Here is a 1153433-nt window from a genome sequence, read left to right on the forward strand (position 1 = left end):
TGTCTCACTGTGCAATTGGTTTTTTAACCATACCTCCATGCAATCTAGAAAATGCAGAATATTGAATTAACATATATATATATACATGGAGTAGGATAGAAGATAAAGAAACAAACAAAACATTTTTAAAATTAATATTAGGGTTTTGTAACACTCAGCTGCACTTTATATGCTTTTTTTGCACACATTATTATTATATATCCTTAGCACTATGCACTTTAAGCTTAGGCCCTGTTTAAATACAGTTTATTAACATGCATCTATAGAGCCACTTACTACATAGATAAGAATAGAGAAGAATTAATCCGGATTATATAGGTATTAAAGACATATTTAAGTATCACAATACAATCAAATATGATTTTGATATATGGTACCAACTGGCTACACATATGAAAAACGATAATTTAAAAATAATAAGAAATTGCAGGTCCTTTTCTCATTTGAGTAATTCTAACACGAGAACAGACATCACTATCTATTGAAAACCATTGGAATTCATTATTAACTTTAATATGGGGCCTATTGATGATATAGAAGAGGTTCCAAGTATGAACATAATGTAATTGATTGTTGTCGCACATGATAAATGTTAAATTGAGGAATCATGTATGATTAATTGGGGTTTTCTATGATCAATTTATCAACTATCTAATAATTTTCTAACAATTTTTACAATTTTACATAGTTAATTGGTTATAGTCAACTTTTTACATTCTACCCATTTTTAATATTGATTCATGTGTAATAACAATTCATTCTTATTAGTTTCCGATTTTTTGCAATATTTATAATACTTATAAAATTTGTGACTAGATGATGATGTGTACAAATTGAGAAAACTATAAGTAAATAGTTATATACTTGTAGAGAAGAATATATTCTATAGAAACATAACTCAAAATCATACTGTAAACAACATCTGATTAACTGATTGAATATAGGTTGACCAGAACAATTGATAACTGTGGTTTCAATGATGAATCAATTTGCATTATTTGTCATCAAATAGCTAACCTATGATTGATACCAGAATGAATTAATGATATGTATTAATATGTATTATTATTTATTTGGGCTTCTCAAGTGATACACATATGATATCTATGTCTTTTTAATTCAAACTTTTTAAAGCATTCTCATGAATGAAGGTGATTCCTTTATCAAGTGTTGAATTTAAATAATGATCTTTGCATGTTTTAAAATGGCCGCCGCTTTACATCACACTAGGTTGTTATGGAAACAAATGAAGGACTTCTAATTTGCATGTAAATGGTGCCGGCTTTGTAGCCAAACTGTCCAGTAGAAGGCGTTTTGCCGAAACGCGTTGACATTGCATTTCAGGACTCTGTGTTACCTGCATAAAGACATTGCATTTCAGGACTCTGTGTTACCTGCATAAAGAAATAAATTTATGAACTGAATACGAGCTTATTGGATATGAATTTGCTTCGATAATTGGGATCCATTCGACGGGATCGGTGCAGCCGTCAGATGGCCATCAGTTCATCTGTTGAAGAATTATATATACATATATATGTATATATATTTATACAAGTTTGGTTTTTGGGAATCTAGCTTGACGCTTCCAACCTTAGTGCACTAGTCCACACCAGTGTAGACCCTAATAAAATGAAATGACAGTACTAGGTATATAGAAATTTCCAAGGGAATTATATCTGTAGGCAATCTTGTTTATTCATGCTTTATCACAAGCTTCAATGGCTGCTTTTCTTTAGACAGCACAAACAGCCAACATGTGTTTTGCGCAAACCATACTTCTTCAGGGTTGTACATATGAGAAATACAAAACTCATATTTCAGGCTCAATTACATAATTCACATGAAGCCAACTTACAAAAACAAAACTTGATAACACAGATAATGTATCCTCTAAATGTGTAACCACTCAGGGGAAGACTATCATCTTATTATCACTTAAATGCTCCCTTGAAAGATTTGTGTTGAAAAATTATAAGCTGTTCTTCTCTTCTTGGTTTCTGCCAGTCCTCATAAACAGTTTTACCTGTTGGTAATGATAAGTGCTCAGTAGGATTGTGCTTGAATTAAAAAATATCTAATTATTTATTTATTGTGGCCTAAAGCACTAAGGGCCAGATGTACGTAGCTTTTTTCTTGTTGCAAACACCGGATTCGCCATGTGCATTTTGAAAAACCACAAACCCTATTTTACAATTCGGTAATCTCTTTACCAAATTGCAAAATTTGTTTGCGAGTTGCAATTAGGAAGGGGTGCTCCCTTCCCAATTGCGAGTCGCAGTGCGATGTCTGCCCCCCCCCCCCAAGAACAATTAGAGCTTGGATATTCAACTATAGAGACCTGGACACGATCCTACAGGTGGCCCGCACACAGGAACATCTTAAAATTGAAAATGTCATGGTGTTCATTTTTCCTGACTTTACAAGTTCAGAGGCAATGCAAGTGCTTTGATGAAATAAAGTGAGCTCTACAAGAATGAGACCCTAAATACATGATGCTATCATTGCAGAAGGAAAGATATGGTTATTTACCACGCCAGAAGAAGCATGGGATTGGCTTGAGGGCTGGCAGACACAGAGGAAGAAACAAGGGACTAACAGGCCAATAACAGATGATCAGCTGGGTCGAAGCAGCTAGCAGCCCTTGGGCGAGATCAGCCAGTCCAGGAGCACACGCACTTCACCAGAGACATAGGATCATTTAAAATCCAGCACGTGCTAGTCTGGGAGGTTAGGAGGAGGTCGAAGTCCCCACCACATATGTGGTAGAACACTCCCACACGAAATGGAAGATGGGAAGTTTGAATTAAGGCATATCCAATATCCTGAAAATTCTGGTGCAGTGGTAATGTCACTCCCATGCGTGTTTCTTTTCCTAGGGCAACAGTCTCTCTGCAAATTGGGAAGGTGGATAGTTTATGACTCATGGTGTGGGATAGCAGGGAGTGGGGAAGTTTGGGGGAAATTAGAACTGTTCAAGTTTAAGTTTCAAAGTATGTTGATCTGTGTTGATGACTGTCCAGGTAATGCTTCTGTTGATACAGTGAAGAAATGTATAGAAGACTGCCAGAGACAAGGCCCACACAATAGGAAAGGAAGTACAACTGATTCTCTCCTCCTAGTAACAAAACTCAAACTATGTCTATGTCACGTAACTTACTCATATGGTTGCGGAACATGAACGGACTGGGCCACAATATAAAACATACATTGATTCTCCAATATCTCCAGAAACACTCCCCAGATATGGTGTGTCTCTTGAGGAAGGCCTAACGGTGGAAGAGATAATACAAGCTACGTGTGGACTTCAATCGTGGATGGCCATGGGCCCAAATACCGATAGAGATGTACAAAGTTATGGCCAGTAAGGTAGCACCACATCTACTGGCTATGCTCCAGGCTGCATTACAAGACGGCATGCTCCCAGAAGACCAATGCATGGCTACCATAGCAGTAATATATAAAGCAGGGAAACCACAATCCAGAAGCAGCTTCTACAGACCGATCTCCCTCTTAAACATGGAAACCAAAATCCTAGTAAAGGTCTTAGCGAATAGGCTCCAGGCACTAATAACATCACTGATCCACCCTGACCACTCTGGCTTTTTGCCTTGTAAGGGAACAAGACTCAACCTTCGGTGGCTATATGGAGCACTCTACATGGCAAGTATCCATGACTCCGAGGAAGTGGTTCTGATGGCGCTAGATGCCACAAGGGCCTTTGATAGTATTAAATGGCCTTATCTATTCATATCAATTCACAAAATAGGTTTCAGACCTTTATTTTACATCTGGGTATGCCTCCTCTACCGTTTACCTCTGGCATGAGTCCAAGTGAGTGGCACGATAGCTCGAGTGTCCACTCTACACAGGGGACACAGGCAGGGCTGTCCCCTTTCCCCCATGATATTTGCCCTGGCCATAGAGCCTCTGGCTGCCTGGGTATTTCAGGATCCCCTGATAAGTAGGATACCAGGATGTGATGACTGGGAGGAGCATGTCTTTCTCTCTGCCAACGATATATATTGTACCTCATGGGGCTTCTCGCTCAGTGGACAGAGTTTTGCTGGTCTTCCAGACATTTGGTGACTACTCTGGATACCGCATAAACTGGTCCAAATCAGTGTTAGATTAGATTGCAAAACTAAGGGCCTGATTAAAGGAAAATGGCACTGCACCCAGTGCAGCGTCACTTTCTTTGCACCACTTAGCGCCCCCTAATGACACCCTGTGTGCACCATATCAAATATGCGACGCACCATGGCAGTAATTAGGGGAACTAGTGTCAACATTTTTGATGCTAGTTTGGAGCTTTGCAGGACTAGTGTAAAAAATGTTGATGCTAATCATGCAAAGCCCATTGAGGCCCATTGAAAACAATGGTGTGTCTCCTTTTTACTCCTGCTCTGAGCAGGTGTTAAAAGTGACAAAAAAAAAGACACAAAGAAATCTTTTAGATTTGATCACACCATTTTTTAATCTCCCTTAACATGGGAAAGCCCCCTTTGCATACATTATGCCTAGTGCAGGCATAATGTATCACAAAGGGTTACAAAGTGGAGCGATGCATGCATTGCGCCACTTTGTAAATTTGGCGCATTGATTTTGGCCTCTTTGGGCCACATTAGCCTAAATAAATAACGCTAATGTGGAACAAGGAGGTGCTGGGGCTCTTACATCAGCCCCTGAGTATTCTAATCAAGAGTTATATCTCAAAAGCCTCCTAAAAACTTGGCCCAGTTTATATCCCATCTTAACCGTAGCAACAATCTATATTTCTTTTCCCAAAGAAGGAAGAAATGCCCAGCAATCTCCAGAGACTCTACTTTAAGATGCAGTCAAGCTGCTTAGATAAATATTGCCTGTATATTCTGCTACCTACATCATAGTATGTAACTCTCTGTCAATATTAAGTCCAAATTACACAGTTTGTAAAGTATTTATCCAAAAGATTTCCCTCAACCTTATTGTTTTATCCAGCTCACCACTTCGACGATCTAAAGTAACATGTTCAATACCCATAAAAAGTATTGCTGACATGTCTTTAAGTTGATGATTATCATGAAAATGTACCACAATTGAATTATTGGTATCACAATTCTTAACTGCTCTAAGATGTTCCATCCAACTAATCTTTAATTTCCTCACTGTCAATCCCACATATATTTTTCCACATATATGTTGTTGTATAAACACCATCACCATCACACATATTACAATTATTGAAAGAAGCAATTACAGTAACACAGGATTTATGTAAAATGGCAGAAATAAACCTTTCTTGGGGTTACGAGAGAGGTGGACCTTTTACTGAGGAAATGGCTAAATCTCCCACTAACTATAATAGGTCGGATTAATGTGGTAAAAATGGTGATAGTCCCTAAATTAACTTTAATTTTTAATGCATTGCCATTAATGTTTTACAAGGTTGCTTTAAAGAAGTTGCAGGGGAAAATCAGTAGTTTTATTTGGGAATCAAAAGGAGTTCCTATATCATGGAAAAAGCTCAGGAGAAAGAGAGAAAAAGGTGGGCTGGCAGCTCCTGGTATTCATCACTATGCATGGGCATATTTGTTAAAAAATATAAGACTGAGTTTTGTTGCATATCATCGGTCTGAGCTGGGGCAGGTATTATCTATTATGAGGGAGGGCCAGAAGGCTTAGAGAAGTTTTTTGTATAAATTTGGGGATCCGAAGTTCTTAAAAAAATCTATTTAATATCTTATACTGTATGATTGGGCAGTGTTGTAGTATGATGTGAGGAAGATTACCAAGTTGTCATATTATAATGAATATGCGCCGATTTGGGACTCCCCTGGTTTCCCAGAGTGGACTAAAGATGCCCTGGCTATTCCCCTGAAAGAGGCAGGTTTGTTGTATTGGAAACATCTGTGTCATAATGGTAAACTTAGAGATTTTGATAATCTTAACATTGAGGTAGGAGGAGGGCTGTCTAAGTTCAAATATCTTCAGATGAAGTCCTGGGTTGGGAATGTAGCAGAGGAAGTGGGAAGTACTAATGGACTGGTGGACCAGATGCAGATGGATACCTCGACGAAGAAGGAAGTGATGAAATGGTATTGGCTGATGTTGGATATCGTGGATGGGCAATTTAACCTTCCGGAAGAAAATTGGAGGGAGTACTTGCCGGAGCTGCAGCTTAAAGACCTTTGGCAAGTATCTACTACACTTTTGTATAACACGGTTAAACTTGCTACATTAAGGAGAAATCATCTATTCTCTATCCACAGAGCCTTCTGGACTCCTAAGCAATTGTCCAGGCTGAGACAAGAAAACGTGGTGAGGTGTAAGAAGTGTGGTTCTCCATCAGCTGATGATTTACATATGTTTTTTTACTGCCCTTTACTTCGTACATTTTGGCAAGAGGTGGGGGATGCAGTTGATGACCTTCTTCCCTCAAGCCCAAAGGTAAGACCTTTTATTGTGATGTTTGGTTGCTCAGATGAGACACATAAGATGGGTAGAGATGAAGCTAAACTGTTGTTTTATATGATGCTGGTGGCGAGAAGGGAGATGTGTAGAAAATGGATCAGCCCTGTCCCCCCCACCTTTATTGAATAGAAAAACTTTTTAATTTACTATCATACGTTTGACTGTTATGAAGTTTGTAAGAGGATCAGATTTTGGAATCCGTTGAAGCAATGGTTGGGAAGTGGGGAGGTATAGATAGGAGGTGATCCTATGAATATATTCTTCCCTCTGCCGTTCCCACTAGAGTTTTGGATGGAAGGTTGTCCCGGACAGGGGTGACGTGGTTAGGGGTCAGAGGAGTGCAGTTGGGTGAGAACCTTTGCTGCCCCTCCTCTCCTCCCCCCCACTGGTCATGTGAGGGAAATTGGGAAGACATATGAGGATCAAAAAAAAAAGAAAGAAGCAATTTCATTCTTCTTGTGGTTCATACTGTCTGAGAATTCCTTAACACCATCACTCACATGCTTACAACATATGCAGTTAATACATCTGTACAACCCTTTCGGAAGGACTCTCTTACCTCCATCTGTTTCTAAATCATGTGTAACTGTATCGCTTGGACTTAGTAAAATTGTAAGAGTAGGTGCTTTCCTGTAGACAATAACTGGCCTCAATGGCAAGATCTTATTGATGTCTGAGTTCAAACTCAGAAATCCCCAATGTTTTAGAATAGTTCTGAATACTTTCTTATTCCCATTACTGTAAGTAATGATGAATCTCAGGACCTCATTAGTACCTAGTCTCTTCATGATTTTTTCTTTGAATAATTCCTCCCTTTTAATACTATGGGGGTTATTCTAACTTTGGAGGAGTGTTAATCCGTCCCAAAAGTGACGGTAAAGTGACGGATATACCACCAGCCGTATTACGAGTTCCATAGGATATAATGGACTCGTAATACGGCTGGTGGTAAATCCGTCACTTTTCCGTCACTTTTGGGACGGATTAACACCTCCTCCAAAGTTAGAATAATCCCCTATGTGCCTTCCTTCTCACTTTGGTGACAATCGTCATATCATAACCTATTCTCCTAAATCTTGATGTTATATCTTCTGCTATCCTCTCATATTGGTTCTCTTCACTACGGACTTGGCATGTAGAAATTCTCCAAACTGAATGTTTTCAATTTGTTTTCTAAGGTGACCAGAATCCGTATGTAGGAAGGAATTTACAGAGGTCGCCTCCCTATAGTCTTGAGTCTAGCTTATCACCACTAACACAGAATTCCATATCTAAAAAACATATTTTTTCTTGCTGTATTCAATACTCAAGGTGCAATAAATCTGTTATCATTAAGATGTGCATGAAAATATTTTAATCTTTCTTCAGTCCCTTTCCAAATTGCAAAATGTTGTCTATGTAGTGACCCCAGAAAACTGTATCTTCCTCAACCTCTTCCTTGGATCATGCTCCCTCTCCAGCAGATCTATGAACAGGTCTGAATAAAAGGGAACAAACCTGGAATGCATTGCTGTACCTCTGATCTGGTGGTAATTGTCTTTCCTATAGAAGAAAAAGTAGTTTGTGAGAACCAATTCTGCTAATTCTGTAATCATATTTGAATATTGAAAATAATTCACCGATCTTGTATATAAGAAGTATTTGATAGCTTCCAGACCTTTCTCATGTTGTAAACTTGTGTAAAGACTACTGACATCCATAGTAACCATATACAGATCATCCTCCAAATGGATATCTCTGATTTGTCTTAAAAAGTCTTTAGTATCCTCAGTGTAGGACGGTAATGTTCTCACAAAAGGTGCCGGAAACATATCACCACATTCTGAAATATGCTCAGTATGACTTCCAATTCCTGAAATGATTGGTCCTCCCGGGGACATCCTTCCCCATTTATGGACCTTAGGTATAAATAAATAATGGAGGTTGTGGCCTTCTCCACCCTTAAATTGTTATATTCTTCTACATCCAGTAATTGTTTATCCACATGCATTCTTAATTTAATTTTGACAACATCTTTAGATAGTTCCAGCCTAGACATGTCCTCTTGTACATAGTGATGTTCGTACCTCAATTGTTGTAATGCCACAAACTGATAACCCTTGTGGTTCTGAACGACTACATTACTTGCCTTATCTGCTTCTCTAATGATAATTGATATATCACTATGCAAATCCATCAATGCTTTGAGTTAATCTTTTTTGAGATTACAATCATATTTGTATGAAACATAATTATCAAAATCACCCATACCCAAATTCTTAAAAGTATCCATCACGTTTTGAGCTTTTAGTAAAAGTGTAAAGGTAAAATACTGTCTCAAAACACAAGTAACACATCTGTATTGATGTACATCATTTTCCTCAGATCCTCAATATCACAATCCCGACCTTCCTCCAAACTCATTAGAACACCAATATCTATCAATTCTTGAATTGAAATATTGATCTGTTTTAATCTGCACCAGATCACAATTCTTATTTTTATTTTTAGTCTGCTAGTGAATTTGTTGGTATCTACCTTGGGACTCAATTTATTCCATTTGTTCTTTGGAGCAAAACTTAACCCTCTATTAAAAACACTATTCTCTCAGTAAGTGTCCTATTGGATAAATTGATCATGAAATTCTCTACTTCCTGGGCCCCGTCTCTTTTAGTATCTGAAATGCCATCCTTACTCCTTCTCGTCCCCTGTTTCCTATGGGAGGATGGTGATATCCCTCCCCTGCAGCCCCTTCTTCCCTTCTGTCTAGGTCCTGATCTCTCATACCCATTTGGATTTGTAGTCTCTGAATTATTAGGTCCCTTTGGTACGTTTTGAATTACCCGGTCCTTCCAACTTTGAATCACTGCTACTCAAAGCTTCTCTAGAGGTCTCCATAAAAGTGCTCTGTTTGTCTCCCTGCTAACAGGGAGGACATGACAGGAAACAAAAGGTTCTTTATACTCCAAACGATGCTAGTGAGATGAATTAGCCAAAGGATTCTTGTTAAGCATCACAGGCAACTAGACTGGAAGATAGCTTAGAGTGAGTGGAATATCCAAGGCACAGTCCACCATAATACACCACAATAAAATTACTAGGTACTTAGGGGCATATTTAGAAGCCCCAACTGCAACCCTTGCCATCTCTTTTAGCGGTGCTCCGATGTTGCTGTGTAAAGTGCCATATTTACAAGGCAGCACTAAGCCAATTTTTGTGGCTTAACGCCATATTGTAAATTTGGATCCCTCTGACACAGTTTTCTGTGGCAGAGGGGCGTGCAATGGCTGCTGCTGTGGGAGTTCCACCACAACACCCATTGCTTTTGACACTGCTCCAGATTTACAAGGAATGGTAAATCTGAGGCAGTACAAGTGGTGGAATTAGCATGGCACAATGAGGAGAAATATTTTTAATTCTCCTTGTTTTTGCTTTTTCTGTGTGTGCTGCATTCTGCAGCACACATATAAAGAACAAAAGGCCATTAATTATTGTTTATGTGCAGGAAGGTGTCCCTTTCTGCACATAGATTATCATTCAATAATTACAATTTGTTACCTCTATGCATGCTGAATTCTGCAGAACACAAAGGAGTGCCAAATCGCCATTGTAGATTGTATATGTGCAGGAAGGGACACCTTTCTGCACGGAAACAATAATTTTCTTCAATACAGACACCTATGCACTATCGTGCAAGGATGCCTGTGTTGGCACTGGTAGCTAGATTTAGCGCCAATGCTACGGGAAACACAGGGGTGCACAGTATTTTTCTAAATACGGCGCATCCCTGCATTTCAAGACTGATGCAGTGTGGTACTGCCAATTTTGGCGTTGTGCCATGCTGCGCTGGCCTGGTTCCTAGTAAATATACCTGTTAGACATTTCATCCTTGGCATGGTCTCCCTTAACTTTTTGCCTCTGTTTCCCAGGTTGTTGATGTGTGCTGGACTCAGATTTTTCTGTTTTTTTTACTCTGGGCACTTTACCACTGCTAACCAGTGCTAAAGTGCAAGTGCTCCTTTACAAAATGTGTATGTAACTGGCTTATCCATGATTGGCGTATTTGATTTATTAGTAAATCTCTAGTACAGTGCACTAGAAGTGCCCATGGCCTGTAAATCAAATGCTACTAGTGGGCCTGCAGCACTGGTTGTGCCACCCACATAAGTAGCTCATAAGTAGCTCTGTAATCATGTCTCAGACCTGCCACTGAAGTGTCTGTGTATGCAGTTTTAACTGTAAATTCGACTTGGCAAGTGTACCCACTTGTCAGGCCTAAACCTTCCCTTTTCTTACATGTAAGACACCCCTAAAGTAGGCCCTAGGTAGCCCCAAGGGCAGGGTGCAGTGTATGGTTAAGGTAGGACATATAGGGGGTCATTACGACCCTGGCGGTCGGTGGTAAAGCGGCGGTAAGACCGCAAACAGGCCGGCGGAAAATAAAATGGAATTGGTCATCTGTCACTTCACCATTCTGACCGTCATGGCGGTGAAGACCGCTGGGCTGGAGATTGCGGTCTCCAGCCCGGCGGTCGTCACTGGACGGCAGATGGTATCAGGACCCTGCATACCACCATGGATCTCGGGTGGCTGGGAACCGCCATGAGATCCATGGCGGTAGGCACTATCAGTGCCATGGAATTCCTTCCCTGGCACTGATGGAGTCTCCCCCTCCCCCACTACCCCCCACGAATCCTCCCCCCACACCCCCCACCCCCTGCCACCCCCCAAAGGTGGCACAACCCCCTCCCCACCCCGACCCCGAACATGCACATATACACAACCCTACACGCACACACCCCCAACATGCACATATAAACACCCCTACACGCACACACCCCCAACATGCACGTATACACACCCCTACAAGCACACACCCCCAACATGCACATATACACACCCCTACAAGCACACACCCCCAACATGCACATATACACACCCCTACATGCACACACCCCCAACATGCACATATACACACCCCTACACGCACACATACACCCCGACAACACATACCCGCACACATACAAACAGACATGCACACCGTCCGACCCGCACACATTTCCCATACACACCACACCCCCCGCACGCATACACTTGCTCACTCACCCCCTCTACACTTTCACACGCACACCCCCATGCATGCACACAACACACAACACCCCACCACCCCCTTCCATGACGGACGATCAACTTACCTTGTCCGTTGATCCTCCGGGAGGGGACGGGATCCATGGGGGCAGCTCTGCCACCAGCACACCATCACCAGAACACCGCCACACCGAATCATGGGACGTGATTCAGTGGGCGGTGTTCTGTTGACGTGGCGGTGGAGGTTGAGCAACCTCCACTTTCCCGCCATCCGCCAGTATGGCTGCTGGCGGCTTTCCGTACAAAAAAGGACGGCGGGCTGCCAGCGGTCATAATACGCGGCGCGAAAAGACCGCCGAGGTCGTAATGACCCCCATAGTAATGTGTTTTATATGTCCTAACAGTGAAATGTTACTAACTTCGTTGTTCACTGTTGCAAGGCCTGTCCCTCTCATAGGTTAACATGGGGGCTACCTTTAAATATGATTAAAGTGTGGATTCCCTTTGGGAGCGGATGAATGTGTGGAGTTTGGGGTCTCTGAGCTCACAATTTAAAAATACATCTTTTAGTAAAGTTGATTTTGGAGATTGTGGGGGTCATTCTAACTCTGGCGGGCGGCGGAGGCCGCCCGCCAGAGTTCCCCCTCCAGAACACCGCTCCGCGGTCCGAAGACCGCCGCGGTGATTCTGTGTTTCCCGCTGGGCTGGCGGGTGACCGCCAGGAGGCCGCCCGCCAGCCCAGCGGGAAACCCCTTCCCACGAGGAAGCCGGCTCTGAATGGAGCAGACACTGAAATTCTTTGTGTGGCCCTCTTACGGGGGCCCCTGCAGTGCCCATGCCATTGGCATGGGCACTGCAGGGGCCCCCAGGGGCCCCACGACACCCCATACCGCCATCCTGTTCCTGGCGGCCGAACCGCCAGGAACAGGATGGCGGTATGGGGTGTCGGAATCCCCATGGCGGCGATGCAAGCTGCGCCGCCATGGAGGATTCCTAAGGGCAGCGGAAAACCGGCGGGAGACCATCGGTTTTCCCTTTCTGACCGCGGCCAAACCGCCGCGGTCAGAATGCCCTTGAGAGCACCGCCAGCCTGTTGGCGGTGCTCTCGCGGTCGTTGACACTGGCGGTCAATGACCGCCAGGGTCAGAATGACCCCCTGTGTGTTTGAAAATGCCACTTTTAGAAAGTGAACATTTTCTTGCCTATACCATTTCTGTGACTCTGCCTGTTTGTGGATTCCCTGTCTGGGTCAGTTTGACAGTTGGGCTGGTTGCACCCCACACTAGACATTGACACAAAGGGAGCTGGGGTGTAGTCTGCATTTCCTGATGAGCCATCTGTGCTAGGAGGGAAGGGAGGAGTGGTCACTTACACATGAAAGGACTGTGCCTGTCCTCACACAATGCAATCTCCAACCCCCGGTGAGTGTCTGGGGCCTGGCCTGGCCAAGGCAGGATTTTACCTTCAAGAGAGACTTTGCTTTGAAGTAGGCCTACTTCAAAGGAGAAATTGGGTACAAGAAGGGCACCCAAAACCACAGACTTTAGAGTACTTCTGGAAACCAAGAGGAACCTCTGCCTGGAGAAGAGCTGAAGAGCTGAGGAAGAGGAGCTGCCGTGCCTGTGATTGTGCTTTGTGGAGCTATCCTGCAGTTGCTGCTTCTGCCAGAGTAAGAGGGCAAACACTGGACTTTGTGTGACTTCCATCTTGTGAAGATCTCCAAGGTCTTGATTTAAAGCTTGCCTCCTGTTGTTTGAAGTCTAAGGGACAGCAAAGCCTTCTGTCTGCCAGCACCTGGGGTCTCTGGAGAGACTCATACTCTGCGCTGTGGTGCCCATCCAGTTCCTGGGACCCTGAAAGGAGAAGCTGGCAGCCTAAGAAGAAGAAATCCACGCACAGAACACCGTGCAGGGAAAAGACCGACGCAACTCTGATCTGCATCTGAAAAATTGGTGCGCCGCCGGCTTTGCAGCTGAAAATCAATGCTCACCAGCAACGCAAGCTGAAGATCGCTGCCCGGGGCTGGAGAAATTACACACAGTATCGCTGACGGGGGCTGGTGGGATCGCAACCCGCGCTACGTGTCAAGGACTGCCCGGACCCGAGAGTGCTGACCGGGTCGAGGCATCGCTCTCCTGCGGAGAGAAGAAACAATGGGCTCCAACCTGATGAAAGGAGAAACGACACAAGGTCTTGTTCGTGAGTGAAATCAACGCATCGCAAGCACTTTTTGATGCACACTTGCCCATGCATGGTTATTTTTGATGCACCCAAGGCACATTTTCACACTAACACTGTTAATGTGTGTTTAAAATTATGTGAAGACTCTTTTTGCTTTTTAATTGATAACTTGACTTTTGTATTGTGAATTTTTTTCGTTTTGGTCTTGTTTTTAAACCTGTGTTGTGTCATTGTGTAGTGTTTTAATTAAGCTACTGTGTGTGTTGGTACAAATACTTTACACCTAGCACTCAGAAGCTAAGCCTACTGCTTGTGCCAAGCTACCAAGGGGGTAAGCAGGGGTTAGCTGAGAGTGAGTAGCTTTTACCCTGAGTAGAGTGAGGTCCTTGCTTGGACAGGGGAAACTTGACTGCCAACCAAAGACCCTATTTCTAACAATACCCTATAGTGTTTGGTAATTTACTAAAGAAATCATAAAGAAGCCCTCATGTCACAGGAGTCAATACTCAGGAGAGGATTATTTTAGTACAATCAGTGGGCTTAGAATGTGGAGGAAAACAACATGCACACTACCTATCCTTCGCCAAACATTGTTGTAAATGAGCATCAGCATCATGATGTCTCTTTCTTCCCTGGATAGGACAAACGTGCAAATTTTAGTAACCTCATCGTGTAACAGTTGGCGTTAGTTACTTAGGCTGGAAAAATATAAATTGGAGATTACCTGCATGGCATGTTCTATGACATCACCATTGATGAAATCTCAAATGACATGATTGATGACATCACTGAGGACATCATTCAAGCTTTTTTACACACATTAATCTATTAACTAGTATAGCACTAGAGACCAGAAAATGAATACAAAATAGCTTAGAATAACAAGAAGCATCATTAATACAATCACATATACAACTCCCTTAGGTGTAGCAAGCATGTGTAATGTGCAACATTGACTCTATACCATACACTTCACGGGTAACCTAGTTCTCATTAACAACCAACCACAGATATAGGGGAAACCCTCATTGCAAACAGTGTTCACTTTGCATACAACTGTTCAAAGAAAGACAAATTCCTCAAGATACTGTATCAAACCCCTCAAAGTCACCAAACCTGGACTGTGAAATTAATTTAATATGAGTAGAAATGTGGGCACTGTAAACAGTGTTTAGTCTGTGGAGAGAGTTTTCTCTACCCACACTGTTTGCAGACAGGGAAGCTCTAATGAGAAGTACACCACAGAGTATTAAAAAATATCTACTATGAACAGTATACACTTTATGCAAAGAAAAATTGATGCACAGTTCCACTATATGGTAGATCTAGCCCTAGTCCAGGAGAGATCAGAAAAGGTCCCTGTGGGTTGACAAAATCAGGAATAGGAGCCCTCACTCACTAATTGGTGACATGCTTCATCATTGGGCTTTGCTCTTCATCAGATCGGCACTGCAGTGTCTGACGGGCCCCTCGTGGGGGGCTCTTTACTGGAGATCTTTTGAAGAAAATTGCCGGTGGTGAATGCAATAATGTGGGATTGATGAAGTGAACTGGTAAAATTAACTAGTAGGACCATATGGTGAATTATTTGATCAAAATGTGGGTCTCTGTCAAGATTAAAAACAAATTAGTTAAGGGGAAGTCAGATTAATGTCTGTCTTACCCTATTCAAATTGTAGTCGGTATGTCGGTGGATCCTATAGTTTAAGGACCAAGTATGTGTTGGCCAGGGATACAGTAAGTGACTAGGCCCCTCCCTTTAAAAAAAATTAATCAGCTCGCTGGAAATGCCATCCCTGAGGTTGTTGGAGACTTGAGGATGGGGCCTTCTCCCTTTTTTGGGATATTGTGGCCCCAGGGGTGGGCCCCCTGGGGCTGACAATGGCTAAGGGAAGGTTGGGGGCTCAAGGCCCCTTCCCCTTAATTAGTTAAATTGGCCATAGGGGATGGTAAACTTGGAGCCTTTTAAATATCAGCAAGTGGGGTCAGGTGGACCCCCTCCCTTTAGTGCAATTTTGGACCCTGGGGTAGGCTCCCTGGGTTCTTTAATGGCTCAGGGAGGAGAGGCGTGTGACCCCTAACCTAATGGAATGCAGCCTGGTGGTGGAATTCCTGGGGCCTATAATGACCTAGTAAAGGTGGTGCATGCCCGCTTCTTATAATTAAACAACACAGCCACATGACCCTACTTAGCTTTTTTGTTTTTTCAATCCTTCGGCAAAGATTGCTGTTTTGGCCCCAGGGGAGGTCCCTCAGGGTTCCCCCTATTGGGTGTAGCAGGGAAGGGTACCCCTATCCTACCCCCTAATGTCATTTTGTTCAGGTCAGGGGACAAAGTCTCTGAGTCCTGCTATGGCTGCAGAAACATTTTTCTGATGTTGCTGGTAGCCAATGAGAGCATTTTGACTCTTGTGGGAGCAAATTGGCCCAAGGGAAATAAAGCTCCCTGGGCCGATCATAATGCTCTATTTTTGAATGGGCATTCCCACAAGAATTTCTCGAGTCCCTCGTGGACCCAAACACCCAGATATCCAAACATGAGTAACACAAAAAAATATTTTTGCTGTGACACAGCTGGCCTAACTATAATAACCACCCTTTTTGGCTGACTAGTGGTGTGTCTTTTTTCCTTTTTCTGCCATAGTGTGGTTCACCCCCACTACCTTGGGGGTGGGGAAGGGAAAGGTCAGCTGTCTAGTCACTAGACAGAGAGGATGCATTTAAATGAGGTTGCTGTATGGCCTCACAGTGGGTGCATGCCTGCGGCGTACCAATGGCACATTAAAGGCAAGCCCATCTGCTCCCATCCATACCCGACCATTCCCCAACCATCATTAGGCACCAGAAACTCTGCTGAACAGATTAGGTCACATATTCATGGGCAGTGTTACTAGCATTTGCCCTTAATAAATTGCTTAGTTAAATGTGTTTGTGGGTTTTCAAGGAAATATAGTGCATCCTTTCTTGTGTGCCAACTGCAAATGGGCAGGTTGGCTGGCTGAAAAGATTTACAAACCATTGAAGACCCCAAGAGACAAGACAACTTGGGAATACCAGGGCCAGATACCGACATTGTCCCTGAAGTCTTGAATTTTAAATAATTATATTTTAATGCTAGATCCCTCCCCAGGCACTGCTTGGATATATGGGATATCATTAATAGCACTAAACCAGACGTAGGACCTGATTTAGAGTTTGGCTGAGGGGTTTCTCTGTAACAAGCATGACAGATATCCGGTCCACTGTATTTAAAGTTCTGTAGGCTATAATGGAATTTTAATATGGCAGATGGGATATCCATCATGTTTGTGATGTAGTAACCCCATACGACAAAGTCTAAATCAGGCCCTAAGTCTTCATCTCTGAAACTTGAATTAGTAGCTGTGCTTAATATCCAATAAAACATGAGGCTAAAGCCCAATGGGAGTCATTTTCCCGCAGCATGAGCACTAGGGAGTAATTTAACCCTTTGTATCTCCTATGACAACCCTTTGTTTCCAGGTGCTAAGCTAGACCATCCAAATAGAATAGTCTTAGATTACAAACACTATTCAAACTTCACACAGTGCCGCACTCATTAACAACATTAACAACATAGTGCGGAAAAGATACAAAACAACTTTGAATATTTCCTTCATTTTTTCCTGCCTAAATCAAGCACTTTAAGCTGTGCCAGCTGAGTAAAAGATTTAAAAGCATGATTGAGAAGGCAGACAATGGGGGTGAGCATTGCTTTTAAGAACTCCTTCCTCTGTACAGTAGAGTCCAAATCATTTCTGGAGGACTGTGAGGTCTAAGCTTTCCAGCTAATATGAAATACATTGGTGTCACTAGTGGAGCCATTTTGAATAGGACGCCTGTCTACAATTCTCAGCAAGTTATTTTTTTGGTTCTCTCGTTTTGTTTAAATGTATGATCACTTTTTTGTAATTGGTAATTATAACTTTCACTTTGAAAATACAGAGGTCTCTATATGCAAAATGTTGAAGAATGAGATGCAGAATCTATAAGTAAAACAATGGTAAACGGCCCCACTAATTGGGCAGGGTATAACCCAGATCTGTTATTGTCCAATGTCGATACAATGAGGTCTCATGACATTGACCCGATACAGTGGTTGGATCATTTCCTAATCAATTTTTCATTTATGTTGCAAGAGGAAAAACAAACTGGCTCTAACTCTAGGTCTTTTCCTGTCCAGAAGAGAGCCTTGAGGAAAGTTAATCCTGAGTCCTTTTATGTCATTTTTGCCCCCCAGAACTGAGAGATGGCACTCCCCTTGAAATATATCTTGATTACCTTAACTCATCCCTGATTAAGGCATTTGATGGATATGCCCTTCGCAAGACAGGCAACTCAAATAGATTATCCCCATCTGAGAAATGGTATGCTAATGAAATATTGTAAGGAATCTGGAGAAAAACTTTGGTTCCTCAAAAGAATGATTTAAAATTGTATACGAATCAGCACACCCAAGTCTACATCAAACAATCAACAATTCAGTTGAGCAATGTCAAGAAGTGGCGTCATTTTTTAATGATAAAATCGAAAAGATTTACTTGACCTCTGAAGCCCAACCTCTAATAGAAGAGATCTTTTTCAAGCACTTTGGTCTTTATGAAGGAACTGTGGCCCACTGAGGCAACATTGTGCATTGTAATTCAGGTCAAGTTGAAAAGGCTATATTAGATGTGAAATCCAGATCTCCTTCCAATCCATTTAATCTTTTCTCACTTGTTCTCTAAATTAGTTATTTTCTGACAAAGATCTTTAACCTTTCCTTGATCAAGACTGAGGCCCTCATTATGACCCTGGTAGTCATGAGACCCCCAGGGCCGTGGTGGAGGTTGGAACACCACCAAATCAGCGGTCCGGCCTCCACATTACAACTGTGGCAGAGCCTGCCCTTTGAACTACGACTTCCCGTTCCACCAGCCTTTGCATGGTGGTCCAACTGCCATGTAAAGGTTGGCAAAAATGGGGCATCAGGGGCCCCATTGGGGCTCCTCCATTGCCCGTGCATTTTGCATGGGCAGTGCATGGCCCCATAGACAGCCCCATCACAATTTTCACTGCCCAATTTCACGCAGGGAAAAGTGCGACATTCCCACCAGCTCGATTACGAGCCAGCGTCAGTGTTGTGGTGTGTTACCCACTGGGCCAGGAGGAAACTCTTAATGGGTACCACAGAGGGACAGCCACCCGCCAAAGTCAAAATGAGGGCCTGAATGTCCTACTAGTGGTAAGCAGCTTCTGATTCTTCCCCTGGTGAAGAAAGCAGGGGTGGATGTTGCAATCCTGTCTAGATACCGGCCTATCTCTCTCCTACCGCATATGTCCAAGATATTTGAGAGGTTAGTTAATGCCCGGCTGATAACCTTTCTTGAAAGTAATTACTTACTAGATTCAATCCAAACAGGTTTTGGAGCCCAAAATGTTCCTGAGTCCACTGTTCTGGCAGTGTGGATAGCATTAGATCTGAAGTTAGTCAGGGGAAGACTGCAGTTCTGATCTTTTTGAATCCATCCACAGCTTTCAACACGGTCTCAAAAGGCTGTTAATGAAGAGACTATGGGGGTCATTCCAACCCTGGCGGTCGGTGTTAAAACGGCGGTCAAACCGCCAACAGGCTGGCGGTAAAAAAAATGCAATTCCGACCCTGGCGGAAACCGCCAACAGAGACCGCCACTTTAACACACCGCCCGCCACGGCGGGACAAACAAACAGCACGGCGGTCACCGCCAACAGACAGTCGGGAGACAATGTACCACCCACCATATCACAACCCACCAATCCGCCACCTTTTCCAGGGCGGTAGCCCCGCTGATAAAAACACAGCGGAAACAGCCATTTCAAACGGAAAACGCTCACCTCCATACACCCCACGAGGAATCTGGACAGCATGGAACCCGAACTACACATCCTACCAGCCATTGTCTTCCTGCTCCTCTACCAGGAGCACGAACGCCGGCGCAGAAGACAACGGTGAGTACTGCACCTACGACACAGGGGAGGGGGAGAGAAAAAATTACTGGGACACACATATGCGACACACCCACCCTCACCCTCAACCACTACAACACACACATCAATGCATAGCAACACATCACAGTTACACCCCCAAACCCCCCGGAAGAATGCAAAGGCAAAAGGAAATGATTATATTGTAAGACTGAGTATAAAATATATCACACATCTATAACTTCATATACATAAATTGTCCAGTCCGATATGTCCATCAGCCATTGTTCGTGGGCCACTGGGCCAAAACACATGGGCAAAGCCCACACAGGATACCTGCCTCCAACGGAGAGAACACTGCAGGGGCGTCAGATAGGAAAACTACAGGCACCTCAGGGGGAAGGGAAGGGGGGGCACCTCAGCCTGTCCACAACGCCAGATCCACGAGGGGCCTCCATGGCCACTGTGCCATCCTGGGGAGTGCAAAGCCACAGTCTCTCAAGTCTCTACAGTGGGTGGCTTGCCCACTGTTCCATCCTGGGGAGTGCAAAGCCACAGTCTCTCAAATCTCTACAGTGGGTGGGTTGCCCACTGTGCCATCCTGGGGAGTGCAAAGCCACAGTCTCTCAAGTCTCTACAGTGGGTGGTTTGCCCACTGTTTAATCCTGGGGAGTGCAAAGCCACGGTCTCTCAAGTGGATAACAGTCTCCACTGGTACTGGAGGGGGGCTAGTGCCCAGAGTGCTTCGTGCAGCCCTGCCTGACACAGATGCAGGCCTGCCCCTTCCGCCAATGGGCCAGCGGTGCTTGAGATGAAGGGCCCAGTGCAGCGGTGCTTGAGATGAAGGGCCCAGTTCAGCGGTACTTGAGATGAAGGGCCCAGTTCAGCGGTGCTTGAGATGAAGGGCCCAGTGCAGTGTTGCTTGAGACGGCGGTGCCCAGTTCAGCGGTGCTTGAGATGGCGGTGCCCTGTTCAGCGGTGCTTGAGATGAAGGGCCCAGTTCAGCGGTGCTTGAGATGAAGGGCCCAGTTCAGCGGTGCTTGAGATGAAGGGCCCAGCGGAGCGGTGCTTGAGATGAAGGGCCCAGTGCAGCGGTTCTTGAGACGGCGGTGCCCAGCGGAGCGGTGCTTGAGACGGCGGTGCCCAGCGGAGCGGTGCTTGAGATGAAGGGCCCAGTGCAGCGGTGCTTGAGACGGCGGTGCCCAGCGGAGCGGTGCTTGAGATGAAGGGCCCAGCGGAGTGGTGCTTGAGATGAAGGGCCCAGCGGAGCGGTGCTTGAGATGAAGGGCCCAGTTCAGCGGTGCTTGAGATGAAGGGCCTAGTTCAGCGGTGCTTGAGATGAAGGGCCCAGTGCAGCGGTGCTTGAGACGGCGGTGCCCAGCGGAGCGGTGCTTGAGATGAAGGGCCCAGCGGAGTGGTGCTTGAGATGAAGGGCCCAGCGGAGCGGTGCTTGAGATGAAGGGCCCAGTTCAGCAGTGCTTGAGATGAAGGGCCCAGTTCAGCGGTGCTTGAGATGAAGGGCCCAGTGCAGCGGTGCTTGGGACGGCGGTGCCCAGTTCAGCGGTGCTTGAGATGAAGGGCCCAGTTCATCGGTTCTTGAGGCGGCGGTGCCCTGTTCAGCGGTGCTTGAGATGAAGGGCCCAGTTCAGCGGTGCTTGAGATGAAGGGCTCAGTTCAGCGGTGCTTGAGATGAAGTGCCCAGTGCAGCGGTGCTTGAGACAGCGGTGCCCAGTTCAGCGGTGCTTGAGACGGCGGTGCCCAGTTCAGCGGTGCTTGAGATGAAGGGCCCAGTTCAGCGGTGCTTGAGACGGCGGTGCCCTGTTCAGCGGTGCTTGAGATGAAGGGCCCAGTTCAGCGGTGCTTGAGATGAAGGGCCCAGTTCAGCGGTGCTTGAGACGGCGGTGCCCAGTTCAGCGGTGCTTGAGATGAAGGGCCCAGTTCAGCGGTCCTTGCCCTGTTCAGCGGTGCTTGCCCTGTTCAGCGGTGCTTGCCTTGGCGGTCCTTGCCCTGTTCAGCGGTCCTTGCCCTGTTCAGCGGTGCTTGCCTTGGCGGTCCTTGCCCTGTTCAGCGGTGCTTGCCTTGGCGGTCCTTACCCTGTTCAGCGGTCCTTGCCCCGTTCAGCGGTGCTTGCCTTGGCAGTCCTTGCCCTGTTCAGCGGTGCTTGCCTTGGCAGTCCTTGCCATGTTCAGCGGTGCTTGAGTTGGCGGTCCTTCATTGCCCAGCTGGGCTGTGGCTGGCGGTCCTTCATTGCCCAGCTGGGCTGTGGCTGGCGGGGCCCTCCTGGGCTGTGGCTGGCGGGGCCCTCCTGGGCAGCTGGGCTGTGGCTGGCGGGGCCCTATTGGGCTGCTGTACCGGGCCTGTGTGTGTCCTCCTGCACACCTGGGATGGGGCTGGTGGGGCCCTCCTAGCCAGCTGGCCTGCTGCCGGACTTGTCGGGCGTGCTGCCCTTCCCACCCTTCCCTGCACGCTTGTGGCCCTTTCCCACCTTTGGCGGTGTGCCAGGTGGCACCTCACTTCCTGACGGTGCCAATGTAGGGATTTTGGTCCCTGGGGTCTTTGGTCGCTCTCGCCGGGCACTGGCAATCTTAGGATGCTTTTCCGGTGGTGGGCTGGCCGTGCCTTGGCTACTAGCTGAACTGGATGCCCTTGAGGGTGGGGGACTTCACTGGTCCCGGTTTTCTGGTGGCTGAGGTGCTGATTGGAGTCTTATGAGACGGACGGGGTGGGGGAGTTGTAGGAAAGAGGTCAAGTTTGGAAAGGAAAATCAATTTGGAAAGAGAGGGACGGGTAGGTGTAGTGGGTATGGGAGTGGAGGAAGAGGATGTGGTTGTAGGAGTGTGAAGTCTGGTGTCTTTGGGTGCAGGTGCTTGGGCTGGAGGCTGTCGTGAGGTGGATGGCTGTTGGGTGGGTGACTGCCTGCGTTTGTGTAGTTTGGAGGAGGGGGTGACAGACACACTTGGAGAGGACACAGGGGACGTGTATATGGTAGTGGGGGTGGTGACTGCACGTGTGCGGAGTGTTCTGGTGGGTGTGCTGGTGATGGACGTAGTGGCTGAAGATGTTGTGCATGCAAGTGTGAGTGGAGACGTCACAGGGAGGGAGGAGGGAGACGAGGAGGAGGGGGACACAGTGGAGGCAGTTGGTGTGGATATGTCTGCATGTGGATGTTGCTTGTGTGAATGCTTGTGTGATGTGTGGTGCTTCTGTCTGGATGAGCTTCCCTTGGGTGTTGAGGTGTGTGCAGGCTGGTCTGATGGTGTGTCTGGGATAGGCAGAGGTACAGGGGATTGGGTCTGGGTGGAGGAGGTTGGAGGGGGGAGGCTAGAGACAGGGACAATGGCTGCCGTCAGTGCTGAGGCCAGAGCATTGAACGATCGCTGATGGGCAGCCTGACCCGAATGAATGCCCTCCAGGTATGCATTACTCTGGTGCACCTCTCTTTGTACACCCTGGATGGCATTCAAAAGGGTAGACTGCCCAACAATGATGGTCCTTAGGAGGTCAATGACATCCTCACTGAGGGCAGCAGGGGTAACAGGGGCAGGGCCTGAGGTGCCTGGGGCGAAGGAGATGCCCACCTTCCTGGGTGAGCGGGCACGGGGCAAACGCTGAGGGGCTGCTGGGAGGGCGGTGCTGGTGCGCTGGGTGGCGGCTGTACCTGTTGTTGCGGGGGGCATGGATGTTGCCGCCACCACAAGGGAGCTCCCTTCAGAGGACGAGTCGCTGTCACTGACATCAGCACGAGTCCCCCCTGTGGAGCTCCCCTCGCCCTCCGTCTCACTGGTGAAATCAGAGTCAGTTGCATGGCCCGCCATTGCCATGTGAGATGCAGCTCCCTCGTGCTCCGATGCCACTTCTCCTCCGCCTGATGATGCTAATGCACACATGAACAGGAAGACCACAAAAAAGGGGGGGAGGAGAAATAAAGAAATGTTGAGTGCATGGATTACCGCTACCGTTGGCGGACAAGACAGACACAGAAGCCCCCTGCACTACGCCGTGCACTTGGGGTCCACTACGCAATCCGTGGGACATGGTCTACAAGCCTACGGACGACAACTGCACACATAGATGACACAGGGCCATGGATACCTGTACTTGGCACCCTACAGAGGTGGGGGGCGGGGGCACAGGGCCATGCCTTACGGAGGGGCCTAGCCTACAGAAATCACCCTGGCCTAGGGATACCCACAGCCCTCCTCCCCCACCCAGACACCTCCACTGCGCGCAAAGTCAGCAGAATGTATTTGTACTCACCCCCTTGTGTCTGCTGTGATGTCCTCACGCGCCCATCCAAATCGGGGTAGGCCACCGCCAGGATCCGGGACATCAGGGGGGTCAATTGACGACTGGCACCCCTCCTACGTTGGGAGGCCATCCCCAGCAGAGCCTCCGCCGTCTTCCTGCTCCTGCGTCAGATGTCCTCCCACCTCTTCCGGCAGAGGGTGCCCCAGGGTCCCGACGTCCTTGGCGATGGCACGCCAAATCGCGACTTTCTGGTGGGCGCTGACCTATGTGACATGTACAGGGAGAGAAAAATTGTCATCACCTTCTGCATGCTCGATGTGTGTGGCCCCCCATCCCCACCCTTGCCATGTGGCACATGCTCTCATCTGTCGTTTGATGCATGCCTCAATCGCTCCCCTCCCCACCATCTTTCATCCACCCGACTCAACCCAGGCATTGCCCACTAAGCATTGTCCCAGTGTAGTTACCTGTTGGTCTGGAGGACCGTAGAGTTGCGCATACTGGGGGAGGACCCCATCCACAAGTTTCTCCAACTCCTCCGCAGTGAAGGCAGGGGCCCTTTCCCCAGTCGCATGAGCCATTGTCTCTTCCAGACCGAGGTCACAGCAGCACTTGCAGTGTAGGTCCTCTCCTGTCGAAGATCAGGTATCGAGTGATTAAGCAGATAGAAAATGGCGGTCACGCTCGGCGGCGGTGCGTACCGCGGCGGTGCGTACCGCGACCGCCGGCGCACATCGTCATTGGCTCCTGAAATCCATAGGGTTCTATGTTAACCAATGCGGCTTAGCGCTGCGGTCTTCGACCGCCTACCGCCACGGTGTGCCACGCCAGCGCATTGACCTCACATCCCACTGTCGCACTTCACAGGTCAGGCAGACGCCATTTCAAGGGCCCACATGGCCTATTTACCAACTGCGTCACACATACCTAGGCCATGCACCAACACTCATACAAGCCATTCAATGCATTGCGACAATGGAGGAACGACATGTCATACTGACATACAGGCTTGACCGAGCCACTATACAGGAACTGTGTGCCCAGCTGGAGCCAGACCTGATGTCACCCATCCGCCAACCCACAGGTATCCCCCCTCTAGTGCAGGTGCTGTCAGTACTCCATTTCTTAGCAAGTGGGTCATTTCAAACAACAGTGGCCATATCATCAGGGATGTCCCAGCCTATGTTTTCCAAGGTGTTGTCCAGAGTGTTGTCTGCCCTGCTGAAACACATGCAGAGCTACATCGTTTCCCCTGAGGTGGGGGATTTGCCTACAGAGAAGGGTGACTTCTATGCCCTTGGACATATCCCCAACATCATAGGTGCCATTGATGGGACACATGTTGCTTTGGTCCACCCAACAGGAGTGAACAGGTGTACAGGAACCGGAAGAGTTATCATTCGATGAATGTACAGATTGTGTGTTTGGCCGACCAGTACATCTCCCATGTTAATGCCAAGTTCCCTGGCTCAGTGCATGACGCGTACATCATGCGGAATAGCATAATCCCATACGTGATGGCTCAACTCCAGAGGCACCGTGTGTGGCTAATTGGTGACTCTGGTTACCCCAACCTGTCCTGGCTACTGACCCCAGTGAGGAATCCCCGGACAAGGGCAGAGGAACGGTACAATGAGGCCCATGGGCGGACTAGGAGGGTGATCGAGCGAACCTTTGGCCTCCTGAAGGCCAGGTTCAGGTGCCTCCATATGACAGGTGGATCCCTAATGTACTCACCAAAGAAGATGTGCCAGATCATCGTGGCGTGCTGTATGCTTCACAACCTGGGTTTGCGCCGACAGGTGCCTTTTCTGCAGGAGGATGGTCCAGATGGTGGTGTTGTAGCAGCTGTGGAGCCTGTGGAGAGTGAAGAGGAGGAAGCCGAAGAGGACGACATAGAGAACAGGAACACAGTAATACAGCAGTATTTTCAGTGACACACAGGTAAGAGTAGACACCGGCATATTACATTTAATAATGACTCCTACCTCTCTACTGTATGACTTTTTCCCCCAGTGTATGGTAACTGTGTTGTGACTTTCCCTTCCGTTTTCAGAGCTGTGGGCCCCACTGCGTGACATCTGCTTTGTTTCCCCATGGACTACAGCTGTGTGACAGCGGTTTGTTACCATCACAATGTGAATGAACATTTTGGCACGGTCATGTCTAATACATTTGTTCTAAATCACAGCCAGACTCCAGATTGTTTTGTGCAATAAGTGTTTTTATTCAAGTGCTCTACATTGGATGGGTGGTTGCAAATCGGTGAGGGGTGATGGTGGAGGATTGTCCATGGCAGAGTCCAGACTATCAGTTTCACAGGTGCATTGTCCAAATGCCTGTGGGAAGTGGAGCAGGGGCAGTTTAAGGTTGGACAGGGTGACAATGTGGGACAGTGGATGACAATCAGGGCGGTATCCTTTGCTGGCGGGGGTCTTGACATCTTACTTTGTCTTCTTCCTGGATCTCAGGGCCCGCTTGCAGGGTGGTTCTCCTTTTGCAGGCGGTGGGGTTCTGGTCACCTGTTGGTCTTGTGTTGGGGCCTCCTGTCCACTAGCGCCGGCAGAGGTGGTAGGCAGTTCTTGGTGCATGCTGGTGTCAGGGGCCCTTTGAGGTGCCACAGTGTTCCGCAATGTCGTGACTACCTCATTCAGAGCCACTACGATGGTACCCATGGCGGAACTGATGTTTCTTAGTTCCTCCCTGAACCCCATATACTGTTCCTCCTGCAGAAGCTGGATCTCCTGAAACCTAGCCAGGACCGTCGCCATTGTCTCCTGGGAGCGGTGGTATGCTCCCATGATGGAGGAGAGGGCCTTGTGGAGAGTGGGTTCCCTGGGCCTGTCCCCCCCCTGTCGCACAGCAGCCCTCCCAGTTCCCCTGTTTCCCTGGGCCTCTGTCCCCTGGACCGTGTGCCCACTACCACTGCCCCCAGGTCCCTGTTGTTGTTGGGGTGGTGGGTTAGCCTGGGTTCCCTGTAGTGGTGGACACACCGCTGATTGACGTGTCCTGGGGACAGAGGTATGGGCCCGCTGGGTGGGTGCTGTGCTGGTGTTCCCAGAGGGGGGAAGGTCTACTGTGGCCTGTGGCTGTGTGAGGGGAACCGACTGTCCCGAGGTCCCCGATGGGCTAAGCTGGTCATCTAGATCCAGGGAGACAGAGCTGCTGTCCTCACTGTGGGCCTCTTCTGGGGGTGGAGGGGACATTTGTGGACCCTTCTGCGCGGTGACGTGGCGTTCGGGTCCTGCAGGGGTATAAAAGCATGGTTATTGCTTCTGTGTGTGTCATAGCGTGCAATGGGTGGGTGCCCGTGTACCCCAGTGCTGGCATTCCTTTGTGGGGGCTGTTGTGACGGTGGTTAGGGGGGGGTTTGTATGTGTATGTGCAGTGGGCATGCTTAGGTGATGGGTGTCCATGCTTTGTGGACGCATGCAGGGCTAGGTGTTGGGATGGGTGGGTTGCGATGGTGAGAAAGTTGCAAGGAGTAGGATGTGATGGGGTGAGGGTGAGGGTGGGGGTATGAGTTGGCATGCAGGTGGGGTGGGGGGGAGAAGTAGTTAAGATTTGCCTTACCAGAGTCCATTCCTCCGCCTACTCCTGCGAGGCCCTCAGGATGCAGGATGTTCAAGACTTGCTCCTCCCATGTTGTAAATTCTGGGGGAGGAGGTGGGGGTCCGCCGCCAGTCTTCTGCACCACGATGTTGTGCCTGGATACCATGGAACGCACCTTCCCCCGTAGGTCGTTCCACCTCTTCCTGATGTCTTCCCGATTTCTTGGGTGCTGTCCCACAGCGTTGACCCTGTCCACTATTCTGCTCCATAGCTCCATCTTCCTGGCAATGGTGGTGTACTGCACCTGTGCCCCGAACAGCTGTGTCTCTACTCGTACAATTTCCTCCACCATGACCCTGAGTTCATCATCAGAGAACCTGGGGTGTCTTTGCAGTTCCATGGGGTGGTGTGGGTGATGTGTGGGGTGGATTGTGTGCTGCTAAGTGTGGTGATGTGTATTGTTGTGTTGTGTGAAGTGCGTGCAAATATTGCTGGGTGACAGTGAATTGGGCGTCTGGGTGCTCGGATGTCTTTTCTCGGTGCGTGTTCATGAATCTCTAGGAGTGGAGGTTTGTGGGTGTGTGTTTTATATTTAATTGGGTGTGTGGGAGTGGTGTGTGTATGTGTCTCAGGTGTGTGCATTTTGAATTGTCCAATGTGGTTGTATTTTGTAAGTGTGTGTGTATTTTGACCGCGGCGGTGTGTACTGCCAATGGAATACCGCGTTTGAAAGACCTCCACGTGGATTCGTGTGTCGTGATAGTGTGGGCATATTTCTGTTGGCGTGACGTTGGAGGTTTGGTCATCGCCAGTTTCCCGCTGGCCTTTGGTGTGGCGGACTTTTGTGGATGTCTGTATTTTGGCGGTTTGCCTGTTGTGGGTCAGAATGATCGTGGCGGTTTACCGCAGCAGTGTTATGGCGGTCTTCTGAACGGCGGTAAGCGCCTTTTACCGCCGAGGTTGGAATGACCACCTATGAGACTGGTGTACATACAAAAGCTCTGTTTTGGTTGGTTCTTTCCTGAATAGAAGATATCAGACTGTTCAGATGGTCTCTTTTAGGTCTACTCCTGAAACATCCAAATGTGGGGTGCTTCAGGCATTCCTCTCGCAGCCCTGTTCTATTCAATGTCCATGTCCTCTCCTTGGTGGGTATTGTCGGAGCTTGCGGATTTGAGATGTGGTCCTATGCGGATAATACCCAGTTTATTTTCTCTATGGAGGAGAGACACAGGGAGACCAGGGATAATCTCATTGGATGTTTATTGGAAGTAGCTACTTGACTACAATTGCATTGCCTAAAACTCAATGTGGAGAAGACAGAGAGCTTACTCCTCGGTGGAGCCCACAGTATTTGGAGTGATTTGTGGTGGCTGTCATCCCTGGGTGCTGTACCAGAGCAAAGGAAGTAAGACACTTACATTTACAAGGCCCCAGCATCTCTTTGTGCCACATTAGAATCATTTTGTTTACTCTAATGTGGCTCAAGGAGGCTATTTGCACTGCGCCATATTTCTAAAACGGTGCAATGCAGGCTTTGCGCCACATTGAGACCTCTTGCGCCACATTATGCCTGTGTCAGGCATAATTTATGCAAGAGGGCGTTCAGAGTTAGGAGGCCTGCAAAAATGGTGCAGTGAAATGTATAAGATTTCACTGCGCCCTTTTTGGCATCATTTTTACACCTGCTTAGAGCATGCATCAATAGGACGTTCCCATTGGAATCAATGGAACTCCTTGCACTTTGCTACACTAGCATCAACATTTTTGATGCTAGGGTAGGAAAGCACCACAAGAGCATCAAAAATGTTGACACTATTGTTGTAACGACTGCCATGGTGCACCGTATCATAAATATGGAGCACACATGTTGTTAGGTGGGGCAAGGGTGACACAAGAAAAGTGGCACATCAGTACTGATGCACCACTTTCTTGTAAATCTGGCCCTTGGATTCTTAATATATGACTTCCTCTTCATGCAGAATCAAGTGAATGCCACTTGTGGAAAATGTGTGGCCTGCTCAGACTATTGTGAAAGCTCTTGGTGAATAATAGTTGTTCAGGCATTGATTAGGAGCAGGCTCAATTACATCAATGCTTTATATCTGGGAATGGTTGAATTTTTGTTTACTAGTTTACAGTCAATTCAAAATGCTGTTGCCAGACTTATTTGTAATGCTGCCCAAAACAGTTGAGCCACCATCTGTTTGAATTCTGTTCACTGACATCCTGTATGCAAGATGTTAGAAATGGGGTTTCTGGTCGGCTAGGGTATGCACCTAGGCCAGGCAGAACCCACCCACTCTAGTCAGGGCAAGGGAGTTACACATCCAAGATAACCCCTGCTGATCCCCTTGGTAGCTTGGCACAAGCAGTCAGGCCTTTCCCAGAGGCAATGTTTAAAATGTTTGCACAACACACACAACACACGTGACGCAATATGTACACCACAAAGTAAACACAACACTGAGCTATGTAAAAATAAACTGTATTGCACAAAGCATAATTAGTCCAAACATTACATGTCAGTAATACCCTGCTACCATAGCAGTTATCAGAATGTTACACAGGTTACTAATACTCTGCAAGAATAAACAGTTGTCAGATTAGAAAGCGTAAGTACTCAGGATTTTGTGACCTAAGCAGTAGTCAGGAATCACAGTAAAGAAATATATGTACTTGTCATAAACACATCATAAATATCCATAAAAGGAACATTAGAGAACAGATCACAAGTCATAAAGTACATATCAGCATAACATGCCCATAAAAGGAACACCAGCACATATATGCGACATCATAAAAATAGACAGGGAACATACAACCCCCCAAGGTTCATGTCAGAATGAATATGTCCCCAAAAGTACCTGTAGTATGATTAAAATGGGCACTCCTAGTGCCTGGAAGATGAAGGTGGGACTCACGGCGCTCCTGTGTGCTAAACGGGGCCACACTTTGTTCCTGGGGGAGAGGGGCAGAGAGGTTTTATAATAGGCCCGATCTCTGGGGCCCCACCGGGCCTCCACTGACCCTTCCACAAGGGGGGGCACAACAATGCCCCAAATAAACTAGCCCAGCAGCGATGAGGCTTCCACCTCGCCCGCCCTTCAAAGTATGAGTATCGGACCCCTCCTGGTTCCCGTGGCCTCAACCGGCCCTTTGATGAAAGTGGTGGGCCAAACAAGACCCCAAACAACACATGGGGCCCGCTGGGGCAGGGGAGCCTCCGATAAGGCTTCCTTCCCCTGTCCAGTTTAGGATTTAAACAATGAGCCGGTCCGGTAGGTCCGGCTCACTGCAGCGCGCAGACACCAGGTGCCTGCTTGTGACCTGGGGTGCTTCTGGGAGTGAGCTCACCCCGGGGTCACGGTATGAGCGCGCTTGCTCCTTTTCTTCCTGTTTGTGGTGCCCCGGGGACAGCTCGGCTCCAGCTCGCTTTGAAAATGAAGCCAGGCTGCAGCGGTGATTCATGAGCCCCAATAAGCACTTTGCAGCGTGGGACAGTTTTTTTAGAGCGCGAGTTGTGGCAGTGAGGTCGTCACTCTGCAATGCGCGATGAAGCGCAGGGAGGCCCAGAAACGTGCCCTCCAGGCGCCGTAGGCACCAACAAACAAAGCACTCCTTATGGTTGAGTTAGGTACAGGGCTCAGGGGCCACAGCACCGTGCCCCTGGAGACAAGAGAGAGGGGGAAGCACAGAGCTAGCAGGCCCAAAAAGGGGTGCAGGCGATGGCAGTTCCTCCTAGTGACCAGACAGGTCAGAGGTCAGCACAGCAGCAGCAGTCCAGGGTGGTCCCGGTCAGTCCTATTGAGCAGCACCCTGGGTCTAGTTCCAACTAAGTCCCTTCAGGTCTTCATATCTAAATTGTGGGGAAAATTCCCCTGTACTTATACTCAGTTTACAGTGTATTTTTCAACAGGAGGGGTGAGGAGGTTCCAGCCAGTTACAACTGGTGCTGGGAGTGCCCCCTCTCTCCTGCAGAACAGGCTCCAAACATCAGTTGGGGGTAAACAACCCTATTGTGTGAGGCCAGGGCACAGCCTTTACAAATGCAGGTGTACCTCACCTCTCCCTTGTCTCCGCCCAGGATGACTATTCAGTATGTAGACGCACCTCTGTGACACCTCTACCCTCCATGTGTACAGGCTGTCTGAAAAGTATGCACAAAGCCCAACTGTCACTCCGCCCAGACGTGGATTGGAGTCAAGCTGCAATACACCAGAGTCATAAGCACAGAGAAATTCTCACTTTCTAGAAGTGGCATTCTGTAATAGTAATGAAAAATATGCCTACACCAGTAAGCAGCATTTCTTACAACCATACCAAACATGCCTATGCTACCCCTTACATATAAGGCAGGGCATTTCCAATGCAATCCTAAGAGAAGGGAGCACTCACAGCAATGAGAAACCAAACAGGCTGTTTGTCATTACCAGGACAAGCCACAATACTAGGCGCATGTTCTGCCTTCTACATACATGACACCCTGCCCATAGGGCTAGCTAGGGCGTATATCAGGGGCGACTTACATGTAGTAAAAGGGGAGTTCTGGGCATGGCAAGTAAATTTACAGGTCCCTGTGGCAGACAACTGTGCACAGTGGGTGTGGGTGGCACAAGCAGCGCTGCAGGACCACTAGTAGCATTTAATTTACAGGCCCTGGGTATAGGGATACCACTTTACGAGGTAAATTAAATATGCCAATTAAATATAAGCCAATCATACCAAGTTTACAAGGGAGAGCACATGCACTTTAGCATTGATTATCAGTGAAAAAAGTGCTCAGAGTCATAACGTCAGCCAAAAAGGGTCCGAAAAAAAAGGAGGAAAAAGGCAAAAAGTTGGGAGAGTGACCCTGTAAAAGGGTCAGGTCCAACACAAGAGAACTAAATTTAAGTTATTGTACCATGCTCATAGGGCACTATGGCCCTCATTATATTGGCAGTAAAAACTGCCTACTAATGCGGCGACGGCCGCCAAAAGACCATCGCCGTGACTACCAGCCATCAGCCAGATTATGACCACATTCAGATTTCCAACAAAAAGACGGAAGAAATCCGCCTGTGGCCATGTCAGCAGATGGTGGTAAGGTGGGGCTGCTGCAAGCAGCGGCCGTACGCCAGTAGACCGCCGCAGACCACATCATGACCCATGATGTGGCTTGTCGGTGTTCTGCTGGCGGACGCTGCTGCTGGCAGCAACGCTCCATCCCGTCTCCTGCATGGATGGATGTGTTAGTGCGCATATGTTGTGTTGTGTGAATGCGTGTGTGCTTGTATGTATGTCAGTGTGTGTGGATGTGTGTGAATAGATGTATGCATGAGTGGATGAATGTGGGTATGAGTGTGTGTATGCATGTGTTCGTGCATGGATGAAGGTGCGTGTATGTAGTGGAGGGGTCTGGGAAGGAGGGGGGTGGAAAAGACCCCTATTAGTGACAGGGAAGGAATTCCCTGTCACTGATAATGCCAACTGCCATGGTTTTTGTGGCGGTAAGGAAGCCACGAAAGCCATGGCGGTAGGCAGGGTCATAATCCTGCAGGCGGGCAAGTTATGGCCACTGGGCTGTAGAGTGAAGTCTCCAGCCCGGCGGTCATTATCGCCATGACGGTCGGTGTGGTACATTGGCAGTTTGGCTTAATATGGAGAAAAGTACCACCAGCCTGTTGGCAGTACTTTCCTCCATATTAACGGTATGTGCTGGGGTCATAATGACCCCCTATATGATTCTGAGCCAGCTATTTTGTGTTGCTGTTTGGCTTTTTGCAAGCCTATACAAATATTGCAGTTGTCAAACCTAGTGCAAACTAGTGATAAGCATATCAGGAAAGCCAGAATGCGTGGCCTCTCTTTCTTTCATCTTGCTGACACTCATCGGAATCTGCTGCCTTTAGATCTCCATCTCACCTCAGACCTTTTCATGTTCCAGAGGAGATTGAAGACCTGGCTACTATAAATAAATGAATATTACACAATTAAGTTTAAAAAAGTAAAAACACTTGCTGTGGCAGCCGTTATAGGTCTCTTCGACATGGACCACTTGAAGATGCATTGTAAAGAATGACAGTTATTGAGGGTCACACAAAGGAGCAGGTATGAAAGGTGATAACAGATTTTAGTTACAATGTCATTTATTGGTGGTAGCATACTCATTTCAGTCATTGTTGTGAAAAATCTGTCCTTGTGCTGGTATTTTATGAATTATGTTTTAAAGAAAACTGTGTTCTCTCGTGATTTTCTCATGGAGGTTATGGATATTGCGCCATTATCTAGAATGAGAGCATGTTTCCTTAAATTCAAGCTATCTTCCTCAGCAAGGTGAGAATAAAGTCTGACACTTAGAGTGAAACAAGTACTTCCAGCAGCTGTTTATTTGATTCTCCTGTGTTTTACAGCAGCCTCTCAGAGGGATCAAAAGAACAACTAGAACGCTAATGGTCTTATGACAGATGTGTGGCACAACTGAAGCCATCTTGATTGAATCTAACTAGTAGAAGTTAAAATATTTAATTTAGAAAGAAACAAAATGTATTTTGTCATAGAAGTTATGGTTAGTGCTGTAGAAAAGGAAATTTGGGATATGTTTTAAGTGAGTTCTAAAACACCTCTTTTTCCATTTTGTTAAAACATTCTGACATGCACACTGAAACATGGAGTTTGAACACCAGCAGCAGGTTGTCTGTTTACTTCCTGGTGAAAGCAGATTTAATCTAGTGTTCTTATGAGCAACTAGAGTGCTAACATTCTGAAACTATGCACAGCAGAACACAATTTAAATGGAATTGAAGAGGAAAACTGAAGGCATTTTCTATCAAGGATACTGCAGTAAATGAGGAAATTAGGATGCTTCATAATAAAAAGTCTCCCACGATGGCCATCAGGGAATAAAGAACCCAAATGTAGCACAGATAGCACCCACATGTAGCCCAAGTATGGCCAAATGACAGAAGTGTGCAAAACTCTTATTATTTATTTATTTTTCTTTGGACTTTTATATAGCACTGACTTGACCCAAAGGTATTGGAGTGCTTTAAATGAGCATCAGTTACATTACACAAGAACATATTCATTTTGGTTTTTGGCATGGGGAGATTAAGGCCCTCATTACAACCCCAATGTTCGGTGATAAAGAGGCAGTAATACCGCCAACATGCTGGCGGTAAGTACTGCCAAATTATGACCATAGCGGTGAGAACTCAGATAGACAGCCACTTTACCACACCGACTGCCAGGGCGGAAACAACAGCCACCACGGCGGTAGCCACCTACAGCCAGGCGGAAGTCAATGTTCCGCCCACCATATTATGACCCTGGAAACTGCCACCTTTTCCCACATCAAAAGCCTAGCGGAAACACTGCACAGAAGGGAAACGACTCACCTGGGAACAACCACGCTGCCATGGAGCCCAAGCTGCAGATATTTCCAATGATCTTTTATGTCCTTCTCCACCACGAACACCAACAACGGCGAAGACGACCACGGTGAGTACAGCCACCTAGCACACAGGGGAGGGGGGAAGACAGTGACACACACACGCTCAACATACACCCCCTCCCCAACACGATACCCACAATCAGCTGCAGTAATAAAACATATTTACATTGTACCCCTGAGAAATAATGCAAGGACAACAGGAATGTGATGAAGTGAGTGTAATAAGATCAACACAGTATAAAAATGAAAATGCTATACAACTGATATATGCATATGTACAGTTCAAGGGACTCTTCCCAGTCCTCATTGTGCGTGGGCCACAGGTCCAGAGGCTAAAGTCCAAGGCCCCACTTGTCACCTGCATCAACATAGGGAGAACACTGTAGGAGCATCAGCTGGAAAATAGGTAGGCATCTCAGGGGGATGGGGGATGGGGAATGGGGAACGGGGGCACCTCAGCCGGCAGCCACTGGTTCTGGAGGGGGTGACTTGCCCACTGCTTGGTCCTGGGGAGTGCAAGGCCATAGTGTCACAAGTGGGTGATATGCCCACTGCTAGGTCCTGGGGAATCCAAGGCCACAGCCTAACAAGCGGGTGATTTGCCCACTGCTTGGTTCTGGGGAGTGCAAGGCCACAGTCTCTCAAGTGGGTGATTTGCTCACTGCTTGGTCCTGGGGAGTGCAAGGCCACAGTCTCTCAAGTGGGTGGTTTGCCCACTGCTTGCTCCTGGGGAGTGCAAGGCCACAGTTTCTCAAGTGGGTGACTTGCCCACCGGTTGTGGAGGGGGCATCCTGTCCTGTGCTCTTCAGCCTGGGGAGGCTGGGGTTGGTGGGTGTATTACCCACTGGTTTTGGAGGGGGCATCGTGCCCTGTGCTTTTCATCCTTGGGAGGCTGGGGTTGGTGGGTGTCTTACCCACTGGTCCGGGAGCGGGCATCGTGCCCTGTGCTCGTCATCCTAGGGAGGCTGGGGTTGGTGGGGTTCTTACCCACTGGTTCTGGAAGGGGCATCATGTCCTGTGCTCTTCATCCTGGGGAGGCTGGGGTTGGTGGGTGTCTTTCCAACTGGTTCTGGAGGGGGCATCCTGCCTTGTGATCTTGATCCTGGGGAGTGTAGGGTCACAGTCTCACAGGTGGGTGTCATACCCACTGGATTTGCAGGGGGCAGGCTGCACAGCAGCGCATGGAAGCAGGACTACATACTATCTGCCGGTGGTAACAGCTGCTCAGTGGTGGTAGTGGTGGTGCTGCTGCTGGTGGGGGAAAGCTCCACCCCATCCCCTGCAGCCTCGTACGGCTACCCACTGCTGGTGGTGGTGTTGGTGCTGCTGCTGCTGGTGGTATGGGGGGAGGCTTCAGCCCATCCCCTGCAGCCTCGTGTGGCTGCTCACTGGTGGTGGTGTTGCTGCTGATGCTGGTGGTGAGGGGGGAGGCTCCAACCCATCCCCTGCAGCCTCGGATGGCTGCACAACCATGGTTGGTGGTGGGTGCTCCGTCTGAGTCCCTGCACCAAGCCCCTTGTCCTTCATGCCAGCTGGTGCTGGCTCCTTGCCCTTCCTGGTAGAAGCTGGTGCTGGCCAATTGCCTTTCCTGACAGGAGCTCGGGCTGGCTCCTTGTCTTTCCTGGCAGCAGCTGGGGCTGGCTCCTTGCCTTTCCTGGCAGCAGCTGGGGCTGGCTCCTTGCCCTTCCTGGCAGCAGCTGGAGCTGGCTCCTTGGTCTTCCGGCCAGCAGCTTGGACCGGCGCCGTTTCCTTGAGGCTGCCTGGTGCAGGCTCCTTCAACCTCTGCAGAGGTGCCCTGGATCCTTTCCCACTACGAGCGAGTGTGGAGACTACTGGGCCTGTGGACTGGGTGGCTGAGGTGCTTGCCTGGGTTATTGGCACCCTGGCCAGATGTAAAGGACGGGGGGAGGGAAGAGGTAAATGGTGGAGAGGAAAAGAGTCTTAGGGACATTTGGGTGGGAAGAGGGAAAAGGTTTGGGAGTGGAAGAAGAGGGAGTAGTTGTGGGTGGTGTCTATCTGCTGTGTTTGGGTGCAGGTGCATGGGCTGGATGCTGTTGTGAGGTGAATGGCTGTTGGGTGTCTGAGTGCTTGCATTTGTGTACCTTGGGTGGAAATAGACACAGTGGGAGAGGATACTGGAGATGTGTACATGGCTGTTGTGGAGGTGTCTGCCAGTGAGGTGTGTGTTCTGCTAGGTGTGGTGGTGATGCTGGTAGTGGATGAGGATGTAGTGCATGCAGGTGTGAGTGTACATGCAACTGGGAGGGAGGTGGAGAAGGAGGAGGAGGGGGACACAGTGGAAATTTTGGATGTTGGTATGACTGCATCTGGATGGTGCTTGTTTGAGTGCCTGTGGGATGATGTGTGGTGCTTGTTTTTGCCTGTGCCACTCTTGTGTGCATGACCATCTGCCTGTGTGCTTGGGATAGGTTGAGGTTGAGAGGAATGGGATTGGGAAGAGGAAGTTGGAGGGGGGATGGTGGACACCGGGACAATGGCTGCCATCAGAGAGGAGTCCAGAGCCTGGATTGATCTCTGATGGGCTGCCAAGCCAGTGTGAATGCCCTCCAGGAATGCATTCATCTGTTGTATCTCAACTGCCAGCCCCTGGATGGCATTCAAAAATGGTTGACTTCCTTACAGAGATGGATCTCAGGAGGTCAATAGCCTCCTCACTCATGGCAGAAGTGCTAACTGGGGAAGGGCCTGAGATGCCTGGGGCGAAGGAGATGCCCACCCTCCTGGGTGAGCAGGCATGGGCAACTCGATGAGGGGCTGCTGGAAGGGCGGTGCTGGTACAGGGGTGGCAGCTGTACCTGTAGCTGGGGTGGTCACAGTGGTGTCCGCCACGACCAGGGAGCTTACATCGGAGGAGGTATCTATGTTTGGACTGTCCCCTCCAGTCTCCGCTGTGCTGCTCCCCTCGCCCTCTGCCCCACTGGTGTCCTCACTGTCAGCGGACTCTGCCTCCTGGGTCCTGTGGGATGCAGCTCCCTCCGTCACCGGTGCCTCTGCTCCTCCGCCAGATGATGCTAATGCACATTAGGACATGGTGACAAAACAAAAAGGAGGGGAAGAGACAAAGGGTACACTGGGTCACTGGCTGCACCAACACCACCGTTGGCGTACACAGCACACTCACACACAGAGAAATGCCCTGCATGCTATGCATTGCACTACCAGTTATAATGCTAGCCACCTAGGCATGGGGAGGGGCACACAGCGCCAAATGCATTGAATCTGTGACCCAGGCAACCCTGACCAGTTGTGGATGCCTACGAGCTAGGTAGCAGAATTATCACTTCAGGAGCCTTGCCTCCAGGGGATCTACTCTGCAAAGTCAGGCCTGGCCTAGGGGCACCCACTGACACATATTCCCCACCCAGATACCATGCGTAAGTTGTGATAGTGGGCACTGTACTCACCCCCTTGTGGCTGCTGTGATGCCCCCAAGCGCCCATCCAGCTCCGGATAGGCCACTACCAGTATGTGCGCCATCAGGGGGGTCAGGTTTCGATGGGCACCTGTTCCCGATTGGGAAGCCATCCCCAGCTGGCCTCCGCCGTCTTCGGTGCCCAGTGTCTCAGGTCCTCCCACCGTTTGCGACAGTGGGTGCTCCCCCTGCCATAGACCACCAGGGACTGCTCCTCCTTGACGATGGCACGCCAAATATACTTCTTTTGATGTCCTCTGACCTGCAAAGGAAATACACACAGGAACATAGTATCAATCAGACAGTCCTGCCTGTTCAAGACTAAGAAGTCTCTACAACGAAGTACTGAACAACTACTGTCTAAACAATGATTTTGCCTGAATAACGATTGCCTGGACAACGAATTTTAAGGCAAGTTTTTCTTTTTTTTATTATGGTTTATTAGTTGTTTAGAATGTATATGCTTTTAGCGAGGTCGCAATTTGCGAGAAGGGTGTCGCAAATTGCGACTGACTCGCAAATTGCCTGCAGGTGCAGCTCAACAGTTTGGAAACCCACTTCCTGGCTCTTGGTGATGACATCAGAACCAGGAAATCATCAAATACACCTGAGAGGAGGGAGGCCCACACCCATTCCAAACTGCTGTGCCACACCCAGGAGAGAGGAGCTGCTGCAACAATGCAGGAGACAGGCAGTGCTGGCAGGAGGAGGAAAGTGAAGTTTTCCGACAAAGAGCTGGAGGTGCTGACTGAAGAATGCTGCCTGCACCACAATGAACTTTTTGGGAAGGCAGCAATGAGTATCCCAAACACTCAAAATAAAAGGATATGGCAGCAGATCCAAGACAAGATCAATGCCATAGCGGTGAGCCACCGCACCCTTGAGGAAATTCGGAAACGGTGGTATGACCTGTGCTCCAGGACGAAGGAGAGGGTTGCGGAGCACATGAGGGAGATGAGGGGCACCGGAGGAGGCCCATCCACCGTCCCACCACCCACAGCCCTGGAAAGCATGGTTGAGCAGACCCTGGAGCCAGAAGCCATCATTGGCATGGGAGAACTGGACAGTTCAGGGCCAGGGACATCCAAAAGTGAGTACCATGAGATATGCTTTGACACCCACAAATGCAGTATACACACTATCCCAGTACACAGCAGCAGGCACCACCAGACTAGCTCCATTCCAGTCTAGCAACCTCTAGAATAGTGCATTATGGGCAATGTAGTACAGTAGTCAGAATATAGGCAAATGTTTATTATGAGGAATAAAACTGATGTGAGAGACTGACAGTGTATCCCCTACATCCCACAGGTCTCTCACAAGACACCCCTAGCAGCGACATCAGGCAGGGAGGAGAACATGGGCCAGAGACACTGCAGGAGGCTGCTGGTGAAATTGCAGGGCCCAGCAGGACACCACCAGGGTCCATAGAGGAACAACCTCGGGACATGGGGGCAGCTGAAACAACACCAGGGCCCAGCCCCACAGAGAGACCGCACAGAGCCAGCAGCTGGACGAATGCGCAGACGCCAGAGCAGAGTTCAGTCGGTGCCCCAGGAGGAGGTAGGGGAAGCAGTCTTCGCTGGCTTGGAGGCATTTCTCATTCATGGTCAGCACCTGCAAAACAGACAATTAAGGACCATCACTAGAACCCTCAATAGAATGAGCAGCATGACTCGTGGGCTGGCGAATGTGAACAGTCAGTTCAACAGAATGAATGAACATTTGGGGGATTTGACACAGGCCATCCGACATCTGGTGACTGAACTAGTGGCAGACCAAGGACATGCAAGGCGCAGGGAGCACCACACAGCGGCACGTTTTGACCACCTGGCTGCATCTATTGGGCATCTTGCCACAAATACTACAGGCCTCTCAAGATGGACAGTTAGCCTACAGGTGGAACTTGGGCACTTCGCTGGCGATGTGGCGCGAGGACTTGGCCGCATCAGCCATGCGGTTGACCTTATGGAGAGTAGATAGGCTGCAAGGGGCACAGGGGAGACCCCTCAGGACAGCGAGGAGGGGTCAACCATCAGTAGCGTGTCTGCCAGCGATTCCCGTGTGCTACGGAGCGGTAGTGCATGGCAGGAGTCAGGGGACCCACCAGGGATGAGCCATGGTGGCCGCTCTAGGAGTAGGGTTTGAGCCACCAGACAGCAATGTACATGAGGCACATGAATTATAATGTGTCTTCATTGCAATTGGACAATTACAGAGTGTGACATACAGCACTATTCTTTTTCCATCTAGTTTAGTAATAAAAAGGTTTTGTTTGTTTCAATACACAACTGGGCTATGTGTGTCTGACATTAGTGAGTATGGTGACAGTTGCCACCTACCTGCCAAAGTATTGGGTTGCAATTTGGTTCCATCTCTGTCTGCTTTCATTTGCGATGCTTCTATCCCCAGGCTGTCGGTGTGGTAGCTCTTGCTCCTCATCCTCCGTGTCTGTGTCTTCAGGGGTGAGATGTAGCCCACGCCTGCTGGCAATGTTGTGTAGGATTGCACAGGCGGCGACAATCTTGCATGCTGTTTCTGGGGCACACTGGAGTGCACCTCCACTTTTGTGGAGGCACCTGAACCTTGCCTTTAACAAGCCAAAGGTGCTCTCAATACAGTTCTGGTCCGCCGATGTGCACTGTTATATCGCTTCTCGTTCTCATTGCCAGGTGTTAGGTGTGGGGTAAGTATCCATGGTCTCAGGGCAAATGCACTGTCACCTGTTTGACAAAAATAAGCAATTTTAGCAGGGCATGAATGGTTTCCACAGTGACCTGTATGTAAGGCTTCAGGGTGTAGTCAGCAATAACTAATATATATGTCTCCAAACTCCCCATGTTCTAGGCGTTGGTGTATCCCACTGTACCTGAATATGTATGAGTCATGTGTACTCCCTGGAAATTTAGCTACAGTGTCAGTAATGACATTATGTGCATCACATAGCACCTGGATGTTGAGAGAGTGAGTACGTTTCCTATTGCGGAACACATATTCTAGATTTGCAGGACGGCAGATTTGTATATGTGTCCCGTCCACACACCCTATAACATGGGGGAAGTTGGCAATTCTGTAGAAGTCCAACCTGGTGCTGTTAATTTCTGCCTCATTCCTGGGCAGGTATATATATCTGGACATGTGTGTGAGTATGGCATCTAGGAATGATCTGAAGAATCGTGAGAGTGAGCTTTGGGATACCCCACCTGCCACAGCAATCACCCCCTGATAGCTACCTGAGGCCAAGAGGTGCAGTGAGCATAGCACTTGCACATGTGTAGGGATGGCGCTGCCGCACATTGTCTGTCGTTCAAGCTGAGGATTAAGTAGTTCAATTAATTCTAAAATTACAGCACTGCTCAGTCTATATTTGTCATAAATCTCCTCCTCAGTTTGTTGAAATAGTGTCTGCCTGATTCGGTATATCCTCTCCTGTCTCTGCCTCCTCCTCCTCTGCTGGGCGGCCTGGACTCTTCTCCTCCATGCTATCACGTACAGTTCAGCCATTTTGAGTCACCCAGATGCCTTCTGGGTCTAATTTTATACTTTGGTTCTGGTCACCACCTGCTCTGAATCAGTGGTAATCTGGATGTGCAAAATGGGCTTTTTGTGAATAGTTGCAATTTGATATGGTTTTTGCATATGGTTTGCAACTCGCAATTTGCGACTTCCTATGTGCGGGTCGCAAAATCAGGTCGCAAATTTTGTGAGTCGGTAATGGCTCGCATCGCTATTTGCATTTCGGAAATGGGATTTTTGCATCCCATTTCGGATTTTGCGTGGTCGCAAATAGCGAATCGGGCCATTTGCGACTTGCAAATGTTTGCTACATCTGGCCCTAAGTGCCCAGGATCACAGGATGCTGAGCCGGCACCAAAACACAAACCTGGTTCCCCAGTTGCAAAGTCTGCTGCTCTGGTTGTGACACCACATACTCTACCATAAGTGCAACAAACAATCAAGTGATGAACTTGATAACAAAATATAAATATGGCAAATAATTTAAAATCGCTTTGTTGATATTTGAGAAATCAGAAAATGTGTCCTTATTTTAGTTTTTTAAAGCACTGACCATACTGTCTATGGGGAAAAGACACCCTCGTTGTTATAATTTCTAGAGGAATACAGTATTACAGTTTTGATTTGATCAAGATAACTTCAGCTGTGCCTCACTTCTGGAATACATATAGGATGTTAGCAATCTAGTTGTTCATTAGAACACCGTGGGGAGGCAGAGGTAAGGTGCATGGACTCGGACAATTGAGGGCAGGGAGGAGTGGGTAAAGGATTAAATTTGACCATTCTGGGCAGGTGGGAGGGACAGTGGCAGCACACCGGCCCATAGAGGTCAGGGGAAAGGGTGGCAAGGACAACAAACCAACTACAAAAGATAGACAAGAAAGGCTGTGGCAATACAACAGACCAATGGGGGCAGCAGGGAGAGACAGCGGCACTACAACTATGCAAGTAACCACAAACCTGACTCATGCAGGAGAGTCCTGATATTTGTAAGTCCAAAAGGGACTTTATTTTAACTTTCTCCATCCAAAAATTCCATGTTTATCAATGTACGTCAAATTCCCCAGATCTCTTTTTTCAAAATCTCCCTCTTCCCAAGATCTAAATTTTGGCATGAATGGTACATTAGACCCATGAGGGCAGTAAGAGGGGAGGAGAGAGTTGTGCAGGGTAACCAAATAGACCTTACAGGGCAAGTGTCAGGGGTTGTAGCAGCACAATACATCTTAGAGGGCAAGCAGAAGGGAAGTACAGCACAACGGAACATGGAAAGCAATAGGGAGGGGACGTGGCCATGGACATGAACCATAGAGGGGAAAGAGGCAGAGGCAGCCAACTGACCATACTGGACAGACAGGAGGGACAGTTGCAGCACAATGAACCATGAAAGGCAGGAGGGAGCAGGAGCCACACATGGAAACCGGAAGGAAGGTGGCAAAGGGGCAGGGCAGAAGCAGCAAGCTGACCATGAAGGGTAGGCAGGATGGACACTGGAAGCACAACACACCATGGAGGGCAACAGAGAGACTATAATAGCATATACACACAATGGAGGGAAGATGGGAGGGCATCAGGGACAAAAAGCTGACACACAGGGCAGGTGGGAGGGGCAGTGGCAGCACAAAAGAACATGCATGTTAAGTTGGAGGGTTAGTGGCAGCACTAGGTCATGGTGGGTAGGAGAGAGGAGGCAGTGCCAAGTACAAAGGACCATGGAGGGCAGAAGGGAGAGGTAGGGCCTGCACAAAGATAAGCGAGGGCAGAGTAAAGGGGCAGGAGCTTTGCAACAGACATTGCCTTGAAGAAAGGAGGAGCAGTTGCAGCACCAATACACATGGTGGGAAGAAGGTAACGGCAGCAAAATGTACCACGGGGAACAGAAATTAGGGGATAGGGGCATGGAATTCGGACAATAGATAGCATGGTGGCAGCACAGGGACAGGCGGCAGCCATCTCACCATGCTGGTCAGGTGGAAGGGGTAGTGGTAGCTCAATAGAACACTCAGAATAGACAGGAAAGGCAATGGCAGGTCCATGGAACATGGTGGGCAAATGGGAGTCAAAAGCAGCATGGTCACATACATTTGAGGGCAGGGGGAAGGAGGATAAGGGCAGCAAACAAAGTACAGAGGCTAAGCAGGAGAGCAATGATAGGGGCATAGATTTAGGAAATAGAGGGGAGAAGGAGTGGGCAGGTACATTAAGCTAACTGGAGGGCAGTGGCAGAACATCAACCCATACAGGGCAGGAGAAGGGGTATGTGCATGTTCCCAGACAAGAGAGTACAGGAAGGAATGGATAGGGACAGAACATGTACTGTCTAGGGCAGGTAGGAAGAGCAGTTGCAGAACAACAGTGGCCCCATCATAGAACCATTAATGGTCCTGGGGACCGCCACCCCCCAGGGCCAGCTCCCTATGTCCCATGGTGCCCATCTTCAGAACATATTTGATTGGTGTCACTTGGTGAGAGCTTAAACAGCCCCTGCCAAGTGAGAGCAGACAGTAAGTCTACTCCTAGTGAGCGTGAGCAGGAAAACCTCTCCCGCTTACTGGGAGCCTGCTTTTTTATCAGTTTTCCAGCCTGCTATTAAGCAGGTTGGAAAACAGATTAAAGAATTGCTCCTGCACACAGGGAGCAGCATTTCTTGCTGCTCCCTGTGTGTAGGAGCAATGCTGACTCCCTCTAGAAGCAGGGAGCCAGCACGGATGGTGGGAGCATTGAGGTTCCCCCTGCGGTCCTATACATGCACACTGGGTGTCCAGGATGTGACTAGGGCACCCAGCAACAAGCGACTGGGGCCTGGGGATGAGTTGCAGGGGTCTGCAATCTGCATGTGGGGCCATGCATCCCTCTCCCCTGTTCAATTAGTGACTTGGCCCTGGGGGATGGGCCCCCCAGGGCCAAAATCAGCCCCAAGAAGGAAGCCTTGCAGTCCCATCCCCCTTTCAATAATTGGCGGGAGGAGAGTTACATGGCCTCCCTTCTCATTTATTAATTGACTAGGTCCCAAGAGACGGGGTTCCCAGGGCCAAAGTCAGCCAGGAAGGGGGGCAACAAAGCCAGGATGTTAGTAATAGTTACCTTAGAGCACAAGTTATAGTTTCTTAAAATAGGTATAAATCATAACTAGTGACTTTCTATGGTTTATATGTGTAAAATTTGAACCTAACTATATTGACCTGTAATATTTAGCCAGTGACAATGTGTAATTATAGTTAGAACTATGTAACCATAGCTTTTTGGCTTGCCTTTGGCACCGTTTGATGAATCTTCATGAACGTTTCCAGAAAAAGTGCCCCAGTGATACTTGTTGCACATGGAAAGTTTCGGGGTGATCTGTCAAGCAGGGGCTGAGAAAATGGGGGATCAAAAAAGTTGTGTTTCCTATGGTAATTCCTAGAGGAACATTAGACATGACTAAAGCCTGAACCACTGGACAGAATTACATTAAATTTGGCAGAAAGCTAGCTTCCTGTACTCTGATTATGCTTCTGCTTATTTAGTATAAATCCGTTCTTTTTTTTTGGGTACATTTAAGGAAATCCAAATTTGTTTTTCACTGGCGACAAAGCCTTCACCCATAATGACAAGCTTGTGAAGAGAAATGCACAGCTCTGATTTGCTGCCAACACTTCAACCAGGAAGGGGTGGCAGCTGTCCTGGGTCTTGGCTTTAGCCAAATCCCTCAAAAACCTGACACCTTAGATCTGCTGCTGAGGTCCCAGAGGGAACTCGCCTGAGGGAACCCGCCACAGCAAAAGACATTTTTTTCCATATGTGTTTGCCAATTTGTGACAAAAACTTTTTTTTTAAACTAGTTACTGACACACCCACTAAGGCACTGACTGATGCACTCTTACTCCCTGGCAGAGACAGAGACAGCCACTCTTACCCCCAGATAGATCCTCTCACACCTATTCTCACACCCAGAGAGACAGGTCCCGCACGGTCAAAGGGCTGTGTGCAGCATGGGATTGGATGGTTGGCCACAGGGTAGCCAGACCTTGCAGGGCTACCCTTGCCACGGATGGGCAAAAGCACTGCATAGCTCAAGGTTGGGTACTTATAGGGGTTTGGCCTGCCTCCAGGCCCTGTAGACAACCACCTTCGGGCTGGGCTGAAGGGCATGTGTGGCGGCGGTTGGATTAATGTATCAATTACTATACATTAAAAAAAGAAATTCACTGGAAAAAACAAAGGTTACAGGGACCTTATAGTTAGGTTTATATTTTAGACGTACAAATCCATAGAAATTCACCTTTCATAGTTAGAGTTATCTCAAGTAATTTTAACTCATGCCTCACATCTTTTGATAACATCACTGATAATATCAATGTAATATTTGCAGTAAAAACATTACCAAAAAACTGTGCATGGCAGAGAGCTATAGTTACCTTAGGGCACGAGTTATAGTAACTTCAGATAACTCTAACTATAACACATGAATTGATATATTTTGGTTTTATACTGTGAACCTAACTACAGCGTCCCTGTATATATATGTTACCTAATCTCCTTGAGTGGGTACATGACACTCTGAGTGTGTCTATGAGTATGTGCATGAGTCTCTGAGTGAGTCTGTGAGTGGGTGCATGAATGTCTGAAGAGGATTCTGGGTGGGTTTGTGAATGGCTGTGTGGGTCGGTCATAAGACTGGGTAGCTAATTTTTAGATCTATGTATGCATTTTAACTGACTTTTGATGTCTGATTTTAGTATTTAACTTTTAGTATTAAGACACCGTTTTATTGTATTATTGAACACCTATGGGCATAGGGAATAGGGTCCTTGTTGTGTGGTACATTCTAAATTTAGGAGTCATATATTGTGATCATTTTCTTCGAATTTTAACTCTCTATTATCTCTTTTACATTTTTACTGTGCTCATATTTTCAAGCGTTCTACCAATTTAAAAAAATTAACAATTTATGTTGTTTCTATTGTACTTTTATGGTATGTTTTTACTTACTGAAATAAAGTTAAATGATGATGATGAATGGCTGTGTGGGTCGGTCAGTGGATGCATGAGTGTCTTAATGGGTCTGTGAGTAGGTGCGTGAATGTCTGGGTTGGTCTGTCAGTGGGTGTATGAGTGTCTGAGTGTGTCTGTGAGTTGGTGTGTGAGTGTCAGTGTCAATAGCTGTGTGAGTGACTCGCCCACAAAGGAATTTCAAGTATCTTTTTATCCAACAAGAGTCCACAGTTCTACCTAAAATATCTAGCCAAGTGGACTTCTTTCTGTCTCCGTGGGCAAATGTCCAGTATGTATTGTACACTACAGATGTTTAACAGAGCACAAGGAAATGTTACCAGTGACCGTGTGTGCATTTGGCAATGTGACTGTTACTCATGCATCTTTCTCTACTATTCTGTGATAACATGAATCCTCCTCTAGGACGTTATAGTTATGCTCAAATTTCAAATGTATAATATATCAGAAGGACAATAGAGGATTATTGGTAAGGGCAGGTAAGTACCTACACTTAGCAATGTGTCACTAACCTTCACTTAGGTCCAGTTAGGTTTAATAAATTAAACCCAGCTCAGCCCTTGGTAGCTTGGCAATGAGCAACAAGGCTTAACTTAGGAGAAAAGTGCATAAAGTATTTAAAAATCAGAAAACATTACATAAGTAAAATGCAATACACAATAAAAAAAACTCCATTTACAAAAATATATATTATATTTGTATCTTTAAAATGACACCAAAATGATTAAAATCAGATAAAGGGAATTGGAGATATGAATTTTTAAAGAAATACAATTTTCTAGTACATAGAGGCAACTAGCGCTCAAAGGGTTAAAAAAAGGTCACACTGGACAGGGACAAAGTCCAGAGTTCAGGCCATCCATGAGGTAACACTGTTACACATATTTTCAGAAGTGTTTCTTGATGCAGAAAAGTGGTCCACAGCTCCAGCCAAGGCTTCAGAAGCTCAGGTTTGCCTCTTAGGGTATGGGACTACAACTTTCATAATACACCTCTTCAACTTATGGAGTTGATCCAAACACCTCCAAACTTCTGGACCTTCTTCAAGACGTCCTTTTTGGGTCCTGGAAGTTTGCACAACTTTATCCAAGGTTCCAGAAACTCTTGGTTGCGCCTTCAGAGCTGGGACTACAATTCCCAGAATGCATCTGGTCAGAATCCTCAAATGGCCACTGGGCGCTGGTCAGCTGGGCTCTACTTGCTGGACTTGATGTAGGGGACTCTGGGGAGCTCCTTTGTACCTGTAGCAAACAGGGAGTTCCTTCTTGAAGCAGTAGAAGACAGGTCAAGTACTTTTAGTTGTGAAGCCCAAGTGTGCAGCTGGTGCAGCCCTTCAGAGTGAGGTGTCCAGGTGCAGGTCAGGGGTCTAGCAGGGCAGTCCTTCTTTGCCTTGTCCCTTGTAGGGATCTAAGGTGTGGGTGCAGCTCTGCCATATTTATCCTTGCTCTGGGGAGGAAAGCAGCGGGGACTGTCCAATCACAAGCAGGCTCCTTCCCCCTTTGATGACCACTTCCTGGGTAGTGTAGCAAAATCAATCACAGGGAGCAACATTGTTCAAAAATCTAACATGGCTGTAACTGATTTTTAGAGGTTAGATCTAGGTGAGCCCACACACTGGTGTGGCTAGAAATCCTTAACACACCCCTCTCCTGCCCTCTTCTAATCTAATCAAGAGGGCACCTGATTTTCTGGGTTTGGAGGAAATGTGGATGGTCTTGAGCTGCTCCAAACATCCTTCCCTCCTTTGAAGACCAGTTTGGTTGCTCTCCCCGCATCCTGTTACACTATCTGCTGAGGCAGATATCCTGCCCCAGGCACTTCCTTTGTGTTCAGCCCAGGTCACTTCACACCTCATCAAGGCAGCCTGGCCAGCCTGCCAGATGCTGGCCAATCAGAGAAGGGCACTACAGAGCTGAAGTTGGCAACTTTCAGGCAGAGTTTTAAAACTGAACTGAACTAGTTATATCAAATCCAACAATGGCAAGTTGTGGGATTTATTATAACAATTAATTTGATACCAATCTCAAGATATCTGGTTCTTATGGGGGCTTTATTAATTAACTTAAAGTCACCGGATTTAAGCCTATGGAAGCCATTCACTACATTGAGATAAAAACACATTTAGCTATTTTACCTCACCAGGTGCCCGATGTAGGAAACAAAAATTTAGCGACTCGCAATTTGCGAGTAGGTGCGACTCGCAAATTGCGAGTCGCTTATGGAAATGCAGGTACAATGTCAGTGTTCAAATAGCGACTCGCACCCGGAGTCGCAACGCAGAGAGTGAGTCCGCTGTTTGCGATGTCGCTTTTTGCGACCGTGCAAAAAACGAACTCGCAATTTGCGAGTGGGTGTCGCAAATTGCGAGTTGCTTGTAAATTGGTTGCAGGTGCTGCAGAACACTCCAGAACCACTCCAGAACACTCTGGAAACACTTCCTGGCACATGATGATGACATCACAGCCAGGGAGTTTACAAATACACCTGGGAGGAGGGAGGACCACACCCTTTTTAACTGCTGAACTGCACACAGGAGAAACAGCAGCTGCAATGGAAGGAACTCCTAGAAAAAGAAAACTTAAATTCTCAGAGAAGGAGCTGGAGGTGCTGACAGATTAATGCTGTCAGCACTATGATGAATTATTTGGAAAGGCAGCCCTCAATGTGCCTGAAGCCACCAAAAGACAACTGTGGCAGGAGATCCAGGAAAAAATCAACTCCCTGGGGGTGAGCCACAGGAGTGTTGAAGAAAGAAAAAAAAGGTGGTATGACCTCCGCTCCCGGACCAAGGAGAGGGTGGCTGAATGGCTCCGGGAGATGAGAGGCACAGGAGGGGGACCATCTTCAGTACCACCACCCACACCCCTGGAAGAAAGGATGGAGGAGACCCTGGAGCAGGAGGCAGTGTCTGGATTTGGAGACCTGGACACCTCAGAGCCCACCACATCAACCGGTGAGTACCATGTGACATGCCTGTACCCCTATCAATGCCATACCCCCACCCACCATGTACACAGGGACATGCTCAACCAAGATAGCTCCATTTCAGGGTAGCAAACACCAGAATGATGCATTATGGGAAATGTAGTCAAGTAGGCAGTAAATAGGCAAATGTTTATTAGGAAGTGTGCAACAGATAGTAGACACTGACAGTCTGTTCCCCATGTCCCACAGGTCTCCCACAAAACACCACCACAACCCACAGCAGCCAGCCCGATGAGGACAGCGCAGGAGCCGCCAGCACTCCCACCTGCACGGCCAACACCATCCCTGTTATGTCCACACCTGCTGCAACTGTGTTCCAGGAGGCTGCGCCAGCAACAGGCAGGAGTGATCCAGTTGAGCACACAGGGCAGCCACTGCTGCGCAGGCGACGCAGGTACAGGAGATCAGGGCTGCAGGCTGCGCCGGCCGTCAACCTACCAGCAACAGTGAGGCACAGCTGCTGCGTGGTCAGCGCCTGCAAAATAACATATTAGGGCGGATTAGTGGTGTGCTGCACCGCTTTGTTAGAAATAACGAGGCCAGCATGCAGCATCTGAATTCCAGGATTGACATTATTGCCACAAACACTGGGGACCTAGCCCTGTCCATGAGGGATCTGGCGGCAGGACTACTGGCACAGGCCGAGGGTGGGCGGCGCAGGGACCGTCAGCTCCTACAAAGACTAGATAGGATGGCCACATCAATCGGCAGACTGGCTGTGAACACCACTGGCCTTTCGAAGAGGACAGTTGGCCTCCAGGTCGAAATGGGCCATTTTGCTGGAGATGTGGCTAGGGGCCGTATCACACACGTGATAGATTTAATGGAGGCACGGCATCTGTCCAGGGGCACAGGGGAAACACCCCAGGACAGCGAGGAGGGCTCTACAGTGAGCAGTGTCTCTACCACTGACACCAGGGTGCTCTGGAGTACCAGGCAGAGCACTGCAGAAGCACCAGGGACCAGCCAGGCTGGCAGGGTCCGCCGAAGGACATAGACATTACCCTGTCCCTGTTGATGTGGCACATGACATCAATGTGCCCCATGCATGGTTTGCATTTAGATGATCATGAACAGTTAATATTTGTAAATATTTGTATTTCTGCATGAATTAAATAGTTTTTTGGTTCCACTTAACAAATGGAGTGTTTGGTCAATAGGTGAGTATGGTTGGAGTTGACACGTACCTTCCAAAGTATTGGCTTGCGATGTGTTCCCGTCTCAGTCTGCCTTGATTAGCTATACATCGATCCCCATGATGGCGATGTGGTTGCTCTTGCTCTTCATCCCCAGGATCTGGGTCTGCAGGGGTGAGAGGTAGCCCACGTCGGGTGGCTATATTGTGAAGGATGGCGCATGCGACCACAATTTTGAATGCTGTAATGGGGGTATACTGGAGGGCACCTCCACTGCGGTGGAGGCATCTGAATCTTGCTTTCAGTAATCCAAAAGTGCGTTCGATAAGGTTCCTGGTCCTCTTATGTGCATTGTTGTATCGCCTCTCACATTCATTGCTGGGTGTTAAGAACGGAGTCATAATCCATGGCCGTAGAGCATATGCACTGTCACCTGTTGGGCACAAACATTACACTGTTAGAAAGTCCTGGTTGGTGTGCACAGTGACCTGTCTGTATGTCTACAAGGTGTATGCAGCTCTACCTAGGAGGTATCCGTCTCCAAATTCCCCACGTTCCTGGCGTTGGTGTATCCCACTGTGCCTAAAAATGTAGGAGTCATGGGTACTGCCTGGATACTTAGCTACAATGTCAGTGATGACATAATGGGCGTCACAAACAACCTGTATAATCAGTGAGTGGGTACACTTTCTGTTGCGGAAAAGATGTTCCAGGTTTGCAGGGGGGCATATTTGAATATGTGTCCCATCTACACATCCTATGACATGGAGAAAGTTGGCAATCCGGTAAAAGTCCAGCTTGGTGCTGTTAATTTCTGCCTCATTCCTTTGTAGGTATATGAAGTGAGACATATGTGTGACTAAGGCATCTAGGAAGGCCCTGAGGAACCTTGACACTGCACTTTGAGATACCCCACCTGCCACAGCAATGACCCCCTGATAGCTCCCTGAGGCCAAGAGGTGCAGTGAGCATAGCACTTGCACATGCGTAGGGATGGCGCAGCCGCGCAGAGTCTGGTGTCCTAGCTGTGGTTTTAGTAAATCAATTAATTCTAGTATGGCTGCGCTGCTAAGGCGGTATTTGTCATAGATCTCTTCCTCAGTTTGCTGAAAAAGAGTCTGCCTTGTTCTATATATCTTCTCCTGTCTGTGGCCCCTCCTCCTCCTCTGCTGGGCGGCGTGGACTCTCCTCCTCACTGCTATCAGGTAAATCTCCGCCATGTTGAGTAACCCAGATGCCTTCTGGGTCTCCTTTTATACTTTGGTTATGGTTACCACCTGCTCTGAGTTAGTGGTAAATTGCAAGTGCAAACTGGGCTTTTTGCGAGTAGTCGCAATTTGCAAGTTGCAATTGCATAAGGATTGCGGCTCGCAAATTGCGACTTGCTATTTGCGGGTCGCAAAATGGAGCCGCACATTTTGCGAGTCGCTAACGGCTCGCATCGCATTTTTCAAGTCGGAAATGGGGTTTTTGCATCCCATTTCCGATTTTGCACAGTCGCAAATAGCGATTCGGGCCATTTGCGACTCGCAAAACTTTGCTACATCTGGCCCCAGGTCTTATAAAACAATGTTTATAAAGTCCCTACTTACAGCTACACTGCACCCAACCCTAGGGGCACTATGGCACACCTTAGGGGTGACATATGTAAAAATAAGGTAGTTTAAGACCTTGGAGGTACTTTTCATTCCAAAGACAAATGTGCATATAACTTTAATTTAAAAGCACTGAACAAGGCTGGCCTGCCTCTAAATTGACCTTGGGCACCTCAGCAGTGCACCTATGGGTGCACCACCTCTGCTTGGTTCCCTAAACCTACATGCCCTAGCATATACTAGGGACTTATAGATAGGTTGACATAGTCAAATATAATTAGCCTAATTTGCATACTCATTTTATACACCGCACAGGCCCTGGGACTGGTTATCAATAACCAGGGCACCATCTGAGTCAGGAAAACACCAGCAAAAAGTAAAAAATGGGGGAAACAAGTTGCAGTCAGCCCTGTTTTCTCACATGAGGGCCCTCATTGTGACGGTGAGTAAAAGACCACCAGTGGCAGTGTACTGGGCACCGCCGAATAATGATGTCAAAAACACATTCCTCCAATAAAATCACTACCACCACTCACCGCTGTACTCTATAATCCCTTATAACATGTTAAAAAGCAATGTTAGAAGTTAAGGTTCTACAGTGTCCTACAATAATATAAGTGTGCAAACTGGGGGTTTATAAGATGCAGATAATGATTTCCACATGTTCAATGAATATTTTGAGACACTGTCAAAGGATGCAGAATACATGAATGACCCACTAATAGATAGTTTAAATTCCAAAATAATTGTAACCATTGTTCTGAAGGTGTTCACCAGTCTGCTCTTTTCAGGAATATGTGCAGCATATTTGCACAGACTATGGAGAGTTGTCTTTAGGCCAGGTTAAACATGCCTTATAAGTGAGTAATGCACAGATGTGAAGCCTTTGACATACAATTGTATGCCAGATAAGTTATACATCATACACATACTATTAAGGTGAATACATAAGAAACACTTGTTGGAGTGTATTCAAGACCTAATAAGGTGCAAGTCCCAATAATGTCTATGGAGACATTAAAGGGCAGATTTAAGAGCCCTTAGTGCCACCTTTGTGCCAACTTGTGTAATTTTTTTGATGCTAAGGCGGTGCAAATACAACCTTTTCCACATGCCATATTTACTAAATTGCGTAATGCATGCATTGCACAACTTTGTGACCCCTTGTGTCACATTTTGTCTGCACCAGTGAAAATGTATGCAAGGGGGCCTTGCGGCCCACAAAACTGGTGCAGTGAAATTTAACAGATTTCACACCCCCATGTTTGGTGTAGTTTTTAATGTCTGCTTAGATCAGCCTTTAAAATGACGCTCCCATAGAAACCTATGGGCCTCCTTGCAATTTGCTACACTAGTGTCAACATTTTTGATGCTAGTGTAGCAAAGCCCAACAATAGCATAAAAACTATTGACACTATTGCACTAATGACTGTCATGGTGCACTGTATTATAAATATGGCACAACCATGGTGCCGTTAGGTGCCGGTAGGGGGCATGGAAAAAGTGGCGCATCATATATGATGCGCCACTTTTTCTTAAACTTGGTCCTTAATTTCTGAGGCAGTTGAATGACATTAAAAAGATGAAAGCATCTACTAAATCTGAGCAAATTGACACATATTCTTTGTGTCATCAATGTTGCAAAAGGTTGCATCAATTACCTATCAAGTGGTGATAGAATAGTGTTCCTAAATGTAGCTTGTTGAATCACTTTCAGTCCACAAAAGTTATACTACTCTGTTATATTCTGTGAATTTTGTCATCACTGATGTCATCCATGATGTCATCAATGATGTCATTCAAGATGTCATACGTGATGTCATCAATGGTATAATTTAACATGTTAAAAGTGATGTATTGTGTGATGGCAAAAGATGTGTGTGGTTGAGGAAGGAATAAGATAGCTCGCAAAACTATCTGAACTATAACTGGTGAATTTCAGTGTTTTTTTTTTCATTTTTAAACATTACATGTCATGTGAATCGGTCACCTAACTCCAGCATAATTTTCACCTTTTTCCAGTGAACAGTTATAGAGGTATTGCAAAGACATCTGAATCACTGTGTAGTTAAAGTTAGGCCAGAGTTTCAACTGATAAGCTCTGTTTTTGCAACATTGATAAAAATGTGTCCAAAACTTTCCAAAGCAAGTTCCTCCGATTTCGATTCATGATGGCAAGTTTCATGTAGATCCATTCCAAGGATGAAGGGCGGTCTATAGGACGGTAGGGAAAACTGAACTGCACTAAACTTGGCAGTAAGCTAAAACTTTATTGAAGGAAATACCTATACTTGGGTTCCTCTTCATTTGCCCTTGAGAATATTACCCTTAGAAAAATATGTTGGGTGGTGTTTGAGGGATTAAAACGTTAAAGATAACCGGGTCATTAGTCCGCGAAGTGTTCTCGATCCCAGGGGTTATTCAGTGAGAATTGCCTTGCTTCCTGAATCTCTTAAAAATGTTTTGGCCTCCAACGGTGGGAGAGTGAAAGGCATCCCTCTCCCCCCTATTTACTCACCCTATCCACAGGTCCTAGCATACACTTACAACCTCCAACAGGCAGTTGTTAAATGTATTTTTTAGCTCTCTACGAAACTGAGAATTCAGTGTGATTTTATGTGTTTAAAAATTAATCTCACACAGTAAATCCCCATTCCATGGGGTTTTGCTGGTATTTGCATTGGTACTGATGCAGATTTACCATAAGGTAACAATTAAATCACATCCAATTTAACCAAATACCTCCACTACTGTGCAATTTATAATCAGGCATTTTGTGTACAGGATGCATAGAAACCTCAGGATTTGTTTTGTAGTGGTTTGTTTTGAGGAGGTCCATATTAAAAGGGTCGGTAGCTAAAAATCATTGAATGTAAATCTTTTCTGGGTAATTAGCGTTGTTTTGCTCCAGGATTGGTGACTTCTGTATTGTTGTGGACAGCTGTATATTAAAATATCAAATACAGAAATAGAATCTGTGTCCTAAATACCATCTACAAAAATATCACTCTCCTGGGTGCAATCTTTTTATGGTTAATTCCGATTGAGAAATATGTTGTAAACAATACTTACTGCACAGCTATGCCTCAGACCTGCGATTCAGTTTATAACAAGACCAGGCTGAAATATATTTCTGCTTGGGGAGTTAGTGGAATTTGGTACCTTCGTGTTCTGAGTGTAATGCTTAGTTCCTGCCAAATTCCTCCAATCAGTGCATGTCAGAATTGTTTTCATGTGGGCGCCCTGCAATGTTCAACTGAAAAATGTGAGGCTCCGTTACACATATTTTCAAGCTCATGTCTGGTTTGCTGGCCATTAGCATGATTTTCGGTCACCAAGGAGCCTTCTGACCCAATTTTTGATGCCGGCAATCATGAGCATCTGCAGCTGCATCTTTGTGGATTTTCTAACTGGAAAGCAGCTTCATCAAATATTTTTTTAAGTTGATATTCTACTTGAACCTACAGTTCAGGTTGTTTTGTAGTGCAAAAAACATTTTTTTTTAATATGAAGCAAGTGCCACAGAGATTCCAAATTCCTTTTTCTGTCCAAAAGACTCCTCACAGTGCTCTTTCCATCTCCTGGTCACTTTTCATTAGTATTTTAAAGTGAAAGGATCACTCTCTCTGTTTTCATTTCCTGCTACATATATACTCTTGGATTTATTGAGGACTTTTGAGAGATAACAAGTAGGTTAAAAACTTTTGGATACAGGTGTTGTTAGAGGGCATGCAAAAGCATGTATATGTATTTTTTTATTTATTTTTTATTTGATTGTGGGTGTGATTGGTGGCCTAGCGTTGTCATGGGAACTTAGCGGCATATTTATACTCCGTTTGCGCCGAATTAGCGTCGGTTTTTTCGACGCAAATTCGGCGCAAAACCAACGCCATATTTATACTTTGGTGTTAGACGCGTCTAGCGCCAAAGTATGAGGAAAGAGCGTCATTTTTTTGCGTGAACGCCTTCCTTGCGTTAATGAGATGCAAGGTAGGCGTTCCCGTCCAAAAAAATGACTGCGACACAAATGCGTCGTATTTATACTCCCGGGCAAAAATCACGCCCGGGAGTAGGCGGGGCAAAAAACCCCACATTTGCGCCTCTTTTTAACGCCTGGGTCAGGGCAGGCGTTAAGGGACCTGTGGGCTCAAAATGAGCCCACAGCTGCCCTCCCATGCCCCCAGGGACCCCCCCTGCCACCCTTGCCCACCCCAGGAGGACACCCAAGGATGGAGGGACCCATCCCAGGGACATTCAGGTAAGTTCAGGTAAGTATACATTTTTATTTATTTTATATTTTTTTTTGGCATAGGGGGGCCTGATTTGTGCCCCCCTACATGCCTCAATGCCCAATGACCATGCCCAGGGGACATAAGTCCCCTGGGCATGGCCATTGGGCAAGGGGGCATGACTCCTGTCTTTACTAAGACAGGAGTCATGTAAATGGCATCTGGGCGTCGTTAAAAATGGCGCAAATCGGGTGGAGGCGATTTTTTAGCGTCAACCTGACTTGCACCATTTTTAAGACGCCCTAACGCCATTTTCCCCAACGCCGGCGCTGCCTGGTGTACGTGGTTTTTTTCCACGCACACCAGGCAGCGCCGGTCTGCTAGCGCCGGCAAACGCCATTCAATAAATACGGCGCCCGCATGGCGCTTCAGAATGGCATTAGCCGGCGCTAAACTTTTTGACGCTAGACTGCGTTAGCGCAGTTTAGCGTCAAAAAGTATAAATACGGGCCTTAGTGTTTTTTTTTTTTTGGCATTAAAATGTTTAGCTCTGATAAGGGAAAACGTTTGCACAGTTAAGTACATTTTCTCCCTGTTTGTTAACTTTGCACTATTCATTTATATTCCCATGTACCCTAGTCTGGCCATGGGGCATCATGCCAGTAAGAGTCATTGGGTATATGAAAAAATGTTTCTGTGCTATATGTTGTTTTAAAACTTCCATGATTTAGGCAGGGGATGGCATTGGATTAAATCAAATGCAAAATTATTTTTTTGCTTGTATTGCACCTTCTTACCTTTCTGCAAAAACTGTACTTTATTTTGCTGGGGTGATACATTTTGATGCCTTGGAAGAATGTGTGTTGTTGTAAAAAATGGCAGCTTTATTTCATTGTTTGCCATGCCCCCTTTGTCTGGCCAGTGTGTGTGTGTTTGCCATAGGCCACCATTTTGTCTTTGTTCTCCATGCCATGTGGCCAGTGGCCATTTTGTTAATTCATAGGCCTGCATGTGTTCTTTGTTGTCCATGCTTCCTTACTTGTTGTTTGACCATGTAGCCTGCAGCCATTTTGTGTAATCAGCCAGTGTGCTTTTGCCATAGGCCTGCATGTGTTCCTCATTGTCCATGCCTCCTTGCTTGTTGGTGTTTGAAAATGTGGTCAGTGCCTGGAATCCTTTTTTTCAGTTGTCAAAGCCATTTTCTAGAGACATTGAAGAAGGTTATGCCTTTTTTCATTCTGTTCATTTATTTACTTTTTTCCTGATATCAGTTTAATGTGATTGAGGATCATTGTAGTATGTTTGTATAGAGTTTACAGTATATGCATTTTTCCAGTATCTCCTCCACCTCCTTCCTTCTCAAAGGAATTCTCATTGTCTCTAGTGAAACACCAGCAATTGCGTTCTTTTTTTATATTATTCCATTTTCCCTGCACCCCTGACTGCCATAACTTTGAGCCATATGAGCACACCTGCATTCATCTGGATTATTCCACTTTTCCCTGGCCTGCACCCCTTGCCTTTTAGAGGCTTCTTAGGCCATGAGTGCACACTAGAATTCACTTTTTTAGGGGGTATTCAATTTTTCCCTGGCCTGCACCCCTTGCCTGAAGGCCCTTTAGGCCATTGATGCACACCAGAATTCAAATTTTTAAGGATTATTCAATTTTCCCCTGCCCTGCACCCCCTGCCTGCCATAGGACTCTTATGCCATTGGTGCACACCAGCATTAACTTTTTGAAGATTATTTATTTTTTTACTGCACCACCAGCCCCCCTAAGGCTTTTAGGCCGTAGTCAAACAGCAGCATTCACCGTTTGAAGAATGTTTTAATTTCTCCCAGGCCTGCACCTCATCACTCCCATCTGCCATGGGTCTTTTAGGCCATCGGCATACACCAGCATTTTTTCCCTGTCCTGCACCCCCTGCCTATTACCAAAAACAAGGGGGGGACCCTATCACCCTAACCTGCGTCAATATAATGTCAAAAAATATATAGGTGACAGGTAGGGACAAATCTGATCCTGAGTTTAAAGAACAGTACTTGGTTCTGTTACTTTTGAGTTCATTTCTTTCTCATATTTATTTCAAACAATTTGAAAAAAGGAGCTATGGTTGTTCAATACATAAATAAATAAACACCACATCAAATGAATACACACATAATTAAAACATAAACAATAGACAGATCATTACTCACATTACTAACAAATGATTAAGGTTTAACAATATAAGAAACACATGGACGGTTATGCCCTACACATTTAATCAGTGGTCACTATTGTGTGAATTCAGTTGTGATCCACTCCTACTTGCTAAGGTTAATGGGCTTTAAATGCACTTAAATATCAAAAACCGCTGTGTATTTCTTTGCCACAGGCGTTATATAGTGCATCTCAAGTTCTCAAGTCTTTGAATTATAGTCCATTGTTTAACAAGCCCACACACTTGCAAGGAAAGAAGTCAACGCGTTTCGGCCTTCTGATTTAGGGCCTCATCGGTACTGGAAAAGGGCAATATCATCTCTACAAAAACAATAAAAAAACTCTTTCAACTAAACGTCCAATACCTTTCAAGTGGTGTTATAGTTATATAAACAGCAGTATAGGTCATGCCAGTGACAACAGATTGCATTATGTGACTTCTTTCCATTATTTCATTATTTTCCTTATTAAACTGCACCCCCTGCCTGTCATAGCTCTCTTAGGCCATAGGTGCACACCAGCTCTTTTTCCTGCAATCTCTGTCTACTATTGGTCTCTTAGGCCATAGGTGCACACCAGCATTCACCTTTTTAAGGATTATTCAATTTTTCCCTGACCTGCACACCCTAACTGCAATAGATCTCTTAGGCCATAGGCACCCACCAGCATTCTCATTTTTTAGGCTTATTCCATTTTTCCCTGTACCCTCTGCCTGCCATATGTCTCTTGGGCTAGAGGCGCATCCCGCATTTACCTTTTTAAGGCTAATTTAAGTTTTCCCTGCACCCTCAGACTGCCGTAGGTGTTTCAGGTCATAGGGGCACGCCAGTATTCATCTTTATAGGGATTATCCCATTATGGGGTGTGACCACACCAGCGTCCACAATAGCCACATGGCAATGAAGTTCCTGAGCACTTGTCTGATCTTGTGGCCCTAAAACCTGCATGGCTCATCACTGCTAACGAGGAAGCAATTCCCCACATGGACAGGACCTGCACTACTGCTGTGCCCTGATGTGATCCTCAGAGGTCCTGCAGTGATAGGGGCATTCGGGTCAGCCTGAGGGCGGGGCCTCAATGGATGCAGAACATCCCAGATCTCCAGTCCTCTCCCTTCGGTCATTGGAGGCTCCTGTTTGGTGGCCCCATTGGCACCGGCACTGCCTTGAGTGACACGCAGCGATAGATCACGCCACTGTCTGACAACGAGGTCGGCCTCAGTTGATGCACAGCGCCTGTGAAGCCATGCATGGCCAGGCTGGGCCAGAGTGCGCCTTGAGAGGATCCAGCTCTCACCTGTGGGACAGGCAGTGTGGGGGTCTGTGTTCATGAGGCAGCTCTCTGTGTGGACCACTGGACCTGCCTCGCTGGACTGACTCGGCCTGCTGAAGTGCTGAAGCACTGGTCTGGGTGACAGGATGCCCCCCCCATCCAAAGACTCTACATACTGCCACGTGTTTTGCAGGTACAGGGGATTGTGGGGGAGCAGCCACACGGCAGAAGTATCAGGACCAGTTCTGCCTCATGGAACAAGCCCAGGTCTGATTAACTAACTGATTTCTTATCTCCACATGCCTACCCACATCCTTTACCTATCTGGCCTCATTTCTGGTGACTCACAATATACTGTAAGCACTGTCCTGCATTGTGCTATGAGTGACTGGCCTGTACTATAGCTTGCGTCTCTATACATTTCACATCGCAACCACCCCTACAAGTACCACCTGTCTGTCGCCCTGACTAGCTTGGCAGCTCCTGTTCCCAGTTCTTGTACTCATACCTAGATCTTGTCCACCATTGGGACCAGCCACAACATAAGTTGCTTGCCCACCGAGCGCTGCCTGTGCTCCACCACTGTAGTGTTAGCCAATACTCACCCTACCTCTGCTATGGGAATGGGTGACCCAAAACAAAATAAGCTGTCCTTAGAAGCCCCTAAGATGCCCCGCCACCAGCAGTCACAATCTGATCCTGACGATTCACATGCAGAGGGCCTCCCTCTTGATTGCACTGCTGTCATCATGGCAGAATTGCACACATGTTTCAAATCCATCAATATGCTCTTCGATAGCCTTAATCACCTAGACTGCATGTATGAGAGGTTGGATTGGCACGCGTTGCAACTGCACGGCACTGAACGCAGAATTTCAGAAGTTGAGGTCATTATCCTGGGAGTCCAAAAACAGCTTGAAAAGGTAAAAGTATGTTAAAATCTGCTATGCCCAAGAACGAAGATCTTGTTGAAATAACATACGGATAGCTGGCATTCCTGAATCCAAAAACATGGGCCACCCTGATGCTTTCATAGAAATTTGTTTGGCAAGCAGCCCTTCACGGCACCTTCAAAGTAGAAAGAGGCCACAGATCTCTTGGACCACAGCCCTTGCTTGGTGCACCCACTCGGGTGATTGTGGCTCATCTCCTGCATTTTCATGACAGGATCACTGCACTGTGGCTGACTTATGAAAAAGTCCCACTCCAGTACCAAGGATCTATACTGGCAATCTATCCTGACCTTACACGAGTGATGCAAGACGCATGTAAGAAATACACTGATTTAAAGTGGACCCTCCAGAATCTATGCCTAAAGTACAGCATGCTCTATCCAACAAGACTACGAATTGAGGCGGATGACCACCATCATGTCTTTCAGACCTCCTCGAACACTTCCCAGTTCTGCAAACAATACAAGCGGGGCCCAGCACTGTCCACTCGCTCATCCCCTGGAGGGTCACCTACTGGCTCCACCACCAGCTCCCAAAAGTACAACCCACCTTGAACACTTCATCAATTTCTTTTCTTGCATTTCAGATCTCACTTAGCACTCCATGAGGCCTGCACAAATAACCGTACATTGTTGTGGACGTAACCCTACCTTACACAAATGCCCTCTCTATACCAGCAGTACTAGGACCATGTACATACATGCCACACCTCTACTATTAAGAAAGACCTTGTTTTTCAGGAACATTTTCACCGCCTCAAGGTGAACACCGACAAGATATTTGTTTTAATTTCTTAGGATTCAAATGGGATGCACGGAAGGTTGTTCCTCCGGTGTGGGTGGGGGAGACCGGAGTTAATTCATGTTATTTAGTACTGGTATTGTTAATTGCACAGCTTCTAAACTACATAATACACTTCCAGCACAAAGCCCTTAAGATCAATCTCTCCTCCATTATAATGCATGACCACGCATAATATCAGAGCACAGGGACTGAGGAGCATATTTATACTCTGTTTGCGCCAGATTTGTGTCATTTTTTTTTACGCAAATCCGGTGCAAACTTAACTCCATATTTATATTTCGGCGCTAGACATGTCTAGCGCCAAATTATTGGAATGAACGTAAATTTTTGCCTGCAGAAAACTACCTTGCGTCAATGAGATGCAAGGTAGGCGTTTCCGGGTTAAAAATGACTCAAAGGCTCTAGCGCCTTATTTATACTACCATGTAAAAATCATGCATGGGAGGAGGAGGGCCTTAAATAATGGCGCTAAGCTTCCTAAGCACCATTATTTAACGCCTGGGTCAGGGCAAACATTACGGGACCTGTGGGCCTTTTTCCATGGTCACAGACCATGGAAACACCACAAAGGTGCCCTTCCCTGCTCCCAGGGACACCCCCACCCACCCCCATGGCGCTAAGCATGTTTAACACCATTATTTAAGGCCCTCCTCCTCCCGTGCGTGATTTTTTAGGACAAATAAGGCGTTAGGGCCCTTGAGTCATTTTTTGCTCAGGAACACCTACCTTTCATCTCATTGACGCAAGGTACTTGCTAAATCACTTTAACTCCTATATTTTGCCGCTAGACATGTCCAACATATTGGAGCATATTTTGTAGAATACATATTTTGTAGAATGCATGTCACAAGGTAGCGAAGGTTCAGAGAGATGGGTTACTAATCCCAAAAAACAGGAAAGCTAATTTAAACACCTTGAGATTTATCACTACCTTTAATGTCTACTCGTCTGAAGTGAGGAAAATTATGATCAAGTATTGGCATCTAATAAAGGCAGATAAGGTAATTGGCCCGATAGTGAGCTCCCAGCCAAGGATAACTTACAGAAAAAGTAGTTCCTTACAGGATATGTTAGTGCATAGCTATCAATTCAAAAGGAGGGAGACCTTCCTAGTTAAACAACAAGGCTTCTATAAATGTGCGAAATGTAAGGCCTGCAGACATAGTGTGAATCGTAAAGGATTTCTGTTACCAACAGGGAAAGAAGAGAAAATAAAAAAAATCCTCAGCTGCAATTCAGATTTTGCTGTGTATGTTATCATTTGCCCATGTGGGCTACAATATGTTGGCAGTACCATTTTTCCGATGAAGAAACAGATTTTGTAACATTGGTGAGCCATCAATCATATCCGGTGGCTCGCCACTGCAACTTGCTACTTGCAGGCATGTTTGATAAAATGTCATTTTTTGGAATAGACAGGGTGCTACCAACCCCGAGGGAGGACGATAGGGAGAGCAGACTCAGAAATTTGGAATCTGAATATATTATTTGCCTCAATAGTCGACACCCCTGGGGTTTAAAAAAGGATGTGCACATTGGATAATGTATTGGCTTTAATGATAATCAAAGATTGAGCTGTCTGGGAGTTGTGAAATTGACTTACATTGTAAATTTGGCCCACTCACCAGAGAGAGGACATTGATATTATGTAATTTTCATTGATTAAAATCAGAGAAGGCAATGTGGATAAATTATTTTACAGTTATTATTGGTGGGACATTTGCATTATGATAGTGGATGTTTATTTGTATGGATTACAATATTCTGTTGTTTTCCTTTGTTGGTAGATATAATTTAAAACATATGTCAAATAATTTATAGAATTATGGTCCCACATGTTTTAGTTAGATTTATTTAAATTTTTTGATCTATGACGTATTTAGGTTTTTTTCTATGTTCATGATAATTAATGGTATATATGTTAAGGGGAGGAGGGCGCTCTGTAATGACTTGGGCTATTGATGAAGACCGTAATGGTTGAAACGCGTTGTCATGTGATTGCAAGTCATCTTTGAAAAGGATCTGGTGTTTTAAAATAAACATCACAGTTGCTTGATTTGGATTTTGCTTGTTTAAAATATATCTATGGTTCCTGTGCCCATAACGGTGCACCAGCTTTGTGAGACTAGCACAGGAAGAACAGCTGGATTTGTTTTTTTTGTATGGATATATATATATATATATATATATATATATATATATATAAAACCACATAAATTCCACATTGCTTTCAGGTGCACATCACCCACAGGTTCTGACAGACAGAAGACTGGCAAAAACTGACACCATTCCCACCACTTCACTCCTCCTCTGCCTGCATCCTCTGGGCAGCAAGCTGGAAGCAGCACTCTCACATTATTGATGCCACCACCCTAACCTAAGCCTAAGTCCATGTCTCTCAGCAATGCAGCCACTGCAATCATGATGGCGAGCATTGAGACTGAATTGGATTTGTCTCAGCCACAAAGTACCTAATCATCAGAGGAAACCAAGCCAAGTGGACAACAGGAGCCACAGCCAGAAACTGTTTATCGTGAAGTTGGAGCAGAACAAGAGTTTGAGCTTCCTGCTGAACAAGATGTATATTTTGATGAACCATTTGCTTCCTGATCTTCAGCAAGATAAAGAAAGGGTACTCCCCCATCTTATCCAAGTCCCCCTTCTGATGATCTGGACATAGACAGTACCAGGCTGATTCTGATACCCGCCACGAGTAACAAGAGAAAAGGAACTTCCTGAAAGCCTTAGAATTATGGACAGTAATGAGAATGAGCCAGTGAGTGTCAGTAGGAAAGACGGTTCAGAGGGCATCAAGAATACACCCCGATATAACCTCCTCAGAGGAACGTGGCACTGATTCCTCCACCACACCAGCTTTCATATTTGTAAAGCCCCCACTGATCTCGGCATCCACAACTACCTCTGTTGAAGTACACAACACAGAGAGCCCATCAACCTCCAGTTCCTCAAACATCAGCAGTGGAACACAAAAACATTTCTCCTTACCAGTTTTGTACTTTTTTATTATTGGCAAGCAGGAGGATAACGATGCAATATGATCCATTTGCCACACTAGTGTTGGACGAGGTAAGCATGGTTGACAGTACAGTACTGGAGACGAAACAACCCATGTGAAAAAACATCACATAATTCAGTAGGAAGAGTACCTTAAAAAATAGCTGGTTGTGGTGATCGTGAAGAGAGAGTGGAATCAGCTTTAATCATAGTGATAGGAGGTGATGAGGAAGAAGGAGGCAGCTTTACACCAAAAAGCACTGTCCCCAGCAGTGTGCCAGCAGCAACGCACACATCTGCAGCCTCTAAATGGAACAAGAATCAGATGAAGATACCACTGCATACATTGATGATTCCCCAGTGACTCACATTGAATATGACACCTCCTGGTTCTCCCCAAAACCCACCTGCATAAGTGGCATCTCAAAAGAACACAATCCAAGCTACTATTATGAGGTGGTTTAGTCAGGAGGGGCCCATGAATGCAACCACCCAATAGCATATTTGCACAATGGGAAGCTGGCTAAAATGTTATCAGTGGACTTCTTCCCTTTTTCTTTTGTGGAAAGAGTGGAATGTTAAGAATATGTGGAAGATTCTCAGCCTGACCTATTTTGTCAGGGTTGCTGTTCCAGCACTCCATCACGATGTACTTCAATTGGTTCAACAAGCTTTGTCCAAGTTTTCCCACACATGCATCACATAACAACAGCACTGACTGTAAGGAATTAAGCCATAATACCACCAGAATTGTTTTTATTTTTATTAAAGGATTTCATAGTGAAGCTAAATAGTAGGCCTGGGGGTAATCAGGAAGATTCCACAGAACTCATCTAATGGGTGGAAAAATGCTTGTCTGGCACTTTGAGCTATTTTTTTCATGGAGGTAGCGCATCAGAGAGCGAACGGCACCATGTGTTGCTCAAGGGCACTGCCATTTGGTTTTACCTGCTTCTCAGGCTGCTGGGCCTGTATTTCGATCTATCTTAATCCTTCCCATCTCATCTATATCCCAATCATCGACTCATTATTTATTTATTTTTTATCACTGCGTGTCTTTATGTGTCTGTATTTTAGTTTTCTGCTCAGGGGGAGAGTGTACTGGTGCATGCCTGCTGCACCAGGGAGCAGAACACAACACAGCAGCTGATGCACAGCAGTTGATGCACGGCTGGCAGACACTATCCATAGCAAACCGGACCTGCTCAACCTGCTAGTTGTCAAGGTTTGAGGTCTCTGAGTAATAATTATTTTTTGTTTTCTAAAAATTCTAAGAATTGTTTTTCAAATAGCATGCTCATAATAAGAGGTAATTTAGGTTTATGTTACGTGATGTGATTGACATACATATTGTTGGAAAGTGGATTATTGGTAAGGGCAGGTAAGTATCTACACTTAGCAATAGGCCACTACCCTCCACTCAGGTCCAGTTAGGTCTGAATTAATTTAAACCAGCTCAACCCTTGGTAGCTTTGCAAAAAGCCTTAACTTAGGAAACAAATGTGAAAAACATTTAAAAATCAGTAAATAAGTAAAACACAAAACATAATGAAAATCTAAAACCAATTTAAAACAATACATTATAATTTTTTCTTTAAAATGACACCAAACAAAGAAAAAGGGGAACCGGAGATATGAATTTTTAAAGAATTAGACCCTCATTACAATTTTGGCTGTCTTCTCATAAGACCACCAAAGCCACGGGTGCCAGAAAACCACCAGTGCTGGCGGTCTTCCAACCACCATATTGTGAGAACTGCAGGATTTTTGTCACAATTTGGGTGGAAATCCTGCAGTAGTCATGCTGGCGGTCTGAGGCACCGTGGTGGTTCCATCCCATAAGTAGGACTCCACCAGCCGTATTATGTGCAATAATATGGCCTGGTGGTGTCCTGCAGGTGGGGCGCTGCCGGCGGAGGAAGCACCCCTTCCTGTTCCCTGACGGACAACCTTCTCCCCGGACCAGGTAAGGTGATCGTCCAACAGGGCAGAGGGTGGAAGAGTTGTGTGTGCGTGTGTGAGTGTATGGTATCTGCGCATGTGAATGAATGTGTGTATGCGTAGTTGTATGCGTGGCTGAATGTTGAAGTGCGTGTGTATATGCATATAAGTGTGTATGCGTGTGTGTATGCGAGTGTGAGTGTTGTGAAAGCGTGTTTGTCTTCATGGGAGTATGCGTGCCTGGATGGGTGTCAGTATGCATGGTTGAACGCATGTATGAGTGTTGAGGTAAATGCGTGTATGGGTGCGTGTGAGTGAATGTGTGTATGTAAGTGTAGGTGAATAAGTGTATGCGTGGTGTGTGGGTATCGGTGTGTGTGTGCATGTGTGCAGGGGGTTTCAGGTGGGGGAGTGTGGTGTTGGGTCTGAAGGAGATGTGGGGGAGGGGGCACTGTGTCTAAAGGGGGGTGGGGTAGAGGGGCTGTGTCTGGAGGTGGATGGGGGAGCTGTGTCTGGAGGGGGAGTTGGCAGTGGAAGACAGGGGGACTGTATCTGGAGAGGGGGTGAGGGGAGGGGGAGGGGGACACTGTTTCTGGAAAAGGGGTGAAGGATGGGGTGGGGGGAGGGGACACTGTGGCTTGGGGGGACGAGTGGGTGTTTAGTGCTTGCTGGGGGGTTAGGTGGGGGAACCGTCTACCGTTGATAGGGAAGACTGCCGGAGGTCTTCTGTGGACCGCCGGGTCAGAGATGATCATCTCTGGCCCGGCAGTTCTGACCACCATGGCGGTATGAGCGGAGATGTGGCAGGTTGGCAGCAGCCAACCCACCACACTCATAATGTGGCGGTCTTCACCACCAGCCTGTTGGTAATGGAACCTCCACATTTACCATGGCAGTCTGAAGGCCACCAGGGTCATAATGACCCCCTAAGTGATTTTTAGCACGTAGAAACAAGTAGCATCAATCAGGTCATCTGATCGCACCTCGACCGGGGCAAAGTCAAAGTTTTTAAAGCCGACCACAATAGAACCCTGCTCAGCTACAGCGAGCGGAAGACCTTGGTCAAAAGTTTACTTTCGGACTCAGGTGGTCGTTATGACCGGCGATGGCAGTAGTACTGCCGCCAGGCTGGTGGTAATGACCACCAAATTATGATCATGGTGATGATCCCTCCTTAGAAAGCCAATGAACACCCCAACTGCCATTGTGGTACAACCACTGAACACGGTGGTAGCAATCTCCAGGCAGGCAGAAGACAAAAATCCACTCACCATATTATGACATAGCACACCTTCTGGATTTCTAGGGTGTTTACAACGTCACCAAAAGCCTGGCGGAAACACATAATATAAAAGGAGAAACTCACCTCCAGTGACACAGAGGAGTCCACGGCCGCCATGGAACCAGACTGGAAGGCTTCCTGATGCTGTACAACCCCATGGCCATCCTGGAGCACCAATGCCGATGAAGATGATGATAGTGAGTACAACCACTTAGCACACAAGGGAGGGAGGGGAGAGTGACAAACACACACACCACACACACCATACACACACGTCACACACCCAGAACTATCTGCAGAGTAAATCAACAGTAACAGAACCCAGGAGCAAAGAAAACCATGAACACATACCTCTGGTCCAACCACTGTAATCCAGTAGGATGAAGAGCCAAATCCAAAATAATAGGAAAAAACATATTTACATGCAGGGCCATTGGCCAGTCTAAAGTCTGAAAATGCCAACAGGGCAAAGTCCAAGGCCCAACTTGACTCCTGACAACATCGGGACTCCACTGTGCAGGGGCATCATGTTGGAAATAGGCAGGCACCACAGGGGCGGGTATTTTTCTTTTGGGAGGGGTTCCCTGGGTTTGGGAGGAGGCAGTTCTTTACCCTTCCGCTTTGGGGGCAAAGAATTGGGCTTGGGGCGGGGGGCCAGAGTGCCATTCATGTGCCCCTTAGTGGCAGGTGAAGTCTTAATGGGTGGAACAGGGCTGGGTGGAACAGGGCTAGATTTTGTGCTTGAGGTACTGGGCTGGGGGGGTGGGACTTTCTCTTATGGGCAGGATGGAGGGAGGGAGAGGGAAGAGGTCAAGGTGGGAAAGGAAAAGCTTCTTAGGACCAGTGGGGCGGGCAATGGGAGGAGGTATGGGAGTGGAGGTAGAGAGAGTGGTTGTAGGACGAGGAGGTGTGCTGAACTTGGGTGCAGGTGTATGGACAGTGTGCATGTGTGAGGTGGATGGCCGTTGGGAGTCTGAGTGCGAGTGTTTGTGTGTCTTTGGAGGGGGAAGACAGGGTGGAGGAGGTCAAACAGAATGTGTGGATGGATGTCTGCCGGTGAGGTGGATGTGCTGTATGAGCTGGTGATGGTGGTGGTGGTGACTTTGCATGTGGTGTGTGGGTTGTATGTCTGTGGGTCTGCTGTTGTGGTGACTGTGGGCAAGGCTGTGCAGGTGGCAGGTTCTGGAACTGATGCTGTGTGTGCAGGTATGAGTGCTGATAGGACTGCGAAGGAGGAGGAGGAGGAGAAGGAGACAGTGCAGGCAGTGGCTGATGTTGTGTGTGCATCTGTGTGTTGGCTGTGTGAGTGCTTGTGGACTGAAGTGTGCTGCCTGTGTCTGTCTGTGCAAGTCTTGTCTGTTGTTTTGGGTGTATGCTTGTCAGCATGTGTGCCTGGGATGGGTTTGGGGAGAGGAGACTGGGACTGGGAAGTGGTAGATGGAGGGGGGATGGAAGAAACAGGGACACTGGCTGCCATCAGAGAGGAGGACAGAGCCTAAAACAATTTCTGTAGGGCCACCAAGCCACAGTGAATGCCGTACAGGAAGGCATTGAATTGCTGCATCTGGGATGCCAGCCCCTGGATGGCATTCACTTTGGTTGACTTCCCTACAGAGATGGATCTCAGGAGGTCAATAGCCTCCTCACTAAGAGCAGCAGGGATGACTGGGGCAGGGCCTGAAGTGCCTGGGGTGAAGGAGATGCCCATCTTCCTGGGTGAGCGGTCATGGGCAACTGGGTGGGAGGGCTACTGGGAGGGCAGTGCTGGTATCGGAGGTGGCAGAAGATCCTGTAGCTGGGGTGGTCCCAGAGAGGTCCGCCACCACCAGGAAGCTCCCATCGGAGGAGGAATCAGAGACAGGTATATCATCTCCTGTTCCCCCTGTGGTGCTCCCCTCGCCCTCCAGCCCACTGGTTCCCTCGGCGTCAGTGGACTCTGCCTCCTGGGTCTTGTGGGCTTCAGCTCCCTCACTCGATGGTGCCCCTGCTCCTTCGCCAGATGATGCTAATGCACACATGGACAGGATGACAAAAGGCGAGAGAGGGGAAGAAAGAAAGGGAGCACAGGGTCAATCACAGCACCAACAGCACAGATGGCATACACAAGCACAGTCACTCACTGGGACTAAGAATGGGCAGTATGGACCACACTGGCATGGCATTGGCTAGGTGCTAGGTACCATATCAGGTAGGACCCAAACACTGACATCTGCACACCTACTGGGACGAACTAAGCCCTGTCTGACATTGAACTCCAGCTACCTAGCTATCAAAAATATGCATTACACCCATAACACCTAAGCTGAACCATGCGGCAATGCCTAAACTGCCATATTGGGGCATCCACTGACTAGAACACTGCACCCAAATCCCATGCCAGGCAAAATATGATGGTTGTCACAGACACTCTACTCACCCCCTTGTGGCTGCTGTGATGCCCTCTGGGTAGGCCACTGCCAGCATGCAGGCCATTAGGAGGTGGTCAGGTTCCGAGAGGCACCCCTCCCTCATTGGGAGGCCGTCCTCAGCTGGACCTTCGCGGTCTTCTGGGTCCTGCGTCTCAGGTCATCCTACTGTTTCATGCAGTGGGTGCTCTGCCAGCTCTGGACCCCCAGAGTCCACACGTCCTTGGTGATGGCACGCCACAACCCCTTCTTCTTTTGGGCACTGACCTTCAGAGGAAACACAGACAGAGGGACACTATGTACCAGACAACCCAGCCTGTCACACATATAGCCTACATACTGCATTTGCACCTCATCAGGCACACACATGACCTGTACCTCTGCATGAACACTGCCATCAGCCATAATCCCCCCAATGACACACTGCCAGCACACACACACACACATCTACATGCTGCCAAGTCGCATGCAGCGTACCCATGATGTACTCACCAGTTGGTCTGGAGGCCCATACAACTGCCCATACAGGGGTAGAACCCCATCCACGAGCCTCTCGAACTCCTCCAATGTGAAGGCTGGGGCCTTTTCCCCTGTAGCATTGGCAATGGCAGGTACCAGGCACTGTTGCACCGCTGCGCGTGGCACAAGCCGAACATTCGGCTCGGGCTGGAGCACGCGGTCATAAGATGCGCGCGCCCCCAGCCTGCTCTGTACCTTACGAGGCCCCAAATTGGGCATGGGGCCTCGTTCTTTTTTAGCGAACCATGTGTCTAGGCAGGTCTGACCCCCCACTCACCTGTTCTTTTCTTTTCTTCTTTTTTCTGGACATCTGGTTGTTGTCTTTTATGTTTTTCCCCCTTTCCCATAGTACCCTTCTCTTCCCAGCATTCCTTGTTCCCTACTCTCCATGGTTCCTAGCCCATTCTGTTCTATGTGCTTTTCCCTATCTAAGATGGTGTCCTTTTACTTCCTGTTGGTCATTTCCTGTTTGTTGGTATTTAAGGGCTGTTTCTTTCTCTCCTTGCGCTGCAACACTTTCTGTTTGGATGGTGTCTTCGCTCGTGCTTCCTTGTATTCCTGTGCTGGTTCTCGTTGATTCCAGTGTATTTTCCTGTATTTTGTTCCTGCTGTTACCTATTCTTTTTGTTCTTGTTGCAGGATTCTATCTTTTTGGAGGTTTTTTCCCCTTTCAGGGTTTTTTTCCCTCTGGCACTACTTCTGAGGGACACGGCCTGCTCTTGGCGTACCCATTGCCTGCAGCACCGTGGCTACCAGAAAGAGTCGCCCCTACTTGGGCCAAGGCCGAACATTCCAGAACAGGATCCACGCCACTCGCTCTGCGGCCTCCAGGGTAAAGCAGCGCGTAAGTCGTGACAGGCACAGGTCACAGCAGCACACACAGCAGAGATGTAGTCCAGTGGAAAGTCAGGAATCAAGTGAAGTAGTCTTGTTGAAGTAAGCCTCAGCATGGCTTACTAGTGCAAGGGGTTCGCCCTTCTCTGCACTAAGTCCTCAGACCATATAGGAAGAAGTTGGCACAGAAACTGAAATAAAAGACAAAGTTTATGAAACCTCATGAGGTGGTACTACAGTTCAAACAGCACCCTTCGGTAATGTTTGAAGTAGCACACTGAACTAAAAGAGCATGGTCCTTTCATACCCACGCAGGGGCTAAAGAAGGTGGTACAATTATAGAAGCAAGACTTATATACATATAAGGTCATATGGAAATGCACAGTCGACAGGTAGGAGGGGCTAACAGATATCAAGGACTAGTAGACACATTACTGTTGGTTACTAATTACTAACAGCTGCAGACCTTACTGGGCATGTGCAAAGTGGGAGATGCTAAATATAACTTGTCACTAGACCGATTTTCAAGAGTAGTTAACAGGAAGGTAGGAGAGAGCACATGGCAGCATGTGGCAGAGAAAATTTCTGCCATGAATACAAATGGATTCCGCGAAATGTTCACAATAGTTGCTAAATACAAGATGTCTTCTGCTAATGCTTAATCTAATCGCTACTAAATTACAACGGACGACCCTTTCAGCATTAGCTGAAGGCATTCGTCTTTCTGGGATAATCTACATATTCATCTTGTATATTTATGCTCATCATTTCAGCTATTTCCTTATCTAACATGTGTTGTGCTTTAATTTCTGTAATATTTCTTTTGGTAGGCATACAAGCAGTAATACACATGGAGCAGAACATTGGACCACACTGAATACAGTTACAGCATGTGAAAAATATTGCAATCATTACACACAGGATAGTCAATAGTTTCCAGCCCCAAGCGGAAACAAGAGCCCCAAACCATCCAGAAAAAGTCCAAGTATCAGTCTCTGTGTGAATTTCTTCAGCCATTTTATGCAATTTAAATACTGCATTGTAGTGTAGCCATTTTTTAATGTAGCTTCATGTGAGTTAGCTTAACATATTAGGCCTCTGTGCACTTTGCCCTAGATACATTTTATTCGACCTCACCCTGTTATTTTATAATAACCGGTTTTGCGGTCTTGTTTTTCTTTCATTCCATCACACTGTTTAGCTTAGTTCAGCACTGTGTTCTCAAACAATGCATTCTTGCTCACTCTGTGCTTCAGTCAAGGCTACAGTCTGATACATTGCCGGTAAACATGGTAGAAGTTTAGTCTCTAGTGTTCGTAGAAAATACACATCCTTACGTAGGGACATTTTCTTAGAACATCTGCGTGTTAGTTATAAAAACACTTTCTAGTCCTAGTACACGTCAGAGGGAGATTCCGACCAGGAACCTACAACTAGATGCTGACTGCCCCGTTTCAGATGCTGATGCAGAATACAGGCCTTTGCTCAAGTATGAGGGTTGATGTCCTCCCGGGGAAACCTGAAAGGCAGGCTTAGAGCTTTACATGCTGTGCTCAGACTATAACTTAGAGAGAGCCTAATCTAGTTGCACTATGATAGCCTTATTCTTGTGCTTCACTCTCATTGTTACTATTTTAATCCTACTGTGTTGTATAGTTCTGGTTATTGCAGCTCACGCTTTGCTATCTAAAATGCAGTTGTTTTATTAAACCAATCTTTAAAACTTAAACTGCCGTTGTCATTTATAGATGAGACCACACTGTGTATGAGAGAACCGGTTGTGACCTGAGTGACCACGACTTCCCTGGGAAGTATTAAGATGTCATGCGCTCAGCTGCCCAATTGTCTCTTCCCTTTGGGGGAGATGAGGCACTGCTAGTTAGCCGGAGCAAAACCCGGATTTGGAGTGACAAGGGTCCTTCACCGTGGGTCAGACTGTGAACGATCTTGCTGCTCAAAATCCAGTAGTCTCATTAGGATAATGAGAGCCTACGCAACAGCATCATATACTCAAGGTGAGTGATCTGGAATGAAAACGCAGCAACTACTACCGATGATGCAACATGCACCACCTCGATCAGGTAATATCACATCTAGTACCACACGATTTTCGAGTGCTACAATCCTCGCAATTTGGAGCTCCTCAGTAATATTCCCAAGTGCCAGAGCTGCCTCATTGGTAACAGCTTCCACAACCCTAGTCAATCGTCTCACTTTCATACTGTTTAATGCAGCACCCACAATGAGAACAACCCTAAATTAAAATCAACATATTGTTGCAAGCTAGTGTCCATTTGGTCTACCTCATTTGTACTTATTGTCCTTTTATATCTATTTTTTGTGATGTCATTGAACAGTTGAAAATCTCGGTGATATGATGCAGGTGCCAAACACACAGGGGTAATAGAAAAGATACATAACACACACCTGACCACCCAACAGGTAGTTGGTAATATCCATAGTTACCACAAACAAAATATGTATTATATGAAGCTACAAAACTACTATTATTTACCCACTCAATAGTTAAAATCAAGGTACAATCGCTTGTCCCCTCTGGAATTCGCCCAATGCTACGTATACATAAATCTCCTTTAGTTTTTGTAACAGAAATCACAAATTGTTCTTTCTTGTCAGAGTCTCTTATATTTGTGAAGACATATGGTAATGAAACATTGTCCGGTTGATACTCTTCCCATTCCCATTTAGTTCCTTTGGCTTAGGGATACCCATCTTTGTCTTGGTAGCATACTTTATTAAGGTGAAAAAGAAGTCCGCCCTCTGTACGTTTTCCGATGCAAACAAAAGCATATACCAAGCTTGACAAGAATCATTGTGTGAAAGAGGAAGAGGAATGAAAGATGTTCCTCCTTTCTTTTGATGCGCAGGTATCATTCCACATACCCAATAGTTAATAGTATTTTTAGCATTATGAGTATGATGCAACATCTGAATGAAAGTATTATTGAAGTACAATTACCAGTGCTTCTGCTCATGATAGGGAAGCGTAAAGTAATAGTGATCCTCTGGTACTGGAGTAGTGGCAACAAAAAACTCACGAGCAGGAGCCATCTTTTCAACAAACCAGGTGATTATTGCTATAACCACCAAAACAACAACAAACCCCATAGTACTAATGATCAGTTTGTTATTCATTTTAGCAACAGTGATAATCGACCCTTCCATAAATTAATTAAAAACAATCGTTGGAGCTCTTATCCCTGGGCAGCCTCTGATTTCTTCACCACGGGCCAAGAAAGGTGTCACTGCTCTAATGCATGGCTGATCCCCCCCCTTCCCACATTGGCTCTCCGTTTCACTAACCCAGGGCGGTAGCTCAACCACTTTTCTCTAACACTACAGATTCTTTCCTCGATCTTAAATTATATCGCAATACTCCAGAAATCGTATGGTCCAGGAAGAACTCCGCAGATTCGTCAGGTGATATAGCACGGCCTTTCTCCGTAGTCAAGATCTCTCGATGATCAGTCAGTACAGCAGGTTCTACAAAGGTATGTAGCACTCTCTTGCAGTGAGTACTATGGACCCAATTCTTTCGGTTTGTCATTCAAACTGCTGTCTTTGTCGCAAGGATCACCTGCTCTGGGCCTCGCCACCTTGGTTCCAAGCTGCTTGATCTTTCAAAGGACTTAATCATCACCTGGTCACCAGGTTGGAGTTCATGGCCTTCACCTGTAGATCTGTCACAAAGTGCTTCTCAAACCTGTTGATGAATAGAAACCAAATTGTCGGTTAACTGTGCCAAATAATCATTCATCAGGACACAAGGTACATCATATATAGAATTTGGCTTAGGAACTCCCCAAATATTCATTGGCCTTCCAAATACTCTTTCATAGGGGGTAAGGCTTGTTCCAGAGTGTGGCTCTGACCAAATAGACAATAATGCCAACGGTAATGCATCCGGCCAAGTTAAAGATGGGGAAGCCTGTATCTTCGCTAACTTCAGCTTCAAAGTAGCATTATACCTTTCCACCAACCCTACTGATTGTGGGTGGAAAACCGCATGGAACTTCTGTTTGATTCCTCATCCTTTCAGGACATACTTAATAACTTCCCCCAACAAAAATTGGTCCGTTATCATTCCATAAAAGTCTGAAAACACCAAACCTAGGGAAAAAATCTTTCAAAAGCGCCTTCGCTGTGGTACTGGCAGTATTATCCTTTGTGGGGTATGCCTCTATCCATTTACTAAAAGCACATACCACAACCAAGACATACTTTAAATTGTTGCAGCGTTCAAGATGAATATAATCCATTTGTAGAACTTCGAAAGGTGCCGTTTGTGTAGCAAACCCTCCCGCAGGAGTTTGTGTCCCTTTTCCAGGATTGTATTGTAAACAGATCAAACAAGACTGTACTACTCTCTTAGCTGTACTGGAAATTTCTAGATGCTCCCAAACTTGCGTAAGCATCTTCGTTATTGTTGAAGCTCCAACATGTGCCAGCCCATGTGCCATCTGAACCATAGGTTGGACAAAAGCTATAGGCAATTTACATTTATCCATCTGCTTATTCTGCCAACTGCCCTCATCATCCAATTCTCCTTCTTCAGACAATTGCTCACGTTCTTTCACAGAAGCAGATTTCTGTATATCTAATACGTCTTGTCTAGCATTATGCCAACGTTCAGCTTGTGACTTCACTACATACATAGAAGTAGTACTTCGCTGCATCGCAGTCTCAGGTGCTACGCGGTCTGCCAGGGCATTACCTTGCCCTATCTTATCGGTCACTTTCTTGTGTGCACTACATTTCACAATAGCTATTTTCTTTAGATATGTCAATGCAGTCAAGAGGTAATGCACTAATTTTCCATGCATTATCTGCATCCTGTGGGATGTGAGAACGCCTCTCTCCTTCCAAAGCAAACTAAAATCATGAGCCACTCCAAAAGCATAGCGGCTGTCTGTATAAATGTTCACACATAAGTCAGTACTAAGCTCACATGCTCGTGTCAAAGCTATTAGTTAAGCTGCTTGAGCTGACGTCTCTGGTATACGAGCTGTCTCCACTACCGTGTGTATTGTGGTGATTGCATATGCAGCTGAGGTCATACCGTCTAGCAACTTCAAACAAGGCCCATCAGACCACAATTCCCCGTCTACATCTGGAAGGGGCGTATCTTGCAAATCAATACGACCCTTTGTCTGTTCTTCGGTAAGGAATATACAATCATGTGTTTCTTGTGACTGAGGCTGAGTCACCGGATATGGCAACAAAGTGGCTGAATTTAGTGTTGCACATCTCTTCAGTGTATTGTGAGGAGCCAGCAATGTCAATTCATATCCTGTCAGGTGAGCGCTAGTTAAATGTTGCGTTTTTGTTTGATTTAAAAGAGCATCAACCACATGGGGTACTAACACCAACAGCTTATGTGACAAAACTATCCCTTCACTCTGACGTATTGACACAGCTGTTGCCACGACTGAACGAAAACACCCAGGCAACGCTCAAGCGACAGGATCAAGTACTGCTGAAAAATATGCACAGGGACATTGCTTATCACCATATGTCTGTACTAAAACTGACAATGCACATCCATCTTTCTCATGTACATAAAGTGCAAAAGGCTTTGTGTAATCTGGAGTACCTAACAGTGGTGCTGAACAAAGGGCTTGTCGTAGCTGCCGGAAAGCAGTCTCACTTTCATCTGTCCCTGGGAGGGGCATTGGAGTATCTTTAGTCAAAAGTGCTTGCAAAAGTTTGCCAATGTGTGAAAACCCTAATATCCATTGCCTACAAAAAGAAGTAAGACCAAGGAATGCACAAACATCTTTCTGATTAGAGGGTACTGGTGTGTCTAAAATTGCTTGAAAACGATCTGATGTAAGTGCACTGCCCTCCTTAGACAAAAGGTGACCTAAATAGGTTACCTTTGGTCTACAATATTGCAATTTCTTTCGTGACACTTTATGATGGTGTGAAGCAAGAAATGAAAATAAGGACAAAGTGCACTTTTCACATTGCTCAGGGGTATCAGCTGCCAACAAAATATCATCAACATATTGTATGAGAGCCGCAACTTCAGGCAAAACAAAAGAATCAAGTTGTCGTTTTAACGCTTGACTATAAATACTAGGACTCTCAGTATAGCCTTGAGGAACTCTGCAAAATCTAGAAAATTGTTTATTCAAAGTAAAACCAAACAAATATCGGCTGTCAGGATGAATAGGGATCGAAAAGAAAGCATTCTTCAAGTCTATCACAGAGAACGTAGTTGCTGTCGGGGGAACCAAAGTAAGAAGTGTTGTGATGTCAGATACCACAGGATATTGTGGTACCACAATCTTGTTCACTTCTCGTAAATCAATAATGAATCGATAAATCCTAGTATCAGTATCCTTTTTCAGAATAGGAAGAATCGGACTGTTACAAACATTATACGGAACTTCCTCAACTACTCCAACTGTAATAAGATCATGCACAATTCGTATGAGTGCTTCTTCGCCCTCCTGTGAAATTTTGTATTGAGGCAAACGTGGCAATATAGTCCCTCCTTGAGACTAATATGTACCGGTGGAATAATCATTTGTCCCACATCAGTATCTGAAGTAGCCCACAAAGTACTAGGGAGTGAAGCTAATGCAATGTCCTCTTTAACAAGACAAACTCTTTCCATCACAGGATGATTATCATTCAAAATAACACGCACCACTTCAGGAGAGCATCGTATTGTAGCCCTGAAATACTTGAGCATATCAAGACACAAAATATTGTATGGTGTATTTGGGGAAAGCAAAAATGGACATGGAGCAGTAAATTTATCAACATGGAATGCAAGTGGTTGTGACAATGGGCTAGGGGAAGGTGTTCCATCGAAACCTATCGATGTAATGGTTAAGCCAGACAGGGGAGCCCTTGGAACCAATTGTTTTTGACAAGGCGCTACGAGTATCTCCTGTATCAACCAGAAACTGATCAGTAGAACCAAAAACATGTGCTGTAACATAGGGACCCCTCTGATCTACTGGAACTTCAACTGATTCCTTAACCCATCCTAGGCAATCCTATGCATAAGCAGAATCTTGGAAATCAGGCTGCACATAGTTAGACATTTGGTATTGGTTCCGTCTATCAAAAGTGTTAAACCCATCCTTCCCTCGTACATTAGCATCAACCCTAGCATGATCATTTGTGCTTCTTCTAGGCCCTGAATATCTTAAGCGATTTCTCATTTGTCCCCGACCACGTGAACACTGCTGAACACGTAGTGCTGGACAATCAGCAGCCCAATGCCCACATTTCTTACAATACGCACACTGATCAACAGACAAATTCGAACGAGTGTAAGAAGAACCATAAGATCCAGGTCCACCTCTATCACTACCTCTAAAAGACGGACCATAAGCTTGAGCCAACATAACCTTCGTCTTTAATTCTTTAATCTTTTTATCCTCGCTACCTTTTGCTTCTAATTCCTGATGTTCATAATACTGAGCCATAGTCAAAAGAGAAACCGGAGTGGAGGTAGTCCATGAACTTTCACTAGCTTTTAGACGACTAGCTATTCCTGGTAACAGATTTGCGACATATTTATCGACGAACAAATGTCTGCCCGTATCATCTGACAATAACTGGCTGCTAAAATCATGAAATGCTTCTTCAAAGCGTGTAAAGAAATCAAAGACCGATTCATCTGCCTTTTGCTTACAAGGCGCTAAAATAGTCCAATCTATCTTTTAGGGGGAATAATCGTTTTTAACTTAACTAATATGGCTGCGGGAAGATCTAGAAACAACTGATACAGCTTTTTCGCAGGTTCCCTATCCCGTCCATCTGTTCTAATTCTTTCCATGACGCCCCAAAAACTACACGATCATCAACTTTACGAACAGTTCTCCACATATCTGGTGGTAATATCAATCCGAAAAATAAATCAATGTCAGTCGAAGTCATAGTACAAGAACTAAGTGCTCCCTCAACTTCCTCATAAAAGGTGGCTGGATTTTTCCGCGGGTCAGGTAATGCTGTTTTAAGTGCCATTACATCTGCCCTATTCCAAGGAGTATACACCCAATTATAAATAAAATAACCCTTAGCATCAACAGAAGTTTTATCATCACTTGTACCCGATCCTTTAGGAGGAACATACAAAGGCGCGGCCTCCCGCATTGGTTTCGCGTAAACTATCATAGTCTTATCTGTACCAAAGATGGAAGCTTGCACCCTGCGGGGCTGAGATGTCCGTGCAACTACGTCCACGACCCTTTTCTCCTCTTGCAAACGGACTGCCGCAACACATAATTTCACCAAACGCCTGATTGCATCAGCCACCTGGGAGAAAACAAAAAGACCATTACACATTTGCTTATGATCAGCTGCTACATCATCGGGCTCTAACTCATCAGAATATTTCCGAAATAGTTCAATAACTTCTGTGCCAAATGCCTCAGTAAAATATAGCTGCTCCTTTTCCGTCTACCCTTTCATGTTGTCTAAAAGTTCAGAAGCAGAGACAACGCTACGAATTGCTTTACGAGCAATAGATCTAAGCTCAGACGCACGGTCAGCAGGCAACATGGAGCGACTGTCTCGTATCTTCTGTTGCTCCGAACCGGAGACCTCAAATAACTCATGAGGGGCAGAAGGAATGACATACGGAGGTGGAGGGCGATCCAGTAACAAAAAATCATCGTGCTGTTTATAAAGGATAGGATGGAGAGGTTGCCGAACAGTGAATTGGCCAGTTACCTGTAATTTACGTTCTTTCTCTTCTATCTCCTTTAAATCATTTATTTCTTTCTTTCTCATTTCCAATGCATTCACATATACATTCTTCAGCTGTTTTTTCTCAAGCAAGGCTTGCTCACGCTTCATTCGTCCACGCACTTCTTTCGCCCACATTCGTACACAGTCAAACATATCTTGCCTAGACCTTCGTTTACAGATACATTATTCCACATACTCAATCTTTCACAAATCAAATGACCCATGCATAGGCCAACGTAACTCACGATCCGTACAAGTGTATTTATTCCATAATATGCTGTACATTATAGAACAAATACCATGTTTAACATACATATCTCTATTGGGTGTCCCCTCTGGGGGTGCCGGTTGCGATTCTTCCAGTCTCAAATTGGTACCATTACAAAAGCATCCTACGAAGTGCGCTAAAAACAGGCATGCCAAAAATAGTGCAGAATATGCAGTATTATAATCAAAGTAGCACTTAAAGTACCTCTAGTACATTGTGCCGTTCAAATAAAAATTAAATTGGAGAAAATTCTCCTCATTACCTGCCTATATAAATTGCAATTTATATATCAATTCAAAGGATACAAATTGACTAGTCACCCAAAACACGAGAAAGGCAAAGGCATCAAAACCCACAGCAAGTGCCGTAAAACGGCTCTTACCAATCACAGGGCGTCCAGGTTCCAACTGCCAAGTTCTAAAATCGACCAAATGGTCACTGCACGACGAATGAACAAAAAGGATCTCAGTCGAGGACCGGCGCCGCCTGGATGGTCAAATCAGAAAGAAGGGAAAAGCGCCGTGGTTGCCAAGACTCAGGTCTCCTCAGGCATTGATCGTCTGCAGCGAGATCCCAATCCTTTGTTGCGACCAATCCATTGGGTGTCCGAGTCGCCGATGAGTCCCTGTTCGGGCGCCAATTTGTCGAAGTAAGCCTCAGCAAGGCCTACTAGTGCAAGGCCTTGCACAAAGGCTTCAGACCATATAGGAAGAAGTTGGCACAGAAACTGAAATAAAAGACAAAGTTTATTAAACCTCATGAGGTGGTACTACAGTTCAAACAGCACCCTTCGGTAATGTTTGAAGTAGCACACTGAACTAAGAGAGCATGGTCATTTTATACCCACGCAGGGGCTAAAAGAAGGTGGTACAATTATAGAAGCAAGACTTCTATACATATAAGGTCATATGGAAATGCACAGTCGACAGGTAGGAGGGGCTAACAGTTTTCAAGGACTAGTAGACACATTACTGTCGGTTACTAATTACTAACAGCTGCAGACCTTACTGGGCATGTGCAAAGTGGGAGATGCTAAATATAACTTGTCACTAGACAGATTTTCAAGAGTAGTTAGGAAGGAAGCAGGAAGGTAGAACAGAGCACATGGCGAGCACATGGCAGCATGTGGCAGAGAAAATGGCAGCCATGAATACAAATGGATTCCGCGAAATGTTCACAACAGTTGCTAAATACAAGATGTAAGGTCATATGGAAATGCACAGTCGACAGGTAGGAGGGGCTAACAGTTTTCAAGGACTAGTAGACACATTACTGTCGGTTACTAATTACTAACAGCTGCAGACCTTACTGGGCATGTGCAAAGTGGGAGATGCTAAATATAACTTGTCACTAGACAGATTTTCAAGAGTAGTTAGGAAGGAAGCAGGAAGGTAGAACAGAGCACATGGCGAGCACATGGCAGCATGTGGCAGAGAAAATGGCAGCCATGAATACAAATGGATTCTGCGAAATGTTCACAACAGTTGCTAAATACAAGATGTCTTCTGCTAATGCTTAATCTAATCGCTACTAAATTACAACAGTATGAGGAAAATGGTGGTCATGTCGCCGGCATTTATCATCATTGGTTCCTGTACTCCATAGAGGCCCATGTTAGCCAATGAGGAATTGCACAGCGGTGCAGACCGCCTCCCGCAATGACACCTGATGCCAGTAGAGTGAGGTCACCTCCACCTTTCCCTGCATACAGGACAGGTGGTTGCCATTTTCTAATCCAGGTACACATGTATTTATTTAAAAGTGTGTCATTGGTGTTGACTGTACACACCTAGACAATTCCAGTGTCTAACATACAAACATGCTCTGTGTACTCCGATGTTGTGCGTCCATAGGTCACTCCCTTTCAATTTTTGGGTCCCTTAGGTCCCAACCACTGCGGAGGAATAGTAGGAGGAGGCAAGCACCGGTCTACAGACCCATTGTGGACTTGGCTACAATGGAGGACAGGCACATCATACTCACCTATCGTCTGGACAGGTCCACAATCACAGAGCTGTGTGTACAATTGGAGCCTGATCTGATACCTGGATCCATTGCAACACAGTAATACTGCCTCTTGTGAAGGTACTATGAGTGCTCCATTTCCTGGAAACAGGCTCTTTCCAGGTGACAATGGGCTTTGCTGCAGGAATGACACAGCCAATGTTCTCTGTTGTGCTTGCAAGGGTTTTGGATGCCTTGCTCAAACACATGTGCAGCTACATCGCATTCCCCCAGGTAGATGAATTGCCCAATGTGAAGGTTGGATTCTATGCAATGGGATAAATACCACATGTGATTGGGACCATTGACGGGACCCATATTGCCTTAGTCCCCCCCAGGGCCAATGAACAGGTGTACAGGAATAGGAGGAGGTTCCACTCACTCAATGTCGAGATGGTGTGCCTTGCAGACCAGTACATCTCCCACGTCACTGCCAAGTATACTGAGTCGGTGCATGATGCCTTTGCCTTTGCCCTGAGGAATAGCAGTGTCCCACAGCTGATGGCACAACCACAGAGGTACAGAGTCCCCACCCAATGTATGTCAGTGCACGCCTTCAGGAGTCATATCCCATGCCATTGTGCAAGGCTAATGTGTGTCCCTAACTTCTTTCAGGTGACTCCGGCTTCCCAAACCTGTCCTGGCTCTTGACCCCTGTTAGTAATCCAGGAACCGGGGCTGAGAATAGGTACAATGATGCTCATGGGCATACCAGGAGGATTGTTGAAAGGACTTTCGTGCTCCTGAAAGCCAGGTTCAGGTGCATCCATCTGACAGCTGGATCTCTATGCTTCTCCCCTAAGAAGGTCTGCAAGATTGTTGTGCTGAATGTTGTAGAATTGGCCCTCAGACGCTGTGTGCCTTATCTGCAGGAGGGGGGTGAGAATGCACCTTTGGCAGCAGTGGACAGTGAGGACAGAGAGGAGAGTGAAGACGAGGAAGAGGAGGAGGATGTGGACAACAGGACACCAATAATACAACAGTACTTCCAATGACACTCAGGTAAGACTGTTGAACTAAACATTTTTCCATTTAAGTGTTGTACTGTGTGGGTGTAGCATAATGCCAGTCACTACCTTTGTATCCCAATTGACTGTCACCTCTGCCTTACCTTATTGCAGATGTGGGTGTGGTTGCAACAGTGTAGTGCTGTGATGTGTACAGACTGCTGAGAGACATGTAGAATGGATCAATATATTACGGGACATTTGCACAGGATCATGCAGTTCAATACAGTTCAATACATTGTACATTTCCTTCAGCTAAAGTACTATCACTGAGTTGTGTCCAAGGGTGTTTATTAATAAATCAGGTATACAATGCAAAGTGCAATAGAGTGGGGTGATGGTTGAGAAAAGTCCAGTATAGTGGGCCAATCTGTTGCTTGAACAGGTCCAGTGTCCAAGAGGCCATAGGAAGGGAAGCAATGGCAGTTCAAAGTGGACATGGTGACACAGTGGAACACAAGGGAGACTTTCTGGAGAGGCTCGTTTCGTGGACGTGGTCTTGGTCTATGCAACTGTCTCTAGTGTCTGTCTGCGTTACAGGGAAACTTTGCGGGGTAGTTCGCCTTCTGAAGGGGGAGTGTTGCTGGTGGCCTGTGGGTCCTGTGAAAGGGCCTCCTGTCCACTAGATGCAGCAGATGTGGAGGGATGGACAGTACCCTGGCTAGTGGTAGGGGTTCACATGTTACCCAGCACCCCTGCAATGGAGGCCATCGTGGTATTCAAGGCCTGCAATTGTTTCATGACCTCCTGGGGGTGTTCCCCTTGCAGCTGCTGGTAGTCCTGCATGATGTTGATCACCTGACCCATCATGTCCTGGAATTGTTGGTATGCCCCCAGGACATTTGTGAGGGCCTCCTGTACAGTGGGTTCCCTGGCGTTGTTCTCCCCCTGGTGCACAGCTGTTCTCCGACTGTCCCTGACCACTGTGCCAGTGTCCCCTGAACGGTGTGCCCACTCCCACTGACACCAAGATCCTCATTGTCCTGCCTGTGTGGTGTGGACTTGGGTCTCTGTACAGGTGGGCACACTACTGATTGATGTGTCCTGGGGACAGAGATCTGGGGAAGTTGGCTGGCTGCTGTGGTGTTAGATTCTGAGGGGGGCTCTGTGGTGGACTGGCTGTGGGATGGGGTAGCCGACTGACCAGTGGTCCCTGATAGGCCTGGGAGATCCAGAGCTCCTGAGTTGCTGTCATCAATGGGGGCATCTTCTGGTGGGTGCCTGGGTAGCCGTGGCACCTTGCACGACGCTGACATTGGCTTTGGTGCCTCTGGGGATGTGAGTGATGTGTTATGGTACATGTCTGTGACATATTCCACATTCCTAGCTTTCCCAATGACAAAGTTGTTGTCCTCCCACCTATGGTAGTGCGTGGTGATGGATTGTGGAATTGTCAGTTCTCAATGCTTTGCATGCATTGGTGGTGGGTGTGCAAGCAGAGCTGGAATGGATGTGCATGCAGTGGGTATGGCATGCACGGGGTTGCCATTTAGGGTTGACAATTGGGGTGGTGCACTGTGTGGGATGATGGGAGTCAGAATGAGGAGTCGAGATGACATTCAGGAATGGGGGTGATAGGTAGATAGATGTTGACTCACCAGGGTCCAGTCCTCCGGCTGCTCCAGTGAGTCCCTCAGGATGCAGTATTGCAAAGACGTGCTCCTCCCTTGCTGTCAGCTGTGGTGGAGGAGGTGGTGGTCCAGTCCTCCAGATGGTGAGCTAGTGCCTTGTGGCAATAAAACACACCTTCCCCCATAGGTCATTCCACTTCTTCCTTATGTCGCACCTTGTGCGTGGATGTTGTCCCATGGCGTTCACCCTGTCACCAATTCTCCATCCAGAACACCATCTTCCTGGCAGTGGAGATCTGCTGTACTTGTGCTCCCAACAGCTGTGGCTCTACCCTCACTATTTCCTCCACCATGACCTGCAACTCCTCATCAGTGAACCGGGGGTGCCTTTGTGGGGACATGAGTGTTGTGTGGTATGTGTGTTGTGCTGAGGGTGATGTGTGAAGTGGTGGGGTGTGTGGTGCATGACAAATGAATGGGTAGTTGTTTTGTGTGTGTGCGGTTCTCTCTGGGATTGGTGTGGCAAAGTGTACCGGTCTTCTCGTGTTTGCAAAGGATTGTGGCTGATGTTGGGGTGTGTTTTATTGTGCTGCTGGTCAGTGTGTGGGGTGTGTGTATTTGTGAAAGGTGTGGGTTTTTTGTTCTGGTAATATTGTCTTGTTTTGATTTTGAGTGGTCATTTCTGCCACAGCGATGTGCACCACTAAGTGTTTACCACCATTGACTGTCCGCTGTGGTGATTTGTTGGTCATTATTTGGAGGGCGTTATTTTGGTGGTGTAACGGTATGGGTAGTAGTACCAACAGTTTCTCACGTCCAGTGGGTCTGGCGGATTTAGTTTTTGGCTGTTTTCTGTTGGTTATGTGTGTATGTGTCATAATCTGGTGGACGGATGTTTGCCTCCACGGTGGTATGTTGGCGGTAGTCACCGCAGCGGAATTTTCGGAATTTATCACCAATGTCATTATGAGAGCCTTAGTCATTTTCTTGAAGATATTCTTCAGTGGGATGAAGTTGCAAGTCCGATCCTACAGACCTGGAGCGCTACCACAGTTATGCGTCACAGGTGACCTTGGTGAACATTTCTACATTCAGACTTAGATGATTTTTAGAGATGAAAATCCTTCGACTGTGCCAAACCTGAATCTTGATCCAATGTCCCTGGAGCCCTCTTCGGATATATTGCACTTGAGGTCCCGGTCAATTTTCTACGTTTGGACTTAGTCACTTTTTCAGAGATTTTCGTCAATGGGACGAACCTGCAACTCAGGCCGGGTCGCGGTTCAGGCAAGCCAGCTAGAGTTGCCGCAGCGGGTTGGTCCCTCTATGAATCTTTTTCCAAAACATTCATCAATCTTTTCCAAACTTCTGGATCTTTTTCCTGAAGGTCTTTTTAAGGTCATTTAGGAGTCCACAGTTTACCCCAAGGTTCTGGAAGCTCTCAGTTGCTCCTTGATGGTGGGGACTACATCTCCTAGAATGCACCTGGCTCAAACTCCAAAACGGTCACTGGACATTGATCAGCTGGTCAATTTCTTCAGGATCTGTGACAGGGTACTCTGGTTAGCAATTTTTCACCTGTAGCAAACAGGGAGTCCCTCTTTGAACCCGTTGAAGCCAGGCAAAGCCCTTGTTGTGAAGCCCAAGTGTGCAGCTCATGCAGTCCTTCAGAGTGCAGTGTCCAGGTACAGGTCAGGGGTCCAGCAGGGCATTTCTTCTTCTTCTGCTGTTTTTCTTTGTAGGGATCTGGTAGGAATCTGAAGTGTAGGTACATCTCTGCCATGTATATCCTTGTTCCTGAGTGAAAGATAGGGGGTCCTGGGTGTCCAATCAGAGGCAGGGCTCTTCCCCCTGTGAAGACCACTTCCTGGGAAGTGTGGCGCAAATCAATCCCAGGGAGTAACATTATTCAAAAATCCAATATGGCTGAAACTTAATTTTTTGGGGGGGAGGTTAGATCTGGCTGGGCCCACCCACTTATATGGCTAAGTATCCTAAACACACCCCTCCCCTGCCCTCTCCTAATCTAGTCAAGAGGGTACCTAATTGTCTGGGGTTGCAGGATGTGAGGGAGGTGCTGGGTTGCTCCAAATGTCCTTCTCTGCCTTTGAAGAACAGTTTGGCAGCCCTCCCCCTTCCTGCTTCCCCATCTGCTTAGGCAGATCTCCTCCCCCAGGCACATCCTTTGTATTCAGCCCAGGCCACTTCACACCTCAACATGGCAGACTGGTCAGGCTGCTAGAGGATGGCCAATCAGAGAAGGGCACTACAGAGCTGAAGTTGGCAACTTTTCAGGTAGAGTTTAAAACTCTTTACCTGAACTAGTTATATTAAATCCAACAATTGTTTGTTGCGGGATTCATTATAACAATTATTTTCATACCAAACTCGAGGTATCTGACACTTTAGGGAACTTTGTTAATTAAAATAAAGTCTACCCATTTTAGCCTATGTAGGCCATTCACCACAGTGAGGGAAAACAAATGTGGCTGTTTTACCTCACCAGGGCTTATAAAACTATTTTTATAAAGTCCCTGCTGATAGATATATGGCATCCAACCCTAGGGGCACATAGGGCACATCTTAGGGGTGACTTATATTTAGAAATAAGGTAGTTTATGACTTTGGAAGTACTTTTAACTATAAAGTCGTATGTGCATTAAACTTTTATTTAAAAGCAGCCAGCAAGGCAAGCCTGCCTTTAAAATGACCCTGGGTACCTCAGCAATACACCAATGGGTGCACTACAAATACTGGGGTCCCTAAACCTACATGCCCTACCACATATTAAGGACTTATAGGTAGTTTGACATAGCCAATTATAATTAGCCTAATTTGCATACTCATTTTACACAGAGCACAGGCCCTGGGACTGGTTAGCAGTACCCAGGGTACCATCAGAGTAAGGAAAACACGAGCAAAAAGTGAAAAGTGTGGGCAAAAGGTTAGGGGCCTCTGCAATCAGCCCTGTCTCACACATATATCTATATATCTATATCTATATCTATATCTATATCTTTATCTATATCTATATCTATATCTATATCTATATCAATCTATTTATATATAACTCTTCGAAGTTTGGTTTCAGGGTAGAATGTAGAGGTAGTTGTAGAAGGGCCATTGGAATAAAAGCAAGTTAATACATTATACATTACAGCTGCCCCCAAAACATGCTCCAGACTGCAGAATAGCAGACCCAGAGCTAGCATGTCTACATTAATGTTGCTCATCAAGAATAATATTAATTGTGCTGCATATATGCCTTACTCATTAATGAGAGGTAAATTGTATCCACAGGGGGCTGATTCACAAAGGTAAACTTAGACATTTGGTCTAAGTTTAGACGAAACATCTAAGTTTATCTTTGTTAATCAGGCCCAAAGTGTCTGTTTAGTTTCACTATGAAATTCATTAAATTAAAAAGATCACTTTTATTCTAGTAGAATTCTAGCTTAATTCCTAGCAGTCAGTGCTTTTGTTATGTGATGTATTTGTGGGGAAATCTTGGCCCTGTGACTAATCACAATAAAAATTCAAATGGCCCTAGAGGGGCAGCAACTTTCTGCTGCTGTGCCACTATAAACAAGTGTTTGCACTGAGAATTACAATTTGTGCTTTTAATTTTTGTTTGTGTCTTCATATTACGACTCCTTCTGCTGGAACTTTGCCATCCCGGCAGGAGATAGCCACCCAGCTACAATACCACAGTATGCAGGCCTTCGAGGCAGAATATTGCAGGCTGGTATCTTTGGAGGAAGAATAGAAGAAGGCATGTGCCTCCAGTTCCTTCTGACAACATAGCCAACATCTATTCCAGACATACCATAGCCAGTTCTGCCAGCAGCCATTATTCACCACTTCACCCAGCAGAATACCACCACTTCCTCCTCATTGTTGCTCCACTGCATCCTACATGAGCTGAAACTGATTCACATGGGCCAGAAGAACCATGATCAAGAGGAGACATTCCTTCACAACCACCTGGATGCCTTCCAAGAAGACCTTTTTTTAATAAGTTGTTTGTTGTGGGTTGGGGAAGATGGGGGAATATCTGGACATTGAATGGACATTGGGGCTAGTTGTTGCAGGAGAGGGATGGGCCTTTTCTTGAGGGTGGAGAGGGTGTTTTTTCTTTGCAAAAAAAAAAAAAATAGTTTACTTCTAATATACATCTTACTCAAAATCTGCCTTTTGTCTTTGCACTGCTTTTTAATGCAGCCCTGTGTTTTTTTTTTTTTTTACAAAAACCTGCCCTCTAACACTCGTACACAGTACATTTACTTTTCCCCCTAGACTGTCCCTATCTGATTCTGAAGTCCCTTGTCATATATTTATTTGCTAGGTTACTTACTTTACCTATACCTAAACAAGACCGTGCTACCAGAGTGAGAACAACACAGACTAGTCTGTCTTATTGCTTGATGAACATAACTTTTGCCACAGTTACTAAGAAGTTAGTTATAATATAATACCCTTGCCCTACTAGCCCCTGTAACTATATTGACCACTGGAGAGGTATGCCTATATCTATTGCCTACTACATACATAGAACTCTTTATCTTACTTATCTCTGCTTGCCAAAAAAATACCTTCAGTAGAAGTTGTTAACTAAAATAATGTTTGAGTTACAAAAAGAGAGACAGGGAAAGCATAAAGGGACCAGGGCTGTATGTTTTTACAAGGATCAAAGGTCCCTTATCAGCAAATTGAAGCTAATTATCATACATAGAGATACAACGAAATCCACATATCATTTCCAAATGGATAGACTTTTATTAGTAGTCATTGAGCTTGATACAAATCTGGACAGCAAACAAACAGAAAACAAATTGAACTTATCACATTCAGGCAGGTTGTAGTGATACTGTACATTACAATTGTTAGGTCACATCCTACTCGTAACAATGCTCATAAAAGAAAAAGACATGTATAGTGATTAGGTCAAGGTACATTAGTCGAGGATGTTTCGATCTCATAAAGAGATCAAGAAGTCTTCAGGGCAGTTAAATAGTGCCTGAGACAATGATACGGTTTCAACAGTGAAATACAACTAAATTTGTTTTTCACTGTTACAAGGCCTAACCCTCTCATAGGTTAACATGGGGGGTGCCTTTAAATATGATTAAAGTGTAGATTCCCTTTGGGAGCGGATAGACATGTGGAGTTTGGGGTCTCTGAACTCTCAATTTAAAAATACATCCTTTAGTAAAGTTGATTTTGAGATTGTGTGTTTGAAAATGCCACTTTTAGAAAGTGAGCATTTTCTTGCTAAAACCATTCTGTGACTCTGCCTGTTTGTGGATTCCCTTTCTGGGGTCAGTTTGACAGTTGGGCTGTTTGCATCTCTCTCTAGGCAGCGACACGAAGGGAGCTGGGGTGTAGCCTGCATATCCTGATGAGCCATCTGTGATTGAAGGGAGGGGAGGAGTGGTCACCCACACCTGAAATGGCTGTGCCTGCCCTCACACAATGCAGTCACCAACCCCCGCGTATGTGCCTGGGGCCTGGCCTGGGCAAGGCAGGATTTCACAAACACTAGAGACTTTTCTTTGAAGTAAGCCTACTTCAAAGTGCAAAATGAGTATAAGAAAGGCACCCAAAACCACAGACTCTAGGTCACTTCTGGACACCAAGAGGAACCTCTGCCTAAAGCAGAGCTGAAGAGCTGCCCTGCCTGTGAGTGTGCTTTGTGAAGCTATCCTGCAGTTGCTGCTTCTGCCTGTGCAAGAGGACAAAAACTGGACTTTGTGTGCCTTCCTGCTTGTGAAGAACTCTCCAAGGGCTTGTCCTGAGCTTGCCTCCTATTGTTGAAGTCTCAGGGCCATCTAAAATTTCCCCTGTCAGCACCTGGACTCTCTGCTGAGACTTCTGCCCTGCCAAGTGGTGCCCTATCCAGTTCCTTGGGCCTTGACAGGTGAAGCTGGCAGACCAAGCCTGAAAATCCATTCACAGAGCGACGTGCGGGGAAATTTCTGACCCGAGAGCAGCTGAAGAAACGACGTGCCGCCGGCTCCGCGGCTGAAATTGATGCAGCGCTTGCAGCACGGCTTGGAGATTGACTCATGCGACTAGAGAAACGATGCTGCATCGCTAACAGAGGCTGGTATCATTGCAACCCCTACAGCGCAGTTCTGCTATCACCGTGCAGCAGGAGTTTCGGTTAAAACCTTGCTGGGCATGGAAAAATTACGCAACAACTGCCCGGACCCGAGTGCTGCCCGGATCAACGCATTGCACCCCACCGGGGAGGAAAGACGGTGCAAGCCGGTCTGACCAGAGAAGAAGAAGCGACGCACGAGCTCGATTGCAGGTGAGAAATCGACTCACAGCTTAACTTTTCGACTCACACTCGCCCGTGCATGTTATTTTAACACGATCCAGGTACTTTTCAATGCTAACAGTGTTAGCATTGTTTTCTAAATGACTTAAGACTCCTTTTGCATTTTTTATTAATACCTTGACTTGTGTATGGTGGATTGTTGTCATTTTGGTCTTGTTTTGTTTAGATACATATTTCCTATTTTTCTAAACCTGTGGTGTGTCATTTTGTAGTGTTTTCATTAAGTTACTTTGTGTGTTGGTACAAATACTTTACACCTAGCACTCTGAAGTTAAGCCTGCCTGTTCGTGCCAAGCTACCAATGGGGTGAGTAAGGAATTGTGAAGGTGATTCTCTTTTACCCTGACTAGAGTGAGGGTCCTTGCTTGGACAGGGTTAACCTGACTGCCAACCAAAGACACCATTTCCAACAGTTGCCATGATTAAAATCAGAGATGAGTTCTATATTTCTACAAATCTCAGTATTTAGTGACAAGATGACTATAACCCCATTCATGCGATACATACACACACCAGATGATGTGGTAAGGGGGAAAGATGCTGCAGCATAACAATGCAATTTAAACAAAAGAGAACACCAATTCAGCACACTGACCACATTTGAATGCAGATGTCCTGGTAATACAATTAAGGGACCCAATGAGGGCATAAGTGGAGGTGTAGCAGGATGGAAATCAGGTGGCCCAAACCAATAATCTAAAATCAAAGCTAAAATTGAAACAAATATCCGTATACTCTCATGGTAGTAGGAAGAATAGGTGTGGCAAGCAAATTGGCTAAATACCTTTTCCTCCCAACCAAAGTGTGTACCACCTACCTAGGAGTAGATGTAGTGATGTCTGCTAAATCACTCAAACTTCTAAAAACTTATTGCAGGGTCCCCCAAGGGGCCTTCTTAATGGTGATGGTAGCAGTAGCGGGCAAGCACTAACAGGGAAGACATCACAAGCGAAGTCCCACTCCCACCTAGGTGAACTCCAACACAGGGTTTATTCAGAAGGATTTTCCATCACAAACATCTAGAATGAAAGAAAAGATAGAGTTCGTGGGTTATTTAATATCATAACATATCAAAGACTGGGACCAAATCACCAGCATGATACAAAGACCTGATTTTACAAGAACTAGCAGTAGAAACTTTAGATCATTGGGGAGCTAATTAATGTGTTAAAATAATTAAAACTAAACATGCAAAATCCTTGAGCCAGAAGTGGACTCAAGAGAAGGTTAAGCATTTAAGCAATACTAGGCCTGATTCAGAAATGTAATGTATGCTGAACGTTCGGTGTTAGTTTACTGACTCTTGCAGTGTAAGTTTAAGACTAGTAACATTTCAATCTGTAACTTTTCATGCAGTAACTTTGCAAGTGGTAAGTAATCCTGATCACTTACTTTAAAATAAATTACTGCTACTAGTTAGTTATTACTCATAAGGTTACTAATTGCAATGGTAAACATTTGATAGTTCAGTTAAACTGCAAGAGTGAACTCATGGCAAAAGTGCAATTTACCTTTGTGAATCAGGCCAGAAGGTGCACACTAGTACTACTACCTATTGTGGAGCACTGGAACAGACATTTTTCTGACTCTGCACTATAATGACGAATTGAATGCCTGGGTGGGCACTAGGGGCTAGTGTGGGCTATTTCTGAGGCAATACGTTCCCGCAATGAGTTGGTGTTGGTTCACCACATTGCCCCTTCTAGCGTGTGATCCATTTCTGATGTTAATTCCTCAAGTCACACCCCAATATATCACATAGCCTGGGGGAAGAGAGCTAGGGGATTGATGAAAGGATTGTAATGGGAAATTGGGAAAAGATGTGACAAAGACAAACACTACACAGCAACAATATTCATCAGGTCCATGAGCAGCACATCATCATCATTAAATCTGCTGTGGAAGGAAATGAAGAAATGACACAGTCCAGTCAAATGTTTTACAAACAGTCCTTCAGCCCCAGAGACCCAAGTTATTATTATCTAAATGTTCTGTCATCTAGGTTTTAAAAACACAAATAATGGACAATTGACCCCACGTCATTCTAGAAAGTATGATTGTTCAAAGAAAATCAATACTGTGCCATATTCAATTGTATATCTGCATTCTTCTCAGAATTTACATTTAATTGCCTGGATGAATAGGATCGGTAAGGTAAGCATGAATGTTATGGAGCTTTTGTGCAGAAGAAGAGAACAGTAACTGTTGAGGAGTTCACCAACCCCGCACAGCGACAAGCAACATCTCTCCCTCTCAGAACATATACAGCAGTCTTGCAGATTTCTTCCATTACAAAATCTATTCAAACCTCAACCTCCAACTCAAGCATGAAGACGTTTTCAGTTGTCACACCTTCACATACATGACCACCCCAATGCTAACCACCTGAAACCACTTTTGCACTCAGGACAATGTCACCATCATGAAATCTATCTACTCAGGGGCTCGATCTGACCCATGACCCCACTACATCTTCAACCTAAGAACATCCAGGAGTGGCGTCAAACTTCTTACCCTATTCAACACCTCACTGGACTCTGCCACCTTTCCAGAGGACTGGAAGCATACAAAAATCAAACCCCTACCGATGAAATCTTCAGTGGACCCCAATAAACTCAACAACTACAAACCCATCTCCCTGCCCCTTTTCCTGGCAAAAGTTGTCAAAAAAGCTGTCAATCAATCAATCAATCAATCATTTGCATTTATAAAGCGCGCTACTCACCCGTAGGGGTCTCAAGGCGCTGGGGGGGGGGGGTCAGTGCTCGAAGAGCCAGGTCTTGAGCTGCCTTCTGAAGGAGAGGTGGTCCTGTGTGGCGCGCAGGTGGCTGGGAAGAGAGTTCCAGGTCTTTGCAGCCAGGTAGGAGAAGGACCTGCCTCCGGCGGTGACTTTGCGGATGCGAGGCACGGCTGCCAGGGCTTGTCCGGTCGAGCGTAGGGTGCGAGGAGCGGTGTAGAAGGAGACGCGGTGGTTGATGAGTTTTGGTCCGATATTGTGCAGGGCTTTGTGTGTGTGGGTGAGGAGTCTGAAGGTGATCCTCTTGCTGACTGGAAGCCAGTGAAGTTTCTTCAGGTGTCCGGAGATGTGGTGGTGGCGAGGTATGTTCAGGATGAGTTGTGCGGCCGCGTTCTGGATTCGTTGTAGTTTCTTCTGCAGCTTGGTAGTGATGCCGGCGTACAGAGCGTTTCCATAGTCCAAGCGACTGGTGACGAGGGCGTGGGTGACGGTCTTCCTGGTGTCGGTGGGGATCCAGCGGAAGATCTTGTGGAGCATGCGGAGGGTGTTGAAGCATGCCGAGGACACCGAGTTGACCTGTCTGGTCATGGAGAGGGATGAGTCCAGGATGAAGCCGAGGTTGCGTGGGTTGGGGAGTGCTGCCTAGGGCGGGGGGCCACCAGGAGTCGTCCCAGGCGGAGGGTGTAGGGCCGAGGATGAGGACCTCCGTCTTCTCTGTGTTAAGTTTGAGCCGGCTGTCTGTCATCCAGTTCGCTACTTCCTTTTTGCCTTCGTGTAGTCTGGTTCTTGCTGAGGTGGGGTTGTTGGTGAGGGAGAGGATGAGCTGGGTGTCGTCGGCATAGGATATGAAGTTGAGTCTGTGTTTTCGTGCGATGTTCGCCAGGGGGGTCATGTAGATGTTGAAGAGGGTTGGGCTGAGGGAGGATCCTTGGGGGACGCCGCAGATGATCTCCGTAGCAATGGATCTGAAGGGGGGGAGGCGGACTCTCTGGGTTCTTCCGAAGAGGAAGGAGATGATCCATTCCAAGGCCTTGCCTCTGATGCCGGCTTTGCTGAGGCGACGTATCAGGGTACGGTGGCAAACTGTGTTGAAGGCTGCAGAGAGGTCCAGGAGTATGAGGGCCACGGTCTCTCCTTTGTCAGTCAGAGATCTGATGTCGTCCGTGGCTGCGATGAGGGCGGTCTCGGTGCTGTGGTTAGCTCTGAAGCCGAACTGTGAGGGGTCGAGTGAGTCTTTGGTTTCCAGGGCGGTGGTGAGTTGAGTGTTGACGATTTTCTCAATCACTTTGGCGGGGAACGGGAGGAGCGAGATTGGCCGGACGTTTTTGAGTGTGGTGGGGTCTGCTGTTGGTTTCTTTAGGAGAGCGTTGAGTTCAGCGTGTTTCCAGTTCTCCGGGAAGGTGACGGTGGTGAAAGATGCGTTGATGACGTCTCAGAGGTGGGGTGCAATGATGTTGTCGGCTTTGTTTGTCAACCAACAACTCATCATCTACCTGGAACACATTCACCTCCTGGATGACTCCCAGTCCAGATTCCACAGTAACCACAGCACCAAGATAGCCCTGATAACAATCACATATGACATCTGGGACCTCCTCGACAAAGGAGAGACAGCTGCCCTTATCCTCCTAGATCTCTCAACAGCCTTCAACACCATCTCCCATCAAACGTTCTTTGCCAGACTTCACGACAAAGGCATTCAAGGAGCTGCTCTTAGATATATCCCCTCCTTCTTCACTGACAGAACACAAAACCACCGTCCATCCTTCACCTCGAAACCCAAAATAATCATCTGCGGAATTCCTTAAGGCTCATCAATCAGCCCCACCCTCTTCAACAACTACATGTCACCCCTTGCCAACATTTTCGGATCCCACTGACTCAACATTATGGGGGTCATTACAACATTGGCGGTACAAGGCGCTTACCGCCGTGCAGAAGACCGCCAACACACCGCCGCGGCTGCGGAATTCCGCCACAGCTATTATGACACACACCACGGAATCCGCCGAAATTCAGACAGCCACACAATCCCGCCACACCAAAGGTCAGCGATAAACATGCGGAAACAAATCCTCCACCTCCACGCCAACAGAAACACGCCCATGCTATTACGACACACGAATCCACGCGGCGGTCTTGCAACCGCGGTATTCCATTGGCGGTACTCACCGCCGCGCTCAAAATACACACACTCTTACAAAACACAGCCACATTGGACAATTCCAAATACACACACCTGATACACATACACATACCACTCCCACACACCCAACTCAATATAAAACACACACCCACATCACCCACAAACCCCTATGACCCGAAATTAGAGAGAAGGCCAGAGAGAGACAGCACAGAATAGAGAACCCCATCACACAGAGGCACACTACACCACCACCCACACAACATCCACGCACAAAACACCACATACCACTACACTCACCACACTCATCAACACATACACCACCGCACACATCACACACACCACCCCATGGCACGCCAAAGACACCCCCGCTTTTCCGAAGAGGAGCTCAGGGTCATGGTGGAGGAAATCGTACGGGTAGAGCCACAGCTATTTGGCTCACAGGTACAGCACACATCCATAGCCAGGAAGATGGAGCTATGGCAAAGAATAGTCGACAGGGTCAACGCTGTGGGACAGCATCCAAGAAATAGGGAGGACATCAGGAAGAGGTGGAACGACCTACGGGGGAAGGTGCGTTCCACGGTATCCAGGCACCACATCGCGGTTCAGCGGACTGGCGGCGGACCTCCACCTCCTCCCCCACAACTAACAACATGGGAGGAGCAAGTCTTGTCCATCTTGCATCCTGAGGGCCTCGCAGGAGTCATTGGAGGAACGGACACTGGTAAGTCAAATCTTAACTATCATATCCCCCACCTTACCTGCATGCTATCACACACCCCCACCCTCACACCCTCCCCTTTCACCCTAACTCCTCACTAATGTACCCATAACACCAACCACCCATCCCAACACCAAGACCTGCATGACACAACTAAGCATGGATACCCATCACTAAAGCATGCCCACTGCACATACCCAGAACAACCCCCAACCATCACCACACAAGCCCCCACACAGGAATGCCTGCACTGGTGTACACGCACACCCAACCATTGCACACCATGAAACACACACATGCAATAATCATGTACTTATACCTCCGCAGGAACCCGAAGGACCGTCACCACTCCAGAGGGTCCAGACAACACCACTCCACCCCCAGAAGAGGCCCACAGTGATGACAGCAGCTCTGCCCTACTGGATCTTGATGACCAGCCCGGACCATCGTGGGCCTCAGGACAGTCGGTTCCCCCTGCCCAGCCACAGCCCAACACTGACCTTCCACCCTCTGGTAACACCAGCACAGCACCCACCCAGCGGGCCCATACCTCCCTACCCAGGACAGGTCAATCAGCGGTGTGTCCACCACTACAGGGAACCCAGGCTAACCCAACACCCCAACAACAACAGGGACCTGGGGGCAGTGGTAGTGGGCACACGGTCCAGGGGATGGAGGCACAGGAACACAGGGGAACTGGGAGGGCTACTGTGCGACAGAGGGAGGACAGCCCAAGGGAACCTACTCTCAACGAGGCCCTCTCCTCCATCATGGGAGCATACCACCACTCCCAGGAGACAATGGCGACGGTCCTGGACAAGTTGCAGGAGACCCTGCGTCTGCAGGAGGAGCAGTATTTGGGGTTCAGAGAGGAGCTCAGGACCATCGGCTCCACCCTGGGCACCATCGTAGGGGTGCTGACGGACATTCAAAAGACCTTGAGGGACACTGTGGCACTCCAAGGGGCCCCTGACACTAGCCACGACGATGAAATGCCCACCACCTCCGCCGGCGCTAGTGGACAGGACGCCCCGCCACAGGACCAACACACCAGCACCCCACCCCCTGCAGACGGACAATCACCATGAAAGCGGTCCCTGAGATCCAGGAACAGGACAGAGCAAAATGGCAAGACCCCCGCCAGGAAATAAGAGCACCCTGATTGTCCCCCCACTATCCCACTTTGTTACCCTGTCTAAATCGGAACTGCCCCAGCTCCACTTCCAATGGCCAGATGTGCAATGTACCTGTGAGACTAATAGACTGGACTCGGCCATGGACATTCTTCCACCATAACCCATCCCCATTTCACAACCCCCCTTCATGTTTATGCACTTAAATAAACACCCTTGAAACACTGATAAAACTGGAGTCAGTCACTGAATTTGAACTTTGTATTGTCAATTACAGTGTCAAAAATGGTTACCCATTGGAAGGCCAACATACCAATGTCACACATCACAAGCCTTTCAAGGGTGTAAGCTGTTGACACGTAGGTTACCACATTTGTGAAACTGAAATGGAAGGGGACAACTCAGTTAACAAATAGTGAGTGAAATGTAGGTACAGGATAGAGGTAGACGTGTGAAAGTTAATGTAATGTCAAACCAGAAAACGTTTTCACCTGTGTCTCACTGGAAATATTGCTGTATGACTGACTCCCTGTTGTCGTTTTCTTCTTCATCAGCTTCATCCTCATCACTGTCCACAGGCTCCACAGGCTCCACCGCTGCTACAACACCGTCATCTGGATCATCTTCCTGCAGAAAAGGCACCTGGCGTCGCAATGCCAAGTTATGGAGCATGGAGCAGGCGATGATGATGTCGCACACCTTCTTCGGTGAGTAGAATAGGGACCCACCTGTCATATGGGGGCACCTGAACCTGGCCTTAAGGAGGCCGAAGGTGCGTTCGATAACCCTCCTAGTCCGCCCATGGGCCTCATTGTAGCATTCCTCTGCCCTGGTCCTGTGATTCCTCACTGGGGTCAATAGCCAGGAAAGGTTGGGGTAACCAGAGTCCCCCAATAGCCATACACGGTGCCTCTGGAGTTGAGCCATTATATCAGGGATGCTGCTATTGCGCAGGATGTAGGCATCATGCACAGAGCCAGGGAACATAGCATTTACCTGCGAAATGTACTGGTCTGCCAAACAGACCATCTGGACATTCATCGAATGATAACTCTTCCTGTTCCTGTACACCTGTTCACTCCTGCGGGGGGGACCAGAGCTACATGGGTCCCATCAATGGCACCTATGACGTTGGGGATATGTCCAAGGGCATAGAAGTCACCTTTCACTGTAGGCAAATCCTCCACCTCAGGGAAAATGATGTATCTCCTTACGTTTTTCAGCAGGGCAGACAACACTCTGGACAACACGTTGGAAAACATAGGCTGGGACATCCCTGATGCCATGGCCACTGTTGTCTGAAATGACCCACTTGCAAGGAAATGGAGCACTGACAGCACCTGCACGTCAGGGGGGATTCGTGTCGGATGGCGGATTGGTGACATCAGCTCTGGCTCCAACTGGGTACATAGTTCCTGGATTGTGGCATGGTCGAACCGGTAGGTCACGATCAAATGTCTCTCTTCCATTGTCAACAGGTCCACCAGCGGTCGGTACACCGGCGGATTCCACCATCTTCCAATATGTCTCAACTGACGGTGCCTAAGAAGAACAACAGCGAAGAAACTGTCACCATTGCTTCAGGTATGTACCCACAGTCACACACAAGACTACAACAGACAATTAACCCATCCGGGAAAAGTTTTGAGTGTAGGCCTCGGTATGTGTGACGCAGTAGTAAATGAAGCAATGTGGGCCCCTGAAATGGCGGCTCCCTGACCTCTAAACTGGGACAATGGAATTGTGGGGTAACTGCGCTGGCGTTGGATACCGTCGCGGTAGGCGGTCGTAGAGCGCGGCGCAATGCTGCATTGGTTAACATTGGACCCTATGGGTCCCAGTAGCCAATGAACAGGTGCGCTGGCGGTGATGATGCGCCCCGTCGGGGACGTCACCGCCGCGGACGTCACCACCATTTTCTATCTGTTCACTCACTAGATACCTGACCTTCGACAGGAGAGGACCTACACTGCTAGTGCTGCTGTGACCTCGGTCTGGAAGCGACGATGGCTGCTGCGTCTGGGGAGAGGGCCCCTGCCTTCACTGCACAGGAGTTGGAGAAACTTGTGGATGGGGTCCTCCCCCAGTACACGCTACTCTACGGTCCTCCAGATCAACAGGTTAGTACACAGGGAGCACGTTGGATGGGCTAGGCCTGGGTGGGAGAGCGAAGGGGGCACAGTTCTTACAACAGAAAAGCATGGGGATGAATGGGCCACATGGACAGAGTTGGGAGGGGCCCACTCACATTGACGGTGCAGTAGGTAATGACTGTTCCTCTTTCCTTGTGCATGTCATGTAGGTCAGCGCCCAACAGAAGAGGGACATTTGGCGTGCCATCGCCAAGGAAGTCCGGACCCTGAGGGCCCACCAGAGACAGGGCACCCACTGCCGTAAGAGATGGGAGGACATTCGCCGCTGCAGCAAGAAGATGGCGGAGGCTCAGCTGGGGATGGCCTCCCAACGTGGGAGGGGTGCCCGTCGCACCATGACCCCCCTGATGTTCCGGATCCTGGTGGTGGCCTACCCGGAGTTGGATGGGCGCTTAAGGACATCACAGCAGACACAAGGGGGTGATTACAACCTCATTCTGTGGACTTTGCGTGCAGTGGAGGTGTCTGGGTGGGGGAGGTGGGCTGTGGGTGTCCCTAGGCCAGGGCGAGTTAGGTAGGCAAGGCCCCTTCGTAATGTAGGCCATGTGGGACTCTACCACAGCTCAGAACAGAGGCAAGTTGATGTATAGTTGCCCCTTTGCCATCCATGTGCGCAGATTTCTACCATTGCCATGTAGGCCATATCCCAGAAATTGCATGTGCAGAGCTCAGGAGCACGGCGTAATGCATGGGGCTGCTGCGTCTGTCTTGTCCGCCAACTGTAGCGGTATGCCATGCACTAAAACTTTCTTTCTTCTGTCTCCCCCCCTTTTCCTGCTCTCCCTGTCCTTTTGTACATCAGCATCATCAGGGGGAGGTACAGTGGCACCGGAGCACGAGGGAGCTGCATCCCACATGGCCATGGAGGGCCACACCACAGACTCTGAATGCACCAGTGGGACGGAGGGCGAGGGGAGCTTCACGTCGGCCACAGGATCACCAACCAGCGACACGGACTCGTCCGCCGATGTGAGCTCCCCTGTGGTGGCGGAACCATCTGTGCGCCCCACTTCTACAGGTACAGCCGCCACCTCCCCTACCAGCACCGCCCTCCCAGCAGCCCCTCAGCCTTCGCCCCGTGCCCACTCACCCAGGAGGGTGGGCATCACCTTCGCCCCAGGCACCTCAGGCCCTGCCCCAGTCACCCCTGCTGCCCTCAATGAGGAGGCCATTGACCTCCTCAGGTCACTCACTGTTGGGCAGTCTACCATTGTGAATGCCATCTAGGGTGTAGAACGAGAGTTGCAACACGGTAATGCATTCCTGGAAGTCATTCATTCTGGTCAGGCTGTCCTTCAGCGAACCCTGCAATCTCTGGCCTCAGCACTGATGGCAGCCATTGTCCCTGTGTCCAGACTCCCCCCTCCAACTTCCCCCACCCAGAACCAATCCCCTGTAACCCAGCCCATCCCAAGCACACCTACAGACCAGCAGGCACACAAGTCAACACCCGACAGTAGCTCAAGCAAACATAGGCACCACACACACCACAGTCACTCACACAAGCATCACACCCATACAGACTCAGCAACATCCACTGTCTCCACTGTGTCCCCCTCCTCCTTTTCTCCTGCCTCCCTCCCAGTCTCGTCTACACACACACCTGCATGCACCACATCTACAGGCACTAGGACTCACACCAGGACACCCAGCACCCCAAGCCGCTCACCTGCACTCACCACCTCCACTGCCATTTACACGTCCCCTGCGTCCTCTCCCAGTGTGTCTGTGACGCCCCCTCCCAAAGTACACAAACGCCGGCAATCACTCACCCAACATCCATCCACCTCACGACAGCCTCCAGTACCTGCACCCAAAACACCTAACGTGACACCTCCTACAACCACCTCCTCTACCTCCACTCCCAGACCCCCTCCAGCTACCTATCCCAGTGTCCGTCAGAAACTGTCCCTATGTCAAATTGACCTGTTTGCCCCCACCCCCCCCTCCAGTTCATCAGTCCCGTCGTAGCACCTCAGCCAAAAAGGTTCCAGTGCCAGTGGTGCGTGTTCCAGGTTTTTGGAGTGCACCGTCCACCAGGGAAGGCAGTAGGACCCGGAGCAAAGGCACTGGCAGCCCACCCCCTGTAAAGTCTCCAAAATTTGACAGTGGACGACGGGACCGTGTCAAGACTCCTGGTGGGACAATAACTGAAATGGGATCCAAGGCGACTGGTGAGTCAGCTGTAACTCCAAAGAAGGTGGGGAAGGTCCTGAGGAAGTCTGCCCAACCTGGTGTGAGTGTCACGGCGGAGAAGTGCGCCATCATTTCCGGCGGTCGAGACACAACCGCCAGCACCGTCGTTACTGGTCAGGAGACCACCGCCAGAGTCACAGCCCAGAAGGGCCCAAGTATGGTCACTGGTCAGGAGACCACCGCCAGAGTAACAGCCCAGGAGGGCTCAAGTATCGTTACTGGTCAGGAGACCACTGCCAGAGTCACATCCCAGGAGGGCTCAAGTATTGTTACTGGCCAGGAGACAACCGCCAGAGTCACAGCCCAGGAGGACTCAAGTATCGTCACTGGTCCAGAGACCACCGCCAGAGTCACAGCCCAGGAGGGACCAAGTATTGTCACTGGTCCAGAGACCACTGCCAGAGTCACAGCCCATGAGGGCTCAAGTATCGTTACTGGTCAGGAGACCACCGCCAGAGTCACAGCCTAGGAGGGCTCAAGTATCGTTACTGGTCAGGAGACCACCGCCAGAGTCACAGCCCAGGAGGGCTCAAGTATCGTCACTGGTCCAGAGACCACCGCCAGAGTCACAGCCCAGGAGGGCCCAAGTATCGTCACTGGTCCAGAGACCACCGCCAGAGTCACAGCCCAGGAGGGCTCAAGTATTGTTACTGGTCAGGAGACCACCGCCAGAGTCACAGCCCAGGAGGGCTCAAATATCGTTACTGGTCAGGGGACCACCGCCAGAGTCACAGCCCAGGAGGGCTCAAGTATCGTTACTGGTCAGGAGACCACCGCCAGAGTCACAGCCCAGGAGGGCTCAAGTATCGTTACTGGTCAGGAGACCACTGCCACCGCCGGAGTCACAGCCCAGGAGGGCCCAAGTATCGTTACTGGTCAGGAGACCACCGCCGGAGTCACAGCCCAGGAGGGACCAGGATCCCACAGCCCCGCTGGGCAATGATGGAACTTTAAGCCACACACCAATGTCCAGTGTGGAGATCGTCATGCCACACACCAATGTCAGTATCCGAACCGCCATGTCAGAGCACCGCTGAACAGGGCCAAGACCACCATGTCAGAGCACCGCTGAACAGGGCAAAGACTGCCATGGCTAAGCATCGTTGAACAGGGCAAAGACCGCCATGTCAAAGCACCGCTGAACAGGGCCAAGACCGCCATGGTGAAGACCGCTGAACAGGGCAAAGACTGCCATGGCTAAGCATCGCTGAAGAGGGCAAAGACCGCCATGTCAAAGCACCGCTGAACAGGGCCAAGACCGCCATGGTGAAGACCGCTGAACAAAGCAAACACCGTGTGGGTATGAATAGTCCGCCACATCAGGCATCCTTATCCCATGTGCAGCTGGGACAGTGATAGGACATGAACTTTCACGGGGAGACTCATCCTGTCCCACCCAGTACCAGTAGAGAACTGCAGATACTTGCGAAAATGTAGTTTTGCTTTCCCCAGGATGGTCTAGTGGGCAACCCACCCACTGTAGAGACTTGTGAGACTGGGGCTTTGCACTCCCCAGGATGTAACAGTGGGCAACCCACCCACTGTAAAGACTTGTGAGACTGTGGCTTTGCACTCCCCAGGATGTAACAGTGGGCAACCCACCCACTGTAAAGACTTGTGAGACTGTGGCTTTGCACTCCCCAGGATACATCAATGGGCATGGAGCCCCGTCGTGGATCTGGCTTTGCATTCATCTGGCTGAGGTGCCCCCCCTTCCCTTCCCCCTGAGGTACCTGTAGTGTTTCTATCTGATGCCCCGGCAGTGTTCTCTTGGATTTTGGTCAGGTATCTATTGTGGGCCTCGCCATTGCATTTTTGGACTGTTGGTGCACGGACATTGTTGTGTACATATCTGCACTACTTCTTGTATTGTATATTTAAATATGACAGATTTCGAGATATATATCAGTATATTTTTGTATGACATGTATATTGGCACCTTACAATGTTTGACCGGAATTCGCTTTGTCTTAGCATTCTTCCTGGGGGATTGTGGGTTGTTAATGTGATATTTTTGACTGCATTGGTGTGTATGTGGTGATATGCGAGGGTGGGGGTGGGGGTGTTTGGTGGGTGTCCCCTTAACTTTTGCCTCCCCCCTCCCCCGTGTCGTAGATGCAGTACTCACCGGTATCTTCTGCGCCTACGTCGCTGTTGGTCGTAGAGGAGGAGAAAGACAAGGGCAGGTAGTATTTGGAGTTCCGGCTCCATGGAGTCGTCGTTCCTCATGGAGTGTGTTAAGGTGAGCGTTTTCCCATAGCAAAAGCTGTTTCCGCCGTGTTTTTATCCACGGAGAATCCGCCCCGGAAAAGGTGGCGGATTGGCCTGTCTTAATAGTGTGGGTGGTACATTGTCTCCCGCCTGTCTTTTGGCGGTGACCGCCGCGCTGTTTGTCTGTACCGCCGTGGCGGGCGATGTGTTAATGTGGCTGTCTTTGTTGGCGGTTTCCGCCAGGGTCGTGATTCCCTTTTTTTGACCGCCGCCCTGTTTGCGGTATTTCCGCAGCTTTAACACCGTCCACCAGGGTTGTAATGACCACCTATATCTTTTGCCGATGACACTCAACTCATCTCTCCCCTCTCTGGAAACTCCACTCCCGTCAGAACCAACTTCCACTACAGCATGGCCATTGTTGCCAATCATATGAAATATAATTGCCTTAAGTTCAACACAGATAAGACAGAAGGCTTGATCTTCAGCAGCAATAACTCCCCCTGCGATGTCTCCCGGGTGGCCCACAAAACTGGAGCTCACTCCAAACCCAGCTTAGCATGCCAGGAATCTCAGTATCATCCTGAACAGCAAACTCACCATGAGGATCCAAGCCAACACAGTGTCACCCTACTGCTTCTTCATCCTGGCATGTTATGTAAATGTTTTAAGTGGTGTCCTCAAAACACAAGATGGACCATCACCCAAGCCCTTGTCACCAGGTGACAAGTCAATGGGAACATCCGCTATGTGGGAATCGAGGACCACTTAGTTAAAAAACTACAGGCCATCTAAAACTCCACAAAAAAACCTATCTTGGTTCTCCCACATTACACCCATGTCAAACCCATCAAAAAAAATCCAATGACTCTCAGTTCAGAAGAGATGCATCTTCAAGGTCCTCGCCCACGCAGTCAAGGCCCTGCATGACTATGCACCTACTTACATCATCCACTGCCTGCGATTCCACAAACCCTTGAAAGTACTTCAGCTTCACCTCCTTTGCATCCTTTGTTCTGGCCCATAACTCACACATTCACAAGGACTGTCCTTCTCTTGCATCACACCCAAGCCTGGAAAGGCCACCACCTGTACCTCAGGACCTCCCTACTCCACAGGTGTTCTGAAGGATGCTGAAATCCTTCTCCTTGACTGGATCCTGCCACTTTCTGAATAGCGTCAAGTCGACTGATTGATTGATTGATCTAAGACACTTGAGTCTGACCATTCGTTCTCATCCTTCTCCTGTGCTGTTTCAGGAATAGCGAAAACCCGTGGTATGAAGTATTGGTTCATTTTTATCATCATCTATTTCTCCATGTTTTGGGATAAAGAATTGGTCCTTCTGACTGTGAAAACTGGGTCAGCTGCACTGGACACATGTTCAGAGGATACAATGGCTACAGGACAGGCCAGATACTTTATTTAAAGCCTGCTGAGCTTTGGGCATTGGCACATCTTCCTTTGCCAACAGATACTTGGGTTATAATCCAGGCAGACCTCTTTTGGGTCATCCAGTTAGTCTTGGACCATCCTCTGAATGGCCATTGGTGCGGACACTTGCTCAACCTTTGCTGCCTTTGCATCTGCACTTGTCTTAAGTGCTGACACTTAAAACCAAGCCATTGCTGAGGGTTAGTCTGATTCTTCTCTTGCTGGTGTTGATGGTGTTATTGTTGTTGGTGTTGCTGGTGTTCGCTGCTGTGAGATAGCAGCACTGCCCTCCCTGAAGGGTGAAAGCTGCATGCAGGCACTTTTGTCTTAGGCTCTAACGTCCAGCTGCTCTTCTTCCAGGTCTCTCACTTGCTCAACAATCCACATCTTATATAGTGAAACATCCCCTTGTGAAAAAGGAATGAATGTGGCTATAATTTTTTTAGACCATGTATCAAGCATTGTAGAAAGGAGGTAATCTTTGGAGGGCAGAATCTTTCTTTGAAGCCTTGGATTACCAGCCAGGAGAAGGATTAAGGGCCAGAGGTGTCAAACAAAATTGCATTCGCAAACGGTGCGAATCGCTAAATTTGGCCGTTTGCGAATGCAAAAACGTGGTCTGCGATGCATGAAAGGCATTCGCAGACCAAAAATAAGGAATCGCAAAATTAGCAATTTTTAGAGTTGCGTCCTGGTTTTGCGTGTCGCATTTTGCGTCTCGCAATTTGCGACATAAAATACTGAATCGCAATTAGTGATTCGGTCTTTCAAGTAAGAAATAGCGAGACGCAAAAGCGACTCGCAAAACCAAGTCGCAATTCGATGCATCAAAAAATCGCAAATTGCAACCTGTATAAAGAGGTCCAGAATGCCTCAGACGCTTTTCCACAATGGCTGCACTCTACGTCATGATGAGGAGAATGAGGATCCTGGCAGGTTTGAGGAGAGGGAGGAGGAGACAGGAGCGCATTTTCTGAGTGCGCATTACACTTTTTGACGAGACTGAGGAAGAAATATATGAGAAGTACAGGTTGAACTCAGCCATGATACTTGACCTGATAGCTGAGCTACAACCCATACTGCAAGGCACTACACATAGGACTCATAGCATACCCACCCATGTGCAGGTATCATGCTCCCTGCACCTACTCGCCTCAGGGAGCTATCAAGGGGTCATAGCAGCAGCTGGAGGAGTATCACAGAGTGCCCTCTCTAGATTTTTAAATGCATTTATCACCACCATGCTGAGTAGGATACACCAGTACTTCAGATTCCCCCACACCGCACAGGAAATAAAGCAAACAAAAATTGATTTCTACCAGATAGCACAGTTCCCCCACATGCTAGGTGCCATAGATGGGACATATGTTACAATCTGTCCACCATCGGCCACAGAGTATGTGTACTGCAACTGTAAATACCAACATTCAATGAATGTACAGGTCATATGCAATGCCGCCTACATCATAACTGATCTCGTGGCCAGGTACCCAGGGAGCACACATGATTCATACATCTTTCGCCACAGCGGCATTCACACAAGACTGCTAGCTGGGGAGTTTGGTGAAGGATATCTACTAGGGATTGTCCCTCTGTACACTGGCACATTGATGCCGTTGTGACGTCAGATGGCTCACTTAATCATTATACCCTCTATTCCTTCCAGGAAACAGTGCTTACGCAGTGCGCACCTACATGATGACGCCCTACCTAAATCCTACAACACCAGCAGAACGGAGATACAATGCAGCACACAGGGCAACCCGCAATGTGGTGGAGCCCACCTTTGGCCTGCTGAAGAGTCGCTTCAAGTGCATCCACAAAAGTGGAGGTGCACTACAGTACAGCCCAGAGACAATATGTAGAATAGTGGCAACATGTGCGATCTTGCACAATATAGCTACCACCAGGAGCATACCTGTGGAAATATCTGATTCAGACTCTGATGAGGATGATGATCCCATACCCCCTCTACAGCCAGCAGACAGGGCCAGTGCAGCAGAGGGCAGGCAAAGGCGTGCTGACATCATGCACAACCATTTCAGATTTAAGTAATGACAACACAACTTCACTGACATGTGTACTGGTAGTTAGAATATTTAGGCCCATATTTATACTTTTTGACGCAAAACTGCGCCAACGCAGTTTTGCGTCAAAAATATTAGCGCCGGCTAACGCCATTCTGAAGCGCCATGCGGGCGACGTATTTATTGAATGATGTTAGCCGGCGTTAGCCGCTGGCGCTGTCTGGTGTGCGTTAAAAAAAACGACGTACACCAGGCAGCGCCGGCGTAGGGGGAAAATGGCGTATGGGCGTCCAGAAATGGTGCAAGTCAGGCTGAGGCAAAAAAAATCGCCACAACCCGATTTGCGCCATTTTTTTACAACACCCATCCCCCATTGAAATGACTCCTATCTTAGCAAAGACAGGAGTCATGCCCCCTTGCCCAATGGCCATGCCCAGGGGACTTCTGTCCCCTGGGCATGGTCATTGGGCATAGTGGCATGTAGGGGGGCACAAATCAGGCCCCCCTATGCCACAAAAAATAAAAATAAAAATACTTACCTGGACTTACCTTAATGTCCCTGGGGTGGGTCCCTCCATCCTTGGGTGTCCTCCTGGGGTGGGCAAGGGTGGCAGGGGGTGTCCCTGGGGGGAGGGGAGGGCACCTCTGGGCTCATACTGAGCCCACAGGTCCCTTAACGCCTGCCCTGACCCAGGCGCTAAAATCCGGCGCAAATGTGGGTTTTTTAGACCCGCCCACTCCCGGGCGTCATTTTTGCCCGGGAGTATAAATCCGACGCAATAGCATCGGAGTCATTTTTTAAGACGGGAACGCCTACCTTGCATATCATTAACGCAAGGAAGGTGTTCACGCAAAAAAATGACGCTAACTCCATGAACTTTGGCGCTAGACGCGTCTAACGCCAAAGTATAAATATGGAGTTAGTTTTGCGTCGAATTTGCGTCGAAAAAAAGACGCAAATTCGGCGCAAACGGAGTATAAATATGCCCCTTATTACCTTAACATCAGGTAACATATGTTTCACTAGCAGAAAAAAAAATATGTGTCTTACAAAAAAGCAGATAACAGTATCTCACTATTGAATCATAGTTTACTGTATCACACAATAAGAAAACAATCCCCTGTGGCCATTACAGTCACTTTCTACGGCGACACCAGCCACTCGATTGAGCAGTGGCCTCACTGGCGCCTCTGTTGTCGGCCTCAGTGGCAGTGCTGTGCCTGGCACTGCGACGCCTAGCATCAGAGGTGGGCACTGCTAAGCTGCTGAGGCTAGATGTGTCCTCTGTGACCCCTAGTCCCAGTTCACTGGGTGTAGCGGAGTGGTTACCCAGCATATTGTCCAGCACAGTAGTGATCTGAACCAGTCCCTGAGCCACATCCCTACTGCTGTGCGCTGCCTCCACCTGTGCGGCCACAGCACGCCACGATATGAGGGCTGTTGAAGTAGCGAGGCGATTGACTGAGCGACAGAAACCACCAAACATGCCCATAAAACGCCTCTCCTGCCTGCGGTGGCTGACTCTGTCGTGCCGCAGCTCTGTGCACAGTTCCATCACTGCAATTGTCAGCTCCCTGATGTTCTCAGAAGCTTGGATCTGTCCCTCATGCAGTTTTGTGAGGTTGGAATTTAGGCACTCCAACTGCCGAAGCAGCCCCCCCATGTTGGCATTGTGTGTCTGCATCTGCCTTTGTAGAGCTGATATTTTTCTGTTTTGCAGGCGCTGCTGTTTCAACATAGCAGATTCGAAGCCACTGAAGACTGATGGCTCCTCTCCTGCTTCAATATGCTGTGCGCCTGCATACGAAGGCCTCCTGCAGGGTGTTGTGCTACGCTGGGGCTGGGACTCCTGCATAACCATCTGGGGAAGGTATGTGGCCGTCATCCTGCATGTCGTCAGAGTCCTGGCTCAATTCGGGTAGCGGTACAGCCCTTGCCCTGCGTCTGATAGGCACTATATTCTGTGACTCACTGGTGTTTGAGTCAGATGCTGGGTGGGTTTCAGTATCCCCCACAACGGCACTTGCAGATGCAGCTGGGCCACCTGCAACGACAATGTGCAGCATGTCAGTTATGTATGTTTCACCAAAGGTTACACAATGGTAATAAATGTACTGTTACATCATATCACTATGTTGTGGGTGTTGTGTTCTTCTGGGTGTCCTCATTACATTCTATGTGCTACTTTCTGCTCAGGGTTGTGGACTACCACTCCCATAAGGTATTGTTGTGCCGCTTCTAAGATGTGGAATGGACTACTTATCACAATGCTTTGTACTACTTGCTAATTCCTAAGGGGCATTTGTACATACACATATGGTGTTACATTTTAATATTGCACTTACCTTTACTGGTGCTTGGTGTGCCAGATGTGTCGATGTCAGTGACCCCACTGACAGCTTCTGGGAGGAGTGTCGACTCCACCAGGTCTTCCATCGGGGTGGAGGGTGTCTCGGTGGATGGTCCGCCTCCTGTGCTCCTTGCCGTCTGAAGTCTTCTTGCCACCCTCTCCTTGGCACGGGAATGCAGGTTGTACCACCTCTTCTTGATCTCCTTCACAGAGTGCTGCGCAACTCCCACAGCGCAGATTTTGGTTTGAATGTCTGCCCAGAGTCTGCGCTTTTCACTCTCAGGGACCTGGAGTGAGCTCTTTCCTAACAGACGGTCATGGCTCCTCACCACCTCCTCAGTGAGCACCTCCAGTTCCTGCTCATCAAACTTGAGTTTCCATTTCCTCTCTCCCTTCTCCTTTTCCTGTGCAGAGGTGTCCATGGTGATGTGCAGTCCTTCCTTGTTCACCGACTTGCTCACTGTGGCTGGGCTGTGTCTCTCTCAGTGCTCCTTTGGGTGGGGCACCTACAAACTGCCTGGGATGACTCACTTCCTGCTTGTGATGTCATCAGCCTCTGCCAGATGTGCGTTCTCGCAAATTGCAATTCGGTTTTTGGGCCTCGCAAAATACAAATAGCAATTTTAAAGAAATCGCTAATTCCGAATCACAAATATGTTACATAGCATGTTGCGACTCGGAAATAGCGAGTTCTTAAAAATCGCTATTTGCGATTCGCAGACGGCTTTCTTGATACATCTGGCCCTAAGTTCTTAACCAAACTCATGCACTTCTTCGTTCACACCAGTGAACCTTTGCAACAATCTTTTTAACTAGTCCTGTAGACATGCAAAATGGGACAGCTTGGCTCATTGTACTGTCTACCTTGCTTACATCTGGTGTGAAAACCACAAAAGGAAGATGTGTTTTTGATGGGTCTGTGCTGCTGAAATAGACATTGCAATATGTAGTAGGTTGGCACCTCCTGTAAAAGGGATTTAATCAGTACTCTATAAGCATGTTAAATGATCCTCAACTGCTTTCAGGCTTTAAAAGAATGGCTGACATGAGTGTAGATTCTTTTGCAGGTGACCAAAATGTTTTGAAAAAATCCTGCACAATCAGGTTGATGCAACGCACCAAACACAGGACCCTGAAATGGCCTCAATCTGCCATGGCCATCACTATATTACTGCCATTGTCTGTGACAACAAATCCAATTTTGAGACCTCTGGGCCACATCCATTTGAACACCCTGCTGTTAAAGTCTTCCAAGATGGTTGCAGTATGGGATTTCTCTATGGCGAACATCACCACTGCTGCCTGCCGCCGAACACCCTAAAAAAATTCTTCTGCATTGACCCTACAGATGGCTGTTGCCCAACCCCCACAAAGAGATTCAGTGTGAAGTGATGCACATGTAATCAGTTGCTTGACAACTGGTCCTCATGTCCGTCATCAGATCAACATTGGAACCAGGACGCCATGGATACCGAATTGCAGATACTGCCGGCGATGGTATTCCTGCTCCTCTATCAGGAGCTCCAACGACAGCGGTGACGACCACAGTGAGTACTGCACCTACAACACAGGGGAGGGGGGAGGAAAAAGAGAGTGACAAACACACACAACACCCCTACCTCCACCCTCACCCACAACACCATACACACAAACACATGCTGCAACATTACATATACACCCCCCACCCCCTGGAGGAACGCAAGGACAAAACGAAATGATTTGAAAGAATGTAATCATGTGAAATATCATTATCAAAATGCAAAATCCAGTTTATACAATTATGTACACCAAATACACAAGTCCGGATAGTGCACCAATCATTGTCCGTGGACCATTGGGCCCAAAATACATGGGCGAGAACCACACTAGATACCTGACTCCAAACGGAGAGAACACTGGAGGGGCATCACATAGAAAATATACAGGCACCTCAGGGGTAGGGGGGGCACCTCAGCCTGATGAACGCACAACGCCACTGCTCTACGAGGGGGCTCCATGCCCACAGTTTGGTCCTGGGGTGTTCAAAGCCACAGTCTCTCAAGTCTTTCCAGTGGGTGGTTTGCTCACTGCTTTATCCTGGGTAGTGCAAAGCCACAGTCTCTCAAGTCTTTCCAGTGGATGGTTTGCCCACTGCTTTATCCTGGGGAGTGGAAAGCCACAGTATCTCAAGTCTTTCTAGTGGGTGGGTTGCCCACTGCTGCATCCTGGGGAATGCAAAGCCACAGTCTCTCTAGTGGATAATAGTCTCCACTGGTTCTGGAGGGGGCATGGTGCCCAGAGTGCTTCATCCTGCAAAGGACTGAGGTAGTGGATGTGATACTCCACTGGTTCTGGGGGGGCATGGTGCCCAGAGTGCTTCATCCTGCCAAGGACTGAGGTAGTGGATGTATCTCTCCACTGGTTCTGGAGGGGGCTTGGTGCCCAGAGTGCTCCACGTGCAGTGTGGCCAGAACAATACACTCGCCTGGGTGTGTGTGCTACGAGATTGCCGAGGTACAGGTAGCATGATACGCCATGGAGGCAGGGACATACCCCACACTGCTGCGGCTTCGCATTCCATATGCAGGTGACAACTGTGATGATAGCGATGCTTCATGGAAGCTGCCCAGGGTCCTGGAACGCACCACCAGCCTTGGATGACTGACCACTGGGGATCGTAGCCATGTCTGCGGTGGAGCCACTGTCTGAGGATGTTGCAGGGCCGCTGGCAGTGCTTGCGGCGCTGTCAGTCGCAGCGGTGCTTGTGGCGGGGTCTGTTGCGGCGGTGCTGGCTGCGGGGTCTGTGGCGGCAGTGCTGGCAGCGGGGTCTGTGGTGGTGGTGCTGGCTGCGGGGTCTGTGGCAGCGGTGCTGGTGGCGGGGTCTGTGGCGGCTGTGCTGGTGGCGGGATCTGTGGCGGCGGTGCTGGTTGTGGGGTCTGTGGCAGCGGTGCTGGCTGCGGGGTCTGTGGCGGTGCAGGTGGCAGTGCAGGTGGCGGTGTTCTCCGCTGTACAGGTTGGCCTAGTGGAACCCACTGCCCACCTCCCCCACCCAGACACCTCGTAATGCGCGCAGAGTCAGCTGAATGAGAGTGTACTCACACCCTTGTGGCTGCTGTGATGCCCTCAAGCGCCCATCCAAATCCGGATACGCCACCGCCAGGATCTGGAACACCAGGAGGGTCATGGTGCGATGGGCACCCCTCCCATGTTTTACGGCATGGGTGCTCTGGCTGTGGTGGACCCCCATGGTAAGGACGTCCTTGGCGATGGCATGCCAAATAGCCTTCTTCTGGTGGGCGCTGAACTAGAGGAATAGTACAGGGGGAAAGGAAAATCATTACCCGTCCAGACCGTCATACTCATTAATCCACGTTCCCACCCTTGCCCTGACGCACGTACACTCACTGTCCGCACATGCAGACCTCAGCTCCCCCCCATTTATATTCCATCCACACCACTCCAAACAGGCATTGCCCATGCAGCATGCTCACAGTGTACTCACCTGTTTGTCTGGAGGACCTTTCAGTTGTGTGTACTGGGGGAGGACCCCATCCACTAGTTTCTCCAACTCCTCCAAAGTAAAGGCAGGGGCCCTTTCCCCAGACACATGAGCCATTGTCGCTTCCAGACACAGATCACAGCAGCACTTGCAGTGTAGGTCCTCTCCTGTTGAAGGTCAGGTATCAAGTGAATGAACAGACAGAAAATGGCGGTCACGTCCGCGGCGGTGCGTACCGTCACCGCCGGCGTACATCGTCATTAGCTCCTCGGACCCATAGGGTCCCATGTTAACCAATGCTGGATTGTGCCACGGTCTTCGACCGCCCACCGCAACGGTGTACAACGCCAGCGCAGTTACCTCATATCCCCTTGTCCCACCTTACAGGTCAGGCAGCCGCCATTTCAGGGGGCCACATGGCATTAATATTAACTGCGTCACTCCAATGTAAGCCTTGAATACACACAGTTACAGGCACATTGCTGATTAATAAATGTTGCAAATGACATTTTGTGATACCTCAGTGTTGGCTGACTCTCTGCTCGCGGTTCTCATCCATAGGGCACGTCTGCTGGGGCAGGTGATGAGATGGCGGCATCCTCCGGTGTACAGACCGCTGGTGGACCTGTCGACAATGGAAGACAGACACATAATAGTCACCTACAGACTCGATCGTGCAACAATCCATGAACTGTGTGCCCTGTTGGAGGCAGACCTGATGTCAGCTATCCGCCATCCCACAGGAATCCCCCCTCTAGTGCAGGTCCTGTCAGTACTCCATTACCTGGCAAGTGGTTCCTTTCAAACAACAGTGGCCATTGCATCAGGGATGGGCCAGCCAATGTTCTCTAACGTTTTGTCCAGAGTGTTGTCTGCCCTGCTGAAACACATGCGCAGCTACATCATGTTCCCTCAGGTGGAGGATTCGCCCACAGTGAAAGGTGACTTCTATGCCCTGGGACATATCCCCAACATCATTGGTGCCATTGATGGGACACATGTGGCCTTGGTACCCCCCCGCAGGAGTGTACAGGTGTACAGAAACCGGAAGAGCTACCATTCTATGAATGTGCAGATGGTGTGTTTGGCAGACCAGTACATCTCCCATGTGAATGCCAAATTTCCGAGCTCAGTGCATGACGCTTACATTTTGAGGAATAACAGCATCCCTTATGTGATGGGACAACTCCAGAGGCACCGTCTATGGCTAATAAGTGAGGACAAGTACCCTATACAGTGTGAATAGGTGTCTGGGTATGGGGTTGTCTCAACCGGTTAGTGTGTGTTAAACAGTTGTCCCTCCATATTTGCAGGTGACTCTGGTTACCCCAACCTGTCTTGGCTACTGACCCAAGTGAGAAATCCCGGGACAAGGTCAGAGGAATGCTACAATGAGGCACATGAGTGAACTAGGAGGGTGATTGAACACACCTTTGGCCTCCTGAAGGCCAGATTCTGGTGCCTCCATATGACAGGTGGTTCTCTCTACTACTCACCAAAGAAGGTGTGCCAGATCATCGTGGCCTGCTGTACGCTGCACAACCTGGCTTTGCGACGCCAGGTGCCTTTTCTGCAGGAGGATGGGCCAGCTGGTGGTCTTGTGGCAGCTGTGGAGCCTGTGGACAGTGAAGAAGAGGAGGCAGAAGAAGAGGAAATCGACAACAGGAACAGCATAATCATGCAATACTTCCAGTGAGAAACAGGTAAGAAGATGTAACTGCCTCCCATATCTCATACTATTATTGGAGCTTGCATACGTTTGTCATTTTCACTCAGTGTATGGACCCTGACTTGTCACTTTGCCTTTCCATTTCACAGATGTGGGCCCCACTTTGTGCCCTCTGCTATATTTCCTCAAGCCCTACAGCTGTGTTACATTGGTATGTGCACAAGTAAATTGACATTGCTAAATTCAATGGTTATGACTGACTCCAGATTGTTTTGTAATTGAAGTGTGTTTATTTCTGTGCAAATAAGTGTAGGAGGTTGTAAAATGGGCAGGGGGGATGGTGGAGGAATGTCCATGGCAGAGTCCAGTCTATTTGTTTCACAGGTGCATTGTTTAAAGGGGCATAGGAAGTGGAACAATGGCAGTTGAAGGAAGGACAGGGTGACAAAGTGGCACAGAAGGGTGACATTCAGGGGGGTCTCATTTCCTGGCAGGGGTCTTGGCAATGTTCACTGTCTTGTTCCTGGATCTCAGGGACCGTTTACGGGGTGGTTGCCCATCTGCAGGGGGTGGGGTGCTGGTGTCGTGTTCCTGTGGTGGTGCCTCCTGTCCACTAGCACCGGCATAGGTGGAAGGCTGTTCATCGTACAGGCTAGTGTCAGGGGCCCCTTGTTATGCCACAGTGTCCCTCCTGGTGTTGACAAGGTCTTGCAGCACCCCTACAATGGTGACCAGGGTGTTGTATATGGACTTCAGGTCCTCCCTGATCCCCAGACTGTGCTCCTCCTATAGCCGCTGGGTCTCCTGAAACTTGGCCAGTACTGTTACCATCGTCTCCTGGGAATGATCGTAAGCTCCCATGATGTTGGAGAGGACCTCATAGAGTGTGTGTTCCCTGGGCCTGTCCTCCCCCGGTCGCACAGCAGTCCTCCCAGCTTCCCTGTTTTCCTGAGCCTCTGTCCCCTGAACCATGTGCCCACTGCCACTGCACCCAGGTCCCTGATTTTCTTGGGTTGGTGGGTTTGCCTGGGTTCCCTGTAGTAGTGGACCCACAGCTGATTGGCCTGTCCTGGGGACAGAGGGATGGGCCCGCTGGGTGGGTGCTGTGCTGGTGTTTCCTGAGGGGGGATGCTCTTTGGTGGCTTGTGACAGTGTCAGGGGAACCGACTGTCCTGAGGTCCCTGATGGGCCGGGCTGGTCATCTTCATCCAGTTGTGCAGAGCTGCTGTCATCACTGTGGGTCTCTTCTGTGGGGGGACTGGATATGTCTGGTACCTCCTGTCCAGTGATGCTGGGTTGGGGTCCTGCAGGAGTGTAAAGGCATGATTATTGCATCTGTGTGTGTCATTGTGTGCAATGGGTGAGTGACCATATACTCCATTGCTTGCATTCTTGTTTTGGTCCTTGTATGATATTTGGTTTGGGGTCTGTGTGGGTATCTGTAGTGGACATGCTTTGGTGATGGGTGTACATGCTTTGTGATTGCATGCGGGGCTTGGTACTGGGATGGGTGGGTTGTGATAGTGGGGCATATGTGAGGTGCTGGAGTGATGGTGGTGAGGGTGAGGGTGGGAGTATGTGATGGCATTCAGGTAGGGTGGGGGGATGAGGTATAAAAGATTTGACTTACCAGAGTCCAGTCCTCCTGCTACTCCTGTGAGGCCCTCAGGATGCAGTATTGTCAAGACCTGCTCCTCCCATGTTGTTAGTTTTGGGGGAGGAGGTGGGGGTCCACCGCCAGGCCTTTGTACAGCAATCTGGTGTCTGGAGACCACGGAACGCAACTTCCCCCGTAGGTTGTTAGACCTCTTCCTGATGTCATCCCTAGTTCTTGGATGCTGTCCCACTGCATTGACCCTGTCGACAATTCTGTGCCATAGCTCCATCTTCCTTGCAATGAAGGTGTGCTGCACCTGTCATCCGAATAGCAGTGGCTCTACCAGGACGATTTCCTCCACCATGACCCTGAGCTCCTCCTCAGAGAACCTGGCGCTGTATCTCACCATACACCTTTAGGACCACCGACAATGACGAAGACAACAACCGTAAGTATAACTAGCACAGAGGGGAGGAAATGGCAGTGAAACACTCCCACACATAACACACATACCCCACACAGACAGCGAAGGCCACACACAGGCACACACAATATACGTCAATGCCAAGTACCCAATACTCACACAAAGTCAAGCAGATAGGTGCCAAACATACAGCACAATGCACACAACACCACCAACACATTCCATAACCACACAACGACAATTAGACCACAAACACCACAACGCCGGCATAGATAGGCATGTTGTGCGACACCACACATACACACACCATGAACTCTATGTATCATTGACACAATCAATAGCTGTGAACACACATCCAAACAATGATACAGGGGACACAACATGTACAACCAACATACAAGGAAATCCACACATGCAGCACTATACACACGGATGCACACAACACCCCATACAATCACACAAGCAAACAGTCACACACATCACAAAATCCCCATGGACCAAACCATCTACACCGTGCATGCAACAACACAGACACAATCCACACACAGACCTCACACACCTATGCACACAGATGTCACACCACCATGTAGAATGAAACTAGGACACACAGCAATGTGGGCAGTTGTATTCAGCAACAAAAGAAAGAAATTATATACAAAATGTGCCAATGACAAGTCCAATGTCCACAATTGCAGGACACATTGTCCATCAAACATGGGCCCAACTTGACTCCTGACTGCAAATAGGCCTCCATGTCATAGGGGCAGCAATGGGACAGGCACGCACCTCAGGGGTGTGGGGTGGTGGGGGAGTCTTGGATATGGAAGGGGCACATTTCGGTTTGGGCTTGGGAGGGGTGACTTTGGTACTGGGAGGGCTGGAATCTTTGCTAGGTGGAGGCACGGGGAAACACCAGGGGGGGCACCTAAGGAATGGGAGGTGGAAGGGCCTGAAAGGGGCATTGGGACACGCTGCTTATGGGGAAGACGGGGTGGAAGAGGAGTAGGGAAGAGGTCAAGGGCAGCAAGGAAAACTTTCTTAGTTACACAGGGGCCTAAGAATTGAGGGATGGGTGTGGAGGTGGAGGGAGTGCTTGTCTGACGTGTCTGTGTGCTGTACGTGGATGCTGGTGTGTGCAATGTCTGCGTGTGTGTGGTGACTGAATGTTGGGTAGGTGAGTGGGTATATATGCATTTTTGGGGAGGAGGGGTTAGAGATGCTGGGAGAGGGAACAGTAGATGTGTGAGTGAATGTTGTGGTGGTGTGTGCAAGTGAGGTGGATGTGATGCAGGTGGCAGAGACGGTAGTCGTGGTGAGTGGGAATGTGGTGTGTGGGGTGTATGTCTGTGAGTCTGTTGTTGTTGTGATTGAGGGTATGACAGGAATAGTAGTAGGACCAGTGTGTGATGATGCAGAGCTGGCAGGTGTGAGTCGAGATGTGACTGCAAGGGAGGAGGTGTTGGGAAAACTGTGTGCTGTTGTGTCTGCAGATGTGTGTTAAATGTGTGCATGCATGTGTGAACATTTGTGATGCCTATGACTGTCTTTGCTCACCTTGTCTGTTGTAGTGGGTGTATGCTGGTCAGTAGGTGTGATTTGGATGGGTGTAGGGAGAGGGGTTGTGGATTGAGAACAGGTAGCTGAAGGGGGGATGCAAGATGAAGGGACACTGGCTACTGTCAATAAGGAGGCCAGAGCCTGAAATGATCTCTGGAGGACAGACAAGGCACTGTGAATGCCTTCCAGGAACATATTTGTATGCTGAATCTAAGATGCCAGTCCCTGGGTGTCATTCATGATGTTGTCTGCCCCACACAGATGGACCTCAGGACGTCAATAACCTCCTCATTGAGGGCTGCAGGGCTGACTGGGGCATTGGCAGAGGTGTCTGCTGCAAAGGAGACACCCACCCTCCTGGGTGAGCTGGCACGGGCAACTGGGTGGGGTGCTACAGGGAGGGCAGTGCTGGTAAGGGGGGTTGCTGACAAGGATGGTATTGGTTGGTCCCAGAATGGTCCACCACTGCAAGGAAGCCATCATCGGTGGAGGAATCTGAATTTGATGTGTTGGTAGCTCCAGTCTCCCCTATGGTGCACCTCTCGCCCTCCATCCCACTGGTCTCCTCGGCATTACTGGTGTCCGCCTCCTGGGTTCCGTGGGATGCTGTTCCTCCTTCACCAGATGATGCTAATGCACACATAGACAGAGGAAGAGAGAGAAAATGAAGGTGGGAGAAACAGAAAGGGAGGAAATGATAGGAACCCACACATCCACTTCACATACAAACAATGCAGATAACAGTCCCTGTCTGCGAAACAAGAGACCATTTAGCAATCATTTCCAAATAAAGTCATGCAAGTGATATCCAAGTTCATCTCAACCCTGCAGGCTAAACACCTGAATGAAGACAATTACATGCCTACCAACTGTCAAAATGACTAATCCAAAAATCCAGCCCAGGAACATACCCAAACAGATGTCATCCATTACAGGTCATTGCAGCCAGTGACATGATAGCATAGTTTAGATACCCATACCTACAGGTGAACGTGTGTTACATTACCACCACTTCTTATCCTGCATGGCTTTACATACCGACCGTCACACACTCCTACTTGATGGGTGTGACAACCAGGACTGTACATTTCCCAAACCACATCTGACTACGTTATTTCCAAGTCCAAGGAGGGTGACAGTGCACAACCATGCAGTAGTCACCTGACAGTCAATGCTTACCCCCTTGTGGCTGATGTGCTGCCTTCAAGCGCAACTCATGGTATGCAGCGTCAGTATGCGGGCCATTAGGGGGGTCACGGTCCGACGTACACCCCTCCCACTTTGGGAGGCCATCCCCAGCTGGGCCTCTGCGGTCTTCTGGATACAGAGTTGCAGGTCCTCCCACTGCTTCCTGCAGTGGGTACTCTTCTGGCAATGGACCCCCAGGATCCGCACTTCCCTGGCGGTGGCTCACCATAACCCTTTCTTCTGGTGGGTCCTGACCTGCATGGGAAACATTGAGAAAAGGGGGGACATGATGTAAATAATACCAGTACAGCAGTAAACTTTGTCAACACACAGCAAACACGGACCATGCACACCGCCAATATCCCACACATATCATGTGCATGCTACACACCTGATCAGTCAAGACATGTCAATGTGCACACACATACATAGTCATACACCACCCAACATGTCCGACAAAGGACATTGTACTGACAGTTGCCCTGGAGCAACGTACAACCGCCCATTTGGGGTAGGACCCCTTCCACTAGTTTATCTAGTTCCTCCGTTGAGAAGGCTGGGGCCCTTTCCCCTGCAGTGTGTGCCATCATTGTTCCAAGAGACAGGACACAGCAGCACACAAAGTGGAGGTCTGTCTTGCCTGAATGCCAGGAGTCAAGTGAGCTGGCCCACACAGCCTGCATGACCCATAGACATCACTGTTAACCAATGAGGAGTTGCACTGTGGTTCAGACCGCCCTCCGCCATGACAACTTCCGCCAGCGGAACAAAGGCACTTCCAGCTGCCCAATGAATGCCGGACACGTGGATGCCATTTTAGACTCTGACATTACTGTCCTGAGTTCACACAGCATAACTACCTGGATATCGTCACAAATACATACGTTAGGTCAGACATTGTGGATATTGACATATGTAGTCCGTGCCTGGTGACATTACCACATTTGTCACAACATTTGTCAGCATATATGATCAGTATAGTGGAGCACATGGAAGGTGTATGTGTACATGTCCTGTATAGGTCCATTCCCTCAGGAATTATGTGCCAATGTCTCGTTAGGAATGGAGGGTGGATTAATGTGTATTCCCACAACATGACAGGCAAACTGCATGACTAAAACCTCATGACTGTCGTGTGTCATACTTGGTAGCCTACATTGTGGGAGGTTCAAAGAGTGTTGTTTGTGTCCCCACACAGATATCGCCACAATGGAGTGATGAGGAATGCACCAATTTACCAGCCACTTGTAGATCTTGAAACCATGGAAGAGTGCCACATCATCATGACCTATCGAATAAACCGTTTGTGCATCAAGAAACTGGTCGCCCAGTTGAAGCCAGACCTCCTGCTGGATTTGGGGGATCCCCATGCCATTCCTCCAACAGACCATGGCCCTCATTCCGAGTTTGGCTGGCGGCTGTAGCCGCCAGCCAAACGGGAACCGCCACTTGGCCGCTCCGCGGTCAAAAGACCGCGGAGGCCATTCTGGCTTTCCCGCTGGGCCGGCGGGCGCCCGCCAAAGGAGCGCCCGCCGGCCCAGCGGGAAAGGCCCAGCAACAATGAAGCCGGCTCCGAACGGAGTTGCAGGGGTGCGACGGGTGCAGTTGCAGGACTTTCTGGGGCCCTGTTAGGGGGCCCCTGCACTGCCCATGCCAGCCCATGACACCCGTTCCCGCCATCCTGGTTCTGGCGGTGAAAACCGCCAGAAACAGGCTGGCGGTAAGGGGGTCAGAATCCCCATGGCGGCGCTGCAAGCAGCGCCGCCATGGCGGATTCTCCCAGCCGGGGGTAATCCGGCGGGAAACCGCCGGACCCCGCTGGGTGACCGCGGCTTCACAGTCGCGGTCGGAGTACAAAAGGAAGCCCCGCCAGCCTGTTGGCGGTGCTTCCGTGGTCGTCGACCCTAATGACCCCCCATGTGTTGTCAGTCCTGCATTTCCTGGTGAGTGGCTCTTTTCAGGTCACAGTGGGACTGGCTGCAGGGTTTTCACAGCCCCAATTCTGTAAGGTTTTGCAGGATGTGCTGGATGCCCTAATCAAGCATGTGCACAAGTACATTAGGTTTCCACTACCTCCAGAATTTTCTGCGGTAGTGGGAACAGCCACTACCGCAGCCTTCTAGAACATATCAGATGTCCCACATGTAATGTAATTGAGGCCATTGATGGGACTCAGATTGCCTTGGTACCTCCGAGGATCAATGAACAGGTCTACAGAAACCAGAAGAGTACATATTTGCTCAATGTACAAGTGGTGTGCCTTGCAGATGAATACATTACACATGTGAACGCTAAATTCTCTAGATCAGTACATGATTCCTACATCCTGAGGAACAGCAGTGTCCCTGAAATAATGTCACATCTACAGGGAGAAAGGGCCTGGCTCATAGGTATGTGTACTGCTCTCCATGTCAGACGTTTTGTCCCCTCATAATACAGTCACAGTCACAGTCAGCATTATGTCTAGCATTGTTACCTATGGTCATGTTCCCTTTTCCACACAGGTTAATCCGGATACCCCAACCTGCTCTGGCTCCTGACACCTGTGAGACATCCAACTACATTAGGGAGAACAGGTACAATGAGGCACAAGGTGCGTGATTGAGCGGACCTTCGGTCTCTTGAAAGCTAGATTTCATTGTCTTCAGGTGTCTGGTGGTGTCCTACAGTACAAACCAAGGAAAGTCTGCAAGATCATTGTTGCATGCTGCATGCTCCATAATCTGGCCCTCAGAAGACACGTCCTACTGTTGGAGGAGGGGGACATTAATGCTGGAGCAGTGTTTGTGGCCGGTGACTCTGATGCTGAGGGGGAGGCTGACGAGGATGAGGCACATGACAACAGGACTGACATGATTTGTCACTACTCTCATTGATGTACAGGTATATCTGCATTGTATATCATCTGCAAATGGGAGATGTATTGCTGAAGCCAATCTGCAGCCAGTATTTGCATGCATCAATGTATGTGTGGGGACTAGAGCCTTACATATTGGTTAACACCCTTGCAGGGTAGGTGACTTTCCATGAGAGGTAGTGGAAATGCACACCTGCTAAGTACATGTGTGGAATGCTGGTCCCATTGTGGTACAGCCTTATAGTTGTACTAAATGTTTAGGGTCCTCAGTCTGCCTGTGTGGGGATATGTTAGGGGGACTTATCAGTCTTGCCCTGCTGCTTAGGATGTGACCTATGTTACATCTTTTATGTCCCACAGGTGTGTGAATGATTATGCAGGCCCTTACATATGGTGTATCATAGCTGCTGGGACACTCATCCTGTGTTTGTGTGCAACTGCTATTGATGTATGACTATGGATCACATTCCTTACAACATTGTACCTCATTCAATTTATTTTCCCCTCTTCAGGTGACATCTCTGCTTGCTGAGTTGCCAGTTGCATAGTTGACAGTGGATGTTACAACAATGTGAATGTACTTACACACCTGCTGGAGTATCCCACTACATCTGTAACTTTGACATTATTGTTGTGTAGACATGTATATTCTTTTGTTGTTCTGTAACAAAATTGCCAGTACAAACAATGAAGAGACATGCACCATGACTTGTGGTAATTGGTATTGATTAAGTGTTGACTATCGCAGTCCTGAGGAATGGGGTAGTGCTCTAGGTGATGATCAGAGTGGGTGGTACAGCTGTTTGGTTCACAGGTCCTTTATCCATTTGCCTCAGAAAGATGTGACCTGGTATTGGACAGCCAACAGGGTTTAGCAGTGGCACGCAAGGGTGACAGTTCAGAAGGGGGATCAATTCCTGGTGGGGGGATTGGTCTTGGCATGAGGTCCTGCAGGATGTCTGGATGGGCGATCTCTTTTGTGGGGGGTTCCTCAACTGCGAGGGTAGGAGTGCTGGTTGCCTGTGGGTCCTCCTGCTAGGTCTCCATTCCAGTAGAAGGTGCTGATGTTGAGGGCAGCGGTGTTGACTGACTACCAAATGGGGCTTCCTGTTAGGTGGAGAATATCCGCAGGATGTTATTGAGTTCCTTGAACTTCCCTAATATAGAGGCCATGGTGGCATTGTGTGCCTGCCACTGCTGCCTGGCCTCCTGGAGGTATTCCCGCTACAGCCTTTGGGTGTCCTGCAAGGTTGTGAGTATCTGGCCCATCTTGTCCTGGGTTTGCTGGTAGGCTCCCAGGACTCTGGAGACAGCATCCTGGCCAGTCGTGTCCTGTACCAGCCTCATCCCTTGGCCCACGACTGTCCTCCCACTGACCCTTGCCCCCTGTGTCTATGCCCCTGGTGCAGTGTGCCCCCTCTGACTGACACCAGGACAGTAATTGTCTTAGGTATGCATCATTGACTCCTGCCCATGTCCTGAGGGGCACACCGATGATTGATGTGACCTTGGGACACAAGTATGGGAAGGTGGGCTCTACTGTGAACTGGCTGCCACAGGGGAGGTGGTTTGAGTTGTGGCCAGGGTGAGGCTGGAGGTGGTGGACTGACCACTCATGCCTGATGGGTCAGGCTTGTTGTCCGAATCCAGACTTCCAGGGAAGTCCTCCCCTTTTGGACCTGCTTCCAGGCCCGGGCTTTCTGTCACTGAGCTCCTCTGCTGTGTGTCAGTACTGGGAGACCTGTGTAATGAGAGGTATAATATCAGATGATGGTATTTTAGCAGCGACACAGATGGTTGTATGCTGTCATTAACTGTATTTGCAGGGCAGTAATGGCATTGAAGGTTACCAGTCCACGGCTTGGGTTACCATCAGTGGAAAGTTGCAATCTGCCTATTTTGGAGTACATTTAATATTTGTCTTACTACTGTCATTGCCATGTACTGATGTGCATTTCTACTACTTATTGGTGATGGGGAGTGACCTGATTTAACGTGCAATTGCAGAGATGTGATATGGATGTAGCAGTCAGGCAAGGGTAGGGAGTGTTGCATTGTGGTAGTTGTGTTACTTGCTGCTGTGTGAGGCATACATGCACTAGGTGGGGCTGTGAGGGCATAGCATCAGTGGGGAGCTATGGCATGCAAGGGTGGGTATAGGGCCTATGGTGGGTTTGTGCATGTTAGGGTGCTGTGAGGGGGTGAGAGGGTGGTGTGGGTACAAGCTGTGCACGGGGACATGTTGGCCAGTGAGTACAGCACACTTACCAGTGTCCAGTCCAGTAGCTATACCTGCCACCCATTCATGGTGTATTATGGCCAGGACCATCTCTTCTCACTGTGACATTTCTGGGGAGGTAGTGGGTACCCTTTACCAGTCCTCATGACAGCTACTTGATGCCTGGAAGCCATGGCCCATACCTTCCCCCTAAGGATGTTCCACCTCTTCCTTATGACCTCCCTTGTGCGTGGATGGTTCACCACTGCATTTACCCTGTTAACTATCCTCTGCCATAAGACTTTGTTCAGGCTACGGATGTCTGCTGGACCTGTGCACCAAACAGTCACTGCTCCACTTTGACAATGTCTTCTACCATTACCCTGAGCTCCTCTTTTGTGTTTTTTTTTTTTTGTGGTGCCATGGTGGTTGTGTTGTGGGTGGGGGTGTATGGTGCATGGTGTGCAGGGATTCTGGGTGTACTGTTTGTAGTTCTGAATTTGTGTAGTGGTATGTGTGTGTGTTCTGTGGTGTGAGTGAGCAGTGGTTTGTTGTGTGATGCGTGCTCAGTATGATGGTGCCTGTGGTATCAAGGTGCAGTGTCTCCTTTCAGTCTGCTCTACTCTTGCTCTGTCACAGTTTCTAGTTGCAATGGGTTCTGGGTATGTGTGGGGGTGTGTGTTTGTAGTGCTGTAGACAGTTGTGTGTATGTGTCTCAGGTGCTGGGTATTGGTGTTGTTCAATCTGGTGCAGTGTTAATGCAGTGGTGCCTTTTTTAGCCTGCAGCAGTTTGGGCCGCCAATTGATTGCCTCCGTGTCGGGATCCGTGATGCTGATTTTTGACTCGTTATTTGGTGGGTGGTATATTCTCGTGTGGTAGTGGTGGTGTCATTTGGGCCAACTGTGTGTTTTTTCAGTCTATTTTTGATGGTGTTGTGTGGGTTACTCGTAATGTGGTGGTCTTCATTCCGCCATCGCTGGTTTAGGTGACCGTTTGCACGGTGGTCTTCAGCAATGACCGCCAAACTCGGAATGACTACCTTAGTCTTTTTCTTGAAGGTTTTTCTCACAAGGATAAAGTCACGATTAGATCCGACCTCCCTGGAGCCCTCCTCGGTCTTGGAGTAGAGCCCGATTTTTTACATTTGGACTTTGTCACTTTTTTGGAACTTTTTGTCTCTAACGTCAGGCAACCCCCCCACTCCCCGCAAGTTGATTTTGAGTCGACGTTGCCAGATTGCCTTTCCAGGATAACCTAGTGAAATCCTAGAAGTCTGGGGCTACAGAGGTTTTCAGTGGGACGAACCCGCAAGTCAGGCTGGGTAGCGGTCGACATAAGCCGGCTTGACTCACGACGTTGGATCGGTTCCTTAATGGTGCTTTTACCCAAATGTTCTCCAATGTTCTCCAAACTTCTGAATCTTCTTCCAGAAGGTCTTTGAAGGTCCTTTCGGAGTCCACAGCTCACCCCAAGGTTACAGAAGCTCTGAGTTGCTCCTTGAGGGGTAGGACTCCAACTCCAGAATGTATCTGGCTGAAACCCACAAATGACCACTTGACAGTGGTCAGCTGGTTAGTTTCTTTAGGTTTTGATGCAGGGGACTCTGGTCATCTATTGTCTACCTGTAGCCAACAGGGAATCCGTTCTTGAAACAGTTGAAGACATGCAAAGTATTTTTTGTAGTGAAGCCCAAGTGTGCAGTTGGCGAAGTCCTACAGAGTGAAGTGTCCAGGTGCAGGTCAGGGGTCTAGCAGAACAGTCCTTCTTCTTCTTGTCTTGTTCCTTGTAGGGGTCTGAGGTGTCGGTGCAGCTCTGCCATATTTATACTTGCTCATGGGGTGGAAAGCATTGGGGTCATCTGTCCAAGCACAGGCAGGCCACCACTCTCTTGGATGACCACTTCCTGGGAAAGGTGACAAAAATCAATCCCACGGAGCAACATTCCTTAAAAATCCAAAATGACAGAGATTCAATTTTGGAGGTTAGGTCTGGCTGAGTCCACCCACTGGTGTGGCTACAATTCCTTAACACACCCCTTTCCTTCCCTCTCCTAATCTAATCAAGGGGGCACCTGGTTGTCTGGCTTTGCAGGAAATGGGGAGGTCCTGAGTTGCTCCAAATGTCCTTCCATCCTTTGAAGTCCAGTTTGGCTTCTCTCCCCTCATCCTGTTTCACCATCTGCTGGGGCCGAGCACTTACTTTGTTCTCAGTCCAGGCCACTTCTCACCTCATCAAGGCAGCCGTTTTAAGTTATATTAAATTCAGCAATGGCAAATTGTTGGATGTATTATAATAAATATGTTTGATACCAAACTTGAGATATCTAGCCTATTTTGAGACTTTATTTATTAAAAATAAAGTTTCCCAATGTTCCCTACAATGAGGGAAAACACATTTGGCTATTTGTCCATCATAAGGACTTATAAAACATCTTTTATAAAGTCACCGCTTATAGTGACATAGCACCCAGGCATAGGGGCACTTAGGGGCATATTTATACTCCGTTTGCGCCGAATTTGCGTCGTTTTTTTCGACGCAAATTCGGCGCAAAACTAACGCCATATTTATACTTTGGCGGTAGACGCATCTAGCGCCAAAGTATGAGGAAAGAGTGTCATTTTTTTGCGTGAACGCCTTCCTTGCGTTAATGAGATGCAAGGTAGGCGTTCCCGTCTAAAAAAATGACTGCGACGCAAATGCGTCGTATTTATACTCCCGGGCAAAAATCCCCACATTTGCGCCGGATTTTAGCGCCTGGGTCAGGGCAGGCGTTAAGGGACCTGTGGGCTCAAAATGAGCTGCCCTCCCATGCCCCCAGGGACCCCCCCTGCCAACCTTGCCCACCCCAGGAGGACACCCAAGGATGGAGGGACCCATCCCAGGGACATTCAGGTAAGTTCAGGTAAGTTCAGGTAAGTATAATTTTTTATTTTTTTTATATTTTTTTTGGCATAGGGGGGCCTGATTTGTGCCCCCCTACATGCCTCAATGCCCAATGACCATGCCCAGGGGACATAAGTCCCCTGGGCATGGCCATTGGGCAAGGGGGCATGACTCCTGTCTTTACTAAGACAGGAGTCATGTAAATGGCGTCTGGGCGTCGTTAAAAATGGCGCAAATCGGGTGGAGGCGATTTTTTGGCGTCAACCTGACTTGCACCATTTTAAGACGCCCTAACGCCATTTTCCCCAACGCCAGCGCTGCCTGGTGTACGTGTTTTTTTTCCACGCACACCAGGCAGCGCCGGTCTGTTAGCGCCGGCTAACGCCATTCAATAAATACGGCGCCCGCATGGTGCTTCAGAATGGCGTTAGCCGGCGCAAAACTTTTTGACGCTAAACTGCGTTAGCGCAGTTTAGCGTCAAAAAGTATAAATACGGGCCTTAGGGTCCACCTTAGGGGTGACTTATATGACAAAATAAACTAGTTTAAGACTTTGGAAGTACTTTTAATTCAAAAGTGAAATTTGAAGGTAACCTTAATTTAAAAGTAGCCAGAAAGTCAAGCCTGCCTTTAAAATGGCACTGGGCACCACAGCAGTGCACCTATGGGTGAACCACCTATGCTGGGGTCCCTAAACCTACATTTCCTTCCATATACTAAGGAATTATAGGTAGGTTGATACAGCCAATTATAACTAGTTTAATTTCCACACTCATTTTACACAGAGCATAGAACTTGGGACTGGTTAGCGGTGCCCAGGGCCCCATCAGGGTCAAGAAAACACCAGCAAAAAGTGAAAAACAGGGGCAAGAAGTTATGGGGCTTCTGCAATCAGCCCAGCTTCCCCACATATTCTATAATACATACCTGTTTAAAGTATAATGATTCCTTATATTATTTTCTCCATTCTTTGTTACTGGAGATCTCTCTAGTGAAGGCAGAGAGCTCTACCCAGCCATATTCTCTACAATCAAAGACATAGCAAGCATCAATTTGATGCCTAACCTAATTTTTGTTTTAGTCTGGAGATGACAGCTTGCATCCTCTCACAAAACTATTGGGGATATTTTGAGACAGTTTTATGTATACCTAAGTATAATGCTGAGTACAGCAGTGATGGACTATCCCAGCCCTAAAACCACAATCCAACTGCAAAGGTCATATGACAAGGCCTGGGAAAAATGTTAATTACACCAATGTAATTGACATGATATCAGGAATTTCGCATTAGGCTTGGTATGTGAATTTTAGCCATTACACCATGTGCATACTTACACCATTATTCACCACAAATATTTAGCGTGGAAACAATGTGAAGAAGGCAATTGCATTTTCATGAAAAAGTATAGAGTTAAATGGTGGATTTGCATTTTGTTAAATACACACAACTTCTCTTAAATGTTTATCAAAATTTGCATCATTTTATAAAAGCGGATTAACAAACTTTTGCTCACTTCTAGCCATGACATGGCATACACTAATGTGGCTCCTGTGGCTTCCAACTATTTGATGATTGAAACAAACATATTCCACTAAATTTCAAGAAAGAAGACAATGTTTATTGTTATCTTTGGTTGGAGCACACATTTAGATATGACAATGGGGATGCAGCTTGCAGGCAAGATTTGCACCCTTCTACTCTCACTATGGAGTGCAAACTGAGGAGCCCAAAATGAATCCCATTGACCTTTTTTATGGAAAGTTTATTAGGGAAATTACAACAATGTAGACAAATGTAGACAACTATTTACAGCTACATTATAACTACATTGTAACTTAGAAATGTTTCCCAAATTCTTTAAAAGAATGCCACGTTGTTAATGACAGAAACTAGGAAAAGATCACTTAGTATGTGGCTGCTGTATGCTAATATATTTTGTACATTTTGATATTAATTTAGTAGCAAACTGTGGACTTCTTGTCTTAGATTAGCAATAAAAAACTATTTGGCCACATAAATGGAGTATTTTTGCCTTTGCAAAGGTCAGATTTGCAAAATCAGGCAACTTGCGACAGAAAAAGGGCTTTTTTGTATGCATGAAACACAAATCATGATTTTGGGAACATGTTACCAAACTGCAATTTGTATTCACCAGCAAATACTGAATCGGTATTTGGAAGTGGTGTGTTCATTCTACCCCTTTTCAAATATAAATTTGGTATGGGATGTAATAATATTTTCTTTCAAAATCCAGTTGCAAACCGTGAATATTTTACAAGCTCCTCAAAGGAGGTGGTAAGCCATTTACAAATAGCAAGAGCTCCTCAAGAGACCCTTCACCTTTGTGAATATTGTAAATATTGCATTAGCAGGAGGGTCGCTCCCCGCTCTGCCGCCCAGCGCCACCACCTCACTGTTCCGTTCCTATTGTCTCTCCCTGCTCCATTCCACTTCCCCAGCTGCTGTGTTCCCTGTGGCCCCTCCCGCCTCCCTCCACTCCCTCCCCCCTTTTATGGAAGCCACGGCACAGTAACGAGGAGCAACTCTTGACCCTGCATTAGCAGGCAGGTCGCTCCCCGCTCTGCCGCCCAGCGCCACCACCTCACCGTTCCATTCCTATTTTCTCTCCCTGCTCCATTCCACTTCCCCAGCCGCTGCATCCCCTGCGGCCCCTCCCGCCTCCCTCCTCCACCTCACCGTTCTGTTCCTTTTGTCTCTCCCTGCTCCATTCCACATCCCCAGCCGCTGCTTCCCCTGCGGCCACTCCTGCCTCCCTCCTCCACCTCACCGTTCCGTTCCTTTTGTCTCTCCCTGCACCATTTCACTTCCCCAGCTGCTGCGTCCCCTGTTGCCCCTCCCGCCTCCCTCCTCCAACTCACCATTCCGTTCCTTTTGTCTCTCCCTGCTCCATTCCACTTCCCCAGCTGCTGCGTCCCCTGCGGCCCCTCACGCCTCCCTCCTCCACCTCACCATTCCGTTTCTTCCTTTTTTCCTGCCGCTGCCTTCCCCTGCGGCCCCACCCCTCAGCCTTCCCATTTGTCCAGCCCTCCCTCCTCCCAGCTGTCACTCCCTCCCTCCCCCCTTTTATTGAAGCCGCGGTCGCGGACGCGTCGCTGGCGTGCCAAAGGCAAGCCCGTCTGCGCCCGTCCACCCCAAGACTGTGCCCAGCTCCAGTCCCCCTGGCCCTCACAGACAAGCCTACTCCCCACTCATCCTCCACTCACTCAACCCAGGCCCTCGCCCCACCTGCACCCTTTTCAGCCCCACACACACTCAAGGACCCTTCACTTGCCACACCTGTCATTTTTCCTGATCCTCCTCCCTCACACCACACACCAACCACAGCGACCCACCCGACTAAACACACAACACCCCCAATGCAACACATACCAGCTCTGCCCCTACCCCCACCAACCAGCACCGCAGCACACCACCACACAACCAGAACACACCCCGCAACAACACCCTCATGCACCACACCAACACCACCCACCACAACGGCCTCAACTGTCTGCTCCTCAACACCCGCTCCCTTCACAAACATGCCATAGAACTCTGGGACCTCATCACATCACACTCACCTGACATCGCCTTCCTAACGGAAACCTGGACGAACCCCTCCTCGGAACCCGACATAGCCATCACCACCCCTAAGGGATACAAACTCCAACGCAAAGACCGCCTCAACAGGCCTTGGGGTGGCATCGCCATTCTACACAGGGACACCATCAAAGTCCCCACCAGCACCCAAGACACTACTGACAACACAGAACACATGCACTTTCTAATCCACATTAACAACAACTCCACCCTCAGAGGTACACTAACCTACAGACCACCAGGACCACACCCTGCCTTCTGCTACACCATCGCCGACACCATCAGCTTGCACACCCTCACCTCCACTGACTACATCCTCCTCAGTGATTTTAACTTTCACTTGGAGAACCTACAAGACCACAACTCATCATCCCTCATAGACAACCTCACCAACCTCAGGCTCAAACAACTAGTCACCGCACCCACCCACTCAGCAGGACACACGCTCAACGCAATTTTCACCTCAAGCCAACACATAGCCTACACCAGCACCAGCACCACCAAACTCCTCTGGACTGACCACCACTGCGTCCACTTCTCCTTCGCCAAACCCCCCACACAACACCATCAACACACCAAACCCTACCGCATGTGGGACAAGATCCCCACACAACGCCTGAACTCCCAACTGGCTCACAACCCCCCCTCCACACCAACGACCCCAACGCAGGAGCCCACAACCTCTCAAAATGGATCACCACCTGCGCCGACACACTAGCCCACCTCAGAAAACACATCACCACCCGCAACATCAAGAACACCCCATTTTTCACCCTCGAACTCCAAGACTCCAAGTGCAAATGCCGCCAAGCAGAGAAAATATGGCGACAAGAACCCTCCACAACCAACTTCTCCACCCTCAAAGCCACCATTCGCACCCATCACCAACTCATACGCACCCCCAAAAGAGACCACTACAAGACACGCCTTGACAACAACTCTCAAAACAGCAAAGAACTCTTCACCATCATTAATGAACTAGCCAAACCCAAAGCCAGCAACATAGACCCTTCACACACACAGCCCCTATGTGACGCCCTCTCCAACCACTTCCACCACAAGATCCTGGACATCCACAACAGATTCATACCACACACACCCACCACACACACCCCTCACTCACCCAACTCAACCACCACTCATGACCCCCCCACCACACTCACCACCTGGGCCCCCACCACACACGAAGAAACCAAAAAAAACATGAACTCCATCCGCTCTGGATCCCCTTCAACCCCTGCCCACATCGCATCTACAACAAAGCCAGCCCAACCATCGCCCCCATACTCCGCGACATAATTAACTCCTCCTTCGACGACACCACCTATCCAGACCCCTGGAAGCACGCGGAAATCACCGCTCTCCTAAAAAAAAACAAAGTCAACCCAGAGATCCTCTCCAACTTTCGCCCCATCTCCCTCCTCCCCTTCCCCGCCAAGGTCGCAGAGAAACTAGTCAACACGCGCCTATCCCACTACCTCGAAGAAAACAACACTCTTGACCCCTCACAATCCGGGTTCCACAAGAACCACAGCACGGAAACCACCCTCATCGCATGCACTGACAACATTAGGACCAAAGTCGACAAAGGCGAGACCGTCGCACTCATCCTTCTAGACCTCTCCGCAGCCTTTGACACTGTCTGCCACCATACACTCAGCACACGCCTCCACAACATAGGAATTCGCCACAAAGCCTTAGACTGGCTCACCTCCTTCCTCACTGACCGGACCCAGAGAGTCCGCCTCACACCTTTCCACTCCACCACCACCAAGATCATCTGCGGAGTTCCCCAAGGGTCCTCTCTCAGCCCCACACTCTTCAACATTTACATGATCCCCCTAACCAACATCCTCCGATCACACGGAATCACTAGCCTCTCCTACGCAGATGACACCCAACTCATCCTCTCCCTCACCCGCAAACCCACCACCGCCAAACCCAACCTACACGCAGCACTCCTCGACACCACCAACTGGATGACAACTAACCAACTAAAGCTTAATTCCAACAAAACCGAGATCATCATCTTCGGCCCCAACAAAACCATATGGTAGGACTCCTAGTGGCCCACCGCCCTAGGACTCGCACCCACCCCTGCAAACCACGCACGCAACCTCGGCATCATCCTGGACCCCTCCCTCTCCATGACACAGCAAATCAATGCTCTTACCTCCTCCTGCTTCCTCACACTCCGCACTCTAAAAAAATCCTTCAAATGGATTCCCCCTGAGACCAGGAAGACAGTCACCCATGCACTCATCAGCAGCAGACTAGACTACGGTAACGCCCTCTACGCCGGCACCACACTCAAACTCACACGCAAACTCCAGAGAATCCAGAACACAGCTGCGCGCCTCGTCCTTGGCCTCCCCCGCCACGAAAGAATCTCACCACACCTCAAAACCCTTCACTGGCTCCCCATAAACAAGAGTATTACATTCAAGATCCTCATCCATGCACACAAATCCCTCCACAACACCGGCCCAACATACCTCAACGAAAGAGTGAACTTTCACATTCCCACCCGCAACTTCCGATCAGCCAACCTCGCCCTAGCCACAGTCACCCGCATCCAACGCACCACCACAGGGGGCAGGTTCTTCTCCTACCTCGCCCCAAAACCTGGAACTCCCTCCCCACCCACCTCTGCAAAACCAAAGACCTCCTGCTCTTCAGAAAAAACCTCAAAACATGGCTGTTCGAACAGTGATCCTCCTGTCCCCCCCCACCAAGCGCCTTGAGACCCTCACGGGTGAGTAGCGCGCTATATACATTTTTTTGATTGATTGATTGAACAACATTTTAAGACACGTGGATTGCTGCCTACTCTTTTAAAATATTACTTACAAAGTTATTGTTTTTAATGCATCCTGTTCTACTCTAAGGAAAAAATTTGAATTTTGGTTGAAAAAAAAAACTTGATCTAAAAGCTATTACAGACATGACTATGTGCTGGCCTCATTAGGCCACCATCTCTGTGATGGCTGTAATTCATAGTGGGCTGCAATTTGTGACCTGCCTCATTAATATTCATGATGTATGTCAAATAGCAGACCACTACGGATCAGGTTTTTGTAGCCCAACGTTGGATTGCAAAAACAGAATTGATTAGGTAAAATCCAGTGAACAATTTGTGGTCACTTTTACTGAATCCAATCTTCCTACATCTACTGTGGGTTTTGTCGTTGGGAATGGTGAAATTTGCTGCAGTAAATGCATTTACACCTGCCGCGAATCCCTTTATGAATTCCTGGTAGGCATGAAAGATGTCTTTTCCGAAATTAACTTTATATTATGAACAAACATACCTTTTTGAATACACATCTAAATATATATAAACCATGTAGGTGTTTTTATAATTAGGACTGGAGCGATTAATATTAGGCAGGTCTTGCACATGACTAAACCTAGTAAAGAAAGATGGAGTATCACCTTTTGGTGAGTTTAGATGCCCAAGACATGTTTAACAACATTGATTGGAGATGTCTTGAAGGAGTGTTGAAAATAAAACATTTGGTTGATATATTATATAAGAATCTGTTTGCTTCCTACAAAAGTTCTAGATGTTGCATTGAACAATGAAACATTTTAAGTGTATGTCGAATGTCTGCAATAAATAGGATCTATGTTAAATTCCTGACTCTGAAGTGGCTGTACCGAGGAAAGAAGAGGAAGGGAGGTAGAGAGGAAAGGAACACTTTGTAATCATCTTGACCAGCTGACCCTGGTAGCAATGCTACTGTAAAGTGTGCAGCGAAGACTCTCAGTCTGTAATGGACTGCCTGGTAACCCTCTGCAATCCTGTAAAAGTATCATCAATCTAAGTATAATGGTGTACAACAGGATGCAAAGTCTTGTAAGTAGTAGTAGAATGGCTTACCAGGAGATGGAAGCAGAGCAGTCATGATCACGATGCAGTCCGGGACTCAAATAGAAATGTCTGCCTCCAATATTAGAAACCATTACAATACACAAAGGGTATATAGTAACCCGAGGGACCTGGGTAAATCATAATAGATAACTACAATGGTCCAAACGGAAAAGAGTTCTATTTTAAAGCCAGAAAAATCAGCTATTACGTAAATTACATCATATACAAGCAGCACAAAACACCATTAATTATCTTAAAAATGCCCATGGATCAATTCGTATATAAATATGAAATGTAATTATTATATCATCACACTATCTTATGAATCACAGTTTAAAATATAGTTGTCCCATGACAAAAGATGCCAAAAAAGAAAAGTGCTCGTGAATAAAGAAAGAATGAAAAACTGAAAAAGGGAATAGTGCTATATTGTGTCGAATCACAATACCTCCCCCGATTTCTGGCACATTTGTGTAACACTCTGACAGCCTGGCACATCGAGTAGGTACCTCGAATATGTTAGAAGCACCATCGCAGATTAAAGAAACAAGCATCTTGTTATTGGTGGCACCCTAGATCCTTTGGGGAATTTGAGAAACATTCTGAAAAGCAATCGAATCATGTTGGTGTGTGACGGCAGAACCCTACATATGACAGAAGCACTTTTGAGCGTCTAGCTTGTGTTATAACTCTCGGATGGTTTGCGATCTAAATGATTCATGCACTAGATAACAATAAAGAGAAATATTGCTGCTAGGTGCTTTTTCAGATACAGAATAACTGGCAGTACTGAATTTATTTTACAGCAACTTGCAAAGCCAATTGTGTTTAGCCAAACAAAAATGTGCTTTAAAATACACCACTAGGCCCATTTTTTTTTCAAATTCGCAATACGAACCTGGCAAAGGTCCAGCTTACTTTCCAGACCGTGAAGTATTTACGTTATTCCTGTATTACCTATAGGAACTGATTTTAACATCTATGGCTGCCCAGTGATGGTGTCTGGAAAAATTTGTTGGGAAACACATTTTTCCCCGTTTTTTGGGGAAATATCTCGCACCCTACTCTCCATTCTTCTTATAGAATGCCTTGCTCAGACTCTGCACTCACTTGATGCAGTCTGGGTCGGTATTTACACTCCTCTACTTTCACCATTACAGTAGCCATCACTTCCAGGAAAAGTCATTGGAATGCTATCTCAGGAAAAGTCATTGGTGCATAAACTAATTACTCATAATTCTCCTGGCTTGGAAGGCCACTATTTGGAGTGTGGGTGTTTCCGTGAACTGTACAACCCTACGAGAAGCTTGCTGCTTCTTTTAACCCAGCGAAAGCTGTCACAATGTTTCTCCGCAAGGGGAATGCTTATAGAAGAATTGAAAATGGGGGATTTTGGTATTTTCATACCCCAAAATATATGAACACGGTTCTCCTCCGAGAATGTCCTTTAGCCTCTCGGTCATTCGTGGAACAACTTCAAGGGACTTGCGGTATACGGATATATTATTGAGTTGCACTTGTAAGCAGTGAGCACCCCCATTTAAGTCATTAGGATACTAATCTGTTCACAAAAATACGTTATTAGGGTTTATTCTTATCTCAATAATTCAACATTTTACGCCAAATTAAGCTAACGTGTTATAAAAATCCAGTTAGATTTGATTTCACTCCTCACCTCTGAATTTACAAACTCGCCGCCCTTCAACCTAGTGATGTGTTTAAAGGCGGTTTCGTTCATTCCCAGCGCTGTGAAATCTGCATAACAATTCTCCCGCCACCTGCACATTTGCATACTGTTAGCTCCTCCAGCAACACTTGAAATGACCGCCGTTTACAAGCTATAAAATATTAATAAAAAATGTACGATATGTTAGTTTGGCTTTTCTTTTGTATTTTTATATCTTCTGCCAGGTCCTGTCAGTTTGCTTCCAGAGTGTATAGTTTAATTACAGGATGCTAACGGATTCTAATTACACCGTATTGTACTGTCAATGCCAGAGGCCTTATCATTAACATTCCATAATTTCTGTACACATCTCATGCTGCACCCAGCTTGAAACGGACGTAAAGCACTGCAACATATTATGTTGTGAAAAATGATTATTCACAAAGCACCCGGGCTTAAAAGGGCACCTGAGCACGCTGCAGCTGAGTGTTCAAAAGGAGATCTATAGAGGAAGCCTAAATTCTGAGAACAATGGACTGAAAGTGGTCACTAATGGCACTGTTAATGAAGGATCCCATTACCTTACAGTAGATGTCAAACGGAAATAGCACTATAGCCTTGGAGATGTATTGCATTGCCCTTCTCAGGAAACCTATTATCTCCAAGCCATCAATGGAAATGGTATTTGTTAACCCTTGAGGTCGTGTTAGATGCAGCAACTAGCATTATTTTTGGGAAAGATGGACCGGGGTGTTTAAATTTATATGTACAATGAATCTTTTTAGATGTATTGTCATCACGCCGTTGTCAAGTCAACCTGTGTTTTCTTGTTTGCAGTTTTATGTAGGCGAACTCGATCTGAAGGTACTGGAGGCTGTAGATAAGCACCCCTTACATTACACAAGGACACATTCATGTTGGATGTTGAGCCAGGTCCCCAGTTCCAAAGTCGGAAGCACTGGCCTTAAGGCCACATTTGATTTTCCATCAAAAAGGGAAGACATAACTCATCTATTGGATTATGTAGCAAGCTAACAAAATGTGTGGCCTTAAAATATGTTATACTTATATGCATTTAGCTTGTCTATAACTTTCTGTGTATGTGTTAGACTTGACAGCCTTGACCTCTTCCCAAACGTTTTGCCCTTTGCCTTCTTCCCTCCTGTTTTGCTGAAATTGCTTTTGCTGGCCTTGGAACTTTGTGCACTTTACCACTGCTAACCAGTGCTAAAGTGCTTGTGTGTACTTCCTAAAACATACTAAATGTGGCTTCCACCTGTTTTGCATATTTAATTTACTTATTATGTCTGTAGTATACAAAACACCCAGATATGGTAAATTAAATGCTACTAGTAGGCCTGCAGCAGTAATAACGCCACCCACATTAGTAGCCCCTTAAAACATTATTCTGGCCTGCCATTGCAGCCTGTGTGAAGTTTAAAACTTCAATTTTGACCTGGCAAAAGAAATAATTTGTCAAGCCCAAACTTTCCTTTTTAGTACGTATGAGCCACCTCTAGAGCAGGCCCTAAACAGAACACAGGACAGGGTGCAATGTATTCAAAAGGTAGGACATGTAATGTTGAGTTTATATGACCTAGTAGTGAAAAATCCTTAAACTAATTTTTCAATATTGCAAAGCCTACTTCTCTTATAGGATGACACTGGAGTTACCTTATTACATTTAATAAGATGTAACTTCCAAATGAGAACAAGTAAGCAGTTAAGGTTTGATGTCTTTGGAATTGTAATAAAAAATATCTTTTTGCGATGAAGTAATGTAATTTGAGATTACAATTTTGAAAATGGCACTTTTTAAAAATTGGCATTTTACTTTCCATAAAAATTTTGTATTTCCACCCTGTTACTGGGCCACATGACTGGGTGTAGTTGGCATTAATACTTTGTTCATTTCTCCCAGCCTGACACACAATAGAGGGATTAGGTATGCCTGAAGGGGCCATCAACTGGCAGGAAGGAGGACAAAGCTAGGAAAAATCCCACTTGCAACTGAATAGACTGTGCTCTGCCTTCAGACAACAGACTTGTCACCCCTACGTTGCTCATGCAGCCAGAATGGTGTCTGGTCAGGGAAGTCAGGAAACTTCAAGGTCTTCAAAAGGAATTCTTTAGAAATGTTTCTTATTTGAAGGAAGATACCAGGTGTAAAAAGAGGATCCGCAGGCCCAGTCTTCAGTTCACTTTCTGGACCAGTGAGGTACTCTCAGAGGACTGCCTGCTGCCTGCTGCAACATGCCATGTAATGTACAAGACTGATTTGCTGCACCTGGAAGGACTGGTCTGCTGCCTGGAGCCAGTCCTGGACCCTCAAAGGCCTGCCCCGCTGCTTGAGCCCTGTTTCATCACATGAACACAGGACTACCACAGTGACTCCAGGGGCTAGTTGGCTGGCCTCCTGATCAGAGCCGCAGTGACAGACAAGGCTCCAACTATTTTGAACCCACACCTAGACCCAGCCTGAATGAGACCTAAGCCCCTCCAAGTGGTGCCCCTCCGGTCCTTGACCCTTGTTAACGGTGCTTAATGTGCCCAGATAGCCAAAAGCCAAAAATTGAGACAGGCCCCCTAGGTCTACAGAAACCAGGCTGTTAGTTAGTGACAACAAATTGTCAGATGTTCTTTTGCATTTGAGGTTGTTAAATTCTGGAACTCACTTCATATTGATCTGTGCCAATATCTTTCACTGTCTGTCACCGATACAAAATGAAACCCTGTCTTCTAAAGTATGAATATTACTCAGCCCTTCTGGACTTTTAACCCCTTTACCGCCACTGGCATATTGGTTACGTCCGTGGCTGCGCCTCTCAGGCGCCACGGATGTAACTATTACATCTGTGTACCGGCCATCGGGAGAAGCGCTAGCGCTCCCCCCGAGGGCCACCCCTTCACCCCCCCAGGTCAGGGCTGGAAGGGGAATCACTTCCTCTTCCACACCCAACCCCCCAAGTGATGTCTGATGAGGTCACCTCCCATCGCGCTGGAAGAATGTTGCCAGCGCGATTGCGGAAGAGAAATGCTTAGCATTTCTCTTCCGTTCGGGAGGAGGGGTCCAGCAGAGACATAGAAGGAAAGGAAAGGCCTTTCCTTTCTTTTCATGTGTCTGCAAGCATTTCTGCTGGGCCGCAGAAATGCCCACTAGACACCAGGGATTGGGCAAGGGCCACTCTCCAGGGGGGCAAATTATTTTTAGGCCATTTCTGCCCCCTCAAGGGGCAGATCGGCCTAATATAATTAGGCTAATCTAAAACCCCCTAGACAACAGGAATTGTTTTTTCTTTTATGTTTAAGGAGTGACCCCTTCAGCAAGGGTCACTACCTTCAGGGCCAAACTGTTTCTAGGCTAGTTCTGCCCCCAGGGGGCAGATCGGCCTAATATAGTTAGGCTGATCTGCCCCCGGTGGGGGGGGGAAATCATTTTTAGGCCATTTCTGCCCCCATGGGGGCAGATAGCCTAATATAATTAGGCTGTTCTGCCCCCGGGGGGGGCAGAAAACCCTCTAGACACCAGGGATTTTTTTTTTTTTTTTTTAATTTCTTTTATGTTTAGGGAGTGACCCCTTCAGCAAGGGTCACTCCCCGGAGGACCAAATTGTTTCTAGGACATTTCTGCCCCCTAGACACCAGGGAATTTTTCTTTTATCATATACTTACGTATAAGGGGAGCGGCCCCTTGGGTAAGGGCCGCACCCCAGGGGGGCAAACAATTTTTAGGCAATTTCCGCCTATCCTGGGGGCAGATCGGCCTAATATAATGAGGCCAATCTGCCCCCTGGGGGGGCAGAAAACCCCTAGACACCAGGGTTTTAAAAAAAAAATGTTTAGGGAGTTGCCCCTTCAGCAAGGGTTGCCAAATAGTTTCTATGCCATTTCTGCCCCCCCCCGGGAGCAGATCGGCCTAATATAATTAGGCTGATCTGCCCCCAGGGGAGGCAGAAGCCACTAGACACCAGGGATTTTTTTAAATCTCATACTTACATATAAGGGGAGCGGCCCCTTGGGTAAGGGCCGCTCCGGGGGGGGGGGAAATAATTTTTAGGCCTTTTCTGCCTCCCCTGGGTGCAGATCAGCCTAATATAATTAGGTCGATCTGCCTCCGGGGGGGAAGAAACCTCTAGACACCAGGGATATATATATTTTTTATTTACGTAATGTTTTTATGTATGGGGAGTGAACCCCTAGGCAAGGGCCGCTCCCCTGGGGGCAAATTGTATTTAGGCCATTTCTGTCCCCCTTGGGGGCAGATCAGCCTATTTTTACTAGGCCAATCTGCCCCCAAGGGGTGCAGAATTCACTAGACACCAGGAATTGGTCTGTGTGTATGTGTGTGTTTCGTTTGGGGGGCTGCCCCTTGGGCAAGGGTCGCTCCCCATGGGGGCACATTACTGTTGGCCATATCTGCCTATTTTTGGAAGGCCCATCTGCCCCCAAGTGGGGCAGAAAGCCCATCAGATACCAGGGAAGATTTTTTTTTCAAAAGAGGATGGTGGGGGTTTGGCCATACCCCCACTCCCAAAAAATGGGGCAAAAGTTGTTCTGCCCACCAGTGGGCAGATGGGGCAGTTACCCCCGATCCACACCCCAGAGGGGCAGAAAGTCTACTAGATGGCATGGAGTTAAATAAAAAAATGTATATAGTGGGGTGGTGGCTACCAACCAGCATGGGCCTAGTTATGCCCCCACCCCAACTGAAGAGCTTAACAGTATTTCAGCTCTCCCCCTGCACACTAAAACATTTTATCCCACAGCAAGCAAGAAGGCAGTTGATTATTTTGGGTTTTGGTTTTACATTTGGGCCATGAGAGCTTGGTAACTCTCAAAATCGTCCCACTTGGAATGGTGAGGGCTGCACTTTTTTGACTTTGGGACGCTGACATGTAGAAAAATCCACAAGACCCAGAAACATCTGAAAACTAAACATCTGGTTGATTCCAGAGTGGTGTGCTTCACATGCCCCCCACATCATTCTCTTACCCACAATGCCCTGCAAACTTCCAACTTGCTGAAAATCACACATTTTCCCCACATTTTTGTGAGGGAACCTTCCGGCATCTGCAGGAATCCACAAAATTCCTACCAGTTAGCATTGCCTCATCAATACCTATAAAAATTCTGCTGCACTTGTCAGCCTAAAATTGTTTCTTTTCAAACTGCTCTTTTGGACCCGCTTTGGTTCCCCCTCAATTTTGACATGTTTTTGGCTCTTCCCTGTCACAGGCACTTGGCCCACCTACACAAGTGAGGTATCATTTTAACTGGGAGACTGAGGGGAACGTTGGGTGGTAGGAAATTTGTCCCGGTGCGGTGATCCCACACAGAAATGTGGAAAAAAAGTGTTTGTTTGTTTTAGCTAAATTTGGGGTTTGCTTAGGATTCTAGGTAAGAAATCATTAGGGGATCCACGCAAGTCAAACCTCCCTGGACTCCCTTGGGTGTCTAGTTTTTAGAAATGTCTGGGTTTGGTAGGTTTCCCTAGAAGGCTGCTGATCCCAGGACCAAAAACGCAGGTTGCCCCCCCTCAAAAAACAAAACAGGTAGTTTTGTATTTGATAATTTTGATGTGTCCAGAAAGTGTTTTAAGGCATTTCCTGTTGTGGGCACTAGGCCTACCCACACAAGTGAGGTATCATTTTTATCAGGAGACTTGGGGGAGTGCTGGGTGGAAGGAAATTTCTAGCACCTCTCAGATTCCAGAACTTTCTGTCACCGACATGTGAGGAGAAAGTGTTTTTTTAGCCAACTTTTGAGGTTTGCAAAGGATTCTGGGTAACAAAACCTGGTGAGAGACCCACAAGCCACCCCATCATGAATTCCCTTAGTTGTCTAGTTTTCAAAAATTTACAGGTTTGGTAGGTTTCCCTAGGTGCCAGCTGAGCTATAGGCCAAAATTCACAGGTAGGCACTTTGCAAAAAACAGCTCTGTTTTCTTTGGGAAAATGTGATGTGTCTATGTTGTGTTTTGGGGCATTTCATGTCGCGGGCACTAGGCCTACTCACACAAGTGAGGTATAATTTTTATTGGGAGACTTTGGGGAACGCTGGGTGGAAGGAAATTTGTGGCTCCTCTCAGATTCCAGAACCTTCTGTCACCAAAATGAGTGGAAAAAGTCTTTTTTGGCCAATTTTTGAGGTTTGCAAAGGATTCTGGGTAACAGACCCTGGTCAGAGCCCCACAAGTCATCCCATCTTGGATGCTCCTAGCTGTCTAGGTTTAAAAAATGCACAGGTTTGCTAGGTTTCCCTAGGTGCTAGCTGAGCTAGAGGCCAAAATGTACAGCTAGGCAGTTTGCAAAAAACACATCAAATTTCAATGTAAAAATGTGATGTGTCCATGCTGCGTTTCCTGTCGTGAGCATCAGGCCTACCCATGAAAGTGAGGTACCATTTTTATCAGGAGACGTGGGGTAACACAGAATAGCAAAACAAGTGTTACTGCCCCTTGTCTTTCTCTACATTTTTTCCTTCCAAATGTAAAACAGTGTGTAAAAAAGTCATGTAATTGAGAAATGCCCTGTAATTCACATGCTAGTATGGGCATCCTGGAATTCAGAGATGTGCAAATAACCCCTGCTTCTCAACACCTTATCTTGTGCCCATTTTGGAAATACAAAGGTTTTCTTGTTACCTATTTTTCAGTCTTTATATTTCAGCAAATGAATTGATGTATACCCGGTATAAAATGAAAAGCCCTTGCAAGGTGCAGCTCACTTATTGGCTCTGAGTACATAGGGTCCTTGATGAACCTACAAGCCCTATAAATCCCCGCAACCAGAAGAGTCCAGCCGATGTAACGGTATATTGCTTAAAAAAAATCTGACAACGCAGGAAAAAGTTACAGAGTATAACATTGAGAAAAATTGTTAGTTTTGTCACCTCAATTTCAATATTATTTGATTTCAGCTGTTATTTTCTGTTGGAACCCCTTGTAGGATCTACACAAATGACCCCTTGCTGTTCCAGAATTATGTCTACTTTTCAGAAATGTTTAGTTTTCTGGAATCCGGCATTGGTTTCACACCCATTTCTGTCACTGAGTGGAAGGAGGCTGAAAGCACAAACAATAGTAAAAATGGGGTATGTCCCAGTAAAATTCCGAAATTGTGTTAAAAAATTGGGTTTTCTGATTCAAGTCTACCTGTTCCTGAAAGGTGGGAAGATGGTGATTCTAGCACTGCAAACCCTTTGTTGATGCCATTTTAGTGTTGCTGTTGCGCTAAATTAGTCACTCAGTCATTAATTTCAAAACATAAGGTGATAAATCTTTTACATTAGTTGCTGACCATACTTTTAACCATATACAATAAACTTGCTGAATAATGATTCTTAACTTTTACTAACATTCACAACCAATTTAATAAATCCATATAAAAGGGAGAAAAAAGGAAAAAATGTTATTCATATAAAACAAACAGATTGCTTTTACTTATTCTTACATTTATCTAACAATTATAGTTAAATAATAATATTATTATGATATTTTAACACACTGTGTATAGAAATACTTACTCAACAACTTTTCCAGCAAATGTAATAAACTATGCACACATCTTCTGGTATTTCCAATAGTTCACATAAAATTCAGTCCCAATACAGTCCTCAAAATCTTCTTTATTTCTTTATGAGTAAATCACTCCAGCCAAAGCCAACACATGTTTCATCTGGGGTGTGCTTAAATAACCTGTAAATAACATATAACATATAACATATAGGGGATCATTGCAACATTGGTGGTAAAAGCCGCTTACCGCCGTGCAGAAGACCGCCAAAACACCGCGGCGGCGGCGGGAGACCGCCACAGCTATTATGACACACATCACGGAATCCGCCGAAATTCAGACACCCACACAAGTCCCCCACACCAAAGGTCAGCGATAAATATGCGGAAACAAATCCTCCACCTCCACGCCAACAGAAACACGCCCATGCTATTACGACCCACGAATCCACGCGGCGGTCTTTCAACCGCGGTATTCCATTGGCGGTACAAACCGCAGCGCTCAAAATACACACACATCCACAAAACAACGCCACATTGGACAATTACAAATACACACACCTGGTACACATACACACACCACTCCCACACACCCAACACCATATAAAACACACACCCACATCACACACAAACCCCTACAACCACAAATTAGAGACGAAGGCCAGAGAGAGACAGCACAGAATAGATAACACCATCACACAGAGGCACACTACACCATCACCCACACAACATCCACGCACAAAACACCACATACCACTACACTCACCACACTCATCAACACATACACCACCCCACACATCACACACAACACCCCATGTCACGCCAAAGACACCCCGGCTTCTCCGAGGAGGAGCTCAGGGTCATGGTGGAGGAAATCATCAGGGTAGAGCCAAAGCTATTTGGCTCACAGGTACAGTACACATCCATAGCCAGGAAGATGGAGCTGTGGCAAAGAATAGTCGACAGGGTCAACGCTGTGGGACAGCACCCAAGAAATAGGGAGGACATCAGGAAGAGGTGGAACGACCTACGGGGGAAGGTGCGTTCCACGGTATCCAGGCACCACATCGCGGTACAGCGGACTGGCGGCGGACCCCCACCTCCTCCCCCACAACTAACAACATGGGAGGGGCAAGTCTTGTCCATCTTGCATCCTGAGGGCCTCGCAGGAGTCGTTGGAGGAACGGACACTTGTAAGTCTAATCTTCACTATCATATCCCCACCCTACCTGCATGCAATCACACACCCCCACCCTCCCCTATCACCCTAACTCCTCACTAATCTACCCATAACACCAACCACCCATCCCAACCCCAAGACCTGCATGACACAACTAAGCATGGACACCCATCACTAAAGCATGCCCACTGCACAGACCCACAACACCCCCCAACCATCACCACACAACCCCCCACACAGAATGCCTGCACTGGGGTTCACGCACACCCAACCATTGCACACCATGAAACACACACATGCAATAATCATGTATTTATACCCCCGCAGGAACCCGAAGGAACGTCACCACACCAGAGGGTCCAGACAACACCACTCCACCCCCAGGAGAGGGCCACAGTGACGACAGCAGCTCTGCCCTACTGGATCTTGATGACCAGCCCGGACCATCGTGGGCCTCAGGACAGTCGGTTCCCCTTGCCCAGCCACAGCCCAACACCGAGCTTCCACCCTCTGGTAACCCCAGCACAGCACCCACCCAGCGGGCCCATACCTCCCTACCCAGGACAGGTCAATCAGCGGTGTGTCCACCACTACAGGGCACCCAGGGTAACCCACCACCCCAACAACAACAGGGACCTGGGGGCAGTGGTAGTGGGCACACGGTCCAGGGGATGGAGGCACAGGAACACCGGGGAACTGGGAGGGCTGCTGTGCGACAGAGGGAGGACAGGCCAAGGGAATCCACTCTCCACGAGGCCCTATCCTCCATCGTGGGAGCATACCACCACTCCCAGGAGACGATGGCAACGGTCCTGGACAAGTTGCAGGAGACCCTGCGTCTGCAGGAGGAGCAGTATTTGGGGTTCAGGGAGGAGCTCAGGACCATCGGCTCCGCCCTGGGCACCATCGTAGGGGTGCTGACGGACATTCAAAAGACATTGAGGGACACCGTGGCACTCCAAGGGGCCCCTGACACTAGCCAGGACGATGAAATGCCCACCACCTCCGCCGGCGCTAGTGGACAGGATGCCCGCCATAAGACCACCACACCAGCACCCCACCCCCTGCAGACGGACAACCACCACGAAAGCGGGCCCTGAGATCCAGGAACAGGACAGAGCAAGATGGCAAGACCCCCGCCAGGAAATAAGACCACCCTGATTGTCCCCCCACTGTCCCACTTTGTTACCCTGTCCAGATTGGAACTGCCCCAGCTCCACTTCCAATGGCCAGATGTGCAATGTACCTGTGAGACTAATAGACAGGACTCTGCCATGGACATTCTTCCACCATGACCTCTCCCCATTTCACAACCCCCCTATATTTTTATGCACTTCAATAAACACCCTTGAAACCTCAATAATATTGGAGTCAGTCAATGATTGTGAACTTTGTATTGTCAATTACAGTGTTAAAAAAGGTTACCCATTGGAAGGTCAACATAACAATGTCACACATCATAAGCCTTTCAAGGGTGCAAGCTGTTGACACGTAGGTTACCACATTACTGAAACTGAAATGGAAGGGGACAACTCAGTTACCAAATAGGGAGTGAAATGTAGGTAGAGGATAGAGGTAGACGTGTGAAATGTAATATAATGTGAAACATGAAATTGCACTCACCTGTGTCTCATTGAAAATATTGCTGTATGACTGACTCCCTGTTGTCGTTTTCATCTTCATCAGCTTCCTCCTCATCACTGTCCACAGGCTCCACAGGCTCCACAGGCTCACCAGCTGCAACAACACCGTCCTCTGGATCATCCTCCTGCAGAAAAGGCACCTGGCATCGCAATGCCAAGTTATGGAGCGTGGAGCAGGCGATGATGATGTCACACACCTTCTTTGGTGAGTAGAATAGGGACCCACCTGTCATATGGAGGCACCTGAACCTGGCCTTCAGGAGGCCGAAGGTACACTCGATCACCCTCCTAGTCCGCCCATGGGCCTCATTGTACTGTTCCTCTGCCCTGGTCCTGGGATTCCTCACTGGGGTCAGTAGCCAGGACAGGTTGGGGTAACCAGAGTCCCCCAATAGCCATACACGGTGCCTCTGGAGTTCACCCATCATATCAGGGATGCTGCTATTCCGCAGGATGTAGGCGTCATGCACTGAGCCAGGGAACATTGCATTTACCTGCGAGATGTACTGGTCTGCCAAACAGACCATCTGGACATTCATCGAATGATAACTCTTCCTGTTCCTGTACACCTGTTAATTCCTGCGTGGGGGACCAGAGCTACAAGGGTCCCATCAATGGCACCTATGACGTTGGGGATATGTCCAAGGGCATAGAAGTCACCTTTCACTGTAGGCAAATCCGCCACCTCAGTGAAAATGATGTATCTCCTTACGTGTTTCAGCAGGGCAGACAACACTCTGGACAACACGTTGGAAAACATAGGCTAGGACATCCCTGATGCCATGGCCACTGTTGTCTGAAAAGACCCACTTGCAAAGAAATGGAGCACTGACAGCACCTGCACGACAGGGGGGATTCCAGTCGGATGGCGGATTGGTGACATCAGGTCTGGTTCCAACTGGGTACATAGTTCCCGGATTGTGGCACGGTCAAACCGGTAGGTCACGATGACATGTCGCTCTTCCATTGTCAACAGGTCCACCAGCGGTCGGTACACCGGCGGATTCCGCCATCTTCCAATATGTCCCAACTGACGGTGCGTAAGAAGGGCAACAGCGAAAAAACTGTCAGCATTCCTCCAGGTATGTACCCACAGTCACACACAAGACTACACCAGACAATTAACCCATCCGGGAAAGGTTTTGAGTGTAGGCCTCGGTATGTGTGACGCAGTAGTAATTGAAGCCATGTGGGCCCCTGAAATGGCGGCTGCCTGACCTCTAAACTGGGACAATGGAATTGTGGGGTAACTGCGCTGGCATTGGACACCGTCGCGGTAGGCGGTCGTAGAGCGCGGCGCAATGCTGCATTGGTTAGCATTGGACCCTATGGGTCCCAGGAGCCAATGAACAGGTGCGCTGGCGGTGATGATGCACACCGCTGCAGACGTCACCGCCGCGGACTTCACCACCATTTTCTATCTCTTCAATCACTAGATACCTGACCTTCGACAGGAGAGGACCTACACTGCTAGTGCTGCTGTGACCTCGGTCTGGAAGCGACGATGGCTGCTACGTCTGGGGAAAGGGCCCCTGCCTTCACTGCACAGGAGTTGGAGAAACTTGTGGATGGGGTCCTCCCCCAGTATACGCTACTCTACGGTCCTCAAGACCAACAGGTTAGTACACAGGGAGCACGTTGTATGGGCTAGGCCTGGGTGGACAGGGCTGAGTGGATGAGGGAAGGGGGCAGAGTACATAGAACAGTCATGCATGGGGATGAATGGGCCACAGGGATAGAGTTGGGAGGGGGCCAATTACAACGACGGTGCTGTAGGTAATGACTGTTCCTCTTTCCTTGTGCATGTCATGTAGGTCAGCGCCCACCAGAAGAGGGACATTTGGCATGCCATCGCCAAGGAAGTCCGGACCCTGGGGGCCCACCAGAGACGGGGCACCCACTGCCGGAAGAGATGGGAGGACATTCGCCGCTGCAGCAAGAAGATGGCGCAGGCTCAGCTGGGGATGGCCTCCCAACGTGGGAGGGGTGCCCGTCGCACCATGACCCCCCTGATGTTCCGGATCCTGGCGGTGGCCTACCCGGAGTTGGATGGGCGCTTAAGGACATCACAGCAGACACAAGGGGGTGAGTACAACCTCATCCTATGGACTTTGCGTGCAGTGGAGCTGTCTGGGTGGGGGTGGTGGGCTGTGTGTGTCCCTAGGCCAGGGCGAGTTAGGTAGGCAAGGCCCCTCCGTTATGTAGGCCATGTGGCACTCTACCCCAGCAAAAAAAAAGGCAAATTGATGTATAGTTGCCCCTTTTCCATCCATGTGGGCAGATTTCTACCATTGCCATGTAGGCCATATCCCAGAAATTGCATGTGCAGAGGGCAGGAGCACGGCGTAATGCAGGGGGCTGCTGCGTTTGTCTTGTCCGCCAACGGTAGCGGTATGCCATGCACTAAAACTCTCTTTCTTCTGTCTCCACCCTTTTTCTGCTCTCCCTGTCCTTCTGTACATCAGCATCAACAGGCGGAGGTACAGTGGCACCGGAGCACGAGGGAGCTGCATCCCACATGGCCATGGAGGGCCACACCACAGACTCTGAATTCACCAGTGGGATGGAGGGCGAGGGGAGCTTCACGTCTGCTACAGGATCACCAAACAGCGACACAGACTCGTCCGCCGAAGGGAGCTCCCCTGTGGTGGCGGCACCATCTGTGCGCCCCACTTCTACAGGTACAGCCGCCACCTCCCCTACCAGCACCGCCCTCCCAGCAGCCCCTCAGCGTTCGCCCCGTGCCCGCTCACCCAGAAGGGTGGGCATCACCTTCGCCCCAGGCACCTCAGGCCCTGCCCCAGTCACCCCTGCTGCCCTCAGTGAGGAGGCCATTGACCTCCTCAGGTCACTCACTGTTGGGCAGTCTACCATTGTGAATGCCATCCAGGGTGTAGAACGAGAGTTGAAACACGATAATGCATTCCTGGAAGGCATTCATTCTGGTCAGGCTGTCCTTCAGCGAACCCTGCAATCTCTGGCCTCAGCACTGATGGCAGCCATTGTCCCTGTGTCCAGCCTCCCCCCTCCAACTTCCTCCACCCAGACCTAATCCCCTATACCCCAGCCCATCCCAAGCACACCTACAGAGCAGCATGCACACAAGTCAACACACACATGTAGCTCAAGCAAACATAGGCACCACACACACCACAGGCACTCACACAAGCATCAGACCCATACAGACACAGCAACATCCACTGTCTCCACTGTGTCCCCCTCCTCCTCTTCTCCCTCCTCCCTCCCAGTGTTGTCTACACACACACCTGCATGCACCACATCTACAGGCACTAGGACTCGCACTAGGACACCGAGCACCACAAGCCGCTCACCTGCACTCACCACCTCCACTGCCATTTACACGTCCCCTGTGTCCTCTCCCAGTGTGTCTGTAACGCCCCCTCCCAAAGTACACAAACGCCGGCAATAACTCACCCAACATCCATCCACCTCACGACAGCCTCCAGTACCTGCACCTGCACCCAAAACAGCTAAAGTGACACCTCCTACAACCACCTCCTCTTCCTCCACTCCAAGAGCCCCTCCAGCTACCCATCCCAGTGTACGTCAGAAACTGTCCCTATGTCAAATTGACCTTTTTGCCCCCACCCCCCCTTCAATTCATCAGTCCCGTCGTAGCGCCTCAGCCAAAAAGCCTCCAGTACCAGTGGTGCGTGTACCAGGTTTTTGGAGTGCCCCGTCCACCATGGCAGGCAGTAGGACCCGGAGCCAGGCACTGTCAGCCCACCCCCTGTAAAGGCTCCGAAATTGGAGAGTGGACGACGGGACCGTGTCAGGACTCCTGGTGGGACAAACAGTTAAATGGGATCCAAGGCGATTGGTGAGTCATCTGTAACTCAAAAGAAGGTGGGGAAGGTCCTGAGGAAGTCTCCCCAACCTGTTGTGAGTGTCACGGCGGAGAAGTGCGCCATCATTTCCGGCAGTCCAGACACAACCGCCAGCACCGTCGTCACTGGTCCAGATACCACCGCCAGAGTCATAGCCCAGGAGGGCCCAAGTATCGTTACTGGCCAGGAGACCACCGCCTGAGTGATAGCCCAGGAGGGACCAAGTATCGTTACTGGTCAGGAGACCACCGCCAGAGTCATAGCCCAGAAGGGCCCAAGTATCGTTACTGGTCAGGAGACCACCGCCACCGCCGGAGTCACAGCCCAGGAGGGCCCAAGTATCGTTACTGGTCAGGAGACCACCGGCACTGCCGGAGTCACAGCCCAGGAGGGCTCAAGTATCGTAACTGGTCAGGAGACCACCGCCAGAGACATAGCCCATGAGGGCCCAAGTATCGTTACTGGTCAGGAGACGACAGCCAGAGTCATAGCCCAGGAGGGCCCAAGTATCGTTACTGGTCAGGAGACCACCGCCACTGCCGGAGTCACAGCCCAGGAGGGCTCAAGTATCGTAACTGGTCAGGAGACCCCCGCCAGAGTCATAGCCCAGGAGGGCCCAAGTATCGTTACTGGTCAGGAGACCACCGCCGGAGTCACAGCCCAGGAGGGCTCAAGTATCGTAACTGGTCAGGAGACCACCACCAGAGTCATAGCCCAGGAGGGCCCAAGTATCGTTACTAGTCAGGAGACCACCGCCACCACCGGAGTCACAGCCCAGGAGGGCTCAAGTATCGTAACTGGTCAGGAGACCACCGCCAGAGTCATAGCCCAGGAGGGCCCAAGTATTGTTACTGGTCAGGAGACCACCCCCACCGCCGGAGTCACAGCCCATGAGGGTCCAGAATCCCACAGCCCCGCAGGGCAAAGACTGCCATGGCAAAGCACCGCTGAACAGTCCATAGCCAGCCATGGCAAAGCACCGCTGAACAAGGCCAAGACCGCCATGGTGAAGACCGCTGAACAGGGCAAAGACCGCCATGGTGAAGACCGCTGAACAGGGCAAAGACTGCCATGGCAAAGCACCGCTGAACAGTCCATAGCCAGCCATGGCAAAGCACCGCTGAACAAGGCCAAGACCGCCATGGTGAAGACCGCTGAACAGGGCAAAGACTGCCATGGCAAAGCACCGCTGAACAGTCCATAGCCAGCCATGGCAAAGCACCGCTGAACAAGGCCAAGACCGCCATGGTGAAGACCGCTGAACAGGGCAAAGACTGCCATGGCAAAGCACCGCTGAACAAGGCCAAGACCGCCATGGTGAAGACCGCTGAACAGGGCAAAGACTGCCATGGCAAAGCACTGCTGAACAGTCCATAGCCAGCCATGGCAAAGCACCGCTGAACAAGGCCAAGATTGCCATGGTGAAGACCGCTGAACAGGGCAAAGACTGCCATGGCAAAGCACCGCTGAACAAGGCCAAGACTGTCATGGTGAAGACCGCTGAACAGGGCAAAGACTGCCATGACAAAGCACCGCTGAACAGTCCATAGCCAGCCATGGCAAAGCACCGCTGAACAAGGCCAAGACTGCCATGGTGAAGACCGCTGAACAGGGCAAAGACTGCCATGGCAAACCACCGCTGAACAAGGCCAAGACCGCCATTGTGAAGACCGCTGAACAGGGCAAAGACTGCCATGGCAAAGCACCGCTGAACAGTCCATAGCCAGCCATGGCAAAGCACCGCTGAACAAGGCTAAGACCGCCATGGTGAAGACCGCTGAACAGGGCAAAGACCGCCATGGTGAAGACCGCTGAACAGGGCAAAGACTGCCATGGCAAAGCACCGCTGAACAGTCCATAGCCAGCCATGGCAAAGCACCGCTGAACAAGGCCAAGACCGCCATGGTGAAGACCGCTGAACAGGGCAAAGACTGCCATGGCAAACCACCGCTGAACAAGGCCAAGACCGCCATGGTGAAGACCGCTGAACAGGGCAAAGACTGCCATGGCAAAGCACCGCTGAACAGTCTATAGCCAGCCATGGCAAAGCACCGCTGAACAAGGCCAAGACCGCCATGGTGAAGACCGCTGAACAGGGCAAAGACTGCCATGGCAAAGCACCGCTGAACAGTCCATAGCCAGCCATGGCAGAGCACCGCTGAACAAGGCCAAGACCGCCATGGTGAAGACCGCTGAACAGGGCAAAGACTGCCATGGCAAAGCACCGCTGAACAAGGCCAAGACCGCCATGGTGAAGACCGCTGAACAGGGCAAAGACCGCCATGGTGAAGACCGCTGAGCAGGGCAAAGACTGCCATGGCAAAGCACCGCTGAACAGGGCAAAGACCGTGTGGGTATGAATAGTCCGGCACATCAGGCATCGTTCTCCCATGTGCAGCTAGGACTGTGACAGGACATGTACTTTCACGGGGAGACTCATCCAGTCTGGGCACCAGTCCCACCCAGTACCAGTAGAGAACTGCATCTACTTGCAAAGATGTGTCTTTGCACGCCCCAGGATGGCACAGTGGGCAACCCACCCACTGTAGAGACTTGAGAGACTGTGGCTTTGCACTCCCCAGGATGTAACAGTGGGCAAGCCACCCACTGTAGAGACTTGAGAGACTGTGGCTTTGCACTCCCCAGGATGGCACAGTGGGCAACCCACCCACTGAAGTGACCTGAGAGACTGTGGCTTTGCACTCCCTAGGATGTAACAGTGGGCAAGCCACCCACTTGTTAGACTTGAGAGACTGTGGCTTAGCACTCCCCAATATGTAACAGTGGGCAAGCCACCCACTGTAGAGACTTGAGAGACTGTGGCTTTGCACTCCCCAGGATGTAACAGTGGGCAAGCCACCCACTGTAGAGACTTGAGAGACTGTGGCTTTGCACTCCCCAGGATGGCACAGTGGGCAACTCACCCACTGAAGTGACTTGAGAGACTGTGGCTTTGCACTCCCTAGGATGTAACAGTGGGCAAGCCACCCACTTGTTAGACTTGAGAGACTGTGGCTTAGCACTCCCCAGGATGTAACAGTGGGCAAGCCACCCACTGTAGAGACTTGAGAGACTGTGACTTTGCACTCCCCAGGATGGCACAGTGGGCAACCCACCCACTGAAGTGACTTGAGAGACTGTGGCTTTGCACTCCCCAGGATACATCAATGGGTATGGAGCCCCGTCGTGGATCTGGCTTTGCATTCATTTGGCTGAGGTGCACCCCCTTCCCTTCCCCCTGAGGTGCCTGTAGTGTTTCTATCTGATGCCCCGGCAGTGTTCTCTCGGATTTTGGACAGGTATCTATTGTGGGCGTCGCCCATGCATTTTTGGACTGTTGGTGCACAGACATTGTTGTGTACATATCCGCACTACTTCTTGTATTGTACATTTATTTTTGACAGATTTCGTGATATATATATATCCGTATATTTTTTAATGAGTAGTATATTGGCACAATACAAAGTTTGACCGCTATTCGCTTTGTCTTTGCATTCTTCCGGGGGGATTGTGGGTTGTTACTGTGATTTTTGCGAATGCATTGGTGTGTATGTTGTAATATACGAGGGTGGGGGTGGGGGTATTTGGTGGGTGTCCCCGTAACTTTTGCCTCTCCCTCCCCGTGTCGTAGGTGCTGTACTCACCGGTATGTTCTGCGCCTACGTCGCTGTTGGTCGTAGATGAGCAGGAATGCAAGGGCAGGGAGTATTTGTAGTTCCAGATCCATGGTGTCCTCGTTCCTCGTGGGATGTGTTGAGGTGAGCGTTTTCCCATAGCAAAAGCTGTTTCCGCCGTGTTTTTATCCACAGTGAATCCACCCCGGAAAAGGTGGTGGATTGGTGTGTTGTGATAGTGTGGGTGGTACATTGTCTTCCGCCTGCCTGTTGGCGGTGACCGCCGCGCTGTTTGTCTGTACCGCCATGGCAGGCTGTGTGTTAAAGTGGCTGTCTTAGTTGGCGGTTTCCGCCAGGGTCGTAATTCCCTTTTTTTGTCCGCCGGCCTGTTTGCGGTATTACCGCAGCTTTAACACCGTCCGTCAGGGTTGTAATGACCACCATAATCTTTGAGTGTAATGTCCAAACTAATATTATAATTTATAATTTCAAAGCCACTGTGTAGTTTTGTGTTGTAAATGTAGTGATTTAAATAAATATTTTATATTAGGGGGAGACCAGTCATTTACATAGTTTTATAGTGTTAACATACAATTTCTGAACTGTACGAAATAAACCATATTAATTGTGTTTTTGTGTTTTATTTATCATCTCACCTCAGTGTTATATATATATATATATATATATATATACTTATATATATATATATATATATATATATATATACACACTCAAGTGAACCCATGACCCCATATATGGGGATTTGATGGATATGTTTACATGTAGAATCCATGCAATGCACCTTTCCCCTTGATTGTCTTATTTCATTGTGATATCTCTCATATTCCTCTTTATACATTGGTTATCCATACAGACTTTGTTCCAATTAGCGTCCTGTTATATTTTGTGGTTCTTAGAAAAAGTTATTGTTATTGTAAAGAGTAACCGTCCAACAAATTTCAAAGTGTCCTAAACCAGATTAAATAATAATATAAGTATTCATAAGTGATTCCTTAAAGTAATGGTATTACTAATAGCACTCTCTAACTCCCTCACTCAACTCTCTGTTCCTCTCGATATCCGTGTATGAAACAGGATTCCCCTTCGAATTCAGATTTTAGCCTGAATATATAGATAAGATCAGTTACTGAAAGCGTATTCCCTGCAGAAAACCGCTTTATATAAAGAACTCTAGTTTTCGATTATAATTCAACCCTCGCTCATCTGTGTTTGAAAAACGTGTTACCGTCCGGAGCTGCGAGTACACAAACGGAAGCCATTTTTGATCTCACCGTTTAAGTACGTGATTTTGTAAACATCAAGAATAAAAAGGGGACTGTACCTGTTTAACATCGTCGCCATATTGTAATCCCATGTAATCAAATGTTAATAATTTATTGCCAAAGATTAGTAAATTAAACCGTTACTGTTATATACATATGAATATAAACCAACTCCATATTCCAATGTAACTCCAACCTTCTCAAGGTCTACTGCAGTGCATGGATTCTATTAATATTTCATTTAATCTTTACATATATCTTAATGTAGTTATTTACATATTATATTGTCCTTTCTCTAAGACATATCCTCTTACACTGTACTATCATATATATCTATTTGTATTGCAATGTATTATCCTATTCTCAAAGTTTAACTCTCACCTAAAAAATATTCAAATTCATAATCCAAGTTCAATCCACTTTCTACAGCTCTCAAGCGCATAACCTAGATAGATTCTTTCCTTCTCAGTATTAGCTCTCTATTTCCACTGCGAAGGCTCATCCTTATGTGTTCAAAACCCAATTTTTTTTATTCCTTATGCTCATTTTGTGCAGTACAGCTTTTCATGTGCAGTGCAATACGATAACGATCATCTTTTAGTCTAACCGCCCTCCAATGTTCTGCAATTTTAATCTTAAGTGGGTGAATGGTACTACCTACATTTATTTGTTTGCAGCAACCTGAAATAACTATAACTGATGAGTTTCTATGGTCTTGTGCAAGTGAATTCAGCACCTAACTATAACGTCCATGTAACCTTTGTTTTTTTAAGTGCATTTATAGTAGTTATAGTAAGGGCCTAGTTTCCAGCAACTATTCTCCAGCAACTTAAATGCTAAGGTGGTAGAGCAGGTCTGCCCTGAGGTGTTGAACCTGCTGCAGACTCTGCTCCACTTAGCAGATTTAAGTCATATGTTTCTGAACGCTCTTCCACACTTGTCTACGCTGATGTAAAATGTATCCTTTGCCTACTCTTCCACCAGTGCAAACATCTTAAGAAGAGAGTGGAGTAAAAGCCACCATACAACTCTCACCTCCCTCTTACTAAAATCTGTTTGCATGCTGCCCTGTGATTGGATATGAGGTACAATGTCTAAATATATAAACACCAATACACAAAAACACAAATTAAACAGGTTTCATAACAAGCAAATTGTCACACATAAACAAAGTGTGACAAACAGATCAATCATGATTCATAAAACAAAGATTATTTGTAAAAAAACAAATGAGACCAAGCAGCCAGTCTAAAATAAATCTTACCACAAAAATCACTTGAATATCAACTGAACTTCAAAACTACCTACAAGTAAAAATGGCAACTGTGTGACTGCTGTGTAACATTTCAAGATGTGATGATGTTTTCCAGATCATTGCATTCACTTTATGACCTAAATCAACAATTGTATTAGTTTCAAAAATGAAATTGAGATGCCTCACATTGAGTAAAAAAGTGATGCAAACTCATACATACGTAAATATATGATGAATGATTGTCCCTGATTGTTCCTGGTTGACGAAGGTGAAGCTTGATTAGTTACATAGTTTGTAGATTATTTCTTATTGTTCATACGTTGTCTTAGCCAGAAACACAGGATTTGATTTGGTAAAGAAAATATACAAAATGTTTTAATCTAAGCATCTGCCGTCTTGATCTGGTGCTTCTAATGTAGCTTTATTTCATATATTGCATTTCGTATTTTAGAAGTGGTTGCGCAGGCAGAAAAAATGATGTGTAATATTGTAAGAACATTAATTCCAAATGTATTCATTGTGAAGATTGCATTTACTAATTGTTAAAGTTAGAATGATAACAGTAGAAACCATTTATGCAGAAAATGTGCAATGATTTCTGAAAATTCCATCTTTCGATCACACAGGGTGAAGATGATGTACAAATTATATGTATATATATATATATATATATATATATATATATATATATATATATTATATACATCGTCACCTCCTGCTCCGTAAGGGGCCACAGACCCTGCGGGGCAGCCTGGGTTACTGGGGCGAAGCATCCCACAGAAAATATCTCCCAAACACGAAAAAGCCCAGGCACCAGTCCATGTTAAAATCCAAGTATTTAATAGCATTTCTGAGCAGCAAGACAAAAAATCCTGACGGGTTTCGGCAACAGCATGCCTTGTTCACAGGAAAGTAAGAGCAGGTGTGAATGAGCCAGTGCTTTTTAAATACACAGTAATGTGACTTCAATAACCAAACTCCAACTCCCATAATGCAGAGTTCCATATAAATAACTTCCTGAGCTGGAGCTCTTAGTTTCCATATAGCTGCAATAGCGTCACAGGCCCTTCAGTTCACCATACAAATATTCTTATGTGCATTAGGTATCCATTACTTGATAGTCCACTTGCTTTTACAGTCGCTGTCCAGCATGATAACTGCAATACAGGGAATACATGAAAAGTAAGAGGAGAGGCACACTGCCTCCCTCCTATCCCTTGCTCACCTCCATCACAATATATTTCTCGGATAAATGCCTTGTTTGCATGAAGCTGAGCGGGTCGGGCCCCTTCCATAAAACTATCATTGTCACCTCCTGCTCCGTAAGGGGCCACAGACCCTGCAGGGCAGCCTGGGTTACTGGGGCGAAGCATCCCACAGAAAACATCTCCCAAACACGAAAAGCCCAGGCACCAGTCAATGTTAAAATCCAAGTATTTTATAGCATTTCTGAGCAGCAGGACAAAAAATCGTGACGTGTTTCGGCAACAGCCTGCCTTGTTCACAGGTAAGTAAGAGCAGGTGTGAGTGAGCCAGTGCTTTTAAATACACAGTCATGTGACTTCAATAACCAAACTCCAACTCCCATAATGCACAGTTCCATATAAATAACTTCCTGAGCTGGAGCGCTTAATTTCCTTATAGCTGTAATAGCGTCACAGGCACTTCAGTTCACCATACATATATTCTTATGTGCATTAGGTATCCATTACTTGATAGTCCACTTGCTTTTACGGTTGCTGCCCAGCATGATAACTGCAATACAGGGAATACATGAAAGGTAAGAGGAGAGGCACACTGCCTCCCTCCTATCCCTTGCTCACCTCCATCACAATATATTTCTTGGATAATGCCTTGTTTGCATGAAGCTGAGCGGGTCGGGCCCCTTCCATAAAACTATCATTGTCACCTCCTGCTCCGTAAGGGGCCACAGACCCTGCAGGGCAGCCTGGGTTACTGGGGCGAAGCATCCCACAGAAAATATCTCCCAAACACGAAAAGCCCAATTCTATTTTTGTAGAACTCAGTTTCAGCAGTGAATCAGCGAATCAGATCTCAGCACGAGATCAGGAGGAGTCACAAATCCTTTGCGTCCCCATATATACAAATTTGGATTTCCTTTAGTTTCTCAAAAACTACTGAATGAATTTACACCAAATAATAATAAGGGCTCTTTCTGGACCGAGAGCTACCTCTCTGCAAAAATTGTTGTAATTCCATCCAGTGGTTTGGGCGCTGTCACTATTCAACATCTTAATGGAAAATGAATTGGCAAAATGTGTTTTTGGACCCCACTTTTTCTCAGCACCTTCTTGATGGATCACCCAGAAATTGTCCAGACAGCAGCTGGAATGAGTGTTGTATTCCCTTGGAAAGTTTCTTAAAGAATCATCAAACTAGGTCCGAAATATAACTACCTAGTGGTGACCACTACTAGGTAATATCTATCTATCTATCTATCTATCTATCTATCTATCTATCTATCTATCTATCTATCTATCTATCTATCTATCTATCTATCTATTTATCTATCTATCCATCTATAGCAGATTTACCCATATTGCAAATTTTCCGATCAAAAATCAGCCAAGAACCTACTGAAGTGTAGTTTTGCTTGGATTATTTTGTGCAGCGGCCCACAATTACGCATTTTGGGCTCACAACTGGCATTGATCACATATATACATATATATGTACACACACATATATATATATCTAGATACGCATATATACACATATACATATATGCGCACATCAAAATCCTCACCAATCTCAGGATTACTCAGATACCTTTGGATGCTTCACCAAACAATTTATTAAGGTAGTAGGTTTTCACTCCAATGCATTTTAGCCGTTGCCTTGATGACGGAGAGAGTGTTGAAATTGACACACTAATGCAAATACTATATGATATTAACAAAGGACTAAAACACCCAATTAGTGTTGAACTAAAGCAAACATATTCACCATTTTGAAATGTCCATATTGTTAATACCAGTCCATGTGCCACAACCATTGATATTTCTATTTAGCATCTTGCCAAATAACTATTCATAAATATCAACAAATATAGAAAAAAATAAAGTCACTTGCATGAGTATCACTGTAATAAAATAATGAGATTTTATAATCGTGACACTCTGTGGTACATATGCATGAATTGACCTACATATACATAAAAACTCAGCACTTGCAGGAAAACCATTGTAATAAAATAATAAGATTATATCATCGCCACATTGTGACTCATTTGCATGAAATAGCCAACCTTGCACATCCTGAGGGGCCTGTACTAGCCATACTAGTTTCAAGCCTTCTATTAGGATTATATTGATGGGATACCAGCCAAATATTGCAGTACCTAATAATAAACATATGGCCCTAGTTCGTTGAATTCATAGGACTGTGCCACACCAACTTTTTATTAATATACACTCCATACTCGTGCCTCCATAACTGTCTTTGTATAATACCTTACTACACTGCTATGCAAACTGTGCACTGCTCGTAGGCCAATACAGTGCTCTCTGAACTGCAACTTCTCCTGGAGACATTACAGGTGTAGCACCCCGCTAGAAATATAAAAAGTGACTGATGCTAGAACGATCACGATTCATTATGTGTATGTTGTGTATTCACATCCCGGGCACCTAAGGCCATGCAATGCAGCACAGCACTCTATACATATGTGCCCCGTCCGTCACTGACATCCTCTATCTAATTGTAGTGCCCCAGTATGGAAATCCCCGTAGTAAAAAGCAGAGTGCAGAGATGCTATACAGAGAAGCCCATTAGCGTGAGTTTGTCAATCATGCAGGCGGATTCTAAGTGCTCCTCAAATGTGATAGACACTAAGGCACATATTTATACTTTTTTAGTGCCACATTTGTGTAATTTATTGATGCAAAAGTGGCGTAAACTTATAAAATCGAATTGCATAATTGGATTTCTGAATAATGTAGAATGTAAGGGTGAGCCATTTTGAAATAGTGTAACTCATGTAAGAGGTTGGTACTCACAATATGGTTGTAAGCATGGCTCCAAGGTTCAATGCAATTGTGCTTATCTCAGAAATGCGTATGGTCTATGGTACCATACTACCAATTATCCAATACGCATAAGTGAAGGTATAATATCAGGTCCTAATAAAATCTTGGTGCAAATCAAGTTAGCAGACGGCACAAAACCTTCAAGAGAGGATCCCAACAAACATAAGCCTGAAACAAGGATGTGTCCTGGCTCCGCACCTGCTTAATCTTTTTATGGCTGATCTTTCTCCAAAATTGGATGCGATAAACTCACACTCCTCAAAGTTGGGAAATCTACCTATATCCCATCTTTCATATGCAGATGACATGCTTTTATTGAGCCACACAAAAGTAGGGTTACAGTAGTTAGCCTGCACCCTGGTCACTTTTGCAATAACAAATAAACTAGAAATTAATATCACTAACCCAAAAACTATGTCCATGGGGTGCTCCTTTAATCCAGCATTAGAACTCAAGCTAGGCAATGCAGGATTGGAAAAGATAATTTACTACAAATATCTGGGCCTCAACAGAGATAACAAACTGAATTTTGGCCCGCAAAAGCAGCATATCGTACAGAAATGTAAAGCATTGACATTTGTCTTTTGTGCCCTAGCCATCTTATAAACCTCTACTGTCTGTTATGTCCGCCAAAGTCTTATCAGCCATCACATACAGAAGTGCTGCACTACATGGGGAAGATGCTTTAATCCTGGAACGGCAACAAATTAAACCTACCACGATCTCTGCAAGAGACTCAAATGACACACTTAATGGACTCTAATATGTCATACCCACTTTTCTGTTGCTCACTAAAAAGGGAAATCAGATTTCATTCTTTACTGGACGACAAGCGCAAATTTGAAGGCTCCTCGTATGCTTGGATTGTCATGCACAATTACAGTAGTTTGGTACAAGAACAATGCTTGATTTCAACATTTCCAGTGCACATCAAACGCTAGCTCCTTGCCATGTGACTAGGGTCCCTTCCGTCCCTAACGGATCAACCCACATGGAAAAATGGGGATGAGATGTTATGCAGCCTATGCAACGCCGGCAGAGAGAACATGATTTATCTAATTTGTATCTGCCAGGCCCTAAGAGAAGAGCACCGTCAACTGTTAAAACTAGTCTTTATCATGAGTGGGGTCCGTACCTGCCGGCCAGCAGTCATGAAAATGTTCAATCCAACTGAACCGCAAAGAAATTGTGGGCTTTTAAAATTTCTAGTCTTGCAAGCAAAATACTTAACTCGCTGCCCTTGATCATCACTTCACAGCTAATATTAGTACACCATGAGGATTTAATGACCTCTCATATAAATGGTATTTTGTTAGCAGATAAGATGATCTTGCCTTCTTCAAAGGTTGAGCCCAGGCAAGAAGTGCGAGTTTGGTAATGATAGGGTCCATTTGTGATCATGCCCATTGAAAAGGTTGCGTGCTTTATCCTCTTCTATCGTTAGCTCTCACTTTTCTGTTAAAACTTCCAGTATTAGGAGTGATTTTATATGTAGTATAATTTTAACAGACTTATGTGAAGTGTTATACAGCGAATGTAGTTTTTTTTTACCTGCGCTTTATATTTTAACACATTTTAGAGGACTTCAACATGACTTGAGGCTCGAAATAGTCTCAACGATCCTTATTTCAAAACATTAAGCATCATGTTAAAAATCATGGATCATTCACTAGCAGGTAGTTCAAATGATCATTTACTCTGTTATTCTTGCTAAAATTTTTATTAATCATGCAAATAAAGAATTAATCAATCGATAAAAAACAGTTCTTAATGCATACCTGTCAGCCTCTTGACTGAAAATGGGAGCTCACTTGAAGGCTTTAACAGGGTGATCCCATTTTTGGATGAAAAGTTAGTGGGGCCATTAAAATTAAATGCACTGAGGTATTTTGTTGGATGGGTGAATACCAGTAAAAAGAGAGTTACATCGAATTTGTGGATGAGTTGACACATGGTAAATGTCCAGCATGTAGCAAAAGTGATTGTCCATTATCAATTGACTGATGAAAAAATCTGAGCACCAGTGTAACTTGTTGAATTATTTCAAGTCCACAAAACCTATACGATTCTGCCACAATCAATAAGTCACAGAATTGATGAAAAAGTTCAGTATTTTTCATTTTATAATTTGTTGGCTAAACACATTATGACAGGTCTAACACATACCTCCCGTACCTGGACAAACAAGCTATGAAGATCACATGTAAAGATTGGTGGAAAACATTCTTACATTTTTATTTTGGTTCTGGTGGTCTGAATTTAATCACAATGTGACCTGCTGATAAGCTTTTAAAAGATTGTTTATGTGTTTGAAGCCCAACATCTCTTCCTATAAAGCAAAGATCATATGTACCATTGTCATAGAAACTCCTGCTACACCCTTTAATAATACCTACACTTCATGTGAAATTGTTCAATAAATTATGGTGTTTTGTGGTATATTTCTTGTACTATAATACATTAGTTTGGTGATGAGTGAACATTTGTGTAATGTATGCAATATTGAAATTGAAAGGTATAATTAGCATGTGCACAAATTTAAGAAAAGTGACACTGCATCTAATTCAGCACAACTTTTCTTGCACTCTTAGCGCCCCCTCAATGCCAGCGTGTGTGCATCTTATTTAGCATGGGGCACACCATGGTGGTAGTTAGGGAACAACATCAAATTTTTTGACACTAGTTTGCCGCTTTGCAAGATTAGCACCAAAAATGTTGGCGCTGTTAATGCAAAGCACAGTGAAGCCCATTGACAAAAAATGATGTGCCTCCTTTTAACGCCTGCTCTGTGCAGGCGTTAAAAATGCCACTAAAAATGGCACAAAGAAATCTATTTGATTTAATTGTGCCATTTTTTTGCACCCTTTGCATACATTATGCCTGTTGTAGGCATAATGTGGAACAAGGGGTTACAAAGTAGTGCAATGCATGCATTGTGCCACTTTGTAAATATGGTGCAGTGTTTTGCTATAATATTGCCACATTAGCATAAACAAAATTATGCTAATGTGGCGATATATGGCACTATGCCCTCATAAGTCGGGGCCTTAGAATTTACCCATAGTGATACAGTCCGAAATCCACACTTTTGTGTTGCCCTGGTGCTTTGGTCTCAGCAAGATAAAAGATCTGGGCACATTTTTTAAGGAGGTATTTGAGGTAGAGAAAGAATATAAATATGTCAGAATACAATATATCTGGACAGGTGTTAGAGAAGGTAATGTGATTAGCATTTTGGGTGTCCACATCACTCCTTGTCATAATGGACAATGTTTCCAGCCCTGGGGTTCCTTGTGAAAATCTAATGCATAGAAGGTTAAAACCCCAGAACTGAAGGGAGATAGTCTCCCTTGCAATATTGACATGCAGAAATATGCCCATTGTGTGAGCAATAGTGCTCGTACAAGTACACATTGTACAGTAAACATGTTAAAACTAACCCCTTAAGTGCAATGGTTTCTTGCAGCCCCTACTCCAGGTGCCCATCAAATATTTTGATTTTGAATCAGTTTGTGCTACATCCTTCATTATCTTAGCACCTACCGGGATTCTAAATGAATCCAGGTTTTGAGGAAAAAAATGAGGTAGACAAAATGTAGAAAAAGTTGTTTTTTCCCAAAAACTGTGAAAAAAGTGCTGTGGCAGAAAGTATGTGCTTTTTTCTACAAATTGCATCAACAAGTATATCTGTGTTAAGATCAGTTTCTCTTAGCTTTCAGGAATAGTCAGAGTTGTAAAAAAATATTTTTTACCATTATTAGCGCAAAGTTCTTAGTAGAAGTGGACCTTTCCTAGAGATGTGCTTATTTGCTGTTTGAGGTGCAAACTTATGGTTGAACCTCGAAAACTGATTTTGTGAAAAGGAGATAACATTTAGAATTTAGTAGGGGGATATTTGTGAAGATCACTGATGGTTATTAATTGTTGAAATATAAAAATAAAATCATAAAAATAAGTAGGAGAATTCAGAAATAGGTGATAACATTTCCATCTGTAATTTTTGCCCTAATGGACAATTAATAGGTGTAGTATACTGTTAAGTCTAAAATATACTTCTAGTCGCAGGGATCGATTGTATCCATTGGTTGTCAAAATGCACATAATACCTCGAGTCATGAAATGTGCTACAACACACAATGCTGTTTTATTTGTGTTCCCTCCATGCATCAATTCATATGGTAAAATGAACATGAATTAAAAAATGGCACAAAGGAAACCTGTGAATTTTTTATATGTTCCCAAGATAATGAGCATAATGAGTTTAGGAATTATTATTTATACAACTCTGAACTTAGGTGAGAGTATTTTGTAAAGATGTGCCATTTCTATATGCTGGGTTACAGCTGAAAACCGAAAGTGCCCAAACAATAAATTGGTATCAAGAGATGTTTCACTAATCTGTGTTCCTACACTTCTCCTGATAAAAACAGTTTCCCCAATATGTGGCTAGGCCTATTATCCATGACATCAAAGGCTCCAAAACATAACAAGGACACATCATGCGACATGATTTTGCAATGAAAACACTAGGTTGCACCTAAGAGAGTAATGTAGGCAAATAGCCTTTACACCAGAATTTGACAGAACACTTTCCAGTACCTTGCATACTGAGCTCCACTTTGCATCCAGTCCAGGATTAAACACCACCTTTTTCTTGCATCATGATCCTTGTAGTTCTCTCTTTCGACAGATGCTGCCTAACTCACAGCCTGGTGGTTGAACTTTGTTCTGTATCTTGGTTCCTAGATCTTAAAGATACTCTGAGCCTTTTATAAATTTATTATTGACTTTTCTATCTCTTGTCTACGGTTTGCACTCTGTTCCATGATTGTCAGTTTCTATTGTTGTGCCTTCTGTTTTTTTTGTTCGTTCCCTTTTCAAGTCCCAGGTCAGCTTTACCTCCATTGCTTGTTTTGTTATTCCTAGCACCTGGTTTGTTCCTTGCCCTTAGCTCTCTCCCTGCACTTGCGTTCCCGCTCTGAGCTTGTGCCTATTTCTGCGCTGTTATCTCTGTGCTCGGTGGCTCACAACAGTTACTACACATGAGTCTCCTTGTGCTTCAATGAGTTTCTGCTGTTTTACTGACAGGCTTGGTCTTTGAATCTGATTCAAGCATTTCTTCCCATTCCCCTGTTTTTTCTTCTTGTCCTGTTTCTATTCCGTTTTATTTCTGTCTCTGTTTTTGGGTGGTTGCCGTAGATTCTAGCTCAGTCAGCACACTTCCTGACCTGTCTTGTTTTATTCCGACTGCTTGCCTTGTGATTGTGTTTGTCATTTCGTGTCTGCATACTTCTGCCCTACAGTGCTATTGTGCACATTTCCCAGTTTTGCTTTCTCTAGTTAACATTATCCTGATCTCTGCAGATTCTCTGACATCAAGACTTTTCATTTCAGATTTACCTATTCTGCCAATGTGGGTAGCTAATTAATTGAATAGGACTTGTCTGGCACCGAGGAAAACTATGAACCCCAGACATTTCTGAAAATTAGCCACAAAGGGTAATGCAAGGTGGTGTAAATTGTACAGATCTCAGTAGATTTTCTCAACAAGAATGCCCTGCCAACAGAAGACTTTGGCTAAAATCATGGATTTTCCTCACATTTCTGTAAAAAGTTTGAGAATCTATGGGGACCATCACACTTCGTAACACCCAGCATTCTGACACTTCTCCCAAAATGAATATTACCCCACGTGTGTGGCTTGGTCTTAGCCCCCTGACAGTAAAGGCTCTAACATGAAAGAAGGAAATGTAAGACTTTGCCTTTCATACTCAGCCAGTCTGTTCTGGTGAATAGCTATGGTATTTGGGCTCAGTCAATATCCTGTAAACTAAATCTATAGACTATCCTAGAATGGTGTGATTTACATTGTTCCACTAAATTTCCCTTGCATTTTCTAGAATAAAAGTTCTGGTATATTTAGGGATCTACAAAATCCCTACCACTCAGCATTTCCATTGTGTGGCTGGGCCTCTTGAACATGACAGGGACTGGTGCAAACTTGCACAGTGAGAAGTCAATGTGGTCTCAAAGAGGTCCTCATATTTTTTTAGTTTTGGTCCATTCGAAAGTTATGCGTTATGTTCACCCACACATGGGAAGCAGTGTTAAAATGGGAGGCAGTGTTGAAATTAGGAGAATGTGGGAACACATGGTGTGGTAAGATTTTGTTCATAGGCTAGAAGAGCCTGAGTTTTCTGTCACAGAAATATGGGAATAATTGGGATTTCTTTAGGTGTAGTTTTGAAATACAGGCTAGCAGAGAAAGGTTATAAGATTTCTTCAAGTAACTAAAGTAACAGAATTGATTTGATAAACATGCCACCCCGGGACAAATGGGTAACTACACACTTTGAAAGGGATATTTTTCAGAAGTAAAGAATTTATACATAGAATAAAGATAACGTGCAAATAATATATATTTATCCAGCGGTATACATAAGCATTGGAATGGAAATACATGTTTTTGGCTGTGGTCCCTCCTTTCTTAAAAACCTTTTTTAGCCATGAGTTAATTGTTAGAAATTGGGTTATAAGTTCAATGGAGAGGTGACTGCTGCTTAAGCAACAGCCAAAATCCCTGTCTGGAGAACCACAAACCTCATTAAATTAACCTGTGCTTAACCTTTTGTAGCTTGCCACAAACACATTCAGTCTAACCTTAGAGGCAATGTGTAACGTATTTATGCAGCACAAAAACAGCAATAAAGTGAAAACACAACACAAGAAAAATCCCACATCGATATAGAAAAATATAGTAATTTTTAGTAAATTAATTGTCACCAAAATTACAAAATCTATTCAGTAGAACCAGAGTTATGAATTTTTAATTTTTAGTAAAAGATCAAAACAACACCCATGGATATCTAGTTGCACAAGAATGGGTCAAAATCGAACAGTATGGCTAACCAAAATGGAGTGTGTGTCGAATGGAGCACAGGTCAGATACAAAAAGTAGATTGTGCCTGGTTAGCGTTTACCTTCAAACTTAGAAGAATTTTCAAGAAAAATGTTCATACAGTGTAAAGTTCAGCTTGGTAAGTGACTAAAAAGAGAAGTGCCAAACGAGGAAATTTATTTGAACGAAACCGAGTCAAAGTTGAAAAATAAAAAAATATGGCTGACTGGGATGAAGCATGGATTGGGAGCAATCAGCGCTTACCTTTGGACTTAAAGACATTTTTAGTAAAATGTTCTATGAAGGTAAAGTTAAGTGGTGTAAGGCTACAGGTAGTGACTGAGGAGGAAACCTTATTATCAGAGAGCCACTGGATCACCAAAGTGAAGATTTCTATGCTTCAACTTAGGGTCTGATTATGATCTTAGTGGATGGGGTTACTCCATCACAAAAGTGACAGATATCCCATATGGCAAATTACAGTTCTATTATATACTATGGAACTTGTAATATGGCAGGTGGATTATCTGTAATGTTTGTGATGGAATATTACATCCGCCTAGATCACAATTGGGCCCTTACTCTTGTTTTTGGACCTCAAAAATCTCCATCTGGATAAGGCTGTAGCTGATGAGAGGACTTCTGAACAGGGTTTACACTATGAAGAAGAATTTAGAGGGTGCTACCTTGAAGTCAGGCCGAGCAGTGATACACTTTGGTTGGATAGTTGAGCAGGATAGTCCTGGTCTTTCCGCAGTTGTCAGAGCAGTTTTTAGCCAAAATGTTTCTGAGTCCAAAGTTTGGGATTTTGGCTATCTGGGTACCTTTAGCAGCATCACCAAGGGGCCATTACTGGTGGGGCACCACATGGGAATTAGGACTCACTCAGGCTGAGTCCAGGTACAGGTTCAAGAAGTTTGGAGGATTTTCTGTCCTTGAGACTCTGATCAGGAGGACAGCCAGTATCCCCTGAGGTCACTATGGTAATCTTGGTTTGAAGTGACGTAAAGTAGCACAAGCAGCAGGTCAGGCCTCTGATTGTTCAAGGCCAACTCCAGGTAGCAGAGTAGTCCTTCCAGGTGCAGCAAAGCAGTCTTGTGTGGTACACAGTATGCTGCAGCAGCAGGCAGCCTTTTGAGAGTCCTTCTGCAGGTCCAGAAAGTGAACTGAAGAGTGTGTCTGAGGGTCATTTTTTATACCTGGTACCTTCTTTGAAACAGGAGACATTTCTAGAGAATTCTCTTTGGAGAGCTTAAGGATTCTGGATCCAAGATGGCTTTATGAACACTTCAGGATTGCCAATTCCTTTGTGTGAAGGCAGAGCATAGCCTATTCAGCTGAAATGCTCAGCATTATCCTTTATACTGCTAGTTGACTGCTCATCCAGACACACCTAATACCTCAATTGTCTGGCTTTCTCAGAGAAATAAACAAATTCCATACGGCCAACTGCATCCAATCCTGTGACCCAGGATAGGCTGCAGGCATCAAATAGATTAGGACAGGAAAATTCTAGCTTTCTAAAATGGTATTTTCAAAACTGTAACAAAATCTGACCTTACCATTAAAGAAAATGTTTTATTATAATTTCTCTGTTACCATACATGAAATATTTACTTGTCCCCAATCAAAGGCAAGCACTTATCAAATTTAGTGGTGCAAACCAATGTTATCCTATGGGAGAGTTCATAAGGAAGGGCTTATTCGCCTAGGGTCATCCCTTTAGCTTGATGCGATTACGAAAAAACTGTTCATCCTGTAGAGTGCGTAACCCCTAACCCATCAAACAAATGACTTCAGAATAGTACAGGTTTGAACTGTATTCAAGTAATAAAATTGAAGAACGGTCCAAATTCAGAGATGACAATTAATTGACAGTGATTATTGTTAACACTTATTATTTTCATGTAGGTGCGTCTTGTGTTCTTTTCACACATTCAAAATATAACACAGCCAACACATGTTTTGCCCCCTTCTGGGGGTTTCTCAAGGCTATAAAGACATATTAGTGACCCATTATGTAATCAATAACAAGGTAACCATCAAATAAAAATAAAAAAAGAACCCCATTGTAAGGACAGTAGTTATTCATACAAGAAAAAACAAGAGAATGAAGAAAAGGGAAAGAAAGGGTAAAGTAACCATCCCCTGTGGGGTTGAAATAAAACATATGGTAGACATTAGAATTATTGTGTTATATATATCCATTATACCATGATCTCACAAAATATGAAAGAATATAAAGTGTACTAGCACAACCGTGAAGAAAACATGTTCAGTACCCAGTACGTGTGGTTTGTATAACATTCTCATGTACGTATTACAATATACATCAAATATCCCATGTCAGGTTATGCAGGATTGCAAGAAGATTGTACCATAGGTCCATAATATGTGCCTGTATGTAAGATGTTGTAAATGACCATGAAAACATATATAAAATATCCAGCACAGACAGTTAGTGTCAAAGCCAAGTTCGTATTAAAATACAGACCAATTGTTCCATTATGCAAAATTGTAAGAAAAGAGACATTCCAATCAAAATTCATTTGTATCAAAAGATATATAGCAATGCACCACGAGCAAGGTGTTAACATAAAGTTACAAACAATATGAAACCAGACATTTATGAACACATACAATCTTGAAGGTGGTCCACAGCATACAGACAGATAGATTCAATGACATTCAGGTTGCCAGAACAGCAATTTGTATTTGGTAACAGGAGAAAAGAAAAGTGACACTTAGGGGCATATTTATACTCCGTCTGCGGCGATTGTGAATCAAAAATTTTGACGCGCAAACGTTGCCCCGTATTTAAACTTTGACACCCGAGCCCGCGGACGTCAAAATTCCGCCGTGTGCGTCATTTTTTGGATGCGACAACCCGCCGTGCGTTAATTATATGCAAGGTAGGCGTTCCCGTCCAAAAAATGGCTTAAAGGGCCGTGCGTCGTATTTATGCTTTCGGGCAAAAATGACGCACGGCCGGAAGGCAGAGCCAGAAAATGACGCACAGCCCGATTTGCGTCAAAAATTAACGCCTGGGTCAGGGCAGGCGTTAACATGGGGCAAACACACCTGTATTTAATCAGAACACACAGAACAAACAGCAGAGCAGCACAGCAGCAACAGGGAGCCATGGAGGTGATACTAATCCAGCGTGCACGCAGACGCAGAGCACAGCAAGAACAACAGCAGCTACAACAACACCAGCAGGGACCCCAAAGGCAGCGCAGAATGCAGGAGAGGATATTCCACCCAAGAACCACCCTTCAGGTCCTCAGGGAACACGACATCATCCAGAGGTACCGGTTGAACTGGCAGGCCATTCAGCAGCTGCTGCGCAACATTGAACAGCAGTTGGCCCCCTCTTTGGTGACACCCCGCACCATCCCAACAGAAACCAAGCAGCTTGCCGTACTTCATATGCTGGCAAGTGGCTCTTTCCAAACAACTGGTGCCCTGGTTGGTGGAATATCACAACCATCATTCTCCGCCTTTTTGCCCAAAGTACTGGATGCCTTCATTCGACTGACACCCCGCCACATCTGCTTCCCTAACACACTGCAGAATCAGCAGGAAACAAAACAGGGGTTCTACCTCATCAGTGGCTTCCCACACGTCCTTGGTGCAATCGACTGCACACATGTACGCCTTGTGCCACCTGCTGCAACTGAACACCTCTACCGCAACAGGAAGCACACACATTCCATCAACGTGCAGGCCATAGTCGATCACCAGGGATTGATCACCAACATCGTGGCTAAATATCCTGGGAATGTACATGACTCATACATCTTCTGTCACTGCACCATCAATGAACACTTCCAGGATGGACGGTATGGCAATGGACTACTTGTTGGTAAGTACAAAAACCTACTTATATACACACTGCACAGCAACCCTCTAGGACACACAACACATACACCACAACAGCAACAAGTCGACAGGATCACACTGAGGTTGTGACATCGCTAGCCATGTTTCTTAGGTCACCATTGAACCTGTCACACATCTGAAATTAGTGTACAGCCTAATGTTAAGACGTCAAAGATCACAAAGTGTGGAGTGGGTTGCCTAAATGTCACCTTGCAAATTGTAAGTGTCCCAATGACCTTTACATTAATCCATTGCATAAGTGTCAAGGTCTGGGATGTCCAGGGTACATTGATATGAACGTGTTAACAACACTTTCAATTTTAACTGTGCATGGAACTATCATCTCACCCCCAGTGAAGACACACGGACACTTGTATCATAAGTCACAATGCTAGGGATGGCACACTGTACTGCAAATCCCAAAACATACTGCTGACAAGCGGTTAGCAGACAAACACTTGTTCAGCCAAGGAAACAACACAATGCAGATGGTACAGCCTACAAGCATAGGATGCCACATTAGTACACAGAAGAGTCACAGACAACACAAGACAACTACTGCCATGAAAGGTCTTTTCAATAGTGCCATCTGATCAGGGGTATGGCATCCAGCCATGGATTATGACACCATTTGGCAACCCAAGTACTGCTGCAGAGCGTGCATACAACGACGCCCATAGGAGGACACGCTGCATTGTCGAGCGGACCTTCGGCATCCTCAAGTCAAGGTTCAGCTGCCTCGATATCACTGGTGGTAGCCTCCTATATTCCCCCGAGATGGTCTGTAGGATCATCCTCACATGTGCAATATTGCACAACATTTGTATCACAAGAAACATTCCCCTCCTGGAACCAGAGCCACACATGCCTGAAGAGGAGGAAGAGGAGGATGCTGGCCTGCAACAGGAGGGGGAACTACAGAGCACAGCCGCTGGTATAGGCAGGCGGCAACAGATTGTAAATAATTTCTTCTGAATATGATCACCTTCACCACTTTAGTTAACAAATTGAAATAAACACCTATTCTAATCACCATATCATGGTCTGGCTATTCCTTTTTGCACACCTTCATTTCTACTTATCAGAATAAGAGTGTTGCCTCATGGAGCATTGCTGAGATACTGAGTAGGACACGGAACATCCCAGAGCTAATGTGATGCCTAACATACAATGGTCACATACACACACACTCTTAATGACATATATCATGTACATATCTCCTTTGAAGGCCAATAGCAGAGGACCACAACTATTTCACACATACATGTTGAAAGCAAGGTCCAACGCAGCATATGGCACACAACTAAGACACCATCACTCAATAAGGGGAAAACAAGCCTCATACATGAGGCAGTCAATGTGCTTTGGCATCAGTAACAGGAATGCCTGACCAGACCCTTGACAGCAGTAAGTCTAACTGCATCCAATATTTGCAAGGACTATCTGTGACTAGAGTTCCCTAGAAGCAGAACATAGACAGCACAAGTGCCAGACATATGACATGCATTGCGCACATGACATTCCATGTACATGTCAGCCCATTTCCTAACTCCTGACACACCCATGCACCTGGTGCCAACCCACCTGTCGGAAGAGGTCCCTGGAATACTAAGATGTGTACCCTGATATTACCTCCTCTACACACACAGACCAACATTAGCAAACCAGTGTGCTACACCTTTTCCTATGGTATGCCATTGTCATAGAACATCTGACTGCAAGGACATCAGGTCAATTTATACACTGTCTTCTAATTTCAAAGCCCTGTTAGCACATGTAGATTGCTTCCCCTTGTGAAAATGTCTGTTGGCCCGTAGAATGCAAGTCTCACCTACAGGACTGGTGAGAAACAGATGCAGCCCACACCTGTGATCACCTCCATGCACAACACCCATTTCAAAAAGCACTGCCCCTGATGATGCCTGGAACAACATAGGAGTTGCCATTATGTCAAATACACCGTCAAGAATTGATACTAATTAAGCCGTGTAACACAGCCCTTGGGTTCATTTGTCACCTTCAAAAACACAGGATGTACACAGTTTGACATGTCAACTGTCTAGTTTGTCCTCAAAACAGTCTCAGTCAGACCACTGATTACGTAACTTGTCAAGTAACTGGATCCTAATTCACCTTGCATTCTGTCAGCCTGACTGACAACTGTCTGTGCGTCACACTAAAGTATCCCTGTGTCTACATATGTCCCACACTTGCGTTAGCAAACCTCTCATTCATCAGGGGGCATTGGGCATGGGCTTCTTCCATGCATACCCAAATACATTGTATAGCATCATCTGCCTTTTAACTGTACCATTTGAGTTACATCCTCTTGGAAAAGCAAACTTCATGACCCATCCCTTGTCTGGGTTGCATTTATGCATGAATGACAAAGTGTGACAGTGACCCAGGGCCGTAGGTAGGGATTGGGTACGGGGCTTTCAGCACAACCAGCAACCTATGATAATGTCCATGAATAATACACAAATGTCAGGACCCTGACAGTTCACACACAGCATCACAGTGTGCACAACATAGTGATGGGCCCTGTGTGGTGAATAGCTGCGAGAATAATCAGCACAGAGGCTATGATGTTCCCAGATGCAGTGGGAAGTGCAGAGGCCAACCTGTGTACAAATGTTGTAATGACACCTGCCAGAACATGACACCTGAGACATTATCTCACTCAGCACACCAAGGTTGCCTTGTTGACTGTCTCATTACACGTCTTTAGTGACAGGGTGGGACCATCCACATGTTGGTTCACATGTCCACATCTACTTTACTCACATTGATCAACCATGGATACTCAGTAGATACAGGAATAGCTGCCACTGACTCATGATGAGTCCTGGACCGAACTGTGACAAATTACACCCCAAACAATCTACAGGATCATCATTGGACCACACACATGAACAAGACACCTATGTGCAATTGATCACTGGAAATAAGTGGACACGTGCTGTCTTGTATGCTGGTCCACCACAGCCACTTGATAGTTGGGGCTCACTTCTATGGCCTCAACTGTGGCGTCATCATACATATGAGATTCTCCCTTGTCTGTCTGTGCAAACAACACGGTACCCACTTCCTCAATGCATGTGTATGACTCACTGTGGGATTCTCCAAGTAGTGCCTAGGAAGCTCTTACCAATACTCTAGGACATAGGATGTAGAAAATGTGGACTATTGACATGAACAAGCGTCTGCCATCCATCTGGTGCATGCTATGTCACATGTGGTGTCTACATGACCCTAAAACTTGGAAGTACACTTTACGGGTGTTGTGACATGTATGACTAACACATGCCCTCGCTCATTTTCAATTTGACTTGCATCTAAGGATTGGACACATGGACGTCACATTCATACAACCATATGTACAATTATGCTTCATGTGATACATACACACTTGGCCAACCAACATATTAGTTGTCAAAGCACACACTTTGAGCCAAAGGCATTTAGGTATTGTACATATGTGTGTCACATTTCTATCCTTTCCTTATGCCAAACATGCACAATTTGTGCAACACATATATGTAGGCCACACTTATGACCATCTATTGCGTCAGCCAACTGTAAAAATACTGTGAAGGGTGTAGTGGATCATGTTCTGCTGCAGTATGATGTCACACATGTGAACATACACCAGCAACACAATACTGTCTTCAATTAGCCAATCTCTGATGTGTTCCAAATGTAAAATAACCAAAAAACAAGTAAAAATGCCCCAAACCAGTTAATGCACTGTAATTTTGACGTCCCTAGCGGTGTGCGTCATTTTTTGACAACCAAAACTGTATTTGCGTCATTTATTTTGACGCACAAGAGTGAAATTTAGCCTGCATCCAAATATTTGTACAGTCCATGTATCATTATGTGGATGCAGGTTAATATTCACGTCTGTGCGTCCAAAAAAATGACGCAAATACAGTTTTGGTAAACAAAAAATGACTCATAACACGAAAAAGGCGGGACTTTTCATACAGGAAGTGATGTAATAGGATATCCTGTTTACAGTTCATGTACAGTGGGTGTACTTTCACTTTCACTTTGCAGTCTATGATCCTTCTAGGCAGTGTGGCTGTGTAGAGAGTGTTGTCCTGAGATTTTGTGCTATTTTTGTCCTGTGTGCTATCTGTAAAGTCCATTTGTGAAATAAATATTGTTTGTGTTTACTGTACTACTGTGTTTTGTCTACATTTGTCCATTTATCTTGTGTTTTTCTTGTTTGTCGGAGTCTGTTGTGGGTAGTGTTAGTTTGGGGATAGTTGGGCTCTTTTAGTGTTTAGGTTTACTTTTTTTCTGTCTTTGTACCCCTACTTTCCCCCTTTTCCCCTTTCTATTTCTTTTACCCCTATTCCATATCATCACTTATAAGTATGTCTGGTAGGCCACGTCTTGGCAGGATGGGGGAAGAGGAGTTGGGGGGCTTCATCTGTCTGGTGACGCATTTCTTTCCGCTCATGATCCAGGCAGGGTGATACAGGGGTATCCGACAGAGGCGCGCAGAATCCGTTGGGGAAAGGTGCTGCATCACCTGCAGCGTGTGTATGCCATCCAGAGGAGTGACCACCAGCTGAAGCACCAGTGGGCTGACCTCATCACCAGGGAGCATGATCTCTTGGACCACCTGGGAATCATGATTGGTGGCACTGTTGGTGAATTCGAATAATGTTAATGTGCACGATTAAATGCTCTGTGGTGACATCAGGGGATTAGTGCAATGTCTGCCAGCTAACTTGCTGACTTTGTGTAACGCTGGGGAAATATAAGGGGATCATTGATGCACTATGGCAAGGATCACAATTGCTAGCTGTCAGGTAGCACGTGCTCAGCAAACTTACAGGTTACTTTTCCATGAAGGAAATTGGTGCGGCCTTTTTGTCAGAACAGCTAACAAAATATGAGCCAATTAAGTCTATATAGGGTACTATTGACAGAGAAGTACAGATGTACCAACATTTAGCCCAACTATGTTGACGCAATTGCTAGACTGACTTTAGAATCACTACATGATGCTGAAAATGAGTGCTGCCTTCACGTCAATTGATACTAGCAAAGTGGCTCAGACATATGTCTCATGTGAGTCTGGTAAGTGTGGAAGGAAAGCGTTCACAGAAGTACTATGAATGTGTGGGATTATTGTGTTCCTTGATCTTTTTGGATACATGTCAGTTCTTGATTTGAAAACATCGTGAAAAGGTGTAAGGTGCCCTCAGCTAACATATTAAGATGTTTGTTGGAATTAGTTGAGCTACAATCAATCCAAATATGGATGGCAGTCCAAGTGTATGCACATCACCTCACATCTCCATGGTTGGTGCAAATCACCATAGCTGGGAAACATCAATTGACTATACTGTAATAACAGGATGGCTTACAAAAGTCCCTGCCCCTCCCTCTGTACATTGGGCCTATGTGCAATAAATGTGTCATGGCCACAAGGCATGTTTGACTGGTAATGTCTGGTCCTCAAGTAACCAGGCTTCGGATGTCTCTCTTGGATGCACATGATGAGACGATTACGCTCCATATTTTTTAGTGCTCACCAATTATGGGGCATGTTTGCAACCACATGATAGTTAGGGCCAATGTATGTCTGCAGATATGTGTGTAACTGTCACAGGAGACCCATGCTATGTACAAGTTGGCCGTGATATATCAGATCCAGTACCATCATGTCTGAGTGGCTGCCATTTCATTATTAAGCCTACACATTGTAAATGTTTATGAAATTGTTGCACTGTGCACAGATTCTGAGCACATTTCTTCCTTCCATACCTTACAGGTGGACTGGCACCCTACACTGTGGGAGAGGTGGCGACATTTGAGGACCCCGACCACTCCAGTAAGTGTTGATATGTCCCTTATGTGTTGTGTTTGCTGGTTCTGGACTCGTGTGAGTTGGACGCATAGCAAGGTGTGATACGTTGGGCAAGCTTTTCTCTTTTCCATGAGTGGGAATGCAGTTCTCACATGTTTTGAGTTTGCCAATGGGTATCCAATGGTACCATGTAGGGATTGTAGGACATCCCTGTAGGCCCCACTCTGAGTACAGGGGATAGTCATGTGTATGACACTTGTATCACCAAGAGTCGCAATGGAAGTCAGCCCCAATTTAGTCAGCCTGTCAGACCCACATTCTCTAAGATTGGTAGAGCTAATAGCTTTCCAATAGACATCTGCTTCCCTATTTACCTACGTTATTTTGAAACAGTAGGTAGAACCTCGTAGCAGCATGTACTTCCACATGTAGTGCAACAAGTCTGTGGAACCTGAGTGCAATGGCCTAGGTGTGCATGCAATTCATGATCATGGGTGTTCTAACAACTCTGTGTCTGATGTAAGTCAGACCTCACTGGAAGTATATGTTGTGTACTAAGTTCTTCATTTCCTGACATGTCTGACCCTATGAGTGCTCTAGGGTTTGCTGACTCCTAATTGTAGATAGACCTTACCTGTGGTGTGTCTGTAGAGACAAACATGTGTGGAGTTTCCTATACACTCCTCGGTGTACATGTTGTTGACAAATTATAGTTGTGTATCCACCGCCCCCCCTCAAACACGGCCTTAGGTTTGTGAATGGGGTACCTAGTACTGATGCTACCAGTATGTTGCACATACATGTGAATAAGTGACGGTTTGGTTGCATACTAGTATACACACTTAGGTTTGGCACTTGGTACTATACTGGTAAGTCCAGTTACAACTTGCAGACCATGTGGCTTTAGTTTTGCTTTCCGTACACTGACATTTGTAGCCCAGCTCTTGGCGGAGGATATGCAGCATGATTCTTAGATGATAACTGTCAGAACTCAGATTGCAAGTCAAAGCCAGTTATTACCCATCTTGTAGGTTATGGATGTGCTTTGTGTGATGTGACCTTTGTAGTCTGGCCTGCCATATACTGTATTGTGATATGAGCTGTTACAAGTACATTTGATGTAATGTCTGATTAACTTGCTGTGCCATTTCATACAATGCAGTTACTAATGCAGAATATCTGCATTTGTCTTCACAGCTGCTAACATGACTCCAGACCAGGTCCGTGAATTTCAGCACCGGGCCATGCGGTATCAGCACATCCTGCTGGTGGAGTTGGGGTTCCGGAGGATGGCCCGGCGATATCGCCATGAACGGGCCTCCTGGGCATGGCGAGCCTTCCCACAGGGTGGGCCTACTTTGCCCACCACAGCCACCACCAGCACAACCACCAATCAGAGCCAGGTGGCCCCACCCACAGCTGCCACTGTTGGTCCAACATCTGCTGGACTTCCTGGCCCCAGCATTGCCACCGGTGCAGGACAGCCCACTAGGCCTGGCACCACACCCACACAGACCTCCTCCACCGGTACCCAGACTGCCACTGCTCCATCTGTTGACCCTGCAGCCTTCAACAGAATGGAACATAAGATGGACAAAGTGCTGCGCAAGTTGAGCCACCTGAGCTGGGACGTGCGGCACATTAACCGGCGGGTCAAGTCCATTAAGAGGACCCTCCGGAGGGCCAACCTCTAGACACTTTTTTTGATGGACATGATTCCCTCCCCTCCCTCCTCTTTCCTTGTTCTTATAGTTAGTGGGCTTAGGGGGCTTAGTGTTAGGTTAGTATAGGTTGTTAGTTTAGTTAGTGTTAGTGGGTGGGGGGTCCTGATTCTTTCTATTTTTACTTATTAAGTGTGTGTTGGGCTATGTTGGGCTTCTTGTGTGATTAATAAAAAAAAAAAAATAATAATAATACAATAAAAAAATACAAAAAAATATATATTTGTTTAGGAAAGTATAGTATGTGTTTAGGGTAGTATGTGTTGTCCTCCATGTGTCCCGTCTCATAAGGGGGGTGGGTAGTAGATGTTTAGAACGTTTCGTTACATGTGATAAGTAAGTGTAGCTTAGGTTAGTTAGGGACAGTTGTGGGTAATGAGTAGTCAGGGTAGATTAGGGTAGGTAAGATTTTTCCCTCAGTTTCCTCATCTGTGGTTAGCATTTAATAAATATTTGGTTACCCATTAATAGTAGGTGTTTAATAGTACTTGATCGTGGGTTTGGATTCAGTGTACATCAATTTGGTACTATAACATCGGTGTCCTATGCTACAAACAAATCCCAACTGAGCTGTACGATTGCAGCTAGCCCAGAGCTACCTTGCAAAGTGTCGACCCTTTGTTGCAACCACCAATCACAGTTAATATGGATCCCAATGTGCTTCTGTTGATAAGTGTGTTTTCAAAGTCACTAACAGTGCTTCCAGACTTGATATTGGGGAAACAGTTTTAGGTCTGACTGCAGTGTGATGATCATGCACACCCTTATAAGATGAGTTCTCATTGGCAATCTTGTATTCTTGTCTTCATGACCCTCATACATCATTTGTGACACAGTTCGGCATGATTACCTATTTGTATGTTAACTCAGACACCTTCATTTGTGCAGTTTTTGTAGTGTTTACTTAGATTAGTGTGGCATGTTAATTGTGTTATTTTTGCATGTTTACAACATTTTGCGGCCATTATTTGATGACTTAGTTATCCCCTGAGGAAGCATTCTTCTGTCCAACACAGCATGGTGGTATATGGTTTCTCACTTCATCCGAATTGTCCCTCAGGAAGGGCAGAGTATGAAGCAATCATGGGCACTGTGCAGAATTCTCTGACTACATATTATCAGGACAGTTGTATTGACAAGCTACGTAATTTGACAGTAGGCACATTTCAGTTATCTACTTCACAGTTGATATGTCACATTACCGAGACAGATTTGTTGTGTAAGTGCTATTTATTGAAATGTGCTGTAGTGCTATCTGTACATTGCCCATGATTGTGAGTCCATTGTAGTGACATTTTAAATTGGGATGCAACACAAGGGGTTATGGAAATGCTTTCGACATGCTGGGGTTGATGTTTCAGACAGTGCAGAGGGACAGGATTTGGCAATGAGTAGGAGAGAGACAATCACTGGGCTGGGTGACAAGATATACAGTGGTTTGCAGAACAGTGCTCGAGTAAAGTGGTTGCAAGACTGGCAAGTTACAATGCGCAGGACCTTGGTAAATGTGGGCCATGTGGCAGGGACTAGTGCTTCCGGGTCATTTTCCTTGTGAATGTGATCTGTTCCATGTCTTCTTCTTCTGATGTGTGTGTTGCCTGCTTTGTCCTTGTTGTTGTTGGTTGTGAAGGGGCAACACACACCTCAGTGTTAGAAGACGTGGAGTCAGACATCCCGGTCGCTGCTCCCTGTGAAGGTCTTAAGGGCAGTACTGCAGCAAGGAGGGTCTGCTGGTTCTTGAGAATAGCAGCCACATCACGATGGTAGGCAGCCAGGTCGGCCCTGAGGGAGTCATGATTGCATTCTTGCATGCAGTGGAAGGTTTGGGGTGCGAGGTGTTGTGGCAACTCCCTTACTGCAGTGGTGAATTCCTTGACAGTTTCTTGCAGTCCTTGCAGTATGGATGTTAGGGCTTGAATAGCTGCTGCCTGATCTGCAGATGACATCATGCACGAACGCACCCCCTCAAGGCTGGCTGCCATAGTTTGCATCCCCACCCGCACCTCCTTGGCCAGCTCCTGCTGTACTCCAACTACAGTTCTCTCAAAGCTGGTGCCAGTGTCGTCAGAGTCCTCAGCTGTATTGGAGCTGGCAGGTCTTACAATTGGGGTGGTGGGTGGATCCTCTGCGATGGCTGCTTTTTCTGTGCTCCTCCTTGTGACTGAAGGTGGGGTCTGGAGGGTTTCAAGGACCTTTTGGATAGTCTCCTGGGGAATGTTTATCGGCTCGTCATCCATGTCATCAGGGAAATCTGGGATAGGCATATCAGCAGGAGATCCATCTTACTCTGCAATGAAACAGGGTACAATTAGTGTGTCTGTGTTGTGGCAATTTTGATGTGATGTACCTGCCTTTTGATGAATTCACTTTGTGATCTTGTTTTGTGTTAATTTCTCCAGTCCTTCAGATGGGCATTCTCCCAGGCCTATGGCCAGCCTGTGTGTCACATGTATGTTATTGAGTTATCAGACTTGTCAGCCTCATAGCCTCTAGTTGTTGATTTATGCCAAATAGAGAATTGCCACCTTCTTTTCCTACTCGACCCTCCGTGTACATCCATTCTCATGGTGAGACCTTTCACTGGCTGTGGGTGTCCTGATGGCCCTGGCAGCACACTTAACAATCTGGACCTGCCCCAATCTCTGATCGTTCACATCCACTTAAATGTAATTGACATGTGGCATATCCTATGCATGGCAATGTTATGATCCGATATGGATGTTGACATTGTTAATGTGTCCTGCTGATGTTGGGGAATGTGTGTTACATTGGATTGCCCTGATAGTCGTATCAGTGTCCTATTTCATCCTCTGACTGTGCAGGTGTATTTCAGTGACCAGTTACATGTGTCCCCACCTCAATGCTGTTGTCTGAGCAGTATGACATTTGGGATGTTGCCTTGTTACCCAGGCACAGGATGGGCCCTGACATATGCAGCATAGGTGTGTCCTTAGTGCTGTGTAGCTCCTATTGTTGTTTACATTGGCTGATGTTTGCGAGAACTATGGGCATTGACATTTGAGAGTACTGGGGCCTTTGTCTTGTTTCTGGGGATTGTTGCAGTTGTCATCCTCAGCCACTAATTTAGGTGTGTATGATCCATTGGGAGGTTACTGCCATTGGCTACTTGAGCTGATGTCAGCTATCCGCCATCCCACAGGAATCCCCCCTCAAGTGCAGGTGCTATCAGTGCTCCATTTCCTTGCAAGTGGGTCATTTCAAACAACAGTGGCCATAGCATCTGGGATGTCCCAGCCTATGTTTTCCAACGTGTTGTCCAGAGTGTTGTCTGCCCTGCTGAAACACATGTGGAGCTACATCTTTTTCCCTCAGGTGGAGGATTTGCCTACAGTGAAAGGTGATTTCTATGCCCTGGGACATATCCCCAACATCATAGGTGACATTGATGGGACATATATGGCTTTGATCCCCCCCACTGGAGTGAACAGGTGTACAGAAACCGGAAGAGTTATCATTCGATGAATGTACAGATGGTATGTTTGGCCGACCAGTACATCTCCCATGTGAATGTAAAGTTCCCTGGCTCAATGCATGATGCCTACATCCTGCAGAATGGCAGCATCCCTTATGTGAAGGGTCAAGTCCAGAGGCACCATGTGTGGCTATTAGGTGAACACCTGGAAGCTAGTAAGTGGGAATGGTTTTCTGGGTCTGGGGATATCCCTCCAGGTTAGTGTGTGTCTAACAGTTGTCCCTCGCCATTTGCAGGTGACTCTGGTTACTCCAACCTGTCATGGTTACTGACCCCAGTGAGGAATCCCAGGACAAGGGCAGAGAAACGCTACAATGAGGCCCATGGGTGAACTAGGAGGGTGATCGAGCGGACCTTCGGCCTCCTGAAGGCCAGGTTCAGGTGCCTCCATATGACAGGTGGAACCCTATTCTACTCACCAAATAAGGTGTGCCAGATCATCGTGGCCTGCTGTCTGCTGCACAACTTGGCTTTGCGACGACAGGTGCCTTTTCTGCAAGAGGATGGTCCAGATGGCTGTGTTGATACAGCTGTGGAGCCTGTGGACAGTGAAGACGAGGAAGCAGAAGAAGAAGACATGGACAACAGGGACTCAGTGATCCAGCAATATTTCCAGTGAAACACAGGTCAGAATACTAACCGGCCTACTACATGTACTTAAACACTAATGCCTCTCCACTGTCTGTCGTTTTCACCCAGTGTATGGTCACTGAGTTGTCACTTTCCCTTACGATTTCACAGATGTGGGTCACACTGTGTGACATCTGCTTTGATTCCTCATGGACTAGAGCTGTGTGACATAGGTATGTTGTCATTACAAATGAAAGAGCTTTTTGCCACTGTAATTGCTAATACAGTATTCCGAAATCACAGACTGACTCCAGATTGTTTTGTGCTTTAAGGGTGTTTATTTTAGTGCTCAAAATCGAAGGGGGTAGCAAAATGGTGTGGGGTGATGGCGGAGGAATGTCCATGGCAGAGTCCAGTCTATTAGTCTCACAGGTGCATTGCCCAAATGGGCATTGGAAGTGGAGCTAGGGCAGTTTGAGGATAGACGGGGTGAGAAAGTGGGACAGTAGGATGACAATCAGGGTGGTCTCATTTCTTGGCGGGGGTCTTGGCATTGTTCTCTGTCTTTGTCCTGGATCTCAGGGACTGCTTGCGGGGTGATTCTCCCTCTGCAGGGGGTGGGGTGCTGGTGTGGTGGTCCTGTGGCGGTGCCTCCTGTCCACTAGCGCCGGTGGAGGTGGTCGGCAGTTCATCGTCCAGGATAGTGTCAGGGGCCCCTTGTAGTGCCACAGTGTCCCTCCTGGTGTTGAGTACTTCCTTCAGTACATACGATGGTGCCCAGGGTGGAATTGATAGATCTGAGTTCCTCCCTGAAGCCTAAATACTGTTCCTCCTGCAGGCGCTGGGTCTCCTGAAACTTGGCCAGTACCGTTGCCATTGTCTCCTGGGAGTGGTGGTATGCTCCCATGATGTTGGAGAGGGCTTTGTGGAGAGTGGGTTCCCTGGACCTGTCCGACCCCTGTCGCACAGCAGCCCTCCCAGTTCCCCTGTGTTCCTGGGCCTCCGTCCCCTGGACCGTGTGCCCACTACCACTGCCCCCAGGTCCCTGTTGTTGTTGGGGTGGTGGGTTAGCCTAGGTTCCCTGTAGTGGTGGACACACAGCTGATTGACGTGTCCTGGCGACAGAGGTATGGGCCCGCTGGGTGGGTGCTGTGCTGGTTTTTCCAGAGGGGGGAAGATCTGTGGTGGCCTGTGACTGGGTGAGGGGAACTGAGTGTCCAGAGGTCCCCGATGGGCCGGGCTAGTCATCTAGATCCAGTTGGACAGAGGTGCTGTCATCACTGTGGGCCTCTTCGGTTGGTGGTGTGGACATGTGTGGACCCTCCTGTCCGGTGACGTTGGGTAGAGGTCCTGCAGGGGTATAAAAGGATGTTTATTACATCTGTTTGTGCCATGGTGTGCAATGGGTGGGTGACTGTGTACCCCAGTGCTTGCATTCCTGTGTGGGACCTTGTGTGATGATGGTTTAGGGGGTTGTATGGGTATGTGCGGTGGGTATGCTTTAGTGATGGGTGTCCATGCTTTGTTGTTGCATGCAGGGCTTGGGGTTAGGATGTGTGGTTTGTGATATAGGGACATTTGTGAGGAGTTAGAGGGATGGGGGTGAGGGTGAGGGTGGGGGTATGTGCTGGCATGCAGGTAGGGTGGGGGATGTAATAGTTAAGATTTGACTTACCAGAGTCCATTCCGCCACCTACTCCTGCGAGGCCCTCAGGATGCAGAATCGCCAAGACCTGCTCCTCCCATGTTGTTAGTTGTGGGGGAGGAGGTGGGGGTCCGCTGCCAGTCCGCTGAACCGCCAGGTGGTGTCTTCAGACCATGGAACGCACCTTCCCCCGTAGGTCGTTCCACCTCCTCCTGATGTCCTCCCGATTTCTTGGGTGCTGTCCCACTGCGTTGACCCTGTCCACTATTCTTCGCCATAGCTCCATCTTCCTTGCAATTGAGTTGTGCTGCACCTGTGATCCGAATAGCTGTGGCTCTACCCGGATGATTTCCTCCACCTTGACCCTGAGCTCCTCCTCCTAGAACCTGGGGTGTCTTTGCCGGGCCATGGGGTGGTGTAGGTGATGTGTGGGGTGGTGTGTGGGGTGATAAGTGTGCTGATATGTAGTGGTGTGTAGTGTGAGGTGCGTGGAAGTTATGTGGGTGATGGTGTTGTGTGCCTGTGGATGCTGGTATTGTTGATGGTGGTGTCTCATTCTGCCCTTCGTTCATGATTTTTTGTCGTAGGGGTTTGTGGGTGATGTGGGTGTGTGTTTTATAATGTATTGGGTGTGTAGGAGTGGTGTGTGTATGTGTATCAGGTGTGTGTATTTCGAATTGTCCAATGTCGCTGTGTTTTGTAAGTGTGTGTGTATTTTGAGCGCAGCGGTGTGTACCGCCAATGGAATACCGCGGTTGAAAGACTGCCACGTGGATTCGTGTGTCGTGATAGTGTGGGCGTATTTCTGTTGGCGTGATGGTGGAGGTTTTGTTTTCGCCAGTTTATCACTGATCTTTGGTGTGGCGGACTTGTGTGAATGTCTGAATTTTGGCGGATTCCGTGCTGTGGGTCATAATAGCTGTGTCGGTTTTTTCATGGCCGCGGCTGTGTGTTGTCGGTCTTCTGCACGGCGGTAAGCGGCATTTACCGCCAATGTTGTAATGACCGGCTAAGTCTGAACGTACAAAGTTGACCGGGACCTCCCAGCCAGCTTATCCGAGGAGGGCTCCAAGGATGTCAGATCAAGATCCAGGTTTACCCTGGTCGAAGGATTTTCACCTAGAAAAAACGACTAAGTCTGAAGGTAAAAATCTCCACAGAGGATTCCCACGGCACGTGTCCAGAGAAGGGTTCCAGGAGGTCGGATTGGACTGGCAGGTTCGTCCCGCTAAAGAAAATCTTCAGAAAAACGACTAAGTGCGAAGGTAAACTTTTGACCGAGGCCTCCCGCGGCCTGTAGCCGAGACGGGCTCCATCGCGGTCAGCCTTAAACTTTGACTTTGCCCCGGTCGAGGTGCAACCAGATGATCCGATTGCCGCTTTTTGTTTTTTGGTGCTAAAAAAACAATAATTCTTAAAAAATTCATATCTCCGGTTCCCCTTATCCGATTTTATTAATTTTTGTGTCATTTTAAAGATAAAAATATAATCTATTTTTATAAATTGGTTTTGGATTTTTAAACTAGTTCCTGTGTTTTATTTAATTAATGTTTTGTGATATTTGAATGCTCTGTCTCCTAAGTTAAGACTTGTCGCTCGTTGCCAAGCTACCAAGGGGTGAGCTGGGTTTAATTTACTGAGACCTAACTGGACCTAAGTGGAGGTTGGTGGACTATTGCTAAGTGTAGATACTTACCTGCCCTTACCAATAACCCATTTTCTAACAAGGGTATAGGGCTATATGCTTCACAGTTTACTACCCTTTGTTTTAGATTTGGACTAAGAGCATGTAATGTACGTACTAGCTCTGATTTGAATATGACACCTACTTTTAAGCGAGGGTTGTTTCCAGTGTTATTGATTACTTCTTAGTGGATGTCAGGCTTTGGTCCCTATCTATAGATATGAAGGTAGACCTTTGCCACGAGAGGGATCACAATCCTCTACTCCTTACCTTACACAGTAAAGTGTTCAGGAGACTGCAGAATACATGGATTTCTGAGGTCCCCGGACCTCTTTTGAACAATAGCCATAATCGTGTTTGCTGGACAAAAGTAACGTCTAATCCTTATTTGGTAAAGAAAATCTATTTTTACTTCTCAGATATTATGTATGGTTATGAGGATTATGAGGTTAGTGACATTCCAATTGTGAGCATTCACGAAGAAATGGTAAGGAATTTGCAGGATATTTTCTATAGGAAGACTACTATTAGGCAATCCTCTGATAATGTTAAAGTCAAGGAATGGTTCCATAAGGACTGCTCTAATGCTAAATTAGCCTTAAAATCAGCTATCATGACTCACTCACAGGGTGTGATTAGAACTGCTAGACTTATGTATAATGAAACCCTGCAATTGGCAAAGAAAAGTTGGGAAGATATCACCTTGCAGAAATTGTTGATTGCAACTAAACTTCAAGATAATGGGACTTTCTGGAAGCAACTGACGAATAGACACAGAGGGGGTAATGATGCCATCCGTACGCATATTCAACCTGAAAGATGGGTGGAACACTTTTCTCAGCTTTATGCCTTATCCACGATACAGGATCCCTCCTCTTCGTTTCTGGCTGAATTGCGTCACAAGATTGCTGATCCAAGAATACCTTTTGATAGTTGTGAAGATTGTATTGTTTTCTCAATAATGGAAACCATAGTTGATATTAACTCCTTAAAATCGGCCAAGGCTCCAGGCCCTGATAAGATACCGGGGTATCTTTTTAAATCTGAGCCAGTTATCTGGTCTTGGTATATAAATATGTTATCAAATGCCATACCTGCAGGAGGCCCTATTCCCAAAACTTGGAAATGGGCTGAAATAATTCCTATTCATAAAAAGGGTGATGTGGGTTCCCCAGCTAATTATAGACCAATCAGCCTCATTGATAATCTTCAAAAACAAATTGCCAAGCAGCTTCTGGATAGACTTTTGGATTGTGTTCATGCTCATCAGGTACCATCTCCACTTCAGGCGGGTTTTCATCCAAAAATTAGTACGGTGGATCAGGTTTTCAGGCTGACACTCCTATATTGGAACTACGTAGTCTTGGCAAAGCAAAATGTATATGTCGCTTTTGTGTACCTTCGATCTGCTTTTGATTTGGTCCCTAGAGAAAAGTTATGGGAAGTTCTGCATAGAATAGGTATTTCTGATAAAATAGTACATTTATTACAACGGTTGCACAATAATACATATGCTCAGGTGAGATGGGGTAGCCAGGGAGAGCTAACCGATCATATAGCCATCCGGCGGGGGTTTCCTTGCACCAACCCTTTTTACTTTGTTTATTAATGAGGTGGTGCACGCTGTGTCTTTTTGTTAAAATGATGCTCCCTTGCTGAATGCGCAAAAAAACCCTATTCTATTATTTGCAGATGATTCTCTTTTGATTTCTAAAACCCCCATGGGTCTTCAGATCCTGGTTGATAGGTTCAATGCTTTTTGTGCCGACCATGGCCTGGAACTTAATGCCAGCAAAACTAAATTAATAATATTAAGCACAGGTTCTGCTAGGAGATGTACTATTAGCTTAGATGGGGCTCCCTTAAGTAAGGTACGTTCTATAGGTTACCTGGGAGTAAGAATTACAAACAACATGCAGTGAGAGGACCAGATTGGTAAGAGTGTTTCACTTCTTCAGCACAGGTAAGGTGCCATTCTGCACTTCTACAATACCATCACTACAAAAGCTGTTTCTCTGGCTATTAAGATTTATTTGGCAAAGACGCAGGGTGCAGCAACTTATGGCACCGCGGTGTGGGGTCCTTCTAATACTAATAAACTGTCTGTGGGCGAAAATAACTTTGCAAGAGCTCTTATTGCATGCCCTATCAGCACACCATTGATCACAGGTTTTCTGGACCTCGGGTTTCATCGCATCTCTCATGTGATAGCTCTAATACCTTTACTCTTCTGGGTGTGAATTTGGACCACTCCAGAGCTCACTTTTTATAGGGACTCCCTTCTAGATATTTTAGATAGACCTAATGCACCTTCTATTCCTTGGCTCAAGCATGTTTCGAAGTGGTTTTACATCTTGGTACTTGGGAATTTGTGGGAGAATCCTCACAATTTGGGAAGGGCCTAGAAACAACTCATGAAATCTGTTTACTGGTCCTATGTCAGGAATAACTATTGTACATCTCATGGTCGATTGACACCACGATTTCTTGATTTTAAATGGTATCCCCAGTTTTAATTTTACTTTGTCATAGTTTGGACTCTTGCTCTAGGCGAGACTGCTGGTTCAAGTACTTTTGTTTGTAGGCGACTATGCCTATCCTTCAACAAGTCGCAACTGTTGTCCCAACCTTACTGGCTCACTAACAGCACCTCACCAGAAACACAATAGTAAAAGGTGATTTGTGGCAGCCTTTACGCATGGACTCAAGAATAAGACATCTGAAGAGTGTTGTGGTTAAACGGAGATTACCCTTTTCTCGCAGATATATCATGTCTCATACAAACACAGGAAATGACATGGATGCAGTCAAGTTTCAATAGTTTTTATTTAACACAACTGCAATTTACGATATGTTGCATGGGCTGCAATGATTAGGATAATGAATAGTGCAAGAAACAGAATTGTGAAGACGAGAGTCGTTATTACAAAGACCCCCACCATCTTGCAATGCATGTAAAAGACATATGAGGTGTAATATGCCCTAATACCCTAATGTGATAGGCCTAACCTCCTACCTAAAGGAGAGCTGGGTTTGTTAAACTTAATCTGCCAATGCCATGTCTATGAGAGGAGCACCCAACCCTCGTTACCTTGGAATGAGATCTCTATCTCAGACTCCGCAGGGACACGAAGACTGGGTCAGATGCAAGACAACGTGCAGCATCGATATCAGCGATGGCGGCGATGCCCTCTGGTCGGAATCCCTCTCATTATCTGTCTAAAGTGCGATGTATTTACACAAATCTACCAGGACCCCTGACGTAGATGTGTTCCCAAACAATAGATAACAGACATGCTTGAGAGGGCAATTAATGTAAACAATCCCTCGAAAGTATAGAGAGGGAAAACCCCTAAGTGTGAACACCTACTGTTTGTTTTTCTATGTTGCTTGATCTTGACGCCTTAGCACAGTCGGTGGCATTGATAATGCAAAGCATAACAAGTGGCCCAACTATAAACAAGGCAGCCATCTTAAATGAATTTATTAATTAAATGTGCTAAGACAGAGCAAGCTAAGTAGGTTAAAAGGCACTAGGTGACGGGGGCACGAGTCTGCAAGCCAAAGGCTAAGCTAACTCCTGTAATCCCATTAAAACAAACTAGGATTCACTACAACTTGGATTTAATCCCTGATTTACTTGGTAAGAGCTTGTATGCCCGTTTTAGATTTGGGTGTCTACCGTTAAAGTCCATTACCGGTAGCTGGCGATTATTACCAACACTTGACTTATGTCCTAGTTGTAATTGTGTATCTGAATCTGTAGCACATTTTATGTTTATTTGTCCAGCTTATGCCTCTGCCCGGCGAAAATTGATTCGTCCAGTTTGTAGGAATATGGGCATAAGAAAATGTAAAGTTGCACTTAGAATGTTGAGGTGTGACAATTCTCTGTCTTAATTTGCGCGGTTAGCAAGTTCCTTGCGTCCCCATGGTATATACGCACTTGTTTAAAACAAAAAAATCTTACCAGTGACTGTTGTTCTTAAATTTTTTATATTTACCTATTTATTAAGTATTTCAATTTTGGACTGTTGTGATTTTATGCTTTGATGGTTATTTATGACCGAATAAAGCTTGTGTAATACTGAAATAGGGTATATAGTATCCCACACTAAAGAGAGTTATAAGTAAGTGAAGTATGCTAATCAAGTGTAAGCCAGGCTAACAAAAACAAATTTCAGCAAAAAGTGGATGACGAAGGCAAAATGTTTGGGGGAAGACCACCCTAAGACTGACATGTCTAACTTGTGTCCCCCACAGCTGAATATGGAGAGAATTACTCAACCTCCTGGTAGTAATAATTTCTAAGGCAGAACAAGCTAGACAGAGAATCAGCATTTAAATAGTCTGACACAGCACAAAGTTCCTCTGTAAAGTCCATTCCCAGCTTTTAATTTTCACCCTTCACCTGCATGAGCTATCTGTGGGGCATGTGGTCTGTTTGAACTGAGTAGTAAGTACCAAGCATGTATGGTGTCAGCTTCTTTAATGCCCAGACTACAGCAAAGGATTCCCTCTCAATATCACTCCACCTCTTTTCCCTGGAAAGTAGCTTCCTAGAGATGAAAGCTACAAGTTAGTCTAAGCTATCATTATTTAGCTGTGATGCTATGCTCTGAGTCATCTGTCTGTACAATGAATTCCTGGGAAAATTTGGAGGCATTGAGCATGGGGGCTGTGCAAATGACATATGTGTGGGTGTAAAAGGCTTTGTTCTGATCACCTTCTTAGTCTGCTTGTTGGAAGTCAGCTAGATCAAGGGGCAACAATGTTTTCTTATCCCTTGATAAATTGCCTCTAATAACCAGTGAGGCTAACGAAGGACCCCACTTCTCTCTGTGTTTTGGGGGCTTTCATGCCAGGAAAGTTTCAATGTTGGCCTGGAGGGGCTACACCTTACCCCTGCCCACAAGATGTCTCAAGTACACCACAGAAACCTGCCCCATCTGACACTTACTGGCCTTGAAAGTCAGGCCTGCCTGTTGCATAGCCTGATGCAGTTCCCGCAAGTGAAAAAGGTGGTACTTCCAGCTACTACTGAAGACAGGTATGTCATCCAGATACACAGAACTGAATGCCTCCATTCCAGCTAAGGTGGGATCACCAACCTCAGGAATGTGGCAGAGGCATAGTTCTATCCAAAAGTGATTTCCTTAAATTGTAAGTGGCCCGCTGGGGTAATGCTGACCTCTTTCAACCCCCCCTGAGTTAGGGAAATCTGACAGTACTCAGAAGTCAAGTTAAAGGTACTAAAAAACTTGGCAGCCCCTAACCGATATGTGAGCTCATCTGCTCTGAGAATGTGGTGAGCATCAGTCTTGGATGACTGATTTTGTGGCTTAATGTCACCTTGAAAATATGGTCCCTTCCTGACCATCACTGTGCATGGAAGGTGATGCAATGGGTGTTGCTGTGGGTGTGCCACAGCAAAACCCATTGCATTTTGATGCTGCCTCAGATAAATGGAATTTTGTCAACTTGAGGCAGGGCCAAAACTCTTACGTCAGCCCCAGGGGTGGCCTTAGCAGGGTGCCATGAGAAAGAATATAATTATACCTCCTCGTTTTTTGCTTTTCCAGTGTGTGCTGCATTCTGCAGCATGCGTAGGAAGAGCGAAATGCCAGAAATTATTGTTTATGTGTGTGAAGGTGTTCCTTCCTGCACATAAACAATCATTTTTAAATGACGCTTTGGCTCTTCTGTGTGTGCTGCATTCTACAGCTCACACAGAAGTGCCAATGGGCCATTAGTGTTTGTTAAAGCTCAGGAAGAGATACCTTCATGCACATAAACAGTCACACCCCTCAAAGCATGCATCCTTGCAAGATGGTGCAAGGATGCCTGCATTGGTGCTGGCAGCTCAATTTTGCACCAGTGTGGGGAGACAACACAGGGGCGTGCCATATTCACTTACATACGGCGCATCCTTGTGTTACCAAAGTGACGCAGTGCAGCACTGCCAATTTTTGTACAGCAATGCTCTGTACCACTGTTACATAAATATGACCCTAATATGACAATGAGCCTCAAATATCAAGTCAGTGATGTGACATGTCAACTACCAGAACACAGATAGACTGATTTTACACCACCTCATTGCAGAGGATGATGGCTCTCTTGTGGATCTGCCTGTCCTTGAGTACCCTGATGACCAGCTGGCAACTATGAGCCATGAGACCCTCCAAGAAGTCCTTGTAAACCTCTAGACACCACCTCCAGTCGCAAGGAGGAGTATTGATGTAGCAGACATCCCACAGGCCACACTTAGCACCCCGATGGTGCGACCTGCCAGCACCAACACAGCAGAGGATTCCGAGGACCTAGGCACCAACTTTGAGAGGACAGTGGTAGGACTCCAGTGGGAGCTGGCTAACGAGATGTGGGTAGGGATGCAAACTATGGCAGCCAGCCTTGAGGGGATGTGGACGTGAATGGTTACGGCAACAGAATATACTGCAGCCAACCGATGCACACACTCCCCAATGCGTGGAGTCCAGGAGTGTCTGAGGGACATAGCTGCTGCCATGAGGGAAAGGCCACAACAACTGGCCTCCAAAACTGGCATCAGCGTGCCTGAGGACAAGATGGACATGATGCACCGGGAAATGGTCTCCCTCAGGCCAGACATGGTTGCCTACCACAGGGATGTTGCAGCTATACTTAAAAATCAGCAGCTCCTCCTTGCTGAAGTGATGCCGTATGTAGTGCCACAGGTGGCAGCTGCCGGGAATTGGGAGTCCACATCTCCAACTACTAAAGTGTGTGTGACCCCCTCTGCCTCCCCACTACCACCATCAAGGGTAGAGGAGGCACCACACACATCGGAGGATAAAGATGTGGAACAGATCATCTTCACCCGTAGGAGTTCCCGGTAGCACCAGCCCATGCCACATCGGCAGTGTTTTCCTTTGTCCTGTGCTTGACATCATGCCAGTGTTAACACTGTTGCGGACATGAACTCTTGTTCAACACACTGTTGACCTTTCTGATATGGACTACAATTGCCTCTAACTTTTCAATTGGCAATTTATGTCCCCTGCACTGAAAGACACTTTACCCAAACATGTCTCATGACATGTCCCTTAACACTGGACTTGTGTTGTGTCACAATTGGATGGATTCCACAGATGGGGTCACAGACCTGGACACTCTAAATATTGCACTATAACACTTGTTATTAAACACCACCTACACAACCAGATTGTTTTTATGTGTTGTGACACATCTACTATGCCTAGGAACTGTGATGTGTCTAACATGTCTCAAGTCACAGAGTGTCAGTACAAGAGTGCATGACTACGCAGGAATATCTATGCACATGGTACCTACATGATGAACGTCGATGCTGGTCTCATACCCTACAAGCACTTCACTGAGTATGTAAAACATGTTGAACACATGTATGCTACACCCACTACATACGGCAGGAAAATCTGTGAAACAGTTCTCTGACAATATCATCAGCTGGGAGTACGAGTAAAACACACTGGTGTGAAACATGGGGACTCAACCTCATCTGTCATTGCCTCTGGTAAGTCTAGCAGGATAGTAATGAAATGTAGGCTGTTGTCAAATGTCCCACAGTGCCTAACATTCCGATACAAAATCCATACATTGACAGCTGAATTACCATACCTACCTGTCCTATACTTGGTCAACATAGTCACCTTGAGTGGTGTGGTGGGTACACTGGATGGCAGATGTACAGACTCTTAGATGTGTTGTAGCTGCCAATGTGACAGCTCAGTTATAAGAAGGTGATGAACATGTCAAGAGAAGTATCTGGAGGCCAGTCGGAATCCCTAGGACAACACACAACTTTCACTGTACACCCATGGGAAGACCCTGAGCATATGCATATGACACATGAAGTAAGGGAGTACCCAAACATTTTTTGTTGGATGTTAACAATACAACAAGAATTAAGAACCTATCCTAACCTCACCTAACCTATCCTAACTATACATAACCACGACAGACCCTAACGTCTCTATGCTAGACTTACCTAACACATGTAATGACACAATCTAAACATTCACCCCCCTCATATCAAAAGATACATGCAGGACAACATAAACTAACTACACATTTACTATCTATTACTAAACAAATATTTTGGTATATTTGATTTTATGTTTTTTTAAATTTTTATAAACTCATGAAAGCCCCAACATCACCCCAATGTAGTAAAATGTAAAAAGTAGAAAACCCACCCCCCAACCCTACTTATCCTAACTAACCCACTTACCTAATCTAACCTACAACTACCCCCCTAATACTGACTAAAAACCTAGAAAAAATGAGAAGGGAGAGGACTCAACTTGGGAAGAGAGACATCATGCCATTCAGAGGTTGGACCTCTTGAGTTTCCTCTTAATGTATTTGAGTGTCTTAGTGGTCCTGGCCACCTCCTTCTCAATTGAGTCCAACTTTTTGAGGACCTAGGTCACATCCCTCTGTAAGTCTCTTATGGCACTCATGTCCATGGCAGCAAGTGTGGCTGGCTGTGGGACGGATGTTGAGGGTGCAGCAGCTGAAGCAATAGTGATGGTGGCAGCTGTTGCCCCATGCACAGCTGTGGTGCTTTGTCCACCCTGTGAAGGCAGTGTGGGTCCCCCTTGGATGAATGCCTGCCACTCACCAGTGGATAGCTCCGAGCGATAGCGGCATACTATCCTCCTGAACCTAGATTCCACTGCCAGTATGTGCCAATAGAGTACTGCCCTCTTCTGAAAGGCGCGCAGTTCATCGTTGTTCATGTTAGCACCTGTGAAAATGAGACAGGCAACCATCAGTGTCAGCATTGCATGGAGTATGTACAGATAATTATCTTACTATCTACATCGATTAGCACATGCACTCCTACTCACATTCTGGATAATACAAAGGTCGTGATGGATAAAACGGCAATAGTGCCTTAGCACCATTTCCTTGACACCATAGCCACCCACAACAAACAAACAAAATTAGATGTGCATTGATTTTGTACCATGTGTAACAATGCAAAGGCAGCTTCAACTTCACATAGATCAGGGCCACTATTCCTCATCATCTGTATCAAAATTTCAAACATTCATCACCAGTAACTTGTATCTGTTCTTGGGAGTATAGAATGCAGTTGGTAACCATATCGGGTCAGTTTTGCAAGTCTGAACAAAATGACTGTCACCTACACTGTGAGCATCACATCTACCTACAAATGTGTTGTTCCCACCCCCTGTGCCTCAGGGTGGATGACCATGTAGATCATCATCTCAACTGTCCAGGTCATCCACCAAGGCATGCCCACTCATACATGGATTCAGGGAGTGGACCATATGTTAGGTGATGACAACCAGGAAACTGGTATCCATAGGTCTATCACATCTACATTCATGTGTCCAGGTGTAGACACCCATGAATTCCTGATCAGCCAATACCATTCCTCACACACCAATATCCTTACCAGCACATGATTGGACTTGACCTGCATGCACGCCTATTACATTCCAAATAAGTGTCATGTAAGTGGAGTGCAATATATGTGGCACCATGCTGGGGGACAATTGTCCACCCAGTCCTACATGCACATTACAATACAGGGATGCACCAATTTGTCTAAAAAATGGTGCATCACTGTGTTGTGAGCATGACAGTGTGTCCTAGTGCCATTATTTTCACAACGGTGCACAACTAAGTCACATATGGGCCTACATGTCGATTGTCATCACCTTGATTACACAATGCTGCCCATTGAGTGCCACAAGCCTCACAAGATATGACTCTCTGCAGGTGCATGGGGAACCACTTAAATGTGACACAGTCTCACCATCCAGCCTACTTTGATTTCTGATCATTTGACAGCTCATCACTTCTACCATTGGGTGTAATACACATGACTCACTCACACAAAACACTTAAGTCCTCTTTACAACCCTGACGGTCAGTGTTAAAGTGGTGGTAATACCACCAACACACCGGCGGTAAAACAAATAGGATCACGACCACGGCGGAAACCGCATACACATACAGCTACTTTAACACTCTGACCACCACGGTGGTAGCAACAAACACCACAGCAGTCACCACCAACAGACAGGCGGAAGACAATGTACCGCCCACACTATCACAAACATCCAATCCACCAGCTTTTCCTGGGTGGTATCAACACCATCAAGAGCACAGCAGAAACAGTTCTCTGAAGGGAAATCACTCACCTTCCGACAATCAACGAAGCACCAGGACGCCATGGAGCTCGAGCTGCAGGTACTGCCGATGCTGGTCTACCTCCACATACACGAGGAATATCAAAGGAGGCGGCGGCAACAACTACGGTGAGTACTGCACCTAGCACACAGGGGAGGGGGAGGAAAAAGAGTGACACACGCAACACGCAACACCCCCACCCACAACACCATACACAGAAACACAGGCCTCAACATTACATTTACACCCTGTTACCCCCTGGAAGAACGCAAGGACAAAAGGAATTGAGTTAAATCAATGATATATTAGAAATAGGCAGATATACTTAATGAATAGAAAAACAGTATATACAAATATTTACAATATGTACAGAAGGCCATACACTGTCCATTGCAAATGTCCGTGGCCCACTGGGCCAAAAATCATGGGCCAAGCTCACATTTGACTCCTGCCTCAATACGGAGAGAACACTGCAGGGGCATCAGGTCTAAAACACACAGGCACCTTAGGGGGACGGGGAAGGGGGGGGCACCTCAACCAGAAGATGGTACTACGCCACTGGTCCTCAAGGGGGCTCCATGCCCAGAGCGATGTCCTGGGGAGTGCAAAGCCACAGTCTCTCTAGTGGATGGCTTCTCCACTGCTTGGTCCTGGGGAGTGCAAAGCCACAGTCTCTCTAGTGGATGGCTTCTCCACTGGTTCTGGAGGGGGCCTTGTGCCCAGTGTGCTTCATCCTGGCAAGGAGGGGTTGAGTGGATGCCTTCTTCCACTGGTTCTGGAGGGGGCTTTGTGCCCAGTGTGCTTCATCCTGCCAAGGATAGGGGGAGTGGATGCCTTTCTCCACTGGTTCTGGAGGGGAGTGGATGGATTTCTCCACTGGTTCTGGAGGGGGTTTTGTGCCCAGTGATGCTGCACTTGGGGTGTGGCAGTTCATATTCCCTCACCTGGGTGTCGGAGGCACGGGATTTGCGGGGAACAGGTAGCAAGATACTCCATGGAGGCAGGGCCAAACTCCCTCCTGCAGCGACTAAAGCTGCAAACTGGTGGTAGTTCCGGTGTTGGTGCAGGTGCTGGTAGTGGTAGAGGGAGGCACCAGCCCATCTCCTGCAGCCTCGGACGGCTGCCCACTGGGGATGCTGCTGCTGACAGTTGTTGTAGCAGCGACGGGGCAGGTGGCGAGCATGTGGCAGTGCTTGCGGCAGTGCTTGTGGCTGTGCTTGAGGAGGTGCTTGTGGCAGAACAGGTGGCGGGGTTGTTGCTTCTGATGGTGAGCATCAGGCACTCACCTACAGCCTCCGAGGCCTGAAGTGCCTTGCCTTGGCTTTTCTGCCCCTTCCTCAAGTGCCAGTGAGGGGTGTGTTGTGAAGGGCGTTCTGGTGATGGAGGTAGTGGATGAGGATATAGTGCATGCAGGTCTGAGTGGAGATGATACTGGTAGGGGGACACAGTGGAGGCAGTGGATGTTGGTGTGTTTGCATGGGCATGGTGCTTGTGTGAGTGCCTGTGAGATGAAGTGTGGTGCTTATGTTTGCCTGAGCCACTTTTGTGTGTTGATTTGGGTGAATGCTGGTCTGATGGTGTGCTTGGGATAGGCTGAGGTTGAGGGGATTGGGACTGAGTAGAGGAAGTTGGAGGGGGAAGCTAGGCACAGGACAATGGCTGCCATCTGTGGTGAGGCCAGAGCCTGAAATGTTCTCTGTTGGGCTGCCACGCCAGAATGAATGCCCTCCAGGTATGCATTTGTTTGCTGCAAATGCCTCTCAACACCCTGGATGGAATTCAGAATGGTTGACTGCCCAACAGTAAGGGATCTCAAGGGGTCAAAAGCCTCCTCACTGAGGGCAGCAGGGCTGACTGGGGCAGGGCCTGAGGTGCCTAGGGCGAAGGAGATGCCCACCCTCCTGGGTGAGCAGGCACTGGAACACGCTGAGGGGATGCTGGACGGAGGTGCTGATAGGGGGGGTGGTGGCTGTATCTGTTGTTGGGGTGGGCACAAAGGTGTCCGCCACTGCCAGGGAGCTGCCATTGGAGGAGGAGTCGCTTTCTGTGGTCTCCCTCCTGTCGCCGTCGTGGTGCTCCCCTCGCCATCTGTCCCACTGGTGCCTTCACTCTTGGTGGATTCGGCCTCCAGGCCCATGTGGTGCAGCTCCCCCCATCGTCGGTGCCTCTGCTCCTCTGCCAGATGATGCTAATGCACGGAAGGACAGGGTGACAAAATAAGGGGGGGAGACATAGGATACACTTGGTCAATGCCAACATCAACACCACCGTTGGCATACACTACACACAGGGAGCAGCCCTGTGCACTAGGCCATGCCCAACCATTTACTAAGACAGTCACCATCCCACAGGGTACAATGCCTAACGCCAGCATCGGCACACCAGAAACCCACAGGACCCTGCCCAGTAGTAGATGGCCACTTACACTATTGGAGTAGGATTGCTTCAGAGTCTGCCCAACAAGGGGCCTACCCTGCCATGTTCGCCCTGACACCCAGCCTACATACCCCACCCAGGATTCTGACTCTGTACTCACCCCCTTGTGGCGGCTGTGATGCCCTCAAGCGCCCATCCAACTCTGGATAAGCCACAGCCAGGATGCGGAACATTAGTGGGGTCAGGGTGCAACGGGCACCCCTTCCACGTTGGGAGGCCAGCCCCAGCTGGGCCTCCGCCGTCTTCTTTGACCAGCGGCTCAGGTCCTCCCATCTCTTGCGGCAGTGGGTGCTCCGCCTGTGAAAGACCCCCAGGGTCTGTAACTCCTTGGCAATGGCTCGCCAAATACCCTTTTTCTGGTGGGAAAAGACAGCAGAAAAGGAAATTACTCACCCGTCTGAACCGTCAGACTCATTGCCCACCAGTTCCCACCCATGCCCTGATGCACATACACTGACCACCTTACATGCTGCACTCTGGCCTGGATGCCCCAGCACCCCCCAACATGTGCCTTACATCCACAGCACTCCATACATTCATGGCCCATGCATCATGTTCACAATGTACTGACCTGTTTTTCTGGAGGACCGTAGAGTAATTTGTACTGGGGTAGGATCCCAACCACCTGTTTCTCCAACTCCTCCAAAGATAAGGCAGGGGACCTTTCCCCAGACACATGAGCCATTGTCGCTTCCAGACACATGTCACAGCAGCACTTGCAGTGTAGGTCCTGTCCAGTTGAAGGTCAGGTAGCAAGTGAGTGAATAGTTAGAAAATGGCGGTCATGTCCGCGGCGGTACATACCGTCACCGCAGGTGAACATCGCCATTGGCTCCTGGAACCCATAGGGCCCAATGATCACCAATGCAAAGTTGTGCGGTGGTCATCGATCGCCTACTGCGAAGGTGCACAACACCAGCGCAATTATCTCATTTCCACTTGTCCCTCCTCACAGGTCAGGCAGCTGCCATTTCAGTGGGGCACCGGGCATGGCACCTAACTGCATAACAGCAGACAGACTCTTGAGTTCACATACTTCTTCTGTAAAGTAAATTATTCAACACTAGTGCAAAGGAAAGGGAAATATGACCCTCTGCTCACGGTTCTCTTCCATAGGCTTCAACTGCTTAGGCAGCATATGAGATGGCGGCATCCTCCGGTGTACAGACCCCTAGTGGACCTTGCGACAATGGAGGACAAGCACATTATCATCACTTACAGACTTGATCGTGCCACAATCCAAGAACTGTGTGCCCAATTGGAGCCAGACCTGATGTCAGCTATCCACCAGCCCACAGGAATCCCCCCTCTAGTGCAGGTCTTGTCAGTGCTACATTTCCTGGCAAGTGGTTCAGTCCAAACAACAGTGGCCATGTCATCAGCCAATGTTCTCCAACGTGTTGACCAGAGTGTTGTCTTCCCTGCTGAAACACATGTGCAGCTATATTGTGTTCCCCAAGGTGGAGGATTTGGCCACAGTGAAGGATGACTTTTATGCCCTGGGACATATCCCCAACATCATTGGTGCCATTGATGGTACACATGTAGCATTTGTCCCACCCCCGGAGAAATGAACATTTTTACAGGAATACAAAAAGTTATCTATCGATGAATGTGCAGATGGTGTGTTTGGCGGACCAGTACATCTCCAATGTGAATGCCAAATATCCTGGCTCTGTGCATGATGCCTTTATCTTGAGGAATAGCAGCATCCCATATGTGATGCGCCAACTCCAGAGGTACCGGGTGTGGCTAATAGGTAAGCCAAAGGTCCCCACCCAGTATATGTTGATGTCTGGGTATGTGATTGCCCCTAAGGGTTAGTGTGTATCCAACAGTTGTCACCCTATATTTACAGGTGACTCTGGTTACCTCAACCTCTCATGGCTACTGAACCCAGTGAGGAATGCCAGGACAAGGGCAGAGGAATATTACAATGAGGCACATGGGCATACAAGGATGATTATAGAAAGAACCTTTGGCCTCCTGAAGGCCAGGTTCCGGTGCCTCCATCTGACAGGTGGCTCCCTGTACTACTCACCCAAGAAGGGGTGCAAGATCATCTTTGCATGCTGCATGTTGCACAACCTGTCCTTGAGACGCAGGTGCCTTTTCTGCTGGAGGATGTGCCTGGAGATGGTCTTGTGGCAGCAGTGGAGCCTGTGGACAGTGAGGAAAAGGAGGCAGAGGTAGAAGATGTGGACAACAGAACAAATATAATACAGTAGTACTTCCAGTGACACAGGTAAGACACTGTTACTCCACTTATCATTTAAGTAATCTGTTGGACATTGTACAAGGCAGCCTCTTACCCAATGTCTATGGCTACTGATTGTCTCCTTTTGATTCTCTATTTTCAGATCTCTGTGCCCCATTCTGGTTCCTGCTATGTGTACTGCTGCCCACCAAAGGTCATCCTTTAGTATATTTCCCTGTACATATACGTTACAATGCTTTGATAATGTTGTACTAATACATTTGTGAATCATTAGACTGACTCCAGATTGGTATTTGTTTCAAGGGTGTTTATTTATGTGCTAATAAGTATAGGTGCATGTGGAAGGGGCTGGGGTGATGGTGGAGGAAAGTCCAGGGTAGAGTCCAGTCTCATGGTATCACAGGTGCATTTTCCAAGCAGGCATAGGGAGGGTAGCAATGGCAGTTCAGGGTGGACAGGGTAACAGAGTGGGACAGAAGGGTGACTATCAGGAGAGTCCTATTTCCTGGCAGGGGTCTTGGCAATGTTCTCTGTCTTCTTCCTGGATCGTAAGGACCGTTTACGGGGTGGTTCTCCTTCTGCAGGGGGTGGGGTGCTTTTGGCCTGTTGGTCCTGTGACAGGGCCTCTTGTCCACTAGCGCCAGTGGAGGTGGAAGGCTGTTCCTCGGTTTGGATAGTATCAGGCACCCTTTGTTGTGCCACTGCCTACCTCATGGTCTTGCCCATGTCAGCCAACACTCCTGCAATGGTGACCAGGGTGGTGTATATTTTTGTTAGGTCATCCCTGATCCCCAGGTCCTGTCCCTCCTACAGCCGCTGGGTCTCCTGCAACTTGGCCAGTATCTGGCCCATGGTCTCCTGGGAATGGTGGTATGCTCCCAGGATATTTGAGAGTGCCTTGTGGAGAGTGAGTTCCCTGGGCCTGTCCTCCCACTGTCACACAGCAGTTCTCCCAGCTTCCCTGTTGTCCTGTGCCTCTGTCCCCCGAACCGTGTACCCACTGCCACTGACCCCAGGTCCCTGATGTTCTTGGGGTTGTGGGGGTTGCCTGGGGTCCCTGTAGTGGTGGACACACTGCTGATATTTCCTGAGTGGGGAGGCTCTGTGGGGGTTGGGACTGTGGCAAGGGAACTAACTGTCCAGAGGCCCATGATGGGCCAGGTTGGTCATCCTGATCCAGGCGTGCAGAGCTGCTGTCATCACTGTGAGCCTCTTCAGGGGGGGATTGGATGTAGCTGGCAACTCCTCTTCAGTGTCGTTGAGTAGGGGTGCTGTTGGGATGCAAATGAATTGTTAATGTATCTGCGTGGGCCATATTGTGCATGGGTGTGTTTCCATCTATGATTGCGATTTCCCTGTCGGCTTGCTCTTGTGTGAGTGGTAATTTTGTGGGCTGGGTGAGTCTCTCTACTGCACATGCTGGAGTGATGGGTGTCCATACAGGTCTGTGATGGGGGTCCATGCATTGGTGTGGCATGCAGGGCTTGGTATTGGGATGGGTGGGTTGTGATAGTGGGGTATATGTGAGGTGTTGGAGTGATGGGAGTGAGGGTGGTGGTAGGAGTTTGTGATGGCATGCAGACAGGGTGGGGGGAATGAAGTAGTAAAGATTTGACATACCATAGTCCAGTCCTCCTGCTACTCCTGCAAGACCCTCAGGATGCATGATCACCAAGACTTGCTTGGTGAGTCACCAAGACTTGCTCCTCCCATGTTGTTAGTTGTGGGGGAGGAGGTGGGGGTCTGCCGCCAGTCCTCTGTACAGCAATCTGGTTTCTTGCTACCACTGAATGCACCTTCCCCCGTAGGTCATTCCACCTCTTCCTGATGTCATCCCTGGTTCTTGGGTGCTGTTCCACGGCGTTGACCCTGTAAACTATTCTCCGCCATAGTGCCATCTTCCTTGCAATGGACGTCTGCTGCACCTGTGACCCGAATAGCTGTGGCTCTACCCGGATGAGTTCCTCCACCATTACCCTTAGCTTCTCCTCAGAAAACATGGGGTGTCTTTCGGGTGCCATGGATGTGGTGCCAGTGATATGTGTGAGGATGTGTGGGGTGATGTGTTGTGGTGTATGCTGTGATGTGCGTGAATGGTGTGTGGGTGATGGTGTTCTGTGCCTCTGATTGAGTGAGTGCTCCTTGCTTGTCTCTCTCTGCTTGCTATCTTTTATTCGCTGTACGGGGTTATAGGTGATGTGGGTGTGTGTTTTATATTGGATTGGGTGTGTGGGTGTGGTGTGTGTATGTGTGTCAGGTGTGTGTAGTTTAAATTGGTTAATGTGGTGTGGTTTTGTAAGTGTGTGTGTATTTTGAGCGCGGCGGTTGAGCCATACATGGATTGGCCTACTTTGTATTCACAATCCAGGTACATATGGTATGCTGGCGGTGACTTGGCCTATCATACATGACACAATGCTGAGGCACAGATGTTGCCATGGCCCCTGAAATGTGTGACTTAGTGGTGTTTGTGCATGTCTCACCTAACATTTGACTTGCATTGGCAAAATGGTAGGATATGTAAACCCAGGTTCATACTGGCACAGTGACACTTCATTCTGGCTGCATGCATCCTGTTCAAAAGCATTGCATACAGCACGCCAACTCATCTGCTACTGTCATTCCAGTGCAGTGAACAGTAAATAGCTTGCCAATGGGAGACTCACCGACAGGGCCACCGATCACCACACCAAGATGGTCCAGAAGATCCTGCTCCCTGGCCACAAGATCAGCCCAGCAATGCTTGAGCTGGTGGTTGTTGCACCTTGCCCCACCCCAGCAGCCTCGCCTTGCCTCTGTCTGGTCACACGGCCACCCATTTCCAAAATTAATGGGAGGTAGTCGGCTACCAGCCACACGAAGCCTTCAAGGTCCTCCTCCCTCATTCTAGTCTGCCTCCCCCTACCAGACATTTCACCAGGGTACAGGTTATAAATGAGAAATAATAGTCCACCTATACAACTAACCTGGATGGACACCCGACAGCACAGGTACAAGGAAAAACACACAACTTCACAGACACTGGAACAATTTACAATCAAATACAACAGAAAACACAACAGGAGGGATACCACAAGATACAAAGCAGAACAATAAGACACCACCAACTCCAAGACACAACCACATAGTCAAAAGTGGCATAGACTGTAAAGAGAAAGTGAACGTACACCCACTGTACCATGCCTGTACACAGGATATCCTATTACATCACTTCCTATCCCCGTGCATCACGTTTTCTATAATGCATGTACTTTTTGGATGCATCTGATATTTGCATGAGTATTTCTGACGCTTAACTTACATGCGTCTTTTTTATTGACGCATTACCTTTAGGCTTCGATTTATCAGTAAATTAGCATTGCGATGAGTATGAAGGTGGAATTAACGCTAAGGGCCCATGGGTCATATCATTTGCGTTTGTGGATGTTTAAGATGCATTTGCACCATTTTTTTACTCTATTCTTGACTGTGTGATTCTGTCCATTGTCAATGGATGCACCCTGTTTCAACATACAAATTGAATGGGCTAGGCTGCAGTGTGGCATTTTGTGTATGGCCATATGTGGTAGTCTATAGAACAATGTGATTTGGGTGTGATTGGTCTGTTACACCAATGTGTGTGTTACAGAATCAACAGCATGCAAATGTATTCACGTCATGCATATATCTGTATGTGTGACAACAGTGTATCCACATATGTATTGCAGTCAGTACTATGCAAGAGTGATGGTATGTGATTGTGAGTTGTGCTCACTTCTGTGCTTTGTGTAGTTGTCTTAGAGAGCATCACATTTCAGACGACATAGTCAGCTCGGGCATTGTTGATGATGGCTGATAACTGCTATCTGGCAAATGTTACCCGACAACTGTATTCATATGTTGATCTTGAGCATATGGATGACTTGTGTGTGGACTACACATATATCTGTCATGTGTACATATTTGGTACACACTGTGATTGACACTCTCTGCCTACATTCCAACCATATCATGTATTGAACAAAATAGACAGTTGAAAGTCATTACATTTTGCATTGTAATAATAATTTTTGTGTGGTGGACCTGCAGCCCTAACTGCATATGTTCTCCTTCATTCTGATGTGCATTCCACAGACATGTCCATCCAAAGTGTGAAGTCATGAGTACCCTGTGCCAGGATTAGGCCCCATGGGCAGTGGCAGGAGTGATTTCCATGGATGTACTGCACAGGCTCCATTCCTCTGATTGCTTGTCATACCTGGACTAATCATGCTGACCATTGTCACCAATGATGTCCCCCCTTGTCACACATGCTTTATGCAACCATTGCAACTCTCACACTGAGTTGTGTTAGTGGTCTGTTCAAACACTACAGTCTTACCATATTTTGACACCCACTGCCTCCTGTGTGGGCCTCCTATTTGGACATGTTGTAGTGGTGTGTGATGAGCTATTGTTGTATAAGTTGGCAACGTGGATGTAATTAATATGTTGTGGTCCGTAGCTTGTGTCCTTCAGTTGTCAAATTCAAGTGCTGAGGCTAATTGTGATGTGAGTGATGGTAGCAGTTCATTCTTACGCTTCACATGTGATGTTGCTACATTACCCTCCAGATTACTGTTTCTGACTTACTCTCTGAGGTTAGACTCACAATCCTGAGGTATATGTTTTAGAGATTGAAGACACCAAGCTGAATTATATGAATAAGTGAGGTGTTTATTGACAAAATTTATAAGGTAAGTTACATAATTATTATGTGAAGAAGTTCTGTACAATATGCAGTCTGCTGCATATCCGAGCAGCTGTGTTGTGGTCATCACCCTCATTTTCTTCTCCACCATCCTCCACCTTCTCATGCAGGTCATTAACCTGCTCATATAATGTTACATCATCTGCTCACATATGTTGTGCAGGATAGCACAAGTCAATATGATCTAGCAGACCAATTGTGAGGCATATAGGAGGCTGCCTCCTGTGATGTCCAGGCACCTGAATCTGGACTTCAGGATACCAAATGTCCTCTCCACAATGGTCTGCTGCTGTGCTTGGGTTTTGAGATGGGGTCATTATCCATGGGTGTATGCCATAACCCAGGTCTGCTGAAAACAATTAAGGGAGTAAGTTGTTGCTAGGGTTTGCAACAGGTTTGTCATGTAGAATGGCAGTTAATATTTTGAGTTGGTTGTGACTCATATGTGTTTGTGGTATGCTGTGAGTTCCTATCCTTGTGTAATGTCTCCTCTGTGCACTGGGTTGCTGGACATGACAATCTTGTGTTTGGCTCATGGACCTGGTACATATGATTTGGATTCCAAACTGATGGTCATGATGTATGTAGCATGTGTTGTGTAGTGCACCTTTGTATCAGTGTGCTATTAATAGAGGGGACATGACACATTCTCACAACACAATGGGGTCAGATGTGGTGGCACCATGGTAGCACCACAGAGCCTGGACAACCGATCCCTTTTGGCATGTGACATTGCAGATGATGTGCCATACTTAGGTCCATTGAAATTGGTAAGTGGCAATGCATAACACGTCTCCTAACTTGGCTGCACTGTCCTGCAACATTTAGACTATGCAAGAATGCCCAATGTGTAACATGTTACTGACCAACCCTTTGTAGTCCTCTGTGCCATTTGCTCATATGCAGCCGTGCACCTACACTACCTACCTTGCAAGCAGCCTTTTGTGGAGGGGGATGTATCTGTGCAGGAAGGTACACCGCCCTAGACATAGGCTGTTTTGATGGCCAATTGGCTCTTTGTGAGTGTGCAGCAGTATGCAGCATGCATTGGTGGCACAATCATCTGAGTTCAAAGCACAGTCTACTTCCTTATTGCAACCTGCATACAGCACCTCGGGGTGGTGTTTGTTGTTAGCACTTTCTCAGATTTTAGGTGACAGCCACATGTGAGTCAGCATCATCATGCTATGTATCTTGTGGTGACATACCTGCAGTGACACACATTGCACACCCCTTCCACACAACATACACCATAGGAGGATGGCAGATCTACAATGTGGCTTCAAGTCATTACGAAATGGTCATCTGCCAAGTTGTACATACGGTGTAGGCCATGACAATGGTACTGTGGGCTGTTACATAGGTCCCTTGGTGATCCAGAGTGGCAGCTAATGTTTGTGGCAGCCATGAGGTGTCCAAGGGTGTGTAGCCCATTGTCACAGGATGATCAACAGAACTACAAGTGTCTCTCCTCTCTTCCAAAACATTAATGTGCATTCATACTGTCAACACATGTATAATGCAGGCTATGGGATGGATCTCAGCTACTTAGCAAATGTGTCCCTTGGCACAGTGCATGTGAGGTCAGGGAAGTCCTGTTTTCTCCAACTGGGTTACACTATGACATCCATGATTTGCACTGTCTGACAGTGACTCTGTCCCCTGTTTGGTCATTTATTTTATCTAGTACAGACATGATGGATTTGTGAGTCCGTGAGTGTTGCATGTGAGGTTGCACTACAGTAGGTGTGGTATCACTTCTCACTCATCTGGCACATGGTATGTGATGGGCATTGATCTTGCATTCCTATATGTGTGAGCCAATGCATCTGGCAGATGTCTCTGCACACTAGAGGTAAGTTAGGTATGTGTTGATGAGATGCAATTGAAATAGGCACAAGTTGTGTGGTGTTTGATATATGTTTCAGCAGTGATTTGCACGGCATGACTTGAGGCATCTGTGCCTATTTTGAAGTTACATGACATGGGCATGGTGTATGCCATTGAACTATCTGTGCTATTCTTTGTTTGGTGTAGTGTGTGTGAAGTGTAGGTAGTAGGCAACCTATGGGAACTTGTAGTGGTCTGTGGAGTTCTGCTGTTAGCAAAGGGCACATTTGTAAACCTGTCCTTCCTGTGGTGTGCCTGTTAAGTTATGGGTATGTTACGTACCTGTGGATGCCTGTATTAGTGTTGTGCACTGATTGTGCTGTTCTGCAGCATGGTACATATCTGTTATCATATTCACATGTGTGTTACTCTGACCATATGTTACTATAATGGTGTATGTCTTGTGTGTCAACCTGGAATTGTTCATTAATCCTGCTGTGCTGGAATATGTAGGTGCCATGGACACTCCCAGGGCACTTGGCCAAAATGTTTATGAATCATCCTCTGTGGTCCACTATGCCCTGAACATTAACGGAATGCATGTGCGTGCAATTCTGGTATAAGTGCTCTGTTGCTGTAGGTGGTAGGAGCTGGACATGGGGCAGTCAATTGCACTGAGCACATGTGGGAAGCAATACATTTGTTGGAAGCCCTGTTTGTTCTCCTGCTGCTTTTGCTGGGTGTTGGGGAAGCTGATATGGGGGGTGTCAGGGAGATGATAGCGTCTAACAGCTTTGGCAGGAATACAGAGAACAAGAGCTGTGAGACACCAGCAACCAGTGCACCCGTTGTTTGGAAGGAACTACTTGCCAGCATGTGCAGGACAGAAAGTAGCTTTGTCTTAGGTGGTGTTAGCAATGGGTCTTTGGTTGGCAGTCAGATTACCCCCTGTCCAAGCAAGGACCCTCACTCTAGTCAGGGTAAAGGAGAATCACCCTCAGTTAACCCCCGCTCACCACCTTGGTAGCTTGGCATGCGCAGGCAGGCTTAACTTCAGAAGCAAGGTGTAAAGTATTTGTAGCAACACACACAGTAACTCAGTGAAAACAGTAAAAAATCTAACATACACAAGTCAAGTTATGAATTTTAAAAGCAAAAGAGTATTAAATCCTTTAGAAAACAGTGAGAATGTTGTTAGCGTACAAAAGTAGCTTCAAAATAAAGCTGCATGGATGATCGTGCGTCAAAAACGGGCAACGATGCGTCGATTTTATCACTCGCAAGCGAGAGCGTGAATCATTTCTCCTCTGGCTGGGTCGGTGTTCATCATTTCTTCTCTCCTGATGCATCAATCTGGACGGGCACCTTGGGTCCAGGCAGGCTTCGCGTTGATTTTCCGTGCCCAGCGATGTTGCGTCGGAATCTGGTCGCACGGTGTGAAGAAGCCACGCTGCGTGGAGGCTTACATTGTTAAAATCAGCTGCTGCGGATGTTGTGCGTTGTTTCTCCAGCCACATTGCATCGATCTCTCAGCCACGATGCAGGTGGAGCATTGATTTTAGCTGCAAGGCTGATGGCATGTCGTTTTTCAGCCTCAAAGCCGGTAGTACGTCGATACTTTCCCCGCATGGCGGTCTTTGCATGGATTTCTGTCCTTTCTGACCAGCTGCACCTTTCAAGGGCCCAGAGACAGGTTAGGGCACCACTTGGCAGGCAGGACTCTCAGCAGAAAGCCCAAGTGCTGGTAGAAAGAAGTCTTTGCTGCCCCTGAGACTTCAGCAACAGGAGGCAAGCTCAGTTTCAAGCACTTGGAGACTCTTCACCAGTGGGAAGTCACACAAAAGTCAGTTTTTGTCCTCTCTCAGGTAGAAGCAGCTACTGCAGGCCAACCCAGCAAGGCACAGTCACAGACAAAGGGACAGTCCTCCTCCTCCAACTTCTCCAGCTCTTCTCCTGGTTTCAGAAGTAATCTGATTTTCAGGGGTTTTAGGTGCTCTTCTTATACCCCTTTCTGCCATTGAAGTAGGCCTACTTCAAAGATAAATCTCTGTTGTTTTCAAGATCCTGCCTTGCTCAGGCCAGGCCCCAGACACACACCAGGGGGTTGGATACTGCATTGTGTGAGAGCAGGCACATCCATTTCAGGTATAAGTGATAACTCCTCCCCTCCTCTCAGCCCAGATGGCCCATCAGGATATGCAGGCTACACCACAGCTCCCTGTGTGTCACTGATTAGAGGAGAGGTGCAAACAGCCCAACTGTCAAACTGACCGCGACAAGGAATCCACAAACAAACAAAGTCACACAATGGTTTAAGCAGGAAAATGCCTACTGTCTAAAAGTGACAATATCAAACACACAATCTAAAAACCAACTTCACTAAAAGATGTATTTTTAAATTGCGAGTTCAGAGACTCCAAACTCCACGTGTCTCTCTACTCCCAAAGGGATCTGTGTTTTAATAATATTTAAAGGCAGCCCCCATGTTAACCTATGAGAGTGATAGGTCTTGCAACAGTAAAAAACGAATTTGGCAGTATTTCACTGTAAGGACATGTATAACACATGAGTACATGTCCCATCTTTAACATTACAAAAGAGGCCCTACTAAAAAAGCTATCACAGGATGGACAGCAAAAAGGATTTTCCTGTTAGAAAAACCCTCTCCCACCAGGGTTACCCCTTGGTGGAATGCTTTATCATTGGGTTTCTTTCTGTTCCGCTATGGAGTGGGGCATGCTACGACCTACGGGATACGTGAGAGCACTGATGTAGTCTTGTCAATGTGAATCATAGGAGGGATAGGAGTGGTGGGGTCTTGGGTGAGTTAAATTACCTGTTTCCTAGTAATTCCAATGATTTAATAGATGTCTTGGAGGCGGTATGATTTAAAAGGGGCTGCAGAAGTGGGGGATGTAATGTACTTGACTTCCTACTCTACATGTTTCGGACCCTTACCCTTAGGCTCCACTTCAGGACCAAGGTGGACTCCCTGGTGCCACTCCTTGTTTGATTACCTCTAATGAAAGCATAATTAATACATGCTCTGAGATATGGTGCAATTCACCTTACTAATGTGGTGTCGTAAGATGATACCTATCATTAATGGTATTGGTTATTGATACCTGTGGAAATACAAGAGAGTCACCGTTATCGTAGCCCCCATTTGTAATGGGCCGCTGTATATGTTGTTTGTGGGTGTGGTACCATCTATTTGTAAACTGCACCCCACTTGTGGGAAACAGCACTCGTGAATATCAGGACTGCGAGACTAAAGTACTCTCACAATCAACAGTACAAGACATACTATAGTTAGAACCTTTAAACATGTGGACATGTGAAACACACTAAACAGCACACATGTGGTGCATGCGTGACCTACTCAGTAGTATTTGGATTCTCATATCTTGGCTCCCAAGGAGGGGTGTGTGATTGTAGTCACACTCTAAAGATTTGGCAAAGTTTTAGAATCGATTCATCTTACCATATCTGTAGCGCCATGTAAACAATGCTCAAAAAGCACTTACTTTCTCAAAGCGACACTCCTGCTCTGTACCTGATGCTCACCTCCCCAGGGTCTGAAACTTGAATGCTCACATGGGAGCCAAGTTTAAATGTGCAGCAGCTCTTGAATCTCCACATGCTAAAGCGTGCAACATCAGACTCTAACTTCCCCAAGATGGCAGCCTCCCGTGGAACGAAGGGGGTTCCTCAAGGACCCTAAAAGTAGGTTTCTGTTGTGGGCACCTGCAGTTGCACGGAGGTCATTGGGGCTTCATGGGCTCACAGAGGCAGAACTGGGGATTCCCATATTGTTTTGATATTTATTTGGGAGTTTCTTTCTTGTGTTTAATGAAGGTTTACTCATTGCCTTCTTACTGTGATGGTGACATATATGTGAGTGGCTAATATTTATTGTTGAGGGTTTGCTCTTTGTGTCAGTATGGAATGTAAAGGAATGAGATGGGCATAGGACCTTTTGCGCTGCCTAGGTGTACCACTCATTTCAGGAGATGTATATCTGACTAAAGATTAATGTAATGTTAATGCTTCATCAGCTGGCTCCAAGGTATGTTCTCACTACGGACAAATTGGTGTGTGCGTAATTTATCAACCCATTGTTGTTCTTTTCCAAACCCTGTAGACTCACAATTAATCTTTTTATGGTGTTCTAGGATAACTCACGGGTAATATTCCATTGTGTGTGCTTTCTCTGTGAAATGAATGGACATTTTAGTCATAGCCCATCCACGTCTCAGGTTACTACAGTGTTCGTAGATGCGAGTCTTAACCTTGCAGGTGGTCATCCGCACATAATGTAGGTTGCATGGACAAGTGATCATGTATACTGCTCGCTGAGTGTTACCATTGGAGAATTCTCTAATGTCCCGTGTTGTGCTGTCGGTAAAGGTGACCTCTTTAGTGACCTTTGTTAGATGGCACACACTACAGTTCCCACATGGATAATGTCCATTGGGTAGTGGTAGGTAGTTGACATCTCCTGGTTTACTATGAAGATGGCGTGGGCGGGTGTCTATAAGCATGTCTCTAAGACTCTTTCCCCATTTATGTGAAAACATAAGTTTAGGAATATTTAATGACACACTATTGAGGATGTGCCAATGTTTGTTGATGATCTTGCTTACTTGATAGGAGGCTATGTTAAATGTTGTGATACATATCAGTCTTTCCTCCTTCTCTTTTTGGGGCGGGGTTTCCAGAAGGGCTTCGCTGTTGTTATTGCGAGCACGCTTCATGGCTCGGTTGATATTCTTGGGGGGTGTTTCCTAGCCTCCAGTTTAGATGCAAGACTCTGGGCTTGTTTTTGTTTTGGTAATCTGATATTTCTGAGCAATTCCTTCTCAATCTGAGAAATTGTCTAAACAGTAGGTTCTCTCTCAAATGGCAGCGGTGAGCATTATCAAACAGGAGTTTTTCGCTGTTGGTTTAACATACACTGCAGCCTGCCCATGGGGCTACCTAGGGCCTACCCTAGGGGGTGCCTTACATGTATAAAAAGGGAAGGTTTAGGCCTGGTAAGTGGGTATGCTTGCCAAGTCGAATAGCAGTTTCAAACTGCACTCACAGACACTGCAGTGGCAGGTCTGAGCCATGTTTACAGTGCTATTAATGTGGGTGGCACAACCAGTGCTGCAGGCCCACTAATAGCATATGATTTACAGGTCCTGAGCACCTCTATATACTTTACTAGGGACTTACTAGTAAATCAAATATGCCAATCATGGATAAGCCAATGTACACATATAATGTATCAAGGGAACAATTATACTTTAGCACTGGTCAGCAGTAGTAAAATGCCCAGAGCAAACAAAACAGCAAAAACAGAGTCCAGCACACAGAAACAACCTGGGAAGTAGAGGAAAAAAGTTAGAAGAGACCATGCCAATGATGCCAAGTCTAACAGGTGGAATGCTATGTGGGGTCTGCAGGCTGGCTGTAATTTGTGGCTCAATGTGGTGCAGCAGGTGTAGTATGGATTGCCGGTTCAGTCTTTAGGTCCTAATAATGTCCACGTCCTTGAGGCCAAGGAGGGTTGTCCTGGTTCTGAAGACCCTCTCCTGCCCTCTGCATTGCCTTTGTGGGCCGCGTTGTTGTGGTGGTGAGTGCAGGAGATGTTGCTGTCCTCTGCGCCGTCTAGCAAGCTGGATCATTATCACCTCCATCTTCTGTGGGTTATAATGTTGCTTCTGTGTGTTCTCCTTAAGTAGTAGTGTGTTTGTCTCATTTTAACGCCTGCCCTGACCCAGGTTTTAAATGTATTTTGCCACAAATTGCTGTTAACGTAATTTTTTGGGTCCGCCTCCCATCCGTGCATCATTTTTGCCCAGGTGGATTAATGCGGCGCTACAGTGTTAGAGTCATTTTTTGGACGGGAACGCCTACCCTGCATCTCATTGATGCAAGGAGGCTTCATGCATCCCAAAAATGACGTTAACGCCAATATTATGACACTAGACGTGTCGAGCATCAAAATAAAAAAATGGCATTGAGTTTGTGCTGAATTAGCGTTAAAAAAATATGCTAATTCAGTGCAAACAGAGTATAAATATGCCCCTGACTGCCTTCTGTATCAGGTTACCACCTTTAGAGCCCCACATTATGTTATATTTGGCTTAACAATGACTTATTCCATCCTCATTCCATTTTTAAACATTAAGAGGAATGGATGAGCACTGGGGCTGAGGATAAAGATGGAGAGTTCTTATGAGCTAAAAAATGGACTAGTGATAAGGGGTATTGTAGTTATGTGTGGCAAAAGTCATGCAATTTGCATTTGTAAATATATGTGCAATTAAGCTAAATGTATCCACAAATGCCTCCTGCTAAGAAATTAAGCCTAAGATGCAGTTTGCTTTAAAAAAAAAGCTCAAAATGGCAGGCCTTGCTGCATAAGCAGTTGGTCATTTTGCTTGGTCGAGGCTGCTCCTAACAAACTAAACCACATAACCAATTGCTCTCTAGTCCCAACCACTTCCAAGCACTCTATTCTTGTACACTAGTCCCTTTTTTCAGCTTTATTTTCCTTTTTTGTTATTGTTTGACAGCCCCTGTTCTTTCATTTTTAATTTTTTGGTCACTGTTTGTCTGTTTTCTGTGTTTTTTATTTCAATGTACCTTTTCCTTAACCCAGCTATAGTACAGGCAGGCAGAACGGCCATGGTCCCCCTGAGACTCCTTGTGGTTGATGGACTGGTCATCAGTGAACTGAGGTGTGAAGGGATGCTGCCCTACCATATGCTTAGAGAAGTGAAGATGGAAGCTCTGACTTTTTTATGCCCAGTGCCATATCGCCCTGCAACTGTCAGGCCTGGAAAGGGGTACAGACTGGTGGAGGGCAAACTGCTGGTGAAGAGTACAGTGCAGATTGCACCACAACACTGCTGTCTTCCAGCAGGTGTCTTACCACTGGGCTAACATTATCAACTGAGAGGAGCATCTCATCGATTTGCTTGACGTGGAGGTAGCAGGTCTTGGCTTAGCGGTGTTTATCTTTTTTTAATTCTATCATTTTTAATTTCAGGGCAATAGTTACATCACAAGAAAGTTTCAGTAATATATGTTTTATGAATAGATAAGGCAGAGGAAGAGAAGGAAAAAGAGGATCAGGAACCGTAAGGGAGAATCCAACGGGAATGCAAACAAGAGGTCAAATGACAACCAAGTAAAGGAAAGAGTGGCAGTAATGAATCTGTCAAATAGATGTTTATCTGATTCTAAAAAGGAAGTACTAGCATTAGGACTTTCCTTCTGCCCCAAGACACATTACAAATATACTCAGAGTAGAATTGATTTGTTTCAATTCATTAGGAAATTAAAATTAAAAAAATGGTTTGAGACTAAAGTACATGATTCCCATAATGAAAAGCAATGTCTGCCTTCCAATCTGGATATAAGTGGTATAGAAGTATTACACACTATGTGTGAATTAGATGAGAATGTGGTAGCCGATCCTGACCCGGTTATGAATTTAGACCAATTGAATATCGATGTAGGGAGAAGATGTCCAAGTAATTTCAAACCTAGGTCAACATTTTTTCCACCTGTGAATTGTGACGCAATTAACGTCTTTGAAAAAGGGATAATAAAAGATATGAACAGATTGAGGAGTGTTATGAAATCGAAATGTGATAATCTGCAGTTGGAACAGAGAAAAGTGATTGAGTCTTTAACCCCTTCGCTGCCAGGCCTTTTCCCCCTTCCGTGCCAGGCCTTTTTTTGCCTATTTGGGGCAGTTCGCGCTTAGGCCCTCATAACTTTTTGTCCACATAAGGTAACCAAGCCAAATTTGCGTCCTTTTTTTCGAACATCCTAGGGATTCTAGAGGTACCCAGACTTTGTGGGTTCCCTTGGAGGAGGCCAAGAAATTGGCCAAAATACAGTGAATATTTCATTTTTTTCAAAAAAAATTGAAAAAGTGGCTGCAGAAGAAGGCTTGTGGTTTTTCCCCTGAAAATGGCATCAACAAAGGGTTTGTGGTGCTAAACTCAGCAGCTTACCAGCTTTCAGGAACAGGAAGACTTGAATTAGAAAACCCAATTTTTCAACACAATCTTGGCATTTTACTGGGACATACCCCATTTTTGCAATTTTTTGTGCTTTCAGCCTCCTTCCAGTCAGTGACAGAAATGGGCATGAAACCAATGCTGGATCCCAGAAACCTAAACACTTCTGAAAAGTAGACAAAATTCTGAATTCAGCAAGGGGTCATTTGTGTAGATCCTACAAGTGTTTCTTACAGAAAATAACTGAAAAAGAAAAATATTGAAATTGAGGTGAAAAAAACATAAATGTTTCTCTACGTTTTACTCTGTAACTTATCACTGCAATGTCAGATTATCGAAAGCAATATACCGTTATGTCTGCTGGACTCCTCTGGTTGCGGGGATATATAGGGCTTGTAGGTTCATCAAGAACCTAAGGAACCCAGAGCCAATAAATGAGCTGCACCCTGACGTGCGTTTTAATTCTATACCGGGTATACAGCAATTCATTTGCTGAAATATAAAGAGTAAAAAATTGCTATCAAGAAAACCTTTGTATTTCCAAAAAGGGCACAAGATAAGGTGTTGAGGAGCAATGGTTATTTGCACATATCTGAATTCCGGGGTGACCAAACTAGCATGTGAATTACAGGGCATTTCTCAAATAGATGTCTTTTTTACACACTCTCCTATATTTGGAAGGAAAAAATGTAGAGAAAGACAAGGGGCAATAACACTTGTTTTGCTAATCTATGTTCCCCCAAGTCTCCCGATAAAAATGATACCTCACTTGTGTGGGTAGGCCTAGCGCCCGCGACAGGAAACACCCCAAAGCGCAACGTGGACACATCCAAATTTTTGGAAGAAAACAGAGGTGTTTTTTGCGAAGTGCCTACCTGTAGATTTTGGCCTCTAGCTCAGCCGGAACCTAGGGAAACCTACCAAACCTGTGCATTTCTGAAAACTAGAGACCTAGGGGAATCCAAGATGGGGTGACTTGCGGGGCTCGGACCAGGTTCTGTTACCCAGAATCCTTTGCAAACCTCAAAATTTGGCTAAAAAAACACATGTTCCTCACATTTCTGTGGCAGAAAGTTCTGGAATCTGAGAGGAGCCACTAATTTCCTTCCACCCAGCGTTCCCCCAAGTCTCCCGATAAAAATGATACCTCACTTGCGTGGGTAGGCCTAGCGCCAGCGACAGGAAACACCCCAAAGCGCAACGTGGACACATCCAAAATTATGGAAGAAAACAGAGGTGTTTTTTGCGAAGTGCCTACCTGTAGATTTTGGCCTCTAGCTCAGCCGGGACCTAGGGAAACCTACCAAACCTGTGCATTTCTGAAAACTAGAGACCTAGGGGAATCCAAGGAGGGGTGACTTGCGGGGCTCAGAGCAGGTTCTGTTACCCAGAATCCTTTGCAAACCTCAAAATTTGGCTAAAAAAACACATGTTCCTCACATTTCTGTGGCAGAAAGTTCTGGATTCTGAGAGGAGCCACAAATTTCCTTCCACCCAGCGTTCCCCCAAGTCTCCCGATAAAAATGATATCTCACTTGCGTGGGTAGGCCTAGCGCCGGCGACAGGAAACACCCCAAAGCGCAACGTGGACACGTCCAAAATTTTGGAAGAAAACAGAGGTGTTTTTTGCGAAGTGCCTACCTGTAGATTTTGGCCTCTAGCTCAGCCGGCACCTAGGGAAACCTACCAAACCTGTGCATTTCTGAAAACTAGAGACCTAGGGGAATCCAAGATGGGGTGACTTGCGGGGCTCGGACCAGGTTCTGTTACCCAGAATCCTTTGCAAACCTCAAAATTTGGCTAAAAAAACACATGTTCCTCACTTTTCTGTGGCAGAAAGTTCTGGAATCTGAGAGGAGCCACAAATTTCCTTCCACCCAGTTTTCCCCCAAGTCTCCCGATAAAAATGATACCTCACTTGCGTGGGTAGGCCTAGCGCCAGCGACAGGAAACACCCCAAAGCGCAACGTGGACACATCCAAAATTATGGAAGAAAACAGAGGTGTTTTTGGCGAAGTGCCTACCTGTAGATTTTGGCCTCTAGTTCAGCCGGCACCTAGGGAAACCTACCAAACCTGTGCATTTCTGAAAACTAGAGACCTAGGGGAATCCAAGGAGGGGTGACTTGCGGGGCTCGGACCAGGTTCTGTTACCCAGAATACTTTGCAAACCTCAAAATTTGGCTCAAAAAACACATGTTCCTCACATTTCTGTGGCAGAAAGTTCTGGAATCTGAGAGGAGCCACAAATTTCCTTCCACCCAGCGTTCCCCCAAGTCTCCCGATAAAGATGATACCTCACTTGCGTGGGTAGGCCTAGCACCAGCGACAGGAAACACCCCAAAGCGCAACGTGGACACATCCAAAATTTTGGAAGAAAACAGAGGTGTTTTTTGCGAAGTGCCTACCTGTAGATTTTGGCCTCTAGCTCAGCCGGCACCTAGGGAAACCTACCAAAACTGTGCATTTCTGACAAACTAGAGACCTAGGGGAATCCAAGATGGGGTGACTTGCGGGGCTCGGACCAGGTTCTCTTACCCAGAATCCTTTGCAAACCTCAAAATTTGGCTAAAAAAACACATGTTCCTCACATTTCTGTGGCAGAAAGTTCTGGAATCGGAGAGGAGCCACAAATTTCCTTCCACCCAGCGTTCCCCCAAGTCTCCCGATAAAAATAATACCTCACTTGCGTGGGTAGGCCTAGAGCCGGCGACAGGAAACACCCCAAAGCGCAACGTGGACACATGCAAAATTTTGGAAGAAAACAGAGGTGTTTTTTGCGAAGTGCCTACCTGTAGATTTTGGCCTCTAGCTCAGCCGGCACCTAAGGAAACCTACCAAACCTGTGCATTTCTGAAAACTAGAGACCTAGGTGAATCCAAGGAGGGGTGACTTGCGGGGCTTGGACCAGGTTCTGTTACCCAGAATCCTTTGCAAACCTCAAAATTTGGCTAAAAAAACACATGTTCCTCACATTTCTGTGGCAGAAAGTTCTGGAATCTGAGAGGAACCACAAATTTCCTTCCACCCAGCGTTCCCCCAAGTCTCCCGATAAAAATGATACCTCACTTGCGTGGGTAGGCCTAGCGCCCGCGACAGGAAACGCCCCAAAACGCAACGTGGACACATCCCATTTTTTTAAAGAAAACAGTGCCTACCTGTGGATTTTGGCCTGTAGCTCAGCCGGCACCTAGGGAAACCTACCAAACCTGTGCATTTCTGAAAACTAGAGACCTAGGGGAATCCAAGGAGGGGTTACTTGCGGGGCTCGGACCAGGTTCTGTTACCCAGAATCCTTTGCAAACCTCAAAATGTGGCTAAAAAAACACATGTTCCTCACATTTCAGTGGCAGAAAGTTCTGGAATCTGAGAGGAGCCACAAATTTCCTTCCACCCAGCGTTCCCCTAAGTCTCTCAATAAAAATGGTACCTCACTTCTGTGGGTAGGCCTAGCGCCCACGAAAGGAAATGGCCCAAAACACAACGTGGACAGAACATATTTTTTCACAGAAAACAGAGGTGTTTTTTGCAAAGTGCCTACCTGTTGAGTTTGGCCTCTAGCTCAGCCGGCCCCGGGAGGGGGGGGGGGCAGAAATGCCCTAAAATAAATTTGACCCCCCCCCCCCCGGGAGCGACCCTTGCCTACGGGGTCGCTCCCCCTGCGTGACATTGGCGCCAAAAAACAAATCCCAGGTGCCTAGTGGTTTCTGCCCCCTTGGGGGCAGATTGACCTAAAATCGGCCAATCTGCCCCCAAGGGGGGCAGAAATGGCCTAAATACAATTTGCCCCCCAGGGGAGAGACCCTTGCCTGATGGGTCGCTCCCCATCTCGAAAAAAAAAAAAAAAAAAAAAAAAAAACACAACAAAAAATGTTGCCCTGGTGCCTAGAGTGTTCTGTCCCCCTGGGGGCAGTTTGGCCTAATACTAAGCCGATCTGGCCCCCGGGGGGGCAGAAATGGCCTAAAATAAATTTGCCCCCCCCAGCCCCCACCCCCCCCGGGAGCGACCCTTGCCTACGGGGTCGCTCCCCCTGCGTGACATTGGCGCCACAAAACAAATCCCCGGTGCCTAGTGGTTTCTGCCCCCTTGGGGGCAGATTGACCTAAAATTGGCCAATCTGCCCCCAGGGGGCCAGAAATGGCCTAAATACAATTTGCCCCCCAAGGGGAGCGACCCTTGCCTGATGGGTCGCTACCCATCTCTAAAAAAACGAACAAACAAACAAAAAAAAAATTGCCCTGGGGCCTAGAGGTTTCGGCCCCCCCCCCCCCCGGGGGCAGATCAGCCTAATATTAGGCCGATCTGCCCCCGGGGGGCAGAAATGGCCTAAAATAAATTTGCCCCCCCAACCCCCACCCCCCTGGGAGCGACCCTTGCCTACGGGGTCGCTCCCCCTGCGTGACATTGGCGCCAAAAAACAAATCCCCGGTGCCTAGTGGTTTCTGCCCCCTTGGGGGCAGATTGACCTAAAATTGGCCAATCTGGCCCCAGGGGGGCAGAAATGGTCTAAATACAATTTGCCCCCCAGGGGAGCGACCCTTGCCTGATGGGTCGCTCCCCATCTCTAAAAAAAAAAACAAAAAAAAAATTGCCCTGGCGCCTAGAGGTTTCTGCCCCCCCGGGGGCAGATCAGCCTAATATTAGGCTGATCTGCCCCCGGGGGGGCAGAAATGGCCTAAAATAAATTTGCCCCCCCAACCCCCACCCCACCCGGGAGCGACCCTTGCCTATGGGGTCGCTCCCCCTGCGTGACATTGGCGCCACAAAACAAATCCCCGGTGCCTGGTGGTTTCTGCCCCCTTGGGGGCAGATTGACCTAAAATTGGCCAATCTGCCCCCAGGGGGGCAGAAATGGTCTAAATACAATTTGCCCCCCAGGGGAGCGACCCTTGCCTGATGGGTCGCTCCCCATCTCTAAAAAAAGAAACAAACAAAAAAAAATATATATATATTTTTTGCCCTGGTGCCTAGAGGTTTCTGCCCCCCCCTGGGGGCAGATCGGCCTAATAATAGGGGGGCAGAAATGGCCTAAAATAAATTGCCCTCCCCCCCAGGGAGCGACCCTTGCCTAATGGGTCGCTCCCTTTGCGTGAAATTCACGCATCGAAAAAACTCCCTCATCAAAATAGGCCAATCTGCCCCCAAGGGGGGCAGAAATGGCCAAAATATAATTATCCCCCAAGGGGAGCGACCTTTGCCTAAGGGGTCGCTCCCCACCCAAAAAAAAAAATGAAACATAAAAAAAAAAATGGTCCCTGGTGCCTAGAGGTTTCTGCCCCCAGGGGGGGGCAGAAAAGGCATTCCCGAAAATATGCCCCCCCTGGGAGCGACCCTTGCCCAAGGGGTCGCTCCCTTTTGTCAATAACAATAAAAAAAAAAAAAATCCCTGGTGTCTAGTGGAGTTTCAAAAGCCGGATTGCAAGCAATCCGGCTTTTGAAACCCTCGGAGAGACTTCAAAGGGAAGGAAATACTTTTCCTTCCCTTTGAAGCCCCTCCGGGCCTCCCAAGTGATTGAAAGAGAAATGCTTTTGCATTTCTTTTTCAATCGCGCTGGAAGCAGAGCTTCCAGCGCGACGAGGGAGGCCCCTGTGACTAATCAGCGCGCGCCCTGACGTCACAGGGGGGGGTGGGGGGGCTCGGGGGTGGAAGGGGAAGGTCTTCCCCTTCCATCCCCGACATGGGGGAGGAGGGGGGATGCACGGGGGGCGCGCTAGCACGCCCCCATTTCCCCTGTGACATGGACGAGATGATCTCGTCCAAGGCACAGGGGAACTGTAGCCTTGGACGAGATCATCTCGTCCAAGGCACAGAAGTGGTTAAGAAATGACAAAAGTATTATCATAAAAAAATCTGATAAGGGTGGCAATGTGGTAGTACTGTCTAGAGAGAAGTACATTAAAGAGGGTTTACGACAGTTACAAGACAAAAATCATTATGCCATTGCCAGTAGGGATGAGTTGAAGTAGGCAAAGAGAAGAGTGTTTGAAAAATTGGAGGGATGGAAAGATCAGGGACTTATAGAATGGGACGAGTATTAGTTCCTTAAAGTGGAATTCCCGAAAACAGCAGCCATCTATTTTTTACCAAAGGTACACAAAAATGCGGTGGACCCTCCAGGGAGACCTATAGTGTCATCAATTGGTAGTCTTTTTGAAAACATCTCTAAATATGTAGATTTTTTCTTACGACCGTTTGTGGAAACATTGCCCTCTTATATTAAGGATACCACTGTTTTTTAAGGAGAATTGAAGGAATCACTTGGGAGGATGATTTTTCTGTTAATGAGTCTTGATGTCACTAGTTTGTATACATGTATACCACATGAGAAAGGGATTAAGGCTTTAAGATATTTTCTGAGAGCAAGGTCTTTGTCGTATCTTCGCCATAAGGAGATGCTGCTTGAAATGGTTTACATGTGTTTAACTAACAATTTCTTTATTTTTGAGAACACACTGTATCGACAGTGCCAATGTATTGCAATGGGAACATGCTTTGCTCCCAGCTATGCGGGTTTATACCTGGGCTGGTGGGAGGAACAGGTGGTAAGGGACATCACTGGCTTTGAAGAACAGGTAGTCCTGTGGGTACGATTCATTGATGACATTTTGTGCATCTGGAAGGGGAACATGGAATCAGCCATTGAATTTGTTACAACTTTGAATGACAATTCATTGAATTTGAAATTTAGCAGTGAGATACATCCGTTGGAGCTTATATTTCTGGATGTGAAAGTAAGCGTGATAAACAAGAGGTTGGAATGTGAACTGTTTAAAAAAAGACATGGTAGGAAATAGTTTACTTCATGCCACCATCTATCACCTGAAAAATGTAATTCAAAGCATCCCATATGGAGAGTTATTGAGGGAAAGGAAAAATTGTAGTCTGGATAGCTCTTTTGCTAATGAAACAAGCATCATGATTAAAAGATTTAGAGAGAGGGGATATTCATAGAAATGCATTAAGCAAGCACTATTGAAAGTAAATCAAATAAAAAGAGAGGATGTGTTGGTGACTAAAAAGATTATACAACATGAACCAAGTAGGAATGAAGTGAGATTTATTACAACATATAATGATAAGATATGGGGGATTAAGAGGATGTTTAATACATTTTGGCCGGTATTACAAACAGATGAAAATTTAGTCAACACAATGAATGATTATCTGACTTTTATATTCAGGAGATGTAGATCTTTGAAGGACACATTAAGCCAATGTTTGATTCCAGCACTGGAGAAAAAGTCGATCCAAGGTTTTTTTGTCTGTGGGAAATGTAAAGCATGCAAACATAGTAACAATTGTAAAGAATTTTTTTTCAGGGGCAGGTTGAAACCATTTAAGATTAGGAAATATCTATCATGTCAATCAGATTACTGTGTTTATGCTCTAAAGTGCCCATGTGATAAATTTTACATTGGCAGCACGATACATATGGCCAAGAAGAGGGTGTTGGAACACATGAGGGCCATAAACAATGAGGACAGATCCTACCCTGTTGCCAGACATTTTAAAGAATGTCATGGTAACAGGGTGAGTGAATTAAAGTTCATGGCATTAGACAGAATATTGTTAAATGTAAGAGGAGGTAACAGAACATTAGAGTTGAGGAAATTAGAATCTCGCTTAATTATTCACTGTAACACCATGGAACCTGAAGGTCTTAACAAGGATGAGGAATTAGCAGTACACTTATTGATTTAGAAGAATAGTTAATGAATCATTGGAGAAATTAAATAGGAAATTAATTTTGTTATTTTTTATATTGACATAGAGTAACTTGTGGAAAAAGAATTGGTTGCAGTAAATGCTGTTTTGTCTATATTGTGGCACCATGTTAATCAATCATACATAGTAATCTTTTTTCCACCTTTTTTTCTCTTCTATATTGTCATCATAGATGTGTTAATTAAGAGGCAGAAGAGTGACTGTATCTTAAAATGATTGAAATAAGTAACCAGAAAAGCAGAAGAGCTATTATATCACAAAAGTACAGGTGAAGTATAAATAATGAACTTCTGGTGTAAGAATAGACTTATATGTATGTACTTATTTAGACAGTATATAAGTAACATAAGGATATGATTATGGATCATGGCGTCATGGAAAATGACATTTGATTGCAATGGTTAATGATGTATAACTCTATCTAAGGGAGGATGGAAGGAATAACTGTAAAAAAGTTGATAAATATTTGATTTAGTTGGTATATATATAAAAGTTAAAGATGGCCGCCGTAGATGTAAAAAGGAAAGTAGTCCGTTTTTTATGTTTTGTTATTTGGAAAGAATATATAGGAATAGAAATAAAAGTAAGGACTATTTGTGAACAAGGCAGCGAGGACTGCCGAAACGCATTGAATTTTGCTGTTACCTGAATAAAGGATTAAGATTTGGACATCGTATGTGGCAGATACTTTTTTCTGTAAGTGGAAATTTGTTACTATATATATATATATATATATATATATATACACATATTTATATATAACAAAACAACATAACAAAGGCACTGGAATTTACTAGCTATAGTCATCTTTTTTCTGCCGCTAGTGCAGTTTCCATCTCAGTATATATATATATATATATATATATATATATATATATATATATATAAAAAACCTGTTGGTGGTTGCTAGTAGGTAGTTATAGTAAGGATCCAGTTTGTATAGCAACAGCGTTTTTTGTTTTATAAATAATTTTGGTGCTGTTTGCCAAATCTTCACATAATTATCAAAACTAGTTTGCCACTCCTTTCAGCTTCTGTCTTAAATGTTTCAGGGTGATCCATCAAGCGGGGCCTGTGAAAAAAGGGGGGACTCAAAGCACAGTGCTTTTTTCCATAGTCTTTAGACACAACTACAGCCCGAACTGTGCAGCTGAAAAACCAAACTTATTAGATCATTCTTTTTGTAATTTGTGTAAATATGTTCAGTAGTTTTAGAGATAGTAAAGGGAACAGAAACATAGATATCTGAACAGCTGGTGTTCACATATGCTCTGATTGGCCAATTTAAAGGAGACTAGTCAATCCTGATTGGTTGATGACAACCTGAACAATATGTACATTTTGACATTGACAATCTTTTACAAAGACAGCCAATGTCGCACCTGCCAAATGACCGCCAGTATTGGCGGTCTTTAGACTGGCATATTATGGCTGCTGGCTACTCTCTGCCACTATTAGGTGAGGAAGCAGCCAGCAGCCATACTGGTGGTCGGCGGTCTAGTGGAGGTTGCTCTTCCACCACTTCCACATCACCACAACAGCACCCGCCATTTTACATCGCTATAAACGGCATGGCGGTGTTGTGGGGATGGGGCGCTGGTGACTGAGTATTCCTGTTGCCTGTATCATTATCATCAGGGATTCGGAGGAGGGGTTGCCACCACAGAATACCTGGTGGTAAGGATAATTAAATACCACATGCATTGTTAGGTGGACTGCCGGTTTGAAGGTAGTCAACCTTCGGCCAGGCGGTCCTACCCCCCGGCGGTATAGGTGGTGAACTGGCTGCAATGCAGCCAGTTCACTACCTTTGTCATATTTTGGTGGTCCTGCACCTCCACCCTGTTGGTGGTCTGTCTGCCAACGACGACAAGGAGGAGCAGGAGGGCCAGGGTCATGATAACCCCCTTTATTTGGAAAGTAGCAAAATGAAGAGGTTCATTTTGTCATAGAGATTATGGCTAGTGCTGTAGAAAAATTAGAACATGGTTTAAATGAGTTCTCAAATATCTTCTATTTCATCAGAACATTCTGACATGCAGACTGAAACATGCGCTTTCAACACCAGCAGCAGAATGCCAGTTAATCCCTGTTAATCATCAGTCTTACCACAGTGTTCCAATGAGAAACTAGGGTGCTAACATTCTGGATTTATGCAAAAAGTGTGACATATCTGAACAACATCTTGATGGAAATTAAGTGGAAAACTGAAAGCACTTTCTACTAAGGATACTGCAGCAAATGAGGACATTAGGGCGCTTCATCTGAAATAATTCTCCCAAGATGGCTACCTGAGAAAAAAAGCCCAACTTTAGCACAAATATCACCCAAATATAGCCAGGTATAGCCAAATTACAGAAGTGGGCAAAACACTTATTGCCTCATTATGAGGCTGATGGTCCTAGGACCACCAGCACTGGAGTGGTGGTTGAACTGCCACGGCTGTGGCAGTCTGACCACCACATTACAACATCGGCTGGCTGACCTGCTTAAAGACCACTGTCCCTGCCAGGATCATTGACCCAAATGCGGCGACGGAGGTTGGGCTTGTAACTAGCCATGGAGGCATTGAAGTTTCCATCAGCTATTTCATGAAAGGCTGGTGGACAGCCGGTGCTGGGGCCTATAGGGGAACCTCCTGCCCAGCACAGTCAGAATGTACACTGGCTGCTTTGCAGACAATGCGCATTTCTGGACGGCTCCCTCTGTGCTAAGGGAGCTGAGTCCTATATCATAGCATAGTTCCCGCTGGACTGATCAGTGGGAAGGGTATTACAATGTTACCGCTGGTCAGCCCTGTGTGAACACTGTAATATGCTAGGGCTGACATCACCACCATGGCGGTGGTGTCCTCCCTGTGAGTTTAGTGGCCCTGCGGTGGGACCGCCAAACTCCAAATGAGGTCCCCTTAATTTTTTTGTTTTTTTGCAATTTCATATAGCACAGACTTGACCCGAAGGTATTGGAGTGCTTTAAATGAGCATCAGCTGCATTATACAAGGCCACATTAATTTTGGTTTCAGGCACGGAGAGATTTAGTGATTTGACCAGAATCAAAGGATGTCAAGCTGGCCCTGAAACTCAAATCTGGTTCTCCAGTTGCAAAGTCTGCAGTTCTGGTTGTAATGCCACTTTGTCTCCCCTAAGTGTAACATATAATCAAGGGATCAACTGGATAAAAAGCTTAAAGATAGCAAATAATTTTAAAGTGGTTTGTTTATACTTGAGAACTCAGAAAATATGCCCTTGTTTTAGTTTTTTAGAGCACTAACTATACTTTCTATGGGGATAAAACTATCGAAATATTTTAGGTGGTCATTATAACAATGGTGGTGACTGTTAAACTGACAGTAACACTGCCAACAGGCTGGAGGTATTTACCGCCAAATTATGACCATGGCGGTGATAACTCCCATAGAGAGCCAATGTACCACACCAACCACCAGAGTGTTAACACTACTGACCACGGCAGCAGCCATCAACAGACTGGTGGAAGCCAAGGTACCGCCCATCATACTATGACATAGCAAACCACCACGGTTTTCGGGGCGGTACCAACGCCATCAAAAGCCTGGTGGAAACACTGCACACAAGACGAAAGACTCACCATCAGAGACACCGTGAAGATCAACGCTGCCATGGACCGGAACTTCAAGTCTTCCCGATGCTCTTCTACGCCATGCTCCACCTGGAACACCAGCGCTAACGAAGACGACAACGGTGACTACAGCCGGCTAGTACACAAGGGAGGGAGGGAGAAAAAGGAAAGTGACACACACACACAACACACACCATTCACACACACACCATACATACAACCAGCTGCAGAGGAAAACCAATGTCACAGGACCCATGGACAACATATAGGTATAACTGATATTGTAATTTGATGCCAAAGGCCACCATATTGTCCATGTGATAAAAGAAATTGGAGTAAATGTTCAGAAAGGGCCAATATTCAGTCCTAAGTACAAAAGGCCCACATGGCCACAGGGCACAGTCCAAGCCCCAACTTATTTCCTGACAATATACGCACTACACTGTGCAGGGGCATCATGCTGGAAAAGGGCAGGCACCTTAGGGGGGAAGGGGGTGGGGGGCACCTCAGCTGAAGTGGGGAACTTGCCCACTGGTTCTGGAGGGGGATTTATACCCATTTTCCTTTGCTGGGGAGTGCAAGATCACAGTCTCTGTGGTGGGGAACTTGCCCACTGGTTCTGGAGGGGTATCCATGCCCATTTGTCTTTGCTAGGGATTAGAAGGTCACAGTCTCTGAGGTGGGGAATTTGCCCACTGGTGCTGGAGGGGGCTCCATGGCCATTCTTCTTTGCTGGGGAGTGCATGGTCAAAGTCTCTGAGGTGGGGAACTTGCCCACTGGTTCTGGAGGGTGCTCCTTGTACTACAGTCCCTCGAGGGTGGGCTACATGCTCTCTGCTGGAAGTGAGGGCTTCTGTTTCCCAGCTGGAGGTGAGGGCTGCTGTGTCCCAGCTGAGGGTGAGGGCTCCTTGCCCACTGCTGTTGGAGGTGTTACCCTGTCAGCCTATGCTGGTGGTGTGGGTTCCTTGGACACTGCTGTTGGAGGAGGCCTCTTGCCTCTCTTAGTTGGTGGAGTGGGAACCTTTCTTTTCATGGATGGAGTAGTCAGATCCTTCCCTTTCCTGGGTGGTGGCATGGGACCCTTCCCTTTCTTGGGTGGTGGAGTGGGATCCTTCCCTTTCTTGGATGGTGGAGTGGGATCCTTCCCTTTCTTGGATGGTGGAGTGGGATCCTTCCCTTTCTTGGGTGGTGGAGTGGGATCCTTCCCTTTCTTGCCTCCATCACTAGGATGTGCCTCCACTGTCCCCATGGACAGTTTGGTTGACGTGCTGGGCCATTGGGACCCTGCTCTTATGGGCAGGGCATGGGTGGAGGGGGAGGGAAGAGGTCAAGTTGGGCAAGGAAAAGCTTCTTAGGGATGGTGGGGCGGAATGAGGGAGGAAGGATGGGAGTGGAGGTTGAGGGAGTGGTTATTGGAGGTGTACGTCTGCTGGAATTGGATGCAGGTGCATGGGTAGTGTGCTGATGTAAGGTGGATGGCTGTTGGGAGTCTGAGTGCGTGCAGATGTGTCTCTTTGGAGGGGACAGACAGGGTGAGAGAGGACAAAGGGGAAGTGTGGATGGATGTTGTGGAGGTGTCTGCAAGTGAGGTGTGTGTGTTGCTTGGTATGGTGATGGTGCTGGCGGCTGTTGATGCAGTGCATGCAGGTGTGCACATGTGACTGTGAGGGAGGAGGAGGAGGGGGAGACAGTGGAGGCAGAGGATATTGTTGTGTGTGCAACTGTCTGGTGTTTGTGTGAGTGCTTGTGGCCTGAAGTGTGCAGCCTGTGTTTGTCTGTGCCACTCTTGTGTGATGTTTTGTGTGCATGCTTGTCTGTATGTGTGCATGGGATGGGTTGGGGTTGAGGAGACTGGGACTGGGAAGTGGCAGTTGGAGGGGGGACGGTAGGAACAGGGACCATGGCTACCATCAGAGAGGAGGCCAGAGCCTGAAACGATCTCTGTTGGGTCACAAATCCTCCATGGATGCCCTTCAGGAATGCATTGCATTGCTGCATATGGGATGGCAGCCCCTGGATGGCATTCACAATGGTTGACTGACCTACAGAGATGGATCTCAGGAGGTCAATAGCCTCCTCACTGAGGGCAGCAGGGCTGACTGAGGCAGGGCCTGAGGTGCCTGGGGCTAAGGAGATGCCCACCTTCCTGTGTGAGCAAGCACAGGCAACTCAGTGAGGGGCTACTGGGAGGACAGTGCTGGTACAGGTGGTGGTGGCTGTACCTGTAGCTGGGGTTGTCCCAGAGGTGTCCACCACCTCCAGGGAGCTTCCATCAGAGGAGGAATCAGAGTCAGTGTTGTTACCTCTTGTCTCTGCTGTGGAGCTCCCCTTGCCCTCAATCCCACTGGTTCCCTCGGCGTCGGTGGACTCTGCCTCCTGGGTCCTGTGGGATGCAGCTCCCTCTGTCACCAGTGCCCCTGCTCCTCTGCCAGATAATGCTAATGCACACATGGACAGGATGACAGAAGAAAAAAGGGGGGGAGGGAGAAAGGGAGCAGTGGGTCAATTGCAGCACCAACACCACAGATGGCATACACATTACCGTCACACACAGGGATCAGGATTGAGTACCATGCATCACACTGGTATTCCATTGACTAGGTACCACAGCAAGCTAAGAGCCAAACACCACCAACTGCAACCCTCCTTGGACCCCCTATGCCCTGTATGACATGGAATGCAACCTAGCTAGGTTACCAGATTTTGCAATACACCCATTGCCCTTTAGCTGGATCACGTTGGAATGTCTGACCTGGCATTAAGGGGTACCCACTAACTGACACCCACCACCAGGATCCCATGCCACCTACCAATTATAGTTGTAACGCCCACTGTACTCAACCCCTTGGGGCTGCTGTGATGCCCTCAAGTGCCCATCCAGCTCTGGGTAGGCCACTGCCAGTATTTGGGCCATCAGGGCAGGTCAGGTTCCGATGGGCACCCTGCCCACCTTGAGAGTTCATCCCCAGCTGGGCCTCTGTGGTCTTCCGGGCCCAGTGTCTCAGGTCTTCCCACCTTTTCCTACAGTGGGTGCTCTACCTGCTGTAGACCCCCAAGGTCCACACGCCCTTGGCGATGGCATGCCACAATCCCTTCTTCCGATGAGTGCTGACCTGCAGAGGTAATACAGGCAGGAGGACACCATTACACATACAATCCAGCCTGTCAAACATATGGCCCACAAATCCCATTTCCATCTCCATTGGCGCACAGATCACCCGTCACCCACCATGTACCCTACCACCAGACATACCACCCCTCTAAATGACACGATGCTTGCACACACATCTCCATGCAACCTTGTCACATGCATTGTGCCCAAGGTGTACTCACCTGTTTGTCTCAGGGCCCACACAGCTGTCCATACTGGGGTGGGATCCCATCCACCAAGTGCTCCCACTCCTCTGAAGTGAAGGCAGGGTTCCTTTCCCCGGTCACACGTACCATGGCAGCATCCAGACACAGGTCACAGCAGCACACGCAGTGTAGGTATGGTCCTGTGGAAAGTCAGGAATCAAGTGAATTCATAGAAAATGGCAGTCACGTCCACGGTGGTGTACACCCTCATGATCGCTGGTGATCCCCGTTGGCCACTGTACTCCATAGAGCCCCATATTAGCCAATGATAAATAGCACGGCAGTGCAAAACCGACTTCCGCCATGATGCCCAATGTCAGTGGAGTTACCTCACTTTCACCTGTCCCTAAATACAGGACAGGCGGTCGCCATTTTATGGTGGTCGACAAAATTCATATAATCGAAAACTGCATCATTGCTATGATTTGCACATACATTGCCATTCCCATAGTGCCAACACATTAATGCTCAACGTACACTGAGGTTCAAATTGTGACACCCTACTCACTCTTGTGTCCCTTAGATACCTACCACTGGGGATGACTAGGAGGAGGAGACAAGATCCCATGTACAGACCCCTTGTGGATTTGGCTACACTGGAGGACAGACACATATTACTGACCTATAGACTGGGCAGGCCCACAGTCACAGATCTGTGTGCTCATTTGGAGCCTGATCAGATATCAGCTATCCATCATCCCACTGGGATCCCCCTCTTGTGCAAGTTCTATCTGTGCTCCATTTCCTGGTGACTTGTTCTTTACAAGTGACAGTGGGCTTGGTAGCTGGAATGTTACAGCCAATGTTCTCAATTGTGCTGGCAAGGGGTTTGTCTGCCTTGGTCAGACACATGTGCAGCTACATTGCTTTCCCCCAGGTAGAAGATTTGGCCACTGTGAAGGCAGGATTCTATGCAAAGGGACATATACCTAATATTATTGGGGCGATTAACGGAACACATATTGCATTTGTTCCTCCCGGCACAATGAACAGCTGTTCACGAATCGGAAGAGTTTTCACTCACTCACTGTGCAAATGGTGTGCCTGGCTGACCAGTACATCTCCCACATCACTGCCATATATATCCTGGGTTGGTGCATGATGCCTTCTTCCTGAGGAATAGCAGAATCCCAAATGTGCTGGCACAACTACAGAGGCTCAGGGTGTGGCTAATAGGTGAGCCTGAGTCCCCACCCAAAGTATGTCAGTGGATGTCTTCAGGAGTTAACCCCATACCATTGTGTAAGGCTAATATTTGTCCCTCAATACTTGCAAGTGACTCTGGCTACCCAAACCTATTGTGGCTCCTGAACCCTGTGAGAAAGGCCAGGACAGGGGCTGAGAATCGGTGTAATGATACACATGTGAACCAGAAGAATTAGGACCATCTGTCTCCTGAAGGCCAGGTTCCGATGCCTCAATCTGACAGGTGGAGTCCTGTGCTACTTACCCGAGAAGGTCTGCCAGATAGTATTAGCCTGCTGCATGTTGCACAACCTGGCCCTCAGATGACATATGCCTTATCTGCAGGAGAAGGAGATTGGAAATTCCACTGTGGCAGCAGTGGACCCTGAGGACAGTGAGGATGAGGATGTGGACAACAGAACATCAGTTATACGTCACTACTTCCAATGACACACAGGTGAGACAGTGTAATTGACGATTCCTCTGACTGTTGATGTTTTCTGTGTGGCTGTAGCAGGATGCCCTTCACTTCCTTTGCATCTCAACTGACTGTCATCTATGCCTTCTAATTTTGCAGATGTTGGTGTTATAACAACTGTGTACTTATGTGATGACTACAGACAGCTACAGTTCTTCATTTGTATGGTATCACAGAGTTCTGATCATTTACACTAGATGTGACTATTTCCATGATGGGACATTTTCAAACATAAAATACTATCACTCATGTTGTGTTCAAGGGTATTTATTGTAGTGTACATTATAGATGGTAAGTTGCAATGGGATGGGGTGATGGTGGAGGTACGTCCAGTGTATTGGTCCAGTCTGTTTGTAGCACAGGTCCAGTGTCCAAGGTTCAATAAGAAGGGGAGCAAAAGCAGTTCAGAGTGGACAAGGTGACAGAGTGGGACCCAAGGGGGGCAATCAGGAAAGTCTGATTTCCTGGCGGTGGTCTTGGTCTTGGCAAGTGTCTCTGGCTTCTGTCTGGGTCGCAGAGAATGTTTGTAGGGTGGGTCATCTTTTACATGGGGTGGGGTGCTGGGGGCCTGTGGGTCCTGTGGCAGGGCCTCCTGTCCACATACTGCAGCAGAAATGGATGGCAGGTTAGTAGACTGGCTAGTGGTTGGGGCACGCTGGTGTGCTGTCCATTCCCTCATGATGTTGGCCATATCTGCCAGCACCCCTGCTATAGAGACCCTGGTGGTATTGAGGGCCTGCAAATCTTCCTTGATCTCCTGATGGTGTACCTCCTGCAGCCACTTCTTCTCCTGCACGTTGGTAAGGTTCTGACCAATCTTGTCCTGGGATTGTCGGTAAGTCCCCAGGACATTAGTGAGTGCCTCCTGGAGAGTCGATTCCAAGGGCCTGTCCTCCCTCTGGCACACAGCTGTCCTCCCAGTGTCCCTGTTCCCCTGTGCCTGTTTCCCCTGAACAGTGTTTCCACTGCCACTGACCCCAGGTCCCTGATTGTCTTGGGGGTGAGGTGTGGCCTGCAGTCCCTGTACAGGTGGGCACACTGCTGACTGACGTGTCCTGGGGACAGATGTGTGGGACATTGGGTGTGTGCTGTGGTTTTGGATACTGATGGGGGAGGCTCTGTGGCGGACTGTGAGTGGACTGGGGTGGCAGACTGACCAGTGGTCCCTGATGGGCCAGGTAATTCATCCAGATCCTGAAGTGCAGAGTTACTGTCATCACTGGGGGCAACTTCTGTTAGGGGAATGGATAGTCATGGCACATCCTCACCTCTGGGATTGGCTGGGGCACTTGGAGGGATGTAAGTGATGTATTATGTTTCATGTCTGTGACATACTGTAAACCTAGCTTCTCTTAGTTGCTTTTGCCCTGCCCGCATTGTTTGTGTATGATGATGTATTCTGTGATTGTTAGTTCTCTATGCTGTGCATGCTTTTGTGATGGGTGTACATGCAGGGCTGGGAGGGTTGTCCATGCATTGGAATAGCATGCAGAGCTTGGCATTGGGGTTAGTCATATGTGTAGGTGCACTGTGTGGGATGAAGTGGAGTGATGTGAGTCAGGGTGAGATGGCATGCAGGTATGGGGGGTAATAAGTAGTAAATATTGACTCACTACGGTTTAGTCCTCCGGCTACTCCAGTGAGGCCCTCAGGATGGAGTATTGTCAAGACTTAGGGGGCCATTACAACCCTGGCAGTCTTTGACCGCCAGGGCTGTTTTGGAGGAAGCACCGCCAACAGTCTGGCGGTGTTTCCAGGGGAATTACGACTGCGGCGGAAGTACCGTGGTCGCACTTTTGTCCCGGCGGTTTAAATCCCCCAGGGCAGCGCTGCCTAGGAGATTACGAGTCCCCCTCCCGCCAGCCTTTTCATGGCGGTTTGAACCACCATGAAAAGGCTGGCGGAAAGGGGAGTCGCAGGGCCCCTGCGATGCCCCATGCAGCTTTTCACTGAATGCATACCAGGCAGTGAAAAGCGCGACGTGTGCAACTGCACCCGTCGCACAGCCGCAACACCGCTGCCTCCATTTGGAGCCAGCTCCCGTGTTGCGGCCGAGATCCCTGCTGGGCCGGTGGGTATCTCATAATAGACCCCGCAGGAGTGCGGCCGCATTGGCGGCCGCCCGGAGGCCGCCCGCCAAGGTTGTAATGAGGGCCTTAGTCCTCCCATGCTGTGAGCTGTGGGAGAGAAGGTGGGGGTCCACTGCCAGTCCTCTTGATGGCGAGCTGGTGCCTTGCTGCCACGGAACATAGCTTTCCCCGTGGGTTGGTCCTCCTCTTCCTGATGTCGTCCCTGGTTCTTGGAAGCTATCCCACGGTGTTCACCCTGTCCATGATCCTCCACCAAAACTCAATTTTCCTGGCAATGGATGTTTGTTTTATCTGTGCCCCAAACAGCTGTGGCTCTACCCTGACTATTTCCTCTACCATGACCCGCAACTCCTCATAAGTGAAATGGGGTGCCTTAGTGGGGACATGGGTGTTGTGTGGTGTGTGTCGTGCAGAGGGTGATTAGTAATGTGGTCAGGTGTGGGATGTGGAGTGTGTGACGATGAATGGGTGTTTGTGGTCTGTGTGTTGTCGTCTCTGTGATTTTCATGTCTGTCTTGTGGCAATATTTGGTGTTCGTAAAGGGTTGTGAGTAATGTGAGTGTGTGTTTTATAGTGATGTGGGTGGGTGTGTGTGTGTGGTGTGTGCGTGAATGTCAGGTGAGTGATTTTAGTTTTGGCCAATGGTGTGTTGTTTTGTATTTGGATGGCCATTCTGAGCGTGCCAGTGTGTACTGCCATTGAATGTCTGCCATGGTGATTCATGGGTCATAATGTGGTGGGCGTTGTTTTGTTGGCGTAATAGTATGGGTGTTCGTACTGACACTTTAACACTGACCTTTAGGCTGGCAGATATGTGTTTGTGACAGTATTCTGTTGGTTTGGTGTGTATGTCTCATAATATGGCGAAAAGATGCTCACCACCGCAACGGTATGTTGGCGGCAGAAAGCTGCATTCACCGACAATGTCATAATGAGGACCTTAATGTCTAAAGAAAACGGCTTTAGGTATTAGAGTTTTTAATACATGAAGATGAAGTCAGGCGTGCCACACTTTTGGAATAAATATTGAATGCAAACAATCTAGTTGTTTATTAGAATAATGTGTGCAGCCAGATGTCAGGGGCATGGACTCAGATAATTGAGGTCAGGGAGGAGAGTGCAGAGGGGACAAGTTGACCATGCTGGACAGGAAAGTGGGGGCGTGGCAGCACTATGGACCATGGAGGGCAGGGGAAAGTGGAGCAGGGGCAACAAACCAACCATGCAGGACACGCAAGTGAGGATGTGACAATATAGCACACCACTGAGGGAGAAGGAAGAGGACGTGGCAGTACAACCATATACGCTAACAGAATCAATTCAGGCAGGAGACTCCAAATGTTTCTAAGTACAAAAGGGCTTTATTTCACCTGTCTCCTGACTAAAATCTTCTCTTTTTCAATGTAAGTCAATGGGGAAAATCAATTCCTCAGTTTTTTTTTCAAACTCTCCCTCTTAACAAATTCAAAATGGTGGCAAACATGGTACGTTGAACCACAGGGGCAGGGGGAATGGGGTAGTGGCATGGACTTGGATCAAAGAGGGTAGGAGCGAGATGGGCAGGTGTACCAAACTGACCTTATAGGATAAGCACCATGGGTTGCAGCAGCACATTATCCCACACAGGGCAAGCAGGACAGCAGTGCAGCTCAACAGACCAAAGAAGACAATAGGGAGGGGACGGGGACGGGGACAGGCAGATGGACAACAGAAAGCAGAGGGAAAGAGGCAAGAGCAGCAAGCATACAGAAAGGAGGGACAGTTGCAACACAGCAGACCATGAAGCGCATGAGGAGGGGGTAGTGGCATGACAAAGGAACAGACAAGGCAGGAGGGAGGAAATAGGACATGCACATGAATAACAGAGGGCAGGGGTCAAAGTCATAGGGCAGGAGAATCAATATGACCATGAAGCGTAGGTGGGATGAGCACTGAAAGCACTATACACAATGGAGGGCAACAGTGAGACTATAATGGCATTCACACAGACAACCGAGGGATGGTGGGGGGGTCAGGGGCAGCTCACTGACTAGACTGGATGGGTAGGAGGGGCTGTGGCAGCACAATGGCCCAGGTGGGCAAGAGGCAAGGGCAGGGGCATGCACAAAGGACCATGGAGGACAGAAGGGAGGGCTGGACACAGACAAGGGAGGGCAGTAGAAGGGGCATTACAACAGGCCATGCAGGGCAGGCAGGGCAGGCAGGGGTAGCAGTTGCAGTACAACAAATAATGAAAGGCAAAAGGGAGTGGCAGCAATATGGACCAGGAAGGACAGGAGGAAGGAGGGAGGAGGGTGGTGATAGTGGTATAGAATTTGGACAAGCAGGATAGAGGTGGGAGGGACAGACAGAAGCCATTTGACCAAGCTAGGCAGGTGGGAGGGGCTGTGGTAGTACAAAAGAACACACAGAGTAGATGGGCAGTGGCAGGTCCAAGGAACATGGCGGCTGAAAAGGAGGGAGCAGGGGCATGCACACAGACATCAGAGGACAGGAGAGTAGGGGCAGCAAGCTAAGCACGGAGCCTAGGCAGGAGGACAATGATTTGGCATGGAATGGGGCAATGGAAGCCAAGAGGGGTAGGCAGGAACAACAACCTAAATGAGGGGCAGTGTCAGCACACTGGGCCATGCAGGGTAGGAGGGAGGAGGCAAGTGCATGTACTCAGATATCAGAGGGTAAGAAGGAAGTGGATGGGGCAGCATGTTAACTGTTCAAGGCAGGCAATAAGGACAGTGGCAGCACAGCAGCAACACAATGCTAATGAGGGAGCTGGGGCATGGTCTTGGACAATGGATGGCAAGGAGGAGGGGGAGCAGGAAAGGGTGGCAGAAGCAGAAGGTTTGGATGGGGGTAGCACAATGCCAAGCATGCATTCACCCCCCACCATTCATTGTATCTTACTTAACGTTAAACAAAACCTAGAAATTCACTGAAAAAAACCTAAAGTAACATGGATGTTATAGTTACGAAAACATTTTTTTGAAAAAAACATATAAATTCACTAAAAAAACAATAGTTACAGTGACTCTATAGTTAGGGTCAGATTTTACATGCACAAAACCATAGAAAGTTAGCTTTTATACTTAGGATTGTTTAAGTAACTAAAGCTTGTGTCCTAAGGTTACTATAACTCACACCCTCACAATGCACTGCTTTTTACTCAAAACGGATCCCATATTTACAAACTGGTGCAATGTTTGTGTCACTTTGTAAATTCTTGTGCCACATTATAACTGAATCAGGTATAATGTATGCAAGGGAGGCATTCTCCCGCAGGGATGCCAAAAGAATGACCAAAAGAATGCCAAAAGAATGGCGCAGTGAAATCTACAAGATTTCACTGCACCATTCTAGCATCCTTTATTAATATCTGCCCAGGGCAGGCATTAACTGACGCTAGGCTCTTTTCAATGGGCCTCCCGGAGCTTTGCTGAACTAGTGTCAAAAGATTTGCCACTAGTCCAGCAAAACACTACAACTGCATCAAAAATGTTGATCCAGTTCTGCTAACAAGTGCTGTGGTGTGCTATATTATAAATACAGTGCTACCATGGTGTTGTTAGGGAGGCACAAGGCGATGCACAAGTTCCTTGTAAATGAGGCCCCATGTTGGCAGTGGCACTAAGATGCACAAACGCAAGAGTTTGGAGGACTGAAGTAACTGTAAAGCCTTCTTTTGGCAGTACTGCTGCAGATGTGACGTCTATTGTGCTTCTAAAAGCAAGAAACAGAGACAAACATGCAGTTAGTGAAATGTGCCATTGTTGCAGGTTGAAATAGTACAGACAAATACAATCCTAGAGGCAGATTTATGAAAAGTGTTGCTGTTTTTCTTTCTCCCCTAGGCACCCCCCCAACATATCCGTGTGTGCATTGTGTTTAAAATACGGTGCACCGTAGCGGTGGTCAGTAGGACTAGCATCATAATTGTTTACGCTAGTGCAGTGCTTTGCAGTATTGGCATAAAAAATGATGACACTATTCCTGCAAACCACCCAGAGGCCCATTGAACACAATGAGAGGCTCTTTTTAATGCCTGTTCTTAGCAGGCGATAAAAATGCATATGAAAATGATGCAAAGAAATATAGATTTCTTTGTGCTATTTTTTGGCCCCTCTAGCGCCGGAACGCCGCCCTTGCATACATTATGCCTGGTGTAGATATAATGTGGCACAAGGCGTTACAAGGTGGCACAATGAAAACATTGTTCAACTTTGTAAATATGGAGCTGTGTTTTTGGCCTTCTAATGACACATTAGCATAAAAAGCTGATGTAGTGTTAGAATGGCGCTAGGCCCACATAGATCTGGGCCCTAGTGCAGTTGGTTACTTATGTAGGACATATCAATTCAATCAAACTCTTTAAAGATAAATCAGGCAACACAACATGCAGATATAGCTCTTTGCTCTCCATATGTTGTAAAGGGGACACCAGGGGAGTTCAGAGAGAGCTGCATGGCTAAATGGAGCAATCCTTTAAAAACCTATGGCGGCAAGGGGGACCAGGTGAAATGGAATAATCATTAAAAAATGTATTATGCAGCCGATATGTCGGCAGCACTCTGCAGCCAACACGTCTATGAGGAAATTGAAACATTATACACTTAAATAAACTGAATGCTGTAGTGCGGCTGTGCATCTTTGGTGGTTAGATGGAGGAATGGGGACCAGATGAAGAACACATGTAAGTTTATGGCAAGGAACACTGGCTGGATGCACAAAATAGCTGCCAGCCACATGGTCAAACAACAAGAAGGAGCGACGAGGCATAGAAAACAACAAGCACATGCAAGCTTATTGCAAAGGGACACTGCCTGGATGGACAAGATGGCTGAAAGCCATATAGTTAAACGACAAGAAGGAGCAATGAGGCATGTAAAACAAAGAACACATGCAAGCCTATGCAAAGGGACAGTGACTGGATGGACAAAATCCAGTGGACAAAATGGCCCCCAGGCACATGGTCAAACAACAACAGGAAAGAGACATGGGGAAAAAGGAACACATGCCAGCCTATGGGAAAGGACAGCTGGCTGCATGCAACAATGGCTGCCAGCCTCAAGGTCAAACAACAACAACAATGAGCAAAGAGTCACTCGGAAAAAAAAGACCACATGCAATCCTATGGGAAATGTCAACACCAGAGCAGTGCGCGCTCTATTGCCGACTAGAATGCAACAACCCAGCACTCGCAAAACAACGTAATGTATGCATTGTGCTGATATGTTGTTGTTTAACCTTTTGCATTGCAGAGTTTAATCCTAAAGACTTATTTTTAATGTGTTTACAAATAATGTTCATTTGCAATGTATTGCTGCAGGCTTTCAGAGTGTGTTAGGGTGTGGTCCCTTCCAGAGACTTTCCCTGCAGCATGCCTGGGTGTGGTTGTGGGCTGGGTCAAGACTCTATAAAAGGGAGCCAGCCCAGCTCCAAGTGCTCACTATTCAGAGGTCCCGGTGCAGAGCAGCAGCTATTTCCTGAGCTCCTGTCCCGGTGGCCTATTAGATCTTCCAGGCCCCTGCCCTTCATTTCTTCATTGGTGATCTTTGTTCTGGGTGGTAGGACGGTGGTTCGGCTGGCCTCCGACACCGTTATCGAGAACTTTCATATTCTTGGATTAATTCTTTAATGATTAACAGATTACTTGCGCGCTACCATTTCTTGACATTTATATGGTGGCTTACGAATCAGCAAGACGCGCGATTTGTTTCATAATGATTTGACCTTGTTATTCATTGTGCGCTGTTATTTCTTGACATTTGCATGGTGGTTTAAGAATCGGCAAGACGCGTGATTCGTTTCATGGTGCTTTAACATTGTTATCCATTGCGCGCTTCTATTTCTTGACATTTACATGGTGTCTTACGAATTGGCAAGACGCGCGATTCGTTTCTTGAGGATTTAACATTGTTGTCCATTGTGCGCTACCATTTCTTGACATTCACATGGTGGCTTAAGAATCGGCAAAAGACGCACGATTCGTTTCATTGTGCTTTGATCTTGTTATTCATTGCGCGCTGTTATTTCTTGGCATTTACATCGTGGTTTATGAATCAGCAAGACACGTGATTCGTTTAATGATGATTTGACCTTGATATTCATTGCGTGCTACCATTTCTTGACATTTTACATAGTGGCACTCGAATCGGCAAGACGCACGATTCTCTCCTCGAGCTTAATTCATGTTGTTTATTGTATGCCACTATTCTAAGACATTTATTATGTAATATTCGAATTGACAAGTTATGTGATTTTTTCCTGAATCCATGTTGTGTTATTCATGGTGCACAATCCTTTTATGGTGTTTACTATATACATAAAAATCTGCAATATGCGAAATTTGTGTTGAAACATTTTAAGAGAACACAGAAGGCCAGAGTTTCTAGATGCAATATTCTATAGTTCTAGTATGCATTTTCAAAAAAGGATTCATATGACTGGTTTAGAATTTATTCAGAATGTTTTTCTGATTTTCATGTAAAGGAAAATACTTGAATTAGAAAGTTTCATTTAATCTATCTTGATTCCCTTACAGGAATCCGGCCATCTTGAAATTTAGTCATGTTAAGCTTAATTCTTATGTTGTTTATGTTTTCAGAATGACTAGGCTTAGAGTCATAATCTAGTATTGATTTCAGAAGATATAATTTTCATATTGTGTGTTTTAACCTTTTTTTACTACAGGTCTCCTTCCCAGCTGTTCCCTTCCTAATCTCCTCTTCCCCTCATGCACTCTCTTAGCCTCTGTGATTTATCTATCAGAGTCTTGGAGCTGTTCAGTGGTGGATGTGTTGGGAATGTGCCCAGACCACGAGGATCTGGTGACTGACAGGAAAGGAACACTGGCTGCATGCACAAAATGGCTGCCAGCCACATGGTCAAACAACAAAAAGGAGCAATGAGGCATGGCAAACACGTACACGTCTATGGCAAAGGGACACTGACTAGATGGACAAAACAGCTGCCAGCCACATGGTCAAACAAGAAGAATAAGCAAGGTGGCATGACAAAGTACAACTGCTAGCCTATTGCACAAGAACAGTTGCTAGATGGACAAAATGGCCTCCAGCCACATGGTCAAACAACAACAAGGAGCAAGGAGGCATGAAGAACAAAAAAAGAACAAATGCAAGCCTATGGCAAAGGAAAACTTGCTGCATGCACAAAATGGCTGCCAGCCACATGGTAAAAATACAAGAAGGAGCATGGAGGCATGACAAGCACATGCAGCCTATGGCAAAGGGACACTGGCTGAATGGGCAAAATGGCTGCCATCCACATGGTCAAACAACAAGAAGGAACAAGGCGGCATGGCTAACAAGGAACACATGGAAGCCTACGACAAAGGGACACTGGCTGGATGGACAAAATGGCCGTCAGCCACATGGTCAAACAACAAGAAGGAACAAGGCAGCATGGCTAACAAAGAACACATGGGAGCCTATGGCAAAGGGACACTGGTTGGATGAATAATATGGCTGCTAGCCACATGGTTAAACAACAAGTAGGATCAAGGAGGCATGGTAAACAAAGAGCACATGCAAGTCGATGGCACAGGGACACTGGCTGGATAGTCAAAATGGCTGCCACCCACATGGTCAAGCAACAACAACAAAGAGCAAGGAGGCATGGAGAACAAAGAAAGAATGCATGCAAGCCTATGGCAGAGGAACACTAGCTGTACTCACAAAATAGCTGCCAGCCTCAAGGTCAAACAACAAGGAGCAAAGAGGCACAGGTGAAAAATAACACATGCAATCCTATGGGAAAGGAACACTGGCTACATGTACCAAATGGCTGCCAGCCACATGGTCAAACAACAAGAAGGTGCAAGGAGGCATGGCAAACAAAGAACATATGCAAGCCTGTGGCAAAGCGACATTGACTGGATGGACAGAATGGCTGTCAGCCACATGGTCAAACCACAAGAATGAGCAGGAAGGCATGGAAATCAAAGAACACATTCAAGCCTACGGCAAAGGGACAATGCCTCTTTGGATAAAACTGCTGCCAGCCACATGGTCAAACAAGATGAAGAAATGGGTGGCATGACAAAGTACGAATGCAAGCCTATGGCACAGGGACAGTGTCTGAATGAACAAAATGACTGCCAGCCACATGGTCAAACAAAAAACAAGGAGTAAGGAGGCATGGAGAACAAAGAAAGAACACATTCAAGTTTGTGGCAAATGAACACTGTCTAAATGCACAAAAGGGCTGCCATCCACATGGTCAAACAACAAGAAAGAGCAAGGATGCATTGCAAACACATGGAAGCCTTTGGCAAAGAGGCACTAGCTGGATGGACAAAATAGCTGCCAGGCAAATGGTCAAACAACAAGAGCAAGCAAAAAGGCATGACAAACTCATGCAAGCCTATGGAAAAGGGACACTGGCTAGATGGACAAAATGGCTGAAAGCCACATGGTCAAACAACAACAACAAGTAGCAAGGAGAAATGAGGCATGGAGAAGAAAGAAAGAATACAAGCAAGCTAACGGCAAATCAACACAGACAGCATGCACAAAATGGCTGCCAGGCAGATGGTCAAACAACAAAAAGGAACAAGGAGGCATGGCTATGCAAGGCGATGGCAAAGGGACACTGCCTGGATGGACAAAACGGCTGCCAGCCACATGATCAAAGAACAAGAAGGAAAAAGAATGAATGACAAACAAAGAACACATGCAAGCCTATGGTGGTGACTGTGTGTACAAAACTGCTGCCAGCCGCATGGTCAAACAAGAAGAATAAGCAAGGTGGCATGATAAAGTACAAATGCTAGCACATTGCACAGGGACACTGGCTAGATGGACAAAATGGTCACCAACCACATGGTCAAAAAGTAAAACAAAGGAGCAAGGATGCATGTAGAACATAGGAAGAACACACTAAAGCCTACGTTAGAGGAAGACTTGCTGGACGCACACAATTGCTGCCAGCCACATGGTAAAACAACAAGAAGAAGCAAGAAGGCATGCCAAACAAAGAACACATGCAAGACTATGGCAACGGCATACGGTCTGGATGGACCAGATGGCCACCTGCCACATGGTCAAACAACAACAAGAATGAGCAAAGAGACGTGAGGGAAAAAGAACACATGCAATTCTATAGGAATAGAACACTGGCCGGATGGACAAAATGGCTGCCAGCCATATGGTCAAACAACAACAAGGAGCAAGAAGGTATGGAGAACAAAGAAAGAGCACATGCAAGTTTATAGCAAATGAACACTGACTCGATGCAAAAAAAACAGCTGCCAGCCAAATGGTCAAACAACAAGAAGGAGCAAGATGGCATGGAAAAGAAGGAAAAAATGCAAGCCTATGGCAAAGCACTGGCTGGATGGACAAAATGGCTGGCATGCACATGGTCAAACAACAACAACAAGGAGAAAGGAGCAAGGAGGCATGGAGAAGAAAGAAAAAATACATGCAACCCAATGGCAAATGAACACTGGCTGGATGTAGAAAATAACTGCCAGTCACATGGTCAAACAACAACAAAGCGCAAGAAGGCATGGCAAACAAAGAGCACATGCAAACCCATGGCAAGGGAACACTGGCTGGATGGACAAATGACTGGCAGCCTCATGGTCAAACAACAAGAACGAACATGAAAGCATAGGAAACAAAGAACACATACAAGCCTTTGGCAAAGGAATACTTGGTGCATGCACAAAAAAGGCTGCTAGCCACATGGTCAAACAACAGCAACATGGAGCAAGGAGAATCAAGAAGAACACATCCAAGTCTATGGCAAAGACACACTAGCTGGATGCAGAAGATGGCTGCCAACCACATGGTGAAACAACAACTGCGAACAGGGAGGCATGGAGAACAAACAACACATGCAGGCCTATGAACATAAACTACACAAACTGGCCCCTGGCCATGTCATGGAGAACAAAAACAAATGATGGATGATGACACTCATACACACTCACACTGGCTATAAGGAGGCATGGTGGTATCATTGATGAAAATATCAACATTAATTCAGCAATACAAAACACGAAAATTAACTCAGATAAAGAATTTTCATGACAACAGTACAAACATCTTCCTATTCCATCAATTATTAGCACGCAACATATACACTTTTTGCAAAACAAATGAAGTGCAAAAATAGTCAACATTTTTGATTGAATCCAATGCCATCCTTGCCCTAAATGAAGTTAGTAAAATAATACTTAAAATGTTAAAAACATGTAGAAAAGGTACTGAGCTATGCAGCAATTTACCTTTACAAAAGATAAAAAATCAATGAAATGCAAAATAATTAACTAGGCCCATAATTAAATTGCAGGACCCTCACCACTTTAGAAACAGTAAAATAAAATTAAGTTACAAAGAAATATTGGTGCATGCCCAATAAAACAAACACCACACTTATTCAAGAGTTTAACTTACTTGTGGGATTTCACAAAAATAAAGTCCTCAAATCCAAAGGTAGGTCCAGGAGATAAAGAGAATGATCCTACCACCTTGAAATCCAAATGTAAAGTGACCAGGAGATGGATAAAGCACTGGGAGGAGTCTGTTTGACAGGAATAGGAAGTTTGAGTTTCTGGGGCACTTCCTTTCTGTTTGAAACAAAGGCTTCTTAATTTAAAAACAACTTGAAGGTCCATTAGAGAAGAAAATCCACTAAAAAAAAAACTTTTTAACTGCATTTAAATTTACTCCTCCAGATGCATTCAAGTTCGTGAGCAGGACTGTTTTTGCAGCCATTACCGCATGAGTGAATGAAAAGTCTCATGCTGTGGCAGCAAGTAACACTATTGAATGCACGCACACCCTAGTGGCCCAGGAGTATCGTGGAGCTCACAAGAAAGTGCCAAATTTCAATCTTACATGCACAAAAGAACTCTCCTCCGTGACGGATTGTGGAACTCAGAATGTCAGGGCTACTCTGTGTACTGCAAAGTGCCTGAATTTGGCAAACCACGCCGGTGGAACAGATTTCTTTGTAGGGCCTTACCCTTGGCATTCTTACTTACTGAGGGGCTTATTTAAAGTATCCTGGCACAGGGCAGCACCACAAGGCTTTCTACTGTGCTGTCTTGCATCAAAAGAAGAGGACTGAATTGTGCTGTATCTGTGAGATACAACACATTTCTGTCCTTTTCCATTGCGCTGGTACACAATTGTCTGCCATGTGCCAATACAGGCACCGTTGCACCATTGAACAGTGTTGTCTGCATTGTAGGAATGATTTTGTTTTGTGCATGAAGGGCCACCATCCTGCACAAAAGCAATCCATGCTGGTGTTTTTCTCATTCTATCTGTGCTGAAAAATGCAGCCATATATAAAAAAAGAAGAAACAATCAGAAGAAATAAAGGTTTTTCCCCCTTGATACACCTCCCCTTGGGAGGCATAGGCTATTGACCCTTTCGCAGGTTTACAAATCCTTGTACATCTGGGAATGCATAAACATCCATGGGTGTTTGCATGGGAACACCCACCTCAATACCCAGATAATGCCTCTTTGATGCAGAATAAGACAATACAGCAACTAAAGTATACACACCCTTTCACATGGCCCTACCACACCATACAAGATGTTGCCCTTTAGGTACTGGATGGATAGCTGTTTCTGCATGTGATCACACTTGCCTCATTTTCCACACAACAAGAACAAGGTGTCTCCTCTTCTAATGAAAACCACCTAATACACACTCAATTACCAGTTACTACAACTTTTCCCTCTGTCGATCTAAACATCATTTTGAAGAGTCACTTGAGATCTTACATTCCATGTGTTTATTGTTTCACCAAACCAAACAGAAATTGAGGGCCAATGAACCACCATACTTTAAAATTGAAAAAGAAAATTGAAACTCGCCCTGCCTACACTGAACAGTAAATCTAAAATCCCATAACAAATTAGCCACAATCACAAGATTCCAAAACATCTCTCCTCCTTATGTTTCAAGGACTTTTAAACAAATTAAGGATCTCTTTTTCCACTTTCCATCAACTGAGGCAATATCTACTAATGCCAATGACTATTATAAATATATTCCTTATTTGGTACGTCACGAAGCTGTACTCTGTTAAACTGTTTTCCTGCAGCCTTAAATTATTACAATAGTTTGACCACCATAAAAGAAGCTAACCTTGACTAACTCATTCTGTCAGAGGAAATGGCTAAACCATAACCATCCATCTCTTATAATTTATGTGGCACTCTAAGCCTGAAAGGGTATTGTTTTGACTTATACTGGATGCTCCCTTGTGTCTGGACAAAGCTAAACCTCTCTGATGAGCTATAATGATAGCAGAACTTGTGCCAAGGGTGGCTCTTATTTTTTCAGGTTGGCTTGGATAGTATTTTACCAATCCAAAGCTGTAATGCTGTGTCTGTAGTGTTAAAAGGTTTTGTCATTTTACAGCCCAGTGTGGATCGCACTATGCTAATCTTAAAAGATTTGCTGTAGAAATGACAAAAGACTTTGCCCTTTTCTAGCTCGGCATAGATGGCACTCTGCTAATCCTATCCTTAACTACTTTGCGAGAAAAACAGGCATTTGAGGACAGCAGGTGCAGAGTTAATGTAGGGCGCCCTATAGAGTTCTCTGCTTCTTGCTTGCATGATTTATGGAGCACTCTAAGCGTGAAAGAGTACTGTGTGTGTTTTTGTGTGTGTGTGTGTGTGTGTGTAAATATATATATATATATATACCACCGGGTAGTTATTGTTAGGACCATGTTTCAATAGGAAATACATTTTTGACTTGCCTGAAGCTCTGAAGCCAACATTTCAAACCAGAAAGTGTTGGCAGCCATCTTCAGTAAAAAGAAGAAAAACAAATAAAGGGCCAGAGTAGAGTCACCATGAGCCCTTAGTTCCGTTGCTGGGTTCCCAGAGGGAACCCCCCCCCCCAAGCTAAAAATACGTTTTTTTAACTTTTCACTGCAATATACGGAGGATCTGCAGATCTGGAAAAATGTTTAAAAAAACAACCACAGGCTCTTTGCTTGTTTTCTGTAAAGCCCCCAGGTGGGGCAAGTCCAAGGGCATTGATTTATATATGTGGGGGGGGCAGTCTGGCCCCCCTGAAGCCCCAGGGACCACCCCCTCCCTGGAGCTCAAAACGTCTGTGATGTTGTGGGCTGCGTGGCCTTCCTCCAGCATTGGGGGCCACCACCTCCCCAGGGATTTTACAAATATAAAGGGGCCGTCTGACCCTCCCACCGCCCCGGGGACCACCATCTTCCCGGGGCACAAAATGAAGGTGGTGCAGGGGGCTGCATGGCCCTCCTGCAGCACTGGCGATAACCATCTCCTTGGGGCTTTTACAAATGTAACAGGGGGTTGCCTGTCCCGGTGGCACAATGAGCATGTAAATGAGCGCCTTAGAGCTTAAGATGGCCCCAAAGAAAGTTGCTCCCAAGAAAGACACCAGTGAGAAGAAGCAGCTTTCCACCAGTGGCTTCCAACTGCAACCTTTTTTTAGGAGAGATGTGCCTGCCACACTGGCCTCCAGGAAGGAACCTGGGAGCAGCACTGCCACAACAACAGCACCACCTTATCCTAAGCCCAAGACCATGCCTGTCAGTAATGCAGCCATTGCAATCATGGTGATGCTGATGAGCAGTGACGTTGAATTGGATTTGTCCTTTTCACAAAGTAGTACCCAATCGTTTCAGGAAACAGAGCAAAGTGGACAGCAGCTGCAGTCAACAATAGTAGATCTTCAAGAAACTGAAGCAGAACAGGAGGTTGAGCTTCCTGCAAAGGAAAAACCTCTTCTTTTAGAATTAATGGCTCCCAGATCTCCAGCAACAAAAAGGAAGGATAGTACTCCACCATCTTCTCCAAGCAGCACTTCTGAATTGGATGATAGGGACATGGAGTGGAATCTGGCAGAGTCCATGAAATGCCCAGGAGCGGCAAGGGAAAAGAAAAGTACCAGAAAGCCTTAGAATCATGGAAGGGGATTATTATGAGGAGGATGATAATAATGATGAGCTAGTCATTGTGGAAACTGGCACAGAGGAGTCCTACATTACTATCCAACCTCCTCCGAAGGATGTGGCACAGGCAGCACCGCCAATTCCCACATTTTTAAGGTCTCAGCAGAGACCTGCACCAACCCATACATAAGTAGAAGTAAACACTGCAGAGAGGCAATCAGCACACCCACCAACCTCCAGTTTTTTTTCTTCAGGTCATGGCAGTGGTCAAATAAGAAAGTACTCCTCCCCAATTTATGACTTTTGTTGATTAGCAAATAGGAGGAGAACATTGCGACATGCTCCATTTGGCACGTGACTGTTTGTAAGTATAAGCCTGGTTCAGATGATGGTACTGGAGGCCCAACAACCCATAGGAAAAAGCATCATGTGGGAGAAGTACCTTAAGAAAATACCTGAACGTGGTTGCGGTGGTGAAGGTGAGGAGAGCTAGTTAATCACAATGGAAGGTGAAGAAGAAGAGGGTGACATCCTCATGCAAAGCAGCCCTTCTCTCCAGCAGTGCACTAGAATAACCCACCTCAGCAACCTCACAACCTCACAATGGCATCACAACGAGTGTGCCACCATCTATATCTTAAACGTTGCGTGTGTCAGTGCCCCCACAAAAGATAATACAGGCTACATTTACATGCATGTTTAGGCAGGAGGGGCTCTACGACTGCAACCACAGAATGTTACATTTGTACAATTGGAATCTGGCAAAAAAATTTAATGCTGGACCTTCTCCCTTTTTTCTTTTGTGGAAGGAGTGGGATTCTAAGAGTATGTGGCAGCTCTCTGCCCGAAATGGAAGGTTCCAAGTCAGACCTATTTTGCCAGAGTTGCTATTCCAGCACTACATCACGATGTGCTGCAATTGGTTGAACAGGCTTTGTAGCAAAGAAGTTGTCCGGCGACAGATTACATGTGCATTCATAGACACTTGATCTATTTTGTGGAGGTGAAACAAAGGCTATATTCGGGTCTTGGCCAGGTCTTGGCCCTGAAGAAAGTTTTAAGAGCATTCAGATGCATGCAACAGTATCCGTGTTCACCATGGAGAATTCACACACAGCTGCAATAATCTTGGAGAATTTTAATAGCAAGGCGTCTGAATGGAATCAGATGTGTTGCCTCAGACAATGGCAGCAACATAGTCAAGGCCATGGCATACAGTGGCTCTTTCAGGGTCCTGTGTTTAGTGCACTGCATCAACCTGGTTGTGTAAGACTTTGTAAAAAAGGAAGACATAGTCAACAACATACTGACCACCTGCAAATAATTCTGCACCCATATGAGCCATTCTTTTAATGCCCGTAAAGAGTTGCAGATTATTCAGCATGATATGTACAAGTTAAAGCCCTGATACATTAAGTGGCAACATGTTAGCACTCAACCTATTATGTGTTGCAACATCTATTTGAGAAGTACAGACAGATCAATGACTATGCCATTCTAAGAGGAGGGGATGCAATTGGGAAAGCTTTGACCAAGGATGGGGACAAATGGGGCCTAGTCACAGATGCTGATCCTTTTTGAGGTTTTAATGCGGGAAGTTAGCAAGGAGGACAGTATGATGGGCTAAGCTAGCCCGTTGTTACATCTGCTACAGGTCCAGCTAAAGAATGGGTCTGAAAGGCCAGCACTTGGAGGTGTGAATGAAAACCTAGAAGTGCATGCCTTTTGTGAGAGAGTAAGCTATTTCCTCTTTCATTCCTTTTTCTGAAGGGGATGTTTGAAAATACAAAAGGTGGATTACAGAGGAAGCCGGAGAACTGCAAGAAGAACAGCTGGAAATTAGAGTCCCACTTCGCAGTTCCGGGGTGATGCCTTTAACTTCCAGAGAGGGCAGTCTTGTCCCACATCAGCCAACACCAGAAATAGGAACGCAGGCAACAACAGCATCAGAAGAATCAGACCCAACCTTTGCATTGGCTTGATTTCAAGTGGCAGGTCTTAAGTCCAGTGCAGAGGCAAAGGCAAAAGAGGTCGAGCAAGTGGCAGCACCAATAACACTTCAGAGGATGTTCCAAGAGTATTTGGATGACACAAAAGAGTTGTATGTAGATCAAAATCCATTAGTGTTTGGTATGGAAAGATGCGCCAATGACCAGAGCTCAACAGGCTGGCAATAAAGTATCTGGCTTGCCTTGTAGCCAATGTGTCTGCTGAAAGTGTGTTCAGTGCAACTGGCACAGTTGTTTCAGTGAGAAGGATCAGTCGATCACCTCAAAATGTGGAAAGATTAACCTTAATCAAAATCAAACAGCATTTCATATACCACCTGCTTACACTGTTCCAGAAAAAGCACAGGAGGAGGAAGAGGATGATTGGTCACAATTAAGTATGTTTGCTCACCAATTTCTGGGTGAACCACCTGAGTCTGAGGACAGACTCTACTTCGCAGGCTGAGTAGGCCAGTGACACCATAGAACTTTTTAATTATTACTCCCTCCCATGCCTTTGCCTATCCTTTTTTAACATTCCCTAACAGGGCTGCCCCAGAAGATCATTGATTACAAGAATGCCAGTGACAATACCAAATTCCACTGTGTTGCTAGTTGCTACCAATGGAGGAGTTACTATTTTGTTCAACCACCTGTTTGGATTGAAAGAGATGACTTCTAACTATTGCACCAACGAGTGGTAAAGTAATTGTTAGTGATGATTGAAGGTGTATGTGGTGGCTGATGGTGAGAAAGGTTCAACATTGGTAAACTTGAGTCTGATGATTTGTAATGTCTGGGGGCTGATGGGTAACAATTTTTCCCAAAGGTAATTGGTCTTTCAAACATAGTGAAATTTACTTGCAGGGTCTACTTTCTTTTTCTGGTTCCTCAGACCAGTTCAGTCACTTTGCTTACCAAGCACAAATCTGCACAAAATACAGTTCTGTTTCTCTATATATTCATCAACAGCAATGTGCTTGACTGCACAGGTCTACTTTACCAGACTGGGGACTGTGACAGAGTTCCTCAGAATCAGAAGAAGGAGCATGGAAGGACTCAGGGTAGGACTACATTAACAGCTAGGAGAAAGCTATCGACTTCAAAGACAAACCATGATGATGACGAAGACTCTGAGACCCAGTACTCACTCAGCTCAGTGGACTGGAGAGAGGTGCATTGATTTGGGAAATGACGCTGAGTGTGTGTTTACTGCTTTGCTGGCAAAAATGTGATACTCCTCTTCATGTTCTTCCTCTGAGTCTTTTTGGTATGCTACTGACTTCTTATGAAGCTTACCTTGCTTCCAATCCTTTAGTCCTTCTCCTTTACTCTGTAATGCAGTTAGTGGGTTTTTTTCAATATGCAAGGCTTCTCTTAGTCCTCCATGAACCAACCTTGGTGGAAGCTCAAGACACTAGTTCACCTACTGGACAGGTTTGGTAAGGTACCCATGAGTGACAGACATTCCAATAAGAATGGAATGCACCTCCCAATTTGGCAATACAATTTAATGTTCTTTCAACAATCATAATTTTTAGGACTGGGTGGGTTAAATTCAATCCTTCATAATTTGTATTTTGCAAACCTATAAGACATACCATGTAGAGATATATAGGGGTTCTTCCTACCCGGTAATAGGAGACAATCACACTAAAAATGCTGTGTGATAAATTTATTTAATATACGTTATTACTATAGTCCTTTGTCCTAATTTTGTGTGTTTTTCTTGTCTCCCCTCTTCTAATGTCTCTTCGTCTGTCTCTCTTTTGGCTCAACTTGTGTGTGTCTTTCTTGGTTCCTCTCTTCTAAGCTTTCTTCTGCTGTCTCTCCTTCTTATTTTTCTCAAATGCAGGTTGGTCCGTTTCCATGGAGCCCCGCCGTCAGGGAACCCAAGAAGAGAAAGAACCCAAAAACAATGGTAATTGTTCTTTTTTTCTGACCTTTTATGTTTAAGGGTAGTGGGTGCAGGAAATACACCACCAAGCAAGTGAAGACCGAGCCCAGTGTGTACAAAAAAAATTACAATTAAATAAGTGCTCTCAAAACAAAACAAACATTCCAAGATCAGGGCACTACGTGGCCTCAATCACTAAATAAAGATCGGTGTCCATATTCACCCAGCACGTTTTACCTGTGCTTTGGTGCAGCCCAGTATCCGTGTAAGAAACGTAAAGAAAGAAGGAGGAAAAAAAAAAAAACAGAACAAAAGGGACCTAATAATCCCCCGAGGGGTTTAGCATGCAGGCACTGGTGCTCATTGGATCTCTCCGCAACGGTCCCTCCTCAGGAGTCGTCACAGATGACAGTGTTTCAGTTGTGTTCTCCTCCGGCGTCCGACACTCGTGCTCCTCCCGAACGATCGGGTTTTCCTCTTCTGCTCCTCCAGGCGATGAAGTGCGTTCTTCTCTGCATGCAGGTTTTTTTAATCATATGTCTGGGTGGATGTCCGATGATGAGACTTCCTGATGTTGTGAAGCACCCCGGGCCACCGTTCTACGTGTCCCAGGGCATAGTATTGGAGCAGGGTAGCGACGACCCTGCTACACGTCCTTCCCCTTGTAAAAGGCTGCTCGAGACTTTGGCCAATAGGATGTCTGGAAAGGTAGTCAACGGTAACCAACTGACGGTCTGGAAGATGTTGAACCTGGAATACAAAGGGTTGTAGTTCCATGAACCATCATAGGATTCTCAGGTTGGTGTCTTTGTGACGTGACAACCAGGTAAGGGGTGGGTGATCAGTCAGTAGAATAGAAAGGTGACCCAGACGGTAGTACTGCAGTGCTTCTATAGCCCACTTGATGGCCAGGCATTCCCTTTCTACAACCAGATATTTTTTGTTTTTCTACTGATAAAGAGAATAGGGTGGTTGTTGCCATGTTCATCTTTTTGATGTAAGACAGCTCCTATGCCAATATCGGAGGCATCAGTTTATAACTGTCTCTCAAAATCAGGGCAGTGTAACACAGGTTCGGTGGTTAGACATTGCTTGGGGGTTTCATAACTCTGTTGTGTATAGGCTAGTTTTGTTATCTTGGACGGTCTCTCTTTCTTTAAGAGGTCTGTTAAGGGGGCAGCTAATGTAGAGTAGTTTGGGATAAATCGTCTGTAATACTAGTCTCAAAAAGGACTGTATCTTTTTTTTAGAAGTCGGGGTGGGTACTCTCAATATAGCCTCTACTTTATTCATTTGAGGTCTGATTTGGCCGCTCCCTATATGATACCCGAGGTAAGCGATAATATCGCATGCAATTTTATATTTTCCTGATTAGCAGTAAGCCCTGCTTCATTTAGAGTATGGAATACCTTGTCTAGATGATGGATATGGTCACCCCATTATTCACTAAAAATTACACTATTATCAAGGTATGCAGCTGCACACGGGGTATGTGTTTGTAAAAGTCTATCCATTAGGCTCTGAAATGTTGCTGGGGCCCCATGCAAACCAAACGGGAGACCAGTAAAATGGTACAACCCCGATGGTGTGGATAACACTGTTTTTTCTTTATCCGGGGGATATATGGGAATCTGCCAATAACCCATGGTGAGATCTAATGTGGTCATTTATTTTGCTTTGCCCAGTTTATCCAACAATTCATCCACTCTAGCAAAGGGATAGGTATTGAATTGGGAATATTGTTGACTTGGTGAAAGTCTATGCAAAAGCGGACCGACCCATTGGGTTTAGGAACCAGAATGACTGGGGAGCACCAAGGGCTGATTGAGGATTCTATGATTCCTAGTTGTAACATATTTTAGACTTCTTGTTCTACCAAATCTTTCCGTGGTTCTGGGATTCGGTAAGGGCGAAGTCAGACAATTTTATCTCCTTGGGTCCTAACATGGTGTTGAATCAGAGGTGTGCTCCCAGGTGTGACTGAAAAAAGATTCTTTTGTTTGTGCAACATACCAAACAATTGTTTTAGTTGGGCGGGTAGAAGATTAGGATTCATGGAGGGAAGAGTCGTGAGGAATCGCTGGATTGTGGGTATAAGTTGATTTCTAAGGTTTTGCTATTGTTCATAAGGAACCCTACTCTCGGTGGTCCGGGTATTTCATTGCCTTCTTCTCATTTTTTTAACAGGTTAATATGATAGATCTGGGTTATTTTTGGGTACTCAGATAATATAAGTTAAAATGTAACAGGATTTACGGCTTCAACAACCTTGAAAGGTCCTTGCCATTTGGCTAAAAACTTGTTTTCAGAGCTTAGTAATAGAATTAAGACTTTGTCACCCGGTTGTAGTTGTCTAGGAACAGTATTTCGATTGTAATATATTTTTTTGTTTATCTTGAGCCCTCTCAAGATGAATCCTGACATCCTCCTACACTGCATGTAAATGATCCTTTAACTGTTGGCTATATTCCAACAGGTCTTTATCCTCACTTTCCTCTTCCTCCCATTTTTCTGTGGCCATATCTAAGAGGGTTCTTGATTAGCGACCGACTACTAATTCAAAGGGACTGTGACCGGTAGATGACTGTACGTGAGTTCTTATAGCATAGAAGACTAAGGGTAGCTTTTTATCCTAGTCTTTTCCTGAATCATTGTGGTTTTTTTCAGCAGAGTCTTAAGGGTGTGGTTGTTCCTTTCCACAAGTCCATCTGTTTGGGGATGATAAACTAATGTCTGAATCTGGGTTACACCTAATATTTGACAGATTTGGGACATTAAACGGGACATGAATGGAGTGCCTTGATCCATGAGTAATTCTTTGGGAAATCCGACCCGGGAAAAACAAAACCTATCATAGCATGTGTTACGTTCTTGGTGGTCATGCTTGTGAGGGGCATGGCCTCAGGATACCATGTTGCGTAGTCTACCAGCACGAGGATATACATATAACCACGGGAGGAGGAAACGAAGGGTCCTATTAAATCCATTCCAATCTTAGAGAATGGAACATAAATAATGGGTAAGGGAAACAGGTGTGCTTTCTTTTGTGGCCCATGATTTACAAGTTGGCAATGGGGACACTGTTGACGGAACCGGCATATGTCTGAAAAGACCCCAGCCAATAAAACCGATGCAAAAGGTACTCTTCTGTTTTTTTCTCTCATGAAATGGCCACCCCATCTGACTATGGGCCATATGTAATGTTTGTATGCGAAAAGGTTGGGGTACCACTAACTGTATTCGTTCTTGATTACAATGTTTGGTCACCCTGTACAATAAACCTTTTTGGATCAGAAAGTACGGACCCACCTGTCCGGTTTTCTCTGTCACAGCAGCCTCCCAGGCATGTATCAGAGTTGGGACTTCTCATTGACTTATAAGGAAAGGGGGTACAGAAGCTAATACCATTTTCTCAGAATTATCATGGTTAGGAGATTGCTTCTGTATGTGATATAGCTTTCTTTCTTCTCGTTTTACTGTTCTACTCAGTTTAGGCTTATGTTTCCTCCTGGGAAATGTCTGTATGGGAAAAAGGAGCCTCCTCCCACCATGACTCCACTTCCTTTTTTTCTCGGATACTATCCAATAGTTTGGGGAAGTGACTGAAATCTTTTCCTATAATGACTTCCTCCATGAGATGTGCAATATTCCCCCATCCGGATAGTCTCTTTCTATCCACTCCAATCAGTTGACACAGGGACTAATGGATATTCCTTTTTGTCAGTGTCAATAAAACAAATAGACACATAGGTCCTCATTACAACCCTGGCGGTAAATCCCGATTACCGCCGTGCTGAAGGCCACCAACATACCGTGGCAGAAATCCACTACAGGTATTACGACCGACATCTCGTAATCTGCCACAATACAGACACCCACCCAAGTCCGCCAAACCAAAGGTCATCGATAAACTGGCGATAGCAAAACCCACACTGTCATGCCAACAAGAATACGCCTAAACTATCACGCCCCACGAATCAACGCGGCAGTCTTTTAACAGCAGCAGTAAACCATTGGTCAAAATACACACACACTTACAAAACACCACATTGGACAATTCGAAATAAATACACCTGATACACTATAAAACACACACCCACATTACCCACAACCCCTTACAATGATATTTTTGTGAAGAAGCAGAGAGAGAGAATAGCAAACACAACACCAGCATCAACAAGCACACAACACAATCACTCATACAACATCCACGCACCTCAAACAACACACCCCAACACAACACATCACACAGCACAGCAAACATCACCTCACACATTACCCACACCACATCATGGTGCCTCAAAGACACCCAAGGTTTTCTGAGGAGCTCAGGGTCATGGTGGAGGAAATCATTCGGGTAGAGCCACAGCTTTTCGGATCACAGGTGCAGTACACTTCCATTGCTAGGAAGATGGAGCTATGGCGGAGAATCCTCAACAGGGTCAACGCAGTGGCACAGCATCCAAGAACATGGGATGACATCAGGAAGAGGTGGAACGGCCTACGGGGGAAAATGCGTTCCGTGGTATCCAGACACCAGGTAGCAGTACAGAGGACTGGCGGTGGATCCCCACCTCCTCCCCCACAACTAACAACATGGGAGGAGCAAGTCTTGGCAATACTGCATCCTGAGGGCCTCGCAGGAGTAGTAGGAGGACTGGACTCTGGTAAGTTATATCTTTACTACTACATCCCCCACCCCACCTGCATGCCATCACATACCCCCACCCTCACCCCCATCACCCCAACAACTCACATATGCCCCACGATCAAAACCCATCCATCCCAATACCAAGCCCTGCATGCAACACCTATGCATGGACCCCCATCACCAAAGCATGTCCAGTACAGATACCCACCCAGACCCCAAAATCACTAATCACACAAGGGCAAACACAATAATGCAAGCACAGGAGTAGAGGGTTACTCACCCCTTGCACAAGATGGCAAACACAGATACAATAACTATGCATTTACACCCCAACAGGACCCCTACCCAACATCATCGGACAGGAGTTGCCAGATATATCCAGTCCCCCCACAGAAGAGGCCCACAGTGATGACAGCAGCTCTGCACGCCTGGATCAAGATGACCAGCCCGGCCCATCAGGGACCTCTGGATGGTTGGTTCCCCTGCCACTGTCACAAACCACCACAGAGCCTCCCCCCTCAGGAAACACCACCACAGCACCCACCCAGCGGGGCCATCGCCCTGTCCCCAGGATACGTCAATCAGCAGTGTGTCCACCACTACAGGGAACCCAGGCAAACCCACCAACCCAAGACAATCAGGGACCTGGGGTCAGTGGCAGTGGGCACACGGTTCAGGGGACAGAGGCACAGGACAACAGGGAAACTGGGAGGACTGCTGTGCGACAAGGGGAGGACAGGCACAGGGAACCCACTCTCCATAAGGCACTATCCATCATCATGGGAGCATACCATCATTGCCAGGAGACCATGGGAACGGTACTGGCCAAGTTTCAGGAGACTCAGCAGCTGCAGGAGGAACACTACCTGACCTGGGGATCAGGGAGGACTTGAAGTCCATCAACACCACCCTGGTCACCATTGCAGGGGTGCTGGCAGACCTGACCAACACCATGAGGGACACAGTGGCACACAAATGGGCACCTGGCACTAGCCTGAACGATGAACAGCCCTCCACTTCCGCCGGCGCTAGTGGACAGGAGGTCACGCCACCGGACCAACAGGCCACCAGCACCCTACCCCCTGCAGAAGGAGAACCACCCCGCAAACGGTCCCTGAGATCTAGGACCAAGACAGAGAACATTGCCAAGACCCCCGCCAGAAAATAACACTCTCCTGATTGTCACCCTTTTGTCCCACTTTGTCACCCTGACAACTTTGAACTGCCGGAACTCTACTTCCTATGCCTCTTTGGACAATGTACCTGTGAGACAAAGAAACTGGACTCTACCATGGACATTCCTCCATCATCACCCAGCCCATTGCACACCCCCTCCACTTATTTGCACAGAAATAAACACCCTTGAATCACAAATCAATCTGGAGTCAGTCTGAACTTTCACAAATGTGTAATAGCAACCTCTCAGAAATATAGCAATGTCAATGTTCATGTTCACATACCAATGTTACACAGTTGTTGGGCAGCTGTAAACATAGCAGAGGGCACAAAGTGGGACCCAGATCTGTGAAATGGAAAGGCAAAGTGACATGTCAGGGTCCATACACAGAGGTAAAAAGGCAGATTTATGCAATGTCCTACAGTAGTATGATATGTAAGAAGCAGTGCCATCCTCTTACCTGTGTCTGACTGGAAGTATTGCATGATTATGTTGTTTCAGTTGTCTATATCTTCTTTTTCTGCCTCCTCTTCTTCACTGTCCACAGGCTCCACAGCTGCCACAAGACCAGCATCAGGCCCATCCTCCTGCAGAAAAGGCACCTGGCGTTGCAAAGGCAGGTTGTGCAACATACAGCATGCCACGATTTTCTGGCACACCTTCTTCGGTGAGTAGTACAGGGAGCCTGACAGATGGAGGCACCGGAATCTGGCCTTCAGGCGGCCAAAGGTGCGCTCTATTATCCTCCTAGTTCGCCCATGTGCCTCATTATAGCATTCCTTTGCCTTTGTCCTGGGATTCCGCACTGGGGTCAGTAGCCATGACAGGTTGGGGTAACCAGAGCCACCTGCAAATATTGTGGGACAACTGTTAGACATCCTCCAACCCTTAGGGACTCACCCATACCCAGACACCTATGTCAACTGTATTGGGACCTTGGGCTCACCTAGTAGACACACCCGGTGCCTCTGGAGTTGCCTCATCACATAAGGGATGCTGCTATTCCTCAAAATGTAATTGCCATGCGCTGAGCCAGGGTACTTGGCATTCACATGGGAAATGTACTGGTCTGCCAAACACACCATCTGCACATTCATAGAAAGGTAGCTTTTGCGGTTTCTGTACACCTGTTCATTCCAGCGGGGGGGCAAATGCCACATGTGTCCCATCAGTGGCACCAATGATGTTGGGGATATGTCCCAGGGCATAGAAGTCACCTTTCACTGTGGGCAAATCCTCCACCTGAGGGAACACAATGTAGCTGTGCATGTGTTTCAGCAGGGCAGACAACACTCTGGACAACACTTTAGAGAACATTGGCTGTGACATCCATGATGCCCTGGCCACTGTTGTTTTAAAGGAACCACTGGCCAGGTAATGGAGTACTGACAGGACCTGCACTAGAGGGGGATTCCTGTGGGATGGTGAATAGCTGACATCAATGGGGTCATTCTGACCCCGGCGGTCTTAGACCGCCGGGGCCAGGGTCGGCGGGAGCACCACCGACAGACCGGCGGTGCCCCGCAGGGCATTCTGACCGTGGCGGTAAAGCCGCGGTCAGACCGGCAACACTGGCGGTCTCCCGCCAGTGTACCGCCGCCCCTTTGAATCCTCCAAGGCGGCGCAGCTCGCTGCGCCGCCGAGGGGATTCCGACCCCCCCTACCGCCATCCAGTTCCCGGCGGTCTGCCCGCCGGGAACCGGATGGCGGTAGGGGGGGTCGCGGGGCCCCTGGGGGCCCCTGCAGTGCCCATGCCACTGGCATGGGCACTGCAGGGGCCCCCGTAAGAGGGCCCCTACGAGTATTTCACTGTCTGCTTGGCAGACAGTGAAATACGCGACAGGTGCAACAGCACCCGTCGCACCTTCCCACTCCGCCGGCTCGATTACGAGCCGGCTTCATCGTGGGAAGGACGGTTTCCCCTGGGCTGGCGGGCGGCCTTTTGGAGACAGGCTTCAAATGTGCCCTTCAAAGCATTTCCAGTGGCTAAGGGAGGCTACACCTCCCAAGCCTGTAACACCTATTTCCAAAGGGAGGCAGTGTAACACCCCTCTCCCAAAGTAAATCCTTTGTCCTGCCTTCCTGGGCTCAAGCTTCTAAAGCAATGGGATGGCAGAAACCTGTCTGGGAGGTGGAAGCAGCTTGGGCTGCCAGGAAACCGTCAGAAGGCCAGAATGGCAATACTGGGGGTCCTTTAAGGATCCTCCAGAGTGCATGGAGTCATACAACCAATGCTTGCAAAAGCCTTGGGTTATGATTCCAACATGTTTGCATCAAACATGCATATGTTCAGAGTTACCATTATGTAGCTGGACATAGGTATCCACCTATGTCCAGTGCACGCGTAAAATGGTGTTCCCCCACTCATGAAGTTTGGGAAAATGGGCCTGGAGTTTGTGAGGACACCTCTGCTAATGAAGGGGTGCCCTCACACAAAAGTACTTTCTACCCTGCCCTCTGGACTAGAAGGACTGCCATAGGTGTGACTTGTAAGTGACCTGGTGTAGTGAAAAATGGCAGTGAAAGAATTGCACTCCTGCCGAAGCCTTTGTTCGGGTTCCCTATGGGTGGTAAAATATATGCTGCAGCCCATAGGGATCCCCTGGAACCATCTACTAGGGATTTATAATGGGCCACCATTGTACCAATAGTGGGTGGAATACAAAGTAACAACAGTTGCCAACAAATACATTTAAGGGAAAGGGCATAACTACTGGGGTCCTGGTTCTCAGGATCCCTGTAGACAGAGTCAAACACACTGACAAACAGGCCAAAAGTGGGGGCAACCAAGCTAGAAAGAGGCTACTTTCCTACAGTATGTATAACACTGATATGAATGGGGGGCATGGCTTGGAAGTGAATGGATGTAGGATGGAGGGCTCCGGATCTGCCGTGCGCTCTGCCCCATCTGACCCTCATCCTGACCCCGATGCCACAAAGAACGGCTGACTAAGTATCTCCGTGGGTGAGGAAGACCTTTCAGAAGACGACCGGGGGACACAGATGACGGATATAGCTTGGACCCAGGCGGTGGCCACAGGAAGACCCAAGATGGCGACCAGGGCCAACGCTGTGCTCGTGGCTCCACGTTTCTGACACCGGAGCGCAGTAGCAGAGACAGTGATGGATAGGGTTGCTTCACTACTGGAGGGCCCTGACTGAGCCACTATTGGGAGTCCCTGAACTGCTCTGGGATTGGGTGAGGTGACAGTAGGGCGCCCTGCCCCTCTCCAAGCCTGGAGTAATCAACCTACAGCTTCAGTGGTCACAGAGGCGTAAGGACGCAGTTTGGACCTGCCTGACCTGGAGGGGCGACACGCGTAGCAAAGACTCAGAAAGGGCCCCAGGGACCCCTGACAAGCAGATTGATAACTGAGGAGCTCTGAGAGCACCGGCCGTGTGATCACTCAAAATGACAGCTGGTGCCTAGAAGAGAACGATGAGGAGCGAGTCCCACGGTGGACAGTGAGATCACTTGGGAGGTTGTTCCCTGGTGCAATAGTACTGCCTACAACCACCTGCAGGGGGCCCTGACCAGCAGAGGGGTTGAAAGAGAGGAGGATGAGGGCCCCAGCTACTGGCCCCGGAAAGATTGTGCTGGAGCCATGGAGACGAACCCAAAAACAAGTAAGGAGACAATGGCTCCTGAGAACATCGGGGTCAGGCAAAGGGGGAGGCGCACTCTGGAGAGGAGAATTGCTACTCACATCCGTACACTTGAACAACATGCTGGAGGGCCCAGAATACAGGTGGAGTGAAATATGCAAGTGGACATTAGCCAGTCCCTTTACCTCGGGGTGTTGGGATGCAAACTTGGTAGTTAGATTGGTGGCGCTGCGGCACCCTGGCTTCCGGATGGATGTAGCGGCGCCAGTGGCTCACAGAGGCGTGATGAGAGAATGGTGACTTAGAGGAGGGAGATTAGCATGCTACAGAAGAGATTGAAAATGGCCCTCAGAGCATCAGCTAGATCCATCTGCTTATCGGAGAAATAAAGGACTAGAGGACATCAGAAGGAAGTTACCGAGTGAGGCCAGTAATATAACAACTGCAAATTTGAGACACCCAGGACTTGGTTACAAGGGACTCAAGAATGTGCCATGGACAAGGCCCTCTAAAGAGAGACAGAGACTTGAGGGGCTCCTAGCGTATAGGGGGTGTTAGCAGGTGTTCAGAGCAAACACTGCCTGCGATGACAGAGACAGTGCCCTCTGCCCCCACTCTTCAAGATATACCACAAGCCATAGTGGCATCGAAGAGGTCAAAATTGATACGCTAAGCATTGATCTGGGCCTAATGTGCGACAACCACAGGGGCTTGTCAGTAAGGGTCATCGCGACTGAGAGGGAGATATGAAGAACGACACATGCAGTGGCTGCGGTGGTGGGACGCATGGACTCAGTGGAATTTTGCCTACTAGCCCTAGAGAGCAGAGGGGAAGATGCAGAAAACAGGGCACGCTGCAACAATATTCGGGTGGTGGTGTTCCCCCAAAACATTACGTGATCAAGCATGATGTGCTACTTAGAAGATTGGCTCAGGAGAAAGGTGGCCCAGGAGGGTCTCTCCCCCTTCTTTGCCCTGGAGCAGGCACATAGGATGCCTGCTCGGCCTTATCACGCGGGCGCTCCCCTGAGGCTTGTAGTGGCAAGGTTGCTTCACTTTAAGGACCGAGATTACATTCTGCAGCAGGCTGGGGTATGCAGAAACCTTGTAGTGGAGAACAATAAAAATTCCATATTTCCAGACTTTTTCAGAGAGGTACAGCACCAAAAGTCCATTCACTGATGTTAAAAGACATCTCTTGGAACTGGGGATAGTATGTTCCATGCAGTTCCCTGCACAACTTCGAGTGGTGACACCGACAGTAGTAAAATTTGTTTCTGTTCCTCAGAATGGATATGCATGGATGGAGAGGCAGCCTAACGCTGGCCTGAGGCACCAACCCTAGACGCAGAAGAGGAAACACCGACCCCACTCTCGACAAAGGAAACTGGCTTCACCGACTGGGCCTACCGCTGGGAATGAAGTGCAGAGAGGACGTTGGGAGCTGGTCTCTGCAGCTGCATCCTTAGGCGGATCATCACTGCATCTCTGTTCCGGGGAGCAATTGAGGATAGATCTGAGTTGGACAGAGAATCACTTACCTCAATGCCCTCTAGCGGGATTCTCCCTGTAGTCACTCTGGGAACTGCTGACTAGCTCATCTAGTGATCCACTCTGGAGCCACTGTGGGCACCCACCCTGAAACAATGAATTTGACCAAAAACCCTGCTTCCAAATAACTTGACAGCACTAACCTAATAAGATATCCCCTGTGGCACGATCAATGATGTTTCTTCTATGATATGTAGTCTTAGGAGTTGGATGGGTACGATACCACAACCTGCCTGACTCATCACCCCCTGCAGGTCATAGCCCGAGTATTAGCTGGCACGAACATGTTTGATTATTTCTTGTTTGATGGTTTGGGTGAATGGGTCACACTCTTTGTCCTAGGTTTTGAGGGTTGGGAAATGTTTATTTCAATTAAGAAGGGGACTTTTTGCTGCCACCTTTGCCTGCTGTCTATTGAATTCTCATTGAAGGGGCCCCATTCAGGGGAGAGGACTCCCCAATTATGTGAACTGCTAGAATATTTCGGAACTGGCAACAAGTGTGGGGGTTAGTTCATTCATGGCAGACTCAACACCCTATGGTGCACGGATTACTCCTTTTATTCCCATTATATGATTTACATGTTAGACTGGACACCTTCCTGAGCTCCTGAGATGTCCATGAACTGACAAGCTCAACTGAATACTTGACCAGAATGATCTCAGATGATAACCCCTTACTATTAGGGCTCAAGCGGGCGCGCCCCCTTCCTCTGGTACCCACATGGTGACTTAGGCCGGATCTAGTGGAAGACCAGGTCTTTAGGGATGCCATTAATGCTGACAAAACTGCCTACTTTGCAGTAAATGAGGAATTCACAGCCTCACGACTTAGAGTGGGATGCCTTTAAGGTGATGCATTTCAGCAGCCACAGGTGTCCGGCACAAGCTACTCCATGACATGAGGACATTAGAGCAGAGACACGCAGCTGACCCAGATCTCTAGACATTGGCCATAGAAGCCCAGGAATAAGTAGTGGCAGGGGTTGAAAGATTGTGCTGCTATGATTTCAAAGCTTATCTGGCGCAGACTCATGTGGTGGGCGATCAAGCAATCTTACTCTTGGCTGAGTTAACGAACTTGGCAAAAAGAGGGACAATCATAGTCAAGCTAGGTACACCCTTGGGCCAAACAATCTATAGCCATGCCACAATTAATCAGGAATTTTGCAACTACTATGCAGATCTATATACAAGCAAAGTTTGGCCATCTCTGACAGCCATGCAAGAGTTCTTGTCACAGCTCACTCTCCCATCAGTATCAAAACAAGAATCGGAGACCCTGGGGCAGGCAATTACCCTCTCAGAGGTGAAAGTGGCCATTATCAGTAGGGTGCGAAACAAGACCCCATGGCTAGATGGCATACCAGTTGAATTTTATTCCACCTAAATGGCAAAATTAGGCCCAGGATTGGTTAGCATGTACGATGAAGCCAAGAAAGTTGGGTCTCTCCCCCGGTAAATGCAGGAGGCCCTTATCATTCCCCTCCTAAAGCCAAGAAAACCACCCTCAGATATAGCATCCAATTGACCTCTGTCAATGCTATCAGTGGATTACAAAATCCTTAGCAAAATCCTAGCAACACGCCTCCTACACCATATGCCACAATTGATCCATCAACAACAGGCAGGATTTATTCCTGGACGGCATACGGCCCGTAACATACAACGACTATTCTTGTTACTTGATGACAACTCTTATGATAAGAACAGTGCAGTGGTCTTCGCTGTAGATTTCAAGAAAGCTTTTGATAGCTTACAATGGCTGCCCTTATATGAAGTAATATGCAAATTCGGCATTGGTGAACACTTTGGCCCTCATTACAACCCTGGCGGTCGGTGTTAAATTGGCGGTAATACCGCCAACAATCTGGCGGTAAAAAAAATGGAATCACGACCATGGCGGAAACCGCCAACATAGACAGCCACTTTAACACTCCAACCGCCACGGCGGTACAAACAAACACTGCGGGGGTCACCGCCAACAGACAGGCGGAAGACAATTTACCGCCAACACTATTATGAGAGGCCAATCCGCCACCTTTTCTGGGGTGTAACCAACGTGAACAAAAACATGTCGGAAAACACTCACCTCTCCATACCCCATGAGGAACCAGGACGCCATGGAAACAGAACTCCAAATATCCCTGCAATGGTATTCCTGCTCCTCTACCAGGAGCACAAAAGACGGCGGCGATGACCACGGTGAGTACTACACCTACAACACAGGGGAGGGGGGAGGGAAAAGAGAGTGACACACACACGCAACACGCAAAACCCCAACCCCCACCCTCACCCACAACAACATACACTCAAATACATGCTGCAACATTACATTTACATCCCCCCTACACCCCCTGGAAGAACGCAAGGACAAAAGGAAATGAGTTGAATGAGTGTAATAAATAAAAATCCATTAGTCAAAACTTTAAATACAGTATATAGAATTATGTACACCAACTACACAAGTCCGGATAGTGCACCATTCATAGTCTGTGGACCACTGAGCCCAAAAAGCATGGGCGAGGCCCACACTCTATACCAGACTTCAAACGGAGAGAACACTGCAGCGGCATCAGATCGAAATGAAACAGGCACCTCAGGGGAAAGGGAAGGGGGGGCACCTCAGCCGGATGAGGGCACGACACCAGCTCCACAAGGGGGCTCCATGCCCACTGCTGCATCCTGGGGAGTGCAAAGTCACAGTCTCACAAGTCTTTACAGTGGGTGGTTTGCCCACTGCTGTATCCTGGGGATTGCAAAGCCACAGTCTCACAAGTCTTTAAAGTGGGTGGTTTGCCCACTGCTGTATCCTGGGGAGTGCAAAGCCACAGTCTCACAAGTCTTTACAGTGGGTGGTTTGCCCACTGCTTTATCCTGGGGAGTGCCAAGCCACAGTCTCTCAAGTGGATGCCTTTCTCCACTGGTTCTGGAGGGGGCTTTGTGCCCAGAGTGCTTCATCCTGCCAAGGACTGAGGTAGTGGATGCCTTTCTCCACTGGTTCTGGAGGGGGCTTTGTGCCCAGAGTGCTTCATCCTGCCAAGGACTGAGGTAGTGGATGTGATACTCCACTGGTTCTGGGGGGGCTTTGTGCCCAGACTGCTTCATCCTGCCAAGGAGTGAGGTAGTGGATTCCTTTCTCCACTGGTTCTGGAGGGGGCTTTGTGCCCAGAGAGCTTCATCCTGCCAAGGACTGAGGTAGTGGATGCCTTTCTCCACTGGTTCTGGAGGGCGCTTTGTGCCCAGAGTGCTTCATCCTGCCAAGGACTGAGGTAGTGGATGTGATACTCCACTGGTTCTGGAGGGGGCTTTGTGCACAGAGTGCTTCATCCTGCCAAGGACTGAGGTAGTGTATGTGATACTCCACTGACGGTGGTGCAACATGCAAGCTGCCCAGACTCCCGGAACTGACCACCAGCCTCGTACGACTGACCACTGTGGATGGCAGCCATGTTTGCGTTGGTGCCACTGGCTCAGGATGTCGCGAGGCCGCTGGCGGTGCTGGCAGCAGTGTCAGTGGCATCGGTGCTGGGGGTGGTCTCAGTGGCATCGGTGCTGGTGGTGGGCTCTGTGGCATCAGTGCTGGCAGCGGGTTCTGTGGCATCGATGCTGGTGGCAGGCTCTGTGGCATTGGTGCTGGCGGCAGGCTCTGTGGCATTGGTGCTGGCGGTGGTCTTTGTGGCAGCGGTGCTAGTGACGGTCTTTGTGGCGGTGGTGCTGGTCTTTGTGGCGGCGGTGCTTGTGGCGGGCTCAGTGACTGCGGTGCTAGTGGAAGGCTCAGTGACTGCGTTGCTGGTGGCGGGCTCAGTGACTGCGGTGCTGGTGGAGGGCTCAGTGACTGCAGTGCTGGTGGCGGTGCAGGTGGCGGTGCAGGTGGCAGTGCTGGTGGCGGTCTTGTCCACCGTACAGGTTGGCGTCGAGGTGGACCTGACCTTGATTTTCTGGCCCTACCCCACCTTGGATGGTGGCGCAGCTGTCTTTCCACTATCCACTTTTGTTTTGCCTGAGCCCTTGGTGGCAGGTGTTTTCGCCTTCTCCCTCTGGGATGTGGGCAACCTTTAGACTTTTGGAGGTGGCGGAATATCCTTGCCCTCACTCCGTGGAACACTGGCAGCCCTGATGCTTGGCGCACTCCAAAAGCCCGCAGTTGCTGGCACAACTGTGCCCGGTGATGTGGTGGCTGAGGTGCTGGGTTGGGACCTGGAAAGACGGGCCCTAGGGGACGGACGGGGGGAGGTGTAGGGAAGAGGTCAATAGTAGACAGGAAAAGCTTTTTAGACACACTGGGACGGGTAGGTGGAGTGGGTTTGGGAGTGGAGGAAGAGGTAATGGTTGTAGGAGGTTTACGTTTGCTGACTTTGGGTGAAGGTGCATGGGCTGGAGGCTGTTGTGAGGTGGATGGCTATTGGGTGGGTGTGGCTGCGTTTGTGTACTTTGGGAGGAGGGCTCACAGACACACTTGTAGAGGACACAGGAGATGTGTGAATGGTAGTGGGAGTGGTGAGTGCCCGTGAGCGGTGTGTGGTGATGGGTGTGCTGGTGATGGAGGTAGTGGCTGAAGATGTAGTGCATGCAGGTGTGAGTGGAGACGAGACAGGAAGGGAGGAGGGAGACGTGGAGGAGGGGAAAACAGTGGAGGCAGTGGATGTTGGTATGTCTGCATGGTATGATGCTTGTGTGACTGCCTGTGGGATGTGTGGTGCTTATGTTTGCCTGAGCCACTCTTGTGTGTTGAGATGTGTGCATGCTGGTCTGATGGTGTGCTTGGGATAGGCTGAGGTACAGGGGATTGGGTCTAGGTGGAAGAGGTTGGAGCGGGGAGGCTAGACACAGGACAATGGCTGCCATCAGTGCTGAGGCCAGTGCCTGAAATGCTCTCTGTTGGGCTGCCATGCCAGAATGAATGCCCTCCAGGTATGCATTTGTTTGTTGCAAATGCCTCTCTACACCCTGGATGGCATTCAGAATGGTAGACTGCCCAACAGTGAGGGATCTCAGGAGGTCAATAGCCTCCTCACTGAGGGCAGCAGGGCTGACTGGGGCAGGGCCTGAGGTGCCTGGGGTGAAGGAGATGCCCACCCTCCTGGGTGAGCGGCCACGGGACACACGCTGAGGGGCTGCTGGGAGGATGGTGCTGGTATGGGGGTGGCGGCTGTACCTGTTGATGCAGGGGGCACAGAGGGGCCTGCCACCGCAAGGGAGCTCCCATCAGAGGAAGAGTCGCTGTCGCTGATGTCACCTCTGGTCCCCGCCGTGGAGCTCCCCTCGCCCTCCGTCCCACTGGTGGCTTCAGATTCTGTTGTCTCGCCCTCCAGGGCCATGTGGGATGCAGCTCCCTCCTGCTCTGGTGCCACTGCTCCTCCGTCTGATGATGATAATGAACACAAGAACAGGGAGACCACAAAAAGAGTGGGGGAAAGACAGAAAAAAGACATGTTCAGTGCATGCAATACCGCTACCGTTGGCTGACACTACAGACACAGCAGCCCTCTGCACTACGCCATGCACTTATAGTTCCCTAATTAATCACAGGGACATGGGGTACAAGGCCTATACCCGATTGCTGCACACATGGAAGTCACAGGAGCCTGACTAGGTGTAGTTGGCTCTTACCACTGGTGGGTTGGGGTGCCACATAGCCTGCCTCACGAAGGGACCTTACCTACAAAACTCACCATGGCCTAGGGGAACCCACAGCCCACCTCCCCCTCCCAGACACCTCTTAATGCGCGCAGAGTCAGATGGATGTGACTGTACTAACCCCCTTGTGGCTGCTGTGATGCCCTCAAGCGCCCATCCAACTCCGGATAGGCCACCGCCAAGATCCGGTACATCAGGGATGTCATGGTACGACGGGCACCCCTCCCATGTTGGGAGGCCATCCCCAGCTGGGCCTCCGCCGTCTTCTTGCTCCAGCGGCGAATGCCCTCACATCTTTTACGGCAGTGGGTGCTCTGTCTGTGGTGGACCCCCAGGGTCCGGACGTCCTTGGCAATGGCACGCCAAATATCCTTCTTCTGGTGGGTGCTCACCTTCAGGAATAGTACAGGGGAAAAAGGCAAATCTTTAACCGTCCGGACCGTCACAGTCATTGACCCACATTCCCACCCTTGCCCTGACACACATACGCTCACTGTCCGCTGACGCAGGCCTCAGTCTTCACCCCCTGTATCTTCCATCCACTCCAAACAGGCATTGCCGATACAGCATGCTCACAGTGTACTCACCTGTTTGTGTGGAGGACCGTAGAATAGCGTGTACTGGGGGAGGACCCCATCCACTAACTTCTCCAACTTCTCCGAAGTAAAGGCAGGGGTCCTTTCCCCAGACATATGAGCCATTGTCGCTTCCAGACTGAGGTCACAGCAGCACTTGCAGTGTGGGTCCTCTCCTGTCGAAGGTCAGGTATTAAGTGAGTGAACAGACAGAAATTGACGGTGTGTACCGTCACCGCCGGCGTACATCGTCATTGGGTCCTGGGACCCATAGGTCCCATGTTAACCAATGCAGGATTGCGCCGCAGTCTTCGACAGCCTACCGCACCGGTGTACAATGCCAGCGCAGTTACCTCATATCCCCTTGTCCCACCTTACAGGTCAGGCAACCACCATTTCAGGGGGCCACATGCAATTAATTTTAAATGCGTCACACCTATCTAGGCCTTGCATACACACAGTGACATGCACATCGCGGATTGACAAATGTGTGCAATAAGCATTTTTTTAATACTTCAGTGTTGGCTGACTCTCTGCCCGCTGTTCTCGTCCATAGGGCACGTCCGCTGGGGCAGGTGAGGAGATAGCGGCATCCTCCGGAGAACAGACCGCTGGTGGACCTGTCGACAATGGAAGAGAAACTCGTAATAGTCACCTACAGACTTGATTGTGAAACAATCCAGGAACTGTGTGCCCAGTTCGAGCTAGACCTGATGTCAGCTATCTGCCATCCCACAGGAATCCCCCCTCTAGTGCAGGTCCTGTCAGTACTCCATTTCCTGGCAAGTGGGTCTTTTCAAACTACAGTGGCCATTGCATCAGGGATCTCCCAGCCAATGTTCTCAAACGTGTTGTCCAGAGTATTGTCTGCCCTGCTGAAACACATGCACAGCTACATTGTTTTCCCACAGGTGGAGGATTTGCCCACAGTGAAAGATGACTTCTATGCCCTGGGACATATCCACATCATAGGTGCCATTGATGGGACACATGTGGCCTTGGTACCCCCCGCAGGAGTGAACAAGTGTACAGAACGCGGAAGAGCTACCATACAATGAATATTCAGATGGTGTGTTTGGCAGACCAGTACATCTCCCATGTGAATGCCAAGTTTCCAGGCTCAGTGCATGACTCTTACATTTTGAGGAATAGCAGCATCCCTTATGTGATGGGGCAACTCCAGATACACCGTTCTTGACTAATAGGTGAGGGCAAGGACCCTATACCCTGTGAATAGTTGTCTGGGTCTGGGGTTGTCCCTAAGGGTTAGTGTGTGTCTAACAGTTGTCCCTCGATTTTTTCAGGTGACTCTGGTCACCCCAAACTGTCATGGCTACTGACCCCAGTGAGAAATCCCAGGACAAGGGCTTAGGACCGCTACAATGAGGCACATTGGCGAACTAGGAGAGTGATAGAAAGGAGCTTCAGCCTCCTGAAGGCCAGGTTCTGGTGCCTCCATATGACAGGTAGTTCTCTCTTCTACTCACCAAAGAAGGTGTGCCAGATCGTCGTGGTCTGCTGTATGCTGCACAACCTGGCTTTGTGACGACAGGTGCCTTTTCTGCAGGAGGATGGTCCAGAAGGAGGTCTTGTGGCAGCTGTGGAGCCTGTGGACAGTGAAGAAGAGGAGGACGAGGAAGAGGATATCGACAACAGAAACAACATTATCCAGCAATACTTCCAGTGAGACACAGGTAAGAAGATGTCACTGGCTCACACATCTCATACAATTGTTAGACCTATCATAAGTCTGTCACTTTCACCCAATGTATGGACCCTGACTTGTCACTTTGCCTTTCCATTTCACAGATGCGGATCCCACTGTGTGACCTCTGCTATATTACCTCATGGACTAGAGCTGTGTGACATAGGTATGTTGACAATACAATCGACATTGCTATTTTCCTTAGTTATTGCAAATACACATTTGTGAAAGCACAGACTGACTCCAGATTGTTTTTGTAATTCAAGGGTGTTTATTTAAGTGCTAAATAGTGGAGGGGGTTGTAAAATGGTGAGGGGTGATGGTGGAGGAATGTCCATGGCAGAGTCCAGTCTATGAATCTCACAGGTGCATTGTCCAAAGGGGCATGGGAAGTGGACCTGGGACAGTTTTAGTATGCACAGGGTGACAAAGTGGGACAGAAGGATGACAATCAGGGTGGTCTCATTTCTTGGCCGGGGACTTTGCATTGTTCTCTGTCTTTGTCCTGGATCTCAGGGACAGTTTGCGGGGTGGTTCTCCATCTGCAGGAGGTGTGGTGCTGGTGTCGTGGTCCCGTGGCGGTGCCTCCTGTCCACTAGCGCCAGCGGAGGCGGTGGGCAGTTCATCGTCAAGGCTAGTGTCAGGGGCCCCTTGTTGTGCCACAGTGTCCCTCCTGGTGTTGGTGAGTTCCTTCAGCACCCCTACAGTGGTGCCCAGGGTGGAATTGATGGATTTGAGTTCCTCCCTGAACCCCAAATACTGTTCCCCCTGCAGCCACTGGGTCTCCTGAAACTTGGCCAGTACCGTTGCCATCGTCTCCTGGGAATGGTGGTATGCTCCCATGATGTTGAAGAGGGCCTCGTGGAAAGGTACCCTGTGAGCATGCTGCATGGGCAATGGCTGTTTGGAGTGGTGTGGATGGAAGATGGGGGGAGAGAATGAGGTGTGCATGAAACGACGGTGAGTGCATGTGCGTCATGGCAAGGGTAGGGATGTGGGCCAATGACTGTGATGGTGCAGACGGTTATATCTTCTCCTTTTCCCCTGTACTATTCTTGTAGGTCAGTGCCCACCCGAAGAAGGATATTTGGTGTGCCATCGCCAAGGATGTCCGGACCCTGGGGGTCTACCACAGACAGAGCACCCACTGCTGGAAAAGATGGGAGGACATTCGCCGCTGGAGCAAGAAGCCCAGCTGGGGATGGCCTCCCAACGTGGGAGGGGTGCCCGTCGCACCATGACCCCCCTGATGTTCCGCATCCTGGCAGTGGCGTACCCGGAGTTGGATGGGCACTTGAGGGCATCACAGCAGCCACAAGGGAGTGAGTAGACTCTCATTCAGCTGATTCAGCGCGCATTGTAGGTGTCTGGGTGGGGGAGGTGGGCTGTGGGGTGCCCCAGGCCAGGGCGATTTTAGTAGGCAAGGTCCCTTCTTAAGGCAGGCCCTGTGGCACCCCACCCCACCTGTGTACAGAGCCAACTATACCTAGTCAGGCTTCTGTGATATCCATGTGTGCAGCAATCGGGCATAGCCTTGTAACCTGTAGCCCTGGGATTGATTAGGGAACTCCAAGTGCACGGTGTAGTGCAGGGGGCTTCTGTGTCTGTAGTGTCCACCAACTGTAGCGGTATTGCATGCACTCAACATGTCTTTCTTCTGTCTCCCCCCCTTTTTGTGATCTCCATGTGCTTGTGTGCAATGAGCATCATCAGGTGGAGGAGCAGTGGCACCGGAGCAGGAGGGAGCTGCATCCCACATGGCCCTGGAGGGCGAGACAACGGAGTCAGAAGCCACCAGTGGGACGGAGGACGAGGGGAGCTCTACGGCGGGGACAGGAGCTGAGACCAGCGACACGGTCTCCTCCTGTGATGGGAGCTCCCTTGCTGTGGTGGCCCCTCTGTGCCCCCCGCATGTACAGGTACAGCCGCCACCCCCCCTACCAGCACCACCCTCCCAGCAGCCTCTCAGCATTTGTCCCGTGGTCCCTCACCCAGGAGGGTGGGCATCTCCTTTGCCCCAGACATCTCAGCCCCTGCCCCGTCACCCCTACTGCCCTCAGTGAGGAGGCCATTGACCTCCTCAGGTCCCTCACTGTTGGGCAGTCTACCATTTTGAATGCCATCCATGGTGTAGAGAGGCAGTTGCAACAGACCAATGCATACCTGGAGGGCATTCATTCTGGTCAGGAAGCCCATAAGCGAACTTTTCAGACTCTGGCCTCAGCACTGATGGCAAACATTGTCCCTTTCTCTTGCCTCCCCCCTCCTACTTCCTCCACCCAGACCCAAACCCCTGCATCTCAGCCTATCCCAAGCACACCATCAGACCAGCATGCATACACCTCAACACACAAGGGAAGCTCAGGCAAACATAAGCACCACACATCCCACAGGCACTCACACAAGCATCATACACATGCTGACATACCAACATCCACGGCCTCCACTGTGTCCCCCTCCTCCTCGTCTCCCTCCTCCCTCCCTGTCTCGTCTCCACTCACACCTGCATGCACCACATCGTCAGACACTACCTCCATCACCAGCACATCCACCACCACACCCCGCTCACGTGCAGTCACTACCCCCACTACCATTCACACATCCCCTGTGTCCTCTACCAGTGTGTCTGTGAGCCTACCTCGCAAGGTACACAAACTCAGCCACACACCCACCCAATAGCCATCCACCTCACAACAGCCTCCAGCCCATGCACCTTCACCCAATGTCACCAAACGTACACCTCCTACAACCACTACCTCTTCCTCCACTCCTAAACCCCCTCAATCTACCCGTCCCAGTGTCTCCCGAAAACTTTTCCTGTCCAACCTTGACCTCTTCCCCTCACCTCCCCCACCCCGTCAGTCTCCTAGGGCCTGCCTATCCAGGTCCCAACCTAGTGCCTCAGCCACAACATCTGCCGGAACAGTGGTGCCAGTAGTAACCTGCTTCTGGAGTGCGCCAGACTGCAGGGCAGCCTGTGTGCCAAGGAGCCAGAGCACGGACAGTCCCCCACCTCAGAAGCACAAACATTTGGCCAGTGCCCGGCGGGAGAGAGGAAAAAAATCTTCCTCCAAAGCCGCTCCCAGGGGTACAGTTGGGAGTGTGAAGACAGCTGCGCCACCATCCAAGGTGGGGAAGGGGCACAGTAAAACAGGCAAGTCGGGGAAAACCTGCACTGCGGACAAGACTGCCACGAGCACCGCTGAACAGGACACTGCCACCACAAGCACCGCAGCCAAAGACACCACTGCTACAAGCACCGCTGAACAGGACACCGCCGCCACCAGCACCGCTGCCAAGGACACCGCCGCCACCAGCACCGCTGCCAAGGACACCGCCGCCACCAGCACCAGTGAACAGGACACCGCTGCAACAAGCACCGCAGGCCGGTGAGCGCCAAAGATTCCGATGCTACTGAGGCCGCCACGAGCAGGATAAAGCATTCTGGGCACGAAGCCACCTCCAGAACCAGTGGAGATTCACATTCACTACCTCAGTCCTTGGCAAGATGAAGCACTCTGGGCACAAATCCCCCTCCAGAACCAGTGGAGACTGTTTTCCACTTGAGAGACTGTGGCTTTGCACTCCCCAGGATAAAGCAGTGGGCAAACCACCCACTGAAAAGACTTGTGAGACTGTGGCTTTGCACTCCCCAGGATGCAGCATTGGGCAAACCACCCACTGTAGAGACTTGAAAGACTGTGGCTTTGCACTCCCCAGGATGCAGCAGTGGGCAAACCACCCACTGAAAAGACTTGTGAGACTGTGGCTTTGCACTCCCCAGGATAAAGCAGTGAGCAAACCACCCACTGAAAAGACTTATGAGACTGTGGCTTTGCACTCCCCAGGATGCAGCAGTGGGCAAACGACCCACTGTAGAGACTTGAGAGACTGTGGCTTTGCACTCCCCAGGATGCAGCAGTGGGCAAACCACCCACTGTAGAGACTTGAGAGACTGTGACTTTGCACTTCCCAGGATGCAGCAGTGGGCAAACCACCGACTGAAAAGACTTGTGAGACTGTGGCTTTGCACTCCCCAGGATGCAACAGTGGGCAAACCACCCACTGTAGAGACTTGAGAGACTGTGGCTTTGCACTCCCCAGGATGCAGCAGTGGGCAAACCACCCACTGTAGAGACTTGAGAGACTGTGGCTTTGCACTCCCCAGGATAAAGCAGTGGGCATGGAGCCCCCTTGTGGATCTGGCGTCGTGCACTCATCCAGGTGAGGTGCCCCCCCTGCCCTTCCCCCTGAGGTGCCTGTTTTATTTCTATCTGATGCCCCAACAGTGTTCTCTCCGTCTTGTTCGGGTATTGAGTGTGGGCCTCGCCCATGCATTTTGGGCCCAGTGGCCCACGGACTATGATGGTGGAATACCTTGGACTTGTATTCTTGGTGTATATATTTGTTTATAGTGTAAATATCTTTATATATGTATATATTTTTGATTAATGTATTTGAATATATTACAATCGTTCGACTCATTTCCTTTTGTCCTTGCATTCTTCCAGCGGAGGTTGGGGGTTGTTAATGTAATGTATCAACATGTATTAGTGTGTGTTTTATAGTGGGTGAGGGTGGGGGTAGGAGTGTTGCATGTTGCGTGTGTGTGTCACTGTTTTTTCCCTCCCCCCTCCCCTGTGTTGTAGGTGCAGTACTCACCTCGGTCTTCGCCGCCGTCTTTGTTGTTCCTGGTAGAGGAGCAGAAAGATAAAGGCTGGTATAATCTGGAGCTCATGTTCCATGGCGTCCTGGTTCCTCGTGGGATGTTTAGAGGTGAGAGTTTTTCCTTCGAAGTCCTGTTTCCGCCGTGTTTTTGTTTGCGGTGAATCCGCCCCGGAAAAGGTGGCGGATTGGACTGTTGTAATAATGTGGGCGGTACATTGTCTTCCTCCTGTCTGTTGGCGGTTACCGCAGCGGTGTTTGATTGTACCTCCTTGACGTTCAGAGTATAAAGTGGCTGTTTATGTTGGCTGTTTCCGCCACGGTCGTGATTCCATTCTTTTACCGCCGACCTGTTGGCGGTTTTACCGCCGCTTTAACACCGACCGCCAGGGTTGTAATGACCACCTAAATCTTTAAAAGATGAAAATATTGCATAAGGTGCTATCGTTGTTAAGTTTTGTTTTTTATGTTTTAGATAGCAGCTCACATAAAAAAGGAACTTGCGTTTCCCAAATCTTCCAATGGCAGTTTATAGGCCCTTTCATTCCAGAAAATGAGAAAGGCGATGCGAAAATTTATATATCATTCCATTTAATGTCATTAAACATAAGACATATCTGTACATAGTCTATCTTGTTTAATAATGATGTTTCTACAAAATAAAGAAAATCTGAGGAAAGCTCACATAGGCCCTCATTTCAACCTCAGTGGTCTCCGAGGTATCGCCAGGCCGAAGACCGCCAGTGTTGGTTGTCTTCCGCCAACCATATTATGACTGCTGGCAACCCTCTGCCCTTTTTTGGATGGAGAGCCGCCAGCAGCCAGACTGGCAGTCGGCGGTGAAGTGGCGGCTGCTCCACCGTCACCGCTACGTCATCAGAACACCGCCCACCGTAATACGACTCAGTATTCGGCGTGGAGGTGTTCTGGTGACGGGTTGCTGGCGGCGGAGCAGCCCCATGGATCCCGTTCCAGAGGATCACCGGAACAGGTAAGGTGATCGTCCGTTAGGGGAGGGGGTGGAGGGGTGTTGTGTGTTGTGTGCGTTCATGGAGGTGTGTGTGTGAGTGTGTAGAGGGGTTGTGTGAGTGTGTGTATGCATGTGTGTGGTGGAAATGTAACTTGTATGTATGTGTGCAACCTTTAGGGATCCCAGTGTAAAGGGTGGTACTACTATGAAGACAAAACACCCAGTCATTCGTCATTTGCTGTAGTTTCCGTAGCAACAATTCTATACAGCAGAAAGCTGGCTTGACACAACTGGCTACAACTTTAACACAAATAACCACATATTACATGTAATGACACCTAATTAGTGATGCTAGAAGAGCTACATACTATACTAAAATGTTTTTCAAAAATATTCTTCTGCTTGGACAATGTTTGGAAGTATTTCAAAGGTCCCCAACTCTTTCTAAACTTCATTGTGCATGCTCCATACCTACAATAAATAGTACTATATTCAGAAAGAGTATTTCTTTGGGAAAATGTACTAAATCCTGCAAGTCAAACTGTGTTATCCTACCTTAGAGAGGGTGCAACACTGTTTCACATTCATTTAGAGCTATGAACTAACTTGCGTTTTATCATGATGGTTGATCACATTAACTCTTGTGCTAAAGATGCTGTATTTAGATTAGACTTTGAGAGACTGGGTAAGTGTTTGCACAAATGGTTACATTCGATTTTTATGTTGGCTGTATTACCACATAGTGGTGGTTTTCTTCTGCAGAGCACCACCAGGAGTTCCACACTAAAAGCCTAGGCCCTGGTTTATACTTTTTTTGCACCGCATTAGCGTCATGTTTCGATGCAAAAGCAGCTCAAACTTACAAAATACAATTGTATTTTGTAAGTTTATGCCGCTTTTGCATCAAGATATGATGCTAATGTGGTGCAATAAAAGTATAAACCAGGGCCTAAGGGCCCAATTAACAAAGGTAGTGCCCCGAGTGCGGACTTAAAACTTCTACTTGTAAACGCCCTTTGTGAATTCCCAAAGTTGTAAACTCAGACGCTTGGTCTAAGTTTAGACCAAACGTCCAAGTTTACCTTTGTGAATCAGGCCCTAAGATAAGAACATGACCCAACCACATGTTGTAGACATAAGATATGAAGATGTTCACAATATTTAGAAAGGAGGTCTGTGAAGAATTTGTCAGTCTTGATATTTGTCAGTCAGAGAATAATTGGTCTAGCTGGACTGTTCCTATTGGAGCAGGAGCCCAGCTGACGTGCATAAGGCTGGTTCTTGTTTGAGATTGCCTGGTGGGAAACAAAATGATGTACTAGAAAGCAGCACTGAATAATTACCATTGACTGAGTTTAATAAAACAATCCATAATCACTCTTTTGTTGTCCTGAGTACTGAGAATAGAAAGATAGGCCTGATTTAAGGAAAGTGGCGATGCACCCAGTGCAGAACCATTTTCCTTGCGCTCCATAGTTCCCCCTAAAACGACCATGTGTGTGCCGAATCTAAGATACGACACAACATGGTGGTAGTTAGGAAAACTAGCATCAACATTTTTTAGGCTATTTCAGAGCTTTGCAGGATTAGCGTAAAAAAATGTTGATGCTAATCCTGCAAAGCCCTTTGAGGCCCATTAAAAACAATTGTGTGCATCCTTTTAGCACCTGCTCTGAGCAGGCCTTAAAAGTGTCGATAAAAATAAGACAAAGAAATTTCTTAGATTTCTTTGCACCATTTTTTGGCCCCCCTTTGGGGGAACTCCCCCTTTATATACATTATGCCTGGTGCAAGCATAATGTAGCCCAAAGTGGGCAATGCATGCATTGCGCCACTTTGTAAATTTGGTGCAGCAATTTTGGCCTCATTGGGCCACATTACCATTAAAAAAATGGCGCTAATGTGGCACAAGGAGGTGCTAGGGCCTCTTAAATCTGCCCCATAGTGTGAGAAATTAGTTTGTTGGATGGCTGGGCAGGGGGTGTCTCCTTTTTAAGCAACAGCCAAAGTCCCTGTCAGGGTAAATCATAAGAGTCACTAAATTAGCTGTGCTTAACACTCTGGTAGCTTGGCACAACACAGTCAGACTTAACTTAGAGGTAATTTATAAAGTATTTATGCAATATATAAACAGTAATAAAGTATAAAAGACAACACAAGAAAAATCATGCAACCAGTTTAGGAAACTAGAGCAAACTGTAATAAATTATTTGACACCAAACCAGAGTATGCATTTTTTAAATTAAGGTAATACCAGCACCAATTGATCAAATCACCAACTTAAGGCATCTAGTCAAGCGAGACTGGGTCAGCGTAGAAAAATATGGGCGACTACAATGAGACATGGGTCAGGTACAAGGGTCGGATAGATGCAAAGGTCGGATACTAAGAGTGGATTGGGCCTGGTCAGCGTTTACATTCAGACTTTGAAGAAAGTCTGGAGAAAATATTCTGAGAAGGTAAAGTTCAGCTGGGAAGGCTGTAGGTGGTGTCCAAGGTTCCATCAGGAGGGAGTCACTGGCCAAAGTTGCTGTAAAGATTTCTAAGTTTGGAATTAGTCTATTTTTTAGAAGTTGAAAATCTCAGAGAGGATGAGGCTGGACCCTGTATCTGATGTAAGTTCCAGAAAACTGGATACCCATGTGCTGCAGAACTGCAGATCATAATTTTGTTGCGGCATAGAACATTCTAACCAAAACACAACGGTTCTCCTAAAGAATGTCCAGTAAAACTAAAACACTAATATGTATACAAAAGCATAATGTCTGTCCAAGGAATACATTAATAATGAAGTCATTTAAGGAAGGACTGTGTGCAGAAAACATTATATTTTTCAGAATACATACATAATGTGCTCAGTAACCCATGTGAACAAAGGAACAAAGAAGGACAAAAAAGTGAATACACGAATACACACATTTGTTTCAATAAACCAAAAAATGACCACAACGAAAATATCATAGATAATGTCAGTGGGCCATTTTACAAGTTGAAGGGACTAATCAATTGGTTCATTTTAGATGCCGAAGACCTTTTAACCCCTTGAAAAAATGTGTAGTCTCATCTGGAGCAAGCCAATGTATGGACTCCTACGTGTCAAGAGGCACACATAGCCACTGAGGGTTTGTTAGAAATGAATGCTCGTCAATAGAATAAGTATTTTTGACATGTTACCTGAAGGTGCCAGAATCACCAAAAGGAACTATGGGGCATATTTATACTCCGTTTGCGCCGAATTTGCGTCGTTTTTTTCGACGCAAATTCGACGCAAAACTAACTCCATATTTATACTTTGGCGTTAGATGCGTCTAGCGCCAAACTTCATGGAGTTAGCGTCATTTGTTTGCGTGAACACCTTCCTTGCGTTAATGATATGCAAGGTAGGCGTTCCCGTCTTAAAAAATGACTGCGATGCATATGCGTCGTATTTATACTCCCGGGCAAAAATGACGCCCGTGAGTGGGCGGGACTAAAAAACCCGCATTTGCGCCGGATTTTAGCGCCTGGGTCAGGGCAGGCGTTAAGGGACCTGTGGGCTCAGAATGAGCCCAGATGTGCCCTCCCCTGCCCCCAGGGACACCCCCTGCCACCCTTGCCCACCCCAGGAGGACACCCAAGGATGGAGGGACCCACCCCAGGGCCATTAAGGTAAGTCCAGGTAAGTATTTTTTTTTATTTTTTTTGTGGCATAGGGGGGCCTGATTTGTGCCCCCCTACATGCCACTATGCCCAATGACCATGCCCAGGGGACATAAGTCCCCTGGGCATGGCCATTGGGCAAGGGGGCATGACTCCTGTCTTTGCTAAGACAGGAGTCATTTCAATGGGGGATGGGCGTCGTAAAAAAATGGCGCAAATCGGGTTGTGGCGATATTTTTTGCCTCAGCCTGACTTGCACCATTTGTGGACGCCCATACGCCATTTTCCCCCTACGCCGGCGCTGCCTGGTGTACGTAGTTTTTTTTAACGCACACCAGACAGCGCCGGCGGCTAACGCCGGCTAACGTCATTCAATAAATACGGCGCCCGCATGGCGCTTCAGAATGGCGTTAGCCGGCGCTAATTTTTTTGACGCAAAACTGCGTTGGCGCAGTTTTGCGTCAAAAAGTATAAATATGGGCCTATGTGCACACCAAAAGGTGAAATTACCAGTGCAAAAAGTACTTACATAGGGAAACCCGATAGGTAAATGAATAACTGAAGGATAAATGAATAAATGTATCCTGCTTAATTGAAAGGAGCACTGTTCAAAATAAAGAAACTAATGGTTTATAAAGACTCACCCCAGGAGGATTTAACTGGAACACTACACTAAATGCCCTTGAGAATCATGTTATAATGGTGCGATGTAGAAATGGAGCCTGCAATAAAAAAAGGGCGAAGCACAACATTCGCACACTGTTATAATCTTTAATTAGGGGCCACAGGGATAAGGCCTTGCTGCTGGCCATCGGCGATCATTGTCAGAACAGGGTCGAAGGGATAACTCGGAAACGTTCATCCCTAAGACACCAAAGGAGAATAAAAGCAAGTCTTGGAGCTCATAGCGCTGCAGAGGCCTCCAATCCAAAATGGTGGGTGGGGCCTTATGTACTGGCCCTAGACAGTGTGGGAGAAAGAGCGCTGAAGGTCAATGAGCAATTTTATTTCGAAGAAATCCCCTACAGCACCTTAAACGCCAATATGACAGTGGTGTGTTAAAGATGAGACAGAGTGCATAATAGTCTATGCAATATTGAGAGGCACACGAAAATCATCAAGAGGGTCATAAAAAAGAATAATTATAAGGAAGGTTCTTTTGAGGCAGACGGTAACGTATAATTGTCACATTTACAAAATAAATTATTATAAAATGGTCAAATGACATAATAATATATGTAATATTGAGAGGCACAGGAAAATCATAAGATTAACGATAGAAAGAAGGTCTTGAAAAAGGATAAATGAAAAGAGGGGAAAATTCTTGGGTAAAAGCCCCACAAGGCGGACAGTAACGCATATTTCTCATATTCACAGCATACATTATTATAAAATCATTAGGAAAACATGTCATATTTAAAATACTAATCATCGTGAAAATATTCTGAATATTCGGTCCATATTAGCCATTCAGTTCAGATAGGAATGTCTGCCTTTCCTCAGATGCATTCAGTCCATGGTTGATAGAATCACGATGTTCAATCCATTTACAATCCATTGTCTGTAGAATGCGAGTTATGTCACAAACTGTTTCAAGGATACAGGCTGTATCAAAAACTTGCCATCTAAGGTCTTCTGCTGTATGGCTTTTCTCCAAGTAGTGGGTCACCATGGGTGCAATGACAACGCCACATCTGACTCTGCTTTGATGTTGGCATATTCGTGCCTTTGACCTATGACCTATGTAAATCAATTCACAATGACAATATATACAGTAAATGATATGCCTAGAACTACAGTTTGAAAAGGATTTCAATTACATTTTCACAGAACCATGTTCAAATATTTTGGAGTTATAAGTATATGTATCGGCTCCACAATTACCTCGATAATGGCCTAGTACAGGAGGAAGACCCCAAGCTGATTAAAGGGCTCCTCTATTAGGTGATGTTATATTCCTAGCTATGGAGTGTACACACTGATCTTTAATATTCCTACCTTTTTGGTAGAAGAAAAATGGCTGTTCTAAAGTTGGATCTATACTCTCTATATAGTGCCAGTTTTTTGTAATCAACTCATGCACTTTATTGGTATGAAGACAAAATGTTGTCACACATACTAATTTGTTCCTTGCTGTTCTTTCCTTGTTTAGCAGCAACCCCTCCCTGTGGCAATACCATGCTTGTTTCACTGCTGTCTTAACAATCTTTCTTGGACAACCTCTGAACAAGAGCCTGTTTTGTCATAGTGCTGCCTCTCTAAAGACATCTTCCTTATATGTGCAGTTCCTGTGGAGGTCCAAACATTGTCCATAAGGTCAGCCATCATGCAGTGTCCTGGGATGATAACTGTCATTTGCAGGAAGATTATTCTTTTCAGTAGGTTTTCTGAAGGGGCTAGTATGTAGGCAACTATTCTAATGCCTAATAATCATATCCAGAAATGCAACCTCAGTCTTATGTTTGGAGCTCATGTGTTTTTGAATGTTATTGAGGTATGTAACAAAATCTTCAAAAATAGACTCAGGACCAGACCAAATCCAAAATATCTGTCACCAATACATTGTTTCCAACATGTAATACTGGAACGGTATGGGTTAGACTTATAGACAATAAACCTATATTCTAAATGGTTCACATAGATATTGGCCAAGTTGGGAGCAAAAACTGCTCCCATCGAAGTCCCACAGCATTGTTGGTAAAGTAATGTCATATTTAAAAAAGTTATGTTCTAAAGAAATCACCAGAAGGGATACAATAAAGTCAGTGGGGACTTGTCTTGGATGTTTAGGTGTATTTAGCAAGTCTGCTACAATTCTAATACAGTCTTCCTGGGGGTTGTTAGTATATAAAGACGCAATGTCCACTGTTGGACATGAGGTCTTTCTGTTCATCATTATGCATTCCTTCTACCAAATTAACTATATATGTGCTGTCCCTGACATAGGTTTCTTGAATCGGGACAAAGACTTTAATAGAGATATTGATATGTACACCAAGGGGTTCTAAAATAGAGCCACAGTCTGACAAAATGGGTATACCAGCAGGATGGGAGAAGTCTTTGTGAATCTTGGTAAGGTGTATAACACGGGAACGTGTGGATTCTCTGCATTAAGGAAGTCAAATTCTTTGTCTGATGAAAAGCCTTGTTTCTTGCAATGTGTAGTACTCCTCAATATTTCCTCTCTAGTCCTTTTCAGTGGGTTGGCATCCAATCTTTTGTAGTGTCTAGTGTCTGTAATTTGTTTCCTCGCTTCAGTATCGTAATCAGTAAAGTCGTGAAGAACAATGACACCCTCTTTATCCGCTGGTTTAATTATAATGGATTGATCATTCTTAAGGGAAAGGAGGGCCTGCCTCTTCATGAGGGAACTATTGTCGGATGCAAAAGTTCTATGCTTCTAACCCTTAAGGATCAATTTATCATATGTGAGAAGCAGAGGCATCATAAGAGCATTAGAAGGATAGAACGTGGAGGGGGGTCTCTTTCCCGTGGCAGACTCTGTAACTGGTTCTTGTCTATCTGCAAAAAAGATCTTCAATCTAATTTTAGGGAAAAAATGCAATAGCTCAGTTTTCAAGGTAAAAACGTTTGTTCGCTCTGTAATCACATAGCACAGGCCCCTACCAAGGAGTGAGATTTCAATAGAAGATAGAGGGGGTCATTCTGACGCCAGGGCCACCGACCACGGGAGCACCGCCAACAGGCTGGCGGTGCTCCCGAGGGCATTCTGACCGCGGCGGTTCAGCCGCGGTCAGAAAGGGTAAACTGGCGGTCTCCCGCAGGTTTACCACTGCCCGTTGGAATCCTCCAAGGCGGCGCAGCTTGCTGCGCCGCCGAGGGGATTCTGACACCCCCTACCGCCATCCTGTTCCTGGCGGTTCGCCCGCCAGGAACAGGATGGCGGTAGGGGGTGTCGCGGGGCCCCTGGGGGCCCCTGCAGTGCCCATGCCAATGGCATGGGCACTGCAGGGGCCCCTGTAAGAGGGCCCCGCTTGTATTTCACTGTCTGCTTAGCAGACAGTGAAATATGCGACGGGTGCAGTAGCACCCGCCGCACCTTCCTACTCAGCCGGCTCGATTACGAGCCGGCTTCATCGTGGGAAGGACGTTTTCCCCTGGGCTGGCGGGCGGCCTTTTGGAGGCCGCCCACCAGCCCAGGGGAAACCTCAAAATACCCACCGCGGTCTTCCGACCGCGGTACGGTATTTTGGCGGCTCCCGCCGGGCGCTCGGTGACCGCGCCCGGCGGGAGTCAGAATGACCCCCAGAGTGTGATGTGAAAGATTAAAGATGGGGATCTGTTATCTATTGTTAGAAAAGGGGTCTCTGGTTGGCAGTCAGTTTGCACTCTGTCCAAGCAGGGATCCTCACTCTAGTAAGGGAGATATGCACCTAGGATAACCTCTGCTAACCCCTGTGGTAGCTTGGCACAAGCAGTCAGGCTTATCTCAGTGGCAACTTGTAAAGTGTTTGTACCAATTCACACAGTAATACAGTGAAAACACTACAAAATGGACACTACACCAGTTTAGAAAAACAGCCAATACTTATCTAAATCAAACAAGACCAAAACAACAAAAATCCAACACACACCAATAAAGTTATGAATTTTAATTTAAAAAAGACTCTAAATCCACAGAAATCAATGGATGTGTTGCTTTTACAAAAAGTACCTGGTTTGCATTGAAAATAAAGCTGCACAGGCGAGGGTGAGTCAGAAAAGTCAGTGATGCATCGATTTCCTACTCGCAAGTGAGACCGTGTGTCATTTCTTCGCCAGACAGGTAGGCAATGCGTTGTTCTTCTCTCCCGCAAGATAGCGGTGCATTGATTGCCATTTTTATTATGGAAGAGTGGAAACAATGTTTGGTAGGAATTTTGCCATTTCCCAGTAGCTATGTAGATTTCTATCACTTAAAACTAAAAAGATTGTGACGTTTTTCATACTTTAAAGTTGAGTAAAAAGCAAACCAGAGTATGCATTTTTTAAATTAAGGTAATACCAGCACCAATTGATCAAATCACCAACTTAAGGCATCTAGTCAAGCGAGACTGGGTCAGCGTAGAAAAATATGGGCGACTACAATGAGACATGGGTCAGGTACAAGGGTCGGATAGATGCAAAGGTCGGATACTAAGAGTGGATTGGGCCTGGTCAGCGTTTACATTCAGACTTTGAAGAAAGTCTGGAGAAAATATTCTGAGAAGGTAAAGTTCAGCTGGGAAGGCTGTAGGTGGTGTCCAAGGTTCCATCAGGAGGGAGTCACTGGCCAAAGTTGCTGTAAAGATTTCTAAGTTTGGAATTAGTCTATTTTTTAGAAGTTGAAAATCTCAGAGAGGATGAGGCTGGACCCTGTATCTGATGTAAGTTCCAGAAAACTGGATACCCATGTGCTGCAGAACTGCAGATCATAATTTTGTTGCGGCATAGAACATTCTAACCAAAACACAACGGTTCTCCTAAAGAATGTCCAGTAAAACTAAAACACTAATATGTATACAAAAGCATAATGTCTGTCCAAGGAATACATTAATAATGAAGTCATTTAAGGAAGGACTGTGTGCAGAAAACATTATATTTTTCAGAATACATACATAATGTGCTCAGTAACCCATGTGAACAAAGGAACAAAGAAGGACAAAAAAGTGAATACACGAATACACACATTTGTTTCAATAAACCAAAAAATGACCACAACGAAAATATCATAGATAATGTCAGTGGGCCATTTTACAAGTTGAAGGGACTAATCAATTGGTTCATTTTAGATGCCGAAGACCTTTTAACCCCTTGAAAAAATGTGTAGTCTCATCTGGAGCAAGCCAATGTATGGACTCCTACGTGTCAAGAGGCACACATAGCCACTGAGGGTTTGTTAGAAATGAATGCTCGTCAATAGAATAAGTATTTTTGACATGTTACCTGAAGGTGCCAGAATCACCAAAAGGAACTATGGGGCATATTTATACTCCGTTTGCGCCGAATTTGCGTCGTTTTTTTCGACGCAAATTCGACGCAAAACTAACTCCATATTTATACTTTGGCGTTAGATGCGTCTAGCGCCAAACTTCATGGAGTTAGCGTCATTTGTTTGCGTGAACACCTTCCTTGCGTTAATGATATGCAAGGTAGGCGTTCCCGTCTTAAAAAATGACTGCGATGCATATGCGTCGTATTTATACTCCCGGGCAAAAATGACGCCCGTGAGTGGGCGGGACTAAAAAACCCGCATTTGCGCCGGATTTTAGCGCCTGGGTCAGGGCAGGCGTTAAGGGACCTGTGGGCTCAGAATGAGCCCAGAGGTGCCCTCCCCTGCCCCCAGGGACACCCCCTGCCACCCTTGCCCACCCCAGGAGGACACCCAAGGATGGAGGGACCCACCCCAGGGCCATTAAGGTAAGTCCAGGTAAGTATTTTTTTTTATTTTTTTTGTGGCATAGGGGGGCCTGATTTGTGCCCCCCTACATGCCACTATGCCCAATGACCATGCCCAGGGGACATAAGTCCCCTGGGCATGGCCATTGGGCAAGGGGGCATGACTCCTGTCTTTGCTAAGACAGGAGTCATTTCAATGGGGGATGGGCGTCGTAAAAAAATGGCGCAAATCGGGTTGTGGCGATATTTTTTGCCTCAGCCTGACTTGCACCATTTGTGGACGCCCATACGCCATTTTCCCCCTACGCCGGCGCTGCCTGGTGTACGTAGTTTTTTTTAACGCACACCAGACAGCGCCGGCGGCTAACGCCGGCTAACGTCATTCAATAAATACGGCGCCCGCATGGCGCTTCAGAATGGCGTTAGCCGGCGCTAATTTTTTTGACGCAAAACTGCGTTGGCGCAGTTTTGCGTCAAAAAGTATAAATATGGGCCTATGTGCACACCAAAAGGTGAAATTACCAGTGCAAAAAGTACTTACATAGGGAAACCCGATAGGTAAATGAATAACTGAAGGATAAATGAATAAATGTATCCTGCTTAATTGAAAGGAGCACTGTTCAAAATAAAGAAACTAATGGTTTATAAAGACTCACCCCAGGAGGATTTAACTGGAACACTACACTAAATGCCCTTGAGAATCATGTTATAATGGTGCGATGTAGAAATGGAGCCTGCAATAAAAAAAGGGCGAAGCACAACATTCGCACACTGTTATAATCTTTAATTAGGGGCCACAGGGATAAGGCCTTGCTGCTGGCCATCGGCGATCATTGTCAGAACAGGGTCGAAGGGATAACTCGGAAACGTTCATCCCTAAGACACCAAAGGAGAATAAAAGCAAGTCTTGGAGCTCATAGCGCTGCAGAGGCCTCCAATCCAAAATGGTGGGTGGGGCCTTATGTACTGGCCCTAGACAGTGTGGGAGAAAGAGCGCTGAAGGTCAATGAGCAATTTTATTTCGAAGAAATCCCCTACAGCACCTTAAACGCCAATATGACAGTGGTGTGTTAAAGATGAGACAGAGTGCATAATAGTCTATGCAATATTGAGAGGCACACGAAAATCATCAAGAGGGTCATAAAAAAGAATAATTATAAGGAAGGTTCTTTTGAGGCAGACGGTAACGTATAATTGTCACATTTACAAAATAAATTATTATAAAATGGTCAAATGACATAATAATATATGTAATATTGAGAGGCACAGGAAAATCATAAGATTAACGATAGAAAGAAGGTCTTGAAAAAGGATAAATGAAAAGAGGGGAAAATTCTTGGGTAAAAGCCCCACAAGGCGGACAGTAACGCATATTTCTCATATTCACAGCATACATTATTATAAAATCATTAGGAAAACATGTCATATTTAAAATACTAATCATCGTGAAAATATTCTGAATATTCGGTCCATATTAGCCATTCAGTTCAGATAGGAATGTCTGCCTTTCCTCAGATGCATTCAGTCCATGGTTGATAGAATCACGATGTTCAATCCATTTACAATCCATTGTCTGTAGAATGCGAGTTATGTCACAAACTGTTTCAAGGATACAGGCTGTATCAAAAACTTGCCATCTAAGGTCTTCTGCTGTATGGCTTTTCTCCAAGTAGTGGGTCACCATGGGTGCAATGACAACGCCACATCTGACTCTGCTTTGATGTTGGCATATTCGTGCCTTTGACCTATGACCTATGTAAATCAATTCACAATGACAATATATACAGTAAATGATATGCCTAGAACTACAGTTTGAAAAGGATTTCAATTACATTTTCACAGAACCATGTTCAAATATTTTGGAGTTATAAGTATATGTATCGGCTCCACAATTACCTCGATAATGGCCTAGTACAGGAGGAAGACCCCAAGCTGATTAAAGGGCTCCTCTATTAGGTGATGTTATATTCCTAGCTATGGAGTGTACACACTGATCTTTAATATTCCTACCTTTTTGGTAGAAGAAAAATGGCTGTTCTAAAGTTGGATCTATACTCTCTATATAGTGCCAGTTTTTTGTAATCAACTCATGCACTTTATTGGTATGAAGACAAAATGTTGTCACACATACTAATTTGTTCCTTGCTGTTCTTTCCTTGTTTAGCAGCAACCCCTCCCTGTGGCAATACCATGCTTGTTTCACTGCTGTCTTAACAATCTTTCTTGGACAACCTCTGAACAAGAGCCTGTTTTGTCATAGTGCTGCCTCTCTAAAGACATCTTCCTTATATGTGCAGTTCCTGTGGAGGTCCAAACATTGTCCATAAGGTCAGCCATCATGCAGTGTCCTGGGATGATAACTGTCATTTGCAGGAAGATTATTCTTTTCAGTAGGTTTTCTGAAGGGGCTAGTATGTAGGCAACTATTCTAATGCCTAATAATCATATCCAGAAATGCAACCTCAGTCTTATGTTTGGAGCTCATGTGTTTTTGAATGTTATTGAGGTATGTAACAAAATCTTCAAAAATAGACTCAGGACCAGACCAAATCCAAAATATCTGTCACCAATACATTGTTTCCAACATGTAATACTGGAACGGTATGGGTTAGACTTATAGACAATAAACCTATATTCTAAATGGTTCACATAGATATTGGCCAAGTTGGGAGCAAAAACTGCTCCCATCGAAGTCCCACAGCATTGTTGGTAAAGTAATGTCATATTTAAAAAAGTTATGTTCTAAAGAAATCACCAGAAGGGATACAATAAAGTCAGTGGGGACTTGTCTTGGATGTTTAGGTGTATTTAGCAAGTCTGCTACAATTCTAATACAGTCTTCCTGGGGGTTGTTAGTATATAAAGACGCAATGTCCACTGTTGGACATGAGGTCTTTCTGTTCATCATTATGCATTCCTTCTACCAAATTAACTATATATGTGCTGTCCCTGACATAGGTTTCTTGAATCGGGACAAAGACTTTAATAGAGATATTGATATGTACACCAAGGGGTTCTAAAATAGAGCCACAGTCTGACAAAATGGGTATACCAGCAGGATGGGAGAAGTCTTTGTGAATCTTGGTAAGGTGTATAACACGGGAACGTGTGGATTCTCTGCATTAAGGAAGTCAAATTCTTTGTCTGATGAAAAGCCTTGTTTCTTGCAATGTGTAGTACTCCTCAATATTTCCTCTCTAGTCCTTTTCAGTGGGTTGGCATCCAATCTTTTGTAGTGTCTAGTGTCTGTAATTTGTTTCCTCGCTTCAGTATCGTAATCAGTAAAGTCGTGAAGAACAATGACACCCTCTTTATCCGCTGGTTTAATTATAATGGATTGATCATTCTTAAGGGAAAGGAGGGCCTGCCTCTTCATGAGGGAACTATTGTCGGATGCAAAAGTTCTATGCTTCTAACCCTTAAGGATCAATTTATCATATGTGAGAAGCAGAGGCATCATAAGAGCATTAGAAGGATAGAACGTGGAGGGGGGTCTCTTTCCCGTGGCAGACTCTGTAACTGGTTCTTGTCTATCTGCAAAAAAGATCTTCAATCTAATTTTAGGGAAAAAATGCAATAGCTCAGTTTTCAAGGTAAAAACGTTTGTTCTCTCTGTAATCACATAGCACAGGCCCCTACCAAGGAGTGAGATTTCAATAGAAGATAGAGGGGGTCATTCTGACGCCAGGGCCACCGACCACGGGAGCACCGCCAACAGGCTGGCGGTGCTCCCGAGGGCATTCTGACCGCGGCGGTTCAGCCGCGGTCAGAAAGGGTAAACTGGCGGTCTCCCGCAGGTTTACCACTGCCCGTTGGAATCCTCCAAGGCGGCGCAGCTTGCTGCGCCGCCGAGGGGATTCTGACACCCCCTACCGCCATCCTGTTCCTGGCGGTTCGCCCGCCAGGAACAGGATGGCGGTAGGGGGTGTCGCGGGGCCCCTGGGGGCCCCTGCAGTGCCCATGCCAATGGCATGGGCACTGCAGGGGCCCCTGTAAGAGGGCCCGCTTGTATTTCACTGTCTGCTTAGCAGACAGTGAAATATGCGACGGGTGCAGTAGCACCCGCCGCACCTTCCTACTCAGCCGGCTCGATTACAAGCCGGCTTCATCGTGGGAAGGACGTTTTCCCCTGGGCTGGCGGGCGGCCTTTTGGAGGCCGCCCACCAGCCCAGGGGAAACCTCAAAATACCCACCGCGGTCTTCCGACCGCGGTACGGTATTTTGGCGGCTCCCGCCGGGCGCTCGGTGACCGCGCCCGGCGGGAGTCAGAATGACCCCCAGAGTGTGATGTGAAAGATTAAAGATGGGGATCTGTTATCTATTGTTAGAAAAGGGGTCTCTGGTTGGCAGTCAGTTTGCACTCTGTCCAAGCAGGGATCCTCACTCTAGTAAGGGAGATATGCACCTAGGATAACCTCTGCTAACCCCTGTGGTAGCTTGGCACAAGCAGTCAGGCTTATCTCAGTGGCAACTTGTAAAGTGTTTGTACCAATTCACACAGTAATACAGTGAAAACACTACAAAATGGACACTACACCAGTTTAGAAAAACAGCCAATACTTATCTAAATCAAACAAGACCAAAACAACAAAAATCCAACACACACCAATAAAGTTATGAATTTTAATTTAAAAAAGACTCTAAATCCACAGAAATCAATGGATGTGTTGCTTTTACAAAAAGTACCTGGTTTGCATTGAAAATAAAGCTGCACAGGCGAGGGTGAGTCAGAAAAGTCAGTGATGCATCGATTTCCTACTCGCAAGTGAGACCGTGTGTCATTTCTTCGCCAGACAGGTAGGCAATGCGTTGTTCTTCTCTCCCGCAAGATAGCGGTGCATTGATTGCCATTTTTATTATGGAAGAGTGGAAACAATGTTTGGTAGGAATTTTGCCATTTCCCAGTAGCTATGTAGATTTCTATCACTTAAAACTAAAAAGATTGTGACGTTTTTCATACTTTAAAGTTGCAAGGCATTCTGAGTCAAAGAAATTTGCTTGGGTTCATGAAAGTCACGTTCCCCTGGCTTTTCCTGTATGACTAGAATTCAGAACGGTCCAGGGTGCCACCGGACCTTGAGCCCAAATTCTACAATCATCTTGTAGGGACGCTCAGTCCTAAATATTGGAAAACACAGTCATATTTGATAATAATATCTGTGTAGCATACCTCGGCAAAAACGAAAGGCGGCCACACTACCTGAAATCCAAAGGTAAGAATAAAGGATACTCACAGTCAGCTTCTTCTGACTGGGGTGGGCCATGGGAGAGACACTCATCATAAAAGGTGGGCATTGCAGGGTTGTGGCGCTGCATCCTAATCCCGGCAGACCTTAGGGAATACCGCCAAATCCGATGCTTAGACCATTAAAAGTTTGGTTTACTCTTAAATGGTTTTGTCTCTCAAACACCTGAACTGTGATGTAAAAAGGGATCACTGGGCCCGTGGTTCGAGGAGATGAAAATACTTGCATGAGGCCAGTATTCATTGACGGCGTGCCCTGCCGGTGGGATTTCTCAGCGACGATGCTCACCACCGTGTTCTCCACACCAGCATTTAATGGATGATACAGTTTTTAGCAATGATAATACATTTCCTCGTATTTAAGAATTGTATTGTATGCATCTTCATTCATTACAAGTTTAGTGGTTTATTTCGGTATTATTTTTGTCTTTCTGTCTAACAGACTCAGTTGGGTGAGGCAAGAAACAATTCCAGGAGAGTCGTTCCTCTGTAAAAGCACCATCCGTCACCTGCCAAGTATTGGCACATATAGTTTGCTGTAAAATACTTTTTATTAGATCCATAATTGAAGAAAACAAAGAGACTCTTTCACATGTTGCCCACTAGGGACAAAGCGTAATGAGGTTGCTTTTTCAAAATTACTCTTTAGCAGGTTCGGATTTAGCTGATGCTTAAAAGTGTGAAGAAATCACTTTTCTCGAAGAATCACTTTTCTCGAAGTGTCTGAGTCATTTCTCCCAAGAGGCTATCCTGATAAGCGCACGAAGGCACAGATGTTTGCAACCTTAACCCACTATCAAAGATTAAAAAACGCGAACCTCTCAAAAGATCTTGCCCTAAAAAAATAATTTTAAGGAATTACACTGGATTATAATTTAACTTTAGGGCATGCATACATTTACTCTTCGAATGCTGACTATATGCACGAGAAGTATTTAGCTGTACTTCAGCTAATAAAACAAAGTCATTACGACCTCATAAAAAAGTACAAGCGTGCAAACATAGCACATTGTGGGCCGGATGAACGAAACGATTTGCATTTTTTAACGGATCGATCGCTATTTCGGTCCTTAAGAAATGCAAAATCCGCATTTGGTATGTACAAATGTTTAAAAGCCAGTCGCAAAATGCAATTTTTTACACAGTAGGAATCGCAGTTAAAAAGTCGCTAAAATAGGAAATCCATATTACCGATTTCCTATTTGCAAATCGCAAAGAAATGTATAAAAAAAAAATCACAATTAGCAACAGAGCAAAAAAAGCCCATTTAAGAAATACAATTACCATCAACCTGAAGCAGGTGGTAATCATGTGCAAACTATAAAAAAGTGGTCAAAAATGCATCTGGCTCATCCAATATGGCAGCATTATACATCCTAGCAAGGTGGATGAGGACCCAGGCCCTGATGGGCAGGAGGAGGAGGAGACAGTAGAGGATTTTTAGGGTGAGTATCACCATATTTAATATGACAGAAGAGGAGATAATAGACAGATTTAGGCCCTCATTATGTACTTGGCAGTCGAGACCACCATGCCGCCACTGGCGGTAATTTCCACCACTGGCATGGCGGTCTCGACCCCCACTTAATGTACACAGTGAGGACCGACACAGGCGGCCTTCCACCACCGCCAGGCTACCGCCGACAAGCAGCCTGACGACAGCAGAATTCTTCATCCGACAGGGCAGCGCTGCACTCTGTATAAAGCCCTTATTCCGCCAGCCATTCCCTGGTGGGTTCACTTGCAAACAAAAGGCTGGCGGAAGAGGTGCTCTGGGGCCCCCGTGCAGAGCCCCGTCGTGCAGTTCCCGATTTACTGGCAGTGATCTGCGCGACGGTTGCTGCTGCACCCGCTGCAATCGCCGCACAGCGTCATTGATGACGGATCCATCTGGAGCCGTCGGCAATGTCCCGGCCCAATGGAATGTTTACTATTCACCCGGCAGGGTCTCAAGGAGGCTGGCGGTCTGTGATAAGACCGCCAGCATGAACACGGTGGGGATTCCCGCCGTGTTCATAATGACCCCTATAGACTGTCTAGCTAGGTCATGCTCGACTTGAAAGCTGATATACAGCCCCAGTTACAGGCCCCCACAATGTGTAGCAACCCCATACCTCCTCACATGCAGGTATTAAGCTGCCCTTGGGCATATGTGTGCTCTACCTTTGCACTATTATTTTTGCGGTGAATTTTGGGGGGGCTTTTTTCCATAGCCATCCTTGACTTTGCATTTCCCAAATGTGACAAGGAGCAACTAGTCAGTCATAGCAGTGGTGTGGGGGTGTAGCAAAGCACATTATCTAGGTTCCTCCACATAATTCTTGATGTAATGGTTTCTAAGCTACCACAGTATATATTTTCCCCAAATACCCCACAAACATTGCAGCACACAAAGTTGAATTTCTATAGGACGGCACAGTCCCCCAATGTTATTGGCTGCATGGATGGAACACATATTGCCATATCCCTCCCTTCAGCAACAGAATACATATGTAAGAACAGGAAGAGCATACATTCTCTGGATGTGCATGTGGTGTGTGATGCCTCCAGTGTCATCACAGACCTTGTGGCCAGGTACCTAGGCAAAACGCATGACTCATTCATGTTGCACCACAGTGGACTTTTTTGCAACCAACTAGCACAGGGGGAATTTAGTGATGGATTCCTTCTTGGTAAGTTTACCACATACTCACTGCACACACTAGCCATTAAAGTATGTGTCAACTGGTGTAATGATTTCCACAACCATGCCCCAAAGGTGGCAGTGCATATGCCTTACGTCCATGGATCCTTGCGCCTTATCTGACTGCTCGGACACCAACGGAGCGACGATATAACCAGGGACACAAAGCAACACGCTCAGTCATTGAGAGGACATTTGTTATCTTGAGATCCCACTTCAGGATGATCCATAAGACAGGAGGAGCTCTACAATACAGGCCACAAACATGCTGCAAGATAATAGCAACATGTGCGATGTTGCACAATATAGCAATGCAGAGGGAACTACAGGATATCACCATAGAAACCGAATCTGACGATGATTCAGATAATGAACAATAGTAAATACAGGGACAAGAGGATGGCAGCCATGCAGCTGATGGACGGGCTACATGCACAAATATCATCAACAACTACTTCTGAGGCAAAGCATGACATGTCATGTTGTCAATAAGATAACTCACACTTGGCTAAGCACTTGGTGGCCATAGTGATTACCACCTTTAATTCAGGGGTTGACGATTTTACAAAAATAATCATGCGATCAAAAGTCTTACAAGGATTGTGCCCTCTCTGCCTATTTTTTGTGTCCCCTTCCTGTACTTCTCTTCCCAGTCATAATATGCATAGGCGCTGCAGATGTATTAGTGTCAGAAGGTTGTTGGAGAACATTCTTGATTGCACAGGAGTCCAGGGCAAGCCCCCCACATATGCTTGACCCATCCTCGCTTCCACGGGGTGGTGGGTTGGCTGGCAGGGTGAACAAGTGTGTCTGGAGGGTCCAAGAGCTGTAGTCACCTGCACAAAGCCTCTGGCAACATCCTGGCAGCAATGTGACATTTCTGTCTGAATTTTGATTGTAAACCTGGCCAGGCTGGAGGTGGCATTGGCAAGCTGGTTCATTGCATGGGTGTGGGCATCCAATCTGGCCATCAATTGTCTATGACGGAGGCGCTGCTGCCTGTGCTCCCTCTCCATTGCACTGGTCCAGTGCTCCTGCCCTTCCTCAACTGTTTTGGCGAGGCTCTACAGCTCCTTGATCACACCAATTATTTCTTATTTTTATTTTGCAGGTGCTGATTTCTGATTATAGCCCTTTCCAAACCACCATATGTGGCTGTACTTGGTGCAGCTGATGGATGGAAACAGTGGCCATGCTGCCTGGACTTTGGACTGCTCCTGCATTGTCAGCTGCAGAGGAGTGCTCTCCTTCACTGTCCTGGCAGCTGGGCAGTCGTGCGGTCTTACGTCTCCCTTCTGTTGGTGTGGAGGTGGATGGGGTAGGGGACAGTGTTGTTGTCGGCTCCACCTGTTGATCTGTAGCTGCTGCAGTGTCTGTATCTTCAGGGCTGGGATCTATTAGACAGATACGCATCACACATTTAGTATGAATACATGTTACAGTTTTGGACACAACTATGTTGATTGGTGTGTATGTGCTGCAGGAGTTGTAGTAGATTGGTACAAACAACAATTGGCATACAATACAGCGTGGGGATGGAGTGCACTACAACTCCCAACATGCACTGGATAGGTGATTGAAACAACTGACTGGAGTAGTCCAATCTTAGTGTTCTCTGCTGTGGTTTGCCTGTGTGGTCTACAAATGATATAAAGGTATGCCACTTACCCTGGCTGGTGGCTGTTTGGTGTGAGGTGTCTATCTCTCCTGAGACACTGACAGGTTAAAGTGTGCCCTCAATGAGGCACCCCATGTCAGTTAGAGGGATTTGGGTGGATGGTCCCCCTCCTGTTGGATGCCCCTCAGCCATCCTGCTGGCCATCCTCTCCTTTGCCCTGGAGCAAAGGTCATACCACCTCTTGCGCAGCTCAGGGATGGTTCTCAGTGTGACTCCCAGGGCATTGACTTTCTTCAGAATGTCCTTTCAGATTTTGTTTTTCTGGGAGTAAGGGACAGAAAAAGAAACCTTTCCTAACAACTTGTCCATGTTGGACACACATTCCACAGTGTGGACCTCCAGATCCCTCTTGGAAAATTTGATTGTGCTCTTCCTGCTTCCTCCAGCATTCTTGTTCTCCTCTGCAGCCATGGTGTGGTGTTGTTACCCTTCCTTGTGTCTGCAGCAGTGTGTCTGTGCCTCTCCCTGCCCCCTGTAGCTGAGTCAGGGATCAGGATGTGGCCACACCTGTTAATTAGTTCAATCTGGGCCTCCTGCTGCATTTAGGCCTAGCTTTCTAAAATAGTAATTTCCTAATATTAGTAATTTTGCTATTTCTTAGTTAGCAATTTCTTATTTGCGACTTGTTTTATTTAGAAATCGCAAATAAGAAATCGCTTAGCATGTACATTGCAAATGACGACTCATATATTCAATTTCTATACGTTCTGAATTTGTAAGTTGCAATTTAAGAATTTTGTACATCTAGCCCTGTGTTTGTTGATAAAGCATTAGGGGCCAGATGAACAAAGCTAGTCCACATTTCTTAACGGTCTGAATAGCTATGTTGGACCATTAAGAGATGCAAAATGGGCTTTTCAGTAGTACGAAGCCCTTTACGGAATTGCAAATTGCGATCCTCTGAATATGAAATCGCAAAGAGGGATTAACTATTTGTGATTCCTATTCAGATGTACAAAGCCTTTCCTAAATGCAAATTGGGCATTTAAGAAATGCTATTACCATTGACTTCAAGTCGATGGTAACCATGTGCAATGTAGGAAAAGCACCCCAAAGTGCATTTAAAAGTGCAATAGAGCACACACATGCCTCTTGGGCATAAGTGTGCTCTACATGGGCACCATTATTTTTGGGGTGCATTTCTATGGGGTGGCTTTTTCACTTGGCCATCCTTGACTTTGCATTTCCCAAATATTGATTTCCTATTAGGAAATATCTATTTGGGAAATCAAAAACCGGGCCATTGTCACAAATGGTATGGGATTTCTTATTTGCGATTTCCTAATAGTGATTCTTTCTTTGTTCTTTGATTAAGAAATCAGTATCTTGGTACATAGCATTTTGCATTCCTTACATAGCAATTTCTATGAAGTCACTATTTAGGAAATACAAAATTGCATTTTAGATCATTTGGCCCTAAATCTGTTAAACACACTTTCAAAAGAGATTTCAGAGTCAAGGGACAGGTGTACAATTCTTTGGTAAAGCGACTCGCAACTTGCAAATCTTTTTGATTAGTGAATTGCGAGCTGCAATACCAAATTCACAACAGTGTAACTCACACTTTTTGTGATTCCCAGTGGGGTGCCATATGACACACCTCATAAATATTCATGAGGTAGGTCGCAATTTGTGACTCCATTGGGTATGGTCACACTCACAGGGATGGCGGCCTGCTGGGGACAGCAGACCACCATGGCTGTGACTGCTTTTAAATAAGGTACTATTGTTTTTTTTTTGTTTTTTTAAATGTAGCCTGTCATCCTTAAAGGAAAAGGAAATGCATTAAAAAAAAAAATAGAAAGTTTACTCTACATTTTTTTCAGAGCTGCCAGCAGTCCGTGGACCACTGCCTGCACTGAAAACGTATTTTTGCTAACATTCACAAAGGAGAAGGGGTCACCTGAGGGCCCCTTCCCATTTGCGGATGCGTTAGCACCAATTTGAAATTGGTGCTAACTGCAATAGGTTTGTGAACACATTCACTGTAACAATGCCCCTTCCTAATTGCAACTTGCAAACCCTTTTTGCAATTCGGTAAAGGGATTACTGAATCGCAAAGTTGTTTTGTATATCACAAGAGGCCTTTTTCTTGTTTCAAACTGCCTGATTAGCTTAACTGGGACTTTTACGACAAGATAAAAACTTTGTACATGTGCCCCAAGTAACATACTTACACAAATATGAACGCACAAAGTCTAACATAAAAGTGTATTTGTTATTTATTTCTTCATTTATTTGCATCATTTTACAATGTGCTACACAGGTTGAGTTGAGGTAATTTAAGACCACTTCACAAAGAATTTGTGTGTGAAAGTGATACGTATCTTTGGGGTGCTAAAGATGTACACCAGTGGTTCCCAACCTGTGGTCCAGTGACCACAGGTCCTCCAGGAAGTCTCCTCAGCGGGTCCATGACTGCCTAGAAATGTAACTAATATTAACGGATAAATAAAGTGTATAAAAATAAAGAGGCTAACTGTGCAATTGAAATTTATAAAACATTCTGTAAATGTCAATTAATTTGAAATTGGAGGCTAAAATGTAAATTAGTATCCTCAGATTGATTTGTGGGAGCAGTGCAGGTGCATCGAACAGAACATATTATGAACAATGTGTGGCTTCAATTAAATTTAGAAATATAGGGCCAGATGTACGAAGCCTGTTTGCATTTCTTAAAGGTTCAAATCAGTATTGCGGGCCATCAAGAAATGCAAACTGGGCTTTTCTTATGTACAAAACTCTTTAAGAAATCGCAAATTGCAATTTCTACCATGTAGAAATCAAAATTTGTGATTCCCAGAATAGGAACAGCACATAGGGATTTCCTAGTTGCATGTCCTATTCTGATGTACCATGCATTTCCAAAATGCTATTTGGGCATTTTGGAGATGCATTTACCACCGACTTGAAGTCAGAGGTAACCAGGTGCAATAAAAAACAAAAAAAAACAACAAGTTGCTTTATTAAAATTGTAATGGAGCACACTCGTGCCCCTTAGGCAGATGTGCGCTCTACAAGTGCACCCTTATTTTTGGGGTGCACCAAGAGGACCTTTTTACCATTGCCATCCCTGGTTTTACATTTCCTAAATGGAGATTTCTTAGGAAAATTTAGGAAATGCAAAACTGGCCCATTGACTAAATCGCAATGGGACGTCTTAATACCCATTTCTTAATAGCAATTCCTACTTTGTAGGTATAGCTATTAGGAAATCACTATCTTTGCGCATTGCATTTTGCATTTCTTAAATAGTGATTTCTATGAAGTCTCTATTTAGGAAATGCAAAATTGCATTTTCGTACATCTAACCTAAAATGTGTTATCATTTGTGTATGTGTTTGATGGAATGCTCGTTTCTGTATTTTTTGTGGTAAAATCATTAACAGTGTCAATGCCTGAGTCCCCAACTTCAAGTAATGGCTCAGTGGGGGGCCCTGTATTCCAATAATGATTTAGTGGGGGTCCCTGAGTTCCAGCAATGATAAAGTGGTGGTCCACAGAAGTCAAATGGTGGAGAACTACTGCTGTAAACTATTGTGTGGGGATTAAATAATTTGTGATACTTAGTTTAAAACACAACAATGTCATTTGTATTATATATTTAGGGGCAAGAGAAACAATTCCAGGAGCATTGTTTCTTTCTAAAAACATTGTATTTAAAATAATACTGCCCATTCCTGCCAGAATTGGCGCACAAAATACTGCCTAAAGCCAAGGCAGGCACTGTTGAACCATGGTGCAAGAGTGCCTGCATTGTAAGCAAGATAGGTTTTGTGCAGGAAGGGGGCACTTTCCTGCACAAAAACAATCCCCTAAGGTATTGTGCTCTTCCTATGTGTGCTACAGATTGCAGGACACATAGAAAGAGAAAAAGCAAGGAAAAATAAACATATTTTTCAATTTGTTAAATCTCCCTCGGGGAGGTGTAGCATTTTTGGTGCACTCCCAGGTCTACCACTTATGGTACAATTGGGAACACCCACGCATCACCCATGGAAATCCTCCCTGTGGAAGTGTAAAGCAACACAGAGATTTGCACTGTGTTGCTTTATTCTGGATTTATAAAGTCACTTAGGGCCTTGCAAGGTGGCTTTGCGTGGCTTGATAAATCACATTTAGTTGTTGCATTGCACTTGCACCCCATTGCATGGTGCAAATGTGATGCAGCAAATACATAAATAAGATCTCAAATGACTAACTTTGTCTAGTGTCAAAAAAGCATACTGTCATTCAGTACAGTAGACTGCTGAGTGTTAAAGAGCACAGAAATTACAAGTGTTAAAAAGTTGGAAATATGTAAAGTGATCCGCAAAACAAAAGGGAACAAATGTAGGGGTCCAGCATTAATCCATAATGCATCAGGTGCGGTGGCTCTCGGGCTCGTGGATGTAGAGGCACACCACACCTACATTATGGTCATTTCCTATTCAACTGAGGGTGAGATGTTGAGTGGTATATTTAGACAAAGTAGGTCAAAGGTTTTTCAAGCATGATGAAGATAACCAGGGCTGGTCTAAGAACCAAAAGCAGCCCTGATAAAAATGTTCAAACCAGATCTAGTCACCTCCTATTCTCCTTGTGCCTGTTGTAATTGTCAGAGTGAACTGGAGAAAGTTGCAGCGGCCCTAGCAGCCTCTGAAAAACAAGCACCCAATTAATCCAGACCACAGAAAAATATGCACGATCAAATATACAGGTAGTCCGGCCCTGATGATAGCCGTGCCCCAAAGAAGCTGCATACATGCTGCCATTATGTATAGATGCAATCAATATTGCAAGTAGAACAGGCAGGCCTTGTGATGAAGCTAAGCTAAGTGAGCAAAATCACATTCATGTTGTTATCCTTCCTCTTTCCTCCTCTTGGTTCAGCATAACATTTTTTATTGCCCAATTCCTACTTTCTGCTTACTTCAACTTTTCCTCTTCCTTAAATGTCTAACCCCGCTTGCAACTACAAATGTGTATTCTTCCCTGTTAGAAACTAAGTTTCTGGTTGCCATAGGTATGCACCCTGTACAAGCAGAAACCACAATCCTTATCAGGGCAACTCACAAACACACCCAGAATTAACCTGTGCTCTCCCCCTGGTAGCTTGGCATAGAGCAGATAGGAGTAACTTAAAAGGCAATGTTTTAAGTATTTGTGCAACACTTCAACCAGTAAAAGTGTGAAAACACTACACAAAAAGATACCACACCTATTTAGAAAAATTAGAAATTACTTTAATGAACAAAACAAGATCCAAAATGACAAAAATTCAATTAGTAGAACTGAAGTTCTGCTTTTGTATTGAATAAACTGAAATGGAGTGTTTAAAAGCATAACAGTCAACCAAGGCTATCTAGTTGCGCTAGAATGGGTCAAATCTGAAAGTTCAGGCCAATCAAGATAGCTTGAGAGTCAGATACAGGGATTAGCCTTGGCTTCCTGAAAAATACCTTGTTTGTGTCAACGTCGAAGGAGATGTGAGGAGCACAGGAGGCGATGTGTCGTTGGTAATACTTAGGAATGGGGTGATGTGTCAGTTCTGAGCAGCACAAAGTCGGAGATACATTGGAAATGGAGGCGATGTGCCGTGCCATTGGTGATGTGATGTTTGTGATCCTTGTAGCAGTTTTGATGCATCAATGATGATGGAGATGCTCTGGTTCAGAGCGGTGCAACGGCATTGAAGTAGAGATTTGTGTTGAAGCTGCATTTTATACTTACTTCCAAGGGCCCAAGACTGGACTGGCACCACTTGGCAGGAAAAAAACAGAGGTGGCAGGGTCCAGGTGCTGTAGCAGGTGAACTGAAAGTCTTTGTTAGAAATGGGGTCTCTAGTTGTAGACGTATACACCCTTGTCCAAGTAGGGACCACATTCCTAGTCAGGATAAGTCACACACAATCCAAAGTTTTCTGTGCCCACCCTCTGGTAGCTTGGCACTGAGCAGTAAGGCTTAGCATAGAAGGCAATGTGTAAAGTATTTGTGCAATAAATCATACAGTAACACAGTTAAAACACCACAAAAATACACCACACAGGTTTCTAAAAATAGATAATATTTATCTAGTTAAAATAAGGTCAAAACGATAAAGATTCAATAAGCACAACTTGAAATATCACTTTCCCAAGTTTAAAAACAGTCTTAAATCTTAGAAATCAACAGTTGTCTTGTGATTACACAAAGTACCTGGTTTGCATAAAAAATAACATGCACGGAGACCACAGAGGAGGAGATGTGTAAAAACTAAGGTGCGTGTTGGATTTTACAATGCAGCACAGATGCTGTGTCGTTTCTTTCCATTCTGCAAGGGGGCTTGCGTCATTTTTCAGCTTGCAGTCTTGGTTCCTCACTGCAATGAGGGTATCTTTTTGATGCCCGGGGACGATGCATGGAAATCCTGCATGCGCTGAAAGAAGTCACAGGCATTGTGTTGATCCAGTAGGGTGATGCGTCAAATTTTCTGTTGCACGGCAGGCGCTGTGTCACTTTTCCACTCGGGTAATCCATTGCGTCATTCCAGTTCACATGTGCATCAATCCTGTAGAGCTGTGTGTTGAATTTTCTGTTGCAAGGCAGGCACTGTGTTGATTTTTCACCTCAGAAAGTCAGGCTGCGTCATTCTGGTTCGGCTATGAGACGATTTCTCAGTTGCAAGGCAGGCTGCGCATCGATTTTCAGTGCACAAGGAGTTTCCTGAAGAGATGAAGTCTTTTTGGCCCTGAGACTTCAAAAAACAGGAGGCAAGCTCAATTCAAGCCCTTGGAGAGCACTTCTCAGCAAAGTCAGAGGTCAGAAGGGCAAAAGCAGGGCAGCAGTTCTTCTCAGCAAAGCAGACCAGATGAGTTATTTAGGCAGCCAGGCAGTTCCTCTTGACAGGTTGCAGGTTCAGGTCCAGAAGTGTCTGAGTTAGTGTGGTAAGTGACCCAGTTTATATACTCAAAAATGTCTTTTGAATTGGGGGAGACTTCAAAGAGTGGTTTTAAAGTACACAAGTTCCCCTTTCAGTACAGGTCTGTCTGCCAGGGTCCCGGTATGGGGTTTAGTAGTCCACTGTGTGAGGGCAGGCCACTAGTCTTTGAAATGTAAGTGTCAGGCCCTCCACCCTCCCAGCCTGGGAAGACTCATTCAGTATGCAGATGAATGCAGGTGTGTCTGAGTGTCCTGTGGTTTTGGTTGTCTGGGTGAAATGTAGAAGGAAGCTGTCAATCAGCCCAGCCCAGATGCTGATTGAAGACATGCTGTAAGGTACAGATGGATTTTCACTGCAGGGAAATGCTCATTTTCTAACAGTGGCATTTCTAAAATAGTAATATAAAAATCAACCTCACCAAGAAGCAGAATTTTCTATTGCCATTCTGGCCATACTAAATATGACCTGCTTACCCCTTTCTGATCAGAATCTACCACTCAAACAGACTGTGAGGGTAGTCCTAATGCTAGCCTATGAAATAAGCAGGCCTCACAGTAGTGGAAAATGAATGTAGGAGTGTTCCACTACCAGGACATATAAAACACACATGTACATGTCCTGCCTTTTACCTACATAGCACCATGTTCTAGGGGTTTATATAGGACCTACCTTAGGGGTGACTTATATGTGGAAAAAGGGGAGTTTAAGACTTGGCAAGTACTTTTAAATGCTAGGTTGAAGTGGCAGTGAAACTGCACAAACAGGCCTTCCAATGGCAGGCCTGAGGCATGGTTAAGGGGCTACTTATATGCGTGGAAGAGTCAGTGCTGCAGGCCCACTAGTGCCATTCAATTTACAGGCCCTGGACACATGTAGTGCACTTTACTAGGGACTTACAAGTAAATCAAATATGCCAATTGGGAATTAACCCATATTAGCATGTTTAAAGGAGGGAGCATATGCACTTTAGCATTGGTTAGCATTGGTTAGCAGTGGTAAAGTGTGCAGAGTCCTAAAACAAGCAGAAACAGTGTCAGAAATGTAGAGGGAGGCAGGCAAAAGGTTGGTGGATGACCACCCTAGGGCTTTCAGCTCTAACAGTCTTTCATGTCCCTGAGACTTCAGAAACACAGAAAACCAGTCAGCTGAACATTGGAGTCACTCTAGGTGTCAGGTTCAAGTTGTGTGGGTCCAGTGTTTCTCACAGGCAAGAAGAATAGCAGGGAGCAGGTCAGTACAGCAAGAAAGTTTTTCTTCCTGAGCAGCAGTCCAGCAGATTAGCAGTCCTTCAGTAGCACAGCAGTCTTCTTCCTGGCAGAATATCCACAGGTCAAGAATTGCAACAAGTTTGTTGGTCAGAAGTCCAGTTTGTACACCCAGAGGTGCCTTTGAAGTAGGGCAGACTTCAAAGAAAGGCTTTGAAGTGCACAGAGGTCCTCCCTTCCTGTTCTGGGTCCAAACTCACTACAGGGAGTTACAAAGTCCTTTGCATGGGGATAGGACACAGCCTATTCAGGTTTAAGTGTGACGCTGTGGCCAGCTCCTCCCTCCCATCTTTTGCCCAAGATGGCCACTCAGGATGTGGAAGGCCCATCAGTCACATCTAAATGCCAACTTTCTAAAAGTAGCATTTTCAAAATTGTAACTAGAAACCCAACATTACCATTAAAGATGATTTATCACTACAATTCTATGGGCAATACACATGACAGATCTACCCCTTCCCAATCAGGAGTTATAGTGTATTAAATGTAATAAAGAATCCCCAATGTTATCCTATTAAAGGGGTAGGCCTCAAAGTAGTGAAAAACTAATCCAAGATGTTTTCACTACCAGGACATGTAATCATTAAACATGTATGCGCTGACTTTTTAATTACAGAGCACTCCTGCCTTTAGGTTACCCAGTGCTTACCTTATGGGTCACTTATATGTAACAAAAGGGGATTTTAAGGTCTGGCAAGGAGTTTTAAATTACAAGGAGGCCTGACAGTATACGACTGCATTCAGGCTGCAATGGTAGGCCTTGGACATGTTTTAAGTGTTGTTTAAGTAGGTGGCACAAGCAATGATGACTAGTAGCATTTAAGATACAGGCCCTGGTACCTATAGTGCACCTTACTAGGGCCTTATAAATTCCTCTTGGAAGGGGTCACTCCCATCATTGCAGGAAATGAGGAGGATCCTGTTGGATCCCAGTTCTGCTAACTATTTCTGATCCAGATCTCGATCCGACTGACCAACTGAAATATGGTAATTTTGTCCTGGTGTAATTTTTGAACACCAGCACACAAATCAGCAGCACAACATGTTGCTTGCTTTCTGTTCAGAGCAGCAACTTGCAGGTGCAGAAGGGGCTTTCTTATTTTTAAGCTGGGTTCAAAATAAAGGCTTGATGTATAAGGTCATCAGCCCTTCTTTTATTCAAGTCTCATCCTGTGTGGAAGCCATCTGGAGCCTTGTCTCTAGGCACAAATGCAATAGAGGGAAACAAAAGCAAAGCATATAACATTACAAGAACTTAAACAAAATTATGATTTGGAGGCAGGTTTTAGACTTTTTGTTCAACCCACCCCCATGTAAAAGATGTGCATGCCTGTAACTATGTCACATGTATCTATGTGTATGAGTAATTACACAAATCACATATTAAATGGCATGTACTAATTTATTTTTTACTTATTTCTTTTATACTGCTACCCATCCCAATGTTGGGTGTCACACACACAGAGAAACATGGCATTCATATGTGTAAATCAATGTACAGGAAATGTTCCAAAAGGCATTGAGGCGCACAAGTAATTGGAGTCACATATCATCCATAATTGTAGACATCATATTTTAAATGTCAAAAGAAACACAAAGTCAGGATTTAAAATGTAAAATAGTGATTGGGGTAGTCAATACTAACAAGACGTTATTACCCAAAGGACTCCTTCTGTGCAACCTTAGAATAATAAGAAGGAGAAAAATTCATGACATACTATTTACATAACTCTTCAGAATTTGTTCATAGCTCACTTTGCCATACTAGGATTGAAACATATGAACTAGAAATAACAAACGGATCTCTATGTTAAATGTAGTAACCACTTGCCTCTCTATTGAAAATTCAGATCTCTGATCTTCAAGTTACACAATGTGCTTTGCAGCAGGCAGATTACACGTCTATGCTACTTTACAAGTTAGGACTGTGGACAAAATCACAGAACTCTACAGGAAATGCATTACTCACACAAGGCATCTTACAACTTTATTCCTCTGAAACGTTTTGGGCACAGAACGGTCTCTATAGCAAATGTCTTAAGATATATTAAGTGCAGTGTGTTTATGACCAATTAGGTAAGTTTGAACAGATTTACTGTTACATTTGTCCTTGTTCTCAAATTCTTTGCAGCAGAATTTAAAATAAATATTTATGTATAATGTGACTGTAAGGCTCCACTTTTCATGACCTCTTGTGAATTTACCCCCCTTTCTGCTGCCCAGTGTATGGCATCACTGGCCTCAAGCTATACCTTGCTTGCATTCCAGTTTAACAAGGACCTGGCCTGGAAGTTTGGGCTGGATTGTTCCTATTGGAGCAGGTTAAAGAGACTAAGGCCCTCATTACGACCCTGGCGGTTTGTAACCGCCAGGGCCGCTGGACGCGGAGGCACCGCCGACAGGCCGGCGGTGCCCCGCGGGGCATTCTGACCGCGGCGGCCTAGCCGCGGTCAGAGAAGGGAAACCGGCGGTCTCCCGCCGGTTTCACGCTGCCCCCAAGGAATCCTCCAAGCCGGCGCAGCTTGCTTCGCCGGCTTGGGGATTCCGACTCCCCCTCCCGCCATCCAGTTCCTGGCGGTTCTCCCGCCGGGAACCGGATGGCGGGAGGGGGAGTGGCGGGGCCCCCGTAAGATGGCCCCAAAATGTATTTCACTGTCTGCCTTGCAGACAGTGAAATACGCGACGGGTGCAACAGCACCCGTCGCACCTTCCCACTCCGCCGGCTCTATTACGAGCCGGCATCCTCGTGGGAAGGGAGTTTTTCCCTGGGCTGGCGGGCGGTCTTTTGGAGACCGCCCGCCAGCCCAGGGAAAAACTCATAATACCCTCCGCGGTCTTCTGACCGCGGAGCGGTATTACGGAGGGCGGAATTCTGGCGGGCGGCCTCCGCCGCCCGCCGGAGTCGTAATGAGGGGCTAATTTGCATATGACTGGGTCCAAACTAGGTTGACACAGTTTGCAAAATAGCGATGTACTGGGATGCAGCCTTCAATTATTAGTGGCGAGAATATTTCAACTAATCCAATGATCCCTTTTTTATGCTCTAGAGAGTCACCCTAGGTGGAACAAGTATGTCCAAATGTGGGTCCTATGCAAAGTGTGTTTCTGCATTCAAGTTACACTTGGCTGATGAGCTCTTATAAGGGTGTAACCAGTCCTTGGTTGTTTCAGGTTCTGTTCTGGTTCAGGTTCCAGTTCAGGAAGGGCCTGGTAGTTAGGCCTGGACTGTTCCCATTGCAAAAGAGGTAACACAAATTTGCATTTGGCTTGGTCTAAACTCAGGTGACATGGTGTGCAAATTGATAATGGACTGGGATGCGGCTTTGAGAAATTACCAGTGGCTGAAACTAACTGAAGCATTACTTCCATTACTTTTTGTAAGCTTTAATCTGTCACCCTAAGGACGAAGGGAACGCCCAGATGTGGGCACTGTGCACACTGTCAGCAGAATCAAGTTACCCATGTCTGATGAGGCCCAACTAGGTCAGAAGTAGTTCTAGTTGCTTATATTCTGGTTCAGGGAGGACTTGACCTATCAGTTCAGGTGGGACTGTTCCCATTGGAGAAGGGTGAAGACTGATTTGCATATGGCTGGGTTCAAACTGAGCGCCAGGGCTAAAGTGGCGTCCGTACCGCCACCGCCAACAGGCTGGCGGTACGGAGACCCATATTTCGACCGTGGCGGTAGCGCCGCGGTCGCACCGCCGGGGCCGGCGGTTTCCCGCCGCTAGGGGAGCGCTGCAAGCAGCGCCGCCCTTGGGATTATGACTCCCCTACCGCCAGCCTGTTTCTGGCGGTTTGCACCGCCAGGAAGAGGATAGCGGTAAGGGGAGTCCTGGGGCCCCTGGGGCCCCTGCACTGCCCATGCCACTGGCATGGGCAGTGCAGGGGCCCCCTAACAGGGCCACATGCAGCTTTTCACTGTCTGCATAGCAGACAGTGAAAAGCACGACGGGTGCTACTGCACCCGTCGCACGGCCGCAACACCGCCAGCTCCATTAGGAGCCGGCTCCTATGCTGCAGCCGCATCCCCGCTGGGCCGGCGGGCGTAAACTAGGTTTGCGCCCGCCGGCCCACCGGGGATGTTTTAATGGGGACCGCAGGAGTGCGGACGCATTGGCGGCCGCACGGCGGTTACAGCTTGGCGGGCGGCGGTAGCCACCCGCCAAGCTTGTAATGACCCACAGAGTGTTGCAAAATAACAGTGGCCTGGGAGATGTGGCCCGAGAATTACCAGTGGCGGAGATTAACCCAAGTATTCCATCCATCACTTTTTGTATGTTAGTGGGCCTGCAGCACTTCTTGTGATACCCACGTAAGTAACCTTCTTAAACATGCCTCTCGCCTACCATTGCAGTCTGTGTGCAGTTCTAAACTGCCATTTCAACATGGCAAAATAAACCCTTTGCTGAGCCTTAACCTTCCTTTTCAACACAAATAAATCACCCTTACGGTATGCCCTAAACAGCCTATGGGCAGGGTGCAGTGTATTTAAAGAAGGAGAACATGCACTTTATTGTAAGTTTTCATGTTTTGGTAATAAAAAACTTCTGAATTCATTTTTCACTACTGCAAGCCTACCTCTCCCATAGCATAACATTGGGTTACATTATAGTATTTAATAAGTTCTAACATTTGATTAGGAACAGGTAATAAAGTCAAGTTTGGTTTTTAATGAATTGTAATTTAAAACCCTCTTTAATGATAAAGTCAGATTTTAAGCCACAATCCTGAAAATGCCACTTTTCAAAAGTTGCCATTTTCTTGTCCTAACCATGTGGTGCCTGCAGCTTTTGTACTGGGTCACTTGACTCAGTGTAGCTGGCATTTGGCCTTTGTGTATTCCTCCCAGATCACAAAGGACACTGAATGATAAGAGAGGCATGGTTGTTACCTACCACACTTGCAATTCAAAAGAGTTGCCTCAGCAAACACAAAGAACTTCACACTAGCCTTTTGGGACTTCAGACATTCTGTGACAAGGGTAGAGGAAGGAAGGAAATTCCAGAACCAGTTGTGAGGGGAAGTCTAAAAGTTTCTCCCACTTCAAAGGGGCTATCAGGTATTAATGTATTGGACCCTCAGACACACTCTTCAGTACATTCCTGGACCCGTGTATACTACAGAAGAAGGACTGCCCTGCTAACAGAGGACTGCCCTGCTGACAGAGGCCTGTTCTGTTGTCTGAGGATAAAATTTAAGACCTGCTCCCTTTAACCCTGGCTACCGGAAACGACTCCAAGGTTTATCTGATTGACCTCCCGTTCAGCTCTACAGGGGCATACCAAGCTTCAGAGGCATCCCTGCAACTACTCAGTTGGTTTGCTACACTATACCTGCTTAGTCCGGCAACTGGTCTTGCCTCAGCCCTACTGGCCTCTGTAAGAGTTAGTCCCTGATTCCAAAGAGTCCTAGGCCCATGGTTGGCACCAGACTGCACTCCTTTATAGTTAACAGAGAAATCCTGAAGTTTTGAACTCTTTGGAACTGAGAAAGACCTCCCCACCTACGCGGACAACCAAGTTGAAGCTCGGACTAACCTGACTTCACGCAACAGCTACCACCATTGATAAATGTCAATGCAAGCTCTGTACTTTGCACAACAGCGTCATCAGCCTGCAGTGACTGCCAATAAGAAGCTTCAGCAGCTGTCTGTGATGCCCAATGGGATCTTCACACTGAAGATATATATTATATGTCGCTCCACTCTATGCTAATCCACTGTACACCACTGTACTCTACACCACTCAACTCTACGCCAACCCAATCTACACCATTACACTGTATGCAATTATATTATACACTACTCTATTTTATGAGACTTCAGTGTACGCCACTATACTGTATCCCCATCCACACTATGCTTCTTCACTGTACGTCATTCTGTTGTGGGGTTATTTTAGCTCTTTGCTTTGGCACATTTGTTCTATCTCAAGGCCTGAGGCCTGAGACCTTTTACCTAGTTGCATTCCATTTATTTTGTTTTATTATTTTAGCAAAGCTTTATTTTAGTGGAGATGTTTTATTATTTTTATCAGTTACCCTCCCATGCAAATTTGTTATTAGTTCTTTTGTACAACATCTCACCTTGTGCTCACCCCAAGGCTGTATAAGGCTGCACATGATTATTTATTGAGTATTGTCTTTCCAAGAGCACACAGTCTACACAGAAAAGACAAATTATCACATCGGGGCAGTTCTCAGAATAACAACATGTTTTATTATAAAACAAAATGCTGCCCCAAAGTAAGTCAGAGGGGTCATACCAGCCAGCCATCTTATGCTGTGCTGTGTTGTCCCAGCTCTACTGAACTCAACACCTTCTCTCCATCCACCTGGGAGAAATGCATACAGATCAACAGCACCCCCTGCTTATTAGTCAGGTTTCCTTGCAGATACCAGTATGGGCAGAATAGGGCTAACATTGCTATTGCTCTCATGTAGATTTTTAGTGATGCAGGTAGGGATTATAGATTCACTATTGTGACAGAATGTTAGGACTTTTTATCTGTTTCACTTTTCTCATCACTGTAATAATCGTGCCTGGTTTGATTGTCCTAATAATCACAATTAATGCCTTCTTACATAGAACACAGTTGCTTCAATAAAATACATCGTACTAAATTCTGCTTCTTTTTCTCTTGTGCATGTATAATTCTTGTATAACCGAGAGAAAGGGCTAAGATTTGTTTCACCATTACTTTCCTGAGAAATCATAGAGTGTCATGTGTCAGTCTGCCACAAACCACCTTTATTCTTAGGCTTTATTGAGGTGCTGCTAGCTAGCCGAAATGGTTAGGCCAACAGATATCAGAAGGTGTGGGATTAGTCTCCCACACTTGCGGTGCTGCTGCCATAAAAAACAAGAACTCTTGTTCCCATGACAAGAGTCCGACGACAATTGCACTGTACACAATTCCACTCTAGAAAGCCCCACTCTATGTTACTCCACTCTATGCCACTCCACTGTATTCCACTTCAGTGTACACCACTGCATTGTATGCTATTGCACTTCTATGCCACTCCACTCTATGCCACTCCACTCCAGGACAATACATTGTACACTATCATATTGTATATCACTCCATTCTATGCCACTCCACTCTATGCCACTGTACTCCATGCCAAACCACTCTACTGTACTTCAATATTCCACTATACACCACTCCACTCTACACTATTCTACTTTAAGCTATTTGACTATATGCCACTCCACTCTATGTCACCACTCTGTATGCCAGTAACACCTAGGGATAGATATATGTAGGGACAGGTTTGTGATGACCAAATAGCACATTTTTGTGATTTGCTGTTTGGTATTCACAAAAACCCATGTACGAAAGTGTACTTTACACTCTCTGTGGTTCCCAGTGAGTCACAAATAGACCTACCTCATTGCTTTTCATGGGGTAGGTTTGTTTAGCAACCCATTGGAAATCGCAATCATCACCGGGATGGTGACCTCCTTGTGCAGCAGACCACCATGTCTTTGATTGCTTTTCAATAAAGACATTTTTTTAAACGCAGAGAGATTCTCTAAAGAAAAACAGGATGTGTTTGAAAAATGAAAATGCTTTTTTTTCTTTTCGTTTCTTAAGAGTAGGCAGTCAGTGCCTGTTCTTAAACATGTTTTTTCAAACATTCTCAAAGGGTAAGGGGCCCCTTGGGCACCACTTCCTGTTTGCAAATGAGTCTACTTAAAGTAGGAGGTAGGTGATAAAATGTGAATGTTTTGCGACTGCAAAACATTCACACATACCACTGTTATTCACTATTAGGAAGGAATGCTTTAAACATGCCCCTTCCTAATACCAACTTGCAAACCTAATTTGCTATTCAGCAATAGGTTATCAAATCACAAATAGGGTCTTGTACATTAAAAGGTGTTTTTTTGCAGTCTCAAACAACAAGATTCTGCGAATAGGGCTGGTTGACACATCAAAAAAGCTTTATACATCTGGCCCTAAGTGTCATTGAACTCTATACCATTCCAGTGTATGCTACTCCTCTATATGCCACTCCACTCTATTTCACTCGACTCTCCTCACTGCCTCCTATGCTGTTCCACTTTACACCACTCCAATCTGAAACACTCCACTCGACACCATTTAACAGTTCACTATTACACTGTATGCCACTACAGTCTACCCCACTCTACTCTACGGGCCAGATGTAGCAAACAAAAAATTTGCGACTCGGATTTTGCGAGTTGGTGCGACTCGCAAAATGCGAGTCGCAAATTGGAATGCAGGCAAAAAAAAGGTGCCGAAATTGCGACTCGCACCCGGACTCACAACGCAGCGTGCGAGTGCGCCGATTGCGAGGTCGCTTTTTGCGAGTGTGCAAAAAACGAACTCGCAATTAGCGAGTGGATGTCGCGAATTGCGTTTAACTTGTTAATTGATTACAGGTGCAGCAGAACACTCTAGAAACCACTCCAGAACACTCTGGAAACACTTCCTGGCACATGATGATGACATCACAGCCAGGAAGTTTACTAATACACCTGGGAGGAGGGAGGACCACACCCTTTTAAAACTGCTGAACTACACACAGGACAAACAGCAGCTGCCATGGAAGGAACACTAAGGAAGAGGAAGCAGAGGAGGTGCTGACAGACGAATGCTGTCAGCACTATGATGACTTGTTTGGAAAATCAGCCCTCAATGTTCCTGAAGCCACCAAGAAACAGCTGTGGCAGGACATACAGGACAAGATAAATTCCCTGGGGGTGAGCCACAGGAGCATAGATGACATCAAGAAAAGGTGGTATGACCTCCGCTCCCGGACCAAGGAGAGGGTGGCTGAAAGGCTCCGGGAGATGAGAGGCACAGGAGGGGGATCATCGTCTGTGCCACCACCCACACCCCTGGAAGAAAGGGTGGAGGAAACCTTGGAGCAGGAGGCAGTTTCTGGATTTGGGGACCTGGACACCTCAGAGCCCAGCACATCAACCGGTGAGTACCGTGTGACATGCCTGTACCACTATCAATGCCATACCCCCACCCACCATGTACACAGGGGCATGCACAACCAAGATAGCTCCATTTCAGGGTAGCAAACGCCAGAATGATGCATTATGGGAAATGTAGTCAAGTAGGCAGTTCATAGGCTAATGTTTATTAGGAAGTGTGCAACAGATAGTAGACACTGACAGTCTGTTCCCCATGTCCCACAGGTCTCCAACAAGACACCACCACTACTCCAATCAGCCAGCCCCATGAGGACACCTCAGGACTGCCAGCACCCCCACCTGCACGGTCAACAGCATCCCTGCAGTAGCCACACCTGCTGCAACAGTATCCCAAGAGGCTGCCCCAGCAACAGGCAGGGATGAGACAGGTGACATCACAGGGCAGCCACCGCTGCGCAGGCGTCGCAGGTCCAGGACATCAGGGCTGCAGTCTGCATCCGGGCAACTACCTCCCAGCACCAGTGAGGCACATCTGCTGCATGGTCAGCGCCTACAAAATCGAATTTTAGGAAGGATTAGTGGTGTGCTGCACCGCTTTGTGCGCAATAACCATGCCAGCATGCAGCACCTGAACTCAAGGATGGACATGATCTGCACTAACACTGGGGACCTTGCCCTTGCCATGAGGGAACTGGCGGGAGGACTACTGGCCCAGGCCGAGGGTGGGCGGCGCAGGGACCGTCAGCTCCTGCACAGACTGGACAGGATGGCCACATCTATCAGCAGGCTCGCCATGAGCACCACAGGCCTGTCGAGGAGGACAGTTGGGCTGCAGGTGGAAATGGGCCATTTCGCTGGGGATGTGGCTAGGGGCCTGGGACGTCTGACCCACATCATTGACTTGATGGAGACACGGAATATGTCTAGGGGCACAGGGGAAACACCCCAGGACAGTGAGGAGGGCTCGACAGTGAGCAGTGTCTCTGTCACTGACAGCAGGGTGCTCAGGAGTAGCAGGCAGAGCACCACGGAAGCACCAGGGACCAGCCAGGCTGGCAGGAGGGGCAGAAGGTCATAGAGATCACCCTGGACCATTAGAAGTGGCACATGACATCAATGTGCCACATGCCTGGTGTGCATTTTCATGACCATGGACATTCATTACTTGTAAATAGTTTCATTTCTGCACTAATAAAATAGTTATTTTTGTTCCACTTAACAAATGGAGTTTTTGGTCAATAGGTGAGTATGGTTGGAGTTGACACGTACCTTCCAAAGTATTGTGTTGCGATGTGTTCCCGTCTCAGTCTGCCTTGATTAGCTATACTCCTATCCCCATGATGGCGATGTGGTTGTTCTTGCTCTTCATCATCAGGATCTGGGTCTGCAGGGGTGAGAGGTAGCCCACGTCGGGTGGCTATGTTGTGGAGGATGGCGCATGCGACCACAATTTTGAATGCTGTAATGGGGGTATACTGGAGGGCACCTCCACTGCGGTGGAGGCATCTGAATCTTGCTTTCAGGAGTCCGAAGGTGCGCTCAATAAGGTTCCTGGTCCTCTTATGTGCATTGTTGTATCCTCTCTCACATTCATTGCTGGGTGTTAAAAACGGAGTCATGATCCATGGCCTTTGAGCATATGCACTGTCACCTGTTGGGCACAAAAAGTACACTGTTAGGAAGTCCTGATTGTTGTGCACAGTGACCTGTGTGTATGTCTGCAAGGTGTCTGTAGCTCTACCTAGGAGGTATCCGTCTCCAAATTCCCCACGTTCCAGGCGTTGATGTATCCCACTATGCCTAAACATGTATGAGTCATGGGTACTGCCTGGAAACTTAGCTACAATGTCCGTGATGACATAATGGGCGTCACAAACAACCTGAATATTCAGTGAGTGGGTACACTTTCTGTTGCGGAAAAGATGTTCCAGATTTGCAGGGGGGCATATTTGAATGTGTGTCCCATCTACACACCCTATGACATGGGGAAAGTGGGCAATGCGGTAAAAGTCCGGCTTGGTGCTGTTAATTTCGGCCTCATTCCTGGGTAGGTATATGAAGTGAGACGTGTGTGAGTAAGGCATCTAGGAAGGCCCTGAGGAACCTTGACACTGAACTTTGGGATACCCCACCTGCCACAGCAATTACCCCCTGATAGCTCCCTGAGGCCATGAGGTGCAGTGAGCATAGCACTTGCACATGCGTAGGGATGGGGCAGCCACGCAGAGTCTGGTGTTCTAGCTGTGGTTTCAGTAAATCAATTAATTCTAGTATGGCTGCCCTGCTAAGGTGGTATTTATCATATATCTCATCCTCACTTTGCTGAAAAAGAGTCTGCCTTGTTCTATATATCTTCTCCTGTCTGTGGCCCCTCCTCCTCCTCTGCTGGGCTGCGTGGACTCTCCTTCTCACTGCTATCAGGTATATCTCCGCCATGTTGAGTAACCCAGATGCCTTCTGGGTCTCCTTTTATACTTTGGTTATGGTTACCACCTGCTCTGAGTTAGTGGTAAATTGCAAGTGCAAAATGTGCTTTTTGCGACTAGTCGCAATTTGCGAGTTGCAATTGCATATGGTTTGCGACTCGCAAATTGCGACTTGCAATTTGCGGGTCGCAAAATCGGGTCGCAACTGATGCGACTCGCAAACGGGTCCCATCGATTTTTGCAAGTCTGAAATTGGGTTTTTGCATCCCATTTCCGATTTTGCACTTGCGCAAATAGCGAATCGGCCCATTTGCGACTCGCAAAACTTTGCTACATCTGGCCCAAGATGACAAGAGTGATTACTATACATATGTCAACACAAAAAAATACTAGATAAAGTCTAAAGAAAACAGGAAGTGGTGTATAGCAAACAAATGAACATGAGTATTTCCTGTAATTCATGTAACAAATCCACATATATGAAACAATATGAAAAGCAGAAGACAGAAATATAACCTTGTTAAAAGCCTGCAAAAGGAAGCAACATTTGGATGGGACAATAGAATATCAACAAGATTTAGATAGTGAGAACATATTAACATGGAGCAACACCACTAAAGATCACAATAGACCCACTATGAATAGAACAGATAGAGAGAGACAAAAATTGAACCACTTCAAGAGACAGAACCATGTCCTAAATCCATTACATGAGTTTTGTGATGAGAAATAATTGTTTGGATCAACATAAGTGTAGAATTTGTAATTCTAGGTGACTTTCAAAGCACAGGGATGCTGTATCCCAGATCAAGCATTCATTTGATTGAGATGAGAATGCTAGTCATGGAATTCCTTATAAATACTTGTAGTAACTTTGTAAACATCCTGCGTTATGAATACAATCCAATGCAGCTGCTTCTTCTTTTTGGCTGCCGATAGAGTTAGTATCAAGCGGGTATACTGCAAAAATACAAAATATTAATACTAAGTTTGACAGTATTTGAAGCCATGTTACATTGAGGATCAACTCTATGAGTTCTTTGAATATAAAATAACAACAAGCTAAAAATGTCCATCATCTCAGGGAGTTGTGACTTAAGAAAGGAAATTATATTGGAGCCACCTGACCACTCCAATATATATTGCTTCCAATATTTCTATTTTCTAAACCTACCTCAAGTGTTTACAGATAGTATATTTCCTTACATGTGTCTTTAAAATGACTAATATTGTCTGTAGCCATTCTTATTCTTTACCCTGCTTTAGTTGTTCTATCATCCAGACCAGACCAATTCTACTCCATCCTATGGAGAGTATAGTTTGTCTACAATTTAATTCTGAGGGTTTTATGTTCCTTTAACGAATCCTCCAACATTAATGGAGGTGGAAACTTTGAGAGGGATTGCAGGTCTTTTTTGGGCCATTTTGCTGTTCATAATATACATGCTTTAGGAATGACTCCAGAAGTATTGTTCGTCACAGATATAACCACATTAGATATAATACTCTCCATCTTATTAACCCCAGAATCAGAGCTCACCTATTGAGAGCACAGCTTAGGAAGTGGCACCAAACCAGGAGTTTAATACAAAAATAAGAGCTTTTGTTATAGCTTTTGATCTTTCAAGTGCGGCCCATAAATTATACATCCTTACAATGAGCATATAAACCAAGGATATAGTGCACCAAAATGGCCATTGAGTTTTGGAAACTGAAGACTTGATTAAAAAGGTACTGAAAACGTACTCAGAATATAGCACAATCCACCCAATGATACAGCAGGTATAAGTATGCTTTTTATTTTGTTTGGCCCATGATTCAATGTAAATAATTCTTGAAAACAAAAATACAAACTAAACTTCTAATATTGTAAAAGATATTTCATATAGATCTTAGTAGGTAGCATTTCCATCCCACCCGCAGCTGTATGGAAGTGTCGAGCCTCCATCTCTGGATCTGTACCTTCTGAATGAAAAAGAAAAAGTCGAGCAACAATCCATCTGACCTTATACAACACATATAAAACCATAGAACTAAGGAGTAAAAAGCAAACCTCCTGCCTTCTGGCACTGATCACCTGCATCTGTGGATCATAACAAGTGGCATTGACCCTTCAGAATAGGGAAACCATCAGAGCTGCAGATCAGCATAATCAATGTTCATGATGTTTGTAAGACATAGGGCCTGATTACAAGTTTGGCATTCTTTTGGGAAGACCACAGTGACGACGGCTGCCTAAAGATCACCATGTTGGCAGTAATTCAACTGCCATATCAAGAGTCACACTGTGAAGACTGCCAAAAAAAAATCCACATTTCTGAAACCGTCAGGACATTGGAGGACGGACAAGAGGCACCACCAGTACTGCCAGCTCAACCAAATTCCCCCTATCAGATTACGAGCCACAAATCATGACAGCGGTTCTTCCATGGTGGAAAACCATTGGTGATGAGAACCGTGGTGGGCTAAACTCACATCACACTGAACACAACACCACATCGGATAGTTTGAATACCCCACACCTGACGCACATCCACACACCCTTACACCTACACACTGCAGTATATAACACACCACTACACAACCCACAGTACTTTGAAAGCAGAATGCCATACACAGCCACAGACAACCAACATCTTAGAGAGATACAAAAAGCAAGAATAGGCACCAATATACATTCCGTTATGCACACATCACACACCTGCACAACATACACAACACACATTTTACTACAATACACAATACACAACAACCATCACCAACTCACATCATAGCACGTACACCTCACCTTTACCATTTTTCTGCAGCTTTTCTCTTCAAACACTACCACAAGGTCTTCATCACCACTACCATGTCCCCACAAAAACATCACACTTCATGGATGATGAGTTGAGGGTCATGGTGGATGAAATTGTCAGGGTAGAGCTACACCTGTTCAGAGCACATTTCCAGCAAACATCAATTACCAGGAAAATGGAGTTGTGGCAAAGAATACTTGACAGGGTCAATTCTGTTGGCAGCTATCCATGCACAAAGGAAGACCTCAGGAAGAGGTGGAATGACCTCAGGAGGAAGGTACAGTCCATGGCATTCAGGCACCAGCTGGTGGTCCTCAAGGCTGGTGGTGGGCCTCATCTCCTTCCCCTACTTTCACATCTTGGGAGGAGAAGATCTTGGACATACTGAATCCTGAGGGTCTGACAGGAATACCAGGGGGAGTGGAGTCCCCATAAAATCCATGTCACCCAATTGTTATATCGTGCATGCTCCCACCCCAATTAACATACCACCTCCTACACCTCTGTCCAAATGTTCTAATACCCCTCTCTGGCATGCCACATGTGCATTAAACTCACCAGGCTCCACATCCCTTGGAAACGGCATGTGAAGTACTGGCAATTCAAAGCACTACTATTCCCTTGCAATATATCACCATTATGAAAACCTGAACAGTGCACCAAATGTGAGATGTCATTCATATGAAACTAACTACCATTCTAACCCATCTTTTAATAGCAAGTTTGAAACAGTTAATGCCAATGACAGCAATGCAATGGCTCACTCCCACTATCATCACAAGCAAACCACAGCTATAGCTGAATACTCAATCCTAATGACCTTAGAATAAATATTCCAAAGATTATAATGTACTCACCTGGGGTTTAAATCTAGATGCCAATCTGGATGCACATGCAGTACATCCAGTTACAAGTCAATGTCTATTACTTACTCCCATACTGTGTCCCTACTATGACACTATTGTGCATTGTACAGCTCTTTTTTATTCCATGTATCATGTCAAACACTTCATTAGGCAACAAAGATGAACACCCATTTCAATAATCAGACAACATAAGATGGTATCAGCAGTCCAATCACTACCAACATGGTTTAACAGCTTTAAGCATGGTGTATGGTATTGAAATTACAGAGTCTCATGTTGTGCTAAGTAAAAGTGTGCAGCAGCTATCACTGTCATTTCTAGGGATCATATTAAGGCACTGCCTGCATCTCACACAACATCAGTAATACCCTAAATGTGACAGCAACTCTGTGTTCCACTTCTCCCACAGGTAACCTTGCCATTGTCACCATGGACAGGATACCAGATACTGTCACTCCCCCTATGGATGAAGGCCCTAGTGAGGACAACATCCCTGGATGTGTGGACACTGAAAACGAAGCTGACCCACCAGGAACTCCTGATCAGTCAACAACTTTCAGACTCACCCTGCCCACATCGACCCCTCCCAGCCCTGTTGCATCACCATCACAGGCATCTATTCACCCCCAAACCTGTGTCCAAAGGACTGTCTCATCCATTGTGTGCCCCACAGTACAGGTACCTGAGTCTCCTCGTGTCACCCCTGACAATGATGGTCCTGCCACTACTGGGAGTGGGCACATAGTACCAGTGACAAAGTCATGTGTGGGTAGGGAATGTGGGTGGGATGCTGTGGGCCAGAGGATGGGGGCTCTAAAGGACAATACTGACTGGGAAACAATCTCCCAAGTCTTGGGAGCACACAAAAGTTCTCAAGGTATGATGGGGCAGGTAATCCCCATGTTTGGGGAAATCCAAAAGCCGCAGGGGGACAGCCACTAAGAAGTCATGCAGCAGTGGCAGGGACACAATGGCATCATGGCTTCCATTGCTGGGGTGCTGAGGGACATCAAGAGTACCCTGAGTAGATCTGCCACACATCATCAGGCCTCTTCCACTAGTAATGACTCTGCAGGCCCTTCAACATCAGTAGCTGCTAGTGGAATAGAGGCCCTGCCAGGGGAAGGACATGCCTCAGATGCCTCAGATACCCCACCCTCTGTTGCAGAAGAACCCCCTGCAGATGTGGACATCCACCCAGACATCCAGGAGGAGCATATGCCAAGACCAAACCCACTGCCAGGAAGTGAAGCTCTCCGGATTGGTTCCCCTTGTGTGCCACAGATACACCTTGTTGACGGTTCTGAAACCTATCTCCATTTTCCTATTGTGCAAGAACACTTGGCTTGTGTTTCCTAAAGGTGAAGCAGTTACCCTGATGATTTCAGCCACCATGATTGAACCCTTCACTGTTTACTTTGTGTTATCTTAATCATTCATGTTGTTTTACTGTCCACAGTATATCACACTTAAACACAGGTCCTATGTAAGTATCATTTATGAACCATGTACAACTGTTATGCATTCCAGCTCTTGTATCAATATGTCCCTCTGTATTGTACAACCTTTATTATGGACATTCCATGTGGGCTCTATCAGCAGGAGACTCATTACATTGGGATTGTCACATGTACAGATTCAGAAACAGATGTATACTACATCTACACACAAACTGCTAAATATGCAAACAGCAGATAGTAACATCAGGATGTTTGCTAAGGTCCCATACAATACTAAACCATAGGATAAAGAAGTTAGGGACATGTCCTACAATCCAGGAGGCATACAGATTGGTCCTTTGTATCACCTGGTAAAGCCCTATCACATACCCATACTTTAGCATCCTAATGACCATACCCCATGGTATAGACAGAGATCAGTACTGATATACCCAGTCCAGAGTTCATCCACTTACATTGGTCACATACCTGTTGACTTGCCACTCACCTATGTCAGTCCACAAAGGAATGAACATTGGTCTGTAATGTAGGAAAACACTAACAGCTATGTACAAGGTAAATTACATACAACAGAGACCATTGTGATGGTAGAGGCTATGGTTCTACATTCTCACGTGGCAGGCACTTATGGACACACAAATTACTCCATTTGACCAACTTCAATAGCTTACAGGTCATCTTGATGCAAAAACACATTTCCACCCCAGTGTCCTGACAGTCTGGTCATGTTAGTTATATTCCACAGACTCATGGCCATTAGTACCTGTTTTCAGCCATGTCCACATCTCTTGCCTGCCTGCAATTCTCATCTGCTTCTGACACTGTTCTCAAACTGGAACTCAACAACTCTGTGATTGATAGAGATAAGGGATAGGACATAGCAGAAAACATTCATCAATTCAGAAAAGTCATATTCACAAGTGTGACTTTGCATGTGCATTAACAAATCATTACACTGTGGACCACTCTGTTCTGTATGCAATACCAATCTGCATGCAGAACTCACTCATTGGCATTGGAGCTACCTAAAAACTCATAGATGATGGTAAAAGAGAAGGTGACATGCTACCCATCAACTCTAGGTTACAAACTGAAATCTCAGCATTAAGAAGCCATCACATACCTTGAGTCAATTGAAGTACTGATTGATGAGATCTGCTCCTCATCACTTGGCAAATCTGCATTTTCACCCACAGGATCTGCTGTCTCACCCTCATCTGATAGGAATGGTATCTGACATCTCAGGGCAATGTTGGAGAGCACAGAGCAGACAACAATTATTTAACATACCTTGTTGGGTGAGTACAGGAGGGGTCTTCCTTATATTTCCAGGCAGTGAAAGCTTGCCTTCAGGAACCCAAAGTCCACTCCACAACACGCATTGTACTTCACCTGGTGTGGTTGGGTATCTCACTTGTGGCAACAGCCAAGGACGGTTTGGAGAGCCATAGTCCCCTGTAAGGATAAACATAGAACAACACAAACATATTTTGAGGACATTCACAATTGTGATAGCAGTAGATAAACTTTGCAACCACACATGTCAAATCTCACTTACCAACCAGCCAGGCCCTGTCTGTGTAGAGTTGTGTCATCAGAAGTTGGATATTGCTGTTCTGCATGATGAAGGAATCATGGACTGATCCTGGATACTTTGTACTGACTTGTGAAATGTACTTGTCTGCCAAACACCACTTGAACATTGATGGAGTGGTAGGTTTTCCTGTTCCTATGTACCTGTTCATTGGCACTAGGGGGAACCAAGGCTATGTGGGTGCCACCTATGGCTCCAACCACATGTGGAATGTGTCTCATAGTATAAAACTCTGCCTTCACATAGGCCAAATCTGCATGTTAGGGAGAACTGATGTAGCTGTCCAGGTGTTTCAACAATGCACACAGTACATCCTTCAAACCCAGACTGAGCATGAGCTGGGGCATCCCTGCAGTTAGGGCCACTATATTCTGGAAGGTCCCAGTGGCAAGGAAGTGTAGCAATGATATGACTTGAATGATGGGAGGTATGCCATAGGGATTGCAAATGGCAGGCATCAGATCTGGCTCCAGCTGATCACAAAGATCCATTGCTGTATTCCTATTCAGGCGATATGTCTGCATAGTATATCTTTCCTCTGTGTTGTGCAGGTCTACTAGTGGGTAGTACACTGGAGATTACCTTCCTCTCCTCACGCCAGGGTAACTATGTAGAAACATGAAAATATCTCTGTGACATGAGCAGTGCACACATAATGGAAATATCCATATACAAGCCACACATATCTGCAGTCAAGGTCAGTTACAACATCTGACATTTACAGTACAGCATTTTTCTATGCATCCTATGACACTCCCCTTGGTGCACATTCCCTGAATTATCTAGTGTACTATACATGCATAATTAACTGTGACAGACAGTGTTTGATAGTCAAACCTAGTTTATGTGAAACACATTTTGTAGCACCTATTCTACATTAACGACGCACGGATGTGGAGAATAGGAGTGTTGGAAAATGGGATATTGGTAGGGCAGGTAGGTACCTACACCTAGCAACAAGCCACTAACCTCCACATAGGTACAGTTAGGTCTCAGTAAATTAATCCCAGCTCAACCCTTGGTAGCTTGGCAACGAGCGTCAAGGCTTAACTTAGGAGACAAAGTGTAAAGCATTCAAATATCACAAAACAGTAATTAAATAAAACACAGGAAACAGTTTAAAAATCCAAAACCAATTTATAAAAATAGTTTATATTTTTATCTTTAAAATGACACAAAAACGATTAAAATCGGTTCAGGGGAACCGGAGATATGAATTTTTAAAGAATTATTACTTTTCTAGCGCTTAGAAACAAAAAGCGCCAATCGGGTCATCTGGTTGCACCTCGACCGGGGCAAAGTCAAACTTTCAGGCCGACCGCGATGGAGCCCTGCTCGGCTACAGGTCGCGGGAGGCCTCGGTTAAAAAGTTACCTTCTGACTTAGTCTTTATTTTGAAGTTTTTCTTCACCGGGACGAACCTGCCAGTTGAATCCGACCTCCTGGAGCCCTTGTCCGGATACGCGATGTGGGTTTCCTCAGTGGAGACTTTTACCTTCGGACTTAGTCGTTTTTTCGAGATGAAAATCCTTCGACCGGGGTAAACCTGGATCTTGATCCGACGTCCATGGAGCCCTTCTCGGATGACGATGGCTGGGAGGTCCCGGTCAACTTTTTACGTTCGGACTTAGTCTCTTTTTTGGATGTTTTTCTTTACCGGGACGAACCACGAAGTCAGGCCGGGTCGCGGTTGAGGCAAGCCGGCTAGAATTTCCGTGGCGGGTTGGTCCCTCTCTGGAGCTTTTTTCCAAAAATTCTCAAATCTTTTCCAAACTTCTGGGGCTTCACCCAGATGTTCTTTTAAGGTTCTTTTGGGGTCCACAGCTCACCCCAAGGGTCCAGAAGTTCTGTGATGGTCCTTGGGGGGTGTGGACTTCAACTCACAGAATGCACCTGGCGCAAACTCCCTTTTGGCCACTGGACAGTGGTCAGCTGGTCGCTTTCTTCAGGAGTTGGTGCAGGGGACTCTGGTTTAGCAATTTTTCACCTGTAGCAAACAGGGAGTCCCTCCTTGAACCAGTTGAAGCCAGGCAAAGTCCTTCTTGTGGTGAAGCCCAAGTGTGCAGCTGGTGCAGTCCTTCTGAGTGCAGGGTCCAGGTGCAGGCCAGGGGTCCAGCAGGGAAGTCCTTCTTCTTCTTTAGTTCCTTTCTTGTTGAATTCTGGAGGGGATCTGAGGCGTGGGTGCAGGTCTGCCAGTTTTATCCTTGCTCCTGGGTGAAAAGCATGGGGGCCCTGGTTCTCCAATCAGGGACAGGGTCGTCCCCCTGTGATGACCACTTCCTGGGAAGTGTGGCAAAAATCCATCCCAGAAGGCAACAGTCTCTAAAAATCCAACATGGATGAATCTGATTTTTGGAGGTTACATCTGGCTGAGCCCACCCACTGGTGTGGCTAAAAATCATAAACACACCCCTCTCCTGCCCTCTCCTAATCTAATCAAGGGGGCACCTAATTGTCTGGGGTTGCAGGATGTGGGGGTGTTGCTGGGTGGTGCAAATGTCCTTCTCTGCCTTTGAAGACCAGTTTGGCAGCCCTCCCCCTTCTTGCCTCACCATCTGCTGAGGGGAGATTCTCTCCCCCAAGCACATTCCTTTGTGTGAAGCCTGGCCACTTCACACCTCATCAAGGCAGCCTGGCAGAAGCTGCTGCAGGCTGGCCAATCAGAGCACAGCAGCAAAAACAATGCAGAGCTGAAATTGGCAACTTTTTAGGTAAAGTCTAAACTTTTTACCTGAACTAGTTATATTAAATCCATCAACTGGAAGTTGTAGGATTTATTACAACAATTAATTTGATACCAAATTCTTGGTATGCAACATTTAAGGAGGCTTTAAAATTTAAAATAAAGTCTGCCCATTCTAGCCTATGAAGGCCATTTACTTCAATGAGGGAAAAACGAATTTGGCTGTTTTTACCTCACCAGGGCTTATAAATCTATTTTTATAAAGTCCCTGCTTATAGTTACATGGCACCCAGCCCTAGGGGCACATAGGGCACACCTTAGGGGTGACTTATATGTAAAAATAAGGTAGTTTAAGACTTTGGAAGTACCTTTAATTCCAAAGTCGAATTTGCATATAACTTTAATTTAAAAGCAGCCAGCAAGGCAGGCTTGCTTTTAAAATGACACTGGGCACCTCAGCAGTGCACCTAGGTGTGCACCACCTATGCTGTGGTCCCTAAACCTACATGCCCTACCATATACTAGGGACCTATAGGTAGGTTAACTTAGCCAATTATAATTAGCCTAATTTGCATATCCATTTTACACAGAGCACAGGTCCTGGGACTGGTTAGCAGTACCCAGGGCACCATCAAAGTCAGGAAAACACCAGCAAAAAGTGGAAAATGGGGGCAAAAAGTTATGGGGCCTCTGCAATCAGCCCTGTTTTCTCACAAGGAGTAAATTGCTATAACCACAAATACCTCTGCTACACAGCTTTAATTACACACATGCACAGATAGACTACTAAACCTGAAGGCAGTGCTAACTGATATTTAGCACAATATAGGAAATCATACATGACGCAGATTACAAAACTTTTCCCTACATGAAATGTGCTCAAAATGGCAGCCATCTGACCTACTGTACTGAACATGTGGAAGTGACCTGTCTCCGTCGGCAGATGTCATCATGGCGGTTTGCAGTCACAACCATGGTGGAAACTGCCATTGGAACACATTGCTGCCTTTGGCGGACTTGGGCCAGTGGTGATGTCATCCAGCGGTGACAGTCCTGTATGAGGTGGACGTGAACGCCATCATCTGCAATATTGCTCACTTGACTCCTGACACTGCTGCCAGTAAGACATCCACTACCTGAGCTGCTGTGTACTGCCTCTGGGAGCTACTATGCGACATCCTGCAGGGGATACTGCCCCAGACTTCGCCCAGAAGAGCTGGACAAGCTTGTGGAGGAGGTCCAACCTCTGTATGAACAGCTAAATAGTGCATCAGAGGAGCAGGTGAACCCAATGATATACCAATGAGTGATAGGTGTGGGTGTATGATGGTGTACTTGAAATGTTGAGTAGTGAAGGTTTTGCTGCCTGCAGATGCTACATTGTTATTGAGTGTCAACTGAGAGGATGAGGATGTTTACCTACTTGCTGTAACTGAAGTGTTCTGTCCACTTGTGTTGGGATGGTGCATGTGGACATAACTCTTTCCTTTGGTTTGTGCTATCCATGCAGGTAAACGCTCATCAAAAAAGGGAATCTGGCATGCCCTCACCCTGGGGGTCCACAGCTCGCAGAGCACCTACTGTAGAAAGCAGTGGGGGGACAGTGGCGGAACCTGAAACACTGGGCCCTCAAGACCGTAGCGGCCCAACTGGGGATTTCTTCCCAACGAGGCAGGGTGCCCGTCAGCCCTTGATCACCCTAATGGCCTACATTTTGGCAATGGCCTACCGTGGGGTGGATGGGCTTTTGGGGGCAGCAGAGCAGCCACAAGGGGGTAAGTACTGACTACACACATGTACATGCCTCTGCCATTTAAATGCATGATGTCTAATTATCTCAGCTGTGACAAAGTGGTAAATGCTACAGGTAAAGGGTCTCCTAGGAAGACATAGTACTACAGTTGCCAACACTGATACACAGATGTGGACATTGTATCATGTATAGAGACATATTACACACCTTTGCTGACCAAATTGTATGACAGCATGTGTGATGCACATGTGACTGTGTCATATGTGTACTTCTACACTGCTGTATACATGTGTAACATGCTGTGTCATCCTTCACACCTACTGAACAACAGTCCATATACCCAATTGGTAAGTTGTCCAGCTGTTTGATCTCTGATCATTCCTGTTCCACTGGATCTAGCTCAAAGTACAATATAGGGTCTGGCAGACGAGTAACAGGGCAAAATATTCCTGTACTCTGAAATAGGTGGAAATTCAGTTTGAGGGTGTTATTCCAATAATGAATTTGACATGGCATACTTTCTATACCCATTCTGAGGTATGAGGAGGTATCCCATTGTTATGCCTAAACTATCTATTGGCAAATGTGATGTTTCATCAGTGTGGACATCCTACATGGTGGAAAGCATGATGGTAATGATATATTAACAGTACAGGACATATCATTGACGTGTGTTCAGACAATTTGTACCATGTACATGGTATTGTGAAGGTAAGTGGCTAACCTGCTGATCCCTTAGGCCATATATTTTGTCCATGCTACATAAGGAAGGACCATACTTATTTGGGGGCATTATACACTATATTTTGCCTACATCATGTGTCAATGTGTACTTCATACCTTCTTTATGTTGATGGCTCTACTTTGCCATACTTACCTTTGCTAATGCGAGGCTGTTGTGACACATTGTGTAAAGGATCAGTTAATTTCAGCCTAACTTCACAGTGTAGCAGCTGTTCTAGTTGACATTCCCATGTTTCTGGAATGGGAAATGTTGTCAGTCAATTTGCTGGACTCTAGGTACATGTATCAAACATGGTTACATTAGAAGTGGCTTATGTCAGTGTTACTTTAGTCCTAAGATGTTAGGTTACACATGTCTGGACAATTGGTGGTAATGTAGGCTTTTGATGTTGTCATGTACGGGTGTTCAACTCAGCATGAATAGTGGAATAGTATGTCGCCTTTAGGCACATGATTAGTGTCCATTGTACTGAAGGCGTTGGCATGCTCCCTGTGGTTGTCTGTGGGTGTATCCTGTGTGATACGTACGTCCCTATTGCTGGAAATAATTTTGTTGTCTATGTGTCAATAAGTACGATAAGTAGGTCAAGAAACTCTATCTAAACATTTTTTAAAGACTTTTGATAGATGTTTTACTGATACGATATGTAATTTTATGAGCCTCTATTTGCGTATGCCATATTTAGTGATTTCATCGGAGGTATTTGACATTGTGAATGTTGTGGACAGTCACATGTTAGGTTTATGACTGCAAAGCAACATGCTATGAAACATGACTACTGGTGATAGACTGGGCAAATGTGGATTATGGGTTGGCATGATATTGTTATGTCAGTTAACAGCATTTGCTAAGGATAATGTGTTGCTACACAGTGATGATCTGTAGAGGGAGGGACATTTGATGTTGCCAATTCACCTTGTGCATGGATAATTTGTGTTACAGCTGAATTGAGGGGTGGGTGATGTAGTGGTCAAATGTTTGGCTTATTTTCTGGGTGAGACTGTTGTCATATAAGGTTGTTGGAAGTATGGAGCTGTAAAATGATGTAGGCTCGAAATGGCTCCTACCTGTGACATAGATGTGATATTACTATTGTGTATGGTGTAATGTATGTGTATGTTAAGAATGTGATGACTCTCTCTCTGTTTCTCTGCACGAGCAGGTGAAGGAGACGAGGCACAGCCCTCCCTCTAACTCCCCACCCAATTGGCCGTGCCAGCTCACTCAAGAGGGTGGGCATCTCCTTTGCCGCAGGCACATCCGCCCCTGTCAGCTCTCCTGCCCTCAGTGGGGAGGCTATTGATCTCCTGAGATCCATTTCTGTGGGTTAGTCAACCATTGTGAATGCCATCCATGGACTGGCAACTCAGAGTAATGCCTTCTTTGAGTGCATTCACAGTGCACTGGCTGGCCCACAGAGATCATTTGCTGCTTGGGCTAACTGTGTTGTTTAGCCAGTATGTGAGGTTGTGTTCAGTGCTTTTGTCTGAAATTAGTAGTGTGTGTGGTGTGTGATGGACATTTGTGTGTTCAAGAGTTTTTGTTGTGTTGGTATTGTGTGTTGTTTGTCTTGAGATGTATTAGTTGGTGTGTGTTGTGGCTTTGTGTGCTTTGACTGTGTGCCTGTTATGTGCATGAAATGTTAGATATGGTGTTCTCTGCAAGTTAATTGGTAGGTAGTATGACTGTATATTAGTGTGTATCTTTGCCTGTTGGTGTTAAGTTGTGATGAATGTGTGATATGTACCCGGGTAATGTCCCATGTGAGTCCCTGCCGAGAGATTATCTATTGTGCGGTTGTGTTGTGGTTGTGATGTTGTGGCGTTGTTTGGTACTCTGTGAGTATGGACCAGTGCAGTGTTGCCCGTGCATACCTGTCTATGTTTGTGGTGTGTGCATGTGTGTGTGTGTATATATGTGTGGTGGCAAGTTTGTTGTGTATATGCGAGTGTGCGGGTGGCTGTATGTGAGTGTGCATGTTACTGTGCTATTACATGTGAGTGTCGTCCTCACACCCCCTTCCCAAATGTATGTTGTGTGAGTGTCTAAAAATTGACAATATTTAACAGTAGAAGGTAAGAGTGTGTACGTACGGTTGCTGAGCCCTAAGAAATCATGACACAGCATCACCGGTAGTGCGACACGTTAATGACAAACATCCCGAAATGTATGTCCCATTAGTGAAATATATGGGTATAAATCACATCCCGATGAACCCTAGGGGTGGCAATAGGACACTGGATTTGCGAAAAAATGAAGCAAAATGGATCATTAAATTAAGAACTATCGAAATGGGCATGAATTTGGATGATGAACTGTACCATTTCCTTTAAATGTATCTGCTTGATATATTGCTGACAAGAACAATATGTATACAATTGACCAGTTGTATTCTTGTGATACATATTGCACACCCTAATGCTCTGTACGTTGGAGAGATCTTCACCATTCTTTTTGCATGTGCACTTTTAATACATCTTTGCATGCATTCGTGATATGAACTGTGCTGTCATCAAAAGATGTGATGGTTGGGAATACTAAGAAAGGGAAAGTGTATTCCTCTTGTCGGTAGTGGACCGAATTGGTAAATTCTCACAAGAATTGAGTTATACTGGGACATCGAGGGAACTATGAAGGATTTGGCCAAATTGTTGACAACAGTGACTTATGGGTGAATAAAATGATTTTTTGCCCATTGGCTTTGCTATCTATGAATCTGAGTAATGCATAATTTGGAGGGGCTGTATTGGCAAAATTACAACTCAAAGATGGCCGCTGTGGCCACTGGAATACATTAATGGCCGCCGCGTCGCATGTGACGTGTGGTAAAGTTTCCCTCTTTTTTATGTACTATTGCTTTCGAGCTGGAGCGCGACAATTATAAATGCCCGCTTGAGGTTTGTTCTCATTACTTCTCATGTTTGGGTAGACAGAAGTGTTATAACACTACTGAGGTGTTGCTTTCATTACTAGTTTTTACATGGTTTTGATTTGGAAATATGATTTGCGTGTCAGTTAAAGGTACTGCAATACAACAGCCACCGCTTCAAAATGGCCGCCTCGGGTAAACGCGATAGGCGAAAGTACGTTTTTTGTGTCAATCAGCTTTTAGGAACGCGAACGCAGCATTTAAGAATGCTTACGTGAGGCACGCATTTGCTGCCAGGAAGCCTGGAGACACACAGGAGGGTCTGAATATTCGAATATTATGTCTGGATAAACCAGTTACCGCGACGTGGGTGAATTAGAGAAATTTAAAGATGGACAAGGAGGTAAGGCAATAGTGGAGGCCTGACCCATAGTTGAATATATTGGGAAGCGTGCTTAGCTGAAAGTAATGGATAAACGAAGCCCTGCTGGGGTAATTGTTTTACTCCTAGAAATTATGTGGATAATTTTGAAAACATTGCTATATGGGCAGACTGTGGTTCTGCATTAACGAAATAAACTGAGGCTTTTGAAGAGAGAATATAAGAAATATTCCAATTGTTTGTTTTTCCTAGCTTGTTCCATGATATATGAAAGAAAGTGGTGACGTTCAGTATTGAGACCTAATTTGAAGAGCTTAAAGAGGTGGTTAACTTTGGTTAGAAACAGGTTAGTATGGGTGAATTATAATTTATGTCCCCATACTCAAGAAAAATATTCGGCTAACAAAAGGAGGTTAATGGGGTTTTGCCCTTTCCCTTTCTCAGTTTACGATAGCCATAAAGTGGGATATGAGCGTAACGGACGAATAAGTGATCAAAGGTATAGACCTATCAGAAACCATTCTTTCACCATGGTGGAGTGTGTTTTTTTTTCGGATAAAAAGTAATCCAATGTTTGCGATTTTCTCATGCACTTGGGTTCGCATGTGGTATGCAAAAACATCGCTGTGGCCCTTGTGGCTTCTATATATCTGATATTTGGAGATATGGGGAGCGTTGCATGTAACTTCTTCGGATATTAAACAATACTTTGTCACAAAGGATACGTGGTGGTGGTTTTTTCGTTGTTGTTATCTATTATTCAGTAAATTGTTACACTATAAGCACGGTGTTGGTGTGGTGGTTTGTCTATTTTATTGACAAACATTTTTTTTGCTTATCTATTTTAGAAAAAGAAAAATGTAATATATAAAAAACTATTTTTGTATAAAGTTATATATATATATGTTGTAATGGGATGTTGTCTGTTGTGATTTTCTCAGCCTTGAAGAAGTCCGGTGTGGACGAAACACGTGTCGGCTGATGGCTTTCTATTTTGTATTTATATCTTTTTCGCTTTTATGTATATATCTATGTGGATAAAAAATATATTTTTTCTTTGTATTAAAATCCTCCATTGTATGGATAATAGTGTTTGTGGATAGCATTGTTTTTTGTACATCTTTTTTCTTTTTGAATATGTTCATCAACACCGTCTAAGAAATAGCACTATAGTGTAATTTATTGTGATTTCTCATTTTGTTTTATCAGACATCACTTTTCCCTAAAGTGTAGAAATATTGACTATTTGGGTGTGCTCCACTGTTTTGCTTTTTGTTTCTAGAACGGGTCTGCTCTTGAGCAAACCCAGACTTACACATCATGGCAACAATGTGTTTCAGTGTAGGAGCACCCATAATTCTCTTTCGAATACATAATTAGAATGTGCATTTATTTCAATCAATGAGTTGCCATTTGTTGTCTATTATACAGTTGGTTTCTGCCTGGGTTTCAGTGGTGATGCAACCACAGTAGAATCCTTGGCGGTGTGCAACCATGCAATCTGTCCAGTGGAAACATGGTCTCCATCGGCCTGCAGGTAGCTACCGTTGTGCGTAGTGGCCAGACCGCAGTGTTGGTGCCCGCGTGCTTTGGCTGTATTCTGTTGGGAATACCACCATGGTCATAACTTGGTAGTCTCATCGATCAGCCTGTTGGAGTATGACCGCCAACACCAACACGGCGGTCCTAAGACCACCAAAGTCGTAATGAGGCGCATAATGACCTTAAAGTTCTTACAGAGGAAATGGAAATAGTTTATCTCAACTTGATTAAAGGAGCGTGGAGGGGAGTTCTGGAAAATAGTGATGGTCCTGGGCAGGCCAACCTGTTAAAAAGAACACTTTGTTAATGATAAGATCCTTTATTTAGCTAACACGTCATTGTGATTTAGTTAACACTCATTACGACAACTCTAATCTCCTCAAACACCTAATAGAATTTCCAGTTGATAACAATCTTTAAATAAGATAGGAGTTTTTCTCTCAAAGTAAAAAGTGTGGTAATGAAAAGAGAAGACTGGATGACATTACTCCTGATACAAACACAAGACCCAGTCAGATCTCTCTGTTTAGAGACGACAGTCTTATGAAAAGACCTGCATGTACATCATCACCTCCTTGGTTGAGACCTGCCATTTATTCTGAGCATTTATTTAAGATTACACCCATACCTTTTACTTTTGTTTGAACCCCATAATCAAGTACAGTGCTCAGTTGTTTCATAGTTAGCGTAAAACAGTCTCAGTACCTCACTGGTAAATGCCTTATTTGGACCTATCTCAATTAAAGCACCACTGCATAACAGAACAGTTTAGCTCCGTAATAAAAAATGGTTGCTTTATGGCACCATTAACACCTCAGTGTTTCATTTTATTCTTTCATTCATTTGCCCGATATAAGGTTAATACACTGTGGTTGTACAATATACAGTACACCACCACCAAAAACTAGACCACCACTCCCATGGAATATCTCAACTTCAAGCGCCACATGGATGAAAAAACAACCATAAGCAGCACCCTAGCATTCCGACCCCCAGGCCCGCAAACCAACTTCTGCAACACCATTGCAGACGTTATTGTGCCTCTAGTTTTAGGCTCTAAAAACGACATATTCCTAAATTCTTAAATTTCCACATTGACAACACAATAACAATACCTCTGCACACCTCCTATTAATTGCCTCAGATTGACCCACACTGTCCTCAACCATACAGATACAGCAGGACACGTGCTGGATCCCATTTTCACCTCCAGCATTTTCATCAAATCCAGCCACGTCACAGAACTCACATGGACTTATCACACACTCATTCACTTCAGCATCTTCAGATCCAACACTGTTATCCCCCAAGATGACCAGACCCCCCCATCGGATCTGGAACAGAATTTCGAAGTCCAGCTTGATGGACACCCTCAACACCTCCAGCCCCATTAAGGCCATCGGCCGCAATCAAGGATTGAAGAACTTTAAGTCTTGGATCACCAATTGAACCAGCAGCTTCATCCCAATCAAGAGCAACATCCACAGAAAATCCTGAAAAAAGGGCAGCTGTTACGCACAAGAACTCAGAACAGCGAAACAAGCCAGAAAACAGTTGGAGAGATTATGGCACGGCAGCAAGGACACCTCCGACAAGGCAGTCTTCAAGATCTTCATCAACCTCCACCGCCATCTGCAGAGAGCAGCAAAAAGACAGCTATAGCTGCATGCATTGAATCCAGCACCAACAATACCAAGGAACTTTTCAACATTGTTAAGGAATTCTCCACTCTGGCTGCCAGCGAAAACCACATCACACTGTCAAGTGGAGCTGAGTGACAACCTTGTGGACTTTTTCCAAAACAAGATTTTAATATATACAGAAACTTCAAACCCCAACCAACACCTATAGACTTCCTTGACAATATGCCACCCTTGCAACCAACCTGAACCATAGACTGACCACCTGGAAACTCCTCTCTACCAAGGACACCACCACCACCATGAAATCCATCCACTCTGGATCTCCCAGAGACCCATGCCTTCAGCACATCTTCAACCTCCGAAATCAAAGGATGGGCAAGGAATTCACCACCCTATTCAGCACCTCTATCACCACCACAACATTTCTCTGCACCTAGAAATATGCTAAAGTCAGACCACTACTCAAAAACCCTCTACCTACCCAGCAAACTCAAAAACTACTGGCCAATCTCTCTGCTCTTATTCCCAGTGAAGGTACTGGAAAAGATCATCAACAAGCAACTCTTGACCCACCTCAAGCAGAACCAGCTACTTCATGCCTCCCAATCAGGCTTCTGCAGCAATTACAGCTACACAATTGCCATGATTGCAGCTAACGATGACATCCAAACCCTTTCCGGCTGAGGAGAACCAGCAATTCTGATCTTCCTCAACCTCTTGGCACAGTTTGAATCTGTATTCCACCATACATTGATCGAAAGACTCCACCACATCAGCATCCAGGAGGACATGTTCAGATTGATCACCACCATTCCTCAGTGGAAGAACTCTGAGGATCTACCTTTCACCCCGGGACTGAAGGAGATTACCTGCGGTGTCCCTCAGGGCTCACCCCTCAGCTCCACACTATGGTCTCTACAGTAACGAGAGGGATCTTAAAGATGGGGCAGCCAGGGGGCAAATAGTTACTCAGTGCTTTTGGGCTTTCCTACTGGCAATTGCCTATGACATCCCCTTAGCTCGATACCTGAAACAGATGATGACATGGAGAGGTTAGTTAGTTCCTTCGACTGGTACCAGATGTTTGAGAAGCTGAAGCAGTTCTGCTTCTGCTACACAACCTGTCAAGATCTTGGCAAAGCTGGGGCACAGCATTGGGCACCTATTATTCTACTGCCAGTGGTAGGGATACCTTATGAAAGGAAGGGGTTAGGATATAATTTTTTTGTCCCAAGACAGACCTACGGAACAGATTTACTTTGGTAGTAGTGGATCAAGCCACTAGAAACACTAAAGCACTATCTCTGAAGAGTGTGCCTACCCCTGTCAAGGCCAGGACCATTCTTGGTAAAATTACCAGAGTGGGTCTCTGCAAGGAAGTTCTTTCAGACAGGGAACAAACTTCATGTCTGCATAACTGAATGCTATGTGGGATTAGTGTAGCGTGATTTACAAATTCAGCACATCTCATCCTCCCCAAACCAGTGAACTTGTTGAGATAACCAACAAGATTCTGAAAGAGCTGATCAGAGATTCGAACAAGAAACTCAGGGAGAAGTGGAAAGTCTTGCTGCCATGCCTTTTGTTCAAAATCAGGGAGGTACTACATAAGGGAGTTTGCTTTATCCCCTTTGAATTCCATACAGGCACTCTGTAAGTGGTCCTTTGAGTCTTGTCAAAGGTGGGTGAAAGAAGCTCTGAAAGAGCCCAAACAGTGCAAAGTGCACTATGTACTAAACTTGAGATCTAGGATGGCCGAGAATATGAAAAAAACTAACAAGAATCTGGAGGCCAGTCAAGAGCTGAACAAACATATGTATGATCTGCAGGTGAAATTGGTGGAGTACCCACCAGGTAAAAAGGTATGGGTAGCAATACAAGTGGTTCCAAGGGCCCTTCAGAACAAGTGGACTAGGTCCTACAAGGTGAAGGTGGATGAGGCTACCTATGAGCTAGACCAGGTGTACCTGGGTGTGTGCGCCTGTGTGCGTGTGTGTGTATATATATATATAATATTATATATATATATATATATATATGTATGTGTGTGTGAGTGTGTGTGCGTGTGTGTGTGTAGACAGATAGATAGATGGATCTTGGTTCACAAAGTGAGATTTGGTGTAAATCCATTAAGTAGTTTTTGAGAAATTAGCCATCAAAAAGATTATAATTTTGAAAACTTTACACTGCAGAGGATCAGATCTGCCCCTTATAAACTCAACTCTATCAATCAGATAATAGTTCAATCTGTGCCTTTAAAACCTTTGAAAATGAATAAGATACTGCATGCTATACCTTTGTGATATTGCAGCCAAGCAGCTCCCAAACCTTTGAACTGGCATCAGTCATAATGACATGTCATCACCAGGTTCAGAACTTTGTAAACTAAGGGCTTACAAGAGGATTCTCCTCAAAGTCACTATTGCGCTGGTATACCACACCCTTCTTCAACAAACTTCTCACTCTTTTAGTTTTTTCTTCAAAATGTTTAAAAAACGTTTTTGTGATATTCTGGGATGCAGAAGAATTTGAATAATTTATCCTTACACTTACGACTGGCTAGGACTGGATATGTTATTGATCATATTTATCAACTCACTTCTAGGTTTAATATGTGAAGAAGTAATTTTTTGTTCCAAATAATTTCTGTCAAACAGAATTTGCACTTCTTGGCCTCCAACATGAAAACACTTTCTTTCAACAACATGTTGGTTGTGTTTGCTCCCACACTCAGTGCACACGTGACAGGCCAGTGCACAAGAGGCTTGAAACAGCAGCTGTCACTGCCTATGGCCCTGGCCTGAATTCAGGCCAGGACCGTAGGTAGCGAAAACTGCAGTTTCGGTCCTTGTTTGTGCACCAGTGTGCACAAACAACAATAAAAGAGATGAGGACTTACCTGGATCTTACTGGGGGGTCCTCCTGTCTGACAACTAGTCCTCTCCAGCGGCTGCCTCTCTCCTGTGCTCGGGTGCGTGCTGCAGCCCAGTTATGGGCTGCACAGCACAGGCGAAAGCTGTCTGTGCTTCTGCTGTGCAGCCCAATGGGGCTGCAGTGTGCACTGGGTGAACTCTGCTCCGCTGGCCAGGCTAGTGGCGTTCTTTGGACAACTCCATGTTCCATGAGGAGCACTGAGTTCCAAAAACTCTGTTAGCTCTTCCAGCGGAACTCCCCGCACACCCCTAATTATCACGCACCCATTCACAGACCCAGTGACACTCCCATTCGGAGACCCAGTCACGCCCTCATGCACCCATTCACAGATCTACTGACAGAGTGATACACCCAGTTGCAGACCCAGTCACACCCTCATGCACCCATTTGCAAATCCACTCAAACCCTCCTGCATGTATTCATAGATCCACTCCCACTCCCACACACCAGTTCATAGATGCAGTCATACCTTTGTGAACCCATTCAGATGGTGATGTTGCTAGTCAGAGATGCATTCAGACTGTCACGCACTCAGTTACTGACTCACTGAAAAACTTATAAACCCATTTCCAGATGTGTTTGGACATACTGTAACACAGACTGTGAACGGTGTTGTGAGACAGTTATATATGATTGAAAGGCTTATTGAAATTTGTATTTAGGACGTCACAGAGAAACTCACAGTTTGTGGAGTTGTTTTGAAAGTAATCTTTGGTGCCTGATATTGAAAATTATATATAATATATATATATATATATATATATATATATATATATATATATATATATATATATATATATATATATATATATATACTTATGATTTTTTAATGGGTTGTTGTCTATTGAAAGCCTGCCTTTACTTTGCATTTGTGCTGCATATTCGCGAATATTGCGACATCATTGTGAATATTTTGAAAAATGTGCAAAGTATTTTGGGCAATAGTGTGGCCCTGACAAGAGCCTTTGTGTTCATTGTTAGTTTCTAATAGCTACATGTAAGACCAGATGCAGAGTTTCAGGTTTGAAAGAAAAATTCTGTTGCCTTCATCTGTGAAGTGGACACCATCACTTCCATATATGCCATGCATGTCAAAGCACAGATTGCTATTGTATATACAGACCATGTTATGGTCTCTGAGGCATGCATTAACAGTTTTATTGACATCTTTCCTGGCTTTGTCAATCTGTGGACAGAGTTAAGTAGACCACTTCCATTTCTGCCTTTGGAATATGTCGGAGTACTTCAAGACAGTGTGAGGCAAAAGTCTTATCAAATGTGCAAAGGTATCCTTCATTAGAATTCCAGTCCTACCCCAGTCAGTGTACCCATGTCTTTACCACCGCAGTGCACAATCAAGAGGTCAGGGGGTTGAGAATCTCTAATAGTTTTAACCAAAAGGAGCAATTGGTGCCACTGTGACCCTCTCTGGCCAATCCATTTAATGTTCACATTAGGCAAACCCAAGTCCTTTCAACACCACTCTTTCTAGCGACCTCTCTAGCCCAAAAGACAAAGCTGTACCCAACAATCCACACTCTAAAGATTTTGAATTAAGGCAGTAGTAGCAGTCAGGAGAAGACTGGATGTGAATGAGGCAGTGTTGGGAATGGAATACAGTTAAAATGGAGATGTGCTTCTAGTTTTAAACAACACATACATTTAATTGGGTATTGTGATTCGGCAGGTGGGTGTGAATATGAGGTTTCTTTAAAGGAGAAGTAACTAGTTCTTTGATTGGCTGTAGTAAAAATAAAATGTGTAGTGGAGACTTAGATATGATGTTTAATCTGTATGGTAAATCACACCTGCTTTAGCTCATTTTGTAACAAGTACGCCCCTTCTAGAATGTGCTGCAAACTTGTGCCCTACTGTTCTAATGGGTTGCTAAGGACACTGTGCTTAGAGTGCATTGAGGGAAGGGTCTTAAAGAGAAAGTTCTCTTGTAGTAAAAAGGGTTTGTATTCATTACTTTGTGATAATGGCTTACATTCCTTCAGAGGCATTGCTAATGATGTATAGTATACTCCTGAAGTAATAAAACTACCATGCTAAATATGTTTTTGGACACCCATTTTTGTTTACAAATTAATGGCGATGATCATGATTAATCCGTGATTTAGGGCAAAAAGCATGCCATACTGTTTTCATCTTCAGTATCACGCAGAGCAAAGTTGAAAAGTTTGCCATTTATGGTTGCTATGTGTAGGAGTGCTCACCCATTCTTATGCTTAGATTTGGCAATCTATCTGATTACAGCTGGAAAAAAAACACTAATGGTTTTAATTTTCAGGTATTTGAATTACATTTAATTTGGAAAAATAAAACATGTAAAGTACATATTTGTATGTAAGAATGTTAAAATATACAGTTAAGTATATAGTATAACATAGATAGTGGCTGTTGGAAAGTAGATTATTGATAAGGGCAGGTAAGTACCTACACCTAACAATAGGCCACTAAACCCCCCTTAGGTTCAGTTAGGCCTCAATAAATTAAACCCAGCTCAACACTTGGTAGCTTGGGAATGGAAGACAAGGCTTAACTTAGGAAACAAGTGATTAAAGCATTTAAAAATCACAAAACAGTAAATAAGTAAAACATAAAACTCTATAAAAATCCAACACCAATTTATAAAAACAGATTATGCGAGTCATTACAACCCTGGCGGTTGGTGATAAAGTGGAGGTAATATCATCAAGAGTCTGGCAGTAAATACCGCCAAATTATGACCATGGCGGAGACAGCTCAGACAGACAGCCACTTTAACACACAGACTGCCAGGGCGTAATCAACAGGCACCACAGCAGTAATCGCCTACAGCCAGACGGAAGCCAATGTTCTGCCCACTGTATTAAGACACAGGAAACCGCCATCTTTTCCTGGGCGGTACCAACGACATCAAAAGCTTGGCGGAAACAGATCTCAGAAGTCAAAGGACTCACCTGTGGAGACTCAGGGAAGAACCACCATGTCATGGAGCCTTAGCTGCACATATTTCCAATGTTGATTTACTTCCTGCTCAACTACGAATACCAACGATGGCGAAGACGAGCACGGAGAGTAAAGCCACCTAGCACACTGGGGAGGGTGGGAGGAAAAAGAGAGTGACACACACACACGCAAAACGCAACATCCCCAAAACCATACAGATGCAGATGCAGAGTCACAACATATTTACCCTGTACCTCTCAGGAATAATACAATGACAACTCCAATAGATCAAAGTGAGTGTAATAAGATAAAATAGTAGCAATACGTGCATCCAAATAAAAAAGTATATACATATTTACAAATGAAGGGCACACTGCCCAGTCCTCAATGTTCATGGGCCACAGGGCCACATTACAAAGTCCAAGGATCCACTTCACTCGTGCAACAACACAGAGAGAAAGCTGCAGGGGCATCAAGTCAAAAATAGGCATGCACCTCAGTGGGACGGGGAATGGGGGGCACCTCTGCCGGCAGATGGTACAACGCCACTGGTCCAGGAGGGGGCAACATGCCCTGTGCTTGGTCCTGGGGAGTGCAAGGCCACAGTCTCTCGAGTGGGTGTCTTTCCCACCTGTTCTGGAGGGGGCATCGTGCCTAGTGAGCTTCATCCTGGGGAGGATGGGGTGAGTGGATGGCATCTCCAATGCTTCTGGAGGGGGCATCGTGCCCAGTGAGCTTCATCTTGGGGAGGATGGGGTGAGTTGATGGCATCTCCACTGGTTCTGAAGGGGGCATTGTGCCCTGTGATACAGATCTTGGGGAGTGCAAGGTCACAGTCTCTCAGCTGGGTATCATACCCACAGGATTTGCAGGGGGCAAGCCGCACAATAGCCCATGCAGGCAGTTCTACAGAATGTCTGCCACGGTGACAGCTGTTCAGTGGTGGCAGTGGTGGTGCTGCTGCTGCTTGCAGTGGTGGGGGGAAGCTCCAGCCCATCTCCTCCAGCCTTGGACGGCTGCCCACTGGTGCTGGTGGCGATGCTGCTGGCGGAGCTGGTGGTGGGGGGAGGCTCCAGTCCATCCCCTGCAGCCTCGGATGGCTGCCGACCAGTGCTGATGCTGCTGGTGGTAGTTGTGGGGGGAAGCTCCAGCCCATCCCCTTCAGACTCTGACGGCTGCCCACTGGTGCTGACGGTGGTGCTCCTAGCGGAGCTGGTGGTGGTTGTGGGGGGAGGCTCCAGCCCATCCCCTGCAGCCTTGGACGGCTGCCCACTGGTGCTGCTGCTGGTGGTAGTTGTGGGGGAAGCTCCAGCCTATCCCCTAAAGCCTCGGACGGCTGCCCACTGGTGATGGTGCTGGTGCTGCTGGGGGAGCTGGCGGTGGTGGGGGGAGGCTCCGGCCCATCTCCTGCAGCCATGGATGGCTGCCCACTGGTGCTGCTGCTGGTAGTTGTGGGGGGAAGAACCAGCCCATCCCCTGCAGCCTCGGACTGCTGCTCACTGGTGCTGGTGGTGATGCTGGTGGTGGTGCTTCTGGCGGAGCTGGTGCTGGTGGTGGGGGGAGGCTCCAGCCCATCCCCTGCAGCTTCGGACTGTTGCACCACCATGATTTGTGGTGGGGTCTCCGACTGAGTCCCAGCACCCGGACCCTTCTTGCTAGCAGCTGGGGATGGCTCCTTGCCCCTTTTGTCAATAGCTGGGGCTGGCTCCTTGCTCTTCCTTCCAGCAGCACTTGGGCTGGCTCCTTGCCCTTCCTTCCTGCAGCACTTGGGGCAGGCACCCTTTCTGTCTGGCTGGCTGGTGGCCGGGATCCTTTCCCACTTAGAGTTGCTGGGGACACTACTGTGCCCGTGGACTGGGTGGCTGAGGTGCTTGCCTGGGTTTTGACCACCCGGGCCTGACGTGAAGGACGGGGGAGGGTGAGGAAAGAGGTCAATGGTGGAGAGGAAAAGCTTCTTAGCTACATTGGGGTGGGAAGAGGGAGATGGTTTGGGAGTGGAGGAAGAGGGAATGGTTGTAGGAGGTGTCAGTCTGCTGTGTTTATGTACAGGTGCATGGGCTGGAGGCTGTTGTAAGCTGGATGGCTGTTGGGTGTCTGAGTGCTTGTATTTGTGTACTTTGGGAGGAGGGGACACAGACACAGTGGGAGAGGACACAGGGGACGTGTGCATGGATGTGGGGGTGGTGACTGCCAGTGAGGTGTGTGTTCTGATAGGTGTGCTGGTGATGGTGGTAGTGGATGAGGATGCAGTGCAAGCAGGTGTGAGTGGAGACACAACTGGGAGGGAGGTGGATGAAGAGGAGGAGGGGGCCACAGTGGAGGCAGTGGATGTTGGTATGTCTGGATGGTGTTTGTGTGGGTGCCTGTAGGTTGAAAGGTGGTGCTTGTGTTTGCCATGTCCACTCTTGTGTGTTGTCCTGTGTGCATGCTCGTCTGCCTGTGTGCTTGGGATAAGTTGGGGTTGAGGGGAATGGAATTGGGTAGAGGAAGTTGGAGGGGGAAGGGTGGAAACAAGAACAATGGCTGCCATCAGATAGGAGGCCAGAGCCTGGATTGATCTCTGTTGGGCCGCCAAGCCAGTGTGAATGCCCTCCAGAAATACATTGGACTGTTGCATTTGGGTTGCCAGCCCCTGGATGGCATTTACAATGGTTGAGTGCCCAACATAGATGGATCACAGGAGGTCAATAGCCTCCTCACTCAGGGCAGCAGGGGTGCCTGGAGCAAAAGAGATGCCCACCCTCCGGGGTGAGCGGGCACAGAAAAATTTGCTGAGGTGCTGCTGGGAGGGGGGTTCTGGTATGAGGGGTGGTGGCAGTACCTGTAGCTTGGGTGGGCACAGAGGTGCCACCACCAGGGAGCTTCCATTGGAGGAGGTATCCATGTCCGAACTGTCCCCTTCTGTCCCCGTCGTGGGGCTCCCCTCGCCCTCTGTTTCACTGGTGCCCTCACCGTCGGTGGATTCGGCTTCCAGGCCCATGTGGGATGCAGCTCCCTCTGTCACTGGTACCTCTGCTCCTAAGCCAGATGATGCTAATCCACACAGGGACAGGGTGACAAAACAAAAATGGGGGTGAGAGACATAGGATACACTTGGTCAATGCCAGCAACAACACTACTGTTGGCGTACACAACACACAGGGAGCAGCCCTATGCACTAGGCCATGCACTACCAGTTACTAAGATAGTCACCAACCCATGGGGTACAACCCATAGGACGCTGCCCAGTAATAGATGCCCACTAACACTATTGGGGTAGGAGTGCTTCAGAGCCTGCACAACAAGGGACCTATCCTGCCATGTTTGCCCTGGCCTGAGGGCACCCACAGCCCACATCCCCCACCCAGGTAAATGTTAATGCGCGCACAGTAAGGAATCTGAATCTGTGCTCAGCCCCTTGTGGCTGCTGTGATGCCTTCAAGCGCCTATCTAACTCCGGATCGGCCACCTCCAGGATGCGGAACATCAGGGGGGTCAGGGTACGACGAGCACCCCTTCCTCATTTGGGGGCCAGCCCCAGCTGGGCCTCCGCCGTCTTCCTTGCCCAGCAGCGCAGGTCATCCCACCATTTGCGGCAGTGGGTGCTCCACCTTTCAAAGATCCCCAGGGTCCGCACCTCCTTGGCGATGGCACACCAAATACCCTTTTTCTGATGGGTGCTGACCTCCATGGAAAAGACAGCAGAAAGGGAATTAGTTAACCGTCCGGACCGTCACACTCATGGCCCACCATATCCCTCCATCCCCTGATGCACATACATTGACCACCATTCATGCAGCACTCTGGCCAGGATGCCTCAGCCTCCCCTTACATGTGGCTTACACACACACCAATCCATACATTCATGGCCCACGCATCATGCTCACAGTGTACTCATCTGTTTGTCTGGAGGACCGTAGAGTAACGTGTACTGGGGAAGGACCCCATCCACCAGTTTCTCCAACTCTTCCACAGTGAAGGCAGGGGCCCTTTCCCCAGACACTGTAGCGATTGTCGCTTCCAGACTCAGGTCACAGCAGCACTTGTAGTGTAGGTCCTCTCCTGTTGAAGGTCAGGTATCAAGTGAGGGAACTGATAGAAAATGGCGGTTACGTCCTCAGCGGTGCATACCGCCACTGTCGGCATACATCGTCATTGGCTCCTGGAACCCATGGGGCCCAATGATAACCAATGCTGAATTGCGCAGCGGTGTTCAACCGCCTACCGCAACGCTGCACAGCGCTGGCGCAGCTACATAATTTCCCCTTGTCCGACCTTACAGGTCAGGCAGCCGCCATTTCAGGGGGGCACATGGCATGGCACCTAACTGCATCACAGCAGACACTGGCAGAGCAAGTGACTCTCGGATTCACATACTGGTTCTGTAAAGGAGAAGATTTGTCATTATTTCAATTGATGTGCAAACATGACCCTCTGCTCACCACTTTCTGCATAGGCTTTGTTAGACTTTTCATCCTTGGCGTGGTCTCCCTTAACTTTTTGCCTCTGTTCCCCAGGTTGTTGATGTGTGCTGGACTCTGATTTGACTGTTTTTATTACTCTGGGCACTTTACCACTGCTTACCAGTGCTAAAGTGCAAGTGCTCCTGTTTAAAATGTGTACGTAATTGGTTCTCCATGATTCGCATATTTGTTTTACTGTTAAGTCCCTAGTAAAGTGCAGTAGAGGTGCCCAGGGCCTGTAAATCAAATGTTACTAGTGGGCCTGCAGCACTGGTTGTGCCACCCACATAAGTAACCCTGTAATCATGTCTCAGACCTGCCACTGCAGTGTCTGTGTGTGTATTTTTACACTGTAAATTCGACTTGGCAAGTGTACCCACTTGCCAGGCCTAAACCTTCCCTTTTCTTACATGTAAGGCACCCCTAAGGTAGGCCCTAGGTATCCCCAAGGGCAGGGTGCAGTGTATGGATAAGGTAGGACATATAGGGGGTTATTCTAACTTTGGAGGAGGTGTTAATCCGTCCCAAAAGTGACGGAAAAGTGACGGATTTACCACCAGCCGTATTACGAGTCCATTATATCCTATGGAACTCGTAATACGGCTGGTGGTATATCCGTCACTTTACCGTCACTTTTGGGACGGATTAACACTCCTCCAAAGTTAGAATAACCCCCATAGTAATGTAGTTTATATGTCCTGACAGTGAAATACTGCCAACTTCATTTTTCACTGTTGCAAGGCCTGTCTCTCTCATAGGATAACATGGGGGCTACCTTTAAATATGATTAAAGTGTAGATTCCCCTAGAGAGTAGATGGACATGTGGAGTTTGGGGTCCCTGAACTCACAATTTAAAACTACATCTTTTAGTAAAGTTGATTTTAAGATTGTGCGTTTGAAAATGCCACTTTTAGAAAGTGAGCATTTTCTTGCTTAAACCATTCTGTGACTCTGCTGTGTTTGTGGATTCCCTGTCTGGGTCAGTTTGACAGTTGGGTTGTTTTTCACCTCGCACTAGACAGTGACACAAAGGGGGCTGGGGTGTAACCTGCATTTCCTGATCTCTGCTAGGAGGGAGGGGTGGAGTGGTCACTCTCATCTGAAAGGACTGTGCCTGCCTCTGACAATGCTGGTTCCAACCCCCTGCTGTGTGTCTGAGGCCTTGCCTGGGGAAGGCAGGATTTCACAAGTAGGTGTGAGTCCCCTTTGAAGAAAGGTGACTTCAAAGACTAAAATGGGTGTAAGAAGGGCACCCAAATCTACAGACTTTAGAAACACTTCTGGAACCAAGAGGAACCTCTGCCTGGAGAAGAGCAGATAGCTGAGGAAGAAGTGCTGCCCTGCCTGTGACTGTGCTTTGTCGAGCTTTCCTGCAGTGCTGCTTCTGCCAGAGTAAGAGGGCAAAGACTGGACTTTGTGTGCCTTCCATCTTGTGAAGAAATCTCCAAGGAATTGAGTTAGAGCTTGCCTCCTGTTGTTTAAAGTCTCCGGGAGAGCAAAGACTTCTCTCTGCCAGCACCTGGAGTCTCTGGAGAGACTCCTGCTCTGACAAGTGGCGCCCTATCCAATGCCTGGGCCCTTGAAAGGAAAGCTGGTGGAAATCCAAGGAAATCGACTTCGGATGACTCCGGACCGACGCCACTGCTGAATCCGGTGACGCCGCCTGCACCTGACGCCGGGACCGTTGCTGGAACACGACGCTCTTCGCAGGCCCGATGCCACAGCAGCCCCGCTGAAGTCCGCGACTCCGTGGAAGTCGCCGCACCACGTCGTGACCGACGCCGCTCGAAGTGCACGGATTAAACGTTTCGCACAGACGCCGCGATCCCCGACTTCGCACATCGGCTTGTTTTCACTCTTCACCAAAGGTACTGTACTTGGGGGTCTACACAACTCCGTGTCCGGCGCCGCTGGTGTCGGCTTGTTGGGAACGTCTCCGTTTTGTAGTGTTTTCATTGAGTTACTGTGTGTGTTGGTACAAATACTTTACACCTAGCACTCTGAAGTTAAGCCTACTGCTCTGCCAAGCTACCAAGGGGGTAAGCAGGGGTTAGATGAGGCTGATTCTCTTTTACCCTGACTAGAGTGAGGGTCCTTGCTTGAACAGGGGGTAACCTGACTGTCAACCAAAGACCCAATTTCTAACAGGTTTCAACCGCTGAGGATGAATATGAGATGGCAACATCCTCCTGTGTACAGACCCCTGATGGACCTTGCGACAATGGGGGACAGACACAATATACTAACATGCAGACTTGATTGGCCACAATCCAAGAACTGTGTGCCCAATTGAAGCCAGACCTGTTTTCAGCTATCAGCCAGCCCACAGGTATCCCCCCTCTAGTGCAGGTCCTGTCAGTGCTCCATTTCCTGGCAAGTGGTTCCTTCCAAGCATCAGTGGCCATGGCATCAGGGATGTCTCAGCCAACGTTCTCCAACGTGTTGATCAGAGGGTTGTCAGCCCTGCTGAAACAGCTATATCGTATTCCCCCAGGTGGAGGATTTGGCCACAGTTAAAGCTGACTTTTATGCACTAGGACATATCCCCAACATCATTGGTGCCATTGATGGTACGCATGTGGCATTTGCCCCCCGCGGAGAAAGAAGCAAGTGTTCAGGAATCGAAAAAGCTATCACTCTGTGAATGTGCAGATGGTGTGTTTTGGCAGACCAGTACATCTCCCATGTGAATGCCAAGTATTCTGGCTCTGTGTATGACTCCTTTATCTTGAGGAATAGCAGCATTCCATATGTGATGGGCCAACTCCAGAGGCACCGGGTTTGGCTAATAGGTGAGCCCAAGGTCCCCATCCAATATTAGATGGTGTCTGGGCATGGGGTTGTCCCTAAGGGTTAGTATGTGTCTAACAGGTATCCCTCGTTATTTGTAGCTGACTCTGGTTACTCCAACCTCTCATGGCTACTGACCCCAGCGAGGAATGCCAGGACAAGGGCAGAGGAATGTTACAATGAGGCATAAGGGCGAACAAAGAGGCCAGGTTCCAGTGCCTCCATCTAACAGGTGGATCCCTGTACTACTCACCCAAGAAGGCGTGCCAGATCATCGTTGCATGTTGCACAACCTCGCTTTGAGGCGCCAGGTGCCTTTTCTGCAGGAGGATGAGCCAGGAGATAGTCTTGTGGCAGCAGTGGAGCCTGTGGACAGTGAGGAAGAGGAGGCAGAAGAAGAAGATGTGGACAACAGAAGTAATATATTACAGCAGTACTTCCAGTGACACACAGGTAAGACACTGTAACTTCACTTTACATTTCAGTTTTCTGTTGGACATTGTAAATGGTGTTCTGATTTCCCTACATCTATGGCCACTTACTGTACCCTTTGGCATCTCTATTTTCAGATCTCTGTGGCCCACTCTGGCTCCTGGTATGTTTATTGCTGCCCACTAAAGGTCATTCAAATGTAAATTTAACTGTACATATGACTTGCAATGCTTTGATAATGTTGTACTAATACATATTTCAATCATTTGACAGACTCCAGATTTGTATTTGTTTCAGGGGTGTTTATTTAAGTTCTCATAAGTAGAGGGGGATGTATAATGGCTGAGGTAATGGTGGAGGAATGTCCAGTTAGAGCCCAGTCTTTTGGTATCACGGGCGCATTGCCCAAGGGGGCATAGGAAGAGGGGGCAATGGCAGTTCAAGATGGGCAGGGTGACAGAGTGGGACAGAAGAGTGATCAGGAGAGTCTTATTTCCTGGAGGGGGTCTTGGAAATGTTCTCTGGCTTCTGCCTGGATCGCAGGGACCGTTTGTGGGGTGGTTCTCCTTCTGCAGGGGGTGGGGTGCTGGTAGCCTGTTGCTCCTGTGGCCGGGCCTCCTGTCCACTAGCGCCGGCAGAGGTGGAGGGCTGTTCATCAGTGTGGCTAGTATTAGGGGCCCGTTGGTGTGCCCCTGCCTTCCTCATGGTGTTGGCAATGTCTGCTAGCACCCCTGCAATGGTGCCCAGGATGGTGTAGATGTGTTGGAGGTTCTCCCAGTATCTGGCCCATGGTCTCCTGGGAATGGTGGTATGCTCCCAGGATGTTGGTGAGTGCCTCCTAGAGAGTGGGTTCCCTGGGCCTGTCCTCCCCCTGTCGCACAGAAGTCCTCCCAGCTTCCCTGTTGTCCGGTGCCTCTGTCCCCTGAACCGTGTGCCCACTGCCACTGACCCCAGGTCCCTGATTGTCCTGGGTTTGTGGGGTTGCCTGGGGTCCCTGTAGTAGTGGACACACTGCTGATTGCCGTGTCCTGGGGACAGTGGCATGGGCCCGCTGGGTGGGTGCTATGCTGGTGTTTCCTGAGGAGGGAGGCTCTGTGGTGGGTTGGGACTGTGGCATGGTAACCGTCTGTCTAGAGGTCCCTGATGGGCCAGGTTGGTCATCGTGATCCAGGCATGCAGAGCTGCTGTCCTCACTGTGGGCCTCTTCTGGGGGGGGGGAACTGGATGTTGCTGGCAGCTCCTCTCCGGTGACATTGATTAGGGGTCCTGTGTGGATGCAAATACAGTGTAATTATATCTGCGTGTGCCATCTTGTGCACGGCTATGCTGTCCTCTATGGTTGTGATTTCCCTGTCAGTTTGTGTGCGTGGTGATTTTGTGGGCTAGGTGATTCTCTCTACTGGCATGCTGTGGAGATGGGTGTCCATGCTGGTCTGTGATGGGGGTCCATGGATTGTTGTGGCATGCAGGGCTTAGTATTGGGATGGGTGAGTTGTGATAGTGGGGTATGTGTGAGGTGGTGGAGTGATGGGACAGAGGATGAGGGTGGGGGTATGTGATGGCATGCAAGTTGGGTGGTGATAGTAGTAAAGATTTGACTTACCAGAGTCCAGTCCTCCTGCTACTCCTGCCAGGCCCTCAGGATGCATGATCGCTAAGACTTGCTCCTCCCATGTTGTTAGTTGTGGGGGAGGAGGTGTAGGTCCACCGCCAGTCCTCTAGACAGCTACCTGGTGTCTTGCAACCACAGAATGCACCTTCCCCCATAGGTCGTTCCACCTCCTCCTGATATCACCCCTTGTTCTGGGGTGCTGTCCCACGGCGTTGACCCTGTCCACGATTCTCTGCCATAGCTCCATCTTCCTTGCAATGGACGTCTGCTGCACCTGTGATCTGAATAGCTCTGGCTCTACCCGGATGATTTCCTCCACCATGACCCTTAGCTCCTCCTCAGAAAACCTGGGGTGTCTTTGGGGTGCCATGGATGTGGTGTGAGTTGTATGTGTGAGGGTGTGTGGGGAGATGTGTTGGGGTGTGTGGTGTGAGGTGCGTGGATGGTGTAATGGTGATGGTGTTTTGTGGCTCTGATTAAGTGGGTGCTCCTGGCTTGTCTCTCTCTGTTAGATATCTTTTTTTCATTGTAAGAGGTTGTGGGTAATGTGGGTGTGTGTTTTATATTGGATTTGGTGTGTGGGTGTGGTGTGTATTTGTGTGTCAGGTGTGTGTAGTTTGAATTGTCCAATGTGGTGTAGTTTTGTAAGTGTGTGTGTATTTTGACCGTGGTGGTGTGTACCGCCAATGGTTTACCATGGTTGAAAGGCTGCCGCAGTGATTCGTGGGTCCTGATACTGTGGGCGTACTCCTATTGGTGTAACGGTGTGGGTTTTGGTACCGCCAACTTATCACTGACCTTCAGTGGCGCACTTGTGTGGCTGTCTGTATAGTGGCTGATTTCTCCGTGTGGGTCATAATACCCGTAGTGGAATTCCGCTGCAGTCACGGTATGTTGGCAGCCGTCAGCACGGCGGTAAGCTGCATTTATCGCCAATGTTGTAATGAGGGCCTATGTGTCAGCCAATGACAGAATGAATGAGAGACTTTTATAGTTTCTCATATACTCAGAAGGTAGTTTTATGTGCAGCACTATCTAAGGCATTTGTAGGCTCACTTCATTCCCATGTATTCTCTAACACAGGCAGAGAATGTTTAAATGGAAATGTGTCACCTCTGTGATATGTTGTAAGTATGCCATGAAGCATGGTGCATTAGCTTCAGTGATTAACCGCTTCTGTGCCTTGGACGAGGTGACCTCGTCCAAGGCTACAGTTCCCCTGTGCCTTGGACGAGGTCACCTCGTCCAAGGCACAGGGGAACTTGAGGGAGCGCTAGCGCGCCCCCCCGTTCCCCCCTCCTCCCCCCCAAGGCGGGGATGGAAGGGGAAGACCTTCCCCTTCCACCCCCGCCACCCCACCCCCCCGTGACCTCAGCGCGTGAGCGCACGCTGATTTGTCACAGGGGCCTCCCCCAGCGCGATTGAAAGAGAAATGCTAAGCATTTCTCTTTAAATCACTGGGGGATGCCCGGAGGGGCTTCAAAGGGAAGGAAATGTATTTCCTTCCCTTTTAAGTCTCTCCCAGGGTTTCAAAAGCCGGATTGCTTGCAATCCGGCTTTTGAAACCCCACTAGACACCAGCGATTTTTTTTTTTTGTGTGAAATTCACATAAGGTAGCGACCCCTTGGGCAAGGGTCGCTCCCAGGGGGGGCATTTTTTCGCGAAGGCCTTTTCTGCCCCCCCTGGGGGCAGATTGGCCCAGGGGGGGCAGAAACCTCTAGGCACCAGGGACCATTTTTTTGTAAAATTTTTTTTTTTATGTTTTATTTTATTTTTTTAGGTGGGGAACGACCCCTTAGGCAAGGGCCTCTCCCCTTGGGGGAAAATTATATTTAGACCATTTCTGCCCCCCTTGGGGGCAGATTGGGCGATTTTAGGTCAATCTGCCCCCAAGGGGGCAGAAACCACTAGGCACCTGGGATTTGTTTTTTGGCACCAATGTCCAGCAGGGGGAGCGACCCCGTAGGCAAGGGTCGCTCCCGGGGGGGGGGTTGGGTTTGCTAGGGGGGCAAATTTATTTTAGGCCTATTATTAGGGGGGGGGGCAGAAACCTCTAGGCGCCAGGGCAAATTTTTTTGGGTGTTTTTTTTTTTTTTTTTTTTTAGAGATGGGGAGCGACCCATCAGGCAAGGGTCGCTCTCCTGGGGGGCAAATTGTATTTAGACCATTTCTGCCCCCCTTGGGGGCAGAAACCACTAGGCACTTGGGATTTGTTTTTTGGCGCCAGTGTCACGCAGGGGGAGCGACCCCGTAGGCAAGGGTCGCTCCCGGTGGGTCAGGGGGTTGGGGGGGGCAAATTTATTTTAGGCCAATTCTGCCCCCAGGGGGGGCAGAAACCTCTAGGCGCCTGGGCAAAAAAAAAATGTTGTGTTTTTTTTTTTGTTTGTTTTTTTAGAGATGGGGAGCGACCCATCAGGCAAGGGTCGCTCTCCCGGTGGGGAGGGTGGGGGGGTCAAATTTACTTTAGGGCATTTCTGCCCACCCCTGGGGCCAGATGAGCTAGAGGCCAAACTCCACAGGTAGGCACTTTGCAAAAAACAACTCTGTTTTCTGTGAAAAAATATGTTGTGTCCATGTTGTGTTTTGGGCCATTTCCTTTTGTGGGCGCTAGGCCTACCCACAGAATTGAGGTACCATTTTTATCGAGAGGCTTAGGGGAACGCTGGGTGGAAGGAAATTTGTGGCTCCTCTCAGATTCCAGAACTTTCTGTCACCGAAATGAGAGGAAAAAGTGTTTTTTGGGCCACATTTTGATGTTTGCAAAGGATTCTGGGTAACATAACCTGGTCAGAGCCCCGCAAGTCACCCCATCTTGGATTCCCCTGGGTTTCTAGTTTTCAAAAATGCCCTGGTTTGCTAGGTTTCCCCAGGTGCCGGCTGAGCTACAGGCCAAAATCCACAGGTAGGCACTGTTTTCTATGACAAAATGTGATGTGTCAACGTTGTGTTTTGGGCCATTTCCTTTCGTGGGCGCTAGTCCTACCCACACAAGTGAGGTATCATTTTTATCGGGAGACTTGGGGGAACGCTGGGTGGAAGGAAATTTGTGGCTCCTCTCAGATTCCAGAACTTTCTGCCACAGAAATGTGAGAAACATGTGTTTTTTTAGCCAAATTTTGAGGTTTGCAAAGGATTCTGGGTAACAGAACCTGGTCCGAGCCCCACAAGTCACCCCATCTTGGATTCCCCTAGGTCTCCAGTTTTCAGAAATGCACAGGTTTGGTAGGTTTCCCTAGGTGCCGGCTGAGCTAGACGCCAAAATCTACAGGTAGGCACTTCGCAAAAATCACCTCTGTTTTCTTTCCAAAAATTGGATGTGTCCACATTGCGCTTTGGGGCGTTTCCTGTTGCAGGCGCTAGGCCTACCCACACAAGTGAGGTATCATTTTTATCGGGAGACTTGGGGGAACACTGGGTGGAAGGAAATTTGTGGCTCCTCTCAGATTTTAGAACTTTCTGCCACAGAAATGTGAGGAACATGTGTTTTTTTAGCCAAATTTTGAGGTTTGCAAAGGATTCTGGGTAACAGAACCTGGTCCGAGCCCCACAAGTCACCCCATCTTGGATTCCCCTAGGTCTCTAGTTTTCAGAAATGCACAGGTTTGGTAGGTTTCCCTAGGTGCCGGCTGAGCTAGACGCCAAAATCTACAGGTAGGCACTTTGCAAAAAACACCTCTGTTTTCTTATCAAAAATTGGATGTGTCCACGTTGCGCTTTGGGGCGTTTCCTGTCGCGGGCGCTAGGCCTACCCACACGAGTGAGGTACCATTTTTATCGGGAGACTTGGGGGAACGCTGGGTGGAAGGAAATTTGTGGCTCCTCTCAGATTCCAGAACTTTCTGCCACAGCAATGTGAGGAACATGTGTTTTTTTAGCCAAATTTTGAGGTTTGCAAAGGATTCTGGGTAACAGAACCTGGTCCGAGCCCCACAAATCACCCCATCTTGGATTCCCCTAGGTCTCTAGTTTTCAGAAATGCACAGGTTTGGTAGGTTTCCCTAGGTGCCTGCTGAGCTAGAGGCCAAAATCTAAAGGTAGGCACTTTGCAAAAATCACCTCTATTTTCCTTCCAAAAATTGGATGTGTCCACGTTGCGCTTTGGGGCGTTTCCTGTTGCGGGCGCTAGGCCTACCCACACAAGTGAGGTATCATTTTTATCGGGAGACTTGGGGGAACTCTGAGTGGAAGGAAATTTGTGGCTCCTCTCAGATTCCAGAACTTTCAGCCACAGAAATTTGAGGAACATGTGTTTTTTTAGCCAAATTTTGAGGTTTGCAAAGGATTCTGGGAAACAGAACCTGGTCCGAGCCCCACAAGTCACCCCATCTTGGATTCCCCTAGGTCTCTAGTTTTCAGAAATGCACAGGTTTGGTAGGTTTCCCTAGGTGCCGGCTGAGCTAGACGCCAAAAACTACAGGTAGGCACTTTGCAAAAAACACCTCTGTTTTCTTTCCAAAAATTGGATGGGTCCACGTTGCGCTTTGGGGCATTTCCTGTCGCGGGCACTAGGCCTACCCACACAAGTGAGGTATCATTTTTATTGGGAGACTTGGGGGAACGCTGGGGGGAAGGAAATTTGTGGCTCCTCTCAGATTCCAGAACTTTCTGCCACAGCAATGTGAGGAACATCTGTTTTTTTAGCCAAATTCTGAGGTTTGCAAAGGATTCTGGGAAACAGAACCTGGTCCGAGCCCCACAAGTCACCCCATCTTGGATTCCCCTAGGTCTCTAATTTTCAGAAATGCACAGGTTTGGTTGGTTTCCCTAGGTGCCGGCTGAGCTAGAGGCCAAAATCTAAAGGTAGGCACTTTGCAAAAATCACCTCTATTTTCCTTCCAAAAATTGGATGTGTCCACGTTGCGCTTTGGGGCGTTTCCTGTCGCGGGCGCTAGGCCTACCCACACAAGTGAGGTATCATTTTTATCGGGAGACTTGGGGGAACTCTGGGTGGAAGGAAATTTGTGGCTCCTCTCAGATTCCAGAACTTTCAGCCACAGAAATTTGAGGAACATGTGTTTTTTTAGCCAAATTTTGAGGTTTGCAAAGGATTCTGGGTAACAGAACCTGGTCCGAGCCCCACAAGTCACCCCATCTTGGATTCCCCTAGGTCTCTAGTTTTCAGAAATGCACAGGTTTGGTAGGTTTCCCTAGGTGCCGGCTGAGCTAGACGCCAAAAACTACAGGTAGGCACTTTGCAAAAAACACCTCTGTTTTCTTTCCAAAAATTGGATGTGTCCACGTTGCGCTTTGGGGCATTTCCTGTCGCGGGAACTAGGCCTACCCACACAAGTGAGGTATCATTTTTATTGGGAGACTTGGGGGAACGCTGGGGGGAAGGAAATTTGTGGCTCCTCTCAGATTCCAGAACTTTCTGCCACAGCAATGTGAGGAACATCTGTTTTTTTAGCCAAATTCTGAGGTTTGCAAAGGATTCTGGGTAACAGAACCTGGTCCGAGCCCCACAAGTCACCCCATCTTGGATTCCCCTAGGTCTCTAATTTTCAGAAATGCACAGGTTTGGTTGGTTTCCCTAGGTGCCGGCTGAGCTAGAGGCCAAAATCTAAAGGTAGGCACTTTGCAAAAATCACCTCTATTTTCCTTCCAAAAATTGGATGTGTCCACGTTGCGCTTTGGGGCGTTTCCTGTCGCGGGCGCTAGGCCTACCCACACAAGTGAGGTATCATTTTTATCGGGAGACTTGGGGGAACTCTGGGTGGAAGGAAATTTGTGTCTCCTCTCAGATTCCAGAACTTTCAGCCACAGAAATTTGAGGAACATGTGTTTTTTTAGCCAAATTTTGAGGTTTGCAAAGGATTCTGGGTAACAGAACCTGGTCCGAGCCCCACAAGTCACCCCATCTTGGATTCCCCTAGGTCTCTAATTTTCAGAAATGCACAGGTTTGGTTGGTTTCCCTAGGTGCCGGCTGAGCTAGAGGCCAAAATCTAAAGGTAGGCACTTTGCAAAAATCACCTCTATTTTCCTTCCAAAAATTGGATGTGTCCACGTTGCGCTTTGGGGCGTTTCCTGTCGCGGGCGCTAGGCCTACCCACACAAGTGAGGTATCATTTTTATCGGGAGACTTGGGGGAACTCTGGGTGGAAGGAAATTTGTGTCTCCTCTCAGATTCCAGAACTTTCAGCCACAGAAATTTGAGGAACATGTGTTTTTTTAGCCAAATTTTGAGGTTTGCAAAGGATTCTGGGTAACAGAACCTGGTCCGAGAACCACAAGTCACCCCATCTTGGATTCCCCTAGGTCTCTAGTTTTCAGAAATGCACAGGTTTGGTAGGTTTCCCTAGGTGCCGGCTGAGCTAGACGCCAAAAACTACAGGTAGGCACTTTGCAAAAAACACCTTTGTTTTCTTTCCAAAAATTGGAAGTGTCCACGTTGCGCTTTGGGGCATTTCCTGTCGCGGGCACTAGGCCTACCCACACAAGTGAGGTATCATTTTTATTGGGAGACTTGGGGGAACGCTGGGGGGAAGGAAATTTGTGGCTCCTCTCAGATTCCAGAACTTTCTGCCACAGCAATGTGAGGAACATCTGTTTTTTAAGCCAAATTCTGAGGTTTGCAAAGGATTCTGGGTAACAGAACCTGGTCCGAGCCCCACAAGTCACCCCATCTTGGATTCCCCTAGGTCTCTAATTTTCAGAAATGCACAGGTTTGGTTGGTTTCCCTAGGTGCCGGCTGAGCTAGAGGCCAAAATCTACAGGTAGGCACTTTGCAAAAATCACCTCTGTTTTCTTTCAAAAAATTGGATGTGTCCACGTTGCGCTTTGGGGCGTTTCCTGTCGCGGGCGCTAGGCCTACCCACACAAGTGAGGTATCATTTTTATCGGGAGACTTGGGGGAACTCTGGGTGGAAGGAAATTTGTGTCTCCTCTCAGATTCCAGAACTTTCAGCCACAGAAATTTGAGGAACATGTGTTTTTTTAGCCAAATTTTGAGGTTTGCAAAGGATTCTGGGTAACAGAACCTGGTCCGAGCCCCACAAGTCACCCCATCTTGGATTCCCCTAGGTCTCTAATTTTCAGAAATGCACAGGTTTGGTTGGTTTCCCTAGGTGCCGGCTGAGCTAGAGGCCAAAATCTAAAGGTAGGCACTTTGCAAAAATCACCTCTATTTTCCTTCCAAAAATTGGATGTGTCCACGTTGCGCTTTGGGGCGTTTCCTGTCGCGGGCGCTAGGCCTACCCACACAAGTGAGGTATCATTTTTATCGGGAGACTTGGGGGAACTCTGGGTGGAAGGAAATTTGTGTCTCCTCTCAGATTCCAGAACTTTCAGCCACAGAAATTTGAGGAACATGTGTTTTTTTAGCCAAATTTTGAGGTTTGCAAAGGATTCTGGGTAACAGAACCTGGTCCGAGAACCACAAGTCACCCCATCTTGGATTCCCCTAGGTCTCTAGTTTTCAGAAATGCACAGGTTTGGTAGGTTTCCCTAGGTGCCGGCTGAGCTAGACGCCAAAAACTACAGGTAGGCACTTTGCAAAAAACACCTTTGTTTTCTTTCCAAAAATTGGATGTGTCCACGTTGCGCTTTGGGGCATTTCCTGTCGCGGGCACTAGGCCTACCCACACAAGTGAGGTATCATTTTTATTGGGAGACTTGGGGGAACGCTGGGGGGAAGGAAATTTGTGGCTCCTCTCAGATTCCAGAACTTTCTGCCACAGCAATGTGAGGAACATCTGTTTTTTAAGCCAAATTCTGAGGTTTGCAAAGGATTCTGGGTAACAGAACCTGGTCCGAGCCCCACAAGTCACCCCATCTTGGATTCCCTAGGTCTCTAATTTTCAGAAATGCACAGGTTTGGTTGGTTTCCCTAGGTGCCGGCTGAGCTAGAGGCCAAAATCTACAGGTAGGCACTTCGCAAAAATCACCTCTGTTTTCTTTCAAAAAATTGGATGTGTCCACGTTGCGCTTTGGGGCGTTTCCTGTCGCGGGCACTAGGCCTACCCACACAAGTGAGGTATCATTTTTATCGGGAGACTTGGGGGAACGCTGGGTGGAAGGAAATTTGTGGCTCCTCTCAGATTCCTGAACTTTCTGCTACAGCAATGTGAGGAACATGTGTTTTTTTAGCCAAATTGTGAGGTTTGCAAAGGATTCTGGGTAACAGAACCTGGTCCGAGCCCCACAAGTCACCCCATCTTGGATTCCCCTAGGTCTCTAGTTTTCAGAAATGCACAGGTTTGGTAGGTTTCCCTAGGTGCCGGCTGAGCTAGAGGCCAAAATCTACAGGTAGGCACTTTGCAAAAATCACCTCTGTTTTCTTTCAAAAAATTGGATGTGTCCACGTTGTGCTTTGGGGCGTTTCCTGTTGCGGGCGCTAGGCCTACCCACACAAGTGAGGTATCATTTTTATCGGGAGACTTGGGGAAACGCTGGGTGGAAGGAAATTTGTGGCTCCTCTCAGATTCCAGAACTTTCTGCCACAGAAATGTGAGGAACATGTGTTTTTTTAGCCAAATTTTGAGGTTTGCAAAGGATTCTGGGTAACAGAACCTGGTCCGAGCCCCACAAGTCACCCCATCTTGGATTCCCCTAGGTCTCTAGTTTTCAGAAATGCACAGGTTTGGTAGGTTTCCCTAGGTGCCGGCTGAGCTAGAGGCCAAAAACTACAGGTAGGCACTTCGGAAAAATCACCTCTGTTTTCTTTCCAAAAATTGGATGTGTCCACGTTGCGCTTTGGGGCATTTCCTGTCGCGGGCGCTAGGCCTACCCACACAAGTGAGGTATCATTTTTATCGGGAGACTTGGGGGAACTCTGGGAGGAAGGAAATGTGTGGCTCCTCTCAGATTCCAGAACTTTCAGCCACAGAAATGTGAGGAACATGTGTTTTTTTAGCCAAATTTTGAGGTTTGCAAAGGATTCTGGGTAACAGAACCTGGTCCGAGCCCCACAAGTCACCCCATCTTGGATTCCCCTAGGTCTCTAGTTTTCAGAAATGCACAGGTTTGGTAGGTTATCCTAGGTGCCGGCTGAGCTAGAGGCCAAAATCTACAGGTAGGCACTTTGCAAAAAACACCTCTGTTTTCTTTCCAAAAATTGGATGTGTCCACGTTGTGCTTTGGGGCGTTTCCTGTCTCGGGTGCTAGGCCTACCCACACAAGTGAGGTATCATTTTTATCGGGAGACTTGGGGGAACGTTGGGTGGAAGGAAATTTGTGGCTCCTCCCAGATTCCAGAACTTTCTGTCACAGAAATGTGAGGAACATGTGTTTTTTTAGCCAAATTTTGAGGTTTGCAAAGGATTCTGGGTAACATAACCTGGTCCGAGCCCCACAAGTCACCCCATCTTGGATTCCCCTAGGTCTCTAGTTTTCAGAAATGCACAGGTTTGGTAGGTTTCCCTAGGTGCCGGCTGAGCTAGACGCCAAAATCTACAGGTAAGCACTTCGCAAAAATCACCTCTGTTTTCTTTAAAAAAATTGGATGTGTCCACGTTGCACTTTGGGGCGTTTCCTGTCGCAGGCACTAGGCCTACCCACACAAGTGAGGTATCATTTTTATCGGGAGACTTGAGGGAACGCTGGGTGGAAGGAAATTTGTGGCTCCTCTCAGATTCCAGAACTTTCTGTTACAGCAATGTGAGGAACATGGGTTTTTTTAGTCAAATTTTGAGGTTTGCAAAGGATTCTGGGTAACAGAACCTGGTCCGAGCCCCACACGTCACCCCATCTTGGATTCCCCTAGGTCTCTAGTTTTCAGAAATGCACATGTTTGGTAGGTTATCCTAGGTGCCGGCTGAGCTAGAGGCCAAAATCTACAGGTAGGCACTTTGCAAAAAACACCTCTATTTTCTTTCCAAAAATTGGATGTGTCCACGTTGCGCTTTGGGGCGTTTCCTGTCGCGGGCACTAGGCCTACCCACACAAGTGAGGTATCATTTTTATCGGGAGACTTGGGGAAACGCTGGGTGGAAGGAAATTTGTGGCTCCTCTCAGATTCCAGAACTTTCTGCTACAGCAATGTGAGGAACATGTGTTTTTTTGCCAAATTTTGAGGTTTGCAAAGGATTCTGGGTAACAGAACCTGGTCCGAGCCCCACACGTCACCCCATCTTGGATTCCCCTAGGTATCTAGTTTTCAGAAATGCACATGTTTGGTAGGTTATCCTAGGTGCCGGCTGAGCTAGAGGCCAAAATCTACAGGTAGGCACTTTGCAAAAAACACCTCTATTTTCTTTCCAAAAATTGGATGTGTCCACGTTGCGCTTTGGGGCATTTCCTGTTGCGGGCACTAGGCCTACCCACACAAGTGAGGTATCATTTTTATCGGGAGACTTGGGGGAACGCTGGGTGGAAGGAAATTTGTGGCTCCTCTCAGATTCCAGAACTTTCTGCTACAGCAATGTGAGGAACATGTGTTTTTTTGCCAAATTTTGAGGTTTGCAAAGGATTCTGGGTAACAGAACCTGGTCCGAGCCCCACAAGTCACCCCATCTTGGATTCCCCTAGGTCTCTAGTTTTCAGAAATGCACAGGTTTGGTAGGTTTCCCTAGGTGCCGGCTGAGCTAGACGCCAAAATCTACAGGAAGGCACTTCGCAAAAATCACCTCTGTTTTCTTTCAAAAAATTGGATGTGTCCACGTTGCACTTTGGGGCGTTTCCTGTTGCAGGCACTAGGCCTACCCACACAAGTGAGGTATCATTTTTATCGGGAGACTTGAGGGAACGCTGGGTGGAAGGAAATTTGTGGCTCCTCTCAGATTCCAGAACTTTCTGTTACAGCAATGTGAGGAACATGGGTTTTTTTAGTCAAATTTTGAGGTTTGCAAAGGATTCTGGGTAACAGAACCTGGTCCGAGCCCCACACGTCACCCCATCTTGGATTCCCCTAGGTCTCTAGTTTTCAGAAATGCACATGTTTGGTAGGTTATCCTAGGTGCCGGCTGAGCTAGAGGCCAAAATCTACAGGTAGGCACTTTGCAAAAAACACCTCTATTTTCTTTCCAAAAATTGGATGTGTCCACGTTGCGCTTTGGGGCGTTTCCTGTCGCGGGCACTAGGCCTACCCACACAAGTGAGGTATCATTTTTATCGGGAGACTTGGGGAAACGCTGGGTGGAAGGAAATTTGTGGCTCCTCTCAGATTCCAGAACTTTCTGCTACAGCAATGTGAGGAACATGTGTTTTTTTGCCAAATTTTGAGGTTTGCAAAGGATTCTGGGTAACAGAACCTGGTCCGAGCCCCACACGTCACCCCATCTTGGATTCCCCTAGGTATCTAGTTTTCAGAAATGCACATGTTTGGTAGGTTATCCTAGGTGCCGGCTGAGCTAGAGGCCAAAATCTACAGGTAGGCACTTTGCAAAAAACACCTCTATTTTCTTTCCAAAAATTGGATGTGTCCACGTTGCGCTTTGGGGCATTTCCTGTTGCGGGCACTAGGCCTACCCACACAAGTGAGGTATCATTTTTATCGGGAGACTTGGGGGAACGCTGGGTGGAAGGAAATTTGTGGCTCCTCTCAGATTCCAGAACTTTCTGCTACAGCAATGTGAGGAACATGTGTTTTTTTGCCAAATTTTGAGGTTTGCAAAGGATTCTGGGTAACAGAACCTGGTCCGAGCCCCACAAGTCACCCCATCTTGGATTCCCCTAGGTCTCTAGTTTTCAGAAATGCACAGGTTTGGTAGGTTTCCCTAGGTGCCGGCTGAGCTAGACGCCAAAATCTACAGGAAGGCACTTCGCAAAAATCACCTCTGTTTTCTTTCAAAAAATTGGATGTGTCCACGTTGCACTTTGGGGCGTTTCCTGTTGCAGGCACTAGGCCTACCCACACAAGTGAGGTATCATTTTTATCGGGAGACTTGAGGGAACGCTGGGTGGAAGGAAATTTGTGGCTCCTCTCAGATTCCAGAACTTTCTGTTACAGCAATGTGAGGAACATGGGTTTTTTTAGTCAAATTTTGAGGTTTGCAAAGGATTCTGGGTAACAGAACCTGGTCCGAGCCCCACACGTCACCCCATCTTGGATTCCCCTAGGTCTCTAGTTTTCAGAAATGCACATGTTTGGTAGGTTATCCTAGGTGCCGGCTGAGCTAGAGGCCAAAATCTACAGGTAGGCACTTTGCAAAAAACACCTCTATTTTCTTTCCAAAAATTGGATGTGTCCACGTTGCGCTTTGGGGCGTTTCCTGTCGCGGGCACTATGCCTACCCACACAAGTGAGGTATCATTTTTATCGGGAGACTTGAGGGAACGCTGGGTGGAAGGAAATTTGTGGCTCCTCTCAGATTCCAGAACTTTCTGTTACAGCAATGTGAGGAACATGGGTTTTTTTAGTCAAATTTTGAGGTTTGCAAAGGATTCTGGGTAACAGAACCTGGTCCGAGCCCCACACGTCACCCCATCTTGGATTCCCCTAGGTATCTAGTTTTCAGAAATGCACATGTTTGGTAGGTTATCCTAGGTGCCGGCTGAGCTAGAGGCCAAAATCTACAGGTAGGCACTTTGCAAAAAACACCTCTATTTTCTTTCCAAAAATTGGATGTGTCCACGTTGCGCTTTGGGGCATTTCCTGTTGCGGGCACTAGGCCTACCCACACAAGTGAGGTATCATTTTTATCGGGAGACTTGGGGGAACGCTGGGTGGAAGGAAATTTGTGGCTCCTCTCAGATTCCAGAACTTTCTGCTACAGCAATGTGAGGAACATGTGTTTTTTTGCCAAATTTTGAGGTTTGCAAAGGATTCTGGGTAACAGAACCTGGTCCGAGCCCCACAAGTCACCCCATCTTGGATTCCCCTAGGTCTCTAGTTTTCAGAAATGCACAGGTTTGGTAGGTTTCCCTAGGTGCTGGCTGAGCTAGAGGCCAAAATCTACAGGTAGGCACTTCGCAAAAATCACCTCTGTTTTCTTTCAAAAAATTGGATGTGTCCACGTTGCGCTTTGGGGCGTTTCCTGTCGCGGGCGCTAGGCCTACCCACACAAGTGAGGTATCATTTTTATCGGGAGACTTGGGGAAACGCTGGGTGGAAGGAAATTTGTGGCTCCTCTCAGATTCCAGAACTTTCTGCCACAGAAATGTGAGGAACATGTGTTTTTTTAGCCAAATTTTGAGGTTTGCAAAGGATTCTGGGTAACATAACCTGGTCCGAGCCCCACAAGTCACCCCATCTTGGATTCCCCTAGGTCTCTAGTTTTCAGAAATGCACAGGTTTGGTAGGTTTCCCTAGGTGCCGGCTGAGCTAGAGGCCAAAATCTACAGGTAGGCACTTTGCAAAAAACACCTCTGTTTTCTTTCCAAAAATTGGATGTGTTCACGTTGCGCTTTGGGGCGTTTCCTGTCGCGGGCGCTAGGCCTACCCACACAAGTGAGGTATCATTTTTATCGGAAGACTTGGAGAAACGCTGGGTGGAAGGAAATTTGTGGCTCCTCTCAGATTCCAGAACTTTCTGCCACAGCAATGTGAGGAACATGTGTTTTTTTAGCCACATTTTGAGGTTTGCAAAGGATTCTGGGTAACAGAACCTGGTCCGAGCCCCACAAGTCACCCCATCTTGGATTCCCCTAGGTCTCTAGTTTTCAGAAATGCACAGGTTTGGTAGGTTTCCCTAGGTGCCGGCTGAGCTAGAGGCCAAAAACTACAGGTAGGCACTTCGGAAAAATCACCTCTGTTTTCTTTCCAAAAATTGGATGTGTCCACGTTGCGCTTTGGGGCATTTCCTGTCGCGGGCGCTAGGCCTACCCACACAAGTGAGGTATCATTTTTATCGGGAGACTTGGGGGAACTCTGGGTGGAAGGAAATTTGTGGCTCCTCTCAGATTCCAGAACTTTCAGCCACAGAAATGTGAGGAACATGTGTTTTTTTAGCCAAATTTTGAGGTTTGCAAAGGATTCTGGGTAACAGAACCTGGTCCGAGCCCCACAAGTCACCCCATCTTGGATTCCCCTAGGTCTCTAGTTTTCAGAAATGCACAGGTTTGGTAGGTTATCCTAGGTGCCGACTGAGCTAGAGGCCAAAATCTACAGGTAGGCACTTTGCAAAAAACACCTCTGTTTTCTTTCCAAAATTGGATGTGTCCACGTTGCGCTTTGGGGCGTTTCCTGTCTCGGGTGCTAGGCCTACCCACACAAGTGAGGTATCATTTTTATCGGGAGACTTGGGGGAACGTTGGGTGGAAGGAAATTTGTGGCTCCTCCCAGATTCCAGAAGTTTCTGCCACAGAAATGTGAGGAACATGTGTTTTTTTGCCAAATTTTGAGGTTTGCAAAGGATTCTGGGTAACATAACCTGGTCCGAGCCCCACAAGTCACCCCATCTTGGATTCCCCTAGGTCTCTAGTTTTCAGAAATGCACAGGTTTGGTAGGTTTCCCTAGGTGCCGGCTGAGCTATACGCCAAAATCTACAGGTAGGCACTTCGCAAAAATCACCTCTGTTTTCTTTCAAAAAATTGGATGTGTCCACGTTGCACTTTGGGGCGTTTCCTGTCGCAGGCACTAGGCCTACCCACACAAGTGAGGTATCATTTTTATCGGGAGACTTGAGGGAACGCTGGGTGGAAGGAAATTTGTGGCTCCTCTCAGATTCCAGAACTTTCTGTTACAGCAATGTGAGGAACATGGGTTTTTTTTGTCAAATTTTGAGGTTTGCAAAGGATTCTGGGTAACAGAACCTGGTCCGAGCCCCACACGTCACCCCATCTTGGATTCCCCTAGGTCTCTAGTTTTCAGAAATGCACATGTTTGGTAGGTTATCCTAGGTGCCGGCTGAGCTAGAGGCCAAAATCTACAGGTAGGCACTTTGCAAAAAACACCTCTATTTTCTTTCCAAAAATTGGATGTGTCCACGTTGCGCTTTGGGGCGTTTCCTGTCGCGGGCACTAGGCCTACCCACACAAGTGAGGTATCATTTTTATCGGGAGACTTGGGGGAACGCTGGGTGGAAGGAAATTTGTGGCTCCTCTCAGATTCCAGAACTTTCTGCTACAGCAATGTGAGGAACATGTGTTTTTTTGCCAAATTTTGAGGTTTGCAAAGGATTCTGGGTAACAGAACCTGGTCCGAGCCCCACAAGTCACCCCATCTTGGATTCCCCTAGGTCTCTAGTTTTCAGAAATGCACAGGTTTGGTAGGTTTCCCTAGGTGCTGGCTGAGCTAGAGGCCAAAATCTACAGGTAGGCACTTCGCAAAAATCACCTCTGTTTTCTTTCAAAAAATTGGATGTGTCCACGTTGCGCTTTGGGGCGTTTCCTGTCGCGGGCACTAGGCCTACCCACACAAGTGAGGTATCATTTTTATTGGGAGACTTGGGGGAACACTGGGTGGAAGGAAATTTGTGGCTCCTCTCAGATTCCAGAACTTTCTGCCACAGAAATGTGAGGAACATGTGTTTTTTTAACCAAATTTTGAGGTTTGCAAAGGATTCTGGGTAACAGAACCTGGTCCGAGCCCCACAAATCACCCCATCTTGGATTCCCCTAGGTATCTAGTTTTCAGAAATGCACAGATTTGGTAGGTTTCCCTAGGTGCCGGCTGAGCTAAAGGCCAAAATCTACAGGTAGGCACTTTGCAAAAAACACCTCTGTTTTCTTTCCAAAAATTGGATGTGTCCACGTTGCGCTTTGGGGCGTTTCCTGTCGCGGGCGCTAGGCCTACCCACACAAGTGAGGTATCATTTTTATCGGGAGACTTGGGGAAACGCTGGGTGGAAGGAAATTTGTGGCTCCTCTCAGATTCCAGAACTTTCTGCCACAGAAATGTGAGGAACATGTGTTTTTTTAGCCAAATTTTGAGGTTTGCAAAGGATTCTGGGTAACATAACCTGGTCCGAGCCCCACAAGTCACCCCATCTTGGATTCCCCTAGGTCTCTAGTTTTCAGAAATGCACAGGTTTGGTAGATTTCCCTAGGTGCCGGCTGAGCTAGACGCCAAAATCTACAGGTAGGCACTTCGCAAAAATCACCTCTGTTTTCTTTCAAAAAATTGGATGTGTCCACGTTGCACTTTGGGGCGTTTCCTGTCGCAGGCACTAGGCCTACCCACACAAGTGAGGTATCATTTTTATCGGGAGACTTGAGGGAACGCTGGGTGGAAGGAAATTTGTGGCTCCTCTCAGATTCCAGAACTTTCTGTTACAGCAATGTGAGGAACATGGGTTTTTTTAGTCAAATTTTGAGGTTTGCAAAGGATTCTGGGTAACAGAACCTGGTCCGAGCCCCACACGTCACCCCATCTTCGATTCCCCTAGGTCTCTAGTTTTCAGAAATGCACATGTTTGGTAGGTTATCCTAGGTGCCGGCTGAGCTAGAGGCCAAAATCTACAGGTAGGCACTTTGCAAAAAACACCTCTATTTTCTTTCCAAAAATTGGATGTGTCCACGTTGCGCTTTGGGGCGTTTCCTGTCGCGGGCACTAGGCCTACCCACACAAGTGAGGTATCATTTTTATCGGGAGACTTGGGGGAACGCTGGGTGGAAGGAAATTTGTGGCTCCTCTCAGATTCCAGAACTTTCTGCTACAGCAATGTGAGGAACATGTGTTTTTTTAGCCAAATTTTGAGGTTTGCAAAGGATTCTGGGTAACAGAACCTGGTCCGAGCCCCACAAGTCACCCCATCTTGGATTCCCCTAGGTCTCTAGTTTTCAGAAATGCACAGGTTTGGTAGGTTTCCCTAGGTGCTGGCTGAGCTAGAGGCCAAAATCTACAGGTAGGCACTTCGCAAAAATCACCTCTGTTTTCTTTCAAATAATTGGATGTGTCCACGTTGCGCTTTTGGGCGTTTCCTGTCGCGGGCACTAGGCCTACCCACACAAGTGAGGTGTCATTTTTATTGGGAGACTTGGGGGAACACTGGGTGGAAGGAAATTTGTGGCTCCTCTCACATTCCAGAACTTTCTGCCACAGAAATGTGAGGAACATGTGTTTTTTTAACCAAATTTTGAGGTTTGCAAAGGATTCTGGGTAACAGAACCTGATCCGAGCCCCACAAATCACCCCATCTTGGATTCCCCTAGGTATCTAGTTTTCAGAAATGCACAGATTTGGTAGGTTTCCCTAGGTGCCGGCTGAGCTAGAGGCCAAAATCTACAGGTAGGCACTTTGCAAAAAACACCTCTGTTTTCTTTCCAAAAATTGGATGTGTCCACGTTGCGCTTTGGGGCGTTTCCTGTCGCGGGCGCTAGGCCTACCCACACAAGTGAGGTATCATTTTTATCGGGAGACTTGGGGAAACGCTGGGTGGAATTAAATTTGTGGCTCCTCTCAGATTCCAGAACTTTCTGCCACAGAAATGTGAGGAACATGTGTTTTTTTAGCCAAATTTTGAGGTTTGCAAAGGATTCTGGGTAACAGAACCTGGTCCGAGCCCCACAAGTCACCCCATCTTGGATTCACCTAGGTCTCTAGTTTTCAGAAATGCACAGGTTTGGTAGGTTATCCTAGGTGCCGGCTGAGCTAGAGGCCAAAATCTACAGGTAGGCACTTTGCAAAAAACACCTCTGTTTTCTTTCCAAAAATTGGATGTGTCCACGTTGCGCTTTGGGGCGTTTCCTGTCGCGGGCGCTAGGCCTACCCACACAAGTGAGGTATCATTTTTATCGGGAGATTTGGGGGAACGCTGGGTGGAAGGAAATTTGTGGCTCCTCTCAGATTCCAGAACTTTCTGCCACAGAAATGTGAGGAACATGTGTTTTTTAGCCAAATTTTGAGGTTTGCAAAGGATTCTGGGTAACAGAACCTGGTCCGAGCCCCACAAATCACCCCATCTTGGATTCCCCTAGGTCTCTAGTTTTCAGAAATGCACAGATTTGGTAGGTTTCCCTAGGTGCCGGCTGAGCTAGACGCCAAAATCTACAGGTAGGCACTTTGCAAAAAACACCTCTGTTTTCTTTCCAAAAATTGGATGTGTCCACGTTGCGCTTTGGGGCGTTTCCTGTCGCGGGCGCTAGGCCTACCCACACAAGTGAGGTATCATTTTTATCGGGAGACTTGGGGAAACGCTGGGTGGAAGGAAATTTGTGGCTCCTCTCAGATTCCAGAACTTTATGCCACAGCAATGTGAGGAACATGTGTTTTTTTAGCCAAATTTTGAGGTTTGCAAAGGATTCTGGGTAACAGAACCTGGTCCGAGCCCCACAAGTCACCCCATCTTGGATTCCCCTAGGTCTCTAGTTTTCAGAAATGCACAGGTTTGGTAGGTTTCCCTAGGTGCCGGCTGAGCTAGAGGCCAAAATCTACAGGTAGGCACTTCGGAAAAATCACCTCTATTTTCTTTCAAAAAATTGGATGTGTCCACGTTGCGCTTTGGGGCATTTCCTGTCGCGGGCGCTAGGCCTACCCACACAAGTGAGGTATCATTTTTATCGGGACACTTGGGGGAACTCTGGGTGGAAGGAAATGTGTGGCTCCTCTCAGATTCCAGAACTTTCAGCCACAGAAATGTGAGGAACATGTGTTTTTTTAGCCAAATTTTGAGGTTTGCAAAGGATTCTGGGTAACAGAACCTGGTCCGAGCCCCACAAGTCACCCCATCTTGGATTCCCCTAGGTCTCTAGTTTTCAGAAATGCACAGGTTTGGTAGGTTTCCCTAGGTGCTGGCTGAGCTAGAGGCCAAAATCTACAGGTAGGCACTTCGCAAAAATCACCTCTGTTTTCTTTCAAATAATTGGATGTGTCCACGTTGCGCTTTTGGGCGTTTCCTGTCGCGGGCACTAGGCCTACCCACACAAGTGAGGTGTCATTTTTATTGGGAGACTTGGGGGAACACTGGGTGGAAGGAAATTTGTGGCTCCTCTCACATTCCAGAACTTTCTGCCACAGAAATGTGAGGAACATGTGTTTTTTTAACCAAATTTTGAGGTTTGCAAAGGATTCTGGGTAACAGAACCTGATCCGAGCCCCACAAATCACCCCATCTTGGATTCCCCTAGGTATCTAGTTTTCAGAAATGCACAGATTTGGTAGGTTTCCCTAGGTGCCGGCTGAGCTAGAGGCCAAAATCTACAGGTAGGCACTTTGCAAAAAACACCTCTGTTTTCTTTCCAAAAATTGGATGTGTCCACGTTGCGCTTTGGGGCGTTTCCTGTCGCGGGCGCTAGGCCTACCCACACAAGTGAGGTATCATTTTTATCGGGAGACTTGGGGAAACGCTGGGTGGAATTAAATTTGTGGCTCCTCTCAGATTCCAGAACTTTCTGCCACAGAAATGTGAGGAACATGTGTTTTTTTAGCCAAATTTTGAGGTTTGCAAAGGATTCTGGGTAACAGAACCTGGTCCGAGCCCCACAAGTCACCCCATCTTGGATTCACCTAGGTCTCTAGTTTTCAGAAATGCACAGGTTTGGTAGGTTATCCTAGGTGCCGGCTGAGCTAGAGGCCAAAATCTACAGGTAGGCACTTTGCAAAAAACACCTCTGTTTTCTTTCCAAAAATTGGATGTGTCCACGTTGCGCTTTGGGGCGTTTCCTGTCGCGGGCGCTAGGCCTACCCACACAAGTGAGGTATCATTTTTATCGGGAGATTTGGGGGAACGCTGGGTGGAAGGAAATTTGTGGCTCCTCTCAGATTCCAGAACTTTCTGCCACAGAAATGTGAGGAACATGTGTTTTTTAGCCAAATTTTGAGGTTTGCAAAGGATTCTGGGTAACAGAACCTGGTCCGAGCCCCACAAATCACCCCATCTTGGATTCCCCTAGGTCTCTAGTTTTCAGAAATGCACAGATTTGGTAGGTTTCCCTAGGTGCCGGCTGAGCTAGACGCCAAAATCTACAGGTAGGCACTTTGCAAAAAACACCTCTGTTTTCTTTCCAAAAATTGGATGTGTCCACGTTGCGCTTTGGGGCGTTTCCTGTCGCGGGCGCTAGGCCTACCCACACAAGTGAGGTATCATTTTTATCGGGAGACTTGGGGAAACGCTGGGTGGAAGGAAATTTGTGGCTCCTCTCAGATTCCAGAACTTTATGCCACAGCAATGTGAGGAACATGTGTTTTTTTAGCCAAATTTTGAGGTTTGCAAAGGATTCTGGGTAACAGAACCTGGTCCGAGCCCCACAAGTCACCCCATCTTGGATTCCCCTAGGTCTCTAGTTTTCAGAAATGCACAGGTTTGGTAGGTTTCCCTAGGTGCCGGCTGAGCTAGAGGCCAAAATCTACAGGTAGGCACTTCGGAAAAATCACCTCTATTTTCTTTCAAAAAATTGGATGTGTCCACGTTGCGCTTTGGGGCATTTCCTGTCGCGGGCGCTAGGCCTACCCACACAAGTGAGGTATCATTTTTATCGGGACACTTGGGGGAACTCTGGGTGGAAGGAAATGTGTGGCTCCTCTCAGATTCCAGAACTTTCAGCCACAGAAATGTGAGGAACATGTGTTTTTTTAGCCAAATTTTGAGGTTTGCAAAGGATTCTGGGTAACAGAACCTGGTCCGAGCCCCACAAATCACCCCATCTTGGATTCCCCTAGGTATCTAGTTTTCAGAAATGCACAGATTTGGTAGGTTTCCCTAGGTGCCGGCTGAGCTAGAGGCCAAAATCTACAGGTAGGCACTTTGCAAAAAACACCTCTGTTTTCTTTCCAAAAATTGGATGTGTCCACGTTGCGCTTCGGGGCGTTTCCTGTCGCGGGCGCTAGGCCTACCCACACAAGTGAGGTATCATTTTTATCGGGAGACTTGGGGAAACGCTGGGTGGAATGAAATTTGTGGCTCCTCTCAGATTCCAGAACTTTCTGCCACAGAAATGTGAGGAACATGTGTTTTTTTAGCCAAATTTTGAGGTTTGCAAAGGATTCTGAGTAACAGAACCTGGTCCGAGCCCCACAAGTCACCCCATCTTGGATTCACCTAGGTCTCTAGTTTTCAGAAATGCACAGGTTTGGTAGGTTATCCTAGGTGCCGGCTGAGCTAGAGGCCAAAATCTACAGGTAGGCACTTTGCAAAAAACACCTCTGTTTTCTTTCCAAAAATTGGATGTGTCCACGTTGCGCTTTGGGGCGTATCCTGTTGCGGGCGCTAGGCCTACCCACACAAGTGAGGTATCATTTTTATCGGGAGATTTGGGGGAACGCTGGGTGGAAGGAAATTTGTGGCTCCTCTCAGATTCCAGAACTTTCTGCCACAGAAATGTGAGGAACATGTGTTTTTTAGCCAAATTTTGAGGTTTGCAAAGGATTCTGGGTAACAGAACCTGGTCCGAGCCCCACAAATCACCCCATCTTGGATTCCCCTAGGTCTCTAGTTTTCAGAAATGCACAGATTTGGTAGGTTTCCCTAGGTGCCGGCTGAGCTAGACGCCAAAATCTACAGGTAGGCACTTTGCAAAAAACACCTCTGTTTTCTTTCCAAAAATTGGATGTGTCCACGTTGCGCTTTGGGGCGTTTCCTGTCGCGGGCGCTAGGCCTACCCACACAAGTGAGGTATCATTTTTATCGGGAGACTTGGGGAAACGCTGGGTGGAAGGAAATTTGTGGCTCCTCTCAGATTCCAGAACTTTATGCCACAGCAATGTGAGGAACATGTGTTTTTTTAGCCAAATTTTGAGGTTTGCAAAGGATTCTGGGTAACAGAACCTGGTCCGAGCCCCACAAGTCACCCCATCTTGGATTCCCCTAGGTCTCTAGTTTTCAGAAATGCACAGGTTTGGTAGGTTTCCCTAGGTGCCGGCTGAGCTAGAGGCCAAAATCTACAGGTAGGCACTTCGTAAAAATCTCCTCTATTTTCTTTCAAAAAATTGGATGTGTCCACGTTGCGCTTTGGGGCATTTCCTGTCGCGGGCGCTAGGCCTACCCACACAAGTGAGGTATCATTTTTATCGGGACACTTGGGGGAACTCTGGGTGGAAGGAAATGTGTGGCTCCTCTCAGATTCCAGAACTTTCAGCCACAGAAATGTGAGGAACATGTGTTTTTTTAGCCAAATTTTGAGGTTTGCAAAGGATTCTGGGTAACAGAATCTGGTCCGAGCCCCACAAATCACCCCATCTTGGATTCCCCTAGGTATCTAGTTTTCAGAAATGCACAGATTTGGTAGGTTTCCCTAGGTGCCGGCTGAGCTAGAGGCCAAAATCTACAGGTAGGCACTTTGCAAAAAACACCTCTGTTTTCTTTCCAAAAATTGGATGTGTCCACGTTGCGCTTTGGGGCGTTTCCTGTCGCGGGCGCTAGGCCTACCCACACAAGTGAGGTATCATTTTTATCGGGAGACTTGGGGAAACGCTGGGTGGAAGGAAATGTGTGGCTCCTCTCAGATTCCAGAACTTTCTGCCACAGAAATGTGAGGAACATGTGTTTTTTTAGCCAAATTTTGAGGTTTGCAAAGGATTCTGGGTAACATAACCTGGTCCGAGCCCCACAAGTCACCCCATCTTGGATTCCCCTAGGTCTCTAGTTTTCAGAAATGCACAGGTTTGGTAGGTTTCCCTAGGTGCCGGCTGAGCTAGAGGCCAAAATCTACAGTTAGGCACTTCGCAAAAATCACCTCTGTTTTCTTTAAAAAAATTGGATGTGTCCACGTTGCGCTTTGGGGCGTTTCCTGTCGCGGGCACTAGGCCTACCCACACAAGTGAGGTATCATTTTTATCGGGAGACTTGGGGGAACACTGGGTGGAAGGAAATTTGTGGCTCCTCTCACATTCCAGAACTTTCTGCCACAGAAATGTGAGGAACATTTGTTTTTTTAACCAAATTTTGAGATTTGCAAAGGATTCTGGGTAACAGAACCTGGTCCGAGCCCCACAAGTCACCCCATCTTGGATTCACCTAGGTCTCTAGTTTTCAGAAATGCACAGCTTTGGTAGGTTATCCTAAGTGCCGGCTGAGCTAGAGGCCAAAATCTACAGGTAGGCACTTTGCAAAAAACACCTCTGTTTTCTTTCCAAAAATTGGATGTGTCCACGTTGTGCTTTGGGGCGTTTCCTGTTGCGGGCGCTAGGCCTACCCACACAAGTGAGGTATCATTTTTATCGGGAGACTTGGGGAAACGCTGGGTGGAAGGAAATTTGTGGCTCCTCTCAGATTCCAGAACTTTCTGTCACAGCAATGTGAGGAACTTGTGTTTTTTTAGCCAAATTGTTAGGTTTGCAAAGGATTCTGGGTAACAGAACCTGGTCCGAGCCCTCAAGTCACCCCATCTTGGATTCCCCTAGGTCTCTAGTTTTCAGAAATGCACAGGTTTGGTAGGTTTCCCTAGGTGCCGGCTGAGCTAGAGGCCAAAATCTACAGGTAGGCACTTTGCAAAAAACACCTCTGTTTTCTTTCCAAAAATTGGATGTGTCCGCGTTGCGCTTTGGGACGTTTCCTGTCGCGGGCGCTAAGCCTACCCACACAAGTGAGGTATCATTTTTATCGGGAGACTTGGGGGAATGCTGGGTGGAAGGAAATTTGTGGCTCCCCTCAGATTCCAGAACTTTCTGCCATAGAAATGTGAGGAACATATGTTTTTTTAGCCAAATTTTGAGGTTTGCAAAGGATTCTGGGTAACAGAACCTGGTCCGAGCCCCACAAGTCACCACATCTTGGATTCCCCTAGGTCTCTAGTTTTCAGAAATGCACAGGTTTGGTAGGTTATCCTAGGTGCCGGCTGAGCTAGAGGCCAAAATCTACAGGTAGGCACTTCGCAAAAATCACCTCTGTTTTCTTTAAAAAAATTGGATGTGTCCACGTTGCGCTTTGCGGCGTTTCCTGTCGCGGGCACTAGGCCTACCCACACAAGTGAGGTATCATTTTTATCGGGAGACTTGGGGGAACACTGGGTGGAAGGAAATTTGTGGCTCCTCTCACATTCCAGAACTTTCTGCCACAGAAATGTGAGGAACATTTGTTTTTTTAACCTAATTTTGAGGTTTGCAAAGGATTCTGGGTAACAGAACCTGGTCCGAGCCCCACAAGTCACCCCATCTTGGATTCACCTAGGTCTCTAGTTTTCAGAAATGCACAGCTTTGGTAGGTTATCCTAAGTGCCGGCTGAGCTAGAGGCCAAAATCTACAGGTAGGCACTTTGCAAAAAACACCTCTGTTTTCTTTCCAAAAATTGGATGTGTCCACGTTGTGCTTTGGGGCGTTTCCTGTCGCGGGCGCTAGGCCTACCCACACAAGTGAGGTATTATTTTTATCGGGAGATTTGGGGGAACGCTGGGTGGAAGGAAATTTGTTGCTCCTCTCAGATTCCAGAACTTTCTGCCACAGAAATGTGAGGAACATGTGTTTTTTTAGCCAAATTTTGAGGTTTGCAAAGGATTCTGGGTAACAGAACCTGGTCCGAGCCCCACAAATCACCCCATCTTGGATTCCCCTAGGTCTCTAGTTTTCAGAAATGCACAGATTTGGTAGGTTTCCCTAGGTGCCGGCTGAGCTAGACGCCAAAATCGACAGGGAGACACTTTGAAAAAAACACCTCTGTTTTCTTTCCAAAAATTGGATGTGTCCACGTTGTGCTTTGGGGCGTTTCCTGTTGCGGGCGCTAGGCCTACCCACACAAGTGAGGTATCATTTTTATCGGGAGACTTGGGGAAACGCTGGGTGGAAGGAAATTTGTGGCTCCTCTCAGATTCCAGAACTTTATGCCACAGCAATGTGAGGAACTTGTGTTTTTTTAGCCAAATTGTTAGGTTTGCAAAGGATTCTGGGTAACAGAACCTGGTCCGAGCCCCACAAGTCACCCCATCTTGGATTCCCCTAGGTCTCTAGTTTTCAGAAATGCACAGGTTTGGTAGGTTTCCCTAGGTGCCGGCTGAGCTAGAGGCCAAAATCTACAGGTAGGCACTTTGCAAAAAACACCTCTGTTTTCTTTCCAAAAATTGGATGTGTCCGCGTTGCGCTTTGGGACGTTTCCTGTCGCGGGCGCTAAGCCTACCCACACAAGTGAGGTATCATTTTTATCGGGAGACTTGGGGGAATGCTGGGTGGAAGGAAATTTGTGGCTCCCCTCAGATTCCAGAACTTTCTGCCATAGAAATGTGAGGAACATATGTTTTTTTAGCCAAATTTTGAGGTTTGCAAAGGATTCTGGGTAACAGAACCTGGTCCGAGCCCCACAAGTCACCACATCTTGGATTCCCCTAGGTCTCTAGTTTTCAGAAATGCACAGGTTTGGTAGGTTATCCTAGGTGCCGGCTGAGCTAGAGGCCAAAATCTACAGGTAGGCACTTTGCAAAAAACACCTCTGTTTTCTTTCAAAAAATTAGATGTGTCCACGTTGCGCTTTGGGGCATTTCCTGTTGCGGGCGCTAGGCCTACCCACACAAGTGAGGTATTATTTTTATCGGGAGACTTGGGGAAACACAGGGTGGAAGAAAATTTGTGGCTCCTCTCAGATTCCAGAACTTTCTGCCACAGGAATGTGAGGAACATGTGTTTTTTTAGCCAAATTTTGAGGTTTGCAAAGGATTCTGGGTAACAGAACCTGTTCTGAGCCCCACAAGTCACCCCATCTTGGATTCCCCTAGGTCTCTAGTTTTCAGAAATGCACAGGTTTGGTAGGTTATCCTAGGTGCCGGCTGAGCTAGAGGCCAAAATCTACAGGTAGGCACTTTGCAAAAAACACCTCTGTTTTCTTTCCAAAAATTGGATGTGTCCACGTTGCGCTTTGGGGCATTTCCTGTCGCGGGCGCTAGGCCTACCCACACAAGTGAGGTATCATTTTTATCGGGAGACTTGGGGAAACGCTGGGTGGAAGGAAATTTGTGGCTCCTCTCAGATTCCAGAACTTTCTGCCACAGCAATGTGAGGAACTTGTGTTTTTTTAGCCAAATTGTTAGGTTTGCAAAGGATTCTGGGTAACAGAACCTGGTCCGAGCCCCACAAGTCACCCCATCTTGGATTCCCCTAGGTCTCTAGTTTTCAGAAATGCACAGGTTTGGTAGGTTTCCCTAAGTGCCGGCTGAGCTAGAGGCCAAAATCTACAGGTAGGCACTTTGCAAAAAACACCTCTGTTTTCTTTCCAAAAATTGGATGTGGTCGCGTTGCGCTTTGGGACGTTTCCTGTCGCGGGCGCTAAGCCTACCCACACAAGTGAGGTATCATTTTTATCGGGAGACTTGGGGGAATGCTGTGTGGAAGGAAATTTGTGGCTCCCCTCAGATTCCAGAACTTTCTGCCATAGAAATGTGAGGAACATATGTTTTTTTAGCCAAATTTTGAGGTTTGCAAAGGATTCTGGGTAACAGAACCTGGTCCGAGCCCCACAAGTCACCACATCTTGGATTCCCCTAGGTCTCTAGTTTTCAGAAATGCACAGGTTTGGTAGGTTATCCTAGGTGCCGGCTGAGCTAGAGGCCAAAATCTATAGGTAGGCACTTTGCAAAAAACACCTCTGTATTCTTTCAAAAAATTAGATGTGTCCACGTTGCGCTTTGGGGCATTTCCTCTTGCGGGCGCTAGGCCTACCCACACAAGTGAGGTATTATTTTTATCGGGAGACTTGGGGAAACACAGGGTGGAAGAAAATTTGTGGCTCCTCTCAGATTCCAGAACTTTCTGCCACAGAAATATGAGGAACATGTGTTTTTTTAGCCAAATTTTGAGGTTTGCAAAGGATTCTGGGTAACAGAACCTGTTCTGAGCCCCACAAGTCACCCCATCTTGGATTCCCCTAGGTCTCTAGTTTTCAGAAATGCACAGGTTTGGTAGGTTATCCTAGGTGCCGGGTGAGCTAGAGGCCAAAATCTACAGGTAGGCACTTTGCAAAAAACACCTCTGTTTTCTTTCCAAAAATTGGATGTGTCCACGTTGCGCTTTGGGGCGTTTCCTGTCGCGGGCGCTAGGCCTACCCACACAAGTGAGGTATCATTTTTATAGGGAGACTTGGGGGAACGCTGGGTGGAAGGAAATTTGTGGCTCCCCTCAGATTCCAGAACTTTCTGCCATAGAAATGTGAGGAACATATGTTTTTTTAGCCAAATTTTGAGGTTTGCAAAGGATTCTGGGTAACAGAACCTGGTCCGAGCCCCACAAATCACCCCATCTTGGATTCCCCTAGGTCTCTAGTTTTCAGAAATGCACAGATTTGGTAGGTTTCCCTAGGTGCCGGCTGAGCTAGACGCCAAAATCGACAGGGAGACATTTTGAAAAAAACACCTCTGTTTTCTTTCCAAAAATTGGATGTGTCCACGTTGTGCTTTGGGGCGTTTCCTGTTGCGGGCGCTAGGCCTACCCACACAAGTGAGGTATCATTTTTATCGGGAGACTTGGGGAAACGCTGGGTGGAAGGAAATTTGTAGCTCCTCTCAGATTCCAGAACTTTATGCCACAGCAATGTGAGGAACTTGTGTTTTTTTAGCCAAATTGTTAGGTTTGCAAAGGATTCTGGGTAACAGAACCTGGTCCGAGCCCCACAAGTCACCCCATCTTGGATTCCCCTAGGTCTCTAGTTTTCAGAAATGCACAGGTTTGGTAGGTTTCCCTAGGTGCCGGCTGAGCTAGAGGCCAAAATCTACAGGTAGGCACTTTGCAAAAAACACCTCTGTTTTCTTTCCAAAAATTGGATGTGTCCGCGTTGCGCTTTGGGACGTTTCCTGTCGCGGGCGCTAAGCCTACCCACACAAATGAGGTATCATTTTTATCGGGAGACTTGGGGGAATGCTGGGTGGAAGGAAATTTGTGGCTCCCCTCAGATTCCAGAACTTTCTGCCATAGAAATGTGAGGAACATATGTTTTTTTAGCCAAATTTTGAGGTTTGCAAAGGATTCTGGGTAACAGAACCTGGTCCGAGCCCCACAAGTCACCACATCTTGGATTCCCCTAGGTCTCTAGTTTTCAGAAATGCACAGGTTTGGTAGGTTATCCTAGGTGCCGGCTGAGCTAGAGGCCAAAATCTACAGGTAGGCACTTCGCAAAAATCACCTCTGTTTTCTTTAAAAAAATTGGATGTGTCCACGTTGCGCTTTGGGGCGTTTCCTGTTGCGGGCACTAGGCCTACCCACACAAGTGAGGTATCATTTTTATCGGGAGACTTGGGGGAACACTGGGTGGAAGGAAATTTGTGGCTCCTCTCACATTCCAGAACTTTCTGCCACAGAAATGTGAGGAACATTTGTTTTTTTAACCAAATTTTGAGGTTTGCAAAGGATTCTGGGTAACAGAACCTGGTCCGAGCCCCACAAGTCACCCCATCTTGGATTCACCTAGGTCTCTAGTTTTCAGAAATGCACAGCTTTGGTAGGTTATTCTAAGTGCCGGCTGAGCTAGAGGCCAAAATCTACAGGTAGGCACTTTGCAAAAAACACCTCTGTTTTCTTTCCAAAAATTGGATGTGTCCACGTTGTGCTTTGGGGCGTTTCCTGTCGCAGGCGCTAGGCCTACCCACACAAGTGAGGTATTATTTTTATCGGGAGATTTGGGGGAACGCTGGGTGGAAGGAAATTTGTGGCTCCTCTCAGATTCCAGAACTTTCTGCCACAGAAATGTGAGGAACCTGTGTTTTTTTAGCCAAATTTTGAGGTTTGCAAAGGATTCTGGGTAACAGAACCTGGTCCGAGCCCCACAAATCACCCCATCTTGGATTCCCCTAGGTCTCTAGTTTTCAGAAATGCACAGATTTGGTAGGTTTCCCTAGGTGCCGGCTGAGCTAGACGCCAAAATCGACAGGGAGACACTTTGAAAAAAACACCTCTGTTTTCTTTCCAAAAATTGGATGTGTCCACGTTGTGCTTTGGGGCGTTTCCTGTTGCGGGCGCTAGGCCTACCCACACAAGTGAGGTATTATTTTTATCGGGAGACTTGGGGAAACACAGGGTGGAAGAAAATTTGTGGCTCCTCTCAGATTCCAGAACTTTCTGCCACAGAAATGTGAGGAACATGTGTTTTTTTAGCCAAATTTTGAGGTTTGCAAAGGATTCTGGGTAACAGAACCTGGTCCGAGCCCCACAAGTCACCACATCTTGGATTCCCCTAGGTCTCTAGTTTTCAGAAATGCACAGGTTTGGTAGGTTATCCTAGGTGCCGGCTGAGCTAGAGGCCAAAATCTACAGGTAGGCACTTCGCAAAAATCACCTCTGTTTTCTTTAAAAAAATTGGATGTGTCCACGTTGCGCTTTGGGGCGTTTCCTGTTGCGGGCACTAGGCCTACCCACACAAGTGAGGTATCATTTTTATCGGGAGACTTGGGGGAACACTGGGTGGAAGGAAATTTGTGGCTCCTCTCACATTCCAGAACTTTCTGCCACAGAAATGTGAGGAACATTTGTTTTTTTAACCAAATTTTGAGGTTTGCAAAGGATTCTGGGTAACAGAACCTGGTCCGAGCCCCACAAGTCACCCCATCTTGGATTCACCTAGGTCTCTAGTTTTCAGAAATGCACAGCTTTGGTAGGTTATTCTAAGTGCCGGCTGAGCTAGAGGCCAAAATCTACAGGTAGGCACTTTGCAAAAAACACCTCTGTTTTCTTTCCAAAAATTGGATGTGTCCACGTTGTGCTTTGGGGCGTTTCCTGTCGCAGGCGCTAGGCCTACCCACACAAGTGAGGTATTATTTTTATCGGGAGATTTGGGGGAACGCTGGGTGGAAGGAAATTTGTGGCTCCTCTCAGATTCCAGAACTTTCTGCCACAGAAATGTGAGGAACCTGTGTTTTTTTAGCCAAATTTTGAGGTTTGCAAAGGATTCTGGGTAACAGAACCTGGTCCGAGCCCCACAAATCACCCCATCTTGGATTCCCCTAGGTCTCTAGTTTTCAGAAATGCACAGATTTGGTAGGTTTCCCTAGGTGCCGGCTGAGCTAGACGCCAAAATCGACAGGGAGACACTTTGAAAAAAACACCTCTGTTTTCTTTCCAAAAATTGGATGTGTCCACGTTGTGCTTTGGGGCGTTTCCTGTTGCGGGCGCTAGGCCTACCCACACAAGTGAGGTATTATTTTTATCGGGAGACTTGGGGAAACACAGGGTGGAAGAAAATTTGTGGCTCCTCTCAGATTCCAGAACTTTCTGCCACAGAAATGTGAGGAACATGTGTTTTTTTAGCCAAATTTTGAGGTTTGCAAAGGATTCTGGGTAACAGAACCTGTTCTGAGCCCCACAAGTCACCCCATCTTGGATTCCCCTAGGTCTCTAGTTTTCAGAAATGCACAGGTTTGGTAGGTTATCCTAGGTGCCGGGTGAGCTAGAGGCCAAAAACTACAGGTAGGCACTTTGCAAAAAACACCTCTGTTTTCTTTCCAAAAATTGGATGTGTCCACGTTGCGCTTTGGGGCGTTTCCTGTCGCGGGCGCTAGGCCTACCCACACAAGTGAGGTATCATTTTTATAGGGAGACTTGGGGGAACGCTGGGTGGAAGGAAATTTGTGGCTCCCCTCAGATTCCAGAACTTTCTGCCATAGAAATGTGAGGAACATATGTTTTTTTAGCCAAATTTTGAGGTTTGCAAAGGATTCTGGGTAACAGAACCTGGTCCGAGCCCCACAAATCACCCCATCTTGGATTCCCCTAGGTCTCTAGTTTTCAGAAATGCACAGATTTGGTAGGTTTCCCTAGGTGCCGGCTGAGCTAGACGCCAAAATCGACAGGGAGACACTTTGAAAAAAACACCTCTGTTTTCTTTCCAAAAATTGGATGTGTCCACGTTGTGCTTTGGGGCGTTTCCTGTTGCGGGCGCTAGGCCTACCCACACAAGTGAGGTATCATTTTTATCGGGAGACTTGGGGAAACGCTGGGTGGAAAGAAATTTGTGGCTCCTCTCAGATTCCAGAACTTTCTGCCACAGCAATGTGAGGAACTTGTGTTTTTTTAGCCAAATTGTTAGGTTTGCAAAGGATTCTGGGTAACAGAACCTGGTCCGAGCCCCACAAGTCACCCCATCTTGGATTCCCCTAGGTCTCTAGTTTTCAGAAATGCACAGGTTTGGTAGGTTTCCCTAGGTGCCGGCTGAGCTAGAGGCCAAAATCTACAGGTAGGCACTTTGCAAAAAACACCTCTGTTTTCTTTCCAAAAATTGGATGTGTCCGCGTTGCGCTTTGGGACGTTTCCTGTCGCGGGCGCTAAGCCTACCCACACAAGTGAGGTATCATTTTTATCGGGAGACTTGGGGGAATGCTGGGTGGAAGGAAATTTGTGGCTCCCCTCAGATTCCAGAACTTTCTGCCATAGAAATGTGAGGAACATATGTTTTTTTAGCCAAATTTTGAGGTTTGCAAAGGATTCTGGGTAACAGAACCTGGTCCGAGCCCCACAAGTCACCACATCTTGGATTCCCCTAGGTCTCTAGTTTTCAGAAATGCACAGGTTTGGTAGGTTATCCTAGGTGCCGGCTGAGCTAGAGGACAAAATCTACAGGTAGGCACTTCGCAAAAATCACCTCTGTTTTCTTTAAAAAAATTGGATGTGTCCACGTTGCGCTTTGGGGCGTTTCCTGTCGCGGCCACTAGGCCTACCCACACAAGTGAGGTATCATTTTTATCGGGAGACTTGGGGGAACACTGGGTGGAAGGAAATTTGTGGCTCCTCTCACATTCCAGAACTTTCTGCCACAGAAATGTGAGGAACATTTGTTTTTTTAACCAAATTTTGAGGTTTGCAAAGGATTCTGGGTAACAGAACCTGGTCCGAGACCACAAGTCACCCCATCTTGGATTCACCTAGGTCTCTAGTTTTCAGAAATGCACAGCTTTGGTAGGTTATCCTAAGTGCCGGCTGAGCTAGAGGCCAAAATCTACAGGTAGGCACTTTGCAAAAAACACCTCTGTTTTCTTTCCAAAAATTGGATGTGTCCACGTTGTGCTTTGGGGCGTTTCCTGTCGCGGGCGCTAGGCCTACCCACACAAGTGAGGTATTATTTTTATCGGGAGATTTGGGGGAACGCTGGGTGGAAGGAAATTTGTGGCTCCTCTCAGATTCCAGAACTTTCTGCCACAGAAATGTGAGGAACATGTGTTTTTTTAGCCAAATTTTGAGGTTTGCAAAGGATTCTGGGTAACAGAACCTGGTCCGAGCCCCACAAATCACCCCATCTTGGATTCCCCTAGGTCTCTAGTTTTCAGAAATGCACAGATTTGGTAGGTTTCCCTAGGTGCCGGCTGAGCTAGACGCCAAAATCGAGAGGGAGACACTTTGAAAAAAACACCTCTGTTTTCTTTCCAAAAATTGTATGTGTCCACGTTGTGCTTTGGGGCGTTTCCTGTTGCGGGCGCTAGGCCTACCCACACAAGTGAGGTATCATTTTTATCGGGAGACTTGGGGAAACGCTGGGTGGAAGGAAATTTGTTGGCTCCTCTCAGATTCCAGAACTTTCTGCCACAGCAATGTGAGGAACTTGTGTTTTTTTAGCCAAATTGTTAGGTTTGCAAAGGATTCTGGGTAACAGAACCTGGTCCGAGCCCCACAAGTCACCCCATCTTGGATTCCCCTAGGTCTCTAGTTTTCAGAAATGCACAGGTTTGGTAGGTTTCCCTAGGTGCCGGCTGAGCTAGAGGCCAAAATCTACAGGTAGGCACTTTGCAAAAAACACCTCTGTTTTCTTTCCAAAAATTGGATGTGTCCGCATTGCGCTTTGGGACGTTTCCTGTCGCGGGCGCTAAGCCTACCCACACAAGTGAGGTATCATTTTTATCGGGAGACTTGGGGGAATGCTGGGTGGAAGGAAATTTGTGGCTCCCCTCAGATTCCAGAACTTTCTGCCATAGAAATGTGAGGAACATATGTTTTTTTAGCCAAATTTTGAGGTTTGCAAAGGATTCTGGGTAACAGAACCTGGTCCGAGCCCCACAAGTCACCACATCTTGGATTCCCCTAGGTCTCTAGTTTTCAGAAATGCACAGGTTTGGTAGGTTATCCTAGGTGCCGGCTGAGCTAGAGGCCAAAATCTACAGGTAGGCACTTTGCAAAAAACACCTCTGTTTTCTTTCAAAAAATTAGATGTGTCCACGTTGCGCTTTGGGGCATTTCCTGTTGGGGGCGCTAGGCCTACCCACACAAGTGAGGTATTATTTTTATCGGGAGACTTGGGGAAACACAGGGTGGAAGAAAATTTGTGGCTCCTCTCAGATTCCAGAACTTTCTGCCACAGGAATGTGAGGAACATGTGTTTTTTTAGCCAAATTTTGAGGTTTGCAAAGGATTCTGGGTAACAGAACCTGTTCTGAGCCCCACAAGTCACCCCATCTTGGATTCCCCTAGGTCTCTAGTTTTCAGAAATGCACCGGTTTGGTAGGTTATCCTAGGTGCCGGCTGAGCTAGAGGCCAAAATCTACAGGTAGGCACTTTGCAAAAAACACCTCTGTTTTCTTTCCAAAAATTGGATGTGTCCACGTTGCGCTTTGGGGCATTTCCTGTCGCGGGCGCTAGGCCTACCCACACAAGTGAGGTATCATTTTTATCGGGAGACTTGGGGAAACGCTGGGTGGAAGGAAATTTGTGGCTCCTCTCAGATTCCAGAACTTTCTGCCACAGCAATGTGAGGAACTTGTGTTTTTTTAGCCAAATTGTTATGTTTGCAAAGGATTCTGGGTAACAGAACCTGGTCCGAGCCCCACAAGTCACCCCATCTTGGATTCCCCTAGGTCTCTAGTTTTCAGAAATGCACAGGTTTGGTAGGTTTCCCTAAGTGCCGGCTGAGCTAGAGGCCAAAATCTACAGGTAGGCACTTTGCAAAAAACACCTCTGTTTTCTTTCCAAAAATTGGATGTGTCCGCGTTGCGCTTTGGGACGTTTCCTGTCGCGGGCGCTAAGCCTACCCACACAAGTGAGGTATCATTTTTATCGGGAGACTTGGGGGAATGCTGGGTGGAAGGAAATTTGTGGCTCCCCTCAGATTCCAGAACTTTCTGCCATAGAAATGTGAGGAACATATGTTTTTTTAGACAAATTTTGAGGTTTGCAAAGGATTCTGGGTAACAGAACCTGGTCCGAGCCCCACTAGTCACCACATCTTGGATTCCCCTAGGTCTCTAGTTTTCAGAAATGCACAGGTTTGGTAGGTTATCCTAGGTGCCGGCTGAGCTAGAGGCCAAAATCTACAGGTAGGCACTTTGCAAAAAACACCTCTGTATTCTTTCAAAAAATTAGATGTGTCCACGTTGCGCTTTGGGGCATTTCCTGTTGCGGGCGCTAGGCCTACCCACACAAGTGAGGTATTATTTTTATCGGGAGACTTGGGGAAACACAGGGTGGAAGAAAATTTGTGGCTCCTCTCAGATTCCAGAACTTTCTGCCACAGAAATATGAGGAACATGTGTTTTTTTAGCCAAATTTTGAGGTTTGCAAAGGATTCTGGGTAACAGAACCTGTTCGGAGCCCCACAAGTCACCCCATCTTGGATTCCCCTAGGTCTCTAGTTTTCAGAAATGCACAGGTTTGGTAGGTTTCCCTAGGTGCCGGCTGAGCTAGAGGCCAAAATCTACAGGTAGGCACTTCGCAAAAATCACCTCTGTTTTCTTTCAAAAAATTAGATGTGTCCACGTTGCGCTTTGGGGCGTTTCCTGTTGCGGGCGCTAGGCCTACCCACACAAGTGAGGTATTATTTTTATCGGGAGACTTGGGGGAACACTGGGTGGAAGGAAATTTGTGGCTCCTCTCAGATTCCAGATCTTTCTGCCACAGAAATGTGAGGAACATGTGTTTTTTTAGCCACATTTTGAGGTTTGCAAAGGATTCTGGGTAACAGAACTTGGTCCGAGCCCCACAAGTCACCCCATCTTGGATTCCCCTAGGTCTCTAGTTTTCAGAAATGCACAGATTTGGTAGGTTTCCCTAGGTGCCGGCTGAGCTAGACGCCAAAATCGACAGGGAGACACTTTGAAAAAAACACCTCTGTTTTCTTTCCAAAAATTGGATGTGTCCACGTTGTGCTTTGGGGCGTTTCCTGTTGCGGGCGCTAGGCCTACCCACACAAGTGAGGTATTATTTTTATCGGGAGACTTGGGGAAACACAGGGTGGAAGAAAATTTGTGGCTCCTCTCAGATTCCAGAACTTTCTGCCACAGAAATGTGAGGAACATGTGTTTTTTTAGCCAAATTTTGAGGTTTGCAAAGGATTCTGGGTAACAGAACCTGTTCTGAGCCCCACAAGTCACCCCATCTTGGATTCCCCTAGGTCTCTAGTTTTCAGAAATGCACAGGTTTGGTAGGTTATCCTAGGTGCCGGGTGAGCTAGAGGCCAAAATCTACAGGTAGGCACTTTGCAAAAAACACCTCTGTTTTCTTTCCAAAAATTGGATGTGTCCACGTTGCGCTTTGGGGCGTTTCCTGTCGCGGGCGCTAGGCCTACCCACACAAGTGAGGTATCATTTTTATAGGGCGACTTGGGGGAACGCTGGGTGGAAGGAAATTTGTGGCTCCCCTCAGATTCCAGAACTTTCTGCCATAGAAATGTGAGGAACATATGTTTTTTTAGCCAAATTTTGAGGTTTGCAAAGGATTCTGGGTAACAGAACCTGGTCCGAGCCCCACAAATCACCCCATCTTGGATTCCCCTAGGTCTCTAGTTTTCAGAAATGCACAGATTTGGTAGGTTTCCCTAGGTGCCGGCTGAGCTAGACGCCAAAATCGACAGGGAGACACTTTGAAAAAAACACCTCTGTTTTCTTTCCAAAAATTGGATGTGTCCACGTTGTGCTTTGGGGCGTTTCCTGTTGCGGGCGCTAGGCCTACCCACACAAGTGAGGTATCATTTTTATCGGGAGACTTGGGGAAACGCTGGGTGGAAGGAAATTTGTGGCTCCTCTCAGATTCCAGAACTTTCTGCCACAGCAATGTGAGGAACTTGTGTTTTTTTAGCCAAATTGTTAGGTTTGCAAAGGATTCTGGGTAACAGAACCTGGTCCGAGCCCCACAAGTCACCCCATCTTGGATTCCCCTAGGTCTCTAGTTTTCAGAAATGCACAGGTTTGGTAGGTTTCCCTAGGTGCCGGCTGAGCTAGAGGCCAAAATCTACAGGTAGGCACTTTGCAAAAAACACCTCTGTTTTCTTTCCAAAAATTGGATGTGTCCGCGTTGCGCTTTGGGACGTTTCCTGTCGCGGGCGCTAAGCCTACCCACACAAGTGAGGTATCATTTTTATCGGGAGACTTGGGGGAATGCTGGGTGGAAGGAAATTTGTGGCTCCCCTCAGATTCCAGAACTTTCTGCCATAGAAATGTGAGGAACATATGTTTTTTTAGCCAAATTTTGAGGTTTGCAAAGGATTCTGGGTAACAGAACCTGGTCCGAGCCCCACTAGTCACCACATCTTGGATTCCCCTAGGTCTCTAGTTTTCAGAAATGCACAGGTTTGGTAGGTTATCCTAGGTGCCGGCTGAGCTAGAGGCCAAAATCTACAGGTAGGCACTTTGCAAAAAACACCTCTGTATTCTTTCAAAAAATTAGATGTGTCCACGTTGCGCTTTGGGGCATTTCCTGTTGCGGGCGCTAGGCCTACCCACACAAGTGAGGTATTATTTTTATCGGGAGACTTGGGGAAACACAGGGTGGAAGAAAATTTGTGGCTCCTCTCAGATTCCAGAACTTTCTGCCACAGAAATATGAGGAACATGTGTTTTTTTAGCCAAATTTTGAGGTTTGCAAAGGATTCTGGGTAACAGAACCTGTTCTGAGCCCCACAAGTCACCCCATCTTGGATTCCCCTAGGTCTCTAGTTTTCAGAAATGCACAGGTTTGGTAGCTTTCCCTAGGTGCCGGCTGAGCTAGAGGCCAAAATCTACAGGTAGGCACTTCGCAAAAATCACCTCTGTTTTCTTTCAAAAAATTAGATGTGTCCACGTTGCGCTTTGGGGCGTTTCCTGTTGCGGGCGCTAGGCCTACCCACACAAGTGAGGTATTATTTTTATCGGGAGACTTGGGGGAACACTGGGTGGAAGGAAATTTGTGGCTCCTCTCAGATTCCAGATCTTTCTGCCACAGAAATGTGAGGAACATGTGTTTTTTTAGCCAAATTTTGAGGTTTGCAAAGGATTCTGGGTAACAGAACCTGGTCCGAGCCCCACAAGTCACCCCATCTTGGATTCCCCTAGGTCTCTAGTTTTCAGAAATGCACAGATTTGGTAGGTTTCCCTAGGTGCCGGCTGAGCTAGACGCCAAAATCGACAGGGAGACACTTTGAAAAAAACACCTCTGTTTTCTTTCCAAAAATTGGATGTGTCCACGTTGTGCTTTGGGGCGTTTCCTGTTGCGGGCGCTAGGCCTACCCACACAAGTGAGGTATTATTTTTATCGGGAGACTTGGGGAAACACAGGGTGGAAGAAAATTTGTGGCTCCTCTCAGATTCCAGAACTTTCTGCCACAGAAATGTGAGGAACATGTGTTTTTTTAGCCAAATTTTGAGGTTTGCAAAGGATTCTGGGTAACAGAACCTGTTCTGAGCCCCACAAGTCACCCCATCTTGGATTCCCCTAGGTCTCTAGTTTTCAGAAATGCACAGGTTTGGTAGGTTATCCTAGGTGCCGGGTGAGCTAGAGGCCAAAATCTACAGGTAGGCACTTTGCAAAAAACACCTCTGTTTTCTTTCCAAAAATTGGATGTGTCCACGTTGCGCTTTGGGGCGTTTCCTGTCGCGGGCGCTAGGCCTACCCACACAAGTGAGGTATCATTTTTATAGGGAGACTTGGGGGAACGCTGGGTGGAAGGAAATTTGTGGCTCCCCTCAGATTCCAGAACTTTCTGCCATAGAAATGTGAGGAACATATGTTTTTTTAGCCAAATTTTGAGGTTTGCAAAGGATTCTGGGTAACAGAACCTGGTCCGAGCCCCACAAATCACCCCATCTTGGATTCCCCTAGGTCTCTAGTTTTCAGAAATGCACAGATTTGGTAGGTTTCCCTAGGTGCCGGCTGAGCTAGACGCCAAAATCGACAGGGAGACACTTTGAAAAAAACACCTCTGTTTTCTTTCCAAAAATTGGATGTGTCCACGTTGTGCTTTGGGGCGTTTCCTGTTGCGGGCGCTAGGCCTACCCACACAAGTGAGGTATCATTTTTATCGGGAGACTTGGGGAAACGCTGGGTGGAAGGAAATTTGTGGCTCCTCTCAGATTCCAGAACTTTCTGCCACAGCAATGTGAGGAACTTGTGTTTTTTTAGCCAAATTGTTAGGTTTGCAAAGGATTCTGGGTAACAGAACCTGGTCCGAGCCCCACAAGTCACCCCATCTTGGATTCCCCTAGGTCTCTAGTTTTCAGAAATGCACAGGTTTGGTAGGTTTCCCTAGGTGCCGGCTGAGCTAGAGGCCAAAATCTACAGGTAGGCACTTTGCAAAAAACACCTCTGTTTTCTTTCCAAAAATTGGATGTGTCCGCGTTGCGCTTTGGGACGTTTCCTGTTGCGGGCGCTAAGCCTACCCACACAAGTGAGGTATCATTTTTATCGGGAGACTTGGGGGAAAGCTGGGTGGAAGGAAATTTGTGGCTCCCCTCAGATTCCAGAACTTTCTGCCATAGAAATGTGAGGAACATATGTTTTTTTAGCCAAATTTTGAGGTTTGCAAAGGATTCTGGGTAACAGAACCTGGTCCGAGCCCCACAAGTCACCACATCTTGGATTCCCCTAGGTCTCTAGTTTTCAGAAATGCACAGGTTTGGTAGGTTATCCTAGGTGCAGGCTGAGCTAGAGGCCAAAATCTACAGGTAGGCACTTCGCAAAAATCACCTCTGTTTTCTTTAAAAAAATTGGATGTGTCCACGTTGCGCTTTGGGGCGTTTCCTGTCGCGGGGACTAGGCCTACCCACACAAGTGAGGTATTATTTTTATCGGGAGACTTGGGGGAACACTGGGTGGAAGGAAATTTGTGGCTCCTCTCACATTCCAGAACTTTCTGCCACAGAAATGTGAGGAACATTTGTTTTTTTAACCAAATTTTGAGGTTTGCAAAGGATTCTGGGTAACAGAACCTGGTCCGAGCCCCACAAGTCACCCCATCTTGGATTCACCTAGGTCTCTAGTTTTCAGAAATGCACAGCTTTGGTAGGTTATCCTAAGTGCCGGCTGAGCTAGAGGCCAAAATCTACAGGTAGGCACTTTGCAAAAAACACCTCTGTTTTCTTTCCAAAAATTGGATGTGTCCACGTTGTGCTTTGGGGCGTTTCCTGTCGCGGGCGCTAGGCCTACCCACACAAGTGAGGTATTATTTTTATCGGGAGATTTGGGGGAACGCTGGGTGGAAGGAAATTTTTGGCTCCTCTCAGATTCCAGAACTTTCTGCCACAGAAATGTGAGGAACATGTGTTTTTTTAGCCAAATTTTGAGGTTTGCAAAGGATTCTGGGTAACAGAACCTGGTCCGAGCCCCACAAATCACCCCATCTTGGATTCCCCTAGGTCTCTAGTTTTCAGAAATGCACAGATTTGGTAGGTTTCCCTAGGTGCCGGCTGAGCTAGATGCCAAAATCGAGAGGGAGACACTTTGAAAAAAACACCTCTGTTTTCTTTCCAAAAATTGTATGTGTCCACGTTGTGCTTTGGGGCGTTTCCTGTTGTGGGCGCTAGGCCTACCCACACAAGTGAGGTATCATTTTTATCGGGAGACTTGGGGAAACGCTGGGTGGAAGGAAATTTGTGGCTCCTCTCAGATTCCAGAACTTTCTGCCACAGCAATGTGAATAACTTGTGTTTTTTTAGCCAAATTGTTAGGTTTGCAAAGGATTCTGGGTAACAGAACCTGGTCCGAGCCCCACAAGTCACCCCATCTTGGATTCCCCTAGGTCTCTAGTTTTCAGAAATGCACAGGTTTGGTAGGTTTCCCTAGGTGCCGGCTGAGCTAGAGGCCAAAATCTACAGGTAGGCACTTTGCAAAAAACACCTCTGTTTTCTTTCCAAAAATTGGATGTGTCCGCATTGCGCTTTGGGACGTTTCCTGTCGCGGGCGCTAAGCCTACCCACACAAGTGAGGTATCATTTTTATCGGGAGACTTGGGGGAATGCTGGGTGGAAGGAAATTTGTGGCTCCCCTCAGATTCCAGAACTTTCTGCCATAGAAATGTGAGGAACATATGTTTTTTTAGCCAAATTTTGAGGTTTGCAAAGGATTCTGGGTAACAGAACCTGGTCCGAGCCCCACAAGTCACCACATCTTGGATTCCCCTAGGTCTCTAGTTTTCAGAAATGCACAGGTTTGGTAGGTTATCCTAGGTGCCGGCTGAGCTAGAGGCCAAAATCTACAGGTAGGCACTTTGCAAAAAACACCTCTGTTTTCTTTCAAAAAATTAGATGTGTCCACGTTGCGCTTTGGGGCATTTCCTGTTGCGGGCGCTAGGCCTACCCACACAAGTGAGGTATTATTTTTATCGGGAGACTTGGGGAAACACAGGGTGGAAGAAAATTTGTGGCTCCTCTCAGATTCCAGAACTTTCTGCCACAGGAATGTGAGGAACATGTGTTTTTTTAGCCAAATTTTGAGGTTTGCAAAGGATTCTGGGTAACAGAACCTGTTCTGAGCCCCACAAGTCACCCCATCTTGGATTCCCCTAGGTCTCTAGTTTTCAGAAATGCACAGGTTTGGTAGGTTATCCTAGGTGCCGGCTGAGCTAGAGGCCAAAATCTACAGGTAGGCACTTTGCAAAAAACACCTCTGTTTTCTTTCCAAAAATTGGATGTGTCCACGTTGCGCTTTGGGGCATTTCCTGTCGCGGGCGCTAGGCCTACCCACACAAGTGAGGTATCATTTTTATCGGGAGACTTGGGGAAACGCTGGGTGGAAGGAAATTTGTGGCTCCTCTCAGATTCCAGAACTTTCTGCCACAGCAATGTGAGGAACTTGTGTTTTTTTAGCCAAATTGTTAGGTTTGCAAAGGATTCTGGGTAACAGAACCTGGTCCGAGCCCCACAAGTCACCCCATCTTGGATTCCCCTAGGTCTCTAGTTTTCAGAAATGCACAGGTTTGGTAGGTTTCCCTAGGTGCCGGCTGAGCTAGAGGCCAAAATCTACAGGTAGGCACTTTGCAAAAAACACCTCTGTTTTCTTTCCAAAAATTGGATGTGTCCGCGTTGCGCTTAGGGACGTTTCCTGTCGCGGGCGCTAAGCCTACCCACACAAGTGAGGTATCATTTTTATCGGGAGACTTGGGGGAATGCTGGGTGGAAGGAAATTTGTGGCTCCCCTCAGATTCCAGAACTTTCTGCCATAGAAATGTGAGGAACATATGTTTTTTTAGCCAAATTTTGAGGTTTGCAAAGGATTCTGGGTAACAGAACCTGGTCCGAGCCCCACTAGTCACCACATCTTGGATTCCCCTAGGTCTCTAGTTTTCAGAAATGCACAGGTTTGGTAGGTTATCCTAGGTGCCGGCTGAGCTAGAGGCCAAAATCTACAGGTAGGCACTTTGCAAAAAACACCTCTGTATTCTTTCAAAAAATTAGATGTGTCCACGTTGCGCTTTGGGGCATTTCCTGTTGCGGGCGCTAGGCCTACCCACACAAGTGAGGTATTATTTTTATCGGGAGACTTGGGGAAACACAGGGTGGAAGAAAATTTGTGGCTCCTCTCAGATTCCAGAACTTTCTGCCACAGAAATATGAGGAACATGTGTTTTTTTAGCCAAATTTTGAGGTTTGCAAAGGATTCTGGGTAACAGAACCTGTTCTGAGCCCCACAAGTCACCCCATCTTGGATTCCCCTAGGTCTCTAGTTTTCAGAAATGCACAGGTTTGGTAGCTTTCCCTAGGTGCCGGCTGAGCTAGAGGCCAAAATCTACAGGTAGGCTCTTCGCAAAAATCACCTCTGTTTTCTTTCAAAAAATTAGATGTGTCCACGTTGCGCTTTGGGGCGTTTCCTGTTGCGGGCGCTAGGCCTACCCACACAAGTGAGGTATTATTTTTATCGGGAGACTTGGGGGAACACTGGGTGGAAGGAAATTTGTGGCTCCTCTCAGATTCCAGATCTTTCTGCCACAGAAATGTGAGGAACATGTGTTTTTTTAGCCAAATTTTGAGGTTTGCAAAGGATTCTGGGTAACAGAACCTGGTCCGAGCCCCACAAGTCACCCCATCTTGGATTCCCCTAGGTCTCTAGTTTTCAGAAATGCACAGATTTGGTAGGTTTCCCTAGGTGCCGGCTGAGCTAGACGCCAAAATCGACAGGGAGACACTTTGAAAAAAACACCTCTGTTTTCTTTCCAAAAATTGGATGTGTCCACGTTGTGCTTTGGGGCGTTTCCTGTTGCGGGCGCTAGGCCTACCCACACAAGTGAGGTATTATTTTTATCGGGAGACTTGGGGAAACACAGGGTGGAAGAAAATTTGTGGCTCCTCTCAGATTCCAGAACTTTCTGCCACAGAAATGTGAGGAACATGTGTTTTTTTAGCCAAATTTTGAGGTTTGCAAAGGATTCTGGGTAACAGAACCTGTTCTGAGCCCCACAAGTCACCCCATCTTGGATTCCCCTAGGTCTCTAGTTTTCAGAAATGCACAGGTTTGGTAGGTTATCCTAGGTGCCGGGTGAGCTAGAGGCCAAAATCTACAGGTAGGCACTTTGCAAAAAACACCTCTGTTTTCTTTCCAAAAATTGGATGTGTCCACGTTGCGCTTTGGGGCGTTTCCTGTCGCGGGCGCTAGGCCTACCCACACAAGTGAGGTATCATTTTTATAGGGAGACTTGGGGGAACGCTGGGTGGAAGGAAATTTGTGGCTCCCCTCAGATTCCAGAACTTTCTGCCATAGAAATGTGAGGAACATATGTTTTTTTAGCCAAATTTTGAGGTTTGCAAAGGATTCTGGGTAACAGAACCTGGTCCGAGCCCCACAAATCACCCCATCTTGGATTCCCCTAGGTCTCTAGTTTTCAGAAATGCACAGATTTGGTAGGTTTCCCTAGGTGCCGGCTGAGCTAGACGCCAAAATCGACAGGGAGACACTTTGAAAAAAACACCTCTGTTTTCTTTCCAAAAATTGGATGTGTCCACGTTGTGCTTTGGGGCGTTTCCTGTTGCGGGCGCTAGGCCTACCCACACAAGTGAGGTATCATTTTTATCGGGAGACTTGGGGAAACGCTGGGTGGAAGGAAATTTGTGGCTCCTCTCAGATTCCAGAACTTTCTGCCACAGCAATGTGAGGAACTTGTGTTTTTTTAGCCAAATTGTTAGGTTTGCAAAGGATTCTGGGTAACAGAACCTGGTCCGAGCCCCACAAGTCACCCCATCTTGGATTCCCCTAGGTCTCTAGTTTTCAGAAATGCACAGGTTTGGTAGGTTTCCCTAGGTGCCGGCTGAGCTAGAGGCCAAAATCTACAGGTAGGCACTTTGCAAAAAACACCTCTGTTTTCTTTCCAAAAATTGGATGTGTCCGCGTTGCGCTTTGGGACGTTTCCTGTCGCGGGCGCTAAGCCTACCCACACAAGTGAGGTATCATTTTTATCGGGAGACTTGGGGGAATGCTGGGTGGAAGGAAATTTGTGGCTCCCCTCAGATTCCAGAACTTTCTGCCATAGAAATGTGAGGAACATATGTTTTTTTAGCCAAATTTTGAGGTTTGCAAAGGATTCTGGGTAACAGAACCTGGTCCGAGCCCCACAAGTCACCACATCTTGGATTCCCCTAGGTCTCTAGTTTTCAGAAATGCACAGGTTTGGTAGGTTATCCTAGGTGCAGGCTGAGCTAGAGGCCAAAATCTACAGGTAGGCACTTCGCAAAAATCACCTCTGTTTTCTTTAAAAAAATTGGATGTGTCCACGTTGCGCTTTGGGGCGTTTCCTGTCGCGGGCACTAGGCCTACCCACACAAGTGAGGTATTATTTTTATCGGGAGACTTGGGGGAACACTGGGTGGAAGGAAATTTGTGGCTCCTCTCACATTCCAGAACTTTCTGCCACAGAAATGTGAGGAACATTTGTTTTTTTAACCAAATTTTGAGGTTTGCAAAGGATTCTGGGTAACAGAACCTGGTCCGAGCCCCACAAGTCACCCCATCTTGGATTCACCTAGGTCTCTAGTTTTCAGAAATGCACAGCTTTGGTAGGTTATCCTAAGTGCCGGCTGAGCTAGAGGCCAAAATCTACTGGTAGGCACTTTGCAAAAAACACCTCTGTTTTCTTTCCAAAAATTGGATGTGTCCACGTTGTGCTTTGGGGCGTTTCCTGTCGCGGGCGCTAGGCCTACCCACACAAGTGAGGTATTATTTTTATCGGGAGATTTGGGGGAACGCTGGGTGGAAGGAAATTTTTGGCTCCTCCCAGATTCCAGAACTTTCTGCCACAGAAATGTGAGGAACATGTGTTTTTTTAGCCAAATTTTGAGGTTTGCAAAGGATTCTGGGTAACAGAACCTGGTCCGAGCCCCACAAATCACCCCATCTTGGATTCCCCTAGGTCTCTAGTTTTCAGAAATGCACAGATTTGGTAGGTTTCCCTAGGTGCCGGCTGAGCTAGATGCCAAAATCGAGAGGGAGACACTTTGAAACAAACACCTCTGTTTTCTTTCCAAAAATTGTATGTGTCCACGTTGTGCTTTGGGGCGTTTCCTGTCGCGGGCGCTAGGCCTACCCACACAAGTGAGGTATTATTTTTATCTGGAGATTTGGGGGAACGCTGGGTGGAAGGAAATTTTTGGCTCCTCCCAGATTCCAGAACTTTCTGCCACAGAAATGTGAGGAACATGTGTTTTTTTAGCCAAATTTTGAGGTTTGCAAAGGATTCTGGGTAACAGAACCTGGTCCGAGCCCCACAAATCACCCCATCTTGGATTCCCCTAGGTCTCTAGTTTTCAGAAATGCACAGATTTGGTAGGTTTCCCTAGGTGCCGGCTGAGCTAGATGCCAAAATCGAGAGGGAGACACTTTGAAAAAAACACCTCTGTTTTCTTTCCAAAAATTGTATGTGTCCACGTTGTGCTTTGGGGCGTTTCCTGTTGCGGGCGCTAGGCCTACCCACACAAGTGAGGTATCATTTTTATCGGGAGACTTGGGGAAACGCTGGGTGGAAGGAAATTTGTGGCTCCTCTCAGATTCCAGAACTTTCTGCCACAGCAATGTGAGGAACTTGTGTTTTTTTAGCCAAATTGTTAGGTTTGCAAAGGATTCTGGGTAACAGAACCTGGTCCGAGCCCCACAAGTCACCCCATCTTGGATTCCCCTAGGTCTCTAGTTTTCAGAAATGCACAGGTTTGGTAGGTTTCCCTAGGTGCCGGCTGAGCTAGAGGCCAAAATCTACAGGTAGGCACTTTGCAAAAAACACCTCTGTTTTCTTTCCAAAAATTGGATGTGTCCGCATTGCGCTTTGGGACGTTTCCTGTCGCGGGCGCTAAGCCTACCCACACAAGTGAGGTATCATTTTTATCGGGAGACTTGGGGGAATGCTGGGTGGAAGGAAATTTGTGGCTCCCCTCAGATTCCAGAACTTTCTGCCATAGAAATGTGAGGAACATATGTTTTTTTAGCCAAATTTTGAGGTTTGCAAAGGATTCTGGGTAACAGAACCTGGTCCGAGCCCCACAAGTCACCACATCTTGGATTCCCCTAGGTCTCTAGTTTTCAGAAATGCACAGGTTTGGTAGGTTATCCTAGGTGCCGGCTGAGCTAGAGGCCAAAATCTACAGGTAGGCACTTTGCAAAAAACACCTCTGTTTTCTTTCAAAAAATTAGATGTGTCCACGTTGCGCTTTGGGGCATTTCCTGTTGCGGGCGCTAGGCCTACCCACACAAGTGAGGTATTATTTTTATCGGGAGACTTGGGGAAACACAGGGTGGAAGAAAATTTGTGGCTCCTCTCAGATTCCAGAACTTTCTGCCACAGGAATGTGAGGAACATGTGTTTTTTTAGCCAAATTTTGAGGTTTGCAAAGGATTCTGGGTAACAGAACCTGTTCTGAGCCCCACAAGTCACCCCATCTTGGATTCCCCTAGGTCTCTAGTTTTCAGAAATGCACAGGTTTGGTAGGTTATCCTAGGTGCCGGCTGAGCTAGAGGCCAAAATCTACAGGTAGGCACTTTGCAAAAAACACCTCTGTTTTCTTTCCAAAAATTGGATGTGTCCACGTTGCGCTTTGGGGCATTTCCTGTCGCGGGCGCTAGGCCTACCCACACAAGTGAGGTATCATTTTTATCGGGAGACTTGGGGAAACGCTGGGTGGAAGGAAATTTGTGGCTCCTCTCAGATTCCAGAACTTTCTGCCACAGCAATGTGAGGAACTTGTGTTTTTTTAGCCAAATTGTTAGGTTTGCAAAGGATTCTGGGTAACAGAACCTGGTCCGAGCCCCACAAGTCACCCCATCTTGGATTCCCCTAGGTCTCTAGTTTTCAGAAATGCACAGGTTTGGTAGGTTTCCCTAAGTGCCGGCTGAGCTAGAGGCCAAAATCTATAGGTAGGCACTTTGCAAAAAACACCTCTGTTTTCTTTCCAAAAATTGGATGTGTCCGCGTTGCGCTTTGGGACGTTTCCTGTCGCGGGCGCTAAGCCTACCCACACAAGTGAGGTATCATTTTTATCGGGAGACTTGGGGAAATGCTGGGTGGAAGGAAATTTGTGGCTCCCCTCAGATTCCAGAACTTTCTGCCATAGAAATGTGAGGAACATATGTTTTTTTAGCCAAATTTTGAGGTTTGCAAAGGATTCTGGGTAACAGAACCTGGTCCGAGCCCCACAAGTCACCACATCTTGGATTCCCCTAGGTCTCTAGTTTTCAGAAATGCACAGGTTTGGTAGGTTATCCTAGGTGCCGGCTGAGCTAGAGGCCAAAATCTACAGGTAGGCACTTTGCAAAAAACACCTCTGTATTCTTTCAAAAAATTAGATGTGTCCACGTTGCGCTTTGGGGCATTTCCTGTTGCGGGCGCTAGGCCTACCCACACAAGTGAGGTATTATTTTTATCGGGAGACTTGGGGAAACACAGGGTGGAAGAAAATTTGTGGCTCCTCTCAGATTCCAGAACTTTCTGCCACAGAAATGTGAGGAACATGTGTTTTTTTAGTCAAATTTTGAGGTTTGCAAAGGATTCTGGGTAACAGAACCTGTTCTGAGCCCCACAAGTCACCCCATCTTGGATTCCCCTAGGTCTCTAGTTTTCAGAAATGCACAGGTTTGGTAGGTTTCCCTAGGTGCCGGCTGAGCTAGAGGCCAAAATCTACAGGTAGGCACTTCGCAAAAATCACCTCTGTTTTCTTTCAAAAAATTAGATGTGTCCACGTTGCGCTTTGGGGCGTTTCCTGTTGCGGGCACTAGGCCTACCCACACAAGTGAGGTATTATTTTTATCGGGAGACTTGGGGGAACACTGGGTGGAAGGAAATTTGTGGCTCCTCTCAGATTCCAGATCTTTCTGCCACAGAAATGTGAGGAACATGTGTTTTTTTAGCCAAATTTTGAGGTTTGCAAAGGATTCTGGGTAACAGAACCTGGTCCGAGCCCCACAAGTCACCCCATCTTGGATTCCCCTAGGTCTCTATTTTTCAGAAATGCACATGTTTGGTAGGTTTCCCTAGGTGCTGGCTGAGCTAGAGGCCAAAATCTACAGGTAGGCACTTCGCAAAAATCACCTCTGTTTTCTTTCAAAAAATTGGATGTATCCACGTTGCGCTTTGGGGAGTTTCCTGTCGCGGGCGCTAGGCCTACCCACATAAGTGAGGTATCATTTTTATATGGAGACTTGGGGGAACGCTGGGTGGAAGGAAATTTGTGGCTCCTCTCAGATTCCAGAACTTTCTGCCACAGAAATGTGAGGAACATGTGTTTTTTTAGCCAAATTTTGAGGTTTGCAAAAGATTCTGGGTAACAGAACCTGGTCCGAGCCCCACAAATCACCCCATCTTGGATTCCCCTAGGTCTCTAGTTTTCAGAAACGCACAGATTTGGTAGGTTTCCCTAGGTGCCGGCTGAGCTAGACGGCAAAATCTACAGGTAGGCACTTTGCAAAAAACACCTCTGTTTTCTTTCCAAAAATTGGATGTGTCCACGTTGCGCTTTGGGGCGTTTCCTGTCGCGGGCGCTAGGCCTACCCACACAAGTGAGGTATCATTTTTATCGGGAGACTTGGGGGAACGCTGGGTGGAAGGAAATTTGTGGCTCCTCTCAGATTCCAGAACTTTCTGCCACAGCAATGTGAGGAACATGTATTTTTTTAGCCAAATTTTGAGGTTTGCAAAGGATTCTGGGTAACAGAACCTGGTCCGAGCCCCACAAGTCACCCCATCTTGGATTCCCCTAGGTCTCTAGTTTTCAGAAATGCACAGGTTTGGTAGCTTTCCCTAGGTGCCGGCTGAGCTAGAGGCCAAAATCTACAGGTAGGCACTTCGCAAAAATCACCTCTGTTTTCTTTCAAAAAATTAGATGTGTCCACGTTGCGCTTTGGGGTGTTTCCTGTCGCAGGCGCTAGGCCTACCCACACAAGTAAGGTATCATTTTTATCGGGAGACTTGGGGGAACTCTGGGTGGAAGGAAATTTGTGGCTCCTCTCAGATTCCAGAACTTTCAGCCACATAAATGTGAGGAACATGTGTTTTTTAGCCAAATTTTGAGGTTTGCAAAGGATTCTGGGTAACAGAATCTGGTCCGAGCCCCACAAGTCACCCCATCTTGGATTCCCCTAGGTCTCTAGTTTTCAGAAATGCACAGGTTTGGTAGGTTATCCTAGGTGCCGGCTGAGCTAGAGGCCAAAATCTACAGGTAGGCACTTTGCAAAAAACACCTCTGTTTTCTTTCCAAAAATTGGATGTGTCCACGTTGCACTTTGGGGCGTTTCCTGTCGCGGGCGCTAGGCCTACCCACACAAGTGAGGTATCATTTTTATCGGGAGACTTGGGGGAACGCTGGGTGGAAGGAAATTTGTGGCTCCTCTCAGATTCCAGAACTTTCTGCCACAGAAATGTGAGGAACATGTGTTTTTTTAGCCAAATTGTTAGGTTTGCAAAGGATTCTGGGTAACAGAACCTGGTTCGAGCCCCACAAGTCACCCCATCTTGGATTCCCCTAGGTCTCTAGTTTTCAGAAATGCACAGGTTTGGTAGGTTTCCCTAGGTGCCGGCTGAGCTAGATGCCAAAATATACAGGTAGGCACTTTGCAAAAAACACCTCTGTTTTCTTTCCAAAAATTGGATGTGTCCACGTTGCGCTTTGGGACGTTTCCTGTCGCGGGCGCTAAGCCTACCCACACAAGTGAGGTATCATTTTTATCGGGAGACTTGGGGGAATGCTGGGTGGAAGGAAATTTGTGGCTCCTCTCAGATTCCAGAACTTTCTGCCATAGAAATGTGAGGAACATGAGTTTTTTTAGCCAAATTTTGAGGTTTGCAAAGGATTCTGGGTAACAGAACCTGTTCTGAGCCCCACAAGTCACCCCATCTTGGATTCCCCTAGGTCTCTAGTTTTCAGAAATGCACAGGTTTGGTAGGTTATCCTAGGTGCCGGCTGAGCTAGAGGCCAAAATCTACAGGTAGGCACTTTGTAAAAAACACCTCTGTTTTCTTTCCAAAAATTGGATGTGTCCACATTGCGCTTTGGGGCATTTCCTGTCGCGGGCGCTAGGCCTACCCACACAAGTGAGGTATCATTTTTATCGGGAGACTTGGGGAAACGCTGGGTGGAAAGAAATTTGTGGCTCCTCTCAGATTCCAGAACTTTCTGCCACAGCAATGTGAGGAACTTGTGTTTTTTTAGCCAAATTGTTAGGTTTGCAAAGAATTCTGGGTAACAGAACCTGGTCCGAGCCCCACAAGTCACCCCATCTTGGATTCCCCTAGGTCTCTAGTTTTCAGAAATGCACAGGTTTGGTAGGTTTCCCTAGGTGCCGGCTGAGCTAGAGGCCAAAATCTACAGGTAGGCACTTTGCAAAAAACACCTCTGTTTTCTTTACAAAAATTGGATGTGTCCGCGTTGCGCTTTGGGACGTTTCCTGTCGCGGGCGCTAAGCCTACCCACACAAGTGAGGTATCATTTTTATCGGGAGACTTGGGGGAATGCTGGGTGGAAGGAAATTTGTGGCTCCTCTCAGATTCCAGAACTTTCTGCCATAGAAATGTGAGGAACATATGTTTTTTTAGCCAAATTTTGAGGTTTGCAAAGGATTCTGGGTAACAGAACCTGGTCCGAGCCCCACATGTCACCACATCTTGGATTCCCCTAGGTCTCTAGTTTTCAGAAATGCACAGGTTTGGTAGGTTATCCTAGGTGCCGGCTGAGCTAGAGGCCAAAATCTACAGGTAGGCACTTTGCAAAAAACACCTCTGTTTTCTTTCCAAAAATTGGATGTGTCCACGTTGCACTTTGGGGCGTTTCCTGTCGCGGGCGCTAGGCCTACCTCACAAGTGAGGTATCATTTTTATAGGGAGACTTGGGGGAACGCTGGGTGGAAGGAAATTTGTGGCTCCTCTCAGATTCCAGAACTTTCTGCCACAGAAATGTGAGGAACATGTGTTTTTTAGCCAAATTTTGAGGTTTGCAAAGGATTCTGGGTAACAGAACCTGGTCCGAGCCCCACAAATCACCCCATCTTGGATTCCCCTAGGTCTCTAGTTTTCAGAAACGCACAGATTGGGTAGGTTTCCCTAGGTGCCGGCTGAGCTAGACGCCAAAATCTACAGGTAGGCACTTTGCAAAAAACACCTCTGTTTTCTTTCCAAAAATTGGATGTGTCCACGTTGCGCTTTGGGGCGTTTCCTGTCGCGGGCGCTAGGCCTACCCACACAAGAGAGGTATCATTTTATCGGGAGACTTGGGGGAACGCTGGGTGGAAGGAAATTTGTGGCTCCTCTCAGATTCCAGAACTTTCTGCCACAGCAATGTGAGGAACATGTGTTTTTTTAGCCAAATTTTGAGGTTTGCAAAGGATTCTGGGTAACAGAACCTGGTCCGAGCCCCACAAGTCACCCAATCTTGGATTCCCCTACGTCTCTAGTTTTCAGAAATGCACAGGTTTGGTAGGTTTCCCTAGGTGCCGGCTGAGCTAGAGGCTAAAATCTACAGGTAGGCACTTCGCAAAAATCACCTCTATTTTCTTTAAAAAAATTGGATGTGTCCACGTTGCGCTTTGGGGCGTTTCCTGTCGCAGGCGCTAGGCCTACCCACACAAGTAAGGTATCATTTTTATCGGGAGACTTGGGGGAACTCTGGATGGAAGGAAATTCGTGGCTCCTCTCAGATTCCAGAACTTTCAGCCACATAAATGTGAGGAACATGTGTTTTTTAGCCAAATTTTGAGGTTTGCAAAGGATTCTGGGTAACAGAACCTGGTCCGAGCCCCACAAATCACCCCATCTTGGATTCCCCTAGGTCTCTAGTTTTCAGAAATGCACAGGTTTGGTAGGTTATCCTAGGTGCCGGCTGCGCTACAGGCCAAAATCTACAGGTAGGCACTTTGCAAAAAAAACCTCTGTTTTCTTTCCAAAAATTGGATGTGTCCCAGTTGCGCTTTGGGGCGTTTCCTGTCGCGGGCGCTAGGCCTACCCACACAAGTGAGGTATCATTTTTATCGGGAGACTTGGGGGAACGCTGGGTGGAAGGAAATTTGTGGCTCCTCTCAGATTCCAGAACTTTCTGCCACAGAAATGTGAGGAACATGTGTTATTTTAGCCAAATTGTTAGGTTTGCAAAGGATTCTGGGTAATAGAACCTGGTCCGAGCCCCACAAGTCACCCCATCTTGGATTCCCCTAGGTCTCTAGTTTTCAGAAATGCACAGGTTTGGTAGGTTTCCCTAGGTGCCGGCTGAGCTAGAGGCCAAAATCTACAGGTAGGCACTTTGCAAAAAACACCTCTGTTTTCTTTCCAAAAATTGGATGTGTCCGCGTTGCGCTTTGGGGCATTTCCTGTTGCGGGCGCTAGGCCTACCCACACAAGTGAGGTATTATTTTTATCGGGAGACTTGGGGAAACACAGGGTGGAAGAAAATTTGTGGCTCCTCTTAGATTCCAGACTTTCTGCCACAGAAATGTGAGGAACATGTGTTTTTTTAGCCAAATTTTGAGGTTTGCAAAGGATTCTGGGTAACAGAACCTGTTCTGAGCCCCACAAGTCACCCCTTCTTGGATTCCCCTAGGTCTCTAGTTTTCAGAAATGCACAGGTTTGGTAGGTTATCCTAGGTGCCGGCTGAGCTAGAGGCCAAAATCTACAGGTAGGCACTTTGCAAAAAACACCTCTGTTTTCTTTCCAAAAATTGGATGTGTCCACGTTGCGCTTTGGGGCATTTCCTGTCGCGGGCGCTAGGCCTACCCACACAAGTGAGGTATCATTTTTATCGGGAGACTTGGGGAAACGCTGGGTGGAAGGAAATTTGTGGCTCCTCTCAGATTCCAGAACTTTCTGCCACAGCAATGTGAGGAACTTGTGTTTTTTTAGCCAAATTGTTAGGTTTGCAAAGGATTCTGGGTAACAGAACCTGGTCCGAGCCCCACAAGTCACACCATCTTGGATTCCCCTAGGTCTCTAGTTTTCAGAAATGCACAGGTTTGGTAGGTTTCCCTAGGTGCCGGCTGAGCTAGAGGACAAAATCTACAGATAGGCACTTTGCAAAAAACACCTCTGTTTTCTTTCCAAAAATTGGATGTGTCCGCGTTGCGCTTTGGGACATTTCCTGTCGCGGGCGCTAAGCCTACCCACACAAGTGAGGTATCATTTTTATCGGGAGACTTGGGGGAATGCTGGGTGGAAGGAAATTTGTGGCTCCTCTCAGATTCCAGAACTCTCTGCCATAGAAATGTGAGGAACATATGTTTTTTTAGCCAAATTTTGAGGTTTGCAAAGGATTCTGGGTAACAGAACCTGGTCCGAGCCCCACAAGTCACCACATCTTGGATTCCCCTAGGTCTCTAGTTTTCAGAAATGCACAGGTTTGGTAGGTTATCCTAGGTGCCGGCTGAGCTAGAGGCCAAAATCTACAGGTAGGCACTTTGCAAAAAACACCTCTGTTTTCTTTCAAAAAATTAGATGTGTCCACGTTGCGCTTTGGGGCATTTCCTGTTGCGGGCGCTAGGCCTACCCACACAAGTGAGGTATTATTTTTATCGGGAGACTTGGGGAAACACAGGGTGGAAGAAAATTTGTGGCTCCTCTCAGATTCCAGAACTTTCTGCCACAGAAATGTGAGGAACATGTGTTTTTTTAGCCAAATTTTGAGGTTTGCAAAGGATTCTGGGTAACAGAACCTGTTCTGAGCCCCACAAGTCACCCCATCTTGGATTCCCCTAGGGCTCTAGTTTTCAGAAATGCACAGGTTTGGTAGGTTATCCTAGGTGCCGGCTGAGCTAGAGGCCAAAATCTACAGGTAGGCACTTTGCAAAAAACACCTCTGTTTTCTTTCCAAAAATTGGATGTGTCCACGTTGCGCTTTGGGGCATTTCCTGTCGCGGGCGCTAGGCCTACCCACACAAGTGAGGTATCATTTTTATCGGGAGACTTGGGGGAACGCTGGGTGGAAGGAAATTCGTGGCTCCTCTCAGATTCCAGAACTTTCAGCCACATAAATGTGAGGAACATGTGTTTTTTAGCCAAATTTTGAGGTTTGCAAAGGATTCTGGGTAACAGAACCTGGTCCGAGCCCCACAAGTCACCCCATCTTGGATTCCCCTAGGTCTCTAGTTTTCAGAAATGCACAGGTTTGGTAGGTTATCCTAGGTGCCGGCTGAGCTAGAGGCCAAAATCTACAGGTAGGCACTTTGCAAAAAACACCTCTGTTTTCTTTCAAAAAATTCGATGTGTCCACGTTGCGCTTTGGGGCGTTTCCTGTCGCGGGCGCTAGGCCTACCCACACAAGTGAGGTATCATTTTTATCGGGAGACTTGGGGGAACGCTGGGTGGAAGGAAATTTGTGGCTCCTCTCAGATTCCAGAACTTTCTGCCACAGAAATGTGAGGAACATGTGTTTTTTTAGCCAAATTGTTAGGTTTGCAAAGGATTCTGGGTAACAGAACCTGGTCCGAGCCCCACAAGTCACCCCATCTTGGATTCCCCTAGGTCTCTAGTTTTCAGAAATGCACAGGTTTGGTAGGTTTACCTAGGTGCCGGCTGAGCTAGAGGCCAAAATCTACAGGTAGGCACTTTGCAAAAAACACCTCTGTTTTCTTTCCAAAAATTGGATGTGTCCGCGTTGCGCTTTGGGACGTTTCCTGTCGCGGGCGCTAAGCCTACCCACACAAGTGAGGTATCATTTTTATCGGGAGACTTGGGGGAATGCTGGGTGGAAGGAAATTTGTGGATCCTCTCAGATTCCAGAACTTTCTGCCATAGAAATGTGAGGAACATATGTTTTTTTAGCCAAATTTTGAGGTTTGCAAAGGATTCTGGGTAACAGAACCTGGTCCGAGCCCCACAAGTCACCACATCTTGGATTCCCCTAGGTCTCTAGTTTTCAGAAATGCACAGGTTTGGTAGGTTATCCTAGGTGCCGGCTGAGCTAGAGGCCAAAATCTACAGGTAGGCACTTTGCAAAAAACACCTCTGTTTTCTTTCAAAAAATTAGATGTGTCCACGTTGCGCTTTGGGGCATTTCCTGTTGCGGGCGCTAGGCCTACCCACACAAGTGAGGTATTATTTTTATCGGGAGACTTGGGGAAACACAGGGTGGAAGAAAATTTGTGGCTCCTCTCAGATTCCAGAACTTTCTGCCACAGAAATGTGAGGAACATGTGTTTTTTTAGCCAAATTTTGAGGTTTGCAAAGGATTCTGGGTAACACAACCTGTTCTGAGCCCCACAAGTCACCCCATCTTGGATTCCCCTAGGTCTCTAGTTTTCAGAAATGCACAGGTTTGGTAGGTTATCCTAGGTGCCGGCTGAGCTAGAGGCCAAAATCTACAGGTAGGCACTTTGCAAAAAACACCTCTGTTTTCTTTCCAAAAATTGGATGTGTCCACGTTGCGCTTTGGGGCATTTCCTGTCGCGGGCGCTAGGCCTACCCACACAAGTGAGGTATCATTTTTATCGGGAGACTTGGGGAAACGCTGGGTGGAAGGAAATTTGTGGCTCCTCTCAGATTCCAGAACTTTCTGCCACAGCAATGTGAGGAACTTGTGTTTTTTTAGCCAAATTGTTAGGTTTGCAAAGGATTCTGGGTAACAGAAGCTGGTCCGAGCCCCACAAGTCACCCCATCTTGGATTCCCCTAGGTCTCTAGTTTTCAGAAATGCACAGGTTTGGTAGGTTTCCCTAGGTGCCGGCTGAGCTAGAGGCCAAAATCTACAGGTAGGCACTTTGCAAAAAACACCTCTGTTTTCTTTCCAAAAATTGGATGTGTCCGCGTTGCGCTTTGGGACGTTTCCTGTCGCGGGCGCTAAGCCTACCCACACAAGTGAGGTATCATTTTTATCGGGAGACTTGGGGGAATGCTGGGTGGAAGGAAATTCGTGGCTCCTCTCAGATTCCAGAACTTTCTGCCATAGAAATGTGAGGAACATATGTTTTTTTAGCCAAATTTTGAGGTTTGCAAAGGATTCTGGGTAACAGAACCTGGTCCGAGCCCCACAAGTCACCACATCTTGGATTCCCCTAGGTCTCTAGTTTTCAGAAATGCACAGGTTTGGTAGGTTATCCTAGGTGCCGGCTGAGGTAGAGGCCAAAATCTACAGGTAGGCACTTTGCAAAAAACACCTCTGTTTTCTTTCAAAAAATTAGATGTGTCCACGTTGCGCTTTGGGGCATTTCCTGTTGCGGGCGCTAGGCCTACCCACACAAGTGAGGTATTATTTTTATCGGGAGACTTGGGGAAACACAGGGTGGAAGAAAATTTGTGGCTCCTCTCAGATTCCAGAACTTTCTGCCACAGAAATGTGAGGAACATGTGTTTTTTTAGCCAAATTTTGAGGTTTGCAAAGGATTCTGGGTAACAGAACCTGTTCTGAGCCCCACAAGTCACCCCATCTTGGATTCCCCTAGGTCTCTAGTTTTCATAAATGCACAGGTTTGGTAGGTTATCCTAGGTGCCGGCTGAGCTAGAGGCCAAAATCTACAGGTAGGCACTTTGCAAAAAACACCTCTGTTTTCTTTCCAAAAATTGGATGTGTCCACGTTGCGCTTTGGGGCATTTCCTGTCGCGGGCGCTAGGCCTACCCACACAAGTGAGGTATCATTTTAATCGGGAGACTTGGGGGAACGCTGGGTGGAAGGAAATTTGTGGCTCCTCTCAGATTCCAGAACTTTCTGCCACAGAAATGTGAGGAACATGTGTTTTTTTAGCCAAATTTTGAGGTTTGCAAAGGATTCTGTGTAACAGAACCTGGTCCGAGCCCCACAAGTCACCCCATCTTGGATTCCCCTAGGTCTCTAGTTTTCAGAAATGCACAGGTTTGGTAGGTTTCCCTAGGTGCCGGCTGAGCTAGACGACAAAATCTACAGGTAGGCACTTTGCAAAAAACACCTCTGTTTTCTTTCCAAAATTTGGATGTGTCCACGTTGCGCTTTTGGGCGTTTCCTGTTGCGGGCAATAGGCCTATCCACACAAGTGAGGTATCATTTTTATCGGGAGACTTGGGGGAACGCTGGGTGGAAGGAAATATGTGGCTCCTCTCAGATTCCAGAACTTTCTGCCACAGCAATGTGAGGAACATGTGTTTTTTTAGCCAAATTTTGAGGTTTACAAAGGATTCTGGGTAACAGAACCTGGTCCGAGCCCCATAAGTCACCCCATCTTGGATTCCCCTAGGTCTCTAGTTTTCAGAAATGCACAGGTTTGGAAGGTTTCCCTAGGTGCCGGCTGAGCTAGAGGCCAAAATCTACAGGTAGGCACTTCGCAAATATCACCTCTGTTTTCTTTCAAAAAATTAGATGAGTCCACGTTGCGCTTTGGGGCGTTTCCTGTTGCGGGCGCTAGGCCTACCCACACAAGTGAGGTATTATTTTTATCGGGAGACTTGGGGGAACACTGGGTGGAAGGAAATTTGTGGCTCCTCTCAGATTCCAGATCTTTCTGCCACAGAAATGTGAGGAACATGTGTTTTTTTAGCCAAATTTTGAGGTTTGCAAAGGATTCTGGGTAACAGAACCTGGTCCGAGCCCCACAAGTCACCCCATCTTGGATTCCCCTAGGTCTCTAGTTTTCAGAAATGCACAGGTTTGGTAGGTTATCCTAGGTGCCGGCTGAGCTAGAGGCCAAAATCTACAGGTAGGCACTTTGCAAAAAACACCTCTGTTTTCTTTCCAAAAATTGGATGTGTCCACGTTGCGCTTTGGGGTGTTTCCTGTAGCAGGCGCTAGGCCTACCCACACAAGTAAGGTATCATTTTTATCGGGAGACTTGGGGGAACTCTGGGTGGAAGGAAATTCGTGGCTCCTCTCAGATTCCAGAACTTTCAGCCACATAAATGTGAGGAACATGTGTTTTTTAGCCAAATTTTGAGGTTTGCAAAGGATTCTGGGTAACAGAACCTGGTCCGAGCCCCACAAGTCACCCCATCTTGGATTCCCCTAGGTCTCTAGTTTTCAGAAATGCACAGGTTTGGTAGGTTATCCTAGGTGCCGGCTGAGCTAGAGGCCAAAATCTACAGGTAGGCACTTTGCAAAAAACACCTCTGTTTTCTTTCCAAAAATTGGATGTGTCCACGTTGCGCTTTGGGGCGTTTCCTGTCGCGGGCGCTAGGCCTACCCACACAAGTGAGGTATCATTTTTATCGGGAGACTTGGGGGAACGCTGGGTGGAAGGAAATTTGTGGCTCCTCTCAGATTCCAGAACTTTCTGCCACAGAAATGTGAGGAACATGTGTTTTTTTAGCCATATTTTGAGGTTTGCAAAGGATTCTGGGTAACAGAACCTGGTCCGAGCCCCACAAGTCACCCCATCTTGGATTCCCCTAGGTCTCTAGTTTTCAGAAATGCACAGGTTTGGTTTCTTATCCTAGGTGCCGGCTGAGCTAGAGGCCAAAATCTACAGGTAGGCACTTTGCAAAAAACACCTCTGTTTTCTTTCCAAAAATTGGATGTGTCCACGTTGCGCTTTGGGGCGTTTCCTGTCGCGGGCACTAGGCCTACCCACACAAGTGAGGTATCATTTTTATCGGGAGACTTGGGGGAACACTGGGTGGAAGGAAATTTGTGGCTCCTCTCAGATTCCAGAACTTTCTGCCACAGAAATGTGAGGAACATGTGTTTTTTTAGCCAAATTTTGAGGTTTGCAAAGGATTCTGGGAAACAGAACCTGGTCCGAGCCCCACAAGTCACCCCATCTTGGATTCCCCTAGGTCTCTAGTTTTCAGAAATGCACAGGTTTGGTAGGTTATCCTAGGTGCCGGCTGAGCTAGAGGCCAAAATCTACAGGTAGGCACTTTGCAAAAAACACCTCTGTTTTCTTTCCAAAAATTGGATGTGTCCACGTTGCGCTTTGGGGCGTTTCCTGTCTCGGGTGCTAGGCCTACCCACACAAGTGAGGTATCATTTTTATCGGGAGTGTTGGGGGAACGTTGGGTGGAAGGAAATTTGTGGCTCCTCTCAGATTCCAGAACTTTCTGCCACAGAAATGTGAGGAACATGTGTTTTTTTAGCCAAATTTTGAGGTTTGCAAAGGATTCTGGGTAACAGAACCTGGTCCGAGCCCCACAAATCACCCCATCATGGATTCCCCTAGGTCTCTAGTTTTCAGAAACGCACAGATTTGGTAGGTTTCCCTAGGTGCCGGCTGAGCTAGACGCCAAAATCTACAGGTTGGCACTTTGCAAAAAACACCTCTGTTTTCTTTCCAAAAATTGGATGTGTCCACGTTGCGCTTTGGGGCGTTTCCTGTCGCGGGCGCTAGGCCTACCCACACAAGTGAGGTATCATTTTTATCGGGAGACTTGGGGGAACGCTGGGTGGAAGGAAATTTGTGGCTCCTCTCAGATTCCAGAACTTTCTGCCACAGCAATGTGAGGAACATGTGTTTTTTTAGCCAAATTTTGAGGTTTGCAAAGGATTCTGGGTAACAGAACCTGGTCCGAGCCCCACAAGTCACCCCATCTTGGATTCCCCTAGGTCTCTAGTTTTCAGAAATGCACAGGTTTGGTAGGTTTCCCTAGGTTCCGGCTGAGCCAGAGGCTAAAATCTACAGGTAGGCACTTTGCAAAAAACACCTCTGTTTTCTTTCCAAAAATTGGATGTGTCCACGTTGCGCTTTGGGGCGTTTCCTGTCGCGGGCGCTAGGCCTACCCACACAAGTGAGGTATCATTTTTATCGGGAGACTTGGGGGAACGCTGGGTGGAAGGAAATTTGTGGCTCCTCTCAGATTCCAGAACTTTCTGCCACAGAAATGTGAGGAACATGTGTTTTTTTAGCCAAATTTTGAGGTTTGCAAAGGATTCTGGGTAACAGAACCTGGTCCGAGCCCCACAAGTCACCCCATCTTGGATTCCCCTAGGTCTCTAGTTTTCAGAAATGCACAGGTTTGGTAGGTTTCCCTAGGTGCCGGCTGAGCTAGAGGCCAAAATCTACAGATAGGCACTTCGCAAAAATCACCTCTATTTTCTTTCAAAAAATTGGATGTGTCCACGTTGCGCTTTGGGGCGTTTACTGTCGCGGGCGCTAGGTCTACCCACACAAGTGAGGTATCATTTTTACCGGGAGACTTGGGGGAACTCTGGGTGGAAGGAAATGTGTGGCTCCTCTCAGATTCCAGAACTTTCTGCCACAGAAATGTGAGGAACATGTGTTTTTTTAGCCAAATTTTGAGGTTTGCAAAGGATTCTGGGTAACATAACCTGGTCCGAGCCCTACAAGTCACCCCATCTTGGATTCCCCTAGGTCTCTAGTTTTCAGAAATGCACAGGTTTGGTAGGTTTCCCTAGGTGCCGGCTGAGCTAGACGACAAAATCTACAGGTAGGCACTTTGCAAAAAACACGTCTGTTTTCTTTCCAAAAATTGGATGTGTCCACGTTGCGCTTTGGGGCGTTTCCTGTTGCGGGCGTTAGGCCTACCCACACAAGTGAGGTATCATTTTTATCGGGAGATTTGAGGGAACGCTGGGTGGAAGGAAATTTGTGGCTCCTCTCAGATTCCAGAACTTTCTGCCACAGCAATGTGAGGAACATGTGTTTTTTTAGCCACATTTTGAGGTTTGCAAAGGATTCTGGGTAACAGAACCTGGTCCGAGCCCCACAAATCACCCCATCTTGGATTCCCCTAGGTCTCTAGTTTTCAGAAATGCACAGATTTGGTAGGTTTCCCTAGGTGCCGGCTGAGCTAGAGGCCAAAATCTACAGGTAGGCACTTCGCAAAAATCACCTCTATTTTCTTTCAAAAAATTGGATGTGTCCACGTTGCGCTTTGGGGTGTTTCTTGTCGCGGGCGCTAGACCTACCCACACAAGTGAGGTATCATTTTTATCGGGAGACTTGGGGGAACACTGGGTGGAAGGAAATTTGTGGCTCCTCTCAGATTCCAGAACTTTCTGCCACAGAAATGTGAGGAACATGTGTTTTTTTAGCCAAATTTTGAGGTTTGCAAAGGATTCTGGGTAACAGAACCTGTTCTGAGCCCCACAAGTCACCCCATCTTGGATTCCCCTAGGTCTCTAGTTTTCAGAAATGCACAGGTTTGGTAGGTTTCCCTAGGTGCCGGCTGAGCTAGACGACAAAATCTACAGGTAGGCACTTTGCAAAAAACACCTCTGTTTTCTTTCCAAAATTTGGATGTGTCCACGTTGCGCTTTTGGGCGTTTCCTGTTGCGGGCAATAGGCCTATCCACACAAGTGAGGTATCATTTTTATCGGGAGACTTGGGGGAACGCTGGGTGGAAGGAAATATGTGGCTCCTCTCAGATTCCAGAACTTTCTGCCACAGCAATGTGAGGAACATGTGTTTTTTTAGCCAAATTTTGAGGTTTGCAAAGGATTCTGGGTAACAGAACCTGGTCCGAGCCCCACAAATCACCCCATCTTGGATTCCCCTAGGTCTCTAGTTTTCAGAAATGCACAGGTTTGGTAGGTTTCCCTAGGTGCCGGCTGAGCTAGAGGCTAAAATCTACAGGTAGGCACTTCGCAAAAATCACCTCTATTTTCTTTCCAAAAATTGGATGTGTCCACGTTGCGCTTTGGGGCGTTTCCTGTCGCGGGCGCTAGGCCTACCCACACAAGTGAGGTATCATTTTTATCGGGAGACTTGGGGGAACGCTGGGTGGAAGGAAATTCGTGGCTCCTCTCAGATTCCAGAACTTTCTGCCACAGAAATGTGAGGAACATGTGTTTTTTTAGCCAAATTTTGAGGTTTGCAAAGGATTCTGGGTAACAGAACTTGGTCCGAGCCCCACAAGTCACCCCATCTTGGATTCCCCTAGGTCTCTAGTTTTCAGAAATGCACAGGTTTGGTAGGTTATCCTAGGTGCGGCTGAGCTAGAGGCCAAAATCTACAGGTAGGCACTTTGCAAAAAACACCTCTGTTTTCTTTCCAAAAATTGGATGTGTCCACGTTGCGCTTTGGGGCGTTTCCTGTCGCGGGCGCTAGGCCTACCCACACAAGTGAGGTATCATTTTTATCGGGAGACTTGGGGGAACACTGGGTGGAAGGAAATTTGTGGCTCCTCTCAGATTCCAGAACTTTCTGCCACAGAAATGTGAGGAACATGTGTTTTTTTAGCCACATTTTGAGGTTTGCAAAGGATTCTGGGTAACAGAACCTGGTCCGAGCCCCACAAATCACCCCATCTTGGATTCCCCTAGGTCTCTAGTTTTCAGAAATGCACAGATTTGGTAGGTTTCCCTAGGTGCCGGCTGAGCTAGAGGCCAAAATCTACAGGTAGGCACTTCGCAAAAATCACCTCTATTTTCTTTCAAAAAATTGGATGTGTCCACGTTGCGCTTTGGGGTGTTTCTTGTCGCGGGCGCTAGACCTACCCACACAAGTGAGGTATCATTTTTATCGGGAGACTTGGGGGAACACTGGGTGGAAGGAAATTTGTGGCTCCTCTCAGATTCCAGAACTTTCTGCCACAGAAATGTGAGGAACATGTGTTTTTTTAGCCAAATTTTGAGGTTTGCAAAGGATTCTGGGTAACAGAACCTGTTCTGAGCCCCACAAGTCACCCCATCTTGGATTCCCCTAGGTCTCTAGTTTTCAGAAATGCACAGGTTTGGTAGGTTTCCCTAGGTGCCGGCTGAGCTAGACGACAAAATCTACAGGTAGGCACTTTGCAAAAAACACCTCTGTTTTCTTTCCAAAATTTGGATGTGTCCACGTTGCGCTTTTGGGCGTTTCCTGTTGCGGGCAATAGGCCTATCCACACAAGTGAGGTATCATTTTTATCGGGAGACTTGGGGGAACGCTGGGTGGAAGGAAATATGTGGCTCCTCTCAGATTCCAGAACTTTCTGCCACAGCAATGTGAGGAACATGTGTTTTTTTAGCCAAATTTTGAGGTTTGCAAAGGATTCTGGGTAACAGAACCTGGTCCGAGCCCCACAAATCACCCCATCTTGGATTCCCCTAGGTCTCTAGTTTTCAGAAATGCACAGGTTTGGTAGGTTTCCCTAGGTGCCGGCTGAGCTAGAGGCTAAAATCTACAGGTAGGCACTTCGCAAAAATCACCTCTATTTTCTTTCCAAAAATTGGATGTGTCCACGTTGCGCTTTGGGGCGTTTCCTGTCGCGGGCGCTAGGCCTACCCACACAAGTGAGGTATCATTTTTATCGGGAGACTTGGGGGAACGCTGGGTGGAAGGAAATTCGTGGCTCCTCTCAGATTCCAGAACTTTCTGCCACAGAAATGTGAGGAACATGTGTTTTTTTAGCCAAATTTTGAGGTTTGCAAAGGATTCTGGGTAACAGAACTTGGTCCGAGCCCCACAAGTCACCCCATCTTGGATTCCCCTAGGTCTCTAGTTTTCAGAAATGCACAGGTTTGGTAGGTTATCCTAGGTGCGGCTGAGCTAGAGGCCAAAATCTACAGGTAGGCACTTTGCAAAAAACACCTCTGTTTTCTTTCCAAAAATTGGATGTGTCCACGTTGCGCTTTGGGGCGTTTCCTGTCGCGGGCGCTAGGCCTACCCACACAAGTGAGGTATCATTTTTATCGGGAGACTTGGGGGAACACTGGGTGGAAGGAAATTTGTGGCTCCTCTCAGATTCCAGAACTTTCTGCCACAGAAATGTGAGGAACATGTGTTTTTTTAGCCACATTTTGAGGTTTGCAAAGGATTCTGGGTAACAGAACCTGGTCCGAGCCCCACAAATCACCCCATCTTGGATTCCCCTAGGTCTCTAGTTTTCAGAAATGCACAGATTTGGTAGGTTTCCCTAGGTGCCGGCTGAGCTAGAGGCCAAAATCTACAGGTAGGCACTTCGCAAAAATCACCTCTATTTTCTTTCAAAAAATTGGATGTGTCCACGTTGCGCTTTGGGGTGTTTCTTGTCGCGGGCGCTAGACCTACCCACACAAGTGAGGTATCATTTTTATCGGGAGACTTGGGGGAACACTGGGTGGAAGGAAATTTGTGGCTCCTCTCAGATTCCAGAACTTTCTGCCACAGAAATGTGAGGAACATGTGTTTTTTTAGCCAAATTTTGAGGTTTGCAAAGGATTCTGGGTAACAGAACCTGTTCTGAGCCCCACAAGTCACCCCATCTTGGATTCCCCTAGGTCTCTAGTTTTCAGAAATGCACAGGTTTGGTAGGTTTCCCTAGGTGCCGGCTGAGCTAGACGACAAAATCTACAGGTAGGCACTTTGCAAAAAACACCTCTGTTTTCTTTCCAAAATTTGGATGTGTCCACGTTGCGCTTTTGGGCGTTTCCTGTTGCGGGCAATAGGCCTATCCACACAAGTGAGGTATCATTTTTATCGGGAGACTTGGGGGAACGCTGGGTGGAAGGAAATATGTGGCTCCTCTCAGATTCCAGAACTTTCTGCCACAGCAATGTGAGGAACATGTGTTTTTTTAGCCAAATTTTGAGGTTTGCAAAGGATTCTGGGTAACAGAACCTGGTCCGAGCCCCACAAATCACCCCATCTTGGATTCCCCTAGGTCTCTAGTTTTCAGAAATGCACAGGTTTGGTAGGTTTCCCTAGGTGCCGGCTGAGCTAGAGGCTAAAATCTACAGGTAGGCACTTCGCAAAAATCACCTCTATTTTCTTTCCAAAAATTGGATGTGTCCACGTTGCGCTTTGGGGCGTTTCCTGTCGCGGGCGCTAGGCCTACCCACACAAGTGAGGTATCATTTTTATCGGGAGACTTGGGGGAACGCTGGGTGGAAGGAAATTCGTGGCTCCTCTCAGATTCCAGAACTTTCTGCCACAGAAATGTGAGGAACATGTGTTTTTTTAGCCAAATTTTGAGGTTTGCAAAGGATTCTGGGTAACAGAACTTGGTCCGAGCCCCACAAGTCACCCCATCTTGGATTCCCCTAGGTCTCTAGTTTTCAGAAATGCACAGGTTTGGTAGGTTATCCTAGGTGCGGCTGAGCTAGAGGCCAAAATCTACAGGTAGGCACTTTGCAAAAAACACCTCTGTTTTCTTTCCAAAAATTGGATGTGTCCACGTTGCGCTTTGGGGCGTTTCCTGTCGCGGGCGCTAGGCCTACCCACACAAGTGAGGTATCATTTTTATCGGGAGACTTGGGGGAACGCTGGGTGGAAGGAAATATGTGGCTCCTCTCAGATTCCAGAACTTTCTGCCACAGCAATGTGAGGAACATGTGTTTTTTTAGCCAAATTTTGAGGTTTGCAAAGGATTCTGGGTAACAGAACCTGGTCCGAGCCCCACAAATCACCCCATCTTGGATTCCCCTAGGTCTCTAGTTTTCAGAAATGCACAGGTTTGGTAGGTTTCCCTAGGTGCCGGCTGAGCTAGAGGCTAAAATCTACAGGTAGGCACTTCGCAAAAATCACCTCTATTTTCTTTCCAAAAATTGGATGTGTCCACGTTGCGCTTTGGGGCGTTTCCTGTCGCGGGCGCTAGGCCTACCCACACAAGTGAGGTATCATTTTTATCGGGAGACTTGGGGGAACGCTGGGTGGAAGGAAATTCGTGGCTCCTCTCAGATTCCAGAACTTTCTGCCACAGAAATGTGAGGAACATGTGTTTTTTTAGCCAAATTTTGAGGTTTGCAAAGGATTCTGGGTAACAGAACTTGGTCCGAGCCCCACAAGTCACCCCATCTTGGATTCCCCTAGGTCTCTAGTTTTCAGAAATGCACAGGTTTGGTAGGTTATCCTAGGTGCGGCTGAGCTAGAGGCCAAAATCTACAGGTAGGCACTTTGCAAAAAACACCTCTGTTTTCTTTCCAAAAATTGGATGTGTCCACATTGCGCTTTGGGGCGTTTCCTGTCGCGGGCGCTAGGCCTACCCACACAAGTGAGGTATCATTTTTATCGGGAGACTTGGGGGAACACTGGGTGGAAGGAAATTTGTGGCTCCTCTCAGATTCCAGAACTTTCTGCCACAGAAATGTTAGGAACATGTGTTTTTTTAGCCAAATTTTGAGGTTTGCAAAGGATTCTGGGTAACAGAACCTGGTCCGAGCCCCACAAGTCACCCCATCTTGGATTCCCCTAGGTCTCTAGTTTTCAGAAATGCACAGGTTTGGTAGGTTTCCCAAGGTGCCGGCTGAGCTAGAGGCCAAAATCTACAGGTAGGCACTTCGCAAAAATCACCTCTATTTTCTTTCAAAAAATGGGATGTGTCCACGTTGCGCTTTGGGGTGTTTCTTGTCGCGGGCGCTAGACCTACCCACACAAGTGAGGTATCATTTTTATCGGGAGACTTGGGGGAACTCTGGGTGGAAGGAAATGTGTGGCTCCTCTCAGATTCCAGAACTTTCAGCCACAGAAATGTGATGACCATGTGTTTTTTTAGCCAAATTTTGAGGTTTGCAAAGGATTCTGGGTAACAGAACCTGGTCCGAGCCCCACAAGTCACCCCATCTTGGATTCCCCTAGGTCTCTAGTTTTCAGAAATGCACAGGTTTGGTAGGTTATCCTTGGTGCCGGCTGAGCTAGAGGCCAAAATCTACAGGTAGGCACTTTGCAAAAAACACCTCTGTTTTCTTTCCAAAAATTGGATGTGTCCACGTTGCGCTTTGGGGCGTTTCCTGTCGCGGGTGCTAGGCCTACCCACACAAGTGAGGTATCATTTTTATCGGGAGACTTGGAGGAACGCTGGGTGGAAGGAAATTTGTGGCTCCTCCCAGATTCCAGAACTTTCTGCCACAGAAATGTGAGGAACATGTGTTTTTTTAGCCAAATTTTGAGGTTTGCAAAGGATTCTGGGTAACAGAACCTGGTCCGAGCCCCACAAGTCACCACATCTTGGATTCCCCTAGGTCTCTAGTTTTCAGAAATGCACAGGTTTGGTAGGTTATCCTAGGTGCCGGCTGAGCTAGATGCCAAAATCTACAGGTAGGCACTTTGCAAAAAACACCTCTGTTTTCTTTCAAAAAATTAGATGTGTCCACGTTGCGCTTTGGGGCATTTCCTGTCGCGGGCGCTCGGCCTACCCACACAAGTGAGGTATCATTTTTATCGGGAGACTTGGGGGAACGCTGGGTGGAAGGAAATTTGTGGCTCCTCTCAGATTCCAGAACTTTCTGCCACAGAAATGTGAGGAACATGTGTTTTTTTAGCCAAATTTTGAGGTTTGCAAAGGATTCTGGGTAACAGAACCTGGTCCGAGCCCCACAAGTCACCCCATCTTGGATTCCCCTAGGTCTCTAGTTTTCAGAAATGCACAGGTTTGGTAGGTTTCCCTAGGTGCCGGCTGAGCTAGACGACAAAATCTACAGGTAGGCACTTTGCAAAAAACACCTCTGTTTTCTTTCCAAAATTTTGATGTGTCCACGTTGCGCTTTTGGGTGTTTCCTGTTGCGGGCAATAGGCCTATCCACACAAGTGAGGTATCATTTTTATTTGGAGACTTGGGGGAACGCTGGGTGGAAGGAAATATGTGGCTCCTCTCAGATTCCAGAACTTTCTGCCACAGCAATGTGAGGAACATGTGTTTTTTTAGCCAAATTTTGAGGTTTGCAAAGGATTCTGGGTAACAGAACCTGGTCCGAGCCCCACAAGTCACCCCATCTTGGATTCCCCTAGGTCTCTAGTTTTCAGAAATGCACAGGTTTGGTAGGTTATCCTAGGTGCCGGCTGAGCTAGAGGCCAAAATCTACAGGTAGGCACTTTGCAAAAAACACCTCTGTTTTCTTTCCAAAAATTGGATGTGTCCACGTTGCGCTTTGGGGCGTTTCCTGTCGCAGGCGCTATGCCTACCCACACAAGTGAGGTATCATTTTTATCGGGAGACTTGGGGGAACGCTGGGTGGAAGGAAATTTGTGGCTCCTCTCAGATTCCAGAACTTTCTGCCACAGAAATGTGAGGAACATGTGTTTTTTTAGCCAAATTTTGAGGTTTGCAAAGGATTCTGGGTAACAGAACCTGGTCTGAGCCCCACAAGTCACCCCATCTGGGATTCCCCTAGGTCTCTAGTTTTCAGAAATGCACAGGTTTGGTAGGTTATCCTAGGTGCCGGCTGAGCTAGAGGCCAAAATCTACAGGTAGGCACTTTGCAAAAAACACCTCTGTTTTCTTTCCAAAAATTGGATGTGTCCACGTTGCGCTTTGGGGCGTTTCCTGTCGCGGGCGCTAGGCCTACCCACACAAGTGAGGTATCATTTTTATCGGGAGACTTGGGGGAACGCTGGGTGGAAGGAAATTTGTGGCTCCTCTCAGATTCCAGAACTTTCTGCCACAGCAATGTGAGGAACATGTGTTTTTTTAGCCAAATTTTGAGGTTTGCAAAGGATTCTGGGTAACAGAACCTGGTCCGAGCCCCACAAGTCACCACATCTTGGATTCCCCTAGGTCTCTAGTTTTCAGAAATGCACAGGTTTGGTAGGTTTCCCTAGGTTCCGGCTGAGCCAGAGGCTAAAATCTACAGGTAGGCACTTTGCAAAAAACACCTCTGTTTTCTTTCCAAAAATTGGATGTGTCCACGTTGTGCTTTGGGGCGTTTCCTGTCGCGGGCGCTAGGCCTACCCACACAAGTGAGGTATCATTTTTATCGGGAGACTTGGGGGAACGCTGCGTGGAAGGAAATTTGTGGCTCCTCTCAGATTCCAGAACTTTCTGCCACAGAAATGTGAGGAACATGTGTTTTTTTAGCCAAATTTTGAGGTTTGCAAAGGATTCTGGGTAACAGAACCTGGTCCGAGCCCCACAAGTCACCCCATCTTGGATTCCCCTAGGTCTCTAGTTTTCAGAAATGCACAGGTTTGGTAGGTTTCCCTAGGTGCCGGCTGAGCTAGAGGCCAAAATCTACAGATAGGCACTTCGCAAAAATCACCTCTATTTTCTTTCAAAAAATTGGATGTGTCCACGTTGCGCTTTGGGGCGTTTACTGTCGCGGGCGCTAGGTCTACCCACACAAGTGAGGTATCATTTTTACCGGGAGACTTGGGGGAACTCTGGGTGGAAGGAAATGTGTGGCTCCTCTCAGATTCCAGAACTTTCAGCCACAGAAATGTGAGAAACATGTGTTTTTTTAGCAAAATTTTGAGGTTTGCAAAGGATTCTGGGTAACATAACCTGGTCCGAGCCCTACAAGTCACCCCATCTTGGATTCCCCTAGGTCTCTAGTTTTCAGAAATGCACAGGTTTGGTAGGTTTCCCTAGGTGCCGGCTGAGCTAAACGCCAAAATCTACAGGTAGGCACTTTGCAAAAAACACCTCTGTTTTCTTTCCAAAAATTGGATGTGTCCACGTTGCGCTTTGGGGCGTTTCCTGTCGCGGGCGTTAGGCCTACCCACACAAGTGAGGTATCATTTTTATCGGGAGATTTGGGGGAACGCTGGGTGGAAGGAAATTTGTGGCTCCTCTCAGATTCCAGAACTTTCTGCCACAGCAATGTGAGGAACATGTGTTTTTTTAGCCACATTTTGAGGTTTGCAAAGGATTCTGGGTAACAGAACCTGGTCCCAGCCCCACAAATCACCCCATCTTGGATTCCCCTAGGTCTCTAGTTTTCAGAAATGCACAGATTTTGTAGGTTTCCCTAGGTGCCGGCTGAGCTAGAGGCCAAAATCTACAGGTAGGCACTTCGCAAAAATCACCTCTATTTTCTTTCAAAAAATTGGATGTGTCCACGTTGCGCTTTGGGGTGTTTCTTGTCGCGGGCGCTAGACCTACCCACACAAGTGAGGTATCATTTTTATCGGGAGACTTGGGGGAACTCTGGGTGGAAGGAAATGTGTGGCTCCTCTCAGATTCCAGAACTTTCAGCCACAGAAATGTGATGACCATGTGTTTTTTTAGCCAAATTTTGAGGTTTGCAAAGGATTCTGGGTAACAGAACCTGGTCCGAGCCCCACAAGTCACCCCATCTTGGATTCCCCTAGGTCTCTAGTTTTCAGAAATGCACAGGTTTGGTAGGTTATCCTAGGTTCCGGCTGAGCCAGAGGCTAAAATCTACAGGTAGGCACTTTGCAAAAAACACCTCTGTTTTCTTTCCAAAAATTGGATGTGTCCACGTTGCGCTTTGGGGCGTTTCCTGTCACGGGCGCTAGGCCTACCCACACAAGTGAGGTATCATTTTTATCGGGAGACTTGGGGGAACGCTGGGTGGAAGGAAATTTGTGGCTCCTCTCAGATTCCAGAACTTTCTGCCACAGAAATGTGAGGAACATGTGTTTTTTTAGCCAAATTTTGAGGTTTGCAAAGGATTCTGGGTAACAGAACCTGGTCCGAGCCCCACAAGTCACCCCATCTTGGATTCCCCTAGGTCTCTAGTTTTCAGAAATGCACAGGTTTGGTAGGTTTCCCTAGGTGCCGGCTGAGCTAGAGGCCAAAATCTACAGATAGGCACTTCGCAAAAATCACCTCTATTTTCTTTCAAAAAATTGAATGTGTCCACGTTGCGCTTTGGGGCGTTTACTGTCGCGGGCGCTAGGTCTACCCACACAAGTGAGGTATCATTTTTACCGGGAGACTTGGGGGAACTCTGGGTGGAAGGAAATGTGTGGCTCCTCTCAGATTCCAGAACTTTCAGCCACAGAAATGTGAGGAACATGTGTTTTTTTAGCAAAATTTTGAGGTTTGCAAAGGATTCTGGGTAACAGAACCTGGTCCGAGCCCCACAAGTCACCCCATCTTGGATTCCCCTAGGTCTCTAGTTTTCAGAAATGCACAGGTTTGGTAGGTTATCCTAGGTGCCGGCTGAGCTAGAGGCCAAAATCTACAGGTAGACACTTTGCAAAAAACACCTCTGTTTTCTTTCCAAAAATTGGATGTGTCCACGTTGCGCTTTGGGGCGTTTCCTGTCTCGGGTGCTAGGCCTACCCACACAAGTGAGGTATCATTTTTATCGGGAGACTTGGGGGAACTCTGGGTGGAAGGAAATGTGTGGCTCCTCTCAGATTCCAGAACTTTCTGCCACAGAAATGTGAGGAACATGTGTTTTTTTAGCCAAATTTTGAGGTTTGCAAAGGATTCTGGGTAACATAACCTGGTCCGAGCCCTACAAGTCACCCCATCTTGGATTCCCCTAGGTCTCTAGTTTTCAGAAATGCACAGGTTTGGTAGGTTTCCCTAGGTGCCGGCTGAGCTAAACGCCAAAATCTACAGGTAGGCACTTCGCAAAAATCACCTCTATTTTCTTTAAAAAAATTGGATGTGTCCACGTTGCGCTTTGGGGTGTTTCTTGTCGCGGGCGCTAGACCTACCCACACAAGTGAGGTATCATTTTTATCGGGAGACTTGGGGGAACTCTGGGTGGAAGGAAATGTGTGGCTCCTCTCAGATTCCAGAACTTTCAGCCACAGAAATGTGATGACCATGTGTTTTTTTAGCCAAATTTTGAGGTTTGCAAAGGATTCTGGGTAACAGAACCTGGTCCGAGCCCCACAAGTCACCCCATCTTGGATTCCCCTAGGTCTCTAGTTTTCAGAAATGCACAGGTTTGGTAGGTTATCCTTGGTGCCGGCTGAGCTAGAGGCCAAAATCTTCAGGTAGGCACCTTGCAAAAAACACCTCTGTTTTCTTTCCAAAAATTGGATGTGTCCACGTTGCGCTTTGGGGCGTTTCCTGTCGCGGGTGCTAGGCCTACCCACACAACTGAGGTATCATTTTTATCGGGAGACTTGGGGGAACGCTGGGTGGAAGGAAATTTGTGGCTTCTCCCAGATTCCAGAACTTTCTGCCACAGAAATGTGAGGAACATGTGTTTTTTTAGCCAAATTTTGAGGTTTGCAAAGGATTCTGGGTAACAGAACCTGGTCCGAGCCCCACAAGTCACCCCATCTTGGATTCCCCTAGGTCTCTAGTTTTCAGAAATGCACAGGTTTGGTAGGTTTCCCTAGGTTCCGGCTGAGCCAGAGGCTAAAATCTACAGGTAGGCACTTTGCAAAAAACACCTCTGTTTTCTTTCCAAAAATTGGATGTGTCCACGTTGTGCTTTGGGGCGTTTCCTGTCGCGGGCGCTAGGCCTACCCACACAAGTGAGGTATCATTTTTATCGGGAGACTTGGGGGAACGCTGGGTGGAAGGAAATTTGTGGCTCCTCTCAGATTCCAGAACTTTCTGCCACAGAAATGTGAGGAACATGTGTTTTTTTAGCCAAATTTTGAGGTTTGCAAAGGATTCTGGGTAACAGAACCTGGTCCGAGCCCCACAAGTCACCCCATCTTGGATTCCCCTAGGTCTCTAGTTTTCAGAAATGCACAGGTTTGGTAGGTTTCCCTAGGTGCCGGCTGAGCTAGAGGCCAAAATCTACAGATAGGCACTTCGCAAAAATCACCTCTATTTTCTTTCAAAAAATTGGATGTGTCCACGTTGCGCTTTGGGGCGTTTACTGTCGCGGGCGCTAGGTCTACCCACACAAGTGAGGTATCATTTTTACCGGGAGACTTGGGGGAACTCTGGGTGGAAGGAAATGTGTAGCTCCTCTCAGATTCCAGAACTTTCAGCCACAGAAATGTGAGGAACATGTGTTTTTTTAGCAAAATTTTGAGGTTTGCAAAGGATTCTGGGTAACATAACCTGGTCCAGCCCTACAAGTCACCCCATCTTGGATTCCCCTAGGTCTCTAGTTTTCAGAAATGCACAGGTTTGGTAGGTTTCCCTAGGTGCCGGCTGAGCTAAACGCCAAAATCTACAGGTAGGCACTTTGCAAAAAACACCTCTGTTTTCTTTCCAAAAATTGGATGTGTCCACGTTGCGCTTTGGGGCGTTTCCTGTCGCGGGCGTTAGGCCTACCCACACAAGTGAGGTATCATTTTTATCGGGAGATTTGGGGGAACGCTGGGTGGAAGGAAATTTGTGGCTCCTCTCAGATTCCAGAACTTTCTGCCACAGCAATGTGAGGAACATGTGTTTTTTTAGCCACATTTTGAGGTTTGCAAAGGATTCTGGGTAACAGAACCTGGTCCGAGCCCCACAAATCACCCCATCTTGGATTCCCCTAGGTCTCTAGTTTTCAGAAATGCACAGATTTGGTAGGTTTCCCTAGGTGCCGGCTGAGCTAGAGGCCAAAATCTACAGGTAGGCACTTCGCAAAAATCACCTCTATTTTCTTTCAAAAAATTGGATGTGTCCACGTTGCGCTTTGGGGTGTTTCTAGTCGCGGGCGCTAGACCTACCCACACAAGTGAGGTATCATTTTTATCGGGAGACTTGGGGGAACTCTGGGTGGAAGGAAATGTGTGGCTCCTCTCAGATTCCAGAACTTTCAGCCACAGAAATGTGATGACCATGTGTTTTTTTAGCCAAATTTTGAGGTTTGCAAAGGATTCTGGGTAACAGAACCTGGTCCGAGCCCCACAAGTCACCCCATCTTGGATTCCCCTAGGTCTCTAGTTTTCAGAAATGCACAGGTTTGGTAGGTTATCCTAGGTGCCGGCTGAGCTAGAGGCCAAAATCTACAGGTAGGCACTTTGCAAAAAACACCTCTGTTTTCTTTCCAAAAATTGGATGTGTCCACGTTGCGCTTTGGGGCGTTTCCTGTCGCGGGCGCTAGGCCTACCCACACAAGTGAGGTATCATTTTTATCGGGAGACTTGGGGGAACGCTGGGTGGAAGGAAATTTGTGGCTCCTCTCAGATTCCAGAACTTTCTGCCACAGCAATGTGAGGAACATGTGTTTTTTTAGCCAAATTTTGAGGTTTGCAAAGGATTCTGGGTAACAGAACCTGGTCCGAGCCCCACAAGTCACCCCATCTTGGATTCCCCTAGGTCTCTAGTTTTCAGAAATGCACAGGTTTGGTAGGTTTCCCTAGGTTCCGGCTGAGCCAGAGGCTAAAATCTACAGGTAGGCACTTTGCAAAAAACACCTCTGTTTTCTTTCCAAAAATTGGATGTGTCCACGTTGCGCTATGGGGCGTTTCCTGTTGCGGGCGCTAGGCCTACCCACACAAGTGAGGTATCATTTTTATCGGGAGACTTGGGGGAACGCTGGGTGGAAGGAAATTTGTGGCTCCTCTCAGATTCCAGAACTTTCTGCCACAGAAATGTGAGGAACATGTGTTTTTTTAGCCAAATTTTGAGGTTTGCAAAGGATTCTGGGTAACAGAACCTGGTCCGAGCCCCACAAGTCACCCCATCTTGGATTCCCCTAGGTCTCTAGTTTTCAGAAATGCACAGGTTTGGTAGGTTTCCCTAGGTGCCGGCTGAGCTAGAGGCCAAAATCTACAGATAGGCACTTCGCAAAAATCACCTCTATTTTCTTTCAAAAAATTGGATGTGTCCACGTTGCGCTTTGGGGCGTTTACTGTCGCGGGCGCTAGGTCTACCCACACAAGTGAGGTATCATTTTTACCGGGAGACTTGGGGGAACTCTGGGTGGAAGGAAATGTGTGGCTCCTCTCAGATTCCAGAACTTTCAGCCACAGAAATGTGAGGAACATGTGTTTTTTTAGCAAAATTTTGAGGTTTGCAAAGGATTCTGGGTAACAGAACCTGGTCCGAGCCCCACAAGTCACCCCATCTTGGATTCCCCTAGGTCTCTAGTTTTCAGAAATGCACAGGTTTGGTAGGTTATCCTAGGTGCCGGCTGAGCTAGAGGCCAAAATCTACAGGTAGACACTTTGCAAAAAACACCTCTGTTTTCTTTCCAAAAATTGGATGTGTCCACGTTGCGCTTTGGGGCGTTTCCTGTCTCGGGTGCTAGGCCTACCCACACAAGTGAGGTATCATTTTTATCGGGAGACTTGGGGGAACTCTGGGTGGAAGGAAATGTGTGGCTCCTCTCAGATTCCAGAACTTTCTGCCACAGAAATGTGAGGAACATGTGTTTTTTTAGCCAAATTTTGAGGTTTGCAAAGGATTCTGGGTAACATAACCTGGTCCGAGCCCTACAAGTCACCCCATCTTGGATTCCCCTAGGTCTCTAGTTTTCAGAAATGCACAGGTTTGGTAGGTTTCCCTAGGTGCCGGCTGAGCTAAACGCCAAAATCTACAGGTAGGCACTTCGCAAAAATCACCTCTATTTTCTTTAAAAAAATTGGATGTGTCCACGTTGCGCTTTGGGGTGTTTCTTGTCGCGGGCGCTAGACCTACCCACACAAGTGAGGTATCATTTTTATCGGGAGACTTGGGGGAACTCTGGGTGGAAGGAAATGTGTGGCTCCTCTCAGATTCCAGAACTTTCAGCCACAGAAATGTGATGACCATGTGTTTTTTTAGCCAAATTTTGAGGTTTGCAAAGGATTCTGGGTAACAGAACCTGGTCCGAGCCCCACAAGTCACCCCATCTTGGATTCCCCTAGGTCTCTAGTTTTCAGAAATGCACAGGTTTGGTAGGTTATCCTTGGTGCCGGCTGAGCTAGAGGCCAAAATCTACAGGTAGGCACCTTGCAAAAAACACCTCTGTTTTCTTTCCAAAAATTGGATGTGTCCACGTTGCGCTTTGGGGCGTTTCCTGTCGCGGGTGCTAGGCCTACCCACACAACTGAGGTATCATTTTTATCGGGAGACTTGGGGGAACGCTGGGTGGAAGGAAATTTGTGGCTTCTCCCAGATTCCAGAACTTTCTGCCACAGAAATGTGAGGAACATGTGTTTTTTTAGCCAAATTTTGAGGTTTGCAAAGGATTCTGGGTAACAGAACCTGGTCCGAGCCCCACAAGTCACCCCATCTTGGATTCCCCTAGGTCTCTAGTTTTCAGAAATGCACAGGTTTGGTAGGTTTCCCTAGGTGCCGGCTGAGCTAGACGACAAAATCTACAGGTAGGCACTTTGCAAAAAACACCTCTGTTTTCTTTCCAAAATTTGGATGTGTCCACGTTGCGCTTTTGGGTGTTTCCTGTTGCGGGCAATAGGCCTATCCACACAAGTGAGGTATCATTTTTATCGGGAGACTTGGGGGAACGCTGGGTGGAAGGAAATATGTGGCTCCTCTCAGATTCCAGAACTTTCTGCCACAGCAATGTGAGGAACATGTGTTTTTTTAGCCAAATTTTGAGGTTTGCAAAGGATTCTGGGTAACAGAACCTGGTCCGAGCCCCACAAGTCACCCCATCTTGGATTCCCCTAGGTCTCTAGTTTTCAGAAATGCACAGGTTTGGTAGGTTATCCTAGGTGCCGGCTGAGCTAGAGGCCAAAATCTACAGGTAGGCACTTTGCAAAAAACACCTCTGTTTTCTTTCCAAAAATTGGATGTGTCCACGTTGCGCTTTGGGGCGTTTCCTGTCGCGGGCGCTATGCCTACCCACACAAGTGAGGTATCATTTTTATCGGGAGACTTGGGGGAACGCTGGGTGGAAGGAAATTTGTGGCTCCTCTCAGATTCCAGAACTTTCTGCCACAGAAATGTGAGGAACATGTGTTTTTTTAGCCAAATTTTGAGGTTTGCAAAGGATTCTGGGTAACAGAACCTGGTCCGAGCCCCACAAGTCACCCCATCTTGGATTCCCCTAGGTCTCTAGTTTTCAGAAATGCACAGGTTTGGTAGGTTATCCTAGGTGCCGGCTGAGCTAGAGGCCAAAATCTACAGGTAGGCACTTTGCAAAAAACACCTCTGTTTTCTTTCCAAAAATTGGATGTGTCCACGTTGCGCTTTGGGGCGTTTCCTGTCGCGGGCGGTAGGCCTACCCACACAAGTGAGGTATCATTTTTATCGGGAGACTTGGGGGAACGCTGGGTGGAAGGAAATTTGTGGCTCCTCTCAGATTCCAGAACTTTCTGCCACAGCAATGTGAGGAACATGTGTTTTTTTAGCCAAATTTTGAGGTTTGCAAAGGATTCTGGGTAACAGAACCTGGTCCGAGCCCCACAAGTCACCCCATCTTGGATTCCCCTAGGTCTCTAGTTTTCAGAAATGCACAGGTTTGGTAGGTTTCCCTAGGTTCCGGCTGAGCTAGAGGCTAAAATCTACAGGTAGGCACTTCGCAAAAATCACCTCTATTTTCTTTCAAAAAATTGGATGTGTCCACGTTGCGCTTTGGGGCGTTTCCTGTCGCGGACGCTAGGCCTTCCCACACAAGTAAGGTATCATTTTTATCGGGAGACTTGGGGGAACTCTGGGTGGAAGGAAATTCGTGGCTCCTCTCAGATTCCAGAACTTTCAGCCACATAAATGTGAGGAACATGTGTTTTTTAGCCAAATTTTGAGGTTTGCAAAGGATTCTGGGTAACAGAACCTGGTCCGAACCCCACAAGTCACCCCATCTTGGATTCCCCTAGGTCTCTAGTTTTCAGAAATGCACAGGTTTGGTAGGTTATCCTAGGTGCCGGCTGAGCTAGAGGCCAAAATCTACAGGTAGGCACTTTGCAAAAAACACCTCTGTTTTCTTTCAAAAAATTAGATGTGTCCACGTTGCGCTTTGGGGCATTTCCTGTTGCGGGCGCTAGGCATACCCACACAAGTGAGGTATTATTTTTTCGGGAGACTTGGGGAAACACAGGGTGGAAGAAAATTTGTGGCTCCTCTCAGATTCCAGAACTTTCTGCCACAGAAATGTGAGGAACATGTGTTTTTTTAGCCAAATTTTGAGGTTTGCAAAGGATTCTGGGTAACAGAACCTGTTCTGAGCCCCACAAGTCACCCCATCTTGGATTCCCCTAGGTCTCTAGTTTTCAGAAATGCACAGGTTTGTTAGGTTATCCTAGGTGCCGGCTGAGCTAGAGGCCAAAATCTACAGGTAGGCACTTTGCAAAAAACACCTCTGTTTTCTTTCCAAAAATTGGATGTGTCCACGTTGCGCTTTGGGGCATTACCTGTCGCGGGCGCTAGGCCTACCCACACAAGTGAGGTATCATTTTTATCGGGAGACTTGGGGGAACGCTGGGTGGAAGGAAATTTGTGGCTCCTCTCAGATTCCAGAACTTTCTGCCACAGAAATGTGAGGAACATGTGTTTTTTTAGCCAAATTTTGAGGTTTGCAAAGGATTCTGGGTAACAGAACCTGGTCCGAGCCCCACAAGTCACCCCATCTTGGATTCCCCTAGGTCTCTAGTTTTCAGAATTGCACAGGTTTGGTAGGTTTCCCTAGGTGCCGGCTGAGCTAGACGACAAAATCTACAGGTAGGCACTTTACAAAAAACACCTCTGTTTTCTTTCCAAAATTTGGATGTGTCCACGTTGTGCTTTTGGGCGTTTCCTGTTGCGGGCAATAGGCCTATCCACACAAGTGAGGTATCATTTTTATCGGGAGACTTGGGGGAACGCTGGGTGGAAGGAAATATGTGGCTCCTCTCAGATTCCAGAACTTTCTGCCACAGCAATGTGAGGAACATGTGTTTTTTTAGCCAAATTTTGAGGTTTGCAAAGGATTCTGGGTAACAGAACCTGGTCCGAGCCCCACAAATCACCCCATCTTGGATTCCCCTAGGTCTCTAGTTTTCAGAAATGCACAGGTTTGGTAGGTTTCCCTAGGTGCCGGCTGAGCTAGAGGCTAAAATCTACAGGTAGGCACTTCGCAAAAATCACCTCTATTTTCTTTCAAAAAATTGGATGTGTCCACGTTGCGCTTTGGGGCGTTTCCTGTCGCGGGCGCTAGGCCTACCCACACAAGTAAGGTATCATTTTTATAGGGAGACTTGGGGGAACTCTCGGTGGAAGGAAATGTGTGGCTCCTCTCAGATTCCAGAACTTTCAGCCACAGAAATGTGAGGAACATGTGTTTTTTTAGCCAAATTTTGAGGTTTGCAAAGGATTCTGGGTAACAGAACCTGGTCCGAGCCCCACAAGTCACCCCATCTTGGATTCCCCTAGGTCTTTAGTTTTCAGAAATGCACAGGTTTGGTAGGTTATCCTAGGTGCCGGCTGAGCTAGAGGCCAAAATCTACAGGTAGACACTTTGCAAAAATCACCTCTATTTTCTTTCAAAAAATTGGATGTGTCCACGTTGCGCTTTGGGGCGTTTCCTGTCGCGGGCGCTAGGCCTACCCACACAAGTAAGGTATCATTTTTATCGGGAGACTTGGGGGAACTCTCGGTGGAAGGAAATTCGTGGCTCCTCTCAGATTCCAGAACTTTCAGCCACATAAATGTGAGGAACATGTGTTTTTTAGCCAAATTTTGAGGTTTGCAAAGGATTCTGGGTAACAGAACCTGGTCCGAGCCCCACAAGTCACCCCATCTTGGATTCCCCTAGGTCTCTAGTTTTCAGAAATGCACAGGTTTGGTAGGTTATCCTAGGTGCCGGCTGAGCTAGAGGCCAAAATCTACAGGTAGGCACGTTGCAAAAAACACCTCTGTTTTCTTTCAAAAAATTGGATGTGTCCACGTTGCGCTTTGGGGCGTTTCCTGTCGCGGGTGCTATGCCTACCCACACAAGTGAGGTATCATTTTTATCGGGAGACTTGGGGGAACGCTGGGTGGAAGGAAATTTGTGGCTCCTCTCAGATTCCAGAACTTTCTGCCACAGAAATGTGAGGAACATGTGTTTTTTTAGCCAAATTTTGAGGTTTGCAAAGGATTCTGGGTAACAGAACCTGGTCCGAGCCCCACAAGTCACCCCATCTTGGATTCCCCTAGGTCTCTAGTTTTCAGAAATGCACAGGTTTGGTAGATTATCCTAGGTGCCGGCTGAGCTAGAGGCCAAAATCTACAGGTAGGCACTTTGCAAAAAACACCTCTGTTTTCTTTCCAAAAATTGGATGTGTCCACGTTGCGCTTTGGGGCGTTTCCTGTCGCTGGTGCTAGGCCTACCCACACAAGTGAGGTATCATTTTTATCGGGAGACTTGGGGGAACACTGGGTGGAAGGAAATTTGTGGCTCCTCTCAGATTCCAGAACTTTCTGCCACAGAAATGTGATTAACATGTGTTTTTTAGCCAAATTTTGAGGTTTGCAAAGGATTCTGGGTAACAGAACCTGGTCCGCGCCCCACAAATCACCCCATCTTGGATTCCCCTAGGTCTCTAGTTTTCAGAAATGCACAGGTTTGGTAGGTTATCCTAGGTGCCGGCTGAGCTAGAGGCCAAAATCTACAGGTAGGCACTTTGCAAAAAACACCTCTGTTTTCTTTCCAAAAATTGGATGTGTCCATGTTGCGCTTTGGGGCGTTTCCTGTCGCGGGCGCTAGGCCTACCCACACAAGTGAGGTATCATTTTTATCGGGAGACTTGGGGGAACGCTGGGTGGAAGGAAATTTGTGGCTCCTCTCAGATTCCAGAACTTTCTGCCACAGCAATGTGAGGAACATGTGTTTTTTTAGCCAAATTTTGAGGTTTGCAAAGGATTCTGGGTAACAGAACCTGGTCCGAGCCCCACAAGTCACCCCATCTTGGATTCCCCTAGGTCTCTAGTTTTCAGAAATGCACAGGTTTGGTAGGTTTCCCTAGGTTCCGGCTGAGCTAGAGGCTAAAATCTACAGGTAGGCACTTCGCAAAAATCACCTCTATTTTCTTTCAAAAAATTGGATGTGTCCACGTTGCGCTTTGGGGCGTTTCCTGTCGCGGACGCTAGGCCTACCCACACAAGTAAGGTATCATTTTTATCGGGAGACTTGGGGGAGCTCTGGGTGGAAGGAAATTCGTGGCTCCTCTCAGATTCCAGAACTTTCAGCCACATAAATGTGAGGAACATTTTTTTTTTAGCCAAATTTTGAGGTTTGCAAAGGATTCTGGGTAACAGAACCTGGTCCGAGCCCCACAAGTCACCCCATCTTGGATTCCCCTAGGTCTCTAGTTTTCAGAAATGCACAGGTTTGGTAGGTTATCCTAGGTGCCAGCTGAGCTAGAGGCCAAAATCTACAGGTAGGCACTTTGCAAAAAACACCTCTGTTTTCTTTCAAAAAATTGGATGTGTCCACGTTGCGCTTTGGGGCGTATCCTGTCGCGGGCGCTAGGCCTAACCACACAAGTGAGGTATCATTTTTATCGGGAGACTTGGGGGAACGCTGGGTGGAAGGAAATTTGTGGCTCCTCTCAGATTCCAGAACTTTCTGCCACAGAAATGTGAGGAACATGTGTTTTTTTAGCCAAATTTTGAGGTTTGCAAAGGATTCTGGGTAACAGAACCTGGTCTGAGCCCCACAAGTCACCCCATCTTGGATTCCCCTAGGTCTCTAGTTTTCAGAAATGCACAGGTTTGGTAGATTATCCTAGGTGCCGGCTGAGCTAGAGGCAAAAATCTACAGGTAGGCACTTTGCAAAAAACACCTCTGTTTTCATTCCAAAAATTGGATGTGTCCACGTTGCGCTTTGGGGCGTTTCCTGTCGCTGGTGCTAGGCCTACCCACACAAGTGAGGTATCATTTTTATCGGGAGACTTGGGGGAACACTGGGTGGAAGGACATTTGTGGCTCCTCTCAGATTCCAGAACTTTCTGCCACAGAAATGTGAGGAACATGTGTTTTTAAGCCAAATTTTGAGGTTTGCAAAGGATTCTGGGTAACAGAACCTGGTCCGCGCCCCACAAATCACCCCATCTTGGATTCCCCTAGGTCTCTAGTTTTCAGAAATGCACAGATTTGGTAGGTTTCCCTAGGTGCCGGCTGAGCTAGACGCCAAAATCTACAGGGAGGCACTTTGCAAAAAACACCTCTGTTTTCTTTCCAAAAATTGGATGTGTCCACGTTGCGCTTTGGGGCGTTTCCTGTTGCGGGCGCTGGCCTACCCACACAAGTGAGGTATCATTTTTATCGGGAGACTTGGGGGAACGCTGGGTGGAAGGAAATTTGTGGCTCCTCTCAGATTCCAGAACTTTCTGCCACAGCAATGTGAGGAACATGTGTTTTTTTAGCCAAATTTTGAGGTTTGCAAAGGATTCTGGGTAACAGAACCTGGTCCGAGCCCCACAAGTCACCCCATCTTGGATTCCCCTAGGTCTCTAGTTTTCAGAAATGCACAGGTTTGGTAGGTTTCCCTAGGTGCCGGCTGAGCTAGAGGCCAAAATCTACAGGTAGGCACTTGCCAAAAATCACCTCTATTTTCTTTCCAAAAATTGGATGTGTCCACGTTGCGCTTTGGGGCGTTTCCTGTCGCGGGCGCTAGGCCTACCCACACAAGTGAGGTATCATTTTTAGCGGGAGACTTGGGGGAACGCTGGGTGGAAGGAAATTTGTGGCTCCTCTCAGATTCCAGAACTTTCTGCCACAGCAATGTGAGGAACATGTGTTTTTTTAGCCAAATTTTGAGGTTTGCAAAGGATTCTGGGTAACAGAACCTGGTCCGAGCCCCACAAGTCACCCCATCTTGGATTCCCCCAGGTCTCTAGTTTTCAGAAATGCACAGGTTTGGTAGGTTTCCCTAGGTGCCGGCTGAGCTAGAGGCCAAAATCTACAGGTAGGCACTTCGCAAAAATCAACTCTATTTTCTTTAAAAAAATTGGATGTGTCCACGTTGCGCTTTGGGGCGTTTACTGTTGCGGGCGCTAGGTCTACCCACACAAGTGAGGTATCATTTTTATCGGGAGACTTGGGGGAACTCTGGGTGGAAGGAAATGTGTGGCTCCTCTCAGATTCCAGAACTTTCAGCCACAGAAATGTGAGGAACATGTGTTTTTTTAGCCAAATTTTGAGGTTTGCAAAGGATTCTGGGTAACAGAACCTGGTCCGAGCCCCACAAGTCACCCCATCTTGGATTCCCCTAGGTCTTTAGTTTTCAGAAATGCACAGGTTTGGTAGGTTATCCTAGGTGCCGGCTGAGCTAGAGGCCAAAATCTACAGGTAGACACTTTGCAAAAAACACCTCTGTTTTCTTTCCAAAAATTGGATGTGTCCACATTGCGCTTTGGGGCGTTTCCTGTCACGGGTGCTAGGCCTACCCACACAAGTGAGGTATCATTTTTATCGGGAGACTTGGGGGAACGCTGGGTGGAAGGAAATTGGTGGCTCCTGCCAGATTCCAGAACTTTCTGCCACAGAAATGTGAGGAACATGTGTTTTTTTAGCCAAATTTTGAGGTTTGCAAAGGATTCTGGGTAACATAACCTGGTCCGAGCCCCACAAGTCACCCCATCTTGGATTCCCCTAGGTCTCTAGTTTTCAGAAATGCACAGGTTTGGTAGGTTTCCCTAGGTGCCGGCTGAGCTAAACGCCAAAATCTACAGGTAGGCACTTTGCAAAAAACACCTCTGTTTTCTTTCCAAAAATTGGATGTGTCCACGTTGCGCTTTGGGGCGTTTCCTGTCGCGGGCGCTAGGCCTACCCACACAAGTGAGGTATCATTTTTATCGGGAGATTTGGGGGAACGCTTCGTGGAAGGAAATTTGTGGCTCCTCTCAGATTCCAGAACTTTCTGCCACAGCAATGTGAGGAACATGTGTTTTTTTAGCCACATTTTGAGGTTTGCAAAGGATTCTGGGTAACAGAACCTGGTCCGAGCCCCACAAATCACCCCATCTTATATTCCCCTAGGTCTCTAGTTTTCAGAAATGCACAGATTTGGTAGGTTTCCCTAGGTGCCGGCTGAGCTAGACGCAAAAATCTACAGGGAGGCACTTTGCAAAAAACACCTCTGTTTTCTTTCCAAAAATTGGATGTGTCCACGTTGCGCTTTGGGGCGTTTCCTGTTGCGAGCGCTAGGCCTACCCACACAAGTGAGGTATCATTTTTATCGGGAGACTTGGGGGAACACTGGGTGGAAGGAAATTTGTGGCTCCTCTCAGATTCCAGAACTTTCTGCCACAGAAATGTTAGGAACATGTGTTTTTTTAGCAAAATTTTGAGGTTTGCAAAGGATTCTGGGTAACAGAACCTGGTCCGAGCCCCACAAGTCACCTCATGTTGGATTCCCCTAGGTCTCTAGTTTTCAGAAATGCACAGGTTTGGTAGGTTTCCCTAGGTGCCGGCTGAGCTAGAGGCCAAAATCTACAGGTAGGCACTTCGCAAAAATCACCTCTATTTTCTTTCAAAAAATTGGATGTGTCCACGTTGCGCTTTGGGGCGTTTCTTGTCGCGGGCGCTAGACCTACCCACACAAGTGAGGTATCATTTTTATCGGGAGACTTGGGGGAACTCTGGGTGGAAGGAAATGTGTGGCTCCTCTCAGATTCCAGAACTTTCAGCCACAGAAATGTGATTACCATGTGTTTTTTTAGCCAAATTTTGAGGTTTGCAAAGGATTCTGGGTAACAGAACCTGGTCCAAGCCCCACAAGTCACCCCATCTTGGATTCCCCTAGGTATCTAGTTTTCAGAAATGCACAGGTTTGGTAGGTTATCCTTGGTGCCGGCTGAGCTAGAGGCCAAAATCTACAGGTAGGCACTTTGCAAAAAACACCTCTGTTTTCTTTCCAAAAATTGGATGTGTCCACGTTGCGCTTTGGGGCGTTTCCTGTCTCGGGTGCTAGGCCTACCCACACAAGTGAGGTATCATTTTTATCGGGAGACTTGGGGGAACGCTGGGTGGAAGGAAATTTGTGGCTCCTCTCAGATTCCAGAACTTTCTGCCACAGAAATGTGAGGAACATGCGTTTTGTTAGCCAAATTTTGAGGTTTGCAAAGGATTCTGGGTAACAGAACCTGGTCCGAGCCCCACAAATCACCCCATCTTGGATTCCCCTAGGTCTCTAGTTTTCAGAAATGCACAGATTTGGTAGGTTTCCCTAGGTGCCGGCTGAGCTAGACGCCAAAATCTACAGGGAGGCACTTTGCAAAAAACACGTCTGTTTTCTTTCCAAAAATTGGATGTGTCCACGTTGCGCTTTGGGGCGTTTCCTGTCGCTGGTGCTAGGCCTACCCACACAAGTGAGGTATCATTTTTATCGGGAGACTTGGGGGAACACTGGGTGGAAGGAAATTTGTGGCTCCTCTCAGATTCCAGAACTTTCTGCCACAGAAATGTGAGGAACATGTGTTTTTTAGCCAAATTTTGAGGTTTGCAAAGGATTCTGGGTAACAGAACCTGGTCCGAGCCCCACAAGTCACCCCATCTTGGATTCCCCTAGGTCTCTAGTTTTCAGAAATGCACAGGTTTGGTAGGTTTCCCTAGGTGCCGGCTGAGCTAGAGGCCAAAATCTACAGGTAGGCACTTGCCAAAAATCACCTCTATTTTCTTTCCAAAAATTGGATGTGTCCATGTTGCGCTTTGGGGCGTTTCCTGTCGCGGGCGCTAGGCCTACCCACACAAGTGAGGTATCATTTTTAGCGGGAGACTTGGGGGAACGCTGGGTGGAAGGAAATTTGTGGCTCCTCTCAGATTCCAGAACTTTCTGCCACAGCAATGTGAGGAACATGTGTTTTTTTAGCCAAATTTTGAGGTTTGCAAAGGATTCTGGGTAACAGAACCTGGTCCGAGCCCCACAAGTCACCCCATCTTGGATTCCCCTAGGTCTCTAGTTTTCAGAAATGCACAGGTTTGGTAGGTTTCCCTAGGTGCCGGCTGAGCTAGAGGCCAAAATCTACTGGTAGGCACTTCACAAAAATCACCTCTATTTTCTTTCAAAAAATTGGATGTGTCCACGTTGCGCTTTGGGGCGTTTACTGTCGCGGGCGCTAGGTCTACCCACACAAGTGAGGTATCATTTTTATCGGGAGACTTGGGGGAACTCTGGGTGGAAGGAAATGTGTGGCTCCTCTCAGATTCCAGAACTTTCAGCCACAGAAATGTGAGGAACATGTGTTTTTTTAGCCAAATTTTGAGGTTTGCAAAGGATTCTGGGTAACAGAACCTGGTCGGAGCCCCACAAGTCACCCCATCTTGGATTCCCCTAGGTCTTTAGTTTTCAGAAATGCACAGGTTTGGTAGGTTATCCTAGGTGCTGGCTGAGCTAGAGGCCAAAATCTACAGGTAGACACTTTGCAAAAAACACCTCTGTTTTCTTTAAAAAAATTGGATGTGTCCATGTTGCGCTTTGGGGCGTTTCCTGTTGCGGGCGCTAGGCCTACCCACACAAGTGAGGTATCATTTTTATCGGGAGACTTGGGGGAGCACTGGGTGGAAGGAAATTTGTGGCTCCTCTCAGATTCCAGAACTTTCTGCCTCAGAAATGTTAGGAACATGTGTTTTTTTAGCCAAATTTTGAGGTTTGCAAAGGATTCTGGGTAACAGAACCTGGTCCGAGCCCCACAAGTCACCCCATCTTGGATTCCCCTAGGTCTCTAGTTTTCAGAAATGCACAGGTTTGGTAGGTTTCCCTAGGTGCCGGCTGAGCTAGAGGCCAAAATCTACAGGTAGGCACTTCGCAAAAATCACCTCTATTTTCTTTCAAAAAATTGGATGTGTCCACGTTGCGCTTTGGGGTGTTTCTTGTCGCGGGGGCTAGACCTACCCACACAAGTGAGGTATCATTTTTATCGGGAGACTTGGGGGAACTCTGGGTGGAAGGAAATGTGTGGCTCCTCTCAGATTCCAGAACTTTCAGCCACAGAAATGTGATGACCATGTGTTTTTTTAGCCAAATTTTGAGGTTTGCAAAGGATTCTGGGTAACAGAACCTGGTCCGAGCCCCACAAGTCACCCCATCTTGGATTCCCCTAGGTCTCTAGTTTTCAGAAATGCACAGGTTTGGTAGGTTATCCTTGGTGCCGGCTGAGCTAGAGGCCAAAATCTACAGGTAGGCACTTTGCAAAAAACACCTCTGTTTTCTTTCCAAAAATTGGATGTGTCCACGTTGCGCTTTGGGGCGTTTCCTGTCGCGGGTGCTAGGCCTACCCACACAACTGAGGTATCATTTTTATCGGGAGACTTGGGGGAACGCTGGGTGGAAGGAAATTTGTGGCTTCTCCCAGATTCCAGAACTTTCTGCCACAGAAATGTGAGGAACATGTGTTTTTTTAGCCAAATTTTGAGGTTTGCAAAGGATTCTGGGTAACAGAACCTGGTCCGAGCCCCACAAGTCACCACATCTTGGAATCCCCTAGGTCTCTAGTTTTCAGAAATGCACAGGTTTGGTAGGTTATCCTAGGTGCCGGCTGAGCAAGAGGCCAAAATCTAAAGGTAGGCACTTTGCAAAAAACACCTCTGTTTTCTTTCAAAAAATTAGATGTGTCCACGTTGCGCTTTGGGGCATTTCCTGTTGCGGGCGCTAGGCCTACCCACACAAGTGAGGTATTATTTTTATCGGGAGACTTGGGGAAACACAGGGTGGAAGAAAATTTGTGGCTCCTCTCAGATTCCAGAACTTTCTGCCACAGAAATGTGAGGAACATGTGTTTTTTTAGCCAAATTTTGAGGTTTGCAAAGTATTCTGGGTAACAGAACCTGTTCTGAGCCCCACAAGTCACCCCATCTTGGATTCCCCTAGGTCTCTAGTTTTCAGAAATGCACAGGTTTGGTAGGTTTCCCTAGGTGCCGGCTGAGCTAGAGGCTAAAATCTACAGGTAGGCACTTCGCAAAAATCACCTCTATTTTCTTTCCAAAAATTGGATGTGTCCACGTTGCGCTTTGGGGCGTTTCCTGTCGCGGGCGCTAGGCCTACCCACACAAGTGAGGTATCATTTTTATCGGGAGACTTGGGGGAACGCTGGGTGGAAGGAAATTCGTGGCTCCTCTCAGATTCCAGAACTTTCTGCCACAGAAATGTGAGGAACATGTGTTTTTTTAGCCAAATTTTGAGGTTTGCAAAGGATTCTGGGTAACAGAACCTGGTCCGAGCCCCACAAGTCACCCCATCTTGGATTCCCCTAGGTCTCTAGTTTTCAGAAATGCACAGGTTTGGTAGGATATCCTAGGTGCCGGCTGAGCTAGAGGCCAAAATCTACAGGTAGGCACTTTGCAAAAAACACCTCTGTTTTCTTTCCAAAAATTGGATGTGTCCACGTTGCGCTTTGGGGCGTTTCCTGTCACGGGCGCTAGGCCTACCCACACAAGTGAGGTATCATTTTTATCGGGAGACTTGGGGGAACACTGGGTGGAAGGAAATTTGTGGCTCCTCTCAGATTCCAGAACTTTCTGCCACAGAAATGTTAGGAACATGTGTTTTTTTAGCCAAATTTTGAGGTTTGCAAAGGATTCTGGGTAACAGAACCTGGTCCGAGCCCCACAAGTCACCCCATCTTGGATTCCCCTAGGTCTCTAGTTTTCAGAAATGCACAGGTTTGGTAGGTTTCCCAAGGTGCCGGCTGAGCTAGAGGCCAAAATCTACAGGTAGGCACTTCGCAAAAATCACCTCTATTTTCTTTCAAAAAATAGGATGTGTCCACGTTGCGCTTTGGGGTGTTTCTTGTCGCGGGCGCTAGACCTACCCACACAAGTGAGGTATCATTTTTATCGGGAGACTTGGGGGAACTCTGGGTGGAAGGAAATGTGTAGCTCCTCTCAGATTCCAGAACTTTCAGCCACAGAAATGTGATGACCATGTGTTTTTTTAGCCAAATTTTGAGGTTTGCAAAGGATTCTGGGTAACAGAACCTGGTCCGAGCCCCACAAGTCACCCCATCTTGGATTCCCCTAGGTCTCTAGTTTTCAGAAATGCACAGGTTTGGTAGGTTATCCTTGGTGCCGGCTGAGCTAGAGGCCAAAATCTACAGGTAGGCACTTTGCAAAAAACACCTCTGTTTTCTTTCCAAAAATTGGATGTGTCCACGTTGCGCTTTGGGGCGTTTCCTGTCGCGGGTGCTAGGCCTACCCACACAAGTGAGGTATCATTTTTATCGGGAGACTTGGGGGAACGCTGTGTGGAAGGAAATTTGTGGCTCCTCCCAGATTCCAGAACTTTCTGCCACAGAAATGTGAGGAACATGTGTTTTTTTAGCCAAATTTTGAGGTTTGCAAAGGATTCTGGGTAACAGAACCTGGTCCGAGCCCCACAAGTCACCACATCTTGGATTCCCCTAGGTCTCTAGTTTTCAGAAATGCACAGGTTTGGTAGGTTATCCTAGGTGCCGGCTGAGCTAGAGGCCAAAATCTACAGGTAGGCACTTTGCAAAAAACACCTCTGTTTTCTTTCAAAAAATTAGATGTGTCCACGTTGCGCTTTGGGGCATTTCCTGTTGCGGGTGCTAGGCCTACCCACACAAGTGAGGTATTATTTTTTCGGGAGACTTGGGGAAACACAGGGTGGAAGAAAATTTGTGGCTCCTCTCAGATTCCAGAACTTTCTGCCACAGAAATGTGAGGAACATGTGTTTTTTTAGCCAAATTTTGAGGTTTGCAAAGGATTCTGGGTAACAGAACCTGTTCTGAGCCCCACAAGTCACCCCATCTTGGATTCCCCTAGGTCTCTAGTTTTCAGAAATGCACAGATTTGGTAGGTTATCCTAGGGGCCGGCTGAGCTAGAGGCCAAAATCTACAGGTAGGCACTTTGCAAAAAACACCTCTGTTTTCTTTCCAAAAATTGGATGTGTCCACGTTGCGCTTTGGGGCATTTCCTGTCGCGGGCGCTAGGCCTACCCACACAAGTGAGGTATCATTTTTATCGGGAGACTTGGGGGAACGCTGGGTGGAAGGAAATTTGTGTCTCCTCTCAGATTCCAGAACTTTCTGCCACAGAAATGTGAGGAACATGTGTTTTTTTAGCCAAATTTTGAGGTTTGCAAAGGATTCTGGGTAACAGAACCTGGTCCGAGCCCCACAAGTCACCCCATCTTGGATTCCCCTAGGTCTCTAGTTTTCAGAAATGCACAGGTTTGGTAGGTTTCCCTAGGTGCCGGCTGAGCTAGACGACAAAATCTACAGGTAGGCACTTTGCAAAAAACACCTCTGTTTTCTTTCCAAAATTTGGATGTGTCCACGTTGCGCTTTTGGGTGTTTCCTGTTGCGGGCAATAGGCCTATCCACACAAGTGAGGTATCATTTTTATCGGGAGACTTGGGGGAACGCTGGGTGGAAGGAAATTTGTGGCTCCTCTCAGATTCCAGAACTTTCTGCCACAGCAATGTGAGGAACATGTGTTTTTTTAGCCAAATTTTGAGGTTTGCATAGGATTCTGGGTAACAGAAAGTGGTCCGAGCCCCACAAGTCACCCCATCTTGGATTCCCCTAGGTCTCTAGTTTTCAGAAATGCACAGGTTTGGTAGGTTTCCCTAGGTTCCGGCTGAGCTAGAGGCTAAAATCTACAGGTAGGCACTTCGCAAAAATCACCTCTATTTTCTTTCAAAAAATTGGATGTGTCCACGTTGCGCTTTGGGGCGTTTCCTGTCGCGGACGCTAGGCCTACCCACACAAGTAAGGTATCATTTTTATCGGGAGACTTGGGGGAACTCTGGGTGGAAGGAAATTCGTGGCTCCTCTCAGATTCCAGAACTTTCAGCCACATAAATGTGAGGAACATGTGTTTTTTAGCCAAATTTTGAGGTTTGCAAAGGATTCTGGGTAACAGAACCTGGTCCGAGCCCCACAAGTCACCCCATCTTGGATTCCCCTAGGTCTCTAGTTTTCAGAAATGCACAGGTTTGGTAGATTATCCTAGGTGCCGGCTGAGCTAGAGGCCAAAATCTACAGGTAGGCACTTTGCAAAAAACACCTCTGTTTTCTTTCCAAAAATTGGATGTGTCCACGTTGCGCTTTGGGGCGTTTCCTGTCGCTGGTGCTAGGCCTACCCACACAAGTGAGGTATCATTTTTATCGGGAGACTTGGGGGAACACTGGGTGGAAGGAAATTTGTGGCTCCTCTCAGATTCCAGAACTTTCTGCCACAGAAATGTGATTAACATGTGTTTTTTAGCCAAATTTTGAGGTTTGCAAAGGATTCTGGGTAACAGAACCTGGTCCGCGCCCCACAAATCACCCCATCTTGGATTCCCCTAGGTCTCTAGTTTTCAGAAATGCACAGGTTTGGTAGGTTATCCTAGGTGCCGGCTGAGCTAGAGGCCAAAATCTACAGGTAGGCACTTTGCAAAAAACACCTCTGTTTTCTTTCCAAAAATTGGATGTGTCCATGTTGCGCTTTGGGGCGTTTCCTGTCGCGGGCGCTAGGCCTACCCACACAAGTGAGGTATCATTTTTATCGGGAGACTTGGGGGAACGCTGGGTGGAAGGAAATTTGTGGCTCCTCTCAGATTCCAGAACTTTCTGCCACAGCAATGTGAGGAACATGTGTTTTTTTAGCCAAATTTTGAGGTTTGCAAAGGATTCTGGGTAACAGAACCTGGTCCGAGCCCCACAAGTCACCCCATCTTGGATTCCCCTAGGTCTCTAGTTTTCAGAAATGCACAGGTTTGGTAGGTTTCCCTAGGTTCCGGCTGAGCTAGAGGCTAAAATCTACAGGTAGGCACTTCGCAAAAATCACCTCTATTTTCTTTCAAAAAATTGGATGTGTCCACGTTGCGCTTTGGGGCGTTTCCTGTCGCGGACGCTAGGCCTACCCACACAAGTAAGGTATCATTTTTATCGGGAGACTTGGGGGAGCTCTGGGTGGAAGGAAATTCGTGGCTCCTCTCAGATTCCAGAACTTTCAGCCACATAAATGTGAGGAACATTTTTTTTTTAGCCAAATTTTGAGGTTTGCAAAGGATTCTGGGTAACAGAACCTGGTCCGAGCCCCACAAGTCACCCCATCTTGGATTCCCCTAGGTCTCTAGTTTTCAGAAATGCACAGGTTTGGTAGGTTATCCTAGGTGCCGGCTGAGCTAGAGGCCAAAATCTACAGGTAGGCACTTTGCAAAAAACACCTCTGTTTTCTTTCAAAAAATTGGATGTGTCCACGTTGCGCTTTGGGGCGTTTCCTGTCGCGGGCGCTAGGCCTACCCACACAAGTGAGGTATCATTTTTATCGGGAGACTTGGGGGAACGCTGGGTGGAAGGAAATTTGTGGCTCCTCTCAGATTCCAGAACTTTCTGCCACAGAAATGTGAGGAACATGTGTTTTTTTAGCCAAATTTTGAGGTTTGCAAAGGATTCTGGGTAACAGAACCTGGTCTGAGCCCCACAAGTCACCCCATCTTGGATTCCCCTAGGTCTCTAGTTTTCAGAAATGCACAGGTTTGGTAGATTATCCTAGGTGCCGGCTGAGCTAGAGGCCAAAATCTACAGGTAGGCACTTTGCAAAAAACACCTCTGTTTTCTTTCCAAAAATTGGATGTGTCCACGTTGCGCTTTGGGGCGTTTCCTGTCGCTGGTGCTAGGCCTACCCACACAAGTGAGGTATCATTTTTATCGGGAGACTTGGGGGAACACTGGGTGGAAGGACATTTGTGGCTCCTCTCAGATTCCAGAACTTTCTGCCACAGAAATGTGAGGAACATGTGTTTTTTAGCCAAATTTTGAGGTTTGCAAAGGATTCTGGGTAACAGAACCTGGTCCGCGCCCCACAAATCACCCCATCTTGGATTCCCCTAGGTCTCTAGTTTTCAGAAATGCACAGATTTGGTAGGTTTCCCTAGGTGCCGGCTGAGCTAGACGCCAAAATCTACAGGGAGGCACTTTGCAAAAAACACCTCTGTTTTCTTTCCAAAAATTGGATGTGTCCACGTTGCGCTTTGGGGCGTTTCCTGTTGCGGGCGCTGGCCTACCCACACAAGTGAGGTATCATTTTTATCGGGAGACTTGGGGGAACGCTGGGTGGAAGGAAATTTGTGGCTTCTCTCAGATTCCAGAACTTTCTGCCACAGCAATGTGAGGAACATGTGTTTTTTTAGCCAAATTTTGAGGTTTGCAAAGGATTCTGGGTAACAGAACCTGGTCCGAGCCCCACAAGTCACCCCATCTTGGATTCCCCTAGGTCTCTAGTTTTCAGAAATGCACAGGTTTGGTAGGTTTCCCTAGGTGCCGGCTGAGCTAGAGGCCAAAATCTACAGGTAGGCACTTGCCAAAAATCACCTCTATTTTCTTTCCAAAAATTGGATGTGTCCACGTTGCGCTTTGGGGCGTTTCCTGTCGCGGGCGCTAGGCCTACCCACACAAGTGAGGTATCATTTTTAGCGGGAGACTTGGGGGAACGCTGGGCGGAAGGAAATTTGTGGCTCCTCTCAGATTCCAGAACTTTCTGCCACAGCAATGTGAGGAACATGTGTTTTTTTAGCCAAATTTTGAGGTTTGCAAAGGATTCTGGGTAACAGAACCTGGTCCGAGCCCCACAAGTCACCCCATCTTGGATTCCCCCAGGTCTCTAGTTTTCAGAAATGCACAGGTTTGGTAGGTTTCCCTAGGTGCCGGCTGAGCTAGAGGCCAAAATCTACAGGTAGGCACTTCGCAAAAATCAACTCTATTTTCTTTAAAAAAATTGGATGTGTCCACGTTGCGCTTTGGGGCGTTTACTGTCGCGGGCGCTAGGTCTACCCACACAAGTGAGGTATCATTTTTATCGGGAGACTTGGGGGAACACTGGGTGGAAGGAAATGTGTGGCTCCTCTCAGATTCCAGAACTTTCAGCCACAGAAATGTGAGGAACATGTGTTTTTTTAGCCAAATTTTGAGGTTTGCAAAGGATTCTGGGTAACAGAACCTGGTCCGAGCCCCACAAGTCACCCCATCTTGGATTCCCCTAGGTCTTTAGTTTTCAGAAATGCACAGGTTTGGTAGGTTATCCTAGGTGCCGGCTGAGCTAGAGGCCAAAATCTACAGGTAGACACTTTGCAAAAAACACCTCTGTTTTCTTTCCAAAAATTGGATGTGTCCACATTGCGCTTTGGGGCGTTTCCTGTCACGGGTGCTAGGCCTACCCACACAAGTGAGGTATCATTTTTATCGGGAGACTTGGGGGAACGCTGGGTGGAAGGAAATTGGTGGCTCCTGCCAGATTCCAGAACTTTCTGCCACAGAAATGTGAGGAACATGTGTTTTTTTAGCCAAATTTTGAGGTTTGCAAAGGATTCTGGGTAACATAACCTGGTCCGAGCCCCACAAGTCACCCCATCTTGGATTCCCCTAGGTCTCTAGTTTTCAGAAATGCACAGGTTTGGTAGGTTTCCCTAGGTGCCGGCTGAGCTAAACGCCAAAATCTACAGGTAGGCACTTTGCAAAAAACACCTCTGTTTTCTTTCCAAAAATTGGATGTGTCCACGTTGCGCTTTGGGGCGTTTCCTGTCGCGGGCGCTAGGCCTACCCACACAAGTGAGGTATCATTTTTATCGGGAGATTTGGGGGAACGCTTCGTGGAAGGAAATTTGTGGCTCCTCTCAGATTCCAGAACTTTCTGCCACAGCAATGTGAGGAACATGTGTTTTTTTAGCCACATTTTGAGGTTTGCAAAGGATTCTGGGTAACAGAACCTGGTCCGAGCCCCACAAATCACCCCATCTTATATTCCCCTAGGTCTCTAGTTTTCAGAAATGCACAGATTTGGTAGGTTTCCCTAGGTGCCGGCTGAGCTAGACGCAAAAATCTACAGGGAGGCACTTTGCAAAAAACACCTCTGTTTTCTTTCCAAAAATTGGATGTGTCCACGTTGCGCTTTGGGGCGTTTCCTGTTGAGGGCGCTAGGCCTACCCACACAAGTGAGGTGTCATTTTTATCGGGAGACTTGGGGGAACGCTGGGTGGAAGGAAATTTGTGGCTCCTCTCAGATTCCAGAACTTTCTGCCACAGCAAAGTGAGGAACATGTGTTTTTGTAGCCAAATTTTGAGGTTTGCAAAGGATTCTGGGTAACAGAACCTGGTCCGAGCCCCACAAGTCACCCCATCTTGGATTCCCCTAGGTCTCTAGTTTTCAGAAATGCACAGGTTTGGTAGGTTTCCCTAGGTGCCGGCTGAGCTAGAGGCCAAAATCTACAGGTAGGCACTTGCCAAAAATCACCTCTATTTTCTTTCCAAAAATTGGATGTGTCCATGTTGCGCTTTGGGGCGTTTCCTGTCGCGGGCGCTAGGCCTACCCACACAAGTGAGGTATCATTTTTAGCGGGAGACTTGGGGGAACACTGGGTGGAAGGAAATTTGTGGCTCCTCTCAGATTCCAGAACTTTCTGCCACAGAAATGTGAGGAACATGTGTTTTTTAGCCAAATTTTGAGGTTTGCAAAGGATTCTGGGTAACAGAACCTGGTCCGAGCCCCACAAGTCACCCCATCTTGGATTCCCCTAGGTCTCTAGTTTTCAGAAATGCACAGGTTTGGTAGGTTTCCCTAGGTGCCGGCTGAGCTAGAGGCCAAAATCTACAGGTAGGCACTTGCCAAAAATCACCTCTATTTTCTTTCCAAAAATTGGATGTGTCCATGTTGCGCTTTGGGGCGTTTCCTGTCGCGGGCGCTAGGCCTACCCACACAAGTGAGGTATCATTTTTAGCGGGAGACTTGGGGGAACGCTGGGTGGAAGGAAATTTGTGGCTCCTCTCAGATTCCAGAACTTTCTGCCACAGCAATGTGAGGAACATGTGTTTTTTTAGCCAAATTTTGAGGTTTGCAAAGGATTCTGGGTAACAGAACCTGGTCCGAGCCCCACAAGTCACCCCATCTTGGATTCCCCTAGGTCTCTAGTTTTCAGAAATGCACAGGTTTGGTAGGTTTCCCTAGGTGCCGGCTGAGCTAGAGGCCAAAATCTACTGGTAGGCACTTCACAAAAATCACCTCTATTTTCTTTAAAAAAATTGGATGTGTCCACGTTGCGCTTTGGGGCGTTTACTGTCGCGGGCGCTAGGTCTACCCACACAAGTGAGGTATCATTTTTATCGGGAGACTTGGGGGAACTCTGGGTGGAAGGAAATGTGTGGCTCCTCTCAGATTCCAGAACTTTCAGCCACAGAAATGTGAGGAACATGTGTTTTTTTAGCCAAATTTTGAGGTTTGCAAAGGATTCTGGGTAACAGAACCTGGTCGGAGCCCCACAAGTCACCCCATCTTGGATTCCCCTAGGTCTTTAGTTTTCAGAAATGCACAGGTTTGGTAGGTTATCCTAGGTGCTGGCTGAGCTAGAGGCCAAAATCTACAGGTAGACACTTTGCAAAAAACACCTCTGTTTTCTTTAAAAAAATTGGATGTGTCCATGTTGCGCTTTGGGGCGTTTCCTGTTGCGGGCGCTAGGCCTACCCACACAAGTGAGGTATCATTTTTATCGGGAGACTTGGGGGAGCACTGGGTGGAAGGAAATTTGTGGCTCCTCTCAGATTCCAGAACTTTCTGCCTCAGAAATGTTAGGAACATGTGTTTTTTTAGCCAAATTTTGAGGTTTGCAAAGGATTCTGGGTAACAGAACCTGGTCCGAGCCCCACAAGTCACCCCATCTTGGATTCCCCTAGGTCTCTAGTTTTCAGAAATGCACAGGTTTGGTAGGTTTCCCTAGGTGCCGGCTGAGCTAGAGGCCAAAATCTACAGGTAGGCACTTCGCAAAAATCACCTCTATTTTCTTTCAAAAAATTGGATGTGTCCACGTTGCGCTTTGGGGTGTTTCTTGTCGCGGGGGCTAGACCTACCCACACAAGTGAGGTATCATTTTTATCGGGAGACTTGGGGGAACTCTGGGTGGAAGGAAATGTGTGGCTCCTCTCAGATTCCAGAACTTTCAGCCACAGAAATGTGATGACCATGTGTTTTTTTAGCCAAATTTTGAGGTTTGCAAAGGATTCTGGGTAACAGAACCTGGTCCGAGCCCCACAAGTCACCCCATCTTGGATTCCCCTAGGTCTCTAGTTTTCAGAAATGCACAGGTTTGGTAGGTTATCCTTGGTGCCGGCTGAGCTAGAGGCCAAAATCTACAGGTAGGCACTTTGCAAAAAACACCTCTGTTTTCTTTCCAAAAATTGGATGTGTCCACGTTGCGCTTTGGGGCGTTTCCTGTCGCGGGTGCTAGGCCTACCCACACAACTGAGGTATCATTTTTATCGGGAGACTTGGGGGAACGCTGGGTGGAAGGAAATTTGTGGCTTCTCCCAGATTCCAGAACTTTCTGCCACAGAAATGTGAGGAACATGTGTTTTTTTAGCCAAATTTTGAGGTTTGCAAAGGATTCTGGGTAACAGAACCTGGTCCGAGCCCCACAAGTCACCACATCTTGGAATCCCCTAGGTCTCTAGTTTTCAGAAATGCACAGGTTTGGTAGGTTATCCTAGGTGCCGGCTGAGCAAGAGGCCAAAATCTAAAGGTAGGCACTTTGCAAAAAACACCTCTGTTTTCTTTCAAAAAATTAGATGTGTCCACGTTGCGCTTTGGGGCATTTCCTGTTGCGGGCGCTAGGCCTACCCACACAAGTGAGGTATTATTTTTATCGGGAGACTTGGGGAAACACAGGGTGGAAGAAAATTTGTGGCTCCTCTCAGATTCCAGAACTTTCTGCCACAGAAATGTGAGGAACATGTGTTTTTTTAGCCAAATTTTGAGGTTTGCAAAGTATTCTGGGTAACAGAACCTGTTCTGAGCCCCACAAGTCACCCCATCTTGGATTCCCCTAGGTCTCTAGTTTTCAGAAATGCACAGGTTTGGTAGGTTTCCCTAGGTGCCGGCTGAGCTAGAGGCTAAAATCTACAGGTAGGCACTTCGCAAAAATCACCTCTATTTTCTTTCCAAAAATTGGATGTGTCCACGTTGCGCTTTGGGGCGTTTCCTGTCGCGGGCGCTAGGCCTACCCACACAAGTGAGGTATCATTTTTATCGGGAGACTTGGGGGAACGCTGGGTGGAAGGAAATTCGTGGCTCCTCTCAGATTCCAGAACTTTCTGCCACAGAAATGTGAGGAACATGTGTTTTTTTAGCCAAATTTTGAGGTTTGCAAAGGATTCTGGGTAACAGAACCTGGTCCGAGCCCCACAAGTCACCCCATCTTGGATTCCCCTAGGTCTCTAGTTTTCAGAAATGCACAGGTTTGGTAGGATATCCTAGGTGCCGGCTGAGCTAGAGGCCAAAATCTACAGGTAGGCACTTTGCAAAAAACACCTCTGTTTTCTTTCCAAAAATTGGATGTGTCCACGTTGCGCTTTGGGGCGTTTCCTGTCACGGGCGCTAGGCCTACCCACACAAGTGAGGTATCATTTTTATCGGGAGACTTGGGGGAACACTGGGTGGAAGGAAATTTGTGGCTCCTCTCAGATTCCAGAACTTTCTGCCACAGAAATGTTAGGAACATGTGTTTTTTTAGCCAAATTTTGAGGTTTGCAAAGGATTCTGGGTAACAGAACCTGGTCCGAGCCCCACAAGTCACCCCATCTTGGATTCCCCTAGGTCTCTAGTTTTCAGAAATGCACAGGTTTGGTAGGTTTCCCAAGGTGCCGGCTGAGCTAGAGGCCAAAATCTACAGGTAGGCACTTCGCAAAAATCACCTCTATTTTCTTTCAAAAAATAGGAGGTGTCCACGTTGCGCTTTGGGGTGTTTCTTGTCGCGGGCGCTAGACCTACCCACACAAGTGAGGTATCATTTTTATCGGGAGACTTGGGGGAACTCTGGGTGGAAGGAAATGTGTGGCTCCTCTCAGATTCCAGAACTTTCAGCCACAGAAATGTGATGACCATGTGTTTTTTTAGCCAAATTTTGAGGTTTGCAAAGGATTCTGGGTAACAGAACCTGGTCCGAGCCCCACAAGTCACCCCATCTTGGATTCCCCTAGGTCTCTAGTTTTCAGAAATGCACAGGTTTGGTAGGTTATCCTTGGTGCCGGCTGAGCTAGAGGCCAAAATCTACAGGTAGGCACTTTGCAAAAAACACCTCTGTTTTCTTTCCAAAAATTGGATGTGTCCACGTTGCGCTTTGGGGCGTTTCCTGTCGCGGGTGCTAGGCCTACCCACACAAGTGAGGTATCATTTTTATCGGGAGACTTGGGGGAACGCTGTGTGGAAGGAAATTTGTGGCTCCTCCCAGATTCCAGAACTTTCTGCCACAGAAATGTGAGGAACATGTGTTTTTTTAGCCAAATTTTGAGGTTTGCAAAGGATTCTGGGTAACAGAACCTGGTCCGAGCCCCACAAGTCACCACATCTTGGATTCCCCTAGGTCTCTAGTTTTCAGAAATGCACAGGTTTGGTAGGTTATCCTAGGTGCCGGCTGAGCTAGAGGCCAAAATCTACAGGTAGGCACTTTGCAAAAAACACCTCTGTTTTCTTTCAAAAAATTAGATGTGTCCACGTTGCGCTTTGGGGCATTTCCTGTTGCGGGTGCTAGGCCTACCCACACAAGTGAGGTATTATTTTTTCGGGAGACTTGGGGAAACACAGGGTGGAAGAAAATTTGTGGCTCCTCTCAGATTCCAGAACTTTCTGCCACAGAAATGTGAGGAACATGTGTTTTTTTAGCCAAATTTTGAGGTTTGCAAAGGATTCTGGGTAACAGAACCTGTTCTGAGCCCCACAAGTCACCCCATCTTGGATTCCCCTAGGTCTCTAGTTTTCAGAAATGCACAGGTTTGGTAGGTTATCCTAGGGGCCGGCTGAGCTAGAGGCCAAAATCTACAGGTAGGCACTTTGCAAAAAACACCTCTGTTTTCTTTCCAAAAATTGGATGTGTCCACGTTGCGCTTTGGGGCATTTCCTGTCGCGGGCGCTAGGCCTACCCACACAAGTGAGGTATCATTTTTATCGGGAGACTTGGGGGAACGCTGGGTGGAAGGAAATTTGTGTCTCCTCTCAGATTCCAGAACTTTCTGCCACAGAAATGAAAGGAACATGTGTTTTTTTAGCCAAATTTTGAGGTTTGCAAAGGATTCTGGGTAACAGAACCTGGTCCGAGCCCCACAAGTCACCCCATCTTGGATTCCCCTAGGTCTCTAGTTTTCAGAAATGCACAGGTTTGGTAGGTTTCCCTAGGTGCCGGCTGAGCTAGACGACAAAATCTACAGGTAGGCACTTTGCAAAAAACACCTCTGTTTTCTTTCCAAAATTTGGATGTGTCCACGTTGCGCTTTTGGGTGTTTCCTGTTGCGGGCAATAGGCCTATCCACACAAGTGAGGTATCATTTTTATCGGGAGACTTGGGGGAGCGCTGGGTGGAAGGAAATTTGTGGCTCCTCTCAGATTCCAGAACTTTCTGCCACAGCAATGTGAGGAACATGTGTTTTTTTAGCCAAATTTTGAGGTTTGCATAGGATTCTGGGTAACAGAAAGTGGTCCGAGCCCCACAAGTCACCCCATCTTGGATTCCCCTAGGTCTCTAGTTTTCAGAAATGCACAGGTTTGGTAGGTTTCCCTAGGTTCCGGCTGAGCTAGAGGCTAAAATCTACAGGTAGGCACTTCGCAAAAATCACCTCTATTTTCTTTCAAAAAATTGGATGTGTCCACGTTGCGCTTTGGGGCGTTTCCTGTCGCGGACGCTAGGCCTACCCACACAAGTAAGGTATCATTTTTATCGGGAGACTTGGGGGAACTCTGGGTGGAAGGAAATTCGTGGCTCCTCTCAGATTCCAGAACTTTCAGCCACATAAATGTGAGGAACATGTGTTTTTTAGCCAAATTTTGAGGTTTGCAAAGGATTCTGGGTAACAGAACCTGGTCCGAGCCCCACAAGTCACCCCATCTTGGATTCCCCTAGGTCTCTAGTTTTCAGAAATGCACAGGTTTGGTAGATTATCCTAGGTGCCGGCTGAGCTAGAGGCCAAAATCTACAGGTAGGCACTTTGCAAAAAACACCTCTGTTTTCTTTCCAAAAATTGGATGTGTCCACGTTGCGCTTTGGGGCGTTTCCTGTCGCTGGTGCTAGGCCTACCCACACAAGTGAGGTATCATTTTTATCGGGAGACTTGGGGGAACACTGGGTGGAAGGAAATTTGTGGCTCCTCTCAGATTCCAGAACTTTCTGCCACAGAAATGTGATTAACATGTGTTTTTTAGCCAAATTTTGAGGTTTGCAAAGGATTCTGGGTAACAGAACCTGGTCCGCGCCCCACAAATCACCCCATCTTGGATTCCCCTAGGTCTCTAGTTTTCAGAAATGCACAGGTTTGGTAGGTTATCCTAGGTGCCGGCTGAGCTAGAGGCCAAAATCTACAGGTAGGCACTTTGCAAAAAACACCTCTGTTTTCTTTCCAAAAATTGGATGTGTCCATGTTGCGCTTTGGGGCGTTTCCTGTCGCGGGCGCTAGGCCTACCCACACAAGTGAGGTATCATTTTTATCGGGAGACTTGGGGGAACGCTGGGTGGAAGGAAATTTGTGGCTCCTCTCAGATTCCAGAACTTTCTGCCACAGCAATGTGAGGAACATGTGTTTTTTTAGCCAAATTTTGAGGTTTGCAAAGGATTCTGGGTAACAGAACCTGGTCCGAGCCCCACAAGTCACCCCATCTTGGATTCCCCTAGGTCTCTAGTTTTCAGAAATGCACAGGTTTGGTAGGTTTCCCTAGGTTCCGGCTGAGCTAGAGGCTAAAATCTACAGGTAGGCACTTCGCAAAAATCACCTCTATTTTCTTTCAAAAAATTGGATGTGTCCACGTTGCGCTTTGGGGCGTTTCCTGTCGCGGACGCTAGGCCTACCCACACAAGTAAGGTATCATTTTTATCGGGAGACTTGGGGGAGCTCTGGGTGGAAGGAAATTCGTGGCTCCTCTCAGATTCCAGAACTTTCAGCCACATAAATGTGAGGAACATTTTTTTTTTAGCCAAATTTTGAGGTTTGCAAAGGATTCTGGGTAACAGAACCTGGTCCGAGCCCCACAAGTCACCCCATCTTGGATTCCCCTAGGTCTCTAGTTTTCAGAAATGCACAGGTTTGGTAGGTTATCCTAGGTGCCGGCTGAGCTAGAGGCCAAAATCTACAGGTAGGCACTTTGCAAAAAACACCTCTGTTTTCTTTCAAAAAATTGGATGTGTCCACGTTGCGCTTTGGGGCGTTTCCTGTCGCGGGCGCTAGGCCTACCCACACAAGTGAGGTATCATTTTTATCGGGAGACTTGGGGGAACGCTGGGTGGAAGGAAATTTGTGGCTCCTCTCAGATTCCAGAACTTTCTGCCACAGAAATGTGAGGAACATGTGTTTTTTTAGCCAAATTTTGAGGTTTGCAAAGGATTCTGGGTAACAGAACCTGGTCTGAGCCCCACAAGTCACCCCATCTTGGATTCCCCTAGGTCTCTAGTTTTCAGAAATGCACAGGTTTGGTAGATTATCCTAGGTGCCGGCTGAGCTAGAGGCCAAAATCTACAGGTAGGCACTTTGCAAAAAACACCTCTGTTTTCTTTCCAAAAATTGGATGTGTCCACGTTGCGCTTTGGGGCGTTTCCTGTCGCTGGTGCTAGGCCTACCCACACAAGTGAGGTATCATTTTTATCGGGAGACTTGGGGGAACACTGGGTGGAAGGACATTTGTGGCTCCTCTCAGATTCCAGAACTTTCTGCCACAGAAATGTGAGGAACATGTGTTTTTTAGCCAAATTTTGAGGTTTGCAAAGGATTCTGGGTAACAGAACCTGGTCCGCGCCCCACAAATCACCCCATCTTGGATTCCCCTAGGTCTCTAGTTTTCAGAAATGCACAGATTTGGTAGGTTTCCCTAGGTGCCGGCTGAGCTAGACGCCAAAATCTACAGGGAGGCACTTTGCAAAAAACACCTCTGTTTTCTTTCCAAAAATTGGATGTGTCCACGTTGCGCTTTGGGGCGTTTCCTGTTGCGGGCGCTGGCCTACCCACACAAGTGAGGTATCATTTTTATCGGGAGACTTGGGGTAACGCTGGGTGGAAGGAAATTTGTGGCTTCTCTCAGATTCCAGAACTTTCTGCCACAGCAATGTGAGGAACATGTGTTTTTTTAGCCAAATTTTGAGGTTTGCAAAGGATTCTGGGTAACAGAACCTGGTCCGAGCCCCACAAGTCACCCCATCTTGGATTCCCCTAGGTCTCTAGTTTTCAGAAATGCACAGGTTTGGTAGGTTTCCCTAGGTGCCGGCTGAGCTAGAGGCCAAAATCTACAGGTAGGCACTTGCCAAAAATCACCTCTATTTTCTTTCCAAAAATTGGATGTGTCCACGTTGCGCTTTGGGGCGTTTCCTGTCGCGGGCGCTAGGCCTACCCACACAAGTGAGGTATCATTTTTAGCGGGAGACTTGGGGGAACGCTGGGCGGAAGGAAATTTGTGGCTCCTCTCAGATTCCAGAACTTTCTGCCACAGCAATGTGAGGAACATGTGTTTTTTTAGCCAAATTTTGAGGTTTGCAAAGGATTCTGGGTAACAGAACCTGGTCCGAGCCCCACAAGTCACCCCATCTTGGATTCCCCCAGGTCTCTAGTTTTCAGAAATGCACAGGTTTGGTAGGTTTCCCTAGGTGCCGGCTGAGCTAGAGGCCAAAATCTACAGGTAGGCACTTCGCAAAAATCAACTCTATTTTCTTTAAAAAAATTGGATGTGTCCACGTTGCGCTTTGGGGCGTTTACTGTCGCGGGCGCTAGGTCTACCCACACAAGTGAGGTATCATTTTTATCGGGAGACTTGGGGGAACACTGGGTGGAAGGAAATGTGTGGCTCCTCTCAGATTCCAGAACTTTCAGCCACAGAAATGTGAGGAACATGTGTTTTTTTAGCCAAATTTTGAGGTTTGCAAAGGATTCTGGGTAACAGAACCTGGTCCGAGCCCCACAAGTCACCCCATCTTGGATTCCCCTAGGTCTTTAGTTTTCAGAAATGCACAGGTTTGGTAGGTTATCCTAGGTGCCGGCTGAGCTAGAGGCCAAAATCTACAGGTAGACACTTTGCAAAAAACACCTCTGTTTTCTTTCCAAAAATTGGATGTGTCCACATTGCGCTTTGGGGCGTTTCCTGTCACGGGTGCTAGGCCTACCCACACAAGTGAGGTATCATTTTTATCGGGAGACTTGGGGGAACGCTGGGTGGAAGGAAATTGGTGGCTCCTGCCAGATTCCAGAACTTTCTGCCACAGAAATGTGAGGAACATGTGTTTTTTTAGCCAAATTTTGAGGTTTGCAAAGGATTCTGGGTAACATAACCTGGTCCGAGCCCCACAAGTCACCCCATCTTGGATTCCCCTAGGTCTCTAGTTTTCAGAAATGCACAGGTTTGGTAGGTTTCCCTAGGTGCCGGCTGAGCTAAACGCCAAAATCTACAGGTAGGCACTTTGCAAAAAACACCTCTGTTTTCTTTCCAAAAATTGGATGTGTCCACGTTGCGCTTTGGGGCGTTTCCTGTCGCGGGCGCTAGGCCTACCCACACAAGTGAGGTATCATTTTTATCGGGAGATTTGGGGGAACGCTTCGTGGAAGGAAATTTGTGGCTCCTCTCAGATTCCAGAACTTTCTGCCACAGCAATGTGAGGAACATGTGTTTTTTTAGCCACATTTTGAGGTTTGCAAAGGATTCTGGGTAACAGAACCTGGTCCGAGCCCCACAAATCACCCCATCTTATATTCCCCTAGGTCTCTAGTTTTCAGAAATGCACAGATTTGGTAGGTTTCCCTAGGTGCCGGCTGAGCTAGACGCAAAAATCTACAGGGAGGCACTTTGCAAAAAACACCATTGTTTTCTTTCCAAAAATTGGATGTGTCCACGTTGCGCTTTGGGGCGTTTCCTGTTGAGGGCGCTAGGCCTACCCACACAAGTGAGGTGTCATTTTTATCGGGAGACTTGGGGGAACGCTGGGTGGAAGGAAATTTGTGGCTCCTCTCAGATTCCAGAACTTTCTGCCACAGCAAAGTGAGGAACATGTGTTTTTGTAGCCAAATTTTGAGGTTTGCAAAGGATTCTGGGTAACAGAACCTGGTCCGAGCCCCACAAGTCACCCCATCTTGGATTCCCCTAGGTCTCTAGTTTTCAGAAATGCACAGGTTTGGTAGGATTCCCTAGGTGCCGGCTGAGCTAGAGGCCAAAATCTACAGGTAGGCACTTCGCAAAAATCACCTTTGTTTTCTTTCAAAAAATTGGATGTGTCCATGTTGCGCTTTGGGGCGTTTCCTGTTGCGAGCGCTAGGCCTACCCACACAAGTGAGGTATAATTTTTATCGGGAGACTTGGGGGAACACTGGGTGGAAGGAAATTTGTGGCTCCTCTCAGATTCCAGAACTTTCTGCCACAGAAATGTTAGGAACATGTGTTTTTTTAGCAAAATTTTGAGGTTTGCAAAGGATTCTGGGTAACAGAACCTGGTCCGAGCCCCACAAGTCACCCCATGTTGGATTCCCCTAGGTCTCTAGTTTTCAGAAATGCACAGGTTTGGTAGGTTTCCCTAGGTGCCGGCTGAGCTAGAGGCCAAAATCTACAGGTAGGCTCTTCGCAAAAATCACCTCTATTTTCTTTCAAAAAATTGGATGTGTCCACGTTGCGCTTTGGGGCGTTTCTTGTCGCGGGCGCTAGACCTACCCACACAAGTGAGGTATCGTTTTTATCGGGAGACTTGGGGGAACTCTGGGTGGAAGGAAATGTGTGGCTCCTCTCAGATTCCAGAACTTTCAGCCACAGAAATGTGATTACCATGTGTTTTTTTAGCCAAATTTTGAGGTTTGCAAAGGATTCTGGGTAACAGAACCTGGTCCAAGCCCCACAAGTCACCCCATCTTGGATTCCCCTAGGTATCTAGTTTTCAGAAATGCACAGGTTTGGTAGGTTATCCTTGGTGCCGGCTGAGCTAGAGGCCAAAATCTACAGGTAGGCACTTTGCAAAAAACACCTCTGTTTTCTTTCCAAAAATTGGATGTGTCCACGTTGCGCTTTGGGGCGTTTCCTGTCTCGGGTGCTAGGCCTACCCACACAAGTGAGGTATCATTTTTATCGGGAGACTTGGGGGAACGCTGGGTGGAAGGAAATTTGTGGCTCCTCTCAGATTCCAGAACTTTCTGCCACAGAAATGTGAGGAACATGCGTTTTGTTAGCCAAATTTTGAGGTTTGCAAAGGATTCTGGGTAACAGAACCTGGTCCGAGCCCCACAAATCACCCCATCTTGGATTCCCCTAGGTCTCTAGTTTTCAGAAATGCACAGATTTGGTAGGTTTCCCTAGGTGCCGGCTGAGCTAGACGCCAAAATCTACAGGGAGGCACTTGCCAAAAATCACCTCTATTTTCTTTCCAAAAATTGGATGTGTCCACGTTGCGCTTTGGGGCGTTTCCTGTCGCGGGCGCTAGGCCTACCCACACAAGTGAGGTATCATTTTTAGCGGGAGACTTGGGGGAACGCTGGGCGGAAGGAAATTTGTGGCTCCTCTCAGATTCCAGAACTTTCTGCCACAGCAATGTGAGGAACATGTGTTTTTTTTAGCCAAATTTTGAGGTTTGCAAAGGATTCTGGGTAACAGAACCTGGTCCGAGCCCCACAAGTCACCCCATCTTGGATTCCCCCAGGTCTCTAGTTTTCAGAAATGCACAGGTTTGGTAGGTTTCCCTAGGTGCCGGCTGAGCTAGAGGCCAAAATCTACAGGTAGGCACTTCGCAAAAATCAACTCTATTTTCTTTAAAAAAATTGGATGTGTCCACGTTGCGCTTTGGGGCGTTTACTGTCGCGGGCGCTAGGTCTACCCACACAAGTAAGGTATCATTTTTATCGGGAGACTTGGGGGAACACTGGGTGGAAGGAAATGTGTGGCTCCTCTCAGATTCCAGAACTTTCAGCCACAGAAATGTGAGGAACATGTGTTTTTTTAGCCAAATTTTGAGGTTTGCAAAGGATTCTGGGTAACAGAACCTGGTCCGAGCCCCACAAGTCACCCCATCTTGGATTCCCCTAGGTCTTTAGTTTTCAGAAATGCACAGGTTTGGTAGGTTATCCTAGGTGCCGGCTGAGCTAGAGGCCAAAATCTACAGGTAGACACTTTGCAAAAAACACCTCTGTTTTCTTTCCAAAAATTGGATGTGTCCACATTGCGCTTTGGGGCGTTTCCTGTCACGGGTGCTAGGCCTACCCACACAAGTGAGGTATCATTTTTATCGGGAGACTTGGGGGAACGCTGGGTGGAAGGAAATTGGTGGCTCCTGCCAGATTCCAGAACTTTCTGCCACAGAAATGTGAGGAACATGTGTTTTTTTAGCCAAATTTTGAGGTTTGCAAAGGATTCTGGGTAACATAACCTGGTCCGAGCCCCACAAGTCACCCCATCTTGGATTCCCCTAGGTCTCTAGTTTTCAGAAATGCACAGGTTTGGTAGGTTTCCCTAGGTGCCGGCTGAGCTAAACGCCAAAATCTACAGGTAGGCACTTTGCAAAAAACACCTCTGTTTTCTTTCCAAAAATTGGATGTGTCCACGTTGCGCTTTGGGGCGTTTCCTGTCGCGGGCGCTAGGCCTACCCACACAAGTGAGGTATCATTTTTATCGGGAGATTTGGGGGAACGCTTCGTGGAAGGAAATTTGTGGCTCCTCTCAGATTCCAGAACTTTCTGCCACAGCAATGTGAGGAACATGTGTTTTTTTAGCCACATTTTGAGGTTTGCAAAGGATTCTGGGTAACAGAACCTGGTCCGAGCCACACAAATCACCCCATCTTATATTCCCCTAGGTCTCTAGTTTTCAGAAATGCACAGATTTGGTAGGTTTCCCTAGGTGCCGGCTGAGCTAGACGCAAAAATCTACAGGGAGGCACTTTGCAAAAAACACCTCTGTTTTCTTTCCAAAAATTGGATGTGTCCACGTTGCGCTTTGGGGCGTTTCCTGTTGAGGGCGCTAGGCCTACCCACACAAGTGAGGTGTCATTTTTATCGGGAGACTTGGGGGAACGCTGGGTGGAAGGAAATTTGTGGCTCCTCTCAGATTCCAGAACTTTCTGCCACAGCAAAGTGAGGAACATGTGTTTTTGTAGCCAAATTTTGAGGTTTGCAAAGGATTCTGGGTAACAGAACCTGGTCCGAGCCCCACAAGTCACCCCATCTTGGATTCCCCTAGGTCTCTAGTTTTCAGAAATGCACAGGTTTGGTAGGTTTCCCTAGGTGCCGGCTGAGCTAGAGGCCAAAATCTACAGGTAGGCACTTCGCAAAAATCACCTTTGTTTTCTTTCAAAAAATTGGATGTGTCCATGTTGCGCTTTGGGGCGTTTCCTGTTGCGAGCGCTAGGCCTACCCACACAAGTGAGGTATAATTTTTATCGGGAGACTTGGGGGAACACTGGGTGGAAGGAAATTTGTGGCTCCTCTCAGATTCCAGAACTTTCTGCCACAGAAATGTTAGGAACATGTGTTTTTTTAGCAAAATTTTGAGGTTTGCAAAGGATTCTGGGTAACAGAACCTGGTCCGAGCCCCACAAGTCACCCCATGTTGGATTCCCCTAGGTCTCTAGTTTTCAGAAATGCACAGGTTTGGTAGGTTTCCCTAGGTGCCGGCTGAGCTAGAGGCCAAAATCTACAGGTAGGCTCTTCGCAAAAATCACCTCTATTTTCTTTCAAAAAATTGGATGTGTCCACGTTGCGCTTTGGGGCGTTTCTTGTCGCGGGCGCTAGACCTACCCACACAAGTGAGGTATCGTTTTTATCGGGAGACTTGGGGGAACTCTGGGTGGAAGGAAATGTGTGGCTCCTCTCAGATTCCAGAACTTTCAGCCACAGAAATGTGATTACCATGTGTTTTTTTAGCCAAATTTTGAGGTTTGCAAAGGATTCTGGGTAACAGAACCTGGTCCAAGCCCCACAAGTCACCCCATCTTGGATTCCCCTAGGTATCTAGTTTTCAGAAATGCACAGGTTTGGTAGGTTATCCTTGGTGCCGGCTGAGCTAGAGGCCAAAATCTACAGGTAGGCACTTTGCAAAAAACACCTCTGTTTTCTTTCCAAAAATTGGATGTGTCCACGTTGCGCTTTGGGGCGTTTCCTGTCTCGGGTGCTAGGCCTACCCACACAAGTGAGGTATCATTTTTATCGGGAGACTTGGGGGAACGCTGGGTGGAAGGAAATTTGTGGCTCCTCTCAGATTCCAGAACTTTCTGCCACAGAAATGTGAGGAACATGCGTTTTGTTAGCCAAATTTTGAGGTTTGCAAAGGATTCTGGGTAACAGAACCTGGTCCGAGCCCCACAAATCACCCCATCTTGGATTCCCCTAGGTCTCTAGTTTTCAGAAATGCACAGATTTGGTAGGTTTCCCTAGGTGCCGGCTGAGCTAGACGCCAAAATCTACAGGGAGGCACTTTGCAAAAAACACCTCTGTTTTCTTTCCAAAAATTGGATGTGTCCACGTTGCGCTTTGGGGCGTTTCCTGTCGCTGGTGCTAGGCCTACCCACACAAGTGAGGTATCATTTTTATCGGGAGACTTGGGGGAACACTGGGTGGAAGGAAATTTGTGGCTCCTCTCAGATTCCAGAACTTTCTGCCACAGAAATGTGATGACCATGTGTTTTTTTAGCCAAATTTTGAGGTTTGCAAAGGATTCTGGGTAACAGAACCTGGTCCGAGCCCCACAAGTCACCCCATCTTGGATTCCCCTAGGTCTCTAGTTTTCAGAAATGCACAGGTTTGGTAGGTTATCCTTGGTGCCGGCTGAGCTAGAGGCCAAAATCTACAGGTAGGCACTTTGCAAAAAACACCTCTGTTTTCTTTCCAAAAATTGGATGTGTCCACGTTGCGCTTTGGGGCGTTTCCTGTCGCGGGTGCTAGGCCTACCCACACAACTGAGGTATCATTTTTATCGGGAGACTTGGGGGAACGCTGGGTGGAAGGAAATTTGTGGCTTCTCCCAGATTCCAGAACTTTCTGCCACAGAAATGTGAGGAACATGTGTTTTTTTAGCCAAATTTTGAGGTTTGCAAAGGATTCTGGGTAACAGAACCTGGTCCGAGCCCCACAAGTCACCACATCTTGGAATCCCCTAGGTCTCTAGTTTTCAGAAATGCACAGGTTTGGTAGGTTATCCTAGGTGCCGGCTGAGCAAGAGGCCAAAATCTAAAGGTAGGCACTTTGCAAAAAACACCTCTGTTTTCTTTCAAAAAATTAGATGTGTCCACGTTGCGCTTTGGGGCATTTCCTGTTGCGGGCGCTAGGCCTACCCACACAAGTGAGGTATTATTTTTATCGGGAGACTTGGGGAAACACAGGGTGGAAGAAAATTTGTGGCTCCTCTCAGATTCCAGAACTTTCTGCCACAGAAATGTGAGGAACATGTGTTTTTTTAGCCAAATTTTGAGGTTTGCAAAGTATTCTGGGTAACAGAACCTGTTCTGAGCCCCACAAGTCACCCCATCTTGGATTCCCCTAGGTCTCTAGTTTTCAGAAATGCACAGGTTTGGTAGGTTTCCCTAGGTGCCGGCTGAGCTAGAGGCTAAAATCTACAGGTAGGCACTTCGCAAAAATCACCTCTATTTTCTTTCCAAAAATTGGATGTGTCCACGTTGCGCTTTGGGGCGTTTCCTGTCGCGGGCGCTAGGCCTACCCACACAAGTGAGGTATCATTTTTATCGGGAGACTTGGGGGAACGCTGGGTGGAAGGAAATTCGTGGCTCCTCTCAGATTCCAGAACTTTCTGCCACAGAAATGTGAGGAACATGTGTTTTTTTAGCCAAATTTTGAGGTTTGCAAAGGATTCTGGGTAACAGAACCTGGTCCGAGCCCCACAAGTCACCCCATCTTGGATTCCCCTAGGTCTCTAGTTTTCAGAAATGCACAGGTTTGGTAGGATATCCTAGGTGCCGGCTGAGCTAGAGGCCAAAATCTACAGGTAGGCACTTTGCAAAAAACACCTCTGTTTTCTTTCCAAAAATTGGATGTGTCCACGTTGCGCTTTGGGGCGTTTCCTGTCGCGGGCGCTAGGCCTACCCACACAAGTGAGGTATCATTTTTATCGGGAGACTTGGGGGAACACTGGGTGGAAGGAAATTTGTGGCTCCTCTCAGATTCCAGAACTTTCTGCCACAGAAATGTTAGGAACATGTGTTTTTTTAGCAAAATTTTGAGGTTTGCAAAGGATTCTGGGTAACAGAACCTGGTCCGAGCCCCACAAGTCACCCCATCTTGGATTCCCCTAGGTCTCTAGTTTTCAGAAATGCACAGGTTTGGTAGGTTTCCCAAGGTGCCGGCTGAGCTAGAGGCCAAAATCTACAGGTAGGCACTTCGCAAAAATCACCTCTATTTTCTTTCAAAAAATAGGATGTGTCCACGTTGCGCTTTGGGGTGTTTCTTGTCGCGGGCGCTAGACCTACCCACACAAGTGAGGTATCATTTTTATCGGGAGACTTGGGGGAACTCTGGGTGGAAGGAAATGTGTGGCTCCTCTCAGATTCCAGAACTTTCAGCCACAGAAATGTGATGACCATGTGTTTTTTTAGCCAAATTTTGAGGTTTGCAAAGGATTCTGGGTAACAGAACCTGGTCCGAGCCCCACAAGTCACCCCATCTTGGATTCCCCTAGGTCTCTAGTTTTCAGAAATGCACAGGTTTGGTAGGTTATCCTTGGTGCCGGCTGAGCTAGAGGCCAAAATCTACAGGTAGGCACTTTGCAAAAAACACCTCTGTTTTCTTTCCAAAAATTGGATGTGTCCACGTTGCGCTTTGGGGCGTTTCCTGTCGCGGGTGCTAGGCCTACCCACACAAGTGAGGTATCATTTTTATCGGGAGACTTGGGGGAACGCTGTGTGGAAGGAAATTTGTGGCTCCTCCCAGATTCCAGAACTTTCTGCCACAGAAATGTGAGGAACATGTGTTTTTTTAGCCAAATTTTGAGGTTTGCAAAGGATTCTGGGTAACAGAACATGGTCCGAGCCCCACAAGTCACCACATCTTGGATTCCCCTAGGTCTCTAGTTTTCAGAAATGCACAGGTTTGGTAGGTTATCCTAGGTGCCGGCTGAGCTAGAGGCCAAAATCTACAGGTAGGCACTTTGCAAAAAACACCTCTGTTTTCTTTCAAAAAATTAGATGTGTCCACGTTGCGCTTTGGGGCATTTCCTGTTGCGGGTGCTAGGCCTACCCACACAAGTGAGGTATTATTTTTTCGGGAGACTTGGGGAAACACAGGGTGGAAGAAAATTTGTGGCTCCTCTCAGATTCCAGAACTTTCTGCCACAGAAATGTGAGGAACATGTGTTTTTTTAGCCAAATTTTGAGGTTTGCAAAGGATTCTGGGTAACAGAACCTGTTCTGAGCCCCACAAGTCACCCCATCTTGGATTCCCCTAGGTCTCTAGTTTTCAGAAATGCACAGGTTTGGTAGGTTATCCTAGGGGCCGGCTGAGCTAGAGGCCAAAATCTACAGGTAGGCACTTTGCAAAAAACACCTCTGTTTTCTTTCCAAAAATTGGATGTGTCCACGTTGCGCTTTGGGGCATTTCCTGTCGCGGGCGCTAGGCCTACCCACACAAGTGAGGTATCATTTTTATCGGGAGACTTGGGGGAACGCTGGGTGGAAGGAAATTTTTGTCTCCTCTCAGATTCCAGAACTTTCTGCCACAGAAATGTGAGGAACATGTGTTTTTTTAGCCAAATTTTGAGGTTTGCAAAGGATTCTGGGTAACAGAACCTGGTCCGAGCCCCACAAGTCACCCCATCTTGGATTCCCCTAGGTCTCTAGTTTTCAGAAATGCACAGGTTTGGTAGGTTTCCCTAGGTGCCGGCTGAGCTAGACGACAAAATCTACAGGTAGGCACTTTGCAAAAAACACCTCTGTTTTCTTTCCAAAATTTGGATGTGTCCACGTTGCGCTTTTGGGTGTTTCCTGTTGCAGGCAATAGGCCTATCCACACAAGTGAGGTATCATTTTTATCGGGAGACTTGGGGGAACGCTGGGTGGAAGGAAATTTGTGGCTCCTCTCAGATTCCAGAACTTTCTGCCACAGCAATGTGAGGAACATGTGTTTTTTTAGCCAAATTTTGAGGTTTGCAAAGGATTCTGGGTAACAGAAAGTGGTCCGAGCCCCACAAGTCACCCCATCTTGGATTCCCCTAGGTCTCTAGTTTTCAGAAATGCACAGGTTTGGTAGGTTTCCTTAGGTTCCGGCTGAGCTAGAGGCTAAAATCTACAGGTAGGCACTTCGCAAAAATCACCTCTATTTTCTTTCAAAAAATTGGATGTGTCCACGTTGCGCTTTGGGGCGTTTCCTGTCGCGGACGCTAGGCCTACCCACACAAGTAAGGTATCATTTTTAACGGGAGACTTGGGGGAACTCTGGGTGGAAGGAAATTCGTGGCTCCTCTCAGATTCCAGAACTTTCAGCCACATAAATGTGAGGAACATGTGTTTTTTAGCCAAATTTTGAGGTTTGCAAAGGATTCTGGGTAACAGAACCTGGTCCGAGCCCCACAAGTCACCCCATCTTGGATTCCCCTAGGTCTCTAGTTTTCAGAAATGCACAGGTTTGGTAGATTATCCTAGGTGCCGGCTGAGCTAGAGGCCAAAATCTACAGGTAGGCACTTTGCAAAAAACACCTCTGTTTTCTTTCCAAAAATTGGATGTGTCCACGTTGCGCTTTGGGGCGTTTCCTGTCGCTGGTGCTAGGCCTACCCACACAAGTGAGGTATCATTTTTATCGGGAGACTTGGGGGAACACTGGGTGGAAGGAAATTTGTGGCTCCTCTCAGATTCCAGAACTTTCTGCCACAGAAATGTGATTAACATGTGTTTTTTTGCCAAATTTTGAGGTTTGCAAAGGATTCTGGGTAACAGAACCTGGTCCGCGCCCCACAAATCACCCCATCTTGGATTCCCCTAGGTCTCTAGTTTTCAGAAATGCACAGGTTTGGTAGGTTATCCTAGGTGCCGGCTGAGCTAGAGGCCAAAATCTACAGGTAGGCACTTTGCAAAAAACACCTCTGTTTTCTTTCCAAAAATTGGATGTGTCCATGTTGCGCTTTGGGGCGTTTCCTGTCGCGGGCGCTAGGCCTACCCACACAAGTGAGGTATCATTTTTATCGGGAGACTTGGGGGAACGCTGGGTGGAAGGAAATTTGTGGCTCCTCTCAGATTCCAGAACTTTCTGCCACAGCAATGTGAGGAACATGTGTTTTTTTAGCCAAATTTTGAGGTTTGCAAAGGATTCTGGGTAACAGAACCTGGTCCGAGCCCCACAAGTCACCCCATCTTGGATTCCCCTAGGTCTCTAGTTTTCAGAAATGCACAGGTTTGGTAGGTTTCCCTAGGTTCCGGCTGAGCTAGAGGCTAAAATCTACAGGTAGGCACTTCGCAAAAATCACCTCTATTTTCTTTCAAAAAATTGGATGTGTCCACGTTGCGCTTTGGGGCGTTTCCTGTCGCGGACGCTAGGCCTACCCACACAAGTAAGGTATCATTTTTATCGGGAGACTTGGGGGAGCTCTGGGTGGAAGGAAATTCGTGGCTCCTCTCAGATTCCAGAACTTTCAGCCACATAAATGTGAGGAACATTTTTTTTTTAGCCAAATTTTGAGGTTTGCAAAGGATTCTGGGTAACAGAACCTGGTCCGAGCCCCACAAGTCACCCCATCTTGGATTCCCCTAGGTCTCTAGTTTTCAGAAATGCACAGGTTTGGTAGGTTATCCTAGGTGCCGGCTGAGCTAGAGGCCAAAATCTACAGGTAGGCACTTTGCAAAAAACACCTCTGTTTTCTTTCAAAAAATTGGATGTGTCCACGTTGCGCTTTGGGGCGTTTCCTGTCGCGGGCGCTAGGCCTACCCACACAAGTGAGGTATCATTTTTATCGGGAGACTTGGGGGAACGCTGGGTGGAAGGAAATTTGTGGCTCCTCTCAGATTCCAGAACTTTCTGCCACAGAAATGTGAGGAACATGTGTTTTTTTAGCCAAATTTTGAGGTTTGCAAAGGATTCTGGGTAACAGAACCTGGTCTGAGCCCCACAAGTCACCCCATCTTGGATTCCCCTAGGTCTCTAGTTTTCAGAAATGCACAGGTTTGGTAGATTATCCTAGGTGCCGGCTGAGCTAGAGGCCAAAATCTACAGGTAGGCACTTTGCAAAAAACACCTCTGTTTTCTTTCCAAAAATTGGATGTGTCCACGTTGCGCTTTGGGGCGTTTCCTGTCGCTGGTGCTAGGCCTACCCACACAAGAGAGGTATCATTTTTATCGGGAGACTTGGGGGAACACTGGGTGGAAGGACATTTGTGGCTCCTCTCAGATTCCAGAACTTTCTGCCACAGAAATGTGAGGAACATGTGTTTTTTAGCCAAATTTTGAGGTTTGCAAAGGATTCTGGGTAACAGAACCTGGTCCGCGCCCCACAAATCACCCCATCTTGGATTCCCCTAGGTCTCTAGTTTTCAGAAATGCACAGATTTGGTAGGTTTCCCTAGGTGCCGGCTGAGCTAGACGCCAAAATCTACAGGGAGGCACTTTGCAAAAAACACCTCTGTTTTCTTTCCAAAAATTGGATGTGTCCACGTTGCGCTTTGGGGCGTTTCCTGTTGCGGGCGCTGGCCTACCCACACAAGTGAGGTATCATTTTTATCGGGAGACTTGGGGGAACGCTGGTTGGAAGGAAATTTGTGGCTTCTCTCAGATTCCAGAACTTTCTGCCACAGCAATGTGAGGAACATGTGTTTTTTTAGCCAAATTTTGAGGTTTGCAAAGGATTCTGGGTAACAGAACCTGGTCCGAGCCCCACAAGTCACCCCATCTTGGATTCCCCTAGGTCTCTAGTTTTCAGAAATGCACAGGTTTGGTAGGTTTCCCTAGGTGCCGGCTGAGCTAGAGGCCAAAATCTACAGGTAGGCACTTGCCAAAAATCACCTCTATTTTCTTTCCAAAAATTGGATGTGTCCACGTTGCGCTTTGGGGCGTTTCCTGTCGCGGGCGCTAGGCCTACCCACACAAGTGAGGTATCATTTTTAGCGGGAGACTTGGGGGAACGCTGGGCGGAAGGAAATTTGTGGCTCCTCTCAGATTCCAGAACTTTCTGCCACAGCAATGTGAGGAACATGTGTTTTTTTAGCCAAATTTTGAGGTTTGCAAAGGATTCTGGGTAACAGAACCTGGTCCGAGCCCCACAAGTCACCCCATCTTGGATTCCCCCAGGTCTCTAGTTTTCAGAAATGCACAGGTTTGGTAGGTTTCCCTAGGTGCCGGCTGAGCTAGAGGCCAAAATCTACAGGTAGGCACTTCGCAAAAATCAACTCTATTTTCTTTAAAAAAATTGGATGTGTCCACGTTGCGCTTTGGGGCGTTTACTGTCGCGGGCGCTAGGTCTACCCACACAAGTGAGGTATCATTTTTATCGGGAGACTTGGGGGAACTCTGGGTGGAAGGAAATGTGTGGCTCCTCTCAGATTCCAGAACTTTCAGCCACAGAAATGTGAGGAACATGTGTTTTTTTAGCCAAATTTTGAGGTTTGCAAAGGATTCTGGGTAACAGAACCTGGTCCGAGCCCCACAAGTCACCCCATCTTGGATTCCCCTAGGTCTTTAGTTTTCAGAAATGCACAGGTTTGGTAGGTTATCCTAGGTGCCGGCTGAGCTAGAGGCCAAAATCTACAGGTAGACACTTTGCAAAAAACACCTCTGTTTTCTTTCCAAAAATTGGATGTGTCCACATTGCGCTTTGGGGCGTTTCCTGTCACGGGTGCTAGGCCTACCCACACAAGTGAGGTATCATTTTTATCGGGAGACTTGGGGGAACGCTGGGTGGAAGGAAATTGGTGGCTCCTGCCAGATTCCAGAACTTTCTGCCACAGAAATGTGAGGAACATGTGTTTTTTTAGCCAAATTTTGAGGTTTGCAAAGGATTCTGGGTAACATAACCTGGTCCGAGCCCCACAAGTCACCCCATCTTGGATTCCCCTAGGTCTCTAGTTTTCAGAAATGCACAGGTTTGGTAGGTTTCCCTAGGTGCCGGCTGAGCTAAACGCCAAAATCTACAGGTAGGCACTTTGCAAAAAACACCTCTGTTTTCTTTCCAAAAATTGGATGTGTCCACGTTGCGCTTTGGGGCGTTTCCTGTCGCGGGCGCTAGGCCTACCCACACAAGTGAGGTATCATTTTTATCGGGAGATTTGGTGGAACGCTTCGTGGAAGGAAATTTGTGGCTCCTCTCAGATTCCAGAACTTTCTGCCACAGCAATGTGAGGAACATGTGTTTTTTTAGCCAAATTTTGAGGTTTGCAAAGGATTCTGGGTAACAGAAAGTGGTCCGAGCCCCACAAGTCACCCCATCTTGGATTCCCCTAGGTCTCTAGTTTTCAGAAATGCACAGGTTTGGTAGGTTTCCCTAGGTTCCGGCTGAGCTAGAGGCTAAAATCTACAGGTAGGCACTTCGCAAAAATCACCTCTATTTTCTTTCAAAAAATTGGATGTGTCCACGTTGCGCTTTGGGGCGTTTCCTGTCGCGGACGCTAGGCCTACCCACACAAGTAAGGTATCATTTTTATCGGGAGACTTGGGGGAACTCTGGGTGGAAGGAAATTCGTGGCTCCTCTCAGATTCCAGAACTTTCAGCCACATAAATGTGAGGAACATGTGTTTTTTAGCCAAATTTTGAGGTTTGCAAAGGATTCTGGGTAACAGAACCTGGTCCGAGCCCCACAAGTCACCCCATCTTGGATTCCCCTAGGTCTCTAGTTTTCAGAAATGCACAGGTTTGGTAGATTATCCTAGGTGCCGGCTGAGCTAGAGGCCAAAATCTACAGGTAGGCACTTTGCAAAAAACACCTCTGTTTTCTTTCCAAAAATTGGATGTGTCCACGTTGCGCTTTGGGGCGTTTCCTGTCGCTGGTGCTAGGCCTACCCACACAAGTGAGGTATCATTTTTATCGGGAGACTTGGGGGAACACTGGGTGGAAGGAAATTTGTGGCTCCTCTCAGATTCCAGAACTTTCTGCCACAGAAATGTGATTAACATGTGTTTTTTAGCCAAATTTTGAGGTTTGCAAAGGATTCTGGGTAACAGAACCTGGTCCGCGCCCCACAAATCACCCCATCTTGGATTCCCCTAGGTCTCTAGTTTTCAGAAATGCACAGGTTTGGTAGGTTATCCTAGGTGCCGGCTGAGCTAGAGGCCAAAATCTACAGGTAGGCACTTTGCAAAAAACACCTCTGTTTTCTTTCCAAAAATTGGATGTGTCCATGTTGCGCTTTGGGGCGTTTCCTGTCGCGGGCGCTAGGCCTACCCACACAAGTGAGGTATCATTTTTATCGGGAGACTTGGGGGAACGCTGGGTGGAAGGAAATTTGTGGCTCCTCTCAGATTCCAGAACTTTCTGCCACAGCAATGTGAGGAACATGTGTTTTTTTAGCCAAATTTTGAGGTTTGCAAAGGATTCTGGGTAACAGAACCTGGTCCGAGCCCCACAAGACACCCCATCTTGGATTCCCCTAGGTCTCTAGTTTTCAGAAATGCACAGGTTTGGTAGGTTTCCCTAGGTTCCGGCTGAGCTAGAGGCTAAAATCTACAGGTAGGCACTTCGCAAAAATCACCTCTATTTTCTTTCAAAAAATTGGATGTGTCCACGTTGCGCTTTGGGGCGTTTCCTGTCGCGGACGCTAGGCCTACCCACACAAGTAAGGTATCATTTTTATCGGGAGACTTGGGGGAGCTCTGGGTGGAAGGAAATTCGTGGCTCCTCTCAGATTCCAGAACTTTCAGCCACATAAATGTGAGGAACATTTTTTTTTTAGCCAAATTTTGAGGTTTGCAAAGGATTCTGGGTAACAGAACCTGGTCCGAGCCCCACAAGTCACCCCATCTTGGATTCCCCTAGGTCTCTAGTTTTCAGAAATGCACAGGTTTGGTAGGTTATCCTAGGTGCCGGCTGAGCTAGAGGCCAAAATCTACAGGTAGGCACTTTGCAAAAAACACCTCTGTTTTCTTTCAAAAAATTGGATGTGTCCACGTTGCGCTTTGGGGCGTTTCCTGTCGCGGGCGCTAGGCCTACCCACACAAGTGAGGTATCATTTTTATCGGGAGACTTGGGGGAACGCTGGGTGGAAGGAAATTTGTGGCTCCTCTCAGATTCCAGAACTTTCTGCCACAGAAATGTGAGGAACATGTGTTTTTTTAGCCAAATTTTGAGGTTTGCAAAGGATTCTGGGTAACAGAACCTGGTCTGAGCCCCACAAGTCACCCCATCTTGGATTCCCCTAGGTCTCTAGTTTTCAGAAATGCACAGGTTTGGTAGATTATCCTAGGTGCCGGCTGAGCTAGAGGCCAAAATCTACAGGTAGGCACTTTGCAAAAAACACCTCTGTTTTCTTTCCAAAAATTGGATGTGTCCACGTTGCGCTTTGGGGCGTTTCCTGCCGCTGGTGCTAGGCCTACCCACACAAGTGAGGTATCATTTTTATCGGGAGACTTGGGGGAACACTGGGTGGAAGGACATTTGTGGCTCCTCTCAGATTCCAGAACTTTCTGCCACAGAAATGTGAGGAACATGTGTTTTTTAGCCAAATTTTGAGGTTTGCAAAGGATTCTGGGTAACAGAACCTGGTCCGCGCCCCACAAATCACCCCATCTTGGATTCCCCTAGGTCTCTAGTTTTCAGAAATGCACAGATTTGGTAGGTTTCCCTAGGTGCCGGCTGAGCTAGACGCCAAAATCTACAGGGAGGCACTTTGCAAAAAACACCTCTGTTTTCTTTCCAAAAATTGGATGTGTCCACGTTGCGCTTTGGGGCGTTTCCTGTTGCGGGCGCTGGCCTACCCACACAAGTGAGGTATCATTTTTATCGGGAGACTTGGGGGAACGCTGGGTGGAAGGAAATTTGTGGCTTCTCTCAGATTCCAGAACTTTCTGCCACAGCAATGTGAGGAACATGTGTTTTTTTAGCCAAATTTTGAGGTTTGCAAAGGATTCTGGGTAACAGAACCTGGTCCGAGCCCCACAAGTCACCCCATCTGGGATTCCCCTAGGTCTCTAGTTTTCAGAAATGCACAGGTTTGGTAGGTTTCCCTAGGTGCCGGCTGAGCTAGAGGCCAAAATCTACAGGTAGGCACTTGCCAAAAATCACCTCTATTTTCTTTCCAAAAATTGGATGTGTCCACGTTGCGCTTTGGGGCGTTTCCTGTCGCGGGCGCTAGGCCTACCCACACAAGTGAGGTATCATTTTTAGCGGGAGACTTGGGGGAACGCTGGGCGGAAGGAAATTTGTGGCTCCTCTCAGATTCCAGAACTTTCTGCCACAGCAATGTGAGGAACATGTGTTTTTTTAGCCAAATTTTGAGGTTTGCAAAGGATTCTGGGTAACAGAACCTGGTCCGAGCCCCACAAGTCACCCCATCTTGGATTCCCCCAGGTCTCTAGTTTTCAGAAATGCACAGGTTTGGTAGGTTTCCCTAGGTGCCGGCTGAGCTAGAGGCCAAAATCTACAGGTAGGCACTTCGCAAAAATCAACTCTATTTTCTTTAAAAAAATTGGATGTGTCCACGTTGCGCTTTGGGGCGTTTACTGTCGCGGGCGCTAGGTCTACCCACACAAGTGAGGTATCATTTTTATCGGGAGACTTGGGGGAACTCTGGGTGGAAGGAAATGTGTGGCTCCTGTCAGATTCCAGAACTTTCAGCCACAGAAATGTGAGGAACATGTGTTTTTTTAGCCAAATTTTGAGATTTGCAAAGGATTCTGGGTAACAGAACCTGGTCCGAGCCCCACAAGTCACCCCATCTTGGATTCCCCTAGGTCTTTAGTTTTCAGAAATGCACAGGTTTGGTAGGTTATCCTAGGTGCCGGCTGAGCTAGAGGCCAAAATCTACAGGTAGACACTTTGCAAAAAACACCTCTGTTTTCTTTCCAAAAATTGGATGTGTCCACATTGCGCTTTGGGGCTTTTCCTGTCACGGGTGCTAGGCCTACCCACACAAGTGAGGTATCATTTTTATCGGGAGACTTGGGGGAACGCTGGGTGGAAGGAAATTGGTGGCTCCTGCCAGATTCCAGAACTTTCTGCCACAGAAATGTGAGGAACATGTGTTTTTTTAGCCAAATTTTGAGGTTTGCAAAGGATTCTGGGTAACATAACCTGGTCCGAGCCCCACAAGTCACCCCATCTTGGATTCCCCTAGGTCTCTAGTTTTCAGAAATGCACAGGTTTGGTAGGTTTCCCTAGGTGCCGGCTGAGCTAAACGCCAAAATCTACAGGTAGGCACTTTGCAAAAAACACCTCTGTTTTCTTTCCAAAAATTGGATGTGTCCACGTTGCGCTTTGGGGCGTTTCCTGTCGCGGGCGCTAGGCCTACCCACACAAGTGAGGTATCATTTTTATCGGGAGATTTGGGGGAACGCTTCGTGGAAGGAAATTTGTGGCTCCTCTCAGATTCCAGAACTTTCTGCCACAGCAATGTGAGGAACATGTGTTTTTTTAGCCACATTTTGAGGTTTGCAAAGGATTCTGGGTAACAGAACCTGGTCCGAGCCCCACAAATCACCCCATCTTATATTCCCCTAGGTCTCTAGTTTTCAGAAATGCACAGATTTGGTAGGTTTCCCTAGGTGCCGGCTGAGCTAGACGCAAAAATCTACAGGGAGGCACTTTGCAAAAAACACCTCTGTTTTCTTTCCAAAAATTGGATGTGTCCACGTTGCGCTTTGGGGCGTTTCCTGTTGCGGGCGCTAGGCCTACCCACACAAGTGAGGTGTCATTTTTATCGGGAGACTTGGGGGAACGCTGGGCGGAAGGAAATTTGTGGCTCCTCTCAGATTCCAGAACTTTCTGCCACAGCAAAGTGAGGAACATGTGTTTTTGTAGCCAAATTTTGAGGTTTGCAAAGGATTCTGGGTAACAGAACCTGGTCCGAGCCCCACAAGTCACCCCATCTTGGATTCCCCTAGGTCTCTAGTTTTCAGAAATGCACAGGTTTGGTAGGTTTCCCTAGGTGCCGGCTGAGCTAGAGGCCAAAATCTACAGGTAGGCACTTCGCAAAAATCACCTTTGTTTTCTTTCAAAAAATTGGATGTGTCCATGTTGCGCTTTGGGGCGTTTCCTGTTGCGAGCGCTAGGCCTACCCACACAAGTGAGGTATAATTTTTATCGGGAGACTTGGGGGATCACTGGGTGGAAGGAAATTTGTGGCTCCTCTCAGATTCCAGAACTTTCTGCCACAGAAATGTTAGGAACATGTGTTTTTTTAGCAAAATTTTGAGGTTTGCAAAGGATTCTGGGTAACAGAACCTGGTCCGAGCCCCACAAGTCACCCCATGTTGGATTCCCCTAGGTCTCTAGTTTTCAGAAATGCACAGGTTTGGTAGGTTTCCCTAGGTGCCGGCTGAGCTAGAGGCCAAAATCTACAGGTAGGCACTTCGCAAAAATCACCTCTATTTTCTTTCAAAAAATTGGATGTGTCCACGTTGCGCTTTGGGGCGTTTCTTGTCGCGGGCGCTAGACCTACCCACACAAGTGAGGTATCATTTTTATCGGGAGACTTGGGGGAACTCTGGGTGGAAGGAAATGTGTGGCTCCTCTCAGATTCCAGAACTTTCAGCCACAGAAATGTGATTACCATGTGTTTTTTTAGCCAAATTTTGAGGTTTGCAAAGGATTCTGGGTAACAGAACCTGGTCCAAGCCCCACAAGTCACCCCATCTTGGATTCCCCTAGGTATCTAGTTTTCAGAAATGCACAGGTTTGGTAGGTTATCCTTGGTGCCGGCTGAGCTAGAGGCCAAAATCTACAGGTAGGCACTTTGCAAAAAACACCTCTGTTTTCTTTCCAAAAATTGGATGTGTCCACGTTGCGCTTTGGGGCGTTTCCTGTCTCGGGTGCTAGGCCTACCCACACAAGTGAGGTATCATTTTTATCGGGAGACTTGGGGGAACGCTGGGTGGAAGGAAATTTGTGGCTCCTCTCAGATTCCAGAACTTTCTGCCACAGAAATGTGAGGAACATGCGTTTTGTTAGCCAAATTTTGAGGTTTGCAAAGGATTCTGGGTAACAGAACCTGGTCCGAGCCCCACAAATCACCCCATCTTGGATTCCCCTAGGTCTCTAGTTTTCAGAAATGCACAGATTTGGTAGGTTTCCCTAGGTGCCGGCTGAGCTAGACGCCAAAATCTACAGGGAGGCACTTTGCAAAAAACACCTCTGTTTTCTTTCCAAAAATTGGATGTGTCCACGTTGCGCTTTGGGGCGTTTCCTGTCGCTGGTGCTAGGCCTACCCACACAAGTGAGGTATCATTTTTATCGGGAGACTTGGGGGAACACTGGGTGGAAGGAAATTTGTGGCTCCTCTCAGATTCCAGAACTTTCTGCCACAGAAATGTGAGGAACATGTGTTTTTTAGCCAAATTTTGAGGTTTGCAAAGGATTCTGGGTAACAGAACCTGGTCCGAGCCCCACAAGTCACCCCATCTTGGATTCCCCTAGGTCTCTAGTTTTCAGAAATGCACAGGTTTGGTAGGTTTCCCTAGGTGCCGGCTGAGCTAGAGGCCAAAATCTACAGGTAGGCACTTGCCAAAAATCACCTCTATTTTCTTTCCAAAAATTGGATGTGTCCATGTTGCGCTTTGGGGCGTTTCCTGTCGCGGGCGCTAGGCCTACCCACACAAGTGAGGTATCATTTTTAGCGGGAGACTTGGGGGAACGCTGGGTGGAAGGAAATTTGTGGCTCCTCTCAGATTCCAGAACTTTCTGCCACAGCAATGTGAGGAACATGTGTTTTTTTAGCCAAATTTTGAGGTTTGCAAAGGATTCTGGGTAACAGAACCTGGTCCGAGCCCCACAAGTCACCCCATCTTGGATTCCCCTAGGTCTCTAGTTTTCAGAAATGCACAGGTTTGGTAGGTTTCCCTAGGTGCCGGCTGAGCTAGAGGCCAAAATCTACTGGTAGGCACTTCACAAAAATCACCTCTATTTTCTTTCAAAAAATTGGATGTGTCCACGTTGCGCTTTGGGGCGTTTACTGTCGCGGGCGCTAGGTCTACCCACACAAGTGAGGTATCATTTTTATCGGGAGACTTGGGGGAACTCTGGGTGGAAGGAAATGTGTGGCTCCTCTCAGATTCCAGAACTTTCAGCCACAGAAATGTGAGGAACATGTGTTTTTTTAGCCAAATTTTGAGGTTTGCAAAGGATTCTGGGTAACAGAACCTGGTCCGAGCCCCACAAGTCACCCCATCTTGGATTCCCCTAGGTCTTTAGTTTTCAGAAATGCACAGGTTTGGTAGGTTATCCTAGGTGCTGGCTGAGCTAGAGGCCAAAATCTACAGGTAGACACTTTGCAAAAAACACCTCTGTTTTCTTTAAAAAAATTGGATGTGTCCATGTTGCGCTTTGGGGCGTTTCCTGTTGCGGGCGCTAGGCCTACCCACACAAGTGAGGTATCATTTTTATCGGGAGACTTGGGGGAGCACTGGGTGGAAGGAAATTTGTGGCACCTCTCAGATTCCAGAACTTTCTGCCTCAGAAATGTTAGGAACATGTGTTTTTTTAGCCAAATTTTGAGGTTTGCAAAGGATTCTGGGTAACAGAACCTGGTCCGAGCCCCACAAGTCACCCCATCTTGGATTCCCCTAGGTCTCTAGTTTTCAGAAATGCACAGGTTTGGTAGGTTTCCCTAGGTGCCGGCTGAGCTAGAGGCCAAAATCTACAGGTAGGCACTTCGCAAAAATCACCTCTATTTTCTTTCAAAAAATTGGATGTGTCCACGTTGCGCTTTGGGGTGTTTCTTGTCGCGGGGGCTAGACCTACCCACACAAGTGAGGTATCATTTTTATCGGGAGACTTGGGGGAACTCTGGGTGGAAGGAAATGTGTGGCTCCTCTCAGATTCCAGAACTTTCAGCCACAGAAATGTGATGACCATGTGTTTTTTTAGCCAAATTTTGAGGTTTGCAAAGGATTCTGGGTAACAGAACCTGGTCCGAGCCCCACAAGTCACCCCATCTTGGATTCCCCTAGGTCTCTAGTTTTCAGAAATGCACAGGTTTGGTAGGTTATCCTTGGTGCCGGCTGAGCTAGAGGCCAAAATCTACAGGTAGGCACTTTGCAAAAAACACCTCTGTTTTCTTTCCAAAAATTGGATGTGTCCACGTTGCGCTTTGGGGCGTTTCCTGTCGCGGGTGCTAGGCCTACCCACACAACTGAGGTATCATTTTTATCGGGAGACTTGGGGGAACGCTGGGTGGAAGGAAATTTGTGGCTTCTCCCAGATTCCAGAACTTTCTGCCACAGAAATGTGAGGAACATGTGTTTTTTTAGCCAAATTTTGAGGTTTGCAAAGGATTCTAGGTAACAGAACCTGGTCCGAGCCCCACAAGTCACCACATCTTGGAATCCCCTAGGTCTCTAGTTTTCAGAAATGCACAGGTTTGGTAGGTTATCCTAGGTGCCGGCTGAGCAAGAGGCCAAAATCTAAAGGTAGGCACTTTGCAAAAAACACCTCTGTTTTCTTTCAAAAAATTAGATGTGTCCACGTTGCGCTTTGGGGCATTTCCTGTTGCGGGCGCTAGGCCTACCCACACAAGTGAGGTATTATTTTTATCGGGAGACTTGGGGAAACACAGGGTGGAAGAAAATTTGTGGCTCCTCTCAGATTCCAGAACTTTCTGCCACAGAAATGTGAGGAACATGTGTTTTTTTAGCCAAATTTTGAGGTTTGCAAAGTATTCTGGGTAACAGAACCTGTTCTGAGCCCCACAAGTCACCCCATCTTGGATTCCCCTAGGTCTCTAGTTTTCAGAAATGCACAGGTTTGGTAGGTTTCTCTAGGTGCCGGCTGAGCTAGAGGCTAAAATCTACAGGTAGGCACTTCGCAAAAATCACCTCTATTTTCTTTCCAAAAATTGGATGTGTCCACGTTGCGCTTTGGGGCGTTTCCTGTCGCGGGCGCTAGGCCTACCCACACAAGTGAGGTATCATTTTTATCGGGAGACTTGGGGGAACGCTGGGTGGAAGGAAATTCGTGGCTCCTCTCAGATTCCAGAACTTTCTGCCACAGAAATGTGAGGAACATGTGTTTTTTTAGCCAAATTTTGAGGTTTGCAAAGGATTCTGGGTAACAGAACCTGGTCCGAGCCCCACAAGTCACCCCATCTTGGATTCCCCTAGGTCTCTAGTTTTCAGAAATGCACAGGTTTGGTAGGATATCCTAGGTGCCGGCTGAGCTAGAGGCCAAAATCTACAGGTAGGCACTTTGCAAAAAACACCTCTGTTTTCTTTCCAAAAATTGGATGTGTCCACGTTGCGCTTTGGGGCGTTTCCTGTCGCGGGCGCTAGGCCTACCCACACAAGTGAGGTATCATTTTTATCGGGAGACTTGGGGGAACACTGGGTGGAAGGAAATTTGTGGCTCCTCTCAGATTCCAGAACTTTCTGCCACAGAAATGTTAGGAACATGTGTTTTTTTAGCCAAATTTTGAGGTTTGCAAAGGATTCTGGGTAACAGAACCTGGTCCGAGCCCCACAAGTCACCCCATCTTGGATTCCCCTAGGTCTCTAGTTTTCAGAAATGCACAGGTTTGGTAGGTTTCCCAAGGTGCCGGCTGAGCTAGAGGCCAAAATCTACAGGTAGGCACTTCGCAAAAATCACCTCTATTTTCTTTCAAAAAATAGGATGTGTCCACGTTGCGCTTTGGGGTGTTTCTTGTCGCGGGCGCTAGACCTACCCACACAAGTGAGGTATCATTTTTATCGGGAGACTTGGGGGAACTCTGGGTGGAAGGAAATGTGTGGCTCCTCTCAGATTCCAGAACTTTCAGCCACAGAAATGTGATGACCATGTGTTTTTTTAGCCAAATTTTGAGGTTTGCAAAGGATTCTGGGTAACAGAACCTGGTCCGAGCCCCACAAGTCACCCCATCTTGGATTCCCCTAGGTCTCTAGTTTTCAGAAATGCACAGGTTTGGTAGGTTATCCTTGGTGCCGGCTGAGCTAGAGGCCAAAATCTACAGGTAGGCACTTTGCAAAAAACACCTCTGTTTTCTTTCCAAAAATTGGATGTGTCCACGTTGCGCTTTGGGGCGTTTCCTGTCGCGGGTGCTAGGCCTACCCACACAAGTGAGGTATCATTTTTATCGGGAGACTTGGGGGAACGCTGTGTGGAAGGAAATTTGTGGCTCCTCCCAGATTCCAGAACTTTCTGCCACAGAAATGTGAGGAACATGTGTTTTTTTAGCCAAATTTTGAGGTTTGCAAAGGATTCTGGGTAACATAACCTGGTCCGAGCCCCACAAGTCACCCCATCTTGGATTCCCCTAGGTCTCTAGTTTTCAGAAATGCACAGGTTTGGTAGGTTTCCCTAGGTGCCGGCTGAGCTAAATGCCAAAATCTACAGGTAGGCACTTTGCAAAAAACACCTCTGTTTTCTTTCCAAAAATTGGATGTGTCCACGTTGCGCTTTGGGGCGTTTCCTGTCGCGGGCGCTAGGCCTACCCACACAAGTGAGGTATCATTTTTATCGGGAGACTTGGGGGAACGCTGGGTGGAAGGAAATTTGTGGCTCCTGTCAGATTCCAGAACTTTCTGCCACAGAAATGTGAGGAACATGTGTTTTTTTAGCCAAATTTTGAGGTTTGCAAAGGATTCTGGGTAACAGAACCTGGTCTGAGCCCCACAAGTCACCCCATCTTGGATTCCCCTAGGTCTCTAGTTTTCAGAAATGCACAGGTTTGGTAGATTATCCTAGGTGCCGGCTGAGCTAGAGGCCAAAATCTACAGGTAGGCACTTTGCAAAAAACACCTCTGTTTTCTTTCCAAAAATTGGATGTGTCCACGTTGCGCTTTGGGGCGTTTCCTGTCGCTGGTGCTAGGCCTACCCACACAAGTGAGGTATCATTTTTATTGGGAGACTTGGGGGAACACTGGGTGGAAGGACATTTGTGGCTCCTCTCAGATTCCAGAACTTTCTGCCACAGAAATGTGATTAACATGTGTTTTTTAGCCAAATTTTGAGGTTTGCAAAGGATTCTGGGTAACAGAACCTGGTCCGCGCCCCACAAATCACCCCATCTTGGATTCCCCTAGGTCTCTAGTTTTCAGAAATGCACAGGTTTGGTAGGTTTCCCTAGGTGCCGGCTGAGCTAGAGGCTAAAATCTACAGGTAGGCACTTCGCAAAAATCACCTCTATTTTCTTTCCAAAAATTGGATGTGTCCACGTTGCGCTTTGGGGCGTTTCCTGTCGCGGGCGCTAGGCCTACCCACACAAGTGAGGTATCATTTTTATCGGGAGACTTGGGGGAACGCTGGGTGGAAGGAAATTCGTGGCTCCTCTCAGATTCCAGAACTTTCTGCCACAGAAATGTGAGGAACATGTGTTTTTTTAGCCAAATTTTGAGGTTTGCAAAGGATTCTGGGTAACAGAACCTGGTCCGAGCCCCACAAGTCACCCCATCTTGGATTCCCCTAGGTCTCTAGTTTTCAGAAATGCACAGGTTTGGTAGGTTATCCTAGGTGCCGGCTGAGCTAGAGGCCAAAATCTACAGGTAGGCACTTTGCAAAAAACACCTCTGTTTTCTTTCCAAAAATTGGATGTGTCCACGTTGCGCTTTGGGGCGTTTCCTGTCGCGGGCGCTAGGCCTACCCACACAAGTGAGGTATCATTTTTATCGGGAGACTTGGGGGAACGCTGGGTGGAAGGAAATTTGTGGCTCCTCTCAGATTCCAGAACTTTCTGCCACAGCAATGTGAGGAACATGTGTTTTTTTAGCCAAATTTTGAGGTTTGCAAAGGATTCTGGGTAACAGAAAGTGGTCCGAGCCCCACAAGTCACCCCATCTTGGATTCCCCTAGGTCTCTAGTTTTCAGAAATGCACAGGTTTGGTAGGTTTCCCTAGGTTCCGGCTGAGCTAGAGGCTAAAATCTACAGGTAGGCACTTCGCAAAAATCACCTCTATTTTCTTTCAAAAAATTGGATGTGTCCACGTTGCGCTTTGGGGCGTTTCCTGTCGCGGACGCTAGGCCTACCCACACAAGTAAGGTATCATTTTTATCGGGAGACTTGGGGGAACTCTGGGTGGAAGGAAATTCGTGGCTCCTCTCAGATTCCAGAACTTTCAGCCACATAAATGTGAGGAACATGTGTTTTTTAGCCAAATTTTGAGGTTTGCAAAGGATTCTGGGTAACAGAACCTGGTCCGAGCCCCACAAGTCACCCCATCTTGGATTCCCCTAGGTCTCTAGTTTTCAGAAATGCACAGGTTTGGTAGGTTATCCTAGGTGCCGGCTGAGCTAGAGGCCAAAATCTACAGGTAGGCACTTTGCAAAAAACACCTCTGTTTTCTTTCAAAAAATTAGATGTGTCCACGTTGCGCTTTGGGGCATTTCCTGTTGCGGGCGCTAGGCATACCCACACATGTGAGGTATTATTTTTTCGACAGACTTGGGGAAACACAGGGTGGAAGAAAATTTGTGGCTCCTCTCAGATTCCAGAACTTTCTGCCACAGAAATGTGAGGAACATGTGTTTTTTTAGCCAAATTTTTAGGTTTGCAAAGGATTCTGGGTAACAGAACCTGTTCTGAGCCCCACAAGTCACCCCATCTTGGATTCCCCTAGGTCTCTAGTTTTCAGAAATGCACAGGTTTGTTAGGTTATCCTAGGTGCCGGCTGAGCTAGAGTCCAAAATCTACTGGTAGGCACTTTGCAAAAAACACCTCTGTTTTCTTTCCAAAAATTGGATGTGTCCACGTTGCGCTTTGGGGCATTTCCTGTCGCGGGCGCTAGGCCTACCCACACAAGTGAGGTATCATTTTTATCGGGAGACTTGGGGGAACGCTGGGTGGAAGGAAATTTGTGGCTCCTCTCAGATTCCAGAACTTTCTGCCACAGAAATGTGAGGAACATGTGTTTTTTTAGCCAAATTTTGAGGTTTGCAAAGGATTCTGGGTAACAGAACCTGGTCCGAGCCCCACAAGTCACCCCATCTTGGATTCCCCTAGGTCTCTAGTTTTCAGAAATGCAGAGGTTTGGTAGGTTATCCTAGGTGCCGGCTGAGCTAGAGGCCAAAATCTACAGGTAGGCACTTTGCAAAAAACACCTCTGTTTTCTTTCAAAAAATTGGATGTGTCCACGTTGCGCTTTGGGGCGTTTCCTGTCGCGGGCGCTAGGCCTACCCACACAAGTGCGGTATCATTTTTATCGGGAGACTTGGGGGAACGCTGGGTGGAAGGAAATTTGTGGCTCCTCTCAGATTCCAGAACTTTCTGCCACAGAAATGTGAGGAACATGTGTTTTTTTAGCCAAATTTTGAGGTTTGCAAAGGATTCTGGGTAACAGAACCTGGTCTGAGCCCCACAAGTCACCCCATCTTGGATTCCCCTAGGTCTCTAGTTTTCAGAAATGCACAGGTTTGGTAGATTATCCTAGGTGCCGGCTGAGCTAGAGGCCAAAATCTACAGGTAGGCACTTTGCAAAAAACACCTCTGTTTTCTTTCCAAAAATTGGATGTGTCCACGTTGCGCTTTGGGGCGTTTCCTGTCGCTGGTGCTAGGCCTACCCACACAAGTGAGGTATCATTTTTATCGGGAGACTTGGGGGAACACTGGGTGGAAGGACATTTGTGGCTCCTCTCAGATTCCAGAACTTTCTGCCACAGAAATGTGATTAACATGTGTTTTTTAGCCAAATTTTGAGGTTTGCAAAGGATTCTGGGTAACAGAACCTGGTCCGCGCCCCACAAATCACCCCATCTTGGATTCCCCTAGGTCTCTAGTTTTCAGAAATGCACAGGTTTGGTAGGTTATCCTAGGTGCCGGCTGAGCTAGAGGCCAAAATCTACAGGTAGGCACTTTGCAAAAAACACCTCTGTTTTCTTTCCAAAAATTGGATGTGTCCATGTTGCGCTTTGGGGCGTTTCCTGTCGCGGATGCTAGGCCTACCCACACAAGTGAGGTATCATTTTTATCGGGAGACTTGGGGGAACGCTGGGTGGAAGGAAATTTGTGGCTCCTCTCAGATTCCAGAACTTTCTGCCACAGCAATGTGAGGAACATGTGTTTTTTTAGCCAAATTTTGAGGTTTGCAAAGGATTCTGGGTAACAGAACCTGGTCCGAGCCCCACAAGTCACCCCATCTTGGATTCCCCTAGGTCTCTAGTTTTCAGAAATGCACAGGTTTGGTAGGTTTCCCTAGGTTCCGGCTGAGCTAGAGGCTAAAATCTACAGGTAGGCACTTCGCAAAAATCACCTCTATTTTCTTTAAAAAAATTGGATGTGTCCACGTTGCGCTTTGGGGCGTTTCCTGTCGCGGACGCTAGGCCTACCCACACAAGTAAGGTATCATTTTTATCGGGAGACTTGGGGGAACTCTGGGTGGAAGGAAATTCGTGGCTCCTCTCAGATTCCAGAACTTTTAGCCACATAAATGTGAGGAACATGTGTTTTTTAGCCAAATTTTGAGGTTTGCAAAGGATTCTGGGTAACAGAACCTGGTCCGAGCCCCACAAGTCACCCCATCTTGGATTCCCCTAGGTCTCTAGTTTTCAGAAATGCACAGGTTTGGTAGGTTATCCTAGGTGCCGGCTGAGCTAGAGGCCAAAATCTACAGGTAGGCACTTTGCAAAAAACACCTCTGTTTTCTTTCAAAAAATTGGATGTGTCCACGTTGCGCTTTGGGGCGTTTCCTGACGCGGGCGCTAGGCCTACCCACACAAGTGAGGTATCATTTTTATCGGGAGACTTGGGGGAACGCTGGGTGGAAGGAAATTTGTGGCTCCTCTCAGATTCCAGAACTTTCTGCCACAGAAATGTGAGGAAAATGTGTTTTTTTAGCCAAATTTTGAGGTTTGCAAAGGATTCTGGGTAACAGAACCTGGTCTGAGCCCCACAAGTCACCCCATCTTGGATTCCCCTAGGTCTCTAGTTTTCAGAAATGCACAGGTTTGGTAGATTATCCTAGGTGCCGGCTGAGCTAGAGGCCAAAATCTACAGGTAGGCACTTTGCAAAAAACACCTCTGTTTTCTTTCCAAAAATTGGATGTGTCCACGTTGCGCTTTGGGGCGTTTCCTGTCGCTGGTGCTAGGCCTACCCACACAAGTGAGGTATCATTTTTATCGGGAGACTTGGGGGAACACTGGGTGGAAGGAAATTTGTGGCTCCTCTCAGATTCCAGAACTTTCTGCCACAGAAATGTGAGGAACATGTGTTTTTTAGCCAAATTTTGAGGTTTGCAAAGGATTCTGGGTAACAGAACCTGGTCCGCGCCCCACAAATCACCCCATCTTGGATTCCCCTAGGTCTCTAGTTTTCAGAAATGCACAGATTTGGTAGGTTTCCCTAGGTGCCGGCTGAGCTAGACGCCAAAATCTACAGGGAGGCACTTTGCAAAAAACACCTCTGTTTTCTTTCCAAAAATTGGATGTGTCCACGTTGCGCTTTGGGGCGTTTCCTGTTGCGGGCGCTGGCCTACCCACACAAGTGAGGTATCATTTTTATCGGGAGACTTGGGGGAACGCTGGGTGGAAGGAAATTTGTGGCTCCTCTCAGATTCCAGAACTTTCTGCCACAGCAATGTGAGGAACATGTGTTTTTTTAGCCAAATTTTGAGGTTTGCAAAGGATTCTGGGTAACAGAACCTGGTCCGAGCCCCACAAGTCACCCCATCTTGGATTCCCCTAGGTCTCTAGTTTTCAGAAATGCACATGTTTGGTAGGTTTCCCTAGGTGCCGGCTGAGCTAGAGGCCAAAATCTACAGGTAGGCACTTCGCAAAAATCACCTCTATTTTCTTTCAAAAAATTGGATGTGTCCTCGTTGCGCTTTGGGGCGTTTACTGTCGCGGGCGCTAGGTCTACCCACACAAGTGAGGTATCATTTTTATCGGGAGACTTGGGGGAACGCTGGGTGGAAGGAAATTTGTGGCTCCTGCCAGATTCCAGAACTTTCTGCCACAGAAATGTGAGGAACATGTGTTTTTTTAGCCAAATTTTGAGGTTTGCAAAGGATTCTGGGTAACATAACCTGGTCCGAGCCCCACAAGTCACCCCATCTTGGATTCCCCTAGGTCTCTAGTTTTCAGAAATGCACAGGTTTGGTAGGTTTCCCTAGGTGCCGGCTGAGCTAAACGCCAAAATCTACAGGTAGGCACTTTGCAAAAAACACCTCTGTTTTCTTTCCAAAAATTGGATGTGTCCACGTTGCGCTTTGGGGCGTTTCCTGTCGCGGGCGCTAGGCCTACCCAAACAAGTGAGGTATCATTTTTATCGGGAGATTTGGGGGAACGCTTCGTGGAAGGAAATTTGTGGCTCCTCTCAGATTCCAGAACTTTCTGCCACAGCAATGTGAGGAACATGTGTTTTTTTAGCCACATTTTGAGGTTTGCAAAGGATTCTGGGTAACAGAACCTGGTCCGAGCCCCACAAATCACCCCATCTTGGATTCCCCTAGGTCTCTAGTTTTCAGAAATGCACAGATTTGGTAGGTTTCCCTAGGTGCCGGCTGAGCTAGACGCAAAAATCTACAGGGAGGCACTTTGAAAAAAACACCTCTGTTTTCTTTCCAAAAATTGGATGTGTCCACGTTGCGCTTTGGGGCGTTTCCTGTTGCGGGCGCTAGGCCTACCCACACAAGTGAGGTGTCATTTTTATCGGGAGACTTGGGGGAACGCTGGGTGGAAGGAAATTTGTGGCTCCTCTCAGATTCCAGAACTTTCTGCCACAGCAAAGTGAGGAACATGTGTTTTTGTAGCCAAATTTTGAGGTTTGCAAAGGATTCTGGGTAACAGAACCTGGTCCGAGCCCCACAAGTCACCCCATCTTGGATTCCCCTAGGTCTCTAGTTTTCAGAAATGCACAGGTTTGGTAGGTTTCCCTAGGTGCCGGCTGAGCTAGAGGCCAAAATCTACAGGTAGGCACTTCGCAAAAATCACCTTTGTTTTCTTTCAAAAAATTGGATGTGTCCATGTTGCGCTTTGGGGCGTTTCCTGTTGCGGGCGCTAGGCCTACCCACACAAGTGAGGTATCATTTTTATCGGGAGACTTGGGGGAACACTGGGTGGAAGGAAATTTGTGGCTCCTCTCAGATTCCAGAACTTTCTGCCACAGAAATGTAAGGAACATGTGTTTTTTTAGCAACATTTTGAGGTTTGCAAAGGATTCTGGGTAACAGAACCTGGTCCAAGCCCCACAAGTCACCCCATCTTGGATTCCCCTAGGTCTCTAGTTTTCAGAAATGCACAGGTTTGGTAGGTTTCCCTAGGTGCCGGCTGAGCTAGAGGCCAAAATCTACAGGTAGGCACTTCGCAAAAATCACATCTATTTTCTTTCAAAAAATTGGATGTGTCCACGTTGCGCTTTGGGGCGTTTACTGTCGCGGGCGCTAGGTCTACCCACACAAGTGAGGTATCATTTTTATCGGGAGACTTGGGGGAACTCTGGGTGGAAGGAAATGTGTGGCTCCTCTCAGATTCCAGAACTTTCAGCCTCAGAAATGTGAGGAACATGTGTTTTTTTAGCCAAATTTTGAGGTTTGCAAAGGATTCTGGGTAACAGAACCTGGTCCGAGCCCCACAAGTCACCCCATCTTGGATTCCCCTAGGTCTTTAGTTTTCAGAAATGCACAGGTTTGGTAGGTTATCCTAGGTGCCGGCTGAGCTAGAGGCCAAAATCTACAGGTAGACACTTTGCAAAAAACACCTCTGTTTTCTTTCCAAAAATTGGATGTGTCCACGTTGCGCTTTGGGGCGTTTCCTGTCTCGGGTGCTAGGCCTACCCACACAAGTGAGGTATCATTTTTATCGGGAGACTTGGGGGAACGCTGGGTGGAAGGAAATTTGTGGCTCCTGCCAGATTCCAGAACTTTCTGCCACAGAAATGTTAGGAACATGTGTTTTTTTAGCAAAATTTTGAGGTTTGCAAAGGATTCTGGGTAACAGAACCTGGTCCGAGCCCCACAAGTCACCCCATCTTGGATTCCCCTAGGTCTCTAGTTTTCAGAAATGCACAGATTTGGTAGGTTTCCCTAGGTGCCGGCTGAGCTAGATGCCAAAATCTACAGGGAGGCACTTTGCAAAAAACACCTCTGTTTTCTTTCCAAAAATTGGATGTGTCCACGTTGCGCTTTGGGGCGTTTCCTGTTGCGGGCGCTGGCCTACCCACACAAGTGAGGTATCATTTTTATCGGGAGACTTGGGGGAACGCTGGGTGGAAGGAAATTTGTGGCTCCTCTCAGATTCCAGAACTTTCTGCCACAGCAATGTGAGGAACATGTGTTTTTTTAGCCAAATTTTGAGGTTTGCAAAGGATTCTGGGTAACAGAACCTGGTCCGAGCCCCACAAGTCACCCCATCTTGGATTCCCCTAGGTCTCTAGTTTTCAGAAATGCACAGGTTTGGTAGGTTTCCCTAGGTGCCGGCTGAGCTAGAGGCCAAAATCTACAGGTAGGCACTTGCCAAAAATCACCTCTATTTTCTTTCCAAAAATTGGATGTGTCCACGTTGCGCTTTGGGGCGTTTCCTGTCGCGGGCGCTAGGCCTACCCACACAAGTGAGGTATCATTTTTAGCGGGAGACTTGGGGGAACGCTGGGTGGAAGGAAATTTGTGGCTCCTCTCAGATTCCAGAACTTTCTGCCACAGCAATGTGAGGAACATGTGTTTTTTTAGCCAAATTTTGAGGTTTGCAAAGGATTCTGGGTAACAGAACCTGGTCCGAGCCCCACAAGTCACCCCATCTTGGATTCCCCTAGGTCTCTAGTTTTCAGAAATGCACAGGTTTGGTAGGTTTCCCTAGGTGCCGGCTGAGCTAGAGGCCAAAATCTACTGGTAGGCACTTCGCAAAAATCACCTCTATTTTCTTTCAAAAAATTGGATGTGTCCACGTTGCGCTTTGGGGCGTTTACTGTCGCGGGCGCTAGGTCTACCCACACAAGTGAGGTATCATTTTTATCGGGAGACTTGGGGGAACTCTGGGTGGAAGGAAATGTGTGGCTCCTCTCAGATTCCAGAACTTTCAGCCACAGAAATGTGAGGAACATGTGTTTTTTTAGCCAAATTTTGAGGTTTGCAAAGGATTCTGGGTAACAGAACCTGGTCCGAGCCCCACAAGTCACCCCATCTTGGATTCCCCTAGGTCTCTAGTTTTCAGAAATGCACAGGTTTGGTAGGTTATCCTAGGTGCCGGCTGAGCTAGAGGCCAAAATCTACAGGTAGACACTTTGCAAAAAACACCTCTGTTTTCTTTCCAAAAATTGGATGTGTCCACGTTGCGCTTTGGGGCGTTTCCTGTCTCGGGTGCTAGGCCTACCCACACAAGTGAGGTATCATTTTTATCGGGAGACTTGGGGGAACGCTGGGTGGAAGGAAATTTGTGGCTCCTGCCAGATTCCAGAACTTTCTGCCACAGAAATGTTAGGAACATGTGTTTTTTTAGCAAAATTTTGAGGTTTGCAAAGGATTCTGGGTAACAGAACCTGGTCCGAGCCCCACAAGTCACCCCATCTTGGATTCCCCTAGGTCTCTAGTTTTCAGAAATGCACAGGTTTGGTAGGTTTCCCTAGGTGCCGGCTGAGCTAGAGGCCAAAATCTAAAGGTAGGCACTTCGCAAAAATCACCTCTATTTTCTTTCAAAAAATTGGATGTGTCCACGTTGCGCTTTGGGGCGTTTCCTGTCGCGGGCGCTAGGCCTACCCACACAAGTGAGGTATCATTTTTATCGGGAGATTTGGGGGAACGCTTCGTGGAAGGAAATTTGTGGCTCCTCTCAGATTCCAGAACTTTCTGCCACAGCAATGTGAGGAACATGTGTTTTTTTAGCCACATTTTGAGGTTTGCAAAGGATTCTGGGTAACAGAACCTGGTCCGAGCCCCACAAATCACCCCATCTTGGATTCCCCTAGGTCTCTAGTTTTCAGAAATGCACAGATTTGGTAGGTTTCCCTAGGTGCCGGCTGAGCTAGACGCAAAAATCTACAGGGAGGCACTTTGCAAAAAACACCTCTGTTTTCTTTCCAAAAATTGGATGTGTCCACGTTGCGCTTTGGGGCGTTTCCTGTTGCGGGCGCTAGGCCTACCCACACAAGTGAGGTGTCATTTTTATCGGGAGACTTGGGGGAACGCTGGGTGGAAGGAAATTTGTGGCTCCTCTCAGATTCCAGAACTTTCTGCCACAGCAAAGTGAGGAACATGTGTTTTTGTAGCCAAATTTTGAGGTTTGCAAAGGATTCTGGGTAACAGAACCTGGTCCGAGCCCCACAAGTCACCCCATCTTGGATTCCCCTAGGTCTCTAGTTTTTAGAAATGCACAGATTTGGTAGGTTTCCCTAGGTGCCGGCTGAGCTAGACGCCAAAATCTACAGGGAGGCACTTTGCAAAAAACACCTTTGTTTTCTTTCAAAAAATTGGATGTGTCCATGTTGCGCTTTGGGGCGTTTCCTGTTGCGGGCGCTAGGCCTACCCACACAAGTGAGGTATCATTTTTATCGGGAGACTTGGGGGAACACTGGGTGGAAGGAAATTTGTGGCTCCTCTCAGATTCCAGAACTTTCTGCCACAGAAATGTTAGGAACATGTGTTTTTTTAGCAAAATTTTGAGGTTTGCAAAGGATTCTGGGTAACAGAACCTGGTCCGAGCCCCACAAGTCACCCCATCTTGGATTCCCCTAGGTCTCTAGTTTTCAGAAATGCACAGGTTTGGTAGGTTTCCCTAGGTGCCGGCTGAGCTAGAGGCCAAAATCTACAGGTAGGCACTTCGCAAAAATCACCTCTATTTTCTTTCAAAAAATTGGATGTGTCCACGTTGCGCTTTGGGGCGTTTCTTGTCGCGGGCGCTAGACCTACCCACACAAGTGAGGTATCATTTTTATCGGGAGACTTGGGGGAACTCTGGGTGGAAGGAAATGTGTGGCTCCTCTCAGATTCCAGAACTTTCAGCCACAGAAATGTGATTACCATGTGTTTTTTTAGCCAAATTTTGAGGTTTGCAAAGGATTCTGGGTAACAGAACCTGGTCCAAGCCCCACAAGTCACCCCATCTTGGATTCCCCTAGGTATCTAGTTTTCAGAAATGCACAGGTTTGGTAGGTTATCCTTGGTGCCGGCTGAGCTAGAGGCCAAAATTTACAGGTAGGCACTTTGCAAAAAACACCTCTGTTTTCTTTCCAAAAATTGGATGTGTCCACGTTGCGCTTTGGGGCGTTTCCTGTCTCGGGTGCTAGGCCTACCCACACAAGTGAGGTATCATTTTTATCGGGAGACTTGGGGGAACGCTGGGTGGAAGGAAATTTGTGGCTCCTCTCAGATTCCAGAACTTTCTGCCACAGAAATGTGAGGAACATGCGTTTTGTTAGCCAAATTTTGAGGTTTGCAAAGGATTCTGGGTAACAGAACCTGGTCTGAGCCCCACAAATCACCCCATCTTGGATTCCCCTAGGTCTCTAGTTTTCAAAAATGCACAGATTTGGTAGGTTTCCCTAGGTGCCGGCTGAGCTAGACGCCAAAATCTACAGGGAGGCACTTTGCAAAAAACACCTCTGTTTTCTTTCCAAAAATTGGATGTGTCCACGTTGCGCTTTGGGGCGTTTCCTGTCGCTGCTGCTAGGCCTACCCACACAAGTGAGGTATCATTTTTATCGGGAGACTTGGGGGAACACTGGGTGGAAGGAAATTTGTGGCTCCTCTCAGATTCCAGAACTTTCTGCCACAGAAATGTGAGGAACATGTGTTTTTTAGCCAAATTTTGAGGTTTGCAAATGATTCTGGGTAACAGAACCTGGTCCGCGCCCCACAAATCACCCCATCTTGGATTCCCCTAGGTCTCTAGTTTTCAGAAATGCACAGATTTGGTAGGTTTCCCTAGGTGCCGGCTGAGCTAGACGCTAAAATCTACAGGGAGGCACTTTGCAAAAAACACCTCTGTTTTCTTTCCAAAAATTGGATGTGTCCACGTTGCGCTTTGGGGCGTTTCCTGTTGCGGGCGCTGGCCTACCCACACAAGTGAGGTATCATTTTTATCGGGAGACTTGGGGGAACGCTGGGTGGAAGGAAATTTGTGGCTCCTCTCAGATTCCAGAACTTTCTGCCACAGCAATGTGAGGAACATGTGTTTTTTTAGCCAAATTTTGAGGTTTGCAAAGGATTCTGGGTAACAGAACCTGGTCCGAGCCCCACAAGTCACCCCATCTTGGATTCCCCTAGGTCTCTAGTTTTCAGAAATGCACAGGTTTGGTAGGTTTCCCTAGGTGCCGGCTGAGCTAGAGGCCAAAATCTACAGGTAGGCACTTGCCAAAAATCACCTCTATTTTCTTTCCAAAAATTGGATGTGTCCACGTTGCGCTTTGGGGCGTTTCCTGTCGCGGGCGCTAGGCCTACCCACACAAGTGAGGTATCATTTTTATCGGGAGACTTGGGGGAACGCTGGGTGGAAGGAAATTTGTGGCTCCTCTCAGATTCCAGAACTTTCTGCCACAGCAATGTGAGGAACATGTGTTTTTTTAGCCAAATTTTGAGGTTTGCAAAGGATTCTGGGTAACAGAACCTGGTCCGAGCCCCACAAGTCACCCCATCTTGGATTCCCCTAGGTCTCTAGTTTTCAGAAATGCACAGGTTTGGTAGGTTTCCCTAGGTGCCGGCTGAGCTAGAGGCCAAAATCTACAGGTAGGCACTTCGCAAAAATCACCTCTATTTTCTTTCAAAAAATTGGATGTGTCCACGTTGCGCTTTGGGGCGTTTACTGTCGCGGGCGCTAGGTCTACCCACACAAGTGAGGTATCATTTTTATCGGGAGACATGGGGGAACTCTGGGTGGAAGGAAATGTGTGGCTCCTCTCAGATTCCAGAACTTTCAGCCACAGAAATGTGAGGAACATGTGTTTTTTTAGCCAAATTTTGAGGTTTGCAAAGGATTCTGGGTAACAGAACCTGGTCCGAGCCCCACAAGTCACCCCATCTTGGATTCCCCTAGGTCTTTAGTTTTCAGAAATGCACAGGTTTGGTAGGTTATCCTAGGTGCCGGCTGAGCTAGAGGCCAAAATCTACAGGTAGACACTTTGCAAAAAACACCTCTGTTTTCTTTCCAAAAATTGGATGTGTCCACGTTGCGCTTTGGGGCGTTTCCTGTCTCGGGTGCTAGGCCTACCCACACAAGTGAGGTATCATTTTTATCGGGAGACTTGGGGGAACGCTGGGTGGAAGGAAATTTGTGGCTCCTCCCAGATTCCAGAACTTTCTGCCACAGAAATGTGAGGAACATGTGTTTTTTTAGCCAAATTTTGAGGTTTGCAAAGGATTCTGGGTAACATAACCTGGTCCGAGCCCCACAAGTCACCGCATCTTGGATTCCCCTAGGTCTCTAGTTTTCAGAAATGCACAGGTTTGGTAGGTTTCCCTAGGTGCCGGCTGAGCTAAACGCCAAAATCTACAGGTAGGCACTTTGCAAAAAACACCTCTGTTTTCTTTCCAAAAATTGGATGTGTCCACGTTGCGCTTTGGGGCGTTTCCTGTCGCGGGCGCTAGGCCTACCCACACAAGTGAGGTATCATTTTTATCGGGAGATTTGGGGGAACGCTTCGTGGAAGGAAATTTGTGGCTCCTCTCAGATTCCAGAACTTTCTGCCACAGCAATGTGAGGAACATGTGTTTTTTTAGCCACATTTTGAGGTTTGCAAAGGATTCTGGGTAACAGAACCTGGTCCGAGCCCCACAAATCACCCCATCTTGGATTCCCCTAGGTCTCTAGTTTTCAGAAATGCACAGATTTGGTAGGTTTCCCTAGGTGCCGGCTGAGCTATACACAAAAATCTACAGGGAGGCACTTTGCAAAAAACACCTCTGTTTTCTTTCCAAAAATTGGATGTGTCCACGTTGCGCTTTGGGGCGTTTCCTGTTGCGGGCGCTAGGCCTACCCACACAAGTGAGGTGTCATTTTTATCGGGAGACTTGGGGGAACGCTGGGTGGAAGGAAATTTGTGGCTCCTCTCAGATTCCAGAACTTTCTGCCACAGCAAAGTGAGGAACATGTGTTTTTGTAGCCAAATGTTGAGGTTTGCAAAGGATTCTGGGTAACAGAACCTGGTCCGAGCCCCACAAGTCACCCCATCTTGGATTCCCCTAGGTCTCTAGTTTTCAGAAATGCACAGGTTTGGTAGGTTTCCCTAGGTGCCGGCTGAGCTAGAGGCCAAAATCTACAGGTAGGCACTTTGCAAAAAACACCTCTGTTTTCTTTCCAAAAATGGGATGTGTCCACGTTGCGTTTTGGGGCGTTTCCTGTCGCGGGCACTAGGCCTACCCACACAAGTGAGGTATCATTTTTATCGGGAGACTTGGGGGAACGCTGGGTGGAAGGAAATTTGTGGCTCCTCTCAGATTCCAGAACTTTCTGCCACAGCAATGTGAGAAACATGTGTTTTTTTAGCCAAATTTTGAGGTTTGCAAAGGATTCTGGGTAACAGAACCTGGTCAGAGCCCCACAAGTCACCCCATCTTGGATTCCACTAGGTCTCTAGTTTTCAGAAATGCACAGGTTTGGTAGGTTTCCCTAGGTGCCGGCTGAGCTAGAGTCCAAAATCTACAGGTAGGCACTTCGCAAAAATCACCTCTGTTTTCTTTAAAAAAATTGGATGTGTCCACGTTGCGCTTTGGGGCGTTTCCTGTCGCGGGCATTAGGCCTACCCACACAAGTGAGGTATCATTTTTATCGGGAGACTTGGGGGAACATAGATTAGCAAAACTAGTGTTATTGCCCCTTGTCTTTCTCTTCATTTTTTCCTTCCAAATATAAGAGAGTGTGTAAAAAAGACATCTATTTGAGAAATGCCCTGTATTTCACATGCTAGTATGGTCACCCCGGAATTCAGAGATGTGCAAATAACCACTGCTCCTCAACACCTTATCTTGTGCCCTTTTTGGAAATACAAAGGTTTTCTTGATAGCAATTTTTTACTCTTTATATTTCAGCAAATGAATTGCTGTATACCCGGTATAGAATGAAAACGCACTGCAGGTTGCAGCTCATTTATTGGCTCTGGGTTCCTCGGGTTCTTGATGAATCTACAAGCCCTATATATCCCCGCAACCAGAGGAGTCCAGCAGACGTAACGGTATATTGCTTTCGATAATCTGATATTGCAGGGCAAAGTTATAGAGTAAAACGTAGAGAAAAATTGATGTTTTTTTCACCTCAATTTCAATATTTTTCATTTTCAGTTGTTATTTTCTGTAGGAAACCCTTGTAGGATCTACACAAATGACCCCTTGCTGAATTCAGAATTTCGTCTACTTTTCAGAAATGTTTAGCTTTCTGGGATCCAGCATTGGTTTCATGCCCATTTCTGTCACTGACTGGAAGGAGGCTGAAAGCACAAAAAATTGCAAAAATGGGGTATGTCCCAGTAAAATGCCAGAATTGTGTTAAAAAATTGGGTTTTCTGATTCAAGTCTGCCTGTTCCTGAAAGCTGGGAAGCTGCTGAGTGTAGCACCGCAAACCCTTTGTTGATGCCATTTTCAGGGGAAAAACCACAAGCCTTCTTCTGCAGCCACTTTTTCCAATTGTTTTGAAAAAAACAAAATCTGCACTGTATTTTGGCTACTTTCTTGGCCTCCTTCAGGGCATCCCACAAAGTCTGGGTACCTCTAGAATTCCTAGGATGTTGGAAAAAAAGGACGCAAATTTGGCTTGGTTAGCATATGTGGACAAAAAGTTATGAGGGCCTAAGCACGAACTGCCCCAAATAGGCAAAAAAAGGCCTGGCACAGGAGGGGGAAAAGGCCTGGCAGCGAAGGGGTTAAGAAACATACCTTTCCATTTTACAAACTTAGTTGAGCACTTATAGAACCCTAAGCCAAACACCATACCTATTTCCTACTGGAGTAGGTGGTAAGTACGATGACCAGCCAGTACAAATGGCAGCAGCTGAATACAGACCTAGTAGACTATTTTCAGAAGACCCTAGTTTTTTACATGTTATTCCTTATATATTTTACCTACTATTTGAGAGTCACTTGTCAGGGTTATCCTATGCAGTAAATCACATTCGCAAAACAGCAGTCAAACTCCTGACCCTGACAGCAAGGGAATTTGTTGATAAAGTTCATGGAAAAGATAAACACCTAGGGCCTTATTTATACTTTTTGGTGCAAAACTGCACTAAGGCAGTTTTGCCCCAAAAAGTTTTGCACCGGCTTGCACCATTTTTTAGCACCAGCTGGGCACCATATTTATGGAATGGTGCAAGCCGGTGCAAAGGGTAGGCTAGCTTAAAAAAAAAAATACGTTAGGCAGTTTTGAGTCAAAATAAATGATTCTGACCAGATTAGCATCATTTTTTGACGCTAAGTGGCGTATTTATACTCTGTTTGCAATGAATTAGCGTCATTCTTTTTTTACTCTAATTCAGTGCAAAACTAACTCCATATTTATACTTTGGTGCTAGACCCGTCTAGCACCAAATTAATGGAGTTAAAGTCATTTTTTGGAAGTGGAAACCTACCTTGCCTTAATGAGATGCAAGGTAGACGTTCCCGTGCAAAAAAATGACTCTATGGCCTTAACACCATATTTATACTCCCATGTAAAAATGGTGCAAGGGAGGGAGAAAGGGTCAAAAAATGGGGCAAAGCTTGCTTTGCCCTGTTTTTTAAGACCTGGGTCAGGGCAGGTCTTAGGGGACCTGTGGCCCTATTTCCATGGTGGAACACCATGGAATAAGCCCAGAGGTGCCCTCCCTAGGCCCTAGGGGCACCCCCACCCACACTAGAGGGACTGCGAGGATGGGGGACCCCATCCCAGGTAAGTACAGGTAAGTGCATTTTATTTTTGAAAGTGCCATAGGGGGCCCTGAAATGGGCCCCCATATATGGCACCGGGTGCAATGGCCATGCCCAGGGGACCCCTGTCCTCTGTGCTGGCCACTGGGGTGGTGGGCATGACTCCTGCCTTTCCTAAGGTAGGAGTCATGTGGCATGGTAGGTTTAGCACCATAAAATGACGCTAATCTGGTTAGAGTCATTTATTTTTACTCTAACCTGCCTAAAGCCATTTTTTGGTGCTAAACCCTCTTCTTCTATACTGCCAGCCCCACCCGACTAAAGTCATTTTTTTAAACTCCAGCCTACCCTTTGCACCGGCTTGCACCATTCCATAAATATGGTGCCCGGCTGGTGCACAGAAATGGTGCAAGCCGGTGCTCAACTTTTTGGTGCAAAACTGAGTTAGTGGAGTTTTGCAGCAAAAAGTATAAATAAGGGCCAATATTTTGTAAGTTTGCACCACTTTTGTGTCATAAAATGACGTTAATGCGGTGCAAAAAAAGTTTAAATCAGGGCCTTGGTGCTAGATGGGTCTAGCACCAAAGTATAAATATGGAGTTAGTTTTGCACCAAATTAGAGTAAAAAACAATGACACTAATTCAGTGCAAACAGAGTATAAATACGCCGCAGAGTATAAATATGCCCCTAAATATGGTGTTAAGGCCATAGAGTCATTTTTTGCACGGGAACGCCTACCTTGCATCTCATTAAGGCAAAGTAGGACTCCACTTTCAAAAAATGACTTTAACTCCATAAATTTGGTGCTAGAGGGGTCTAGCACCAAAGTATAAATATGGAGTTAGTTTTGCACCGAATTAGAGTAAAAAAAAATGACACTAATTTGGTGCAAACAGAGTATAAATATGCCCCCTAGAATACAACTTAATCAATTTGAAGGCATGTCAATGTAGACAAATGAATATTGGTATTCTCACCTTGGTGAGCTGAAATGCATGTTAAGGAATCTACGATAACCTACCTGGTTTTCAACACTCATTTGTGTTGAGTATGCACAGGATGATTTCCTTGATTTTTTGTGAGAAGTGAACTCTAATAGAAAAGATAATAATTTCAAAACAGCAGGATAACTCTGCTTGTTGGACCCTGCAAATGCTTGCAGATATTTTAACCACCAATTCCAAGAAATTATGGCTTTCATCTATAACAAAACAAATGCATCACTTGAAGAAATCACTGATTTCTTTTGGTGCAAAGTATACCAAGCTAGAGGTGCTCCACATATTCACTTGCTGTTATGGGTAAAAGATCCACCAAAGTTTAGAACAGACAGTTATAAGTCTATTTTGTCATTCATAGAGCAGTATGTCACATGTCCCATCCCAAAAGATACTTCTGATAAGGGATTGAGTTCTTAGATTTCAAAGTCACAGGTGTGGTAAATACTGTTATCGAAAATATAGATCAGAAGCAAAATGTTACAAACAATGTCATTTTGGATTTCCTTATCCTGTTATCTTACAAGGAAGAGTGAATAGCTTTCTGTCTGCAGTGAGACACACCTTGACATGGAAATCACTAGAAAATATGTACAACATCAGAAGAACAGACATTTCAAAATATATAAATGTCTATAACCCTGTTTTTCCAAAGATGTGGAATGCAACTATGGATATACAGTTGTGTGCAGACAATTCTATTGCTGTAGCTTACTACGTCAATTCTTATATGACAAGGGCAGATGAGACAGAGATGAAAGAGATGTGGGAAGAGATTTCAGCAGAAAAGAATCTCACTGAAAAATTGTACAGTTTTAATTTAAGAATACTTTCACATAGGGAAATTGGATCTTATGAATGCACAGAAGGTTGAGCTCTGCAAGTTTTTACTCCAAGTCTATTGGAATCATGTGAGGAAGCTTAGGCCTTGCAGACAGTCATAATAGAGTTATAAAGTATTTTATAGAAATAGAATATTTTGCTGAAGTTGATCTTGGGAGTACAGATATTCTAAAGACTAACATGCTGGATACATACTGCCCAAAAAGAGGTATCCATCTTGAAAATGTGTTTGTATGAAATACTTCAGCATTATACATATATAACTAATGTCACTGAAAACATTGAAGAAGGAAGATTTGCAGTAACTAGATGTGATGGGAATTTGGTAAGACACATCAAGGAAATGTAATCAATCACAGGAAGCTTAGTTGCCAAACTCCAGACAGAAGAGAGTTTTTCTATTTGGCACTTTTGCAACTGTTCAAACCATGGTGAAGTGAATCAAATCTACTTGGACACTATGGCTGTTATGAGGATTCATTCAATGATGCAAAAGGCATTATTCAGTGTTCTGTGTTTCCAACATACTTACATATGTTGAAAGATGAGGTTCAACAAGAAGAAACTATTGAGTCTGACATAGCAAGGAAGAGTTCAAAAAGTAGTTAAAGTTCTGCACCAGAAAGTCAAGATCATCTTAGAGAACTAGTAACTCTAAAAGAAGCAGCTATAGCAATTAATGAAGAGGAGACTGTCATGCAGCAGGCAAGGTAGGAAACTGGATTTGGAACAGTTAGTGGAACAACTGAACAATGAACAGAGAGAAACTTACAATGACGTTAAAACTGAAATAGAACACAGATTTCTCCACTAAACAAATATATATATGTGAATGTCCTATATATAAACCAGTATTATTGAATATCAGTGGACAACCTGGTACTAGGAAAAGCTTGCTAATTAAAGTTCTCACTAGTTACCCACAGAAGACTACTGAATCAAACTTGTCTTGAGTAGTAATAGCACTAACAGTATTAGCAGCTCATAACATTAAAGGAATTACTCTGCATTGACTATTAATGCTACTACCGGTCGGACATGATAATAAACTAGAATAACAGAAGTTATCTGGTGACTCTTGTCATGAAGTTTCAAGAGTTTTGAAAAAAATTACTCTTCTCATCATCGATGAAGTGAATAGGGTATTGAACATAATGCTTGCTTTCAGACATTGAAGGTTGCAGCAAGTTTTAAGAACAAGCTATGATGTACTATTTGGAGGAAAACATTTAATTGTATTCAGTGACCTACTCCAATATACCCCTATAAAAGGACAACACATTTTCAAAACTCTTCTGCATAATGAAACATAAAATTCCCTAGGAAGTATTGCATACATAAACATTTGGTTAAACTTTGAATACAAAGACTTAGTAAAAAGCATTCATCAAGCATCTAATACGGAATATGGACAGATACTGAAAGACATTAGAGTAGGAGTTCTTACAAAACAGCAGAAACATTCTTTGGAAACTCACCTAATCAAGAGTCTATTCCCATCTGACAGAAGTGCACCAGAACTAATGTTCAATTTCATCAAAGAAGATAAATCTATAGTTTGTCTATTGCCTACAATTTAACAGTGCTCAAACTTTAATGAAAAATTACTATAACTGGAGAAAGAAGAAATTTGGGAAATTACAACTACTGATCAAATGGAACATCAAGGAATCACAATAATGCTGACAGATAAACTACAAACAAAATTAGAAAAATCAGTATTGGAAACAGCAGGATTAGAAAAGCATTTCCATGTAAGTATAAATTGTCAAGTTATTTTACAGCACAATTTAAATGTTGAAGAAGGCATATTAAATGGTGCAACGTGTAGAGTTATTGATGTCATTATCTTTCCAAATAGAGACAAGATAAAGTAGTTGGTTATAAAATTTGATCAGTTCAATGATGTTAAAAAAATTGGCTGGTGTGTTGTACAGTTTTTGCTTGTAAAAGATGTATACATCAGTCAACATTAGTTTCCTGTCTCTTTAGCATATACAGTAACAATCCATAAATAGCAAGGTTTAGGTGTATATACAGCTTTGGTTGATATTGGAAGTTCTGTTTTTAAATAAGGAATGTCATATGTAGCATTGGTGCAAATTAGAATCGTGTTTGTTTTGTTTTTGAGTGACTTTGATGAGACTAACGTTAGTGCTGACATAAGCTGTGTAAGAGAATACAAACGTTTAAGAACTCCACACGCTCCCCATTTAGGAGAGTATCCTGTTTATGAAAAAATAGATACCCTCCCCAAAGTGGAAGAACACTAAACAGTCTATAGACTCTCAAGAAAAAAAGGACAAAAGGAAAGCACAGAAAGTGCTAAGAAGAGCAAAGTGGAAAAAGACTGAAACTGTAGGTTAACAGTTGGAAAACAGTTCAGGTGTCAACTGCTATGCAAATGTTATTCTCAACATCCTTTTCCATTTACCCAACTTAGTAAACTAAATTGAACTAAAATTAGATAAATAATATGTCCTGAACCATTTAATTTGCTACAATTTTTTATTAGTGACAGAACTGTAATACATTCTGCTTCAGGCATCTGTGACCTTTTAGATATAAGTACAGGATCAATAATGTTTACTCTCAACAATCAGCAAGATGCACAGGAAGTTATCATGATAATGCTCAGAGTCTTAGAAGAAGAATAAATAAATGATGATCTATCTGGACTTCGGCGGTCATTCTGACCGCGGCGGGCGGCAGTAGCCACCCGCCATGCGGTCACCGCCATTTGGCCGCTCCGCGGTCAAAAGACCGCGGAGGCCATTCTGGCTTTCCCGCTGGGCCGGCGGGCGCCTGCCAAAGGAGCGCCCGCCGGCCCAGCGGGAAAGGCCCTGCAACATAGAAGCCGGCTCTGAATGGAGCCGGCGGTGTTGCAGGGGTGTGACGGGTGCAGTTGCACCCGTTGCGATTTTCACTGACTGCTATGCAGACAGTGAAAATCATGCTGGGGCCCTGTTAGGGGGCCCCACGACACCCATTCCCGCCATCCTGTTCCTGGCGGTCAAAACCGCCAGAAACAGGCTGGCGGGAAGGGGGTCGGAATCCCCATGCATGGAGGTTCAGCCCTGCCAGGGGAATTCCGGCGGGAAACCGCCGGATCCCCTTTTCTGACCGCGGCTTTACCGCCGCGGTTAGAATGGGCAATGAAGCACCGCCAGCCTGTTGGCGGTGCTTCCGTTGCCCGCGGCCCTGGCGGTTTAGGACCGCCAGGGTCAGAATGAGGGCCTTAGTTTCCAATGGAATCATACATTTGAAAACTGATCTTTTACATCTAGCACACAAGTTAATTCTGAACTATTTTTTTATTTAATATTACTAGATTCTAAAACTGTGTCTTTCAAGAAATTGTACAGAAATGCTAACCAAAATATGCTGAGTCCAAACTGCAGATCTGACCTTCTCTCTACATTGTTTCTACAAAGAACAGGGAAATACCTTGTATTAATGCTACAATGATACAGGCTAGATGGTTCCAAATTAGAAACTCAAATTATGAATTTCAAAGCTGCACTAATATCATTCTAACTTTGGTTATCACCTTTCATGAAGCGGTCAATTCAACCTCAGGACATTACAGTGTATATTTAAAGAGTGAAACGGGATGGACAGAATGCAATGACATCAGCTTAAAATACAAACCAAAACTTCCATTCAAACTTCCAACCTCATATCTCCTCTTTCTTCAACCAAAGTTCTAAGGAACAATACTGCTTAAAAAAGTGACATGCAATGTTTCCTATATGTGGTTCATCTCTTTTTTACACATTATTCAGTCCATTAAGGGTAAAGTTCTAAAAAAAAAATCTTTAAGAATCAACAGTATTTTCAATGTAGAAAAAAGGAGTTAATAGAAGTACAAAACAATATACAACTCTCTAATTAAAGTCTAAAACTGGAAGGTCATACAAAAAATTACAGTAGCCTTAAGTTGAAACCAAGAAATGCTTTCAACACTCCAAAATTGCCTTTTCGTTTCTCCTATGAAACTTGTATGTCCTGAAAGAAGGAAATTAGTCCTGTGTAGATTTTTTGGTACTTGGTTCATTAGCAATTTACATATCATTTAATCTACCAGGGATGATGTTTTCTCAACAATCTCTAAAATTGAAGAGAACTTCATATTTATTTCTGATTCTGTGCCAGATATAATATATAAGAACATTTTAAATATAGATATGTTTAGCTTCCTAAGGTAAAAAAGCCATTAATCAATGATTTGTAGTGAGTGCAATGCATAGTAACACTAATGTGCACCTTTTGTAGAAGGCTTGCTCTTTATATTGTGTATAAAAATTATGTGCACTGTGTAGAGAATCTAGGCAGCCCCACCTTGGTATCCAGAGATAAGAGGCAGACCACCTAATGTTTTGTTTTTGTGGTAATGTGGGTGAGCAGTTAGGCATTTCTTGGAGATGTGGTAAGAATTTGCTGTAGTCACAGTATCGAAAAATGTGGACACACACTCAAAAGAATAACTCAAGACCCATTTACAAAAATATTTTAATTTTGTATTAAATACTTAAGACCAAGATCATCAAAATCGGGTAAGTACTTTTTAAATATGATTTTTCCAATTTTAGCACATATTGGGGGTCATTAGGAGTTTGAGGGATGGAAACATCCATCCGCAAAAACTCCCAAACAGGAGACCGGAACTGTGTTGTCGGTCTCCCGAGGGGCCACATTGCAACTTTCCCACTTGGCTGATTGGCAGAAACCAAGGTTTCCGCCAGTCAGCCCAGTGGGAAAGGTCATAATTGAGCCAGCAGCAATTCTGCCGCATGTAGAGTGCACCAGCACCCTTGTAAAGTAAACTGTCTGCACAGCAGACATTGTGCATTGCAAGGGTGTTGGGCAGAGGGACACCTGCACTTGTTCTGTGCCAGCCTTTTCATAGTGGTGAAATCACCATGAAAAGGCTGGTGGAGAACAAGGTTGTAAACTGCAGGGTGGATTACAACCAGGACCGCCATCAGCTTATCGAGATCATGGATCCTGGTGGGGGCAGCGGTATGTTGGTGGGTCTGCCCGCCATCCTTGTAATGTGGTGGTCTGACTGCCATTGCAACGGTAGTCTGACTGCCACCACAAGTTTGGCAGTCTTGTGATCTCCAGACTCATAATCAGTCCCATAGTCTTTTTGTGTGTGATTACACACCATAGGAATCAATGGGAAAAACTTTAAAGATGCACATAAAATCAGACCACTCTTTCATAAGTCTCACCTTATATTTTTAGGTCGAAGTAATTGAGATAAACTGTGGGCCAGCTGGAGAGGTTTGGGCTGCTCCCGGTTCAAACGGGAGCAGTGGCTGAAATTCTTAGAGCTGGTGACGAACGGATAAAGGTACCACTTGGAAACACACTCCGCAGGTGTACCTAAAGGTAAGTCTGATGTGTCCCCTTTGAATGTAGAGGTTATGAGGGGTTAGGGACCCCTAGATCACAGCTGGTTTTCTGATGCATGGGCCAGGTAGGCCGGGTGCAGTGCAGATAGGTCAGCCAAGGGTCGTGCATCCAGGAGACTTTGGAGCAGGTCACTTTGAAGGTGGATTGCAGGTCAGCAGAGCCACTCAGCGGGGTGGTTCTTAGGTTTCCTAACATCCCTTGACTGGTGCCTGCTTCTGGTCCTCTGAGGGTCCGGAATGGACTTTTCCTCTGGGTGTTCGATCTTGAGGGTCTAGTACCTCAAGCTAAGGAATGTCTCAGCCACTGGAGGACACAGTTCTACCAGTGGCTGAGTTCCACCAAACTTGGCACACTGGCAGGGTTTGTCCTCCAGGTCCATTGGGTTTAACTTGATATGGATGCTATGTCTGTTTAATTGGTCAGCAGCGGGTCAGTGAACTGGACTTTACTGGTTTCTTGCCTGCATGGTGCAGGGAGTGATACTTTCACATAGAGGGAGGTTCTTTGTGATTTTTTTGGAGGTTGGAGGTCATCTGGGGTTTCTTAGAGTACTTCCAATTTCCTGTCAACCCCTTAGCTGTGATTGTCGAGTCCTGGGTGCAGCAGATACAGTTTGGTGCTATTTTCTGCTTGCAACAGGACTTCTGTTCTCGAGCTTTTGGCCTTATTTTTCGCTGGTTTTCTTGTGTCCATTTAATCTGATCTGCAGGTCCAGGGAGGGCCACTAAATACTGCATTTAGTGGGTGTTAAAGGGAGTAACTGATAGTGGTAAATGAGCCACCTACCTTAGGGTAGCTACAGCCACTATATGACCACTTCCTGTGGAAAGGGATCACATCCCTAACCCTATGAATCTGCCATCCAAGAGGAAAGAAAATGAAATGGAGTACACGCTTCAACTGCCACACCTAGAGTGTAGTGCAGGCTGATGGGGGCCACTCCTCCTACTCTGTTTTCATGCTTAAAGTGGGGGGAGAAACCATTGGGCAGCCATCTGTTGCTAGCACCAGATCCAGAGGTCAGATTTTAAAGGTGGTAAAGCCTTTGCAGCTGACTGCTGGGCCCTGGTGCCTGCCTGGGGGAGGAAGGGTTATACCTCCACACAGGAAAGGCTTTGCATTCTGGCTATTGAGAGCAAAGGCTCTCACTTGGGGAGTCCAGATCTGTGCCTGGTGGTGGCAGGCTGGTAAAAACCAATCAGCAACCATACCAGGGCTGGTTGGTTTGGCGGGGGCACCTCTGATGTGCCCTTTGGGTATATGTTATAATAAATCCAACACTGACATCAGTGTGCAGTTATTATTCTGCATTGTTTGATGCCAAACACCCCAGTATTCAGAGAGGCCATCATGTAGCTGGGGACTCGTAATGACCAGTGTTCATCACATGTATTTGCTATGTCTCCCCTGTACACTTAGTATGTATTAAGGTTTTGTAATGGCACAAGAGGGCCATACTTGCTCATGAAAACATATGCCTTTACATGCATTATAATGCATCCTGCCTTAGGGGTTATGTATCTATAGTGCAATGAGTGTAAGTAGACAGGGCACTGTTGGTCAGTGCAGTGTTGACTATGCAACTTTTAAATACCCCTTGTCATGCATTTGCAATGGCAGTCTTCATAAGACTGGTGTGGGGCCTCTCAGAGTGGCACAATTGGTGTTGCAGCTCTGGGGGACACTCTTCAGTACCCATGCCCCAGGCACCAGGGGTACCATTTATTAGTGACTTACAAGGTTAGCTGGCATTCCAATACATAGTACAGTTTTAAGGAAAGACCTCTGGCCCTGGGAACCTGTTTAGCAGGAGCCCAGGGCACTTACAGTTTGAAAGCACATAATTTTCCAGGCAAATGTGGGGGTGAAAAGAGGCCCTTTCTCACATGTTTTTTTTTTTTTTTTTTAACAATGCATCGATTGTTTTTTCTACACTGTTTGAAGATGATGCTTGATACAAACTACTGTTTACTGTGAAGAAGTACAAAAGCTGAGAACAGTAAAACAATTAAAAAGGTATTTATATTACAGTGTACTATAATATTACACTACAAATAATGTCTATTGTAATATGTGTGTAACTATGATGATTAAATACTAAAATATGTTTATCTTATTTTTTCTAACAGTGACTGCAGTTGAACTGTGTTACATATATCAAAACAACTCTCAAAACAAAGATAAATAGATGAGAAATGTAATGCACAGTGTTTTTAAATATAAAGTGCTGTTACAATACTTTTTGTTGTACTTTCGTTTGCTAATTTCCTACTTTACGGGTGCAGTTATTCACACCACCAATCACATAGGTGCAAGCTACACCTACAAGCTTACAGACTATACAGTCTATCATACACTCAATAAATTATTCATAGATTACTGAAACATTCAGTGACTCACCCATTCCCTGCTCATAGAGTTACTTTCACTGTTACCCCACTGAAAGAATTAGCTCCATCATACACATACATATACTCACTCACTCACTCACTCACAAACACACTCGTGCAGTTATTCAATCACTTATAGCCAAACTTATATAGTCAGTCAATCGCCTCTACACCACTAATGTACTCTCTCAGCCCCGCCACATGTACTCATACACTTACTCAAGTACTCATACACTAAGCATGCATGCACTCACTCACACATTTGGTCATATACTCACCAAGTCACTCATATATGCACTCATGAACTCAGTCAGTCATGCAGAGACTACTAACATACTCATATACTCATCCATACACCACTCATACACTCAGTAAATCATCTATACAACTTGTATACACTCACCCACACACTCATACCATTGTACTCAGTCAGTCACTCATACACCAGTCATTCACTCATCCCTAAGCCATTCACATACTCATACACTGAGTCCATGAACTATACACTACTCATGCACTCAAGCAACCACCCATACACCACTCATACACTCATTGACCTACACATGTACACATGTAGTCAAACAGTAAGCCATACACACAGTTCTACAGTCTTATAATCATGCATGCAGTACTCTTTCATTCACTCACCCATATGTACACTCATGTACCCACTCACTCACTCTTGCACACATTTATGTAGCCAGTCACTCACCTATTCACACATTCATGCACTCACTCACTCACCTATACATGCACTCATACAATCAATAAATCAACCATGCACCACTGGTACACTGTCAGTCACCCATACCTCAGTCATGCACTCACTTACCCACCCACTCACCACTCTTACCCTCACTTACATATACACACACTGTTGCACTCACTCACCTATACATGCACTCAGTTGCTCATCCATGAATTCATTCATACACTCACTCACCTATACCAGCACTCCTGTACTAATTCACTCACCCATACACACATGCATGCACTCACTCACCCTTAGAACCAGTCACATACCCACTCACTCACTCAATTGAGCCATTCATCCATCCACTCACTCATCCATATATGTGCTCATCTGCTATCAATCAACCAAACGTTCCTCCATGTAGTCACTCACCCACCCACCCATGCACTCATACAGTCACTCACTCACTCATACATGCAGTCATGCACTCACTCAATCACCCATAAACCACTGACACATTAACTTATTCACCCATACAGCGCTCATTGACTCATACAATTACTCACCCTTGCACAACTCATGCACTCCTCACTCACCTATACAAGCACTCATGCACTCACCGAATCACCTATACATGCATTTAGGCACTCAGTCACTCACCCATACATACACTCAAGAACTCAGTCAATCCCCTCTATGTGAACTTTGCACTCACTCAGCTATACCTGCACTCATACACCCACTTACTTACACATACATGCACTCATTCAATCAGTAAATAATGCGTGCACCACTCATACACTAAGGCCCTCATTCTGACCTTGGCGGGCGGCGGAGGCCGCCCGCCAAAGTCCCGCCGTCAGGTTACCGTTCCGCGGTCGAAAGACCGCGGCGGTAATTCTGACTTTCCCGCTGGGCTGGCGGGCGGTCGCCTTCAGACCGCCAGCCAGCCCAGCGGGAAAGAGGCTTCCACGATGAAGCCGGCTCGGAATCGAGCCGGCGGAGTGGAAGCTGTGCGACGTGTGCAGTTGCACCCGTCGCGTATTTCACTGTCTGCGCAGCAGACAGTGAAATACATGTAGGGGCCCTCTTACGGGGGCCCCTGCAATGCCCATGCCAGTGGCATGGGCACTGCAGGGGCCCCCAGGGGCCCCGCGACCCCCCCTACCGCCATCCGGATCTCGGCGGTCCGACCGCCGGGATCTGGATGGCGGTAGGGGGGGTCGGAATCCCCGCGGCGGTGCAGCAAGCTGCGCCGCCGCGGAGGATTCAATGGGGCGGCGGTACACTGGCGGGACCCCGCCAGTGGTGCCGGTCCGACCGCGGCTTTACCGCCGCGGTCGGAATCCCGCCAGACCGCCAGGGTCAGAATGACCACCTAAGTCACTTAACCATACACCAATCATGCACTCACTTTCTCATCAACACACCACTCATACACTCACTCAAAAACACATACACTGATGCACTCACTCATTCATACATGCACACATGCACTCACTCTCTTACCCACACATGCACTCATTCACTCACTCGGTAATCCATACATGCACTCATCCACCCATAAATGCACTCATGAGCTCACTCACTGACCCTTACAGCCAGCCGTGCACCCACTCACTCACTCAACACAGCAATTCATTCATCCACTCACTCATCCATACATGCACTGATACATTCAGTTAATCAGCCGTACATGCAGTCATAGACTCATTTAGTTACACACACATGCACTGAAGCACTCACTTACTCACACATGTACTTATGAACTCGGTGAATGAACCATAAACACACTCATAAACTCACTCACACATAATTGAACATGTGCACTCACTCACTCATTCACCTATGCATACACTCATGTACCCACTCACACATGCACTTATAAAATCAGTCAGTCACCAAACCACTGCTCATGGACTCAGTTACTCACCCATACATGGACTCATGCACTCACTCCTCACCCATACATGGACTCATGCACTCATATACCACACAAACACCTATAGCTACCTATACAGTCATGCAATCATCACTTACTCATGCACTCAGTAACTCACCCATTCAAACACTCAAACGCTGACTCAGTAACCCATACACACACTCAAGCACTCACTCACCTACACATACAGTAGAGTCATGCACTCTGTCAATCTACCATACACCACACAAGTACTTACTCACTCATGCAAAATGACTCATACACTTAATCAATCACCCATACTTCTACTCAGGCACTCACTCACTCTACCAGACATTCACTCATGCACTCACTTACTCACCTATATGTGTACTCATCCACTTGCCCTTACATTCATTATGCACTAGTCAATAACTCATATACCACTCACACACTCATTCAATCACCCATACACCACTCACGCAATCACAAATATCTACTACTCATATGTATACACATTCATACAGTTTATCTTTTTTAACCATGAAAGGCAGTACTAAAAAGAATCATTCTTTTCTTTTTTTTGGGGGGGATAACTGATTTTATTTTATTGTTTTTCTAACCTTTTTTTTCATTAACAAAATTGAAAGAAGAGAAGCAAAAAACTCAAAAAACGTTCCTAAGAAAGAGGAGAAATAGAGCAGAAACTTAAAAAAAAATCATCAAGTGTGATTTTTCATTGAATCCAAAATAGCCTCAAAGGACGGCTCTTCAGAATATGAGTCTCTAGATGTCTTCTCTCTACTTCTGCAGGGAATCTTTGTGCAGGAGCAGCTGCTGACTGTCCAGAGGATGAGGATCCTTCCCCAGCTGTTGTATGGATCTTTGAATGGATATGGCAGTGGTTGTGTGGGAGTAGGTGTATTAGTTATTATTGGGGGTGTAAGTGGGTGTGTGAGTGGGGGTCTGGGTGATGCATCAATGATGTGATCAGTAATATCATTTGAGATGTCATCAGTGATGTCATCAGTAATTTGATTTGATATGTCATCAGTGATGTCATCAGTCATGCCACTGACCATGGCATCAGCGAAGTAATATGTGAGATCATAAGCAGTGCATTACAGGGGCGTAAGGTATAGTTAGCTTAGGTAACTATGACTGCTGAATTTCTATGGTTTTATACAAGTAAATTCTGAACCTAACTATACAGTAGTGTCATGCAACCTTTGTTTTTTTCAGTGAATCTATAGCTATGTATCTATATCAATAGATCTATATGTATAAATGTATCTATCTATCTATCTATCTATCTATTAATTTCAGGTAAAAAACAAAGGTTACAGGGCGGGTATAATTAGGAAATGAAAAGAAAATAGAACGTAACTTAAAAACCACAAAGTCATAGGGACATTATAGTTATGTTCTGAATTTACTTAAACAAACCAGAGTAAAACAGCAGGTATAGTTATAGTTATTTTAAGTAACTATAACTTGTGGCCTAAGGTATCTATAACTTGCACCCACGCCATGCGTCTTCAATAATTTGACTGCTAATGTCCCATTGATATTTTTATTGATGCTATAAAAGTTGTCACGAAGTAGGATTTATAACAAGAAACATGACACTCAAATGGCATTATTTATGAGAACAATGTGCAGGGTAGAAGGCAACACATCACTACATAATCATGTTGCTGGGTAGCATGTTGTCTATGCTTATGAAATCACACTTATTTGTTTGAACATCAATATGGGGTACATTGATTTGAGAAGGGTGACCACGCCGATACATGTAGTTATGTCGTTGTGATTATGTGAAGAAACAAAATTGCTGATAATTGTCACCTTGCAGTGCAAGTTTATTTTTCCTGACTAAAATGGAAGAGGGAATTGATCTATTACATGGGTGCTACAATTGTGAACCGGCACATACGCGTTTTGTGGATCTGACATGTGGCGTCTGCAGCAGTGTCATTAGCCAATCATTGAAATTCTGACTATTATGTTACTTTAAACCTTTGTTTTTTCAGTGAATTTCTAGGATTTTTTAAACTTAAAAAAACATTTTGTCACCTTATGCAAAGCCAAACCCTGATGTCCACTGCCTTTAGCAATCAGCCAACCATAAGCCTCACACAGCCTTCCCTTCCCCGAGCCAAAAGTGACATTGAGGACCATAGGCCATGGTGCCATTACTTAAATCTAGGAGAGGAGGGTCACATCCCTCCTTCCAGGGACCTAAGGCTGAATTCTGTTGAAAGGAGGGGAGGGGGCTGTACAGCCTTCCTTCCTGAGTCCTAATAGGCTCGGAGACTCCATTTCATGAGGCCAAGTTCCTTAGAAAAGGAGTCTCTTCTCTTCTCAAAACCCTAATATGATACAGCGCCCTATTCCCCTGGACCAAATATGCTTATATTAGGGTGTGAGGCACATGTCCTTCCTCTCCGAGGCTACAACGGGCCCCATGGACCTCATCCTCAGGGCAAAAGAATAATTAAGGGAGAGGGGACATGTGGCCTGTCTCGCGATTCTCAGGAGGCCTGGTGGACCCATCTCTGTGCAAAAACAAATTATTTTTGGGGATGGGGGCATGCAGTTCACTCTCCTAGACCAACTGGGCCTTGGGAACATTATTTCCCGGGGACTAACCACTAATAATAGGTTATCTCAAGTAACAATAGCTCATGCCCTAAGGCAACTAGAACTCGTGCTCCTGCCCTGCACAGTTTTTGCTTCAATATTTTTATTACAAATGTTGCGCTGATATTATCAATGATCTAACAGAAGATGTCATGAGTGATGTAATATGTGGATAAATAGCTGTGCATGGTGAACGCCAGAGTTATAGTTACTTGAGACACCTATAATTAGTGAATCTGTATTTTTTTAAAGTTTAAAACATATTGTTACTGAATATTTCACCTAACTGTGATGTTGCTTTAACCTTTGTTTTTTTTGTGAATTTTCTAGTTTTTTTATTTTTTTGTAAAGAAATATTTTAGTGCTATACGTAAAGCAAAACCCTTGCTGGCACAGTCTTTGTCCAGGCACAACAGGAGCTGGCCACAGACCAGGCCCTGTAGACTACCCCCAGCAGGCAGCCAAACCCAGTCTGCACATGGCAGCATGCCAGGGGGATTGGCTATAGAGGATGGCCTTGGCCAGGCAATTGGGCCAATCCCTGATTCCCCAACTCAGCACACTATACATTAAGCAGATCTATCATCCTTTTAAGAACATTACCAATACATTTAATCAAATGTATATTACACTAACACACACAATACAAAGTTTATTATTATTGATTACTTAAAAATATTTAATAACGTTTTACGAAACTTCATGTCTGTGGCTCTTTCTGTTTACATAGTTTATATTCTTAAATTTTGGGGGTGAAAAATGTAAAAATAAATAGCCAGAGATCTATTTTTGTAGGAAATAGAACATACATGTCTCATATTCTTCCTTTTAACATTTTACACCCTAAAAATGCAAGCATAAAAATAATCATAAAATAGCCTTGTATTTTATGTGATAATCAATCAATCATTCAGTCAATCAACTTGCAGAGTGCAAATTGTCACCTGTGAGGGTATCCATGTGATAGGATGCATCTTGTGTTTTTCTTCCTAGTTTTGCAAGGGGGACTGCAAAACTCCCTGCAGCCCCCTTCACAACATTAAAAAATATAGGTTATGTTCCTGCACCTACAGATGTCACCAAAAACAAAATATTGACAAATAGCCCTCACAGGGGCTACCAGGTGCTCCTTGAAGGAGCAGTGAATAACAAATGAGCGGTTGTGGGACTTATTTTATTTAGTTTTTTGCGTGTCCTATACTGTTGTTTTGCATGGGGGTCACAGGAGAAGCATCAGGACCCACAAGGCCTTGCCAGCTTCCTGCAACGGGCCCTACGAAGACATGCAGGAGACAGCCCTTTTATAATTTAAGAGTTGCCCTGGTGTCCATCATGGATATTCCAAATCATAGTTATTTTTGGGGACCGAGAAGTATGCCCAGAGCACTCATGGCGCTGCTAGTTCCCTGCAGGAGCCAGCATGCTTTTTAAAACAAGGTGACCCACTGCCCACCTGGGCACCCCACTGTTTATCCCATGTTGGGGGCGGAGGGCAGAGGCCCAGGACTCCCGCTGCTTTTCTGGCTCACCTGCTTATAGCCATTGAAGGGACAGCGGGAGTCAGCATTTACCCAACCCTGCTAAAGCAGTTTTCGTTTGTTCCCATGAGGTGGGACAAATTCAAAGCATTTCCATGGTAGAAAGCATGGACAGGTAAATATTTTGTACCACAACAGGGCAGGAGCACCTTTTTCCACATGCCTGGTGGGAGAACTGTAGCACTCTCCATGCAACAGATGGTGTCTCCGGGGTCAGGGACCCGGGATACTAGCACTACGCCTGCCCGAGTGGTGGGGACCATAGGACCATTGTGTGGCTCAGGAAGGGGGGCTGCATTGACACCTTCCTTTCCCTCCTGGCTCAGGGATGGGAGCTGCACACTCCCTCCCCTTTAGTTAAAAGACAGCCCTAGGAGATGGGGCCCCAGGGGCCTCCCCTAGCTTAGGGAGGTGGGTCACCCCCTCCCATATAATAAATTATCAGCTGCAGGGTGGGGTCCCATGGCCTTTTTAGGCTCTGGAGAGAGGGTACACCCCTCTCCTTAATTTGTTGAATAGACATGGGGGTGGGGTTCCCTTGTCCCCTCCTAGCTCAGGAGGAGGGCCACATGTCCCCACCACTCAAATAACATGTCAGTCCTAGAGGATAGGGTACTCAGGGCCTCTTGGATGCTTGGGGAGGGTAGCATGTGCCCTCCTCAACCTAAAATAAACAATGCCAGGCCACGCATGGGGGTTCGAAAGAGACTATTTCACTGTCAGTCACTCCACTCTATGCCACTCTATTCTATGTCACTACACTCTGTACCACACAACTGGACACTATGCCACTCAATGCCAGCCCATCCATGCTACTCCCTCTACACAATTACACCCTAAGCCACTCAATCTATGGTACACCACTATATGCAACTTCTCTCTATACCACTCTACTCTATGCTAGTGCACTCTATGCCACTTTACTCTATGCTGCTCCACTTTACACCACCCGACTGTATGCCACTCCATTGTACATTATTGAACTTTACACCAGTCTATTCCTCCAGTGTACATTGCTCCATTCTACACTATTCCACTGTGTGCCAGTCCACTGTGTGCCACTCTACTCTATGCTACTCCACTCTATCATATTCAGCTCTATACATTTCCACTCTAAGCCACTCCAAGGTACGCTTTTCCAGTCTATGCCACTCCACTGTACGCCACTCCACTGTACATCACTCCACTCTATGGTATTCCGCCGTATGCTATTCCTCAGAAAACAAATCCCTTCTTTGGCCACTCCACTCTACTCTACGCTATTTCACTCTATTCCACTCCATTAAATTACAATCCACTATATGCTATTCCACTCTATGCCACTCCACTCTAAACTATTGCACTGTATGCCACTACAAATTAAATCATTCTTCTGTATGCTACTCTGTTCTATGCCACTCTACTTTACAGCACTCTATTGTATGCTTTTACACTTAATAACACTCTATTCTACACCACTCCACCCTACACTAATCCACTGAATGCTGTTCCACTTTATGCTTCTGCACACTATGCCACTGTAATCTACACCTCTACACACTCCACTGCATGCTATTACACTCTATGTCACTTCACTGTACACCACTCCAGCCTACGCCACTGCATTGTACCCACTCCACTTCTCGTTACTCCACTACATGTTAGTCTACTATATATAACTAAACTCTAGGCCACTCCAGTTTATGCCACTCTACTGTAAGATATAATGTTCTACGTCATTCCTGTCTATACCACTCCAGTATAAGCCTATCTGTTGGAAAATGGGTGATTGGTAAGGGCAGGTAAGTACCTACACTTAGCAATAGGCCACTAACCTCCACGTAGGTCCAGTTAGGTCTCAGTAAATTAAACCCAGCTCAACCCTTGGTAGCTTGGCAACAAGCGACAAGGCTTAACTTAGGAGACAGAGTGTAAAGCATTCAAATATCACAAAACATTAATTAAATAAAACACAGGAAACAGTTAAAAAAAAACTAAATACATTTATAAAAATAAGAAATATTTGTTGCTTTAAAATTACACCAAAATGAATAAAATCGGATAAGGGGAACTGTTAAAGAATTATTTCTTTCTAGTGCATAGAAGCAACTTGCGCTCGAAGGGTTAAAAAAGGTCACACTGGAAAGGAACAAAGTCCAGAGTTCAGGCCACCAACGAGGTAACACTGTCACACTTACTTTCAGAAGTGTTTGATTCAGGAAAGTGGTCCACAGCACCAGCTAAGGGTTCAGAGGCTCTGGTGTGCCTCTTGGGGTATGGAACTACAACTCCCACAATGCACCTCTTCAACTTATGGAGTTGCTCCAAACGTCTCCAAACTTCTGGATCTTCTTCCAGAGGTCCTTTTTGTGTCCTTGAAGTGTCCACAACTTGATCCAAGGTTCCAGAAGCTCTGAGTTGCTTCTTGGAAGTTGGGACTACAATTCCCAGAATGCACCTGGTCAGAATCCTCAAATGGCCACTGGATGCTGGTCAGCTGGGCTCTGCTTGCAGGACTTGATGCAGGGGACTCTGCGCAGCTCCTTTGTACCTGTAGCAAACCGGGAGTCCCTTCTTGAAGCAGTAGAAGACAGGTAAAGTCCTTAAAGTGGTGAAGCCCAAGTGTGCAGCTGGTGCAGTCCTCCAGAGTGCAGTGTCCAGGTGCAGGTCAGGGGTCCAGCAGGGCAGTCCTTCTTCTCCTAGTTCTTCCTTGTTGGAATCTGATAGGGATCTGTTAGGGAACTGAGGTGTGGGTGCAGGTCTGCCAGTTTTATCCCTGCTCCTAGGTGAAAAACAGGGGGGTCCTGGTTCTCCAATCAGGATCAGGGTCCTTCCCCCTGTGATGGCCACTTCCTGGGAAGTGTGGCAAAAATCAATCACAGGGAGCAACATTCCTCAAACATCCATCATGGCTGAAATTGATTTTTGGAGGTTACATTTGGCTGAGCCCACCCACTGGTGTTGCTAAAAATCCTAAACACACCCCTCTCCTGCTCTCTCCTAATCTAATCAAGGGGGCACCTAATTGTCTGGGTTTGCAGGATGTAAGGGTGTTGCTGGGTTGCTCCAAATGTCCTTCCCTGCCTTTGAAGACCAGTTTGGCAGCCCTCCCCCTTCGTGCTTCACCATCTGCTGAGGGGAGTCCTCCTCCCTCAGGCACATCTATTTGTGTGGAGCCAGGCCACTTCACACCTCATCAAGGCAGCCTGGCCAGGCTGCCAGAGGCTAGCCAGTCAGAGCACAGCAGCAAAAACACTGCAGGGCTGAAGTTAGCAACTTTTCAGGTAAAGTTTAAAACTCTTTACCTGAACAAGTTATATTAAATCCAACAACTGGACGTTGTGGGATTTATTGTAACAATTAATTTGATACCAAACTTCTGGTATCTGTTACTTAAGGGGAATTTGGCTGTTTTACCTCATCAGGGCTTATAAAACTATTTTTATAAGGTCCCTGCTTATAGTTACATGGCACCCAGCCCTTGGGGCACATAGGGTACACCTTAGGGGTGACGTATATGTAACAATAAGGTAGTTTAAGACTTTGGAACTACTTTTAATTCCAAAGACGTATTTGCATGTAACTTTAATTTAAAAGAAGCCAGCAAGGCAGGCCTGCCTTGAAAATGACACTGGGCACCTCAGCAGTGCACCCATCAGTGCACTACCTATGCTGGGGTCTCTAAACCTACATGCCCTACCATATATTAGGGACTTATAAGTAGGTTGACATAGCCAATTATAATTAGCCTAATTTGCATACTGAGTTTACACAGAGCACAGGCCCTGGGACTGGTTAGCAGTACCCAGGGCACCATCAGAGTAAGGAAAACACCAGCAAAAAGTGGAAAATGGGGGCAAAAATTCAGGGAGCCTCTGCAATCAGCCCTGTTCTCTCACACTCTCCACTATAAGCCACTCCATTTGATGCTAGTCCACTCTATTCTATTTTATTTTAGACCACTCTACTCAATGCCACTCCCCTCTATACCACTCCACTTTGAGCTATTCCACTTTATGCCACATCATGCTATTTCACTGTACACTCCACTCTACCCAACTCCACTCCTCGAAATGTACGCAACTCAACTATACTATTCTCCACTTAATGACAGTCTATGCTCCTTCAGTCTACACTCTACACACCACTCTATAGCACTCCATTGTACTACAATGAATTGCCAACGCAAGTCTAGAGCACTCTGCTCTCTGCTATTGTCCAAAATTCTACTCCACTATACAACACTCTGCGAAACTCCTTCCATGCCATTCCACCCTACTTTACTATATTACACTCTACTCCACTACTGTACTCTATGCTCCTCCACTGCAAGCTACCCTATGCCTATGCCCTTCCGCTGTACCATAGTGTACTGCACTCTACTCTACTCCTCTCCACTCCAATGTAAAATATCATAATGAATTCTGTGGCACTCCACTCTATTCCACTCTCTGACACTTTCTGATGATCTACAACATGTTAGTCCACTCCCCTGTATGACATCCCACTCCACTCCACAAAACCTTCCTCCACTGTATACTATACCAGTCCACACTACTCCAAACCACTCTACTCTATTACACTCTTCTTCACTCTTTGCTTCACTACTCCACTGGACTCCAATCTACTCTATACTACTGCATGACACCTTAACCCTCTCTATACCACTGGTCAATATTCTACTTGATATGTTACACTCTACTACATTCTATTCAACTCCATGCAACTCTCCTTTACAAGGCTCTACTACATTCTGTGCCGCTATACCACACTATACTCCAGTCAATGCCCCTACACTATACTATAAAACCTCTGCTCTACCCTATGTCCCTACAGTCCACTGTACAACACTATACTCTGCTCTACAATATTTTCCAACACTCTATGACATACCACTCCACCGTATTGTGCAATAAGCCACTCCAGTTTACTCAACTCTACCCTATGCTTCTCCACTGTACTGCACTCCACGCCACTCTAATGTACCTCATGCCACCCCACTGTACAATATGCCACCCGATCAACCAATCCATTTTTGTAGAGCACAACTACTCACTGGTGAGGGTCTCAAGGCTTGGGGGGTCAGACAGAACCTCATTGAAAGAGCCACATCTTGAGATGGTGAACGATGGGCTTTCCCTGAGATGCAGGAGTAGGTTGTTCCAGCTTTTTGCTATGAGGTAGGTAAAGGACCTCCCTCCGGTGGTGGTCTTCTATACATGGGGCATGGTGGCCAGTGCTTGCTAGGTGGAGTGGAGGGATCTGGCGTGGGTATGGAACGAGACGCAGTAGTTCAGGTAGGCCGGTCCAATGTTGTGTATGGCTTTGTACGTGTGAGTGAGTAGCTTGAAGGTATTAGTTTTTGCTATCGGGAGCCAGTGGTGGGCCCTTAGGTGCTGAGATATACATTCTTGGTGTGGGAGGTGAAGGACAAGTCTGGCGGTGGCGTTCTGGATGAGTTGCAGCTTTTTGATTTTTCTTGTCATGGTGCTGGCGTAGAGAATGTTGCCGTAGTCAAGCTTGCTTATGACTAAGGCGTGGGTGGCTGTCCTGCGGCAGACTGCTGGGATCCATTTGAAAATTTTCTGGAGATTGCGGAGGGTGTGCTAGCAGGAGGATGTGACTGATTTACCTGATAGGTCATAGTTAGAGAGGAGTCAATGGTGATGCCTAGGTTGCGTCGGTGAGAGTGGGGTGTTGAGCAATGTGGGCCACAAGGAGTCATCCCATTCTGAGGTGACGTTTCCGAAGATTATGAGCTCTGTCTTGTCAGAGTTGAGCTTGAGGCAGCATTCTCTCATCGAGGTGACGATGGATTCCATTCCAGATTGGAAATTCCTTTTTACTGTGTCCGGGACTTCAGACATGGCCAAAAGGAAATGATGAGTTGTGTGTCATCCGCGTATGTCACAATGTTCATTCCGTGGCTTCTGACAATGGCTGCAAGTGGGGTTATGTATATGTTGAAAAGAGTTGGACTCAGAGAGGATCCTTGTGGAACTCCTCAGGTGACTTCTGTGGGTTTAGATGTATAGGGAGGGAGCCTGGCCCTCTGAGTTGGATCCATTTCAGGGCTGTTCCGCGGATTCCTACATTGTGGAGTCCGGTGCATAGTGTGCTGTGGATGGCCATGATGAAGGCTGCTGAGAGGTCGAGGATTATGTGCGCTGCGGTGTGGCCATGGTCTAGAAGTGATCAGAGGTTGTTGGTGGTAGCAAGAAGAGACGTCTCAGTCCAGGAAGTTGTTGACCTTGATAAAATGTCATAGTTGTGTGTTGATGGCTTTCTCCAGCACTTTAGCTGGCTAGGGTAGCAACTAGATGGGCCATACGTTTTTTTGTTCCTATGGGTCGGCCGAGGGTTTCTTCAGTAAGTTCTACTTTATGACACTTTACTCTATAATGTACACTTTCCACTTTACTTTATTCCATACTACAATACTACGCTCTACAACACTACACTGCATGACACTCTCCCTCACTGTACTCTTAGATACTCCACTTAATGACACTTCACTCAACAACACTGGACACTACAATATAAAACATATTTTTATTTAAAAAAAAGAATAAAATTTAATAAGAAATCCAAAGGGTAAAACTTTACTTTTTCTTTCTATAAAAAACAAACTTAAACTACAGAGATATTAGAAATTCCTTTTAGTTTAAAAACACGTTATTAAACATTTCTAATAACAAGAATGATTGTAAAGGAAGAAACATCAAAAATAATAACTGGAAAAACAATAACATTGATATACTAATTAATGAACTTATAAGTAAATATTTTAGAAATGCTATTGAGAAAAGTAGAGATGCAGAGTGCATGGCCTGAAATCAAAAATGGCCCTATATCAGCTTTGACTAAGTAAATTGTGAGAAAATATAATCAATCCTATATTTGGAACGATAAACAGAAGAATATAAAGTACGTTCCAAACCAACTGGATTAAAAGCTCTCCAATAATCAATGACCCAGTGGAGGTTATAGGTTGTTGGAAAGCTAGTTGCATTTCTTATCGACATATTTGACCTTAGAACTTCTATATAAAAAAGGGTCCGTAAGTTGGTTACAATCTGCTCCAAGAATTCAATTATCATCAGAACACTACGTAAGCTCAGTGGAGAACTGTTTCCAAAAATTAGCATTCACCCCCATAGGACTATAAACACTTAACATAGATAAATGTATATAATTTATGTTGAGTTGGTAGAAAAGCCATCTTCCTTCCTCATCCTTAACTTTCTTTTCAGATATGATATTGAGAGATTTGTGCATTAAGATAAAAACCCTATTCAAATGGTTCCTAGATGGAGAACAAAAAACATGTCCCACTCATTGTTTTTAAGAGAGTTGAGATCTTTATCCAGAAGATGTGTTTCCTGTGGTAAGGCAATTTGACATTTCAATCTGGAAAGACAACATAAGAATTTTTTTTTCTTGATAGCATCAAGTTACCATTTAATGTACCAATACATAATATGGATATTCTTACTTATGTCTGTATATTTTTAAAAGAATATGGAACCAATATGGTGAAAAAATACACCATAAAAAACAAATAGAGCCTTTGATTAAATCAAACGGTAAGTATAGAGTAGAATAGCATACAGTGTAAATAGTGAGAGAGTGCATACATAGGTAAAAAAGAAAAGAATAAAAAAAAAGACAACTGGAGAAAATAGAAAATACTGTGATAAGAGCAAAAGAGATGGTAGAAAGCAAAATAGCTTTATTCATGACATAAAAGAATGGAAATGAAAACATAGAGTGAAATTGAAAGGTGGTGAAATGCAGACACTGCAAACATCCAAAGAGAGACACTCTGGAGCCAGATATGAGAAGAGAAAAAGAAGAAGAAATCTATGACATTCTAAATACAATACCAATATTTCATTGAGGGAAAGAAAAACACTTACTGACAAGGAAGAGACCTAATCTAAGCAATATGTGAGAGACTGAAATGGACTGAACAGCAGCATGTAGGACATAGATCCATACCAATTAACAAGCACAATTCCTGTAAAGCCAAAGAAACTTAGCATTGAAAAGCATAAAAAATATGAATATATTATAAAAGCAATAATTCAACATACAAAATGACGGAGTAGACTACAAACACATACAAGCACTGAATTTCAGGTTTCCCCAAGGTCCATCTTCTCTCCTTTGTTTAGATAAATATACCATCTAAGCTTGTCAAGAGATGTGAAAGTTCTATATGTTTCTTTATATGCAATCATGGAGTAACAAGGATGAACATAAAAAGCTTTAATGGATCTCAATAGTGGACGTAGTCAAAGAAATTCCTTCCATTGATTAACTGATACTCTAGCTCTGTCCTCGGTAAAGCAGACCCTTTGGACTGACCACAACATTTGTTTTCTTTGTTTAGCTGCTGATAACATGTTCATAATGTTGGAATATTGGAAAAAAAGATGATGATAATACCATAAGTCCTAGTCGAACGTGATGTTGTTTAAAGCCTTGGACCCACACATTGAGCCCGTTGTTTATATACATCAGGGCACTCCCTGAGACCCACTATATTGGAAATGTTATTTTTCAAAAGGAGTCCATATCCCTCTGCACTGTATGGTGTTCTCTAAATTCTCAAGTTAATGTCAGTTACAATTTTCCAAATCTTCTGTTTGTAGCATAATTAGAGAAATTCCTTTAGGTGTAGACTCCACTTAACTCTCAACATCTTGAACATCCCTGATTCACTGTTCCATCTCAAATACTCTAGAGTCAAGATTAGACCATTTTACTTCAAACCTGCTACAAAATGGCATTTGTTTCTACAACAAATGTCTTTAAGGTGTTGATTTTATCCTTTAAATCATCCAAAGTCTTTTTTTTTTATTGAGATCCAAAGCTCGAATAAAAACAGATTTCAGCCAAAACTTTGCATTACGCTAAAAAAGTGCAATGCGAAAAGACACAAAATGTAGCATCAATACAGCACATATCCAATATATACATTTACAACCTCATATTTCATTTGCCTAATGCCATCACTTAGCGGGGAAGACATAAACAATTCATCCTTCTAACAGTACTATTTCTCAGGCACTAATTCTAACCATTTTGCCATTTTGGTATCCTCAGCTGTCTCCATAAACTTTCCCCAGGTTTGAGAGAATATCTTAATCCCACAGCATCTCAGCGCATACAACCGCTCCTGTTTCCTAACTTGTTTCATTTTCATTACCCTTTACTTAAGAGTAGGGATTACCAGAGTGCGCCAATTTTGCAATACGAGAGATCTAGCCCCAGAATTATTGAATAGGCCCATATCTACCTATAATGTGTATCCAGTTTGCTATGACCCCCACATGACATAGAAAGCAGTGGCTGGACCAGCTAGGACTAACCTGGGCTAGGAATTGCGGGTGCGATAAAGCAGCCATTTGCTAAAGTAGAGCATTCTGCGCCAGGGGGCTCCTCTCAATATCTTGAAATTCAACCAATTAATTCCCTCTCAGACTTCTTTGGTTAGTTCTATCCCTTCATATATCTCCCATTTTCTAGTTGCTTTAAAAAGAGATCTGGGCCCTTTCGCACCCTAGGCTGCCTTTTCCATTCACCCATTTGTCTGTTGCCCACTGGTCTACCAGATCTCTAACTATATTTTGGCTATCCGTATCTTGCCACAATCCAATTCAGTGAGACTCTTATGCACTGTTCCGTAGGACCCAGTGAGCAAGAAATCCCCTTGTACGGCTACCCCTATTTCTGACAAATTTTTCCACCTGTCGCCTGCTAAGAATTCCCCAACTTTCTGAAGTCCAGCGCGCTCACACTTCCTGATTACATCTGAATTAAGCTGAAAGCCGGAAGTCGATGTCAGTTCGGAGATTGGGTAAAGGAGTTAACATAGGGGATCGCAAATCTCTGTTAAAAATCAGATCTCTTTGTAAAGATCCATAGCGCTCTTTCTTGGGGGATTTCATTAGCTTTGCAGGATGCCATATGTCATATTCCCTAAAAATCATTTCCCAAAAGTCTTGCAGGAATTGACCACTATAGGGGGGCATGACATTAAATCCAGCCATGTATTGTGCAAAGAATGTAAAGTAAGACTCTTTGAAGTTGGGGAGTGCTAAGCCTCTCATCTCCAGGTCTGCATACAAAGTGCTTAGTGCAATTTTATTATGCTAATTAAAAGAAATGAATAGTGATTCCAATTGTCTAAACAAGGAGGAGGTTAGCACACAAGGAATGGCTGAGAATAGAAAATTAAATAATGGCAATAAAGAACCAGGAAGATGACAGTGAGCCAAGCTATGAATTTCCCGAAAGGCTTCAGAATCAGCCACTTGATTTTAATTATATATTTGTCTATAATGTTCTAGCATGATTTCCCCCAGTTCCCTGTGCTCTGTATATTTTACCCCTGAGAGTGGGCATTTTAGAGCATGCATCATATTACTAGCCACCTGCTCACATGCTTGCCAAGCTAAAAATCTACCTCTGAAATTACTTTCCTCACATACTTTTTGCCTATGAGCCTGATATGTCGCCTGTGACCTCCTATAATGCTGGTCAGGGAATGCCTGTTTATCCTGATCTAATAGTTTTTTGTTCATTACTGATGGATACTTTAACAACTTATCTAGTCTGTTACGAAGTTCGTTGTCTGAAAACTAAAAAAGTGGCTATTAGCAGCATCCTTTGTTTTTATAATCCCTCCTATAAAGGTTTTCAATACATCCCACTGCAACACTGGCAGCGGCTGACCCGTGGTTCCTACTAAGAAATTCTCTAATCTCCATTTTACATATCTGGACCAACTCTTCCTCCGGAAGGTGTTGTTTATTGAATATCCACCTCCCCTAGGTTGAAACATTTCCCTGATACTTCAAAAATAAGGCTTGCCTGGTCTGAAAGTCCACTATAAAGTGGCTGTTATCCCATAAAAGTCAATCCAAGAAGAGCTATTAAATTGGCAAAATATGTATAGTCTTACTTAGTTGGAAAAACAGCCCTACGGGTATCCAACAATGTCACCAATTTCAGATCAGTTTGAAGAACAGTCACAACTCTGGGTTTTAACTGTTTCTTCCCTTTTACTAAGGAGTCTATGGCGGTCATTCTGACCGCGCGGGTGGCGGTCGCCGCCCGCCATGCGGTTACCACCGAATGACCGCCCTGCGGTCAAAAGACCGCGGCAGCCATTCCAACTTTCCGGATGGGCTGGCGGGCGACCGCCAAAAGGCTGCCCTCCGGCCCAGCGGGAAAGCCCCTGCAACGAGGAAGCCGGCTCCGAATGGAGCCGACGGAGTTGCAGGGGTGCGACGGGTGCAATGGCACCCGTCGCGATTTTCACTGTCTGCAGTGACAGCAGACCAGGAACCAGCCAGGACGATCCATACAAGAACCAGGACATTTATAGAAAGAAAAGAAAGTGTTGCTTCAGTGCAGAGGAGCAGGAAATCCTGGTTAAAGAGGTGACGGAACACCAGCACCAACTGTTTATCACCTCAAAGTTGCCAATCCGTAGGAGAGAGGCAATATGGCAACAAATTGTTGACAAGATCAACAGTGTGGCTGAAGTACGCAGGACAGTCACCGAGTGTAAGAAACGCTGGCATGACTGCAAACGCAGGACCAAGGAAAAAATGGCCAGGAACAGGAAGGCAGCACTGCAGACTGGAGGTGGGAGTCCAGCACACCAGGAGGCCCTGGACCACATGGAGGAGATGGTCGCAGCCGTCATCCCTGAGGAGATTGTCACAGGGATTCAAGGACAGGACAGCGCAGACTACCATGAGACAACACACATGCAGGGTAAGTCGCATTGGGAATTAAAATACAATAATGTTGACTGTAAGCAGGGGGGGAAATACCTACTACACATTGCATGTAAGTCATCATATACATGGAGTGACATGGGTAAAGGGGAACCGCAGGGGGGCATGGCCTGCACAAACAGAAGCTGGGGCACAACATTACACTACACCAACAACAGTCCTTTGGGGGCATGCTGTCATGCCAACAATGGAGCAAAGGGAAAGCCTCAACAGGAGGGAAGGCCACTACGTCAAACTTACATTGTGGTACTCGTCAGCCAACATATCTCCTACATTAACTAGGGCCCTATTAGCAATCCTCTAGCCAAAACGACAACTGCAATGTAACTGCCACAACAGTTGACACTACCACCTCTGATCTGTGTGCAGCTATAGTAGCCAATGGCAGTAACCTCCCCATGGAACATACATACCTAAACTAGGGGGTGAGGATGACATCTGCAACAATCTCCTGAAACAAGACAAAGGCCCCAGTACACGCAAATGTCAATGCCCATAGGTGTCACAAACATCAGCCAATGTATACAACAATAGTAGTGACACAGCACTAAGGACACACCCATGCTGCATATGTCAGGGTCCTTCCCGTGCCTGGCAAACAAGGCAACATCACAAAAGTCATACTGCTCAGACAACAGCATTGAGGAGGGGACACATGGAACTGGTCACTGAAATACACCTGCACAGTCAGAGGGGGAAATAGGACACTGATACGACTATCAGGGCAACCCAATGTAACACACATTACCCAACATCAGCAGGACACATTAACAATATCAACATCCATATCACATCATAACATTGCCATGCATAGGATATGCTACATGTCAATTACAATTAAGTCAATGTGAACGATCAGGGATTGGGGCAGATCCTGAGAGTCAAGTGTGCTGCCTGGACCATCAGAACACCCACAGCCAGTGAAAGGTCTCACCATGAGAATGGATATATACGGAGGGTCGAGTAGGACAAGAAGGTGGCTATTCTCTATTTGGCATAAAGCAACACCTAGAGGCAATGAGGCTGACAAGTCTGATAACTCAATAACATACATGTGACACACAGGTGGGCCATAGGCCTATAACAATGCCCATCTGAAGGACAGCAGATATCAATACAAAACAAGATCACAAAGTGAATTCATCAAAAGGCAGGCACGTCACGTCAAAATTGTCACAACACAGACACACTAATTGTACCCTGTTTCATTGCAGAGGAAGATGGATCACCTGCCGATATGCCTGTCCCAGATTTCCCTGATGACATGGATGACGAGCCCATAAACATTCCCCAGGAGACCATCCAAAAGGTCCTTGAAACCCTCCAGACCCCAACTTCAGTCACAAGGAGGAGCACAGAACAAGCAGCCAGTGCATAGGATCCACCCACCACCCCAATTGCAAGACCTGCCAGCTCCAATACAGCTGAGGACTCAGACGACACTGGCACTAGCTTTGAAAGAACTGTAGTTGGAGTACAGCGGGAGCTGGCCAAGGAGGTGCGGTGGGAATGCAAAATATGGCAGCCAGCCTTGAGGGGGTGCGTTTGTGCATGATGTCATCTGCAGATCAGGCAGCAGCTATGCAAGCCCTAACATCCATACTGCAAGGACTACAAGAAACTGTCAAGGAATTCACCACTGCAGTAAGGGAGTTGCCACAACACCTCGCACCCCAAACCTTCCACTGCATGCACAAATGCAATCATGACTCCCTCAGGGCCAACCTGGCTGCCTACCATCGTGATGTGGGTGCTATTCTCAATAACCAGCAGACCCTCCTTGCTGCAGTACTGCCCTTAAGACCTTCACAGGGAGCAGCGACTGGGATGTCTGACTCCACGTCTTCTAACACTGAGGTGTGTGTTGCCCCTTCACAGCCAAAAACAACAAGGACGAAGCAGGAAACTCACACATCAGAAGAAGAAGACATAGAACAGATCACATTCACACGGAAGAGTACCCGGAAGCACTAGTCACTGCACCATGGCCTACTTTGACCAAGGTCTTACGTTTTGTCAAATGCCAGTCTTACAACAACTATACTCAATGACTGTTCTGCTAAGCACTGTATAACTTGTCAGCATGCCCAGTGAATGTCTCTCTCCTACTAATCGGCAAATCCTGTCCCTCTGCACTGTCTGTAACATCACCCCAGCATGTCAGGAGCATGATCCACACCCCTTCTGTAGGATCACCATGAAAGATTGCACTAGAACGGACTCAGCAAACATGGACAATGTACATATTGCACTACAGCACCTATCAATAAATTGCACTTGCACACCAAATATGTCTCTGTGTAATTTGACACATCAACTGTGCAGTAGATAACACAAATGTGCCTGTGTGACAACCATGTAGCTTGTCAATACAACTGTCCTGACATCATGTAGTCAGATACATCTGTGCAGTGGCCAGGATTGAATCACAGCCTGCCCATCCTGAGGAGAATAACTGATGAAGGGAGAAACCACACACCATCATGCTGTGTTGGACAGAATAATACTTCATCAAGCGAAATCAAAGTCAACTAATAGTGGCTGATAAATATTGTCACCATGCAATACTAACACATTGAACTATGCAGTCTAATCTAAGCAAACACTACAAAACACAGCATCAATCAACCTTTCTGAGTAAACAACCAAATAGGTAACCATGCTGAATTTTAACACAAATGATCAATGTCAGTAATGAAGACAAGAAGACAAGAGTGTTAACAAGACCTCATCTTCAAAGATGTCCCTGAACATCACTCTGCAATCCGACCAAAAACTGTCCCGTCAATACCAAGTCTGGAAGCACACTTTGTGATGTAGAAAACATACTCATCGACACAAATCCTTTGTGATCCATGTCAACTCCGGTTGGTGGTTCTAACAAATGGTGGATACTTACCAAGGTAGCACAGGGGTAGCTGCCATTTTACACCTCAGTTTGTTTTTGTTTGTAGCATAGGACACAAATGTCATAGAACAACAATCATCTACACGGCCATGATCAAGTAGCAGTTAACACATAATGCAAAGGGTTAACTATATATTTATTCATAACTAATCACTCCAGAGGCAACTAAGGGAAAAGTCATACCTACACTAATCTAACCTGACTACTCATTACCCACAACTGTCCCTAACTAACCTAAGCTAAACTTACTCTTCACATATAACGAATCGATCTAAACATCAACCCCCCACACACCATTATGAGACAGGTCACATGCAGGACAACTCATACTAACCTACTCACATACTATACTATCCTAAACAATGATATATATAGATGTTTTTTTTTAAACACACAGGAACCCCAACATTGACCCCCACCTACCCACACACTTAATAAGGAAAAGTAGAAAGAATCAGGACCCCCCACCCTCCTCCCTAACACTAACTAAACTAACAACCTATACTAACCTAACACTAATCCCCAAGCCCACTAATCATGAGAACAAGGAAAGAGTAGGGAGGGGAGGGAATTATGTCCATTGAATACATCAGTCCTAGAGGTTGGCCCTCCGGAGGGTCCGCCTGATAGACCTGACCCGCTTGGTGATGTAGGCGACATCCTGGCTGAGATTCTCCAACTTCCTTATTACTTTGTCCATTTTGCGTTCCAAAGCCAGGAATGCCGCAGGGTCGATTGGAGGTGCTGCTGCTGTTTGGGTCCCGGCAGAGGTGCTCTGTGTGCGTGTTGAGCCTAGCCCACTGGACTGTCCTGCAGCTGTCACACTGCTGGGGCCTGGGTGTGCTGCAGAGGCAGGGACAACTGTCCCCGCTGTGGCTGGGGCCACTTAGGGAGAACCGGTGGTTGTGGTGGTGGTGGCTGTAGTGGGCAACCTTGGGCCACCCTGTGGTGAAGCCCACCATGCTCTGGAGGCCCGATCCGACTGGTATTTACGGGCCATCTGTCGGAACCCCGACTGCACCTGCAGGATGTGTCGGTACCTCATGGCCCGCCTCTCAAATTCATGCCTCTGTGCAGCACTCATGTTTGAAGCTGTGAAAACCAAGGGCAACTATTTACCATAGGAACTGCATTGTGTGGAATAGCACAAGTGGTCAATCTGACAATACATTTACTGTACTTGTAACAGCTCATATCACCATACAGATCATTGAAAGTCTCATGGAAAGCCTGCCTACAAAGGTCGTCTCACACATAGCACATACAATAATCTACATGATGGGTAACAACTGGCAATAACTTATCATCAAAGTACTTACAGTTGCAGCTAACAATCATGCTGCACCTCCTCCGCCTATTGCCTGGACTACATATGTCAGTGTATGTGATAACAATCACAAACTTCAAGGTCTGCAATTTGTAATGGGATTTGCTAGTATAGAACTCATGTGCCATAACTGAGTGTGTGCACTAGGTTCAAAACCATATTTCATATAATCACAAGTATGTGTAACATACTGGTTGCTTCAGTCCTAGGTACCCTATTCACAAACCTATGCCTGTCTTTGAGGGGGGGGGGGAAGAACAACAAACAATCCCAAAATAGATGCACACCCAGGAGTGTATAGAAAGCTCAACATGTTTTCGCCTCCACACACACACCACCAGTAAGGGCTATCAACAAATTGGAGTCAGCTAAACCTTGTCCTATCCAAGGTCCACACATGTCAAAATGTACTGACCTAGGGCAACATCACATACTTCCAGTGAGGCATATTTTTCAACAGACACAGAGGAGCAAGAACACCCATGGTCATGAATAGCATGCACACCTAGGCCGTTGCACTCTAGTCCCACACACTTGTAGTACAACTTGTAGAAGTACATGCTCCCGGAAGATCCAACCTACAGTGTACTCAGTACATCGGTTAATAGGGAAGCAGCAGTTTTCAGACAAGCCATTTGCAGAAGCTATCTGGGAGAATGTCAGTCTGACATGCAGACTCAGTCCGAGACGAGTCCCAGTGCAACTCCTATTGTAACTAGTGTATTCCACATGACTCACCCCAGTTCCCATAGCGGGCCCTACAGGAATGGCCTACAAACCCAAGATCAGTCAAATGGATAAGCATTGGTCAACTCAAAATAATGTGATAACTGAAATCCCACTAATGGAACAAGACTAATGATTGGGCAGCGCATCACACCTTCCAATGTGTTCAACACACAGTAGTCCATCACACATCAGCAGCAAACACAAAACATACCACACATGTCAACACTGTAGGTGTCGGGGTCCTCAAAACGAGTCACCTCTCCCACTGTGTACGGTGCAGGTCCACCTGTAAAGCATGGAAGGAAGAATATGCTCAGAATCCGTGCACTGACAATCAATTTCAAATACAAATAAAATGTGATAATCTGACATGAGTAATTAAACACTTTCAGACATGCTTATACTGCATGGAATAATTCCTGTGCAACATTTACATAGGATGGGTCTCCTGCTACAGTTACACACACTTCTATACACATGCAGTGGCCCGGACTGTCATGTGGTGTTAAACATGCACCTCCATTAGTGTGCAGCAACAATATAGGTGTGTATTCATCTCATCATGTGCATCCAAGAGAGACATCTAAAAGCTGGTTACTTGAAGACTGCATGACCTGTCAAACAGCTTATGTGGTCATGACACATTTGTGACAGTTAGGTACATGGTACAGAGGGCCAGGTACTTTGGCAATACCTCATGTTGTTACAGTTTCATAAATTGATGTGTCCAAACAATGTTGATTGGCACCAAACATAGATGTTTGTACCCTAGTCCATACCTTTGGACTGCCATCCCTAATCGGATTTTGGCACAAGTGACAATAAATACCTGTCTAATATGTTAGCTGAGGGCACCTGAGTCCTTTACAAATATGGTTCATGTTCAGATCTGGCATGTATCAAGAAAATGTGAAGGAGCACATTTATCCCGAACAGGCATGGCACTTCGGTGAACACTTTCCCTACACACTAACCAGACACATATGAGACATATGTCTGGGCCACATTGCTATCATCAATTGACGTGAAGGCAGCACTCATTTTCAGCATCATGTAGGGTTTCCAATGTCAGACTAGCTATAGCGTCAACATATGTAGGTATGATGTTACTACATCCATACTTCACTGGCAATTGTGACCTGTAGAGTCCTGATCGCGTCATTAATGTGTCGCTTGTCTGACACAAAGGCGGCACTACATTACATTCTGCTACAAGCAACCTGTATGTGTGGAAAACATGAGCTGCCTGACTGCTAGCATTTGTCATCCTTCACATAGTGCATCAATTACCCTGTATGTTTCCCTAGCATTACACACAGTCAGCTACTTATCTGGCAGATTGGGTACCAATCATCTCATGTCACTACACAGCTTTTAATTGTGCACATTTACATGATCTGTACTCACCAACATGGCCACCAATCATGATTCCCAGGTGGTCCAGCAGATTTTTCTCCCTGGAGATCAGGTCAGCTCAGCGGTGCTTCAATTGATGGTCATTCCGTTGGCTCCCATACAGACGCACCAAGTGATGGCGCACATTCCCCCACCGGACTTTTCGGGCCTCCGTGTGATACCCCTGTATCACCCTACCCCCAGCCTCCAGCATCAGTGGGAGGAAATGGCAAACCAGCCATATGAAACCCCCCAATTCCTCCTCACCCATCCTGGAAAGCCATGGCCTACCAGACATTTAGGCACAGAAAAAGTAATAGAAAAAAAGAAAAGGGGGAAATGGGGAAAGTTTGAGTGAGGAAATACAAAGAAAACTTAACAAATAGAAGAGCCCAACTATCCCCTATATTACAGTACCCAATTAAGCCGCAGCCAAATATGATATCTATTTATTTTTAAAAAAATTGACTCTCCATTATTTGCACTCCTGTGCTTCAAAAATTATGACGCACAAGCTGTATGCGTGAAAATATGACGCATTATGACAAATATGTATTTCATTTGTTCAAATGAGTAATGGAATTTTGCATGACCAAACGGTGCTAAGTGATAAACTTTGGGGTTAGCTATAGCAAATGTCCCTTATAGGATGTATAGAAGGTATTCACAGTGCAATAGTAATGATTGCCCTGAATGTATATTACTCATAATTGCGCACATATGTAGGTAATTGCTGATTGCAACTTTCAAAATATGAAAGAGATACCAGGATGTATTCCTTAGCAAATTTGTGAGCACATGTATCAAGCTATTCCAAATAGCATGAAGGCCAATTAGGTAATGCAATTGTCGCCTAAACCTTTTTTGGGGGGTGACCATGTGCTAATTACGAGTTAATGTAGCTAAAATATGTTTCACTATTGACATGTAGGGCACACATGCCCCTTATGCATGTGTGTGCTTCACATGTGCATAAAAAATGGATATTTGTGGTGCAGCAAAGGGGGACTTAGGCCCCCAGCACCCTGGGGTTTGCTGTTCCTGACTTGCAACTTTATCAAAGGTTTTCCCAAATTCAGTAATGCTAAACCATTGGCAGCAGGCCCATAGATGCAAATTGAGTATGATTCTCTGTTTGCTAATCTGTAATACCATTTGCCCATTTGAAGTTTGCCCTATTACTTCTTTGTAGAATTCTGACATACCAGTTAGCATTGATTTAATAGCAAATTCTCAACGTTCCTTATGTCATGATAGCAAATAGGTTGTTGATGTATGTGGCCCTTTATGTATTACCTGGTTTAGTGGCATGTTTCATTCTTCCTGCTAGGTTACAACTGGGACACTACAGTGATAGGCTGCTTGCAACCATTTTGTTGATTGGATGGTACATGTACATGTGTGTGGTCCTATGTTGATCCAGTATCAACTGTTAAGGTGTATGTTGTCACTGTAAAGTCCAGGTCTCATCATGAGTTATTGGCAGCTAATCGTGTATCTAATGAGTATCGTTTGTGGCTAAATGTGACTAAAGTCATTGAGGACATGGTAACCTACACGTGGATGGTCCCACCCTGTCACTGAAGACGTGTAATGAGACTTTCAACTGGGCAACCGTGGTGTGCTGAGTGAGAGAATGTCTCAGGTGTCTGGATCCGGCATGTGTCATTGCAACATTTGTACTCAAGTTGGACTCTGTGGATGGAAATGCATCAGGAAACATCATAGCCTCTGTGCAGAAGTAAATGGCTGGTATTGACCACACACAAGCCATCTCTATTATTTGAACAATGTTACTCAGCGTGTGAACTGTCAGGGTCCTCATATGTGTCGACTTTTCATGGACATTATCTGAGGTTGCTGGTTCTGCTGGAGGCCACGTACACCATCAAAGGCTATGGCCCAGGTACACTGTCACACTTTGTAGTTTAGGCATTAATGAGGCCCAGACAATGGATGGGCCATGATTTAGCTATTCAAGGCCACTGTCACAAATATGATACAAAGGAAAGTCAGATGATGCAATACAATGTATTTGAGTATACATTGATGAGGCAAATGACAAATTAGCCTCTGAGGAAAGAGAGGATTTGGACAGCAAGTGTGGTCCATAGGTGGCCACCGGATATCTTTAGGGTGACCCACGGACAGGTGCCAGTCAGGCTGACAGGATGCTGGGTCAATCAGGAGCCAGCTCTTTCACAAATTACATGATCAGTGGTCTGACTAGGACTGGTCAGAGGGAGCAGTAGACAGTTGACATGTCACACTGTGTATGTCCTGTGTTGTTTTGAAGGTGACACATGAACCCTGATAAAGTGTTACACTGCAACATTAGTAGCAATGCTTAATGGTGTAATTTCCCAAATGTCTACATCTATGCTGTAGGAGGCATCAGCAGGGACGGGGCATGTAAATTTGGGTGGTGTGCATGGAGGGGATCACTGGTGTGGCCTCCATCAGTGTCTCAAAAAAGTCCTGTCGGATGAGATTTGCTTTAAAATGGCCTACAGTACCTTTCACACGAGAATCAATCTACAGGTGATACCAGGTCTTATAAACTCCAAGCCAGTGTATTATTTGAGCTGACTTCCATGAGATGTTACTATGACAATGGTAGGCAGAGGAAAGGGTGTGGCACACTGGATGACTCTTGTGAGTGTGTGTATGTAGATGAGGGAATCTCAGGGTACACATATCGGCATTCCAGGGACCTCTTCAGACAGGTGGGGTGTGACCAGGCGCATGGGTGTGTAAGGTTTTTAGAAAAGGGCTGACATGTAGATGGGATGTGATGTGCTGGATGCTTGTCATATGTGTGGCACTTGTGCTGTGTATGTTCTGCTTATGTGTTACTCTAGTGACAGATAGTCATTGCAAAGATTGTATGTAGTTGGAATTACTGCTGCCAAGAGTCTGGTCATACATTCCTGTTCCTGAAGCAAAAGCATGTCAACTGCCTGATGTATGAGGCCTGTTTTCCCCTAGTTGAGTGATGGTGTTTTAGTTGTGTGACATCTGCTACGATGAACCATGTTTCCTACATGTATGTGTGTAATAGGTGTGGTCCTCAGCTATTGCCCTTCAAAGGTGAACTGTACAGGATGTCAGTCATTTACATTGTGTGTGTATGTGACCGTTGTATGATAGGCATCACATTTGTAGTGTATTTTTCTGTGTCCTGATTGTTATATCATTAATGCTCCATGATGCGACATTCTTCTTCTGATATTTAGAGCTAAAGGTGTGCAGAAATGAATAGCCAGACCATGATTTGGTGTTTGTTATCAGTGTTTATTTACAATAGTTCATTCAGTGGTGATAATAATTAAAAAACAATTTTCACAATGTGTTGGCGCCTACGCACTCCAGCAGCCGTGTTTGGTTGTTCCCCCTCCTGTTGCAGGGCAGCATCCTCCTCTTCCTCGTCTTCAGGCATGTATGGGTCTGGTTCGAGGAGGGGAATGTTCTTTTTGACACAAATGTTGTGCAATATTGCATGTGTGAGGATGATCCTACAGACCATCTTGGGGGAATATAGTTGGCTACCACCAGTGATGTTGAGGCAGCGGAACCTTGACTTGAGGATGCCGAAGGTTCGCTCGACAATGCTGCGTGTCCTCTTATGGGCCTCGTTGTATGCCCACTCTGCAGCAGTACTCGGGTTGCCAAATGATGTCATTATCCATGGCTGGATGCCATACCCCTGATCAGCTGAAAGAGAAAAAGAACGGGATCATGTTGATGTAGCTGGCACTATTGAAAAGACATTTAATGGCAGTAGTTGTCTTCTGTTGTCTGTGACTCTTTTGTGTACTGATGTGACATCCTATACTTGTAGGCTATACCATCTGCATTGTGTTGTTTCCTTGGCTGATCAAGTGTTTGTCTGCTAACCGTTTGTCATCTGTATGTTTTTGGATTTTCAGTGCAGTGTGCCCTCCCTAGCATTGTGACTTCTGATACAGGTGTCCTTGTGTCTTCACTTGGGGTGAGTTGATAGTTCAATGTAGAGTTTAATTTATAAGTGTTGTCAACACGTCCATATCAAAGTACCCTGGACACCCCATACCTTTAGGCTTATGCAATGTATTAATGTAAAGGTCATTAAGACACTTACAATTTGCAAGGTGACATTTCGGCAACCACACTCATTAATGTCTTCACATTAGGCTGTACAGTAAATTCCGATGTGTGACAGGTTCAATGGTGACTTACGAAACATGGCTAGTGATGTCAGGACCTCAGTGTGTTCCTGTCTAGATGTTTCTGTTGTGGTGTATGTGTTGTGTGTCCTAGAGGGTTGCTGTGCAGTGTGTATATAAGTAGGTTTTTGTACTTACCAACAAGTAGTCCGTTGCCATACCGTCCATCCTGGAAGTGTTGGTTGATGGTGCAGTGACGGAAGATGAATGAGTCATGGACACTCCCAGGATATTTAGCCACGATGTTGGTGATCAATCCTTGGTGATCGACTATGGCCTGCACGTTGATGGAATGTGTGTGCTTCCTGTTGCGGTAGAGGTGTTCAGTTGCAGCATGTGGCACAAGGCGTACATGTGTGAAGTCGATTGCACCAAGGATGTGTGGGAAGCCACTGATTGCGTAGAACCCCTGTTTAGTTTCCTGCTGCTTCTGCATTGTGTTAGGGAAGCAGATGTGGCGGGGTGTCAGGCGAATGATGGCATCCAGTACTTTGGGCAGAAATGCGGAGAATGATGGTTGTGATATTCCGCATACCAGGGCACCAGTTGTTTGAAAAGAGCCACTTGCCAGCATGTGGAGTATGGCAAGCAGCTTTGTTTCTGTTGGTATGGTGTGGGGTGTCACCAAAGTGGGGGCCAACTGCTGTTCAATGTTGCGCAGCAGCTGCTGAATGGCCTGCCAGTTCAACCGGTACCTCTGTATGATGTTGTGTTCCCTGAGGCCCTGAAGGGTGGTTCTTGGGCAGAATATCCTCTCCTGCCTTCTGCGCTGCCTTTGGGGTCCCTGCTGGTGTTGTTGTAGCTGCTGTTGTTGCTGCTGGGCTCTGCGTCTGCGTGCACGCTGGATTAGAATGACCTCCATGGCTCCCTGTTGCTGCTCTGCTGCTCTGATGTTGGTTCTGTGTGTTCTGATTAAATACAGGTGTGTTTGCCCCATTTTAACGCCTGCCCTGACCCAGGCATTACATTTTGATGCAAATCGGGCTGTGCGTCATTTTCTGGCTCCGCCTCCCGGCCGTGCGTCATTTTTGCCCGCAAGCATAAATACGACGCACGGCCGGTTAAGTCATTTTTTTGACGGGAACGCCTACCCTGCATATCATTAACGCTGGGTGGGTTGCCGCATCCAAAAAATGACGCACACAGCGGAATTTTGTCGTCCGCGGGCTAGGGCGTCAAAGTTTAAATACGGGGCAACGTTTGCGCTGATTGTGCGTCAAAATGTTTGACGCACAATCGGCGCAAACGGAGTGTAAATATGACCCTAAATGACATAAAGTGGATGGTCCTAGAAAAACTATATGGTGAGCCAAATACACAAGACAGGCATGAGTAAAAAGTACAATGTCGGGTTTTTAAATTACGCACACAAATCAATTACCTAAATGACAAAATGCCATTGGACAATCCTGTCAAAAAAGTAATTTCCTATCCTGGGCGCAGTAGAAGTTTCTGTTTTGAATGTTCAACATACATCTTACAAAGATATACGACCAAAACAATGAGACATTACAAACATTCCTCAAGATAATGACCACCTCTCGTCTTGAGATTCTCAAATTACGTAATAACATAGTGCTATGGAGCATCACAGATATTTTGCAAGCCAACAAATAAGAGGTTGATCCTACAGATCTGTAAGTTCTTCATTAAGATCCAATAATTAGGAGAGTGGAGACATGCTGAATTTCATGAACAAAGTGTATACAAGATAGACATGGAATGGTTAAGAAATCACCCTCGTTCAAACATGACTCAATTGCATTGGTTACTCCACATGAACACTTACTTCCTGCACATTGTCAAATACTTAATTACCTATGTTAAATGCATTTGTATAATCCTTATTTATGGGATAATCAGAATATGTATTGAAATCCACACTATATTTGGATTCAAACACTAATAAGGTTATCTAACACCATATAAGAAGAACAAAATTGCCTTATAATGAAATACATGGGTGTTTATCAACTTACTGGAATATTTGAAAAACCTCTTATTTTATTCAGTTCACTTGTCCTATTCAATATGGTGCATGCACAATTTGATGTCCCTTCACATTACTTTTGGTTACCCGAAATGAGTAACAGTTTAGAATCCACTTCTCTATTGAGAGATCCATCCAAGATATTGCCCATGCAATACAATGCTCCTCCTCTTGATGCTACATCACTTCTGTGGGGATCTTGTGCACGGTATACCTTAAATACCGGCTCCCCTACACAGAGTCACACTTCCAGAGACCAGGGGAGTGGGTAGGTGAATCTGTGATGCTTTTCACCATTGATTCAGCTAATTTTAAATCGCATTGGCATTCAATGTGTTTTAAAGCTTCTGCTACATTGAGAATTGGCTCCATGGCACACAAAGGGGTTTTTATATGGGAAAACAGGTAAGATTAATATCTCACTGACTTCCGCTTCATTTCCCATTACATAATTTGCAGTGATCACGTCGGGCACATGCTGCAGACTTTTTTATTCATATGAGTGACAACATTATCAAATACATGTTTGCCCTTTTTAACATATATAAGTTGTTTGCCACACTTTTTAACATGTCGAATGGGCTCATGAACTCCAATGTGTGAACTCTTCATCTACTATCGCAACAGATATGACTATAAGCAGTGGTAGAATGAATTGCAATTATATTTAATACTTCCAACTCAGGATATATTAGGTACTAACTGCCGGTCCTAGGTAATTGTCACTCATTTAAACATATTAGGCAAAAAACATGTTGACCTTTTCACAGAATCTAGGGCCCATTACCACCTGCTTTGTTCACAAGTCATTTTAGTCTTGGTACAAGTTAATCTTGTTATGAGTTTGTGAGTTAAGACTATGACCTTTAGGCAAGCTATTTGCCAATTTTAGTCTAATCACCTTCCAATCTACCACACCCCCTCCTGAATTTAGTGAAGGCCATCACTCTACTGTCTGGCCAACACCAGACAGAGGGGCATATTTACAAGAAAGTTGTGCATTGGTCCTGATGCACCACTTTTATTGCATTGCCCCTGACCCAACATGGTTGTGCTATATTTACAATATGGCTCATCATGGCAGTTGGTAGGACAATAGTGTCACCATTTTTTATGCTAATGTGGGGTTTTGCAGCACTAGCGACAAAAATGTTGATGCTAGTGGAGTAAAGCACAGGATGGCCCATTGATTAAAATGGGTGTGTCATTTTGATACCTGCTCTGAGCAGGCATTAAAAATGATGGCAAAAAAGGCCTAGGGAAATGTTGTAAATTTTACTGGGCCATTGTTTCTTGCCTCCGTGCGTGGGGATGCCCTCCTTGCATACATTATGCCTGGAGCAGGCATAATGCAGTGCAAGGGTTTACAAAGTGACGCAATGTGAGCATTGTGCCAATTTGCAAATATGGCACAGGAGAAAGGCCTCCTTAAAGCTGCCATATCATCAAAAAAATATGTTAAGACAATGCAAGGTGGCACTAGGAGCTTGTAAATATGCCCCAGAGTGACCAGAAGATCTCCAGCAAAGAGCTCCCAAGAGGGCCCATCTGGATTTTGAAGAGTATATCCAGTGACGCAATGTGAGCATTGTGCCAATTTGCAAATATGGCGCAGGAGAAAGGCCTCCTTAAAGCCACCTAATCATCAAAAAAATGATGTTAGGACAATGCAAGGTGGCAGTAGGAGCTTGTAAATATGCCCCAGAGTGACTAGAAGATCTCCAACAAAGAGCTCCCAAGAGGGCCCATCTGGATTTTGAAGAGTATACCCAGTGAGGAGCATGGTGTGATGATGAAGCATGCCACTTTAGTGTGTGAAGGTCAGTGAACCCTATAAAGGATGACCTTTTGACTGCATAGCATTCCATTGTCATCAGGGTAGTATTGATGAATTGGCTAAATAGCACACCCTAGTTGTTTATGTTTTCCAGGGCTCCTGTGGGACTCATTGTTGTCCAACATTCTTCTTCCAACTGGTCCTCAACGGTCATGGGGGTGCAGTGCCACTGGCACTGGAGAGACCCATCCTAGTCCTAAAGGGAACCTGGAAACAGGGACCAGTCTTTCTTTGCAGGGCATCAGGTGGCTTCCCCTCCAACTGGGCATTCTTTCCATCATTGTTGCCTCAGGTCCAGGTCTTTTCAATGTTTCGCCCTTGTTGAGGGCTTTTTAAGTGGGGGGAGGAACGTTTTGGGGCCAGACACTCCAGGCCAATTCTATGATGCCACATCATACCTCTACCTATGACCTAACCCTCCTGTACAGCATTCCAGGACACACCAAAATGGCAGGTTCAGCTTTTCGCTGGAAAGATCTCCTTTGAGTGCCTCAGCTCTGCCCCTAGCAGACCTCACTGCCTGATGCCTTCCCAATAAAAGTTCAAAGGTCGGCCCTTACTTTGTTGGCTTCATAAGTGTGGCCCTACTCCTTTGTTGGAGTGGGCCTTGGCTATCCCATCCCAGGTGCAGTATGGCAAGCTATCTATCAGATGCTGTCTCCTATACCCATACGTTTCCCTGGAACTGAGTCAATCACAGATAATTGCTCTTTTTATGTGGTGAGGCCTTTGTTCCATCTTTTGATGAGCAGAGTAATGAACTTGGCTGAATGGGAGGGCAACGGCCTGGAATCTGATTATGAGTTGACTAAGTATTCCATAACCTGATGGCCCATAGGACGTGATTGTGTGTTTTGGGATGTGTTTTGGGAGCTGCAACTTCAAACCTGGCATGCACGTTTTTTTCCTAGTTTGTACCTTGCTGGACCATGTAGACATAAGTGAAGTGGAACAGTACTTTAGGACAGATTGTGTCTATATGCATAGTACAGTAAAAACACCTAAGTTTTTCCAGTAAACACTATATGACCAATGCATACAGACAAAAACACACACATCCACACATACATGCATACATGCACACATCAACACTTGCTTATTCACACAGACATACACACTCCCCCACTCCTCACATACACGCATTCACACAAGCATACAGACACTTGCACACACACGCACACAAACACACACAACACCCCCTACCCCCCTCCATGTAGGTGGATATATGGAAGGAAGGATAAAAGGAATGAATGGCTTTGGAGATGGAAAGGTCAAAGGAAGGATTCACAGGATAGATCACTGGATATGTGGAAGTAGGGCTGTGTTGTTAGATGGATGGATTGTTTTTTTAAAGATTTTATTGAGCAGATTGCCATAGTACAGAATAAATCACAAATAAAATTGTTCTCCAAACAACCCACCCTAAATACAGCAGAAGGCATATTTTAGCAATCCAGCATATACATTTCTTTGTGACCCAAATTTCAGTATACACTATTTCTGATTCACCAAGCATGGCCACATTTTGACAAAATTGCATTAAAACAGATTAGATCATATTAACATGCTGTGGTGCTAACAGAAAAATGGCACAGACATTCATTCCACTATGCTAAAGTTCAGGTGCAGATTTCTTATAGAAAGTGCAGAAGAAAAACGTGCACATAGCATATCACACTCATTGCATTAGATCACATTAGATTGCATTAACATTCCATGTTGCTAACAAAAGAATAGACACATATAATCATCCCACTTAAAGTGCAAGTGCAAGAGAGGAACATATGGAAACATGCAAATAACAACCAATAGCAGCCTTTTTTCACTTATCCAAAAAAAAAAAGAAAATGGATGGAATGTATAACAAATTAAACATTCAACCCCAGTCACAGATCTGTTAGTGTTTTTGCTCGCCATGCCTTTCTAGTTTGGATCCGGCCATATGCAAATCAGTCTTGACCTTGCTCCCCACGGGAACAGCCCAGCAGGAACTGCCAGGCTGGGTCCTCCCTGAACCAGAAACTCACATCCTGTGACCTTTTTCAGCTATAGTTCCTTACTAGAGGAATGCATCAATGGCATAAGCAGCAAAAATATAGCACGTTATATATTTTCTAAAGTTCTACCATGCTAAATCAACTTTATCATTTTAATGGGTCCCTCTATTGTGCAGGACAGCAAACTTCACCAGCAATCAACCAAAAAAGAACACCTCTGGAATCCCCCTGCCACCATTGTTTTATGCTGGGTCATATTCTCCAGCGGTGCCAATACAGTAAGATATTTTTTGAAGCTGCCCATCCTCCTGGCATACACTTTTTCAAATAGCCCTGTCCTTTGTAGCTTCAATAGCCAAATTTTACAAGTCAGTAGTGTGATTGTTCACCAGTGCGTAATAACAGAGATATTGCCACAGCTAGCGATGCTGCAATAGAATTCTGAGTATATTTATCAAGGCAAAAGGTTTGACTAGAGCCCTCAAAAAATATCAGCTTGCTTCTGGCTGTAATGCAGCTTGGACATCCTGACTTAGTTCTTCGTAAATTACCTCCCATAATTGTGAAAGCTTTGGGTACTCACAAAAGTATGTAACCAATCACCCTTTCCTCCTTGGGCACATCTAAACTATTTGTTAGGGATAGATGGATACATTTTATGACTTGCTCTCGGAGTATAATAAGCCATCAATCATTCTCTTGAAATTAGCTGCCCTAGGGGATTTATACCCTCGTATAATAATATATGCTCCCATTCTCCTACTATCAACTGGGATCCTATCTCTTCTTCTATCTTTCTCAGATGAGCTTCAGTCAATGAGGATTCTGTGTACTTCTGAAGGGACCTATACCAATTCCCTATCCCCATCAATTGGGTTTTATGTCAGAGTTTCACCAGCACCGCTGAGGAATAGTTAATTTTCTGCAGACAACTATTTATCAAACCTTTAATCTCAACAAAGCTGTGTCACAGCTTCTCATGTTCCATCCCGACTCATTGCTGATAGATGGATTGTTTCAAGGATGGATACATTGATGGTAGGTCAGATAAAAGTCGGAGAGCAACCATTCTAGATAGAGTAGAAGCTAGGTGCTGCTAGAAGAATGGTTCCAAGTCAGGATCTGTTAATATCATTGCCTCTCCCTTGGAGCAATGGCTAGCCTTTTTCACCAAAGAGAACACACAGGTAAAGCAACCATTGTTGTAGTTCAATCTTCGCATGACATTTCTGTGAGTTGATTCCTCTAAAGAAAGACACATTTACATTTGTATTTTAATTTCTAATATAAAACGTACATGACCTGTTTCGTTTTAGAGCATTTTTTTAATATCAGCATTTTATCCTATTTCTAATGAGCATGCAGTGACTAATGTGTTTTTGGGTTACCAGACTTTACAACATCAACATCATTAAATTGTTTCTCCATTCAGCCGATCATATTTTTTTAGGTGTCTAATATTAAGTAAGAGAAAATTATATTAAAAAAGACAAATTTCCCTATCAATTATCGAGAATTTAACCTCTTAAACTCCTGTCTCTTACTCATAATTCTTGAGCAGATAACTTAGAACTCTAGACACTCTCTGGCTACTCACGAAGCAACCAAAGCATATGGAAACCTGCTTAAAGAGTATCCAAAATAATTTCGAAATTTTGCAGGAACCTTGAATGAAGGTTGAATGAGATTCAGAAAGAGACGCGTAAAGTGAAGGTGGGAAAATTAAAGCTTTTGTCGAGGACAATTACAATTTTTATTGATTTGAGTTGTCAGGTCTAGGTGAGGTGCTCCCAAGTCGGTGCTCATGCCATGTGTGTCGCCCTGGCAACGCCGCTCCCAGCCACCATCGTAAATGCGGTGCCTCCGAAGAAAGCGTTGAGCTGCGTGCAGATGCTGAAACTGCTCCGGTGAGTGCCGCCCAGTAACCACGGGCTGTGGAGTGTGCGGCCTATCGGCAAGGCCCCATGCCATCTGGGCCAGCCCTGGAATCCCGATCTCGCTACCTGCCACCGCCTCCAGTGGACGTATAATTGATGAATGCAGAAAGACTGTGAGTGCCAGTAGTGTGTGCATCCCCAAGAGGGTGCCTGTGGGGCCCACAACACTTGTTGCAATCAACACAACAACAGACTAACTACAGCTATACTTTGAAAGAAGAAAACCCACTTGTTAAAAATGGGGTCTTTGGTTGCCAGTCAGGTTACCCCCTGTTCAAGCAAGGACCCTCACTCTAGTCAGGGTAAAAGAGAATCACCCTCAGCTAACCCCTGCTTACCCCCTTGGTAGCTTGGCAGAGCAGTAGGCTTAACTTCAGAGTGCTAGGTGTAAAGTATTTGTACCAACACACACAGTAACTTACTAAAAACACTACAAAATGACATAACAAAATAGGACATATTTATCTAAACAAAACAAGACCAAAATGACAAAAATCCAACATACACAAGTCAAGTTATGAATGTTTAAAGATTAAACTCAAAAATAGCGCTTAGAAGCACAAAATGCTACAATGAGGTGTTGCAATGGAGTCGTTCCCAACAAGTCGACACCAGTGGTGCCGGACATGGAGTCGTGTAGACCCCCAAGTACAGTACCTTTGGTGAAGAGTGAAAACAAGTAGATGCGTGAAGTTGGGGATCACGCTCTCATTCCAGGGGCACAGGAACTGGATAGGGCACCACTTGTCAGAGCAGGAGTCTCTCCAGAGACTCCAGGTGCTGGCAGAGAGAAGTCTTTGCTGTCCCTGAGACTTCAAACAACAGGAGGCAAGCCCATGGAGATTTCTTCACAAGATGGAAGGCACACAAAGTCCAGACTTTGCCCTCTTACTCTGGCAGAAGCAGCAACTGCAGGATAGCTCCACAAAGCACAGTCACAGGCAGGGCATCACTTCTCCTCAGCTCTTCAGCTCTTCTCCAGGTTCCTCTTGTTTCCAGAAGTGTTCTAAAGTCTGTAGTTTTGGGTGCCCTTCTTATACCCAATTTCTCCTTTGAAGTAGGCCTACTTCAAAGTAAAGTCTCTTTTGAAAGTGAAATCCTGCCCTTCCCAGGCCAGGCCCCAGACACTCACCAATGGGGTCGGAGACGGCATTGTGTGAGGACAGGCACAGCCCTTTCAGGTGTAAGTGACCACTCCTCTCCTCCCTCCTAGCACAGATGGCTCATCAGGAAATGCAGACTACACCCCAGCTCCAATTGTGTCACTGTCTAGTGTGAGGTGCAACCAGCCCAACTGTCAAACCGACCCAGACAGGGAATCCACAAACAGGCAGAGTCACAGAAATGGTATAAGTAAGAAAATGCTCACTTTCTAAAAGTGGCATTTTCAAACGCACAATCTTAAAATCCACTTTACTAAAAGATATATTTTTAAATTGTGAGCTCAGAGACCCGAAACTCCACATGTCCATCCACTCCCAAAGGGAATCTACACTTTAATCAGATTTAAAGGTAGCCCCCATGTTAACCTTTGAGAGGGACAGGCCTTGCAACAGTGAAAAACGAATTTAGCAATATTTCACTGTCAGGACATATAAAACGCCTTACTATGGCCCTCAACACAACCCTGGCGGTCGGTGTTAAAGCGGCAGTAAGACCGCCAACAGGCCAGAGGAAAAAAAATTGAATCACGACCGTGGCGGAAACCGCCAACATAGACAGCCACTTTAACACTCCGACCGCCACAGCGGTGCAAACAAACAACATGGAGGTCACCGCCAACAGACAGGCGGAGGACAATATACCGCCCACAGTATCACAACCTAGCAATCCGCCACCTTTTCCGGGGCAGATTCACTGCAAACAAAAACTTGGCGTAAACAGGACTTCGAAGGGAAAATGCTCACCTCTACACACCCCACGAGGAATCCGGACGCCATGGAACCTGAGCTCCAGATCCTGCCAGCCCTTATCTTCTTGCTCCTCTACCAGGAGCACGAACGCCGGCGGCGAAGACCACGGTGAGTACTGCACCTACGACACAGGGGAGGGGGGAGGGAAAAAACAGGGACACACACACACAACACCCCCACCCCCACCCTCACCCACTACAACCCACACACTAATACAGCATGATACATTACAGTTACACACCCAAACCCCCCGGAAGAATGCAAAGAGAAAAGGAAATGAGTGTAACCATTGTAATATATTAAAATCCAGTACGCAAAAATATATATACACTATTAACAAATATATACACCAAGAATAGTAGTCCAGGTAGTGCTCCATTGAAGTCCGTGGAACACTGGGCCCACACGGCTTGGGTGAGGCCCACACTCAGTCCCCGAACATGACGGAGAGAACACTGCAGGCGCATCAGATAGCAATAAAACAGGCACCTCAGGGGGAAGGGAAAGGGGGGGCACCTCAGCCGGTTGAGTGCACGACGCCAAATCCACGAGGGGGCCACATGCCCACTGTTCAATCCTGGGGAGTGCAAAGCCACAGTCTCTCAAGTCTCTACAGTGGGTGGGTTGCCCACTGTTCCATCCTGGGGAGTGCAAAGCCACAGTCTCTCAAGTCTCTACAGTGGGTGGGTTGCCCACTGTTCCATCCTGGGGAGTGCAAAGCCACAGTCTCTCAAGTCTCTACAGTGGGTGGGTTGGCCACTGTTCCATCCTGGAGAATGCAAAGCCACAGTCTCTAAAGTGGATAACAGTCTCCACTGGTTCTGGAGGGGGCCTTGTGCCCATAGTGCTTCATCCTGCCAAGGACTGAGGTAGTGGATGTATCTCTCCACTGGTTCTGGGACTAAGGTAGTGGATGTATCTCTCCACTGGTTCTGGAGGGGGCCTTGTGCCCAGAGTGCTTCATCCTGCCAAGTACTGTGGTAGTGGATGTATATCTCCACTGGTTCTGGAGGGGGCCTTGTTCCCAGAGTGCTTCATCCTGCTCGTGACAGACTCAGTAGCGTCAGTGCCCTTGGTGCTCATGGGCCAGCGGTGCTTGTTATGGCGGTGTCCTTGGCAGCGGTGCTTGTGGCGTCAGTGTCCTGTTCAGCGGTGCTTGTGGCGGCAGTGTCCTGTTCAGCGGTGCTTGTGGTGTCAGTGTCCTGTTCAGCGGTGCTTGTGGTGGCAGTGTCCTGGGCAGCTGGGCTGGTGCTGGCGGTGGCCTCTTGGGCAGTGGGGATGATGGCAGTGGCCTCCTGGGCAGCAGGGCTGGTGCTGGCGGTGGCCTCCTGGGCATCGGGATGATGGCGGTGGCCTCCAGGGCAGCAGGGCTGGTGCTGGGGGTGGCCTCCTGGGCAGCGTGGATGATGGCGGTGGCCTACTGGGCAGCGGGGATGATGGCGGTCTTCTCCGCAGTGCTGCTCTTCCCAGACTTGCTGAGTTTCTTATGCCCCTTCCCCACTTTGGAAGGTGTCGCAGCTGACTCCACACTCCCACCTGTACCCCTGGGAGCGGCTTTGGTGGCTGGAGTCTTCCCCCTCTCCCGCCGGGCACTGGCCAACTTTGATGTTTGACCGGTGGGGGACTGTCCGTGCTGTGGCTCCGTGCCACACTGGCTGCCCTGCTGCCCGGTGCACTCCAGATTCTGGTGACTACAGGCACCACTGGTCCCGGAGATGTTGTGGCTGAGGTGCTAGGTTGGGAACTGGAGAGTCGGGCCCTAGGAGAGTGATGGGGTGGGGAAGTGAGAGAAAGAGGTCAAGGGTGGACAGGAAATGTTTCTTGGGCACACTGGGATGGGTAGCGGGAGGGGGTTTGGGAGTGGAGGAAGAGGTTGTGGTTGTAGAAGGTGTTTGTTTGATGACTTTGGGTGAAGGTGCGTGCGCTGTAGGCTGTCGTGAGGTGGATGGCTGTTGGGTGGGTGTGTGGCTGCATTTGTGTATCTTGGGAGGTGGCGTCACAGACACATTCGGAGAGGACATAGGGGACGTGTGAATGGTAGTGGGGGTGGTGAGTGCACATGAGCGGGTTGTGGTGGTGTGTGTGCTGGTGATGGAAGTAGTGGCTGTAGATGTAGTGCATGCAGGTGTGAGTGTAGACGAGACTGGGAGGGAGGAAAAAGGCGAGGAGGAGGGGGACACAGTGGATGCAGTGGATGTTGGTGTGTCTGTATGTGTGTGATGCTTTCATGAGTGCCTGTGGGATGTGTGGTGCTTATGTTTGCCTGAGCTTCCCTTGTGTGTTGACGTGTGTGCATGCTGGTCTGAAGGTGTGCTTGGGATAGGCTGAGGTAGAGGGGATTGGGTATGGGTGGAGGAAGTTGGAGGGGGGAGGCTAGAGACAGGGAAAATAGCTGCAATCAGTGCTGAGGCCAGGTCTGAAAAGCTCGCTGAAGGGCTGCCTGACTAGAATGAATGCCCTCCAGAAATGCATTTGTTTGTTGCAACTGCCTCTCTACACCTTGGATGGCATTCAAAATGGTAGACTGCCCAACAGTGAGGGACCTGAGGAGGTCAATGGCCTCCTCACTGAGGGCAGCAGGGGTGACTGGGGCAGGGCCTGAGGTGCCTGGGGCGAAGGTGATACCCACCCTCCGGGGTGAGCGGGCACTGGGCAAAGGCTGAGGGGCTGCTGGGAGGGCGGTGCTGGTGGGGGGTGTGGCGGCTGTACCTGTAGATGTGGGGGCACAGATGTGGCTGCCACCACAAGGGAACTCCCATCAGAGGACGAGTCCGTATCACTGGTGTCAGCTCCTGTCCCCGCCGTGGAGCTCCCCTTGCCCTCCGTCCCACTGGTGAATTCCGAGTCTGTAGTCTCGCCCTCCAGGGCCATGTGGGATGCAGCTCCCTCCTGCTCCGGTGCCACTGCTCCTCCGCCTGATGATGCTAATGCTCACAAGAACAGGGAGACCACAAAAAGGGGGGAACGACAGAAGAAAGACATGTTGAGTGCATGCATTACCGCTACTGTTGGCGGACACAACAGACACAGAAGCCCCCTGCACTACGCTGCACACTTGGGGTCCACTGTTCAATCCCTGGGACATGGCCTAAAATGCTATGGCCGACATCTGCACACATGGATGTCACAGGAGCCGGACAAGGTGTACTTGGCACTTTACACAGGTGGGGTGGGGTGCCACAGGGTCTGCCAGAACAAGGGGACCTAACTAGCACACTCGCCCTGGCCTAGGGAAACCCACAGCCCATCTCCCCCACCCAGACATCTCCACTGCGTGCAAAATCAGCAGAATGAGAGTGTACTCACCCCCTTGTGGCTGCTGTGATGCCCTCAAGCGCCCATCCAACTCCGGGTACGCCACCGCCAGGATGCAGAACATCAGGGGGGTCATGGTGCGATGGGCACCCCTTCCACGTTGGGAGGCCATCCCCAGCTGAGCCTCCGCCGTCTTCTTGCTCCAGCGGTAAATGTCCTCCCATCTCTTACAATAGTGGGTGCTCCGTCTCTTATAGACCCCCAGGGTCCATACGTCCTTGGCGATGGCACGCCAAATATCCTTCTTCTGGTGGGCGCTGACCAACAGGAATTGTACAGGGGAAAAAGGAAAGTTATTACCAACTGCACCGTCACAGTCATTGGCCCCCATCCCTACCCTTGCCATGTGGCACATACACTCACCGTCGTTTCATGCATGCCTCAATCTCCCCCCATCTCTTATCCACCCCACTCCACATACAGCATGCTCTCAGTGTACTTACCTGTTTGTCTGGAGGACCGTAGAGTAGCGTGTACTGGGGGAGGACCCCATCCACAAGTTTCTCCAACTCCTCCGATGTGAAGGCAGAGGCCCTTTCCCCAGACACTCGAGCCATTATCTCTTCCAGATCGAGGTCACAGCAGCACTTGCAGTGCAGGTCCTCTCCTGTCGAAGATCAAGTATCGAGTAATTGAACAGATAGAAAATGGTGGTCACGTCCGCGGCGGTGCGTACGGTCACCGCCGGCGTACATCGTCATTGTCTCCTGGGACCCATAGGGTCCAATGTTAACCAGTGTTTCTCCAACTCCTCCGATGTGAAGGCAGAGGCCCTTTCCCCAGATGCACGAGCCATTGTCTCTTCCAGACTGAGGTCACAGCAGCACTTGCAGTGTAGGTGCTCTCCTGTCGAAGATCAGGTATCGAGTGATTGAACAGATAGAAAATGGCGGTCACGTCCGCAGCGGTGCGTACCGTCACCACCGGCGTAGATTGTCATTGGCTCCTGGGACCCACAGGGTCCAATGTTAACCAATGCTGAATTGCGCCCCGGTCTTCGACCGCCTACTGCGAAGGTGTACAACGCCAGCTCAGTTACCTCACATCCCATTGTCCTACTTTACAGGTCAGGCAGCCACCATTTCAGGGGCCCACATGGCTTAATTCTTAACTGCGTCACACATACCTAGGCCTTGCCTCAACACTCATACAGGCCAAATTTCGGATTATGATTCGTGTTCTGTGTAAGCTGTGGGTACGTACCTCTGAGTTGGTTGAATCTGTGCTCGCTGTTGTCCTTTATAGGCACCATCCACTGGGACATGTGAGGAGATGGTGGCATCCTCCGGTGTACAGACCGCTGGTGGACCTGTCGATAATGGAGGAAAGACCTACAAGCTTGATTGTGCCACAATCCTTGAACTGTGTGCCCAGCTGGAGCCAGACCTGATGTCAGCTATCTGCCATCCCACAGGAATCCACCATCTAGTGCAGGTGCTGTCAGTACTCCATTTCCTTGCAAGTAGGTCTTTTCAAACAACAGTGGCCATAGCATCAGGGATGTCCCAGCCTATGTTTTCCAACGTGTTGTCCAGAGTGTTGTCTGCCCTGCTGAAACACATGCAGAGCTACATCGTTTTCCCTCAGGTGGAGGATTTGCCTACAGTGAAAGGCGACTTCTATGCCCTGGGACATATCCCCAACATCAAAGGTGCCACTGATGGAACACATGTGGCTTTGGTACCCCCTGTAGGAGTGAACAGGTGTACAGAATCCAGAAGAGTTATCATTACATGAATGTGCAGATGGTGTGTTTGGCAGACCAGTACATCTCCCATGTGAATGCCAAATTCCCTGGCTCAGTGCATGACGCTTACATCCTGTGGAATAGCAGCATCCCTTATGTGATGGGTCAACTCCAGAGGCACTGTGTGTGGCTATTAGGTGAGCACCTGGAAGCAAGTCAGTGGGAATGGTTGTCTGGGTCTGGGGATATCCCTACAGATTAGTGTGTGTGTAACAGTTGCCCTCGTCATTTGCAGGTGACTCTGGTTACCCCAACCTGTCATGGCTACTGACCCCAGTGAGGAATCCCAGGACAAGGGCAGAGGAATGCTACAATGAGGCCCATGGGCGGACTCAGAGGATTATAGAGTGGACCTTCGGCCTCTTGAAGGCCAGGTCCAGGTGCCTCCATATGACAGGTGGATCCCTATTCTACTCACCAAAGAAGGTGTGCCAGATCATCGTGGCCTGCTGTATGCTTCACAACTTAGCTTTGCGACGACAGGTGCCTTTTCTGCAGGAGGATGGTCCATATGGCGGTGTTGTGGCAGCTGTGGAGCCTGTGGACAGTGAAGACGAGGACGCAGAAGAAGAGGACATCGACAACAGGAACTCTGTGATCCTGCAATACTTCCAGTGAGACACAGGTAAGAATACAAACCTGCCTACTACATGTACTTTAACACTACTACCTCTCTACTGTCTGTCGTTTTCACCCAATGTATGGTCACTGAGTTGTCACTTTCCTTTACGATTTCACAGATGTGGGTCCCACTGTGTGACATCTGCTTTCTTTCCTCATGGACTAGAGCTGTGTGACATAGGTATGTTGACATTACAATTGTAATAGCATTTTGTCACTGTAATTGCTAATACACTATTTCGAAATCACAGACAGACTCCAGATTGTGTTGTGCTTTAAGGGTGTTTACTTCAGTGCTCAATATTGGAGGGGGTTGTAAAATGGTGAGGGGTGATGGTGGAGGAATGTCCATGGCAGAGTCCAGTCTATTAGTCTCACAGGTGCATTGTCCAAATGGGCATAGGAAGTGGAGCTGGGGCAGTTTGAGGATGGACAGGGTGACAAGGTGGGACAGAAGGATGACATTCAGGGTGGTCTCATTTCTTGGCTGGGGTCTTGGCATCGTTCTCTGTCTTTGTCCTGGATCTCAGGGACCGTTTGCGGGGTGGTTCTCCCTCTGCAGGGGGTGGGGTGCTGGTGTGGTGGTCCTGTGGCGGTGCCTCTTGTCCACTAGGGCCGGCGGAGGTGGTGGGCAGTTCATCGTCCAGGCTAGTGTCAGGGGCCCCTTGTTGTGCCACAGTGTCCCTCCTGGTGTTGCGGACTTCCTTCAGCACCCCTACGATGGTGCCCAGGGTGGAATTGATGGATCGGAGTTCCTCCCTGAAGCCCAAATACTGTTCCTCCTGCTGGCACTGGGTCTCCTGAAACTTGGGCAGTACCGCTGCCATCAAGGGAATGGTGGTAGGCTCCCATGATGTTGGAGAGGGCCTCGTGGAGAGTGGGCCCCCCTGACCTGTCCTCCCCCTGTCGCACAGCAGCCCCCTCAGTTCCCCTGTGTTCCTGGGCCTCCGTCATCTGGACCATGTGCCCACTGCCACTGCCCCCAGGTCCCTGTTGTTGTTGGGGTGGTGGGTTAGCCTGGGTTCCCTGTAGTGGTGGATACACTGCTGATTGACGTGTCCTGGGGACAGAGGTATGGGCCCGCTGGGTGGGTGCTGTGCTGGTGTTTCCAGAGGGAGGAAGCTCTGTGGTGGCCTGTGACTGTGTCAGGGGAACCGAGGTCCCAGATGGGCCGGGCTGGTCATCTAGATCCAGTTGGACAGAGCTGCTGTCATCACTGTGGGCCTCTTCTGTTGGTGGTGTGGACATGTGACGTGAAGTTGGGTAGGGGTCCTACAGGCGTATAAAAAGATGTTTATTACATCTGTGTGTGCCAGGGTGTGCAATGGGTGGGTGACCGTGTACCCCAGTGCTTGCATTCCTGTGTGGGTCCTTGTGTGATGGTGGTTTAGTGGGGTGTATGGGTATGTGCAGTGGGCATGCTTTGGTGATGGGTGCCCATGCTTTGTTGTTGCATGCAGGGCTTGGTGTTAGGATGTGTGGTTTGTGATGTTGGGACATTTGTGAGGAGTTGGAGTGATGGGGGTGAGGGTTATGGTGGGGGTATGTGATAGCATGCAAGTAAGGTGGGGGATGTAATAGTTAAGATTTGACTTACCAGACTCTATTCCTCCATCTACTCCTGTGAGGCCCTCAGGATGCAGAATCGCCAAGACTTGCTCCTTCCATGTTGTTAGTTGTGGGGGAGGAGGTGGGGGTCCGCCGCCAGTCCTCTGTACCGCAAGGTGGTGTCTGGAAACCACAGAACGCACCTTCCCCCGTAGGTCGTTCCACCTCTTCCTGATGTCATCCCTATTTCTCAGGTGCTGTCCCACTGCGTTGACCCTGTCCACTATTTTGCGCCATAGCTCCAACTTCCTATCTATGGAGAGGTGCTGCACCTGTGATCCGAATAGCTGTGGTTCTACCCAGACGATTTCCTCCACCATAACCCTGAGCTCCTCCTCAGAGAACCTGGGGTGTCTTTGCCATGCCGTGGGGTGGTATGGGTGATGTGTGGGGTGGTGTGTATAGTGATAAGTGGGGTGATATTTAGTGGTGTGTTGTGTGAGGTGCGTGGAAGTTATGTGGGTGATGGTATTGTGTGCCTGTGGATGCTTGGTAGTTGTTTGTTGTGTCTCTCTCTGGCCTTCTCTCTGTAATTTTGTAGTAGGGGTTTGTGGGTGATGTGGGTGTGTGTTTTATATTGTATTGGATGTGTGGGAGTGGTGTGTGTATGTGTATCAGGTGTGTGTATTTGGAATTGTCCAATGTGGTAGTGTTTTGTAAATGTGTGTGTATTTTGAGCGCGACAGTGTGTACCGCCAATGGAATGCCGTGGTTGAAAGACCGCTGCGTGGATTCGTGTGTCGTGATAGTGTGGGCGTATTTCTGTTGGCGTGATGGTGGAGTTTTTGTTTTCGCCAGTTTATCACTGACCTTTGGTGTGGCCGACTTGTGTGGGTGTCTGAATTTTGGCAGATTCCGAGCAGTGGGTCATAATGACCGTGGTGGAATTCCGCTGCAGCGGTGGTGTGTTGGCGGTCTTCTGCACGGCGATAAACGGCTTTTGCCCACAATGTTGTAATGAGGGCCTATATTTCCTACCTTAACCATGCACTGCACCCTGCCCTTGGGGCTACCCAAGGCCTACCTTAGGGGTGCCTTACATGTAAGAATAGGGAATGTGTAGGCCTGGCAAGTGGGTACACTTGCCAAGTCGAATTTACAGTTACAACTACACACACAGACACTGCAATGGCAGGTCTGAGATATGATTACAGAGCTACTATGTGGGTGGCACAAAGTTGCTACAGGCCCACTAATAGCATTTGATTTACAGGCCCTGGCAACTCTAGTGCACTTTACTAGGGACTTACAAGTAAATCAAATATGCCTATCATGGATAAACCAATTACATACAATTTACACAGAGAGCAGATGCACTTTAGCACTGGTTAGCAGTGGTAAAGTGCTCAGAGTTCAAAAGCCAAAAGCAACAGGTCAGAAAAAATAGGAGGCAGGAGGCAAAAAGATTGGGGATGACCCTGCATAAGCAAAAAAGTCCAACACAACCCCCTACCAGCCTAAAGCCAGGGGAGAACAATCAATACCTTGATGTACTTCCCTGATTGGGGCGATAGAACAAGGACCCAGGCCCACAACAGCAGGGGCATGTTCCAGTTCTGAGCCTTCCTGACTCCAGTTGGATCACTCTGTCCATACTCTCAGGTCCCACTAAGTTAAGCCATGTGGAACCTTTCTCTACATCTGCAGATACCATCTGTGCAGCACCTAACTTTACTTTGCTCACAGATGTATCCCAATGGGCAGATAGCACCATCAGGGCCAACACATCGGTGTAGCTCACTCCACCCCCGGGATGTGACTCTCGTCCCCCCCCAGGGGCAACTCTGTCCACCGGGACAGCACGCCACAGTGGCCTCGAACAGCTGTCAGGGATGAGAGCCCGACCTCAGGCCTCTCCAACCACTGTGACTGCGGAGAGTGCATGGCGGTAGCCCCAGGTGCCTGGCACCATTTTACCACTCTCTCTTCCACCAGGTCAGGGATGACAACCTGACCCTGGTCCTCCCCTCTGGGGCTCTGTACCCTCCCTGCCAGAGCGGCACCCCCAGAGTCCAAAATTGTCAAGGTGCTTGTAGAAGCAGTCCTGCACAATTCTTCCACACGTGCAGGGATGTTAACCTGCAACAGGTCCTCCAACCTGGGGTCTGTACTTTCAGGTTGGACTAGGACCAGTGGTGAGGCTTCCCTCCCCCTGCCCTCCCTTCTGGGGTCCTGCACCCCCCAACTAGGAGTGGCCCCCTCAGAAGACAACATGGGATGGGCACTGTTAGCAGTAGCCCCTTCCTTCAGGTCAGGGGGGAACACCCTGAACCTGATCCTCCAGTCCAGGGTCTGTACCCACAGACTGGACCACCACCTGGCAATCCAGGACTTTCTGGGGCATACCTACCCCCCACCAGGTCAGAGTTTACCCTCTGAACCTGGTCATCCAACCCAGAGTCACTACCATGCGGTTGAACCATTGCCTGGCACACCAGGACTTCCTTGGGAGCACACCTACCCCCCATCAGGTCAGATTTTACCCCCGGAACCTGATCATTCAACGCAGAGCCACCACCCTGCTGTTGAACCATTGCCTGGCACACCAGGACTTCTAGGGGGCCACACTTACCCCCCTTAAGGGACACACCGTCCCCAAGGGCCACACAAGAGTCTGGCTGGCGCAGGTCTCCTGACCTCTGCCCATCTGACAGAATCTGGATTCCCCTCAACCCAGAAATGGTCTCACCAAGGTCATTCCTGGGGGGGCTCTGCTCTCAGAGATAAATCCTGACCCTCCAGGGTCTCCACTGGGGTCCGCAACCCCCTCTCAACCCTCTGTCTGGACCTCTGCACCCCCTCACTAGGAGTGGTACTGCCAGACACCAGAACTGGTGGGACGCTGGCTACAGCCACCCCCCCAAGTTCTCCTGACACTGTGGGGTCTCCCTCAACAGATGGCCCTACAGTACAGGCTAGGCTTCCCTCCTGGAGTTCCCTCATGGAATCCTCCAGGACCTGGGACCAGATCTCGGGCACCTTGGGCCTCAACCCAGCTCCCATTCCCTCTCCTCTGAGACTGGACATGAGGTCCCTCACCCATCCTATTACACTGGGACCTACCTGGAACACTACAATCCTTCCCTACCTAACCTGGCTGGGAAATACCTAGACCACTCCTCTGAGGAGCACCCCCAAATGCCTCTTCAGACTCTCTGGTAATCACCCTGAAGTCTGCCTCCATTGTAAGCTCCCTGGGGTACGAGAACTCACACTCCACCTGGTGTTGGCGTAGCTCTGGAAAATAATACATACAATTTACACAGAGAGCATATGCACTTTAGCACTGGTTAGCAGTGGTAAAGTGCTCAGAGTTCAAAAGCCAACAGCAACAGGTCAGAAAAAATAGGAGGCAGGAGGCAAAAAGATTGGGGATGATCCTGCATAAGCAAAAAAGTCCAACACCACTGTAGTCAAACCCTATATCATTAAATGCTACATTGGCCTCACGGCAAGAGCAATGTACAACCAAACAAAATGCAATTATTAAAACTGTCCTCCCCCACCGCCAGGGTAGTACAACTGACACACAATGGTCACCAAGGCATGGTGAAGACTAAGAGTCGTTTAACATCCAAGGTACGGTTTCCCTTAATGGACGAACACATAGAAAATTTTGTGCGGTCTTGTGAATGGTGCCAAGCATCTGGAGAACCTAGCCGGCCTGTTTCAGTTGAGACCGGACCAGGCCCGCATATACCTTGGCTTTCTGCCATTCTGGATTTTGGGAGTCTTCCTGATGGCCAATACACCATGGTGATGATTGATGATTTCACAAAATATCCGGAAGTGGAAGTCATCCCAGCTCTCACGGCTGATGTTTTAATACCATGTATGGAGAAAATCCTAGCTATTCATGGCTTTATCTCAGAGATCAAAACTGACAATGGACCTCCCTTTCAGACTTTGGGGTGGGTGATCAAGTATTTTTGAAGGAGCAGTCCCCAGGAAGCAAGTTTCACCTGCCATTTGACATCAAGTCCTGGACCATCGCGCACGGGAACAGATCGTTGGTCGTGGCCGGAGGGGATCCTCCACTGTCACCCAAAACATTTCCATGTTCAAGAGATTTCACCCCTCTCCACTAGCCAATGGGGAGGACTCGGATCTCCCACCATCTGATAATAATCAAGTATCGTTACCTGACTTGGACAACTGTATCTCAGTGAACTAAGGGTTGTCCGCTCCAAGTCCAGAGTCAGCCGTAAAGGGTTCGGCACCTGAGTGTTTCACAGAGCAAGATCCGAATACTGACAGGTCCACGAGTACTCGATATGGTTTGCGTGGCAATCCTGCTCCGTCTCTGAAACACTAGGTGCAAGCCCTGTCTACCACGCCACGAGAAATCAGATGTTGTGTCAGTCTGTTTATTACCATGCCAGCGCAAGCGCGTAACACAGTTTAAAACACTACACTTGGATGTCTAGCGAGAGCGCCGAGATTTCCACGGAGATGAGGCAAGAACGGAATAAGGCCCGTATTTATACTCCGTTTGCGCCGAATTAGCGTCGTTTTTTTCGACGCAAATTCGGCGCAAAACTAACGCCATATTTATACTTTGGCGTTAGACGCGTCTAGCGCCAAAGTATGGGCAAATAGCTTCATTTTTTTGCGTGAACGCCTTCCTTGCGTTAATAAGATGGAAGGAAGGCGTTCCCATCTAAAAAAATGACGGCGACGCAAATGCGTCGTATTTATACTCCCGGGCAAAAATCACGCCCGGGAGTGGTCGGGTCAAAATACCCCGCATTTGCGCCACTTTTTAACACCTGGGTCAGGGTAGGCGTTAAGGGGCCTGTGGGCTCAAAATGAGCCCACAGGTGCCCTCCCATGCCCCCAGGGACCCCCCCTGCCACCCTTGCCCACCCCAGGAGGACACCCAAGGATGGAGGGACCCATCCCAGGGACATTCAGGTAAGTTCAGGTAAGTATAATTTTTTTTTTTTTTTTATTTTTTTGGGTGACATAGGGGGGCCTTATTTGTGCCCCCCTACATGCCACTATGCCCAATGACCATGCCCAGGGGACATAAGTCCCCTGGGCATGGCCATTGGGCAAGGGGGCATGACTCCTGTCTTTACTAAGACAGGAGTCATTTAAATGGCGTCTGGGCGTCGAAAAAAAGGGCGCAAATCGGGTTGAGGCGATTTTTTTGCCTCAACCTGACTTGCCCCATTTTAAGACGCCCTAACGCCATTTTCACCCTACGCCGGCGCTGCCTGGTCTACGTGGTTTTTTTCCACGCACACCAGGCAGCGCCGGTCTGCTAGCGCCGGCTAACGCCATTCCATAAATACGGTGCCCGCATGGCGCTTCCGAATGGCGTTAGACGGCGCTAAATTTTTTTACGCTAAACTGCGTTAGCGCAGTTTAGCGTCAAAAAGTATAAATATGGGCCTAAATGTTTCGTGTTTTCACTTCCCTACACATTTCACCGAACAAAAGTCAGTATTCTACCTCTGCCATAATAAGAAGTACAATTTCTCATCGAGATACCATGGGAAACAGCAAACGTAAAAGAATGCATTTTAATTTGGCTAGGAATTCACTGGCTTTCGCTTTGCCTATCATATGAAAGGGAGGTCAGGTCAATTTGTTTTTAACTATTTGGCTTTTCAATAGTAAATATGCTAATGTCAGACGTATGTTTTGCTCCTTAGCTTCCATGCAATATAGAAGCTGCATCGTTCATGTGTTTACACTGTAAATGTTTCTGGTAAAGTAAGTGGATTCAATACTAAATGGCGCTGTGGGTACTAACAGCGAGCACACTTTTAAAATCACTTTTAAAATTGTACACCCACTATAAAAATACACATCAAATAAAGAATATTTGAGCAAACACGAGCCTTAAAACAAACACTGTTTCGTTACCACGAAGCAAGATTACTAAAACCAAATGTCAATCTCTGTAATAATATGGTTGTTCGTCCAAACATAGCTCAAATTGATTCGACCTGTTAATTCAGAATAGTGGAGGAGACGGTGCGCGCTGACTGGGACCCCAGCTGCGGGCAGCACACCTCCGCGTGACCCGACTCAATGCATTAAAGCCACAGCTATTAAGTGGTATGAAGCCCGTCAACAAAGACCAAGCGGAACGGAAGAAAGAATCCCTTCTGAGTGCGCACTGAGGATTATCCTGTGCCAGAGTTCTGCTTAATTATCAGGGCCGGAAGAAAGCACAGCAGCATAGGATCATGCTGTTTACTAAATTGAACTCCTGAGCCATAATTTGTTATTATTGACTTTCAACTTGTTTTTTGGCAGTTGTACAAGTGTTGCCTCCATTCTAACGAATCCCAGGTGTCTTTTGTTACACCACTATGCAGTTTTTACAAACTTTCAGTAGCTCTGAATTGGCTTATAATGTCTCGTTATGTGTAGGTTGGTGCATGCGTATCACCGCGGAGCTGTAAAGTATAATGAATGTTTCAATTAATGGGACATAAACGTGTAAAGCAATATTCAGTTAGGACTGGCGGTTATTTTGGTCATATATTTTTTGTTCTTCAATCACTTGTCTAAGGGACAATAAGCATTACTTCTGCATATATAATGTAATACGATATTCAATGGAGGTTCCCTTAATCACCTTACTTGAATAAGTATTCTCATAACGATTTTTAAAAAAACAACAACATTCTTAATTACTCCATGCACTACAGTTGCCATCCTCAATGGAAAGGAAATTGCAGTAGTACCTCACGGCTGCCTCAAGTTGTGTTTTGTGGGCATTCCTAGTATTTTTGCAACTTTGTTGACCCCCTCCTGTGCTTGGTCAGTATGACTTATGGGGTGTGAGCTTCAGATTTCAAAGTCACGCTGGGACATCTTGGTACAACACATTATATGTGCAGCAGGACATAAGGGGAAATGAATGGGCATTGGGAAGAGAGAGGAGGGTGGACTGGTGGGGTATTTAAAACGCAATATTTTTCAAACAAATCAACATTTTCTTATTCCTTCAAAACTTGGGAGAGAGTGTGTGTTTGTCTGTATCAGCACGTAAAACTTCCAGGTGAAATCAGACCAACATGTGACATTATCCAACTGAATGACTTGTACTATTGTACTATTTACTATAGGATAAATTTTTAGGGGAGTGTAACATCCCAACCCCTCCCCCCATGGGGCAATGCCACTGCCTGTATACTACTTATTGCAAGTGATATTTTCAAGTCCAAAGTTGGGCCTAAAGCATCACCAGTCTACAAACTTAGACTGTTGCCTCTGAATCCCATAATACATTCAAGTATCTGAATAAGTTGTTTATTGGCGATGACCTCAAAGGCATCAGAGATGTCTAGAAGAACAATTAAGGGGGCACCTTCCTGCACAGAAACAATCAGGAGAGGCGTTGTCCCTTTTCTATATATGCAGCAAACAAAGAAAGAGGAAAAACAGGAGGAATAATGTTATTTCTCCCCGTTGCATCACTCTTAGCCCACCGTTGGGGAGGTGTAAGCTTTTTTACACATTTCCTGGCTTACAAAACCTTGTAAATCTGGGAATGTGTCAAATTCCATGGGTATTGCGTGGGAACACGCACTACAACACCCATGGAATGCCTTCCTAACACAAAGTAAGGGAACACAGAGACTTGCGCTGCATTGCCTTATTAGATATCTACAAGGCCATGTAAATCCATGCAAAGTGATTTTGCATGGCCTTGTAGATATAAGTCAGCAGTCTGTGCTGCAGGTGTGTCACAAAAAGTTATGCACTGGCGGTGCTGGCCCCCTGTAAATAAGCCCCTCAATGTCTGCAGGTGTTTATGAAGATCAATAAAGCCACCAAACCCCTTCCCAAAACACAGAGCTGGTTTGGCAAGAGACTGATACAAGTGTAGATGAAATGGTGGTGAGAATGCCACTTCACTGTATCAACTTAATATTTACTTTCTTTTTTTCAATAACCTATACAGTGATCCACTTCAAAGTAGCTAACCCTTCCAAACTGACCCCAGTAGTTTTGTTTTTAATTGAGTATTCTGTGTCCTTGGGCAACTGCTCCTTGTATTGTCTGACACTTTGGTTTATGTTCACCACAACCATATTCCATCATACGTATGCAAACTCTGAGACACTGTTCTCTAGCTTGCAGGTAACCTACTCACTGTTGCTGCTGTTGAAATAGCCTTATTGTTTAGATGAGTTTGAGATTGCTAACATTTGAGTTTCCAACCAAGCCTAGATACTGCAATTTATTGTGACTGAGATAACTGCTCTGTATCTAGGCTCCTCGCACAAGCTCTTTCTTAATTTACAGCTTTGATTCCTCATCCTTGTTTACCCCAAATCAAGAATGTAAACTGAGGCACATTTTCTGTTGTAGACTCATTTAGCTGCTATGTCAGTGAAGGCTATGGCTTCTGCTCCTCTGGCAGAAGACCATTGTTGGATATCACCAGGCATGTAGGATCTCTGAACCTTTGGTGGAGCTGCTACTGTGGTGGCTCCGTTAAATGCACTGAGCCAGTGTCTTGCAACCATTCAGCAAATTACTTTGTTTTCTGAAAAAATCGCCAAAAAGCCTGAGTTGGTTTTAAGAAAAAAAAAAGAAGTGGTATGTCATTTATGGCATTTTCACCCTGTGTGTCGGAGCCATTGTATGTGTGAAGCTTTTGCAGGACAATCCCTCCAAGCCCTTCCTGCATGTGGGGGTCTTTGAATGACTGACCTGGGTATGAAATTTGAATCTCCCTAAACAGGGTTGAGTGAGAAGCAATGTGATGTGGGAGCTCTGATTCAAGCGGGCCCGTAGGCAAAAGATATATACCAACAGAAGCAGTCGAGGCTCTTCTGGTGCAATGCCATGGCTTTTCTGACTCCAGGCAGAGCAGGGGAACCACAGGTTTGGAGTTTCACGACAGTGCTACAGCTCTGTCAAATTATAAATAACCCCCTAGATTCTCGAACACAAAGACAATTATGTCCAGCAGAATTGAGAGAGATTAACAATTTTTAGGTAATCTAGGGAATGACAAATGCAAATCCATGGCAATATTACAATTTTCCACTAGATTCCCACCCGTTACCCTGGAATGAAAAAATGAGGAAAGGGACATTGCTGCCGTCTCTTGTAGTTATAAATATGTTGCACATGTACCTGGGACAAGACAATGGCAATTAAAGGATGAAGGACTCTTGTGTACTTGCTTTGAAGCTTCATTTTCAAATGCAGCCCCATTGAGAAAAAACAATATGAGAACAAGAAATGTATATGTGGTTTGTGATACATCTGTTTGACTTCATATTACTTTGAGAAATGCATCACTTCAAGTTCTACTCCCTTACTTCAATTCATAACATGCACAACTGCCTCCGAAGACACAACACCCACAAATATTGCACAACAAAAACCCTCCTTCCTAACACTCCTCCTCTTCAGTTGCCAAGCACAGTCCAAAATAGACTCAGTTATACTGGCATTTTTGCAGTACAAAATGGGGCTGATCAGCCAGTTCTGCCTCTAAATTTTGAAGAGGTTCTTGTAGTACATTGTGTAGCCAATAATGGGCAAATTGTGCCTGCCCAACTAGGAAATATATTTCAATGTTGGGGATGGCAAATCCACCAGCGCTATAAGAAAGCTGCAGTTTTTACCACACTATTCTGGTCTGGTGCCCAACCCAAGCCAGCTCTATCATGAGGTTCTTAAGGTGCAAGAAGAAGGCCTGGGGCAAAGGAATTTTGAAGTTTTAAAATAGATACATCAGCATTGGAAGAACCACTAACTTCATAGTTGCCAACCTACCAGCCAATGTATATGGAAGTTTAATTTATCTTTCTTTATGTTGCTCTAGTTCAGTACTACATTTCCTGTAGTTTTCTTAGTACAGCACTTCACTATCCCGTGGAACCAAATACTCGGATAGGAAAGTCTAGTTCTGGGCATGCCACGGCTGCCATTAATGAGTGATTTGTCCCAAAAAATATGTAATCCTGACCATGTGGTATAGGCAACAATATCTAGCATAATTGGGGAAAGATTTCTGTCCGGTTTCTTATTTATTATTAGGATGTCATCTGCATAGCGGCAGATTAGAAGCCTACATGGGAAAATACAGATTCTCTTAAAATAGTGGTATTGTCAAATGATACAGGCCGGTGGCTCTAGAGCCAGTATAATAAAAGTGGTAAGAGGTGCCCTCTACCTAGTCCCTCTGCATATAGGAACTGGAGGTGATTATTGACTTAGTTGTTGGCTTTTGGGTTCATGTATAAGAGGCTTATCTATCTCAAGAGGTCTCATCCAAGCCCCAAATTCTCCAAAGTTGTAATGAGCTACGGTCACTTAACTGAATCAAAAGCTTTGGCTGAGTCAACAAAGAAAGCAGCCACCTACAGAGCAGGGTCTGTCTTATGCACCTGGGTGAATAACATGCTCAAGTTACCTGACATGGATCTCTTAGGAATGAAAAGAGCCTTGTCTGGCCGAATCATGTAGGGAAGAATTGAGAGCAGCCTATTAGCAATTATTTAAGTCAATATTTTTGTGTCCACATTGATTGACGATAGGGGGGCAGTGGGATTCATATAGATGCACTGCCCTACCAAGCTTGAGAAGGGTGATTTCTATAACATCTCATAAGGTACAGGAAAGGTCACTCCTCTTTACGACTTCTTTGTTCATCTTCAGCATGAATGGCACCAAATCCTCAATTCAGTCCTTATAAAGTTTGACTGTGAGTCCCTATTTCCCAGGAGACGATCCATTTCCTAGGGCTTTCATGCTAGCTTTAATTTCCTGCCTAATTTTGGGTTCGCATAGTGGCTCCTGCTTATGTTGTCCAAGCCATGTCAAGATGGCCTTCTTGAGGCAATCATTCTTTGTTGGGTTGTGCTTTGTGTTCTGCTTATATATAGATCAGAATCCCATTACATTAATTCCTGCAGTATCTCATACGTCTTTTAATGTTCTTGTCCTCTAGGAGACTGGATCTTAATGATATCAGAAGCCGCTTATGGTGGCTGTCTCATGCAAGTCAGAGTTTTGCCATGAACTCACCTTTACTGCACTACTTAGGTCCTCCGTATTCTAAGAAATTAGCTTTGTGCTCCACTACATTGTGGACAACCACTCCATTTAGGCTGTATTCTGCAACAGTGGCTTGATCAGAATGCTCAGCTAGAGTGCCTTCCTTTTCAGAGTTGAAACTCCAATTTATTTACCCACTTTAAATACATCTCACAACATTTCAAATGTTTTCACCAAGCCCTGGTTCAACTAAAATTAAAAGTGTATGAAATATTGTATTTCAGTGCAAAACGCTTCGTCTAGGAGCGTCTCCAACCAAACACAGGCAACATTGTCTGAATCTGCAAACCACTGATGGAATTATCAGGGAGAAAACCACTGGAGAATGGTCTGACAGGATTTTGGTAAGATGCACCACGTCCAGCCAGCCCATCACATCTCTAGCATCCAGGCAAAAGTCTATTCTTGGAGTAAAAACCATGTACATCTGAGTAAAAAAGAGAAGTTGTTTTCAGTTGGATATCAGGTGCGATACACATCCATCAGTTCATACTGACTGAGTCACTATATTTTGCAGTACAGCAGACACTCAGAAATGCCATGCTGGCCCCACACCAGCGGAGTCAACTCCAGTTTGCAAGGCAATATTAATGTTGTCTCCACAAATAATTGTTTGAGGTGCATCCACTTTTGTCCCAGGCTGTCAGTTTTTGTCCCTTGTCATCAACAAATCTGACTTATTTTACCCATTTACATTAATTCGAGTGACATGGCTGTTGCCACTCAGGTGTTGTAGTACCATGTAACGACCCTGATTGTTCAATATGAATTCACATGGATGAAATGGGACTCCCTTTTATCATTAATGTCACTGGCCCTTGTACATATATCGAGAAGGAGAATAAATAGCGGTATGCATACCATTTGCAAGTGAATGTGGCCGAAGACGTGCTAGCGTTATGTGTCTCCTGGATGAAGACAATATCTATGTTATTTCTTGTGAGAAAAAAGAAAATGAGATTAGCATTACGTGGGTCTTTAATCCTGTGAGCCTTCCAAGCAAAGGGTTTGATACCAAGTGTTGGTGTAACCTGTGGTGGTATCATTTGTATCCCATTATGATCATCTGCAGGGTGAAGCAATGTAGGCTATGCAGTAATGTAGGGCTGTGATGAGCCATATGGTACTTCACTCACCACCCCCTCCCACGTCGAGCCCCAACTTCTTGATGACATCCCCAGTTACAAAATGTATAGAATTATTTCCAGAATGAACCCATTTTGGACTACAGCTGACCTATTTATCATGTTTTGGTCTCGTTTGTTGGCATGTGAAAATATTTGTTCATTCCATATTCGTCCACAGCCAACACGTGTTTCATCACACCCCATCTCTTTTTCAAGGCAGAGTAATGTAGTCGTGGTAAAGTCCGTGAGTAACCACTGTCGCAGAGTAGTTTGAAACAAGAGAAAACTGAAGTGGTGGAACGTAGTCTCCTGATATCATCAGTTGGGGAAAATAATCAAGGATCCTTCATGAGGAAATAAAGGCCCAGTCTTCCACTATTATACCGATTGGGTCAAATGATATTGGGTAAAGAGAATCCAAGCAAATCATGTAAGAAATAATCTCCGTGTGCATCGGTCATGTGCAAAAACAGTCACAGTATCAGAAGTGGCAGATGATGGAAAACATGTTGACTGTCGATGACTATGGTATGAATGAATATTTTCACATGCCGATAAAAGAGACCGGATCTGACAAGAATTTCTACGACCTCTTTTTTGGAATTTCAATTAGTTCATTGGACTTACTTTGAGTGCTGTGGTTTTCTTGTACTAGTTATTATAGTGTACCGTACCAGATATACTGATATGCCTTTTTGGTAGTAGGGCATAATTTACCATTCAGCACAGCCATACTTCTTGTATATATACCTGCTCATACTTTTGGATACTTTAAGGAGGTACAATAAATAATACCACTACTACCCCCTTTCTTTTTGATTATTGACCTATTCTTCATATCACCTCTATTTTACATACCCAAGTGACCCCACCTCTTCCATCAGGGGCCCAATTTGGAATCCAGCCAAGAAGCTAGTAGCAGAGTCCCCATATCCTAGCAGGTTCTTCAGGAGTTTGTTGCTGTCGTTTAGGATTTTGAACACCTGTGGCTTCTCCTTACGAAAGACTCTCAGATGCACCAATATAGGATGGCATATTAGATGCCATGATCACACAGTTTTTTCTTGGTGGGGATGTACTTGTTCCTAGCATCATGTACTGCTTGAGTAAAGTTGGGGTACAAAGAAGGGATGGAGCCCTTCTGCAATATAATATTTCTTTTGTGGGCCAGTTGTAGTACTTAGCTCTGTCTCTATAATTAAGCAGCTTAACAATGAATAGGCATGGAGGGACACCAGCAACCGCCTTTGGAGAGAATGAGCAGTGGGCCCCCCTCGACCACAAATACCTGTGAGAGGTGCTGAATCCCCAAAATAGTAATTAGCAGGTTCTCAATATAGTCCTCTGCTCGTGGTATGTTGGTGGATTCTGGAATGCCTGCTATGCACAGATTACTGCATTACTGCTTAATTTTTTAGCTTTGGTCCAATCTGCTTCAGTCTTCATCTCGTTTTGCATTTTTGCTTGTTGGCAAGCCTCATTCTGCTTGTCCCTTATTTGCTATTCAGTTATGTTCAGCATTTAATGTTGTCTGTCCAGGCATTCCTTCATAACATCCATACACTTAATTAAAGAGTCAATATTGTTATTGGTCACACCAAGCTGCCTCTCATTTCCAACAATAGTGTCCTAACTTCTAGAACGGTCATAGTGTAGGGGGATTATGACCCAGCTGCTGCAGTATTTCTCCCTAGGTCATGAGAGAGTCAGTCAGTAATCTTCCTGTCTCTTTCAAAGGTAAGTCGGGACTGTCTTCCATCCAAATTACCCATGCTGCCAGGCATGACAAGCGCTGTGCACTGAGGGTCACATGGCCTCTGTCCCCTACAACACAAGCAGACTATACTGAAGTTTTGCTGCCCCTAATTTCTCTTAACTCTCTGACAGCTGAAGTCAAGGTAGGGTGTACTCTCTGGATCCTTCCCCTGGGCTCCACGCTCCATCACAGACCAGGCAGCTTACCACAGAGACCCATCAAGTGCTGCAACAGGATTCACACCTCAAGCACCATGGATATCGAGCCAGCATTGTAGATATGTCTCTCCGACAGTTCAATTTGGCATCAACTAGTGCTTTACTGTAACTCACTGGCCTTATGCCCCTCAGCAATAAAGTATTTCTCTTAAGGCAGCCCAATCTCCAGCCAGAGTTTAGGTCTACGATGTGATTGGTCAGTGTGCCCGGCCTCGCTGGTGCAGAAGTATTTGCCCCAGTGTTGGAGGTGGAGCAAAGAGAGGTGGTTCATCTGCCGGCAGTTCTGGCCCCCGTAATGGCATGGGGTGTCCTTCACAGTCCAGTACCATAGGAGGAGCCACTCCCCTCCTCTAACACCTTCCTCATCTTTCTTGTCTTGAATGGTGCTGCAGGCAGTATCATCCTGCTACAAATTACCTCATGTTCATGACTGTATGGATTTGGCACATCAATAGTATCAGTTAATTGACTATTTTACCATATAGTGGCTATGGCCCAGGAAGCCATACTGGGAAGCAGTTTAGTTCCATCTAGCTCCACCCATTTAACCTCCCCCAAACCTTTTGACGTCACCCCTGCCATTTTTGCTGAACTAATTTTTGTTGGCCTTAGGACTCTGTGCACTACCACTGCAAACCAGTGCTAAAGTGTTTGTGCTAAATCTCCAAAGACATGGTAAAATTAGCTTACAACTGATTAGCACATCTAGTTTACTTATAAGTCTGTAGTAAAGTGATATACCAAATACCTAAGGCTGGCAAATGAAATGGTTTTAGTGGGCCTACAGTACTTTTATGCAACCCACTCATTTGCCCATTTAAAATATGTCTCAAGCCTGTCATTGCATCTTATTAGCAGCTTCAAATTGCCAATTTGACTTGGCAAAATAACCACTCTGGCACTCCTAAAACCTCCTTTCTAATCATATAATTCACCTCTAGTGTAGGCCTTAAACAGCCCATAGGGCTGGTTGCATTTCAATCAAAATGTTGGATGTATGGTTATGAATGGGGTCTTTATATGGCAGAGGTATACACCCTTGTCCAAGTAGGGACCACAATCCTAGTCAGGGTAAGTCACACACAATCCAAATTATCCTGTGCACACCCTCTGGTAGCTTGGCACTCAGCAGTCAGGCTTAACTTAGAAGGCAATGTGTAAAGTATTTGTGCAATAAATCATACATTAATACAGTGAAAACACCACAAAAATACACCACACAGGTTTAGAAAAAGAAAATTATAGTTATCTGGTTAAATTAAGGTAAAAACGATAAAGATCCAAAAAGTACAAGTTGAGATATCACTTTTGCAAGTTTTTTTAAAAAGAGTCTTACATTTTAAAAATCAACAGTTGTCGCTTGATTACACAAGGTACCTGGTTTGTGTAAAAAAGAACATGCACAGAGACGGCAGAGGAGGAGATGCGTGGCAAAACAGGGTGTGCATCAGATTTTCTGACGCAGCACAGACAATGCGTCTTTTCTTTCCACGTCGCAAGGGGCTTTGCATTGTTTTTCGATGTGCTGTCTTGATTTCTCACTGCGATGCGGGGATCAATTTGACACCCAAGACAATACGGGGAAATCCTGGGCACGCTGGAAGAAATTACAGGCAGCGCATCGATCCAGTAGGGCGATGGGTCGAATTTTCTGTCCCACGTCAGGCGCTACATCGATTTTCCACTTGGGGATCATTCTGGTTCAGCTGTGCACCAATCTGGTAGGGCAATGCATCGAGTTTTCTGATGCAAGGCAGACTCTGCATCGAGTCTTTACTCAGGAAGTCAAGCTGTGTCATTCCGGTTCGGCTGTGTGGCAATTTTCTCATCGCAAGGCAGGCTGTGCATCATTTCCAGCAGGCTCTGTGTCGATTTTCAGTGCACAAGGAGTTTCCTGAAGACATGAAGTCTTTTTGGCCCTTATACTTCAGGAAACAGGAGGCAAGCTCAATCCAAGCCCTTGTAGAGCACTTCTCAGCAAAGTCAGAGGGCAGCAGAGCAGCATGGCAACATCAAGGCAGCAATTCTTCTCAGCAAGGCAGTCCAGATGCATCCTTTGGGCAGCCAGGCAGTTCCTCTGGACAGGTTTCAGGTTCGGGTACAGAAGTGTCTAAGTTTGTGGGGTCCGGGACCCAATTTATATGCCCAAAAATGCCTTTGAAGTGGGGGATACTTCAAAGAGTGGTTTTGAAGTGCACAAGTTCCCCTTTCAGTACAGGTTACAGGTCTGTCTGCCAGGGTCCCAGTAGGAGGTTTGGCAGTCCATTGTGTGAGGGCAGACCACTAGTTTTTGAATTGTAAGTGTCAGGCCCTCCTCCCTTCCAGCCCATTTAGTATGCAGATGAGTGCAGGTGTGACTGAGTGCCCTGTGTTTGTGGTTGTCTAGGTGAAATGCACAAGGGAGCTGTCAACCAGCCCAGCCCAGACATTGATTGGAGACAGGCACTAAGGCACAGATAGATTTTAACTGCAGAGAAATGCTCACTTTCCAAAAGTGGCATTTCTAAAAAAGTAATATAAAATCCAACCGCAACAATAAGCAGGATTTTCTATTACCATTCTGGACATACTAAATATGACCTGGTTACACATTTCTGATCAGAATCTACCACTCAAACAGTATAAGAGGGTAGTCCTAATGCTATTCGATGAAAGAAGCAGGCCTCCCAGTAGTGGAAAATGAATTATGGAGTTTTCCACTGCTAGGGCATACAAAACACACATCTGCATGTCCTGTCTTTTACCTACATAGCACTCTGCCCTATGGGTTACCTAGAGCCTACCTCAGGCGTGACTTATGTGTGGAAAAAGGAGAGTTTAGGGCTTGGAAAGTACCTTTAAATGCAAATCAAAGTGGCAGTGAAACTGCACAGACGGGCCTTGCAATGGCAAGCCTGAGACATGGTTAAGGGGCTACTTATGTGGGTGGCAAAACAAGTGCTGCATGCCCACTAGTTTCATACAACTCACAGGTCAATGGCACATGTAGTGCACTTTACTAGGAACTTACAAGTAAATCAAATATGCCAATTGGGAATGAACCAATGTCATCATGTTTAAGGGAGAGAGCATATGCACTTTAGCACTGGTTATCAGTGGTAAAGTGTGCAGAGTCCTAAAACCAGCAAAACAGTGTCAGAAAAGTGGAGGGAGGTGAGCAAAATGTTTAGGGAATAACCACCCTAAGGCTGTCAGGTCTAACATATATACCTTTAAGTTGCACATGTCCTGGTAGTGAAAATGTCTTAAATTAATTTTGCACTGCTATGAGGCCTACGGCTCCTTTAGGATAAAATTGGGTTACCATATTCAATTTAATAAATGCTAACTTGTGATAAGGAATAAAGAAAATAATAGTCCCTAAGGAGGAAGAGTGAGCCTCAGCTTCTTCAGAACTTTATATGACTATCAAGACATTGGATTATACACGAGTGAAATCAAATGTATTTACTCAGATTGAAAAACAAACAAAGCTTTTTTCTTGTTGCAGACTCTGGATGGTTTCAACAAGAAAAAAGCAATTCCCAATGTACAAACTCAGTTTTGCGATTCAGTAATCTATTTACTGAATCCCAAAAAGGGTTTGCAAGCCACAATTAGGAAGGGGCAGTCCAACGGCGTCCCTTCCTATCTATGAATCACAGTGGTATGTATGATTGTTTTGTTACTGTAAATGCGGTCACAAAACAATCACAGTTAACACCAATTTCAAATTGGTGTTAACCCGTTAGCAATCAAGAACTGGTCCCCAAAGAAGCCCTTCCCCTTTGTGAATGTAAGCGAAAATATTTTTCAGAGCAGGTAGTGGTCCCAGGGACCACTACCTACTCGGAAAAAAAGTAAAAGAAAACTTTTCATTTTTTTTTTTCGAAATGCATCCCGTTTTCCTTTAGGGAAAATGGGATTCATTTTTTTAAAAAAAACAGTTTTATTTAAAAAGCAGTCACAGACATGGTGGTCTGCTGTCCCCAGCAGGCCACCATTCCTATGAGTGCGGCCATTCTCAAAGGGGTCGCAAGTTGTGACCTACCTCATGAATATTAACAAGGTAGTTAATTTGCAATCCTATTGGGAATCTCAAACAGTGTACTAACAATGTTGTACATTTTGTTTTGTGACTTGCAATTTGAAATTCCCAAACAGATCACAAATTGCGAGAAGCAAAACAAGTCATACATCTGGCCCTTACGGCCTGATTTAGATCCCAGCAGATGGGAATACTCGTCACAAACGTTATGGATAGCCTGTCCACTATATTAAGATTCCGTTATATCCTACGGGGATTGTAATACGTCAGACAGGATATCCGTCACTTTTGTGACGGAGTATTCCACCCCCCAAGATCTAAATCAGGCCCTTTGTCTTGTCTGAATGTTAAGACTTGAATAAGGGTATGATTCTGAAATTTCTAGAACTACTCATGATGGAACAATCAGAGTATGTGTTGCCCAATTCCATTGAAGTGGATGCCATTTTTACATCTCAAATTGAGAGGACACCATTAAAGCCTGAGGAATGTACTCCAGACAAAGGAACAGATAAAAAGATGGATTCACTGTTAAGAAAAGCTTTCTTAGCTGAGAATCTGGCTTTAAAAGCGAGCACATATTCAACATATGTCACACAACCCATGGTCAGAACCTTCGATGACATATTTAACTTATTGGCAGCAATGGAATTACAGTCAAAGTTGCTGGCAGACCTTTCCTCAGATATAATCAATACTACATCCATGGTTGTGGTCAGCAGTCTCATGACAAAAAAAGTATGGATTTGAGAATCCAAGGCTAATGTAGCAGAAACCTCCCCTTTGTTAAAGATCCCATTTGATGGCAAAATGCTATTTATTTTCCACTTGATACCATGATCACTAAGGTTTTTAAAGATGACAATCATGCATTGTCTTACAAAGGTGCATTTTCCATTTCCCTACTTGTCAAGACCATCACCTAAGAGGTATTATAAATCCTGGTCTGACAAATAGAAGTGCCAGCCAAAGAAATTATATTCTAAAGGTGATATCTCTACATAGGTGGGGTCGAGTAATAAAAAGAAATCCTGATGATGGAGACCCGGTAGGAGCAAGAATAAATAATTATCTCCATATTTGGAAAGAAAGTGTAACGGTCAAATGGGCTCTGGACGTTACTAGAGATGGTTATACAATATTTTTAATTGGATATCCTCCAGGCAAAGGGTTAATTTTGACCCATATTCCAGAAAACCCAATGAAATATAGAACCTTGCTAGAAGGAATACAATTGTTTTTGGGCAAGGGAGCAATAGTCCTTATAACCAAGGAGGACGAGAGCAAGGCTGCCTATTCAATTCTCTTCATGGTAAAAAAGCCAGTATTAGTTTTGAAATGATGAAATCCTTGATATGAAATACACACTTTCATGTGGTCACTCTACAATCTATCATCCCTCTGGTAAACAGTGATGATTTTCTGACTTCAATAGATTTGTAGGACGCATAACTACATTTACCTATTAAATAATCTCATCAACTCACTTTCAAATCAGGATTCTATGCTTTGGTTTAAAATCCTTGCCAAAGGTATTCACATGTTGGCTCCTCTAGATGCCATCCTGCATTAGAAAGCAGTATATTTATTGTTGCCCGGGTGGACGGAAGAGAGCTGATCACTTGTAAATCAGAGGAAGTGCTCAGGATCCTACAGGAGTAAGGCTTTCCAGTGAACTGGGAGAAGTCAAATGTATCCCTACGTTCACCAGACCTATGTTTGGTAGGAGTGAGATTCGAAACTGCCTTGGACATATGGTTTTATAGGAAAAGAGAATTCATAAGATACTTTCTAATATTCTACTCTTGATGTTGTTAGATATGCCAAGAATGGCATCTTTGATGCAGGTCCAAAAAGACTTTGCAGCTCAGTGTTTTTAGTGCCTTTGGCAAGATTCCACTAGCATCAACTGATTAGGTTTCTTTTAAAGGGTGTGCATCTACTTGGGATCTCTACCAACACATTCTAGTGAATCAGGAGATGAAGGTGTAGCTTTCATGGTGCTTGAATAGCAGGAATCTTTGGAAGGAAGTATCTCTTTTTCTCCCTACATACATGATAACCAATGCAGATATAAGCCTTACAGTTTGGGAAGTATGGTTGGGGCTCCAGCAGATCAAAAGATTCTGGTATCTAGCTCAGAGTCTAGGATCTTCAACTGGAAGGAGCTGGAGGTGCAAGGAGATCCTTGAAAGGTTTGAGACTCATAGTTCGAAATGAACGCGTCATAATCAAGACAAAAAATGTTACAGCCAAACTATTCATCAACAGACATTGTGAACATGGTCTTCGACACTGGACAAAATAGCAGACCAAATCTTCATGTGGGATCTTAAGTCAGTTCTTTCTCTGTCAGACATCCATATTCAGGGAGATGACAACTTTTTGAGCAGACCCATGAGTCGAGAGTTTCCCTCCTCAGTCCAATTTTCTATTTACACTTGCATATTCAGTCAGTTAGTAGACATATGAGGATGCCAGTGCTGGGCCTTTTTGCATCACAGACCAATGTGAATGTTCAGAGATTTAGTAAAATGTCAGTAGTGGAAAGGACATAGGCAGTTAATACCTTCTCATGCAAATGGCCCTCAGGTTTCATCTACGCTTTTCCCCTTTCCCCTGATTTGCTCTTTTCTGGTGAGGCTCAAGAGAGAGAGAACGAGAGACAGAGAGACAGAGAGAGAGAGAGAGAGAGCAGGTAATTTTGATAGCTCTACCTGGCTCCCTGTGCTGATGAATTTGAGGGAGTCAGAGGAGTGGAAACACCAGATGAATCTCTCTCATTTTCTGTTTCCAGCTCTCACCCAGCAATCACTTAAGAAACTCAACTTGATGACTTGGGAGTTGAAGGAGAGATTTAAGAAGAAAATGTATTTCTGAGCATCTCACATCTACTCTTCAGGCTTCTACTCTAAGATCCTCTGGGAAATTGTGTTGTTGGTTGAGTGGGTGAAACCCAGCTCAAGCAACAACTACAGTCCCTGTCAGGGTGTACCACAGAAGTTACTAAATGAAGCTCTGCTTAAGCTTCTTGCACACAAAAGCAGTCAGGCTTAACTTAGAGACAATGTGTAAAATATTTATGCAGAACACAAATAGCAATAAGGTGAAAATTTAACTCAAGAAAAATCTTGCACCGATTTAGAACAATAGAGTCATATTTTTGTTTTATACCAAAATGACTAAAATCCCATTAATAGAACACACAAAGCTAGTTTTAAAGGGTTATATAAAAAATAATGCATAAAAGAACAACAAACCAACTGTGGATATTTAGTCATGCTGGACCAGAACAAAGTCACAAGTTTAGGTTAATTGTGATGGAGCATGGCCCAGATACTGGGACCGAGTTAGGCCTGCTGAGAATTGTATCTTATTTCCTTGAAGTGAGGCATTGTGCCACACAGTGGTGGTTCTGAGGATTGATGTGGGGCCCAATGTCAAAATACATCACACAGTGTTGGTTCTGTGAGTGATGCAGGGTCCAGCACTGACTTGCATTTCTCAACATTGCTCCCTGAGCAGCTGTGACAGCTGTGATGCAAGGTCCACATCGAGTTGCATTGCGCTGTGTCGGTTCCGAAGGGAAGCTGCAAGGCCTGAGTCAGGTTGCATCACGCTGCTTTGGTTCTTAGGGGGACCACAGCTAGTCTAGCAGAGCACATTTATCCCCACTTTCAAGGGTACAGAACTGTGGAGACACGACTTGAGGGGTTAGGACTCACATCACACAGAGGTGAGGTGCAGGGCTCAGGATGGTTGAAGTCTTTTTTGTCCCTGAGGCTCTGATTTGAGCAGAAGGCCAGCCAATTAGCCCTTGAAATCACTCTGACACTCCTGTGTACAAGCTGGAGGTCCAGTCCTTCTTCCTCTGGCTGCAGAACAGTCCTTGTGACAGGAAAGCAGCAGGCTAGCAGAGGAGCAGAGCAGATGGGCAATCCGTCTTGCAGCAGAGCAGCAAGGTAATAGTCTTTATTCTGAGCCTTCCACAAGATCAGAAATGATCTGGTAAATGGGTCTGAGGGTCCTACTTTTAAACCTGGGACCTTCTTTGAAGTAGGAACATTTTCTAGAAGTTCACCTTTCAAAAGTGCTTAGAATTCCCTGCCTTCCTGCAGTTGCACACTCTCAGCCTGATGCATTGATGGCTAGTGTGGCACTCAGTAACTGAACTTTTTATTTTTTCCCACTTGATGGCAGTCTGCCACTATTGTTTCAACTTGAGTGTTGGGAAACTAAGTGCATTCCGTTTTGTCAATTACTTTTCAGAAACACAGATTGTCAGATGGGGATTGTATTGAACTTGGTGAGACATCACTTTAAACTGTGTCAGTGCATGCCTGAATGATAGTCTGTCATTGCGATTGGTAAGTAGTTAACATAACCCCAATATCTGCATATTTTCAGGAGCAACAATCTCCTGACTGTAGTTTCCTTTGCTTTGCTGCTGGATCCTCTGTAACAGCATCCCCACCATAGATGGTCATAAAAGTATACATCTAGATGCACTTGCTGATTTTTATGAGAGTCCATCGAGCGCATTTTGTTCAGAACGTAGCTAGCTTTGCATCTATTAAATGTGCTCACCCTCTTAGTTTTAAATGGAGTCTTACAGAGTCAATTAAAAGGTAGTTTTTTGGTGTGACTTAGGTACCACACTTTGGAAGTCATTTCTTTTTGCTGGCATGCTTCATTGACGGTGATGTTGATTTACCCCCACATCGTTATGTTCAATACCTATACAAGGACTACCATGACTTCTGGGTATGTCCCACTTTTTATAAGATTTAAATTAATATTATGTTTTTCAATCTACTGAAACATGATTCTTAATTTCCAGGTGCTTCCAAAAAGCCTCCTCCAACCTGATGGAAAAGATGTTAGTGGACTGTTTTAATTTGATTTGGAACATGAAACTCTGACTCAGAGTGTTATTTAACAACCAGTGTATCCATATTAGTTACAAGTTGTATATGTCTGTTTTTTCTACACCATCTGCACACTTCAAATTCACCTATTTCTCTATCACTCTGCCGTTGTACTTTTAAGAGCACCTCATTATCAAGAAATGTATGAAAAGAAAGCTTTGTGCATCCAGCCCTAAGTTCTTAATTTTGCCTTGAAAACGCTTTGCAAAAGAGAGTGCTTTAACATATTGAGGGAACAAGTCTGCTTCCTCTGTTTATGCTTCAAATGCTTGAAAGGGAGAAATGCCCAGGTTCTATCTATCTATGAGCATTGATATCAGTCATTTTCTCTCTTCAAAAATATATAGTCCCAAAAAAGGTTGATGGTATATCTGCTTCATGATGAGAGAAAGTCGATGACAACAGAGATTTGGGTTTTTTAGTTCTTGACTTTAAGATCTCTCTTTAGGAGTGTGACACTTCACCTTTGCAATTGCCTCGTTAATCAACTGCTGAACCTCTGCAGGAGTCATGAGAGCGGGTATATCAGGAGAAGGGAGTTCTAAATCTTGGTCTCATTGCTGGGATCAGTTCTTTGTTTGCTGATAAGGTGGATAAGACATGTTTTCTCTTTGCAAGTTCATAGTGATAACCCAGGTGACTTCAGAGAAAGCATGCAGAGTTAAATATCTTTCTTAGTCATGTCAGAAAAACGTTCTATGATTCCAGGAAACCAATGTGAAAGAGTAAAGATTAAGCCAATCAACCGGATATCTCTTGAAACTCTCAAAACGTATAAATTTATGTTAAATTACCTCACTGGGCTCTCACCTTGTGCTGCCACAGTGCAAAAAAAGACTCAGCAGATCAAGAGAGAAGACCCACTTTTCTTTGTAATCTGTTAGCTGCTATAAGGCAGGCATTTCCTTTGACTAAACAATGCAGACCAGCTACATAATCAATCAATCAATCAGGGATTTGTAAAACACGGCTACTCACCCGTGAGAGTATCAAAATGCTGGGAGGGTGGGGGGGTGCTCAGTCAAAGAGCGAGGTCTTCAGGTCCTTCCTGAACTGAGACAGGGTGGGAGATTGCCTGAGGTGGATGGGGAGGGTGTTCCAGGTCTTGGTGGCGATCTGGGTGAAGGATCCTCTTCCGGCAGTGGTTTTCCCGATGCGGGGGACATTGGCGAGGATTTGATCAGCGGAGCGGAGTTGTTTGGCCGGAGTATAGAAAGAGAGTCTGTGGGTGAGGTAGGCTGATCAGACGTCGTGTAGGGCCTTGTAGGTGTGGGACAGAAGCTTGAAGGTGATTCTCTTGTCGATAGGCAGCCAGTGTAGGTCTCTCAGAAGGACAGAGGTGTGGCTGTGTCAGGGGGCATTCTTGATGAGACGAGCGGAGGCTTTCTGGATGCGTTGTAGTATTTCCTGGTCTTGGCGGTGTTTCCGACATAGAGTGCGTTCCCATAGTCGAGGCGGCTTCTGACGAGGGCCTGGGTGACTGTCCTTCTGGCTTCAGTGGGGATCTACTTGTAGATTTTTCTAAGCATGTGCAGGGTGTGGAAGCAACCTGATGAGACTGCGCTCACCTGTCGGTCCATTGAGAGCGATGAGTCTAAGATGAAGCCTAGGTTGCGGGCGTGATCGGTGAGGGCGTTTCCGAAAGCGGTGGGCCACAAGGACTCGTTCCAGGCAGAAGATGTGGAGACGAGGATGAGGACTTCTGTTTTGTCCGAGTTCAGTTTGAGGCAACTATCTTTCATCCAGGCGGCAACTGCTTTCACTCCTTTGTGGAAGTTGTTTTAGGCCGTGGTCGGGTTGTTGGTGAGGGAGTTAGGTGTCATCGGCGTAGGAGACGATGTTCAGTGCGTGGCTTCTGACGATCGCGGCTAGTGGGGTCATTTAAAGGTTGAAGAGGGTGGGATTCAGCGAGGATCCTTTGGGGATACCTCAGCTGATCTTGGTGGCTTCCGAGAGAAAGGGGGGGAGTCAGACCTTCTGTGTTCTGCCGGTGAGGAATGAGGAGTACCATTGCAGTGCTTAGTCTCTAATGCTGGCGTCGTGGAGGTGGGTGCATAGCGTATCATGTGAGACTATGATGAAGGCAGTAGAAAGGTCCAGGAGGATGCGGGCGACGCTCTTGCCTCAGTCGAGGAGGGTGTGGATGTCATCTGTGGTGGAGAGTAGGGCGATCCCAGTGCTATGGTTGCTTCTGAATTCTGATTGAGAGGGGTCCAGAATGTTGGTGGCTTCCAGGAAGGGAGTGAGTTGTTTGTTGACTGCCTTCTCAATGACTTTGGCCTGAAAGGGGAGCAGGGAGATGGGATGGTGGTTCTTGAGGTCTATTGGGTCGGTGGTAGGTTTCTTCAGTAGAGGTTTGATCTCGGCGTGTTTCCAACTCTCTGAGAAGGTGGCAGTTTTGAAGGAGCAGTTGATGGTATGCCCGAGTTTGGGTGCCATGATGTAATTGGCTTTGTTGAAGATGTGGTGAGGGCAGGGGTCGGTGGGTGCTCCTGAGTGGATGGTTGCCATGATGTTGCGGGTCTCTGTGTTACAGCGGAGCAGGGTGGGGGGATGTGGTGACGCTTCGGTCGACAGGCTGGTGGTGAGAGTCGTGGGGGAGCCCTGGGTGGTGAAGCTGTCGTAAATTTCTGCGATCTTGCAATGGAAGTAGTTGGCAAGGTTTTCGAAGAGTTCTTGCAATGGGGGGATTTCGGTGGAGTTGGGGTTGGTGAACTCTTTGATGACGGTGAAAAGTTCCTTGCTGTTGTGGGAGTTTTTTATTGTTGCGTTGTTGCAGGGCGACTCCTTTGTTGGTCCTAATGAGCTGGTGATGTTTGACGGCGATTTTGAGGCTATGTAGTTGCTGACTGTACACTGTTGTGACCCCTCCTAAAAAAAACTCCTCCTCCTGCAGTGCAGAGAGCATAGATGACTCCTTGCAGCATGCTCATATGTCACACTGGATTTAAACACACCTCATCGACAATCAAATCCCGGTGCTCTTACTCCAGAAGGGAAAAACATGACACCAAGGCACTACAATAACCAACAGGTATTGGCGTCTGCAAGACAACTTGAAAAACAGGCAAATTGTTATGCACAACATTTCTGGGTGTGGTGTCTATGGAGGCAGTCATGCCTTTTCTAGTTCTGAATTGTAGTGTGGGAGGGACACTGGAGTAATGAAAAAGGTCTTTCCATCTCATTGGTTTTTCCTGCTTTCCTGCACAGTACTTGGGCCTGCTGCTTTGTTAAATGTGGGCAAGATAGTGCTGCTGAATGACAGCTTTGCAGACTAGTACAGTACTGGTAACTCTATGGTGCATGTGTCTAAAATTCCTTTTTGTGTCTCCATCTTTCTTCCATTGAATGTACTGTAATAAAGTACCTTTTATTATTTACTGAATAGTGATCAGTTTGTAACAATGTATTCCATTTACATTTCCAAATTCACCATCAGTGTTTAATCTCTATGATAATTCTCAATTGCATAACACTTTGCTGATGAGCTGCTTACAGTGCTTCAAAATATTTTAATTTCTCCAGTCTGGGCCATGTGCCTTACCATGTCTTCTTTTGCCTTCTGACATAGTGCTCTAGTTTCCCTGATTTTTCAATGTTTTCTGATATTGATAATCAAGCAAATATCCCAGAAGGATTTTAATATCTTACATTACTATATGCTGTTGGGTTTGCCTGCTATTGGCTGTTCATTTCTTGCATACAGGGATAGTCTGAGTTCCCTGTTCTTTAAATGATGTTCTACCAACCCTAATATAGGAGAACACATGCCACCTAATGCACATCGCTAGTGCTGAGCATGAGCCCTCATCCACCAATTGGTATCATGCATCATCATCAGGCTTGCTCCTCATCGGGCTGGCTCTGCAATGCCTGACGGGCCCCAAGAAGGGGCTGTTTGCCAAGGATCTTTTGTAGTAGTGCCATTTAGGAGCAAAGGGAGTGCTGTACTACTGATTAAGGTCGACATGTTTCACGCCATGGATGTCCCTACTCTCAATTTAGGGGGAAAGTCACTTCCGGGTTAGCAGCCAAATGGGTAAGTCCCAGGCTTTCAGCACTGATGCAACAATTCTGCAGAAGCTGAGTGGCCCGTGTTTTCACAAGGGGCCTCTTCCTTACTTTAAGAGGGTCACTTGACACAGGAAATCCATGCAGTAGTGTGAGTTACACATGCATAAAACACACCCTTAACTCACCCTTAGCTCTTGTTTCTGTGAGGACTGGGTAATTTGTTTTTGGGTCCTGAAGAAGCACCGCTTGATCCGAAGGGACATCCTTGGTCTGAAACATGTCATACTTACTCTGTAGTATTCCCACACACAGAAACTTGTAGAGAGGATCGCAACATTACTTCCCACAGTCTTCTCTCCTTGTTTTTAATCTTGGCATATGTACTTTTTGTTAGAACAAAAGGTGACTCCAGTACCTATAGTCAATTATAACTTCACACTCCCCAGACTCTCAGCAGCTTATACCTTACCCAAAGCACTCCTTTAGTTGCTAAACAGCACTACTTCAAGAATTATCTGGCAAAGAGCCCCCTGCAGGCAAAAAAAGAGAGAGGGAGATAAAAATTGTGCAAGAGAAAATGAGAGAGAGAGAGTGAGAGAGAGAGCAGGTTTGAACACTTTTTTCCTGGCAGTTTTGGCTGTGCAATCCTACATTCGGCCTGAGTGGAAAAATTCACTCCCCTAATGGAATTTGTGGAATTTGGGCACTCCATGCTATGCAAAGTAATGCAGAGTTCCCAAATTCTGCCATCCAGCATGTGGTGGAATTTGTTTGCTGTTAGAGTGAATGAGAATTGTTTTTGATGCATGCTCAAGAGCACCACAGCCGCTTCTAAGTGCATGTGATATTTTGTGTGCGCTTGTGCAACTTCCTGCCATGACAGCATCATTATAGTGTTGCTCACAAGTGCGAGCAACCGCGGGAGCACCTCAAGCAGATTTCTTACTCGAGAAGCAGCTAAATCTTCTCAAACAATGCTTTCAAGTGGATTTTCTTCTCCAACTGATCATTCAAGTTTTTTTTAGTTTGAGGAGCCTTTTTTTTTACTTCTTTCTTCTAACAGGAAGGAAGTGCCCCAGAAACTCCAACTCCCAGTGCTTTTCCATCTCCTGGCCACTTTTCCCTTGGATTCCAAAGGTGGAAGCACAGCACCAATGACAAAACTACTGTCAAAGGCACCCTCGCTTACAGACCCCCTGGAACAAATTAAAGCCTCAGTGACACCATCACTGAATTCAACACCCCACTCGCCATTGAACACTATTTATTCCTGGGAGACCTCATCTTCCACCTTGAAGACACCACCAAAACCAACTCCTATGAGAACCTGGAATGAATGGACAACATTGATCTGAAACAACTGGTCACTGAACCCACCCACAAAGCAGGACACATGCTAGACCCTATCTTTCAATCCAGCATCAGAGTCCGCTCACTGAAAACAAGTACCTTAATGAACTAGATCTATTCTGCAGCACCCACCGGCCCGTGAATTTTTAACCTCAAAAGAGATAAGATCAGGCATCACCTCACTATCATCCTTAATGCCTCCATCACCACAGTCACCTTTCCTGACATCTAGAAACATGCAGAGATCATACCCCTCCTCCAGAAACCCTCAGCAGACCCCAGCCAGCTCCAGAACTACCATCCTATCTTGCTGCTTCTGTTTCCCACCAAAGTCCTGGAGAAGGCCATCAGCATCCAATTTACTGAAAACCTGGAGAGTCACAACCTACTGGGCTCCTCCCAATCAGGATTCAGAATGAAACACAGCACTGAAACAGCCCCAATCACAGCAACAGATGAAATCCATGCCCTACTTGACAGAGGCGAATCAGCTGCACTGATCTTACTCAACCTCTCTGCAGCCTTCAACACTGTCTTCTACTATACACTCATCCATCGACTGAATCAGATCAGACTCAGAGACAACACATATAGATGGACAGCATCTTTTCTCACCGGGTGCACCCAGAGAATCCGGCTCCCTCCCTTCATGTCTCAACCCCAGGACACCCTCTGCGGCATCCCTGAAGGTCATCCCTCAGTCCAACTCTCTTAAACATTTACATGAGTCAACTTGCAAGACATCATCAGAACCCACAACATCAACATCATCTCCTATGCCGATGACACTCAACTCAACCTCTCACTCTCAGCAGACTACACTACGACAAAAAACAACTTCCACAACTGTATGACAAACATTTCAGCCTGGATGAAGAATAACTGCCTGAAATTCAAATCTGACAAAACACAAGTCCTAATCTTCAGCAACACACCTCCATCTGGAATGATTCCTGATGGCCATTGGAACTCCGACCCACCCCACTCCAAAAGACCACGACCCCAACTTCAGCATCATCCTCAACAGCAAACTCTCCATGTAATGTCAGGTCATTACCGTCTCTGCATGCTCCGCAAAGTTTACAAGTGGCTACCTGCCAACACCAGGAAAACTGTGATCCAGACCCTCATCACCAGCAATGCCCTCTATGCAGGCACCACCACCGAACTTTTGAGAAGACTCTTGACGATCCAGAAAACATAGCAGCCAGAATTGTCCTCAACATGCCCAAGAGAACCCACAACACCCAGCACCTTCGAGACCTTCAGTGGCTCCCCATCCAGAAAAGATGTCAATTCAAACTACTGACCCAAACATACAAGCCCTCCATGACCAAGGACCCACCTTCATGAATCACTGCCTAATTTTCCACCTAGCATCTAGAAACCTCTGCTCACCTCGCTCTAGCACGGACACCATGCATCCACAGCTGCTACACCAATCAATCAATCAATCAATCAGGGATTTTTAAAGCACACAACTCACCCATGAGGGTCTCAAGGCACTAGGGAGGCGAGGGGGAGAAGGTGGGGAGAGGTGCTGCTACTGCTCGAACAGCCAGGTCTTGAAAAGTTTCCTGAAGGTAAGGAGGTCTTTGGTCTGGTGCAGGTGGGTGGGAAGATTGTTCCACATTTTGGCGGCGAGGTGTGAAAATGATCTACCACCGGATGTAGTTCTCCGGAAGCGTGGGGCAGTTGCGAGGGTGAGGGCGAGGTCAGCGTAGCGGAGTTGCCGGGTCGGGGTGTAGAAGGAAAGTCGTTTGTTTAGGTATTCAGGTCTGGTGTTGTGCAGTGCTTTGTGAGCATGGGTGAGGAGTTTGAAGGTGATTCTCTTGTTGACTGCAAGCCAGTGCAGGTTTTTCAGGTGGTCTGTGATGTGGCAGTGGCGCGGGATGTCCAGGATGAGACATCATAGAACGCTTCTTCTTCCACCTCACGTCCAGGTCCTGGAACACCCTCCACCTCAGCATGTCACCATCACTGGTGGACTTTAGGAAGGGATTCAAGACCTAGGTTTTCGTCTAAGGCCTGCAGCATAGTGCCTGGATACCCCTCCAGGATGACAAGCCGCACTCTAGAAATGCTACTGATAGATTGATTGATTGAAGGATCACTCTTTCTGTCTTTTAAACATATACCTTTGGATTTAAGATCTTCATTTTTGGAATATCACACAAGGAAGTTCAAAAACTATTGTAGACGGGTGTTGCTTGTTTGTTTCTTCAGTGTTATCATGCTTCCTTTGTCCGGCCAGTGTGTGTGTTAGTGTGTTTGACATATACCAACATTTGTCTTTGTTCCCCATCCCATGTGGCCAGGGGCTATTCTGTGTAGTCTGTGTTTATAGGCCCAAATGTGTTCTTTGTTTTCCATGGCTCCTTGCTTGTTGGTTCACTGTGTGGCCATTCTGTGTAGCAAGCCAGTATATTGTTTCTGTAGGTTAGCATGTGCTCTTTGTTCTCCATACCTCCTTCCTCGCTGTTGTTTGATCATGTGGCCATTGTTTGATCATGTGGCCAGTGGGCATTGTGTGTAGCCAGCCAGTGTGCTTTTTCAGTAGGCTTGCATATGTGCTTTGTTCTCAGTGCCTCCTTGCTTGCTGTTGCTGGGTTGACAGTTTGGCTGAAGGCCATTTTATGAGGCCAGTCAGTGTGCTTTTGCCACAGGCTTGCATGTGCTCTTTTTTCTCCATGCCTCCTTGCTAGCCGTTGTTGTTTGACCATGTAGCAGGTGGCCATTTTGTATAGTTCACCAGTGTGCATTGTCATAGGCTTACATGTGTTTTGTTCTCCATACCTCCTTGCTCACTGTTGTTGTTTCACCATGTGACTAGTTGTCATTTTGTGCAGCCAGTCAGTCTGCTTTTGCCATAGGCTTACATGTGATATCAGTTAAATAATATGCCTGTGGATCATTGTAGCATATGTATATTATAAATATGATTATGATGAGCAGTACTTTATATTACATGCATTTTTTGCGTTTTGCATGAGCACCTACTTGCCTCTCAATTAGTTTTGTCATACTCATGTAGTACAAACATCTGAAATTTTCCTTTTTTTATTCTTAATTATTATTTGTGGTTAATTCTTTTATTTGATTTTGTATTTAATTTTTATTTTATTTTTACATTTTTACATTTTATTTTTTTATTCTTTTATTTTGTATTTAATTGTAACTTTAATTGTAACTTTTTTTTGATTTTTTTTAGCATTTTGCCTCCCTCAATGATCCATTCACCCCCTGACTGTCATAGCCTAACTGTTTCACGAAAGCATTAATTTTCTCATTTTCTTAGGTAATATTCCATTTCCCCCGGACCACCTGCCATAGTAGGTGCACTACACATGCACCAGCATCATTCATTTTTTAAGGATTAATACATTTTCCCCTGGACCCCATTACCTGTCATGGGCACACACCAGCTTTCATTATTTAAGGATTTTTCCATTTTGCCTTCCACTTCTCTGACTGCCATAGGTGTCTTTCTTAGAATAGATGCAGATACAGCAAAGACAAGTTACATCTGTGTATTGCTTTTCTGATTGGAAATGAAATGTTATGCTATGGTGGACTGGTGTGGTTTGACTTTAAAATGGTTGGATATATTGTTAATTATTTAGGGTAATAAATTAAGTAAGAACCGCACTAAATTATATTGGCTTTGTGTGTGTTACTTTAAACTGCACAATACCATGTTTCATTGTTTGCTTTTAGATACACAAGAGAAGAGACATCACCCACAGTACTTCTCCCCAGTTTGGGACTTTTTTCGATTAGCAAGCAGGAGAGCATTGCAATATGCACCATTGGACTTGCAAGTGTTCATCGAGGTAAGCCTGGTACACACTATCGTACTGGAGGCTAAACAATGCATCTGAAAAAAACATCACCTAATCCATGCGAGGAGCACCATTAAAAAATGGCCGATTGTGGTGGTGGTGAAGGTGAGGAAAGAGGGGAATAATCAACTTCAATCATGGTGAGAAGTGATAAGGAAGAAGTTGACATCTTTACTCAAAGCAGCCCTGTCCCCAGCAGTGCGCCAGCATCACTCACCTCAGAGACCTCAAAATGGCACAAGAGTCAGATGGAGACATCACAGTATACATTGACTTCCCTAAAATGCACATTGATTCTATCATCTCCTACTTCTCGGATGTCGCCTGTGGGAGTGGCCCCAGAAAAGAAAAAAATCCACGCTCTATTACAGGATTGTTTAGGCAGGAGAGGCCCTATGACCACAGCCTCCCAATGGCATGTTTGTACAATGGAAAGCTGGCTAAAATGTTAGTGGAAGGAGTGGCATTTTTTTAACTGAAGCAGATGTCTGCCCAAAATGGAAGGTTCCAAGTTGGACCTATTTTGACAGAGGTTCTGCTCCAGCGCTCCATCAGTATGTGCTGCAATTGGTTGTACAAGTTTTGTAGCAAAAAACTGTTCATATTATCCATCTGATGACTGACATGGCGACTAATTGTCAAGCATCTAATTACATGTGTATCAGTCCACACTAGATCTCCGTTGTGTGGATTAGGCAAAAGCTATCTACAGATCTCAGTGCTGAAGATATTTTTAAGAACGTTCAGAGGCATGCAACAGTAGCCATGTTTGCCATGGAGAAATCCCATTTAGCTGCAAGCATCTTGGAAGACTTTAACAGCAAGAAGTGTGAATGGCGGCAATTCAGAGGTTTCAGAATTGGAATTGTTGTCATGGACAATGGCAGTAATATAGTCAAAGCCGTGTCAGATGTGGAGTTTTTAGGGTCCTGCGTTTGGCGCACTACATTAACCCGGTTGTGTAGGACTTTCTAAAAAAAAAAGATTGTCAGCAACATACTGACCACCTGCAGATGAATCCACACTCATTTCAGTCATTCTTTTAAAGCCGGGAAACAGTTGAGGATCATTCAGCATGCTAACAGAGTACCACTTAAAGCCCTCATACAGAAGGTACGAACATGTTAGAACTCAACCTATTACATGTCCCAACATCTATTTGTGCACTCCAGACAGATCAATAAGTATGTCATTCAGAGAGGAGGAGATGCAATTGGAAAACGTATGACCATATATTTGGGTCTTGTGACATGCCTGACACAGATGCTACTGCTTTTTGAAGTTTTCACACAGGAGGTTAACAACAGTATGATGGGTAAAGCTATCCCTTTGTTGCATCTACACCAGGACCACTTGCAGTTGTGAATGAAAATACAGAGTCCCATGCCTTGGTTGAGAGATTAATCCTTCCTTGGCTGTTAATACAAGACTGCAAAATGGCATAATGTTGTCCAAAGAGTACATCTGTGCCACACTACCTGATCCGCAGAACAAAAACATTCTGGAAACTTTAACTCCTTTTTCTGAAGGGGATGTTCCAAAGTACAAGAAGTGGATTAATGAGCAAGAGGGAGACCTGAAAGAAGAACAGGAGAAATTTGGAGTGCCGCCGTCAACTTCCAGGAAGGGTAGTCTTGTCTCACAGCAGCCAACACCAAAAACAGCAACACTGGCAACAACCACAACTACAGGTACAGAAGAATTGGCCCCAACCTCTGCATTGGCTTGCCTTCAAATGGCAGGTTTTAAGTTCAATGCTGAAGCAAAGGCAAAAGAGTTAGAGCAAGTAGCAGTACCAACGACCCTTGAGAGTAAGCTATAGGAGTTTCTGGGTGACCAAAAAGAGGTCTATGGGGATCAAAACCCATTGGGATATTGGTATGCGAAAATGCGCTAATGACCAGAACTCAGCAAGCTGGCAATAAACTATGTGGGTCATTACAACATTGGCAGTAGAAGCCGCTTACCGCCGTGCAGAAGACCGCCAACACACCGCAGCGGCCACGGAATTCCGCCACGGTCATTATGACCCACAGCTCAGAATCCGCCAAAATCCCGACACCCACACAAGTCCACCACACCAAAGGTGAGTGAAAAACTGGTGATAACAAAACCTCCACCGTCACGCCAACAGGAATACACCCACATTATCACGACTCACAAATCCATGCGGCGGTCTTTCAACCGCAGTATTCCATTGGCGGTACACACAGCCGCGCTCAAAATACACACACTCTTACAAAACATTACCACATTAGTCATTTTGAAATACACACACCTGATACACATACACACACCACTCCCACACACCCAATACAATATAAAACACACAACCACATCACCCACAAACACTTACGTCAACAATTGCGACTGAGGGCCAGAGAGAGACACCACCATCTACAAACTAGCATCCACAGGCACTCCACACCATCACTCACACAACATCCAAGCACCTCACACAACACACCTCTAAATATCACCCCATACATCACAACACACACCACCCCACACATCACCCACACCACCCCATGGCCCCGCAAAAACACCCCAGGTTCTCTGAGGAGGAGCTCACGGTCATGATGGAGGAAATCATCCGGGTAGAACCACAGCTATACGGATCACAGGTGCAGCACACCACCATAGCTGGGAAGATGGAGCTATGGTGCAGAATCGTGGACAGGATCAACGCAGTGGGACAGCACCCAAGAACTAGGGATGACATCAGGAAGAGGTGGAACGATCTACGGGGGAAGGTGCGTCCGTGGTCTCAAGACACCACCTTGCGGTTCAAAGGACTGGCAGCGGACCCCCACCTTCTCCCCCACAACTAACAACATGGGAGGAGCAGGTCTTGGCTATACTGCATCCTGAGGGCCTTGCTGGAGTAGCAGGAGGAATGGACTTTGGTAAGTCAAACCTTTAACTACTTCATCCCCCACCCTCGCCCTCACCCCCATCACTCCAACTCCTCATGTATGTCCCAATATCACAAACCACACATCCCAAACTCAAGCCCTGCATGTAACACCAAAGCATGGACAACCATCACCAAAGCATGGCCACTACACATAACCATACACCCCCCTAAACCATTCTCACACAAGGTCCTACACAGGAATGCAAGCACTGGGGTACAGGGTCACCCACCCATTGCACAACATGGCACACACAGATGCAATAATCATGCCTTTACACCCCTGCAGGACCCCTACCCAACATCACCGGACAGGAGGGTCCAGATATGTCCACTCCACCCACAGAAGAGGCCCACAGTGATGACAGCAGCTCTGTCCAACTGGATCAAGATGACCAGCCCGGCCCGTCAGGGACCTCGGGACAGTCGGTTCCCCTCACACTGGCACAGGCCACTACAGAGCTTGCCCCCTCTGGAAACACCAGCGCAGCACCCACCCAGCGGGCCCATACCTCTTTCCCCAGGACACGTCAATCAGCAGTGTGTCCACCACTACAGGGAACCAAGGCTAACCCACCACCCCAACAACACCAGGGACCTGGGGGCAGTGGTAGTGGGCACACGATTCAGGGGACAGAGGCCCAGGGAAACAGGGGAACTGGGAGGGCTGCTGTGAGACAGGGGGAGGACAGGCCCAGGGAACCCACTCTCCACGAGGCCCTCTCCAACATCATGGGAGCCTACCACCATTCCCAGGAGACGATGGCAACGGTACTGGCCAAGTTTCAGGAGACCCAGCGGTTGCAGGAGGAACAGTATTTGGGCTTCAGGGAGGAACTCAAATCCATCAATTCCACCCTGGGCACCATTGTAGGGGTGCTGAAGGAACTCGTCAACACGAGGAGGGACACTGTGGCACAACAAGGGGCCCCTGACACTAGCCTGGACGATGAACTGCCCACCACCTCCGCCGGCGCTAGTGGACAGGAGGCACCGCCACAGGACCACCACACCAGCACCCCACCCCCTGAAGATGGCGAACCACCCCGCAAGCGGTCCCTGAGATCCAGGACATAGACAGAAAACAATGCTAAAACCCCCGCCAAGAAATGAGACCATCCTGATTGCCATCCTTTTGTCCCACTTTTTCACACTGTTCAGCCATCAACTGCCCCAGCTCCACTTCCTATGCCCCTTTGGACAATGCACCTGTGAGACTAATAGACTAGACTCTGCCATGGACATTCCTCCACCATCACCCCATACCATTTTATAACCCCCTCCACTATTGAGCACTTAAATAAACACCCTTAAATCACAAAACAATCTGGAGTCAGTCTGTGCTTTTGAAAATGTGTCTTTGCAAGAACAGTGGCAAAATGCTATATCAAATGTAATGTCAACATACCAATGTCACACAGCTCTACACCATGCGGAAACAAAGCAGATGTCACACAGTGGGACCCACATCTGTTAAATCGTAAGGGAAAGTGACAACTCAGTCACTGGGTGAAAATGACAGACAGATGAGAGGTAGTAGAATTAAATCAGATGTAGCAGGCAGTGTTGTCTTCTTACCTGTGTATCACTGGAAGTATTGCAGGATCACTGTGTTCCTGTTGTCTATGTCCTCTTTTTCTGCTTCCTAGTCTTCATTGTCCACAGGCTCCACAGCTGCCACAACACCTCCATCTGGACCATCCTCCTGCAGAAACGGCACCTGTTATCGCAAAGCCAAGTTGTGAAGCATACAGCAGTCCACGATGATCTGGCACACCTTCTTTGGTGAGTAGAATAGTGAACCACCTGTCATATGGAGGCACCGGAACCTGGCCTTCAGGAGGCAGAAGGTCCGCTCTATAATCCTCCTAGTTCGCCCATGGGCCTCATTGTAGCGTTCTTCTGCCCTTGTCCTGGGATTCCTCACTGGGGTCAGTAGCCATGACAGGTTGGGGTAGCCAGAGTCACCTGCAAAAAAGCGAGGGAAATCTGTTAGACACACACTAACTCTTAGGGACATCCCCAGACACCTAGTCACACTGTATAGGCTCCAGGTCCTCACCTAATAGCCACACACGGTGTCTCTGGAGTTGCCCCATCACATAAGTGCTGCTGCTATTCCTCAGAATGTAAGCATCATGCACTGAGCCAGGAAACTTGGCTTTCACATGGGAGATGTACTGGTCTTCCAAACACACCATCTGCACATTCATCGAATGGTAACTCTTCCGGTTTCTGTACACCTGTTCACTCCTGCGTGGGCGGACCAAGGTCACATGTGTCCCATCATGGCACCTATGATGTTGGGGATATGTCCCAGGGCATACAAATCACCTTTCACTGTAGGCATATCCTCCACCTGAGGGAAAACGATGTAGCTCTGCATGTGTTTCAGCAGGGCAGACAACACTCTGGACAACACATTGGAAAACATAGGCTGGGACATCCCTGATGCTAAGGCCACTGTCGTTTGAAAAGACCCACTTGCTAGGAAATGGAGTACTGACAGCACCTGCATTTGAGGGGGGATTCCTGTGGGATGGCGGATAGCTGACATCAGGTCTGGCTCCAACTGGGCACACAGTTCCAGGACTGTGGTATGATCAAGTCTGTAGGTGATGATCACATGTCGCTCTTCCATTGTCGACAGGTCCACCAGCGGTCTGTACATCAGAGGATGCCGCCATCTCCTCACATGTCCCAGCGGACGGTGCCTATGGAGGAGAACAGCGAGTAGAGAGTCAACCAACTCTGAGGTACGTAAACAGAGCTTAATCAGAAAATATTTGCACATCGACATATGCCTGTATCAGTGTTTAAGCAAGGCCTAGATTTGTGTGACGCAGTCCAAAATAATGCCATGTGGGCCCATGAAATGGCGGCTGCCTGACCTGTGAAATGGGACAAGGGGATATGAGGTAACTGCGCTGGCGTTGTACACCATTGCGGTAGGCGGTCGAAGAGCACAGCGCAATCCTGCATTTGTCAACATTGGACCCTATGGGTCCCAGGACGTGACTGCCATTTTCTATCTGTTCACTCACTTGATACCTGACCTTCAACAGGAGAGGACCTACACTGCAAGTGCTGCTGTGATCTGTGTCTGGAAGCGACAATGGCTCATGTGTCTGGGGAAAGGGCCCCTGCCTTCAGCACGGAGGAGTTGGAGAGACTAGTGGATGTGGTGCAACCCCAGTACACGCTACTCTACGGTCCTCCAGACAAACAGGTGAGTACACTGTGAGCATGCTGTATGGGCAATGCCAGTGTGGAGTGGTGTGGATGAAAGATGGGGGGTGAGAATGAGGCGTGCATGAAACGACGGTGAGTGCATGTGCCACATGGCAAGGGTAAGGATGCGGGCCAATGACTGTGATGGTGCAGACAGTAATATCTTCTCCTTTTCCCCTGTACCATTCCTGTAGGTCAGTGCCCACCAGAAGAAGGACATTTGGCGTGCCATCTTAAGGAAGTCCGGACCCTGGGGGTCTACCACAGACGGAGCACCCACTGCCGGAAAAGATGGGAGGACATTCGTCGCTGGAACAAGAAGACGGCGGATGCCCAGCTGGGGATGGCCTCCCAACGTGGGAGGGGTGCCCGTCGCACCATGAACCCCATGATGTTCAGGATCCTGGCGGAGGCGTACCATGAGTTGGATGGGCGCTTGAGGGCATTACAGCAGCCACAAGGGGGTGAGTACACTCTCATTCTGCTGATTCAGCATGCATTGTAGGTGTCTGGGTGGGGGAGGTGGGCTGTGGTTTCCCCTAGGTAAGGGCCAGTTTAGTAGGCAAGGTCCATTCTTAAGGCAGGCCCTGTGGCACCCCACCCCATCTGTGTACAGTGCCAAGTACACCTAATCAGGCTCCTGTGACATCCATGTGTGCAGCAATCGGGCATAGCCTTGTAAACCATGTCCCTGGGATTGATTAGGGAACTCCAAGTGCACGGCGTAGTGCAGGGGGCTTCTGTGTCTGTTGTGTCCGCCAACAGTAGTGGTATTGCATGCACTGAACATGTCTTTCTTCCCCCCCTTTTTGTGGACTCCCTGTTCTTGTGTGCATTAGCATCACCAGGCGGAGGAGCAGTGGCACTGGAGCAGGAGGGAGCTGCATCCCACATGGCCCTGGAGGGCGACACAACGGAGTCAGAATTCACCAGTGGGACGGAGGGCGAGGGGAGGTCCACGGCGGGGACAGGAGCTGAGACCAGCGACACGGACTCCTCCTCTGATGGGAGCTCCCTTGCGGAGGCGGGCTCCTCTGTGCCCCCCGCATCTACAGGTACAGCCGCCACCCTCCCTACCAGCACCGCCCTCCCAGCAGCCCCTCAGCATTTGCCCCGTGCCCACTCACCCAGGAGGGTGGGCATCTCCTTCGCCCCAGGCACCTCAGACCCTGCCCCTGTCACCCCTGCTGCCCTCAGTGAGGAGGTCATTGACCTCCTCAGGTCCCTCACTGTTGGGCAGTCTACCATTTTGAATGCCATCCAGGGTGTAGAGAGGCAGGTGCAACAAACAAATGCATACCTGGAGGGCATTCATTCTGGTCAGGCAGCTCATCAGCGAGCTTTTCAGACTCTGGCCTCAGCGCTGATGGAAGCCATTGTCCCTGTCTCTAGCCTCCTCCTCCAACTTCCTCCACCAAGACCCAAACACCTATACCTCAGCCTATCCCAGGCACACCATCAGACCAGCATGCACACACCTCAACACACAAGGGAAGCTCTGGCAAACATAAGCACCACACATCCCACAGGCACTCACGAAAGCATCACACATATGCAGACACAACAACATCCACTGCCTCCACTGTGTCCCCCTCCTCCTCGGCTCCCTCCTCCCTCCCAGTTTTGTCTCCACTCACACCTGAATGCACTACATCCTCAGCCACTACGTCCATCACCAGCACATCCACCACCACACCCCGCTCACGTGCAGTCACAACCCCCACTACCATTCACACGTCCCCTGTGTCCTATCCCAGTGTGTTTGTGAGGCCACCTCCCAAGGTACACAAACGCAGCCCCACACCCACCCAACAGCCATCCACCTCACGACAGCCTCCTGCCCATGCACCTTCACCCAAAGTCACCAAGCGTACACCTCCTACAACAACTACCTCTTCCTCCACTCCCAAACCCCCTCCATCTAGCAGTCCCAGTGTTCCTAAGAAACTTTTCCGTCCAACCTTGACCTCTTTCCCTCACCTCCCCCACCCCTTCAGTCTCCTAGGGCCCGACTCTCGAGGTCCCAACCCAGCACCTCAGCCACAACATCTGCGGGACGAGTGGTGCCAGTCGTAACCGGCTTCTGGAGTGCGCCAGGCAGCAGGGCAGCCAGTGTGGCAAGGAGCCAGAGCACGGATAGTCCCCCACTAGTAAAGCATAAAAAGTTGGACAGTGCCCGGCGGGAGAGGGGAAGAAATCAGCCACCAAAGCTGCTCCCAGGGATACAGTTGGGGGTGTGGAGACAGCTGCGCAACCATCCAAGGTGGGGAAGGGGCACCGGAAAACCGACAACTCTGGGAAGATCTGCACGGCGGACAAGACCGCCAGCAGCACCGCTGCCCAGGACACCGCCACCAGCAGCACCGCTGCCTAGGACACCGCCGCCAGCAGCACCGCTGCCGAGGACACCGCTGCAAGCAGCACCGCTGCCCAGGACACCGCCGCCACCAGCCCCGCTGCCCAGGACACCGCCGCCATCAGCAACGCAGGCCAGTGAGTGTCAATGATTCCGACGCTACTGAGGCCGCCACGGGCAGGATGAAGCACTCTGGGCACAAAGCCCCTCCAGAACCAATGGAGTATCACATCCACTACCTCAGTCCTTGGCAGGATGAAGCACTCTGGGCACAAAGCCCCCTCCAGAACCAGTGGAGTATCACATCCACTACCTCAGTCCTTGGCAGGATGAAGCACTGTGGGCACCAAGCCCCCTCGAGAACCAGTAGAGAAAGGCATCCACTACCTCAGTCCTTCGCAGGATGAAGCACTCTGGGCACCAAGCCCCCTCCAGAACCAGTGGAGACTGTTATCCACTTGAGAGACTGTGGCTTTGCTTTGCACTCCCCAGGATGAAGCAGTGGGCAAACCACCCACTGGAGAGACTTGAGAGACTGTGGCTTTGCACTCCCCAGGATAATGCAGTGGGCAAACCACCCACTGGAGAGACTTGAGAGACTGTGGCTTTGAACTCTCCAGGATAAAGCAGTGGGCAAACTACCCACTGAGGAGACTTGAGAGACTGTGGCTTTGCACTCCCCAGGATTGAACAGTGGACAAACCACCCACTGTAGAGACTTGGAGACTGTGGTTTTGCACTCCCCAGGACTGAACAGTGGGCAACCCACCCACTTGAGAGACTTGTGAGACTGTGGCTTTGCACTCCCCAGGATTGAACAGTGGGCATGGAGCGCCCTCGTGGATCTGGTGTCGTGCACTCATCCGGCTGAGGTGCCCCCCCTTCCCTTCCCCCTGAGGTGCCTGTTGTATTTCTATCTGATGCCGCAGCAGTGTTCTCTCCGTCTTGTTCAGGTATTGAGTGTGGGCCTCACCCATGCCTTTTGGGCCCAGTGGTCCACGGACTATGATAGTGGAATCCCTTGGACTTGTATTCTTGGTGTATATATTTGTTTATAGTGTGAATATCTTAATATATGTATATATTTTTGATTGCTGTCTTTGAATATATTACAATCATTCGTCTCATTTCCTTTTTTCCTTGCATTCTTCCAGGGGGGGGCTGGGGGGTGTAACTGTGATGTATCATGATGTATTAGTGTGTGTGTTGTGGTGGGTGAGGGTGGGGGTGGGGGTGGGAGTATTGCGTGTTGTGTGTGCCACTGTTTTTTTCCTACCCCCTCCCCTGTGTCGTAGGTGCAGTACTCACCGCCGCCGGCGTTCTTGCTCCTGGTAGAGGAGCAGGAAGATAAAGGCTGGAAGAATCTGAAGTTCCGGTTCCATGGCTTCCTGGCTCCTCATGAGATTTGTAGAGGTGAGAGTTTCCCCTTCCAAGTCCTGTTTCCGACATGTTTTTGTTTGCGGTGAATCTTCCCCAGGAAAGGTGGCGGATTGGCCTGGTGTGATAGGGTGGGCGCTACATTGTCTTCCGCCTGTCTGTTGGTGGTTACCCGCCGCAGTGTTTGTTTGTACCGCCTTGGCGGTCGGAGTGTTAAAGTGGCTGTCTATGTTGGCGGTTTCCGCCACGGTCGTAATTCCATTTTTTTTTGCCGCCTGCCTGTTGGCGGTTTTACGGCCGCTTTAACACCGACCACCAGGGTTGTAATGAGGGCCTATATGTCTTGTCTGTTAGCCAGTGTGTCTGCTGAGCATGTGTTCAGTGCATCTGTCACAGCTGTCACCGTCAGAAGGACCAGTCTCTTGCCTCAAAATGTGGAGAGCTTGACCATGATCAAAATGAACCAACATTTTATGCCACACACTTAAACTGTTTCTGAAACAGCATAGGAGGAGGAGGATTGGTCAGAATCAAGCATGTTAGATGAACAACTTCTTGGCAAATCACCTGAGTTTGAGGATGAACTCTACCTCCCAGACTGAGTCTGCCGCCATGAAATTTTTGAAAACTTATTGTCGAGCTTCTTTCTTTGACAAAAAAAAAGAAAAAAGATATAGCAAGTAGAACATTGTGTCTGGTTTATGCTGCCCCACTATTTTTAGTTACATGTATGGTTGGATTGGAGCTGAACTAGTGTGCAGTGAAGAAGTCTACCCATTCCTTGCAGGACATTGGAGATAATGTCCTGCCTCTCTCTGATGCCTATCATTTTATTGCATCACCTAGCATCACCCAGCAGGGCTGCTCCAGAAGATCATTTACATCAAAGACGAAATACAATTGTGTACCTACCACCATGCTTAGATTTCAAGAGGTAGCAACTATTACACCCATGAGTGATGATAAGTGATGATATATTATTGAGTGATTGTGAGTGATGATTGATAACTTATGTGGTGGCAGACAGTGAGGGAGGATATTCAACTGATTAATAAACTTGATTTCAGCCCTTTCAAACGTATTGAAATTTACCTGCACGGTCTACTCCTTTCCTCAGGTTCTTCAGAGACCAGACCAATCACTTTAGTTAGCAAACACAAATCTACACCAAATACTCAATTTTATTTTCCACTACTTCAACAGCAGTGCACAACAGGCCTATCTCACTTGGGTAAAAACTGGGACAGAGCTAGAGTCAGGAGGAGGATGTAAGGACTAAGGGTAGGACTACCTCAACAGCCAGAAGAAGGAAGTTATCAACTTCAAGCGGAAACCATAATGATGATGACTCTAAAGCCTAGTACTCAGCTCTGTGGAATGGAGAGAGGTGTGTTGATTTGGGAAATGCTGCTGAGTGTGTGTGTTGTACCGGAGGTAAATGTAAAACTCCTCTGGTTTTGGCTCTACATCTGAGTCTTCTTGGTACGCTCCTCATGAAGCTTACCATCCTTCTGTCCTACTCCTTGACTCTACAATACAGTTTCCATTTTATAGTCCACAGGCCTTCTCCTCTCCTGCACAAATGAAAAGTAAAAGCTGAGATCAACACTCCTGCTTACCTGTCAGACTGGTTCAGCCAGGTACCCAAGAGTGACTGACATTCCGAGAAGAATGCAGATGTGTCACCCTATTTGGCACTACAGTATCATTTTTCTTTTAACAATCACATTTTTAGAGCTGGGTGGGTTCACTACACTCCTCCATAATTTGTAGTTTTCAAACCTACATCAAATCATTAACATTTATAAAGCGCGCTACTCACCCGTGCGGGTCTCAAGGCGCTAGGGGAAAGGGAGGGGTTACTGCTGCTCGAAAAGCCAGGTTTTTAGGAGTCTCTGGAATGCTGAGTGGTCCTGGGTGGTCCTGAGGCTGGTGGGGAGGGAGTTCCAGGTCTTGGCTGCCAGGAAGGAGAAAGACCTCCCACCCGCCGTGGAGCGGCGGATGCGAGGGACGGCAGCGAGCGCGAGGCCAGAGGAACGGAGGAGGCAGGTGGGGACGTAGAAGCTGAGGCGTCGGTTGAGGTATTCCGGTCCGTTGTTGTGGAGGGCTTTGTGTGCGTGGGTGAGAAGTTGAAAGGTGATCCTTTTGCTGACTGGGAGCCAATGGAGGTGTCTCAGGTGTGCGGAGATGTGGCTGTTGCGGGGTACGTCGAGGATGAGGCGGGCCGAGGCGTTTTGAATGCGGTGCAGGCGATTTTGGAGTTTGGCGGTGGTCCCAGCATAGAGGGTGTTGCCGTAGTCCAGGCGGCTCGTGACTAGGGCGTGGGTCACGGTTTTTCTAGTGTCGGCGGGGATCCAGCGGAAGATCTTGCGGAGCATGCGGAGGGTGAGGAAGCAGGCGGAGGACACGGTGTTGACTTGCTTGGTCATGGTGAGAAGGGGGTCCAAGATGAAGCCGAGGTTGCGGGCGTGGTCTGTGGGGGTCGGTGCAGTGCCGAGGGCAGTGGGCCACCAGGAGTCGTCCCAGGCCGACAGGGTGTTGCCGAGGATGAGGACTTCCGGTTTGTCAGAGTTCAGCTTTAGGCGGCTGAGCCTCATCCAATCTGCGACGTCCCTCATCCCCTCCCGTAGGTTGGTCCTGGCGCCAGCGGGGTCCTTGGTGAGGGAGAGTATAAGTTGGGTGTCGTCGGCGTAGGAGGTGATGATGATGTCGTGCTTGCGTACGATGTTGGCGAGGGGGCTCATGTAGACATTGAAGAGTGTCGGGCTGAGCGATGAGCCTTGAGGTACGCCGCAGATGATCTCGGTGGGGTCTGAGCGAAACGGTGGGATGTAAACTCTTTGGGAACGGTTTGAGAGGAAGGAGGCAATCCAGTCCAGGGCCTGGCCTTGGATCCCAGTGGAGCGTGAGGCGGGTGATTAGGGTGCGGTGACAGACGGTGTCGAAGGCAGCCGAGAGGTCGAGGAGGATGAGGGCGACTGTTTCACCGTTGTCCATCAGGGTTCTGATGTCGTCTGTGACTGAGATGAGGGCGGTTTCCGTGCTGTGGTTGGTTCGGAATCCGGTTTGTGAAGGGTCGAGCAGGTTGTTGTTTTCCAGGAAGGTGGTCAGCTGTTTGTTGACAGTCTTCTCTATTACCCTGGCTGGGAAAGGCAGGAGAGAGATGGGGCGGAGGTTTTTCTGGTCGCTCGGGTCAGCCGTAGGTTTCCTTAGGAGGGCGTTGACTTCGGCGTGTTTCCAGCATTCGGGGAAGGTAGCAGAAGAAAAAGAAGAGTTGATGACGGCCTGGAGGTGCGGGGCGATGATGTCGTCGTCTTTATTAAAGATGAAGTGAGGGCAGGGGTCCGAATGGGCGCCGGAGTGGATAGAGTTCATGATGGATTTGGTTTCTTCAGTGTTGATGTGGGTCCAGTTGTTGAGGGTGAAGGCCGGGGGTGCGGGTTCGGTGATGTTTGGTTGGGTCTGGTGTCCGAAGCTGTCGTGGAGGTCGCTGATCTTGCGATGGAAGAAGGTGGCGAGGGATTCGCACAAATCCTGTGAGGGCGTGACGGCGTTGGGGTTGGAGAACTCCTTGACGATGCTGAAAAGTTCTCTGCTGTTGTGGCTGTTTTTGTCCAGTCTGTCAGTGAAAAAGTTCCTTTTGGCAGCGCGGATCAGGTGGTGGTGTTCGCGGGTAGCGTTCTTGAGGGCGGTCATGTTGTCAGCGGTGTGGTCCTTGCGCCAGGCCTTCTCGAGGGTGCAACAAGTTTTCTTTGATTCTTTGAGGGTATCAGAGAACCAGAGAGGTTTTTTGGTGTTGGTCTGTCGATGCGTGCGTTTGAGGGGAGCAAGGTTGTCTGCGCACTTGGAGATCCAGTTTGTGAGGCTGAGGGCTGCGTCGTTGAGGTCGGTGGTGAGGGTGGGTTGGTTGGCGGCGAGTGCAGAGAAGAGTTGCTCTTCGGGGATCTTGTTCCACTGTCGATGAGGGATGGGTTGAGTGCGGAGGTGGCGGGTCTCGCGTCGGAATGTGAAGTGGACACAGCTGTGGTCAGTCCAGTGTAGAGCGGAGGTGTGGCTGAAGAAGATGTGTTTGCTGGCGGAGAAGATAGGGTCGAGCGTGTGTCCGGCGATGTGGGTGGCGGTGTTCACCAGTTGCTTGAGGCCGAGGTTGGCGAGGTTGTCGAGCAGGGCGGTGGTGTTGGGGTCGTTGTTCTGTTCCAGATGGAAGTTGAGGTTACCTAGGAGGATGTAGTCCGGCGAGGCGAGGGCGTGCGGGGAGATGAAGTCGGCGATGGCGTCGCTGAAAGGGGCGCGCGGTCCGGGGGGACGGTAGACGAGGGATCCTCTGAGGGTGGTCCTGGGCTCGGTGCAAATTTGAAAATGCAGATGTTCAGCGGCGAGAGGGGTGTCTTCGGTGGAGGTGGTGACGCTGATGGAGTCTTTGAAGACGATGGCGATACCTCCTCCCACTTGGTTGGTGCGGTCTTTTCTGGAGATCTTGTAGCCTTCGGGGATGGCAGTGGCGATGTCTGGAGCTGATGAGACGTTCATCCAGGTTTCCGTGATGAAGGTGACGTCCGGAGCTGTGGAGTCCAGGAGGTCCCAGAGTTCAACGGCGTGCTTGTGGACAGAGCGAGCGTTGACCAGGATGCACTTGAGGTGGTTGATGGCGCGTGGGCTGGTGGTCGTGGTAGTTGCGTGGTGGAAGATGCGTTTGCAGGAGTTACAGGCGAAGGGTCCATGGGTGCGCTTGGGGTGGGCTTGGAAGCAGGTGTTGGAGCACCCGGGGTTGAGGGCGTGGAGGGTGGTGGGGTCGTAGCGGGTCAGCGGGGTAGGGGAGGGCTGGGGACCAGGGGCCGTGGCGCTGGGCGCGGGCTTGCCTCTGGCGCGCCAGCGGCGCGGTCGCTCAGCGACCGCCATAAGAGGAAGGAGGGGGGGAGGGGTCAGCTGGGGGCGAATGGGAGCAGGGGGGCGGGGTGTGCAGGAGGTCGCGGCGGGAAAGCGCGAGGGAGGGGGGACAGGTAGAGTGGGAAGAGCTGGGGGAGGGGCGTTTAAGGGTGGAGGGGGGGTGAGTGTTAGAGTTTTAGGAGAATAGGGAGATAGATAGGAGTAGGGTTGAAAAGATAGGGGAGGGGGAGTGGTAGAGGTGGGTGAGGGTGAGAGGTAGAGTGAGAGGATAGGGAGATAGGTAACAGAGGGGGTGTCGGGACGGGGGGAGAGATAGGGAAATAGATAGATGGAGAGATAGAAAAATAGGTAGATAGGAGGAGGGGGTGAGTGAGGGAGTTAGGTGGAGAGATAGGTAGAGGAGTGAGGGAGGCAGGTAGCGAAAGGGTAGATGTGGGTGATAGTGAGAGATAGGTGGAGAGATAGAGGGGGGTGAGGCAGGAGGGCAGAGGCAGGGGCGGGAAGAGACAGGAGTCGGAGAGGACCGAAGAACAGAAGAAGCGAAGAACACAGAAGACCGGAAGAAGACAGAAGAACAGAAGAGAAGAACACAGAAGACCGGAAGAATCACAGAAGAACCGAAGAACACAAGAGAACAGAAGAGAAGAACACAGAAGAACCGAAGAACACAGAAGAGAAGAACACAGAAGACCGGAAGAACACAGAAGAACAGAAGAGAAGAACACAGAAGAACCGAAGAACACAGAAGAACAGAAGAACACAGAAGAACAGAAGAGAAGAACACAGAAGAACAGAAGAACACAGAAGAACAGAAGAGAAGAACACAGAAGAACCGAAGAACACAGCAGAACAGAAGAGAAGAACACAGAAGAACATTTAGATAGCTAAGAATAACTTGGGTCTGTGGGGCAGAAGGACTATTTGCAATGCATTCAATTGTTTCATTTGTAATGCATTCAATTGTTTCATACTCATTCCTTCATTTCCTTCTACAATAGATTGATGATGATGTGCTGCTCATCGCCCTGATGAATATTGTTACTGGGTATCAGTTTGTCTTTGTCACACCTCTCCAGAAATCCACTTCCCCATCCATTCATCAAACCCCTAACCATCTTTCTCTGGGCTGTGTGATTTATAGGGGTGTGACTTAATTTACACCAAATGCATCACATACTTGATAAGGTGGATGTGGCTAAATGCAACACCAGATCACTGCAGGATCTTCTATTACCTGAGCACACTAGCCCCACTTACACAACCACGTATAAAAGAAGATCATTCATCAACATCAAAATCATAATTTAGGCCTTTGTCATGCATAAACACTTTACCTTTCCACTCCAGAATTTGAGTACACTTTTCCTGACTCGAGGATACTGTAACTTTAGTTTTCATTAACGTCCATGCTCCCCATTGCTCAGAATAATTTACTATTGCTTGTTTATGTTATAACATCTCTTATTGTTTGTTGTGTCATGGTAGTAGTAGTTTCGTCTTAGTCTTTCTAAAGCTATGATATAAATGTCTAAGCCATTAATTGCTTTTTCTTTACATTGTATTGCCTGTAATGTATAATCCTTTTGATTTATCCTACAGTTGGAGCTCACCGAGCGGGAGTGGGACCTCACTTTGGATGCCTTCCCTGTTAGTACACTACGACTATCGGAATGCACATTAGAAAACCGTCCAGTAAGGTTTTGCAAGATTCGCTTCACCTATTCAAGTAGGAGAATTATTTAGTGAAGTGAATTAGTTTAGTTAGTATTTAACTAACTTATACTGCAGATAAGTAATTGTTTATGTGGGTTGCTGTAGGGAATATAGGAAATGGCATGATACCCCCTCATGGTCAATATTGTTACAGATGACAGTAGGACAAGGGTATAATGAACTAAACCTAACTGGTATACACTTTGACAAACAGATTTAAAAAACAGTCTGCATGAAAAGGCAACAATGCAGAGTTAAAGTAAAACACAAAAAAACTTCTTCATACATAAAGTATAATGGACATTTTTCCCTATACTTAAAAACATCTTCATTCTCCAGGAGGGCAAGCAGTACTTGAAGCTGGGTCTCGAGGCTTGCCATCCGATGGCCTAAGTGTGCCAGATCATATAGCACATGTGATGTAATAGGCTGTCTGAAGAGAGGGAAAGCAATAGTTGTTCTGGCGTGGGTGGCTGCCAACTTGCAGCACTGACATTGATTTGGCTTGGTGGCTGGAGGTGCAGTCAGCTGGCTGCAGGAACTGGAGCCTGGGGAAGGGGCATGTGCCTTACTTTTCTCCTCCACCAGCCATTAATACTCGGCCCAGATGCCCTCGAACCTCTGCATCACAGCTGGGCTGCTATCCCCTGCAGGGTCGGTGGTGGTGGTGGTGGACCAGTACGCATACCTATGTCAAAATAATAAAAAAGATAAATGATAAACAATGCTCTAGCTCTATTCAAACACTTGTTTAAATTTCTGTCAGAGAAGCAGTACATTGCTAGTCCCATTGGAATTTTTGGTGTGATTAGAAGAGTCACAGGAACATGATTGTTCCCACACTTACTTTACACAAAAGCACCGACTGGCTGTAATTAATTAAGGCAGCATAATCCAAGATTTTTAAAAAAGTGACTTTTTCCCCTTGTAAACGATTTCCTTAAAATGCAGGCAGACACTTTGTGTGGAAAAACAAAAATAACTCTCATTAACAAGTAAGGCATCATCCACAATAGGGTGTGAGTATTCTATTCTTATTGTGCTAAATAAATGAAGCATGCTAGCTAGCACATCAGACACTAATTTGCTACTCTCTGCAGTCTGCGGCTGGGGCAGCTGCAATGGATAATTATCTTAAATGTATTCCAATGATCCTACTCTTCTCTAAATGCCTTTCAATTCTACCTTGACTCCAAGGAGGCACATAAATAATATATATCACACACGTCATGTATAACATACGGATAATAGGTATCCTGTCTGCCGTAAGTAGAAGGTGGGAAAAACAATGTGCTTCAGTACAGGGAAAGGAACGGATTATATAGATTTTATTGGACATGTTCATCACAGAGTATCCAATCCACGAAATATGAAATCACAGGCACTAAATCCCACTTTACTTCCTGGCCTCTCAAACAGAAATTATTTCTGAAAAACACATTTGCTTGAAAGTAAGGAAAGGAATCTTGAATTACTCTACCGCGGGGTAACTTAGAGGGAAAAGGCACAGTAGAGGTTTTGCAATAGAATAGCAGGTGTTAGAAATGGGGTCTTTGGTTGGCAGTCAGGTTACCCCCTGTCCAAGCAAGGACCCTCACTCTAGTCAGGGTAAGTCACTCACAATCCAAATTATCCTGTGCCCACCCTCTGTTAGCTTGGCACTGAGCAGTCAGGCTTAACTTAGAAGGCAATGTGTAAAGTATTTGTGCAATAAATCATACAATACCACAATATAGCACCACAAAAATACACCACACAGTATTTAGAAAAATATGTAATATTTATCTGGATATTTGCAGGTCAAAACGATAAAAGATGCAGTAAGGAAATGTAGAGATATCACTGAAAAGTGATATAAGGTGTCTTAAGTCTTTTAAAAGCAAACAAAGTCTCTTTCTAGCACAAAGTACCTGGTTCGAGTGAAAAATCTCTGCAAAGGGCCGCAGAGGAGGAGAAGTGTGGAAACAAAGGGGTGTGCATCAATTTCTCGGGCCGCACACAGTCGATGCATCATTTATTTTCCACGCAGGGACAGCTGGGCGTTGATTTCCGGCGCTCGGTCGTGGATCCTCTTCGGGTTGCGGGGTTTTCAGATGCCCCGAGGTCTGTGCATGGAATCCTGGGCTTGTGACAAGCTCTGCGTCGGTCCGGTGGGCGGTGCGGGGAAATTCATCCCTCACGGCAGGCTCTGCATCGATTTTCCCTCTGGAAGTCGGGCGTCGTCTTCCCAGGTCGGCTGTGCGTCGATCTGGTAGGCCATGCGTCGAAGTTCCAGTCGCACCGCAGGCGCCGCGTCGATCTTTTCTTTGTGAAGTCGAGCGGGGTCGTCCCGGTTCGATGTGTGGTGAATTGTTCACAGCGGGATAGGCTGTGCGTCATTTTTAGCAAGCTATGCATCAAATTTTCCCCACACAAGGAGTCCAGTTGCAAGAGAGAAGTCTGTTTGGTCCTGAGACTTCAGGGAACAGGAGGCAAGCTCTATCCAAGCCCTTGGAGAGCACTTCTTCACCACAGCCAGGGAACAGCAAGGCAGCAGTCCTTCACAGAAAGCAGTCAGGTGAGTCCTTTGGGCAGCCAGGCAGTTATTCTTAGCAGGATGCAGGTTCTGGTTACACGTTTCCTCTCCAGGAAGTGTCTGAGGTGGTAGGGGAGAGGCCCTGATTTTATACCCAAATGTGCCTTTGAAGTGGGGGAGACTTCAAAGAGTGGCTTAGAAGTGCACCAGTCCCCTTTCAGTTCAATCCTGTCTGCCAGGGTCCCAGTAGGGGGTGTGGCAGTCCTTTGTGTGAGAGCCGGCCCTCAACCCTCCCAGCCCAGGAAGACCCATTCAAAATGCAGATGTATGCAAGTGAGGCTGAGTACCCTGTGTTTGGGGTGTGTCTGAGTGAATCCACAAGGAGCTGTCAACTAAACCCAGCCAGACGTGGATTGTAAGGCACAGAAAGATTTAATGCAGAGAAATGCTCACTTTCTAAAAGTGGCATTTCTAAAATAGTAATATTAAATCCAACTTCACCAGTCATCAGGATTTTGTATTACCATTCTGGCTATACTAAATATGACCTTCCTACTCCTTTCAGATCAGCAGCTACCACTCCAACAATGTATGAGGGCAGCCCCAATGTTAGCCTATGAAGGGAGCAGGCCTCACAGTAGTGTAAAAACAAATTTAGGAGTTTTACACTACCAGGACATGTAAACTACACAGGTACATGTCATGCCTTTTACCCACACAGCACCCTACCCTAGGGGTTACCTAGGACATACCTTACGGGTGTGATTCAAAAGAAGAGGGCGGGTAGTGAGTAAATGGCGCTCCTACTTCCAAAAAATTATAGCTAAGAGTAACTCAATTAACACGGTGCACAAACTCAGGTAACCACCCTCCAAATATTACCTAACGATATACCCAAAGGGATATCTAACAATACAATAAAGAGTAATGGCACACATGCGGTATAACAATTCTAAGTAGATCAAAATTAATCTAACACCAGTCAAAGTAATCTACACACTGTATCTATCTGGAAAGGCACCAAAAGTATATGCTTATACAAATTTATTGATCCTATTTAACATTCTGGAATTTACTAAATTATATGCACTGTATATAACCATAAATGTCACTCTATTTCAAAACCTATATGTGATCATTAGTACATGAGAAAATATACAAAAGAATATACATTTCAATGTCAACTTCATTGTTCATATTCACAAATCCATGATTGATCTAATTAACATAACTGCCTAAACCAAAAACTCCCCACTTGCTCGTTCGTCGTCAACACGTGTTTCATCCGGGGGAGTGCCCCTAGGATTTCCTCAGGACTTTCTTGTCAAATAAAGATCCATCCAATACTTCCTTACTAACTCAGTTGTGCCTAATTTCTTTTTTCTTTTAATGCTCCAATGTACCTCTTGATTCTCGAAATAAAATCCATTAACTTGTTAGCTTGAATTAATTCTAGAGCCTGTCTCCGCGTATTTTTTATCGATTCAACCTGTTGCAGTATCTAGATGTCAGCGAGCACGCTTCCGATTATTACCTTACGGGTGACTTATATGTAGAAAAAGGGAAGTTTTAGGCTTGCCAAGTACTTTTAAATGCCAAGTCGAATTGGCAGTGAAACTGCACACACAGGTCTTGCAACGGCAGGCCTGATACAAGGATAAGTGGCAACTTAAGTGGGTGGCACAATCAGTGCTGCAGGCCCACTAGTAGCATTTAATCTACCAGCCATCGGCACATATAGTGCCTTTTACTAGGGACTTATGAGTAAATTAAATAGTCCAATTGGGTATGATCCAATGTTACCATGGTTAAAGGGAGAGAGCATTTGCACTTTAGCACTGGTTAGCAGTGATAAAGTGTGCAGAGTCTAAAAACCAGCAAAAACTGTGTCCAAAAGTTGAGGGAGGCAGACAAAAAGTTAGGGGTGACCACCCTAAGGCTGTCAGGTCTACGATCTGTCCCCCCCAGCTGAAAGTGGGGAGAGCTACCCAACCTCCTGGGAGCTCTCATCGCTAAGGCGGAAGTATCTGGAGAGACCATCTGCGTTGGCGTGGTCAATCCCCAGGCGATGCTCCACCATAAAGTCCATCCCCTGTAGGGAAATGAACCACCTCAAGAGTTTTGGATTCTCACCCCTCATCTGCATGAGCCATCTGAGGGGCCGGTGGTCTGTCTGAACCCGGAAGTGAGTCCCACACAGGTATGGTCTCAGCTTCTTCAGTGCCCAGACCACAGCAAATGCTTCTCTTTCAATAGCACTCCACCTCTTTTCCTGTGGTAGTAGCCTTCTGCTAATAAAGGCTACTGGTTGGTCTGAGCCCTCCTCATTTAGCTGTGCTAGAACAGCCCCTATGCCATGCTCTAAAGCGTCTTTCTGCACAATAAATTCCTGGGAGTAGTCAGGGGCCTTGAGCACGGGGGCCGTGCACAAGGCTTCCTTCAGAGACTCAAAGGCTTTCTGACAAGCCTCTGTCCAATTCACCAACCTAGGTTGTTTCTTGGAAGTGAGTTCTGTCAAGGGTGACACAATGGTACCATAGCCCTTGACGAATCTGCGGTAGTATCCAGTGAGGCCTAAGTGTTCTGTGTTCTAGGTGGTTGCCAGGCCTTGATAGTTTCAATCTTGGCCTGGAGTGGCTGCACCTTGCCACCACCTACTAGGTTTCCTAAGTACACTACGGAACCCTGCCCAATCTGGAGCCTAAAGCACCTCCTTGAGGTGGAGCAGGCGTTCCTCCCAGCTGGAACTGTAGACAGCTATGTCGTCCAGGTAGGCTGCACATTAGGCATCCTTGCCAGCTAGGATCCTGTTAAACAACCGTTGGAAGGTAGCGGGGCATTTTTCAACCCAAATGGCATCACCCGGAACTGGTAATGGCCATCAGGTGTGGAAAATGCTGATCTCTCTTTAGCCCCCTCAGTTAGGGTGATCTGCCAGTACCCTGAAGTAAGGTCAAACGTACTCAGGAACTTGGCAGCGCCTAGTCTGTCAACAAGCTCATCAGCTCAGGGGATGGGGTGAGCATCAGTCTGTGTGACTGAGTTGAGACCCCGGTAGTCCACACAGAACCTGAGTTCTAGCTTCGCACCGGGGGCAGCAGCCTTAGGGACCAGCACCACAGGGCTGGCCCAGGGACTACTGGATTTCTCAATAACCCCTAAAGTCAACATCTTGGAGACCTCCTCCTTGATGCTGGCCTTCACCTTATCTGATAACCTGTCAATTTTGTTCTTCACAGGAGGACTGTCACCTGTGTCAATATTCATGAACACATAGGGGGGTCAGTCCAGGAGTAAGGGAGAACAGGGAGGAGAACTGCTCTAACAGCTCGTAGCAGTCTCCTCTCTGGTTTAGAGTCAGGGAGTCAGAGAGAATGACACCCTGCACTGAGCCATGACCTTCTTTGTCAGAGAGGAGGTCAGGGAGAGGTTCACTCTCCTCTTCCATGCCCGCATCTGTGACCAGGAGCATACTGATCTCAGACCTCTCAAAGTGAGGTTTGAGCCTATTGTGATGGAGGACCCTTAGGGGGTGCCTAGGGGTCTTGAGGTCCGCTAGGAAAGTGGCCTACCCTTTACGCTCCTTGATCTCAAAGGGGCCGGTCCAGCGGTCCTGGAGAACCCTGGGCTCTACTGGCTCCATCACCCAAACTTTGTCTCCAGGTGAGAACTCAACCAGAGTGGTCTTCCGGTCATACCACTCCTTCATCACCTCTTGACTGGCCTCAAGGTTACTCTTGGCCTGCTTCCAGAAGCATTGGGTTTGGTTGCGGAGGGCCAGCATGTAGCTGACCACATCCTGGGGAGGTGTCTTTGGAGCTTTTTCACAGCCCTCTTTAACAATGCTTAGAGGTCCCCTGACCATAGAGACAAGGGTGACCATAGAGAAGCTCAAAGGGGCTGAACCCCACCCCTTTCTGGGGCACCTCTCTGTAGGCAAACAACAGGCATGGTAAGAGGACGTCCCACTTACGCCTCATGGCTTCAGTCAGGCCACTATTCATGCCCTTCAGGGTCTTGTTGAATCTCTCAACAAGCCCATTGGATTGAGGATGATAAGGGGTGGTAAACCAGTAGGTCACCCCACACTCATCCCACATGGACTTCATGTACACAGACATGAAGTTTGTGCCCCTGTCAGACACAACCTCCTTAGGGAATCCCGCACAGGTAAATATTCCCAACAGGGCTCTGGTCACCACCGGTGCAGTCACTGTTCTCAGAGGGATGGCCTCTGGATAGCGGGTGGCATGGTCCACCAAAACCAGGATAAACCTGTTGCCCAAGGCAGTTTTGGGGTCCAAGGGACCAACAATGTCGATTGGGTATGTTACCATGTTTAAAGGAAGAGAGCATATTGAGTCTAAAAACAGCAAAAATAGTGTCCAAAAAGTGGAGGGAGGCAGGCAAAAAGTTAGGGGTGACCACCCAAAGGCTGTGAGGTCTAACAGCAGGGTATCACTGATCATAGTGTGGCTAAGCGTAGGCATGGTTAGTCACTATAGTTGAAACTGAAAGTTGATGAATGCCAAAAGGAAAACAATTTAACAACCGTAAATCCATTTTGGAAGCCATACGAACCACTTGTCTCATAACATGTGTTTTTTCAATGCTTTTTGTAGGTTAGAATGGAACTTAGGAACAAATACAGGCGTGCACTATAAGGCAATGACTGAGTCTGCCGTAGGAGAGAAGGGAGAGACACCATGTTTTTGTTTCAGTTTGAAATCCATTGAAAGCTTTATAAATGCTGCATTAACAGAAACAGGCACATATTTCACAGCCAATACTGCAGTGCTGAATTGAACCATGCTGCCGTTACATTGGGCAATAGTCATGGGCAGAGAGGTCATGAATGATGATGGGTGGTAACTACCTCACTTAACAAATACAGTGGTTATTCAAGTAATTGTCAATAACCAAGAAATGTGACTTACCACCACTTGTCCTTGCCACAACAGGGACTCTCCTTTCAACCGCAGCATCATCTGGTGAACTGTTGATGGCACCAACACTAGTGGTCTGTGTGGGTAGAAAAAACATCACACATTTTAGCTGTCAAATATTCTACCCTTTTTAATTTTTTAAACAAAATACAACCACAATACATCTCTACAGTTCAGTTCGCAGAATCTTCTCTTCCATCAATAATATAAATTTGGGCATTTTGTTGGTTGGCAATAATGTTAGGAAGTGAGGTAGGCAGGCCAAACAAAAACCTTTTGTAATGGAGGGGCAGATATATGATGATGACTGTGAATCATATGAAGTGCAATGAAGGGGTAGGATAAATTGGTCAGTGATGGACATATGATTTCCAAATGCAATGGAACCCTCCTCCTACTACTTTCCTGTCATGCTGCACTGTCATTGAAACTGCTGAGTTACTTAATAATGCATAAAACACAACTTTGAAGGGGTCACCGTAACCATGGCCACTCTCTTGTTGTTTTATTGTATGAGCATGAGCAAGAAAAAGAGATCCTTCTCAAGAAACAAGCATAGAATAGCTTGCTTGGTTTTGCTAGCTCTTCAATCTTTACAGTAGAGTACCTAATCTTTTCTCTTGGACTTACAGTACCAGCCCACAGGATATATAAGGTAGGGGAGAAGAAAGGCTTTATAACCAAGAGGAGAAAGATACAGGTTAGTACAGACAAGAGAAGGTCAGATACAGAAACAAGAAATGTAGAGCAAATAATGCAGGGAGGGATAACAAGAATTAACAAACATTAATTAGAAAGGAGATGATTTAAAAAACAACAGAGAAACAAGGAAACATTATTAGAAATGGCTAGAGGGAAAATGTTAGGGAAATAAATAATATTAACAGGATAACTTACTTGGACCTGCAGGGCCATCAGCAGTGGTGCTGGTGGTATTTCCACCTGCTCCAGTACTGGTGGTGGCAGCCTCGACCTGACCTTCCGATGCCTTCTTCTTCTTGCCCTTGGGTACTGATGTAAGAAATTAAGATAATAACAAAAATAGATTAGTGGTACAGTTAATCTTCTAGAAAATATTTGACATGTAAAGGCAGATGCAGTAACATATTAGCATAGTAAACCAGATAGCATGTATATCTCTAGTATTGTGTTGACCTATTCCTAATTTCTTAAACATCACCTAAGCCCTATTCCAATTTCCTAAACTATATTTGGAACTACTAGTGCATTGCAATGAATGATATTTGCTTCTCAACCACCTTTGATGGGTCAACCAGATATTTTGTCTACATACACAGCTGCAGTTCCTGAGTTAGGGGAGGAAATATAGGTTAAATATGACTTTTGCTTTATGAAGTTAAAAATGGAAAATGTATTTCACTGACAAAAGTAAAGTTTGAAATGTCCCTAATTTTAAACAAGAAAAATCTAATTCCTCAATTGTTTGCTCAGATTTTCTAAGATAACATTCCTGTCAAAAACAGGATGAAACTTCAAGCTTTGTACTTCTGTTTTTGACTCAGCAGACTTGCTTTGCAATTTTAACATTTGTATGTTTATCCATGTCCTACAATGTCCCACTCATCACTTTGAATGCACAATTTATATCTGAAAATGTGAACAGTTAACTTAGATATGTAGTATACACTTGCATTTCCATCTGTGAATCAAGTGTACCTTATTAATTAACAAGAAACTGTGAGAAAGTCACCCTTTCAGCATGTTCGCCCCAATTTTTTCTGACTGATTCACATGGTAACTGGGGTGCCCTGTAACTATAAGCAGGGAGATTATAAAGATGTTTTATCTTCAAGAAAAATTTCCAGATGTATGGAGAAATTTGTAGCAAGTTTTGGAAAAAGCTCAAGAAAGGTTTCTAAGTGCGACAGTAACATTTTGACTGAAGCCTCCCACTCAGTGTATCCGCGCAGGGCTCCATTACGGTTGGCCTCAAACTTTGACTTTGTCCCGGTCAAGCACGACCAGATGTCCTAAGTTGGTGCTATTAATTTATAAGCACTAAAAAGCGAATTTTTTAATTTAATTTAATTTTTGTCATTTTTAATGTCATTCTAAAGATAAAAATGTTAACCATTTTTATAAATTGGTGTGGGATTTTTATTCTGTGTTGTGTCTTACTTATTTGTATTTGGTGTATTTAAATGCTTTGCATGTCTTTCTCCAAAGTTAAGCCTGTCTACTCGTTGCCAAGCTACCAGGGGTAAGCCAGGGGTGGATGTTTTGAGACCTTGACTGGACCGAACATTGTCTGGGGGCATTATTGCTAGTGGTAGCTGCCTACTTACCTCTACTAATAACCAGCCACTAAAAGATGCTAATACATAGTGAGTCCAATAACTTTGGGGATATGTTTCATGTAGCTTTGAAAAACGACTCTACATATGTTCATTGTTGAAAGAAGCTGCTACTTAAAACTCACATTCCTTTCAGTGTCTTGGTTTTCTCTCTATTAGTATAAATGCCACTTTACACTTTACACTTATTTCCTTTGGAAGATTACTTGGTTTTAGTAGCTATGCTAATTTCAAATTGGCTACAAAATAACCCAGGATTGTAAAGCAACATACGCTATGGCTAAATATATGAATGTGACTATGTCAGGACACAGCAGAGATAAACCACCTACAGCCTGTCTACACTGCTATGGAATACAATGATAATTAGGCAGCTGTACTTTTACCAGCCTTCTGTTCCTTATTTGGATTTTGTTTAACACCAAATAACAGTTTAATTCAACTTCATTTGTGATTGAATGGTACATTTGCCCTGCATCAATACAAGCAGGCATCTATGAGTTGCCGAAAACAGAGACACTTTGGGCCTGATTCACAAAGGTAAACTTACACTTTGTGCAAGTTTACTCTTTTTTGATATTGACAAAATATGAGTTAATAGTAAGTTGAAGACTGGGCGGTGAACTCCACACATAAAAAGCTAGGCCTGTCTTTTCTTTTTATGCGTGGAGTTCTTCTCCTGGACTGCAGAGTCTCCACAGTCATAAACTTACTATTAACTAATAGTTTATGAATACCCAAAAAAATTTAATTCTTCTTTTTACTAATCTACCTTGTCATTACCTATAAATCCCTATTTGTAATGGAAAGGCTATTTAAAGCCCTTACTTTCAGGTCTCATGGTAGTTCAAAAATACTTGATCAAATCTAATAACCACTGCAAAAATTGGGTAGGAAACCTATACCGCTCACGTATAGTGAAAAACTGAATTGAGATGCACATCTTTAAAATCTGACCGTACTTACTTAGGAAAATAAACACAATCAGAACTTGATAAATACCTTGTGATCATGGCTTCATGATGCAAGCCAGCAGGCCTCATGAAGTGTAATTATGAATATACTTCGTTGGAATGCAATCACTACCTAATCCCAGAAAGACAGATCCGCCTGTTAACCAGCCTGAGTACTAGGGGCCTAATTTCAAGGCCGTTGGCAAAGGGTGGCACAACAAGTACCTTGCTGTGCCATCCTGCACCACCGGGAAAGGCAGAAATGCAGTGTATGTACAAGATACAGCACATTTCTGTCCTCTCCCCCTGCACAGGTGCACAAATTGCCACCATGCTCCGATGCAGATGCCCTTGCACCATGGTGCAAGGGTGCCTGCATTTTGGGAATGCTTGTTTTTGTGCATAAAGGGACACATTCCAGCACAAAAACAGTCACAAGTGATTCTTTCCTCTCTCTATGTGGCTGCAGAACACAGCACACATAGAAAGGGAATAAACAGAGAGAAATAAAGATATTTCTCCCCGTTGCCTCACTCGTACACCACCCCCGGGGTGGCGCAGGAATATGATGCATTCCCAGACTTGTAGATATGGGAATGCATCCGATTCCTTCTTGTTACATGGGTGTTGCTTAGGAACACCCCAAGCAATACCCATGAAATGCTCCTTTCATGCAGTGTTATGTGTGAAAGGAGTCCATATTTACAAGGCCATGAAAAGCCACACAAGGTGGCTTTGCTTGGCCTTGTAAATATGGGCTGGCACACTGCACCATTGGAGCACCAGAAAAATATGCTCCGGTGGCGCAGTGTGCCACTAGGGCCTCTTTAAAGAGGCCCTAGGACTGAAAGGGGCCAGCCAAGCATGTTGGATCCATTGTTTGCAGGCTTTAGCTTCCCACCCTCTAAAGTCTGAGGGGCCTGCCTTATTCAGTGCAAGAAGAGTTGGAGCAAGAGGCAGTACAGAAGAGTGCTTCTATAAAAAATAGATCCAAACAACCTTGGTTCTGAAAGAACTTTATACTTGTGCCCTCCGTAGCACTCAACCATACCTCTGAAGCTTTAGTGATATTACACTACTTCTTTCAAATTGTTTAAGATTGCTATGTCTTAGGCTTATTAATTCTACAAATTGGTGCAAATGTGATTCCTAGCGAGTTTCTTTTAATTAAGTAGCAATGTTAGACAGTTACAGTTGTCATAAATCTTTGGACCAGAAGGAGAAGAAAAATTGTACAACGGGCCAAGGGCCCCTGTGGGCCTTAACATACCTTCCAGGGATTGGAGAGTAAAACTGCCACTCCTGTCTGCTGATGAAACCTTATTGACCAAGAAAGACAACTGTATAGTCTGACAGCTGTGGTATCCAGGGAGAGCAGAGGGATGGAAGATTGTGATCGATACTCAAGGCAGATAAGAGTCTGTAAGCTCAATAGTCTAATGTCAATCTGTTCATAGGAGGAGTGCGAAAAAATGGTTCAAGATTCGTTCTTGATTTGTAGCAAACTGTGACAACAATATCTCAAGTGAGTATTTTCATTAACATGCTTTCAGCGTGACTGAAAATTGAAATAAAGGCCCTGATTTATACTTTTTGACGCAAACCTGCGTTAGCGCAGGTTTGCGTCAAAAAGTTTACTGCCGGCTAGCGCCATTTTTGGAAGCCAGCCCGACATCATATTTAAGGAATGTTGCTAGCAGGCGGTAAGGCCCGGTTAGCATCATATAAATGACGCTAACCGGGTTGGGAAGGCGTAGGGGAAACAGGAGGTTGTGCGTCGAAGAATGGCGCTAGTGAGATTAGAGTCAGAAAAATGACTCTAACCTGACTAGCGTAATTTTTTGAAGCACAACCCCATGGACATAACTCCTGTCTTAGTAAAGACAGGAGTCATGCCCCTTGCCCAATGGCCACGCCCAGGGGACTAATGTCCCCTTGTTATGGTTATTGGGCACAGTGCCATGTAGGGGGGCCCAAGTTAATCCCCCCCCCCACCCCATGGTACTTTAAAAAAAAAAAAAAATTACCTTGTCTGACCTGGGAAGGGTCTCCACATCCTTAGGTGTCCTCCAGGTGTGGGTAGGGGTGGGTGGGGGTGTCCCTGGGTGCAGGGAATGGCACTTGTGGGCTGCTTCCATGGTCTCTGACCATGGAAATGAGCCCACAGGTCCCCTAATGCCTGCCCTGACCCAGGCATTAAATAATGGCGATAAGCAAGCTTAGCGCCATTATTTAAGGCCCTCCTCCTCCCTTGTGTGATTTTTGCATGGGAGGATAAATAAGGCGCTAAGGCCTTAGAGTACTTTTTTACCCGGGGACACCTACCTTGCATCTCATTGACGACAGGTAGGTTTTCACGGTCTTAGCGCCATTATTTAAGGCCCTCCTCCTCCCTTGTGTGATTTTTGCATGGGAGGATAAATAAAGCGCTAAGGCCTTAGAGTAATTTTTTGCCCGGGAACGCCTACCTTGCATCCCATTGAAGAAAGGTAGATTTTCACTGTAAAAAAATTATGTTTACTCCAATATTTTGACGCTAGACCCATCTAGCGTCAAAATATAAACTTGAAGTTAAGTTTGTGCCAAATTTGCGTTAAAAAAATGACGCAAATCCAGTGATGAGTATAGATATGCCCCAAAGTGTCTGCGTCAATCTGAAGAAGATGTGATTTATATGAAGTGCAGAGTTATGTGATGCTCATCCTATCAGCTGTAGAAACTGTTGATGAATAATGGAAAGATACCATTAGGACATCTAACACATCGAATCCGGCAATGAACCTCATTAGACACCTTCCAAAACATGGATCTTTGATCGTTTTTCATTGTCTTTAAAGAAGCAATTTATTGTGCATGCTTGGCCTCATGACACCTAAATTGAATGAAGCCACAGCCAGCTCCTGCCTGCTGAAATGTCCACTCTATAAACATAACTATTTCTATTTAAATGTGTAGACAGCTAAATCTCTAAACACTATCCGACTAAGAACAAACACAAGACAGACTAACTTTGGCCGAGTTTTCACTGAAAAAAAATAGCATAATATCGCTGAGTTCCTTGCCATTGTTCATGAGATAATAATTGTTTGGTAAACAGCCATGTTAACAGTCACTCTCAGAAACTTATAGTGAACTGTTAAACGAATATTTCTTCGTATCCCATATGTTTTTTTCTGTTAGTTAATTGTTTTTTTTAACTGCCTTTGCATGAATTAGACGGCAGTGAAACATATCAGCGCACTGACTATGCCAGTAGTACTGCTCAGGTATAGCTTGCTTTATCAGTGATCCAGCTATTGTACTGGTAATATGCCAAGAAATGTCAGTGTAATAGTATTCTTGCTCAATTAGACCATGACAACTGTCAATGCAATGAGGTTTTTCATTCTAGACACAGGGTACACGTCCCTCCTCCCTGGTGAGTTGTGCCTCATACAAATACATATAACATAACATACAATTCTATAAGTGGGTTCTCAAGGCGCCTGACATTTGGGTTTGGTGCAAGGTCAGGTTAAGTTTAATTGTTTTCCAAATTAACAGCTCCTAAAGAGTTAAGCCTTAGTCAGCTGTAACTTATTTTATTATTGACCCGAAAACCAATTTCAACATTGCCACAATAACGCCCATCTTGTCCTGTTTTAAGTTTCCCATATTGCCTTGTAAGTAAAGCATGCTTTTCTACACCAATTTCCCTGTTGCTGTAGTATGGAACACAAATACCTCCATTCTAGTGACATTACTGCTTTTAATGATCACCCTGCATTGCCATACTGGTTTCCTATTACAGGCAATTCACCGTTTTACACTGTTCCCCAAAATATTTGTTGTTTGTATTTGGTCTCTGGGCATGTGGTATTAACCCCTGGAGCAACCCCTGTCTTCTATCAACATGTGTTGTGCCCTAAAACTGAAAAAAATGATTTATATTTACTTTGCTATATTGGAGCTTTGTTAAGGCAACTATAAATGGCTACAAGTGTTTTGTGGACAGACAAAGATGAAATATGGGACGTTAGCATGAAGAATATTTGTTTAGATTAAAAACTAGTAACAAGCTTAATAGCACATTACTACACTCATCTGTAGACTTTCTTGTTAAAAGTGATGATTGCCAAAATTCATATTATTTTGACTTTTGTTAGGGAAATCTGTAAATTTAATAAAATTTGTACAGTATTTTGGAGTACCAAATCAATTAAAAAGTCAAACACACAACACAATAAAAAGCTCACTCCAACTCATAATAATAGAGAATAATTTAACAAACAAGACACCTTATTGACAAAAATCCAATAAGCGGAGCCAGAGATATATATTTTGAATGTTTTAAATAAACATCATGATAAAAATTGTTATGCACCAACTGCTGTTAACTGGTTGTGTGTGACCTGTAACTTGCCGCAATTTAAGGTTGACCACAACGGAGCATGTGTCGGTTACAGAAACCAGGTTCATCTCGGTTGGAAGTTTTACCTTTAGACTTAGGGCCTGATTACAATCTTGGTGAATGGAAAACTGTGCCACAAACATGATGGATTTTCCTTCTGCCAAATTATGATCTCCATAGGATATAATGGTATTGTATTACTGCGGACGGGATATATGTCACATTTGTGACAGAGTAACCCTGCCTGCAAAGATCATGATCAGGCCCTTAGTGTCTGACAGGAAAATCAAAGATCTTTAGTGGTACAGGACAGCAAGCTGCACAAGGCTAGATAGCTATTGGACAGGGTCCCAATTAAGCCATTGACTTTTGGTGGAAAAGCTCCAAGAGGGAGAAATTCGAAATTCGTGCCTAAGGAAGACTCCTCCCTGTCAGGATACTTTTGGTGCCTTCGTCTGGTGAAGATTTCTATATTTGGACTTAGCTACTTCTTTTTGGAGCTTGGGTTCCTCTAGTAGGGCAAGACTGCATGCTGCAGACAAACAGAGCTCCATGTTGGCCAATCAACCTATCTGAGATATTCTTCTGAAACTGATTTGCTGATGTGCAAATGCTTGGAGGAGTAACCTGAATCTTTGCTTCAGCACCAATGCACTTTTGCTGGATTGATTTGGCAGATTTGTCCAGGTATTCCAGAGGTCTTTGAAACTAAAAACTTTCTACAATGTAGGTTTTTCAGGATATTAGGTGGAGTAGACTTTGACATAGCCAAGGATCCCAGGACCTCAGATACAACATTTTGCACTTCAACAGAACCCACCACCAAGGTCCACTGCAGGACCAGTTGGAACTGGTCAGGTGGGCTGTAAAGAAAAGGGATTCTTGCAGCTTATTGTGTTTATGTAGCTTAACAGGACATTAGCCAAATGACCTTTGGAGTCCTCCTCTTTGTCCTGGGTACAAGTGGAAGCACATTCAACCTTTTAGAGCTCCTCACAGGTCTCAACAGTAGGTGAAGTCATTCTTCCATCTTCCACAGGTCTACCAGTGTTCTGAAAAGGTTGCCCACAGGTCCCACATTTATGCCTGGCACAAGCCTGTAGTTTGGGGTGACAGCTGATTCCTCACTAACCAATATGGACATGTTCCCTTGAGTAACCCTACTCACGTTTGCAGAAGTTCCTGAGTGCCATACTACAAACAAATCCATGGTGCCCCTCAATACCCCACAAACTAGTTGGGAGAACCTCCTTTCCACTGTACAGAGCTCAAGCACCCAGCCCAGAGGTGTAGTCATGGAAATGAACATCCCCTCCTCTTCGGTCAGTTCAAACCAGTTCTACATGCTTCTTCTCTCTCACTGGGACTGATACCTGCCTGACTAGCTGGACAAAAGTGGGTCCTGCCCAGGTGGCAGCTAATATTTGCCTGTGACTGTGTTAATCTCTTTCAAGTTAACTGAGTTTCTAGACACAGCTCCAATGGTCATACTGCCAGAGGAAAATAACACAACCCCACAAAAAAGACCTTTGTATCACCCTTGGTAGCAAGCACCCACCTCAACAAGGGGCTATGAAGGTGCCAGATGGCAGTTGAAGCTAATGTAAATGGACTTCTAAAGGCTTTAGGCAGGGAAAATGTAACTTTGTAAACATGCCTTTTTCAAAATAATGATTACAAACCTGACTAAGGTAGTGAAATGGGCTTGTAATACATGTTTCAAAAAATCAAGAAATAACTTTTTTGAAGCTATTTCCCTGCCAGAGATAACATTTAATTTTGTATTCCAATGTGTTCCTATGGAACAGATAAACCTGCTACAGTGAACATAGCTTTTGGTGCCTTCTCACTGTACGAAAGTGTTTAGCATTAAACATTTACATGTCCTACTTTTAAATAACATGCACCCTCTTTACGGACAGTCAGGCCTTACTAGGGTTACATTATTAATATTTAAAAGGAGGGTTTAGGCCTATCAAGTGGGGATATTTTGGCAGGTTGAATTTACAATTTTAAAACTGCACAGACAGGCTATATTGGTTGGACTCCAGTCACGTTACTGTAGTGGATGGCACAGTGGGTGCTGGAGCTTACTCTTGACATATAATGTACAGGGACTGGGCCCACTTTATAACATATACTAGGGACTTATAGATACACTAAATATGACCATCACAAGTATTGACAATTTAGACATGTTTTAGGAGTCAAAGCACATGAACTGGGGCCTGGTTAGCAGAGGCCCAGTGCACAGAGTAAAAAAAAACAAAAGCATCAGTCAGACAAAAGTTGGATGATCATGCAAAAAGAGACATTGTCCTACAGTGACCTAAAAGAGAGGTGCACACAGTTGTTCATAGTTGCCTCATCCTAAGTAGGATTTAGCAATCATCACTATAACCTGTTGGTGCTGCGGAGGATGAGATGTCTGGTCAGAGGTTTCCAATCTCAGTACCAGCTGAGGATCTGCTATAAAAAATCCAGTGCTTTCCAACTCCTATAGACTGAGGTAACCTCAAGCTTGGCAGAGCGGGAGCACCAGTGATTTAAGGCAGTGGGCCTACTCCACCAAACTGTTAATGTCTGCCTAAGTCTTTGTCTGAAAGCTTGAAAACCTCAAACACTGCCATGTCTAAGTTTGTTTCTTCATAAACCCGTGAAGTGGCAGAGCAGAGTGGCTCTTCAGATATCTGGCTGATTCTGGCTGTCTCTGATAGTGTCCAGGTTACCATTTTTCTTTGTCTGTCCTCTTGTCCACAAGCAAGCCTGGATAAGGGGATTCACATTTTGCAAGTAAAGAATACTTTATATCCTCTCTCCTCTTTTTCACTGGTCTGAGATCTGTTCCACAACATGAATCACGGCTAATCCCAATGACCAGACTAAATATCAGACTGGAGAGTCAATAATTAATTGGATTTAGCTATGTTGGCATAGTCAGTTCAGTCCAGTTCTGATTGGAAATAAATCTAATTTGATCTTGGCCTGCAACTCACATTTATCCATTTATACATTGGTGGGCATCTGCTAATACTAAAGTTATTTATAGGGTCCCCAAAGCAAGGAATTCTCATTGCTTTTATGAACACAGACAGTACCTCACAAAGATCAGGAACACAAAATCTGCACTCCCTATATAGAAACAAATCCTTAACTCATGCACACAACAACAAGGAACACATGCCTAAACTGACATAAACAGCAACAGATACATTCACAGACACACAACTAGAGAAGCACTGAGCCAGAGGCACCTGTAGGCAATCACTTGAGCATTCAGAAACAGAATAAAACCAGTAAATCACACAGACAAATATGCCTGAACATCCTACCTCACTGCAACAGTAGTTATGTTAAGACAGGACGACCGATGAAAGGCAAGTCTTCAGAAGCTTTTTAAACGTACCGAAGTTGGAACAAGAATGAATGTGGTGGGGGAGTTTGTTGTAAGTGTGGGGGGAAAGGTAGGAGAATGACTGACTGACATATCTTGAAGTGTAGATATATTGTGAACTTAAAAAAACTTTATCCTTGGGTCTACAATTTCTCTTAGGGAAGCACTGAGTAATCTTTGCTTATGGGTATGCTGTGACTTTACCTTCAAAGTATCTATAAATAAGACAGAGAAGCCTGAACAGGGAGCACTTTCTGACCAGTAGCAGGTGGAGACCTTTTAAGGTGGGAGCCAAAGGGGAACCAAGAGGGAGCTTGCAGACCAGGCATGCCACACTGTGTTGAACTACCTGTAGTTTGGAAAGTCAAGTTTTGTTAGGTGCCACCAGCAAGGCATTGCCGTAGCCAAGATGATTTCTAATGAGGCTTGAATCAAAATTTTCCTAAACCTCAATGGGAGCCACTGGAACACTTTTTGAGCAAGCACATGATGGTAAAGCAGGTGCAGCAGATGGACTTAACCGAAAACCAAGGGTTTTGACTGTCCTTATAAGGTGAGGAGATGGTCCCAACTCATCAGACCACCATCCGTCTGACCAGAAGTCCTGTACCTTACCAAACAGCTGAATCTCTCCAGTCCTCATTCAATAATAGACTGTTGAGAGGCATCCAAGCTGCCATCTTCCTAATGCTGTTAAGAAATCTGATTTTAGCATTCTCCAGATATTGCCCAAATGAGATAATTGGGTATCGTCTATATAAGATATTATGTCAAAGCTGCAGGAGTTAACAATCTGGGCAAGGGGGGACACATAGATGTTAAAGAGAGTGTGGCTCAGAGAGGAACCCTGAAGCACCTCCTTGTCCATGGACATGGTTTAAGATTCAAAAGGGTCAATTGAGAGCACCTTAGTCCATTTTTTCAAAAATATCTTTGAACCAGTCAAAAGCCTTTCTATAAATACAAATCTCCTAAAGTCTTCAAACCAGGATAGGATGAGAGTATCAAATACAGCAGGCAAATCAAGTAAAAGCAGTGTAGCTGGAGTGCTAGCATTAAATAAAAGTCTGATGGAATCTACTAATACCATCAGGTAGGGCTCAATACTGTGAAAAGCTCTAAAGCCAGGTTGAATGGGGTTGGGTGAGTGGTGGCCTCTAAATAAGACGAAAATTGATTATTTATAAGACCCTACAAAACCATAAGCAAAAGGGGAAGGAGAAAGATAGGCCATGAGTTTGTTTGAGCAGCATTGGCCTTCTTTAAAATAGAGGTAATCCAAGTGCATTTTCAGTCCAACAGAAGTTTTGTGGAGTTCAATGTAAGTTACAAAAAGACGTGATCGAAGGCATTAATAAAACTGTCATAGTAACTACTATGGGAGATTGGCAGAGGTCCAAGGGGGATTTGACTTTGCCTAGAATTTCCTATGCTTTCTCTTGGGAGATGGCCTCACATTTCTTCAGCAGGGCAGGGGGATTTGAAGGTGGAGAATCATAGTTAGGCAAGTCTGCAGGATCCACTAATGCAATAGAAAAGTTCTGATATAGTAAATTGATGTTTCCCTCAAAGTGATCAGCAAGTAAGTAACACAATTCTTGTGAAGCAAGAATAGTTTATATGCAAAGCTAAAGGCTTGGTGAATTCATTAAGCACCTAAAATAGTTATTTGGCAAAATTGCCAGCCAGTTTAATCCAGTTAATAGTGTGAAGTCTGGGTGGTTCTCTGATCTTCCTATGATATACAGCAAGGGCTAGTTTGTATGCCTTTCTATCACATGGGCATTTGGTCATACACCATCTCCTTTCCTGTCTTCTACTGCTCATTTTCTAGATTCTCTGCTCCTGCGAATACCAAAGGGCATGGTGTCTACTGGGTTTGGAGGTGCCCTGTCTGGATAGGCAACTACATCAAAGGCATATAGGACAGAGTTGTGGTACTTTATTAATATTAAGGCAGTGTTTATGTCAACACAATTCTTTATCTCATGAGAATGAAAGGCTGATTTAAACATGAAGGGGGTACTTGTTTCCATTGTCTCAGTGTTCTTCTGCCCAACCTCTTAAATGTGCAGTACCGTGCAGACCTCTGAAGTTGAAAGCTAATATAATAGTGATCAGTGTAGACTAAAGGCTGAACAAATCTGTGTTCAGTTGCTGAGAGTTGGTAAACACTAGATTCAAATTATGGCTAGGAAAATGTATGGGTCCAATAACCTTCTGCTGTAACCCTAACATTCTGAGATCTGTAAACAGTTGAAATACATCTGTACTGGAGGCATTGTCCCTGTGGTAGTTAAAATCACCCACCAAAAGGAAGTTTTCTACAGTGAGCAAATGGGGCGCAAGGTGTTCCCCCAACCTATAACTGAAGTCTTTCTTGGAGTCTGGAGGATGGTAAATTAAGGCACCCATCCAGAAATCTCTGGAGTAAGTCTCAATCTTAAAGACACATATCTCCATCCATTTAGAGAGAAAGATGTTGATGATCACATTCTTCAGTAAATCCAAAAAAGTGATAGCCACCCTGCCTCCCAATTTGGAGTCTCTATGCAGTCTAAGTATCTTACATTCTTCAAGAAATGCCATGGGGATACAGGAATGGGCTTGGGGGTGGACCCATGTTTCAGTGATAACACAGATATCTGGATGATGAGTGGATAAAAGATCCCAGAATCTGGTTGCATGTTTAGGAATAGACCTTGCATTACATTAAAGACATTTTAAGTGCCCCAGATATTCCGAAGAATGAGGGATGAGGGTCTCTAGGGTCAGGAAGAATATTTTTCGCCATTGGTGACATCTTGGAGGCATATTGTTCCCTACCTCCCATTTGCTATCTCCACAAGGGAACATATAGTGCAAGAAAGCCACAATTAGTGCAGGAAGACGGGCAATCCAAAGATGGAGGAAACTGGGTATGACCTCAGCCTTGTAGTAGACCAAAATGTCTCTGATATTTTTAAGTTAATTGGTAGACAAAATCTAGGTTCATGACTAAGCTCGTTGGAAAAAGATGCAGGAGTCCTGGAGACTGGCAACCTTCAGGCTCTGACTGGCCCAGGTTGGCTTGCCACTGGTGCAGCTTTGCACGCCAGCAGTGAGCCTTTGCAAATATCTGCGCTACCATCGCACTTAAGCAACCAGCCAATTCCTAATGGCCGTAAAGAACACTAGACTGCTAACTGCCCAAAGATTGTGGAAATAGGAGCCTGACCAGGAAGTTAAGAGTGTGTAGCCTCTATCACACTTCATGCAAATACTATCAACCAGGGCAGACCAGAGAGAACAGCAGTTTGCAAAATGTGGCTCACAATAGAGATCCCAAATCCCAGCAATGAAAGCTCTCTCCTCCCCTTATTAGAAGGACCAAAGTATGCCAAGCTGTGCAAAATGAATAAAAACACAATAGTACAACGTGCTCAAAGTGAAAGGATTCAGAACACTCAGGTGACATTTAAAATGATGACACTTTAGAAAGTCAATTTAAAAAAGTAAAGTCAGTGGTGTCTCACTTTAATCATGTACGTGTCCATGCTAGCATCGTGTTCAAGTAAGAGTCCGATTCCTACTTGCTGGAGAGAACAGTAATCAGTTAATTAATTTATTCATGTAAGATTAATTAAAACCATTACATGTATAACACTGTGTATGATATTTACACATAAAAATAACAGTTATTTTTACCAACACTTGATTAATAAAACCATAAAATAATAAAGATTCAGACCTTCAAGTCAGAAAGAGCAGCAACCATAGATGTAATGGAAAAGAGAAATGTCTACGTGATCGCAGAGACTTTCTAACAAGAGTCTGGCAGACCACTGAATAAAGAAACACCTGATCTGGCAAGATGCAGCTTATGATCCTTAAAGTTCACAGAACTAATTAGCAGCTCTCCTAAAACTGGGTGCTATAACTAAAGTCATCCTGTGACGGCTTCTGAAGGTGATTGTCGAATAATGTTTGTACATTTCCCTAGTCCAGCTGGGGAGCTTGGAGAGTTCTCCAAAAAGTACAGGTCTATGGCCTGCCTGCAATGCTTGATGCCTTTAGAATGAAACAATGGAAGTAACAAACAGTGTTTCTCCTCAGTTAGTTTGGGACACAGCAGGTGAAACCAATATTCATTGTGATAATTACAGAACCTGCATGCAGTTGTCTCCCCCTTTGTTGAGTCCAGGCTGCGTTAAAATCCAAAACTGATAAAGCAATATGCCTCGTATAGAAATTTTGCTTTTCGCCTGGCCTGAAAGTCCATGGAGAAATTAAGGCTGTGCTTTCCCTGGGAATAAGAGGCGTCCAACACCTCAGTCACTGGGTTGGCGCAGGGTCTTTCAGTATCACTCTCAAATGAGGCTCTTATCACCTCCCTGTTCATGGCTATTTTCAATGCTAAAAGTGGAATTTCTTGTGAGAGCAGCATATAGGCCTTAATCTTCAAACTGCAGGTTGCCTTTGCTAACCACCTCCTCAAATATTGTTTTCAGATGGTATTTGAGGGGGGGCTCTGGGACTTGTTGAAACCTAAGTTACTACTTTATTATGGGCCTCAGTTGTAGCCACCGGTGCCCATTATGACATCCCCGCTGGGCCGGCAGGCGGAAACAGAGTTCCGCCTGCCGACCCAGCGGGGATGTGGGCCGCAACATGGGAGCCGGCTCCAAATGGAGCTGGCGATGTTGCGGCTGTGTGACGGGTACAGTTGCACCTGTCGCGCTTTTCACTGTCTGTCTGCTGTGCAGACAGTGAAAAGCTGTGTGGGGCTGTGCCAGAGGGGCCCTGGGAATAAGAGGCGTCCAACACCTCAGTCACTGGGTTGGCGCAGGGTCTTTCAGTATCACTCTCAAATGAGGCTCTTATCACCTCCCTGTTCATGGCTCTTTTCAATGCTAAAAGTGGAATTTCTTATGAGAGCAGCATATAGGCCTTAGTCTTCAAACTGCAGGTTGCCTTTGCTAACCACCTCCTCAAATATTGTTTTCAGATGGTATTTGAGGGGGAGCTCTGGGACTTGTTGAAACCTAAGTTACTACTTTATTATGGGCCTCAGTTGTAACTGCCGGTGCCCATTATGACATCCCCGCTGGGCCGGCAGGCGGAAACAGAGTTCCGCCTGCCGACCCAGCGGGGATGTGGGCCGCAACATGGGAGCCGGCTCCAAATGGAGCTGGCGATGTTGTGGCTGTGTGACGGGTACAGTTGCACCTGTCGCGCTTTTCACTGTCTGTCTGCTGTGCAGACAGTGAAAAGCTGTGTGGGGCTGTGCCAGAGGGGCCCCTGTGCAGGGGTCCCCAGGGTCCCCATGACTCCCGTTTCCGCCAGCCTTTGTAAAGGCTGGCGGGAAGGGGACTCGTAATCCTGGCGGATTACAACCGCCGGGGCCACCGTGGCGGAAAACTGCCGGGACCACCGTGGCGGAAAACCACCGGTCCCGGCAGTGCGACCGTGGCGCTTCTGCTGCAGTCAAAATACGCAAGATTGCACCGCCAGCCTGTTGGTGGTGCAATCGCCAAAACAGCCCTGGCTTGTAATGAGGGCCTATATCCCCCTGACATGCAAGGTGTGGTCTTCCGAGATCCAGCTCCTGTCTCAGCCTAGTTCTTCTGGTTTGCCGAGGGACAAATAGGATTTTCTTATACGCCTGATTCTGGGCATTTATTAGTGATGTATAAAATGCACCAGGAAAGGCCAAGAGGCCATAAACAAGACTCAGAATCAGTTTTGCTCTTAAAACTGTCAGCATGGTCTCAGCAGTTGAACTATGCAGACGATAACTTAGATCCTTCAATGAGTTGATGACACTGATGGATTTGGATCTAAGGTGCCTTAAGTGAGCGGCCAGCTTGTCCATTTCTGAAAACTCAAACTCCAAGGGCAAGGCAGGATTTCAAATTCAAGAGAGACTTTGCTTTGAAATAGGCCTACTCAAAGGAGAAAATGGGTATAGGAAGGGCACCCCAAACCACAGACTTTTGAACACGTCTGGAAACCAAGAGGAACCTCTGCCTGGAGAAGAGCAGAAGAGCTGAGGAAGAAGAGCCGCCCTGCCTGTGACTGTGCTTTGTGGAGCTATCCTGCAGTTGCTGCCTCTGCCAGAGTAAGAGGGCAAAAACTGGACTTTGAGTTGCCTTTCTTCTTGTGAAGATCTCCAACAGCTTGATTTAGAGCTTGCCTCCTGTTGTTTGAAGTCTCAGGGACAGCAAAGACTTCTCTCTGCCAGCACCTGGGGTCTCTGGAGAGACTCCTACTCTGCCCTGTGGTGCCCATCCAGTTCCTGGCACCCTGAAAGGAGAAGCTGGCCGCCTAAGAAGAAGAAATCCACGCACAGAACGCTGTGCGGGGAAAAGATTGACACAACTCCATTCTGCAGCTGGGAAATCGGTGCACCGCCGGCTTCGTGGCTGAAAATCAATGCTCGCCTGTAATGCGAAAGAAGAATCAATGCACAGAGGTGTGGAAACGAGGCTCAGCATCGCTGACGGAGGCTGGTGAGATTGCAACCCACGCTGCGTGTTTTTTTGATCATCGTGAGGCTGAATTTTCGACGCAAAAATCCTTGGGCATGGAAAAACAACGCAAAGCCTGCCCTGACCCGAGAGTGCTGACCAGATCGACGCATCGTTCTCCTGTGGATAGAAGAAACAATGCGTCCTGACCCAACGAAAGGAGAAATGATGCAAGGTCTCGCTCGTGATTGAAATCAACATATCACAAGCTCTTTTTGATGCACACTCGCCTGTGCGGGGTTATTTTTGATGCACCCAAGGTACAATTTCATGCTAACAGTGTTAGTGTGTGTTTAAAACTACATGAAGACTCTTTTTGCTTTTTCAATGATAACTTGACTTGTGTATTGTGGATTTTTGTTATTTTGGTCTTGTTTTGTTTAGATAAATATTCTTTATTTTTCTAAACCTGTGTTGTGTCATTTTGTAGTGTTTTCATCATGTTACTGTGTGTGTTGGTACAAATACTTTACACCTAGCACTCTGAAGTTAAGCCTACTGCTCGTGCCAAGCTACCAGGGGGGTAAGCAGGGGTCAGCTGAGGGTGATTCTCTTTTACCCTGACTAGAGTGAGGGTCCTTGCTTGGACAGGGGGTAACCTGACTGCCAACCAAAGACCCCATTTCTAACTGTAACCCTACCACACCTGTGCATTTTTGAAAACTAGACACCTAGGAGAATCTAGGATGGGGTGACTTGTGGGGCTCTCACCAGGTTGTATTACCCAGAATCCTTTGCAAACCTCAACATTTGGTCAAAAAAACACATTTTCCTCACATTTCGGTGACAGAAAGTTCTGGAATCTCAGAGGAGCCACACATTTTCTTCCACCCAGCATCCCCCCAAGACTCCCAATAAAAATGGTTCACTTGTGTGGGTAGGCCTAGTGCCTGTGACAGGAAATACCCCAAAACACAACATGGACATATCACATTTCCCAAAGAAAACAGAACTGTTTTTTGCAAAGTGCCTAGCTGTGGATTTTGGCCTCTAGCTCAGCCGGCACCTAAGGAAACCTACCAAACCTGTGCATTTTTTAAAACTATACATCTATGGAAATCCATGATGGGGTGACTTGTGGGGCTCTCGTCAGGTTCTGCTACCCAGAATCCTTTGCAAACCTCAAAATCTGGGGACAAAAAATCACATTTCAGTGACAGAAAGTTCTGGAATCTGAGAGGAAACATAAATTTCCTTTGACCCAGCGTTCCCCTATCTCTCCTGATAAAAATGGTACCTCACTTGTGTGGGTAGGCCTAGTGCCCGCAACAGGAAATGCCCCAAAACACAATGTGGACACATCACATTGTCCCAAAGAAAACAGAGCTGTTTTTTGCAAAGTGCCTAGCTGTGGATTTTGGCCTCTAACTCAGCCGGCACCTAGAGAAACCTATCAAACCTGTGCATTTTTGAAAACTAGACAATTAGTGGAATGCAAGATGGGGTGCCTTGTGGGGCTCTCACCAGGTTCTGTTACACTGAATCATTTGCAAACCTCAAAATTTGGCCAAAAAAACACTTTTTCCTCACATTTCCGTGACAGAAAGTTCTGGAATCTCAGAGGAGCCACACATTTCCTTCCTCCCAGCATTCCCCTAAGTCTCCCAATAAAAATGGTACCTCACTTGTGGAGGTAGGCCTAGTGCCTGCGACAGGAAATGCCCCAAAACACAACATGGACACATCATATTTTCACAAAGAAAACAGAGCTGTTTTTTGCAAAGTGCTTAGCTGTGGATTTTGGCCTCTAGCTCACCCGGCACCTAAGGAAACCTACCAAACCTCTGCATTTTTGAAAAATATACATCTATGGAAATCCAAGATGGGGTGACTTGTGGAGCTCTCATGAGGTTCTGTTACCCAGAATCCTTTGCAAACCTAAACATTTGGCCAAACAAATCACCTTTTCCTCACATTTCAGTGACAGAAATTTCTGGAATCTGAGAGGAAACACAAATTTCCTTTGACCCAGCGTTCCCCTATCTCTCCTGATAAAAATGGTACCTCACTTGTGTGGGCAGGCCTAGTGCTCGCAACAGAAAATGCCCCAAAACACAATGTGGACACATCACATTTTCCCAAAGAAAACAGAGCTGTTTTTTGCAAAGTGCCTAGCTGTGGATATTGACCTCTAACTCAGCCGGCACCTAGAGAAACCTATCAAACGTGCATTTATGAAAACTAGACAATTAGTGGAATCTAGGATGGGGTGACTTGTGGGGCTCTCACCAGGTTGTATTACCCAGAATCCTTTGCAAACCTCAACATTTGGTCAAAACAACACATTTTCCTCACATTTCGGTGACAGAAAGTTCTGGAATCTCAGAGGAGCCACACATTTTCTTCCACCCAGCATCCCCCCAAGACTCCCAATAAAAATAGTACACTTGTGTGGGTAGGCCTAGTGCCTGTGACAGGAAATACCCCAAAACACAACATGGACACATCACATTTCCCAAAGAAAACAGAACTGTTTTTTGCAAAGTGCCTAGCTGTGGATTTTGGCCTCTAGCTCAGCCGGCACCTAAGGAAACCTACCAAACCTGTGCATTTTTTAAAACTATACATCTATGGAAATCCATGATGGGGTGACTTGTGGGGCTCTCGTCAGGTTCTGCTACCCAGAATCCTTTGCAAACCTCAAAATCTGGGGAAAAAAAAACACATTTCAGTGACAGAAAGTTCTGGAATCTGAGAGGAAACACAAATTTCCTTTGACCCAGCGTTCCCCTATCTCTCCTGATAAAAATGGTACCTCACTTGTGTGGGTAGGCCTAGTGCCCGCAACAGGAAATGCCCCAAAACACAATGTGGACACATCACATTGTCCCAAAGAAAACAGAGCTGTTTTTTGCAAAGTGCCTAGCTGTGGATTTTGGCCTCTAACTCAGCCGGCACCTAGAGAAACCTATCAAACCTGTGCATTTTTGAAAACTAGACAATTAGTGGAATGCAAGATGGGGTGCCTTGTGGGGCTCTCACCAGGTTCTGTTACACTGAATCATTTGCAAACCTCAAAATTTGGCCAAAAAAACACTTTTTCCTCACATTTCCGTGACAGAAAGTTCTGGAATCTCAGAGGAGCCACACATTTCCTTCCTCCCAGCATTCCCCTAAGTCTCCCAATAAAAATGGTACCTCACTTGTGGAGGTAGGCCTAGTGCCTGCGACAGGAAATGCCCCAAAACACAACATGGACACATCATATTTTCACAAAGAAAACAGAGCTGTTTTTTGCAAAGTGCTTAGCTGTGGATTTTGGCCTCTAGCTCACCCGGCACCTAAGGAAACCTACCAAACCTCTGCATTTTTGAAAAATATACATCTATGGAAATCCAAGATGGGGTGACTTGTGGAGCTCTCGTCAGGTTCTGCTACCCAGAATCCTTTGCAAACCTCAAAATCTGGGGGAAAAAAATCACATTTCAGTGACAGAAAGTTCTGGAATCTGAGAGGAAACACAAATTTCCTTTGACCCAGCGTTACCCCATGTCTTCTGGTAAAAATGGTACCTCACTTGTGTGGGTAGGCCTAGTGCCCGCAACAGGAAATGCCCCAAAACACAATGTGGACACATCACATTGTCCCAAAGAAAACAGAGCTGTTTTTTGCAAAGTGCCTAGCTGTGGATTTTGGCCTCTAACTCAGCCGGCACCTAGAGAAACCTATCAAACCTGTGCATTTTTGAAAAGTTAGACAATTATTGGAATGCAAGATGGGGTGCCTTGTGGGGCTCTCACCAGGTTCTGTTACGCGGAATCATTTGCAAACCTCAAAATTTGGCCAAAAAAACACTTTTTCCTCACATTTCCGTGGCAGAAAGTTCTGGAATCTCAGAGGAGCCACACATTTCCTTCCTCCCAGCATTCCCCTAAGTCTCCCGATAAAAATGGTACCTCACTTGTGGAGGTAGGCCTAGTGCCTGCGACAGGAAATGCCCCAAAACACAACATGGACACATCATATTTTCACAATGAAAACAGAGCTGTTTTTGGCAAAGTGCTTAGCTGTGGATATTGACCTCTAACTCAGCCGGCACCTAGAGAAACCTATCAAACGTGCATTTTTGAAAACTAGACAATTAGGGGAATCCAAGATGGGGTGCCTTGTGGGGCTCTGACCAGGTTCTGTTACGCTGAATCATTTGCAAACCTCAAAATTTGGCTAAAAAAACAAATTTTCCTCAAATTTCGGTGACAGAAAGTTCTGGAATCTGAGAGGAGCCACAAATTTCCTTCCACCCAGCTTTCCCCCAAGCCTCCCGATAAAAATGATACCTCACTTGTGTGGGTAGGCCTAGCGCCCGCAGCAGGAAATGCCCCAAAACACAAAGTGGACACATCACATTTTTTTAAAGAAAACTTAGGTGTTTTTTGCAAAGTGCCTAGCTGTGGATTTTGGCCTCTAGCTCATCCGGAACCTAGGGAAACCTACCAAACCTGTGCATTGTTAAAACTAGACACCGAGGGGAATCCAAGATGGGGTGACTTGTGGAGCTCTCACCAGGTTATATTACCCTGAATCCTTTTCATACCTCAAAATTTGGCCGTAAAATTGTTTTCAGTGGCAGAAAGTTCTGGAATCTGAGAGGAGCCGCACATTTCCTTCCGCTCAACTTTCCCCCAAGTCTCCCGATAAAAATGGTACCTCACTTGTGTGGGTAGGCCTAGTGCCCGAGACAGGAAATGCCACAAAACACCATGTGGACACATCAAAATGATCAAATACAAAACTACCTGTTTTTGTGGGGGCATCTGCGTTTTTGGTCCTGGGCTCAGCAGCCATATAGGGAAACCTACCAAACCCACACATTTCTGAAAACTAGACACCCGAGGGAGTCCAGGGAGGTGTGACATTGATGGTCCCCCAGTGTTTTCTTACCCATAATCCTCAGAAAACCTCAAATTTAGCTAACAAATCACATGTTTTCCACAATTCTGTGTGGGATTACCACACCAGCACACATTTCCTACCATCCAACGTTCCCTTCAGTCTCCCAGTAAAAATGATACCTCACATGTGTAGGTGGGCCAAGTGCCTGTGACAGGGAAGGGCCAAAAAAATGTTTAAAATTAAGGGGAACCAAAGAGGGTCCAAAAGGGCAGTTTGGGAAAAAATGTTTTTAGGCTGACAAGTGGGGCAACATTTTTATCGGTATAGATGCAACAATGCTGGGTGGTAAGAATTTTGTGGATTCCTGCAGATTCCAGAAGGTTCCATCACAAAAATGTGGGAAAAATGTGTGATTTCCAGCGAAGTTGGAGGTTTGCAGAACATTGTGGGTAAGAAAATGGTGTGGGGGCATGTGAAGCACACCACCTTGGACTCACCTAGATGTTTAGTTTTCATATGTGTTTTGGACACAAAGTCCAAAAAGTGCAGCCCTCACTATTCTAAGTGGGACGATTTTGAGAGTTAGACAAGCTCTCATGTCCCAAATGTAAAACCAAAACCAAAAATAATGAAACGTCCTCTTGCTTGCCATGGGATAAGATGTTTTAGTGTGCGGGGGAGAGCTGAGAGACTGTTAGCCCCTTCAGTTTGGGTGAGGGCATGACCATGGCTATACTGGTTGGTAGCCACCACCCCAGTATTTTTTTTAATTTTTTTATTCCCTGGATCTAGTAGGCTTTCTTCCCTCCTGGTAGTGGATTGGGGGTAATTGCCCTATCTGCTCACCGGTGGGCAGAACAACTTTGTCCCCATTTATTTGGGGGCAGGTGTATGGCCATACCCCCACCCTCTTTTTTTTAAACAAAATCTTTCCTGGTATCTGGTGGGGTTCTGCCCCCCTGGGGGGCAGGTGAGCTTTACAAAAGTAGGCCAATCTTCCCCTGAGGGGAGCAGAAATGGCATAAAATTAATTTTCCTCCCACAGGAGCGACCGCTTGCCTAAGGGGTCGCTCCCCCTGCATGACATTGGTGCAAAAAATAATAATCCTTGGTGTCTAGTGGTTTCTGCCCCCCATTGCGGGCAGAATGGCCTTAGAAAAATTGTCTGATCTGTCCCCAAGGTGGGCAGAAATATCTGAAAATAAATGTGCCTCCCAGGGGAACAACCCTTGCCTGAGGGGTCACTCCCCATCTGTAAAAAAAAATAAAAAATCCCTGGTGCCTAGTGGTCTCTGCCCACCTTGGGGGCAGATCGGCCTAATTAAAATAGGCTTATCTGCCCCCAAGGGGAGCAGAAATGGCCTAACAAAATTTGCCCCCCCCCAGGGGAGCGACCCTTGCCAACAGGGTCAATCCCATTGTGTGAAACTGACCTAAAAAAAAATCCCTGGTGTCTAGTGGCTTCTACCCCCCTGGGGGCAGATATGCCTAATTATTATAGGACGATCTGCCCCGGGGGGGCAGAAAAGACCTAATAAAAAATAACACCCTGGGGAGCGGCCCTTGACAAAGGGGTCGCTCCACTAAAAAAATCCCTGGTGTCTAGTGGCTTCTGCCCCCCGTTGGCAGATTGGCCTAATCAACATAGACTGATCTGCCCCAAGGGGGTGTGCACAAAAGGCCTAATAAAATTATTGCCCCCTGAGGAGTGACCCTTTCCTAAGGGGGTCGCTCCCCTTATAAATGTAAACAAACACAAAAAATAAAAAATACCTGGTGTCTAGTTCTATTGCCTTCTTCCCCCCGGAGGCAGACAGACCTAATTAATATAGGCTGATCTGCCCCCGTGGGGGGCAGAAAATGCCTAATTAAAAAATTGGCCCCTGGGGATCGACCTATGCCAATTGCATTAAAAAATCGCTGTTGTCTAGTGGCTTCTGACTCCCCTGGGGGCAGATCAGCCTAATCAATATATTCCGATCTGCCCTCAGGGGGGCAGAAAAGGCCTAATAAAATTATTGCGCCCTGGGGAGTGACACTTGCCTAAGGGGTTGCTCCCCTTATAAATGTAAACAAACACACACAAAAAAACAATCCCTGGTGTCTAGTGGCTTCTGTCCTCCCCCCCCCGGAGGCAGATCAGCCCAATCAATATAGGCCCATCTGCCGCTCCCCTTTAATGCCAATAGCACACAAAGAAAACCTGGTGTCTAGTGAGAATTTCTGCAGCCCGATCACTTTACGATCGGGCTACCGAAATGCTCAGAAATGACATCAAAAGAAAGGAAAAGCTTTTCCTTTCTTTTGATGTCTCTGCCTGCCCCCTCCTCCCACATGGAAGAGAAATGCTTAACATTTCTCTTCCGCATCGCTCTGGAAACATACTTCCAGTGCAATGGGAGGTTACCTATGATGAGATCTGATGTCATCAGACGTCACTGGTGGGGGGCGGGGGTGGAAGGGGAAGCCATTCTCCTTCCATCCCTGCCCTGGTGGGTGGGAGGGAGGCCCTCGGGGGAGAGCTAGCGCTTCCCCCGAGGGCCAATCCCAGAACGTAATGGTTACATTTGTGGCAGGGAAGGGGTTTATGACTTATCTCACTGCCCCTTCTGTGAAAGATGAACTCTATTGGAGCCAAGAATTGGGAGCAGGTGGAGCAGGAGCTGGGTCTACTTCCACTTCCCAATTGGTTGTATATAACTTTTCAACATGTCTGATCCAGTCCATTTCCTCCACTCCATTCTCCTTGTGCTGCCCTGAGTAACCTAAGTGATTTATGTGCCTTCACAAGTGAGAGTGGTTCTTATTTTTTAGTAAAGTGAAGATTCCGAGCCATGCTGCTTCATTGTACTCTCTTTTGTGCTGTCAGACTTTCAACTTGTAAGCCGCTTTGAGTGCTGAAACGGATTGGCCATCTGCAACTTTTCTGCCTCTTCTTCTAGCTGCCTGTGCCCCACGAAAAGAGCATTTGCTGACTTCTGGCTGTAGATTGAGGATGCCGTCACCCATTCCCCAGCACCTGATGTAAGTCTGCTACAAGATTCAGGCCAGGAATTTGTCTACCAGTCTAGTGGACAATTTGAGTCTGTGGATGAGCTAATGGTGCTCTTCTCTTGTTGGTTCCCCAAATGCATGCAGAGAATGGGAATCAGTTTAGGCCAGTTGCAGGATAACCCACAGGGATCTGTGATCGCTTTGGTCCCTGCCATCAACTTCTAAGTTTTGAAAGATGGGTGCCAGGCCTCCACTGACAAAGATATAGTGAATTGTAGATGTGTTCTTAAAAGAAGAATCAGTGTGCCAGTGGGGAAAACAAGCTTCTTTTAGGGTCTGAGATGAACTAAGGTTGTGATTGTGAAGGAGAACGTGTAAAGGTGCAGTCACACCTGGCAGCCGAAGAGGATTGAAAGGCATGTTCAAGTCCCTGTTGTTAATGTCCCAGTCCTTATTAGAGTGATGGGTCAATCCTGCTTACTAACTAGTCCAAGGAATCTTCCTTTTGATGCTGAGCAGGATTGAGGTAGCAGTTGATTATCAGCAGAACTGGAGTTTGAGAGTTAGACTTTAAGCCTTTAAAGAGCAGAGCTTTAAGAGTGTGCTGGGAATTTCTGTGGCCACTATTTTATGGGCATGTGTATTGCAAAAGAAAGGCCACCCGACGGTCAGCCAAATTTATTAGGTTTTGTTGCCAAGACTTGAATATCATAATAACCAGCTAGTGACATAGGTTCAGTTGCCCATGTCTCTTGAAGGCAAAATATGCAACCGTTGAGTAGATAAAATGAAGCTCACTCCTCCTCTAGGTGTCTCTTATGACCTGCCACATTCCTAGAAATAAATGTCAGTTGGTGACTGCAGCCTTCCTCTCTGTTGGAGCTCCTGTCTGTCTGTATGAGATCGATGTTAAGAGTAATACCTGCGTGAACTGTGCCCACAACAAGATTTACTGAAGGTGTCCAAAAGGAGGCAGACATTCGTTATCAGTACATGTTTTCCTAAGAGCCGTGGAGGCCTTGAAGTGTGAATGGAAAGTTTTATTGCTATTGTTGCTACTGTTTGTGCCGCGCAGGACTGATGAGAAATCCTGCCCCCTTATGGGGGGAGGGAGGATGAAGGACATGCAGGTATTTCTCCAGTTGAGGGGACTTGATACCTATTACCCATTCTGCTAATTAAGGTGCTTCCCTGAGCACTGCTAGTTGGAGGCACTGGTAGCAAAGGCCCAGCAATGTTGCTTCACCATAGGTGTCCTCTGGAAGATTTTGAAATCTTGCCCACACCAGGCTGTGCGAATGAATGTGAGCCAAGGATGGTACATGTTTAAATAACGGCAAATGTTGCTCCTATTAAAGATATCGTATAAGCCTTTAAAGCAGTATTATGGGATCAGTAATGTGATTCCCATTTAGGCTCGTGGCCAGATGGTGAAGGAAACATAGAGGGACGCCCTACTAAATGCTCACGTGGTGCAGTACTTAGATTGTTTGCCAAGGTTCCCTGATTACTGGCAACCATATTTGACTTGTAATGTGTGCAGGCACAGTATTGGGGTTTGCCTCTAATAGGGCTGGGCTTAGGTAATTTTCCTGGATAGCCTGGATGGTGGCAACAATCTCCATCTTTTTGGGCACTTGTTCATGTATGAGTTCAGTGGCAGGGCTAGCTTTACCAAAGGACTGAGAGTCTTGTATATTCCTGCCAGGGAGAGGAATCTTAGAGGACTGAATAGTGCACTAACCCACTTGATGAAAGAAAAGTAGACAGAAATGTATGACATAGGGACCAGTATGCGGAGGAGCTTGGGCCATTGCTCACCGTTTTTCAGCTGTGTGGGAATGAGCAACAGTGTTTCTCTACTCAGCCAACCCAGCTAGTCGAATGAAGCCTAACTCTAGGACTCTGAGCACTTCATCACTGCTGATCAGTGCTAAAGTGCAGGTGCTCTCCCTTCTAAAGTTGGTATGACTGGCGTATAGCTAATTGGCACATTTAATTTACCTGTAAATCCCTTGTACAGTGGTAGTCCTATGCCCAGGGCCTGTAACTTAAATGCTACAAGTGGGCCTGCATCGCTGTTTGTGCCACCTACAGAAGTAGCCTTGCAAACCTGTCTCAGGCCTGCTAGCACAGAGCCTGCATGCTCAGTTTTCTGCCACAGGGCCCAGGCATCTAAATGTACTTGGCAGGCCCAGACCTCCCATTTACTACATGTAAGTCACCCCTAAGGTAGGCCCTAGCTAGCCCTACGGGCAGGGTGCTCTGTATGTAGGAGCTAACACATGTTACTGGAGGCGTGGCCTGTCCTGGTGGCTTCTCACTGCTGTGAGAGCTGCCTTGCTCATAGGATTGCATTGGAAATGCCCTGCCTTATGACTAGGGGGTATTGTCTGATTTATGAGGGGTAACGTAGGCATGTTTGGCATGATTGTAATGGTAGTGGGAAATGCAGCTTACCGGTGTAGGTGGATTTTTTATTACCATTATAGAAATGCCACTTCTAGATTGTGAGTATTTCTCTGTGCTTATGACTCTGGTGTTTTGCAGCTTTCCTCCAATCCATGTCTGGGCGGAGTAACTGTTGGGCTTTGTGCATACTTTTCAGACAGCCTGTAAACAGGGAGGGTGGAAATGTCACAGAGATGCATCTACATTTTGAATGGTCTTCCTGGGCTTAGAGAAAGGAAGGTGGGGCACACTTGCATCTGTAAAGGCTGTGCCCTGGCCTCACACAAGAGGCCTGTTTACCCCCATCTTATGTCTGGAGCCTGTGCTGGAGGAGAGTGGAGACACTTTAGGAACTAGTTGTAACTGCTTGGAACCTCCTCTTCCCCCATTGCTAACATTGTGCACAACTGAGTATAAGTACAGGGGGTTTTCCCCATGAAATTGAGACACAGAGACACTTTTAGAATATTTGTAACTGGACACTGACTGCTGCTAGAGGGACTCAACAGGAACCATCTTGGATTTATGCTGATGTGCTGACCTGTGACCTGCTGGGTAACCTGTAGGAACTGCCACTGTCTGCATCCCATTTGTGATGGCCTGTTGCTGGGCCCTGCCATCCTGTGCTCCACTTTGTGTCCCCATGGGATGGGTGATGTGGCCTCTGATCACTGCAATTGCTTGCTATAGCGCATGCGGAGCACTTCATCTCTGTAGCCTAGCACCTTGAAAAGCACTCTCCTTTTTATGAGTACGGTGCCATCAGAGCGCTGCTGCCCGGGGGGGCGGGAATCTCCAATGCAACCTGGGCATTCTTCATGGTATAGCACTTTGGAGGTGCACTAATTTCGGAGCCCCAGGGGCACGAGAAAGTGAAATCTGGAGCGACAACGCTCCTACCAGTGCCCCCGGGGCAAAGCACTCTACATAGAGTGCCCTTGGGGCACCAACGAGACCCGATACCTGCCGGCTTCACCGCTGCTTCCTGGTCTGGCTGTTGCTAGGCTTGCGCACTGTGTCAGGTGTGGTTGCCTTCGGGGCGTAGAGGAGGCCTCATCAGAGGCCCCCCTGCTCCACCAAGGGCCCAGGAAGTTGTGTGTAGGAAGGGAAGGGAGGAGGCCCTCATCAGAGGTCCCCCGGCTCCACTGAGGCCCCAGGGAACTGTGTACAGAATGGGCAGGGAGGAAGCCTCATCAGAGGACCCCTGCCAAACCAGGCCCCCTTCAGTGTGTAGGAATTGTGGGTGGGGCACAAGCCTCCTTTAGGCCCCCTGCACCACTGTGCCCCTTTCTTTTGTTCCCTTGGGAGGGCCAGTCGTGGCCCCAGGGGTCCACAGGAACAGTGAGCTTCCCAGTTAGGGTGTGAGCCCCAGGAGGGGCTACAAAAGAATGGAGGGGGTGTGTGCCGCCCCCTCCCCTCCCTCAATCACCAGACGACCCCATTTTGCATCGAGGAGAGATGGGGGCCCACTTCACCCTAAACTAAACAGAGAGAGGCCCTTTTAATGGATGTTATGAGGACGTGATTTTGGATAATTTTCCAGGTACGCTGATGCACCATATATTATCCAATGGTCCTCTAATGTTCCTGTTATGGGCATGTATGCTAATATGTTTCTATGACTTGCCATATGTGTTCTAATGTTCCTGTTATGGGCATTTATGCTAATAGGTTCTCATGACTTGCTATGTGATTTCTAATATTCCTGGTATGGGCATTTATGATGATGTTATCACAAGTGCATTATTGTACTAATGTTTTCCTGACTACTGCTTATGTTGCAGAATAATAAGTAATCATGTGTGTTATATGTGATTACTGCTGGTTGTTGCAGAGTAACAGTACTGTGTAATGTTCTGACAACTGCTTGGGTAACAAGGTATTACTGACATGTCGTGTTTGGTCTAATGATGTTGTGTACAATACAGTTTATTTTTATATAACTTTGTGTTGTGATCTTTTTGTGGTGAGGATAGTGTGTCACTTATTTTGTGTGTGTTGTGCAATCGCTTTACACATTGCCTCTGGGCTGACTGCTCATCCCAAGCTGCCATGGGGGTGAGCAGGGGTTATCTTGGGTGTGTAACTCCCTTGCCCTTGCCTGGCTTAGGTGCATACCCTAGCCAACCAGAACCCCCATTTCTATCACAAAGGACTTACATTATCCTTGGTTCAAGAGAGAGGCAGCAGAAGCCCTTTAGTGAGATTCGCAAAGCCACCTTGCATGGCTCTGCGTGATTAGTAAATGCAGAGAAACACAAAGTAATGCAAATCCCTGTCTTGCATTACTCTGCCTTGGGTAGGCATTCCATAGGTGGGGCACTGGCCGTTCCATGATTCCATCCATGGATTTTGATGCAATCCCAGAGTTACTAAGGTTAGTAAACCTGGGCTTGCATTAAAATGGTCCACTTCCCCAACACAGGCATAATGGGGAGAAATATCTTTATTGCTCAATGTTATTTCTCCTTTTTATGTCTGCTGCACAAATGACAATCCGGCTTGCAATCCAGGCACCCTTGCAGCATGCTAAAAGGGTGCCTACATTGACATTTCACAACACTAAGGTGCTCATTTACAAGCCCTTTGCGCCACTGGATCCTCAGTTTTTTTTACGCGAATGCACCACAGAACAGTCCCTCACCCGTGCCATATTTACAATCTGGCACAATGTTACCTTTGCAACAGTTTGTAAACCCTTGCACCACATTATTCCTGCGGCATGTATAATGTATGCAAGGGAGGCGTTGTGCCACTAGGAGGCTTGCAGGAATGGCGCAGTGAAACCTAAAAGATTTCACTGCATCATTCTACCATCATTTTTTAACGCCTGCTCAGGGCTGGCGTTAAAGTAACACTGTGCTATTTTCAATAGGACTCCCTGAGCTTTGCTGGACATCAAAATTTTGGGCGCTAGTCCAGCAAAGCACCACATATGCATCAGAAATTCTGACGCAGCTGTGCTAACAACTGCCATAGTGCACTGTATTGTAAATACAGCGCTTCCATGGTGTTGTTAGGGGTGGAGGGTGGTGTAAGCAAACAGGTGCATCTTGTTTGATGTGCCACATTGTTGTAAATGAGACCTTCAGTGTGCCAGTGCACTGAGAGAGTAGGAATGCAACATGGTAGACATGGCACATTTCTGGTCTCTCCCTGTCATACAATTCAGGAGAGCAAGTTGTCTTGAGAGCATGCTTTCTTGCTGTGTTGCGTTGCATTACTTTTGGACAAAGCTGCCCTTCAATGTTTAAGGGTTAATAATAATTTGATTCTAACATTATTCCCACATAAGATACCAACCAGGTCCCCATGAGCCACGCCTGAAAGTTGTTAATCACGTGAATAGAATGCGAATTCGAACTTGTTACACTTTTCAGACTTTAACCGCTGCTGCCATTGACTTATATTTTGACCTTGGACAAAACACTTTTATGATTTAGTGCTGCAGTTTACTCAGCTGCAATCCTCACTATGAATAATAGATTTGAAACTCCTTAGGGTAGGAACTTGGTTTTCTAACATCCTGTATTCAGTCTGCTAACTACACCACAAGATCTCTATTGGCAATTAATTTTATTTTTATTATTGGTCCCTGCAAATATTACACATTGAGTGCTATTATTCATAACCCAAACACATGACTTCTTCATCCTGGCTCGCTAAGCTTCCTCCCCAGTGGCTTTCTCTTACTCGAGTTAAATTAATCCATGTTATTGTCCTTTCTGTTCCCCTTACCATTATGCAGGAAGATAGATGGTTTTGCTCCAAGCATGTCCTTACATTGCTGTGTCTTCTTGTCTGGAGCACGCGGATTGAAATAACTTTTCAAGTCTTGCGGCACCGAGAGGAGCACATTGTGGTCGCTGTGGAGTAATGGTGTACACCTTGCATCTATCTTCAGAGAGAACATTTGGGACTGGAGGATAACCTCTCACTTACTATTTTTTATTTTCAGAATATCCACCGTGTTTAGGAGACAAACTTCATGTTGACTACGTTCGTATTTGTAACACATCTTAAGTCACAGTCTCTAATGCGTTACTTTAACGGATTAGCAGTGATCTGTGCTCCCCAGTTTGCCAATAAGCAGTTAAGTGCATCAGTACTAATAGTACGGGGACTCTGTCTCTCGAGCTCATCAAAGAGTTGGGAATCCTTTGATGATGCGCCCGATTTAACGCGCGCTTCATCAGAGAGACTTTCAGGGGGCCTAAAGCCTGCCGCCATTGTCAAAGGTGTCAGCTCAGACCTTGATCCCAAATCAATACTTCCCATTCTGCAAGCTCTAGATTCCCTCTCAGATATCCCATCAGTGCGCGCGCGGTCCGCCCAAGGATAAGGATGTGTCTTACATTTGTCCTGGCTGGAGTATCTGGAGGAGTCACGCTGCATCCCCGGGCTGATGTGTTTTTTGTTCTTTTTCTCTTTCTGGATATTCAGACGGCTAAAACCATTGCAAGACGCTTTTTTCGCCCCTCACACAGGATTACACTGGCTTAAGGGCTACCAGGAAGTGTCCAAAGGGCTGGTCAGTGTGTGGGATGTTTGTGAGTCTCTTTTAAGATCTGCTGGGCCGGTATTTACTGTTGATTTCTGCGATATAAAAAAAAATTGCCTGCAGGAAGCACACAAACATGCATCCTCCCATACCTTGCAAAAGCCGGTCTCTATAGATTCAAAACTGTCCTAATTTGAAAACATGGGCCACTTATTTACCCTTATCTGTCGCAGTCCCGCCCTGGATCTACATATTTCAGAGTAAAACGGCGCCCTTAAGCGTTTAGGAGGGCAATTACATAAATGCGTCAAATTTCAATAGTTTACCAGTTTTGCAGCTGCACTGATTCGGAAGTGATGATTTCAACGCTCTGAGATCCAGCAACAACTGTTCGTTTTGGCCTTCTACATCCCTACCCCGTTTCCTGAACGTTTTTCCAGAGTTTTATATCAAGCCCAACAGTAATTTGAAATTAAATGCTGGCAAGAAATGCTGGGCCAGATATACAAAGAGTAAGTTCCTAAAAAGAGGTTGTCATTGCCAATAACATTTTGAGAACAGACTGATTGTGCAAACCAATCTATGTACTATTAGTTTGGTTTGAAAAAGCACAATTCACATGGTATCAGCGAACATCCTGACTAATGAATAAAAATTGGGCAGGTCGAAATTTGTGACCCCTGCTATTGGCTACAAACACAAGGATGATGGCTAGCAAGTGACCCCAGAACGCTTCTCTGAGATTGCATTTCTAAACAGGAAATGTTTTTTATTATTTAAGCAATTGTGTTCCTTAATTGTGTTTCCGGTTTGGAAACATCAGGAGTAGCATGCAGTGGTCCCATGGACCTCTGCCTACTCCCCTTGAGGCTGCCAACCCAATTCCCAGAGGCAAATCAGTTACCACCTCCTCTGTGAAGTTGCAAACTGGTCAATGATTCGTGATGATTTGTGACGGGCCTTGCGGTCACAAATCATTGACAAAACATACTGAAAAGCAGTTCAGAAAGAACACCCCTTTCATGTGACTGAATAGGAGTTGTGCAGTCACAAAATCATTTAGAACTAGATATACTTACATTAGGAATACTGAGTTCCTAATTGCGATTCTTTCTTAATTGCAATTAGTAAATCAGTATTCCTAATGTATGAATCTCCATTGAGTTTCATTAGCAATTCCTAGTGGGTTGCAAATAGACCTACTTTGTGCATACTAATGAGATAGGTCACAATTTAAGACCTATTTGGAATCATAGTCATTACAAGGATGGTGGCCTGCTAGGCTCAGCAGACCACCATGTCTGTGATTGCTTTTTAGTAAGGCAAAACTTTTTTGTTTAAGTGCCACCCATTTTCCTTAGAGGAAAACAGGCTGTTTTAAAAAAAAAAAAAAATGACTGCGCTTAAAAAATGTATTATTTACATTTTCAAACGGGAATGGGTCCCTTGGAAACACCTTCACCTTTGCAAATGGATTACCACCAGTTTGAAACTGGTGGTAAAGTTTTACTGTTTTGTTACCGAAATTCAGTTGCAAAACTGCAATACATCTCATACTGACTGGGTATTTGAAAGGAACACCCTAAACACTCCTCTTCTAAATACAGAATCACAAAAGCAAAATGTGATTCAGGAACAAGTTACCAAATCACATTTTGTTTTTTGTACATTGGAAAAAACATTTAAAAAATCTTTGCACATCTGACCACTAGTACTTTTGCATATCTATCTTTTACATCCCAAATGTGACTATTTTACGGCATAGACACTGAGAGTAAATGTTTTACTGTTATAACTAATTGCAATCCCTATAAACGCAGCTGAGCAATGTGTTATTCTCTTTCATGTGAGTTCTGCAGAAGTTACTTCTTTTGAAGCTCAGACAATTATCACCACTCCATGACTTTATGGGTCCCTTGCAGCAAAACGTTTTGTCTGCCCCTTAGTACCATCTCCATCATTCACTTTAGAGACACAGCACAATATTACTCCTGATTTGCATGACACTGCCCTGCCTTTGAGGAAAAGCGTGACAACGTTACATTCAGTAAAATTAAATACAAGAGTTAACTATACTATTCTGTTATTTTACTTTCACAAATCAAGAAAGAAAGCTGGTGCACAGGTAAAGTATGTGTACGCCCAATGTAGACTGGAAAAAATGAGATCTTTTGAGTGATGATAGGAGGAGAAAACAAGATGACAATCCTTTTCCTGCTACACACCTAGGTTCTGGAATTATATCAGCACTTGGAAATGACAAGCTTTCCGTCTGCTTAAATTCCAGAGGTAGTGTAACATTCTCTTTAACCCCTTCGCTGCCAGGGCTTTTCCCCTCCTTTGCTGAGCCTTTTTTTTGGCTATTTGGGGCAGTTCGCGTTTAGGCCCTCATAACTTTTTCTCCACATAAGCTACCCATGCCAAATTCGTGTCCTTTTTTTTCCAACATCGTAGGGATTCCAGAGGTACCCAGACTTTGTGGGTTCCCTTGAAGGAGACCAAGAAATTAGCCAAAATACAGCAAAAAGTTTTTTTTTTTCAAAGAAATGGGATAAAGGGCTGCAGAAGAAGGCACATGTTTTTTTCCCTGAAAACGGCATCAACAAAGGGTTTGTGGTGGTAAAATCACCACCTTCCTAGCTTTCAGAAACAGGCAGACTTGAATTATAAAACCCAATTTTTCAACACAATTTTGACATTTTACTGGGACATACCCCATTTTTACTATTTGTTGTGCTTTCAGCCTCCTTCCAGTTAGGGACAGAAATGGGTGAGAAACCAATGCTCGATCTCAGAAAGCTAAACATTTCTGTAAAGTAGACACAATTCTGAATTCAGCAAGGGGTCATTTGTGTAGATCCTACAAGAGTTTCCTACAGAAAATAACAGCTGAGATAAAAGAATATTGAAATTGAGGTGAAAAAACCCAGCCATTTTTCTCCATATTTTACTCTGTAACTTTTTCCTGGAGTGTCAGATTTTTGAAAGCAATATACTGTTACGTCAGCTGGATTCTTCTAGTTGCGGGGATATATAGGGCATGTAGGTTCATCAAGATCCCTAGGTACCCAGAGCCAATAAATAAGCTGCACCTTGCAATGGGTTTTCATTCTATACCGGCTATACTGCAATTCATTTGCTGATATGACAAAATGGTCACAAGATAAGGTGTTGAGAAGCTGTGGTTATTTGCACATCTCTGTATTCCGGGGTGCCCGTACTAGCATGTGAATTACAGGGCATTTCTCAAATAGACGTCTTTTTTACACACTGTCTTACATTTGGAAGGAAAAAATGTAGAGAAAGACAAGGGGCAGCAACACTTGTTTTGCTATTGTGTATTCCGCCAATTCTCCGATAAAAATGGTACCTAACTTGCAGTGGTAGGCCTAGCGCCCGCGACAGAAAATGTCCCAAAGCACAAAGTGGACACATCACATTTTCACAAAGAAAACAGAGCTTTTTTTACAAGATGCCTAGCTGTGGATTTTGGCCTCCAGCTCAGCCGACACCTAGGGAAACCTAGCAAACTTGTGCATTTTTCAAAACTAATCACCTAGGGGAATCCAAGATGGGGTGACTTGTGAGGCTCTGACCAGGTTCTGTTACACAGAATCCTTTGCAAATCTCAAAATTTGGCCCAAAAAAACCTATTTCCTTTAATTTCGGTGACATAAAGTTCTGGAATCAGAGAGGAGCCACAAATGTCATTCCACCCAGCGTTCTCCCAAGTCTCCCAATCAAAATGGTATCTCGCTTGTGGGGGTAGTGCTAGTGCCCGCGACAGGAAATGCCCCAAAACACAACATGGACACATCACATTTTCCCAAAGAAAACAGGGCAGTTTTTTGCAAAGTGCCTAGCTGTGGATTTTGGTCTCTAGCTCAGCCGGCACCTAGGGAAACCTAGCAAACCTGTGCATTTGTGAAAACTAGACACCTAGGGGAATCCAAGATGGGATGACTTGTGGGGCTTTGACCAGGTTATGGTACCCAGAATCCTTTGCAAACCTCAACATTTGGCCAAAAAAACAATTTTCCTCTCATTTTGGTGACAGAAAGTTCTGTAATCTGAGAGGAACAACAACTTTCCTTCCACCCAGTGTTCCCCCAAGTCTCCTGATAAAAATGGTACCTCACTTGTGGGGGTAAGCCTAGCGCCCGCAACAGGAAATGCCCCAAAACACAACGTGGACAATTCACATTTTCACAAAGAAAACAGAGCTGTTGTTTGCGAAGTGCCTAGCTGTGGATTTTAGTCTCAGCCTGTACCTATGTATACCTAGCAAACCTGCACAGTTTTGAAAACTAGACACCTAGGGGAATCCAAGAAGGGGTGACTTGTGGGGCTCCGACCAGGTTCTGTTACCCAGAATCCTTACCAAACCTCAAAATGTAGCCAAAAAAACACTTTTTCCTCTCATTTCGGTGACAGAAAGTTCTGGAATCAGAGAGGAGCCACAAATTTCCTCCCACCCTTTTGTGAGTAAGCTTACTCCCCGCAAAAGGAAATGCCCCAAAACACTATCTGGACACATCAAAATGATCAAATACAACACTACCTGTTTTTGCGGGGGGCACCTGCATTTTTAGTCCTAGGCTCAGCAACCATCTATGGAAACCTACCAAATGGAGACATTTCTGAAAACAAGACATCCAAGGGGGTCCAGGGAGGTGTGGCTTGAGTGGATCCCCCAATGCTTTCTTACCCGGAATCTACAGCAAACCTCAAATTTAGCTAAAAAATCAAATTTTTCCCACATTTCTGTGTGGGATCACTGCACCGGGACAAATTACCTGCCACTAAATGTTCCTCTCAGCTTCCCGGTAAAAATGATACCTCATTTGTATAGGTGGGCCAATCGCTTGTGACAGGGAAGAGCCAAAAACATTTTGAAATTGAGGGGGAACCAAAGCGGGTCCAAATGAGCAGTTTGAAAAAATAATAATTTTAGGCTGGCAAGTGCAGCAGTATCAGTATAAATGAGATAATGCTGAGTGGGAGGAATTTTGTGGATTCCTGCAGATTCTGGAAGGTTCCATCACACATAGGAACATAGGAAAAATGTGTGATTTCCAGCAAAGTTGGGGGTTTGCAGGGCATTGTGGGTAAGAAAATGGTGCGGGTACATGTGAAACACACAACCCTGGAATCACCCAGATGTTTAGTTTTCAGATGTGTCTAGGTCTTGTGGATTTTTCTACATGGCAGCGTCCCAAAGTCCATAAAGTGCAGACCTCACCATTCCAAGTGGGACGATTTTGAGAGATAGCCAAGCTCTCATGGCCCAAATTTAAAACCAAAACTCAAAATAATCATATGTCTTCTTGATTGCTGTGGGATAAGATGTTTTAGAGTGTGGGGGAGAGCTGAAAGACTGTTACACCCTTCAGTTGGGGTGGGGGCATAACCAGGCCCATACTGGTTGGTAGCCACCACCCCACTATTTTCTTTTTAATTCTCTGGCATTTAGTAGACTTTCTGCCCCCCCGGGGTGTGGATCATGAGTAAATGCCCCATCTGCCCACTGGTGGGCAGAACAACTTTGGCCCCATTTGTTTGGGGTGGGGGTACCCACACCCTCTTATTTTAGAGAAGAAAAAAAACTTCCCTGGTCTCTGGTGGGCTTTCTGCCCCTCCTTGGGGCAGATGGGCCTTCCAAAAATTGACCAATCTGCCCCCAATGAGGGCAGATATGGCCAACAGTAATGTGCTCCCATGGGGAGCGACCCTTACCCAAGGGGCTGCCTCCCTAAAGAAAACCCACACATACACACACACCAATCCCTGGTGCCTAAGTGGTTTCTGCCCCCAAGGGGCAGATCAGCCTAATAGAAATACGCCCGTCTGCCCCCAAGGGGAGCAGAAATAGCTACAAAATAAATCCCCTCACCCCCAGGGAAGCGACCCTTGCCTAAGGGGTCGCTTCCCACCTCTACAAAAACAATATAAAAAAAAAACCTGGCACCTAGAGGTTTCTGCCCCCGGGGGCAGATCGGCCTAATAACAATAGGCCAATCTGCCCCCAAGGGGAGTAGATATGGCCTAAAATAAATTCCCCCCCCCCCAGGTGCGACCCTTGCCTAAGGGGTCGCTTTACTTGCGTGAAATTGGTGCAAAAAAAAATCCCTGGTGCCTAGTGGTTTCTGCCTCCCTTCGGGGCAGATCGGCCTAACAAAAATCAGCCGATCAGCCCCCAAGGGGGGCAGAAATGGTTTAAATACAATTTCCCCACCCCCAGGGGAGCGCCCCTTGCCCAAGGGATCGCTTCCCATCTCTAAAAAACAAAAACAAAAAAAAAAAGATCTCAGGTGCCTAGAGGTTTCTGCCCCCCCGGGGGCAGATTGGCCTAATAACAATAGGCCGATCTGCCCCCTGGGGGGGGAAATGGTCCAAATACAATTTGCCCCCAGGGGAGCGACCCTTGCCTAAGGGATCGCTCCCACCTCTAAAAAACATTAAAAAAAAAAATAAAGACCCCTGGCGCCAGAGGTTTCTGGCCCCCCTGGGGGAAGATTGGCCTAATAACAATAGGCCAATCTGCCCCCACGTGGGGCTGAAATGGCCTGAATTAAATTTCCCCCCCCCCCCCGGGGCGACCCTTGCGTAAGGGGTATCTCCGCTTGTGTGAAATTGGTACAAAAAAAGAAAACGGTGCCTAGTGGTTTCTGCCCCCCATGGGGGCAGATTGGCCTAACAAATATCGGCCGATCAGCCCCCAAGGGGGGCAGAAATGGTCTAAATACAATTTCCCCCCCCTAGGGGAGCGGCCCTTGCCTGAGCGGTTGCTCCCCACCTCTAAAAAACAAAAAATTATCTCTGGTGCCTAGAGGTTTCTGCCCCCCCTGGGGGCAGATTGGCCTAATAACAATAGGCTGATCTGCCCCCGGGGGGGCAGAACTGGCCTAAAATAAATTTGCCCCCCCGGAGAGAAATGGCGTGAAATTGGTGCCAAAACAATCCCTGGTGCCTAGGGGTTTCTGCCCCCTTTGGGACAGATTGGCCTAACCAAAATCATCCGATATGCCCCCAAGGGGGGCAGATATGGTCTAAATACAATTTACCCCACAGGGGAGAGACCCTTGCCTAAGGGGCCGCTCCCCACCTCTAAAAAACAAAACAAAAAACAATGATCCCTGGCGCCTAGAGGTTTCTGCCCCCCCGGGAGCAGATCGGCCTAATAACAATAGGCCGATCTACCCCCACCCCCAGGGAGGGCAGAAAAGGCCTTGAAAAAAAATTCCCCCCTGGGGAGCTCCCCTTGCCCACGGGGTCACTCCCCTTATGCCAGTTTCCTTTATAAAAATAAATCCCTGGTGTCTAGTGGGCATTTCAGAAGCCGGATCGCTTTACGATCCGGCTTCTGAAATGCTCTGAGAGACTTCAAACGGAAACAAATTATTTTCCTTCCCTTTGAAACCCCTCAGGCCCCCCATCACATGATGGGAAAAGAAATGCAAATCATTCCTCTTTCTCCAGCACGATGGGGAAGTGGCCTCTGATGAGGTCAGTGCGCTAATGCATGCTGACGTCCTCAGATGTCACTGGGGGGATCAGGAGGGTTGGGGTGGAAGGGGAAGGGCTTCCCCTTCCATCCCCACCTTTTTGTCCACAGAGGGGCTAGCGCTCCCTCTGAGCTCCATTCCGAGGACGTAATGGTTACATCCTCAGCACAGGAGCACTGTGCCGGTGGAAGTAACCATTACGTCCCCAGCACAGAAGGGGTTAAACAAAACCTTATGATTGCCTAACTTTCCTTTTGCTCGCCCTCTTTTCAAAGATACTTTGTCTTATCTTATTCATCAATCATTGTACCATTCAGGCAGACCTCCTATACCCTCTGCCCCCTCACTCTAATCTACCCTTCTCATAATTTTTTTGTCTTTGCTGTGCAGCAATTTATAACTTTGTAAACAACTACTAGCTCTTCGATCTCTCCCATGCATAAATGTGTACATACATACATACATACAATACAGTTTAACAGTTACAGTGTCAAGACAGTGGGGGTGTTTGTTATAAGAACATGAGGGACAATCTTTCTGTCTATTTACTTAACATTAAAAAGCCTGCTAGCACAGCTCAACATTGCAGAGTGCCCAGCACTTGCCTGCACAATCCTTAATAGCTCCAGGAACTTGGGGCCTGATTACAAATCCATTATATTCTATAGTACTTATAATCCGGCAGTCAGAATATCTGTCACATTTGTGATGGAGTATTCCATCCACCAAGATTAATCGTAATCAGGCTTTAGGGGGTCATTCTGACCCAGGCGGTCATGGACCGCCAGGGCCAACGACCGGGGGAGCACCGCCAACAGGCTGGCGGTGCTCCCATGGGCATTCTGACCGCGGCGGTACAGCCGCGGTCAGAAACGGGAAACCGGCGGTGTCCCGCCGGTTTCCCGCTGCCCAAGGGAATCCTCCATGGCGGCGCTGCAAGCAGCGCCGCCATGGGGATTCCGACCCCCTTACCGCCAGCCTGGTTCTGGCGGTTTTGACCGCCAGAACCTGGCTGGCGGTAACGGGTGTTGTGGGGCCCCTGGGGGCCCCTGCAGTGCCCATGCCAATGGCATGGGCACTGCAGGGGCCCCCTAACAGGGCCCCACCAAGATTTTCAGTGTCTGCCAAGCAGACACTGAAAATCGCGACGGGTGCAACTGCACCCGTCGCACCCCTTCCACTCCGCCAGCTCCATTCGGAGCCGGCATCCTCATGGAAGGGGGTTTCCCGCTGGGCTGGCGGGCGGCCTTCTGGCGGTCGCCCGCCAGCCCAGCGGGAAACTCAGAATTACCGCGGCGGTCTTTTGACCGCGCAGCGGTATTCTGCCGGCAGGACTTTGGCGGGCGGCCTCCGCCGCCCGTCAAAGTCAGAATGACCCCCTTAGTGTGTTAACAAAGAGGGATGTAGGCATGACAATGTGGGGCCTCGTTAAAAACAATGCAAATATTTGCATCTGTGGTGAAGAATAAAACAACAATTTAAAATCATTTAGGCCCTCATTACAACCGGTGTTAAAGCGGCGGTAAGACCACCAACAGGCCGGCGGTAAAAAAAATGAAATCACGACCATGGCAGAAACCGCCAACATAGACAGCCACTTTAACACTTTGACCGCCACGGCGGTACAGACAAACTCTTCGGGGGTCACCGCCAACAGACAGGCGGAAGACAATGTACCGCCCACACTATTATGAGAGGCCAATCCGCCACCTTTTCTGGGGCAGAACCAACACGAACAAAAACACGGCAGAAACAGGTCTTGGAAGGGAAAACACTCACCTCTACACATTCCACAAGGACGCCATGGAGCCAGAAGTCCAAATACTCCCTGCAATGGTATTCCTGCTCCTCTACCAGGAGCATAAAAGACGGCGGCGACAGGGGAGGTTGGAGGTAAAAGAGAGTGACACACACATGCAACACCCTCACCCACAACAACATACACACAAAAACATGCTGCAACATCACATTTACGCCTTCCCAGCCCCCTCGGAAGAATGCAAGGACAAAAGGAAATGAGTTGAACGATTGTAATAAATAAAAATCCATTAGTCAAAACTTGAAATACAGTATAAACAATTATGTACACCAACTACACAAGTCCGGATAGTGCACCTTTCATAGTCCGTGGACCACTGGGCCCAAAATGCATGGCCGAGGACCACACTCGATACCAAACTCCAAACAGAGAGAACACTGCAGGGGCATCAGATCGAAATGAAACAGGCACCTCAGGGGGAAGGGAAGGGGGGCACCTCAGCCGGATGAGTGCACAATGCCAGGTCCATGAGGGGGCCCCATGACCACTGCTGTATCCTGGGGAGTGCAAAGCCACAGTCTCTCAAGTCTCTCAAGTGGGTGGGATGCCCACTGCTCAATCCTGGGGAGAGCAAAGCCACAGTCTCTCAAGTCTCTCAAGTGGGTGGGTTGCCCACTTCTTTATCCTGGGGTGTGCAAACCCACAGTCTCTCAAATCTCTAAAGTGGGTGGGTTGCCCAGTGCTCTATCCTGGGGAGTGCAAAGCCACAGTCTCTCAAGTCTCTCAGGTGGGTGGGTTGCCCACTGCTCTATCCTGAGGAGTTCAAAGCCACAGTCTCTCAAGTCTCTCAAGTGGGTGGGTTGCGCACTGCTTTCTCCTGGGGAGTGCAAAACCACAGTCTCTCAAGTGGATAACAGTCTCCACTGGTTCTCGAGGGGGCTTTGTGCCCAGAGTGCTTCATCCTGCCAAGGACTGAGGTAGTGGATGTCTTTCTCCACTGGCTCGGGAGGGGGCTTGGTGCCCGGAGTGCTTCATCCTGCCAAGGACTGAGGTAGTGAATGCTTTTCTCCACTGGTTCTGGAGGGGGCTTGGTGTCCAGAGTGCTTCATCCTGCCAAGGACTGAGGTAGTGAATGTGATACTCCACTGGTTGTGGAGGGGGTGTGGTGCCCAGAGTGCTTCATCCTGCCAAGGACTGAGGTAGTGGATGTGATACTCCACTGCTTCTGGAGGGGGCTTGGTGCCCAGAGTGCTTCATCCTGCCAAGGAATGAGGTAGTGAATGTGGTACTCCACTGGTTCTGGAGGGGGTGTGGTGCTCAGAGTGCTTCATCCTGCCAAGGACTGATGTAGTGGATATGATACTCCACTGGTTCTGGAGGGGGCCTGGTGCCCAGAGTACTTCATCCTGCCAAGGACTGAGGTAGTGGATGCCTTTCTCCACTGGTTCTGGAGGGGGCTTGGTGCCCAGAGTGCTTCATCCTGCCAAGGACTGAGGTAGTGGATGTGATTCTCCACTGGTTCTGGAGGGGGCTTGGTGCCCAGAGTGCTTCATCCTGCCAAGGACTGAGGTAGTGGATGCAATACTCCACTGCTTCTGGAGGGGGCTTTGTGCCTAGAGTGTTTTCTCCTGCCAAGGACTGAGGTAGTGGATGCCTTTCTCCACTGGTACTGGAGGGGGCTTGGTGCCCAGAGTGCTTCATCCTGCCAAGGACTGAGGTAGTGGATGTGATACTCCACTGACGGTAGTGCAACATGCAAGTTGCCTAGGCTCCTGGAACTGACCACCAGCCTCGTACGAATGACCACTGGGAATGGCAGCCATGTCTGCAGTGGTGCCACTGGCTCAGGATGTCACAGGGCTGCTGGTGGTGCTGGAAGCAGTATCAGTGGCATCGGTGCTTGCGGCGGGCTCTGTGGCATCGGTGCTGGCGGCAGGCTTTGTGGCATCGGTGCTAGCGTCGGGTTCTGTGGCATCGGTGCTGGCGATGGGATTTGTGGCAGCGGTGCTGGTGGCGTGCTCAGTGATTGCGGTGCTGGTGGTGGTCTTCCTGGCGGCGGTGCTGGTGGCGGGCTCAGTGACTGCGGTGCTGGTGGCGGGCTCAGTGACTGCGGTGCTGGTGGCGGCCTCAGTGACTGCTGTGCTGGTGGTGGTGCAGGTGGCTGTGCAGGTGGCGGTGCTGGTGGCAGTCTTGTCTGCCGTGCAGGTTGGCGTCAACATGGACTGGCCCTTGATTTGTTGGCCCTTCCCCACCTTGGATGGTGGCAGAATGTCCTTGCCCTCGCTCCATGGAACACTGGCAGGCCTGTTGCTTGGCGCACTCCAAAAGCCCGCAGTTGCTGGCACCACTGTGCCTGGTGATGTGGTGGCTGAGGTGCTGGGTGGGGACCTGGAAAGTCTGGCCCTAGGGGACGGACGAGGTGAGGTGTAGGGAGGAGGTCAATATTAGGCAGGAAAAGCTTTTTAGATACACTTGGATGGGGAGATGGAAGGGGTTTGGGATTGGAGGAAGAGGTAGTGGTTGTAGGAGGTGTATGTTTGCTGACTTTGGGTAAAGGTGCATGGGCTGGAGGCTGTTGTGAAGTGGATGGCTGTTGGGTGGGTGTGTGGCTGCGTTTGTGTAGTTTGGGAGAAGGGATCACAGACACACTGGTAGAGGACACAGGGGATGTGTGAATGGTAGTGGGGGTGGTGAGTGCACCTGAGCGGTGTGTGGTGATGGGGGTGATGGTGATGGAGGTAGTGGCTGTAGATGTAGAGCATGCAGGTGTGAGTGGAGACGAGACAGGGAGGGAGGAGGGAGACTTGGAGGAGGGGGACACAGTGGAGGCAGTGTATGTTGGTATGAGTGCATGGGTATGATGCTTGTGTGAGTGCCTGTGGGATGTGTGGTGCCTATGTTTGCCAGAGCCACCCTTGTGTGTTGAGGTGTGTGCATGCTTGTCTGATGGTGTGTTTGGGATAGGCTGAGGTACAGGGGATTGGGTCTGGGTGGAGGAAGTTGGAGGGGGAGGCTGGCCCCAGGGACAATGGCTGCCATCAGTGCTGAGGCCAGAGCCTGAAATGCTCTCTGTTGGGCTGATTGGCCAGAATGAATGCCCTCCAGGCATGCATTTCTTTGTTGCAACTGCCTCTCGACACCCTGGATGGCATTCAGAATGGCAGACTGCCCAACAGTGAAGGATCTCAGGAGGTCAATAGCCTCCTCACTGAGGGCAGCAGGGCTGACTGGGACAGAGCCTGAGGTGCCTGGGGCAAACGAGATGCCCTCCCTCCTGGGTGAGCGGCCACCCGACACACGCTGAGGGGCTGCTGGGAGGGCGGTGCTGGTAGGGGGGTGGCAGCTGTACCTGTTGATGCGGGGGGCACAGAGGGGCCCGCCACCCCAAGGGAGCTCCCGTCAGAGGAAGAGTCGCTGTTGCTGATGTCACCTCCTGTCCACGCTGTGGAGCTCCCCTCGCCCTCCGTCCCACTGGTGGCTTCAGACTCCATTGTCTCACCCTCCAGGGCCATGTGGGATGCAGCTGCCTCCTGCTCCGGTGCCACTGCTCCTCCTCCTGATGATGCTAATGCACACAAGAACAGGGAGACCACAAAAAGGGGGGGGAGAGACGGAAGAAAGACATGTTCAGTGCATGCAAAACCACTACCATTGGCGGACAGTATAGACATAGCAGCCCTCTGCACTACGCCATGCACTTAGAGTTCCCTAATTAATCACAGGGACATGGGGTACAAGGCCTATGCCCGATTGCTGCACACATGGAAGTCACAGGAGCCTGACTAGGTGTAGTTGGCTCTTACCACTGTTGGGGTTGGGGTGACCCTTAGCCTGCCTCACGAAGGGACCTTGCCTACAAAACTCGCCCTGACCTAGGGGAACGCACAGCCCACCTCCTCCACCCAGACACCTCGTAATGCGTGCAGAGTCAGATGGATGTGACTGACTGTACTCACCCCCTTGTGGCTGCTGTGATGCCCTCAAGGGCCCATCCAACTCTGGATAGGCCACCACCAGGATCCTGAACATCAGGGGGGTCATGGGGCGACGGGCACCGCTCCCACGTTGGGGGGCCATCCCCAGCTGGGCCTCCGTCGTCTTCTTGCTCCAGCTGCGAATGTCCTCCCATCTTATACGGCAGTGGGTGCTCCATCTGTGGTGGACCCCCAGAGTCCGGACGTCCTTGGCGATGGCACGCCAAATATCCTTCTTCTGGTGGGCGCTGACCTAGAGGAATAGTACAGGGGAAAAGGAAACTCTTTAACTGTTCGGACCGTCACAGTCATTGACCCATGTTCCCACCCTTGCCCTGATGCACATACACTCACCGTCCGCTCATGCAGGCCTCAGTCCCTCCCCCGTATCTCCATCCACACCACTCCAAACAGGCATTGCCCATACAGCATGGTCACAGTGTACTTACCTCTTTGTCTGGAGGACCGCAGAGTAGGGTGTACTGGGGGAGGAACCCATCCACTAACTTCTCCAACTCCTCCGAAGTGAAGGCAGGGACCCTTTCCCCAGACACATGAACCATCGTTGCTTCCAGACTGAGGTCACAGCAGCACTTGCAGTGTAGGTACTCTCCTGTTGAAGGTCAGGTATCAAGTAAGTGAACAGACAGAAAATGGCGGTCACGTCCACGGCGGTGCGTACTGTCACCACCGGCGTACATCGTCATTGGCTCCTGGGGCCAATAGGGGCCAATGTTAACCAATGCAGGATTGCGCCACGGTCTTTGACCGCCTACCGCGACGGTGTACAACGCCAGCGCAGTTACCACATATCCCCTTGTCCCACCTTACAGGTCAGGCAGCCGCCATTTCAGGGGGCCACATGGCATTATTCTTAAATGCATCACACCTATGTAGGCCTTGCATACACACAGTGACAGGCACATTGCAGATTGACAACTGTGTGCAATAATTATTTTTTTAATACCTCAGTGTTGGCTGACTCTCTGCTCGCTGTTCTCATCCATAGGGCACGTCCGCTGGGGCAGGTGAGGAGATGGCGGCATCCTCCGGTGTACAGACCGCTGGTGTACCTGTCGACAATGGAAGAGAGACACATAATAGTCACCTACAGACTTGATCGTGCAACAATCCATGAACTGTGTGCCCAGTTGGAGCCAGACCTGATGTCAGCTGTCCGCCATCCCACCGGAATCCCCCCTCTAATCCAGGTCCTGTCAGTACTCCATTTCCTGTCAAGGGGATCTTTTCAAACTACAGTGGCCATTGCATCAGGGATGTCCCAGCCTATGTTCTCAAACGTGTTGTCCAGAGTGTCGTCTGCCCTGCTGAAACACATGCGCAGCTACATCGTTTTCCCTCAGGTGGAGGATTTGCCCTCAGTGAAATGTGACTTCTATGCCCTGGGGCATATCCCCAACATCATAGGTGACATTGATGGGACACATGTGGCATTGGTACCCCCCTGCAGTAGTGAACAGGTGTACCGAAACCGGAAGAGCTACCATTCAATGAATGTGCAGATAGTATGTTTGGCCGACCAGTACTTCTCCCATGTGAATGCCAAGTTTCCAGGCTCAGTGCATGATGCTTACATTTTGATGAATAGCAGCATCCCTTATGTGATGGGGCAACTCCAGAGGCACTGTGTGTGGCTAATAGGTGAGGACAAGGACCCTATACCGTGTGATTAGTTGTCTGGGTCTGGGATTGTCCCTAAAGGTTAGTGTGTGTCTGACAGTTGTCCCTCGACATTTGCAGGTGACTCTGGGTACCCCAACCTGTCATGGCTACTGACCCCAGTGAGAAATCCCAGGACAAGGGCAGAGGAATGCTACAATGAGGCACATGGGTGAACTAGGAGAGTGATCAAAAGGACCTTTGGCCTCCTGAAGGCCAGGTTCTGGTGCCTCCATATGAAAGGTGGTTCTCTCTACTACTCACCAAAGAAGGTGTGCCAGATCATGATGGCCTCCTGTATGCTGCCAGGTTCAAAGCGACGTCAGGTGCCTTTTCTGCAGGAGGATGGTCCAGAAGGAGGTCTTGTGGCAGCTGTGGAGCCTGTGGACAGTGAAGAAGAGGAGGCAGAAGAAGAGGATATCGACAACAGAAACAACGTTATCCAGCAATACTTCCAGTGAGACACAGGTAAGAAGATGTCACTGGCTCACACATCTCATACAATTGTTGAACCTATCATATGTCTGTCACTTTCACCCAGTGTATGGACCCTGACTTTTCACTTTGCCTTTCCATTTCAAAGATGTGGGTCCCACTGTGTGACCTCTGCTATATTACCTCATGGACTAGAGCTGTGTGATATAGGTATGTTGACAATACAATCGACATTGCTATTTTCCTTAGTTATTGCAAATGCACATTTGTGAAAGCACAGACTGACTCCAGATTGTTTTGTGATTCAAGGGTGTTTATTTCAGTGCAAATTAGTGGAGGGGGTTGTAAAATGGGCAGGGGTGATGGTGGAGGATTGTCCATTGCAGAGTCCAGTTTATTTGTTTCACAGGTGCATTGTCCAAAGGGGCATAGGAAGTGGAGCTAGGGCAGTTGAAGGATGGACAGGATGACAAAGTGGGACAGAAGGATGACATTCAGGGTGGTCTCTTTTCCTGGCGGGGGTCTTGGCATTGTTCTCTGTCTTTGTCCTGGATCTCAGGGACCGTTTGCGGGGTGGTTCTCCATCTGAAGGGGGTGGGGTGCTGGTGTCGTGGTCCTGTGGCGGTGCCTCCTGTCCACTAGCGGAGGTGGTGGGCTGTTCATCATCCAGGTTAGTGTCAAGGGCCCCTTTTTGTGCCACAGTGTCCCTCCTGGTGTTCACAAGGTCCTTCAGCATCCCTACGATGGTGCTGAGGGCGGAGCTGATGGTTCTGAGTTCCTCCCTAAACCCCAAATACTGTTCCTCCTGCAGACGCTGGGTCTCCTGAAACTTGGCCAGGACCGTAGCCATCGTCTCCTGGGAGTGGTGGTATGCTCCCATGATGGAGGAGAGGGCCTTGTGGAGAGTGGGTTCCCTTGGCCTGTCCGCCCCCTGTCGCATGGCAGCCCTCCCAGTTCCCCTGTGTTCTTGTGACTCTGTCCCCTGGACCGTGTGCCCACTACCACTGTCCCCAGGTCCCTGTTGTTGGGGTGGTGGGTTATCCTGGGTTCCCTGTAGTGGTGGACACACAGCTGATTAATGTGTCCTGGGGACAGAGGTATGGGCCCGCTGGGTGGGTGCTGTGCTGTTGCTACCAGAGGGTGGAAGGTCTGTGTTGGGCTGTGCCTGTGCGAGGGGAACCGACGGCCCCTAGGCCCACGATGGTCCGGGCTGGTCATCCGGATCCAGTTGGCCAAAGCTGCTGTCATCACTGTGGGCCTCTTCTGTGGGTGGGGTAGAGATGTCTGGACCCTCCTGTCTTGTGACGTTGGGTAGTGGTCCTGCAGGGGTTTAAAAGCATGATTATTGCATATGTGTGTGTCATGGTGTGCAATGGGTGGGTGAGCGTGTACCCCAGTGCTAGAATTCCTGTGTGGGGGCTTGTATGATGATAGTTGGGGGGGTGTTATGGGCATGTTCATTGGGCATGCTTTATTGAGGGACGTCCATGCTTTGTTGTGTCATGCAGGGCTTGGTGTTGGGATGGGTGGTTTGTGTTATTAGTGCGTTAGTGAGGAGTTGGAGTGATAGGGGAGGGGGTGAGGGTGGAGGTGTGTGATAGCATGCAGGTAGGGTAGGGGATATGATAGTTAAGATTTGACTTACCAGTGTCCATTCCTCCACTGAGTCCTCCGAGGCCCTCAGGATGCATAATGGTTAAGACCTACTCCTCCCATATTGTTAGTTGTGGGGGAGGAGGTGGGGGTCCGCCGCCAGTCCGCTGTACCGCGATGTTGTGCTTGGAGACCACGGAATGCACCTTCCCCCGTAGGTCGTTCCACCTCTTCCTGATGTCATCCCGATTTCTTGGGTGCTGTCCCACTGCGTTGACCCTGTCGACTATTCTTTGCCATAGCTCCATCTTCCTTGCTATGGAGGTTTTCTGCACCTGTGATCGAAATAGCTGTGGCTCTACCAGTACGATTTCCTCCACCATGATCCTGAGCTCCTCCTCCAAGAACCTGGGGTGTCTTTGCCGTGCCATGGGGTGGTGTAGGTGATGTGTGGGGTGGTATATGTGGTGATGAGTGTGGTGATGTGTAGTGGTGTGTGGTGTTTTGTGCGTGGATGTTGTGTGGGTGATGGTGTTGGGTGCCTCTGTGTGGTGGGGTTGTCTATTCTGTGCTCTCTTTCTGGCCTTCGTCAATAATTTTTTGTTGTAGGGGTTTGTGGGTGATGTGGGTGTGTGTTTTATATTGTGTTGGGTGTGTGGGAGTGGTGTTTGTATGTGTATCAGGTGTGTGTATTTCGAATTGTCCAATGTGGTGGTGTTTTGGAGATGTGTGTGTATTTTGAGCGCGGCGGTGTGTACCACCAATGGAATACCGCGGTTGAAATACCGCCGCGTGGATTCGTGGGTCGTGATAGCATGGCCGTGTTTCTGTTGGCGTGACGGTGGAGGATTTGTTTTCGCCAGTTTATCACTGACCTTTGGTGTGGCGGACTTGTGTGGGTGTCTGAATTTCGGCAGATTCCGAGATGTGGGTCATAATAGCTGTGGCAGATTTCCGTGGCCGTGGGGGTGTATTGGTGGTCTTCTGCACGGCGGTAAGCGGCTTTTACCGCCAATGTTGTAATGACCCCCATAGTCCCCTTAGGGCACAAGTTAATTCTGTAGCACACATAGAAAAAGGAAAACAACTCTTGTGATTGTTTTTGTGCTGGAAGATGGTCCTTCCTGCACAAAAATAATCATCCCCGCAATGCAGGCATCCTTGCACAACTATGAATGTGTGCATGCATTGGTGCTAGGCAGAAATGTGTGCAACAATGCAGAGGAGAGGACAGAATGTGCTGTATCTTGTAGAAATGGAGCATTTCTGCTCTTTGCCTGTTGTGCAGGGTGGCGCAGCAAAGCACTTCCTGTGCCGCCCTGTGCAACAGGCCTCAAAATGAGGCCCCAAGTCTGCAATGGACAAACCACAAACAGAAGAGAAGGTGTGTTTCCCTTTCCCACTCCGTTACTTACTAGTGCTTCACTTCATCATTCAGTCTTTTTGTCCTGGCCTACCTAAAGTAAATTCTTCAGTATGTGATGTCTGTGCCACAGTTCCTGGCCCAAGTGAAGTTATCTTCCATAATACATTATGGATTGGCAGTTCCAATATTTCCCCTCCCATCAATCAATGTGACTTTGAAGTTCTTCTTCACATTGATTGATGAGAGGAAAACCATTTGAACCATCAATCCAAAGTACATGATAATTCATTTATACCTAACCAACCTTTTCATAGCTAAACCTCTTGCTAGCCCATGCTTTTACATCTTACCTTCCTGTGGACGAACGTATTTCCACACTACCACGTGAAGGTATTTATTAATCTGTGTTGGAAGCCTGGGTGTAATGTGTGACTAAGGGCACGCACCTCATTTACAATTTTACAGATAAGATACTCTGTGACAAAACAAAGTTCCCATTTGCTGCACTATAGTTCATCATATTCTTCTATGCATTGACTACTGTAATTCCATTCGGCGTTTGGGATATCGGTTCCTGCCAAGTGTGTCCCATCTGCCAGACTATCATCTTAAGCCTATTGCTGAGGTTTCAATTTAGGGTAGTAGAAAGGAGGAGGGAGTTGGAGAGGAACAGAGACATAAGTTCACAGAACATGCACCAACTGTGCTGCCCTAAAAATACGCTGGAGAGAAACTAATAGACCCAGCAGCATGGCTCTGTTATGTTGCATGGTAAAGTATTGCTTGTGCAGCATACATACTTATATGCTTTGCTCATTAATGACAGGTGATCCAGATTTGTTAACATTTGTATATTCTTTTTCACTATGAAATTAGATCCTTTATAAAATATAGGGGGTTATTACAACTTTGGAGGAGGTGTTAATCCGTCCCAAAAGTGACGGTAAAGTGACGGATATACCACCAGCTGTATTACGAGTTCCATAGGATATAATGGACTCGTAATATGGCTGGTGGTATATCCGTCACTTTACTGTCACTTTTGGGACGGATAAACACCTCCTCCAAAGTTGTAATAACCCCCATAATGTTTTCTTTTCTTCTGAGTAAATTGGTGTTCTGGCTTAATTATTCCTAGCAGTCAGTACTAAATTGATTATCTGACTATGATGACTGCATGGGTATTGAAGACTAGGGCTAGGTTGTTTGTGTGACTGATTAGTACCACTAGCAATATCAATCATCACATCCAAATAAAATTCCAATGGCCCTAGGGGAACACCAATGTTCTGCTCCTATATTATGCCATTATAGACAGTGTAGACAGAATACATCTGTTATAGTTGAGCATCACAATTTGAGTTTTTGTATTCTGTTCTCTTACTTTATTGATATAGCAACTCCTGCTGATGGTGTCAGGCACCAACCAGTGAAGGCACATCCACCAACATGGCAGGAGATAGCGGCCCAGCTACAGCAGCAAAAGTTGGAGGCAGCGGCTACCTAACATCATGGGCTGGTGCCAGTAGAACTGGAGGAGCAAGAGGTGCAGGTGAAGGCAGAGGTACTGTAACAGGGTACCTCATGCCACCAGCCAGAACTCTCTCCAACTTTATCCATGCAACTGCTGCTGACTGAAGCCGAGATCCTCTACTGCCACCCACACCAACATTGACCTCGCCTCTTTGGATCCAAGAACACACCACCTCCTCCATTGTGTCTTACGATGGTTGGCTACCTTGACACACAAGATATCACTGCTCTGGCAAGGGCCACATGACTTTGCCCATGAATAGATGCCCTCAAGGCCCTTTTCACAGAATTTCTTATTTTGGTGGGAGGGCATATTGTATGGGCAAGGGTGAGGGGTGAAATTTGAGGAAAAGGTTTGGACTTTATTGGACTGTGTAATTTTTGATTGAGTTTAGATTGAATCAGACTAACCTTTAGAGACATTTTGGCTTGGGAGAGGGTGGACTTGTTGTGGTTGGAGAGGGTAGGTTATAAAAATAAATGTGCTTCCTTTTTTTCTTTGTAATCATTTATTATCAGTCTTTCTATTTCTAGTTGGCGTAGTATAATTTATTACAGTAGTGTTGAGTGTATTGTTTTATTAAGAGACTTCAACATGGAGCTTCCTCCTAATAGCCTGTCAAAATGTCACAATATATAAATCAACCTTAACCCCTAAACTTTCCATACCTGCAGTCCCTTGCCATGTTCTTCACTGGGTTACTCAGCTCTCCCTGCAGTCCAAGTATACCTAGCCACCAGAATGGCAACACCTGACAACAGAAACTTAGTTAATTCAAATCAGTTTCACTTGATGATGTTTTCAAGAACCCAGCCACAAATTGATCATCAACTATAAGAGTAGTTACTGTAGTAACCACCCTTTTCTTACCACTTGTAAATATTTGTCCAGTCAACACTGACAAAAATATAATTTATCTGTCCTTTTATAGGACAACTTAACTACTAAGTTAACAAATTAATGTAGTTCTTTCTTACTTGAATTGATTAGGGGATGGTACCTCAGGAACATCTTCCCAAACTTTTTTGCAGGGTTTCTCAAAAGGGCATTCTTAATTATTAATGGTGGCAGGATTGATGTTCTTTTATTGTGCTACCAGGGAATACATCACAAAGTGAGGTCCCACCACCACCTATTTCAATGAGGTGACCTCCAACTGTTAGATTAATTGGAAAGATTATTTATTCATCACAGGCACCTAGACTGAAAGGAAACACAGAGTTAGTGGATAATTTATGAAAGCCTGAAACCAGACCACCATGGACTAGTATATATATCCATGGGGCACTTCAACAGAGTCAGAGATTGTTCTGACAATTCTTCATTATGATGATGGGTTATGTTATCCCTTTCATGCATGGGTGGGTAAGTGGGGCTGGTTTCAGCTGTTTTGCAAGTGTGCAAACTATTTATGGTGTACAATAAATCACACCTCAATAGATCATACAGCCTTGGGTTAGAAGGTTAGGGGTTTGATGAATAGATGAGAATGGATAGTTGGGACAAGGTGTGACAAAGACAAACACTCCACTACAACAATTTTCATCAGGTCAGTAAGCAGCACAACATCATCATCATCAAATCTGTTATGGATGGAAATGAAGGAATGACACGACTTAATTGAATGCATTGCAAACAGTCCTTCGGACCCAGAGACCAAAGTTATTATATATATAAATGTTCAGTCATCTAGGTTTGAAAAATACAAATTATGAAGGAGTAAACCCACACCGTTCTAAAAATTCTGAGTGTTAAAAGAAAAATGTAATTGTATATAGATGCCAAATTGAGCAGTATATCTGCATTCTTCTCGGAATAACTGTTTTGGGTACCTGGCTGAACTGGCCTGGCAGGGTTAGCAGGATAGTGATCGAGCTTTTGCCTTTCATGTAGGAGAAGAGAAGGCCTGTGGATTGTAAAACAGTAACAATACTGGAGATTCAAGGAGAATGACAGAAGGTAAGCTCCAACCTGGCTGCTCAATGTCACAACTGTCATAATGTTTAGCCAAGTGCATTCATCATGTGATGATGTGACTGACATCCATGTGTCTGTTTTCAGTTGCAACAACCCCAACTACAGCCACATAATAAACGAGTTTGACATTTGAGCCAGCACACTACTCCGCATTTCCCATATCAACACAACGTTCTCCAGTCCACAGGGCTGAGTAGGCATCTTTGAGTCATCATCATGTTGGTTTTCTTTTGAAGTTGATAATATCCTTCTTTTGGTTCTTGAGGTAGTCCTGCTCCGAGTCCTGATTCTGAGTAAAGAATCAGTCTGACTCCATCCCAACCCAAATGAGATGGAGAGCGATACACCTGGAATGCACTGCTACTGATGAACAAGTAGAAAAAAATAATTTGAGCACTTTGTGTAGATTTGTGCTTGTGAACTATATTGACTGCTCTGGCCCCTGAAGAACAAAAAAATAAAGTACAGCAAGAAGTGGGCCCCACAGGTAAATCTGGCTAAGTATGATAGGGCCAATCACCTTCAGGTAAAATCACCCATCTGGCCGCAAAAATTGCAAATCATCAAATTCAAGTTTACAAGTTAATTCAGTACCCTCCCTCACTGTCTGGCACCACATGACTCATCAATCATCACTCACAATCACTCAATAATATAGCACTCATTGTTGCAATAGTTACCTTTTCTAATCCAAGCAGGGTGGTACACAATTGTATCTCTCATTTTGATGGAAACAACATATTGGCAGTCTTGTAACTCAAAAGATCTTTACCAGGGCAGCTCTGCTAGGGACTGAAAAAAGTAGGAAAGGCATGGGATGGAGTCAGGCATTGTCTCAAATGTCCTTCAAAGGAATAGGCAGGCTTATTCCGTGCACACTTGTCCAACCCCAATTCGGCCATACATGTGCCTCAAATGGCGGGGAAGCTGTGTAAGTAAGTCACACACAAACAAAATACGTAATTTTCCTCTAACTATAGCAATTCATTTTTTGGCAAAGCAGTTTGATGATAAGTAAAAAGTTATATGGTGGCTTACTTAGTACTCAGTCAGGGAAGTAGAGTTCATACTCATACTCTGGTAGTTCACCCATAAATTGGTAAGCTAATGCTCTTGAGTTTACCAATCACCTTCATCCTTCTCCTCCTCCTGTGGTGTTTAAAGAAAAGTTTAACTGTGTGGTGTGAAGTGTTGGTTCATTTTAAATATGGTCAATCACTCTACATTTTCAGGGAAGAGCATGATCCTTCTGACTATGACAGTTGCACCAAATGCACTGAACATATGCTCAACAGACACACTGGCAACCAGACAAGTCAGATACTTTATTGTCAGCCTGCTGAGCTCTGGACATTGGTGCATCTTCCCATTCCAATATATCAATAGGTTTTGATCCATGTAGATCCTTCAAGGTCATCCAGATAGTCCTGGAACATCCACTAAATGGTCATTAGTGCTGCCACTTGCATTAACCTATTTTGCGTTCACCTCTGGACTTGATTTAAGCCCTGCCACTTGAAACCAAGCCGATACAGATGTTGAGTTCAATTCTTATGTTGCTGTGCTGTTGTGGTATTCTTATTGCTGCAGTTGGCTGCTGTGAGACAACAGCACTGCCCTCACTGGAAGTTGATGCCTGTATGCCAGATCTTCTGCCCAGGACTCTAACTTTCAACTGTTTCTCTTCTAGGTTTTTTGCCTGCTCAATTGTCCACTTCTTGTATAGTGAAACATCTCCTTTTGGGTAAAGAATAAAAATGGCCAAAATGTTGTTTTTTTTGCAACATGGATCAAGTATTGTGGCACAGATATTATCTTTGCAGGGCACAAGGCCTCTTTGCAGCCTTGGATTGACAGCCACGCATAAGATTACGCTCTCAACCGACTCATGCTCTTCTCTGTTGCTGTTCAAACTGGCAAGCATTTGTGACACCTTTTTTAACTGGTCCTGTAGCAGATGCAACAATGGGATTGCCTGGCTAATTTTATTGTCCTCTTTGGTTACTTGTCGTGTAAAAAAACCTCATAAGGAAGTAGAATCTGTGTTAGGCATTTGACTAGGCCCCACATACCCACCTCCATGGTCATGCTTTCTCCAATTACATCCCCTCTTTTTAAATGACATAGGGGGTCATTCCGACCCTGGCGGTTGACTACCGCCAGGGCCGGGGACCGCGGATGCACTGCCAACAGGCTGGCGGTGTATCCATGGGCATTATGACCGCGGCGGTACAGCCGCGGTCAGAAACGGGAAACCGGCGGTGTCCCGCTGGTTTCCCGCTGCCCTAGGGAATCCTCCATGGCGGCGCTGCAGGCAGCGCCGCCATGGGGATTCCGACCCCCTTACCGCCAGCCTGGTTCTGGCGGTTTTGACCGCCAGAACCTGGCTGGCGGTAACGGGTGTCGTGGGGCCCCCTAACAGGGCCCCACCAAGATTTTCAGTGTCTGCCAAGCAGACACTGAAAATCGTGACGGGTGCAACTGCACCCGTCGCACCCCTTCCACTCCGCCGGCGCCATTCGGAGCTGGCATCCTCATGGAAGGGGGTTTCCCGCTGGGCTGGCGGGCGGCCTTCTGGCGGTCGCCCGCCAGCCCAGCGGGAAACTCAGAATTACTGCTGCGGTCTTTTGACCGCGCAGCGGTATTCTGACGGCGGGACTTTGGCGGGCGGCCTCCGCCGCCCGCCAAAGTCAGAATGACCCCCATAGCGATTGTTCATTTTGTACTGCTCAAACTGCCAATGCAACATGAAATAGGCTGAGTTCCAACGTGTTGGCACTAGGCCCGGAATTAGAAATCTGCTCAGCTGGCGGTAGAGTTTGTGGAATTAGGGCAGTATGTGCTATGCAGAGAAGCACGGAGTTCAAGAACTCTGAAGTCGGGCCAGGAGCAGAGTTTGTTCTCATGTGCAACATTGGGTTTTGGCACTTTCTGACGTGTGCCAAGAAACTGCTGTTCAGCTAGCGAGCATGTGTAAGACTTTGAGTTCAATTTTGCAGTTTCTTCGGAGTTACTCATGGTTCTTCCAGCTGCGATGGTGGCTAAAACAGACCTGCTCAGGAGCGCAAAAGCAGCTGGAGAAGATTATCTTCTTCAGATACATTTAAGTCTTGTCAAAAATTGGTTTTGAATTTGTTCCTAAAATTGGCCCTTCAAGTTGTTTTTTAGATTGAGAAGTCTTTTTCAAACAGGAGGGAAGTGCCCCAGAGACTCCAACTTCCTGTCCAGCAGGCTCCTCCCAGTGCTTTCCCCATCTCATGGTCACATTTAACTTGTATTTCGAGGTGGAAGGATCACTCTCTTTGTCTCCTGGATACACTTTTGGATTTTAGGACTTTGTTTTTGTGAAATCACACAAGTAAGTACAACACGATTTGAATAAGGGTGTTGTTTGTTTGCTTGGCCATGCACGAATATTTTGCCCTGGAGTAAAACTATGGGCCTAATTATTTATTTTGTATTTTCATAAATTTTACATCCTTTGTAAAGGAAAATTGTGGCACAACTCAGTACCTGTCCTTTTCAACATGTGTGTAACATTTGCAATATTGTTTTACTATGTGGCCTAGATTTCCAAAAGGGCCATCTAGCCATTAGGCCCAGTACTAGTAGCGATCAGTGCAAGAAATAAATATTCCAGGGCTATATGTTTTTAAACCTTCATTTAGGACAGGGATGGCATTGGATTAACTTAAATATGTTGGCTATTTTTTGCATTTAATTTTGTTTGCAAACATTGTAAATCTGTTGTGTGGTAATATTTGTTGGCATAGGAGGCTGTGTGTACTGTTGTGAAATTTTTATAGCTCAGTTAATTTTCATGTTTTGCATTGCTGAATTAATGTTAGTGTTTTCTTCAGTGTTACCACCGCGCCTCCTTATGGCCAGTGTGTGTGTGTGTGTGTGTGTGTGTGTGTTTAGCACTGTCCATCATTTCTCTTTGTTCTTCATGCTGTGTGGCCAGGGGCCACTGTGTGTAGTCTATGTCCATAGACTTGTATGTATTCTTTGTTCTCCATGCCTCCTTCTCGCGGTTGTTGTTTGAGTATGTGGCTGGCAGCCACTTTCTTCATCCAGCCAGTGTGTCTTTGCCACAAGCTTACAGGTGTTCTTTGTCTGCCATCCTGCCTTGTTCCTTCTTGTTGTTTGACCATGTGACTGGCAACCAGTTTGACCATCCAGCCAGTGTGCCTTGCCCATAGGCTTGCATGTGTTCTGTGTTTGCCATGTCTTTTTACTCCTTGTTGTTTGACCTGGCTGGCAGCCATTTTGTGTCTCTAGCTAGCGCTCCTCTGCAATAGGCTTGCATGTGTTCTTTTTTTTGTTGTCCATGCATCCTTGTTCTTCATTGCTGTTGTTTGACCATGTGGCTGGTGACCATTTTGTTCATCCAGCCAGTGTCCTTTTGACATTGGCTTGCATGTGTTCTTTGTTTGCCCGGCATCCTTGTTCCATCTTGTTCTTTGACCATGTGGCTGGCAGCCATTTCGTGCATGGAGCCAGTATTCCTCCGCCATAGGCTTGCACTTGTTCTTTCTTTGTTCCCCATTCTTTCTTGTTCCTTGTTGTTATTGTTTGACCATGTGGCTGGCAGCCATTTTGTGCCTGCAGCTAGTGTTTCTTTGCCACAGGCTTGCATGTGTTCTTTCTTTGTTTCTCATGCCTCCTTGCTCCTTGTTGTTTGGCCATGTGGCTGGTGGCCATTTTGTCCATCAAGCTATTGTGCCCTTGCCATAGGCTTGTGTTCTGTGTTTGCAATGCCTCCTTGCTCCTTGTTTTTACTTTACAGTGTGGCAGCAGCCATTTTGTGCATCCAATCAGAATATCTTTGCCGTGGACTTACATACTAATATTGTTAATTATTGATCATGTGTTTATTTTAAGTTTATATTTTTATTATCTATTTTAACTTTTTATTTTAATGTTTATTCTATTATATTGTAATTTATTATTTTAACGTTTGGTTCACATTTGTTTTTGTTATCAATTTTTAAAAAAAATATATTTTTGTTTAAATTTTACATTTTTAAATTTTCATTGTTGTGACTTTTTGAATTGTAATTTTACTTTTTACTTTTTTTCTAGATTTTTAAATTTGTTTAAATTTTTAATTCCATTTTATTTCATGCTGCATTTTGCCTTAATCCATCCATCCATCTACATCCATTCCTCCATCCTTTCATCCAATCACCAAAGGCGCACAATTGCACCGCAACATTCGGATTCTATGGGTGTATAATAATCAGGGCCTCTGGAATTATGAGGCAAGAAAAGGCGAATGAAGTAGTATAATGTGGCACATTTTGTAAAAGCATTACTTTATTCTTTCATCATACTTTAACTTGGTAACACTGTCAGGAAGTTGGCTGCACCTCATTAGTACCCATTTATCACCAAAATATAGCAAAACGCATCAGCAATTTGACCAGTCCACCTTTGCTAAAGGGCCTTCCATTGCACTGCAACATGTGTCACTGCATTTTTATTAACTTTTGAACCATTAGTGCTAGAAACAATTTTTGTGTTTAAAATCTTCAGATTATGCGACAGATGATGGGTTATGTGGGAACTGCAGCAAACCTATAATTATGTGAAAATCTCCAATCACAAAATTCCAGTGGCCATGATAACATTTCCTCTTGGACACCCTGGCTGTGGCGCACTGCAGAAAAATCAGCAGCATAATTCATTTTTTAATGATTATTTCATTTCCCCTGCACTCCCTCGCTGCTGTAGGTCTTTTAGGGATTATTCCATTTAGCCATGCACCCCTCTCTGACCACCCCAGGTGTCTTCTTTAAAACAGATGGAGATAAAGCAAAGAGCTATATCTGCATGTTTTGCTGCCAGATTTGAAATGAAATTGTATCGAGTGGTAGTATGGTTTGACTTTTCAATGTTTGAATAAATTGGTATTTATTATGTAAGTAAACAACTGCACTAAGACTGCATTTGTCGGTACTATTTCAACCTGCAACAATGACACATTTCACTCACTGCATATTTTTCTTGCTTGGTTGCTTTTAGGTGCACAAGAGAAGAGACCTCACATCACCCGCTGTACTGCAAAAGAGAAGGCCTTACATTTACTTCGGTCCTCCAAACTCTTCAGCTTGTGCATCTTAGTGCCACTACCAAATTAGAGTTTAAGATGGCCCCAAAGAAAGTTGCTCCCAAGACAGTGGTCAGTGAGAAGAAGCAGCTTTCCACTAGTAGCGTGCCAACTGCAACCTTTTTGTGAGACTTGTGACTGCCACACTGGCCTCTGTGGAGGAACCTGGGAGCAGAACTCTGCCCCAACCTGAGCCCAAGACCATGTCTATCAGTGAGGAATCCACTGCAATCATGACAAAGTCAATGAACAGTGATGTTAAATTGGATTTGGCCCTTTCACAAAGTAGTGCCCAATCATTTCAGGAAACAGAGCAAAGCGGACAGCAGCCGAACCCAGTAATAGTAGATCTTCTTGAGGTTGGAGCAGAACAGTAGTTTGAGCTTCCTACCTAGAAAGAACCTCCTCTTTTAGAATCAATTGCTCCCATGTCTCCAGCAAGAAAAAGGAAGGGTACTACTCCACCATCTTCTCCAAGCACCATGTCTGATGATGATGATAGGGACATGGAGTTGACCCTTGCAGAGTCCAGGAGATGCAAGGAGAGGCAAGGGAAAAGAAAAGATCTAGAAAGCTTAGAATCATGAAAGGGGTTGATGATAAGGAGGAGGATGACAACAAACTAGTCATTGTGGAAGTTCGCACAGAGGAGTCCGACATTACTATTCAACCTGCTTTGGGGGATGTGGCACAGGCAGCACTGCCAGTTCCCATATTTGTAAAGCCCCGGCAGAGACCTGCACCAACCCGTACCTCAGCAGAATTATGCACTGCAGAGAGGTAATCGATACACCCACCTACCTCCAGTTCTTCAGGCATTGAGAGTGGCCCAATAATAAAGTACTCTTCACCAGTTTGTGAATTTTTTACTATTAGCAAACAAATGGAGAATATTGTAATTTGCTCCATTGGCCATGAAAGTGTCGTCGAGGTAAGCCTGGTTCACATTATGGTACTGGAGGCCAGATGACCCATATGAACAAACATTATGCAATCCATGGGAGGAGCACCTTAAAAATGACTCAACATGTTCTCAATGGTGAAGGTGAGGCGAGCCGGGCAACATCAGCTACAACTGGTCAATTCACAGTGAAAGGTGTGTAAGAAAAGGGTGACATCCTCACTCAAAGCAGCCCTGTCCCCGGCGGTGCACCAGAATCACCCACCTCAGCGACCTCACAATGGCACAGGAAGACTCAGAGTCAGATGGAGACACCACAGCATACAGTGGCTACACCACAATGCACTACCACCTACATCTCAAAAGTAGTCTTTGCCAGTGGCCCCACAAAAGAAGAAAATCCAGGCCACAATAACGGGCATGTTTAGACAGGAGGGTCCCTATGACCGCAACCACCCAATGGCATGTTTGTACAATGGGAACCTGGCAGAACTGTTAGAGCCGGGTGTCCTCCCTTTTTCTTTTGTGGATAGAGTGTGATTCTTATAGTTTGTGGCAGCCATCTGCCCGAAATGGAAGGTTCCAAGTCTGACCTATTTTGCCAGAGTTGTGGTTCCAGTGCTACATCACGATGTGCTGCAATTGGCTGGACAAGCTTTGCAGCAAAGTGTTGTCTACACGGTCCCCCTGACCATAGACATGTGGACCAGTTGTCAGGCAACTGATTACATGTACATTATTACACACTGGATCTATTTTGTGGGGGTAAAGCAAAAGCTATCTACACCTCTTGGTTCTAAAGGAAGTATTCAGAGGATTTAGTGGCATGCAACTGTTGCCATGTTCACCATAGAGAAATCACACACAGCTGGAAACAGCTTTGACAAATTTATTAGCAAGTTGTCTGAATGGCTACAACCCACAGGTCTCAAATTGGATTTCTTGCCAAGGACAATGGCAGTAACATAGTCAGACATAGTTAGAAACATACTACCCACCTGCAGACAAATCTGCACTCATTTCAGACATTCTTTTAAAGTCCAGAAACAGTTGCAGATTATTCAGCATGGTAAGAGAGCACCAGTTACAGCCCCGATACAGGAGGTGCCAACACATTGGAAACTCAACCTATCATATGTTGCGACATCTGTTTCAGCAGTACAGACAGATCAATGGCTTTGTTATTATAAGAGGAGGAAATGCAGTTGGGAAAGCTAAGACCATCGATGCATCCAAATGGAGCCTATTCAAATGCCTGACACCAATACTGTTTCCTTTTTAGGTTTTCACATGGGAAGTTAGCAAGGTGGATAATACGAGGGTCCAAGCTATCTCGTTGTTGCATCTGGTACAGGTCCAGCTAAAGAAGGTGTCTAAAAGGTTCACATTCAAATGTGCGAAAGAAAACCCAGAAGTGCATGCCTTTGTTAAGGGCCAACGCTTGACTTTTAATGCAAGACTGCGAAATTACATTATCAAGTCCAAAGGCTACATCTGTGTCTGTTTTCAAGTGGTGGGTCTTAAGTCCAGTGCAGAGTCGAAGGAAAAAGCGGATGAACAAGTGGCAGCACCAGTGACATTTCAGAGGATGTTCCAGGAATATCTGGATGAACCAAAAGAGTTGTATGTGGATCAAAATCTATTGGTGTATTGGTATAGGAAGATGCGCCAATGGCCAGAGCTCAGCAGGCTGTCAATAAAGTATCTGGCTTGTCCTGTAGCCAATGTGTGCACTGAACATTTGCTCAGTGCAGCTGGTGCAGTTGTTACAGTGAGAAGGACCAATCTCTTGCCTCAAAACGAGGTGAGATTATACATGAACAAACCAAACCAGCATTTTATACTACCTGATTACACTGTTACCAAAACACCACAGGAGGAAGAGGATGATTGGTCAAAATCAAGTGTGTTTATTTGACCAAATTTAGGGTGAAACACCTTAGTTTGAAGAAAAACTCTCATTACGGGACTGAGTATGCCTGTGCCACCATAGAACTTTTCAATTATTTCTCACTGAAGTTTTTTCTTTCTTTCTTTCTTTCTTTCTTTCTTTCTTTCTTTCTTTCTTTCTTTCTTTCTTTCTTTCTTTCTTTCTTTCTTTCTTTCTTTCTCTCTTTCTTTCTTTCTTTCTTTCTTTCTTTCTTTCTTGCCAAAAAAACACATTGGTAGAAGAACATTATGTTTGTGTTGGATTGATGCTGCCTCACAATTTGTTAGTAACATATTGTGGCATAGTTGGTGTTGGACCCATGTGCAGTGAAGAAGCCCCAATATTCCCTTCAGGATATTTGAGATAATGCCTGCCTCACTCACATGCAATTGTCTATCCTTTATTTTACATCACCTAGCTGACTGTCAGTGCCAGTGCCAAATTCCAATGTATTGCTACTTGCTAATAGAGAAGATAATATTTTGTTAAACCACCGTGCTTGGATTGGAAGAGGTAACTGCTAACTATTGCAATAAGTGGTGATATATTGAATGATTTTGAGTTATGTTTGATGAGGTATGTGGTACCTTACAGTGAGGGAGGAAGTTCAACAAATGTATAAACTTGATTCTGATGATTTGCAATGTTTGGGGTCTGGTGGGTGATCATGTTTTCCTAAAAGTGATTGGTCTTTCAAACTTAGTGAAATTTACCTGCAGGTTCCACTCCTTTTTTCTGGTTCTTTAGAACAGACCAGTAATTCTAGTTACCAAAATACAAACTACCCCAGTTCTGTTTCTCTATTTGTTCTTCAACAGCAGTGCACTAATGAATACACAGGTCTACCTTGCTCGGTTTAGGACTGCAACAGTTCCATTGAATCTGAATCAGAAGGAGGAGGATTGAAAGTCTCAGGGAGGGACTACCTCAATATCTAGAATGATAATGTTATCAAAGAAACAATGATGATGGTGATAACTCTGAGGCCTAGTACTCACTGAGCTGTGTGGACTGGAGAGAGATGCATTGTTTAGAAATGCTGCTCAGTATGTGCTTGCTGCTTGCTGGCTCAAACATCAAACTCCTCTTACATTCTTGCTCTCCCTCTGAGCCTTCTTGGTATACTCCTGATTCCTCATGTAGTTTACCTTGCTTCTTTTGTTCTTCTCCTTTACTCTATAATACAGTTACTGTTTTTTTTCAATGCATAGGCCTTCTCTGAGTCCTCTCATGCATGAACAAAACTTGATGAAAGCTCAAGACTCTAGCTTACCTGCTGGACATGTTCAGCCAGGGATCCAAGAGTGACAGACATTCCTTGAAGAATGGAGATGCATCCCCCAATTTGGCAATCCAGTATCATATTCCTTTTAACAATCATAGTTTTTAGAACTGAGAGGGTTAACTTTGATCCGCCATAATTTGTATTTTTCAAACCTAGAGCACATATCATTTAGAGATATACTTTCTTGGGTCTCTCTTGGGCAGAAGGACTGTTTGGAAGGCACTTAACTGAACTGTGTCATACTTATCCCTTTATTGTTTCCTTCCACAAGAGATTGATGATGGTGTGCTGCTTGGCACCCAGATGAATGTTGTCATGGTTATGGTTTCTTTTGTGTATTGTTTGTCTTTGCCACACCTTTCCCCAAATCCCCCTTCCCATCCATTCATCAAGCCCCTAATCCTCTTCCCCTGGGTTGTGTGATTTATTGGAGTGAGACTTAATTTTACACCACAAATAGATCCCACTGTCATTGGGGTGATGTGGTAAAAGTGACACAAACTCACTGCATGAACTTTTATTACCTAAGCAATATTCCACACCGGCTCCATCAACATCATCACCGGCCCCACCAACATAATCATTAAGGCTTTGTGTTGTGTATTGTGCAAACACTTAACCTTGTCCATCCACTCTTGACTCTGAGCCCACTTTTCTGACACCATGATTTTATTTGTTAAGTTTAGTTTTTAATACAAGCTCCCCACCATTGCTCAGAACAAGTTGATATTGCTATTTTTTAATATCATATCAGATCTTCGTTGTTGTGTGTCCAATGCTGTCATTTTGGCAGTCTGGTCTCAGTCTCTCTAGAATTATTCATCACTGTCAATCTAGTTGACATTGATGAATAACCCTTTGATCAAACCTGCAGCTGGAGTTCGCATAGGTGGGAGTGGCACCTACTGTCTTCCCTGTTAGAGTGCAATTGTGCTACTACTTCTACCTACCACCCCCTTAAGATGCCAAAAAGTCTGTATTAGATTGGTTTCCTCGCTTCATCTACACAGGTAAAAGAAGAACTATGGATTGAAATTAACTTGTTTAGTTAACCCCTATTGAAGAAGATGTTGTTTATGTGTGTCTAGGTTTTTGTAGGCAATAGAGGCAATAGAAATCATACCTCAGTGGTCAGTATAGTTGCAGAGGGCAATAGAACAAGGGTATAAGTAAATGACATGCACATTTTTAGCAGAGTTAAAAAAACAGGCAACACTAAAAGACAGCAGTGGCAACTAAAAACAAAATAAACATTTGAGAAATAATTCGAATAGAATAAAGTATCTCCTTTTTATTTTTAACAAATACAAAAACCCACCCTTTCCACCCACAACAGGCCCAAACAAACAGCCCCATCCCCAAAAAGTTGAATAAAAAGTTCAATATCAGAGGTTTCTGAAAACCCTGTCCCAACTCTCTTCTCACCCTCTCTACCCACAAGACCCTCCCACCAAAACAAAAAAATATAAAAAGGGCTCAGAAAAAGGCACTGTCTACAAGGGTCTGGAGCTGGTCGAAGCTCTGCTTGATCCTAGAGAGGGGTGCCACTGATCATCAATTCATCATGAGCCTAAGTTTTGGCCCATTCAGTCACTGTGTAGATGAAAGTCTAAAGGGAAAAAATCTGAACAGGTGTAAAATAAATCTGTTATGGGGAAACCATGAAATATATTTTGAAAACACTTCACATACTCATAAAAATGTGGCACATGCCCAGAATAGATTTTTCAATTTGTTTGGTAGGCTGGGACAGAAGAACTTAGAAAAGAATAAAGGAGTGAAGTACTGAGAGGTGACTGACTTTGTGTGTTCATTTTGCAATTAATTGAAAACCTTGCAAATGCCATATTATCTGAAGCAGATGCACATTGAACCCCCAACATTTCTTTGGTCTTGGGGGTTAAATGCCATGGGCAGTGAGTCAAGAGACTAGGACACAAAGTAAAATACCCCTACTTTGAACCATAACTTTTATAACCCATAAAACACAAAACATGCAAATTAGGTGAACAGCATTACCCTCTACGGAAGAGCTACCTTATTTATTTATCCAAGCAATTATTCAATCATCCTTTCCTTCTTCCTACTATTCTCACCAATAGCCACCATGATTTCAGCTTTACTTTCTCTCATCCAGTCTTTAACCAAAAATCACAAACCATTAACCATCCATTCATGATCCACTATCCACCCGTTCTTTCAATCATCTTTTCACCCATCCATCCATTTACCCAATACTCACCCACACATCCTTTCTCCCTCCCGCGCATTCTTTCCTTTCACTCATTTTACCCATCCTTTTTTTTAACCTTCTGTTCTTTCCCATTTCCATCAAGCCAACATTTTTAGCGTACATTATGTGTGCTTTTGCTGAGTTGCACATGGAAGAGACCACTGCTGTAGCTGTACCAAGGGGGGGTCACGATCACACTACTGCCTTTGTTGCTAGTGAGTAATACAAATTATTCATAAGCAAGCAATGTGACCTACTACCGCCCATCCCTGCTGCTGCTTCTCCCCCTGCTCCATCTTCTCCTGCAGCAGAATTAGAGATGGCTCAACTGGTGGTCAGTGAGGCTAGAAAAAAGCATTATACAGTTTTTAGGAGCCAGGCACACCTCGCCCTAATTTTTTCAATCAACAAAATGCAACCGCAATACATCATTACAGTTTGGTTAGCACTGAAGTATCTTCTATCAAAAATATCACTCTGGGCATTTTATGGTTCACAATGTTAGAACAGCCAGGTAGTCAGGCCAACCAAAAAATTTGTATAGCGAAGGGGAAGAGCTATTGCCTATGATGATGATGGCTCAGAATTATTGAAGGGCTATGAAGGGGTGGATTAAAAATGGCCAATGAAAGACAGAAAAAAGACAACGTGGATATTACAGGAATCAAACAAAAATTGGATAGGAGAGTTGGAAAAAAAAGGAGACAGTATGAAAAAGTAAACACCGCAAAATTAAAAGTAGAAAAAATAGTGGGCAGAGGTAAAAAGTATAAAAATAACAATATTAAGTAATGGAATTTACTGGGATTAGCAGAGCCCTCTGGATTGACACTGGTGGTTAGCGCCTCCCCAGGTCCTACCGGACCCGCCTCTGTGGTGCCCCTTTTCTTGCCCTTGGGTGCTGACATAAGAAATAAAGAAGATAAAAAAATAGATTAGTGGTATAGGTAATCTCAACAAAATGATTATATAACAGGCAAATGCAGTAACATTGTACATAATTCTGATTAGGTATGATACTAGTCTGATTGACTATCATTAATTTGGCAATATTCGTACAATCTTTATTCCAAAATTCATTAACAAAAACTTCATTTGAAACTAATGCTTTGCAGTGACTAATCTTTCATTCTATTCTCATTTCTCAACCTGTTTGATGACCAACTCAGTCTTCCTTTTTTGCAATTCATATATGCATACTAGTACTACACATCATCAGGAAATAGCTTGTGGCTGTACGAGCTACATAAATAAAATCACAGCAAACACTAAATCACTGATATCACTAATTCACTGTAATGACAGGAGGACAGACGAGTCTGCATTGCAATGGATTCTTTAAAGCCAAAGTGAGTGCCTACAAGTACGAAGATGTAGTCCCAAGCACCTGGCTAGCTCTAACTGGATCAAATAATAAATAATATCCTTAATATAAACTGAAGGTGACTTACCTCTGAGTGTGAGCAACATGCTATTCAGAAAAAACTCAGAAATCACAAATCAGAATTCCCTATTTGCGATTTCCTAATCAGGGAATCACAAATTGCGATTCCCTATTCGGGGTCGCAATTTTAGGGAATCTCTAAAAATTGTGATTCCCTAGAATTGCACTGCAATTACTTTCATACATTGTGATAGGCTATTTTGCATTCTCCAACGGTGGAATCTTGGGATTCATATCATTTTTTAATGCAAAATGTCCTGATACATGTGGCCCATAGTTAATACTCACCATGCCCTGGAATCTCCACACCTAGCAGGTCAAGCAGATCCTGCTTGAGGTTGATGATATCTGCCTCGTGGTGTGTCAGCTGCTGGGTGGTATGCTGGACCTAGGTGGTGCCACAAGCACACCTGCGCACCAAAGCCCAATGCAGCTGATGCTCCTGCAGGTGGTAACCACTCCCAGGCTTGCCACCTGATGCAAGTTTGGAGGGGAGGCTGTGCTGCACATAGAAAACCAGTCCCACCACCTCCTCCTCACAAAAGATGGGCTAGGGCTGCACCCCTTGATGACACTGCTGCCCACAATGTAGGCAGCTGCTGCTGGCTGTCCATGGGGGGCCTGAGCAGTTGCTCACCTGTTCACTGGCATTACCTTACTCTGCCATGGTGCTAGGTGGTGAGGTGAAGAGAAAGGAAAAAGGAAGAGAAGGAAGGAAGGAAGAAATAACTAAGGAAGCAAAGGGAAAAATAAACAAATTTACAAAAAGTCACAAAAAGCACAAAAAACATACAAACACACTGACACAAAAAGAAACACTAATACACTAAATATAAATGTGGTATAGATTAATTAGGAGGGTGGAGGATTGAAAGGATTACTAAGGAATTAAAAGAACAGGCACAGCACCATAAACAGAGTATAAACCAAGATGATCGTGCCCATGTGAACCGCGTGCATGTGCAATTTTGAACGTGAGTATGTACTTCACATTGCATTTTATGTAAAATGCAACATGAACAGGCACAACAAGAACCTCCGCCTGCCTGAGGAACTTCCCATAATGCAGCAGAGTTATTTTTCCCACACTCCGGAACTCCATGTAGTTCATCTCCGAGCATTCTATCGAGGCCTAGTTGGCCCCTCAGATAGGGTTGCAACCATTTAAACACCTTGCTGTTAAAGTTTGCAGCTGTATGAGACTTCTCAATGGCAAACGGCCTTAGAACTTTTCTTTAGTCCTGAGGCCTATAGATAGCTGTTGCCTGACCCCCACAAAAGAGATCCAGTAAGCAGTGATACACATGTAATCAGCTGCTTGACAACTGGTCCACATGTCTGTCATCAGGTGAATAGTGTAAACAGCACTCTCCTTCAAAGCTTGTCTGACCAATTGCAGCACACAATGATGGAGCACTGGATAAGCAACTCCGGCAAAATATTTTCAACTGGGAGCGTTCTATTTCAGACAGATAGCTGCTACAAATTCTAAAAATACCACTCGTTCCATAAAAGAAAAAGGGAGACGGTCCAGCACTAACATTTTAGCTAGATTTCCATTAAACAAATGTCCCATTGGGTGGTTGCTTTCGTAGGGCCCCACCTGCCTAAACTTGCCAATTATCGTAGTGTGAATTATTTTTCTTTTCTGTTGCCACTGATACAGGCGACTAGCCAGAAAGAACTAGTAGGTCGTTGGTGCAATATTTGTCTTAGGGAAGTCACTGTATCCTGTGGTGTCTCCATCTGGCTCTTCGGCCAGTTTGAGGTTGCTGAGGCTGGTAATAGTGGACACTGCTGGGGACAAGGCTTCTTTGCGTAAGGCTTTCATCCTCTTCTTTCTCATCACCCTCAGCACCCACCATGATCGGAGTTGATTCCCCTCCATCATCCCCAACACCACCTGCAGCAAATGTTTAAGGTTCTCCTCCCTCCAGATTATGTGATTTTGTTATATGGGTTGTCGGTTCTCCAGTACCATAGTGTGAACCAGGCTTACAACAATGATCACTTGTATGGCAAATGGAGCACATTACAATGTTATCCTCTTGCTTGCTAATCATAAAGAAGTCCTAAACTGGGGTGAAGAACATTTTTAGTGGACCTCTTGTGCCACTACCAATGCCCAAAGAACTAGAGGTAGGTGGCTGTGGTGACAAATGCCTTTCTGCAGTGCGTAATTCAACTGAGGTAGTGTTGGATGCATGTCTCAGTGGGGGGCTTACAAATATGGAAGTTGGTGTGGTGATGGTACCAATGCCACATCTCTGCGAGCAGGAATAGAAGGGATAATGCCAGTATCCTCTGAGCCAGGTTCCATGACAATGAAAGGCTCGGTCTCTTCATCCCCTTCTGTAATTGTAAGGTTTTCAGGAACTTTCCGTTTGCCTCGTCTCTTGTGATGGGGCTTGGATTCAGCCAGGTTCCAATCCATGTCCAGATCATCAATAGTGGGGCTTGGAAAAGTTGGTGGAGTGCCCTTCCTTTTTTTTTCTGGAGATGGGGAATCCAATAGTTCAAGCTGAGATACATCTTTCTCAGCTGGAAGGTCAACCTCCTGCTCTGCCTCTTCTTCACGAAGATCTACTATTACTGGGTGAGGCTCCTGTTGTCCATTTTGCTAAGCTTTCTGAGATGCTTGGTTACTATAATGTGGCTGAGATAAATACATTTCAGACTCACTGCTCATTGCAATGATTGCAGTGGCTTTCTCACGGAGAGGCATGTCCTTGGGCTGTGTTTAGGGTGGTCTCATTGATGCAGGGGTGCTGATCTCAGCTTGCAGCCCAGAGGATGAGATGGCAAGCACATGTTTCCTGAAAAAAGTTTGGGGCTGCACGCCAGTGGTGGAAATCTGCTTCTTGTTTTCCACACTGGCTGCTTTCTTGTCAGCACCTGTCTTTGGAGCCATCTGCAACCTCGGTCAGTTGGCAGTGGCACTTAGGTGCACAAGCGTAAGGGACTGGAGGATTCACTTGTTGTACACTGATCACTTTGTGCCAGCATTTTGTCTGGCAGTACTCTATGAGTGATGTCTCGTGTGTACCTAAAAGCAAGCAAGAAAAACATTTTGTGAAACATGCCATTATTGTAGTTTGAACTATTCATAGTACACACAATATAATTTAGTGTGGTTACTTACTATCCTAAATAATTAACAACAATAGTGTATCCATTACAAAGAGAAACCACACCACCATAACCTTAAAATTTCATTTTCAATCAAAACATCAACATACAGATGTAACTGTTTGCTTTATGTGTATTTAAGCGAAGACACATGTAGCAGACAAGGAGTCCAGGGAAAAATTGAATAATCCTTAAAAAACGAATGCTGGTGTGTGCCTCTGGCAGGTGTAGTGTCCTGCCCAGCCTGAGTACTCACCAATGACTACACTCCATGTGTGGTGTAGCATAATCAATAGAATAGAATGTAATGAAAGCTTGGTTTAAAATGTTGCTGTTCACAGGAGAAAAATAAGCTTTCATCACATTCTATTCTAGTGATTATGCTACGTAGTCCATTAGGAGCCAGAACGATTCCGTTCTTAAACATGCAAGACACTACATGCAAGACACTACAGCAGGCAAGAGGGGAAAATTGAATAATCCTGTGTGGCAGGTACATGGTCCAGGGGAAATTTTTTTTAATCAGACAAGCATTCTTCAATAACTCTAAGTTGCATGTTTCTTTATCAATACATTAATCGAACTTACAGTGTTTGATGAGTACATCAAGTCTTTCTACAAATTCATTGATAGATTCATCAACTTTTTCTTGACTGAAAATGTATCCTTCATAATAGACATTTAAAAACGGGTTGAACTTGAGTTGCAATGCATTTTTAATCTGTCAGTACAAGACCTCTTTGTCAGTTCTCTGCATTTTCTTAATGCCTTTTTTCATATTATCACCAGCAAGATGTTTTAGATATTTGATAATGTTCCTGTTTTCAGTCTCTTCAGGTGCAGCAATGAGATCTTCAAGTGTCTCTATCCAATCAGTCCATCTATCACCACTGTTTTGCTTTTTGGTGGTCCCTCCTCTTGGCAGAGTATTCACAGCTCCAGTGGTAAACTGGGTTGGTGGTGTCAGAGGTCCAGTACTCATAACCAGTTGAGCCTTGGAAGTAAGGGCAACTTCAAAGGCATGCCTATGCCATGCACAGAGGTCCTGCCCTTTCTGTCCTGGCTCCAGACTCACTACAGTGAGTTCTGCAGCCCTTTCTGTGGGTAAAGAGCACAATCTATTCAGGTGAAGGGAGATGATGTGGGCAGCTCCTCCATCACATCCTGCCATAATGGCCCATCAAGGCCCATCAAGTCACTCCTAATCTTCAATTGTATGTGGCTGTCTAGGGATAGTAAAGGAAGCCCAGCAGCCTCCCACCCAAGATAAGTGATTAGAGGCAGGCAACAGGCAACAAATGGTTAAAGTAAGGAAATGCCAGCTTTATGAAGGTGGCATTTTCGGAATTGCCATTCAAAATCTGATTTCACTATAAATTGTGGTTTAAGTGTGATAATAGGGACACCAAACTTGAAAGGTAATCCCAATGTTATCCTGTAAGAGAACTAGACTTTGTTGTAGTGATTTTAGGAGTTTTTACTGCCAGAACATGTCAAACTTATAAGTACACGTCTTACCCTTAAAATACATTTAACCCTGCCCTCTGGGTTGTCCAGGGCCTACCTCAGGAGTGAGATATGTATAAAAAGGGAAGGTTTGGGCCTGGCAAAAGGTTGTTTTTTTAGACAGGCTGACATGGCAGCGTAAAACTGCACACATAGACTTTGCCATGGTGGTCCTGAGATATGTTTAGGGGTCTATTTAAGTGGGTGGCACAATCAGTGGCATTTCATTTAGATGCACTGGACACATGCAGTGTACTTTACTAGGGACCTACAGGTAAATTTAATATGACAATTGGGTATAAACCAAGGTTATGTTTTAAGGAGAGAGAATATGCACCTTGGCAGTGGTCAGCATTGGAAAAGTGCACTGAGTTCAAAGGCCAACAAAAACATAGTCAGAAAAAATAGGAGGAGGAAGGCAGAGAGTTTGGGGATGACCATGCAGGAAGGGCCATTTTCCAATAGGGTCCAATATTTTTTCCCAGTACTAGCATTTGTGACTGGGGAACACCCTGGCGTAATCCTGCAACTAGTCTGGAAAGTAATTTCCTTCCTATATCAGGCTCTGAGATGTCCAGGGTGACAAAAGGCTTGTGTCAGGGTCCCTTGTGTTTGTTGGAGTCAAGCCCCTTGACGTGTAATTAGGGCAGGGAACAGCTATGTCATCAGTTATTCTGTCAGGATGACCTATCCTGCCCAGACTTATAGGCTGATTCAAAAATATATTTATGTGCAGTAAAGTTACAAGTGCAGAGACTCCACAGTCAGGTGGAATCTCGGCACGGCGCACTACAGAGATTGTGCCTCAAGTGTAGGGATTTTGCCATGAGTGTAGAGACTCTTCACTCGTACCTTTACTACATGTAAGGATCTTTGTGAACTGGTCCCTTGTGTGCCACTGTCTGGGAGGAACACACAAATCCCCAGCAGCAGAGCTATTCAGAGCCATGTGACCAGAGCACTAGCAAAAGGCACGAATGGTTACTACAAGAAAACACCAACTTAATAAAAGTGGCATTTTCAGAAATGTGACTTAAAATCTTCCTTTACAGTTAAAGACGATTTAAATTACAGTTAATATGATTCTAAACTTGACCTTTATCTGTTCCCAATACAAGCTAGCTCGTATTAAAACTGATAAGGTAATCCCATGCTATTCAATGGGACAGATAGGCCTTGTAGTAGTGAAAATGACTTTAGGAAGGTTCAGGTTAAAATAGAAGTTTATAACTGCACCACAGGCTGTAATGGCAGGTTTGTGACATGTTTTAAAGTGCTATGCTGCAAGCCCACTAGCAACATTTCAAATATATAGTATCACATACTGGAGTAAATAAAATGTGCCAATAAGATGTAGGTCAATTCTACCACGTTTTAATAGGAGCACAGGCACTTTAGCACTGGTTAGCAGTGGTAAATTGCACAGAATCCTACAGCCAACAAATATGATTTCAGAAAAATAGGAGCAGTGAAGGGAAACATTTTGGGGGTAATTCTGAAGGAGATGGCTAGGCCCAGCAATGTTTGATGCACATTTTGAAGTAGTAACCTCTTTCACATACCTGGGACTAAGTATAAACAGCAACCTAAAATGGACCCCACAGGATGAAAAGCCATATGAACTTGTATAAAAATCCTGAGGTTCCATAAAATTCCATTCTGAGATATGCTTGCTCTCATGGTCATCGCTTTTCACAGCCATCCAACATAGTTGTTCTTACCAGTGATTGGAAGTCACATTGTATATGGAGCACATTGGCTAATTCATAATGAAAATTGATGGCCACAGAATTCCATCTTATGCATCCAGTAGGATTACAATCTGTTGTTCTAGAATACAATATTGACTACAAGGTCATGCTAAATGTATGTTGAATGTCATGTATCTAATATGGCTTCAAAAGATAGAAAACAATTGAGAATCCTTAGCGAACAAAGCAAGGAATGAACACTTCGCTATGCACAATAAAGAGAATTATTCCTTTGCCTGGGCTAGAAAAACTACATGACTTGGGCCTAGAATATCAAAAGTGTGACTCAATGCAGCTCAGTTGCTGAACTGTGTTTCATAACAAGAAGAAAGCAAGAATGTCCATATCTACATAGAAATGGCAGTATCCTGCTCTCTTCTTGTCTATTGTACACAATCAGGCAGGCGAGCACCATGCACAAACCTTTTTAACATCGTGCAAGGATGTCTGTGTGAGTCTCACATAGGTTTTGTACTTGAAGGGTACCCTTTCAATACAAAATACTATGTTTAGATTAACTTTGAAACTTTTCCCACTTCAGATGTTTGCTATACAGTACAGCACACAAGCAAAGTAGGAAATGGTAGGAGAAATGAAAGCATTTCTCCTTTTTGATGGATGCTTTTAAGTGGCATTATTTTTTGGCACAAAATCTGTCTACTATTGTTAGCATGACATCTATCATGCAGTTGTGGAAACTGGTGTTGGTGGTATCCTCGGAGAGGGAGAGAATGAGATGTGTGTGCATAGAATATGACGTTGAGTATGTAGGTTTTGACTAGGGGTAGACGGAACACGCAGAGTTTTATTCTGTGGAATTCTGCAGAGATCTGTCTATCCTTGTTTGTTAGATGCTCACTGTACAGGCCACAGACATAGGTTCAACAAGGTTCAGTGACTTGTAGACATAGGTCTGACCACCCGAGAAGTTCTCATTGAGATGAGGTGCTTCTACTGCTGGCCAGCAATAACTCTCACCTGAGGTTCATGGGTCGAACCTGCACAGCCACCTACACCAATGCCATGGCTGCTCATCCCGGGGAACCACCATCAGCTTCACCCTCACAGAAGATGCACTTAAAGTTCTGGCTCCACGTCACTCAGTTTGGATATTTATTGCACCATGCTGGGTGTGCTTTGCTGTTCACCTGTTTGTTGATCTTGCATTATTGTTTCCCATTTCAACAACAGGCACTTGGTTGCCAATCTGATACGATGGGTTGGACTGAACCTTGAGGTCATCCATGGTATCATTGTTTGCCTAGACTTTGTGATTACAAAATTCTCAACTGCTCTTTCGGATGGCAGTATTACATTATTGGCAGTCTGGGTTTACTGTGGTGTTACTTTGTGGCTTCTGGTGGTATGTATTTGCTACTTTTACTATTTATTACCAATACTCATATTCAATTACCATGTGAAATCCATTGGTGTTATATACCAATAAGCTTAGTATAACACTTACCAGGATTACTTGCCACCACAACAATATGCTATACTTTCTGCATCTAATTTATGCCAATGTGGTGTGGATATTTTGTTGTCATGGTAATAGTGCACAACCTGTGGTTATTTCTTTGTAAGGCCTTCAGCAGCTAAACCTTTAGTAAATGCCTTTTTACCTTGTAATTAAAACTGAATTTCATTGTAGACCAGCCATGCCTTCATGTTTAATAATACATGTTTTACATATCCTGGCCCTCACACATGACTGCAGCTAAAGGCAAATTGTAATTTAATAATAGGACACTATGCAACTCACCTTCCAATATATATGGTAGTTGGGTTTTATGGCAGAATCTTTGTGTAGCAGCTAGACAGGGCCCTTTTCCACATTAGAAAAATAAATTCTGTTTGCCCAGGCGTAGGTACAAAGAGAAGATGCCAAGGTCTTGACTGTAATTCACAACAATATTTGAACAGATCTTTACCAACCTTGTCATTCGTCCCTGCAGTTACAAGGCCATAAAAAGCTAGCTTTCTTATAATGGATGAAGCTGGCTATCTTATAGGGAAAACTAGAGTACCGATCAAAATATCATTTCAGGGTTGGAACCAGTTAGAAAAATAGCTTGACTGCTATTTTTAATATTTAGTGAAGGTCCAATTTAATGGTGAAGTTGGATTCTTAATGAATAGTTAAGAGTTTGTTTCCCTACCTAAAGCTCTTAGAGGCTCATCTGCATTAGTTTTCCAGCAGGTGCCAAGCCAGTGCTTGGCCATAATGAGGAGTGAGAACTGCTGCTAGAGCAGACATATTGGCCTGGGTGAAGGGAGGAGTTTTTCTTCCCCTTGTAGGAAGACCAGTTTGGGTGACACTGCAACTTCCTTAACTGGTAAAGGAAAGGAAACTGCCCGTTCACAAGCAGATGTTACCAAGAAGGCAATCCTTTTTCCCCCAGCCAGGCTGGCACCAAACCTAGGAGAGAAACAGTTTTGAGTAACCACAGAGGAGGGGACTGTTCATTTTCTTTGCCCATAACTTTGCACAAGAAAAGAAGGGATCCCTGATTCTGAGAGCTAGGCACACATTGGATTGTTTACAGTAGGGCAAATAGAAATTGCTGAAAAAGTGAGTAGTGCAACCCCAGGGAACTTTTGTCCAAATAGATTGAGGAAATCAGGCATCCTCCCAACCCACTAGATCAGGGATCTCCAATAGTTTCTGTAGTTAGAGATACTTATGGTCTATGAAAGTCATCCTGCTTCTTAGACCTGGCATCCTTGGTGTGCTTTCCCCTGCCACTTTTGCCTTCTGACCTCCTGTTTTGCTGACTTTAGGATTTTGTGCACTTTACCACTGCTAACAAGTGCTAAGGTGCGGGTGCTCTGTACTCTTAACATGGTGACATTGCCTTATGCCCAATTGTCACATTGAATTCACTTATAAGTCCCTCATAAAATGCATTATATCTGCCTTGGGTCTGTAAATTAAATGCTAATAGTGGACCAGCAGCACAGATTGTGCAACACATTACAAAAGCAATTTAAACATGTCTCGGGCCTGCCATTGCAGGGCCTGTGTGTGCAGTTTTAAACTTCCATATTGACCTGGAAAGTGCACTTACTTGCCAGACCCAGACCTTCCTTTTTAGAACATGTAGGTCACCTCTAAGGTAGGCTCTAGCTAGACCAAGGTGAGGGTGCAGTGTATTTAAAAAGCTGGATATGTACTTTTAAGATTAACATGCCCTGACAGTGAAACACTTTAATATTAATTTTTCTCTACTGCAAGCCCTATCTCTTCTATAGATTAACATTTGCATTACCTTGATACAGCATTTAAGTGTAAATTCCAAATAGTAAAAGAAAGAAATTTTGAATTTAATGTCTCTGGACTCACAATATAAAACCACAACCCATGGTGAAGTTGTATTTTAAATTGTAAGTCTTAAAATACCACTTTTAGAAAGTTGTCATTTTCTTACTTTAACCATTCTGTGCCTCTGCCTGTCTCTGAGTGCATGTCTGTGGTGGATGACAGCTGGGCTTTGTGCATTCCCTCTAGACAGTCACACACAAAGAGAGCAGGGGTGTGACACTCACATACTTCCTGAGCTATATTGTGAGGGAGGAGCTGCCACTTGCACCTGAATAGGGCTGTGCCTGTCCTGACACAAAGAGCTGTATAACCCCCTGTAGACTGTCAGGAGCAAGGAAAGGATGGACAAGGAGCTTCTGCACTTCAATGGCCTCTCTTTGTAATTCCCTTTTGAAAGGTCCAACTGGGTATTAGTATTGGACCCCAAACCCCACTAAATCAGTACACATCTAGATCTAAGGACATTCTTCCAGGAAGGACCACTGTGCTACCAGAAGGGACTGCCACTCTGCTGAACTGCTTTTCTGCGTTGGCCTGTTGCCCCTTGCCTGGGAGTGAAAAGGACTGGACTTGACTCTCTACATCCTCTAAGAACCTAAGTGACTCCAAGGCATTGTTGGCTTTCCTCCTGTTTTGAAGTCTCCGTGCCATCAAAGATTTCCTTTTACCCAGCTTCAGTTGCTGGACTCTACAAAAATCGATCCATCACCAGTGTTGTGCCAATGGGAACCCCCACATCCCTCCTCGATGCCGACACATCACTGCTGCCACTGAAGACAAGGACTTTGTAATGCCGGCTGTGCAGCTTCATGGCGACACATCACCTTCATCGCAAAGGGTTCAACGCTGCACCCCGAGGACATCGCATTGGTGACTGTGCAGCTTGACGGCGAGAGATTCCATGACTGTGCAGATTAAAATCAATACCGTATTCCCATAGCCTCCTCACTGTGAAGCAACCCTCCATCCAAGGTACTTTTTCAGCTGGCCCTGCATTGGTCCATTAGCTGGCCAGCCCTCCATCACAGTCGGCCTGTACCTCTGAATTTACTCTGGTCCAACGTGACCTCAAGTCCTTTAAGGGCTATTGATTTCATAGCACTCTATATCAGTTTATTCTTTAAAAATTCTTAATTTTTCCGTGTGGAGTCTTTTTTGTGGTGGTTTCAATGTGTTATTGTAAAGTAAGTGTTGGACAAATATATACACATTGCATCTAAAGTTATGCCTCACTGCTCTGTGCCAACCTACAAGAGGGTGAGCACAGGTTAGATTGTGTATCATACTTACCTTGACTAGGTTTGTGGTCTCTATTTGGACAGGGCTCATACCTCTGCAAATTGGAGACCCAGTTTCTAACACTGAGTTACTAAAATTAGTGATATATAAGTGACCACTCCTTCCAAGTGTGTCAGCAATGAAAACATCAATGCATCTGGCAGAACTGCCAATAGTAAAGTAAAAAGCATTTTCAATTTAGAATACCTTTACATTGGTAATACATAACAGTCATAGCTGCAATCCCCCAGCACCAAGGTAATAATATGAGTCATACATTTCTCTAGTGCCATATGATTTATCATTCAAACAATAGCTTTAAATACATTTTGGAAATCCAAACATTTGTGCTCCAAAACATCAGCTTGTGAGTTGTTACAATACACATATTTTCACTGCACATATGTGGTTTTTAATTGGATTGGGTGGTCACTATTATATTACTAATAGCAGTAGCTCAGTGTTAGAAACTTGGTCTCTAATTTGCAGAGGTATGCACCCTGTCCAAGTATAGCGCTCAGCTGGGATACTGTACACACTGGCACATTGCCCTTAATAGGTAACAACTGGGCATGGATTTTGTTACCCGAGGGCCACAATGGGGGCAGGCAACATTGATGTCTTTCTTGGACACAACATGTATGTTGGGAGCACATTGTGAAATTGATTCTCTTTTAGAGTACGAGATAAGTTCCTGAAACGGGGGGGGGGAGGCAGGCTATAGTGCCATCTTTTTGGGCACAACATGTTGGGAGGTCATTGCGAAATAGATTGTCTTTTAGAGTATGAGGTAAATCCTTGACAAACCCATGGATCCATGCATGGCAGTGCAGGTTTTACCTTATTTAGCCCACAAAATGGTGCCCATGCAACATTAATATACGTAGAAATATTAGTATGTTAGTGTCCTGAGTTATAATCTAAACCCCCAGGGGGTGACTAAATTGTATATTATGAAGCATTGAGATAATTGTTCACCCCTGGTTTGAACAAGTGGTGTTTTGGGGGTGACAGACATCAAGGAACACCTCCTCAGCATTTTATTCTCTCTTCAGTGTATGACTACAAGGGGCATCATGCCCACTCCAGACCAGGGATACGTAGCACTTAGGTTTAGGGTAAGAGTTTTAACATCCCTGTAGTAGGGAGTATGTGTGGGTGTAGTGAGTAATAACAATAGGCACCACATTTGCAAGAAGAAAGACCTGCTTGTTCTGTTGTAAAATTTTTAGCACATAACTTGGCACCTGTGTTTGCAGTGTTTTTTCACAAGGCATGCTCAATTAAAGAGTCTCTAGTGTATGCTAAAACTAGAGCACTTTCCTTGAAGGTGTAGTTTTAATGTATTCTGTTTCATTTTATGTATAGGTAACTTCAACCTTTCATTATCACTCAGGTAGGTTTTGAGTGGTTGGATGTGAAGTATATCTTCCCAGTAATAGTACAGAATAGGATCCGTCTTACTGATGTACAGCTAGGGAACTTTTGCCCAAAAAAATGCCCCAGACCAGTTGTGGCTCAATGTGAGGGTCGAAATATTTTGGTCTAAATATTTTTTGACGGAGTGAGTCATTATACGCACATGTTCTGTCAAATTATGTTTTATCCTTACCAACAGACACCACTAGTAATGGTGTATTAAACACTGATCATCTGCTAGGTATTTTTAAATATGACTGGATCCCTGTTTTATCTAGAATAGCTTTATCTAAGAACTCCCTCTGGGTGAATCTAACATGAGGTTTATTCCGCCCAGGTGGCATTATCCTACCAGGTTGGGGACAGTCGGCTGATGTTGAAGCATGACACTGTTATGTGTGTGAGACCACCTATTCCATAAGGAGGAATCCCCACCACAGGTCCCAATTTCACGGTCTTAAATCAAACTCTAGATGAAACTGGCAGGTTCACAACCAAAGTGGTTGTGGTTGATAGTTTTATATTATCTCCTCCACACCTGTTGTGTTTACTGCTGACAGTGGGACTCCAGCTACCTTTACCACCGAGCAGATTGGGAAGTGTCTTACCATCTTACCACCAAGCCAACTGTGGTGGTTGGACCGCTATACCGGAGTTGGAAAAATGAAGTGGGAATGGGGTGCAATCCTTCCTGTTCTCCTCATTCCACTTCTGTTTTCGACTGGACAAGACATTCTTTCGCTGCTGCTACTGGACCACAGTGAAAACACAAGCCCCCCCCATCACCGAATTAAAGGTAGGGAACCGGCGTTAGCTGTGTACATTGTATTGTCACTGCATATGAGCACGGAACCACTACAGTCACAAATATGTCACAGTAATTTATTAGCATTACTGTGACATGCATGTGTCAGAAACACATTTGTGCGGGACATGGATGGGGTTTCACTGGGTCATAACACATATCACACACATACATACCCGACATTAGGGCATCAGTATTTATTGCCAAATGAATGCTGGCACCACTATGATGTTACATTCACAAGCGTCAACTATGTACATGTGTGCACATTACAAGGGGACCTGTAAATGTAATGTGGTGCCTACAGTTGTGCATGTGTGTGTGTGTGTGTGTGTGTGTATTGGCTGGTTGAGGTAGAGGGAGCTGGAGTGGCTGATGTAATTGTGTCTGTATGTGTGCCACTTGCATGTGGGTACGATGTTGTTGTGCATGCTTGGTTGGGTGTTATGTTCCTGTGTGCAACATTCAGGTGAGCGTTGTTGTGTGGTTGCCGCTGTTGCGATGTGTGTAGCCGTGCTTGTGTGTGAGTGTGTTTGTGTAGATTAGTGTGTAGTTGGGTTGATTGTTGTTGTTGTGTAGTATGTGGGCTCAGTGCCACTTGTGTGTGTGTGTTGTGTCATGGATGTATGGCAATGTGTGTTTTGGGCATGTATGTGTTTTGTGGAGTTTGGATAGCAATGGATAATAGTGTGTATGTGGTGTTTAGTGTGTTGTGCAGGGGGACACATGTGGCTAAGGTACAATAGGTGTGTGTGTGAATCACCTCTATTCCATACCCCTGCCATTGTCTGGTGTGCATTGAGTCCAGCGACGGTCTCCCTCCATCAGCAAGCCACTGCCAGTACATCACCTGCAGAACTGTACAATCCAAATATGGTCGGTGGGAACCTGCCAGCCTGAAGGCTAATAAGAGCAATCCAGTGGGGTGGTTGATGGCTCACCCAACTGCCACGACTAAATACGGCAGGCAGAACAATTTGATGATTTATTTGGGTCTTCCACCGAGGCAGATTGGTGGTAAGACCACCAAAATTTAAATCAGACCCTAAGTCCGAATCTAGAATTATTGACTGGATGAATGTGCCAAAAGTATGCAGCTGACACAAGGACTTCCATTTCCTTGAAGTATCATACTCTTCCCACCACACCCAACAGCTTCAGGTGCACCTCATCCAATGGCTAGCCAACCTTGTGAGAAATTCCTCAGATGTAGCCTGCAACCTTGCCCTGCTGGGGGGTTTCAACTTCTATTTCACAGATTAACCCTCAAGGTAAAGACGCTGACCAGGACAAACCATGGTGGTGTGTATGACCCATTTTTCATCGGTGTCAGTCTGAAATCACATCTACGTCCCAATCTACGCTGACCATGGTTTTGTCGTTGATGATTAGTTATTTTTGGTACTATTTTCCTTAAATCATCCTGAATTATTTTCTATGATTCCTCTTATTGGTTCTGGATCATTTTCTTGTCATTTTTTGATTGCATTTTTATTTGTATTTTACCCTGCCTTTGTAAATTGCAAGAAGGTTGTTTTGTTTTAACTGTTTTGGTGTTTCTAATTGATTTACTCATTTTCTTTAAGTTAATCCTATTTGCTTAGTGATTTAGCTACCAGGGACTGAACTTTGGTTTAAATTACTGAACCTTTACCTGGACTTAGGAGGTTGGGGTCTTTATTGCTTATGGGTGACTAACTTTGATGCCATTTAATTTATTTACCATCTTATAGTATACTTTGAGTCTTCCTAAAATGCTTGATGGGTCTCTGGAGTTAGTTTCTTGTTAAATACTTCATTTACTTTGTATTACATGTGGTGAGAAAGGCCTATTTTTTACATATTGACTATGGGGTATATTTACTAAGATTTTGCATCATGTTTACAACCCAAAAGTGATGCAAACTGATGCAAAATCTTTTTTTCCCTTTTCAGCTTAAAACTTGTTTCCCTCTGGAAATGTATTCTTTAAAGTGAAGGGTGCATTCCATTGGTGGTGCATGGGCATTCCTATGCAACCACTCATGGTGTCTGATGCAAACGCTTTCTACTAAACAAAGTAGACAGGGTTTTGTTAAAAAAATAATGCCTTTTTTCAAATAGGTGCTTTCAAGGAGAAATGACTTTATTTCTCCTTTCTTTTATAATTTTGCATGTGTGCTGCACTGTACAGTACACCTACAAAGTGTAAAGAATTTTGAAGTTAGCCTAAGCATAGTAATTTGCATTGGAAATGTATCCTTCCAAGGTAAACCTATGCTAAACTTGTGCAGACACATATGTACTTTGGTGCAAAGGTTTGTGCATGGCGCACAGAAACTTAATTGTCTGTGATACGTTTAGTGTCCACTACCTTCTTGTATTTGATTTTGATTGGAGTGGAAGTAGTAAATGTAACTGGTTTAGTGTCCAAAACCTTCCTCAAAATGTTTTATGCTGAAGTGGTACTAGTTAATATAACCACTTTAGTGTCTAACAGCTTCCCCAAAATGGATTGTAGTGGGATTAGTATATGTGACATATTTATTATCGTACACTTTCTCCAAAACGCGTTAGATTGGAGTGGGAATAGTAAATGTAACCCCTTTAGTGTCCAACTCCTTCCCAACAATGCTTTAGATTACAGTCATAATAGTACAGGCGATTCGTTTAATGCCCAACACCTTCCCCAGAATTGGTTACATTGGACCTGGAATAGGCAATATGACCCCTGTAGTGTTCAACATCTTCCCCGAAATGGTTTAGATTGGAGTGGGAATAGTAAATGTAATCCTTTTAGTGTCCAATATATTTATTAAAGTGGTTCTGTACCAAGTTCATGTAATTTAATTAGTATCCTAGGCCTTTAGAATGATAATTTTCATAGGAGTGGGTTGTGCACTTGCAATCTAACATATTTATCTAAATTTCTTTGTAATAATAAAGGTACTTGACATATATAATTGCACTTATACAGAAACATTTTAAATTCATAGATCAACAATTATTTAAATATAGTTTTAGCATTGAATGTACCATGTAAATTACACATAAATAGTCATGCATTTTGTACATTTTTCTGCTAATGTTTTTTTTAATTAATACAATTCTTTCAAGTACATTTTACACATAATTTTGACGTGAATTGTTTAGTATATGTTAAATAATTGTACATTTTGATTATATGTTACATTTTTTACAAAGATACATTTTTACATGTTTATTTTTTTAACATTTTTATTTTTTGTAAAAGCATAATTCTTATATTCTAACTGTTTTCTAGGTAGAGATAGTCCTATATTTAGTTCTTTAGTTTTCCTTGAATGAGGTTACGGAAAGCTACTGCTGTTCGTCTGAAGAGGTAAGACTTTTTTAAAGGTTGTTCCAGAGTTTTAGGGGTAAGGGCATGGGGGAAATTAACTACTTTGGGTATAGTGTTGTTTTTGTGTTTTTCGTAGATGTAGGGCCAAATTATGAGTTTGGTGATCGGACCACCAGTCTGCCATGGTGCTGGTCCGAAGAAGATTATTGTAACGTCGTTCTCCCAACCGCTATATTGCGATGTATGCAGGCTGGACCATGGCTATGTTGATGGCGTGCTTCCTGCAAGCAGCACAGTGGGCTGCAGTGTTGGCTGTGTGTACTCCATCAGCATCATGGCCACCACTAACCAGCAAGCCGATTACAAAAACTCATTTGTACTGGTAGTCCTCTTGCGGCAGTTACCTGATGGCAGTAGACAATCGTGGTACACTGTCAGCAAAACACCAGAACAGTGCCCATTGGATGGATTAAAAAACAACACAGCTAACACCCATTAACCAAGTGGAAAGACCTGCAAATCACACTATAAAACACATCCCATCCCAGATAATAATCCTTTGCCTCTCTACTGCAGAACTGCAATACAGAGAGCACACATCATGGTTTCAGTTTTTTGAACTAAGGCACCCCATTTTCCCATTCCATTTAACACTTTGCACTCACTTCTTCTCATTTTTTCCCAACATAACTTTTCATGTTTTCTTAGTCTTTGTCATCCACTTTAATTTACAATCATATCACGTTCTAAATATCCACATTTTACTGAGTTGACAGTCATGGTGGATGATATCATAAGAATAGAGCCTCAGTTGTTTGGAACCCAAGTCGAACAAACCCCTCTAAGTAGGAAATGGAAAAGTGACAAAGGATAATTGATAGAGTGAATGCTATAGGCACCACCTTGCTCACAAAGGAGGATATTAAGAAGAGGTGGAACAACCTAAGGGTGAAAGTACATTTCTTGGCCTCCAAGCAATACATGATGTCCTAGAAGATTGGTGGTGGTGCTGGGAAGCACCCCATTACAACTCTTCCCCTGAAAGGAGAAGGTCTTGGCCATCCTGCATCCTGAGGGCTTGACAGGAATAGCTGGGGGAGCGAAGTCTGTTAAGAAACACCACAATACCTGTCACAAAATTTCAATGTCCTGTACGTTTCCATCTCAGATTTTTCCATTGTGCTGTCTATCTACTTTCCTAACATGCAACACCCAAAGCATCAGAGACACTAGATTGTCAATGTGTATTGTATTGTATTGTAATAGTATTTAAACAGCACTTACTACCCCTGATGAGGCGTTGAAGTGCTTTTTGGTGAGTAGCATGCTACTCCGGAACCCAACAAGAATTAGTGATGGATTAGTATTGGGAAATATGAGTATAGTTTTAGTATTATTATGAGTTAATTTGAGCCGCGGGTATGAGAGATTGTTAGTTACTGGAGTAATGGAGGGGTGGAGGAGGAAATAAATCCAGAAGTGTTAATTGGGAGTATGTCCTTCATTTACTCAACCCAAAGGCTTGGGATGAGTAAAGAGGGATGGAGGAGGGAAGACTCTGTGGAAGGGGTAGGGAGAGCATAGTAGCAGGGTGAGATAAATGAGGGAGACTTTAGTAGGGTTGTGTGGGAGGTCATGGTAGTAGTAGAGTGAGGTTTGGTGAGTTAGATGTGGAAGCGGAGGGAAGAGCTTAGACAGAGTTATTTAGGAGATGAAAGTAGTAGAAAGGATTTGGGATGAGTCAGAGTAGGAATGGAGGATAGTTTGATTGAGACATGACATATGATGATGGGTAGGTAAGTGTGATAAGATGAGAGCAGGAATTCATAGATATCTAGTATAACATCCCACCCAGGAGCCATGCAATGACCCACGAACATGCCAAGACCAGAAACAACATATACACATACATACATACACATATATATATATATACATTCAGACATATACACACGCACACATGAATACACACACATATGCACATACAATACATAATTAGAACCATGGGTAAATATACTTAGTCAAACAGGTTTAAAGAGTGTGTGTGTATTTTATTGTTATGACATAGTAGTGATACATATTTTCTAAAGAACTATACATAACTAGAAATATACACATAATCAGAAAAAATATTTATCAACATAGGCATATGCAGTCCATAGTTGTTTGAATATGGTGGTTATGAAGGAAAGAGCCAACTCTTGAGTGGTTTTCTGAAGACAAGAAAGTTATCTGTGGCTCTTATAGTTGGGGGTAATGAATTCCATAGTTTGGCTGCTTGAACGGAGAAGGATGTACCACCTATAGTCTTTTTCTTGTATGGTGGTGTTCTAAGGCGGGGTGCCAATCTTTAGCGGAGGTTTCTTTGTTGGATGTATTTGATTATTTTGTTTCTGATAAAAAGTGGTCCTGTTGCAGGTAAAGCTTTGTGGGTGATACAAAGCAGCTTGAAAGTGCATCTTCTGGCAACGGGTAACCAGTTGAGTGCTCTCAAGGCAGGGGAGATGTGGGCTTGCAGCTTTACATGTTGTTGATAACATCACATGGATAAATCTCCATTGCAGGCCATATATTGGAACAGGGTCTGTAATTGTGTTACTAGTAAAATATCGTCGCAGGACCCATGGTATGTGTCAACATGTCCAAACTAACTGCAGTGCAGCAACAGATATGTATGACTTACCATTCAAGTTTTAGGAGTTAGAAAGTGACATTACTCCTGTGGGAAAACTGGGCTGATTGCAGAAGCCCCCTAACTGTTTGCCCCTATATTTCACTTATGCTGGTGTTTTACTGACTCTGATGGTGCCCTGTGCACTTCTAAACAGTCCCAGAACCTGGGCTTTGATCAAAATGGATATGCTAATTAGGCTAATTGTAATTGGCTGTGTCAATCTACCTATAAGTCCCTAGTATATGGTAGGGCATGTAGGTTGAGGAACCCCAGTATAGGTGATACGCCCATAGGTTCACTGCTGTGGTGCCGAGTGTCATTTATTTTAATGGCAGGCCTGACTTGCTGGATGCTTTAAGTTAAAGTTAACCCCAAATTCGACTTTGGAATTAAATATACTTCCAAAGTCCTAAGCGACCTTAATTTTACATATAAGTCACCCCTAAGCTGTGCCCTAGGTGCCCCCAGGGGTGGGTGCAGTGTAACTATAAGCAAGAACTTTATAAAAGACGTTTTGTGAGCCCCGGTGAGAGAAAAATTGCTAAATTTGTTTTCCCCCATTGTAGTGAATGGGTTTCATAAATTCACATAGGGAGATTTAATTTAAAAAAAATAAAATCTTATTTTCCATAAAAAGTTGCAAAATATGACATTCCTAGTATCAAATTGAAAATTATCATAAATCCAACAACTTGCCACTGTTGAATTTAATATAACTTGCACCTAGAAAGAGTTTTTAGAACTCCTCCTAAACAGTACCAGTTTCAGCTTTGTAGTGCCTTTCTCTGATTTGCCAGCCTCTGGCAGCCTGATGTATGGAGCGGCCATGGCTGAATGCAAAGAAAGTGCCTGGGAGAGGAAAACTGCCTCAGCAGATCGTGAAACAGGATGGGGGAGAGCAGCCAACCTGCATTTCAAAGGAGGGAAGGACATTTGGGCCAGCAAGTGAACCTCCCCATTTCCTTCAAAACCAGACAGCCAGGTGCCCCCTGATTAGATTAGAAGAGGGCTGGAAATGGGTGTGTTAAGGGAAATGTAGCCACACCAGTGCATGGGTTCAGCCAGACCTAAACTCTGAGATTGAATTTTTGCCATCTTTGATTTTTGGAGAATGTTGCTTCCTGGGATTGATTTTTGCCACACTTCCCAGGAAGTGGTCACTGAAGAGAGTGGTGGCCTGCACATGCTTCGTCAAGAGCCCCCCCCCTTTCACCCCAGGAGCAAGGATAAAATTGGCAAAGCTGCACCCTACCGCAGATCCCTACAAGGAACAAGACAAGAAGAAGAAGGACTGTCCTACAGGACCCTCTGACCTGCACCTAGACACTGCTCTCTGAAGTACTGCACCAGCTGCACACTTGGGCTTCACCACTAAAAGGACTTTAGGGGTCATTATGACCCCGGCGTACGGTGGTAAAATGGAGAAAAGAACTGCCAACAGGTGGTACTTTTCCCCATATTATGACATTAGTGGTTTGGCTCAAGCCAAACTGCCAATGTACCACAGCGTCCGCCATGGCGGTAATGACCGCCAGGCTGGAGACTTCAGGTGGCCGTCACTAGGCACCCGCGGGATTATGACCCCACCTACTGCCATGGTTTTCGTGGTCTCCTTACTGCCACGAAAACCATGGTGGTAGGCACTATCCGTGACAGGGAATTCCTTCTCTGTCATTGATATGGGTCTTCCCTGCCCCCTCCCCCTCCCCAGAATCCCCCCCACTTCCCTCTCCAGACCCCCACGACATACACTCACCTTCACTCACCAACGAACACACGCATACACACACTCATACCCACATTCATCAACGCATGCATGCATCCACACACACACACACACACACAACCACGCACTGGCATACATACATGCACACAACACAACATACATGCACTCACACATCCATATAAGCACACACATACAACACGTAGCACACACCCCAATACACGCAGGCACAGACATACACACACACACTACACCCTCACCCCACTCCCCTGTCAGAGCACCCGACTCACCTGAAGTCAGGGGGTCCTCTGGCAGGAGACGGGATGGGGCGCTGCTGCCAGCAGCAGCATCTGCCAGCAGAACTCTGCCAGGCAATATCATGGGTCATGATATGGTCTGCGGCGGTCTACTGCTGTGGCGCTGCTGCTGGCAGCAGCACCACCTTACCGCCTTCCGCCGGCATGACCACAGACGGATTTCCGCCATCCTTCTGGATATGGTCATAATAAGGCAGACGGCTGGTAGTTGCGGCGATGGTCTTTTGGCAGGCGCTGCCGCGGCAGTAGATGATATATACCACCAATGTTATAAGGAGGGTCTTTGTCTGTCTTCTACTGCTTCAAAAGGGGACTCCCTGTTTGCCACAGGTAGAAAATAGCTGACCAGAGTCCCCTGCATCAAGCCCTGAAGAAACTGACCAGCTGGCCAGTGACCAGTGGTCATTATTGGATTTGAATAAGGTGCAGTCTGAGAGTTGAAATCCTAAACCTCAAGGAGTACCTCAGAGCTTCTGGAACATTGGGGTGAGTTGTGGACTCCTAAAGGACATTCTAAGACCTTCTGTATTAAGATCCAGAGGTTTGGAGAAGTTTGGACAACTTCGGAATAAAGCTCCATGAGTGGACCAACCAAATGTTGTGTGTCAAGCCGGCTTAGGTCGACCACAACCGCGCCTGACTTGCAGGTTTGTCCCACTGAAAACCTCCAGAGTCCCCCACTTCCAGGATTTTAGCAGGGCCTTGCTGAAAGGCAATCTGAGGACGTTGACTCGAAATGGGCTTGCTGTGGAGGATTGTCTGGCGTCAGAGAGAAAAAGCTCCAAAAATGTTTCTAAGTCCGAACGTAAAAAGTTGACTGAGGCTTTCCTGGCTGTGTATGTGAAGAGGGATCGAGGGAGGTTGGCTTCAATTTCAAGTTCATCCAAAACAAAGATTTCTGTTATGAAAAATCCAAACACAGAATTCTTCACTGAGGTCTCCTGTGACACGTATCTGAAGAGGGCTCCGGGGAGGTCAAATCCAACTTGTGACTTCATTCCGGTGAAGAAAATCTTCAAGAAAAATACTAAGTCCGAAGGTAAAACTTTGACTGAGGTTTCCCGCTCACTGTAGCCTAGCATGGTTCCATCAACGTCTGCCTAAATTTGGACTTTACCCCAGTCGAGTGCGGCCAGATGTCAAGCTTGGCACCTTAAGTTTATATGCACAAAAAAAAATCATTTAATCTTTGAAAATTCATATCTTTGTTTCCCTTTATTGGATTGTTATCATTTTAGTGTCATTTTAAAAATAAAAATAATGTTTTATTGTGTTTTGTGTTTTACTTAATTACTGTTTTATGATTTTAAATTTTTAATGTTTAATGCTTTACACACCTGTCTCCTAAGTTAAGCCGAAATTGCTAGTTGCCACGCTACCAAGAGTTGAGCCGAGATTCATTTTTTGTCTCCTAAGTTAAGCTGAAATTGCTAGTTGTCACGCTACCAAGAGTTGAGCCGAGATTCATTTTTTGAGACTTAACTGGACTTAGTTGGGGTTAGTGGCCTATTGCTAAGTGTAGGTGCTTACCTGCCCTTACCAATAATCCACCTTCCAATGTCTACAACTACCATGAGGCCCTTTTACTGTAACTTGTTGTGCTCTTGCCACGTCACAACTGATGTTCACTCATCATGGCATTTACCATTTGCCAAGTGCTGGGAAGTAGAGAGAGTGACATGACTACAAATACCATAAGGGCCTGTTACTATAACTCAAAACAGGAGGCCATTGTGCTCTTGCCCATATTCACTTGTTTGCCATCACACAACTGATGTTCACACATCATGCACCGAGCAATCTACATATCATGCTTAACTCAGAGACGTGTCTGTCTAGCTAGCTTGATGTTGTCCTGGTATCCACAAATGAAACGAATGACACCTTAGCAAGTGTGTACATCAATTATTTGTAAGGCATTCGGCTGCTTCAGCCGATTTGCAGTGGCAGGTCATCCATTGACTCTGCACTGCTCATAAGATGACTTTGAGAGAACAGGGCTGATTGCAGAGGCCACCTAACTTTTTGCCCCCATTTTCCACTTTTTGCTTGTGTTTTCCTGACTCTGATAGTGCCCTGGGTACTGCTAACCAGTCCCAGGGCCTGTGCTCTGTGTAAAATCAGTATGCAAATTAGGCTTATTATAATTGGCTAAGTCAACCCACATATAAGTCCCTAGTATATGTAGGGCATGTAGGTTTAGGGACCTCAGCATAGGTAGTGTACCCATAGGTGCACTGCTGAGGTGCCCAGTGTCATTTTAAAGGCAGGACTGCTTTGCTGGCTGCTTTTAAATTAAAGTTATATGCAAATTCGACTTTGGAATTAAAAGTAGTTCCCAAGTCTTAAACTACCTTAATTTTACATATACGTCACCCATAAGGTGTGCCCTATGTGCCCCTAGGGCTGGGTGCCATGTAACTTTAAGCAGGGACCTTATAAAAATAGTTTCATAAGCCCTGGTGAAGTAAAACAGCCAAATTTGTTTTTCCCTCATTGTCGTGAATGCCCTCCATAGACTAGAATGGGAAGACTGTATTTTAATTTTAAAAGTTCCCTTAAGTAACAGATACCAGACGTTTGGAATCAAATTAATTGTTATAATAAATCCCACAACTTCCAGTTGTGGGATTTAATATAACTTGTTCAGGTAAAGAGTTTTAAACTTTACCTGAAAAGTTGCCAGCTTCAACCCTGCAGAGTTTTTGCTGCTGTGCTCTGATTGGCCAGCCTCTGGCAGCCTGGCCAGGTTGCCTTGGTGAGGTGAGAAGTGGCCTGGCTCCACACAAAGAGATGTGCCTGTGAGAGGAGATCTCCCTTCAGCAAATGGTGAAGCAGGAAGGGGGAGGGCTGCCAAACTGGTCTTCAAAGGCAGAGAAGGACATTTGGAGCAAACCAGCAATACCCTCACATCCTGCAAAGCCAGACAATTAGGTGCCCCTTAATTAGATTAGGAGAGGGCAGGATAGGGGTGTCTTTAGGATTTTTAGCCACACCAGTGGGTGGGCTCAGCCAGATCTAACCTCCAAAAATCACTTTCAGCCATGATGGATTGTTGAGGAATGTTGCTCCCTGGGATTGATTTTTGCCACACTTCCCAGGAAGTGGTCATCACAGGGGGAAGGACCATGCCCCTGATTGGAGAACTAGGACCCCCCTGTATTTCACCGAGGAGCAAGGATAGAACTGAACCCACACCTCAGATCCCTATCAGATTCCAACAAGGAAGAACTACAGGAGAAGAAGGACTACCCTGCTGGACCCCAGGCCTGCACCCGGACACTGCTCTCTGGAGGACTGCACCTGCTGCACACTTGGTCTTCACCACTAAAAGGACTTTACCTGTCTTCTACTGCTTCAAGAAGGGACTCCCTGTTTGCTACAGGTACAAAGGAGCTTCCCAGAGTCCGCTGCATCAAGTCCTGCAAGCAGAGCCCAGCTGACCAGCGGCCAGTGGCCATTTGAGGATTCTGACCAGGTGCATTCTGGGAATTGTAGTCCCAACTCCCAAGGAGCAACTCAGAGCTTCTGGAACCTTGGATCATGTTGTGGACACTTCAAGGACACAAAAAGGACCTCTGGAAGAAGATCCGGAAGTTTGGAGATGTTAGGAGCAACTCCATAAGTTGAAGAGGTGCATTGTGGGAGTTGTAGTCCCAGACCCCAAGAGGCACACCAGAGCCTCTAAACCCTTGGCTGGTGCTGTGGACCACTTTCCTGAATCAAACACTTCTGAAAGTAAGTGTGACAGTGTTACCTCGTGGATGGACTGAACTCTGGACTTTGCTCCTTTCCAGTGTGACCTTTTTTTTAATCCTTTGAGCACTAGATGCTTCTATGCGCTAGAAAGCATTAATTCTTAAAAAATTCATATCTCCGGTTCCCCTTATCCGATTTTATTCATTTTTGTGTCATTTTAAAGCTAAAAATATTACCTATGTTTATGAATTGATTCTGGATTTTTAAACAGTTTCCTGTGTTTTATTTATTTACTGTTTTGTGGTATTTGAATGCTTCACACTCTGTCTCCTACGTTAAGCCTTGTCGCTCGTTGCCAAGCTATCAAGGGTTGAGCTGGGTTTAATTTACTGAGACCTAACTGGACCTAGGTGGAGGTTAGTGGCCTATTGCTAAGTGTAGGTATTCTCCTGCCCTTACCAATTGCCCATTTTCCAACAATGACTACTGCTGCATAAACAACCAAGTTGTGTGTTTGCCTGTATCATACACTACTAGCCCTTGGATTGGTCAAATACACATGACACTTCTTCACTGTGTTGACGTAACTGTTTGTTGGATGGCATGTTCATTCCTTCATCTAAAATGTGACTTATCAGCAAATCTAATGAACTGCTCAATTTTAATAATGTTTTTGCAGCCTCTACAAATGCCTTGTCAACACTTTCAATTCCATGGAAATATATCACAAAAGGAAACCTTACCTATTAAGATTTCCTAGATCTCTACTTACTGTGACACAAAACATTTGGATATGTATTCCACACTTATACCAATAAGAATGTTCTCTATTTCACAACAGGTCAATCTGGCACAGCACCTGGGCAGAGATTGTCCACTGAACAGACTCCAAACCCACCCCTCGGATGAAGCCCTCAGAGATGACACACTACTGGATATGTGGATGTGGATGATGGACCTGGCACATCTTGTCTTCCTGGTTAGATGGCAACAGTGAGTCTCACTGTGCCCACACAAACACCTCCCACCCCAGCTGCAACAACAACTCAGCCAACAACATTCTCCCTAACTTGTGTACCTAACACACTTAGTACAATCTTGTGCCCCCAGTCCTGGATCCTGAAGTGCAAATCACCAGCCCTGACACAAAAGGACCTGGATCCAGTTAGAGACGGCACCTTGGGCCTAGTGCACAGGCTCATGGGGGTAGGGTCCATGGGAGGGATGCTGTGTGCCAGCAGAGTGAGACTACTGGGGCCACTCACGACCAGGACACCATCAGCCAAGCCTTGGAGGTCTATCAGGAGTCCCAAGGTGTGATGAGCGAGGTAGTTTCCGAACTCTGGGCAATTACGCAACTGCAGAGGGACATGTACTAACAGATGGAGGCCCATAACTTCAACATGGTCACCCTAACAGGGGTGCTGATGGACATCCATACAACCCTGAGCAGGTATTTCCATCACCATCTATTCCTTCTTGTAATCCACTGATATAAAGCCCATCTACATATGTGGCAGCCACAGGAAGGAAGGCCCTGCTGGAAGAAGAAACACCATCAGGCACCCCAACCTCTGCAGCAGCCGAACCCCACCAGCTCTCACAAGTGGAAACGTCCATGTAAATATCCAGGAGGTGCAGATGGCAAGACACCCACCACTGCCAGAAAGAAACCTCATCCTTAATGTCCTACTTTGTCTGTTATATATTCACTATGTGGACTAACTCTGGGCAATATTCCATATCTCATTGGAGGAGAAATCTGGACTTTGGATTACAGATGGTTTGGCAACTATGGTTTTATTCACCATTACTGACGACTTCACTTTTCTTTTATGTTTGTTTTTGCACCAAGTATGTCTTCACCTTTAAAACTTTAATAAATTCTCAGGTCACAAACTCATTGTAAATTTCACATTTAACAATGTCGTATATAATGCCATGTGAACTATACAATGACAAAAGAAGCTACTTGTGTAAACATGGATGTGTTGCATGAACACAATGTTTAGCTCAAGGATCACAACCCTGCCACACCAACACATACATACAAGTGTCTTCTCTAAGAACAATTTTATTACATTGTTCAAATCATAGGCTGGCAAGATGCAGAAAAATAGCAAATCATACAGGATTGATTCTTAATGTGTAAGTGGTCACATTTGCAGGTACATACCTCCAGCATATGGAAGTAAGGGATATATCAGACACTGTCCTGCAGAACAGGCAAACATACACCTGCTAATGTCATAACTCTGAAATTTCCAAATGAAGATGCCATAATGAAGGTACCTAAACAAGCACAAAAACTGTTGGGCCCGATTCACAAAACTTAGACCAAACGGTTAAGTTTACACCTTTGGGAATTTTACAAAGGGCACTTACAAGTAGTATTTTTAGGTCTACACTCAGGGTGGATCTCCACCTCTGAGAACAATTGTGCCAGGCCAAGCAGATGAGAGGGCCCTTGCCTTCTCTCCAGAGAAGCTGGAAAAATGTGTTGAAGAGGTCCTTCCCCTGTATGGTCAGCTCTATGGATCGCCAGAGGAACAGGTAACTACCTCATATATGGCTCTCTTCAATTCCATCCTTTCCTTTTCCGTACGCTACAATGTGCCTCTGGGTCCTAGAGAGTTCTTTGGATGACTACATTATAGTAGTGTTCTGTGATCCAAAATATTGGTCAAGTATGTTCTGGCACATGCTATGACCCTATTTGTATTTGTCATTGCAGCATTATCTAAGACAAGTGGAGGAGATAGGGCAAACATCTGTGGGGAAGCAGCTGGCCATACTACCTCCGGTCGTGACACTACAAATATGGAGGGACCTAGTAGCCCAGAGTTTGAGGGGAGTGCCACAGACAACACAAACTCGACATCATCATCATCTGATTCCAGCTCCAGTGGACAATCACTGGTGGTGGTGGGACATACAGGACCCGTTCCTACACCATCCTTGTCTACTACCTAAACTATCATCTCCACCCTCCCTTTTGCTCCATATCCAGTTGGCCGGGCCTGCTCACCCAAGAGGGGAACCATCTCCTTTGCTCAAAGAACCTCACCCTCTGGCCCTGTTCCCCTTGCTGCCCTGAGTGAGGAGGCTATTGACCTCCTGTGAAACATCCTTGTGGGTCAGGTTGCACTACTGAATGCCATCCATGTGCAGGGCAGCCATCTGCAACAGATCATGGCCTACCTGGAAGGCATCCAAAGTTCTATGTCTGTCCTATAGAGATCTTTTCAGGCTCTTGCATCCTTCCTGACAGTAGCCTTCAACCCACCCCAAACTTCCACCCTACCACCTGCCTCTTTCCCATCCAATTTCCCTATTCCCATACCTGTCTGAGGCACACATAAGCATACACACACCTCAACAGCCCCAAACACCACACATAAACAGAAACACCACAAAACACACAGGCATATAACCACTAAAAAAGACACTGACCCCACTCACAACCACCACCACCCCACTTTACCCCCTGGTCACCACACCCACTGACCCATTCACCACCTGCATCATACTCTCAGACACCACAACCACACCAACAGACACATCCACCACTCCCACCATACCCCCAGATACCACACCCAGAACAACAGATACATCCACCACCCCACAATACCCTCTGTCACCACACCACACAGATCCATCCACCACCCCAGTATAGCCAACACATCATACACTGGCACAAAACACAAACACCCACACTCACCTACTCAACTGATATCTACAAAACACAAACATTGTACTTCAGACACACAGACAGCAGCACCAACAACACACATACCCAGAACTGACACTTCTACTTCCTCAACCTCCCAACCCCTAATCCCTCCTGGACACCCTACCCATTTTCCTAAAGAAAGCTTAATGTTAGCCCTGGCCCTTACCCCTGTAGAAAACACCCCACCGAAAGCCAAAGGGACCTTGTCCACACCCCAACTCATCCCTTCCACATCCAAATCCTCCCATGTGACACATGATCCCCTGCCACTGAACCCAGCCATACCCCAAAGAAACCCCCCAAAAAGGTCATCCTTCCCAAAGTCAGGCCAACCCCTCCCAAACTCAAACCCACCCATCCCAAAACCAACCCACCCCTCCCAAAGGACATCATTGAGGTACCAGGACTGCCACTAGATGTCCCTTCCTGGGGAAGGTCCCATAGCAATGTTCAGTGAGGCAAGGTTAGTGGCACAGCGGTGTGCTGAACCACATTTGGACAATTGGACTGGCCATTGGCTTTGACTATATGTGTTCATTTTTTTTCTATTAAAATTAAGTTGCTAGTTTTCATACACATTGGTCCTGCCATTACTTTTCTATCATTTTGATGTTCAGGGATGCTTTGGGGTATATGACTACAGTTGTGTTTGTTACACCCTGACTGATGATCCATTTCATGTGGTTGGTATGATGTGACCTTGGTACCAGTTCTGGATTCACCCAAGACAAGCAGAAATGTTCAATGGATGGATATGTGGGATGTAATCTAATTGGGGCTGACATTGCATTGAGTGGTATTTCATATGGGAAGTTTTTCATCTTGGTTTGGCCAATGTAAACAACTATTGGGTTACATTTCTCGGTATGATATACGTTGGACATTGGTTTAATGTGTACAAGCTAGAGATGTGTTCCTCCACACATGGAGGGTGTTCATTTGTCATACCTTTGTGTACATTTTAATGGACATGTTTCTATTTTCATGTGTATGCCTTACACCTACTTTATCTAAATGTGTGACCGATGCTCTTACTGCTATATTTATCTACATAACTTGTACTTACACATTTTCAATATATGCATTGCTCTTCGTTATACTACTTGTTGTCCATGATCTACATCAAGCCACAGTTCCAATGCAAATAGTCTTTTTGAGGCATATGCAAAGTGGAAATTGGCCCAGGGCAACAGCAGGAGTCTGCCTGGCAGACACATACCTACTCTGCTGGAATTCCTTACATTGTGACCTTTGATTGTTTCTCATACTATTTATTTTGCATCCCTTTTACCTAACATTTCCTTGAAAAGTGGTTGATATGACTTATCATAACAGCATGATTTAGCAGAGAAGGTGTGTCTCAGCTCAATGGCACATCCATACAGATGTAATTTTCTATCACAACAGGCCATGGTATATAAGCAATGTGAGGTTGTGACTTAGATTATTAGGTGCTATATTGATGAGGGGTTGCTGTTGTGGGACACAATTTAAGGGACACATCACTATCCCTGATAATGGGAAGTGCACACAAATTAACTTTTGTAGAGTGTGGCTGTGCAGAGTGAGTGACCTGGCAAAAGAGGGCAATATGGAGCTATGATTGGGTCATACATTGAGTACAACTCCCCACAGGGACTCACAAAATATGTTTGACCGAGTAACCCATCCGCCAACATTTAAAACAGGCCCATTGACATTCCACCATGGTATTTGAAATTTGGATTGGCATTTGTGTCCAGAGCAATGCAATCTACCAACCCAAGTGTCTTCAAAATAGGCCATTAGGGGACTTAGCCTATATATGGGTTGTTGACAGAAAGGACTTTCTGTAAGTCATTTGCAGTGCTTAGATACCTCTTTGACAGGGACATAGGCAGCTGCAATTATTTTTTCTTTCAAAGGCAAATTGACTGTCTGTAGTACATTCAACACTTAATGCAGGTTATTGGAGATGTCTCCATATGACTTAGTTAAAACGGTAGTAATAACCTTAGATGGCTAGATGGCTGTGTGTGGATAGAGTTTTAAAATGGTTTCAATCATGGCTTTTTACAAAACATTTTTTTGTTAATGTGGGCAGTATTTGTTTGTTTTAATTTTTTTAACAACTTTGTATTAACCTTTCTGTTTCAAATACATCATGTCTTTGTTTTCTTTCATTGGCAAAATGATCATGACATAGAGCAGCACATGTGTACATCAAAACAAACAGTGGTATATGCAGGGCCTGCAGAGCCAAAACCTTTTCCCATCCGACCTCCATAGAGGATACATCTCCCGGTTCAGACATCATCTAGTGGAATTCTTATCAAGGACATCACTTGTCCAAGGTCTCTCTGGGATACTTTGATAAACTTGTTGGGGGCATCCCCGCACTATATAAATAGGCCTTTCCAGCCCCATGCAGGAGTCCATGCCGAATTCCAATCCCTCAACCGAAGGCACCTGTGGATCCTTCCAGGCCTTTGCAATATCTCTTTTAGCAAGTACCAGGCCCAGCCACACTAACATTTTTTGATATCCTGTACCTTTTAGACACTGGGAGATGAGTAAGAGGATTAGTGTGGGGTCCCTTGGAATGTTCCTGTCCAAAACAACCTCCACTCTGCCCAAAACTCCCTCTCAGAAAACCAGAGAGAATGGAACAGTGCCAGAACGTATGTATCAGGTCCGCCGACCTGATGGCGCATCTCAAATAGGCACTGCTGGTTATGTAACCCATGCGATGAAGTTGTGCTCTAGTGTAATAAGGGCGGTGGAGAAGTTTGAACTGAATGTGTCTGAACTGGGAGGCTATGGCCGCCTCCTTAGGCACCTCAAGTGCCTCCCTCCAACCATCCTCCATCCTCCAGAGCCCCCAAGTCCACCTCCCATGCCCTACACACCTTCTCCATAGTATCTGGTAAATTGCGGAGAAATTTTGTATGTCAGTGATAGCTTATGTTCTGCCATATTGGTCAACAACAGCATGGCCTACAGGGGTGAAAACTCCAGCAGCTCAGAGAACGTCTGCAGCACGGGTGTCAATGCATCGCGGAGCTGTAGGTACCTAAAGAACTGTGTGCGGTGAAGTGCAAATTCCATTTGTAAGTCCTGAAAGGACTTCAATGTTCCGTTGTGAAGTATATCTTTCAATTGCGAGATCCCCACAAGGTCCCAGGTAGCAACCCCTCAATTGATGCCACCTGCGAGATGTAAGACCCCTGCCACAGTGGTGTCTCCTCCCACGCTGCCAGCACTACTCTAGTCACCGGCAGCGGCTCCATCCCAGGAACCCCTCCATAAAACATGTACAAAATCCCTTGCACTCCTACCGTCATCCCCTCAAGAGCGCACGCTGGATCAGTGAACATCCCAAACCACCATTCTTTGATGATAATAAGGTGTGCCGCCTAGTAGTATAATCTGACATCTGGTGTAGCCAAACCCCCTCGATTACTAGTCTACAGCATTTGTTTAATGAGATGCGTGGAACCCTGCTTCCCCATAACAGCATACACAGCTGGACGTTCCCCTATGGAAAAAGGACTCAGCAACAGGGACTGGATGATTCTGTAGGTGGTACAAAAGGTGCAGCAATGCCACCATTTTAAATAAGGCCGAACGCCCCAGTAGGGGGAGCCAAATTCTTCTCAAAGGAGCATTCTGCGTTCCCCGTAACATATACCCTAGATATTTAAACCCGTCAGGTAGAATGGGCAAGCCCGCTGCCAAGGACATATCTGACGGGCACAAATTTATCGGGTAGATCACTGACTTTTGTCCGTTAATACAAAGACCCGAGTATTCCCCAAAGATTTCCAGGATCTGCAGTGCTCTTGGTCCAGATCTCCTGGGATCTCCTAAATATAAAAGCACATCATCTGCGTATATCGATATTCTGTCGCTCACCTTGTTGTCTCACTGGAACCCCCTATATAATAGATCTTCCTACACCCAAGCAGCCAGAGGCTCTATTACGATTGCAAACAGCAGGGGAGATGGGGGCATCCCTGCCGAGTGCCCCTCCCCACTGAAAACCATTCCGAGACCTGTCTAGCCATACACACCCTGGCTCTGAGGTCTGTGTACAGGAGTCTTACATAGCTGATAAATCATGGTCCACAACCCATCCTTTCCAGAAGAGCGAACATACATGCCCAGTCGACTGATTCGAAGGCCTTCTGAAAATCAATGGACAACAGGGCCCTATGTTCATCCACCAACGCACTCAGAGCAATAGCATTATGCATGTGCCTCAAATAATGTCTCATAGCCCGCTTTGGCATAAACTCAGATTGGTCAGGGCATACCAAGTGTCCTATCACTTTCCCCAGGCGACTGGCCAGCACCTTCGCCCACACCTTGACCTCTGTATTTAGTAAAGAAATAGGTCAAAAGTCTTCACAGCAAAGGCCAGCAGTGCCCGGTTTGGGTAGCACCACAATATCTGCCATCCTAAGGTGCGAAGACAACGTGCCCTTTTCCAAGGCCTCCTGGAACATTTCCAGCATAGGCCGACCCAAATGCTGCCACACCAGGCGCCAGTACTCAGCGGGAAGCCATTCAGCCCAGGAGCCTTCCCGGGATTTACTTGTCCTAACGCTGTTCTCAATTCTTCCACTGAGACATCCATTGCAAAGGAGGCTCTATCGTCTGCTGATAAGCTTGGACTGGTAGACTTGTATAAACTGAAGGAGGTCCAGTTGTGGACTCATCGGGTTTGCCCGATACAGACCCTGGTAATAGTTAGCAAATGCTTGAGTCATCAGCCCATGTCCCATCACATTTGAACCATCCCCCATCTGTAAATAGAGATGTTAGTCAGCCCCGTTCTGGGGGTGCATAACCAATGTAGGGTTTTACTGGCATTATCTCCTCATTGATATACTCTGCTACGAGTGAACCGCCATGCCGCCCTTGCTTCCTGTGTTAGTTCCTACCGCAGCAGATTCTACATGTATAGTAGATCTCGCAAATGTGCTTCCTGTCTCTGCGATACAAAGCTGCCCTCCAGATCCAGAATTCTCCCCTCTAGGTCCCGGACCTTCTGCCTATTTTTCTCTTTTTGACCTTTCACATAGCTGATGATCACATACCTTAAATAGGCCTTCTGCGCCTCCCAAACTACCTCCTGCGAGGCCACGGAGCCCAGGTTTTAAGGGAAATATTGCTTACTCTTTGGATTACACATGTCTCTGAAATCCTCTTGCTGAAGATGCCACCTGTCTATTCGCTATCCTGCCCTTGTTCCTTCATCTCCCCAGTTCAAGGTCATTTCTATTGGAGAGTCATCTGATAGACGTCTCAGCAAGTGTCTTACATCCCTCACCCTATGGCATTCCTCCGCAGGTAGGAGGAAAAAATCTAATCTAGAGAAGGTTCGGTGTGCCCCAGAGTAGAAAGTATATCCTCTCTAATCCGGATGATGTACTCTCCAGGTATCTGCTAAGTTCAAGTTTTGTATAAACAGCACTAGCGGTGTTAACCCGCCTCTGCTCACCCTGCCCGAGGATCAATCCAACCGTGCATTGCACAACCTATTCATGTCTCCCTCTACTATCCTTGGGGCCTCTGGAAATTCCTTGAGTATTCCACCCAGCTGAGCCAAGAACCCTATTGCCAGCGGTGGAGGAACATAAACATCTAAACTCGATATGGGATGGTCCTGAAGAGGCCCAGTGACAGCTACATATCACCCATGGTCATCTGTCTAGTTTGCTTGATAGCCAGCGGATTGTGTTTTCTAACTAATGTAGCCATCCCCAGGGATCCTCTGTGAAATCCCACAAGGTAAGCCTGTGAATAACCTCTACGAAGTAGGAAGGGGCAGTTATTCCTCATTAAGTGTTTCTCTTGAAGAAGTACAATGTCTACCTCTGTTTTCAGTGCAGCTCTGAGAACTTCCCTGTGTTTGATTTTGTCTAATATGCAGTTTACGTTCCAGGACAGAAGTTTGAGTGGTCCCACTTCAGAAGTGACCAACTCTCAACCTTCCCTCATATTGATAGCCATCATGAAAAGATGCATCCGTTCCCTGTGTTCACCCCTTCTTGCTGCAAGCCATGTCGACACGCTGCCATGGTCGCAATAACCTATTAGAATGAAACAACACCCCACTCATCCCCCCATCCCCTTTCCCAACTCCCTCCCCATACTTCTCAAACTAGAAGTACCTAGGGGCATATTTATACTCCGTTTGCGCCGAATTTGCGTCGTTTTTTTAGACGCAAATTCGACGCAAAACGAACTCCATATTTATACTTTGGCGTTAGACCCGTCTAGCGCCAACGTTCATGGAGTTAGCGTCATTTTTTTGCGTGAACACCTTCCTTGCGTTAATGATATGCAAGGTAGGCGTTCCCGTCTTAAAAAATGACTGCGATGCATATGCGTCGTATTTATACTCCCGGGCAAAAATGACGCCCGGGAGTGGGCGGGTCTAAAAAACCCGCATTTGCGCCGGATTTTAGCACCTGGGTCAGGGCAAGCGTTAAGGGACCTGGGGGCTCAGAATGAGCCCAGAGGTGCCCTCCCCTGCCCCCAGGGACACCCCCTGCCACCCTTGCCCACCCCAGGAGGACACCCAAGGATGGAGGGACCCACCACAGGGACATTAAGGTAAGTCCAGGTAAGTATTTTTGTTTATTTTTTTTTGTGGCATAGGGGGGCCTGATTTGTGCCCCCCTACATGCCACTATGCCCAATGACCATGCCCAGGGGACAGAAGTCCCCTGGGCATGGCCATTGGGCAAGGGGGCATGACTCCTGTCTTTGCTAAGACAGGAGTCATTTCAATGGGGGATGGGATACGTAAAAAAATGGCGCAAATCGGGTTGTGGCGATTTTTTTGCCTCAGCCTGACTTGCACCATTTGTGGACGCCCATACGCCATTTTCCCCCTACGCCGGCGCTGCCTGGTGTACGTCGTTTTTTTTAACGCACACCAGACAGCGCCGGCGGCTAACGCCGGCTAACGTCATTGAATAAATACGGCACCCGCATGGCGCTTCAGAATGGCTTTAGCCAGCGCTAATTTTTTTGACGCAAAACTGTGTTGGTGCAGTTTTGCGTCAAAAAGTATAAATATGGGCCCTATTGTGTTGTGTCTAGGGGCTTAGCCAACTGGGATAAACTGTGATCTGTAGCACTCCCTGCACCAAACCCCCCTCCAACATGAAAGAAACCCTCCCCAGGAAAATAAATAAGCATTTACTCATTGATCATCACTCATCCTGCCCCTGCCTTGTACATACATATTGAAGGATTTCAGCCATTTATTATGGATCAGTCTGTCTGTCTCTCAGGTGATAGTGACCCCTGCCTCGACTCTGCATCGCCTTCCAGCGTCTCAGGACTCGTTGGCGAGGTGGCCATGTCTTTTGTAACCCGCATCACCTTGGGTTACTAGGATTGTGCCCGGTGGCCCGTCCTTCGAACCCTTGGACACAGCGCCATGTCCCACTCTCATCCTGCTGTCTTAATACCTTCATTCTGTGAGCCGGTCTGGATGTTTGCTGTCTTAATTGGCCGTTCCTCAATCCAGTTCCAGGCTGTCTCCAGAATATCGAAAAACAGGGACTTCCCTTGATATAACACCATTAGGTGGACCAGGAATTAGAGCATATATGTGAGTCCCATCGCTCTCCGTTTAGACTTGACTCCCAAAAAAGGTTGGCACTGCTGTTGCACCTTTATGGTATAGTCCGGGAAGATCATTCCTGTAGTGGATTGTTAAGTCAATGGCTCTGCCTGTCTTGCCGCCCTAAGGACAGCATCTCTGTCCGCTTAATTAAGTAGCCGCACTATAAGCAGCCTCGATGGGGCCCCCACCGGAGGTGGAGCTGTCAATGCCCTGTGGGCACGCTCCACAATAAAACACTGCAAGACTTCTTCTTTGGGAACCCAACTCTGCAACTAGTCCTACATGAATTTAGTAGGGTGGTACCTTCCACCCTCTCTAGAATACCCATCACTCTGAGGTTATTTCTTCTGGCCCGGCCATCCGCCTCTTCTGCTCTGGTCTCAAGTTGATTCACCAAGTGTTTCAACCTCGTCAGTTTTTCTACATGTGTTTCAACTGTGTCTTCAGTTTCAGAGAGTCACCCCTCCACCTCTGTGACTCTATGCGCAGTATTGCGAAGGTCCTGTCTAATGAGAGCCAGATCCACCTTAAGCTTTCCCCATTTTGCCCTCCATGTTTACTTTCAAATCATTGATGGATTGTACAATGGTTGCTGTCTGAGCCGTGCCCCCAGAATCAGGAGTTCCACCGGCCGCTCCTGCTTTCCCCCCAGAGGCACTCTGCTTGGCGTATTTATAAATTTGTTGTTGTGCTGGCGTATTCCCTGTTTTATTGCGTCCCATCTCGACGACCACACTGTCTCAGCTATTTCTTGATGCTGTGTTCCGCTACTTCTGGATGATATGGGGGGGAGCTCCAAGTCTGTCTCCAGCCTCCTCTCTGTGTGGTGCCACAAACGGTTAGTAGGGTTGAGTTCTACCCTCTGGCGTGTGACCGCTCATCGGAGCCACCGGACCTCATGTCCTTATCTCATCCCTCCGTTGCCACTTCTCTCCTGATCTGCGCACCCTCCACTCCCAGCTCTGGCCTATCAGGCTCCCGTCATTGGCCTACAGGCTTCCGGTAGGCCCCGCGTGTGGCAGTCAGTACTCACTGTCATCTCCTACTGAGACCTGCAAACTGACCCACTCCTCTAAGCCAGCCAAAAATGGAGCCTGTCACCAGCCTCTTCCTCCACGATCATGACCATCCAAGGCTCACCTCTTTTGCCTGTCGTGCCCCAAACTGTCAGCACCGTACCTCAGTGCTCCACTGCCAGCGCACCTCAAATGCATCTCCGCCGATCTCGCTGGTCCACCTAGATCTCCATTGTCTGCTCTCGCTTTCATCGTCAGCCATTGACCGCGTCCCTCCGTCTATCTCAGTTTCAACCTCCAATCCCTGCCTGCTGTGCCAGTCCTCCGGGTCCAACCTCTTTTGAGCTGTGCTCCCCCCGAGGCCCGCAGGCTGATCCGCACCTCTGGGCCAGCCACGGATGAGGCGTCACCCTGGCCTGCTCCTGGGTGGATGAGACGTCACCCTGGCCTGCTCCTCGGTGTCTGACCAGGCTCACCGTTCTCGCTCAGGACGCCCCGTGTCCTCCAGCACCATACAAAGATCTCCACCGCCTGTAGACAGCGACCAGTCTCAATACTCCTTACGGGACTACGTCACTGTCATGCACTGTCCCCAGCAGCCCCCACTGCTGCTCAGCGCGGAGTTGCTTCTTTTCATCTGCCTCGGGTTCCATCCGTCAATGTACCCATCCGTGCCCCACCGTGCTAGGCCGCACCACACTCGTTCGGCCAGCTCCCCGGCATCCAGGAGGTCTAGCGTTCTCCTGGCATTACTGTTCAATTTCTATGTGTCGGATGTTGAACGGATAATGAGGGATAGGATTAAAAGGAGCGCAGAGCTGCGTTAGTCTGTGGCCATCTTCTCCGGCGTTTAGCCACAACCCCCGTTTGTTTCAATTTTAATGTGGTTTTAATACTTTATAGTAAGTGTTACTTTGTTCAATAAGTAGAAGGAAATATATGACTGGTATATTTCTGTTTTGATATTTAACATGTAAGACGCATATTTAAGTGAAAGATTTGGGGCACATTTTGAAGGTCCCATCTATCATCCATGTTTGGCAATGGCTTAGTTTTAGTAAATTATTTGTTGTAGAAGATATTAGGATAATTTATCAATGTATACCTTATCATGAAAGAGCAAGGGTTTCTCATCATGTATAGATGTTAAGTGTTCAGGTATTTTGATATGCTGGAATGGAGGAGTATTGCTGGTGACTTTTTTAGCTTGTGCATTTCAGAATTTTAAGGTGGGTGTAGCACATAGCTGACCTGTGATGTGTTCTGGGACTTTAGGAAGTATATCTTCTAATACTTTAGTTGTGGGCTTTAGGGTGCTAGTGCATGTGTCCGTTATATCTTGCAATACATGTCGTACGTCTATTTCTGTCACATTTGGGGGATGGCACTGTGCTAATCCTATGTTTAAAAACATTGCTAGACAAACAAACATTTGGGGTGAGCAAATCTAGGGTATCACTGGTGTTGCAGGGTGCTCCTTACTGGAGCTGCCCTCCAGTAAGGAGCTGCTCTCATTTGAGATGTTATGAGTGATGTCATCGGTCCTGTCACTGACCATGTCATGAGTGATGTAATATGTGAGGTCATAAGCAGTGCATTACGGGGGCGGAAGTTATAGTTAGCTGAGGTAGCTATAACTGCTGAATTTCACTGGGTTTGTACATGTAAAATGTACCTCTAACTATAATGTCCCTGTAACCTTTGTTTTTTTCAGTGAATTTCTATGTTTTTTTTAATTCTATGTTCTACTGTAACATCTATCCAACCTTTTTTTTCAGTATATTTCTATGTTTTTTAAAATCCTATTTCCTAACTAGAAAGTTCCAGTAACCATTTTTTTTTTCAGTGAATATGTATGCTATTTTAATGTGTAGTAGTTTTAATTTTATACATCTGTAAAATATAGAGACTGTGGGGGTCATTCCTAGATTGGCGGGCGGCGGTCACCGCCCGCCAAGCGGGAACCGCCAGAAGACCGTACCGCGGTCAAAAGACCGCGGCGGTCATTCTGAGTTTCCCGCTGGGCTGGCGTGCGACCGCCAGAAGGCCGCCCGCCCAGCGGGAAACCCCCTTCCACGAGGATGCCGGCTCCGAATGGAGCCGGCGGAGAGGAAGGGGTGCGACAGGTGCAGTTGCACCCGTCGCGATTTTCAGTGTCTGCAAAGCAGACACTGAAATTCTAAGTGGGGCCCTCTTACGAGGGCCCCTGTTAGGGGGCCCCACGACACCGGTTCCCGCCAGCCAGGTTCTGGCGGTGAAAACCGCCAGAACCAGGCTGGCGGGAAAGGGGTCGGAATCCCCATGGAAGATTCCCTGGGGCAGCGGGAAGCCGGCGGGAAACCGTCGGCTTCCCGTTTCTGACCGCGGCTTTACCGCCGCGGTCAGAATGCCCCCGGAAGCACCGCCAGCCTGTTGGCGGTGCTTCCTCTGCCACCTACCCTGGCGATCATAGACCGCCAGGGTAGGAATGACCCCCTGTGTCTGTGGGTGAGAGAATAGCTGTGAAAGGGTGTCTCTGGATGTGAGAGTGTCTGTGTGAGTGTGAGAGAGTGGGTGTGAGAGAATTGGTGTGTGTGTGTAATGTAAGTATTTCTTCTTTTTTCAGATGTGTTAAAAGGTTTAGATGAGGAACGTTTTTTTTAATAGAAAATCTAATACATTTTGAACATAATCTTCATTATGGTATTTTTTTATGTTGCTGTACTAGCATAAATTTATATGATTCATTTTTTGTGCTTTTTCATTTAATCATGTTGTCATGAAGTAGTGTTTTATTGCAATTATTCGCAACATTGGCATATTTTTTAATAGTTTCAAGTAGTTGCATATAGACTTTCTACTCAACCTGTGACAAAAGTAGTTTATTATATAAGTATAGAAAATGTTGACTGTTTTTAAAAAAGATGTGTTTGCTTTGGTTTGTTTACTTGTGACGTCGTCGGTCGTTGCGTTCATCACAAATAATTGCAACGTTACCATGTTTTTGGGGAGCTGTAATTAGTAATAAATTAACTTTCTACTCCTAGTTTGACATGGTCAGTTTAATAATTAGGTTTAGAAAATGTTGTCTGTGGGTCTTGTTTGAATAGTAAACCTGCCCTTGGTTTGGTATGTTTAATCGCATCGTCGTCAGTCGATGCAGTGCTCATGATTAATTGTTTTTGTTAGTGTGTTTTTGTTATGTGGGAACTACTTATAAATTGATTTCCTATGTAATCTTACACATCAGTATCTTATTATAGTGGTATAAAAATTATTAATAGTGTGAGATCTTCAATCTCAAACATGTTCTTTGCTTTCTTTTCTGTTAAATTGCGATGTCTTTCGTCGTGATTATGTTGTTGTTTGCGACAGTGGCGTGATCTCAAAATGATAAGCTTTGATTGGACAACACTGAATTCAGTTGTATTCTAAGTTTGACCACACCCAGACTTCCCATTTGGTTTTAACCGGCAGTAGGAGAGGAAGCTGCATTTTGCTGTGCTCAATCTACTGCTATATTAGGTGGCTTTTGTTTATTTTTTTTGTTTGTTTGTTAATTGTTAGAAAGTGGATTATTCGTTAGGGCAGAAAGTACCTATACTTAGCAATAGGCCACATACTCTACTAGGTTCAGTCAAGGTCTCAATAAATTAATCCCAGCTCAACCCTTGCTTGGTAGCTTGGCAACAAGCAGTTAGGCCTAACTTAGGAGACAGGTGTGTAAAGCATTTACCATTCACAAAACATTAAATAAGTAAAACACGAAACACAATAAAAGTCCACTGCAATTTATAAAAACAGATCATATTTCTAGCATTACGATAACACTAAAACAACAAATATCCAATAAAGGGAAACAGAGACATTAATTTTTAAAGATTAAGGCCATCATTAGGAGTTTGGCGGGCGTAAAAGGCTGCCCGCCAAACTTCAGCAGGTCAAGAGACTGCCAGTGCGGTCTCCTTCCAGCAGGCCCTATAATGAGTTTCCCAATGGGCCAGTGGGCGGACAGTTTCTGCCTACTGGCCCAGCAGGAAATGCACAACATGGATGCTGGCTCGTAATACAGTCAGCGCCAACGCTATTGTGCATCAGGTGCACCAGCACCCGCACCCGTTGAGCAAATCACTGTCAGCAAAGCAGACAGTGATTTGCAGCAGATAGTGATTTGCGGGATGGGGTTGGCCCAGTGGGCCCCCGCACTGCCCGTGCCAAGTACATGGGCCTTGCAGGGGCCCACCTGGGGCGCCCTCACCCCATCTGCACCAGAATTTACATGGTGGTGAAACCGCCATGTAAACACCAGTAGAGAGAGGGGTCATAATTCCCAGGGTAGCGCTGCTGGCGACACCGTCAGGCTGACTGGTAGCTGAAAAGTAGTGGTGCCGACAGTCCAACCGTGGCACTTTCACCACGGATGTAATGTAGCGGTCAGACCTCAGATTTGGCAGTGGTCCAATCGTGACCGTGACCCTGGTGGTCTGGTGACAGCCACGGTCTTAATGAGGCCCTAAATGTTGCTAGTGCTTAGAAAACAAAATTAACAATCTAGACATCTGGTCTCACTTGACCAGGGCAAAGTCAAAAGTTAAGGCCGACTACAATGGAGACTTGCTCGGCTACACTGAGCGGGAGACCTTGGTCAAAGCTTTGCCTTTAGACTTATAAGAATTTTTGAAGATCTCTCACCAACCAGGACAAAGTCACAGCTGAAGCCGACTTCACTGAAGCCCTCTTTGGATACACGTCACAGGAAGCCTCAGTGACAAGTTCTACATTCTGATTTTTCAGGACGGAAATTTTCATATGGGACCAAGTTGAACTTGAAGGTGACCTTGCTGGAGCCCTCCTTGGATGCACTGCCAGGGATGCCTCAGTCAATTTTTTATCTTCTTACTTAAAAACTTTTATGGAGCTTTTCTTCTTTGACGTTGGAAGTCTGGGGCTCTGGAGCTTTCCAGCAGGATGAACCAGCAAGTCAGGCCAGGTCACGGTTGACGTTGGCCGACTTGACTCACAACGTGGGATCGGTCCACTTATGGAGCTTTTTTCCAAAGTTCCTCCAAACTTCTGGATCTTCTTCCAGAAGTACTTTTAAAGTTCTTGAGGTGTCCGCAACTCACCCCAGGGTTCGAAAAGCTCTGAGTTGCTCCTTGGTTCAAATCCAAAAATGACCACTGGTCAGCTGGTAAATTTCTTCAGGGCTTTCTGCAGGGCACTCTGGTCAACTCTTTCCTACCTATAACTTGCAAGAAGTCCTTGTTTAAAGTAGAAGAAGCGAGGCAAAGTGCTCTTCTTGGTGAAGACCAAGTGTGCAGCTGGTGCAGTACTCCTGAGTGCAGGGTCCAGCTGCAGGTCAGAGGTCTAGCAGAGCAATCCTTCTTCTTCTTATCTTTTTATAGTAGGGATCTGAAGTGGGGTACAGCTCTGATTTATTTATGCTTGCTCCTGGGATGGCAAGTGGGGGAGGGTGGCCTCTGTCCATTTACGTGCAGGCCACCACCATCTTGAGTGACCATTTCCTGGGAAGTGTGGCAAAACTCAATCTCAGGGAGCAACATTCCTCCAAAGCCCAAGATGGCAAAAATTCAATCTTAGGCCGATATTTAAAGAAACTTAATGATGTCTTTGCACCATGAATTTTTACACAAAAATGGAGCTAACCTAGAGCCATATTTATATTTTGTCATTAGACCTGTCTAGCTACAAAATATCATAATTTGCATACATTTTTGGGAGCGTCACCCAATCTTGGATCTTTTAGCAAAACTGATATGCAAGGTAGGCGTTCCCTCCCAAAAAATTATGCTAGCCCTCGAGCACCATACTTACTATCCTATGCAAAAACAATGCACATTAAGGAACCGGTCCCAAAAAATGATCAAAGTCCTAATAGAGTGAAATTTTAATGCCTGGTCAGACCAGGCATTTAAATGAGGCACACACATTAATACATAAGGAAAACACACAGAAGGAGTATTCGCAACCACCTGAACAGCATGGAGCTGTTAATGCTCCAGCTTGGCACAAGCTGCAGACAGCAGCAAGGACATCAATATTAAGACAAGTGCACTTCTCTCCTGCAGATTTTTATATGCAAACGTCAAACACAAATCAAACTCCTTCTGAAAAAAAAATATATTTAATTCTTGTTATACAATCAAGAAAAAATTGTTTTATAAAACTATCAAACCAATGCTGATAATTTACATAAAGACACAAAGACAAACAATTAATGACAAACACACATTCTCACTCAGACGTACTCACGATAGACCAACAAATAAAACAATCAAAATTTACAAAAACCATAATTAACAAATATATAACAAAATCTCATGTGAATCTATAACAATATATAACAAAATCTCATATTTAATTAACTCTTAGTTCTTTTTATCCAATCTCGTAACAAAATTCTTTAACCATTCATCAAAAAGAATTCCACATATTATATTATCCTGACCAGCCTTAATCCAAGTCCAAAAAATCATTCGGCTGGCCGCAAGACAGCTAACCAGAAGTCAAATATATCAAACATCGATTCTTAATGCTTCATATTTGCCAGCCGTACATTCAACTGCCGACACGTGTTTCGGTGGTCTCCAAAATTATATTCAGTACTTTATGCCACCTTCATTAGGGCCACAGAACAAATCTGTCAGCAAGCTGGACTCTACATTACAATTAAAATTAGAACAAGGACAACAGGTCCTACCAGCACCATTGCAGCACTCAGACAGCACTTACACAAGTGGGTGGCATCTCCCAGCCACCCTTCTTGCCTTCCTTCCAAAGGTTCCGGATGCAATCATATGCCTCATACCTCACCACATCTGCTTCCCCAACTCCCAGCAACTGCAGCAGGAGACCAAGCAATGTTTCTACCAAATTGCTGGGTTTGTGCATTTGATGAGTACAATGGACTGCACCCATGTCCAATTTGTGCCACCTTCTGCAACAGAACATTTCTACAGGAACCACAAACACACCTATTCTATAAATGTGCAGTCCATTGTCGACCACTGTAGGCTCTTCACAAATATCCTGGCAGCGTCCATGATACCTACATATTACGTCACGCCACCATCAACGACCGGTTCCAGGATGGACAATATGGCAATGGCCTACTCGTAGCCCCAATACCAATCATTACATAGACAATACACCAAACTAGTAGGACAAACAATAAATACATCACATTAAACACACATGGAGAGGGGAACACAGATGTACAGACAACAATACATATGCCACATGCCACACTACACCACATTCAATGCACATCACACACACATACACCCATACATACATAATACAACTACAACCTGACTGGCACACTATGTGAAGGACAGGTGGAGCTATGTCCTTTGCATACAGAAGCTAGGCCTAAACCACCACAAGTGTCAACTGGTTGACAACTAAATACAGATCCCACACACATTACACCAAAGAAAGCATTAGCTCAGTGATGTGAATGCCATTGGCCATGTCAACGTAAATAAATTCACATGTAGGTACAGCCCCACATTTGTCATGGTGTAGATGCCTCCAATTTCAAATGCCATCCAACCATTATCATCACCAGCTACATTTCACCGAAACATGCCAGACGTTTCCATTGTGTCCACCTTCACCTGTCTCATGCATTGTGCTGCACATATAGGAATACAATATCACCAGCCAGGAAAAACCATGTGTAGGGATAGACACCTCACAGCACTCCTACAATCATACCTGGTAATTCCACAACTCCCTCATATGATACCAAGGTACCATCAGGGCACTGTCGGAGCTGGAATACTGGCAAAGTATTGGAGGAGGCCAGAGATGCATGTGAATGAGGAGACATGAAACTTAGCAGAACTGGTCATGCGATGCAAAGCATTGTAGAAAAACACATCATTCCCTCTCCTGTCACATAGTTGTCTGAAAATACTTTCATATATCACTAAACAAACCAAACAATGGTGCCACAATGTGCCCATGATCCACATGCAGATACGTATGGTAGCCAGCAATTGCCAACAAATAAACTGTGTGCAAGGGAGCTTTTCCAAGGAAAAAGGGGTGGGAATCACATGAGACACACAGGGCACAACACCTGTGTCACGGCACACAACACAAAAAATAGGTTCAAAGTCTCAGAACATCACTCATCTGCAGGTCTAAATTGAAGGGACTGAGAGCCACATGTCAGGAAAGTGGTGCAGCCTTAGCAGCAGTGCCACTGTAATGCTGCCCCCTTGCCGCACCCAACTGCTACCATTTGGGCCCGTATAAAATAAATGGCACACCATGGTGCAGAGTAGGTGCAATAGTGTCAAGATAATGGATGCCCTAGTTGGACTCTGTATTGAGGACCACTTCATGCACAATACATAGGGACCCATTCTAAACTATGTTCTGCCCATCTTAACGCCTGCTCTGTGCAGGTGTTAAAAGTGTCTTTAATAAATCATGTCTAGGAAACTTGGAGAATCCTCTGCACCAAAATTGATAGTGAATCTCTAACTTGTACACATGCTGGCTGGCACATGCATTATCTGCCACAAGGCGTCACCAAGGCCCTCATTACAACCCTGGTGGTCAGTGTTTAAGCGGCGGTAATACCGGCAACAGGCCGGCGGTAAAAAAAATGGGATCACGACCACAGTGGAAACTGACAACACCGACAGACACTTTAACACCCCGACTGCCACCATGGGAGCAACAAACACCCAGGCTGTAACTGCCAACAGCCAGGCAGAAGACAATGTAACGCCCACCCCATCACAACGCGCCAATCCGCCAGCTTTTCTGGGGCGGTACCAACGCCATCAAAAGCACGGTGGAAGGGAAATCACTCACCTCTTGACACTCAATGAAGAACCAGGACGCCATGAAGCCTGAGTTACAGGTCCTGCCCATGCTGGTCTACCTCCTCATCTACAGGAACACCAAAGACTGAGTACTGCACCTAGTACACAGGGGAGGGGGAGGAAAAAAAGTGTGACACACAAACGCAGCACACAACATGCAACACTCCCAGCCCCACCCCCAACACCATACACACAAACACATGCAGCAACACTACATTTACATCCCGTAACCCCCTGGAAGAACGCAAAGACAAAAGGAATTGAGTCAAACCAGTGATATTTTAGAAAGAGGCAGATATACTTTTGAATTTGAAAAACAGTATTTACAAAAATATACAATATGTACAGTAGGCTGTACATTGTCCTTCACAAATGTTTGTGGGCCACTGGGCCAAAAATCATGGGCCAAGCCCACACTTGACTCCTGCCCCAATACGGTGAGAATACTGCAGGGGCATCAGGTCGAAAACACACAGGTACCTCAGGGGGATGGGGAAGGGGGAGGCACCTTATCAGGAAGATGGTAGTACGCCGCTGCTCCTGTAGGGGGCTCCATGCCCACAGCGATGTCCTGGGGAGTGTAAAGCCACAGTCTCTCTAGTGGGTGGGTTGCCCACTGCATGGTCCTGGGGAGTGCAAAGCCACAGTCTCTCTAGAGGGTGGGCTGCCCACTGCTTGGTCCTGGGGAGTGCAAAGCCACAGTCTCTCTAGTGGGTAGTTTGCCCACTGTTTGGTCCTGGGGAGTGTCAGGCCACAGTCTCTCAGTGGATGCCTTCTTCTACTGCTTCTTGAGGGGGCCTTTGCCCAGTGTGCTTCATCCTGCCAAGGATAGGGTGAGTGGATGCCTTTATCCACTGGTTCTGGAGGGGGCCTTGTGCCCAGTGTGCTTCATCCTGCCAAGGATAGGGTGAGTGGATGCATATCTCCACTGGTTCTGGAGGGGGCTTTGTGTCCAGAGTGCTTCATCCTGCCAAGGATAGGGTGAGTGGATGCATATATCCACTGGTTCTGGAGAGGGCTTTGTGCCCAGAGTGCTTCATCCTGCCAAGGATAGGGTGAGTGGATGCATATCTCCACCGGTTCTGGAGGGGGCTTTGTGCCCAGAGGGCTTCATCATGCCAAGGATAGGGTGAGTGGATGCATATCTCCACTGGTTCTGGAGGGGGCTTGATGCTCAGTGAGGGTGTCACTTGGGGTGTGCCAGTTCAGGTAGCGGTGCAGGTGGTGGGGCTTGTGGCGGGGCTGCTGGCGGTGCTGCACGTGGTGCAGGTGGCAGGGCTACGGTTCTGCTGGTGGGCACCAGGCCTTCACCTACAGCCTCCGTTGTCTGAAGTGCCTTGCCTTCAGTTTTCTGTCCCTTCCTCACCTTGGCAGATGCTGTTGTGACCTTGGCTCTGTCAGCTGGAGTTTTGGAGGAGGTCTTGCTTGGTCGGTCGTGCTCCTTGCCCTTGCTGCATGCTCTCCCCTTCTTCACCTTAGAGGTGGAGGAGGGGGACACAGTGGAGGCAGTGGATGTTGGTGTGTTTGCATGGGTATGGTGCTTGTGTGACTGTCTGTGGGGTGATGTGTGGTGCTTGTGTTTGCCTGAGCCACGTTTGTGTGTTGATTTGTGTGAATGCTGGTCTGAAGATGTGCTTGGGATAGGCTGGGGTTGAGGGGATTGGGACTGGGTAGAGGAAGTTGGAGGGGGAGGCTAGACACAGGGACAAGATCTGCCATCATTGCTGAGGCCAGAGTCTGAAATGCTCTCTATTGAGCTGCCACGCCAGAGTGAATGCCCTCCACGTATGCATTTGTTTGTTGCAAATGCATCTCGACACCCTGGATGGCATTCAGAATGATTGACTGCCCAACAGTGAGGGATCTCAGGAGGTCAATGGCCTCCTCACTGAGGGCAGCAGGGCTGACTTGGGTAGGGCCTGAGGTGCCTGGGGCAAAGGTGATGCCCACCCTCCTGGCTGAGCGGGCACGGGAAACATGCTGAGGGGCTTCTGGGAGGGTGGTGCTGGTATGGGGGGTGGCGGCTGTACCTGTTGATGGGGTGGGCAGAGAGGTGTTCGCCACCGCCTGGGAGCTGCCATCGGGGGAGGAGTCGATGTCTGTAGTCTCCCCTCCTGTCCCCGTCGTGGTGCTCCCCTTTCCCTCCTTCCCACTGGTCCCCTCATCCTAGTGGATTCGGCCTCCTGGCCCATGTGGGATGCAGCTCCCTCCGTCTCCGGTGCCTCTGCTCTGCCGCCAGATGATGCTAATGCACATAAGGACAGGGTGACAAAACAAACGGGGGAGAGACAGAGGATACACTTAGTCAATGCTAGCAACACCACTACCGTTGGCGTATACAACACAAAGGGAGCAGCCCTATGCACTAGGCCATGCCCAACCAGTTACTAAGATAGTCACCAGCCCATGGGCTACAATGTCTAACGCCATCAGCTGCACCCCAGAAACCCTTCCCAGTAGTAGATGTCCACTAAAACTATTGGGATAGGTGTGCTTCAAATCTTGCCAAACAAGGGATCTACCCTGCCATCTTCGCCCTGGCCTAGGGGCATCCATAGCCCCACCCCCCCACCCAGGTAACTCTTAACACGCGCAAAGTCAGGAGTCAGATTCTGTACTCACCCCCTTGTGGCTGCTGTGATACCTTCAAGCGTCCATCCAACTTGGTGCGATGGGCACCCCTTCCTCATTGGGAGGCCAGCCCCAGCTTAGCCTCCGCTGTCTTCTTTGCTCAGCAGCGCAGGTCCTCCCACCTCTTGTGGCAGTGGGTGCTCTGCCTGTCAAAGACCCCCAGGGTCCACACCTCCTTGGCAATGGCACACCAAATACCCTTTATCTGGTGGGTGCTGACCTGCATGTAAAATACATCAAAAAAGGAAATTAGTCAACAGTCCAGACCGTCACACTCATGGCCCACCAGATCCCTCCCATCCCCTGACCCACATACATTGACCACCTTCCATGCTGCACTCTGGCCCGGATGCCTCTACCCCCCCCTACATGTGGCTTACATACACAGCACTCCCTACATTCATGCCCCACGCATCATACTCACAGTGTACTCACCTGTTTGTCTGGAGGACCGTAGAGTAACGTGTACTGGGGTAGGACCCCATCCACCTGTTTCTCCAACTCCTCCGCAGTGAACGCAGGGGCCCTTTCCCCAGACACATGAGCCATTGTTGTTTCCAGACACAAGTCACAGCAGCACTTACTGTGTAGGTCCTCTCCTGTTGAAGGTCAGGTAGCAAGTGAGTGGATAGACAGAAAATGGCGCTGACGGCCGCAGTGATGCGTATCGTCACCATCGCCGTACATCACCATTGGCTCATGGAACCCATAGGGCCCAATGATAACCAATGCAAAGTTGCACGGCGGTCATCGACTGCCTACCGCGATGGCGCACAACGCCAGCGCAATTACCTCATTTCTACTTGTCCCTCCTCACAGGTCAGGCATCTGCCATTTCAGGGGGGCACAATGCATGGCACCTAACTGCGTCACAGCAGACATTGGCACTGCAACTGATTTTCGGATTCACATTTAGTTTCTGTAAAGTAAACTATTCTGTTCCATAGGCTTCAACCGCTGAGGCTGAATATGAGATGGCGGCATCCTCCGGTGTACAGACCCCTGGTGAACCTTGCGACGATGGAGGACAGACACATTATCATTACCTAGAGACTTGATCGTGCCCCAATCCAGGAACTGTGTGCCCAATTGGAGCCAGACCTTATGTCAGCTATCCGCCAGCCCACAGGTATCCCCCCTCTAGTGCAGGTCTTGTCAGTGCTCCATTTCCTTGCAATTGGTTCCTTCCAAACAACAGTGGCCATGGCATCAGGGATGTCTCAGCCAATGTTCTCTAACGTGTTGACAAGAGTGTTGTCAGCCCTGCTGAAACTCAGGCTCAGCTACATCGTGTTCCCCCAGGTGAAGGATTTGGCCACAGCGAAAGCTGACTTTTATGCCTTGGATCATATCCTCAACATCATTGGTGCCATTGATGGTACACATGTGGCATTTTTCCCCCCCTGGAGAAATGAGCAAGTTTTCAGGGATAGAAAAAGCTATCACTCTATTAATGTGCAGATGGTGTGTTTGGCGGACCAGTACATCTCCCATGTGAATGCCAAATGCCCTGGGTCTGTGCATGACACCTTTATCTTGAGGAATAGCAGCATCCCATATGTGATGGGCCAACTCCAGAGGCACCAGGTGTGGCTAAATGGTGAGCCCAAGGTCCCCACCCAGTAAATGTTGGTGTCTGGGTATGTGGTTGTTCCTAAGGGTTAGTGTGTGTCTAACAGTTGTCCTTCAATATTTGCAGGTGACTCTGGTTACCCCAACCTCTCATGGCTACTGACCCCAGTGAGGAATGCCAGGACAAGGGCAGAGGAACGATGCAATGAGGCACATGGGCGTACAAGGAGGATTATAGAAAGGACCTTCGGCCTTCTGAAGGCCATGTTCCAGTGCCCATATCTGACAGGTGGATCCCTGTACTATTCAACCAAGAAGGTGTGCCAGATCATCGTTGCGTGTTGCACAACCTGTCCTTGAGAAGCCAGGTGCCTTTTCTGCAGGAAGATGTGCCTGGAGATGGTGTTTTGGCAGCGGTGGAGCCTGTGGACAGTGAGGAAGAGGAGGCAGAGGAAGAAGATGTTGACAACAGAAGCAACATAATTTAGCAGAACTTCCAGTGACACACAGGTAAGACATTGTGGGCCTGATTACGACCCTGGCGGTAAAAACCGACAGGGCCGTGGTCCGCGGGAGCACAGCCAACAGGCTGGCGGTGCTCCTTTGGGCATTCTGACCGCGGTGGTACAGCCGTGGCCAGAAACAGAAAGTCGGCGGTGTACCGCCGGCTTTCCGCTGCCCAGGGGAATCCTCCATGGCGGCGTAGCTTGCTGCGCCGCCATGGGGATTCTGACCCCCATACCGCCATCCTGTTCCTGGCGGTTTCGGCCGCCAGGAACAGGATGGCGGTATGGGGTGTCGTGGGGCCCCTGGGGGCCCCTGCAGTGCCCATGCCAATGGCATGGGCCTGCAGGGGCCCTCGTAAGAGGGCCCCACTTAGAATTTCAGTGTCTGCTTTGCAGACACTGAAATTCGCGACGGGTGCTACTGTACCCGTCGCACCCCTTCCACTCCGCCGGCTCCATTCGGAGCCGGCTTCCTCGTGGAAGGGTGTTTCCCGCTGGGCTGGCGGGCAGCCTTTTGGCGGTCGCCCGCCAGCCCAGTGGGAAACCCAGAATGACCGCTGCGGTCTTTTGACCGCGGTACGGTCTTCTGGCAGTTCCCGCCTGGCGGGCGGCTCCCGCCACCCGCCAAGCTTGGAATGACCCCCAGTATGTTTACTTTACATTTCTGTTGTTTGTTGAACATTGTACAAGGCAGCCTCTTACCCTATGTCTATGGCCACTGACTGTACCCTTTGGCATCTTTATTTTCAAATCCCTGTGCCCCACTCTGGCTCCTGCTATGTGTACTGCTGCCCATACAAAGGTCATTCCAAAGTATATTTCACTGTATATTTGAGTTGCAATGCTTTGATAACGTTTTACTAATACATTTTGTAATCATTTGACAGGCTCCAGATTTGTATTTGTTCCAAGGGTATCTACTTAAGTGCTCATACATAGAGGGGGATGTGCAATGGGCTGGGCTGATGGTGGAGAAAAGTCCAGGGTAGAGTCCAGTCTCTTGGAATCACAGGTGCATTGTTCAAGGGGGCCTGGGAAGTGGAGCAACAGCACTTCAAGGTGGACAGGATGACAGAGTGGGACAGAAGGTTGACAATCAAGAGAGTCTTATTTCCTGGCAGGGTTTTTGGCAATGTTCTCTGGCTTCTGCCTGGATCACAGGGCCCATTTGCGGGGTGGTTCTCCTTCTGCAGGGGGTGGGGTGCTGGTAGCCTGTTGTTCCTGTGGCGGGGCCTCCTGTCCACTAGCACTGGCAGAGGTGGAAGGCTCTTCATCAGTGTGGCTAGTGTCAGGGGCCTGTTGTTGTGCCACTGCCTCCCTCATGGTCTTGGCCATGTCAGCTAGCACCCCTGCAATTGTGACCAGGATGGTGTAGATGTTTGTTAGTTCATCCCTGATCCCCAGGTACTGTCCCTCCTGCAGCCGCTGGGTCTCCTGCAGCTTGGCCAGTATCTGGCCCATGGTCTCCGGGGAATGGTAGCATGCTCCCAGGGTGTTGGAGAGTGCCTCGTGGAGAGTGGGTTCCCTGGGCCTGTCCTCCCCATGTCGCACAGCAGTCCTCCCAGCTCCCCTGTTTTCCTGTGCCTCTGTCCCCTGAACAATGTGCCCACTGCCACTGACCCCAGGTCCCTAATCGTCCTGTGTTTGTGGGTTGCCTGGGTGTCCCTGTAGTGGTGGACACACTGCTGAATGGCGTGTCCTGGGGATAGAGGGATGGGCCCACTGGATGGGTGCTGTGCTGGTGTTTCCTGAGCGGGGAGGCTCTGTGGTGGTTTGGGACTGTGGCAGGGGAACTGACTGTCCAGAGGTCCTTGATGGGCCAGGTTGGTCATACTGATCTGGGCGTCCAGAGCTGCTGTCATCACTGTGGGCCTCTTCAGGGGGAGTACTGGATGTAGCTGGCACCTCCTCTCCGGTGATGTTTAGTAGGGGGTCCTGTGGGGATACAAATGCAGTGTTAATGTATCTGCATGTGCCATCTTGTGCATAGGTGTGTTTCCCTGTATGGTTGACATTTCCCTGTCAGCTTGGCTTTGTGTAAGTGGTGATTTTGTGGGCTGGGTGAGTCTCTGTAATGGGCATCCTGTGGTGATGGGTGTCCATGCAGGTCTGTGTTGGGGGTCAATGCTTTGGTGTTGCATGCAGGGCTTGGTATTGGGATGGATGGGTTGTGATGGTGGAGTATATGTGAGGTGTTGGAGTGATGGGTGTGAGGGTAGGGGTAGGAGTTTGTGATGGCATGCAGGTTGGGGGGTTAAGTAGTAACAATTTGACTTACCAGAGTCTAGTCCTCCTGCTACTCCTGCAAGGCCCTCAGGTTGCATGATTGCCAAGACTTGCTCCTCACATGTTGTTAGTTGTGGGGGAGGAGGTGGTGGTCCAATGCCAGTTCTCTGTACTGCTACCTGGGGTCTTGCAACCACAGAATGTGCCTACCCCTGTAGGTCATTCCACCTCTTCTTGATGTCATCCCTTGTTATGGGGTGCTGTCCAGCGGCTTTGACCCTGTCCACGATTCTCTGTCCTAGCTCCATCTTCCTAGCAATGGACGTCTGCTGCACCTGTGATCAGAATAGCTGTTGTTCTACCCGGATGATATCCTCCACCATGACAATTAGCACCGCCTCTGAAAACCTGGGGTGTCTTTGGGGTGCCATGGTTGTGGTGTGAGTATATGTGTGAGGGTGTGTGGGGTGATGTGTTGGTGTGTGTAGTGTGAGGTGCGTGGATGGTATATGGGTGATGGTGTTATGTGCCTCTGATTGAGTGGGTGCTCCTGCCTTGTGTCTCTCTCAGTTAGCAATCTTTTTTTTGTGGAAGGGGTTGTGGGTAATGTGGGTGTGTGTTTTATCGTGGTTCGGGTGTATGGGTGTGGTTTGTGTATATGATAGTCAGGAGTGTGTAGTTTGAATTGTTCAATGTGGTGTAGTTTTTTATGTGTGTGTGTATTTTGAGCGCTGCAGTGTGTACTGCCAATAGTTTACCGCAGTTGAAAGACCGCTGCAGTGATTCGTGGGTCGTGATACTGTGGACGTATTCCTGTTGGCGTAATGGTGTGGGTTTTGCTATTGCCAGTTTATCACTGACCTTTGGTCTGGTGGACTTGTGTGGGTGTTTGTGAAGTGTCAGATTTCTCAGTGTGGGTCATAATGCCCGTAGCGGACTACTGCCATGGCCATGGTATGTTGATGGCTGTCAGCACGGCAGTAGGTGGCATTTACCGCCACGGATGGAGTGAGGGCCTAAGTGTTGCACTGCAAGCATAGTTCCACATGGTAACATGGTGGCCTGAGTTTGGCTTAATAGGGGTACCATATGGTCAATACAAATGACGTTAATGTTGTGTAAGGAGGTGGTATGTTCCACTAACATTAGGACACGGCCTCAAATATGAACAACACAAAACATAATTTGCATGGTCCAACTGTCAGTCCATATTTAATATGACAATCACCAGGTTCCTGATCCACAACTCATGATAGTAATGTCCACTACTACACACCAATGCAACCATTCTACAAAACAGGAACACACACAATACCAGATGTAAGTCTGAGTCACCACTCTACCTAAAACTAACATCTGCCATGGCACAGTTGACTCCACAAATGTACATAACGGGCACATGTTCTCAAATTCCTTTGCAGCCGACCAAGATTATGGCATCCAGCCATGGGTGATGTCTCCTTTTGGCAACCCGGCAATGGAGCAACAGCGGACATACAATGAAGGGCACAGAAGCACACAAAATGTAGTGGAGAGTACATTTGGGATCCTGAAGTCAAGCTTCAGGTGCCTGGCCCTGACAGGAGAAAGCCTGTTGTATGCACCACCCCTAGTATGCAGGATGATCCTTGTAATTGCAGTCTTGCATAACATATGTACTAGGACTAATGTCCCCTGGGATTAACTGGTAGATATCCACAATGAGGAGGAGGATGACAATGGTGCAGCACAGGTGAAGGGGGGACAACAAAACACCGCTGTGGGAGTTTGCAGGAGTCAACAGATTGTACTGAACTTATACACCTAGACACTGTACAACATAAATCATCCTGTAAATATCACCATTAAATCACTTTGCACCAGATTGTCCATGGTGTACTCCTCCTCTGCTACATATACCATTGGGAAGTTGCTCATACCTCAGAGAGCAGGAAAAAAACACAACAGTTTAAAAGAATGTTGGAAAATAGGTTGTGATGTAAGAGTGTCTAGCACCTCCATGCCGTTCATCAGTATCACATAACTCATAATTGTGTGGCTGTTAAAGGCCTGGATCCACGCACCAGAAATACTAAGTGGTGTAATGTAGGCATGGTGCCAATTCCGACCCTTTGCACCACATCGTGGCTATGCCAGGCAAGATGTATTCAAGGGGGCCATACATACTGTAGGGGCTGCATCAAAATGGTGTACTTTAAAATAAGGAACTAGACTGTGTCACATCTCAGGTGAGTAGCTGTAATGCCTGCACTGAGCAGGTGTGACATGGGGGAACACCATTGATATCAATGCACCCTCATGGACTGGTCCGGTCAAGGGCAATAGTTTTAGCCTAACCCTGCACTCTATATCAATGGTTTTACATACCGTGAGCGCTACTGGCCCCAACCCTGCCACATGGTGTGCTATCTCACATATGTAGCGCACACATGTTTACTGTGGGGTGCGCTAAGGGTTGCAGGACAAGTGGAATAGCAATGGGTGCTGATCCACTCTCAACACATATGTCCCATAGCCAGGAATGATCAATAAATTGGGAGAATGCACCACCACATGAATCTCTGGTTGAAATGTAGGAGGAGAAGAAGTAGGTGAAGAAGTGTGGCACAATGGTTAGAGCGGCAGACTCTGATGCAGAGATCTGGCCCGGACCAAGGTTCAATTCCCACCTCAGTGGGTCTTGGGCTCAATTCCCTTGGACCAGATAATTCTCGCATCGGTGCCTAATCTAATTAATGGGTCCCACTCAGTAACTCTGGGCAATAGCTTGCTTAATCTCCACAACGGCCCTCACATCGCTTGGATGCCTGGCTTCACCCTGGGGCTGTCCAGGAGTGGGCGCCTCACAGCGAAAAGCCAGGAGGGGTTCCACAGCAGTATGCGTACAGCGCCTTGAAACCCTAACGGGCGAGTAGTGCGCTATACAAGTGCGGAGTTTAATGTAGGCAGAGTCTGTAGCACTTCCAATGTACATTCTTACATGTATTGTCGTGACATATGCCTGTAGCTAATCCGGAAGTACATTTGAAGACTGATGTACCAGTGTATGGCCTAGGTAGGTAAGGGACAGCAATTACCTACAATGGTTGATATGTGTCTGCAAGGTAACCCAGTATAGTCTGCATGATACGTCGCACACCACATATGAAAACATACCTTTCATTGACACTCACATGCCTGACCAAGAGAAAGTGAGATACTGGGACCAATACCATAAAATGTCTAGGTCTCACATAAGGCAATCCAGTTTGGGATATGCATGAAAGTCTAGCAATGTCCATACATGTCACAGACCCATCCTAAATTGTATGGGTGAAGAAGGAGACAGAAATGTTGCATGTGGCAAATCAAATATTCATAACTGAAATGACTTCACACAACAAGAAAAAACAGTCCTGGTGAAAGTGACATAGGTTGTGCAATGCTGATGTGAGTGCATGTCCATGTGCACTAAAGGATATGGAAGAACAGCTGAGAGACTCCCTCATACACTTGGAGATACAACATGGGAAGGTCACTTGGACACTACCCAAGTGCTGTGGCTGGGGTACTGTCATGTGTGTGTGGACGTTATGTAATCTAGCAAAGCCTGGAAATAGGAGGGGAACTATACTTAGCCAGTAGAGGAAGATGTGAACTTCTTCAAAGTACCCAAGTCACACATAGCATCCTGCCCATGTATGACCAGACAATGTTGCTGCAGAAGATAAAGGGTAAGCATCCTAAAGAATTCCAGCAATGTAGGACTAAATCTGTTCAAAGAAAGGTATGCCGGTAATGTTGGAGAGTGGACACACAGACCATTACTGACTGTTTAACACAACAATTGTTACCATGTGATCACCTGAAATTTATTCACAGAGGATGTCTAGGTCAGTACATAACCCATTTATGTTTGCAACAACAACAATGATAGAGTTGCTCATTGCTTACTATTCTGACAGAAGGCAGTGACAGATGACATCATCTGTCCCCTGGATTGGTAAACATAAACAAGTTACACTAGAGATACATATCCTAACCAAGCTACATATGGAAAATACAAACAACCGTTTCAGTCAGACCACACCAAATGATGAAACATTGCCTACACAAACAAGCAGCCAGTCAGCTGTACATGATAGGGCAAGTCTGAATTTCAGTATCCCAAAGGAAAAAATAATGCCAGGCCCTGGGTCACATTTGTGCAGGTGTCTGTCTGCATGGGACTGTGCATTGCACTGGTGAAGAGATATCATGATGAGGGGAGATCCCTTCTCAACAGCCCCTAACTCCCATCCAAGGCTATTTTGACTCATGCCACAGTCGACTGAGCTGAGTGAAGCACTGTCAACCTGCGTCAAAACATGCAACCATGGGTCTGTGTGGACACACAAAGTCCCACAAGAGCAATGATGACTAGCGTGCCATCACTGTTTGACTTCAACCCTGCTACACAGTTGCATGCCATTGTATGTAACAGTCATAACAAACATGTTGTGGTTGACTGTATGTACTAAGTTTGTGGCTTGCACACATATGTCAGAATTCTCAACACACATGTACCACTTCAATGGTACAGGCCTGGTATTGTGAATTGGATTATGCACAAAAGTCTACTGTCTACTATTGAACATGTATTTGTATCACATGATCGTACATAGACTTAAATTACCTTCAAATATGTTCCCATGTTGGGAAACATAGGTGGCACTGCTCTGACTACACAGCCATGAAACTATGGCCAATATATGTCCATGCTGGAAGATAGATTTGTGTAGTTTCAAATCACATTAACACACTGCATTGACATTCATTACATATATTACATTACACATGTCATTCCACACACATGTCACTTAACAACCTTCATGGACATGTGAGAACACCATCTCCGGCATTATAGATGCATTGGGAACAATTTGATACACATGTAGCATATCATCATGAACCCTAAACCCTACAACACACCACAGTGTAGATACACATCCAGTCACATTCCCATGGGTTAAGTGAAATCAACCCAGCCGTAGTCCACTGCATCCTCTGAGTACATTTTTTCAAGGGTATGATGCATGAACCTCTATTGGACATAGCCCATCATATCTAAAGTGGTGTTGTCAAACGTACGTTTCAAAATCAGACTTGACAATGTGGTAGACCCACAATTATTTTTTACAACACATAGGTTCACTCCCAGTGCACATGTGGTAACATGTATGTGGAAAAAGACTACCAACATATGCACATATGCAAACTGTATGAGTCATTGCATGCATCACACACATACAAAGATATGGTGACACATTCCGATGTTACCGTTACGATATGAATGCACATGCACCCACATGTAGCCATACCATACTGACTACATACATGCATAGCCCCTGTAGGAAGGTATGTGAATCTGGGAACACTGTCAGCCTTTCCAACAAAATCCACATATTCCTGTCATGCATCAATATTTTGACGCAAACAGTAAAACTCCACAGTATGCTAATCAAAAAATTATGTCTAGCCCCTGAACGTCAATCGCAAGTCGACACGCCTTGTCAACCTTCATGGGGAGGAATACCACATATGACTGTAATCCGTCAAAATGTTTAACGAAAACACCAATACTCCATACTTAGCTATTCAACAAAATGATGCCTGTCCCCTGCATGTCAATCCCAAGTGGACAGGCCTTGTCAGCCTTAATGGGAAAAAACACGCATGACTGTCATGCGTCAAAAAAAACAATGCATATCAGAAAACGTGACGAGCATGCCTAAGAAGGGATGAAACAGGACTTCCTTGCAGCATGGTACAGTTATTTCACTTTTACTTTGCAGTCTTTTTATCTGTGATTGTGAGAGGGTGTGTGGAGCTGGTTCTGGTTGAGGAATGGTGGCTTTTGAGAGTTTTGTGCTGTGTCCTGTTGCTGTCCTGTGTATTTTATAATTTTGCTCTGTCTTGCGTAGGGCTTTTGTCCTGCCATTGTTATTGTATTGTGTTTTTCTTGGGGTAGTGTAGTCTGTTGGAATATTTGGGGTTAGGTGGGGTAGGATGTTATCATTTTTGGGGGTATTGTAATTGGATTGGAGGGAAATATGTTGGGAAAGCGGAGAGCACAAAGGATATGTGGGGATGAACTGGGAGAGTTCATCTGACTGCCTACCTATGATGTTGCAATTGGGTGGCCAGGTCTTTCAGGGCTACCCAACAGAGGCACAAAAGCTGTGGTGGGGAAAGGTGCTCCACCATCCTACACCAGATATTTGGAGTTGTGCGCACCGACCACCAAATAAAGCACTGTTGGGCAGACCTGATAGCACACGGCCAAGATCTCCTCGATCACCTTGTGAATTGTATTGGTGGACCAGTTGGTAAGTACCCCTTTTGCATTGCAACATCCTCATTTGCATGTGCATGACAAGGAGACATAAGGAAACATGACACAGGAGTAATGTCAGCCATGGGTTTGTGTGTGCCGATATTTATGTATCTGCAGAGTGACATGACATTTACACATTTGTAAGCAGGCGTGAATGCCTCATGATGTTAAATATGTGTCTAAGTATTGTTATAGGTAATGTTGCCATTGGAGACAACTACTACCTAACCATATGTAAAATATTTGACAAGTTCAAGCATTGTGGCAGTGTGAAAAGCTGGTGCCATATGATGACAGAAGCCTGAGGATGCCTGAGAAATGGAAGCTGTGTATTCCTGCTGTAGGTGGCACTTAAAATATTTAGACTCAACATCAACTTGGTTATACTGTTCCTTCATTGGAGTAAACTTATAATTCTGCCTAAAGCTGGTTTATGACATGTCTGCTCCCATGCAATCAAGTAGCCAATTTCCGCTTTGCACTTGTAGCATATTCATGTATGGTACCAAACATGACAAGTGCAACCATACTGATAGGGTTACCAACATCAATGTCCTGACATACACGATGGGATGCCATATGTAACATATAGCATGTACATGATGGACGTATGTGTTGGTGCTATGTGTATGAAAATAAGCAAGCATCTGAGTGGTTAGCTGCTTCTTCACATAGATCAAATACAAGAGTCAATATTTTAGCCAATGGCCAGTATCCTGTCACCCTGTGTTGTTATACATATGTGTCTGAAACATGTATATATGTCTGGCAGCCAAATCTGTGCATGTTCTCATGTGATTACTACGTGCCACATATGTGTGGATCATGTGCAGTACAGTGCTGTGCCAACATCAGGAGCACTGTGCTGCACTGAATTTGCATCACAGCCCTGCCCCTTATTACAGAGAGTATGGGGCAGACCTGAATCTGCGCCTGCAGGGCGCATAACTTAGCAGCCTGCACCAATGCAGGCATTTTTGGACCACAGTGCAAGTGCGTCCGTGTTGAGGGGAGTGTTTATGTGCAAGTAGGTATCTTTTACTGGACATAAGCAGTCTACAATGGCAACATGCCACTTCTATGTGTGCTGCATAATGCAGCCCACATAGTAGTGCCAAGACATCCGTAATGTTATTTTGTTAATGTGCAGGAAGGGACACCTACATGCACATAAGCAAACATCCCTGGCATTTTACTTCTACTGGTTGTGCCTTCAAATGGGGCACACAAATAAAAAGCAAAAAACAAGGACATATCAATGCATTCCTCAACACTTTGCTATGCTTACACCACCCCTGGGCTATTGTTAGTCTTTTGGCACTGCCAACAAGCAAGATGTCTTCAACATCTGGGGCAGGGTCAGAAGCAATGAATGTTACAATGGGATGGCCACTGCAACAACCATTGCATGCCCCCTGATGCAGAATAATGTGTCATGCTGCCACATATGTAGCTGGAGGCATTATGCTCCAAACAGCTTCATAACTGATCCTTGAACATATGGTGCAGTGAAGAGCACTACAGGGGCATCATGGAAAGTGACGTTCTGGTGGTGCCAGGGCATCAATTATCTGGCCCTTTGTCTTACAGTCAGAATTGTAATGTTTAGCAGTTGTTCAGTCCTAACACAGAGTTGACTTGCTTACTCATCTTAACAAGTTGAATGTGTAACAGTTGTCCATGCAACTACATGTTAAAAAATCACTAAGCTATGTATTCCTGTCATGTCTTGCAGATGGACCTTCACCCTACACAATTGGAGAGGTGTCCCAGTTTGAAGACCTGATGCAGCTAGTAAGTGTCACCTTGTGTATCACATATGTCATTCTATGGTTTTGTGTGAGAGGGTATGATATGTGAAATGCAATGTTGAAATGGCATGTGTGACCAATGAGATGACATCATCTGAGTTAGGATAGAGGCATCAAGCCTGATGGAATGTTGAGGGTAGAGAATATGTGGATTGTTGCACAGGTGCCAATGCTTGCTGCAAAGGAATCAGGGGCGTTAGGAGAAGGGAAGCATGCCCACATACAAAGTGATGTCAGACAAGATATGTGTCAGAGGTGCCTGTTTATCTGATTAGCATGCTTGTTGCCAACATATTTATCACAACATCTTTTGCTTTAAGTTACTCAGGAAATGGTACAGATGATGTACATATGTTGAGGTCTCTAAGGGGCTTACGTAAGAGACACTTGCACGACCAGTGCCTCACTACTGTTTAGATATTAAGTGAGGCAGTGGCCGTGCAAGTTGCCTTATTGTACTGGCCAACAGTCAGTTGAGTAAATAATGAGAATACAACTCTGCTCTAGATGGATGTGGAACATGTATAGGTATTGTAGCAAACTAGATGTGTGCAGATTTACCAACATGATCTGCCCATCATGATTATTGAGCTTGATCACATCATGTGTGTATAGAATGTGGATATGTGGATTCTGAGTGTATACTTGGTACCTAGGAGATGTTAGGCATGCATGTGCACAGGTAGTTCAATAAGAAGGAATACTGTAGATGCACCAAGTGCAGTGCCACTCTACCTGTACCCCTTAGAGCACCCATACAGCCAACATAAGTGCACCACATAAGAAATATTGCACACCATACCTCAGGGTAGGGGGCAACAGGTAGAAAATCCATAGACAATATAGATGTACTGTTCAGGCTTAGGACAAATGATATGGGCACTAACCCTGAACTGTACATAGGGGCCCATTGTAAGCAATGGTGTGCCCCCTTGTAATGGCTGCTCTGAGCAGGTTTTAACCCAGTGACACATGATTTATGCATTGGCATTCCTTAGAATTTCCAGTGCCAATTTTTCCTGTCCCCCTACCGGGTGAACCCCACCTTGATTCCGTGATGCCTGACCAAGGCTTGATGTAGTGCAAGATGTGTCAAAGTGGAGGAATGCATGCATTGGACCACTTAGTGACTATGGCACAGGGATTTGGGACTTGTTGGGACATTTGATCCTCACTAGTATGATGACACAAATTTTGCGCAAAGAGGCAGTAGTCCACTTACCTCTGGGCCCTAATGGTCCACAATGATTAGCCGTCAACCCAGTGACATGTACATGATACATTAGATGGCTGGTAGGAAGTTTAGTCTGGAATTGGAGATTTAGATTGTTGTGGAATGTCTGGTGGAGAACATGTGTCATCTGAGGATGCAATGTACATTGCATTTTTGGTCTACCTCTTCCCAATGCAGTATTTGATGCCATGCTCTCCTCATGTTTTAGCTACCACTATGACTGCAGCACAAAAACTTGCTTTCAAAAAGAGGGCAGAACATTTCAGCCACATCATGGACATACAGGCAGGGTACCCGAAGATGGCCAGGAGGTATCAGCATGAAAAATCTTCAGGATTTGGCTTGCCTTTCAAAATGGGGGACCTTCAAAATAGGCCACAACTGTGCAGGGCACATCAGGTACAATATCTGTGGTCAGGGGAGCCTCAGCTGGTCCAACCCCCTCAACATCATCAGCATTTTGCCCACTCAGCCATTGCAACAGCCACCTACAACAGCCACTTCCTCAAACTTTGAGGCAGACATGAGGAGGGATGTGGCAGCCATAATGGCAAGGTTAGACCAGTTAGAGAAGGACAATGCAAGGAAATACAAGTTTTGTAAGAAAAAGCTGAAGAAACTCTGAACATGTTGCTGCACAGCCTCCCAGTTCCTTCCCTTGCCCCGCTGTATATTATTATCAGTTTTAGTGGGTTTTAGGTGGTTAGTGATAGGTTAGTTAAATAGAGTAGGTTAGTTGTAAGATAAAGTAAGTATAGTTAGAGGGTGGGTTTCAGTATTGTTTTTTGTTTTGGGGGTTGGGTGGGGAGTTATGTATAGTGTTCTATATTTATAAAAAACAATCTTCAAAAAAATCACAAAAATATATATATATAAGTTAGTATGTGTGTAGCCTCAGTTTATGTTATCCTACTCGTATCTTGTCTCTTAAGAGGAGTCGGGGGACAGTGTTTAGTGTATGATGTTAAATGTTTAAGATAAGTTTAGGTTAGGATAGATAGCTGTAGGGGTAAGTTTAGATTAGTTAGTGTAGGTTAGCTTAGTGTAGGATAGTGTATAGGTAAGGTTTTAATAAAGTGCTGTAATAATGTTTCAATAAATCTTGTTATTTTTAGACAATTAGGTCTTCATGTTGATTGAGTATCTGGGTGTTCTCATGAGTGCACTGGTCAAGTTAAAGAAATGCCTTAGAGTATGCTTTCCGTACATGTATGACTATGGGGGTCATTCTGACCCCGGCGGTCATGGACCGCCGGGGCCAGGGTTGGCGGGAGCACCGCCAACAGGCTGGCGGTGCCCCACAGGGCATTCTGACCGCGGCACTTTGGCCGCGGGCAGAAGAGGAAAACCGGCGGTCTCCCGCCGGTTTTCCGCTGCCCATAAGAATCCTCCATGGCGGCGCAGCTCGCTGCGCCACCATGGGGATTCTGACACCCCATACCGCCATCCTGTTCCTGGCGGCTCTGCCTGCTCTGCAGGAACAGGATGGCGGTATGGGGTGTCGTGGGGCCCCCGTAAGAGGGCCCCACTTTGTATTTCAGTGTCTGCTTTGCAGACACTGAAATACGCGACGGGTGCAACAGCACCCGTCGCACCTTCCCACTCCGCCGGCTCCATTCAGAGCCGGCGTCCTCGTGGGAAGGTTGATTTCCACTGGGCTGGCGGGCGGCCTTTTGGCGGTCGCCCGCCAGCCCAGTGGAAATCCCAGAATCGCCGCAGCGGTCTGACGACCGCGGTGCGGTGTTCTGGCGGGGGTACTTTGGCGGGCGGCCTCCGCCACCCGCCAAGGTAAGAATCAGGGCCTATGTGTATCCCCTATGACCAAGGAGCAGATTGGCTGCAATATGACATCAGCTACGCAAAACATTTGTTATCCCTAATTCCTGACATTCACATTGTGTATGTATACAGAACTTCAACTGTCATCAGTGAGGTATTTCAGAAGAAACTTTGTAAAGTGTGGCACATATTTCTGAAACTTGTTTGGGGCATGTATCCTGGCACATTGACAGCTGTCCATCACTGATAAAATTTGCCTCTTCTATCCACACATATTAGTTGTACTGGTGCTCTCATCAGGGAAAATTCTAGACACTTGGTTCAGACCCAATAATGCCATATGTCAACTTACATGAATCAGTTCATTACATGATTTTAAGGCTCTGTAAGTTGGTCGTAGCCCACAACACCATCAGTCACCTTTTTCATGTTAGAGTCCTAGTGTGTGATATTGTGTCTGACTATAAGTCACACATGTAATTAGGTTCTGTTCTCAATGATATAGATTCACACAATGCATACATTTAGATTACTTGATGGATCACAGTATAAGTTGACATGATACATGTGTATTTGGAGATGTATTTACATGTGCAAGTGTAGTTTCCAAAGCAATACAATGTCCACTTCCCAGACCCCATGAGAGATGTCTACTTCACAGACACCATGAGAGATCCTGAGCAATTTGTTGTACATTCAGGGGCATATTTATACTTTGTTTGCGCCGGAATTGCGTTTTTTTTTTTTATGCAAATCCGACGCAAAGCTAACTCCATATTTATACTTTGGCGTTAGACCCGTCTAGCGCCAAAGATCTTGGAATTTGCGTCATTTTTTTGCGTGGACACCTACCTTGCGTTAATGATATGCAAGGTAGGCGTTCCCGTCTAAAAAATGACTCCAAGGCATGTGCGCCTTATTTAAACTCCCGTGCAAAAATGTCACACGGGAGTGGGCGGGTCAAAAAAAATGACATCCAGCCGCTTTTGCGTCATTTCTTAACGCCTGGTCAGGGCAGGCGTTAAGGGACCTGTGGGCTCGGAAGGAGCCCAGAGGTGCCCTCCCATGCCCCCAGGGACACCCCCTGCCACCCTTGCCCACCCCAGGAGGACGCCCAAGGATGGAGGGACCCATCCCAGGGAATTTAAGGTAAGTTCAGGTAAGTATTTTTAAATTTTTTTTATTGTGGCATAGGGGGGCCTGATTTGTGCCCCCCTACATGCCACAAAGCCCAATGACCATGCCCAGGGGACAGAAGTCCCCTGGGCATGGCCATTGGGCAAGGGGGCATGACTCCTGTCTTTGCTAAGACAGGAGTCATGTCAATGGAGGGTGGGAGTAAAAAAAAATGGCGTTAATCGTGTTGAGGCAAATTTGTTGCCTCAGATCGACTTGTCCCATTTTTTGACGCCCAAGCTCCATTTTCGCCTACGCCGGCGCTGCCTGGTGTGGGTCTTTTTTTTTTGAGACACACCAGTCAGCTCCGCCGGCTAACGTCATTCCATAAATAAGGCGCCCGCATGGCGCTTTGGAATGGCGTTAACATTTTTGACGCACAACTGCGCTGGCGCAGTTGTGCGTCAAAAAGTATAAATATGGCCCTCAGAGTCCAGGGGTGAGGGGCATGTCATGAGACATGGGTAGGAAAAGTGTGCATTAGTTAGGAGGTGTCTAAATTGACCATAGTTGGGAATTGAGATAATGAGCTTATAGCAGATAAGTCAACAGTGGTTGAGTGAAGAGGGCACATTGCCAGCTGTCACAACACTGGCACTTCCTTAAGCACAGAACTAGGGAGATATTGTCCATGTGGCATAAACTGGTGTGTCCGGGTTGCTTTCCGTGTGAATGTTGTTCCTTCCATTTCTTTATCCTCTGATGTGTGTGGTGCCCCCTGTGCCATAGGTGGTGCTGTTGTAGAAGTTGAGGGGATCACACACACACACATCAGGGGATAGAGATGTGGAATCAAAGGTCCCAGCAGCTGCCATTTGTGGTAACACATAAGTCATCACTGCAGCAAGGAGGAACTGCTGATTTCTCAACATCACGGTTGAGGGCAGCCATGGTTTCCCTGAGAGAGGCCACTTCCCACTGTATGGACTCCAGGGTATTTTGTATAGCCCCCAGCCTGTTGTTTGTCATGCTGCTGCCACTTTGGGAGGACAATTGTTGAAGCATCTGCCTCGTGACAGCAGCTAGGTTGGCCAGGGACTGCTGGAGTCCACGTTGAGGGGAGTGGGTGCCTCTGATGGCAGCTAAGTTTTCCTTATTTGGAATGTATTTCCTCTAGTCTGCCTGCCATGGTCTTCATCCCCAACCATACCTACTTGGCCAGCTCCCGCTGGACTTCTACAACTGTCCTCTGAAAGGTGATGTCTGGGTGCTCAGAGGCCAGTGCTGTGACAGGACTGGTTGGTGGTGTGTGTTGGCAGTTGGGTGGTTCATGTGGAGACTGCAATGATGTGTGTCCTCCCTGCGACTGGAGATGGTGTCTGGAAGAAACCTAGGATATCCTGGAGAGTCTCTTCATTGAGGGTCGGAAGCTGGCCATCCATGTAATCTGTAAAATCTGGGACAGGCAGGTCGGCAAGAGGTACGGCATCATCCTCTGCAACAAGATAGTGAAATGTCAATCTTTAAAGTGACTGTTGACATGGCTCATCATTTACTTACTTCTGGAGGCTCAGTGACATGTTACATACAGTTAATTATGTGTTGCATTGTGCATCACACATGGGGGAACCTTTCAAAGTATTTCATACATTGATCTGACACCACCATCTTTCTTTCAGGCCCCTTCACACTGACACCATGGTAGCATGTAATTTACCTTCCTATTCACCATGGTGGACATTCCCACAGTAGTGTAATATTTGTTGTCACTCTTTTGGTGCTTTACTGCATTGGCACCATGAACAATGGCACTAGTCATCTGCCTTTAGCTGGCCCCACACATGTGCTAATTAGATGCCACAGTGCAGCCATTATGGATTGTCTGCCCCATTAGTTTCTACCTCCCTACATTTGGGACATTTCCTTGCATACAGCACATCTGCCACAGGCCCATGTTGGTGTAAGGATGTACAATGTGGATCAACACATGCAGTTTTGAGACTGTTGATGTGGCACAAGGGGAATGTCAGCTTGGCTCAACATGGGCAACTATTTGTATGATGGTACAGTTGCACTGTGGGCTAGTGACATTGTGCCCATAGTGCAACATTGATGCCATTTGTGCCAGTTTTTACGCACAAAGGTGTCCCTTTATGCACAACACCAACCATTCATACAACACAGACAACCTTATTACATGGTGAAATTTAAGCTACTTGTACAGCAGCAAAAATTATGATCACAGACATGTCCCATATGTTTTATGAGTTCACTTTTGTGACCATTCCCAAATGGTGCATGGAGGTGTGTGAGAGTTGTTGTTGGACTACCCTGTGCAGTTTACATTCCACATGTTTCACATTGAGGCCCTGATTTTTCTTAAGTGGCACAGCTCGTTGCAGCAGTAATAATAGTTGCACAGCACTGTGCCACTTTGTAATGCAGGGATGCGCTGTTTTCTGGAATGCAGCACACCCCTGTGTTTTCCCCAGCACCTGTGCAGATTTGTTCTTCCTGCACCAATGCAGGCATCCTTGCACCATAGTACAAGGGTGTCTGCATAGTGGGGATAGATTGTTTATGTGCAGGAAGGTGCACCTTCCTGCACATAAACAATCTATTATGGAAAGGTGGCATTTCTATGTTTGCTGCACGATACAGCACACATAAGATGAGCAATGACACGAGGGGGATGGAAAGCATTTTGCCTTGTTGCACCATCCTGACACAACACCTGGGGTGGTGTTGACGTTAGTCACAGTCTTGGTAGTCTGTGCAGTCCTGTCCTGTGATTCCAGTGACCAACTCCTCCTGAATGACTGCTGTCACCTTCCCCTCCAGCTCATCCAAGTCCTCCTGCGGTGCCAGACCTTACCTCAAGTCTGCAATGCTGCCTTCGGTCAGTTTCTCCTTCGTTCTGGGCTTGCAATCATGCCAGCGCTTCTTGCAATCAGTGACAGTCCTCTTCACCTCTGCCATGCTGTTGACTTTATCTACTATTGCCTGCCATATAGCCTCTCTCCTACCTATTGCCTATTTGGAGGTGAAGAAAAGCTGGTGTTGGTGCTCCGTCACCTCTCTGACCAATATTTCATTCTCCTCTTCACTAAAGCAACACTTTTGCTTCCTCTTCTGGGACTTTGCTGGACCCTGTAGGCTGGTAATTGGCTGACTGGGATCTCCCTGGGGTCTCTCCTGGCCTGCAATCTCCATATTGTCTTCTCCATATTGTCTTCTCAATTTTTCTTTTCTTGCTTGTACTTCTTTTCACGCTAATGCTGTTAAACATGGTGCTAACCCATTTTGCATAAAAAAGTGCCAAAACATAACTTTTGCAGCATTAGCGTAATTTTTACTTATAGCATGTCGCAGTGGTTAGCGTCATTTTTTACACTAACCATTCCTGAGAACCATCATGTATCATTTTTTAAATATGACACAGAAATGGGGCTATGGGAATGGGGTTAGCTCGGAGTCATTTTTTTGACGCACAGCTGCGCTAGCGCAGTTGTGCCTCATTTGTCTTAAATATTGGCCTTAGATTTTCGATCTGGCGAGCCCACCCACTGGTGTGGCTACGTTTCCATTGACACATCCCTTTCTAGCACTCTCTTAATCTACTCAGTGGGCTCCTGGCTGGCTGGGTTTGCAGGAAATGGGGCACATACAGTTGCTTTCCCAAATGTCCTTCCCTCCTTTGAAGTCCAGTTTGGCTGCTCTCCACCCATACTGTTCTACCATCTGCTGAGGCAGATATCCTCCCATTAGATGCTTGCTTTGTTTCAGCCCACGCCACATCACACCTCATCAAGGCAGCCTGGCTCAGGCTGTCAGAGGCTGACCAAACAGAGGAGGGCACTACAGGTCGGAAGTTGGTAACTTTTAGCAAGAGTCCTAAAACACTTTCTAGGTACAAGGTATATTAAATTCAATAGTGTCAAGTTTATGGATTTATTATAACTTTTAATTTAATATTAAGCTTGCCATATTTAGGGTGATATGTACGAACACTTTTTCCCATAGACACAGAATGGGGAAAAACCTTTGCTACATCTGTCCCTTAGCTCCTTCCTATAGAAAATAAGACTTTATTTTTTTAATAAAGTCTCAACATGTTAGTCTATGGAGCCTATTCACAACAATGGGGAAAATGAATTTAGCTAAGTTTGCCACAACCAGGGCTTCTGAAATATATTTTATAAAGTCCCTGCTTCTAGTTACACTGCACCCAACACTGGGGGCAATTAAGGCATACATTGGGGGTGACTAATATGTAAAAATAAAGTAACTTAGGACATTGGAAATACTTTTTATTCCAAAGTTGAATGTGGTTTTAACTTGAACTTAAAAGTTACCAGCAATGCAGGGCTGCCTTCAAAATGACACTGGGCACCACTGCAATACATCTATTGGTTAACTATATATGCTGGGGTCCTTAAACCTACATGCCCTGGGACTGTTTAGCAGTTCCATGCTCAGGACACAATCAGATTCAGTAACCAACAGTATCAGTCAGAAAGTGAGGGGGTGACCAGGGTAAAAGAGGTTGACTTACCTACATTAATAAAATGGCATCTAGCACTTCTTAGCTCTTAGAGGAACTGCTGGATGAGCAATAGTCTTCAGATGAAGAACTTCCCCAGAAGAATTAGTCAACTGCCTGTAAATTCTTTGTAATCCCTTCAAGAGGGAGACAAAGGCAGTGGCCAAACTGGTTAAATGTACACTTTGTGAAAAAATACTTTCAAGGGGATCAAGCAAGAAGTATTCATGCCCAACTACAACTATGCTTTACCATCTGGAGGCGTATCACAACAGGTAGTATGTAGGAGCTGTCAGGGAGGAAAAAGGGGAGAAACACCACCTTCCAGTGGACCAAGACCATCTGTAGGAGAGATTGTGCTATCACAGTTAGACTCTCAGCTTGACAATATTGCTTCAGAATTTAATAGAGTGGGGAGCTTCTCCCTTGATTGTAAAAACATACTAACTGTGGGTCAGTGTTGGAAAATGGATTATTGGTAAGGGCAGGTAGGTACCTACACTTAGCAACAGGCCACTAACCTCCACTAAGGTCCAGTTAGGTCTCAGTAAATTAACCCCAGATCAACCATTGGTAGCTTGGCAACGAGCGTCAAGGCTTAACTTAGGAGACAGAGGGGCTCATTCTGAGCCCGGCGGGCGGCGGGAGCTGCCCGCCTGGAGGGAGCCGCCAAATGACCGCACCGCGGTCAAAAGACCGCGGCGGCCATTCAGACATTTCCTCTGGGCCGGCGGGCGCTCTCCAAAAGAGCACCCGCCGGCCCAGAGGAAATACCCCTGCAACAAGGACGCCGGCTCAGAATTGAGCCGGCGTAGTTGCAGGGGTGCGACGGGTGCAGTATGCACCCGTCGCGTATTTCACTGTCTGCATTGCAGACACTGAAATACACAGTGGGGCCCTCTTACGGGGGCCCCTGCAGTGCCCATGCCATGGGCACTGCAGGGGCCCCCAGGGGCCCCGCGGCACCCCCTACCGCCATCCTGTTCCTGGCGGGTCTCAGGGGGTGTCAGAATCCCCATGGCGGCGGAGCGCGCTCCGCCGCCATGGAGGATTCCCCCGAGCAGCGGGAAGTCGGCGGGAGACCGCCGACTTTCCGCTTCTGACCGCGGCTGAACCGCCACGGTCAGAATGCTCGTGGGAGCACCGCCAGCCTGTTGCCGGTGCTCCCGTGGTCGGTGGCCCTGGCGGCCACCGGCCGCCAGGGTCAGAATGACCCCCAGAGTGTAAAGCATTCAAATATCACAAAATAGTAATTAAATAAAACATAGGAAACAGTTTGAAAATCTAAAACCAATTTATAAAAATTGATTATATTTTTATCTTTAAAATGACACCAAAACGAATAGAATCGGATAAGGAGAACCGGAGATATGAATTGTTAAAGAATTATAATTTTTTTAGCACCTAGAAACAAAAAGCGCCAATCGGGTCATCTGGTTGCACCTCGACCGGGGCAAAGTCAAAGTTTAAGGCCAACCACGATGGAGACCTGCTCGGCTACAGGCCGCGGGAGGCCTCAGTTAAAAGTTTACCTTCACACTTAGGGCCATATTTATACTTTTTGACGCAAAACTGCGCTAACGCAGTTTTGCGTCAAAAAAATTAGCGCCGGCTAACGCCATTCTGAAGCGCAGTATTTAATCAATGACGTTAGTCGGCGTTAGCCGCCGGCGCTGCCTGGTGTGCGTGGAAAAAAACGACGTACACCAGGCAGCGCCGGCGTAGGGGGATATGGAGCTTGAGTGCCAAAAAATGGGGCAAGTCAGGCTGAGGCAAATTTTTCACCTCAACCCGATTTGCGCAATTTTTTTCGACTCCCAACCCCCATAGAAATGACTCCTGTCTTAGCAAAGACAGGATTCATGCCCCCTTGCCCAATGGCCATGCCCAGGGGACTTCTGTCCCCTGGGCATGGTCATTGGGCATAGTGGCATGTAGGGGGGCACAAATCAGGCCCCCCTATGCCACAAAAAAAAAAAAAAAAATACTTACCGGAACTTACCTTAATGTCCCTGGGATGGGTCCCTCCAGCCTTGGGTGTCCTCCTGGGGTGGGCAAGGGTGACAGGGGGTGTCCCTGGGGGCATGGGAGGGCACCTCTGGGCTCCTTCCGAGCCCACAGGTCCCTTAACGCCTGCCTTGTCCAGGCGCTAAAAAACGGCGCAAAAGCGGCCGTACGTCATTTTTTTGGACCCACCCACTCCCGGGCGTGAATTTTGCCCGGGAGTATATATACAGCGTACATGCCTCGGAGTCCATTTTTTAGACGGGAACGCCTACCTTGCATATCATTAACGCAAAGTAGGTGTCCACGCAAAAAAATGACGCAAACTCCATGGACTTTGGCGCTAGACGCGTCTAACGCCAAAGTATAAATATGGAGTTAGTTTTGCGTCGGAATTGCGTCAAAAAAACGACGCAATTCCGGCGCAAACAGAGTATAAATATGCCCCTTAGTCTTTTTTTCGAAGATTTTCTTCAGTGGGACGAACCTGCCAGTCCAATCTGACCTCCTGGAGCCCTTCTCCGGATACGCGATGCTGGAATCCTCGGTGGAGATTTTTACCTTCGGACTTAGTCATTTTTTCGAGGTGAAAATCCTTTGAACAGGGTAAACCTGGATCTTGATCTGACGTCCATGGAGCCCTCCTTGGATACGCTGGCTGGGAGGTCCCAGTCAACTTTTTACCTTCGGACTTAGGGGGTCATTACGACCCTGGCGGAACAAGTCCGCCAGGGCCGTGGGACGCGGTGGCACCGCCGACAGGCCGGCGGTGCCCCGCGGGGCATTCTGACCGCGGCGGCTCAGCCGCGGTCAGAGAAGGGAAACCGGCGGTCTCCCGGCGGTTTCCCGCTGCCCCAAAGGAATCCTCCAAGCCGGCGCAGCATGCTGCGCCGGCATGGGGATTCCGACTCCCCCTCCCGCCATTCAGTTCCTGGCGGTTCTCCCGCCGGGAACCGGATGGCGGGAGGGGGAGTCGCGGGGCCCCTGGGGGCCCCTGCCGTGCCCATGCCTATGGCATGGGCACGGCAGGGGCCCCCGTAAGAGGGCCCCTAAAAGTATTTCAGTGTCTGCAAAGCAGACACTGAAATACGCGACGGGTGCAACTGCACCCGTCGCACCTTCCCACTCCGCCGGCTCTATTACGAGCCGGCGTCATCGTGGGAAGGGAGTTTTCCCCTGGGCTGGCGGGCGGTCTTGTGAAGACCGCCCGCCAGCCCAGGGGAAAACTCGGAATACCCTCTGCGGTCTTACGACCGCGGAGCGGTATTTCGGAGGGGGGAAGCCTGGCGGGCGGCCTCCGCCGCCCGCCAGGCTCGGAATGAGGGCCTTAGTCTCTTTTTCAGAGATTTTCTTTACCGGGACAAACCAGCAAATTAGGCCGGGTCGCGGTTGAGGCAAGCCAGCTAGAGTTGCCACGGCGGGTCGGTCCCTCTATGGAGCTTTTTTTCAAAAGTTGTCCAAACTTCTCCAAACTTCTGGGGCTTCTCCTAGATGTCCTTTTAAGGTTCTTCTGAGGTCCACAGCTCACCCCAAGGGTCCAGAAGTTCTGAGATCGTCCTTGGGAGGAGCGGACTACAACTCCCAGAATGCACCTGGACCAAAATTATTTTTTGCCACTGGACAGTGGTCAGCTGGTCGCTTTCTTCAGGAGTTGGTGCAGGGGACTAGCAATTTTTCACCTGTAGCAAACAGGGAGTCTCTCCTTGAACCAGTTGAAGCCAGGCAAAGTCCTTCTTGTGGTGAAGCCCAAGTGTGCAGCTGGTGCAGTCCTTCTGAGTGCAGGTTCCAGGTGCAGGCCAGGGGTCCAGCAGGGCAGTCCTTCTTCTGTTGTTCTTCCTTGTTGGATGTGGTAGGGAACTGAGGTGTGGGTGGAGGTCTGCCAGTTTTATCCTTGCTCCTGGGTGAAAAGCAGGGGGGTCCTGGTTCTCCAATCAGGTGCAGGGTCCTTTCCCCTGTGATGACCACTTCCTGGGAAGTGTGGCAAAAATCAGTCCCAGGAGGCAACATTCTCCAAAAATCCATCAAGGCTGAATATGATTTTTGGAGGTTACATCTGGCTGAGCCCACCCACTGGTGTGACTAAAATTCATAAACACACCCCTATCCTGCCCTCTCCTAATCTAATCAAGGGGGCACCTAGTTGTCTGGGGTTGCAGGATGTGGGGGTGTTGCTGGTTGCTCCAAATGTCCTTCTCTGCCTTTGAAGACCAGTTTGGAAGCCCTCTCCCTTCCTGCCTCACCATTTGCTGAGGGGAGATTCCCTCCCACAGGCACATTCCTTTGTGTGAAGCCAGGCCACTTCACACCTCATCAAGGCAGCCTGGCCAGACTTGCCAGAGGCTGCCCAATCAGAGCACAACAGCAAAAACAATGCAGGGCTGAAATTGGCAACTGTTTAAAACTATTTACCTGAACAAGTTATATTACATCCAACAACTGGAAGTTGTGGGATTTATTATAATAATTAATTTGATACCAAATTCTTGGTATGCATCATTTAAAGAGACTTTAAAAATTAAAATAAAGTCTCCATATTCCAGCCTATGAAGGCCATTTACTACAATGAGGGAGAAACAAATTTGGCTGTTTTTACCTCTCCAGGGCTTATAAAACTATTTTTATAAGGTCCCTGCTTATAGTTACATGGCACCCAGCCCTAGGGGCACATAGGGCACACCTTAGGGGTGACTTATATGTAAAAATAAGGTAGTTTAAGACTTTGGAACTACTTTTAATTCCAAAGTTGAATTTGCATGTAACTTTAATTTAAAAGCAGCCAGCAAGGCAGGCCTGTCTTTAAAATGACACTGGGCACCTCAGCAGGGCACCTATCGGTGCACTACTTATACTGTTGTCCCTAAACCTACTTGCCCTACCATATACTAGGGACTTATAAGTAGGTTAACTTAGCCAATTATAATTAGCCTAATCTTCATATTGATTTTACACAGAGCACAGGCCCTGGGACTGGTTAGCAGTACCCAGGGCACCATCAGAGTCAGGAAAACACCAGCAAAAAGTGAAAAATGGGGGCAAAAAGTTAGGGGGCCTCTGCAATCAGCCCTGTTTTCTCACAGTCAGCAGTCACTGTCTCTGATAAAGAATGCTGCAAAAAAGAACAATTTTCTTTTCTTTTGTCTCTTCAGTTTAAATTCCAGTTTTTGCACGTTTTAAGGACCTTGTTATGGTCTAGTTGCCATTTTATTTCAAACAAATACCAACAAAAATGTACAAACCTTTCTGGAAATCATAGACATTTAAAGAATAATCCAGAAAAAGAAGCAAAAAGGATCTCTTCAGAACCAACTTTCTTGGTTATATGAACTATATATGAACATGTGTGTCTTAATGAAGAAAAATAGTGCATCAGCGCATGTGTGATAGAGTGAATGAGTGCATGAGTGCATGAATAATTGAAAGAGTAAGCATCTGCGTGATACATGTGTGAGTGTATGTATGAGTGAGTGAGTGCATTAATGTGTGTATGAGTGACAGACTGAGTGTATGAGTGTATGTGTGGGTGATTGTATGACTGCAGGAGTCCTTGTATGATTAAGTGACTGATTGCATGAGTGTATATATGGCTGTGAGAGCTTGAGTATACACGTGATTGAGTGATTGAGTATATGAGTGTGTATATGGGTAATTGGCTGAGTGCATAAGTTCAAGTATGTATGATTTAGTTAATGCATTAGTGTGTGCATGAGTGAGTGACGAAGTGTATGAATTTGTGTATTGGTGATTGACCGAGTGTATCAGTGCCTGTATGTGTGGGTCAGTGAGTACATGAGTGCATGTATGGGTGAATGAGTTAGTGCTTGAGTGCATGAGTGAGTGGTTGAGTGTATGAGGGTGTGTATGGATGATTAACTGGGAACATATGTTAGTGACTGAGGGCATGAGTGCTGCCTGGGTGACTGAATGAATCTATGAGTGGTGTATAAGTAAATGAGTAATTGCATGAATTGTCCATGAGTAAATGGCTGTGTGTGTGAGTGGATGTATGGATGAGTGAGTGAGTGCATGAGTAGTGAATGGTGTATTCAGTGATTGTACAAGTCCATGTGTGGGTGAGTGAATGAGTGCATGAGTAGTGTATGGGAGACTAAGTGAGTGCAAGATTAGTGTATAAGCAAGTGAATTAATTTATAGGTGGTGTATGCAAAGGTAGCTGAGAATACAACTATTGCATGGGTGACTTAGTGTGTGTATGACTGCATATATAAATGAGTGAGAAACTGCACGAGTTGTGCATGATAGCATGAGTGAAAGTGCATGAGTACTGTATGTATGAGTGAGTGAGTGCATGAGTGATGTATAGCACACTGAGTAAGCATCAGTGCATGTATGGGTGAGTGAATGAGTGCATGATTGAAATATGAGTGAGTGACTGTAGAGGTATTGTATGGGGGGTTGATTGCATGTGTGGGTGGTATATGTGTGAGTGACTAAGACTTCCAATGTTGCGTTGGTGACTTAGGTAGTCATTATGAACCTGATGGGAAAGACCGTCGCGGTAACTACAGCCAACAGGCTGGTGGTCCTGACCACCATATAATGAAGCACATGAAAGGGAACCAGCAGCCCAGCCACTCACCGCCATTTTGGTAGCGCCATCAATGACAGCGGAGGCCATCTTCAGCCGTGCGGATAGGCCCTACCTGCCCACCATATAATGAAACACCACACCATCATCACTTCTGGGGCGGGAACCACCACCACACAAAGTTTGTCAGAAACGACCCATATAAAGGGAAACACTCACTGGAGGCACACAGAACACGCTGACCCCGACTTGAAGTGAGAGTTGGAAATAATCCCAGTGCTTCTCCTGCCCATATTTCTCCAGGACCGTGACCGCCGATGAAGAAGATGACGGTAAGTACCGCAGCTTAGCACACATGGGAGGAAAGGGCACAATTATACATCCACCCACCCTAACCACACCACTTTGCACACCCAGCCCCTCCCACCACCCCAAGCCATACATACCCTAACAAAATGTACTTACCAGACACAAGCCAACAAGTACCTGCACCAATGCACGCACCTGTGTACACCACATCCCAACAGTGAAATGATGCACAATGTGTTAATATTGCATCAACATGTCTGCTGGGCACGAAAATTTATTTTAAACAAATAATTATTAATGTCCAAACAAGGCCATAGGCCAGTCCATATTGAAGTCCCGGAAGGACAAACATAGCCCACACTTGAATCCTATGATGAAATAAATCCTCCACTGAGAAGAGGCATCAATGGGGCAGCCAGGCACTTCAGGGATCAGGAGCAGGGGGGAGTGTGGGTGGGGATTCAGGTTTGGAAGGGGGGGTCTTGGGCTTAGGTGGAGAGGGTTTGGGCTTGCTCTTGAAAGGAGGAGGTGTGGGCCTGGACCGGGGGGTGGCAGAGGGACCAGGGGCAACACAGGCCTTCTTCCTCCCTGGGGAAGGGGCACGGGAATGAGAGGGGTGGACTGGGGAGGACTTTGAAGAGAAAGGAGTGGACTTGGGGAGCCCAAGGGAACGTTTAGGGAAAAGACGGGGTGGGCCAGTGGGTTCAAGCAGGTCAACACAGGAGAGGAAAAGCTTTTTAGGTGCAGCTGGAGGGGTTTTGGAGACAGGTTTTGGAATGGAGGTTGAGGGAGTGGTGGTACGAGATGTAGTTGTGCTGGACGTGGATGCAGATGCCTGTTTATAATGCTTATGTTTGGTGGATGTGTTTGGAGTAGATGAGTGTGAGCATTTGTGTGTTTTGGGATGAAGGGGGTGGAATCAGTGGGAGAGAATGTATGTGGATGTTGCGTGGGTGTCTGCAGGTCTGGTGAGTGTGCTGCAAGTGTCTGTGAATGTGGTCTTGGTGAGTGCAGGTGTGGTGTCTGGGGTGCATGACTAGATGTCAGCTGTTGTGGTGGCTGCAAGAATGGGGGCAGCAGCAGTGACCGAGGGTGCAGTGCATGTGGGTGTGCATGGTGAGGTGACAGACAGGGAGGAAGGGGAGGGGGACACAGTGGGGGAGATGGATGTTGGCGTGTCTGCTTTGGTATGTTGGGTGTGTGCCTACAAATGGTGGATGTGTGGTGCTTGTGTTTCTCTTTGCGCTTCTTGTGTGTTGATTGGTGCATGGCTGTCTGGATGTTTGCTTGGAATGGGTGATGAGAGTGGGGTGCTGGAAGGGGTAGAGGTGGTGGGAGGGGGTACGGAAAGACCAGGGACGCTGGCTGCCATCAAAGAGAAGGCCAGAGCCTGAAAAGATCTCTGTAGGACAGACATGGAAGCGTGAATGCCTTCCACTGCTGCATCTAAGGGGCCAGCCCCTGGATGGCATTCACAATGGTTGTCCCACAGAGATGTTTCTCAGGAGGTTAATAGCCTCCTCAGTGAGGGCAGCAGGACTTACTGGGGCAGGAGAAGAAGTGCCTTGGGCGAAGGAGACGTCCACCCCCCTGGGAGAGCGGGCACGGGCAAATTAGTGGAGAGCTACTGGGCGGAAGGTGATGGTATGGGGGTGATGGAAAATGGCAAAGAATGGGTGGGCCTAGTAGGGTCTGCTACCAGCAGGGAGCTGCCATCAGAGGTGGTGTCGGAGTCAATACCTCCGGTGGCAGTTCCCCCCGTTGTACTCCCCTCGCCCTCCAACCCACTGGTCCCTTCAGTGTTGGTAGACTCTGCTAAAGCACACAAGGACACAAGAGAACGGAAGGGAGGGGACAAAACAAGAAATAAGTATGTAAGTTCCAGGAAAAATATACATGTTGGGACACATACCCTCCCATCCATCTCAGGCACTAAGCCTCAACAGACACAATATATGATATGAATGTGCTCCTAACTGGTAGGCATGATCCCACAATACACTACTTTGCAATGGGAAACAATGAGAGTCGATGCCAAGACAACAAATCTGAAAATCCATGAGGCTACTTTAAAACCAATAGCCCAAACAGGGGAGCCCTCACAGGCCCACATTCCCAGCCATATCTACCTAAGGACACTCTCCCACGGATGTAGAGGGGAGCAGGACTGCAGGAACACAGCTGTCTGTGGGCCTGGCACCATGATGCATGCACCCATAGCATCTAACTACATTCATCATAGTAGCATCACAACAGTTTGGTACTCACCTCCTTGTGGCTGCTGCATATCCAGATAGGCCACCGCCAGAATGCGGGCCATTAGGGGGTCACGGTCCGATCGGCACCCCTCCCTCGTTGGGAGGCTGTCCCCAACTGGGACTCTCCGGTCTTCCGGGCCCAGCACCTCAGGTCCTCCTTCCGCTTCCTGCAGTTGGTGCTACGCCAGTTGTAGACCCCCGGGTCCGTACTTCCTTGGTGATGGCTTGCTACAATCCTTTCTTCTGATGGGCCCTGACCTGCATGGGAAAAAAAGAGAAAGGAAACCGATGTCAGTGTGGGTGCCCCATATAGAAATGCCATGCCAGGTCAACCTGACATAGCACATGGAGACATACATTTAGACAACAGCCAAGCAAAAACTGCCAGACACACCTCGGGTAAGCATTCGCACAGCCAACAAAAACACGTACAAGCATCTGCCAAATTCACACACACTCAAGGACGACAAATAGCAACTCACCTGGTCCTTTGGTCACCCATAAAGCTTTGCATATAGGGGTAGGACCCGTCCACCAGCTTCTCCAGCTCCTCTGTGATGAAGGCTGGGGCCCATTCCCCTGTAGCACATGCCATCTCAAGGACCAGAGTCAGGACACAGCAGCACATGCAGTGGAGCTCTTCCCTACTTGAGGTGCAGGAGTCAAGTGGCAAGCGCATGGCAAAATGGTGGTATATACTGCGGCGGTGTGCACTGTCACTGCCGTCGGTGATCATGATTGGCCCTGCTTCCCTGTTGACAACAATGTTATCCAATGATCAGGTGCACGGTGGTGAACACCGCCTACCGCCATGACGACTAACAACAGCGTAATGAGGTCACTTCTTACACTACACTACCTGTAGAGCAGGGGGCTGTCATTTTGCATCCAACACGCCTTCATAGGCTGGCTGGGGTCCTAGTCCATGGCTCTATTTGCTCTCCCCTTTGTCGAATACTGATATAATTACTCCTCCTCATAGAATCATGGTGGGAAGTGTGCCTACACTGTGATGCAATAAAACATACACACCTCACCACACATTACCACGCTCTTTGGGTCTGAGTGATGGACAATTGTGTCACATGTACAACATAAATAGAGGAACCTTGTTATGGAAGTGTATGTCCCAACTCAATGTGTCTCTCTTCCTCCCCCATAGGTACAGATCCATGTGGTAATGGAGGGACCCATCTGTTTACAGACCCCTGGTAGATCTGGCCAACATGGAGGAACAACAGATCACTATCAATAACCACCTAAATCGAGCCATAATCCAGGAACTCTGTGAACAAATGGAGCCTGATCTGATGCCAGCTAATAGGAATCTCAATGCCATACACACAACTGTGCAGTTACTATCTGTGCTACATTTTGTGGCCACAGGCTCATTCCAAGTGACAGTGAGCAAGAGTGGAGACGTGTGGCACAATGGTTAGAACGGCAGATCCTGATGCAGAGATCTGGCCCAGGACCAGGCTTCAATTCCCACCTCAGCGGGTCTTGGGCTCAATTCACCTGGGCAAGATAATTCTCGCCTCAGTGCTTCATCTAATTAATGGGTCCCACTCTGTAACTCAGGGCAATAGCTTGCCTAATCTCCACAGCGGCCCTCACAGTATTTGGATGCCTGGCTTCACCCTGGGGCAGTCCAGGAGTGGGTGCCTCACAGGGAAAAGCCCGGAGGGGTTCCACAGCAGTATGCGTAGAGCGCCTTGAGACCCTAACTGGTGAGTATTGCGCTATACAAGTGCGAAGTTTGCAGTTTTTACAGCATGGCAGCCGGTGTATCACAGCCAATGTTCAGCTACATCCTGTCTAATTTTTTGAATTAATTCATGCAACACCAGCAAAGTTATATCCAGTTTACCAAAAGGGCTGATGTCACCACCATTCAATTGTAAACTTTTGCAAATATCCCCCATGTAATAGGTGTCATATATGGTACCCACATAGCCCCCATACCCCCAAGAGTAAAATAACAAGTGTTGAGAAGTCATAAAAACCTTCAATCCATGTGAGAGAACAGGGCTGATTGCAGAGGCCTCCTAACGTTTTGCCCCCATTTTCAACTTTTTGCTGGGGTTTTCCTGACTCTGATGGTGCCCTGGGTACTGCTAACCAGTCCCAGGGCCTGTGCTTTGTGTAAAATCTGTATGCAAATTGGACTAATTATAATTAGCTAAGTCAACCTACCTATAAGTCCCTAGTACATGGTAGGGCATGGAGGTTTAGGGACCCCAGCATAGGTAGTGCCCTCATAGGTGCCCTGCTGAGGTGCACAGTGTCATTTTAAAGGCAGGCCTGCCTTGCTGGCTGCTTTTAAATTAAAGTTACATGCAAATTCAACTTTGGAATTAAAAGTAGTTCCAAAGTCTTAAACTATCTTATTTTTACATACAAGTCACCCCTAAGGTGTGCCCTATGTGCCCCTAGGGCTTGGTGCCATGTAACTATAAGCAGGGACCTTATAAAAATAGTTTTATAAGCCCTGGTGAGGTAAATCAGCCACATTTGTTTCTCCCTCATTGTAGTGAATGGCCTCCATAGGCTAGAATGGGGAGACTTTATTTTAATTTTAAAAGTACCCTTAAGTAACAGGTACCAAGAGCTTGTTATCAAATTAATTGTTATAATAAATCCCACAACTTCCATTTGTTGGATTTAATATAAATTGTTCAGGTAAAGAGTTTTAAACTTTACCTGAAAAGTTGCCAACTTCAGCCCTGCAGTGTTTTTGCTGCTGTACTCTGATTGGCCAGTCTCTGGCAGCCTGGCCAGGCTGCCTTGATGAGGTGTGAAGTGGCCTGGCTTCACACAAAGAGATGTGCCTGTGGGAGGAGATCTCCCCTCAGCAAATGGTGAGGCAGGAAGGGGGAAGGCTGCCAAACTGGTCTTCAGAAGGACATTTGGAGCATCCCAGCAACACCCCCACATCCTGAAAACCCATACAATTAGGTGCCCCCTTGATTAGATTAGGAAAGGGCAGGAGAGGGGTGTCTTTAGGATTTTTATCCACACCAGTGGTTGGGCTCAGCCAGATGTAACCTCCAAAAATCACTTTCAGCCATGATGGATTTTTGAGGGATGTTGCTCCCTGGGATTGATTTTTGCCACACTTCCCAGGAAGTGGTTATCACAGGGGGAAGGATCCTGACCCTGATTGGAGAACCAGGACCCCCCCGCCCCTGTTTTCACCCAGAAGCAAGGATGAAACTGGCAGACCTGCACCCACACCTCAGTTCCCTACCAGATCCCTATCAGATTCCAACAAGGAAGAACTACAGGAGAAGAAGGACTGCCATACTGGACCCCCTGACCTGCACCTGGACACTGCACTCTGGAGGACTGCACCAGATGCACACTTGGGCTTCACCACTGAAAGGACTTTGCCTGTCTTCTATTGCTTCAAGGAGGGACTCCCTGTTTGCTACAGGTACAAAGGAGCTGCCCAAAGTCCCCTGCATCAAGTCCTGCAAGCAGAGCCCAGCTGACCAGCGGCCAGTGGCCATTTGAGGATTCTGACAAGGTGCATTCTGGGAATTGTAGTCCCAAATCCCAAGGCGCAACTCAGAGCTTCTGGAACCTTGGATCAAGTTGTGGACACTTCAAGGACACAAAAAGGACCTCCGGAAGAAAATCCAGAAGTTTGGAGACGTCTGGAGCAACTCCATAAGTTGAAGAGGTGCATTGTGGGAGTTGTCGTCCCAGACCCCAAGAGGCACACCAGAGCCTCTGAGCCCTTGGCTGGTGCTGGGGACCACTTTCCTGAATCAAACACTTCTGAAAGTAAGTATGACAGTGTTACCTCGTGAGCGGCCTGAACTCTGGACTTTGTTCTTTTCCAGTGTGACCTTTTTTAACCCTTTGAGCGCTAGTTGCTTCTATGCGCTAGAAGGCGTTAATTCTTTAAAAAATCATTTCTCCTGTTCCCCTTATCCAAATGTATTAGTTTCTGTGTCATTTTAAAGATAACAATATAATCTATTTTTATAAATTGATTTTGGATTTTTAAACTGTTTCCTGTGTTTTATTTAATTACTGTTTTGTGGTATTTGAATGCTTTACACTTTGGGGGTTATTCTAACTTTTGGAGGAGGTGTTAATCCGTCCCAAAAGTGACGGAAAAGTGACGGATTTACCACCAGCCGTATTACGAGTCCATTATATCCTATGGAACTCGTAATACGGCTGGTGGTATATCCGTCACTTTACCGTCACTTTTGGGACGGATTAACACTCCTCCAAAGTTAGAATAACCCCCTTTGTCTCCTAAGTTAAGCCTTGTCATTCGTTGCCAAGCTACCAAAGGTTGAGCTAAATTTAATTTACTGAGACCTAACTGCACCTAAGTGGAGGTTAGTTGCCTATTGCTAAGTATAGGTACTTACCTGCCCTTACCAATAACCCATTTTCCAACACTTGATTAAAGTCCAATTGGTGTGTCCTGCTGATCAGTATATTTCTCATGTCAAGTCAAGGTTCCCAGGATCAGTCCATGATTCGTTTGTCCTGAGAAACAGCAGTGTGCCACACATGATGGGATAACTACAGGGGGACAGAGCTTGGCTCATATGTGAGTGTGTCTGACACTGTATTAGTTACATACCTGACAGGCAGGATGTATGCAAGAAGAAAGTGTGTGTTTTAACCTTCTTTCACCCACTTTTCCAGGGGATTCTGGCTAACTAAACAAGCAGTGGCTTTTGACACCTGTGAGAAATGCCAGGACAGAGGCAGAAATCCGTTAAAATGAGACACATGGTCACACTAGAAGGGTGATTGAGCGGACCATAGAACTCCAAAAGGCAAGAGCCTACATCTCTCTGGAGGATTCCTGTGGTATGTCCCTGACAAGATGTGTTAGATAGTGGTGGCCTGCTGCATGCTGCACAACTTGGCTGTGAGAAAAGCTATCCAACTTCTGGATGAGGAGGATGTTGTCCATCCACCCCTGCCACTTCAGAGGATAGATGAGAGTGATGGAGCAGAAGAGGGTGAAGACATCAACTCCAGAACCCAGCTAATCTGGCTATACTTCCAGTGACTCTCAGGTACATTTTCTATTATGCAAATGGGTTTACTGCATTGTTTCAGGGTGTCTTATGTACTAAGTACCAACACAGTGCTGTGTGTCCTTGAGTATGTTTCACTAAGGTGTTTTTGGGAACCACCTGTGGGGTACATTCCTGTATTGTATTGTGTGTAATGTTACTGAGGACACCTCATAGTTACCTGTGTGCAGCGTTGATAGTGGTTAGAATCAACACCCCTCAGATAGGGTACTTGTCTGGAGTAGGTCTGTATGCTTCATTATGAGCCATCAGTGTTGTTTGGGCAGGGGCACACTATTTTTCTGCATGTTGCCATGTGTCTACACTCTGGTGATGGGTGCAGAAAGCACTTTTCAGGTGCCAATGTACACCACTGTATGATAGAAACTGTGCTAGGTTACATGTTGATATTATTGATGACCTAAGTGATACCTGTGCAGTCTCCCCTATGTTGCAATTGGTGAATTGTATGTGTCTGTACATCAGAAATGGAAATTGCGAAGTATTGTGTTTGGACAGTGCAGTACTGATTTGTAACATTTACCTTGCAGACAGATGCTGCTGTGGTGTCCCTTACCAGTGATGTGGCAACTTTATGAAGACACAGATGTGTTTTACAGCAATGGAATGTACAGTGTGACATACTTCAAACACTACAGTCTGTTAGACCCCTCTCCTGCAATAAAAGTGTCATTATGATGGAAACTGGCTAATGCATACACATTAATATTTGATTGCTTATATTAAATAAGGACAGACATTTTGTGTGTGCAAGTGTATTTATTTGAAGATAAAACACACATGGGTGATGAGATAGTGGAAGGGAGTGGGCACATGGTGAACAATATACTCTGGTAAATTTCCATAGCTGTTGGTAGCACAGGGGCAGAGTCAATGGGGCCGTTGGAAGATGGTGAAATGGCAGTGGCATGCCAACAGGGTAGCTCGGTGGCACACAAGGGAGACAGTTAAGGGAAGAGTTACTTCCTGGCAGTGGGCTTGGTCTTGGCTGGTGTTTCACTGGGCTGTCTGGGTCTGAGTACACGTTTGTGAGGGGGAAACTGGGCTGCAGGGCAAGGGTTGCTGGTGTCCTGTGGGTCCTCTGGCAGTGCCCCCAGGCCACTAGCTGCTACAGATGTAGATGACAGGACAGTATCCTGGCTAGTAGAAGGGGCCTGCAGGTGGGTGGAGGACTCAGGCTGGATGTTGGTCTGGCGCTGCAGTACCCCTGAAATCGAGGCCATGGTAGCATTGAGCTGTTCGCATTGCTGCATGGCCTCCTGGTGGTCTGCTACCTGCAGCCTCTGATTCTTCTCCAACGTGGTCAGGATCTGGGCCATTCTATCCTGGGAATGGTGGTATGCTCCCAGGACCTCAGCAATGGCCTCCTGGGCAGCAGCATCCCATCTTGGGCCACCCCCCTGGGCCAATGATACCCTCCCACTGCACAGGTCTGGCAGTCCCACTTGCACTGGGCCCTTCATCATCCTGACAGGTGGTGGGTGGAGTCTCTGGTCCCTGTACTGGTGGGCAGACATTCAGTGGCCTGGAGACAATGGTGTGGGGGCGTTGGGCCAGAGCTGATGGTGGTGGCTGAGTGGTAGGGATGTCGTTGGTGTCCTGGGTGGGGCTTCTGGAGGGTGACTGTCCAGGACTGTGGGATGGCCCAGGGATTTCCTCTGTGTCCAGACATCCCTCTGCAGTCTTCTGAGTGGGGCCTTCGTCTTCGGATGGAGGACTGGCACTCCTTATCGCCTCTGTCTGGGTGGCAAGGGTGGTGGTACCTGTGTGTGAGAGAATTCTGGGTGTTGTAGTGCTCCTGACAATACATGCATGGGTTGGTGACTGTGCACAGTGGGCTGGGTAGTGATTTGTATGGAGGTTGTGTGCATGCAGGAAACATGGATAGGAGTGGCTGGGTGTTGTGGGCTGGGTAGGGGATGGGGCATGGGGTAGTGAGAGGGATGGGGTGATACGTGCATTACAGGTGTGGTGACTGTTAGGGTTTTGTAGTTGACTTACCTGAGTCCAATCCTCCAGGGAGTCCAGTGAGGTCTTCTGGGTGTAGGGTAGCCAAGACCCTCTCCTCCCAGTCGGTGTATTCGGAGGAGGAGGTGGGGGACCACTACCAGTCTTCTGTACCACGATGTTGTGTTGTGATGCCATGGACCATACCGTGCCCTGTAGTTCGTTCCATCTCTTCCTGATGTCATCCCTTGTGCATGGATAGTTTCCCACAGCGTTGACCTTGTTGACTACCCTCTGCCATAACTCCATCTTCTTGGCCTAGGACGTATGCTGCACCTGTGCTCCGAATAGCTGTTAGCTCCCAGTCGGGAAAGCAGAGGTGCTTAAGGGGTGCCATGGTGGGTGTTGTGTTTTAGGTGAGTTGTTGACGGTGGTGTTGTGTGATTGAGTGTATATTTTGTGATGGTGGGTGTGCAGTGTTTGAGTTTTGGTAGTGGTTTTGTGTGTGTGACTTGTGGGATGGTTAGTTCAGTGTATGCGTGTTGAGGTGTCAATATCTATCGTACTATTGGCATTGCAAAGGGTTGTGGGGTGTGTATGCGTGTGTTTTATAGTGGTGTGGGTGAGTGTGTGAGGTGTGTGGATGTGTGTCAGGTGTGTGCTTTTCAAATTTGCCAATGTGTGCATTTGTTGTTGGCGGGTCCCATTGCTGACCATGGTGGTTTGTACCGCCAATGGTCATTCGACATTCACTGACTGCCACGCTGATTTGTGCCTCATTATTTGGTGGGTGGGGCGTTTGTATGCGTGGCGGTGGCAGGGTGATGTGTACTGTGTTTCTGCTCTCATTGGGCCTGGCAGTGGGTGGAGGTTGTCAATTTGTTTGGCTGTCTGTCTGTCTTTTTGGCATCATTATATGGCGGGATGCAATCCGCCACCACTGGCAGTCTTTTGTCTATCATCAGCACGGCGGTCAGCAGTGTTTGCCACCAAGTTCATAATGAGGGCATAAGTGTGTGTATGAGTGAATGTATGGAGTGCATGAGTTGTGCTTGACAGCTTTAGCGAGTGCATGAGTACGTATTGGGGTGAGTGACTGATTATATAAGTGTATGTATGACATGAGTGAGTGCTTGAGTGTATGTATGAGTGAGTCACTGACTGTATGAGTGTGTGGATGATTGACTGAGTGTATGGCTGTGTATATGGGTGAGTGAGTGAGTGAATATATGTATAGGTGAGTGAGATAGTGCATGGGATTTTCATGAATGAATGAGTGTGTGTATGAGTGATTGTGTGAGTGTATGAGTGTGTCCATGAGTGAGTGACTGACTGTATAAATGTGTGTATGGGTGAGTCAGTAACTGCATGAGTGTATGTATAGGTGAATGAATAACTGCTTGAGTGCATGCATGAGTGAGTGATTGAATGCGTAAATGGCTGATTTACTGAGTATAGAGGTGTATGTATCAGTGAGTGAGTGAGCACATGTATGGGTGAGTGTTAGTGCATTAGTTTGTTCATGAGTGATTGACTGACTGTATGTGTGTGTGCATGAGTGGTTGTATGATTGCATAAGTGTCTGTGAGAGTAAGTGATTGCATGTATGAGTGTATGTATGGGTGAATGAGTACATGCATGAGTCAGTGACTGAATGTATGAGTTTGCATATGGTGAATGATTGAGTTCATGAGTGCATGTATGCGTGAGTCAGTGAGTGCATGACTGCAGCCAAGAGTGAGTGACAGTGTATGAGTGTGTTTATGGCTGTTTGAGTGAGTGCATGAGTGCTTCTATGAGTAAGTAAGTGCATGAAAGCATATATGGGTGAGTTAGTGAGTGTATGACTTTGTGTTGGCTGATTGACTGAGTGCACAGATGGGTGACTAGGGAAATCTATAAGTGCATGTATGAATAAGTGAATGAGGTCACTAATGTATGCATTCAGTGAGTGACTAGATATGTTACTGGGTGTATAAGTAACGGAGTGAGTGTATAAATGTATGTATGAGTGAGTGAATGAGTATATCAGTGTTGTAAGGGTAAATGATTGAGTGTTTCTGTGAACGAATGCATATTTTAATATTTGGGTGAAAGAGTGCATGTGTAAGTGCATGAGTGTATGAGTGCTGTGTGCATAAGATCATTTACATACAATATAAACATAGGAAACTAAAAGAAAAGTATAGCATAAGGACTGTATATTTAAAACACATTTTGTACACCTCCCCATAACCAATAAGTGTATGTTAACAAACTCTTTTCATAAAATGTTGTTCAACTACACCCGCTGTTGGAAAAGAGAAACAATTTATTAGTATTTAATGTTCATGCATAGAAAAACTTATTAGTATTTAATGTTCATGCATAGACACATATTACAATATTAATGACTTAGAATGTGAGAATAGATTGTACTGTACAGCATATATAATTTTGATTGTTTTACTCTTCTCAGCTTTTATACTCTTTCATCTAAGCTGGTGGTTTGTGTAAACATCTAAGAAAAGACAACTAGATGTCACTGCTACAAATAGATGAAGCAATTTCTGGTTTTACTTCTAAGAATGAATCCACTAAGCTTTAAGTACAGAGCCTTATCCACTCGGGTGTCCTTTCTTTTTCGGAAGAGGAAGCTTCACACACCTAATAGTATCATGCTTTATCATAGGCTTCCTCTCCCCACGCTGATAGGACAGTGTCACCAGGGCAGACTCAACCTCCCGATGGATTCAGAGCTGGTGGGAGTTCTTATAGAAACTAAGTATAGTAAGTATATAAACCATCATCTTTAAAGAGTAGGGAAAAACAATCAATTGATTGTGAAAAAAAAGAAAAAACCTGCTCAGTGGATCACTACAAATAAATGATACTATGCTTCACACTCACTACATTTATTTAATCACTACCCCTAGGGGTATTTATTATAATAATCGAAATAATCTGTTTAGTAGATTGTTCTTCAATTATTATATCTGGTACACTATATGAAAATTATATGAACTGCTGTTGAAATTTACAAATGCAATTGAAAACATCACCCTTGCTAGGCCAAATGATCCATACAGTGTTGATAATGCATATTCATTTAAACATAGTCAGTAAGTACAATGTTATGTTACATAGCATGTATAAGCTTGCTTGAAGAAACAAAAGGGGACCTTTCACTTAGTTTAAAATTAACTCTATTGTTTAAATTTGAGGATGTTGTAATATTATTTTACTTTCAGAATGTATTTTGTCTCCATTCCATTGACTTCTTATATTGACTTTTTCTGAGATATTAAAATTTCTTTTGCGATTTGAATTTTTTTTTTTAAAGACATTGCCCTTAATAGGCCAAATAATGTCTATAAAACATATAAATCGTTTAGAGAAAATTCTGTGTCATCTTCTTTAACCACTGTTTTTGGTTAGAACTTTGTTTGGAGAATAAGAAGATAAGAATTTGGTAATTTGAAGGGGAGTCTCTGTTTGTGTGTTAGGTGTATGCCATTACGCTGTGTCCTTCCGCTTCTGCTTTTCAAATGCACAGTGTAGTATACTGAGGTTATATTCAGGCCTTCATGAAAGATGATAGCGAAAGTAGTAAAGTTTCTTCCTGAATATGATATTTGACCAGCTTTGAAGTTCATAATTACAGTTTGTAACTCGGAACCATCTGGTCTGCATCGTTGCAGTATTATAATAATGTATTTCCCTGTTCTTCGTAGAAATAATGTAGAGGCAAGGCCTGATTTACAGTTTGGACAGCTCATATTTTGGTAAACGTTTCTATACAATTTCTCAAAAGTCAAATTTTTACAATCTGGTAACGTTAAGTACAGAAATTGTTCAGAGTCAATGTCAGTGGTAGAGGTTTAAGAGAGGTATAAGAGCAGCAACCTCACTGACCTAGTCAGTGAACTGCTCTGCCACCGTGAAGCCCTTCTGTTCCCTGAACTCTGACCTCTGTCAGTAGTTCGAGGCCCTCCTCTACCTGCAGGCTTCTGCCTGCGTCTCATCCCTGGTGTCTAATGGGAGAGCTCTGCTCTTCTGCTAGGCTGCCCTCTGCCTCTTTTCTCTATTCTCGTCATTTTAATTCTTTTGTGTGCTGTTTCTTTTGTGCCTTTCACTTTCTATGCATTCTTTCTCTTTTCCTTATTTTGTCCCCTCACTCTGCTCTTTCTCTCATCTTTCTCGCTCTCCACCCTCTCTCTCTTCCCGCCCCTGCGGCCCGCCCCCTCCTCTCTCATTCCCACTTCCTGTCGCTGCTGCCCCTGCAGCACTGCCCCCTCCTCTCTCTCGTTCCCTATTCTCGCCACTGCTGCCCTCACGGCCCACCCCCCTTTTTTCATGCCGTTTCCTGCTCTTGCCTCCCAGCTGTCCTCTCCTCCCCCCTCCCTACTTAATGGAGTGCCATTTGCTTTCTGCTCTTTCTCTTTCTTTTCCTCGTTTTTCCCCTCAGTCTGCTCTTTCTCTCATCTCTCTCGCCCCCCTCTCTCTCCCTGCTGCCCCTCCCCCCTATCATTCCTTTTTCCCACAGCTGCTGCCCCCGCAGCCTGCCCCCCTTTTTTAACACTGTTTCCTGCTCCCGTCTCCCAGCTGTCCTAACCCTCACTCCCTAGGTAATTGGGGCCGCTGCACGGGTGTGCCTAAGGCAAGCCCGTCTGCGCCCGTTCACGTCCTGAACGTGACCAGCGCCAGGACCCCAGGTCATGCCACCCACCATCTCTACACATCAGCAGCACTCATCGCACTCAACCCAGGACACAACAACAACTGCAAGTAAGCATCACCAGCTAACACAGATGGTCCTTTCAGCTGCCTGTGCTTCTGCCAAACCTATACCACCACCAAGACCTTGGACCGAGAACAACCTACCCACAACAACACTCTGACCCTGAAAACTCTAAAGTGCATTCTCCTCAATGTCTTCTCCGTCCATAAACACACTAACAAAATATGGGACCTACTTTACAGCAAAATCCTGGTGCAGCTGCACCCGTCGCGCTTTTCACTGTCTCTTCACAGAACCCCCCTACCAAAACACGACACCAACATACCAGCAATCACCACCTGGACCCCCTTACCACCGAAGATACGCTGAGAACAATGAGATCCATACACTCCGGGGCCCATCACATTTTTAACAGACCTGCAGACACCGTCCCCCCAAGTTCCACCTCACCTTCTACTGCTCACTAGCTGCCGCCAACTTCCCCGTCGACTGGAAAAACGCTGAGATCAACCCCCTCCTCAAGAAACCCTTGGCAGACCCCACCGACCTAAAAAACTTCAGACCTATCTCTCAACTCCCATTTCCTGAAAATGTCATCGAAAAAGCCGTCAACAGCCAACTCACCACATTTATAGAAGACTACAACATCCTCAACATCTCCTAATCCGGATTCAGGAAAATCCATAGCACCGAAACAGCCCTCCTGGCTGCAACAGACAACTTCCGCTCCCTGCTGGACAAGGGAGAAACGGCGGCACTCATCCTACTAGACCTCTCTGCAACCTTGGACACAATCTCCCATCAAGAAGACTCCACGAATCTGGCATCAGAGACAAGGCCCTCGACTGGATCCAATCCTTCCTCACCGGCAGAACTCGATGAATAAGACTCACCCCCTTCCTTGCAGACCCCACACCCACCACCTGCGGAGTACCCCAGGGATCCTCCCTCAGCCCCATGTTGTTTAACATCTACACGGCCCCGTTAGCCACCCTCGTGAGAAGCTAAGGAATCAACATCATCTCCTACCCCGGCGACACTCAACTCATCCTCTCCCTCTCCATCTAACCCGACAAAGCCAGACACAACTTCCACGAAGACATGGAAGCAGTCACCAACTGGATGAGAAACAGCTGCCTTCAACTCAACACTAACAAGACAGAAGTACTCATAATGGGCCCTCAAGCCAACATGTAGAACGACTCCTGGTGGCCACCCACCCTCCGAAACCCGCCCACCCCCACCAGCCAAGCCCACAACCTAGAAATCATCCTGGACTCCAACCTCAGCATGAACCAGCAAATTAACTCAGTCACCTCCACCTGCTTCCACACCCTCCGCCTCCTACACAAGTTATTCAAGTGGATCCCCCTGAACATAGAAAGGCAGTCACACACGCCCTGATCACTAGCAGACTGGACTACGGCAACGCACTCTACGCCGGAATCAACAAGAAACTCACCTGCAAGCTACAAAACATCTGGAACACCGCCGCTAGACTGATCCTTGACCTACCCCAACACTGCCACATCTTGCAACACCTGCGTACATTGCACTGGCTTCCCATGGAAAAAAGAATCACTTTCAAGATCCTCACCCATTCACACAAAGCCCTCCACAACACCGGACCAGCTTACATGAACCAGTGACTAAACCTCCAAGTTCCCCACAGGGCTCTATGCTCAGCCCAGCTCTCTCTTGCAGAAGTACCCCGCATCAGGAAGACCAGAACAGGAGGACGCTCCTGTTCCTATCTCACAGCCACCGTCTGGAACACCCTTCCTCTCTACATCAGACAAACCACCTCCCTCCTCAGCTTCATGAAAGAACTGAAGACATGGATTTTCTAATAATCACCTCACCGGTATACACTACTCTTCCCCCCTCCCTACCCCTTGAGACCCTAACGGGTGATTAGTTGCACTTTACAGGCACTGAATAATTGATTGAGTCTTCCCACTCATAGGTCCATTTGTAACTGTCCAAAAAGATCATCAATATTTGGACCTTCTTGTTCTAAAACTCCAGTCATCAGCATAACGAATGCCTGGGCTTCTTGCTGAGTATTCAGAGTGAATATTATAGATCCAGCAGATATGACTAGAAGATTTTGGATTTCAGAAGCAGAATGTGTTACAGTTCTGTTATTTATTAAATGTTGCATCAATGCAGATTAAGCAGAACACATTCTATCATCTAAGTTTTGTTCAATTTAACGTGGGGTAAATTAAATAGTACATCGAGAACAACATTGGCGTAGCAGTTGAATCCTGAACTGCTTTTGAACTGGTATCCAGCAATTTCACTATCATTTTACAATTTCCTTTTCTTAGCACTTTTTGTGTTTTCCTTCCGTCATTTCTTTTCTTCAGCGGCCATGTACTGTTTTGTAATCTTCTGCTTTTGGCACAGTACACATTTTTCGTGAATAGGGAACTGCCCTAAATGAGGAGTGCAAAGACTTCTTAGATGATTTTACTCTTGTACACAGTTTACGTCTGCACTAACCTTGCTTTCATTAAAGTCAATTAAAAACAAACCAGACAAACCTCTACCCCATGACAATGCTACATATGACATTCCTTCTTTAAAAACAGAGCTTCCAATGTTAACTAAAGCTGCATCCAAAGTTAAACCTTGTGATTTATGGATTGTTACTGCATATGCTAACTGTTATCTTCAAATGTATAAGTCTTTTATAAGTAGAAACCATATAACACACCGGACAATCTTCTTAGCATCATCTAACTGATCAAATTTTATAGACAAATTTTCCACCATATCTCTTTTTGGAAAGTTAATAAAATCAGAAACTTTTCCGATTGCACCATTGACTAAGCCTTCCTGATAATCTGAATTGCGCTGCAAAATAACTTGACAGTTCTTACAGAGACAGAAAAGTTTTTCTAGTTCTGCTGTTGTTAATACTGACTTTTTCAGAGAATCCAGTTTTGATTGTAGTTTATCTGAGAGCAATATTGAAACTCCATGATGTTCCATTTTATCAATAACTGATAATTTCACAAATTCTCCTTTCTCCAGTTGAACTAACTTACTAATACATCAGAGTTAGTTCTTAAAACTTGCTGCATCCTTAAGTGTATAAAAGCAAGCATTATGTTTGATACTCTTGACTCTCCAGGGCAAGCATCACTAGATAACCTTTGATGTTCAAGTTTATTGTTATATTCTACAGGGAGCATTTAAAGCCGATATTGAGTCAGTCCCTTAATGTTGTGAACAGCTAATTCTGTTGGTGCTGTCACAACACATCACAAATTCTCCTTTCTCCAGTTGAACTAACTTACTAATACATCAGAGTTAGTTCTTAAAACTTGCTGCATCCTTAAGTGTATAAAAGCAAGCATTATGTTTGATACTCTTGACTCTCCAGGGCAAGCATCACCAGATAACCTTTGATGTTCAAGTTTATTGTTATATTCTACAGGGAGCATTTAAAGCCGATATTGAGTCAGTCCCTTAATGTTGTGAACAGCTAATTCTGTTGGTGCTGTCACAACACATGACAAATTTGTATCAGTAGCTTTTTATAGGTAACTGGTGACAACTTTAATTAAGAAACCTTTTCTAGTACCACTTTGTCCACTAGTATAGAGTAATATTGGTTTATATCGTCATGATTCACATTGGCCCTCATTATGATATTGGCGGTAAATCCCGCTTACTGCCATGCTGACCGCCGCGCTGGCAAATATCCGTTCACCATATTATGACACACACACACCAATCTGACAGAAAACAGCCACATAAACAAATCTGCCAGACCAAAGGTCAGTGATAAAGTGGTGGTCCCAAAACCCATAACGTCACGCCAGCAGAACAACGTCCATCACATTATGACCCATGAATCACCACAGCGGACAGTCAATGGTGGTAAACCATTGGAGGTACACACTGCTACACTCAGAATGGACACCCACATACAAAACTATTCTACCTTGGACAATACCAGATACACACACCTGACACCCATACACACACAACACCCACACCACTATAAAACACACATTACCCACAACCCCTTACGTACAACAATTGCCACAAGGAGACAGAGAAGAAGAGCACAGAGACAACTATACACACACACCACATCCAAACAGCACTATAAAACACCCACCCACAGTACCCACAACCCTTTATAAACAACAATTACTGCCAGGAGCTTGACACGAACAGCACAGAGATAACTTGCCACACATACCACATACATCCATACATCCCTCATGCACCCCACATCACACACCCCACCACATTAACCCAACACACTCTCACCAACACACACCCCACAACAGCCATGTCCCCACAAAGGCACCCCGGTTTCACTGATGAGGAGTTAAAGGTCATGGTGGAGGAAATAGTCAGGGTAGAGCTACAGCTATATGGAGCACAGGGACAGCAAATATCCATTGCCAGGAAGTTGGAGCTATGGTGGAGGATCGTGGACAGGGTGAATGCTGTGGGACAGCATCCAAGAACCAGGGACGACATCAGGAAGAGGTGGAACGATCTATGGGGAAAGGTACGTTCCATGGCAGCAAGGCACCAGCTCTCCATACAGAGGACTGGCGGTGGACCCCCACCTCTTCCCCTACAGCTGACAGCTGGGAGGAGCAAGTCTTGGCATTACTGCAACCTGAGGGGTAAGTCAACATTTACTACTCATCACCCCCATACCTGCATGACATCTCACCCCCTCACCCTCACTCCCATCAATCCACTCCATCCCACACACTGCACGTACACATATGACTAACCACAATGCTATGCATAGACACCCCTCAGCCCTGCATGGACACCCATCACCAAAGCATGCACAGCATAAGGGAACTAAAAATCACACAATACATCACCATTCACAAGCAAAAGGTGGCAGGGCAACAGCAACGGTAGAGGAGAAGCCAGGGATTTACACTATGTCACAGACATGAGGATAATACATCACTTACATCCCTACAGGTGCCCCAGCCAATGTCAGCGGAAAGGAGGTGCCACGACAAACCAGTCCCCCAACAGAAGATGCCCCTAGTAATGACAGTAACTCTGGACTTCAGGATCTGGATGACTTACCTGGCCCATCAGGGACCACTGGACAGCCGGTCACCCACGCCCACTCACAGTCCACCACAGAGCCTCCCACATCAGTATCCAACCCCGCAGCACCCACACAGCGGACCCACACGTCTGTCCTCAGGACACGTCATTCAGCAGTGTGCCCACCTGTGCAGGGACCCCAGGCCACACTTCACCCCCAAGACAATCAGGGACCTGGGGTCAATAGCAGTGGGCACACCATTCAGGGGCAAGAGGCACAGGCCAACAGGGGCACTGGGAGGACGGCTGTGTGCCAGGGGGAGGACAGGCCCAGGAAACCCACTCTCCAGGAGGCCTCTCCGAGAACCTGGGAGCCTACCTACATTCCCAGGACATGATGGGCCAGATCCTTGACAACATGCAGGAGAACAGGTGGCTGCAGGAGGGACAGTATCAGGGGATCAGGGAGGACTTGCAGACCATCATACCACCCTAATCTCCATAGCAGGGGTGCTGGCAGACATGGCCAACATCATGAGGGAGGCAACAGCACAGCAGCGGGCCCCTACCACTAGCCAGTCCATTGACCAGCCTTCCACCTCCACTGCAGCTAGTGGGCAGGAGGCCCCACCACAGGACCCACAGGACTCACAGGACCCACAGACCACCACCATCCCTCTTCCAGCAGAAGGTGAACTACCCCACAAAAGTTCCCTGCGAACCAGACAGAAGCCAGAGACATTTGCCAAGACCACTGCCAGGAAATGAGACTCTCCTGATTGTTCCCCTTGTGTCCTGCCCTGTCACCTTGTCCACTTTGAACTGCCTTAGCTCCCCTTCCTATAGCCCCTTGGACACTGGACCTGTGCTACAAACAGACTTGAACAATACCCTGGACCTTCCTCCATCATCACCCCATTCCATTTCACTTTTCTGTCAATTTCATAGCACTACAATAAACACCCTTGAACACAACTTGACTACTAGTATTTTATGTTTTGAAAATGTGCATTTATGGAAAAAGTCACATCTTGTGCAAATTATCTGAACGCTATGAGAGCATAGAAATAAGGACCTGTAGCTGTCTGTAGTCAGCACATCAGTACACAGTTGTTATATCACCAACATCTGTAAAATTACAAACCATAGGTGACAGTACGTTGAGATGCAAAGGAAGTTAATGCCATCATGCTACAGTCACACAGAATACACCAATAGTCATAGGAATAGTCAGTTGCACTGTCTCACCTGTGTGTCATTGGATGTATTGATGGATAACTGATGTTCTGTTGTCCTCATCCTCTGCCTCTTAATCCTCACTTTCCTCCGGGTCTACTGCTGCCACAGGGGCATGTCAAGTCTCTTCCTCCTGCAGAAAGGGTACGTGCCGTCTGAGTGCAACAAGCAGCATGCCAGTACTATCTGGCAGACCTTCCCGGGTGAGTAGCACAGGGATACACCTGTTAGATGGAGGCCTCTGAACCTGGCCTTCAGGAGGCCGAAGGTCTTCTGGATGATCCTTCTGGTTCTCCCATGTGCCTCATTATAACATTCCTCTGCCCCTGTCCTGCATTCCTCACAGGGGTCAGCAACCACAATAGGTTTGGTTTGCCAGAGTCACCTGCAAGCATTGAGGGACAACATTTAGCCTCACACCTGAAGGCATACACTAACATACAATGGGTGGGGACCAAGGGCTAGATGTACAAAAGATTTGCATTACCGACTCGCAAAAATTGTGACTTGAAATTGCAACTCACAATTAAGAAGTCACAAATTGCGAGTCGCAAACCGAATGCACAAGACAGTTGCAAATTGCGACTAGTCACAAAAAGCCCGTTTTGCACACCCAGATTAGCACTGATTCCAAACAGGTGGTAACCAGAACCAAAGCATAAAAGGAGACCCAGAAGGCATCTGGGTTTTTCAAAATGGCTCCACTACACGTGATAGCATGGAGGAGGAGAGTCCAGGCTGCCCAGCAGAAGAGGAGGACGCAGAGACAGGAGAGGATATACCGAACCAGGCAGACACTATTTCAAAAAAATTAGAATGAGATTTATGATAAATACAGACTGATCAGCGCAGTTATCCTAGAGATCATTGAACGGCTGAAATCTCAATGTGCGGCTGCTCCATCCCCACACATGTGCAAGTGCTCTGCTCACTTCCCTCTTGGCCTCGGGTAGCTATCAGGGGGTGATTGCTGTGGCAGGTGGGGTATCCCAAAGTGCCCTCTCACAATTCTTCAGATGTTTCCTAGAGTCCATACTGGCACCCATATCAAGATATATATACCTTGCCAGGAATGAGGTGGAAATGAACAGCACCAAGTTGGACTTCTACAGAATTGTCAACTTCCCCATGTAATAGGGTGAGTGGACGGGACACATATACCAATTTGCCCACCAGCAATTCTAGAATATGTGTTCTGCAATAGGAAATGTACCCACTCACTAAACTAAACACTAAACATCCAGGTGGTATGTGATGCCCATAATGTCATTACTGACATTGTGGCTAAATATTCAGGGAGTACACATGATGCATACATATTCAGGCACAGTGGGATATCCCAACACCTAGAACGTGGGGAGTTTGGCGAAGGATACTTATTAGGTAGTGTCTAGTACACTGTGATGTCTTAAATACTGCTAATTTTGGCTCTTTTGTCACACAGGTGACAGTGAATATGCCCTGAGACCCTGGATACTCACCCCATACCTATCACCTGATAATCAGAATGAGAGGCGATACAACATGGGACATGGGACATGGGACATCGGCGGACCAGAGCTGTCATTGAGAGGACATTCGGCTTGTTGAAGTCACGTTTCCGATGCCTGCACAAAAGTGGAGGGGCACTTCAGTATGCCCCAGAAACTGCATACAAGATCGTTGCAACTTGTGCCATCCTCTACAACATTGCCACTAGAAGTGGGCTATATCTCACCCTCAACGACACAGATTTGGAGGATGATGAGCAGGAGCTACCACACCGACAGCCTGGGGATGGTACCATCACAATGGAGGGCAGACATAGATGGAACCACATTGCAACCCACTACTTTGGCAGGTACGTGGCAACCATGACAACACTCACAAATGTAAGACACACATAGCAAGGTTGTGTAGTACAACAAATAATTCCTTTAATGTCAGGAATATAATGAAGCAATTTTTGTCAACTCAACTGCACGATAAAAGCAAAATGTAATGTCTGACACATTAAGTTTATGGGGGTCATTCTGACCTCGGCGGTAAAAGTCGCTTACCGCCGGCCAGAAGGCCGCCATAACACCGCTGCGGCAGCGGTAAACCGCCACGGTCATTCTGACCCGCAACTGGCAAACCGCCAAAAACCCGACATCCACAAAAATCCGCCACACCAAAGGTCAGCGGGAAACTGGCGATGACCAAACCTCCACCGTCACGCCAACAGAAATACGCCCATGCCATTCTGACCCACAAATCCCCGCAGCGGTCTTTCAACCGCGGTATTCCATTGGCGGTACACACCGCCGCGGTCAAAATACACACACCTTTACAAAACACATCCACATTGGATAATTCAAAATACACACACCTGAGACACATACACACACCACTCCCACACACCCAATCCAGTATAAAACACACACCCACATCACCCACAAACCCCTACGACCACAATTGCGAGTGAAGGACAGAGAGAGAGAACACAGCATAGAGTACACCATCACACAGAGGCAAATCACAACATCACCCACACACTTTCCACACAAAAAACACCATACACCACCACACTCACCACACTCTACAACACATACCACCCCTCACCTCATCCACACCACCCCATGGCACCCCAAAGACACCCCAGGTTCTCTGACGCAGAACTCAGGGTCATGGTGGAGGAAATAGTTTGTGTAGAGCCCCAGCTCTTCGGGGCACAGGTGCAGCACACCACCATTGCCAGGAAGATGGAGCTATGGCAAAGAATAGTGGACAGGGTCAACGCTGTGGGACAGCATCCACGCAATCGGGACGACATCAGGAAGCGGTGGAACGACCTACGGGGGAAGGTGCGTTCCATGGTATCAAGGCACAACATTGCGGTGCAGAAGACTGGCGGCGGACCCCCACCTACTCCCCCAGAATTCACAGCATGGGAGGAGGAAGTCTTGCACATCCTGCATCCTGAGGGCCTCGCAGGAGTAGGCGGAGGAATGGACTCTGGTAAGTCAAATCTTCACTACTTCATTCCCCCCACCCCACCTGCATGCCAAATCATACCCCCACCCTCATCCCCACCCCCATCACACCAACTCCTTGCTAATGGCTCACCATGACAACCCACCCATCCCAAAACCTAGCCCTGCATGCCTCCCCAAAGCATGGACACCCATCCCCAAAGCATGCCCACTGCACACACCCATCACCCCCACAAGCCACCGTCACAAAAGCCCCCACAAGGGAATGCCAGCACTGGGGGACACGACCACCAACCCATTACACGAAATGCCACACACAGAAGCAATAACCATACTCTTATACCCCTGCAGGACCCGAACGACCACCACACTGCCACGGAGGGTCCAGAGATGTCCATCCCACCCCCAGAAGAGGCCCCAAGTGATGACAGCAGCTCTGTCTCCCTGGACCCTGATGACCATCCCGGCCCATCGGGGACCTCGGGACAGTCGGTTCCCCACAGACATTCACAGGCTACACCAGACCTAACCCCCTCTGGGAACACCAGCACAGCTCCCACCCAGCGGGCCCATGCCTCTGTCTCCAGGACACTTCAATCAGCGGTGTGTCCACCACTACAGGGCACCCAGGTTGACCCACCACCCCAACAACAACAGGGATCTGGGGGCAGTGGTAGTGGGCACACCGTCCAGGGGACAGAGGCCCAGGGAAACAGGGGAACTGGGAGGGCTGCTGTGCGACAGGGGGGGGACAGGCCCAGGGAACTGACTCTCCAAGAGGGCCTCTCCTGCATCATGGGAGCATACCACCATTCCCAGGAGACGATGGCTACAGTACTGGCCAGGTTCCAGGAGATCCAGGTCATGCAGGAGCAACAGTACATGGGGTTCAGAGAGGAACTGAGGAACATTAGTTCCGCAATGGGGACCATCGTCGTGGCCCTAACCCAGATAGTCACCACATTGCGGGACCATGTGGCACCACAAAGGGCCCCTGTCACTAGCCTGGACCAGGAATAGCCTACCACCTCCGCCGGCGCTAGTGGACAGGAGGCCACCACACAACGACAGGCCACCAGAACCCCACCTCCTGCAGAAGAAGAACCACCCGCAAGCGGAACCTGAGATCTCACAAGAAGAAGAAGAAACTCACCTGCAAGCTACAAAACATCTGGAACACCGCCGCTAGACTGATCCTTGACCTACCCCAACACTGCCACATCTTGCAACACCTGCGTACATTGCACTGGCTTCCCATGGAAAAAAGAATCACTTTCAAGATCCTCACCCATTCACACAAAGCCCTCCACAACACCGGACCAGCTTACATGAACCAGTGACTAAACCTCCAAGTTCCCCACAGGGCTCTATGCTCAGCCCAGCTCTCTCTTGCAGAAGTACCCCGCATCAGGAAGACCAGAACAGGAGGACGCTCCTGTTCCTATCTCACAGCCACCGTCTGGAACACCCTTCCTCTCTACATCAGACAAACCACCTCCCTCCTCAGCTTCATGAAAGAACTGAAGACATGGATTTTCTAATAATCACCTCACCGGTATACACTACTCTTCCCCCCTCCCTACCCCTTGAGACCCTAACGGGTGATTAGTTGCACTTTACAGGCACTGAATAATTGATTGAGTCTTCCCACTCATAGGTCCATTTGTAACTGTCCAAAAAGATCATCAATATTTGGACCTTCTTGTTCTAAAACTCCAGTCATCAGCATAACGAATGCCTGGGCTTCTTGCTGAGTATTCAGAGTGAATATTATAGATCCAGCAGATATGACTAGAAGATTTTGGATTTCAGAAGCAGAATGTGTTACAGTTCTGTTATTTATTAAATGTTGCATCAATGCAGATTAAGCAGAACACATTCTATCATCTAAGTTTTGTTCAATTTAACGTGGGGTAAATTAAATAGTACATCGAGAACAACATTGGCGTAGCAGTTGAATCCTGAACTGCTTTTGAACTGGTATCCAGCAATTTCACTATCATTTTACAATTTCCTTTTCTTAGCACTTTTTGTGTTTTCCTTCCGTCATTTCTTTTCTTCAGCGGCCATGTACTGTTTTGTAATCTTCTGCTTTTGGCACAGTACACATTTTTCGTGAATAGGGAACTGCCCTAAATGAGGAGTGCAAAGACTTCTTAGATGATTTTACTCTTGTACACAGTTTACGTCTGCACTAACCTTGCTTTCATTAAAGTCAATTAAAAACAAACCAGACAAACCTCTACCCCATGACAATGCTACATATGACATTCCTTCTTTAAAAACAGAGCTTCCAATGTTAACTAAAGCTGCATCCAAAGTTAAACCTTGTGATTTATGGATTGTTACTGCATATGCTAACTGTTATCTTCAAATGTATAAGTCTTTTATAAGTAGAAACCATATAACACACCGGACAATCTTCTTAGCATCATCTAACTGATCAAATTTTATAGACAAATTTTCCACCATATCTCTTTTTGGAAAGTTAATAAAATCAGAAACTTTTCCGATTGCACCATTGACTAAGCCTTCCTGATAATCTGAATTGCGCTGCAAAATAACTTGACAGTTCTTACAGAGACAGAAAAGTTTTTCTAGTTCTGCTGTTGTTAATACTGACTTTTTCAGAGAATCCAGTTTTGATTGTAGTTTATCTGAGAGCAATATTGAAACTCCATGATGTTCCATTTTATCAATAACTGATAATTTCACAAATTCTCCTTTCTCCAGTTGAACTAACTTACTAATACATCAGAGTTAGTTCTTAAAACTTGCTGCATCCTTAAGTGTATAAAAGCAAGCATTATGTTTGATACTCTTGACTCTCCAGGGCAAGCATCACTAGATAACCTTTGATGTTCAAGTTTATTGTTATATTCTACAGGGAGCATTTAAAGCCGATATTGAGTCAGTCCCTTAATGTTGTGAACAGCTAATTCTGTTGGTGCTGTCACAACACATCACAAATTCTCCTTTCTCCAGTTGAACTAACTTACTAATACATCAGAGTTAGTTCTTAAAACTTGCTGCATCCTTAAGTGTATAAAAGCAAGCATTATGTTTGATACTCTTGACTCTCCAGGGCAAGCATCACCAGATAACCTTTGATGTTCAAGTTTATTGTTATATTCTACAGGGAGCATTTAAAGCCGATATTGAGTCAGTCCCTTAATGTTGTGAACAGCTAATTCTGTTGGTGCTGTCACAACACATGACAAATTTGTATCAGTAGCTTTTTATAGGTAACTGGTGACAACTTTAATTAAGAAACCTTTTCTAGTACCACTTTGTCCACTAGTATAGAGTAATATTGGTTTATATCGTCATGATTCACATTGGCCCTCATTATGATATTGGCGGTAAATCCCGCTTACTGCCATGCTGACCGCCGCGCTGGCAAATATCCGTTCACCATATTATGACACACACACACCAATCTGACAGAAAACAGCCACATAAACAAATCTGCCAGACCAAAGGTCAGTGATAAAGTGGTGGTCCCAAAACCCATAACGTCACGCCAGCAGAACAACGTCCATCACATTATGACCCATGAATCACCACAGCGGACAGTCAATGGTGGTAAACCATTGGAGGTACACACTGCTACACTCAGAATGGACACCCACATACAAAACTATTCTACCTTGGACAATACCAGATACACACACCTGACACCCATACACACACAACACCCACACCACTATAAAACACACATTACCCACAACCCCTTACGTACAACAATTGCCACAAGGAGACAGAGAAGAAGAGCACAGAGACAACTATACACACACACCACATCCAAACAGCACTATAAAACACCCACCCACAGTACCCACAACCCTTTATAAACAACAATTACTGCCAGGAGCTTGACACGAACAGCACAGAGATAACTTGCCACACATACCACATACATCCATACATCCCTCATGCACCCCACATCACACACCCCACCACATTAACCCAACACACTCTCACCAACACACACCCCACAACAGCCATGTCCCCACAAAGGCACCCCGGTTTCACTGATGAGGAGTTAAAGGTCATGGTGGAGGAAATAGTCAGGGTAGAGCTACAGCTATATGGAGCACAGGGACAGCAAATATCCATTGCCAGGAAGTTGGAGCTATGGTGGAGGATCGTGGACAGGGTGAATGCTGTGGGACAGCATCCAAGAACCAGGGACGACATCAGGAAGAGGTGGAACGATCTATGGGGAAAGGTACGTTCCATGGCAGCAAGGCACCAGCTCTCCATACAGAGGACTGGCGGTGGACCCCCACCTCTTCCCCTACAGCTGACAGCTGGGAGGAGCAAGTCTTGGCATTACTGCAACCTGAGGGGTAAGTCAACATTTACTACTCATCACCCCCATACCTGCATGACATCTCACCCCCTCACCCTCACTCCCATCAATCCACTCCATCCCACACACTGCACGTACACATATGACTAACCACAATGCTATGCATAGACACCCCTCAGCCCTGCATGGACACCCATCACCAAAGCATGCACAGCATAAGGGAACTAAAAATCACACAATACATCACCATTCACAAGCAAAAGGTGGCAGGGCAACAGCAACGGTAGAGGAGAAGCCAGGGATTTACACTATGTCACAGACATGAGGATAATACATCACTTACATCCCTACAGGTGCCCCAGCCAATGTCAGCGGAAAGGAGGTGCCACGACAAACCAGTCCCCCAACAGAAGATGCCCCTAGTAATGACAGTAACTCTGGACTTCAGGATCTGGATGACTTACCTGGCCCATCAGGGACCACTGGACAGCCGGTCACCCACGCCCACTCACAGTCCACCACAGAGCCTCCCACATCAGTATCCAACCCCGCAGCACCCACACAGCGGACCCACACGTCTGTCCTCAGGACACGTCATTCAGCAGTGTGCCCACCTGTGCAGGGACCCCAGGCCACACTTCACCCCCAAGACAATCAGGGACCTGGGGTCAATAGCAGTGGGCACACCATTCAGGGGCAAGAGGCACAGGCCAACAGGGGCACTGGGAGGACGGCTGTGTGCCAGGGGGAGGACAGGCCCAGGAAACCCACTCTCCAGGAGGCCTCTCCGAGAACCTGGGAGCCTACCTACATTCCCAGGACATGATGGGCCAGATCCTTGACAACGTGCAGGAGAACAGGTGGCTGCAGGAGGGACAGTATCAGGGGATCAGGGAGGACTTGCAGACCATCATACCACCCTAATCTCCATAGCAGGGGTGCTGGCAGACATGGCCAACATCATGAGGGAGGCAACAGCACAGCAGCGGGCCCCTACCACTAGCCAGTCCATTGACCAGCCTTCCACCTCCACTGCAGCTAGTGGGCAGGAGGCCCCACCACAGGACCCACAGGACCCACAGGACTCACAGGACCCACAGACCACCACCATCCCTCTTCCAGCAGAAGGTGAACTACCCCACAAAAGTTCCCTGCGAACCAGACAGAAGCCAGAGACATTTGCCAAGACCACTGCCAGGAAATGAGACTCTCCTGATTGTTCCCCTTGTGTCCTGCCCTGTCACCTTGTCCACTTTGAACTGCCTTAGCTCCCCTTCCTATAGCCCCTTGGACACTGGACCTGTGCTACAAACAGACTTGAACAATACCCTGGACCTTCCTCCATCATCACCCCATTCCATTTCACTTTTCTGTCAATTTCATAGCACTACAATAAACACCCTTGAACACAACTTGACTACTAGTATTTTATGTTTTGAAAATGTGCATTTATGGAAAAAGTCACATCTTGTGCAAATTATCTGAACGCTATGAGAGCATAGAAATAAGGACCTGTAGCTGTCTGTAGTCAGCACATCAGTACACAGTTGTTATATCACCAACATCTGTAAAATTACAAACCATAGGTGACAGTACGTTGAGATGCAAAGGAAGTTAATGCCATCATGCTACAGTCACACAGAATACACCAATAGTCATAGGAATAGTCAGTTGCACTGTCTCACCTGTGTGTCATTGGATGTATTGATGGATAACTGATGTTCTGTTGTCCTCATCCTCTGCCTCTTAATCCTCACTTTCCTCCGGGTCTACTGCTGCCACAGGGGCATGTCAAGTCTCTTCCTCCTGCAGAAAGGGTACGTGCCGTCTGAGTGCAACAAGCAGCATGCCAGTACTATCTGGCAGACCTTCCCGGGTGAGTAGCACAGGGATACACCTGTTAGATGGAGGCCTCTGAACCTGGCCTTCAGGAGGCCGAAGGTCTTCTGGATGATCCTTCTGGTTCTCCCATGTGCCTCATTATAACATTCCTCTGCCCCTGTCCTGCATTCCTCACAGGGGTCAGCAACCACAATAGGTTTGGTTTGCCAGAGTCACCTGCAAGCATTGAGGGACAACATTTAGCCTCACACCTGAAGGCATACACTAACATACAATGGGTGGGGACCAAGGGCTAGATGTACAAAAGATTTGCATTACCGACTCGCAAAAATTGTGACTTGAAATTGCAACTCACAATTAAGAAGTCACAAATTGCGAGTCGCAAACCGAATGCACAAGACAGTTGCAAATTGCGACTAGTCGCAAAAAGCCCGTTTTGCACACCCAGATTAGCACTGATTCCAAACAGGTGGTAACCAGAACCAAAGCATAAAAGGAGACCCAGAAGGCATCTGGGTTTTTCAAAATGGCTCCACTACACGTGATAGCATGGAGGAGGAGAGTCCAGGCTGCCCAGCAGAAGAGGAGGACGCAGAGACAGGAGAGGATATACCGAACCAGGCAGACACTATTTCAAAAAAATTAGAATGAGATTTATGATAAATACAGACTGATCAGCGCAGTTATCCTAGAGATCATTGAACGGCTGAAATCTCAATGTGCGGCTGCTCCATCCCCACACATGTGCAAGTGCTCTGCTCACTTCCCTCTTGGCCTCGGGTAGCTATCAGGGGGTGATTGCTGTGGCAGGTGGGGTATCCCAAAGTGCCCTCTCACAATTCTTCAGATGTTTCCTAGAGTCCATACTGGCACCCATATCAAGATATATATACCTTGCCAGGAATGAGGTGGAAATGAACAGCACCAAGTTGGACTTCTACAGAATTGTCAACTTCCCCATGTAATAGGGTGAGTGGACGGGACACATATACCAATTTGCCCACCAGCAATTCTAGAATATGTGTTCTGCAATAGGAAATGTACCCACTCACTAAACTAAACACTAAACATCCAGGTGGTATGTGATGCCCATAATGTCATTACTGACATTGTGGCTAAATATTCAGGGAGTACACATGATGCATACATATTCAGGCACAGTGGGATATCCCAACACCTAGAACGTGGGGAGTTTGGCGAAGGATACTTATTAGGTAGTGTCTAGTACACTGTGATGTCTTAAATACTGCTAATTTTGGCTCTTTTGTCACACAGGTGACAGTGAATATGCCCTGAGACCCTGGATACTCACCCCATACCTATCACCTGATAATCAGAATGAGAGGCGATACAATATGGGACATGGGACATGGGACATCGGCGGACCAGAGCTGTCATTGAGAGGACATTCGGCTTGTTGAAGTCACGTTTCCGATGCCTGCACAAAAGTGGAGGGGCACTTCAGTATGCCCCAGAAACTGCATGCAAGATCGTTGCAACTTGTGCCATCCTCTACAACATTGCCACTAGAAGTGGGCTATATCTCACCCTCAACGACACAGATTTGGAGGATGATGAGCAGGAGCTACCACACCGACAGCCTGGGGATGGTACCATCACAATGGAGGGCAGACATAGATGGAACCACATTGCAACCCACTACTTTGGCAGGTACGTGGCAACCATGACAACACTCACAAATGTAAGACACACATAGCAAGGTTGTGTAGTACAACAAATAATTCCTTTAATGTCAGGAATATAATGAAGCAATTTTTGTCAACTCAACTGCACGATAAAAGCAAAATGTAATGTCTGACACATTAAGTTTATGGGGGTCATTCTGACCTCGGCGGTAAAAGTCGCTTACCGCCGGCCAGAAGGCCGCCATAACACCGCTGCGGCAGCGGTAAACCGCCACGGTCATTCTGACCCGCAACTGGCAAACCGCCAAAAACCCGACATCCACAAAAATCCGCCACACCAAAGGTCAGCGGGAAACTGGCGATGACCAAACCTCCACCGTCACGCCAACAGAAATACGCCCATGCCATTCTGACCCACAAATCCCCGCAGCGGTCTTTCAACCGCGGTATTCCATTGGCGGTACACACCGCCGCGGTCAAAATACACACACCTTTACAAAACACATCCACATTGGATAATTCAAAATACACACACCTGAGACACATACACACACCACTCCCACACACCCAATCCAGTATAAAACACACACCCACATCACCCACAAACCCCTACGACCACAATTGCGAGTGAAGGACAGAGAGAGAGAACACAGCATAGAGTACACCATCACACAGAGGCAAATCACAACATCACCCACACACTTTCCACACAAAAAACACCATACACCACCACACTCACCACACTCTACAACACATACCACCCCTCACCTCATCCACACCACCCCATGGCACCCCAAAGACACCCCAGGTTCTCTGACGCAGAACTCAGGGTCATGGTGGAGGAAATAGTTTGTGTAGAGCCCCAGCTCTTCGGGGCACAGGTGCAGCACACCACCATTGCCAGGAAGATGGAGCTATGGCAAAGAATAGTGGACAGGGTCAACGCTGTGGGACAGCATCCACGCAATCGGGACGACATCAGGAAGCGGTGGAACGACCTACGGGGGAAGGTGCGTTCCATGGTATCAAGGCACAACATTGCGGTGCAGAAGACTGGCGGCGGACCCCCACCTACTCCCCCAGAATTCACAGCATGGGAGGAGGAAGTCTTGCACATCCTGCATCCTGAGGGCCTCGCAGGAGTAGGCGGAGGAATGGACTCTGGTAAGTCAAATCTTCACTACTTCATTCCCCCCACCCCACCTGCATGCCAAATCATACCCCCACCCTCATCCCCACCCCCATCACACCAACTCCTTGCTAATGGCTCACCATCACAACCCACCCATCCCAAAACCTAGCCCTGCATGCCTCCCCAAAGCATGGACACCCATCCCCAAAGCATGCCCACTGCACACACCCATCACCCCCACAAGCCACCGTCACAAAAGCCCCCACAAGGGAATGCCAGCACTGGGGGACACGACCACCAACCCATTACACGAAATGCCACACACAGAAGCAATAACCATACTCTTATACCCCTGCAGGACCCGAACGACCACCACACTGCCACGGAGGGTCCAGAGATGTCCATCCCACCCCCAGAAGAGGCCCCAAGTGATGACAGCAGCTCTGTCTCCCTGGACCCTGATGACCATCCCGGCCCATCGGGGACCTCGGGACAGTCGGTTCCCCACAGACATTCACAGGCTACACCAGACCTAACCCCCTCTGGGAACACCAGCACAGCTCCCACCCAGCGGGCCCATGCCTCTGTCTCCAGGACACTTCAATCAGCGGTGTGTCCACCACTACAGGGCACCCAGGTTGACCCACCACCCCAACAACAACAGGGATCTGGGGGCAGTGGTAGTGGGCACACCGTCCAGGGGACAGAGGCCCAGGGAAACAGGGGAACTGGGAGGGCTGCTGTGCGACAGGGGGGGGACAGGCCCAGGGAACTGACTCTCCAAGAGGGCCTCTCCTGCATCATGGGAGCATACCACCACTCCCAGGAGACGATGGCTACAGTACTGGCCAGGTTCCAGGAGATCCAGGTCATGCAGGAGCAACAGTACATGGGGTTCAGAGAGGAACTGAGGAACATTAGTTCCGCAATGGGGACCATCGTCGTGGCCCTAACCCAGATAGTCACCACATTGCGGGACCATGTGGCACCACAAAGGGCCCCTGTCACTAGCCTGGACCAGGAATAGCCTACCACCTCCGCCGGCGCTAGTGGACAGGAGGCCACCACACAACGACAGGCCACCAGAACCCCACCTCCTGCAGAAGAAGAACCACCCGCAAGCGGAACCTGAGATCTCACAAGAAGACAGAGTAGGATTGCAAGACCCCCGCCAGCAAACGATACCCCCTGATGTCATCCCACTGTCCCACATTGTCACCCTGTCCAACCTTGAACTGCCCTTGCTCCATCCTTCCACAGGCATATGGATAATGCACCTGTGCGACTGAGAAGTGGACTCTGCCATGGACATTACTCCACCATCACCCGTCCCCGTTTTACAATCATGTTCCATAAATTTAGCACTTGAATTAAATCCCTTTTTGCACTAAAAAAATCTGGTGTCTGCTTGTAATTTGAACAAATGTATTAGACATAACGGTGCCAAAATGTTCAGTTACATTGTGATGACAACATACCACTGTCACACAGCTGTAGTCCATGGGCAAACAAAGCAGAGGTCACGCAGTGGGGCCCACAGCTCTGAAAACGGAAGGGAAAGTCACAACTCAGTTAACAGGAACTGGGGTGGAACTCAGACAGTAGAGAGGCAGGAGACTTTAAGTAAATGTAAAATGGCGTGGTTGATTCGTACCTGTGTGCTACAGGAAAATACTGTTGTATCACTGTGTCCCTGTTGTCTGTGTCGTCCCCGTCGTCCTCCTCCTCTTCACTCTCCACAGGCTCCACAGCTGCTACAACACCACCATCTGGACCATCCTCCTGCAGGAAAGGCACCTGGCGTTGCAAAGCCAGGTTGTGAAGCATACAGCAGGCCACGATGATATGGCACACCTTCTTTGGTGAGTACATTAGGGATCCCCCTGCCATATGCAGGCACCTAAACCTGGCCTTCAGGAGGCCGAAGGTTCTTTCTATAATCCTCCTACTTCGCCCATGGGCCTCATTGTAGCTTTCCTCTGCCCTTGTCCTGGGATTCCTCACTGGGGTAAGTAGCCACGACAGGTTGGGGTAACCAGAGTCACCTATTAGCCACACACGGTGTCTCTGTAGCTGTTCCATCACATAAGGGATGCTGCTATTTCGCATGATGTACGCGTCATGCACTAACCAGGGAACTTGGCATTTACATGGGAGATGTACTGGTCAGCCAAACAGACCACCTGGACATTCATCGAATGATAACTTTTTCTGTTCCTGTACACCTGCTCACTGCCACTGGGGGGAACCAAGGCCACTTGGGTCCCATCAATGGCACCAATGATGTTGGGGATATGTCCAAGGGCATAGAAATCACCCTTCACTGTAGCCAAATCGCCCACCTCAGGGAAAACAATGTAGCTCCGCATGTGTTTCAGCAGGGCAGACAACACTCTGGACAAAACCTTAGAAAACATAGGCTGAGACATCCCTGATGATATGGCCACTGTTGTTTGGAATGATCCACTTGCCAAAAAATGGAGTACTGACAGAACCTGCACCAGAGGGGGAATCCCTGTGGGTTGGCGAATGGGGGACATCAGGTCTGGCTCCAGCTGGGCACACAGTTCCTGTATAGTGGCTCGGTCAAGTCTGTATGTAAGTATGACATGTCTTTCTTCCATTGTCGACAGGTCCACCAGCGGTGTGTACACGGGAGGATTCCTCCATCTCCTCGCAAGTCCCAGCGGACGGTGCGTAGGAAGGACAACATGGAGCACAGAGTCAAGCAACCCACAGGTACGTAACCACAGCTTGCACAGTACACGATTCGCTATGCATTGAATGGCTTGTATGAGTGGCAATGCAAGGCCTAGGCCTGTGTGACGCCGTAGAAATTCAGCCATGTGGGCCCTTGAAATGGCGGCTGCCTGACCTGTGAAGTGTGACAATGGGATGTGAGGTCAATGCGCTGGCATGGCACACCGTGGCGGTAGGCGGTCGAAGACACGCGGCGCAAAGCAGCATTGGTTAACATAGAACCCTATGGGTCTCAGGAGCCAATGACGATGTGCGCCGGCGGTCGCGGTACGCACCGCCGCGGTACGCACCGCCGCGGCCGTGACCGCCATTTTCTAACTGCTTAATCACTCGAAACCTGATCATCCACAGGAGAGGACCTATACTGCAAGTGCTGCTGTGAACTCGGTCTGGAAGAGACAATGGCTGCTGCGACTGGGGAAAGGGCCCCTGCCTTCACATCTGAGGAATTGGATAAACTCGTTGATGGGGTCCTCCCCCAGTATGCGCTACTCTACGGTCCTCCAGACCAACAGGTAAGTACACTGGGAGCACGTAGTATGGGCTATGCCTGTGTTGAGTAGGGTGGATGTAATATGGTGGGGAGGGGAGCGTATGAGGATAGCAACGCACAACAGATGAGAGCATGTGCCACATGGCAAGACCATGCAGAAAAGTGATGATATTTCTTTTTCCACCCTGTCCATGTCACATAGGTCAGCACCCATCAGAAGATCGACATTTGGCGTGCCATCGCCAAGGACGTCCGGGCCCTGGGGGTCTACAACAGACGGGGCACCCACTGCCGCAAGAGGTGGGAGGACATCCGCCGCGGGAGCAGAAAGACCGCCGAGGCTCTGCTGGGGATGGCCTCCCAACGTAGGAGGGGTGCCAGTCGTCAATTGACCCCCCTGATGTCCCGGATCCTGGCGGTGGCCTACCCCGATTTGGATGGGCGCGTGAGGACATCACAGCAGACACAAGGGGTGAGTATCAGCACATTCTGCTATATTAGCGCATAGTGGAGGCGTCTGGGTAGGGGAGGAGGGCTGTGGCTATCTCTAGGCCAGGGCGTTTTCTGTAGGCTAGGCCCCTCCATTAGACATGGCCCTGTGCCCCCGCCCCCATCTCTGTAGGGTGCTAAGTACAGCTATCCATGGCCTGGGCTCACCTATGTGTGCATTTGTCGTCCATAGACTTGTAGGCCAAGTCACAATAATTGAGTAGTGTACCCCGAGTGCGCGGCATAGTGCAGGGGGCTTCTGTGTCTGTCCTCTCCGCCAACGGTGCCGCCAATGCATGCACTCAACATGTCTTTCTTTCTTCTCTCCCCCTCTTTTTTTTGGTTTTCCTGCTCATGTGTGCATTAGCATCATCAGGTGGAGGAGAAGTGGCATCGGCGCACGAGGGAGCTGCATCTCACATGGGCCCGGAGGGCCCTGCAACAGACTCAGACTTAACCAGTGAGACGGAGGGCGAGGGGGGCTCCACAACGGGGACCCGTGGAGACGTCAGCGACACCGACACGTCCTCGGAAGGGAGTTCCCTTCTGGTGGCGGCACCATCCGTGCCCACCGCAAAAACAGGTACAGCCGCCACCCAGCGCACCAGCTCCGCCCTCCCAGCAGCCCCTCAGCTTTCGCCCCGTGCCCGCTTGGCCAGGATGCCGGCCATCTCCTTCGCCCCTGGCACCTCAGGTCCTGCCCCAGTTACCCCTGCTGCCCTCAGTGAGGAGATCATTGACCTCCTCCGGACGCTCATTGTTGGGCAGTCTACCCTTTTGAATGCCATCCAGGGGGTGGAAAGGGAGGTGCATCGGAGCAATGCTTACCTGGAGGGCATTCATTCGGGTCAGGCTGCCCATCAGCAATCGTTCAACGCTCTGGCCTCAGCACTGACGGCAGCAATTGTCCCTGTGTCTAGCCTCCCCCCTCCAACTTCCTCTACCCAGTCCCACTCCCCTGTTCCTCTGCCTATCCCAGACACACCTACAGACCAGCCTGCACACACATCAACACCCAAGGGCAGCTCATCCAGACATAAGCACCACAGATCACACAAGCATTCACCCAAGCAACATCCACATGCAGACACAGCAACACCCACTGCCTCCACTGTGTCCCCCTCCTCCTCGTCTCCCTCCTCCTTCCCTGTGACATCTCCACTCACACCTGCATGCACACCACCGTCACCTGGCCCTTCCACCAAGGGAGGCAAGGGCCCCAGAGATTCTTCCAAGGAGGGCAAGGGCCCCAGAGATACTTCCAAGGGAGGCAAGGGCCCCAGAGATTCGTCCAAGGAGGGCAAGGGCCCCAGAGATACTTCCAAGGAAGGCAAGGGCCCCAGAGATACTTCCACAAAGGGAGGCAAGGGCCCCAGAGATTCGTCCACGGGCGAAGAAGTCCGGCAGCAGGCGAGCTGCCCAGGAGGGCCCCACCAGGCCCATTTGGGGTGTGACAGAGGACACCCACGGGCCCAGGAGTCCAGCACAGGAGGGCCCCGCAAGCGATAGGTCGGATGGCGACTGAGCGGGAATGATTGCCCAGATCTGGTTCCCTAGGAACACAAGACAAGCACTGCTGAACAGGGCCCCGACGTGAGAAGCACCGCTGAACAGGGCCCGCCGTGAAAAGCACCGCTGAACAGGGCCCCGCCGAGAGAAGAACCGCTGAACAGGGCCCCGCCATGAGAAGAACCGCTGAACAGGGCCCCGCCGTGAGAAGAACCGCTGAACAGGGCCCCGCCGTGAGAAGAACCGCTGAACAGGGCCCCGCCGTGAGAAGCACCGCTCCGCTGGGCCCCGCCGTCTCTGCACCGCTCCGCTGGGCCCCGCAGTCCCTGCACCGCTCCACTGGGCCCTTCATCTCAAGCACCGCTCCGCTGGGCCCTTCATCTCAAGCACCGCTCCGCTGGGCCCTTCCTCTCAAGCACCGCTCCGCTGGGCCCTTCATCTCAAGCACCGCTCCGCTGGGCCCTTCATCTCAAGCACCGCTCCGCTGGGCCCCGCCGTCTCTGCACCGCTCCGCTGGGCCCTTCCTCTCAAGCACCGCTCCGCTGGGCCCTTCCTCTCAAGCACCGCTCCACTGGGCCCTTCATCTCAAGCACCGCTCCGCTGGGCCCTTCATCTCAAGCACTGCTCCGCTGGGCCCTTCATCTCAAGCACCGCTCCGCTGGGCCCTTCATCTCAAGCACCGCTCCGCTGTGCCCTTCATCTCAAGCACTGCTCCGCTGGGCCCTTCCTCTCAAGCACCGCTCCGCTGGGCCCCTCATCTCAAGCACCGCTCCGCTGGGCCCCCCCGTCTCTGCACCGCTCCGCTGGGCCCTTCATCTCAAGCACCTCTCCGCTGGACCCTTCCTCTCAAGCACCGCTCCGCTGGGCCCTTCCTCTCAAGCACCGCTCCACTGGGCCCTTCATCTCAAGCACCGCTCCGCTGGGCCCTTCCTCTCAAGCACCGCTCCGCTGGGCCCCTCATCTCAAGCACCGCTCCGCTGGCCCCCGCCGTCTCTGCACCGCTCCGCTGGGCCCTTCCTCATAAGCACCGCTCCGCTGGGCCCCCACTCTCAAGCACCGCTCCGCTGGGCCCCGCCGTCTCTGCACCGCTCCGCTGGGCCCTTCCTCTCAAGCACCGCTCCGCTGGGCCCTTCATCTCAAGCACCGCTCCGCTGGGCCCTTCCTCTCAAGCACCGCTCCGCTGGGCCCTTCCTCTCAAGCACTGCTCCGCTGGGCCCTTCATCTCAAGCACCGCTCCGCTGGGCCCTTCCTCTCAAGCACCGCTCCGCTTGGCCCTTCATCTCAAGCACCGCTCCGCTGGGCCCTTCATCTCAAGCACCGCTCCGCTGGGCCCCGCCGTCTCTGCACCGCTCCGCTGGGCCCTTCCTCTCAAGCACCGCTCCGCTGGGCCCTTCCTCTCAAGCACCGCTCCGCTGGGCCCTTCATCTCAAGCACCGCTCCGCTGGGCCCTTCATCTCAAGCACCGCTCAGCTGGGCCCTTCCTCTCAAGCACCGCTCCGCTGGGCCCTTCATCTCAAGCACCGCTCCGCTGGGCCCTTCATCTCAAGCACTGCTCCGCTGGGCCCTTCCTCTCAAGCACCGCTCCGCTGGGCCCCTCATCTCAAGCACCGCTCCGCTGGGCCCCGCCGTCTCTGCACCGCACCGCTGGGCCCCGCCGTCTCTGCACCGCTCCGCTGGGCCCTTCATCTCAAGCACCGCTCCGCTGGGCCCTTCCTCTCAAGCACCGCTCCGCTGGGCCCTTCATCTCAAACACCGCTCCGCTGGGCCCTTCATCTCAAGCACCGCTCCGCTGGGCCCTTCCTCTCAAGCACCGCTCCGCTGGGCCCTTCCTCTCAAGCACCGCTCCGCTGGGCCCTTCATCTCAAGCACCGCTCCGCTGGGCCCCGCTGGGCCCCGCCGTCTCTGCACCGCTCCGCTGGGCCCTTCCTCTCAAGCACCGCTCCGCTGGGGCCTTCATCTCAAGCACCGCTCCACTGGGCCCTTCATCTCAAGTACCGCTCCGCTGGGCCCTTCCTCTCAAGCACCGCTCCGCTGGGCCCTTCATCTCAAGCACCGCTCCGCTGGGCCCCGCCGCCTCTGCACCGCTCCGCTGGGCCCTTCCTCTCAAGCACCGCTCCGCTGGGGCCTTCATCTCAAGCACCGCTGGCCCATTGGCAGGGCCGGATCTGTGTCGGGCAGGGCTTCACGAAGCACTCTGGGCACCATGCCTCCTCCATAACCAGTGGAGTCTGTAATCCACCAGATGGACTGTGGCTTTGCACTCCCCAGGATGGTACAGTGGGCAATCCACCCACTGAAAAGACTTGTGAGACTGTGGCTTTGCACTCCCTAGGGTGGTACAGTGGGCATCCACCCACTGTAGAGACTTGTGAGACTGTGGCTTTGCACTCCCCAGGATGGTACAGTGGGCATGGAGGCCCCTCGTGGATCTGGCGTCGTGGACTCATGTGGCTGAGGTGCCCCCCCTTGCCTTCCCCCTGAGCTGCCTGTGGTTTTATTATCTGATGCCCCAGCAGTGTTCCCTCCCATGGAATCGGGTCTCGTGTGTGGGCTTTGCCCATGTGTTTATGCACATTGGCCCACGGACAATGGCATGTAGCCAATATGTGCCGGACTTTTGGACTATGCTCATATTCTTCATGTTGTGATTTATTTGTTTTAATAATCTAATATTTCACTTAAGTTCAAATATGCTTTAATATACTTCTATTTTAATGATCATTTTATTTTGTCTTTGAATTATTCCGGGGGGTTTGGGGGGTGTAAATCTGACTTGTTGCTCTGCATTGGTGTGTGGGGATTTGGGGGAGGGGGGGTGTCGCGTATGTGTGTGCCCGTAATCTTTTCTCCTCCCCCCTCCCCTGTGTCGTAGGTGCAGTACTCACCGTTGTCTCCTGCGGCGGCGTTCATGCTCCTGGTAGAGGAGCAGGTAGACAATCGCTAGTAGGATGTTTAATTCGGGTTCCATGCTGTCCAGATTCCTTGTGGAGTGTATAGAGGTGAGCGTTTTCCCGTTCGTGATCTGTTTCCGCCGTGTTTTTATCGGCGGGGGTCCTGCCCCGAAAAAGGTGGCGGATTGGTGGGTCGTGATAGGGTGGGCGGTACATTGTCTGCCGCCTGTCTGTTGGCGGTGACCGCCGCGCTGTTTGTTTGCCCCGCCGTGGCGGTCGGAGTGTTAAAGTGGCGGCCTGTGATGGCGGTTCCCGCCAGGGTCAGAATTAAATTTTTTTGACCGCCTGCCTGTTGGCGGGTTGGCCGCCGCTTTAACACCGACCGCCAGGGTTGGAATGACCCCCTATGTGCCTCAGTCAAATCACAGATTAGGTAGCTCACAGCCTCCTGCGACTACGGCCACCATGGCCCAATCCAGGTTGGTCCCCTGATTCTTGCCGGGCATGGCTACTCCGCAGGATCCGTGCATCTGAGGCAGATACACTGCTGACGGTGGAGATCTCCTCGCTATCCTGAGTGGTATCGCCAATGCCCCTTGCTGCCTGGGTGGTCTCTATTAGGTCCACTGCATGGCTCATGCACCCTAGTCCCCCTTGCCAGATCACCAGCAAAATTCCCAAGTTCTACCTGCAGCTTTACGGTGTGCCTTGACAGGCAGGTAGTTGTGGTTCCAAGGCACCCAATTGATTGACCCAGTCAGTCCAAACGGACAGCAGTGTTGCACTCTCTGCGCCTTGCATGGGCCCTATCTGCCACCATTTCCCTGACCAAGTCGTTAATGGAGCTTGTGAGGTTTGCCATGTTGTTGTTCATGGCAGTGAATTGGTTGTCCACATTGGCAAAACCCTGGGAGAGGGTCTGTTGCAGTATGTGCAGGTTCCTATTCATAACCCGCATGTGTTTATTTTGCAGCCGGTGACTTCGCAGTAAGGATGCCTCCAGTCCTAGAAATTGTTCACTGGTGACATCCTCCTCACTGGCTGACTGTATTGGACGTTGCCTTCTCAGCACAGACCCAGCTGACCTATGTGGCCGACTCCCACTCATCAGTGGCCCCAGTGTCATGTTACCCACCTCAAGATCCAGATCAGTCTCATTGGTGGTCTCTCGTGCATGTTGGACGAGTGGTGTAGTCATGCACTCCCCTGCAGTTACACTGGCTGCCTCATCTGCTGTGTAGGTGGCCGGTTCTTCTCCCTGCACAGTAGGTTTGTTGGTGGGTCCTTGTGGGAGACCTGTGGGACACAGGGGATACACTGTCAGTGCCTCACTGTCGGTGTTGGCGCTGTGCAGGGAAAATTTCAACGCACCACCTGCAACACAGCGGTAAAAACGACGCACCACCTGCCTCACAGCTGAGAAATTGATGCACCACCTGCATCACGCTGTGAAATTGAAGCATCATCTGTATCGTGGCTGGAGAAACGACACAACACCCGCTTGTGGCTACTGAAAATGACACAAACCCCACACAGCGTGGGCTTCCATCACCGTGCGGCCAGATTTCACACGGATCCTCTCTGGGCTTCAAAATCGATGTGAACCTGCGCAGACCCGAGGTCTCCCTACCGGAAATCGACAAATCGCTCTCTTGCGGGAGAGAAAAAAGTCCCATTGCCTACCCAACAGGAGAAGAAACGATGCACAGCCTCACTTGAGAGTAAGGAATTAATGCATTGCTGAGTTTTTCGATGCATGCTCGCCCGTGCTGCTTTATTTTTTACCCAACCAGGTACCTTGTGGAACAGCAACGCATACATTGTTTTCCATGGAGTAAGATTCCATTATTTTAAAAATGTATAACTTTACATGTGTATGTTGGATTTTTGTTGTTTTGATCTTGTTTGATTTGGATAAATATTGACTATTTTTCTAAACTGCTGTGGTGTCCATTTTGAATTGTTTTCACTGTATTACTGTCTGTGTTTGTACAAATACTTTACACATTGCCTTTGAGATAAGCCTGACTGCTTGGTCCAAGCTGCCAAGGGGGTGGGCAGGGGTTATCCTAAGTGTGTACCTCTATTGCCCTGACTAGAGTGAGGCTCCCTGCCCGGAGAGAGTGCAAACTGAGAATCCCATTTCTAACAATGATGTAGTGCGCCAACGAGATTGCTAAATCTACCCAAGAGCGTTAAACAGAGTGGTGAACGAGCCCCAAGTACAGGGATAAAGAAGGCAGAAAGGCCCTGGCTCCTCAGCACACACTGTATTTTAATTATTGCAGCCCTCTTTCTCTACCAAAAGAAGGCGTCAGGAGAGGCAAAACAAATGTATTACAACCTTACTGGACATCTGATCTCCGCTTCAGCTATTCAAAAAGTGTGCAGAGCAGAGCTATTCCGAAGCATCGGCCAAGCAGAGTAGAAAACGGAATGCGCAAGGCAAACTGGCTATTTCAGAGTAGCCCAACTGAGCTACGCGGGTATTAACAGTGCCGGGTCAGGGGGGCGAGCAGGCCATGAAAGGAAGCAAAATAGACACTGTGCATAGATGCTACAAATAAAGCAGGTGTGCTAAAGACTGCGTCAACCCGACGGGCAGGCAGAAGGATGGCAATGAATCACTACAGAACAATACTCATCAGTAGGAAGATCCAGCTTGAAACCAAGGCATACTTTAAATGAATATTACAACTTGTCATAACTGAAGTATTACATATTTAAGAAAAAATAGGTTTAAGGACACATCTCAACTGTCGAACAGCAAAGAAAGAAGCAAGAGTATATGCATGGCCTCCTGGGCCATGATTATTGGGGTTATGGACTGAGCATTGTGGATGTGTGGTTTGTTATATGATTAAATTGTTTTTATTGGCTGCTGTCAATATGAGAAGTAAAGAAAGAGAAGCATAATCAGACCCTCCGGTCCTGACAGAATTGATGTTGTAGCCAACCTATATATATCATGAGGTTGATTAACCTTGTGGGGCAATCTTAGGTGGGAATTCTTATAGGGGTAAATTCTGTGGATAGCACATGAAGTGATCACTTGTTAGGACTGCGACGAGGAAAACAGACAAGGTAGACAATGCAGAATACAGCATATTAAAGCCAGAACCATTGGCATTGCCTGTGCGTGCTAGGACAGTGATATACGTGCCGCACTTTAAACTGCAGTCTGAGGATGTTGCTACTTCCTTGAAATTTGGCACGCATGGACTGTGCAGCTGCTTCAGTAAATGTGGTTCTTTTAATTTTTGATTAAAAAAATACTTTAGTCTCTGAAAGTACAATAGAAGAAACATAATAATCAGGTTTCAAAAAGGCCTCATTTTAGAAAATAAATGCACTTTTAAAATATATATTTGTAAGCGAAAACGAGCAGAATAATTTCCCCTTGACAACCTAGCAGCCTCATTTCTTGGTCTCTCGCTTTGTGTTTTAGACCCAAGATTTATATTGCTTAGTCTGTACGATTTATCGCTACATGACTTTCTTTAACAAATTGCCACTTACCTCTGACTGTAAATACAGAAGGCTTAATAAAGCCAAGTTTAGTTCACCATCCGCTTGCAAAATATCCATCAAGAAGTGGTGCTGTACAAATCCTGCTGTGGGGAAAAAGGTTCATGGCGAGATGTTTACCCTAAATCTGAACGTATCTAAAAAAGAAAGCAACAACAAAGTTCTCCTCCCTGAGTTGAACTGTCTTTTCTCATAACATTTTCTAGCTACAAAAAAGGCAGAAGTATTACAAAAACGGGATTCTCAGCCTCAGCTTTATTTTTTTTATTTTTTCGCAGAGCTTCATCTAAGTAACTTAAACAGAAGATATATTTTTCATGTGCCAACCGTACTTAATGACTCAACAGTGACATTTGTACTGTTCTAGTTTGGTGAAAGCTGTGTGTTTTGGTTTAACTAGAGACGATAGATTTCTATTTACATTTGCATAATTTTTTTAAAAGTCTGGCCTACAAGCAGTAGGTAGCAGTTTCCAATTTTCCACAGCTCTGCAATTCATAGATAAATAGGGGCATACTTATGAAGAGCTTTGCCTCACGTTTGCACCAGACAACGTGGTACATGCACAATGCAAACCCAACAGTTTATGCGGCCCTGAGTGGCTCCATAAATCTGGAGTAAAGCAATGTAACATAAATTGCTGCATTGCCTCATTCTGCTATGCCCTGGGAAGGTGATCCAGGGGGGTTGTGTGGGTGACACAGTCCCAGGTCACTCAGAACTGCACCAAAATGCTGCACCTTTCCTTACAGAAGTGTAACGGGGAGAAATAACTTTATTTCTCCTCATTATTACTTCTTTCTATATGTGTTGCATTCTGCAGCACACCTAGAGCAATGTGCCTAAGTGGATTGTTTTTGTGCATGAAGGTGCCCCTTTCTGCACAAAAACAATCCTGGATGCAACAGAGGCAAGGGTGCTTGCGTTGGCACTAGGCAGCCTCAAGAGCACAAGTGCAGGGGAAAAGACAGGAATGCACAGTATTGACTTAACTACAGCACATTCCTGCCCTTTCCCTGCCATGCAGTGCAGCACAGCAAGGTGACTTTGTATCCTGCATGGCATGTTTTCCTCATAAATATGCCCAATGGTGTCCCTGCCCTATCAACTATATCCTTCCCATGAGTGAAATCCTTTTGCAGGAAATGCTGGTTGGGCAGGTTGCCCTCTGTCAAAGAAGCGTGGACATGGAGGGAAGGGAGGGAGGCATGTGTCATTAATAGAAAGAGTTAAGATGGGTTGGGCTGGTGCAGGGGGCTCAGAGTACAAGTCTGTTGGATTTGGTCCTCTCTGCAGGGCCATCCCTATATATACTTAAGACTGTAATTTTGAATTGATCATGTTAACGGCATCACTGTTACTAATGGTCAGTCATGAATGGGACACTGGCTACTTAAAGCCCAGATTCGTTTTTTCATTGCTTTTACTTGTTTTCAATCATGCAATCTGATTTATGCATTGAACTATGAAAAATGGGACATTATTGAATATATATGTGCAACAATTTAATTGGAAATAAATAATATACAGTGTGTGTTCATTAATTAGTGATCTACTTGAGTCATGACAAGGCTGATGAAGTCGGGGATTGGCTACTACAGCCGGTGCAGTTTGTATTTATTTGGATTATCATTACTGTGGAACCCACATATCATAAATGTTGGAAAGTAGATTACTGGTAAGGGCAGGTAAGTACCTACACTAACAGTAGCCACAAACCCCCACTAGGTCCAGTCAGGGTCTCAATAAATTAATCCCAGCTCAACCCTTAGTAGCATGGAATCAAGCAGTTGGGCTTAACTTCGGGGACAGGTGTGTAAAGCATTTAAAAATCACAAAACAGTGAACAAGTAAAACACAAAACACAATAAAAATACAACACCAATTTTAAAAACAAGGTTATATTTTCATCTTTGAAATTACACTAAAATTATAAATGTCCAATAGAGGGAACCGCAGATATGAATTTTTAAAGATGACATGTTTTTTACTGCGTAGAAATTAAAAGTGGCAGTATGGACATCTGGTTGCACTCAACCGAGCCAAAGTCAAAATTTGAAGCTAATTGCAATTGAGCCCTCCTCAACTACAGCAAGCAAGAGGCCTCGGGTAAAGTATTACCTTCAGGCTTAGGGCCTCATTCGAGTTCGGCAGACATGTCTTCGATGGGGAGTGTGCCGTCTCACTGGCTACCTCCCCGCCAGCCGTATTACGACTTTCCTGCTGGGCTGATGGGATGAAATCAAGGTTTCCACCTGTCAGCCCAGTAGGAAAGTGGCAACAGCATTGTCTCTGGTTTGTAATCGAGCCAGCGGCAATGTTGCTGCCCTCAGGGGGAACCAGCAGACTGTGTGCATTTTTTCAGGGTGCTGGGCAGGGGGACCACTGCACTGCCCACGCTATGGGCATGGACAGTGCAGGGCCCCCCTGAAGCCCCTTGCACCTGTTCTTCACCAGCCTTTTCACAGTGATTAAAACCACCATGAAAAAGGCTGGAGGAGAACAAGGTTGTAATCAGCAGGGTGGCGCTGACTTCAGAGCCGCCCTGGCTATTTATGATCTGCACCACTGTCACACCATCTGGAACATTGTTCCAGGTGGGGACGGTGATCTTTTGGTGCTCTGATTGCCAAACTCTTAATTTGGTGGTCAGACCTCTAAACGGGCAGTGAACATGACCACCACCATGAGTCTGCCAGTCTGTTGATAGCCAGATTCATAATGAGGCCCTTAGTCTTTTTCTTGAAGATTTTCTGGTCTGGGACAAAGTCACACGTCAAATCAGACATCCCTGGAGCCCTCTTTGGATAGCCGTCACAGGAGACCTCAGTCAAGGATTTTATAATCAGACTTAGATGATTTTTTGTGACAGAAATTTTCATCTGGTACTAAGTTGAACTTGAAGCTGACCTCCCTGGAGCCTTCTACACTTGTTCTTCACCAGCCTTTTAATGGCGATAAAAACTTCCATGAAAAGGTTGGCAGAGGACCAGCAGAATGGCACTGACTTCAGCGCTGCACTGGCTATTTACGATACGCACCACTGTCAGGAGCATTATTCCCAGAGGATATGGTGATCACTTTGCACTCCAACCACCAAACTCTTAATTTGGCGGTTGAACGCCAAAATGGAGGTCTGTTGATCACCAAACTTGTAATGCGGCCCTTAGTCTTTTTCTTGAAGATTTTCTTGTCCGGGACGAAGTCACACGTCGGATCTGACCTCCCTCGATCCCTCTTCCGATACTCATCGCAGGAGACCTTGGTCAAGGATTCTATATTCAGACTTAGGTGATTTTTCCTGACATAAATCTTCTTCCGGTACCAAGTTGAAATTGAAGCCACCTCCCTGAAGCCCTCCTCAGATCCACTGCAAGGAAGCCTGAGTCGACTTTTTACATTCGGACTTAGAAACGTTTTTAGAGTTTTTTCTCTCTGATGTCAGATGACCCTCCACAGCAAGACGATTTCGATTCAACATCATCAGATTGCCTTTCCACTAGCCCCAGTCAGGGGCTCTGGATGTTTTCAGCAGGATGAATCTGCAAGTCAGACCAGGTCACAGTCGACATGAGCCGGCTTGACTCTCAGCAGTGGGTCGGTCCACTTATGGACCTTTTTTTCCAGAGTTGCTACAAAGTTCTTGAAACTACTGGATCTTCTTTCTGAAGTTCCTTTAAGGTTCTTAGGAAGTCTACAACTCGCCCCAAGGTTCCAGAAGCCCTGAGTTGCTCCTTCAGAGATAAGACTCCAACTCCCAGAATGCACCTGGTTCAAATCCAAAAATGACAACTGGTCACTAATCAGCTGGTCAATTTCTTCAGGGTATGATGCTGGGGACTCTGGTCAGCTATTTTCTTCCTGTAGCCTACAGGAAGTCCCTTCTTGAAGCAGTAGAAGCCAGGCAAAGTCATTTTTGTGGTGAAGCTCAAGTGTGCAGCTGGTGCATTCCTTCTCAGTGCAGTGTCCAGGTGAAGGCTAGGTATACAGTAGGGAAGACCTTCTTCTTCTCTTGTTTCTGTAGGGATCTGAGGTGGGTGCAGCTCTGACAATTGCATCCTTGCTCCTGGGGTGGAAAGCAGGGGAGGCTCTTGACCAATCAGGTGCAGGCCACCACCCTCTTGAGTGACCACTTCCTGTGAAGTGTGGCAAAAATCAATCCCATGGGAGCAACATTCTTCCAAAATACAATCTCAGGGGTTAGGTCTGACTAAGTCCACCCACTAGTGGGGTTCAGTTTTCCTTAACACGATCTTCCTTAATCTAATCATGGAGCACCTGGCTCTCTGGGTTTGCATGAAATAGGGGAGGTACAGTGGCTTTCCAAAATGTCCTTCTGTCCTTTAATGACCAGTTTGACTGCTCTCCCCCAGTGCTGTTCCACCATCTGCAGAGGCAGATATCCTCTCACCAGAGGCTTCCTTTGTGTCAGCCCCAAGCCACTTCACACCTCATCAAGGCAGCCTGGTTCAGGCTGCCAGAGGCTGACCAATCAGAGAAGGGCACTGCAGAGCTGAAACTGGTAACATTTAGAAAGAGTTCTAAAACTACCTTTAGGTACACGTTTTATTTAATTCAACCGTGGCAAGTTAATGGATTTATAATAACTTTTAATTTGGTGCTAAACATGCCATATTTAGCTTTTTCCTATGGAAAATAAGACTTTATTATTTTAACTTAAAGTGTCTCCATGTTAGCCTATGAAGCCCATTCACTACAATGGGGAAAAACAAATGTAGCTATTTTTCCCGTACCCTGGCTTATTAAACATCTTTTATCAAGTCCCTGTTTATAGTTACACTTCATCCAACCCTGGGGACACTTAAGGCTTACCTTAGGGATATTTATGTAAAAGTGTGGTAGCTTAGGACTTTGGAAGCACTTTTAATTCCAAAGTCAAATTTGGGGTTAACTTTAACTTAAAAGCAGCCAGCAAGACAGGCCTTTCTTTAGAATTACACTGGGCAACACAGCAGTGAACCTATGGGTGTACTAATTATAGTGGGGTCCCTAAACCTACATGCCCTACCATATACTAGAGACTTATAGATAGGTTGGTAGAGCCAATTATATTTGGCCTAATTTACATATCCATTTTAATCAGAACACAGGCCCTAGGACTGTTTAGTAGTGCCCAGGGCACCATCACAGTCAGAAATACACCAGTATAAGTGAAAAATGTGGTCAAAAGGTTAGAGGGCTTCTGCAATCAGTCAAGTTTTCCCCACTGTAAATGTATTTATTTTTCTTTTCATGGACATCTAAAGCATTGTGAATAGTAAATTAGAGATTACTACTGCATACACGTTTATCTCATGACACATGATGATCCCTGTGAATTAATGACAATTGGTTTGGAAACCTAGTGGCAAGTCAAAACCTGATTACAAAAGATACACTTTGTAGAATTGTCAATTAGAGACCAGATAATTGTGATCTCCAGAGAACATCATAGAATCATTATTATTTGTATTTTTCTACTACGTTAGTGAGTATATTTGGGATTTCACTTTTGTGTTAAGTGGGGTGTTATTGTGTGATATCATTGAACAAAGTCTTTTTTCTACAACTATGAGATATATACTTTTAAGCATTAATCACAGGACTACAGGTCATGTGATGAAGACCGGCTTTCCATTGAAACATATTGTATTCTATTTGACATTAAAATTAAAATCCTTTGACAGAAACTCCACCGGTGTGGATCACTTTTTCTATCCCTTCTCCCCTTCCCAAGAACGGATTATGAGATATACATTTATATATATATGAGATATACATATATATATATATATATATATATATATATATATTATATCATAATATTGTTTTTTACATTTATGGAGTTACTTATTATATGTCTAATGTCTTTGAAGTGAAGTACTTTCCCTCCTCTCATTGAGACTGCAGTAGAAATAGTAAATTAACCTCTTCACGATTTGACACTTTTCCTACTGTTGCGTTTATTCAAGTGAGAAAAATACATTTTATCCGTCCAAAATGTTACGCTTTCCCTACTATTGTGCTGTTTGGAATGTGGATAGTAAATTTAATCCCTTTGAAATCTAACTCTTTCCCTACTGTTGCATATATTGCAGTGGGAAGTGTAACCATAATTTTAATTGTATTCAACCCCTTTGCTGGCAGGCCTTTTCCCCCTCAGGCGCCAAGGCTTTTTTTGGCTATTTGGGGCAGTTTACACTTAGGCCCTCATAACTTTTTGTCCACATAAGCTACCCACGCCAAATTTGCATCCTTTTTTTCCAACATCCTAAGGATTCTAGAGGTACCCAGACATTGTGGGTTCCCCGGAAGTAGACTAAGAAATTAGCCAAAATACAGTGAAAATTTGTTTTTTTTCAAAAAAATGAGAAAAAGAGCTGCAGAAGAAGGCTTGTGTTTTTTCCCTGAAAACGGCATCAACAAAGGGTTTGTGGTGTTAAAATTACCATCTTGCCAGATTTCGGGAACAGGCAAACTTGAATCAGAAAAACCCAATTTTTCAACACAATTTGGGCATTTTACTAGGACATACCCCATTTTTACTATTTTTTGTACTTTCAGCCTCATTCCAGTTAGTGACAGAAATAGGTGTGAAACCTATGCTGGATCCCAGAAAGCTAAACATTTCTAAAAAGTAGACAAAATGCTGAATTCAGCAAGGGGTAAGTTGTGTAGACCCTACAAGTGTTTCCAACAGAAAAGAACAGCTGAAATTAAAAAAATATCAAAATTGAGGTGAAAAAAAACCAGCCATTTTTCTCCACGTTTTACTCTGTGACTTTTTCCTGCCATGTCAAATTTTTGAAAGCAATATACTGTTACATCTGCTGGACTCTTCTGGTTGCGGGGATGTATAGGGCTTGAAGGTTCATCAAGAACCCAGGTACCCAGAGCCAATAAATGAGCTGCACCTTTCAATGGGTTTTCATTCTACAGAGGGTATACAGCAATTCATTTGCTGAAATATAAAAAGCGAAAAATAGGTATCAAGAAAACCTTTGTATTTCCAAAATGGGCACAAGATAAGGTGATGAGAAGCAGTGGTTATTTGCACATCTCTGAATTCGGGGGGGCCAGACTAGCATGTGAATTACAGGCCATTTCTCAAATAGATATATTTTTCACACACTGTCTTACATTTGGAAGGAAAAAATGTAGAGAAAGACAAGGGACAATAACACTTGTTTTGCTATTCTGTGTTCCCCCAAGGCTCCTGATAGAAATGGGGCCTCACTTTCATGGGTAGGCCTAATGCGCTTGACAGGAAACACAACATGGACACATCATATTTTTACATTGATTTCTGACATTTTTTTTGCAAAGTGCCTAGCTGTAGATTTTGTCCTCTAGCTCAGCCGGCACCTAGGGAAAACTATCAAACCTGCGCATTTGTGAAAACTAGACACTGAGGGGAATCCAAGATGGGGAGACTTGTGCTCTCAGCAGGTTCTGTTACCCAGAATCCTTTGCAATCCTCAACATTTATTTGCTGGTGGTGGGGGATCTTTGGAAACCTTTGGTGGTGGAGAAGGATCCATGTGTCCCCTCTTGTGACGGGTCCCTTTGGCCTTTGAGATGTCACTTTTGTTCTTGCCTCCAGGAATAGGAGTTGCCTCCACTGTTCCCTTCTCCTGTAACTTGCTTTTCACCAGCCTAGTCCTCCCTTTCTGAGCCAGAGGTGTGCTCTCAGTAGGATTGGCAGCTGTCACACTCTGGGGCCCCTTTGTGCCAGCAACTGATGATTTGATGGGAGCAGTGGCAGACTGTTTGGCTGAGGTGCTGGGCTGGGTCATTGGGACCTTGCTCTTATGGGCCGGACCGGGGGGGGGCGAAGGGGAGGGAAGAGGTCAAGATGTGCAAGGAAAAGCTTCTTAGGGGCATTGTAGTGGGATGTGGGAGGAGGGATGGGAGTGGAGGTTGAGGGAGTGGTTGTCGGAGGTGTAAGTCTGCTGAACTTTGGTGCAGGTGCATGGACAGTGTGCATGTGTGAGGAGGATGGATGTTGGGAGCATGAGTGCGTGCGTGTCTCTTAGGAGGGGGGTAGACAGGGTGGGAGAAGACAAAGGGGATGCGTGGATGGGTGTTGTTGAGGTGTCTGCCAGTGAGGTGTGTGTTCTGCTTGATGTGAGGATGGTGGTGATGGCTGTTGATGCAGTGCATGCAGGTGTGAGTGCGGATGTGACTGTGAAGGCGGAGGAGGAGGAGGAGGAGACAGTGGAGTCAGTGGATGTGGTTGTGTGTGCAACTGTCTGTTGTTTGCGTGAGTGCTTGTGCCCTGAAGTGTGCTGCCTGTGTTTGACTGTGCTACTCTTGTGTGATGTTTTGCATGCATGCTTGTCTGTATCTGTGCCTGGGATGGGTTGGGGTTGAGGAGAGGAGGCCAGAGCCTGAAAACGATCTCTGTACGGCTGCCAACCCACCGTGGATGCCCGCCAGGGATAGGGATGCATTGCATTGCTGCATCTGGGATGCTAGCCCCTGGATGGCATTCACAGTGGTTGACTGCCCTACAGAGATGGATCTCAGGAGGTCAATAGCTTCCTCACTGAGGGTAGCAGGGATGACTGGGGCAGGGCCTGAGGTGTTGGGGTGAAAGAGATGCCCACCCTCCTGGGTGAGCGGGCACGGGAAACTCAGTGGGGGGCTACTGGGAGGACGGTGCTGGTATGGGGGTGGCATCTGTACCTGTAGCTGGGGTGGTTCCAGAGCTATCCACCACCACCAGGGAGCTTCCATCGGAGGAGGAATCAGAGTCAGTGTTGTCACCTCCTGTCTCCGCTGTGGTGCTCCCCTCACCCTCTGTCCCAAAGGTCCCTTCGTAGTCAGTGGACTCTGCCTCCTGGGTCCTGTGGGATGTAGCTCCCTCAGTTGCCAGTGCCCCTGCTCCTCTGCCAGATGATGCTAATGCACTCATGGACAGGATGACAGAAAAGAAAATAGGAGAGAGAGAGAAAGGGATCACTGGGTCAATTAGAGCACCAACACCACAGTTGGCATACACATTACCATAAAACACGGGGATCAGGATTGTGCACTATGAATCACACTGGCATTCCATTGGCTAGGTGCCACAGAAAGATGAGAGCCAACTACCACCAACGGCACCCCTCCTGGGACCCACTATGCCCTGTCTGACATGGAATGCAAGCTATCTAGGTTACTAGATTTTGCCATACAACCATTTTACCTTGAGCTGGATCACGCATCAATGGATGAACTGGCATTAGGGGTCACCCACTAACTGAAACCCAGCTCCAGAATCCCATGCCTCCCAACAATTATTGTTGTCACACTCACTGTACTCACCCCCTTGTGGCTGCTTTGCTGTCCTCAAGCGCCCATTCAGCTATGGGTAGGCCATTGACAGTATGCAGGCCATCGGGGGGGTTAGGTACCCCGCCCTCGTTGGGAGGCCATCCCCAGCTGTGCCTTCATGGTCTTCCGTGCCCAGCATATCAGGTCCTCCCACCTTTTCCTACAGTGGGTGCTCCCCCTGCTATAGAGTCCAAGGGTCTGCATGTCCTTGGCGATGGCACACCACAATCCCTTCTTCTGATGGCCGCTGACCTGCCGAGGTAATACAGACAGGAGGACACCATTAACCATACAATCCAGCCTGTCACACATAAGGCCCACAAATACCATTTCCATCTCCATTGGCACACACATCACCCGGCGCCCACCATGTACACTACCACCAGACATACCCCCCACCCAACTGACATGCTGCGGGCACACACATCTCCATGCAATCTTGTCACATGCATCGTGCCCATAGTGTATTCACGTGTTGGTCTGGATGCTCATACAGTTGTTCATGCAGGGGTAGGACCCCATTCACCAAGTGTTCTAACTCCTCCAAAGTGAAGGCAGGGGCCCTTTGCCTAGTCACACGGGCCATGGCAGGATCCAGACACAGGTCACAGCAGCACACGCAGTGGAGGTGTTGTCCTGTGGAAAGTCAGGAAACAAGTGACATTTTAGACAGAAAATGGCGGTCACGTCCCCGGTGGTGTACACCGTCACTGCCGCCGCTGATCCCCCTTGGTCACTGTACTCCATAGTAGCCGATGAGGAACAGCACGGCAGTGCATGACCACCTTCCGCCATGATGCCCAATGCCGGAGGAGTTACCTCACTTCCACCTGTCCATACTTACAGGACGGGCAGTCACCATTTTATGGTGGTGGACAACATTCAGAAATTATTGGTGTCAATGCTGTAAATTGCACATATATTACCATTCACATTGTCCCATCACATAAATGCTCTATGTACACTGCAGTGGTGTTTCAATTGCTCAATTTGTGACACCCTACTTACTCCTGTGTCCCTTAGATACCTACCACTGCGGAGGAATAGGAGGAGGAGAAAAGACCCTGTGTACAGACCCCTTGTGAACTTGGCTGCACTGGAGGACAGGCACATAATACTCACCTATAGACTGGACATGGCCACAATCACAGAGCTGTGTGCACAATTGGGACGTGATCTGATATCAGCTATCCATAATCCCGATAGCAACACCCCTCTTGTGCAAGTTCTATCAGTGCTCCATTTCCTGGTAACTGGTTCTTTCCAAGTGACAGTGGGCTTGGCAGCAGGAATGTCACAGTCAATGTTCTCAATTGTGCTGGCCAGGGTTTTGTCTGCCTTGGTCAAACAATTGTGCAGCTACATCGCTTTCCCCAACCTTGAAGATTTGGCCACTGTGAAGGCAAGATTCTATGCAATGGGACATATTCCAAATATTAATGGGGCAATTGATGGAACACATATTGCATTTGTCCCCCGACCCGGTACAATGAACAGGTTTCCAGGAATCGTAAGAGTTTCCACTCACTCAATGTGCAAATGGTGTGTCTGGCAGACCAGTACATCTCCCACGTCACTGCCAAGTATCCTGGATCAGTGCATGATGCCTACAACCTGAGGAATAGCAGTATCCCCAATGTAATAGCACAGCTACAGAGGGAAAGGGTGTGGCTAATAGGTGAGCCAGAGTCCCCGCCCACCCAATTTATGTTAGTGTATGCCTTCAGGAGTTATCCCCATACCATTGTGTAAGGCTAATGTGTGCCCCTCCATACTTGCAGGTGACTCTGGCTACCCAAACCTATAGTGGCACCTGACCCTTGTGAGGAATGCCAGCACAGAGGCTGAGAATCGGTATAATGATGCACATGGGCGAACCAGGTGGATCATAGAATTGCAGGCCAGGTTCAGATGCCTCCATCTGACAGGTGGATCCTTCTGCTACTCCCCTGAGAAGGTAAGCCAGATAGTTGTAGCATGCTGCATGTTGCACAACCTGGCCCTCAGATGACACGTGCCTTATCTGCAGGAAGAGGAGATTAGAAATGCTGTAGCAGGATGGCATTCACTTCCTTTGTATCTCAAATGACTGTCACCTATGCCTTCTCATTTTTTAGATGTTGGTGTTATAACAACTGTTTATTGATGTGATGACTACAGAGAGTTACAGGTCATTATTTGTATGCAGTGTTCAGGTCATTTGCACAAGATGTAACTGTTACCATAATTGCACATTTCCATCACATGAAGAACTATCATTCAAGTTGTGTTCAGGGGTGTTTATTGTAGTGCAATTTATAGATGGACTAGTGCAATGGAATGGAGTGATGGTAGAGGTAAGTCCAGGGTATTGGTTCAGTATGTTTGTAGCACAGGTCCAGTGTCCTAGGGGCCATAGGAAGGGGAGCAAAGGCAGTTCAAAGTGGACAAGGAGACAGGGTGGGACACAAGGGGCACATTCAGGAGGTTCTCATTTCCTGGTGGTGGTCTTGGTCTTCGCAAGTGTCTCTGGCATCTGTCTGGGTCACAGGGACCGTTTGCAGGATGGTTCACCTTCTGCAGGGGGAAAGGTGCAGGTGACCTGTGGGTCCTGTGGCCAGGCCTCCTGTCCACTAGCTGCAGAAGATGTGGTGGGCTGTTCAGTTGACTGGCTAGTGGAATGGGCCCACTGGTTTGCTGTATGTTTCCTCATGATGTTAGCCACACCAGCCAGCACCCCAGCTATGAAGCACATGCTGGTGTTGAGGGCCTGCAAATCTTTCCTGATCTCCTGATGGTGTACCTCCTGCAGCCGCTGATACTCCTGCATGATGTCAAGAATCTGGCCCATCTTCTCCTGGGATTGTTGGTATGCCTGTGGGACATTAGTGAGTGCCTCCAGGACAGTTGGTTCCCTGAGACTAGCCTCCCCCTGGCTCACAGCTGTCCTCAGAGTGTCCCTGGCCCCCTGTGCCTGTGTCTCCTGAATGGTGTGCCCACTGCCACTGACCCCAGGATCCTGATTGTCTTGGCTGTGAGGTGTGGACTTGGGTCCCTGTACAGGTAGGCACACTGCTGATTGACGTGTCCTGGGGACAGAGGTGTGGGGACATTGGGTGGGTGCTGTGGTGTTTCATACTGACAGGGGAGGCTCTGTGGTGGACTGATAGGGGGCTGGGGTGTCCGACTGACTGGTGGTCCCTGATGGGCCAGGAAGTTCATCCAGATCAAGATGTCTAGAGTTACTGTCATCACTGGGGGGATTTTCTGTTGGGGTACTGGATAGCGGTGGCACCTCCTCGCCACTAGGATTGGCTAGGACACCTGCAGGGATGTAAGTGATGTATTATGCATCATGTCTGTGACATATTCTACATCACTAGCTTCACCTATTTCATTGCTATTGCCCTGCCCCCTTTGTTTGTGTATGGTGATGTATTGTGGGATTGCTAGTTCTCCATGCTGTGTTTGTGTAGGTGGTGGGTGTACATGCCGGGCTGGGAGGGCTGTACATGCAGTGTGTATGACATGCAGGGCTTGGCATTGGGGTTAGTCATATGTTTAGGTGCACTGTGTGGAATGGAGTGGAGTGTTCGGAGTCCGGTGAGGGGGTGAGATGGCATGCAGGTATGGGGGGTGATAGGAAGTAAATGTTGACTCATCAGAGCCCAATCCTCTGACAACTCCAGTGAGTCCATCAGAGTGCAGTATTGCAAAAACTTGCTCCTCCCATGCTGTCAGCTGTGGGAGAGGAGGTGGGTATCTACCGCCAGTCCTCTGGATGGCTAGCTGGTGCCTTGCTGCCATGGAACGTACCTTCCCCCGTAGGTCGTTCCACCTCTTCCTGATTTCGTCCCCTGTTCATGGATGCTGTCCCACAGCGTTCACCCAGTCCATAATTCTCTGCTATAGCTCCATCTTCCTTGCAATGGATATTTGCTGTACCTGTGCTCCAAAGAGCTGTGGCTCTACCCTGACTATTTTCCTCCACCATGACCCCCAAGTTCTGGAGGGGGATTGGTGCCCAGAGTGCTTCATCCTGTGCAGGACAGAGGTAGTGGACGCATGTCTCCGCTGGTTCTGGAGGGGGACTGGTGCCCAGAGTGCTTCATCTTGTGCAGGACAGAGGTAGTGGATGCAGGTCTCTGCTGGTTCTGGAGGGGGACTGGTGCCCAGAGTGCTTCATCCTGTGCAGGACAGAGGTAGTGGATGCATGTCTCCTCTGGTTCTGGAGGGGGACTTGTGCCCAGAGTGTTTCATCCTGTGCAGGACGGAGGTAGTGGATGCATGTCTCCACTGGTTCTGGAGGGGGACTGGTGCCCAGAGTGCTTCATCCTGGCAAGGACAGGGACTGGTGCCCAGAGTGCTTCACCCTGTGCAGGACAGAGGTAGTGGATGCATGTCTCCACTGGTTCTGGAGGGGGACTGGTGCCCAGAGTGCTTCATCCTGTGCAGGACAGAGGTAGTGGATGCATGTCTCCACTGGTTCTGGAGGGGGACTGGTTCCCAGAGTGCATCACTCACCCCGTGACGGTCCCTGTTGCGTCAGTGCCCCTGCCGCTCATGGGCTAGCGGTGCTTGAGTTGGCAGTCCTTGCCCTGTTCAGCGGTGCTTGCCCTGTTCAGCGGTGCTTGACTTGGCGGCCCTTGCCCTGTTCAGCGGTGCTTGACTTGGCGGTCCTTGCCCTGTTCAGCAGTGCTTGAATTGGCGGTGCTTGCCCTGTTCAGCAGTGCTTGACTTGGCGGTCCTTTCCCTGTTCAGCGGTGCTTGCCCTGTTCAGCGGTGCTTTACTTGGTGGTCCTTGACCTGTTCAGCGGTGCTTGCCCTGTTCAGAGGTGCTTGACTTGGCGGTCCTTGCCCTGTTCAGTGGTGCTTGCCCTGTTCAGCGGTGCTTGATTTGGCGGTCCTTGCCCTGTTCAGCTGTCCTTGCCATGTTCAGCGGTGCTTGCCCTGTTCAGCGGTGCTTGACTTGGCGGTCCTTGCCCTGTTCAGCGGTGCGTGCCCTGTTCAGCGGTGCTTGACTTGGCGGTCCTTGCCCTGTTCAGCGGTGCTAGACTTGGCGGTCCTTCATTGCCCAGCTGGGCTGGGGCTGGCGGTCCTTCATTGGTCAGCTGGGCTGTGGCTGGCTGGGTCCTCCTGGGCAGCTGGGCTGTGGCTGGCGGGCCCTCCTGGGCAGCTGGGCTGAGGCTGGCGGGGTCCTCCTGGGCAGCTGGGCTGTGGCTGGCGGGGCCCTCCTGGGCAGCTGGGCTGTGGCTGGCGGGGTTCTCCCGGGAAGCTGGGCTGTGGCTGGTGGGGCCCTCCTGGGCAGCTGGGCTGTGGCTGCCGGTGGCCTCCTGGGCACTGACGATGGGGCTGGCGTGGCCTCCTGGGCAGCGACGATGGGGATGGCAGTGGCCTCCTGGGCAGCGACGAGGGGGCTGGCGTGGCCTCCTGGCCAGCGACGATGGGGCTGGCGGTGGCCTGCTGGCCAGCGGGGATGATGGCGGTCTTCTCCGCCGTACTGATCCTCCCAGACTTTCCGGGTTTCTTCTGCCCCTTCCCCACCTTGGGAGGAGTCACAGCTGAGTCCACACTCCCTCCGGGACCCCTGTGAGCGGCTTGGGTGCTGGAGTCCTCCCCCTCTCCCGCTGGGCACTGGCCAACTTCTGGTGCTTCACAGGGGGGGGACTGGCTGTGCTGTGGCTCCGTGGCACACTGGCTGTCCTGGTGGCTGGTGCACTCCTCATACCTGTGACAACACGTACCACTGGTCCCGGAGATTTTGTGGCTGAGGTGCTAGTTCGAGACCTAGGAGTTAGACGGGGGTGGTGGGAAATAGGTTAAGGGTGAACAGGAAAACTTGTTTGGAGACACTGGAACAGGTAGCTGGAGGGGGTTTGGGAGTGGAGGAAGAGGGGGTGGCTGTAGGAGGTGTACGTTTTGTGGCTTTGGGTGCAGGTGCATGCGCTGGAGGCTGTTGTGAGGTGGATGTATGTTGGGTGGGTGTGTGCCTGCGTTTGTGTATCTTTGGAGGGACGTCACAGACACACTGGGAGAGGACACAGGGGACGTGTGAATGGTAGTGGGGGTGGTGAGTGCACGGGAGCGGGGTGTGGTGGTGGGTGTGCTGGCGTAGGACGCAGTGGCTGTAGTGGTTGTGCATGCAGGTGTGAGTGTAGATGAGACTGGTAGGGAGGAGGGAGACGAGGAGGAGGGGGACACAGTGGAGGCAGTGGATGTTGGTGTGTCTGTATGTGTGAGATGCTTGCGTGAGTGCCTGTGGGATGTGTGGTGCTTATGTTTGCCTGAGCTTCACTTGTGTGGTGATGTGTGTGCAGGCTGGTCTGATGGTGTGCTTGGGATAGGCAGAGGTAGAGGGGATTGGGTCTGGGTGGAGGAAGTTGGAGGGGGGAGGCTAGACACAGGGACAATGGCTGCCATCAGAGCTGAGGCCAGAGTTTGAAAGGTTCGATGAAGGGCCGCCTGACCAGAATGAATTCCCTCCAGGAATGCATTGGTTTGTTGCAACTCCCTTTCTACACCCTGGATGGCATTCAAAATGGTAGACTGCCCAACAGTGAGGGTCCTGAGGAGGTCAATGGCCTCCTCACTGAGGGCAACAGAGGTGACAGGGGAAGGGGCTGAGGTGCCTCGGGCGAAAGTGATGCCCACCCTCCTTGGTGAGCGGGCACGGGGCGAAGGCTGAGGGGCTGCTGGGAGGGCGGTGCTGGTAGGGGGGTGGCGGCTGTACCTGTAGTAATGGGGGGCACAGATGTTGCCGCCACCACAAAGGAGCTCCCATCAGAGGAAGAGTCCGTGTCGCTGGTTTCAGCTCCTGTCCCCGCCGTGGTGCTCCCTTCGCCCTCCGTCCCACTGGTGTATTCAGAGTCCGTAGTGTGGCCCTCCATGGCCATGTGGGATGCAGCTCCCTCCTGCTCCGGTGCCACTGCTCCTCCGCCTGATGATGCTAATGCACACAAGAACAGGGAGACCGCAAAAAATGAGGGGGGGGAAACAGAAGAAAGACATGTTGAGTGCATGGCTTACCACTACCGTTGGCGGACAAGACAGACACAGCAGCCCCCTGCACTACGTCTCGCTGTTGGGCTCTACAGTGCAATTCCTGGGAAATGGCCTACAAGGCTATGGATGACATCTACACACATAGATGACACAGGTGCATAAATAGCTGTACTTGGCACTCTACAGAGGTGGGGTGGGGGGCCACAGGGCCATGCCTTACGAAGGGGCCTAGCCTACGGAACTCGCCCTGGCCTAGGAAAACCCACAGCCCTCCTCCCCCACCCAGACCCCTATACTGTGTGCAAAGTAAGCTGAATGAGAGTGTACTCACCCCCTTGTGTCTGCTGTGATGCCCTCAAGCACCCATCCAACTCCGGGTAGGCCACCGCCAGGATCCGGAACATCAGGGGGGTCATGGTTCGACGGGCACCCCTCCCACGTTGGGAGGCCATCCCCAGCTGAACCTCCACCGTCTTCTTGCTCCAGCAGCGAATGTCCTCCCATCTTTTCGGGCAGTGGGTGGTCCGTCTGTGGTGGACCCCCAGGGTCCGGACGTCCTTGGCGATGGTACGCCAAATATCCTTCTTCTGGTGGGCACTGACCTACATGAAATGTACAGGGGAAGAAGAGAAATCATTACCAACTGCGCCGTCAAAGTGAGTGGCCCCCATCCCTACCCTTGCCATGTGGCACATACACCCACCGTCTTTCCTGCACTCAGAACTCTGCCCCCTTCCTTCTTACAACCAGCCCTCTCCACACAGGCATAGCCCATACAACATGCTCCCTGTGTACTTACCTGTTGGTCTGGAGGACCGTAGAGTAGTGTGTACTGGGGGAGGACCCCATCGACGAGCTTCTCCAACTCCTCCGATGTGAAGGCAGGGGCCCTTTCCCCAGATGCACAAGCCATTGTCTCTTCCAGACCGAGGTCACAGCAGCACTTGCAGTATAGGTCCTCTCCTGTCGAAGATCAGGTATCGAGTGATTCAACAGATAGAAAATGGCGGTCACGTCCGCGGCGGTCACGTCCGCGGCGGTGCGTACCATCACCACCAGCGTACATTGTCATTGGCTCCTGGGACCCATAGGGTCCAATGTTAACCAATGCAGCATTGCGCTGCGGTCTTTGACCGCCTACCGCGACGGTGTACAACGCCTGCGCAGTTACCTCACATCCCATTGTCCCACTTTAGAGGTCAGGCAGCCACCATTTCAGGGGCCCACATGGTCTAATTACCAACTGCGTCACACATACCTAGGCCTACTCTCAACACACATACATCCCAGATTTTGTGTATGAATGGTGTTTTGTGTAGACTGTGGGTACATACCTCTGAGTTGTTTGACTCTGTGCTCGCTGTTGTCCTTCATAGGCACCGTCCGCTGGGACATGTGAGGAGATGGCGGAATCTTCTGGTGTACCGACCGCTGGTGGACCTGTCGACAATGGAGGAAAGAAATTTGATTATCACCAACAGGTTTGACCGTGCCACAATCCAGGAACTGTGTACACAGTTGGAGCCCGACCTGATGTCAGCAATCCGCCATCCCACAGGAATCCCCCCTCAAGTGCAGGTGCTATCAATGCCCCATTTCCTTGCAAGTGGGTCTTTTCAAACAACTGTGGCCATGGCATCAGGGATGTCACAGCCTATGTTTTCCAACGTATTGTCCAGAGCGTTGTCTGCCCTGCTGAAACACATGCGGAGCTACATCGTTTTCCCTCAGGTGGAGGACTTGCCTACAGTGAAAGGTGACTTCTATGCCCTTGGACATATCCCCAACATCATTGGTGCCATTGATGGGACCCATGTGGCTTTGGTTCCCCCCCACAGGAGTGAACAGGTGTACAGGAACCGGAAGAGTTATCATTCCATGAATGTATAGATGGTATGTTTGGCCGACCAGTACATCTCCCATGTGAATGCCATGTTCCCTGGCTCAGTGCATGACACCTACATCATGCGGAATAGCAGCATCCCTTATGTGATGGGTCAACTCCAGAGGCACCGTGTGTGGCTATTAGGTGACTCTGGTTACCCCAACCTGTCATGGCTACTGACCCCAGTGAGGAATCCCAGGACAAGGGCAGAGGAATGCTACAATGATGCCCATGGGTGAACTAGGAGGGTGATCGAGCGGACGTTCGGCCTCCTGAAGGCCAGGTTCTGGTGCCTCCATATGACAGGTGGATCCCTATTCTACTCACCAAAGAAGGTGTGCCAGATCATCGTGGCCTGCTGTATGCTTCATAACTTGGCTTTGCGACAACAGGTGCCTTTTCTGCAGGAGGATGGTCCAGATGGCGGTGTTGTAGCAGCTGTGGTGGAGCCTGTGGACAGTGATGAGGAGGAAGCAGAGGAAGAAGACATGGACAACAGGGACTCTCTCATCCAGCAATATTTCCAGTGAAACACAGGTGAGAATACATTCCTGCCTACTACATGTACTTTTACACTTCTACCTCCATCCTGTCTGTTGATTTCACCCAGTGTATGGTCACTGAGTTGTCACTTTCCCTTATGGTTTCACATATGTGGGTCCCAAAGTCTGTCATCTGCTTAGATTCCTCATGGACTAGAGCTGTGTGACATAGGTATGTTGACATTACTATTTCCTTTAAATTTTGTCACTGTAATTGCAAATACACTATTTCAAAATCACAGAAAGACTCCAGATCTTTTGGTGCTTTAGGTGTGTTTATTTACATACAAAATATTGGAGGGGGAAGTTAAATGGTGAGGGGTGATGGCGGAGGAGTGTCCATGGCAGAGTCCAGTCCATTAGTCTCACGGGTGCATTGCCCATATGGGCATAGAAAGTGGGGCTGGGGCAGTTTCAATATGGACAGCGTGACAAAGTGGGACAGTGGGATGACAATCAGGGTGGTCTCATTTCTTGGCGGGGGTCTTGGCATCGTGCTCTGTCTTGTTCCTGGATCTCAGGGACCGTTTGCGGGGTGGTTCTCCGTCTGCAGGGGGTGGGGTGCTGGTGTGGTGGTCCTGTGGTGGTGCCTCCTGTCCACTAGAGCCGGCGGAGGTGGTGGGCAGTGCATCGTCCATGCTAGTGTCAGGGGCCCCTTGTAGTACCACAGTGTCCCTCCTGGTGTTGTGTATTTCCTTCAGCACCCCTAAGATGGTGCCCAGGGCGGAGCTGATGGTTCTGAGTTCCTCCCTGAACCCCAAATACTGTTCCTCCTGCATACGCTGGGTCTCCTGAAACTTGTCCAGGACCGTAGCCATCGTCTCCTGGGAGTGGTGTTATACTCCCATGATGGAGGAGAGGGCCTCGTGGAGAGTGGGTTCACTTGGCCTGTCCGCCCCCTGTCGCACAGCAGCCCTCCCAGTTCCCCTGTGTTCCTGGGCCTCCGTCCCCTGGACCGTGTGCCCACTGCCACTGCCCCCAGGTCCCTGTTGTTGTTGGGGTGGTGGGTTATCCTGGGTTCCCTGTAGTGGTGGACACACAGCTGATTGACGTGTCCTGGGGACGGAGGTATGGGCCCGCTGGGTGGGTGCTGTGCTGGTGTTACCAGAGGGGGGAAGGTCTGTGGTGGCCTGTGCCTGTGTAAGGGGAACCGACTGTCCCGAGGCCCACGATGGTCCGGGCTGGTCATCTAGATCCAGGTGGACAGAGGTGCTGTCATTACTGTGGGCCTCTTCTGTGGGTGGAGTGGAAATGTCTGGACCCTCCTGTCTGGTGACGTTGGGTAGTGGTCGTGCAGGGGTGTAAAGGCATGATTATTGCATCTCTGTGTGTCATGGTGTGCAATGGGTGGGTGACCGTGAACCCCAGTGCTTGCATTCCTGTGTGGGACCTTGTGTGATGATGGTTTAGGGGGGTGTATGGGTATGTGCAGTGGGCATGCTTTAGTGATGAGTGTCCATGCGTTGGTGTTGCATGCAGGGCTTGGTGTTGGGATGGGTGGTTTGTGATATTGGTACATTTGTGAGGAGATGGAGTGATAGGGGTGGAGGTGAGGGTGGGGGTATGTGATAGCATGCAGGTAGGATGGGGGATATGGTAGTTAAAGGTTTGACTCACCGGAGTCCATTCCTTCACCGACTCCTGCAAGGCCCTCAGGATGCAGAATCGCCAAGACCTGCTCCTCCCATGTTGTTAGCTGTGGGTGAGGAGTTGGGGGTCCGCCGCCCTCCGCTGAACCGCCTGGTGGTCTTGAGGCCAAGGAATGCACCTTCCCCCGTAGGTCGTTCCACCTCTTCCTGATGTCCTCCTGATTTCTTGGGTGTTGTCCCACTGCGTTGACCCTGTCGACTATTCTTCGCCATAGCTCCATCTTCCTTGCAATTGAGGTGTGCTGCACCTGTGCTCCAAATAGCTGTGGCTCTACCCGGATGATTTCCTCCACCATGACCCTGAGCTCCTCCTCCGAAAACCTGGGGTGTCTTTGCCGTGCCATGGGGTGGTGTAGGTGATGTGTGGGGTGGTGTGTGTGGTGATAAGTGTGGTGACATGTAGTGGTGTGTGGTGTTTTGTGCATGGAAGTTGTGTGGGTGACGGTGTTGTGTGCCTGTGGAAGCTGGTGTCTCCCTCTGGCCTTCTCTCTGTAGTATTGGTCATAGGGGTTTGTGGGTAATGTGGGTGTGTGTTTTGTATTGTAATGGATGTGTGGGAGTGGTGTGTGTATGTGTATCAGGTGTGAGTATTTCAAATTGTCCAATGTGGCGGTGTTTTGTAGAAGTGTGTGTATTTTGAGCGCAGCAGTGTGTACCGCCAATGGAATACCACGGTTGAAAGACCGCCGCGTGGATGCGTGTGTCGTGATAGTGTGGGCGTATTTCTGATGGAGTGACGGTAGAGGTTTTTATTTCGCCAGTTTATCACTGACCTTTGGTGTGGCGGACTTGTGTGGGTGTCTGAATTTTGTCGGATTCCGAGATGTGTGTCATAATAGCTGTGGCGGAATTCCACGGCCGCGGCGGTGTGTTGGCGGTCTTCTGCGCGGTGGTAAGCGCCTTTTACCGCCAATGTTGTAATGACCCCCTATATGTATTTGTTAAGCAGTCCTAAGGAATATCTATATATTTTAACAAGACATAATTATTAAACATATTTGTATAAATAAATACATAACGTGCACATTTATATACACAGGGATATGCTGTATATTAGTGTTTGAGTATGATGGTTATGTAGGGAATAGCTTTCTCTTGAATTGTCTTCTGTAGATGAGATAGGTATCCGTGGATCTTATGTTTTAGAGTAAGGAGTTCCATAGTTTAGTTGCTTGGAAGAAGAAGGATGTGATAACTGTAGTTTTTTTCCTATATGGTGGGATTTTAAGGCAAGGTGCCAATTTGGAGAGGTGGTTCCTTTGTTTGATGTATTTGGTCATTTTATTCCTGATGACAAGTGGTCCTTTTCCATGTATTTCTTCGTGAATTATATTGTTGGTCCTGGCCCTTTTTGCAGGGTCATCCCCAACCTTTTTGCCTCCTTGCTCCAATTTTTTCTGACCTGTTTTTTTTGGCTTTAGGACCCTGGGCATGTTACCATTTCTAACCAGTGCTGAAGTGCATATGCTCTCTATTTAAATTGTATTGGTGATTGGATTATCCATGATTGGCCTATTTGATTTACCAGTAAGTCTCTAGTAAAGTGCACTATGTGTATCCAGGGCCTGTAAATCATATGCTACTAGTGGGCCTGCAGCACTAATTGTACAACCCACATGAGTAGCCCTGTAAACATATCTTAGACCCACAGTGTCTGTGTGTGCAGTTTTGTACTGCCGGTTTGACCTGACAAGTGTACCCACTTGCTAGGCCCAACCCCTCCCTTTTACTACATGTAGGTCACCCTTACGGTAGCCCAAGGTAGCCCAATGGGGTGAAGCGTATTGTAAAGGTAGGACATATACTGGTTTGTTTTACATGTCCTAATAGTGAAATACTCCCAAGTTCGGCTTTTCACAATTGCAAGGCCTATTTTTAACATAAGTTTACATGGGGATTGCCTTTAAATCTCCTTTAAGTGTAGTTTCCGATTGGGGACAGATAGAGATATGGATATGGTGTTTGGGTTCTCTCAACCCACAATTTAAGAATACATCTTTTAGTAAAGTTGGTTTTTAGATTGTCTGATTGAAAATGCCACTTTTAGAAAGTGAGCATTTTCCTTCTTAACCATTCTGTGCTTCTGTCTGGCTATTGAACACATGTCTGGGTCAGACTGACAGTTGGGTTGAAAGGGAGCTGAAGTGTGAGATTGGGAGGGAGGGGTTGACACTTGCACCTGAAAGGGCTGTGCCTGTCCTCTCACAATGCAGTCTCCAACCCCCTGGTGTGTGTCAGGTGCAGGGAAAGGAAGAGGCAGGGTCTTGTGCAATACAAGTACTTTCCTTTGGAGTTTGTCTACTTCAAAGGCAGAAACAGGTATAAGCATTGGACTAATGACCCCACAACTTTAGTTTACTTATGGATTAAGAGGAACCTCTGCCAAGGAGAAGAGCTTGATGCTTGACGAGGACTGATCACTGTGTCTGTTTCTTTGCCGTGCTGGCCTACTGCATTTGCTTCTGCCTTAAGAGGGAAAGGACTGGACTTAGCTTTCTAAGTCCTATGTGTGAAGTTTCTCCAAGGGCTTGGACTGAGCTTGCCTCCTGTTAAGAACTCTCAGGGACATCCGAGACTTCACCTGCCAGCACCTGGTTACTCCTGCTGAGGATCCTGACTTGCCAAGTGTTGCCATTCTAGTTCCTGAGGCCTTGGAAGTGATTTCTGGTAAGAAAACAAAAAGATCCAGGCACCATAACTCCGGACGACTCCAGAACTGGTGCTGCTATAACACCCCACGCAGCTGCCTGGAAACCAAAGCCGTGGTCCCCACTGGAAGGAAATTACCCAACCGACATCGCAGGCCTGACGCCACCGCAGCCTTGCAGAAGTTCCGGGACTCTGTGAGTCCCAAAGTGCTGTGTCACTGATGTCCGCGACACCTGAGTCCTACTCAGTATGTGCAGCCCCCTGGCATGCCCACGACCCTGTGAGGTCGCCCATTGCATCTTGACCTGCCAGATTCATCGACCCAAAACGTGTTGACACAAATTGGATTGCTGGACCCATTGGAACTTGCCTAAAATTGAACAGAGGGTGTGGACAGAAATCAATAGGCCTATATATACCAAATTTGGGACAGCGTGTATATAACAGACTATAGTGGATGTCTTTTTGTTTTGGCTCCCTTATGTCTGATTTCTATATGTGATGGTTTTATCATTGTTTTTGGTTTGGAATGGGTGGTTTTATTTAATAATTTTATGGGTTTGGATTTATTAAAATTACAATTATATTTTTAATTGTCAATTCCTTTATATAGATTGATCATTGGAGATACTGAGTGGTTGAGATTGTGTGTTGTGTGTGGATAAGTCTATTTGATCCCATTGGGGTATTCCTTTTTCTTCACTGTATCCTGGGGCCCTGCCCCCTTAGGGTTTTGGAGGGCCCTCTCTCTTTTCTTTTGAATATTCTATGGATCAAACAGCATACAACAACCACAGCCTGCTCCTCCACTCCCAGCTCTCGACTCTGAGGACTCTCAAGTAGATTTTCAACTTTGGGCGGTAGTAGTCCAGCAGAAGATGCTTTAGGTGGTGCAGGTGGGGATGAAGACCATGGCGGGCAGTTTTGAGGCAATCCATAGGTGCCTCAGTCCAAATAAGGACACCTCATCCACTATACGAGGCACCTGCACTCCACTCTGTGGACTACAGCAGTCCCTGGCTAATAAAACTGGTGTCATGAGGCAGAGGCATGAACAACTGTACTGTCAAAATGGCACCAGCAAGTTTGCCACCCAGCTGCAGGCTATATGTAAGATCCTGGAGTCTATGGAGGAGAAGCAGGACATATACATCGTCACTATGGGTGCCTACCACCTCAACCTTGGTGCTGTGTGGTCAAACCAGCAAGCCATTCTCAGGGCATTTCTGCCTCACCTCTTGGCAGAGAAAAATGCTACTGCAGAGTGTGGTACCATGTTTCCATCCCCTTATGTGTGTATCTCTCTTGTGGTGACCTCCAGCACCTACAGCACCATGCTCACAGGAAGCAACATACACATTAGAGGAGGAAGATATGGGCTTCACCTGTTTCCAACGTAAAAGTTCCCGAAAGCAGTTTTCTATGCCAAGATTCTACTTTCTCCTTTGCCCATTGCTTATGACTATGCCAGTAAATGTCACAACTGGAAGTCATCTCAAATTGTTGCCCCATCTGTTGACCTAAACTATGTCTTTACTGTCAATGTGACCTTCTCTAATGGCAATTTGTTCATTCTCCTCATCACTGAAACACTCCTCTACTCCCCATGACACAGGCAGGGGTGGAAACACGGACTCTGTCTTGACATTGAGTGGCAAAAAATAGTTTATTGGAGTTGCTGCCACAACTGTGCCTGTGATTGAAACAATATTACACATGTAAATAAATGTACAAAATCAAGGGGCATATTTATACTCCGTTTGCGCCGAATTTGTGTCGTTTTTTTCGACGCAAATTCGGCGCAAAACAAACGCCATATTTATACTTTGGCGTTAGACGCGTCTAGCGCCAAAGTATGAGGAATGAGCGTCATTTTTTTGCGTCAACGCCTTCCTTGCGTTAATGAGATGCAAGGTAGGCGTTCCCGTCTAGAAAAATGACTGCGACGCAAATGCGTCGTATTTATACTCCCGGGCAAAAATCACGCCCGGGAGTGGGCGGGGCAAAAAACGCCGCATTTGCGCCTCTTTTTAACGCCTGGGTCAGGGCAGGCGTTAAGGGACCTGCGGGCTCAAAATGAGCCCACAGCTGCCCTCCCATGCCCCCAGGGACCCCCCCTGCCACCCTTGCCCACCCCAGGAGGACACCCAAGGCTGGAGGGACCCACCCCAGGGACATTCAGGTAAGTTCAGGTAAGTATAATTTTTTTTTTTTATTTATATATTTTTTGGCATAGGGGGGCCTGATTTGTGCCCCCCTACATGCCACAATGCCCAATGACCATGCCCAGGGGACAGAAGTCCCCTGGGCATGGCCATTGGGCAAGGGGGCATGACTCCTGTCTTTACTAAGACAGGAGTCATGTAAATGGCGTCTGGGCGTCGTTAAAAATGGCGCAAATCGGGTGGAGGCGATTTTTTACGTCAACCTGACTTGCACCATTTTTAAGACGCCCTAGCGCCTTTTTTCCCAACGCCGGCGCTGCCTGGTGTACGTGGTTTTTTTCCACGCACACCAGGCAGCGCCGGTCTGCTTGCGCCGGCTAATGCCATTCAATAAATACGGCGCCCGCATGGCGCTTCAGAATGGCGTTAGCCGGCGCAAACATTTTTGACGCTAAACTGCGTTAGCGCAGTTTAGCGTCAAAAAGTATAAATACGGGCCCAAATCTCTGTGTTGTATGTCTGTAGTAGTATGTAGTACATAGAACCTTGGGTATTGTGTGAGCTTAAAACGAAACTAACTCTCCAAGGGGATACAGCTGTAATAGTACCATGGACAAAGCACCACCCTCTGAGAGAAGTTGGTCATGTTAACCCTGTGTGTCTGTAGAATAGGTTGAAGGCACTCAAGGTCCCAAGCGTGAAGTGAAACATGTCACAAGTTGTCAATGTAGCGGTTGAAATAGGCCACAGTCCTGAAGGGAACCCTATCGAGGGCCACGAAGCTACAAACTACACTGCTGTGACAAGCAAATGAGGGAAGCATCAGTGACTAATGTCCTGTCAAGTAGTCTGTGAACATGGAGTGCCCAGAGAGTTGACAATGGTTCACAATCAATGCAACCCAAAAAGCATGTGGCATGAGATACACACAGAAATTAAGTAACAAAACATGGTTTGGCTGTCTTCCCTTTCAAATTAACAGTGTTACTTACATAGCACAATTTGTTTTAGCAATCATAAGGTCAATCCATGCCGAACCTGACAAATTTCTCTCCATATGCATTTTCCCAAGTCACACATGTCTAAAAAACAATGCAAACAAATCCAGATGCAAGTAATTAACACTACGTAGGCACATACAACTGATGATCTGAACAGATCCTATATAAAAAACCTATCTACACTACCTTTAACTACTGAAATTACACTGTACCTATTCTGAACTAAGCTATATTACCTACACCAACTTATTCTAAAAATATCTAAAACTAGCTTAATTAAACTTAGCTTCCTCTAAAAATAGACAACAGGCAAAACAACAGTCCCTACCCACTTTACAACACATCTACATACAGAAACAACATACACTACACCTATACAAATCTACCTACACATATAAGCCTAAACAAATATATTTTTTGGTATATTTGATTATTATTCTAATAACACAAATAGAACACATCAAGCCCCTACCTAAAATCCCACAACACCAATAGCTGCTAAAATTGTACCTACCAAATCTCTCAACTATGAAATACTAAACCTACACTACATATACACTAACTAACCCAACACTAAGCTATGTAAACATTAATAACTAAAAATAACTATCTATGTTGGGAAGGGCACAATTGGTTCCCATGGCTCTTTATGTGGAGAAGGTTTTTAGACAGCCTTCTTTACTTCTTGCAACAACTGGATCACAGATTCCAGTTTATACTCGAGTCGCGCCCCCCTGTACATCAGATCCAATACAGCTTTCAAAATCATTTGTTCAAATGAGCTTCTCTGTCCTGTACTTGTAGGTGGTGGCAATGCTGGTCCAGTTGGCTGGCTTTGTGGGGTGCTAGTAATGGGTCACACTGATCCCACTGGTCTGCACTGTCATCCTTTGATGTTTTTACCTTATCCTTTTTTGTGGGTGCCTCTGTGGTGATGCTCCATTTTCCAGAGGTGACCTCCTCAATGCATCTCCTAATCATTGCCTTAAAAGCTTTTACAACAAGCTGAATGTGGCTGAAGCATTCCACCCAGTTGTAGTGTTGCCTTTTCTGCTCTGGGGTCATGTTTCTGTGGAAGCAGAATGACAAACTGTCAGTCCAAGGGTCACTAGGAACTGGGTTGGTCAACATTGAACCAAATATCTGTTTCAAACATCACATGTGGAATTTCCTTTTCATAAAAATGAACCCAAAGATGATAGTGATCACACATCCACATTTTTCCCGCCAACAAATTTGATAATGTCAAAGTACCCAGGCATACACAAGTTTGTCCAATGTAATTTCATCATCCTAGTACATCTAGGTATGATGTTATGAGTACAGGGTAGGCTTTAGAAAAATGCTGTTGTGTAACCATTGCATGGTGCACATGTCATAATTACTGATCATTAGTGTCCCTTCTGCATCCTGCAATGGCCTGGATTCCATTGGCATCAGCCAAAATAAGATGAGCGATGTCTGCAAAGTATATTTGTTGTCTGATGCTACTTGGTACCTGATATTGCACCAAAATGTCAGGACACATTGCTACCTAGAATTAACATGTGTCAGGTATGAGATCTCCGAATGGAGAATGGAGGGATCATTCACATCACACATATAGGTCAGAAATATACCCTGTATTAAGTAATGAAATCCCATGTTGGAGTATGTCATGGCTCATAACTTGCAGCCAATGCAATAGCATGTATCCCTCTACACAGCCTAGTGTCTGACCTTACATGTCAGATATAAATGTCATCTTGCTCCACATCAGCACTCAGCTGGGATTGTCCATATATGTTCTGTGCAGCTTCAAAGATGATATTTTGAAAAATAAACACTAACACCAGCACCACCATGGTCTACTCCAGCTGGCCCACCCTAGAGGTATGATCAGCCTTAGGAGATTGCCCATCTCCTGACTAGCTACATTTCCCACCTGCCCACCTCAGAAGGTACCTGGGGCACGATGCTTTGTCTTTGAGTGGTCAACAATTCCTTAGTCCAGCAGCGGGGGTGCAGCCTTTAAAGCTCAACACCATTATAGGTCTAATCACTAGCTACCCTGGCAGGGCAGAGGTACAACCTCCTTCCTGCACAGGCCTTAGTTCAGATATCTGGGAGCTGCATACACTCTATTGCATTGGGTCAGAACTGCGTCTTGGTGGCAAACACTTGGGGAAGCCCACCAAGGCAGGGAAAAGCTGCCTACTTGGTGGGCATCCTCTGAGGATGCCAACTGGGTAAAAGCTAGGTAAACCTGGGCATAAGACTTATGTTTGTGGATCAATAAGCACAGTGTTTGATACCAAACAAAGGGGAATTCATTTGGCAAATCATGGAGCTGGACATCTGTGGTCTGCCTGGGTGCCGACCTGTGTTATCCAATGTACCACCAGTCACTTACGGTAGTATTACGTTTTAAATGTTAACACAGGGTCACATATGCTTGCACAACTATGTCCACATTTATTACGCAATGCACCTTGCCTCCTGGGCTTTAGGAGGCATTCTTAAAGGATGAAATACCTGTGATAAGGGAAGTGAGGGGACCCCGTCTTCACCTGGTGTGGGTAGAGTGACACTTGAGCAGGCAAGCTGCTTGTGCAGACAGCTCTGCAGGCTTTGCTGTAATCAGGTGAAGCAGGGTGGCACAATCACTGCTGCAGACCTGGTTACCATTTATTAGGCCCTTACAGTGTGGAAGTGTACACGTGACTGGCTGATACTAATCATAAAAACTGCCACTAGATTATCCGATATCCTACTAATTCAGATAAAAACCAGCGAGAATAATCTGAAGTCAGGTGTGAGTATCCTCTCCTTCAAAAAGAAACTGGAGGAGGTGAACAGGAATATGAATGAATATAAAGAATACCTGACCCAGCAGAAAATAGCTACATTTCAAAAAGACCTAAACCGGTTCTCCTTAGAAAAGGTATACCCCTATACCAAACCTGATTATGTAGCAAAAACCACCAGCAATACGTCCAAGACTTCCTCAAGCAGTAACATCAGCTCAGACAGTGACAGCAACTCATCAGGGAATACACGGCAACGCCGCCTACGACGCGGACCACGCCGTGGCAGATGGAACTATCCACCTATGCCACCCCCTTGCCCTCCATACTTCAACCAACAATGGGGCTGGCCTAACCAGTATGGTCCCCCCACCGCAATACCAAGCACCCTATTTGCAGCACTCTGCCCAATGGTCCTACTCCGACCCCCCACCTCCTTTTTTAGACAGAGGTCACGGGAGGGGCAAAGGGAGGAAAAAAGAAGTGCAGTGGCGCCCAAAAGAGGATACCATGGAAATCCTAACACACAGGGAAGCCACTCCAGGGGCGAACAAGACGCAGCAAAACTAGATGTAGACAAAAAAAATCAACATTATTAACCTAAGCAACCGGTCATTAAGTCAAGCTGAAACCCGAGCCTTAAGCAAGGGTCTGAACTTTGTGCCTACCCCGCAAGTCGATCTGTTTAAAACCAGAACAGAATTAGCGGGTTTGTTTCGCAAGATTTGCCTAAAACCCTTTTTCCTTGGTAAGGAATATGAGACTCCTGAACAGAACACAGGACTGCATCCAAAATCGACTTTCTGCCCCACAGCAGGGCAAATGCCCCCAGAGGTGTTGGCATTCGAGAAGTCAGTATCCCTTAAGATCAACGGGCTCACTGAGACATCCAACAAAGTATTTCACAACATGAGCAAGGAGGAGTTAGAGGCACTTAAGAGCCCGACAGCCGATCCAGGCATTATTATCAAACCAGCGGATAAAGGTGGGGCCACGGTGATTCTTCCCCCAAAAATGTACAAAGATGAATGTGAGCGACTTTTGGGTAACTCCAAACATTATAAGCGTCTGGCCCGTGACCCGACAATGGACATACAAGAAGAAATTACCTTCCTAGTGACCAAAGGGACGGAGAATAACTGGCTCACAGAACACGAGGCAGCCTTCCTAATACAAACTAACCCGAAAATCCCGTACTTTTATATCTTGCCTACATAAAGAGAAGATTCCACCTCCCGGGAGACCTATAGTATCTGAAATAGGCTCAGTGTTAGAGCCCTTGTCTAAGTTTGTGGATTTCTTCCTACAACCTTTAGTTAAAAGAATCCCGACTTACCTCAAGGATACCACCCATGTCCTACTGTTACTGCAATCTATATCCTTTGACAAGACAAAGGAACTCCTTATCACTCTCGACGTGGAATCACTATATACAAACATCCCCCAAGAGGCCACTCTGGAAGTAATAAGCAACCTCCTAGAAGAAAATATGGATGAATCTTAAACCCCCCCTGGGTTCATACTGGACCTAGCGTACCTTGCGCTCACAAGAAACTACTTCAAATTTGAAGAGAGTTTCTTCTTACAGACACAAGGGACATCTGTGGGCAGCACCTTTGCCCCGAGTCTGGCGTGCCTATACGTCAACAATTTTGAGAGACTTGTGGTCCTGAATGATGATAACCCTTACCGTGACAAGATAAAACTCTGGAAGCAATACATTGATGACGTATTGCTGATATGGACTGGTAATAAGGAAGAGGCCCTCGCGTTTGCTGTCTGGCTCAACGGGGCTAATCCCTTCCTCACTTTCACTATGAACATAGGTGAGAACAAACTACCGTTCCTTGACCTACTCATCTATGAACACGATGGTGGTTTGGCCACAGAAGTGTACTACAAACCGACTGACTGTAACAACTTGCTACAGTATCAGAGCTTCCACCCACGAGCCCTGAGGGATAACCTCCCAGTGGGCCAGTTTCTCCGGCTGAGACGTAACTGCTCGTCCGTGACTGACTATCGCAAACATGCCGAAAAACTGACCACCAAGCTACATACTAAGGACTATCCCCCACATCTGGTCAGTAGAGCTCGCAAGAGAGCACGCAATAATAACAGGGACCAGTTATTGCAACCCCGAGCATCAAAAGCAGACATCGAGAAGATTGTGTGTGTCACCACGTTTAATCCCCTATCCAACACAATTCAGAAAATCATAAAAGACAATTGGAAGATTCTTACATCAGGTAGCTTACCCTTTGAACTGCCATTGCATGCGTACAAAAGAGCAACTAATATACGCGACATGGTGGTCCACACAAGACCCAAAGATAAGCCTTGTATCAAACAGACTACGCTCTGGCAGACCGCACCCCCCACAGGCCACTATCCGTGTGGCAAATGTAGCGTATGCTGCCTCACACGTAGATCCACCACCATCAACCTTGACCTCAAAACCCCATGGGTCCAGAAATCGCTGACGAACTGCAACAGCAAGAACGTAGTCTACTTAATCACCTGCCCGTGCCCACTCAAATATGTGGGTATGACCACTCGAAAGGTCAGCACGAGAATTTGTGAGCATAGAAGCACTATTCGGTGTAAACGTGAAGGCACAAAACTTACCAGCCACTTCCTATCAAAAGATCACTCTCCAGGTGACATGTCATGGACAGTTCTCGAACAATTTTCTCCTACAACCCCCAACATGTCAAACAGACTATTTCGGGCTGAACAACGCTGGATCTGGAGACTACATACTGACACAACAGGGTTAAACGATGAGATACCCTGGTTCTCTCTCCATTACTAAACTCCTTATATGACCTACTCACTCCTTGAGTCCTTTGCCCCTTTCCACCCCTCCCCCTAGTCTATGCTGTCTCACCTCTCCTCTTCTCCTTCTAATTGTTCCCCCCCTACCTTCCCCCTTTCTCAAGCACTGTCACTCACTCTCCTGTCTCTTGATCCTGCACTTCTTGCGCCCCCACAACCCTTCCCCATCCCCTCTCCCCCCATCCCTGCCTCCCCCTTCTTTACAATTCCCCTTGCTCCCCCCCCCCCCGTTTCCTCCTTCTTTTTTCTCTGTCTTCCTTCTTTTTCTCCTCCACCATCTTCCCCGGTCTCTCAGATTGCCCCACCTTTCCTTTTTCTTCTTTCTCTCCTCCCACCTTTCTCTGTCCCACTCTCCCTCTTCCCCGGTCTCTCAGATTGCCCCACCTTTCCTTTTTCTTCTTTCTCTCCTCCCTCCTTTCTCTGTCCCACTCTCCCTTTTTCTTTTTTCCTTTTTTCCTGTTTTTTCCCCCTGTTCTTTCCCCCTGCTCACTCTACTTTCCCCCTTTTTTCCCCCCTCCCTATATCCTCTTCCTCCCTCCCCCCTCTCCCCCTCCTTGTCTCTTCTCCCCATTCCCCTCTCTAAAAATTTCTTCCCCTTCCTTGCTTCCTGCCTGCACTGCAGGTGGAGGTTCACGAGGGACATTTCCCTCCTCGTGCCGGGGAAACTACATTTCCCGGCACGCCCAGCGGGGACGGCGCCTGTCTATGACGCTGTGCCCGCGCGAGGGTGTTTTCTCCGAACTTTTCGGCCGCCTCGAATAGGAGCTCCACCGGGGCCGTTAGAAAAAAGGACCTAGGCACTCTATAAACATAAATTAGCCACTATATTAGTAATACACAGTCCATTAGTAAATAAGCAGATTAATTGTACAGATGAAATTAGCAGTAGTCCAGAAGCCTCTGTATGTCATGGTCAATCCATCTTTAATGTAGCGAAAAACAGCGTGCAAATTCCTTCATTCGAAATAATGAAGAGAACAACAGCCATGAGGAACAGCCAACACGTGTTTCGTCATGGGGGGTATATTCCCCTTGACTTTTTCAAGGCTGAATCTGACCTCCTCTACTGGATTTGTCGCCTCAATCTTCACTGCTTGTGTTTGTTTAGTTATGCCAGTTATAATATCTCTAGTCTTCTTCGTTTGCTCTCGTATGGCTTAGAACAGCGAGTACGCTCAAAACGTCTTAGGCTGTTGTTCTCTTCATTATTTCGAATGAAGGAATTTGCACGCTGTTTTTCGCTACATTAAAGATGGATTGACCATGACATACAGAGGCTTCTGGACTACTGCTAATTTCATCTGTACAATTAATCTGCTTATTTACTAATGGACTGTGTATTACTAATATAGTGGCTAATTTATGTTTATAGAGTGCCTAGGTCCTTTTTTCTAAAGTTCTGTATATCTGTGTTCTCATAGATTTTGGGGGTAGGGAAGAATCCTCTAGGGCCGGGAGCACCTAAGCTCATAATGTAAGGGGACTGTTGGGAGCGCTTATTTTTCCTTGTTCCCCTTGTAATGTCTTCCCATGCTCCACCGGGGCCGGCCCACACATCATCCAGGCGCCCGTCCTCACATTATTGAGGCACGGGGCCGCCGGACGCACTTCTGCTAGCCACATCCAATCAGGCTCGGACCTCGGGCCGCGACGGTGAGCACCATCAGCTGTATCTCATTTCCAATCATGGCCCTGACCTCGGGCCGCGACGGTGAGCACTACCAGCTGTATCTCATTTCCGCCCATTAAGAATACTATATTTACCCGTCTCACTCAGGCCACTTTATTCAAGCGGTCCTGAGAGATGTCGGTCTAGGCGCAAAGAGAGCGCCCGCCTTTGATGCAGTGAGTGAGCCGGACATCATTGGACACACAGATACGCATTCTCCCTCATTCCCCTCTCCTTTCTTCACCTCTTTCTTCCTCTCCCTGTCATACATATTCACTATTTCTCTTCTCTCTAGCTTTTTCTCTCTAGCTTCTTCTAATTATTGTCTTCTGTTCATGTTGCTCTTACTGCTTCTTGTCAATTTTTTTCCACTTTTTTCCTTTCCTCTCCCATGTTTCTCTACAAGTTTACTATTACCCTGCTTGTGCTCTCTTGCCTCAACTTTCACTCTAGGTATATGGACCCTACCGGTGTCATATTCTGCTGGGCCCTGCCCTCGTCCCTTCAGGGGTCTCCACCCCTCCTCGCCCCTGCCTTTCTCTTATGTGGCTTTTTCCCTTGTTGTCTTTTTCTCCCAGAACCTTAGAGTCTGACTATAAGGGGACGCTCCCTCTCCTGGACACTGGAGGCCAGTAGCCTCCTATGATAGGGTAAGAAAATTTCTCCCCTTCCCTAGTGTCCTCCACGCAATGACGCATTTTTTATGTATTTTTTAAGTGATCTATGCCCTATGTACCTAGAACTACTGCGTCTTGCATGAATTCGCGCATATGTGTTGTGGATTGCTGTGTATTGCTGTGCCACTTTGTCACTTTCAGTATCGGTCTGATTTGTTTTATTTCCTTTAGGTCCTCCCCAGGTAATTCCTTGGTAAGGTAGGCTCCCCCGCCCACTTGGGTATCAATAATTACTATTTTCTATTAATTTATGATTCAGCGCTCATTGAGCATGAATAGCAGGGATCCTTCGCCCTGATGAATGCCCTGAGACCTTCCTAGGCTCCCTTTTTGAGGGCAGAAACATGTTGGCGTCGTTCTTTTAGATAGGCGACCCAGTGAGTCATTGCTCTCACATTGGTGTCCCAGTCTTCCTTTTAATCACACCAAACAGAACCTTCCAATAAATAACTCACATGGGTATCTGCTTAGGTGTTTTTATTTCTTAGTCTAGCTGGATCCCTTTTCCAGAACCAGAAATTATTTACGCACTCCCTCCTGTTCTTTTAACAGTGAGGTTGAGTCCGCCCAGGTGGCACTGTCCTACCTGGGTGGGGCTAGGTGGTCACATGATGAAGCATGACACCATAGAGTGTGTGAGACCACCTAGTCCGAAAAGGAAATTCCCCTCCCAGACCTTACACCACAGTCCAGCCATTTCTCGCCTCTAGTTGAGGATTGCGAGGGGCCTAGTGTTATAATTGACATACTAGTGATTCGCCCCCCCCTACAAGAACCCCGTACTCCCAGTTGTGTTTGTGTATTTTGGGAGTAGAGTACGGGTGTGTTCCTTGTTTGCCCCCTTCTCCCACATTCTCTCTCTCAGTGTGTTTTGATACCATTTTACCATCCCTGACCTGGGTGCCACTGGAAACATTTACTAGGGTCTTACAGGGGTGTTAACGTCCTTGACAACTGGGGTTAACAATCTCCATACAATTTAAAGAAATAAGCACTTACACCGGGCTCTGAACAACAGGCCCCAGTGCACTTCAAGATAAAAACAACACCATCCAGCAGGAAATATCGGGGGGTGACTATCTAAAAAGGGCACTTTACAACACTAAACTTTGCACATCCCCAGAATAGGCACAACAAGGTGCATCTTTATGAAACTTGTTTGTCCTACATATTTACATGGCTGGCAACATGTAGCACACAGGGGGCATGCTGGAAAAAAGCCATGTATGTTTTGCATACATGAATGTGCATAGGTGGCTTGGATGGATGTTTACATCACATTGTATCAAGGAATAAATCTATAGCGCTACTCCACGTTTTCCTAGTTTACTTCAGTCTACCTGTATATCGCTGTGCCTTGGCAAAACACCATGCAAGTCATAAAGAACACACACATGACACAGAGTTATCCAAGGTAGCCTATTGATGTGCATTGATTTAGATGATAGCTATGTGCCCAGGATAAGCCACATAGGATGATTTGGCATGCCCTCACAGATATGTTTATGATGCGTGTGCAACCTAAGGTCCCTGTTGATATGCACATACCAACAATTCCCATAGAGTCATGTTGATCAACCACCATATCATGTCATGATACACACACATCTGCAGTACAAACCTGAGCCTGGATGGATATGTGTTTCATGAGCATAGTGCCATTATGCAATATTTTTATTAACATATTTTTGGCATCAGTTTTTTGTATTGACGAGGCCAGCTTGGCTAGCAATAAAAGGGTCTGAGTTTTTCCAAGGATGTATCCTTTTGTCTTTGGCTGGCATCACCATATGTGGAAATGTTGAGAGGTGTATTGTCCTTCGGATGAGGGCATGCATTGATAATAATTGTTAAGCAGTGCATTTATTGTCACATTCTGCCACTCTGACCTTGAAGGCATCAGCGAATGGTTCCATGAGTAATATTAGCTTGTATTGCATCCTTTTTATGTGTGAAGGTTACATGATCAGACTCTTTGTGTTGTGCTTTGATATGCACACATGACATGTTATCGGAGGAGTTGACCAATTATTTGTATATGTGTGCAGCACAGGAACATGGTTTGTGATATCCATGCCTGGTCCATTTCCATAATCGCATAGCTTGGATGATGCAGCAGCATAGGCAGTAGATAGATGATCTTGTATCGCCATGAATTTCTGTTTACAAGTGATATGTGTGTTGTGATATGTCACAATGTATTTTATAAACACATTGTTGAAACACATGACGACTGCATGGCTTGGACTGTGTTACCATGCTGTAACCAACCAGGGGATGAAGACTGCATACCTTGTGTCCCAGGAGCCGATTTTGCCCTCCTCTTGTTAGAGAACCAAACCCTCCAGAGACCACAAACAGGAAGTTGGGCTATCCAGAGAGAGACAGAAACCATATCAGATGCATGGCTCTCTGTGAGGCGTGAGGTGGAGCCTTGGAATCGGGATGAAAATGACGAGCATGAACTGTGCAGCAGTATGGATGGACCAGAATGGATGGAGAGTAGAGAGAAAGGTGACTACCAGAGTGCTGGGATCAAGAATCCTCACCTTGAGGAGGGAGAAGAGGAAACTTGAGGATCACCCGAACCTGCATCCCTTTATCGGCAGAGTAACAGTTCCTGCCACATTTCAGGAGGAGCGTTGCTCTGACAGTTGTGTCTCAAAGATTAAATCCACCTAATAGTTCTGAAAATCAGACTTCTTATCTAAAAATCACACTTGGGTTTGCTTTTTTTTAGCACTCCCTCACTGGCCTAAATGTATGCACTCCATTAACTTCAAAATAGAATGGATAAGAGATGCACTAAAACTAATTGCACAAATACCCTCCCTAAAGAAGTAAAACCGTGACTTACAAGGCCTTTCCCTTTTGTCAAGTGTACTGGTGGATGGAAATACCAAAGGACCTAAAGAAAGGAGGAAGAATAAGGCCTATTATAGGAAATGTCACGCTATTGTGGACAGAAAAGATTAGTAAAAGAAACTATATTCTCAATTCACAGACCCTGCCTTCAATTTTGTTTCCGTGCCCCTGCAACACATGCACATAATAATGGCTCCATTTGGAAGGGTATTTGTGAAACTGGAACATCACTTTTAGTGACAGTCTGGTGGCAAACACTGTTGGACCATATTTACAAGCCACATAAAGCCACCCTATGGGGCTTTTCATGGCCTTATAAATAAGGACTAAGTCAACACAGCATAAGTTGCTGCATTGGCTCACCCTGCATTAGGGAGGTGTGTCATATGTGTTATGGTGTTTATTCCCACAGAACACCTGTGTCATTTGACACATTCTCAGATTTCTAAGGCTTTTGACACCTGGGGATGCGTCACACGCCTCTGCCTCAACTGAGGAGGTGTTTGGCAGAAGCAAATAGGGGGAATAACCTTTATTTCTCTGTGTTTAGTCTTTTTTCTATGTGGGCTGCATTCTGCAGGAAAATACCTCTTGTGATTATTTTTGTGCAGGAAGGTGTCTCTTACTGCACAAAAATAACCATCCCCCAATGCGGGCACCCTTGCACCAGTTTGCAGTGGCCTTGGTGTTACACTTACTATTTCTCTAACTTGTGAGTACCAATGTCATGCAGATGGCAAGTCTGCACTTTTATGTATGGTAATTTAGCAATAGAGCTGACACCTTTATCACACTTCAATTCATTTTTTTCAGTTTTAAATTATGTTGGCATCTCATGACCTCATGCATGTCGGAAGGATCAAAATGTGACAAATGCTGATGATGTTATGTTCATGCAAACATATTTGGATGTGACAGTACTACTAACTGTTATACATTAGCTACTGCCATGGAGGGTTTCTAAGTGCATGTCATCATGATACATGATAGTCTTTACATGGGAGTGCACTGTGTCTACTGTGTTGACAGTACCAAACATGACAGATTGTTCTAGGTTTTGTGCAATGCAATGCAACTGTGGGACTCTCAATACTACCCTGTCTCACTTACATTTCCGTTTTTTTTCTCCACATGATGCATTGTTGTGTGCTTGCCATCTGAACTTGCAGAGATTGGGTAGCTTTGCACCTAGACATGGAAAATGGAGATATGGTGAAGGCATGGCTGCTTGATGTATGAACTAAACTTTGTGCAAATTGGACTACCATGCTGCACATTGGGAAGCCTTGTCTGACATTTTGATTTGGTTTTTGGATCACAATATTAATCTGAGACAGGATGGCAGGTGAATCAATATGATGAAAGATTTACTTTGCCAGGCAGCGCATGGGCTGGGTATGAAGTATTGCCAGGGTGCATGTGGGCTTGGTATGGTACATTTATTTTTCCTCATAATTTTCCAAGGTATTGGATACTTGACATGGCTCATGACCATGGAAGCTACTAGTGGACTCAGAGATAGCAAAAATGGAGGCTCTTCCTTGAACAAAGTGCTGTTACACAGCATATCAGATGTTGTTGGATTGCTGAGGATCTTTCCAACTTTTAGAAACACACACAGGGAATAATTTCCTGGTTGTTGCCACAGGAAGGCATAGAGAGTAGCTTAACTGCTCTGCCCTCCATTAACTGAAAATGTCATAAATGTGTCATATGAATGACATGCAACTCATTTGTGTTTCTTCTGCATGCATATAATCACAGATTGGTTAATGGGGGGAAGACATGCCCCCTTGCATCATAGTGCAGGTGTGTCTGCATTTTGGACTCACTTGTTATCATGCCATTAATAAACTTTCCTGCATATGGATGAACAAGGGAGGCTCTTGATACTTTGCATGTGTGCTGCAGAATGCAGCACACATATGAAGAATGACTTGGGACACAAATGATATACCTCCCCTGGGCAGACATATATGAGGATATTGTGCAGATAACCATGTCCTTGCACATCTCAAAATGTAACGGATACATTATGTGCTGCATGGATAACCTCATCATGAGACACGTGTGAAACATCCTTGATACAGAGTAAGGCAATGTAACACTTTGCAGTACATTGCCTTTGCAGCAGTATAGCAAAACTTGAGCCCCCCCCCCTGCAATATACGTGAAAGGGGCCAGCTTTAGTGCTGGTGGCACTTGGTGCAACAGTCTTTTTTGCCCCCTGACCTCCTTCTCGAACAAATCCCTCACTACCACTCTCCAACAGTGCCCCTCACCTCTCCATGGCCCCTCTCTGGCATTCATTTCTTTTTCTTTTTGAAGCCCTACTCATCTTTCACACACAGATTGAGTGGTACATGTTCTTTGCAGCAGGTACGTTATCCCTCTGTGATTCTTTATGATGACTAAAAACTGCCACTAAATGATCTATTGTTGCCTGAAAACTGCTGAATGTACAAGCAAGTTCAGTAACTCTAAAACCATTATTTATTTTTCAACACAGTACCCACGCCAACGTCAGTACACTGCTTGCGCCAGTCTTTCCCCCTCACTTGGACCCAGACAGTATCTATTAAGTCAGGGGTCCATTCACAGTGCCTGAGGGCCTCCTGGAGCTTGCCCCTCTCCTCCCCTGTAGAGAGGCTGTGGGGGCTATTGCTATGCCATTATGCCTTTGTTGATATATATGAGTCCATACCAAGGCAAACAGGGAGACTTTGCATGGCCTCATATGTATGATTGGAATAAAGTGTCTCAGCAGAGTGTAATGGAAATGGGCACTCAAGCAGTACTGGCTTCTTGTGAATGAGGGCCACAGTACTTTTTAAGGACTGTAGCTGTGTGAGTTATAGGGTTATATTGCACATGCCCATGTGCCAGTTTGCAAGTATGAGGGACACACCTGCTACATATTCACTGACTCGCCCATACAACTCAAATATGTCTAAATTGAGCAACATGATTTATTGTCATACGTTTCGTAATGTGCTTGAGATGTACTTATCAATCATTCACACATATCCTGTTCTGGAAGTGCTCATTAATGATAGAGTGCCTGAAGATGTAGGCTTCATGAGCACTATTCCCTGCACATTGATTGAAAATGTGTGCCTCCAGTTTCAGTACAGGTCGGCTATAGCGGCAGGAGGCAGTAGTTGCACATGTGCACAGTCCCTTGCCCCCAATACATGTGGAAAACCAGCATTGGTATAGGAGCCCTGCTTGTTTTCCAGTTGTTTATGGTGTGTGTTGGGTAACATAAAGTACTGGGGTATGAGGCTTATGATGGCATCTAGGACAGAGGGGAGGAATACAGAAAATGATGGCTGCGATATTCCTGCCACTCTGTCTGTGGTGGTTTGGAATGAGACAAACACCAGTATGTGCAATGCAGCCATCAGCTTGCCCTACAGAGGGATGTTGGAGCATCTTCGTGATGTTGTCTGCAACCTTGCTGCAATCTGGTGCAGGAGCTGGACAATGGCCTCCCTTGTGAGCCTGTATTAAGTGATGACATCCTCCTCCCCAAGGTCAGTGAGGGTAGTCCTCTGCCGGTAGATCTGCTGCCTTCTCCTGTGCTGTCTTTGTGGTGGTGGAGGTGGTGGTGTCTGTCTTCGTCTTGCTGGAGTAGTAGATCCACGGTGTGATTGAGCTTGCCAGATTCTTTTGTGCATGTTCTGCTTATGTACTTGTGCCAATGCATCATTTTTATACCTAGGTTTCCAATACATAGGAATTTTGTGCATTTTGAAGTGTGTCATTTTCTTGTGATGTGTCACTTTCCCAAAATCTTGTAAATATAGATGCATCAGTTCTGTGTTGGTTTTTAAGTGGGAAAGCCTACCTTGCATATGCATAATTTAATCTGAAGCAACTGGTTGTTGTACAGGTTAAAAATGACACATGAGAGGGAAAAGTGACACTTTTCAGTGAATATGTCACTTTGTAATTATGGAGCAGTGACTGTGCAAGCTTCTTGTATATATAGGCCTAAGTGTTAGATTTATATCTGTGGCAGTAAGGAGTATCTGTTCAAATGGTAATGGAGTAGCCGTACTGCCCAGATAAAGGTCTGCCTCCCCAATCCGTAAGGAGGCAGACCATTGGTGTAACCATAGCAGAGACTAATCTGTCTATGGCATGGTTACAACCCTCTTACAGCCTGGTCAGGTAAGGGCTGTTAGAGGCTGACCTATATATCAGCACACCTAATTTAGATATGAATCAGAAAAACCCTGGCAGAAGGGACAGTGAAAATTGCCTAACACCCCCACCCTCACCCTCCCCGGCCATAGGAGATAACTCCCATGGCTAGGTGAGCTTTTTTTTATTTCCAGAAAATCCCGCTTCAGTATTTTGTTTTGAAAATTATTAAAAAGCAGCTTGATGGACGGCTCCATTATGTTGATGGAGCTGTGCATCAAACCTAAAAAGGCATTGTTTGAGGTTAGCAAAAGTTGAGGTTTCACAGGGCTTCTGGATTAAATTACTTGGTAAGAGCCATGCAAGTCATATGCCCCCAGTTGTCTAGTTTTGAAAACTGTGCATTTTTTCAAGGTTTACCTAATTGCCGGCTGTGCTGAGCCTAAACTCCACATCTACCCACGTAAAAAGAGGATCAGTTTTCAGAGCAAAAATGTGGTATGTCGATGCTGCGTTTTTGCTGAGTTGTCAGAAATGTGTGGTTCCCATCAAATTTCATAGGTTTACCTCAAAGAAATGAGAGGAAGATGTGTGTTTTTAATAAAAGTCTGATGTTTGCAAAGACTTCTGGGTAGAAGTACCAGCTAAGAGCCATGTAAATTGTAAATCATGCACCCCTGGACTGTTCTGCTTACCTAGGCAGCTAGGGCCCAAAATCAACAGCTACCCACATTGCAAAAAAGGGCCAGTTCACAGTGTAAAAATGTGATGTGCCTATGTTTCATTTTGGGCCATTTCCTGCCACAGGCACTAAGCCTGCACACAAGTGAGGTAGCACTTTCATTGGGAGACATGGGAAAATATTGGCTGGTAGGCTGGAAGTTCTGGCTTCCCACAGATTCCAGACATTTTCCTCACAGAGATATGAGGAAATGTGTGTTTATTTTCAAAGTTTAAGGTTTGTAAGGACCTCTGGGTAATAAAACTTGAGGAGAGCCAACTAAGTCACATCACTATGAATTCCCATGGTTGTCTAGTTTTCAAAAATGTGCAGGTTTGCTAATTTCCCCTAGTTTTCAACTAAGCTAGGGCCCGCAGTCCACAGCTACCCACATTAAATTTGTCAACATTGCGTGTTCATCACTTTCCTTTCGCGGGCACTAGACCTATCTACACAAGTAAGGTAATATTTTTATCAGTAGACCATGAGAATGCTGGATAGTATGAAATGTGTGGCTCCATACAGAATCAAAAAGTTACCGCACAAAAATGGATTAAAAAAGTGTTTTTAGTCAAAGTTTTAAGTTTTCAAGGATTTCTGCATAAAAAAAGCTGGTAAGCACCCTCTATTCACCACCCTGGTTTTACAATAATGTATAATTTTTAAAAAATGTACAGATTTGCTAAGTTTCCATAGGACCCCAAATCCACAGCCACTCAAATTGCAAACAAAAGGGTCAGTTTTTAGTGGAAATATTTGATGCGTTTTTATTGTGTTCAGGCCATTTGCTGTTGCAGGCACTCAGCCTATCCACAAATGTGACATAGTATTTTTATAGGGTGACTTAGGGAAATGCTGGTTCGTAGGAAATTTGAGGATCCCCATGGATTCCAGAAATTTTCCTCACAGAACTGTGAGGAAAATGTATGGTTTTAGAAACATTTTGAGATTTGTAGAGGCTTCCAGGCAAGGAAAGTTAGCGAGAGACACACAAGTCACACCACACCAGATTCCCTTAGGTATTTTGTTTTCATAAATTTACAGGCTGGCTAGGTTTCACTAGGTGCTGACTGAGCTAGGACCAAAATCCAAAGCTACCCACATTGCTTAAGGAGGGTCTGTTTTCAGTGGAAAACTGTGATCTGTCCATGTTGCATTTTGTCTGTTTTCTTTCATGGGCAGTGGGGCTACCCACACAAGGGAGGTACAATTTCTATCAGAAAACATGTGGGAACATAGAATAGTACAACACTTGATATGACCAATTGCAATTTACTACAATTGTACCTTCCAAATGTAAGCAAGTGTGCAAAAAAAGAAAATATTTTGAAAAATGCCCTACACACTAGTATGAGTACACAGATATTCAGAGATGTAGAAAAAAAAACACCACTTCTAAACTCCATCACATGCTCATTTTAGAAATTCAAATACACAATTTTAACAAATCTACAAACCCAATATATATGGACAACCAGAAAGGTCTAGCAGATATAACGGTATATAGCTTTTGTAAATCAGCCATTGTGACAAAAAGTTCCAGATGTAAACGTTGTCACAAACTGCCACTTTTCCTACTTATTTTTAATATTTCTTTATTTAAGCTGTTTTTTCATTTCTAGAAAACCTTGATGGATCTAAACATATCTCCTCCTGCTGAATTCAGATTTGTTTCTATTTTTGTGAAATCTTTAGCCTTCCTGGATCACCCAAGTGTTTCATCCTGGGTTCCACCACAAACTTGAAGTAGGTTGAAAGCACCATGCACAAATTGTGGAAAAATAGTTTTTTTGATTCACTTTAGCATGTTCCTGAATGCTGGGATGAGGCTGAGTTTAGTATAACAAAACTTTAATTAATGCCATTTTTAGGAAGAAGAGACACTTTTTTGCAGAGCACCTTTTTCTGTTTTTTCTCAAAGAGCTCATAAATGTAGCCACATTTTGCATAATTTCTTGATCCCTTCCTGTGGAACCCATAAAACCTGGCTACATTTAGAATACCCTGGATGTTAGAAAAAAGGTTGGAAATCTGCTGTGGAAAAAAAGTCACGGAGGCCTAAGCATGAACTACCAGAAATAGCTCACAAAGGGCTCAGCACTGGGTAGGAAAAGCCTCAGCAATTAAGCTGTTAATACTGCTAAGAACACTGAATGTTCCACACGATCTGTATGTGTTATTTCAGGGAAAACTAGTGATACTCTGAGAAAGGTGCATGATAGTACCTGTAAAAATAGTAAAGATTTTTCACAAAGTGCATGTTATTATAGAAGCAGATCTTGTAACCATATAGGAAACTATGTAAACTGACCAGCAATAGGTAACAAGTGTACTAAGCGCAGAAAGATTGTCATTTTATGTGTGGCTGCACAAGTGTACTAAGCGCAGAAAGATTGTCATTTTATGTGTGCTTGCACAAGTACTAGTAGTGCAGTGAAAATAAGTAGTTTCTAAAATGCGTATGTTCAAGAAGTAACAGAAAAAATGCTGAATGTAATTCTAAATGTACACATGGGTGGAGAAAAGGAAAGAGGACCCAAGAAGAAGGCTCCGTTTTGCAAAGTGCATATGTTAGAAGTTTCTACTCGGCAGTCACTTTCACTTTGTCCAAGCAGGGACCCTCACTCTTGTCACGGTAAGGGAGATACACAGCTCAGATAACCCCTGCTCACCCCCTTGGTAGCTTGGCCCAAGCAGTCAGGCTTATCACAGAGGCAATGTGTAAACTATTTCTACAAACACACATAGCAACACAGTGAAAACACCAGTTTAGAAAAATAGCCAATATTTATCTAAATCAAACAAGACCAAAATGACAAAAATCCAACATACAGCAGCAAAGATATTAATTTTTAAGTAAAAAGAGTCTTAATCCATATAAATCAATGGATCAGTTGTGTTAGCACAAAGCACCTGGTGTGCATCAAAAATAAAGCGATACGGGCGAGCATTCATTGGAAAAGCAAGCGATTCATCGATTCCTTACTCACAAGTGAGGCTGTGCATTGATTCTTTCTCCGGGTGGCAAGCAATGCGTTGATTTTCAGACAAACAGCCTCGGGTCCATGCGGTTATGTTGAGGATTTTGAAGCCCAATTAAGATGTGTGGAAAATCCGGATGGACGGCAGTGATGAATCTGCGATGAGCTGGCAATGTGTAGTTTTCTGCCGCTCACCTCTGGTACATGATTTTCTTTTTGGGTTCTCTTTGGGTGCACCAGCTTCTCTTTTCAAGGGCCAAGGGACTGGATGTGGCACCACTTGACAGTGTAGGGGTCGCAACAAGAGAGCCCAGGTACTAACAGATGAACTCTTTGATGGCCCTGTGACTTCAGAACAGGGGAAAAACTTAGTCCAAACCCTTGGAGAAAATTCACAAGCAGGATTTCAGAAGGCAAAGTCCAGTCCTTTTCATCTTCAGGCAGAAGCAGCAGCACCAGGCCAGCGCAGCAAAGCAACAGGCAGAGTGTCAGGTCCTCCTCAAGCATCAATCTCTTGGCAGAGATTCATCTCGATCCAGATGTTATCTAAAATTGTGGGGTTTGGGGGTGCTTCTTATACTCGTTTTTGCCTTTCGAAGTAGGCATACCTCAAAGAAAAGTCTTAGTAGTACACAAGACCCTGCTCTTCCTTGCCCTGCTCCAGACACACACTAGGTGGTCGGAGAATTTATTGTGAGAGGACAGGCACAGTCTTTTCTAATGTAGGTGACAGCTTCTCCCTCCCACTCTAGCTCAGGAAGGATCTTCAGGATATGCAGGACACACCCCAGCTCCCTTTGTGTCACCGTCTAGAGTGAATTCACCAATAGACCAACTGTCAGCCTTACCTAGGATATACATTCAGCAGCCAAGCAGAGGCACAGAATGGATAAGCAAAAAAGTGGTATTTCCAAACAGACAATCTAAAATCCAACTGTGCCATAAGATGTATTTTTAAATTGTGATTTCCGAGACACCAGACTCAAAATTTCTATCTGCTTCTAAAGGGAAACTGAACTTAAAAGTTATTTAAAGGCAGCCCCCATGTTAACGTATGAGAGAGTTAGGCCTTGCAACAGTCAAAACCAAATTTGGCAGTATTTCACTGTTAGGACATGTAAAACACATTAGTACATTTCCCACTTTTAACATACACTGCACCCTGCCCATGGGGCTACCTAGGGCCTAACTTAGGGGTGCCTTACATGTATAAAAAGGGAAGGTTTGGGTCTTGCAAGTGGGTACACTTGCCAGGTCGAATTGGCAGTTTAAAACTGCACCCACAGACACTGCAGTGGCAGGTCTGAGTCATGTTTACAGGGCTACTTGTGTGAGTGGCATAAATTGTGAGTTCAGAGACTCCAAACTCTACATCTAAATCTGCTCCAAATGGGGAACTAACTAAAAAGATATTTAAAGGCGATCCCTATGGTAGCCTCTGGGAAAGATATGCCTTGCAATAGTGACAACCAAATTTGGCAGTATTTCACTATCAGGACATGTGAAACATACAAGTACATGCCCTACCTTTTCAATACATTGAACCCTGTCCATGGCGCTGCCTTGGGCCTACCTTAGGGGGCACTTACATGTAGTAACAGTGAAGGTTTGGGCGTGGCAAGTGGGTGCATTTGCCAGGTCATAGTGACAGTTTCAAACTGCCCACACAGACACTGCAGTGTCAGGTCTGAGACATGTTTACAGGGCTTTTCATGTTGGTGGCACAATCAGTGGTATAGGCCGGCTAGTAGAATTTGATTTACAGGTCCTGGGCACACATAGTGCATTTTACTAGGGTCTAACTAGTAAATCAAATATGTCAATTATGGATAAACCAATTTTCAATACAATTCAGATATATAGCATATGCAGTTTAGCACTGGTTAACAGTGGTAAAGTGTCAAGAGTCCTAAAGCCACCAAAACTGGTAAAATAGATTGAAGGAAGGAGGCAAAAAGTTTGGAATAACCCTACAAAAAGGGCCTGGTACAGTAGCGTATAAGAAATGATGATTTATAGGGTACTTAGAATTGACGAAACTCTGATATTCAAACTATTATGAAAATTAATATGGCAACAAGGAAATAGAGACACTGTGATTTTTTGAGGAGACCATAAATGTTTCTGGTAGAGAAATAATAATTAAAAAAAAAATGTAGCTGAAGATGAAAAAGACAATATGGCTTGGGCACACCAGACCAGATAAGGAATTGGTACTGACACACAAGTCATGTTTGTTGAGCAAAACGTCATGATTTAATAGATATTTTAAACAATAGGAGCAGCCATTTTCTGATAGTATAGGTAAGGTCAAAGGTTTTTGTAAGAAATTGGTTTATTGGTTGATGTGGGGGTGAAAGACCATTCAGGCATTTCCCCCTATTGCTTCACCTTGGGGTGTGGTCCGGTGTAGAAGACCCATGTGGTGGCTAAACGCCTAGTTCTTCATAGATGACAGCTTCCTGGACCACCTGTCAGAGGAACTGTGATCCTACTTTAAGACCAACAATGGGACGGTCCAGGGGACTGGCACACTATGGGCGGCAAACAAATCCCCACTCCAGGGTATAGCCAAAGCAAACCTTAAATGCATAGATAGCAACAGACACCGGTATGTCATGGAGCTTGAGGGCAACATACTCCACTGGAGACTCCGGCTGTGACAAATGCGACTGAATCTTTGAGCCGACAATTAGAGATTGACAGAACTTCTCTGCATCATTTCGCATTTCATGAAGCCCAACAATGTTGCCTCAACCCAGCTGTATATTAGTTGGTGATAAAAGTAGTATGCTTCTTTATAGATTGACCACGAGGGATGTCAGTTCTTGACTCATTCCTTTTATTAACAATGTTTCAGGTTCCTCGAATACTACAGCAGAGGCATGCACAAATGTCTTTGCAAGCTATTATGAAGAGCTCTATGCCCATCAGCTGAGGCCTGCTCATGAATTGACCCAAAATTTGTAGAGGAACTGAGTGCATAGATTGCAATAGATTTTTAACCAGATTATTTAGTATTGAAAGACTTCTTTCTGAACTTGAACCCAATATTGGCATACAATTAGTTTTGGCTTGGGTGGTGAAATATCTGAAGCAAAGAAATATCAACCATTATACTGTTGCATTATTTAGTCCACAAAGCAATGAAGCTGTTGTGAGAGTTAACACATTTTTTAAAGAAGTTATACAAAGTGCTTTAAAGTGTGATGTGGATGTTGAGTAGTTTTTGAGGGAAAACGTTTCGTCATATACAGAATACTGCACACAGTGCAAATGAAGTTTCTCCCTTTATGTTATTAACAGTGGGAAAAGCCTAGATTGGGTTAATTCCTAAATGGCTGGAGGAAAAAGGGTCAAATTGACATTGAGGAGGTTTCTTTTAATGAAGTGGTTTCTACAGTGAAAGAATAACTGAGAAAGATGAAGAGTTATTATGGTGTTCAAACAAGCTTTGGTCCAAAGATATATATGTTGATAGTTATTTAAAAAAAAATAAAATATGGGCCCAAGAATATCTAAGTTGGATTTCCAATTTATGGAACTTTTCAAGTTGTTCTAGTAGCTTGGAGCTCAGTTTAAGTTGAATCATAGTAGATGGTAGTTGTTAGCAATTAAACTTCTGGTTGGCATACCTTTGTGTCCTGTCCAAGCAGGAACCACAATTCTATTTGGGGTAAGTCACAAACACACCCTAGGTTAGCCTGTGCTCACCCTGTGGTAGCTTGGTGCAGAGCAGTCAGGCAAAGTGTAAAGTGTTTGTGCAACACTTCAAACAGTAAAACAGTGAAAACACCACAGTTACAAAACCACACCTGGTTAAAAAATAAAGATTAATTTACTGAACAAAACAAGATCAAAATTTAAAAAATCCTATAATTCGTACAACTTGAGCTATGGATTTTTAAAGATTAAAATGTAGTATAGCTCTTAAAAGCATAAAGTGCCAATCAGGGATTTCTGGTCACATTAGACGGGGTTAAATCCAAAAGTTCAGGATGACCACAATGGAGCATGGGTTAGACACAGTCCCAGATAAGTTCCAGTGAAGTTTTACCTTCTCAAGAATTGTGCCAAGAGTCCCCTTTGCAAATAAGAATTCTGCCAGGAGGAAGGCAAGCGTCGCTGATGGTGGTACTTGGGCACAAAGAGAGGGCCAGCCTTGCAGTCACAAGTGATGACACAGAGACAAAATTGTGGTGGCTAACACAGTTTTTTCAGGCATGCAGTGCAGTTCCGGAAAAAACATGCCGGTTCACGTTTATAAAGAGCCCAGAAGCTTGATTTCAGGAGAAGACAAAGCACTTCCAGGAGCTAAGGACCTGAGAGGCACATACTGGTGGTCAGGAGCTCACTGAAGCAAGTCCAGGGAGCCTGTTATGTCCGTCAGGCTCAGAAGAGGAGGTCATTCTGGAGTCAAGGTGAAGTGCAGGTCCAGTTCTCCTTCCCCAGTCAATAGGGCAGCAGGCAGCAGGGCAGCATATCAGGTTAGCAGCACAGCAGTCCTTCTTCCTGGCAGAGTATCCACAGGTCCTGAAGGGTACTGAGGTGGTTGTATCAGAGGTCCAGTACTTATACCCAGTTGTGCCTTTGAAGTGGGAGAGACATTAAAGAAAGGTCTTTGGAGTTCACAGAGGTCCTGCCTTACTGCCAGGGCTCTCTAGACTCACTACAAGGGGGGTCGTCAGCCCTTTGTGTTGGCAGCATTCAGGTGTGTCAGCCCCTCCCACCCATCCGGAGCAGAATGGCCCATCAGGCTATTGGTGGCCCATCATTCACAGCTGAGCTCCCTATGTGTGTGTGTGTCTAGAGGGAATTCACAATCCCATCTGTCACCCCTTCCCAGTCATGTATTTGAGATAGGAAGTAGGCACCAAATGGCTAAAGTAAGAAAATGCCAACTTTCCAAAAGTGCCATTTTCAAAACAGCAATTTAAAATCCCACAATAAGTTTCAATTTTAGATTGTGAGCCCAAACACACCAAACTTGACCCATGTATCACTTCCACATTGTGTAGCCTACTTATCAGATGCAATCAGGTAATCCCAATGTTAACCTGTTGGACAGACAGGGCTTGGCGTAGTGAAGAGTTTTTCACTACCAGGACATAAAACTTAAAAGCACATGTCCTGCCTTTTAAACACATTGCACCCTGCCCTCTGGGTTGTCCAGGGCCTTCCTTAAGGGTGATGTGTATGTATAAAAAGGGAAGCTTTGGGTGTGACAAAAGGGTTATTTTGCTAGCTCGACATGGCATTGTAAAACTGCACACACAGGCTCTGCAATGGCCAGCTTGAGACATGGTTAGAGGGCTACTTACGTGGGTGGCACAATCAGTGCTGCAGGTCCATACATAGCATTTAATGTACATGCTCTGGGCACATGTAGTGCAGTTTACTGGGACTTACAAGTAAATTAAATATGTCAATTAGAGTTAAGCCAATGTTGCCATGATTTAGCAAGAGAGCACAAGAACTTTAGCACTGGTTAGCAGCAGTGTAAAGTGCACAGAGTCCTAAAGCAAGCAAGAGGTCTGAAAAGTAGAGAAGGTAGGCACAATGTCTCGGGGGAGCCACCCCAAGGCTGTCAGATCTAAGAGTAGTCTATGCACAATTTAGTGCTGATTGATGGGGTGCAGTGTAGAATCTTTGCTAACAAGTTGCAAAGGCCAAGTGACTTGTTCCAGATTATTACTCTAAACTATGGTTCAAGGGTAGCTGATGGTACAAAATCATCGGTTGTCATTTTGCTATATTTTCAGGGTGGAGTTCAGACTAATATTACTTATGAGAGTGTGCAATTCAACAATGAATGTGGTGATGAGATTGAGTTGCATAATGGTGATCAGATGGTCACACCATATGGCTGTGTCTCTAGAAAATCACAGCATTACGTCATTATGATTAGTAAGTTTGTTTTTTATCATGTTTTTTTTTTTTCTCTTCCTAAAAGGGAAGATGTTGCAATTCTCAATCATATTGTACGGTTTGGTAATTGTTTTTGGTTGCATATTCAAGGGACAGCTCCTCTGCTAAGGCGGAGTAGAGTTGCCCCACTGGATTTCCCAAAAAGGAAAAATAACATAATAACAATGTACACTACATTATTAGCATTTTTTTTTATTTTGTAGTGCAGGTTGGGGTGGGGCTGGAGAGAGGGGGCAGGAGGAGGTCTCTGTGCACACAAAGTGTGCATGTCTGTATTGCACAGTCGAGTGGAGAACATGCCCAGGTTCACATTCCCAGTCTGAGAGGCAAAGCAGGCCGCTCAGACCAATCATGGCTCTGCTTTCAGCAGCATTGTGATTGGCTGGGAGCCTTCGCAGCCAGGAAGAGGAAGAGGATGGAGGGGAGATGAACTTGTCTCCCCCTCATAGTTAACTGTTTTTTTTTTTTAAATGCCCCTCGTCTCTTCGTGCCATATCCCACCCTAACACCTGTGACCGTCAATGCATTATGGATTGCTGACTGGCGGCAGTTACTGACCTAGGCTCAGGAGGCAGGACAATGGTGAGCAGACTCCACTGCTTCATTGTTTCTTATGAATAAATTATGTAGTGACAGTACAAATCTCACCTTCGTTTTCTTTCACCTGCAAGGAAAGAACTCAACACTGGCATCAGGGAACTGACAGTTTTAGATATGATCATAACCAGAAGTGGGGAATAACTTAGGATACAGACAAAAAGAAGCATTAAGTCACAGAGCTCAGGACATAATAAAGGATTCAGCATGAGGTCAGAGATGAAAGGCGAATGATGGGGTGCGATGGTGAAACATCATGAAGCATGTGAGCAGGAGCAGCATGGTGGGATATGTGATAAAGCAGAAAGTCAGAAGGGAGGAGAGGGATATAGACAAGCAGCTAGGAAAAAGTAGGTAAGAGTACGTGTCCAGAGGAATAAGGACCTTAATAGAGATGGCAAGTAGTTCACTTAAAGTTTAAATAGATGTTTTTTAACTTATGGAAATGAGGGCATTTCTTCATGCATCTAATGTCAATTTACAGAGGGTTCCAGATGCAAGGGGCTGCTGTGGAAATTCATTATGTAGCAGTCTTGTGCAATCAGATGTTTTTGTTTTTTTAAATATTGGTTTCAAGGCATCTTTGATATTTGCAGCCATCATGAATTTTCAGAGAAAATCAAGATCCTTCAAGACATATTTAGGAGGACTGGGTTTCTAGTGCCTCAGATAAATCTATTCACTGAGTGCAGAATTGGTTCACTAAGAACTAAGAAGCAAAAAGTAATATCTGTTAGGATGGAGTTAAAGTAGCCAGTCAGAGATAACAATAGGGGCTGCACTATCTTGTATGCCATTTGTTGTGTGTTCACTTTGTAAGGACATGGAAAGATTATAAACCTTGAATAAAGTACGTACAAGAACATAATCTTCAGTAACACCACAAAGACTGAGAGGGTCAGAGGAGTTGTTGCCCACAATAACACGCTGCTTGTGATTAGCTATGAATGAGAAGAACAATTTAGGCAACCTATCCTCGAGGACAGTGAAAATCATCTGATGGTCCAAATAATTAAATTACACTCATAAAACAAGAAGACTTCCAGGATTCTCCATGTTACAGTTTTGGTGCTGCAGTCTTTGCTAAAACCTAATTTCCATGAAGGTAGCATCTTGTCTTGATCGATGTAAATCTAGAATTGATCCTATCACATTTCCCTATGACTTTGCCATGGCAGATTTATCACAGGTCAGAAGCTGAAAAGTTGATGTGGTTCATTTTGACATTTATTTAATGGGAGTGAATAGACCTGTTTTAGGGAAGCCATGAAGAAGCCCAGTTTTATTAAGGAAAGCAAAAGATGGCATTACAGTGCACTGAAGAGGTGGAAGATATTTTGATTAGGGAGTTAATCTTATGTTTGGATTTAGAGGAATTACTATTGAGAGTGAGTCTACATGGTCACTTTCAAAACACAGAGGGGCTCATGCTGAGCCCGGCGGGCGGCGGGAGCCGCCCGCCTGGAGGGAGCCGCCAAATGACCGCACCGCGTCAAAAGACCGCGGCAGCCATTCAGACATTTCCTCTGGGCCGGCGGGCGCTCTCCAAAAGAGCGCCCGCCGGCCCAGAGGAAATGCCCCTGCAACGAGGACGCCGGCTCAGAATTGAGCCGGCGTAGTTGCAGGGGTGCGACGGGTGCAGTTTGCACCCGTCGCGTATTTCAGTGTCTGCATTGCAGACACTGAAATACACAGTGGGGCCCTCTTACGGGGGCCCCTGCAGTGCCCATGCCATTGGCATGGGCACTGCAGGGGCCCCCAGGGGCCCCGCGGCACCCCTACCGCCATTCTGTTCCTGGCGGGAGACCCGCCAGGAACAGGATGGCGGTAGGGGGTGTCAGAATCCCCATGGCGGCGGAGCGCGCTCCGCCGCCATGGAGGATTCCCCCGAGCAGCGGGAAGTCGGCGGGAGACCGCCGACTTTCCGCTTCTGACTGTGGCTGAACCGCCGCGGTCAGAATGCTCGTGGGAGCACCGCCAGCCTGTTGGCGGTGCTCCCGTGGTCGGTGGCCCTGGCGGCCAGCGGCCGCCAGGGTCAAAATGACCCCCAGAGTATTCTTGTCTTTTTATTGGATGCCTAGTATATCTCTAGTTTCGTGATCTCTTTCCTCTTAGAGAACAAATCCCTGGAAATCAGGGATTGTGTCTCTTAGTGGCAAGTTAGATTAAAAAAAACTATTATCTAACATGGCAGAGTAATTTCACAACACCATTATACCTAGTAAATTATGATTTTATGTCTTCTCTGATAATCATGGTCTAGAGATAATATGTTGAGCCTGGGCTAGGCCGCTATAAATAACACATCTGAACTTATTTTTAGAACTATCAAAGGTGATGATTGTGATAGTCAAAGGGTGAGTTGCAAAGGAAGTAAAGAGGAAAACAAATAAATGGTCCAACCAATCTACTTGGACTGAGGCAATTCCGCCCTCATCTTACCAAGGGTAGCCATTACTGCTTCTTTTTAGATACAGAAGTTTACATGGTTATTTTGAGTTATATTATAATAAGAGCATCCGGAGGGGGTGAATGATTTACACATTCAAAAGGAATCCTCAATTTAGATTAAAGCCTGCAAGATTGATATTGTCATCATGCAGCATTTATTCTTCTATTTGTACTGAAAATGTAGGAAAATGATAAATATTGTTCAGATTATTGGCAACATTATGGGAAGTCACTTTTAAGGAATTCATACCAATGAGTATTGATTTTTCTTACATGTCATATCGATATTATGTATTTGTGGTCATCCACCAGTTCACCTTTCCCTGGGAGATCCATCCGGGCAGTCAGAATGAATCAGGATGTCCATAAATGTCAGAGAAATCAAGATGCAGGGATAATAAATAAACCTCCTTTTTGCTTATCTTTTATGTTATCAATGAAGGAATGATGCACATTGGCAGATCTTTAGTTTGAATTTTTAGAGAAAGGGTGGACACTTTGAAGACAATAGCCTTTGTTTCTGTTGATAAGCTTAAGAGTATTCAGATTTCTGCCTTTAAGTGGCTGGAAGGTGTTACAACTGTTTTAATGTGAGTTGACTCCTTGAAGAATCTCTTAATGAAAGTACATATTGACTTAGAGACAGGGAAGAAAGCATTTAAGTATATACCTAAGTCTAGAAGGAGAGGTCTCATGGGCCTCATTAACTTATAAACTAAGAAGATTCATGTTTATCTCACCTTTGAGCAGGGACTACGGATGAGCTTAGATGTATTTTTGAGCTTCCAAACTTTGATTTAAAAGGCTGGAAGTTAACATAGGACAATCTAAGAGCCCTCATCTTAGCTTTGGAGACTGTAAAAGTGCGTTAGTCAATTGAAGAAAAGTATGGGGTATAGCAGTCTCCTAATAATTGGAGTAGGTCATAAATAAATTGAATACATTCATAGGAGGACTAGAAAGTAGCATGAATTGGTTTTGATTGTGGCAAGAGTTAAAAAAAGAGGCTAGTTTATGAAGAAGTGCTGGACTATTAATGCAGCTTCTTTCTTATTGGTCTGCTATATGCTGAGCAAGAATTCTCATTTCTGTGAGGAATTACTATTGTCTGGCATAACCATGTTTCCTTCTTTTCTTTTGATTGTGTTGCCTCGATCAATTAGTCACTGCCAGATATGAGTTGTTGGAGAGGAAGAATCATAACTTAGAGGCATATTTGTCAAAGTTTTGCATTGCTTTTGCACCACGCAAGGTAATGCAAGGGCAACACATGACCTAGATGAGATTTACCATGGCACGCTAGGCCTCCTGCGTGTCCCTGCGGTGCTTGGTAAATCTGGAGTAATGGAAGACAGCCTTAAATTACTTTGCCACAGGGCGATATTCCATGGGTACAGTATTGGTTTTCTCATACATCAACCAATGGATTTTGTAGCCTTACCATGAGTGGTAGACCCGGAAATGCATCAAAATCCTTTGCCTCCCCAGGGGAAGGCACATAGAAGTATGTGAACAGCTGACCACCTTCCTGGAAAACAACAACCTGCTCGACCCTTCACAAACCGGATTCCGAACCAACCACAGCACGGAAACCGCCCTCATCTAAGTCACTGACGACATCAGAACCCTGATGGACAACGGTGAAACAGTCGCCCTCATTCTCCTCGACCTCTCGGCTGCCTTCGACACCGTCTGTCACCGCACTCTAATCACCCGCCTCCGCTCCACCGGGAACCAAGGCTAGGCCCTGGACTGGATCGCCTCCTTCCTCTCAAACCGTTCCCAAAGAGTTTACCTCCCTCCGTTTCGCTCAGAACCCACCGAGATCATCTGCGGCGTACCTCAAGGCTCATCGCTCAGCCCGACACTCTTCAATGTCTACATGAGCCCCCTCGCCAACATCGTTCGCAAGCACGACATCATCATCACCTCCTACGCCGACGACACCCAACTTATACTCTCTCTCACCAAGGACCCCGCCAGCGCCAAGACCAACCTTCAAGAGGGTATGAAGGACGTCGCAGATTGGATGAGGCTCAGCCGCCTAAAGCTGAACTCTGAAAAAACAGAAGTCCTCATCCTCGGCAACACCCCATCCGCCTGGGACGACTCCTGGTGGCCCACGGCCCTCGGCACCGCACCGACCCCCACAGACCACGCCCGCAACCTCGGCTTCATCTTGGACCCTCTTCTCACCATGACCAAGCAAGTCAACGCCGTGTCCTCCGCCTGCTTCCTCACCCTCCGCATGCTCCGCAAGATCTTCCGCTGGATCCCCGCCGACACTAGAAAAACCGTGACCCACGCCCTCGTCACAAGCCGCCTGGACTACGGCAACACCCTCTATGCCGGGACCACAGCCAAACTCCAAAATCGCCTGCAACGCATTCAAAACGCATCGGCACGCCTCATCCTCGACGTACCCCGCAACAGCCACATCTCCGCACACCTGAGACACCTGCATTGGCTCCCAGTCAGCAAAAGGATCAACTTTCCACTTCTCACCCACGCACACAAAGCCCTCCACAACAAGGGACCGGAATACCTCAACTGACGCCTCAGCTTCTACGTCCCCACCCGCCTCCTCCGTTCCTCTGGTCTCGCACTCGCTGCCGTCCCTCGCATCCGCCGCTCCACGGCGGGTGGGAGATCTTTCTCCTTCCTGGCAGCCAAGACCTGGAACTCCCTCCCCACCAGCCTCAGGACCACCCAGGACCACTCCGCTTTCTGGAGACTCCTAAAAACCTGGCTATTCGAGCAGCAGTAACCCCCCCTTTCCCCTAGCGCCTTGAGACCTGCACGGGTGAGTAGCGCGCTTCATAAATGTTAATGATTTGATTTGATTTAGAAGTAGAAAGTGATAAAAGCCACAAAGGATTGTTTCTATGCAGAAAGGTGTCGCTTTCTGCACAAAATCAATCCTGCCTGCAATGTAGGCACCCTTGCACCATGCACCTCCTGCTCTTTTGGTTCATGGAATCTCTTCCCTCAAGGGCTTGGGTTTACTTCACCACACTCTTGGCTCCCTGAGACAGTTCAACTTCAGATGACTTTACCTCCATCAATAAATCAGATGTGTAGGGCATTTCTTGTCACCGTGAGGTATCCACTTGATTAGCTGTATAGCCAGGACTTCAGCAACTTTCAAAACTCTGGGAGTGATGGGGAGGTCCAGAGATGAAAGGGTAGCTCTATGTCTTTGTTGCTAGATAGAAGAAGGAACAACCTCCACATTTGCTACGTTGAGGGTGAGTGGGGATAGATAACAGGAAGTGGAGCTGAGGTGTCTGGTGGGCTGATTGCAGTTCAGGTGGTGGGTCAAGTAGTTAGGTTGAAAGTTCTGTAGGGCCTTGTATGTGTGAGTCAGGAACTTGAACTACCATCTTTTCAGTACAAGGAGCTAGTGGATGCAAGATGAGTCTGGCTGTGGCATGCTGTATGGTCTCTGGTCATCAAAAGAGGTGAGCTGTGATCCTTGCATAGAAGGCATTTCCGTAGTCCAGACAGCTGGAGATGAGCGCCTGGGTGATGGTGGATCTTGAACTTTGTGGTTAACCTTTTGAATATCTTAGAAGGCATGTACAGGATGAAGAAGCAAGAGGAGGAGACTGAATTGCGCTGAATCATTATGGTTATCTTGTTGTCTAGAATTATGCCTCGGTTCCGAGTATGGTCAGTGGGGATAGGAGTAGGTCTGGGTTCTAAAGGCCACCAGGATGCATCCCATTGGGATCTTTTGTTTCCAAAGATTAGCCCCTCTGTCTTTTCCATGCTGAGCTTCAGGCAGTTGCCCTTCTTCTAGCTGGTGACTTTGTCATGAAGTTGTGGAAGTTGGAATTGGTGTTGGAGTGTCTTCGGAGAGGGAGAGGATGAGTTGTGTGTCATGGATGTAGGACATGATGGTGAGTCCAGGGGTTTTGACGATGCTGGCAAATACGGTCATGTTGTTGAAGAAGGTGGGGCTGAGCGAGGATACTTGGGGTACTCCACAGATGATTTCCTTGGGTTTGGAGGTGAAAGCAGATGTTTTGCATTCTTCCGGTGAGGAAAGAGGCGATCCATCTGAGAGATGCTCCTTGATTGCCTGCGTTGTGCAGCATTGTGATGAATGTGTGGTGGGAGACTGCATCCAAGGCTTTTGAGAAGTCAAGGAGGATTAGATCTGCAGTTCCTTCTCAGTCAAGTAGGGCTTGGGTGACATTGGCAGCCGTGATTATGGCAGTCTCAGTGTTGTTGTTGATGTGGAAATTGGATTGGGAGGAGCCGAGTAGGAAGATTTGTTTCTGATGTAAGGAGTTGTTGGTTGATGGCTTTGTCTAATACTTTGGCCGGCACCTGGAGCAGGGAGATCATTTGGTAGTTGTTGAGTTTGCTGGTGGTCTTCCGACGGGTACTAATGGCCTGCATTAAGTAGGTCCTGGGGTGGGTGGGATTTCTATTGGCGGGAAGATGTGTGAGTGGGAAAACCCAGATGGGAAAACTTGGGCAGCAGCGGTGTCACTTGGCCAAATGGGAGCACCTGGATCAGGCTGGAACAAGCAGAACCTGGAGGCCACATGCAAGTGGCAGGCTAGGTGTACAGGTGCCAAGCTCCATCCCATATACTCCCATCAGTTTCCACTTCCTGGGGGAGCAAAGTAAGTCCTCTTTTATCCTTATCCTCTCTTCCTTTCCCTCTGAGTTGAGTCCTTTTTTTTAGTTTCATTGTCTTTTCTTTTTTCAGGTCGAGGAGCTGCATGATGACAGCCAGGTAAGTCTCTTCACTCTTTCATTTGATAGGATTGGGACTTGATTGCTTCCTTGTTTATCACATGTGACATTGCTTTGAATTTGTCTCCCCCAGGCTCACTTCAGGAACATGGTTGAGATCTTCTTGCTAGGTCCTCTCTCCAACCTTGAGGATTATTGGATAGTATTAACTAGTTGTCTCCATCTTTCAAGTTAAGTGTTTACCGTTGGGTTTTATTCCATTCTTCAACCTGTGCTCTAAATTGTTTTTATTTTTTTGCCGTCTTGACCTCCTGGTGTATAGCTGGATATAGATGTGGTATTGTGGCTCGAAGGTTACTAGAACTGTGATCTATGGAGGCCTTTCATGGTTGCCAACTGAGGTTCCCATATTGCGTGCTTTGTTGTAGTCAATCACACTGATGGACCTGATCCTCTCTTCAGAGTCACCCCTAAATTTTTGCCTTGCTCCTGTTTTCCTGAAATTGTTCTTGTTGGTTTTGGGACTCTGCACACTTAACTACTGCTAACCAGTAATAAAGTGCTTGTGCACTGAGCATGGTAAATTTAGGCTACATCTGATAGGTGCATTTCATTTCCGTCTACGACCCTAGAAAATGGAACTACATATGTAACTTAGCTCCTACTTATGGGCCTCCAGCACTCATTGTGCCACCCACAAAGTAGCCTTCTAAAACATGCCTCTGGCCTGCTGCTGAAGCCTGTAGTGTAGTTTTAAACTATAATTTCAACCTAGCCCAAAGCTTCCTTTTTATTACTGTTAAGACACCCCTTAGGTAGGCCCCTATGGCTCATATGGAAAGGTGCATTGCATTTAAAAATTAGGACATTTTCTAGTACTGTAAAAATCTCGAGGTCATATTTCATGGTTGTAAAGCCTATCTCTCCTATTGACTAACACTGGGATGCTATTACATTTGATAAGTGCTAACTCTGAATTGGAGGCAGATAGAGATGTGCTGCTTAGAGTCAAATGAACTGTAGTTTAAAACCCTGCTTAGCTGAAAAGTCAGATAATAAGTCACAATTTTGAATATTCCACTTTTAGAAAGTTGAAATTTTCTAGTCTCAGCCAGCCATGCCTTCTGCTAGTGTCCTGGGTCATGTGACTGTGAATTGCCCTGATGTTGGAGTTTATTATATTAATTCTACACAGTAATAGAAAAGGGGCTTAGGTGTGGATACGATGGGCCATCCTGACAGGATGACTAGGGTATGGGCAGCACCAAGCATCACTTATACTTCAAAGGGCATTGCCTTCTGCACACTTCACTCCAAAAGGAACCAGCCACCAGGCCTGCCATGCCATTTGTCACCACCAGACGGCTTGAAGTCGTGATAGGGGAATGGATATAACTTTCTAGAACCAGATGTGGGGGTAGTACAAGAAGTCTCTCTACACAAAGGCTATCACCAGGTGTAAATATTGTACCTCCAGGACTGCTAATCTGAACACTGCTGGACCTTTGGAAGTTACAGAAAAAGGACTGCCCTGCTGCGAAAGCACTGTCCAGATGCTCAAAGGACTGAATTGCTGTCTGAGAAGAAAGACTGGGCCTGCTTGCCTTCACCACAAGCTAACCTGAGAGACTCTAAGGGTCAGTTGGCTGATCACCTGTGTAAGCTACCGGGGCACAACAATCTACAGAAACCTCCTTGCAACTGCATAGCTGACCTGCTGCAACTGGACCTGCAACCGGACCTGACCTCTGCTGGAGTATTTCCCTGATCCCAAGAAGTGCCTGCCCAGGTCCTGAACTCTTGGCTGGAATGTACTCCTCCCGAAGTGAAAGTGAAAGCTTGAAGTTTTGGGTCCTGTGATCACGTATGGACCATTCTCAACAAAACTCTGCTGCCCATGCAGACTGCCAGTGTGAAGCCTCAGTGAAATCAGTACTTTGTGCCAATAACGGCTTTCCTCAGCAACAGGCAATGTGAGACCTATACTACAGCAACAACAGCCAACAACTGCTGACATTGTGTAACTATGGGAACAACCATTCAGGATTCTCAACTGGCTTCTCATATTAAAGCGATGACAACCTGTAATGCTCAACCTGCTCTTTGCACTACAAAAGTGACCACCCGTGATGCTCAGCCTCCTCCTCGTGACCTCTCCCAGCGTGAACAGAACTCTTCATGCCAGTCTACGAATGTAACTCTTGAGCAGGCCCAACCTGGTCCCTGTATCAGATCCTCGCTCTGTCGCGATTGGCCTAAACCTGTGACTTTGCCTAGGGTAGCATGTCCAGATGACTGCGAGTGGCATTTTATGCTTTTGGGAGCTATTTTCACTAAAAACTATACAACTGAATATCTCTAGTTCTAATGATTGGATTTTGTCACTCTGGCATCATTTTAGTTATTATAATTTACTCTACTTTTCTAAATTGATTTGGTATTGTTCTTTTTCTGTGTTTTCACTTTACTACTGATTGTGTGCTGCATAGATACTTCACACATTGCCTCCAAGTTAAGCTTGACTGCTTTTCTGCCAAGCATTAGGTTAACTCAATGACTTTTGAGGTTTACCCACCAATTACCTAATTTCTTACAACCACCTAGGCCATCATACAGTACAGAGGAAACTCATAAGAGCTCAGAGGCTGATCTTCATTCAACACTAGAAGGATAAACCACCAGGAGACATAACAATTGTACCAGCAGAGTAGAGGGGACAGAAGGTAGAGGAGAAGATAGAGGGGAGTGGCACATGTCCACTGCCAAGGTGTCAGTGGAGAAGGAAGAAAAAGTTCCACTTTGTTGTCTTCTATGCCTCCAACTTGGTAACATTGCATTCAGAGCACAATGGGCCAGATGTATCATCAAGGCCTTTTACGAATCGGAAATAGCGATTTTTAAAAAATCGCTATTTCCGACTCGCAAAGTGCCATGTATCACATTTGCAAATCGGTAATAGCGATCTCTTAAAAATCGCAAATGCTATTACCGAATCGCAAATTGCGATACCGGCCCCATTTGCACCTGTGGGCCTGTTGGCCCATATCTGCACATTTTTTGCATTTCCAAAATTGTGATTTCCTAACCAGAAATAGCAATTTTGGAAATGCAAAACCCCAGGGTGCTGGGGGCCTAAGGCCCCCTCTGCTGCACCCTCAAAAATGTGTGGGGGAGATGTAAGGTGCACACATGCCAAAAGGGCATGTGTGCTTTACATATACAATTTAAAAATGCATTTTAAATGCATTTTTAAATTTTGCACATGGTTACCACCAGGTTCAACCTGGTGGTAAATAGCGATTCCTAAATGCCCAAATCGCATTTAGGAATGGCTCCATACATGTGCTAAGAAATCTCTAAACAGAGTCGCAATTTTAAGGAATCGCTATTTTAGCAATTCCTTAAAATTGCATTCAGAATGTTTTTCATACTTTCTGAACTGGATTTTTGCATTTGCAAACGGCCATTCGCACTGTTTGCGAATGCAAAAAACCTTGATATATCTGGCCCAAAATTTCTATAAAGCAACTTGTATACACTGAACATCACTCCTTAACTGACACAAGGTATGTGATGTGCAGAGAAGAGTGAAGTTACAATGAAGCTCCTTATTAGACCTCAGCTATCATCTGAAACCTCCATGTTGCACATAGTCAAATGATTTTAGAAAGTATGAGCCGTGTAAGGTGGGGCAACTGGGCCAAAATTCCATTAAGTGCTTATGTTTTTACATCATGAGCCAGTTAGGACTTGAGGAAGCCCATAAATCCTGCCTGGAAGAACTGCCCTCTAGAAAATTAGTAACAACTGTTTCATATATTTTGATAAGTACATTCTTTATTCTCTTCACAAAATTAAAATTGCTGTTCTCTTTTCAAGGCTAACTTTGAAATTATTAATAGTTGATCATTTTACTCTTCCAACCTCAGCTAAACATACATCTGATAAAGGTGTGTTTTCTAATCACAAATGCAATGCAGGTACTCCTTCCTGTCCCTTCTCCTCCCTCTGTTTTCTTGACGAGATAAACAGGCCATATCAAGACTTTTTCCAAGAGTATAAATGGAACATTTTAGAAGTGTAACTTAGAGCAGTGGTCTTCTAACATTTTCATTCCACCCCCCCATCCCCAAAAATTATCGGGACCCTAAACATTTTTCACAATTATTAAATTAAATTGACAATATTTAAATATGTGTAGACTTAAACATTGCAGTTAATTTTTGCTACTGTTTTAAAAATGCAATCAAATACATGACGCCAAACATACTATTATGGTCAGGCAGGTCTTACTAACCTGTGAAAGTACTCACATTGTGATTATTAGAAGTGAGGGTGTGGATTTTGAGGAGTATTTGCAGTCCCTTCCCTTTTCACACATACTACTAACGTGGATACAAGTGACAAAACATGTCAGCAATGGCCCACTGCACAGCTGTTTACTTTTGCTATTTTTTTTCAGCTTAAAGCAAAGCCCTATTATCAGCATAATGCTTCTTTTGGCCAGAATATTGTGACCCCCCTAGGATTACTTCAGGCCCCTCTAGGGGGCCTGCCCCCCCCAGTTTGAAGACCATGACTTAGAGTATGGACCATCTTAAAATAGGTGTCTGTCATTTTCTATGCATCCTACACATCAAAGATATGGCTCTTCAAGCACAGAGTCATCATAGTGTAAATCCAGATCCACACAACCACCGATCACCATGCCCTCTAAGTAGATTTTTCCACCCTTTACTCAGTTCTCTCCTTTCCACTGTAAAGTGCCCATCCTCCCTTTTGAAAAGTACATTGCTCAGTTTGCTTTGAAGCCAGTTTCATTCAGATTCCATGCTTTTAGTGCATTTTCATCCTCTATATGCCCCATGCAGCTTTGTATCTAAAGTGAACTATAACAGTGTTTCTTAAACTGTGGGTTGTGACCTGATGTTGGGTTGCAAGCTGATTTTTGGTGTGCAAAAGCCAAAGCAATAAATAAATGCCTTTAAAATTTGCATTTACCTTGTGACATTTGCTCCCCATCAAAGACAGAGGTCTTCAAGCTATGTCTTATGATAAACTGCTGCTTTCTTTTTTACTTTGGGATTGGTGTTTGCAAACTCCTCTCACTTTGCATTCAGACAACGAAAATTATAGTGAATTACTTGACAATTTTAAAGCGGTACAGAGATCATCAAAGGAAAGGCTGTAGCATGTAATTTTTTATAACACATCAAAACAAAAATATGTGTAAACGATGTGTACACGTTCAGTAGTTCAGGGAGCAAAAATTACCCACATTTGTTGTAATTTTGAAGTTTGATGGAAGAAAATATTTTAATGGGTTCAAAACACATTAACACACTTTGAGCCAGATTTAGGAAAAGTGGTGCGCACCTAGTGTAGCTCCACTTTTCTTGCGCCCTTTAATGCCCCCTAACGCCACCATGTGTGCGCTGTATTTAGGATACGGCACACCATGGCAGTAGTTAGGGATACTAACATCATAATTTTTTCCCCTAGTTTGTAACTTTGCAGGATTAGCATAAAAAATGTTGACGGTAATCCAGCAAAGCACCCAGAGGCCAATTGAAACAAATGAAAGCCTCCTTTTAATGCCTTCTCTAGGCAGGCATTAGAAGTGTAAAAAAAAAATGGCTCAAGGAAATCTCTTTGATTTCCTTGCACCATTTTTGGGTGCTCCGAACGGGGGAATGCCCCTTTTGCATACCTTATGCCTGGTGCAGGCATAACGTAGAACAAATGGTTACAAAGTAGTGCAATGCATGCATTGTGCCACTCTTTAAATATGGCGCTGTGTTTTTGGCTGTCTAACGCCAAATTAGCCTCATCATTTTTTACACTAGTTTGGAGCTTTGCAGGACTAGCATGAAAAATGTTGACGGTAATCCTGCAAAGCACCCAAAGGCCCATAGAAATCAATGGAAGCCATCTTTTAATGCCTGCTCTAGGTAGGCGTTAAAAGTGCCGAAAAAAATGTCGCAGGGAAATTGCTTGGATTTCCTTGCATCATTTTTTTAGCCCCTGTAACGGGGAACACCCCCTTTTCAAACATTATTTTTGACGCAGGCATAAGTAGAGCAAAGGGTTATGAACTAGTGCCCCTTCTGTTATTATGGAGCAGCGTTTTTGGCTGTCTAACGCCACATTAGCGTCAAAAAATGATGCTAACGTGGCATTAGAATGGCACAAGGCCTTCTTAAATCTGGGCCTTTATTTGGTGATGCACAAAAGACAAATATTCACTGAAAACTGGTGGTGTAACAAAGGACCCACAGCCCCTAAGCCCCCTCAGCACAGTACTCTGGCCTGAGAGCTCCTGAGTGGGTCTGGAGGAGGGCCCGTCCATGCCCTTTGCAGGGGGGGGGGCTTAAGTTTTGTTACAGCACTGCTGCTGAAAAACGATCTCTACACATTATAATTTGTGAGCAATATAGTTTTATTAGGAGAACTATATCTATGGACATGTAGTGGCCATTTCAATGAAAATCATGGACTGCCACACGGTTCTTTAATTTCATTAAAACATTGCCCCCCTCATGTCTATTAAAGTTAGCTGGGTAATGAAAGTTTGTGGTTTTAAAACGTGGGTTGTGGGTTTAAAAGGTGGGGGACTCACCACTTTATATATCCATTTTTATGACTAAGGCCCCCACTGTCAGTGAGTCTTTTTTCAATCCCTGTGCAAACTCATGTTTGTACAGGGAATGGAATCTAAAGTTTTATTTTAAGTACACAGTCACCAAATGTTCCCCACATGAGTTTCGGCAGATTAAACCTGCTGTAATTTACTTGGGGAAAATGCCTGGTAAATATCGCTACATGCAAAGTTTGGTATAAGAAGCACCCAAATCTGCATGTTATACCCCAATCATGGGGCATGGTTTCTAATAAGTGTAGATTATTGGATATTTAAATTCGGGTATCTTGGATATAGGATTTAAAAAAATGCAGCATTTGGAACAACCCGAGCCGGGCCACTGGCAATCAGAGCCAATGAGCCTGATTTTGTTTGCAAAATACATTTCACGCACATTATGGCTTAAGTGGTCAAGGATCTCTAGAAGGAACAGGCAAATTGAAAGCACGTACATAGGTCTGTAAAAGTAGTATTTTTTGTACTGATAACAATGACATGTTCTACTGGATGAACTATATTATTTTTTCCCACATGATCTAGATCCCATTGACTGTGCAGAAACTCCACTTTTCATTACACGGTGCCCTATTTGTAACATTGTTCATAGATATTAATGACATAACTCTTAAATTAATCTATTTCCCATGAGAGCTGGCTGCAGTGGTTTTAGGGTTGACCGCAAAGCGCTCTGTCCCAGGTGTAATCACTCTATGGCCTTTTAACCATGCCCGTGAGTTTGTGTGGTTTCTGGGCTTGCCTTTTACAATTCACTTCATTTCATTAGTGGAAGACATGCATTAGTCATGCCTTTTTCTGTGTTTAGCCCTCCTCGAGCACACCGGCCAACTACTGAAAACATACCAGGCTCCATGTTTTTTGTATGGTTTCTGGACTACCTTTTTCTCTTTATTTCTCTTTATTTTCCCCGGGCTTGCTCTTCACTGGACTTCCCATCTCTTTTAGAGAAGGTATATAAAATGGTTTTGGTATTCACCATTACTGTAACTCCTCAATCAAATGGCTGTGTTCCCTGTCAAGGCCATAACACAGCAGACCATGCAAACTCCAACAAGGTGACGATTTATACCCTGTAAATCATTGTTATTCGAATGCCCACTAGAACGGTTTCAAATTTGCAAAACAGTATGCTTCTAATGGCACACGTTTGCCTTCTTAATTCCTCCAGTGCAGGGATGTCTAACGCAGGTTCAAAGCATTCTGTCCCATGTCTGATTTTCATGGCCACCAATAAGGTGCATGTAAATATGAAACATTTAATATAAACACATTCATGATGTTTGCGCATCTGACCTTAATAAGTAAACTTACAAGAGGACGTGAATAGGTCGATGAACCTTTTGACTCGCAATTAAGATGATCCCACCATAATTCCAGGACATCCAAATCAATAATCAATAACTAATACACAATATCAATAATCAACAATAATCAATAACATTTTTAATCAACAAAGTCAGTAATTGTCACGCACCATGACTTTTCAGCCATGAATAACAACACATTTAGTAAAAGTTAGGATATTTGTTTTCCTATATTAACAATGCTAATGGCATGTAAATTAAGCTCAAAATCAAATGATACGCATACAGAAACAACACTGGCTGTCCAAAGTGACAGAAAAATGTAATCTAATCAAAGCTTGAGCAATTACACATTCTACGGTTACAGTGCAAATTAATAACAAGAACAATTTTGTTACAAGATCACATACAAGTAGGTTCAGCAATGACATTTATCAAGCATCACTCCTTATTAGCAGATTTTCATTATTGAGGATCCTTAACTAACACAAGATAAGCATCAGCATTTTGGGCTTCATGCAAAACAATTTAGTAACACGAATTTGGAAAACATCTAACTATGGCACTTACAAAACAGTGCTTTTGGTACCTAGATAGAAAAAGGAAATAATCAGAACAGACACATAGGTACAATTAATACCTCTCCTCAATTGGATCAGCAAGATAAGATCTTCATCATCAGGACATCAGTCGATCAGCAAGGCATCAGGATTCAGCATCAAAGTTCAGAAAACGCTAAGTCTTTAAGCAATAAAGTTAAACATGCCTCTTGTCAAGATGGAAAATGGGCAAGAATGGGCTCATGGCAAATGTCAAATGCTGGTCTCCTCTCAGTGGAGTCCTGTTAAGTTAAATTCGCTAAAACTACTTCCAGAATCCCTAATGGTCAAGCAATCACATGTTCACACTTAATCCAATAAAACTAAAACTCTAAATCTATGAATTCTACCACTACTCCATTCAAATGTCTCTGATTGTTTTTTCCTGCAATGTCCTCATCATTCAGCTCGTCAGGTGACAATATTGTTGCAGCTTCTACTCCACTCAGTGTCTCCATTGTTCTCCTCCTGAGAAAGTCAGTCTTACACACATTACACACATATTGTTACATTTAGCAAGAACAGCATTTTCTAGCAGTCGGTTCTCATGAGAAAAGATTCTCAGCCACAAGAACATCTACACAATACAATGAAAAATCACAGTTTAACTTTCTAGGACATCCATTTGTTAAGAAATACAGCTTGACATGAGGCCTGACAACTAGGCTAAGCCATTCACAAAACTAAGGCCTATAACTAATAAAGCTAATACATAATGCATAACTCTTAATATGATATATTACTACGTTAGTCAAACATATGCTAAACATTTCACAGCATTAGACTATTATTAAGTACACTTTGTGAATATTGGCGGCCACTCATCGTAATCACATTTTCAAATGTGTGAATTATTTTCTACGTTATTATTTTTTCTACACAAATCCATTATTCAGAATACATGAACTTCTCATTAATATTTTTTATTAGAACATCTGCACTAGCAATCCTTCCTCTGATGACTAAATGTGTCATTACACTAACTACCACCCACACATTTTTGCATCAGCTAAAATTCTGTCAATTCAATCCCTTCATACTTTTGTTCCCTTTTTGAGGTCTCCATGTACAATTTTTCCCTTTTCTTTTCTTCCCTCCTCTGATTATTCTTCGACCTTTTCAATGTCATTCTATTGCATAATTTACACAATCCCCATATTCCAATTAGGCAAACCACAGTAATTAATATCCCCTGCAAGATTTTCATTAGAATCTCATTCCAACTGTTTCTGAGCCAATTTCCCACGGAAGCAAAACCTTTGCCAATCCTTTCCCAACTACCTGGTTCCTTCAATTCTTTCAAATCAGCACTTTCATTAGTCAGATTAGTAATTTATCCTCTAATTTATTTACTATTATTAGGAATATATGAACAAAAATGCCTAGAATTAATCATTCTGCAAACTCCTCCATCCTTCGCTAAAAGAATGTCTCAAGCAAGATGATTCTGAAGAGTCATAGCTCTTTTAGCAGCTGATTTAGGAATATGGCTCCTGAAAAATTTGTCAGCATATTATCCACAATAGTAGACAACTTTCTAATCTTTATCAAATTAAGAACAAATTCTACTGAAGGAATCATTGCTCCAAATATATCTCCCACTATACCAGAAGGAGACTCCCTCCGCAATCTCATATGATGTAATTCAGTCACTTTTGGAAACTTCTTCAAATCATTCATTCATTTGATAAATCTTTGGTAAAACTATCCCCAAGTAACATGTCCTATAACATCCTCTCGAAAGATGGTAATAAGCATTAAGACCACAGATGTAATAAATCCCAGTAATAGCTGGGTCCTGTCCATTCAACATAAATGTCCATTTACTCTGAAACAAAAACACATGTCTACATTCACTCATTCCCACAAATAAAGTGCCAGTGCATGATTTAGGCCTGTATGTACAAAGTTTCCCTGCGTGTTGCACATCTAAAACTAATTTCCCTTGCGTTTTAATTGCACTACAAGCATAATCATTCCTAAAAGTCCTTTTCGCTAAGCCTTTTTCTAACTTCTCCTTCAATGCCTTTCTCCTGTCATCTGTGTGATCCAAGAAGCCTTTTTCTAAAGGTGTAAGCAAGCATGTTACAGTATTCCTGTGAGCATGAGATGTGCCAAACATCAATGTAGGTTCAAAGAAACCTCTAACTAATACTATGTTGTTATCCTTAGCTATCCTACAAAAATATCTAAATATAGGGACAAACGAAAACACAAAATCATAATTCGAGAAAAAGTACTGGATGTACTCCTGGTTATAAAATCTTGTTAGTAGCAGACTACAACTTATTCCATATGTTAAATGCAGACTAGGGTACGTAACTCCTTCTTCAACTGATGAAGGAATCTGTGTACACACATAACAATTCCTCGCATCCATCGTCTCCACATACTCACTCAACAAGCGACAGAAGACATTAGAAGAAAGGCTTCCTTGCTTATTTTCTATCACCATCCAAATACTTCTCATCTGACCTGAACCTCTCTATTGCCGTTAGTGCACTGGTTGTCTCAAAAGCAGAAGTATGGTTGGCTTCATTCTTATCAAGAACAGACATACCCACAATCAACAACACAACCAATATCATATACATAATCACCAAACAAATACTCATATATTTACATCGCCTGGTATTACTACCCTACTCGCTAATGTTATTCATTATCTGTAAAGAATCAGAAAGTAGAAGAAAGTTTAGAAAAACTGCAGCAAAAATCAAAAACAAACAACTCTTCTTTCAGCAGTTATTTACAGCTTTCAGTCTCACTTCCAGGATCCCTTGCCAAAATCGGTAAGCAGCTTGTCAAATCAGGTTCCAAAAGTCAAATCGGGTTATCAATGTCTCTTCTGGGTCTCTTTTTCAAAAATGTTCTCTCAGATTGTTTCAACAGTTCAGTTCATCAGCTTCCTTCAAGTGCCAAAATACTGATCTGAAATGTCTCTATCAAAACAAAAAGACAAACATTCTTGCTGCCATTCACTTGTAGTTGTGTACACCCAAGCAGGACCTGCGTAACTTCGACTTGCTATTCTCTTTCTTTTCAACTTTCGATCACCATTCAATTCTCCATCACTTAGATCTTCTCTCCTTGTTGTATTTACTTCTTCCTCAATTGTTGTCTCAACAACCACTTCCGTTCCTTTTCCTTGAGACTCCACCCACTTATCTCCTTTCAGTGGGCCTTTTGTCAGTGTTCTCTTCAGATTCAAATTTGAAACTTCCCCTTGTTCTGCAGTGTTTTCTCTTGACAGACTTGCAACAGGTTCCGAAGGAGTCAGATCACAGTGACTTTGATCCATCTCAACTCCTTTCCTCTCTGGGTCTGGCAATTGCTCTGTTTGTCTCTAAAAATCATCTGCTTCTGGGAAAGCCCTCCTCTGACTAGGCTCTCCTGCTGCCTCAATTGAGATAGGCTCTCCGTCACCCTCCTGGAGGTCTTCTCCTTCGTCTCTCACAGGAGTGACAGAACAGTCCTCAATGGGCTCAGATCCAGTCTCAGTTCCTCTGTTTTCTCTTTCCGGCCCTGAGACTTCTTTCACTGTTGTTGGTACTCTCAACAGCTCTTCTTCCTCATGACCCAGTGGACATGCCACTTTGTTCGAGTGAATGACATGGATCCAATTTGGAATTCCAGCGCACTTAATAGCTGTGGTAGTTCTCAGAACTACCTGGAATGGTCAGTTCCAACGAGGCTCAAAGCGCATTTTCCTCATGTGTTTCCGGACCACAACCCAGTCTCCTGCTCTCAGGTTGTGCCCTGGGTAATCGATTGGTGGTAGTGTGGTGGCTTCCACCTGCTGACATAATGAGCGAACCACACCAGCCAGACCTTTGCAGTAGTCCAACACCATATCATCTGTAATGTTGACAAGTGCATTTGCAGGCACCGCTGGCAACCTCATGGCTAGGCCCATAAGGTTCTCATGTGGCGACGAACCTGTATTCCTGTCGGTTGTGTTTCTCATTGATATCACAACTAAAGGCAATGTGTCAGGCCATTTCAAATTCGTGGACGCACTAGTCCTGATGCTTCATGGCAGTAACTACAATGCAACTTCTGCTCAATGTTCAATGCTGCACACAGTAATTTAATTACTTAAATGTTGAAGTGACTTCCCCCCTCTGATTCTAAAGAGATCGGTAACCTGAAACGTGGCATCAGTTCCCTAAGCAGTAGTTTTGCTACTGTGAGATCATCATTTGTTAGTGTAGGGTAAGCTTCAATCCAGTGACTAAAAATGCAAACAATCACCAACACACATCTCAAACCTACACACACAGGCATCGCGATAAAATCCATCTGCATTCTGCTGAATGGACCTCCTGCTCTTCCAATCTGGCTCAAATTAACCACTGTCACTTTCCCCACATTTAATTTTTGGCCAATGACACACCTGCTTCAGCAACCTGTCTAACCTTTGGATTGAACTAATCATGTTTTAACAACCGAATCATGGCATCCCTCCCAACATGTGCTTGATCATGATAATACTTAGCCATTTGAGACAGCAGACTATTTGGCAAAAACAATTGACCTTCTTCTAAAACCCCAAATTCATCTTGTCTCTGCACACATTTCATTTTGCTCCATGAACGTTTTTCCTCCCTGTCAGCATTCTGCAACATTTTCATTCCTCCAAGGTGTCTATTGTTTTCCATGCAAAACTTGGACATGTTTCATCTTCTTTGGGTAACAGTTTCCACTTATCTTTGAACAATATACAGTTCAATGTGCAAAACCATGCAACTTGATCTACATATCCATTTCCCTATGATACCAATCCTGCGACTTCAGATGTGCACTGCATTTCACCATGGCACTCTTTTCAGGCATTTGAATAGCATGTAACAGTTATTTAATCCTATCACCATTTCTTACTGGTGAACCAGAAGAGGCCATGAAACCTCTCTGTGACCACAACTGGCCAAAATCATGGACTATTCCAAATCCATACTGGCTATCCATATAGATTGTAACTTTCAGCTATGCAGAAACATGGCACGCTCTAGTAAGGGCTACCAGTTCCGCTACTTGGGTAGAATACACTCCTCAAAGCCAGGAAGCTTCCAAAATACCATTAATTATTCATGCGGCATATCCTGTTATCAGTGTCCCTCCATTGTCTCTCAGACAGGAACCATCATCAAGGATTATTTGGTCATTCTCTTCCAATTGGGTATCTCTCATGTCAGGTCTCGGTTTTGTGCACAAGTCAGTTACCTCAAGACAATCATGCTCAACGTCTTCCAATTTCTCAATTTTAACATTTTCATTGGGAAGTAAGGTTGCTGGGTCCAGCACTGTACATCTTTTCAATGACACAATTGGTGACCCTACAATACTCGTTTCATATCTGTTCAAAGTCGCACCAGTCAAATATTGGGTCTTGTAAGTAGAATCTCAATAGAGTGTGGGACCATTATAGTCAGGGGATGTCCCATCACAATGCCTTCACACTGTGTAAGGCTCTGACCAACCACTGCAACTGCGCACAAACTACCTAGTAAGGGTGCTGCAACTGGGTCCAAAGTAGCTGAAAAATGTGCTACTGGGCGGTTTACACCTCCATGGACCTTTGTCAAGACAGACAAAGAACATGCATCATGCTCATGACTGTTTTGTCAATGTGATGTTTTGTGTAGTCAAGCATACCCAAAGCTGGATCTTGCACAGACTCTCTCTCAATTCAGTGAACGCTTTCATTCCAGACTGGTCTAACACTATAGGATCAGTGACTTCCTTAGGAGTCAGCTTCTGCAATGGTCTCGAAATGACTGAAAAATTTAGAATCAATTGGCAACAGTAGCTCACCATCCCTAAAAACATCCTGACATCTCTGTGTTGTCAGGGATATAACTGACTGGCTGTAATATGTAATATGGCTGTAATCCTTTCTCTGGATATCTTTCTTGATCCCTTCTCAATCTGGTGACCCAAGTATTTCAAGACTTTTTGACAGTATTGCAATTAAAGCAGAGACACTTTGGGGCATATTTATATGAATTAGCATCATTTTTTTAAACTCTAATTCAGTGCAAAACGAACTCCATATTTATACTTTGGCGCTAGACCCGTCTAGCACCAAATTTATGGAGTCAAAGTCATTTTTTGGATGCTGGAATCTACCCTGCCTTAATGAGATGCAAGGTAGGCGTGCAAAAAATGACTCTATGGCCTTAATGCCATATTAATACTCCCATGCAAAACTGATGCACAGGAGGGAGGAGGGGTTAAAAATGGGTCAAAGCTTGCTTTGCCCCATTTTTTAACCCCTTGGTCAGGGCAGGTGTTAGGGGACCTTCTGGGCCTATTTCCATAGTGGAACATCATAGAATAAGCCCCCAGGTGCCCCCCCCCCAGGCTCCAGGGACACCCCCACCCATACCAGAGGGACAGTGGAGGATGGGGGACCCCATCCCAGGTAAGTACAGGTAAGTATTTTTAATTGTTTGTTAAAGTATCATAGGGAGCCCTGAAATGGGCCCCTATACATAGCACAGGATGCAATGGCCATGCCCAGGGGACCCTTGTCCCCTGTGCCTGCTATTAGGGTGATGGGCATGACTGCTGACTTTTCTAAGACAAGAGTGATGTGGCATGGTAGGTTTAGTGCCATAAGATGACTTTAGGCTGGTGAAAGTCATTTTTTTTTACTCTAACCTGCCTAATGGCATTTTTTGGTGCAAACGCCCTTCTTCCATACGGCCAGCCCCACCAGACTAATGCCATTTTGTTTACACTAGCCTACACTTTGCACCGGCTTGCGCCATTCCATAAACATGGTGCCTGGCTGGTGCACAGAAATGATGCAAGCCTGTGCTAAACGTTTAGGTGCAAAACTGCGTTAGTGCAGTTTTGCCCCAAAAAGTATAAATCAGGGCCTTTGTGACCATTCTTTCCCAAATGGTTCTGTAAGGCAATCATATCATACTTGCATTCGTTCTTTGCCTTGGACGCAACCAGCAAGTCTTCAATGTACTGTACTAAAGTCGATTGGAAAGGCAATTCCTATGACTCCAAATTCTTTTTCATGATCTGATTGAATAAAGAAGGTGACTCTGAAAACGCTTGAGGAATTCTGCACCAACAATAAACTTGATCCAAAAAGTTGAAACAAAAGAGAAATAGACTATCCTTATGAAGATGCACAGAAAAGTAGGCTTGTGATAAATCAGGTTCACTCAGCATCACATGGAATCTGAAACATTATTACAGTTGGATTTGGCACCATGGGGCAACATTTGCCCACAATCTCATTTCATCATCATCATCAACACAAGCTTTATTCGGTCAACTTAACCATCAAAGCATGATCATATACAGTCAAAAATACAGTTAAAAATCCAAGGAAATATAAGAAAAATATAACATTATATAACCATCCTATAAAATATAATCACAAGCATACTGTATGCTAAATATAATTAATAAAAAAACACTATTTTAAAAAAGGACTACGTATGTGCCATGCAGCCACAAGGAACTTGCTAACTGCCACAATCAAGGGCTTAGAAGTATCGCTCCTTAAAATCCTCATTGCTATGCAACACTGATTCAGGCCCAAGGCTCAACAGATAGTAAGAATCCACAAAAACATAATATGGTCCACTGTTTCTGAGTTACCATAACATACGGAACATAAATCTGATAATGGAGTAGAGCCTCAACAACTTAAAAAAGATAACAACAGTAGATTCCAAAACCGAAAACATGCATACAACCCCTTCCCCCGCAGATCAGATATAAAATCAAAATATGGTTCAAACTGGGGAACCCACTTAAAGTCCATAAAAGAGTTAGTCAAACGACCATGGAAATTACCGATTAACTCTGTTCTTACATGGGACCAATAAGATGTTTTCAAAACAAAGCTGTGAGTTTTTTCCAAGCTTTGGGGATTTTCCCAAAAAATAGTCAGTACCAGAATATGAAACCATTTAGACACATGTTTGACTCATGGGATGCAAGTAACATTTGGTCTCTTTAAAATGTCACAAAAAGAATCCCTGTATATAGCATGTTCAGGAACAGTCCAAATCCTTATCCAGTAAAGTAGAGGTCTTAAAATGATCACATCCATTATACGTTTAAATCCAAGATCCAAGAACAGTGGTATTAAAGGGTTACTACGTGGGCAAGCAGCTATAACCCTGGCAAAATTGTTTTCTCCCACAGATAATTTTTACAATTAAAAAAAAACATATTTCAGCACCATAGGCAGCCACTCCCGGCACCTTGGCCAAATAAATTTTAATGGCAGGAGAAACAGCTTTCGAAACCGAACTTTTGTAAAAACACAAGACAGAGGCTGCTCTATGCTGAAGAAGCCCTACACTCTTGCCAATCTGGTCCTCCCAAATTACTTGATATCCTCACACCTAAGTAATCTATTGAGTTAACCCGAGTCAATAAAGACCCATCCAAGTCAATGGTGCATCTCCCATGGAAACCTGGACCAAGCACCATTAACTTAGTTATGTTAGCATTCAACTCCAAACCATAATCCAAACAAAAAGATTTAAACTGATCAACAAGAATTTGAAGACCCATCGGAGTGTTAGAGATTAGGAGTGAATCATCGGCAAAGAGTAAAATAGGGATCTTTTGAGCATTCAATATTGGGGCATCATTCTGGCAGGAGAGCAATATTGGTACCACCTCATTGATAAATAAAGTAAATAAAAATGGGGCCATAACACAACCCTGGCGCACGCCCCTCTGGGTGGGATTTTTTTCTGTCAACTCTCCTTCGTCTCCCTACCTCATGTGTGCATAAGTGTTCTCATGTAGTCGCCGTAGAAGATCAACTATGTTAAATGGAACTTTCAGCCTAAGTAGTACTTCCCATAGCTTCTCTCTCTGGACCAGATCAAAGGCTAATCGTAAGTCCAAAAAAACAACATTTAAAATGTGCTTGGCAAGAATTACATACTTCCAATATAGAAGCACCAATCTAAATACCTGGTCTATTGTGATGGTTTTAGGGCGAAACCCAGCCTGCAATGGAGAAAAAACCTGGTGATCTTGTGCCCAATTCATGATCTCTCCAAAAGCTGTTTTGCACAAATTTTCTGGAGATTATCAATGAGACTAATGGGTCCATAGTTAACAGGCAAGTTAGCATTTCCTTTTTTATAAATTTTAATTGTTTCAGCACCTTTCCAGGTACTCAGGATAGCACCACCGTTAGCTTTTATTTGAGAGCAGATTTATATACTAGGACCAAATAATTGGTTCTGATTTATATAAATCTCCTGGTATCTTGTCTGGTCCAGGCGCCTTGCCTGATTTTAAAGAATTAATCGCATCTAATGTTTCCTCAAAAGAGAAAAAAATGAAGTCTACTGGAGTATAAGTATCCTGACAAGATGGGTCAAGGCTATCGCTGGAAGTAAGTGGTAATAGGAGGGCTGAGTCACAAAAACTACTGTTCGGTGGATTCAGGGGAGCACCATAAAGTTGGGAGAAGTGAGTCACCCAAGTCTTTGGTTGTATGTGATTCCTAATGCTGCACTTATTCCCTCTTTGGCTTTTGGATAGTAACTCCCAAAATAACATGTTCTTATTTAATTTAATTGCAACAAGCAAATCCTGCCATACAGAATCTTCCCATAGCTTTTTGGCGTGCATTGTGACCTTTTTGTATGTGCACCTAGTTGATCTAATCTCCCCCAGGGGAACATTTATGATTGCAGTTTTTAGTGCCAACTTTGCCTTAGCACAATCCTCCTTGAACCATACATTGGTAACCATCATATTAGGAGCTAAAGATTTAGAAGAGATATTTTTATAGAAGAAACTCTGTAGTTTCTTCAAAAATGATTTATGAATGCTGAGGATGGGAATGTTACTATCTTCATATACTTCATAAACTGCCATCACATCAATAAAAGCTTTATAAATCCCAGTTATTAAATAGAGGTTGGACAATACCTTTGGTCAACAAACTCTTGTGTGATTACTGCTCAGCAATGGAGTAGGAACCACTGTACATTGAGTGTGTGAGGATCTCCTGAATACATCTCCACATAAGGTAAGAAGCAAGGTAGCTTTCGCAGCGGGGTTCCACCTCCATATCTTTTAATAAAGGCCACAACCTAACATCCACTAGAAAGTAGTCAACAGTACTAGAACAAATACCTCTTTTGAATGTGGGCGCCATACTTAAATCTGAGGGCGTGCGTCCATTGCATGCCCTAAGCCCATATTTTAGACAAAGTGTAGCCAGCTGAGCGGCCACATGGGAATTAGTACATTGGTTGATATTCATTAATTGCAGGATTCCCCACAATTCATCTTCTTCATCGGTTAACCCATTATTAAACATCAAAGGTTCAAAAGTACAGTTAAAATCTCCTCCTATTACTAACAAAATCGAGGGGTGCAAAGAATCCAAAGATTCAAACAACTGACATAATGTCTGAGACTCAGATCCCTGAGATATCGAACGGGCATAAACATTAATTAAAATAATCCTAAAATCCTGATGGAAAGTAAGTTGAACTCCCATCATATCCACAGAATCTATCTTTAGTGGCAAATAGTCACAGTGTAACTTCTTATTTAATAACATCAATAAACCTCCTTTTGCATGACCTAAACCCTTCTCTGGAGGTAGAGCAGGGATACTATATGACATAAACCCCTGTATATATATCTGTTCCTCAGCCCAAATTTCCTGAAATAAGCAAACATCCTGGCAAATAATATAGGTAATCCACTCTGGATCTCCCAGTTTCCTGCCTAATCCTGATAGGTTCCATGACATCTACAGTATCTCAGCCTTAGGCAACCCAGAATCAACAATAGGAGTAACAGGCCCCTCAGAATGTGTAACCCCTTGAGATGCCCCCAGAGGCACTTCCTGAACAACATTTAGTCATCCGGTGACTATTGATGCAAGGGGTGTTCTAGGTTCCATATGAGATTGATAAACTGGAGTGGGGATAGAATACCTCATAGAATAAGTATAAGGAGGGTGGGGGGCAAGGCTAACACCAATCCCTCTCGCAAGCCATAAGTGATGTGTACGTGGTTCAAAATCCATGAATTGCTCCACCAGGGTCTTTTTCGAAAAGCAAACTGAAATAAAATCATAATTAGACCCTGGAACGCAACATCTTTCCACCTTACGGATATCAGAGCGGATAACCGAGAGACAATTGCGTCGGGTACGTAGCCAATGGATGGCTTTATTAGTCAAGGTCTCATGATACTCAAAAGCACCTAGTGATAGCTTGGGCACATCAATCATATACATTGTACAATCACTACGTCCCATCCCCAAACTCTGATCGTACTGAATATTGATATCGGTATAAGATTTGAAAAAATGGGCGGAAGGTATAAGGGAATTAAGCTTACTACCAGGAGGCAAAAGGATATCCTCTCTCCTTGGCCCATCATTGGTAACATATAACTGAGCAGAAGCAGGGGCATGGAATCCCTCATGATTCCTAAAATTGGGGACTTGATTGTGCTTCCACCTGACATTGGCAGTTGCTGCCTGGTTATCCCCAGTGCTAGGTAAAGTTGGATTATTTAAGGGCGGGGGCAGAGCTGACAATTGAGGTAGGGTGTCAATTTCTAGTCCTAACTTTAATGGAACAGTACTCCCATCCTCTTTTATCTCCCCATGTGGCTGTTGACATCTACAACTATTTTTCTGCATTATATTCTCCTTCATAAGTCCCATTAATATTAACACCATGGATTTTATTTCATCAATTTTCTGGAGAACAATAACTAACTCAGTCCTTTTACCTAAAGAATGCAAGCCCTCAGGAACAGAAGGAGAGGTAGTTGAAATATCAATGTCAGTAGCAGTTCCTAATGCAGAATGTATTATGCGAGCCGGTGGATCTTCAACCTCTGTCAAAAGCTCAAATCTGTTTGAACACAAGATATTGGGAACCACCTTAACAACTGGGCTTAATGGAAGGGGGAAAGTTTCAGCACTTGTGGATAAAGCGTCCCTCTGACATGTCAAAGTTCAAAAGATCACTACATGATGGTGCCAATGGCGTGTATGAGGAATATCCCCCTAGAGCATGAGTTACCTTATTCAGACTAGTATCAGCAGGAGTAAAAATGGTTTGTATCCTCTTAAGATTTGTGAACATTTCAGGAATTTTCTCCTTCTTAGGCACTCCACTACGAGTAGGCCATACATGAGAATTATTTTTTATTAAGGCATCTACCTCTTGAAATAATAAGTCAATAGCATGGAGAGGGCTCAAATCTTTGGTGGTGCCTGTACTTGCTTGGTTACTTGCTCTTTTTCTCACTTTTTTTATACCACTCAAGGGGGCAGCGGTATCAATGGCTTTCTGCTTCTTCTGTACTTACTGCTCAGATTAGCCCAGCCTGGCCTCTGTTGGGCGATGACAGGCCCGTCTTGGCCCGGTCTTTGCCCGTCCACGCGCCCGGGCGCGTCCCGCACGCATCCAGCGCGTGTCCCACGCAGCATGAAGTGCGCAATTGATTATGAGGCCAGGTAGATGGAAGGGGAGCCTGGGGGATGAACTCCCACCCCGGGCTTCAGTGTCTCAAGGCCTCTAAACAACAACCAGCATCCCGCTCATTTATTTTTGTCAAATCTTGGACACCCATTATCAGTGAATTACATGGGCTGCTCAATACTTCCTTCAAAACCCCTTGCTTTACAAAGTCTGCAATGATCTGTGTGACCTTCATAAGGACTTCTTGCGGCATTTGGTACTGCGGAAGTTGAGGAAAAACTGCACTCGGCTTTACAGTAACTTTAACTGGCTCAACTCCTTTATCAGACCTACTTCTTTTCCAGTCATATACCACACTTTCTCCTTAACCGTTCCCTGCAAATCAGGATGAAGCTCCTTCACTGTGAACATCAGGAAAAATTAAATCAGAGGGTACTCGTCATTTGTAGTTTCCCCTCCTATCTCTGGGGTTTGGTTATCTTCATCATCACTATTTGTCTGAATCTCAATTCCATAATTTGAACAAGTAATCAAACATTTTGTTTTACAGAGCAAGTCTCTTCCCAGTAGGGATACTGGACATGAATCGCAGACTACAAATTTGTGCAATCCCTGAAAGTTGCCAATTTTAACCTCAAATGGTTCCATAATTGGGTTGGTCAAATACTGATTCGCTACTCCTACAATCTGAACTGTTTTACCTGAAAGGGGCAAGTTTGTAACTTCTGCACTTCTCTCTGTAGAGCGTGTAGCTCCTGTGTCAACCAAGAATGAAACTCTGTGACCCATACCCTTTCCCTTCACATAGGGACCTCTCTGATCTGCTTCTAAGGAAGTTGCAAGCACACATGGCTCCTTATCCGAACTGTCGCTCATCCAATCAACATTTATTCCATTCTCACTGTGTAATGGGAATTGGTGCACTGTGTTATCACTTTGGCTAAGCCTCTGACCTGTGACCTGTTGAGAAAGCATCAACTGGTGCTGTCCCATTGGGGCTTGAGGTATTTGTATTTGCTGTCTAGGTACCATGGGAACCTGCTGTTGCATTGGCTGCAACTGTGTCATTTGTACATGTGGCATTTGCACCTACGGCATGGGTTGAAAACTCTGCACTTGATTCACATTATTTAGAAAATTTGGATTAGGACCTTTCACTCTCGGCCCTATCATGTTCTGGAACAAATTGATGTCATTACTTTGCTGAACGACACCTTCCTGCACCATTATCGGACACTCCCATTTCCAATGTCCAACGGCTCTTCAAACGTGACATGGCAATAATTTCTTCATTCCCTGCACATCATTCTGATCGCCTACAGTACTGAACTCTGGACCATGATTCAAATTAGCCCCAAGACCTCTACCTCTCATCTCGGGCCGATACATCATGTTTCCCTGCTGCGGCAACTGTTGTGGAAAATTCCCTTGCATTCCCATTTGGGCAGCTTTAATCTGCATCACTATCACCTTCTCTTTCAGCTTTCTCTGCTTCAACTAAATCTCATCACTACAGTACCTTGCATACTGCAACACCTCATCAATCGGCTTTGCTTGCCATCAAATCAAATTACTCTTAACCATCTGGCTAATTCCAGGTCTCAACCCTTCCAAAATCTGAACACAAAATGAATCATGTTTTTCCCCTCAATGGTCTCTGTACCACTGTAATGTTTGAACGCCTGCAACAATCTCTCATAATACGCATGTATCGACTCCTTTGCTTCCTGAGCTGTCCTGTCAGTCCTCTGCCAATCAATATTCTTGGGCGAAATTCTCGTTTTCAAAAATTCAATCACCTTTTAGCTGGAACCACTATCTCTTGTAACATTTTCAAGTCCTCTCAGAGGCACTTCACAAGTTTCACAAACCTGTCTCTCTGCTGATACCATTCTACTAGCTTCTCTCTCAATTTTGAATAATCATTTGTAAATGATAGAATGTCACTTCTGCTCCAAGGGACATGAATAAAATTTAACCCCGGAATCTCACTCATTGGTAACATCTTCACCAGATCCTTGTCCTGCTGCGCATTTGCAGTCAGCCCCACAGAATCCCTTTTCCTCTTGTCTTTTTTCTTTACCCATCTGCCTTCCCATTTGTCTAATGCTCCTCAAGTCAGGGCACTATGAAGCAATTCTTTAAGGTGTGCCTTTATTCTGGCAGATCTCATGTGTTCAAAATCTTCAGCCTCAAAATCTAATCTGTAACTCATTTTCAAATGCTCCATTTTCTCTATTTCTACGCCGTACTTCTCTGCCAGGTCTGCTAGTTTCTGATGCACTTTGCTCACTTCCCTCGTAATTTTCGGGCACAAATATCTCAACTCTGCCTCTGTGTAGGATTCTAACCTGTTCACACCCGTAGTTCCCTCAATGAGTTCACCTGCTTCCATGCTTAGCTTAGAATAATTCAAACACTCCTCTCCCTTAGGAGCACTCTGCGGGGCATTTAACTTGTCTAGCCATTCAGTCAACTGATGAGCTGTCAAAACTTGCAACAAAATGTTACTGTGTTGGACTGGTGGCACCTGTTGTGCAACTGCATTTGGGGTCTGCGGTGTAAACAATTTCAAACTCTGGCTAACTGTTGACCCTACCATAGAATCTGGAAGTGCTACAAATGGACTGAGGTCTAACAATGACCTTGATCCATCAAAGGTCTGTCCCACATGAGAGACTACCCAAGCATTTTCATTATGTCCTCCCCTCATTACATTCTGTGACATGGCACCCTGTTCACTTACAGTAGGTTTCTTCTGTGCAAATAGGGGTACGTCTGGAGCAACAGTAACAGGTAGCGATATAGCATCTGGGGTTGGTCTGGCACTTACGCTCTGTGGGAGAATAACTCCCATGTTCTGATTCATCATTGATGAAATCTCTGACTGTGTCCCTGTTACTGGAGTGAATCTTGGCATGACTTGTGGCTGCACTTGGGGCAGTAAAAGAGGAGTTGGTTCAGTCTGAACCAACATTGGTCTCGGGAAAACCTGTTCCGTAGGCACCATTAAATTAAAAGCTGTTTCCATGATGGGTACATCAGGATAAATTCTCTGAGCCTGTGGTGGTTGCACCTGGCTTTGTACTACAGGAGTAGTAGGCACATTAAGACCACTCTGCATCGCATTATGTGTCAGGCTAGCATTAACCTGCATCAGACTCATTGTCCCATTAACCTGTGTTGGGGCTGTGGGATCAGCACTGGTGGTCGGACCACTCTCATGTGCTGCATATGGTGGTGGGCGATTTCTCATTAACTGTAAAATAAACTCATCATCATCTGATTCCTCCTCCACTGTTGAAGCCTTTCTAGCGTCCCTACTTTTGGGTGGACTTCTGTTAGTCTTTCTGGTAGCTTTCCTTCCTTCCTTCTCATAGTCCTGCGTAACTGCTGGAAACAACTTAATTCCGTGCAAAGTCTCCATCCTCCAAACTCTCTGATCACTAGCCTCTGTTAAAGTCTTTTCTGCCTTTCTCATCCTCCTCTTGAATTTCTGTTGCTGTTGCTGTCTGGCTACTAGCTCCCAAATCATTAATGCCTCAAATTGTGCTGATCACGGAAGGTGCTTCGATTCATATAGCACCATCCTTAAATGCTCCAAAACCCTAAAATTGAACATCCCATATTTAGGAAATGCTAAGTTCCTACCCTTTTCTGTCACTTTGCACCATTGCTTTAGCCAAAGACATGGCGCAACAGCCTTCTCTTCCATTTCAATGTAGGCTGGTTTACCTTCTGGCGGTGTAGCCTCGCCTATACTCATTATAATATATCTATCTCCCCTTAAAGCACTCTTTAAACCTTTCAAAAATGTAATCTTTCCGACCTTTTTGTTATTCAAAATCAAATCATGAAGTGACTTTAATCCCAGAATTCCCTTCACCTACCAATCCATGCATGACCCTTCTCACTAACCAACCTATCCCAGCACGGCTCTAATGACGTCACACTCATACGTACTGTGGCTGACAAAGTCTTGTGGCTTGTTTTCCCAAACTTCGATTCACACAAATCTAATACAAAAATTGCAAGCAATGATCAAAACACAAAGCACAAATCTGCTGGTTTACTACAGGAAAGGTAACACAATCGCTTCAGAAACCTTACAGATTTTTCACTGACGCCTCTTCCCGCACTTACAGCTACCCCTTCTTTCTCAGTCACCCAGATTTGCAAGCAAAATTTGACCCGCAAATTTTTCAGTGGGTCTGTCCTGGTGCACATAGGACTCGCCAGATCTCAGTTAAAATTTTCTTTCACTCACTTTGACTCACACTCTGACTTGTCGTCCACGCCCGATCGACTTACTAAACCATACAGATTACAACATAAAACCAAGTTTCTTATAAACTTTTCAATATACTCCGGAGTCTTAGACCACGCAGGGTCCATACATCAACAACCACATGGACAGTTTGTGAGCACAAAGCACCACACGCATGTGAACTTCGACTACTTCCCTACTCTCACACTGCGGAGTACGCACACTCCTTGTACAACTTCATTTGGAGTACGCAAACTGCCTAAACCCTCACAAATCTCACAATTCACCTACAATTTGCATAAGCTGTGCAACCGCAAACTACTTCATTAACACAGTCACTAGAATGCAGAAAACATCCTCAAACAATTTGAGTCCTTCAGTCCTTTGGGGAGGTTGCATGTTCTCCAATGTTGGTACAACACACTTTCAATCTGCTCTGTGTCCTCTGGCTAAAGAGAAAGAACCCTTGGGAACTAAAGATGAAATTCAAGTGAAATCATTACAGACCTAAGATAACTGGTGCAAAGAACAAAATAGCTAGGATGTAGGGCATGCAGAGTCTGAATGTGGTTACTGTGGGAGTGAGGAGCCTATCATGCATCTTACCCAGTCAGGTGTCATGAGTCTCTTTGTGTGGGAAAGAAAATCATCCTTACAGGATGTGCCAAACATTCAGCTTGACATTGCTTTGATTGGTGAAAAAAGAAACTATATATGATTCCTTGTGCTCAAATGGCAGTGATGCAGAGATCTTCACCAAATCACTGGTGTAGAAGGAAAGACAGTGATCCTGAACACAACTACAGAGTCCAGTGATGGAAGTCATTAGCAACATGACCTATATGCAGTGTTTGAAGTACATACAAAAGGAAGGGAGCTTGAGAATCTCAAGTTGAGCTATAACCATTCAGGGATAATTGTTTTTACCAAAAAGTATGGATACTCTTTGTCAAAATATAAAAAAAGCCTGGTCATGTTATTTCCTGTATATCCTGTCAATTTTTGTCCTGTCTATCTAATGGCCACTGAATAGTCGCCTAAGCCCAAAACCACCAAAATACAGACGTAGGAGTTTCACAGCACATGTCACTCTTCAACATTTTTTAGCTTAATTTACTACATGGCATGAAAGAGGTCACACTTGGAGACTGAGACAAGAGTACTTTTTATAGATATAGAATGGAAACTTCTGTAGCCAAAAAAGGTTGAGTAGAACATCAGCTCAACTATCAAAACAAGGGTCAGAGTTTTTGGGTGTCCGTCCTCTACTGACAAACCTTTCTACAACGTCATTAATGAAGTGTTGGAAGGCCTCACAAGAGTGCTGAATATTAGCAATGATATTCATATTTAGACAGAAGGCCTCTTCAGAAGCTGTACGCTGTACTTAAGAGATGGAAAGACAACAGCTTGAGGCTACATCAAATTAAATTTCTCAAATGGATCATAGAATTCGTCATCTTCATGTACATGTCTGGGAGTTTATGGCAATCCTAAGAATATGTTGGATATTAAAATGGTCTTAACCCTTCAGTAGAGTCAACTTGGCACTTTAAGACATCGGTGTTGGTGGTTACATGCATTTCCCTGCTGAAGGTGCATTAACTTGTGAAGCTATCTTCTGGGTTAACAGCAGTAAACATATCTGATTCTGGAAGTGCAGTGGCTGCAGCCACCTTTCCCCAAGCTTTAAAGTTCTTTGTTCCTGTTCCATGTTGCCCATGGGCTTCTCTTTGAAGACAGTCAAGGAGAATTTACAAATGTGCAATGTGCATAATACAAGCAGCCCCACTCAATTGGTGCTGAAGTTCAACTAGTGTAAGTGGTCTCTCTGAACAAAGTCCATGTAGTCAGGTGTGACAGATGGGCAGCTACTAATCAGAAGACATATGAAGAAGTTCTTCACAGAAGAGTTGGTAACAGAAAAAAGTATTTGCCTCTCCACTCACAGTACACACGTAGCACATTTACCTGCACAGGTCAGTGTAACTGATGTCATTCAAATTAGAAGAAATTAAGGCCCTCATTATGACATTGGCAGTAAATACCAAATACTGTTGCACTGACTGCTGCCAATGTACCACCGCGGAGGTGGACATCTGTCTGCCAGATTATAACACATACACAGAAAACCGACAGAAAACAGCCACAACCACAAATCCACCAGACCCACTCAACCTGATAAACTGTCAGTACTACCACCCATACCGTTACGACACCAATACAACGCCTTCCAAATAACAACCCATGAATCACCACAGAGGACATTCAACAGCAGTAAACCCTTGGTGGTTCACACCGCCGTGGCGGAAATGGCCATGCAAATACAAAACAAGACAACATTGGCCAGAACCGAAAACCCACACCTGACACAAATACACACACCCCACACACCCACCAACAGCACTATAAACCCCTCCACATCACCCACAAACCCTTTGTAAACATGAGAAGACCGCTAAACTTTACCATGCCAATCCTTAAGAGATCTGCACACACGTATCACAGCTACCTATTCATCCGTCACGCACCACACACCACACACCCCAGCACTTCACACATCACCCTCTGCATACACACACCACACAACATCAAAGTCCCCACAAAGGCACCCCTGTGTCAACAATGAGGATTTGCGGGTCATGGTTGAGGAACTAGTCAGGGTAGAGTCACAGCTGTTTGGAGCACATGTCCAGCCGATTTCCATTGCCAAGAAGATGGAGCTATGACGGAGGATCATGGACAGCTTTAAAGCCATGGGACTACATTCATGTACAAGGGATGACATAAGGAAGAGATGGAACAACCTACGGGGGAAGGTGCGTTCCATTGCAGCAAGGCACCAGCTTGCCATCAGGAGGACTGGCTGTGGAACCCCACCTCCTCCCCCAAAGCTGACATCATAGGAGGAGCAAGCCTTGGCAATCCTGCATCCTGAGAGACTCACTGGAGGAGTCGGAGGGCTGGACACTGGTGAGTAAACATTTACTACCTATCACCCCCCCATACCTGCATGCCGCCACCACACCTCACCCTGACACACATCACCCCACTCCATCCCACACAGTGCACCACCCCAATTACCAAAATGAAATGACAAGCCCTGCCTGCCATTTTCACTGCATGCACATCCCTTCCAGCCCTGCATGTACACCCACCACAATGAATGCACAGCAGAGAGAAGTAACAATCCCACAATACATCTCCCTACACAACCAAAGGTGGCAGGGCAACAGCAATAACATTGGGGAAGCTAGTGATGCAGAATATGTCACAGACATGTAGCATAATACACCACTTGCATCCCCACAGGTGCCTCAGCAATTGTCAGCATTGAGGAGGTGCCACGACTACCCAGTCTTCCACCAGAAGATGTCCCAAATGAGGACAGCAACTCAGGAGTTCTGGATCTGGATGAATTCCCTGGTCCATCTGGGATGACTGCTACCCCATCCCACACCCCACAGGCAGTCAGCTACCCCATCCCACACCCGGTGCACTACAGAGCCTCCCCCCTCAGAATCCAACACCACATCAGCCACCCAATGTCCCCAGACCTCTGTCCCCAGGACATGTCAATCAGTAGTGTGTCCACCTGTACAGGGACCCGAGTCCACACCCCACAGGCAAGAAAATGAGGGTCCTGGAGTCAGTGGGAGTTGGCACACCATTCCGGGGACACAGGCACAGGGGGACAGGGACACTCAGAGGACAGCTGTGTGCCAGGGGGAGGACAGGCCAAGGGAAATGACTGCCCAGGAGGCACTCACTAATGTCCTGGGAGCATACCAACAATCCCAGGACAAGATGGGTCAGGTGTTAAACATCATGCAGGAGAACCAGGGGTACAGGGAAACACCACCAGGAGATCAAGGAAGAATAGCAGGCCTTGAATACAACCATAGTGTCCATTGTAGGGGTGCTGGGTTACATGGCCAACATCATGAGGGAACACACAGCACACCAGTGGTCCCCCACCACTAGGCAGTGTAATGACCAGCCCTCTACATCTGCTCCAACTATTGGACAGGAGGCCCTGCCACAGGACCAACAGGCTACCTGCACCCCTCCCCCTAAAGAAGGTAAACCACCATGCAAACATTCCCTGCATCCCAGAGAGACACCAGAGACAGTTGCCAAGACCAAGACCACCGCCAGGAAATGAGCCCCACCTGAATGTCTCCATTGTGTTCCATTGTGTCACCTTGTCCATCATGAACTTCCATTGCTCCCCATCCTTAGGCCCCTTGGACACTGAACCTGTGCAAGAAACAGACTGGCACACTACACTGGACGTTTCCCAGCCATCACCCCACCTCATTGCACTTTCCATTGTATACCAGAATAACTATTAAACACCCTTGGACACAATTTGAGTAATGGTGCTTTATCTGAAGTATATTTACAATGTATTGAACTGTTTTGAAATGTATGATCCTGTGCAAATGTCCAGTAATATGTTGATCCATCCTACATATCTGCTACATCCTCAGCAGTCTGTACACATCACAGCATCACAGTGTTGTAACCCCACCAACATCTGCAATATGGGAAGCCATATGTGACAGTCAGTTGGGATGTAAAGGCAGTGACTGGCATTATACTACAGCCACACAGCACAACACTTAAATGGAGAAATGTTTAGTTCAACAGTCAGTGTCATTGGAAGTACTGCTCTATCATACGTATCCTGTTGTCTACATCCTCCTCCTCTTCCTCCTCCTCACTGTCCTCACAGTCCACTGCTGCCACAGGTGCATTGTCAACCCCCTCCTCCTGCAGATAGGGCACATGGCACTGAGGGCCAAGTTGTGCAACATGCAGCACACAACAATAATCCTGCAGACCTTCTCAGGGGAGTAGCATAGGGATCCACCTGTCAGATGGAGGCACCTGAACCTGCGATTCAGGAGACGGAAGGTCCTTTCAACAATCCTCCTGGTTCACCCATGAGCATCATTGTACCTATTCTGAGCTGTAATAGGGGTCAAGAGCCAGGACAGGTTTGGGTAGTCAGAATCACCTGCAAGAAGTGAGGGACACACATAGCTCTGCACAATGGCAGGGATATGACTCCTGAAGGCATACACTGACACACATTGGGTGGGGATTCTGGCTCACCTATTAGCCACATTCTGTGCCTCTGTAGTTGTGCCATTAGCTGAGGGACGCTGCTATTCATCAGGACAAAGGCATCATGCACCGACCCTGGATACTTGGCAGTGACGTGGGAGATGAACTGGTCAGCAATGCACACCATCTGGATATTGAGTGGGTGAAAACTCTTCTTATTCCTGTACACCTGTTCATTGGCAAGGGGGGGGATAAGACAATATGGGTCCTGTCAATGGCCCCAATAACATGTGATATATATGTCCCACTGCATTGAATCCAGCCTTCACAGTGGGCAGTTGATCTCCCTGGGGGAATGCGATGTAGCTGCACATGTGTTTGAGCAAGGCTGCCAAAACCCTTGTATGCACAATAGAGAACATTGGCTGTGACATTTCTGTAGCGAATCACACAGTCATCTGGAAAGAGCCTGTTGCCAGGAAATGGAGCACTGATAGTACCTGCCCAAAAGGGGAGATTACTGTGGTGTGACAGATAGTAGGTAGCAGATCAGGCTCCAATTGTGCACACAGCTCTGTGATTGTGGCCCTGTCCAGACAATAGGTGAGTATGATGTGCCTGTCCTCCAGTGTAGCCAAGTCCACAAGGCATCTGTACACAGGTGCTTGCCTCCTCCTATTCCTCCCCAGTGGTTGGTACCTAAGGGATCCAAAAGTAAGAAGGGAGTGACAACAGGAACTATGGACACACTACATCAGTGTAAACAGATCATGTTTGTACGTTGGACACTGGAATTGTCTAGGTCAATGGTTCCCAACCTGTGGTCAGGGACCCCTGGGGGTCCCCAAAGCCTCCTCAGGGGGTCCGCGACTGCTTAGTGAAGTAAATATTAGTTACAGATTAGGTCCCCAGTTTCAGAAATGACTCAGTGGTGGGGTCCCTGGATGCTAATAATGATTCAGTGGTGTTCCCCAGGTTCTAGTAATGATAAAGTGAGGGTCCACGGAAGTCAAAAGGTTGAGAACCACTGGTCTAGGTGTGTACATTTGACAACAATCTACATGTGTACCTGCAGGGACAGGTGGAGGTGACCTCACTCTGCCGGCGTTAGGCATCATGGCAGGAGGCAGTCTACACCGCTGTGCAATTCCTCATTGGCTAACATGGGCATCTATGGATATAGGAACCAATGATGATCAATGCTGGCACTGACGGTGTTCACTGTGGGGGCCATGACCATCACTTTCTTTCTGCCACTTCACTTGAATCCTGACTTTACAGAGGGCCACATCTCCACTGCGTGTGCTGCTGTGACCTGTGTTTGGAACCTGCCATTGACGTGCAACCGGGGGAGAGGGCCCCAGTCTTCACGTCAGAGGAGTTGGAGAGGCTCGTGGATGGGGTCCTACCACTGTATGGACCTCCAATCCAAAAGGTAAATACACCATGGGTACATTGCATGCAACATGGCTGCATGGAGATGTGTGGGTGCTGGAACTGTGTCATTTGGGGGAGCTATGGCTGGTAGCAGTGTTTTTGCAGTGATAGGGTTCATGTGTTTGCATGATGAGGGGCAAAGGCAGTATGTGAGCCATTTGTTTGACAGGCTGGATTGTATGGTTTATGGTGTCCTTCAGTCTGTATTTCCTCTACAGGTCAGTGCCCATCAGAAAAAGGGTTTGTGGCATGCCATTGCCAAGGACCCTGTGGGTCCATAGCCAGTGGAGCACCCACTTCAGGAAACGGTGGGAGGACCTGAGACGCTGGGCCTAGAAGACCGCAGAGGCCCACCTGGGGACGGCTGCCCAATGAGGGAGGGGTACCCGTCGGAACCTGACCCCCCTGATGGCCCGCATACTCGTGGTGGCCTACCCAGAGCTTGATGGGCGCTTGAGGAGGGGGTGAGTACAGTGTGTGTGACAACCATCTATGTTGCCTGGCATTGGATTTTGGTGCAGGGTTCTAGTCAGTGGATGCCCCAATATGCCAGCTTAGACATTGCAGCGTGGTCCAGCTGAGGTATTTGGGGTGTAAGGCATATATTAGATGGCTAGGTACCTGGCATTTCATGTCAGACAGGGCTTAGTTGGTTCTAATTGATGTACAGATTGGCTCCTACCTGCTGTGGTACCTAGCCAATGTTATGCCAGTGCGGTCCATACTGCCCATTCTTAGTCCCGGTGTGTGATAGTGATGTATATGCCATCTGTGTTGTTGTTGCTCTGATTGACCCTGTGCTCCCATTCTTCTCCCCCTTCTCCTTTTGCCATCATGTGCATTAGCATCATCTGGTGAAGGAGCAGGGGCACCGGCGAGTGAGGGAGCTGCAGCCCACAGGACCCAGGTGGCAGAGTCCACTGACACCGAGGGGACAAGTGGGATGGAGAAAAGCGAGGGGAGCACCACAGGGGGAATGGAGCTGATTCTACTGTCTCTGATATCTCCTCTGATGGGACCTCCCTGGTGGTGGTGGACCCCTCTGGGACCGCCCTAGGTACAGGTTAAACCACCACCCCGTATTAGCACCATCCTCCCAGTAGCCCCCCCACGATTTGCCCATGCCCGCTCACCTAGGAGGGTGGGCGCATTTTTCGTCCAAGGTACCTCAGGCCCTGCCCCATTCAGCCCTGCTGCCCTCAGTGAGGAGGCTATTGAACTCCTAAGATCCATCTCTGTAGGGCAGTCAACCATACTGAATGCCATCTAGAGGCTGGTATCCCAGATGGAGCAATGCAATACCTTCCTGGAGAACATTCACAGTGGCTTGGCAGCCCTACAGAGATCTTTTCAGGCTCTTGCCTCCTCTCTGATGGCAGCCAGTGTCCCTGTTTCTTCCGTTCCCCCTCCAACTACCACTTCCAAGTCCCAGTCTCCTCACCCCAAGCCCATGCCACGCACACATTCTGACAATCATGCACCCAAAACAACAGACAAGGCTCGCACGGATATACACAGGCAGCACACTTCAGTCAAAAAGCACTCACACAGCCAACACACAGATGCACACACAACATAATCCACTGCCTCCACTGTCTCCCCCTCCTCCTCTTCCCTCACAGTCACATCAGCACTCACACCTGCATGCACTGCATCAACAGTCCCTGAACCTTCCACCTGCACAGCCTTGCCCACAGTCAGCACAACAGCAGACCTGCAGACATGCACCCCACACACCATATGCACAGTCACCACCACCACCATCACCACCTCATGCAACACACCCACCTCACTTGCAGACACCACCACGACATCCATCCATAAGTCCTGTTTGACTTCCTCCACCCTGTCTGACCCCCATTCCAAAGACACACAGACACTCGCACTCAGACTCCCAACAGCCATGCACCTCACACATGCACACTGTCCATGTACCTGCACCCAAGTCCAGCACACCTCCTCCTGCTACAACTACTCCCTCTACCTCCACTCCCATCCCTCCTCCCACAACCCACCCCATTGGCCTTAAGAAGCTTTTCCTTTCCCTCCTTGACCTCTTCCCTTCCCCTCACCCCATCCTGCCCATAAGAGAAGGGTCCCCCCAGCCCAGTACCTCCAGCACAAAGCCTAGCCCTGTTCTGCCCCCAAAGACTCCAGTTACCACTAAGGGGCACATGAGTGAAACTCTGGCCCCCCAAGCCCACCACCCCCCAAAACGGAAGGGTAAAGTGGCGCCCCCTCCCAAGCCAAACCCAAACCCAAGGACCCCCCTTCCAAAAAGAAGCCCCCCCACCCCACCACCCCCTGCCCCCTGAGGTGCCTGCCTACTTCCAACATCATGTCCCTGTACAGTGGAGTCCCGATGTTGTCAGGAGTCAAGTTCGGGCTTGGACTTTGCCCTGTGGCTTATTCAGACTTTGGACTGGCCAGCCATATGAATATGAACTGATGTATATATTTTTGGATTCGGGCTCTTCATCCAACAGGATTACAGTGGTTGGAACAGAGGTATGTGTGCTGGCTTTATTCGCTCATGGGTTCTGTTACTGTTGTTTAACTCTGCAGATGGTTCTGCATATGTGGTGTGTTACTCTCCCCTCCCTCCCTTGTGTGCTAGGCAGCTGTACTCATGGTTGTCGTCTTCATCGACGTTGGTGCTCCAGGACAGTCATGGCATGGTACAGCATCAGGAAGACTTGCAGTTCTGGTTCCATGGTGGCGGCGGACTGCTCTGTGTCCCTGAAGGTGAGTGTCTCCTTTTATATGATATGTTTCCGCCACTCTTTTGGTGACTTTGCTACCGCCGCGGAAATTCTGGCGGTGTGCTATGTCATGATATGGTGGGTGGATCCTTGTCTTCCACCTGCCTGGAGATTGCTACCACCGTGTTCAGTGTTCGTACCGCACTGGTGGTTCGGGTGGTACATTGGTTGTCCATTGGAGGGATCACCGCCATGGTCATTATTTGGCGGTCATTACCGCCGGCCTGGCGACGGTACTACCGCCTTCACCGGAGTGGCAGTCACCTGACCACCTAAATCTTTTACACCAAAGGTCATGCCTTGTCCTCTGCATGCATTGTTCCTTTCCCTACTTCAGTCCTGTGGCGGATTGGGACTTCTATTCTTCTCATACCCCCCTCAAAAAACATCCTTTATCCAGAGCAATGGTTCTCAAAGCAGGAATCATTGTGGTTGGTTCCAAGCTGATGCACCCACTACATAGACAACAATATGTATACAGTACAATCTTAGCACCCTTCTTCATCATCTGTCCTGAAGCAGCAATCTGAGAAAGACAAACGTCAGATCTGACGTATAAATGTCCTCACATTGAAAACATACAGCAGCTACACTTATTCTCTCTGCCATCCACCAAATGGTAGTGTTCAGGTAGATTAATCTGTAGCTTTTTGCTAAATGAAATGTGCCATTGGAATCATTAAGGCAGCCTGGCCTCTAGCTCCTCACAGTCTCTCCCTCCTCACTTTAGTGGCTGGGTCTCTTTCCTCCAGCTACAGTGAAGCAGGCAATATACTTTTAGTCCCATATTTATACTTTCTCAGCGCTGCATTAGCAATGCTTTTTGATGCAAAAGTGGCGCAAAGTTACAAAATACAATTGTATTTTGTAAGTTTGCGCCACTTTTGCGTAAAAAAATGACGCAAATGCGGTGCTAAAAAGCTATAAATATGGTCCTTAATGTCTGAAAAGTTATTCTACATCATGTGCCATTATAAACCAGGGGCATCCACACACCTTACTTTGGTACTTTGCAAAGCATTTGAGAGGAACATTTTAAGAGTAAACATCAGAAGATATGAGTTATTTTCAGAATCTCATTTCAGTGTTTGTGTTAGATGTTGGCATTATTTACCCAGTATATTCTCTCATGTTGCTTTGATAATATGAATATGAACAACAGTCTAGCAATAACCTAGCAGTGGACTTACTGTTCTCCTGACTCTGCAGCCTATCAAAAGTGACCAATTCTGCATGATCTTTCACATGTAAACAATGATATTTATTTTCACATGCTATCTCAAAAGTCTACTCTATGTGCCTAAAAACCTGCATGAAAATGTTGATATTGACTTAAAACCTCTAAAAAGCTACTCTACTTTTCTGTTTGAACTACGCTTTCCTTGCATTACATCCTCTGCATGCCTCCTCTCTGAGTTCAGTATACACTAAGGGGGTTATTCTGACCTCGGCGGTAAAAGGCGCTTACAGCCGGTCAGAAGACCGCCATAACACCGCCACGGTCGCGGTAAACCGCCACAGTCATTCTGACCCGCAACTGGCAAACCGCCAAAAACCCGACAACAACAAAAGTCCGCCACACCAAAGGTCAGCGGGAAACTGGCGATGACCAAACCTCCACCGTCACGCTAACAGAAATACGCCCATATCATTCCGACCCATGAATCCCCACAGCGGTCTTTCAACCGCGGTATTCCATTGGCGGTACACAACGCCGCGGTCAAAATACACACACCTTTACAAAACACTACCACATTGGACAAATCAAAATACACACACCTGAGACACATACACACACCACTCCCACACACCCAATTAAATATAAAACACACAACCACATCACCCACAAACCCTTACGACCACAATTGCGACTGAAGGACAGAGAGAGAGAGCACAGCATAGAGTAGACCATCACACAGAGGCAAATCACAACATCACCCACACAATTTCCACGCACAAAACACCATACACCACCACACTCACCACACTCTACAACACATACACCACCCCTCACCTCATCCACACCACCCCATGGCACCCCAAAGACACCCCAGGTTCACTGACGCAGAACTCAGGTGGAACGACCTACGGGGGAAGGTGCGTTCCATGGTATCAAGGCACAACATCGCGGTGCAGAAGACTGGCGGCGGACCCCCACCTACTCCCCCAGAATTCACAGCATGGGAGGAGGAAGTCTTGCACATCCTGCATCCTGAGGGCCTCGCAGGAGTAGGCGGAGGAATGGACGCTGGTAAGTCAAATCTCCACTACTTCATTCCCCCCACCCCACCTGCATGCCAAATCATACCCATACCCTCACCCCCACCCCCATCACACCAACTCCTTGCAAATGGCTCACCATCACATCCCACCCATCCCAAAACCTAGCCCTGCATGCGTCCCCAAAGCATGGACACCCATCCCCAAAGCATGCCCACTGCACACACCCATCACCCCCACCAACAGAAATACGCCCATATCATTCCGACCCATGAATCCCCACAGCGGTCTTTCAACCGCGGTATTCCATTGGCGGTACACAACGCCGCGGTCAAAATACACACACCTTTACAAAACACTACCACATTGGACAAATCAAAATACACACACCTGAGACACATACCCACACCACTCCCACACACCCAATTAAATATAAAACACACATCCACATCACCCACAAACCCTTACGACCACAATTGCGACTGAAGGACAGAGAGAGAGAGCACAGCATAGAGTAGACCATCACACAGAGGCAAATCACAACATCACCCACACAATTTCCACGCACAAAACACCATACACCACCACACTCACCACACTCTACAACACATACACCACCCCTCACCTCATCCACACCACCCCATGGCACCCCAAAGACACCCCAGGTTCACTGACGCAGAACTCAGGGTCATGGTGGAGGAAATAGTTTGTGTAGAGCCCCAGCTCTTCGGGCACAGGTGCAGCACACCACCATTGCCAGGAAGATGGAGCTATGGCAAAGAATAGTGGAGAGGGTCAACGCTGTGGGACAGCATCCACGCAATCGGGACGACATCAGGAAGCGGTGGAACGACCTACGGGGGAAGGTGCGTTCCATGGTATCAAGGCACAACATCGCAGTGCAGAAGACTGGCGGCGGACCCCCACCTACTCCCCCAGAATTCACAGCATGGGAGGAGGAAGTCTTGCACATCCTGCATCCTGAGGGCCTCGCAGGAGTAGGCGGAGGAATGGACTCTGGTAAGTCAAATCTCCACTACTTCATTCCCCCCACCCCACCTGCATGCCAAATCATACCCATACCCTCACCCCCACCCCCATCACACCAACTCCTTGCAAATGGCTCACCATCACATCCCACCCATCCCAAAACCTAGCCCTGCATGCGTCCCCAAAGCATGGACACCCATCCCCAAAGCATGCCCACTGCACACACCCATCACCCCCACAAGCCACCGTCACAAAAGCCCCCACAAGGGAATGCCAGCATGGGGTACACGGCCACCCACCCATTACACGAAATGCCACACACAGAAGCAACAACCATACTCTTATACCCCTGCAGGACCCAAACGCCACCACACCACCACGGAGGGTCCAGAGATGTCCATCCCACCCCCAGAAGAGGCCCCCAGTGATGACAGCAGCTCTCTCTCCCTGGACCCAGATGACCAGCCCGGCCCATCGGGGACCTCGGGACAGTTAGTTCCCCACAGACAGCCACAGGCTACACCAGACCCAACCCCCTCTGGGAACACCAGCACAGCTCCCACCCAGCGGGCCCATGCCTCTGTCTCCAGGACACGTCAATCAGCGGTGTGTCCACCACTACAGGGCACCCAGGTTGACCCACCACCCCAACAACAACAGGTACCTGGGGGCAGTGGTAGTGGGCACACCGTCCAGGGGACAGAGGCCCAGGGAAACAGGGGAACTGGGATGGCTGCTGTGCGACAGGGGGGGGACAGGCCCAGGGAACCGACTCTCCAAGAGGCCCTCTCCTCCATCATGGGAGCATACCACCGCTCCCAGGAGACGATGGCTACGGTACTGGCCAGGTTCCAGGAGATCCAGGTACTGCAGGACGAACAGTACATGGGGTTCAGAGAGGAACTGAGGAACATTAGTTCCGTAATGGGGACCATCGTCGTGGTCCTTAACCAGATAGTCACCACATTGCGGGACCATGTGGCACCACAAAGGGCCCCTGTCACTAGCCTGGACCAGGAACAGCCTACCACCTCAGCCGGCGCTAGTGGACAGGAGGCCCCGACACAACGACAGGCCACCAGAACCCCACCTCCTGCAGAAGAAGAACCACCCCGCAAGCGGAACCTGAGATCTCACAAGAAGACAGAGTAGGATGCCAAGACCCCCGCCAGCAAAGGATACCCCCTGATGTCATCCCACTGTCCCACATTGTCACCCTGTCCAACCTTGAACTGCCCCTGCTCCATCCTTCCACAGGCATATGGACAATGCACCTGTGCGACTGAGAACTGGACTCTGCCATGGACATTACTCCACCATCACCCATCACCGTTTTACAATCATGTTCCTAAATGTAGCACTTCAATTAAATCACTTATTGCACTTAAAAAATCTGGAGTCTGCTTGTATTTTGAACAAATGTATTAGACATAACGGTGCAGAAATGTTCAGTTACATTGTGATGACAACATACCACTGTCACACAGCTGTAGTCCATGGGCAAACAAAGCAGAGGTAACGCAGTGGGGCCCACAGCTCTGAAAACGGAATGGAAAGTCACAACTCAGTTAACAGGAACTGGGGGGGAACTCAGACAGTAGAGAGGCAGGAGACTTTAAGTAAATGTAAAATGGCGTGGTTGATTCGTACCTGTGTGCTACTGAAAATACTGTTGTATCACTGTGTCCCTGTTGTCTGTGTCGTTCCCGTCGTCTTCCTCCTCTTCACTCTCCACAGGCTCCACAGCTGCTACTACACCACCATCTGGACCATCCTCCTGCAGGAAAGGCACCTGGCGTCCCAAAGCCAGGTTGTGAAGCATACAGCAGGCCACAATGATATGGCACACCTTCTTTGGTGAGTACATTAGGGATCCACCTGTCATATGCAGGCACCTAAACCTGGCCTTCAGGAGGCCGAAGGTTCTTTCTATAATCCTCCTAGTTCGCCCAAGGGCCTCATTGTACCGTTCCTCTGCCCTTGTCCTGGGATTCCTCACTGGGGTAAGTAGCCACGACAGGTTGGGGTAACCAGAGTCACCTGTCTCTGTAGCTGTTCCATCACATAAGGGATGCTGCTATTTCGCATGATGTACGCGTCATGCACTGACCCAGGGAACTTGGCATTTACATGGGAGATGTACTGGTCAGCCAAACAGACCACCTGGACATTCATCGAATGATAACTTTTTCTGTTCCTGTACACCTGCTCACTTCCAGTGTCCAAGGGCATAGAAATCACCCTTCACTGTAGCCAAATCGCCCACCTCAGGGAAAACAATGTAGCTCCGCATGTATTTCATCAGGGCAGACAACACTCTGGACAAAACCTTAGAAAACATAGGCTGAGACATCCCTGATGATATGGCCACTGTTGTTTGGAATGATCCACTTGCCAAAAAATGGAGTACTGACAGAACCTGCACCAGAGGGGGAATCCCTGTGGGTTGGCGAATGGGGGACATCAGGTCTGGCTCCAGCTGGGCACACAGTTCCTGTATAGTGGCTCTGTCAAGTCTGTATGTCAGTATGACATGTCTTTCTTCCATTGTCGACAGGTCCACCAGCGGTCTGTACACGGGAGGATTCCTCCATCTCCTCGCAAGTCCCAGCGGACGGTGCCTAGTAAGCACAACATGGAGCACAGAGTCAAGCAACCCACAGGTACGTAACCATAGCTTGCACAGTACACGATTCGCTATGCATTGAATGGCTTGTATGAGTGGCAATGCAAGGCCTAGGCCTGTGTGACGCAGTAGAAATTAAGCCATGTGGGCCCTTGAAATGGCGGCTGCCTGACCTGTGAAGTGTGACAATGGGATGTGAGGTCAATGCGCTGGTGTGGCATACCGTGGCGGTAGGCGGTCGAAGACCGCGGCGCAAAGCAGCATTGATTAACATTGAACCCTATGGGTCTCAGGAGCAAATGACGATGTGCGCCGGCGGTCGCGGGACGCACCGCCACGGTACGCACCGCCGCGGGCGTGACCGCCATTTTCTAACTGCTTAATCACTCGAGACGTGATCATCCACAGGAGAGGACCTATACTGCAAGTGCTGCTGTGACCTCGGTCTGGAAGATACAATGGCTGCTGCGACTGGGGAAAGGGCCCCTGCCTTCACATCTGAGGAATTGGAGAAACTTGTTGATGGGGTCCTCCCCCAGTATGCGCTACTCTACGGTTCTCCAGACCAGCAGGTAAGTACACAGGGAGCACGTAGTATGGCCTATGCCTGTGTTGAGTGGGGTGGATGTAAGATGGTGGGGAGGGGAGCGAATGAGGAGTGCAACGCACGACAGATGAGAGCATGTACCACATGGCAAGGTTGGGGAGGGGGGGCCACTCACATCGACCATGCAGAAAAGTGATGATATTTATTTTTCCACCCTGTACATGTCACATAGGTCAGCGCCCATCAGAAGTTCGACATTTGGCGTGCGATCGCCAAGGACGTCCGGGCCCTGGGGGTCCACAACAGACGGGGCACCCACTGCCGCAAGAGGTGGGAGGACATCCACCACGGGAGCAGAAAGACCGCCGAGGCTCTGCTGGGGATGGTCTCCCAACGTAGGAGGGGTGCCAGTCGGCAATTGACCCCCCTGATGTCCCGGATCCTGGCAGTGGCCTACCCCGATTTGGATGGGCACGTGAGGACATCACAGCAGACACAAGGGGGTGAGTATCAGCACATTCTGCTATATTAGCGCACAGTGGAGGTGTCTGGGTGGGGGAGGAGGGCTGTGGCTATCTCTAGGCCAGGGCGGTTTCTGTAGGCTAGGCCCCTCCGTTAGGCATGGCCCTGTGCCCCCGCCCCCCACCTCTGGAGGTGCTGAGTATAGCTATCCATGGTCCGGGCTCACCTATGTGTGCATTTTTCGTCCATAGACTTATAGGCCAAGTCACAATAATTGAGTAGTGTACCCCGAGTGCGCGGCGTAGTGCAGGGGGCTTCTGTGTCTGTCCTCTCCACCAACGGTGCCGCCAATGCATGCACTCAACATGTCTTTCTTTCTTCTCCCCCCCCTTCTTTTTGGTTTTCCTGTTCATGTGTGCATTTGCATCATCAGGCAGAGGGGAAGTGGCATCGGCGCACGAGGGAGCTGCATCGCACATGGCCCCGGAGGGCCCTGCAACCGACTCGGACTTAACCAGTGAGACGGAGGGCGAGGGGAGCTCCACAACGGGGACCTGTGGAGACGTCAGTGACACCGACACGTCCTCGGAAGGGAGCTCCCAGCGCACCAGCTCCACCCTCCCAGCAGCCCTCAGCTTTCACCTCGTGCCCGCTCGGCCATCTCCTTCGCCCCTGGCACCTCAGGTCCTGCCCCAGTTACCCCTGCTGCCCTCAGTGCGGAGATCATTGACCTCCTCCAGACGCTCATTGTTGGGCAGTCTACCCTTTTGAATGCCATCCAGGGGGTAGAAAGGGAGGTGCATCGGAGCAATGCATACCTGGAGGGCATTCATTCGGGTCAGGCTGCCCATCAGCGATCGTTCAACGCTCTGGCCTCAGCACTGACGGCAGCAATTGTCCCTGTGTCTAGCCTCCCCCCTCCAACTTCCTCAACCCAGTCGCACTCCCCTGTTCCTCTGCCTATCCCAGACACACCTACAGACCAGCCTGCACACACATCAACACCCAAGGGCAGCTCATCCAGACATAAACACCACAGATCACACAAGCATTCACACAAGCAACATCCACATGCAGACATGCCAACAGCCACTGCCTCCTCTGTGTCCCCCTCCTCCTCGTCTCCCTCCTCCCTCCCTGTGACGTCTCCACTCACACCTGCATGCACACCACCATCAGCCAGTACGTCCATCACCACCACACCCACCAGAACAGTCCGCACATGTGCAGTCACCACCCCCACTGCCATTTACACGTCCCCTGTGTCCTCTCCCAGTGTGTCTGTCACCCCTTCTTCCAAACAACACAAACGCAGGCAGCCACCCACCCAACAGCCATCCACCTCAGGACAGCCTCCGTCACAAGCACCTGCACCCAAAGACAGCACACTTGACTCACCTACAACCACATCCTCTTCCTCCACTCCCATACCCACTACAACTACCCGTCCCTGTCTTTCTAAATTGATTTTCCTTTCCAACCTTGACCTCTTTCCAACAACTGACCCACCCCCTCCATCTCGTAAGACTCCAATCAGCACCTCAGCCACCACAAGCCCTGCATCTACTAGGACCATCGTTCAGGGCTATTGGAGTCCACCAGCTCCTAGGGCAGGAACATCGGCCAGCAGCAAGGGGACAGCCAGCCCACCCCCTGGGAAAAGAACCAAAAAAGGGAAGGGCCGGCGCGACAGGCCTGAGACGGCTGCCCCCAAGGACACCAGCCTTGCACCGTCACCTGGCCCATCCACAAAGGGAGGCAAGGGCCCCAGAGATTCTGCCAAGGAGGGCAAGGGCAGCAGGGTGAAGAAGTCCGGCAGCAGGCGAGCTGCCCAGGAGGGCCCCACCAGCCCCATTTGGGGTGTGACGGAAGACACCCACGGGCCCAGGACTCCAGCACAGGAGGGCCCCGCAAGCGAAAGGTCGGATGGCGACTGAGCGGGAATTATTGGCCAGATTTGGTTCCCTAGGAACACAAGACAAGCACCGCTGAACAGGGCCACACCGTGAGAAGCACCACTGAACAGGGCCCGCCGTGAGAAGCACCGCTGAACAGGACCCCGCCGTGAGAAGCACTGCTGAACAGGGCCCCGCCGTGACAAGCACCGCTGAACAGGGCCCCGCCGTGAGAAGCACCGCTGAACAGGGCCCCGCCAAGACAAGCACCGCTGAACAGGGCCCCGCCGTGAGAAGCACCGCTGAACAGGGCCCCGCCGTGAGAAGCACCGCTGAACAGGGCCCCGCCGTGACAAGCACCGCTGAACAGGGCCCCGCCAAGACAAGCACCACTGAACAGGGCCCTTGCTGTCAAGCACCGCTCCGCTGGGCCCTTCCTGTCAAGCACCGCTCCGCTGGGCCCTTCATCTCAAGCACCGCTCCGCTGGGCCCTTCCTGTCAAGCACCGCTCCGCTGGGCCCTTCATCTCAAGCACCGCTCCGCTGGGCCCTTCATCTCAAGCACCGCTCCGCTGGGCCCTTCATCTCAAGCACCGCTCCGCTGGGCCCTTCATCTCAAGCACCGCTCCGCTGGGCCCTTCCTGTCAAGCACCGCTCCGCTGGGCACTTCATCTCAAGCACCGCTCCGCTGGGCCCTTCCTGTCAAGCACCGCTCCGCTGGGCACCGCCGTCTCGGAACTGCTCCGCTGGGCCCTTCATCTCAAGCACGGCTCCGCTGGGCCCTTCCTGTCAAGCACTGCTCCGCTGGGCCCTTCATCTCAAGCACCGCTCCGCTGGGCCCTTCCTGTCAAGCACCGCTCCGCTTGGCCCTTCCTGTCAAGCACCGCTCCGCTGGGCACCGCTGTCTCGGAACTGCTCCGCTGTGCCCTTCATCTCAAGCACTGCTCCGCTGGGCCCTTCCTGTCAAGCACTGCTCCGCTAGGCCCTTCCTGTCAAGCACCGCTCCGCTGGGCCCTTCATCTCAAGCACCGCTCCGCTGGGCCCTTCATCTCAAGCACCGGCCGCTGGGCCCTTCATCTGAAGCACCGCTCCGCTGGGTCCTTCATCTCAAGCACCGCTCCGCTGGGCCCTTCATCTCAAGCACCGCTCCGCTGGGCACCGCCATCTCGGAACTGCTCCGCTGGGCCCTTCATCTCAAGCACCGCTCTGCTGGGCCCTTCCTGTCAAGCACCGCTCCGCTGGGCCCTTCCTGTCAAGCACCGCTCTGCTGAGCCATTCATCTCAAGCACCGCTCCGCTGGGCCCTTCATCTCAAGCACCGCTCCGCTGGGCTCTTCATCTTAAGCACCGCTCCGCTGGGCCCTTCCTGTCAAGCACCGCTCCGCTGGGCCCTTCCTGTCAAGCACCGCTCCGCTGGGCCCTTCCTGTCAAGCACCGCTCCGCTGGGCACCGCCGTCTCAGAACTGCTCCGCTGGGCCCTTCATCTCAAGCACCGCTCCGCTGGGCCCTTCCTGTCAAGCACCGCTCCGCTGGGCCCTTCCTGTCAAGCACCGCTCCGCTGGGCCCTTCATTTCAAGCATCGCTCTGCTGGGCACCTGCCGTCTCGAAACTGCTCAACTGGGCCCTTCATCTCAAGCACCGCTCCGCTGGGCCCTTCCTGTCAAGCACCGCTCCGCTGGGCCCTTCCTGTCAAGCACCGCTCCGCTGGGCCCTTCATCTCAAGCACCGCTCCGCTGGGCCCTTCCTCTCAAGCACCGCTCCACTGGGCCCTTCATCTCAAGCACCGCTCCGCTGGGCCCTTCCTGTCAAGCACCGCTCCGCTGGGCCCTTCATCTCAAGCACCGCTCCGCTGGGCCCTTCATCTCAAGCTCTGCTCCGCTGGGCCCTTCCTGTCAAGCACCGCTCCGCTGGGCCCTTCCTGTCAAGCACCGCTCCGCTTGGCCCTTCCAGTCAAGCACCGCTCCGCTGGGCACCGCCATCTCGGAACTGCTCCGCTGGGCCCTTCCTGTCAAGCACCGCTCCGCTGGGCCCTTCCTGTCAAGCACCGCTCCGCTGGGCCCTTCATCTCAAGCACCGCTCCGCTGGGCACCGCCGTCTCGGAACTGCTCCGCTGGGCCCTTCATCTCAAGCACCGCTGGCCCATTGGCAGGGCCGGATCTGTGTCGGGCAGGGCTTCACGAAGCACTCTGGCCAACATGCCTCCTCCATAACCAGTGGAGTCTGTAATCCACCTGATGGACTGTGGCTTTGCACTCCCCAGGATGTTACAGTGGGCAATCCACCCACAGTAGAGACTTGAGAGACTGTGGCTTTGCACTCCCCAGGATGGTACAGTGGGCATGGAGGCCCATCGTGGATCTGGCGTCGTGGACTCACGTGGCTGAGGTGCCCCCCCTTCCCTTCCCCCTGAGGTGCCTGTGGTTTTATTATCTAATGCCCCAGCAGTGTTCTCTCCAATGGAATCGGGTCTCGTGTAAAGGCTTTGCCCATGTGTTTATGCACATTGGCCCACGAACAATGGAATGTTGCCAATATGTGCCGGACTTTTGGACTATGCATGTATTGTTCATGTTGTGATATATTTATTTTATAGGTTTCATATTTCACTTAACTTCAAATATGCTATAATATACTTCAATTTTAATGATCTTTTTATTTTGTCTTTGCATTATTCTGGGGAGTTTGGGGGTGTCACTCTGACTTGTTGCTCTGCATTGGTGTGTAGGGATTTGGGGGGGGGGGTCGCGTATGTGTGTGCCCGTAACCTTCTCTCCTCCCCCCTCCCCTGTGTCGTAGGTGCAGTACTCACCGTTGTCTCCTGCGGCGGCGTTCGTGCTCCTGGTAGAGGAGCAGGTAGACAATAGCTGGTAGGATGTTTAATTCGGGTTCCATGCTGTCCAGATTCCTCGTGGAGTGTATAGAGGTGAGCGTTTTCCCGTTCGTGCTCTGTTTCCGCCGTGTTTTTATCGGCGGGGCTCCCGCCCCGGAAAAGGTGGCGGATTGGTGGTTCGTGATAGGGTGGGCGGTACATTGTCTGCTGCCTGTCTGTTGGCGGTGACCGCTGCGCTGTTTGTTTGTCCCGCCGTGGCGGTCGGAGTGTTAAAGTGGCGGGCTGTGTTGGCGGTTCCCGCCAGGGTCAGAATTCCATTTTTTTTACCGCCTGCCTGTTGGCGGGTTGGCCGCCGCTTTAACACCGACCGCCAGGGTTGGAATGACCCCCTAAATCATGTTCACATATGCCATTATCTCTGTTATTGTATTTTTGCAAATTGCCCCTGTGGGATGAGTGTGGTGTTATTTATAAATTCACCACCCCCTATCATCCACAGACCAATGGTCTGGTGGAAAGATTTAATAATACCCTGAAGGGCATGATCATGGGTTTGTCTGACAAACTCAGGAAGAGATGGGATGTTCTCCTCCCATGCCTGCTGTTTGCCTACAGAGAGGTGCCACAGAAGGGGGTTGGATTCAGCCCCTTTGAGTTACTGTTTGGGCACCCTGTAAGAGGCCCATTGTGCTTGGTGAGAGAGTCTTGGGAAAAGCCTCTCAGAGAGTCCAAGGAGAATGTGCTAGTTTATGTGCTGGGCCTGCGGTCACGCATGGCTGAGTACATGAAGAAGGCAAGCAGAAACCTGGAGGCCAGCCAGGAACTCATGAAGCTCTGGCATGATCAGAAGGCTACCATGCTTGAGTATGACCCAGGACAGCTGGTGTGGGTTTTGGAGCCCATGGCTCCTAGGGCACTTCAGGGCAAATGGACTGGGCCCTATCCAATTCTGGAGAAAAAGGGAGGTAACCTACTTGGTGGACCTTGGCACCCCCAGGAATCCTCATAGGATCCTGCATGTTAACAGGCTGAAACCTCACCAGGACAGGGCAGACATGACCATGCTGATGGTCACTGATGAAGGGAAGGAGGAGGAGAGTGAACCTCTGCCAGACCTCCTGTCCTCAAATGCACAAGATGGGTCAGTGGAGGGAGTGGTACTCTCTCCCAAGTTGACAGACCAGCAACAAAAAGACTGCAAACAAGTTTTGGAACAGTTTGCTAGTCTGTTCTCCCTGACCCCTGGACTCACCAATTGGTGTGTCCATGACGTTGACACTGGTGACAGCTTGCCTGTCAAGAACAAGCTATACAGGCTGCCTGACCAGGTCAAGGCCAACATCAAAGCTGAAGTGGCTAAGATGTTGGAGCTCAAGGTAATTGAGCCCTCTGACAGTCCTTGGTCCAGTCCAGTGGTACTGGTGGCCAAACCTAATCCCCAAGGTGGGAAGAAAGAATTGAGATTTTGTGTGGACTACAGAGGTCTAAACGCAGTCACTAGGACTGATGCTCACCCCATACCTAGAGCTGATGAGCTCATTGATAGGTTGGGGGCTGCCAAATTCCTGAGCACGTTTGATCTGACCTCAGGATACTGGCAGATTGCCTTAAGTCCAGGAGCTAAGGAGAGGTCAGCATTTTCCACACCAGAGGGCCACTTTCAGTTCAAGGTGATGCCCTTTGGCCTGAAAAATGCTCCTGCCACCTTCCAACGGTTGGTGAATAGAGTCCTGTCTGGGTTGGAATCTTTCAGTGCAGCTTATCTGGATAATATAGCTGTATTTAGTTCCACCTGGGAGGACCACCTGGTCCACCTGAAGGAAGTGCTTCAGGCCCTGCTTCAAGCAGGCCTGACTATCAAGGCAAGCAAGTGCCAGATAGGGCAAAGCTCAGTTGTGTACCTGGGCCACCTTGTTGGTGGAGGCCATGTACAACCTCTCCAGCCCAAGATCCAAACTATCCTGGATTGGGAGGCTCCTAAAACCCAGACTCAGGTCAGGGCCTTTCTTGGCCTGACTGGGTACTACCGGAGGTTTGTTCAGAATTATGGGACCATAGTGGCCCCGCTGACTGAGCTTACCTCCAAGAAACAGCCCAAGAAGGTCATTTGGACCCCAGAGTGTCAGAAAGCTTTTGAAACCCTAAAACAGGCTATGTGTTCAGAACCAGTGTTACTGGCCCCTGACTATAGCAAGGAGTTTATAGTGCAAACAGATGCTTCAGAGGAAGGGGTTGGGGCAGTGTTAGCACAAGTTAATGAAGAGGGCCAAGATCAACCAGTTGCCTTCATCAGCAGGCGACTACTCCCTAGAGAGAAAAGATGGAGTGCCATTGAGAGGGAGGCCTTTACTGTGGTCTGGTCCCTGAAGAAGTTGAGGCCTTACTTGTTTGGCACTCACATCCATGTACAAACTGACCACAGACCTCTCAGATGGTTGATGCAGCTGAGGGGGGAGAACCCAAAACTGTTAAGGCGGTCCATTTCCCTACAGGGGATGGACTTCACAGTGGAGCACAGACCTGGGACTGCCCATGCCAATGCAGATGGCCTCTCCAGGTTTTTCCACTCAGCTGATGAGGACTACCAGGGTGTAGGTTAGTACCCATCACCTTTCATCTGGGGGGGGCACTGTAGGAAAGTCCTCCTTTTTTCCCTGGTCACCCCCACACTTTTTGGACAGGTACTGGTGGTTACTGACTGGGTACTGCTTACCAGTCCCAGGGCCAGTGCTCTGTGTAAAATGGATATGCAAATTAGGCTAATTATAATTGACTAAGTTAACCTACCTATAAGTCCCTAGTATATGGTAGGGCATGTAGGTTTAGGGACCACAGCATAGGTAGTGCACCCATAGGTGCACTGCTGAGGTGCCCAGTGTCATTTTAAAGGCCGGCCTGCCTTGCTGGCTGCTTTTAAATTAAAGTTATACGCAAATTCGACTTTGGAATTAAAAGTAGTTCCAAAGTCTTAAACTACCTTATTTGTACATATAAGTCACCCCTAAGGTGTGCCCTATGTGCCCCTAGGGCTGGGTGCCGTGTAACTATAAGCAGGGACTTTATAAGAATAGTTTTATAAGCCCTGGTGAGGTAAAAACAGCCAAATTTGTTTTTCCCTCATTGTAGTAAATGGCCTTCATAGGCTAGAATGGGGACACTTTATTTTAATTTTTAAAGTCTCCTTAAATGATGCATACCAAGAATTTGGTATCAAATTAATTGTTGTAATAAATCCCACAACTTCCAGTTGTGGGATTTAATATAACTTGTTCAGGTAAATAGTTTTAAACTTTACCTGAAAAGTTGCCAATGTCAGCCCTGCATTGTTTTTGCTGCTGTGCTTTGATTGGCCAGCCTCTAGTAGCTTGGCCAAGCTGCCTTAATGAGGTGTGAAGTGGCTTGGCTTCACACAAAGGAATGTGCCTGTGGGAGGGAATCTCCCCTCAGCAGATGGTGAGGCAGGAAGGAGGAGGGCTGCCAAACTGGTCTTCAAAGGCAGAGAAGGACATTTGGAGCAACCAACAACACCCCCACATCCTGCAACCCCAGACAACTAGGTGCCCCCTTGATTAGATTAGGAGAGGGGTGTGTTTATGATTTTTAGCCACACCAGTGGGTGGGCTCAGCCAGATGTAACCTCCAAAAATCAGATTCAGCCATGATGGATTTTTAGAGAATGTTGCCTCCTGGGATTGATTGTTGCCACACTTCCCAGGAAGTGGTCATCACAGGGGGAAGGACCCTGCACCTGATTGGAGAACCAGGACCCCCCCTGCTTTTCACCCAGGAGCAAGGATAAAACTGGCAGACCTGCACCCCCACCTCAGATCCCCATCAGATTCCAACAAGGAAGAACCAAAGTAGAAGAAGGACTGCCCTGCTGGACCCCTGGCCTGCACCTGGAACCTGCACTCAGAAGGACTGCACCAGCTGCACACTTGGGCTTCACCACAAGAAGGACTTTGCCTGGCTTCAACTGGTTTAAGGAGGGACTCCCTGTTTGCTACAGGTGAAAAATTGCTATCCAGAGTCCCCTGCACCAACTCCTGAAGAAAGCGACCAGCTGACCACTGTCCAGTGGCGAAAAAGGAGTTTGCGGCAGGTGCATTCTGGGAGTTGTAGTCCGCACCCCCCCAAGGACCATCTCAGAACTTCTGGACCCTTCGGGTGAGCTGTGGACCCCAAAAGAACCTTAAAAGGACATCTGGGAGAAGCCCCAGAAGTTTGGAGAAGTTTGGACAACTTTTGTAAAAAAGCTCCATAGAGGGACCGACCCGCCGCGGCAACTCTAGCCGGCTTGCCTCAACCGCGACCCGGCCTAATTTGCTGGTTCATCCAGGTAAAGAAAATCTCCGAAAAAGAGACTAAGTCCGAAGGTAGAAAGTTGACCGGGACCTCCCAGCCAGCGTATCCGAGGAGGGCTCCATGGACGTCGGATCAAGATCCAGATCAAGATCAAGATCCAGGTTTACCCCGGTCGAAGGATTTTCACCTCGAAAAAATTACTAAGTCTGAAGGTAAAAATCTCCACCGAGGATTCCAGCATCGCGTATCCGGAGAAGGGCTCCAGGAGGTCGGATTGGACTGGCAGGTTCGTACCGCTGAAGAAAATCTTTGAGAAAGAGAATAAGGGGGTCATTCCAACCCTGGCGGTCGGTGTTAAAGCGGCGGCCAACCCGCCAACAGGCAGGCGTTAAAAAAAATGGAATTCTGACCCTGGCGGGAACCGCCAACACAGCCCGCCACTTTAACACTCCGACCGCCACGGCGGTCACCGCCAACAGACAGGCGGCAGACAATGTACCGCCCACACTATCACGACCCACCAATCCGCCACCTTTTCCGGGGCGGGAGCCCCGCCGATAAAAACACGGCGGAAACAGACTACGAACGGGAAAAAGCTCACCTCTATACACTCCACGAGGAATCTGGACAGCATGGAACCCGAATTAAACATCCTACCAGCTATTGTCTACCTGCTCCTCTACCAGGAGCACGAACGCCGGCGCAGACGACAACGGTGAGTACTGCACCTACAACACAGGGGAGGGGGAGGAGAAAAGGTTACGGGCACACACATACGCGACCCCCCCCCCCCAAATCCCTACACACCAATGCAGAGCAACAAGTCAGAGTGACACCCCCCAAACCCCCCGGAATAATGCAAAGACAAAATAAAATGATCATTAAAATTGAAGTATATTATAGCATATTTGAAGTTAAGTGAAATATGAAATATATAAATAAAATATATTACAACATGAACAATATATACATAGCCAAAAAGTCCGGCACATATTGGCTACCTTCCATTTTTCGTGGGCCAATGTGCATAAACACATGGGCAAAGCCCACACACGAGACCAGATTCCATTGGAGAGAACACTGCTGGGGCATCAGATAATAAAACCATAGGCACCTCAGGGGGAACGGAAGGGGGGGCACCTCAGCCACATGAGTCCACGACGCCAGATCCACGAGGGGCCTCCATGCCCACTGTACCATCCTGGGGAGTGCAAAGCCACAGTCTCTCAAGTCTCTACAGTGGGTGGATTGCCCACTGTACCATCCTGGGGAGTGCAAAGCCACAGTCCATCAGGTGGATTACAGACTCCACTGGTTATGGAGGAGGCATGTTGGCCAGAGTGCTTCGTGAAGCCCTGCCCGACACAGATCCGGCCCTGCCAATGGGCCAGCGGTGCTTGAGATGAAGGGCCCAGCGGAGCAGTTCAGAGACGGCAGTGCCCAGCGGAGCGGTGCTTGACAGGAAGGGCCCAGCAGAGCAGTTCAGAGACGGCGGTGCCCAGCGGAGCGGTGCTTGAGATGAAGGGCGCAGCGGGGCTTGAGATGAAGGGCCCAGCGGAGCGGTGCTTGAGATGAAGGGCCCAGCGGAGCGGTGCTTGAGATGAAGGGCCCAGCGGAGCGGTGCTTGACAGGAAGGGCCCAGCGGAGCAGTTCAGAGACGGCAGTGCCCAGCGGAGCAGTGCTTGACAGGAAGGGCCCAGCGGAGCAGTTCAGAGACGGCGGTGCCCAGCGGAGCGGTGCTTGACAGGAAGGGCCCAGCGGAGCAGTTCAGAGACGGCGGTGCCCAGCGGAGCGGTGCTTGAGAGGAAGGGCCCAGCGGAGCGGTGCTTGAGATGAAAGGCCCAGCGGAGCGGTGCTTGAGATGAAGGGCCTAGCGGAGCGGTGCTTGACAGGAAGGGCTCCGGTCAGCGGTGCTTGACAGGAAAGGCCCTGTTCAGCGGTGCTTGTCTTGGTGGGGCCCTGTTCAGCGGTGCTTCTCACGGCGGGGCCCTGTTCAGCGGTGCTTCTCACGGCGGGGCCCTGTTCAGCGGTGCTTGTCTTGGCGGGGCCCTGTTCAGCGGTGCTTCTCACGGTGGGGCCCTGTTCAGCGGTGTTGTCTTGGCGGGGCCCTGTTCAGCGGTGCTTCTCACGGCGGGGCCCTGTTCAGCGGTGCTTCTCACGGCGGGGCCCTGTTCAGCGGTGCTTCTCACAGCGGGGCCCTGTTCAGCGGTGCTTCTCACGGCAGGGCCCTGTTCAGTGGTGCTTGTCTTGTGTTCCTAGGGAACCAGATCTGGCCAATAATTCCCGCTCAGTCGCCATCCGACCTTTCGCTTGCTGGGCCCTCCTGTGCTGGAGTCCTGGGCCCGTGGGTGTCCTCCGTCACACCCGAAATGGGGCTGGTTGGGCCCTCCTGGGCAGCTCGCCTGCTGCCGGACTTGTCCGCCCTGCTGCCCTTGCCCTCCTTCGCCGAATCTCTGGGGCCCTTGCCTCCCTTTGTGGATGTGCCAGGTGACGGTGCAAGGGTAGTGTCCTTGGGGGCAGCCGTCTCAGGCCTGTCGCGCCGGCCCTTCCCTTTTTTGGTTCTTTTCCCAGGGGGTGGGCTGGCTGTCCCCTTGCTGCTGCCCGATGTTCCTGCCCTAGGACTCCAATAGCCCTGAACTATGGTCCTAGTTGGTGCAGGGCTTGTGGTGGCTGAGGTGCTGTTTGGACTCTTACGAGATGGAGGGGGTGGGTCAGGTGATGCAAAGAGGTTAATTTTGGAGAGGAAAAGCTTTTTAGGAACAATGGGAAGGGTAGGTGCAGTGGGTATGGGAGTGGAGGAAGAGGATGTGGTTGTAGGAGAGTCAAGTGTGCTGTCTTTGGGTGCAGGTGCTTGTGACGGAGGCTGTCGTGAGGTGGATGGCTGTTGGGTGGGTGGCTGCCTGCGTTTGTGTGGTTTGGAAGAGGGGGTGACAGACACACTGGGAGAGGACACAGGGGACGTGTAAATGGCAGTTGGGGTGGTGACTGCACGTGTGCGGAGTGTTCTGGTGGGTGTGCTGGTGATGGACGTACTGGCTGATGGTGGTGTGCATGCAGGTGTGAGTGGAGACGTCACAGGGAGGGAGGAGGGAGATGAGGAGGAGGGGGACACAGAGGAGGCAGTGGCTGTTGGCATGTCTGCATGTGGATGTTGCTTGGGTGAATGCTTGTGTGATCTGTGGTGCTTATGTCTGGATGAGCTGCCCTTGGGCGTTGATGTGTGTGCAGGCTGGTCTCTAGGTGTGTCTGGGATAGGCAGAGGAACAGGGGAGTGGGACTGGGTGGAGGGAGTTGGAGGAGGGAGGCTGGAGACAGGGACAATGGCTGCCGTCAGTGCTGAGGCCAGAGCGTTGAACGATCGCTGATGGGCAGCCTGACCCGAATGAATGCCCTCCAGGTATGCATTGCTCCGATGCACCTCCCTTTCTACCTCCTGGATGGCATTCAAAAGGGTAGACTGCCCAACAATGAGCATCTGGAGGAGGTCAATGATCTCCGCACTGAGGGCAGCAGGGGTAACTTGGGCAGGGCCTGAGGTGCCTGGGGCGAAGGAGATGCCCGGCTTTCTGGCCGAGCGGGCACGGGGCGAACGCTGAGGGGCTGCTGGGAGGGCGTAGCTGGTGCGCTGGGTGGCGGCTGTACCTGTTGCTGCGGTGGGCACGGATGTTGCCGCCACCACAAGGGAGCTCCCTTCCGAGGACGTGTCGGTATCGCTGACGTCTCCACGGGTCCCCGTTGTGGAGCTCCCCTCGCCCTCCGTCTCACTGGTGTACTCGGAGTCGGTTGCATGGCCCTCCGGGGCCATGTGAGATGCAGCTCCTTCGTGCGCCGATGCACTTCTCCTCCGCCTCATGATGCTAATGCACACATGAACAGGAAAACCAAAAAAAAGGGGGGGGAGAAGAAAGAAAGACATGTTGAGTGCATGCTTTGGCAACACTGTTGGCGGAGAGGACAGACACAGAAGCCCCCTGCACTACGCCGCGCACTCGGGGTACACTACTCAATTATTGTGACTTGGCCTACAAGTCTATGGACGACAAATGCACACATAGGTGAGCCTGGGCCATGGATAGCTGTACTTAGCACCCTACAGAGGTGGGGGGCGGGGGCACAGGGCCATGCCTTACGGAGGGGCCTAGCCTACAGAAACCGCCCTGGCCTAGAGATAGCCAAAGCCCTCCTCCCCCACCCAGACACCTCCACTGTGCGCTAATATAGCATAATGTGCTGATACTCACCCCCTTGTGTCTGCTGTGATGTCCTCACGCCCCCATCCAAATCGGGGTAGGCCACCGCCAGGATCCGGGACATCAGGGGGTTCAATTGCCGTGTGGCACCCCTCCTAGGTTGGGAGGCCATCCCCAGCAGAGCCTCGGCGGTCTTTCTGCTCCCGCGGCGGATGTCCTCCCACCTCTTGCGGCAGTGGGTGCCCCGTCTGTTGTGGACCCCCAGGGCCCGGACGTCCTTGGCGATGGCACACCAAATGTCGATCTTCTGATGGGCGCTGAGCTGTGTGACATGTACAGGGTGGGAAAAGAAATATCATCACTTTTCTGCATGGTCGATGTGAGTGGCCCCCCCTCCCCAACCTTGCCATGTGGCACATGCTCTCATCTGTCGTGCGTTGCATTCCTCATTCGCTCCCCTCCCCACCATCTTACATCCACCCCACTCAACACAGGCATAGCCCATACAACGTGCTCCCTGTGTACTTACCTGTTGGTCTGGAGGACCGTAGAGTAGCGCATACTGGGGGAGGACCCCATCAACAAGTTTCTCCAATTCCTCAGATGTGAAGGCAGGTGCCCTTTCCCCAGTCGCAGCAGCCATTGTATCTTCCAGACAGAGGTCACAGCAGCACTTGCAGTATAGGTCCTCTCCTGTGGATGATCAGGTCTCGAGCGATTAAGCAGATAGAAAATGGCGGTCACGCCCGTGGTGGTGCGTACCGCGGCAGTGCGTACCGCGACCGCCGGCGCACATCGTCATTGGCTCATGAGACCCATAGGGTTCAATGTTAACGAATGCTGCTTTGCGCCGCGGTCTTCAACCGCCTACCGCCACGGTGTGCCACGCCAGCGCATTGACCTCACATCCCATTGTCACACTTCACAGGTCAGGCAGCCGCCATTTCAAGGGCCCACATGGCTTAATTTCTACTGCGTCACACAGGCCTAGGCCTTGCATTGCCAATCATACAAGCCATTCAATGCATATCGAATCGTGTACTGTGCAAGCTGTGGTTACGTACCTGTGGGTTGCTTGACTCTGTGCTCCATGTTGTCCTTACTAGGCACCGTCCGCTGGGACTTGCGAGGAGATGGAGGAATCCTCCCGTGTACAGACCGCTGGTGGACCTGTTGACAATGGAAGAAAGACATGTCATACTGACATACAGACTTGACAGAGCCACTATACAGGAACTGTGTGCCCAGCTGGAGCCAGACCTGATGTCCCCCATTCGCCAACCCACAGGGATTCCCCCTCTGGTGCAGGTTCTGTCAGTACTCAATTTTTTGGCAAGTGGATCATTCCAAACAACAGTGGCCATATCATCAGGGATGTCTCAGCCTATGTTTTCTAAGGTTTTGTCCAGAGTGTTGTCTGCCCTGATGAAATACATGCGGAGCTACATTGTTTTCCCTGAGGTGGGCGATTTGGCTACAGTGAAGGGTGATTTCTATGCCCTTGGCCATATCCCCAACATTATTGGTGCCATTGATGGGACTCATGTGGCTTTGGTTCCCCCCAGTGAAAGTGAGCAGGTGTACAGGAACAGAAAAAGTTATCATTCGATGAATGTCCAGGTGGTCTGTTTGGCTGACCAGTACATCTCCCTGGGCCAGTGCATGACGCGTACATCATGCGAAATAGCAGCATCCCTTATGTGATGGAACAGCTACAGAGACACCGTGTGTGGCTAATAGGTGACTCTGGTTACCCCAACCTGTCGTGGCTACTTACCCCAGTGATGAATCCCAGGACAAGGGCAGAGGAACGGTACAATGAGGCCCATGGGCGAACTAGGAGGATTATAGAAAGAACCTTCGGCCTCCTAAAGGCCAGGTTTAGGTGCCTGCATATGACAGGTGGATCCCTAATGTACTCACCAAAGAAGGTGTGCCATATCATCGTGGCCTGCTGTATGCTTCACAACCTGGCTTTGCGACGCCAGGTGACTTTCCTGCAGGAGGATGGTCCAGATGGTGTTGTTGTAGCAGCTGTGGAGCCTGTGGAGACTGAAGAGGAGGAAGACGACGGGGACGACACAGACAACAGGGACACAGTGATACAACAGTATTTTCAGTAGCACACAGGTACGAATCAACCACGCCATTTTACATTTACTTAAAGTCTCCTGCCTCTCTACTGTATGTGTTTCCCCCCAGTTCCTGTTAACTGAGTTGTGACTTTCCCTACCGTTTTCAGAGCTGTGGGCCCCACTGCGTGACCTCTGCTTTGTTTGCCCATGGACTACAGCTGTGTGACAGTGGTATGTTGTCATCACAATGTAACTGAACATTTTGACACCGTTATGTCTAATACATTTGTTCAAAATACAAGCAGACTCCAGATTTTTTAAGTGCAATAAGTGATTTTATTAAAGTGCTAAATTTAGGAACATGATTGTAAAACGGTGATGGGTGATGGTGGAGTAATGTCCATGGCAGAGTCCAGTTTTCAGTCTCACAGGTGCATTGTCCATATGCCTGTGGAAGGATGGAGCAGGGGCAGTTTAAGTTTGGACAGGGTGACAATGTGGGACAGTGGGATGACATCAGGGGGTATCCTTTGCTGGCGGGGGTCTTGGCATCCTACTCTGTCTTCTTGTGAGATCTCAGGGACCGCTTGCGGGGTGGTTCTTCTTCTGCAGGAGGTGGGGTTCTGGTGGCCTGTCGTTGTGTGGGGGCCTCCTGTCCACTAGCGCCGGCGGAGGTGGTAGGCTGTTCCTGGTACATGCTAGTGACAGGGGCCCTTTATGGTGCCACATGGTCCCGCAATGTGGTGACTATCTGGTTAAGGGCCACGACGATGGTCCCCATTGCGGAACTAATGTTTTGCAGTTCCTCTCTGAACCCCATGCACTGTTCCTCCTGCAGTACCTGGATCTCCTGGAACCTGGCCAGTACCGTAGCCATCGTCTCCTGGGAGCGGTGGTATGCTCCCATGATGGAGGAGAGGGCCTCTTGAAGAGTCGGTTCCCTGGGCTTGTCCCCCCCCTGTCGCACAGCAGCCCTCCCAGTTCCCCTGTTTCCCTGGGCCTCTGTCCCCTGGACCGTGTGCCCACTACCACTGCCCCCAGGTCCCTGTTGTTGTTGGGGTGGTGGGTCAACCTGTGTGCCCTGTAGTGGTGGACACACCGCTGATTAACGTGTCCTGGAGACAGAGGCATGGGCCCGCTGGGTGGGAGCTGTGCTGGTGTTCCCAGAGGGGGTTGGGTCTGCTGTAGCCTGTGGCTGTCTGTGGGGAACCGACTGTCCCGAGGTCCCCGATGGGCCGGGCTGGTCATCTGGGTCCAGGGAGACAGAGCTGCTGTCATCACTGGGGGCCTCTTCTGGGGGTGGGATGGACATCTCTGGACCCTCCGTGGCGGTGTGGTGGCGTTCGGTTCCTGCAGGGGTATAAGAGTATGATTTGGCATGCAGGTGGGGTGGGGGAATGAAGTAGTGAAGATTTGACTTACCAGAGTCCATTCCTCCGCCTACTCCTGCGAGGCCCTCAGGATGCAGGATGTGCAAGACTTCCTCCTCCCATGCTGTGAATTCTGGGTGAGTAGGTGGGGGTCCGCCGCCAGTCTTCTGCACCGCAATGTTGTGCCTAGATACCATGGAACGCACCTTCCCCCGTAGGTCGTTCCACCGCTTCCTGATGTCGTTCCGATTTCGTGGATGCTGTCCCACAGCGTTGACCCTGTCCACTATTCTTTGCCATAGCTCCATCTTCCTGGCAATGGTGGTGTGCTGCACCTGTGTCCCGAAGAGCTGGGGCTCTACCCGAACTATTTCCTCCACCATGACCCTGAGTTCTGCATCAGTGAACCTGGGGTGTCTTTGGGGTGCCATGGGGTGGTGTGGATGAGGTGAGGGGTGGTATGTGTTGTAGAGTGTGGTGAGTGTGGTGGTGTGTGGTGTTTTGTGCGTGGATATTGTGTAGGTGATGTTGTGATTTGCCTCTGTGTGATGGTGTACTCTATTCTGTGCTGTCTCTCTCTGTCCTTCAGTCGCAATTGTGGTCGTAGGGGTTTGTGGGTGATGTGGGTGTGTGTTTTATATTTAATTGGGTGTGTGGGAGTGGTGTGCGTATGTGTCTCAGGTGTGTGTATTTTGAATTATCCAATGTGGATGTGTTTTGTAAAGGTGTGTGTATTTTGAGCGCGGCGGTGTGTACCGCCAATGGAATACCGCGGTTCGAAAGACCGCTGCGGGGATTTGTGGGTCCGAATGGTATGAGCGTATTTCTGTTGGCGTGACGGTGGAGGTTTGGTCATTGCCAGTTTCCCGCTGACCTTTGGTGTGGCAGACTTTTGTTGATGTCGGGTTTTTGGCGGTTTGCCAGTTGCGGGTCAGAATGACCGTGGCGGTTTACCGCGACCGCGGCGGTGTTATGGCGGTCTTTTGACCGGCGGTAAGCGCCTTTTACCGCCGAGGTCAGAATGACCCCCTAAGTGTGAAGGTAAACTTTTAACCGAGGCCTCCCGCGACCTGTAGCCGACCAGGGCTCCATCGCGGTCGGCCTGAAACTTTGACTTTGCCCCGGTCGAGGTGCAACCAGATGACCCGATTGGCGCTTTTTGTTTCTAGGCGCTAAAAACAAAAAAAAATCTTTAAATATTCATATCTCCGGTTCCCCTTATCTGATTTTATTTGTTTTGGTGTCATTTTAAAGATAAAAATATAATCTATTTTCATAAATTGGTTTTGGATTTTTAAACTGTTTCTTGTGTTTTATTTAATTACTGTTTTGTGATACTTGAATGCTTTACACTCTGTCTCCTAAGTTAAGCCTTGACGCTCGTTGCCAAGCTACCAAGGGTTGAGCTGGGTTTAATATACTGAGACCTAACTGGACCTTAGTGGAGGTTAGTGGCCTGTTGCTAATTGTAGGTACTTACCTGCCCTTACCAATAACCCATTTTCCAACATTTTTACAGTTATATTAAATCCAACAACTGGAAGTTGTGGGATTTATTACAACAATTAATTTGATACCAAATTCTTGGTATGCATCATTTAAGGAGACTTTAAAAATTAAAATAAAGTCTCCCCATTCTAGCCTATGAAGGCCATTTACTACAATGAGGGGAAAATGAATTTGGCTGTTTTTACCTCACCAGGGCTTATAAAACTATTTTTATAAAGTCCCTGCTTATAGTTACATGGCACCCAGCCCTAGGGGCACATAGGGCACACCTTAGGGGTGACTTATATGTAACAATAAGGTAGTTTAAGACTTTGGAACTATTTTTAATTCCAAAGTCGAATTTGCATATAACTTTAATTTAAAAGCAGCCAGCAAGGCTGGCCTGCCTTTAAAATGACACTGGGCACCTCAGCAGTGCACCTATGGGTGCACTACCTATGCTGTGGTCCCTAAACCTACATGCCCTACCATATACTAGGGACTTATAGGTAGGTTAACTTAGCCAATTATAATTAGCCTAATTTGCATATCCATTTTACACAGAGCACTGGCCCTGGGACTGGTAAGCAGTACCCAGGGCACAGCCAAGAGTCAGTAACCACCAGTACCTGTCCAAAAAGTGTGGGGGTGACCAGGACAAAAAGCAGGACTTTCCTATAGCCCCCAACTCATCCTAAAGATCACAACCTCTCCTTCTTAAAAAGGCATGTCCTGAAACCTAGAAATATCTAATCCGCCCCAGTTCATCTACTAATCCCACCCACCTTCTAACTAACTATAACTTGTGCCCTTCGCAATGTGCAGCTAATTACTCCACTCATTATATCATTGATAACAACAATACATCATTGATATTATTAGTGCAGCATTTGCAATACAATTATTGATGATAAAACTGTGCATGGTGGGGGTGTGAGTTATAGTTACCTAAGGGGGCAAGTTAAAGTTACTTGAATTAATCATAACTATAACTACTGAATTTCTATGGTTTTGTGCAAGGCAATGCATAACCTAACTATAACCTCCCTGTAACCTTTGTTTGCAGTGACTATATATATATATATATGCATAATTGTCAAGACTCACTGGTGTTAATGAGCACCCTGCTCTACAATAGACAGCAACATCTGTATTTTTTTGTTGCTTGTTCGTTGGCATAATCTACATGTTTCTGTTGGGCTAATTAAGAAGAGCCCCTTAAGAAGCGCCCCTGCCATATTTGGTTAGTGCAATGTCGTATGTAATAAAAAAACATACATAAATAAGCAGTAGCTTGGTATTAGACATCAGCATCCTTCAAAATGATGAATCCTAAGATACAAAACTGTGATGGTATTTTTATTTTCTGACATGCAAATCCTAAGGTAGAAAACTCTGGCATCTTTCACTTCCTAGCAGGTATATAAAGTTGAAGGTATTTATTCTAGGAAGAGAATTACGTTTTCCATTTTTTTATAATATAATTGGAGTTAATCATATGTTGTTCACAGACATATACATTTGTTAAATATTGCTAAAATTATGAAAGTACAGAAATAGTTCTAAGCCAGCTTTCTTTCAGAATACCAACACTTCTGTGCGTATTTGTTTAACAAGGATGATCCATGCGTGTACAACAATAAATATATAGGAAAATGCGTTTATTACATTGTGTGGTTGAACAATAGAAGCAGTAAGTAGACTAAAATAAAATGGAGTCAGGAGGAAGAAAGACGTTTGTAATCAGATTGATCACCTTGCTTTGAAACGTTTGGTTCAACAACTGGGAATGGTGTTTTGAAGTTACCGCAGCCTTTTCGTGTACTATGCATTGAACCGGATTACATAGCCATATAATCATTGAACACCTACAAATTACAGTGTTAGTGATTTCCGGTGCATAACTTTTGTCTCTGACTTATCACTAGTTCTCATGCTCAGTTCCTTTTATCTTATTTCTCGACATTCCAGGGCTGTACAGTTCACAGTGTAAGTCAAACTAATTTGATTCATAAAATGCTTGACTGTGGCATTTCGATGTTTATTCATATAAAAGAATGCACCTCAGCTGACATTAAACCCAGACCGTGTAAGTGACATTTGCTTTCCACTGAAATCCAATATTATTTTCTACGTAATTCAAAAGTATGGAATTGTGACATTTATACTATTGTTGTTCACTGTTACTGGAATCACAAGAGAACAAACCTTCCACAGTGTAGGCTCTAAAGAAAGCTGTCATTTTAATGGCCTGGTTGCCTGGTTCTGTTAGGACATTTGAGGGCATATTTACAAGAGAGTGATGCATCAGTCCCGATGCGCCACTTTTCTTGCATCGCCCTGCCCTATCTAATGACAATATTGTTGCGCCATATTTACAATACGGTGCACCATGGCAGTCGTTAGGACTACAGCGTAGTTTTTGATGCTATTGTGGTGCTTTGCTGCACTATTGTCAAAGATGTTGGCGCTAGGGAAGCAAAGCACAGGGGGGCCCATTGATTAAAATGAGTGTGCCATTTTAACAACTGCTCTGAGCAGGCATGAAAAGTTACTGACAAAATGGTGCAGTGAAACGTACATTTCACTACACCATTTCTTTGGTCCTCCCTGCTTTGGAATGCCCCCCTTGCATACATTATGCCTGATGCAGGCATAATGTGGCACAAGGGGTTATAAAGTGGTGCATATGTTGCACCACTTTGTGAATATGTTGTAGGGGAATGGCCTCCTTATTGCCGCATTAGCATAAAAAAATAATAACGGTAGCGTGGTGCAAGGTAGTGGTAGGGGCTTGTAAGTATGCCCCTTGATTACCATCAAGTAGGATGATTATCAGTCCTGATGGCATGTTTCAAATCAAAACTCTTGATTTAGGACTCAGGGGGTTATTACAACTTTGGAGGAGGTGTTAATCACCAGCCGTATTACGAGTCCATTATATCCTATGGAACTCGTAATACGACTGGTGGTATATCTGTCACTTTACCGTCACTTTTGGGACAGATTAACACCTCCTCCAAAGTTGTAATTACCCCCTCAGACTTAGAATATTTGCAAGGGCAATAGATTTTTTTTATCTACTAATCATCATCTTCTTATAGTTCAGGGTCAACCCCAAACATTTTGCCTCCTGTCTCCTATTTTTTATGAACAGTTTTTATAGCTTTAGGACATTGGGCACTTTACCACTGCTAACCAGTGCTAAAGTGCATATGCTGTCTGTGTAAACTGCATTGGTGATTGGTTTATCCCTGATTGGCAAATTTCATTTGCTAGTAAGTCCCTAGTAAAGTGCACTAGAGGTGTCCAGGTCCTCTAAATCAAATGCTACTAGTGGGCCTGAAGCACTGATTGTGCCACCCACATGAGTAGCCCTGTAAACATGGCTCAGACATGCCACTGCAGTGTCTGTGTGTGCAGTTTTAAACTGCCAATTCAACCTGGTAAGTGTACCCACTTCCCAGGCCCATGCCTTCCCTTTTTGTATGATATCCCTAAATTAGGCCCAAGTAGCCCTATGGGCAGGGTGCAGTGTGTAATAAAGGTAGGAGATGTACTGATGTGTTTTACATATCCTGACAGTGAAATACTGCCAAATTCGGTTTTCTCTGATGCAAGGCCTATCTTTCTAATAAGTTAACATGGGGACTGCCTTAAATATCTTTTAAATGGATATCCCTTTAGGAGCAGATAGAGATGTGGAGTTTGTGGTCTCTGAACTCAAAACTACATATTTTGGTGAGTTGGTTATTAGATTGTCAGTTTGAAAATGCCACTTTAAGAAAGTGGGCATTTTCTTGCTTAAACCATTCTATGACGCTGCCTGCTTGTGTATTCCCTGTTTGGGTCAGACTGACAATTGTACTGTTTTTGAATCTCCACTAAACAGCGACACAAAGGGAGCTTGGGTGTAGCCTGCATATCCTCATAAGTCATCTGGGCTAGAGTGGAGGGAGGAGCTGACACTTACACCTGAATGGGCTGCCCTGCTCTCACACAATGCAGTCTACAACCCCCTGGTGTGTGTCTGGAGCCAGGCCTCGGCAAGGAAGGATCTTGTGAACACCAGAGACTTTCACTTGAAGGTTGCCATCTTCAAAGGAAGAAAGGGGTATAAGTAGTGGACCCAAACCCCCAGATTTTTAAATTACTTCTGAAACCAAGAGGAACATCTGCCAAGGAGACGAGCTGAATAACTAGAGGAGTAGTACTGCCTCTTTGCCTGTGACTGTGCTTTGCTGGGTTGGCCTGCAGTTTCTGCTTCTGCCTGAAGACAAAGTCTGGGCTTTGTGGCATATTCCTGCTTCTGATGTGTCTCCAAGGGCTTGGCCTGAGCTTGCCTCCTGTTTTGAAGTCTCAGGGCCATCAAAGACTTCCTCTGTCAGCACCTGGGCTCTCTGCTGAGACTCGTACTCTACCAAGTTGTGCCCACTCCAGTCCCTGGGCCCTTGAAAGGTAAAGCTAGTGGAACCAAGGCATAAATCCCAGCACAGGAGACATGCAGGGAAAAAAACAAAGCACCGCCTGCAACGCGGCTGTAAAAACTACACACCACCTGCATCACGGCTGACAAATCAACGCACCACCTGCATCGCGGCTGGGAAATTGATGCATCAGATGCATTTTGGCTGGAGAAACAAGGTAACACCCGCTTGCGGCTGCTGAAATTGACACAAGCCCCACACAGTGTTGTTCCTCATCACCTCGTGGCCGGATTTCGCATGCATCGTTGCTGGGTGTCAAAATCAACATGAACCTGCCCGGACCTGAGGTGCTCATCCAGAAATCGACGCTTCACTCTGTATTGCGGGAGAGAAAAACAATGCATCGCCTACCCAACTGAAGAAGAAACAGTGCACAGCCTCAGTTGTGAGTAAGGAATCAGCGCATCGTTGACTTTTCCGATGCACGCTACATTTTTGACCAGGTACTTTAGGTAACATCAATGCATACATTGTTTTTGATGGAGTAAGACTCTTTTTAATTTAAAACTTCATACCTTTACTTGTGTAAGTTGGATTTTTGTCATTTTGGTCATGTTTAATTTAGATAAATATTGGCTAAAAGTAGTTTCATATGCAACACAACTAGATACTGTTATATAAACATTTAATAAATGATAAGCAGTATACTTAAGAAACACAGTATTTGGGTGGAAGACAAAAAATGCAATCACATCACTCTTATGAAAATGAAAAGCAATCATGGGAGCAACCCTGAGACCCAACCTAAAAATCATCCTGTCTAGAAGGATCTTGGGACAGGGACCTGAATCATAAGGACTACAGTTCCCCAGATCTTCTAGCTGAGGTGATGCCCACGTAGAAGACTTTAAAAGAAGAGAATTTTAGAGACTCCAGAATGGACGAGAATAGAGGTAAATCCCAGGAGACACCCCTCGTTTAACAGAAATCAGATACAGGGAAAACACCTAAGTAGGCAGGAGCCGAAGGAATCAAGTAGAATGAAGGCTTCACCAAGGTTCACAAAAGGCCTTATAGCTGCCCATTAGATCTACAATGTGGCTGAAGATAACACGAAGGTAAAACTTTCTTGGAGAAGTATGACCAGAATCAGGTCTCATTCCCAAGGCACCATCCTCTTCACAACACGGAATTTCTTGGAGAAAATTCAGTGGTGAATATTGACCTTAAGCATGGATGAACAGTTGGAGGCTGGAACTGCAAAAATAACCTCAGTAAATAAACCTATATGTTGTAGATGTAAGTGTTCATCTGCAACACAGACATGCACATTTTCTGCAGAGAGGTGTTTCAAAGGGTGAGATCACAGGAAAGATGGGTAGACAGGAAGGACCAGTTTTTGAGCAGATGCTAACTGCCTCTGGACTGGGAACCATGGCTTCCAGGGCCTTTAGCTAACCAGCAGCATTCTCCTACTCTTGAATAAATGAACTAGAAACTTGTGCATAACATAGAAAGGCAGACAGTTGGGCCAAGAGAAGATCTAAGCACCCATTCCTCTAGGCTTCAGTGAAAGAAATCAGATGTGGAAATTGACAAATAAGTCTACTACTAGAGTTCCAAACATGCTGAAACTCTTATGGAGACAGATAATAGATCTGAGATGCAAGTCTGCTTGCAGTTCCTTCCAAGTGGATGACTGATTTATCTCCTCCAGATTCCAGAGATTCTGAGTCAACATTATCCCCAGATTTGCAACCCAATGCAAACCAGATGCATCTGTGATCAGATATCTAGGAGTTGAGCTCCCAGAAAAAAACATTTTTCCAGATTTGAGAGAACCAACTGTCACCGAACAGCTTGGACAACTTGGATTCCACCAATGAATAACATGGCAAGATACTGGACCCATATGAAAATGAGCATACTGCACAACAAGGAATGCTGTGACCTGTATTCAAAAGAGAGAACATCGGGATACAAACAGTTCTCCAAAAAAATCAGTTTGAACATTATTCACATAGATAGACCGTAATGCCCCAGGTTATCCTACAGCCATCTTTCGGCCACTGCTGGTTTCTAAGCCAGAAGAGACACCATGTGGGATTCATTCACACAGTCTGAACCCTTTAACTCTGCAGGAATGTGTCCCTCTCTCACAAGGACAGTGGGCAGCCAGTCATCTCTTTTACTCTGAGTAGATCTTCCATGACTCTGGCACAGACAAAGCATAAGAAGAAAGGAAAAGCTGCTGTGCTTTGCATTGTACTCTTGTGTTTGTTATATAATAGACAGCCAATGTTTTCATCTGATGTAGGGTTTGAGAATGGTAGGAATAGACGCATGCATAATTCAGCCATTGTTGCTCTCAAGGCTTCCTTAAGCTTACATTTGAGTGCTAAGATAGTTAGCAATTTATACACTGCAATGCAATTACTCTTATGCCTAATGCACCAATTAAATGACAGCTTGTGAGTAAAGAGGTCCAAATATGACTATGAACTAAACTCTCAACAAGCAATGGTTGAAGAGGGCTGCTACAAACCACCACTGAATGAAATCAGCTGACCCAGGGCCACTTTCTATTTTTATTTTCTCTTCATGATATCTATGGTAGACAGCTAGTGCTGTCTCTAGTCAGACTTTAAAAGATTTAATTTTATAGCTGAGGATTACAATAGGTTGTGAATACAGAGTTTACCAACATTTTTCCAAGAATAAGATTAGCTTATGAGAGCTCTTTGGAGCATTCAAATTGAGGAACTGTAAATACTGAACAAAAAAACAAGCATGAATTTCATAGGATACTATCAACTTATGAGTTGCTTTTTAAGTAATTTTTTTTTTTTTTGCTGGGCAAGTGAATTGAGTAATTAGGTGGATGCTGTATCATTCTGGTGAAAAAGACAAGTCTGATTTCACACCCATCACTGAATGGAATAGCTCACTTACAATTTAGAGGCCAGCAGTGTCATGGGCCTAGAGCTAGGGTTTAGCAACCTTAGTTAATCTTAAATTGATATGGAGCTGTGATAGGGTCCCCATCACCACTTATAGGCCACTCAGTTTCATTAATAGCTGGAACAGGAAATCATGCTGACTTTCCAGTAATTCTAAATGTTTACTTGCCTCTCATGACTGTAGGACATGAAAATCCTCAATTAATGAGAAGTAATAGTGTTGACCTGATTTTCCAGGTTATATGCCTCACAGAATACCCAATTCTTTTGGGATTAACACTCGTATTCACCAGTTTCTCTGGTTGATGGAAGAGAAAATATGACCTGGCAGGAGCGGAGAAATGTGTGCTCCTCTGACGCTTTAAAGGGGGTCTGGTATGAACAGGAGACCAGAGCTATGCTGTACTTGTGCCCTGTGAGAAATATCAGGACTTTTTGCCGTGTTCCCCACTTTTTGACCCAATGTGTGACTACTAGATGCTGATTTGTTTACTTTTGAGTGTGCCCTGGGCCCTGCTAACTAGACACAGGGCCTGTGCTCTAAATAAAAAGTACATGCAAATTAGGCATAATTATAATTTGGTATGACAACCTACCTGTAAGTCCCTAGCATATGGTAGAGAACCTAAGTTTAGAGGCCCTGCAGATTTAATGCATTTAAGTGTGCACTGCTATGGTGCCTGCTGTCAATTTAAACACCCGCGCTGCCTTGCAGGCTGCTTTAAAATTCAATGTATATGCATATTTGACTTTGGAATTACAGTTACTTCCAAAGTCTCAAACTACCTTATTATTACTTATACATCACCTCTAAGGTCTCCCCTAAGTGCCACAGGAGTAGGGTGCCTCATAACTATAAGCAGGGACATTATAAAGTATGTTTTATATGCCCTGGTGAGGGAAAATTTGCCAATTTTATTTTCCCCATTGCAGTGCATTAGCTCTATAGGCTAACACAGGAAAACGTTATTAAAGTATAACTATTGCTAGGAAGGAATTACTCATGTCGTTCTTGGAAATAATAGAATAAATCCAGCAACTTGCCACTGTTGGATTTATTATACCTATCTCAGAACTTAATTTTCTATTGATCCAAAATCCAGCCTTCCAGCACCTCTTCTCTGATTGTCATGCCGAGCAAAGCTGCCTAATGAAGTGTGGAGTGGCCTACATTGAGACAATAAGACATCTGGTGGGTGGAGATCTGCAAGCTGCAGAACCAAAGGCAGGAATGGAGCTAGGTAGCCAAACTGGTCTGCAAAGGGGGAATGACACTCAGGACATGGCACAAGCTCACCCCCACTTCCTGCCACTCCTGCCAGATAGGAGCCCCAATTATGAGATTAGCAGAGGAGTTGCGGGTGGAGTATTAAGGGAAATTAGCCACAACAGTTGGATGAATTAGCCAGATCTTAACCTCTATGAGAAGGGTTCTCCATTTTGGATTTTGAATCAGTAGTGCTTTCTAGGACTCCTTTGGGCCACACTTCACAGGAAGTAGTAACCCCAGAGGGTGGCACCCTGCACCCTATTGGTAGGGGTGCCTTGTGCTTGCCAGCCCAAGAACCATAAATATATATAAACGAGAGAGGCGCTTGGCAACTCAGATCACTGGCTGAAACTACAAGGAGAAGAAGGACTGCCCTGTGGAACCTTGGCCTGCACCCCAAAGCATTGAAGTCTGCAGGACTGCACCTGCTGCACACTGAGGAAATACAGCTCTAAGGACTTTGCCTGGCTTCAAGAAATGAATGAGTGAACTCCCTGACAGCAACAGGTTAACATAGCTTTACCCTCACCAGCTCCATCAGGAAGACCCCAACTGGATAGCCCCCAGTGGCCTTTACAGGAAATGACCAGGTGCATTCTGGGAAAAGTAGTCCCCAGCTTCCAAGGACCATCTTTCAATCAATCAATCAATCCAAAAAAATGTATAAAGCATGCTACTCACCTGTGAGGATCTCACAAGCTTGGGTGGGGTGGCAGGAGGGTCACTGTTCGAACAACCAGGTTTTGAGGTTCTTTCTGAAGAGCAGGAGGTCTTTGGTTTTGCGGAGGTTGGTGGGGAGGGAGTTCCAGGTTTTGGGGGTGAGGTAGGAGAAGGACCTGCCTCCTGTGGTGGTGCGTTGGATGCGGGGGACTGTGGCTAGGGCGAGGTTGGCTGATCAGAGGTTGCAGGTGGGAATGTGAAAGTTCACTCTTTCGTTGAAGTATGTCGGGCCGGTGTTGTGGAGGGATTTGTGTGCATGGATGAGGATCTTGAATGTGATTCTCTTGTTTATGGAGAGCCAGTGAAGGGTTTTGAGGTGTGGTGAGATCCGTTCGTGGCGGGGGAGGCCAAGGACGAGGCGTGCAGCTGTGTTCTGGATTCTCTGGAGTTTGCATGTGAGTTTGAGTGTGGTGCCGGAGTAGAGGGCGTTACCATAGTCTAGTCTGCTGCTGATGAGTGCATGGGTGACTGTCTTCCTGGTCTCTGGGGGAATCCATTTGAAGGATTGTTTTAGAGTGCAGAGTGTGTGGAAGCAGGAGGAGGTTAGAGCATTGATTTGCTGTGTCATGGAGAGGGAGGGGTCCAGGATGATGCCAAGGTTGCGCGCGTTTGCGGGGGTGGGTGCGGGTCCTAGGGCGGTGGGCCACCAGGAGTCGTCCCATAAGGTTTTGTTGGGGCCAAAGATGATGATCTTGGTTTTGTTGGAGTTAAGCTTGAGGTGGGTAGTTGTCATCCAGTTGGCAGTGTCGAGGAGAGCTGTGTGTAGGTTGGTGTTGGCAGGGGTGGGATTGAGGATGAGTTGGGTGTCATCTGCGTAGGAGAGGATAGTGATTCCGTGTGATCGGAGGATGTTGGCTGGGGGATCATGTAAATGTTGAAGAGTGTAGGGCTGAGAGAGGACCCTTGGGGGACTCCACAGATGATCTTGGTGGTGGTGGAGTAGAAAGGTGGAAGGTGGACTCTCTGGGTCCGGTCAGGGAGGAAGGAGGTGAGCCAGTCTAAGGCTTTGTCGTGAATTCCTATGTTGTGGAGGCGTGTGCGGAGTGTATGGTGGCTGACAGTGTCAAAGGCTGCAGAGAGGTCTAGGAGGATGAGTGCGACGGTCTCGCCTTTGTCGACTTTGGTCCTAATGTCGTCAGTGCATGCGATGAGGGTGGTTTCTGTGCTGTGATTCTTGCGGAACCCGGATTGTGAGGGGTCAAAAGTGTTGTTTTCTTCGAGGTAGTGGGATAGGCGGGTATCGACTAGTTTCTCAGCGACCTTGGAGGGAAAAGGGAGGAGGGAGATGGGGCGATAGTTGGAGAGGATCTCTGGGTCGGCTTTGTTTTTTTTTAGGAGAGCAGTGATATCTGCGTGCTTCCAGTGGTCTGGGTAGGTGGCGGAGTCGAAGGAGGAGTTGATTATGTCGCAGAGTATGGGGGCGATGGTTGGGCTGGCTTTGTTGTAGATGCGATGTGGACAGGGGTCAGAGGGGTATCCGGAGTGGATAGAGTTCATGTTTTTTTTCGGTTTCTTCGTGTGTGGTGGGGGCCCGGCGGTGAGTGTGGTGGGGGATCATGAGTGGGGGTAGAGTTGGGTGACTGAGGGGTACGTGTGGTGGGTGTGTGTGGTATGAAGCTGTTGTGGATGTCCAGGATTTTGAGGTAGAAGTGGTTGGAGAGAGTGTCACATAGGGGCTGTGTGTGTGAAGGGTCTATGTTGCTGGCTTTGGGTTTGGCTAGTTCATTAATGATGGTGAAGAGTTCTTTGCTGTTTTGAGAGTTGTTGTCAAGGCGTGTCTTGTAGTGGTCTCTATTGGTGGTGCGTATGAGTTGGCGATGGATGTGAATGGTGGCTTTGAGGGTGGAGAAGTTGGTTGTGGAGGGTTCTTGTCGCCATATTTTCTCCACTTGGCAGCATTTGCGGTTGGAGTCTTGGAGTTCGGGGGTGAACCATGGGGCGTTCTTGATGTTGCGGGTGGCGATGTGTTTTCTGAGGGTGGCTAGTGTGTCTGCGCAGGTAGTGATCAATTTTGAGAGGTTGTGTGCTCCTGTGTTGGGGTCGTTGGTGTTGGGGGGGTTGTGAGCCAGTTGGGAGTTCAGGCGTTCTGTGGGGATCTTGTCCCACATGCAGTAGGGTGTGGTGTGTTGATGGTGGTGTGTGGGGGATTTGGTGAAGGAGAAGTGGACGCAGTGGTGGTCAGTCCAGAGGAGTTCGGTGGTGTGGGTGTAGGCTATGTGTTGGCTTGAGCTGAAAATTGCGTTGAGCGTGTGTCCTGCTGAGTGGGTGGGTGCGGTGACCAGTTTGAGTCTGAGGTTGGTGAGGTTGTCTATGAGGGAGGTAGAGTTGTGGTCTTGTAGGTTCTCCAAGTGAAAGTTGAAATCACCGAGGAAGATGTATTCTGTGGAGGTGAGGGCGTGTGAGCTGATGGTATTGGCGATGGTGTTGCAGAAGGCGGGACGTGGTCCTGGTGGTCTGTAGATTAGTGTACCTCTGAGGGTGGAGTTGTTGTTAATGTGGATTAGGAAGTGCATGTGTTCTGTGTTGTCAATAGTGTCTTGGGAGCTGGTGGTGACTTTGATGGTGTCCCTGTGTAGGATGGCGATGCCACCCCCTGGCCTGTTGAGGCGGTTTTTGCGTTGGAGTTTGTATCCCTTGGGGGTGGTGATGGCTATGTCTGGTTCTGAGAAGGGGTTGGTCCAGGTTTCCGTGAGGAAGGCGATGTCAGGTGAGTGTGATGTGATGAGGTCCTAGAGTTCTATGGCATGTTTGTGAAGAGAGCGGGTGATGAGGAGCAGGCTGTTGAGGTGGGTGGTGTTGGTGTGGTGCATGAGGGTGTTGTTGTGGGGTGTGTTCTGGTTGTGGGGTGGTGTGTGGTGGGGCAGGTTGGTGGGGGTGGGGGCAGAGTAGGTGTGCATTGCGCTGGGGGTGTTGTGTTTGTTGTCGGGGGGTTGCTATGGTTGGTGTGTGGTGTGGGGGGTGAGGAGCAGGAGAAATGACAGGTGAGGCAGCTGAAGGGACCATGAGTGTGTGTGGGGCTGGAAAGGGTGCAGGTGGGGCGAGGGCCTGGGTTGAGTGAGTGGAGGGTGAGGTGGGAGTAGGTTTGTTTGAGAAGGCCAGGGGGATAGATGCTGGGTGCGGTCTTGGCGTGGACGGGCGCAGACTGGCTTGCCAGCAGCGCGTTGGCGCAGAGGCTGCCATAAATAGGGGGGAGGGAGGGAGTGGCAGCTGGGAGGAGAGAGGGCTGGACCAATGGGAAGTCTGGGGGGGTGAGGCTGCAGGGGATGCAGCGGCAGGGGAAATTCTTAAGGGAAACTGCAAACGGACAGTGAGGAGGTGGCGCTGGGCGGAGGAGCGTGGAGCGACCTGCCTGCAGAAGCAGGTTCAAGGGTTGCTCCTCGTTACCGCGCCGTGGCTGCCATAAATGGGGGGGAGGGAGGGAGTGGCAGCTGGGAGGACGGAGGGCTGGACAAATGGGAAGGCTGGGGCCGCAGGGGATGCAGCGGCAGGGGAATCCTTAAGGGAAACTGCAAACGGATGGTGAGGAGGAGGAGGGAGGCGGAAGGGGCCGCAGGGGACGCAGCTGCTGGGGAACCTTTAAGGGAAACTGCAAACGGACGGTGAGGAGGAGGGGGGAGGTGGGAGGGGCCGCAGGGGCCGCAGGGGCCGCAGGGGACGCAGCGGCAGGGGAACCTTTAAGGGAAACTGCAAACGGACGGTGAGGAGGTGGCGCTGGGCAGAGGAGGGGGGAGCGACCTGGGTGCAGAAGCATTAGGGCAGCCTCTTTGAGCTTCTAGACCTTTGGGTTGGTGTTGTCGATGCCCAAAGTTCACTGCCTGGAAACACGGAGAAGAAGAAAGGCTGCCCTAATGAACCCCTGGTCTGTACCATGAAGGACTGCACTCACAGGGACTGCACCTGCTGCACACTCTGGACTTCACAAAAGAGAACTTTGCCTGGCTTCTAAGGGATTCGGGAGTAGGCTACCTGTAAGCAACATGTAAAAATGAGCTACCATGGGTCTTCTGCATTATCTCCTGCCAGAAGAGCCTAGCTGAGCAGGATTCTGTGCACTTTCAATCAATCAATCAATCAATCAATGCATTTATAGAGTGTGCTACTCACGCGAGAGGGTCTCTAGGCGCTGAAGGATTTGATCTGGTCCAACATGACCTTGTTTAACCCTTTAAGTGCTATTTGCTTCTAAGCGCTAGTTTTACTTTAAATTTTTTAAAATTGATAACTCTGGTTCCCTACATTGGATGTTTGTTGCTTTGGTGTAATTTTAACGATAAAAATATTTCCTATTTTTATAAATTGGTGTTGGATTTTTTTTTTGTCTTGTTCCTTACTTATTTAATGTATTGGTGTTTTTACATTTTTTACACACCTGTCTTCTAAGTTAAGCCTGCCTGCTCGTGCCAAGCTACAAGGGGGTGAGCTTGGGTTAACCAAGGGCAATTCTCCTTTACCCTGACTAGAGTGAGGGTCCTTGCTTGGACAGGGGGTAACCTGACTGCCAACCAAAAAACCCATTTCAAACACCCATCATGCTCTGTTTCAAAATTAATGTATTTCACCCAGATGTGCCAGCATGTATGTTGGGAAGTTTGAAGCTGACAATACCCCCCCTCAAATCTTACTGCCCAAGCTACACCCCTGATAACAACTAGCTATAATGTTGTGTTCAGTTGGTAACCAACCTAGTACATTCCAGAGCCTGGATGCTATTGACCTTTTGACAACCATTCAAACGTCAGCTGGGAATAGCCGAGACTCTATATGTAAGTACTAGAAAGCTCATTTGGAAGACTGAAGTGTTATTGCTCATATTGGTAACCTGTATTACTGTCACAGAAAATAGGTCTACATATACCAAAGTATTTGAAGGTCACCTGTCCCAATGGCATCTTTGAACCCTCCCAATATGCGTAGGTAATGCAGTGAATATATCTTATTAAGCTGCTGCTCTCAACTGACCTCATTCAATAAAATACTATTTTTGTTGCAAAACTGTGCCACGTTTCTCATTTTATACTGCCCAATAAATGCCATTAAGGCTTTGTGACATAGACATTTTTAGTTGTTGCATTTGGAAATGTTTGGTTTTTTGTTACACCAAATTGTTCCACTTATCCTTTTTCATTTCCGATCTAGTTTAATTTTATGTACAGTAATTACTAAATTAGTGTGAACTATACGTTATTTATTCATTAATTATTTTGCATTTGTTATGCTCCTTTTTATTTACCTTTCTCCAACCAAGATTTTCTAACGATGAGCCTTCAGCCTTTTCCCACATTACATAACATTGAAAAAGTGTACTTTTAAGGAATCTTTTTGTTCACCGCTGTAATGTTCCTTGACAAGGTAGTGATGAAAGTTTGACTTTATACATGCATATAGATTTCATACAACTGTATAATCGATACATACAATTGTGACAGCACTAATGTATGACTATTACCTTTAGTCTACGGAAATGTAATTACTGGTGAAACAATGTTCTTCATTTACAGGAATGCATCTCACACCATTAATCTCCATATTTCTGGGTCATGTAATTTTGAGATAGGAACAAGTTTAATCTTTTAAATAATATGTTGTTTATCTTGCTCATTTCCTTACTTTACACTACTACTTGGAATATAATAGTTTTCCTCCGGGCAAAGAAATAGCCAAGTAAGCAGTGGAACTAGTCTTGTTAAATTTGAATGTGCCTATTGAGTGTTAAAAATGTCACTGCTGGTGTGCCAGCATGATTTTGTCTCTATACACATTGAATGATACTTTTCAGTTTATAGAACACATAGAAGATGATCTGGCTTTAATATTGAGGAGCGATGCACGGTGAACGAATCCAATATGGTGGGGTCTACCTTGGAAACACTCACATGGCCTCTATATGTTTTTTAATTTGTGATGGTGGCACGCCAGCGCTTATTTTGTGTTCTCCCATTGTATGCCTGTAAGAGAGCACCAGTAATGGAGGGTCTTTGGTATAGTAGTTTATTAGGGTGAATGTGGGTTTTACAGTCTCTAAGTCTTTTATCCTTGGTCTGTTTTTGCTCTTCGTCTTTTCCTTCTTTTCACGTTTTCTCTTACTTTTGTTCTTCTTTTCCAGAGGGCGACTCAGAAGGAGCATGCAAAGAAAGAAGAATACAGAAGGTTGGCATGTATGTTCTCCTTTGTTTTACTTTCCTTCTTTCTCCTCACTGTTTTCTGACTCTTTCTTTCTACCTCTTTGTTTTTCCTGTCTTCTTTTCTTTTACTGTGCGGTTAATTTCGCTTTCCTCTCTGTTATAGTCCTTCTCACTATCTTGTGGTCTTCCTTATTTCCCTGATCTGCTTCTTTCTCTTCTATCTTCCCTTTGTACTTTCCCTTTTCTGTCTGTCTCAATTCATTTCCTTATCTTTAGCTGAGCTTCTTCCATCTTGTCCTATATTCTTGTGCTGGTTTGTAGGAAAGTGCCATCTTGCCTGGCATGTTAGCCTCATTTTTACTTGTGTGTCAGTTTGTTTTTGCCTGTCTCACTGGGATCCTGCTAGCCAGGACCCCAGTGCTCATAGTTTGTGGCCTAAATGTGTTCCCTGTGTTGTGCCTAACTGTATCACTGAGGCTCTGCTAACCGGAACCTCAGTGTTTATGCTCTCTCTGCTTTTAAAATTGTCACTGCAGGCTAGTGACCGTTTTTACCAATTCTGATAGGCACACTGGAACACCCTTATAATTCCCTTGTATATGGTACCTAGGTACCCAGGGTATTGGGGTTCCAGGAGATCCCTATGGGCTGCAGAATTTCTTTTACCACCCATAGGGAGCTCAGACCAATATAACAGAGGACTGCCACTGCAGCCTGAGGGAACTAACGTCCACGTTCTTTCACAGCGATTTTACACTGCAATGAAGTAACTTATAAGTCACCTATATGTCTAATCCTCACTTAGTGAAGGTTAGGTGCAAAGTTACTAAGTGTGAGGGTACCCTGGCACTAGCCAAGGTGCCCCCAATTGTTCAGAGCAATTTCCCCGGACTTTGTGAGTGCGAGGATACCATTACACACATACACTACATAAATGTAAATACCTATATGTAGCTTCACAATGGTAACTCCGAATATGGCCATGTAACATGTCTAAGATCATGGAATTGTCCCCCCATGCCAAATATGGTACTGGGGTGCCAATCCCATGCGTCCCCGGGGCTCCAGCATGGACCCCTGGTACTGCCAAACTAGCTCTCTGGGGTTTTCACTGCAGCTACTGCTGCTGCCAACCCACAGACAGGCTTCTGCCCTCCTGGGGTCTAGGCATCCCAGTCTCAGGAAGGCAGAACAAAAGATTTCCTCTTAGAGAGGGTGTTACACCCTCTCCCTTTGGAAATAGGTGTTAAGGGCTGGGGAGGAGTAGCCTCCCCCAGCCTCTGGAAATGCTTTGAAGGGCAAAGATGGTGCCCTCCTTGCATAAGCCAGTCTACACCAGTTCAGGGATCACCCAACCCCTGCTCTGGCACGAAACTGGACAAAGGAAAGGGGAGTGACCACTCCCCTGTACATCACCACCCCAGGGGTGGTGCCCAGAGCGCCTCCAGTGTGTCCCAGACCTCTACCATCTTGAATGCAGAGGTGTGAAGGCATAATGGAGGCCTTTGAGTGGCCAGTGCCAGCAGGTGGCGTCAGAGATCCTTCCTGATAGGTGCTTACCTGGTTAGGTGGCCAATCCTCCTCTGAGGGCTATTTAGGGTCTCTCCTGTGGGTTTCCCTTCAGATAATGAATGCAAGAGCTCACCAGAGTTCCTCTGCATCTCTCTCTTTGACTTCTGCCAAGGATCAACTGCTGACTGCTCCAGGACGCCTGCAAAACCGCAACAAAGTAGCAAGATCCTGCTGGCTTTCTCGACTGTTTCCTGGTGGTGCATGCTCTGAGGCCTGTCTGCCTTCACCCTGCACTGGAAGCCAAGAAGAAATCTCCCGTGGGTCGACAGAATCTTCCATCTGCTAATGCAGGCACCAAACTTCTGCATCACCAGTCCTCTGGGTCCCCTCTCATCTCGCCGAGCGTGGTCCCTGGAACACAGGAGCTGGATCCAAGTATCCCCGACAGTCCAGTGATCCTTCTGTCCAAATTTGGTGGACGTAAGTCCTTGCCTCCCCACGTCAGGCAGTAATCCTGTGTACTGCATGAACTGCAGCTGCTAGGGCTTCTGTGCACTTTCTCAAGGAATCCTTTGTGCACAGCATAGCCCATGTCCCCAGCACTCTGTCCTGCATTGTTTAACTCGCTGAGTTGACCACCGGCTTCGTGGAACCCTCCTTTGCAGAGTTGAGATGACTGCCTTGCTCAGATTTCTTGAATGTCTGTTCAAGTGCTTCTGTGGGTGCTGCCTGCTTCTACATGGGCTCTCTGTGCTGCAGAGTGCACCCTCTGTCTCCTCCTCCAAGGGGCGACCTCCTGGTCCTGCCTGGGCCCTGGCAGCACCCATTTTCTTCAACCATAACCTTTGCACCTAGCAAGGCTTGTTTGCAGTCTTTCTGCATGGATACAACTCTGCTTCCTCCAGCACACCGTGGGACATCTTCTGTGCAAAGGAGAAATTCCTGGCATCTTCCGTTGTTGCAGAATCTTTAGCTTCTTCCACCAGGAGGCAGCCATTTTGCACCTTCATCTGGGGGTTAGTGGGCTCCTGCCCCCCCTGGACACTTTTGTGACTCTTGGACTTGGTCCCCTTCCTTTGCTGGTCCTTAGGTCCAGGAATCCGTCTTCAGTGCTTTGCAGTATGTTGTGGTCTTTGCAGAATCTCCTATCACGACTTTAGTGTGTTTCTGGGGAAGTAGAGTAACTTTACTCCTACTTTTCAGGGTCTTGGGGTAGAGTATCTTGGACACCCTAAGTGTTTTCTTACACTCCCAGTGACCCTCTACACACTACACTAGGCCTGGGGTCACTAAGTGGTTCGCATTCTACTTTCTTAATATATGGTTTGTGTTGCCCCTAGGCCTCTTGCATCCTATTGTATTCTACAGTGTTTGCACTAATTTTCTAACTGATTTTGGTTTGTGTGTACATTTGGTGTATTTTACTTACCTCCTAAGGAAGTATATCCTCTCAGATATTTCTGACACATTGTCACTAAAATAAAGTATCTTTATTTTTGGTTACACTGAGTATTGTGATTCTTATGATACAGTGCTATATGATATAAGTGGTATAGTAGGAGCTCTGCATGTCTCCTAGTTCAGCCTAAACAGCTCTGCTACAGCTACCTCTCTCAACCTAAGCTGCTAGAACACTACTAATCTACTATTAAGGGATAACTGGACCTGGCACAAGGTGTAAGTACCATCAGGTACCCACTATAAGTCAGGCCAGCCTCCTACATGTTTTTTTTTACTTTCCTCAAAAATGTCGCACTGGAAAATAATTTGACGAATAAAACAAAACCAAAAACAAATCTCATAGAGCATAACCTGCTTTGTTCTTTTCTTCTTTAGCCTTGTTTTTTTTAACATTATTTTTTTCTCTCTTTTCTCTTTTTATCTCTATCTATACAATAAATAGATCATACCAAAACAATTATGAAACAGGGAATGGAAACAAATTCTAAAAAACAAGCATTGTCTATCTGAGGTTGCCTCACCCCTTTTCTGTATCAGTTTTCAATTACAGAAGGGAAAATGAAAGAAACAACAACAAACAAGAAAAATGAAGTTAAGGGCCATATTTATACTTTTTGAAGCAAAACTGCGCTAACGCAGTTTTGCGCCAAAAAAATTTGCGCCGGCTAACGCCATTCTGAAGCGCCATGCAGGCGCCGTATTTATTGAATGGCGTTAGCCGCCGTTAGCCGACCGGCGCTGCCTGGTGTGCGCGAAAAAAAACCACGTACACCAGGCAGCGCCGGCGTAGGGAAAAATGGCGTTTGGGCGTCCAAAAATGGGGCAAGTCAGGCTGAGGCAAAAAAATCGTCTTAACCCGATTTGCGCCATTTTATTTTGGCGCCCAGACGCCATTAACATGACTCCTGTCTTAGCAAAGACAGGAGTCATGCCCCCTTGCCCAATGGCCATGCCCAGGGGACTTCTGTCCCCTGGGCATGGTCATTGGGCATAGTGGCATGTAGGGGGGCACAAATCAGGCCCCCCTATGCCACAAAAAAAATTAAAAAAAAATACTTACCACAACTTACCTTTTCTTCCCTGGGATGGGTCCCTCCAGCCTTGGGTGTCCTCCTGGGGTGGGCAAGGGTGGCAGGGGGTGTCCCTGGGGGCTTGGGAGGGCACCTCTGGGCTCATTCTGAGCCCACAGGTCCCTTAACGCCTGCCCTGACCCAGGCGCTAAAATCCGGCGCAAATGCGGGTTTTTTAGTCCCGCCCACTCCCGGGAGTAATTTTTGCCCGGGAGTATAAATACGACGCATATGCATCGCAGTCATTTTTTAAGACGGGAACGCCTACCTTGCATATCATTAACGCAAGGAAGGTGTTCACGCAAAAAAATGACGCTAACTCCATGAACTTTGGCGCTAGACGCGTCTAACGCCAAAGTATAAATATGGAGTTAGTTTTGCGTCGAATTTGCGTCGAAAAAAACGACGGAAATTCGGCGCAAACGGAGTATAAATATGCCCCTAAGCGTCCCTCTTTCCCACTCCATACCTGGTTTAGCCACGCACTTCCTAGAGCGTGGCCGGCTTCAGCTTTTTGCTGTCTCCTGAGCATCACCTCCGAGGCTTGGCTCCTGTGTTCCTATTTTCTTCTCCTGAGTCTTGGTCGTCTCATCTGTGGATGTCTTCGCTTGCTGTGGCGGTCACAGTGGTGTTCCTTCTTCCTCTGCTTCAGGGCCTTTAAATGGTCCCACATCTTCTGGGTTCTCAGCGTTTCCCGGCCTTCTGGGTCGGGATCTGAGGTACTGGAAGTGCCCCCGGGGTCTTGGACATCCGTGGACGTAACCCCGGGACACCTGAGGGCCGGGTCCATGGAGGATGAAATATCAGTTATTTTCTATTTACCCCAAAAATAAAAGGACACCCAATATTGTTAGAGGTATATTTATGAGAACTGATGCAATACCATCATGCCCCCCATGGATGATGATGCCTTCCAACAGCTCATGGACTCTTTTGTCAATTCTCCTCCAGAAATGGCATGGGTAGAAGACATTGGGTCACCAGATGAATCAACACACACAGAACATGGGCCATCAACTAATGACATTACTTCTGCGGACTTTGAGGCCCCCCCTAAGTTGCTTTTCAATGGCGAGTGGTAGGAGTCTTCCAAGGAGTAGCTGAGGAGGCCTGGGAGGGGATGGCGACCATAGTGGGCGCTCTTGGGGGAGTCCGTAGGTGTATTAGCCCTAATACGGGTTTGTCAAAGGCCAACATAGACACATACACTTTGCTCAATGTGACTGGTGAGTCTCTAGCTGACATCGTTGCTGTGATGATGCAGAAGGAACTTCTGCATCTGACACCAGCGAAGTTGTCAGGCAGCTGGGGGGCATTGATACCTTCATCCAACCCCTGGAAGCCAAGTTAGAATCCTTCATAGCAACAATGCATGCCTTCAACAGCAATGTCATTGCTTTGTTGCCAAACCAGCAAACCCTTGCCAGGGCCTTACTGGCACTCACATATATTGTTGGGCATAAGAGTCACATCTTCTGCCTCTGATGTGTGTGTGTGTGCCTCCCATTCAAATCCTACAAGATCCAGGAGAGACTAAACATGCATTGAAAAAGAAAGATGTTGATTTCCCCAGTTTTCAAAAGAGAACGTACCAATGAACATTTGTGAGTCCTCCCTGCCAGTTTTATATTCTATCTTGTATCAGGCATCATGACAACTTCTTTTGAACCAAGGACAGTGTCTTTTGTTCAGCAGTGTTTTGTCCAATAGAAAGAATCAACGTCTAATGGCAATTTTCTCCTTCTCATTGAAGTCATGGCACAAATGTAAATCTTTTATTCAATGGGTAAAATTAATTGTAACTACACCCAATAATTGCTTTTTTTAAATATGTGTATGCACTACTTTATGAGGTTGTACCTACTCACATGATGTAATGATGTAATGTGAAGTTAGGAACCTCTACAAGATAATAAATCAGTTGTTTTTCAGAACCATATTTAGTTTTGTATGGTTGTTCCCAACATAATGGTAAGATAAACATCATTATGACTTTTATGAATCTAAAGAAGATTGAGCAAAACATATTTGGACATGGTGCTTTGGTAAGTATACATACACCAAGTCAGCCCATTGCAATGTCCTGCTTAGTAATGTGTACATTTGCAATGTCATTTCAGAATGCATCAACAAGATTGAGTTTCTTGATAGACACACAGGGGCTTATTTACAAGCCCCTTGCGCAGCTGGTGCATCACTTCTTATATGGGAAAACGTGTTGCACCATTGGCGCAAGGGGCTTGTAAATATGCCCACAGTGAGAACCTACTGACAAAGTGCACACAATATTTTCACATATACATCAGATGTGTGAGGCATGTGAGGCATTTGAGGCTAAAACAGTATAAATAATGTCAACAATAGTGTAGCAATGTCAAGAGTACTATATTATTTACTAACTAGTAAACATTACTAGTCTACAAAATGATACAAAACAAAATCAAAGTCTTGATTGTTGTACTAATACTAGCTAGTTTACTATGCCCATCATCAACATGTCTGTGCGGTGTACCTGTGCCATAGAAGGATGTGCAAGGACAAGTAATACTGTGAATGAGTGTGCCCTAGACAAGCAAGTTAACTTTTCCTTTCCTGTGCATACTCATAAGTGTTGAGTAGTTGAATACCGACTCAAAAATATATCTGCTGTTAGTCTACAGCAGAGAGGCCTCACATGCCTTGAGTGATCGCATCCATATATCCGATCATTTGACAATAACAATTTTCCATAGGTGGGACACCAGTGAGTTTGCTTAAATGATACACCTTCCCAGGGGAGGGGTAAATGTGAGATATATGCTAATATATACATTAGGGTTGTCTTTTGATAAGTGAGGTGCATGATGTGGAACACCAAGCACACATAGAAATGGAATTGAGATTGATGTTGTCTAGGCATGTGTAACTTCATGAACAAGTAAATTTCACACTACAATGCAGACATGCTTGCACAATACTGCAAGGGGTATACTATTAGTGCAGTGCAGCAGTTTATGTCATTATGCTGGCAGTGAGCAGAATTCTCTGTCAAAACACCAAATTATATACTTATACTGAGTCACTTTCTGAAAATGTGCATCAGGAGGTGAATACTTGTGTTGTGATGTGTGCCAGATCCATTTCTGAATCACACATATTGTGTCTCAAATATGGTAATAGTTCCTTACAGAAATAACATATGAGGACAAACTACAGTTGTCCAAAGGCCTCTGTCAAAGCAACATATACCTACTAATACATCACAGCAATTGGTACAGCATGTGCCCAAATCCTGTAACACAATGGTACACAAAATGGTACCAACTCATCTCAATTAAATGATAACCAACTATAGAACAATTAAAAAATATTCTTAATAAACTATTACCTATGAAAACTACCTGACTACCTATCCTACACTAACCTTAACAACATCCTATACTAACTTAACTATTCTAAACTTAGCTTAAATGCTATAATATACATACTCTTTAGGCCAGCTTATCAAATGTATATTCGCCACTAGGTAGTTATCATTAGGACCTATTTTCTATAGAAAAAGCGTTCTTGGCTGTGCAATAACTTTGGTGCCGTTTGATGAATATTATCGAAATTTTCCAAAAAATACCACACTCACTTCAGCTGCTGTCTGAAAAGTGTTGAAGTGATCCATCAAGCAGGAGCTGAGAAAAAGGGGGGGTCCCATAACGCTTTTCCCCCATACATTTTTCCATGGGGATTTCGAACTGGAATAGCGCCTGAACCAAGAGATGGAATAACACCTAATTTGACAGAAAAGTAGCTCTTGGTCTAGAAAACTACCTTTTTGTTATTTGATGGTAAACCATTCAGTAGTTTTTGCAAAGTAAAGCACAGCCAAGTTTGTATAGGTAGTGATGCAAAGGCTCTGTGAACCCTCCCGATCTCCTGCTGAGATCTGATTGGCTGCCAACACTTCAACAAGGAAGTGTTGTCAGCCATCTTGGGACTCGGCTTCAGCTGAGTCCCAGAAAAAAATGGACTGAAAATAGAAAAGGAGCCAGGGTAGGTACACCCTGGCCCCTTAACTTGTGTTGCTTGGGATCCCCCTAGAGCAGAAAGCATTTTTTTTTTATGTTTTAATTTTTGCCCAGAGTCATGGTGGATCCGGGGATTCAGCAAAAATGTAAAAAAAAACCAAAAAAAAAAAAAACCACAAGGACAGGCTCCCAGATGGGGCAGGTCCTGGGAGAATGTCAAAAATAAAGAGGAGGGTGCATAGGGACCCCACCCTGGGCTTACTGAAGCCCTCGGCACCACCACCTCCCCTGGGCAATTATTACATTGAATTCAAGGGGGCCACCTGAGCCCCTCAGCCCCAGGAACCACCATCTCCCTGAATTGGTGCTACCTTTCAAAATACAGTCAAATGTAAAGAAGATGGGGGTCTCTTGTGGACCTCTGGCCCCAGGGACCACCACCTCACAGGGGCAAATTCCAATGTTGGAGTGGGGCCGCGCGGTCCCCCTCATGGAGCCAATAATGGCCCTGGGGACTGCAATCCCCCAGGGCCGGCTCCAGCTATGTCCCGGGGTGCCCACCCCTGGGACATAAGTCTTTTTTCGGACATGGCGGGAGCTTTGATAGCATAAAGGTGAGACCCAAGATATAGGAGGAAGTCTCCAAAATGTTGGGTCTAGGGCTCATGCTCCTACCAAGTCAGAGCAAACACTCCAGTTCATTTGCTGGAAGTGGATGTTTCCTCTGTTTCACTGCCTGCAGAGATGCAGAAAAGAAAACAGAAGAAACTATTGCTCTCACAGGGAGGGAGCTGCATCTTTAGCTGCTCCCTCTCTGTGACAGCAATGCACACTCCCAGAGAAGGCAGGGAGCTTGCTGGGACTGCAGGGTCTTCAAGCTCCCCCTGCAGTCCCCAACCATTTTGACTGGGCCCCCTGGTGGCAACCATTGGACATGGCTGGGCCATGGGAGATGTGGTTTCCAGGCCCAGATCGGCCTGGGGAGGTGGTCAGCGTGGTCTCCCTACCTCCTGAAAAAGTAAGTTTCGCCAGGTCCTGGGGTCCCCGGGACCTAGATTGACCTGTGGAGGGGTCCTGCGTAGCCCCAGCTCCCCAAAAAAAGAAATGTTTAGGTCAGACCCCAGGTTATGGGGTCCCCAGTGCCAATTAGACCCCTCCCCAAATAAAATTATACTAACCCTTGGACATAGGGGATGGGGTCCCTGGGACCTAAATCAGCCAGGGGAGTGGTCTTCCTCCCCCCCCAAAAATCTTTAGAAGGCCTGATCCCGGGAGAAGAGGTCGTCTGGATAGGGAGGCCACACAGACTTGCCGTCAACTCTTGCTGCGCATGGCGAAAGGCAGTGTACAGTGTGAGGTTGGTGGTTAGGGGGGTTGGCCGCAGGGACTTGCCTCTCTCCAGTATTACAGTTTTCCAATAAATACTACAAAAGCATATTGATATTTGATCTACTGTGCCGGTATTGTTCCTAACACCTGCTTGCAGGTCTGTGAGTATGGATTTTGCATGGGCACCCTCCTACACTTCCCCCGGAATAAGACAGCAAAATAGTTCTGTAACGCATCAATTAAGTTAATTGTTTTTTAGTTACCACTATTGTATCACCTTCCAGCATAGATTGAAATAAAAGGTGAAAATAAGACCCCCAAACAAGGGGTTTTGATAGAAACTGGTCTCTAGGGAGAAAGTCAGGACCAGGTACTTCCTGGGGAGGAATCACCCTTATTACCGCTGAGCTATCGAAAAAGCTAGTGGAGTATCTTTCCTTACAGGTAATGCAGACCCTGATGTTATAACTTTGGGCATGGTAACAGTCTAAGCTGCATATACCTTTTTAAATCGTTCCATCCATATCCCTTGTTGCAGATGGTAGTCAATATGAGAAACAGCATGTCAGCTACCATGAGATATTGTACCCCAGAATAATTTATTTTCTCCTACCCTGACTATCTCTACCAGATCCACCCCACATTCCTAGGTATTTGTAGCCCAGGTCAGTGTCATTATAGCTATTTCTATTTTCCGCTTTAATTAACCTAATGAATTTGGACCTGGCCAATCTACAGTGGCTATTAAGCTACAAGCAATTTGAGGTTGAGTTGCTTGGCTTATTGCCATCTGTTGTTAGGAATACCTGGAGTCTACTGACTAGCTCTTCAGCAAAATACGGTAGTCAAGGTCTAAATGTGAGGGCCCACTGTTTTTTCATCGCATGCAGAGTAACGGAACCAACTCATAAATATTTGCCAATGTACTTGTGTCCCTGCAGGCAGATGGCCCTTTTAGGGCTGCTTGTTGTTTGAGAGGCATAGTTCTCCCAGTAGCTTAGAGATGCCTTGTGATTGATCTTGAGCCCCTTGTCCACTAATTGTTAAGTTAAGTTCATTATGGTCTCTATCATGAAGGTCGCCAACCACCATGTCCACAAGGGAGGATATGAGTAAAAATATTTAATTAATGTTGCTCATTTCCGTGAGCCTCTTGAAAGTATGGGCACCTCTGCAGTCAGATATAGACCTTCTATTAAATGCTCTTAGACCCAAGCAAAGGGATAAGCTCATCAACTAGTTAGCAACAATTGTCCACCATTTGACTGGTTTCAGATGTACCTGGGAGACACCACAGGATGCATCTTTCTCTTGTGTTAGATTAAAACAGGAGGGGCCATAGGGTTCTAAGGTTACATTAAAGTTGCCTGTGACAACCACCAGTTCATCAGGAGGTAAATCATCAATTGCCTCCTCAAAGATCGCAAGGGTATTGGACGGCCTATTCACCCTACTTGTCCTATTGTATACATTGTAGTTGTTAAAAGGGGAGCCTCCCTCCAAATATTGACCAGTCCCAAAATGTCCATGGTTTTTAATATAAGCCTCCTAATCATGCAGGCTAACGTGCTCTTTACTCAGGTAATTAGCTTGCCAGCATCCATGCCTCTGCCCTAAGAAGTAGTTGGACAGTAAAAAGATGTAAACCTAGTTCTATATATGGTTCTATGCACCAGGTTTGAATAATAAACAAACATCAAAGGAATCGATGAAGACCCCCAGCCAGATTGGCTGCTTTAGATTTTAAGCCAGCAATATTCCAAGAGAGTAGATTTCAAACTTCGGATTGCATCCTTGCAATGACAGGCATTGAAGATGGATCTGCTGGAGTGTTCACAGTCAAATCTCAGTTGGTTGGATCCCCCTATGCTGATGGGAACTCTGGTCAACTCCAGGCACAATCTGGTTGTGCTTTGAACATTAGAGAGCTCTTTGTTGTCATGTGGCAAGGAAAACACCCATCCAAGGCGATGAAGTTTTCAGCCATATTGCAGGAAATCAACTTTATCTCAACATAATCTAGCTCACCCTGTTTAAAGGTACAGTGTTTCACCCTGACAATGTCCTGGTAGATAACTGACAAGCATTTCCACACCCTACGTATCCAGTGAGTCACACTGTTAGTCAATGACTTTTGGTCTTCTCTTGCCCTTTCTCGCAGTCTTGGGATGTTATGCACATAAATGGTATCCCCACTCCCAGGCCTTCTATCCCACCAAGAAAAGGGAATTGTATTGACAGCAAGAGTACCATAGGATTCAAAAGGTGCCAACTTCGCAAACCTTGGCTATTACTCAAGCTTTAAATTACATTTATGGAGCCTGTGTGTCCTGGCTCAGATTGCACATGCTGTGGGGTGCAGGAGCAATGTGATTATAAGCCCTACCCACCTTATCAGGACCTTAGATCCTTTGCCATGGCATCTTCAGATTTTCAGATAAATTAGGTTCCGGAGTTGTGCAGGTAGCTGGCAAAGATGGACAAAGAATTGGCAGAGAATACACTTTGGCAGAATGGGAGTCCAGATATGTTGTGCCCACTGGTTGCAAACTTCCCAGTGGCAGGTGTTGGAGTAGAGGAGCTATTGCTCGATGTGACTCCATTAGGGTATTAACTTACACTCTCAGATCTTTTACCTCAGCTTTAAGATCAGCAACTGTCTTTATCAAGACTTGGATTAAATCTGGCAAAGAACTGATTTGATTTTCTTTAATCCCCAGAGCCCCATGGGAGTTGGCTCACAATTGTTACGAGGGTCCATACTAGCTAAAGGTGCATTTGATTGCTGAATGGGATGCTAAACATGTCAGGGAGTGAGGCAAATAAGCCTCTGGAGCAAGGGTAAGGTCTAAAGATTCAATCCCAATAGAACCGTTTTTTGATCCCAGAGGCTTAGAAGACTGCGTTGGAATAGCTTTGTCCCTTTTTCCTGCATTTTTTGTGAATATTTCTTATAAAGGTTTCCCAGACCCCTAACACCAAGGGGTGAGGGAAGGAGTGGATCAGACGAGTGTTTGGGGCAGAGGTTTGGAATTCAACATCATTTAAACTTCCTCAACCAAATTATAAGTCTCTGTTAAGGTGCTTCTACTGATTACCAAACTAGTATTTATGTTAGAAGAGGAGGTCTTCATGGACGTCTCCAACAAGTTTCAATTCCCCAAATTGTTATACGCCTGCACAATCACCAAATCCAGGGTCAGTTACTAAGTTAGAACTTTCTCTATCTGGCCTGAAATATACAATTTAGGTGGTCATTACAACCCTGGCGGTCAGTGTTAAAGCGGCGGTAAGACCGCCAACAGGCCGGCGGTAAAGAAAATGGAATTACGACCGTGGCGGAAACCGCCAACATAGACAGCCACTTTAACACTCCGACCGCCATGGCGGTACAAACAAACAGCTTGGCGGTCACAGCCACCAGACAGGCGGAGGACAATGTACCGCCCACAGTATCACAACCTACCAATCCGCCACCTTTCCCGGTGCGGATTCACCACGGACACAAACACTGTGGAAACAGGACTTCAAAGGGAAAACGCTCACCTCTACACACCCCACGAGGAATCCGGACGCCATGGAACCCGAACTCCTCATCCAGCCAGCCCTTATCTTCCTGCTCCTCTACCAGGAGCACGAATGCCGGCGGTGAAGACCACGGTGAGTACTGCACCTACGACACAGGGGAGGGGGAGGGAAAAAACAGGGACACACACACGCAACACCAAACATCCCCACCCTCACCCACGACAACACACACACTAATACAGCATGATACATTACAGTTACACCCCCAAACCCCTCCGGAAGAATGCAAAGACAAAAGGAAATGAGTGAAACCATTGTAATACATTAAACTCCAGTACGCAAAAATAGATATATACACTATAAACAAAATATACACCAAGATTAGTATTCCAGGTAGTGCTCCATTGAAGTCCGTGGATGAATCAATCCCTGAAATGACGGAGAGAACACTGCAGGGGCATCAGATAGCAATAAAACAGGCACCTCAGGGGGAAGGGAAAGGGGCAGCACCTCAGCCGGTTGAGTGCACGATGCCAAATCCACGAGGGGGCCACATGCCCACTGTTCCATCCTGGGGAGTGCAAAGCCACAGTCTCTCAAGTCTCTACAGTGGGTGGTTTGCCAACTGTTCCATCCTGGGGAGTGCAAAGCCATAGTCTCTCAAGTCTCTACAGTGGGTGGTTTGCCCACTGTTCCATACTGGGGAGTGCAAAGCCACAGTCTCTCAAGTGTCTACAGTGGGTGGGTTGCCCACTGTTCCATCCTGGGGAGTGCAAAGCCACAGTCTCTCAAGTGGATAACAGTCTCCACTGGTTCTGGAGGGGGCTTTGTGCCCAGAGTGCTTCATCCTGCCAAGGACAGAGGTAGTGGATGTGATACTCCACTGGTTCTGGAGGGGGCTTTGTGCCCAGAGTGCTTCATCCTGCCAAGGACAGAGGTAGTGGATGTTTGTCTCCACTGGTTCTGGAGGGGGCTTTGTGCCCAGAGTGCTTCATCCTGCCAAGGACAGAGGTAGTGGATGTGATACTCCACTGGTTCTGGAGGGGGCTTTGTGCCCAGAGTGCTTCATCCTGCCAAGGACAGAGGTAGTGGATGTTTGTCTCCACTGGTTCTGGAGGGAGCTTTGTGCCCAAAGTGCTTCATCCTGCCAATGACTGAGGTAGTGGATGTAAATCTCCACTGGTTCTGGAGTGGACTTTGTGCCCAGAGTGCTTCATCCTGCCAAGGACAGAGGTAGTGGATGTGATACTCCATTGGTTCTGGAGGGGGCTTTGTGTCCAGAGTGCTTCATCCTGCCAAGGACAGAGGTAGTGGATGTTTGTCTCCACTGGTTCTGGAGGGGGCTTTGTGCCCAGAGTGCTTCATCCTGCCAAGGACAGAGGTAGTGGATGTGATACTCCACTGGTTCTGGAGGGGGCTTTATGCCCAGAGGGCTTCATCCTGCCAAGGACAGAGGTAGTGGATGTTTGTCTCCACTGGTTCTAGAGGGGGCTTTGTGCCCAGAGTGCTTCATCCTTCTCTTGACGGACTCAGTAGCGTCAGTGCCCTTGGTGCTCATGGGTCAGCAGTGCTTGTTGCGGCTGTGTCATTGGCAGCGGTGCTTGTTGCGGCGGTGCCCTGTTCAGTGGTGCTTGTGGCGGTGGTGCTCTGTTCAGGGGTGCTTGTGGGGGCGGTGCCCTGTTCAGCGGTGCTTGTGGCGGAGGGGTCCTTTGCAGTGACTCAGCTGCTGGCGGTCTTGTCTGGCCCAGCGGGGCTGGTGCAGCGGTCCTGTCTGGCCCAGCGGGGCTGGTGCTGGCGGTCCTGTCTGGCCCACGGGGCTGGTGCTGGCGGTCCTGTCTGGCCCACGGGCTGGTGCTGGCAGTCCTGTCTGGCCCAGTGGGGCTGGTCCTGCCGGTCCTGTCCTGGGCTGCAGGGCTGGTGCTGGCCTCCTGGGCAGCGGGGATGATGGTGGTGGTCTCCTGGGCAGCGGGGATGATGGCGGTGGCCTCCTGGGCAGCAGGGCTGGTGCTGGCCTCCTGGGCAGCGGGGATGATGGACGGTGGCCTCCTGGGCAGCAGGGCTGGTGCTGGCGGTGCACTCCAGATTCTGGAGACTACAGGCACCACTGGTCCCGGAGATGTTGTGGCAGAGGTGATAGGTTGGGACCTAGAGAGTCAGGCCTGAGGAGACGGATGGTGTGGGGGAGGTGAGGGAAAGGTTGGCCTTGAAAAGTTTCTTGGGAACACTAGGACGGGTAGCTGGAGGGGGTTTGGGAGTGGAGGAAGAGGTTGTGGTTGTAGGAGGTCTTCGTTTGGTGACTTTGGGTGAAGGTGCATGCGCTGGAGGCTGTTGTGAGGTGGATGGCTGTTGAGTGGGTGTGTGCCTGCGTTTGTGTATCTTGGGAGGTGGCGTCACAGACCCACTGGGAGAGGACACAGGGGATGTGTGAATGGCAGTGGGGGTGGAGACTGCACGTGAGCGGGGTGTGGTGGTGTGTGTTCTGGTGATAGAAGTAGTGGCTGTAGATGTAGTGCATGCAGGTCTGAGTGGAGACGAGACTGGGAAGGAGGAGGGAGACGAGGAGGAGGGGGACACAGTGGAAGCAGTGGATGTTGGTGTGTCTGCATGTGTCTGATGCTTGCGTGAGTGCCTGTGGGATGTGTGGTGCTTATGTTTGCCTGAGCTTCCCTTGTGTGTTGAGGTGTGTGCATGCTGGTCTGAAGGTGTGCTTGGGATAGGCTGAGGTAGAGAGGATTGGGACTGGGTGGAGGGGGGAGGCTAGAGACAGGGACAATGGCGGCCATCAGTGCTGAGGCCAGAGTCTGAAAAGCTCGCTGAAGGGCCACCTGACCAGAATGAATGCCCTCCAGGAATGCATTTGTTTGTTGCAACTGCCTTTCTACACCCTGGATGGCATTCAAAATGGTAGACTGCCCAACAGTGAGGGACCTGAGGAGGTCAATGGCCTCCTCACTGAGGGCAGCAGGGGTGACTGGGGCAGGTGCTGAGGTGCCTGGGGCGAAGGTGATGCCCACCCTCCTGGGTGAGCGGGCACGGGGCAAAGGCTGAGGGCTGCTGGGAGGGCGGTGCTGGTAGGGTGGTGGCGGCTGTACCTTTAGATGCGGGGGGCACAGATGTTGCCGCCACCACAAGGGAGCTCCCATCAGAGGACAAGTCTGTGTCACTGGTGTCAACTCCTGTCCCCGCCATCGAGCTCCCCTCGCCCTGCGTCCCACTGGAGAACTCCGAGTCCATTGTCTCGCCCTCCAGGGCCATGTGGGATGCAGCTACCTCCTGCTCCGGTGCCACTGCTCCTCTGCCTGATGATGCTAATGCACACAAGAACAGGGAGACAACAAAAAGGGGGGACAACAGAAGAAAGACATGTTGAGTGCATGCATTACCGCTACAGTTGGCAGACACGACAGACACAGAAGCCCCCTGCACTATGCTGCTCATTTGGGCTCTACTGTTCAATCCCTGGGAAATGGCCTACAAGGCTATGGCCGACATCTGCACACATGGATGACACAGAAGCCTGACTAGGTGTACTTGGCACTGTACACAGGTGGGGTGGGGTGGGGTGCCACAGGGTCTGCCAGAACAAGGGGTCCTAACTAACACACTTGCCCTGGCCCAGGGAAACCCACAGCCCTCCTCCCCCACCCAGACACCTCCACTGCATGCAAAATCAGCAGAATGAGAGGGTACTCACCCCATTGTGGCTGCTGTGATGCCCTCAAGCGCCCATCCAACTCCGGGTACGCCACCGCCAGGATCCTGAACATCAGGGGGGTCATGGTGCGACGGGCACCCCTCCCACGTTGGGAGGCCATCCCCAGCTGGGCCTCCGCTGTCTTTCTTGCTCCAGCATTGAATGTCCTCCCATCTCTTACAGCAGTGGGTGCTTTGTCTGTGGTTGACCCCCAGGGTCTGGACGTCCTTGGCGATGGCACGCCAAATATCCTTTTTCTGGTGGGCGCTGACCTACATGAATTGTACAGGGGAAAAAGAAAAGTTATTGCACCGTCACAGTCATTGGCCCCCATCCCTACCCTTGCCATGGGGCACATGCACTCACCGTTGTTTCATGCACGCCTCAATCTCCCCCCCTGCATCTTTCATCCACCCCACTCCACACAGGCGTAGCCCATACAGCATGCTCCCAGTGTACTTACCTGTTTGTCTGGAGGACCGTAGAGTAGCGTGTACTGGGGGAGGACCCCATCCACGAGTTTCTCCAACTCCTCCGATGTGAAGGCAGGGGCCCTTTCCCCAGACGCGCGAGCCATTGTCTCTCCGGTCGAAGATCAGGTATCGAGTGATTGAACAGATAGAAAATGACAGTCACGTCCGCGGCGGTGCGTTCCGTCACCGCCGGCATACATCGTCTTTGGCTCCTGGGACCCATAGGGTCAAATGTTAACCAATGCAGAATTGCGCTGCGGTCTTCAACCGCCTACCGCGACGTTGTACAACGCCAGCGCAGTTACCTCACATCCCATTGTCCCACTTTACAGGTTAGCAGCCGCCATTTCAGGGGCCCACATGGCTTAATTTTTAACTGCGTCACAAATACCTAGGCCTTGCCTCAACACTCATACAGGGCAAATTTCGGATTAGGATTCGTGTTCTGTGTAAGCTGTGGGTACGTACCTCTGAGTTGGTTGACTCTGTGCTCGCTGTTGTCCTTCATAGGAACGGTCCGCTGGGACATGTGAGGAGATGGCGGCATCCTCCGGTGTACAGACCGATGGTGGACCTGTCGACAATGGAGGAAAGACATGTGATCATCACCTACAGGCTTGATCGTGCCACAATCCAGGACGTGGCGCCAGACCTGATGTCAGCTATCCGCCATCTCACAGGAATCCCCCCTCAAGTGCAGGTACTGTCAGTACTCCATGTCCTTACAAATGGGTCATTTCAAACAACAGTGGCCATAGCATCAGGGATGCCCCAGCCTATGTTTTCCAACGTGTTGTCCAGAGTGTTGTCTGCCCTGCTGAGACACATGCGGAGCTACATCGTTTTCCCTCAGGTGGAGGATTTTCCTACATTGAAAGGTGACTTCTATGCCCTTGGACATATCCCCAACATCATAGGCGCCATTGATGGGACACATGTGGCTTTGGTACCCCCCCGCAGGAGTGAACAGATGTACAGAAACCAGAAGAGTTATCATTCCATGAATGTGCAGATGGTGTGTTTGGCAGACCAGTACATCTCCCATGTGAATGCCAAATTCCCTGGCTCAGTGCATGATGTTTACATCCTGCGGAACAGCAGCATCCCTTCTGTGATGGGTCAATTCCAGAGGCACCGTGTGTGGCTATTAGGTGAGCACCTGGAAGCAAGTCAGTGGGAATGGTTTACTGGGTCTGGGGATATCCCTACAGGTTAGTGTGTGTCTAACAGTTGTCCCTCGCCATTTGCAGGTGACTCGGGTTACCCCAACCTGTCATGGCTACTGACCCAAGTGAGGAATCCCAGGACAAGGGCAGAGGAACTCTACAATGAGGCCCATGGGCGAACTTGGCGGGTAATAGAGCGGACCTTTGGCCTCCTGAAGGCCAGGTTCAGGTGCCTACATATGACAGGTGGATCCCTATTCTATTCCCCAAAGAAGGTGTGCCAGATCATTGTGGCCTGCTGTATGCTTCACAACTTAGCTTTGCGACGACAGGTGCCTTTTCTGCAGGAGGATGGTCCATATGGCGGTGTTGTGGGTCCCACTGTGTGACATCTGCTGTGTTTCCTCATGGACTAGAGCTGTGTGACATAGGTATGTTGACATTACATTTGAAAGAGCATTTTGACACTGTAATTCCTAATACACTATTTCGAAATCACAGACTGATTCCAGATTGTTTTGTGCTTCAAGGGTGTTTATTTAAGTGCTCAATATTGGAGGGGGTTGTAAGATGGTGAGGGGTGATGGGGGAGGAATGTCCATGGCAGTCTATTAGTCTCACAGGTGCATTGCCCAAATGGGCATAGGAAGTGGAGCTGGGTCAGTTTGAGGATGGACAGGGTGACAAAGTGGGACAGAAGGATGACATTCAGAGTGGTCTCATTTCTTGGCTGGGGTCTTGGCATCGTTCTCTGTCTTTGTCCTGGATCTCAGGGACCGTTTGCGGGGTGGTTCTCCCTCTGCAGGGGGTGGGGTGCTAGTGTGGTGGTCCTGTGGCGGGGCGTCCTGTCCACTAGCGCTGGCGGAGGTGGTGGGCAGTTCATTGTCTAGGCTAGTGTCAGGGGCCCCTTGTTGTGCCACAGTGTCCCTCCTCGTGTCGAGTACTTCCTTCAGCAACCCTACGATGGTGCCCAGGGTGGAATTGATGGATCTGAGTTCCTCCCTGAAGCCCGAATACTGTTCCTCCTGCAGGCGCTGGGTCTCCTGAAACTTGGCCAGTACCGTTGCCATCGTCTCCTGGGAGTGGTAGTAGGCTCCCATGATGTTGGAGAGGGCCTCGTGGAGAGTGGGTTCCCTTGGCCTGTCCTCCCCCTGTCGCACAGCAGCCCTCCCAGTTCCCCTGTTTCCCTGGGCCTCTGTCCCCTGAACTGTGTGCCCACTGCCACTGCCCCCAGGTCCCTGTTGTTGTTGGGGTGGTAGGTTAGCCTGGGTTCCCTGTAGTGGTGGACACACTGCTGATTGATGTGTCCTGGGGACAGAGGTATGGGGCCGCTGGGTGGGTGCTGTGCTGGTGTTTCCAGAGGGTGGAAGCTCTGTAGTGGCCTGTGACTGTTTGATTGGAACCAACTGTCCAGAGGTCCCCGATGGGCCGGGCTGGTCATCTAGATCCAGTTAGACAGAGGTGCTGTCATCACTGTGGGCCTCTTCTGTTGGTGGTGTGAACATGTGTGGACCCTCCTGTCCAGTGACGTTGGGTAGGGGTCCTGCAGGGGTATAAAAGGATCTTTATTACATCTGTGTGTGCTATGGTGTGCAATAGGTGGGTGACCGTGTACCCCAGTACTTGCATTCCTGTGTGGGACCTTGTGTGATGGTGGTTTAGGGGTGTGTATGGGTATGTGCAGTGGCCATGCTTTGGTGATGGGTGTCCATGCTTTGTTGTTGCATGCAGGGCTTGGTGTCAGGATGTGTGGTTTGTGATGGTGGGACATTTGTGAGTAGTTGGAGTGATGGGGTGAGGGTGAGGGTGGGGATATGTGATAGCATGCAAGTAGGGTGGGGGATGTAAGAGTTAAGATTTGACATACCAGAGTCCATTCCTCCATCTACTCCTGCGAGGCCCTCAGGATGCAGAATCGCCAAGACTTGCTCCTCCCATGTTGTTAGTTGTGCGGGAGGAGGTGGGGGTCCGCCGCCAGTCCGCTGAACCGCAAGGTGGTGCCTTGAGACCACGGAATGCACCTTCCCGTGTAGGTCGTTCCACCTCTTCCTGATTTCATCCCTATTTCTTGGGTGCTGTCCCACTGCGTTGACCCTGTCCTCTATTCTGCGCCATAGCTCCATCTTCCTTGCTAAAGAGGTGTGCTGCACCTGTGATCCGAATGGCTGTGGCTCTACCCGGATGATTTCCTCCACCATGACCCTGAGCTCCTCCTCAGAGAACCTGGGGTGTCATTGCCGTGCCATGGGGTGGTGTGGGTGATGTGTGGGGTGGTGTGTGCAGTGATAAGTGTGGTGATATTTGGTGGTGTGTTGTGTGAGGTGCATGGAAGTTCTGTGGGTGATGATATTGTGTGCCTGTGGATGCTTGGTAGTTGTTTGTGCTGTCTAACTCTGGCCGTCTCTCGGTAATTCTGGTCGTAGGGGTTTGTGGGTGATGTGGGTGTGTGTTTTATATTGTAATGGGTGTGTGGGAGTGGTGTGTGTATGTGTATCAAGTGTGTGTATTTCGATTTGTCCAATGTGGCTGTGTTTTGTAGATGTGTGTGTATTTTGAGCGCGGCGGTGTGTACCGCCAATGGAATACTGCGGTTGAAAGATCGCTGCGTGGATTCGTGTGTTGTGATAGTGTGGGCGTATTTCTGTTGGTGTGATGGTGAAGGATTTGTTTTCGCCAGTTTATCACTGACCTTTGGTGTGGCGGACTTGTGTGGGTGTCTGAATTTTGGCGGATTCCGAGCTGTGGTTCATAATAGTTGTGGCGGATTTCCACGGCCGTGGCGGTGTGCTGGCAGTCTTCTGCACGGCCAGTGTTGTAATGAGGGCCTTAATGTTCTAACCACCTGCCCTTGCAGATGTCAACCTCCTCCGGGAGACGACAGGTGCAAGACAGGCCCGCCCTTGGTCCGGGCTTTGCCCCCTCACGTCCCACTCTGCAGTAGATGGCATGGTGGAATAGGTGAGGTGTTGCGGGAGAGCGGGAGGTAGCTCCTCCTCTCAGGGAAAAGTATCTTTGGACAGCAAGGCCCCTCATGGCCAGCAACAGAGTGCTAATGTATCCTGCGCCTCAGGAGATGGCCAAGCACTATATGCGCAGAGACTCGGAAGAGTAAGAGAGAACCCCTTCTCTAAGGGCAAAGTATCCTGAGACTGTGAGTCCCCTCCTGACCAGCAACAGTCACAATACATCCCTGGAAACCATTACACCTGTCAACATACATTATGGAGCATAACGGATTAAGGCAGGTGCCTGGACCCCGTACATGTGTCCGTATAAAACTCCAAAGAAAATTAATGACATAAGTAGTTAGAAAAATAAGGGCAAATGAAAGAGTGAGACTTTTCAGTGGATGGCCGCCAAGCACCCATGGCAACCAGGCACCCCAGAAGCGTTGTAATTAGCACCAGTGCAGCAGCATATGCTTGATAAATGTGTTTTTGTCTATCTAAATGTTGCTTGCAGTCACTTCTTCCTACTTCAGGCATTTGCACTAGCACTCGTGCTAATGGTGTTTAAAAAAAGTCAATTTAATGAAAAAGCAATATTGTTTTATTTCCACTCACAAAATCCTGTCGACACAACGCAGATGGTAGAATTTCCTTCAAATTTCTTTCAAATGAAAATTGGGTGTCTTTTAAATTTTAAAAGAAAGTATTTCGCTTTTCTTAAGTCAGAGGGCTAAATCAGGAGACACAACCCTACAGGCAGAAGAGCAGTTTTTAACACACCTAATTTGAGCCTTTTAATTTACACCATGAGGATCTATTCCTATATCATGTCCCTTCCTCTTCGGTCTCACCTTTGAAAAGTTCTTTAGGTGGTAGTGATGCAATACCAGGGAGAGCAGGTTTATGGAAGATACTGTATATTATGAAGTGATATGCTTTATGGAACAGTTATTTGTTGTTTACAAGCCACTAAATCAACATTTCCAGAAATCAACATTTGCACAATCGAAGTTATGACAAAGGAATGAATGTGTTGTCAGTTGTAAGGTTCTGCCAGGACTACAGTACGACCTAACCAGGTCTTCAACTAATATTTAGTCTTACCAATAATACTAAACAATCATGTGATGGTTATGTATTTCAGTGCATGTTAGCCTCGGTAATAACTTGCGAGACCTCCTGTTTTTAACATGGCACATGATTAATGGTATTTTGCTTCTGAGAAACAAGTTTAAGACTATCACAGGCTAGGGGTAATGACTTTGTTCAATGTTTTCAGTCTAAATGAAACTGTGCAGTGATAGCATACCTGGATAAAAGGTATCACTTACAAAAACCTCTAAAAGTCAGAAGGCCATTTAGAATTTGGTGGTGACTGATCTCCTCCAAAAATTGGCAAATGTTCTGTTTCATCAAACTCACAGTACCCTGCTTCAAATGGGGGAAATAAGACAGTGGCCCATCCACCACTTAGATGTTAGCTTTCAGTGATGCGGGCTCACCCTGTTCACTGATTTACCCTGCCCAGAGCTATCATACAGAGTTTTCTTTTGATTTGCAGATATAACCCCATTTATGCGAGTTTATGCTGCTGAAAAAAACCTCTTTTGAGGTTTCATTCTGCCGAGCAAAAGTTGTTCATTCAGGTGGCTCACGGTATCTTCAGTCCCTATTCTTTTCCTGTGAATTTAAGCAGGTGAATGAATGTATGTCCCTTACTGGTAATAGTGAATGGGATCTGAAGTGACCTGACCAAGGGCCAGGAATGGGAGCAATCACTGTTAGCAAATTACTCAAATAGAAAAAGATGGAAGAGATCACCGTCTTTGTGGATCGGCATATATGAAATTAATGGTACATCACATGAGGACGGCTCCTGTCCGATGGGAAAATATCTTGCTGGTTTATCCTTCTTCATGGCAATGATGATGATTACATGACATTAATTCACTTTGTTTGAGTGCGGTAATAGTGAACTACAAAGTGAGAGACTTAAATATTCTGCTAGAATATGCATTAGAGGTGAGCAGATTTAGAGTGTCAGTGAAGTTGTAGAGTGCGTGTGGACACACACACACACACACACACACACACGGATAGATAGCATTTTTATAGGAAAAACATACTTTTTGTTGCAGATAACTTTGGCACCGTTTGATGAATCTCCTAGAAAATATCCAAAACAGTGCTCAATTTTCCCTAGTTTTTGCATTGAAATTTTCAGGGTGATCGGGCAAGCGAAGACAGAGGACACAAAGGAGTACCAAAATACAAAATCCCTATGCATTTTCCACACACTTCTTTAAAGAGTGCTATAGCAAAAACTGCTTAAGAGAATTGCACCAATTTGATAGGATGCTAGGCCATGTGATGCAAATTGTACTTTTTGTGTTTTTGGAGTAAATCTGTTCAGTAGTTTTTGAGAAATTAAGGTTACAAAAATAAATGCATATTTATAGTGTTGGGATTGAGGGACTCTTGTGAGGGTCCCTTGGACCCAGTTTTCTAAAAACAGAGCATTGTGATTGACCCAGGTAGCATTTCTTCCCTTGGGCCATCTCCCACAGGTTTGAGTGCTCTGATTGGCTACTGGCAACATGAGAAAAATGTTGCGGGCAGCCAATACAGGACCTGGGAATTTAGTCCCCTGGCTTGAGCTTGTAAAAAATAATAAAGAGGGCAGGATAACGAACCAGACGGATTGCAGCAAAAAATAAAAACAAATGTTGACCCAGGACCGCATTGTTTAATTAAGAGGATGTTGTGCGTGGTCTCCTCCCAGAGCCATACTCGGACCGGGGATCCCATGCCCTGGAGTCTCATTTATTATTATTGAGAAAGGGCATGCAGTCTCTCTCCTTGAGCCTTTATTGACCCCTTTGACACCCATCCCCGGGGACCGGCTCACTTATTGTGTCCATAGGAGCCCAACCCTGGAACACAGCAATTTCCCTGCCTACACTAGCGGAAGCAGGGAAACTTGTGTTTGTTGCCACCAGGTGGGAGCATACTTAAACTTCCCGCCAAAGTCTGCTCCCATTTCATTTTCCTGCATGATGGTGTATAAATTACTATAGCATTACAGGTCTGAAAGTAAATATAAACTTGCTCAGGCATAATTTCTGTGAACACTGAAACTGCTCCCTTAGATGCTCAAAGCAAGCATCATGTGCAACTTTGACCCTCTACCACAGACCTTCCGGGAAGCATAGTTCACTTTTTCAATCAACCACAGATATATGGAAAACCCTAATTGTACAAGTTGTTCAATATCTACACAACTAGTCAAAGAAAGCTAAAATAGTGATGGCCAATTCCAAAAACATACCATACTAGGTGCACTTTTTATCTGTATCACACCTCAGACACAGACCAAAGCTACATTAAGAAATAAAGTTAATATCAGTGGCAAACTGAGTACTGTAAACAGAATTTAGTCTCTGAACAGAGTTGATTGTATACCAGACTGTTTGCAAACAGTAAATGCTCATGGGTAATACACCACAGATTATTCAAAGGAATCTACTACGAACAGTATACATTGTTTGCAACAGTAGTAAAAAAGACACAACTTGTTAAAAAAAAAGATCTGAAGGTGCTAAAGATTATATAACGTGCACCCTTTAAACTGTATACTTTACAGATAGGTAATCTTCTGAAGCAAAACAAGCAAACTTACAGAGGTTAGTATCTGGTGCACACATTCTTCTTTGTGAAGTATAAATTATCATCTTGTCACAATTCTCTCTAATAACTCATGAATGTTTACAAATGTTAGTATCTGCTACGCAGAGTGTTTTCCTGTTGCCACTTTTTCTGTAGAACCAAAAGTTGTGTAGTTGTGTAGACCTTAATGAACACTACTCAACCGTACAGGGAGTTACACTTTAATGCAGAGATTTATGACATGCTCAATACCTCTACATTTGTATGGTACATTAGGTGTACATGCTTTCTTTTTTTTTGTGTATAATGTTAGTTTAACTTTAGGATTTTCCAGTAAATTAGTTTTTTTTTCAAAATAGAAAATATATTTAAAAATACACAGACAATAACTACTCCAAACATTGTTTGTGGTGAGAGTTTTCAAATAGTTTTTGTAACTAATCAATACACATATATTTTCAGCAAAGTTTTCAAGGTCTTTTATGTATCTTTACATAAACTTAATATATTATGGCCCGTATTTATACTCCGTTTGCGCGTTTTTTTCGACGCAAATTCGGCGCAAAACGAACGCCATATTTATACTTTGGCGTTAGACGCGTCTAGCGCCAAAGTATGGGCAAATAGCGTCATTTTTTTGCGTGAACGCCTTCCTTGCGTTAATGAGATGCAAGGAAGGCGTTCCCGTCTAAAAAAATGACGGCGACGCAAATGCGTCGTATTTATACTCCCGGGCAAAAATCACGCCCGGGAGGTGGCGGGTCAAAAAACCCCGCATTTGCGCCACTATTTAACGCCTGGGTCAGGGTAGGCGTTAAGGGGCCTGTGGGCTCAAAATGAGCCCACAGGTGCCCTCCCCTGCCCCCAGGGACCCCCCCTGCCACCCCTGCCCACCCCAGGAGGACACCCAAGGATGGAGGGACCCACCCCAGGGACATTCAGGTAAGTTCAGGTAAGTATAATTTTTTATATTTTTTAATTTTTTTTGGGTGGCATAGGGGGGCCTTATTTGTGCCCCCCTACATGCCACTATGCCCAATGACCATGCCCAGGGGACACAAGTCCCCTGGGCATGGCCATTGGGCAAGGGGGCATGACTCCTGTCTTTACTAAGACAGGAGTCATGAAATGGCGTCTGGACGTCATAAAAAAATGGCGCAAATCGGGTTGAGGCGATTCTTTTGCCTCAACCTGACTTGCCCCATTTTAAGACGCCCTAACGTCATTTTTTCCCAACGCCGGCGCTGCCTGGTCTACGTGTTTTTTTCCACGCACACCAGGCAGCGCCGGTCTGCTTGCGCCGGCTAACGCCATTCCATAAATACGGCGCCCGCATGGCGCTTCAGAATGGCGTTAGCGCAGTTTAGCGTCAAAAAGTATAAATATGGGCCTATATTTCAACAAGGTACTGATCAGTTTTACCTATACTGTAAACTATATGTTTTCACTATACAGGTCTATTTATAAGGTGTGTAATTACTCTCGCGGGAGGCTTGCAAGATCGCACAATTAAATATTTTGTTCTAATGTGTTGTCCTTTTTCACCTGGCCAGTTATTATTGGAAGCTAATGTTTAAAAATAAAGTCAGTACAGTATGTAGATTGTATCAATTACTTTGTTTACAAACTTATGATGCCTGTGAGATGATTGCGGGAGCTGAACACATAATCCCCTGCATCAACTACGGGGAGTTGTACTTCCTGTCTGGCTCTTGCAATCCACTCATGAGCTTGCACATTTGCAATTAAGTTCATAACAGTGTATTTTTGTTGTTTTGAAGAAGGTAAGATATGAGAAGTGGAGTTTAACCTCATTGGTGCGGGCTTCGGGCACTGGTCAACGCCCACACTACATCCCTGGTGCGGGTCACGACCAGAGTCCGCCACAGGGAGTGGGTTAAAAACTATTCCGGTGCAATGCACCAAATGATTTTGTATTCTTCCTTATAACCCTGGGAGACGCGGAAGAACTGCTGTGTCTCTCCCCAGCCCCCGCCCACCCCTCTGTGACGTCGGCGTGCCACAAGGCCCACTGACGTCACATTTTTCCCCACTCCGGTGGGGAAAAAAGGCCAAAACTGCCTTCCCAGATGTCAGGAAGGCATTGATGGAAAGGGGAGAGTCTCCCCTTTCCATAGATGCCTTCCTGGCACCGCTTCCTGGCCATGGATCGCAGGGCCGCTGCGATCCATGGCCAGGAAATGCCCAGAGGCACCAGGGAGCTTGTTTGGGGGGTCGGCCCCCATGTAAATGGGCCAGCACCCCCGTGGGGGCACTCATTTATGTTGGGGTTTTTCTAAAGGGGTGATCGCGCCACCCCAGATTCTGAAAAAAACTGAAAAACAAAACAACATGGCAGGGTCAGCCCTTCCTACACAGTCAGCCCTTCCTACATGGGCCGATCCCTGAGTGGCATATAAAGTAAATGGTTTTCCCTGGGGGGTGATCGCACCCTCATGGGTATATTTATAAAAAAATAAAATTGTTGAGGTCAGCCTCACATCTGTGTTTTGCAATGGGGTCACGATCAGCCCCAGGGAAAGCACACATGTATTAAGAAAAAAGAAGTGATGCAGAGTGTCAGTCTCTCTCTCTCTCTCTCTCTCTCTATATATATATATATATATATATATATGTATACATATCTCTAGAGATATGTAAATGTATATATACATATATATATATATATATATATAGAGAGAGAGAGGCTGACTCTCTGCATCACTTCTTTTTTCTTAATCACTTTTTTACATGTGTTGTTTTCCAGGAGCCACAATCCTCCCCTAGGGAAACCACACATATACAAAAGTGATATATGTATTTATAGAGAGAGAGCAAAATAGATCTGTCTTTTGCCTAGTGGCAGTTTTGGCACCATAAAGTAGCGCAAATGGTTTCAATGCATGCTGCAAAGAATAAACATGTGCGGATTAGTAAAGCCAGGAGTTACCTGAGCTTTAAGACAAATAAACTGTATGTGGAGGGGGGCTACGGAGATACGGAGACACTTTTGCTGGGTGGTGCAAAGGGAGTTAGAAGAGGAGGTCAGTGGAGGCAGAGTACCAAAAATGACTGTTGCACTGGGTGCCACAAACGCTAAAGGCTGTGATGATGTGTATGTGATAAGATGAAGTAATAATGTGTTTTTTTTCTCAGTGTCTTCAGAGAATCTGCAGACTCAGAGAAGAAGTGAAGGTAAGGTAACAACATTTACTATTGGACACATCACACACACCCACGAGCAATTTTGTGACTCTATCTGCCTTTTACGTAGGCTAGTACTTTATAGGGACAGTTTAGCCAGTAGCAGAGAACGCGTCTCATTGGATGACTGCTGCTCAAGCCCTAACTCAGGTTATTGAGGATAGCTCTGAGGCAAGATCAAAGACTGAGACAACATCTGAGGGAGAGAACAATGGGGCAGAATCTGGGAGTGATGTTTCAGTCGTCCGAGTCCCATCCGCCGACACCTCTTCGAGCGATTCTGAAGGAGACAATGACGATAATCGTGCTGTCCCTTCGCAAGCACAGTCTGTGCAGTGGGACAACAGCTGGTTAGCCGAACCCAGAGAGCAGGTGGTTGCGGCCGCAAGCATAGAGAGAGTGCTCTCTTGGCATCCCCCCGATTTAGTTCAGCTCCAAATTCCACCTGTTACCCGTGACACTGGATGTAAAGTTGATACAGCCAACTTTTTGCCAGTCGACTACGTCCATTTTTTTGGGGATGTTGACTTTCTTCAGGAAATTGTGCAGCAAACATTTTTGCGTGCAGACCAATTTCTGAGGTAGCATGGAGGCACTCTAGGGCCCCATTGTAGGGCACGCCAGTGGACTTCCACTTGAAGATATTTTTGGGCTTAGTGCAGAAACCCACTTTGCAGTCCTTCTGGATCTGGACCCATCTTCGCACCATACATGAGCAGAGATAGTTTTTTGCAATTGCAGTGCATGCTGCTTTTCAATGACAATTCTGCTGCATTTCCCCGCGACCATCCAGACCATGATAGATTGTTCAAAATTTGGCCTGTCGGGGAACATTTGTATGCCAGGTTTCAAGACATCAATACAGAAGCGGCTGCAGCCTTCACCTCATATGTTCTGGAGGATGTGGCAAGGCTGCAGGAGCGACACTTTGCTGGTCGCATTCCTAAAACACCCAAAAAGGATTGTCCATGTTGCCGCGGTAAAGCGTGCTACAAGCATGGAAAGCTGCAGGAGAGTCGGTATTACTGTCCCCAGTGACCATCTCAACCAGGTCTCTGTCTATGCATGGATACGGAATGTCCATGGGTCACTGCTTCATTAGGCAAGCAGCCACAGAATTTTACTTCACATACTTTAGGAAATCATGGACTTCCTTATGGCCTGCTTGAGACCTATAGTCACCATCAGAATGTTGTAGGTGTTCTGTTCAATTACCGTGCATTATAGTCCCCATACTGCACATACTAGTGGACAGAACATATGCCACATTGTCACGGAGTACCCTGTGGGGCAGAATGTTAAAAGCATGACTGAATTTTGAAGTGCTTGTTAGGAAACTTATGTATGCTACACAAGGACTTCCATGATTGCCAATGAGAACCAGAGTAAGTGTAATAAGTCAAACAAATGTCCTGTCGGACATATTCACCAACATTTCTACTTGTTTGAAAGTGTGCAAACTCAATTTGTAGCTTCACTTTCAAAGCAAAAGTAGAAGTGTTGGTAAATGAGTCCCACAGGATATTTGTTTGACTTTTTACTTTAGAGACCTTAGGATTTCTTGAACACCATGTCTGCCTTAGTTTCAGCTGTAGATATGCTCGTTCAGTTCAAGGAATAGGCCTCCCAGGGCATACTAGGACACCCCCAACTTGCTTCCACAAACTGGAAGGAGTTGGATTTAGCACAGTGAGTGCGCTAAAGGTGCATGAAAAACATGTCTTCCTGAGCCTCGGGTGGCTGTCATGGGAGTCATTAGTAAAGGTTTGTTATGCATGCCTTCAGTAATGTTCAGGAAGAAGGATGTGGTTACTTGACAGGTGGTAAAATGCAGTCAAACGTATTCCGTCCTGTGGCGTATGAAAGTGATGGGCCCTAGTCTGGCAGCGATAAGCTAATGTGAGTGCAGTGATTGGTTGGATTGGGCATGTGGCCAGCGGTATGAAAGGGTTGTTTGTTGTGCATGAATGGCGTGTTAATGGACCATGAAGAGGTTGGTGCCTGGATGTGGCTTTATGGGCCAACTTCAGAAGGCTTGGTTTCAATTTTCAGATACTTTGATAAGTATTCATGCTTTGAAATCATAATTTCTGGAGGTGCTAAAACCAACCAGTGTGAGTGGTGGATTAACTTTAACATACTAGTACCAGGGGAGTCCAAGGGTGCAGGACTTGTGTGGCTCTCACCAGTTTTCCTTCACCCAGAATCCCCTTAAAATCACACAATTTGGTTATATAACACTTTTGCCTTGCATTTCAGTGAGCGGAAGTCCTGGAATCTGCAGCCAGTCACAAATTTTCTACCACCCATCGTTCCACTTAGTCTCCAGAGCAAAAACATTGCCTCACTTTAGTGAGTGGGCAAGTGACCACAACAGGGAAGTACCCAAAACGGATTGTGACTATTTTCCTTGCTTTTCCATCACAGAAACTACAGGGATGGGCAGGGATTCACAAATTTCCTACCACCCAGTGTTTCTCCACTTGTCCTGATAAAAACACAACCCCACTTGAACCCCACTTGTGTGCCTGTGCCTAGTGCCTGTGTCAGGAATAGATCACTCCAGGGTTCACAGTAGCCCTCATGCAAGGACTACCATTTACCTTGCGTGATCCATTCCTGTTGCGGGCCCTAGCCTACCCACACAAGTGGGGTACCATTTCTATCCGGAGACCTGGGGGAACACTGGGTAGAAGGAAGTTTGTGGCTCCCCTTATATTTGAGAACTTTCCATCTCAGAAATGTGAGGAAAAAGTGTTTTTTTGCTGAAGTTTGAGGTTTGCAAAGGATTCTCGGTAACAGAACTTGTGAGGTCCCTAAAAGTCTCCCCATTCTGAATTCCCCTGGGTTTCTACTTTTCAGATTTGTCCAGGTTTGCTATGTTTTCTTATGTGCCAGCTGAGCTAGTGGCCGAAATCCACAGCTAGGCACTTTGCAAAAAAGATCTCAATTTTCTTTGGGAAAATGTGATGTGTCCATGTTGTGTTTTGAGGCATTTCCTGTTGTAGGCACTAGGCCTACCCACACAAGTGAGGTGCCATTTTTATTGGGAGACCGGGGGGGGGAACGCTGGGTAGAAGGAGGTTGTGGCTCCCCTCAGATTCCAGAACTTTCCTTCACTGAAATGTGAGGAAAAATATTGTTTTGCCAAATTTGGAGGTTTGCAAAGGATTCTGGGTAACAGAACATGGTGAGAGCCCCACAAGTCACCCCATTCTTAATTCCCCTGGGTGTCTACTTTACAGATTTGTCCAGGTTCGCTAGGTTTTCCTATGTGCCGGCTGGGCTAGGGGCCAAAATCCACAGCTAGGCACTTTGCAAAAAAGAGCTCAGTTTTCTTTGGGAAAATGTGATGTGTCTATGTTGTGTTTTGGGACATTTCTTGCTGCGGGCACTAGGCCTACCCACACAAATGAGGTACCATTTTTATCACGAGACCTGGGGAAACACTGGGTAGAAGTACGTTTGTGTTTTCCCTCTGATTCCAGAACTTTCCATCAACGAAATGTGAGGAAAACATGTTTTTGCCACATTTTGAGATTTGCAAAGGATTCTGGTTAACAAAACCTGTTGGGAGCCTCACAAGTCACCCCATTCTGAATTCCCCTGGATGTCTAGTTTTCAGATTTGTCCAGGTGTGCTAGGTTTTCCTATGTGCTGGCTGAGCTAGAGGCAAAAATCCACAGCTAGGCACTTTGCAAAAAACAGGTCAGTTTGTTTGGGAAAATGTGAAGTGTCCATGTTATGTTTTGAGGAATTTCCTGTCACTGGCACTAGGCCTACCCACACAAGTGAGGTACCATTTCTATCGGGAGACTTGAGGAAATGCTGGGTGGAAGGGAATTTGTGTCTCCCCTCAGATCCCAAAACTTTCTATCACCGTAATGTCAGGCAAAAGTGTTTTTTTGGGGCCAAATTTTGAGGTTTGCAAAGGATTCTGCATAACTGAACCTGGTGAGAGCCTCACAATTCATCCCATCCATGATTCCCCTAGGTGTCAAGTATTTCAAAATATACACTGGTTTGAGCTAAAGATAAAAATCCACAGCTGCGCACTTTTCAAAAAAAAGCTCAGGTTTTTTGGGGAAAATGTGATGTGTCCATGTTGTGATTTGAGTCAATTCCTGTTGCGGCCACTAGGCCTATCCACACAAGTGAGGTGCCATTTTTATTGGGAGACATGGTGGAACACTGGGTAGAAAAAAGTTGTGCCTCCCCTCAGATTCCAGAACTTTCCATCACCAAAATGTGAGGAAAAAGTGTTTTGTTTTGCCAAATTTGGAGGTTTGCAAAGGATTCTGGGTAACAGAACCTGGTGAGAGCCTCTCAAGTCACCCCATTCTGAATTCTCCTAGGTGTCTAATTTTCTGATTTTTCCAGGTTTGCTAGGTTTTCTTATGTGCCGGCTAAACTAGAGGCCCAAATCTACAGCTAGGTACTTTGCATAAAAAGAGCTCAGTTTTCTTTGGGAAAATGTGATGTGTCCATGTTGCGTTTTGAGGCATTTCCTGTTGCGGGCACTAGGCCTACCCACACAAGTAAGGTAAAATGTGTATTGGGAGAACTGGGAGAACGCTGAGAAGAAGGAAGTTTGTGGCTTCTCTCAGATTCCAGAACTTTCCATCATCGAAATGTAAGGAAAAAGTGTTTTTTGCCAGATTTTGAGGTTTGAAAAGGATTCTGGGTAACAGAACCTATTGAGAGCCCCACAAATCACCCCATTCTGAATTCCTCTGCATCTCTAGTTTTCATATTTGTCCAGGTTTGCTAGGTTTTTCTATGTGCCAGCTGAGCTAGAGGCCAAAATCCACAGCTAGGCACTTTGCAAAAAACAGGTCAGATTTCAATGTAAAAATGTGATGTGTCCATGTTGTTTTTTGGGGCGTTTGTTGTCGCGGCACTCAGCCTACCCACACAAGTGAGGTATCATTTTTATCAGGAGACATGGGGGAACACAGAATAGAAACACAAGTGTTACTGCCAATTTTCTTGTTCTACATTTTCTCCTTCCAATTGTAAGACAGTGTGTAATGAAGAAGTGTATTTGAGAAATGCCCTGTAATTCATATGCAAGTAAGGGGACCCCCGAATTCAGAGATGTGCAAATACCCACTGCTTTTCAACACGTTATGTTGTGCTCACTTTTGAAATTCTAAATTTCCTTGATATCTATTTTCACTCTTTATATTTGACCGAATGAATTGCTGTACACCCGTTATACAATGAAAACCCATTGCAAGGTGCAGCTCAATTATTGGCTCTGGGTACCTAAGGCTCTTGATGAACCTACAAGTCATATATATGTCCCCGCAACCAGAAGAGTCCAGCCGATGTAACAGCATATTGCCATAGCTGGAAAAAGGTGTAGAAAAAAACGTGGACAGAAATGGCTCTTTTTTTGTCACCTCGATTTAAACATTTTTGTTTTATTTTAGCTGTTACATTCTGTAGGAAAACCTTGAAGGATCTACACAAATGACCCCCTGCTGAATTCAGAATTTTGTCTACATTTCAGAAACGTTTAGCTGTCTGGGATCCAGCATTGGTTTTACATACATTTCTGTCACTAACTGGAAGAAGGGTAAAAGCACAAAAAAAATAGTAAAAATGCGGTATGTCCCAGTAAAATGCCAAAAATGTGTTGAAAAATGTGGTTTTCTGATTCAAGTCTGCCTGTTCATAAAAGCTGGGAAGCTGAGGATTTTAGCACAAAAAAGCCTTTGTTGATGCAATTTTCAGGGAAAAAAACACTTGCTTTTTTCGGCAGCCCTTTTTCCAATTTTTCAGAGAAAAAAACCTACATTTTTGCTGTATTTTGGCTAATTTCTTTGTCTCCTCCAGGGGAACCCACAAACTATGGGTACCTTTAGAATCCCTAGGATGTTGGAAAAAAAGGACGCAAATTTGGTGTGGATAGCTTATGTGGACAAAAAGTTATGAAAGCCTAAGCACAAACTGCCCCAAATAGCCAAAAAAGGGCTCAGCACTGCAGGGGGGTGGGGGGAAGGCCCAGCAGCTAAGGGGTTAAAGTAGAAAAACATTTGGGCCCTCATTACGAACTTGGTGGTAAAAACCACCTACTGCAGCAGCAACAGGTGCCAAAAGACCCTCGCCACGACTACCAGCCGTCTGCCGTATTATGACCACAACCGGATTTCTGACAGAAAGATGGCAGAAATCCGGCTGTGGCCTTGGTGGCGGATGCCAGTAGACCACCGCAGACTGTATCATGACCCATGACCTGGTAAGCCGGTGCTCTGAAAGGGGAAGGGGGTGAGGGGTGTTGTGTGTGTGTGTAGGTGCGTATGTCTGTACCTGCGTGAATGCTGGTGTGTTTGGTTCTGTATGTGTGTGCATGTATAGATGTGTGAGTGCATGTATGATGTGTTCTGTGAATTTGTGTGTGCATGTATGTAAGTAATTGTGTGTGGATGTGTTTGTGAATGGATGTATGCATGATTGGATGAATGTGGGAATGAGTGTGTATGCATGTGTGCATGAAGGTGCATGTATGAAGGGGGGCTGGAGAGGGAGGGTGAGTGGGAGGATTCCCTGTCACTGATAGTGCCTACCGACATGGTTTTCGTGGCAGTAAGGTTGCCACAAAAACCATGGCGGTAGGCGGGGTCATAATCACGCAGGCGGGCAAGTGACCATCACCAGGCTAGAGTGTGAAGTCTCCAGCCCGGCAATCATTACCCCGTGGTGGGCGGTGTGGTACACTGGCGGTTTGGCTTGAGCCAAACCGCCAATGTCTTAATATGAAGGAAAGTACCACCAGCCTGTTGGCATTTCTTTATTCCATATTAACGCCATCCGCCGGGGTCATAATGACCCCCTTGATGTTTTGTTGCATTTGATATGTTAAGAAAGTACTGTGTTTTTTTACAATCTCTTGTTTGTCTTGTGAGACAACCACAAAACACCTGGGAGAGGAAAAACATCACAAGGAAGGATTGTGACTGGTTCATATGGATGTCAAAATTTAGCAAAGAAAGACTCCTTTCATCTTGAATCATTTGCCTATTGGGTTTTTCTGTGATTATACCTTTTTGAATACTTTTCTGACTTTATTGATTTTTCATGATCGTAATTTCATCATCTTATTCAGATGAGAACCTTACACCTGTTCCTGCAAGTCAGCCACCTCAGCCACCTAGGGAGTCCTTGGTCTGGCAATTCTTTCAGATGAGGCCTAGTGAAAAGGAAATTCTTCCAAATTTGTAATTTGTAACATATGCAAAAAAGTTTTCAGCAGGGGCAACAAAGAATATCCCACGAGTACCCCTGAGATAAGGTTACATTTAAGAGCTTTGCACCTTGAACACCTCACTCAGGCTGAATTAGCCGTGATGCAGAGCTTGATAACTTCTGAGTGGCATCCACATCTTTTCAACCTCGTGACAGTGTGCCTGCCCAGGTACTTCTTGTGAACGCAGATAAGAACCCGGCCGAACAAAGCCCTATTTTGCTGCTTAAGCAAGGAGATAATTTTTTCTTCTGAGACAAGCAATAGTGCTTGGGACAGGCTTGTCCAGGGTCATAAATACCCACATATGCAGTATTTGTTTTTTTAAACATTTCTTTTTACATTGTTATACTCTTTGTTCTGAAGGAAAAGTTGTTTATTCCTCCCAGTTTTTTGTTTGTGTTCTATCCCTTTCACAAACAAATATAAAAATGGTTGTTTAAAATGATACTAGAAAAAGCTCTTTTCAGAACTACCCTCTACTTTGTACACCATACTATGTATACTATGTTGTTTGTACTGAGACCCGTATTTATAGTCTGTTTGCATTGGATTCGCATCATTTTTTTTCACGCAAACCTAGTGCAAACTTAACTCCATATTTATATTTTGGCGCTGGACATGTCTAGCACCAAAATATTGGAGTTAATATCATTTTTTGCCTGTGGAAAACTACCTTGCATCAATGAGATGCAAGGTAGGTGTTCCCGGGCAAAAAATGACTCAAAGGCCCTAGCGACTTATTTATCCTCCTGTGAAAAAATCACTCACAGGAGGAGGGCCTTAAATAATGGTGCTAAGCCAGCTTAGCACCATTATTTAACGCTTGGGTCAGGGCAGGCATTAGGGTCCTGTGGGCTCATTTCCATGGTCAGAGACCTTGGAAACAGCCCACGGGTGCCCTTCCCTGCCCCCTGGGACACCCACACCGACACCTGGTGGACACCTAAGAATGGGGGGACCCATCCCAGGTAAGTTCAGGTAGGTATTTTCAAATTTTTTTTTTCAAAGTGTCATGGGGGTGCCTAATTTGGTCCCCCCTACATGGCACTGTCATGTCCAGGGGGGTTGTGCATCAAAGAAATGACACTTGTCAGGGTAGAGTTTTTTAAAAAATTCTAACCTGACTAGCGCCATTCTTTCCTGCACAACCTCCAGCTCTCCCTACGCCTCCCCTACCCGGTTAACGTCATGTATTTTGACGCTAACCAGGCCTTAGCACCGGTTTGCGCCATTCCTTAAATATGGTGCCCGGCTTGCGTCCTGGAATGGTGCTAGCCGGAGCTATACTTTTGGACACAGGTTTGCATCAAAAAGTATAAATCTGGCCCTAAGTACCTCTTTTATTCCCTTTTTAATGACTCCTGCAAGACACTCACTAAAGTTAATATGATCCCGTACATAGCATGGGTGATTATTGTGAGCCTCATGAGAGTCAGGCACATGGTCCTCCGTGCCTACTGTGGGGTCAGTGTTTGCTTTTTTGCGTTCGCAAGCATGTAATGAGGCCATACTTTTATAATGGAATTTGCTTTTTCATTAAATATATCCTGGTGTAATAGTTGTAATTTATACTCACCAGATTTTTGCTACCCCTTTATTCACTAGATCATAAAGCTTTTCTAAGTTACATAATGTACAGTCTCCTTTACTACAGTACTACTTCCTTTTCCTAGAATTAGGAAAAAGTGACTGCTGCAGTCCCGTCTATCTATAGTATGGCAGCAGTATATAGTAGTGAGCGAGGAGAGACTAGACTCTTCAAAAACAGCTCACCACAAAATAACCGCTCTATATAGTAGCTTATAATAGGGACTGGGCATTCTGCTAAGTCCTCTCCCAGGACAGTAAGGATGTCCAATGCCATATGATGAAGGACTGGCCTCAACACTGAGAACTCTCTCTTGGATGAAGAGTGTGTGTACTAGGGTGTTGGAAGCAACTGGCCTCTACACTGAGACCTCTCAGATCACATGTATGCATAATAGGGTGTGGAGAGGTACTGGCCTCTCTGCTGAGAGCTCTCTCTGGGATGATGGGTGTGTGTAGTAGGGTGTGGCAAGGGACTGGCACCTATCATTATATCTCGCTCCTGGATGAGTTGTATGCATAGTGGAGTGTTGCTAGGGAGTGGCCTCTCTGCTGATAAATCTCTGTTGAATGACAGATGTACAACTATGGAATGGAGAGAAATTAAACTCTATACAGAGAGGTTTCTTTCTCAAGCATACAGACTAAAGTATAGATAGACTACCAGGTCAGGTCAGACATCTCCCCAGAGTAAGACATGTGCAAAATAGGCTTTGGGTAGAGACTACTCTCACTGCTCATACATCTCTTTATGGTAATGAATGTCATTAGTAGAGTATAAAATGGAGAATCCTCTCTGCTTACAACTTTGACTTGGACAATCAGTGTGCATATTTCAATGTAAGGACACACTCACCTCTCTCTCAGACACCTCCTTATGGGAACAGATATGCAAAGTAGGGTTTACACAGAGACAGACCTCTGTGCTGAAGTTTCTCTCCAGAGTGACAAGCATACACTAAGATACGCAAAAGAACTGATATGTCCACCAGCTTACAGCAGTGTGTAGTGTGCTATGAGGATGCTTTTTCCTCTGTGCCAAAACCTCTCTCTTGTTTAGCAATCTTTGATGTACAGTGGAAAGAACTAATCATTCTATAGTACCTCATACATACATGTATATCAAGCAGCACAGTTACAGTTATTGAAGGTGCAACTGCCACTTTAAGTCAACATTGCAAGACTGTAATAATTTTAAAATCTTTTGAAGCTATTAAAAAATTAATTCAGTTGTAACTTCAAATGTTTATTATAATAAACTGTAACAACATTACAAACAACAGCAACTGCATTAACAAACTACAACAACAACAGTAAAACAAACAAAACAACACCTAACTAATCCACAAAATGTTTTCCACATACTGCACCAACCTCTCCTCCCTTTTTGCTTCACTTGCCTACTGGATTTGGATGTATGTAGATCTTTTTTTGTTTTGATTCAGCCCACTTAGGGGCATATTTATACTCTGTTTGCACCGTCATTTCTTTTGACTCTACTTCGGTGCAAAACTAACTCTATATTTATACTTTGGCGCTAGATCCATCTAGAGCCAGATTTATGGAGTTAAAGTCATTATTTAGACGTGGAAACCTACCTTGACTTAATGAGATGCAAGGTAGGCGTTCCCGTGCAAAAAATTACTCTATGGCCTTAACGCCATATTTATACTCCTGTGCAAAAATGGTGCACGGCAGGGAGGAGGGGGTCACAAAATGGTGAAAAGCTTGCTTTGCCCAATTATTTAACGCCTGGCTCAGGGCAGGCGTTAGGGGACCTGTGGGCCTTTTTCCATGGTAGAACACCATGGAATAATCCCACAGTTGCCCTCCCCAGGCCCCAGGGACACCCCCACCCACCCCAGAGGAACAGTGGAGGATGGGGGACCCTATTTCAGGTAAGTAAAGATAAGTATTTTATTTTATTTTTAAAGTGCCATATGGGGCCCTTAAATGGGCCCTCAGACAAGGCACAGGTAGCAATGGCCATGCCCAGGGGACCCTTGTCCCTTGTGCTGGCCATTCGGGTGGTGGGCATGACTCCTGTCTTTTCTAAAGCAGGAGTCATGTGGCATGGTAGGTTTAGCGCCATAAAATGATGCTAATCTGGTTAGAGTCATTTTATTTACTCTAACCAGCCTAGCGCCATCTTTTGTTGCTAAACCCCCGTCTCTCAAACCGCCACTCCCACCCCCACCCGGCTAGCCCACCCTTTGCGTCGGCTAGAGTCATTCCTTAAATATGACGCCCGGCCAGCATCTAGGAATGGCGCTATACTTTTTGCCGCTAACCTTAGAGGTTAGCTGAAGTCAGCTCTCCTTCATTCAGGCGGTGACTGCTTCCATCCGGTCTTAGAAGTTCTTCTTGGCTGTTGTGGGGTTTTTGGTCAGGGAAATGATGAGCTGGGTGTCGTCAGGCATCAGACATGATGTTCAATCCATAATTTCTGATGATTGGGGCGAGTGGGGTCATGTATCCGTTGAATAGTGTAGGGCTCAATGAGGATCCTTGGGGTACTCCACAACTGATCTCTGTAGGTTCTGAGAGGCGTGGCAGGAGTATGACTCTCTGTGTTCAACCTGTCAGGATGGAGTGTATCCACTGAAGGGCCTTGCCGCGTATGCATTCTGTGTGGAGTCTGGCGCATAGGGTGTGGTGGGACACTGTGTTTAAGGCAGCTGATAGGTCCAGTACGATGAGGGTTGCTGTTTGGCCATGGTCGAGGAGAGAGCAGATGTTATCTGTGGCAGTGAGAAGGGCAGTCTCAGTGCTGTGGTTAGCTCTGAATCCTGATTGGGAGATGTCCAGTATGTTGTTGTCCTCGATGTGTTGGCTGAGCTGAGCTTTAATTGCTTTTTGGGTGACCTTAGCTGGGAAAGGCAGCAGTGAAGTGGGGCGGTAATTCTTGAGATCTGTGGGTTTGGCCATGGGTTTCTTCAGGAGCGAGTGGATCCCAGCGGGCTTTCAGTCCTTGGGGAAGGTGGCCAACTCTAAGGATCAGTTGATGGTCTTGCGGAGCTCGGGTGTGATTGAGGCACTAGCTTTGCTGAAAATGTAGAGGGGCAAGAATCTGTGGGGGTTCTGGAGTGGATGCTGATCAAGATGGAGTGAGTCTTGTCCATCGTGAGAGGGGTCCAGGCATGCAGGAATTGTGGGTGTTCAGTGGCTCTGAATCCTTGATTTTCTGATGGAAAAAAAGCAGCTAGTCTGTTGCAGAGATCTGGAGATGGAGGGATGTTTGTGACCTCAACTTGTGTTTTGGCAAATTCCTTGATGATGGCAAAAAGTTATTTTTTGTTGTGAGTGGTGGCATTAATACTGTCCTGCAGGGTGTTTTTTCTGGTTGCTCTGATGAGGGCATGGTAGGATCTTGTGGTGGATTTGAAGAGTGCAAGGTCCTCCAGGGATTTGCTGTTCCTCCATCTTTTCTCCAGTCTCCTGTAGGTGTGCTTCAGTTCCTGGAGTGCGGGTTGAACCATCTGACTTTCTTGGTGGTGTGTTATCCTGTGGTTGTTCATAGTGGAGCTAGGGTGTTGGTGCAATTGGCGATGTATTGGTGGAGGTTGTGTGCTGAACTGCAAAAAGTAGGAAAAACTGGAAAGACAGAAAAACATACAGACACAGATGGCCACTAGGCCACAAGGGATGAGGTGCATGCAGGTGCCTGTGGGTGGAGGTGGGCCTCGAACATAGAGCCAGCAGGCTCTGTCAGGCACACACAAGCTGCAGCAGGAGGGAGCGACAGACGCTAGCCAGAAAGGTCAGTGGAGTCACCCCTCACTGTGTAGCAGCCACCCTTAAAAATGGGAGGGTGGGGGGTAGGATTGGTTAGCTGGGAGGCATGAGGGTGGGAAAGTGCTGCTCGGTTTGGGGGCGGGGCTCCACGGGCAGCAGCGGCAGGAAAGGGAGAGCAGGAGTGGCAAAGGGGCAGATGACCAAAATAAGTGAAAAAGTGCAAAAAGAGAGAGCAACAGTAAAAAGGGGAACAAACAGGCAAACCAAGAAAAAGAAGAAAGACAGAAAAACAGATAGACACAGATGGCCACTAGACAACCAGGGATGAGGTGCAAGCAGGTGCCTGCAGGTGGAGGCAGGCCTGGAATACAGAGCCAACAGGCTCTATCAGGCACACACAAATGTCAACGGCAGCAGCAGTGACCACACAGATGGGAGCGACGGATGCTGGCCAGAAAGGTCAGTGGAGTGGATTCGCACACTCACAGACACTCATGCACTTACTCATACACCCAGATATGTACTTATGCATGCACTCACAGACACACTCAGGAACTCATGCATGCATTCATAGAGTCAAAGACTCATGCACTCACCCACAGACCCACTCCAAGATTCATGCACCCACTCACAGACCCCTGAGGTACTCATGTAGAAACTTTCAGACCCACTCAGAGACTCTTGTACACACTAATAGATCAGAGACCCACTCACAAAGTCATGTACTCACTCAGAGACTCATGCACCCACTCACAAAGCCACTCAGACACTGATGCACCCACTCATACACCCACAGAGGCACTCATACAGACACTCATAGACCCTCTCAGAGACTTATGTGAGAACTCAGAGATTCATGAACCTACTCACTGACCCACTCAGAGACTCATGCACCCACTCACACACCTACTGAGGTACTCATGCAGACACTCAAAGACCCAGTCAGAGACACATGCACACACTCATAGGCTCAGAGACTTATGCAAACACTCACAGGATCACTCAGAGACTCATGCTCCCAATCACACATCCACTAAGGTACTCATGCAGACACACACACTCACAGACACTCATGCACCCACTCACAGACCTTCTGATGAACTCATGCGGACACTCATAGACATACTCAGAGAAGCATGCACACAATCTTAGAGACTCATGCAATCACTCACAGACAATCTCAGAGACTCATGCACCTACTCACAGACCCACTCATAGACTCATGCACCCATTCACAATCCCCCTGAGGTATTCATGTAGACACTCACCGACAAACTAAGGGGCACATTTATGGAAAACTGCGCTGCACCAAGTGCAGGGCCACTTTCCCTTCCCCTCTTAGCGACCCCCTAGTGCCTCCATGTGTGCGCTGTATTTAAAATACGATGCACCATGGTGCAGGGTAGGAGGCAATAGCGTCATTCAATGTGACGCTATTGATGTACTCTGCAGAAGTAGCGCTAAACTGTTGGCACTACTCATGCAGAATACATCTGGGCCCATTATAAAGAATGGAAGCCCCCTTTTAACGCCTGCTCTGAGCAGGCGGTAAAAAGGGCGTAAAAAGTGGCCCAAGCAAATCTCTTAGATTTCCTTGTGCCATTTTTTTCAGCCCCCTAACTGGGGAATGCCCCCTTACATACATTATGCCAGGCACAGGCATAATGTAGCGCAAAGGGTTACAGAGTGGCGCAATGTATGCATTGCGCCACTCTGTAAATACGGCGTGGGGATTTCAGCTTTTTTGGTACACATTAACATAGAAAATAATGATGTCAATGTGGCACAAGGTGGCACTAGTGTTGTAATTTAGCAGTGATTAGATTAAGCATTAGCAGAAGACATCTTGTATTTAGTATATATTGTGAACATTTTGCGGAATCCATTTTGTATTCATGGCAGCCATTTTCTCTGCTACATGCTGCCATGTGCTCACCATGTGCTCTGTCCTACCTTTCTGTTAACTGCTCTTGAAATCTGCCTAGTGACAAGTTATATTTAGCATCTCTTACTTTCGCACATGCTCAGTAAGGTCTGCAGCTGTTAGTCCTTGGAAACTGTTAGCTCCTCCTACCTGTCGACTGTGCATTTTCCACATGACCTTACATGTATACAAGTCTTGTTTCCATAATTGTACCATCTCCTTTTAGCCCCTGTGTGGGTATAAAAGGACCATGCTCTCTCAGTTCAGTGTGCTACTTCAGACATTACCCTAGGGTGCTGTTTGAACTGTAGTACCACCTCATGAGGTTAATAAACTTTTGTCTTTTATTCCAATTTCTGTGCCAACTTCTTCCTACATGGTCTGAGGACTTTGTGCAGAGAAAGGTGAACCCCTTGCACTAGTAGGCCTTGCTGAGGCTTACTTCAACAAATTGGCGCCCGAACAGGGACTCATCGGCGACTCGGATGCCCAACGGATTGGTCGCGACGAAGGATTGGAATCTCGCTGCGGACGATCATTGCCTGAGGAGACCCGACTCTTGGCAACCACAACGTTTTTCCCTTCTTTCTGATTTGACCATCCAGGTGGCGCCGGTCCTCGACTGAGATCCTTTTCGTTCATTCGTCATGCAGTGACCATTTGGTCAATTTTAGAACTTGGCAGTTGGAACCTGGACACCCTGTGATTGGTAAGAGTCGTTTTACGGCACTTGCTGTGGGTTTTGATGCCTGTGTTTGGTAATGTAGTTTAGCACTACTTACTGTGGCTCTCGTGATTTGGGTGACTAGTCAATTTGTATTCTTTGGATTTGATATATAAATTGCAATTTATATAGGCAGGTAATGAGGAGAATTTTCTCCAATTTAATTTTGATTTGAACGGCACCTTAAGTGCTACTTTGATTATAATATTGCATATTCTGCACTATTTTTGGCATGCCTGTTTTTAGCGCACTTCGTAGGATGTGTTGCTTTTGTAATGGTACCAATTTAAGATTGGAAGAATCACAACCGGCACCCCCAGAGGGGACGCCAAATAGAGATATATATGTTAAACATGGTCTTTCTTCTATAATGTACACCACATTATGGAATAAATACACCTGCGCGGATCCTGAGTTACGTTGGCCTATGCATGGGTCATTTGATTTGCGAAAGATTGAGTATGTGGAACAATGTATGTGTAAGCGAAAGTCTAGGCAAGATATGTTTGACTGTGTACGAATGTGGGAGAAAGAAGCGCGTGGACGAGTGAAGCGTGAGCAAGCCTTGCTTGAGAAAGAGCAGCGGAAGAATGTATATGTGAAAGCATTGGAAATGAGAAAGAAAGAAATAAATTACTTAAAGGAGCTAGAAGAGAAAGAACGTAAGCTACAGGTAACTGGCCAATACACTGTTAGACAACCCCTCTATCCTATCCTTAATAAACCACATGATGATTTATTCTTACTAGATCGCCCTCCACCTCCGTATGTCGTCCCTTCTGCCCCTCATGAGTTACCTAAAGTCTCCAGTTCGGAGCAACAGAAGATGCAGGACAGTCGCTCTATGCTGCCTACTGACCGTGCGTCTGAGCTTAGATCTATTGCTCGTAAAACAATTCGTAGCGTTGTTTCTGCTTCTGAACTTTTAGACAACATGAAAGGGTGGACGGAAAAGGAGCAGCTATATTTTACTGAGGCATTTGGCTCAGAAGTTATTGAACTATATCGGAAATATTCTGATGAGTTAGAGCCCGATGATGTAGCAGCTGATCATAAGCAAATGCGTGATGGTCTTTTTATTTTCTCCCAGGTGGCTGATGCAATCAGGCGTTTAATGAAATTACGTATTGTGGCAGTCCGTTTGCAAGAAGAGAAAAGGGCTGCGGATGCAGTTGCACGAGCATCTCAGACCGAAGGGGCGCAAGCTTCCATCTTTGAAACAGATAAGACTATGATAGTTCACGCGAAACCAATGCGGGAGGCCGCACCTTTGTATGTTCCTCCTAAAGGATTGGGTACAAATGATGATAAAACTTCTGTTGATGCTAAGGGTTATTTTATTTATAATTGGGTGTATACTCCTTGGAATAGGGCAGATGTAATGGCACTTAAAACAGCATTACCTAACCCGCAGAAAAATCCAGCCACCTTTTATGAGGAAGTTGAGGGAGCAATTAGTTCTTGTACTATGACTTTGGCTGACATTGATTTATTTTTCGGATTGATATTACCGCCAGATATGTGGAGAACTGTTCGTAAAATTGATGATCGTACAGTTTTTGGGGCCTCATGGAAAGAAATAGAACAGATGGACGGGGATAGGGAACCTGCGAAAAAGCCATATCAGTTGATTCTAGACCTTCCTGCAGCCATATTAGTTAAGTTGAAAACGATTATTCCCCCTAAAAAGATAGATTGGACTGTTTTAGCATCTTGTAAACAAAAGGCAGATGAATCGGTCTCTGATTTCTTTACACGCTTTGAAGAAGCATTTCATGATTTTAGCGGTCAGTCATTGTCAGATGATACGGGCAGACATTTGTTCGTCGATAAATATGTTGCAAATCTGTTACCAGGAATAGCTAGTCGTCTAAAAGCTAGTGAAAGTTCATGGACTACCTCTACTCCGGTTTCTCTTTTGACTATGGCTCAGTATTATGAATGACAGGAATTAGAAGCAAAAGGTAGCGAGGAGAAAAATATTAAAGAATTAAAGACGAAGGTTATGTTGGCTCAAGCTTATGGTCCGCCTTTTAGAGGTAGTGATAGAGGTGGACGTGGATCTCATGGCTCTTCTTACACTCGTTTGAATTTGTCTGATGATCAGTGTGCGTATTGTAAGAAATTTGGGCACTGGGCTGCCGATTGTCCAGCACTACGTGTTCAGCAGTGTTCACGTGGTCGGGGACAAATGAGAAATCGCTCAGGATATTCAGGACCTAGAAGAAGCACAAATGATCATGCTAGGGTTGATGCTAATTCACGAGGCCAGGATGGGTTTAACACTTTTGATACACGGAACCAATACCAGATGTCTGATCATATGCAGCCTGATTTCCAAGATTCTGCTTATGCATAGGATTGCCTAGGATGGGGTAAGGAATCAGTTGAAGTTCCAGTAGATCAGAGGGGTCCCTATGTTATAGCACATGTTTTGGGTCTTACTGATCAGTTTCTGATTGATACAGGAGCTACTCGTAGCGCCTTGTCTAAACAATTGATTCCAAGGGCTCCCCTGTCTGGCTTAACTATTACATCGATAGGTTTCGATGGAACACCTTCCCCTAGCCCATTGTCACAACCACTTGCATTCCATGTTGATAAATTTACTGCTCCATGTCCATTTTTGCTTTCTCCAAATACACCAGACAATATTGTGGGTCTTGATATGCTCAAGTATTTCAGGGCTACAATACGATGCTCTCCTGAAGGGGTGCGTGTTATTTTAAATGATAATCATCCTGTGATGGAAATAGTTTGTCTTGTTAAAGAGGATGTTGCATTAGCTTCACTCCCTAGTACTTTGTGGGCTACTTCAGATACTGATGTGGGACAAATGATTATTCCACCGGTACATATTAGTGTCAAGGAGGGAGCTGTATTGCCACGTTTGCCTCAATACAAAATTTCACAGGAGGGCGAAGAAGCACTCACACGAATTGTGCATGATCTTATTGCAGTTGGAGTTGTCGAGGAAGTTCTGTATAATGTTTGTAACAGTCCGATTCTTCCTATTCTGAAAAAGGATACTGATACTAGGATTTACCGATTCATTATTGATTTACGAGAAGTCAATAAGATTGTGATACCACAATATCCTGTGGTATCTGACATCACGACACTCCTTACTTTGGTTCCCCCGACAGCAACTACGTTATCTGTGATAGACTTGAAGAATGCTTTCTTTTCGATCCCTATTCATCCTAACAGCCGATATTTGTTTGGTTTTACTTTGAATAAATGATCATATAGATTTTGCAGAGTTCCTCAAGGCTATAGGAGAGTCCAAGTATTTATAGTCAGGCATTAAAACGACAACTTGATTCTTTTGTTTTGCCTGAAGGTGTGGCTCTCATACAATATGTTGATGATATTATGTTGGCAGCTGATACCCCGGAGCAATGTGAAAAGTGCACTTTGTCCTTACTTTCTTTTCTTGCTTCACACCATCATAAAGTGTCACGAAAGAAATTGCAATATTGTAGACCAAAGTTAACCTATTTAGGTCACCTTTTGTCTAAGGAGGGCCGTGCACTTACATCAGATCGTATTCAAGCAATTTTAGACACACCAGTACCCTCTACTCAGAAAGATGTTCGTGCATTCCTTGGTCTTACTTCTTTTTGTAGGCAATAGATATTAGGGTTTTCACACATTGCCAAACCTTTGCTAGCACTTTTGACTAAAGATACTCCAATGCCCCTCCCATGGACAGATGAATGTGAGACTGCTTTCCGGCAGCTGCGACAAGCCCTTTGTTCTGCACCAGTGTTAGGTACTCCAGATTACATGAAGCCTTTTGCACTTTACGTACACGAGAAAGATGGATGTGCATTGTCAGTTTTAGTACAGACACATGGCGATAAGCAGCGTCCCTGTGCATATTTTTCAGCAGTACTTGATCCTGTCACTCGAGCGTTGCCCGGGTGTTTTCGTTCAGTTGCCGCAACAGCTGTCTCAATACGTCAGAGTGAAGGGATAGTTTTGTCACATAAGCTGTTGGTGCTAGTACCCATGCGGTTGATGCTCTTTTAAATCAAACAAAGACACAACATTTAACTAGCGCCCGTATGACAGGTTATGAGTTGACATTGTTGGCTCCTCACATTACACTGAAGAGATGTGCGACACTAAATCCAGCTACTTTGTTGCCATATCCGGTGACTCAGCCTCAGTCACAAGAAACACATGATTGTATATTCCTTACCGAACAACAGATAAAGGGTCGTGTTGATTTACAAGATACGCCCCTTTTAGATGTAGACGGGGAACTGTGGGTTGATGGGTCTTGTTTGAAGTTGCCAGATGGTACGACCTCAGCTGCATATGCAATCACCACAATACACACGGTAGTGGAGACAGCTCGTATACCACAGAAGTAAGCTGCTTCCCATGCCACTGGATTCAAGCTAGCCTGGCTGATGAGGGGTGAAACCCCGAAACCGGTCCCAGGATGCTTGTTTCCAGTCCAGGGAAGACCTGGCCTAGCAGTTCGGGCTGGACTGTTCCCATGGGGAACAGGGTCAAGACTGATTTGCATATGGCTGGGTCCAAACTGGAATGGCATGGGCAGCAAAAAAACTATGGATTTAGGCCCAGATCACTGTACTGGGGGTGAATGTTTGATAATGTTCAGCATTCCGTCCATCACTTGTTGTTTTTGCTTTGTCACCCTAAGTGGGAAGGGTATGCCCAGACGTGGGTCCCGTGCTTCCCATGCCACTGGATTCAAGCTAGCCTGGCTGATGAGGGGTGAAACCCCGAAACCGGTCCCAGGATGCTTGTTTCCAGTCCAGGGAAGACCTGGCCTAGCAGTTCGGGCTGTTCCGTTCCCATGGGGAACAGGGTCAAGACTGATTTGCATATGGCTGGGTCCAAACTGGAATGGCATGGGCAGCAAAAAAACGATGGATTTAGGCCCAGATCACTGTACTGGGGGTGAATGTTTGATAATGTTCAGCATTCCGTCCATCACTTGTTGTTTTTGCTTTGTCGCCCTAAGTGGGAAGGGTATGCCCAGACGTGGGTTCCGTGCTTCCCATGCCACTGGATTCAAGCTAGCCTGGCTGATGAGGGGTGAAACCCCGAAACCGGTCCCAGGATGCTTGTTTCCAGTCCAGGGAAGACCTGGCCTAGCAGTTCGGGCTGGACTGTTCCCATGGGGAACAGGGTCAAGACTGATTTGCATTTGGCTGGGTCCAAACTGGAATGGCATGGGCAGCAAAAAAACGATGGATTTAGGCCCAGATCACTGTACTGGGGGTGAATGTTTGATAATGTTCAGCATTCCGTCCATCACTTGTTGTTTTTGCTTTGTCGCCCTAAGTGGGAAAGGTATGCCCAGACGTGGGTCCCGTGCTTCCCATGCCACTGGATTCAAGCTAGCCGGGCTGATGAGGGGTGAAACCGCGAAACCGGTCCCAGGATGCTTGTTTCCAGTCCAGGGAAGACCTGGCCTAGCAGTTCGGGCTGGACTGTTCCCATGGGGAACAGGGTCAAGACTGATTTGCATATGGCTGGGTCCAAACTGGAATGGCATGGGCAGCAAAAAAATGATGGATTTAGGCCCAGATCACTGTACTGGGGGTGAATGTTTGATAATGTTCAGCATTCCGTCCATCACTTGTTGTTTTTGCTTTGTCGCCCTAAGTGGGAAGGGTATGCCCAGACGTGGGTCCCGTGCTTCCCATGCCACTGGATTCAAGCTAGCCTGGCTGATGAGGGGTGAAACCCCGAAACCGGTCCCAGGATGCTTGTTTCCAGTCCAGGGAAGACCTGGCCTAGCAGTTCGGACTGGACTGTTTCCATGGGGAACAGGGTCAAGGCTGATTTGCAAATGGCTGGGTCCAAACTGGAATGGCATGGGCAGCAAAAAAACGATGGATTTAGGCCCAGATCACTGTACTGGGGGTGAATGTTTGATAATGTTCAGCATTCCGTCCATCACTTGTTGTTTTTGCTTTGTCGCCCTAAGTGGGAAGGGTATGCCCAGATGTGGGTCCCGTGCTTCCCATGCCACTGGATTCAAGCTAGCCTGGCTGAGGAGGGGTGAAACCCCGAAACCGGTCCCAGGATGCTTGTTTCCAGTCCAGGGAAGACCTGGCCTAGCAGCTCCAACAATAACGAAGTTGCTTACGCAAGTTTGGGAGCATCCAGAAATTTCCAGTACAGCTAAGAGAGTAGTACAGTCTTGTTTGATCTGCTTACAATACAATCCTGGAAAAGGGACACGTACTCCTGCAGGAGGGTTTGCTACACCAACTGCACCTTTTGAAGTTCTACAAATGGATTATATTCAGCTTGAACGCTGCAACAATTTAAAGTATGTCTTGGTGGTGGTTTGTGCCTTCAGTAAATGGATAGAGGCGTACCCCACAAAGGATAATACTGCCATTACCACAGCGAAGGTGCTTTTGAAAGAATTTTTCCCTAGGTTTGGTGTTTGCAGACTTTTATGGAGTGATAACGGACCTCATTTTGTTGGGGAAGTTATTAAGTATGTCCTGAAAGGATTAGGGATCAAACAGAAGTTCCATGCGGTTTTCCACCCACAATCAGCAGGGTTGGTGGAAAGGTATAATGCTACATTGAAGCTGAAATTAGCGAAGATACAGGCTTCCACATCCTTAACTTGGCCGGATGCATTACCATTGGCATTATTGTCTATTAGGTCAGTGCCACACTCCCGACTTGGCCTTAGCCCCTATGAAGTAGTATTTGGGAGACCAATGAATATTTGGGGAGTTCCTAAACCAAAATCTGTATATGATGTACCTTGTGTCCTGATGAATGATTATTTGGCACAGTTAACCGACAATTTGGTTTCTCTTCATCAACAGGTTCGAGAAGCACTTCCTGACAGATCTACAGGTGAAGGCCATGAACTCCGACCTGGTGACCAGGTGATGATTAAGTCTTTTGAAAGATCAAGCAGCTTGGAACCAAGGTGGCGAGACCCAGAACAGGTGCTCCTTGCGACAAGGACAGCAGTTCGAGTGACGAACCGAAATAATTGGGTCCATAGTACTCACTGCAAGAGAGTGCTACCTACCTTGGTAGAACCTGCTGTGCTGACCGATCATCGAGAGAATTTGACTACGGAGAAAGGCCGTGCTATATCACCTGACGAATCTGCAGAGGTCTTCCCGGACCATACGACTTCTGGAGTGTCGCGATATAATTTGAGACCAAGGAAAGAATCTGAAAATTGTTTTGAAAAGACTGGTTGAGCTACCGCCCTGGGTTAGTGAAACTGAGAGCCAATGTGGCAAGGGGGGGGATCAGCCGTGCATTGGAGTAGTGACACCCGTCTTGGCCCGTGGTGAAGAAATCAGCGGCTGCCCAGGGATAAGAGCTCCAACGATTGTTTTTAATTCATTTCTGAAAGGGTCGATTATCACTGTTGCTAAAATGAATAACAAATTGATCATTAGTATTATGGGGTTTGTTGTTGTTTTGGTGGTTACAGCAACAATCACCTGGTTTATTGAAAAGAAGTCTCCTGCTCATGAGTTTTTTGTTGCCACTTCTCCAGTACCAGAGGATCACTATTTCTTTACGCTTCCCTATCAGGAGCAGAAGCACCGTCAATCGTACTTCAATAATACTTTCATTCAGATGTTGCATCATACTCATAATGCTACAAATACTACTAACTGTTGGGTATGTGGAATGATACCTGCGCATCAAAAGAAAGGAGGAACACCTTTCATTCCTCATCCTTTTTCACACAATGGTTCTTGTCAAGCTTGGTACATGCTTTTCTTTGCATTTGGAAAACATACAGAGGGCGGACTTCTTTTTCGCCTTAATAAAGTGTGCTACCAAGACAAAGATGGGTATCCCCAAGCTAAAGGAACTAAATGGGAATCGGAAGAGTATCAACCGGACAATGTTTCAATACCGTATGTCTTCACAAATATACGAGACTCTGACAAGAAAGAACAATTTCTGATTTCTGTTACAAAAACTAAAGCAGATTTATGTATACGAAGCATTGGACAAATTCCAGTAGGGATAAGCGATTGTACCTTGATTTTAACTATTGAGAGTGTAAATAATAGTAGTTTTACAGCTTCACATAATACATATTTTGTTTGTGGTAACTATGGATATTACCAACTACCTGTTGGGTGGTCAGGTGTGTGTTATGTATCTTTTCTATTACCCCCTGTGTTTTTGGCTCCTGCATCATATCACTGAGATTTAAAACTGTTCAATGACATCATTAACAATAGATATAAAAGGACAATAAGTACAAATGAGGTAGACCAAACGGATACTAGCCTGCAACAATATGTTGATTTTAATTTAGGATTGTTCCCCTTTGTAGGTGTTGCGTTAAACAGTAGGAAAGTGAGACAATTGACTAGGGTTGTGGAAGCTGTTACCAATCAGGCAGCTCTGGCACTTGGGAATATTACTGAGGAGCTCCAAGTTGCGAGGATTGTAGTGCTCCAAAATCGTATGGTATTAGATGTGATATTAGCTGATCGAGGTGGTGCATTTCGAATCATCGGTAGTAGTTGTTGTGTTTTTATCCCAGATCACTCACCTTCAGTATATGATGCAATATCTAAATTGCATAAAATTGCTGCAGAAATCCATACAGAGACTGGTACTTGGACTTTTTCTGTATGGTTTTGGGCTCTTGTTTCCGCCTGGGGCTGGAAACTACTGACTATCCTGTGTGTAATAATTGCAATATTTTTTACATGCTGTATCTGTATTCAGTGTGGTCCAATGTTCTGCTCCATGTGTATTACTGCTTGTATGCCTACCAAAAGAAATATTACAGAAATGAAGGCACAACATATGTTAGATAAGGAAATAGCTGAAATGATGAGCATAAATATACAGGATGAATATTTAGATTATCCCAGAAAGACGAATTTCTTCAGCTAATTCTGAAAGGGTCGTCTGTTGTAATTTAGCAGTGATTAGATTAAGCATTAGCAGAAGACATCTTGTATTTAGTAACTATTGTGAACATTTTGCGGAATCCATTTTGTATTCATGGCAGCCATTTTCTCTGCTACATGCTGCCGTGTGCTCACCATGTGCTCTGTCCTACCTTTCTGTTAACTGCTCTTGAAATCTGCCTAGTGACAAGTTATATTTAGCATCTCTTACTTTCGCACATGCTCAGTAAGGTCTGCAGCTGTTAGTCCTTGGAAACTGCTAGCTCCTCCTACCTGTCGACTGTGCATTTTCCACATGACCTTACATGTATACAAGTCTTGTTTCCATAATTGTACCATCTCCTTTTAGCCCCTGTGTGGGTATAAAAGGACCATGCTCTCTCAGTTCAGTGTGCTACTTCAGACATTACCCTAGGGTGCTGTTTGAACTGTAGTACCACCTCATGAGGTTAATAAACTTTTGTCTTTTATTCCAATTTCTGTGCCAACTTCTTCCTACATGGTCTGAGGACTTTGTGCAGAGAAAGGTGAACCCCTTGCACTAGTAGGCCTTGATGAGGCTTACTTCAACACTAGGGGACTTTAATATGCCCTTTAGAGACTCATGCACACAGTCATAGACTCTGTGAGTTATGCACACACTCACAGACCCACTCAGAGACTCATGCATGCACTCATTGTAGGAGAATGGCTCTCCATATAGTGTATGAAAATGTTGTGCACTGTGCAGAGAGTCCAAGCAACCCTTGTAGGAAAGTATCCCCTTTCTTTGTATGGTTACCCCCTTTTTCTGCCTGATGTCAGTGTGTTTGAAAGTGTTCACTGGGATCCTGCTAACCAGGACCCCAGTGATTATGCTCTCTCTCTCAAAACTCTGTATTTCATCCCACAATTGGTACACTGGTGCCCCATTAAAAGTCCCTAGTGTATAGAACTAGGTAGCCAGGGCATTGGGGATCTAGGGGACCATATGGGCCACAACATATATTTTGCCACCAATAGGGAGCCCATGCAAAGGGTTCTGCAGGACTGCCATTGCAACCTGCATGAAAAGGTGCAAGCACCCTTTCACTGCCAATTTTCACTGCAGCAGGTCACTTATAAGTCACCCCTATAGCAGGCCTTCTAGCCCAGAGGGCAGGGTGCAACGTACCTGTGTGTGAAGGCACCCCTGCACCAGCAGAAGTGCCCCCACAAACTCCAGGCCCATTATCCGGACTTCATAAGTGGGGGAACACCATTTTACGTGTGTACTGGAAATAGGTCAATATCTCTATCCAGCTACATAATGGTAACTCCAAACATGGGCATGTTTGGTATCAAACATGTTGGAATCATACCCCAATGATTTTGCAAGTATTGGTTGTATGAGCCCATGCACTCTGGGAGCTCCTTAGAGGACCCCCAGTATTACCATTACAGCCTTCTGAGGGTTTCTAGGCAACCCTAGCCGCTGCCACCTACCAGACAGGTATCTGCCCTCCTGTTGCTTGGAAAGCTCAAGCGCAGGAAGGCAGAACAAAGGATTGCCTTTGGGAGAGGGGTGTTACACCCTCTCCCTTTCAAAGTAGGCGTTACAGGCTTGGGAGGGGTAGCCTCCCCAAGCCACTGGTGATGCTTTGAAGGGCACATTTGGTGCCCTCCTTGCATAAACCAGTGTACACCGGTTCAGGGACCCCCAGTTCCTGCTCTGGCAAGAAACTGGAAAAAGGAAAGGGGAGTGACCACTCCCTTGTCCATCACCACCCCAAGGGTGGTTCTCAGAGCTCCTCCAGAGGGTCCCGGGGTTTTGCCATCTTGGAATCAAGGTTGTCAGGGAACTCTGGGAGCATCTGAGTGGCCAGTGCCAGCAGGTGATGTCAGAGACCCCTCCTGATAGGGGGTCACCCAGCTAGATGACCAATCCCCCTTTCAGGGCGACTTAGGGTCTCTCTCTTGGGTGGTTCCTCAGATTCGGATTGCAAGTCTCCAGTAGAATTCCTCTTCAACCTCCACTTCGACTTATGACTGAAGAAACTGCATCTGGATGCTCCAGGACCCGACAAGCTGCAACAAAGAAGCAAGACACCTCCTGCAACATTGTATCTTCAGCTCCTTCCACCAACTGCATCATTTTCCAGGTCGTGCATCCTCTGAGGACAGCCCTTCTTTAGACTACATCAAAAGGAAAAAGGAATTTCCCTTGGAGTGAAGGAGCCACTTCCCTGCCTCTGCATGCACCAACTGCAACAACCACCAGCTGCGTGGATCCCCTCTCTTGCTAAGCTGCGTGGATCCTGCATCACAGGTGGTGGACTCAAGTGGTCTGGACGGTCCTCTCTTCCAGCTGTCCAACTTGGGTCGAGGTAACCCCTTGCCTGCCCACACTGGACAGTACCTCCATGCACCGCATCCTTTGCAGCTCCCAAGGCTTGTTGGCAACTTTTCCAAGGGATCCTCAAGCATCTTGAAGCTACAGCCCCTAGCACTCCATCCTGCAATGCACAGCTCCCTTTTTTGTAGTGCTGCATGAGCCTCTTTGACATTCGTGTCCCCATCCTGTGGGACTCCTGTGGGTGCTGCCTGAGCTTCTGTGGGCTCTCTGTGTTGCTGAGGGCCCTCTCTGTCTCCCTCTCCTGGGTAGAGTCATCCTTGTCCTTCCTGGTCCCCGGCAACTCCACTTTCCGCCAACCACTTGTTTTGCATGTGCCAAGGCCTGTTGGCAGAATCCGAAGCTGCAAACCCGACTACAATCCTCTTTCTGGTGTGGGACATCACCTGCATCCTCCAGGAACTCAACTTCGTCTTCTTGGGTGCAGTGCTGACTCTCTTTCTTCATCCTCTGGCACCTTCAGTCTGGTGGGTAGGGGCTCCTGCCCTTCCTGGACTGTGCTGTGCTTCTTGGACTTAGTCCCCTTCTTCCACAGGTCCTATTGTCCATAAACCCACTGTTGGTGTCTTGCAGTTTCATCTGAGCTTTGCATTGTTCTTCTCTTCTAAGTTGTTGTTCTCAGGAGTTTACAGTGATTTACTTCTGCTTTCCTGGTCGCTGGGGTGGGTTGTGGTACTTACCTTTGGGCTTTCCTAGTACTCCCAGCTACCCTCTACACACTCCACTTACCTAGGTGGGGCATCGACTCTCATATTTCATTTTTTTAGTATATTGTTTGTTTTCCTCCTAGGGCTATTTCTCTCTATTGTGATTTTCACAATCTGCACCATTTTTGAACTGTTTTTATGCCTTTTTCTGAATACTAGTGTATATAATTTGTGCGTTACTTACCTTCTCAGGGAGTATAGCCTCTATGGCGTTTTGGTATTTGTGTCACCAAAATAAAGAACCTTTATTTTTGTAACACTGAGTGTTTTCTTTCATGTGTGTAAGTACTGCTCATCCACAGCTACCTCTTGAGAGCCTGGCTTCGAGACATTGACTATACTACACTAATAAGGGACACCTGGACATGGCATAAGGTGTAAGTACCATAAGTACCCATCACACACCAGGCCAGCCTTCTACAACCCCACCTTGGTATCCAGAGGTAAAAATCATTCCAGTCAATGCTCTGTTTTCGTGGTAGTGTAGGTGAGCAGTTAGGCTTCTCTTAGAGATGTGCTAAGCAGTTTTGTACACTTACTATCAATAAATGTGGACACACACTCGGAAGAATAACTCAAGAACAATTTGCAAAAATACGTCAGATTTTTATATATTTTTTAAGACTAATATCATCAAAATACGGTTAGTACCTCTTACAGCTGGTTTGGAATACAGGGGCCAGGAATGCCGGGTGCAGCACAGATAAGTTAGCCAGGAGTTGCGCGTCTTTGGATCCAGGAGCAGATCACATGGAGGGTAGATTGCAGGTCAGCAGGCCCACTCTGGGGGTGGGGGGTGGTTCTTGAGTGTCCTTAAGTTTCGACCAATATCATAAAAATACGGTAATTACCTCTTACTGCTGGTTTGGAATACAGGGGCCAGGGATGCTGGGTGCAGCACAGATAGGTCAGCCAGGAGTTGCGCGTCTTTGGATCCTGGAGCAGATCACATGGAGAGTAGATTGCAGGTCAGCAGGCCCACGCTGGGGGTGGGGGTGGTTCTTGAGGGTTCTTAAGTTTCTTGACTGGTGCTTGCATCTGGTCGTCCAGAATGGAGTTTTCTTCTGGATGTCCAATATTGGGGATCCAGTACCAAAGGTAATGATACATCTCAGACCCCCAAAAGTCACAGTGCCAACAAACCTGGCACACTGGTAGGTTTTATCCTTCTGTTTGTTTGGTGGATTTTGATGGGGCTGCTGGGTCCAGGTCATTGGTCAGCAGCTGGTCAGTGAACTGGACTTCACTGGTTCCCTGCCTGCAGGGTGCAGGAGAGTGATACATTCACTCTGAATGAGGTTTTTGGCATTTTTCAGAAGGCTGGAGGTGCTCTGAGGTTTTATAGAGTCCTTCTGGTTTCCAGGCAGCACTTCAGTGGTGATTGTCGAGTCTTTGGAGCAGTAGACAGGGTTCAGCACTTTTTTCTTTGTGCAGTAGAACTTCTGTTGTCGTGCCTTGGCTCTTCTTTGTTCCTGGGCTTCTTGTGTCCATTGACCCATCTGTTTGTCTAGTGGCAGTCTGCGTGAGTGTGGTGTGGGCCTTCTCAGTGTGGCACAATTGGTGCTGCAGCTCTCAGGGGCCCTCTTCAGTACCCATGCCCTAGTTACCAGGGGTGCCATTTCATAGGGGCGTACAAAGGCAGATGAAGTGCCAAACAGAGAACAGCTTTAGGTAAAGAGATCTGGCCCTAGGAACCTGTTTAGCAGGAGACCAGGGCACTTACAGTTTTGTAACCATATAATTTTCCGATCAAAAAGCGGGGGACTATCATGTCAAAAGAGTCCCTTTCTCACATGCATGAACTCTGAGACCCAATGAAAGATGTATGGACACACTCAGTAACCCACACAGAGACTCATACATGCACTCATAGATCTAGGGCCAGATGTAGCAAACTTTTGCGAGTCGCAAATTGCCCGATTCGCAATTTGCGACCCCTCAAAATCGGAAATGGGATGCAAAAATCCCATTTCCGACTCGCAAAATGTGATGCGAGACGGTACCGACTCTCAAAATTTGCGACCCCATTTTGCGACCCACAAATAGGAAGTCGCAATTTGCGAGTCGCAAACCATGTGCAATAGCAACTCGCAAATTGCGACTAGTCCCAAAAAGCCCATTTTGCACTTCCAATTTACCACTAACTCAGAGCAGGTGGTAACCATTACCAAAGTATAAAAGGAGACCCAGAAGGCATCTGGGTTACTCAAGATGGCGGAGATATACCTGATAGCAGTGAGGAGGACAGCCCACGCAGCTCAGCGGAGGAGGAGGAGGAGCCAGAGACAGGAGAAGATTTACAGAACAAGGCAGACACTCTTCCAGCAAACTGAGGAGGAAATATATGACAAATATAGACTTAGCAGCGCAGCTATACTAGATTTAATAGATTTACTCAAACCACAGCTAGAACGCCAGACTGTGCGCGGTTGCGCCATCCCTACGCATGTGCAAGTGCTATGCTCACTGCACCTCTTGGCCTCGGGTAGCTATCAGGGGGTCATTGCTGTGGCAGGTGGGGTATCCCAAAGTGCACTATCAAGGTTCTTCAGGGCATTCCTAGATGCCATACTCACACACATGTCCCGATACATATACCTACCCAGGAATGAGGCAGAAATTAACAGCACCAAGTTGGACTTTTACCGGATTGCCAACTTCCCCCATGTCATAGGGTGTGTAGACGGGACACATATTCAAATATGCCCTCCTGCAAACCTCGAATATCTGTTCCGCAATAGGAAGTGTACCCACTCACTCAATATTCAGGTGGTATGTGACGCCCATTATGTCATCACTGACATGGTTGCTAAGTTTCCATGCAGTACTCATGACTCCTACATTTTTAGGCACAGCGGGATACACCAACGCCTGGAACGTGGGGAGTTTGGAGACGGATACCTCCTAGGTAGAGCTGAATACACCTTGAAGACATGTACACAGATCAATGTGCAAACCACCCATGCCTTGCTAACAGTCTACGTTTTGTGCCCAACAGGTGACAGTGCATATGCACTACGTCCATGGATACTGACTCCGTACTTAACACCCAGCAATGAATGCGAGAGGCGATACAACAGTGCACATAAGAGGACCAGGAACATCATTGAAAGAACCTTCGGACTGCTGAAAGCAAGGTTCAGATGCCTCCACCGAAGTGGAGGTGCCCTCCAGTATACCCCAATAACGACATTCAAAATAGTTGTCGCATGCGCTATCCTGCACAACATTGCCACCAGACGTGGGCTACCTCTCACCCCTGAAGACCCAGATTCGGAGGATGAAGAGCAAGAGCAACCACATCGCCATCATGGGGATAGGAGCATCGCAAATCAAGGCAGACTGAGACGGGAACACATTGCAAACCAATACTTTGGAAGGTATGTGCCAACTTCTACCATACTCACCAATAGAAAAAACAGTCCATTTGTTAAGTGGAAAGAACAAATGATTTAATAAGTGCAAATAACCAAACTATATACAAGAAAAAACAGTTCAGGGCCTTCAATAGTCCACCTGGCATGGGACACATTGCCACCATGTGCCCCAAACCCAGGGACAGTGTTTAGCTCACACCCTACGGCGGGCTCGGCCAGCCTGGCTGGTACTAGGTGGGTCAGCAGTGCTCTGCCTTGTGCTCCCAATACGTAGCACCCTGGTGACACCGGCAGAGACACTGCTGACAGTGGAGCCCTCCTCACTGTCTTGTGGGGTGTCACCTGTGCCCCTGGACACCTGCCGTGCCTCCATTAGGTCTATTGCATGGGTGATCCGGCCCAGTCCCCGTGCCACATCACCCGCAAAGTGGCCCATGTCAACCTGGAGGCTGACTGTTCTCCTAGACAGCCCAGTTGTGTTAACTGCCAGCCTAACGATAGAGGAGGCCATCCAGTCCAGGTGTTGCAGCAGCTGGCGGTCCCTGCGCCATGCACTGTCACTCTGCGTTAGCAGTCCAGCCACCAGTTCGCGCATAGACAGTGCAAGACTGTGTTGTTCCCAATGACCTGCAGTTCTGAATGCACCTGCTGCATGCTGTTGGCATGGTTCCTCTCAAAGCGCTGCAATACCCCACTTATCCTCCTTAGCTGTTGGTTTTGCAGGCGCTGACCCCGTAGCAGTTGGGCCTCTGTTGGTGTTGTGGAGTGAAGCCCTGACTCTGCCTGCTGCTCTGCTGTTGTCATCCTGCATTGCCTGCACAGCGGTGGAGGCCCTGTAATGTCTGATGTGGCACTCTGGCTTGTACCTGGTGCAGGCTCCAACACCACTGTTGCAACAGGTGTTTCCAGAGAGGGGATGGTGTTGGTGGTGCAGGTGGGAGTGGTGGCTGGTCCTGTTGTCTCCTCTCTGTGCTGGCTGACCATTGGCACCTGGCTGCTTGGGCTGGTGGGGGTGTCTTGTGGGAGACCTGTGGGACATGGGGAACACACTGTCAGTGTCTACTATCAGTTAAAAACTTCCTAATAAACAATTGCCTATGAAAGGCCTACTTGACTACATTGCCCATAATGCATCATTCTGGTGTTTGCTACTTTGAAATGGAGCTATCTTGGTTGTGCATGCCCCTGTGTACATGGTGGGTGGGGGTATGGCATTGATGGGGGTACAAGCATATCACATGGTACTCACCGGTCGATGGTCCGGGCTCAGAGGTGTCCAGTTCTCCAATTCCAGTGACAGCCTCTGGCTCAAGGGTCTCCTCAACCCTTTCCTCCAGGGGTGTGGGTGGTGGTATGGTAGATGGTCCCTCTCCTGGGCCTCTCATCTCCCGGAGCCGTTCTGCCACCCTCTCATTGGTCCGGGAGCGGAGGTCGTACCACCTCTTCTTTAGTTCTTCCACATTCCGGTGGCTGACCCCCAGGGAGTTTACCTTGTCCTGGATATCCTGCCAAATTCGTTTTTTTTCTGTGTCTGGCACAGTGAGGGCTGCCTTGCCAAACAGCTCATCATGGTGCTGACAGCACTCATCTGTTAGCACCTCCAACTCCTTCTCAGCAAACTTGAGCTTCCTTTTCCTGGGAGTGTCAGCCATGGTTGCTGGTGCTCTGTTAGCTGTGCTGCAGTTAAAAAGGGTATGGTCCTCCCTCCTCCCAGGTGTATTTCTAAACTTCCTGGCTGTGATGTCATCATCATGTGCCAGGACGTGATTTCCTGAGTGTTCTGAAGTGATTTCTAGAGTGTTCTGCAGCACCTGCTTTCAATTTTCAGCACAGTCGCAATTTGTGACACCCACTCGCAAATTGCAAGTCCGTTTTTTGCGCGGTCGCAAAAAGCGACCTCGCAAACAGCAGACTCGCTATCTGCGGTGCGACTCCGGGTGCGAGTTGCAAATTGTCTGCGCACTTTCTACCTGAATTGCAGTTAGCGACTCGCAAATTGCGAGTCGCACATGCTCGCAATTTGCGAGTCGCTTTTTTTTTCCTACCTACATCTGGCCCCTACTGAGGTACTCATACACACACTCACAGACCCACCCACAGACTCATGCACACACTCACAGACTCACTCAGAGACTCATGCGCCCACTCACAGATCCATTGTGGGACTCAAGCACACACTCATGGGTACACTCTCAGAACCACTCAGAGACTGACGTACACACTCACAGACTCAGTAACTCATGCACCCAATATTAGACCCATTCAGAGACTCATGCCCCCACTCACATAGTCACTCAGAGACTCATGCGCCCACTCACAGATCCATTGTGGGACTCAAGCACACACTCAAAAAAACACTCGGAGACTCAGACATGCACTCATAGACTAAGAGAGTTATGGATGCACTCTGAGACCCACTAAGAGACCCATGGACACACAGAGACTCATGCTTGTACCCATAGATCTACTGTGGTAGTCATGCACACAGTCACAGACCCACTCAGAGACTCCTGCACCCACTCACAGACTCATACACACTTTCACAAACCCACAGAAATGCTGATGTGCAGATTCACAGACCTACTGAGGTGCTCATGGATACACTCTCAGAACCACTATGAGACTCATGCATGCACTCACAGACTCAGAGACATACATCCACTCATAGACTCATGCAGAGATTCATGCATGCACTCATAGACTCAGAGACTCATGCACCCACTGAGAGACCCACTGAGAGACTCACAGTTTCACGTAGGAACACAAACAGAGATTCATGCATAAATTCACAGATCTTTTGAGATATTCATACAACCAATCAATCCAAGCAATCAGTATTTGTAAAGCACGGCTACTCACCCATGAGGGTCTCAAGGTGCTGGGGGGAGGGGCCTCATCCAAAGAGCCACATCTTGAGGTTCTTCCTGAAGATGGTGAGCAACGGGCTTTGTCCGAGGTGCAGGGAGAGGTTGTTCCTGCTCTTCGCTGCAGTGTAGATAAAAGATCGTCCTCCGGCGGTGGTTTTGCGGATGTGAAGGACGGTGGCCAGGGCCATCTGGACAGAGCAGAAGGATCTGTCGGGGTGTGGAGACACGGTGGTTGAGGTAGGCTCGTCCTGTGTTGTGTATAGTCTTGTACGTGTGGGTGAGGAGCTTGAAGGTGAATCGCTGCTTGACCGGTAGCCAGTAGAGCCTGTTCCTAGTGCCGGCGTAGAGGGGATTGCCTAGTCCAGCTTACTCGCGACTAAGGCGTGGGTGACTGTCATGCAACAGTCTGCTGGGATCCATCTGAAGGTCTCCAGAGTTTGCAGAGTGTGTGCCAGCAGAAGAAGGCAATAGAGTTTACCCGCCTCGTCATGGATAGGGAGGAGTCGAGGATGATTCCTAAGTTACAGGCGTGCTTGGTCGGTGCAGGGGTGGTGCTGAGGGATGTGGGCCACCAGGAGTCATCCGAAGCTGAGGTGGCATTTCGGAAGAGGATGAGCTCCATCTTGTAGGAGTTGAGCTTGAGGCAGCTGTCTCCCATCCAGATGGCAATGGCTTCCATTCCTGCGTGAAAGTTCCTTTTGGCTGTGTTTGGGTCTTCGTTGAGGGAGTTGCATGTCATCGGTATATGACACGATGTTCATAACGTGGCTTCTGATGATGGTAGCAAGAGGGGCCATGTATACTTTGAACAGTGTGATCCTTAGGGGATTCAGCAGGTGACTCCTGTGGATCTGGAGGTGTAGGGCCGGAGTCTGACCCTCTGTGTCCTCCCCAAGAGGAAGGAGTGGTCTCGATGGTGATCTGGCAAGGTTGTCGAGTCGGGTAGAGCGGTGGTGTTTGGGTCAGTGTGGTCCTTGAGGTGGAAGTTCAGGTGGCCGAGGAGGAGGTAGTCGACTGATGCCAGGGCCTGGGGGGTAGCAATTTCTACGATGACATCTATGAAAGCAGGGCGTGGGCCGGGTGACCTGTACACCAGGGTGCCGCGGATAGAGGAGTTGTGGTTGGAGTGGACCAGGAAGTGAAGGTGTTCCATGGTGGTGCAGGTATCTTCTTGGATGGCCTTGACATGTAGTGAGGTCCTGTGTACGATTGTGAGTCCTCCGCCTAGGTGGTAGGGCAGTTCCCTCCTTAGAATGCTGTAACCGTCAGGAATGGCAATGGCGATGTCTTGACCCGAGGTGGGGTTGGTCCAGGTCTCGGTGAGGAAGGCGATGTCCGGTCGGGTGGTGTTGATCATGTTCCAGAGTTCAGTGGCGCGTTTGTGGAGGGAGCGGATGTTCAGGAGCAGGCAGTTGATTGAGTTGTGGAGGTTGTTGGTATCTTTCTGTGCCGAGGGTACTTTCGGTTTGTTGAGGTTGGAGCTGAAGTTTCAGTTCCTGCAGGTGAAATATTCATGGGTGTCCTTGGGGGAGATGGTGCAGCAGATGTTGAGACGTTCAGTGTTGAGTTGGAGGAGGGTCTCAAAGTCGGAATGGAGGCAGTCTACGTGGTGGTTTAATGGAGAGCCAGGGTTCATGGCACTGGGAGCGGTCCAGCTGGAGATGGGCACGGACAGGCACAGATGGGCGCAGACAGGCTTGACATTAAGAAGGTTAGTGGGGGGAGCAGTCTGCTGGGAGGTGGGTGGGCGGAAAAGGTGCTTCACAGGGGACATGGGGTAGAGGAAGAGGGGAGAAAGGAAAAAGCACTAGGGAAAAACAACAGATGATAGAAGAAAAAAGCAGAAAGTGCAAGAGTGAAAGAGCGACAGAGAGAAGAAAAGTAAAATACTTACTTGTGATGGCCACTAGACCACCAGGGATGAGGCACAGGGACAAGCCTGATAATGGAGGGGAGCCTTGAACTGAGAGTCAGGAGACTGTCAGTTTATCCCAGGCAAGAGGCAGAGGCATGAGCAGCAGCACCCAGAGGAGCTAAGGTGGGCAGCAGATGCTGACCAGGATGTCAGTGCAGTTGCCCTTTCACAGCACTGTGGCCGCCATTAAGACCCACTCAGAGACTCATGCACCCACGCACAAACCCACTGAAATACTCATGGATACACTCTCAGAACCATTCAGGGACTCATGCATGCACTCACAGACTCAAAGACTCATGAACCTACTCATAGACCAATTCAGAGACTCATGCCCTCATTCGCAGTCACTCAGAGACTCATGCACCCATTCACAGATTCACTGAGGCACTAATGCACATACTCAGAGATCCACTCAGAAACTCATATACACACTAATACTCTCAGAGATTCCTGCACACGCACACCGAGATCCACTGGTGCACTCATGCACTTGTGAGTGTCAAATTTGGTGGTGTGCATTGAATTTCTTCTTTTGTTTTGTGTGTTCATGATGTATTCGTGACATTTTGAATACATTTTAATAAAAGAAATCTGAAAATAAAATAAACTGTTGTTTGGGATATAGGGTGGCTCTAACAAAAGCCTTTAGCCCAGATTTCAGAAAAGTGGTGGTTCACAATATGAAGAGCCACTTTTCCTGCGCCCCCAATAGCTCTGCTAATGGCACCATGTGTGCACCCTATTTAAGATAACATGGTAGTATTAGGAACAATAGCACCAAAAAAAAATTATGCTTTACTAGCATCAAAAAGTCTGATGCTAGTGGAATAAAGTGCAAGGAGGACCAGTGATTCCAATGGTTGTGTCCTTTTAATGCCTGCTTTCAGCAGGCGTTATAAATGATGCCACAAATGGTGCAATGAAATTTTGGAGATTTAACTGTGCCATGTTTGTGGACCTACTTGTACTGAATGCCTCCTTTGCATACATCATGCATGGCTCATGTATAAAATGGCACAAAGGGTCACAAAGAGGTGTAATGCATGATTTGCACCATTTTGTAGATATGGCATGTGGTTCTGGCAATCTAAGCCACATTATCATCGGAAAAATGACACCAATGTGGCACCAGATGGCGCAAGGCCATGCTTAAATTTTGACTTTTTTGTTTATTTTGTAGTGAATGATTACTACACAAAATATAGGATGCAGTGTTTAAAGTTGGTGAGGAACACCCTGCTGCCTTTCTCTTTGAAGAGAACAGCATCACTTCTATAAATTCCATGACTGTGAAAGCACAGGCTGTTGTTGTAGATAGAGCCCATGTTATGGTCTCATTAACATGTTCACTGGCTATGTCTGTCTGTGGACATAATTTATTTGATCATTTCCATTTCTGCCTATGGCACATGCTGGAGAATACCAAGGCAGTGTGAGGAAAAAGTGCCATTAATTGTGCAAAAGTATCCTTCATTAGTATTTTCAGTCCTACCCCAGTAAGTGTGCCAATGCCATTACCACCACAATGCACAATCATGAGGGGAGGGGGTTGGCAATCTCTAATACTTTTCCACATTTGGCAAACCCAGGTCCAGGTACATGCCAAGCTTCCTAGCATACTCACTAGCCTAAAACACAAAACTTTGCCCACCAAACCACATACTGAGAATTGTGAAGGCAAGCTGAAATGCCTCATAGGGGAAGGCTGGAAGAGAATGAGGTGTTTTAAAAATGAAAGGCAGGTAAAATGAAGGGTGTTAGACCTGCCATCCTTGGCATGGTCTCCCCTGTCCTTTTTGTCTCTGCTTCCCATGTTTTGATTGTGTGCTGGACTCTGTTTTGTCGGTTCTGGTCTTCTGGGCACTTTACCACTACTGACCAGTGCTAAAGTGCAAGTATTCCCTGTGTAAAAATGTATGTGTAATTTGCTTTTCAATGATTGATACATTGATTTACCAGTTAGTCCCTAGTAAAGTGCACTAGAGGTGCCCAAGGCCTGTAAATCAAATGCTACTACTGGGCCTGCAGCACTGATTGTGCCACCCACATGCATAGCCCTGTAAACATGACTCAGACCTGCCACTGCAATTGTAAACTACCAATTTGACCTGGCAAGTGTACCCACTTGCCAGGCCCAAACCTTCCCTTTTTATTTGTGTATCCCCATGGGCAAGGTGCAGTGTATGTTAAAGGTGGGACATCTATTGATGTGGTTTACATGTCCTAACAGTGAAATACTGCCAAATTCGGCTTTGACTGTTGCAAGGCCTATCTCTCTCATAGATTTACATGGGGGCTGCCTTTAAATAACTTTTAAGTGCAGTTTCCCTTTGGGAGCAGATAGAATTGTGGAGTTTTGTGTCTCTGAACTCACATTTTAAAAATACATCTTTTGGTAAAGTTGGTTTTTAAATTGTCAGTTTGAAAATGGCCATTTGGTTGCTTAAACCATTCTGTGACTCTGCCTGCTTGTGCATTCCCCATCTGGGTCAGACTGACATTTGGGCTGTTTGTGAATCCCCACTAGATAGTGACACAAAGGAAGGTGGGGTGTACCCTGCATATCCTGATGGGCCATCTGGACTAAAGTGGAGGGAGGAGTGGTCACTTACACCTGAATGGGCTGTGCCTACCCTCACGCCATGCAGTCTTCAATCCCCTGGTGTGAGCCTGGAGCCAGGCCTGGGCAAAGTAGGATCTACTGAACAACAGACACTTTACTTGAAGTTTGCCTACTTCAAAGGCAGAAAGGGGTATAAGTAGTAAACCCAAAACTCCAGATTTTTAGATTACTTCTGGGGCCAAGAGGAACCCCTGCCAAAGAGAAGAGCTTAAGAGCTGGAGGAGGAGTATTGCCCCTTTGCCTGTGACTGTGCTTTGTTGGGTTGGCCCGCAGTTTCTGCTTCTGCTTGGAAGAGGACAAAGACTGGACTTTGTGGTATATTCCTGCTTTTGAAGAATCTCCAAGGGCTTGGATTGAGCTTGCCTCCTGTATTGAAGTCTCAGGGCCATCAAGGACTTCCTCAGCCAGCACCTGGACTCTCTGCTGAGACTCCTACCATGTCAAGTGGTACTCCATCCAGTCCCTGGGCATTGAAAGGTGAAGTTGACAGAACAAGGACTAAAATCCTCGCACAGGACACCGTGCAGGAAAAATTTTGACAAACCACCTGCAACGCAGCTGAAAAACAACGTGACACCCCCTTCTCGGCTAAAATCAACACTCTACCTGCATCCCAGCTGGGAGATTAATGAATCGTGCTGAAGAAACGACACAAAACCCACTTGCGGCTGCTGACTACGACAAAAACCCCACACAGCGCGGTTGGATTTCTCATGTGTCATTGATGTGCTTCAACAGTCAATGCAAGCCTGCGCAGATCCAAGGTGCCTGTCTGGAAATCGACGCATCGCTCTTTTGTGGGGGAGAAAAACGACTCATCGGCGACCTGACCGGAGTAGAAATGACAGACGGCCCCACTTGCAATTAAGGAATCAATGCATCGCTGACTTTACCATTGCACGATCGTCCTGGTGGCTTTATTTCTGACACAAACTAATTACTTTGTTTAAAATCAACATTTCCATTGTTTTCTATTCAGTAAGACTCGTATTCCTCTGAAAATCCATATTTTGGCTTGTGTATGTTGGATTTTTTCATTTTAGTCTTGTTTGATTTATATACATATTACCTATTGTTCTAAACTGGTATGGTGTCCATTTTGTAGTGTTTTCACTGTATTACTGTGTGTGTTTGTACAAATACACATTGCCTTTGAGACTAGCCTGACTGCTTGAGCCAAGCTAGCAAGGGGGTGAGCAGGGGTTATCTTGAGTGTGTACCGCCATTACCCTGATTAGATTGAGGGTCCCTGCTTGGGCAGAGTGCAAACTGAATGCCAACCAGAGACCCCATTTCTAACTGAAGGAATGTGTTGCTTGAAAAAAAGAATACGTATCATTGGATGATTTTAATATATATTATAACACTTACTATGAAATATAGGGACCTGTGAAGGGTTGAATAACGTGTGTGTATTTCATAGATATATGTGTGATGTGCTCATGTGCAGAAACATTTTTCTTTAAATGTTGGCACTTGTACACTACTTAACTGCTATCTAAGTGAATACTACAATACCTGAATTCATTGTAAGAATACTAGAGTGCAACAGTATATCATGTGCTTGCATGCAAGATTTACCAGCTGTGTACTAAACACCCTTTAGTCATGGTGTACGCATGTTAAGGGGCAGGTTTGCATGTGCTATGATAGTAAGAAATGCTCATTTAAGTTATAGTAAGTTACATGTGTAGTTTGATACTCCTATTTATAGTAAAATATGCATTGTTACATCTATGCTACAAGTTGCTAACTGATACAGTCATTCACAAATGTAGGCAACTAGTGAGACAATCTAGTCTCCCATCCTAAGATGTAGCACTTTAAACATGAATGCGGCCTACTACTGCTGAGTTTGAGTTTGTACTTTTAAATGTCAACTCACTGTGGCACTACAAAACCTGCTTTACAAGTCTTAAACTGAGCAGCTGCTACAAAAAAGTCATCTCTCAACTAGGCTGTAGGTAGGCCATGGGGCACGGTTCTGTGTGATTAAAAGGTGAACCATGTCCTTGACAGTTTCAGTGACATAGATGTGCACTGGCAGACTCCTATGCCAAGTTATATCTGCAGAGTCCTACCCTACTGCAACTCACATACGTACTTATAAGAGGATAGAAGCACTCAGACATGCATCCATATCCTGAAAGAGACAGTCATACAATCATGCACACATCCCAACAGCAGCTGTGCAAACGTCAGCATCAGAACCAGTTGCTAACTTATGCACTCAATCACATATGTAGGCAACCAGTGAGACAACCTAGTATCCCATGCAGAGATGCAGTGTTTTAAACATGGGTCAGTCCTACTACAGCTGAGCTTGAGTGTGTAGTTTTAAATGTCAGCTTGACTTGGCATTAGAAAACCTATTTGACAACTCTTAAACTGTTCTTCTACATCAGAAAAGTTACCCCTCAGCTATGCAGTAGGTAGGGCATGGAACATGGTTATATGTGATTAAAAGGGGAGACATGTCCTTGAGAGTTTCTCTGAATTAGATGTGCACTGGCAGACCACTATGCACAAAAAAGTCCCACCCATACTGCAACTCATGTACCAACTTATAAGAGGATAGAACCACTCAGACACGCAGCCAGATACTGAAAGAGACACTCATGCATTCATGCAAACATCCCAACAGCAGGTGTGCATACTTCAGTATCAGAACCAATTGCTAACTGATACAATCATTCACATGTGTAGGCATCTAGTGAGACAACCTTGAATCCTATTAAAAGATTTAGGGGTTGATTTAAGAGCCACTAGCGCCTCCTTGAGCCCCATTAACGTCATTTTGTTGATGTTAGTGTGGCTCAATGAGGCCAAAATTGCTGTGCCAAATTTACAAATATTTACAAACAATGCATGCATTGCGCCAATTTGTTACCCTTTGTGCTACATTATGCCTGCGCCAGAAATAATGCATGCAAAGGATGCGTTCCCTCATTAGGGGAGCTGAAAAAATGGCGCAAAGAAATCTAAAAGATTTCTTTGCGGCAAAGAAATCTAAAAGATTTATTTGCGTCATTTATTTCAACACTTTTAATGCCTACCCAGAGCAGGCGTTTAAAGGAGGCATGTCATTGTTTTCAATGGGCTTTGTAGGATTAGCATCAACATTTTTTAAGCTAATCCTTCAAAGCTCCAAACTAGTGTCAAAACTTTTTAAAGCTAGTTCCCCTAACTACCGCCATAATGCACCATGTCTTAGATACAGTGCACACGTGGTGGCTTTAGGTGGGTGCTAAGGGGTGCAAGAAAAGTGGCACCTCTCTGGATGCAGCACCACTTTTCTTCAATCAGGGCCTTAGTTTTTTTAAACATGGGTTGGGCCTACTATCACTGAACCTGAGTGTGTAATTTTAAAAGCCATCTCAACTTGGCACTAGAAAACCTGCTTAACAATTCCTAAAGTGAGCATTTACTACTGAAAGGTCACCCCTCACCTATGTCGTAGGTAGGCCATGGAGTATGGTGTTATGTGATTAAAAGGTGAGATGTCGTGGAGTATTTCATTGACTTAGACATTGACTGCCAAACCAGCCTCTTCACGCCTACCCACTGCCAGGCCTGAATCGACCCCTCTCACCATCCCCCACCCTCCCACCGCCGTTTTGCTCCGCAACCCCCAAATACACATGCACGCATACATTGACATACACACATGAATTCATACACGTAGACATACATCCCCCTTTCACAAACACACACCCCCATGCACGCACTCACTCTACACACTACCCCTCCCCCGGTTCCGTCTCGGGCAGTACTTACCTGTTCCATGGCGCTGCTCGGGGAGGGAACAGGCTCCTAGGATGCTGCTCCACCATCATCGCCATGTCTCCATACACCACCACGCCTATGACTGCATCATTATGGGCGTGGCGGTGTCTGGACTGACATGACGGTGAGGATGGTGCAGCATCCACCCCCACCACCGACCACCAGCATGGCTGCCCTGAGTCCCCTTAAGTAAAATATACCTCAAGTTTGGTATCAAATTAATTGTTATAATAAATTTCACAGATTCCAGTTGTTGTATTTAATATAAATTGTTCAGATAAAGAGTTTTAAACTTTACCTGAAAAGTTGCCAACTTCAGCCCTGCAGTTTTTCGCTGCTTTGCTCTGATTAGCCAGTCTCTGGCAGCCTGGCCAGGCTGCCTTGATGAGGTGTGAAGTGGCCTGGCTCAACATAAAGAGATGTGCCTCGGGGAGGAGATCTTCCCTGAGCAGATGGAGAGGCAGGAAGGACGCCAAACTGGTCTTCAAAGGCAGGGAAGGACATTTGGAGAAAACCCAGCACCTCCCTCACATCCTGCAAACCCAGACAATTAGGTGCCCCCCTGATTAGATTAGGAGAGGGCAGGAGAAGGGTGTGTGTAAGATTTTTAGCAACACCAATGGGTGGGCTCAGCCAGGTGTAACCTCCAAAAATCACTTTCAGCTATGATGGATTTTTGAAGAGTATTGCTTCCTGGGATAGATTTTTGCCAGACTTCCCAGGAAGTGGTCATCACAGGGGAAAGGACCCTGCACCTGAATGGAAAACCAGGAACCTCCTGATTTTCATCCAGGAGCAAGGATAAAACTGGCAGACCTGCACCCACACCTCAGATCCCGACCAGATTCCAAAAAGGGAGAACTACAGAAGAAGAAGGACTGCCTTGCTGAACCCCTGACTTGTACCTGGACATTGCACTTTGGAGGACTGCACCAGCTTCACACTTGGGCTTGACCACTAGAAGGACTTTGCCTGGCTTCAACTGGTTCAAGGAAGGACTCCCTGTTTGCTACAGGTGAAAAATTGCTAACCAGCATCCCCTGCACCAACTCCTGAAGAAATTGACCAGCTGACCACTGCCCAGTGGCCATTTTGGAATTTGAACCAGATGCATTCTGGGAGTTGTAGTCCGCACCCTCAAGGAGCATATCAGATCTTCTGGAACCTTGGGGGGAGCTGTGGACATCAGAAGAACCATAAAGGAACATCTAGAGGAAGATCCAGAAGTTTGGAGAAGTTTGGAGCACTTTTGGAAAAAAGCTCCATAAAGGGACCAACTCGCTGCTGCAACTCTAGCCAGCTTGCCTCCACTGCGACTCGGCCTGACTAGCAGGTTCGTCCCAGTGAAGGAAATCTCCGAAAAAGTGTCTAAGACCGAACGTAGGAAGTTAATCGGACCTCCCAGGCAGTGTATCCAAAAAGAGCTCCAGGGACGTTGGATCAAGATTCAGGTTTGCCCCGTTAAAAGGATTTTCATCTCGGGAAAACGACTAAGTCCAAAGGTCACTGCACTGAACCATCCAGTGGACTCCCTAAGATGGCTGGTGATAGATAGAACCATTCAGAATCAGAGAGGGGGGAATCTGGCCAATGTTTTGAATTTGAGAGAATGTAAATGGATTCATCTTTTAGACTCGGTCAATGAGGGACTTAACGAATATGAAGAAATATCCAGGCAGACAGCAGGTTTGGTCAATGGATGATTGAAAGTATTTGGATTTTACCAACATAATGGATTAGATTGTGCAAGACATAGAGACATTAAGAGATTGGACAATAAAACTCAAGGGACATCTAGGCTTACGTAGAAGTTTTTTTTTAAAACAGTCTTATTGTGATATGGTATTAGAGAATCTCTTCGATGGTGAGGAATTCACTTGTGGATACATATTAAAATGGGAAAATAACACAAGGTTAAATGATTACTTTACCTCTTTGGATATATAAATTCAGGTACAACCTATTAATTTACAGTGGTTTTACTTTTTGAAATATCTGAATATGGACCAAGGTAAGTTAAAAGTGAAGTGACCGTTTTTTCCAGTTTAATTTTTTGAGCTTTTATTTCGAATGGTCGATGTGGATAAAGATAAGGTGCCTATATGTTTCAAACATTTGAATATGAACCCAATGGAAATGTGTCCGGAAAGTCATGAATTTCGCTGCTTCGGTTTTTCCGACCAGACGGATAAATAAGGTAAAATTGACAGCGAAGACTTCTGCTTGTCTCGTTTTTCCGAACGGGCTTGTAAATGAGGTGAAACTGACATGGGAAGAATGTTTTCTGTATTTTGAATGCCAGTCGGTGGGCGTAAGTGAGCAAAAGCTATAGCGATTGCTAATGGCTGACTTGTTTCCCAAACAGGCATTTCAAAATAAGTGAAACAAGCGACCGCAGAACGTTTTTCGTGTTTTGAATGTCGATCGGCAGACAGAAGTGAGGAAAATCTGTAGCGATTACTAATACCTGATTCGTTTCTCGAACAGGCATTTTAAAAAAAGTGAAACTGAAGAAGGTGGAATGACGCTATGTTTTGAAATTTTTTAATACGCTGCTAATTGTACGTGCGGTCGGAAAATATAAAAACGCACTTCTTGTATCATTGCGCTTTCAGTACGATCAAAGTAATGACGGAAACTGTGAAAGAGAGACATTAATGGCCATAAGGTAATAGGATTGTAGGATCTTTGTGTACGTGATTAGAGCATGTTATGCCAATGTACGATTGGATGGTCTATAATGCCATGTAATTTAAATTCAAAGAAGCTTTATTGCGGCTACAAGAGCCAAAAAAGCGCGAGCAGTAATAAATACAAATAAATGCACATGATAAAATAAATTGCAGGTAAATATGGTGATCAAAGGGAGTAAAATATAAATACAAATTAAAATGGAATAAAAATGAGATAGAATAAAATGGAATGAAATTAGATAAAATGAAATGATGTGAAATGCACTGTGCAGGATGTTGGGACAGTCTTATTTGGAGTCTTTGTCCAGGAGAGTTTTCCCTCTAATAAGCCAACTAGCTCCGAGGAATTTGGCAATAGCGATCACTAGCGTTGGCCTGGTGTCTGATCTAAGGATTCGCAGAGCTAGCGCAGAGCAGCGTGCTCCCAGTAGTCTGCATGCCGGGGCCAGCCATTTCCTACGGGGGGCAGTATACGCGGGGCATGCAAAAAGGAGGTGAGGGAGATTCTCGACGGGGGCTTTGCAAGCAGGGCATGCGGTGGATTCGTTGTGTGACCAGCTGCTGGTGAAAAGTCTTAATGGGAGTGTTCCAATGCGGAGCTGGAAGTACAGTTTCCTTTCCCTTGGGGCCGTGTTTAGGTCCCAAAAAGTTTCGTACTTGCATGACTCTTTTAGGTTGGCAAAGTCACAAGATAATGTAGTGTGGAGTGCAGCCCGAGTGTCTTCGTTGTTGGCCCTTTGCCAGTAAAGTTTCTTTAGTTCGCTTTTCGAGGGAAAGACTGACGTGGCTGGTGAGTTCCAGAGATCATCGAGCCCGATAGAGTGAAGTAAATCCTTGATGGATCGTAGCCAGGGGATTCTGTGCAGGTGGTCGGCTTTTAGGATGACCTGTAGAGCTTCGGTGAAGATGACAAGTTCCGGAGTGGTCCAGAGACGTCGCCAGTACAGCAGAGGTCGCAGGCGGGCTTTGTGACCAATGCGTTTGATGCCGAGGTCCTTGAAAAGAGGGAACAGTGGGGTGCTTAGCGGAAGGGACACAAGGTTTCTTAAGAAGTTGTTTTCAGCGGTGGTTAGGTCTTGGGTTTTGTTATAACCCCAAAGTTCAGCCCCGTAGAGCGCTGAGGAAACTGCCTGGGCTTCGTATAACTGTAATACTGGGCGAATTGGTTTTGTGTGTGAGAGGTGGAAATTTTTTAGTAGAGCCCCAGTTGTTTGTCTTAATTTAAGGGCTTGTTTTCCTATGTGTGGCTTCCAGGACATGTTGTCAGTGAGTGTTATGCCCAGGTAGCGGAAAATGCCCACCTTCTCGAGTGATGAGCCCTCTAAAGTAAATTTCCCTTTGAAAGATCTGTGGAGATTAAGGGTCATTAGTTTGGTTTTCGTTGCGTTGATTTCGAGTCCCTGGGATGAACAGAAATGCTCGAAGCACGCAAGGAGTTTCCTTAGACCACTAGGGGTCTTAGATATCAAAAGAGTGTCATCGGCAAAGAGTAAGACTGGGATTTTTTGTGTGCCAAGTGAAGGTGCGTCAGCCTGCAGTCTGAGGAGGGAGGGGACAATTTCGTTGATGTACAGGGAAAAGAGGGTCGGGGCAAGTACGCAACCTTGCCGCACACCCCTAGAGACGTGGATTCTATCGGTAAGTTGGCCCTTGTTGCCCCACCTGACTTGTGCGTAGTTGTCCTCGTGGAGTCGTATCAAAATGGCAAGGATGTGTTCCGGGATTCCCATCCGAGAGAGAGTGACCCATAGTTTGTTGCGAGGTACTAGGTCAAAAGCAGATTTGAGGTCCACGAAAGCTACATAAAGGCTGCCTTTACCGATGAACACTGTTTTCCAATATAATAATAGGAATCTGAGGGCTTGATCAGTGGTGGAAATCTTCTTTCGGAAACCGGCTTGGAGGGGGCTAAGGATATCGTGGTCAATTATCCATTCTTCTATCTTCCCTAGGAGGCAGTGGCAGAAGACTTTTTGGACACAGTCAATTAGACTAATGGGTCTATAGTTACAGGGAAGAGATCTGTCGCCCTTTTTAAAGATTGGAATAACAATGGCCGCTTTCCAAGAGTCGGGAATTGGCGCCCCAGATGCTATTGCGTTAGCTAGAATGGTGAGATATCTTGACCAGGATGCTAGGTCTGTTGAGAATAGGTCTGCAGGGACGCAGTCTGAACCAGGGGCCCTGCCGCGTTTTAGAGTGCTTAGAGAATAAGTTATATCATTTTGGGAGAACAACAGGGGTGCTGCGGTGGTTGGTGCTAATGAGTGAAGTAGGAGGGGGCCCGTACAAACAGAGGTGGGGCTATCATGATCAGGGGAGTACAGACTACTAAAGTGGGCTATCCAGTCTCTTGGGGCAATATTGGTTGTGATGTCCAAACCACTGGTTTCTGGGCCTCGCGCTGCCAGGGACCAGAACAGACTATAATTTCTCTCGCGCACAGCGTCGCTGAGTGATGTCCACCATTTGCTATCTTGATCACGCTTGGCTATGCATATTGCGGATTTATAGGACTTCCTAGCTACGCGGATGGCGATGGGGTCCTTGGATTTAATGGCTTGAACTAGGCGCTTGTTTAGGGACCGGCACGTTTTGTTGAACCAGCGGTGCCTGGCTTTGGGTCGTTTGTCGTCGTGGGCTGGGGGTGCTGAGAAGTGGGTTGCGATATCCCTAAAGCAGGAGGTGTGGATTGAGCTAATATCCTGGTGGGGTGTTGCAGAACCTGTCTCTAGGTCCCTTAGTGTGGATTTTAGGGTGTTGTTGGCAGCATTGATGAGTGCGGGCCGGGCCACAATATTGTCCCATTTTAGGTGTCTTTTATTGTTGGCCAGGTTAATACTCTCGGGTGCTACTGCTGCGGGGTTAGACGTGGCTGGGAGGTTACCTAGGGCTAATGTGTGGACAGAGAGAGGGTTGTGATCACTTTCGGTCCGTTCGATGATTGTCATATCGATGACTAGAGGCCATAATCTTATATCGAATAGGCAATAATCGATTCTGCTGGTGTGGTTCGTTTTGTTGTATGTGTGACTACCGTTGGTGTCTGAATTAGTTCTGCCATTTAGCGCCCTGAGTCCAAACTCCATGGTCAATGATTTTACCTGAATCGCAACCGACGTCCACCTTTTGATGGGTGGAATGGACAGGGCGGGGATAGACCAGACTTGATCTTCCTCGCGGGTGGACCTGAGATCGTCCCAGTCAAGGGGTTCGAATGTGACGTTGAAGTCTCCAGCCACAATGGTTTTATGATGGCGGGGATAATTTTGTAAGAGGGCTACGAGGGCGCAGAGGGTTTTGGAGACTTGACCCCCCCTGACCCCTCGAGCGTAGATATTAAAGATGTTCACCACAGAGTCAGGCCCAAAGGATAGACAAAGGCCTAACAGGTCGGGAGAGGCGGTAGGTAGCTGTGATATATGGCAGCTAAGCGATGTTTTGATCCAGATGGTCAGACCCCCTGAGGGCCTGCCTCTCGTGCTGGCCACAGCGGGGATGTGGAAATTTGAGTAGCCTGTTTGGAAGAGTGGGTCGAGTGACCATGTTTCCTGTAGGAGACATATGTCATGTTCGTCAATAAATGAGGAGAAGGATGGAAGGGGAAGAATAGATTTCAGACCTGCCACGTTCCATGAGACAAGTCGTACCCCAGATTGTGACTGAGTTGTCCTGCCTAAATGCCCGGGGTTTTTGAAGTTGGCTGTCAGGAGTTGGTTTGGCAGATGTGGCTGGGGGAGCAGGGATGGGTTGATGCCAATGTTTGCCCGTGAGGCTTGTGGTGGTTGGTGATGTTCCTCTGTTGGAACAGGCCTGGTCCTGATCAAGGAGATGCTTGCGGGCCTAGACAGCAGCTCTAGGTTTGGTGGGCAATGTGCCTGCAAGATGGGTGGAGCATCGTTGTCATGATTGCTCGGTGAGCCGGAAATGGTCGCGGTGTCATGGGTAGGGGGGTGAATACATGGACAGACAGTGGTGGGGTAAAAGGAGGATCTGGGGGTGATGGATGTTGGAAGGTTGCAAGGTTTGCCTGCATAGATTTTAGGTGGGGCTGTGAGTCAATCATGTTTACCAAGAGGGGATAGGTTTTCTGCCGGGTGGTAACTCGGGCGTTCCTCGTGGAGCGTGGGTGACCTGGGCTGTTTAAACTGGATGCGTGAGTGTGCAGGTGGGCTTGTTCTTGCGTCTAGGGCCACCAGATTGTTTGCCATGGTCCTGTTCTTGAGTGTCAGTTTTAGGATATCAAAGTGAGTTCACGGGTCTGGCCGTCGTACTACGGTAATTAGGTCCTCACGTATTATGGATCGGCAGCCTCTAACATGGCGAATCCAGTGGATTGCCTTGTTTTTGATAGAGTCTACCCCTTCCTTGCGCGCCAATGTGGTTAACTTGGGAACGTTAACCATTAGAACTATATTACCTAAATGGGACTGGTCAGTGGCAGGTTGCGTAGAGTGTTTTGAGGCGGTGTTGCACGTGGGTTTGAGGGTATTATGATAGATGTCTAGTGAATTTCCTATGCCTAAATTGTGGAAGAGGGGAGACTGGTGGGAGTTCATGGTCTTTTCTTTGGTAGGGTGAGGGCCAGCGTGGCTAGAAGCCGAGGAGTTGGGCGAGTTTGTTGTGATGCCTAATAGGATTGGATTTTGGGCAAGGTTACTGGTGGTCGTGTTATTTGCGTGGGTTAGCTGTTTTGCTATTGCAAGTAATGAGTTAACCATATGCTTGAGTTCTGTGACTTCCTTCCTTAGAGCTTGTATGTATTCGATATGCTGTGGGGTTACATGAGGAGAATGCGTGTTGGTTGCTGCTGGCCCATCTGCCAGGGTGTCTGGGTTGATGTCGTCGCGTGATTCAGGGAGGTTGGTTAGGGGATTGAAGCGGTTACTGAGCTGGATGGAATCGTTGGTGGCAAGTGGTAGGTCTTCTGCTAGGGAGGGGGCCGCATGGGTGATAACGTTCCTACTTTCACCCGCCCCTGTAGTGTCAGTAACTTGTTGCCCACGTTTCACGAAAATCTCAGCGATTTTCATGGAACCTTCCTTCCTGCTAGTTGAAGTGGGCCCCTCCCCAGTTGCAATAGAAATGTTTCCCTGGGGGCTAGTTAGTATTCCGTTGCATTCGCCCAGGAGAGAGTCGATTCTATCCATAACGCAGTTGCTAGCAGCATGCTTATGCCTTTTTCGCTTGGCTTTTAGTACTGCCCCGGCCCCTGCCTCTGTTGCTTTCCTTTTGCCCATCAGGTGTTAGTGTAGGTGCAAGGTTAAATGATAAGGTGTCAGATTAAATGGAGCAGCTGACTGGGGAGACAGAGTAGGAAATAACAAAGGGACTGCGTACAATATGGCCTTCTTGGGAGATAGATGTTAGGGGGGTGGCCCAGCCCAGCCTCTGTCAGCCGCTGACGGGCGCAGGACGGGCCCGCCCTTGGCCCGGGCTTCGCCCGGGCGCCGCCCGCGCGCGTCCCGCGCTGCGGGAGCGCGAACAAGTTTTCAAGGTCTCCTGCCCCTCCTCCTAAGGTCACACAGCGCTTCCCGCGACGGCGGGAGCGCGAACAAGTTTTCAAGGGCTCCTGCCCCTCCTCCTAAGGTCACACAGCGCTTCCCGCGACGGCGGGAGCGCGAACAAGTTTTCAAGGGCTCCTGCCCCTCCTCCTAAGGTCACACAGCGCTTCCCCTAATGCCATGTATTTAAGACACTATAAGAGGCAGTGTTTTGTTTGGTGTTGTCTGTTTTTTATTGATGGAAAAAAAACAGAAGGAATATGTTTTTAAGTTGAGAAAATGTAACTATGGAAATAAGACTGCCTAGTTTTTTGGTTTATTGAAGGGATGGGATAAATGATAAAATGAAGGATGCTAAGGAAATATGAGCAATTCGGTAGCTAAAAGGACATGATGTCCCTAGAAACCTGATACTGAGGATAAGATTACGTATGGGAATAAATATGATTTAGAGTATTTTGTTGTTTTTATTGAAGGAAACAAGGACTATTCAAGGAATAATATGGGAGATATACCCTTGGGAATTAATTCACGACGAGTGATAAGGTATGTTGTTAAGTGAGGAATACAATCTGGAGGGAGACTGTGTTACAGATTGATTTTTATAGAATATGTGTGGTTAGAATAATTTACTTGATTTTTGTTTGCATTTATAGATTGATCTTGATTGGTAAACGCTGCTTGGAGATAAATAGGATGGTGCAACTTAAGTTAGAATAAGTGGTAAGTATAGATGATGTTAGGGTATAACAGAATGGTATAGTGAGTAATTTGGATTGATTGGTTTGATTTGTATTATCTTAGTGGTCCCTATTGGGTAGTCCTGAAGAAGACCTGTGGAGGAGCTTTTGAGTTTGGCCCAAGAGCGGAAAGGGGGGTGAAATGTCGACGATGATGCGCTAGCCTGTTGTTGGTTGCTGTATGGATAAAGGACCAAAATGGCAATTTTGTGCCTTCTGAATTAAGGATTTGTTGAATGCAGAAAAAGATTAACCAATAAGCTTTATATTTGTTTTAGTATTTGTTATATTAAACGGTTATAAGATTTGCTATCTCTGGTTTCTTTTTCTGAACATGAGCACTTGATCTTTGCAATTTTTCTGTCCTTCTATTTTAGGGTGTTGCGATAGGGACTCTTTTTGATTTGTATGATTGTGTTTTTATTCTGTACATATAACAATAAAATAAGTTATTTTTAATTGTATCTATACCTATTCTGTTTGCTATTGTAAGACAATCTGTTTGTTAATAATGTGGTCTCCTATGGGGACATTATGCTTTGATTGTCAGCAGACAGGTCACTTCAGGGGAGATGCAGCCTGTCCAAGGAAAGTGGTTAGCACTGGGCTGTCTAGTGTAGCCATGGGGGAGGACTCCTCAGATGATGAGGTCTTCATAGCATTGGGCTGGGAGACAAACCAGATGGTAAGCTGGTGATCCTTGAGGGTGGGAGTAGGCATGTTAGACTTTTTCATCCTTGGCGTGGTCTCCCTTAATTTTTTGCCTCCGTTCCCCAGGTTGTTGATGTGTGCTTGTCCCTGATTTTGCTGGTTTTGTTACTCTGGGCACTTTACCACTGCTAACCAGTGCTAAAGTCCAAGTGCTCCATTACAAAATGTGTATGTAATTGGCTTGTTCATGATTGACATACTTGATTTACTAGTAAGTCCCTAGTAAAGTGCACTAGAGCTGCCAGGGTCTGTACATCAAGTGCTACAAGTGGGCCTGCAGCATTGGTTATGACACCCACATAAGTAGCTCTGTAATCATGACTCAGACCTGCCATTGCAGTGTCTGTGTGTGCAGTTTTAACTGTAAATTCGACTTGGCAAATGAACCCACTTGCCAGGCCTAAACCTTCCCTTTTCTTACATGTCAGACACCCCTTAGGTAGGCCCTACGTAGCCCCAAGGGCAGGGTGCAGTGTATGGTTAAAGTAGGACATATAGTAATATGTTTTATATGTCCTGACAGTGAAATATTGCAAAATGTGTTGTTCACTGTTGCAAGGCCTGTCCCTCTCATAGGATAACATGGGGGCTACCTTTAAATCTGATTAAAGTGTACATACCATTTGGGAGCGGACGGACATGTGGAGTTTGGGGTCTCTGAGTTCACAATTTAAAAATACATCTTTTAGTAAAGTTGATTTTAAGAATGTGTGTTTAAAAATGCCACTTTTAGAAAGTGAACATGTTCTTCCTTATACCATTTCTGTGTGTCTGCCTGTTTGTGGATTCCCTGTCTGGTTCAGTTTGACAGTTGGGCTGATTGCACCTCACACACTAGACAGTGACACAAAGGGAGCTGGGGTGTAGCTGGGGTGTAGTCTGCATTTCCTGATGAGCCATCTTTGCTAGGAGGGAGGGAGGATTGGTCACTCACACCTGAAAGGGCTGTGCCTGCCCTCACACTATGCAGTCTCCAACCCCCTGGTGAATGTCTGGTGCCTGGCCTGGGCAAGGCAGTATTTCACATTCAAAAGAGACTTTACTTTGAAAAGGCCAACTTCAAAGGAGAAATTGGGCATAAGAAGGGACCCAAAACCACAGACTTTAGAACACTTCTGGAAACAAAGAGGAACCTCTGCCTGGAGAAGAGCTAAGAGCTGAGGAAGAAGATCTGCCCTGCCTGCGACTGTGCTTTGTGGAGCTCTCCTGCAGTTGCTGCTTCTGCCAGAGTAAGAGGGCAAAGACTGGACTTTGTGTGCCTTCAATCTTAAGAAGAACTCTCCCAGGGCATGATTTAGAGTTGTTTGAAATCTCAGGGACAGCAAAGACTTCTCTCTCCCAGCACCTGGAGTCTCTGGAGAGATTCCTACTCTGCCTGTGGTCCCCATCCAGTTCCTGGGACCCTGAAAGGAGAAGCTGGCAGCCTAAAAGGAGTAAATCCATGCACAGAGCGCTGTGCGGGGAAAAGATCGGCACAACTCTGATCTGTGGCTGAAGAAACAGTGCGCCGCTTGCTCCGTGGCTGAAAATCAAAACTCACCAGAAACGCAACCAAAGAATCGATGCACGGAGCTGCAGAAAAGATGCACAGCATCGCTGACAGAGGTTGGTGAGATCGCAACCCATGCTGCGTGGTTTTCGGATCATCATGCGGCTAGATTTCCGATGCAAGTAATGCTAGGCATGTAAAAACAACGCAAGGCCTGCCCGGACCCGAGAGTGCTGACTGGATCGACACATCACTGTCCTGCGGAGAGAAGAAACGACGCACCAGACCCGTCAAAAGGAGAAATGATGCAAAGTCTCGGTTGTGAGTGAAATCAACGCATTGCAAGCCCTTTATGACCCACACTCGCCCGTGTGGGGTTATGGTTTGACGCACCTAAGGTACATTTTCACACTAACAGTGTTAGTGTGTGTTTTAACCTACATAAAGACTCTTTTTGCTTTTTAATTGATAACTTGACTTGTGTATTGGGGATTTTTGTCATTTTGGTCTTGTTTTGTTTAGAAAAATATTTCCTATTTTTCTAAACCTGTGTTGTGCATTTTGTAGTGTTTTAATTAAGTTACTGTGTGTGTTGGTACAAATACTTTACACCTAGCACTCTGAAGTTAAGCCTACTGCTCTGCCAAGCTACCAAGGGGGTAAGCAGGGGTTAGCTGACGATGATTCTCATTTACCCTGACTAGAGTGAGGGTCCTTGCTTGAACAGGGGGTAACCTGACTGCCAACCAAACACCCCATTTCTAACATTGGTGATTTTCCCTACATCCATTTTTGTGGTAATCTTTGATTAACTTCTGAACTTCATTTGGGAACTTGTATTCTGCTGTTTGGAACTTTTCACTTTTTTAAATACTCTTCATCAAGGTCCAATCTGGAGATGCATCAGTTGGAGCTGCTTTTGACCTAGAGAAATTGGATAGCTATACCAAGGCTCAGTTAGAGAGGGTCTCCAGGGCAGGTAGCAGTGTCTCAGCTAAGGGTCTGACCCCTGAAGAATTGCAGGACAGACAGGCAGAGAGGGAGCACCAGAAGAAGTTGGAGAAAATGGGGATGGCCTTAGAGGAGAAAAATAATGTGTTGGCCCATGAGCTTAGTTTGAGAGAGCTGGATCAGAGGAGCAAGTCTAGTAGGGATGGTGGCAGCCACATCACAGTGCAGCCTGAGAGGAGGGTGCACATTCCTAAAGATCTTGTGAAAGATTACAAGTGGGAGGATGACATATACTTGTGATTCAAGGGGTATGAGTCTGCTCTCCACATGACCCTGGTCCCTGAAGCTCATTGGGGGGGCAGCTCTGAGGAGGCACTTTGAGGTAGAGGGGAGGGATACACTGACAGCCTTAGGGGATGCTCAGAGTCTCACCTACACTATCATGAAGGATGCCCTAGTCACAAGGTATGGTCTCACCCCTGAGCAGTATAAGGACAAGTTTAGGTCCTCTAAGAAAAAGGAATCCCAAACATGGCTGGAATGTGTTGATTCTTATTGCAGGTTACTGGATGGTTGGGTGAAGGGCAGTAAGGTAAAGACCTATGAGGGGCTTTACAATCTGATTGCTTGGGAGCACTTGGGAGCCAGCGGTTCCAGAGCTGCACCAGCACCTGATTGACAGCAAGCTGACTGACCCCAGGAAGCTTGCGCAGGAAGTGGACCCTTGGGAGAGCACCAGGGTCCAAAAGAGGTATGGGGGAGAACACGACAAGGGTGGTCAGGGTCCCTCTCAGAAGAAAGGGGGGGTAAGGGTAAATAGGTGGAGTTCTCAAATGGGCCCCAAACCGATTTGTAGGGTAAGGATTCCCAACCCCCCATTGAGAAGAAGCCATGGTTCTCCAAAGGGAAGCCAGTGGCAGGTGGTCCCCTTCATAAATGCTATGCATGTGACCAGGTGGGTCATGTGAGGGGGGGCCCAAATGCCCCAAAAGTACACCGGCACCCACTGGCACGCCGTCCCAGGGTTTGGCCAGTGTAGCGCTTGGGGAGGAGTTGGTTTAAGGTGGGTGGGAACCAGCTGAGATGACCTTTGTCTCACTAGGGGGCAGTGAGATAGTCCAGAGAACCCTAGTGCCTGAGAACACTAAGAAGTACAGGCAGTGGGTGACAATTAATGGACAGAGGGTGGAGGCTCCGAGAGACACAAGAGCCAGCGTGACTACAGTGAGGAGTCAGCTGGTGTCTGAAGAGCAGACTGATCCCTGGGTACTTCAACAAGTAGTTAAAGTGGACAACTCAGAGCGCATGTGCAGAGTGGCGCAGGTTCCCTTTGAATGGGGGGGTCTCAGGGTCCTTGAAGGTAGCTGTGAGTCCAACCATGCCTGTTGATTGTTTGCTAGGCAATGACCTGGAGGATTCCCCTTGAAGGAGGTGGAACATAGGTCTCACTTGGAGATGTTGGGTGGGCCTGGGTGGGTATGCGTATCCACCCGGTCAATGGCAGCCTGTCAGGGTAGTCAAGAGCCCCTGGAGCCTGAAATAGTGGCCCAGGGGACCGCCAAGAAGAGGAAGGGCAGGGGGCATGGAAAACTGGCCCCAGAATTTCCCACTGTCCGGGAGGAGGCAGAGCCTGAGGGTGACGCCCCAGAGCCTACAGGGGAAGGTGGCTGAACTGGGGGAGGTCCCTGAGCTGTCACAGTGGCAGCAGGAAGAGGGGCCCACCAGGGAAGCATTCTGTGCAGCACAGGAGACATGCCCTACATTGGAGGGTTTGCGGCAGCAGACTGCAGACCAGGCAGCTGGCAAGGAGCCAGGATCACGCTTGATTTCTTGGAAGGATTACCTCCTGTGTAGCAAGCCTAAGGTTCCTGAGGCTGGGTCACCCCATGTGCTGGTGCTACCCCAGTTCTTCAGGGCCTTCCTACTGGCGTTGGCTCATGATGTACCTTTAGCTGGACATTTGGGGCAGGACAAGACCTTTGAGAGGCTTGTCACCCACTTTTACTGGCCCCTAATGCGCAGGCACTCAGATGCACATTGCAGGTCTTGTCAGACTTGCCAGGCAAGTGGCAAGAGTGGGAGAAAATCTAAGGCTCCTCTCCAGCCTTGGCCTGTTGTCAGTACTCCCTTTGAGAGGGTAGGCATTGACATTGTGGGGTCTCTGGATCCCAAGACAGCCATGGGCAACAGGTTTATCCTGGTCTTGGTGGACCATGCTACCCGGTACTCAGAAGCCATTCCTTTGAGATCAATCACTTCCCCTGTGGTGGGTCATGCTTTGATGGGGGTTTTTACCCGCATGGGATCCCCAAGGAAGTGGTATCTGATCGGGGTACCGACTTCATTTCCACGTATATGAAGTCTCTCTGCAAGGAGTGTGGGGTAACCTACTAGTTCACCACCCCTTACCACCCCCAAAGTAATGGTCTGGTTGAGGGATTCAACTGCACCTTGAAAGGCATGATCATGGGCCTGTCAAAGCCCCTGAGGCGGAAGTGGGACGTCCTCTTGCCACGCTTGAGAATGCCACTATGGTCGAGTTTCAACCTGGACAAAAAGTGTGGGTGATAGCACCAGTGGAGCCTAGGACACTCCAGGATAAGTGGACTGGGCTGTTTGAGGTGGTGGAGCGCAAGAGTGAAGTCACCTATCTTGTGGACTTGGGGTCTCCAAGGAACCCTTGAAGGGTCCTGCATGTCAAAGCCTCAAACCTCACTTTGAGCGGACTGAACTGTCCATGCTCCTTGCGACAGATGATGGGATAGAGGAGGAGAGTGAGCATCTTCCTGACCTCCTGTCTGCAGGAGAAAAAGATGGGTCAGTGGAGGGAGTGATCCTCTCCCCCTCCCTGACTGAGGAGCAGCAAGGTGACTGTCGCCAGGTGTTGGGACAGTTTTCCTGACTGTTTTCCCTGATCCCAGGAGTCACACACTTGTGTACACATGATGTGGACACAGGGGAGAGAACACTTATTAAACTGAAGGTTTACAGGGTGACTGTCAGGGTCAGGGCATGCACTAAGTTTGAGGTATCCAAAATGCTTGCCCTAGGGGTTATTGAGCACTCCAGCAGTCCTTGGGCCAGCTCGGTGGTATTGGTCCAAAAGGCTGCTGCACCTGGTGCCACTCCAAAACTCAGGTTCTGTGTGGACTACCGGAGACTCAATGCGGTCAGCAAGACTGATGCACACCCCATCCCCTGAGCTGATGAGCTCATTGACTGGTTGGGAGCTTCCAAGTACCTCAGTACGTTTGATTTAACATCTGGGTGCTGACAGATTGCCTTAACTGAGGTGGCATGAGGTTAACTGAGGCCAAGGAGAGATCAGCATTCTCTACCCTGGAAGGACACTTTCAATTTAAAGTAATGCCATTTGGGATGAAGAATGCCGCTGCCACCTTTCAGAGGATGGTCAACCAGGTGTTGGCAGGACTGGATGAGTTCAGTGCCGCCTACCTGGATAACATTGCTGTGTTTTAGTTCCACATGAGAGGAACACCTGCAACACCTCTGGAGAGTGTTAGAGGCACTGTAGAAGGCAGGCCTCAATATTAAGTAGAGCAAGTGCCAAATAGGGAAGGGTTCCGTGGTGTACTTAGGACACCAGGCGGGAAGTGGCAAGGTGGCACCCCTACAGCCTAAGATTAACACAATTCTGGCTTGGGAGCCTCCCAAGACCCAGACTGAAGTGAGAGCCTTTTTAGGTCTCACAGGATATTACAGGAGGTTTGTTAAGGGATATGGTACCATTGTTACCCCCTTAACTGAGTTGTCTTCAAAGAAGCAACCCAGGAAAGTGGTCTGGACAGAGGCTTGCCAGAACGCTTTTGATGCCCTGAAGGCTGCCAAGTGCACAGAACCTGCTGAAGGCACCTGACTACTCCAAGGAGTTTGTTGTACAAACAGATGCCTCTGAGCATGGTATTGGAGCAGTATTCTCACAGCTTAATGAAGAGGGCCTGTCAACCAAAGACTCCATTTCTAACAAGGCACTTCCACCCTGTTCAGGTGAATGGGATCCCTACCACTGGCTTGAGAGACACCTGTTCCAGTAACACTATAGTGAGTGACAGGTTGGTGACCCCAGACATGTGTGTCCCAGGAGAGACCAGGAAAGTCAGGATAGCCACAGGGGAGGTCACTCCAAACCTATAGCCATAGTGCCCCTAGAGAGGGAGGGTATCCTTGACTGGTTTAGGTTGGTAGTCAGTGCTGACCTCCCCCTAGATTGTATCCTGGGCAATGACATCCCAGAGGTGAGTCTGGACCCAAATGGGGCAGTTGCTCAGGGAGCCTTCCCAACCCAAAGTCCTGGGGAGCTAGTCCCTAAAGTTAGGAGGCAGGGGTCACCAAGAAAAGGAATATAGAAAAGGAAGGGTACGCCACTCTTAAAGAGAGTTCCAGGGAGCCAAATGCCTTCTGCCACAGTAGGGGGGAGCTCAGAGTTGGTACTGATGAGGCCTCATCTGACCCCAAGGAAGTCCTGAGTAGTCAGGCAGCTGTCCAGCTGTAAGGTGTTGCCCCTGCACTGACAGAAGGGAGAGTAGAAGGAGAGTGTCTGCCACAGGAGGTGGTAGCCCCCCACTCTATACAGCAAGAGGGGTGCCAGGACCCCACAGTGGCCCCTAAAGCAGCTCAGCCACCTGTCAGTGGAGAGCGTAGGGTGTGGTTCTGGGTGCTGACAGCTGTCAGTAGCCTCTTCTGGATGCTTGCCTTCATGGCAGCACTGCACTTGGCTTGGGAGGCAGACCACAGGGCCAAAAACAAGTTGGTCATGGTGTGGTTGCTCAAGTGTTGGGTGACCTCTTTGGGTAAGCTAGGTGTTGCCTAGCAAAGTTAGGGATAGGGGAGGTTGGCACCTCACTACCCAAGGTGGCAGAGAGAGAGGAGGAAGACTCCCCTAGAGGGAAGTTTCAGTTTAAAATGGGTCATTTCTCTGTTGAGATGGATTCACTACCCAGAGGGAGTGACCATGACAGGAGGATGTAAGGCAGAGAAGGCCCTGCAAAGGGAGAGCCAGTTTTCCTCACTGTCTTCCTTGCCTAACAAGCCAGGAAGACTCTCCCAGGGTTGGGCTGAGTCTCCTGGGCCTGTGGGCTTGGGTGCAGGCTTGTATGGGAAAACAGAGCTGATGGCAGAGGCCCCTGACTTTTTGCCCCCATTTTTCACTTTTTGCTGATGTTTTCCTGAATCTGCTAGGTGTAAAGTATTTGTAACAACACACAGAGTAACTTAATGAAAACATTACAAAATGACACAACTCCAGTTTAGAAAAATAGGAAATATTTATCTAAACAAAAAAGTCCAAAACGACAAAAATCCGACATACACAAGTCAAGTTCTGAATTTTTTAAGATTAAACAAAAAAATAGCGCTTAGAAACAGAAAATGCTTCAATGAGGAGTTATCACGGTGTCGTGAGGGAGTTGTTCCCAACAAGCTGACACCAGCGGCGCCAGACACGGAGTCGCGTGGACCCCCAAGTACAGTACCTTTGGTGAAGAGTAAAAACAAGTCAATGCGCGAAGACGGAGATCGCGGCGTCTGTGCGAAACATTGAATCCATGCACTTTGAGCTGCGTCGGTCACAACGTGGTGCGGCGACTTCCACGGAGTAGCGGACTTCAGCGGGGCTGCAGCGGTGTTGGGCCTGCGAAAGTCGTTGCGTTCCAGCGAAGATCACGGAGTTGCTTGCAGGCGGCGTCACCGGTTTCAGCAGCGGCAAAGTCGATTTCCTTGGATTTCCACCAGCTTTCCTTCCAAGGGCCCAGAGACTGGATAGGGCACCACTTGTCAGAGCAGGAGTCTCTCCAGAGACTCCAGGTGCTGGCAGAGAGAAGTCTTTGCTGTCCCAGACTTCAAACAACAGGAGGCAAGCTCTAAATCAAGCCCTTGGAGATTTCTTCACAAGATGGAAGGCACACAAAGTTCAGTCTTTGCCCTCTTACTCTGGCAGAAGCAGCAACTGCAGGATAGCTCCACAAAGCACTGTCACAGGCAGGGCAGCTCTTCTTCCTCAGCTGTTCAGCTCTTCTGTAGGCAGAGGTTCCTCTTGTTTCCAGAAGTGTTCTAAAGTCTGTGGTTTTGGGTGACCTTCATATACCCAATTTCTCCTTCGAAGTAGGCCTACTTCAAAGTAAAGTCTCTTTTGAATGTGAAATCCTCAGTTTCCCAGGCCAGGCCCCATACACTCACCAGGGGTCGGAGACGGCATTTTGTGAGGACGGGCACAGCCCTTTCAGGTGTAAGTGACCACTCCTCTCCTCCCTCCTATCACGAATGGCTTATCAGGAAATGCAGACTACACCCCAGCTCCCTGTATGTCACTGTCTAGTGTGAGGTGCAACCAGCCCAACTGTCAAACTGAACCAGACAGGGAATCCACAAACAGGCAGACTCACAGAAATGGTATAAGCAAGAAAATGCTCACTTTCTAAAAGTGTCATTTTCAGGCACACAATTCTAAAATCAACTTTACTAAAATATGTATTTTTAAATTGTGAGGTCAGAGAACCCAAACTCCACATGTTCATCTGCTCCCAAAGGGAATCTTCACTTTAATCAGATTTAAAGGTAGCCCCCATGTTAACCTATGAGAGGGACAGGCCTTGCAACAGTGAAAAACGAATTTAGCAATATTTCACTGTCAGGACATATAAATCACAATACTATATGCCCTACCTTAACCAGACTCTGCACCTGTAGTGCTTTCCTCTTATCTAGTTTCTAAGCACTAACATAACACACCAGAAATGCACTTCTGAGGTCAAAGAAGACTTTTATTGTTGTTAATTCTTCCCCAACCACAATTTTTATGTTGACGAATTAGTAGCTTTCAAGCCCGCGTTAATCAAACAAAATATATCAGTTTGCAATATACACAGCAGGTTATATTTATAAGATATTGAATGCAAAGCAAAACAAATACTTCACCGTGTGGGAACTATTTACAGCTTCATCTTTCTAAGGTCTGCAAGCTGATGACCCCTGTCAGCCGCGAGAAAGAGATTCATCTACCCACACGGAATTGCTGGCAGCTGGCGCCTAGCTCCAGCACGAGGTCCGGCAGATTCGAATCTAACCCTCTGCAGCCTGTTACATTCATTACAAAGGTGTGCCCCCTCCTCTCAGACCTGGGAAACTGAGCAAGCCTTTTGGAGACTGGCCAGGTCTCCAAGACTACTCCTGTTCCCAAGCTCAAGCGAAGAAAAACAACACCCATGTACTCTCTCTTATCATGTCTAGTCTACTGTGAGAAAAACATCTTGGTTCTCTGGTGCAAAAACACAGCTTGGAAAAATACAGCTTGGATTCTCAACTGCAATGTCTAACTCCACGTTAAAGGCAATAGGCAGCTAACCTAAATATCAAATGCAATGTCATGTTAAAGGCAATAGGCAGCTAACCTAAATATCAAATGCAATGTCTAGTGTCATGTCAAAGCCAATAGGCAGCTGAGCTGAATACAAAATGCAATGTATAATATCATGTCAAAGCCCATAGGCAGCTGAGCTGAATATAAAATGTAATGTATAATATCATGTCAAAGCCAATAGGCAGCTGAGCTGAATATATGATATCATGTCAAAGCCAATAGGCAGAATATCTAATAGCATGTCAAAGTCAATAGGCAGCTAAACTGAATACATCATGTCAAAGTCAATAGGCATGCAATGTCAAAGCCAATAGGCGGCTAGACTGGATACAGCATGTCAAAGCCAATAGGCAGAATACAGAATGTAATGACTAATGCAATGTCAAAGCCCATAGGCGGCTAAACTGAATACAGAAAGTAATGGCTAATGCAATGTCAAAGCCCATAGGCGGCTAAACTGAACAAAACATACAATGTGAACATTGAGCAACTAATATGCGCAGTGGTGAAACACAAAGTCATTGGTCAAAACAAAACTTATCAAATGGCAGTACATTCCGCCCTTTGACCAATGAATTTTTGTTTCACATATCTCTTGTTTCAAACAAAAACAAAAAACAAAAAACATCAGCACAAAAAAAAACATTATCAGCAAGTCAGATTTGAATGATCAAAGCAATCCCTGTAAAGCAATAGAAGTGGATTAACACATTGATTTCATAACCTTTCACATCAGATACATCTATACAGAAAAGACTGAGCAATTTGTACTCTGAATGAGTCTCTAATTCAACAGTGTTAGCAATTTGATGTGGCGTGAGTTCTACTCATGTAAAGATGCACGGTCCACCTGAAAGGTTTGCTGGAAGGTAAGCAAAAGTCAGAGTTCCATACGAGAAGGGAAAAAAAAAAAAAAAACACAGCTTAGTTCCAGTGGAAGAATGCAATCAAACAAGTTGAACTTGAACTGAAGGCGCAGTTTGCGCAAAATGGATCCATGGTGCTGGCACTTTACTCAGCCAGGTTCAGGTTGGGGATTCGGTCCCTTCCCCGACCCCACATGCACACACCGGAAGGGGAACCACACAGCACACTCAGGGACAGTGGCGAAACGTGGTAGGATCTGCAAAAGAAACAAGTATGACTTTTCTTGCAAATAACATTTTTCATTTAAACTGCACCCTTCCTCTTTCTTTCCCTGTTTTATAATCAGCAGGAAGTTTTTGGGGCCCTTTGTTACATTCGCTGCAGGTTCTGGAGGATCACTTGGGGCTTCAGCCCACACATCAGCACTGAGGTTTTTATCTGCTGCACCACAGCTTCCCTTTTCTTGCACTGTCAGAAGGGCTGGGGCAGACTCCTTCTTTAACAAACCTCCATTCACTGCACTTTTGCCAATTTGGGCCATTCTGTCTCCAATTTGTATGAATGAATCAGATTCTTTTCTAGGTATCAGCATAATTTCGATTTTTCCTTGGTAATCTGCAGCAATCACTCTCCCTAAAACCTGATCAATTTGCCATTTCTGTTCTGGTAACTTTCCTCTCCCCAACTGCTCTGTGACTGCTTGCATGACAGATTGCTTTTGTGCGTGCTGCACAGTTTTTATCAAATCTAGGGGAATGTGCATCTCTCTCATCTCTGCCCACCTGTAAGTGGCTTTTTCTCTCAGCTGTTCACATTTCTGGGGCACCCACTTAGCCATCCCCACTAAGGCAGAATTCTGGGTGTACACTTCTCTCTCTGAATTTTTCTCATTAACATCTGCAAGGTAATTGAACCAGTTAGGTGCTAAAACATTAGCAATGAACCAAAAATCAGCGTAAAAATGACACATCTCACGTAGCTCTTGCTTTAAAATCTGACACACATTATACAACTCCATTCCTTCTCCTGTGTCAGAAAACAACATTTCAGTCAATGAATCATTAGTAAAACAAACATGCTTTTTATCTTCAGTGGACACGAGTTCAAATGGTGCACTCAACTTCATTGGTAACTCTTTTACCTGTGGTACTCTAGCCCTGTCTTGCAAGTACCAGATCCATTGTATGATTCTAGCTAGGGGCCCTATTTTCTTCCCTTGTTCTTGAATTACATGTACATAAGTATTTCCTTCTTGCACTGCGCAGAAACCTAAAGTCTGCATTATTTCATTTGCCAAATCACAAGCGCGCAACTGCATATAATTTTTCACAGTGACCATATACAAAAGTGTTAGGATTTCTCTCAAATGAGGGCTATTCTTTTTCCAAAAATCAAACAAGCTAATGAAAGTCGGCTCTTGCTCTAAAATCTTTGGTTTTACTTGTGCATTTTGCAACGGTAACTCGTAAATCACATTCTGGTCTCTCTCGTCCATGTTATCAGTTAAGGAATGCATTTTGGCTGCCAAAAACCCTGGCTTACACGGAAACTCAGTGCAGCTCGGAGCTGTCTTAACCCCCTCATTACTGGAATGGGACAAGAAAGATTCTTCTACAACAGCATTTTTATAACTTTCAGTCTGGCTAATTTGCTCACGTAAATTCCTATTTTCATGTTCCAACTGCCTACATTTCTCCTGCATTTCTCTATAAGCAGATAAAGGTATCCAGACCTTTCTGTCATCATTACTTCCAAAAGACACGCTTTCTACATATGTACAACAGAAATTATTTCTCAAAGCAATATCAGGCAGTTTAGCTACACATGCATTTTCAAACATGGTCTGCCGTGCTTCTGTAATTCTCCAAACAGAAAACAATTCACAGTTTTTACTAGCACCATCGGGCAGTTTAACAACACATGCATTCTCAAACATGGTCTGCCGTGCTACTGTGATTTTCCAAACAACAAAAACAATTCCTGTAATTCTCCAAACAACAAAAAAAACAATTACACTTTTAAAGTGTGCACTTAGAAATGTACCAACTCGTCAACACCCTCTTAATCACCTCTTAATGACCGACCCCACTCCTGGTACCAATTGTAGTGCTTTCCTCTTATCTAGTTTCTAAGCACTAACATAACACACCAGAAATGCACTTCTGAGGTCAAAGAAGACTTTTATTGTTGTTAATTCTTCCCCAACCACAATTTTTATGTTGACGAATTAGTAGCTTTCAAGCCCGCGTTATTCAAACAAAATATATCAGTTTGCAATATACACAGCAGGTTATATTTATAAGATATTGAATGCAAAGCAAAACAAATACTTCACCGTGTGGGAACTATTTACAGCTTCATCTTTCTAAGGTCTGCAAGCTGATGACCCCTGTCAGCCGCGAGAAAGAGATTCATCTACCCACACGGGATTGCTGGCAGCTGGCGCCTAGCTCCAGCACGAGGTCCGGCAGATTCGAATCTAACCCTCTGCAGCCTGTTACATTTGTTACAAAGGTGTGCCCCCTCCTCTCAGACCTGGGAAACTGAGCAAGCCTTTTGGAGACTGGCCAGGTCTCCAAGACTACTCCTGTTCCCAAGCTCAAGCGAAGAAAAACAACACCCATGTACTCTCTCTTATCATGTCTAGTCTACTGTGAGAAAAACATCTTGGTTCTCTGGTGCAAAAACACAGCTTGGAAAAATACAGCTTGGATTCTCAACTGCAATGTCTAACTCCACGTTAAAGGCAATAGGCAGCTAACCTAACTATCAAATGCAATGTCATGTTAAAGGCAATAGGCAGCTAACCTAAATATCAAATGCAATGTCTAGTGTCATGTCAAAGCCAATAGGCAGCTGAGCTGAATACAAAATGCAATGTATAATATCATGTCAAAACCCATAGGCAGCTGAGCTGAATATAAAATGCAATGTATAATATCATGTCAAAGCCAATAGGCAGCTGAGCTGAATATATGATATCATGTCAAAGCCAATAGGCAGAATATCTAATAGCATGTCAAAGTCAATAGGCAGCTAAACTGAATACATCATGTCAAAGTCAATAGGCATGCAATGTCAAAGCCAATAGGCGGCTAGACTGGATACAGCATGTCAAAGCCAATAGGCAGAATACAGAATGTAATGACTAATGCAATGTCAAAGCCCATAGGCGGCTAAACTGAATACAGAAAGTAATGGCTAATGCAATGTCAAAGCCCATAGGCGGCTAAACTGAACAAAACATACAATGTGAACATTGAGCAACTAATATGCGCAGTGGTGAAACACAAAGTCATTGGTCAAAACAAAACTTATCAAATGGCAGTACAGCACCCTGCCCTTGGGGCTACCTAGGGCCTACCTTAGGGGTGCCTTACATACAAGAAAAGGGAAGGTTTGGGCCTGGCAAGTGGGTACACTTGCCAAACCAAATTTACAGTTAAAACTGCACACGCAGACACTGCAGTGGCAGGTCTGAGACATGATTACAGAGCTACTAATGTTGGTGCACAACCAGTGCTGCAGGCCCACTAGTAGCATTTGATTTACAAGCCATGGCACCTCTAGTGCACTTTGCTATGGACTTACTAGTAAATCAAATATGCCAATCATAGATAAACCAATTACATACAATTATACACAGAGAGCATATGCACATTAGCACTGGTTAGCAGTGGTAAAGTGCTCAGAGTTCAAAAGCCAACAGCAACAGGTCAGAAAAAATTAGGAGGCAGGAGGCAAAAAGATTGGGGATGACCCTGCATAAGCAAAAAATGTCCAACAGCAGTACTGCCTTGATGGCTGCTTTTAAATTAAAGTTACATGCAAATTTGACTTTGGAATAAAAAGTAGTTCCAAAGTCTTAAACTGCATTATTTTTACTTATAGGTCACCCCTAAGGTGTGCCCTATGTGCCCCTAGGGCTGGGTGCCATGTAACTATAAGCAGTGACCTTATAAAAATAGTTGTATAAGCCCTGGTGAGGTGAAACAGCCAAATTAGTTTTTCCCTCATTGTAGTGAATGGCCTCCATAGGCTGGCATGGGGAGACTTTATTTAAATTTTAAAAGTCCCCTCAAGTAAAAGATACCTCAAGTTTGGTATCAAATTAATTGTTATAATAAATCCCTCTACTTCCAGTTGTTGTATTTAATATAACTTGTTCAGGTAAAGAGTTTTAAACTTTACCTGAAAAGTTGCCTACTTCAGCCCTGCAGTGTTTTTGCTGCTTTGCTCTGATTAGCCAGCCTCTGGCCAGGCTGCCTTGATAAAGTGTGAAGTGGCCTGGCTCACCACAAAGAGATGTGCCTGGGGGAGAAGGCACTTTCAGCCATGATGGATTTATGAAGAATGTTGCTCTCTGGGATTGATTTTTGCCACACTTCCCAGGAAGTGGTCATCACAGGGAGAAGGGCCCTGCACCTGAATGGAGAACCAAGACCACCCTGTTTCTACCTAGGAGCAACGATAAAACTGGCAGACCTGCAACCACACCTCAGAGCCCTACCAGCTTCCAACAAGGAAGAATTACAGAAGAAGGACTGCCCTGCTGGACCCCTGACCTGCACCTACACACTGGACTGTGGAGGACTGCACCAGCTGCACACTTGGGCTTCACCACTAGAAGGACTTTGACTGGCTTCAACTGGTTCAAGGAGGGACTCCCTGTTTGCTACATGTGAAAAATTGCTAACCAGCATCCCCTGCACCAACTCCTGAAGAAATTGACCTGCTAACCACTGTCCAGTGGCTGTTTTGGAGTTTGCACCAGGTGTATTCTGGGAGTTGTAGTCCATACCCTCAAGGAGCATCTCAGATCTTCTACTGCATTGGGGTGAGATGTGGACCTCAAAAGAACCTGAAAGGAACATCTGTAAGAAGATCCAGAAGATTGGAGAAGTTTGGAGAATTTTTGAAGAAAAGCTCTATAAAGGGACTGAACCCGCCACTCTAGCCAGCTTGCCTCAACTGCGACCCGGCCTGACTTGCAGGTTCGTCCCGCTGAAGAAAATCTCCGAAAAAGTGACTAAGTCTGAACATAGGAAGTTGACCTGGACTCCCCAGGCAGTGTATCCGAAGAGGGCTTCAGGGACGTCAGATCAAGATTCAGGTTTGCCCCGGTCGAAGGATTTTCATCTCGAAATAATGACTAAGTCCGAACGTAAAAATCTCCACCGAGGGATACCGTAACGCGTATCCGAGGAAGAGTTCCAGGAGGTCGGATTGGACTGGCAACTTGGTCCAGAAAAACGACTACGTCCGAAGGTAAACTTTTGACCGAGGCCTCCACAAGCTGTAGCCGAGCAGGACCCCATCTTAAAACTCAGATTGGCGCTATTCATTTCTAAGCTCTAGAAAGCATCAATTCTTTAAAAATTCATATCTCTGGTTCCCCTTTCCTGATTTTATTAGTTTTGGTGTCATTTCAAAGATAGAAATATAATCTATTCTTTTAAATTGGTGTTAGATTTTTATTTTGTTTGTGTTTTACTTAATTACTGTTTTGTGATTTTTAAATTCTTTACTCACATGTCTCCTAAGGTAAACCTGGTCGCTCGTTGCCAAGCTACCAAGGGTTGAGTTCATTTTACTTTGTTGAGACCTAACTGGACCTAAGTGGAGGTTAGTGGCCTATTGCTAAGCATAGGTGCTTATCTGCCCTTACCAATAATCCATTTTCCAACAAACTAACTTTTGAAAAATGTTCAGTAGTGAATAGAAACATACTTCCAGTAGTGAGTCTTTCTTCAAAGAGAACACATTTGTGCATTTGTGCATTCATAAACTGCTATGAAGAGACACTATGCTTACAGGTTTGCACCTCCTATACGTATATAGAACATGTAAAGAAAATAATGTCCATGTGTAACAAATATTATTCCAAGGGTGCCAAACTGGTAAAGCACCCAACCACCCCGGGTGCAGTTGTGTTGATTTGAAGGCTCAAACAACACAATAAAATTCAGTACTGGTTTACCGAGGCACACCACAGTAGTCCTTAAAGTCTGTTCCTTAGTATACTGTATCAATCAAAGTTCTGAACACGCATCTGTATAAGGTAGAGATTTTATTCATCCAAGGCACCATGAAACTATTGAACATGAGCCGGCACGTGTTTCGTCATCAAGACTTTCTCAATGCTGCAAGGTGAATATGCAAAGGAGAATGCAGTTAGGTAAACTCACGATAACAGGTAATCCGATTGTTGTTCCGACATACATCAAAGCCCATGCATATTGTCCAATCCAGTGAGCCCAGATTATTTAGACCAGAGGATGATGAGGAGGAAGAAAATAATACACACATCCCTCCAAGTCATGAGGTAAAGAGTCCATGTAGAGGAGAACAGACCTAATGATGGACACATGAATAATAGTGTGTCATATATGTGCTAGAAACCCCTGACTAAAAGATTCCAAGGAATTCACACGCAGGAAAAATAAGTAGAGGTGTCCTGAAAAGATGGGCCCATACACTAATTCATCAAAAAGCAGCAACCAAAAGGTGACGTCAAACATGCATGAGAGCATGCAATTCATGTAAACCTAACGTTAGTTGATTTCCTGATGTTACCCTATACATTGATGGCAATAGAATTTGTACTAAGATGTACAGAAAACCTGCAGCCTGCAATTCAATATTACCTGCTAAGAGTGCTCATCCCCAATCTCAGATTAAGGGCATCCCTTATGGAGAAGCAACCAGAATTAGACTCAATTGTAGTCTGGATGTTGAATTCTCGAGTGAACTACAATTGATGGAACAGCGTTTCCTAACACAAGGCTATCCTAAAAGCCTCCTAAGGGACACTAGAAAGAGAATCAGAAAAACAAATCGGGAGGCTCTTCTCACTGCCACCACAAAAAGTAAACGCAAGGAACATAATAACTTGTCACTCATTATCCCTTGCAGCATCCTCAGCTCTCAGATTTATAAGATTCTTTACAAGAATTGGTCCTTTCTGTTAGCTGGCAATACCCTAAAAAATGGGATTACCACTAGATTTAGGATTACACACAGCAGGGGACGCACATTGTGAAACATGCAATGCCGTAGCTTCTTACCTTCTGTAACTAACGAAATGTGGTTACCCAAACCACCCTATGGTTTCCATAAATGTGGACACTGCAATATTTGTTGTTATGTTAAAGACAAAATAGTCACCTTTTAATATAACACTAAGGCCCATATTTAAACTTTTTGACGCAATTCAGCGCTTGGGCAGATTTGCATCAAAAAGTTTACCGCCGGCTAACACCATTCCAATGCACCAGCCTGGCGCCTTATTTATGGAATGACATTAGCCGGCGCTGCAACGTGATTAGCATCAAAATAAATGACTCTAACCGGGCAGCGGAGGCGGAGGGAAGATAGGGGGTTGTGCGCCAAAGAATGGTGCAAGTCAGGTTAGAGCAAAAAATATTGGCTCTAACCTGACTTGCGCCATTTTTTAAGGCACAACCGTCATGGAAATGACTCCTGTCTTAGCAAAGACAGGAGTCATGCCCCCCTGCCCAATGGCCATGCCCAGGGGTCTTCTGTCCCCTGGGCATGGCCAGTGGGCACAGTGGCATGTAGGGGGGCCCATGTTAGGCCCCCCTATGCTACTTAAAAAAATAAAACTATTATAGTTACCTGCACTTACCTGCACTCACCATGGATGGGTCCCTCCATCCATGGGTGTCCTCCAGGGGTGGGCGAGGGTGGCAGGGGGTGTCCCTGGGTGCAGGGAAGGGCACCTGTGGACTGCTTCCATGGTCTCCCACCATGGAAATGAGCCCACAGGCCCCTTAACGCCTGCCATGACCCAGGCGTTAAAAAACGTCGCTAATCAGGCTGGGTGCCATTTTTTAAGGCCCGCCTCCTCCTGTGTGTCATTTTGACGCCGGAGGATAAATAAGACGCACATGCCTAAGAGTCCGTTTTTGCATGGGAAAGCCTACCTTGCATGTCATTAACGCAAGGTAGGTTTTCACGTACAAAAAATGACTCGAACTCCATAACTTTGCAGCTGTCTAGGTCCAGCGCCAAAGACTAAATATGGAGTTAAGTTTGTGCCAAATTTGCTTCATTAAAAATCCGCAAATCCGGCGCAAACAGAGTATAAATACGGGCCTAAGACACCCTATAGGATTTCTAGATGTATGAGCTGTAATACCAGGTATGTGGTGTATTGTCTAGTTTGTGTTAGTGAATGAATTCATGTTGGCAGCACTATCAAGCCGTTCAAGGACAGAATTCAAGAGCATATTAGGGCACAATACCACAGACTATCCCTTTGCAATACATTACAATTCTGTACATGGACAAAGAGAAGTTCTGGGGATCACTACTCATGGCATTGATACAATAGGGGCCTGTCCAAGAGGTGGGGAGAGGACCTAAATGTTAAGGCATTTGGGGAGTAAGTGGATCGTTAAACTCAGAGCAGTTGAAGAGTGGTTGAACATTGAGAACAACGTACATGTCTTTCTATTAAGTCCTTTGCTCTGCATGTGTTTTTTGAGCTTCTTCTGTTTTTACAGTTCTCTACTTTCACAATGTACTATACAGAACATGTGTCTCAATGTGTCAACATACTAAGCTTTTTGCCTTCACTTCTCTTTTCTAAGGTGAACCAGCTACAAGCCTCTTGATTTTACTTTTCTATTCTAAGGTGCTTGGTGCATTTGGAGATGACCATCCTCTATTGACCTCATGTTACTTCACACAGTAATATTACCCCAGCAATGATTTTGATAGCTTGCCTTCGTTCGCCTTCTAAATATTATATTGTGCTAATTCATTTTGACTATGGCTATATTCGCATTACCTTTAGATTTTAGTCTGTGTTATATTATTTCTTCTATACAGATGCATGGTCATGATGATATCTTATCCCTTGCTTTTTCCTTCTCTTTTCTACTATTCACAGGGTGTTGTTTACATCATTAATGAACCAGGTGCCTTTCCTTGTACACAAGGCCATTCATAATTATTTTGTATGATTGGATTACTCTTTCATGATACATGCCCTTTTGCATGTTTTCACTATGCTGCCTGTTATGGGGATCTTTATGTTAATATTTATATATTCATTATACAAGTTTTGTGTTGAAGATTCTGTTTCGACATGGGAGCCTGTTTGTTGTATCTTGCATTTACAGATGCTTCATGCTTTGTGCACTTGTCTTTTTGATCTCCCAGAATTCTGCTTTACAGCTTTGAATGTTATCTATCACTTTCCAATATGGTGCCTCCACTCCTGGTCGCCTACCCCATTTGCTCTTTGAAGTCCTCTCTCTACTGCCATGTTACTTGAATATAAATAAATCAAAATGGTGAGGCCCGCACAACGTACTAATACATTTCTTTCTTCTAAGCGGCACCTTTCTGTTCTGGTAAGGCTTCCATTATCATGTTTTTCACCTATGTAGTGGAACCCAACTTTCAGTGGGTTTTACTTTATCAATCAGGTTTGACACTGACTGATTACCCACGTTTCTGGCTGCTGGTGTATACATTAGGTTTGTTTCAACCTCCTGTCCCACACTACATCCATTATTCTTGTCCAAGTTTTTTTAATAGTATATCTATACACACTATATGTGAGCATTAACCTTTTGATAGTACCTGTACTTTTAAAAATATTTTCTACATTCTTTCTTTTGATATTTGCCATTATTGATATTTGTAAGATGTTCATTTCAGGGACACATTTGTACTTTTTGGTTCTACCCGCACACGGGTAGTTGTAGATACTCAGATTTAACTTTTTTGATTCTCTATTAATGATGGGTTTTGGCCAGTTTATACATAGTGGTATACCTCATTTTTAGTCTTCTTCCAGTCCAAGCGGGGTACAACTTCTTTCTCCTGGTTATTCCCTGGGATATGGAACCATCTACAGTATATCCCTATAACATATATGCCAATGTTTAATATGGTGACTTGTTTTCACTTAGTCGTATCATGGCTGTGTCCACTAGCAATATACATTAACCCTTCCATATCTGGCAAAACAACCTAACATTCCTGCATGTCCTCGATGTTAGGAATTCCACATCACTTTTGGGACATTATACTGCTCACAAACGTATGGTATGTCCATACTTTTTTATATGTATCACTCATCCTCACCTTATCTGACCCTTCTTAAGAGGGCCTCACTTTAGGTTTACATGAATTGCATGCTTGCATGCCTGTTTCACATTACCTTTTGGTTGCTGTTTTTTGACAAACAAATGAATGGGGGTTTCTTTTCCGCTACTTATTTTTCTTGCACGTGAATTCCTTGGAATCTTTTAGTCAGCAGTTTCTAGCACGTATATGATACACTGTTATTCATGTGTTCATCGTTAGATCTGTTCTCCTCTACATGGGCTCTTTACCTTATGACATGGAGGGACGTATGTATTCTTTTCTCCCCCTCATCATCCTCTGGTCTAAATAATCTGGGCTCACTCGATTGGACAATATGTGCGGGCTTTGATGTGTGTCGGAACAACAATCCAATTCTGTAGAAGGATGGCCTGGTTTGTAGTGTGTACCCTAGGTACTTACACCTTATACCAGGTTCAGTTCTCCCTTATTAGTGAAATGTAGTCAGTGTTCTAGCAGCTTAGGCTGTTAGAGGTAGCTGTACCAGAGCAGCTTAGGCTGAACTAGGAGACATGCAAAGCTCCTGCAATACCACTATATTTGAACAGTACTTATACACAATAAAAGACAATACTCAGTGTTACCAAAAGTAAAGGTACTTTATTTTAGTGATACAAGGCCAAAAATATTTTGGAAGCTATACTCCTTCTGGAGGTGAGTATTATACACAATAAATACACTAGAGACCAAAATCAGGTAAGCAAATAGTCACAGAATAGTGCAAGCAGTAGAAAATACAATGGAATGCAATGGAAAGAAATAGGCCTTGGGGCAACACATACCGTATACTGAGAAAGTGGAATGCGAATCACAAATTCCCCCCTAGGCAAGTGTAATGTGAAGAGGGGCACTGGAAGTGTGAGAAAACCACAAAGGTGAGTACAATACCCCACCCAGAGCCCAGGAAAGTAGGAGTAAAATACAGCAAGTTTCCTCAGGACACTATAAGTCATGATAAGAGTTATTGCAAGAACCAAGCAAGACTGCAAGAAACAAATGAGGTATTCCTGGACCTGAAGATCTGTGAAGGGAGGAGACAAAGTCCAGAAGTCGCAGAAGATTCCAGGAAGGACAGGAGCCCCTGCCAACCTAGAAGATGGTGCAAAAGAAGATTCCCCGGTTAGAAGAAGTCTGCAGAAGAGGACCAAAGAAGATGACTGTGGGTTCCTGCATTATGCAAGAGATGGCCCACGTTGAGATGTTGGATGCAGGCAAGCTGCAGCACTGCATTTGTCCAACAAGCTTTGGTTCAAGCAATGTCGCGGTTTGCGTCAAAATGGCGCTGCCTGTACCCAGGAGGACTCTGGGGGCCTCAAATCAGACTCGAGGGGGCTCCCAACACTGGAGAGAACCCGCAGATGACCAGGCAGCACCCACGGGAGTCCCAGGACATGGGACAAAGAAGGTGAAAATTGCAGTCACTGCAGCACTACAAAAGAAGGTCCCACGCCACGGGAGAACAACTCAGTGAGTTGTGCGTCACAGGATGGTGTGCTGGGGACCTGGGCCATGCTGTGCACAAAGAGTTCTTGCAAATAGTGCACAGAGGCCTCAGGAGCTAGAGATGATGTGGTGCACCGGGGTACTGTCGCAAGCTCTTAACTCCACCAAATTTGGACAGCTGGACCTTAGGACAGTCTGGGTTGAAGAGATCCACCACCTGTGTTCCAGGGAGCACGCACATCGCCAGGAGAGGAGTCCCAGAGAACCGGTTGTCATCTTGAAGGTGCCTGCTGGAGCAGGGAAGTGACTCCATCACTCCATGGGAGATTCCTTCAGTTCTTCTGGTGCAAGCCTAAGGCAGGGAGTCCTCAGAGTGTGAACATCTTGGAAAATGTTGCAGTTACATTGGTTCCTGGAGCAGTCTGCAGTTGATCCGATGGTCAGAAGCTGAAGCAGAAGTTGCAGAGGATTCCTGGTGGAAACTTGCAAGCTGAATCTGAAGAGGAACCCACAGGAGAGACCCTAAATAGCCCTGAAAGGGGGATTGGCTACCTAACCAGGTATGCACCTATCAGGAGGGGTCTCTGACATTGCCTGCTGATACTGGCCACTCAGAGATCTCCAGAGTGTCCCCACACCTTGGAAAACAAGATGGCTAATGCCAGGGACTCACTGGAGGAGCTCTGGGTACCACCCCTGGGGTGGTGATGGACAGTGGGGGTGGCCACTCCCCTTTCCTTTGTCCAGTTTTGCGCCAGAGCAGGGACTGGGGGTCTCTGAACTGATGTAGACTAGTTTATGCAAGGGGGGCACAATCTGTGCCCTTCAAAGCATTTCCAGAGGCTCTGGGAGGCTATCCCTCCCAAGCCTATAAGACCCTTTTTCCAAAGGGAGAGGGTGTAAAACCCTCCTCCCAAAGGAAATGCTTTGTTCTGACTTTCTGGGACTGAGCTGCTCATAGCCCAGGAGGGCAGAAGCCTGTCTGTGAGGTGGCTGCAGCTGTAACTGCAGTGCAAGCCTCTGAGAGCTGGTTTGGCAGTACTGGGGGTCCATGGTGGAGCCCCCAGGATGCATGGGTTTGGCCTCAATACCAGATTTGGAATGGGGGGACAATTCCATGATCTTAGACACCTTACATGGCCATATTCGGAGTTACCATTGTGAAGCTACGTATAGGTATTGACCTATTTGTAGTGCACGTATGTAATGCTATCCCTGCACTTATGAAGTCTAGAGAATTGGCCCTGGACAGCGTGGGGGCACCTTTGCTAGTGCAAGGGTGCCCTCACACTTAGTAACTTTGCACCTTGCCTTCAGTAAATGAAGGTTAGACATATAGGTGACTTATAAGTTACCTAAGTGCAGTGAAAATGGCTGTGAAATAGTGTGTGCACTATTTCACGCAGGCTGCAGTGGCAGTCCTGTGAAAGGGGTTGTCTGAGCTCCTTATGGGTGGCAAAAGAAATGCTGCAGCCCATACAGATCTTCTGGAACCCCAATGCCCTGGGTACCTAGGTACCATTTACTAGGGACGTATAAAGGGGGGTCCAGTGTAGCAACTGGAATTGGTAAATGAAGGAACTAATCTATAGTGACTAATTTGGAAGCAGAGAGAGCATAAGCACTGAACTCTGGTTAGCAGAACTTCAGTGAAACAGTTAAGCACTACTGACAACACACACAGTAGGCCACAAACTATGAGCACTGGGATCCTGACCAGCAGGATCCTAGTGAGACAGGCAAGACAGATGAGAAACAGGTAGAAATTGGGTATAACATGCCAAGAAAGATGGTACTTTCCTACAGATTCCCTGTTATCTTGAGTTTCCCTGACTGCATTCCCTTTTGCATATTCACCTTGCAGCCTTAAGAAAGTCTTGATGATGAAACACATGTCGGCTCATGTTGATTAGATTCATGGTGCCTTGGATGAATAACATTTCTACCTCACACAGACACATATTTGGAACTTTGATTAATAAAGTATACTAAGGAACTTACTTTATGGACTACTGTGTTGTGCCTTGGTAAACCACATTTGTGCATGCAGTTAAAGAATCTGGACCACGTTATGAGATGAAGGATGGTAGTGTTATTCCAAAAGAGGAGTTGTACTGAGAAATGAAGAGAAAGTGAGTTACAGAGAAGACATGGATAAGCCTCTGTTTACACATGGAACTGTAGCAGTATATAGCAGTATGTGCAGTACACAGTGATATCGTAAGAACTTTCCTTCAAAACATTCCTTGGAAAAGTCTGACAAAGAAAATAGGTATGTTGCAAAGATTAGACCTGTGCAAAGTAAGGATGTGAACAGATTTACCAGGATATTCACTAGCATGTCTGTCAAAGCAAGTGTGCCAAAGCACCTCTCTTCATGTCAGAATGTTAGCTGTACAACACTCGAGATTGCAAACTTGTTAGGAGGCATTACTATTTCAAAACCCTTGCCCTATCTTTAGGGGAAATGAATAAAGTTATTTTACATAGTACAGTAGCAGAATTAGAAAACGTTTGTGAAGATGTTCAGTTTTCTTTCCTTGGTCCTGAACAAGAATGTAGGGAAAACGAAGAGAAGGTAGATGCAAGTTGAACAGTTGATAACTTTAGAGAAGAAACTAGGATGTTTAACATGTGTTTGTATATTTTGTTGATGCACTCACTACAAAAGTCAAATTCATAATATTGTCCTATAGTCAAAAACTGAAGGAAAAAACACAGATAAGTGAGAAGAATTTGGTGCTTATCTGTTTGTAGAAGAATGGATTGATTTGGCCACAAAGCAAATAATTTGTAAGTGCTGCTACAATAAGTTAGAGGATAATAAAATGCCAGCAGGAGCAGTACATAACAAGTTAGAAATAGTTCCAATACCTCAAGAACTTCAAGATTTAAATGTTTATGAATCAATTTGTGTACAATGTATACACCCTATTCAAGCTATAGTTCTTATGGAAGCAAAAACAGATGAGTTACCTCCAACAGAGCTACGGTCTTAAAGGTAGAGTTGTGTACCTGCCATTAGATTTCAAAAAGAATATTAAAACTATAGGGGTAGAGAGAGATTTTAAAGATGCACTTATCATTTTAGTAAATGATGTACCTACAAAGAGCAAAAAGTGATGGCAAGAATTACTAAATGCTAATAATGTAAAAAAGCAATGTTATACCTGGTACAAAGCAAAATTTATTATGAAAATTCAGATGTACTTCAGGACATAACACATGCAGAAGATTAAACATTACCGTCAAATAGAAAAGGTGGATCGATCAAGATCAGAATAAATTTATGATCACTACATGTCCATCCTCTTCATTCAAAATAACTATTTGTGATGCAATTGGCCTTTTTCAAATGTAGCAAGTTAAAGAAGCTTCCATGAGTGTCTGGGAAAAAAGTTCAGAGGCTCGCTGTTTTCCACAACTGTTCCCCATTAAAGAAGATAGACACTATGATGACCGCACTGCACTGATAACAGCAGGAGAATACCAATCAATGAGATTATATTCAGAAAATCCTAGATTTCACCATTATATTCCATACATTTATCATTTTCTCTTTGAGAGTGACTTGTCTGGACCTTCATTCACTGTAAATCATATACTGAAGACAGGGGTAAATGCCCGATTATGACTTTGGCGGTTGAACAGAGCTGACTGGAAAAGCTGTGGGGGAGAGGCTTCCCTCATACCAGGGGCCTCTCTAACTGTTGTATTACGATGTTTCCACCATGTTGACCAGCAGAAACATTGTACTGTTACATTTCTGCTGGTCAGACAGGTGGAAACAGTGCCATGGCATTGACTTGCCCAATGTCGTAACACACCAACACCCTTGGAGTATGCAGTATCTTCAGTGCAGACTGTGCACATTACGAGGGTGCTGGCAGTGGGGGCCCTGCAGTACCTATACCATGGGCTTGGGTGGTGCAGGGACCCACCCTGTGGCCCCTTGCACTCGCTTTCCACCAGCCTTTTCATGGTGGGGACCCTGCCATGAAAGGATGGTGAAAAGTGGACTCATGATCAGCATAACGGTGCTGAACTCAGCACTGCTGTAGCTGACCACGACTCCGACCTCCAGCACCCCATCTGGAACCATGTTCCTGGGAGTGGTGATGGTCTTTTGGTGGTCCAATGGCTAGGGTGCTAATCTGGCCGTCGGACCATCAGGAGTGAGGGGGTCTGACTGCCATCACAAGTCTTGAGGCTACCAGACTCATAACTCAGACTCACTAAATTTTCAAAACCTTCCTGCTAAGGAGTTTGATCAAAAGTTCATGGAAAGGATGAAAAGTTGGAATACAACCTAATTAATTTTCTGGCTTATCAACGTGGTACTATCGAGTATTGTTACCGTTGTCACGGTGAGCTGAAATGTATGTTAAGAAACCTAGGTGCATCTAATTGGTTTCTGAAACTCAGTGGCGCTGAGTATGCATGGGATGATCTGCTTGACTTTTTGAGACAAACAAACTCTAATATTAAAGACATTGAACTGAAGACAGCAGGAGAACTCTGTTCCTTGGATCCCATTAATATCTGCAGATACTCTACCTCCGATTTCAAGCTATGATGCCTTTCATCTCCAACAAGACAAACCCTTCTTTTTATAAAGTAAGTGATTTCTTTTGGTATGAAGAGTAACAAGCAAGAGGTGCTCCTCATATTCACATGCTATTATGGATAAACAATGCACCTCATTTGGAACAGACAGTGATGAGTCTGTCCTGTCTTTCATTGAACAGTATGTGACATGCGCCAGTCCAAAAGATGTTGGTGAAAAATGTTTGGGAAAACAAGTTCTGTGCTTCCAAAATCACATATGTGGAAAGTACTGCTGAAAAAACTATAGAACCAAAGGTACATTTTATACAAGATGCCCTTTTGGATTCTCTAGACCTGTAATTTCAGGAGGAAGAGTAAACAGCTTTCTTGGTTATACTCCAGTCATTTTGAATGCAAACATGGACATACAGGGCCAGATTTATTGAAAAATGGTGCAGCGCGGTGCTGCACTAAAATTAGCAGCGCCGCACTGCATCACTTTAGAAACGCAGGGATGTGCTGTATTTAAGTGATTATGGCACACCCCTGTGTTTCCCCCTGCGTTAGCGCTAAATTTAGCTGCCAGCACCAATGGAGGCATCCTTGCACCATCGTGGAAGGATGTCTGCGTTGAGGGGTGTGATTGCTTATGCACGGGAAGGTGTCCCTTCCTGCACATAAACGATTATTTGGACATGATGCTTTGGCATGTCTCCGTGTGCTGAACAATGCAGCACACACAGAAGTGCCAAAGCGTCATGTCCAAATGACCGTTTATGTGCAGGAAGGGACACCTTCCCGCGCATAAACAATAATTTCTGGCATTTTGCTTTTTCTATGGGTGCAGCAGAATGCAGCACGCGTAGAAATATAAAAAAACGAGGAGGAATAAAAGTATTCCTCCTCGTTGTGCCCTGCTAACGCCACCCCTGGGATGATGTTAGAGTTTGACACTGCTGCAGGTTTACGTGATTTCATAAATCTGAGGCAGCGTCAAAATGCAATGGGTGAGAAAACTCAGATAAAGGAGATGCGGGAGAAGATTTCTGCAGAAAAGAGCCTTACTAAGAAATTGTACAGTTTGAGTTTGAAAGTGCTTTCCCACAAAGAAATTGGACTTTAGGAGTGCGCAAATAGGCTGAGCTCATCTAGTTTATTCTCAAAGTCAATGGGAATTGTTTGGGCAAGTCTAGGGATTTCAAGCAAAACAAAATGAAGTCTTAAAATTGTAAGAACCTGGCTGTCTATATAGTGTACAAAAATGACGAGCACTGTGCAGAGAGTCTAAGGAATCCCACTTAAGTATCCAGAGGTAAAAAGCAAACCACATAGGGGGTCATTCCTACCCTGGCGGTCATAGACCGCCAGGGTAGGTGATGGAGGAAGCACCGCCAACAGGCTGGCGGTGCTTCCGGGGGCATTCTGACCGCGGCGGTAAAGCCGCGGTCAGAAAAGGGAAGCCGGCGGTTTCCCGCCCGCTTCCCGCTGCCCCAGGGAAACCTCCACGGCGGCGCTGCAAGCAGCGCCGCCATGGGGATTCCGTCCCCCTTCCTGCCAGCCTGGTTCTGGCGGTTTTCACCGCCAGAACCTGGCTGGCGGGAACGGGTGTCGTGGGGCCCCTGGGGGCCACTGCACTGCCCATGCCACTGGCATGGGCACTGCAGGGGCCCGCTAACAGGGTCCCACATTGATTTTCAGTGTCTGCGTGGCAGACACTGAAAATCGCGACGGGTGCAACTGCACCCGTCGCACACCAGCAACTCCGCCGGCTCCATTCGGAGCCGGCTTCCTCGTTGCTGTGCTTTCCCGCTGGGCGGGCGGGCGGCCTTTTGGCGTTCGCCCGCCCGCCCAGCGGGAAAGTCAGAATCACTGCGGCGGTCATTTGACCGCGCTGCGGTGTTCTGGTGGGGGAACTTTGGCAGGCGGCCTCCGCCGCCCGCCGAAGTTAGAATGACCCCCATAATGTTCTGTTTTTGTCGTAGTGTGGGTGAGCAGTTAGGCTTATCTTAGTGATGTGGTAGGCATTTGCAGCACTCACAGTATCAATAAATATGGACACACACTCAGAAGAATAACTCAAGACCAAGTAACTTGTTGCCCACGTTTCACGAAAATCTCAGCGATTTTCATGGAACCTTCCTTCCTGCTAGTTGAAGTGGGCCCCTCCCCAGTTGCAATAGAAATGTTTCCCTGGGGGCTAGTTAGTATTCCGTTGCATTCGCCCAGGAGAGAGTCGATTCTATCCATAACGCAGTTGCTAGCAGCATGCTTATGCCTTTTTCGCTTGGCTTTTAGTACTGCCCCGGCCCCTGCCTCTGTTGCTTTCATTTTGCCCATCAGGTGTTAGTGTAGGTGCAAGGTTAAATGATAAGGTGTCAGATTAAATGGAGCAGCTGACTGGGGAGACAGAGTAGGAAATAACAAAGGGACTGCGTACAATATGGCCTTCTTGGGAGATAGATGTTAGGGGGGTGGCCCAGCCCAGCCTCTGTCAGCCGCTGACGGGCGCAGGACGGGCCCGCCCTTGGCCCGGGCTTCGCCCGGGCGCCGCCCGCGCGCGTCCCGCGCTGCGGGAGCGCGAACAAGTTTTCAAGGGCTCCTGCCCCTCCTCCTAAGGTCACACAGCGCTTCCCGCGACGGCGGGAGCGCGAACAAGTTTTCAAGGGCTCCTGCCCCTCCTCCTAAGGTCACACAGCGCTTCCCGCGACGGCGGGAGCGCGAACAAGTTTTCAAGGGCTCCTGCCCCTCCTCCTAAGGTCACACAGCGCTTCCCCTAATGCCATGTATTTAAGACACTATAAGAGGCAGTGTTTTGTTTGGTGTTGTCTGTTTTTTATTGATGGAAAAAAAACAGAAGGAATATGTTTTTAAGTTGAGAAAATGTAACTATGGAAATAAGACTGCCTAGTTTTTTGGTTTATTGAAGGGATGGGATAAATGATAAAATGAAGGATGCTAAGGAAATATGAGCAATTCGGTAGCTAAAAGGACATGATGTCCCTAGAAACCTGATACTGAGGATAAGATTACGTATGGGAATAAATATGATTTAGAGTATTTTGTTGTTTTTATTGAAGGAAACAAGGACTATTCAAGGAATAATATGGGAGATGTACCCTTGGGAATTAATTCACGACGAGTGATAAGGTATGTTGTTAAGTGAGGAATACAATCTGGAGGGAGACTGTGTTACAGATTGATTTTTATAGAATATGTGTGGTTAGAATAATTTACTTGATTTTTGTTTGCATTTATAGATTGATCTTGATTGGTAAACGCTGCTTGGAGATAAATAGGATGGTGCAACTTAAGTTAGAATAAGTGGTAAGTATAGATGATGTTAGGGTATAACAGAATGGTATAGTGAGTAATTTGGATTGATTGGTTTGATTTGTATTATCTTAGTGGTCCCTATTGGGTAGTCCTGAAGAAGACCTGTGGAGGAGCTTTTGAGTTTGGCCCAAGAGCGGAAAGGGGGGTGAAATGTCGACGATGATGCGCTAGCCTGTTGTTGGTTGCTGTATGGATAAAGGACCAAAATGGCAATTTTGTGCCTTCTGAATTAAGGATTTGTTGAATGCAGAAAAAGATTAACCAATAAGCTTTATATTTGTTTTAGTATTTGTTATATTAAACGGTTATAAGATTTGCTATCTCTGGTTTCTTTTTCTGAACATGAGCACTTGATCTTTGCAATTTTTCTGTCCTTCTATTTTAGGGTGTTGCGATAGGGACTCTTTTTGATTTGTATGATTGTGTTTTTATTCTGTACATATAACAATAAAATAAGTTATTTTTAATTGTATCTATACCTATTCTGTTTGCTATTGTAAGACAATCTGTTTGTTAATAATGTGGTCTCCTATGGGGACATTATGCTTTGATTGTCAGCAGACAGGTCACTTCAGGGGAGATGCAGCCTGTCCAAGGAAAGTGGTTAGCACTGGGCTGTCTAGTGTAGCCATGGGGGAGGACTCCTCAGATGATGAGGTCTTCATAGCATTGGGCTGGGAGACAAACCAGATGGTAAGCTGGTGATCCTTGAGGGTGGGAGTAGGCATGTTAGACTTTTTCATCCTTGGCGTGGTCTCCCTTAATTTTTTGCCTCCGTTCCCCAGGTTGTTGATGTGTGCTTGTCCCTGATTTTGCTGGTTTTGTTACTCTGGGCACTTTACCACTGCTAACCAGTGCTAAAGTCCAAGTGCTCCATTACAAAATGTGTATGTAATTGGCTTGTTCATGATTGACATACTTGATTTACTAGTAAGTCCCTAGTAAAGTGCACTAGAGCTGCCAGGGTCTGTACATCAAGTGCTACAAGTGGGCCTGCAGCATTGGTTATGACACCCACATAAGTAGCTCTGTAATCATGACTCAGACCTGCCATTGCAGTGTCTGTGTGTGCAGTTTTAACTGTAAATTCGACTTGGCAAATGAACCCACTTGCCAGGCCTAAACCTTCCCTTTTCTTACATGTCAGACACCCCTTAGGTAGGCCCTACGTAGCCCCAAGGGCAGGGTGCAGTGTATGGTTAAAGTAGGACATATAGTAATATGTTTTATATGTCCTGACAGTGAAATATTGCAAAATGTGTTGTTCACTGTTGCAAGGCCTGTCCCTCTCATAGGATAACATGGGGGCTACCTTTAAATCTGATTAAAGTGTACATACCATTTGGGAGCGGACGGACATGTGGAGTTTGGGGTCTCTGAGTTCACAATTTAAAAATACATCTTTTAGTAAAGTTGATTTTAAGAATGTGTGTTTAAAAATGCCACTTTTAGAAAGTGAACATGTTCTTCCTTATACCATTTCTGTGTGTCTGCCTGTTTGTGGATTCCCTGTCTGGTTCAGTTTGACAGTTGGGCTGATTGCACCTCACACACTAGACAGTGACACAAAGGGAGCTGGGGTGTAGCTGGGGTGTAGTCTGCATTTCCTGATGAGCCATCTTTGCTAGGAGGGAGGGAGGATTGGTCACTCACACCTGAAAGGGCTGTGCCTGCCCTCACACTATGCAGTCTCCAACCCCCTGGTGAATGTCTGGTGCCTGGCCTGGGCAAGGCAGTATTTCACATTCAAAAGAGACTTTACTTTGAAAAGGCCAACTTCAAAGGAGAAATTGGGCATAAGAAGGGACCCAAAACCACAGACTTTAGAACACTTCTGGAAACAAAGAGGAACCTCTGCCTGGAGAAGAGCTAAGAGCTGAGGAAGAAGATCTGCCCTGCCTGCGACTGTGCTTTGTGGAGCTCTCCTGCAGTTGCTGCTTCTGCCAGAGTAAGAGGGCAAAGACTGGACTTTGTGTGCCTTCAATCTTAAGAAGAACTCTCCCAGGGCATGATTTAGAGTTGTTTGAAATCTCAGGGACAGCAAAGACTTCTCTCTCCCAGCACCTGGAGTCTCTGGAGAGATTCCTACTCTGCCTGTGGTCCCCATCCAGTTCCTGGGACCCTGAAAGGAGAAGCTGGCAGCCTAAAAGGAGTAAATCCATGCACAGAGCGCTGTGCGGGGAAAAGATCGGCACAACTCTGATCTGTGGCTGAAGAAACAGTGCGCCGCTTGCTCCGTGGCTGAAAATCAAAACTCACCAGAAACGCAACCAAAGAATCGATGCACGGAGCTGCAGAAAAGATGCACAGCATCGCTGACAGAGGTTGGTGAGATCGCAACCCATGCTGCGTGGTTTTCGGATCATCATGCGGCTAGATTTCCGATGCAAGTAATGCTAGGCATGTAAAAACAACGCAAGGCCTGCCCGGACCCGAGAGTGCTGACTGGATCGACACATCACTGTCCTGCGGAGAGAAGAAACGACGCACCAGACCCGTCAAAAGGAGAAATGATGCAAAGTCTCGGTTGTGAGTGAAATCAACGCATTGCAAGCCCTTTATGACCCACACTCGCCCGTGTGGGGTTATGGTTTGACGCGCCTAAGGTACATTTTCACACTAACAGTGTTAGTGTGTGTTTTAACCTACATAAAGACTCTTTTTGCTTTTTAATTGATAACTTGACTTGTGTATTGGGGATTTTTGTCATTTTGGTCTTGTTTTGTTTAGAAAAATATTTCCTATTTTTCTAAACCTGTGTTGTGTCATTTTGTAGTGTTTTAATTAAGTTACTGTGTGTGTTGGTACAAATACTTTACACCTAGCACTCTGAAGTTAAGCCTACTGCTCTGCCAAGCTACCAAGGGGGTAAGCAGGGGTTAGCTGACGATGATTCTCATTTACCCTGACTAGAGTGAGGGTCCTTGCTTGAACAGGGGGTAACCTGACTGCCAACCAAACACCCCATTTCTAACATTGGTGATTTTCCCTACATCCATTTTTGTGGTAATCTTTGATTAACTTCTGAACTTCATTTGGGAACTTGTATTCTGCTGTTTGGAACTTTTCACTTTTTTAAATACTCTTCATCAAGGTCCAATCTGGAGATGCATCAGTTGGAGCTGCTTTTGACCTAGAGAAATTGGATAGCTATACCAAGGCTCAGTTAGAGAGGGTCTCCAGGGCAGGTAGCAGTGTCTCAGCTAAGGGTCTGACCCCTGAAGAATTGCAGGACAGACAGGCAGAGAGGGAGCACCAGAAGAAGTTGGAGAAAATGGGGATGGCCTTAGAGGAGAAAAATAATGTGTTGGCCCATGAGCTTAGTTTGAGAGAGCTGGATCAGAGGAGCAAGTCTAGTAGGGATGGTGGCAGCCACATCACAGTGCAGCCTGAGAGGAGGGTGCACATTCCTAAAGATCTTGTGAAAGATTACAAGTGGGAGGATGACATATACTTGTGATTCAAGGGGTATGAGTCTGCTCTCCACATGACCCTGGTCCCTGAAGCTCATTGGGGGGGCAGCTCTGAGGAGGCACTTTGAGGTAGAGGGGAGGGATACACTGACAGCCTTAGGGGATGCTCAGAGTCTCACCTACACTATCATGAAGGATGCCCTAGTCACAAGGTATGGTCTCACCCCTGAGCAGTATAAGGACAAGTTTAGGTCCTCTAAGAAAAAGGAATCCCAAACATGGCTGGAATGTGTTGATTCTTATTGCAGGTTACTGGATGGTTGGGTGAAGGGCAGTAAGGTAAAGACCTATGAGGGGCTTTACAATCTGATTGCTTGGGAGCACTTGGGAGCCAGCGGTTCCAGAGCTGCACCAGCACCTGATTGACAGCAAGCTGACTGACCCCAGGAAGCTTGCGCAGGAAGTGGACCCTTGGGAGAGCACCAGGGTCCAAAAGAGGTATGGGGGAGAACACGACAAGGGTGGTCAGGGTCCCTCTCAGAAGAAAGGGGGGGTAAGGGTAAATAGGTGGAGTTCTCAAATGGGCCCCAAACCGATTTGTAGGGTAAGGATTCCCAACCCCCCATTGAGAAGAAGCCATGGTTCTCCAAAGGGAAGCCAGTGGCAGGTGGTCCCCTTCATAAATGCTATGCATGTGACCAGGTGGGTCATGTGAGGGGGGGCCCAAATGCCCCAAAAGTACACCGGCACCCACTGGCACGCCGTCCCAGGGTTTGGCCAGTGTAGCGCTTGGGGAGGAGTTGGTTTAAGGTGGGTGGGAACCAGCTGAGATGACCTTTGTCTCACTAGGGGGCAGTGAGATAGTCCAGAGAACCCTAGTGCCTGAGAACACTAAGAAGTACAGGCAGTGGGTGACAATTAATGGACAGAGGGTGGAGGCTCCGAGAGACACAAGAGCCAGCGTGACTACAGTGAGGAGTCAGCTGGTGTCTGAAGAGCAGACTGATCCCTGGGTACTTCAACAAGTAGTTAAAGTGGACAACTCAGAGCGCATGTGCAGAGTGGCGCAGGTTCCCTTTGAATGGGGGGGTCTCAGGGTCCTTGAAGGTAGCTGTGAGTCCAACCATGCCTGTTGATTGTTTGCTAGGCAATGACCTGGAGGATTCCCCTTGAAGGAGGTGGAACATAGGTCTCACTTGGAGATGTTGGGTGGGCCTGGGTGGGTATGCGTATCCACCCGGTCAATGGCAGCCTGTCAGGGTAGTCAAGAGCCCCTGGAGCCTGAAATAGTGGCCCAGGGGACCGCCAAGAAGAGGAAGGGCAGGGGGCATGGAAAACTGGCCCCAGAATTTCCCACTGTCCGGGAGGAGGCAGAGCCTGAGGGTGACGCCCCAGAGCCTACAGGGGAAGGTGGCTGAACTGGGGGAGGTCCCTGAGCTGTCACAGTGGCAGCAGGAAGAGGGGCCCACCAGGGAAGCATTCTGTGCAGCACAGGAGACATGCCCTACATTGGAGGGTTTGCGGCAGCAGACTGCAGACCAGGCAGCTGGCAAGGAGCCAGGATCACGCTTGATTTCTTGGAAGGATTACCTCCTGTGTAGCAAGCCTAAGGTTCCTGAGGCTGGGTCACCCCATGTGCTGGTGCTACCCCAGTTCTTCAGGGCCTTCCTACTGGCGTTGGCTCATGATGTACCTTTAGCTGGACATTTGGGGCAGGACAAGACCTTTGAGAGGCTTGTCACCCACTTTTACTGGCCCCTAATGCGCAGGCACTCAGATGCACATTGCAGGTCTTGTCAGACTTGCCAGGCAAGTGGCAAGAGTGGGAGAAAATCTAAGGCTCCTCTCCAGCCTTGGCCTGTTGTCAGTACTCCCTTTGAGAGGGTAGGCATTGACATTGTGGGGTCTCTGGATCCCAAGACAGCCATGGGCAACAGGTTTATCCTGGTCTTGGTGGACCATGCTACCCGGTACTCAGAAGCCATTCCTTTGAGATCAATCACTTCCCCTGTGGTGGGTCATGCTTTGATGGGGGTATTTACCCGCATGGGATCCCCAAGGAAGTGGTATCTGATCGGGGTACCGACTTCATTTCCACGTATATGAAGTCTCTCTGCAAGGAGTGTGGGGTAACCTACTAGTTCACCACCCCTTACCACCCCCAAAGTAATGGTCTGGTTGAGGGATTCAACTGCACCTTGAAAGGCATGATCATGGGCCTGTCAAAGCCCCTGAGGCGGAAGTGGGACGTCCTCTTGCCACGCTTGAGAATGCCACTATGGTCGAGTTTCAACCTGGACAAAAAGTGTGGGTGATAGCACCAGTGGAGCCTAGGACACTCCAGGATAAGTGGACTGGGCTGTTTGAGGTGGTGGAGCGCAAGAGTGAAGTCACCTATCTTGTGGACTTGGGGTCTCCAAGGAACCCTTGAAGGGTCCTGCATGTCAAAGCCTCAAACCTCACTTTGAGCGGACTGAACTGTCCATGCTCCTTGCGACAGATGATGGGATAGAGGAGGAGAGTGAGCATCTTCCTGACCTCCTGTCTGCAGGAGAAAAAGATGGGTCAGTGGAGGGAGTGATCCTCTCCCCCTCCCTGACTGAGGAGCAGCAAGGTGACTGTCGCCAGGTGTTGGGACAGTTTTCCTGACTGTTTTCCCTGATCCCAGGAGTCACACACTTGTGTACACATGATGTGGACACAGGGGAGAGTACACTTATTAAACTGAAGGTTTACAGGGTGACTGACAGGGTCAGGGCATGCACTAAGTTTGAGGTATCCAAAATGCTTGCCCTAGGGGTTATTGAGCACTCCAGCAGTCCTTGGGCCAGCTCGGTGGTATTGGTCCAAAAGGCTGCTGCACCTGGTGCCACTCCAAAACTCAGGTTCTGTGTGGACTACCGGAGACTCAATGCGGTCAGCAAGACTGATGCACACCCCATCCCCTGAGCTGATGAGCTCATTGACTGGTTGGGAGCTTCCAAGTACCTCAGTACGTTTGATTTAACATCTGGGTGCTGACAGATTGCCTTAACTGAGGTGGCATGAGGTTAACTGAGGCCAAGGAGAGATCAGCATTCTCTACCCTGGAAGGACACTTTCAATTTAAAGTAATGCCATTTGGGATGAAGAATGCCGCTGCCACCTTTCAGAGGATGGTCAACCAGGTGTTGGCAGGACTGGATGAGTTCAGTGCCGCCTACCTGGATAACATTGCTGTGTTTTAGTTCCACATGAGAGGAACACCTGCAACACCTCTGGAGAGTGTTAGAGGCACTGTAGAAGGCAGGCCTCAATATTAAGTAGAGCAAGTGCCAAATAGGGAAGGGTTCCGTGGTGTACTTAGGACACCAGGCGGGAAGTGGCAAGGTGGCACCCCTACAGCCTAAGATTAACACAATTCTGGCTTGGGAGCCTCCCAAGACCCAGACTGAAGTGAGAGCCTTTTTAGGTCTCACAGGATATTACAGGAGGTTTGTTAAGGGATATGGTACCATTGTTACCCCCTTAACTGAGTTGTCTTCAAAGAAGCAACCCAGGAAAGTGGTCTGGACAGAGGCTTGCCAGAACGCTTTTGATGCCCTGAAGGCTGCCAAGTGCACAGAACCTGCTGAAGGCACCTGACTACTCCAAGGAGTTTGTTGTACAAACAGATGCCTCTGAGCATGGTATTGGAGCAGTATTCTCACAGCTTAATGAAGAGGGCCTGTCAACCAAAGACTCCATTTCTAACAAGGCACTTCCACCCTGTTCAGGTGAATGGGATCCCTACCACTGGCTTGAGAGACACCTGTTCCAGTAACACTATAGTGAGTGACAGGTTGGTGACCCCAGACATGTGTGTCCCAGGAGAGACCAGGAAAGTCAGGATAGCCACAGGGGAGGTCACTCCAAACCTATAGCCATAGTGCCCCTAGAGAGGGAGGGTATCCTTGACTGGTTTAGGTTGGTAGTCAGTGCTGACCTCCCCCTAGATTGTATCCTGGGCAATGACATCCCAGAGGTGAGTCTGGACCCAAATGGGGCAGTTGCTCAGGGAGCCTTCCCAACCCAAAGTCCTGGGGAGCTAGTCCCTAAAGTTAGGAGGCAGGGGTCACCAAGAAAAGGAATATAGAAAAGGAAGGGTACGCCACTCTTAAAGAGAGTTCCAGGGAGCCAAATGCCTTCTGCCACAGTAGGGGGGAGCTCAGAGTTGGTACTGATGAGGCCTCATCTGACCCCAAGGAAGTCCTGAGTAGTCAGGCAGCTGTCCAGCTGTAAGGTGTTGCCCCTGCACTGACAGAAGGGAGAGTAGAAGGAGAGTGTCTGCCACAGGAGGTGGTAGCCCCCCACTCTATACAGCAAGAGGGGTGCCAGGACCCCACAGTGGCCCCTAAAGCAGCTCAGCCACCTGTCAGTGGAGAGCGTAGGGTGTGGTTCTGGGTGCTGACAGCTGTCAGTAGCCTCTTCTGGATGCTTGCCTTCATGGCAGCACTGCACTTGGCTTGGGAGGCAGACCACAGGGCCAAAAACAAGTTGGTCATGGTGTGGTTGCTCAAGTGTTGGGTGACCTCTTTGGGTAAGCTAGGTGTTGCCTAGCAAAGTTAGGGATAGGGGAGGTTGGCACCTCACTACCCAAGGTGGCAGAGAGAGAGGAGGAAGACTCCCCTAGAGGGAAGTTTCAGTTTAAAATGGGTCATTTCTCTGTTGAGATGGATTCACTACCCAGAGGGAGTGACCATGACAGGAGGATGTAAGGCAGAGAAGGCCCTGCAAAGGGAGAGCCAGTTTTCCTCACTGTCTTCCTTGCCTAACAAGCCAGGAAGACTCTCCCAGGGTTGGGCTGAGTCTCCTGGGCCTGTGGGCTTGGGTGCAGGCTTGTATGGGAAAACAGAGCTGATGGCAGAGGCCCCTGACTTTTTGCCCCCATTTTTCACTTTTTGCTGATGTTTTCCTGAATCTGCTAGGTGTAAAGTATTTGTAACAACACACAGAGTAACTTAATGAAAACATTACAAAATGACACAACTCCAGTTTAGAAAAATAGGAAATATTTATCTAAACAAAAAAGTCCAAAACGACAAAAATCCGACATACACAAGTCAAGTTCTGAATTTTTTAAGATTAAACAAAAAAATAGCGCTTAGAAACAGAAAATGCTTCAATGAGGAGTTATCACGGTGTCGTGAGGGAGTTGTTCCCAACAAGCTGACACCAGCGGCGCCAGACACGGAGTCGCGTGGACCCCCAAGTACAGTACCTTTGGTGAAGAGTAAAAACAAGTCAATGCGCGAAGACGGAGATCGCGGCGTCTGTGCGAAACATTGAATCCATGCACTTTGAGCTGCGTCGGTCACAACGTGGTGCGGCGACTTCCACGGAGTAGCGGACTTCAGCGGGGCTGCAGCGGTGTTGGGCCTGCGAAAGTCGTTGCGTTCCAGCGAAGATCACGGAGTTGCTTGCAGGCGGCGTCACCGGTTTCAGCAGCGGCAAAGTCGATTTCCTTGGATTTCCACCAGCTTTCCTTCCAAGGGCCCAGAGACTGGATAGGGCACCACTTGTCAGAGCAGGAGTCTCTCCAGAGACTCCAGGTGCTGGCAGAGAGAAGTCTTTGCTGTCCCAGACTTCAAACAACAGGAGGCAAGCTCTAAATCAAGCCCTTGGAGATTTCTTCACAAGATGGAAGGCACACAAAGTTCAGTCTTTGCCCTCTTACTCTGGCAGAAGCAGCAACTGCAGGATAGCTCCACAAAGCACTGTCACAGGCAGGGCAGCTCTTCTTCCTCAGCTGTTCAGCTCTTCTGTAGGCAGAGGTTCCTCTTGTTTCCAGAAGTGTTCTAAAGTCTGTGGTTTTGGGTGACCTTCATATACCCAATTTCTCCTTCGAAGTAGGCCTACTTCAAAGTAAAGTCTCTTTTGAATGTGAAATCCTCAGTTTCCCAGGCCAGGCCCCATACACTCACCAGGGGTCGGAGACGGCATTTTGTGAGGACGGGCACAGCCCTTTCAGGTGTAAGTGACCACTCCTCTCCTCCCTCCTAGCACGAATGGCTTATCAGGAAATGCAGACTACACCCCAGCTCCCTGTATGTCACTGTCTAGTGTGAGGTGCAACCAGCCCAACTGTCAAACTGAACCAGACAGGGAATCCACAAACAGGCAGACTCACAGAAATGGTATAAGCAAGAAAATGCTCACTTTCTAAAAGTGTCATTTTCAGGCACACAATTCTAAAATCAACTTTACTAAAATATGTATTTTTAAATTGTGAGGTCAGAGAACCCAAACTCCACATGTTCATCTGCTCCCAAAGGGAATCTTCACTTTAATCAGATTTAAAGGTAGCCCCCATGTTAACCTATGAGAGGGACAGGCCTTGCAACAGTGAAAAACGAATTTAGCAATATTTCACTGTCAGGACATATAAATCACAATACTATATGCCCTACCTTAACCAGACTCTGCACCTGTAGTGCTTTCCTCTTATCTAGTTTCTAAGCACTAACATAACACACCAGAAATGCACTTCTGAGGTCAAAGAAGACTTTTATTGTTGTTAATTCTTCCCCAACCACAATTTTTATGTTGACGAATTAGTAGCTTTCAAGCCCGCGTTAATCAAACAAAATATATCAGTTTGCAATATACACAGCAGGTTATATTTATAAGATATTGAATGCAAAGCAAAACAAATACTTCACCGTGTGGGAACTATTTACAGCTTCATCTTTCTAAGGTCTGCAAGCTGATGACCCCTGTCAGCCGCGAGAAAGAGATTCATCTACCCACACGGAATTGCTGGCAGCTGGCGCCTAGCTCCAGCACGAGGTCCGGCAGATTCGAATCTAACCCTCTGCATCCTGTTACATTCATTACAAAGGTGTGCCCCCTCCTCTCAGACCTGGGAAACTGAGCAAGCCTTTTGGAGACTGGCCAGGTCTCCAAGACTACTCCTGTTCCCAAGCTCAAGCGAAGAAAAACAACACCCATGTACTCTCTCTTATCATGTCTAGTCTACTGTGAGAAAAACATCTTGGTTCTCTGGTGCAAAAACACAGCTTGGAAAAATACAGCTTGGATTCTCAACTGCAATGTCTAACTCCACGTTAAAGGCAATAGGCAGCTAACCTAAATATCAAATGCAATGTCATGTTAAAGGCAATAGGCAGCTAACCTAAATATCAAATGCAATGTCTAGTGTCATGTCAAAGCCAATAGGCAGCTGAGCTGAATACAAAATGCAATGTATAATATCATGTCAAAGCCCATAGGCAGCTGAGCTGAATATAAAATGTAATGTATAATATCATGTCAAAGCCAATAGGCAGCTGAGCTGAATATATGATATCATGTCAAAGCCAATAGGCAGAATATCTAATAGCATGTCAAAGTCAATAGGCAGCTAAACTGAATACATCATGTCAAAGTCAATAGGCATGCAATGTCAAAGCCAATAGGCGGCTAGACTGGATACAGCATGTCAAAGCCAATAGGCAGAATACAGAATGTAATGACTAATGCAATGTCAAAGCCCATAGGCGGCTAAACTGAATACAGAAAGTAATGGCTAATGCAATGTCAAAGCCCATAGGCGGCTAAACTGAACAAAACATACAATGTGAACATTGAGCAACTAATATGCGCAGTGGTGAAACACAAAGTCATTGGTCAAAACAAAACTTATCAAATGGCAGTACATTCCGCCCTTTGACCAATGAATTTTTGTTTCACATATCTCTTGTTTCAAACAAAAACAAAAAACAAAAAACATCAGCACAAAAAAAAACATTATCAGCAAGTCAGATTTGAATGATCAAAGCAATCCCTGTAAAGCAATAGAAGTGGATTAACACATTGATTTCATAACCTTTCACATCAGATACATCTATACAGAAAAGACTGAGCAATTTGTACTCTGAATGAGTCTCTAATTCAACAGTGTTAGCAATTTGATGTGGCGTGAGTTCTACTCATGTAAAGATGCACGGTCCACCTGAAAGGTTTGCTGGAAGGTAAGCAAAAGTCAGAGTTCCATACGAGAAGGGAAAAAAAAAAAAAAAAACACAGCTTAGTTCCAGTGGAAGAATGCAATCAAACAAGTTGAACTTGAACTGAAGGCGCAGTTTGCGCAAAATGGATCCATGGTGCTGGCACTTTACTCAGCCAGGTTCAGGTTGGGGATTCGGTCCCTTCCCCGACCCCACATGCACACACCGGAAGGGGAACCACACAGCACACTCAGGGACAGTGGCGAAACGTGGTAGGATCTGCAAAAGAAACAAGTATGACTTTTCTTGCAAATAACATTTTTCATTTAAACTGCACCCTTCCTCTTTCTTTCCCTGTTTTATAATCAGCAGGAAGTTTTTGGGGCCCTTTGTTACATTCGCTGCAGGTTCTGGAGGATCACTTGGGGCTTCAGCCCACACATCAGCACTGAGGTTTTTATCTGCTGCACCACAGCTTCCCTTTTCTTGCACTGTCAGAAGGGCTGGGGCAGACTCCTTCTTTAACAAACCTCCATTCACTGCACTTTTGCCAATTTGGGCCATTCTGTCTCCAATTTGTATGAATGAATCAGATTCTTTTCTAGGTATCAGCATAATTTCGATTTTTCCTTGGTAATCTGCAGCAATCACTCTCCCTAAAACCTGATCAATTTGCCATTTCTGTTCTGGTAACTTTCCTCTCCCCAACTGCTCTGTGACTGCTTGCATGACAGATTGCTTTTGTGCGTGCTGCACAGTTTTTATCAAATCTAGTGGAATGTGCATCTCTCTCATCTCTGCCCACCTGTAAGTGGCTTTTTCTCTCAGCTGTTCACATTTCTGGGGCACCCACTTAGCCATCCCCACTAAGGCAGAATTCTGGGTGTACACTTCTCTCTCTGAATTTTTCTCATTAACATCTGCAAGGTAATTGAACCAGTTAGGTGCTAAAACATTAGCAATGAACCAAAAATCAGCGTAAAAATGACACATCTCACGTAGCTCTTGCTTTAAAATCTGACACACATTATACAACTCCATTCCTTCTCCTGTGTCAGAAAACAACATTTCAGTCAATGAATCATTAGTAAAACAAACATGCTTTTTATCTTCAGTGGACACGAGTTCAAATGGTGCACTCAACTTCATTGGTAACTCTTTTACCTGTGGTACTCTAGCCCTGTCTTGCAAGTACCAGATCCATTGTATGATTCTAGCTAGGGGCCCTATTTTCTTCCCTTGTTCTTGAATTACATGTACATAAGTATTTCCTTCTTGCACTGCGCAGAAACCTAAAGTCTGCATTATTTCATTTGCCAAATCACAAGCGCGCAACTGCATATAATTTTTCACAGTGACCATATACAAAAGTGTTAGGATTTCTCTCAAATGAGGGCTATTCTTTTTCCAAAAATCAAACAAGCTAATGAAAGTCGGCTCTTGCTCTAAAATCTTTGGTTTTACTTGTGCATTTTGCAACGGTAACTCGTAAATCACATTCTGGTCTCTCTCGTCCATGTTATCAGTTAAGGAATGCATTTTGGCTGCCAAAAACCCTGGCTCACACGGAAACTCAGTGCAGCTCGGAGCTGTCTTAACCCCCTCATTACTGGAATGGGACAAGAAAGATTCTTCTACAACAGCATTTTTATAACTTTCAGTCTGGCTAATTTGCTCACGTAAATTCCTATTTTCATGTTCCAACTGCCTACATTTCTCCTGCATTTCTCTATAAGCAGATAAAGGTATCCAGACCTTTCTGTCATCATTACTTCCAAAAGACACGCTTTCTACATATGTACAACAGAAATTATTTCTCAAAGCAATATCAGGCAGTTTAGCTACACATGCATTTTCAAACATGGTCTGCCGTGCTTCTGTAATTCTCCAAACAGAAAACAATTCACAGTTTTTACTAGCACCATCGGGCAGTTTAACAACACATGCATTCTCAAACATGGTCTGCCGTGCTACTGTGATTTTCCAAACAACAAAAACAATTCCTGTAATTCTCCAAACAACAAAAAAAACAATTACACTTTTAAAGTGTGCACTTAGAAATGTACCAACTCGTCAACACCCTCTTAATCACCTCTTAATGACCGACCCCACTCCTGGTACCAATTGTAGTGCTTTCCTCTTATCTAGTTTCTAAGCACTAACATAACACACCAGAAATGCACTTCTGAGGTCAAAGAAGACTTTTATTGTTGTTAATTCTTCCCCAACCACAATTTTTATGTTGACGAATTAGTAGCTTTCAAGCCCGCGTTATTCAAACAAAATATATCAGTTTGCAATATACACAGCAGGTTATATTTATAAGATATTGAATGCAAAGCAAAACAAATACTTCACCGTGTGGGAACTATTTACAGCTTCATCTTTCTAAGGTCTGCAAGCTGATGACCCCTGTCAGCCGCGAGAAAGAGATTCATCTACCCACACGGGATTGCTGGCAGCTGGCGCCTAGCTCCAGCACGAGGTCCGGCAGATTCGAATCTAACCCTCTGCAGCCTGTTACATTTGTTACAAAGGTGTGCCCCCTCCTCTCAGACCTGGGAAACTGAGCAAGCCTTTTGGAGACTGGCCAGGTCTCCAAGACTACTCCTGTTCCCAAGCTCAAGCGAAGAAAAACAACACCCATGTACTCTCTCTTATCATGTCTAGTCTACTGTGAGAAAAACATCTTGGTTCTCTGGTGCAAAAACACAGCTTGGAAAAATACAGCTTGGATTCTCAACTGCAATGTCTAACTCCACGTTAAAGGCAATAGGCAGCTAACCTAAATATCAAATGCAATGTCATGTTAAAGGCAATAGGCAGCTAACCTAAATATCAAATGCAATGTCTAGTGTCATGTCAAAGCCAATAGGCAGCTGAGCTGAATACAAAATGCAATGTATAATATCATGTCAAAACCCATAGGCAGCTGAGCTGAATATAAAATGCAATGTATAATATCATGTCAAAGCCAATAGGCAGCTGAGCTGAATATATGATATCATGTCAAAGCCAATAGGCAGAATATCTAATAGCATGTCAAAGTCAATAGGCAGCTAAACTGAATACATCATGTCAAAGTCAATAGGCATGCAATGTCAAAGCCAATAGGCGGCTAGACTGGATACAGCATGTCAAAGCCAATAGGCAGAATACAGAATGTAATGACTAATGCAATGTCAAAGCCCATAGGCGGCTAAACTGAATACAGAAAGTAATGGCTAATGCAATGTCAAAGCCCATAGGCGGCTAAACTGAACAAAACATACAATGTGAACATTGAGCAACTAATATGCGCAGTGGTGAAACACAAAGTCATTGGTCAAAACAAAACTTATCAAATGGCAGTACAGCACCCTGCCCTTGGGGCTACCTAGGGCCTACCTTAGGGGTGCCTTACATACAAGAAAAGGGAAGGTTTGGGCCTGGCAAGTGGGTACACTTGCCAAACCAAATTTACAGTTAAAACTGCACACGCAGACACTGCAGTGGCAGGTCTGAGACATGATTACAGAGCTACTAATGTTGGTGCACAACCAGTGCTGCAGGCCCACTAGTAGCATTTGATTTACAAGCCATGGCACCTCTAGTGCACTTTGCTATGGACTTACTAGTAAATCAAATATGCCAATCATAGATAAACCAATTACATACAATTATACACAGAGAGCATATGCACATTAGCACTGGTTAGCAGTGGTAAAGTGCTCAGAGTTCAAAAGCCAACAGCAACAGGTCAGAAAAAATTAGGAGGCAGGAGGCAAAAAGATTGGGGATGACCCTGCATAAGCAAAAAATGTCCAACAGCAGTACTGCCTTGATGGCTGCTTTTAAATTAAAGTTACATGCAAATTTGACTTTGGAATAAAAAGTAGTTCCAAAGTCTTAAACTGCATTATTTTTACATATAGGTCACCCCTAAGGTGTGCCCTATGTGCCCCTAGGGCTGGGTGCCATGTAACTATAAGCAGTGACCTTATAAAAATAGTTGTATAAGCCCTGGTGAGGTGAAACAGCCAAATTAGTTTTTCCCTCATTGTAGTGAATGGCCTCCATAGGCTGGCATGGGGAGACTTTATTTAAATTTTAAAAGTCCCCTCAAGTAAAAGATACCTCAAGTTTGGTATCAAATTAATTGTTATAATAAATCCCTCTACTTCCAGTTGTTGTATTTAATATAACTTGTTCAGGTAAAGAGTTTTAAACTTTACCTGAAAAGTTGCCTACTTCAGCCCTGCAGTGTTTTTGCTGCTTTGCTCTGATTAGCCAGCCTCTGGCCAGGCTGCCTTGATAAAGTGTGAAGTGGCCTGGCTCACCACAAAGAGATGTGCCTGGGGGAGAAGGCACTTTCAGCCATGATGGATTTATGAAGAATGTTGCTCTCTGGGATTGATTTTTGCCACACTTCCCAGGAAGTGGTCATCACAGGGAGAAGGGCCCTGCACCTGAATGGAGAACCAAGACCACCCTGTTTCTACCTAGGAGCAACGATAAAACTGGCAGACCTGCAACCACACCTCAGAGCCCTACCAGCTTCCAACAAGGAAGAATTACAGAAGAAGGACTGCCCTGCTGGACCCCTGACCTGCACCTACACACTGGACTGTGGAGGACTGCACCAGCTGCACACTTGGGCTTCACCACTAGAAGGACTTTGACTGGCTTCAACTGGTTCAAGGAGGGACTCCCTGTTTGCTACATGTGAAAAATTGCTAACCAGCATCCCCTGCACCAACTCCTGAAGAAATTGACCTGCTAACCACTGTCCAGTGGCTGTTTTGGAGTTTGCACCAGGTGTATTCTGGGAGTTGTAGTCCATACCCTCAAGGAGCATCTCAGATCTTCTACTGCATTGGGGTGAGATGTGGACCTCAAAAGAACCTGAAAGGAACATCTGTAAGAAGATCCAGAAGATTGGAGAAGTTTGGAGAATTTTTGAAGAAAAGCTCTATAAAGGGACTGAACCCGCCACTCTAGCCAGCTTGCCTCAACTGCGACCCGGCCTGACTTGCAGGTTCGTCCCGCTGAAGAAAATCTCCGAAAAAGTGACTAAGTCTGAACATAGGAAGTTGACCTGGACTCCCCAGGCAGTGTATCCGAAGAGGGCTTCAGGGACGTCAGATCAAGATTCAGGTTTGCCCCGGTCGAAGGATTTTCATCTCGAAATAATGACTAAGTCCGAACGTAAAAATCTCCACCGAGGGATACCGTAACGCGTATCCGAGGAAGAGTTCCAGGAGGTCGGATTGGACTGGCAACTTGGTCCAGAAAAACGACTACGTCCGAAGGTAAACTTTTGACTGAGGCCTCCACAAGCTGTAGCCGAGCAGGACCCCATCTTAAAACTCAGATTGGCGCTATTCATTTCTAAGCTCTAGAAAGCATCAATTCTTTAAAAATTCATATCTCTGGTTCCCCTTTCCTGATTTTATTAGTTTTGGTGTCATTTCAAAGATAGAAATATAATCTATTCTTTTAAATTGGTGTTAGATTTTTATTTTGTTTGTGTTTTACTTAATTACTGTTTTGTGATTTTTAAATTCTTTACTCACATGTCTCCTAAGGTAAACCTGGTCGCTCGTTGCCAAGCTACCAAGGGTTGAGTTCATTTTACTTTGTTGAGACCTAACTGGACCTAAGTGGAGGTTAGTGGCCTATTGCTAAGCATAGGTGCTTATCTGCCCTTACCAATAATCCATTTTCCAACAAACTAACTTTTGAAAAATGTTCAGTAGTGAATAGAAACATACTTCCAGTAGTGAGTCTTTCTTCAAAGAGAACACATTTGTGCATTTGTGCATTCATAAACTGCTATGAAGAGACACTATGCTTACAGGTTTGCACCTCCTATACGTATATAGAACATGTAAAGAAAATAATGTCCATGTGTAACAAATATTATTCCAAGGGTGCCAAACTGGTAAAGCACCCAACCACCCCGGGTGCAGTTGTGTTGATTTGAAGGCTCAAACAACACAATAAAATTCAGTACTGGTTTACCGAGGCACACCACAGTAGTCCTTAAAGTCTGTTCCTTAGTATACTGTATCAATCAAAGTTCTGAACACGCATCTGTATAAGGTAGAGATTTTATTCATCCAAGGCACCATGAAACTATTGAACATGAGCCGGCACGTGTTTCGTCATCAAGACTTTCTCAATGCTGCAAGGTGAATATGCAAAGGAGAATGCAGTTAGGTAAACTCACGATAACAGGTAATCCGATTGTTGTTCCGACATACATCAAAGCCCATGCATATTGTCCAATCCAGTGAGCCCAGATTATTTAGACCAGAGGATGATGAGGAGGAAGAAAATAATACACACATCCCTCCAAGTCATGAGGTAAAGAGTCCATGTAGAGGAGAACAGACCTAATGATGGACACATGAATAATAGTGTGTCATATATGTGCTAGAAACCCCTGACTAAAAGATTCCAAGGAATTCACACGCAGGAAAAATAAGTAGAGGTGTCCTGAAAAGATGGGCCCATACACTAATTCATCAAAAAGCAGCAACCAAAAGGTGACATCAAACATGCATGAGAGCATGCAATTCATGTAAACCTAACGTTAGCTGATTTCCTGATGTTACCCTATACATTGATGGCAATAGAATTTGTACTAAGATGTACAGAAAACCTGCAGCCTGCAATTCAATATTACCTGCTAAGAGTGCTCATCCCCAATCTCAGATTAAGGGCATCCCTTATGGAGAAGCAACCAGAATTAGACTCAATTGTAGTCTGGATGTTGAATTCTCGAGTGAACTACAATTGATGGAACAGCGTTTCCTAACACAAGGCTATCCTAAAAGCCTCCTAAGGGACACTAGAAAGAGAATCAGAAAAACAAATTGGGAGGCTCTTCTCACTGCCACCACAAAAAGTAAACGCAAGGAACATAATAACTTGTCACTCATTATCCCTTGCAGCATCCTCAGCTCTCAGATTTATAAGATTCTTTACAAGAATTGGTCCTTTCTGTTAGCTGGCAATACCCTAAAAAATGGGATTACCACTAGATTTAGGATTACACACAGCAGGGGACGCACATTGTGAAACATGCAATGCCGTAGCTTCTTACCTTCTGTAACTAACGAAATGTGGTTACCCAAACCACCCTATGGTTTCCATAAATGTGGACACTGCAATATTTGTTGTTATGTTAAAGACAAAATAGTCACCTTTTAATATAACACTAAGGCCCATATTTAAACTTTTTGACGCAATTCAGCGCTTGGGCAGATTTGCATCAAAAAGTTTACCGCCGGCTAACACCATTCCAATGCACCAGCCTGGCGCCTTATTTATGGAATGACATTAGCCGGCGCTGCAACGTGATTAGCATCAAAATAAATGACTCTAACCGGGCAGCGGAGGCGGAGGGAAGATAGGGGGTTGTGCGCCAAAGAATGGTGCAAGTCAGGTTAGAGCAAAAAATATTGGCTCTAACCTGACTTGCGCCATTTTTTAAGGCACAACCCTCATGGAAATGACTCCTGTCTTAGCAAAGACAGGAGTCATGCCCCCCTGCCCAATGGCCATGCCCAGGGGTCTTCTGTCCCCTGGGCATGGCCAGTGGGCACAGTGGCATGTAGGGGGGCCCATGTTAGGCCCCCCTATGCTACTTAAAAAAATAAAACTATTATAGTTACCTGCACTTACCTGCACTCACCATGGATGGGTCCCTCCATCCATGGGTGTCCTCCAGGGGTGGGCGAGGGTGGCAGGGGGTGTCCCTGGGTGCAGGGAAGGGCACCTGTGGACTGCTTCCATGGTCTCCCACCATGGAAATGAGCCCACAGGCCCCTTAACGCCTGCCATGACCCAGGCGTTAAAAAACGTCGCTAATCAGGCTGGGTGCCATTTTTTAAGGCCCGCCTCCTCCTGTGTGTCATTTTGACGCCGGAGGATAAATAAGACGCACATGCCTAAGAGTCCGTTTTTGCATGGGAAAGCCTACCTTGCATGTCATTAACGCAAGGTAGGTTTTCACGTACAAAAAATGACTCGAACTCCATAACTTTGCAGCTGTCTAGGTCCAGCGCCAAAGACTAAATATGGAGTTAAGTTTGTGCCAAATTTGCTTCATTAAAAATCCGCAAATCCGGCGCAAACAGAGTATAAATACGGGCCTAAGACACCCTATAGGATTTCTAGATGTATGAGCTGTAATACCAGGTATGTGGTGTATTGTCTAGTTTGTGTTAGTGAATGAATTCATGTTGGCAGCACTATCAAGCCGTTCAAGGACAGAATTCAAGAGCATATTAGGGCACAATACCACAGACTATCCCTTTGCAATACATTACAATTCTGTACATGGACAAAGAGAAGTTCTGGGGATCACTACTCATGGCATTGATACAATAGGGGCCTGTCCAAGAGGTGGGGAGAGGACCTAAATGTTAAGGCATTTGGGGAGTAAGTGGATCGTTAAACTCAGAGCAGTTGAAGAGTGGTTGAACATTGAGAACAACGTACATGTCTTTCTATTAAGTCCTTTGCTCTGCATGTGTTTTTTGAGCTTCTTCTGTTTTTACAGTTCTCTACTTTCACAATGTACTATACAGAACATGTGTCTCAATGTGTCAACATACTAAGCTTTTTGCCTTCACTTCTCTTTTCTAAGGTGAACCAGCTACAAGCCTCTTGATTTTACTTTTCTATTCTAAGGTGCTTGGTGCATTTGGAGATGACCATCCTCTATTGACCTCATGTTACTTCACACAGTAATATTACCCCAGCAATGATTTTGATAGCTTGCCTTCGTTCGCCTTCTAAATATTATATTGTGCTAATTCATTTTGACTATGGCTATATTCGCATTACCTTTAGATTTTAGTCTGTGTTATATTATTTCTTCTATACAGATGCATGGTCATGATGATATCTTATCCCTTGCTTTTTCCTTCTCTTTTCTACTATTCACAGGGTGTTGTTTACATCATTAATGAACCAGGTGCCTTTCCTTGTACACAAGGCCATTCATAATTATTTTGTATGATTGGATTACTCTTTCATGATACATGCCCTTTTGCATGTTTTCACTATGCTGCCTGTTATGGGGATCTTTATGTTAATATTTATATATTCATTATACAAGTTTTGTGTTGAAGATTCTGTTTCGACATGGGAGCCTGTTTGTTGTATCTTGCATTTACAGATGCTTCATGCTTTGTGCACTTGTCTTTTTGATCTCCCAGAATTCTGCTTTACAGCTTTGAATGTTATCTATCACTTTCCAATATGGTGCCTCCACTCCTGGTCGCCTACCCCATTTGCTCTTTGAAGTCCTCTCTCTACTGCCATGTTACTTGAATATAAATAAATCAAAATGGTGAGGCCCGCACAACGTACTAATACATTTCTTTCTTCTAAGCGGCACCTTTCTGTTCTGGTAAGGCTTCCATTATCATGTTTTTCACCTATGTAGTGGAACCCAACTTTCAGTGGGTTTTACTTTATCAATCAGGTTTGACACTGACTGATTACCCACGTTTCTGGCTGCTGGTGTATACATTAGGTTTGTTTCAACCTCCTGTCCCACACTACATCCATTATTCTTGTCCAAGTTTTTTTAATAGTATATCTATACACACTATATGTGAGCATTAACCTTTTGATAGTACCTGTACTTTTAAAAATATTTTCTACATTCTTTCTTTTGATATTTGCCATTATTGATATTTGTAAGATGTTCATTTCAGGGACACATTTGTACTTTTTGGTTCTACCCGCACACGGGTAGTTGTAGATACTCAGATTTAACTTTTTTGATTCTCTATTAATGATGGGTTTTGGCCAGTTTATACATAGTGGTATACCTCATTTTTAGTCTTCTTCCAGTCCAAGCGGGGTACAACTTCTTTCTCCTGGTTATTCCCTGGGATATGGAACCATCTACAGTATATCCCTATAACATATATGCCAATGTTTAATATGGTGACTTGTTTTCACTTAGTCGTATCATGGCTGTGTCCACTAGCAATATACATTAACCCTTCCATATCTGGCAAAACAACCTAACATTCCTGCATGTCCTCGATGTTAGGAATTCCACATCACTTTTGGGACATTATACTGCTCACAAACGTATGGTATGTCCATACTTTTTTATATGTATCACTCATCCTCACCTTATCTGACCCTTCTTAAGAGGGCCTCACTTTAGGTTTACATGAATTGCATGCTTGCATGCCTGTTTCACATTACCTTTTGGTTGCTGTTTTTTGACAAACAAATGAATGGGGGTTTCTTTTCCGCTACTTATTTTTCTTGCACGTGAATTCCTTGGAATCTTTTAGTCAGCAGTTTCTAGCACGTATATGATACACTGTTATTCATGTGTTCATCGTTAGATCTGTTCTCCTCTACATGGGCTCTTTACCTTATGACATGGAGGGACGTATGTATTCTTTTCTCCCCCTCATCATCCTCTGGTCTAAATAATCTGGGCTCACTCGATTGGACAATATGTGCGGGCTTTGATGTGTGTCGGAACAACAATCCAATTCTGTAGAAGGATGGCCTGGTTTGTAGTGTGTACCCTAGGTACTTACACCTTATACCAGGTTCAGTTCTCCCTTATTAGTGAAATGTAGTCAGTGTTCTAGCAGCTTAGGCTGTTAGAGGTAGCTGTACCAGAGCAGCTTAGGCTGAACTAGGAGACATGCAAAGCTCCTGCAATACCACTATATTTGAACAGTACTTATACACAATAAAAGACAATACTCAGTGTTACCAAAAGTAAAGGTACTTTATTTTAGTGATACAAGGCCAAAAATATTTTGGAAGCTATACTCCTTCTGGAGGTGAGTATTATACACAATAAATACACTAGAGACCAAAATCAGGTAAGCAAATAGTCACAGAATAGTGCAAGCAGTAGAAAATACAATGGAATGCAATGGAAAGAAATAGGCCTTGGGGCAACACATACCGTATACTGAGAAAGTGGAATGCGAATCACAAATTCCCCCCTAGGCAAGTGTAATGTGAAGAGGGGCACTGGAAGTGTGAGAAAACCACAAAGGTGAGTACAATACCCCACCCAGAGCCCAGGAAAGTAGGAGTAAAATACAGCAAGTTTCCTCAGGACACTATAAGTCATGATAAGAGTTATTGCAAGAACCAAGCAAGACTGCAAGAAACAAATGAGGTATTCCTGGACCTGAAGATCTGTGAAGGGAGGAGACAAAGTCCAGAAGTCGCAGAAGATTCCAGGAAGGACAGGAGCCCCTGCCAACCTAGAAGATGGTGCAAAAGAAGATTCCCCGGTTAGAAGAAGTCTGCAGAAGAGGACCAAAGAAGATGACTGTGGGTTCCTGCATTATGCAAGAGATGGCCCACGTTGAGATGTTGGATGCAGGCAAGTTGCAGCACTGCATTTGTCCAACAAGCTTTGGTTCAAGCAATGTCGCGGTTTGCGTCAAAATGGCGCTGCCTGTACCCAGGAGGACTCTGGGGGCCTCAAATCAGACTCGAGGGGGCTCCCAACACTGGAGAGAACCCGCAGATGACCAGGCAGCACCCACGGGAGTCCCAGGACATGGGACAAAGAAGGTGAAAATTGCAGTCACTGCAGCACTACAAAAGAAGGTCCCACGCCACGGGAGAACAACTCAGTGAGTTGTGCGTCACAGGATGGTGTGCTGGGGACCTGGGCCATGCTGTGCACAAAGAGTTCTTGCAAATAGTGCACAGAGGCCTCAGGAGCTAGAGATGATGTGGTGCACCGGGGTACTGTCGCAAGCTCTTAACTCCACCAAATTTGGACAGCTGGACCTTAGGACAGTCTGGGTTGAAGAGATCCACCACCTGTGTTCCAGGGAGCACGCACATCGCCAGGAGAGGAGTCCCAGAGAACCGGTTGTCATCTTGAAGGTGCCTGCTGGAGCAGGGAAGTGACTCCATCACTCCATGGGAGATTCCTTCAGTTCTTCTGGTGCAAGCCTAAGGCAGGGAGTCCTCAGAGTGTGAACATCTTGGAAAATGTTGCAGTTACATTGGTTCCTGGAGCAGTCTGCAGTTGATCCGATAGTCAGAAGCTGAAGCAGAAGTTGCAGAGGATTCCTGGTGGAAACTTGCAAGCTGAATCTGAAGAGGAACCCACAGGAGAGACCCTAAATAGCCCTGAAAGGGGGATTGGCTACCTAACCAGGTATGCACCTATCAGGAGGGGTCTCTGACATTGCCTGCTGATACTGGCCACTCAGAGATCTCCAGAGTGTCCCCACACCTTGGAAAACAAGATGGCTAATGCCAGGGACTCACTGGAGGAGCTCTGGGTACCACCCCTGGGGTGGTGATGGACAGTGGGGGTGGCCACTCCCCTTTCCTTTGTCCAGTTTTGCGCCAGAGCAGGGACTGGGGGTCTCTGAACTGATGTAGACTAGTTTATGCAAGGGGGGCACAATCTGTGCCCTTCAAAGCATTTCCAGAGGCTCTGGGAGGCTATCCCTCCCAAGCCTATAAGACCCTTTTTCCAAAGGGAGAGGGTGTAAAACCCTCCTCCCAAAGGAAATGCTTTGTTCTGACTTTCTGGGACTGAGCTGCTCATAGCCCAGGAGGGCAGAAGCCTGTCTGTGAGGTGGCTGCAGCTGTAACTGCAGTGCAAGCCTCTGAGAGCTGGTTTGGCAGTACTGGGGGTCCATGGTGGAGCCCCCAGGATGCATGGGTTTGGCCTCAATACCAGATTTGGAATGGGGGGACAATTCCATGATCTTAGACACCTTACATGGCCATATTCGGAGTTACCATTGTGAAGCTACGTATAGGTATTGACCTATTTGTAGTGCACGTATGTAATGCTATCCCTGCACTTATGAAGTCTAGAGAATTGGCCCTGGACAGCGTGGGGGCACCTTTGCTAGTGCAAGGGTGCCCTCACACTTAGTAACTTTGCACCTTGCCTTCAGTAAATGAAGGTTAGACATATAGGTGACTTATAAGTTACCTAAGTGCAGTGAAAATGGCTGTGAAATAGTGTGTGCACTATTTCACGCAGGCTGCAGTGGCAGTCCTGTGAAAGGGGTTGTCTGAGCTCCTTATGGGTGGCAAAAGAAATGCTGCAGCCCATACAGATCTTCTGGAACCCCAATGCCCTGGGTACCTAGGTACCATTTACTAGGGACGTATAAAGGGGGGTCCAGTGTAGCAACTGGAATTGGTAAATGAAGGAACTAATCTATAGTGACTAATTTGGAAGCAGAGAGAGCATAAGCACTGAACTCTGGTTAGCAGAACTTCAGTGACACAGTTAAGCACTACTGACAACACACACAGTAGGCCACAAACTATGAGCACTGGGATCCTGACCAGCAGGATCCTAGTGAGACAGGCAAGACAGATGAGAAACAGGTAGAAATTGGGTATAACATGCCAAGAAAGATGGTACTTTCCTACAGATTCCCTGTTATCTTGAGTTTCCCTGACTGCATTCCCTTTTGCATATTCACCTTGCAGCCTTAAGAAAGTCTTGATGATGAAACACATGTCGGCTCATGTTGATTAGATTCATGGTGCCTTGGATGAATAACATTTCTACCTCACACAGACACATATTTGGAACTTTGATTAATAAAGTATACTAAGGAACTTACTTTATGGACTACTGTGTTGTGCCTTGGTAAACCACATTTGTGCATGCAGTTAAAGAATCTGCACCACGTTATGAGATGAAGGATGGTAGTGTTATTCCAAAAGAGGAGTTGTACTGAGAAATGAAGAGAAAGTGAGTTACAGAGAAGACATGGATAAGCCTCTGTTTACACATGGAACTGTAGCAGTATATAGCAGTATGTGCAGTACACAGTGATATCGTAAGAACTTTCCTTCAAAACATTCCTTGGAAAAGTCTGACAAAGAAAATAGGTATGTTGCAAAGATTAGACCTGTGCAAAGTAAGGATGTGAACAGATTTACCAGGATATTCACTAGCATGTCTGTCAAAGCAAGTGTGCCAAAGCACCTCTCTTCATGTCAGAATGTTAGCTGTACAACACTCGAGATTGCAAACTTGTTAGGAGGCATTACTATTTCAAAACCCTTGCCCTATCTTTAGGGGAAATGAATAAAGTTATTTTACATAGTACAGTAGCAGAATTAGAAAACGTTTGTGAAGATGTTCAGTTTTCTTTCCTTGGTCCTGAACAAGAATGTAGGGAAAACGAAGAGAAGGTAGATGCAAGTTGAACAGTTGATAACTTTAGAGAAGAAACTAGGATGTTTAACATGTGTTTGTATATTTTGTTGATGCACTCACTACAAAAGTCAAATTCATAATATTGTCCTATAGTCAAAAACTGAAGGAAAAAACACAGATAAGTGAGAAGAATTTGGTGCTTATCTGTTTGTAGAAGAATGGATTGATTTGGCCACAAAGCAAATAATTTGTAAGTGCTGCTACAATAAGTTAGAGGATAATAAAATGCCAGCAGGAGCAGTACATAACAAGTTAGAAATAGTTCCAATACCTCAAGAACTTCAAGATTTAAATGTTTATGAATCAATTTGTGTACAATGTATACACCCTATTCAAGCTATAGTTCTTATGGAAGCAAAAACAGATGAGTTACCTCCAACAGAGCTACGGTCTTAAAGGTAGAGTTGTGTACCTGCCATTAGATTTCAAAAAGAATATTAAAACTATAGGGGTAGAGAGAGATTTTAAAGATGCACTTATCATTTTAGTAAATGATGTACCTACAAAGAGCAAAAAGTGATGGCAAGAATTACTAAATGCTAATAATGTAAAAAAGCAATGTTATACCTGGTACAAAGCAAAATTTATTATGAAAATTCAGATGTACTTCAGGACATAACACATGCAGAAGATTAAACATTACCGTCAAATAGAAAAGGTGGATCGATCAAGATCAGAATAAATTTATGATCACTACATGTCCATCCTCTTCATTCAAAATAACTATTTGTGATGCAATTGGCCTTTTTCAAATGTAGCAAGTTAAAGAAGCTTCCATGAGTGTCTGGGAAAAAAGTTCAGAGGCTCGCTGTTTTCCACAACTGTTCCCCATTAAAGAAGATAGACACTATGATGACCGCACTGCACTGATAACAGCAGGAGAATACCAATCAATGAGATTATATTCAGAAAATCCTAGATTTCACCATTATATTCCATACATTTATCATTTTCTCTTTGAGAGTGACTTGTCTGGACCTTCATTCACTGTAAATCATATACTGAAGACAGGGGTAAATGCCCGATTAAGACTTTGGCGGTTGAACAGAGCTGACTGGAAAAGCTGTGGGGGAGAGGCTTCCCTCATACCAGGGGCCTCTCTAACTGTTGTATTACGATGTTTCCACCATGTTGACCAGCAGAAACATTGTACTGTTACATTTCTGCTGGTCAGACAGGTGGAAACAGTGCCATGGCATTGACTTGCCCAATGTCGTAACACACCAACACCCTTGGAGTATGCAGTATCTTCAGTGCAGACTGTGCACATTACGAGGGTGCTGGCAGTGGGGGCCCTGCAGTACCTATACCATGGGCTTGGGTGGTGCAGGGACCCACCCTGTGGCCCCTTGCACTCGCTTTCCACCAGCCTTTTCATGGTGGGGACCCTGCCATGAAAGGATGGTGAAAAGTGGACTCATGATCAGCATAACGGTGCTGAACTCAGCACTGCTGTAGCTGACCACGACTCCGACCTCCAGCACCCCATCTGGAACCATGTTCCTGGGAGTGGTGATGGTCTTTTGGTGGTCCAATGGCTAGGGTGCTAATCTGGCCGTCGGACCATCAGGAGTGAGGGGGTCTGACTGCCATCACAAGTCTTGAGGCTACCAGACTCATAACTCAGACTCACTAAATTTTCAAAACCTTCCTGCTAAGGAGTTTGATCAAAAGTTCATGGAAAGGATGAAAAGTTGGAATACAACCTAATTAATTTTCTGGCTTATCAACGTGGTACTATCGAGTATTGTTACCGTTGTCACGGTGAGCTGAAATGTATGTTAAGAAACCTAGGTGCATCTAATTGGTTTCTGAAACTCAGTGGCGCTGAGTATGCATGGGATGATCTGCTTGACTTTTTGAGACAAACAAACTCTAATATTAAAGACATTGAACTGAAGACAGCAGGAGAACTCTGTTCCTTGGATCCCATTAATATCTGCAGATACTCTACCTCCGATTTCAAGCTATGATGCCTTTCATCTCCAACAAGACAAACCCTTCTTTTTATAAAGTAAGTGATTTCTTTTGGTATGAAGAGTAACAAGCAAGAGGTGCTCCTCATATTCACATGCTATTATGGATAAACAATGCACCTCATTTGGAACAGACAGTGATGAGTCTGTCCTGTCTTTCATTGAACAGTATGTGACATGCGCCAGTCCAAAAGATGTTGGTGAAAAATGTTTGGGAAAACAAGTTCTGTGCTTCCAAAATCACATATGTGGAAAGTACTGCTGAAAAAACTATAGAACCAAAGGTACATTTTATACAAGATGCCCTTTTGGATTCTCTAGACCTGTAATTTCAGGAGGAAGAGTAAACAGCTTTCTTGGTTATACTCCAGTCATTTTGAATGCAAACATGGACATACAGGGCCAGATTTATTGAAAAATGGTGCAGCGCGGTGCTGCACTAAAATTAGCAGCGCCGCACTGCATCACTTTAGAAACGCAGGGATGTGCTGTATTTAAGTGATTATGGCACACCCCTGTGTTTCCCCCTGCGTTAGCGCTAAATTTAGCTGCCAGCACCAATGGAGGCATCCTTGCACCATCGTGGAAGGATGTCTGCGTTGAGGGGTGTGATTGCTTATGCACGGGAAGGTGTCCCTTCCTGCACATAAACGATTATTTGGACATGATGCTTTGGCATGTCTCCGTGTGCTGAACAATGCAGCACACACAGAAGTGCCAAAGCGTCATGTCCAAATGACCGTTTATGTGCAGGAAGGGACACCTTCCCGCGCATAAACAATAATTTCTGGCATTTTGCTTTTTCTATGGGTGCAGCAGAATGCAGCACGCGTAGAAATATAAAAAAACGAGGAGGAATAAAAGTATTCCTCCTCGTTGTGCCCTGCTAACGCCACCCCTGGGATGATGTTAGAGTTTGACACTGCTGCAGGTTTACGTGATTTCATAAATCTGAGGCAGCGTCAAAATGCAATGGGTGAGAAAACTCAGATAAAGGAGATGCGGGAGAAGATTTCTGCAGAAAAGAGCCTTACTAAGAAATTGTACAGTTTGAGTTTGAAAGTGCTTTCCCACAAAGAAATTGGACTTTAGGAGTGCGCAAATAGGCTGAGCTCATCTAGTTTATTCTCAAAGTCAATGGGAATTGTTTGGGCAAGTCTAGGGATTTCAAGCAAAACAAAATGAAGTCTTAAAATTGTAAGAACCTGGCTGTCTATATAGTGTACAAAAATGACGAGCACTGTGCAGAGAGTCTAAGGAATCCCACTTAAGTATCCAGAGGTAAAAAGCAAACCACATAGGGGGTCATTCCTACCCTGGCGGTCATAGACCGCCAGGGTAGGTGATGGAGGAAGCACCGCCAACAGGCTGGCGGTGCTTCCGGGGGCATTCTGACCGCGGCGGTAAAGCCGCGGTCAGAAAAGGGAAGCCGGCGGTTTCCCGCCCGCTTCCCGCTGCCCCAGGGAAACCTCCACGGAGGCGCTGCAAGCAGCGCCGCCATGGGGATTCCGACCCCCTTCCTGCCAGCCTGGTTCTGGCGGTTTTCACCGCCAGAACCTGGCTGGCGGGAACGGGTGTCGTGGGGCCCCTGGGGGCCACTGCACTGCCCATGCCACTGGCATGGGCACTGCAGGGGCCCGCTAACAGGGTCCCACATTGATTTTCAGTGTCTGCGTGGCAGACACTGAAAATCGCGACGGGTGCAACTGCACCCGTCGCACACCAGCAACTCCGCCGGCTCCATTCGGAGCCGGCTTCCTCGTTGCTGTGCTTTCCCGCTGGGCGGGCGGGCGGCCTTTTGGCGTTCGCCCGACCGCCCAGCGGGAAAGTCAGAATCACTGCGGCGGTCATTTGACCGCGCTGCGGTGTTCTGGTGGGGGAACTTTGGCAGGCGGCCTCCGCCGCCCGCCGAAGTTAGAATGACCCCCATAATGTTCTGTTTTTGTCGTAGTGTGGGTGAGCAGTTAGGCTTATCTTAGTGATGTGGTAGGCATTTGCAGCACTCACAGTATCAATAAATATGGACACACACTCAGAAGAATAACTCAAGACCAATTTTCATAAATAGTACAGGTTTCTATAACATTTTTAAGGCCAAGATCATCAATTTACGGTAAGTACTCCTTTGGTTATAATTCTTTAAATTTAGAAAATGTTCTATTTTGTGCAGAATTATGCACTATAGGAATGAATGGGAAAATCTTTAAAAATCCATATAAAATCAGGCACTGCTCTCACAAGTGTCACCTTCTATTTTTCGGTTGAGGTCATCGAGATGTCATGTGGGCCAGCCGAAGATGTTTGGGAAGTTCCTGTTTCAAGCAGGAGCAACGGCTGAATGTCTTGGAGCTGGCACACAACCGAGAGGGGGACCACCTGGAAAGACACTGCAGAGATGGACTTATAGTAGGCCCGGTGGGTCCCCTGGGAGGGTGGAGGCTGCAAGGGGATAGAGACTCCTATGGCATAGCTGGTTTCTTGATACAGAGGCCAGAGTGCCTGGCTGCAGTGCGGATAGGTCAGCCAGGAGTCATGCGTGTTGGAGACCTTGGAGCTCAGAGCAGGACACTTGGAGGGTAGATGGCAGATCAACAGGGCCACTCTGGGGGGTGGTTCTTGAGTGTCCTGAATTCACTTGCTGGTGCTTGCTTCTGGGCTTTTGGGTGTCCAAAGTGGACTTTACTTCTGGGTGTCCGAAGTTGGGGGTCCAGTACCCAGGGTAATGGTATGTTTCCGGCACTGATGTCCCAGTGCCACCAAACTTGGCACACTGGTAGACTGTGTCCTTCGGATTTGTTGTGTGTGTTTTTGTTGTGCTGCTTGGTCTGGTTTCTTGGTCAGCATTCAGTCAGTGAACTGGACTTTACTGGTTTCTTGCCTGCAGGGTGCAGGAGATTGATGCCTTCACTCTGAGGGAGGTTCTTGGTAATTTTCAGAATGCTGGAGGTGCCCTGGGGTCTTGTAGAGTCCTTCAGTTTTCCAGGTGACACCTCAGCACTGATTGTTGAGTCCTTAAACCAGCAGGCAGGGTTTGACACCTGGAAACCTGAAGAACTCTACAAAACCCAGAGCACCTCCAGCCTTCTGAAAATCGCCAAGAAACTCCCTCAGAGCGAAGGTATCACTCTACTGCACCCTGCAAGCAAGGAACCAGTGAAGTCCAATTCACTGACCGGCTGCTTACCAATGAAGCAGATCCAGAAGTTTGACCAAAATAGACCAGAATGAGTGTGCCTAGTTTAGGGGCACTGGGATTGTCAGGTCCTGAGAAGTACCATTACCATGGGCACAGGACCCCCAACATTGGACACTCGGAAGAAAAGTCCACTCCAGATGCCCACAAGCCCAGAAGCAATCACCAGTCGAGGAAGTTCAAGAAACCTAAGAACCACCCCCAGAGTGGACCTGCAGGCCTGCAATCTACCTTCCAAATGACCTGCTCCTGGCTCCAAGGACTCCAAGATGTACGACTCGACTCCTTGCTGACTTTCTGCACTGCACTCAGCCTCCCTTGCCCCTGCATCAACAAAGCAGATGTGCTCTAGGGAACCGTAACCCCATGCAACCTCCGCCCTCCAAGGGGACCCAACGGGCTTATTTTTAAATCCATCTGTGCAGTGTGTTTTCAAGTGATCCCCCTCTCCCTTGTGCACCAGCTCCAAACCTTCAGCCACTGCTACTGCTTGTACTGGGAACCACCCAAACTTCCTTGGCTGGCCCACAAGATGTCTCAATGACCTTGATCTCAAAATAGAAGGTGACACTTGTGAGAATATTGCCTGATTTTATAAGCATTTTAAAAGATTTTTCAATTTTTTCCTATAGTACAGAATTACTCACAAAAACAGAACATTTTCGAAACTTTGCAAATCACAACTGAAGAAGGAATTGCCATAAATTGATGATCTTGGTCTTCAAAATGTTATAAAAATCTGAAGTATTTTTGTAAATTGGTCTTGAGTTTTTCTTCCAAGTCTGTGTCTACATTTATTGATACTGTGAGCACAACAAATGCTTAGCACATCTCCAAGATATGCCTAATTGCTCACCCACACCAACACAAAAACGGGGCATTAGGTGGTCTTCTTTTTACCTTTGGATACCAAAGTGGGGTTGCTTGGACTCTGCACAGTGCACGTCATTTTTGTACACTATATAGAGAACCAGCCTCCTACATTTGGTGGCAGTGGTGGGATGCAATGCTTTGCATTTGCTGATACCACTTTGTCACTAAATGATCACATGAATACCCTCAACATTGTCTTTAGCCTAATTGTATTTTTCAATTGGACTATTTTTTTAAATGTTTAAATAAATGCTAGGGCCCCGGTTAGGTCCTTAAAATAGTGATAAGAATTAAAGAGTCCTTACTATAGTTAGGCCTTAGAAAAAGTTTTCATGAGTTTGCAAAAGTTTTTCCTAAAGTAAAAAAGGTCCCAATGCTAGTGAGAAAAATGTCTGATGCAGAGAACCAGACTCAGTAACTCGACCCGACCCCTTCGATAGGAATGTAGTAACCCAGACTAAGGGCTCTCTTCAAAGGATACCTAATTTACATTGGTGCTTTTGCTACTACAGATACTGTTAAGAGACTTGTTTCAGAATACGGGACTCAGAGGGTGAGGGTGAAACCTCAGAAACGCTGATAAACAAAAAATCAAGTAACCTCCAATGAAACTGAGGAAGAGGAGGTAGTAGTATCCTCTGTCTCATAAGTAGGAGCCCCCACAGAGGAGGATTTGGATCTAGCAAGATTGACTAATAGGCTGGCTTTAGAAGCTCAGCTTTTGGAAAAAGAAGTTAAAAGGAGAAAGTTTGGCCTAGGACCCACCTCTGGTGGCAGCATACACATCAATAGGGTCAAGAGAACTGTTTTAACCTAAAACTCCGCAAGGGAGTTTTCGCCCTTTCAAAGAAGGTGATGACACCATCAAATGGTGTTCTGCCTATAAGAGAACCTTTGTGGCCAGGGAAGTAAATAGGAAATATTGGGGCTATGTACTGTGGGAACTGTTCTCAGGTAGATGTAGGGATAGACTCCCGTCATTGAATGAGGTATTTGCTAAGTCCTATGACTTCATGAAGGCTACCCTGAATGAGGGCTTTGGGCTTACAACAAAGAATACAGAGTAACATTTAGGGAGACTTGAAAAACGCAGTAATTGCTGCGTAGACTCATTGGATTTTTTTTGTGAAAATGCTGAGTTGCTCGTTAGAAGATAGTAAGGCACAATGGCCCTCATTATGACAATGGCGGTAAAAACCGCCTACTACCATGGCAACGGCTGCCAAAAGACCCTTGCCGCAGCTACCATCTGTTCGCCAAATTATGACCACAGCCAGATTTCCGCTACAAGAAGGGTGGAAATCTGGCTGTGGCCATACTGGCGGATGCTGGCAAGGTGGCCCTGCCACCACCAGCAGCACCACACCTGTTGACCACTGCCAGCATTATTATGCCAAATAATACGGCCTGGCGGTGTTCTGCTAGTGGGCCCTGCGGGCGGTAGAAGCGCCCCATCCCATACCCTGCCGGAAGTCCCCCTGGATACAGGTAAGTTGGGATTCCGACAGGAGAGGGGGGTGTTGTTTGTGTGTCTGGGGGGTTGTGTGCATGTATGTGTGAGTGTGTGCATGTATACGAGTGTGTGTTTAGTATTTTTGCGTGCATGTATGAATGTGTGTCAGTGCATGTATGAAGGAGTGTGAGTGCTTTTATGAATGTGTGTGAGTGCGTGCATAAATGGAAATGTGAATGGTTGTCTGCGTGTAAGCTTGGATGTGTACGGATGTGTGCGTGTATGAATGAATGCATCTATGTCTGTGTGGATGAATGAATGCGTGTATGTCTGTGTGGATGAGTATATGTCTGCATGTGTGTGTGTATGGGGGAGGTGGGAAGGGAGGTGGAGACTGGATTTAGGGAGGAGAGGGGGTGTCTGGGGAGTGTTGGTGGTAGGGGGCCTTCTATCGGTGACAGGGAAGGAATTCTCTGTCACTGACCTACCGTCATGTTTTTCGTGGCATTATGAACGCCACAGAAACCATGGCGGTAGGCAGGGTCATGATACTGCCAGCAGCACAATACCGACCACCGGGCTGAAGATTTTTATCTCCAGCCCAGCGGCTGCTACCGCCATGGTGGTCGCAGTGGTACATTGGTTAATTGGCTTCAGGCAACACGCCAATGTCATAATGTGCGGTAGGTACCGCCGGCCTGTTGGCGGTACTACTGCCACTTTATCTCTGACTGCTGGGGTCGTTATGACCCCCAATGTGTTGATGGGCTTTACAATTTAATTGTGAAAGAGCATCTTATAAGTAACTGTTACACTGAAAAACCACATCAGTTCCTGGTAGCCCTGGGTCCACTTTCTCCTCTAGAGTTGGGGAAGAAGGCTAACCACTGGGTCAAGACAAGGGTGACCAAAACAACCACTGGTGGGGGAGACCAAAATAAAGAGGCCAGAGAGTCCCCCAGCAAGGGAAAGAAGGGACCCAAACATAAAACAAAGAATCTTCATCGGGACCCCAAAAACCTGCTCAGGAGGGTAAGCCAGAGACTTCAGGAAGTCTAAGGATGGGTACAAATGCAGACACTTTGATCACAACAAGGCTTGGTTTTATGATTGCAAAACCAAAGGACACCAAACTGGAGAACCTAGCTGTTAAAACAAGAAGAAATACCTCTAGTCCACCTTCAGTAAATGCAGTTGCAATTCTCCAGATGGGATCATAGTTGTGGCCCGACCATGTAAGTGAATGCACAGACACAATATTAGTCATAGAGAGAGGGGTAGACTTATCCTGTGCTGTCTGGTCTACTAACATGCAAAAATGTAGACAGCACCCTATGATTAATGGGACTAAAGTAGAAGCCATGAGGGATACAGGGGCTAGTGTCACCATGGGGACCCAGCACCTGGCCCACTCAGATCAGTACTTGCTAAGGAAAACTTATCTTGCCACCAATTCTGACAATGTCACAATGATCCATCCCATGGCAATGGTATCTTTTGACTAGGGGGGAGTAGTTGGACTGAAAAATGTGTCTGTGTCCCCATGCATCTCTGTAGACTATCTGCTTGGAATTTATTTGGAGAATTCTCCCTGAGCTGACATAGAGCTGAGGACCCATGCAGCCATGCGTGGGATCACAGAATGGGGTTGTGTCAAAAGGCACAGAGCAAATTCCAGAGTGAACAAGGCTGAGCCTGCAGAGCTTAAGCCTTACCACACAGAGCTCTTGCAACCAGGAGGGGCCTCTAGGGAGGATGTGTGACCAAGTACAAAAAAGCCTGCCCCATTCCTGAAAGTCTGAGGCAGCAAGCTGCATAGGAAGAAAAGGGTAGTGTCAGTGGTACCCACAGGTTCTATTGTGAGGATGGACTACGGTACACATAGGCCAGACGCCTCAAGCCTGGTGTAACCAGAAGGGTGGTAATGCCCTAACAGTACAGAGAGTTTCTGCTCTCTCTAGCCCATGACATTCCCTAAGTTGGGGATCTGGACCAAAACAAAATGTGGATCAGGCTAGTTAATCGCTTTTACTGGCCTGGGATGTCCCAGAAGGTGAATGACTTTTGTCAGTCCTGTGTCACCTGCGAAGCAAGTGGTAAGCCAGAGGGCCACCTGAAGGCCCCATCAATCCCTTTACCTATGGTTGGGGTAACCTTCAAAAGGGTAGGGGTTGACATTGTTGGCCCCCTTGACCCTCAGATAGCTTTAGGAAAAAGACATATCCTTTTGGTAGTGGATCATGCCACTAGATATTCTGAAGCCATTACTCTTAGAACCATCACTTCCTCTGCAGTGCCCAAGGCCGTCCTGGATATTTTTACTAGGGTTAGCTTTCCTAAAAAGGTAGGATAGGCAGGGGTTCGAACTTTATGTCTGCATTCTTGCAATTCATGTGGCAGGAATGTGGAGTGACTTACAAGTTCGCTATTCCATACCATCCAGAGACCAATGGACTGGTTGAAAGATTTAACCAGACATTGAAAGGCATAATTTGAGGACTCTCTGAAAATCTCAGAAGGAGATGCGATGTCTTACTTCCATGTCTGCTTTTTGTGTACAGGGAAGTGCCACAAAAGGGAGTAGGGTTTTCTTGCTTTGAACTTTTTGGGGGGCATCCTGTTAGGGGCCCACTGAATCTTGTGAGGGAAGGCTGGGAGAGGTCTCTCAAAGAGCTTAAACTCGACATTGTGGATTATGTACTTGGTTTTCATTCCAGGATGGCTGTGGCTATGGGAAAAACCGAGCAAAAAAACTCCAGGCCAGCCAAGCAGTCCAGATTCACTTGTATGACCAAAAAGCTGCTATGGTGGAGTTCCAACTAGGACAGAAAGTTTAGGTGTTGGAGCTTTGGGCTCCTAGAACTCTCAAAGATAAGTGGTCTACCCCATACTTGGTTGGCATTGGTAGTTGCAGGAATCCCAAAAGGATAATACATGTCAACAACCTGAAGCCATATTTTGACAGAGCTGATATGACCATGTTTAAGGTTACAGGTGAGGGACAAGAGGAAGAGAGTGAACTTCTCCATGATCTTCTCTGCAGCAACCCACAAGATGGTTCTGTGGATAGAGTTGTCTTGTCAGACACCCTCACAAGATAACAGCAGACTGATTGCAGGCACGTCCTCAACCAGTATGCTGAGCTATTTTGCCCAACCTCATGTACCCATGATGTGGACACTAGAGACAGCTTTACTGTCAAAAAAACATGTAGAGGCAGTCAGACCTTGTAAGAGAAAGCATCCAAGTTGAAGTCAACAAGATGATGGATTTTGGTGTCATTGAACTCCATGAGAGCCCCTGGGCCAGCCCAGTATTTTTAGTCCCCAAACCTCACTCCAAGAGAGAGAAAAAGGAAATAAGGTTCAGTGTGGACTATAGGGAGCTCAATTCTGTAACAAAAATGGATGCACACCCAATTCCAAGAGCTGATGAGCTCATTGACGAATTAGGGGCAGCCAAATACCTGAGTACATTTGATCTTACACCTAGGTACTGGCAGATTGGCCTGACTCCTGGAGCAAAAAATAAATTAGTATTCTCCACACCAAGTGGGCACTATCAGTTCACTGTAATGCACTTTGGATTAAAGAACGCCCCTGTCAACCTCCAGAGGTTGGTGAACCAAGTCCTCGCTGAGTTGGAATCATTTAGTGCAGCTTATCTAGATTAAATTGGTGTCTACAGCTCAACCTAGCAGGCTCACCTGATCCACCTGAGAAAATTCATTGAAGCCCTGCAAAAGGCAGGCCTCACTATCAAGGCCAGTAGGTGCCAGATAGGGCAGGCAGGGAAAGGGTGTATACTTCCGCCACCTGGTAGCTAGAGGCCAAGTTCAGCCACTACAGCCCAAGATCCAGACAATTCTGGCTTGGGTAGGACCAACCACCCAGATACAAGCCAAGGCATTTCTTGGCTTGACTGGATACTATAGGAGATTTGTGAAGGGTTATGGCACCATAGTGCCCCCCTCACAGAACCTACCTCTAGGAAAATGCCCAAAGCGATCACTGGACAGTGAGTTGTCAAAAGGTTTTGACACTCTGAAGGTTGCCTAAAAGTTCCAGATTACTCCAGGCAGTTTATTATCCAAACAGATGCCTCAGAACTTTGGATAGGAGCAGTCCTAGCCAAGACCAATGATGAGGGACTTGACTAGCCTGTTGCTTTTATAATTAGAAGACTGTTCCACTGGGAACAAAAATGGAGTGTCATAGAAAGGGAAGCCTTTGCTGTGGTCTGGGCTGTGAAGAAGCTGAGTCAATACGTGTTTGGGTATCACTTCATAGCTCAGACAGACCCCAGGCTGCTCATTTGGTTGCAAAAGAAGAAAGGTGAAAAACCCAAATTGCTTTGGTGGTCCATATTTCTACAGGCAAATTACTTTAAAGTGGAACACTGACCTGGGACTGCCCATGCCAATGCAGGTGGCCTTTCCAGGTTCTTCCACTTAGAGAATAAAGACTCCCCAGCGGAAAAGTAGTTTTACCCCCTTTCATTTGGGGGTGTAGTGTGAGAAAGGGCCTCATTTAATATGGCAACCCCCCATTTTATACTTGGAAAATGATGTGGTTTCAAACTGCAAGTGCCCTAGGCTTCTGCTAAACGGGTTGCCAGGCCCCTTTCCCCAAACTGTACTATGTTTGGCACTTCCTAGGGCATGGGTACTGAAGAGGGACCCTATGAGCTGCAGCACAAATTGTGCCACTCTAAGAGGCTCCACACCAGCCTCATGCAGACATCCACTGCTAGTGCATGACAAGGCGCATCTAAAGTTACAAACCCAAGATGGCACTCTCTTAGAATACCATGCCCCATAATACTACATGCAATATAGGTAAGTCACTGCTCTGTCAGGCCTTACAGCCCTAAGGCAAGGTGCACTATAAGGCATGTGAGGGCATATGTGTGCATGAGCAAATATGCCCCTTCTGTGTCTTTGCTAAACCTTAAGACATAGTAAGTGTACAAGGGGAGCCATAGCAAATGCATGTGAAGTAAATTGGTCATTATGAGTTCCCCAGCTACATGATGGCCTCCCAGTATCCTAGGTTGTTTGGTATCAAACAACTCAGAATAATAAAACCTACACTGACGCCCGTATTGAATTTATTAGGAAAGTGTAGCAGGAGGGCATCTTAGAGGCGCCACCTGCAAAAATGAACATCCCTGGCATGGTTGCTGATTGGTCCTAGCCAGCTTGCCACCACCATACATGATCTGGGCTCCTGGGTTAAGAGCCTGTGATCTCAGGAGCCAAACCAAAATGCCTTTCCTGGGTGGAGGAATTACACCTCTTCCCCCAGGTAGTCATTCTGAACCAGCAGTAAGCTTAAAAGACTTTACCACCTTTGAAATCTGACCTCTAACTCTGCTGCTAGCATCAGATGAATGTCCAACATATCGCCCCTGCTTTAGGTTGGAAAACCATCAGGAATACTAGCAAGGCCAGGGGGAGTGGCCATCCCCAGCCTAAACCACCCTTCATGTGTGGCAAGTAAGCTGCCCACTCCATTTAATTTTCCTCCATCTTAGATGGCAGGGAAATAGCCAATCAGGGTTAGTGATGTGACCTCTTCCCACAGAAAGTTGTCACTTCGTGGGTGTAGCTACCCTAAGGTAGGTGGCCCATTGGCAATTTTCAGATACCCCCCTAACACCCTCTAAATACACTATTTAGTGGGCATCCCTAGACCACTAGACCAACGCTAGGTTTGATGGACTCAAGAAGAGCAGGAACAGAGAAGACCCGAGTCACGAAAACAGAAGTCATTCTGCACTAAAAAAAATGTGACAAACCCTGCCTGCTGCTCCAAGGCCTCAAAAATCACCACTAAGGTTTCACCTGGAAACCTGAAGGAATCTACAAAACCCCAGAGCACTTTCAGACTTCTGAAAATCACCAACAACCTTCCTCACAGGAAAGGTATCACTTCCCAGCACCCTGCAGGCAAGGAACCAGTGAAGTCCAGTTTACTGACTGGCTGCTGACCAATGAACCGGACCAAGCAACCAAATCGAAACCCACATAACAGATTCGGTTGACAAAACCTACCAGTGTACCAAGATTGGTGGCACTGAGACTTTCAGGGCCGGAGACATACCATTTTCCTGGGTATTGGACCTCCGAAGGTTAGATACCCAGAAGCAAAGACCACTTCAGATGCCCAAAAACCCAAAAGCAAGCACCTGTTGAGAAACTTCAGGACACCCAAAAGCCACCACCAAGAGGGGCCCTGTTGACTTGCAATCTTCCCTCCAAGTGATCTGCTCCTGGCTCCAAGGACTCCAAGACACACATCTCATGGCGGACCTATCTGCACTGCACCGGGCCTCAATGGCCCCTACATCTACAATCTAGCTATGCTTTAGGGGTCCCTAACCCCTTGTAAACTCCACCCTCTAAAGGGACCCACCGGGTCCATCTGTGCAGTGTGTTTCTAAGTGTCCCCGCCTCCATTGTGCACCAGCTCCAAGACTTTCAGCTGCTGCTCTCGCTTGAACTGGTAACCACCCGAACTTCTCTGGATGGCCCACAGGACATCTCGGTGACCTCAACCAAAAAAACAGAAGGTGTCAATTGTGAGAGCATTGCCCAATTTTATTTGGATTTTTAAAGATTTTCCCATTCATTCATATGATGCGTAACTGCGCACAAAAACAGAACATTTTCTAAATTTTGAAACATCATAACTAAAGAAGTAATTGATGGTCTTGGTCTTAAAAATGTTATAAAAATCTGAAATATTTTTGTAAATTGGTCTTGAGCTATTCTTCTGAGTGTGTGTCCACATTTATTGATACTTTTAGCACAGAAAATGCTTAGCACATCTCCAAGATTAGCCTAACTGCTCACTCACATTATCACAAAAACAGAACATTAGGTGGTCTGCTTTTTACCTCTGGATACCAAAGAGGGGCTATTTGGCCTCCACACAGTGCACATCATTTTTGTACACTACATAGAGAGCTAGACACCTACAAAAATCTTTCCCAGAAATTCAGTATCTAGCAGAATTTGATCCAGAAAGTAGAAACCCCCATAAAAGCAAACATGTTGGACACATATTAGCCAAGAAGCAGTCCACATCTAGAAAACATGTGCCTCTATAAATCACTTCAGTACTACTGGCATAGTAATAATGTAACTGAAAACATTGAGGAAGTGAGATATGCAGTTCATGGATGTGATGGTTGCTTAGTGAGACAGAGCAAAGGAAATCTAATTTACCACAGAAAACATAGTTGCCAGACTCAGAGAAGAGATATTTCCAATTTAGTACATTTGCAGGTTTTCAAGCCATAGGTGGTCATTACAACCCTGGCGGTCGGTGTTAAAGTGGCGGTAAAACCGGCAACAGGCCGGCGGTAAATAATTTGGAATTATGACTGTGGCGGAAACCGCCAACAAAGACAGCCACTTTAACACTCCGACCGCCACGGCGGTACAGACAAACAGCTCGGCGGTCACCGCCAACAGACAGGTGGAGGACAATATACGGCCCACAGTATCACAACAGGCCAATCCGCCACCTTTTCCGGGGCGGATTCACCGCAGATAAAAACACGGCGGAAACAGCCATTTCAAAGGGAAAACGCTCACCTCTACATACCCCACGAGGAACAACGACACCATGGAGCCGGAACTCCATATTCTCCCTGCGATAGTCTTCCTGCTCCTATACGAGGATCACCAACGCCAGCGGCGAAGACCACAGTGAGTACTGCACCTACGACATAGGGGAGGGGGAGGGAAAAACACAGGGACACACACAACCAACATCACAACCCCCACCCCGACTGTCACCCACTACAACACACACACCAATGCATATCCAAACATTACAGTAACAACCCCTAACCCCCCCGGAAGAATGCAGAGTTGAACCATTGTAATATATCAAAATGCAGTAACCAAATATATACATATATATACACATTAAACAAAATATACACCACGATTAGTAGTGCAGGTAATGCACCATTCATTGTCCGTGGACCACTGGGCCCAAAATGCATGGGCAAGGCCCACACTAGATACCTGATCAAAACGGAGAGAACACTGCAGGGGCATTTGATAGAAATACAACAGGCAGCTCAGGGGGAAGGGAAGGGGGGGCACCTCAGCCGTATGAGTGCACCACGCTAGATCCACGAGGGGGCTCCATGCCCATTGATGTATCCTGGGGAGTGCAAAGCCACAGTCTCTCAAGTCTCTACAGTGGGTGGTTTGCCCACTGTACCATCCTGGGGAGTGCAAAGCCACAGTCTCTCAAGCCTCTACAGTGGGTGGTTTGCCCACTGTACTATCCTGGGGAGTGCAAAGCGACAGTTTCTCAAGTCTCTACAGTGGGTGGGTTGCCCAATGTACCATCCTGGGGAGTGCAAAGCCACAGTCTCTCAAGTGGATAACAGTCTCCACTGGTTCTGGAGGGGGACTGGTGCCCAGAGTGCTTCATCCTGTGCAGGACAGACGGAGTGGATGCATATCTCCATTGGTTCTGGAGGGGGACTGGTGCCCAGAGTGCTTCATCCTGTGCAGGACAGATGGAGTGGATGCATGTCTCCACTGGTTCTGGAGGGGGACTGGTGCCCAGAGTGCAGCACGCACCCCGTGACGGTCCCAGTTGCATCACTGCCCCTGCCGAAAATGGGCTAGCGGTGCTCGTCTTTGCAATCTTTGCCCTGTTCGGCGGTCCTTGCCCTGTACAGCGGTGCTTGCCATGGCTGTCTTTGCCCTGTTCAGCGGTGCATTCCATGGCGGTCTTTGCCTTGTTCAGCGGTGTTTGAGTTGGCAGTTTCTGACCTGTTCAGCCGTGCTTGCCCTGTTCAGCGGTGCATTCCATGGCGGTCTTTGCTCTGTTCAGCGGTGCTTGAGTTGGCAGTTTCTGACCTGTTCAGCCGTGCTTGCCCTGTTCAGCGGTGCATTCAATGGCGGTCTTTGCCCTGTTCAGCGGTGCTTGAGTTGGCAGTTTCTGACCTGTTCAGCGGTGCTTGCCCTGTTCAGCGGTGCCTTCCATGGCGGTCTTTGCCCTGTTCAGCGGTGCTTGAGTTGGCAGTTTCTGACCTGTTCAGCGGTGCTTGCCCTGTTCAGCGGTGCATTCCATGGCGGTCTTTGCCCTGTTCAGCGGTGCTTGAGTTGGCAGTTTCTGACCTGTTCAGCGGTGCTTGCCCTGTTCAGCGGTGCCTTCCATGGCGGTCTTTGCCCTGTTCAGCGGTGCTTGAGTTGGCAGTTTCTGACCTGTTCAGCGGTGCTTGCCCTGTTCAGCGGTGCCTTCCATGGCAGTCTTTGCCCTGTTCAGCGGTGCTTGAGTTGGCAGTTTCTGACCTGTTCAGCGGTGCTTGCCCTGTTCAGCGGTGCATTCCATGGCGGTCTTTGCCCTGTTCTGCGGTGCTTGAGTTGGCAGTTTCTGACCTGTTCAGCGGTGCTTGCCCTGTTCAGCGGTGCATTCCATGGCGGTCTTTGCCCTGTTCAGTGGTGCTTGAGTTGGCAGTTTCTGACCTGTTCAGCGGTGCTTTCCCTGTTCAGCGGTGCATTCCATGGCGGTCTTTGCCTTGTTCAGCGGTCCCTGGCCTGTTCAGCGGTGCTTGCCATGGCGGCCTTTGCCTTGTTCAGCGGTCCCTGGCCTGTTCAGCGGTGCTTGCCAAGGCGGTCCTTCATTGCCCAGCAGGCCTGTGGCTGGCGGTCCTTCATGGGTTAGCTGGGCTGTGGCTTGCGGGGCCCTCCTGGCCAGTGACGATTGAGCTGGCCTCCTGGCCAGTGACGATTGGGCTGGCCTCCTGGGCAGTGACTCTGGCAGTGGCCTCCTGGCCAGTGACGATTGAGCTGGCCTCCTGGGCAGGGACTCTGGCGGTGGCCTCCTGGCCAGTGACGATTAGGCTGGCGGTGGCCTCCTGGGCAGCGGGGATGATGGCGGTCTTCTCCGCCGTGCTGCCCCTCCCAGACTTTGGAGATTTCTTCTGGCCCTTCCCCACCTTGGGAGGAGTCACAGCTGAGTCAACACTACCCCCGGGACCCTTGTGAGCAGCTTTGCTGGCTGGAGTCTTCCCCCTCTCCCGCCGGGCACTGTCCAACTTCTGGTGCTTCACAGGGGGGGGAATGGCTCCGTGCCACACTGGCTGGCCTGGTGGCCGGTGCACTCCACATACCTGTTACAGGCACCACTGGTCCAGGCGATTTTTTGGCTGAGGTGCTAGTACGGGACCTATGAGTTGGGGGGGTGGGAAAGAGGTCAAGGTTGGCCAGGAAAAGTTTCGTAGGAACACTGGGATGGGTAGCTGGAGGGGCTTTGGGAGTGGAGGAAGAGGTAGTGGTTGTAGGAGGTGTACGTTTGGTGACTTTGGGTGAAGGTGCATGCGCTGGAGGCTGTCGTGAGGTGGATGGCTGTTGGGAGTGTGTGTGTCTGCGTTTGTGTATCTTCGGAGTGGGCGTCACAAACACACTGGGAGAGGACACAGGGGACGTGTAAATGGGAGTGGGGGTGGTGACTGCACGTGAGCGGGGTGTGGTGGTGGGTGTGCTGGTGCGGGACGTAGTGGCTGTAGAGGTAGTACATGCAGGTGAGAGTGCAGACGAGACTGGGAGGGAGGAGGGAGACGACGAGGAGGGGGACACAGTGGAGGCAGTGGATGTTGGTGTGTCTGTATGTGTGTGATGCTTGCGTGAGTACCTGTGGGATGTGTGGTGCTTATGTTTGCCTGAGCTTCCCTTGTGTGGTGAGGTGTGTGCAGGCTGGTCTGATGGTGTGCTTGGGATAGGCTGGGGTACAGGGGATTGGGTCTGGGTGGAGGAAGCAGGAGGGGGAGGCTAGAGACAGGGACAATGGCTGCCATCAGTGCTGAGGCCAGAGTTTGCAGGGTTCGATGAAGGGCAGCCTGACCAGAATGAATGCCCTCCAGGAATGCATTTGTGTGTTGCAATTCCCTTTCTACACCCTGGATGGCATTCAAAATGGTAGACTGCCCGACAGTGAGGGACCTGAGAAGGTCAATGGCCTCCTCACTGAGGGCAGCAGAGGTGACAGGGGCAGGGGCTGAGGTGCCTGGGGCAAAGGTGATGCCCACCCTCCTGGGTGAGCGGGCATGGGGCAAAGGCTGAGGGGGCTGCTGGGAGGGCGGTGCTGTTAGGGGGGGTGACGGCTGTACCTGTAGAAGTGGGGGGCACATATTTTGCCACCACCACAAGGGAGCTCTCATCACAGGACGAATCCGTGTCGCTGGTTGCTGATCCTGTCCCTGCCGTGAAGCTCCCCTCGCCCTCTGTCCCACTGGTGTACTCCGAGTCCGTGGTGTGGCCCTCCATGGCCATGTGGGATTCAGCTCCCTCGTGCTCCGGTGCCACTGTACCTCCACCTGATGATGCTGATGCACATAAGAACAGGGAGACCACAAAAAAAGGGGAGGGGAGCAGTAGAAAGACAGGTTGAGTGCATGGCTTACCGCTATCGTTGGCAGACAATACAGACACAGCAGCCCCCTGCACTACGTCGCGCTGTTGGGCTCTACAGATGCAATTCCTGGGATATGTCCTACATGGCTATGGTCGACATCTGCACACATAGATAACACAGGGGCATGTATACCTGTACTTGGCACTCTACAGAGGTGGGGTGGGGTGCCACATGGCCTGCATTACGGAGCGGCCTAGCCTACGGAACTCACCCTGGCCTAGGGAAACCCACAGCCCTCCTCCCCCACCCAGACACCTTCACTGCACGCAAAGTCGGCTGAATGATGTTGTACTCACCCCCTTGTGTCTGCTGTGATGCCCTCAAGCGCCCATCCAACTCAGGGTAGGCCACCACCAGGATCCGGAACATCAGGGGGGTCATGGTTCGACCGGCACCCCTCCCACATTGGGAGGCCATCCCCAGCTGAGCCTCCGCCGTCTTCTTGCTCCATCGGCGAATGTCCTCCCATCTTTTCCGGCAGTGGGTGCTCCGTCTGTGGTGCACCCCCAGGGTCCGGACGTCCTTGGCGATGGCACGCCAAATATCCTTCTTCTGGTGGGTGCTGACCTACATGACATGTACAGGGGAAGAAGAGAAGTCATTACCAACTGCACCGTCGAAGTGAGTGGCCCACATCCCTACCCTTGCCATGTGGCACATGCATTCACAGTCCTTCATGCACGCAGGACTGTGCCCCCTTCATTCTTACAACCAGCCCTCTCCACACAGGCATAGCCCATACAACGTGCTCCCTGTGTACTTACCTGTTGGTCTGGAGGACCGTAGAGTAGCGTGTACTGGGGGAGGACCCCGTCCACGAGCTTCTCCAACTCCTCTGCAGTGAAGGCAGGGGCCCTTTCCCCAGAAGCACGAGCCATTGTCTCTTCCAGACCGAGGTCACAGCAGCACTTGCAGTGTAGGTCCTCTCCTGTCGAAGATCAGGTATTGAGTGATTGAACAGATAGAAAATGGTCGCCACGTCCGCGGCGGTCACATCTGAGGCGGTGCGTACCATCACCGCCGGCGTACATTGTCATTGGCTCCTGGGACCCATAGGGTCCAAGGTTAACCAATGCAGCATTGCGCCGCGGTCTTCGACTGCCTACCGCGACGGTGTACAACGCCAGCGCAGTTACCTCACATCCCATTGTCCCACTTTAGAGGTCAGGCAGCCGCCATTTCAGGGGCCCACATGGCCTCATTACCAACTGCGTCACACAGACCTAGGCCTTGTCGCGCAACACAAATACAGGCCAGATTTTGTGTATGAATGGTGTTCTGTGTAGACTGTGGGTACAGACATCTGAGTTGTTTGACTCTGTGGTCGCTGTTGTCATTCCTAGGCACCGTCCGCTGGGACATGTGAGGAGATGGCGGAATCCTCCTGTGTACCGACCGCTGGTGGACCTGTTGACAATGGAGGAAAGACATTTGATCATCACCTACAGGTTTGACTGTGCCACAATCCAGGAACTGTGTGCCCAGTTGGAGCCAGACCTGATGTCAGCAATCCGCCATCCCACAGGGATCCCCACTCAAATGCAGGTGCTATCAATGCTCCATTTCCTTGCAAGTGGGTCATTTCAAACAACAGTGGCCATAGAACAGGGATGTCCCAGCGTATGTTTTCCAACGTGTTGTCCAGAGTGTTGTCTGCCCTGCTGAAACACATGCAGAGCTACATCATTTTCCCTCAGGTGGAGGATTTGCCTACAGTTAAAGGTGACTTCTATGCCCTTTGACATATCCCCAACATCATAGGTGCCATTGATGGGACCCATGGAGCTCTGGTCCCCCCCACAGGAGTGAACAGGTGTACAGGAACCAGAAGAGTTATAATTCGATGAATGTACAGATGGTATGTTTGGCAGACCAGTACATCTCCCAGGTAAATGCTATGTTCCCTGGTTCTGTGCATGACGTCTACATCCTGCGGAATAGCAGCATCCCTTATGTGATGGGTCAACTCCAGAGGCACCTGGTGTGGCTATTAGGGGACTCTAGTTACCCCAACCTGTCATGGCTACTGACCCCAGTGAGGAATCCCAGGACCAGGGCAGAGGAACGCTACAATGAGGCCCATGGGTGGACTAGGAGGGTGATCGAACGTACCTTCGGCCTCCTGAAGGCCAGGTTCAGGTGCCTCCATATGACAGGTGGTTCCCTATTCTACTCACCAAGGAAGGTGTGCCAGATCATCGTGGCCTGCTGTATGCTTCACAACTTGGCTGTATGCTTCACAAGGTGCCTTTTCTGCAGGAGGATGGTCCAGATGACGGTGTTGTAGCAGCTGTGGAGCTTGTGGACAGTGATGAGGAGGAAGCAGAGGAATAAGACATCGACAACAGGGACTCAGTTGTCCAGCAATATTTCCAGTGACACACAGGTGAGAACACATTCCTGCCTACTACAAGTACTTTCCCACTTCTACCTTTATCCTGTCTGTCGATTTCACCCAGTATATGGTAACTGAGTTGTACATTTCCCTTACGGTTTTACAGGTGTGGTTTACAACGTTTGTCATCTGCTTAGATTATTCATGGACTTGAGATGTGTGCCATAGGTATGTTGACATTACATTTGAAAACGCATTTTGTCACTGTCATTGCTAATACACATTTTCGAAATCACACACTGACTCCAGATTGTTTTGTGGTTCAAGGGTGTTTATTGAAGTGCTCAATATTGGAGGGGGGTTGTAAAATGGTGAGGGGTGATGGTGGATGAATGTCCATTGCAGAGTCCAGTCTATTAGTCTCACAGGTGCATTGCCCATATGGGCATAGGAAGTGGAGCTGGGGCAGTTCCAAGATAGACAGGGTTACAAAGTGGGACAGTAGGATGACAATCAGGGTAGTCTCATTTCTTGGCAGGGGTCTTGGCATTGTGCTCTGTCTTGTTCCTGGATCTCAGGGACCGTTTGCGGGGTAGTTCTCCGTCTGCAGGGGGTGGGGTGCTGGTGTGGTGGTCCTGTGGCGGGGCGTCCTGTCCACTAGCGCTGGCGGAGGTGGTGGGCAGTTCATCGTCCATGCTAGTGTCAGGGGCCCCTTGCAGTGCTACAGTGTCCCTCCTGGTGTTAAGTATCTCCTTCAGCACCCCTACGATGGTGCCCGGGGTGGTTCTGAGTTCCTCCCTGAACCCCAAATATTGTTCCTCCTGCAGCCGCTGGGTCCCCTGAAACTTGGCCAGTACCGCTGGCATTGTCTCCTGGGAGTGGTGGTAGGCTCCCATGATGGAAGAGAGGGCCTCGTGGAGAGTGGGTTCCATAGGCCTGTCCTCCCCATGTCGCACAGCAGCCCTCCCAGTTCCCCTGTGTTCCTGTGCCTCCGTCCCCTGGACCGTGTGCCCACTACCACTGTCCCCAGGTCCCTGTTGTTGGGGTGGTGGGTTATCCTGGGTTCCCTGTAGTGGTGGGCACACAGCTGATTGACGTGTCCTGGGGTGGGAGGTATGGGCCTGCTGGGTGGGTGCTGTGCTGGTGTTGCCAGAGGGTGGAAGGTCTGTGGTGGCCTGTGACTGGGTGTGGGGAACCGACTGTCCCGAGGCCCACGATGGTCCGGGCTGGTCATCTGGATCCAGTTGGACAGAGCTGCTGTCATCACTGTGGGCCTCTTCTGTGGGTGGGGTGGAGATGTCTGGACCCTCCTGTCTGGTGACGTTGGGTAGTGGTCCTGCAGGGGTATAAAAGCATGATTATTGCATCTGTGTGTGTCATGGTGGGCAATGGGTGGCTTAGCGTGTACCCCAGTGCTAGCATTCCTGTGTGGGGGCTTGTGTGATGATGGTTGAGGGGGGTGTTATGGGTATGTGCAGTGGGCATGCTTTAGTGATGGGTGTCCATGCTTTGGTGTGTCATGCAGGGCTTGGTGTTGGGATGGGTGGTTTGTGTTATTAGTACATTTGTGAGGAGTTGGAGTAATAGGGGAGGGGGCGAGAGGGGGGGTCTGTGATAGCATGCAGGTAGGGTGGGGGATATGATAGTTAAGATTTGACTTACTAGAGTCCATTCCTCCACCGACTCCTGCGAGGCCCTCAGGATGCGGAATAGTCAAGACCTGCTCCTCCCATGTTGTTAGTCGTGGGGGAGGAGGTGGGGGTCCTCCGCCAGTCCGCTGTACCGCAATGCTGTGTCTTGAGACCATGGAACGCACCTTCCCCCGTAGGTCGTTCCACCTCTTCCTGATTTCTTGGGTGCTGTCCCACTGCATTGACCCTGTCGACAATTCTTCGCCATAGATCCATCTTCCTAGCTATGGAGGTGTGCTGCACCTGTGATCCAAATAGCTGTGGCTCTACCCGTACGATTTCCTCCACCATGACCCTGAGCTCCTCCTCAGAGAACCTGGGGTGTCTTTGCTGTGCTATGGGGTGGTGTAGGTGATGTGTGGGGTGGTGTAGGTGGTGATAAGTGTGGTGATATGTAGTGGTGTGTGGTGTTTTGTGCGTGGAAGTAGTGTGGGTGATGGTGTGGTGTGCCTGTGGCTGCTAGTTTGTGGATGGTGGTGTCTCTCTCTCTCCTTCTTTCTGAATTTTTTGTCGTAGGGATTTGTGGGTGATGTGGGTGTGTGTTTTATATTGTATTGGGTGTGTGGGAGTGGTGTGTGTATCAGGTGTGTGTTTTTTGAATTGTCCAATGTGGCTGTGTTTTGTAAGAGTGTGTGTATTTTGAGCGCAGCGGTGTGTACTGCCAATGGAATACCGCGGTTGAAAGACCGCCACATGGATTCATGGGTCGTGATAGCATGGGCGTATTTCTGTTGGCGTGACGGTGGAGGTTTTGTTTTCCCCAGTTTATCACTGACCTTTGGTGTGGCGGACTTGTGTGGGTGTCTGAATTTTGTTGGATTTCGGGATGTGAGTCGTAATAGCTGTGGTGGAATTCCGCGGCCGCGGTGGTGTGTTGGCTGTCTTCTGCACGGCGGTAAGCGGCTTTTACCGCCAATGTTTTAATGACCCCCATAGTGTGATGAATCAGAATTATTTGGAGACCTAGGGCCTCATTATGAGTCTGGTGGTCTTAAGACCACCAGACTTGCAGTGGCGGTCATACCACAGCACTTCTGATGGTCCAACTTCCAGATTACGACCCTGGCAGTCAGACCACCTGGGAACTGCCACCACAACCAGGAACATAGGGCCAGATGTATCAAACATTTTTGCATTCGCAAAAGGTGCTAATTGTTAAATTTGGCCGTTTGCGAATGCAGAAATGTGGTCTGCAATGCATGAAAGGCATTCGCAGACCAAAAATCCGAAATCACTAAAATAGCGATTTTTTGCGTTGCGACTTGGTTTTGCGAGTTGCATTTTGCATCTCGCAATTTGCAACATGCGATTCTGTATTTCAAGTAGGAAACAGCGAGACACAAAATGCGACTCGCAAAACCAAGTCGCAATTCGATGCACCAAAAAATCTCAAATCGCAGCTTTTCGCAGAATGGCATTTTGCACATGCAAAATACCACTAAGAGAAACCAGGTGGTAACCAGGTGCAACCTATATATAGAGGCCCAGAATGCTTCAGACTCTTTTCCACAATGGCTGCACTCTAGGTCATGGCGAGGAGAATGAGGATCTTGGTAGGTTTGAGGAGAGGGAGGAGACAGGAGCGCATTTTCAGAGTGCGCATTACACTTTTTGACCAGACTGAGGAGGAAGTATTTGAGAAGTACATGTTGAACTCAGCCATGATACTTGACCTGATAGCTGATCTACAACCCATACTGCAGCGCATAACGCATAGGACTCATAGCATCCCCACCCATGTGCAGGTATTATGCTCCCTCCACCTTTTGCAGGTGCTGCTGCTTTAACATAGCAGATTCCAGTCCACCGAACACTGATGGTCCCTCACCTGCTTCAAAAGCCTGTGCGCCTGCATATGTAGGCATCCTGCCGGGGTGTTGAGCTATGCTGTGGCCGGGGCTCATGCATACTAGTGCATCTGCCACTTGGGGAAGGTGTGTATGAGTCATCCTGCTGGTCATCAGAGTCCTGGCTACGTTCTGGTAGTGGTACTGCCCTAGCCCTGCGTCGGATGGGCGCTATATTCTGTGACTCGCTGGTGTTTGAGTCAGAAGCAGGGTGGGATTCTGTATCCCCTGCAACGACAATATGCAGCATGTCAGTAATGTATGTATCAACAAAGGTCACACAATGGTAATAAATGTACAGTTACTTCTCATCACAATGTTGTGGGTGTTGTGTTCTTCTGTGTGTCGCTCTGCCTAATTACATTCTATGTGCTACTTTCAGCTCTGGGTTGTGGACTACCACTCCCATAAGGCATTGTTGTGCTGCTTCTAAGATGTGGAATGGACTACTTCTCACAATGCTTTGCCTTACTTGCTAATTCCTAAGGGGCTTTTGTACATACACATATGGGGTTACATTTCAATATTGCACTTACCTTTACTGGTACTTGGTGTGCCGGATATGTCGATGTCAGTGACCCCACTGACTGCTTCTGGGAGGAGTGTCGACTCGACTAGGTCTTCCATCAGGGTGGAGGGTGTCTCTGTGGGTGGGCCACCTCCTGTGCTCCTGGCCTCCTGCAGTCGTCTTGCCAACCTCTCCTTGGCATGGGACCGCAGGTCGTACCACCTCTTCTTTATTCCCTCCACAGAGCGCTGCGCTACTCCAACAGCGCAGATTGTGGTCTGAATGTCTGCCCAGAGTCTGCGCTTTTCACTCTCAGGCACCTGGAGTGAGCTTTTGCCAAACAAACGGTCATAGCTCCTCACAACCTCCTCTGTGAGCACCTACAGCTCTTGCACACTAAACTTTAGTTTCCTCTTCCTTTCTCCCTTTTCCTTTCACTGTGTAGAGGTGTCCATGATGGTTCTGCAGTCCTGCCTTCTTCACAGAGTTGCTCACTATGGCTGGGCTGACTCTCTCTGAGTGCTAGTTTGGGTGTGACACCTGCAAACTGCCTGGGATGACTCACTTCCTGTCGTCAGGCTCCTCCTGGTGTGCGTTCTCGCAATTTGCGATTTTCAATTACTGAATCGCAATTTGTGTTCTCGCAAATTGTGATTCATTTTTTGGGCCTCGCAAACCACAAATAGCGATTTTTAAGAAATCGCTAATTCCGATTTGCAATTGTGATACATGGCCTATTGCGACTCGGAAATAGCGATTTCTTAAAAATCGCTATTTGCGATTAGCAAGGCCAAATCATGATACATCTGGCCCATAGTTCCCAACGGGGTGGTGGCAGTCTGAGTCGTGGTCAGCTTCTGCCAGTCAGCCTGGTGGAAACATCTTAGTATGACTGGGGGGAGGCTGCCAGTATAACGGCAGCCTCCTCCCTGCGGCTTTGGCGGTCAACTCAGTCCGACTGCCAAAGTCATAATCAGGCCCTATGACAGCTATGAAGTCTTTCAACACTGTGAAAGACAGCATTCGGTCTTTCCAAAATACTTGCAAATGTTGAAAGATGAAATTGAAAAGAAAGAGAGGTGGTGGCGGAGAGTTCAAAAACTGCCAAAGTTCTGGACCAGTGAGTCAAGATCCTCTTGGAGAACCATTTATTCAAAAGGAAGCAGCTATAGCCATGAACTAGGTGGAGACTGCAATGCAGCAAGCAAGAGGGGATTTTTTTTGATTCAGAACAGTTAGCACAACAGCTAAGCAATGATCAGAAGGAAATCTATGACAAAGTAAAGGAGAAAATAGAGCATGGAATTCTGCATGAAAAGAAACAGTGTTGATGCTCTTCATTCAACCCCCGACTACTATACGTCAGTGGTCAAGCTGGCATCAGATTAAAGTTTTCAATGACTTTCCAGAGAAGACTACAGAATCAAGATTTTCATGTGGAGTAACAGCACCAACAGGATTAGCTGCCCATAACATTAAAGGAATTACTGTACACTGGCTACTTATGCGTCCTGTTGAGCATGACAATGAGCTAGAATACCAGAAATTATCTGGTGAAGCTTGTCAAGAGGTTTCCAGAGTTTTGAAGAAACTGAAGCTTTCAATTATTAATGGGGTGAGCACGGTATCAAACTTAGGTCCATATTTATACTCTGCGACGGTTTTGCATAAAATAATTTTTACGCAAATCGGGCGCAAACTTAACTCCATATTTATACTTTGACGCTAGACCCATCTAGCGTCACAATATTGGAGTTAGTGTCATTTTTTGCCTGCGGAAAACTAGCTTGCGTCAATGAGATTCAAGGTAGTCGTTCCCGGGCAAAAAATGACTCTAAGGCCTTTGCTCCTTATTTATTGTCCCATGCAAAAATCACACACAGGAGGAGGAGGGCTTTAAATAATGGCACTAAGGGCAGGCGTTAGGGGATCTGTGGGACATTTTTCATGGTCAGAGACTATGGAAACAGCCTGCAGGTGCCCTTCCCTGCATCCAAGGACATCCCCAAGTACCCACAACCACACCTGGAGGACAATAAGGATGGGGGGACCCATCCCAGGTAAGTCCAGGTAAGTTTTGGGATTTTGTTTTTAAAAGTGCCATTGGGGGCCTAACTTGGGCCCCGCTACATGGCACTGTGCCCAATGGCCATGCCTAGGGAACATAAGTCCCCTAGGCATGGCCATTGGGCAGGGGGCATGACTCCTGTCTTTACTAAGACAGGAGTCATGCCCATGGGGGTTGTGGGTCAAAAAAATTACGCTAGTCAGGTTAGAGTCATTTTTCTGACTCTAACCTGACTAGCCCCATTCTTTGACACACAACCTCCTGTTTCCACTGCACAATCAGGCCTTACTGCCAGCTAGCATCATTTCTTATATATGACGCATGGGTGGCATCCAGGAGTGGCACTACCTGGCAGCAAACGTTTTGACGCAAACCTGCACTAAAGCATTGAACTGTGTTTGGTGACCTACTGCAACTCTCCTCCATGAGAGGACAACCTGTTTTCAAGACATTTCTCCATTGTTAAACAAGAAATTCTTTGGGAAGTATTAGAAATGTAAATATTTGGTTATTATTGAAAATATTATTTGAAAATAAGGAACTAGTAAAGAATATGTATCAAGCTTCCAACGTAGAATTTAGAAATATCCTGAGGGACATTAGACTAGGAGTTTTGACAAATGATGGAAAACATGCCCTACAGAGTCACCTAATTGAGAAATTATTTTCATCAAAGAGTACAGCAGCCCAACTAATTTCCAAATTTCTTGAAGAAGAAAAATCTGTACTCTGTTCAATGCCTGCAATGCAAGAGTGTTCTAATTTCAACTGGAGAAAGAAGATATTTTGGAAATTAGAGTCATCGATAACATGGAACATCAGGGAGTCACAATATTTCTGAAAGAAAAACTGCAGATAAAATTGGACTCTTTGGAAAAGTCTGTATCGAAAGAAAACAAATAAAAGGTTGTGTTATACACTGTATAATTTGTTACAACATTTACTGAGTGAAAAGACAGTGATACATTCTGCTTCAGCCATTCAAGATCTTGTAGATATATGTAGTGGATCGGTAGTATTTACTCTTCATAGTCAACAAGATGTACAAGAATTTATAGTGGATTTTCCTGGGAGTATTGGAAGAACAAAAAGTAAAATTTGATGAGATATTTGGACTGAGTTACAAATAGAACCATAAGTGTGAAGGTTGCTCTTTTACATCCTGTACTCGAATAACTTCTGGGAGTTTTCTCTACTCAACACTACTGGATTGCAAAACTGTGCCTTTTGAGAGATTAATTAAAAACACAAATCGAAATTTAACCTGCCCACATTGTAGATCAGAGGTTATTTCTACATTGCATCAGCAAAGAACTGAAAAATACTTAATATTAATGTTACAACAATGCAGGGCAGATGGATAAAAATTGGAAACCAAAATTACAGCTTTAAAACTAGACAGAATTCAATTTCTGGAAAAACGTATACAAGTGTAGCTATTATTTTTCTTGTCTATATTCCCGGCCTAGATAGGTGTGACGCAGTTAACATCCATCCCATGTGGCCTCCTGAAATGGCGGCTGCCTGACCTGTAAGGTGGGACAAGGGGATATGAGGTAACTGCGCTGGCATTGTACACCGTCGCAGTGGGCGTTCGAAGACTGCGGTGCAAATCTGCATTGGTTAACATTGGGCCCTATGGGTGCCAGGAGCCAATGACGATGTACGCCGGCAGTGACGGTACGCACCGCCGCGGATGTGACCTCTATTTTCTGTCCGTTCACTCACTTGATACCTGACCTTCAAAAGGAGAGGACCTACACTGCAAGTGCTGCTGTGACCTCAGTCTGGAAGCGATGATGGCTCATGTGTCTGGGGAAAGGGCCCCTGCCTTCACTTCGGAGGAGCTGGAGAAACTAGTGGATGGGGTCCTCCCCCAGTACACACAACTGCACAGTCCTCCAGACAAACAGGTGAGAACACTGTGAGCATGCTGCATGGACAATGCCTGTTTTGAGTGGTGTGGATTGAAGATACATGGGGGGATGAGGCCTGCATGTGCGGATGGCGGATGGTGAGTGTATGTGCGTCAGGGCAAGGGTGGGAAATGGGGGACAATGAGTATGACGGTCTGGACGGGTAAGTAATTTCCTTTTCCCCTGTACCATTCCTCTAGGTCAGCACCCACCAGAAGAAGGGTATTTGGGGTGCCATCGCCAAGGACGTCCGGACTCTGGGGGTCTACCACACACGGAGCACCCACTGCCGTAAAAGATTGGAGGACCTGCACCGCTGGAGCAAGAAGACGGCGGAGGCCCAGCTGGGGATGGCCTCCCAACGTGGGAGGGGTGGCCATCGCACCATGACCCCCCTGAAGTTCCGGATCGTGGCGGTGGCCTATCCGGAGTTGGATGGGCGCGTGAGGGCATCACAGCAGCCACAAGGGGGTGAGTACACTCTCATTGAGCTAACTCTGCGCGCATAACAAGGTGTCTGGTTGGGGGAGGTAGACAGTGGGTTCCCCTTGGCCATGGCGAAATTGGTAGGCAAGATCCCTTGTGAGGCATGCTATGTGGCACCCCAACCCCACCAGTGGTAAGAGCCATCTACACCTAGTCAGGCTCCTGTGACTTCCAGGTGTCCAGCAATTGGCCTTAGGCCTCTTACCCCATGGTCAGCGGAAATTTCTAGGAACTGTTAGTGCATGGCGTAGTGGCGAGGGCTGCTCCCTGTGTGTTGTGTCTGCCAACGATAGTGGTGTTGGATGCACTGAACATTTCTTTCTTCTGTCTCCCACCCCCCCTTTTTATGGTCTCCCTGTTCATGAGTGCAATAGCATCATCAGGCAGAGGAGCATTGGCACCGGAGCAGGAGGGAGCAGCAACCTACTTGGCCCTGGAGGGCAAAACAACGGAGTCGGAAGCCACCAGTGGGACGGAGGGCGAGGGGAGCTCAACGGCGGGGACAGGAGCAGACAGCAATGACAGCGACTCCGCCTCTGATGGGAGCTCTCTTGCGGTGGCGGGAACCTCTGTGCCCACCGCATCAACAGGTACAGCCACCACCCAACCTACCAGCACCGCCCTCCCAGCAGCCCCTCAGCGTGTGTCCCGTGCCAGCTCACCCAGGAGGGTGGGCATCTCCTTCGCCCCAGGCACCTCAGGCCCTGCCCCAGTCAGCCCTGCTGCCCTCAATGAGGAGGCTATTGACCTCCTGAGATCCCTCACTGTTGGGCAATCTACTATTGTGAATGCCATCCAGGGTTTTGAGAGGCATTTGCAACAAACAAATGCATACCTGGAGGGCATTCATTCTGGTCAGGCGGCCCAACAGAGAGCATTTCAGGCTCTGGCCTCAGCACTGATGGCAGCCATTGTCCCTGTGTCCATCCTCTCCCCTCCAACTTCCACTACCCAGACCCAATCCCCTTGACCTCATCCTATCCCAAGCACACCATCAGACCAGCCTGCATTCTCATCAACACACAAGAGTGTTCTCCTACGGACAGGCTTTCCAGGTCCCAGCCCAGCACCTCAGCCACCAAAGCCCCAGCCACAGTGGTGCCAGCAACTGCGGGGTCATCGAGTGCACCACCCATCAGGGCTGCCAGTGTGCCACGTAGTGAGGGCAAGCACATTCCGCCACCTGTCAAGGTGAAAAAGGTGCCCACATCCCAGTGGGAGAAGCCGAAAGTACCTGCCACCAAGGGCTCAGCAAAACCGAAAGGAGATAGTGGCAAGACAACTGCAGCACCATCAAAGCTGGGGAATGGCCAAAAGCTGAAGAGCAGGTCAGGAGAGGGCCTGGTGGCACCGACTGAGGGACCAGTTTCACACTTTCTGTCTACGACCATGCCAACCTGTACAGCGGCGAACACCGCTAGCTGCCCTGCCACCACAACCGCCACCTGCACCGCCACCTGCACCGCCCGGCACGTGTACAGCCTCAGCGACAGTCCTCAGCCTTTTCCCCAGTGGGCAGCAGTCCGAGGCTGCAGGAAACATCCTGCTGTGTCCCTCTGCAGGTGCTTATCCATGCACCGTCGCCAGCACCGCCAAAAGCACCGCCGCAACAGACTGCGCCGCAAGTACCACCGCAACAGACACCGCCGCAAGCACCGCCACCTGCACCGCCCCCGGCACCTCTACAGCCTCAGCGAAAGTCCCCAGCCTCTTCCACAGTGTGCAGCCATCCAAGGCTGCTGGAAACGTCCTGCTGTGTCCCTCTGCAGGTGCTGACCCATGCACTGCCGCCAGCACCACCGCAAGCACCGCCGCAAGCACAACCGCAACAGACACCACCTCAAGCACCGCCATCGGCCCGCGGCGTCCTCAGACTCTGGCACCACCGCTGACATGGCTACCATCCCCAGTGGTCAGTCGTCTGAGGCTGGAGGAGAGCTCCTGGACCCTGGGCAGCTTCCATGAGGCATTTCTCCATTCACTGTTTACACCTGCAAGTGGAAGGTGCAGCCGCAGCAGTGTGGGGTATGTCGCTGCCTCCATGGTGTATCATGCTACCTGAACCTCGCAAATCTCATGGCACGCACACCCAGGCGAGGGAATTGTACCTGCCACACTGCACGTGGAGCACTCTGGGCACCAGGCCCCCTCCAGAACCAGTGGAGTATCACATACACTACTTCAGTCCTTGGCAGGATGAAGCACTCTGGGCACCAGGCCCCCTCCAGGACCAGTGGAGAAATGCATCCACTCCCTCAGTCCTTGGCAGGGTGAAGCACTCTGGGCACCAGGCCCCCTCCGGAACCAGTGGAGAAATGCATTCACTACCTCAGTCCTTGGCAGGATGAAGATATCTGGGCACCAGTGAAGACTGTTACCCACTTGAGAGACTGTGGCTTTGCTTTCCCCAGGATAAAGCAGTGGGCAAACCACCCACTGGAGAGACTTGAGAGACTATGGCTTTCCACACCCCAGGAAAAAGCAGTGGGCAAACCACCCACTGGAGAGATTTGATAGACTCTGGCCTTGCACTCCCCAGGATAGAGCAGTGGGTAAACCACCCACTGGAGAGACTTGAGAGACTGTGGCTTTGCACTCCCCAGGATAAAGCAGTGGGCATACCACCCACTGCAGAGACTTGAGAGACTGTGGCCTTGCATTCCCTAGGATAAAGCAGTGGGCAAACCACCCACTGGAGAGACTTGGGAGACTGTGGCTTTGCACTCCCCAGGATAAAGCAGTGGGCAAACCAAGCACTGGAGAGACTTAAGAGACTGTGGCTTTGCACTCCCCAGGATACATCAATGGGCATGGAGCCCCGTCGAGCAGCAATGGCGTTGTGCGTTCATCAGGCTGAGGTGCCCCCCTCCCCATCCCCCTGAGGTGCCTGTATATTTTCTATCTGATGCCCCTGCAGTATTCTCTCTGTTTCCAGTCAGGTATCATGTGTAGGCCTCGCCCATGCATTTTGGACCAAGTGGTCCACGGACAATGATTGGAACACTATCCGGACTTGTGTAGTTGGTGTACATATTTGTACATACTGAATTTTGGCTTTTGACTAGTGGATTTTTCATGATTACAATGGTTACAATCATTTCCTTTTGTCCTTGCGTTCCTCCACAGGGTTGGGGGGGGTGTATGTAATGTTGCTGCATGTATTTGTATGTAAGTTGTTGTGTGTGAGGGTGAGAGTGGGGGTGTTGCGTGTTGCATGTTTGTGTCACTCTCTTTCCTCCCCCCTCCTCTGTGTTGTAGGTGCAGTATTCACCGTGGTCGCCGCTGCCGCCGTTCGTACTCCTGGTAGAAGAGGAGGTATACCAACATGGGCAGTACGTGTAGTTCAGGCTCCATGGCGTCCTGGTTCCTCGTTGGGTTTTGAGAGGTGAGTGTTTTCCCTTCTGTATACTGTTTCTGCCGTGCTTTGGAAAACGTTGGTTCCGCCCCGGAAAAGGTGGTGGATAGGCCTCTTGTAATAGGGTGGGGGTACTTTGTCTTCCGCCGGTCTGTTTGCGGTGACCTCCGCGCTGTTTGTTTCTATCGCCGTGGCGATCGTAGTGTTAAAGTTGCTGTCTATGTTGGCGGTTTCCGCCACGGTCGTAATCCCATTTTTTTTTTGCCGGCCTGTTTGCTGTATTACCGCCGCTTTAACACCGAACACAAGAGTTGTAATGAGGGCCTATGTCTCACGCACTAAGGTAACTATAACCTGCGCTTTTGACATGCACATCTATTTACTCCATATATTATATCATTGATGAGATCTTGTATGACATCTTTAGTATCACTGCAATGTTTGCAATAACATTATTGATAAGAAAACTGTGCATGGCAAGGTCGTGAGTTATAATTACCTTAGGTCATGAGTTATAGTTAATTGAAAGAACTGTAACTATAACTAATGAATTTCTATGGTTTGTACAAGTAAACTCAAGCCTAACTATAACATCTCTGAAACCTATGGTTTTTCAGTGAATTATATATATATATACAACAGAGTGGTGGTAGACACTCTGCAGTTATAGTTAGGGACACAAGATATAGGGATTTATTCATATTTATGTTTTTTATTGACTTTGCACCCATTTGGTGTATATCAGCAAAACTTTGCAGACCTCATGCCCCTGTTTCAGTTATGGAGTGTTTAGTGAAGGGGTGCAAGGAAATGGGGGGGTCCCAAAACGGGCTTCATTTACAATACATTTTACATAGGCCTTTGTATTTCAAGTAGCAACAAAACAGCCTAATGGATTTTAATGTACTTTAAAAACAATGTACATAAAACTATGTAGATGATTGTTTTTGCTACTGCAAGTGATGGCATGAGGTGGTTCTAAAGTTATAAGGGTCAAACATAGTGATATCTGTGTTGCACAATCCCACTAAAAGTAGCAAGGGAGCCCAAAAGATGAACTAGACTGTATATGTAAAGTTTTAGATTTACTACATTAACAACTAAAAGACCCATTAAAGGACACACACTAGGGAACACCTACAAACAAATACATAACAAAGAAAATACATCTTAGTCTACATATATGTGTTTTGCATGCTCTCTGCCTCACAAAATAATATTCTGCAACAAAATGCATCTTCCTTATGTATCCCTGGGCAATAAAACAAAACAGTTAGCTACACAAATTTCTATTTGGAGGACATGATAATTGGACACTAGGTAAAAAATAATAATCTCAATGTTTTTAACAAGGAAAATGATTGTCTTTTATTTACTGTGGGCTTCATATATAGCACAATCCTACTAAATATAGCAAGGAAGCCCAATAAAATAAACCAGACTACATATGTAAAGTTTCAGATTTAGTACGTCAACACCTAAAAGAACCATTTATAGTCACATGCTGAGAGAAACCTACAAACAAATATGTAGCAAATAGAATGTGCCTTAATCTACATAAATCTTCCTTGCATGCTCTCTGCCTCACAAAATAAACTGTGCTGAACAAGCCCAACAAAAACACATCTTCCTTATGTACCTTGTGCAAAAAAATGAAAAAGTGACCTAGCAGTGAGATATACAAATTACTATTTGGGAGACATTGTAATTTGCCACAAAGAAAACAATATAATAATCTCAAATTGTATAACAGCAATAATGACAGTCTTTCCTTCACTATTGGCTTCATATATGGCACAAGCTTACTAAAAATAGCAAAGAAGCCCCAAACATAAACTAGGCTGCATGCATGAACTTTAGGGATTACTACATGAATGACTAAAAGTCACATTTATGGTCATGTGATTATCTAAACAATGAATAAATACATAACAAATACAACAGACAAAAAGAAAGAAATCACAATAAATCTGATTTCCATGTGTGGATTAGTTATAGTTAGTATTCCCAGAGATAGGAATTCATCAGATTTTAACTCCCTTACTACTTTCACCCCATTTGATGAATCACCACAAAACGTTCCAGACCTATAGCATTTTCTACTGTTTGAGATGATGGAAATTTATGTGGTGAGGGGGTGCAAAGATAAAAGGTTAAAACCTTAAATGCATTTTTCCACCAATTAATTTTCCATAGACTATTGTATTTGGCATAATGCGAAAATGGCTGAACTAATTTATATGACATTTGTCAGGATTATACATTATGGTGCACATGTGGTGTTTTTTTAGTACTGCAGTTAAGCAGTGAAGTATTTTTTAAGGTATAAAGCATTTAAACTTAGTGATGTCTGCCACTGAGGTACTTTTTAACTTATTTAAGGAATTTCACAAACGTTTGTGAAATTACCTCGATCCATGGCTGTAAACCTATTTAAAAATATATACAAAATATAAATATTTCCGTACCTATTTACCACTTTAGTAAAGTGATAATTGGTAGGGGGCTGCTACTTACCTATATCTAAGGCCCTAGCACTGAGCACAACCAAACTGTAGTGAAACTAATCGGCTGCCTTTTTATTCTCTAAAAGCAGTCATTACCGAATCATATATTGGCTTGTCATCGCCATGTCCCATGAAACACTACAACGTTGCAGCGCTATACCATGGCCCAAAATGTAACTTAAGCTTAAGATTCATGAAGCAATGCATAACCACCATGCTTGGCCCTGTGTTGATTGATAAATCTGGAGAAATGCAAGGCTGTTGAAGTAAGCCTCAGCAAGGCCTACTAGTGCAAGGGGTTCACCCTTCTCTGCACAAAGTCCTCAGACCACATAGGAAGAAGTTGGCACAGAAACTGAAATAAAAGACAAAAGTTTATTAAACCTCATGAAGTGGTACTACAGTTCAAACAGCACCCTTCGGTAATGTTTGAAGTAGCACACTGAACTGAGAGAGCATGGTCCTTTTATAACCACGCAGGGGCTAAAAGGAGGTGGTACAATTATAGAAGCAAGACTTCTATACATATAAGGTCATGTGGAAATGCACAGTCGACAGGTAGGAGGGGCTAACAGTTTTCAAGGACTAACAGCTGCAGACCTTACTGGGCATGTGCGAAAGTGGGAGATGCTAAATATAACTTGTCACTAGGCAGATTTTCAAGAGTAGTTAACAGAAAGGTAGGACAGAGCACATGGTGAGCACATGGCAGCATGTGGCAGAGAAAATGGCTGCCATGAATACAAAATGGTTTCAGCGAAATGTTCACAATAGTTGCTAAATACAAGATGTCATCTGCTAATGCTTAATCTAATCGCTGCTAAACTACAACAGACGAACCTTTCAGCATTAGCTGAAGACATTAGTCTTTCTGGGATTATCTAAATATTCATCTTGTATATTTATGCTCATCATTTCAGCTATTTCCTTATCTAACATGCGTTGTGCTTTAATTTCTGTAATATTTCTTTTGGTAGGCATACAAGCAGTAATACACATGGATCAGAACATTGGACCACACTGAATACAGATATAGCATGTGAAAAATATTGCAATCATTACACACACCTGACCACCCAACAGGTAGTTGGTAATATCCATAGTTACCACAAACAAAATATGTATTATGTGAAGCTGTAAAACTACTATTATTTACAGCCTTAATAGTTAAAATCAAGGTACCATCGCTTATCCCCACTGGAATTCGCCCAATGCTACGTATACATAAATCTGCTTTAGTTTTTGTAACAGAAATCACAAATTGTTCTTTCTTGTGAGAGTCTCTTATATTTGTGAAGACATATGGTATTGAAACATTGTACGGTTGATACTCTTCCCATTCCCATTTAGTTCCTTTGGATTGGGGATACCCATCTTTGTCTTGGTAGCATACTTTAAGGTGAGAAAAAAAAAAAGTCCACCCTCTGTATGTTTTCCAGATGCAAATAAAAGCGTTTACCAAGCTTGACAAGAACCATTGTGTGAAAAAGGAAGAGGAATGAAAGGTGTTACTCCTTTCTTTTGATGCGCAGGTATCATTCCACATACCCAACAGTTAGTAGTATTTGTAGCATTATGAATATGATGCAACATCTGAATGAAAGTAATTTTGAAGTACGATTAACGGTGCTTCTGCTCCTGATAGGGAAGCGTAAAGTAATAGTGATCCTCTGGTACTGGAGTAGTGGCAACAAAAAACTCACGAGCAGGAGACTTCTTTTCAACAAACCAGGTGATTATTGCTATAACCACCAAAACAACAGCAAACCCCATAGTACTAATGATCAGTTTGTTATTCATTTTAGCAACAGTGATAATCGACCCTTTCAGAAATGAATTAAAAACAATCATTGAAGCCCTTATCCCTGGGCAGCCGCTGATTTCTTCACCACGGGCCAAGACGGGTGTCACTACTATAATGCATGGCTGATTCCCCCCCCCCTTGCCACATTGGCTCTCCGTTTCACTAACCCAGGGCAGTAGCTCAACCAGTTTAAAAAAAAAAAAAAAAGATTCTTTCCTCGGTTTCAAATTATATCGCGACACTCCAGAAGTCATATGGTCCGGGAAGAACTCCGCAAATTCGTCAGGTGATATAGCACGGCCTTTCTCCGTAGTCAAAATCTCTCGATGATCGGTCAGCACAGCAGGTTCCACCAAGGTAGGTAGCACTCTCTTGCAGTGAGTACTATGGACACAATTATTTCGGTTTGTCACTCAAACTGCTGTCCTTGTCGCAAGGATCACCTGTTCTGGGCCTCGCCACCTTGGTTCCAAGCTGCTTGATCTTTCAAAGGACTTAATCATCACCTGGTCACCAGGTCGGAGTTCATGGCCTTCACCTGTAGATCTGTCAGGAAGTGCTTCTTGAACCTGTTGTTGAATAGAAACCAAATTGTCAGTTAACTGTGCCAAATAATCATTCATCAGGACACAAGGTACATCATATACAGAATTTGGCTTAGGAACTCCCCAAATGTTCATTGGCCCTCCAAACACTATTTCTTTTGGACTAAGGCCAATTCGAGAGTATGGCACTGACCTAATAGACAATAATGCCAACGGTAATGCATCCGTCCAAGCTAAGGTTGTGGAAGCCTGTATCTTCGCTAACTTCAGCTTCAAAGTAGCATTATACCTTTCCACCAACCCTGCTGATTGTGGGTGGAAAACCGCATGGAACTTCTGTTTGATCCCTAATCCTTTCAGGACATACTTAATAACTTCCCCAACAAAGTGAGGTCTGTTATCATTCCATAAAAGTCTGCAAACACCAAACCTAGGGAAAAATTATTTCAAAAGCACCTTCGCTGTGGTAATGGCAGTATTATCCTTTGTGGGGTACGCCTCTATCCATTTACTGATGGCACATACCACCACCAAGGCATACTTTAAATTGTTGCAGTGTTCAAGCTGAACATAACCCATTTGTAGAACTTCCAAAGGTGTAGTTGGTGTAGCAAACCCTCCCGCAGGAGTTCGTGTCTCTTTTTCAGGATTGTATTGTAAACAGATCAAACAAGACTGTACTACTCTCTTAGCTGTACTGGAAATTTCTGGATGCTCCCAAACTTGCGTAAGCAACTTCGTTATTGTTGAAGCTCTAACATGTGCCAGCCCATGTGCCATCTGAACCATAGGTTGTACAAAAGCTATAGGCAATATCCATTTATCCATCTGCTTATTCCACCAACAGCCGTCATCATCCAATTCTCCTTCTTCAGACTATTGCTCACGTTCTTTCACAGAAGCAGATTTCGGTATATCTAATACGTCTTGTCTAGCATTATTCCAACGTTCAGCTTGTGACTTCACTACATACATAGAAGTAGTACTTCGCTGCATCGCGGTCTCACGTGCTACGCGGCCCGCAAGGGCATCACCTTGCCCTATCTTATCAGTCACTTTCTTGTGTGCACTACATTTCACAATAGCTATTTTCTTTGGATATGTCAATGCAGTCAAGAGGTTATGCACTAATTCTCTGTGCATTATTTGCAACCCGTGGGATGTGAGAAAGCCTCTCTCCTTCCAAAGCAAACCAAAATCATGAGCCACTCCAAAAGCTTAGCGGCTGTCTGTATAAATGTTCACACATAAGTCAGTACTAAGCTCACATGCTCGTGTCAAAGCTATTAGTTCAGCTCGCAGTCTCACATTCATCTGTCCATGGGAGGGGCATTGGAGTATCTTTAGTCAAAAGTGCTAGCAAAGGTTTGACAATGTGTGAAAACCCTAATATCCATTGCCTACAAAAAGAAGTAAGACCAAGGAATGCATGAACTTCTTTCTGAGTAGAGGGTACTGGTGTGTCTAAAATTGCTTGAATATGATCTGATGTAAGTGCACGGCACTCCTTAGACAAAAGGTGACCTAAATAGGTTACCCTTGGTCTACAATATTGCAATTTCTTTTGTGACACTTTATGATGGTGTGAAGCAAGAAAAGAAAGTAAGGACAAAGTGCACTTTTCACATTGCTCAGGGGTATCAGCTGCCAACAAAATATCATCGACATATTGTATGAGAGCCACACCTTCAGGCAAAACAAAAGAATCAAGTTGTCCAAAGTCATAGTTCAAGAACTAATTGCTCCCTCAACTTCCTCATAAAAGTCGGCTGTATTTTTCCGCGGGTCAGGTAATGCTGTTTTAAGTGCCATTACATCTGCCCTATTCCAAGGAGTATACACCCAATTATAAATAAAATAACCCTTAGCATCAACAGAAGTTTTATCATCACTTGTACCCGATCCTTTAGGAGGAACATACAAAGGTGCGGCCTCCTGCATTGGTTTCGCGTGAACTATCATAATCTTATCTGTTCCCAAGATGGAAGCTTGCACCCCGCCGGTCTGAGATGTCCGTGCTACTACGTCCACGGCCCTTTTCTCCTCTCGCAAACGGTCTGCTGCAACACATAATTTCACCAAACACCTGATTGCATCAGCCACCTGGGAGAAGACAAAAAGACCATCACGCATTTGCTTATGATCAGCTGCTACATCATCGGGTTCTAACTCATCAGAATATTTCTGAAATAGTTCAATAACTTGTGTGCCAAATGCCTCAGTAAAATATAGCTGCTCCTTTTCCGTCCACCCTTTCATGTTATCTAAAAGTTCAGAAGCAGAGACATCGCTATGAATTGTTTTACAAGCAATAGATCTAAGCTCAGACGCACTGTCAGCAGGCAACATAGATGCGACTGTCTTGTATCTTCTGTTGCTCTGAACCAGAGATCACAGCTAACTCATGAGGGGCATAAGGAACAACACATGGAGGTGGAGGGCGATCTAGTAATAAAAAATCATTGTGCGGTTTATTAAGGATAGGATAGAGAGGTTGCCTAACAGTGTATTGGCCAGTTACCTGTAATTTGCGTTCTTTCTCTTCTATCGCCTTTAAGTAATTTCTTTCTTTCTCTCTCATTTCCAATGCTTTCACATATACATTCTTCCGTTGCTCTTTCTCAAGCAAGGCTTGCTCACGCTTCACTTGTCCACGCACTTCTTTCTCAGACATTCGTACACAGTCAAACATCTCTTGCCTAGAACTTCGCTTACACATACATTGTTCCACATACTCAATCTTTTGCAAATCAAATGACCCATGCATAGGCCAACATAACTCAGGATCCGCACAAGTGTATTTATTCCATAATGTGCTGTACATTATAGAAGAAAGACCATATTTAACATACATATCTCTATTTGGTGTCCCCTCTGGGGGTGCCGGTTGCGATTCTTCCAGTCTCAAATTGGTACCATTACAAAAGCAACACATCCTACGAAGTGCGCTTAAAAACAGGCATGCCAAAAATAGTGCAGAATATGCAATATTATAATCAAAGTAGCACTTAAGGTGCCGTTCAAATCAAAATTAAATTGGAGAAAATTCTCCTCATTACCTGCCTATATAAATTGCAATTTATATATCAATTCAAAGGACACAAATTGACTAGTCACCCAAAACACGAGAGCCACAGTAAGTAGTGCTAAACTTCATTACCAAACAAAGACATCAAAACCCACAGCAAGTGCCGTAAAATGGCTCTTACCATTCACAGGGTGTCCAGGTTCCAACTGCCAAGTTCTAAAATCGACCAAATGTTCACTGCATGACGAATAAACAAAAAGGATCTCAGTCGAGGACCGGCGCCACCTGGTTGGTCAAGTCAGAAGGAAGGGAAAAACGCCGTGGTTGCCAAGACTCTGGTCTCCTCAGGCATTGATCGTCGTCAGCGAGATCCCAATCCTTCTTCGCGACCAATCCGTTGGGCATCCGAGTCGCCGATGAGTCCCTGTTCAGGCGCCAATTTGTTGAAGTAAGCCTCAGCAAGGCCTACTAGTGCAAGGGGTTCACCCTTCTCTGCACAAAGTCCTCAGACCACATAGGAAGAAGTTGGCACAGAAACTGAAATAAAAGACAAAAGTTTATTAAACCTCATGAGGTGGTACTACAGTTCAAACAGCTCCCTTCGGTAATGTTTGAAGTAGCACACTGAACTGAGAGAGCATGGTCCTTTTATACCCACGCAGGGGCTAAAAGGAGGTGGTACAATTATAGAAGCAAGACTTCTATACATATAAGGTCATGTGGAAATGCACAGTCGACAGGTAGGAGGGGCTAACAGTTTTCAAGGACTAACAGCTGCAGACCTTACTGGGTGTGTGCGAAAGTGGGAGATGCTAAATATAACTTGTCACTAGGCAGATTTTCAAGAGTAGTTAACAGAAAGGTAGGACAGGGCACATGGTGAGCACATGGCAGCATGTGGCAAAGAAAATGGCTGCCATGAATTCAAAATGGTTTCCGCGAAATGTTCACAATAGTTGCTAAATACAAGATGTCTTCTGCTAATGCTTAATCTAATCGCTGCTAAACTACAACAAGGCAGCACAACTTGTCGCTAAATTTCACATACATCCGTACACCATCCTCTGCATTCTACTCCACTATACGCTACCCTGGACTATGCCACTCCATTCTATGTCTCCTCACTGTACACAAATCCACTTCACTCTATGCTTCACTCTATGCTATTACACTGTACTTATGTCTATGGGACCACTACACTCTACGCTTTTACACTGTGTGCACCTCCACTTTATGCGACTCTGGTCTACATCACTCCACTGAACCTCATTCCACTGGACGCTAGTCCACTACATCTTATTCCATTCTACATCATTCCACTGAATGCCACTTCACTCTATGCTATTTCAGTAGATGCCACTCTACTGTATACTATTCCACTGTATGCCACTCCATTCTACCCTACTCCATTCCATGCCATTCTGGTGTATAGTACTCCACACTATGTCACTTCATTCTACACTATTACATCGGACATCACTACAATATACATCCCATCATTGCATACTAATGCACTCTACCCCACTCCACTGTGTGCCACACCAGTCTACACCACTCCACTGTACCCCACTCCATTCTATGTTACTCCACTATACATTATGACAGGCTGCACCACTATTATTGTATACTACTCCACTTAGTGGCACTCCAGTCTAAGCCATTAAACTGCACACCACTCCAATCTACGCCAGCCCACTCTACGCTATTATACTTTATGCAACATCACTTCAATGTATGCCACTTCACAATATGCTGATTCAAAAGGCCAGGACACTCGTATGAAATAAGATAAGAGTATGTGCAGTTAGGTTCTTGGTCTTCAGAGAATCAATATATAATCCAAACAGAGTTAAAGTTCAGTGTCTTTATTCTTGTGCGAGGTTTTCATACATGTTCATCACATCATGGACATATTATTTTGGGGTCGCTACATTGATGACTGTATTATGATCTGGACGGGGGACATACCCAAACTGAACAGTTTTATAGAATACCTTAACTCTAATGACCTCAACATTGCTTTTACTTGGGAGCACAGTAATAAGAGTATTCCCTTTCTTGATGTTGAATTATTCATCCACAATAACAAGATCGAAAGCCGTCTTTATAGAAAAAGCACGGCATGCAATGCAATACTACATGCAACGAGCTCACATCCCAGGCATCAGATTGATGCGATTCCGTTTGGTGAAATGGTCCGAGCTAGACGCAACTGTAGCTTCGACACTGATTTCTTTGAATGCATCAATGATATCGAGCACAGATTTAAGCAACGGGGATACAAACTATGTATTCTTAAGCAAGCCTGTAATAGGATTTTAAACATTTCAAGAAGTGACACTCTCAAACAAAAATCTAGAACATTTGATAGTAACATTCGTTGTGTAGCTGACTATTCACAAGCCACCTCAATACTACGCAAATGTATGACAAGGCATTGGCCGATATTACGAGCGGATACAACTCTAAGAAGTTTTATTTCAGATACTCCACTTCTTACATTCCGTTGTGGCAGAACTCTTAAGAATACATTATGTCCGAGCTACCCTAGTAAACAACACCACGAAGATTGGCTCACTAGCCGCAATAAGGGATTCTATAAATGTGGGCAATGTGGAATGTGTAGATGGGCAAGAACGGGGATCTCTACCTTTCATAATCAGATTGGTGATCGATTTCCCATCACCTCTCACATTACATGTAACAGCAATTACGTAATTTACATGATCATTTGCAAGTGCAGCAAATACTATGCAGGCAGCACTATCAGATCCCTCAAAATAAGAATGAGGGAACACTATCGAGCAGTTAGACAAAATGACAGTCGGTATCCTGTGGCAATACACATCAATCAATGCCCGGCCCAGGGCCTAACCAAAAGCTTTGAATTTTATGGGTTTGAGAATATATCCAAAGACCCATGAGGAGGGAATAGAGAATTACACCTTAGAGGATGTGAATGTACTTGGATCCTCAAATTAAGAGCAGTAGAGGAAGGTCTTAACACAAATTATGAAATGGAGTACTTCCTAGGTGATTAATTTTACTATCATAATAACGTATAATTTGTACACTGTATGTCCAAGTATGAATTTAATCATTACTGTCAAACTCTATCAACATAGTATATAACACTACCTAATATGGAAGAATGAGCCCAGTTCAATTCTGGTGCTAAGATGGTGAACTCTGTTCAAATGTGAAGTGTTACTACTATTACAGTATTTACATTACATATGAATTCACTTTATTGCTAATTATCACCAATCTTTGATGATCATGTGAAACAAATAATTAGGACGATGACTAATTAGGATTACTTGGTTGATTACACTTTTTTTTTACTATTTTGTATCATCTCTTATTCTCGGGACCCTTCGAACAAATTACTTCTAAGTTACATTATCCTCCTCATCGATTAAAAGAAGGACCAAATAAACATACTGCCCGTCATGCCGAAGAATTTTATACACACTCCTGAGACCTTACTCTGTGTCGTGTAAGACCTTACTCAGTGTCTTTCTATCAATTTGTGTAAGCGCCTAAGATTATTCGCTTTAGATAATGCTTAGCAATTTCATCCACCCAGTTGGACACTGTCTTTTAGTTGTGCCTTTCACACTCCAAGATGTCGCCCACTTTTTCTTTCAACACTCTGTCCTTTTTCTATTTCGGACCAGCCGATGATTCTCATCATCGAATAAAAGAAGGACCAAACAAACATACTGCCCGTCATGCCGAGGAGTTTCACACACAGTCCTGAGACCTTACTCTGTGTCTCTTCTATACCTTATACTTCTAGGGAGGTGACATTAATGTTTACTTATGTATTTTGCACTTTATTTTGAGGGGGCTGAGTCTGGTTGCTCAACTTAGAAGCAACATATGATTATAATCTTTGTTACATCGGTTTTAGATGAGACGGAGGGCTTACACGTCCTTTTTCTCTACATACACGCCAGCTTAATTATTGGGGAGCAAGACACAGCGCTCCCAACAAAAGATTTATGAGTACTCCCTCACAAAGACTCAGGGATAATAGTGTTTTGCCCCCGTCACGTGATTCCCACTACTCTTTCTCTATTGGTACGTGATAGTCCTTTTGTTAGTTCCTTTTAAGTTCAGCTTACTCATTATCTTCCTCCTAATGACTTACAATCATTTTATTTCAGATCGTACATTATCTTGAAGAGTTTCACTTGATTAGGTTAACACCTTACTTATACTTTGGTAAATTTTTCTTTATTCAGACACACTTGCGAATACTTAATTTAGCACACTACCTCACCAATTTCCTAGGTGTTATGACGCCTTTCCGTTTCCTTTTTTCCTAATGACACCCGGTCATTAAGAGTACATTTCTCAACCTTAGTTTCCATTTCTCATCGCCACATATCTAGTGGGAGTCTTTATCCCTGTTTCTAATTCTCAATTTCTACTTCGTTTCACGTGCACATCAAACTTTTGGTGATATTTATAATAATAACAAGTTTATCACTTGTGGTAGACTGTAATCACAGTTTTTTCTCTGTGGCTCCGTTTGGTAATGTCACTTGATGATTTTAGACACTCACGCGATACTGCTGAAGGACTTGGCCACGATTTTAGTGCCAGGTATTAATTTTCCATAATCATTTACAGCTACAGATTATGACCAAGCTCATTATTATATTTCTTACAGCCCTGAGGAAGTCAATGAGATTCATTTCTCGGAGACGAAACACGTGTTGGCTGTTGGATGTTGTTGTCATGACCACATATGGAATCTTTCTGATGTGATGAACATGGATGAAAACCTCGCACTAGAATAAAGACACTGAACTTTAACTCTGTTTGGATTATATATTGATTCTCCGAAGACCAGGAACCTAACAGACTCTTATCTTATTTCATACGAGTGCCCTGGCCTTTTGAATCAGTTTGTTTTTTCCTATTGGAGAAACATTGGAGGTGCTGGGAGGACCCTCCGTTCGGGAGCACTGTATTTTTCTATCTATTGTTAAAGAAATGTTTTGGTGATATTCTGTTAGCGCCTATCCCTATAATTTTCCCCCCTTTTCTTCACCACTTCACAATATGCAACTGCAGTGTATGATATTCTACTCTATGACATTCCACTGTATTCCACTCCACTCTATGCTATTCCACTACACTATACCAAACTCCACTATATGCTATTCCTCTGAAACTGTATACTACTACAATCTATGCCACTCCAGTGAATGCCAGTCCACTCTATGGCACTCCTTTGCACGCTATTCCATTGGACGCAGCTCCATCTATATGCCACTCCACTGTATGCTATTACACTCTACCCCACTCCAGTCTACATCACTCCACTGTATGCCACTGCACTGTATGCTTTCCACAATATGCTATTTGACTCTACGCCACTCCACTGTGCACCCCTCCACTCTGTGCTATTCCACTGTCTGCCGCTCCACTATTCACTACTCCACTCCATGCCACTCCAGTGTACACCACTCCAGTCTATGCCACTCCATTCTATGCTAGCCCATTGGTGCCACTCCATGCTACACACCCCCCTATATTTTGTTCCACTGTACCTCACACCACTGTACTCCACTCCTATCTACACCACTCCACTGTACACCACTTTATGCCACTATATGATATTTCACTCTACGCTATTCCACTCTATATTATTGTATTCTATGCTACTCCACTGTACTTCACTCTACATTATTCCTCTGTCTACCACTCCCCTCTATGCTATTACACTATACGCAACTTCAGGCATTGCCATTCTTCTGTACGGTATTCCATACTACCCCACAACACACCACTCCGGTCTACATCACATCACTGTACGTAACTCCAATGTACACTACTACATAATATGCTATTACACTCTACACAGTCCACTGTATGCCACTCCAGCCCACGATAATCCACTAAACGCCACTCAATTGTACACTACTCCACTATATGCTATTCCACTCTACGCCATGCCACTCTGCTCTATTCCACTTTATGACACTATGCTGTACACTATTCCACTCTATGCCACTGTAGTTAACTCTCCTCCACTCTATATACCTGCACTCCAGAAAACTCAACTACACTCTATGCCACTCTAAAAGACTCCTTACTCTGGCCCAATACACTCTACTGCCCAAATTTGTACTCCACTCTATGCATGTAAACTCTATAGTACAACATTCTACTCCACTCTACAATAGTTTCCATCACTGTACAACACACCACTCTGTCGCGTGGGCTCTCATTATTCTAAATGAGACTACTGGATTTCTAGGCAGCAGGATCGATAACGGTGTGGGGGACTGAGTCTGACCCACGTGTAAAGAACTCTGTCACCCTAAATCCGTTTTTTGCTCCGGCTAACTAGCAGTGCCTCATTTCTCCCATGAGGAAGGAATGATTTGGCAGCCGAGCGCATGACATCTTTGGAACTTCTCAGGGAAGTCGTGGTCACTCAGATCCAAACCAACTCTCTTATTTCCAATATGATCTCATATACAAATGACAAAGACAGTATAAGTTTTATATAATATTTTAATAAAACAACTGTATTTTAGATATTAAGGCGTGAGCCGCAATAACCAGAACGATACAACACAGTAGGATTGAAATAGTCACCAGGAGAGTAAAACATAAGAACAAAGCTATCATATTGTCTAACAGTTTCTACTCTCCCTCTGCTTGTTCTATTTAGAGCACAGCATGTTAAGCTTCTAGCTTGCCTGTCAGAATCACTGTGGAGACATCAGCCCTCATACCTGAGCAAAGACCTGTGATCTTGGTTCAGCATCTGCAACGAGGCAGTCAGCGTCTAGTTGTGGTTCCCTGGTCGGAATCTCCCTCTTGCGTGTATTGGGACAAGGAAGTGATTTTATAACTAACATGTCATCGTGATCACAAAATGTCCCTACGCAGGAATGCCAAGTCTAAACTCCTACCACGTCTATCGGCAATGTACCAGACTGTATCCTTGACTGAAGCACAGAGTAAATATGTTATGGAGAACTCCAGTGCTGAAGTAGGCAAAACAGTGTGATATGAATAAAAAACAACACCGTAGAACTGGCTATTTGAAAAATAACAGTACGATGCCTAATAAAAATGCATGTAGAGCAAAGTGCACAGAGGCTCTAAGCTGTCAGTAATTGAATAAAATATATTCAGGGCAAAGTGCACAAAGGCCTAAAGCCTGAAGCTAAAGCGCAATGAATACGTAATACTGACCACACTACACCCTCCCCTTGTCGGTAGCAAGTGGTTCCAACAATATAAAAGGATGCCCTAAATATAAACAATATATAAAATCATATATTTCGACAAGGTGAGAAGACAACAAAGTCATAAATTTAGGAATCATGTGACCATAAAACCAAATTCAACATTGTGTCAATTTCGTAAGAGAGAAAAAATCCAATCGTCAAACAGAAGCAACAGAACGCAGGAGTTCCTCCACTTCGATATATGTCAATACCGGAAGATCCACGCCACAAAGCACCATGGAGCAGGTGTGGTCCAAAGCCCCAAAACCATTCAGGGCGGCACCCCGTGCAGGGCCTATGAAACAGACAATACCATCTTCCTCCAGGAAGGGAATCTCATAAACTGCCTCACGAAGCAAGCGCATCCGTAATGCACAAGTCTGGGAATGAGCCCTAATCGGGAACATCAACAGATCAGTATCGACCATTGGAGAGCGCTGCAATGAGAGACAGAGAGCCAGTGCATGTTCAAACGAGCACCAAAGTCATCGAAACACGGGTTGCACACAATCCAAAACCGGTCTGAATGACAGAGACCAGTCACACTCCAAAGGTCCCAGGAGTGTTGCTCCAAAATGCTGCATCATGCGTTCACGACACAGCTGCGCTGACGGGAGCAGCAATACAGGATCTTGTCCTGACGGGACAGCCATTGCGAAAAAATAGCAACAACAGCAAGTCTCCAGCCCATAAAGCCAAAGTAATCGGGAAACCCCCAAAAATGCTTCCGAAAATAGAATGTATAGCCGAAGGTATCAAACCGAATATGGAAGAGAAGGTGTGAGTAAAACCAACACCAACGGCTTTGAAAAAATGTGCAATACCAGCAGTGCTGGATGCATTAAATATACGTCCCACAAGTTCACCGAAGTGACTTGGAAAGTTAGTATTCAAAAGGGACTGTGGCCCTCATTCTGACCCTGGCGGTTGGTGATAAAGCGGCGGCCAAGCCGCCAACAGGCCGGCGGTCCAAAATATGCAATTCTGACCCTGGCGGGAACCGCCAACACAGCCCGCCGCATTAACACTCCGCCCGCCACGGCGGAACAAACAAACAGCGCGGCGGTCCCCGCCAACAGCCAGGCGGCAGACAATGTACCGCCCACCCTATCACGACCCACCAATCCGCCACCTTTTCCGGGGCGGGAGCACCGCCGATAAAAACACGGCGGAAACAGACTACGAACGGGAAAACGCTCACCTCTACGCACTCCACGCGAGATTCCGGCAGTATGGAACCCGAGTTGCAGGTCATCCCCGCACTCCTATACCTGCTCCTGTACCAGGAGCACGCCCGGCGGCGCGGAAGACATCGGTGAGTACTGCACCTACGACACAGGGGAGGGAAAAGATTACCGGCACACACCCACCCACCCACACCCACTACAACACACACATCAATGCATTCCCACAGATCACTGTCACAACCCACAAACCCCCCCCTTCCGAAATAATGCAAAGACCAAAAGAAGAGATCTTAAATGGGCAGATATATTGAAAAATGGACAGCAGTAATCCCAATAAATAAATAAACTATGTACAAAATATATACAGCTACTAAATGTAGTCCAACCACTGTCCGTGGACCACAGGGGTCCTGAGCAAAGGGGCAAGGCCCAGTCCCACGACAAGAACTCCATGGAGAGAACACTGCAGGGGCATCAGAAAGAAAAAAGGACAGGCACCTCAGGGGGAAGGGAAGGGGGGGCACCTCAGCCACTTGAGTACACGACGCCAGATCCACGAGGGGACTCCATGACCACTGGGCCATCCTGGGGAGAGCAAAGCCACAGTCCAAACAGTCCATACAGTGGGTGGCCTGCCCACTGGCCCATCCTGGGGAGAGCAAAGCCACAGTCCATACAGTCCATACAGTGGGTGGCCTGCCCACTGGGCCATCCTGGGGAGAGCAAAGCCACAGTCCATACAGTCCATACAGTGGGTGGCCTGCCCACTGGGCCATCCTGGGGAGAGCAAAGCCACAGTCCATACAGTCCATACAGTGGGTGGCCTGCCCACTGGGCCATCCTGGGGAGAGCCAAGCCACAGTCCAAACAGTCCATAACAGACTCCACTGCCACTGGAGGAGGCATGTTGGCCAGAGGACATCCTACAGCCCTGCCCGAGACAGATCCTGCCCTGCCACGTCTGCCAAAGGGCCAGCGGTTCTTGCCTTGAAGGGCCCAGTTCAGCGCTTCTTGCCTTGAAGGGCCCAGTTCAGCGGTTTTTGAGACGGCGGTCCCCAGCGGAGCTGTGCTGGAGACGGCGGGGCCCAGTTCAGCGGTGCTTGAGACGGCGGGGCCCAGTTCAGCGGTGCTTGAGACGGCGGTCCCCAGCGGAGCGGTGCTGGAGACGGCGGGGCCCAGTTCAGCGGTGCTTGAGACGGCGGGGCCCAGTTCAGCGTTTCTTGAGACGGCGGGGCCCAGTTCAGCGGTGCTTGAGACGGCGGTCCCCAGCGGAGCGGTGCTGGAGACGGCGGGGCCCAGTTCAGCGGTTCTTGAGACGGCGGGGCCCAGTTCAGCGGTGCTTGAGACGGCGGTCCCCAGCGGAGCGGTGCTGGAGACGGCGGGGCCCAGTTCAGCGGTGCTTGAGACGGCGGGGCCCAGTTCAGCGTTTCTTGAGACGGCGGGGCCCAGTTCAGCGGTGCTTGAGACGGCGGTCCCCAGCGGAGCGGTGCTGGAGACGGCGGGGCCCAGTTCAGCGGTGCTTGAGACGGCGGGGCCCAGTTCAGCGTTTCTTGAGACGGCGGGGCCCAGTTCAGCGGTGCTTGAGACGGCGGGCCCAGTTCAGCGGTTCTTGAGACGGCGGGGCCCAGTTCAGCGGTTCTTGAGACGGCGGGGCCCAGTTCAGCGGTGCTTGAGACTGCGGGGCCCAGTTCAGCGGTTCTTGAGACGGCGGGGCCCAGTTCAGCGGTGCTTGAGACGGCGGTCCCCAGCGGAGCGGTGCTGGAGACGGCGGGGCCCAGTTCAGCGGTGCTTGAGACGGCGGGGCCCAGTTCAGCGTTTCTTGAGACGGCGGGGCCCAGTTCAGCGGTGCTTGAGACGGCGGGCCCAGTTCAGCGGTTCTTGGGACGGCGGGGCCCAGTTCAGCGGTTCTTGAGACGGCGGGGCCCAGTTCAGCGGTGCTTGAGACGGCGGGGCCCAGTTCAGCGGTTCATGAGACGGCGGGGCCCAGTTCAGCGGTTCTTGAGACGGCGGGCCCAGTTCAGCGTTTCTTGAGACGGCGGGGCCCAGTTCAGCGGTTCTTGAGACGGCGGGGCCCAGTTCAGCGGTGCTTGAGACGGCGGGGCCCAGTTCAGCGGTTCTTGAGACGGCGGGGCCCAGTTCAGCGGTTCTTGAGACGGCGGGGCCCAGTTCAGCGGTTCTTGAGACGGCGGGGCCCAGTTCAGCGGTGCTTGAGACGGCGGCCGGTCTATGGCCAACTGCTCATTGCCTGGTGGTGCCCTCCTGGGCAGCGGGGATGGTGCTCCTTCAATGCCCACCTGGGCTGTGGGTGGTGGGGCCCTCCTGGCCAGCTGGGCTGGGTCCTCCCTGGCCAGCGGCTATGGGGGTGGTGGGCTCCTCCTGGGCAGCAGGCCTGCAGCCTGACCTCTCCGACTTGCTGCCCTTGCCCTCCTTAGTCGGGAGTCTGTGGCCCTTTCCTCCCTTTGGAGCTGTGGCTGGTGACTGTGTCTGGGTGGTGTCCGGGGGGGATGTAGAAGCCGGGCTCCTGCGGCGCCCCTTCCGCCTTCTGCTCCTCTTCCCAGGGGGTGGGCTGGCTGTCCCCTTGCTGCTGGGCGAAGATCCAGACATGCGGGCTGGTGGGCTCCAATACCCCTGCACCCTTGTCAAGGGGGCTGCAGGGCTGGTGGTGGCTGAGGTGCTCTTCTTACCCCGACGAGAAGGAGGGGGGGGCTCAGGGTCAGGAAAGAAGTTAGCAGTGGCGAGGAAGAGTTTCTTGGGACAATGGAGAGTGGTAGGTACAGTGGGAATGGGAGTGGAGGGAGAGGATGTGGTTGTAGGTGAGTCACGTTTGCTGTCTTTGGGTGCAGGTGCAGGAGGGATAGTCTGTCGTGAGGTGGATGGCTGTTGGGTGGGTGGGTGGCTGCGTTTGTGTGGTGTGGAAGAGGGGGTGACAGACACAGTGGGAGAGGACACAGGGGACGTGTAAATGGCAGTGGGGGTGGTGACTGCACGTGTGCGGACTGGACTGGAGGGTGTGCTGGTGATGGAAACACTGGCTGATGGTGAGGTGAATGGAGGTGTGAGTGTAGACGTCACAGGGAGGGAGGAGGGAGACGAGGAGGTGGGGGTCACAGAGGTGGTAGTGACTGTTGGCATGTCTGCATCGGAATGTTGCGTGTGTGAATGTCTGCGTGATCTGTGGTGCTTATGTTTGGATGAGCTTCTCTTGGGTGTTGAGGTGTGTGCAGGCTGGTCTGATGGTGTGGGTGGGACAGGCAGAGGAACAGGAGACTGGGAGGAGGGAGTTAGTAGAGGGAGGCAGGAGACAGGGACAATGGCTGCCGCCAGTGCTGAGGCCAGAGCCTGGAACGATCGCTGATGGGCAGCCTGACCCGAATGAATGCCCTCCAGGTACGCATTGCTGCGATGAACCTCCCTCTCCACCCCCTGGATGGCATTCAAAAGGGTAGTCTGCCCAACAATGAGCGTTCGGAGGAGGTCAATGACCTCCTCACTGAGGGCAGCGGGGGTAACAGGGGCAGGGCCTGAGGTGCCTGGGGCGAAGGAGATGCCCGGCTTCCTGGCAGAGCGGGCACGGGGTGAACGCTGAGGGGCTGCTTGGAGGGCGGAGATGGTGCGCTGGGTGGCGGCTGTACCTGTAATGGCGGGGGGCACGGATGGTGCCACCCCCGCAAGGGAGCTCCCTTCCGAGGACGTGTCCGTGTCGCTGCAGGGTCCAGTCGTCCCCGTTGTGGAGCTCCCCTCGCCCTCCGTCTCACTGGTCCAGTCAGACTCTGTGGCATGGCCCTCCTGGGCCATGTGAGATGCAGCTCCCTCCTGCCCCGATGCCACTTCTCCTCCGCCTGATGATGCTGATGCACACAAGCACAGAAAGACAAACAAAAAGGGGGGGGGAGAGAGAAATAAAGGGATATTGAGTACATGGATCTCCGGTACAGTTAGCGGACATGACAGACACAGATGCCCCCTGCACTAAGTTGCGCACTTGGGGTCCGCTACGCATTCCGTGGAACATGCCCTACACGCCTAGAGTTGACAACTGCACCCATGGATGACACGGCCCAGGGATGGCTGTACTGACACACTACTGAGGGTGGTGGCTGGGGACACAGGGGCTTACGGGGGTGCCCAGCCTACAGATATCGCCCTGGCCTAGGGGGACCCACAGCCCTCCTCCCCCACCCAGACACCTCCACTGCGCGACAACAGAGTAGATAATGCTTGGACTCACCCCCTTGTGTCTGCTGTGCTGCCCTCACGCGCCCATCCAAATCAGGGTAGGCCACCGCCAGGATCCGGAACATCAGGGGGGTCAGTTGACGGCAGGCACCCCGCCTACGTTGGGAGGCCATCCCCAGCAGAGACTCAGCGGTCTTCTTGGTCCCGCGGCGGATGTCCTCCCACCTCTTGCGGCAGTGGGTGCCCCGTCGATGGTGGACCCCCAGGGTCCGGACTTCCTTGGCGATGGCACGCCAAATCCCGATCTTCTCATGGGCGCGGACCTATGTGACACGTACAGGGAGGGAGAAATACCACGTTCAAGTTTGTCTGCATTTTCGTTGCCAGTGGCCCAACGCCCCCCATCCCCGCCAGGCCCCCCGCCATGCCCCCCGCCAGGCCCAACATGCCCCCCATCCCCGCCAGGCCCCCCGCCATTCCCCCCGCCAGGCCCAACATGCCCCCCATCCCCGCCAGGCCCCCCGCCAGCCCCAACATGCCCCCCACCCCCGCCAGGCCCCCCGCCATGCCCCCCGCCAGGCCCAACATGCCCCCCATCCCCGCCAGGCCCCCCGCCATGCCCCCCGCCAGGCCCAACATGCGCCCCATCCCCGCCAGGCCCCCCGCCAGCCCCAACATGCCCCCCATCCCCGCCAGGCCCCCCGCCATGCCCCCGCCAGGCCCAACATGCCCCCCATCCCCGCAAGGCCCCCCGCCAGGCCCCCCGCCATGCCCCCCGCCAGGCCCAACATGCCCCCCATCCCCGCAAGGCCCCCCGCCATGCCCCCCGCCAGCCCCAACATGCCCCCCCATCCCCGCCAGGCCCCCCGCCAGGCCCAACATGCCCCCCATCCCCGCAAGGCCCCCCGCCATGCCCCCCGCCAGGCCCAACATGCCCCCCCATCCCCGCCAGGCCCCCCGCCAGCCCCAACATGCCCCCCATCCCCGCCAGGCCCCCCGCCATGACCCCCGCCAGGCCCAACATGCCCCCCATCCCCGCAAGGCTCCCCGCCATGCCCCCCGCCAGCCCCAACATGCCCCCCCATCCCCGCCATGCCCCCCGCCAGGCCCAACATGCCCCCCATCCCCGCCAGGCCCCCCGCCATTCCCCCCGCCAGGCCCAACATGCCCCCCATCCCCGCCAGGCCCCCCGCCAGCCCCAACATGCCCCCCACCCCCGCCAGGCCCCCCGCCATGCCCCCCGCCAGGCCCAACATGCCCCCCATCCCCGCCAGGCCCCCCGCCATGCCCCCCGCCAGGCCCAACATGCCCCCCATCCCCGCCAGGCCCCCCGCCAGCCCCAACATGCCCCCCATCCCCGCCAGGCCCCCCGCCATGCCCCCGCCAGGCCCAACATGCCCCCCATCCCCACAAGGCCCCCCGCCAGGCCCCCCGCCATGCCCCCCGCCAGGCCCAACATGCCCCCCATCCCCGCAAGGCCCCCCGCCATGCCCCCCGCCAGCCCCAACATGCCCCCCCATCCCCGCCAGGCCCCCCGCCAGGCCCAACATGCCCCCCATCCCCGCAAGGCCCCCCGCCATGCCCCCCGCCAGGCCCAACATGCCCCCCCATCCCCGCCAGGCCCCCCGCCAGCCCCAACATGCCCCCCATCCCCGCCAGGCCCCCCGCCATGACCCCCGCCAGGCCCAACATGCCCCCCATCCCCGCAAGGCTCCCCGCCATGCCCCCCGCCAGCCCCAACATGCCCCCCCATCCCCGCCAGGCCCCCCGCCAGGCCCAACATGCCCCCCATCCCCGCAAGGCCCCCCGCCATGCCCCCCGCCAGCCCCAACATGCCCCCCCATCCCCGCCAGGCCCCCCGCCAGGCCCAACATGCCCCCCATCCCTGCCAGGCCCCCCGCCATGCCCCCCGCCAGGCCCAACATGCCCCCCATCCCCGCCAGGCCCCCCGCCATGCCCCCCGCCAGGCCCAACATGCCCCCCATCCCCGCCAGGCCCCCCGCCAGGCCCCCAAGCCAGCCAGTGGCCCCAAATCCATATTGAATTAAACTCACTTGTTGGTCTGGAGAACCGTAGAGTAGCGCATACTGGGGGAGGACTCCATCCACAAGTTTCTCCAACTCCTCTCCAGTGAAGGCAGGGGCCCTTTCCCCAGTCGCAGCAGCCATTGTCCCTTCCAGACCGAGGTCACAGCAACACTTGCAGTATAGGTCCTCTCCTGTGAAAGTTCAAGTCGCAAGTGGATAAGTAGATAGAAAATGGCGGTCACGTCCGCGGCGGTGCGTACCGCCACCGCCGGCGCCCTTCGCCATTGGCTCCTGAAACCCATAGGCTTCAATGTTAACCAATGCGGCTTCGCGCCGCGGTCTTCGACCGCTTCCCGCCGCGGTGTGCCACGCCAGCGCATTGACCTCACATCCCATTGTCACACTTCACAGGTCAGGCAGCCGCCATTTCGAGGGTCCACATGGCTCAATTTCAACTGCGTCACACAGGCCTAGGCCTTGCATAGCCACTCAGACACGCCATTCACTGCATAGAGAATCGTTTACTGTGCTAGCTGTGAGTACGTACCTGTGGGTTGCTTGACTGTGTGCTCCATGTTGTCCTTCCTAGGCACCGTCCGCTGGGTTTGGCGAGGAGACGGATGAATCCTCCCGTGTACCGACCGCTGGTGGACCTGTCGACAATGGAAGAACGCCACATTATCCTGACCTACCGTCTTAACCGTGCCACTATACATGAACTGTGTGCCCAGCTGGAGCCCGACCTGATGTCCCCCATCCGCCAACCCACAGGGATTCCCCCTCTGGTGCAGGTCCTGTCAGTACTCCATTTCTTGGCAAGTGGGTCATTTCAGACAACAGTGGGAATTGCTTCTGGGATGTCTCAGCCCATGTTTTCGAAGGTGTTATCCAGAGTGTTGTCTGCCCTGATGAAATATGTGAGGAGCTACATCATTTTCCCTGAGGTGGGCGAATTGGCTGCAGTGAAGGGTGATTTCTATGCCCTTGGACATATTCCCAACGTCATTGGTGCCATTGATGGGACCCATGTGGCTTTGGTTCCCCCAAGAGACAGGGAGCAGGTGTACAGGAACAGAAAAAGTTACCATTCCATGAACATCCAGGTGGTGTGTTTGGCTGACCAGTACATCTCGCATGTAAATGCCAAATTCCCAGGGTCAGTGCATGACGCCTACATCCTGAGGAATAGCAGCATCCCTTACGTGATGGAACAGCTAGAGAGACACCGTGTATGGCTATTGGGGGACTCTGGGTACCCCAACCTGTCGTGGCTACTGACCCCAGTAAGGAATCCCCGGACCAGGGCAGAGGAACGGTACAATGAGGCCCATGGGCGTACTAGGAGGGTGATCGAACGCACCTTTGGCCTCCTAAAGGCCAGGTTTAGGTGCCTGCATATGACAGGTGGATCCCTAATGTACTCACCTAAGAAAGTGTGTCACATCATCGTGGCCTGCTGCATGCTTCACAACCTGGCTTTGCGCCGCCAGGTGCCTTTCCTGCAGGAGGATGGTCGAGACGGTGGTGTTGTGGCAGCGGTGGAACCTGTGGAGAGTGACGAGGAGGAAGACGACGGGGCTGAAACAGACAACAGGGACAGAATCATTGAACAGTACTTCCAATAGGACACAGGTAACAATTCAAAGATAATTTAGTAAATCTGAACTACTCTCCTGCATCTCTGCTGCCTGTCTATTTGCCCCAGTGTATGATGACTGAGTTGTGGCTTTTCCCTCCCTATTTCAGATCTGGGGTCCTGTGCTTCGTTTCCCCATGGACTACAGCTTTGTGGCAGCTGTTTGTTGACTTCACAATGTACAAGGACATATTTGCACTGTCATGTCAATTACAATATTTTGAAATCACAGCCAGACTCCAGATAGTTTTGTGCAAAATAGGTGTTTATTTCAGTGCTCAAAATGGGATGGGTGGTTTCAAGTGGGTGGGGGCTATGGTGAAGGAATGTCCATGGCAGAGTCCAGAGTAACAGTCACACAGGTGCATTGTCCAGAGGCCTGTGGAGAGATGGAGCATGGGCAGTTCAAGGATGGACAGGGTGACAATGTGGGACAGTGGGATGACATCAGGTGGTATCCTTTGCTGGCGGGGGTCTTGACATCCTACTCTGTCTTCTTGCGAGATCTCAGGGCCCTCTTGCGGGGTGGTTCTTCTCCTGCAGGAGGTGGGGGTCTGGTGGGCTGCTTTTGTGCGGGGGCCTCCTGTCCACTAGCGCCGGCGGAGGTGGTTGGCTGTTCTTGGTCCAGGCTAGTGGCAGGGGCCCTTTGTTGTAGTTGAGTGTCCGTCCTGGTGTTGATGAGGTCCTGCAGCAGCCCGACCATGGTAACCAGGGTGGAGGTGAGGGCTCTGATGTCCTCCCTGTACCCCCGATAGTGTTCCTCCTGCAGTACCTGGATCTCCTGGAACCGGGCCAGTACCGTCGCCATCGTCTCCTGGGAGCGGTTGTATGCTCCCATGATGGTGGTGAGGGCCTCGTGGCGAGTGGGTTCCCTGGGCCCGTCCCCCCCTGTCGCACAGCTGCCCTCCGAGTTGCCCTGTTTCCCTGGGCCTCTGCCCCCTGGCCGGTGTGCCCACTACCACTGCCCCCAGGTCCCTGTTGTTGTTGGGGTGGTGGGTTATCCTGGGTGCCCTGTAGTGGTAGACACACCGCAGATTGACGCGCCCTGGAGACAGAGGCATGGGTCCGCTGGGTGGGAGCTGTGCTGGTGTTCCCAGAGGGGTTTGGGTCTGTAGTGGCCTGTGCCTGTGTGAGGGGAACCGACTGTCCAGAGGTCCCCGATGGTCCGGGCTGGTCATCGGTGTCCAGGTCGACAGAGCTGCTGTCATCGCTGACGGCCTCTTGGGTGGGGGGTGTGGAGAATTCTGGGCCCTCCGCGGCGGTGTGTTGACGGTCGGGTCCTGCAGGGGTATAGAGGTATGGTTATAGTTTCAATGTGTGGCATATGGGTGTATCTGTGGGTTCCCGTGTCCCCAAGTGCTGGCATTCGTGTGTGGGGGCTTTGGTGAGGGTGGCTTGTGGGGGGGATGTGTATATGCATTGGGCATGCTTTGGTGATGGGTGTCCATGCTTAGTGGACGCATGCAGGCCTAGGTTTTGGGATGTGTGGGTTGTGATGGTGAGACATTGGCAGGGAATAGGTGTGCTGGGGGTGGGGGTGAGGATGGTGGTGGGGGTGAGGATGGTGGTGGGGGTGAGGGAGGGGGTGAGGATGGGGGTGGGGGTGAGGGTGGGGTTCGAGGATGGGGGTGAGGGTTGGGGTATGATTTGGCATGCAGGTGGGGGGGAAGCAGTAGTGAAGCTTCAACTTACCAGTATCCATTCCTCCGCCGACTCCTGCGAGGCCGTCAGGATGCAGGATGTTCAAGACTTCCTCCTCCCATGTTGTAAATTGTGGGGGTTGAGGTGGGGGTCCTCCGCCAGTCTTCTGCACGGCGATGTTGTGCCTGGATACCATGGAACGCACCTTCCCCCGTAGGTCGTTCCATCGCTTCCTGATGTCTTCCCGATTTCTGGGGTGCTGTCCCACAGCGTTGACCCTGTCGACAATCCTCTGCCATAGCTCCGTCCTCCGGGCAATGCTGGTGTATTGGATCTGTGTGCCGAACAGCTGGGGCTCTACCCGAACGATTTCCTCCACCATGACCCTGAGTTCTTCGTCTGAGAAGCGGGGGTGTCTTTGGGGTGCCATGGGGTGGTGTGTATGATGTGTGGGGTGGAGTATGTGGAGTTAAGTGTGTTGAGTGTGGTGGTGTGTGTTGTTTTGTGTGTGGATATTGTGTGGGTGATGGTGTTGAGTGGCTGTGGCTGCTAGTTTGTGGATGGTGGTGTCTCGCTCTGGCCTTCTTTCGGAATTTTTGGTCGTAGGGGTTTGTGGGTGATGTGGGTGTGTGTTTTATATTGTATTGTGTGTGTGGGAGTGGTGTGTGTATGTGTATCAGGTGTGTGGAATTCAAATCGGCCAATGTGGCTGAGTTTTGTTCATTTGTGTGTATTCTGACCGCGGCGGTGTGTCCCGCCAATGGAAAACCGCGTTGGAAAGACCGCCGCGTGGATTCGTGGGTCGTAATGGCATGGGCGTATTTCTGTTGGCGTGACGGTGGAGGTTTTGTCACCTCCACTTTTCCGCCGACCGCTGGTCTGGCGGTCTGTTGTGGCTGTCGGATTTTCGGAGGTTTGGCTGCTGCGGGTCAGAATGACCGTGGCGGGTTTCCGCGACCGCGGCGGGATTATGGAGGATTTCTGACCGGCGGTAGGCGCCTTTTACCGCCGAGGTCAGAATGACCACCTGTATCTCCGACGATGACCTTGCCACCTGAAGTGCGTAGGTCTCGCTAGCAGATGTAAGGGCCACATGCTTTTGAAACAATAAAGCTTTTAGCCGACTCAACTTGTCGAAATCAACCTTGGAAGTAGCAATATGAGGCCAGATGTCCGCTACCTCCCTAATTCGAGTGGGGGGAAACAACACATTCCCGCAGCACGTAACGGCCTTGTTGACAACGACAATGTAAACTATTCCAGCACGCATGCCACAGCAGCGTTCGCTGTTAAGAACAATGTAACTGCCGTTAGAAAGCACCTGGAAAGTGTTTTTAATAACCGGGACTGGAACTCCCTTCAGATAACAAGCTAAGTTAGCAATCGAAGCGTTACACGCCCCGTGCAAGGACAGCTGTTTACAAACCATTGAATGGCTGACAGAAGCTTCGCATTCGCTGCCGCTAAGAAAAACCTCCCTCAAACCATTAATACATCTGTACTGAAAGGGAAGCTCCCACACCTCGTGTATGTATCTGTCTCCCAATAGTTCATATCTACCCACCGGAATATGCTTCAAACAAGAAGTAAATTGCAGAGTGGAGATAGGCAAATTAATAACCCCATGAATCAACCACTCAGCTGACGGAATCTCAGCCACCGTGAAAGGCAGTTTCTCCAATTTCTCAATATTCAACATAACATATGTCGCTTCCTTTTTAGCCATCAGTTGTTGCTGATGAGTCAAATTAAAGGAGATAAAGATCTCTCTGGCACGAATGTGCTGCCATGGAACGCGACCCGCCTTCAAGGTCTGTAGAGTCCAACCCAGCTGCATGATGGACCGTGTCTGACTCTGCCCATGATATAAAGAAGACATGTCCGATTTAATAATGTCAATGGCAGAGGAAACAATGCTGTCAATCGTGTAAACACGGTCAGAAAGTGTATGCATGCCATTATCAACAACAGACAAAGGGCCTCATTCCGACCCTGGCGGTCATGGACCGCCAGGGCCGGGGACGGAGGAAGCACCGCTAACAGGCTGGCGGTGCTTCTGGGGCAATTCTGACCACGGCGGTAAAGCCGTAGTCAGAAAAGGGGAACCAGCGGTTTCCCGCCGGTTTTCCCCTGCCCCAGGGAATCCTCCACGGCGGCGCTGCAAGCAGCGCCGCCATGGGGATTCCGACAGGGTCCCATTCTGATTTTCAGTGTCTGCAAAGCAGACACTGAAAATCGCGACGGGTGCCAGTGCACCCGTCGCACACCAGGCACTCCGCCGGCTCCAATCGGAGCCGGCTTCATCGTTGCTGGGGCTTTCCTGCTGGTCGGGCGGGCGGCCTTTTGGCGGTCGCCCGCCCGCCCAGCGGGAAAGTCACAATGACCGCCGCGGTCATTTGACCGCGGTGTGGTCTTCTGGCGGTCTCCGCCCGGCAGGCAGCGCCCGCCGCCCGCCGGGGTCGGAATGACCCCCAAAGTCTGCATCAGGTTTTCCTGATCAATCTGCTGCAACCGGGATGCAGCCTCTTGTTGCGAAAGCTTCCAAATCTCATTATAAACTTCGTATAAGAACCTTTTCTTCCGTGGTACTTTGGGACCTGACAAAAAATCTTTTAAATCAGTATCATTAGACAGCAACGTGAGATGTGATTTAACTGCATCCAGCGTGGATGACTTCAACCATTGCTGACAAACCTTCCCCACGCTGTATGTAGTTATAATATCAGCATGTTCTGGTGAAATGTAACGAGGGTCTGCCCTACTAGTCCTGAACCCCCCTGAAGAGGTGACAAAATGTTGATGACACACATTAGTGTCTACAGGCCATAATAACCACCCGCCTGGATGTAACGATGAAATGTTAAGCGTACCATTCTGGACCCAATGTGTAAATTCACTAAAAGTAGCATTCACATAGTGCTGCCAATTTTTTAATTTAGAAGGGACAGGTATACTAGGCAAATTCAACTCCCTAATTGTCACTAAGCCCAAACAGCTAGTCTGTTGTACTGTGTCATTGAGGAAAATCATCTGCACAGGGATAATACATGTTCTAAATAACGTGTCCCTGCCTTGCATCTGCCAATTTTTTTAACCCCAAACACTTTTCAAGTCAACAGTTTTAAACCAGTATTCATACCCCTCGACCGAAAGTTTAGATACAAACAAATTTGAATACAGCAATTTAGTATCGGTCAATAACATTTGCTTATTAGAATACGGTGCAACTTCAAAATAGTAGGACTTAGCATTTCGTTGATCATACCCAGAAAAATATGCAAATTTATCATAATACGTTTTCGAACTCCCTTGTGGAGGAGTCGAGCAATGTTCCCATTGCACATAATTAAACATGGACTTAGGGCTACTAGCTTTATGAATAAAGTGGTGTCCATAATAGTTGTAGCAAAACATGTCACCATGATTATCTCTAAATTGGTAAGCATCTTCATCGTCATAGACAGTATAATATTGCAAATCTGTTAGAATAGAATCTACTGTCTTCACATCCCAATCATCAGAAACAATGCCAGGTATAACAATATCATTCATTGATAACTTGAGGACATACGGTATTTGAATCAATTCAGTGGGACCATATATATCAAACATTACTTTATCCCACACAATCCCATCCGGAATTGGTAGTGCAGAAATTTTTACAGTGGACAAGTCTCTTCGAACCATATGAGACGAAAAATGCGGTTTTAACACAGTCTCCACGTGCTCAATGTCAGATCGATCAGGAAGAAAATGACCATGTATTATCACAAAAAAGTAACCACAAATCCCAACCATAACAAAAAAGTCATCACGGCCAAAAACAGCCACAAATAGTTCCAAGGAAAAACAAAATATGTGTGTTTAAGCCAATCCAGCATCCGACGTGGACCGTGGACAGAAGACATCGAGGACGAGGAGCCGGACACATCATTATCAGCGTTGTTGAAGCAGCCAGAGGCAATTCTAGCAAAAGGTGCACCTGTGAACAAAGAAGCAGATGGAGGCTCTCGCCTTGGCACGCTATAAACCACATGTTCAGAAACATCAGTAGAACGTACAGCAATTTGATCAAAAGATTCCATATTAATCGTCGTCGGTGGAACAATCGCAAGATCATCATCCACCCTCCCCAAGCTCGGAGAGGAAACAGTGTCGGTGAAAATCACCTGCAGCGGGACCTCTTCCCCAGTAATGAGAGGGATTCCGGAACTACTGGGTGTCCCTCTTGGTCTGCTGTGCAGAAGCGGCCACATGTTGTAACTTGACATTATCAATGGAAACAAAGCGATTTCCTTTGGCCCCTCGCAGCGGCAGTAAAATCACAGTTCTCGTGCCGCTTACCCCTAACACAGGGACAGGTGCTCGATAAGAAGGACCAAATAATTTTTTAACTGTGACCTTTTCACGCACTAGATCCCCAGTCCTGGGTATCCAACCAGTAGGCGTTACTGGCTCATCCTTAATTCCTGAGGAGGCAGCACTGGCAGAAGAGTTATCTTCACGGAAGTTTTGTAAATCCTGCAAAACAGTGACACGATCATTTATGTCAAAGGGCGTATCTGCCGCCTCCACACCAGGACCATCTAGATCAGGAACATACATTTGTGTTCCAAACAGGCACTCATATGAAGTACGACCCCCCAGTGACCTTCTAGGCAAGTTATTAAGTGCTCTCTGTACTCCATATAGGTGGGCTAGCCAACCACGACCCGTACCTATAACCCTGGCCGTTAAGGATTGCTTTAAATCACGATTTAAATGCTCCACGACAGAATTTCCCTCGGGATGAAATGGAGACGAGAATTGGAGTTGGACCCCCAACGAAGCCATGGTGTCCCTGAATGCCTTAGAGGCAAAAGCAGGGCCCTGGTCCGAATGAAAAGCCGCAACTGCAAATGTATCGACAAAGATGCGCAAATCTTTAATAACAGTACGAGCGTCAGCCGAGCGTTGTGGCCATACCCACACAAATCTGGAGCACGAATCTACAGCAACCAATATATATTTGTATGCACTATCTGGTGTCAGCGGACCGCAATGATCCAAGTACACACACTGTAAAGGCTTATTTGAAATCAGAAGGGGCGTCTGCTGCGGGCGTCTAGCCGACGACGCTTTAATTTGTTGACAAACGTCACAACAAAGTACATATTGCTTTGTCTCTTTATAGAGACCAGGCCACCAGTAACGAGCCTGTAAAAGTGAAATCGTGGCAACCACACCAGCATGTGCAGAAGCCACCCCCTCATGTGCTGCAGAAATTAATCGAGGTCTCTCAATTTTATTGGGAATTTCACGTACACCAATGCCTGGAATTGTAACAGTAGCATTCAGCACACTATTCAAGCAGTAACTATATTTAGAAGGAAATCCTTTAGGAAAGGGCGTGCCATCAGCCGTAGCCTTTATGGCAGCCGAAATTCCTGTGTCTGGTTTGGAACTCGAACGAGTCACTGTGGCCACAGTGGCGACAGCCACTGCCGATTTCGCGGATTCATCAGCCAAAGTATTCCAAGCAACGTGTAGTCCAACGCGCTGGTGTCCAAGTGTATGCACAACATGGACGTTAGGAAGCGTTTCCTTCAGATCCGCAACCTTACCCCACAACATTTTATGTTTAATGGTGTTGCCTTTAGAATCTCTGAACCCATTCATCTTCCAATAGTGTAGATATTCATTGAAAGACTGTACACAGTAGTAGGAGTCACAGACCAGCAAGGTTAAAATCGCCGGATCCGCGTGCTCCAACGCTAACAATAGAGCTTTGAGCTCAGCCAGCTGTGCCGTGCAATCTCCCAAGGTTTTAGTATAAGTATGTCGGGGGCAGAACACTTCCCCCTCCATAGTGCCGCTCACCACCGCACATGCAGCAGAATACTGTTGTTTAGTCCCAACCGCTGGTTGCGCAGAGCCATCGGTATACATGACCACCTGATATTGGTCAATAGGCAACGTACCAGCAGGAACAGGGTATTCCATCTCATATTGAAGAAATTCTTGAGTCTGCAGTTTAGGGTCAAAAACGTAATCTACATCAGTGGCTGTCAAAGACGTAGCCCATTGTATCCATCGCGGGTGCAAAGCTTTCGAATTTGGAACACTCGCTTTTGTAACTGCCTCTAAGGCCGGAATCAGAGAAATGACAATGATGCGTTGGCCCTGGGCAAGCGGTCTTTCTTTAATAACAGCCATCTGTACTGCAGTGAGTATTTTCTCAGTCTGTGCAAATCGTTGTTCAGCAGCAGAATACAAGTGAGATTTGTATGCAATCGGGACTGTCTCTCCCTCATTAAAGGTGACATACATAAACCCAACAGCCCAGGTATCACCCTGATGACTAAATGTGTCTTATTGTCCAGTGTGTGTAAGTGTTTAACTGCCAAGAGATCAGTCTGTAACTCTCGTAGTATGTGTGTATGTTCAATCGTCCAAAATCTACTCGAAAAATTCGGGCGAATCAACTCGTATAAGGGTTTTTTACGCGTCGCATAATCAGGAATGTAAGTTCTGCCAAAATTCAGAAACCCCAACAATGATTGGAGCTTCCGAACCGTATTAGAAGGCTGCAATAAAGCACATTTCTCCAAAAAATGTGGCGCCAAGCTCTTGCCCTCACTCGACAACTCATATCCCAGGAAAATTACGCTGAGGAAGGCAATCTTTGATTTCTTAAAATTAAACTTATAGCCAATATCAGCAAACCCCACAACAATGCGCGAAACACGCCTTAGATGTTGCAGAATCTCATCGTCTGTCAGATATATGTCATCAACATATGATAACGCTTCAGGGTCGAACACGTGCAGCATTTCAGTTACACGAGCCGAAAACAGTCCTGGGCTATTCTTATACCCCTGAGGCAAACACCCCAAAAAATTCTGAGAGCCAAACGCACTGAAACTGGTATAGTCCCGACTTTCGGGCGCTATATTCTGGCAGTAAAATCCATTTGAGATATCTAATGTTGTCTTGTACTTCTTACGTACGATATTATTCATAAGCGCTGCACTATGTGAATTCTGTATTGCATATGTGCGTGTATGACTATTCAAATGTCGGTAATCCACCACTATCCTATATGAATGGTCCGGTTTAGCAACCGGAAATAAGGGATTATTCATCGGCGAGACACAGGGCTCAATTACACCCTGGTACTCCAATTGTGTAAGAATTTTCCTAACCGATGCCCTTGCTTCAAATTTGATAGGATACTGAGGTTGTGGCTAAGGTTCGCCCTTTATCGGAATTACATGATAAGGTGATTGTCTATCCCACCCCACGTTATTTCTATACAGGGCTGGAGCCTTAGCTAGAGCCCATGATTTACTATAAGACTCCGCTAGTTCTCTCGGAACAAGTGGTGAGAAGGAAGGTGTAATAACCTCCTCCCCAACCGGACAGTCGCGAACAAAGTCAGGTGGCCAATCCTGTTCGGCCAGCAGAACATCATATGATTTGACCACATGGTCCCAAAAAATGGTGTTTATAATACGGTCAATGTCCCCTTCCAATCGCAGAGTCACTTCATATACTCTATCAGGATCAGAGACTCGCATATCCGCCGTCTCGACTTGTATGAAGTCATCAGTTGCTTTCACCTCCAGATGCTCTAGAAAACTCCGGCGAACTATTGTGACCTCTGCCGCGCTGTCTAACAGTGCTAACGCCCATGTCTTGTTCGTCAAGAGAACTCTCTTCTTGAGCGGCATGTCTAACTGAGACTGCTGCCACTTTCTTCTTTTTAAATTGCTGTTTTTGTTGCAGCGGTTTCTCTTCTTGTTTAATAGAAACTTCCGCCGAGCGTTGTGAATCCTGTCTCGGTTTCACGTACTCCGTCCTCCGCTCTGACCGCCCACCTCTCTCACTTCTCTTTTCCGAGGAGTCCTGAAAGGAACGAGATTGGCGTGTATCAGTATATTGATATCTATCAGGCGTCTTCAAAGTATCCCTATTCCTGAGATTATACTTATTCTGTGGGGTTTCCGGTTGCGGAGACTGCCCACCATCTTTTTTAGGTGTTTGCTGTTTCTTTTCCCAGCGCTTTTTCGAACCCTCAGGTTGTTGCTGTTTAGCATTATCCTTATTATTTTTACCCTGTAACTGGGGTTTCTGTGGTCTAGCACCTAGGCTATCATGACCAATACTAGAATATGTTTCCGCTATTATTCTCGGAAGTTCCCGCTCCTGATTAAGCAGCGGAACATCCCGAAGACGCATTTGCACTGCTAGCGTATTAATTTTTTACGCCAGCCAAAATGGAGTCTCCTCTCGTTTAGCCGGTACTTTACCCATAACTGAGTGTACAGTGGCCGGATTAATACCCGGAACCACTGCCTGTGGGTGCGCTGGAGCAGCACGCGCTGCATTCGTATTTAGTGTCTGCATGACAAACTGAACTAATCGTCTATATGTAGCCGTTAAGTTTGTATATAAACGACGAACTTCAACCACTGCCAATTGAGCAACCGCAGGATGAGGTGTGTATGTAGCCAATAAAGGCCAGGTAGGACCATCATTACTCAGCGGACCTAACCTAACTTGTGCTACTGTGTGTGGGAGGGCGCCATCAAGCCAATTATGGTGTTCTTGATAAGATAGAGGTATTTCTAAATAAGCGTAAGCCCTGTATTGTCCAGGGACATTCGCAACAGTGTATTCGTGAAAAGTATTTGTACCCCCATCCACTGCTGGAAACCCGACCCAAGAATAAAAAAGTTCCGTTCTATAGGCTGCATGGGCGTCCACCACAAAAGTGACTGGACCACCCTGGACCGTCAGTCCATGTGCCAACAGATGTCCTGTGAGCGGGTGACGCATATTAATTGCTATATTCACTTCATTAGGATTCGCCATTTATAAAAAATAGCTCTAGGTCAGAGAAGGCACACCAATATCGGGGTTTTCCTTTTTAAAGTTCAAGCTTGAACAACCAACCACTAAGCAATAGGAAGCACCTATCCCGTGGCGGCGGAAACCCTCAGCCCCACGGACGTCTCCGTATACGGAACCGAGGAGTCAAAATATATATGAGACCAAGAGAGTCAGTCGGACCTAATCATTAGAGCCAGACCAAACGTTGGCGACGCCATGTCGCGTGGGCTCTCATTATTCTAAATGAGACTACTGGATTTCTAGGCAGCAGGATCGATAACGGTGTGGGGGACTGAGTCTGACCCATTGTAAAGAACTCTGTCACCCTAAATCCGGTTTTTGCTCCGGCTAACTAGCAGTGCCTCATTTCTCCCATGAGGAAGGAATGATTTGGCAGCCGAGCGCATGACATCTTTGGAACTTCTCAGGGAAGTCGTGGTCACTCAGATCCAAACCAACTCTCTTATTTCCAATATGATCTCATATACAAATGACAAAGACAGTATAAGTTTTATATAATATTTTAATAAAACAACTGTATTTTAGATATTAAAGCGTGAGCCGCAATAACCAGAACGATACAACACAGTAGGATTGAAATAGTCACCAGGAGAGCAAAACATAAGAACAAAGCTATCATATTGTCTAACAGTTTCTACTCTCCCTCTGCTTGTTCTATTAGAGCACAGCATGTTAAGCTTCTAGCTTGCCTGTCAGAATCACTGTGGAGACATCAGCCCTCATACCTGAGCAAAGACCTGTGATCTTGGTTCAGCATCTGCAACGAGGCAGTCAGCGTCTAGTTGTGGTTCCCTGGTCGGAATCTTCCTCTTGCGTGTATTGGGGCAAGGAAGTGACTTTATAACTAACATGTCATCGTGATCACAAAATGTCCCTACGCAGGAATGCCAAGTCTAAACTCCTACCACGTCTATCAGCAATGTACCAGACTGTATCCTTGACTGAAGCACAGAGTAAATATGTTGTGTGATATGAATAAAAAACAACACCGTAGAACTGGCTATTTGAAAAATAACAGTACGAAGCCTAATAAAAATACATGTAGAGCAAAGTGCACAGAGGCTCTAAGCTGTCAGCAATTGAACAAAATATATTCAGAGCAAAGTGCACAAAGGCCTAAAGCCTGAAGCTAAAGCGCAATGAATACGTAAAACTGACCACACTACAACTCCACTCAACTGTTTGAGGGACCACTCCATTTTCCTCATCTCTAACCTATGCCACTTCAATGTACGCCACACCACTCTACGCTAATCCAATGTACCATACTCCACTCTACACCACTCAACTCCATACTATTCCACTGTATGCCACTCCACTCTTCTACACTCTACTGTATAGTATTTCACGGTATGCTATTCCGCTGTATGCTACTCCACTTTACTGTAACCCACTCCATACCACTACAGTGTATGCCACTTCTCTCTTTGCTATTCCACTGTATGACACTCTCCTCTACTCTATATACTCCACTCTTTAAAAGTCTACCACTCTTTATGTCACTCTCCAATATTCCATGCCACTCTATCCCCAGAAATAATTTCCAAATTCCCCCGATCTCATGCAGGGATCTGATTGACTGCCAACACTTCAACCAGGAAATGTTGAAAGCCTGTTTCGGACTTAAACTCAGCTCCCAAACACAAAAAATAACAAAAAGAAAGAAAAGGGGACAGGTTAGGCAAAAAAGCATATTTAAAAAAAAGTTTGCAGTAATATTGTGGCGAATTTGCAAATTTGTGGCAACAATGTTAAAGCTACCACGCTCGTTTTAAAAACAACCCCCTGGGTAGGCCAGGTCAGGGGGCATGTCCACATTTAAAAATAGATAAAAGATGGGGTGCACAGGGCCCCCCTCCTGAGGCTCTTATGAATCCCGGGGACCATCACTTTTTTAAAATAGTGGCGGGGGCCAGGTGGACACTTCTCTTTGGGCTTTCCAGTGCCCAAGGGACCATACCTCCCTGGGATTAAATATACACTTTTGCAGGGGGGCTATGCAGACCCCCTTGGCCCCAGGGAGCACCACCTCCCTGGGGCCAAACACATAATAACAAATGGAAGAGGGGCCGCACAGCCCCAGGGACCACCACCTCCCCTGGGCCAGTCCATGCACAAGAAAGGAGGGGGCGTTTGCCCACCCCCCCCCTTGAAGACATTAATGGTTCTTGGGACTGCCACCGCACCAGGGACAGCTCCTTCTATCTCCTGAGGTGCCCACCCTCAGGAGACAGCTGTCTGCTTTTGCTTGCCAGGAGCTGTGACAGCTCCCACCAAGCGAGATCAAACTAAGAGGGAGCTGTCAAACTGCTCCTGCTTGCTGGGAACAAAGTTTTCACCTGTTTCCCTGCCATGCGGGCATGGAAACAACTAAAACAATTGCTCCTGCATGCAGGGAACTGCATTTCTAGCAGCTTCCTGCCTGCTAGAGCAATACTCGCTCCTGCAGCTGCGGACACTGGGGCCTTAAGGCTCCCCTGTGGTCTCCAATGCAGCACATAGGGTGCACTGGGTGGGGACAGGGCACCAAGGCACTAGTGGCTGGGCCCTGGGGGATGCAGTTCCTGGGGCCAAAATCAGCCTAGGGAGGGGTGGGCGTGCACTTCCTATCTCCCAGTCATATAATGTTTTGACACCAGGGATGTGGTGAACACCCGAGCTCAGGGGGTCATTTCTTATGTTCCTTTTCAGGGTCCCTGGGGGACCCTAGCACCAAGGCAAGGGGGGTCATGGTTTTTCTACCCTACCCCCTTTTCTTTTCCTTGGCAAAGCTGTGCATGGCACAGCCTTGACTGCTTAAAGGGATGTTGGCCGGATGGGCCTGGCCGCATGCTAGGCCTTGCAGCAAACTCCTGCCGTGCATGGCCAAAGCTGTGAGTTGCATGTTGTTGAATGCTTATAGAGGTTCAGGCTCTGTGGTCAACCCCCACCGTGTACAGCCAAAGGCCATACAGGGAGTAGGCAGCAGAGTCTGGCGTGGGATTTAGTGCTCATAAGGGGTGTCCTCACCATGCACTGCTAATCACCCAACATATTAAATCACTCATAAGATCTTTGATAACATCATTCATAAGGTCAATGTTACATTCATAGTAAATTTATTGAAGGGAAAACTGTGCATGGGGGGCTTGAGTTATAGTTAACTTAGGGCATCAGTTATAGTCACTTGAGCTAACCATAAATATAAATGATCGATTTCTATGGTTTTGTTCGAGTAAAATATTAACTTAACTATAACAGTCCTGTAACCTCTGGTTTCTTAGGTGAATTTCTATGACTGCTTAATTCGATGGCTTTTATTTGATTATATATATATATATATATATATATATATATATATAAATATATATATATATATATATATATATGAAATAATACTTGAAAATCACTTAGAAATCAGCATCCAACACGGCAGGCTGCAACAGGGTCGCAAACCCTTATAAATCATCAGTGGTACTTCTTAAAAGACAATGAGGGTCATTACAACATTGGCGGTAAAAGCCGCTTACCGCCATGCAGAACACGGCCAACACACCGCCGCGCCCGCGAAAATCCACCACAGCTATTATGACCCACAGCACGGAATCCGCCAAAATTCAGACACCCACACAAGTCCGCCACACCAAAGTTCAGTGATAAACTGGCAGAAACAAAACCACCCCTGTCACGCCAACAGAAAAACACCCACACTATCACGACACATGAATCCACGCAGCGGTCTTTCAACCGCGGTTTTCCATTGACAGTACACACTGCCGCGCTCATAATACACACACATTTACAAAACACAGCCACATTAGACAATTCAAAATACACACACCTGATACACATCCACACACCACTCCCAAACACCCAATACTATATAAAACACACACCCACATCACCCACAAACCCCTACGACCAGAATCACTGAGAGAAGGACAGAGAGAGACACCACTATCAACAATACTAGCATCCACAGGAACACCAGACCATCACTCACATAACTTCCACGCACCTCACACAACACACCACTACATATCAGCACACTTATCACCACACACACACCACCCCACACATCACCCACACCACCCCATGGCACGGCAAAGACACCCCAGGTTCTCGGAGGACAAGCTCAGGGTCATGGTGGAGGAAATGGTCTGGGTAGAGCCACAGCTATTCGGATCTCAGGTGCAGCACACCTCCATTGCTAGGAAGTTGGAGCTATGGCGAAGAATAGTGGACAGGGTCAACGCAGTGGGACAGCACCTAAGAAATAGGGATGACATTAGGAAGAGGTGGAAGACCTATGGGGGAAGGTGCGTTCCGTGGTCTCAATACACCACCTTGCGGTTCAGGGACCCCCACCTCCTCCCCCACAACTAACAACATGGGAAGAGCAGGTCTTGGCGATTCTGCCTCCTGAGGGCCTCGCAGGAGTAGCAGGAGGAATGGACTCTGGTAAGTCAAATCTCTCACTATTTCATCCCCCACCCTACCTGCATGCCATCACATACCCCCACCCTCACCCCTATCACTCCAACTCCTCACAAATGTCCCAATATCACAACCCATCCATCCCAACACCAAGCCCTGCATGCAACAACAAAGCATGGACAACCAACACCAAAGCATGCCCACTGCACAAACCCATACACCCCCCTAAACCATCCTCACACAACGTCCCACATAGGAATGCAAGCACTGGGGTACACGGTCACCCACCCATTGCACACCATGGCACACACAGATGCAATAATCATGCTTTTACACCCCTGCAGGACCCCTACCCAACGTCACCGCACATGAGGGTCCAGACGTGTCCACACCACCAACAGAACAGGCCCACAGTGATGACAGCAGCTGTGTCCAACTGGATCTAGATGACCAGCCTGGCCCATCGGAGACCTTGGGACAGTCGGTTCCCCTCACACTGGCACAGGCCACTACATAGCTTCCCCCCTCTGGAAACACCAGCATAGCACCCACCCAGCGGGCCCATACCTCTGTCCCCAGGACACGTCAATCAGCAGTGTGTCCACCACTACAGGGAACCCAGGCTAACCCACTACCCCAACAACAACAGGGACCTGGGGCAGTGGCAGTGGGCACACCGTTCAGGGGATGGAGGCACGGGAACACAGGGGAACTGGGAGGGCTGCTGTGCGACACAGGGAGGCCAGGCCAAGGGAACCCACTCTCCATGAGGCCCTCTCCAACATCATGGGAGCCTACCACCACTCCCAGGAGACGATGGCAACGGTACTGGTCAAGTTTCAGGAGACCCAGCGGCTGCAGGAGGAACAGTATCTGGGCATCAGGGAGGAACTCAGAGCCATCAATTTCACCCTGGGCACCATCGTAGGGGTGCTGAAGGAAGTACTCAACACCAGGAGGGACACTGTGGAACAACATGGGGCCCCTGACAGTAGCCTGGATGATGAACTGCCCACCACCTCTGCCGGTGCTAGTGGACAGGAGGCACCACCACAGGACCACCACACCAGCACCCCACCCCCTGCAGAGGGAGAACTACCCCGCAAACAGTCCCTGAGATCCAGGACAAAGACAGAGAACAATGCAAGACCCCCCCCAAGAAATGAGACCACCCTGAATTTCATCTTTCTGTCCCACATTATCACCCTGTCCATCCTCAAACTGCCCCAGCTCCACTTCCTATGACCTTTTGGGCAATGCACCTATGAGACCAATAGACTGGACTCTGCCATGGACATACCTCCACCATCACCCCTCCCCATTTTACAACCCCCTCCAATATTGAACACTTAAGTAAACACCCTTGAAGCACAAAACAATCTGGAGTCAGTATTTGATTTCAAATTAGTGTATTGTCAATTACTCTGGCAAAAAGCTCTTTCAATTGTAATGTCAACATACCTATGTCACACAGCTCTAGTCCATGAGGAATCAAAGCAGATGTCACACAGTGGGACCCACATCTGTGAAATCGTAAGGGAAAGTGACAACTCAGTGACCATACACAGGGTGAAAACGACAGACAGTAGAGAGGTTGTAGTGTTAAAGTACATGTAATAGGCAGGTTTGTATTCTTACCTGCGTCTCACTGGAAATATTGCAGGATCACTGAGTCCCTGTTGTCGATGTCCTCTTCTTCGGCTTCTTCGCCTTCACTGTCCACAGCCTCCACAGCTGCAACAACACCGCCATCTGGACCATACTCATGCAGAAAAGGGACCTGTCATCGCAAAGCTAAGTTGTGAAGCATACAGCAGGCCACAATGATCTGGCACACCTTCTTTGGTGAGTATAATAGGGATCCACCTGTCATATGGAGGCACCGGAACCTGGCCTTCAGGAGGCCAATGGTCCGTTCGATTATCCGCCGTGTTCGCCCATGGGTCTTATTGCAGTGTTCCTCTGCCCTTGTCCTGGGATTCCTCACTGGGGTAAGTAGCCATGATAGGTTGGGGTAACCAGAGTCACCTGCAAATGGCGAGGGACAACTGTTAGACACACACTAACCTGTAGGGATAACCCCAGACAACCATTCCCACTGACTTGCTTCCAGGTGCTCACCTAATAGCCACACACAGTGCCTCTGGAGTTGACCCATCACATAAGGGATGCTGCTATTCCGCAGGATGTAGGCGTCATGCACTGAGCCAGGGAACTTGGCATTAACATGGGAGATGTACTGGTCTGCCAAACAAACCATCTGCACATTCATGGAATGATAACTCTTCCGGTTTCTGTACACCTGTTCACTCCTGCGGGGGGGACCAAAGCCACATGTGTCCCATCAATGGCACCTATGATGTTGGGGATATGTCCCAGGGCACAGAAATCACCTTTCACTGTAGGCAAATCCTCCCCCTGAGGGAAAGCGATGTAGCTCTACATGTGTTTCAGCAGAACAGACAACACTCTGGACAACACATTGGAAAACATTGGCTGGGACATCCCTGATGCTATGGCCACTGTTGTTTGAAATGACCCACTTGCAAGGAGATGGAGCACTGGCAGCACCTGCACTTGAGAGGGGATTCCAGTGGGATGGCGGATAGCTGACATCAGGTCTGGCTCCAGCTAGGTACACAGTTCCTGGATTGTTGCACAGTCAAGCCTGTTTTGATGATCACATGTCTTTCCTCCATTGTCGATAGGTCCACCAGCGGTCTGTACACCGGAGGATGCCGCCATCTCCTCACATGTCCCAGTGGACGGTGCCTATGAAGGACAACAGCGAGCACAGAGTCAAACAACTCAGAGGTATGTACCCACAGAATGCACAGAACACCAATCATACACAAAATGTGGCCTGCATGTGTGTTGAGACTAGGCCTAGGTATGTGTGACGCAGTTTGTGATTAGGCCATGTGGGCCCCTGAAATGGCGGCTGCCTGACCTCTAAAGCGGGACAATGGGATGTGAGGTAACAGCGCTGGCGTTGTACACCGTCGTGGTAGGTGGCCGAAGACTGCGGCGCAATGCTGCATTGGTTAACATTGGACACTATGGGTCCCAGGAGCCAATGACGATGTACGCCGGCGGTGATGGTACGCACCGCCGCGGACGTGACCGCCATTTTCTAACTGTTTAATCACACGATACATGATCTTCGACAGGAGAGGACCTACACTGCAAGTACTGCTGTGATCTCGGTCTGGAAGAGACAATGGCTCGTGCATCTGTAGAAAGGGCCCCTGCCTTCACTGCAGAGGAGTTGGAGAAGCTCGTCGAGGGGGTCCTCCCCCAATACACGCTACTCTACGGTCCTCCAGATCAACAGGTAAGTACAAAGGGAGCATGTTGTATGGGCTATGCCTATGTGGAGAGGGCTGGTTGTAAAAAGGAAGGGGGCAGAGTTCTGAGTGCATGAAAGACGGTGGATGCATGTGCCACATGGCAAGGGTAGGGATGGGGGCCACTCACTTTGATGGTGCAGTTGTTAATGACTTCTCTTCTTCCCCTGTACATTTCATGTAGGTCAGCGCCCACCAGAAGAAGGATATTTGGTGTGCCATCGCCAAGGACGTCCGGACCCTGGGGGTCCACCACAGACGTAGCACCCACTGCCGGAAGAGATCGGTGACCATTCGCACCTGGAGCAAGAAGCCGGCGGAGGCTCAGCTGGGGATGGCCTCCCAACGTGGGAGGGGTGCCCATCGAACCATGACCCCCCTGATGTTCCGGATCCTGGCGGTGGCATACCCTGAGTTGGATGGGTGCTTGAGGGCAACACAGCAGACACAAGGGGATGAGTACACTGTAATTCAGCTGACATTGCATGCAGTGAAGGTGTCTGGATGAGGGAGGAGGACTGTGGGTTCCCCTTGGCCAGGGCGAGTTCAATAGGCTAGGCCCATTCATAAGGCACGGCCCTGTGTCCCCCACCCCACCTCTGTAGAGTGCCAAGTACAGCTATTCATGCCTCAGGGTCATCTATGTGTGCAGATGTCGTCCATAGCTTTGTAGGCCATTTCCCAGGAATTGCACTGTAGAGGCCAACAGCGCGACGTAGTGCAGGGGGCTGCTGTGTCTGTGTTGTCCGCCAACGGTAGCGGTAAGCCATGCACTCAACCTGTCTTTCTACTGCTCCCCCCCTTTTTTTCCGGTCTCCCTGTTCTTGTGTGCATTAGCATCATCAGGCAGAGGTAGAGTGGCACAGGAGCACGAGGGAGCTGCATCCCACATGGGCGTGGAAGCCCACACTACGGACTCAGAATACACCAGTGGGACGGAGGACGAGGGGAGCACCACGGCGGTCACATGATCTGCAACCAGCGACACAGACTCGTCCTCTGATGGGAACTCCCTTGTGGTGGCGGCAACATCTGTGCCCCCCACTACTACAGGTACAGCCGCCACCCCCCTACCAGCACCGCCCTCCCAGCAGCCCCTCAGTGTGTGCCCCATGCCCGCTCACCCAGGAGGGTGGACATCAACTTCGCCCCAGGCACCTCAGCCCCTGCCCCTGTCACCTCTGCTGCACTCACCTCACTGTTGGGCAGTCTACCATTTTGAATGCCATCCAGGGTGTAGAAAGGGAGTTGCAACACACAAATGCATTCCTGGAGGGAATTCATTCTGGTCAGGCTGCCCTTCATCAAACCCTTCAAACTCTGGCCTCAGCACTGATGGCAGCCATTGTCCCTGTGTCTAGCCTCTCCCCTCCAACTTCCTCCACCCAGTCCCAATCCCCTGTACCTCAGCCTATCCCAAGCACACCATCAGACCAGCCTGCACACACCTCACCACACAAGAGAAGCTCAGGCAAACATAAGCACCACACATCCCACAGGCACTCATGCAAGCATCACACACATACAGACACACCAACATCCACTGCCTCCACTGTGTCCCCCTCCTCCTCGTCTCCCTCCTCCCTCCCAGTCTCGTCTACACAGACACCTGCATGCACTACCACTACAGACACTACGTCCAGCACACCCACCACCACACCCCGCTCACGTGCACTCACCACCCCCACTACCATTTACACGTCCCCTGTGTCCTCTCCCAGTGTGTCTGTGACGCCCCCTCCGAAGATACACAAACGCAGGCACACACCCACTCAACAGCCATCCACCTCACGACAGCCTCCAGCGCATGCACCCAAATCGACAAAACTTACACCTCCTACAACCACAACCTCTTCCTCCACTCCCAAACCCCCTCCAGCTACCCGTCCCAGTGTGTCCAAAAAACTTTTCCTACCCCCCCTTAACCTATTTCCCACCACCCCCCCCTCCAACTCATAAGTCTTGTACTAGCACCTCAGCCAAAAAATCTCCAGGACCAGTGGTGCCTGTTGTTACAGGTATGTGGAGTGCACCGGCCACCAGGGCAGCCAGTGTGGCACGGAGCCACAGCACAGCCAGTCCCCCCCCTGTGAAGCACCAGACGTTTTACAGTGCCCGGGGGGCGAGGGGGAAGACTCCAGCCAGCCAAGCTGCTCACAGGGGTCCCGGGGGGAGTGTGGACTCAGCTGTGACTCCTCCCAAGGTAGGGAAGGGGCAGAAGAAACCTGCAAAGTCTGGGAGGAGCAGCACGGCGGAGAAGACCGCCATCATCCCCGCTGGCCAGGAGACCACCGCCAGCCCCATCGTCACTGCCCAGGAGGCCACCGCCAGCCCCATCGTCACTGCCCAGGAAGAGGCCACCGCCAGCCCCATAGTCACTGCCCAGGAAGAGGCCACCGCCAGCCCCATAGTCACTGCCCAGGAAGAGGCCACCGCCAGCCCCATAGTCACTGCCCAGGAAGAGGCCACCACCAGCCCCATCGTCACTGCCCAGGAAGAGGCCACCGCCAGCACCATCGTCACTGCCCAGGAAGAGGCCACCACCAGCCCCATAGTCACTGCCCAGGAAGAGGCCACCACCAGCCCGATAGTGACTGCCCAGGAAGAGGCCACCGCCAGCCCCATCGTCACTGCCCAGGAGGGCCCCGCAAGCCACAGCCCAGCTGACCCATGAAGGACCGCCAGCCACAGTCCAGCTGGGCAATGACGGACCTCCATGGCAAGCACCGCTGAACAGGTCAGAAACTGCCAACTCATGCACTGCTGAACAGGGCAAGGACTGCTGAACAGGGCAAAGACCGCCATGGCAAGCACCGCTGAACAGGGCACAGACCGCCATGGCAAGCACCGCTGAACAGGTCAGAAACTGCCAACTCAAGCACAGCTGAACAGGGCAAGGACCGCTGAACAGGGCAAAGACCGCCATGGCAAGTATCGCTGAACAGGCAAGGACCGCTGAACAGGGCAAAGACCGCTGAACAGGGCAAAGACCGCCATGGCAAGCACCGCTGAACAGGGCAAGCACCGCTGAACAGGTCATAAACTGCCAACTCAAGCACCGCTGAACAGGGCAAAGACCGCCATGGCAATCACCGCTGAACAGGGCAAAGACCGTTGAACAGGGCAAAGACCGCCATGGCAAGCACCACTGAACAGGCCAAGCACCACTGAACAGGACAAGCACAGCTGAACGGGGCAAGCACCACTGAACAGGTCAGAAACTGCCAACTCAAGCACCGCTGAACAGGCCAAGGACCGCTGAACAGGGCAAAGACCGCTGAACAGGGCAAAGACCGCTGAACAGGGCAAGACCGCCATGGCAAGCACCGCTGAACAGGGCAAAGACCGCTGAACAGGGCAAAGACCACCATGGCAAGCACCGCTGAACAGGCCATGCACTGTTGAACAGGGCAAGCACCGCTGAACAGGTCAGAAACTGCCAACTCAAGCACCGCTGAACAGACCCAGGACCACTGAACAGGGCAAAGAATGCTGAACAGGGCAAAGACCGCCATGGCAAGCACCGCCGAACAGGCTGAGCACCGCTGAACAGGTCAAGCACCGCTGAACAGGGCAAAGACTGCCATGGAAAACACCGCTAGCCCATTTGCGGCAGGGGCAGTGACGCAACTGGGACTGTCAAGGGGTGAGTGCTGCACTCTGGGCACCAGTCCCCCTCCAGAACCAGTTGAGACATGCATCGACTTGAGAGATTGTGGCTTTGAACTCCCCAGAATGGTACAGTGGGCAACCCACCCACTGTAGAGACTTGAGAGTCTGTGGCTTTGCACTACCCAGGATGGTACAGTGGGCAAACCACAAACTGTAGAGACTTGAGAGACTGTGGCTTTGCACTCCCCAGGATGGTACAGTGGGCAAAGCACCCACCGTAGAGACTTGAGAGACTGTGGTTTTGCACTCCCCAGGGTGGTACAGTGGGCAACCCACCCACTGTAGAGACTTGAGAGACTGTGGCTTTGCACTCCCCAGGATGGTACAGTGGGCAAACCACCCACTGTAGAGACTTGAGGGACTGTTGCTTTGCACTCCCCAGGATGGTACAGTGGCAAACCAACCACTGTAGAGACTTGAGAGGCTGTGGCTTTGCACTCCCCAGGATTGATCAATGGGCATGAAGCCCCCTCGTGGATCTGGCGTCGTGCACTCCTCCGGCTGAGGTGCCCCCCCTTCCCTTCCCCCTGAGGTGCCTGTTGTATTTCTATCTGATGCCCCAGCAGTGTTCTCTCTGTCATGTTCGGGTATCTTGTGTGGGCCTCGCTCATGCATTTTGGGCCCAGTGGTCCACGGACTATGAATGATGCAAAACCTGCACTAATAATCGTGGTGTATATTTTGTTTATAATGTATATATATATGTATATTTTTGCTTACAGATTTTTGATATATTACAATAGTTACACTAATTTCCTTTTGTCTTTGCATTCTTCCGGGGGGGGTTGGGGGGTGTTACTGTAATATATAGATAAGCATTGGAGTGTGTGTTGTAGCGGGTGAGGGTCGGGTGGGGTGTTGAGTGTGTGTGTCCCTGTTTTTTGCCTTCCCCTTCCCCTGTGTCGTAGGTGCAGTACTCACCGTGCTCTTCGCCGCCGGCATTGGTGATCCTCGTAGAAGAGCAGGAAGACTAGCGCTGGAAGAATTTGAAGTTCCGGCTCCATGCTGTCCTCCTTCCTCGTGGAGTGTGTAGAGGTGAGCGTTTTTCATTCTAAATGCCTGTTTCCGCCTTGTTTTTATCCGCGTTGTATCCACCCCGTAAAAGGTGGCGGATTGGCCTGTCATAATAGTGTGGGCGGTACATTGTCTCCCGCCTGTCTGTTGGCAGTGACCGCCAAGCTGTTGGTCTGTACCACCATGGCGGTCGGAGTGTTAAAGTGGCTGTCTTTGTTGGCGGTTTCTGCTACGGATGTAATTGCAAAAGTTTTACCGCCGGCCTGTTGGCGGTCTTACTGCCACTTTAACACCGCCCGCCAGGGTTGTAATGACCCCCAGAGATATTTAGAACCCTTTTTCCCTTTCCATTATAACTATCAAACTAAGCACAAAAAACGGACTACATTTACTATATAGAACAATGGCAGCCATCTTGGAGTGTATTCCTGCTACAAAAGTATAACTTAACTTATATATCATATTTTAACACACATTTCCTACATATTATTTTATACGCCTATGCTTCTTGTTGCTATCACCAATTTCCTCCTATTTATACATATCTAAATGGTACAAAAGATACAGTAGCTCATGTGTTTCTTATTCAGGTAGTCATACCTCTTGTAGTGTCACCAATCTCACTCCTGTTTGTGGGTTTCTGAGTAGTCCAAATATTCCCTGGAGATATAATAGCTCTTTTGCTTCTTGTTTGGTCAATCATACATCCTGCCAATAATGGAAATAAAGAAAGCGGAAACAATTTAACAACATGACTTTAACCAATGGTATAATAGTTTCAAACAAATTTGAAAACAAATTTCAAAACAAATATATGTTTCATGACCAGTCAATATAAATGCACAGATAATTCTTCATCCTTATTCATTCCTATATGTTCCGTTGTGTTACATCTAATAATCAGCGTGATTCCAATTTTCTTAAATCCAACGTCCTTTTACCACCTCTCATTTTCAATATGACCCTATCAAGGACCATAAATTGTAATATGCTCTCGTTTTTGTCATGGTATTCCTTAAAATGTCTCGCCACAGGATATGATTTCTCTTCATTTCTGATTGCTCTCATACGTTCCAATATGCGTTTTTTAGCTATATGTATAGTGTTGCCAATATAAAATTTGTTTCATGGGCATTTTAAAGCATAGATACCATAATTCGATACACATGAAACATGTTTCCTTATGATAAACGATTTTTCTTTCCCTGGAAAATGTACCTCCTTACAGTTGGAACTATATTTACAAGCTTTGCATTTGCCACATGTGTAAAAACCTTGAATAGGTTTTATTTTTTCATTATTAGATATTAAACTGTGACTTAACATATCTTTCAAAGACTGGCTCCTTCTAAAAGTAAAAGCTGGATGCTCTTCCAATAGTTTACCTATATTTTCATCTGTCTTAAGAGCTGGCCAAAATTTGAAAAATGCTTTCTTGATTTCTTTAACTCTGTCATGATATGAGGTTATAAACCTTATCTTTATGTTTTCTTTCTTAGTATCATCCATCTTATCGAGCAAAAGGTCATCCCTTTTGATCTGTCTAACCCTCCTCACAGCTTTTTCTATTACAGCCTGCAAGTAACCTCTTTCAATAAATCTTTTTGTCATTACTTTAACCTCATTTTCAAATGTGACATCCAAACTGCAATTCCTTCTAGCTCGTAGTAGTTCCCCATAAGGAATGCTGTAAATCAAATTTTTTGGGTGACTACTCATATCATGAAGTAGGCTATTCCCTGCAGTATCTTTCCTATATAATTTGCATTCCTGTTTGTCATTGATTAACTTGATTCTTACATCCAGGAATTCCAATTCAGCTGAATTCATCGTACAGCTGAACTTAAGATTCAGTTGGTTATTATTCAATTCCTCAACAAAATTCAAAGCTGATTCCGTATTCCCACTCCAAATGCAAAAAATGTCATCAATATACCTCACCCACAGGACTGCTCGGTTTTCGTCAACATCGTAAAGCGATTGAGTCCTTACAAAGTGATGAGAGTATAGTAATTAAGAAATCTGACAAAGGAGGGAATGTTGTAATTTTATCTAGAGAGGACTACTTAAAGGAGGGATTAAGGCAATTGCAAGATAAAGAAAGCTATTCAGTGGTGGATAGAAATGAAATGTTAATAGCTAAGAAGAAAGTGTTTGATAGACTAGATGAATAGAAGGAATTTGATTGAATTGATTGATTGAATGGGAAGAATATCAGTTTCTGAAGGTTGAATTCCCTATAACAGCAAAGACGGTCTTTGAAAGATATGTTAAGTAACAGTTAAATATCTAGTAATGAAAAAATAAAACCTATTCAAGGTTTTTACACGTGTGGCAAATGCACAACTTGTAAATATAGTTCCAACTGTAAGGAGGTACATTTTCCAGGGACACAAAAATAGTTTATCATAAGTGTTACACTTTTCATCCTTGGAGTGGTCTCCGTTAACTTTTTGCCTCCGTTCCCCAGGTCGTTGATTTGTGCTGGACTCTGATTTTGCTGTTTTTGTCACTCTGGGCACTTTACCACTGCTAACCAGTGCTAAAGTGCAAGTTCTCCTTTACAAAATGTGTATGTGATTGGTTTATCCGTGATTGGCATATTTGATTTACTAGTAAGTCCCTAGTAAAGTGCACAAGAGGTACCAGGGCCTGTAAATCAAATGCTACTAGTGGGCCTGCAGAACTGGTTGTGCCACCCACATAAGTAGATTTGTAATCATGACTCAGACCTGCCATTGCAGTATCTGTGTGTGCAGTTTTACCTGTAAAATTTGACTTGGCAAGTGCACCCACTTGCCAGGCCTAAACCTTCCCTTTTCTTACATGTCAGACACCCCTAAGGTACGCCCTAGGTAGCCCCAAGGGCAGGGTGCAGTGTATGGTTAAGGTAGGACATATAGTAATGTGTTTTATATGTCCTGACAGTGAAATATTGCTAAATTCGTTTTTCACTGTTGCAAGGCCTGTCCCTCTCATCAGTTAACATGGGGGCTACTTTTAAATCTGATTAAAGTGTAGATTCCCTTTTGGAGCGGATGGACTCTGCCTGTTTGTGGATTCCCTGTCTGGGTCAGTTTGACAGTTGGGCTGGTTGCACCTCACACTAGACAGTGACACAAAGGGAGCTGGGGTGTAGCCTGCATATCCTGATGAGCCATCTATGCTAGGAGGGAGGGGAGGAGTGGTCACTTGCACCTGAAAGGACTGTGCCTGCTCTCACACAATGCAGTCTCCAACCCCCTGGTGAGTGTCTGGGGCCTGGCCTGGGCAAGGCAGGATTTCACATTGCAAAGAGACTTTACTTTGAAGTAGGCCTACTTCAATGGAGAAACTGGGTATAAGAAGGGCACCCAAAACCACAGACTAGAGAACACTTCTGGAAACAAGAGGAACCTCTGCCGAGAGAAGAGCTGAAGAGCTGAGGAGAAGGACTGCCCTGCCTGTGACTGTGCTTTGTGGAGCTATCCTGCAGTTGCTGCTTCTGCCAAGAGGGCAAAGACTGGACTTTGTGTGCCTTCCATCTTGTGAAGAAATCTCCAAGGGCTTGATTTAGAGCTTGCCTCCTGTTGTTGAAGTCTCAGGGACAGTAAAGACTTCTGTCTGCCAGCACCTGGAGTCTCTGGAGAGACTCCTGCTCTGACAAGTGGTGCCCTATCCAGTCCTTGGTCCCCTGAAAGGAAAGCTGGTGGAAATCCAAGAAAATTGACTTCGGATGACTTCGGACCGACGCCGCTGCCAAATCCGGTGATACAGCCTGCACCCGACGCCGTGACCTTCGCTGGAAGGCGACGCTCTTCGCAGGCCCGACGCCGCTGCAACCCCGCTGAAGTCCGCGACTCCGTGGAAGTCGCCACACCACGTCGTGACCGACGCCGCTCGAAGTACGCAGATTCAATGTTTCGCCCCGACGCCGCGATCCCCAACTTCGTGCATTGACTTGTTTTCATTCTTCACCAAACGTACTGTACTTGGGGGTCTACGCGACTCAGTGGCCGGCGCCGCTGGTGTCGGCTCGTTGGGAACGACTCCGTCACAAACCACCTCATCGAAGCATTTTTGTTTCTAAGCGCTATTTTTGAGTTTAATCTTTAAAAATTCATACCTTGACTTGTGTCTGTTGGATTTCTGTAGTTTTGGTCTTGTTTTGTTTAGATAAATATTTCCTTTTTTTTTAAAATTGGTGTTGTGTCATTTTGTAGTGTTTTCATTAAGCTACTGTGTGTGTTGGTACAAATACTTTATACCTAGCACTCTGAAGTTAAGCCTTCTGCTCTGCCAAGCTACCAAGGGGGTAAGCAGGGGTTAGCTGAGGGTGATTCTCTTCTACCCTGACTAGAGTGAGGGTCCTTGCTTGAACAGGGGTTAACCTGACTGTCAACCAAAGACCCCATTTCTAACAATAAGGAAGCATGTTTCATGTGTATCGGATTATTGTACCTATGCTTTAAAATGCCCATTTAACAAATTTTATATTGGCAGCACTATACATATAGCTAAAAAACGCATATTCGAACGTATGAGAGCAATCAGAAATGAAGACAAATCATATCCTGTGGCAAGACATTTTAAGGAATACCATGACAAAAATGAGAGCAAATGACAATTTATGGTCCTTGATAGGGTCATAATGAAAATGAGAGGTGGTAACAGGACGTTGGATTTAAGAAAATTGGAATCGTGGCTGATTATTAGATGTAACACAATGGAACCATTAGGAATGAATAAGGATGAAGAATTGTCTGTGCATTTATATTGACTGGTCGTGAAACATATATTTGTTTTGAAAAAAAAATTCAACTTTGTTTGAAAGTATTATAGCATTGGTTAAAGTTATGTTGTTAAATTGTTTCCCCTTTCTTTATTTCCATTATTGACAGGATGTATGATTGACCAAACAAGAAGCAAAAGAGCTATTATATCTCCAGGGAATCTTTGGCCTACCCAGAAACGCACAAACAGGAGTAAGATTGGTGACACTCCAAGAGGTATGACTACCTGAATAAGAAACAAATGAGCTACTGTATCTTTAAGTAATTTTTGACCATTTAGATATGTATAAATAGGAAGAAAATTGGTGATAGCAATAAGAAGCATAGGTGTATAAAATAGTACATAGGAAATGTGTGTTAAAATATGATATAAAATTTAAGTTATACTTTTGTAGCAGGAATACACTCCAAGATGGCTGCCATTGTTCTATATACTAAATGTAGTCTGTTTTTTTAGTTTAGTTTGTTAGTTATAATGGAAAGGGAAAAGGGGTTCTAAATATCTCTGTGATCAAGGGAGCAGAGTCTCCTGAAACGCGTTGGAGAATATATTTTTGGCCATTTTTGTTTGTCTGCCTGATTAAAGATATCTAGACTGTAGCAAGTAAGTGGCTGCGACATTGTCTTCTTTTTAAGAAGTACCACTGATGATATTTATATATATATATATATATATATATATATATGTATAAATATATATACACACACCCATATGCCAGTCTCCATGTAAATATATATTTGCAGCATACTCAGGGTGCATTATGCTCAGTTCAGTGTATTCAAGTATGCATGCTAGGAACATGAACAAGTACATGTCTTACTATAATACAAAGACCAAGGCACAAGTAAAATAATAGACAGTTCAAAATCAGTTATTCATAATTATAGGATTAATCGCTCATTGATCCAATTGAAATGAGACAATCAAATAAGAAAATTCCGAAAGAGTCCATTGGGTGAAGAGTTCATCTTTAATGTATCAGAAACCAGCCAGCACGTGTTTCATCTTGGTAGTAAATACTCCCGGTGACTTTTTCAAGGCTGCAAAGAATACCAGAAAAACAAATATGTACAAATATGCTGCAAACATAGATCAATATATACAAAAAACGAAACTCACACACAATCAAATGTCCAAAACCACAAACAGAAAGAGAACCCGTAATTATACATTCCCCACATTAAAATATAAACTGAAATGTCATTGTCCAAATAGAAGTGATGATACAGTATCAGAATGAACCCAAAGTCTAACACCATCTGGTTTGGAAATACAGGGAGGAGAGAAAGGCACAAACCGCAAGGAGAGTAAAGAATGTACTCCATTATATGTAAAAAGGAACCCTTCAAACCGAACTGTGTTACCACACAGGAACAATAAATGTGCGAATTCCACAATAAAAAACGAAGTGACTCAAGATAAAGCATAAAAATCTAACCATACCTCAATGGTTATAACGCGGGAAAACTAAATGTCCCGGAAATCATGACCAAATAAGAAAAAGGCTCTGTTGATATAATAAGTGAATTTGAATCACTCTTGTTTGTATTTGTAACACAAACGAAAACGAGGAACAAGTATAAAAAATTGTGTATGAAAATTACAAACCAAAATTAACATACACCCCGTGGTATCTATCCTAAGTCCAAAAGTAACACCTACCAAACGTTGACCTCATGCATGTGGGTCCAGTACGGCAAAGGTATAACACCAGTTTCAGCGTAGAATATAGATGTCGATATTGATATCCACAAAGGAAAGAGAAACTGCGCGCTGTCAGCGTGCCAGCAACCCGAAAGCTCCACTCACCTCCGGTGTCTGGCAACATAATAATAAGCATCGGATTATCTGGGCTCCGAACAGTCGTAATAGCGAACCTTACGAAGGTCCGCCATCTTTTTATGGAAAGAGTACAATCTGTAAGATCTCTTCTCGCGAGAAGAGATTAGTACAATGACGCGTTCAAAATCTCAAATATGAATAAAGACATCCTTAAAGAAAAAAGAAGAAGGGGGAAAGAACGCGCGTCATCTTGAAAGAAATGTCTCTACCCGATTTATATTATACATAGTAATTTAATCCCCGGTAACTACTAAAACATGATTACAAGTCAAAAAAACAAAAGAATGACTGGTACTTTACGCTTTCACCATTTCTCACGTATATAAGTGGAAAACACCGCTATCCAAAAAACAGAACATTATTAACATTGCCAGTATACTGGTAGAATCCATTCCAACCCCCAAAACACGTCCATGCCCCTGTCCTCCCCCTATACCCCAGACCAGATGGCTCCTATTAATTGTAAAATGCATTCCCAGTCGAGGGACTTCCGGACAACTAATTTTAGAAACACCAACATGGAGAAAACCGCCAAATTATACCAAAACAAGATTCTGTTAGCAATGCGTACATAAAACAAGATCCCACACATTGAAGAACAGAAAGTATTTTACAGTAAATAATTTTTTAAACTATAAAACCATGCATGATAATTACATTTATCTCAGAAGAGAGACAAATTTTCCCATTATCAATAGACATATGACCTTAGGGATTAACCAAACATTTGTTTCCCCTTCTCCCTTCTCATGGAAACATAATAATGGCCTATAACATCGGGATGCTGGCAAAGGAAAGAGAAAACTTCCCTGTGCTCCAAATACTTCAAAACAGACAATATTTTTGAAAAATTACATTAAGACAGGATTATCAAGTATAGAGCATTTCCCTACATTATCCCCAAATGTAGGGCGCATACATAGGTAGTACTTGAAGTTATTATAAAGGTGGACATCCACAAATATAAACCAATACCCATATTAGTCCAAGTAATATTCCATCTCGTAGTTGGTATTAAGACCCATTTCCACCGCCCTTAGTCTCAGGATCCAGTAACATTCCCTCTTTCTCAATGCCAGTTCTCTCTTGCCTCCACGAGGACTCGACTGTACCACCTCAAATCCAAAAAATTCAAAGACCCGAGTGTGATCCTGTTTAGGGTATTGATATATGTGTGAAACTATAGGATAACGTTCATCATGTTGTATAAGAGCTCTATAATGCTCACTAATCCTCATCCTAAGAGCTCTACTAGTACTACCAATGTGATGTAAGCCACACCTACACACAATCATATATAAGACAAAGTTACTGTCACACCTGATATTAGTGGTGATACGAAAATTGTCACCCATCAGGCTATTGAAAGTGGAGATCCCAGATCTGCTCCATTTGCACATCCCACATCGACCACACTTAAAGAACCCCTTACTGCGAATTGTGAGCCAGTTATCCTGCTGAGGTATCAATGGGTAACTAGGGCATAAAATATTCTTGATGGTTCTACCCCTGCGGTGAGTGAAAGTGGGTGAATCCGAGATTTGACCCTTCAGGGTTGTATCTGCCTTAAGTATATGCCAGTGTTTTCTCATGCATCTTTGTAGAGCCGCTGAAGCAGCCGTATAATCCACTACACATCGTACATTGTTATCTGTAACTTTTTCTTTGTGCCTAAGGGTATCATCCCTCGATAGTCACCCAATCCTGCTACAAGCTTTATTCAGAATGTCTGTAGGGTACATGTCTTGTTCACTGTGTTTCCCCATGAAGGAATCACTTCTCATGAATCCCCATTAATTATTGGTGTGAACTTATCTCTCTCCCATCCTGGAAGGAGACTTACAAGTGATATACTAAAGAATTATGTGTTTGCAAATAATATGATTCGCTAAACCATAGGTCGTATGACTGCAAAATGGCTTTTATTATGAAATAACTTCTGTAAATCATGAAATAGGTTTACCAGCTCATTCTAGGTTACAAATAGAAGACAACATAAAAGGGGCATACGCTACTATTTACAATTAGAAATGCTTTGTATGATGGTTTGTAACTGCAGTTGCAGGTACCGAGTTCTAAGTTACTGACTCCTCAGAAGCGGTAGTATCCCCATTGCGAAGAAGAAGCTTTCCCTGATAAACAAATTGTGGACTTAAAGGGAGGAGGGAGTGATCAAGAGAACCACTACCTACTTCCCCTGTTGTCTTCCAAACTGGACACATCAAAACGTTTTTTAAAGTGGCACTGGTTCATTTGAGTGGCATGATCTGACTTAAATAAAAAGGTATCCATTTGGGAATGAAAACGCGGCACTGGTGGTCATCTGATCACTATCCCTGTGTTTATTGCCCATTTCAATGGGCAGCAAATTGTGACCTGTCTAGTTGCTGAGCACTAGGAAAGCCTATATGGGAACCTGAAATATATTGGATTAGTTCAAAGGTGGCATTACCAAATGAGAGACATATAGCAAAAGGTTGGTGCACATATTGTGTCCATTATTTGTGATGCAATCTGGCAGCAGAAAGGGCACTAGACACCAGGGAATTTGTTTTGCTTTTGTTTATGTCATAAGGGGAGTGGCCCCTTGGGCAAGGGCCGCTCCCCAGGGGGGCAATTTATTTTTAAGCTATGTCTGCCCCCCCAGAGGGCAGATCAGGCTATTATAATTAGGCCAATCTCCCCCCAGGGGGGCAGAAACAGCTACACACCAGGGATCATTTTTTATTTGTTATGTTTTTTGTTTCATGTATGTGGGGAGTGACTCCTTAGGCAAGGGTCGCTTCCTTTGAGGCAAATTTACTTTTAGGCCATTTCTTCTCCCTTGGGGGCAAATCGGCCTATTTTTATTACGCTAACATGCCTCCAAGGGGGGCAGAAACCACTAAACACCAGGGAGTTTTGTTTTTTATTTATGTTTATACATAAGGGGAGCGGCCCCTTTCGCAAAGGCTGCTCCCTAGGGGGGCAAAATATTTTTAGGCCTTTTCTACCCCCCCCACGGAGGCAGATCAGCCTATTATAATTAAATCCCCTAGACACCAGGGATAGTTTTTTTTATGTTTACTATTTTTATATATATGGGGAGTGACCCCTTACGCAAGGGTCGCTCCCCTGGGGGGCAAATTGTACTTAGGCCATTTCTGCCCCCCTTTGGGACAGATCGGCCTATTTTTATTAGGCCAATCTTCCCCCAAGGGGGGCAGAAACCACTAGACACCAGGGATTTTTTTTGTCACTTTCACGTGAGGGAGCAACCCTTTAGGCAAGGGTCGTTCCCCTGGGGGCAAATTTATTATAGGCCATTTCTGCCCCCCTTGGGGGCAGATCAGCCTATTGTAATTAGACTGATCTGCCCCCGGGGGGGCATAAAACCTTAGACACTAGGGATTTTTTTTTTTTTTTTTTTTTTTTTTTATATGTGGGGAGCAACCCATTAGGCAAGGGCCACTCCCCTGGGGGGGCAAATGGCCTAATCACTGGGGGCAGATTGGCCTATTTTTGTTAGGCCAATCTTCCCCCAAGGGGGACTGAAACCTCTAGACACCAGGGATTTGTATTTTTTTGCATCAATTTTACGCAAGGGGAGCGACCCCTTAGGCAAGGGTCTTTGCCCTGGGGGGCAAATATATTTTAGCCCATTCCTGCCCCCCTGTGGGAAGATCAGCCTATTTTCATTAGGCTGATCTTCCCCCAAGGGAGGCAGAAACCACTAGGCACCAGGGATTTTTCTTTTTTTTTGCACCAAATTCATGCAAGGGGAGCGACCCCTTAGGCACCATAGATTGGTGTGTGTGTGTATGTGTGTGTTTTGTTTGGAGGGGCAGCCCCTTGGGCAAGGGTCACTCCCCATGG

Source organism: Pleurodeles waltl, chromosome 3_1 (assembly GCF_031143425.1).
Source record: "Pleurodeles waltl isolate 20211129_DDA chromosome 3_1, aPleWal1.hap1.20221129, whole genome shotgun sequence".
Taxonomy (NCBI): Eukaryota; Metazoa; Chordata; class Amphibia; order Caudata; family Salamandridae; genus Pleurodeles; species Pleurodeles waltl.